Source organism: Capra hircus, chromosome 16, assembly GCF_001704415.2.
Source record: "Capra hircus breed San Clemente chromosome 16, ASM170441v1, whole genome shotgun sequence".
Lineage (NCBI taxonomy): Eukaryota > Metazoa > Chordata > Mammalia > Artiodactyla > Bovidae > Capra > Capra hircus.
This window is the reverse complement of record NC_030823.1, coordinates 55,049,773-56,203,205: the sequence shown is the minus strand read 5'-3', so window position 1 is coordinate 56,203,205 and position 1,153,433 is coordinate 55,049,773. Positions and strand designations below refer to the sequence as shown.

The 1,153,433-nt window shown below is 42.9% G+C and overlaps 2 protein-coding genes and 3 pseudogenes across 4 annotated transcripts; 4 read left to right on the top strand and 1 right to left on the bottom strand.

Annotated features, from left to right (window-relative positions):
* LOC102182816 lies at positions 147,421–147,884 on the bottom strand (annotated as a pseudogene).
* On the top strand, positions 181,916–182,873 carry LOC102181803 (annotated as a pseudogene).
* Positions 260,750–490,877, top strand: RFWD2 (ring finger and WD repeat domain 2). 3 transcript variants are annotated; one of them, XM_018060630.1, is made up of 20 exons: positions 260,750–261,267; positions 286,572–286,631; positions 296,097–296,194; positions 306,001–306,065; positions 306,746–306,865; positions 322,823–322,891; positions 332,957–333,016; positions 336,360–336,436; positions 349,442–349,499; positions 363,393–363,507; positions 367,666–367,801; positions 396,979–397,122; positions 400,035–400,143; positions 401,028–401,109; positions 406,995–407,111; positions 434,402–434,519; positions 437,434–437,558; positions 440,988–441,148; positions 488,361–488,405; positions 490,527–490,877. In XM_018060630.1, exons 1-20 carry the CDS (start codon positions 260,849–260,851, stop codon positions 490,542–490,544), a joined length of 2,196 nt encoding a protein of 731 aa, XP_017916119.1. In that variant the 5' UTR covers positions 260,750–260,848; the 3' UTR covers positions 490,545–490,877. The 3 variants fall into 3 exon arrangements, with proteins under 3 accessions (XP_017916119.1, XP_017916118.1, XP_017916120.1); XM_018060629.1 differs by having other exon boundaries at positions 306,001–306,077; XM_018060631.1 differs by lacking the exon at positions 322,823–322,891 and having other exon boundaries at positions 306,001–306,077.
* On the top strand, positions 662,284–1,146,037 carry TNR (tenascin R). Its single transcript, XM_018060627.1, has 23 exons — positions 662,284–662,694; positions 920,226–920,324; positions 1,046,643–1,047,173; positions 1,049,659–1,050,135; positions 1,056,514–1,056,777; positions 1,060,255–1,060,370; positions 1,062,961–1,063,111; positions 1,068,648–1,068,917; positions 1,075,085–1,075,270; positions 1,091,822–1,091,911; positions 1,092,946–1,093,209; positions 1,094,061–1,094,330; positions 1,095,509–1,095,628; positions 1,096,710–1,096,856; positions 1,102,365–1,102,484; positions 1,105,326–1,105,469; positions 1,106,148–1,106,278; positions 1,107,118–1,107,250; positions 1,129,577–1,129,728; positions 1,131,159–1,131,255; positions 1,137,103–1,137,264; positions 1,141,561–1,141,724; positions 1,142,690–1,146,037. Exons 3-23 carry the CDS (start codon positions 1,046,675–1,046,677, stop codon positions 1,142,807–1,142,809), a joined length of 4,077 nt encoding a protein of 1,358 aa, XP_017916116.1. The 5' UTR covers positions 662,284–662,694; positions 920,226–920,324; positions 1,046,643–1,046,674; the 3' UTR covers positions 1,142,810–1,146,037.
* Positions 1,086,065–1,088,214, top strand: LOC108637787 (annotated as a pseudogene).

Genomic DNA, 1,153,433 nt, shown 5'->3' with positions numbered 1-1,153,433 from the left:
ACCCCAACCCCACAAGTGAGGCCAGTGCTGTTCTTCTGCACCCCTTTGTTTCCCGTGCACACCCCCGCTACCGCATTTGCCCCAGTATGTTATAGTTACCTGGTCATGTCTTTCCAGAATAGTAGGCTGAAAATGAGCAGCATTGTGTCTTATTCTTCTTTGCATCATTAGATCCTAATCCCCTCTCTGGAAGGCAGATATGCTCACCACTATACCACAGTTGCCCCTAATCCCCTCTCTGGCACAGAAGAAACATTGAATCCACATTGAACTGAGCTGAATGGACATCTAACATACTGCAGTGTGACTTTTATCATCCTCTATCTCCTTAGAAGAAAAGTTATGACCAACCTAGATAGCATATTCAAAAGCAGAGACATTACTTTGCCAACAAAGTTCTGTCTAGTCAAGGATATGGTTTTTCCTGTGGTCATGTATGGATGTGAGAGTTGAACTGTGAAGAAGGCTGAGAGCTGAAGAATTGATGCTTTTGAACTGTGGTGTTGGAGAAGACTCTTGAGGGTCCCTTGGACTGCAAGGAGATCCAACCAATCCATTCTGAAGGAGATCAGCCCTGGAATTTCTTTGGAAAGAATGATGCTAAGGCTGAAACTCCAGTACTTTGGCTACCTCATGCAAAGAGTTGACTCATTGGAAGACTCTGATGCTGGGAGGAATTGGGGGTAGGAGGAGAAGGGGACAACAGAGGATGAGATGGCTGGATGGCATCACCGACTCGATGGACGTGAGTCTGAGTGAACTCCGGGAGTTGGCGATGGACAGGGAGGCCTGGCGTGCTGCGATTCATGGGGTGCAAAGAGTCGGACACGACTGAATGACTGAACTGAACTGATCTTCTTTATATTACCAAATAAAGTACATTACTATGTTTCATAGTCTTGAGGCTAAATTAAGTGCATCTCAAAGAAGTTTTGAGCATGCCTGATCCCTGTGGCTAGAATAATGTGTGAGAACACATAGCAGCAGCAACTGTCCATGGAATTTTCCAGGTAAGAACACTGGAATGGGTAGACATTACCTTCCGCAGGGATCTTCCCAACCCCGGGATCGAACATGCATCTCTAGCATTGCAGGAAGATTCTTTACCATCTGAGCCACCAGAGAAGCCCATGGCAGCAATATTTTCATATTACTTTCTTGACGTACTCTTTAAGCTGCTTTTCCAATAAGAAGTGTCCTTTGTTAAGTCATCCACATTCTCTCTCCCGAGTTCCTATTGTGCTAAAGCCAGATGTTTGGGAGCTGTGTATCCATCATGGGAATGCTGTTCCATTGACTGATAGAACCAACTTATGACTTGCTCTCCCAAAATCTATACATACACACTCTCACTCACATGTATGTACATGTACAGGAGAGTGCCCATCTACAGCTGATTTCTGAACTTATCCTTAAAAAGTCCACATAAAGCTTTTCAGAATCATAAGGACTCTTGATAGGATTTCAACTATTAGCATTTTTTAAAATTGTGCTCAAAAGAATTATTTTCATAGTCACCAGTATTGAACTTCCAGGCCTGAGTGTTCTCAGGTATCTTCTGGTGAGCTTCTTTCTTCACCTGAAAGGCTTTCAAAATCAAGAGTAATTCAAGGGTAGCTCCACAAAGTCATTGCATTCTTTTGGTGGCATTCCTGCAGACTGGGATGAATTATGTAGAGTCTCTGCAGTTGGGTTGAACTATTATGACCCTATCGATGGATATTCTCAGATTAAAGTGTGCATAATATGCAGTTTCCTCGAATGTGTTCTTTTTTTATTTTTTATTTTGTATTGGAGTATAGTTGATTAACGCTGTGATAGTTTCGGGTGGATAGCAAAGGGCCTCAGCTGTATATATACATGTATCTGTTTTCCCCCAAACTCCCTCACATCCAGGCTGCCACATAACATAGAGCAGATTTCCACATGCTAAACAGTAGGTATGTTTGGTTATTCATTTTAAATATAGCCGTGTGTACATGTCCATTCCAAACGCCCTAACTATCCCTTCCCCTCTTCTTCCCATCACCCCCAACCCCAGCAACCATGTTTGTTCTCTCAAATGTGTTCTTATTTAAAGTTATTAATAGGAAGCCAGCAAGAGGTCTTTAAAAATCCTCCAGACTGAGGGTCAAGAGAATCCTCAAATATTTTACAGAAGGAAGTGGTACACGAATAGGTAAATAGGTAAGTAGGTAGATAGTTAAGGAAATGGATACATAAGTAAGTAGGTAGGTAGGGAAGTAAAGAGGATTCCTATACCAACTAAGCACTCTGTACAAGGCATTCCTCCCCTCTGGGCCTGTTTCTAATTCTCTAAAATGAGGAGGTTGGACTAGTGGGTCACTAAGCTCTGTTCAAGCCTTTTGAATCTAGGAAGTCATCTGTGACCAGCTTTCCTTCATCCCACTTTCCCATTCTCATGGTGTGTTTCCATATTCCCATTCCCAGCTGGTGTGTTTCCATATTCCCTGCCATACTCATCCACAGATCTTCTCAAGGTGACTAGATCTACGGAGATCTGCCTGCTTGAACTTCATTTCTGTTTGCGGGGGGGGGGGGGTATTTATTTATTTATTTTTAGCAGATTGAAAGTTTATTCAATAACTTTTCAGTAGTTTTTTTTTTCCCCCTACAAAACACCATAAACAAATGCACTCATTGAGGTTTTGACCATTGGTTCTTAAGTCTCCATTCTCTAGAACTCAATTAATGAGGTTATATACACCTGATCCACGTGGCATGTGTGGGTTCAGTTTGACATTATTAAGAGAATAGGGTTAAATTCACCTTGTATTGGGTGGTGTATGAAAAGTGTCGAATGGATGTGATTTTTATATTTAACTTTTATTGGTGTACAGTTGCTTTACAATGTTGTGCTAGTTTCCACTGTACAGCAAAATGCATCAGCCATACATAAACATATTCTCTCCTATCTTTTGGCCTTCCTTCCCATTCAGGTCACCACAGGGCATTAAGTAGAGTTCCCTGTGTTATAACAGTATGTTCTTATTAGTTATCTATTCTACAAATAGTGTAAGTATTGTATATGTGTCCATCTTAATCTCCCAATTTCTCCCACTTCACCCCTTTCCCCTTTGGTGTCCTTATATTTATTCTCTACCATTTCTTTACCGCCATGGATTTCTAACACTTCTCAGTTCATGGCCCTTTCCCCATAGTGACTGGCCACTTTTCAATCTTTAAATGCTTGTCTTCATGTTAACAAGAACCAAAGAACTGACTTCCTTGTTTCCTGTAGCAAATGGTTTGAAAGTGACCTGAAAGTTAATGTAACTTCCTCAAATGCCTCTCTCATGGACCAACAGTGAACCTGAGCTGCTGGGTCACCCTGGCTGCAGTCATCTGTTATGAATTGTGTCAGTCTCCATATCAGCCACAGGCTTCAATTTCACAGCCTGGATGAGCAGTTCTGGGAGACTACCTTTACTGCCTTCCCCAAACACCTCCAGCCTGAAAGGAGCTGTCATAGATATCACCTCACGTTGATAGTTTTCCTTTTAATATTTATAAACAGGAAAGTATTTCTCTCTCCCCCATTTGAAATGTATATATTCATTCATTAAAAGGCATTGACGTGGCTGAGCTAATGGCCTGTCGACAGATTTACAGCAGGAATCATCTCGCTGCCTGCAGGCCTGTGCATTTTAATATAATTAAAAGGCTTCTGTTTGGAATCCTAGCTAATTAATATTCATGCTTTCCTCCTTCCACCTGCCATTCCCAATTTGCCATCTTTTAGGAGATTGATCATGGCCCAATTAATCCCACCGCCAGTCAAAGCCAGACAGGCGGGGAAGAAAGGGAGAAATGCCATTGTATGTTGGCTTCCTAATGAGAAAAGAGCATATTAAATAAAGGAAATCTTCTCCCAGTTATTAGGAAAGTTGCAGAAGGATCTCTATGATATGGGAATTGATAAGAGTGGAACTGTTGATCAGGGATTGTGGATTAATTGCTCACACTGAAGTGAGTTCAAGAATCTTCAAAGTTTTGTTCATATCAGAAATCACAAAACAGAGAATTGGAGAAGCACATAATATATATATATATTTTTTAAATTTTTTAAAATAATATAAAAGTGAAAAGTACAGCAATAGATATTTCCCATTATTCAGTAGATGAGAAAATCATCCACAAATGAAAGTGTGGTCATTTGCTTTTCTCTGTCTCTGCCATGCTTAAACACTAAGACTTAAAAATGGACACTGCTTTGCCTGAAAAAAAAAAAGACATCTTGGTAAGCGATGAGAACAAGGGTATTTGTAATTAAACTACCCTCAGATATGTGAAAGCAATGGAGCAAATTTGACCTGAATGGATAGAAATGGAAATCTTGGCAACATTTGCAATGAGACACCCAACAGCCACAGACCTGAGCTTGAGGGAGCTCTAAATATCAGAGAAGGAAGAAAATGATCTCTGCCTTCCCCACACAGCTGCTCTTCCCAGGCCTGGGTGTCTTGTGGGCATGCTGTCCAGTGGTGAGAGCAAGGGCCACAAAAGAAAGTCAGCAAGCAGCACACCTCATATTCAGGCCTGCTGACATTGGTCAGGTTACTTCACCTCTTTGAGTCCCATCCACAAAATGCTAAAACCATAACTGTCATGAGAACTAAATGGGAAAAAGCCTTCAAAGTGCCTAGCACAATAGACAGTAAATATTAATTCCAATTGAATATCCATGGCAATCATGCTATGCAATGAAGTGTAGAAATGACAGCTACTTTACGTCATATAGGTAACACATCAGAGAGAAGAACATTTTTCCAGAAAAAAGGAAAGAAAATGGGTCGAGAGGAAGTCACTCTCTTTGCCACAAAATGCAAAATGAATGCAAAAAGCCAAAAAGGAGTTGATCGCATCGCCCAATGCACTGAGTATTAATAATGGAACAAAGAGGAGTTACAGAAGCAAGATAAAAATAAACCAAAAGCACTGGGTTTACGCAACAGGTACATGTAGTCTGCCCTGTTGATGAGTCACTGCTCTGAGAAATCTGTTTAGGTTCAGCAGGAAGTCCATGAACAGGCTGCAGCTGAATTGTCCTTCCACCGTGTCAGCTCCCATAGTGAGCTTAGGGCTCTTTATTTTTTTTAAATGACTGAGCAGTCACATCCTCCTGGGTGAGGTCATATAGGGACTGTATTGCTGATCCATCCAACCGGAACGCCCTTTGACAGTTTTCAGCTATCAAACTCCCACTCTCACTTTAGGGCAGCACAGTTGCCCCTTACTCAGGGAAGTCAGCCCCATTAACCTGGCCAGGACTAGCCATTCATCACTTTGGATACCTGAAGGATACTTCTGTTCTGTTGACATTTGTAATTCTCTCTCCCTCAATAATAATGATGGTGACATTTGCTAACAGTTATCGAAAGGTTTTCCAACTACCAAGTACTGTGCCCGTTGTTTTATGGACTCTACCTCACTTAATCCTAGGGAGTATATATTTTTATTCTCCCCATTTTGTTGATGATGAAACTAAAGTTTAGTGAATTTCGTGAATATCTTGCCCATGGTACACACTTGATACAACAAGATTAGGGCAACGGCAGTCGAACTCCAGAGTGCTGCCTCATTCTGACTCGTCATTGTCTTTTCAACAATTCTGAGTACACACTGAGAGCTCAATAATAATTTCTACACCAAAGAAGGATTGTTGGATGGTTGGAGGCACAGGCCTGATCAATGGGGCCAGTCGGAGGTAGGCAAACCTACTGCAGATATGCACTGCAGGGAGAGGCTCTCCCCAGTCCACCATCCTTGTCACCATATTCCCACAGAGCCTCCTTTTTGGTCCTAGTCATGCCCAAGATTTAATGCAAAGCCCCAGATTTCCTTGAAACAGATTCAATCCATGTAGAAGACTGTGGAGGAACAAATTTACACCTCTTTTTTGAAGTTTAATGTTTTGTCAAAATGTTGTTTTTGATGAGCCTAGGTGCAGTGAAGCAGAGGTTGAGTCCAAATGATTTGAAGCTTGAAGGGACTTGGGTTTTGATTTTGTCATGCCAAACCCATATGGTAAAGGGAAAGACTCCAGAAGCTGACCTGGTTAGGGTCTGCGGAATCGAGGCATATCCTACCATCTAAGATAGTTGTCCATAACATTGTGGTGATAAACCCTGCACACCCACTCATGTTGAGAGCACGTGTGTGAGAGCCCTGAGTGTGAGTGTGTTGTGCTCTTTGGGGAAAATTGTATGATCATGCTTTCCCCATGGTGAGTTACCTTTAAACCAAGCCCTAGTAAGATGCTTAAAGTTTTTCCTCTTCTTCCTCCTCAGTTGCCAGCAAGACAACGTGGATTGCTCTATAACGGAGGATGCAGTTTGTAAATGACAAGGGAGTAACTGTGAGGCTTCTACCAGTCGGACCTTAAGGGAAGAACTATGAGAAACAGAAGATATCACAGAATTTAGCTCTCTCGTTTTACCAATGAGGAACTGGAGGCCAAAATCAGAGAGTTTGTGGAATGAGAAAATGGCCAACTGGATCAAGATAACAGATTCACAGAACAGCTAAGATGCGAAGCCAGATCTTCCAAGTTTTATTGATACCATGCTATGATTCCACTTTGATAAAAGTTTCTTTAGCTGAAAAGTAGAGACAGAGAACCAGTGAGGGTAAGAGAGAAGAGACAGATCTTCCCTTTAAAACATATGAAGAAAGAACAAGGAAAGGAGGGAGAGGGGCAAAGAGAGAAAAAGGAAAGAGAGGGAGTGAAGGAAGGAAGAAAATGAAAGAAAAATTAAAATTTTCATTTGAAAATTTTGAAAAATATAAGCAGGTAAGAGTTTATCCAACAAACTACAGAATATGAGAGAAAAATGAATAGGTCATAACCATTCACAATTTTTTGAAAAACCAAGTCATCCTTAAAATTTGAAATTGTCACAATTCATCAGCATCCCACAAAACATCTGGTGAGACTGGTGCTCAAACTGTTACCCAGAAATATTGTCCTCATGACCCAGTGGCACTTTTTATGTTGCTTTTGTTTATTTGAACAGAGACTGAAATGTCAAATAATCCATTATGTTCCATTAAAGTTTTAAAAATTATTTTGATGAAGTATATTGAAGAATAATTCTATAAACTAAATGGCCCATTTTAGGCAATAGTTCACTGAGTTTTGACACACACACATATATATGTCAATCAGTGTAATTAGTACTATAAAAAAATATGGAATAGTTCCATCACCCTAAAAATCCTCCATCATGTTCCTTTATAGTCAGTTCCTCCACCCTTTGTTCCATGTAATGAATGACCTACTTTCTATTCTTTTGGATTAGTGTTATCTTTTCCATCAGGATCTTTTCCATTCTCACAAATGGAATGACAGCATGTGTACTCTTTTGTGTCTGACTTCTTTTACTTAGCATATTTCTTTTGAGATTCATTCATGTTGTTGAGGATTTTCCTTTAGCTCAGACTGTAAAGAATCTGCCTGCAATGCAGGAGACCTGGGTTTGATCCCTGGGTGGAAAAGATCCTCTGGTGAAGGAAATGACAATCCACTCCAGTATTCTTGCCTGGAGAATCCCATGGACAGAGGAGCCAAAGAGCTGGACACGACTGAGCAACTAAATCTCATTGTGTTGTTGCATTCGTTAGTAATAGTACATTCCTTCTTATTTTTTATTTACCTACTTTGACATGTATACATTGCTGTACTTAATATGTATTGTTAATTTATTTTTGGCTGCACTGAGTCTTCATTGCTACACATGGGTTTTCTCTAGTAGCAGCAAGTGGGGACTACTCTCCTGTTTCTCTGCACAGGCTTCTCATTGCAGTGGCTTCTCTTTTTGCAGAGCACAGTCTCTAGACACATGGGCTTTAGTAGTTGCAGCTTGTGGGCTCTCAAGTGTGGGCTCAGTAGTTACAGCACACAGGCTTTGTTGCTTGGCAGCATGTGGAATCTTCCCAGACCAGAGATCTAACCCCTGTCCCTGCACTGGTAGGTGGATTCTAATTCAGTACACCACCAGGAAAGTCTTACATTTCCTTTTTATTTCTGAGTGGTGTTCCAGTGTATGAACATAAAAGTTTGCCACATAACGATGGCTATATGAGTTATTCCCAGTTTGGGACTGTAATGATTTAAGCTGCTATGAACTGGAACATGTTCATGTAGTAGTCCTCAAGTGGACATGTTTTCATTTCTCTTGAAATGTGATTATTGAGTCTTTGGACAAAAGTATGCTAAGCTGCCAAACTGTTTTCAAAGTTGGTTGTACAACTTTCACATTCCCACAAATAATGTAGGAAAGATCTGGTTGTTTCACATTCTCACTAACCCTTAGTGGGGTTGTTTTTTTTTCAAATGTTTTCCTAGAACAGATGGTACCTCATTGTGGTTTTAATTACTTTTCTTGATGAGTGTTAATATTGAACACATTTTAAGTGTTTATTGGCCATTTATATATTTCCTTGTGTGCAGTGATAACAAAATATTTTGCTATTTTTAAATTCTAAGTTGTAAGTGTTCTTTATATATGTTTGATACAAGTCCTCTGTTTGACATAGATATTATGTTTTTCTCCCAATCTGTGGCTTGAATTTTAATTTTCTTAACCTTTTAAAGAAAAGATTTTAATTTTGATAATTTGTAATTCATAATTTCTTTTTATGCTTTATATGTCAAAAAATCTTTATTTCAAGGTTGCTAAGATCTTTCTCCCATTTTTTTCCCCTAGAAGATTTATAGTTTCAGACTTCATGTTAGGTTCTATGATCCATTTCAAGTAAATTAATGTTCATGAAATAAAGTAATGGTAAATGTTAATTTTTTTCTGTATGGATACTCATTAGTTTCAGAACCATTTGTTTAAAGACTATCCTTTCCCATTAAATTTCCTTAATTCTTTTGTTCAGATCAATTGGCCATGTATATGGGGGTCTCAGAGAAGGCAATTGTACCCCACTCCAGTACTCTTGCCTGGAAAATCCCATAGGAGCCTGGTGCGCTGCAGTCCATGGGGTCACTAAGAGTAGGACACAACTGAGAGACTTCACTTTCACTTTTCAGTTTCATGCATTGGAGAAGGAAATGGCAACCCACTCCAGTGTTCTTGCCTGGAGAATCCCAGGGATGGGAGGGGGGCTTGGTGGGAGGCCATCTATGGGGTCGCACAGAGTTGGACATGACTGAAGGGACTTAGCAGCAGCAGCAGCAGCATGGGGGTCTATATCTGGATTCTGTTGTGTTTCATAAACTGTGCTTAAGTGAATACCACCCTGTCTTGAATCCTGTAGCTCTGTGGAAATACTTAAACTCCATAATGTAAATCTTCATACTTTGTTTTACTTTTTCAAAATTGCTTTAGCTCTTCTAGGTCTTTCATATTTCCATATAAACTTTAGAATAAAGTTTGTATAGAACCATCTCTGGAATTATGATTGGGATTACTTTGGGGAAACATTTTAAAATGTTTTCCTAGAAGAGATGGTACCTCAATGTGGTTTTAATTACTTTTCTTGATGAGTGTTAATATTGAACACATTTTAAGTGTTTATTGGCCATTTATATATTTCCTTGTGTGCAGTGATAATAAAATATTTTGCTATTTTTAAATTCTAAGTTGTAAGTGTAAATGAACTTAAGGAATATTTGACTTACAATATTGAGTCTTTTGATTTGCATGATATACTGCTCCATTTATTTAAGTATTATTTAATTTTTCCACTTAATGCTTTGTAGTTTTTATTGCACAAGTATTGAAAATATTTTGCTAAATTATCCCTCAGTATTTTATAATTTCATGGGTTTGTTATTGGGCTAGTGGTACTACATGTTGATTTCACCATTCCAATTGGTTGTAACTATGTAGAAACAAAGTTGATTTTTGTATACTGATTTTGTATCCTATCATCTTCCTAAATTTACTTGTTAGTTCTAATACCCTTTTACTGAAGATTACTTAGGGCTTTCTATAATGCCATCATATTTATTTGTTAGGGCTACCATAACAAAATGTCAAAAATGGGTGACTTAACAGAAATTTATTTCTGACAGTTCTGGGGCCTGAAAGCCCAAGATCAAGGAGTCAGCAGATTTGCTTTCTTCTGAGGACTCTTTCATTGACTAGCAGACTGAACTTTTTGCTCTATCTTCACATGAGCTTTCACCTGTGCATGCTCCTCGTGTCTGTGTGTCCAAATTTCCTCTTCTTATAGGTACACCAGTCAGATGGGATTCAGGATTTCCTTTTTTTTAATATAAATTCATTTATTTTAATTGGAGGTTAATTACTTTACAATATTGTATTGGTTTTGCGATACATCAACATGAATCTGCCACAGGTATACACGTGTTCCCCATCCTGAACCCCCCTCCTTCCTCCCTCCCCGTACCATCCCTCTGGGTCATCCCAGTGCACCAGCCCCAAGCATCCAGTATCATGCATCAAACCTGGACTGGCGATTTGTTTCATATATGATATTATACATGTTTCAATGCCATTCTCCCAAATTACCCCACCCTCTCCGTCTCCCACAGAGTCCAAAAGACTGTTCTATACATCTGTGTCTCTTTTGCTGTCTCACATACAGGGTTATCATTACCATCTTTCTAAATTCCATATATATGTGTTAGTATACTGTATTGGTGTTTTTCTTTCTGGCTTACTTCACTCTGTATAATAGGCTCCAGTTTCATCCACCTCATTAGAACTGATTCAAATGTATTCTTTTTAATGGCTGAGTAATACTCTGTTGTGTATATGTACCACAGCTTTCTTATCCATTCATCTGCTGATGGACATCTAGGTTGCTTCCATGTCCTGGCTATTATAAACAGTGCTGTGATGAACATTGGGGTACACGTGTCTCTTTCAATTCTGGTTTCCTCGGTGTGTATGCCCAGAAGTGGGATTGCTGGGTCATAAGGCAGTTCTATTTCCAGTTTTTTTAAGGAATCTCCACACTGTTCTCCATAGTAGCTCTACTAGTTTGCATTCCCACCAACAGTGCAAGAGGGTTCCCTTTTCTCCAGCATTTAATTCTTGTAGACTTTTGGATCATAGCCATTCTGACTGGCGTGAAGTGGTACCTCATTGTGGTCCTGATTTGCATTTCTCTGATAATGAGTGATGTTGAGCATCTTTTCATGTGTTTGTTAGCCATCCGTATGTCTTCTTTGGAGAAATGTCTATTTGGTTCTTTGGCCCAGTTTTTGACTGGGTCATTTATTTTTCTGGAATTGAGCTGTAGGAGTTGTTTGTATATTTTTGAGATTAGTTGTTTGTCAGTTGCTTCATTTGCTATTATTTTCTCCCATTCTGAAGGCTGTCTTTTCACCTTGATTATAGTTTCCTTTGTTGTGCAGAAGCTTTTAAGTTTAATTAGGTCTCATTTGTTTATTTTTGCTTTATTTCCAATATTCTGGGAGGTGAGTCGTAGAAGATCCTGCTGTGATGTATGTCGGAGAGTATTTTGCCTATGTTCTCCTCTAGGAGTTTTATAGTTTCTGGTCTTACATTTAGATCTTTAATCCATTTTGAGTTTATTTTTGTGTGTCGTGTTAGAAAGTGTTCTAGTTTCATTCTTTTACAAGTGGTTGACCAGTTTTCCCAGCACCACTTGTTAAAGAGATTGTCTTTTCTCCACTGTATATTCTTGCCTCCTTTGTCAAAGATAAGGTGTCCATAGGTGCATGGATTTATCTCTGGGCTTTCTATTTTGTTCCATTGATCTATATTTCTGTCTTTGTGCCAGTACCATACTGTCTTGATGACTGTGCTTTGTAGTAGAGCCTGAAGTGAGGCAGGCTGATTCCTCCAGTTCCATTCTTCTTTCTCAAGATTGCTTTGGCTATTCGAGGTTTTTTGTATTTCCATACAAATTGTGAAATTATTTGTTCTAGCTCTGTGAAAAATACCGTTGGTAGCTTGATAGGGATTGCATTGGATCTATAGATTGCTTTGGGTAGTATTCTCATTTTCACTATATTGATTCTTCTGATCCATGAACATGGTATATTTCTCCATCTATTAGTGTCCTCTTTGATTTCTTTCACCAGTGTTTTATAGTTTTCTATATATAGGTCTTTAGTTTCTTTAGGTAGATATATTCCTAAGTATTTTATTCTTTTCATTGCAATGGTGAATGGAATTGTTTCCTTAATTTCTCTTTGTATTTTCTCATTATTAGTGTATAGGAATGCAAGAGATTTCTGGGTGTTGATTTTATATCCTGCAACTTTACTATATTCATTGATTAGCTCTAGTAATTTTCTGGTGGAGTCTTTAGGGTTTTCTAGGTAGATGATCATGCCATCTGCAAACAGTGAGAGTTTTACTTCTTTTCCAATTTGGATTCCTTTTATCTCTTTTTCTGCTCTGATTGCTGTGGCCAAAACTTCCAAAACTATGTTGAATAGTAGTGGTGAAAGTGGGCATCCTTTTCTTGTTCCTGACTTTAGGGGAAATGCTTTCAATTTTTCACCACTGAGGATAATGTTTGCTGTGGGTTTGTCATATATAGCTTTTATTATGTTGAGGTATGTTCCTTCTATTCCTGCTTTCTGGAGAGTTTTTATCATGAATGGTTGTTGAATTTTGGCTTTCTCTGCATCTATTGAGATAATCATATGGCTTTTATTTTTCAATTTGTTAATGTGGTGTATTACATTGATTGATTTGCAGATATCGAAGAATCCTTGCATTCCTGGGATAAAGCCCACTTGGTCATGGTGTATGATCTTTTTAATGTGTTGTGTAGATTCTGATTGCTAGAATTTTGTTAAGGATTTTTGCATCTATGTTCATCAGTGATATTGGCCTGTAGTTTTCTTTTTTGTGGTGATGGTGGCCTCATAGAATGAGTTTGGAAGTTTACCTTCCTCTGCAATTTTCTGGAAGAGTTTGAGTAGGATAGGTGTTAGCTCTTCTCTAAATTTTTGGTAGAATTCAGCTGTGAAGCCGTCTGGACCTGGGCTTTTGTTTGCTGGAAGATTTTTGATTACAGTTTCAATTTCCATGCTTGTGATGGGTCTGTTAAGATTTTCTATTTCTTCCTGGTTCAGTTTTGGAAAGTTGTACTTTTCTAAGAATTTGTCCGTTTCTTCCACATTGTCCGCTTTATTGGTGTATAATTGCTGGTAGTAGTCTCTTATGATCTTTTGTATTTCTGTGTTGTCTGTTGTGATCTCTCCATTTTCATTTCTAGTTTTATTGATTTAATTTTTCTCCCTTTGTTTCTTGATGGATCTGGCTGATGGTTTGTCAATTTTATTTATCCTTTCAAAGAACCAGCTTTTGGCTTTGTTGATTTTTGCTATGGTCTCTTTTGTTTCTTTTGCATTTATTTCTGCCCTAATTTTTAAGATTTCTTTCCTCCTACTAACTCTGGGGTTCTTCATTTCTTCCTTTTCTAGTTGCTTTAGGTGTAGAGTTAGGTTATTTATTTGACATTTTTCTTGTTTCTTGAGGTATGCCTGTATTGCTATGAACTTTCCTCTAGCACTGCTTTTATAGTGTCCCACAGGTTTTGGGTTGTTGTGTTTTCATTTTCATTTGCTTCTATGCATATTTTGATTTCTTTTTTGATTTCTTCTGTGATTTGTTGGTTATTCAGCAGCTTGTTGTTCAGCCTCCATATGTTGGAATTTTTAATAGTTTTTCTTCTGTAATTGAGATCTAATCTTAGTGCATTGTGGTCAGAAAAGATGCTTGGAATGATTTCAATTTTTTTGAATTTACCAAGGATAGATTTATGGCCCAGGATGTGATCTATCCTGAAGAAGGTTCTGTATGCACTTGAGAAAAAGGTGAAATTCATTGTTTTGGGGTGAAATGTCCTATAGATATCAATTAGGTCTAACTGGTCTATTGTATCATTTAAAGTTTGTGTTTCCTTGTTAATTTTCTGTTTAGTTGATCTATCCACAGGTGTGAGTGGGGTATTAAAGTCTCCCACTATTATTGTGTTATTGTTAATTTCCCCTTTCATACTTGTTAGCATTTGTCTTACATATTGCGGTGCTCCTATGTTGGGTGCATATACATTTATAATTGTTATATCTTCTTCTTGGATTAATCCTTTGATCATTATGTAGTGTCCTTCTTTGTCTCTTTTCAAAGCCTTTGTTTTAAAGTCTATTTTATCTGATATGAGTATTGCTACTCCTGCTTTCTTTTTGTCTCTATTTGTATGGAATATCTTTTTCCAGCCCTTCACTTTCAGTCTGTATGTGTCCCCTGTTTTGAGGTTGGTCTCTTGTAGACAACATATATAGGGGTCTTGTTTTTGTATCCATTCAGCCAGTCTTTGTCTTTTGGTTGGGGCATTCAACCCATTTACATTTAAGGTAATTATTGATAAGTATGATCCCGTTACCATTTACTTTATTGTTTTGGGTTCGAGTTTATACACCCTTTTTGTGTTTCCTATCTAGAGAATATCCTTTAGCATTTGTTGGAGGGCTGGTTTGGTGGTGCTGAATTCGCTCAGCTTTTACTTGTCTGTAAAGCTTTTGATTTCTCCTTCATATTTGAATGAGATCATTGCTGGGTACAGTAATCTGGGCTGTAGGTTATTTTCTTTCATCATTTTAAGTATGTCTTGCTGTTCCCTCCTGGCCTGAAGAGTTTCTATTGAAAGATCTGCTGTTATCCTTATGGGAATCCCCTTGTGTGTTATTTGTTGTTTCTCCCTTGCTGCTTTTAAGATTTGTTCTTTGCGCTTGATCTTTGTTAATTTGATTCATATGTGTCTTGGGGTGTTTCACCTTGGGTTTATCCTGTTTGGGACTCTCTGGGTTTCTTGGACTTCGGTGATTATTTCCTTCCCTATTTTAGGGAAGTTTTCAACTATTATCTCCTCAAGTATTTTCTCATGGTCTCTCTTTTTGTCTTCTTCTGGGACTCCTATGATTAGAATATTGGGGCGTTTAACACTGTCCTGGAGGTCTCTGAGATTGTCCTCATTTCTTTTAATTCGTTTTTCTTTTTGCCTCTCTGATTCATTTATTTCTACCATTCTGTCTTCTACTTCAATAATCCTATCTTCTGTCTCTGTTATTCTACTATTTGTTGCCTCCAGAGTGTTTTTGATCTCATTTATTGCATTATTCATTATATATTGTCTCTTTTTTATTTCTTCTAGGTCCTTGTTAAAACTTTCTTGCATTTTCTCAGTCCTTGTCTCCAGGCTATTTATCTGTGACTCCATTTTGATTTCAAGAGTTTGGATCATTTCCACTATCATTATTCGGAATTCTTTATCAGGTAGATTCCCTATCTCTTCCTCTTTTGTTTGGTTTGGTGGGCATTTTTCCTGTTCCTTTACCTGCTGGGTATTCCTCTGTCTCTTCATCTTGTTTATATTGCTGTGTTTTGGGTGGCCTTTCTGAATTTTGGCAGTTTGTGGACTTCTCTTTATTGTGGCATTTCCTCACTGTGGGTGGGGTTGTACAGGTGGCTTGTCAAGGTTTCTTGGTTAGGGAAGCTTGTGTCGGTGTTCTGGTGGGTGGAGCTGGATTTCTTCTCTCTGGAGTGCAATGAAGTGTCCAGTAATGAGTTATGAAATGTCAATGGTTTTGGAGTAACTTTGGGCATGCTGTATATTGGAGCTCAGGGCTGTGTTCTCGTGTTGCTGGAGAATTTGCATGGTATGTCTTGCTCTGGAACTTGTTGGCCCTTGGGTGCTGCTTGGTTTCAATGTAGGTATGGAGGCATTTGATGAGCTCCTGTCAATCAATGTTCCCTGGAGTCAGGAGTTCTCTGGTATTCTCAGGACTTAAGCCTCCTGCTTCTGGTTTTCAGTTTTATTTTTACAGTAGTCTCAAGACTTGTCCTATACAGCACTGTTGATAAAACATCTAGGTTAAAGATGAAAAGTTTCTCCACAGTGAGGAACACCCAGAGAGGTTCACAGAGTTACATGGAGAAGAGAAGAGGGAGGAGGGAGTTAGAGGTGACCCAAATGAGATGAGGTGGAATCAATCAAAGAGAGCTCAAGCTAGCCAGTAATCACTTCCTTATGTGCACTTCACAACTGGACCACTCAGAGATGTTCACGGAGTTATACAGAGAAGAGAAGAGGGAGGAAGGAGACAGACTTGGCCAGGAGGATAAAAGGGGGGAATCAAAAGAAGTGAGACAGATCCAGCCAGTAATCAGTTCCCTAAGTGTTCTCCACCGTCTGGAACACACAGAGATTCACAGAGTTGGGTAGAGAAGAGAGGGGGTAGGGAGGAAACAGAGGCGACCTGGTGGAGAAAAAGGAGAGTCCAAAGTGGGAAACAGCAGTCAAGCCAGTAATCTCGCTCCTAAGTAAAAATGGGTACTGAAGATTGGGGTTTTAAAGGTACAAAATTGATAACAAATACCAAAAAGCAAAGATTAAGAATCTAGGGTGGAGTCTGGAATTTCAAAAATACAATATTAAAGAAAAGAAGGAAAAAAAGAAAGAAAAAAAGTCACAAAATTATAATATATCTATATATATATATATGAAGTCTGTTTTAAAAAATAAGGTCTTTTTTTTTGCAAAGTAATAGTAGGTTATAAAAGTGAAAATTAAAGTAGTAATAGAGGACTTAAAATTTTTTTTAATTAAAAAAATGATAGTAAAAATATATCTAGGACTTTCTCTGGTGCTGTTGTGTGTATTGTGGGGTCAGTTCATTTTCACATAGTTCCTCGGTCCGGCTTATATTTCTCAAGATCTATAGGCCCCTTCCTATGTAGTCAGTACTAACGACAGGGTTTTAATCTATTGCACCTGTCACTTCCAAGGCGGTTCCCTCTGTTTTAGCTTCTTCTGTTTGCTGGTCTCTTCAGTGTCTGATTTCCGCCCTGACACAAAGGGGGCGGTGGTAGATACTTTTTTTAGGCTCACTTGTTCAGTACCGCTGTGGGAAGGGAGGGACGCTGCAAACAAATAACACTGGTGTGTGCTCGCAGTGCCTCGGCCACACTGGGCCTGGCCCTGCTCACGGCGCCTGCGCTCTTCCTGCCCACACTGCTCAGGCTCTAGGTTGCTCTGCCAGGAACTGTCCAAGGCCAGCCCTGGGCTGCATGCACCCCCCAGGTTTAAGCCACTCAGGTTCAGGCACTCGGGTAGTCCTCAGTGGCACAGACTCTGTTGGGCCTGCGTTTTGTGCACTTCCCAGGTCCAAGCAGCTCAAGTGATGAGGTGTTTGGCAAATGCGGTCACTGCAACTTATCGCCTCCCCTGTCCCTGCTGTTCTGAGTTCTGGGTGTACAACCGGCGCCCCTTCTCAGGAGGATGATGACCGTCCAGAACCCCAGGAAGTCTTAGTTAGCAAAGAAGCCTGCTTGCAGTTTGGTAGATAATGTCTCTCTGGGTCTGCAATTGCCCCCTTCCGGCTCTGGCTGCCTGTCACTGGAGGGGGATGGTCTGCAGCCAGCTAGTTCTGTTCAGTCCTTTGTTCTGTGCATGGGCCTGGTGGTATCTTAGGTTAGGGCTGGCTTTTCGCGTGGTAGTTATCCCACAGTCTGGTTTGCTGGCCCAAGTTAGTTTGCTCAGATTGCCCTCGGAGCATTCAGGCCAGATCCTTACTCTAAGCAATGCAGCCCGCGCCTCCCTGCCCGGCCCCCGCTTGCTAGTGGCGGGTGCAGGCGTCTGCGCTGCTTCTCCACCGGGGGAGTTACTGTTGGGCTCATAATCTGTGGGTTTAAATTATTTATTTATTTTTCCTCCCTGTTATGTTGCCCCCTGTGCTTCCAAGGCTCGCCACAGACTCGGCAGTGAGAGTGTCTCCTGGTGTTTGGAAACTTCTCTATTTTAAAGACTCCCTTCCGGGATGAAGCTCCATCCCTACCTCTTTCGTCCCTTTTTTTGTCTTATATTTTTTCCTATCTTTTTTCAAAGAGAGTGGGTTGCTTTTCTGGGTGCCTGATGTCCTCTGCCAGCATTCAGAAATTGTTTTGTGGAATTTACTCAGCATTTAAATGTTCTTTTGATGAATTTGTGGGGGAGAAAGTGGTCTCCCCGTCCTAATCCTCTGCAATCTTAGGACCACCCCTCAGGGTTTCCTTTAAGGCCTCATTTTAATTTAATCACCCCTCAAAGGCCTATCTCCAAATATAGTCATATTCTAGGGTGTTGGGGTTGAGAGCTTGATCACATGAACCTGGAGGAACATAGTTCAGCCCTTAACAATCATCAGGTTATCCACAAATAAAACTATTTTCTTCTTCTTTTCTAATGATATGTCTTTTATTTACTTTTCCTGTCCTATTGTATCAGCTAGAACCATTAGTCAACTGTTGAATAGAAGTGGTGAGAACAAATATCCTTGATCTATTTATAATCTTAGGTGGAAAAGTATTCAACTGTTCCCCACGAAGTATGAGTGTTCACTGTAGTTTTTTATAGATGCCTTGTAAATTAGGTTAAGAAAACTTACTTCTATTCCTAGTTTTGATCATGAATGGGGTTTGCATTTTTTCAATTGCTTTTTCTGTATTATATTTCCTGATAACATACATACCTTGTTCTAAAATCCATTTTTTCTGATGTTAATACAACCATTCCAGCTTTCATTTCATTGATATATCTTCTTCAATTCTTTTACATTTTAGCTATATGTGACCTTATGTTTAATGTAGGCTTTTTAAAGAAAACATGTAATAACAAGAACAATTGGTTCCTACATTTTTATCCATTCTGACAATGTCAGCCTTTTAGTTGAATTGTTTAGAGTTTACATTTAATATTATTGATAAGGTTAGGCTTGAAGGACTAGACTGATAGTGTTTACTGTTTGTTCCTTAGATTCTTTATTTTTTCCAGTCTTGTTCTGCCTTTTCCTAGATTAAATTAAAAATCTTTTATGATTGGATTTTATCTTTACTATTGGTTTATTACCTCTGTCTCTGTATTTTTAGTTTATGGCTTGTGCATGTGTGTTTGTTCTAGGGTTTAAAATATACATTTTTAACTTATCAAAGTCTACCTTAAAATGTTATTATACCAATTACATTAGTATGCTTTCATTTCTTCTTTCCCAGCTTTTGTGTGGTTCAATATTTTATTCTTCAAACATTATAAACCTCAAAATGTAATCTTAATTTTGTTTCAAACAGTTGCCTTTCAAAGAAATTTTGAAATGAAAAAACAAAAATTCTTTTAACCTTACCCACAATTTGCAATTTGTAGAGGTTTTATTTCTCCATATAGCTCTAAATTTCTGCCTCTACAATGTCTTTTAGCATTCCTCATAATTTAAATCTCCTGGATATAACTTCTTTCAACTTTTGTTTGCTAAAAAGTCACATTTTACCTCTATTTTTTTGAAAGAAATACTCACTTGATACAGCAATCTAGTTTGACAGGGTACTTTTGGTTGCTGGATTTTCTTGTTGTGTTTTTGGTTTTGTGTTTAGTTTCAGCACTTTAAACATGCTGTTCCATTGTCTTCTGGTCTGCACCATTTCGGATGAGAAAACTACGGTAATTATCTTCATTCTTCCATCCATAACATGTGATTTTTCCTCTCTAGCTGCTTTTTAAGATTTTCTCTTTATCACTGGTTTTTACCAATTTGTTTGTGATGTGTCTTAATGTGGTTTTCTTTGTGTTTATCATATTTGAAATTCCTTGAACTTTTCAGATCTGTGGGCTTACAGTTTTCAGCAAATTTAGAACATTTCGGCCATTATTTCTTTAAATATCTTTCTGTCCTCTCCCATCCTCCTGGAATATCATTTACATAAATGCTAGACTGCTGGAAAATTTTCCCAATGTTCCTGATCCTCTGTTCATTTGTTTGTTTCAGTTTTTTTTTTTCTATATGCACTTCATTTTAGATAATATTTATTGTTTATTTTTCTTATTATTTTTTTATTTTTGTTTATTGTTTTATTTTATTTTTATTGTTATGATTTCAAGTCCACTGATTTTCTTATGCAATGTCTAATCTGCTATGAATCTCACCCAGTGCTCTTTCATTTTGGATAATCTACTTTTCAAAACTAGAGTTTCTGCTTTGCTCTATATACTATTTCACTTTGCTCCTCTTTATGTTCATATTTTTCTTTAAGTACTTATGCATGGAGAAGGAAATGGCAACCCACTCCAGTATTCTTGCCTGGAGAATCCCATGGACAGAGGAGACTGGTGGACTGCAGTTCACAGAGTCACAGAGTTGGACACAACTGAGCAACTAACACACGCACACATGTAACAGCTGTTTAAAAAATTCTGTTTGTTAATTCCATCATCTCTGTTACTTCTTACAGGTTTCTTTTGATTTATTTTCTGTTAAATATGGATCATATTTTCCATTTTCACAAGATCACATGGTCAATTTTTTAATTGAATGCTGAACTTGGTTAGTCTTATGTTGTTGAATTCTGGGTTTTGTGGTCTTCCTTTACAGAGTGGTGCACTTTGTCTTAATCATTTTCAATTTGTTTTTAAACTTTCGAAAGTGACTTTTACTCTACAGCTAGTTTCACTTCAGTTCAGTCACTCAGTCATGTCTGACTCTTTGCAACCTGGACTGCAGCATGCCAGGCTTCCCTGTCCATCACCAACTCCCAGAGCCTGCTCAAACTCATGTCCATTGAGTCAGTGATGCCATCCAGCCATCTCATCCTCTGTTGTCCCCTTCTCCTGCTGCCTTCAATCTTTCCCAGAATCAGGGACTTTTCCAATGAGTCAGTTCTTCACATCAGGTGGTCAAAGTATTGGAGTGTCAGCTTCAGCATCCATCCTTCTAATGAATATTCAGGACTGATTTCCTTTAGGATTCACTGGTTTGATCTCCTTGCAATCCAAGGGACTCGCAAGAGTCTTCTCAAACACCACAGTTCAAAAGCATCAATTCTTCGGCGCTCAGCTTTCTTTATGGTCCAACTCTCACATCCATACATGACTAGTGGAAAAATTATAGCTCTGACTAGACAGATTTGTTGGAAAAGTAATGTCTCTGCTTTTTATTATGCTGTCTAGGTTGTTCATAGCTTTTCTTCCAATGATAAAGCAGCTTTTAATTTCATGGCTGCAGTCACCATCTGCAGTGATCTTGGAGCCCCCCAAAATAAAGTATTTCTCTGTTTCCATTGTTTCCCCACCTATTTGCATGAAGTGATGGGACTGGATGTCATGATCTTAGTTTTCTGAATGTTGAGTTTTAAGCCTACTTTTACATTCTCCTCTTTCACTTTCATCAAGAGATGAAAGTTCTTCTTCACTTTCTGCCATAAGGGTAGTGTCATCTGCATATCTGAGGTTAAGGATAATTCTCCCAGCACACTTGATTCCAGCTTGTGCTTCTTCCAGCCCAGCATTTCTCATGATGTACTCTGCATATAAGTTAAATAAGCAGGGAGACGATATACAGCCTTGACATACTCTTTTCCTGATTTGGAACCAGTTTGTTGTTCCATGACCAGTTCTAACCGTTGCTTCTTGACCTGCATACAGATTTATCAAGAGGCAGGTCAGGTGGTGTGGTATTGCCATCTCTTTTCAGAATTTTCCACAGTTTATTGTGATCCACACAGTCAAAGGCTTTGGTGTAGTCAATAAAGCAGAAGTAGATGTTTCTGGAACTTTCTTGCTTTTTTGATGATCCAACAGATGTTGACAATTTGATCTCTGGTTCCACTGCCTTTTCTAAATCCAGCTTGAACACTGCCAGTTCATGGTTCATGTATTGTTTAAGCCTGGCTTGGAGAATTTTGAGCATTACTTTACTAGCATGTGAGATGAGTGCAATTGTGCAGTAGTTTGAACATTCTTTGGCATTGCCCTTCTTTGGGATTGGAATGAAAACTGATTTTTCCAGTCCTGTGGCCACTGCTGAGTTTTCCAAATGTGCTGGCATATTGAGTGCAGCACTTTCACAGCATCATCTTTTAGGATTTGAAATGGCTCACCTGGAATTCCATCTCCTCCACTAGCTTTGTTCATAGAGATGCTTCCTAAGGCCCATTTGACTTCGCATTCCAGGATGTCTGGCTCTAAGTGCATGATCACACCATTGTGATTATCTGGGTCATGAAGATCCTTTTTGTATAGTTCTTCTGTGTATTCTTGCCACCTCTTCTTAATATCATTGGCTTCTGTTAGGTCCATACCATTTCTATTCCTTATTTTGCCCATCTTTTCATGAAATGTTCCCTTGTTTAGTTTAGTTGAACAAACGAAATACAACTTCAGCCCCACCATTTAGGCATGACCCCTCTGAGATTGCCATCAATTGTCCCAAGTTTTCAGCAAGAGCCCTGGTTGCCCAGAACTTGAATATCTTCCATACCTTGTGAAATATAACTGCTTCATCATTCGTAGCCCAATTTTGGGGTGTTTCTCCCTATACAGGCATAGTAGAGAATTCAACAACAAACTCAAGGGAATCCCTAGGATATTTCTGAATCTTTTTTCCCCTGCAATTCCCTTCTCTCCAATGTTTCTTGTTGTTTTTCAGTTGCTAAGTTGTGTCCAACTCTGCAACCCCATGAACTGCAGCACACCAGGCTTCCCTATTCTTCACTGTCTCTTGGAGTTTGCTCAAACTCATGTCCATTGAGTCGATGATGCCATTCAACCATCCCATCGTCTGTTACCTCCATCTCCTCCTGCCTTCAATCTTTCCCAACATCAGGGTCTTTTCCAATGAGTCAGCTCTTTGCATCAGCTGGCCAAAGTATTGAAACATCTGCTTCAACATTTGTCCTTCCAATGAATATTAAGGGTTGATTTCCTTTAGGATTGACTGGGTTGATCTCTTTGCTGTCCAAGGGACTCTCAAGAGTCTTTTCCAGTTCCAGTTTGAAGCATCAGTTCTTTGGTGCTCAATCTTCTTTACGGTACAACTTTCACATCCATACATGACGACTGAAAAACCATAGGCTTAACTATATGGACTTTTGTCAGCAAAGTGATGTCTCTGCTTTTTAATACACTGACTAGGTTTGTCATACTTTGCTCCCAAGGAGCAAACGTCTTTTAATTTCATGGCTGCAGTCACCATCTGCAGTGATTTTGGAGCACAAGAAAATAAAATCTGTCACTGTTTCCACTTTTTCCCCATCTATTTGCCAATACTCAGTTCAGTTCAGTTCATTTGCTCAGTCATGTCTGACTCTTTGCAACCCAATGAATCGCAGCATGCCAGGCCTCCCTGTCCATCACCAACTCCCAGAGTTCACTCAGACTCACGTCCATCGAGTCAGTGATGCCATCCAGCCATCTCATTCTCTGTCATCCCCTTTTCCTCCTGCCCCCAATTCCTCCCAGCATCAGAGTTTTTTCCAGTGAGTCAACTCTTCACATGAGGTGGCCAAAGTACTGGAGTTTCAGCTTTAGCATCATTCCCTCCAAAGAAATCCCAGGGCTGATCTCTTTCAGAATGGACTGGTTGGATCTTCTTGCAGTCCAAGGGACTCTCAAGAATCTTCTCCAACTATGTCCTGATAATTTCAATCACCTCAGGCATCCTGACCTTTAGTATTGATTCAGAAACTCAGAAATTTTCAGTACTCTGCTTAGGATCCCCCTCTTTGAATCAGGGTGAGGAAAGTGCCTTCAAGCATAAAGTTGGACAATCTTAAGCTTCCCTCACTTGTTTCTCTACTTCTCTACTTTCAGGAACCACAGTCTTTTGCTGCCTGTTTTCCAACATCCAAAACAGTTGCTTCATGTATTTTATCCAGTTTTCTAGTTGTTTACAGTGGAACGTTCTGGACCCAGTTATTCCATCAGGCTGTTAGGGAAATTAAAATAGAGGAAGTCTTGTTCAGGTTGCAGAAGCAGGAGAGCAGGTCTCTGACCTGCTTCTGCCCTGCCTGAACATTGACTGGGTTCCATGCCTGCCTGCAAACACAGCAAGTCAGGCAGCACTTTAGATAAGAAAGGAAATGGGTCTTGGAATTTTTGAGCCCCTGAATGTCTGGCCATTCCTTGGGGTTTAGTGAAATTCTATGACACACGGTGAAACAGCACTGCAAAAAGATTAAAGTAACACTAGAGCCACATTTTTGTGTGCAAGCTGATGATGATATCAGTCGTGACCTGGGATTATAAGCAGGAGCCTTCAAAACTCCAATGTGGAGTCTCACCCATGGTGTGGATACACCACGCAGGATCTTTTTCCCATTGGGACTCCAGATTATTGTTAACAAGGGACTTCCCAGTGCCGTTTAATTCTGCATTGGATGTTGGTCAGCTCAATTTTGTAATGTATGTACTATTACCTTTCTCTATCGTTTCTATTTTTTCCTTTTCTTTTAGTGATTATATATTGAAATCAAGTTAAATAACTCTCTGTTCAATATAAGTTGTTAATTGTGTGTAGTAACTGGTTTCTCTTGTTAAGGAATCCCTCGAACCTAAAATGAATATAAAACACATGGCCAGAAGTAGACATTTGCACCCCTTCCCCAAATTATTTGTTTTAAAAATACAAGAATATTGATTACTTTGATCTGTGGACAAAATAGCCTAGAAAGATTTGAAATAGAATGAAAATAGTCTAAAAATGAATACATAGAATGAAAATATTATTAGTGAGGTGGTTTTTTTTTTTTGGTCATTTGATTTAATGAATTGAGAAAGAAGGAATTAGGAAAAAGTCACTGGAAAACCATTTCATGACAGGAAGAGCTATTTTATTAAAAATGTTCACACTCTTATTGTTTCTTAGGTTGCTCCCTGTATTAGGCAGGATAAACTAAATCATTTTGTGATTCCAAGCAATTTCCTGAAATCAGTTACTTAAGATAATGAAATTTTATTTTTCACTCATGTTACCCATCCATTATAGGTGAGTTATAAGTTACAGCTAAGTTCCATGTCATATTCATTCTGTAACCCAGCAGAAGTGGTGTCTGTCTGCACCATAACTGTTAAGTTCTACCTTGAAGATGACACATTTTCAACTTAATAAGCTGTTAACTTCTACCTTGAAGATGACCTATTTTCAACATTGCGTTGGCTCAAGTCACATGGCCATGCATTATTCCAACAAGCTGAGGATATAAAATCTTTCTATAGGGGAAAAAATACTTTGTAAATGTTAATACAGCCTACTGTGTCTCTATACCTATTATCTTCTGTCTTGGATTAGCTCCTAACATAAAGCTAAACAGCATCAAGAAATGTAGCTAAGTATTTGACTGTAGCTTCCATCCTGAAACTGCACATAATCTGTACTTAATGACTACTATGGGGTCACAAAAAGTCGGACACGACTGAAGTGACTTAGCAGCAGCAGCATGAGCCTTCAAAAGGGTAAACGGATTCTACATCCACTGATATGTGGACACTACCAAAATATATTAAGTGAACAAATGTAAGGTACAGACTAGAGTTTATGATATACTTTCATTTGTGTAAAAAGAAATATATATGCATATATCTGCATGTGTATGCATAAAATATTCTAAAAGAATGCACAAGAAATAGATGTTTCTAAATATCCAGGAAATGTTTCTTTAGAGTAGAACATAAGGATGTAGTCTGGGAGATTTTGTGTGTTTTTTTTTTGTTTGTTTTTTTTGGCTTTAAACAGCAGAAATTTATTTTATTTTATTTTTATTTATTTTTTAAAATTTGTATTTTTACTTTATGTTGCTTTACAACACTGTATTGGTTTTGCCATACATTGACATGAATCAGCCACGGGTGTACATGAGTTCCCAATCCTGAACCCCTCTCCCACCTCTCACCCCATATCATCTCTCTGGATCATCCCCATGCACCAGCCCCAAGCATCCTTAAACAACAGAAATTTATTCTCATGTTCCATACCAGAAGTCTGAAAACAAGGTGTTAGCAGGGCTGTACTTCCTCTGAAAGCTCTAAAGGAGAATCCCTCATCACATTGTCCAGCTTCTAGTGGCCCTACATGTTACTTGGCTTATGGCAGCATCACTCCCCCCTCTGCCTCAGACTTCACATGGCCTTTTCCCCCTTTCTGTGTCTCAGTGTGTCCTCTCCTACTCTTCTTTTTTCTTTTGTCTTTTATTTACTTATTTTTATTTTTAAAATTTTTTCTTGTGATAAGAAGTCTTAGGATTTACTCTTTTTTTTCAAATTGGAAGAAAATTACTTTAGAATGTTGTGTTGGTTTCTTCCATACAACAATACACATCAGTTATAATTATAAATATAAATATACATGCATATATCCCCTCCCTCTTTTTTATTTCTGTCTTCATCTTTTTTTAAATTTTTAAAATGTATTTAATTTTCATTGATAGATAATTATTTTACAATATTGTGCTGGTTTCTGCTATACATCAGCATGAACCAGCCATCAGTTCAGTTCATTTGCTCAGTCATATCCGACTCTTTGAGACCTCCTGGACTGCAGCATGCCAGGCCTCCCTGTCCACCACCAACTCCCAGAGTTTACCCAAATTCACGTCCATTGAGTTGGCGATGCCATTTAACCATCTCATCCTCTGTCGACCCTTCTCCTCCCACCTTCAATTTTTCCCAGCATCAGGGGCTTTTCAAATGAGTCAGCTCTACTCATCAGGAGACCAAAGTATTGGAGTTTCAGCTTCAACATCAGTCCTTCCAATGAACACCCAGGACTGATCTCCTTTAGAATGGACTGTTTGGCTCTCCTTGGAGTCCAAGGGGCTCTCAAATATCTTCTCCAACACCACAGTTCAAAAGCATCAATTCTTCAGTGCTCAATTTTCTTTATAGTCCAACTCTCACATCCATACATGACCACTGGAAAAACCATAGCCTTGACTACAAGGACCTTTGTTGGCAAAGTAATGTCTCTGTTTTTTAATATGCTGTCTAGGTTGGTCATAACTTTCCTTCCAAGGAGTAAGCATCTGTCAATTTCATGGCTGCAATCACCATCTGCAGCGATTTTGGAGGCCCCCAAAATAAAGTCTGCCACTGTTTCCCCATCTATTTGCCATGAAGTGATGGGACCAGATGCCATGATCTTCGTTTTCTGAATGTTGAGGGTTAAGCCAACTTTTTCACTCTTCTCTTTCACTTTCATCAAGAGGCTCTTTAGTTCTTCTTCACTGTCTGCCATAAGGGTGGTGTTATCTGCATATCTGAGGTTATTGATATTTCTACCAGCAATCTTGATTCCAGCTTGTGCTTCTTCCAGCCCAGCATTTCTCATGATGTACTCTGCATATAAGTTAAATAAGCAGGGTGACAATATACAGCCTTGACGTACTCCTTTTCCTATTTGAAACCAGTCTGTTGTTCCATGCCCAGTTCTAACTGTTCCTTCCTGACCTGCATACAAATTTCTCAAGAGGCTGGTCAGGTGGTCTGGTATTCCCATCTCTTTTCAGAATTTTCCACAGTTTATTGTGATCCATACCATCAAAGGCTTTGGCATAGTCAATAAAGCATAAATAGATGTTCTTCTGGAACTCTCTTGCTTTTTTGATGATCCTGCGAATGTTGGCAATTTGATCTCTGGTTCCTTTGCCTTTTCTAAAACCAGCTTGAACATCTGGAAGTTCACAGTTCACATATTGCTGAAGCCTCGCTTGGAGAATTTTGAGTATTACTTTACTAGCGTGTAAGATAAGTGCAATTGTGCAGTAGTTTGAGCATTCTTTGGCATTGCCTTTCTTAGGGATTGGAATGAAAACTGACCTTTTCCAGTCCTGTGGCCACTGCCATAGGTATACATATATCACCTCCCTCTTGAGACTCCTGCCTCTCCCCTTATTCCATCCCTCTAGGTCAGCACATAGTGCCAGGCTGGGCTCCCTGTATTACAAAGCAACTTCCCACTAACTATCATCTGTTTTACATATGATAGTGTACATATGTCAGTACTACTTTCTCAACTGACAGAGATGTTCTTACAGTGTGCCCTTTTGGACTACTTAAATTTTTTCAAGGGTATTCATTATTTTCTTTTCTTATTGATGTATAGTTGCTTTACAATGTTGTGTTAATTTCTGTTTTACTGCAAAGTGATACAGATATATTTATCCATAATAATATCCTGGGATAAACCATAATGGAAAATAATTTTAGAAAGAATGTGTATTTGTGTGTGTGTGTGTATATATATATATATATATATATATATATATATATATATGAGTTTTATATCAGTCAACCAATTTCCCCAGCAATGTTCTGCTGCTGCTGCTAACTCGCTTCAGTCATGTCCGACTCTGTGCGACCTCATAGATGGCAGCCCACCAGCCTCCCCCGTCCCTAGGATTCTCCAGGCAAGAACACTGGAGTGGGTTGCCATTTCCTTCTCCAGTGCATGAAAGTGAAAATTGAAAGTGAAGTCACCCAGTCGTGTCCGACTCTGTGCGACCCCATGGACTGCAGCCTACCGGGCTCCTCTGTCTGTGGGATTTTCCAGGCAAGAGCACTGGAGTGGGGCGCCATAACCTTCTCCAAGCAACGTTCTAGAGGATCCTAAAAGTAAAGATAGGGTACCACGCTGCAGAATGATAAGAGAAAGCAGAGAATCAACTGACAATGAACTCTCAGACCCATTTTAGGAAGTCTTTCATAGATTCTGGAGATCAACTTAATGAAAAAATATAACTATGAAATGAAATTTTCACGTTACCTCCTTAGGTCCTGACATTGATGCTGATGTTTTTCATCTTATGCTGATGAAATATTTAGTTCATGTATGCTGATCCCTGAGATCAAACAGAGTTTACTGCTTAATTATACAACTCCTTTTCTGCCATATTTTCCTTCTTCACATCTGCCATTATGAACTAACTATTCCAGCTATTTCTATAGCCCCTGCCTTCTGAGCATAGGAACAAATACATAACTTTCCAGAATGCTTCAGCAATACATGAACTGTGAACTTCCAGATGTTCAAGCTGGTTTTAGAAAAGGCAGAGGAACCAGAGATCAAATTGCCAACACCTGTTGGATCACGGAAAAAGGAAGAGAGTTCCAGAAGAACATCTATTTCTGCTTTATTGACTATGCCAAAGCCTTTGACTGTGTGGATCACAATAAACTGTGGAAAATTCTGAAAGAGATGGGAATACCAGACCACCTGACCTGCCTCTTGAGAAACCTATATGCACGTCAGAAAGCAACAGTTAGAACTGGACATGGAACAACACACTGGTTCCAAATAGGCAAAGGAGTACGTCAAGGCTGTATATTGTCACCCTGCTTATTTAATTTATATGCAGAATACATCATGAGAAATGCTGGGCTGGAAGAAGCACAAGCTGGAATCAAGATTGCTGGTAGAAATATCAATAACCTCAGATATGCAGATAACACCACCCTTATGGCAGAAAGTGAAGAGGAACTAAAAAGCCTCCTGATGAAAGTGAAAGAGGAGAGTGAAAAAGTTGGCTTAACCCTCAACATTCAGAAAACTAAGATTATGGCATCCGGTCCCATCACTTCATGGGAAATAGATGGGGAAATAGTGGCAACAGTGTCAGACTTTATTTTTTGGGGCTCCAAAATCACTGCAGATGGTGATTGCAGCCATGAAATTGAAAGATGCTTACTCCTTGGAAGAAAAGTTATGACCAACCTAGATAGCATATTGAAAAGCAGAGACATTACTTTGCCAACAAAGGTCCGTCTAGTCAAGGCTATAGTTTTTCCAGTGGTCATGTATGGATGTGAGAGTTGGACCGTGAAGAAAGCTGAGCACCGAAGAACTGATGCTTTTGAACTGTGGTGTTGGACAAGACTTTTCAGAGCCCCTTGGACTCCAAGGAGATCCAAACAGTCCATTCTAAAGGAGATCGGTCCTGGGTGTTCTTTGGAAGGAATGATGCTAAAGCTGAAACTCCAATACTTTGGCTACCTGATGCCAAGAGTTGACTCATTGGAAAAGACTCTGATGCTGGGAGGAATTGGGCACAGGAGGAGAAGGGGCCGACAGAGGATGAAATGGCTGGATGGCATCACTGACTCAATGGACGTGAGTTTGAGTGAACTCCGAGAGTTAGTGATGGACAGGGAGGCCTGGTGTGCTGCGATTCATGGGGTCGCAAAGAGTCGGACATGACTGAGTGACTGAACTGAACTGAATTGAAACGTTACAAAGAACAGACACCACTTTTCCCCAAAACCTCTCACTTCACAGTATTGGAATAGTGACCCCTTTACTCCAGAACAAGGTCAACTTTGCACCAGAACAATGAATACTCTGACTAAGAAACTATTGTAGTTATTGTGAGAATAAATTTCATAGTTATCTCTGCGTCTGTGTTTTGAAATTTTTAATGTTTAGATACTAAGTAGTTTAGATACTAACTAAACCTCTCTTGAAATTCTTCTTTCTATATTAATGTGGGAGACAGAATGGCCACCCGAAGATGCCTATGTCCTAGTTCTAGGATGTATAAATATGTTATGTGACAAACTGGAAACAAATCATGTTAAATTATAGTAAGACTGTGAATGGAAGTAAGGTTGGCTGACTGGAGGTGGGAGGCAGAAGAAATATCTATGTTGGAGTGATACAGTGTGAGAAAGACCCAACTTCCCTAATAGGAGGCTATTAAGAATAATATACATAAGCCTACTTAGCGTGACAAAACAACAAATATTTTCCAAGGCAAAAACTGATTGACAGGTTCTCATGTCGATTTTATTAAGCACTTCAGAGAAACAGTACATAAGAATGACCAACAATACAATGAAATTCATCTAGAGCTTTATAGCTATGGGATAGTTGCCAGTACAACATCATATGTCAGACATGGGTTTTCACTAATATCATGTACACTGTAAGAAAAATGGGCCAGCACCTCGTCTAGGCATCACCACTTTGTTCTAATGCTCTCAGAAAAATGGTTAGACTTCTGAAAGGATGGTGCAAAGCAACTAGAATGTGTTAAATCGGATGTTTGGAGAAAAATGGATTAAAAAATTTGCACTTTTTTTTTTTTAACATTGCTTGATAGGTCATCTCTATGTTCGACAATACGTGTTAGTCCTGCTTACTTTTTAAAATGGCTACATCCGGACATAACAGAGAACTTAGAGCAGAAGTTATTCTTTATGCCAGTCTATGTTCATCACTATTTCGCTTATTCAGTCCACAAAAGATTGTTTTAGCAACAGTGAAGCTGGACTACAATACATTCATTTTATAAATGTGATGTTGGCGTCCCTATCGCAAAAGGTTCCAAGGGAGGCTAGAGAATGGGGCATCACTATGGTGACCTACTGTGATGGTGAGCATCCCTGGAGTAATCAACCACAGAAAAACCATTAGAAAGCTCTCCTCCAGGGACATATTGTTGTTTTTTACTCAACCACTTAAGGAATGATCAGGGCCACAAAGTCAAGGAAGCAATCACTCTTCTGTGACTATTACAAAGAATGAAATGGAGTCTCTGGGCTCTTCCTCAACCATTTGTACAGACATAACCTCGAGAAAGGCTTCCCCATCTCTGACTGGAAAATTACATTAGCGAGAGAGAAAAGTTTTCACAAATGCCAGGGGGTACAGTAGTTCATTACGAGTCTGTTAGTCTCATTTACACCATTTTCAATTTCTGTAGTTTTGTGTTTCATCTGCTTGAACAGAGATTAGGATGTTATTCAGCGGTTTGGAGAAGAGTGGCCTGAGGGATAAAATGGGGGAAAAGGGAAATGGGCCAACTTCACATAGAAGAATTTTGCAGTAATGTTAGGTTCTCTTAAACAGAAACCTGTCACTCATTGTTTGTTTGCAATTACCATTCAAAATAATAGAAACAGTGTTACAGAGAGTAACTAAACAAATAGAAAGGTATTTATTAGAAGCCACATTAAAACTAACTTGTAAGGGATAATAAAACTGTAAGAAAAGACTTTTGTATCAACTGTGGGAATTTGCTTTACTGCTACTATTTCTATGCTTTAAACTTTTGGATTTTTGGATTCAGTCCTATTAAGTAGGTATCTCTTTCTTTCTTATATAGTTTGTAGCATATGTATATACACATGCATACACATATTTTAAAATATATTTTATGATTAACATTTGGAAACAGGTAAGGCTGACAATAGTCAACTAATGCTAACCTAGCCTTCCAAGTACTAACATTCTATAAAGGAAAACCAATTTGTTCAGACTGTTAGCAAAGTAAAGCACATATTAGTCAATATTTCAAATGAGCTGCCCCAGGATGATTTTTCAAGGACATTTTAGGCATTAGCCAATTAAAACTGCTGACGTCAACAGTAACCATGGTTTAGATTTATGTCATTGAGTACATAGGTTAGGGGAAATTGGGATTGAGTCATTATCAAAGGTTAATTCCAGTAAGAACTGTTTATATTTGATTTATTGAATGACTATAGAATGTATCTCTCCATGAGGTACATTTCCAAATTCATATTGCTGGCCAAAGATATTTGGAATAAAGAGGCATAAATTGTTGTAAGACTGTATGAAACTCACAGATCAGGTGTAAATTAAGTCAGTTGGCTATGCATAGATGGACACATATTTAGAGATAAACTTTATTTAAAATTTAACTTAGGACAAAATATTTTTGGAAATAAAGTATATCACAAATTGAATTTTTTTCTCTTTTAATGTTCTTTTTAATGGGTCACATTTTTCTTTTGTTTAGGAGTATATAAATACACTTTTCAATTTGGCTTGTCCTTAAAGTTGTTGTTTTATCTTTTAAATGTAAATACCTGGAAAAGAAAAAATACATAGAAAATTTTCCAGTGTTTTTTTTGGAGGGAGAAGCAGTTGGAGGAAGGACAGAATAACTGGAAAATTACTCTATTTTTATCAAGTTAACAAAATCTCACAACTTTCTCCACACATATAGACACTTGTAAATGAAAAGTTTCAAGTGTCACCTTTTTCTGATTTAAGTACATTTGTCCATGTGCATCTAAACACACACACTTATTTATTGTAGGATTCCTGTTTATAATTAAATTGCAAAGGGGTATGAACATTTCAAGCTTAGAGCAAGATGTTCTCATTTATTATTGAAAGAACACGATGATCTCCGAATCCATACATACATACACACAGAGAGACCCAGGGAGATGTTGCAAGCATTTGTTCAGTTGCAATGAGCTAGGAGAGAGACAGTAAACTACTCACAGGCTCAAACGGTTATTATCAACAAAATAAATTAAAGCATGAGTTAGTCAATAGTCCATAAAGGATGGACTGTGATAAGCCCAATGTTAGGCAAGTTCTCCTTTATGCAGAGGTTCTTTTCAGCCTCAGAATCCCTTTCTGAGAATTGTAGAGAGGATCACAACGGAAGAGAGCTCATGACGGGAGCTGTCCATCACTGTCTCCCCTCCCCAGCTGGAAGCCAGATCTGAGCTACAAGTCAAATTTGGGGACACAAATGCTCCACAGAAGCAGAGATCACAGCAACTGAAACAATGCTGTCCATTTCTACAGTAAGATCTATTTTAATTGTACATTTCCTGGTCCAGATAAATTCAAACACTAGTTAAAAATGAGTGTGATAAACTGCCCTGCAGAGTTTTGTAGTTTTCAGAATGAGGAGAATCCTACATACGTAAAGATTAAGTTATGATCTATTCTGGGACCATGGCAGGACTAGCCACATATTCTAAAATTCTAATCCATTAAATTGAATCATTATTTATCATTAATTTACTATTCCTTAAATGCAAGGATTAACAAGACATTATTGAAGTCAATTCAGTAAATAATTATCCCCCCAAATATGTGGTCCAGAACTGATGGCTGTAGACTAGAAACCATAGGCCATTCACAGCCCATCCTAGAGTGAAACCAGTTTCTCATTCAGCCAGGGAGGCATTTGTTCTTCCCCGCAGTCACATCACCTATGAGTCACTCATTTGCTAGGTAAGATTTTCTTACTTGGTTGCCAGCTAGACCAAGGCGATTTAAATTAGCACAAGACTCTTCTCAGAGGTGGAAGCAACACAAGGAAGATAGGCATAGGCTAGACCTGAGAGCGCAGTCACCACCACTGAGAGCCCCTCAGCAAGCCCCCTCCTGACACCTTCAGGGCATAAGGGAGGAGTGGGTCCACTCTCTCTGCTCGTGCAGTTGGTCAACGCCACCACTCAGGTGCTCAAGGCTGTTGCACCAAGAAGTTCCTGTGCCACGTGAAGGTCTTTGACAGGCACTACAGTGTGGTGCTGGACAATGTGAAGGACATGGGGACCAGCGTTCCCAAGAGTGGCAAGGTAAACAGTCCAAGCACCGCTGCTTCTCTAAGGTGTTCCTGCACTGGAAATTGGTTATCACAGTCTTGCAGAACCCACTCATGGCTGTCAAGGAAGGGTCTCCTTCCCGCCCTCTTATACCACTCCCCTGTCCTGCAAGAACCTGCCCTTTGTGATAGGAATAATAAAGTCTTGTGGGGTATTTTTAATAGATAACTAATTTTTTTTCTAAAGTAGGAATGAAGAAAAGATGGAAGGAGGTGGGGAGAGGAGGAAAGGGATGATAGTAAGAGGGAAAAAGAATACACTGGCTTAAAAAATAACAGTGTACAAAGGGCAGGCTTGGGGATGACTGGCACCAGGGACTTCGGTGACACTAACTGGTGCTTTTTTTCTTGTGATTCTGTGTGGTGGTTTCTCTCTGGCCAGCATTTCCAACAGGCATGGAGGCTGGTCACCTGTAGCTTCAGATTTCTTGTTATAATTTCAGAAAGCAAAATTTCAAGCTCTGGTTAGAAAAAAATTCAGGAAAACTCCTCATTGTCTTGGTCTGGGGCAGGTGCCCATCCTGGGATGAATCTCTGTGGCCAAGGTCTTGTAGAGCTAGCAGCTCCCAGAGTAGAGCATGGCAAGGAACAAATCCCAAAGAAGAGGAGCGGGTTATGTCTAGAACGAAAGAAGCTGCCATGCAATCAGAATGGAACTCACTCAACCTGTACTCCTTACCAGATTCTCGTGATATAAGAACTGGAAAGGATAATAAAAGTCCATGGTTCCAGCTTTCCACCTCTGTGCTAAGTTCTGGGTTCCATGTTTTAAAAGAGGCTGAGACAAACTGAAGAAATGTCCAGAGGAAGGATGGTGTTAGAAGCTATACAAGGTACAGTTAAAGGAACTGAAACTTAAGAAAGACAAAAGACATGTACAGGAAAAAAGATAACTTTTTCATGTACATGAAGGGGCATATTTGCTCTGTGCTGCCTAATTCTTGGGGTTACAAATGTGCCTACAGGACTCAGAAAGGTAACATAAAGAACAGAGCTGGCCAGATGTTAGAAAAGTAAGAGTACATGCATGATAATTAATGTAAGTGACACTCAGCCACGAGGTGTGGAAATCTACAAGAAGTAGATGTCTCTGGAGACCTGGAGAACTCATGCTCCTTCTAAAAAAGGCAGTTCCCACTAAGGTCCAGATAACTGTTGCCCTTGAGAATGAGCACAGGGGAGCCTGGCAAGCTACCATCCACAGAATCACAAAGAGTTAGACTCAACTAATGACTAACACAAACACCTGTTACTGTTAAGAATGTGGCTGCAATATTACAAGATCTTTCTTTTTTAAAGAAAAGCTATAAAATCTTATTTTTACATGAAATGTCTCAATTTCTTCAATGTTGGCTTATTCTTTTTAAAAAGCAACAAGCAGGCCAAACAAAATATTATGTTGAAAGGGGTCCTCCATGGGGTGCCAGATTGAAATATCTGCTCAAGAAAGCAAAACTAAAACTCATCACTCAAAATTCTTAAGAGTTAGGGTTTTTAGTTTTGATCATTTATATGTAGTTTAATAGCTAGAACTCTTCAATCATGTGGTAGATGTTTTGTGAATTAGTGCACTGTCCCTGGATGTAGGTAAGTAGAAGCCAATGATTACCATTAAGGAATACTATGGAAATGAATCTTGCATTAGGGGATCCTGACTGGTCCACAGTAAAGGTCTACAGATTGAAATTTTGGAAATGAGATCAGAAAGTGTTCTCCAAGAGAGATTCTGAAGAAGTAGAAAACAATATTTAAGAACTCTATAATCCTCTTGGAGTTTAACACATCACTGAAAGAGACAATGGAGAGAGCCAACATGGCGTGATATTTCTAAATGCAGGCAAGACCACACTGAAGATATGTATGTCACATGTGCTGGCAATGGGATAGGACTTTAATGGACGTAAATCCAAATCTCTTTCTGTCTAGTTGCAAAAATCGTCTTCCTGGCCCCATGACATGTTTTAGTATGTTTGGAATGAGGGCAGTGTGGTTTTGAGGGTTAAGTGTTCTGGATTCTTGTCCTCGGTCTATTACTCACGAGTCACATGACCATGGACAAGTCACATTCCTCACTCTCCAAACAGCTTAACAATCTAGCATGGTTTCAAATTCAAGATTGCCAAAACAGTTCCCCTCACTTTCTTTTCTTCTCATAAGAAGAGTATGTTCCTTTCTTGATTTCCTCATGTCAAGGAAAGTTGCAAAATTTGACTTTTCCTAGACTCCAGTGGCAAATTCCCTGCCCACTATCATGAAGGAAGATTCTAAGATGACATCAAAGAAAGGAAACTAGGCATCCAGCTGTAGGAGGACAACACAGAGAATTTCCACTTGAAGCCAAAGACAATGATGTGCTCAGAATAAGAAAGCGGGTCTATTGCTGAGCCATGGGTTTCATAAAGGTACACCATGGGCAATATAAAAACCAAACCAAAGCTCAGAAATTACCTCCATAGGGGCCTGATAAGTTCTAGATAGGGCCGTCCTCTTCCAATTTTTTTGCCAGTAGAATTTGGGCTGAGGAAGAAGGTTCCATCCTCTGGTTGCAGCAGTATCCCTGAAACCTCCATGTAAAGTGAATACATGTCAAATCATATGTATCAAACTCAGCTATCACTTCAGATACACTTTCATGAGAGAAAAGATGGCCAATGTTAAAAAACAGTCATGTGAATCCTAACATATTTAATTTTTTTAAAGTGACTGCAGAAACTTTAGTTGAAGGAGATAATGGTCAATGTAATCTTAAATTTTGTTTAAAGGTGATACACAGGCAGTTTGTCTTCAAAATTCACTGCAAAATTCATTTCCCTATTTGCTGAAAATGTCAAGGATGCCATGAGACTAATATGTCTCACTAGGCTGTGAAGTTACACTATGGCTCTTAGTATTTAGAAAAACTGGTTGAAAACCAAACTCAGACAATTAAGATCACACAAATAGTTCTTGACAAGCTGTTGCTAATAAAATGTTTCTATCTTTCTCAGTAGAATTACCCAGCCATTAATAAACATTATTTGACTGGTAACTAATTAATAATAAACAATTCCTGCATTTTACTGAGAGGCAGTTTAGCAGAGTGAATAATGACCTGACCTCTGAAGCCAGATTGCCTGGATTAAAATCCCAACTCCACCACTTACTAGCTGTTAAGTTGCTTAACTTCTGTAGTTTGCTCATTTATAAAATAGTAAACTTACATGATAGGGTGTGGTGAGGATTAAATAATTCAATATAAGCAAGACAGTGCCTGACACATAGCACTGTGTGACTGTAAGCTATTATGACTATCTCTTGCTTTATAAAATCCATTTGTCCCATAGTCATTCACTAGGCTGTGTGTCCTCTGTCCCAGGCAATACACCAGGCACAGGGATATTTGTAGTATTTCCTAAACCAGCAACAGAAGTCTGAGTGGTGTAGGCAGTGCTTTCTCAAGGACAAAAACTAAATAGTGGGGTGGAATAGGGGCAAGCCCCTTTCTCCTAACTGATTAAATACCTACATCAGAAACTACATTGACTGTGCTTCAAGAGGAGGTCATCGATAATGTTTGTGAATTTTGCAGTTAGTTACCCACTCAGGTGACTTTTGCCACATTTAAATTAAATTTGCATCTGGCTTAGATTTCTGTATGAGATGATGCTTCTAATTTGTGTTTTGGGTAAAGGCCCAGCTCCCAGTGTGTGGAGAGAGAGTAACGAAGGAGGAGGCCGTGTTATCAGAAGGCCGGGTGGGACAGAGTTTTGATGTGAGCACGTTGTGCCAGTTCTCATATGTCTACAGCCCAGGCCAAAATCTGCCCTCAGTTATGCATGCACAGCTTTCATTGACGTCAGTAAGAACGGTGCTCATGTAACAGGAGGCAGAAGTTTGGCTCTTTGATTTTAATAGAATTAAATGCCAAAATGTTTTGCTGATGCAGGTTGCAAATTTAAACCCCAGAGAGTCAGGAAAATGCAACAGAATTTTGTTCTGTTGGCAATCTCCTCTTCTGCACAGGCCATGTCATTAAGCGAGTCCTGAATTTCTCAAGTCTGACTTGGAAGCGCCTGATTGTATGGTGCTGACGAGTTGTGTGTGGCTGCCCGCTGCAGTAAGACCTTTAAGTACGATTCCAAGATTTTGTCTGTGGCTCCAGATAAAACTCTAACACATAGCTCTAATTCATTGTCAGTTACAGAGTTCCATTTCTCATCTAGGTTAACAACCATGTTGAAATCAGATGGTGGTGCCGATCAGACTCCACTCCCCACCATAGATGGGGGGAATTATGTAATGAAATTTAGGGGCTTAGCATTCTTGGAGCTTTCAAACTAAATTTCAGTCTAATTTATTTTCAGGCATATCCATAGCTTTGTCTTAATATTTGTGTGGTTTTGTAAAAATTTTAATTTAATTTTATGCAATGATGTTAACAATTGGATCTCCCAGACCTGAGCATCTGGTAGTAAGTTTCTAAGTGGTAAAACACGATTCAACAGAAATATTAAGCCAGGCCAATGCACCAAAAAAATTCCTTTAACTGAGAGTGGAAATCCTTCTGATTCCTTTATCCAGCTACTCAAAATCTGTTTCCTGCTTTGGGTCCAGAGAAGCAGGCTTTCTTTCTCTTGAACTGTTGTTTAGAACTAGGATGGGTACTTGAGTGTGTCTCATGAACTGTAAGTTTCCTTAGGGGTGACCTGACCTAGCAAAGCCTTTTTGGCCACTTGTCACTTCTTGCTCCCTCCCCTTTAAGGGAGAAATAGATTGTATGAATGGGAAACCTGGGAGCAAGAACGAATCTTTGGGATCTTCCTGCCTGCAGAGAATATGTTTTTTGCTTTGCACCCGTGCTACAGATTTTGTCACTGTGAAGATTCTGCCTGTGACTGAGGATGAAGTCTTTTATATTTCAGAGACTGGTATTCACAAACCCATCTTATGTCAACCACTTTCTCCAACAGCTTAAGGAGCAACAGAGCTGCCATCTTGATATCTGCCAGCTTGACATTTTAATGAAGGGGCATTGGCAGAGAAGCAATAAATTATCAGCTAATGTCTAAAACTGATCAATTAATTTCTAAGAACATCACTTAGAAATAGGGGAGCAAATATCAAAGAGAAAACACATCTTAAAAGTGGCAGCCTTTGAAAATCAGATTGGGAGAGGAGGGTTGATGTGGAGTAGGGCAAGAAGCCACTGTCCTCACTCTCCTTCAAAGCTCAATTTGGTTTTGACACTTGGTGAATAATTCATGATTTAACATTTACTATTGATATATTATAGAACTATAACACATTAGAGTGGAGAAGCTCTGATAGATCTCCAGTGTTTTTCAAATTGAAAGTCAAAATTGGTGTTAGCATGCCATGAAATCAATTTATTGGATGGTGACCAAGACTTTGAAATGAAAAGAAATAAACAGAATAGGTCAGAGGGCATGATAATCTGGATCATAATATAAAATATGTATTTTTATTGTGGATTATGATTAAAATGTTTGAAATCTATTCAGTTTTTCCAATTTTCCACTTAACCCTCAACCACTTTCCTTAACTATGGACCCACTCTATCTACAAAGCCAAGTAGTTCTAAATGAGAGTATGACTATGAAAATACTTTGAAAACCATAAAGCTCAAACCACATTTAAGGTGCTGTTTTGATTTCTCAATGATAATGATGATGATGATGGGAAAAATGTCTGATCTTCAACTTTGTACAGCTCTTCAACATGAAAGCAGTGATAGTACCAAGCCCAACCCCACACCTCCACTCTTCTAAGAAGCTTGCAACACTAGGTAGGGTGTGGGCCCAAGCTCCAGATCAGTCAGACTGATCCTTAGGCTGCAGGGTAGGGTAATGGCTATGGCAGACTTTGGAGTTATACAGACTGGGATCTAAATTTAGCTCTGCCACTGACTCACTATACAACTTGAGCCAAATTATTTAACTTCCCCAAGTCTTAGGATATCACCATTATTATCATCGCCATCATCAAATCAACTATTTTTGTTTTATAGTCTGAAAACATGAAGAAAAAATATTCCTTGTTTTTACTGGAGAAGCCGCAGGGCCCCTGATGAGACAGAGATGTTGCCTGAGCTGAGAGAGAGCCAGGGAAGGGGGAGAGAGGGCTCTGCTTCATCTCGCATGACCTGTGCCAGGCATCCGTGAGACACGCTACACTGGGCTCTTGATCGCCCAGGGCCCTCTGAACACCACCGACTCTACCCTCTGGCTTTTCTTTTTTTTTAATTTTAAATTCATTTATTCTTTTAATTGAAGGATAATTGCTTTACAGAATTGTGTTGGTTTCTTTCAAACATCAACATGAATCAGCCATAGGTATAATATTTTGCATCCCCACATCTAACATCCTGCTCTATAGCCAGTCGCACACGTCTGACCCACTGGCATTTTGACTCAGGGTTCAAGACTCAGTGTTCCAAAGCATCCACTGTGCACGCAGCCACATACTTGCCAATAACAGAAGAGCTTGGGCCCCAGCTACACTGGACAAGTGCAGGTCTTAGGGAAGGGAAACCTCAGCACATATTTCAGTTCTGCCACTTTCTCTCATGACCTTTGCTAAATCATTCCATCTCTCTGATCATACTTGCTTCCTGCAATGAGATCAGACAAAGACCAAAGAGAAAATCAAGAATCAAAATGCAGTAAATGAACACTTAGAAATATTCCAACTTCCCCAGAGCGACATTAATGAAAGCAAAACAATATGTTATACTGTAACATGTATTTTAGAAATGCTTTTAAGTAAATAAAAACAGTAATAAACATTGTTCTTTTTTTTCAAGTTGGCATTTACTATTTACTGGGGCTTCCCCCAATTAAACGATCTGCCTGCAATACAGAAGACAGGAGACACGGGCTCGATCCTTGGGTCAAGAAGATCCCCTGGAAAAGGAAATGGCAACCCACTCCAGTATTCTTGTCCTGGGGAATTCCATGGACAAAGAAGCCTGGTGGGCTACAGTCAATGGGGGCGCAAAGGGTCAGACACGATTGAGCAACTAAGTATGGCATTACTATTTATACAAAAAGCAGCTTCCTTTGATATTCATTCCCTGTCACAATCTGGTTCTACTAACAGTTTTTACTTCATTTTCCATTGTTCCCTGACTCTGCTCACCCCATGCAGTACCCACACTCAGCCTCAGCATTTCCCAAACATGCCCACCATTTTCATAGTCCCATGTTTTTGTTCATGCAAAGATCTTGTTCCCTCCCCTAACAACACACTCACCTTCAAGCCCAGCCCAAATGTCACCTTATCTGCAAAGGCAGCTCCCAACTTCTCCCTGAAAAAAAGGGGAAACTGTTAGTTCCTCAGTGGTGTCCAACTCTCTGTGACCCCATGGACTGTAGCCCACCAGGCTCCTCTGCCATGGGATTCTCCAGGCAAAAATACTGGTCTGGGTTGACATTCCCTTCTCCAGGGGATCTTCCCTAAACAAAACTAATCTTTCCCGCTTCAGGACTCCCATAGCATGTAATCCATATGGATAGTGTAGGAGGTATCACAGGATATCATCACAATTCTATTTGTTCTCCACTAGACCGTCAGCCCCTTGAGGGCAGAGACTCTTCCCTCCATGTTTGACATCCCAGCCTTTCCACAGTGCGTGGCACTTAACAAACAAATATGTAGTAAATGTCTGATCAAAAAACAAGGTTATCATGACTCCTCAATATTTACAGCCTTGGACAAAGTTATGAAAGAAATTCTCATTCTTCTCCATCAGGCACCAAAGCCAGTTAGGGGCCCAGCCCTTGTGAGTCACAGGCCCTTGTGATCACGTTATAAATCAATTTTCAGACTGAGGAGATCAGCATATGGTCACCAGACATTCTGCAGTAAGTAATGATAGTCTGTAGTTTGGACTAAGATGTGCAGTAATTTAAAAAAAATCTTATTTAGAGGGTGTTGAAAATCTTGGGTTCCACATAGGATGCAGGACTCCTGCCACAGTTACTGAGTGACTGTCAGGAGGGGTGGTCAAGAGGCCTGGGTCCTTTGAACCTTCCCATCATCCATCATAGTGCATGGCTCTTACTAAGGAGTACTGAACCACGATGGAGCAACTGATTCCTGGTGCCTGAACTGGCTACTTTGAGCTCTGGATACTTCAGACAAACATGAACCCACAGCAATCTGCGTGGACTGATGGAGTCTTTCTGTACCCCTGAGTGGAGAAGATGAACACATATGAAAATATATGGAAGAAAATATATAGCAATATATAAAAAAAAAATTAGTCACTCAGTCATATCCAACTCTTTGGGACCCCTCTGGAGGAAGAAATGGCAATTCACACCAATACTTTTGCCTGGAGAATCCCATGGACAGAGGAGCCTGGCGGCCCACAGTCCATGGGGTTGCAAAGAGTTACAACAATGACTCCTGGGGAACCACCCCAGCCTAAAGAGTCTGACTGTCATTGTGTGGAACTGGTCATGTTTCTTGTGAATACTGACCCCAGACCTGTCCACCTACATGGCACGCCCACTCCTTTATGTCTTGGTGTGAAAGTGAAAGTGTTAGTTGCTCAGTTGTGTCTGACACTTGGCAATCCCATAGACTGTAGCTTGCTAGGCTTTTGCCCAAAACTAAAGTCAGAAGAACTAGAAAAATAATGCAAATTTAAAAGAATAATAAAAGCTTCTAGCATATTTCATCTCTCTGGGATTTCTTATAACTGAAGTACCAGTCATGGTTTAGAACTTTTTCTCTGAAATCTCACCAACTTGCTTCCCAGTTACACTCTGACTACCTGGCCATAGCAAGCCAAGGTAGATATGGACACCAGCAGAGAGCAGTAGCTGGTCACCAAGAGCTCCAGGAGTGAGGACTTCCAGCAGAGAGCAGTAGCTGGTCACCAAGAGCTCCAGGAGTGAGGACTTTAATGCAGTAGCTTCAGGGGCAGATATGGAGGTTTGGCAGCTGCAGGCTTTCTGAATACTGCTAGAGTTAGAGCGTATTTTCAAAGGGATTCCAGTTAGGTAATGGCTACAGGGTGGCTTTTAATCAAGACGGTCTTGACCAGAAACCCAGCCGCTGATAACACTGACAGCCATGTTTTCAGAACTACTCATTTTGCTGCTTCTTAATAAAAAGAATCTGCCGACAATACAGGAGACCTGGGTTTGATCCCTGGGTCAGGAGAATCCCCTGGAGAAGGGAATGGCAACCCACTCCAGTATTCTTGCCTGGAGAATTCCATGGACAGAGAAGCCTGGTGGGCTTGAGTCCACGGGATCGCAAAGAGTTGGACACAACTGAGTAACTAGCACCCACACACAGAAAGCGATAACCTACATTCTTATTTTCCAAGGCATGTTTTTAAATGTTTGATTATCTTGTTTAATTTGTTAGATTGCTCTCCCTTAGAATGTCTATAAGCTCTTTTGGCTGTTTTCTCCTGGTTCTTGATCTCATCCCCTTTCACCTTCTCTAGACTTGGTTCCACTTCCAGTATTTCTTATTCTTCAGCCTTCCTCCCCGTCCATATGGCAACCTTTCTTCCTCTTTCTACCCATAAACCTGATCAAGCTATCTAGAGTCTCTTTCTTCAAAAACCCTCAGTGGCTCTCCAAGGCCTCCTAAACTTTGAGTACACTGTCCTTATCTGACATGCAAGGCCAAGTATAATCTAGCCCCTAGAATGTGTCTTTCCATTCTGATCTGCTGCCATCCCTATCTATAGAGATACCCCAAATGGAACCTTCACTGGTTTCAAAACACACTCTGTGCTTTCCCACTTCCAGACCTTTGCTTGTGATGGCCCCTCCATCTGGAAGTCTTCCATTTGCTCTCCATCTAGAAATAAGATACTGCTCAAACAGCACCTCCTTCATGAGGTCTTTCCTGATTCCCTAAATTCTGCATGATCTCTCTAAGCTCCAATCCCAATAGCACTTGATACATAAGAACTTCTCTTGTAGTGTGTATTGATATTCTACCTTGCACTATAAATATGTCCATACCTGTCTGAGTATTCCTACTAGACTGTACGTTCCTTGAGGGTGAGGACTACATGTTATTATATGTCCGTAACATTCCAGATATGGCAAATAGAGGGTGAAACAGTGGAAACAGTGGCTAACTTTATTTTTCTGGGCTCCAAAATCACTGCAGATGGTGACTGCAGCCATGAAATTAAAAGACACTCCTTGAAAGGAAAGTTATGACCAACCTAGACAGCATATTCAAAAGCAGAGACATTACTTTGTCAACAAAGGTCCGTCTAGTCAAGGCTATGGTTTTTCCAGTGGTCATGTATGGATGTGAGACCTGGACTATAAAGAAAGCTGAGCGCTGAAGAATTGATTCTTTTGAACTGTGGTATTGGAGAAAACTCTTGAGAGTCCCTTGGACTGCAAGGAGATCCAACAAGTCCATCCTAAAAGATATCAGTCCTGGGTGTTCATTGGAAGGACTGATGCTGAAGGTGAAACTCCAGTACTTTGGCCACCTGATGTGAAGAGCTGACTCATTTGAAAAGACCCTGATGCTGGGAAACATTGAGGGCAGGAGGAGAAGGGGAGGACAGGGGATGAGATGGTTGGATGGCATCACCAATACAGTGGACATGGTTTTGGGTGAACTCCGGGAGTTGGTGATGGACAGGGAGGCTTGGTGTGCTGCGGTTCATGGGGTCACAAAGAGTCAGACACGACTGAGTGACTGAACTGAACATTCCAGACCCTCACACAGACTCTCATACATATCATCAGAGTACACATGCATTTGCTCATTTTTAAAAAGCATCTCCTGAGCATTTACTGTGTGGCAGGCAGTGTAATTATATCAATGAGCAAATAAGACAAAAACCTCTACTATCATGGAGCTTGTATTTATGTATTACAGTGGAAAGAGTTGGACAATAGACACTGTATAAATTCAGATGTCAGCACAGTGAGTTCTATGAAGCAAAATAAGGTGTGGTAAAAAACACTTTTAAAGTATCCAGATAAAATTATAAGAAAATACTTCCCCAAGACGTTGACATAGAAGCAAAGAACTAAAGGAGATAGGAAAGTGAATCATGTAGCTTCTAGACACAAGGACGAGCAACTGCAAAGGTTTGAAAAATATATATCTCAAGAGTCTGAGGAATAGAAAGGAGGTCAGTGTGGCTGGAATGAGACAGAAAGAAAGATATGAGGTCTAAGAGGTAATGGGGAGAAACATCATTTAAGACCTTGTAAGCCATTATGAACTTTCCCAGTGGCTCAGTTAGTAAAGAATCTGTCTTCAATGCAAGAGACTGCCTGCAATGTAGGAGCCCTGGGTTCGATCCCTGGGTTGGGAAGATCCCCTGGAAAAGGAAATGGTCACCCACTCCAGTATTCTTGCCTAGAAAATTCAATGGACAGAGGAGCCTGGCAGGCTACAGTCCATGGGGTGGCAAAAGAATTGGACACAATTTAGCGACTAAACCACCAAACCATTATGAAGACTTTGGGCTTTTACTCTGAGTATGATGTAAACCATTCTGCTCAAGGCTTTTGAGCAGAAGAATGATGTACTATATCTTAATTTTTCACAAAGTCCCTCTCGCTGCTGTGTCGAACTGCAATTGTGGCAGCTGAGAAAGGGCTAACACAACGAAGCCAGTTAGGAGATGATGTAATTATCCAGGTAAGAGAGAACCTTGATGTGGACCTGGGAGGTAGCAGTGGAGGTGGTCTAAGTCTGGATACAGTCTATATGCAGGCCCAACAGGATGTGCTGAGAAATCAAGCACAGAGTGCAAACAAAGAGACATTAACTCTAATGCTTTAGCATGCACAACTACATGCAGAGTTGCCATTTACTAAGAGATAGGTTTGGATTCTGTGCCTTTTACTGAGTGAGGACTGGGTTCCAAGCTCTGGAAGCTGCCCCCTCAGTAGTCTGCATGGACCAGCTGCAGCCCACACCCAATAGCTTCTGCCCATGGCCTCTGGCACATTTCTTCACCACTGTCAGGTTTCGTGTTCTTGGAGTGGACATGGTATCCTCAAAAAGCTCTGAATCTCAGCTGGGGGTGGATTTCTGCATTTGCTATTGCTTTTTCCCTTAGAGTCCTCTTTTACTCCTTCTCTTAGCCACTTTTTCTAGTGTGTAGAATGATACACTGCTGCTGCTGCTAAGTCACTTCAGTCGTGCCCGACTCTGCAACCCCAGAGACAGCAGTCTACCAGGCTCCCCCATCCCTGGGATTGTGCAGGCAAGAACACTGGAGTGGGTTGCCATGTCCTTCTCCAATGCATGAAAGTGAAGTCGCTCGGTCGTGTCCGACTCCTGGCGACCCCATGGACTGCAGCCTACCAGGCGCCTCCATCCATGGGATTTTCCAGGCAAGAGTACTGGAGTGGGTTGCCATTGCCTTCTCTGAAAATGATACGCTAGTATGAAACAATATCTTCATATCATACTTTTTCTGTTTAAATCACTTATGTGTTTTCTGATTGGGTCCTAACTGATACAGTCAAGGAGAGGGAAGGACCCGGCAAAGTAGCAGTCAATGAAGAACAAACACAGGTAGAAGGGGGCGGGGTCTGGAATCCCAGGGAAGAAAACATTCTGAAATGTGAGAGCCACCCAGTGAGTCAAATGGTGATGATTATAATGTAAGAGGAGGATGAAGAACTGATACCGGGATACAGCAATGTAGAGGACTTTCGGTAACCTTGAAAAGAGTGTAGACCAATTTTACCTGTCCATCAACTCTGCCAGCACATACAGTGCATGGTATCAGGTCCTAATTTTTGTTGGGAAGCCACCCACTGTCTTCTCTCATTACATCTGTCTGAGTAGGCTTGACCCCACAGCTGGGCATATGATAATCCTGGCCAGAGCAAGGCACCCATTTGTTACTATGATTGGTTCAGAGATGAGCACATAACCCAAATTGCTTCACTGAGACTGACATCCCAGACAGCAAGACTAGAACATCCAGGAAATAGGAATCCTTTTCCCACTGGACATGAAGCTGAGAAGACAGGTTATAAGCCCAGAGATGCTGGTAGTCTCTGTGCCACCCAAACAGGAGAGTCTGACTGAAATGGAGCCAATGCAAAAAAACCATAGCTAAGAAAAAACAAACCCCAAAATCACTGCAGATGGTGATTGCAGCCATGGAATTAAAAGATGCTTACTCCTTGAAAGAAAAGTTATGACCAACCTAGATAGCATATTCAAAAGCAGAGATATTACTTTGCCAACAAAGGTCCGTCTAGTCAAGGCTATGGTTTTTCCTGTGGTCATGTACGGATGTGAGAGTTGGACTGTGAAGAAGGCTGAGCGCCAAAGAATTGATGCTTTTGAACTGTGGTGTTGGAGAAGACTCTTGAGAGTCCCTTGGACTGCAAGGAGATCCAAGCAGTCCGTTCTGAAGGAGATCAGCCCTGAGATTTCTTTGGAGGGAATGATGCTAAAGCTGAAACTCCAGTACTTTGGCCACCTTATGTGAAGAGTTGACTCATTGGAAAAGAATGTGATGCTGGGAGGGATTGGGGACAGGAGGAGAAGGGGACGACAGAGGATAAGATGGCTGGATGGCATCACCAACTCGATGGACATGAGTCTGAGTGAACTCCGGGAGTTGGTGACGGACAGGGAGGCCTGGCATGCTGCCATTCATGGGGTCGCAAAGAGTCGGACACCACTGAGTGACTGAACTGACTGAGTGAATGACATGTGTGAGCCCTCAGATCTAGTTAGCCTGAAGCCACTCCAGGTTTTTCAGTTACGTGAGATTATAAACTCCTTCTTTTCTATTCCTGACAATGCTGTTTGTTTTCTTCACTTACAACTGAGAGAGTCATGAGCAAAATACTGATGTTTAATTAGTGCTTGTAGAATGGAGAGCAACTGATGAGAGAATTGACTTGCCTAAAGTCTCTGTGGTCAAGTTAACTCTATAAACACCAGGTCTTCTGTCTCTAACAGTTCTTTCCAAGTTTTCTATCTCTAGCAGTTCTTTCCACTAAACCAAACTCTTTGCGAAGGAAAGCAGCAACATTCATTATGACTGCCAGCCATCAGCTTAGGGAAGAAAGGGGACTAATACCTTTTGGTATGACTGAAAGATTTTTCTCAATTGTGTTGAATGGCCTTTCTCTTTTCCCTCTATGGCATGAGAGTGTGTCATAGTGAAGAATGGAGGAATGTCAAAGTATCAGAGGGGAATGTGACTGAGGGAACTAGTGAAAAGCTATTTTGAAATTAATTGGAAATATGTAAAAATCCTTTTAAGAACATCCATTCTTGTCTAGGGCTAGGACAATATAAATCATAGTCTCAGTTTTTCTTTTACCCCCCAAACTCTATAGTAAAGCTGATTCGCCCCCTTTATTAACTCAGTTGCAGACACAATAAGCTAATTTGACAACTGGTCCCCCTCAGCAACGGGTAGCTAGGGACATCAGCTTCCTCGATGAGTCACACATGTGTGTTAAACCACTGTTTGCCTTCTGGAAGCCTTGCCCTGGCCACACTAGGAGATGTCCCCGGTATGATATAAATTTAGATCCCTGTGAGGTGGACGGACAGCTCTGTCTCAAAGCTGCCACATGGCATCACCCCAGTGTGTGTCTGAGCCCTAGCACAGGAGGAGGGCATGATGGCCCTGTTGCTGAAAAGGTGCTTTGTCTGTCTGTGTCTGTGTCTGTGTGTTTTTAAAATCTCAGAGCTTAAATCAACGCATGAAATATTCATGGGGATCTAAAGTAGTGGGCAAGCTAACGGCCTTCTTATGGGAATATCAATATTCTTGGAGCCAGTCTTAATCCAATATTCAGAAAGCTTCTCTTCCCTCCTTCGTCACTTTGGGGTCAGACTTATTTTCAGAAACCCTCCACCCTTTCACAATCCTGCTGCATTAACAGGATGGGTGGTGGCAGATGGACTGAGGTCAGAGCAAGACAACAAGAAGAAGGCACTAGGGGGTGTGGGTGGGGGGCCGGGGCAGAGAAGGGGCTTCCCTCCCACACGCAGTCACAGGTATTTCCAGGAGAGATGTTTAGTACGGACACCCTGGGAAGCTGGAGAAAGTGTGCACAGTCGGGTGACTGGCTTCAGTGTTTTCGTCTAGTCTACGATTCCAGGTGTGTACGTAGGATTTTCCTTCCTGGCAAGGGCCAAAGGGAGGGGTACGGAGAGGGAGAGAAGGAGGTCCTAACCAGTGTCATGGAAGGAAATTGCTGCTGGAAAAAGAAAATATTTTCCTTCATCCATTCTCTGTCGCATCTGGGTGCCCCAATGAGCACAGAAAGATGTACAGGATGGACGTCTACAAAGACAGACCTTACCCAGCAGACGACTCGTGCGCTACCAAGTGACCCCTGCCTGTCCCCGATCCCACCTGGTCCTTCAGGCCTGCCCATCTCCATTCCCCGCCAACCACATGCCTGCCCTTAAGGTAGGGTGGAATTCTACCTTCGCCTTTTCCCTTCTTGGCCTCTCAGTTCAGACTGCCAAGAAAGGGGCCAGTTCGGATGGTGGTTTCCTGATGTGGGTACCTGTCCCTCAGGACTGGAATAAAGCCTGCCAGCTCATTTCAGGCCTGCCCGCCCAGAAACCTTGGAGCAGGCTGGTCCCCGGGGCTGCTCTGTGTTCCTGAGACTTATCCAGCACTGCCCTTGCGGGTGCCCCAGGAGCCGGGGAGGCAGAAAGACTTCTTGGAGACTGGTGCTCAGAGCAGTACTGCCAAGCCAAGCTGGGAACTGAGGAAGCCCAGTTACAGGCCTGGTCGAGGGAGGTAGGTGTGGACAGCAGGCCTGGGGGGAGAAGGCTGCTCTCCGCACACACCCCCTCTTCCACCAGCTGGCTTCTCTCCAGCAAGAGTCAGTGAGCAGCAGTGTTCAGTGCATGGCCTCAGAGGTTGTCAGTCAGCTGGAAACGCAACCCTGGGGCCAAGAGGAGGTAGAGAGGGGCTCCAGGCCATGGGCACTTCCCTGTATATTGCTCTTCCGAAAGATAAATCTTCAAATCCAGGCCTGAGAAAATAACTTTTTTTTTTTTTTTTGTAACTTTCTGTGCTGATGCGCTGTAATCTCAGAGAATAACGCAGTGACAGTCAATTTTACAAATCAACTCACTGTTTTCATCTCACATGCTGAGGCTTCTTGACGCAGAATTTGGAAAAAGGGAAATGCCTTGAGTCAAAGCAACATATTTGGATTTTCTCTAGAGAAGCTTGAAACTTACTAGGTACTAAGTAACACAGATTGACGAACAGTAAAGAGAAAAGTGCCAGGAATGAAGAGGCCGTGAGAGGACACTCCTGGTTCATGACGTTTCGCTGAGTTGGCTCCGTCTACGATTACTCAGCAAACACCTACAGGAATTCCCAAGGGTCCTCACAGACTGCTCACCCTGAGTCACGTCACCTACCGTCTAACGCTTGTCCCTCTCCAGCTATATCTAAGCCACCAGGGAAGCCCTTAACCCATATCTAAGTTAAGGGGTGCTGTTTCTTAGGGAGACTTTCTTATTGTTCAGATTCTGTTGTACAATTATCCTGTAATTGCAAAGGCCAGAGAATCACTGCTTCCTATTTTTGAGTGACTCTCCTCAGTACTTCAGAGATGCTACTCCCCACCATCCACCCACCACAACCTTCACAGGAGAAAGCGAAAAGCAGAAACTGGCTGGGTCCACATGTCACCATCTTATGTGGTTTAGTTTACTTGCTGTGTGACCTGGGGAAAATTACTTCACCTCTCTGTGCCTTCGTTTCTTCATCTTCAAAATGGAGACAATAATAGTACCTATCCCATGGGTTACTGTGATAAATAAGTGAGGCAATATATGTAAAGATTTCTAGAACACATAGTAAGTGCTTATAGATGTGTTAGCTGATATGATTACTTTAATAATTATTATCAGTGCCCCCCAAATATTCATTGAGTAAGACTCTTGTCAAATTCTCGTGGAGGAAATGTCCTCATTTGTTAATTAATGTAGAAATACTAAACAGCCCGTCAGCCCTTAAGGTCTTACGTAACTTAAATTTCATCTCAATACAGCTTGATTCAGCTCCACCAAAGGGGGAGCAGAGTTTAATTCCTAGAATATGAACCTGTCGTTGTTCAGTCACTAAGTTGGGTCCAACTCTTTGCAATAATATAAATAGATGACTGTAATATAAATAGGATAAATATAAATATTTATATTTGTAACTATAAATAGGATGAGGAACTGGCTGGAGAGGCTTCACAGGGAATTCAGCAAGACTGCACAGTATCTCTGAGCCCAGGATTGACAGAGCACAAAGAAGCCTGACCAGTCTTGCTGGCCATTCTCTGCTCCACCTAACCAGTTGCTCAAGAATACTGCAGCACAATCCTCCTAGCTTAGATAAGGTCTCTGTCCACACATTCTCAAGCTGAGGTCCACATATTCTGAGGTAAAAATAAATCCACTATCTGAACCTACTTTAGCATTTGATGTGATGCAGATCATTACTGACAGGCTGTGCTTATTGCTGTGTAGAGCACCCTACCTAAGATTTGATGTTCCTTCATTTGATCTTCATAATATCCCTATTGGTAAGTTGATTGTACTTACCTCCCTATTTTGCTGAAACTCAGAGAGGTTAGATAATTTACCCCAGGGCACACAGCTAATAAGTTGAAGAGCTAGAAACCAAATCAGAGTTTATCTGATTCCTGAGCCTGCAATCTTAGCCATGAGCCTGTACTCTTAGTACATTCAAAATGTTTTTAAAAGGAATCTATCATAGAGTTGGATGGCATCACCAAATCAATGGATGTGAGTTTGAGGAAACTCTGGGAGATAGTGAAGGATGGGAAGCCTGGCATGCTGCAGTCTGTAGGGTCACAGAGTCCAACATGACTTGGCAACTGAACAACAACAACAACAACCATATAGGACTATAGTCCACTGGAATGCTGTTTGAAATCAATATCGATTCTTAGCAAAGATCCCTCAGTCTCCTTTTGCTGAAAATGAAGTGCCTTTGATGGCTTGTGCTCCACAGTCTGGCATGTGCTTCTTCCTTTAGAGTCTTTTCAGGAGCTGATCCCACTCAGAATATTCAGCTATAGACCCTAGCCAAAGCTAGCATGCCAGCAGTTTCCAGATAATATTGCTTTAGGTATTACCTATAAGCTCTAACTACTATATATTGAATCCACATAATTGACCCATGTCTTAAAGAGCAAATAACTAGGCTGATAATCTGTGGATAACTTGAATTCTCTGTTGTTCACTCTCTTCACACCCATATATAAGACATAGGTCAGTCTGGGAATCCTGACAGTAGTGTTTTTAAAAACTGGGTTGAACCCCCTTCAGTTCAGTCAGTTCAGTTCAGTCGCTCAGTCATGTCCGACTCTCTGCGACCCCATGAACTGCAGCACACCAGGCCTCCGTGTCCATCACCAATTCCTGGAGTTCACTCAAACTCACGTGCATCAAGTCAGTGATGCCATCCAGCCATCTCATCCTCTGTCATCCCCTTCTCTTCCTGCCCCCAATCCCTCCCAGCATCACAGTCTTTTCCAATGAGTCAACTCTTCGCATGAGGTGGCCAAAGTACTGGAGTTTCAGCTTTAGCATCAGTCCTTCCAAAGAACACCACAGAACTGATCTCCTCAGTGGATCATAAAAATAATTTTGTAGATCTAAGCCACTTTACTTTTTAAAATTAAACATAATAGTATATGCGTTAGAGACTGGAGTGTATCACATGTAGCAAGAGGTCATAGTGTTGCATGTAACCTTTCTTTAGGTTTATATACTTGCAATGGGGCTTCCCTGGTGGATCAGGGATAGAGAATTCGCCTACCAGTGCAGGAGACGTGGGTTTGATCCCTGGTCTGGGAAGATCCTCGGGAGAAGGAAATGGCAACCCACTTCTATATTCTTGCTTGGGAAATCTCACGGACAGAGGAACCTGTTGAGCTATAGTCCACAGAGTCACAGAGAGTCAGACATGACTTAGCAACTAAACAACAACTAATGTCTATAATGAGTCACAATATAAAATGCATTTCTTATTGAGAAAGCCATGATTTTAAAATTCTAAACACATTCCGCAAGTCTGTCACAGGGAATACTGACAGGGCCAAGATCCTAAGAGGAAGGATAGGATGAGGGGAGTGGGGGAGCGGAGATTCTGTTAGGAAGAAAAAAGGAATCAAAAACTGTCTTTCTCAGACAGATCTAATTTCTCTTCTTGAGAGCAATTAGATGGGATTGAGAGGGTGTTTCTTTGGAACTGCTCTTGAAAGCTAAAGAGGAAGAGGATAGTTATGACCTTGGAGGGGGGTGTTGAGATTTCTTAAGGATGATGACTTTGACCAACTTAAAGTTCTAATCAAACCATTTGGAGGATTTTGAGGTTCCCAGTGCCTCACCAACATGGCAACAGGGCTGAGAGCTTTCCCCAACAAATACTCATGAACTGAAAGAGAAAGTCAAAGTGAAAGTCATTCAGTCGTGCCCAACTCTTTGCAACCTTATGGAATGGATAGTCCACAGAATTCTCCAGGCCAGAATACTGGAGTGAGTAGCCTTTCCCTTCTCCAGAGGATCTTCCCAACCCAGGGATCAAACCCAGGTCTCCCGACTTGTATCAGCTGAGCCACAAGGGAAGCCAGAGCCAAAGGAGGGGCAATAGACCACTTGGTTGCAGACTGACTTCACATCAGAATCTTTTCTAAAAATACACATTCCAGGGCTTCCATCTTATAGACATATAATTATAACCTCCAAGGAAGAACTCAGGAGTCTGTCATTGGTAAAGTCTTTCCAAATGATCCTGATACAGTCAGCTCAGCCATGGTTCCCAAAGTGACAACTGGGCAAACAGATCAACTAAAATAAAAAGTGTCATTAAAGTGAGAGTTCAGGGGCCTTGTTGGCTTTGCAGTGTACCCACACAAAAAAATCTTGAGCAATCACATTGTTGGGAGGGAGCTCTTGAGTCTAAGTATCAGTGAGGGACAGGTCAGTCTTCCTCCTGGAGCCCCACTTAAGGCCACACATGCGGGAGCACTAGCTCACTGACTCTGGGTGCCTAAGCTAGCACCCTGTTTATGGCTCTGCTTCCAGGAGGTCTGAAGGTACCCAAGGCCCCAGGCATGTTTTGAACCACTCCAGAGTCCCTGAATCCCACACATTAGTCTTGGCAAGCTTTAAGGATGCTTTGGTTTCCAGGAGTTCTTTGTTCCAGGCACCATATTTTGTTCAACAAGAGTTACTGGAAGAAGTCAGTACAAGGAATTGGACCTGGTATTAAGGCTTCAGGGCAGCGGAACACTTCTTATCTTTCCTCTAAATAAGATCTCCAAAGTCAAGAATGAGGTGAATACCGTCCAAAGGCTAGTGTTCAGATAATTCTGAATAGTCTGATTCTCAGGTGTGGATGAGGAATAAAATTTCCTGCTGGGAGTCTATTCTCCCTGAGGTAGAGAAATATTTCTTTTTCTCATGCATTAAGTTCTATATGCCTGAAAAGTCTGAAACCAGGAAGGACAGGAGGGCTATTCTGCCCTGAATAATAACACAGATGCTCATTCTGGCTAGCCTGGGCACAGAAGCCACATGGTGCCAGTAAATGGTCCCCACAATGGCATCCAGAACACACAGGGCTATTCCATTAAAAACAGTCATTGAAATTCATCCGAACCACCAAATTTCTGATTTCCAGTTCTTGTCTCCCATATCCAACTGGCTATTTTGGTTTCTAATTGTTGCTGCTGGTGGAATGAGAATGTCTGATACTTCCTTGCCATAGCTGTAAGAGACTACTCATTACCACCCTGATACCAACTCCAAATGCCACTTTGGGGGTCTCCCCAGGCAAAGCCAATGGCCTCCATACTCTGTTGCTAATGACCTGGCCCACTCCGACTTCATCTCTGTCACATGCCATCACAAGAAAGCATGCCACTTGGAGACCAGGTCACTGATTTTAGAAAACAATGACAGTCATCATCCGTCTTCCTTATTATGATGGGGACTTGAGCTTCTACGCTTAGATTCTCAGAACCATGAGTATGGCAAAGAACAAATGACATTCAGTCAACAAATAATCATTGGGAATCATCTGTGTGCTGGCCCTGTGCTAGGTGTTGGGTCACAGGGAATAAGATGGGCAAGTTCCTTGCTCTCAAGGAACATATGTTATAGACATGAAATACAAGTGTTTGTTGGTATTTTTTGAACCACATTTTTATATCATTAAGAGATTCAGATGTTGGCAAGACTGAGATGAAAGCCTTCTTGACAATGTGTTTTCAATATTTTCCCTTTTCTGTTTTAAAAGGATACTGGCCTGGTCATCAGGAAAGATATTAGGGCAGATGAGAAATGATCACAACTTTATGAAACAGCCTTTGCTGTGAAATTTTACAAAAGTCTTTTAAAGTCACAGCACCAAATAACTACAGTAACTCAGAAAATCCAATACCTTACTAACGTTGCAAAATTGCACCCTCTGCAAGTCTAGCAATTACTTTTGGTTTCTGTTTCCCATTTCCATTATAGGTACCACTTAGATGTCTCAAGATAGGTGACTTCTCTTTTAACATTTTACCACCCCAATTTTTGAGAATTTCCTAAGTGACAGATGGCTATCACTCTTTCCCACCTTTTCAAACCACTGCCCTCTCCCATCCTCCAAAAAAAACAAAGTAAAAGAACACACTAAAGTTGCTAATCTCTATTAAAAGGAATGTAAGATGCTGAGTTATTTTCTTGTCTCACCCAAGATATTGCCAAATGACCTCTTTCAATCATTTAACCTTTCTGGTGAGATTTTTAGAAAGTAAGATTGTCTGGCTTTTTTTTCCCCCAGTTCCCATCCTGGAAGGTCCATAATGACAGGAACTTCTCGGCCAGGGCTATTCCTGGTATCGGGAGGACAAAATGACAGCACACACGGTTCTTGCTGCTTACTAAAAGAGGCAACCATCTCTTCCCAGTGTAGGCCTTCCTCCTGTAAGGATGCACCGAGGCCAGTAACAACTGATGCTGGGCCAGGAATGGAGAATCTGGGCTTTTCATTTTCCGTAACACTCCATTAAAAACTCCTCACCTATACTAGGTGTTTGGTTATTTGTGAGCCAAGTCATACACACAGGCACACACATACACGCACACATGTAGTCATTCAGTCAACAAATATTTATTGAGCACCTACTCTGTGCCAGCCCAGAGTTAATGACAGTGTGGCTTTCTATTGCACATGTTTCAAATGAGTCACGTGCCCCAGGAACAGTTTTATAGCATAAAACTTAGGTACTTATTTATGATGTCAATTCATTCTGTTTTTGTTTTCAACATAGAAAGTATGGAAAATACAGAAAAGTAAAATAAAAAGATATTTTGCTTAAGACCACCTACCGAAGATGACTACTACATTTACACATTTGATTTATTTTCTTTCCATTTTTTTCTGTGTTGAGCTTCTGTTGTAGTTGTTTAACGTAGATGTGTGTGTACTACACATATAATTTTCTATCTTGCTTGTTTTGCCCTCCTATTGATATAACACATGGTTTTTCCAAGTGCAAAATCCTGCGGCTTGGAAAAAAATTCTAAGAAGATGGAGTAGGAAGCACCAGGAACCTGTCTCCTGACCTAGACAATAATTGCACTGACAGAATCTGTCTGATGTAACCATTTTGGAACTTCAGAGTGTATTGAGGCTTGCAACTTCCAGGAGAAGGTTTGGATGGTAAATTGTGGTTAATTTTTGTGCAATTTCAGCTTTTCAAACAGTTGAAGCTGTCCATCCCTCACTCCTAGCCCCATGGCAGGCAGCAATACATGTGCTCCTGTGCACACAGGTTGCACAAGTCAGGATAGAAATTAAGAACTCCCTCCTCAAAATATCAGGGGTCTATGCTTTGATCTCTGCATTCTGTGTCTAATCAATGAGATGTAGATAAAGAAATGGGCTGCCTTTCTTGCACTTCCCCTCTTTCTGACAAGCCCGTGCCCACTCTCTGAAGTGACTTTCAGGAGATTTAAAGACATAGTGCTCTTTTGTTTCTTCTCTTCATTTCTCTCTTTTTCCCTTTTTGGGAGCTAGACGTTAAAGACTAAGATATTCAAAAGCAACTGGATATATAGAAAATTCAGAAAATGACCATGAAAACCCAGGGAAAGAATGCAAGCTCAGGAAAAAGCCCAAGAAGACCTTAAATTTAGACCTCAGGATTATCCTTGGCAAAAAGACATTATACAACAATTTAAAAATTAAAAAATGTAACCAAAACAATAGCAAAAATGTCAAACTCTTTCTCAGGGAAGAAAATCTGATCTCCAGAACAACCATATTAGATTTAAATGTTTGGTTTTCAACACATACACACAAAACTCAAAGCATACAAAAAAAAACTAGGAAACTACAGCCCATTCAAAGGGAAATTAATAAATCAACAGAAATTGTCCCTGAAAAGATTTGATGATAGATCTACTAGACAAAGACTTTAAAACAACTGTCTTAAAGAAAACTAAAGAACTAAGGGAATATGTAAAGTCAAGAAATGGTGTACCAACAAAATAGAAATATCAATAAAGAGATAGAAAACTTAAAAGAGAAATCAAAAAGCAATTCTGGATCTACAAAGTATAATACCTGAAATTTAAAATTCAAAAACATATTTGAGCATGTGGAAGAAAGATCTTAAAGTTCTTTGTGTGGTCCAAGTGGGCTACACAAACAGACCCCACTGATCCCTATGAAACCAAGATCATCTTAAAGAAGAACAAGAGGTGAGGCTCTACAATCCACTGCTGCTGCAAGGACTTGCTGGTGTCATCTTGAGACTAACCAGAGTTTCAGTACAAAGAGGGACCTGTGCTATAATCAAAGTTGAATGCTGTGCATATATTCCTGATTTATCTGGCTATATATCAGCCACCCTAGATGACATTAAAGGTCAGGTTAAAGTTATGTCTGATGATATTTTCCTTTTTGGACTTGTGTCCTATCTTGGGTGAAGGGTGATTGGTGGAAAACTATATTTACCATTGTTATAGTTGCCTTGATAGTTCTGCTTTGTGGACCCTTTATTTTGCAATGTGTTATGAACTTTGTAACCCAAAGGTTGATATCGTTCTCCCAAATTGGAGGTCGGAGAATCAGAGTGCAATATTTCCCTATGAATGATAATCATAGTATGAGTTAAGAGCATCAAGAAGGAGGGATGAATGAGGAAACAGACAGAACAGGCTCCATCTTGAAAGCAGGACTCCATCTTGGGCCGGACTGTGGACTTTGAGCTATATGCCCAGTATCTATGGAAACGACACACCAACTGGAAAACCAGACCCCCGGAAGGAAGAGCCCCAGAGTTCGTACCTAGACTCTCTGTTACCTAAAAGAATACCCTAATTTTTTGTGTAACTGAATAGAATCATAATCTTTATTATGATTATTGGGATATGACCACAGGTGTATTGATAATTGTCCACAGTTAACTATGTAGGCTTAAGGCATATGAATCATGGGTTAACTTCAATTGTATCTTTCTTTTCCTTTCTTCAGACTAGTTTCAGGGAATTTGGGGAGGTGGGTTTGGGCTTGTACACTTAGGGTATATAAGGTTTTCAGAAAAACTGGTCGGGGTCCTTGGCTAAGAGGAGACTCTGCCTTGGGCCCGCTGGTGTAATAAACTGCACTCCACTATCTGCATTGTGCTTCTGAGTGAGTTTGATTCCCAGAACTCATGGCCCCAACATTTGGTGCATGGGCCAGGAAACTCCTCACTTTGAGGAGACAAGTCCCATGGGAACTACTCCGAGGCCTTGTGGCTCAAATCTTCTAGAGGTGGGAAGGCGACTCGCCCATCTGGAAGGATTCTGCTTCCAATGCCTGGACCTTTCATGTGAGCAGGTAGTGGATGGCAGCAGGGGAACTGAGTGCTAAATGAGGAGGAACCCACCTGGTAGGGTGGAAGAAGGGGCCTGATCACCCCCCTGGGAGGGATTAGAAGGGGCACAGACCCACAGGAGCCTGGAATAGGCAGGTGGCAACGATTGCTTGGTACACAGGTTGACAAGCGTGTTAGGGCTTAGGAAGGAAACTTGTGAAGAGAATTTAGGAGGTGGTATCCATGCCGTCTCGGGTAAATTATTACCAAGCAATTGCCAGGGGATTTTTAGGAGAAGAAATTTGGTTTCTATGTGCTTGTATTCTGCCCTCCCCAAGAAGGAGTCCCATCTGCTATGAAATTCTTGGAATTCTCCAAGAATTTGGAGAAAACTCTTGGAATCCTCCCCTCGGAATTCTCAGCATAGAAGGAGGGGGATACATAAGTCAATATGAATTGGCTTTTCTGGAGATGGCCTGGGACATGGATATTTAACCCATCTCTATTTTCATCCCCACCTGATCAACCCCACCAAGGCAGAAAGGACCTCAAAAGTTAAGGGAGAAACAGTCTTGGTTCACGTGGTGTTCTGGTTCGGCTGTGCTGACTGGCAAGTGAAGACAGGCTGATCCCCCTTCTCCCTCGGGGATCTGGATGGTAAGGCTCTTCTCACCCCAGTTAGGAAGGAGGCAGAATGGCAATTTAACTGTCATTGAGTGGAAATATCAGGAGTACATAGGGTACTGAGAACTTCATAGACAGAACGGAAAGGAAAAGTAGAAGAAGGTCTGAGAAGTTAAGCAAGATGAGGGGAAGTGAATCTAAGGCAACTGTATTGGAGTGCATGATTGAAAACTTAAAGAAGGGATTTGGAGGAGACTATGGGGTGAAGATGAAGCCTAACCACCTCCACATACTCTGTGAGGTCGAATGGCCCCCTATGGGAGTAGGATGGCCACCAGAGAACACCATGAACTTAAAAATAGTGGAAGCAGTCTATGCAGTAGTCACAGGAGGGCCAGGACACCTGGATCAATATCCATATACTGACTCATGGCTAGGCTTAGCTCAAGACCCTCCTACTTCCACAAGGTTCTGTATCCAGAAGGGAAAGGGAAAAATATTAATGGCACAAAAATTGGCTGATGATACAAAAGGAAATTCTACAGGATTTGGACGGGGATGACCTGACCCCTCTCCCAAACTGGATAATGACACGCCTGCCTCCCAGTGCTCCACCAGGACCGGAGGCCGCCTTACTGCCCAATCCAGGGCCAAGTGAAGTTCCTGCAGCAGCCACTGCTCTTCCACCAGCTCTCCAGGAGTTTGTAGAGCCGCCGTTTCGGCAGGCTCCAATTCTAGCAATGGAGACCTCTGGTCAATGCCCCCAGAATTCCACCTCAGCTGGACCTCCTAGATTGTATCCACCTCTCCTGGTGAGTACTGATGGGGAGGGGGAAGAAAATACAGCCATTAGTGAGAGGGTGTGCTCTGCCAAGGAACAGGGAGAAAGAACCCCACTACAGATGCCCCTCAGACAGATACGACAGCCTCTGGTTCAAGACACATGGGGCACTGCCATCAGCCCCTGTAGCCTATTAATACCAGCCATTTTCCTCTACGGATATATTAGACAGGCAGAAACATGCTCCACCATACTCAGGGGAGCCACAAGCCATGATTAGGCTAATGGAGACTATTTTTTGAACCCACCGCACTACATAGGATAACATAATCCAACTACTAGTCTATTTTTTCAGCACTGAGGACAGACACAGGATCCTAACTGAGGCCAGAAAATGGTTAAGAGAAATGGCACCTGAGGGTACTGCAAACCTGCAGTGGTGGGCAGAGCTAGCCACCCCCGATGAGAGGCCCAATGGGGACTGTAACACAGAGGACGGGAGGGACCACCTGGAGAGTTATCAGGGGACTCTTTACAAGCTCTCAAGATGGGGCTCAAAAAGCTATGAGTATTGCAAAACCCTCCGAAGTGACTCAAAGGGAAACCGAATCCCCCCCTGAGTTCTGCGAAAGACTGTGCGAGGACTATGGACTTTATAGTCCAATAGACCCAGCCAGAGGCTACTGGGTCTCAGACGGTGATAAATGCAGCCTTTGTGTCTCTAGCTTACCCTGAAAATGTCAGATGGGGGGACACCAAGTGAATCATGAATTTTTATACATCCCTTAATATCCAGTACCTTTGTTAGGAAGAGACTTGCTGTCTAAATTGGAGGCACAAGTGACCTTTTCCCCAACGAAAGACCCACTGTTCGAGTGAGCTCAACCACCTATTGACTCCTCCTCTCAGTAACCCCTCAAGATGAATGGAGGTTGCATGATCTCCCGGAAGGGAAACAGCACAGTCTAAACAGTCAAGAGAGAGAGAGAGAGTTATATCAACAATTCTCTGAGGTCTGGGCAGAAGACAACTCACCACAGGCTTGCAAAATAAGTCCCACTGGTAATAGAACTCAAACCAGGTACAATTATGTCAGCACCTGCCTTTTGCCTAACAAACCTTGCTTGGCCGTTTACTCTTTACGTGACTGAAAAGGACAAGGTGGCTATGGGAGTGTTGTCCCAGACTATGGGGACATGGAACAGACCAGTGACTTATCTCTAATCAGCTGGACAATGTTGCCACTGGGTGGCTAGGACACTTACGGGCAGTCGCTGCAGTGGCCTTACTGGTCTGGGAAGCAACCAAGCTGATTTGGTCCAAGATTTGTTTGTAAAAGCCCTGCATGAGGTCAACACTCTCCTGCAAGGAGACCCCCATAAATGGCTGTCAACATCCCAGATTATGCAATACCAGGGCTTGTTATGTGAGAACCCCATGTTACTACTGAGCCTTGTCAGGCCCTGAATCTGGCCACTCTCTTTCTTGTGGGAGAATGTGGGCCCTCACATGATTGCAAGGAAATATGCCAGCAGACCTGACTTGAGAGACCAGCCAATCCCGGACCCAGATTTGGTGCTGTACACCAATGGCACCAGCCTGGTGAAACAAGGACAATGACTGCCGGGATATGAAAAAGTCATGGAAGAACCCATCGTTGAGGCTCGCTCTCTGCCATCACACTGGTCCACTCAACAGGCCGAAGTATATGCTCTAATCCAGGCCCTCCAGCTGTCAAAAGGGAACAAGACTAACATTTACACAGGCTCGGTAGCTTTTGCCACACTGCAGGGCTCTGTATAAGCAGAGAGGCCTTGAAAGGTAGTGAAAAAGATATTGAAAATAAGGAAGAAATTAAGACCCTATTAGATGCTGCATGGGAACCAGAAAGGGTTGCAGTCATACACTGCTGAGGACATCAAAAAGAGGATACCCCTCGGGCTCAGGGAACAGACTGGCAGATGAGCTCGCTAAACAAGCAGCTGAGGACTTGGGGGTGGCAAGTTAAGCCCCCTTTAAAGCTGTCATATTGGTGGTGCTACCTGAGCTAACACTAGACTCTCAAAAATACACTGAAGCCCAAAACCAACTAGCCAAATCAGAAGGGGCCATCAAGACTGAAAAGGGATGGTGGGAATTGCCAAGTGGCAAATTATTGGTACCGGAGGAGCTGGCCCTCACTCTGGTAAGCCAAACACTCCAAGCGACCCTTCTAGGCCATGATAAACTGGAAGAGCTAATTTGAAAATATTTCTTGGTCCCTGCCTCTCTTCCCCATGCAGGACAAAATCTCAGAACTGCACTGCCTGCTCACAGGTCAATGCTGCCTCTCCGCACAGACAGAAACCTCCAGGGATTCAGGTAAAAGGCATGCTGCCCTTTGAACACCCGGAAGTGGACTTCCCTGGAATGAAACCTCATCTACACTACCATTACCTGCTGGTCATAGTATATACGTCCTCGGGATGGGTAGAAGCTTTTCCTACCCGCACTGAAAGAGCATCAAAAGTAGCCTGGTGCCTGCTTAGGGAGATATTCCCAGATATGGATTTCCTACTGGCATTGGAGAGCGAAAAAGTTGGTTTAAAGCTCAACATTCAGAAAACGAAGATCATGGCATCCGGTCCTATTCTTCATGGGAAATAGATGGGGAAACAGTAGAAACAGTGTCAGACTTTATTTTGGGGGGCTCCAAAATCACTGCAGATGGTGACTGCAGCCATGAAATTAAGAGACACTTACTCCTTGGAAGAAAAGTTATGACCAACAAGATAGTATATTCAAAAGCAGAGACATTACTTTGCCGACTAAGGTCCGTCTAGTCAAGTCTATGGTTTTTCCTGTGGTCATGTGTCGATGTAAGAGTTGGACTGTGAAGAAGGCTGAGTGCTGAAGAATTGATGCTTTTGAACTGTGGTGTTGGAGAAGACTCTTGAGAGTCCCTTGGACTGCAAGGAGATCCAAGCAGTCTATTCTGAAGGAGATCAACCCTGGGATTTCTTTGGAAGGAATGATGCTAAAGCTGAAGCTCCAGTACTTTGGCCACCTCATGGGAAGTGTTGACTCATTGGAAAAGAATGTGATGCTGGGAGGAATTGGGGGCAGGAGGAGAAGGGGTCGACCGAGGATGAGATGGCTGGATGGCATCACAGACTCGATGGACGTGAGTCTGAGTGAACTCCGGGAGTTGGTGATGGACAGGGAGGCCTGGCGTGCTGCCAATTCATGGGGTCGCAAAGAGTCGGACACGACTGAGCGACTGAACTGAACTGAACTGACTGTCATTGGATCAGACAATGGCCTGGCTTTTGTAGCTGATTTAGTATAACAAGGAAGGAAAACTTTAAACATCAGGTGGAAATTACATACAGCATACAGGCCCCAGAGTTCTGGGATGGTGGAAGGAACCAACGGGACACTTAAAGAGAGACTCTCCAAGCAGATCTTAGAGACTGACGGTTCCTGGGTGGACTTGTTTCCAACGGCTCTGCTCAGACTCAGGATGACCCCACAGTCCCATGGCTCTTCTCCATACAAGATTGTGTATGGGAGGCCCCCTCCCATAATAAAACAGGTGTCAACAAATTTGCCTTGGTAAGGGAGATGAGATTTCACAGCAGATGGAAGAACTGGGGAAGGTAATAAATCAGGTAACTAAGTTTGTACAAGACAGGGTGCCATTCCCCTTAGAGAACAGATTCACATATTTGTGTCTGGGTATCAGGTGTGGTCAAGAACTGGAAACATGACTCCTTGGCCCCACATTCAGTTCAGTCCAGTCGCTCAGTCGTGTCCGACTCTTCGAGACCATATGAATTGCAACACGCCAGGCCTCCCTGTCCATCACCAACTTCCAGATTTCACTCAAACTCTCTTCCATCGAATCGGTGATGCCATCCAGCCATCTTATCCTCTGTCGTCCCCTTCTCCTCCTGTCCCCAATCCCTCCAAGCATCAGAGTCTTTTCCAACGGGTCAACTCTTCGCATGAGGTGGCCAATGTACTTGAGTTTCAGCTTTAGCATCATTCCTTCCAAAGAACACCCAGGACTAATCTCCTTTAGAATGGACTGGTTGCATCTCCTTGCAGTCCAAGGGACTCCCAAAAATCTTCTCCAACACCACAGTTCAAAATCATCAATTCTTCGGCACTCAGCCTTCTTCACAGTCCAACCCTCACATCCATACATGACCGCTGGAAAAACCATAGCCTTGACTAGATGGACCTTTGTTGGCAAAGTAATGTCTCTGCTTCTGCATATGCTATCTAGGTTGGTCATAACTTTTCTTCCAAGGAGTAAGTGTCTTTTAATATCATGGCTGCAGGCACCATCTGCAGTAATTTGGAGCCCAAAAAATAAAGTCTGAGACTCTTTCCACTGTTTCCCCATCTATTTCCCATGAATTGATGGGACCCCCTTTGGAAGGGTCCATATGCTGTTCTAACCAGCCCTACTGCAGTTAAAGTTGCAGGTGTCACTCCCTGGATCCACCACATGAGGGTGAAGAGAGCATACCACACAGACCCGGAGGACGCCGAGTGGACTACACAAAGGACCCCTCTGATCCCCGTGAAACCAAGATCCTCTTAAAGAAGAACAAGAGGTGAAGCTCTGCTGATACAAGGACTTGCTGGTATCATCTTGAGACTAACCAGAGTTTCAGTACAAAGAGGGACCTGTGCTATAATCAAAGTTGAATGCTGTGCATATATTCCTGATTTATCTGGCTATGTATCAGCCACCCTAGATGACATGAAAGGTCAGGTAAAAGTTATGTCTGATGATAATCTTCCTTTTGGGACTGCTGTCCTATCTTGGGTGAAGGGTGATTGGTGGAAAACTATATTTACCATTGTTATAGTTGCCTTGATAGTTCTGCTTTGTGGACCCTTTATTTTACAATGTAATAGGAACTTTGTAACCCAAAGGTTGATATCGTTCTCCCAAATTGGAGGTCAGAGAGTCAGGGTGCAATATTTCCCTATGAATGATGCTCATACTATGGGTTAAGAGCATCAAGAGTGGGGGACGAATAAGGAAACAGACAGAACAGGCTCCATCTTGAAAGCAGGACTCCATCTTGGGCTGGACTGTGGACTTTGAGCTATATGCCCAGTTATCTATGGAAACGACACACCAACTGGAAAACCAGGCGCCCTGGATGGAAGAGTCCCAGGGCTCATGCCTAGACTCTCTGTTGCCTAAAAGAATGCCCTAATTTTCTGCGTAACTGAATAGAATCATAACCTTTATTATGCTTATTGGGATATGACCACAGGTGTATTGATAATTGTCTACAGTTAACTATGTAGGCTTAAGGCATATGAATCATGGATTAACTTTGATTGTATCTTTCTTTTCCTTTCTTCAGACTAGTTTCAGGGAATTTGGGGAGGTGGGTTGGGCACGTACAATTAGGGTATATAAGTTTTTCAGAAAAACTGGTTGGGGTTCTTGGCTAAGAGGAGACTCTGCCATGGGCCCGCCGGTGTAATAAACTTCACTCCACTATCTGCATTGTCCTTCTGAGTGAGTGCATTTCCCAGAATGCATGGCTACAACAAAGGGACTATTGCAAGCTGAAATAAAAGGACACTTAGAAAGCCATATAAAGAAATAAATATCTTAATAAAGAAAAATAGGTGGACAATTATAAAAGTTAATATTGTTATAACAATCATTCGTTATAACAAACTTCTTGTTTTAAATATGACTTAAGAGACTAATTCATGTTTTAAAAACAATCATTAGTCTAAAAGCTAGTATGATTGTAAGCATTAGTTTGTAACTACACATTTTGGTTTTTAAATAATTTAAGATATTAATGCATTTAAAAGAAGTGTTGGTTTATATTTTGGAACAACGTATTAAGATGTAATTTTGTGACATCAACAACTGAGAGGGTCATCTTCAACAGAGATGTTAAAGAGGTAGAAATTTTGTATGTTATTGAAGTTAAGTGAGTATAAATTCAAATTACATTGCTATAATTTTAGGATATTAAATGTTATCTCTTTTGACAATGACAAAGAAAATAGCTATAGAATATACACAAAAGAAAATTAGGAAGATACTTATATGTCTCACTATAAAAATCAACTAAACACAAAATAAGACAGTAATGCAGGAAATGAGGGACAAAAAAACTACAAGGCATATATAGAACAAATACCAAAACGACAAATCCTCAGGGATTACTTGAATGTAATTAGATTAAACTCTAACCAAAATACAGAGTTTGGCAGAATTTTAAAAACATGATCCAACTATATGTTGTCTATAAGAGGCTCACTTTAGAGACTGAAAGTGAAAGGAAGGAAAAAACTATTCCATGAAAATAATAACCAAAAGAGAACAGAGGTGGCTATACTAATATCAGACAAAATAGACTTTAAGTTGCTTTTACAGTCACAAGATACAAAGTAGTGCATTGTATAGTAATAAAAGTTTCAACAAAGCAAGAAGATAAAATAATTATAAACATGTATGCACCTAATGATCATAAAAAATATAGAAAGAAAAACTATTTTTACAATCATAGCTGGATATTTCAGTATCCCATTCTCAATAATGAATAGAACAATCAGACAGAATATAAGTAACGAAATAGAGAGCTTAACACAGTTCAGTTCAATTCAGTTGCTCAGTAGAGTCCGACTCTTTGTGACCCCATGAATCGCAGCACGCCAGGCCTCCCTGTCCATTACCAACTCCCAGAGTTCACTCAGACTTGCGTCCATTGAGTCCGTGATGCCATCCAGGCATCTCATCCTCGGTCGTCCCCTTTTCCTCCTGCCCCCAATCCCTCCCAGCATCATAGTCTTTTCCAATGAGTCAACTCTTCACATGAGGTGGCCAAAGTACTGGAGTTTCAGCTTTAGCATCATTCCTTCCAAAGAAATCCCAGGGTTGATCTCCTTCAGAATGGACTGGTTGGATCTCCTTGCAGTCCAAGGGACTCTCAAGAGTCTTCTCCAACACCACAGTTCAAAAGCATCAATTCTTCAGCACTCAGCCTTCTTCATAACCCAACTCTTACATCCATACATGACTACTGGACTTAACACAATTAGCCAACTAAATCTAATAGATGTAAACAGAACATTATACTCAGAACAATACTATACACATTTTTCTCAAGTGCACATGGGACATTTACTAGGGTAGACCATGTTTTAGGTCAAAAATTAAGTATTAATAGATTTTTGAAGACAAGTGCCAAACAAAGTATCTTCTTTGACCACAACAGGATGAAGTTAGAAATCAATAATAGAAGTAAAACTAGAAAATCCATAACTCTTTGGAAACTAAATAGCACACTCTTAAACAACCGGTTAATTAAAGAAAAAAGTCACAAAAAAACTTAGAAAATCTTAGCAATGAATGAAATAAAAATACAATGCACCAAAATTTATGTGACATAGCAAAAGCAATACTAAGGAAAATTTTATAGTTTTAAATGCTTACATTAAAAAGAAAAAAATCTCAAATCAACAACTGAACTTTACAGCCTAAAGTGCTAATAAGAACAAACAACACAAAACTAGCAGAAGGAAGGAAATAATAGAGACTAGACCAGAGATCAACAAAGCAGAAGACAGGAAAATAATAGAATAAAACCAAAAGTTGGTTCTTTGTAATCAGCACAATTGACAAAACTTTACCTAGATGGACTAAGAAAAAAAGAGAGAAGATTCAAATTACTAAAATCAGAAATTAAAGTGGGAACACTACTACCAATTCTATAGAAATATAAAAGATGGTATGAGAATACTATGATCAATTGTACAGTAAAGAATTGGGTAAGTTATGTGAAGTGGATGAACTTCTAGAAACATAAAACCTATAGGGACTAAATCAGGAAGAAACATAAAATCTTAATAATCCTATTCCTAAAAGGATTTTGAGTCAGTAATCAAAATATCTCCCCCCAAAATAAAAGTTGTGGACCTGATAATGTCTCACTGATGAATTCTGCCAAATATTTAAAGAACTAACACCAATCTCTCTCAAGCTTTTCCAAAACAAAAGTAAGGAAAGTGAACAGTTTTTAACTCATTCTATGAGGCCAGCATTACCCTGATAGCTGCTGCTGCTGCTAAGTCGTTTCAGTCGTGTCCGACTCTGTGCAACCCCAGAGATGGCAGCCCGCCAGGCTCCCCCATCCCTGGGATTCTCCAGGCAAGAACACTGGAGTGGGTTGCTATTTCCTTCTCCAATGCATGAAAGTGAAAAGTGAAAGTGAAGTCACTCAGTCGTGTCCAGCTCCCAGAGACCCCATGGACCACAGCCCACTAGGCTTTTCCATCCATGGGATTTGCCAGGCAAGAGTACTGGAGTGGGTTGCCATTGCCTTCTCCGACCCTGATGGCAAAGCCAGACAAAAACACCATAAGAAAACTACAGACAAATATCTCTTATCAACACTGATGCAAAAAATCCTCCAAAAAATATACTAGCAACTGAATTCAGTGGCATATTAAAAGGATTATACACCATGACCAAGTGGGATTTGTTCCTGGAATGCAAGAATGATTCAACATACATAAACTAATTAATGTAATACACTACATCAACAGAATGTAAATGGGAAAAAAAATCACATGATCATCTTAGTTGATGCAGCAAAAGCATTTGACAAAACTCATGATAAAAATACAAAAAATAGGACTTCACAAAAACTACCTTATCATAATAAAAGCCACATACAAAAAATCTATAGTAAACATCAAACGCAATGGTAAAGCACTGAAAGCATTTCCTCTAAGTTCAAGAACAGGGCAAAGATGCCTGCTTTCACCACTTCTATTCAACATAGTATTGATCTAGCCAGAACAATTAGGCAAGTAAAAGAAATAAAAAGCATCCAAACCAGAAAGGAAATAAAATTATCTCCAGTTGCAGATAATGTGATCTTACATGTAGAAAGCTCTAAACTCTAAAGCTTTCACAGGCCACTATATATATATATATATATATATATACACATATATAGTTAGTTAGTTAGAATTAATTAATTTAGTAAAGTAACAGGGGCAAAGTCAACACACAAAAATCAGTTGCATTTCTATACATGAAGAATTAACAATCTGAAAAAAGAAATTACAAAAACAACTCCATTCACAATAGCATCAAAAAGGATAAAACACTTAGAAATTGCCTAAACCAAGGGCGTAGAAGAGCTGTGCAATGATGGAACATTGTTGAAAGAAATTTTAAACAGCATAAATAAATGGAAACATATCCCATGTATATAGATTGGAAGACTTCATATTGTTCAAGTGTCAGTTCTACACAAAGCAAGCTACAGGTTCAATGTAATCCCTATCAAAATCCCAATGATGTTTTTTTTTTGTAAAAAGAGAAAAACTCATCCTAAAATTCACATGAAATATCAAGGGACCCAGAATACCAGAACAATCTTCAAAAGAAAGAACAAAACTGGAAGACTCACACTTCTTAACTTTAAAACTTACTAAAAAGCTACAGTAATCAAAACAATGTGGTATTGGCATAAAAATAGACAGATACACCAACAAATAGAAGAGAGCCCATAATAAACCCTTGAAAATATGGCCAAATGATTTTGACAAGGCAACCAACATCATTCAGTGAGGAAAGGACAGTTTTTTTCAATAAATGGTCTTGGGAAAACTAGATATTCACATGCAAGATATTCACATGCAAAAAATGAAAGGGGACCCTAACTTAATACCATATACAAAAATTAACACAAAATGGATCAAGAACATATTGTAAGAGCTAAAACCATAAAACCCTTATGGAAAAATACAACAAAACTTCATGACACTGTATTCGACAATGATTTTTAGAACATGACTTGAAAGGCACAAGTAACAAGGAAAAAATCAGACTTTGCAAAATTTTGCAACTTTTGTGCATCAGTAGATGATATCAACAGAGTAAAAAGGCAATCCACAGAATGGAAGAAAATATTTATAAATCACACATCTGATAAGGGGTTAATATCCAGAATATATTAAAAAAAAAGAAACTCCTAACATCAACTACATGAAACAACCTGATTTTAAAATGAGCAAAGAACTTTATTTCTCTATAGAAAATAAATAAATGGACAATAAGCATACAAAAAGATGCTCAACATCACTAATATATGGGGAAATGCAAATCAAATCTAAAATGAGATACCACCTCACACGCATTAGGATGGTTACTATTTAAAAATAAGATAAAAGTGGAAGATAAGTGTTAGTGAGGGTGTGGAGAAATTAGAACTCTTGTGCACTGTTGGTAATGTAAAATGATACAATCTCTGTGGAAACCAGTATGGTATTTCCTCAAAAATTTAAAAATGAAATTACCACATGACCTATCAATTCCATTTTTGTGTATATACCCCAAGTTATTGAAAACAGGATCTCATACATGCATACCCATGTTCTTAGCAGCATTATTATGTATACCCAAGAGATATTTGTATACCTATGTTCTTAGCAGCATTATTCACAATAGCTAAAATATGGAAGCAATCCAAGAATCTATTAACAAATGATCTATGCTTATCCAAAGCAAAATGTGATATAAATATACAATGGAAAATTGTTCAACTTTAAAACGAAAGAAAAATCTATGTGTCCTACAACATGAATGAACCTTGAGGACATTATTGTGAAATAAGCCAATAACAAAAAAAAGACAAATACTTTATGATTCAATTTATATCAGGTACTTAGCATAGTCAGAATCATAGAGATTAGGAAGTAGAATGGTGGTTGCCTGGGACTTGGGGTGAGAGAGGAATGGGCGGGTATTGTTTAATTGGTATGGAGTTTCAGTTTTACAAGATAAAAGACAGGGAGTTAGATGGTGATTATGGTTGCACAACATTATGAATGTATCTTATACCACTCTGTATACCTAAAAATAGTTACAATGATACATTTTATACTATGTGTATTTTAGAACAATTTTAAAAATGGGAAAAAAAAATCCTGGAACTTGAAGCCACAGTACTTTAAGAACCATGGTGAGTTACAAGTATTTCCTCTTCCTATGACTTGTTTCATAGCTCAGGTTTGAAAACTATCATATTTTCTCATAGCAACTTCCTCTCATTTTTGTACTATGCAGATTAAGAGGGTTGGTAATTTCAGGTTTTATATGAAGCAGTAATACAATTATGGAGCTTGTAATAAGTGTGTAAGCCTTGGATAAGAACTAGATATCCTTATTTCCCTCTATTTCCTGAAGTCTCCTGATAAGCATCACTTCTAATTCTCACTGGGTACCACTATTTCCTGCTGGACTCTGTCTCCAAGTGGGCATTTCCATCACCCTCATTGAGTCCACACAATGGCTAACAGAGTATGGGAGAAACAGTGGAATTCACCAAACATTCCAGCTGATTTCCCACATTTTCCAGCCCCCTTGCAGTTAGGCATCCACGTGACTAGTGCTGGTCAATGGACTATGAATAGAAAGGACGGGTGTCATTTTCAGGCCTCAATGTAGAAGAGCCAATATAGAACCTTTCCTGAGTCTGTCCTTCTAACCAAGAAGGTCATGTGTTCTACTCAGTACAAACTTAAAATGATAGAGCCTTCATCAATCTGGGTTCCCAGTGACTGGGGTAATGAAGCCCCCACCAATCTGCACTGACCATGTAGAATGAGGAATAAATTAATTATTGAGCTATCAAGCCACTGGGATTCCACACTTGGTTGTTACTACATCATTACCTAGCCTATTCTTACTACCAGACATAGATTTTAGTGAAATCACTCTTTTAGTTTTTATCTATAGCCAACCACATCCATAGTAATCAGGCATGAGGTAAGTAGGAGTAATATACATTTTACTGCCTTCAGAATTTCTCCTAATGGATTCATCTCCAAGAAACTCTACATGCAAATAACCTTCTACCTATCTGCTCTTCCAATTCATCAAATATCAGAAACTCATAGTGGATACATGTTAGGCTCATGCTGAATAACTCATCTACTTGTTATCCTAATTCTAAGTATGGCACACTCAAAAGTGGGTAGAATGCAACTAAGTTAGAAAAGGGGCCAAAGACCTGAACAGATGCCTAACCAAAAACAGATAAGCAAATGGCAAATAAGCATATGAAAAAATGCCCAACGTTGTATGTCATTGGGAAACTGGAAATTAAAAGAACAGTGAGTGAACACACCTATTAGATGGCCAAACTCTGAAACACCAAAAACATCAAATGCTGATAAGGATATGGAGCAACAGGAACTCTCGTTCATGGCTGATAGAAATGCAAAATGGTATAGCCAGAAAGACAAGTCAGTAGCTCCTTATAAAATTAATCATACTCTTACTATAGGACCCAGCAATCATGAGTCTCGGTATTTACCAAAAGGAGTTCAAAACTTATGTCCACACACAAAAATCTATATATAGATGTTTACAGCAGCTTTATTCATAACTGACAGAATTTGGAAGTAATTAAGATGTTCTGCAGAAAGAGAATGGATGAATAAACTGTGTTACATCTAGACAATGGAATATTATTCTGTGGTAAAAAGAATGAGCTACCATACTTAGAATTACGGTAACAGGTAGATGAGTAAATGAGCTACCAAGCCACAGAAAGACATGGAGGAAACAAATGCACATTACCAAGTTAAAGAAGCCAGCCTAAAAAGGCCACATAATACACGATTTCAACCATATAAATTCTGGGAAAGGAAAAATAAGACAGTAAAAAAATCAAGGGGAGGAAAAAGGAGGGGTGAAGAGGCAGAATTTGTCCACATCCATATAATATACATCATCAGAAATAAATTCTAATGTAAACTGTGGACTTCAAGTGATAATGGTATGTCAATATATATTCACCAAATTGTCTTAACTGTAGCACTCTGGTAGAGAATGTTGATAGTGGGAGAATGTGTGTAAGTTGGAGCAGAAGATTAAGGGGAAATCTCTGTACCTTCTGCTCAGTTTTGCTGTGAGCCTAAAACTGCTCTAGAAAATAAAATCTATTTAAAAAATTCAAAAATAAAGCACATACATATAAAAACAGAGGCAAAAGCAGAGAACAAATTTTAAAATGTCTCTTAATTGTCATATTGGTGGCCTTAGTAATAGTATAATTGTTCTGAGACTATCGTGTTTAAAAGCAGGAAAAAAACCTACAGCACCAAATTTGAACTGAAAATATCAAAATGAACTTATGAGGCATTTTATCTTTAAAAATATATGGATATTTCCTAGTTCCATCTGCTGAAAAGGCCTAAAAACAATAACCAACACAGTAGTGCTGAACATACTTTGTGCCTGGGTTGTCGCTTCAAAATACCATTGCTTGCTAAAAGAAACTGGGCTTTCCAGGTGGCGCAGTGGAAAGAATTCACCTGCCAATGCAGGAGACAAGGGTTTAATCTCTGTGTTGGGAAGATCCCCTGGAGAAGGAAATGGCAATCCACCCCAGTATTCTGGCCTGGGAAATCCCCATGGACAGAGGAGTCTGGCAGGCTGTAGTTCATGGGGTTACAAAAGAGTGGGGCACAACTTAGCAACTAAACACAACAACAAATAAAAGAAACCAGGGATTCTTGAAGAAATGGCAGATTCCAGATCTAGGGCAGGAAACGTACAAGATGAACCTAGAATATTTTGTTATATCAAATAGTAAGGAAGCCATCAAAGGCTACCAGGGTCATATCTTCTGGTGCCAATGGAAGAGGCTCTCACTGGCCAAAGATGGGATGGAGTAAAATTAAGGTAATTATAGTAGCTGCTTGAAACCTATCCAGGATGTTGAATACATGTATGAACACATGGATATACCAGTTCACGATAATTAAAATGAAAAATAATCTTTGGAGGATAATAGAGAACATTCATTATTTTGACAACTGAAAAAGAAAAGAATTAAGCATTTACTTTGCCTTTTCTATCTGAATTATACCAGCAATGATACAAATAAGGGATGAGGGAAAATGTCTTTTATAGAAATATTCTAACTAATGAATATTAATAAAATAATAGAATTATAATACTCTGTAGTTCACAATAAACATGGAGTGTTCTTGCCTGGAAAATCCCAGGGACGGGGGAGCCTGGTGGGCTGCCGTCTATGGGGTCGCACAGAGTCCGACACAACTGAAGCGACTTAGCAGCAGCATACATCGAGAGAGTCAACTAGTCATTAAAGTGTGTGCTTCCTGCTAAAGTAACAGAGACAACTAGTCATTACAGTATATGCTTCCTGATGAATCACCCATCATCTTGCCTAAGAGACTGAGCTTGAGTTTCAAGCCTCCAAGTCCAGCTGCAGCAAATACAGAGGACAGAGGAACCTGTCGAACTGGAGTATGCAATTAAAATGGACCCCAGGAATTTTTGCAGGTGAAATGACTTAAGTTCTTCAACAGATCAATGGTATGAAAGAGGAAACTTTGACCTGGAGAACTAAAGAGATTTAAAACACATATCAACATTTTTCTTCACGGTAACCACTTCCCCCCCGCCCCCGCCCCCCCCCCCAAAAAAAAAAAACAGAAGAGAGTGATTCCTATAGAAGTCAGTACAGTAGTTACTTTCAGGGGCAGGGAGGCCCAGGACAGAGCCCTTGGAGGGCTTCTGACATGACTGACAACGTGCTCTTTCTTTATCTGGGTGACAAGTAAATAGGTGCTTGTCTTAACAATCCACTAAGCCTTGGATTGGTTTGGTTTGGTTTTCTGAATTTGTGTTTTATTTTATAATTTTAAAAAGACTTTAACACACATACGCACACACACGCACACACACACACACACACACACACACACACACAATGAGCTGAGGTATCTAGAGAAGGCATTCCAGAGGTAAGATATCTTGAACTGAGTCTTAGAAGACAAGGCAAATGAAAGTTAGGAATGAAAATCTAATTGGCTTAGAAGAAAATAAGTCTCCCAGAACACTGCTTGAGCCTCTCATCCCCTTGAGGGGAACACCTCAAATCCCTCAAACCCAAACCAAGCAAGCTTGGAACCAGGCATAATCCTCCTTCCTAAGTGTTGCTCATTTTCACTGCCCCACATGGTTCTTATTGTGCCAAGTAAAAAACACCTCCCTTCCTATGTTCTTCTTGGCTTAGGCATAAACTCCACCCAAATAGGCACATTCATCAGCTATAGCCAACTATCTGTAAAAGCAAAAGACAAACTTGGGATGCTAGAATCAATAGCTCCCTCACATTCTGAGGGTGTGCCATTTGACCCGAGAGAAACCAGGGGAGCGGCTCTTCTTTCTTCCAACCCAAAGCTGAAAAAAAATTTTTTTTAACTTTTTTTTTTAATTCAATGACCCAAAGTAGTGGTCTCCAGATTAGAAATCAGATCCAGCCAAGATTAGGGGAGACGCCACATGAGGAAGGCTGGCGCTAAGCTGATAAGCATAAAGTATTCTTGGAATTGTTGTGCTTTTTTTAAAATGATTGTGTTTTCATTTCGCATTTTTGGTTGCTTCTGAGCCATTTTCATTAGGGGCTGAATATTTCTCTGGATTTTCCGTTTTGTCAGGGACATTAAGTCTTCTTTCAGGAAAGCATTCGTTCCTCAATTCAGTTCTCTTTTCCTTCTCTCCAAGTATTCCATGCGGCCTGAGCGAGTCTCATTTCTGTTGACTGTCTTCAACCTGATCACCCTTCTGGATCTAGAACCTGTTGCTCTGGTTTGTCTCTCCTGTTTTCAGGTCTAGAAAAGGCCAGGTGAAAAGCGTAGATGTCTAGATATCTTCCTTCAGTTCAGTTCAGTTCAGTCACTCAGCCGTGTCCGACTCTGCGACACCATGAATTGCAGCACGCCAGGCCTCCCGGTCCATCACCAATTCCCAGAGTTCACTCAGACTCATGTCCATCGAGTCAGTGATGCCATCCAGCCATCTCATCCTCTGTCATCCCCTTCTCCTCCTGCCCCCAATCTCTCCCAGCATCAGAGTCTTTTCCAATGAGTCAACTCTTCCCATGAGGTGGCCAAAGTACTGGAGTTTCAGCTTTAGCATCATTCCTTCCAAAGAACACCCAGGACTAATCTCCTTCACAATGGACTAGTTGGATCTCCAAGGGACGGCAACTTCTATACAGATGTCCATTGAAGGGAGGACCTAAGTGAGGATTCTTATCCCTAATTCACTGAGTACCAAAGAATTGATACTTTTGAACTCTGGTGTTGGAGAAGACTCTTGAGAGTCCTTGGACTGCAAGGAGATCAAACTAATCAATCCTAAAGGATATCAATCCTGAATATTCATTGGAATGACTGACACTGAAGCTGAAACTCCCAACACTTTGGTCACCTGATGTGAAGAGCTGACTCATTAGAAAATATCCTGATGCTGGGAAAGACTGAAGGCAGGAGGAGAAGGGGATGAGATCATTGGATGGCATCACCAACTCAATGGACACATGTTTGAGCAAACTCCAGGAGATAGTGAAGGACAGGGAAGCCTGGAGTGCTGCAGTCCATGGGGTTGCAAAGAGTCGGACATGACTGAGTGACAGAACAAACTCGCTGGGGCCACTTGGTAAGCAGAGGAAAGGGATGGAAACAGATGTCCACCGTGGGACAAGAAGAGAAGTCAGTGCAAGTTAATTCTGTGTGCTGGGTCTCTCCCTTAAAGCTGTGGTGATGTGAGCCAGCCCCACTCAGCAGCCCCCTACACCTGCACCTCAACCTCCGAAATCCAGGACCTTCCTGGGTGGTGTTGGAGTGGGGTGGTTCTCAATGACACGGTTACTGTGAATTTCGCTTAGCACTTGTATCTGGGAATTTAAACTGAAAGTTGTGCTTCTCCTTAGAGAAATTCCATCGTGTTTTCTGGAAGGCATTTTGGAGGGCAAAGTCCCTTCTTTCTCCAGCACATAAAACTCTTTTAAGTAGTTGGCAGCTTCCCCTGCAAAGGTATGTAACATGTATGGACTCAAACCAGGACTAACTGGAGAGAACAGCAGGGAGCGCCCAGAGCGCGTGTCTGTGGCAGGGGAATGTATACTGCGGGCTGTGGTGGTGGGGCCTCTGATGCACCCCAGGATTTCAGGCTCTGGGGGACAGATGGGGGATGCCTGAAGTGTCTGGGGGGCCCTCCAGCTCTAGGGAGGGGAGAGAGCAGAGTCTCACCGTGAAACAGTTCAGGACCTTTGGCCCAGTGGATGTTGTCACCAGCAGTCACTCTGGGGCCAGTTCCCAAGAAATTTCAATAGTCAGCTTTTCATTTCCTCTTCTAGTGGGAGCTGTTCTCCCAGACTCAGCCGGAAGTACGCAACTGCTAACGTAATCCTGAAAAGACAGCACTCCCCAAGGTGCCACCCACAGTAAGAGCCCAGTCCAGAAGTGGATAGCTGCTCTATCCACTTCTTCCCACTAGGCAATTAATCTTGGGTCTTCCATCCTCCACTTATCATCAGAGATGTGTTCATAGGGGTGCTAGAGGGATGTGGGAGTTATAGTGTGTGTTTGGATACCCCAAGAGCTTCACACTCACACTCAGAGAAATAAAAGAGAAGAGAGAGAAAAAGAGAAGGGAACCAGCACATTTGCTGGATGTCAGAAGGAAGTAACAAACTACTTCTCTTCTGATAGAAAAAAACTCTTTCAGTAGTTGGGCTGTTTCTTTAAAAAGTCACAGGGAGTTGAGGAAAGAGAGGCATTTTCTGGTCAGAAGGATGTGGATTTATCACAGAAATTAAAGCAGAAATATTTGCCCTTGAGACCAACACTGTTCTTTCCAGGGTGTGCTGCCCAGAAAGCTGCTGAGTACATATAACGTTAAAGTATTTGCAGATGGGGTGGTATAGTGGTTAGAAACAGAGTTTGAAGTGAAAAACCTAGACTTAAATCTGGATTGTTTCACTTACCAGCTACTAAAAGTTATCAATTTCTTTAGATTTCAATTTACTCACCTCCCCAAAGGCTCAGCGGTAAAAAATCTGCCTGTAATGCAGGGGACACAGGAGACATGGGTTTGATTCCTGGTAGGACGATCCCCTAGAAGAGGAAATGGCAACTCACTCTAGTATTCTTGCCAGGAAAATCCCCTGGACAGAGGATCCTGGTGGGCTACAGTCCAAGAGGTTGCAAAGAGTCAGACATGACTGAGTGCACAGCACAGAGACAAACAGGATAATATTAATAACTGTTCCTACTTTGTGGGACTGGTGTGTTTTAATGAGATGATGTGCTTAAATTACCAAGCAGAGTACCTAATAGGTGGCTTATGTTCCATAAATACAACATTATCATTATTATTATTTACTAGGGTAAAGCTTTTTAAAGAACATGTGTCCCCACGAGGGATAAAGATAAGCATTAGCTGGAGGTCCACATTCTTCATATATCCCACCATCAGGGAAACTTTTCCTTCCAGGTCATACCTGAAAGCAGGAGAGAAAAAGAGAAACAGGCATGAAAGTGGTCAACTAAACCCTTGTGATGAATGGGTGTTATTGTTGTTCAGTTGCTCAGTCGTGTCTGACTCCTTGCAACTCCACAGACTGCAGCACACCAAGCTTCCCTGTCCTTTAATATCTCCACGAGTTTGGACAAACTCATGTCCACTGAGTTGGTGACTCAATGAATATGATGGGTAACAGACTTTAAAATCAGTTTGCCTTTTTACGTAAGGCATAAAGGATGAGAAGGAACAAGAGAGCATGGAAAGGGCCCTATGCAGATGTTGCTGCTGAAACTCCTAATTCTTTCTGAGCCCACTTAACCTACCCAAGGGCTGGAGCTGGACTAGGTGAGTGAAACTCTTTGGCTGAACCCCTAATGCTTAGCCAGGAGGAAGAAAAAAGAGATGGACTCATACACCTGGAAGATGCAGGTGTATGAGCCACAGCAAGATACAGTGAGAATTTGCTGAGTTAAAGAGGCCACCTTCTAAATGGACACTTCACTAGCTGTTGTTGTTGTTGTTCAGACACAACTTCACGTGTCCGTGGGGTTCCTTGCGACCCCATGGACTGCAACACGCTAGGCTTCCCTGTCCTTCAAGAGTTTGGTCAAACTCATGTCCATTGAGTCAGTGATGCCATCCAACCATCTCATCCTCTGTCGCCCCCTTCTCCTCTTGCCTTCAATCTTTTCCAGCATCAGAATCTTCCAATGAGTCAGCTCTTTGCCTCACGTGACCAAAGTATTGGAGTTTCAGCTTCATCGTGAGTCCTTCCAATGAATATTCAGGGTTGATTTCTTTTAGGATTGACTGGTTTGATCTCCAAGGAACTCTCAAGAGTCTTCTCCAGGACCACAATTTGAAAGCATCAATCCTTCGGCACTCAGCTCTCTTTATGGTTCAACTCTCATGTTTATCCATTACTACTAGAAAAACCATAGCTTTGACTATATGGACCTTTGTCAGTAAACTGATGTCTCTGTTTTTTTAATACACCATCTAGGTTTGTCATAGCTTTTCTTCCAAGGAGCAAGCATCTTCTAATTTCACAGCTGCAGTCACTGTCCACAGTGATTCTGGAGCCCATGAAAATAAAATATGTCATTTTCCCCCCATCTATTTGCCATGAAGTGATGGAAGAAGATGCCATGGTCTTAGTTTTTTGAATGTTCAGTTTTAAGCCAGACCTAGAAACCATAGGGACTAATAAGGAGATTTGCTTTTTCTGGTGTTGGTGAAACAACCAAATGTTCTTCCTGCATCAACAAAGCCCCTGAGGAATGTAAAGTGGCGCAGTCACAATGAAAAACTGTACAGAGGTTACTTTAAAAACTGAAAGTTAGCATGTGATCCAGCAGTCCTGCTTCTGGGTGTATATCTGGTTTGTTGTTTTGTCATTAAGTCACATCTGAGTCTTTGCAACCCCATGGACTGTAGACTGCCAAACTGTTCTGTCCATGAGATTTTCCAGGAGTGGGTGGCCATTTCCTTCTCCAGAGGATCTTCCCCAGCCATGGAATGAACCCACATCTCCTGCGTGGGCAGATGGACTATTTACTGGTGGAGCAACCAGGGAAGACAAAACTCTAACTCAAAAAGATAAACGCACTCCAATGTGCATAGAAGCACTATTTACAATAGCCAATACATGGAGGCAATTTAAATGCCCACTGACAGATGAGTGGATAAAGAAGATGTGGCATACACACACACACACACACACACACACACACACACACACACACAGTGGAATACTACTCAACCATAAAAAAGAATGAAATGACATTTGCAGCAATATGGATGGACCTAGAGATTAGGATACTAGGTAAAGTAAGCCAGAAAAAGGCAAATATCATGATATCACTTATATGTGGAATCTAAAATATAATACAAGAGAATTTATTTACAAAATAGAAACAGACTCACAGACATGGAAGACAAATTTATGGTTACCAAAGAGGAAAGCAGGATAGGGATAAATTAGAAGTTTGGGATTAGCAGGTACAAACTACTATACATAAAATAGATAACCGACAAGGATCTACTATATAATCTACTATATAATCTGTAATATAATATTCAATATATTGTAATAAACTATAATGGAAAGTAATATGAAAAAGAATATATACGTGCATAACTGAATCACTTTGGTGTGCACTAGAAACTAACATAACATTGTAAATCAACTATACTTCAATTTTAAAAAATAAAAGTTATTCAATAAAATTTAAAAAAAAAAAAAAAACTCTGAGTGCAATGGAAAAACTTAGCCTGAAGGTCTCCATACAGGGTATTTTAAGGGAGGAATGTGATGGCCCAGAGATTTTCAGGATGGGAAAATCTCAGAGACTTATATTAAACATCACTTTTCTGGTGCTTTCAGACATTCCAAAAAGTTAAGTCAGTGAAGCTAATTCGGAAGTCACCTGAATTCACAAACCTTGAGATAAATGAAGTTTGGACCTTTCAGATCATCCCTATCTATTGCTTTCTGTCCACTTTAAAATGGCTACCTTTGATCTCACACCCTTTTCTGCCGCTTATCCTTCCCAGCCACCATTCATGTGTAATGCTGTCTTTCACATACTTGCCAAACCCACTGGACAGCAAGGGCCTCACCAGTGGCTCGGTGGTAAAGAATCCGCTCGCCAGTGCAGGAGACATGGGTGCAGTCCCTAGGTGGGGAAGATCCCCTCGAGCAGGAAATGGCAACCCACTCCAGAATTCTTGCTTGGGAAATCCCATAGTCAGTGGAGCCTGGTGAACTACACTCCATCGGATCACAAAAGAGTCGGACATGACTTAGTAACTAAACAACGGCTAGATAGAGAGCGCCTTAATCAAGCCTGCCTTTGCAGCATTTAGCACAGTTCCTGGCACACTGCCGTGGCTCCATAAATACTCACCTGATGGGCTCACGGCACATCGACGACATGAAGCACAGCTGAGAACGTGGTGCGAGTTGAAGCACCTACACCTCTCCCGCAAACTAGTGGCTTTGCAAACTGACAGATCTGATCGGGGAGGATAAATCAGGAACACTTGTGGAACACACTGAAGTCAACTGGCTTGAGCGAGAATTGAACCCTGCACCTTGCTCCACTGTTAACTCAGTTGAGTTAGCAAGGTACAGGCTGTCCCTGATTCACCAGGTAGCCCACATGCCAAGCCTCCCTCCTTTCGCAACAGCACCCATCTTTATGACAGTGAGATAGTTCTCCAACTGTACGAGCAGCTTCTCAAAGTTCAGATGGAGAAGCTGAAGATGATCTCCTACAAGGCAATTGCTACTCTCCATTTGCAGTCTCGAACCAGCCAGCAGTTTTTAAAATGTGAATAGAAGACTAGGAGGAAACCACTGGGGAAGGAAAAGAACAGAAAAACCCTCAGCCCTCTTGGACTTATTCCAGAATGCTGAGACCTCCAAGGCCTCAGAGCTACAAGATTTAACCTAGAATTTCTAAGCAAAACATTGAACCTAACACCAGAATTTTATGGTAGAATCCCCAGCTAGAGTTGCCCTTAGCTCTGGGGAAAAAAATATTCTCAGTTCATGTTCGCAAGGTGACCAATCCCCTTTTGCCATGGCTTGACTGGTGATAAACATACAGGGCCACTCCTAGGCCAGGTTCATAACCCTTCAACCACATTGCTTCTTTCTGCATCTGGAAAACCATCACATCCCTCTCTACTGCTGCAGACTGGTTCTTTCAAGACTGCCTCCCTCTATGGGGACTTTCCTGATTTCTACAGTGCTATAAAGAATCCTTTTTGGCACCTCATAATAGTAAATTGTGGTCCTCTTGATCATACTATTGGTAACTTAATCTCACTTTATCTCAGATACTGTACTGTTATTTACTGAGATAACTTATTTGATCCAGGAAAGCCTGAATGTACCTAGAGGCAACTACACATAAATTAGAATTGGAAGGGCTCTAGCCTGACAGGCAATGATCCTTAAAATTTTACCATTAAAATTAGAGGAAAAAATAAAAAATGATTGGTCATCACCTAATCAGTCCAACCACTCACCTTAGTACAGGAATCCCCTCCACATCACTCTTGCTGGATGTTCATTCAGCCTTTGCAGAAATTCTTGCAATTACAAGAATTTCATTTCCTTTGCAGCAACTTATTCTCATTATGAACATTACTGAAGTTTTTAGAGAGAAAACAATAAAGTTCAAAGGATTATTAAATGTAACTTTCAGCAGAGATAACATGTTAAATATGCATTTATCAACCACTTGTATCTAATTCTGCATGTTCTCTATATTTTTAAAAAACTAAGATAGTTAATAGATAACTAACTTACAGATACCAGAAAAAAAAAGCACTTTGATAAAACAGCAAATAAAGATGTGATTAGATAATTTATAAAAGATATATATATGTGTCCAATAAATATATGAAAAATATATTCAGTCTAATGAGTAATCAAAGAAATGCATTTACCTGCAAACTTGGACAAATAAAGTTTTAGAAAATAAAAATAGTCAATATAGGGAGATTTGTGAAATAAGTTCTCTCAGTCACTTACTGGTGAGAGTGAAAATTGCCAATAATTTGCATATGTGATTCTCCATACCCTTTAACCAGTAATTCTGCTTTTTGAAATTTATCCCAAGAAAATAACCAAAGAAGCAGACAAAGATTTATATGCAAGGATGTTCATCCACGTGATGTTTCACCTTGGCAAAAAACTGGAAACAATCCTACGTATCCCCAAAAAGCAAGAAAATATGCCACGACACATCCGTGTGGCAGAATGCTACCAACATAAAGAAACAATTTTTATCGTTATTGTTGTGTAGTCGCTAATTTGTGTCTGACTCTTTTCAACCCTATGGGCTGTAGTCCACCAAACGCCACTGTCCATGGGATTTCCCAGGCAAGAATACTGGAGTAGGTTGCTATTTCCTTCTCCAGGGCATCTTCCTGACCCAGGGACTGAACCCACATCTCCTAAATGGACAAATGGTTCTTTACCACTGAGCCACCAGGGAAGCCCATAAAACACTGTATTTTGAGACATTATTTAATGACATGGGAAATGGCAAAAATGAAATTTCAACTGAAAAGAACAGGTTTATAAAAATGCAAGTGCAGTTAGCTCCTACTTATATTTAAAAATATAAATAGGAATAATTAAAATTGAAAGTATCTACTACCCACCACCCAGAGATGACCTTTGCTTAATGGGTGATAAGCTGTGGATTATTTTATGTTTTCTTCCTTATATCTTTCTGCAGAGTTCAAATTCTATACAGTGATTTCCACCACTGTTATGTCAAGAAAAATGTTTATGTTATTAATAATGTTTTATAGTGAATTAAGTATGAAGGAACTTTTCAAAGTATCAGTTAGCTAAGACAGTATTTAGCTGATGACCATATGAAAAGCCATCTCTAACACCTGAGGTGTTGCTTAGGCAGGGAGCTGGTCACAGCCAGGGAGAAATTGGGGGGAAAGCCTGTATCTCTTCATCTTTGCTTCTCCAGCACAAAATATGGCACTCTATGGGAACTGCAAAATGAAAACCCCTTGCACAAGGACCACTTGTTCAAGAAATACTACGAATTTCAAAACAACATCAGTGGTACATTAAACCAAGCACAGAAGCTTCCTAAGTGGAGGCCCTGTGCAGCTAAATCTCAAAATTCATGAAGTTGGTCCCACACCATGCACTGCAGATACTCAATAAATATTTGTTGAAAGTAAAGCTAGAAGGATCCCAAATACAAATTTCTCGAAGGTGCCTCATGGCAAAACTACAAACAATACGATTTTGAAGTTATAGGAGGGTATGAAGTCATAGAAAGAAGGAAGCGGTCTTTCAGAATTTTCCCAGACAGCCTAAATTTGAACTACGCTTCCTCTTGTTGTAAACATAAATGTTTGATGATAATCTGTAGTCACAATTTTGTATTTGGATGACATGATCACTATGTCTACAAAAGAAATGAATAGTCTCTCTTTTATCTGTTCAAATAAGATATTTGGCTCTGGCTATTACAACCTCCCCCACTGTTTTTCCCCTCAACTCACTTTTCCTCTTATAACCCTTTAAGCTTGGCAGCAGAACTCTCCTGACCCATCTTTTCCTTCCTGCACCCCCTACACACCCATCCTCAGCACTCCCTCTGCCTTTAATGCCATCCAAGCAGACAGTGAGCCTGAGAGGGTGTCTGCAGAGGGTGTGGATAACCCGTTCCTAATCTCCTCCACGGTCTTGCCGCCCAGGCCTGGCCCAAGCCCAGCAGAACTGGAGCTGCCAGCTCGTGGAAGCCGCTGCAGCCTGAAAGGAGTCATGGCAGCCAGAGGTTGTCACTTATCAAGGAGAAATGAGACAATTTGCTGCAGCTGATTAGACTGGGGAAACTGAGCTGCTTGAGTGGGAACCTGACCTTTGCGCAGGGACAGTGCTAAAGAAGGATGCCTGGCCTCAGTTGCCAGGGCCCCATTCCAGCCCTCGAACATTAAAGAAATACGAGAAGTCCAACACCCCTTCGCTCACATCAGAAAACAGGCCGAGTTTGCAAATGTCTAGCATCTCCTCCATCAACAGACATGCTGTAGCAATAGTATTGCTGTCCTTTTAAGTGCCCTAAAAGTGGTTTTGTCCCTTCTTAATCACTGCCACATGTTGGAATCCATTTTGATCCTCAGAAGAACTCATGTATGAGGTAGGACAGGTATTATATGACCACTTTTGGCTTAGGAAACTGAGAAACCAAGAGATTAAATGATCTACCCATGCTCAGAATTTTAGCTAATGGTGGGGCCAGGACTCAAGCCCAGGTTTCCTGTGTTTGCTCTCTAGTTCCCTCTGTACTGCTCTGGTGGGGGTTGGGTAGAAGTCCTTTGAACAGAGACCAGTCACTTATCAGTTTCATGCACTGGAGAAGGAAATGGCAACCCACTCCAGTGTTCTTGCCTGGAGAATCCCAGGGATGGCGGAGCCTGGTGGGCTGCCATCTCTGGGGTCGCACAGGGTCGGACATGACTGAAGCAACTTAGCAGCAGGAGCAGCAGTCTAACAGAGACAGGGGAGGGACACAGGAAAGATGAGGGAGGGTGCAGCAGATTCTCACCAGAATTTCTGAACATTTTGCCTTGATAAATAAGATAGAAATACTGTGCCATTTGTCTGGCAAGTTAGCAGCTACTCAGCTTTTAATTAATCCCATAAAAGAAGGAAGCCTGATCAAAAGTAGAACGAGGAATTTCTGTTTCAGTTTAGAATGAGAAGAGGGCATTTTGCTAAATGTGAGTATAGGATTTCCAATGCCCTGGGGCCCTTTTAATTTTAATTGGAGTATAATCGCTTTACCATGTTGTATTGTTCGCTGCTGTACAACAAAGTGAATCAGCTATACGTATACACATATCCACTCCCATCTCCCCTCGACCCCCCACATCCCACCCCTCTAGGTCATCACAGAACATCAGGCTGAGTTCCCTGTGCTATACAGCAGCTTCCTACTGGCTACCTACTTTACACATGGTACTGTATATATATTTCAATGTCACTGTCTCAATTCATTCCACCCTCCCCTTCCCCCTCTGTGTTCACTGGCCTGGGACTCTTTAAACCAGGGAGTGAAGCTAGACCTTGAGGAGCTGGCTCAATTCAATGCCCCAAGTGTTATTGCACATATTCGCTGCAGGGCCACCAGGAAGGGGCCCTTGACTGTATCTGAGCCCAGTTCTGTCTCTTGCTTCCCTGACTTCCTCAGGCAGACCTGGGCTTCTTCACGCAAAGCCCCCAGCTTTGCAAATGCAGGCTTCATCAGAGCAGTCACTAGATTCCAAGCCGTTTCTGGGCTCTTTCCCCATTATATTTTGACTCCCAGAAAGCAAGGCTCATTGCCTAGTCAACTTTACATCTCAAAAGTCTAGGAGATGATTTGGAACATAGAAGCCCCTCAATAAATCTATCTGATAGATGAGCAAATGAATGCATAAACCAGTTCACCTGAAACAGGTCACATGACCTCCTCCAAGGTTCAGCTGTCCCATTTGTGAAAATAGGTGTAGGCACACCAGTCCTGACTGAATCACAAGGATGTAAAATGACCAAATGTTTGTTTCGTTGTCAGGCCCTCTTACACAACTCCTAAACACACACTAAAAGGTAGAAAACCCACAGACAGGAGCCCAGTCACTCTTGTTCCTGGTGCATCCCCAATATCTACATTAGGAAGTGCCCAGTTAACACTGGTGGAAGGAAGAGAGGTGGGACAGAGGATTGTTGGTGTTGTTGCTAATCACCAAGTCATGTCTGACTGCTTATGACCCCAAGAATTGTAGCCTGCCAGGCTTCCCTGTCCATGGGATTCTCCAGGCAAGAATACTGAAGTGGGTTGCTATTCCTTTCCCCAGGGGATCTTCCCGACCCAGAGATCGAACCTGGGTCTCCTGCATTGGCAGGCAGATTCTTTACCACTGAGCCACCAGGCACGCCCGAGCTTAAAGTATACACAGTATACTTTAGAAACACATGACCTTTGATTGAAAAGATATGATTTTTTTTTCCCCTCGAAGTATAATAAGTTCTGGTCATCAGAAGGCATGTTGTGTTGCTGAGAGACTCTGCCCAGTTCCCAGTTCTTTCCCTTCCGCTGACCATTGACCCTCCGTCACTGACAACATGAGGAAGGCCACGTTCACCCTCCTCTTTTTCAGACAGGGATAATTTGTCTTTTTCAAACTTTCTGCAATGTAGGAGGATGGTGAGGTCAAGGTTGAATCATACCAGGGAAGCCAGTATCTAAGAAGGATGTCTGCCATCTGTCCCAGAAGTAGTCTAGAGCCCAAGCCTTTGTGGGGTCAATAGTCCAGGCTAGAAGGGACAACAAGCTGAGCAGGGCTGAGAGCTGGCCACCATCGCAGAGCTGGAGAGGGCACTGGAGCGCCTCTGCGGCCAGCCTGAACCAAACAGCCTCCTCGGCACAGGCACTTCCTGGGGATTAATGAGGCACAGAAAGGAATAACACCTCAAACCATTAACCCCAACCAGCCATAAATCCTCAGGAATTTCACGGCAGAGTGGCTGCTCCTGCTATATTAAGTTGAAAATGCATTTTAAAAGGCCTATGGATTTTTTTTTAATGGACAACAATATCATTGTAAGCCAGTGGGCCTTTCCATAGACAAAATACCTCAGCCCAGGGGCCTGGCCCTTTATTCAGTGTGGGACATTCCTTCTCCTGCTTGAGGCTACCTGGCTTTTCTGGTGTCCTTTGCTCCTAGGATATTGAAAAACACCCCTTAAACTGAAAACACTGGAATGAGAAAAAGAGAAGCCCAACCAGCTTGCAGGAGCCACCAGTTTGAGAGCAGGTACCAGCGTGTGGTAGATGGGTTAAGGGGGCGGCCAGAAGGGAGAAAATCAGGAGAGAAGGCTGCCAAGGTGCAGGAATGTGCCACTGGCTTCTTTGACATTGAAATCCCCAATGAAAATATAAATGTTATCTGGTAGAGGAAGCCTCTGAGCCATTTTTAGGCCATTAGCAGCTTTGTTGCAAATTGTCTAAAACAGCCGATCACCCATTACAGCCAGGGGCAATGGAGCTCAACACAGGTACTAATCTCAGAAGTAAGGAAGGTCAGGAATGAAGGGGGCAGGAGGGTACAAGAAGTGGAGGAGGAGGAGAGACCTCCCTGGGCTTGGGGGAGACACAAGGTCCTTGGCCAAAAGATATGAAGGACAATGGGTGGAAAGTGAATACTGGACCATCAGCTTTTCATGCTAATAACTTTTTCTAGACCAGGTCCGGCTAAGTGAAGTGAACTGAAGTCGCTCAGTCGTGTCCGACTCTTTGCGACCCCATGGACTGTAGCCTACCATGCTCCTCTGTCCATGGGATTTTCCAGGAACTAGTGCTGGAGTGGATTGCCATTTCCTTCTCCAGGGGATCTTCCCGACCCAGGGATCGAATCCGGCTCTCCCGCATTGTAGACAGACGCTTTACTGTCTGAGCCACCAGGGAAGTCCAGGTCCAGCTAGGGGATGATTAAAGATACACAAGAGTCAGAAGAGAAGGCAAAGCAGACACAGAAGAAATGAAGGCCAATGAGACAGAAGCATTATTTTTGGCAGTCATGGGATGCTGAAGTTACTAGGGGCTCCACTGACTATGAGGTTACCTTTCGGCAAAATACATGTCTGCTCCATGATTCAGTTTCCTGATTAAAAAGCATCTCTTTCAAATAATGTCCCTCAGAACATCCTTCTAGGGGATAAAGAGTTAATATTTAAAAATTTCAAGGAGACTTTGGAGAACATCGAGTTTCTATTCTAAGTATGAGGGATTCCTATTCTAAGAAATTCTGTAGATTGACAAAACTAAATGGCCTCTACATCATATAACCATAATCGTCTTCAGTGTACAAAAGTCCAAAAATAAAGACCAGATGTCTTCAAATTGCTGACGTTGGTTGAGCTGGTTCCACTCACTCACAATGATTGCTAAACCAAGCTCTCCCTGGACGCAAAGCTGAGGCTATCCATCCTTGAGTTGTTGGCTTTTTCTGCCACAATTTTCCTGTTCACATATATGGGCACTATGTCGGCCTCCCTCAAGTCTGGAATGGAGTTTTCCGCTCCTTAGAGGATGTATCTGCAGAAGCTCTCGAAACCCGTTAAGTGCTTACGCCTCCTCAGCAGCCTCTCCTGGCATCAGAGAGTCAGTTTCTCATTAGCAGCTGGTTAGAACAGCAAGGGCTCCAGCAGTGACTTGTTCAAACTCTAGTTCTCCAAGAAACCTTTGTGAAGATTCTGCCCCAGGCCAGCTCTCCCAACAACCTTCTCCACCCATCCGCCTAGGAAAGGCCCAGACTGTGCTGGGAAGCCAGTGCTTTGTATAGGCCAGCTGGGAGGTGGTTTCCCCAATTCCCAGCCCTCCACCCGCTCTGTCTCTTTCTCATAAATTTCCAACAGTGTTCTGTAGCGCTAAAACACTTCCTGTGCTTATTTCCATGTGTTTCTCGTATGTATTCGCCCTATTAGATCATAAGTTTCTCAGCCATAAGAACTATATTCTGTAATTCCTTTTTATTCTCCCCATCAACTTTCACAGATGTCAGTACATTAAGATGTTTTTGTAAAGAGCTGGTTGACTGGATAATTTTTTCAAAGGGAGAAACAAAACAAAAAGTGAACTGTGATAGAACAAAGACAAAGAGGTGTATGTTTGCATGTGAGTGTGAGTTCATTTGTATAGTCACTCATTCCATAAGTATTTGTTGAACACCTACTACGTTCCAGGTGTTGTGATAGACATAGGGATACAGCAAAGAACAGAGAAATAAAAGTCCTTGGGCTCCCCAAACAGCACTTCCTTGGACTTCTTTACCTTACTTTGGGCTGTGCTGGGTCATGTTGCTGTGTGTGAGCTGCTGTCTAGTTGCGGTGTGTGGGCTTCTCACTGCAGCGGCTTCCCTTGTTGCAGAGCACAGACTCTAGTCGCGTGGGCTTCAGCAGTGGCGGCATCTGCACTCAGCAGTTGTGGCGCACAGGTTCAGTCATCCCTTAGCATGTGGAATCTTCCCAGACCAGGGATAGAACCCATGTCCCCTGCACTGGCAGGTGGACTCTTACCCCCTGGAACACCAGGGAAGTCCAAGGACTCCATTCAGTGTAGTTTGCCTGGTCCTTGAGCCGCATACCGTTTGTGTGTTTGTACAGTTTAATTTGTGGCTGGAAAGGGATGGTGTGTTTGGCTTTGTTTCATGTAAAGTAAAGGTGTGTGTCCTATGAGAATATGTTTGATTTAGATTCAGTTTACAAAAACCAGAAAAGAATGTTAGATATAATTTAGAACCCGATACTTTCCTTCGTGATGTGTGACTTTTATCTCAAACCTGGAGGAAAACAGTGCAATTTACATATGCTAATGAGGACAGTCAAAACTTGTGTACCACTGAATATTGTGAAAGTTGAACTGTGAAGAAAGCTGAGCACCGAAGCATTGATGCTTTTGAACTGTGGTGTTGGAGAAGACTCTTGAGAGTCCCTTGGACTGCAAGGAGATCCAACCAGTCCATTCAAAGGAGATCAGTCCTGGATGTTCTTTGGAAGGACTGATGCTAAAGCTGAAACTCCAATACTTTGGCCACCTCATGCAGAGAGCTGACCATTGGAAAAGACTCTGATGCCGGGAGGGATTAGGGGGAGGAGGAAATGGTGATGACAGAGGATGAGATGGCTGGATGGCATCACTGACTCGATGCACATGAGTTTGGGTGAACTCCAGGAGTTGGTGATGGGCCGGGAGGCCTGGCATGCTGCAATTCATGGGGTCGCAAAGAGTCGGACACAACTGAGCGAATGAACTGAACTGAACTGAACTGAATATTTTAGGAAACCCCAAACTGCAGGTTACTACTCAATCAGAAGTATTGATTTCAGGCCAAAGATTTTAGACAATAAACACAATGATTTCCAACAGGTGGTTTGCTTTTTAATTTTTTTAATTATATTTATTTATAATTGATCTATGATTGCTTTGCAACACAGCAATAAGAATAAGCCATAGGAGATATATGTCCCCTTCTTTTTTCAATTAATTAATTTATTTTAATTGGGGGATAATTACTTGACAATATTGTGATGGTTTTGCCATACATCAACATGAATTGGCCACAGGTATACCTGTGTCCCCTGCATCCTGAACGCCCCTCCCACATCCCTCCCCACCCTATCCCTCTGGATTGTCCAAGAGCACTGGCTTTGGGTGCCCTGTCTCATGCATCAGGCTTGCATTGGCCATCTATTTTACATATGGTAATGCACATGTCTCAGTGCTGTTCTCTTAAATTATCCCACCCTCACCTTCCCCCACTGAGTCTATTCTTTACATCTCTCTTACATCTGTGTCTCCTTTGCTGCCCTGCATATAGGATCATCAGTATCATCTTTCTAAATTCTATATAAATAAGTTAATATATGGTATTTGTCTTTCTCTTTCTGACTTACTTCACTCTGTATAAGAGGCTCCAGGTTCATCCACCTCATTAGAATTGACTCAAATGTGTTCTTTCTTATAGCTGAGTAATAAGTTATGACCAACCTAGATAGCATATTCAAAAGCAGAGACATTACTTTGCCAACAAAGGTCTGTCTAGTCAAGGCTATGGTTTTTCCAGTGGTCATGTATGGATGTGAAAGTTGGACTGTGAAGAAAGCCGAGCGCCAAAGAATTGATGCTTTTGAACTGTGGTGTTGGAGAAGACTCTTGAGAGTTCCTTGGACTGCAAGGAGATCCAACCAGTCCATTCTGAAGGAGATCAGCCCTGGGTGTTCTTTGGAAGGAATGATGCTAAAGCTGAAACTCCAGTACTTTGGCCACCTGATGAGAAGGGTTGGCTCACTGGAAAAGACTCTGATGCTGGGAGGATTGGGGGCAGGAGGAAAAGGGGACAACAGAGGATGAGATGGCTGGATGACATCACCTTCTCGATAGACATGAGTCTGAGTGAACTCCGGGAGTTGGTGATGGACAGGGAGGCCTGGCGTGCTGCGTTCACGACTGAGCAACTGAACTGAACTGAGCTGAATATTCCATTGTGTATATGTACCGCAGCTTCTTTATTCCTTCATCTGCAGATGGATATGTAGGTTGCTTTCATCTTCTAGCTATTATAAATAGTGCTGCAACAAACATTGGGGTTCATGTTTCTCTTTCAATTCTGGTTTCCTCTGGATGCATGCCCCCCAGTCGGATTGCTGGGTCGTATAGCAGTTCTAGTCTCAGTTTTTTAAGGAATCTCCACACTGTTCTTTATATTGGCTGTACCAGTTTGCATTCCCACCAACAGTGTAAGAGGATTCCCTTTTCTCCACACTCTCTCCAGCATTTATTGTTTGTAGATTTTTGATGATAGCTATTCTGACCAGCATGAGATGATACTTCATTGTGGTTTTAATTTACATTTCTCTAACAGAAATTGCTTTCTATCTAATCTTAGTAGCAAAAACCCCAAATTCATATTATGTTACTTTTTAAAGCATGGAAAATGATTTGCAACTGAAATCTAATTTCACTCTTGCTACAAAGAGAGATAGGTGGAAGAGTACAATATCTACTCCATGTCCCTTTAAGAACAGCTAAGGTCACATGATACTCCAAGGTAGGATCAGACTAGAGCTCACATGAAATATTCTTGACCGTCTCTTAACCTAAGGCATTTTAACTTTTTAATTTTAATTATAATTTTATTTTCAACTTGATATACTTAGACAGGTGAGCTGATTATTATACTCTCCAGTTCATAGCACACTATCATTATCAGCACATGCAGAGCTTCTGTCATATTTTATTTTATTATTCTTCTTTTAGACCTGATTTCAGTCACATTTCCCTCTTTCTCTTACTTCTTAGCCCCTCCCCCACCCTAAAGGCACCCACACTGATGTGTTTGATCTAGATAGGCAGAGATAGAGATACGAGCACATATGCACATGCATTTATGTGTGTGTGTGTGTATATCCTGGAGGAGGAAATGGCAACCCACTCCAGTATTCTTGTCTGGAGAATCCCATGGATGGAGGAGCTTGGTGGGCTACAGTCCACGGGTCGCAAAGAGCAGGACATGACTGAGCGTATATTCTGTATATAAACATATGCGGAGGGTTATCTTTGAAAAATGTACAGTATGAGGTGTGTATTTGTGTTTTAAATTGACTTAGGCGGTATTTGCTTCTTATTTTCTTTCATTCTCCTCTTTCATGTCTATGGCTCTCTGCCTTCACAAACAAAGATCCTTTATGACTATCTTTGTATATTCCCCTTCCTAGTAATGTGTGAACACTTCTCTGGGCTGTATGCTCAGGCCTGGGATTCCTGGGTCATAAGGTGTACCCATAAACATCACTTTAGCTAGTGACTATACCAATGTACATTTCACCAGCACAAGAGTTCTAGTGTCCCCAGGTCCTCATCAATAACTTCTAAATTTTGCTATTCTAGTTGAGTGTAAAATCATATTTCATTATTATATCTCTGATTTCAGAGTTTGAGCAAATTGTCATATAATTGTTAACTATTCAGATCACCCTTTGGGTAAATTACCTATTCCTGTTCATTGAGTTCCCCAATCTGTCTTACTGAATTGTAAGAATTCCTGTTCTACCCTAGATATCTATCCCTTATTGTTATATTGGTGAATGAAAATATCTTCTCCCAGTCATTATCAGTCTAGTAACTTGATCCATGTACATTCATTGAAGAGAACTCCTCTAATGTGTTGTAGTCAAATACATCAACTATTTGCCTTATGAATTGTGCTTTGCTGGTCTTATTTTAAAAGGCCTCCCTCACTCCAAATTCACAAAGACATACTTTTCCACTAGTTTTATAATTCGATTCACATTTAGGTCTTTAATCCTTCTAGAAGATAAATTTTTAGTGTCATATAAGAATCTATCTTAATGGTTTCCATATAATGACTTTATTTCCTTAGTATCATATATTTAACAATCCAATGATGTATATTACACATTTGTAGGGCCCTATCTTTTGTATGTCAAAATATTTGGAAACATGAGTCTACTTTTAATTCTTGTTTCCTTTAACCTGGATTTATTGTCCTATTCTTTTCCTCACACAATTTTTGCTTTTTCTTGCTTTTACTACTTATTGATTTTACTACTATGGCTTAATATGTTTCCATATCTGGTGGAATAAATCTTTGCTCTTCTTTTCAAATTTGACTTTGCATCCCATGGACATTTGTTAATCTATACAAACTGTACAATAAGCTCCAAGTCATTTCTGTTATCTTGAAAGACCACATGAGCTTTCCTTTCCTCCACTCTAGCCCTTTATGTCATGCCTCTTTATACTGCAGTTAATAGAAACCCAACTGAAAGCAATTTAAGTCAATAATAATAATGCAGTAAGTCAATAATAATGACTTAATATTATTTAATGACTTAAATTAATAAGTTATTATTAATAATAATAATAATAATAATGCACAAAATAATTTTCAAACAATATCATCAGGAATTTGTCTTTTCTTCTGCCTCTTGACTCTACTTTCTTCTTAGTTGGCTTCCATCATGGACAAAATTTCTCCAGGAGTAGGTCCCTAGCTACATCTTTGCTAGCCACCGAAGCAGAAAGAATATGGGTCCTCCCTGAGAGTTTCAACGGAGTTTTGAATGGAGTTCTCATGCCCCATCCTTCCCTGTCCTGAAACATGCTCCATCCTCAAACAACAGATGTGACCAGACTTGAGAAGGTTCTGTTTGGCCAAGCCTGTGTCTCTTGCCTGCCAACCACTGGATCAGCCCCATATGACAAGTGAACTAGAAGGGAAAAAGTATTTCCATGAACAAAAACTGAAATGCTATCCACAAGGGCTGGTAGAACCTATGAAAGTTAACTATCCACTGTGACAATCCATTGCACGTATTTTTTTTTCTACCTGACTTCTCCTGCCAGAACATAAGCTCCTTGAGGGCATGTCGTGTGTCTCTTCATCTTAGAGGCCTGAGTACCTAGTCAAGTGTCTTTATATAGTGGGCACTCAACAAACATCTATGGAATTTGAGAAAGTGAATGAATGAAAGGATGCCAGGAACAGCAGCTAGGGCTAGGCTGCATCTTAAGCAAAGAAACAACTGTGACTGCACCAAACCCTTTAAATTAGGATTTAAAAAGCCAAGATGCCAACCTCAGAAATGGGGTCATGCCTCCTCTTGTCACATAGATATAAAATCTAGCAGTTAATTCCACCAACTTTCCCAGTGACCTAATACATCCTGTAAGAGGAAGTCTAAGGCAGTGGTTCAAAGTTTTGATTAGAGACTGGCAGTCTTGACTCCCATCCTAATTCTGCAACTTATTAAAACTTGATTCATTTAGCCATTTGGGGCCACAACTTCTTTTTCTGCACAATGGGACTAATAGGTACTTTGGAGAGTTGATATAATATTTTCAAAGAGAATTATGTAAGGACCTCAACCAGTGTCTGCAGTGGGCTGTAAGAAACTCTTTACCTTCTGGTGCACAACCTTGGGAGTTCCCTGGGCAAGATTCAAAACGGGTCCCCATACACTGAGGGCAAAGAGAGACCAAAGAGGTAAACCACTCCAGATTGGTACATGGAAGCTTTAATGACCAAGGGGACATACATATGAAGCTTATCTTGGGTGGCTGCAAGGTAAGCAGATCTTGGCCCCCACCTGCCAGAATCTCAAAAGTTTATGCCGAGGCCTTCACTGGAGTCAGTTACATATTCTGTCCAGATGGTTTCAACAACATCTTACTCTCTTAAGGCTGTCCTTGAGACACTGATAGTGTGGGAAGAGTAAGTGGACATCTATTTTAAGGACAGAGGAAGGGATAAGGAGCCTCTGCTTGCCCAGGTCCAGCTCACAGGCCAACCAGAGGTTATCTCGTCTCAATGACCTCCTCCAACACAGCTGCAACAGATTTCTCAATCACCTATTAAGTGTCAGGCAGGGTTGTTGTTCTTCAGTCGCCAAGTTGGGTCTGACATTTTGTGACCCCATGGATTGAAGCATTCCAGGCCTCCCTGTCCCTTACTCTCTCCCGGAGTTTGCCAGAGTTCATGTCCATTGAATTCATGATGCTATCCAACCATCTCATCCTCTGCCACCCTCTTCTCCTTCTGCCTTCAATCTTTCCCAACATTAGGGTCTTTTCCAATGAGTTGGCTATTTGGGCAAGATGCTTAACTCTATTCATAGATCTCCTCATTATTTTTCCAATTCCTTTGATCTGAATTTATAGTTAACATCAGTTGTTTCTTTCAAATGCACTCCAGATCTAGACCACAGCATTGTTTGACTATGCCAGGTCCTTGATGAATCCTCTAAGACCAAATAAAACACACTGACAATTTGGAAATCAAGGACTATATGTGGGAATACCAATAAAGGTTTTCTTGAGAGGAAAAAGGGTTACCCTATAGAGCATAATAGGTGTTAATGGACATTAATAATATGTCATTATAATTGTGAAAGTTATACAAATATTAATCTTTCTTGAGAACCATTGCAAATTTCTTTTCTGTATGGAAAGAGAATCAACAGTAGTTAAGCAAGAGTGTAACCAGAAAAAGTCCCAGCCTCAATCTAAACCCAAAGGGAAATTAGGAGCATGAATTACAACTTCAAAGTTTGTCCCTTTTCAAGACGAGAAATCTCGGCTTTCATACTCCATGAAGTCAGTTCAGTTCAGTTCAGTTCAGTCGCTCAGTCGTGTCCGACTATTTGCGACCCCATGAATTGCAGCATGCCAGGCCTCCCTGTTCATCACCAAGTCCCAGAGTTCACTCAGACTCACGTACATAGAGTCCATGATGCCATCCAGCCATCTCATCCTCGGTCATCCTCTTCTCTTCCTGCCCCCAATCCCTCCCAGCATCACAGTCTTTTCCAATGAGTCAACTCTTCTCATGAGGTGGCCCAAGTACTGGAGTTTCAGCTTTAGCATCCATCCTTCCAAAGAAATCCCAGGGTTGATCTCCTTCAGAATGGACTGGTTGGATCTCCTTGAAGTCCAAGGGACTCTCAAGAGTCTTCTCCAACACCACATTTTAAAAGCATCAATTCTTCGGTGCTCAGCCTTCTTCACAGTCCAACTCTCACATCCATACACGACCACAGGAAAAACCATAGCCTTGACTAGACGGACCTTAGTCGACAAAGTAATGTCTCTGCTTTTGAATATACTATCTAGGTTGGTCATAACCTTTCTTCCAAGGAGTAAGCGTCTTTTAATTTCATGGCTGCAATCACCATCCACAGTGATTTTGGAGCCCCCAAAAATAAAGTCTGACACTGTTTCCACTGTTTCCCCATCTATTTTCCATGAAGTGATGGGACCGGATGCCATGATCTTCGTTTTCTGAATGTTGAGCTCTAAGCCAACTTTTTCACTCTCCACTTTCACTTTCATCAAGAAGCTTTTTAGCTCCTCTTCACTTTCTGCCATAAGGGTGGTGTCATCTGCATATCTGAGGTTATTGTTATTTCTCCCGGCAATCTTAATTCCAGCTTGTGTTTCTTCCAGTCCAGCGTTTCTCATGATATACTCTGCATATAAGTTAAATAAGTATGAAAAGGCAAAATGATAGGATACCAAAAGAGGAGCTCCCCAGGTCATTAGGTGCCCAATACGCTACCGGAGATCAGTGGAGAAATAACTCCAGAAAGAATGAAGGGATGGAGCCAAAGCAAAGACAATACCCAGTTGTGGATGTGACTGGTGATAGAAGCAAGATCCAATGCTGTAAAGAGCAATATTGCATAGGAACCTGGAATGTTAGGTCCACGAATCAAGGCAAATTGGAAGTGGTCAAACAAGAGATGGCAAGGGTGAACGTCGACATTCTAGGAATCAGCAAACTAAAATGGACTGGAATGGGTGAATTTAACTCAGATGACCATTATATCTACTACTGCGGGCAAGAATCCCTCAGAAGAAATGGAGTAGCCATCATGGTCAACAAAAGAGTCTGAAATGCAGTACTTGGATGCAGTCTCAAAAACGACAGAAGGGTCTCTGTTCGTCTCCAAGGCAAACCATTCAATATCACAGTTATCCAAGTCTATGCCCCAACCAGTAACACTGAAGAAGCTGAAGTTGAACGGTTTTATTAAGACCTACAAGACCTTTTAGAACTAACACCCCAAAAAGATGTCCTTTTCATTATAGGGGACTGGAATGCAAAAGTAGGAAGTCAAGAAACACCTGGAGTTACAGGCAAATTTGGCCTTGGAATGCAGAATGAAGCAGGGCAAAGACTAATAGAGTTTTGCCGAGAAAATGCACTGGTCATAGCAAACACCCTCTTCCATGAAGTCAGCCATTGGCTAACTGATATATAGACCAAGAAGCTCTAGAAAGCCAAGGACAGTTCTATGAAGGAGGTGGAGCTGTGAGTCATTAGATGCAAAGCACACAGGCCACAAAGAATCAGTAGGAAGACCTGAGATTCTGAAGAAATGCTGGCTTCACTGCATGTACAGTTAAGAAACAAGGCTCTGCAGCAACACCATCACATATTTGTGGACAGAGTAGGGGAAGAGAGAGTGGGACGAACTGAGAGAGTAGCACGGAAACATATACATCACCATATGTAAACTAGAGAGCCAGTGGGAATTTGTTGTATGATGCAGGGAGCTCAACTCTGCTCAGGGACAATCTAAAGGGGCTGGATGAGGTAGGAAGTGGGAAGGAGGTTCAAGAAGGAGGGGACCCATGTATTCCTATGGCTGATCATGTTGATGTACGGCAAAAACCAGCACAACATTGTAAAGCCATTATACTCCAATTAAAGATAAGTAAAATTTTTAAAAACATAGGTAATTCCCTGGTGGTTCAGTGGCTAAGACTCTGTGTTCCCAATGCAGGGAGCCTGGGATTTGATCACTGGTCGGGGAACTAGATCCCACATGCCACAACGACAAGTGCCTATGCTGCAGCTAAAAAATCCCACATGCTGCAATTAAAGATCCCATGTGCTGCAACTAAGATCCAGCATGTCCAAATGAGGAAATAGATAATTATTTTCAAAAATAAAATTTTAAAAAGCCTCTGGCTCCTTCAAATACAACCATGCCTCTAATTTAGGATGAGAACTATCATTTGATCTGATGACATTTAATCCTTGCCCAAAAAACCTGTGAGGTGGTTGCAACTATTATTTTTATCTTAACCGAAGCTTAAAGAAATTACGGTACTTGCCTGAGAACATAGCTTTTAAGTGTGTGAGCCAGGATTCGAACTCTGGTTTATTTTTCTCGGAGTCCAAGCTTCTGAATGCTATTCTATGATTCAATATGTATTAATTCTTTTAATTTTACTAGCATGATGGAGAAGAGACTAGGCTAAACAGATAGACATTGATAGAAAGGGGATTGATTGCCCAAGTGTACTCATCCCCTTTTGCCTCTAGCACTGTCGATACTCAGAAAATATCCATTTAATGAGTGAAGAAGTGACTATAATGCAGGGGCCTTCTCCATACAGCAGTCTTCAGATATTTATAGATTTGTTGTTGTTCAGTCACTAAGTCATGTCCCACTATTTGCGACCCCACAGACTGCAGCATGCCAGGCTTCCCTAACCTTACCACCTCCCAGAGTTTGCTCAAACTCATGTGCATTGAGTCAGTAATCCTCTCTAACCATCTCGGCCTCTGCTGCCCTCTTCTTTTGCTTTCAATCTTTCCCAGCATCAGGATCTTTTCCAATGAGTCGGCTCTTCACATTAGGTGGCCAAAGTGTTGGAGCTTCACCTTCAGCATCAGTCCTTCCAGTGAATACTCAGGGTTGATTTCTTTCCTTTAGGGTGGACTGGTCTGATCTCCTTGCTGTCCGAGGGACTCTCAAGAGTCTTCTCCAGCACCACAATTCAAAAACATCTGTTCTCTGGCACATAGTCTTTTTTATGGTTCAACTCTCACATCCATACATAATTACTGGAAAAACCATAACTTTGCCTGTACGGACATCTGTTGGCAGAGTGATGTCTCTGCTTTTTCATATGCTCTCTAGGTTTGTCATAGTTTTCCTTCCAGGGAGCAAGGGTCCTTTAATTTCATGGCTGCAGTCTCCATCTGCATGATTTTGGAGCCCAAGAAAACAAAATCTGTCACTGCTTCCACTTCTTCTCCTTCTATTTGACATGAAGTGATGGGACCAGATGTCATGATCTTGGTTTTCTGAATGTTGAGTTTTAAGCCAGCTTTTTCACTCTCCTCTCTCACCTTCATCAAGAGGCTCTTTAGTTCCTCTTCCCTTTCTGCCATTAGAGTGGTATCATCTGCATATCTGAGATTGTTGATATTTCTCCTGACAATCTTGACTCCAGCTTGTGATTTATCCAGCCTGGCATTTTGCATGATGTGCTGTGCACAGAAGTTAAATAAACAGGATAACAATATACAGGCTTGTTATACTCCTTTCCAAATCTTGAACCAGTCAGTTGTTCTAAGTAATGTTCCTACTGTTCCTTCTTAACCTGCATACAGGTTTCTCAAGAGACAGGTAAAGTGGTCTCATATTCCCATCTCTTTAAGAATTTTCCAATTTGTTGTGATCCACACAGTCAAAGGCTTTTACATAGTCAGTGAAGCAGAAGTAGATATTTTTCTGGAATTCTCTTGCATTCTCTATGATCCAGTGAATGCTGGCAATTTAATCTCTGGTTCCTCTGCCTTTTCTATACCCAGCTTGTACATCTGAAAGCTCTCAGTTTACGAACTGCTGAAGCCTAGCTTGAAGGATTTTGAGCATAACCTTACTAGCAGGCAAAATGAGCACAATTATTTGTTAGTTTGAACATTCTTTGGCACTGCCCTTCTTTGAGATTGGAATGAAAACTGACTTTTTCCAGTCCTGTGGACACTGCTGAGTTTTTCAAATTCGCTGACATATTAAGTGCAGGACTTAAACAGCATCACCTTTTATGATTTTAAATAGCTTAACTGGCATTCCATCACCTACACTAGCTTTGTTTGTAGCAATGCTTCCTAAGGCCCACTTAACTTCACACTCCAGGTTGTCTGGTTCTAGGTGAATAGAACCTAGATATCTGATGTTTGATATCATGGTTATCCCAACAAGGTTCACAGCATGGCTCATAGCTTTATTGAGTTATACAAGCCCTTTCACCACAAGAAGGCTGTGATCCATGATGGGGATTTATAGATTGGGTGCAAACAAATCTAAGTCCCAAGATGCTGAAAAGATGGGAATAAAAGAGATTTTATGTCTGCTCTGGAGTGGTCCAATAAAATGCTTTCCATGATGGAATATCTGCTTATTGTTCCACAGAAGTGCGGGGAAAAAAACCAAACCAAAAGCTTTCAGGCTTATTTCTCCTTTCGGTAGAACTCAAGTGAATTTGTAGAGACAGTTCCAGGGAAAGTACTTTGGGTTTCAAGAGAAGATGAGAATTAGGTTTTATCAAAGGTGATGATGGAGAGGATATATGGAGATCACCAAATTCAGCCAACAAGCCTTTTTCTGCAAAGTACAGATATCCTCATTCGGTTTCATTGATGCACCTGTGATGCCATGTTGAGCAAACACCACAGTCTTTCTCCTGGGTCACTGGAATACACTTGAAGCCCTCTGATTACACACAGGTAAAAGGTCTGGAGACCAGATGGGTCAGGTGAGGCAGATACAGATACCAATCAATAGGGACTTCAAAACCTTCTGTTTTAGTTTTTGGTTTGTTTGTTCATCTTGAACTGTGCTCGTAGGTTTGCTGTGAGATATTGCCCAATTCCATTCTCTCTTGTAATCAACAGCACTACCTTACCTAGTTTACTTTCAACGTTGGAGTTTAACCAAGTGATCATATAACAGAGTGAAACTAACCAGCCCAGTAATTTATTTTACCTTTTGTGGAATTATAGTAAATTTACACCTGGGGTGGAAGGGTGTGTAAAAGTTTTCCTAACTTCTAAAACCATTGATCAGTTTATCTTGTTTTATACTTTACATAACTGGAATCCTACAGTGTGTATTCTTTTGTGCTGTTTCTTTTACTCAACATTACTTGTTGAGATTCATCCATGTTATTGCATTTAGTTGTAGATCACTTATTCTCATTGTTGTATATTATTCCATTGTGTAAAAAATGCCATAATTTATTTACCCTTTCTACTGTCAACAGGCATTTGTGTAGTTTCCAGGATCTGGCTGTTATGACTAATTCAGCTATGAATATTCTCAAATAAGGCTTTTAGTGCTTTTTTGTTGGGTAACACCTGTAAGAGCAGCTGCTGGATCACATTGTGGGCATGTATCCAGCTTCAGGAGATACCACCAAACATTTCTCCAAGAGGGTATTTCATCTGTGATTTTCTTCTATGTATTTTTCACCCGTGATTTTTCACCTTCCAACACTGGCCTCATTAACATGGCACTTGACCAGAACCTGCCAATTAAGGACTGCGCAACCACCCCTCCTGAGGGTAGCCCATGAAATGCACGAATACTTCAGCATTCTCAAAGTTACCTTAATCCCTGGAGAGCTCTGAAAACACGGTTTTCCCCCAGGGAGGGAAAAAGGCAATTTGACAGTAATCCCATGCTGTTTGTGATAGCTATTCCCACGATACAAGAGTTACAGCCCTTGAAACCGTTTTGTTTTGTGTTTTGTTGCTTTTGGTGAGGGGAGAGTTTCATAAACTCCAAAGCAATTACAAAGAAGCTTTTGCAAAAGAGATGGGGGTTGGATCAGAGCGCTTCCGCTTTCCACATACACCACAGCAGAAGTCCCGGGAGGACCACTGGAACAGAGATTGGTTGGAACCCTTTTCAATCCCAATGAGAAGCCTTCCTAAGGTCTCCAAAGTGGAGCATAAATCAGAGCTGTGTGGCGCTTTGAAGATCTATCTTTTGTTGCTAATCTCTCCTTTCTGAAAGGGTTGGGGGAGGGATATATGAAGGCGTGCAACACTCTCCAAATCGACAAACAAGCCCAGACAATAGTCCCTGCCCTTGCCAAAGTTGTGGTTCGTTTTATTTTTGTGTTTTTTTTTTTTTTTATTAAGCTCATTGGGATTTATTCTTGTTACCGTATATTACTCATTAGCTCCTTGAAGTTACTGTTGGGTACCTCGGGGTGGAGGCCCCAAACCTCAGCATTCTTCTAAAGGACTTCCCACCGCAGGAGGGAGGGGTGGGGCGGGTGCGGCGCAGCTCGCCCATGGCCTCAGCAAGGTGCCGCCCGCTTGGATCTGCTTCCCAGGAAGGAGGAGGGGGCCCAGAGTTGGTGGCCAGCATTGACACACAGGACCTAACAGAGAAGGCTTCCGCGGACCTGTAGATAAGTAGTTCTCAACACCTCTTGGAGGTCCGAGGTCACAGGAACCGAACTTTACATGCAGCCCCTGCCTCCCAAACAGCCTCTGTTTCAGCTCTGGGTTGGTTTTCAACTGGACGTGTGGTGGGCAGGCACTGAGAAAATACCCTTTGACGGATCAACGTTCCAGTTATAAGGATATCATTTCCTTTGACATTAATCTGATTTAAAAATAAAAACAAAAAAGTACCTACAACAGGACTTATTATTAACATCTGGTCCCTCATGTCCAGTTTTTCTAAATTCCATCTTGGTGGTGTATTTGTGAGTTTTGTTCTTCAAGGAGGTTTAGTCAAAGAGAGCACGGAGAAGAAAAATAAGTTCTTTATAAAACAAAGACACCAAATTGAAGCTTTATAAGACTGTGTTACACTTAACACTTGCTGCTCCCCACCCTTTACCATAGGGACATTCTATTATGCTTATTATACTATTATTCTATTATGCTAATTGAATCAGCCCCTTCCCTGGCTCCTCGGTGTTTTCCGGAAACAATTTAAACTACTTATCCTCCCTGTGAAGGCCCTACCCCGCTTAGTTTCTAACTGCATTTCCTTTCCTGTCCCAACTTTCTCTCCTATGTAACTATGTTTTCATTCTCCTTTCTGCTTTACTCCTCAAATTCTACCATCCTGGCCTGTAGGAAGACCAAACTGTTCTCTAAATGCCACCTCCCTCTATCCACGTACTTTCTGTCCCTCCTTAGGAATGTCATCTTCTAGAATATCTATCCTATTTACCTTTCTGATCCCTAGAAGAAAAGGGACTACATTCATTGCCCCTTGTCCTTGGAAAGAAGGTAGAAAAGTTTCCTTAAATGTTGCAGAATCATTTTGTGTACACCAAAAGGAACCTGGAAAGACCAGTCATAATCCCACAACACAGACTTCCTCAAAGCCTTTTCCAGCTTTTGTTCCCATTTGTCCATACATTGTGCATGAAAGTTACAGGGATCATTTCTTGTTAACCATTTATGTAGACAGAGAGAAGAACAGTTTGGATAACATGACCAGTTAGCCAGCAGGAAAATGAGAAACCATGTTGTCAATACTTCTGAATTAAACTCTTTATTCTCAACAAATGTTTACTCAGGTAGGTTGACACATTTTAATGCATTTTTATACTACTTAAACACCTGTAGGGTATGATAGTATGGCATTGTAATATACATTGTATTATAAACTATTTACTTTCAGAAAAATTTCTGCCCTTAATCCTTACAACCACCCTGTGATGAAATGGGACAATAGTGAGTTTATTTTATGAAGGAAAACACTCAGAAAGTTCAGTGGATTATTCTGGGTTTCTAGTTGGTGTTTTTTCCACTGTATTATGTTCTCATAAAACTTGAGGAGCATAAAAGACCTTCTTGCACAAGGACATTCCTTTAAGAACTGTACTGTAACACCTGAAATTATGCTATGGTAGAATTATCCATTTCTTTAAATTTAAGTATTATGTTACCAGAAATAAAACATAAAGGCATAATCATGAGAAATAGTTCTAACATGGCTGATCGTTATCTTTGAGTAGCTACAAACAAGAAAGCTTAAGATTCAGATGTAAATCACCTGAGGTCCCAAAGTAGAAGTTTGTTTAAACACTAGTAGGGGGAAGAAAAGGTCCTTGAAGAACAAAGTGTGTGTCCTGTCTTCATGACTTACCACTTCATGATCTTGGGCAAGGGCTTCCCAGGTGGACTAGTGGTAAAGAACCTGCCTGCCAATGCAGGAGACATAAAAGACATGGGTTTGATCCCTGGTTTGGGAAGATTCCCTGGAGGAGGGCATGGCAACCCATTCTAGTATTCTTGCCTGGAGAATCCCATGTACAAAGGAGCCTGGCATATAGTTCATAGGGTCCCAAAGAGTCAGACATGACTGAAGTGACTTAGCAGGCATGCCGGATCTTGGGCAAATCACCTTTGAACATCAGTTTCCTTACCAGTCCAAGAGACAAAGTAACAATATCAAAATGAAACAAAGTATTGAAACTGTATATTAGTTCACTCTGAAAATGGAAAGTTACCACAAAAATGTTAGTTCTCAACCATCATAATGAGTTACACCATCATGATCCCCTTGAAAGAAAGAGTCTTTATAATCTAAGAAGATCTATAGGATTGAAAAGGTCACCCTTGGAAATAAAATCTAGAGAACTCACAAGGGACCAATCATGACAGCAAACCTCTTCAATGCTGTCGCATTAAGCCCTAAACCACAGAACTTTTTGCTATTCCATGATTAGACATGTGCACTCAATGTGTTCCAAAGACTTGGGTCAGAATGGAAACAGACCCAGGAAGTTCAGAACTGCTTCAGGAGATCAGTTCTAGGACCAAACTGAGCCAAGCAGGGCTACTTACAGAGCTTCCAAGGGTCTCCAAGCAACTTTGGGGGGAATGGCAAAGCAAATCTGGCCAAGGCACAACCAAGATAATTTTCAGGATAATCATTCATCCTCTTATTAAAAGTCAAGTATGAGGTACGTATTCAGTCAGCTTGGGGGCTTCATGGGTTAGCAGAAAGACCTGATTCTTCCTTCAGGGAGCTTTATTGTCTAGTTTCCATGAATATGGGAAATAACTTACCCCAATCACATACTTTCTAGGGTACTTCTTGATGGCTTCTCAACACCTTGTCCTGATACCTAAAGCAATGTAAATGCTCACTGAAATCTTCCAACCATATGAGTTCATTTCCTTTCTACCAGGAGTTCTGTTCTGCCCACCCTATTTATTACTACCATGACCTTGCTCTCAGGCATAAGATTTCTTTCTTGCCACTGGAAACAGTTTCTTAGTCAGTGGAAAACGGCTCTCTATCTTAAAAAAAAAGAAGCACTGCCCATCATTTTACCGATCTCTTCTCACTTGCTGTGCTTCAGCTAAATTGGACTCTAGTTCCTCAAATGAGCCATTCTCATTGCTTCAAGTCATTTGCAACCTCTAAACTTGCTGCCTAAAAACCCCTCTCCAGAACCACTCCCCTGCCTTAACACACATGCAGGTAGGCAAGCACACATACACACACATGCACACATCGTGCCCTCAGACCTTGGATAAGTCCTATTTGCCCTTCAGGCTTCAGTTTAAATATCACTTCCAGAAAGATACCAATCTCATGGTGGAGGTTAGCTCTTCCTAATCTATACTTCTGTATATCCCATATGCTCCCTATATATCATGTATTTTATGACGCTTTTCACACTCATAGTCACTTGTTCACTATTTCTCTTAAGTTCTATAAGGGCATAGAATTCATGCCTCAGACCCTAGCACAGTGCCCACAAAGACAGACAGTTAATAAATATGTTTTGCATGATTAAATGAATCTCAACTACACCTTGCACCAAGGTGAATTTTAAATTTGCCTACTCACTCTTCTGAGTTGATCTCAAACTTTTCTACTTGCTTGAAAGAGTTCTTTCCTTCACACTAGTCTCCTGAGAGCACAACCTTTTTTTTTCCTCCAAGTGTGATTTCCCTGCCATGTACATTCATAGCACCAAATAAATATTAAGAGCATGATCAAATGTTCTGCAGTTGGAATACGGTGAGTGAATAACTCAGTGAGAAGTGTCCTTCTATTGTGTGATTAAACAAGACACATCATATTACGTGTTGTCAGAACAGGACAAAGTCAACATAATCTTGATTAATGTGGATGTTACTAGCGTGCTGGTGTTCAGAATGCATGGGAAATCTGGCACTGCCCCTGGGCATCGGAGAAAAAATTAGGCAAGTTCTGAAAGTGAATGTGTTTTGATCTTTTCATACTCCGAGTGGCATTTCTTCACTACTGTGGATTGGAGAGAAAGTAGGGTTATTCAGAACACATGGAGCACTAGGGGGAAGATAACACAAAATGCTTAAAACTCAACTCTGGTAAACATAAAACTTGTGTCCTGCCAACTTCAAATGCAGTTTTTCCAAGGTACAAATTTCATGGATAAGTTCAGGGAACTAAAGGGACATTTGATCAGTTGGCAACTGAGCGGAAGCTGGTTCTGGATCCAAATTGTTTCCTCACATTTTCACACCCAACCCCTTCCTTGCCACTGCTTTACTACTTGGGTATGCCATGGTGTCATATTTAGCCTTCAGGTTCTTTCATAAGAGCTGTCTTTACAGTTCTTCACGGGGAATTGACAGAAAATAAAGGAATACATGAGCTCTTCTTTCACCTCTCTACCACCCGAATAGATCCAGCATCCCTTCTCTTTATAAAATTCTGCCCTAAAATGGTGCTGCACCACATCTGTGCTGGTGAAAGGAGCGTGAGGGTGGGAAAGAGGAGAGTTCAGGGTGGATGGTTCAGGTTATGGAGACAATGGGTTCTTTCAAAAAGAGAAAGAAATGCTTAAAAAAAAAAAAAAAGCCAGCTCTGTTAAATGACATTCAACTGAAGTCCCTTTCTTTAAACATAAACAGATGTATAATGTCCACAAATCCTCCAATGGAATAATGCCTAAGTACCTAAAGGCAGAATGTGGCTGGATATTCAATGAGAAACTGTGATTTTAAACATTCAGTTCAGTTCAGTTCAATTGCTCAGTCGTGTCCAACTCTTTACGATCCCATGAACCGCAGCACGCCAGGCCTCCCTGTCAATCACCAACTCCCGGAGTCCACCCAAACCCATGTCCATTGTGTTGGTGATGCCATCCAACCATCTAATCCTTTGTCATCCCCTTCTCCTCCGGCCCTCAATCTTTCCCAGCATCAGGGTCTTTTCAAATGAGTCAGCTCTTAGCATCAGGTGGCCAAATTATTGGAGTTTCAGCTTCAACATCAGTCCCTCCAATGAACACCCAGGACTGATCTCCTTTAGGATGGACTGGTTGGATCTCCTTGCAGTCCAAGGGACTCGCAGGAGTCTTCTCCAACACCACAGTTCAAAAGCATCAATTCTTCAGCACTCAGCTTTCGTCACAGTCAAACTCTCACAATCTATACATGACCACTGGAAAAACCATAGCCTTGACAATATGGACCTTTGTTGGCAAAGTAATGTCTCTGTTTTTTAATATGCTGTCTAGGTTAGTCATAACTTTTCTTCCAAGGAACAAGTGTCTTTTAATTTCATGGCTGCAATCACCATCCACAGTGATTTTGGAGCCCAAAAAATTAAAGTCAGCCATTGTTTCCACTGTTTCCCCATCTATTTGCCACGAAGTGATGGGACCGGATGCCATGATCTTAGTTTTCTGAATGTTGAGCTTTAAGCCAACTTTTTCACTCTCCACTTTCACTTTCATCAAGAGGCTCTTTAGTTCTTCTTCACTTTCTGCCATAAAGGTGGTGTCATCTGTATATCTGAGGTTATTGATATTTCTCCCAGCAATCCTGATTCCAGCTTGTGCTTCCTCCAGCCCAGTGTTTCTCATGATGTACTCTTCATATAAGTTAAATAAGCAGGGTGACAATATACAGCCTTGAGGTACTCCTTTTCCTTAACGTACTCCTTTGGAACCAGCTTATTGTTCCATGTCCAGTTCTAACTGTTGCTTCCTGACCTGTATACAGGTTTCTCAAGAGGCAGGTCAGGTGGTCTGGTATTCCCATCTCTTTCAGAATTTTCCACAGTTTGTTGTGATCCACACAGTCAAAGGCTTTGGCATAGTCAATAAAGCAGAAATAGATGTTTTTCTGGAACTCTCTTGTTTTTTTAATGATCCAGTGGATGTTGGCAATTTTATCTCTGGTTCCTCTGCCTTTCCTAAAACCAGCTTGTACATCTGGAAGTTCGTGGTTCACATATTGCTGAAGCCTGGCTTGCTGAATTTTGAGCTTTATTTTACTAGCCTGTGAGATGAGTGCAATTGTGCGGTAGTTTGAGCATTCAGAGATCAAATTGCCAACATCCACTGGATCACGGAAAAAGCAAGAGAGTTCCAGAAAAACATCTATTTCTGCTTTATTGACTATGCCAAAGCCTTTGACTGTGTGGATCACAATAAACTGTGGAAAATTCTGAAAGAGATGGCAATACCAGACCACCTGACCTACCTCTTGAGAAATCTGTATGCAGGTCAGGAAGCAACAGTTAGAACTGGACATGGAACAACAGACTGGTTCCAAATAGGAAAAGGAGTACGTCAAGGTTGTATATTGTCGCCCTGCTTATTTAACTTCTATGCAGAGTACATCATGAGAAACGCTGGACTGGAAGAAACACAAGCTGGAATCAAGATTGCCGGGAGAAACATCAACAACCTCAGATATGCAGATGACACCACCTTTATGGCAGAAAGTGAAGAGAAGCTAAAAAGCCTCTTGATGAAAGTGAAAGAGGAAAGTGGAAAAGTTGGCCTAAAGCTCAACATTCAGAAAACGAAGATCATGGCATCCGGTCCCATCACTTCATGGGAAATAGAAGGGGAAACAGTGGAAACAGTGTCAGACTTGATTTTGGGGGGCTCCAGAATCACTGCAGATGGTGACTGCAGCCATGAAATTAAAAGACGCTTACTCCCTGGAAGAAAAGTTATGATCAACCTAGACAGCATATTCAAAAGCAGAGACATTACTTTGCCGACTAAGGTCTGTCTAGTCAAGGCTATGGTTTTTCCTGTGGTCATGTATGGATGTGAGAGTTGGACTGTGAAGAAGGCTGAGCGCTGAAGAATTAATGCTTTTGACCTGTGGTGTTGGAGAAGACTCTTGAGAGTCCCTTGGACTGCAAGGAGATCCAACCAGTCCATTCTGAAGGAGACCAACCCTGGGGTTTCTTTGGAGGGAGTGATGCTAAAGCTGAAACTCCAGTACTTTGGCCACCTCATGAGAAGAGTTGACTCATTGGAAAAGACTGTGATGCTGGGAGGGATTGGGGGCAGGAGAAGAAGGGGACGACTGAGGATGAGATGGCTGGATGGCATCACGGACACGATAGATGTGAGTCTGGGTGAACTCCGGGAGATGGTGATGGACAGGGAGGCCTGGCGTGCTGCAGTTCATGGGGTTGCAAAGAGTAGGACACGACTGAGCGACTGAACTGAACTTAACTAAACTTGAGCATTCTTTGGCATTACCTGTCTTTGGTATTGGAATGAATACTGATCTTTTCCAGTCCTGTGGCCACTGCTGAGTTTTCCAAATGTGCTGGCATATTGAGTGCAGCACTTTCACAGCATCGTCTTTTATGATTTGAAATAGCTCAACTGGAATTCCATCACCTCCACTAGCTTTGTTCGTAGTGATGCTTCTTAAGGCCATTGCATTGTTATTGAGCTATAAATAAGATAATCAAATTCATTCTTTCATTCAAGTGACCTGCCTTGAATATCTACTCTGTGCCCAGAGACTGTGCTAAAGGCCAGGATATTCACATAGGTTAGTAGTCTGCACCCTGGAGGAGCTTACATTTTAGTGGAAGAGATAAGATAATAAAGAAATGTAATAAAATTTCAAAGACAGAAGGAAGGAAAGAAGGAAGAGGAAGATAAAGAAGGAAATTGTAGTAGGGTAAAGAAACTGCCTAGATCCACCTGGGGAATTCTGGAATGACTTTAGTGGATGACACTAACATGAATAATTAATATGACATTAGCAACAATCATTATTATTATGTTATACCCTGGTGAATCTGGGTTGACACCTAATGTTATGAATAATATGGGTCAAATACATTACAATACTCCCTTTTTAGGTTAGAAAATTCATTGCATTATGCAAAATACCTGAAACAGGCAGTAAAGAATTGTCAAAAATGATTTTCAATGAACAGGAAGATCACCAGACAACAGAATTCCTGAAAAAAATTACAAGAAAGTCAAACTGTGCTGGTAATTGTGAATAATTGACTCTTTCAGGGAGTGTGTGGTATTTTATAAGAGAGTTTAAAATAATTAAAACATTAGAATTAGAAGGGACATAGACAGACATCTGGGCTTTCCTGGTGGCTCAGTGGTAAAGAATCCACCTGCAACATGGGAGATATACATTCAATCCCTGGGTCAGGAAGATCCCCTGGAGAAGGAAATAACAACCCACTCCAGTATTCTTGCCTGAAGAATCCTATGGATGGAGGAGCCTGGTGGGCTACAGTCCATGGGGTTGCAAAGAGTCAGACACGACTGAACAACTTCACTTACTTACTTCACTTACTCACTTATACTACTAAGCAAGAAACAAGAGCTCAATAAGCTTTCTGAAGGAAGTAACTAAGAAGCTATTTATTCAAACCCTTTATTTTAAAACATGGAAACTGAGCCTCAGAGTTATGAAGGACTAAAAGACAATAAACACAAGCTTGGAACCCAGATCTCTTGACCCCAGGCCAGGTTACTCTCCATCTTATCATATTACTCATCTACAATCAATCCCTAATCAATGGAACATGTAGAGAAGAGTGTTTTGATCACACAGTTTCTAAAGTTCTGTTTTCTTCTTGTAGCTTTCCCCCACATCTTTCACCTCCTCCATGTAAATGCAAAAAAAAAAGAAAAGAAAAACCAGAAAATTTAAATCTCATTTTCAAAATGATGCTGATCATTGAAACTCACTTCTGACATTGTCCCCAGACCCCATAGATCCCTGACAATTGGAAGTCCTACAGAGTATGTGAAACTAGCCCAGTTTCCATGTGTTTTCCACTTTCCACTGTGGATCATCAACAGGATTCTATTTTAGGACAGAAATGCTTTTCACTGCCTCTCAAATCATACCAAGTAAGTGGTTTTCTACTGAATCAATTCTGCATAGCAAAAAACACTGCGTCCTACTTGTTCTTTCAAGCAGTAGAGGGCTTTTCTCTTGGCCTGATATTGTTTTCATCCCTGTATACCTTGTACTATGATATTGATGGTGGTGATGGTGCTGACAATTTTTATTTTCTATTTGTCTTTAGTTAATATTGAATTTTACCTTAAGGATTGCAGGTTAAATTTTAAGACAGTAGAGAAACTAACTTTCTGAGAGTTTTCATTTATAAAGAAAGAAAGCAAAAATTTAGGTAATGATAATAGTACTGTCAAAATATCTTGACATACAGTCTTTCATCTAATCCACCTAGGGCAAAGGGCTTTTTTTTTTTTTTTTTTTTTTTTAGCCCACAGACCTCAAACAAGTGATCTTTAATTGCTTTAACAGAGCAGCATCAGGCCACAGGGCCAAAGGGCTTTTAATTCTTATTTTACAAGTGAGAATACTAAGCCTCTGATGATACTCACACTCACACAGCTAATGAATGGTGGAACTGAGACTCAATCCAACACTTTGGGCTCTAAATCCATTTGGCATCATGCCTAGCACAAGGAAGGGCAAAGGATAATCAGCAAAATCCAGCAGGTGAAAATTAAATTTCCTTAATGAGGAAACTAAGGAACTAGAATCAAATAGATTGCTAAATCATTTTTGTGTCAAGCTCCCAGAGTTAAAACTGAATTCTTAACCTCAAATTCACTCTCCATATAGGGCTACCATACTGACCTTGGGAAACTGTAGAGCTGGATCATTTTCATCACTTAGCAAAGAGGGAAAAAAATAAAACTAAAAACAATAAAGATATCAAGCAAGTAGAAGGATGTTTTGACTCCAGCTGGTGTAGAAATAGATGCAGAAAAAAATCAGATGTGAGCCCTCCCTTGTGAGGCTCCAGTATTCATTTGTCAGGGTTAAATCTGATATCAGATCTTAAGCGTGTATTACATAAGATTCTGAAAACTCAGAATTTCCAAGATGGCGATTCCCTCTAGAATATCCTTCTGGCTACAGAGATATACAGTCCTAAAAGCAGAAGGATCCTTTATCAAGAAAGCAGAAACCAATGCACCATATTGAATTCCTGAATTTTACAAAGTTTTCAACACTTGATTCTTTTTCAATTGTGTGACATTGAGATAAATTTGAATCTTAAACTTATTCCATTGGTGTCAGCTGTTGATCCATTTATGAACAATCTGATATTCTCACTCAAAAGGGAAGCACTCTGACAGGAATCTTGTCCCAAGAAAACTTGCTCTTTTCTTTTTTTCTTTCTTTCTTTTTTTTTTTTTTTTTTGACTCATTAGAGATCTCAGTACCTCTCCTAAGAGCATTACTTATTTTCCAGGGTCACACAGACCTTAAATATTCAATTACCCAGAAAGAAAAAAAAAAAAATTAAACAAAACAGCGACTGGCATTAGAAACACTGAATCTACAGATGGCTTAAATGAACATTCTGGGAATTGCTAGAGCCACTCAATATTCTCCAGAGGGCATTAATAACATAATTCCTAACTGCTGTAATTTAATTCATTACATACTACTGAGCACCAGATATATGCAAAGTGCTACACTAAGTGTAATAGAGAGAAAACCACGGTCCCTGCTCTCAAGGAGTTCACTGTGTAACAAGAGACAGCAGATATGCTTATAAGAGACTATAAAACAAATGAAAGTACCGCAAGAAATGTCACAGGACTCCAACAGTCAATTTCTGCTCCTATTTTCTACCCTCAGATTACCTCCAAAAAAAGTTGATGTTGATGTCTACTATAAAAAGGAGCATCAGGAATCTTCTGACTGGGTCAGATTCTACCTCGGAATCAAGGTTCTCTTCTTTGAGCCTGTTCCCCCTCCTGCTTTGGTCCTCCCTCTTGCCTCTGGCCCTTTCCCAGGCCCTCCTCTCTTTCTCTCTACCTGCCAAGACTTTAGGCTGTTGGTCCTGCTTCACTCTACACTATTGGTTCTATGCCCTCTTGATTTCTGTTCCTCTGCCCAAGTTTATTCCATTGCCAGGTTGTGACATATGATAACATGTCTGTGACATATGATAACATGCTTATCTGGATTCTGGCTCTTGACACTTGATCCTCAGATCTAGTTTACACTTATGTCTGCCTATGTCTTTTCAATCCACACCCAATTCCTGCTCCCTGTCAGACTCTGACATTTCAGGCACGTTGGTAGGATCTTAGAGGTACAGAATAAATCACTGAGCAATAAATCTAATCAAGTTATCTGAGCAGAGATAATTAAATTATTTCTGTCAGTTAAATGACTAAGGATCCTCTTTTGAAAAAAGGATCCATCCTGTGAATTGAACCACATAAAAGGTCAAAATCACCAAATTTAATACCCAAATAGGGAAAATGTGTGTTATGTAGAAGCAGCTATGTTCTGAGCATTTTAATCTTGATGTCCCAATATAACATAAAATCATGTATAAAAGAACTTGGAAGAATTTCAGAGGTTGTCTAATTAAACCCATACTCAGTTAAAAAAAAAAATAGAAGAAGAAGAAATCTGTAGATCACCCTTCTTTAGGAAGCTCTTCAACCTCATTTATCCAACCCACACTTACTGATCATCAACTATGGGCCAGGTTTAGTGCTATAGCAAGAACTATAAAAATGAAGCAAAGATCTAGGCCTCAAGAAGCTCCCAATCAGGCCAGGGATAGACATGAGACAAATAATTAAAACACTGTGTGATGAGTGTTGTGATAGAAATAAGCGCAGAACTCTGTGGGAACTCACAGGAGTAAAGAATGGAACCTCACTGAGATCAGCATACTTAAGAGTAAGAAGTGAGATTAGAAATGGATTTCCAGTACAGGAGACTCTTGGGAGGAACTGAGCCAATCCTAGGAGGTTAACAGGTATACAAGGCAGAGATGCCACCAAGCACAAGAGCAAGAAGGCTTAAGGAAGGAAGAACAGGAGAAATAGGCAAGAATCAGATAATAAAAGGCCGTGTCCCTTCCAACAAGAAGATTGGATGGTACCCTGAGGACAGTGGGGAACCATTGAAGGATGCTGAGTGGAAGAATACTTGAAAATGTTTGCATGTCAGAAAAAAAAAAGAAATGGCTTCAACATAGCATAAAGGCTGGACTAAAGGAGTGTGAGACCGTAGTAGTAGAAAAACTAAGCTTCTAATGCATCTGATGTAGAAAGTATGGCAGGACTGTGTGAGGTCAAGCCCAGAGCCAAGGCAAAATCCTGAAAAATAGACAGGAAAGGAAGCAGCAACACCTGGCCAGTGTAGGAGCCGGCATAACGGGTCACAGCCTCTGATCAGAACCCAGTTAACTTCACACATTCCATCAAGTCCATACAAGTGCTCAGGAATACAGAAGCGATATCTTTCACAGTACCAAGGTATCTTCCTTCAAGTCTTTGGTACAGATATCCCCAGCACTAGACATTCCCACCCCCACTCTCAATTCCCTTGTACGTGTCTGCTAGATCATTGCTGGTCAATCTTACCTCCTATGCGTACAAGAGAATGTGAAATTGTGTAGTTGCAAGAACATCAGACTTGCATTGGATCCCATTTTTCTACTTTTATTGTGTATCTGGAGTTTTCTGAATGAAGAGACAATTACAGGAATTCAGATTAGAAACAACAAGGGCCTAAATCAAGGCAGATTAGCTGTGACAAAGACGGACAACAGATTAAAGTGGCATTTTAAGGAAAGAACTGGCAAAACTCGTGGGTAACAGAAACTGAAGAAGAAGGCTGACTTTGTAGATACCACCTGCCTAACAGATCAGCAGTGCATAACTGCTCTGTGTGACGCTGTCGACTGTAGCCCGCCAGGCTCCCCTTTCCATGGGATTCTCCAGGTAAGAATACTGGAGTAGGTTGCAATGCCTTGCTCCAGGGGAACTTCCCCAGCCAGGGATCAAACCCATATCTCTTGCATCTCCTGCATTAGCAGGCGGATTCTTTACCACTGCACCACCTGGGAAGCCACGTGCCTAACACCTGCATTAAATGGAAACGGTGGTGACAGGAAGGCTTTCCAGACACTGAATTACTATGAAGAAGAAGAGATATTGTTTCTTCCTGAGGGTTGTAGATTCTCTGTTGGCTTTGGATTAGATGCAACACTGATCATTTTTCACTGAAGTTGGCTTAATTGAGGCCCATTTACCCTTCAGAAAAGGAAATGTACATAACTTCATACAGTTCTTTCTAGTCTTGTGATTCTGTCTTTGGGATTTACACCCTACGTTAAAACATTCACATTATGTACTGACAGCATTTGATCCTGTAAAACTGGTTTATGGGCATTCTCATCATTGACTTTCTCCTTATTACTCCTTACTTTTTATTGCATACCAAATCGGGGGATTTCATATTAGGGGAGTAAATACATGTTTAAAAAACTTCCAACCAATTGATTTTTCCTTCCAGCGTTCAATATTATCTGGTCACAAAGTGAACCTAATGATTTTATCCAAAAATCTGTTACAAAGGAGTTATCCTGGATGGGCCTCTCCTGAAGCCTTTGATTAATCCCAGGCAGACTGTGATGGAAAATTCTGTGCCGAGTTTTGGAGGTCATACAAAGAAATGCATATGTGTCAACCCTGCAGAAGTATCATCTGCATTCCAGCAGCAAACTGTTTTGGAAATGTCATCCCTCAGAGGAGTTCATGCCAGAGCCAATTAAAGTCATCATAATGAAGAGTGGAAAGATGACACAAATGGCCAGAAAAAAAAAATCACCAAGTGTTAGGACTGAAAGAGTGATTAGACATGATCTATTCCAATGCCTTCATTTTTAATGATGGAAACTGAGACTGAAAGAGCTTAAAGAAAAAGAAGAAAAAAGCCCTGGATCGGTAGCACTAACCAGACTTCAGATCTCCTGGCTCCGGCCTCAGTTCTCTTCCTATTGCACGTTATCACTTCATGGGATCCCAGAGCTGTACATAGCAATGCACTCTGGCTGAGTTTCAGATATGCTAGCATGTGGAACTAGGCGCCCTCCTGTCCAGAGGTCATCTATGTGCACCAGGCTATTAAGGGTAACTGTCATGGAATGTTTGCGGACACTTAGATAAGAATCTTGCTGCATCCTTTTACTGGTATGGGCCTAGGACCCCCATGGGAAAGAACTTGAACTGTGTTCATAATTGAGGTCTAGACAAATACAGACATTTCTGATAGATTGGGGAGGTCCCAAGGGAAGCTATGCTCCAAACAGGGACAACCAGGCCACTGAAGGAAAAGTTACCCTAAGTGAGGAGGAGTCTCGGGAGGGACAGACTTAGTATCAAGGCCCGAGTGCAGAAAAGAGAGCTGTTATTCTGGGTACAATATGAGACTATCCTTAAAACACTCTCCATCTAACCCCAACCAGCCCCCTGGGATGTCTATATATCGAAGGCAGAAGAGAACTACATGAAAACAAATACGCAAGAGAAATCAATCACTCAAAGGCATCTGCATTTCTGACAAGAAAATGACCTCTCCGGAGGGCTGGATGATGAAAATTTTACCATGAGGGAAAGACCCCTCTAAAGGGGAAAGACCCCTCTAAAGGGGAAAGACACAAGAAGAGGAACAGGTTTCCTCACCAGCAAAAGACTCAGAGAACAAACACGAGCAGAGATGGAGAGAACTTCCATCAGACAGCAGTAAAAATAGACGTTTCGAGGGAAGTGGAGGTTGAGAACAGGTCCTAACTGTGCGAAGTCATCTAGTGTCTAGCATAGCTGGCATGACAGAGCCAAGCCAATAGCATCAAGGTGACTAGTGGCACAGCCACAGGCAGTGATTAGACACACCCAAACTACAGGGCTTAAGGGATGGGCGGCGGCAGCACTCTGTCCATATTAGCAGCAACACTGCCCTGTGAGAGCAGCAAGCTGTTTTAACCGAGTCATAGCCCAGATCAGGGAACAACAGTAACTGGAGCAGATACACTACTTAATTGCAAGCATTCTCGCTGCCGTATTCCACACACTTAGCACTTCCTTGATACTTAAAATAAGACAGCAAGTGTTAACTTTGCCAGTTGGGTTCTCTAGGAGGAAGAAGACTCCTGCGACAGCAAGTTGTGTGCGGGATCTTTGCTGCGGAGTCCTCCTGGGACTGTAGATATCTACGGGAGCAGATGATGATAGCGACATTGAACAGAGAGAAAAATGAGCTTGTGGGAAGTCACAACAAAATCCTCAGCTGATCACATGGGGAGCTTTGGAACTAGGATGACCCACTGAGTGATCCCGAATTGGGGCAAAGGGTGGGCCTTTATGGGCTTCCCAGCTGGCACTAGTGGGACAAATTGTTCAAGTAATATCAGCTAGAGTCTATAAACAAATGGAGACTTAAAGCACCCAGGCTCCATTAAGACTCTGAAAGGTTAAAAGAGTCATTTAGTCCAACCTTCCACCTCTAGAGACTAGATGTCTGAGTGCCAGAAGAGCCCAACTGCTAGTTTTCTTACATCATTCCGTAGAAAAAAAAAAGTATGGATGCATGGGCCTATGACTCACCTGCTCTCCATCTCAGGACTCTCTCTGATAATGGAACTTTTAACCCGACAGAGATCCAAATATCAGCTCCTTAATGGCCTGGAAAACATTTCAGTGATTTGCAAAGCAGGGGTCTTGATAACTGTGCCAGAGAAGATAGCTTATTCCTGAGGCTTACTGGGGCCTGTATTTTCTGTCTTCAATATATACCTTAGAATCTACACACTCACATGTGCCGTGGGATCCCACAGAGCAGACCCTGGAGTCGCACACCCATCTGGACAAAGAACCTGCATGTCTGACACATATGGTAATCACCAGCCTCTTTCAAAAAGTTTTACATGATGACCTGCCCCTAGTAAAGCAAGGCCTCAAAAATACCCTCAGTTCAGTTCAGTTCAGTTCAGTCGCTCAGTCGTGTGCAACTCTTTGCGACCCCATGAATCGCAGCACAAAGCAGACTGGTCTCTTCCATGAGGAGAGGTAAGCAAATTAAGAGAAAAGGGATAGAAGTATTGGTAGAAATGTCCCTCTTTATGCTAACATGGGTCATAGATGGGAGGCATGGACTTCCCCAAACCCCAGGACAGTTGCTTGTCAAGCCACTTTTTAATCATGTTCAGTTTTTTCATTCATTCAATAAAGGTTTATTCAGATCCCTCTACTAAGTGCTAGAGATGCACAAGCAAATATGAAAAGATCTCTGCTCTTAAGAAGCTCATAGTCTAAATCTGTGTTTCTAGAAGTATGTTCTTTGGATGCCTGGATATCTGTCAAATAGAGTCCTAGACTTCACATCAGATCTACTGAATCAACCCATGGAGTGAGGTCTAGAAAACAACATTTTTTTCTCAATCCAGAATGAGAGGTGTACTGTTCAGTAAGAAACCTATTCTGTTACTGACATCCCTTATTGTTAGAAAGTTCTTCATCATTCTGAGTTGAAAATTGGTCCCATTTAGTTTCTACTTCTCACTTGTGCTAATTCTGCTCTCTAAGATATCTGAGACTATCTGTGTTCCCTCTACTATCTGGCAGTTTCTACCAAACAGACTCTGATTCTCCTTCCCATACACTGCCTAAGCACATTGGATAAATCTCCATGACAATATCTATCTGACTATGTTGCTAATATGTGTGGTTCTAAAAATGTTGTTTTCTAGACCTCACTCCATGGGTTGATTCAGTAGATCTGATGTGAAGTCTAGGACTCTATTTGACAGATATCCAGGTATCCAAAGAACCTACTTCTAGAAACACAGATTTAGACTATGAGCTTCTTAAGAGCAGAGATCTTTTCATATTTGCTTGTGCATCTCTAGCACTTAGTAGAGGGATCTGAATAAACCTTTATTGAATGAACGAAAAAACTGAACATGAAAAAAAAGTGAATGAAGAATTTTAAAGATAGCTATCATTGACAAATTATCTGTAAGTCTTTCCCTTTTCAGAATAAATGTATCTAGTTTTCTTTACAACAGACCCTTCATAATCCTGTCACTCTCCTCTAATGCACTACAGTTGTCAATATTTTTGTCTAGAGCCCTGCTCTACAACAAGACAAGCCACTGCACTGAGAAGCCTGTGCACAGTTGCTTGTCAAGCCACTTTTTAATCATCTGCAGAATGAGAGGTGCACTGTGCAGTAAGAACCCTATTCTGTTACTGACATCCCTTATTGTTAGAAAGCTCTTCATCATTCTGAGTTGAAAATTGGTCCCATTTAGTTTCTAGACTACGGAAACTTTCTTTCTTTCTAGAAAGAAAGCCTGCATACAGCAATGAAGACCCAACATGGCCAAAAATAAATAAACAAGTAAATAAATTTTTACTAAATAAATGGTATCTAAAGTCCAGTTCATCTTCCATGTGTGGTCAGTGCAGGGAACAACTACCTCCCTTGAGCAGAATATGAGAATGCTTCTAAGACAGTCATGGGTTGGCCTACACTGCACTTACATTCAGCTGAAACTTCTACAAACCACCCTGCCTTGAACAGAAGCAGTTGATTTTTTAAATGAATAGTAGTACTTTTCTCCTACTAGTATTAAACTTCATCTGATTATTTGCAGCTCATTGTTCCAGTCGGTCAAAAGCCTCTTCAGTCTTGATTCTATCATCCAGTGTATTAGCTATTCCTTCCATCTTTGTCATCTGAAAATTTAGCAGGAGATTTTCTGTGTCTTCATCTCCAATTTAATAAATAAAATATTAAAAACAACAGTGACAGAGCCAGAAATCTGAAGCATATCATTAGAGACTTCTCTTCAAATGACACAAAGCTCTTAAACACTTTTTTTGAGTTATGGCTATTGTACCAATTATAAATCCACGTAACTGTGCTTCATTCAGTCCTTACTTCTTGTCAACAAGATACAACGAGAAGAACCTGATGTTCTAGAAAGAACTCAGCCTGGGAAATTTGAGTTTGTTCCAAGTTCTAGCTGCCTTGATCTTACTGTGTGAAATTAGGCAATATAGTCTTTCTTTCTGGTCTTTTTTTCACTCAAACAAATGAGGAATTTGAACTAAGTGATCTCTAAGATCCCTACTAGCTCTACAACGCCACAATTCCTGGTATCTTGGTAAAATATACTGCTTTCAACACTCTAAACCCTCAGAAAGTAAAAGATATTGCTTTGGCATTACTTGTTGCCAGCACACTTCTACTGGTTTCCAGTGAAAATACCATACTTTTCTAATTTCCGAAAGCTATTTGCTTGCAGTCCTATCTCCTCTCAATGGCAAATGGAAATCAAGAGACTCTGATATCGGTCTGAAGTTCAAGAATTCTGGGAGTTGGCATAGGGATTGGGCCACTTACCTGCCAAGCCCTGGATATGGGCATGGACAGATCTTAGCATAGGTAATCATGTGAGTCAACATCAAAGCCTCCCATTTGTAATTTCTGATGTCTATATGTTCCATTATAAAAGTTAAATGTTTGCCTCCCTCAAGTGTCTGCCAATGCTCTGCTTTGCCATTTTTTTCTCAAAGATCATTAGAAGCAGTTACAGGCACACATTTCCAAGTTCATGATTTATCTCCTCTTGGCCTAAAGTAGTCAGATGCCCTTTTGGATTCATCTCACTCTTTAATTCTTCATTCTATCTTTCAATTTTTTAGTCATTTTCTTTAAAAGAGAAAAATGAGGAAAATAAGAGTTAGGCAGGTCTGTATTATTCTCTGTTAATATCCTGTATTAACATTGCCTCACCTACTTTTAAACACTCGAATAATCTTTTAATATATTTCTTGCTCCCAAACTCCATTTTTTCAATCTTCATGCTACCCTTTCAGGTCCTTTGTGATAGGCTGATCTTTTGTTTGGTGATGTGCGTGAGAAAAAGACTGTAACTTTGCAGATGCCAAGTTGAAAAGCAGAGGAGCCATCAGGCAGAAAGGAGGAACTCTAAGCATTAGGACCAGCAGCTGTTTGAGAAGGCCATTTCCGAGTCCTCAGAGAAGCTCCCAGGAGATTAAACCATGCAGAGGCGCTGAGCTTCAGAGGGCAGACCAATAAAGACATGTGGCTACCAGAAATTAAATCCACTTAAGTTCTCACAGACGGGCAGGCATTTAAAAAGCAATTTAGTCCTTTCTTTTGAAAAACAACCAGATTCATGTTTCATTTCATCTGTGCTCTGAGTTTTTTTTTTTTATTTATAAGGGCAAATAAAATCAAATTATGTGTCATTTATTTAACAAAGATATCTTAATATAAAATAAAAACCACAGGATGATACAATCTACTGTTATACGCCTGGCTCTCTATTACTCATTTCTAAAGATCTGCACAAAGTTTAGCCTACTTTCAACAAGCTCCATTAATAATCTAGGACTTCCCCAGTGGTACAGCGGCTAAGAATCTGCCTGCTAGTGCAGGGGGCATGGGTTTGATCCCTGTTCTGGGAAGATCACACATGTTGCAGACCAACTAAAGCCCAGGGGCCACAATTGCTGAGCCTGCCCACCACAAGTACTGAAGCCCACATGTCCCAGAGCCCATACGCTGCAACTGCTGAGCCCACATGCTGCAACCACTGAAGCCCATGTACCTGGAGCCTGTGCTCCACAACAAGAGAGGTCACCACAATGCAAAGCCCATGCACCGCAAGGGAGAGAAGCCCCCTGTAGCTGCAACTAGAGAAAGACCGAGTGGAGCAACAAAGACCCAGTGCAACCAAAAGTAAATAAATCATTTTAAAAAATAAATAATCTATTGTAACAGTGCAAAAAGCAAGCATAATTCCCAAGAGAAGTTTATTTTCTAAAGAGTTCACTGTCACAAAGAAGTTAACTATGTAGAGTGTGAGATTCCTATTTGGTAACCAAAAGATTAGATAGCAATGAAACCAAAAGAAGACACAAAAACTTAGATTTTGGTTGTATTTTCTTACTGTCTTCTTCTTCTTGAAGCACCATAATTGCAGTTATGCTGTGCCATGCTAAGTCACTTCAGTTGTGTCCAACTCTTTGTAACCCTGTGGATTTTAGCCTGCCAGACTCCTCTGTCCATGGGATTCGCCAGGCAAGAATACTGAAGTCAGTTGCCACGTCCTCCTCCAGGGATCTTCCCGACCCAAGGATCGAACCTGCTTCTTTTAAGTCTTCTGCATTGTCAGGCGGGTTCTTTAATACTAGCGCCACCTGGGAAATAATTGCAGTCATCTACAAGGTATATTTTTTTCATTCTGATCCTAGATACCTGTGATTAGAGAGAAGGCTGAGTGTCAAAGAATTGATGTTTTTGAACTGTGGTATTGGAGAAGATTCTCGAGAGTCCCTTGGACTGAAAGGAGATCAAACCAGTCCATCATAAAGGAAATCAATCCTGAATATACATTGGAGGGACTGATGCTGAGGCTGAAGCTCCAATATTTTGGCCACCTGATGTGAAGAGCCAACTCATTGGAAAAGACCCTGATGCTGGGGAATATTGAAGGCAGGAGGAGAAGGGAACGACAAAGGGCAAGATGGTTGGATGGCATCACCAACTCAATGGATATGAATTTGAGCAATTCCAGGAGATGGTGAAGGACAGAGAAGCCTGGCGTGCTGCAGTCCATGGGGTCACAAAGAGTCAGACACAACTGAACAACAGCAACACAACAGAGAGTTTCAGCCTGATGCCAGATTTTTTTACTTCTAAAGTGACTCATTTTTCTGGACGACTTAGCTGTGTAGAAAGTGAAGAGGTATAATATTTTATTCAAAGACCTCCAAATTTTAAATGTTTTCCCTCAACCCAAGAGGAATAATATAGCTAGTTCATTTTATTTAATCTTTTTGTGTTGGAGTATAGCCAATTAACAAGCAATGTTGTGACAGTTTCAGGTGAAAATTGGTGGCAGCCTGGGCGGGAGGGGAGCTTGGGGGAGAATGGATACGTGGCTGAGTCCCTTGTATAGCCAATTAACAAGCAATGTTGTGATAGTTTCAGGTGAAAAGCGAAGGGACTCAGCCATACATATACATGTATCCATTCTCCCCCAAGCTTCCCTCCCACCCAGGCTGCCACCAATATTGCTAGTTTATACTGATTTTTCCACAGTTTATTGTCATCCACACAGTCAAAGGCTTTGGTATAGTCAATAAAGCAGAAATGGGATGGTCAAAGATGGCGGAGGAATAGGACGGGAACACCACTTTCTCCCTCACAAAATTCCTCAAAAGAACATTCAACGCTGAGCAAACTCCACAAAACAACTTCTGTAGGCTGGCAGATGACATCAGGCAACCAGAAAAGCAGACCATTGTCTTCAAAAACAGCAAAAGAGTCTCAAGAGAAGCAAAAGATTTCTACATAAAAGAGACAAAATTTTAAGTGGATTTCATGAGATGACTGGTGAGGAAAATAAAAACATGAAGAAAAAATAAATAAATAGAGCAGAAATGGATATTTTTCTGGAACTCTCTTGCTTTTTCGATGATCCAGCAGATGTTGGCAATTTGATCTCTGGTTTCTCTGCCTTTTCTAAAGCCGGCTTGAACATCTGGAAGCTCACAGTTCACATATTGCTGAAGCCTGGCTTGGAGAATTATACTAGCATGTGAGATGAGTGCAATTGTGTGGTAGTCTGAGCATTTTTTGGCATTGCCTTTCTTTGGGATTGGAATGAAAACTGACCTTTTCCAGTCCCGTGGCCACTGCTGAGGAGTCGCAAGGAGTCGGACAAGACTGAGCAACTGAACTGAACTGAACTGATACTGATTTTTCTTACACTGCTCCCAAAGTGGGAGAAATAGCTTTGTTAATTAATTAATCAAAACCCATTGTTATACAAGTAACCTATAAAAAATATACGAATAAAGGCCCAAGTTCATCATCTTTAGCAATAACCATAAAAGAGGAACCTGGATACAGCATGCTTGGAGCTGGTGCACGGGGATGACCCAGAGGGATGTTGTGGGGAGGGAGGTGGGAGGGGGGTTCATGTTTGGGAACGCATGTAAGAATTAAAGATTTTAAAATTTAAAAAATAAAAAAATAAATAAAATTAAAAAAAAATTATCTTCTTACAGAGTAGAAAAATTACAATCTGACAAAAGGGATTTCCTTCTTCCACAAAACTATTGTATACAATTGTGCTCAGTTTTTGTGGACCCTCAAAGGATATACCACTAACAGGAATCAAGAGGAACTTCCTCAACTTGATAAAGAATATCTACACAAATCTTAGAGCTAGCATCATACTTAATGGTGCAAAACTTGAAGTTTCCCACTGATATCAGGAACAAAGCAAGGATGCCCTCCCTCACCAGTGCTTCTCAACATCATGCTGGAGTCCTGGGTAATGAAATAAGAACAAAAAAAGAACACACATTAGGAGGTAAATAAAAATAACACATTAGGAAAAAAGAAAGAAAACTATCTTTTTTCACACAGATGATGAGAACATTTATATATGTAAAAAATCCAGAAGAATCAACCAAAAAATAAAATAAAATAAGAAAAGACTCCTGGAACTAATAAATTATTATAACCAAGTGGCACTAAATATTGAGAAGATTATACAGTGACACAAACTCTCATTCATTGCTGGGAAGAATACTAATTGGCACAGTCACTTTGGAAGACAGTTTGGTCATTTGGTGGTTTCTTATAAAATGAAACATAGTCTTACCATAGAGTCCAGCAGTCATACTCCTTGATATTTGTCTAAAGGAATTGAAAACTCATGTCCACAAAAAAAAGCCTGTATACAGATGTTTATAGCACTTTACTCATAACTGCCAAAACTTGGAAGCAATCAAGATGTCCCTTGGATGGTGAATGGATAAGTAAATTGTGGTATATCACACAATGAGATGTTATTTAGTACAAAAAAAAAACAAATGAGGGCTTCCCTTGTGGTGCAGTGGATGAGAATTCACCTGACAGTGTAGAGGACATGGGTTCAATCGCTGGCCCAGGAGGATTCCATGCATTGTGGAGCATCTAAGCCCGCACACCACAACCACAGCGCCCTCCTCTAGAGCCCACAGGCCACAGCTACTGACGCCCATGTGCTCTAGAGCCTGTGCTCTGCAAGAGAAGTCACTGAAATGAGAGGCCTGCATGCTGCAACGAAGGCTAGCCCTCACTGGCCACAACTAGAGAAAGCCCATATACAGCAATGAAGACCCAGTGCAACCAAAACTAAATAAATAAATAAATAATTTTTTAAAAGATCATATATAAAAGAATGAACTATCAAGCCATGAAAAGACATGGAAGAAATAGAAATGTATATTACTAAGTGAGAGACGCCAATCAGAAAAGGCTACTATAGGGCTCTAACTTCATGACATTCTGGAAAAGGCAAACCTGTGGAGACCATAAAAAGATATGTAGATCCCAACCATTAAGGGAAAAAGAAGGATGAATAGGTGGAATACAGGATTTTTAGGGAAATGAAACCACTCTGTATCACTATAATGGTGGCTACATTACTATAAATTGATCTAAATCCATATAAAACATAACACCAAGGATGAACCCTAATGTAAACCATGGACTTTAGGTGATAAAGATGTGCCAATATAGGCTCATCAGTTGTAACAAATGTCTGTGTATCGTGGGGAATGTTGATAATAGGGGAGGCTATGTGTATGTGAAGCAGGAGATAAATGGGAAATGTCTGTATCTGTTTGGTTTTGCTGTGAATCCAAAACTACTCTAAAATATAAAGTCTGTTTTTAAAAGAAATAAAATTGTATATATTATATATATATTAAATTTCCACATTTTAAACTGTGGAACTTATAAATGTAAATTTATTTAGGGAAAGGGTTTTTGCAGATAAAACTAAGTTAATGATCACAAGTGGAGTTCACCCTAGATTATCCAGGTGAGCCCTAAATCCAATGACAGGTACCCTTACAAGAGACAGAAGAGGAGAAGACACAGATGAAAATGCCAGAGGAAGACAGAGGCAGAGGTTGGAATTATGCAGCCAGAAACCAAGGAGCATCTGGAGTGATCAGAAACTGGGAGAGGTCAGCAAGGATTCTTTCCTAGAGCTTTGGAAAGGGCACAACCCCCCCCACCCACCCACCCACCCACACACACACACCTGGATTTCCGACATCTAGGCTGCAAAAATGTTAGAGAATCAATTTCTATTGTTTTAAACCACAAAGTTTGTGATAGTTGAAGCTAATATACCAGTTTAGCATTGGATTAGGCGAGTTTCAAAGATTCAAGTCTTCCTTTCCTTTCTACCTAAGACAATCCCCTTCCTCCATCATCAGAACCAGCAGTCAAGTCTTTTTTATATCACATTGCTCTAAACCCCAGCCTCCATCAGTATTTTCTTTTCTGACTCTTCTACCTCCCTCTTTCACTTTCAGGTACTTGTATGATTTCACTGGGCCCATCCAGATAATAAAGTATAACCTCCCTATCTCAGGATCCTTAACTTCATCTGTGAAGCACCTTTTACCATGTAAAGTAACAGATTCACAGGTTCCAGGATTAGGATGGAGATATCTTAGGGATGGGGAGAGTGGGACTATTATTCTACCTAGTGCAGCTGCTGCTGCTAATTCGCTTCAGTCGTGTCCGACTCTGTGCGACCCCATAGACGGCAGCCCACCAGGCTCCACTGTCACTGGGACTCTCCATGCACGTAGCTACAAATGTGTCCCTGGATAAATCCATCAGAAAACTAGAAGACAGGGAACATCACAAATCACTAAATAAGAAATGAGAGAGAGAGAGAGAGCGAGAGAGAACTAACAACAGCTACAAAGTCTGCATGGCATCAGGATCTACACAGAGGAAAATAGCAGAGTGTCTGGTGCACTTGAGAATGTGAGAACTCCAAAATCCCCAACTGACACGCACTGGAAAGGGCGATGGGCCAACTTAAGGTCAGTAGCTGAACTGGGAGAGGTTCACTGTTCAGAGTGAGTACAGCGAGTACGCAGTAAAGTATGAAGAACCTGGATCCATCTAAGCTGCCTGAAATCTTGAAATTAACAATCTAAAATACTTACCCAGGACAAATCTCAACAAAAAGGAGAAATTCCTAAGACTATTCAAATACAGAATGAAAGAGAAACAAAAGTGAAAGGGGAGGGGGTTTAGGGAAAGACAATAACAGAAAACATGAGTCTATTTGTCAATTTCTTTGTGAAAAAACAGATGTGGAAGCTCAAGTAATGAAATTTGAGAAGTTATCTTGGCCCATCCCACGATCCTGAAAACAGAGAAATATTCATTTTACTTAAAATAAGACCCAAGCAAGGATCATAATGAAAACCCATATAAGATCATTTTAAAAAGAAATACAGAGCAGAATAACATCCTTTTAAACAATAAAGTGCTCCAAAAGGTTATGTGTACAAAACATAAAAACTGTAACCTAATGTTTCAAAATGAGCTAAAAATCAATTAAGAAAATGATCAAAGTATTGAAAGAACACATACATCGTTAAGTAGAATCCTTAGGGAAAAAAAATAGAACTCAGAAAAGAATATAAATAAAACAATATATAATATCACTAATTACAACTAAATGAGAAGGGGCAAATGAACAGATAAATTAGATAATGCCTTAAGATAAATAGAAAATTAAAAGAGTGAACTTTTTAAACTAAAAAATAAGTTTAGAAACTTCAATGCCAGCCTAGACGGATTAACAGAGGCCAAATGTACCATCTCATATGAACAGGTAAAAGAAAAAGACAAAATACATAGACAATGATTAGCAAGACATTAGACATCTAGCAATGAAGGGCATTGACATCTAGTAATGAAAGACATCTAGCATCTTTTTTTTTCTGAAAAAGAACCAACAGTAGCCCTACTAGTGTCCCAGTGCACTGCTCAGAGACAGTATCCAGACCACAGGGCAGGTGGGGAGGACTCAGGGAGATCTCAGAGTTCCTCTCATGGGGGTGGGTAGATAAGAGCTGGAAATCTAGGGAGGTCAAGGCAGCCAGAGTTCACAGGGGAAAATACGAGATAGGAGGGAGGGAAAGAGAGAAGGAGAGAGGTGGAGTGAGCAGCAGGGGAGAGAGATGGAGAGAGAAGGAGGATGAAGACGGAAAGAGGAAGAGAGTGAGATCAGTAAAGTGTCCTCCTTGAGTCTTCATCTGAATATTGATCAGTTCCTCCATGTAAGAAAACTACGTAAGCAGGGAAAGAGACACCTGAAAGGATTAGAAGAAACAGTTCTTGGGGGCTCCTGGGAAATGGTTTCTATTCCCACCAGTCAGAGTGCAGAATTCAACACAGGGCATTGGGTACAGTACTCTTTAAAAGAGTCTTTGCCACAGTATTGTAGAAAAAGTAACCCTATGCTAAACGCTGCTATGTCCCACCAAAAACAAACAAACAAAAACTTAAAATCAAGCATATAATATGAAACTGTTTCCAAGAAATCAAATGGCGTCACCAAAAAAGGCAATGATATTTATAATAGTACAAAAATATCCAGTATCCAACAAGGTAAAATTTACAATTAAACATTACTAGACATCAAACAACAAAAGAAAGTATGACCCATGGTGAGGGGAAAACTCAAACAAACTGACCCAGCAATGACACAGATAGAATTAATAGATAAAGATATTAAGAGAATTATTATCCAATGGTGTACTGAAATCAGGTCATACTGGCTCAGAAGAGCCAATTTTTCAATTATTCTCAATTACTGGGAATTTTACAAGTCAGTTGTTAAATATGACCATTGTTAAACTTATATAGACTCACAACTAAATAATTTATAGTTAAAGCAAAGGTAACAAATACCAAAACTCATCTTGCTAATTATTTTCTTACATTTTAGTATGCTCTATCCCTGGAAAATCCCATGGACAGAGGAGCCTGGTGGGCTGCAGTCCATGGGGTCGCTAAGAGTCAGACATGACTGAACGACTTCACTTTCACTTTTCACTTTCATGCATTGGAGAAGGAAATGGCAACCCACTCCAGTGTTCTTGCCTGGAGAATCCCAGGGATGGCAGATCCTGGTGGGCTGCCATCTATGGGGTCGCACAGAGTCGGACACGACTGAAGTGACCTAGCAGTAGCAGCAGCATGCTTCTGAGGCTAAGGTTATTATATTCATGTGGTAAAGATATTATGGAGTAGTGTGTTCTTATTTTGCATCTCTTCTCAACTCTACATTCAGTGATTATATGTTGGTAGTTTGAAATTAGCCAGAGTGGGATTTTAAAGCAGAAAATTTTGAAAATTGACAAATAAAGGCTGAGATGTTGTAAGGTTTTTATTTTTTTGTTTTGGCCAAAAAGCCAGTTGTTAAATATTTGCCACCACATATAAATTTTAACTGTATACCCCATGTTCAAGAGGCTCGAGAAAATATGGAACATGTTCAGTAGAGACACAGAAGATGTAAAGATAAGACAGATAGAGAAAATACAGATATTTTAGAGATAAAAAGCATACTGGATAAAAATAGAAGTAGATTAGATTTCAAAGAAGAAAAGATTAGTGATCTGGAAAACAACAATATAAACTATCAAAAATAGAACACACAGAGAAAAAGAGAGCTTTAAATAAATAAATAAGTACATCATCAGTAAGCTAAAGGACAACTGCAAGTGACCTCATGGATGTGTAATTTAAGTCTTAAAGTGGCATAAAGGAAAGAAACAATTTTTTAAGAAATAGCGGCCAAAGTACTGTGCACATTTGATATAAACTGAAACTCACAGGCCAGAGAACCTCACAGAACCATGAGTACATAAAATATTAAGAAAATCGCAGCAAAGGACATCGTGATCAATTGCTTGCTGCTGTTGCTGCTAAGTCGCTTCAGTCGTGTCCGACTCTGTGCGACCCCATAGACAGCAGCCCACCAGGCTCCACTGTCCCTGGGATTCTCCAGGCAAGAACACTGGAGTGGGTTGCCATTTCCTCCTCCAATGCATCAAAGTGAAAAGTGAAATTCAAGTCGCTCAGTCGTGTCCGACTCTTGGCGACCCCATGGACTGCAGCCTACCAGGCTCCTCCATCCATGGGATTTTCCAGGCAAGAGTACTGGAGTGGGGTGCCCTTGCCTTCTCCGGATCAATTGCTTAAATCTCATGATAACAGTAAAATCTTAAAAGTGGTCAAAGAGAATTGGCACATTATATACAGAGGAAGAGAGTCTTGTCAGAAATAATGCAATTCAAATGACAATGGAGCAATGTAACTGTGGAAAGAAACCTTTCAACCTAGAATTCTATCAATAAGTAGAAATATCTTTCAACGGAAGAGGTGACAGACTTCTGGAGTGACATCAGAAAATGGTGCCATAGGAATTTCTTGCTCTCCTTCCCAAAAGAAAATATCAGTTTGAACAACTATTCACATGTGAAAATACCTTCACAAGAGCTAAGGATTCCAGGTGAGGGCTTACAGAACATGGATGAAGCATAGGAAGAAGGAAAGAGGCGCTGGAGAGAGTAGGAAAGATAGATTCACATCACGCCCACTGTCCCTTTCCCGGCAAGCCTGCACAGACAGAGGCACTGTCCCTCTCTGTGGGAAAAAGAGAGTGAAATCAACACCCTTCACCACGGCTACCAGAGCAGCAGGCCCCCACCTGCAGCCCTAGATAGCTCCCAGTGGATTCCCAGGAGCACAAGTCCCAGCCCAGCCCAGTGCCAAGCTGGCCCCTGACTCCAGACAGGGTCCCATAGACCCAAATTTCAAACCAACCCTAGCAGGCCAGCCCCCCAGACTCAACCTCCAGGCTAATATCCTGCCACACACAAACCCCAGGTCACAGGCTGACTCCAAACCACGCTTGTCCGAGTGCCTGGTCACCTCACATGGCACCAGCTTCCAGGCCAACTCCAGTGAAACCACGTTCCCAAGCCTGTGCTAGTACCAGACCAACTCCCACAGACTAAGACACGGGGGCCCACCCTAGTGGTCCCCAGCACCCAAATGGCCCGTGTGGAGCCAGGAGCCAGCTGCACTCATAGAGACCCAGGCCCCAGGCCCAGGCCCTCAAATTCAAGTCCCAGGCCCGCTTTAGGGAACCCAGGCTCCAGGACGACCCCTGAGGACCTGAGCACAAGGCGGGTCCCGATGGACCCAAGCACCAGGCTGGCTCACCTGTTGACCACAGCACTAGACCTGCCCACCTGTGGACTCCAGCAGTCCCTAGACACCACTGGCCCATAGACACCACCAGCCGGCCCACCCAGAATCTCTGGAGGGGCTGACTGGTGAGGGACTTTGCCTTCCAAAGGAGCCTGCAGAGCCTAGAAGAGGTACCTACTTCTCCAAATGCACAGAAACAAGTCCAAGACCATAAAGATCAGGAAAAATCAAAGAAACATGACACCACCAAAGGAAACTAATGAAACTAATGACTGAATCTAGAGAAATGGAGCTCTATATAAGTTTCTTATAGTATACTTAAAAGGTATAAAATGACTTGAAGGTAAACAGTTAAAATTTTAAAATAAGTACTACAAACTCTAAATTAATCTCCAAAGTAAAAACAAAGAAAAGAAAACAAAGAATATGGATAAGAAATCAACAACAAAAAAAGATTAAACAGAATTATAAAAAATAATCAGTCCAAAAGATGGCAGGGAAAGGGAAAAAAAATTGTATAAATCATATTCTAGGCTATTAAACTAATCTCAGTGAATTTAAAACTACTCAAACTATTTTTTCAAACAACAGTGGAGCTATATTACAAAAAACACAGAAAACATATAACAGAAACTATCTAAGTAACCTATGGGTAAAAGAAGAAATCAAAAGGGAGGTTAAGAAGTATTTAAACTGTATGACAATGAAAAAATATCTCAAAATTTGTGAGTTGCAGCCAAACAGGGATTAGAGGGAAATTTATAGTAATAAATTCCTTTCAGTTCAGTTCAGTTCAGGCACTCAGTCATGTCCAACTCTTTGAGACCCCATGAATGGCAGCACGCCAGGCCTCCCTGTCCATCACCAACTCCCGAAGTTCACTCAAACTCATGTCCATCGAGTCAGTGATGCCATCCAGCCATCTCATCCTCTGTCATCCCCTTCTCCTCCTGCCCCCAATCCCTCCCAGCATCAGGGTCTTTTCCAATGAGTCAACTCTTTGCACGAGGTGGCCAAAGTATTGGAGCTTCAGCTTTAGCATCAATCCCTCCAATGAACACCCAGGACTGATCTCCTTTAGGATGGACTGGTTGGATCTCCTTGCAGTCCAAGGGACTCTGAAGAGCCTTCTTCAACAACACAGTTCAAAGGCATCAATTCTTCAGTGCTCAGCTTTCTTCACAGTCCAACTCTCACATCCGTACAAGACCACTGGAAAACCCATAGCCTTGACTAGACAGACCTTTGTTGGCAAAACAATGTCTCTGCTTTTTAATAAAATTCCCTTACCAGAAAGTAATAAAGGTTTCAATTAAATGAGCTCCCACCGTCTCAGCTGGTGGCTCAGCTGGTAAAGAACCCACCTGCAATGAGGGAGCTCTGGGTTCGATTCCTGGGTCAGGAAGATCTACTGGAGAAGGCATAGGCTACCACTCAGTATTTTTAGGCTTCCCTGGTGGTTCCTTGGGGATTCAGTTGGTAAAGAATCTGCCTGCAATGTGGGAGAGCTGGGTTCAATCCCTGGGTTGGGAAGATCCCCTGGAGAAGGGAATGTCTACCCACTCCAGTATTCTGGCCCAGAGAATTTCATGGACTGTATAGTCCATGGGGTCACAGAGAGTCAGACACAACTGAGCAACTTTCACTTTTCCACCTGAAGGAACTGGAAAAAAAAGGAATTAACTAAACCCATTGTATACAAAATAAAATAAATAATAGAGATTAGAATGAAAACCAGTGAAATAAAAGAAAACACAGAAATTCAATTAAATGAAAAGCAATTTATTTGAGAAAATAAATAAAACTGATAACCTTCTAGCCATAGTGATTAAAGAGAAAAGGAGAAAAGGAAAAAATTATTAGTATCAGAAATGAGAGAGGTAACATCATTCCAAAATTGATAAATATTAAAAGAATAATAAAGAAATATTACAAACAACTTTTGGGCTTCCCGGCCCAGAGGCCTCAGCAGTAAAGAATCTGCCTGCAATGCAGAAGCCGCAGGAGACACAGGTTTGATCCCTGGGTTGGAAGGATTTCCTAGAGGAGGGCATGGCAACCCACTCCAGTATTCTTGTCTGGAGAATCCAATGGACAGAGGACCCTGGTGGGCTACAGCCCATAGGTTTGCAAAGAGTCTGACACAACTGAGCACACACACGCACAAATAACTTTCTGCCAATAAGTTTGACAAGTTAGATGAAATGGGCTAATTTTTTGAAAGACACAAACTCGAAGTTCACTAAGATGCAGATAGCCTTCCCAGCAGCTATCTATTTTACATATGGTAATGTACATGTTTCAATGCTACTCTCTCTATTTGTCCCATATTCTCCTTTCCCCACTGTGTCCACAAGTCTCTTCTCTGTGTCTGTGTCTCCATTTTGAAGTGAAAGTCGCTCAGTCATTCCCGACTCTTTGCAGCCCCATGGACTATAGCCTGCCAGGCTCCTCTGTCCATGAAATTCTCCAGGTGAGAATACTGGAGTGGTTAACCGTTTCCTTCTCCAGGAGATCTTCCCAATCCAGGGATTGAACCCAGGTCTCCCGCATCATATGCTGATTCTTTACCATCTCGGCCGCCAGTGTCTCCACTGCTGCTGCTGCTGCTGCTGCTGCTAATCGCTTCAGTTGGGTCCACTGCTGCCCTGCAAATTGACAACCTCGAGGGATGGGTGGGGTGGGGGTGGGAAGTGTGAGGGAACTTCAAAAGGAAGGGGACATACGAATGCTCATGGCTGATTCATGTCGATATATGTCAGAAACCAACACAATATTATAAAGCAATTCTCCTCCAATTAAAAATAAATAAATTTTAAAAGAGAAGATGTAGGGAAACTGAATATCCCTGTAGCTCTTTTTAAATTGAATCTATAGCCTTTCCACGAAGAAAATTTCAATCCACATAGCTTCACTGGTGAATTCTATCAAATATTTAAGAAAGAAATAACACCAATTTTACACAAACCATTATAGAAAGCTGAAGAGAAGAGAATACTTCCCAACATACTCTATAAAAGCCAAGATTTTCCTGATTCCAAATGCCTAGACTGAGATATTAAAAGAAAAGTAAATTGCAAACAAATATCTGTTATGAACATGGATGCCTAAAGACTAAACAAAACTTTAGCAAATTGAATCTTACAATATATAAAAATGATATTATAGCATAACCCAGAATGTAATGTTTTTAGCGTTTTAAAATCAGTATCATATTATTGATATCACATTAACATTCTAAAATTTTAAAACCATATATTAGCTCAGTGAAAGCATAAAAATACTTAACAAACACCAAAGTTACTTTCTGAGTAAAAAAAAAACACACAAAAATTCAACAAACTAGGAATAGAAGGGAATTCCCTCAACCTGATACAGGGCATCTATGGAAAAACCTAAAGAAACTCTCCTTAAGATTAGAAATAAGAACATAATGTATATCCTCACTTTTATTCAATATTGTATTGAAAGTTCTGGCCACTACAATTAGATAAGAAACAATATTTATATTTGAAAGGAAAATATGAAATGCATTTATTCATGATTACAATGAAAAGCAAATATTTCCAAATATCAAATATTAACATATATGTACACTATAAGAAAAAAGAGAGATTAAAAATAAAAGACCATATAGTGAAATATTATTCATATAAAAGATTTGTATAGCAAACACAAAATGAAAAGATAAGTCATAATTTTAAAAATAGTTAACTGTAAGTCAAGACTATTGTGGAATACACAGAAAAATTCAAGACTTCTCTATATTTTGTTTTGTAAATTTAACTTTGAACTTGTGTACATATTTTACATGGCTGTAAAAAGTTAAATTAAAAAATTCATTCCAAAAAAAGTTAAAATGAAACTGAAGAACCTAAATGTGTATCCAGCTGGTCACATAACCACATAGAGAGAAAGACCAAAGGAACTTTAAAAACAGACTCCAAATCATATTGTTGGTGAAAGGACTGGTATTATTATTCCAGGACTGTTGTGTGTGTGTATTGTGGGATAAAGCAAATGAGTAACCAGATGATATTCTATCATTCCTGTTGCAAACCGAGCATTCTCAGAATACTTAGAGAGAGAATTGGACTTCCTACAGCCACATAACTCAGGGTATCCAATTATTGTCATTCAATGTCAAAGAAATCCAAAGATTGCAGAGTCTAGAAAATTTAGGAATGTTAAATTACATTTGGCTTCTAGGTAAATGTGAGTTTACCATCTCTGAAAATTTTCTAAAAGTAGAATAACCGTAGAAAGAAAGAGATAATGACATAAGATGTTCATTAAAAAGTTAAGCTCCATTTCTCTTGGCTGTATAAAGCTGTTGAACAATAAGAGACTTGATCACGTTAAAAATAGCACAGTGAAAGGAAAGAGGCAAGATCTCCGGTTTCAAGCCCAGGATCAGTTAAGGTTGCTTCTGAACTGAGAGTTGTGAAGCAGACAATCCCTATGGTCTCTTGAAAAGTTTTCAAATTCTGTCATGGTCCCAGCAAGAATATGAAATGCCATCAAGAGCCTATTTTTTTCAGTCCAGTAGTTTCAATAGTAAATAAACTGACTCATGAGCAAAGTCCAATCTCACTTGAAAGATGTATAGTATATATGTATATATATATTTTTTTCTTTTTTTAATTAATGATATCCTAGGTTCAACCAGACCACAGCAGAACATTGGCACCAATATGTTTATCTGGAAGAAAAAGTAACAGAGAATATATCATTAAAGAGCATAACAACAATAAAAATCTCAGGACTGGAAAGCTTGAACAATACCAATTTACCACACGAGTCCACAAATTGAAGGCCACATTTGCCAGACATGGAATTCCTAAAAGGATTATCTCTGACAATGAGCCAGTCGTCCTCAGAGGAATTTCCACATTTTGCCAAAACATGACATTTTGAACACTTCACAGTCAGTCCACGTTACCACAGAGCCAAGCCCTTTGCATGGGGTTAGTGGTGAAAAGCTGAAAGAATGAAACTCTAAAACACATTGGACCACGCTAAGACTAATGATAAAGGTCCCTGCCTCAGGCTATTTGGAGCAAGGAATGTATTGTGGGCAACTTTCGATTCTCCTTTCCCAGTTATTACAGTCTTAGCATCTCCCCTCAGCACTATTGTCTATGCGTGGAACGCAAGGGCCTAAGACGGGAAGTTTGATCCTCACACAAATATTGTAAAACTGAATAAAAACAGCTATGACAAACAACTCACCCCACCAGGCCCTGATCTAACCCCTTAGTCTGTATGAAATTCTATCCCTTAGAGTTATGCTTGACACCAAACACTGAAATAAGAATTATTCTTGCTGGTGATGGTTTATGTTTAAGATGACACCAAAGTCCTACAGGGAACATTCTAGAAAAGATCAACATTTTGTTTAATTAGTGCAAATGTGGTTTGTAAACCTAATAAGGGTCTAGACCTATAGTGATAAAGTACAATCCTGCCTTACTCAAGGCTTTTTCAGTGTCAAGTAACAGAAGTCATTTAAACTATCTTAAGGGGAAGGAAAAAAGGAGAATTTGCTGCACAGATTATAGGGATATATTATGGAAGCCAAGAGCAAGTAATGCAATCAGTCCTTGTGAAGGCTATAGTTAGCAACTGGAAAGATATTAGAGTTAAGGCAGAATGTGGTCCTTATCTCCACCTTTCTTGTACATTTTGTTTCTTCTTTGTCCCTGCTTATAGCTTGTGATAGGTGACCTCCAAAATGACCCTCAGTGATCTCTGCGTCTTCACCTTGACACTCGTGTGTAATCTATTATACCTGAGTGTAGATTGGACCCTGTAACTCATTTCCAATATAGAATACAACAAAGCAATAGCACGTCACTTCCAAGATTAGGTTAAAGAGATCTAACCTTCAGACTCTCACTCTTTGTTCACTGTGAGTGGCATCAACTGCTATTTTATGATTTGATTCATGAAGCGTCCCACAGAGAAAGGAATTGAGGGAGGCCTCCAAATAAAAACCGCTAAGAACGTGAGAACTTCCGTCCAACAGCTCAAGAGGAAGAGAAGCCTGTCAAGGACCACGTGAGTGACAGTGATTGGAAATGGACTTGACCTCAGGCAAGCTTTCAGATGAGATTGCAGCCACAGCCAAAACTCCAGTGGAAACTTTGTGAGTGATCATAAGGCAGAGACATCTAAATAACTCAGAGCTTCCTGACCCACAAAAATGGAGATAATAAATGCTTATTGTTAAAAGCCATCAAATTGCAGGGGTACTGGGGTATGTTTGCATACAGATAAGTAATACAGATTCTGGTACCATAACAAATACCTAAAAATATAGGAATGTCTTTAGGGCCAGAAGGTGGATGAAGGTTACAGGGTTATAAGGAGCAATGCTTAGAGAAGGCCTAAATTGCCTTGAGCATATTTTTAGTCAAAATCTGGACTTCAGGGATGCTGCCAGTGATGGCTCAAAAAAAAGAATTTAGGTGCATGTTATCAAAAACTGAAAAAAGGAGGATCTTTATTATGTGGGGGCAGAAAGCTTAGCAACATTGTCATCTGTAGTTGCGTGGAAAGCAGAAAATGTTCCTAATAAAAGGTATGATCTGGTTAAGAATATTTCGAAGTAGAATGTTGAAGGTGCTTCCTGGTTTTCTTCTTACAAATGTGAAAGAAGAGAAATAAATAGGACTGTTTAACAAAAAGAAACCAGGAATCAACAGCTTTTTTAAAAATTCATAGCCACTTCAAATGGCAAACAATTCTAAAATTAAAAAATGGTTTTCAAGTAAGGAGCAAATAAAGAAGTTGGCTGGGAGAATATGGTTGAAAGATAAAGTTCAGGGTATGACTGTTAAACTTTTTGTTCAGACCTCGGGGGGGAAAAAAAAAAGGTGATGCCTAATATTATTATTCAGTCACACAAAAGTCCCTTTACAGAGATTAAGGAGTCTCTCAAACAGCATGTGCCCTAAAAAGCTTAAATGCATCATCCCTCATTTATTTAAGCACCAGCTCAATGTGAAGAAGGGCTTTTCCCAAAGAGATTTATGAGTATGGACTTTATCTAATGGCAATCCTAACTCCAATGACATTCATAAGAAGCACACAATATTTCTGAGAGAATTAAATCAGCAGAAACACTGCCATCTAAATGGAGCAGAGGTAGTACAAATGAAAAAAGGGAGTTTGACCCCAAAATTTAACAAGTAGGAACTAGGCTAAGAAAACCTCTCAGCTGAAACTTGTTACCTTTCATACAAAAAAAAAAAAAAAGGATGACTCACAGGTTGCATCTAAGATACCCAGAGGGCAGGGCCAAGAGCCATGAGGTATTATTCTCAGGCCTTGAGACACAATCAAGGAATTTCCAACATTTGATTGTCCAAATGTCAGAGTCACTATTAACTAGTAAATCTTTTGTGGCTTCTCATGTCTTTTTGAATAGGAATGGACTAGTTAATCCATGCCTGTATCATAATTATGTATTATACATACTGAAGACAGATAATTTCTTTTTAGCCTTACATGTCTACTGATTGAGAGAAAACATATTCAAAGAGCAGTATTTAAGAAACAATTCTTAAGGTGCCTCGTCCAAACCTGGAACTGACTTAGACAGTGAGATTCTAGACTTTGAACTGATACTGTAATGCCATACTTCTGGGTAGGCATAAGTCTATTTTGCACATAGGAGAAACAAGAATCACTGGGGGTCAGAGCATAGACTGACCCTACATCAGTCTATGCTCTGACATAGATGACCCTACATCTTAGAGGTAGGCAATGTCCAAGATGATTGGCAATGTCTGCCTCCTAATATGTACATCCTTGTGTAATCATCTACGCTTTGGTCTGGAACAGAGCTAGTCACCTCCTTCACATGGGTAGAATATGGCAGAAGTTATGAAATGGCACTTCCAACATTAGGTTACAAAGAGATTGTGGCTTCCGTTTTGTGCTTCTCTCTCTTTCCTGCTCTCGTCCTCTGGTGAAAGCCAGCTTTCCTAGGAAGAGCCCCGTCAAGCAAGGAACTTAAGGAAGCCCCTAATTGACAACCAGGAAGGAACTGAGACCACCTGTCCAGCAGTCCATGAGGAACTGAACCCTACCAACAACCATTTGATTAATAACGGAAACAGACTGTACCACAGTCAGTCCTTCAGATAAGACCACAGCCCTGGTCAATCAACGTATCAATATACAGAACTTGGATCGCAGACTTGTGAGAGAAAATATGGTAGAGGTGGATATCTAAGCCATTAGATTTCTGACCCACAGAAACCATGAGATAATCAATGTTTCTTGTTTAAAAATGTTAACTTTGGGGTGATTTGTTATACAGAAATAAATAAACTAATACAGTGGCCCAGCCCTGCAGCCCTGAACCTATTGCTCTGGTACCATCAACTAATAATTGTCCCAGAATCTGGTTTCCAAATTCCCAAGAGAAAGATTCTGATTGGCAGAGACTGGTTTGGCTGTCTACCATTGGTACAAACTGCTATGGCCGTGGAGAAAATATAGTTGTTTGGCACAATTATAGCCACAGAGTTTTGGTACTATGAGTAGAGATCAGTTCTTAGAGAAAAGAAAGCAAACTAGGAAAAGGTTTCTCTGTAAAGGAAATCCACATCTAGTTGGGAAGATGAAACAGCTGCAGTAAACAAAGGCTGCTGAGGACAATAAAAGATTAACTACAGGCCTCAAGACCCTACCGCCTCAAACAAACAGTCTAGGGCTTTGCCTAATGTGACTCCAAGAAAGCCAGGAAGTTCTGTTACTAGAATTACTTTGTGTGCTAGTTTTTTGTTTTTTGTTTTTTTTTAATCCATTAAGCTAGTTGTTGAGCTGAGTGCTGAGAAAACAATCAATTTATTGTATTGTTTGCTGACATAAAAAGAAAAGGAGGAAAGTAAGCGTCATACTAGCAAACAAATGCTCCTCTTTGATTGAAAGAAAATCTCTAAAATGTTACTGCTCTACATGGCATGACTGCTCCAATGAATCTTCTTAAAAATAGATGTCTTGTTATGACTGAACAAGAAAAGCAGAAGGAAAAAAAAAGATGTTGGAAAGAGGATTATTAAGGGCTAAATATCACTCTGAGACCAGAAACACCATGGTCGGATGATGTCAGGAAATGAACTTCTCATTCTTATTCCGGATACCAAAGTCTTCCAACTGATAAAGACTATCTATTACCAAAATTCTGGTCTCATAGACCACAAAAATCAGAAGGGAACTAGCAAAGATGAGGAATGAGAGTACAAAAAGGTGGGAGAAAAGAAACCTAGGAATAGGTCAGAAATGGGTCTAGAACCAATAGAAAACATAATAGAGAAACAATAGAGAACATATTTATAGCACTAATTTATACCTAGGATTTTGAAAGTGAAGTTTAAAAGTTAGAAATAGAAGTTCAAAGAGTAGCGCTTCCAGTATGTACCCAGGTAAGCAGGGACAGCGAAAGATTGTAATCATTAGCTGCATAATCCCATCCTGTCTCCCCAACCACAACCAAGAATTTTTTTTTCCCCAAGTCTTTGTGGCAACACTGTTCTGTCACATTATTAAGCAACTCACAGTTATAATACCACCATCACTAGTAATGTCAGCAATTGCTACTATTTATTGAGTACTGGCCAAGTCTTAACCAATGAAGTACCTTTGGTGCATAACATCACCTAATTCTCATAACAACCTACAATGTAGGTACGATTAAGTTCTCCATTAAGTAAATGAAGAAAGTCATCTAAGGCTGAAGGAGATTTACGAAACTTGTCGAAAGACGCACAGCTGGAAAATGAAAAGCCTGGAATTTGAACAAACTTCAAAGCCCATGACCACTCTATTAGATAGTTCTCGATGATATTTCATTTGCCAAGTGCCTATATGCTATCACTGTGCTACAAGCTTTGCTTACCTCATTTCATTAGATGATCACAACAGCCAATGAGGTTTGATTATATTAATGCCATTTTGCAAAACAAAAATGCACTAATCATCAAGCTATTGTCTATTGACCCTCCAGCTAAAATCAACCACTATTTCAGTAACTTACATGTGCAAAGTGAATATTTAATAAGAACAAGCTTCATGGACAATGTGTTTTATGATGACAATAATTGGTGAACAATGTACGAATATTACACAGAGAACTCCTAGTTTCATGGAATACTAAACTCGTGGTAAATTCTTTCTCTTTGTCTTATTTTAGAGGTCAAAGAAGACTTTTTTCTGCTGTATACCTATTTATATAGCCCTTACCCAGAAGTCATCTGTCTGGTGTTTCGAGCACAAGCAAGACAGATGTAGCTGCTGGGGTAGGGTGGAATATGATAACCAACATACAGACAGTTACGCTTATGTTGTTCTGTGTTGACATCTGATATGGCTATTCTTGTCTGTGTTTACATGTCCCATTCATCTGGTTCAACCAGACAGGATTTTATTAATATTATTGATGGTTACTATAACAATAAGCATGCGACTATACTTAGCTTTGAAACTCTCACAAGTATTTGGTTGATCACAGTCCGTAAATTGCACCATAGAGATGATCTCCAGAGGTGAAGGGAGATGGAACAGGAAATCACCAGATGGACACTTGCTTTGATCTCATTGAGGAAACTTACTTGGTGATTTCTCCTGGAAAAGTTCCTTCCAGGGGCTTCCTCTGGAAATTTGGAGCTGTTTGACCCTTGGAGAAAAGCCAGTAACTTAACCAAAACTTCTCTCTAGACCATAAATAGCATCCTAAGTTTGCACCCTCCATCTTCCTTACCCTCCCTCTCCTGGTCTCACTCAGTCCCTCCAGAATTCAGGACGTTAAGAGAATAAAGGCAAATACTAGAAAACTAGGTGATCTTCCTTTGCTGCTTTGAGCTCTGGCTTCTTAGGTGCCATTCCTTTGGACTGCAGATATTTGGTAAAGTTTATACTGGATACTGTGATGCGGGAAAAGAAGGGGGAAGACAGTGGATACATAGGACTGGTGAACCAATCTCTGCCATTGAGGAATTTGTGGTCTTGTCTAAAAGGTAGGATGACTGAAAGGATTCAGGTTTAGTTTAGGATTTTTAGTTTAAGACCTTGAATTTTATAATCAGGAAAATCCAGGGCAAACCAGGAGGAGTTAGCCACTATATGCAGTGAGTCTGGGAAATTCACTCCATCTACATAGAACTCATTTCTACCAACTCTAAAAATAATTTTAAATTTTAACTTATTTGCTTTAATTCACAGTAATCCGTATCCAATAGGAGGGGGAAAATGCATGAAATCTTTCAAAAAGAATACAAAGATGTCATTTATGTCTCATCCCAGAGCATTGGCTCAGAGAGACAGGAAATTTGGTATCTTTGGTAAAACACATCAATGTTCATGATCTTAAAAACTTAGTTTCTCCTGGGGTACACCTGGCCTCTTTGAAGCAATAGGGTACCATTTAACAAATTGACTCCCTGAAGGTGTCTAGTGATCCCAGGGTATATAATAGCTTACACACTGAAAGAACCTAGTTTAACAAATATTGAGCAACCAGGCACTCATTCAGCTTAAGGTTAAGGTAGTTGGTATATTGTCACTCTGGTTATTTAACTTATATGCAGTATACATTATGTAAAATGCTGGGCTGGATGAAGCACAAGCTGGAATCAAGATTGCCAGGAGAAATATCAACAAACTCACATATGTAGATTACACCATCTTTATGGTAGAAAGCAAAGAGGAACTAAAGAGCCTCTTGATAAAAGTGAAAAAGGATAGTGAAAAAGCTGGCTTAAAACTCAGCATTCAAAACTAAGGTCGTGGCATCCAGTCCCATCACTTTATGGCAAATAGATGGGGAAATAATGGAAACACTGACAGATTTTATTTTCTTGGGCTGCAGGTGGTGACTGGAGCCATGAAGTTAAAAGATCCTTGCTCCTTGGAAAATAAACTATGACAAACCTAGGCAGCATATTAAAAAGCAGAGACATTAATTTGCCGACAAAGGTTTATCTAGTCAAAGCTATGGTTTTTCCAGTAGTCATGGGTGGATGTGAAAGTTGGACCATAAACAAATCTAAATACTGAAAAATTGATGCTTTTGAACTGTGGTGTTGGTAGAAGACTCTTGAGAGTCCCTTGGACTGCAAAGAAATCTAACCTGTCAATCCTAAAGGAAAATCAGTACTGAATATTCATTAGAAGGACTGATGCTGAAGATGAAGCTCCAGTACTCTGACCACCTGATGCAAAGAACTGACTCACTGGAAAAGACCCTGATGCTGAGAAAGATTGAAGGCAGGAGAAAAAGGGGACAACAGAGGATGAGCTGGTTGGATGGCATCACAGACATGATGGACTTGAGTTTGAGCAAGTTCCAGGAGTTGGTGATGGACAGGGAAGCCTGGCATGCTGAAGTCCTTGGGATTGCAAAGAATTGGACATGACTGAGCAACTGAACTGAACTGACTGACTTAAAATGTTATCTTCCTAGGAGAACATGCATTATAACAGAGATTAAGGTCTTAACCCAAGGGAATTGAAGCTTTAAAGATACATGGAGCAGGTTGGGAAGGTTTTTTGTTTTTTGCTTTTTTGCAGAGGTGTAATAAGTAGATTTGATTTAGGTCATACCTGAATGGTCTAGCGGTTTTCCCTACTTTCTTCAATTTAACTCTGAATTTGGTAATAAGGAGTTCATGATCTGAGCCACAATCAGCTCCTGGTCTTGTTTTTGTTGACTGTATAGAGCTTCTCCATCTTTGGCCGCAAAGAATATAATCAATCTGATTTCAGTGTTGACCATCTGGTGATGTACATGTGTAGAGTCTTCTCTTGTGTTGTTGGAAGAGGGTGTTTGCAATGACCAGTGCGTTCTCTTGGCAAAACTCTATTAGTCTTTGCCCTGCTTCATTCTGCATTCCAAGGCCAAATTTGCCTGTTACTCCAGGTGTTTCTTGACTTCCTACTTTTGCATTCCAATCCCCTGTAATGAAAAGGACATCATTTTTGGGTGTTAGTTCTAGAAGGTCTTGTAGGTCTTCATAGAACCATTCAACTTCAGCTTCTTCAGTGTTACTGGTTGGGGCATAGACTTGGATTACTGTGATATTGAATGGTTTGCCTTGGAAACGAACAGAGATCATTCTGTCGTTTTTGAGACTGCATCCAAGTACTGCATTTCGGACTCTTTTGTTGACCATGATGGCTACTCCATTTCTTCTGAGGGATTCCTGCCCTCAGTAGTAGATATAATGGTCATCTGAGGTAAATTCACCCATTCCAGTCCATTTTAGTTCGCTGATTCCTAGAATGTTGACATTCACTCTTGCCATCTCTTGTTTGACCACTTCCAATTTGCCTTGATTCATGGACCTGACATTCCAGGTTCCTATGCAATATTGCTCTTTACAGCATTGGACCTTGCTTCTATCACCAGTCCCATCCACAGCTGGGTATTGTTTTCCTTTGGCTCCAAACCTTCATTCTTTTTGGAGTTATTTCTCCACTGATCTCCAGTAGCATATTGGGCACCTACTGACCTGAGGAGTTCCCCTTGCAGTATCCTATCATTTTGCCTTTTCATACTGTTCATGGGGTTCTCAAGGCAAGAATACTGAAGTGGTTTGCCATTCCCTTCTCCAGTGCACCACATTCTGTCAGACCTCTCCACCATGACCCGCCCATCTTGGGTTGCCCCGCGGGCATGGCTTAGTTTCATTGAGTTAGACAAGCCTGTGGTCCTAGTGTGATTAGATTGACTAGTTTTCTGTGAGTATGGTTTCAGTGTGTCTGTCCTCTGATGCCCTCTTGCAACACCTACCATCTTACTTAGGTTTCTCTTACCTTGAGCGTGGGGTATCTCTTCATGGAGGCTCCAGCAAAGTGCAGCTGCTGCTCTTTACCTTGGATGAAGGGTATCTCCTCACCACCGCCCTTCCTGACCTTCAACGTGGGATAGCTCCTCTAGGCCCTTCTGCGTCCATGCAGCCACCACTCCTTGGACATGGGGTTGCTCCTCCCAGCCGCCGCCCCTGGCCTTGGAGGCGGGGTAGCTCCTCTCGGCCGTTCCTGCGCCATCGCAGCCTGGCACTCTCAGCCACTGCCCTGACCTCGGACGTGGGGTAATTCCTCTTGGCCACCAACCTTCGGGCATGGGGTCCTCCTGGCTTCTGCCCCTGACCTTGGACGTGGGGTAGCTCCTCTCGGCCATGCTTAGTGTGCCGGTCGCAGCCGCAGAGTCCATATCAGTTCAGTTCAGTCGCTCAGACGTGTTCAACTCTTTGTGACCCCATGAATCGCAGCACGCCAGGCCTCCCTGTCCATCACCAACTCCTGGAGTTCACTCAGACCATGTCCATCAAGTCAGTGATGCCATCCAGCCATCTCATCCTCTGTCATTCCCTTCTCCTCCTGCCCCCAATCCCTCCCAGCATCAGAGTCTTTTCCAATGAGTAAACTCTTCGCATGAGGTGGCCAAAGTACTGGAGTTTCAGCTTTAGCATCATTCCTTCCAAAGAAATTCCAGGGCTGATCTCCTTCAGAATGGACTGATTGGACTGAATGGACTCCTTGCAGTCCAAGGGACTCTCAAGAGTCTTCTCCGACACCACAGTTCAAAAGCATCAGTTCTTCGGTGCTCAGCCTTCTCCACAGTCCAACTCTCACATCCATACATGACCACAGGAAAAACCATAGCCTTGACTAGGCAGACCTTAGTTGGCAAAGTAATGTCTCTGCGTTTGAATATGCTATCTAGGTTGGTCATAACTTTTCTTCCAAGGAGGAAATGTCTTTTAATTTCATGGCTGCAGTCACCACATGCAGTGATTTTGGAGCCCCAAAAAATAAAGTCTGACACTGTTTCCACTGTTTCCCCTTCTATTTCCCATGAAGTGATGGGACCAGATGCCATGATCTTTGTTTTCTGAATGTGGAGCTTTAAGCCAACTTTTTCACTCTCCTCTTTCACTTTCTTTTTTTTTTTTCTTGGTATAGGAAAATTTATTACTATTGTGCTTTTATCATCAAAATTTATGACCTTGGTCTTTCCTTCTTGCCTTTGTATAAAGCCAAAAGAGAGACATTGGCTACTTTGACAACCTTAAAGCGGACTCCAAGAATGTCACCAACAGCATGACATTTGCGACCAAATCCAGCAACCAGAACTTCATCATTTTCCTCAATAAAATTCAAGCAACCATCATTGGGTACAAAAGCAGTGATTTTTTTGCCATTCTTGATTAGTTGAACCCTGACACTCTTCCTGACAGCAGAATTTGGCTGTTTGACTTCAACTCCTACTTTTTCCAGCACAATTCCCTTGGCGTGAGAAGCACCGCCAAAAGGGTTGGCCTTCAAGGCTGTGCCCAGATGGACTTCCTTGTACTGCTTATCATGCCACTTCTGGTCTCGACGGTGGCTATGGAGTTTCCTGGCAGTACGAAGACCGCGACACTTGCCCATCCTGCCGGGGCCACGGGCCTGAGCGAAAGAGCTCCTCTTTCACTTTCATCAAGAGGCTTTTTAGTTCCTCTTCACTTTCTGCCATAAGGGTGGTGTCATCTGCATATCTGAGGTTATTGATATTTCTCCCGGCAATCTTAATTCCAGCTTGTGTTTCTTCCAGATACATAAACTCAAAAAAGCAAAATGGCTATCTGGGGAGGCCTTACAAATAGCTGTGAAAAGAAGAGAGGCAAAAAACAAAGGAGAAAAGAAAGATATAAGTATCTGAATGCAGAGTTCCAAAGAGTGGCAAGAAGAGATAAGAAAGCCTTCTTCAGCAATCAGTGCAAAGAAATAGAGGAAAACAACAGAATGGGAAAGATTAGAGATCTCTTCAAGAAAATTAGAGATACCAAGGGAACATTTCATGCAAAGATGGGCTCGATAAAGTACAGAAATAGTATGGACCTAACAGAAGAAGAAGATATTAAGAGGTGGCAAGAATACATGGAAGAACTGTACAAAAAAGATCTTCATGACCCAGATAATCACGATGGTGTGATCACTCATCTAGAGCCAGACATCCTGGAATGTGAAGTCAAGTGGGCCTTAGGAAGCATCAGTATGAACAAAGCTAGTGGAGGTGATGGAATTCCAGTGGAGCTATTTCAAATTCTGAAAGATAATGCTGTGAAAGTGCTGCACTCAATATGCCAGCACATTTGGAAAACTCATCAGTGGCCACAGGACTGGAAAAGGTCAGTTTTCATTCCAATCCCAAAGAAAGGCAATGCCAAAGAATGCTCAGACTACCGCACAATTGCACTCATCTCACATACTAGTAAAGTAATGCTCAAAATTCTCCAAGCCAGGCTTCAGCAATACATGAACCGTGAACTTCCTGAAGTTCAAGCTGGTTTCAGAAAAGGCAGAGGCACCAGAGATCAAATTGCCAACATCCACTGGCTCATCAAAAAAGCAAGAGAGTTCCAGAAACACATCTATTTCTGCTTTATTGACTATGCCAAAGCCTTTGACTGTGTGGATCACAATAAACTGTGGAAAATTCTGAAAGAGATGGGAACAGCAGACCACCTGACCTGTCTCTTGAGATATCTGTATGCAGGTCAGGAAGCAACAGTTAGAACTGGACATGGAACAACAGACTGGTTCCAAATAGGAAAAGGAGTACGTCAATGCTGTATATTGTCACCCTGCTTATTTAACTTCTATGCAGAGAACATCATGAGAAATGCTGAACTGGAAGAAACACAAGCTGGAATCAAGACTGCCGGGAGAAATATCAATAACCTCAGAGATGCAGATGATACCACCCTTATGGCAGAAAGTGAAGAGGAGCTAAAAAGCCTCTTGATGAAAGTGGAAGTGGAGAGTGAAAAAGTTGGCTTAAAGCTCAACATTCAGAAAACGAAGATCATGGCATCGGTCCCAACACTTCATGGGAAATAGTTGGGGAAACAGTGGAAACAGTGTCAGACTTTATTTTTGGGGGCTCCAAAATCACTGCAGATGGTGACTGCAGCCATGAAATTAAAAGACGCTTACTCCTTGGAAGAAAAGTTATGACCAACCTAGATAGCATATTCAAAAGCAGAGACATTACTTTGCCAACTAAGGTCCGTCTAGTCAAGGCTATGGTTTTTCCTGTGGTCATGTATGGATGTGAGAGTTGGACTGTGAAGAAGGCTGAGCACCGAAGAACTGATGCTTTTGACCTGTGGTGTCGGAGAAGACTCTTGAGAGTCCCTTGGACTGCAAGGAGATCCAACCAGTCCATTTTGAAGGAGATCAGCCCTTGAATTTCTTTGGAAGAAATGATGCTAAAGCTGAAACTCCAGTACTTTGGCCACCTCATGCGAAGAGTTTACTCATTGGAAGACTCTGATGCTGGGAGGGATTGGGGGCAGGAGGAGAAGGGAATGACAGAGGATGAGATGGCTGGATGGCATCACTGAGTAAATGGACGCGAGTCTGAGTGAACTCCAGGAGTTGGTGATGGACAGGGAGGCCTGGTGTGCTGCTATCATGGGGTCACAAAGAGTCAGACATGACTGAGCGACTGAACTGAACTGAATAAGCAGATAGTAATTTCTCCCTGGAGTTTTAAAAAGTCATTTTTTTTCCATGATCAGTCTTGTATTTTGCCAATGTACCATGCTGTGCTTAGTCATTCAGCCATATCCGACTCTTTGCAACCCTATGAACTGTAGCCCACCTGACTCCTCTGTCCATGGGGATTCTCCCGGCAAGAATACTGGAGTGGGTTGCCATGCCCTCCTCCAGGGGATCTTCCCAACCCAGGAATCGAACCCAGGTCTCCCTCATAGCAGGCAGGTTATTTACCCCCATGAATACTGGAGTGGGAATCTCCTAGTAGAGTCATTTGTTGTCTATTCAGGAGGAGAGTAAAAATTGTGTAATAATCTGGTCCGGATAATTTGATAACATCTTCTTTCCTTTGTGTCTGCCCCCCATCACCCTCCCCTTTCCTGTACAATAGCTGTGCTGTGCTCGGTTGCTCAGCCGACTTTTCTACCCCATGGAATGTTGCCCACCAGGCTCCTCTGTCCATGGGGATTCTCCAGGCAAGAATACTAGAGTGGGTCACCATGCCCTCTTTCAGGGGATCTTCCCGACCCAGGAATCGAACTGCAGTTTCCTGTACTGCAGGCGGATTCTTTATCAGCTGAGGTACCAGAGAAGACACTTACAATAGCTATTCTCTTTCAACCCTGAGGAAGTTATTAGGAGTAATCTAGGGCCTTTCTGAATAACTGAGATGATCCCCTTTGCCTCCACTTCCTTCTGCTCTTCCAGGCATAGCCTCGGGCTTGGTGGGAACAAAAGTGGACTCCATCCAGTCAAGCTCTCTTTCTTAATGCCTTGTCAAGGCTCAAGTCTGTGGGCAGGTGGGGGTGGGGAACACCAGATTCATTGCACATGTCCTTTTCAATGGTTCTGCTCTTGAAATTCTTCTCGCTTTCCCCTTGAGGGGAATTGGGCCCCAAATAAAGACATATAAGTTCGTACCCACAGGAGAAAAAGACATTGCTGTCCATAAAAACCCAGAGGCTAGGACAGTTTTCAAGACTCTCTTGTTTTTGTTTGGTAAGAGTTGAGAGATTCAGTTTAGCCTGTTTTCTTCATTGAGTACTTCTATCTTTTTCTTATAGCCGATGTTTTCCTTTTGAGATTGAGGACACAGTGTCAATGTCATGGAATGAGACATGGAATGAGACAATCCAGGCAAGTTCTGGATTATGAGCTGGTTCTGATGATTTGAGTTGCAAGTGGGGTAGTGCATATATTGAAGAGATTTGGTCAGGTTCCATCTTTTGCAGTTAGTCCTGTCCTGTGTCTTTCCAATAGTGGTTTCAATAGCAAAACCCAAGAAAGATGTGATGTATGGGGCCACTAAGCTGGGCACACCTATCAGATCATTTTATCTGTAACTTACCATTCTACCTTGGCAGTTTAGCCTCTTAAATCCTTTAAAAATTCTCAGTCTTCAGGAATCATCTATTAAAATAAGCAATTCCAGCAAAAGCTCACAGCTTAGTCCTTAACAGGTTTTGTCTTGTGTTGGCTGCTCAGTCATGTCTGACTCTTTGTGACCCCCTGGACTATAGCCCACCTGGCTCCTCTGTCCATGGAATTCTCCAAGCAAGAATACTGGAGTGGGTTGCCATTCCTTTCTCCAGGGGCTCTTTCTGACCCAGGGACTGAACCTAGGTCTCCCACATTGCAGGCAGATTCTTTACCATCTGAGCCACTGCGGAAGCCAGGTTTTGCCTGACTTCTTATTAATAGATGGTCTATCATCACTTCTTTTGGTTGCAAATGACAGAAAGCTTACCTGAAAATAGCTTGAATAAAAGAATATGCTATGGCCTTCCTTGATGGTCCAGTGGTTAACAATCTGCCTTGCAATGCAGGGAACTTGAGTTCAACCCCTGGTCAGGGAACTAAGATCCCCCCATGCTATGGAGCAACTAAGCCTGTGTACCTCAACTGGAGAGTCTGTGCACCACAACAAGAGTTCCTGCATAATGCAATGAAGGCCCCACGTGCCACAACCAAGACATAACGCAGCCAGATATAAATAAACAAAAATATTGAAACCCAATAGCTTTATTATTATTTAAAAAAAACATAAGAGAGAGAATTTACTGATTAACATAATTCGGAGGCTCAGAAGGTTATTTCTGGTTTCAAACGCAGCCACATTTCCAGGTTTCAAAAAGTCTATTAGGACAATCATCTCTCAGCTTTTCTTTTTTATGTGTGTTGACATCATTCTCAGGCAGATTCTCTGCAAATGGTGCCAAGGATGGATTAAGAAGCTCTGGTCTTGCTTATTATCAGCTTAACAACCCTAATGGAAAGAGGGTTTTCCTCTGTCAAACTGATCTTATGGGGTTGACTTGGGTTCCATGCCTTATCTAAAGCAATGAGGTGAAACGGAGTACCCTTATCAGCCAGATCTGGATCAAATGCTTATTCTAGAGCCAAAGAAATGAGATTAGCTCCACTCAGACAACATAGATTAATTGTGGAGGAGGGTTTCTTACGGACAGGCAAAAACAACACAGGTTCTAACACCAACTGGAGAAGAGGTGGAGAGGACTAGGAGGCTGTGCTGTCAAAACCCAACTGGGCATACTACCATGCAATTCTAACACCAACCACTAGGTGACAGTGTCAGACTCTACAAGTTAAATAGTCCTCTACAAAAGTGAAAGTCGCTCAGTCCCTCCCACTCTTTGCAACTCCATGGCCTTACAGTCCATGGAATTCTCCAGGCCAGAATACTGGAGAGGGTAGCCTTTGCCTTCTCCAGGGGATCTTCCCAACCCAGGGATGAAACCCAGGTCTCTCTCATTGCAGGTAGATTCTTCACCAACTGAGCCACCCGGAAAGACCTCTACGAGACTGTCTTTAAAACCCACAAAAGAAGACTCGACACATGGACATCACCAGATGGTCAAAATAAAAATCAGATTGATTATATTCTTTGCAGCTGAAGATGCAGAAGTTCTATACAGTCAGCAAAAACAAGACTGGGAGCTGACTGTGGCTCAGATCATGAACTCCTTATTGCCTAAAATTGAAGAATTTAATTGCCTTAAAATGAAGAAAGTAGGCAAAACCGCTAGACCATGAAGAAAGCAAGCAAAACCACTAGACCATTCTGGAATGACGTAAATCAAATCCCTTACAATTACACAGTGGAAGTGGCAAATAGATTCAAGGGATTAGATCTGATAGACAGAGGGCCTGAAGAACTATGGGCAGAGGTTAGTGACATTGTGCAGGAGGCAGGGATAACACCATCCCAAGAAAACAAAAGGCAAAATGGTTGTCTCAGGAGGCCTTACAAACAGCTGAGAAAAGAAGAGAAGCAAAGGCAAAGGAGAAAAGAAAGACAACCCATCTGAATGCAGAGTTCCAAAGAACAGCAAGGAGAGATAAGAAAGCCTTCCTCAGCAATCAGTGCAAAGAAATAGAGGAAAACAATAGAATGGGAAAGACTAGAGATCTCTTCAAGAAAATTAGAGATACCAAGGGAACATTTCATGCAAAGATGGGCACAATAAAGAACAGAAATGGTATGGACCTAGCAGAAGCAGAAGGTATTAAGAAGAGGTGGCAAGAGTACACAGAAGAACTATACCAAAAAGATCTATATGACCCAGATAACCATGATGGTGTGATCACTCACCTAGAGCCAGACATCCTGGAATGCAAAGTCAAGTGGGCCTTAGAAAGCACCACCACGAACAAAGCTAGCGAAGGTGATGGAATTCCAGGTGAGCTATTTCAAATCCTAAAAGATGATGCTGTGAAAGTGCTGCTCTCAATCTGCCAGCAACTTTGGAAACCTCAGCAGTGGCCACAGGACTGGAAAAATCAGTTTTCATTCCAGTCCCAAAGAAAGGCAATGCCAATGAATGTTCAAACTACTGCACAATTGCACTCATCTCACATGCTAGTAAAGTAATGCTTAAAATTCTCCAAGCCAGGCTTCAGCAATATGTGAACCGTGAACTCCCTGATGTTCAAGCTGGTTTTAGAAAAGGCAGAGGAACCAGAGATCAAATTGCCAACATCCACTGGATCATCGAAAAAGCAAGAGAGTTCCAGAAACACATCTATTTCTGCTTTATTGACTACGCCAAAGCCTTTGACTATGTGGATCACAACAAACTGGAAAATTCTTCAAGAGATGGGAATACCAGACCACCTGACCTGCCTCTTGAGAAATCTGTATGCAGGTCAGGCAGCAACAGTCAGAACTGGACATGGAACAACAGACTGGTTCCAAATAGGAAAAGGAGTACGTCAATGCTGTATATTGTCACCCTGCTTATTTAACTTCTATGCAGAGTACATCATGAGAAATGCTGGGCTGGAAGAAGCACAAGCTGGAATCAAGATTGCCAGGAGAAATCCCAATAACCTCAGATATGCAGATGACATCATCTTTATGGCAGAAAGTGAAGAAGAACTAAAGAGCCTGTTGATGAAAATGAAAGAGGAGAGTGAAAAACTTGGCTCAAAAATCAGCATTCAGAAAACTAAGATCATGGCATCCAGTCCCATCACTTCATGGCAAATAGATGGGGAAACACTGGAATCAGTGAGAGACTTTATTTTGAGGGGGTTCTAAATCACTGTAGATGGTGACTGGAGCCATGAAATTAACAGATGTTTTCTCCTTGGAAGAAAAGCTATGACCAACCTAGACAGTGTATTAAAAAGCAGAGACATTACTTTACCAACAAAAGTCCATCAAAGCTATGGTTTTCCCAGTAGTCATGGGTGGATGTGAGAGTTGGACTATAAAGAAAGCTGAGCACCAAAAAAATTGATGCTTTTGAACTAAGGTATTGGAGAAGAGTCTCCAAGAGTCCCTTGGACTGCAAGGAGATCCAACTAGTCCATCCTAAAGGAAATCAGTCCTGAATATTCATTGGAAGGGCTGATGCTGGAGCTGAAACTTCAATACTTTGGCCACTTGATGCAAAGAAATGTCTCATTAGAAAAGACTCTGATGCTGGGAAAGATTGAAGGCAGGAAGAGAAGGGGACTACAGAGGATGAGATGGTTGGATGGCATCACTGACTTCATGTATATGAGTTTGAGCAAGCTCCAGGAATTGGTGATGGACAGGGAAGCCTGGTGTGCTGCAGTCCATGGTGTCACAAGAGTCGGACAAGACTGAGCCACTGAACTGACTGTCCGGGCATCAGTCAGTTCAGTCGCTCAGTTGTGTCCGGGCATACTACAATGCAATTCTGAAACCAACCACTAGGAGGCAGTGTCAGACTCTACAGGTTAAAGGGTCAGTCCTCCACAAGACTGCCTTTACTTCACAGGCAAGCTGCATTTTGAGGGGTTCCAGCTCACCTGATCTTTTGACTGGATATAAATTCATGGGTCTCCATTGTCCCGTCGAGTATGAGAACTTGCTAGAAGAACTCATCAAAGTGCTATATTGACTGTAGTTTTATTACACACACACACACACACACACACACACAAATATACACTGGAGATGGGTTCTAGGAGGTGGTACAGAGGTTCCACGCCCTGTCCTGGAGGAGTCAGGGAACATCGCCTTCCAGCACATCAGCGTCTTCACCAACCAGGGAGCTCTATGAGCTTGGGATCCAAGGTTTTGGGTTTTGTTTATTTTTTGGCTGCACTGGGTCTTTGTTGTGGTGCGTGGGCTTTCTAAGTTTTCGGTGTGTGGGAGATTCTCTAGCCATGGTGCATGGCCATTTGTTATGGTGTAAGGGCCTCTTGTTTGGGTGCACCAGCTTCCTTGGTGGCAGAGCATGGGCTCTAAATCTCAAGGGCTCGCTAGTTGCCCTGTGGCATGTGAGATCTTAGTTCCCCACCCAGGGATCCAACCCACATCCCCTGCATTGGATGGCAGATTCTTATCCTCTGGGCCAACGAGGAAGTCCTGTACCCAGCGTTTTTATTGGGGTTACATAGACACAATTAAGTCATTGGCCATGTGACTGAACTCAATCTCCAGTCCTGCTTCACTCCCTGAAGATCTGGGGACTAAAAGTTCCAACCTTCTGGTGACCTGGAGCTATCTGGGACCTACCTAGAGTCACAATATTAGCATAACAAAGACACTTCTGTCACTCGGGAAAGTCCAAGAGTTTTTGAGGCTCTGTGCTGAAATCAGACAAATTCTTCACTTACAGAGGTGAAGGAAGGCTTCCTAGAGAGGTGATATTTGAGTTGAATCTTTACATTGGCAAAGACATATCTGCATGAAATCACCAAGGGGTAAAAAAGAAGTGCAGTTGTAAGGAACTATCAGTACGCTGTGGCTTCCCAGGCGGCACTAGTGGTAAGGAACCTGTCTGCTAATGACATAAGAGATGAGGGTTTGATCCCTGGGTTGGGAAGATTCCCTGGAGGAGGGCATGGCAACCCACTCCAGTTTTCTTGCCTAGAGAATCCTATGGACAGAGGAGCCTGTCAGACTACAGTCCACAGGGTCACAAAGACTCAGACACAACTTAGCATTTTAACACCACACAAACACACACACACACGAGTACAATGAGTGAGACAAGAAAGGGCTATGAAGCTGGACAGTGTCCATGTCTGGCAGTGCTTTGTAGGTCTGCTTCTATTGTGGACAAACTATGGCACGCCACTGGAGGATTTGGATTTTAGTATAAAGGAAATCAACCCTGAATACTCACTGGAAGGACTGATGCTGAAGCCGAAGCTCCAATATTTTGGCCACCTGATGCGAACAGCTGACTCATTGGAAAAGACCCTGGTGCTGGGAAAGATTGAAGGCAGAAGGAGAAGAGGGTGACAGAGGATGAGATGGTTGAATGGTATCACCAATGCAATGGACATGAGTTCTGGGCAAACTCTGGGAGATGGTGAGGGACAGGTAAGCCTGGTGTGCTGCAGTCCATGGGGTCTCGAAGAGTCTGACATGACTTGGTAACTGAACAACAAACAACAGTTATGATTCTGGCATCCATATGGAGGGTGGAAGGAAGATAAGCAAGATGGAATGAAGTTAGTACAATAAGTTAGGCAAGAGTTTCAGTTCCCAGAGGTACCTGCTTCACTATTTTGCAAGGACAGACCCTTGACCTCTGTACTAGTGTCTTAGGCTTGCCGTAAGAAACTGCCACAAACTGGGTGCCTTAGTACAACAGAAATTTATTCTCTCACAGTGTGGAGGGCAACATTCCAAAGTCAAGGTATCAGGAAGTCTCCGTCTGAGGGAGAGCCTGTTCCGTGCCTTTCTCTCAGCCTTTGGTCCTGCCAGCAATTCTTGGCATTCCCTGGCCTGACGATGCTTCACCCTAATCTCTTGTCATCCTTGTCATCACATGTTGTTCTTGTGTCTCCGTGTCCAAATTCCCTCTTCTTATAAGGATACCAGCCTTTAGATTAGGGCCCGCTCTAATTCCGTAAGACCTCATCATAACTTGATTACATCTGGAAACAGCTTATTTCCAAATAAGGTCACATTCACAGGTATGAGGAGTTTGGACATCAACCTATCTTTTTTGTGGGGGAGGAGGGAACAATTCAACCCATAACATGCCCCAAGCCTTCCTGGGCACAGAGAGGAAAATGATGGGTCATCTGTATAGCTTCACCATATCAAAGTGCTTACAACCCCTTAACTAGGAATCATCCCTGGGAAGCACAGTACAGCTGGAGGAACTAAATCCTGCATTAGAACAGCAGGAAGTACTCCATCCATCGTCAGTCACCGTAACAGCTTTATTTATGAACTATCTGTTCCTCCCTTCCACACAGATAAGGGATAGAATTCTCTTAGAGAGAATTAAGCATTTTTCTACCAATCTCTCTTGACACAAGATATGGAAGGCTACAGGTCAACCCTTCAATTCACAGGCTACTACTGTCAGAGTCTTCATACTGCCCTTTCTGAAGAACCTCAGAAAAGAAATATTAGCAAAGGTCCTTGAACTGCAAGAACTGCCAATTTTCTCTTGGGCAAGAGCACCCTCTGGTGGTAAATATCTGTATTGTGGCCTAGCCACTCATCTCTGGAGGTACACTGTCTCCTAACGGGGCTCAACCATAAATTCTTCCAGATGGAAGGTGTCCCAAGATCCCTCTTGATAGCATAACAACCCAAGTTATCATAGTTATAAGGTCTTGGTCCAGGGCCTTTCACTATTATTCCCAGTGTGTGATTCTGGCCTAGTCACCTATCTCAGCCTCACTTCCACTACTAAAAGTAGGAAAACAGTGCCAACAGAGGGATCAGATGAAAATGCTTGTGCTGTGTGCAGTTGTTCAGTCATGTCTGACTATTTGTGACCCCATAGACTGTAGCACAACGGGCTCCTCTGTCCATGGGGATTCTCCAGGCAAGAATATTGGAGTGGGTTCCCATGCCCTCCTCCAGGGTATCTTCCCAACCCAGGGATCAAAGCCAGGTCTCCCACATTGCAGGCAGATTCTTTACCATCTGAGCCACCAGGGAAGCCTAAGAATGCTGGAATGGGCAGTCTATCCCTTCTTCAGGGGATCTTCCTGACCCTGAAATCGAATTGAAGTCTCCTGCATTGCAGGTGGATTCTTTACCAGCTGAGCTACCAGGGAACTCAGTAAAGTACTATATAGTTAAGAGAAGCCATTACAGTTACCAGATGTATGCAGATCTTATACCCAAATAAAAAGTTCTCAATAGTGCATTCTTATGTTTGCCACCTGCTCTCCTGTTAATCCCAACAGCTATGTTCATCAGGTCACTTCCCAACTTTGGAACCAAAGACAATTTCCCATGGCCTCAAGCAGGGATCTGCAAGAGCCTGAACCACTCGAACAAACAGACCTTCCACAACAGGGCCAGAATCAGCCTGGCGTCTCCCTGGCATCTCTGACATGACAGGATACTTCCTGTCCTTTTCTGTAGACTACCAGGCAGTTCCTGGTAAGGGACAGGGGGCTTTCATCATCTGGCCCTTGGCTACCTCTCCTGCCACATCTGACTTTGCTCCTTCATATTTGTGTATGTATGTATGTAAGTGTGTGTGTGTGTGTGTGTGTGTGTGTGCGTGTGTGTGGAAGCCCTATGGCGGCCCAGTGGTAAAGAATCCGTTTGCTAATGCAGGAGGTAAGAGTTTGATCCCTGGGTTGGGAAGATCCCCTCCAGAAGGAAATGGCAATCCACTCCAGTGTTTTTACCTGGGAAATCCCACGGACAGAGGAACCTGGTGGGCTACAGTCCATAGTGTCACAAAGAGTTGTACATGACTTAGCAACTAAACAACATATGTATGTATATATACATTCAGTCCACTCAAATCAGTTTACCTGTAGTTCTCTGATTGCTTCCGTAACTTTGTGCATGGGTTTCCTTTGCCTAAGTGAATTCATCACACTTCTGGTTAATCCTTACCCACACTTCAGTGCTTAACACTAGCACGTATTCCTCCTAAAGGCCTCCATTCACTCCTTACCTCCACCTCCCCTATGGGTCCCTGTGGTTGTCGTCACACCATATACTAATTTTCTCTTACTGTGTCTCTTCTCCTTTGGCCAAGCATAATGCTTGGCATTCAGTAGAAACTTGGTATAATTTGGTGAATGTTCTTATTCAGTCGCTAAATTGTGTCTGACTCTTTGCAATCCCAGGCTTCCCTTGTGGCTAAGTTGGTAAAGAATCCACCTGCAACGTGGGAGACCTGGGTTTAATCCCTGGGTTGGGAAGAGCCCCTGGAGAAGGGAAAGGCTACCCACTCCAGTATTCTGGCTTGGAGAATTCCATGGACTATGCAGTCCATGGGGTCGCAAAGAGTCGGACACAACTGAACGACTTTCACTTCATTTCACTTCCTTGCAACCCCATGAACTGCAGCACAGCAGGCTCCCCTGTCCTTCACTATCTCCCAGAGTTTGCTCAAACTCATGTCCATTGAGTCAGTGAAGCTATCTAATCACCTCATCCTCTGCTGTCCCCTTCTCCTCTTGCCCTCAAACTTTCCCAGCATGAGGGTCTTTTCCAATCAGGTAGCCAAAGTATTGGAGCTTCAGCATCAGCATCAGTCATTCCAATGAATATTCAAGGTTGGGTTCCTTTAAGATTGACTGGTTTTATCTCCAGTTCTTTGTTCTAATCTTACCCGTTCTCGCAACAGCACTGGCTGACTACCCTACTTCTTCTCTTGAATTTTATGATACCAAATCCTTCTGGTTTTCTCCCTGCTCAGACTCTTCCACTGGAATCCCATACGCTGGAGTATCCAGCACTTTGCCTTGAGTCCCCATTCTTTTCTGAATTCATGCTTTCCCCAGGTGACCTATTTTATTCCACCAATATGTTGGTGACCACTAGCCTGTGTGTTTCCAGCTCTTACCTTTCCCAGCAACTCTATGCTCATATATCCAAATGCCTATTAGATAGCTTCAATAAATTTCACCATGTATAGATCTTAAAGTCAGCGTGGTCTAAACAGAACTCTCAATTTCCAGTCGCTTCTCCCAACTAACTTTTGTCTCAAACTTTCTGATTTCAATACATGCCCCTGCATCCACCCAGATGTTCAAGTCAAAACGCAAACAGATGGTGGTGCTAATTTTGATCAACTGATGGAGATGGTGCTTTCCAAGTTTACAGTAAAGTTACTTTTTAGGTTTGACAGATGAGAAAATAAGTTGAGATGCTGTAAAATCTCACTTTTTGCTCCATTAGTTTTAGCATTCACTGGGGCTTCCCAGATGACACTATTGCCAGTGTCAGGGGACATAAGAGACATGGGTTTGGACTATAAAGAAAGCTGAGCACCAAAAATTTGATGCTTTTGAACTAAAGTGTTGGAGAAGACTCTTGATAGTCCCTTGGACTGCAAGGTGATCAAACCAGTCCATCCTAAAGGAAATTAATCCTGAATATTCATTGGAAGGACTGATGCTGAAGCTGAAGCTTCAGTAGTTTGGCCACCTGATGCAAAGAACTGACTCATTGGAAAGGACCCTGATGCTGGGAAAGATTGAGGGCAGGAGGATAAGGGGATGACAGAGGATGAGATGGTTGGATGGCATCACTGACTCAATGGACATGAGTTTGAGCAAGCTCCAGGAATTGATGACGGACAGGGAAGCCTGGGGTGCTGCAGTCCAAGGGGTCACAAAGAGTCAGACATGACTGAGCGACTGAACTGAACTGAGGTTTATGGAACACCATATCTACTGAGATTATTTTGTGTGCATCTGACCCTGAGGCTGGGAAAGATGGAAGGCAAAAGGAGAAGAGGGTAGCAGAAGATAAAATGGGTATATAGCATAACTGACTCAATGGACATGAACTTGAGCAAACTCTCGGAGATAGTGAAGGACAGGGAAGCCTAGCATGCTGCCATCCATGGGGGTCGCAAAGAGTGGGACATGACTTGGCAACAACATTGGCCTGTATCCTTTTGGATGTAATCTCTGGGTGAGAAGAGCTTTGTTTTATTATTAAACTATCTGCACAATTTTTCAAATACCTGGCAGAGATTTTTTACAACTTTAAATAGTACCAGTAATTATGAGAAACATCAGAACGTTGTGATTTGTTGACACTCACTTATGATTGGATCTCAGTGGTATGCTGCTGTGCTGGAAAATCTTAATTAAAAAAAGATACAACTTCTTTTCTGATTTCATAATTGACACTCATGTATGTAATGATGGAGAGAAAGGGCTTTACTGTCTAGTCGATAAAGCTGTTCTTGAAAGGTTGGTGTGTCCATTCCTTATGAATTTTATTACTTATTTATTTATACCATGTATTTTATAATATGTGTTAATTCTACATGGCAAAATACTCTTGATTCCTCATGCTTAAGGTTCAATTCAATGGATATAATTGAAAAAACATATCCATTTGTGCTCGTTTTAATGGTCCTTAAAGTAAACAGCCTTTTCTTTGCAGGTGGCTAAGATTATTGAATAATAATCACTTATTCCATAGTTTTTGATGTAGTGTGGTAATATATAGTTAGTGTCCTGGTAGAGTTGCTTTTTTGCAATTTTTCTTCATATGTTCAGTATTTTCCTTGAATTGTACATATAGGGGTACATGCATGTGTGTGTGTGTTGGGGTTTCTCTTGCTTTTTTCTTTAATCAGTAAAGAATCCAGATCTGAATGTGCAGTAAGCCATTTCCATGTTGGCATGCTATGATGTTGTTAGCCAAATGCCTGAGGAAGTTAAGCTGATGAACTAAAGTTAAACACGTCTCTTCTACAGCTACCAGAATCAAGAACCTTCTCATTATAACAGCAGCCCTTGCTTTTACGGGGTTTTACAGTTTTCAAAGGACTTTTAAATGCTTTGCATCTTCTAGTGGACACTGGCCAATGTATAATCTTGAATCCAAGGTGCAGCAGCCTTTATTAGCACGTTCCAGCATGTTAGTAGAAAAGCTGCCAAAAGAACACAAAAGCCAACACTAAGAATTCAAAATGGAAGGAAAGAATGGGACTGGTTATCCATTTCAACCACGGCTTTAACAAAGCAAGTCTAATTATGCTGGGGAGAAGAGCCAGATATGTTCATTTATTTATTAAATAATCATCTATATTAGTCTAAAGCAACAGAAATCTCATCACACACAAGAAGGGTGTGATGACCTCACTGGATAGCATATGTAGCTGCTCAGCATAATAATAAAGAAAAAGGCCAGGAGAAAAATTTTTTTTTCTTAAATTGACAAAGACTCTTAGAATATGACTAGATTATAGTATAAATAATGAGATTTCATGTTTAACTCAATGGAGCTTAAATTTCCATGCCAGTCTCCAAGGCAGAATTGTAGAAGAAAAGACAGTAGGGAAAGAAATTCTTGGCTTGACTTCAAACGGCAAAGGCAGTTAGGAATCGGTACCTAGAATTCCCTACAGTTGGAACTATGGCTTATAAAGATCGCTACGACTTTTTTGCATCTCAGTCTACTAAGCAGCATTACAACCAACCAACGCAATTCCTCATCTGCCTCTGAAAGAATTGCCTAATTTGAAGTACGCTCTTTGAACCAGCAGTCATAAGGAATCTGGTATGTGCAGGGAAACTCAGAAAAGTACAGAGAATTCCCTTGTTTTCAATGAAAACACCATCTTGTTGAGGAGATAAAGCAACATACATTTAAAACAAACCAAAATATGACATTAAAAGTTTAAGGAAAGGGGAGTGTTCAGAGACAGTGTTCAAGGTAAGAACCAAGGAACCTGATCTGGGTCTTGTGGGACAACTGGATTAGATGGACTAAGTAAAGGTGAGGAAGGACTTTGAATCAAATTGGCGCAGAAGTGGAAGCGCAAAACGTGCAGAGTGGAGCATGCCGTGGGCACATGAGGAGCATTAAATAAACCTCAGAGTGGACACTGGGGCTTATTTTTCTAGTGGTGAAAATGTAAAACACAGTTGGGAATTTCCCTGGTAGTCAAGTGGCTAAGACTCCACACTCCCAATGCAGGGGACTTGGGTTCGATCCCACATGCTGCAACTAAGAGTTTGCATGCCACAATTAAAAGATAGCATATTGAAAAAAAAAAAAAAGATTGAAACAAAGATCAAAACTCCCCTGAGTGTCACAACTGAGACCTGGCACAGCCAAATAAGAAAAAAAATATTAAAAAATAAAGAACAGATGTCTTCTAAGTAGCATCTATTCCTCTGCCTATTACAGTATGAAACTCTGAAGGTTGGGTATATTCAAAGGACCCAAAGCTTGAAGCATCGTCATTCCTTCATGGAACTGACAGCAATGGCTAGGATACCCTAAAACACACACACACACACACACACACACACACATTGTACAGCATGTCAAAAATTTCTTAGTTCTTTCTAATAAACAGAAGTCAGAAAATATCAAAACTGCAGCCCATTCTACAGTTCACTTAAGAAGAAAAACAGGTGCTGGTAGCAACGAGGACAATGTTGCGATGGTGACGGGGGTGAGGAGTGTTTATAATATCTTGGGATTTGTGTTTTCCCTACATTATTTCACTTTATCCCCACAGAAGCCTCATGACATTTTTTTAGTAACAAATAATGTAAAACTGACCCCAAATAGCTGAGCATTGGAGAATTAATTGTCTGGCACAACTGGAAAGCCCAGGGACAGGTATTCCTAGCTTCAGAAATAGGTGAATCCAGAGGGCCAGGTGAGGTTATCAGGATTCTGTCACTGTTCTCGTCTCTCAGCTCTGTTTCACTCTGACAGTAGGCTTCGTGTGCAGCTGGACACTCCTGGTATACCTGGGGAGATTAACTGCCTCCGTGTGTACACTCAGAGGTCCAACGGAACAGATCTTCCTGGCTCGCTCGCTCCTCTCTTGCCCTCCCTGCCTCTCCCTCTCTTCCTTTCCATCATGGAAGGCTTTGGATGGCCCCAGTGGATCACATGCACCACACACAGACCAAATACTCCAAGGGCCTTGAGTCCTGTAGACATCCCTTTCCATCAGAGGTCAGCAGGTAATGGGATTGGCAGCCCCATGGGCACCTTATGAGTCAGGGAGGGCCATTCCCAGTGGAAAGCAAGCTGCCCGGCAAATGTCCACCACTGGTGAAAACTAACATTATCCCTATTTGGCAATGAGGAAATTGAGGCCTTGGCAGGTTGAATTTGAAACTAGGCTTTGGGAGTAAGACTGCCCATTTTGTTGTTTTGTTTTGGTTCGGGAGAGGGGGGACACGGGGGAAGGAGGTTGGCCCTGCCCCTTGAAATGTAAGATCTTAGTTCCCTGACCAAGGATAGACCCCACAGCCCCTGAAGTCGGAGTGCAAAGTCCTAACCACTGGACCTCCAGGGAATTGCCAAGACTGCCCATTGTTAAACCAATAACTGTTAAGCTGAGAAACCTTTGGAAAGGACTGGGCCTGAGCCTCACCCAGATAATTAGCCCATTATTCAGGTAGTAAAAACTGGAGAACATATATATTTTTTTAATCTCCTCAGGTGGTTTGAACATTAGAAATATTAGAAAGCAGTCAGTATTGAAAACTCCTGTCCTAAGCACTGCTGCTGCTGCTGCCAAGTCGCTTCAGTTGTGTCCAACTCTGTGAGACCCCAGGACGGCAGCCCACCAGGCTCCCCCGTCCCTGGGATTCTCCAGGCAAGAACACTGGCGTGGGCTGCCATGTCCTTCTCCAATGCATGAGAGTGAAAAGTGAAAGTGAAGTCGCTCAGTCGTGCCTGACTCTCAGCGACCCCATGGACTGCAGCCTACCAGGCTCCTCCATCCATGGGATTTTCCAGGCAAGAGTACTGGAGTGGGGTAACATTGCCTTCTCCGAGTCCTAAGCACCAGGCCCCTGTTAATAATAAATCCCAGGCTGCACACAGTACCCCCGTTCAGCCACGTCTGTCATCCAGCTCATAAGAATTACCTGCCTGCCTCTGTCACTCACCTTTATACCATCCTGTCTTTATAGCTGCAGTCTCTGGTACCTCACTGGACATGACAGACATTCAGTAAATATTTGTCAAACTGAATTGATGTAGCTCCCTGGATTTTCAGGCAAACACTCCTGCTGGAATGAAGGACTCAGAGTGGGGGAAATAATTAAACTATCTTCATGTGATAGTTGTGATGATTAAGATAGAAAGGAGGAAAAAAGTCAAGGGATAGTAGTCTATTGTCCATATTTTCTGAGTCAAAAAGAAACAAAAAGAAAATATGGAGTTCAGTAGGTAAGATTATCATGTGGCATAACCCTTCTAGTCAGAATTTCAGCTCTCATTCTGCTATGCTCCTTAGTTATAATATCCTCATTCTATTTCTCAATTAAAGGCTCATTAGGCTTGTCGACATCTTTCTAGAATATTAACTATTTTATTCCTTAGAAAGCTAGGCTTTTTTAAATTGAAATCCTTTATGGAAAAGCATGCCGTAATGATTTTTTTTTTTTCTGGCCCAGTCGTGCAGCTTGTGGAATCTTAGATCCCCAACCGGGGATGGAGCCCATAGTGTGGACTCCTAACCACTGGGAATTCCCTCTAATGATTTCTTGATCTTTTAGTCCATGTGATGACACCATGCTAAACAATAGCTTTAATCTGATCAAAAAGTTAATTTTTCTACGGTCAAGTAACTGCATTTCTGTTAAAAGCTTCTGTTAGAACTACACTAACATTATAGCTCTTGGTTCTGTGTTCCTTTGCTGTTTTCTAGTCTTTTACACCAAACAAGTTAACTTACTGCTCTCATACTTCCATTTTGCCCTGCAGAAACCTGAGCCCACGTATTTCATGTCTATGTGGGTGTGGAGGCGGGTACAGGATAACTTATTTTTCCTATTTGGCTATCTCTTTGCTACAATCTCTCCATTTTCAGCTGCCCTGGAATTTGCCTTTTCACTGCACCTGCCCTGGCTCGGGCTCTACCCCAGCACTGGCCAACCTTGTAAATGTTTTATGAGACTGTCAGCAGCGACCCTTGGTGCCAACCAAGAACACCTGTTGTTCCCTTGCCTTTCTCAAGACTGGCAGTGCCCACCTCCTGCTGGGTTCAGGCATTCCTTCCATCCAGAGGGTTTCTGGGCTTTGCATATTTGCATAACCACCCAATCATCAGTCCAAGGGTGAGTTTCTTTCCAGAAAAATGATTGGGCACTAAAGTGTGTTTCAGGCAACTCAGCTAGGCCTTTAAAAAAGTATTTGCCTAAAAGGACCCTTTATGTGAAATCCAAAGGCTTATTAGCAATCATGTCATCCTTGGTGATGTTTTTTTTCCCCAAAGTTCTTGTTCCTCCATTTTTATTGTCCGTAAACACTAAAGAAAAAGCAAATTCTAATTCGAGTCCAGGGAAGAATGCATGTTTCCTCACGGAAAGAATCTAGAATTTCCGTTAGGAATCTGATATTCATGGACTCACTGCTTCTATCCCCATAACTGACTGCCATCACTCTAGGGCTTTAGACTCGGTAATTTAAGGATCTTAAGCTCTTTGCTTCATTCCTTCTGGACTCAAGGATTTCTTTCTTCAGATAGCTACCATGTTGGTAGCATTTGAGTTCAATAGGCTTTGAAAGGCCCGCGTGGGAACCTCATCACTATCTGCAATGCTGTGCCTATAGGGAAATGTGTTACACATAGACAAAAATACTCGCACAGCAATAGCATCCTATCTCCTTATCCTATCTTCACACTCAGGTGCTGTCAATAAATAATTTATATAAATAATTTGTATCCTGTTCTCTCAATTTAGGAGTGCCTAGCCTATGGAAGCCACTGGACATCCAGCAGCAGTTAGAGGAAACAGAATCATTTGCTCACCATTCCTTGCACTTTTTAGTTCAATTTTATTTCTTTTGAATTATATCTTTCAGTCTTTCAGTAGTTCCTTCAGCGAGGTTCTTTGGTGCTAAATTCTTTCAGCTTTATTTTGTCTGAAGATATTATTTTAGAAGGAGAGGAGATTTTCTTCTCAAAGTTTAATTTGCTATAGAATTTAGGTTAATATTTATTTTCTCTTAAGACTTTGAAGATATTTTTCCACTGTCCTTTGACTTCCATCATTGCCTGTTGAGAAATCTCCAGCTAGTTAAACTATCATTCCTTTGTTGTTAACTTGTGTTTTTTCCTAAATTGGCCTTTATATTTTTCTGTCTTTGATATTCTGTAATTTCATTATGATGGGTCTCGATGTGGATTTATTTTACTTATTTTGTCAAGAATTTTGTTAAGCTTCTTGAGTCTTAGGACTAATGTTTTTAGTCAACCACAACAACAACAACAAAAATCAATGAAAAAATTCTTAGTTTCTCTATCTTTGAATATTACCTATACATCATTCTCTTTATTCTTTATCACTGAAACCCCTAGTAGATACATGTTTCATCTTCTTATATCTTCACGGTCTCTTGATGTCTCATATTTTCCAACATTTTCTTTTTTTTAATTTCCTCAGATTTATATTTTGGTATACTAACTCTCTTTTTAATTATAAGCCAGCATAGTTAACCTATCAACTCACTTCAGTGTCTATACACTTCCATCTCTAACAGTTTTAAGATATGCCTATTTTTTTTCAGAATCTTATGCTTTATGATATTATTCCTTCTTTTGTGTCACTTTAAGCATATGGATTTGATAGTCTCCACCTGATAGTTCTATCTGTCACTCATAAGGATCTCTAGTATTTATAATTTTGGGTTGTGAACTTCTCTTCATTGTGGATTTATCTATGGAAATCTTGTGTACCCTAGGTTGAAGAAGTGTTTCTCGAGAGAGGTTTTGCGTTTTCTTCTGCCAGCTATGAGGCCCTAAATAATTTATATCCTGTTCTCTCAATTTAGGAGTGCCTAGCCTGGATGGGCAGAGAAGGCAATGGCACCCCACTCCTGTACTCTTGCCTGGAAAATCCCATGGATGGAGGAGCCTGGTAGGCTGCAGTCCATGGGGTCGCTAAGAGACGGACAGACTGAGCGACTTCACTTTCACTTTTCACTTTCATGCGTTGGAGAAGGAAATGGCAACCCACTCCAATGTTCTTGCCTGGAGAATCCCAGGGACAAGGGAGCCTGGTGGGCTGCCGTCTCTGGGGTCGCACAGAGTCGGACACAACTGAGGCGACTTAGCAGCAGCAGCCTAGATGGGAGGGGAGTTTAGGGTAAAGTGGACACATATACATGTACGGCTGAGTCCCTCTGCCGTGCATCTGAAACTGTCACAGCATTCTTAACTGGCTATACTCCAGTATAAAATAAAAAGTTTAAAAATAGCAATAATAAGCTTGAGTTCGTAGTCAACCATTCATTTGCACAGTTTTTGTGCATCTGGCATTCAAAAGTAAGGAATCCTTGCTTTGAAAACATTACAATAAAGAATAAAAGTCCTTCAGCTGAAAGGTTCTTTGTAAAGAAGTCCAGTTTGGCCACTTGGTATAGGAAGAAATTATACCCACAGCATCCAATGCCATTGGAAGCTCCTAATAAACTGAAATGCAACCAGATTTTCACTGTATTTAAATAGCTAAAACAAAAGCCTGAAGTTTCTAATCCTCCTATCTCTATGACTGGTCATAAAGACAAATTCTATCATTAAAACCCATCATACTTCTGGGCAATACTCCCATTTATGTTTTTATGAGGATTAAATGGGATTGTTCATGAATAGTACTTAGCACAGTGCCTGAAACATAAGTACTCAATAAATGTTAGCTATTGGTTTACCATCTAATTCTCACTGAATCTTGTAATTAGGTATTCTTTCTGATACCTCCTATGACTGTCCCTCTTCTTCTAGCAGCTAATAACATCTTCCCTAATAATCTATCACATAATTCAAAGGTTTTATTCTCAGTGCTTTAATCACTGAGCTTCTTCTTTTCTATTGTTCCTTTGCCATTTATTGAATTTACTTGAAGAGAAGTACAAAAGTAGTCTCAATGCTAAATTAAAAGACTGACAAACACTGGATATAATAGGAGTATAATAGCAGTATTATAATAGTCCTATTATACTCCTGAGTATAATACTATAATTCTGGCTATAACACAGCTTACTCCATTGGAAATGTCCAAGTATAATACTTGCTTTTATAATAAACTATTGTAGACTCATATTTGGCTAATAGCTCACCATGAACCTCAGGTCTCACTGGGTCTAAACATGCCATTACCCTTCAATTATTTTTTTCACCACTATGCCTTTCCTTCTGGTTGATCTGGAGTAAATGTTTATATTATATTTCACACAAAATAGAAGACTTCGTTTAGAGAACTGCTGCAGATATCTATGAATCAGATCATCAAAAAGAGAGATCTTCCAAATATAAAGTTTCATCAGCTTGATATCACAATATTTTCTTTATGATAATGTGTAACTCTCAGCAATGATGCAGGGAATATTATTGATTATGTGTGCCTATTTTAAGTCAGTCAAAAGAAGGTGTTGCTAAAATATCCACATGTCTCAGACGAGTGAAAAACATAAATCATCTGAGTGTGTCAAGGGTCTTGTCTTCTTTGGGTGTTTTGCGATGATTTCTTTGAGTGATTCCTTAGGATAATTTTGTCAATGGCATCTTTGTAAATAAGGCTCCATGGCACAATAGAAAGACCCCTGGCCTGGGAATTCGGTGAAGTGGGTTCCAGCCTGCTAACTGCTGATCTTCTGTGGAGCCTCAGGCAATTGATGTGTTCCTTCTGAATTTCAGTTTCCTCCTTGTCCACGCTGACCTTTGTAGCTCTGACAGTCTAAGCAGGGCACATTTTACCAACCTTAGTTGCATCCTGGGATTTGAACATCTCTTCACAGCTCTGTGTTCTTGCAGTGTCCACCCTAGTGAGGCACTTGAGATGTTCTCCAAGCACACAGACAAACACACAAGCTCCTTCCCTTGGCAGACTACATCTGAAGGGTGTCTGTGTGGTACCCTTTTGATTCATATCTGTGCTCTCTGTTCCTATGAGTCAAAAGAACAGTTTCTGGTGTCTTTCCTAGATGTGCTTCAGCTATGTGGAAATGCAACAGTAGCAACCTCTGTTAATAAATAGCTGAAGAAAATATCTCAGGGCTTCCCTGGTGGCTCAGTGCTAAAGAATCCACCTGTCAATGCAGGAGTTACAGGTTTGATCCCTGGTCCAGGAAGATCCCACATGCCGAGGAGCAACTAAGCCTGGGTGGCACAACTACTGAGCCTGTGCTTTAGAGGTTGCTGCTGCTGCTGCTGCTGCTGCTAAGTCACTTCAGTCGTGTCCAACTCTGTGCGACCCCAGAGACAGCAGCCCACCAGGCTCCCCTGTCCCTGGGATTCTCCAGGCAAGAACGCTGGAGTAGTTTGCCATTTCCTTCTCCAATGCATGAAAGTGAAAAGTGAAAGAGAAGTCCCTCAGTTGTGTCTGACTCTTAGCGACCCCATGGACTGCAGCCTACCAGGCTCCTCCATCCATGGGATTTTCCAGGCAAGAGTACTGGAGTGGGGTGCCATTGCAGGCATCCACAATTACTGAGCCCATGCGCCTAGAGTCCATGCACTGTAACAAGAGAAGCCACCACAACAAGACAACCAGGCACCACAAGGAAGAGTAGCCACTGCCCTCCACAACTGTAGAAAGCCTGTGCACACCAACAAAGACCCAGTGCAGCCAAAAATAAATAAAACTATAAAAAAAAGGAGAAGGAAGAGAAAATATCTCAGTACTTTTGATGATGAAATGGCACAAGTTCCCCGAGATCATTTAGAAACCCTCCATCCACACACATCCCTCATTTTCCAGTTAAGAAAATATTGCTGCAGAAGGTTGGGTATAGAGTAAGACTGGAACCCAGATCACTTGTCATGGAGAGAGTGGAATTTTCACTGAAGAATACTACTGCTTCCAAATATATCACAGTGTCAATATGAGGGATTAGGCACCGATATAAATAGAAAATATAAAAATACTTTCTCAAGGCTTTATGGTTGACAAGCAACTTACACCTCTATTATTTCAATTTGAACCTCACTGCAAAGAGAGACTTGAAAGGGTTAAGTGATTTGCCCAATGTCACTTAGCCAGGCAGTGAAAGAGTCAGCCTTGAAGGCCAACTCCTCTGATTCAGGTCTTATATGTTTCCTGGACTTAGCCCTGCCTTCCATCAAACAGGCTGATTACCAAGGAATGAAGTAGATCTTTCCACTGCCTCTGGCGACTGAGGGATCAACCTGAAAAAGGTTGGTCCAGTTGGCAAAATACTCCAAGCTATTCACATGTTCTAATCTACCAAGATCAACACTATAATTAAGTTTATTTTTAGGAAACTTCTGAACAGGAAATCAATCAGAAACCAGATATTCCAGCTGATTCTTTTTTTCTTTTTTTTTTTCCTTTTTTGATTCTCTGAAATGGTTCATTTCTAAACATTCAATCATATTGATACGCAATTACATGAATGGGTGGTTCACACAGACAAAATCACGAGATGAGCTATTTTCTTGATCCAAATATTTTCTTCAGATAATATTAACAATTTCTTACAATAAGGAGCTACAGCATAGTGGTCAAGCAGGAGGGCTCTCGTGGGCACATCAGGATTCAAACCATGGCCCTGTCACCTCATCACAGTTCTCCTTTGTATAGTGAGATAAAGTTGTAGCACATACATCATAAAGTCATTAAGAGAACTAAATGTGGTAATACCCATATAGGGCTTGAAACTGCACCAAGCACACAGTAAGTGCTAGTTATTATTATTATTATTTATATAGTGGGAGTGTCATATTATTCTCATTTTACAAACTGAGATTCAAAGAGGTCAGTGATTTTCCTAAAGTTGCAAAGTTTTAAGTGGCTTTATGGAAAGTTCTTTGCTAAAATCTCATTAAACTCTAATTTGAAAAGATACACACACCACAATGTTCATAACAGCACTATTTACAATAGCCAAGATATAGAAGCAACCCAAGGGCCCATGAACAGACAAATGGATAAAGATTGTGGTATATATGTATAAGGGATTTCCCTGGTGGCTCAGATGGTAAAGAATCTGCCTGCAATGCAGGAGACCCAGGTTCAATCCCTGGATTGGGAAGATCCCCTGGAAAAGGGAATGGCAACCACTCCAGTATTCTTACCTGGAGAATTCCATGGGTTGAGGGACCTGGCAGGCTACAGTCCATGAAGTCTTAAAGAGTCAGACATGACTGAGTGACTAACATATACGTATGGCAGAATGTTATTCAGCCATGAAAAATGAGATGCTGCCATTGGTAGCAATATGGATGGGCCTAAAGAATATCATGCTTAATGAAATGTCAGAGAATGACAAATACTGTACAATATCATGATATCACTTATATGTGGAATCTAAAAAATACAACAAACTCGTGAATAAAGCAAAAACAAAGCAGACTCACAGATTTAGAGAACAAATTAGTGGTTACCAGCTGCAGGGGGGTGGGGAACAGAGGGGAGATAAAATGGGGGGTTCAAACTATTGGATATAAGACAGATTCAAGGATGTATTGTCCAATGCAGGGAATATAATGATATTTTGTAAGCACTAAATGGAAAGTTACCTTTAAAATTGCATAAAATTTTGTTTAAATTATACAAACAAAAATTTTAAAATGAGACCAATATAGAGACTTATCTGATGGTCCAGTGGTTAAGAATCCACTTTGCAATGCAAGAGATGTGGGTTCAATCCCTGGTTGAGGAACTAAAATCCCACATACCGCAAGACAACTAAGCCTGTGAGCCACAACTAGAGAGCCTGATTGCCACAATGAAAGATCCTGTATGCTGCAACAAAGCAGTCAAATAAATAAATAAATATGTTTTTAAAATAAAAATACAAATGAACATAAATGCAAAACAGAAATAGATTCACACACAAAGAAAACAAACTAGTGGTTACTAGGAGAGAAGGATGAGGGAGGAACAAATTAGGGGTAAGGGATTAAGAGAAACAAACTACTATGTACAAAATGCATAAGCAATGAGAAAACATGGTATAGCATGGGGAATTATAGACATTATCTTGCAATAACTTTTTAATATGGAAATTCTTTATTTTCTAACTTCTTTTATACAATGGTTGAGCATTAAATCTTAGAGTTGATTTAGCATCCGTATAATTGATTTTAGACTATATTTCATGGATATGACCTTAGGTATAATAACTTTTAATGGAGTATAATCTATAAAAATACTGGATTACTATGCTATAGTGATTACCTAAAAATAATGTAATATTATAAATCAATTATACTTCAGGAAAAAATAAAAATATTTCAAACACTTCTTAAAGATGACTTCATGTCAGGCTGAGAGTAAAAGCAAGAATAGGAGAGAGAAGAAGAGGAATGACAGGCTGGTTGGATGGGAGGGACCCCTGAGGGACCGCATGACAGAGCCCTGAGCTAAACGCTGTCAGCATTACACTTTTGCTATACTTAGTAAGTGACCAGTCCATACCACCCTGCTTTAGCTGAAGTGGCTTGATGACCACAGAAGAATCAGATCAAACAGAACAACACATTTGTTAAGACAGCCCCTAAGCAAAAAGTTCAACTGTATCTAGGTCTCTCTACCATGTGACATAAATCGGCTTAAATTCGAGAGTATGTCAGTCATGTGAGCACAAACTTCTTAAGAGTTAAGAATACTCTTAGCTAACAGTAAGAAAAAAAAAAAAAGTCCACTGAATTATCAACTAAGTTCCCTGTGGCACTGCTGTTGTTTTAATTTCCAATCCATCTCGGGCTGGTCAATACCTCGTTCAACAAATCTACTGTCACCAGTGTAACAACAATGAGGTATAGTAGTATTGAAGCCCTTATTCTCAATTTTCTGTTCTTATCTCTTTACAGAGCAGTAAGAACAGTTTGCAGACTGGCACATACTTCTCACATTTTGTGAAGCCTTGGCACAAGTAAAAGGACATTTATTGTCAACTTCATGAGAAATTCAGAAGTGATTCCAAGATCAATTTGAAGGCTCCATGTCATTTAAAAAGAACCAGACTTTTATTATTATTATTATCCCATTTTGCCAGCCACAGGTCATTGCTCTCTATCCTTAGGCTTGTAATCTAATGGCCGCAAGCTCTCTGAGCCCCAGGCATCACCTCCTCGCTCAACATTATCCAAAGCAGGAAGGGAAGAATGAGGACAAGGTTCTTTCTCCTCACGTGGTTCTGTATTCACTCAAACAGGAACATCTTGTCTAGAAGAGCCTCAAAGATCCCCCAACTCATCCAGACCTGCTCTTATACCCAATATGCAAAGAAGAATGGGATCTCTGTGGTTGAGTGAGGCCAACAAGGATACAGTCCCTTGAAGCTCCACAGCACATTGCCATTTGAACAAAACCAGAGACTTTGGCAAGGAGGGGGTTTCCCTGGTGCCTCGGGTGGTAAGGAATCTGCCTACAATGCAGGAGACCCAGGTTCAATCCCTGGGTTGAGAAGATCCCCTGGAGAAGGGGAATCTGGGAATACTGGAATACCCACTCCAGTATTCTTGACTGGAGAATCCCATGGACAGAGGAGGCTGGTGGGCTACAGCCCATGGGAACACAAAGAGTCAGACATGACTGAGCGACTAATTTTTCATTTTGGCAAGGAAGAACCAGGAAGGACTGTTAGGTGAGAAAAGAAGTATCTGCCACAGAAGTTTTCTGCTCAGACCACGTGAGGCTTAAAGATATCAGTCCTTGGGGAAAATGTGACATTCTGCAAGGATAAAGGAGGCACTCAAATTCTTTAATGTGATATACTCTTCTTTATTCACGAAAAATTTCTGGAATTCGGAAAGAACCAGGAGGCATTACCTCCTGAGCAGATTTTTTAACTTTGTAAGTTTCCTTTTCCCTGTTTTTAAAAGGAGTGGGCCTTCCCTGGTGGTCCAGTGGCTAAGACTCCACACCCCCAAAGCAGAAGGCCCAGGTTCCATCCCTGGTCAGGGAACCAGATCCCACTTGCTGCAACTAAGAAGTCACATTCTACAGCCAAGAGACCCTGCATACCGCAGCAAAGATCAAAGATCTTGCATGCCACAAACAAGGCCCCATTCTGCCAAATACAAAAATACGTCTTTTTAATAAATTAAAAAATAGTAAATGAATGGGGCTTAAAACAGGACTTTCCTCAGGAATGTGCTATGAGGATTTTAAAAGTTAATAGAAAGCACTTACGTGCTTGGCGTGGATTTGTTGTTGTTCGTTCGCTAAGTTTTGTCCGACTCTTTGCAACCCCATGGACTGTAGGCTGCCAGGCTCCTCTGTCCTCTACTATCTCCCAGCGTTTGCTCAGATTCATGTCCATTGAGTCAGTGATGCTATCTAACCATCTCATCTTCTGCAGCCCCCTTCTCCTATTGCCTTCCCAGTATCAGGGTCTTTTCTAAAGAGCTGGCTGTTCGCATCAGGTGGCCAAAGTGCTGTAGCTTCAGCTTCAGCATCAGTCCTTCCAATGAATATTCAGGGTTGATTTCCTTTAGGATGGACTTGTTTGATCTCCTTGCAGTCCAAGGAACTCTCAAGAGTCTTCTCCAACACCACAATTTGAAAGTATCAATTCTTCGGCACTCAGCCTTCTTTGTGGTCCAACTCTTTAGGGACGTCCCTGGTGGCTCAGACGGTAAAGTGTCTGCCTACAGTGTGAGAGACCTGGGTTCAATCCCTGGGTCGGGAAGATCCTCTGGAGAAGGAAATGGCTACACACTTCAGTACTCTTGCCTGGAAAATCCCATGGATGGAGGAGCCTGGTAGGCTACAGTCCATGGGGTTGCAAAGAGTCAGACATGACTGAGTGACTGAACTAAACTAACTTTCTTTAGGGTTTGGCATGGTGCAAGCCCTAAATAAACCTCACCCTACTCATATTGCTAAGTGGTTATGAAGACAAATTTTGAGTTTCTACATAACCCAGGGTCACTGTTAGAAAATTATGAGGGCTAAAGCGTTTGGAAATGCCTAGGGCAGTTTCCGGGGCTCATTTCACCACACAATAAGAGAGGACTGATCATGTAGAGAAAAATTTTACAGGCAACACACGTGACTTCTGAAAGGTCAAGGCACTCACTCCAAACCAGTGGAGACTCAGGAGACCTAAATCTGTCTCAGAGTCCAGCAAATCCCAGCTGGACATTGTGGACCCTTATGGAGCCTTGCTTCCCCTAAGTCACTTCAAGGGTTTATTTGAAGACACAAGTTGCTGTCAAACACCAGAACTGAGGTGTGCCCTTAGAGGTGGTGCTGAGGTGGTGACGCTGCAAGGAGCTATGCCAGGAAGCAAGAAACTCTGAAATGACCCAGAGGACCTTTCAAAAGCTGCTGACAGGAGCAACTGGGAGTTTACCACAGCCAGGAGAAAATGCTGCTGGGAGTCACTGAGTGCAACCACGTAGGGAGGAAGGGGCACCAGGAGCCGGGCCACTGGCCTCTCCTGCCACCCAGGATCATGAACCACAAAAGCTGTTGCCATAATAGCAATGTCTAAAAGACAGTTTTGGAAGCTGCCAATTGAACCAATTCTCATTATTTGAAGCAACTGATTCCTGGGTCAGAACTGGGAGATCATATTGCTCAGAAATCCTGGACCTCCTTACCATCAGTTCAGGGGTCAAAGTGCTGGTAACTGAGTAGCAAACTGTTGAGGGAACACGTGAGCTCAGAGTCAAAAAGACCTGGATGTGAGTTCTGGGATTTCCATTCTGTGACCTTGGGTAAGTCCCTTAATCCTCTGAGCTTCAAAGTATTTAATGGGTTAAATGCTTTATAACATAGAAAGTATCAGGAAAATTTTAAAAACCTTATAATCATTTTTTTTCAGTATGTTCTTCAATGAAGAGAATAATCAACAATTTTGCACAAGAAAAAACTAAAGGGAATAGAGCCCTGGAATATATGAGTGGGGGGCCAAGCCCATTTCAGAGACCCTTAACAGGAATCTCGTTGAAAGTTCAGATGAGGTTTGGAGAATGAGAGCCTCACTAATGACTCAGATCAGATTTGAATGTGTGATTTCAAGTCCTTGAGCCTCTCCGTAGATGTGGTACAAGTTTTCAGTTGCTTAATGAGGCCTGAAATCCCATTTTGTTTCCCACAAAAAAAACACCTGAAAGTTTCCTGAAGAGGATTTTTTTACCAAAAAAAAAAAGTTAAGCATAACATATCTGTGGTTGATCCTCTGTCAATATTTGTTGTTTTTATTTAGTCAGTAAGTTGTGTCCAACTCTTTGCAAGCCCATGGACTGTATAGCCCGCCAGGCTCCTCTGCCCGTGGGATTTCCTAGGCAAGGATACTGGAGTGGGTCCCTTCCAAAGTCCCTTGGGGAAACAAGAAGGCAGCAATGTAGATGAGAGAGGACCCGTTAGAGGATGTGATTTCAGCTGCTGTGCTGACTTGGGACGCCCTTTAGAGATGTGCAGACTGGGCTTCCGTGGGGCAGCCGTGCTCCCCACCCCTCGCCATCACTAGCACACATCCGAGCAGCAACACGACCTACTTGCCTCCCTTGCCTTGGGCACTGTCTTCTGTTCTGGCAACTGGTGGTGCTTCTGAAAGACTCCATCTGCCTATCCACTTCGAGTTTCCATTGAACTGACATCTGGGATTCAAAACTTTTCAGTCTACTGTCAACAGAGCCTTTCTTTTAAAAAGAGAGAGGGAAAGAAAAAGAAAACAACAACAACAAAAAAAAAACCTCTCAAGCAGTGAAAGAATCCAAACACTATCTAAAACAAAACAGAGAAACAGCATTCTTTCTGTCTTGTTTTTTAAATAAAGCTTTCCACACCCACACGTGTTTATGCTATAATTAGAAAGTGTGTTGTAGAGAGGGTGTTTTGATCACCCTCTAAAAGTCTTGTTTTTGTAATACTGACTTTACCATATGATATTAATTTGGGGAAAGAAAAATAACAGGAAAGCAGCTACAGCACAAAGAATTCTACAAGGCAGTGCTATGGCGTAGCAGAGGCAAAAATAATAATAGGGACTTCCCTGGTGGTCCACTGGTTAAGACTTCGCCTTCGAATCCGGAGGATGTGGGTTCCACCCCTGGTTGGGAAGCTAAGATCCCATGTGCCTTGTGGCTAAAAAACCAAAACATAAAACAGGAACACTGTTGCAACAAATTCAATGAAAATTTTAATCATAATAATGTATATTAATGTTTTCAAGCATGAAAGTGATGAGAGTCTTAACTTCAAGTCCACGTTGACTCTTCTCTAGACTATTGGAATAGACTGACTTGATTATCCCATTCTTTCCCTTTGATTCAATCTCCAGAGATCATTGTCCTGAATCCCAAGGCTGCTCAGGCCCTTGCTCTAGTCAGAACTGTCTTAGTAGATACTCACCGCCTACAGAATTAAGGACTGCCCCCAGATTTGGAACCCAAGCCACCTTCAGTCATTTTCTGCAGGGTTGATACTGCCTGTCCCCAGGACGGGTTTGAAAATATTTGAGAATTCTTTTCATTGGTCAAATGCCATGGAGCACTGATGACTTTTAGAAGACACACACTCCCTAAGACAGCAAAGACCCATCCACCCCCCAAAACCAGTAGCACACCCACTGAGAAACTCTGAGCCTAACTTTTCAACTTTTCGTAACTTGATTTTCTACTCCGTCCTCTGTCATATCCAACGTGGCAGCCACCTTGACTAGTCCCATCTCTAACCTCCATTCACGTGCTCACACTGGTCTCTAGTCTGAAATGCCCTTCCCAACTCACTGATCTTTGCCATTCTCAGTTCTTCAAAACTCAGAATAAACTATCCCCATCCTCCAATCAACATTAATTTCTCCATTTTTGTGTTCCTACATCACTCTGCTTATACCTTCACACTTACTGTATTCTGCCTTACATATTGCCATTGTTATTACTCTTAGCTCTACTACCAAATAATGTATTTCTGGAGGGCAGGACTTGCCTTATTCAGCTTTATATACCTGGAACACTGAACTCTCAGTGCCTGGTACTTAGTAGATTTGTCGAATTCATTTGAATTATGCTCATGATTTGTAAATATATTTTTCTATCAAATGTATGTGTATGTGAGGACATTCTAAATTTTTTTTGCTACCAGTGGGTTTAATATGTAAAGTCTTATTTTAATGGGGCCTCCCAGGTGTCCCTAGAGGTAAAGAATCTGCTTGCCAATGCAGGAGACATAAGAGATGTGAGATGTTAGAGAGGTAAGAGTTCGATCCCTGGGTCAGGAAGATCCCTGGAGGAGGAAATGGCACCCAACTCCAGTATTCTTGCCTGGGGAAACCCCGTGGACAGAGGAGCCTGGCAGCTACAGTCAATGGGGTCACAAAGAGTCAGACACGACTGAGGGTCTGAGCACGACAAACAACCACAAATTTTATTAGTTCTTCCTAGGCAAAAAACTGTTTGAATAAATTGAAAAAAAAAATGGTTGGTTTCCTGTCCTTGTAACTGAGACAGGGTTTCAAAAGAAAGAGCCAAAAGGATTTAGTCTTTCAAAAGTCACAAGCAAAAGGAAAATGTAATTTTTTTGTGTTACTCACTGAGATCTTTGTGTACACATACCTCCTCAGATGACTAAACTTTACAAATTTCACTTGACTTTAATTCAACTTTCCAAAAAAAAAAAAAAAAACCACTTTTTAAAGTAACCTTTGGATTGGGAGGAAACGTGGAAAATTTCAACTCAAAGTCAGATATTTGGGGGGTTTTTTCCCCTAGGAAGCTGTGTGCAAATAAAAACAAGGTTTGGCAGGAGCATTTTATAAACCACCTTTACCCTAGGACGGGTCACTGCCAGTGCCATATTTGTTGATGAGATGTTTGCAAAAGGCCTGCTGCAGAAACGCAGTCTGTGACTTGATTTTGCTGAAGATTTCATCTGTGACGATTTTCTTTTCCAGTTACAAAGTTCTCCCAAGAGGACATAGCTTCTTTTTGGAAGCCTGTGAAGTGTTGGCAAGTCTTGCCCTGTTTACCATGGAAACTTGTACTTGGATAGAATTTCAGTGTATGACCTGGTACAAGCATAGATGGATGTCTGATGCCTGCTATTTTCTCTTCATATTGATTTGAATTTTATAAACCACAGAACCAGATCAAATGACTTTGATCTTTCCTATTCATTTGTTCATGGTGGCATACAGTCATACTCATATAGCCTTGAAAATAGATTGGCAGATAACAGAACATATGTTACTATTGAAATGTATAGGTTTGGCTCTAATTAATCTACAGATTTCTCTACTAAGTTGCTTCAGTCATGTCCAACCCTTTGCGACCCTATGGACTGTAGTCTGCCAGTGTCCATGGGATTCTCCAGGCCAGAATACTAGAGTGGGTAGCCTATCCGTTCTCCAAAGGATTTTCCCAAGCTGGGAATCAAACCAGGGTCTCTTGCATTGCAGGCGGATTCTGTACTAGCTGAGCTACAGGGAAGCCATTTCACTCTAATCTGCAGAGGGCTGTCTGAAAAGAGAGTAGTCCATTTGTAAGCATGGATGATTTAATATCAACTTGTCTATTTTTTTTTTTCTTAGGAAGTTCTAAACTACCATATGCTTTGAAATTGCATTAATGCACTAATTTTTTTTAAATGAGAAAGAAAATAAAAAGAACTAGCCTTGCCTATAAATTGGTATTCTGCTTTCCTATAACTGTTTTAAATATCTGGCCCAGAATTGAGTAAAAAATATTACTTTTATGTCTTTGGGAAATAGTTGACAGTTATAGCTCAGGACCTCATCACTTCTTGCCTGGATTACTGTAACAATTCTAACTTGATTCCAGACCACAGTTCTCATACCCTATTCTCAATCTATTTGCCACACTCCTACTGGCACTGTCATTCAAAAAACAGATCTGATCACCCCAATCCAACAGTCAAAACCCTTCAAAGGTTTTAGGAGTACTTTTAGGAGAGAATGCCAAATTAGTGAGGCATGCAAAGCTCTATCCTAGTCTTCCGTTTCCCGCACACTATTCTTACTCAATATTCCACTGTATATATGCTACTCGCTTGAATTTTCACTCAGCTGTTCCTCTCTACCATTGAACCAGCTGCTCCCAAACATATAATGTCACTACAGTAACTCCCTGCTCTTTCCGTGGCTTGCTCCTATTCAGCTTACAGCTCGTAGGCCACTTTCTCCAAAAACCAATGCAAATTTTCTCACCTAGCAAGGGTGACCTCCACAAGTGTTCCAGTAACACTTGTGCCTATCTTCAGGATGACAGCTATCACACAGCATTGCATTTTAATGACATGGAAGTCCCAAGAGACCACAGTTTATCCTGAGTTTAACAAATATCCCGGCAGGTAGATGGTACTCAATGAAAACTGATCAAATTATGAGCAAAAGGATGAATGAAGGAATAAAATTTAGGGGCTTACTTTTGCTGGTTATACTTGGAGACACTGAAATCTTGAATTTGCAATTCTGAATGGACCTCAATTACCAGAAATTATTTTTTCTGTTTTTACACTTTGAGAAGACAACGTCAATTTAAGAACAAAGTTGACTTCAAAGAAAGTTTAGGTGAGCTGAAAAGGGTTAAAGAATGCTCTTTCCATGGTTAGCACTGCCATGACTCAGTGTCTCAGGAAGTATCTGAAGCATGAAGCAACTCCAAAGCACTGGATGCTGAAAAACTGATCCATGTGCTTGTTCCTTGTCCATCTACTGGTCCCCACATGCCTGGGGGAAAGTCTCCCCCTCATCACTTTCTAAGGAACAGACTTGAGTGTGCTCTGACAGGAGATGAAGAAGATCTGCATGTGCGACAGTTTATTAAGATTGATGGCAGGGACTCCCCTGGTGGTCCAGTGGCTAAGACTCCATGCTCCCAACACAGGGGGCCCTGGTTCCATCCCTGGTCAGGGAACTAGACCCCCCATGCTACAACTAAAACCCAGTGCAACCAAATAAATAAATAAATACAAGAGAGAAAAAAAAAAAAGATTGATGGCAGAGATCCAAACTGATGTAACCTAACCTACCCTGCTGGATTAATAGATGTCAGCAGCCTTAACAAGACCAGAGAGAATTCCCCTCTCTTCTATGACCCCAAGGGTCCCTTTGCTGTTCATTGTAGTCCACCTGAGGAAGCTAAGTACAAGTTGTGCCAAGTGAGAAAGACCTTTTTGGACACAAAAGGAATCCCTCATCTGGTAACTCATGATGCTCATACCACCTACCTCCCTGATCCCCTCATTAAAGTGAATGACACCATTCAGATTGATTTGGAGACAAACAAGATTTACCCATTCCACCAAGTTGAACACTGGTAGCCTGTATATGGTGACCAGAGGTGCTAAGCTGGGAAGAATTGGTGTGATCACCAACAGAAAGGGACCTCCTGGTTCTTTTGATATGGTTCGTGTGAAGGATGCCAAAGGCAACAGCTTTGCCATCCGGTTCACTAACATTTGTGTTACTGGCAAAGGCAACAAACCACAGACATCTCTTCCCTAAGGAAAAGGGATCCATCCCACCTTTGCTGGATGAGAGAAATAAAAGACTGGCAGTCAACAGGCTGAAGTGATCTCTAGATTATGTGATTGGAAAGATCTTTATACTTAATTGAAGGTAATATTGTTTGATTCGAAAATATGTGGGTTATTTTCAAATGTCTTTGGATAATTGAAACCTATAATAATTCCACAGTGAAAAGAGAACAGACTCTATGTGACTACAATATCTTTAGACCATGAAATTTTTGCACCTTGTTTTATGTGTCTGGATATGTCTCCCAGCTTACAGTCTATGGAAACTGGAATAGAATTTGTATCCTGCTGTTGTGTGAAATTTGCATAAATCTTAGTTATGTTGAATCGGTTCTGTTGAATCAGTTCTTTTCAGGTCTACTATATCCTTCTACTTCTCTGTATATTTATTCTATTAATTTTTTGAGTTTGATATTGAAACTAAAACTAAAAATTTATCTACTTAAAAAATAACTGTACTATATAGTGGAACCATATGTAACCTTGTTCTGTATTTTCCAAGTCTCCTGTAAATGTGTTATCACATTTTCAAAATTTAAAAAAAAAAATAAAAAATAAAATAAAATGGAGAACCAGCAGGGACCTGCTATGTGGCAAGGGGAATTCTGTTCAGTATTATGTAACAACCTAAATGGGAAAAGAATTTGAAAGAGAATAGATACATGTATATGTATAACTGAATCACTTTGTTGTACAGCTGAAACTAACACAACATTGTTAATCAACTCTACTCCAATACAAAATAAAAAGTTGGGACGTCAAAAAAAGATAATGTGGCATGACTAATTATTAAAACAATCATCATTCAAATGATTCTGTGACCCTTTTCCGTGTGTATATTATATTGACCGACCCCAAGCATCTAAAATAAAGATGGCAACTTTAGTTTGTAACCAGTAAAGAGCCTTTAATTATTCCATAAACATTTAGGATAAAATTATTTTAAATTCACTTCAATACAAAACAATTAACAATTAACATACGTGATCTTCTTTAGAATATTTGCTAAAAACTATTTTATTAACTTGAACTAGCAAGAGGGTTTACAAATCCCCCTCAGATTTGAAACAATCTGTTCGCAGGATTTGTGACTTTTCCATTTGTTTTCCTTCATTCCTGCATATATATTGATGGTTCAAAAGCCCAGTCTTTAATTCCAGTGGCAATAAATTCAACTTTAGTCTGAATTTGTACTTCCTGACATCTTCCACCCAGTCTCCAAGAGATAAAAACACAGTGCTTGAAATTTAGCCTTCTATGTAGAAAAAAGTCTATAGTGTGATATGAAGTGCAACAGAATCTCTAACCCCCAAAATGCTTCCCTTCCCACCCCCTGCCCTTATCAATAAATATCTGAAACTGCTATATCAAACAGAAACACGTAACAAGAGAGAATAGTCTTAAGATATCAAAGGGAATTACCACTGACTTAAATTCGCTCTGCCTATTATGTTTCCCTTTCTGCCTTATTTGCCAGGAAGCTCAGAGTCAAATTTATTATTCAGTTGTAGTAAGATCAGTCCTGGGTGTTCATTGGAAGAACTGATGTTGAAGCTGAAACTCCAATACTCTGGCCACCTGATGTGAAGAGCTGACTCATTTGAAAAGACTGATGCTGGGAAAGATTGAGGGCAGGAGGAGAAGGGGATGACAGAGGATGAGATGGCTGGATGGCATCACCGACTCCATGGACATGAGTTTGGGTGAACTCTGGGAGTTGGCGATAGACAGGGAGACCTGGCATGCTGCAGTTCATGGGGCTGCAAAGAGTTGGACACAACTGAGCGACTGAACTGAACTGACCTGAAGACTTTTCTACTTCCTGCTTCAGTTAGAAGGCCCATCCCTTTTTCAAAATTATATGGACAATATGTGACCCCCCAAAGTCACATGTTGAGTCCTAATCCCCCAGTATGTCTATATTTGGAAGTAGGGTGCTCTAAGAATTAAGGTTCAGTTCAGTTCAGCCACTCAGTCATGTCCAACTCTTTGCAACCCCATGGACTACAGCATGCCAGTCTTCCTGTCCATCACCAATTCCCAAAGTTTGCTCAAACTCATGTCCGTGGAGTCAGTGATATCATCCAACCATCTCATTCTCTGTCATCCCGCTCTCCATCATCCCCCTCTCCTCCTGCCTTCAATCTTCCAAGTATCAGAGTCTTTTCTAATGAATCAGTTCTTCACATCAAGTGGCCAAAGTATTGGAGCTTCAGCTTTTAGCATCAGTCCGTCCAATGAATATTCAGGACTGATTTCCTTTAGGTTGGATTGGTTTGAACTCTTTGCAGTCCAAGGGATTCTCAAAAGTCTTCTCCAACACCACAGTTCAAAAGCACCAATTCTTTAGCATTTAGCCTTCTTTATGGTCCAATTCTCACATCCATACATGACTACTGGAAAAACCATAGCTTTGACTAGACAGACCTTTGTCAGCAAAGTAATATCGCTGCTTTTTAATTTACTGTCTAGGTTGGTCATAGCTTTTCTTCCAAGGAGCAAGCATCTTTTAATTTCATGGCTGCAGTCACCATCTGCAGTGATGTTTGGATCCCAAGAAAATAAAGTCTGTCACTGTTTCTATTGTTTCCCCATCTATTTGCCATGAAGTGATGGGACCGGATGCATGTCCCTTGTTTTAATTAAGGTTACATAAGATTATAAAGGTGAGGCCCTGATCCTATAGGATCAGTGTCCTTACAAGAAGAGACACTAGAGAGATGCTACTCTCCTTCCCTCTCTAACTCTCTCTGCACATACACCAAGAAAAAGCTATATGAGAACACTGCAAGAAGGCAGCCAGAAAGAGAACTCTCACCAGAAACCAAATGAGCTAGAACCCTGATCATGGACTTCCAGCCTCTAGAACCATAAGAAAATTAATTTCTGTTGATTAAGCCACCCAGTCTACAGTATGCTCAAGATGACTATTATATATATGATGCCTGTCTTCTCTTTTTATCTGACTCTTCACTGTTTACCTGGAACCCTGTCTCTCATTCCTGGTCCCCATAAACTCTGCTGGGCTGCATCTCCCATCATCCATCTACAGTCATGAAAACTTTGAAAAGCATATTTCACAAACTGAATGAAATTAAGAAGGATAGTAACTCAGCACAGTAATCTGGGGTCTACCCATAAACCATACTCGCAAACTTAAGATCAACCTTGTTTATTATTTTTCTAGAGTCCTTCTATAACTTTGTAAAAAGCAATATGACCTTTTTTTTTTCATATAGTGTCCAGTTTTATAAGTGATGTTTCTATAAAGCTAGCAAAATTGACAGGTATGATACTATGGCTTGATTTCATGGTTACTCCTATCCTGTTTTCTTTTCATGTTTTCCTGTGCTTTTTTTCTAATTTTTAATATGATCCACCACCCAGCCCCACTCCACCATTCTCAAGATCTTCCCTCCTAACAAAGTCAGCAAATGATCTCAGCATTGCCTGTATCTTTGATATCATTCAACTTAAACTGTGAAAACTGTTTTCTTCTCATAAGACATACTCCAGACAGCCTGTAAGCTTCATGAACTGCAATCTCTTCTAAGGGAAGTACACACGTTTAGAGCATAGCAAGGCTAGTAGTATTCAACTAATAGTTTTTGCGTCAAGAAAATAAAATCATTAAGATAACAAGTTTCCACTACAGCTCACATGCTTAAAACTTTCTTTGAAAATTCTCCTTAGGGTGTCTCTGTTGGCTCAGTGTTAAACAATCTGCCTCCAACGTTGGAAGTATGGGTTCAATCCCTGATCCGGGAAGATCCCACATGCCTCAAGGCAATTAAGCCCAAGTGCCACAACTACTGAACCTGTACTCTAGAGCCGCGGAACTGCAATTACTGAAGCCTGCGCACACTAGAGCCTGTGCTCTGAAACGAGAGAAGCTACCACAATGAGAAGCCTGTGCATTGCAACTAGAGAATAGCCCCCACTCACAACTAGAGAAAAGTCCAAGTAGCAATCAAAACCGAGCAAAGCCAAAACTAAATAAAGAAAAAAATTTTAATTATCTCTATAAGTTAAAATATTTTGTATTTGTACTGAATGAAAATTTGTATTACTGGAATATTTGAGAAAAATCCACTTAGACCTTTTTTCTTCCTTAGGTGAGGAAGTAAAGAAATAACATTTATGTTTTCAAAATTGTATTTGGTCATTTTTATAAACGTGGTGGAACTTTGTTGATTTCTGTGTGGATAGACTTCAGTGTGAGATAATTTTAATGAAAAACAGGAAAAATAATAAGCTGAGGTTAAATGTGATTTGGAAATATTTTATGAACAACTAAGAAAAATTCTTACAGCTCTCTCAGATACACTTGTCAAGATTAACCTCCTAGGCATTTAGACATTGAATAAAGTTAATTGACTCAAGATGTAATAGTGACTAACTAGAGAATGAGCATTTCCACTTAGCTGCCAAGCATGGATATTAAGTGTTCCTCTATACAGGGTACTGGGCTTCCCAGGTGGTGCCAATGGTAAAGAACCCACATGCCAGTGCAGGAGACATAAGAGATGCACGTTTGGTCCCTGGGTCAGGTGGATCCCCTGCAGCAGGGCATGGCAACCAGTTCCCAGTCTTGCCTGGAGAATCCCATGGACAGTGGAACCTGGTGGGCTACAGTCAATAGGGTTGCAAAGAGACATGACTGAAGTGATGACTTAGCATGCAGATGGGGTACTAAAAAAGACTGTTGTTCAGGAGAGTAGGCGCAGATCTCACTTCTTTAAGAATTAAAGTACTTAGTGTTTTCTAGAAATACCTTGAAAGAACTTACCAGGCCTGACATGCGTGGTGTTCCAAGGACTGCCACATACAGATCTTGCTAGTTTACTATCTCACAGTCCTATCACAGAACCTACTCTCCAGCAAAACTAAACCTCTCCTTGACCACACTATCTAATGTCTTCCACCCAACTTATGCTTTGTATTATCTTGTTTCCTTCATAATACTTAACACTATCTGCAGTTACCTAATTTATTTATGATCTGTCCCTTGTCTCTCAGAATGAATGTCACATGAAAACAAGGATTTTTCCTTGTTTAGTGCTGAGTATCCAGGGACTAGGACAGTGTTTGTCACACAGTACATACTCTATAAATAGTTATAGAATGAATGAATGAAATACTTCTTACAAACATCTGAACTTCATTGCCTCTGTGTCTTAGCATGTAAAACTTCCTCCATCAAGAATATCTGTACTTTCCTTCCACTATACATCTTCATGGTCCAATTAAAGTCTTATAGCACTCAGGCCTGTGCGGGAGGTGACAGTGTGCAAGCTTCAGCTCTCTTCAAAGGGTGGAAGATATTTAAGGAATCACCAATTGATGTGTTCTTTTCACATGCACAGACCCATCAGCACACATGCACACACGTACACACACACACAACTAGCACAGCATCACTTAGGAAGCATTTATTACATTAACTAATGAGACTAATGTAACATTCAAGCTCTAAATGTGATTTTATCTTAGCTAGAAATAGAACAAGAAAAGTGAAGCCATCATTTGGTTAGTGCTGTGGCATGGCAGGAGAAATATATCAATTATATATGTTTGATCCACACAGAAACAGCAAGGCAGGCGAAATTCTGACATAAATTCAGATCATCAGTTAATAAACCTTTGCTCAGTTGTCCCCTGCCCAGCTCGTGGGACATATCCAGGATTTCCCATGGCATTGCATGTGAGTTTGGAAAGAAGAAAAAACAGAGTCTTCCCAAATCTACATAAATCTTCAGGGGTCTACTGTCAGGGGTTTATGTCAGGCTGACCTCTGTTTTGCCCTGCTTAGAGAATCCAGCTTGAATGGGTCAGTCGTGATTTATGAAGGCAGAAAGAGAAATGCATGTGTTCATCTCTTGGACTGAAGGATCTTCCCAGGTCAGCCATGCTAGTCCCACTCATTTTTCCAACCACCAGATTCTCTTTGCTCATTCCCCTCTCTTCACGCACAGTCTAGCAGCCTATTCAATAATAAGCTTTTTCAACTACACTCTAAGAACTATCAGGACTTATAATGACAGTGAGTACTCTGACTATGAGAAAGTCAGTATTTAATCGCATCTTTTTCTCTTACCTCTATGCTCATTCTTTGCCTTATAACACAGAAATATGTCCTTTTTATTTATTTGCTGTGTGAGATCTCTGGCTGGGTATAATGTAATGTGCAGATGTTAACATAGTGTATTTTGGTTTTTGACGTGTGTGTTACAAATTGCCAAAGATTCTCAAGATTCATTTTGTGATATCCCAATTGTAATATCCCAAAAGGTACCATAAAACTCTCAAAGCCAAATTAATTTGGATTTACCATTAAATTTCTGAAGTAAATATGGAACAATAGCATTTCTTGACACAAAACATAACAAAGTCGTTCGATCTCCAAACAGATTAAGAACTATTTATTGTTCTCAGAGACAGATTCAGTTCATTTCATGAATATTGGTTACTGAACACAGTTTAGATGTGTTCTGATGACAATAACTGAATTCATGTTTGTTGCATTCAAAGTCTTTTTTATGTCAAAATATTTACTCATCTTTAAGACTTTAGAATTAGAAACCTGATGTGTGTGGGAAGGCTACATGGACAATGATTAGGAGTTGCACCAAGTTACTCCCAGGCTTTAAGCTGGCTTTCTAACATTAAAAAACAGTACAAGAATTACCTTATAGTCAAGATAGAGAGATACATATTTATTGAAACCAATCCATTTTACTCATGCTGGTGAGAGTGAGACATGACTATGGCTTACTCACAAGACTGCCTTTAAACATGGTTGAAAACATCCTATACAAATTGGGACATGAATTAGAAACAAGAGGAGATAGGGAAAGGTTATTTGCACGGCCTCAGTCCCAAATGCAAGTGCATAGAGTTGGAAAGTATTTCGCTTGGTACCAGTACACTCAACACAAATTACACTTGCTGTTGTTGTTATTCAGTTGCTAAGTCATGTCTGACTCTTTGTGACCCCATGAACTTTAGGCACTCCAGGCTCCCGTCCGTCACTATGTCCCAGAGTTTGCTCACATTCACATCTATTGAGTCAGTGATGCTATCTAACCATCTCATCGTCAGTCACCCCTTTCTCCTCCTGCCCTCAATCCTTCCCAGCATCAGCATCTTTTCCAATGAATCAGCTTTTCACATCAGATGGCCAAAGTACTGGAGCTTTAGCACCAGTTCTTTCAGTGAATATTTAGGGTTGACTTCCTTTAAGATTGACTGGTTATATCTCCTTGCTTTCCAAGGGAATCTCAAGAGTCTTCTCCAGCACCAAGTTTGAAAGCATCAATTCTTTGGCACTCAAGCCTTCTTTATGGTCCACCTCTCACATCCATCCATACATGACTACTGGAAAAACCATAGCTTTGACTATACGGACCTTTGTTGGCAAAGTGATATCTCTGCTTTTTAATATGCTGTCTAGGTTTGTCATAGCTTTTCTTCCAAGGAGTAAACATCTTTTAATTTCATGGCTGCAGTCACCATTTGCAGAGATTTTGGAGCCCAAGAAAAAAAATCTGTCATGCTTCCATTTTTACCCTTCTATTTACCATGAAGTGATGGGACCGGATGCCATGATCTTAGCTTTTAGTGCTGAGTTTTAAGCCAGCTTTTTCAGTCTCCTCTTTAACCCTTATCAAGAGGCTCTTTAGTTCCTCTTCACTTTCTGTCATTAGAGTGCTATCATCTGCATATCTGAGATTGTCGATTAATGATATTTAGAACTTATTACTTAGTATTTATTCAGTACTTAGCATGTGCCAGAAATTGTTAAAGTCATTTAACATGTTAATCCTTTAAGTCTCCCAGCAGATAGTAGGGGCTAGGCTACTTTTATTGCTTTCAACATTTTACAAATAAAGAAACAGACACAAAAAGAATAAGTAACTTGCCCCTATACATGAGAGGTTGCATTTTTTTCTAACAGCCTCAAAGATGCAGGAGACTAATCTAGACCAAACTAATGTTAGCAAGAAGAGTACAATACCTGCCTCATCACTGAAGGAAGACGTTCCACAATTGCCAAAATAAGAAGCCACATAAAACCATGCAGAAAAACACACGCATTTGTTGTGGACAAATCGAATTACTAAGAAACTCGGTAAATACTATAATGATGAATTTTCCTCAGTTATATTTAAAGGGGAGTTAGATACACCCTTCTCAGTATGTCAGCTGCAAACAAGTATGCTAGAAAGAAAATGAACAAATGCCAAGTATTACCATTAGGTATCACTGAACAAATGTCACAATGAAGGCAACAGAGGTCTTTTGAAGTATCTTCATTACTCCTTCAAAGTCATTTATTTCTTAAGAATAAAGTCCTACCACAAGTCCACCACAAAACCTCCATCAGTCAATGTGAGAGGCTATAAGGAAGAGTAAAGCTCTGTTACTAGTTAATTACATTCTTTGTTTTTGTACTGTGTCAAGCAAAATGAATGAAGTGAAATGCTTGCCTGATGAGATACAGATTTGATATTGTAGTCAATGAAAAGATCATATAAAAGGCACCATTTCTAATCTATTCAATTACTTAGCAGATCACTTGGACAATTACATAGCCTTAATTAAAATTCTGCCACCTAAGAATTACAACTATATCATTAATATTTACTTTTATTAAAAAAAACACAAAAGTAAAAATTGAAGTAAACCTGCAAATGAGAAAATAATGATATAAACATATTTATTCATCTAGAAGCAAGATTATGATACCTGGAGATATAGAGAACATTTAATAATAATTTCAAATAACTTCCTTGCCCATGGCCCATGAGTTGCTGCTAAAAATTACGTTTCAAAAATTTTTCATCAAAATATGAATGGATAAAGATGTGTGTGTGTGTGTGTGTGTGTGTGTGTGTGTGTGTGTATAACTGTTTAGTTGCTAAGTTGTGTCCAACTCTTTTGCAACCTCATGGACTATAGCCATATATATACATATATGTGTGTGTGTGTGTGTGTGTGTGTGTGTATACATGTGTGCTCAGTCCCCAGTTATATCCAACTGTTTGTGATCCCATGGACTGTAGACTGCCAAGCTCTTCTGTCCATGGAATTTTCCAGGCAAGAGTATTGGAGTGGGTTGTCTATCCTACATATTATATTGTCGCTGTTCAGCCACTCAGTCATGTCCGACTCTTTGTGACCCCATGGACTGCAGTACACCAGACTTCCCTGTCCTTCACCATCTCCTGAATTTGCTCAAACTCATATCCATTGAGACAGTGATGCCATTCAACCATCTCGTCCTCTGTTGTCCCCGTCTACTTCTATCTTCAATCATTTCAGCATCAGGACATATCCTAATGAGTTGCGCTTCTCATCATGTGGCCAAATTATTGGAGTTTCAGCTTCAGTATCAGTCTTTCCAATGAATATTCAGGACTGATATCCTTCAGGATTGACTGGTTTGATCTTCTTGCAATCCAAGGGACTCTCAAGAGTGTTCTCCAACACCACAGTTCAAAAGTGCCAATTTTTCCAGCTCAGCCTTCTTTATGGTCCAACTCTCACAGCCATGCATGACTACTGGGAAAAAAATAGCTTTGACTATATGGCTATTTGTCGGCAAAGTAATATCTCTGCTTTTTAATACGCTGTCTAGGATTGTTATAGCTTTTCTTCCAAGGAGCAAGTGTCTTTTAATTTCATGGCTGCAGTCACCATCTGCAGTGATTTTAGAGCCCAAGAAAATAAAGTCTCTCACTGTTTCCACTGTTTTCCCATCTATTTGCAATGAAGTGATGGGACCAGATGCCATGATCTTAGTTTTTTGAATGTTGAGTTTTAAGCCAACTATTTCACTGTCCTCTTTCATTTTTATCAAGAGGCTCTTTAGTCCCTCTTCACTTTCTGCCATAAGGGTGGTGTCATCTGCATATCCGAGGCTATTGATATTTCTCCCAGCAGTCTTGATTTCAGCTTGTACTTAATCCAGCCTGGTGTTTTGCATGATGAACTCTGCATATAAGTTAAATAAGCAGAGAGACAATATACAACCTTGATGTTCTCCTTTCCAATTGTGTACCAGTCCAATGTTCCATGTCCACTTCTAACTGTTGCTTTTTGACCAGCATACAGATTTCACAGGAGGCAGGTCAGGTGGTCTGGTATTCCCATCTCTTTAAGAATGTTCCACAGTTTGTTGTGGTCCACATAGTCAAAGGCTTTAGCATAGTCATTGAAGCAGAAGTAGATGTTTTTCTGGAACTCTCTTGCTTTTTTTGACAATCCAACAAATGTTGGCAATTTGATCTCTGGTTCCTCTGCCTTTTCTAAATCCAGCTTGAACATCTGGAATTTCTCAGTTCACATACTGTTGAAGTCTAGCCTGGAGAATTTTGAGCATTACTTTGCTAGAGTGTGAAATGACTGTAATTGTATGGTAGTCTGAGCATTCTTTGGCATTGCCTTTCTTTGGGATTGGAATGAAAATTGACCTTTTCCAGTCCTGTGGCCACTTCTGAGTTTTCCAAATTTGCCGGTGTATTCAGTGCAGCACTTTAACAGCATCATCTTTTAGGATTTGAAATAGCTCACCTGGAATTCTATCACCTCCACTAGCTTTGTTCATAGTGATGCTTCCTAAGACCCACTTGACTTCGCATTCCAGGATATCTGGCTCTAGGTGAGTGATCACACCATAGTGTTAATCTGGGTCATTAAGATCTTTTTTGTATAGTTCTTCTGTGTATTCTTGCCACCTCTTTTTAATATCTTCTGCTTTTGTTACGCTTATTTGCTTCTATCCTTTATTGTGCCCATCTTTGCATGAAATGTTCCCTTGGTCTCTAATTTTCTTGAAGAGATCTCTAGTCTTTCCCATTCTATTGTTTCCCTCTTTTTCTTTACATTGATCACTGAGGAAGGCTTTCTTCTCTCTCCTTGCTATTCTTTGGAACTCTGCATTCAGATGCTTATATCTTTCCTTTTCTCCTTTTCCTTTCACTTCTCTTCTCTTCTCAGGTATTTGTAAGGCCTCCTCATGCAGCCATTTTGCCTTTGTGCATTTTTTTTCCTGGGGACGGTTTTGATCACATCCTCCTGTACAATGTTACAAACCTCCATCATAGTTCTTCAGGCATTCTGTCTATCAGATCTAATCTCTTGAATCTATTTGTCACTTCCACTGTATAATCATAAGGGATTTGATTTAGGTCATACTTGAGTGGTCTAGTGGTTTTCCCTACTTTCTTCAGTTTAAGTATGAATTTTGCAATAAGGAGTTCATGATCTGAACCACAGTCAGCTCCTGGTCTTGCTTTTGCTGGCTGTATAGAGCTTCTCCATCTTTGGCTGCAAAGAATATAATCAATCTGATTTCGGTGTTGCTGCTAAGTCACTTCAGTTGTGTCCGACTCTGTGCAACCTCAGAGACAGCAGCCCACCAGGCTCCCCCGTCCCTGGGATTCTCCAGGCAAGAACACTGGAGTGGGTTGCCATTTCCTTCTCCAATGCATGAAAGTGAAAAGCGAAAGTGAAGTCATTCAGTCATGTCCGACTTCGCGACCCCATGGACTGCAGCCCACCAGGCTCCTCCGCCCATGGGATTTTCCAGGCGAGAGTGCTGAAGCGGGGCGCCATCGCCTCCTCTGGATATTGGTGTTGACCATTTGGTTATGCCCATATGTACAGTTGTCTCTTGTGGTTTTGGAAGAGGATGTTTGCTGTGACCACTTCATTCTCTTAGCAAAACTCTGTTAGCCTTTGCCCTGCTTCATTTTCTATTCCAAGGCCAAACTTGCCTGTTACTCCTGGGATCTCTTGGCTTCCTACTTTTGCATTCCACTCCCCTATGATGAAAATGACATCTGTTTTTGCATATATATATACATATTTGCAATAGAATATTACTCAGCCTTAAAAAAGAATGAAATAATACCATTTGCAGGAACATGGATGGACCTAGAGGTTACCATACTAAGCAACATCAGAATGATGAAGACAAATATATGATATCATTTATATGTGGAATCTAAAATATAACACAAATGAACATATCTACAAAACAGAGACTGATTCACAGATATAGAGAACAGACTTGTGGTTGCCAAGGGGGATGAGAGGTGGATGAGGGAAGGATTGGAAGTTTGTGATTAGCAGATGCAAACTATTATATTTATAATAATAAAGGACTAGGTCCTGCTGTATAGCACAGTTCAGTTCAGTTCAGTCACTCAGTCATGACTCTGCGACCGCATGAATCACAGCACGCCAGGCCTCCCTGTCCATCACCAACTCCTGGAGTTCACTCAAACTCATGTCCATCGAGCCAGTGATGCCATTCAGCCATCTCATCCTCTGTCCTCCCCTTCTCCTCCTGCCCCCAATCCCTCCCAGCATCAGGGTCCTTTCCAATGAGTCATCTCTTCGCATGAGGTGGCCAAAGTATTGGAGGTTCAGCTTCAGCATCAGTCCTTCCAATGAACACCCAGGACTGATCTCCTTTAGGATGGACTGGTTGGATCTCCATGCAGTCCAAGGGACTCTCTAGAATTGAGATTTCTGGGAGAAATATCAATAACCTCAGATATGCAGATGACACCACCCTTATGGCAGAAAGTGAAGAGGAACTAAAAAGCCTCTTGATGAAAGTGAAAGAAGAGAGTGAAAAAGTTGGCTTAAAGTTCAGCATTCAGAAAACTAAGATCATGGCATCTGGTCCCATCACTTTATGGGAAATAGATGGGGAAACAGTGGAAACAGTGTCAGACTTTATTTTGGGGGGCTCCAAAAAATGCCATGAAATTAAAAGATGCTTACTCCTTGGAAGGAAAGTTATGACCAACCTAGATAAGATATTGAAAAGCAGAGATATTACTTTGCCAACAAACGTCCGTCTAGTCAAGGCTATGGTTCTTCCAGTGGTCACGTATGGATGTGAGAGTTGGACTGTGAAGAAAGCTGAGTGCCGAAGAATTGATGCTTTTGAACTGTATAGCACAGGGAACTATATTTAATATTCCATGATAAACCCTAATGGAAAGAAATATGAAAAAGGATATATGTAAAACTAAGTCACTTTCATGTATAGCAGACATTAACACAAAATTATAAATCAACTATACTTCAATGAAAATATTTTTAATTACATTTCTTTATTATTTTTAATAAAGCTTCAGCTGCAGTGTGCAGCATTTACTAAGTTGCTCCTGTCAGTGATTATATAAACTAATAAAAGTATTAAACAATAATATTTTATTATTAAAATTCATTAAGATTATATGCCATTATTCTGACATATAGTTCTTTCCAAAAATAATTTAAAGGTAATAATAATGCTGAATTATAGGATATTACAATTAGGACAGGAGGAACAGTGCATCCAGATTAAACTGCCTGACCTAAAATGTTATGTTATAAAATCTTTCTGAAGAAATAAATGCATTTCATTCATTTAACAAATACTTACTGTCTGAGCCACCAGAGAAGCCCTACTCTACAAATATTAAAATTGAGTACCTATAAAAGTAAAATATGTTATACTATCAACTTTGGATGAGTATTAATGTTAATTTATTATATTTTTATGCATATAGTCTATGGTAAGTATGATAAACATTGTTCTTCTTAAATATATTTAATAAGTTTAATTATGAAACTCTGAAAAAACTCCATATAGTTCTCTCAAAATGTCTCTGGGACCAATTTTTCTTTGTAAAAATACACATTAAAAAATTTGAGGTAGGAATTCCCTGATGGTCCAGTGGTTAAAACTGTGCTTTCACTGCTAACTGTCCAGGTTTGATCCTTCGTTGGGGAACTATAAGCCAGAGAGTGTGGCAAAAAAAAAAAAAATTCAGGGCAATGGACCACATCAATTTCCTTGCTCCCAAATGTTTCAAAGAAAAAATTACCACGCTATACTTGAACTTTTCTCTGTGAGATTTCTTTTTCAAAATAGATTTTTTTTAAATGTGGATAAAAGATAAAAGATAGGCTAGAGATTGCATTCTTTGAGACTTTGGAATAGTTTCACTGTAGAATCAAGCCTTGAGGCTCTAAGCGTCTTGCTCTGCCTTCCACTTGCTAAATCCTTTTCCGCTTCAGGGCCTCTGTGCCTGCATTCCCACTGCTAGAAATCCCTGATTATGTCCATGGCTTTGTTCCTCACTGCACTCGGGTCCTGGCTCAAACATCATCTCCTCTGGCAGTACCTTCCTCCATCACTCTCCATCCTTTTCCCGGCTGCAGTAGACTGTTACTTGAATCTGCTTTGGGCCTCTGTGCTTCAAATAACAAAAAGAAATTCATGTGTAATAGACTCAGCATTAAGATGGCTCCATGACATGGATCCTGAAACAAATTATAGCATTACTCATCCTTATACATGAATAAAGATTCTATTTTCAGACATAGTGACATTTACTGGTTTGAAAACTATTTTCATCTTAATATTAAAGAATATTACTTTTGTTAAAAAATCTCTTGAAGGTCTGATGACATTTGCTGATTGAATCTGAAAGTCAAGTACGCCTCCCAGGCACTATGAATGTCAGTTTTAAAGACAGACAGACCTGGCTTCAGATCTCAGGTCTGCAGCTAACTAGCTATGTGAGCATAATCAAATAATTCTCACTAAAACCACCAGAAACCTTCTTTTGATTTGATCTAATAGACACTTTTCGGTTCTTACATGATTGGTTCACGCAATCGTTGATAAAGATAACTTTTCTTTTTCCCAGAAATTTTGTTTTCTTTTTACATTTTTAGCTGCTCCATATCAGCCACCTTTGCAAACTCCTCCTTTCTTTGTCTTTCAAATATTTAAGTTCCTCACGAATCTGAATGAGGCCCTTTTATCTCCTCACTCTCCATCCTTTCTCAATGCTATCACCCACTCTCAGGCTTAGATATCCAATGTACCAACTTAGCTTTAAGTTCTCTCTTAAAGGGAAGATACAGTTTTACAACTATCTAATTGATACCATCATGTAAATTTTCCAGAGAGACTTCAGATGCATTGTGTCTAAACCAGAACTTTGCATTTTCATCACACAGCCTGATATGCTCTTGCTTCCTGTGCTAACGAAGGCACTTTGACCCATTCCCATCACCCACTTCATAACCCTGCTTCTTCCTCTGCCTCATTCTCACCTTCACCCTTCCATTCTCTGGGTCCTCAGTCACTTCAGTTGTGTCCAACTCTGTGGGACCCTATGGACTATAGCCTGCCAGGCTCCTCTGTCCCTGAGGATTCTCTAGGCAAGAATACTGGGGTGGGTTGCCATGCCCTTCTCCAGGGGATCTTCCCGACCCAGGGATTGAACCTGCGTCTCTAATGTCTCCTGAATTGGCAGGTGGGTCTTTATCAATAGCGCCCCCTGGGAAGCCCAGTCACCAAATCTTGTCACAGCTTCCTCCTGTGTGTCTCTCAAATCTGTCCATGTCGCTTCACTCTCACTGTCGGTGCCCTTGTTCAGGGGAAAAGATCACCTCTGTCCTGGATCACCCCTAGAGACCAGATGCTTAAATTTGTGGCACTACTATAAGAAAGAGTTAATGAGCAACTTCAAGTATTTGGAGTAAATTAATGTTTTACTCTAGTGGTTTCTGACTCTCAGGGAAGGTGAAAGTACCTCAAAAGGCCTTTTTTGGGAATCAGAGACCAATAGTCTTGATAAGATTTCTATATTAATTCATGCTAAAGCAGAAAATAAAAGCATTTATCCTTCGGGGACACTGACTTAATAACTAAGTGACACTATACAAGATCCAAAAAAAGAAATTTAACCAATCTGATTCTACTTGGTCCAGCTGGTTAAACTGAAAATACTAACAGTTAAGATTTAACTGTTTAAGAGATTTAGGGCTAAATCTATTTATAATAAAATGGTAATACTATTAATGATTGGGCTTTCATATTAATTAAAATAGTATGCCTATGCCTCTTGTGACTGACTTGAAAGCATCCAAATGATAATTCTATAAATATCCTACTTTGTCTAAAGTATATTAGCTTTTAGAAATAGTTACTAAGTAAATAATAGTTACCACTCTTAATAATAAAAAGACAATCCAATTAAAAAATAGACAAAGGATCTGAATAGACATTCTCCAAAGAATACACACAAAAAAGTCCATGAAAATATGTTCAACATTATTAGGAAAGAAATGCAAATTAAAACTACAATGAGATACCTACTTTATATCCACTAAGGTGGCTATCATAAAAAAAATAAAAGAACACTAATAAGTGTTGGTGAGGATATAGAAATTGGAACCCTCATATATTGCTGGTGGGCATGTTAAATAGTGCAACTCCTTTGGAAAACAGTTCCTCAAAATACTATCATCACTCAGCAACTTCACTTCAATGGATATACACAAGAGAAATGAAAACACATCTACACAAAAATAAACTTGTACACAAATTTTCACAGCAGCATTTATAAGAGCCAAAAGTAGAAACAACCCAAATGTTTATCAACTGATAAATGGAGAAATGAAATGTGATAAATCTATGGAGTGGAATATTATTCAGGCGTAAAGCAGAATAGTTTATGTACTACAACACATAAGTAAGTAAGTAAGTAAAGTCACTCAGTCGTGTCCAACCCTTTGTGACCCCGTGGACTGCAGCCCACCAGGCTCTTCAGTCCAACACATATGAAAACACATACGAACCTTGAAAACAAGATTTCTTTTTCATTTCTAATTACTTTTCATCACTAAGTAACAGAAGTCAGACACAAAAGTCCATATATTGTATGATACCATTCATGTGAAATACACAGATCTGTGGAAACAGCAAGTAGATTTGTGGTTGCCTGTGGCTCAAGAGTGATTGAGAGAGGAAGGAGATAGGAAATGACTGTGGATGGATATGGGCTTAACAGGCAGCACTAGTGGCAAAGAACCTGCCTGCCAACGTAGGAGACATAAGAGACATGGGTTTGATCCCTGGGTTGGGAAGATCCCCTGGAGGAGGGCACAGCAACCCACTCCAGTATTCTTCCCTGGAGAATCCCCATGGACAGAGGAGCCTGGCTGGTTTACAGTCCATGGGGTCACAAAGAGTGAACACAACTGAAGTGACATGTGAATGGATTCCAAACATGTGAATGGATACGGGTTTTGCGGAGAGGAAACAAAAAAGCTCTAAAATTAGATTGTGGTGATGATGACACAACCATGTGAATACATTTACAGCCACACTGAATTCACCCTTTAAATGGATGAATTGCATAGTATGCTAACCATAACTCAATAAATCTCAATTTCTTTAAAAGGGAGAGACAGAAAAAAGAAGTCAGTACACAAAGCTTGTTTATCAATAGTGTTGGTTAGAAATGCGTTTGAGCATCACCATCAGGGTGATAGTCTAGAAGCAGGAAACAACTCTTGGCTCTCTGCTGCTCTACGGCACCCTCATGAATCCAGGTTCTGGGATTCATGGGTCCTGCTCTTTGACACCTGATGGTTACAAGAAGAATGCTGTACCTCCAAATACCCAATCAAAACAGGAACAATAGGAAGAGGGCAGTAATACTTACTTCTGTCCTATTACCAAGAAAGCAAAGCTTTCAAACACATAACTGGCTGACTCCCACTTATATCTCATTTGCTGAGAACTATGTCCAATGGCTACCCCCAGCTTCACAAGAGCCTTAAGAAGTAAGTGATTTTCACATGACAGCTCCATTCAAAGTAAGAGTTTTGTAGGCAGTGAAGAAAAAGGGAAGGGTAGAAAAATAACCCCCATAACATCTCTCTCCACACACAGACCCTGGAAGCACTCCTAACATAGAATTACGCTAACAGTCTTAATTTCTAAAAAACACAAGATTTACATCTGCTATCTATGGGGTCACACACAGTCAGACACGACGGAAGCGACTTAGCAGCAGCAGCAGCCTGGTTGGTACAGAATATAAGCAAATCTCTCCCTCCTTTCACCTTTCCTTATCCCTCTTCTGGCCACTGGGATGGCTTTCTTGCTACTGAGGCCACCTTCTAGATGCTTTGCTTTCTAGTCTCTGGAAATTCCCAGATAGTTTGAGCATGTGTTGACCAAAGAAAACACACAAGCGCATGCACACATACACACACATGTGTGCACGCACACACACACACAAAACATCCTGCTGCTGCTGCTGCTGCTAAGTTGCTTCAGTCGTGCCCGACTCTGTGCAACCCCAGAGACAGCAGCCCACCAGGCTCCCTCGTCCCTGGGATTCTCCAGGCAAGAACACTGGAGTGGGTTGCCATTTCCTTCTCCAATGCCTGAAAGTGAAAAGTGAAAGTGAAGTCGCATAGTACTTGGTTCAGCTTTTATCGACCCCATGGACTGCAGCCTACCAGGCTCCTCTGTCCATGGGATTTTCCAGGCAAAAGAGTACTAGAGTGGGGTGCCATTGCCTTCTCTGACACAATATCCTGACTACATATGAAATGCTCTGGTTTTCTAAGAAGGAAGAAAACTTGACTTCTCTTCCCATAGTCTGTTGGCTTCATACCCTCCAACCTCTTCTCCCAACACACAAAGACCACCCCCCCCTACAAAGTCCCTTTTACTTTTCTCCCCAGAGAGTCACCTTCAGTCTCTCTTAAGGCTGTGCTCTTCACCTACTCCTTGGTAATTTTCTCAGGTACATTCCTCTATTTTAGCCATGTCATCATAGAAAAGCAAAATGTGGTGGGATTGTGCGCTAGTATCTGTGACACAGGTTTCTCTCAGAAGCCATTCCATTTCAGACCTTTTTGTGGACCCAACAGTTTGCACCATCATATTTAGAAGTTCATCATTTATTGAGGAAATACTACATGCCAGACAGTATGCCAGACACTGCCATGTGCCAGACACTAAATGCTCAGGACACATCAATATAATTGCTGACATTACCCTTTAAGATTAGTGTGCTAGACCCAAAGCAGTTGAGTAACTTTCCAACTAGTTAGTTGCAGGACTGACATTTGAAGCCAGGTCTGTCCAACTATAAAATCCATACTATAGTATGGATGAGAGGGAACATCTTATTGTACCTAAGCCTCCAAATTCAATCAGCAAATGTCATCAGACCTCCAAGAGATTTTTTTTAAGTAATATTCTTTAATATTAAGATGGAAATAGTTTCCAAACCAGTAAATATCATTATGTCTGAAAATAGAATCTTTACTGATGTATAAGAATGAGTAAGGGTACAACTTATTTCAGGACCAGTGTCATGGAGCCATCTTAATGCTCAGTCTATTACCTATGAATTTCTTTTTGCTATATGGAACACAAAAGTACAAAGGAAATTCACAGAAAATCTTCCCAGGACTTCCCTGGCAGTCCAGTGGTTAAGTTGCTTGCTTCCCTCGCTTCCACTGCAGCAGGCATGGGTTCAATCCCAAGTCAGGGAACTAAGATCCCATAAGCATCTGTGGTGTGACCAAAAAAAAGTGAAAAAAAAATCTTTCCTAAAAATGAATTATCAAATGTATTTACAGCATAATGTAAAATAAAAATCATCCACTCAGATTCATTGTATAACAATTTCCCCAATCGATTAATTTTTTAAATGTTCTCTATTCCAAATTATAAGTTCACTGAATGTAACTTATTTCCATAACCTTTAAGTTATAAAGGGATTTCAAGCATAAGTTCTTGAAACAATTAAATAGACTGCCTTGGTAGAATTTCTTCAATTTTTCAGTGGCTAAGGGATTTACGTATGCAATATGTTCCATAGACTCATAAAGCATGATGCTACTGACTTCTTTATTTACCAAGAGAGTTAAGTGTGCAGTTCAGTTCAGTCGCTCAGTCATGTCTGACTCTTTGCGACCCATGAACCGCAGCATGCCAGGCCTCCCTGTCCATCACCCACTCCCAGAGTTTACCCAAACTCATGTCCATTGAGTCGGTAATGCCATCTAGTCATCTCATTCTCTGTCGTCCCCTTCTCCTCCTGCCTTCAATCTTTCCCAACATCCAGGTCTTTTCAAATGAGTCAGCTCTTCACATCAGGTGGCCAAAGTACTGGAGTTTCAGCTTCAACATCAGTCCCTCCAATGAACACCTAGGACTGATTTCCTTTAGGATGGACTGGTTGGATCTCCTTGCAGTCCAAGGCACTCTCAAGAGTCTTCTTCAACACCACAGTTCAAAAGCATTAATTCTTCTGCACTCAGCTTTCTTTATAGTCCAACTCTCACATCCATACATGACTACTGGAAAAACTATAGCCTTGACTAGACGGACCTTTGTTGACAAAGTAACGTGTCTACTTTTTAATACGCTGTCTAGGTTGGTCATAACTTTTCTCCCAAGGAGTAAGCGTCTTTTAATTTCATGGCTGCAATCACTATCTGCAGTGATTTTGGAGCCCAAAATAATAAAGTCTGACACTGTTCCACAGTTTCCCCATCTATTTGCCATGAAATGATGGAACCGGATGCCATGATCTTCGTTTTCTGAATGTTGAGCTTTAAGCCAACTTTTTCACTCTCCTCTTTCACTTTCATCAAGAAGCTCTTTAGCTCTTCTTCACTTTCTGCCATAAGGGTGGTGTCATCTGCATATCTGAGGTTATTGATATTTTTCTCGGCAATCTTGATTCCAACTTGTGCTTCTTCCAGCCCAGCGTTTCTCATGATGTACTCTGCATAGAAGTTAAATAAACAGTGACAATATACAGCCTTGACATACTCCTTTTCCTATTTGGAAGCAGTCTGTTGTTCCATGTCCAGTTCTAACTGTTGATTCCGGACCTGCATACAGGTTTCTCAAGGGGCAGGTCAGGTGGTCTGGTATTCCCATCTCTTAAAGAATGTTCCATAGTTTATTGTGGTCCACACAGTCAAAGGCTTTGGCATAGTCAATAAAGCGGAAACAGATGTTTTTCTGGAACTCTCTTGCTTTTTCCATGATCCAGCAAATGTTGGCAATTAGATCTCTGGTTCCTCTGTCTTTTCTAAAACCAGCTTGAACATCTGGAATTTCACGGTTCACATATTGCTGAAGCCTGGCTTGGAGAATTTTGAGCATTACTTTACTAGCGTGTGAGATGAGTGCAGTTGTACGGTAGTTTGATTATTCTTTGGCATTGTCTTTCTTTGGGATTGGAATGAAAACTGACCTTTTCCAGTCCTGTGGCTACTGCTGAGTTTTCCAAATTTGCTGACATATTGAGTGCAGCACTTTCATAGCATCATCTTTTAGGATTTGAAATAGCTTAGCTGGAATTTCATCACCTCCACTAGCTTTGTTCACAGTGATACTTCCTAAGGCCCACTTGACTTCACATTCCAGGAGATAAGTGTATCGCTCATTTATTCTCAGAACAAAGTCTACCTTTGACACCTCGTATTGTGTCAAATTTCATCATATTGTGGGAAACAATCACTAAGATAGAAAAATAGAACAATTTCTAGACTTTCCAGTAGCCTTGCAAAAAAGAAGTCACAGCTAAGTCAGTATTTTGGAATCTGAAATGCTCTTTTACATAAGAATGAGATCCATAACAGGACAAGTCAGTCCACAAATGCTACCTGGGAAATATATAACATTCCTGAAGCCAAGGGCAAATGCTTCCAGGAAATCTAGTTGCTCTACTACAATATTTTTTCTTTTTTCCCCCTTCCCCCATCAACATGGTATATAAGCCCAAATTTCTAACTACCCGTTTCAGTTATTCATTCTGAGCACTGCCATGAGTGAGTATGTATTTTTGTTTTCTTTTGCTAATGTGTTGCTTGTCAGTTTGATTTGAACATCTTCAGAACTAAACAGGAGAGGGTAGAGGACAGAGGTCCAATTTGCTTTGGGGTGAACTGGGGGAAAATCCTTCTCAACATGAACACACAGAATCAAAAGTTCATACCTCCTTTTGTATGTCCTCAATTCCCCTATTAGTGGTGGCACATGGCCAAGGTGTTTGGTGCCTCAGATGAGGAAAAATTTAAATTATGGCAACGTCTCCTCATCCAGGATTGAGGCATAATTTATCTAGGAGCAGACTCTTGTTAAGTGGGTTATCATTTGAATAGTAGCTTTTTTTTATGTACGCAAGTAAAAGGCAGGCAGGCAGCCAAGTCCTGGGGGAAACTGGTGAAGCTTTATAAAGTCCCTTCCAGGTTAGACCCCTTTGTATGTAGCACTCAAGAGAAGCTGACCATTTTTTTCAAGAATCTCAAGATCCCTGGGAGGAAAAATCCTTAAGCCCCATACGACCCAGGTAGATCAGAGTGGCTAGAGTGTAGTCCACTGGTGTGAAAAGACACTGAAACTGGGACTTAAACCCAGCCAAAACCCAGATCAGAACTTGAACCCATAGTTTCTTAACTGAAATCACACACCTAGTTTAAAGACTTAATGAAGCTCTGGTTCTTGGTGTCTCATTGCAGAAAGAATTCGGTGACAGACAAAGTGACAGGTAGGAAGTGAATTTATTTACAGAGAAACACACTCCACAGACAGAGGGTGGGCCATCTCAGAAGGTGAAAGTGGTCTGTTTCATGTAAAATACATTCTTAGCAATCATTTAGTATTTTGAGGTCACATGTTTTCCCACTGACCTCCAAAATAAGATCAGAGTCAGTCTTTCAGTGCACTTTACTTAAAGGAATATTTCTCAACCATCCATACACCTGCTCCTCCTTTCTTTACCTCCTACCTGATGAGCAAAGAGAGAAGGAAGTGCCTTAACACCAAACCACAGATTAAGATTGAAAGCCCAAGAGCGCAGATTCTTCTGACTGTATCAGTCTAGTTTCTTTTCATTACAAATGTCAGACACCCAACTCAAATTAACTTAATTTAAAATTTAAAAAATTTAAGAATCTATTTGCTTATGTATCTGAAAAGTCTAAAAATAGAGCTAGTTTTAGACATGATTTTCCCTGGGCATCTAAATGATGCGTTCAGGCTTCTTTCCATCTTTAACTTTGCTTCCTTCCATGAGCTGGTCCTCTCTTCTAACCACAGACACTCTTCCTCCCTGTGACTGGGGGAGATGGCCACTGGCAGCCCTAAACTCACAGCATCCTAGCACCTTTACAGTAAAGGAAAGAGTCTTTGCCTGCTTTCTCTAGCAGAAAAGTCTCAATTTGCTATGTCAGTTTGGCTAACATACTGACAACCTCCAAGAAAGCAGAGGTCTAAAATACGGTGATTGACAGTTCTTCTATGACCCCATAGAATAAGAAAGGATGATTCCCCGAGAAAAGATAAATGCTGAGTAAACAAATAAGACCTATGTAGAACAGAGAGTGAGAAGGGGAGGCAGAACTCTTAGAAAGAAATTAAATATGTAATTTAAAACTGTCCCCCCTCCCTCCACACACACACGGAAATCACATACTCTAGACTCAGATGGCTTAACTCTCTTGAATTCTACCAAGTATTCAAGGAAAAAGGAATACCAATCTTGCATAAACTCTTTCATGGGAGGAAGAAAAACCTACCATCTTGTTTTATGAGGCCAGCATAACTCTGATACCAAAACCTGAAATCAAACTTTAAAAAAAAGAAAATTATAGGCCAATATTTTTCATGAACACAGATTTAAAAATCCTCACAAGGTACTGGCCAATGGAATCCAAAAACACAGAACAAGGACAATATAACCGTGACCAAGTGGGGTTTTGTCTTAGGAATGCAAGTTAGGTCAATATGAGAAAATCAATCAATGTAATTTACCACATTGACACTATAAGAAAGGAAAAAAGCATAATATTCTCAATAAAAAGCAGAGCAGCATTTGACAAAATTCAGTACTCATCCCTGATAAAAATCTTAGAAACTAGGAATCACAAATAATTGTCTCAGTCTGAAAAAAGGACATTGGCTAAAATCCAATAAGGATATGTTAAATGCTTTCCTCATAAGCTCAGGAATAAGACAAAGACATCTCTCATCTTTTCTATTCAACACTGTATTGGAAGGCCTAGACAGTGCAATGAAATACCTTAGCTACATTTTTAAAAAGAAGTTGTGGGTTTTCCATTAATGTGCTATTTCCCCTGTTATTTTTTCTTTTTTATTAAACTTTTTATTTTCTATTGAAGTATCCAATTAATGGGCTTCCCAAGTGGTGCTAGTGGTAAAGAACCCACCTGCCAATGCCACCCACCAATGCAGGAGACAGAGGGTAGGTAACTCACTCCAGTATTCTTGCCTGGAGAATCCCCATGGACAGAGGATTCTGGGAGGGCTACAGTCCATAGGGTTGCACACAGTCAGACACAACTAAAGTGACATAGCACACATACATGGGCAATTAACAATGTTGTGATAGTTTCAGGTATATAACAAAGGGAATCAGCTACTCATATATGTGTATGCATTCTCCCCTGTTATTTTAAAGGCATACAGTCTTGAATCTGTCAACTTATCCATCTCATCCATAAAATTGTGGGTTAAGGAAGCTATTTCACTAAAACAGTTTTCAAAGAAGTGAGATGAGACTGGGTTATTTTGGAAGCACATATGATCCTGTATGATTATCCAGCAGGAGGAGGAAAAAATAATGCCTCCAAGAATAGACTGACTTTACTGAATCAGTGCAATTTGCTTGCAATTGTCCCTTTGTCACTAAGTACATTCACATCATTACCTTCTGTGACCAGGGACAAATGATGACTATTTCGACTCTCCTTCCAATTTCATCTTCTCACTTTTTACAAGCTTCAGATATCTACTTGAAATGTAACAGTTCATTATAAAAAAATGCCTTGTTTTTCACTATGTTTGCATTTTATAACCCGTTTATAGTTGTGTAGTATTTGTTGTGACTATAAAGTTTATGGTAGAGCATGTAAACAAAGAATTTTTTTTTTAACAACAACATTAGTTATTTGGTAATTGGGAAGATGTTCTAAGTATTTTACATCCCAATATAGTTTGTTGCTTCCCACGTAGCTCAGTGGTAAAGAATCCACCTGCCATGCAGGAGGCATAGAAGACATGGGTTCGATCTTTGGGTTGAGAAGATCCCCTAGAGAAGGGAATGGCAACCTATTCCAGTGTTCTTGCCTGGCAAATCCCATGGACAGAGAAGCCTGGCCGGGCTACAGTCCATGGGGTTGCAAAGAGTCAGACACCACTGAGCGCAAGCACCCATGATAGTTTGTTTTGTGTGCATGAACAATGGCCCAAATTATGATAGACAGGCAGACAGATAGATAGATAGATAAGAAAGACAAAAAGCATAGAGGCAGACGTGAACAGAGATAGAGACACGGATATCCTGGCCAGAATGTGAGCACTGCTGCAAGACTGCCGAGACTGAGCCTTGAGCAAGCCAGCAGATGCCTAGCATTCCCAGCACCAAGATGAATTTGCAGAGTCTCTCTGCACCACAGTCTTGCACGTGCAAAAAGAACTCTCCTTTTTGCTGAGATTATATTGCGACTGGCCATTCTCATCTGCTTCAGTGCTATGGCACAGTCAGCACCCAGGGTACTTCTTCCTGTTGATGCAAGTTGAGAAGGTCCATGTTTCTTTCTAAGATGCAGTTCATCAACTGGGGTGCTCTCTTCTGAATCCTCACAGTGGTGAACTCTACCTGATCATTTCCATCCCTGGCCTGGTTAAAAAAGGGAACCTGTCCAAAATCATTGCCTGGTTGCCCAAACCCACGGTAGGCTCTGATGGCTACTCCACCTTTCCTTTGTGACAGCAAAGACACAGAGTAAGTTCTGCTGTCTCTGCAGATGGCGAGGAGGCTAATGCCCCTCACTTCTCTGAAACCTGCTAATAACTCCTCCATTTGCAATAACTCCACCCAGCTCCAGTAATGCTGCCTGCCTACTCCTAGCCCCCTGCTGAAGTAAAAGGGCCTTGATAGAGATTATTTAGCTTCACATCTGTGGATCAACCCTACCCTCCTAGATGTAGTCACCTTTGGGCTTCAAGGAGATATTAGTTCTAGCTGGTTCCTACCCTGCCTAAAGCCACAAAATGAACAAAGAGTGTGCCTGGGATTTTAAACTCCAAACTTTAGGCAGTGACTTCACTCTAAATAATCTCTTCTGTGTAAATAATTCTAGGGTAGGATGAAAGTGAAAGTCACTCAGTCTTATCCCCGACTCTATGCAAGCCGTAGGATTTCCCAGGCAAGAATACTTGAGTGGACAGCCATTCCTTTTTCCAGGGAATCTCCCCAACCCAGGAATCAAACCCAGGTTCCCTGCATTGCAAGCAGATTCTTTACCATCTGAGCCACGTGGTGACTTGGAGAAGTCCACACACCAAAACTAGAAAGGAGCCCCCCACCCCATTCACCACAACTAGAGAAAATCCTGTGCACGGCAACGAAGACCCAGCAAAGCCATAAATATAAGTAAACTTTAATAAAAAGAATAATTTGTTATTCAGTTCAGTTCTGTCACGCAGTCATGTCCGACTCTTTGCAACTCCATGAATCACTCCATGCCAGGCCTCCCTGTCCATCACCAACTCCCAGAGTTCACTCAAACTCATGTCCATCGAGTTGGTGATGCCATCCAGCCATCTCATTCTCTGTCGTTCCCTTCTTCTCCTGCCTCCAATCCCTCCCAACATCAGGGTCCTTTCCAATGAGTCAACTCTTTGCATGAGGTGGCCAAAGTATTGGAGTTTCAGCTTCAGCATCAGTCCTTCCAATGAACACGCAGGACTGATCTCCTTTAGGATGGACTGGTTGGATCTCCTTGCAGTCCAAGGGACTCTCAAGAGTCTTCTCCAACACCACAGTTCAAAAGCATCAATTCTTCAGTGCTCAGCTTTCTGCACAGTCCAACTCTCATATCCATACATGACCACTGGAAAAACCATAGCCGTGACTAGATGGACCTTTGTTGGCAAAGTAATATCTCTGCTTTTCAATATGCTATCTAGGTTGGTCATATTTCCTTCAAAGTAGTAAGAGTCTTTAATTTCATGGCTGCAATCACCATCTGCAGTGGTTTTGGAGCCCCCCAAAAATAAAGTCTGACATTGTTTCCACTGTTTCCCCATCTATTTCCCATGAAGTGATGGGACCGGATGCCATGATCTTCGTTTTCTGAATGTTGAGCTTTAGGCCAATTTTTTCACTCTCCTCTTTCACTTTCATCATGAGGCTTTTTAGTTCCTCTTCACTTTCTGCCATAAGGGTGGTGTCATCTGCATATCTGAGGTTATTGATATTTCTCCCGGCAGTCTTGATTCCAGCTTGTGCTTCTTCCAGCCAAGCATTTCTCATGATGTACTCTGCATAGAAGTTAAATAAGCAGGGTGACAATATACAGCCTCGACATACTCCTTTTCCTATTTGAAACCAGTCTATTGTTCCATGTCCAGTTCTAACTGTTGCTTCCTGACCTGCATACAGATTTCTCAAGAGCAGGTCAAGTGGTCTGATATTCCCATCTCTTTCAGTATTTTCCACAGTTTATTGTGTTCCACAAAGTCAAAGGCTTTGGAATAGTCAATAATAGATGTTTTTCTGGAACTTTCTTGGTTTTTCCATGATCCAGCGGATGTTGGCAATTTGACCTCTTGTTCCTCTGCCTTTTCTAAAACCAGCTTGAACATCAGGAAGTTCAAGGATCACATACTACTGAAGCCTGGCTTCCTGAATTTTGAGCATTAATTTACTAGCGTGTGAAATGAATGCAATTGTGTGGTAGTTTGAGCATTCTTTGGCATTGTCTTTCTTTGGGATTGGAATGAAAACTGACCTTTTCCAGTCCTGTGGCCACTGCTGGGTTTCCAAATGTGCTGGCATATTGAGTGCAGCACTTTCACAGCATCATCTTTCAGGATTTGTAACAGCTCTACTGGAATTCCATCACCTCCACTAGCTTTGTTCATAGTGATGCTTCCTAAGGCCCACTTGACTTCACATTCCAAGATGTCTGGCTCTAGGTGAGTGATCACACCATCATGATTATCTGGGTCATGAAGCTCTTTTTTGTACAGTTCTTCTGTGTATTCTTGCCACCTCTTCTTAGTATCTTCTGCTTCTGTTAGGTCCATACCATTTCTGTCCTTTATTGAGCCCATCTTTGCATGAAATGTTCCCTTGGTATCTCTAATTTTCTTGAAAAGATCTCTAGTCTTTCCCATTCTGTTCTTTTCCTTTATTTCTTTGCACTGATCGCTGAGGAAGGCTTTCTTATCTCTCCTTGCTATTCTTTGGAACTCTGTATTCAGATGCTTATATCTTTCCTTTTCTCCTTTGCTTTTTGCTTCTCTTCTTTTCACAGCTATTTGTAAGGCTTCCCCAGACAGCCATTTTTCTTTTTTGCATTTCTTTTCCATGGGGATAATCTTGATCCCTGTCTCCTGTGAAGTGTCACGAACCTCATTCCATAGTTCATCAGGCACTCTATCTATCAGATCTAGGCCCTTAAATCTATTTGTCACTTCCACTGTGTAATCATAAGGGATTTGATTTAGGTCATACCTGAATGGTCTAGCGGTTTCCCTACTTTCTTCAATTTGAGTCTGAATTTGGCAATAAGGAGTTCATGATCTGAGCCACAGTCAGCTCCCGGTCTTGTTTCTGCTGACTGTATAGAGCTTCTCCATCTTTGGCTGCAAAGAATATAATCAATCTGATTTCGGTGTTGACCATCTGGTGATGTCCATGTGTAGAGTCTTCTCTTGTGTTGTTGGAAAAGGGTGTTTGCTATGACCAGTGCATTCTCTTGGCAAAACTCTATTAGCCTTTGCCCTGCTTCATTCCGTATTCCACGGCCAAATTTGCCTGTTACTCCAGGTGTTTCTTGACTTCCTACTTTTGCATTCCAGTCCCCTATAATGGAAAGGACATCTTTTTCGGGTATGAGTTCTAAAAGGTCTTGTAGGTCTTCATAGAACCTTTCAAGTTCAGCTTCTTCAGCGTTACTGGTTGGGGCATAGACTTGGATCACTGTGATATTGAATGGTTTGCCTTGGAGATGAACAGAAATCATTCTGTCGATTTTGAGACTGCATCCAAGTACTGTATTCCGGACTCTTTTGTTGACCATGTTGGCTACTCCATTTCTTCTAGGGATTCCTGCTCGCAGTAGTAGATATAATGGTCATCTGAGTTAAATTCACCCATTCCAGTCCATTTTAGTTCACTGATTCCTAGAATGTTGATGTTCACTCTTGCCATCTCCTGTTTGACCACTACCAATTTGCCTTGATTCATGGACCTGACATTCCAGGTTCCTATGCAATATTGCTCTTTACAGCATGGACCTTGCTTCTATCACCAGTCCCATCTACAACTGGGTATTGTTTTTGCTTTGGCTCCATCCCTTCATTCTTTCTGGAGTTATTTATCCACTGATCTCCAGTAGCATATTGGACACCTACCGACCTGAGGAGTTCCTCTTTCAGTGTCCTATCATTGCCTTTTCATACTGTTCATGGGGTTCTCGAGGCAAGAAAACTGAAGTGGTTTGCCATTCCCTTCTCCAGTGGACCACATTCTGTCAGACCTCTCCACCATGACCCGCCCATCTTGGGTGGCCCCACACGACATGGCTTAGTTTCATTGAGTTAGACCAGGCTGTGGTCCATGTGATCAGATTAGCTAGTTTCCTGTGATTATGGTTTCAGTGTGTCTGCCCTCTGATGCCCTCTCGCAACACCTACCATCTTACTTGGGTTTCTCTTGCCTTGAACATGGAATAATTTGTTATTATTCCTTGAAAAAAATAAAATAGCACACATGCAAGGGGAAATAACTTCAAACAGAACAAAAGGAAGCTCCTCTCTATTCCAAGGCCTTGGCCAGTTCTGCAACACAACATTTCCTCCATCTGGAGTTTCTTACTTACCTTTGCAGAGTTTCCATGTATTTATATATGTATATGTGCTTTAATAGCAATATATCTAATTCTACTGTTGAGGAAATGGAGGAATATGATTTATCCTGTATTTGTTAATAATACATCTATCTTTTTAAGAACTGTGTAATATTTCCCCATTACTATATGGTTAGGTTGTCCCCCACCCAATTTTTTTCTCCTTATAAATAATGCTGCAAGAACATGTATGTGCATGTTTTCAGACCTGTATAAAACTGGATAAATTCCTAAAAGTGGAATACCTGGATGAGAAGCTTTGTGTATATTGAATTTTAATGGATATTGCTAAAATGCCCTCCACGGGGTAATTTGTACAAATTTGTCTATATTATATTATCCAATCTTAATCTTTTTAAATAATCTGATTGGTAGAAAATAACCTCTTTTGTGTTCTTTTCTTTGCTTGTTCCAATAAGTTTGGGGAAGGTGGTAGGGGGAGCCCCATGCCATGTGGCTGGCAGGATCTGAGATTCCTGATCAGGGACTAAGCCCAGGCCATGGTTATGAAAACACCAAGTCCTCGCCACTAGAATCCTAGGGAATTCACTCAATGTGCATTTTTTTCATTTAGAAACAAGGTAGACCATATTTTGGTATGTTTATAATCTATCTGCACTTTTTTCTGCAAAATACCTATTTATATTATTTGATAATTATTTTTTCTTTTTTTTATAAGCTTGCATTTTTTTTGTTAATTCTTGTCATAATTAACACCGGTCAACACTGAAATCAGATTGATTATATTCTCTGCAGCAAAAGATGGAGAAGCTCTATACAGTCAACAAAAACAAGACCAGGAGCTGACTGTGGCTCAGATCATGAACTCCTTATTGCCAAATTCAGACTGAAACTGAAGAAAAAAGGGAAAACTGCATAGAGTGCCTGATGAACTATGGAATGAGGTTCGTGACACTTTACAGGAGGCAGGGATCAAGACCATCCCCATGGAAAAGAAATGCAAAAAAGCAAAATGGCTGTCTGGCGAAGCCTTACAAACAGCTGTGAAAAGAAGAGAAGCAAAAAGCAAAGGAGAAAAGGAAAGATATAAGCATCTGAATGCAGAGTTCCAAAGAATAGCAAGAAGAGATAAGAATGCCTTCTTCAGCGATCAATGCAAAGAGATAGAGGAAAACAACAGAATGGGAATGACTAGAGATCTCTTCAAGAAAATTAGAGACACCAAGGGAACATTTCATGCAAAGATGGGCACAATAAAGGACAGAAATGGTATGGACCTAACAGAAGCAGAAGATATTAAGAAGAGGTGGCAAGAATACACAGAAGAACTGTACAAAAAGGATCTTCACGACCCGGATAATCATGATGGTGTGATCACTCATCTAAAGCCAGACATCCTGGAAAGTGAAGTCAAGTGGGCCTTAGGAAGCATCACTATGAACAAAACTAGTGGAGGTGATGGAATTCCAGTGGAGCTATTTCAAATCCTGAAAGATGATGCTGTGAAAGTGCTGCACTCAATATGCCAGCAAATTTGGAAAACTCAGCAGTGGCCACAGGACTGGAAAAGATCAGTTTTCATTCCAATCCCAAAGAAAGGCAATGCCAAGGAATGTTCAAACTACCGAACTATTGCACTCATCTCACACGCTAGTAAAGTAATGTTCAAAATTCTCCAAGCCAGGCTTCAGCAATACATGATCTGTGAACTTCCTGATGTTCAAGCTGGTTTTAGAAAAGGCAGAGGAACCAGAGATCAAATTGCCAACATCTGCTGAATCATCAAAAAACCAAAAGAGTTCCAAAAAAACATCTATTTCTGCTTTATTGACTATGCCAAAGCCTTTGACTGTGTGGATCACAATAAACCATGGAAAATTCTGAAAGAGATGGGAATACCAGACCACCTGACCTGCCCCTTGAGAAATTTGTATGCAGGTCAGGAAGCAACAGTTAGAACTGGATGTGAAACAACAGACTGGTTTCAAATAGGAAAAGGAGTACGTCAATGCTGTATATTGTCACCCTGCTATTTAACTTCTATGCAGAGTACATCATGAGAAACGTTGGACTGGAAGAAACACAAGCTGAAATCAAGATTGCCGGGAGAAATATCAATCACCTCAGATATGCAGATGACACCACCCTTATGGCAGAAAGTGAAGAAGAACCAAAAAGCCTCTTGATGAAAGTAAAAGAGGAGAGTGAAAAAGTTGGCTTAAAGCTCAACATTCAGAAAACGAAGATCATGGCATCTGGTACTATCACTTCATGGGAAATAGATGGGGAAACAGTGGAAACAGTGTCAGACTTTATTTTTGGGGGGCTCCAAAATCACTGCAGATGATGATTGCAGTCATGAAATTAAAAGATGCTTACTCCTTTGAAGAAAAGTTATGACCAACCTAGATAGCATATTCAAAAGCAGAGACATTACTCTGCCGACTAAGGTCCGTCTAATCAAGGCTATGGTTTTTCCAGTGGTTATGTATGGATGTGACAGCTGGACTGTGAAGAAGGCTGAGCGCTGAAGAATTAATGCTTTTGAACTGTGGTGTTGGAGAAGACTCTTGAGAGTCCCTTGGACTACACAGAGATCCAACCAGTCCATTCTGAAGGAGATCAACCCTGGAAATTTCTTTGGAAGGAATGATGCTAAAGCTGAAACCTTAGTACTTTGGCCACCTCATGCGAAGAGATGACTCATTGGAAAAGACTTTGATGCTGGGAGGGACTGGAGACAGGAGGAGAAGGGGACGACAGAGGATGAGATGGCTGGATGGCATCACAGACTCGATGGACGTGAGTCTGAGTGAACTCTGGGAGTTGGTGATGGACAGGGAGGCCTGGCGTGCTGCGATTCATGGGGTCGAAAAGAGTTGGACACAACTGAGCAACTGAACTGAACTGAAGAAAATTAGTATTTTGCCTGACATGTTATATATATACATATATATATATTTCATAGACAATCTTCCAATTGTCTTTTGAATTTGTTTAGAATATTTGTTGTTGTACAGAAAGCTTCTTTCTCTTTGATCTATAGGCATTTATCAGTCTTTTTCTTTCTGTTTGTTTTTGTATCCTAATTAGAAAATTCAGGTTAAGGATGTGGTGGGTGTGGGGAGGAAGTGTTGTTGTTGTTGAGTCGCTAAGTTATGTCCAACTTTTTGTGACTCCATGGACTGCAGTACACTAGGCTTCCCTGTCCTTCACTATCTCCCAGAGCTTTCTCAGACTCATGTCCATTGAGTTAATGATGCCATCTAACCATCTCATTGTCTGTCACCCCCTTCTCCTCCTGCCTTCAATCTTTCCCAGCATCAGGGTCTTTTCCTATCAGTTGGCTCGTCACATCAGGTGGCTTCACATTGGAGCCTCAGCTTCAGCATCAGTCCTTTCAATGAATATTCAGGGTTGATTTCCTTAAGGATTGACTGGTTTGATCTCCTTGCTGTCCAATGGATCTCAAAAATCTCCAGCATCGCAGTTGAAAAGCATCAGTTCTTTGGTACTCAGTCTTCTCTGCGGTCCAACTCTCACATGTGTACATGACTATATTTTCCCCAAATGGAAATTCAGTTGTTTCAATACATCAATAAATAATTAATTTTTATTATTTATAAAATATATTATATATTAAAATACATATAGTTATGTGAAACATATAATGTTATAAAATAAAATATTTTAATATTATATCATTGGTGGTGGTGGTTTAGTTGCTAAGTCGTGTCCGACTCTTGTGACCCCGTGGACTGTAGCCTGCCAGCCTCCTCTGTCCATGGGGATTCTCTAGGCAAGAATACTGGAGTGGGTTGCCAGTTCCTTCTCCAGGGAATCTTCCTGACCCAGGAATCAAACCCAGGTCTCCTGCATTGCAGGCAGATTCTTTACCAACTGAGCTATGAGGGAAGATACTAAATAATATATTTTTCACTAATTTGAAATGTTACCTTTAGCACCCATCAAATTCCCATATTATTAAAAAATCTATATGCAGACTATGCTCTTGTCTAGAGGTAATATAGGGTAGGCAGACCTCCACGAGTTACAGATGTACCAAAACATTAGTCCCCTCGGTCCCTGGGGCACCTTAGTCAAGTCTGATGCAGCCCAAAATCTGCTGGTCTGCAAGCAGCCTTGTTTTGATTTCCCATCATGCCATAAAAATACTTTTCAGTTTCTCTGTGAACCAGAACATGAGGAAGACTGGGAAGCATGGCCGTCTGCAGCAGAACAGGCTGCAGTGATCTCTGGATAAAATGCTTGTTGTTGCTTAGTCAGTAAGTCATGTCCAACTTTTTGTGACCCCCTAGGCTCTAGCCTACCAAGCTCCTCTGTCCATGGGATTCTCCAGGCAAGAATACTGGAGTGGGTTGCCATTTCTTCTCCAGAGGATATTCCTCACCCAGGAATCAAACCCGTGTCTCCTACATTGGCAGGTGAATTCTTCACTGCTGAGCCACCCTGTCTAGGTTCAAATCCAGGCTCTGTTCTTACTGGTTGTGTGACCTTGGGTGAATTATTAATTTACCTTGTCTAGAAGGTAATTAAAGCAATTTGGATTATTATTGTGTGTGTGTGTGTGTGTGTGTGTGTGTGTGTGTGTGTGTGTGTGTGTGTTTGCATGTGCTCAGTCACTCAGTCGTGTCTGACTCCTTGCAACCCCATGGACTGTAGTGGGCTAGGTTCGTCTGTCCATGGGATTTTTCTGGTAACTAGAGTTGCCTAAAGAAGAAAAAAAAATGCATTAATTGTAAGCTATACCTCTACTGACAGCAGGGCAGGGGGTCTGTCTTCCTTGGATCAGATACAAAGCCCACGAAGTTGAGTGACAAGGTCAAGTTGATTAGCTGGCCAGGAGTCCTACCAAAATCCACTGCTAGAATGAGGCAGCCTCAACAATGAGAGGATAAAGGTGCCTCATGGATGTAGAAGTGGAGGAGAGATGAAACAGGCCACAGAGAAGCAGCATCACTTAAAAGTTAAGGACTTTTCTGCCCCTTTTCTTTCCCCTATTTTAATATTAAAGAGCCTCAAAATAGCAACTATTAAATGGAGAATGCAATGAAGTAAGGAAAGGAAAAAGGTGAAAGCCGTTCCCTTTGTCATCCCTTCAGTCCTCTAAGCTTGGTGGTGGTGGTGGTTTAGTCACTGTTCGTGTCCAGCTCTTTGCAATCACATGAACTGGACCTCACAAGGCTCCTTTGTCCATGAGATTTCCCAGGCAAGAATATCGGAGTAGGTTCTATTTCCTTCTCCAGGGGATTTTCCCTGGAGATTGAACCCCCGTCTACCTGCATTGCAGGCAGATTCTTTACTGACAGAGCTATCAGGGAACCCCTCCTCTAAGCCTGATGTACACCTAAAGTGAGGAAGGAAAGATTTTAAACTGAATGGGATTTTGAACTTTTGATATTTGACTATACTGTGATGTTAATTATTTAGTGAGACAGAAAAAGCTTGGGACCTGACTGAGATTTTATTCCAGGGGCTAGAAATATGTGTTATAACCCAAAGAACAAGGGAAAAAAATAAAGGTGCTTGCTGCTTCATTCTACTGAGTGCAGCTCATTTAATAAACCAATTAAATAAGTATAACTTGTCATATTAGGAAGAAATCCCAGTTAGGAAAACTTCTGAGACTTACTGGGAGAACAAAGTAACATAACTGTCAACCCTTTTGATATGAAAAGTGAGGCTAAACAAAGCCTCCTTGGCCAATTTCCAAACACTCTATAGCAACAAAAGATTAGAGATTCATAGGAAAGTAATAATATGTACTCCACTATTGGGCATCTTCCTGAGTTTTTCCATATACCACTAATTTTTTTCTATCATTTAATCTCAGGACAGGGAGATTGTGACCTGTGAACTATAGAGTCCCCGTGTGAATAATTGTTTTTATTTTTTTTTTAAAGCTGACCTTAAGTAGGAAGCTTGTAAAAAGGTTCAACTGTGGTCACATAAACAAGTTTCTACCACCTTTGCAATAGGACACAAAGTTCATCCACAATAGGAGATAAATGAGTCAGAGATTAAACATAGTGGATGTTTTCAGATCAGCATGCCCTGGTAGGTAGATCCAGGAATATTTAAGGCATGTCCTGAATTTATCATATAAACAATCTTTCTGAACACATGGTGGACAGCTACGAAGCTTAAAAACACAGAAAGAACATGGGTAGGGCCTACTTCTAAAGCAGAAAATAAAGTGATAGCCCTAAAAATTATAACCTGGTCACCTTAACTTCGATACCTGAATAGACCAAATTAATCAAGCATTCCATTTATAAAATACTAAAAGATCACAAGATACCAGAGAATCGTAAGCAGGACTTTGGAAAGGATAAATCAGTTTGACCTATGTAATATCATTCCATGACAGAATGCCAGGCATTATTGCTAGAAAGGGAAGAAAAAAAAGACTTTAATCCTGGTGTTAAAGGACATACTCATAAATAAAGCTGGAAAAATATTTTCAAAGTATATCACTATGTGAATTCTCAACTAATTAGAAGGCAAAACAGATGGATTTTTATTCTCCTCTTTTCTTTCCTGGATAGAAGACAAGAGGTATGGTTAAGTTTTAATTAAATATATAAGAATTTTAAAAAAATATCCTCCACCAAATTTTTGTAAATTGGGAGGGTATTATTCATTCTGGAAGAAGAGAAAATGCACTTTCTCCTCTTGTAGAATGAAGACTGTAAATTCACAGTTTTCAAAGTTTGTAATATCTATCTGTAATTGACTTTGCAGATGGATACATTTTATGCTACATTAATCTAAAAAGAATCAAAGGCTAGGGAAAGTTGCTCTCAAGAAAAAAATGAGAGAATTTCAAGATAATTCAGAAAAAGAAACCTTGCTGGAGAAAACAAAAAGCAGAGTGAACAAAAATAGAGGAATTCTTGGGATCTAAGCTTTTTCATATCAAGGAAATGGAAAGAAATTTAATCTGTGTTGACAGAATCATGCGAGGACAGGAAATGAGAGCTGAATTCCATTGACACAGAGACAGCTTTAATCTGAAGCCAAGGGGGTACACTCCCACAAGGACCCAAGACACCACAAGAAAATACTCAAAGTGTGAGACAAACTAGTCTATATCATCTCAGAATTTTCCACAGCTGTTGCCTCAACTGAAACATGGCTTTGCTGTGATAATACAACTACCTCATGAGTTTTTTCGACCAATGGAAGTCCCTCTCATTAAGTGGGCATGAGGAGTTATATAGTTCTTAATGCTCCTTGTTCCAATCTCCTCTATCAATTCAAGACAGCTTTTTACCACTCTTACTACAGGTCATTACACTTGCAGATCATGCCACCATACTTGATGACTTTAATCAATGAGCTAATCTTCCTATTCATCCACTCCCCTACCCAATCCCATCCCCATGCTTATTGACTTAACGCCTAGTACCCTGGCCATAGAATTCCTCAATTCCAATGACATCTACTAATGCTTCACTTGAGTTACAAGATGATAGAGGCATATTTTGGATTTTATCATACAGCAATGCTCCACCTTCAAGTTCATAAAATCTAGTTTCCTCTATATGGCTTCTATTCCCTCACTTTTACTGACCCCTTTCTTAAACTTCATTATGACTCTTGAACCTTACACACTAAAGTTAACAAATCTAAATTTAAATGCAAATGTTCACATTTACACGCCCTGTGACTTTATATGAGTTGCTCTACAAACCTCGGGATGCTTCTCTGCATAGCAACATAACAGCATTGCCTAATACAACTCAACACACCCAACTCACCATTAAAAATCTATGACAATATACAAAATGACAAAAACTAGTTACAGCTTTGTCAAATGAAAGGCCGTATGACAAATCCAAGGAAGATTTCCAACACCTGCATTGTCAATCAAAATGGATTAAGAAACATTTTTAGACTGCAAATCACATTTCTACAACCAAAATAAAATGGCATAGAAACACCCCCTTCCACGTCAAAAGGGAGACAAACCTTCACCTCTCCCTTCTATTTATCTCCAATTCTGAGACACAGTGAATATGATAAGTGGCAAAACAAATGATCGTTCCTCAGTGATATCAGCCAAAGCCAAAATCACAAATAGCCATGTTCTTTTATTCTTCTACTTTATTATTTCCTCTTTGTATCTATTCAAAAACTAAAATCTTTAGTGCTCAATTAGGTAAAAACAGGCAGGATAACTTTGCCCTAGATGTCTTATCCAAAAAGTAACAATAATGTCAGTAATTAAACATTTATTATGTATCATGCATGACACTAAGCATTTCACTGGGATTGTTCCAAGCATTTCATCTGGATTATTGTAACAAGCTCACAAAGTAAGGACTATAGTAATACTCTTCAGATGTAGAAACTGCAGCTTATAGTGGTTGTTAATTGCCCAAAGTTGTATGGCTAGTAAATGTCAGGTCTGTGTTAAAATACATTTTCTTTATCCTTTTAATGCAGGTAAGATAAGTGAATAAAATCATTAATCTTTCCTGCATTACATTCCTTCCATTAGAGGGGCAATATTTTATTTTTGATTATTACACATTTTTTTTTTTGGCAACTTGAAGGGAATTTTTCTAGTGTATTTTCTAGACATAAAGGAAAACAATGCATTTTTAATTTAGAGATAACCATCTTACTGATGTCTCCAATAATTTTAAGCTGATGTTCTAGGGTTATAACGATAGATAAACACATCTAGAAACAGAGATGAGTGCATGCATTTTTTTCCCACACAGACGGTTCTAGAGAAACAACTAGAAAATGCATTAGAACTAGTATAACAAAAAGGGAATTTAAGTGAAATCTTCCATTGTTTAAGTGAAAACCCTCCATCGTTTTCTAAAGAAAATAAAAATATGTATTATTTCTCCCTTTCTTATGGAAAGGCAACATGCCATACAAAAGAACAAAGTGAAATATACAATTAATCCAGTTTTCTTCAAAGTCAATAATAAACAGTGAAAAAATAATAGTAGGCACATATGATATTTAGAGTAAGCATTAAAATATAATGTACCCAGAAATAACACGTGAAACCTGAAAAGCCTACTAAAGAAAATGTCCAATATTAAATCAGACATTAAAAATTCTGTAAATAAATGACTTTACAAATTAATGTCCTATATTTGAAGTTTGAATATTACAAAGCTGTCCATTTTCCCCAAATAACTGTATGAGTTTAATTCTAACCCAATAAAAGACATAAAGTTGTTAATTTATTAGTTTCCTTGTTTGACTTTTTTAGAGGTGATACATTCACATGTCAAAGATACTATATGAAGGATCAAAGAACCTAAATATAAGAGCTAAAACAATAACACTCTTAGAAAGAATCATAGGGGGAAATCTTCATAATATTGAATTTGGCAATGATTTCTTAGATAGGATAGCAGAAACACAGACAACAAAAGTAAAAACAAATTGGACCGCATCAAAATTAAAAATTGCTGTGCAGTGAAAGATACAATCAATAGAGTAAAAAAGGCAACCTACAAAATGGGAGAGAGTATTTGCAGATTATCTATCTCGTAAAGGATTAAGATCCAGAATATATCAAGAACTCATACAACTCAACAATAAAAAAACCAAACAATCTGATTTTAAAATTGTCAAAGGACTAGAATAAACATTTCTCCAAAGAAGATATATAAATAGCTAACAAGCACATGAAAAAAATGTGAACATCACTAATTATTCAATTCAGTTCAGTTCAGTCGCTCAGTCGTGTCCGACTCTTTGCGACCCATGAATTGCAGCACACCAGGCCTCCCTGTCTATCACCAACTCCTGGAGTTCACTCAAACTCACGTGCATCGAGTCTGTGATGCCATCCAGCCATCTCATCCTCTGTCATCCCCTTCTCCTCCTGCCCCCAATCCTTCCCAGCATCAGGGTCTTTTCAAATGAGTCAATTCTTTGCATGAGGTAGCCAAAGTATTGGAGTTTCAGCTTCAGCATCAGTCCTTCCAATGAACACCCAGGACTGATCTCCTTTAGGATGGACTGGTTGGATCTTGCAGTCCAAGGGACTCTCAAGAGTCTTCTCCAACACCACAGTTCAAAAGCATCAATTCTTCGGTGCTCAGCTTTCTTCACAGTCCAACTCTCACATCCATACATGGCCACTGGAAAACCCATAGCCTTGACTAGACGGACCTTTGTAGGCAAAGTAATATCTCTGCTTTTTAATATGCTAATTATTAGGAAAATCTAACTCAAAACTACAGTGAGATACCATTTCATACCTATTAGAATGGCTACTTTCAAAAAACAAAACAATAACAACAACAACAACAACCCCAGAAACTATCAAGTATTGATGAGGATGTACAGAAACTGGAACCCTGTTCACAGTTATTGGGAATGATGCAGCCACTATGGTGTTTCCTCAAAAAATTAAAAGTAGAATTACCATATGACCTGAAAATTCAACTTCTGCATGTATGTCCCCAAAGCCATGAAACCAGAGTCTCAAAGAGATGATTTGTACACCTATAGCTCAGATGGTAGAGCGTCTGCCTACAGTGTGGGAAACCCAGGTTCAATCCCTGGGTCGGAAAGATCCCCTGGAGAAGGAAATGGCAACCCACTCCAGTATTCTTGCCTGGAAAATCCCATGGACCGAGGAGCCTGGTAGGCTACTGTCCATGGGTTTGCAAAGAGTCAGACACAACAGAGCGGCTAACACACGTGTTCACAGCAGCATTATTCACAATAGCCAAGACATGGAGGAACCAAATTTTCTGTTGACATACAGATAGACAAGCAAAATATGGTATATAATACAGTATATTCAACTTTAAAAAGGAAAGAAATTCTGACATATATTGACACTACAATGTAGGTGAAATGAAAGGACATTATGCTAGAGAACTAAACATTACAAAATGGCAAATGTGATGCCATTTATATGAAATATTTATAGTCAAATTAACAGAAACAGGAATTACGATGGCAGATACCAAGGGTTGGGAGAAGGGGGAAATGAAGAGTTGTTTAATAAGCATATGAATGTTGGTTTTACAAGATGAAGAGAATTCCAGGAATTGGTTGCACAACTATGCAAATATATTTAACACTATTGAACTTTACTCTTTAAAAAAAGATTAAGATGGGAAATTTTATGTTATCTGTATTTTAAGGTAATGAAAAAATTTTTTGAACACACAAAAACTAGGTTCAAACATACCAAATGATAGACTAAAAATTTAGACATAAAAGTCAAAATTATACAACCATTAGAAGAAACCATGGAGATAAATCTTTATGACCTTGAATGGCAATGGTTTCTTAGATATGACACCAAAAACATAAACAACAAAAGAAAAAAAATAGATAAATGAACTTTGTCAGAATTTAAACTTATGGGGATTTCTCTTGCAGTTTAGTGGTTAAAACCTTGCCTGCAGTGCAAGGGGTGCAAATTTGATCCCTGATCAGGGAACTAAAATCCTACATGCCTCACAGCCAAAAAACCAAAACATAATACAGAAACAGTACTGTAACAAATTCAATAAAAACCTAAAGAAATGATCACATAAAAATTTTTTTAATAAATTAAAAATTTAATATTTATGTGCATTAAAGGATACTATCAAGACAGTGAAAAAGCAATCCACAGAATGGGAGAAAATATTTGTAAATCATATGTTTGATAACACCTTAGGTATAAAAGAAATGAAGATTAAAGGTACAATGAGATATCTTGTATTATCTATCAGAAAAATGAAAATATTAAAGAGTCACAACACCAAATGATAGTAGGGATGTGAAAAACCTGGGTCACTCATACATAGCTGGTGAGACTGTACAATGGTAAAGGTGCTCTGGAAAAAACTGTATAGGTTTCTTATAAAACTAAATATATGATTATCGTACACTCCAGCAATTTCACTCTCAGGAATGGATCCTAAGTATACATAAAATTATATTCACAGACACGTATTGTACATGGGTGTTTATAGTAGTTTTACTTGTAAAAGTTCAAAGCTGAAAAAAAAAACCAACTATTCTGTAACACGTGCAGTTAGACAAATTCTGGTATATCTGTGCTAAGGAATATTACTGAGCAATAAAAAAAGAGTTAACTATTGATATATACACAATGATTTGGATGGATCTCAAGGGAATTTTGCTGAGTGAAAGAAGCCAATCTCAAAAGGCTATCATTTACAAATCATTTTGAAATGACAAAATTACAGAGATGGAGAACAGATTAGCAGTTGCCAGATTTTGAATGATCAAGTGAAGGAGAGAGGTGTTGGTGACTATAAAGGATATACAAGGGATTCATGGATGGAACTATTTTGTATCTTGACTACGGGTAGTAATCACACAAGTCTACACATGTAATAAAACTGCATAACTCATGACACACACATATGCATACAAAGGACTGCATATTAAATTGATGAAATCTGAATAAGATAGATTATATTAATGTCAGCTTTCTGGTTGTGAAATCATACTCTAGGTAATACATGTGACCCTTGGACTAGTAGCATTATCAAGAACTTGTCAAAAACACAAATTTTGGGCTCAACTCTGAAGCGACTTAGCAGCAGCAGCAGCAGCTAAAGCTACTGAATCAAAAACACTGGTGTGGGAGCAACCAAGTGTTTTAATAAGCTCTTAGCTCACTTAGATGAATGTGAAAGATTAATAGCCATTGCTTTTGTTTATATGTTGCTGAACCCCTGGAAACCATATTCCAGATAGAAAGAACTGTTCATCACACAGAGATTAATGTTTTCAGGCTAGAAGTAATAATTGCATAAGACTTTGGGGTTGTTGAACTTGGAGAAAAGATGACTATGTTCCATGGAAAAAAATAAAAGGTGTATACAAAAATCATAAAACCAGAGGAGTGGACTCCATTTGTTGGCTCAGCAGACTTTTTCTCTCCTCCTGACTTCTAGTTGGGAGTGGCCATTTGACACTTCTAGCTAGTGGAAATCTGTTGTGGGATTCCAAGGAATTGTTATCTTAGTCCAAGCGCTGTCACTTTCCTTTCTTCAATCTAGTGACTCCATATCTAGGGAGTCTATCCTAAGAAAATAATCACATGTATATATAAAGATTTAGCTCATGTTGTTCATCATTGTGTATTTTTTTGGAAATAACCTTAATGTTTAATCACTGGAGAATAAATAAAAATAATAAACACTTTTGATGTTTTCTCAAGATGGAATTTTTCTGGTCGTTAAGGATGATGACTACTAAGAATTTTGAGGGCATGGAAATAATTATAATATTAAGTGAAATAACCAAAATTAGAAACATATATTCACATATATATAACCTTTAAAATTTAACTTAAAAATAAGTGTATATTATTAATCAATCTTTTGAGGTAGGGGTAAAGATCCTTCTTTAAGCACTGTTCAAATGACTGGAGCTTCAATTCCTCTTTCATAGAACAAACTGATAATTGTTTTAACTTTCATTATTATCATTACATATATAGTGGTATTGATGATAACGTTTAATGTGAAGCCAGGACTGAGAATTATCAGTATACTGTGTAGGGGTGTGTGTGTGTGTGTGTGTTTTAACATATAAGAACGCTAAAATGCTAAGAAAGCTATCATTAAATGTTAAGAAAGTTATACCCATTCCAATGCATTATATATTTTTATGTACTTTTGCAATTTTCTATGACATGTTATTATTTTTAACACTCTACAAAATAATTTTTAATATTAAAGGAGGACGAGGAAATAATTCAAGCTTATTAGACCAATAGAGCCAGAAAAGCAGCTCAGAGTGAAACAAGTTACCTGAGAGACTAAATCTTTGCCTTCAAATAGAAACATCTCTTCACCACGTTCTGGTTTATGGATTAACAGCTGCCTGCTTCTGTGTTTGCTCTTCCACTGGTCCAGACAATGGAATTAGATTAATTTACTGAGCCATTCCAAAAATTACAGATCAATAGATAAATAACATAGAGAGAACAAGTATATGCTTCTTTTATGCATAAATAACCTTTTTACTAATTTGAGATAAATCCTTTCACTAATCCATGATTTTTTGCCTTTGGGAAGCCTCTAATTTAGGATTCACAAAAGGCAAAAAATAAAAACCGCATTAAAGGAGCAGTTGTTGCTGCTGCTGCTAAGTCGCTTCAGTCATGTCCGACTCTTAGCAACCCCATGGACTGCAGCCCACCAGGCTCCTCCATCCATGGGATTGTCCAGGCAAGAGTACTAGAGTGGGGCACCATTGCCTTCTCCGAAAGGAGCAGTATGATCAATGATTTTCCCATGCATCACCTCTTGGCTCCATTTCTGCTTAGAAGATGTAATACACCAGGATAAACCAGACCCTTAATATTTTTTTTTAATTTTTTTAATTTTTACTTTATTTTACTTTACAATACTGTATTGGTTGAAGTAAGCCAGAAAGAAAAACACCAGTACAGACCCTTAATATTTTATCAAGTATTTCCAAAGCAATTTCTGACTCTAGAATTCAAATTAGATTTTTTATCATAGAATAAGGATTTTAAACCATTAAAATTCTTCAGAGGTTTTCACTGCAGAGCTGGTGATAATGACTGATCACTGAAGTAAGAGCCATTACTCTCAAGGCAACACTCCCGCCACATCCAATTCATTTAATGACCAGAGGAGTACGTTTCTTCTTTCCCTTATTACCTTAGAGTCTTACCATTTATTCCAATAGAGTCAAACTTGAAAGGAATAAAGTTCACAGTCTACTTTTTGCCACTGATAGAATATAGAATATATACAGAATTGAATATGTATGTTCTAAAATGAACCACGTTGATGAATTTATTAAAATACTGTGTTATTAGATGACTTGTGGGAAGTCAGGGTAAGTCCATCATTACTGAACACAGAGCACAAACCAGAATTTCAACAGGAAGAAAGAGATGATACGATACTTACTACTCTGCAGACCTACTTTTAGGATTCTGTATTGATTTATATGGCTGTCCTGAGCCACATAATTCAGCTGGTTGGTTACTGAACTCTGCTGTTCTTTTTGAAAAGATGACCTTGAGTTTTTTTAATTTACATGGCCCCAAAATATCTAGCTTTTGAGAAAGGGTAAACTCAATTTAACAGACATCGTTTTAGAAAACAATTACAATTTTGCAAACTTTCAAGGCAGATATTATTGAAGTCACCTGAACATCAAACAGTTGCTGTCCTTTCCTCAATATGAGTCATGGGAACCAACTAGACTGTCTGAAGGTCATCTTTTCAAGATCAGGGATCTTTCAGAAACTCAATCACCCTACCCGTGGGTGATGCCTCTGACAGGCCTTAGATATGCCAGAAGATTTATGAGACTAATTAACTAGAAAATCTATGGGTCAGCTAAATTCAGCATGCCTTCTCCTATTGTCATCCTTATTCTTATTCTGTCTTGAAGCTGCTCTGGTTCATCTATGCCTTCCTACTACACTGCTCTCCGCTAATTCAATGCCTGTTGCTATCCTTCCAGTGGTGCCCTCTGAAATCTCCACACCATGGAAAACAACCTTTTTTACATTATCAACAGTGACTGTTCCTCGTGGACATTTCTTCTCTTGAATCTTCCCCAAATGGGTGCTTGTAACACCCCACAGTCCCCTAAATCATGTGTAGAATTCATGTTCTCCTTACTTCTCAATGTCTTTGAAGACCTTTTTCCTTTGTGCTCATGTAACACACCCTTCCGTTGGTGTAATCAAGGAATATAGGTTTATGTTAATAATAAAAGTTTGTATCTAAGGATAATGCAAACTTCAAAAGGTGTATCCTTCTTTTGAACATTATTCAGTATTTTTTATCATTCCATCCTCCCAATTAGTTTGGAAATTACATGTTGCTTCTGTATTTGTTAATATTTAATAGTTACACCAGAGGTTACCACATGCCTCCTTAATTCATCATTTTAACCTCTTCCAGGACAAAGCAAAGGCCTGAGAAACTTAAACTATATTTATCTTCATTTCAATGTATCAGCTTATCTCTGCATATATTTCATTTCTCTAGATAGCTCACTCAAACCAAAAAACAAGATAGCTCTATTATTATTTTATGCAATGTTCATTTAATGAACATGTTATTGCTCTTCATTTCAGGTGGTGCTAGTGGTAAAGAACCCCCCTGCCAATGCAGCAGATATAAGAGACGTGGGTTTGATCCCTGGATTGGGAAGATCCCCTAGAGGAGGAAATGGCAACCCACTCCAGTATTCTTGCCTGGAGAATTCCATGGACAGAGGAGCCTGGTGGGCTACAGTCCATGGGGTCACAAAGAGTTGGACATGACTGAGAGACTAACACATACTTTCTTTCTTTCCAAACCTCTGGCCTCCCATCCATGGTCACTTTCCTTCCATCTGAAGAAACCCCATTAGAATTTCCTTTGTGCACGATTAACTCAGTTTCTGTTTATTCAAAATTTTCTACATTTTTCCCTCCGATCCAAAGAATTCTTTCACTCTGTAGAGTCTTCTAGGTTGGGTGTCATATTTTTCATCACCTTGAAGATATCCTCCCACTATTTTCTGGTCTCTATTTTTGCTTTTGAGAAATCAGCTACAATTCTGTTATGCCTTCAGTTAATCTCTCTTTTCTCTAGCTGCCTGAGAAGATTTTCTGTTTGACGCAAATATTTGAAAAGATAATGGCTGAGATTTTCTAGAACTGATGAAAGACGTGAATACACAGAAGTTCAATGAATCCCATGCTAGCTAATGAAGAACTACACATCTAGACTTTTCATAGAGAAGTTACAAAATGCCACTTTTCAAAGTTGCTAGCTTTATATTTCTCGATGATGCTTTTATTCATATAGGCATATATCCTATATATATTATAGTTGTCTTCAATGGGAGGGTTTTTCCAAATTAACTAGTCTAGCATTGGCCTTTCTTGTCTATGATTAAACTCATCTTGATTTTGAGCCTCTGTCATACTAGGTAGTGAGGGGAAGTAATTTAAACTTTCCAGCTAAAGGCATCTTAGTTTCTGGCTTTAAAACAGTAAATTCAGTCTCTTTTAGAAAAAAATTTGTCTTGGGGGGTAAATATTGAATGCTTTAAGATTTCTCATCACCCTTTCCACCCAAGATGTAGTCAGGTATGTTTGGAAGATTATAAATCCTTATAAAAGAAATGAGGAAAGGGCCTTAAGTTGACATGTGTGACTTTTCAGTTAGATTCCAAAACTTACTGAAATCCATGGGTAATGAATCAGTTGGTATCTTTTCTAGACATAGTTGGGGTCTGATGGCCCCACCTTAGCTCTTTTGGGGGCTGGAGATGCTCTTGGTTCTCAGCCACATCCTCCATCTTGCCCTCAGATTCGATCACTAAACCAGGAGCCTCTGCTGTAACAATTACCCTGTTCCTTGTCAAGATGGCCCCATACTAGGGCCACCTGTTCCCTACTTGGCTATCTTCTGTATTTCCTACATGAAGTACACTGGGCTTTCTCACACTTCTGCACTGCACACAAGTCATGGAGCCCCTGTCTTTTCCAGTATTGCTCTCTTGCTCCTGAATCGATTCAGGTGTGGCCCTATCTGACTGTGGGTCAAATTGAAGAGGTATCCCTCATCTACTGCATATGACTAGAAAAGCTAGTCACTAGCTCTTCTGTCTTCTGATTTCCCTATGCCCACCTAGATGTACCACCCTGTTTTCTGATTCCCGAGATTTGACCTGGAAGGATATATGATGATGCTGACTTCTGGCCTCACTCAGCCTTTTTTACCTCTCCAAATCTCTTAAGTGGAAACATTCCTCCTCTTCCTGACTGTTGTATGCTTCTAGCCTTAAATCCTTTTTTCTACCTTACCTTTTTGATAAGACTTCCTACCCAGTGCTCCAAGCTTTCCTTTTGATATAAAAAGAGAAGTATTTGCTTGTTTGTTTAGAAATCTCTTTCGACACAATAAATTCTTGCCATCAGATTAGTGTTTTGCCAGAGACTCAAAAAAACCCAGCTCTGGATCTTCAAGCTGATTGACTTCTTCGTTTTAGATGGAACTTCCCTGTTTCTGAATAGAAACAGTTTCTGAGCAACAAGGTTTACAATCAGTAAGATTACATCTGAAAATACCTCAAATAGACATATTTTCTGAAAAGCTCAAAAAATGGAATAACTACCACTGAGATGTGCAAAACATGCAGGTTTCTTTTCTTTTCCGTAACTAATCCAATGTTGCTCTTGGGTACCCATTCTGCTGAGCAGTGCAGGAAAGCAGAGAGAAGATAAACTCGCCAGTTTAGAGTAGCTCATTCTCTTTAAATTTTTTTTTGGCTGCGCTTCATGACTGTGGGATCTCAGTTCCCCAATAAGGGATTGAACCCAGGCCGCGGCAAGGAAAGCCCAGAGTCCTGACCACTAAGCCACCAGAGAACTCCCTTAACACTTTTTCTTTCAGCTTAAACAGGTCATTTACCTTTTTCTGCTCCTCCTCCCAAAACATCAGCTCTGGATTCAGTGGAAAGCTGAATTGTCCTCAAGGAGTGCAGTAGCAGATGGGAAATGTTTCCAGATGTTTCCACATCAAAATGGGACAGCCAGTTCAGAGTGAAATCTGCAGAGTGGATTCACCGTATTGATAGAAAGCCAGAGATAGTGCTAATATCCTAAAGAATCCAGAGATGCCTATGTGCCATGTAGAAAGTTTTAAAATGTAGCTGATAGTGAAGCTGACAAGGGATTGCTAACGGAAAAGACAAGCAACAAATGTGGTTTGGAAACCTGCAGGCAGATTCCAAGAGGAATCACATGAAAGTCCTAGCCAGATCTCAGAGGGCCAGCAGCACCAGTAAAGGCTGAAAAAAAGGCCTGAAGAAATCCCCACAGATAATCCTCACACTGACAGAGTTTCACCAGAAGCAGAGCTCAACAGCAGAGTCCCTTGAAGAGCCAAGGCAGGGCCCTCCCTGCTCCATCATCACAAAGCATAGTTTCCCAGTCCACTATATCTAGACACTGCCTTTGGGAAGAAGAGAGGTAAGAAATGCAGGAAGACTCGGTCTTTTCCGAAATGGACAGTTTTAAAGAAAAGAGACTCTTATCTTGAAGCTATTAAGATATTTCTAAATGCAAATACACATTTTATTTTTCCATCACTCACTGGTATATGAGTTCATGAAAATGCTCAGACCACTTACAGAAAATAAAGAAAGTATAATTTCCAAGTTTTATAAAACCTGAAGCACAGTATATAAATTATAATATCATTCCACATTTTTCAAATTTATTAAGTTGCAAAGTATTTGCCTATAATATCATTTTTTCCCCACAGCTATCATTTCTCCATCTTCATCTTGAGTTTTATCATTTGCATTTTCATCCTCATAACTTGAGAGGCTAAACTAGTGAGCTTTCCAGTTAATGAAGTTTGTTTTCAAGAAAATAGTTCTTGGATTATATATTTACTCTGTTGTTTCTAATTTAGCAATTAGTACTTTTATTTGTTCCTTCTGTTTTTGTTAGGTTTACTTAGTTATTTTTCCAACATCAGAGTTCAATATTAATTTGATTTATTTTAATTCCCTTGGTGTAAGCGGGCAGAAAGAGATATCTTTTGTCTTTTCCTCATTATAAGAACATTAATCCTATCATGAGGGCTCCATTCTTATAATCTAATATAACCTTATTATTTCTCAAAGCCCTTACCTCCAAATACCATTACATTGAGGATTAGGGTCTCAACAAACAAATTTGGGAGTAGCACAAATATTCATTCCTTAGCGATATTATATTGGAGTTTCTAGCTACTACAATAAGACCAGAGGAGGAACAAAAGGCACAAGATTGGAAAGAAAGAAACAGAACGATTTTTGTTTGCAAATGACATGATTGCTTACATAGAAAATTTTAAAAAAACTGAAAAAAATATTTCTGGAATTAGAAAGCAATCACTGCAAAGTTGCAGGGTATATAATAACCTGCTAATAAACAGAAGTCAATAACTTTCTCATATATCAGCAATCAACAACTGGAATTTTTTTTTTTAATTAAACCACATATAACACCCACCCCAAGATAAAATTTTTGGATATAAATCTAACAAAATATGCTCCAAATATATACATAGAAACAAGAAAATTCTAAGAAAAAAATCACAGAGGTAGAGTGGGTAAGAATCAGCCTGCCAATGCAGGTGACATGGTTTAATTCCTGGTCTGAGAAGATTCCACATGCCGCAGAGCAATTAAGCCCATGTGCCACGACTACTAAGCCTGTGCTCTAGAGTCCCAGAGTCACAACTACTGAACCTGCACGCTGCAGCTACTGAAGTCTGTGGACCTAGAGTCCATGCTCGGCAGCAAGAGAAGCCACCACAATGAGAAGTCCACGCAGCACAACTAGAGGGTAGACCCTGCTCGCCACAACCAGAGAAAGCCCAGGCTTGGCCAAAAATTAACTAATTAAAAGTAATCTTACTCTAAAAAAATTAAAAGAGGCTCTAAACAAACAGAGAGATATTCCATGTCTATGTATTATAAGACTCAATATTATTAAGATGTCAGTTCTGCCCATCATGATCTATAGATTCAATGTAATCCCAATTAAAATCCCTGTAAGCTATTTTGTGTGTGCATGCTAAGTTGCTTCAGTTGTATCTGATCCTGCGACCCTATGGACTATAGCCCATCAGGCTCCTTTGTCCATGGGATTCTCCAGGCAAGAATACTGGAGTGGGTTGCCATGCTCTCCCCCAGGGGATCTTTCCGATCCAGGGAATCAAACTCACTCCTCATATATCTCCTGCAATAGCAGGCAGGTTCTTTACCATAGTACCACCTGGGAAGCCCCAAATTATTTTGTAGATGCTGACAAAATGATTATAAAATATACAAAGAAAGACAATGTACTTAGAAGAGCCAACATAATACTGTGAAACAAAGTTGGAAGACTCCCATTACCCAGTTTCAAAACTTAGTATAAAGCTGTAACAGTCAAGAGAGTATGTTATCTCTTCAGCAAGTGGTTTTGGGAGAGCTGGACAGCTACATATAAATCAGCTAGTTAGAATACTTCCTCATGTCTAAACAAAAATAAACTCAAAATGGTTTAAAGACTTAATATAAGACATGACATCATAAAAACCCCAGAAGAGATCATAGGCAAACCATTCTCTGACATAAATCCTAGTAATATTTTCTTAGATCAGTCTCCCAAGGTAAAAGAAATAAAAGATCCCATGTGGGATCTAATCAAAATTATAAGCTTTTGCACAGCAAAGAGATCCATAAACAAAATGCAGACAGTCTATGGACTGAGAGAAAAAAATTGCAAGCAGTACAACTGACAAGGGCTTAATTTCTAAAATATACAAACTTCATCAGAAAAATCAAACAACCCAAACAAAAAATGGACAGAAGACCTAAATGGGCATTTTTCCAAAGAAGATAGCCAGGTGGCTAATAGGCACATGAAAAGATGCTCAGTATCACTAATTATGAGATAAGTGCAAATCAAAACTACATGGAAGTACCACCTCACACCAGTCAGAATGGCCATCATTAAAAAGTCCACAAGCAATATGCTGGAGAGGGTGTGGGGAAAAAGGAATCTTCCTTCCTACCTACACTGTTGGTAAGAATGCAAACTGGTGCAGCAGCTATGGAAAACAGTAGGGAGGTTCCTTAAAAAACTAGAGTTACCATGCGACCCTACAATCCCACTCCTGGGCATATGTCCTAAGAAAACTCTAATTTAAAAAGATACATGCACCCCAGTGTTCGTAGTAGCTCTATTTACAATAGCCCAGACATGGAAGCAACCTAAATGTCCATTCATATATATATACACATATATATACACACACACACATATATATGTGTGTGTGTGTGTGTGTGTGCATATTGTCACTCAGTTGTGTTCAACTCTTTGTGACCCCATGGACTGTAGCCTGCCAGGCTCCTCTGTCAATGGAATCCCGCAGGCAAGAATACTGGAGGAGGTAGTCATTCCCCTTCCCCAGGGGAATCGTCCCGACAGCGGGATCGAACCTGGGTCTCTTTCATTGCAGGCAGATTCTTTGCTGTCTGAGCCATCAGGGAAGCCTACACATTCACACGCACAACGGAATACCACAAAGCCATAAAAAAGAATGAATAATGCTATTTACAGAAACATGGATGGACCTAGAGATTACTGTACTAAGGGAACTAAATCAGAGAAAATCTAGTATCATGGTTTATTTATAGTTTATTATCACCTAAACTATAGTACAAATAAACTTATTTATAAAACAGAAACACACTGAGTGACACAGAAAACAGACCTACAGTTACCAAAGGGGGAAGAAGGGAAGGGATGAATTAGGAGTTTGAGATTAGCAAATACAAACTACTGTATATAAAATAAAGTTCTCATGTATGGCACCAGCAGCTATATTCAATATCTTGTCATAAAACCTATAATGAAAAAGAATATATACAGGGACCTTGTGGGTGGTCCAACCCACCTGCCAATGCAGGGCACACAGGCTCAATTCCCGGTCCAGGATGATTCCACGTGCCTTGGGGCAACTAAATCCTTGTGCCACAGCTACTGAAGGCTGCATGCCCTCTAGCCTGTGCTCCACAACAAGAGAAACCACTGCAGTAAGAAGCCCTTGCACCACAATACAACAAAGGCCCAGTGCAGCCAACAATAAATTCAAAAAGACTTTAAGGTAGTTGAAAAAAATCATTAAAAAATAATATATATACACATATGTACACATACATCGATCACTTTGCTATACACCACAGCTAACACAATATTGTGAATCTACTATACTTCAATCTAAGAGAAGCAAGTAACAGAAAGGACAGAGCTAAATTCAACCATATTACTAATTTCTTTAAATTTTAAAAAATTGGTTGACATGAAAAGAATGAAATACATACACCATGTAAATGTAAAAGAAAGCTGAAAAGAGTTTTTTTTTTGAAAAGAGTTTTATTAATATTAGACTTAATGAACCTCAAGACAAGAAGAATTATCACAGATAGAGAAAGACATTTATAATGATTAATGGGTCAATCCATGAAGAAGACATAGCAAACCTAAAATGTAGGTGGTTAATAACTGATCTTAAAAATAGATGAAGCAAAGGCTGGCTGAAATAAAGAGACAAATAGACAAATTTATACGTAGAAATATCAATTTCCTCTTTAATAACGAGATAAAAATCTAGAAGGATGTGGAAGATCTAAAAATATTAACCACTTTAACCTAACCTGACCTTTATAGAACAATTTATCCAATAAACTGCAGCATTCACACTCTTTCCATGTTCATACAGAGCATTAACAAAGACAGATCTTATGCTGGGGCATAAAACAAATCTCTACTTAAAATCTTAAATTCTACAGAATATGTTTTCTAAACACAACAAAATTAAATCATAAATCAATAGCAATTAGATATTTAGAAAAGCCTCAAACAATTAAACTTCTAAATAACCAAAGAAACCATTAAAAAATATTTAACACTAAATAAAATATTTTGGAGGGAGGTAATGTGTACTTACAGGAAGTTTGTCAATCTCTCTTCAAGTCTGCTAATTCTTTGTACTCTGCCATCCAAATCTACTATCAAGTCCCTCCAGTGAATTTTTAAATTCTAGTTATTATACATTTTATGGACATCACTTGCCACATCAGAGGGTAAGATGGTTGGATGGCATCACAGACTCACTGGACATGAGTTTGAGCAAGCTCCGGGAGTTGGTGAAGGACAGGGAAGCCTGGCGTGCTGCAGTCCATAGGGTCATAAAGAGTTGGACAGGACTGAGCAACTGAACCGAACTGAACTTGCCACATTAATAAACAAAGGATGTTGTTGCTCTCAGCCAAGGCAGCTGCCCTGCTCTGTGCGCTCTTGAGGGGATTCAGGATGGAGAAAAACAGGATACTGGCCCTAATAATTAAGGTGTATATCAAAGGGATGATTTCAATGAGCCCAGACTTTTGCACCTTCCCATATACAGAAAAGTACAAAATTCATTCACTTCAGGTGTCTGCTTTTCTTTAATTAGCAGTAATCTTTTGATGTTGAACTACCAGGTTTGTTTGAACTCCTATGTATCCTGGCTCCTCCCTTATCTCTTTAGAATAGTCCCTCAGAGGAGTTAAGCCCTCAGCAAGTCAGCCAAATAAAGCATAATTCTAAACTTGTAGATTTTGCTTCTGTGTTTTTCTATCAACACTTTCAACTTCAACAGAATTTGCATATTGACTTTTCTTTGTATTTTTATCTCTTCATTGATATTCTATCTGATGCCACACTGTCATACTATCTCCTTTACATCTTTAATCAGGCTTTCCTTTAGTTCTGTGAGCATATTTATAATGGCTACTTTGAAGTCTTTTTTTTTTTTGAATCTGACATCTACTTACTTACTCTCACAGTTTCAGTCATATGTATAGGTCACAATTTCCTGTTTCTGTGCAAGCCTCAAAGTGTTTTGTTAGAAAATAGACATTTTTCCTATATATTGCAGCAACTGGTATAATTATCCTCCCATTCACTTTCCAAGGATGTTTTTGCTATTTGTTTTTTTTGGGGGGGAAGGGGGAGAGGGGTATCAAATTACTTTATTTGAATGAATGGTACCAAGAAAGAACTTAAGTAGATGTTTTGCTACAACTTATAGAAAAGGCAGAGATAAGCCAAACATGCACAGCCTGCCTTGGTCACCAAGGAAGTCATCCTCATGGTTACAGGAAGCCAGCCTAAGGCTAGCTTGTTGTCACTGCTCTCCGGGACGTGCTTGTCAAAGAGATATTTCGTCAGTCATGCTAGATTCATGGGACCCCTATCTTGGCACAAGTTGGTTACATAGTCACTCAAATCTTAGATGGATTTCATCTACTCATTCAGGTAAGTCACACAGAAACATTAGTCACTCAGTCATGTCCGACTCTTTGTGACCCCATGGACTGCAGCCTGCCAAGCTCCTTCATCTCTGGAATTCTCCAGGCAAGAATACTGGGGTGGATTGCCATGCCCTTCTCCAGGGGATCTTCCCAATCCAAGGATCAAACTTGCTTCTCCTGCATTTCAGGCAGACTCTTTGCCATTTGCGCCACCAGAAAAGTCACATAGTGGGGGGAGGGGGTGTCATTACTGTCAGTGGGCATTTTGTGCCCATTCCAGTGGAGACGGATCTATAACTTTTCTGAAGAGTATGGCACATTCCTTTGCAGTTAACCCACTCTTCGTGATTGGGTTTCTTGATATCCTGAAGGATATCAAGCTTCTCCAGCTTCTCAGTAAGTGCCCTTGCATCATGAAATTGGATAGGAACATATTTGGCAAAGTTCTCCAAAGCCGCATCATCAAGGTCAAAGTCATATGACATGGACAGGTAGCCATAGAAGGTGAAGAGCTCCAGGCTGGTGGTTGATGGCAGTCTCCGAGTCCCTGTGGTAGTTCTGGCGCACCAGCGAGATGGCCACTATCCTCATGATGAGTTGAGACCTGGGGCCGCACGGTGCTGGAGTGGATTTGAGGAGGTAGGTTCCCTCCAAGCACTGTTGAAGTAGGAAATCGAGGTGCCTGTCCAGGAAAGATTGTAATTTGTTTTTTTAATTTAGGCAAAGAAAAGTCTTTTGGGGACTTCCGGTGGCTAAGACTTGGGGCTCCCAATGCAGGGGTCCTGGATTCAATCCCTGGTCAGGGAACTAGATCCCAATGCCAGGACTAAAGACCTGACACGCAACAAGGAAGACTGAAGGCCCGGATGCTGCAAATAAGACCCTGTGCAGTCAAGTGAATAAATAAGTGAAGACATAAAGAGAAGTCTCCTTTCCTTTACTCACTACTCACAGAGTATGTGACACATGGATGGGTTCTTGTTCATCAACCTGCTTTTCAACCCTCTAATCACCCTAGTTGGTTCCCCTGGAAACAAGCCCCCATCGTTAGGTGATGCTCTACTTATCTAGAGGAGTAGTCCCTAACCTTTTTGGCCCAAGGGATCGATTTCATGGAAGACAGTTTTTCTATGGACCAGGGTTGGGTGAATGGTTTCAGGATGATTCAAGATCATTACATTTATTGTGTGAACTTTATTTCTATTATTGGTGGCTCATGGGGTAAAGAGTCTGCCTGTCATGCACCCGAGTTCAATCCCTGGGTCTGGAAGATCCCCTGGAGAAGGAAATGGCACCCACTCCAGTATTCTTGCCTGGAAAATCCCATGGATGGAGGAACCTGGTGGGCTATAGTCCATAGGGTCGCAAAGAGTCAGACAGGACTGAGAGACTACAAACACACACTCCAATAGGCATTAGATCCTGGAGGCTGGGGGCTCCCGATCTAGAGGTTTTCCAAAAATTTCCTCACTAATATGAACTCAGGTGTGATTGAAAGGGTTTGCTATAAATAACCAAATGCCCCCATTTTACCTTTATCACTCTAAAACTATTGCAGGAATCAAAAACAAGCAAACATAAAAGAGGCCCCTACCACTCTAATCACATAGGAAACGAAAAGATGCCCCTACCACTCTAATCACATAGGAAATGAAAAGGGTTTTGAGAGCCAAGAAGCAGGAACTGATAAATGAGACCAAATTTTGTATTCTATCACAGGCCACCCCGTTTTTTGAACACAGAACCCTTACAGCAAAATGATCATACCTATCAAAGTACATACATTTTGTGTAGCATTTAAGGAACAGATCTAGAAATAATACTGTTGCTGCTGCTGCTGCTGCGTCACTTCAGTCGTATCCGACTCTGTGTGACCCCATAGATGGCAGCCCACCAGGCTCCTCCGTCCCTGGGATTCTCCAGGTAAGAACAGTGGAGTGGGTTGCCATTTCCTTCTCCAATGCATGAAAGTGGAAAGTTAAAGTGAAGTCGCTCAGTCGTGTCTGACTCTTAGCGACCTCATGAACTGCAGCCTACCAGGCTCCTCCGTCCATGGGATTTTCCAGGCAGGAGTACTGGAGTGCGGTGCCATTGCCTTCTCCGAAATAATACTGTTAAATAACAAAAATTCAAATGAGGAAATGTGAAGATCTAATTAGCTTCATTAAGTGACTCATGAAATGAGCAGCATCCAACCTAGTGAATAGAAAAGAGCTTTGTCAAGTGCTTCCCTGGTGACTCAGATGGTAAAGCATCTGCCTGCAATGCGGGAGACCTGGGTTCAATCCCTGGGAAGATCCTCTGGAGAAAGAAATGGCAACCCACTCCAGTACTCTTGCCTGGAAAATTCCATGGATGGAGGAGCCTGGTAGGTTACAGTACATTGGGTTGCAAAGAGTCAGACACAACTGAGTAACTTCACTTTCTAGCTGCAAAAAAGGAAAAGATTTTCATGTTTTTAGAAAATCTTTTTATTTATTTAATGAATTTATTTGGCTGTGCCAGGTCTTAGTTGCAGCATATGGGATCTTAGCTCCCTGACCAGGGATCGAACCCAGGCCCCCTGCATTGGGAACATGGAGTCTTAGCCACCGGACCACCAGGGAAGTCTTGGATTTTAGTATTTTTGAAGCAGAGAGTAAGCAAGAGAAAGAAAATTATTAGTGAAGAATTGCATGGTTTTAGGTAAAGCCACTCTCCTAATGGGAACAGAAGGAGCCTATTGGCCAAGTATCTCAGTGCTAACCAGGTAATTCCTGGTTGACTCATGAAAGGTTACATTCCTGGGGGAGGCTGTAACTGCAATTAGGTTAGGTATTAAGTCTTGGTTTGCTGATGCGGGGCCTAACACAAGTGACTCCATTTTGGAACTGACCCGACACAGATATGCCTAACATTCGAAGAAGCCAGTGTGGGGCAGGGACAGATTTAAAGAAACAACCAATTTGTCCTATGAAGTCATTACAGACATTTTCATATTCTGGCATTAGTTTGATTACTCTTTTTTTCCCCTTGATCTACTACTATTTATACCTTATGATAACTATTTAGCTCAGAAATCAACTGATCCAGTTCCTCCTCAGGCCAGTCATTTTCCTTAGAGACTACATCCTGAGGAGGCTATAACTCAATCTCCCAATACACTGATCATCAGTGTACCACAGTATTATAGGACTCCTTGACACGAGGCAGTCGAATCTTTCCAACAAGACCACACTGTCATTGTCAGTGCGAGCCAGCTTCATTACAGTTCAGGACAAATCAGTCACTTGCTGGTTAGAGGCAGGACTGAGGCTGAAACCTCCCAGATGTGCTCTCAAGATGGAATGGCCTATTAGATGCCTTTCTCCATGGTATTTTTATTTTTTGAACAATGGGCTCATATATACAGACTTCCTAGGTGGCACAATAGTAAAGAATCTGCCTGCCTATGCAGGAGACACAAGAGACAATCTCTGGATCAGGAAGATCCCCTGGAATAGGAAATGGCAACCTGTTCCACTATTCTTGCCTGGAGAATTCCATGAACAGAGGCGCCTGACAAGCTACAGTCCATGGGGTCTCAAAGAGTCAAACACAACTGAGCAACGACACACACACATACATGATCTGTGTTCTGAGACTGCTGCTGCTAAGTCGCATCTGTCGTGTCCGACCCTGTGCGACCCCATAGACGGCAGCCCATCAGGCGCCCCTGGCCCTCGGATTCTCCAGGCAAGAACACTGGAGTGGGTTGCCATTTCCTTCTCCAATGCATGAAAGTGAAAAGTGAAAGTGAAGTCGCTCAGTCGTGCCTGACTCTTAGCGACCCCATGGACTGCAGGCTCCCCTGTCCATGGGAGTTTCCAGGCAAGAGTACTGGAGTAGGGTGCCATTGCCTTCTCCAGATCTGTGTTCTACCCTTGCTCCTGTAACAGGTATTAATTAAAAGACAGGTGTCATTACAACTGGCCTTGGCTTGGTTTTCTCTGGGTTAATTCAAGTTAATTGGAGGGAATTGTCATTCACCATCCCCACCTTGTAGGCTTGTACTGAGAATGCATTTTGTTGTGTAAAAATATAGCAGAGCCCATTTTCCTCCAAAGAGGATTTGAGCAGTATTTAGCACAGTTCCTATTCCTATGAACTATACTGCAGGATATGTTTTATTTCAGCTTTCAGTCGTTGTACGTTGGTGTAAATTACAAGTACCCACAGAAAACTTCCATAAGCTTGGAGGCATTAAGATTGCCATAGGTGTGCTCTCTTAAGCCTCAGGAATAGGGTAGAGGGTCATTGCTTCCCATCCAGTTTAGCCTCCATCTGCATTAAAATTTCCAGAGAACCTCTCAGGTCAGGGTGCAGACTTTTCCCAACTCTGGGTTCTAGCATTGCAGAGCAGTTGAATCTGCCTGCTTCGGTTTGCTAGTGCTTCTTTATCTCTCCAAGCTGCCTCTTACCCTTCACCTTCATCTAGGAAGAGAACTCCCTCTAATCTGTCTGTTCTAGTGAATATATCTTCCTCTGAATGCTGCTCCTCACTAAAAGCAAACACCACTTGTCCCAGAATATCTACTGGCATCTATCTCCCCCGAGGCCCTTTTCTGTCTTGTGAGTCATTGTTGTTTAATCCACTATACATGTTGTTGCCATCATGGACTAATAGCCTGAGTGCAGTTAGGGTACATAGTTTGTACCCAAAAATGTTAGGCACCTTCTACTAGGGTTGGTTGGTCAAAGTCAGCTGTAATTTAGGTTAAGTATTTCATAAGACCTCTCACAGCCTTCCTCTCTAAGGATGGGGCTATTCCGCAGGGAATCTCAAATCCATCACATGATGCCTACTGCTTTAACTCCAACAGGAAGCCATTGTTTTTTCCCATTCTGCTTATAGCTTTCCATCCACAAAAACCAGGGTGATTGTGTTTGCACATAGCACACGGTGGCATGTTGGGCGTGCTGCCATTGTATTCTGTCCACTATAACCAGCAAAAAGCATTTGCTTGTCAAGGCTTACAGCTACATGGTAATCGGTCTGCTGGGAGCCACGCATCACTGGCCTAAATCCCAGTAGGGAGCAGTTCTCAGAAAACAACTCAAACTAGTTTAAGCAAAAAATAGATTATAAATATAAATGCTTGCTTTTCTCCCTTCGTATCAATTCCCTGTTCTTCTCTGCTCCAAATGAGGGGAAACATGGCTGCTGAAACAACTTGCATGTTACGTCTCAGAGTCCAAGTTCTCGAAGAAAGGCTGGTCCCTCTCAATTCAAATTCCCAAATGTCTAGGGAAGGACTGTAATTGGCCATGCTTGGGCCAACTGACTGTCCCTAGACCAGTCGTTATGGCTGGGGGTGGAGAGTGAGGCAATTTTGTGTTCTGAGAGCTTCACATATATTGACTCCTCATATACCTTCTGAAGGTGCACATTCTTATTAACCTCAGGTTACAGATAAAGAATTTGAGAGAGGAGTCTTCAGAAGGAAGGCATTAACATTGTAGCAAATGCTGAAGTTTGCCCAAACAAACTGGTAGCACTTCAGGTAACAAAAGCAGGTGTGGGCTTGGCAAACATAGTTTTGCCCCTTCTGGGCACCTAGTATAATCATACTAAGAGATAATATTATTCCCTTGCTCTAAACCTCTCCTAAGGTTGGATTTCTTTCATCGCATAACCCACCTATACACTCCTTTACACTCCTCTATCATTTCTCCTCTCATCTGTCATTTACTTGTACCCAAACTTTTCCACATTTGGACGGGACTTTAAGTTCAGTCACTGTGCCGGTCCAGATTGCTAGCAGCAACAGCAGTCTCGTAAGTGCCTCCCCCTCAACTTGTTCGTGATTGGTTGGATTATTTTAGTGAAGTCTAGTCTCCTTGCCCAGAGAAGGCAATGGCACCCCATTCCAGTGCTCTTGCCTGGAAAATCCCATGGACGGAGGAGCCTGGTGGGCTGCAGTCCATGGGGTCACTAGGAGTTGGACACGACTGAGCAACTTGACTTTCACTTTTTACTTTCATGCATTGGAGAAGGAAATGGCAACCCACTCCAGTGTTCTTGCCTGGAGAATCCCAGGGACAGGGGAGCCTGGTGGGCTGCCGTCTCTGGGGTCGCACAGAGTCAGACACGACTGAAGCGACTTAGCAGCAGCAACAGCAGCAGTCTCCTTGCCAGCTCACATGTGAATGGACATGCATGCGTGCACATGCACATACACACACACACAGACACACTCACACTCATATTGCTCCTTAAGAAGTGACAGTTATGGGTATGTCCACAGTCACCCTGAGATGACAGTGCTCTCCTCCTCTTTCCCTAACCATACCCAGATGCTCAACTTCACTAACTGCTGGTCAGTTGCTTTATTTTTTTTCTATCAGTGTCCTGGTGCCTAATTGCTCTATAAACTAATCCAGTCAAACTATACCTCCCTTAAAGAATAGTGTCTGAACTTGGTGTTCTGCGTATTTTTCTGATTCCATAAAGAATCCTCCCAGCCATCCCATTCCTCAGTCCTCTCTCAGAAACTACCCAGCCTGCAGTCTAGTCCATATCTTTATCAAATCCACAAAACTCTTTCTTGTTGCCTCTCACCACAGTGTCTATTGTTCAGGCTCTTTGGCTTGAACTTCTCCACACTCTTACCCATGAGGTCAGTCCTTTGGGAAAAGATTAGATATTATCTTTTGTATAGCCCATTTCTCTCTCCAAGAAAAGTTTCTGAGCCCAAGCTCTGGAGCTGGGGTTGGGAATGATCTTGGGTGGCCTCTGCCTGCAGTGGCTTGAAGCAGGGATTGGGTTCTCAGCCAGAGATTGAGGTTGGGTCCCAGGGGTGAGAGCACCAACTCCTAACCACTAACCCGGTGGTCAACAACAAGCCCTGGCTCCTTGACTTTACAGAAGAATTTTCACAAAGACAGAAAGCAGTAAAACAAGTAAAGTATTGATTAGAAGGAAAAAAGAGTATAAAACACAAGGGCAGACTCAGAGAGAGAGAGGGTTTCAGAATCGCAGTAGTTTGAATGACTTTTATGGAACATTTCTTCCAGGTTTCCTTTGGCCAATCATTTCTATTTACCTGGCTCTGAATCTATATTTGGTATATCTCAGGATCCTCCCGTATGCGCACACGTATCTTAGCAAACACAGATTTTGCCTAAGAAGTCTATGGATAGTTAGCATCACTTGCCTTTTGACCTCTAAGGATCCTTCTACTCTGTGCACGAGTAGTTGAGGAGGTCTCCCAACCTTGAGAATGAGAACTAGGTAGTCTCTTATCTTCTGTCTTTGCAGGACTCAGCCTCCTCCCTTCATTGTCCTGCTATTTTTGTCTTGTCTACAGGTCCACAGAGAATGAGCTCCAACTATTTGCTCAGGGGGCCCATCTATCTTCAGCCTCAGTGGCAAGTTTCTCTCTGAGTGACACCCCAGCTATAAAAGCTGAATACTCAGTGAAGTGGGGGTGGGGGGCTGGAGAAGGCAGCAGCCTGATTCTCTCAGCTTGCCTCGCTTGGCATGGAACTATTGCTCCCAAGCTGTGGCAAGGACAATTGGTCCCCAGTCTTCTCAGCATGCTGTGACCAAGGTCCTGGATTGCTCTTAACTTACACAATAGCCCCTACTTCCTAAGTCAGCAGTCATTTAAGTCATTAATACGTCATTGGCAAGCAGTACCATAGACACCTACACATGTTCCTTTGATATTAATAGAATGTCTCAGATCATTCTCTTTCTGCCTACTGCCATCAGGATGTCCACATTTATAAATTTTTTCCCTCCTAACAACCAAAAATTCTTCAGTTAAGTTAGTGTAAATTGCGGGAAGTTGTCTTTTCTGCTTCTTTCTGTTAGGTAGTTAGAATAGGAAAAAGGAGTCCAGAATGGTGGTGGCTAAAAGACAAAGAAGGGGAAAGCCCATGAAAATAGAACATAGGAAGGCCCAAGGACCCAAGTGAGGACCTCAGGTAAAACAAACAGCCCTCCTGGCTAGCCCGGTTTACATAGGGCAGGCTCAGGGGAGAAGAGACAAATATATGAAAAGAGGAAGCCTAGAGGATTGGGGCTTCTCTTCTCTTTGCATCTTTTGGGTCAACCCACCCTCACGCCTTAAGGATGTATTTTCCTTTGCTTTCTAATAAAACTGAGCTGTCACGCAGAGCTGTAACACTGGTCTGCCCGTCACTTCAAATTTTTACTGCGGCGAGACAGAGTTGAGGAAATTACACACTGACCCAACATTTCCATCAGACAGTATGAAATAATCTTCCCTGACATGAAAGACTTCTTACCAGAATGACGGATCACTTTCTCCCCAGACTCTATTATACTTACCCATTGTTAAAAGATGGTGAAACTGAGCAGGACCCTGTGGGGCCCTCCTGGATACAAAAGCTTTTCCATGTCCCCAGGTTTCCTGCGTATAGGCTTCAGCCTCCTAGACCTTCCCTGAGTTCTGAAGGGCAGATTCAAACAGTTACTCTTTAGGTAAGTGAGAGAATGCAGGAGCAAAGGAAAAGCAGTCAAGAAAAAAATAGTGTGGCAGTGAAAGAGAATGCTAGTTCCTCCTCAGGGATTATGCACATCAATGAATCTCTGAGTTCTATAAGAACTGAGGCCTCCACCCAAACGAAGGTTGTTAACTTCAGGCCAAGGACAAGATTTCTGGAACACCACCCTGTTACTTCATCATCAACCAATCAGAAGAAAGCCAGACATTCCGTAGCCCTCACCCCAAATTTTGCCTTTAACAACGCTTCTATGAAATCTATTTGGGAGTTCAGGTCTTTGCACGCATGCCATTCATTCTCCTTGTTTGGCATTTACAATAATCCAAACTCTGGTGTGTCCGTTTGTTTGGCCTCACTGTGTGTTGGACTTACGAACTTGTGATTGACAATAACAGGACTTTCTGAGATTTATTACAATAAAAGCAAGTTAATATTTTGAAGGGTAGCAGAATATGCCATCCCAAAATATACCTCTCTGGCATAAGGATTATTTTGAACTGATTATTGTGGAGCCCTATACCAACGTCACAGGTGTGGAGCTGTATACCAGGGTCACAGGATAAAAATCTTTGGAACTGATCAAGCCCCATAGTTGAAGCCCCAGATCCCTCCCTAAACCTTTCCTGAGCTCATGATGGTATATAAACCTCCATCCTCTGGCTGACTTTTGAGTCTCATATTTCTGAGGGAGTCCCATAAGTATATTATTAAAATCATTATTTTTCCTCCTGTTAATCCGTCACCTTACTCCAGGCCTGGCCCCATAAACTTTGGCTTACCCTCAGTATAAGCCAGCATAGATCCCCTTCTGAGAGTAAACAGGCCACAGGGTAAAATAAAATATTCTCTGGTCTACCATTTGAATGTGCCACCCATTCACACACAGCCCCTCCCCACATCTAGTTCTTTCTAGCTTTGTTTACTCTTTTTGCCTAACTCTGGAGCTGCTGCTACAGAGCTTGTGGTCAAAGCATTCTCCCTGTAGCAATAATCTTCCTTCCCAATTTACAATAGCTCACTTCCCTGTGTTGCAATAATCCTTTTGAATACAGTCTCAACTTCACTAAATCCAAATCTGATTTTTATTCTAGTCTGGTCAGTGATTTCTCTTGGTATTGCCTACTCTATGACATCCCAAACATATGGCTTTACATTTTACGGTTAACTTTGAGTTAATACTTGGTATCAAATAATGACATACCTCATGGGGTAGAGCAGATTGTTGCTGTCCCAGCTAAGGGCATCATAGACCATCTAGCCTCCAGCCAATCCAGCAGCCACAGAGAGTCTGAGTGATCCAAAGAGCTTCCCAGTGGAGCTCAGTAGAAATTGCCAACGTGAAGTCATGGACTCAAGTGACTATTAGTGGTATTGCTTTAAGCCTCTAGGTTTGTAGGCATTTGTTACGCAGTAGTAGATTGATGATAGGTTGGCTGAACACATGAATGAAAGAATGAACAAACAAATGAATAACATCATTCTGGAGATTGATTTTCTTCCCAAGTAGGCAGAAGGCAAACAAGGACTTCCCAAACAGATTGCAACTGGGGCTTCTAGTCTGAGATGATATATGGTATATGAACTGACAAGGATGAAAATATTACTTCTGAGCGTATTTTTGAAACGTCAGTTGCTATGGGGGTGTTTGGAAGTATATCAAATACATCACCCACCAAAAATATGGAGTGACAGTACTAAGAGGATATTAGTGAGTTCTCTGTGAGTCATTCACCCTAGACTAGAAAATATCTTCATGATTTTGTAAAAACTCAAAATTACAAAGGAAGTGGATTAATCTTTAAGGCATCTTTAAAATATGGGAGCATCTTAATTCAATATCTATTTAATAAAAATATATGAACCTCATACTCTGTATACCAAGCATTTTGCCAGATTCCGGGAACAGACCAGAGAAGATACAGTCATTGCAATCAATGTGACAGTCTAGTCAAAAGATACTGATGATTACAATGTTAAGTGCAATGAGAGCAGTAAGAAATTTATTGCCTGTGTGACCAAATATTTTGGGTTAGTGCTGATATCAAAAATGGTAAGATTTAGGGCTGAAATGATGTGGTTAGAATTTCATTTCTCTCTATGTGTTACTTTCCTCTAAGTTGGTCTCATTCTTGGATTCCACACGGCAGCAAGATGGTACCAACATGGTGGTAATAGCTATGACTTCTTTGCTTTCAGATCCAAAGGGGGAAAACAAACAAGCTCTCCTTCCTTAATGTCCCAGGAAAAGCTCCTTTTTTTGAGTAATCTATCCATTCCTGAACCAATAACTCTGGTGGGAAGGGTGAGGGGCGGGCACTGAGAATATGATTCACTGATTTAAGTCTGGGTTATATGCTAACTTTGTTGAAGTTTCGAGGTTTGGTTCTCCCCAGTGGAGTCTCTTATGGACTGAAGAGGAGAAAGGGCACAGATCCCCACAGGTCACCAGAGGCAGGGCAAAGGGATGGGTGTGCTTAAGTCTCTCAGTCATGTCGGACTCTGCGATCCCATGCTCTGTAGCCCACCAGGCTCCTCTGTCCATGGGGATTCTCCAGGCAATTCTACTGGAGCGGGTTGTCATGCCCTCTTCCAGGAAATCTTCCAAACCCAGGGGTCAAACCCAGTCTTTCACATTGAAGGCGGATTCTTTACTGACTGAGCCACCAGGGCAAATCAGTGGTGGTAATCAAAGCATAATCAATATAGATTACAGAGGACCTAGGGCCGTCAGCCAGATTCTTCATAATTCTTACCACATCATAAGAACACTAGTCAAACTGGATTGGGGTACACCCTCAAGGCCTCATTTTAACTTAATTACCTCTTTGAAGACCCTGTCTCTGAATGTCATATTTTGACAGATTAGGGCTTTAACATATGAATTGGACTGGGGAGGAATACAATGTAGCCTATAATACTTCCTTTCTGACCTCCTTTCTTCCCACTCTTTCTCTCTCACACACTCTCTTATCCCACCCTAATATGCTGCTCCAGCATACTGACTTTTGAGCTTCAAATACTAAGCATTTTCCCTGATCAGAGCCTTTGCACATCCTCTGATACTCTGCCTAGAATGATCCTCCTGCTCTAGCCCACTTTTCCTTTCATTCAGGTCTCTGCTCTAACAATAGTCTCATAGATGGTTTGACCAACTCAATCAAAATAGCAACCTCTATTAGTCAACTTTGTTTCATAGAACTTGCTGTTGTTGTTGTTTAGTTTCTAATTCATGTCGGAGCATCTGACTCTTTTGCAATCCCAGGGACTGTAGCCTTCCAGGCTCCTCTGTCCATGGGATTTCCCAGGCAAGAATACTGGAGTGGGTTGCCATTTCCTTCTCCAGGGGATCTTCCTGAACCAGGGATCAAACCAGCATCTCCTGCTTTATAGGCAGAATCTTGAATGATCTGGGAAGCCTTAAGAACTTACCTACTGACTTGAACATTCTTTTCCTATTAGCACATAAAACAAATGAGGAAGGAAGCTTGTGTATGTACTATATCCTCAGAACAGTTGTTGGTACATGGCAAGTGTCCAGTGAATGTCTATTGAATCAACGTATGTTAACTACTGAAGAACATCAATATCAAGAGACTGATCCACTGACCTCCTACAAATGAGTAGTTAATTTATGATCGGATGTTATCTTCTAATTATATCCATCTCAGGGAACAAAAGCTACCAAAAAAAAAAGAGAACCAAGAAAACATTTGGTAGGAAAAGTATAATAATTGACAGGATAGTAGCAGATGGGTGAAGCCATAAGACATATTAGTGAGAGTTAGAGAAACTCTACTAGAAGGTAAAAAAATGAAGAGACTATAAACATAAAATTATATATATATATAAGATATAGATGTAGAAAGGATAGAAATTAAAGTATTTAATTGAAATTTCAACTAAGTGAAATCTCAGGAGAAAAAAGGAGGAAATACATGGTGAAATAATATGATGAAATATGCAATGATTAATTTCCCAGAATTCAGGAAAAATAAAATAACTCACACTGATAAGGTCCATGCTGCTGCTGCTGCTAAGTCACTTCTGTCATGTCCGACTCTGTGTGACCCCATTGACGGCAGCCCACCAGGCTCCCCCGTTCCTGGGATTCTCCAGGCAAGAACTCTAGAGTGGGTTGCCATTTCCTTCTCCAAGGCATGAAAGTGAAAAGTGAAAGTGAAGTCGCTCAGTCGTGTCCGACTCTTAGTGACTCCATGGACTGCAGCCCACCAGGCTCCTCCATCCATGGGATTTTCCAGGCAAGAGTCCTGGAGCGGGGTGCCATTGCCTTCTCCAGATAAGGTCCATAGAGTGGCAAACAAAGAGATAACAAAAAAGGATGTGATCTCAGATTTAAATACTAAAATAGGGTGAGAGAAATTCCATGGTGGCCCACTATTTAGGACTTGGCACTTTTCACTGCCAGGGCCCAGGTTCAATCCCTGGTCAGGGAACTAAGATTCCCTGAGAGAGGAAGGTAAGAATGATGCAAATGCAGGCAGTTTTATTCTAAAAAGTCTGAATCCCATTCATTATGACCTAAATGTATACTGATACCATAAGGTTATGAAAAAAGCTATAGTACACTATATTTTTGATATTTTGATATTTTTGATAACTATATTTAAACTTAAATTTATGTGGAAATTTTTTTGCATGGTGTCAAGTAAGGATTTGATTTATAATCTTTCTAAATGGACAATTTCCCCGGCATGATTTATTGAATAATATTAGTACTGTTTCTAATATTTATATATCTTTTTTTTAAGTGCTTGCTAAGAATTTGAAAAGGATGTTGAAATTCTTGAGAATTATTAGCTAGAGTAATATGTACTAGCTGCTGCAACAAACACATTTTCACATATCAATAACTCTTCTAGTTTTGCATGAGCTTTGGGAGTGGTTACCCTCACCTCCCCACACCTGCAACTTTGGGTGGTTTTTTCCTTAACTATGTGGTGGTGGTTTCGTCGCTAAGTTGTGTCTGACTCTTGCGACGTCATGGACTGTAACCTGCCAGGCTCCTCTCTCCATGGAATTCTCCAGGCAAGAATACTGGAGTGGGTTGCCATTTCCTTCTCCAGGGGATCTTCCTGACCCAGGAATCAAACCCAGTCTCTTGCATTGCAGGCAGACGATCCTCAGGCAGTTTCTTCACACTCATCATGCCCTATTCGGTACTGAGCTGACTTGAGGAAAAAGCTCTTGAGATCTATGGAGTTCTCTCTTTGTAGACCTCCTTCCTCTCTGCAACTCTACCCTGAAAACTCTAGCCACTGGATTCTCAGCCATTCCTCAGCCTCTCACATAGGTTTCCGTATCTGAGACCTAGGTCCTCCTCCCTGCAGTGTGGCTTGCAGACGTTCTTCAGGCGTTAAGCTGGGGCAGTTGCAGGGCTTGCCTCATTTCTTTCCCCGTTCTCAGGGATTACTGTTCTGTGCTACCTGACGTCCAATATCTAAAAGTGTTGCTTCATGTGGTGTGCCCATTTTGTCAGCTGTTTCATGTGGAAGGACAAACTTGCTTCATGTTACTCCATATGAAAAGATGATTGCTCCTTGTAAGAAAAACTACCACAAACCTAGATGGTGTATTAAAAGACAGAGACATCGCTTTGCTGACAATGGTCCGTCTAGTCAAGGCTATGGTTTTCCCAGTAGTCATGTACAGATGTGAGAGCTGGACTTCAAAGAAAACTGAGCACTGAAGACTTGATGCTTTTGAACTGTGGTGTTGGTGAAGACCCTTGAGAGACCCTTGGACAGTGAGGAGATCAAACCAGTCAATCCTAAAGGAAATCAAAACTGAATAGTCACTGGAAGGACTGCTACTGAAGCTGAAGCTTCAATACTTTGACCACCTGATGCGAAGAACTGACTCATTGGAAAAGACCCTGATGCTGGGAAAGATTGCAGGCAGGAGAAGGGGGAGCCTGGCTTGCTGCAGTCCATGGGGTCACAAAGAAGCAGACACAACTGAGCAAATGAACAAATTATTAACACTGGTTCATCTTGGTACCAACCAAGAGTTTGAGAGTTAAGTATTAGTACACAGCAAAGGAGGAATGAAGACTAGCATGATACTTAATTTTACTTTACGACTTGGATTTAACTAACTCAAAACCATTATATGCTCTGGTATCAGGTGAACTATTGTCAGATAGAGATAATCCAGATTTAGCAAACCTTAGCTGTTGAACATAGGGTGGAGTCCTGAGATTTTGGCCAGCAGCTTTATTGCTTTGACCTAATTTTTCTAAACAGAAGGTGAGATAGTATCAGTTTCTACTATTTTACAATAAATTGATAAGTGCGAATGCAGTTGATGAATTGGTTTTAATGGGAGATGCCCAGGGATCTGTGTGGGAGGACTCAGTGTGGGGTGAGAAAGGGAAAACCCGCTCTGAGCACAGTATTCACATTTAGAATATAAAAATTACCATACAAACTCAGGAAAAAGAGGAAACATATTGGCAGATGGGATATTTGTTTTACTTGATATCCTCTTCAAATGTTAAGAATAGGCTCCCAAACTAACTTCTCTTCCAACCTGATGTAAGTCTAATTATAATGATCATATCCAAATGCTCTTCCTCCTTCATTCTAGGTTGTTACACAAATTCATAATTTAGTGCCACTTTAGCAGTCCCAGAATTCTGCAAGCATTTTAAATTCTTGCAGAATTCAATGGATGACAGGAATAGGTATTGGAGACAATATGGTAGCGTGATTTGCCAGCAATTACATCCTAGTACATTCAGGGTACCAGGCAGAGAGAAATATCACTCATGATCTAGGAAGAGACTTGATGCAAATTACAATGGACAATGAATGGCTTTAAACGTTTCTTGATTCTGTACACGCTCTCCCAGATCACTTAGATATGCAATGCCACACGCATGGCTGGTCAAATTCCAAGGGGCAAATGACTTGCAGGGATATCTGCTTCCATTTCAGGGTGAAGTGTTCTTCGCTGGATCTTTAATATTACCTGGTCTCCACCTCTTGGTGACCTCGATTGTTCTGTTTTTGTAGAGTGCTTTAAACCTCATCTTATTTTGGTTCATGGTCTTTAAGTAGATCTAAATCCACCCATATATACATGAAATCTGTACACACGCACCACATATAAAACAAGAATATGTTTCTCCACTCGATGTCAGCGTTTCCTAATGTTTGGTTTCTTTTCTTTTTGTAATATTTATTTGTTTGCATTGGGTCTTTTAAATTTTATTTATTTTTGGCTGTGCTGGGTTTCCGTCGCTGAGCCTGAGCTTTCTCTAGCTGCAGCAAGTCAGGGCTACTCTCTAGTTGTGGTGTGTGGGTTTCTCCCTGTGGTGGCTTTTCTTGTTTCAGAGCACAGGCTCTAGAGCGTGCTGGTTTCAGTAGGTGCGGCTTGAGGGCCCTGGAGCAAGGGCTCAGTAATAGTGACAGATGGGCTTAGTTGCTCCAAGGCATGTGGGGTCTTCCGGAACCAGGGGTCAAGTCAGTGTTCCCTGTATTGCAAAGCAAATTCTTAACCACTGAACCACCAGGGAAGCACTTGGGTTTCTTTTCATTAAGCTGACTAACCCTATTCAGTAACTTGCATTCACATTCATACAGCCACACCTCTAATTCGTCATTGTTAACAATGCTTCTGTTGGCTTGGGCATTATTTCACAAGGACTTTGACTAAAATTGCTAGCAGTAGGTTGAAAACGAAATTAACTCCTCTTAATAGGATGAGTGACTTACTAAGGTATTAATACTATAAGTTTACCTTCTCTAAAAAATTCTTGTAATTTCATATAGAAAGACTAGAAGGGAATAAAAGCTAATGATGCAATTCTAGCAATGAAAACAGCGTGGTAGACATTTTCAGAAAAGAGTTGCCCTCAAATTATAAGAAATTACAGTGCTCCACATATAACTACCTCTGGTTTTAATGTATAAATTGGAGCTTTAAATTTTGCCAGTAGATTATGGATTATTTTCTGCTAGATGTATTACAATGCTATTGAGTTTCAAAAATTTTTCTACTTTTTCCTGTCCATTCACTTGGACAGAAAATATTTGACTCCTTTGCCTTCTCAATTTAGCTTTTCAGTAATGTGTTTATTTCACATTCCTTATGTTGTTATAACAGGGCAACCACATTAAAAAAAAATTAACAGAAAAAGGCAATTCACTCACAGGTTTGATTGAGACAGCAGACAGGGCTAAAGGGAAGCAAACCCACCAGATGAGTCAGGCAGAAAAGTTTTTCAGGGAGGATCTTTTGGTGAGATTGGTTACCAAAGGGCAAGGTTAGTGGAAGAAGGAAACTACTGGCCTTATTTCCCTAAAATGTCATATTTAGCTAAGACACCTTAGAAATATATTTGGGAAGTTCAGTCCTGTTGACAATTCCATTCTACTTTAACTACATGAGATTTTGGGCCTTCCTGGTGAGTCAGCAGTAAAGAATCTGCCTGCAATGCAGGACCACAAAAGACACAGGTTAGACCTCTGTGTTGGGAAGATACCCTGGAGGAAGAGCCCCTAGAGGAGAGCATGGCAACCCATTCCAGTTTTCTTGCCTGGAGAATCCCACAGACAGAGGAGTCTTGGAGGGCTATAGTTCATGGGGTTGCAAAGAGTCAGACACGCCTGACTTCGCGTGTGCACGCACATGAGATTTTACTTCAGAGTGTTTTTGCAGAAGACTTTGGATTTCGTTTTGTCACTTTTGTCATCCACTTTTGTCAGGACTAATATTTTCAAACATGATAAAATTATTTTCAATTACTAGGGCTTAATTTTTATTTCATGTTTCCTTTTATCTTTCATTAATGTTCTCTTTTCCTATTAGCTACTTCTGAATAGGCTGACTTCCTGTTTGTGTGTGTTTGCCATTCTTCCTCTTTTCTCTTCTGCTTTCCCAGAAGATCTTGCCGCCAGAAACTAGAAAGGACTGTGTACTTTCAGAATAGTCTTTATACATTTATCTGGTATTAAAGGGAAATTCTATTGCATCACATCGCCTCAGCTTCCTTTTCAGATTATACTGAAGATAGGTTTCAAAGAGATAATACTAAGAGCTGATTTTCCCCTCCCCCCCAGGAGATTTCTCAGCCAGGGTCATAGCACTTTCTGTCCTCTGAATAAGATACCTGAAAGGAAGAGACTGTTTTACATATTTCTCCTGAACTGCCTATAATATTAATCACAGTATTTCTTAAAAGGTTACCTGCGTCAAGTTCAGCTGGGTGAGGATAAGAATGCATATTCATAGGTCCTAGCCTAGAACCATACGTTCAGAATCTCTGGAGAGAGAGCTCAGGAAATCAGCAGCTTTATTTTCGTTATGTGCTGAATCTTCTCCTGTGTCTTGCCTGAATTTTCAGTCACTGGCTAGATATGCTTCAGTTCTGTTCAGTTCAGTCGCTCAGTCATGTCCGACTCTTTGCGACCCCATGAATCGCAGCATGCCAGGCCTCCCTGTCCATCACTAACTCCCGGAGTTCACTCAGACTCACGGCCATCGAGTCGGTGATGCCATCCAGCCATCTCATCCTCTGTCGTCCCCTTCTCCTCCTGCCCCAATCCCTCCCAGCATCAGTCTTTTCCAATGAGTCAACTCTTCACATGAAGTAGCCAAAGTACTGGAGTTTCAGCTTTAGCATCATTCCTTTCGAAGAAATTCCAGGGCTGATCTCCTTCAGAATGGATTGGTTGGATTTCCTTGCAGCCCAAGGGACCCTCAAGAGTCTTCTCCAACACCACAGTTCAAAAGCATCAATTCTTCGGCGCTCAGCCTTCTTCACAGTCCAACTCTCACATCCATACATGACCACAGGAAAAACCATAGCCTTGACTAGACGGACCTTAGTCGGCAAAGTAATGTCTCTGCTTTTGAATATGCTATCTAGGTTGGTCATAACTTTCCTTCCAAGGAGTAAGCATCTTTTACTTGAATGTATTTTCACCTCATGAACAGTTAACATATCCATAATCAAATCATTCACTATCTAATTCTGTCATGCTGGTATACCTGAAGTCATCATTACAGTCCTTCATCCTTGTGTTTCCTAATTTTTACTTAATCATCTAATTGGCCTTTGTGCCAAGCACGCGGAATGACAGTGATGACCTTAAGACAGACATGGGTCATGCCCTCTAGGATCCTGAAGATTCTATTCTTTGGTCGTGCCAAGTCTTTGTTGCTGTAAGCATGCTTTCTCTAGTTGTGGTGATGGGGGCTACTCTTCACTGCAGTACCCGGGCTTCTCATCATGGTGGTTTCTCTTGCTGTGGAGCATGGGCTCTAGGTGAGCTGGCTTCGGTAATTGTAGGGCTCAGGCTCGTTAGTTGCGGCTCATGAGCTCTAGAGCTCTGGCTCCATAGTTGTGGTACACGAGCTTAGCTGCTCCGCAGCATGGGGAATCTTCCCAGATCAGGGATCAAACTCATGGTCCTTGTTACAAGGCAGATTCCAATCCACTGTGCCACCAGGGAAGTCCAATGAAGATCCTTTTACAGAGAGTAACTTAATCCTGTAGATTCTTGTGTGTGTGCGTGTTTCAGAATACCCTTTTACTTTCCTTATCAGTATACTAACCTAGGGGGCTACCCTGGTGGCTACGTGATAAAGAATCTGCCTGCCAGTGGAGGAGACATGGGTGTGATCCCTCATTCAGGAAGATCTCCTGGACTAGGAAACAGCAACCCACTCCAGTATTCTTGCCTGGAGAATCCCATGGACAGAGGAGCCTGGTGCCTGGTTTACAGGGTCCCAAAGAGTCAGATATGACTGAGCATGCGCACACACACACACATCCTGACCTAGAATCTCATCACTTATGCTTGGACTGCTCTAATGTTTTTCCAATTAGTCTCTTTGCTCCTAATCTCCCACCTCTCCTCAAAGATTAATCTGCTGAAAACGTAATCTTCAAAACACCACTTCAAATATATTTTTACCCCTACTTAATCTCTTCATTATTTCCAACTGCTGGTAGCCTATTCCCCAAATGAATTTTTGTCAAATAAACTCTTTGAATTCTATCAAACAGATATCTGAACTTGATGTAAGCATTTTTACTTATTTATTTTCTGGGCCCATGACTTTAATTGTACTTTAACTGACCAAGACATACTTTTCTCTTCCGGCCTAACAACTCCCTACCCCTGCCCCCACCCCCACCACCATCAACATGGCTGGCCCTAAGCACTTGCTCTTGCTTCAGTTCCTATGTTGATTCTCTGCTTTACTGATTAAGCATTTAGCACATACATCAGTAGTCATATATGGATGTGAGAGTTGGACTATAAAGAAAGCTGAGCACTGAAGAACTGATGCTTTTGAACTGTGGTGTTGGAGAAGGCTCTTGAGAGTCTGTTGGACTGCAAGATCAACCAGTCCATCCTAAAGGAAATCAGTCCTGAGTGTTCATTGGAAGGACTGATGCTGCAGCTCCAATACCTTGGCCACCTGATGCAAAGAACTGACTCATTGGAAAAGACCCTTATGCTGGGAAAGATTGAAGACAGGAGAAGGGGATGATGGAGGATGAGATGGTTGGATGGCATTATCGACTCAATGGACATGAGTTTGAGTAAGCTTCGGGAGTTGGTGATGGACAGGGAGGCCTGGCGTGCTGTGGTACATATATACAATGGAATATTACTTAGCCATAAAAGGAACACATTTGAGTCCATGGGGTCGCAAAGAGCTGGACATGACTGAGTAACTGAACTGAACGTACACCTTGGTAACATTACTTATTTTTATGTATTTTTCTAACTCTTCAATTATTCCATGAACATATATTTATCTCTTCCTTGCCTAGTCCAGGGCTATGTGTAATAAATGTTCAATAAATATTCATCAGATTCCTTGGCTAATAAACACATGAAAAGATGCTCTACATCACTCATTATCAGAGAACTGCAACTCAAAACTACAATGAGATATCACGTCACACGAGTCAGAATGGCCACCATTAAAAAAATCTATGAACAATAAATGCTAGAGAGGGTGTGGAGAAAAGTAAACCCTCTTGCACTGTTGGTGGGAATGTAAGTTGATACAGCCTCTATAGAAGACAGTATGGAGATTCCTTAAGAAAACTAGGAATAAAACTACCATATGACCCAACAATCCCACTACTGGGCATATACCCTGAGAAAACCATAATTCAAAAACACACATGTACTTCAATGTTCATTGCAGCACTATTCACTTTAGCTAGGAAATGGAAGGAGCCTAGATGTCCCCTGATGGCTGAATGGATAAAGCTGTGGTACATATATACAATGGAATATTACTTAGCCATAAAAGGAACACATTTGAGTCAGTGCTAACAAAGTGGATGAACCTAGAGCCTATTATACAGAATGAAGTAAGTCAGAGAAAAACAAATGTCGTATATTAACACATATATACGTTATATACGCATATATACGGAATCTCGAAAGGTGGTACTGATGATCCTATTTACAAGGCAGCATGTATTGCAATGGACATGAACTTGGGCAAACTCTGGCAGATGGTGAGGGGTAGGGAGGCACAGCATGCTTCAGTCCATCGGATCAAAAAGAGTCAGACACAACTGGGAGACTGAACAACAATGGAGATGCAGACATAGAGAACAGACTTATGGACAAGATGGGTAGGGTGGGAAGGAGAGGGTGGGATGAGTAGAATGGAAACATATATACTACCATGTGTAAAATAGATAGCCAGTGGGAATTTGCTGTATGACTCAGGGAACTCAAACTGGGGCTCTGTGACAACCTAGAGAGGTGGGATGGGGAGGGGACATATACCTATGGCTGATTCACACTGATATGTGGCAGAAACCAACATAATATTGTCAAGCAATTAAAAAAAAGGGGGGATATTCATCAAATTATTTACATTCATTTATTTATGGATTCCTTCATAAAAAATTATTTGAATGCCCACTGAGAACTCGTATGGTCCTTTCTTTCATGGAGCTTAAATTTTAGTTGGAAAGACAGACTTTAAGCAAATAATTAAAATAAAAATGAGATCAATTGCTTTGTTTGCCCGGAAATACTTAATAAGCACCGATCATAGGCCAGCTATTGAGTTACACGAATTGGCTGGGAATATAAAGCTGAAGCTGATAGGTTAATGGAGAATTGTAAAGTACAAAATACTATGTTGTAAGTGCAAACAAAATATTCTAGGGACGCAAATGAGGGTGCAACTCTTTCTGCTGAGAAGTCAATAAGGCTTGATATTTTAATTGGGTCTGGAAAATAAATTTAAACAAAGGGTTGTATAACAGAATAATCAGGAAAAGAAGAGGGTTGTTAGAAATCTGATATGTCCATCCCTGTACCATTATTCTGAGCAGAAACCTGAGCTGGGAATATGAGGGTGAGCAGCTAAGGCAGACTTCAGTCGGATGGCGGCCTTAAGATGGATGGGTGGTTCACGGCCAGGTGAACGGCTAGGTATTGCTGTTGGGCCTGCGTCGAGGCCCTCGCCTGGCCCTATCCCCTCAGCATGGACAGGTATTCCCAGGGAAAGGCCCTCTAATTTCCCCTAAGAGAATTAACTGAGATCCTTCCCTGTAAGAATCATAGCATGAGTATTGGAAAGTATACTGACAATCAGAGTTAGTTGTTTCTAATTTACATTACCCAGAATCGGGGGGGGGGGTGTGTGTTTCAAAATGGCAAATGAAAATCTGTAAACAAATTTCAGTATTTCAAAAAGTCTACCAGAAACTGCAACTTCTGGTAGCATTAACTGCCAGATTTTCCTTGTTTTGTGCTAAAAATCTTATCACACACACATCAGATGAAGATTTTAACTGAGCTATGTTCCGATAAAATATAACTTGTTTTCTCATTATGATGATGCTTAATTTGGTAAATAACTTTTGAAACGGGTGAGATCACGGTCGAGAACGTACAATTGGAAACACCTGCTACCACGCTTGCAAGGTATACAGTACTGTTCACTGACTTCAGTACTGTGGAACGGCTAACAGCAGCAGCGCCTGGAGTCCTGTCAGTCCAGAACTCTTCTCAGCGGCTCGGGACTTCCAGGTTCTTTCCCTGTGTCCCAGCCTTCAGAACCTTCAATACCCGAATCGAAGTACCGGTCGTACCCTCGCCACTGGGTCAAACTGCTTGCCTCCCAAGCCACCAGCCGCCGCTCCCAGTTCACGTTCAGGAATGCGGCTCACTCCCACGCATGCGCGGTGCGGCGGCCCGCGCGCCGGCGCCGCTCCCCTCCGCCGGGAGCCGGGACCCTGGGTAAAGCAGGAGGGTCTGCGCCCCGGTTGCGCGTGCGCAGTTGCTTTCAGAGCACTTTTTCTCCCCCTTCCCCTGCCCCAAACCCCTCCGCCACCCCGACCATCCGTTTCTCTCTCCGCTGCCCTTTCGTTCTCTCAGACGGCCCTACCCTCGGGCACGTTACCAAGGAAAACCGGCTCTCCACTAGGGCGGCGGTCGTTGCTAGGCCGCCGCCGTCTCCCAGGGTGCGCTCGGCGCGTCCGAGCGCCGCCCGGGCCGCGTCTGAAGTTGTATCCCCCGCCGCTCCCGCCCCTTCCGCCGCTCGCGCGCGCGCACGGCCGGCCCACGGCGCGCTCGGGTTGGCTGCGGCGGCGATCGCGGCGGCGGCGGTCCCGAGAGCGGCAGTGGTTCCTGCTCTGCTGTAATAGTTTCCCTCCGCCCCCTCCCGTCGGACGCTGCTGTGTGGTTTTGCCTTTACAAAAATCAACTTTATTGTTCCTCAGCCCCACCTCCCGACGCGGCGCGCGTCCTCAGGATGCACTGAAGGCGGAGGGGAGGGAGGTGGCGGCGGTGGCGGCGGCGGCGGCGGCGGCGGCGGCGGCGGGTCGCGGTCGCGGTCCCTCTCCTCCGAGCTCCCAGCCGGAGGGGAGGGAGTCACGATGTCTGGGAGCCGCCAGGCCGGATCGGGCTCCGCCGGCACCAGCCCAGGCTCCTCGGCGGCCTCCTCGGTGACTTCCGCCTCCTCGTCCTTATCCTCTTCCCCGTCGCCCCCTTCCGTAGCGGCTTCGGCGGCGGCGCTGGGGTCCGGCGGGGCGGCCCAGGCCGCGGGCTCCGGCGGTCTCGGGGGCCCGGCGAGGCCTGTGCTGGTGGCGGCCGCGGTGTCCGGCAGCGGCGGCGGGAGCGGCGGCGGGGCGGTGTCCGCGGGCCTGTCCCGGCTCAGCTGCGCGGCCAGGCCCAGCGCCGGCGTAGGAGGGAGCAGCTCCAGCCTAAGCAGCGGCAGCAGGAAGCGACCTCTGCTCGCCCCCCTGTGCAACGGGCTCATCAACTCCTACGAGGACAAAAGCAACGACTTCGTCTGGTGGGTTGGACGAGCAGCCTCCAGCAACTCCCCCCACCCCCCAATCTCTGCATTAGGAGTTTCTGCTGTTGGGGCTCCTGGGCTCCGGGGTGAGGGCGGTCTGTGGGGCGCTGTAGCGGTGTCTGCAGAGGGATTCGAGCGTTTGCAGGGGTTGGTGGGGTGGGATGGGGAAATGTTGGCATACTGACGCAGGGTGAGGGTACTAGAGAGGGCAGTGTTGGGGGGGAGACGTGAAGGGAGTTGAGGCAATGATAAATAAGAGGGCGAGATGGAAGGTCAAATAAGTGGCTGTGCATAAAAGGGGAAAGGTGGGCACGGAGGTTGGGCCTTGAATTTTCTGGCCGTCTGGTGAATTACGTACCCTGTCAGTCCGGATTGCTCGTGGAGGTGAATTAAACTTGTAAGGGAGAGAATTAAGCTTCCTGGTATGCTGAGGGAGGGAGTTGTTGGTCACAGTTTGTTTATTTAAAGTGTGGTAGACGGTACTCTAAACATGGGTATGACTGTTTTAAGAAGTAGTATTTGCTGTAAATATCCGTCGTGTGTGCTCTGATGTAAATATCCGTTGTGTGTACGTGTAAATATCGCCTCCTACTTCGAAGACTGGGTCATTTACTTTTAAATCTGCTGTTGAGGCTCCTGTAGTCAAGAAAGTCTGTTCACAAAAAAAATTGCATCTCTAAGTTGAATGTCTTGAAAGAGGGGGCCACATTTTAAAATACCATCCGTGGGTCAGATGTAATTGCACTGCACTTGGCACTTGTGTTAACACATCAGAGTTATTTAGAACTTCTGATTTGAGAAGCGCTTGGAGTTAGACTTGTTGTCATCGTGGATAGTATACAGTAGTACTCAGTTATGACATTTGGCATAGGGGGCTTATTCATATTAAGTGAAAGATGGAGTTGATTGTCTTGTTTGAGAGTGTTTTGAGTTTTCACTGGGTTTTGTCCAATTCAGATGGTAAGATTAGAAGAAAGAATTGCTGTTAGCTGAGTGAGAACTGGTAGGATCTTGTGCTTTTCTTCTAGAGGAAATTGTTGATAGACTTAGTTTATTAGTGATACGGGAAATTGGCTTACACTGTCATTAGAGGGTAAGTTGATTCACTTCAGGGTTGCAGATGGTAAGTTGTCATTAAATACAATAGGGCTAGAAGTTGGGAGTATAAGAAAGTTATTGATTAGACTTAGTTTCTAGTTCTTGCGGTGAAAATGGCTTTATATTTTTGCTTTTGTCATACATTATTCTGTATTGAGAATTAATTCATTTTTCACTGAACCTGGACTAGAATTGTAATTTTTTTTTTTTTATAAATAACTTAAGCAGCTTATGTTTAGGTCTAAGTGTTTGTACCTGGGAGAGAATGCCATGTGATAAAAGTAGAAACTAATGAAACAAAGTGAGGATTTTTAGAATTTGTCTTTTTGGCCACCATTTCCATTTCACTTAAAAGTAGATTAAAGGAAACAAACATGCTAGTATCCATGCAGGTGCACTAAAATACAAGGTGAAAGAAGGGAATTAATCATTCATCCATCAGATATTTATTTGACACTCACTGTCTGCCAGGCACCGCATGCAGTTATACTTACTGTAAGCCAGTTTATAGAGATTTGGAGAGGGGTGGGGGAATATAAGCCACTGGCACTAATTTTTATTTTTTAGGGGTAAAATTACTAAAATTTTTGTTAGTCTGTCACCTAACTTAAAAAAATTTTAAATCCAGTGTCTGAATCTTAACTATGTTGCTTAGATTTTTTTTGTTTGTTTTCTTTTATATTCTAAGTGGAAGTGTCCAGTGAGGGTCTTTAGTTAAAAATTCTGAATATTTCACTTTCTAAGAATGTCATAGTCCTTGGTCTCTTGCTGGTGAGGTTGACTTCAGAAGAATTCAATAATGGGAATCAGTTTTCCTGATTCTCAAGCTAGATTTGATTTGGCCAAGTGTTTAGGTTAGGAAGATAAAGGACTAGGCAAAGCGCAAGGAATCCTTTTCATTTCTAATTGGCCCTGGGTGATTGGTCTTGTCTGCTTCAAGGTTAAATTGTGAACCAGTCCACATTATTCTAAGCTTTTACATCTTAATGAGACTTAAGTTTGAATAATGATAATAATTCCTCATTCACATTTTAAAGATGTTTATGCTTCGTGTTTCATTTTATCCTAGAACAACTCTGTTAAGTTGTATAGAACTTCCAATTTTAATGTAATGGTAATATAATTGTATTCTCATAGAGGTAGAGAGAAGTTAAGTAACTTTGTTTCAGATTGGACTGTTCAGGAACAAAATTACAACTCACGTCTCCCAATTCTCAGTTTAGTGCTTTCTTTTATGGAATTTAAAAATTTCAGATCTATAAGATCACTTATATGCATTTAGCCTCAGGGTTCTTAAATGTGGTGGATTGGAGGAAAAGAGCTGTTTCATGATCACAGGAGATAACCTTTTTTTTTTGACCACACCCTGTGGCATGTGGAATTTCTCTGACCAAGAATCCAACCTGAGGTCTGCAGTGGAAGCTCAGAGTCTTAACCACTGGACCACCAGGGAAGTCCAGGAGACGCATGTTTTTATTCTTACTCCCTCCCCTTGCCTGTCTGTTCCCTTGGTGATAATGACTTGTCCTTTCACCCTGTTTGAGAACAGTTGATTTAAGTCAAGTGCTGAATTGTCAGTAACACGTATTGGTCTCTCCTTACTTATATTTGAAAGTAAGTTTATATCTTATTGTAGAATTGATGGACATTTTAGGGATTTATAGTCTTGACTTTAGTATTTCTTTCAAAGGATTGAAAGTACCATCAAGTTGTAAATTCTGGTTGTATAGATGAAGAGTCTGTAGTACAGTAGAGAGTGGTATATATAGCTTGAAGTTGGATAAGTCTCTGACATTCAAAGGAAGTCTGTGTTGCCTTACTTTTCAAAATTTTCTTACATGGTCTGTTAAATTATGAGTCTGTCCCATGTTTGGAAGACAATATCTTTCTTTTACACTGTTTCACATTATGACTGTCTCTGTGTTAGCCTTTCCAGCTCCCTGAAATGACCTTTTCTACCTCTTTAAGTCCCAGATATTCTCTAAGTTGTAGCAGAAATAAGTATTTTTAAATTGATAGTAAGCCCTTGTGGGAAAATTTACTCTGCCTGATCAAATGTAGGTAGAATCTATGTTAAGTCCATCTACCATTTTATAAATGTGACAGACAGCCTCTTGTGTCAAACTGTTAATAACAGACTGTCCTGAAGGAGTTCACAATTTATGTGAAGAAAAGCTTTTAATCACATAATTATAATATCACACCCTGGTATCACTGCTTCTCTTAGTGTCATGGCAGATGTTAAGTACTCTTTTGGAATTCAAATCTTGTCTCACAGTCCTCAACATAGCAGTCTAGGCAGCCACTACCTATTAATCGTATTTCTGGTGGGCTGCCGTCTATGGGGTCGCACCCAGTCGGACACGACTGAAGTGACTTAGCAGCGGCAGCAGCAGCAGCGCTAAAGATGAGACCTGTTGCCCATGTTTTGCTGAGTATGAGACCTCAGTTTAGTGTAAGGATGGACTTTTGGCTCAGATAGAGATAATGAAGCAAAGTGGGTTTAGTGGAAATTTCAGATAACTGTGTTAGAGGCTCATGTAGATGCTTGAAACTCAAAAGTTCATAAATGCCAAGTTCACTAAAAAGTACTAATAGTTGGTTCGGTATACATAATAATAATGTGAAAGTCACTCAGTCGTGTCCCACTCTTTGCAACCCCATGGGCTATACACTCCATGGAATTCTCCAGGCCAGAATACCAGAGTGGATAGCTGTTCCCTTCTCCAGGGGATCTTCCCAACCCAGGTCTCCCACATTGCAGGCTGATTCTTTACTAGCTGAGCCACAAGGGAAGACCAGGAATACTGGTGTGGGTAGCCTATCCCTTCTCCAGCAGATCTTCCTGACCCAGGAATCGAACTGGAGTCTCCTGCATTGCAGGTGGATTCTTTACCAACTGAGCTATCAGGGATGCCCACATAATAATATGTGTTCCAGTATAATTAAGTAAGTAAGTGTTAGTCGCTCAGTCCTGCCTGACTCTTTGCGACCCCATGGACTGCAGCCCACCAGGCTCCTCTGTCCATGAGATTTTCCAGGCAAGGATACTGGAGTGGGTTGTCATTTCCTTTTCCAGGGGACCTTCCCAACCCAGGGATTGAACCTGCAGGCAGATTCTTTACCGACTGAGTTCCAATATAAATTATTTGCCAGGCACTATTCTAAGAGTTTGACATGACTTAATCTTTACAACAGCTATTTGATGCAGATAATTCCCATTGAGAAAAATTAATTGCAGTTCACTTGCTTTAGAGCGTGGGCTCTAGGTGCACCGACTTCAGTAATTGTAGCACACAGGTTCAGCAGTTGCAGTACGTGGGCTTTAGTTTCTCCACTGCATGTGGAATCTTCAGACCAGAAACTGAACCCATGTCCCCTGCATTGGCAGGCAGATTCTTATCCACTGTACCAGCAGAAAGTCCCTAATTCCTGTTTTATAGATGAGGAAGTGAAGGTCAGAGAGGTTATGTAACTTGTCTCAATTCATATAGTTAATAATGGTGGTATCAGTGTTTATATGCAGATGTTTTGGCTCAAAGCTCAAGTTCTTAACCATTGTATTACCTTGCCTTTCAGAGACCAGTGATTTTGTTTACAATCAGCCTTATTAAGATATAATTTGCATGCAATAGAAGTCACCAGATTTAAGTGTACAGTTCAGTGAGCCTGACAAATGAATACATCTGTGTTACTACCCTGTAAGGTACAGAGTGTTGCCATCACGCTCATGAGTTTACTGTGCCACAGCTTTGCACTCAGTCTTCTCTCACCTCTGATAACCTGGCCATCTGTTGTCCTTCAGTATAGTTTTGCCTTTTCTAGGCTTTTGTATAAATGGAAGTCATTCAGTATGTAGTCTTTTGTGCTTGACTTCTTTCCCTTGGAGTAGTGTTTTTGAGATTCGATAATGGTGAGTGCTGTGCTGTGTGTGCTTAGTCACCCAGTCGTGTCCGACTCTGTGCGACCCGTGGACTGTAGCCCGCCAGGCTCCTCTGTCCATGGGGATTCTCCAGATAAGAATACTGGAGTGGGTTGTTGCCATACCCTTCTCCAGGGGGTCTTAGCCGTGCATGGATCGAACTGGGATCTCCTGCATTGCAGGCAGATTCTTTTACCAGCTGAGCTACCAGGGAAGCCCTTAATAATGGTGAATGTTTCACTAATTTTCTTCTTTAACTTTCTTCTGAGTAGTATTCCATTACATGGATATAACATGAAAGTGAAAGTGAAGTTGCTCAGTCATGTCCGACTCTTTGGGACCCCATGGACTGTAGCCTACCAGGCTCCTCAGTCCATGGAATTTTCCAGGCAAGAGTACTGCAGTGGGTTGCCATTTCCTTCTCCAGGGGAATCTTCCCAACCCAGGGATCAAACCTGGGTCTCCCGCACTACAGGCAGACACTTTACCGTCTGAGCCACCAGGTGTATAACATGACTTCTTTATATATTCATCAGTTGAAAGATACTGAGTTTCTTTGTTTCTGAAGTTTTCAGTGATTGTGAAGAAAGCTGTTGTAAACATTCACATTCAGGTTTCTGTACAGACCCATCTTCATGTCTCTTGGGTAAATATATAGGAGTGTATTCTTGGGTTGTGAGGCCAACTGTATGTTTAACATGATAAGAAACTGCAGAATGGTTTTCTAAAGTGACTGTCATTTAGCATTTCTACCAGCAATGTTTGAGTTTCAGTTCCACATTCTTACCAACGCTTGCTTTCAGTCTTTCAAATTTCAGTCATTCTAGTGGTATGTTTAGTAGTATCTTATTGCCATAATTTGCATGTTCTTAATGACTGATGATGTTGAGCATACTTCCATGTGCTTATTTCCACTTGCATATCTGGAGAATCCCAGGGACGGGGGAGCCTGGTTGGCTGCCGTCTATGGGGTCACACAGAGTCGGACACGACTGAAGTGACTTAGCAGCAGCAGTATCTTCCATTGTGTGTCTTCTAATCTCTCTCGTATATTTCTCACGTTTGTGTTAAGTTGTAAGGCTTACGGCTGCAAGTCTTTTGTCAGTCTGTATATTGTGATGTTTTCTCCCAGTCTATTGTTTACTTTTTAGTTTTCTGAGCAGTCTTTTGAAGTGCAAAAGTTTAAAATTTAAGTCCAGTTTATTGGACTTTTTTTTTTTTATGGTCTGTGACTTATATGTTCTATTGAAATTGTTGTCTAGATCTTCTTGTATATTCTAGAAACTTTATAGCTTTTTTGTACTTAGGTACAATCATTTCATGTTAGTTTTTATATACTGTTTTTGGTAAGATTCGAAGATTTTTCCCCTCTACTGTAGATGTCCAGTTATTGAAGCACCCGTTTGTTGAAAAGACCATCTTTTTTCATTAAATTTTCTTGAATTATTTCTCAAAAATTAATATGTTTAAGTTTATTTCTGAAATCTTTCTTCTGTTCCATTGATCTAAGTGTTTATCCTTATGCCTATACTGCAATCTTAATTTCTGTATCATTGTTGTAAATCTTGAAATCAGATAGTGTAGTTTTGTTCCTCTTTTTAGTTATTTAGGAAGTTTGCATTGCCACATATATTTTAGCTTTATATTCTAGAAAGATTTCTGGAATTTTAATTTGGGTTACTTTGAATCGATGCCTCAATTTGGGGAGATCTGACATCTTAACAATATTGAATCTTTGAGCCATAAACATAATATGTTTCTCCAGTTACTTAGGTCTTGAACTTCTCTTAGCAGAGTTTTATAGTTCTCCATGTTTGGATCTTGCACATATTTTGTTAAACTTACTCCCTAGTGGTTCATGTTTTTGATGCTCTTGTGTTAATTTCAGTTTCCTAATGTTGCTAATATGTAGAAATACAAATTATTTTTGTATATTGCCTTTGTTCTTTAAATTGTTAAGTTCACATTACTTGCAACAGTTTTTTGGTAGAACCACGTGATTTTCTAAGATAACAATCATGTCATCTGAAAATCAATATAGTCTTACTTCTTTCTTTTTGAATTTTATGTCTTATTTTGGGATCTTCCCTGGTGGCTCAGAGGGTGAAGAATCCACCCACAATACAGGAGACCCTGGTTCGATTCCTGGTTTGGGAAGATTTGCTGGAGAAGGGTTAGGCTGCCCACTGCAGTATTCTTTGGCTTCCCTGGTAGATCAGACAGTAAAGAATCCACCTGCAATGTGGGAGACCTGAGTGTGATCCCTGGGTTGGGAAGATCCCCTGGAGAAGGGAACGTCTACCCACTCTAGTGTTCTAGCCTGGAGAGTTCCATGGACAGAGGAACCTGGCAGTCCATGGTCTCACAAAGAGCTGGACATGACTGAGCAACTTTCATACACTAATTTTTTAAAGCTATATTTTTCATTTTTATTTATGAGTGAATTGATCTATTGTTTTCATATAATGCACACATGTATTTACTTTTTGTATTTATATATAAGTTTTGGTATCAGAGCTATTAGTTTCTAGGGCTGTTGAAACATAATCACAGACTGGGTAGCTTAAAAAGCAGAAAGTTATTTTCTCACAGTTTTAGAGGCTAGAAGTTTAAGATCAGGGTGTCGTCAGATTTGGGTTCTTCCCTCCGTAGCTTGCCGATGGCCACCTCTTGTTGTGTCTTCACGTAGTTGTGCTTTGCTCTGTGTGTTGTCTGTATCCTAATCTCATGTAAGAACACCACGGGTTTAGGTCCTGCATATACGACCTTTACCGTAGTTACCTCTTTAATGTCCAGTCTCCAAATACAGTCTTCTGAGGTACTGAGGGTCAGGATTTCAATGTATGGGTTTGGGAGAGGACACAGTCTAGCCCATCACATAGAGTAATACTGGATTTCTAAAAGGGGATGAGAAATGTTGTCTATTTTCTGAAAGAGTTTATGAAATTGGTGTATTTCTTCTTAGGTGTCTGGTAGAATTCATCAGCGAAGCCATAGTTTTTGTGGAAAGGTTTTATTTACTACCAGTTTCTTTAACTGATAAAGGACTGTTCAGGTTTTTTATTTAAGTGAGCAAGTGAGTTTTGGTAATTTGCCTGCTAAGGAATTTCTCCATTTCACTCAAGATACTGAGTTTGTTGACATAGGTTCATAAATATTAGCACTTTTTAATGCTTTAAATGTTTGTAGGATTTGGAAGGATGTCCCTTCTTTCTTTCATTCCTGATGCTGATCATTTGTGTTTTCTCTCTCTCTTTTTTTTTTGCCTTGAACAGTTTAGCCAGAGGATTGTCAGTTTTATTAATCTTTTCAAATAACTCTATTTCACTGATATTTGGCTTTGTTTTTTTAATTCTACTTTGAGTTTTATCTTCTTTTTCTAGCCTTGAATACAGAAGCTTACATTTTTTTCTGAGAAAAATTTAATTCTAGTAGTTTCCCTTGGTAATCCTGCACTAATTTTCATTCAGTTCCATAAACTTTTTTTATCCTTTCCATTGTGATTGGAAGAATGGGCTACTTAGATGTATTTTAATTTCTAAATGAGAATTCTCTGGATATCATTTTGTTACTGACTCCTAATACAATGTAGCTTTGTTCAGAGAATAGGATTTGTATGAATTCAATCCTTTTAAATTTACTGACTTCTTTCATTTTCTACCATAGGCTTTATCTTGGTTAATGTTCCATATGCTTTTGAAAAAAATGAGTATTCTCCTGTGTGTAGACTAATATATTCTATAAATGGCAAGTTTGTTGATGTGTTAAGCTCTGTACACCCATACTGATTTTCTGAATACTTGTTCTGTTAGTTACTGAAAGAGGTGTTAAGATCTTTAACCATGCCATGTGTAATTGTGGGTTTTACTATGTTTCCTTGCAATTCTGTCAATTTTTGTTTCATTTTGAAACTTTAGTAGTAGGGCACACACATTTAGAGTTGGTAGGTTCATCTTATCATTTTGAAATGTCCTTATTACTGGGAATGTTTGTTGGTCTGAAATCCACTTAGTCTGTTAACATAGCTTCTTCAGCTTTATTTTCTTAAATGTTTACAGGGTATGTGTTTTTGTCCTTCACTACTTCTATGTCTGTTTCAAAGTAGGATGCTTGTAGATAGCTTATGGTTGAGTCTTTTTTACTTACTATGACAATTTGCCTTTTAATTGGCTTGGTTAGACTTTTTGCATTTTAACATAATTATATGCTTGGTTTTATGTATACATCTTGCTTGCTCTTTGTTTTCTATTTGCCCTTTCTATTCTTCTATTCATTTTCTCTCTTTTTTCCCCTTCTTTCCCTGCCTTCTTTTGGATTAATTGTGTATTTTTAAGATTTCTCTTTTGTTTCTACTGTTGACTTATTAGTACTACTTGTATGGAATGTGTGTGTGTTTGGGGGGAAGTGCTTGTCCTAGGGTTTATAATACTCACTTTTAACTTTTTATAGTCTACCTTCAAATAATGTTATGTCACTTCATAAACAGTGTAAGAATTTTGTAGTAGTATGCCTCCATTCTGTAGGATCCATCCCAGTTACTCCCTCATGGCCAAAAGTGTAAGTTCTGTGTGTGTGTGTGTGCCGGGGGGGGGGGGTGGGGTGGGGTGGGGGGGGGTGTGTGTGTGTGGGTGTGCGCGCGTGCATGCGCGCTCAGTTGTGTCTGACTCTTTGTGATTCCATGGACTGTAGCCCGCTAAGCTCCTCTGTGGAGTTTTTCCAAGCAAGAATACTGGAGTGGGTTGCCGTTTCCTCCCCCAGGGCATCTTCCCGACCCAGGGATAGACCCGGCAGCTCTTGTGTCCTGCACTGGCAGGCAGGCTCTTTACCACTGCCCCGCCTGGGAAGTCATAAGTTCTGTTTTCTTTTTCTAAAAAAAAAGAAAAAAAAAAATTGAAGTAAAATGCATACCATATAAGATTTACCATTTAAAGTGTGCAGTTCAGCACATTTGCAGTGTTGTGCAGCCATCACCACTGGTAGTTGCCCTGCGGCACGTGGGATTTTAGTTCCCTGGCCAGAGATCAAACCTGCGTTCCCTGCATTGGAAGGAGATTTTCAACCAGAGGACCACCATGGAAGTCCCCAAAGCACTATTTTTTCAAAAGTTACTTTAAAAACTCCAGGTGGAAATACAAGAAGCATATCTTCTACGTGGCTATGAGGAGTACATCTTCCACGTGGATGGGTGTTCTTTCTCCCGATGATGGGACTGACAGTGTCAGGGCTTCTCTGGTGGCTCAGCTGGTATAGAATCTGCCTGTGATGCAGGAGATGTGGGTTCAGTCCCTGGGTTGGGAAGATCTGCTGGAGAAGGGATAGGCTACTCGCTTCAGTATTCTTGGGCTTCCCTTGTGGCTCAGCTGGTAAAGAATCCACCTGCAATATGGGAGACGTGGGTTCGATCCCTGGGTTGGAAAGATCCCCTGGAGAAGGGAAAGGCTACCCACTCCAGTATTCTGGCCTGGAGAATTCCATGGATTATATAGTCCATGGGGCTGCAAAGAGTGGGACAGGACTGAATCATTTTCACTTTCTTTCACTGTCTAATGAACATAGTAGGTGTGGTATCTCCCCTGTTCATACTTTTGTAGCCCCTCCTGCATATGCATCCGTGTTTTTCTAATGTGTGAACTTGATATCTTTCCTAGCTCATTGGTCTGTGATGGTTGCTTTTCTGAATTAATGACTAAAATATAACAGTTGCATTTTGTTGGTATTGGCATGAAACAGTATTTATTTTGTATCAATCATATTTTCTGTCTCAGGAATTTGAATTTAAAAAGGAAAACACTTGAATTGGCCTATTTTTAAAAAAATATTGAAGTTCTTAAAGTAGTGCTGATGCTTGAAGGGCTATACAGTTGACCCTTGAACAGCACAGGAGTTGGGATGCCCACCCTCTGCCCAGTTGAAAGTCCACTTTAACTTAAGTCAACCCTTCATATCCACAGTCCCTCCACATCTGTGCATTCAACCAAATGGAGATTGTGTTGTACTGTAGTATTAATTATTGAAAAAAATCTGTGTGTAAGTGGACCCCCGTAATTCAAACCTGTGTTGTTCAAGCGTCAGTTGTAGATTGCAAGCTGAGATATCCTTGAGATGCAGAAAAAGAAACATTAGTCACATTAATAGCAGAGCTCTGGTGATGATCTGTATTCCATGTAAGTGCACTGAAGTCCCTAGATCCACCTTGAATCTAACACCAGATCCTGTGAGCCCTGGTGATGCTGTTTGCTATGAGACAATTCTCTTAACTGTTCCACTTATAACTCACAAGCCTAATTGAAATTCTTCTCTAACTGTAAGCCTTTCGTGGTTAGAACTGCTACTCTGAGTAGTGAAATCTTGGGAATGTGTGAATAAAATAAGATCCAGGAGGAAATTGAGAAGTGTATTGGGGTGATTTCATACTGGGAGGAATCAATAGTGACACTCTTTGGCCATATTTGTTTTCCTGATCCATTTACTTTTTTTAGGGGATTGCGGTGGACGGAACACCAGAGCTTGGCTCCCTTGCTTCTCTTTTCATGCCTATCACTTGTGTTAATCACGGTGTCCTTTCCCCTCCGGGCCTACGTGGTCTCATTTAATAAAAAAAAAAAAGCAAAAAACGAAAACTCTACTCCTGAGACTCTACCAGAGCTATTTTGAATGCCCTACCCGGCTTTTTTTTTTTTAAATTTCATTGTTAAATTGCAGTCTAAAATTTTTGCCTTGTCTTTCTTTTCTTCTTTACCTTTCCTGTCCTTATTCAGAGAATCCTGTAATATAAGACAAAGTTAAACGTGGAGATAGGAATCTTTTTTATAAAATACAGGATAAATTTAATCTCTATTTAAAGGGACATTTAAATTTTCTAGGGCTTTTATCATATCAAATGAAGTTACGAAGGAGTGAGATGAATGGACAGAGGCTGGAACTTAACTGCTCTCTGTGAAGATTGGTGCTTGGGATCTAGCATTATCTGTATAGGTGTTAAAAATGATTTGAAGCTATTATTATTTTCCTTTTCCTTTATTTCCTTGTCTTTCAGTCCTGAATCCACTTAGGGCCAATTGAGAATGAAGGGTAGCTTGAGGATGTTCACAAAGCAGCTGATTTAAGGGGAAGGAGGAAGCTAGGGAAGTGTCAAGTTTCGGACATTTTAAGGGGAAGGAAGAAACATTTCTGTGGCTGACTTTTGTTGGGTGTCTTTCACTCCTGAAGGATGTATATAAATTTCAACATATTCAAAATAATTTTTTCCAAGGTTTTCTCAATGCTGATAGTGATTTGAAATTTCATGGTCACAGTGATACATGTATTTGTTTCCTTCATCTTCTGATACAAAGGGCACTGGACTTGGAATTAAAAGCCCTGAGATTTAACTTTGGGCAAATGAATGTTTGAGGTTTTTTTTTTTTTTTTAATAAATTGAGATGTAATGGTATCCCATTGTAGGATTGTGAGGTTTAGATTATATAATCAGAGAAGGCAATGGCACCCCACTCCAGTACTCTTGCCTGGAGAATCCCATGGACGGAGGAGCCTGGAAGGCTGCAGTCCATGGGGTCGCTGAGGGTCGGACACGACTGAGCGACTTCACTTCCACTTTTCACTTTGATGCATTGGAGAAGGAAATGGCAACCCACTCCAGTGTTCTTGCCTGGAGAATCCCAGGGACGGGGGAGCCTGGTGGGCTGCCGTCTGTGGGGTCGCACAGAGTCGGACACGACTGAAGCGACTTAGCAGCAGCAGCAGTAGATTATATAATAGATGAATGAAGACACTGTAACTTATAAAATCACCGAAAGGAATCAGGTGGTGTTTGCCAAGGATTTCACATTTGGTACCAAAATATGAAAATGGTTCTTTGATCCTGTTAGGTAAGATAAGATGTAACTACCCCTTATTTTCCTAAATGACTCTTAATTGTGCCTGGTTCTGATTATCTTGATAATGTTTTTTTGTGTAATACTTAACATTTGAAAAACCGAATGCTTGGTTAGTTAGAATCAGTGCTACTAGAATCAGTTGACACATTTTGTGGAAGCATAATAGAATTAGTGTTGCTATCAAAATATGTATGGATTAAGCAATGGCCTTATTACTGTACCATTTATTATCATTTGGTAAGTTTGGATGCTGGTTTTGAAGCAGATAAAACATATAAAAGGAAGAGTATAAATAAGGCACTGATTGAAAATTTAACTTGAGTGTCAAGCCAGTTGTTATGAAATCCTTGCTTAACTGAGATGATGTGCATTATAAATACAAAATAGTGAACTAAAAAATAATTTTCTGTCTCTATATCTGTTCTGCTCAGTTGGTTCTTAATGTATTTAAATGACATACATAACCTTTTGGCAAGGTTAAGGACTGTGCAGTAGAATATCTACCTTTAGTTTTGGCAGCTGCTATGAATTTATCTTCTTCACAAGATTCAACTGAAAATCATTATTTTAAAAAACAATGGTAAGATGAAAATATCAGATAATCACTACTAGTGTGGTTCACTCCATGGTCTATCAAAAGTTTTGTGGTAAGGTTGAAAAATCAGATACCTAAAATGGCCATCTGGTTTTCTCTTAAATCAGTATCCATTATGCTTATTTGCTCTTATGTCTTTTTCTTTATTTCTAAGTTTTCCTGAGTTCTTTAACTTCTTTTAAAATAAGTTTTTCTTCCTAATAATTGATTTCTGAGGTTGCCTAATTGAGAATTTTCTCTATCTTTCAATGCTTTGTAATTTTCTTTATTTCTTTAGGTTCATCTTAAAATACTAGGTTATGATTTCCGTTTGTCTTACTGTTTTCCTCTTGTGCTTGCTTTGTTTCTGGGGATGGTATTGTGCTCTATATTCAATTGTGAACTCTTCCTGCTGCTTATATTTTAGAGTGATTAAACATAAAATGTTTCATATTTATATTCATTGTTACCACTTTTAGAGTTCTTTCTGTCTTTGTGTATATTTGCTGTCTTTGTATTCCTTATTCCAGTTCAGTTCAGTTGCTTAGTTGTGTTGGACTCTTTGCGATCCTGTGGACTGCAGCACGCCAGGCTTCCCTGTGAATCACCAACTCCTGGAGCTTGTTCAAACTCATGTCCATTGATTCGGTGATGCCATCCAATCTTTGGCCCTCTGTCGTCCCCATCTCCTCCTGCCTTCAATCTTTCCCAGCATCAGGTATTTTCCAGTGAGTCGGTTCTTCACATCAGGAGGCCAGAGTATTGGAGCTTCATCTTCAGCATCAGTCCTTACAATGAATATTCAGGACTGATTTCCTTTAGGATTGATTGATCTCCTTGCAGACTCTCAAGAGTCTTCTCCAACACCACAGTTCAAAAGCATCAATTCTTCAGTGCTCAGCTTTCTTTATGGTCCCACTCTCACATCCATACATGACTACTGGAAAAGCCACAGCTTTGACTATATAGACCTTTGTCGACAAAATAATGTCTCTGCTTTTTAATATGCTGTCTAAGTTTGTCATAGCTTTTCTTCCAAGGAGCAAGCATCTTTTAATTTCATGGCTGCAGTAACCATCTGCAGTGATTTTGGAGCCCAGGGAAATAAAGTCTGTCACTGTTTCCATTGTTTCCCCATCTATTTGCCATGAAGCAATGGGACCAGATGCTATGATTTTAGTTCTTTGAGTGTTGAGTTTTAAGCCAGCTTTTTCACTCTCCTCTTTCACTTTCATCAAGAGGCTCTTTAGTTCCTCTTCACTTTCTGCCATAAGTGTGGTGTCATCCGCATATCTGAGGTTATTGATACTTCTCCCGGGAATCTAGATTCCAGCTTGTGCCTCATAGAACTTCGTGAATATATCAGGTAGTGAAGTCTGTATGCAATGAATTCTCTAAGTTACTTATCTGTTTATTTTGGAAATTACTTGTTTTGTCTTTATATTTGAATTTTTTTTTTTTGCTGGATATAAAATTCTAAGTTTAAAGTTTTTTTTTCTTTTTAGTATTTTGAAGATATCAGTCCATTGTCTTTTGCTATATAGTTTTTTTTAAAACCATTAAAAAGTTGAAGTATAGTTAATTTATAATGTTTTAGTATCAGGTGTATAGCAAAGTGATTCACTTATACATATATGTATCCTTTTTCAGATTCTTTCCCATATTAGGTTATTATAAGGGATGGATTATAGTTCCCTGTGCTATACTGAGTGTTCTTATTGTTTACCTAGTTTATATATAGTAGATTGTATCTGCTAATTCCAGACTCCTAGTTTATCTCACCCTGGTTTGCCCCGGCCCCTTCCCTGCTATCTGCTTTAATAATTGTAAGTTTGTTTTCTATGTCTGTGAGTCTGTTTTATGCTTTGTAAATAAGTTTATTTGTAGCATATTTTTTTTTTTTTTAGATTCCACATGTAAGTGTTATCATAGGATATTTGGGTATGTCCATGTTGCTGCAAATGGCATTATTTCATTCTTTTTTATGGCTGAGTAATATTCCATTGTATATATACACCACATGTCCATTCATCTGTTGATGGACATTTGCGTTGTTTCCATGACTTGGCTATTGTAAATAGTACTACTGTAAAAATTGGAGTGTATATATCTTTTTGAGTTAGAGTTTTGTCTGAATATATGCCCAGGAGTGGGATTGCAGGATCATGTGGTAACTATTTTTAGTTTTTAAGGAACTTTCAGACTGTTTACCGTAGTGGCTGCAAAATTTACATTGCCACCTACAGTGTAGGAGGATTCCTTTTAGCAGCATTTGTTATTTGTGGACTGTTTAATGATGGCCATTCTAACTGTTGTGATACCTCATAGTAGTTCTGATTTGCATTTCTCTTAATAATTAGCAGTATTGAGCATCTTTTCATCTTTTCATGTGCCTCTTGGCCACCTGTATGTCTTCTTTGGAGAAATGTCTGTTTAGGTCTTCTGCCCATTTTAAAAATTTTTTAAAAATACTGAATTGCATGAGTTGTCTGTTTTGGAAATTAATCCCCTGTCGATAGCATCCTTTGCAAATATTTTCTTCCAGTCTGTAGGTTGTCTTTTCATTTTGTATGGTTTTCTTTGCTGTGCAAAATCATATAAGTTTGGCTTAAGTCCTATTTCTTTATTCTTGTTTTGATTTTTAGTTTCCCTCAGAGACAGATCCAAAAAAAAATCTTGCTACAGTTTATGTCAAAGAGTGTTTTCCTTTAAGAGTTTTTTAGTATTCTGTCTCACGTTTCAGTCTTTAATCCATTTTGAGTTTATTTTTGTTTATAATGTTAGAGAATGTTCTGCTTTCATTCTTTCACATGTACAATTTTCCTAGCAACAATTATTGCAGAGACTGTATTTTTTCCATTGCATGTTCTTACCTCCTTTGTCATGGATTGAATGATCATAAGGTCGTGGGTTTATTTCTGGGCCTTCTGTCCTGTTTCATTGATCTGTGTGTCTGTTCTAGTGCCTGTACCATACTATTTTGATTACTGTCGCTATATAGTATAGCCTGAAGTCAGAGAGCATGAGTCCTCCAGCTCCGTTCTTCTTTCTCAAGATTGTTTTGGGTATTTAGGGTCTTTTGTGTTTCCATACAAATGTAAATTTTTCTCTATGAAAAATGTCATTGATAATTTAATAAGGGTTTGCATTGAATCCAGATTATCTTGAGTAGTATGGTCATTTTAACCATATTCTCCATCTTGGAGAAGTGGCTCTTTGTAGGAAATGTCTTGTGCCCTCCCTTCTTGTCACTGGGTCCCAGGTAGTGTCTGACCTGCCTTTGCAGACTTGGTCTGTGGAAATACAGTTTTCTTGTTTATGGTGTCTGCCCCCTGAAGGGTGAGGCTGGTCTAAAGGCTTGTGCCCCGTTATGGCGGGAGGGTCCAATGCCTGACCTCTCATGGGTAGAACTGGGTGGGACTTGGCCCTCTGTTTGCAGTGTAGTGTCTAGGGGTATGTCGAGGCAGGAAGTCTTAGGCAGCTTGTCTGCTGATTCTGATTGGTGGGCCTGTGTCCCTACCCAGTTTGCTGTTTGGCCTGAGGAATCCCGGCACCGGCGCCTACAGATGTTAAGCAGGGCAAGGTCTTGATGCCAGAATGTCTCCAGAGCCCCCAGGGTGTGCTGCTGTGGCCCCCTGCTTCTCCTGAAGACTGTCTGAGATCAGCAGGTTGGTCTGGCCCAGGTTCCTGTCAGATTTTTGCTTTTACCCTTGGTCCTGTTGGGAGTATGATTTTGTGTGCACCCTTTAAGAGTTCCCCCTGGAGAAGGAAATGGAAACCCACTCCAGTATTCTTGCCTGGAAAATCCCATGGACAGAGGCCTTGCAGGCTACAGTCCATGGGATCGCAGAGTCGGACGCGACTGAGCGACTTCACTACACTTCTCTTTAAGAGTGGTGTCTCCGTTGTCCCCGGTCTAGTGGAGCTCCTGCAGCCAAGCCCTGCTGGCCTTCAAAGCCAAATCCTGTGGCGGTCTTTTTCCTGGTGTTGGACCCCTGCGCTGCAGGGGCTGACATGGGGCTCAGAGCTCTCACTCCTCCTGTGGGAGAACCTCTGTTATATAATTAGTCTCCAGTTTGTGAGTCACCCACCTGGGAGGTATGGGATTTGATTATATTGCAGGTCTGTCCCTCCTAATGGTCTCGATGTGGTTACTTCTTTATGTCTTTAGTTGTAGATTTTTTTTTTTTTCTGGTAGATTTCAGTCATTTTCAGTGATAATTGTTCTGCATATTGTTGTGATTTTGGTGTGCATGCGATGAGGTGAGCTCAGTATCTTTCTACTCCACCATCTTGGCCGTTTTCCCCAACCCAGTTTTTTAAATGGGCAAAAGACTTGAACAGATGCTTCCTGTGTGGAGTACTGCAGCAACCAGCCAGTTCCCACTATGTAGATGGTCTATCACCTCTAAAAGTTGGAATAATGACCATATTATTGGTTTAATATTAAAGGATATAACTCAGAAACAGCCAGGTGGGAAAAATGCATAGAACAAGGTACAGGGAAAGGGTGCAGAGCTTTTGTGCCCTCTCCAAGAGTGCCATTCTCCCCAGGTCGCCACCAGCCCAGAAGCTCTCCAGACTCTCTTGGCTGGTATAGTTTCTGATGAGAACTCTGCTGTACTCTTAGTTTTGTTCCTCTGTATGTGGTGTGTCTTTTTTCTATGACTGCCTTCAAGATTTCCTCTTCATTTTGCTTTTATTGGTTTAAATGCAGTGTATGTATCAGGGTGTTTTTTTGTTTTTTTAAATTCTACTTGGAGTTTTCTGAACTTCTTGGATATGTGGTGTGGTGTCTTTTTTTTGTTGTTGTTAATTGTTATTTTAAAATGAACTTTAGCCAGCATTTTCTTACATTTATTTTGATTGATTTGATACTGATCCACAGCCCATAGATGCTGTGTTTTCTTTTTCTCTTTCTGTTTTAACTTGGCTTTTCCAGTAGTCATGTATGGATGTGAGAGTTGGACTGTGAAGAAAGCTGAGCGCCGAAGAATTGATGCTTTTGAACTGTGGTTTTGGAGAAGACTCTTGAGAGTCCCTTGGACTGCAAGGAGATCCAACCAGTCCATTCTGAAGGAGATCAGCCCTGGGATTTCTTTGGAGAGAATGATGCTAAAGCTGAAACTCCAGTATTTTGGCCACCTCATGCGAAGAGTTGACTCACTAGAAAAGTCTCTGATGCTGGGAGGGATTGGGGGCAGGAGGAGAAGGGGACGACAGAGGAGGAGATGGCTGGATGGCATCACGGACTCTATGGACGTGAGTTTGAGTGAACTCTGGGAGTTGGTGATGGACAGGGAGGCCTGGCGTGCTGCAGTTCATGGGGTTGGAGAGTTGGACATGACTGAGCAACTGAACTGAATGTCTGTTGACATCTGATTTGCGGCTTCTTTTCTCAACCTGTATTTCATGTGTTAATCAGCCCATGGAAATTATCCTTTGTCTCTAGGATTGTGGTCTTGTGGAGTTTTCACCTTGGGCACATGTGACTAGTCTTCAACAGTGAATCTGATGAGAACGCTATGTAGATTTTTTTCCGATTTTTCTTGTAGCTCCTTCTTGGGTGTCCTGTCTTGTAAATTGTTTCCTTTTTCTCATTCCAGCAAGATTGTCATGCTCTGCTTGTGTTCTCCCTGCTTGGGCCTGGGAAACTTTCTCTTTAAGGCAACAAGCGGAATCTATGGTAGCGTTCGTTTCATTTGTCCGCTTTCCTCAGAGATCTCAGTACTGTGTTGCTTAGTGTCCAGGGTCTAAAAGCAGTTGGTTTGTTTATTCTCCCTGCTGCCCATCCCGCCCCCGACCCGCCGCAACCTCCCCGACCACCCGCCAGTTTCTAAGTGTGTATAGTAAGAGGGTAAGTCTGCTTCATTTAAATTTTGGCCTCAAGTCCAGAGTAATCGTGTTTCACCTTGTTCATTAACCTGCCCAAGGCTCCTCTTTTGCTTTGTTTCCCTTTGTCATATTCTTTGATTCTAGTTTTTCCTTCATTTATTCTTTGGCGTATTTGAAAATTGGGTTATGTGTTGTAGATGATGGAATTTAAAAAAAAATTCTTGGAGGTAGCTGTCATTTCACACAGATATGTCAACAGAGAAAATGCCTGCCTCAACAGATTAGAATTTGGTGAATTAGACATGTTAGGCAACATTCCTAAAGCTGGAGTCAGGTGTAGGTGATCTGACTGAATGTAAGCTTGGCTTACAGTCCCAGGAACAACAGCTTTTAGTTCCATTATGAATTCTCCTAGTAAATGATACTTCACCACAGAAATGGAAAGTATTATGTGGAAAAATCTGGATATCAGTGACTTAGTAAAAAAGTGATTCAGAAAGGTTAAACCCTGAAGAATGAGAATTTGTTGGAAAACCTAATTATAAGTGTGTGTGTGTGTTTTCCACAAGAGTGATGTATGATAAAACTTAAATCTAAAAGAGCTTTTTAGAAAAGGGTAAAATTCCTAACTGATGAAGAAGTTTAGTTTAATTAGCAGAGTTGTTTCTTTTTTAGTTGCATATAATGGTACGTCTTACTATTGATGTTATTTTTAGATACTGTTGAATAAGATTATATATTCCTCTCCCTACTTAATTTCTTATTTTTCTAACCTCTTCTCTTGGTTTTCTGTTGTGATTTATATGTGTTTTTGAATCTATGTGTACCTGTGAAACATATTTTTTGTGTTTTAATTTTATGTGAATCATATTGTGTCACAGATCTTATTTTCATGTCTGTTTTCACTTGACACAGTATCCAGTCATGGTGCTCCCTGTACCTTTGATTCGTTAGTTTTGACGGTTTCATGATGTTTTCTAGTATATATCTAAGCACATTTTAATTTCTCCATTCTAGTAATTTTGATCATAAAGGTTGCCTCTAATTCCCTACTGTAACAAGTATCCAGTTTGTTGCAAGTATCCTCAAGTTCAGTTAGGTCGCTGAGTCGTGTCCGACTCTTTGCGACACCATGAATTGCAGCACGCCAGGCCTCCCTGTCCATTACCATCTCCTGGAGTTCACTCAGACTCACGTCCATCAAGTCGGTGATGCCATCCAGCCATCTCATCCTCTGTCGTCCCCTTCTCCTCCTGCCCCCAATCCCTCCCAGCATCAGAGTCTTTTCCAGTGAGTCAGCTCTTCGCATGAGGTGGCCAAAGTACTGGAGTTTCAGCTTTAGCATCATTGCCTCCGAAGAACACCCAGGACTGATCTCCTTCAGAATGGACTGGTTGGATCTCCTTGCAGTCCAAGGGACTCTCAAGAGTCTTCTCCAACACCACAGTTCAAAAGCACCAATTCTTTGGCGCTCAGCTTTCTTCACAGTCCAACTCTTGCATCCATACGTGACCACTGGAAAAACCATAGCCTTGACTAAACGGACCTTTGTTGGCAAAGTAATGTCTCTGCTTTTTAATATGCTATCTAGGTTGGTCATAACTTTTCTTCCAAGGAGTAAGCGTCTTTTAATTTCATGGCTGCAGTCACCATCTGCAGTGATTTTGGAGCCCAAAGAGGTAAAGTCTGTCACTGTTTCCACTGTTTCCCCATCTATTTCCCATGAAGTGATGGGACCAGATGCCATGATATTTGTTTTCTGAATGTTGAGCTTTAAGCCAACTTTTTCATACTCCTCTTTCCCTTTCATCAAGAGGCTTTTTGGTTCCTCTTCACTTTCTGCCATAAGGGTGGTGTCATCTGCATATCTGAGGTGATTGATATTTTTCCTGGCAATCTTGATTCCAGCTTGTGCTTCTTCCAGCCCAGCATTTCTCATGATGTACTCTACATGTAAGTTAAATAAGCAGGGTAACAATATACAGCCTTGACGTACTCCTTTTCCTATTTGAAACCAGTCTGTTGTTCCATGTCCAGTTCTAACTGTTGCTTCCTGACCTGCATACAGGTTCCTCAAGGGGCAGGTCAGGTGGTCTGGTGTTCCCATCTCTTTCAGAATTTTCCACAGTTTATTGTGATCCACACAGTCAAAGGCTTTGGCATAGTCAATAAAGCAGAAATAGATGTTTTTCTGGAACTCTCTTGCTTTTTTGATGATCCAGCAGATGTTGGCAATTTGATCTCTGGTTCCTCTGCCTTTTCTAAACCCAGCTTGAACATCTGGAAGTTCACGGTTCACGTATTGCTGAAGCCTGGCTTGCTGAATTTTAAGCATTACTTTACTAGCATGTGAGATGAGTACAATTGTGCGGTAGTTTGAGCATTCTTTGGCATTGCCTTTTTCTTTGTAATTGGAAAAATATCCTCAAAGGTATTCCCTATTGACAGATGTGGATGTTTTTCTCTTAGCTCCGTAAACACACATACACACACACACACACAAATGTAAACACATGTATATATGTATTTACATATATGTACACACATGCTGAATGTGTACATTTTTATGATGTTTTCAGTTCAGTTCAGTCGCTCAGTCGTGTCCCACTCGTTGAGACCCCATGAAGGTCAGTATGCCAGGCCTCCCTGTCCATCACCAACTCCAGGAGTTCACTCAGACTCACGTCCATCGAGTTGGTGATGCCGTCCAGCCATCTCATCCTCTGTCATCCCCTTCTCCCCCTGCCCCCAATCCCTCCAACATCAGAGTCTTTTCCAATGAGTCAACTCTTCGCATGAGGTGGCCAAAGTAGTTTCACCTTTAGCATCATTCCTTCCAAAAAACACCCAGGACTGATCTCCTTTAGAATGGACTGGTTGGATCTCCTTGCAGTCCAAGGGGCTCTCAAGTGTCTTCCTCAGCACCAAAGTTCAAAAGCATCAATTCTTAGGCGCTCAGCTTTCTTTTATGTTGTGTACCTATGTACAAATCACAGGAGTGGGATTACTGGGTAATAAGTATATGAAAATTCAATGTAGGTTGCTTTGCCAGATGTCTCTTCATGAAAACTCTTGTTTTTCCATATCCTCCCTAATATAATTGGTATTCTAATTTTCTAATGATTTAATGGATGTAACATGTTAACTTACTTTGCATATTTTGATTACTACTGAATCAGAACATCTTTCTATATACTTGAAAAATAGTGTGTCTTCCCATCCTGTGAATTAGAAATTGATATCCTTTCCCATTTTTTCTGTTGGAATTTCTGTCTTCCATGTTGATTTACAAGAATTGCTGTTTTATGGTGGTACAGGAGGCGTGAATGGTGACAGCAGGGGCTTTAATCCATTTGTGATTTCTTCCTTGTTTTTGATGTTGCCACTGTGTCAGATGTCCATAAAAAGTTTGAGAGGGTCCCTAAACATTTTGGGGAGGTCTGTATAAGGATTTGGGGGCTGCATAAAATTTCAGATATCGGTATAATGTTTAGCTTGTCTGCCAGTTCATATACCTGCTATGTTTGTGCTTATGCTTAGGTCTTCTAGCTCACTGTCTTTGGATGCTGTTGATAGGCAGCGTAGAAGGAGTTTTAAGCTGTTTGTTTGCAGTTTCCCCCAAACCCTACCCTGAGTGTGTTTTTGCCCTTTGCAGGTGGGCAGGGCTGAGAGTTGGGAACTCCCTGGCAGTCCAGTCGCTAGGACTCTGTGCTTCCATTGCAGGAGCCACAGTTTCGCTCTCTGGTCAGGGAACTAAGATCCCGCTCGCCGCGTAGCATAACCAAGAGAAAAGGAAAAAAAAAAAAAAAATGGGGGAGAAGAAACAAAAAGAAAAATAAAACAGGAGAAAAGAAAAGGTATGCCTTAGTGACCAGAGAAATCAAGGAGTAAGTCGTAGTTGTGAGAAAGGGTAGAACACAAGTGATTTGCAGATTCCAGGCTCAGGGGCTGAAGTAGACCTCAAGAGATCTTTATAAACAAAAGTAAGATCTGTTCTTCAAAGTCATTCTGTAATTCTTTGACTCAGCCTTTTCTAAGATTAAGAGAATTACTCGCAACTCTTCCTTTTTCTTACTAATAAAACTATATATATAGTCCACTCAAGAAAGATAATTTTCACTCTTTTTGGAGTTTGAATGCTAAGAGATGGGCTTAGAAAACTGGAAGATAAAAAAGTAGAATATGATTCATAATAGGTTATCTTAATAATCGTGAGGTTTGAAATATTCAAAATGTTAAAATTTTAGGACTTTCCTGGTGGTACAGTGGATAAGAGTCAGCCTGCCAATGCAGGAGACATGGGTTTGATCCCTAGTCCAGGAAGATTCCGCATACTGTGGCGCTAGTGGGCCTGTCTGCCACAACTCCCGAGCCTGGACTCCAGAGCCTGTGCTCTGCAAGAAGAGAAGCCACCGCAAGGAGAGGTCTGTGTGCAGCCATGAAGACCCAAATTAATTAATTAATTAAATGTTAAAATTTGAAAGCTATATACTGTTCATATATAATGAGTAAATATTTCTATCTGTTAAAAAAAAGAATGGCCTTAAGATACCTGCTTGAGCACCCAGTGACCAGCTGTACCAGTGTAAAATAAAATTTGTCTATCCCAGATCTGCTCTTCGGCATCCTTCAGTCACAGACTGGGATCACAGAGCACCCTGGGCAGCTCATCCATGTGTCCTCGGGAGGGACTCCCACCCCTCCTCCTTCTTCATTAGATGGAGCAAGGTGGACTTCGTTCCAAACGAAAAACTACCGAATCCCCACATATAAGAGATTTCTCCTTCTTCTGAGTCTAGAACAGACTTGACAAATCCAGTACAGTCTTTGCCAGGATACAATAGGTGATGAAACGCCGAGCTTGTGCGACACTGAGACTTTCTTTATAACTTACTTAAAAATCTCACATTCTAAGATGGTACTTATGCCCAGGAAACTTTTCTTGAAGGGACTGGATAAATTTTCATTTGCAGTTTAATTGTCATGTATCATCAGTAAGGACTGGATTTGTATACCAGTGACAGAAAACTCAATAAGTATTGGCTTAAGCAAGTGAGGATTTGCTTTTCTCGTGTAATGTGAAGTCCAGAGAGAGACAATTCATGGCTGATGCAACTGCTGAAGAATGTTACCAAGGAGCTCATATCCTGTGTTCTTAGCCTATAGTTGTTGTCTTTATGATCACAAGATGGCTGTTGTATCTCTGGACACTTCATGGAGTTTTTGGAAGGAAGAACAGGGAAGGATAAAGGGAAATTGCTTTTTGTAAGGCTTTGCGAATTTTTGGTAGACTATCCTCTCAAGAGATTGATAACCACCTTTCCTTGGCCAGAACATGTGGCATAGTTGGTGTGACTTGATATTCAACTTATCGTATGTGAAAGTAGAATAGAATAGTGGTTGAGAACATGCACTTGAGTTTGAAAATTTGGCTGTGTTACTTCCTAGTTCTGTGACTTTTAACATCACTTGTGTTGATTTCCTTATCTATAAAGGATTGAGTTAATATCATTATTTAAGTGGACATGCATAGCTTGTGTTAAGTATTAGTTATCATTAGCATCTTCACTGCTTGGAAGAGATATTGAAGTTGTAACTGTAAATTTGTCACTCAGGAAATTAGTTTTCTTTGAGATAGAAAATAAAAGCGCGTTTAGATGAGTAGGTCTTGTGTCTGGTACCAGGGATGATCAAAAAGATGGTAGAACCTTACTTACTTTTGTGATTGCACCACACTGTAAAAAGTTACGGGCAAGTTAAAATATTGCGGTCAGTTAAATTATTCATTTCATTCATCTTAGAACTTGATGGCCTACAAATTATTATTATCAGCAATCCACTGAAGTTCATTCAGCCCAATAGAAATTTCATCTCTCATCAGTAAAAAGTTTGAAGATTTACCTGTGTACTGAAATATGATTTTGTTGATTCTGTTATGACTTTTTCCAATTTGTAATTACTTAAATGTATTAATTATTTTTCTATTTGTTTTTAGCCCCATCTGCTTTGATATGATCGAGGAAGCATACATGACGAAGTGTGGTCACAGCTTTTGGTAAGATGATTTTATTTAGTGAAATTGTCTTCTGGGAGTTTTTAATTTGTGTGTAAATATACCCAGTGAGAAGTTGCATTTTTATAGTTACTGTTGGTTATTTTGAATCATATTTCTTTGACTGATATGTCTTTATAGATTTGATGTCTCAAGGCAAACATGGTTAATGGTATAGTTTCTGAGAAATACTTTGATTTACCATGAAATCAAATATGAAATTATAATGAATAAACTTCTGGATTTATTAATTGTTTAAAGAGCTTTGACTACTGTTTTAGGAAACTGGAGGCTGCTGGGTATCAGAATGAAGCATGAAACACTTTTAACTCACTCCTGAGGGTCAAATGTGAGGGTCATTAAAGCAGGCTAGCAGGTCATTGAAAAAGGATATTAGAGGATTAAAATTTTCTGGTCCTTTAACACTGTGCTCAGTGCTCCTTTAGGTTGTATGTCACATAAATTTGTGTATTTTGAAAGAATTTCAGTTGTGATGAAATACACATATCATAAAATTTACCATCTTAATCGTTTTTAAGTGAGTAATGTTGAATATTGTTCACATTGCTGCACAGTCTCCAGAATGTTTTCATCTTGCAAAACAGAAACTATCCCTATTAAACAAGTCCCCATGCCCCTCTCCCCGCAACCTCTGCCAGCCACCGTTCTACTTCTGTGCGTTTTGACGACCCTGGATACCGCATGTAAGTGGAGTCCACCAGCACCTGTTTTGTGACTGGCTCAGGGCACTCAGCACAGTCGCTCTGGCCTCATCCATGTTGTGGCCTGTGTCACAGTCTCCTTCCTTTCTGAGGCCGAATGACATGTAACTGCATGTACAGTTGGCCCTACATATCTGCAGGTTTAGCATCTGTGGGTTCAACCAGCTAGGGTTCAGAAGTATTCGGAAAAAAAGTTCCAGAAAATTCTAAAAAGAGAAACTTGAATTTGCAGCTCACTGGCAACTATTTCCATAGTATTTACATCATATTAGATATTATAAGTGATCTAGAGATGTTTTAAAGTACACAGGAGGATGTTCAGTAAGCTATATGCTAATACTGTTCTATTTTGTGTAAGGGACTTGAGCATCCTTGGATTTTGGATCCTTGGAGGTCCTGGAAGCAATTTCCTGTGGATACCGAGGGATGACTGCACGTATCATACTTTGTGCGTTCATCTCTCTGTGGACACTGGCGTTGCTTTCATCTGTGAAAACCGTGGTTAATAATGCTGCTTGGAACACTGATGTATAACTAGCTTTTTGAAATCCTGCTTTCAGTTCTTTCAGGTGTTTACCTGGAAGCAGAATTACTGGATCATGTGGTGAATCTGTGTTTAATCTTCTTTGGAACCGCCGCACAGTTTTTCCTGCCTGCAGTACAATTTTACATTCCCCTCAACAGTGCACAAGGGTTCCAGTTTGTCCGCATCCTCTCTGTGCTTGTTATTTTCTGGTTTGGTTCTTTTTCTTTTTGTTTAAATAGTGGTCATCCTAATGAGTATATAATTTCTGTATGTTTAATTCCTTTAGTTTATTTATTTACCTATTTGACTCAAGATGACATATTCTACTTGCAATCATCTCCCTAAATTATTTACACTGTTTATTTAATATTTCTGTTGTGTTCTAATATACCCAACAGGTATACCTGCTTCTTTAACAACGCAGTAGCAACCGTTTTGCTCCCAGTTGTAGCAAGCAAAAATGTCTTCAGCCATTGCCAGATATCCCTTAGGAGACAAAATTGCCCTTAGTTGAGCATCCTGATGTAAAGCTGAAAGAGCAACGTCTTGAAGTTGATGGGCCAGGAATCTAGTTCTGGGTCTAAAATTTACCTTTTTCAAGTCATTCAGCCTATCTTCTGCTGCTGCTGTCCAGCCCTCAACCCCATTGTCTTCGTGTCTTGTCACCTCTTCTTCTTTCACAGGTTTGAAAGGGAAGTGTGAAAACAGGTTGTAAGATGAGGTTTTCATTTTTCCTAATTGCCCTCCTCTAACTTATAATTTACTGTGGCATTTAAAAAAAGCCTAAGAGTCTGCTAAGTCAGTTCAGAGATCTTGTTTCACTAAGTTGTGAAATATAATAAATTACTGATTGACTTTGTAACTGGACAGTCCTACTCTTTTCAGTGAGTCCTGTAATCTTCATGATATGTCTTTAGGTCATTGTTGGGAAGCCCCATTGGTTTCTTAAATACTCTTTTTTTCTTTCAAATAAAAATAAAGTTTAGATCCTTGTTACAGTTCAAGTTACTGTGTTACACTCTGATGTGATTATGTTTTAAAGTACCTACCAGAGAGCAGTTTTTGGTAGGGTAGAGATAATAACATGGCAGGAGCCAGTAAACCTGGAGTCTGACAATCCCAGTCCCAGGCTTGATAAACTATGAAATATTTTGTGGTGCTGGTGGTTTAGTTGCTAAGTCATGTCCACCTCTTGCAACGCCATGGACAGAGGAGCCTAGCAGGCTATAGTCCATGGGATTCTCCAGGCAAGAATACTAGATTAGGTTGCCATTTTCTTCTCCAAGGGATCTTCCCAACCCAGAAATTGAACCTGGGTATCCTGCATTGTAAGCAAATTCTTTACCAACTGAGCCACAAGGGAAGCATCTAAATATTTTGCACTTTTGTTTAAAGCAAAAGCTCATAATTATTTACCTTATCTATTAGTGGTGAGGCCTACGGAACTTTAGTCATGAACAGTAAGTAGCCTATTGTATCAACTCTTTGCTAACTTGAATCCTGGGGCTGGTAACCTGGAGTCAAGCTGTATGCCTCTTGAAGGCTCAATCCAGATTATTAACACTAAATCAAATTGAGTCACATTAACTATTTATTTCTGGTCCCACTTATAAATGATAAGTCTTTCCTAGTAACATGTTAGAGACCATAAAGCAGGAAGTTCTTTCTCTTTATTCATTCCCACTTCACAGTGAATCTGCTATTAATGTTAGCTATAGTCTAACTTAAACTTAGTGACGTCATTTTAAAAGACTGGCTTCTATATGGTATAGAGATAAGTCTTGTTCTTTCTCTTTCTCCCTTGCGGCCTCCACGTTGTCCACTGTCCCCTGCTTCTCTGACCTCATGTATACCAATGGCTGATTTACTATTTTGCTTTATTAAAAATTAGTTACAATTAATAGGGTCCCTCAGTCTTGTCATCACAGCATGCCTGTGATCAAGCCTGAGGGTCACTTTGCCTGTTGGGACTTTTGACTAATCGACCATCTTGTACTTTACTAGTACCAGGTTGTTATATATAACCGCTGGTATTAATCTGTTCTTTCTGTACCCCCTTCTTTTTTGAGAATTTTCTAATAACTCAGTTTTCTTTATCTACTCATCCCTGTTGACTCAGACAGAAAAATCTATTGTATTTTGTAGGTAGGTAAGCGCTTAATAGGAGAAACAGAACAACTATATACATCTGTGGAGAAATAGTCATTCTTTGTGATCGGATCTACACTTACTAGGGAACACAGGTACTACCCATTTATGTCAGCACACTGTGGTACTAAGTTTTTTTAAGAGTTGCAGTGTGAGTAGCTATTGAAAACTTCTCAGGTGGACCCCAAATATATATATCCTTCTTATCTCTTCATGCTCACCTATTTTGATTGCTAGTTTAGGTACTTTCTCTTCTTTTGGAATCCACAGCATTGCATTTGGACTTGTGTTGGTCAGGTAGATAGATGAATGAGAATGAATTAGAGTTACTGTGACAGGGCTTCTCAGGCAATGCTAGTGGTAAAGAACCTGCCTGCCAGTGCAGTAGATACCAGTCGCAAGTTCAGCCTCTGGGTTGGGAAGATTCCCAGGAGGAGGGCATGGCTACCCACTGCAGTATTCTTGCCTGGAGAATCCCCATGGTCAGAGAAGCCCAGCGCCTACAGTCCATAGGGTTGCAAAGAGTTGAACATGACTCAAGCGACTTAGCATGAATGCATGTGATAAGAAATACTGAAACTTTCTTGGAGTAATTTATATGACCCAGAAGGCAACAGAAGTATGTCTCTTTTTTGTTTATATCTGTTTTTTCATGTATTCAGCATTTATTGAGTTCCAACTCTTCAGTGGGATATTAGGCTAGATATTGAGGGTAGAGAGATAAATGAAACAAATCTCTGCTTTTAATTAGCAAATAGAGCTGCTCTGAGACATAAACACAGATTAAGTACAGAATAAGACAGTTACTGTTTCTCAAACTAGAGAGGATCTACCTGAGGTGGTACTGAGGTAGTAGATGTTATAAAATAAATTTGATGCATCTTGTCATCACTGCACTTTTGTATAGTGGGATGTAATTTGATACATTTAAATTTTACAGTTTAGTTGGGTATTGTGAAGTACAGTGCAGAAAAGTCATTTGAGCTTTTGTTTCTGGTTGTGTCCGAGACTTCTTTTTTCCTTCTGGGAGAGGATGGAATGGTAATAAGCTTAATGACAAGAGATATGATCTGGGGGTTGAAGAAAGGAGAGGGGAATATTCTACTGGATTCAGAAACAATTTTTATATTGATAAACTCTCTGTCTTAACAATTTAGTTTATTCTCATCATTTTATTTGCTCATTTTCTAACTAGCATTTCTTTTCAAAAGCTATTTGCTATAACCCCAAATGTCCTTCTTCTGCTTATCTGTCAGCCCCTGTCTCCCACCTTTAATAACCTTCTCAGATTCTCTCCTTCTTGACTTGCTTTATTTGAACATGTAGGTGTCTTTTATTTCCTGATGGTCACACAGAGTGGCCTGTGGGATCTTAGTTCCCCAACCAGGGATCTAACCTGGGACACAGCAGTAAAGTGCAGAGTTCTTATCACTGGACCTCCAGGGAATTCCCTGCAGTTTTGTTATTTTTTTTTTTAAGGATTAAGTCTTGTCATGTGGGCAAGTATTCTGGTAATATTAATTCATTTCCTTTTCCCCTAAGCAGGCTATAAATGTTTCCATGTTGGATCTTTTAATCTGTTGTATTTGCATATCTTCTTTATGCTTTTCCCTTGCAATAAAAATAAAAGCAATTTAACCTTAAAATGAAAAAAACCACTATTTCTTTCAGTGAAATTTCCATGTAGGAAATTTTTTCTCCTATATGGAATCTATCTTGTGGTAATATGGTATTCCTAGCCTGGTCATAGTTGCAGGGGGCGGGGTGATGATATTGTTTCTGGAACACTGTGCAAGTCATTTGTCTACTGTGTGAGTACCTTTTATATGCCAGATGTTTAATCTCTAGGTCCCTGTGCTGTGCGAAAGACCACCATTGCAGTGATTCTCTGTCATATCCTCCTCTTTTGCTTGTCTTCCAGTAACAAATGTGAGATGAGAAAGTAGATAATAACGAGAACAGAGCAACCTGATAGTTGTAGGTTTTTGTTTTGATAAGGTGGAAGAAAGTAGGCAGATACAAAAATCTCCTTCAGTTTATGAAGGTGAAGTAAATTTATAGCAATTTGGACCCAGAATAAAACAGGTACTGTCAGTGGATAACCAACAGGGACCTACCATATATAGCAGAGGGAACTCTGCTCAATATTATATAACAAGCTAAGTGAGAAAAGAATTTGAAAAAGAGTAGATGCATATATATGTGTAATTGAATTATTTTGTTGTTCACCCGAAACTAACACAACAGTGTTAATCAACTATACTCCAACGTAAAATGAAATGTTAAAAAAAGATATTGTCTTTTTTTAGGCATCATCTTTATATACATAAATCACTCTAATAAAATCTTAGAAGTAACTTTTTTTCCTGATTATTAGGAGCAGTACATGTTTACTGTAGAAACTTGTAGACACTGCCAAAGAAAAAGTTTCCCATAATTGTATGACCCAGAGGCACATACTGTTAACATTGTGGTGAACGTCTTTTTTGACTTATTTTAAATGTACGCATTTAAATGCACACAGTTTTGGTGTGGAGTCTCTAGGATTTTTTGTTTAGAGAGTATCGTGTCATCTGCGTACAGTGACAGTTTTGCCTCTTTCCTTTCCTTTTGCCTTTTATTTCTTTTTCTTGTCTGATTGCTACGACTAAAACCACTAGAACTAGTGAATGAAGTCAGCAAAGTAGCAGGGTAGATCACTATTCAGGAGTCTGTTGTGTTTCTTTACACTAACAATGAAATGTCAGAAAGAGAAAGTAAAAACAAGACAATCCCATTTAAAATTGCATTAAAGAAATTAAAATACCTAGGAATAAACTTAACCAAACTGTAGTGCATGGGGTCATAAAGAGTCAGACATGACTGAACAGCAACAACAAAGGATGATGAAAGATCTGTGTGCTGAGAATGATAAAGCATTGATGAAGGAAAGATGATACAAAGAAGTGGAAAGATATTCCCTGCTTTTGGATTGGAAGAATTAATACTGCTAAAATGGCCACACTGCCCAAAGCAATGTACATATTTAATGTGATCCCTATCAAATTATCCATGGCACTTTTCACAGAGCTAGGACAAATAGTCCTAAAATTTATATGGAACCATAAAAGACCTCGACTTGCCAAAGCAATTGTGAGGAAAAATAGCAAAGCTAGAAGCATAACCCTCCCAGGCTTTGAACAGTACTACAAAGTTACAGTAATCAAAACAGCATGGTGGCACAAAAACAGATGTATGGATCAATGGAACAGCATAGAGAGCCCAGAAATAAACCCACATGCATATGGTCAATTAATCCCAACAAAGGAAGCAAGAATATACAATGGAGAAAAGACAGTCTCTTCAGCAGGTGGTGTTGGGAAAGCTGGACAGCTGCATATAAATCTATGAAATTAGAACACTCCCTTATACCATACACAAAAATAAACTCAAAATGACTTACAGACTTAAATATAAGAGATGATACCGTAAAAGTTATAGAGGAAAGCATAGGCAAACATTCTTTGACCTAAGTTACACTAATGTTATCTTAGTTCAGTCTACCAAGGCAAAAGATAAAAAAATAAAAGCAAGCATAAATAGATGGGACCTAATCAAACATGTGCTTTTGCACAGCAAAGGAAACCATAAACAAAATGAAAAAACAACATACAGACTGGGAAAGAATATTTGCAAATGATGTGACCAACAAGGGCTTAACTTCCAAAATAAACAGGCAGGTCATGAATCTCAGTGTCAAAAAAAAAACACAGCCCAATTAAAAAATGGACAGAATACCTGAATAAACATTTCTCCAAAAAGACATATAGAGGGCCATCAATTGGGTGGAAAGATATTCCACATTGCTAATTGGTAGAGAAATGAAAATCAGAACTACAGTAAGTATCATCTCACATTGGTCAGAATGGCCATCATCAAAAAGTCTACAAATAAGTAATTGCTGGAGAGGGTGTGGAGAAAAAGGAACCCTTTTGCACTATTGGTAGAAAGGTAAATGGGTGCAGCCCTTGTGGAAAACAGTCTGGAGATTCCTGAAAACACTAAAAACAGAGTTACCATATGATCCTACAGTCGTACTCCTAGGCACATATCCTGAGAAAATGCTACTTCAAAAAGATACATGCACTCAAATGTCCATAGCAGCACTATTTACAGTAGTTGAGACAGGGAAGCACTGGAAATATCCATCAACCAATGATAAGTGGATAAAGAAGATGTGGTATATATTCAGTGGAATATTATTCAGCCATTAAAATAAAACATTGGCATTTTAGCAACACGGGTGGACCTAGAGATCAAGTAAAGTAAGTCAGGCAGAGAAAGACAAATACCACTTATAAGTTGAATCTAGAAAAATAACACAACTTATTTATAAGACAGAACAGACAGACCTAAAAAACAACTTATGGTTACCAAAAGGGAAAAGGGATGGGAGGGATAAATTGAGTGTGGGATTAATAGATACACAGCATTGTATATAAAATAGACAACAAGGATTTACCATTGTTTAGTTCACAGAACTATATTCAGTACCTTGTAATAACCTGTAATGGAAAAGAATCTGAAGCTGCTCATGTGAAACTAACAAAATATTGTAAATCAACTACAATTTAATGAAATTAAAAAATTTAAAGAAATATACGCATACACAATTTTTTAAAACAGAAATGGAGTTGTATCCACTGTGTTAAAGATTATTTTTATTCAGTGACATAGTGAAAGTCGCTCAGTTGTGTTCGACTCTTTGCGACCCCATGGACTATATAGTCCATGGAATTCTCCAGGCCAGAATACTAGAGTGGGTAGCGGATCCCTTCTCCAGGGGTTCTTTCCAACCCAGGAATCGAGCCCAGCGTCTCCTGCATTGCAGGCGGATTCTTTACCAGCTGAGCCACAAGGGAAGCCCAAGAATACTGAAGTGAGTAGCCTACCCTTTTCCAGTGGATCTTCCTGACCCAGGAGTCGATCTGGGGTCTCCTGCATTGCAGGTGGATTCTTTACCAACTGAGCTATCAGGGAAACCCTAGTAATGTAATGATTATTTTCATAATGTCAATTTGATATTTCTTTTCTATTTAGTTGAATGACATTTTCAAAGTTTTTATTATAAGGCAATATACAATTGTCAAAAGCCAAGCATTACAGAAATAAATAATCTGAGAAGGGAAAAATTTATCATAATCTTATTTCTCTAGCCAGGCCTGTAATAGTTATTATTTTTCATGGTTTATAGTTACATATTATGATTTTTATTGGCTCTATACATTGGATTGATATTTACAAATTTATGTAGTCAATTTCCTAATGTTTTGGTTGCTTCTAATTTATTTTACTTTTTACAAATAACTTTGAATTGAAAAATTTTCTACTTATATATATTTGCTTATTTCCTAAAGATAAATTCCAGGAAGTGATATCACTGCATCAAAGAGGTTTCACAGCCTTAAGAATTTTCCATACAATTTGTCTTCTAGAAAGTTATGGTAGTTAAATTTCCTGCAACAGCATATCAAATTATTCATTTGTACATGTACTCCTAACTCTGATAGCCTTTTGTTTATTTTTCTATTCTGATTGGTAAAAGGAAGTATATAATTTTAAATCACTTTATCATCCTAGTGAAAGTGGTATTTCCCATGTTTATTGACTAATTTTTGGTTTATAGATTTTTCTGTTCTTCTCTGATTTTCTTTTTATTTGAATGAGCTCTTCTTATATTAAGGATATCAGCACTCCAAGAACACAGTTTGTTTGCTTAACTAAATTGTAGGCTTTTGTTTTTTTTCCTATTGTTATGTACCGTTTAAATTGCATAAACTTACATTTTAAATTTTATATCCTGTAGGCTTGTTACTTGAGTTTATTTTTAAATAACTTTCATATACTATTATCTAATAAATGTCCTATGTACCTTTTTATGATATAGAAGTATAAGCTGAAATAAACTTGATAACTGCTAGATTACTTATGTTGAAAATGAGGAATAGAAAACTAATAGGCATTATTTTGTGACCAGTTTGCTAATTAGTCACTGATTTAATGAAGCCTATTTTATTTTTTCTTTGTTAATAGCTACAAGTGTATTCATCAGAGTTTGGAGGATAATAATAGATGTCCCAAGTGTAACTATGTTGTGGATAATATTGACCATCTGTATCCTAATTTCTTGGGTGAGTCTTTGGAATGATTTTTAATTTTTAAAAATATTCAGTCCCCAAAAGGTTGTGCTAGCACTAATTTATTTAGAGAACATAAGGTAGAGGTAAGCATATCTCTCTGTCCTAGTCACCAGAGTGCTTTCCCTGTCTTCTTGGGTTGTGACATTGATTACACTGATAGCTAGGTAGAATGTGAGGCTGTAGGAGAGTACCAGAGTTCCAGACCCCTGTCTCTGTGTCTTGTTCTGCATTCTTGATTCTGTTTTGGGGCAGAAGCAGTGGAGGGAAAAGTTAACGGAGAATGGGAAGAGGGGGGAAAGTTGAGTATGAGGACTCCTGGATGAGGGAACAGGAGTCTAGGGAGACAATTGAAAAGAAAACTGGGGAAAGGAAGGAGCATTTGAGGGAGGAATGGTGCCTGGAGCAGACGGACATAAATAGGGAACCCTTAGGGTGAATGGCAAGTAGTTGGGAATAATACCTAGTCAGAGACCAGTTATGAAAGTCTAGAAATTTTACATGTTGAAAAGCCTTAGGTTGTGTGGAAAGTCTTCAGTTTGAGTTTTTGTGAAGGAAGATTAATTTTCAGATGTGGATAGGCAAGAAGTAGGGCACTATTGGTTTTGTATATCAGAAAGGATAATTCTTCTTTCTAAAGTGTAACACACTTAGAGGTAAGGATATATAGATTCTGACCGCCCTGTGTTTCAGTTGCAGTTTGATTTGTTTGGTGTTTTATAATATTAAATCATGACATGGAACCTGTTTAGCCATGGCTTTCCATTTTTTATTTCTGTTCTGAAATTCCATTGACTTCAACCCTTGCTTCTCTTTGATTCCTCACTGCACTTCAATATCTTTTCATAAAGGAAAATAAATTATTGGATGATTGCATAACAGAAAGGAATCCTGAAGAAAATATTTTGATGATTTTCTGGTGAAATACCAAACTCTTCTAGATAGAGAAAGTCTTGTGACAAACTAGGAGAGTGAACTTAGGAAAAGAAGAAATACTGACTGCTGATGCTCTGTGGGACTGGACTTCATGAGCTGAGTTAGGGAAACTGAAGTCCTGCAGAGCAGAAGCCTTTACCCTTGAACGTACAAACATGGATAGATGCTAGTTTATGAGTTTTAGAATCACGTTTCTTTGAGTTCTTATAACTCTAGAAAACTACTCCTTCTTTTGGAATGGTTAAATGTAGCAAGGAAATCAGTGGTCTTAAGATTTTGGTATTTACCAAAAATTTCAGGCAGTATTCCTTAATGAGACCATAAGTTAGAAATTCTCTTATGTAAATTTCTAAATAGGGTGAGAACAGCATATGGAAGGAATGTGAAAATATTAACACTAAGATGTAATTTCATAGTTTATATATTCTCAAATAAATACATTGAGTGAATAGTAAAGTCATAATTACTGATTTCCTTAACTAGACATTATCTTCATTATGATCTAGTTTTTAATCTTCTCTTTATGTGGGTAAAGAATTTTGGTTTTAGGTAATTTAAGTGTTCAGTATTTTATGCCCAGATTTGAAGTCTAAGTTATAATGCAGCTTCCAGTATGAGTATTTATGTCAGCCATAGAAATAACATTTCATCCTGATATATTTATTCTGTCTCACTGCCTGTCACCCTTTCCAGTCTTTACCTTTGTACAGTGACAGTCAAATCCTTAGGAAGCTACTGAGATCTGTTTCTGAAAATGGTATATCACTTGTTTTTTTCTGTACTGGAGAAAAAAAACAATTTATTCCCATTGATTTAGTTTGAGATCACATGATATATATAATGCCTGTAGTTCTTTGCTGGACTAGAAAAATGTTGAGCCTTCTAGAAGTAATATCAGATTTCCTCTTGAGCATCGTAAAATAAGTGTAAGTTATATGATTCTGAGGTATTCTAATATTTTTATTGATAGATTAGGATCCTTCACTTTTAATGCTTTACATTTACTTGAGTCATGGCTAGAGGGCTGGGCTACACATTTTCAAAAAGATCTTCAAACCTTTTTGCTTGGATGGCACAAAAAAATTCTGAAAAATGATGTACTTCCCACATTGATGCCATATTTAAATTAGCATCCAGATTTTTCTTTGTAAGTTTTGGTGCTTGTAAAGAATATAGTTTAAAAAGTATTATAAATATGGTTATTTAAAAATAAACGTTTATCTCTTTTTAAAATGTATCTAGTGGAAACTGAATAGTATAGTGATTTGATACTTATCATTGTTTCAAAAATAAAGACTTTGCATTAACAATGAGAAATTTTGTGTTTTGTCCCTTTGAATTTCTGCTTAAATTGCAAATTGCCCACATAATTTTGTCATTATGTATTTTTGGAACTTCCCTGGTTAAGACTCCACGCTTCCAATGCAAGGGGGCACAGGTTCAGTCATTGGTAGGGAAATTAGGATCCCACATGCTGCACAGTGTGGCCAAAACACACACACACACACACACACACACACACACACGCTTGAAATTCTTACTGATTTATCTGTCATACTTTTCTGTAACAGAAAATAGAAATTACAGACTTTGAAGTTTCTTTTGAACTTTTGAATGCATTTTTTCTGATTTGTAATTATTCGACATGCATTTGATCAAATAACTATGTACAAATTTTATAAAGTATTAGACATAAAAATTTATTGAAAGTGGCTGATTAATGTGTGATGGTGTTCTTCTCAATTAGATCCATTGCCACTGATAGTTATTACTAGGACAGGGATTCAGTTTCATTTATATTTTTTTTATTTATTTAGGATCATCACAGTTTTTTAAAAAAACTGAGATATAATTGACATATAACATTGTCTAAGTTTAAGACTTCCTTTTTATTTTGAAAAGGGTAACTCATGAGAAACTCAGCGTACATAAATACTTTGATGGGGATTGAAGGAACTTTGTTCCAGCACTGTCACTTATTTCTTTGACCTTCTTGTGAATTACATGCTTCAAAAGAAGCAGCACTAAAAAAAAAAAAAAATTTTTTTTAACCTGCCATCAGTTCAGTTCAGTTCAGTTCAGTCACTCAGTCGTGTCCGACTCTTTGCGACCCCATGAATTGCAGCACGCCAGGCCTCCCTGTCCATCACCAACTCCCGGAGCTCACTCAGACTCATGTCCATCGAGTCCGTGATGCCATCCAGCCATCTCCTCCTCTGTCGTCCCCTTCTCCTCCTGCCCCCAATCCCTCCCAGCATCAGAGTCTTTTCCAATGAGTCAACTCTTCACATGAGGTGACTGAAGTACTGGAGCTTCAGCTTTAGCATCATTCCTTCCAAAGAAATTCCAGGGCTGATCTCCTTCAGAATGGACTGGTTGGATCTCCTTGCAGTCCAAGGGACTCTCAAGAGTCTTCTCTGACACCACAGTTCAAAAGCATCAATTCTTCGGCACTCAGCCTTCTTCACAGTCCATCTCTCACATCCATACGTGACCACTGGAAAAACCATAGCCTTGACTAGACGGACTTTAGTCGGCAAAGTAATGTCTCTGCTTTTGAATATGCTATCTAGGTTGGTCATAACTTTTCTTCAAAGGAGTAAGCATCTTTTAATTTCATGGCTGCAGTCACCATCTGCAGTGATTTGGAGCCCCCCAGAGTAAAGTCTGACACTATTTCCAGTGTTTCCCCATTTATTTCCCATGAAGTGATGGGACCAGATACCATGATCAATGTTGAGCTTTAAGCCAGCTTTTTCACTCTCCTCTTTCACTTTCATCAGGAGGCTTTTTAGTTCCTCTTCACTTTCTGCCATAAGGGTGGTGTCATCTGCATATCTGAGGTTATTGGTATTTCTCCCGGCAATCTTGATTCCAGCTTGTGTTTCTTCCAGTCCAGCATTTCTCATGATGTACTCTGCATAGAAGTTAAATAAGCAGGGTGACAATATACAGCCTTGACGCCCTCCTTTTCCTATTTGGAACCAGTCTGTTACGTCCAGTTCTAACTGTTGCTTCCTGACCTGCATACAGATTTCTCAAGAGGCAAGTCAGGTGGTCTGGTATTCCCATCTCTCTCAGAATTTTCCGCAGTTTATTGTGATCCACACAGTCAAAGGCTTTGACATAGTCAATAAAGCAGAAATAGATATCTTTCTGGAACTCTCTTGCTTTTTTGATGATCCAGCAGATGTTGGCAATTTGATCTCTGGTTCCTCTGCCTTTTCTAAAACCAGCTTGAACATCTGGAAGTTCACGGTTCATGTATTGCTGAAGCCTGGCTTGGAGAATTTTGAGCATTACTTTACTAGAGTGTGAGATGAGTGCAGTTTTTCGGTAGTTTGAGCATTCTTTGGCATTGCCTTTCTTTGGGATTGGAATGAAAACTGACCTTTTCCAGTCCTGTGGCCACTGCTGAGTTTTCCAAATTTGCTGGCATATCGAGTGCAGCACTTTCACAGCATCATCTTTCAGGATTTGAAATAGCTCAACTGGAATTCCATCACCTCCCCTAGCTTTGTTTGTAGTGATGCTTTCTAAGGCCCACTTGACTTCACTTTCCAGGATGTCTGGCTCTAGATGAGTGATCACACCATCGTGATTATCCCGGTCGTGAAGATCATCTTTTTTGTACAGTTCTTCTGTGTATTCTTGCCATCTCTTCTTAATATCTTCTGCTTCTGTTAGGTCCATACCATTTCTGTCCTTTATTGAGCCCATCTTTGCATGAAATGTTCCCTTGGTATCTCTAATTTTCTTGAAGAGATCTCTGGTCTTTCCCATTCTCTTGTTTTCCTCTATTTCTTTGCATAGATCACTGAAGAAGGCTTTCTTATCTCTTCTTGCTATTCTTTGGAACTCTGCATTCAGATGCTTATATCTTTCCTTTTCTCCTTTGCTTTTTGCTTCTCTTCTTTTCACAGCTATTTGTAAGGCCTCCCCAGACAGCCATTTTTCTCTTTTGCATTTCTTTTCCATGGGGATGGTCTTGATCCCTGTCTCCTGTACAATGTCACAAACCTCATTCCATAGTTCATCAGGTACTCTATCTATCAGATCTAGGCCCTTAAATCTATTTCTCACTTCCACTGTATAATCATAAGGGATTTGATTTAGGTCATACCTAAATGGTCTAGCGGTTTTCCCTACTTTCTTCAATTTAAGTCTGAATTTGGTAATAAGGAGTTCATGATCTGAGCCACGGTCAGCTCCCGGTCTTGTTTTTGCTGACTGTATAGAGCTTCTCCATCTTTGGCTGCAAAGAATATAATCAGTCTGATTTCGGTGTTGACCATCTAGTGATGTCCATGTGTAGAGTCTTCTCTTGTGTTGTTGGAAGAGGGTGTTTGCTATGACCAGTGCATTTTCTTGGCAAAACTCTATTAGTCTTTGCCCTGCTTCATTCTGCATTCCAAGGCCAAATTTGCCTGTTACTCCAGGTGTTTCTTGACTTCCTACTTTTGCATTCCAGTCCCCTATAATGAAAAGGACATCTTTTTTGGGTGTTAGTTCTAAAAGGTCTTGTAGGTCTTCATAGAACCGTTCAACTTAAGCTTCTTCAGCATTACTGGTTGTGGCATAGACTTGTATAACTGTGATATTGAATGGTTTGCCGTGGAAATGAACAGAGATCTTCTGTCGTTTTTGAGATTGCATCCAAGTACTGCATTTCAGACTCTTTTGTTGACCATGATGGCTACTCCATTTCTTCTGAGGATTTCCTGCCCACAGTAGTAGATATAATGGTCATCTGAGTTAAATTCACCCATTCCAGTCCCTTTTAGTTCGCTGATTCCTAGAATGTTGACATTCACTCTTGCCATCTCTTGTTTGACCACTTCCAATTTGCCTTGATTCATGGACCTGACATTCCAGGTTCCTATGCAGTATTGCTCTTTACTGCATCGGACTTTGTTTCTATCACCAGTTACAACCTTCCATAGTCATTAACAAATCCACTTCTTTCTTCAGTTTTAATCAAGGACAAGAATTGGAAGTCATACACTCCAAACACAAGCGGATTTGGTTTTCTGATCTTTAGACTCATGCATTTTTTTTGCCAAGATAGGTAGTTTGATTTTTTCCTTGCATGCCCTAAGCCCTACACTACAGTTCCTCCTTTTTCTGCTTCCTCTGTCTTTCTTCTTTCCTTCCCCTTTCCCCCCAAAGGGGCACAAATCTCACTTTTTGCCTTTCTATCCTCTTTGTTCTTCAGTTCAGTTCAGTCACTCAGTCGTGTCCTGGCTCTTTGTGACCCCATGGACTGTAGCATGCCAGGTTTCCCTGTCCATCACCAGCTCCTGGGGTTTGCTCAAACTCATGTGCATCAAGTCGGTGATGACATCTAACCATCTCATCCTCTGTCATCCCCTTCTCCTCCTGTCTTCAATCTTTCCCAGCATCAGGGGCTTTTCCAGTGAGTCAGTTCTTCTCATCAGGTGGCCAAAGTACTGGAGCTTCAGCTTCAGCATTAGTCCTTCCAATGAATATTCAGGACCAGTTTCCTTTAGGATGGACTGGTTTGATCTCCTTGCTGTCCAAGGGACTCTTAAGAGTCTTTTCCAGCACCATAATTCAAAACTATCAATTCTTTGGCGTTCAGCCTTCTTTATGGTCCAACTCTCACATCCATCCATGACTACTGGAAAAATCGTAGTTTTGACTAGACGGACCTTTGTTGGCAAAGTAATGTCTCTGCTTTTTAATATTCTGTCTAGGTTGGTCATAACTTTTCTTCCAAGGAGCAAGTGTCTTTTAATTTCATGGCTGCGGTCACCATCTGCAGTAATTTTGGAGCCCACTGTTTCCATTGTTTCCCCATCTATTTGCCATGCAGTGATGGGACCGGATGCCATGGTCTTTGTTTTTGAATGTTGAGTTTTAAGCCAGCTTTTTTACTCTCCTCTTTCACTTTCATCAAGAGGCTTCTTCCTCTCACAAGTAGGGAGTTCTGGGGACCCTTCCCCTTACCAGGCTGTTCTTTGTCCCAGTGTGTTCAGTAATGGGGACCTGTTAGGTCCCTTGTTGAGCCTCAAGCTGTTCCAGGCCACCGGCTAGGACTGGGAAGCAGTGTTGAAGCCTGAGAATGTGAAATTACAGAGTGGGGCTGTGGGCAAGTGAGACTGGGGGTTGCAGAAATGGGGCTCTCTTTCTCTGCTGTTGCTGGGAGGCTCATGCAGGGTGAGGGGGTGTGTCTCCTGCAACCTCTGCAGTTGCTCTCCTGCACTCCTACGAGGGCTTGCTCTAGCTCGCCCTGTCCTTCCGTGATGCATGATCGACCTCCAGCTACCCCACTACCCCTACCAACTCCCCTCCAGCAGTCTGTTTTCTAGTGTTCTCTGTGGATAAAATTTGTAAATTGAATGGTCTTAGCTCCCTAATGAATGACCTTCTTATTCTTTAATGTAAAAGACAACATACATGCAAAATTTAAAATCTCTGCTTTACAAAAAGTCACCAACACATATAATGTCTTTACTACTGCCAAGTACTTTTCCAGGCACTTTTTACATTCTCAGTCCTATGACATAGGTAGTTGTTGTCATCTGTATTCCTCCCGTGGGGGAAGTAAGGCACAGAGAAGGCAAGGAACTTGTGTAAAGTTCAACAGCCCCAGTAAATGATGGAATTGGGATTTGGTCCTGACTTGAGTATGTGCTTTTACTTTGCTATCTTGCCTCTTAAATGACAGTTGCTAGAATGAAATCTTTAGCAGTAGAAAGACATTTTGTTTGTTTGGTGTTTTTTTTTGGCTGTGCTGTCCTTGTGATGGAGTGTGGGCTTTCCATTGCAACATGTAATCTTCCCTGGTTGTGGCATGCGGGCTCAATTGCCCCATGGCGTGTGGGAACTTAGCTCCCCAACCAAGGATCAAACCTGTGTCCCCTGCATTGCATGATGGACTCTTGACTACTGGACCACCAGGGACGTCTGAGAAAGGCATTATTTGTTCTTAGTACTGTGGTTATTATCAGGATTCAGTGAATTACAAATAAGGGTTTGGAACATTCATGGCCAATGTTAAATGAGATTTCTTAAATGAGATTTTTACCCTACTGCTCCCTCCCACCGCTAACCCACCCTGTTTTGGGGGCACGCCGTGTGGCTTCTTGGGCGTTGGTTCCCTGACTAGAGATTGACTGCAGACCTAGGGCAGTGGGTCCTAACCACTGGATCACCAGGGAGTTTCTCACACACCCTTATTTGAATTCTTTTCCACTTCCTTTCCTGTTTAGTGAGTCTCTGTGTGCTTACTATGGCCCAGTTCCAATGTCACCTTATGTGTGAAGTCTCCTCGTTAACATTTTAATAGCTCCTTGTCCTGTGTTCTTTTAAAATCCGTATCAGTGGTGGTCCTCACTGTCCCTATTATAACTGATGCATTGTATGTGTTTGTCTGCTTACTCCTAGTTGCTTGCGTCTTTAAGTCTTACTTAGGTTGAGTCTTATCTTTAAACCTTGGTTTCTAGCGTGGCCCTGGTATCTCTCTGATTTTTTAGAAAATATTTGTAATAAATTGTGGTATGGTGGGAAGTATTAGATAGGCTTATATCCTAGCTTTGTCATATATTATATGTCACCGTGAGTACCTTTCTTGTGCTCTTTCTAGTATTTCCTCACCTCTGAAATGCAAGGAATAACCCATAGGATAGCGTCTGTAAATTAAAGACTAGTACGTTAAACTAGCTTAGTGCTAGTTGCACTTTTCTCTTTGTTTTTGTTTTTTTTTTTCTTTAATCAATTGGGTGTTAAAGATGAAAAATCTATTAAAAGTGGCTGGAACATTAAGGGAAATGTATTGATTTACACAGAATTTCTAGATTGAGTTAATTTGATATCTCAGTGATATGATCAAGTTCTTTCTGTCTTTCTGGCCTTCCTTCCCCAGCAGATATGTTGGTCCTTTGGCTAGCTCCCCTCAAGAGAGATGCAGGGTGGCTCAAAGTGATTCCAGGTACCATCCCTAGATGAAGGCAGACAAAGAACTCGTTCAAGCCTTCTCTTCTGAAAGACAGCATGCCCTTTATTGGGCAAAACGAGGTCTTAGTAGTTAACCATTTTGTCAGTCACTGTCAAGAGGATATGACTAGATGGATTTAGGTTAAGTTAAGCTTCATTCCGTAGGGCCAGGGAGGGATCTAGGCTCTCTGAAAGCATATGACAGTTGGCATTCTGACATTTGGGAAAAAATGATATTCTTATTTTTCTTTCTTTATTATTTTTCTTTATTTGTTTTAATTTTTTGACCACACTGAGCGCTATGTGGAATATTAGTTCCCTGACCGGGGATCAAGCTGGCGCCCCCTGCAGTGGAAGTGTGGAGTTTTAACCACTGGAAGATCAGGCTGGTGCCCCCTGCAGTGGAAGTGTGGAGTTTTAACCACTGGAGGGCCAGGGAAGCCCCTCATGTTATTTTTTTAAAAAGGGTTAGAATGGCTTTTGGATAGGTAACTGGCTGTGTTTGCCATGATGTTTATAGAAAAGTCACAAGCAAAAAGAACAACAAATGAAAACCTTTAGTGCCTCCCTCATAGAATCTGCTAGTTACCGTGTAGAGTGTGGAATGGTCTCTTAGAGTCAAGAACTGTTGCCAAATGCCGCTAGTGGCATCACTGACACATGAAAGAGAAAGTACATATTCTGAAGAATCTCCCTTCTGCAGTAATGGTAATAATAGCGGTAGTTGTAGTAGTAGCTGTGGCAAAACTGTTTCTAATATGAAAAAAAAAGCATGTCTGCTTAGCATTTTTTTTCCTGAGATTTTAGACTTTTTAAAGTTAAATAGAATCCATTTAAATAGAACAGTTAGATCATTTAATAAAAATACAGATTATATGTGCTTTTTGTTTTGTTTTTGTTTTCAGTGAATGAGCTCATTCTCAAACAGAAGCAAAGATTTGAGGAAAAGAGGTTCAAATTGGACCACTCAGTGAGTAGCACCGTATGTTTCAACTTTTTTATTACTATTTTTAACAAATTTCATTTTGCTGTGTTCATTGGTTTAATATTAATGGGTATTCAAGCTTAGCATATTACTGGTTTTTCTTAAAGGAGATCTAGGATTATCCTATTCAATAAACAGCTTTCTTTTGTCTGAATTGTCTAGAATTTACTCTTTTGAAAGGTCTGGTGGGGTAATACTGAGTCAGTTGTCTTGTAACACATTGCATTTAAAGAATTATATGGCAGGATGAAACTGTGGGTGGTCATTTGAGGGGAAAAAAAAACTTAAAAGACTCAGTTTAAGAGGATTAACCCCAAATTACTGAAGCAAGTGAACTGAAATTATTACTTTATCAAATACAAAGTGGAAAATATGGTTAGACAGGTAATTAAAATCTGGGAACTTGTTTTGAAGGGAATTACACCTTTAGAGAAGATGACTTGACATATCTTGAATGTGCCTTTCATATTATTTAAATTTATTTAAGGGAGAAATACTGATTAAATTATAATTAGAAGGCATTGCAGAGCCACTAGCTGGGAAGGAATAGGTTGGAACATTATAGTTTATTTTTGATATGTAATAAACATATTAGAAAATAGCAAACATTTGTTTTTGATTCTCTAAAACAGTTTTGTTAAGTTGGGTTTCTTCTTTGTTTTTAGAATGGCCACAGGTGGCAAATATTTCAGGATTTGTTGGGAACTGACCAAGATAACCTTGATTTGGCCAATGTCAACCTCATGCTGCAGTTACTAGTACAGAAGAAGAAACAACTGGAAGCAGTAAGTGGCCCTTGAACTTTAAAAATGTTTATTTCAATAAGATAATAGAAATAATAGGGTAGTGTTACTCAGTCAGTCCAGTTTTATTCAGCAGGAGTCATCTGCAAGCTGCCACTTATAAGATTTCCCTTTCTCAATTCAAAGAAAGAACAAATTCCTTATAATACAACTTACTTGCAGTGTCCAGTTTTTATTAACAAAAGCTGAGTGTTCAGATCATGAGAAAGTACAGCTTCATTTTAATAGGGAACAATTATTATTGATCTTTTTTCTTCTAATGAATCTTCACCTCTTCACATGTGGGATTTGGAGGAGAAAATAGGGATTATTTTAATTTACATAAAATCCTTCCAGCAGGTGTCGGTTAGCAGTAGCAGTAGTCGATGGCTTAACTAAGGGCATTTAGAAAGATGGGAACTGAAACAAAATTATGTCCTGTTTTCATGTAGTGGAATCTAAATAAGTGAACAGTTACATTTATTTCAGGTAAATAAACGTAAAACATATAAAATGAGAACTTGCGTGTATTAGTTAGGAATTGAGTATGCTCCATTTGAATAAAGACTGTATACGTTAATATAAGCAGATACCCACCCTTAACTACCTTGAACAAAAAGGGGATATAAATTGACAGAATAAGGGAGTGAGAAACTCACACACATAAAAAGGAAGAGCTTAACAAGCAAGTGTTAGGAACCATCACTTCTCTGGTGACTATAAGGAAATGAAATCAGGCATTTGAATGTTGTCAGGAGAGTTTCTGTTTTACTTTTCATGACTGTTGCTTTGGGACAGGTTTGATTTTCTTTTATTGGATTTTTATCCCATGGCAGATAATGTGGTCACCTGTACTTGCGAGTTTATGTTTTTTGATAAAAGAAGAAAAAGAGCCTCTCAGCTTGATTTTTAAGAAATTCTGTGGATTGATTCTGATTAACATAGCTTAGATCTGGATGAAACTGAGTAGAATGGGAATCTCTTAGTGGAAGAAAGGAGTAGTTGAGGTTGAGCTGACTAAAACAAGGCTCCCTGTTGTGTCTTTTTTCATGGTGGGAATTTCTCCTGTGGTTTCTTTGGGCGGGCGGGGGGAGTGGGATGGCTTTATCTTTTATTTGCTTTTGTTTCCTTCAGATTTGTTGAGATGTAACTGATATATCATTGCTTAATTGTTCAGTCGTGTCTGATTCTTTGGGACCCCATGCACTGTAGCCTATCAGGCTCCTTTGTCCGTGGGATTTTATAGGCGAGAAATACCAGAGTGGGTTGCCATTCCCGTCTTCAGGGGATCTTCCCTCCCCAGAGGTCAAACCTGTGTCTCTTGTGTCTCCTGCATTGGCAGGAGGATTCTTTACCACTGGTGCCACCTGGGAAGCCAAAACTGATGTATAGCACTGCATAAGTTTAAGGTGTATAGCATAATGACTTGATACACATATACTGTAAAATGATTATTACAATAAATTTAGTTAACATCATCTCATATAGATAAAGGAAAAAAGAAAAGGTTTTTTTTTCATGATGAGAGCTTTTTTAGGATTTACTTGCTTAGCAACTTTCAGATATACCATCCACTAGTGTTAACTACAGTTATCTTGTTATACATTGTATCCTCGTTACTTATCTTAAAATTGTAAGTTTGTACTTTTTTGTTTGTCTTTTCCCTTTTTATTTTTTTGCAACTGTTTTTATTGGAGTATAGTTGCTTTATAATGTTGTATTTGTTTCTGCTGTACAGCAAAATGAACCAGCTATGCATATTCATATAACCCCTCCCTTTTGGACTTCTTTCCCATTCTGGTCACCATAGCGCATTAAGCAGAGTTGCCTGCGCTACACAGTGCGTTCTCACAGTTATCTGTTTTGTCTATTTATTTAAACATTTTTAATGTGATTTCATTTGTCTGCTTTTGGCTGTGCTGGGTCTTCATTGCTGCCCAGACTTTTCTCTAGTTGTGGTGAGTGGGGGCTGCTCTCCAGTTGCAGTGAGAGGGCTTCTCATTGTGGTGGCTGCTCTCGTGGAGCACGGACTGTAGGGCACACGGACTTTAGAAGTCAGAGTTCCTGGGCTCCAGAACACAGGCTCAGTGGTTGTGGCCTAGTTGCTCTGCAGCCTGAGGGCCTCCTGGATCAGGGGTCAAACCCATGTCTCCTGCGTTGGTAGGTGGATTCTTTATCTCTAAGCCGTCAGGGAAGTTCTAGTTATCTATTTTAAACACAGTATCAATAGAGTATATGTGTCAGTTCCATTCTCCCAATTTCTCCCCCTCTCCCTTCACCGTTGGTGTCCATATATTTGTTCCCTACGTCTGTGTCTTTATTTCTGCTTTGCAAATAAGATCATCTATACCATTTTTCCAGATTCCATGTATATGTTTTAATATTTGATATTTGCTTTTCTCTTTCTGACTTAAACTTTACTTTGTATGACATCCTAGGTCCATCCATGTCTCTACAAATGACTCCATTTTGTTCCTTTTTATGGCTGCGTAATATTCCATTGTGTGTATTTATCACTTCTTCTTTATCCATTGCTCTGTTAGTGGACATTTAGGTTGTGGAAATTGTACTTTTTGACCTTTATTCAATTTCCCCTGTTCCCTGCTTTTGGTAACCATGCATCTGATCTTTTTCTGTAAGCTTGGTGTTTTTTGTGTGTTCTTTTAAGATTCATATGTATGTGAGAGCGTATGGTGCTTATCTCTCGTTCTGATGTATTTCATTATACTGCTCATGAGGTCCATCCATGTTGTCACAAATGGCAGAATTTCCTTCCTTTTTGTGGCTGAATAGCATTTCATTATATGTATATATACCACCCTTGTGGCTCAGTTGATAAAGAATCTGCCTGCAACGCAGGAGATCTGGTTTCGATTCCTGGGTTGGGAAGATCCCCTGAAAAAGGGAAAGGCTACCCACTCCAGTATTCTGGCTTGGAGAATTCCATGGACTGTATAGTTCATGGGGTCTCAGAGTCCTACACGACTGAGCGACTTTCACTTTCACACCACATCTTTATCCAGTCATGTGCTGATGGACACTTAGGTTATCACCATATCTTGGCAGTTATAAGTAATGCTGCATTGGGTGTGACAGTGCAGATGTTTCTCTGACATAGTGGTTTAATTTCCTTTGGATATATACCCAGAAGTGGGATTGTTGGATCACATTTTTTGAGGAACCTCCGTTCTGTTTTCCATAGTGGCTATACCAGTTTACTTTCCTACCAGCAGGGTACAAGGGTTCCTTTTTCTCCACGTCCCCACCAGCATGTGTTCTTTCTTGTCCTTTTGACTGTGACCATTCTGACTAGTGTGAAGTGATGTCTTCTTGTGGTTTTAACCTGTATTTCCCTAATGATTTGTGATGTTGAACACCTTTTCATATACCTGTTGATTATTTGAATATCTTTTTTGGAAAATCCCTTGCCCATTTTAAAATTTCATTTTTTAAAAAAATTGCTATTGAATTATACTAATTCTTTATGTACACTATTTTATATATTAACCTCTTATCAGATATATGATCTGTAAATATTTTCACCCATTCTGTTGGTTGCCTTTTCATTTTGTTGATCATGTCTTTGGTTTGTAGAAGCTTGTACATTTGATATAGTTGCACTTGTTTTTTATTTTGTTGCTTTTGTGTTAGCTGTCATATCCCAGAAATTGTTTCCAAAACTCTTCTGTGCTTTTTAACATAGTTTTCTATTAGCATCTGCTGTGTTCTAGATGCTGTGTTAAAGGTAGTGGAAAAGACAGAATTCTGCTCTGTGAGTTGTGTTGAGGGGAACAGGGCACAATAGCTGAGGCGATAAACTAATAAATATTCTCACACAGTGGTGAATGATATAAGAATGCTTGTTAAGGACAGACTGAATGTGTGTAGTTATCTTGCTCCCTCAATGTCATGAAAATGACAGGAAAGTGATTTTTAAAAGGCGAAAGGATGGGAGGAGAGACAGTATACACTTTTCTAAGCTATAAACTAGATGGATGAAAAGTGATAGGTCAGATCTGAGAAAATTGAGCCGGCAGTAGGGAATTGGTGGGAACCAACCTGCCTGGAGAATCCCAGGGACGGGGGAGCCTGGTGGGCTGCCGTCTGTGGGGTTGCACAGAGTTGGACATGACTGAAGGGACTTAGCAGCAGTAGCAGCAGCAACCCTATGTAGATTATGGAAAAAAGGCCTTTCTTGGATTTGGGAGCATGATCCCTTCGTGTACAACTATAGCTGTTGACCTTAAGAGAACACTAGAAGTTTTCCCCTGGTGGTGGTAAAAGAGAGACTTTCTGGACTATCACATTGCAGGCATATTTAAGAGTGTGTGGGGGCTTCTGTACTGATGATAGACAAGTTTACATACTGAATGTGAGAGCTGTTAACCTTATTCCCTATTTGACTTGTCAGTATTAATCTTTGTGCACTCTTAGAACTGAAGAAATACAGGTATCTTAGTTTTAGAACTCAGATCTTTTTGAAGAGGGAGGCACTTCAGAAACAAAGGTATCATAGGTATTACAGCATTTTTACATTATTGTTTTCTTATTTTACTTTGCATTCTGGCAATCACAGAAAACTAACCAAATGATCACATGGATCACAGCCTTGTCTAACTCAGTGAAACTATGAGCCCTGCCATATAGGCCACCCAAGATGGACAGGTCATGGTGGAGAGTTCTGACAAAATGTGGTCCCCTGGAGAAGGGAATGACAAACCACTTCAGTATTCTTGCCTTGAGAACCCCATGAAGATTAGGAAAAGGTGAAAAGATATGATATTGAAAGATGAACTTCCCTGGTCAGTAGGTGCTCAGTATGCTACTGGAGAAGAGTGGAGAAATAGTTCCAGAAGGAATGAAGAGATGAAGCCAAAGCAAAAACAACTCCCACCTGTAGATGTGATTGCTCATAGAAGTAAAGTCCAGTACTATAAAGAACAATATTGCATAGGAACCTGGAATGTTAGGTCCATATATCAAGGTAAAACGAAAGTGGTCAAACAGGAGATGGCAAGAGTGAACATCGACATTTTAGGAATCTGTGAACTAAAATGGACTGAAATGGGGGAATTTAATTCAGATGACCTTTATATCTACTACTGTGGGCAAGAATTCCTTAGAAGAAATGGAGTAGCCCTCATAGTCAACAAAAGAGTCCAAAATGTGGTACTTGGGTACAATCTCAAAAATGACAGGATGATCTCTATTTGTTTCCAAAGCAAACTAATCAATAGCACAGTAACCAAGTCTTTGCCCCACCACTAATGCTGAAGAATCTGAAGTTGAATGATTCTATGAAGACCTACATGACCTTCTAGAACTAACACCAAAAAAAAATGTCCTTTTGATTATAGGGGATTGGAATGCAAAAGTAGGAAGTCAAGAGATACCACGAGTAATAGGCAAGTTTGGCCTCAGTGTACAAGATGAACCAGGGCAAAGGCTAATACAGTGTTGCCAAGAGAACGCACTGGTCATAGCAAACACCCTCTTCCAATAACACAAGAGATGACTCTACACATGGACGTCACCAGATGGTCAATACCCAAATCAGATTGATTATATTCTTTGCAGCCAGAATTGGAGAAGCTCTATACAGTCAGCAAAAACAAGACTATGAGCTGACTGTGGCTCAGATCATGAACTCCTTGCTGCCAATTCAGACTTAAATTGAAGAAAGTGGGAAAACCACTAGGCTATTCAAGTATGACCTAAATCAGATCCCTTATGGTTATACAGTGGAAGTGGCGAGTAGATTCAAGGGATTAGATCTGATGGAGTGCCTGAAGAACTATGGATGGAGTTTCGTGACATTGTACAGGAGATGGTGATCCAAACCATCCCCAAGAAAAATAAACGCAGAAAGGCAGACTTGTCTGAGGAGGCTTTACAAATAGCTGAGAAAAGAAGAGAAGCAAAAGGTAAAGGAGAAAAGGAAAGCTATGCTTATCTGAATACAGAGTTCTGAAGAATTGCATGGAGACATAAGAAAGCCTTCCTCAGTGATCAACGCAAAGAAATAGAGGAAAACAATAGAATGGGAAAGACTAGAGGTCTCTTCAGGAAAATTAAAGATACCAAGGGAAAATTTCTTGCAAAGATGGGCACAATAAAGGACAGAAATGGGATGGGCCTAACAGAAGCAGAAGATATTAAGCAGCTGCTAAGTCATTTCAGTCGTATCTGACTCTGTGCAACCCCATAGATGGCAGCCCACCAGGCTCCCTCGTCCCTGGGATTCTCCAGGCAAGAACACTGGAGTGGGTTGCCATTTCCTTTTCTAGTGCATGAAAGAGAAAGGCAAAAGTGAAGTCGTGTTTGACTTGACTCTTAGCGACCCCATGGACTGCAGACTACCAGGCTCCTCCATCCATGGGATTTTCCAGGCAAGAGTACTGGAGTGGGGTGCCATTGCCTTCTCCAATATTAAGCAGAGGTGGCAAGAATACACAGAAGGACTATACAAATGCAGCCACCGTGCTCACGCACCCTCACACAAAAAGGATCTTAATGACCCGTATAGCCACAATGGTGTGATCACTCACCTAGAGCCAGATATCCTGGAGTGAGAAGTCAAGTGGGCCTTAGGAAGCATCACTATGATCAAAGCTAATGGAGGTGATGGAATTCCAGTTGAGCTATTTCAAATCCTCAAAGGTGATGCTACGGAAGTGCTGCACTCAATATGCCAGAAAATTTGAAAAGCCCAACAGTGGCCCCAGGCCTGTTTTGAATGAAAAGGTCAGTTTTCATTCCAATCCCAAGGCAGTGCCAAAGAATGTTCGAACTACTGCACAATTGCACTCATTTCACATGCCAGCAAATTAATGCTCAGAATTCTCCAAGCTGGGCTTCAACAGTGCACGAACTGAGAACTTCCAAATGTTCAAGCTGGATTTAGAAAAGGCAGAGAAACCAGAGGTCAAATTGCCAACATCTGTTGGATCATAGAAAAACAAGAGAATTCCAGAAAAACATCTACTTCTTTACTGACTACGCCAAAGCCTTTGACTATGTGGATCATGACAATCTGTGGAACACTCTTAAAGAGATGGGATTCCAGACCACCTTACCTACGTCCTGAGAAATCTGTATGCAGGTCAAGAAGCAACAGTAGAACCAGACCTGGAACAACAAACTGGTTCCAAATTGGGAAAGGAGTACGTTAAGGCTGTGTTTCATCACCCTGCTTATTTAACTTACGTGCAGAGTACATCATGCGAAATGCCGGGCTGGATGAAGCACAAGCTGGAATCAAGATTGCTGGGAGAAATATCAATAACGTGAGATGTGCAGATGATACCACTGTTATTGTAGACAGTGAAGAGGAACTGAAGAGCCTCTCGATGACCGTGAAAGAGGAGAGTGAAAAAGCTGGCTTAAAACTCAGCATTCAGAGAACCGAGATCATGGCATCCAGTCCTATCACTTCCTGGTGGATAGATGGGGAAATAATGAAAACAGTGAGATTTTATTTTCTTGGGCTCCAAAATCACTGCAAACGGTCTCTGCAGGTATGAAATTAAAAAACACTTGCTCACTTAAGAGAGAAGAAAAGCTGTGACCAGCCTTGACAGCATATTAAAAAGCATAGACATTACTTTATCGACAAAGGTCTGTGTAGTCAAAGCTATTGTTTTTTCCAGTAGTCGTGTATGAATGTGAGAGTTGCACCATATAGAAAGCTGAGTGCCAAAGAACTGATGCTTTTGAATTGTGGTGTTGGAGAAGACTTTTGAGAGTCCCTTGGACAGCAAGGAAATCAAACCAGTTAATCCTAAAGGAAATCAATCCTGAATATTCATTGAAAGGACTGATGCTGACCCTAAATTTCCCATACTTTGGCCACCTGATGTGAAGTGGTGCCCCCCTTAGGAAAGACCTTGTTGCTAGTAAAGATTGAAGGCAGGAGGAGAAGGGGACGACATAGGATGAGATGGTTGGATGGCATCACCGACTCAGTGGACATGAGTTTAAGCAAGCTCCGGGAGTTGGTGATGGGCAGGAAAGCCTGGCATGCTGTAGTCCATGGGGTTGCAAAGAATCGGACACAACTGACCAACTGAACTGAAATTTGATGAATGTTTCCAACATACAGAAAAATAGAGTAAATAATGCAACTTTTGACTTACCCTCTTTTAGTTTTAGTAAATAGTAACACTTTTTCTTAGATTTGCCTTTTGGGAATTACATTTTTTTTATATACTTAACACCCTCTCATCTCATTCCATTCTCCCAGAGTAATCACCATTTGAAGTTTGCAAGGATCCTTCTGAAGTGTGTATAGCCCTTTTTTAATAAAATATATTTTATTTATCTATATTCATCAGTGGAAACCTCAAAAAGTAAACAAAAAAGGCATATGTCAAATGATAAACACACTTTGAAACTTCTAAATCATATAAACAACACTTACTTAAATATATTTTAATAAAATATATTTTATTAAAAAAGGGTTATACACACTTCAGAAGGATCCTTGCAAACTTCAAATGGTGATTACTCTGGGAGAATGGAATGAGATGAGAGGGTGTTAAGTATAAAAAAAAATGGAATTCTCAAAAGGCAAATCTAAGAAAAAGTGTCACTATTTATTAAAACTAAAAGAGGGTAAGTGTTATTTATATGATTTAGAAGTTTCAAACTGTATTTATCCTTTGACATATGCCTTTTTTGTTTACTTTTTGAGGTTTCCACTGATGAATATAGATCTAGTATGTTTAACTTCTCTACAGTTATCCATTGCATGAACATTTCTATTCTCCTGTTGATGGACATTTAAATTATTCTGTATTCAAGATTGTCAGCAATGCATTTAGTGTTGTTATTCATGTCTTCTTGTGCTCATATATAAATACTTAGTGATTTAAGAAGTGTAATTGCTCTTCATAGGGTTTACCATGTACATTTTAACCATATTAAATATTGCTGAATTGCTCTTCTGTGAGTTTGTGCCATATCAACCTTTGGTATTGTTTTTTAGTTTCTGCTGATTTGATAGTTGCCAAATGCTTGTGTGTGTGGGTTCTGTTGTTTTGTATTTTTTGTATTTCTTTAATTACTTGTGAGGACAATTTCTTCGTTTGTTTGACTATCTTGGTTTCTTATTCGAATTGCTTATTCGTAGCCTATACCAGTTTTCCTAATAGATTGTCTTTTTTTATTGATTTGTAAGAAATGTGTGTGTGTGTTTTGAATATTGCTACTTTGTCAAATGGTATTTTGATAATTGAATTCCGGTTGAATTGTATCATGGTCAGACAATGATTTATATGATTTTAGATTAAGCATTTTTTATGATTTTATTTTGTCTTGTTGACTTTCATTTGTCAGATATAACATTTTGTTTGGTTTCTTAGTGATTGCTTTTGGGTTTTTTACATAATTATACATTGTATTACATTACATTACATTGTACCTGTAAGTAATATTATCCTTCTTCATTGGTAGCATAAGAACCTTGCACCAATATCCTTACATTTCTTCTCTCTCAGCCTTTGTACTGTGTTTGTCAATTGTTTTACTTCTATATACGTCGTAACTCCCTAGTAAATTATTAATTTTGAAGAGTAAATTATACTCTATGGATGTATTTTAAAGTTGTGTATAAGCCCACATGTCGATCATTTCTGGTGTACTTCATTCCTTTGTTTTCCATTCACTTCACTCTTTCATTCGTTCTTTTGAATTCCATCAGTAACTTTCCTTCTGCCTAAAAGACAGCCTTTATTATTTCTTTAGTGTAGATCTGCTGGTGATAAATTCTTTCACCATTTATATCTGAGAATGTCTTTATTTATCCTTTGTATCTGAAAGAGACTTCCAAATAAGTATAGAATTATAGATTTAATATTTTTCCTTGAGTATTTTGAGGCTGTTGCTCCATCATCCAGTGTCTTGCATTGTTTCAGGTGAGAAATCTTGATCCTCGAAATGAACTGTATTTCTCTCAGCGTATGCTCTTTTTGTGGTTTTAAGTATTTTGAATTTGGTATATACCTTCGTATAGTTTTTTTTTTTTTCCCTCATGTTTCTTCTTCTTGAGGTTCTTTAAGATTCTTGGATGGTGATATTATAGTTTCCACCAGATTTGGAAAAATTTCAGTTATTATTCCTTCAAATATTTTTCTGTCACCTTCTCTACCTTGGGGAGCTCCTGTTGCACATCTCTTAGGCTGGCTGAAGTTGTATCACAGCTCCTGGATAAAGAGCTCTGCTTACTTACTCTTTATCTTTTACCCCGTCTAGTTCATCTTGTATACTTTCTGTTTCTGTTGGCAAGTTCACTGCTTTTCTCTATATTCCGTTGTCTCTCCGTATACTTATGCTTTGTACTAACTTGTAGGACTTTTTTATGACTTTTGTGGCTTTCGTGTCATTGTTGTTTCTGTTTTAAGTGATGAATTTCCCCCCCTTATTTTGGGCAGCATTTCCTTATTTGCATGCTTACTGATTTTGTGATTGGATGCCAGAAATTGTACGTTTTACCCTGTTTAATATTGTTAATTTTGTATTCCTCTACACATTCCTAAGCTTTGTTCTGGCGTGTAGTTAAGTGTTTTCAAAATAGCTTGATTCTCTTGAAGCTTGTGTTTTAAGTTCTATTAGGGAGAACTAGAATAGATTTTTGTCTAATTTTGCCTCAAGGCTGAGGCAGTCTTTTGAGAGTATTCCTCCTGATGCCTGTGTATTTTGAGTTTATTTTTCCACCGAGCTCCTTGGATAATGCATTATTTCTGGTCCTTTGTCTGAAATGAATCCACTCATATAACTAGCCTGATGTTATGTTGTTTGAAATAAGAATTGTTATCTTTCTCACTGCATTTTAGCCTGTAAGTTCAATTTGTTTGCTTTTGGTCCATTGAAATTTATTGTGATTTTTATTATAGCTCAATATACGGTCTATGTTTTGTTAAATGTTCACCTTCATTTAAAAACAGTGTTGCTTGCTGTGCTTTATGAATGTAGCATTTGTTAATATTCAGTTTAGTTCAGCTGCTCAGTCGTGTCCCGACTCTTTGAGACCCCATGAACTGCAGCACGCCAGGCCTCCCTGTCCATCACCAACTCCCAGAGTTTACTCAGACTCATGTCCATTGAGTTGGTGATGCCATCTAACTATCTCATCCTCTGTCGTCCCCTTTTCCTCCTGCCTTCAGTCTTTCCCAACATCAGGGTCTTTTCAGATAAGTCAACTCTTCGCATCAGGTCGCCAAAATATTGGAGTTTCAGCTTCAACGTCAGTCCTTCCAATGAACGCCCAGGACTGATTTCCTTTAGGACGGACTGGTTGGATCTCCTTGCAGTCCAAGAGACTCTCAAGAGTCTTCTCCAACACCACAGTTCGAAAGCGTCAATTCTTCTGCGCTCAGCTTTCTTTATAGTTCAGCTGTCACATCCATACATGACTACTGGAAAAACCATAGCTTTGACTAGACAGACCTTTGTTGACAAAGTAATGTCTCTGCTTTTTAACATGCTGTCTAGGTTGGTCATAACTTTCCTTCCAAGGAGTAAGCGTCTTTTAATTTCATGGCTACAGTCACCATCTGCAGTGATTTTGGAGCCCCCCAAAATAAAGTCTGACACTGTTTCCATTGTTTCCCCATCTATTTCCCATGAAGTGATGGGACCAGATGCCATGATTTTAGTTCTTTGAGTGTTGAGTTTTAAGCCAGCTTTTTCACTCTCCTCTTTCACTTTCATCAAGAGGCTCTTTAATTCTTCTTCACTTTCTTCTATAAGGGTGGTGTCATCTGCATATCTGAGGTTATTGATATTTCTCCCAGCAATCTTGATTCCAGCTTGTACTTCATCCAGCCCAGCATTTCTCATGATGTACTCTGCATATAAATTAAATAAGCAAGGTGACAGGATACAGCCTTGACATACTCGTTTTCCTATTTGGAACCAGTATGTTGTTCCATGTCCAGTTCTAAGTGTTGCTTCCTGACCTGCATACAAGTTTCTCAAGGGGCGGGTCAGGTCGTCTGGTATTCCCATCTCTTGAAGAATGTTCCACAGTTTATTGTGATCCACACAGTCGAAGGCTTTGACATAGTCAATAAAGCAGAAATAGATGTTTTTCTGGAACTCTCTTGCTTTTTTGATGATCCAGCAGATGTTGGCAATTTGATTTCTGGTTCCTCTGACTTTTCTAAAACCAGCTTGAACGTCTGGAAGTTTATGGTTCACGTATTGCTGAAGCCTGGCTTGCAGAATTTTGAGCATTAATTTACTAGTCTGTGAGATGAGTGCAACTGTGTGGTAGTTTGAGCATTCTTTGGCATTGCCTTTCTTTGGGATTGGAATGAAACCTGACCTTTTCCAGTCTTGTGGCCACTGCTATGTTTTCCAAATTGTCTGACATATTGAATGCAGCACTTTCACAGCATCATCTTTTAGGATTTGAAATAGCTCACCTGGAATTCCATAACCTCCACTAGCTTTGTTCGTAGTGATACTTCTAAGGCCCACTTGACTTCACATTCAAGGATGTCTGGCTCTAGGTGAGTGATCACAGCATTGTGATTATCTGGGTTGTGAAGATCTTTTTTGTATAGTTATCTGTGTATTCTTGCCACCTCTTCTTAATATCTTTTGCTTCTGTTAGGTCCCTGCCATTTCTGTCCTTTATTGAGCCCATCTTTGCATGAAATGTTCCCTTGGTATCTCTAATTTTCTTGAAGAGATCTCTAGACTTTTGTGTTCTATTATTTTCCTCTATTTCTTTGCATTGATCACTGAGGAAGGCTTTCTTATCTCTCCTTGCTATTCTTTGGAACTCTTATTCAGATTTTTTTTTTTCCTTGCTGCATCAGTTATTGATGTGTGCTAAGTCATTTCAGTTGTATCCAACTCTGCAACCCTGTGGACTGTAGCCCACTAGGCTCCTCTGTCAGTGGGATTCTCCAGACAATAATACTGGAGTGGATTTCCAGGGATTTGTTAAAAGTATTTTTGATTATTTGTTTTTCATTGGTTTCTATGATTCTTGCATCATGTATTTTGAAGCTCATTATTAGGTACATACGTGTTTAGGATTGTGTTGTTTTCTGGATGAATCATCCCCTGTGTCACTATGGATTGTATACATTTAATGCTGGAAATAGACTGTGTTCTGAAGTCTGTTTTTATATTTTCTTATGTGATTGATAATATAGCTTAAGTAGTTTAGTTATGACTAGCATTTCTATGGTATATTCTTCTGTATCTTTGTACTTCCGTTTTATTGTTGCCTTTATATTTTAAAAGTGTGTCTCTTCAGATGTTTAGAGCAATCTTTTGGACTCTGTGGGAGAGGACGAGGGTGGGATGATTTGGAAGAATGGCATTGAAACATGTATATTATCATATGTGAAACGAATCACCAGTCCAGGTTCAATGCATGATACAGCGTGCTCAGGGCTGGTGCACTGGGATGACCCAGAGGGATGGGATGGGGAGGGAGGTGGGAGGGGGGTTCAGAATGAGAAACACATGTACACCTGTGGTGAATTCATGTCAATGTATGGCAAAACCAATACAATATTGTAAAGTAATTAGCCTCCAATTAAAATAAGTAAATATATATTAAAAAAATAAAAGCTTTTTGTATAGTAAAAAAAAAAAATAAAAAGTGTGTCTCTTAACTGTATGTAGTTGAATTTTTAGTGATATCTAGTAAGCTCGTTAATTCAAATGCTTAAGTTCATTTAAATGTAATACTATCATTGGTGTGGTTGGGTTTGAGCTCACCACATTTGTATTTGTTTTTTGGTTTTCCATATAGTCCTTATTTTCTGTTTCTTCTTTATTCTTCTCTTTAGAGAGCATTGTATTTCCAGGATTTCATTTTAGCATGTTATTGTCTCTATTTTTTGCATGTTGCTTATAATTATTATATTTCTAGTGGTTTCTCTAAGGATTACAGAATTCCTCTTTCACTTTTCACACTCAACCTTGAGTTTATAGTATAACAGTTCCAGGACATTGTTATTCAAACCAGCATTAAATATACAGTTGATCTTTAAGCAGTGCAGTAAGTAGACATGCTGACCCCTGTGAATTTGAAAATCTGAATCTAACTTTATAATATGCCCTCCATATCCACAATTCACCGTGTGTATTCAGCCAACTGTGAATCATGTAGTACTATAGTCTGTATTTATTGAAAAAATGCTGTGTATAAGTGGACCCGTGCAGTTCTAACCTGAGTTGTTTAAGGGTGAACTATATACCATTTTCTGGAAAATGTAAGACCTTATAGTATTTCAATTTACCAAGCTCCTGCCTTTTGTGATTCAAATTATAAATGTTATAAACTCCACCTATGTTTGCTTTGAAAAGTCACTAGTCTTTTGAAGATATGTTGCAATAAAGGAGAGAAAAGGACCCTTTTGAACCAATGTATTTACCCTTTGAGATGTCTTTATTTTCTCTTGTAGATGAGGTTCCTTCCGAGTCGTTTCCCTTCTGTCTGTGTGATTTCTCTTCTGTATCTTGTGGAGCTGATAAGTTTGATCTTCATAGAAGTCTAGGTTTTTGTTTTTCTTTTAGCACCTTATTGATATATTTTCATTTTCTGTTTGCTTCTTTGATTCTGGTGAAGTTTTCAGTCATTCTTACTGTTCTTCTCCTTAAGATAGTGTATCCTTTTTAGCTGCTCTTAAGATGTTCTTTTTGACATTGGTTTTCAGTAGTTTGACTATGGTATTCCTAGGTTTCATTTAAAAAATGTTTATTCTGGTTGTGTTTCACGGAACAAGAGAATCTGTTTATTGAACATGTGAACGTTATTCAGCCCTGTGCTCTCTGCTTTCCTTAGGGTTCCAATCATATGTTTTATTTTTCATATTATCCCTCATTTTTCTGGTGCTTTTTTTTTTTTTGATCTGTCTTTGAATTTGTTATTTCTTTCCTCTGCTCTGTCCATCTGTTCCTAACTTTATCTGAAGTCATTTTGTTTTAATTTTTTTAATTTCAGACTGTATTCTTCATTTCTAGGATTTACACTTTGATTTTCCAGTTCTTTTCTAATTGTCTGTTTTTTTCACTCATGTCCATTTTTTCTTTTAATTCTGTAATAATATATAGAAATATTTTACAGTCTTTTTTTTCTTTTTTTGCTCATCCCAGCATGTGAGTCTTCTGTGAATTTTGTTCTTTTAGCCTGTTTATTTCTCTTGACTTTCCTACTTCTTTTCATGTCTTGTAATTTTGAAATTATGTCTTAGATGTTCTATATTCAAGAGCAGTATAGATAAAGTGGTTAATACTTTTTTTCTGAATGGTCTTGTCTTCTCCTTTGTCAGGAAGCCAGGATAAGAGGTTGACCTCTTTGGTCTGATCAGGAATTCAGCTGAGTTGGAGCTCATTTGTTGCTTGAGCTAGTTTCAGTTCATTGAAAGTGAAGTGGGGAGTTCCTGCCTGTCCAGTGGTTAGGACTCTGCTTTCACTGCCAAGGGGCCAAGTAGTCCCTGGTCTGGGCACTAAGATCCTGCAAGCCAAAGTGGCCGTGCTTTTTTGTAGTATGTATAATACCTCAGTGATGCTTCAGATTTTGACTGGTTAGTAAGGGCCAACCTCTAGCTGTGGCCTGAGGGCTTCTCATTCTGCTGACTTCCCTTGTCATGGAGATGGGCTCTATGCTGTGTGGGCTCAGTAGTTGTGGCTCCCGGGCTCTGTAGCTGTGACTCTCAGGCTTAGTGGCTCCATGGCATGTGGGATCTTCCTGGACCAGGGATTGAACCCGTGTCTACTGCATTGGCAGGCAGATTCTTTACCACTGAGCGATTGGGGAAGCCCGTAATGGCTTGCTTTTAAAAATGCCAATTAGCAAATAAGAAACTGGCAAAATAGAAGTGAGACTAACTTAAATGGATGAATAAAGTTGCTTCATACTGATTATGCTGTGGTGTTAAAGACTTTGAACTCAAAGTTGTATTTTAAAAGAACAATTATAATTTTCTATTATAGGAATCACATGCAGCCCAGCTACAGATCCTTATGGAATTCCTCAAGGTTGCAAGAAGAAATAAGAGAGAGGTATATTATTTTGTGTGTTTTACATAATGTTTCTTTATTGTTGTTGATTCTTGTCCCCATTTTTGTGAAAGCACTTCAGGCTTAAGTTTTTATTTAAATATTTGAAAGCATTTGAGTTTTCAGGAGTTGTGTTTGGTTTTTTTCTAAGCTTTGTTATTTAACTTCTTTTACCTTTGCAACTTGATATGTTAAAAATCCCTGTTTAGAGATGAGTTAAAACGTTTTCTGTGGATTTGAAAATAATGACATTACCTCAAAGCTATAAAGAATAGGTACAAAGAATGAAAAGTTAGGCTCAAATGACAGTTAGGCTCAAGCTTTCACCCTGAAAAGAAAACATAGGAGTTAACAATGTTCCTATGATTAAAATGAATGCTGGAGAGGAAAAACAAGTAAAAATATAGCTACCTATTTAGAACTTGGAAAGCGTAAGCCATGCAGGATAACTAAAAAATAACTTTTTATTAGCAATTTTATAACCATTGTGTGCTAACTAAGCATTTAAACATGTCGAAATCATTTCACAATAGTACAAAATATGGGAAAACCAAAGATAAAATCCTATATTCTCAGTAGCATGCTAAAATAACTTTGAAAACTCTTTTATATTTAAATTCCTAACTGACTCAAATCTTACTTACATTTTTACTTTCAATTGTCTAATTAGGTCATTTTCACTCAAAAAATATAACCATGTATTTTAGGCTTTAGGCTTCAGGCAGTCTTAATTATTTTTTGAAAGTAAAAAGATGAGAACTTATTTTGATAACTGTGCATTGCCAGAACTTTATATTATCTTAGTTCGGTATTTCCACTTTTTTTTGACTATTCATGATGTCTATTTTTAGCTTTTTTTTTTTACTTTGTTCAGATTGGATTTTTTCCATGTTATGCTTCTGTTTATAGCTAAATGTTGTTCACATGGTTTATGATTGTATTTTCCTTTAACTTTTGCTGAGGTAGCAGTTGTGATTTTAATATGTATTAATAACTATTAAAATTATTTTCATTATAAATTAAAGGTTTATGTATACTTAAATGACTTTTAATTTTTTGGTGGATACTTTATCTTCAACTTCAATTTAAGAATCACCTGAAGATCTTCTTAGAATCCAAGTTCTGATGAAGAGGGTGTGTGTTGGAGCCTAAAAATCTGCATTTCTAGCAAGCTCCAGATGATAATGCTCTTGGTCCTTGAACCATAGTTTAAGTAATAAAGCTGAACATTTTATGACATATGGAAGCAAAATTGTTAATTCAGTACCCAACCATCATTGCTATAGCAAATTCTTTGGAAAAGTGATAGTTTTTTTCTATTTCCTACATACTTTCTCCCCTCCTAAAACAACATCAGATTGTTTTGCAGTAGTTTTATGTGGGTCTTTTTAAATTAGAGTTTGAACTCATTGAATGAAATTAAGACATAGGAAATTACTTGATAATGAATCAATTAAGTGAACAGTCCAAACATAAGGATAACAGGGGATTAAATGAAATGGCTGATTATTATCTATGATCTGAATTATTAAGGTTTTCTTTTCTCTCTGAGATTTTTCCCACTTCTCTAGAGTGACTTAATGTTTGCAACATATTTAGATTTGAAATCGTTTCAGGCAAGAAGGATATAGCATATAACTATAAAGTAATACAGATTGACCAGGGGTTCAGTTACTGCTTTTGATTTTTTTGTCCTCAAGATTAGCTTTCAGACTCTGGAAATTAGCTTTGTGATTTTATGCAGAACTTCTAACAGGGCAGTTGAATCTACTTTTCAGAGTTAACATACTTATTGTTCAAGGGTCACATCTTGCTTTTAGAATTGTAGATTTAATTTTTGTTTTTTATTTTTTTCTATTGACTCTCTTTTGAGTATTAAGAGAAGGGAATGTGCAAGGCACAGAGTAGGCATTTTCATTAATTATTTATTTCTGTGTAACAAGTTACCCTCAAAATGAATGGCTTAAAAACAGCAAACATTTACTAACTAGTGTTAGGAATCCTGGTGTAGAATAACTGAGTGCCTTGGCTCAGGGTTTCTCACCAAGTGAAGCAATCCAGGTGTTGGCCAGGGCAGCAGGTATCCTAAGGTTCTACGGGGATAGGAGTGCATCCAAATTAACTCATTGGCTGTTGGGAAGAGATACCAAATTCTTACCACATGGGCTTCTCCATAGAATAACTTACTCCATGGCAGCTGACTTCCTCAGAGTGAGAAAGTAAGAAAATGAGAGAGTTTCATAGATGGCTGTCACATGCTTTCTGTAGCTTAATCTTGAAAGTTACATCTCAACAAATGTTTTGTTTTTTCTATTAGAAGCAAATTTTTGGGTCTAGCCCACACAAATAGGAAATTATACAGGTTATGGATTCTGAGGTGGGACTCTTTGGAGGCTGTCTTAGAGCCAGCCTACCACAGCACTTAACAAATATATGTTTTTAAATGAACATGCTATTCTTTGTTCAAAGATAGATTGAACAAGAGGGCTCCAATTTCTATGTAAAAGCCAGTCTCCTTGGAGCAAATTTGTACCAGCATTTGAACAACTTGCCTTACATTTCATTCAATTTAATTTTAAAATATACTTTTGTTCGTTTGTAGTACCTTTTTAATTCCTTATAATAGGGCAGTTTTGAGGGACCTTGGTTTCCTTTTGGTTTTGTTTGAAGTTTTATTTTGAACATAAATATTGCATTTTAATATTTTTATACAAAATAAAGCATAGAAAAGTTTGTAAAACAAATTACAGTTTAAAGATTCACAGCACGATCATCCATGTAACCACCATTCTGATCCAATGATAGATTTTTGCTAGGACTTGTAAAACTCCCTCGGAGAAGGCAATGATACCCCACTCCGGTACTCTTGCCTGGAAAATCCCATGGATGGAGGAGCCTGGTAGGCTGCAGTCTGTGGATCGCTAAGAGTTGGGAACGACTGAGCGCCTTTACTTTAGCTTTTCACTTTCATGCATTGGAGAAGGAAATGGCACCCTACTCCAGTGTTCTTGCCTGGAGAATCCCAGACACAGTGGGCCCCCGTTTATGGGGTCACACAGAGTCGAACACGACTGAAGCGACTTAGCAGCAGCAGCAGTAAAGCTCTCTGCCTACTCTTTCCAGATCATAGTCTTCTCCCTTGTCTTTAGGTAGTCAGTATTCTGATGTCTCTGTTTTTCTTTATTGTTTTAAAGTCTTAAGTATTTTTAATTTATAAGTCTCTTCTTTTGAATTAATACAAATGCACTTCTGCTTTATGTAATGTTTTGTTCTTCTCTTTGGCTCAGTGTTAAGATTCGTCCCTAGTGTTGTATATGGCTATAATTGATTCCCTTTTGTTGTTGTTTAGTATTCTATTAATTGAATACACACCATTTTTGTTATTGCAAACAATGTTACTATCATATTTATATATCTTATCAAGGTATATATATATCAGTGCTTCATGTGTAGAAATGGAATTGTTAAGTCATAGGATATGTGCATCTTCAAATTTAGTGGATAATGCCAAACAATGCCTGAGTGGTTGAATTGGTTACTCTTCCTACAGGAATTGTAGGAATGTTCCTGTTGTACTATATTCTTGCCAGTACTTGATATCAGTAGACTTTTTTCAGTTTAGCTCATCTTGGGATATGTATTGGTATCTCTTTGTGGTTTTAAGTTGCATTTCCCTGATGGATAATGAGGTTGAGTACTCAGTACTATGAACTGGCCATTTGGATTTTTGTGTATCTATGAAGTACTTGGTTTAAGCTTTGTGCATCTTTTCTATTTGATTGATTTTCCTTCTGGTTTGCTTATATATTCTAGATAAAAATTCTTTGTTCTATCTACCTACTTATCTATAGCAGATCTTTCTCCCCCTCTAATTGGGCTGTGTTTTTCATTGTCTTAATGATGCTATTTGATGAAGAAAAGTTTCTGTCTATAGTGGAGTCAAATTTATTAATCTTACCTGTTATAATTAGTGCCTTTTCTATTAGGTAAAGAATTCTTCTCCATCTGAAGTCATGAAGACATTTTGCTATATTATCTGCTTGAATCTTTTATTCTTTTTTTTCCCCATACATATATCTACTTGGGAATTTTTCATATGAATATCCAGATGTCCAAGCATCCTTGATTAAAGAGTTCATCCTTTTCCCATTGCTTTGAAATACCACATCTGTCATACATCATGTGTCCATACGTACATGGGTCTGTTTCCAGGCTCTCTTTTGCTCCACTGGTCTGTTTGTCTGTCTTTCTGGCAATACCACATTGTATTAAATACTAGAATTTTGAATTAAGTTACTGTTCTTTTTTAGGAAAGTTGCAGCTATTCATAGCTCTTTGTATTTCTCTATAAATTTTAAAACCAGCTGATACATTCCCATTGTATACCTGCTGTGATTTTTATTGGGATTACTTTGACTCCATAGATCGATTTGGGAGGCTCTCTTTATGGTATTGAGCCCTCTAGCCGTTGAACATGGTATTTCTCTCTGTATATATAGGTCCTTAAAAATGGCCTCCAAAATTTTGATATTTTTCAGGATATTATTCTTATATATCTATTTTAGAGTTGTCCTTAGGTCCTCAATCATTTTTATGCTATTCTAAGTGATGTCTGTGTCTTTAATTTCAGTTTCTTACTATTTATTGCTGGCATATAGAAATGCAGTTGATTTTGACACATACTTTTTTTTTGTATCCAGCAAGTTTGTTAAAATCATTAATTCTAATAATTTATTTGTAGATTACTTTGTATTTTCTTTGCACACATCATCATCTGCAAATAATAACAGTTTAGTTTCTTTCCTTATGATCCTTATATCCTTTATTTATTTTTCTTGTCTTACTCTGCTGGCTAGGATATCCGGTACAGTGGTGAATAGAAGTGATAGCGGGGCATCCTAGTCTTGGTGCTGATCTCAAAGTGAAAGCTTTCGACGTGTCACCATTAGGTATGATGTTTTCTGTAGGCTTTTGGGAGGTATTTTTTCTAATCATTCAAGGAGCTAAGTTTCTATTCCCAGTTTCCTAAGAGAATTTTTTTTAATTGTAAGTGGGGGTTGAGTATTCTCCAGAATTTTTGTGCAGTTGAGATGATATAATTTTTTTTTCATTATATTAAAATGGATCGTTATTTGTTTAACATTAAAAACTCAATCAACTTTGCACCTACGGCGATCAACTGTCCTGATTTGCCCAGGAGGGTTCCAGTTTTATCACTGAATGTTCTGCATTCTAGATAAGTAGGACAGTTGTTTGCCCTCTTTGGCTCCCTTATTGCATCTATATTCATTAATAAGATTGTTCTTTAACTTTTTACACACTGATCTTGTCCGGTTTTGTTATAAAGTTGGTTTTATCAAATTGGTTGGAGAATGTATCCTCTTTTTCTGTTTGCTGGAAGAATTTGTATAATCTAGGATGAATATCTCTGCTGAATGTTTAAGGATTTTGCTGGAAAAGCTATATGGACCTGTTGTTTGCAGAAATTTTGTCGATTCATTTACTGCTTATTCAGATTTTTGTTTTAGATATCATTTTTGACACGTTATGTTTTTTCCAAGAGTTGTCTGTTTCTTCTTAGTTCTCAGATTTTTTAGTGTTAGATTGGTCTTAATACTAAGCTTTTAATACCGCTAGAGTTTTTAGTGATGTCTTTCATTCCTGACTCTGCTTATTGATGCTGTACATTTTTCTGTTTGTTTGTTTTGATCAGGTCATGTCAGGGATTCAGGGTTGTATCAATTTTATGAGTTTTATCCAGGAACCAACTTTTTGGCTTTGTTTATGTTCTTTATTTTATTTTTGTTTTCCATTTTCTAATTAATCTCCTTATAATTACATTGTCCATCCTTCTACTTTTTTTGGTTTTATTTTGTTGTTTCTCTTCTAATTTGTTAACTTGGATATGCATATTAGTAGGCAGACTTTATTTTTAATAATATACACATTTCAGGCCATAGTTCTTTTAGTTGCATCTAACAATTTTGTTATGGCATTTTGTTTGTTATTCCTTAGTTCAAAGTAGTCTCTAATTTTCGTTATACTTTTTCTTAGGCATGTGGGTTATTTATAGATAAATTTATTACTTGGCTATTGGGATTCCTTCATTTAAAAAGAAGTTGCTTATTTTATTTTTGATTGTGTTGGGTCTTCGTTGCTGCCTGTGGGCTTTCTCTAGTTGTGTCAAGTGGGGGCTACTCTTCATTGCTGTGCACAGGCTTCTCATTGTGGTGGCTTCTCTTGTTGCTGAGCACAGGTTCTAGGCACACAGGCTTCAGTAGCTGTGGCTCATGGGCTCTAGAGAGCCTGCTCAGTAGTTGTGGTACATGGACTTAATTGCCCCGTGGCATGTGGAATCTTCCTGGACCAGGGATCAAACCCATGTCCCCTGCATTTGCAGGTGGATTCTTATCTACTGTACTACCAATGGAGACCTTTTTTAAAAACAATTATGGATTTCTGTTACAATTGCATTGCTATCAGAAAATAATTTGGTTTTTATAGTATGATATTTGCACTGTCATGTTAGTTCATTAAATTTTGAAATATTCGTGCTTGTAAAGAATGTGTTTCCTGCAGTTTGCACAGTGTGGTAAGAATGTTTTGCATCCTACCGAATCTTGGGTTCTTTGTTGTATCACTAACTTATTTGAGGTGAATTTCTTATATACAGCAGAGGTTTTTCATTCACTCTGCCAGACTCAGTCTTATAATTTTGTATTTAAATCATTTACATTTAATGTAAAAGAGTTTAAGCCTGCCATTTTACTCTGTTTTTGTTTCTTTTCTCTTTTGATTTTTTGTTATTATGTTTTTTTAAGAGTTACTTCACTGTATTTATATATTTTTGAAGACATTTTTTAGAGCAGTTTTAAGTTCACAGAAGAATTGAAAAGATGGCACAGAGATTTTCCATATACCCCATAGTAATGCACATTTAAATTTCCTCATTTTTTTAATGACTTGAAAGCTCATTTCTTCTTAGCACTGAATATGATTCCATTGTCTTCATGAACCACTGTTTATCCATTCATCTGAAGGACATCTTGGTTGTTTCAAGTATTGTTAATTACTAAAGCTGCTATCAATGTGTTTTTTGGGAATCGATGTTTTCAGCTCGCTTGGGTAAATACTAAGGAGTGTGGTTACTGGCTTATATGATAAGAATATGTATAATTTTTAAAGAAACTGCCAATCTGCCTTTCAGAGTGGCTGTACAATTTTTCATTCCTACCAAGAATAAATGAGAGTTCTTGTTGCTACACATCTTTTTCAGCTTTTGGTGTTGTCAGTGTTCTGAATATTGGATATTCTAATCAATATACAGTGCTTTTTTTTAAAAAAATTTTTTAGTGCTTTTTTGTTTATATATATATATATAGTATTATTAATTTTGCTACTTTTTTTTTAACCAGCTTTTCTTTCTCCTGGAAGTTTATCAGTATTCTTTTGTTCAGTTTTGAATATTTCAGATAATTGACGAGGTCTTGGCAACTGTAATTTATTCTAATTATATTAGCTCTAAAAACTAAAATTAAGATATTGAATTTAATACTTCAGCATGTTTTTATTCAGTCATGCTGCTGCTGCTAAGTGGCTTCATTCGTGTCCAACTCTGTGTGACCCCATGGACTGCAGCCTACCAGGCTCCTCCGTCCATGGGATTTTCCAGGCGAGAGTACTTATTCAATCATAGTGAAGGTCAAATAAATGAGTGCCAATGATACCTAACTGCACCAAAGCTAATGTCAATTAAAGGGGGTTCTATTTTTGAATTCTTTTATGTTTTAGTCTTAAGGGATTCAGAGACTTCTGTTCTTCACTTTTCAAATTTTAAAATAATTTCTTTGGGTTGTAATACAGTATACTGTGTTGAGAGTGCTTGCTATTGATGACTTTGGACTGTGCTCTTAAGTAGCATTCCTCCATCTTATGTATATTATTATTATTTTTAGTACCCCCCAAACTCACAGTAGTGTTAATGCAGATTTGATCCAGAAATTTGTCGATTTTCATTCCCATTAGTGGTCTGTTTTCATTTAGATTATGACAGTTCAGCTTTATGAACTTTCTTCATGTGTTTCCAAAACGTTCTTGGTCTCTGCTTTATGCTTTTATTCTAGATTCTGCCTGTCTGGTTTATGAAACACATTTGCAGAGTGAATTTAGCCTAGTTGTTCTTTCTGCTTTTTAAAATAATTATCCTTTGTCTTTCTTCTATTTCCTCATACTATAATGTCTTATATTGATGCCTAAAAGGAGAACACTTATTTCCTTTACTCATTACCTCTCTCCATATTTCTGGCCACCAAATGTGTAGGTGATTTCTTACACCAACTAGTTCTCCAGTTCTCTGTAGATATAAGCAGAGTGTCCTGGAAATCAATTCAGGTCAATTCTATCTAACACTCTCTACTTGGAGTTGGCCCTAGATTCCACTGGTTGAGGATTCAATCCCACAAGACTGAGCTGCCCCTTCAGATCATAATTGCATGTCCAAGAAGTCACTCATATATTTAATCTACTGGCTATAAATTGGCAGTTCCCATGTCCCCCTCCAAGGATTTGATAATATGCTAAAATGGATCACATAACAGGAAAACAGTTTACTTACTGGAATATCAATTTATTGTAAAAGAATAGAACTGAGATATGTGGGAAGGGGCATGGAGCTTCCATACCCTCTCCAGGTGTGCCGTTCTCCCAGCATCTTCATGCACTCACCAACCTACATGTTCACCAGCCGAGAAGCTCTTCCCTAGACTGAATTCCGTGAGGCCAAGGGCTAGAGTTTTCTAAATCCCATTCTTCACAGTACTTAGCAAAATGTTTAAGATTGGTTAATATTGGAGTTAATATATTATCAACTGTCTGTATATTGCCTCAGAAGAAAACATGCTTAAAAATCTGTTTACCCCTACTAGTTACTAGGTAAAATAAAGTTAAATAATAAGGTACTGTTTTCAAGTAGTAGTGTTATAGCATAGTAGTTAACGGCATGAATCTTGGAACTGCCTTGGTTTCAATTCTAGTTCTGCTGTGTACTTACTGCAATCTTGGGCAAGTCACTTAATCTTTCTGTGATTTATTTTCCTGTCTAATACTTCCTTATTGCACATCTGGCAATAAGTATTACATAAATATATTCATTATCATTATTTTATATTCTAAAAACTTGCTCAGGGGTTTTCCCTGAAAGTTCAGTGGTTAAGACTCAGAGCTCCCAAAACATGGGACATGGGTTCGATTCCTGTTTGGGGAACTGAGATCCTGCATGCTGCACCACAGGGGCAAAAAATAAAATTGGCTTCAATATATTTGGCTTATATTAAGACAGCCACTTATATATAATAATTATAGAAATTTAAATTTGATAGTGTTTGGAAAGTAGTTTTGTTTCATGTAGTGAAGAGTTACAATTTCTTTTGATCAAATAATTTCATCTCCATAAAATTTGGATTGTAAACTCATATAATCTAAAATGCAGACTCATGGTTCAGAATTACTTGATTGTCAAATATATCATTAAATATGATAATTAAAATTTTTGCATTTTAAAGCCATAGAGAAAAGTTATGGTGCAATAGGCAAAATGTCAAAGATGAAGCATAATCTTAAATATGTTTTAAAAAATGCATAAGAGGGTAACTTGTGATTGCTTTTGGGTGGTAGAATTTAATCTTTGAGACATTTTTATTTTTAAAGTGAGGTTAACAACTGACATGCTGATATTAATTGCTGACAGTTAAATGAGGTAATTTAAAAGTTCTTTGGATATCTTCTGTTTTTATTAAATCATATTTTTATTGTTCATCTTTAACATTTTTATTATAAAGTCAATTATTATATTAAAGAAAGTACTATTTTCTTAAATATTAAGTCTTTACATTTACTTTTTAACATAGGAACTTGCAGTGCTTTTTAGCTGCAGTTTTTCACCCCTACAATTTACCATTAGTGTACAATTTCCTAAAAATCATATTCCAAATGTAAAATTACTTTATGATTGTGGTGATGCCAGTGTGGTTTGGTTTAGGCTTTTTTTTTTCCCCCCTCTCTAATCCACAGCAACTGGAGCAGATTCAGAAGGAGTTAAGTGTTTTGGAAGAGGACATCAAAAGAGTGGAAGTAAGACCAAGAATTTCTTACATCTCAAGTAGCTTTTCAATTTCATGAAAATTTTGCTTTTCCTTTAAATTGCTGCATTAAATTAATGGGATTAGTCTCCATTATATAGAAAGTAACAGGCATAATTTCTGCAATAATTTATTAGGAGCCCTTTTCCTCTGAGTTAATTATCAAAAGTTAGAGTTTAAGCAGTTAGTAAACAAAGCTAATATTTGCATCAAGAGGGATGTTACTTTTCTTAATGTTTGCAAAGAATATTTTCAAAGTAGAGACTGATATATCCTGTTTTTCTATACTTTGGTGAGTTGAGCAGTAATGATCCAGTTGCCATTTAGTTGCTCAGTCGTGTCCAGTTCTTTGTGGCCCCATGGACTACAGCACACCAGGCTTCCCTGTCCTTCACCATCTCCCAAAGCTTGCCCAGACTCATAACTATTGAGTCGGTGATGCCATCCAACCATCTTGTCCTCTGTCTTCTGCTTCTCCTCCTGCTTTCAATCTTTCCCAGCATCAGGGTCTTTTCCAGTGAATCTGCTCTTTGTATCAGGTGGCCAAAGTATTGGAGTTTCAGCGTCAGCATCAGTCCCTCCAATGAGTATTCAAGGTTGATTTCCTTAGGATTAAGTGGTTTGATCCCCTTGCAGTCCAAGGAACTCTCAAGGGTCTTCTCCAACACCACAGTTCAAAAGCATCAGTTCTTCAGTGCTTAGCCTTCTTTATGGTCCAACTCTCACATTAGTACATGACTGCTAGAAAAACCGTAACTTTGACTGATGCCAAAGAAGGTGAAGTAGAACAATTCTGTGAAGACCTACAAGACTTTATAGAACTTTATAGAACCCAAAAAAGATGTCCTTTTTGTCATAGAGTACTGGAATGAAAAGTAGGAAATCAAGAGATACCTGGAGTAACAGGCAAGTTTCACCTTGTAGTACAAAATGAAGCAGGGGAAAGGCTAACAGAGTTTTGCCAAAAGAATGTACTTGTCATAGCAAACACCCTCTTCCAACAACACAAGAGAATATTCTACACATGGACATCACCAGATGGTCAATACCAAAATTAGATTGATTATATTCTTTGCAGCTAAAGATGGAGAAGCTCTATACAGTCAGCAAAAACAAGACTGGGTACTGACTGTGGCTCAGATCACAAACTCCTTATTGCAAAATTCATACTTAAACTAAAGAAAGTAGGGAAAACCACTAGACCATTCAGGTATGACCTAAATCAAATCTCTTATGATTATACAGTGGAAGTAATGAATAGATTCAGTGGATTAGATCTGACAAAGTGCCTGAAGAACTGTGGACAGAGTTTCATAATATTGTACATGAGGTGGTGATCAAAACCATCCCCAAGAAAAAGAAATGCAGAAAGGCAAAATGGTTTTCTGGCGAGGCCTTAGAAATAGCTGAGAAAAGAAGAGAAGCGAAAGGCAAGGGAGAAAAGGAAAGATACACCCATCTGCATGCAGAGTTCCAAAGAATTGCATGGAGAGATAAGAAACCCTTCCTAAGTGATCAATGCAAAGAAATAGAGGAAAACAGTAGAATGGGAAAGACTAGAGATCTCTTCAAGAAAATTAGAGACATCAAGGGAACATTTCATGCAAAGATGGGCTCAATAAAGGACAAAAACAGTATGGACCTAACAGAAGCAGAAGCTATTAAGAAAAGGTTGCAAGAATACACAGAAGAACTATCCAAAAAGGATCTTAATGACCCAGATAACCACGATGGATCACTCACTTAGACCCAGACATCTCAGAGTGTGAAGTCAAGTGGGCCTTAGGAAGTATCACTACAAACAAAGCTAGTGGAGGTGATGGAATTCCAGCTTAGCTATTTCAGATCCTGAAAGATGATGCTGTGAAAGTGCTGCATTCAATATGCCAGCAAATTTGGAAAACTCAGCAAGAGCCACAAGACTGGAAAAGTTCAGTTTTCATTCCAGTCCCCAGGAAGAGCAATGCCAATGAATGTTCAGACTACTGCACAGTTGCCCTCATTTCACATGCTAGCAAAGGAATGCTCAAAATTCTCCAAGCTAGGCTACAACAGTACGTGAACCAAGAACTTCCAGATGTTCAGGCTGGATTTAGAAAAGACAGAGGAACCAGAGATCAAATTGCCACCATGTGTTGGATCATAGAAAAAGCAAGAGAATTCCACAAAAACATCTTCTGTTTCATTGACGACTCTAAAGCCTTTGTGTGGATCATGAAAAACGGTGGAAAATTCTTCAAGATGGGAATACCAGACCACCTTACCTGCCTCCTGTGAAACCTCTATGCAGGTCAAGACAGAACAGTTAGAACTGGACATGGAACAGTGGACTGGTTTAAAATTGGGAAAGGAGTACATCAAGGCTGCATATTGTCACCCTGCTTATTTAACTTATATGTAGAGTACATCATGAGAAATGCCAGGCTGGATGAAGCACAAGCAGGAATCAAGATTGCCAGGAGAAATATCAATAACCTCAGAGATGCAGATGACACCACCTTTATGGCAGAAAGCAAAGAGGAACTAAAGAGCCTCTTGATGAAGGTGAAATAGTAGAGTGAAAAAGCTGGTTTAAAACTCAGCTCAAAAAACAAAGATCATGCTATCTAGTCCCATCACTTCATGGCAAATAGATGAAGGAAAAATGGAAACAGTAACAGATTTTATTTACTTGGGCTCCAAACTCTCTGCAGATGGTGACTGCAGCCATGAAATTGAAAGATGCTTACTCCTGGAAGAAAAGCTATGACTAACCCAGGTTCAGTCCTTGGGTCGGGAAGATCCTCTGCAGAAGGGAATGGCAATCCCCTCCACTATTCTTGCTTAGAGAGCTACAGTTTGTGTGGTGGCAGAGAGTTGGACATGACTGATTGACTAACACTAACACACACCTAGATAGTGTATTAAAAAGCAGAGTCATTCCTTTGCCGACAAAGGTCTGTTTAGTCAGTTGCAATACTTATCTTAATATTTATCAGTAGGTTCTCACCTAGATTAAAAATGATTAAGCTAGTTCACTGTTCACATAATGTACAGTATGTCTCATTAAAAATATTTACATTTGTCTTTTTCTGCATTTGATGGCTTCATTAGTAATGAATAATATTTATTAAAGAATTTCTAGTTCTGTAAGTATGTATGTCATAAAAAAGACTTGTCTCATAAGTTTCAGATATCCTTGCTTTTGTACTCTAAGGAGAGGAAACGTTGAGAAATTTGGATGTTGAGACAAAAAGGAACTGATAAAACCTGGGATTGGAAAGAAAGAAATAGCTCCTTTTGACTTATACATCTTCTCTTTGGAGTGGCTATAATTCTAATAATTGTGCTTCCAGGAAATGAGCGGCTTATATTCTCCTGTCAGTGAGGATAGCACAGTGCCTCAATTTGAAGCTCCTTCTCCATCACACAGGTACAAAGCTTGAAACCAGTAATTGCTTTGGATTTATGTTATAAAGTGCAGATATGGTCTTAGTCCTTGGTAGCCTTTTCCATGTGATGAACACAACTCCTGAGAAATTGCTTTTGGTCATGATGTAGAAATGAGATTCAGATTGCCCATCCGTTTCCTTTATGCTTTAAATTTCATGCCAGGGACAGTTAGTAGAATATTATAATACTATGAATTCAGTAATGAATTAAAAGTTTGGTGGATTTCTCAAAATAATGATAGCTTTGAATATATTGTAAATTAAAATCAGATGACATTAAAAATCTATAATTTGAGAAAATGAAATGGTAATATTAGTTAAACTAATACCTTTGACTTTGCCACTATCCTGTTGAATTAGGTAGATCTGTTTGTTTAGACATCTCTGCTAGTTTCTTTATAACTCCCCATTATTAATTTAATTATGTCTTCCCTTCTGTATTCTCTATAGAGCAGGAATTGCATATATCTTGCTCATGACTGTTTCCCTAGATTTTAAGTACTGGTAGTGACTGGCCTCCTTCAGTATGTTTTTGTGAAATATGGTGAATGTCTATGGTCTCTATGTAAATTTAAAGTTCTATTGATGAAATATCTACTACCTAACATTTGAATTTGAACTTTTTTGTTGTGTTCAGAGCAAGAGAAATTTTACATGTTTCTAATCCCTTGCTAATCCATTCACGATTGTCGTCCAACAGAAGCTTTTTAGACAGATAGTTTTAGTATAACACATGGATTTTCAAGCAGTCCAGTGACAGTACAGGAGATTACACTAACTTTACAGCCAGTGCCAGATCAGGAAAGCCATTTTACATCTAGTTTGGGATGATATGTGGGGAAGAGACACAAAGAATATTCTGGTAAAATAACATTCCTGGTGTGTTTAATATATTTCATTAACCGTTTTATAGAGAATCTGCATGAGTGCTGAGTGATTCTGGGGTCACTTTACCTGTGTAATTCAGCTTGTTTTTGTCCATATTTTATTTTCTTTAAAATACTTGGGAATGATTCAGTCTGTGGGATATTATCTTTAGCTTAGCATTCACTTCCTGACATATGGGGGATCTGTGTAAATGGAATATTTATTATGTGAGTGCATCCAGGCAAATAAAAGTTGTCATATCACAATGTCTTCTCTAATAAACTGATAATTCTCATTATCATATCACTCTGTCATATCACTTTATTTCTTTCTATCTGTTGTGGCCAGGTCTTTGTTACCATGTGAGCTACCAGGGAAGCCCCTGGTCTTTGTTAATCTCTCACTGATCTTCGTTAATCTCTCACTGGTGACTTTTAATAACATATTAACAATATAGTATTATGTTCATTTAACTGGCTTTTTAAAATTTAATGCCTCTGATGCACTGGGCACTGTTTTAAGTGTTGAATGTAGCTGGAGAGTCCCTCCCTTTATGGAACTTCCGTTTGGGTGTGTGTGTGTGTGTGTATGTGTTGGCTGTGTTGGGTGTGTGTGTGTGTGTGTGTTGGCTGTGTGTGTGTATATGTCTGTAGGTTGAGGGAGATGCTAAATAAGAAAAAATATAATATTTGTATATGACGTATAAGTAGTATCCTAGGAAAGAAGCATTGGAGAAGGCAGTGGCACCCCACTCCAGTACTCTTGCCTGGAGAATCCCAGGGACGGGGGAGCCTGGTGGGCTGCCATCTATGGGGTCGCACAGAGTCGGGCACAACTGAAGTGACTTAGCAGCAGCAGCAGCAGGAAGGCAGTTAGATATATTAGAAAGCTGACACATGAATGAAGAGAAGAGAAGAGATAATAAAAAGTCACAGGGTAGTTTTGAGTAGGGTCTTTTTAGATTATAAAATACTTACAGGGGTTCACATGTAGAGGATAGAGATGAGACTTTCTGTCTCTCCCAATCCCCTGCAGTTGGAAGCTAGGAGGAATGTTAGGAATATTGCAAGAATCCATAAAGAGGAAATGGTGGACTTTTTATTGGATTTTATAGGATTTTATTGGTGGAAGAGAAGAGAAGTGGTTGTATAATAAAGTGGCCAGTCTCATGAGAGATGTAGGAATTCATGATGTCTGTGAAAACTTTGTTGAATTACTAAAATCGTATGGAACACTATTGTCAGATGATGTGGTCAGTTAGACTGGTTCAGTTGAAGATGGAAAAACAGGCAAACATGATATTTTCTTCAAAAGAGTGTTTTGATTTTTTCTTAAAATACATTCTTTATCACAAGAGTTGAGAGAGACACTTGGGAAAATGATGCTAGCTTTGAATATTCTTAGGAAATGACCCTTAAGATTAAGATGTGGAATTAAACATGGGAAGAATGTTATGCTGTCAATATTGAAGTCTGTTTTATTTTCAAGAAATAGTATATAGTTGAAACATAATCCCCCCCATAATTATTATCATCCTTCTATAAATACCACATTTTGTTCTTATTCCTCATTGTCATGTTTTGGTCTCTTTTTAAGAGGTTTACTTTAAAAAAGAGTTTTTGTGGATTCATTCATTTTTTTGTGGATTCAGGGTAAATCCCTTACATTGATTTTGGGTTTATGGTGAGGGTTATGTGCTTATTGTGAAGAGAAACAGAAGACATATAATTATTGATATTATACCTCCCTCCCCAGGAATTTGTCTTCTGTATACCATAATTGGCTGTAATTATCATATCCTGTCTGTTCTCTTCCAGCTACCTTGTTTAGACCCCAAGTATCTCATAAAGTCATGCAATAGTCCTTTAACTATACTCCTACAGTGTATTGTGAGGAATCTCATCATGTTACTTTCCTTAAAATCATTCAGTGACTTTCCATTGTATTTAAATTGACTTAGATCGTTTTTGTATGGCCTTCCAGAATCCCCTTTACCTTGCCTACTATTTTTGTGCTTTAGCATTGAATTTAACTCCCCAAATGGGGTATTAGGGTAACTTTACTTATATATTATTTTTTTTGCTGAGAAACTCCTCTGTTCCTCTCTTAAGTAGCTACCCACCCTCTAGCCATCCCCAAGAATCCAGCCAAGGATGAGCTTTATTCTTTTTTGATACACCAGTTCCCTTAGAAAATGAAGTGGAGGAAGGAAGTGCAAGATAGAATTAACTACCAGTTTTTAAAACATTTTCTGTTTACTTTGTTCCTGTTCTATACTATGTGTTCTAGTTTGGGTAGATTTCCCATTCTGTACTATAATCCTGTTAATACTGGGGTTTTCTTACACTCCCACATTTTTATATGAGCATTTATACATAATAGAACTTAAAATAGGTTTTTGAGTAAATGTATGTGTCACCTAGAATGTAGTTTAATTTTCATAGCTTGTGAGAACTTGATTGAAGCATGACCTTTAGTATACTTAATAAGTAAACTAATCAATCTCAAAAAAAAAAAAACACTCAGGCTTCATTGGGGTAAGTGAAGTTGGAGGTGAGTATGTGATTATCTCCTTAATAAAATCAGTTTAAATTTAGTAGAACTTTTAAGCCTTCATTCATTGCAAATTTTTCTTATTAGAATTAGTTCAAACCTGAAGATTGCTGCTTTTAGGGCATTTTTAGTTCTTTAGATTCTAAGGAAGGAAGTCTTCACAATTCAGAGGATAAACTATAGCTTATACTTCTTTGTTACGTGGCTCTTTGTATTAAATTATGAGTAAATTAGAGAGTGATAGGCAAGCACAGTCCTTTTTAGCTTTTGCCAAATGACTTTTTTTTTTTTTTAATCTGAGAGTATGAAACATTTTAGTCAAATCTTCTTCTCAACAATGACAGTGACAATTTGGTTTAGATTAAAATATTCTTAGACTGAAAAAACCTAAAAGTCTAAAGTTTAGATTTTAGTCTTCCTCAAAGCCATTTATTGCCAGTGGTTTTGCTTGTAATTTTTAAAATGCATCTCATTGACGTGATTTCTGTCTTAGAAATAATTGTCTCATAATTGCTTCATTCTTTGTCTTTAAATCAAGCATTTCAGAACAGTTATTTATTATTCGCTAACCTCTGGTTTTAGAACTCCAAAGAACCTGGTTTAAAGATAATGTATTAGTTGAAGCTTCTGTGTTTGCTTAGAGATGAATATGCTTTAATATGACCCAGATAGTTACTAGAGTTAAATTTGCAGGATAACTCTTGATTTCTTGTGGTAAAGTAGTAAATAAATACCAAAGAAATAGTAAATGAGATTCGTCTTGAATCTCTGATCTTTCAAATGCTTTTGCTGGTAATAGACTTGCTATTGATCATATTTAATTCATTTTTTAAAGACACATTCGTAAGTTTAAATTGTGAATTGCTTATATAAGTTTTCTGTGGTATAGAACAGGGTTATTTATAAATAAAATTTATAGGTAAGACTTTTATATAAGACACTTTTGCTTTTATTTCACTACTCTAATTAGATATATTTGAGACTTAAACTTTCATTTGTCTGTCATTTTTGACAAAGGTCCAGATAAATCAAAATGAAGGGAAAAGCAAGGGGTCACTTTAGGGATGCTAGAATTATTTAACTATTATTAAGAATATTCTTACATCCGTGTATGTATATATATATAGATATACACACACAGACACACACACTAGTGGGTCAGTACCTTGTGAATTTGTAAATTTTATAATTTGATTGAATAAACTGATAAAGTTCAAGGAATTTGGTATTATGTAATGGCTCCTGGACTAGGATAAGAAATTACTCTTTAACTCACACAGAACTCTATGCAGTTATGCTTACCCCAGTGACACCCTGCCTTCTCCAGGGTCTTAAAAAAGAAAAATGTGTGTGGTGGGAAAGGGTGGATGGTGGTTATAATGGCTCTTTGGTGTAATGAATGAAAGTGATCTCATCTTCTATTTTACTGCATATTGGGTCTTTGGCTGGATGATGACCCACAACCAGAGTAGTATCAATGGCTTCTTCACATAATAATGCTTACACTTTTGGTATTTTTTGGCAATTATTATTGGTTCAACTGCTTTATTTTACTTGGGATGCTAACTTTTTAAAATTGTATTTACTTTAATTTTTATTTATTTATTTATTTTGGCTGTGCCACACAGCCTGTGAGATATAAATAGTTCCCCAGATAGGTTTGAACCTGGGCCCTTGGCAGTGAATGCATGGATTCCTAACCACTAAACTGCCGGGGAGTTCCCCAAGAAAACTTTTTATTAAAATGTAGGAGTTAAAATGTTTTTATGGTCAAGTCTAACTCTATGCCTTACAGATTGGCTGCTAATTTATTATATATTTTAAACAAATCTTCTACATAAATCTAGAGGTTTCTTTTAATTTTTTATATTTCTTCTTATTTTTCCTTTTTTCTTAAAAAAAATTTTTTTTTCTTTTACGAACCCTTGTTTTGAGGGCTGATTTTCAACAGATCACAGCTAGGGAGCTCCTGTGCTATATACGAAAGCCTGACCCAAAAGCAGGTCGTCTCTGGATGGTTTAGCACCAGGGTTCCCATGAACATGTGGTGCGTGACACGTGAGGGGGCGGCAGCTTTTCCAGCTGCATCTAAAGAGTTTTTAACGTAACATTTCCGTTTATCCAGGAGGAGAATTCTACAATATAGAAAATTCTCCATACACAGCCTGACGCTATTTTCTGTATCTTCAAAGTTAGATGGTTATGAACAGATCTTAAGAAATCTCTGCTACACTTGGCGTTTACTGTTGTAATTACTAAGGATTGCATGCGTTAACTCTGGCCTGTAACATGCAGAGGAGTTGAACTTGATGCCATAGGCAATGGAGGGCATTGAAGAATCTTAAGGAATTTTCAACTTGAACAAAGAAATGGAAAACACAGAAAGCAAATTTCCTTGGCACTAATGTAAAAGATACTCTTCATACATCTGCAGTCTCATTGACTGCAGATTCTTAGGCACTCAGCTTTCTTTATTGTACAACTTTCACATCCATACAAGATTACTAGAAAAACCATAGCTCTGACTAGACGGACCTTTGTTGGCAAAGTAGTGTCTCTGCTTTTTAATATGCTCTCTAGGTTGGTCATAGCTTTTCTTCCAAGGAGCAAGCATCTTTTAAAAAATTCATGGCTGCAGTCACCATCTGCAGTGATTTTGGAGCCTCAAAAAATAAAGTCTGACACTGTTTCCCCATCTATTTCCCATGAAGTGACGGGACCAGATGCCATGATCTTTGTTTTCTGAATGTTGAGCTTTAAGCCAACTTTTTCACTCTCCTCTTTCACTTTCATCAAGAGGCTTTTTAGTTCCTCTTCACCTTCTGCCATAAGGGTGGTATCATCTGCATATCTGAGGTTATTGATATTTCTCCCAGCAATCTTGATTCCAGCTTGTGCTTGCTTCTTCCAGCCCAGTGTTTCTCATGATGTACTCTGCATAGAAGTTAAATAAGCAGGGTGACAATATACAGCGTTGACGTACTCCTTTTCCTATTTGGAACCAGTCTGTTGTTCCTTGTCCAGTTCTAACTGTTGCTTCCTGACCTGCATACAGATTTCTCAAGGGGCAGGTCAGGTGGTCTGGTATTCCCATCTCTTGAATAATTTCCCACAGTTTATTGTGATCCACACAGTCAGAGGCTTTGGCATAGTCAATAAAGCAAAAACAGATGTTTTTCTGGAACTCTCTTCCTTTTCCATAATCCAGCAAATGTTGGCAATTTGATCTCCAGTTCTTCTGCTTTTCCTAAAACCAGCTTGAACATCTGGAAGTTCACGGTTCACGTATTGCTGAAGCCTGGCTTGGAGAATTTTAAGCATTACTTTACTAGCATGTGAGATGAGTGAAACTGTGTGGTAGTTTGAGAATTCTTTCGCAGTGTCTTTCTTTGAGATTGGAATGAAAACTGACCTTTTCCAGTCCTGTGGCCACTGCTGAGTTTTCCAAATTTGCTGATGTATTGCTTGCAGCACTTTCACAGTGTCATCTTTCAGAATTTGAAATAGCTCAACTGGTATTCCATCACCTCCACTAACTTTGTTCCTAGTGATACTTCCAAATTTACTGGCATACTGAGTGCAGCGCTTTAACAGCATCATCTTTTAGGATTTGAAATAACTCAGGTAAAATTTCATCACCTCCACTAAAATAGTAAAAAATAACAACAACCTGAAAATATGGAAGTCAGCAATTGCTTCAGTAAATGTTAAATAAATAATCTGAAACTATTTCAAATAAATTATGAAAATAAATCCATCAAACTGTGGCAGGAGCAAGAAGAAAATTTTGAAGTAGATCTGACAGACAGAATGCCAGAACAACTTTGGACGGAGGTTCATGACATTGCCAAAAGGCAAAATGGTTGTCTGAGGAGACCATACAAACAGCTGAGAAAAGAAGAGAAGCGAAAGGCAAAGGAGAAAAGCTTTGTTCATAGTTATACTTCCTAAGGTCCACTTGACTTCACACTCTGGGATGTCTGGCTCTAGGTGAGTGATCACACCATCATGGTTATCTGGGTCATTAAGATCCTTTTTGTATAGTTCTTCTGTATAGTCTTGCCACCTTTTCCCAATAGCTTCTGCTTCTGTTAGGTCCATGCTGTTTTGCATGAAATGTTCCCTTGGTATCTCTCGTTTTCTTGAACAGATCTCTAGTCTTTCCCATTCTATTGTTTTCCTCTATTTCTTTGCGTTGATCGCTTAAGAAGGCTTTCTTATCTCTCCTTGCTATTCTTTGGAACTCTGCATTCAGATGGGTATTCTTTCCTTTTCTCCTTTGACTTTAGCTTCTCTTCTTTTCTCATCTATTTGTAACGCCTTGCCAGACAACCATTTTGCCGTTCTGCATTTCTTTTTCTTGGGGATGGTTTTGATCACCTCCTCCTGTACAATGTCATGACCTCTGTCCATATTCTGGCATTCTGTCTATCATATCTGCTTTGAAATTTTCTTCTTGTTTTTGCCATAGTTTGATGGATTTATTTTTATAATTTATTCAAAATAGTTTCAGATTATTTATTTAACATTAATTGAAGTAATTGCTGACTTTCCACTTTTAGGTTGCTGTTTTTTAACTTTTCTCTTTAAACTGTGTCTGTGAAGTGGGTTGGAATAGTCTAGGATTTCTTCACTCTTTGTAGAATATTTATATGCCTTGATTCAGTGTAGATTCTAGAACCTGACTGCATGGTTTTGCATTCTAACTCTCCTGTTTTCTAACTTTTTAACTTGAGCCAAATGTGGCTTTGTTTCCTCATTTGAGAAATGGGAATGATAATAGCTACCTGTGTTATGAAGTTTAAATTATTTGATCAGTGCCTAGAGCATGGTGAATACTTACTCAGTTCAGTTCAATCGCTCAGTTGTGTCCGACTCTTTGTGACCCAATGAATCGCAGCATGCCAGGCCTCCCTGTCCATCACCAACTCCCAGCGTTCACCCAAACTCATGTGCATCGAGTCGGTGATACCGTCCAACCATCTCCTCCTCCTCTGGCCCCCAATCCCTCCCAGCATCAGAGTCTTTTCCAGTGAGTCAACTTCTCTTATGAGGTGGCCAAAGTTTTGGAGTTTCAGCTTTAGCATCAGTCCTTCCAGTGAACACCCGGGACTGGTTTCCTTTAGGATGGACTGGTTGGATCTCCTTGCAGTCCAAGGGACTCTCAGGAGTCTTCTCCAACACCACAGTTCAAAAGCATCAATTCTTCGGCGCTCAGCCTTCTTCACAGTCCAACTCTCATATCCATATATGACCACTGGAAAATCCATAGCCTTGACTAAACAGACTTTTGTTGGCAAAGTAATGTCTCTGCTTTTGAATATGCTATCTAGGTTGGTCTTAACTTTCCTTCCAAGGAGTAAGCGTCTTTTAATTTCATGGCTGCATTCACCGTCTGCAGTGATTTTGGAGCCCCCAGAAATAAAGTCTGACACTGTTTCCACTATTTCCCCATCTATTTCCCATGAAGTGATGGGACCAGATGCCATGATCTTCGTTTTCTGAATGTTGAGCTTTAAGCCAACTTTTTCACTCTCCTCTTTCACTTTCATCAAGAGGCTTTTGAGTTCCTCTTCACCTTCTGCCATAAGGATGGTGTTGTCTGCATATCTGAGGTTATTGATATTTCTCCCGGCAATCTTGATTCCAGCTTGTGCTTGCTTCTTCCAACCCAGCGTTTCTCATGATGTACTCTGCATAGAAGTTAAATAAGCAGGGTGACAATATACAGCATTGACGTACTCCTTTTCCTATTTGAAACCAGTCTGTTGTTCCATGTCCAGTTCTAATTGTTGCTTCCTGACCTGCATACAGATTTCTCAAGAGGCAGGTCAGGTGGTCTGGTATTCCCATCTCTTTCAGAATTTTCCACAGTTTATTGTGATCCACACAGTCAAAGGCTTTGACATAGTCAATAAAGCAGAAATAAATGTTTTTCTGGAACTCTCTTGCTTTTTCAATAATCCAGCGAATGTTGGCAATTTGATCTCTGGTTCCTCTGCCTTTCCTAAAACCAGCTTGTGAGCATCTGGAAGTTCACGGTTCATGTATTACTGAAGCCTGGCTTGGAGAATTTTAAGCATTACTTTACTAGCATGTGAGATGAGTGCAGTTGTGCGGTAGTTTGAGAATTCTTTCGCATTGCCTTTCTTTGAGATTGGAATGAAAACTGACCTTTTCCAGTCCTGTGGCCACTGCTGAGTTTTCCAAATTTGCTGGCATATTGAGTGCAGCACTTTCATAGCATCATCTTTTAGGATTTGAAATAGCTCCACTGGAGTTCCATCACCTCCCCTAGCTTTGTTTGTAGTGATGCTTTCTAAGGCCCACTTGACTTCACATTCCAGGATGTCTGGCTCTAGGTGAGTGATCACACCGTAATGATTATCTTGGTCATGAAGATCTTTTTTGTACAGTTCTTCTGTGTATTCTTGCCATCTCTTCTTAATATCTTCTGCTTCTGTTAGGTCCATACCATTTATGTCCTTTATTGAGCCCATCTTTGCATGAAATGTTCCCTTGGTATCTCTAATTTTCTTGAAGAGATCTCTAGTCTTTCCCATTCTGTTGTTTTCCTCTATTTCTTTGCATTGATTGCTGAGGAAGGCTTTCTTATCTCTCCTTGCTATTCTTTGGAACTCTGCATTCAAATGGGAATATCTTTTCTTTTCCCCTTTGCTTTTCACTTCTCTTCTTTTCACAGCTATTTGTAAGACCTCCTCAGACAGCCATTTTGCTTTTTTGCATTTCTTTTCCATGGAGATGGTCTTGATCCCTGTCTCCTGTACAATGTCACAAACTTCCATCCATAGTTCAACAGGTACTCTATCTATCAGATCTAGTCCCTTGAATCTATTTCTCACTGCCACTGTATAATCATAAGGGATTTGAAATATTGTTGTTTTTATCATCATCTGTAGATTGTGGCTAACTTGGAGGTAAGAAGCAGAATTGTACCAGAATCAAGAGGAACCAGCCCAGTCAATGCTTTCTAATATTATCATCTAATCACGTTTACTTTATACACACATACACACACACACACATTTAAAAAGCAAAATTAAAGGGATTTATTTCTTCAGATTGCTTGTTGCAGTTTTGCATGCGTTAATACATTTTTCTTAGTGAATAAAATTAAGATCTAATAGAAACTAAATATCAAATTCTGCAGTGATTGTTACTGACATATCACTTAAACCCTGTAATTTCAATTCTTTCTGATGAGTACTATTATTTTTTTTCACTTTGTTCATTTATGTTTGGCTGTGTTAGGCCTTCAGTGCTCGGTGGGCTTTCCTCTGCTTGCAGCGAGTGGGGGCTCCTCTCTGGCTGTGGCGTGTGGGCTTCTCACTGCACGGCTTCTCTTCTTGCAGAGCATGGGCTCTGGGGCACATGGATTTCAGTAACTGTGGCACAGGGGCCCAGTCGCTGTGGTTCCTGGGCTCTAGAGCAAGGCTTAGTATCTGTGGCACATGGACCTAGTTTTCTTTGCTCCTGGATCAGGGGTTGAACCTGTGTCTCCTGCATTGGCAGACTGATTCTTTACCTCTGAGACACCAGGGAAACCCTGATCAGTACTAGTTTTAGGCATGTATTTGAAATGTAGTGTTTTTCACTATGCACACTTAAGATATCAGTATCATGTTCCAGCTTGCAATCAAAGAAGTCTGAATTACATTCCCATAAAATATTATCTAGAAAAAGTTCTGTTCTATCATCCTCTAAATGTGAAGCTTCATAATTTCATTAATGTTTATACAAATAGGGGATTGGGTTTCATCAGTGGAAGGAGCACAGATTTTAAATACCTGGCATCTCCTCATTTTTAGCCGTATTAGTCCCTGTGTAGAGTATTCTGAAAATAGCATGTGCTCTTGTCGTATCAGTTCATGACCCTGTTCAAGGAAAGTAGGCATTGGTTATATTTCACCAGAGAAAATTAATTACCAGATCCTGTTAATTCTTTAATTTGTGGTGTAGATGCTTTGAGGGTCTTGTAAGTGAGTCTTATTATAAGAATGGTTAAGAACACAACCAATGAGTGTCTATTATTATGTGTTGGAGTACTGTGAGAACAGTTCCTTCTGATTTATTAAATTTTTGAAAACATAAGTTCGAATGTTATTGACAAATTTTATTAATAGAATAAAATTTATTGACTACCCATCATTTTTTGGCATTGTCCTGAGGAATATTAACACAATAAATCTTACACCTTTCTGAAATATCTTGCTCACTTAATAGATGGAGAAGGTAGAGGCCAAATAATATCAATAGCTGCCCAGTCATTTAGCTGCTAACAGGTGAAATTCATATTCACTCTGAACTCTTTAAGAGTGCCTCTTAATTATAACTTTTGTGATTATTGGACTAAAGTGAATAATGACTTTATATATTTATGTAAAGAGATATACTGAAATTAGTGCTCTCAATTGCTTTAATTTCATTAAGGTGGACAAATATAGACATTTCCATAGTAGAAAGAGGAAAGAATTTTTTAAAATGTAGGTAGCTGTTGATCTATCATTGTTGATGTATATGTTAATGCCATTTTCAGATGTTAGTAGTCCTTATAGGCTAATTTATTTAAAGATGGGAGGGGAAGAAGAATGAAGTGAAAAGATAGATATGGTAAGGTAGAACTCTTAGGAAGAAAAGGTAGTCTGTACTTAAAAAGGGTTTACTAAGGTAAGTAGGAGAATGCAGAGAATATAATCAAATAGAAACAACCAATAGAGAAAGCAAATTATTAGAAAAGACTCTGATGCTGGGAGGGATTAGGGGCAGGAGGAGAAGGGGACGACAGAGGATGAGATGGCTGGATGGCATCACTGACTCAGTGGACGTGAATCTGAGTGAACTCCAGGAGCTGGTGATGGACAGGGAGGCCTGGTGTGGTGCAGTTCATGGTGTCGCAAAGAGTTGGACACAACTGAGCAACTGAACTGAGAGCAGAGGAAATTAGAATATAGATTTTGGATTATAAAAGAAAGATTATTGGTATTCTACCATTTTTATTCCATTCCTTTGATAGTTTTCTTTCACAAGAGATGATTACATTGCTTTTAGAGCTTGAAGTGACTGTAGATGGAGCTACTTGCTCCACTCATCTCATTTTGCAGATAAGGAAACTGAGTGAGTGTGAGGGTTTGTCCAAGGGCACATAGCTCTAGTGTCATGACAGGATCTGTTCATCACAGCTTTTGATCTCGTACTTGTGCTCTTTTTACAGTATTCTGAGTACTCTTTTCCTTAGAGTTCAAACAACTTAAATGAAAATGAAACAGCTATCTGAAAATGAAGTTGTAGCAAATACTTTGATTGTGTTATGCCTGTCTTGTGATTATTCCCTATTGACATTTTTTCAAGATGGATATATTTAAGGTGGTGGGATGAAGGGGTAGATTATTTCCTAAATTTTTAATTTATGGAATACATATTTATTTGACTTACGAATTATTGACAGTAAATATTGGATTTATATATGATATAGTTTAGATTTACTTTTTCTGTTGCTAAAAAGAATGTAAAAACTGAAATCACATTTTTTTTTCTTCATTTTGCAGTAGTATTATTGATTCCACAGAATACAGCCAACCTCCAGGTTTCAGTGGCAGTTCTCAGGTAAATGATGTATCTAACAATCTGTTCTAGTGGTGCCATAAATCTTATCACCTGAGTTGTAAAATCACAGATGAGTCCTATCCTAGAGACAGCTGTTTGGTGTGCTCTAGCATTGATTAGGGCTTGAATAGCTCTGGTAAATAATCAGCTGTATATCTGTTCATTACTGATTGAGTTAAAATTTTTTTTTTAGCATGCTAGCAACATTAGGCCTTGAGAGGAAGGAAATAGTGGAAGAGCAAATTATGAGTAATCAGGACATTGTTTCCCTTGGAGATAAGACAGTTATAGTTTATTGATGGATTGCCTATTACTCTGTTGAAACATGAAGCTTTTTTCTGGAAGGTAAACTACAGGCTTTATTAAAATCAACTCTGGCTTCTCCTTTAATTAATTGTATGATTATTTTGATTTTTACTCTCTTCACCTCTGACTTGGGGATGCTGGTATTTGTCAAGTCTAATTTTGAGGCCAGACTGTGTTTTTTTTAACTTTTCACATTGAAATAACTTCTGACTTAGAGAAAAGTTACAAGAATGTTAAAAATAATTCCTTTATATTCTATATGCAGGTAATCCAGGTGTTCACATTTGATCATATTTGCTTTATCATTCTCATTCTGTCTCTCTTTTACATATATGCACATAAAATTTTTTCTTTGGATTGTTCAAGTAAGGTACAGACATAATGTTCCTTTATCTATGTACTTCAATTTGTGTTTCTTTAAAAACAAAAATATTATCCTGTATAATCACAGGATAATTTTAAAATTCAAGAAGTTAACATTGATGTGCTTTATATAATTCCTATATCTTATTCAGATTTTTAAAATTGTTCTTACAGTTATCCTTTACCTCCTTTGTTCCATAAAAGAAAAAATGAAGGCATTTAAGTAAGGCTTGTCTTTTTGTGTATTCATTTTTTGTGATAGCGCAGTTATTTTTATCAGAGTGGAAAAAAATCTTCCATATCATACAGCTTTTATTTGTGTTTCTCTTTTCCCACTGCTTAGATGACTGCCTCTATGACTGTTATGATTAGATTGTGTAACTCCTCTGCATATCCTGTGTTATCTTCAATCCTGTGTTATCTGTGTTACCTTCAATTGTGTGCTTGGATTTGGCAAGTTTCTATCTCTGCCTGAACAGCCACGAATGCACTAGATCTAGGTGTCTTTGTAAGACATAATGAGATATATCAGCAGAAAATTTTTTTAAGTTTTATTTATTTTATTTTTTGACTGTGGTGGGTCTTTGTTGCTGCACACAGGCTTTCTCTAGCTGTGGTGAGCAGGGGCTACTCTTCATTGCAGTGTGTGGGCTTCTCATTCTCTCTCTCATTTTAATATTTATTTATTTGGCTGTGTCGGGGCTTTGTGTCATGTGGAGTCTTCTGTCATGGTGCACGGATTTTCTAGCTGCAGTACACAGACTTAGTTGCCAACTGGCCTGTGGGTTCTTAGTTCCCCAACCAGGGAGTGAACTCATGTCTCTTGTGCACAAATTTCTCTAGTTGCAGCATGTGGACTTAGTTGCCCTGTGGCCTGTGGGCTTTTAGTTCCCCAACCAAGTATGGAACCCATGTCCCCTGCATTGCAAGGAGAGTTCTTAACCACTGGACCACCGGGGAAGTCCCTCAGGAGAAATTTTTAAGAATTGAATGGAAACATCTTTAAGAACTTGAAGAGGGAAAGCAGAATCTGGAAACAGGCTTGGCATTCATAGCTGGGCCTTGATGTTCTCCTCTCAAACATAATCTCACAGAACATCCACATCGGACACAGTCACTCTGGGACTAGGAAGAAATGAAACAAAAATCAAGATCAGTTCATAAACTTACCTGAGCACATTTAAAAAATCACTATGCAAAATATGTAAAATACCAAACACACCTGTATCCTGACTAATACAAGCAGTTGCTGCATCTCTGCTAATTGTGGCTTTTATCTCACTGTAGTTTTCTGTTTGCCCAGGTACGATTTATCAAGATACCCAGTTACAGGATTATCCCCCTTCTTGACAGTATCCAATCCAGAGCAAAGCCTTACTTCCTTGAACCCTGCCCCAAATCACTTAACATGAGCCTGTATCCTATAACTGTATCCTAATATGTAACATCTTCCTACCTTAACCCATAGTATGCTGTATTCTTCATTGCAATGAGGAGTAATAAAACTTGTTCAGCTACAGGTGTATTCCTATTGGTCTTTGGTTGCAGGGCTTTGACAAATTCTACATAGAGGAACAAGGAAAGCCTTTTTCCTATTGCCATTTATAGGACGTTGATTTGGAATTTCTAGCAAATTCCGTGAGTTAGAAATCGTAGAAACTGAATCTAGGTGGGGAAAAAAAAAGACATTCAGAATAGTGTTTTTGTCTGTGTGTGGTTTTTTTTTCATTTTTTAATTTTTACTCTTTGCATGTAATAAAGGAGACTTAGTTTGAGATGGTACAATAAGCCTGTGGTCTCTCCAACCTCCACCCACTAGAAATCCCATTGACATATAGCTGTCCTCATACAGAAAACTTAAAAAGAATTTATAGACAATAAAAAGAATACTTAAGAAGTCTGCCTAACGTGAGTCACCATGTGCAGAGTAAAGGAGCGCTTTTGGTGAAGTCATCTGGGTCTCCCAGGAGACTCCAACCTTAGCATCTGCTGGAGGAGGGGGAAGTTGAGGAGGAAAACCTGCTAGGGCTTCTGGGACAGGAACTAATACGACATATTGTGCCGAAGTCCTTACCCTTCGTTTCTAGGAACATTCTTTATAAAACACAGACTTAAAACAAAGTGACATAAAAATAATTGAAAACAAAGGAGTAGATGAGGATAAGCCTGGCAAATGTAAGAATGGTAAGGAAGATGACAAAAACAATGGCAAAGTAAAGTACAGATCAAAATAGAATTCAAGGAAAAAATCATTAGAAGACAGATACATGTTTTCACATAATAAAAGGTATAATCCCACAAGCTAGTAGTAATTTGTATGGTATAATATAAAGGATAGGTATTTATATAAAGCAAAACTTTATTAGAAATTTTTAAAAAATGATTGAAACTTAAGCATGGTAGGAGACTTTTAAAGTATACTCATCTCTCAGTATCTATGAGGGATTGGTTCCAGGAGCTGTGGCAGATGCCAAGGTCCGAAGATGCTCAGGTTTCTTATATGAATTGTGGTGTGTTCGCATACAACCTCTGCAGCACATCCTCCTGTATACTTTGTCATCTCTATGATGACTTACAATAACTAGTATTACATAAATGCTATATAAAAAAATTTAAATACAATGTGAATACTAACTATGTAAGTAGTTGCCAGTGCAGCTGCAAATTCATTTTGTGTTTTGAAATTTTCCGGAATTTCTTTTGGTGGGGGTGGATATTTTCTGTCTGTGTGATTAAATTTGTATTTATAGAACCTGTGGATATGGAAGGCCTACTGTATAGCTCAAGAAATAATTAAAGTAGTAATATTAGTACTTAGGTAACATTTATTTTCCACCTACTGTGCATTGCATGTACATTGCTCAGTGTGATTTACAAGCATTAACTACTTTAATTCTTAGAACTTGAGATACATACTATAATTATTATTTTCTATTTTACTAAGGAGGAAACTAGGGCAAAGAAGTTAAGATATTCTAACGCAGGCATTATGGCTTCAGGACCTTTGCTTTTAAATATTAACTTATAATGCCAACAGTTTTTTTTTTTTTTTCAATGCTTTCTAATTACAGACACTAAGATAGGCTTGGGTTATTGAACAAAAACAAGGCAGACAAAAATTCCTGCTGTAACCCAGCTTTCAGTCTGCTGCTGCTGCTGCTGCTGCTAAGTCTCTTCAGTCGTGTCCAACTCTGTGCAACCCCATAGATGGCAGCCCACCAGGTTCCACCGTCCCTGGGATTTTCCAGGCAAGAACACTGGAGTGGGTTGCCATTTCCTTCTCCAATGCATGAAAGTGAAAAGTGAAAAGTGAAAGTGAAGTTGCTCAGTCGTGTCCGACTCTTCACGACCCCATGGACTGCAGCCTACCAGGCTTCTCTGTCCATGGGCTTTTCCAGGCAAGAGTACTGAAGTGGGGTGTCATTGCCTTCTCCAGCTTTCAGTCTAGTTGGAGATATACTAATAGTAATAAAGATAGGTTATCTTTGACAAAGAGGAGGTAAAGGAGCAAGCTATGTGAATATCTCTGGGCAGATCTAAGCTGAGTGAAAGAAAGGAAGTACATAAGCCCTGCACTAGAAGCCTGCCTGACATAGCCCAGATATCTGTTATGACTGGAGAGGAATGAGCAAGGGGGAGAAAAATAGAAATGAGGTAAGAAATGTAAGTGACAGAAGCCACTTAGTGTGTAACTTTCTCAGTCATTATAAAGACTCCGGATTTTTTTCTTTGGTTGAATGAGTCAAACTTAGCTTAATGGGTACTTGCATCACTTTATACTTTGTATGAAGGGATATACATATTGTTAGTAATCTTGGAGCATTGAGAAAACTGAATTGATTCTAAAACAAGGTAAATTGTACCATCTACCTTCTCAGAATCAGAACCTCGAGTAAACAACTACTTTGACAATCTGGAAGAGAGTAAACCAAAGACTCCTCTGAATACCTTTGTGTCAAAGAGTATACAAATGTTTGCTACAAACAACTTAAAAAAATCTGGTGTTGAAAATGTTATATATCAAAATGTATGAAATTTTGGTCAGAATTATCCTAAAAATTAAATCATTAAATGGATTCATTTTTAGATGAGAATAAAACTAAATGAACCAGGCATTGAACTCAAGAAACTGGGAAAAACTTAAGACGGTAAATGTAGAGAGATTAGAAAAGAAGATTATATACAAGATATTTCAATATATAATTGAAATTGATTATTATAGTATTGAGTAGATTAGGAAACTCGGTGCTGGTGCATACTAATAAAAATAGAGCTCTTAATAAATTGAACAATTTGAATAGACCAATAACCATAATTGGATGTGATTCCAATTTAAAAAAAAACAAAAACCTCAAGAAAAATTTTTAAGGGTTTGTAGAGAGTGTGACCAACTGACTTTAAATGGTTATTTGTAGAATGAATGCTTCAGAAGTATATTACAAGGGCGTTTACCCAATAGGTTATTTTAATGTATTCTAAGACTGCTCTAACAAATGGGGCACAATAAAAATTTTAAATATAACTGAAAGGTAATTAAGAGTTTACCCTATGGTGAAGGTGGTTACACAGATCAGTGGTAAAAAGAAAGATTAAGTAAATTATGTTGCGATACCCTGGAAACCATTTGTTGGAACTTGGCTTTCTATTTTATCTCTTATTGTAAGAGTTCAGAACAGCTAAATAATGATTTAGACGATAATAGAATTGTAGAAATTAAGAAAGGGGACAATGTATAAGAAAGTACCACAAACAAAATTTTATACCCAAACTGGGAAAGGTATTATCAATGTGTTAGGCTAATTGTTTAATTGCTTCAAAATAAAAAAAGTTTCTTATATCCATTCCATGTTTTTGATAAAAGCACCAACAGGCAAAAAGTAGATGAAGAACATGGGGAAAAAAGATAAATCCAAATGGCCCACTCACATGTAAAATAATATTCAACTGTGTGATTTGGTAGTGATAAACATATAAATTTCTTATAAGAATGATTCAAAGTACTATCTAAAAGTTATATACCAATATTATTTATACAAGCAAAAATTCTGGAAAAATAAGTATGCCCAGTCATAGTAGAATAGCTTCAGAGACTGGTACAACTGTTGAATATACTATTTTGCTACTCTTAAAAATAATGTTTATAGTTGAAATAGAATTGATAAAAAGTCAATATAATGTAGGTGAAGCCAGAAGTAATTATTTTATACCTCTGAATTTTTATAATTGCCTGTTTTTAACCTTAGAGTTTTTATATAACTTTAGTACAATTAGTAAAATCAGGAAGTTAATGTTAATATAATATCATTATCTGAGACAATGTATTTAAATTTCAGCAGTTTCGCCACTAATATTATTTTATAACAAAAGGAAAATTTTCTTTGTCCAGAATGAATCCAGAATCACTGGTTATATTTAGTTGTCAGGTTTCTTTAATCTCCTCTAAATTGTTTTAGTTCCTCAGTTGTACATGAGGTTGACATTTTTGAAGTGTAAGTTAATAATTTTGTAGACCATTCCTCAGTATGATTTTGTCTGATATTTCCCTATAACTGGATTCTGATTGCCCATTTTTATCATAAATGCTACAGCCACCAGTGTGGTATCCTTTGTTAGTCTGTCACATCTGGATATGATGTATCTGCTCAATTTTGGTGATATTACCTCTGATCATTTGATTAAGGTGGTGCCTGCCAAATTTGTTTGCTATAAATTTACCATTTTCTCCTATTTGAGCATGTATTAATGAATCTTACTTGAAATAATAATAATTTTTTTTGCCCAAATAATAATTTTTAATTTCTACATTAATTTTTAAATTTTTTATTGAAGTATAGTTAATTTACAGTGTTTTTGTTTCAAGCGTATAGCAAAAGATGCATATGTATGGATATATATGTTTGTATTATAGATTATTTTGAATATTTTGAGCATAGTTCCTTGTGCTATACAGTATGTCCTTGTTGTTTGCCTTTTTTATATACAGTAATGTGTGTATGTTAATCCCCAAACTTCTGATTTAACACCCTCCACATCTGTGCTGTCCTCTTTGGTAACTATAAGTTTGCTTTCTAGTCTGGGAGTCTGTTTCTGTTTTGTAAATATGTTCATTTGTGACATTTTAAAAATTCCATGTGTAAGTGATATCATATGATATTTTTCTTTCTCTAATTTACTTCACTTAATGTAACTCTTGACCCATCCATGTTGCTTCAAATTGCATTATTTCATTTTTTTAAATGCCTGAGTAATAATTCCTCATTTATTAGGATTTCCATTCTAAGAGAGATCTTTCCTTCCATCTCTTTTGTTTATATGGTTGTGGAATCATGGATTTAAAGTTTTTCTGTTAATCAGTTTGAAGCTCAGTCTGTTCCCTGTTTGGCTGGTTGGAAATCCTTCAAGCTGATCTTCAAGTTCTTATCATTTTTTAAGTACCTTCCTACATTCTTAGTTAATAAGATATACCAGTATCATCTTGTACTTACCTTGCCCCAGTTCTGTAATCAGCCATGTATCCAAGAAGTCCTGTTTTCTTTTAATGGCGAATGATACTTCAAAACAAAGATTTGGGTGTTAAGTATGCTCATTGCTCGTAGAGTGTCAATGCTTGTAGGCCTTCTTGGTCGACAGAGCTAGGAAACATGCATATCTGTATATATAACATATTATATATTTATTAATTACATGTTAATCACCTTAAGTGTTTGGTGAAAGGACTCACAGGAATCAAGGAGTTTATACTTGTGGAACTTGATTATAGGCAATAGATACGGTACAACCAAGCAGAAGAAGAGTACTCGTTGAAAAGGATGTGATTTCAAGCAGTCCTCTTTGTCCTTGGACCACTGAGTCACAGAGGAACTGCTTTGTCTCCAGGTTCAGAATGACTACTTGCTTACATTTTCAAATACCTTAGTAATGGGAAGTGCAAATTTGGCTTGTAGTCAGATCTTTTATTTTAAGCTAGTCCCATAGGCAGTACATTATAGTTATGTGACCAGTTATTAACTTATAGACGTCACTGAAATAGGTGAATCATAAATTCAATTATTGTTACTAAACAATATTGACAGAGTGATGCAATCTGTTCCCAAACAACTCTCAGGCCTATGGTTATGAAATACCATTTATCTTTATTTAATACATTTTGCAGTATAGGTTAAGAGTCAGTAGCTCTGTAAATAACCATGTGGGCAACCCATACCAGCTGAGATTACTCTCTACTATTCAATTGATGAGCATCATTTATATAATCATCTATGTATGTAACATATCTGTGTTTTTATATCTGTCATAAAAGCTGTGGATTCATGCTGATGACCTCCCATTACAGTTCACTATTGCAGGGTTCATTGTAGCTTTAGTGAACCTTTCCATTTGTTTAATTCCCTGTTCTGACAGAAACCTAGTTCTTATTATCAAAATATACATTTTATTTATTGTCATAGTCTTATTAGTGTGTGTGTATATATATGTGTGTGTATATATATATACACACACATACATAAACTAGTATGGAAATTACTAAGAAAGCAAATCTACTAACTAGTGGTGAATATTTATTTAAATTCCTTTATATCTTTAGTCTGAGAATATAGTTACAAAAATATAGTGTGTTCAAAAATTACTTGGATTTGATTGTTAATTTTTCATCGGTATTAGCTGCAATATTTCTTTGAAATACAGTTGAGTTCGTTTGCTTCTCTTTGTGTTCCATCACCAACCCTTACCTTTATTACATACAAACTTTCTCTGAAAATATGAAATATTAACCTGATTTTGAAGGTCAGAGCTATATAGAAAGTCGTACTCAATATAATACCACCCCTCCAGCCTTTCTACCAATTTCCATATCCTTTATCTTTTCCCACTACATTGTTTCTTACCCTTTGCTGGTAACCAGTTGTATTAGTCAAGCTTTCATGATGCATATGCATATTCTTATGTCTTCTTTTTTACACAAAGGGTCGGTTTCCTGGTGATTCTCTCCTGTGCTTTGCTCTTTTAACAGTTTATCATGAAAACAAATCTATAGAAGTGCATAGAATTCTTCCTTATTTTTATAGCTGCAAAAGACTATTTAATCAATTTGTTACTTGAAGAGGTAGTTTACATTATTTTGTAATTACAAAGTAGTGCTGCAGTGATTAATTTGTACATATATATTTTCATATCATTGGATGGTGTATCTTCAGTATTAATTCCTAGATGTGGGATTTCTGGGTCAAAGATGGATGAATAGATGGGTGGATGGATAGATAGATGGACAGACAGAGATTGATATTGCCAAATCATCTTCTTCCCCAAAGGGCTGTAACAGTTTGCACTTTCCCCAGCAGTATATGTGTCTGCTCTCCTAGAATCTTTCTCAGAGCTTCTCTAGTGGAATGAGTTTTACTTTAAAATTTTTGCTAATCTCTCAAGAGAGAAATATATCTCAGAATACTTTCCCCAGCAGTAGATGAATGTGTCTGCTCTCCTAGAATCTTTCTCAGAGCTTCTCTAGTAGAATGAGTTTTACCCTAAAATTTTTGCTTATCTTTCAAGAGAGAAATATATCTCAGAATAGTTTTGTGTTTCTGTAATTATGAGTTAGATTGAACAAATATCATATGACTGCTGGTGTATTAATATACTTATTAGTGGATTATATATTCATATTTCTGGCCTATTTTTTTTCTATAAAGCTTTTTATCTGTTTTCAATTTTTAAGACTTGGCAGTCGGTGTATTAGGAAAATTAGCACTTTATCTGTGGTAAATGTTGCCTATATTTTCTTCTGTTTTTTTTTTTTTTTTTAACTGTTCAGAATTTCTAAATCATTATGTTAAAGTTAGCAATCTTTTGTTGGCTCTGGGTTTTGAGTCATAGTTCTAAACGTCTACCTCTAACTAGGATGTAGAGATTTATCCACGTTTTCTTGTCGCATTTCGTTTGTTACATTTGAACTCCTGTTCTCTTTGGAGTTTATTCTGGTATACATTTTGAGGTGTGGACCTAATTTTATCTTTATCCAAATGTCTAGTTAGTTGTCCCAGATCACTTGTTATTTATTTTTATTTTAGGCTGCATTGGGTCTCTGTTGCTACTCGGGCTTTCCCTAGTTGTGGCAACCAGGGGCTACTCTTTGTTGCTCACGTGGGCTCAGTATTTGCAGCTTGTGGGCTCTGGAGCATGGGCTCAACGGTTGTGGTGCACAGGCTTAGTTGCTCTAGGCATGTGGAATCTTCCTGGACAAGAGATTGAACCTGTATCCCCAGCATTGGCAGGTAGATTCTTATCCACTGTACCACAAGGGAAGTCCCCTGTGTGTTTTGACATACAGCCTTTCTTATATCAAAAATTCTGTGTGTATATGGATTTATTTCTGGTCTTTCTCTTCTGTCTGCTGACATATTTCTCTCTTCATCTTTCACTGTCACCTCTTTATGTTTTAATGTCTGATAGAAATTAATTCCCCCAGCCCCCTAGCTTCTCTTTTTCAGTGTTTTACAGAAATTCTTTCCTGTTTTGTTTCTTCACATGAACTTTAGTATCAGTTTTTCTAGCTGCATAAAAAAGCTTCTTGGTATCTTTATTCAAACTGCCTTTAACTCATAAATTACCTTATGGAGAACTGACATATTATGATACTGAGTTGAGTCTAGGTTTTATTTATTTCTGTTTAAGTTTATTCCTAAGTATTTTTTTTACAGTTGTAAAGATTTTTAAATTTTGAGATAATTGTAGATTCACATACAGTTTTAAAAAATAGTTCAGAGATAGCCCATGAGAATCCCCTGGTGGTACAGTGGTTAGGACTCTGTGCTTGCATTGATGGAGGCTTGGGTTCAATTCCTGCTCAGGGAACTAAGATCCCAAAAGCTGTGTGGTCAGAACAAAACAAGCATCAACAAACAAAAACAGAGAGCCTATGTAGCATTTGCCCAGTTACCCTAATGATAACACCTTAATAATATTGGACTTTCTAGTCCATGAATATCTTTCCATTTATTTTGGTCTTTTAAAAATTTCTCTTGGCGGTGTTTGTGTTTGTAATATAGAAGCCTTCCATGCTTCTGTTAAATTAATTTCTAATTCTTTTTTGATGCTATTATTGATCCAGTTATTTTAAAATTTTCTACTTTGTTGTAAATATATAAACATACGATTGATTTTTGTATGTTAACCTTATTTCTTATTATCTTGCTAAATTTTTGAAACCATTTTCACGTATCTGTTTTTGGCTGCACTGGGTTTTCTGGGCTTTCCCACTGGGCTTTCTCTCGTTGAGGCAAGTGGGGGCCCCTCTTTAGTTGCGGCGCCCGGGTTTCTTATTGCAGTGGCTTCTCTTGTTGCAGAGCTTGGGCTCTAGGGTGCACAGGCTTAGTTGCTCCATGGCACGTGGAACCTTCCTGGATCAGGGATCAGATCCATGTCCCCTGCATTGACAGGTAGATTCTTAACCACTGGACCACCAGGGAAGTCCTCGCTAAACTTATTAATTCTAGTTGTTTTGTAGATTCTCATGAAATTCTGTGTAAAATCATGTGATCAGCAAAAACATTTTTGCCTTTTCTAATCTTTTTGTGTGTCTTCTCTTTTCCTACCCTTACTTCTTCTCCCCTCCACTCCTTCTCCTTTCTTATCCTTTCCTTCCCATCTCTCCTCTCTTTTTCCTTTTACCCTCCCTTTCCTAATACTTCAACTTACATGTTAGCTCTACATTTTGGTAGATGCCCTGATAAAGCTGAGAAAGTATGCTTCTATTCCTAATTTTTTGAGAAATTTTAACATGTATAGGTGTTGGATTTTGTCTTTTATGCATCTCTTGAAATTATTATATGGTTATTTTCCTTTATTTTGCCCACTTGGTGAATTGCATTGAGCGATTTTCAAATATGAAAACAACTCTGCATTCTTGGACTAAACTTCATTTAGTCATGATGAGTTATTCTTTTTATATGTTTTTGGAATCAATTTGCTATTATTTTGCTGTGGATGCTTGTTTTCATGAAGGTTCTTATTCCCCTTCTTTTTTCCTTCCCTTCCTCCAGTATCCTCATTGGGTATGGGTATTACAGATATGCTGGCCTCATGAAACAAATGGGGAGGTGTTTTCTGAAAGGTTTGTGCAAGATTGATGTTATATCTTCCATGAATATTTGGTAGGATTTTCAAATAAAAGTACCTGGGCCCTCTCTTTAGAGTTATATGCTGGGTTTTGGTGTACTTATTCTATCTTATTCTTAAACTCCATAAATGAGATATTATAGCTAATGTATACAAACAGTATTTGAAATCACTTGCTTGGTTACTATATCCTTGCTTCTCTTTCATTTTATGTCTCCAATTTTCTAGTTTGTTTTACTGAACTTCTCAGTTATAAAATTTCAGAAATTTTTAAAGAAATGGCTTATTGATGATAATCCTTGCTTTCATTCACATGAAAAAGCATTTTGCTCAGCATTCTGTTGTGGTAGGATAGTTTTGTTGGATCTGAATTTTAGATTGAGGTTATTTTCTTTCCATTTTTTAAGTATAACCAAAGCTTAGGATGTTCTAGCTGCTATTATTGCTTTTGAGAAGTGTTTTGCTTCTTTAATTGTTCCTATTAAGTGAATTATCTTTTCTGTTTGTGTGATTTTAAAATCTTTCTCTCTTGGACAGAAACACAGTTTTGCTTTAGTATGTGTAATTGTGCATTTCTTTTTGTTCTTCCTTGATAGGAATAGTTTCTCTGTCTGTATTCATGTATGTTTTCAGTTTTGGAAAATCATCAACATTGGCTCTTCAAATGTGTCTTCTTCCATCTGTTACTCCCTTCTGGGTCTCTGGGTGCCCACATTTAAACCTTATTATTCTGTCCTTCCTGTTTCTTTTCTTTCAAGTTTTTCTGTCTTCCTGACCTTTATCCTTCATTTGGGGTAATTATTTTAGGTTTGTCTTCCAGTTTTCAAGTTCTCTTTTTGTTTTCCAGATCTAGTGCTTGCCCTTTTTTCATATTTGTCCTCAGACTGTCCTCTCCTTGCCCTCTTTCTACATTGTTCTTTTTTGTTTACCTGTACTTCTCTGAGTTCAGCTTCCTGTTTGGTTGTTAATCTTTTGGTAAACAGTCTTTTTTTCTTGTGATCCAAACACTGCTTTAAAATATACTTCTTCTTTAAAAAAATTATTTATTTTTAGTTGGAGGACAATAACCATCTATTTGTATCAGGAGTTCACTTAGATAAGTGTTTTGTTCATGGTAGTAACTTTGTGTTTCTTAATACATTAGCAGTTAGTTGTATTGGTTAACTTGTGTCATCTAAAGATCTCATTATGTAGCTTATTTCTGTGTCTGTTAATGTGCTGCAAGCATAATAGAAACCATTTATGGAAGAGTTTTCAAACCCTTCTAGTTAATATCCAGTACTCTTGCCTGGAAAATCCCATTGATGGAGGAGCCCGGTAGGCTGTAGTCCATGGGGTCGCTAAGAGTCGGATACAACTGAGCGACTTCACTTTGACTTTTCACTTTCATGCATTGGAGAAGGACATGGCAACCCACTCCAGTGGTCTTGCCTGGAGAATCCCAGGGACGGGGGAGCCTGGTGGGCTGCCGTTTCTGGGATCGCACAGAGTTGGACATGACTGAAGTGATTTAGCAGTAGAAGTAGCAGTGTTGGTGATACATATTTAGGATTATAGACTTTAATAGAGTTCATATGCTAGTATATTTCAGATTTGCTTTTGTTGTCTAAATATATATACATGATTTAGTTATTTTGGTTTTCTAATGTATATATCAAACTATTTAGTATACACGTGTTGACTATCCCTTAACCTAATAATAAATACTAATTTAAATACCTATTCTATACAATTAAGCACTGTTCCTATTACTCAAAATGTATAGGGCTGCACTATAATGCTGAAAAGTAATTAGTTCCCTTTTGGTAATTATTTCCTAACAATTGATGCATATTCAAATTCTTAAACTTCTTAGTTTGGTGTTTATAATGGACTCTATCTTCATTTAATTTGGAGAGTTGAAAGATGCTTCTCATTTTATTCTTATAGAATTGGCCTATTTTCCCTTTAAAATAAGAATTGAAAAATATGGTCTTAAGAGCTACAGGATTTTACCATTTGTAATTATTTTAATGTGAACTTTTGAAATTATTCAAACATCTGTATATTCTGTGGAAAAAACAGTATGCTTTGTTCAGAATTACAAGTGTCTTTTTCTTGTTATCACCTTAGACAAAGAAACAGCCCTGGTATAACAGCACATTAGCATCAAGACGAAAACGACTCACTGCTCATTTTGAAGACTTAGAGCAATGTTACTTTTCTACAAGGATGTCTCGTATCTCAGGTACATATTCAAGAATTCTTAAAATATCACAAATTCTTGTTTCATGTCTAGCTTATGCTGGATTTATGAAAAGTCCTATTCATAAAGCAAAATTGTCTATTTTCAACATAGTCTAGCACAGCATTTTGGAGGTTCTTAGACATCTTGGATTACTTTGCTTTTCTATAACTATTTTTGTTCTCTTTCTCTATTTGGGAATTTTTAATCTGTATATACTGAGCTGTATAAAGTTAAAAACAAATCAGCCATGAATATGTAGCTAGCAAAAATAATTCCATTCAGTTGCCTTCTATTTTTCAATGTTTGTTAAGTTCTAAGCAGTATCATCTGTGCTAAGAATCAAAAGATGAAAGAACTTGTTTTACTGTCAAGGAGTATTATAAATTTAGTGAAGGGAAGCAACAGGTAAATAATGCTGCATGGTATTATGTGTTATATAAATATGCCAAGGGCATTAAGGGAATAGAGAAGAATATTGACTAATATAACTGGAGGTGAAGAAGCCATGCCAAGCTGAAAATGGGGAAATGTAAGAGAAGATTCCTGTAGGGATTTCAGGGAAGTTGTATTTAGTCAAAGCTAGTATTAGTTAACTGAAAAAGGATAATAGAAACATGTTCAAAGCAGAGGAAATAACTTATGCGCAGGTTTGTATACTATAGGATAGAATAGTTTTATTGCTGTAGGATAGTTCTGTGCCCTTTTTGTTAGTTCTCTGATCTTTAGCCTTTCTTGGTGTCTCTGCTCACCATTGAGGAAGGGACATTTATACCAACCCTGCTCGGTGTTTGTCTTTTTTTTTTTTTTTTTTTTTTAACGGTTTGTAGATGATGCATATAAAATACAGTGCTTTGTATAAGATTCTCAGTTAGTTGATGTTATTTTTAATACACCTGCTCAAAATGAGCATTACCAAGGAAAGAAATGTATGATATTTTCTTAGTTGTTAAAAATTTGGCCTTGAATTTCTCTTGAATAAGCATGGTTATATTATAATCTACACATTATAGAGAGAGAACCTTTGGACACATTTGCCTCAGGTTTAGAGGTGGAGAAAAGCAAAATATATAGATTCACATGGCATTTTTCCTGTGAGGGCTAGAAGAAAGCCAAGCTTTGTTTATAAGTGTGTTTGAAATTAAAAGTCAACAGTCAATAGTTTTCATTCAGATGGAAAGTTTTCTTTGTATTGTCTGAGAATTAAGCCCCTTATTAAACTTCTGTAATAATCTATACACTATAGTATGAAGCTGTAACTTTGAAAGTGGTCTGAGACTTACATTCTGACTGGCAGAGGGTGCATGTTAAGCCTTTCAGATTTTATTTGTTGGTATGATGTTGAAATACAGCCACAGGTAAATGGCAAATATTAAAAAGAGAGAGAGAGATAGTAAAGAGAGATTGAAAAAGGCTAGTGATTCATAATTTTTAAGTAACTATAACATAGGCATGCTATGGGATAGTAAAGGTAATCACAAACCAATTTATTTTGGTGACATAGCTTTATAGGAAGATAGACTAGTAAGTTAAAACCAGAAGGAAGATTAATTTAGTTTTATACTTAATAGATATGGTTGTATTGTACTCAACACATGGTTGTCTTAGTTTTTAGGCATCTCAAATTTAACTTATCAAATTTGTACACTGGCTACACATATTGCTGAATATGAAGTTTCTCCTAGTTTTCTTGGCTGTAAATAAGACCTTGGAACTTCTTTGTAACGGGTACCTAAGAGTTTGATTGTCCGTCATTCGATTTTCAATTGAGAACCCACTCCCTATCCCTGCTTCTATTTTCATCTATGAAAGTGAGTGATAACTAAGAGATTAATATCTTGAATTCTTAATTGTAATTGAAAAAGAAGCTAAATTATAAAGCATTAGAAGATGGAAAAGAGATACCGAATACACTTTTACAGAATAATCTGTAATTAGAATAGGAGAGGTGATTTGCCAGAAGATATGTATGGATGTTGATCAAAAACCAACCAAGCAAACAGAATCCTACCTTTTCACAACCAGATAAGTGAAATCTAATCCCTAAGCTTTCAGATACTGAAATAATTGTTTTTAATTTTTTTTTTTAATAGTTTCTGTTGAAAGTTGGTGTTAAACTGTTGGGTATGATGACCAGAAGTTTTGCTACCTTAGAAAAAGATTATAATCTTCTACAGAATATACATTTTTGAATGCTGGTGAATTTTATGTACTTAGAAATTGATGTCAAAATGTTGAAAGAATAGATTAACATTAAACCGAATTTTAAATAGATATCTAAAGTAACTGTCTTTTCAGTATTTGTTATATTAAGTAGCTCACAGTAATAGGGTTGTCTTAATTTATAAAAAGAACCAGTTAGCTATTGTATCCAAACTGCTTTGTAGTACAATTGATATCTCCCCCCCTGCCTTTTTTTCCCCTGTAATAACCTATGTTTTATTTATAATTTGTTGAACTTCCTGAGAATAATTTTTGTCAACTAAGAGCTTTAGCCCAATAACATTTTGATATTGCATGCTAAGTAGGTTAGCTTTTGAATCTTTAAAATTTAAAATATTGCAGACAGAAGCTGACTTAGTTTCCTCAATTGTTTTCCTTTATAATAATTGTTAGATAAATTTCTTCATGTCAGCAATTTAAGATAACTGGAAATCTGCAGATAAATAAATTTTTAATTATATATCACATAGTATAGTAAAAGTAAAGTAATTCTTTTGACGTAATGATTCTTATAGTGTAATTTCTTTTAGCCTACTGTTATTTTCAGAGAACATTTGAGAAGGAAAATCACGAAACTTTAAAAAGTTGTGTATGTGTTTAGGTATGTATATGAGCTAAGAATAAGAAGGAAGTTATGAAAAAAAACATTGTTGTAACAGGCTCAAGTTTCAATATAGGAGGCTAACTAACGTAATTGTGTGCTTTACTTTTCTTTCTTTGGGAAGGAAAATGCAAATCCAAACTTTAAGCAATTTTAGAAAACAATGTTTTTGATTTATGCTTTTTTGTTGTAGCCTGTTTCTACATTGGAGAGTAGATTAGCTCTCTTCATTAGATGAGTGGATTAGATCTTTCATAACCTGACTTTGATTTAAGTTCTACCTCATTTAATTATGAATAGTTTACTGAACTGGATTTTACTCAAAGTATTTGTAAAGAATTATGTTGGATGGAATTAACTGTTTTCCATGTTCCACCAAGATATTTGCATGAACCTATTTTAAATTTGACTTTGAAAATTAATGATTAATACATTGCAGATTTTTTCTCCCATCCCATAATTGGTTTGGAAACACTTCAAAGTATTATGTGAACAAATATTTCATTTCCTTTTTATTTAAAAATTCATTTTAAAATCTAAATTGTGTTTTGACAAGTAAATAGGAACATGATAATGTATCCCTGTAAATATGTTCCTTCAAACTAACAAAACTCACTTTCTTCATTGATAAGGGATTTTATTTTAATAAATGATTTAACCTTTCTTGATCATAGGTACTTTTTTTCCTTTGTTTTGCAAAAAATTAATGCTTAAAAAAGAAAGAGAATTCATAGTATGGTCTTATTGGTGTTCAAAGAGACAGTATCTTTCAAGAACGACTGAGAAATTTTTATGAAAGTTGAAAGATCAGCTAATTAATTTGTGTACATTCAGTTCAGTTCAGTCGCTCAGTTGTGTCCGACTCTTTGTGACCCCATGAATCGCAGCACGCCAGGTCTCCCTGTCCATCACCAGCTCCCGGAGTTCACCCAGACTCATGTGCATCGAGTCAGTGATGCCATCCAGCCATCTCATCCTCTGTTGTCCCCTTCTCCTCCTGCCCCCAATCCCTCCCAGCATCAGAGTCTTTTCCAATGAGTCAACTCTTCGCATGAGGTGGCCAAAGTACTGGAGTTTCAGCTTTAGCATCATTCCTTCCAAAGAAATCCCAGGGCTGATCTCCTTCAGAATGGACTGGATGGATCTCCTTGCAGTCCAAGGGACTCTCAAGAGTCTTCTCCAACACCACAGTTCAAAAGCATCAATTCTTCGGTATTAGTCCTCTCTAAATATGAATTGTTGTTTATATTTAGAATATAATTGTTAATCTGTGGTTATTGCTCTTTGACTTACGTTGCAGTTCGATTTGTTTACTTTATTTTGTTTTCTTCGTATAGATGACAGTCGAACTGCAAGCCAGTTGGATGAATTTCAGGAATGCTTGTCCAAGTTTACTCGATATAATTCAGTACGACCTTTGGCTACATTGTCATATGCAAGTGATCTCTATAATGGTTCCAGCATAGTTTCTAGGTAAGTATTGGGCAGCACTCTTTACTATTTTCTTTTGCAGAAGCATCTAGAATTTAATTAAATTTGAGAAACAGTAGTGATGCGGTTAAGAGCCTTTGTTCTGAAATCTAGATTGCCTGCCAATTTTTATCTCTGTGGTCTTTGGCAAGTTTCTGAATCTCTTTAGTCCTTGATTTATCTGTAAAATGGAATGTTGGTTAGTATCCACCTCATAGGGCTGCAGTTTGTTTTCTTATAATTCTTTTGTCTGGTTTTGATAACAAAGTATATTCTTATATATTATAAGCTTATAATTATTATATAAGAATTCTTATATTCTTAAGATATAAGAATTAAGATAAATATAAGAATATAAGAACTCTTAAATTCTTACAAGAATATAGTGCTTATAGTCTTGTAATATTATAATTTATAACTCTTATATAAGCTTATATCCTTATAAGAATATATAAGAATATACTTTTATATATATATATATTTCAGTTTTTTAGAAAAATCTGTAAAGAATTAGTATTATTTCTTCTTTACGTATTTGGTGCAGTTCTCCATTGAAGCTGTCTTGGTCTTGAGATTTCTATGAGGGAAGATTTTTAAAAACAAATCTAATTTTTAAAAGAGATTTAAGGCTAATGGAGTTATCCATTTCTTTTTGATTAAACGTTAGTCTGTGCCTTTAAATAAATTTGTCCATTTCATCTAGGTTGTTTAATTTATTGCCATACTAGTATTCACAGTATTCTTTTATTATCCTTTTAATATCTTTATATTCTATAGTGATTTTCCCTTTTTCATCCTTGGTTTTAGAAATTTGTTTCTTTTTTTTTTTTCCAACCTAATAGTCTGGCTTAGCAATTTTTATCTTCTCAAAGAGCCAGCTTCTGGTTTATTGATACTCTCTATTTTTCTGTTCTCTGTTTCATTGATTTTCTACTCTTAACTTTATTATTTCCCATTTTCTTCTTTCTTTATGTGTACTTTGCTCTTATCTTTCTAGTCTCTTAAGGTAGAAACTAAAGTGAGTGAGTTGAAACATTTCTTCTTTTCTAATAAAATTTGTGTTGGAATTGCTGGATCACATGGTAATTTTATTTTTAATTTTTCGAAGAACTGCCATACTATTTTCTACTGGGGCTATACCAGTTAGAATTCTCACCAGCGGTGCATAAGGGTTCCAATTTCTCCACATCCTTGCTAGGACTTGTTTTCTGTTCTTTTGATCATAGCTATTTATTGTGTGTGAAGTTAGATTTGATTTGAATTCCCTAATGATTAGTGATGGTCTTTTCATATGCCTGCTAGTCATTCTTGCCTGGAAAATCCTGCAGACAGAGGAGCCTGGTCGGCTATACAGTCCATGGGACCGCAAAGAGTCGGACATGACTGAGTGATTTCACTTTCACTTTTCACCTTCACTAGTCATTTGTATATCTTCTTCGAGGAAATGTCTGTTCAAGTGCTTCTTCCATTTTTGAATTGAATTTTTTGTTGTTGAGTTTTAGGAATTTCCAATACATTCTGTATTTTTTCTTAGTTAGAGGATAATTGCTTTCCAGTGTTGTATTCGTTTCTGGTGTACAGCAGCACAAATCAGTCTAATCTGAATATTAATCCTTTATCAGATTTGTAAATATTTTCTCCCATTTTGTGAGTTGCCTTTTTACTCTGTTGATATTGTCTGTTGATACACTTAATTTTAAAAATTTTACAGTCTTATTTGTCATGTATTTTTTTCTTTTGTGTTGCTTGTGCCTGTGGTGGCATACAAGAAATCATTGCCAATCTAAAGTTGTAAAAAGAGTTTTATGGTTCTAGATTTCAGTTTTTGATCCATTTTGAGTTAATTTTTATATATAGTTTTAAGGAAGGATCTAAATTCATTCTTTTGCATGTGGATATCTAGTTTTCTCGGGATCATATATTGAAAAAATTGTCCTTTCTCCATTGAATGGGCTTGGTACTCTTGTCAAAAATTCTTTGATCATATATGCAAAGGTTTATTTCTATATTCTCTCTTCTGTTCCACTAGTGTATATGTCTGTTTTTATTTATATTTTTTGACTCCCATAGACCTGCAGTAAGTTTTGAAATCAGGAAATGTGAGTTCTCTAGCTACTTCAGGTCCTTTGGAAATCCATGTGAATTTTAGGATGGGTTTTTATATATCTGTAAAAAAAATTATTGGGATTTTGATAGGAATTGCATTAAATCTGTACATCACTTTGGGTAGTACTGACATCATAACGATATTCGACCTTTCTATCCATGAACCTGGGATGTGTTTTCATTTATGTCTTTTTTCGTTTCTTTCAGCAGTGTTTAGTAGTTCTATTGTACAAGTCATCGACTTTGTTAATTGCTAAATATTTTTTTGATGCTGGTGTTTTTCTTATTAGATTGTTCATTGTAATTGTATCAAAGATATGATATTTTTTATTTTTACTCAGTTCAAAAGACATTTTAATTGCAAACTTGATTTTATTTTGACTCATGGATTATTGAGACTTACTAGTTTTCAAATATTGGATTTTTCTAGTTATCTTTTTGTTATTATTTTATATTATTTTTGTTTTCATCATCTTGGTGACCATTCTTTAAATTTTTTTTTAGCAAAAGTTTCTAATATACTTAAGATGGGAGAGAATGGAATCCTTTATAACAGTCATCTCCCAGACTCATCAGTGATCCAAATTTTGTTATACTTGCTTTATTTATACTCTTTATTCTTACTCTCTTGGGTTAAGTATTTTGAAGCAAATGCCAGGTATCTTGTCATTTCAACCATACAGTCCTAAGAATCTCTATGTCTTAAAATATGGACATTATATAACTACAGGGCTGTATCTCGTCTAACACAATTAGCAGTAGCCCCTAGGAAGCATCAAATTGCTAGTATATGTTCAAATTTTCTTGATAGAATAGAAAAGCCTTAAAAAAGATATTTTTGATTCAGTTCAGGAATTTGGCTTTTTAACTTTTTAGAAATTAGTAAAACTACACGTGCTTTTTCATTTACCTGACTAAGATTTTTATTTATGTAATGAATATTCATCTTGAAATTCAGGGCATTAGCTAAAAAGACGATTACATTAAATCTTACTGTATTCAAGCTTAACTTGGTAAAAAATAAGACAAAAATAATAGATTTATTTATTTTTCTATAGGTTGAAAATAGAAGCATTCCTAATCATGCCCTGGAATGATTAAAGTTTAAAAATGCAGAAGTTTGTGGGTTTTGCTTAACTAATTAATTAAAGTAGTAATTAACCTATTTAACAAAAATTCATTGCCCATCTAGTGTAGGTGAGGCTAGGCATATAGCCATGAACAGGTCAGCATTGATGCTTGGATTCAGGAGAACTCTCAGTTTTATTTCAGTGCTTTTATACAATAAATCATATTGACCTGCTGTGTATACATTTACCTATAATTATATGGCTCTACCCAACTGAAATGTAATGCAGGTTAGAAATCTGTTGTAATATTGACTAGTGTCCCAGACCATTGTGAATTCATCGTGAATTATACTCTCTTCTCCACTTAAAAATGAACAAAAAACCAAAAACAAAATAAAAATTTCCTTCTTAACTTCATATTACAGAAGCAGCATTTCTAGTTAGAAAATGTAGGACTGGTTTTACACTTCAGCGTGCATGCATGCTAAATCGCTTTGGTTGTGTCCAACTCTTTGCGACCTTATGGATTATATAGCCCACCAGGCTTCTCTGTCCACGGGATTCTCCAGGCAAGAATGCTGGAGTGGGTTGCCATGCCTTCCTCCAGGGCATCTTGGGCATCTTCCCAACCCAGGGATCGAACCTGCGTAGATATTCAAAAAAGAATAAGAGCTATTCTTTTTTCATCATTCCTGAAAGCCATTTTAGCTTGGTTTAATATAATTCTGTTTTTTAAAAAATAAGTAAACCTTGATCATAGAAAGACACTTACATCAGAACGCTGTGTTTTCTGAGGCAGACATTTACTGTCATAGGAAAATTTAAGATTTCAGTTTGGAAATATCTCACTTACTAAAAGTGAGATTAGTTGTATCAGAATATTTCAATCAAAATATTTCAAGCAAAAAGCTTAAAGCTGCCTTTCATTGTTTCATCTTGCATGTAAACGTCCATTTTTTTCTCTTATTTACATTGAATTAATGTTTCTGAAGGAAAATTTTCCAATTTTAAAAGTGCATAAGGCAGAACTGATGAAGACTATACATACAGTCCATACAAGAAACATACAATCCATAGTATTCGAGGGATTTTGAAACTTCCACAACACTGGTGGTTTTTGGGTTTTTTTAGTTTCTCACATTCAAACACATCATTGATAACAGATTCATTTTGATAACAGATTCATTTTAAAAGCTTTCAGTTCCTTGCTAATTAGACATTTAATGAATTTCTTTGGGAAAGAGAGGTGAGACATGTTAGAGATGACGAATAATGTTAATTTGGTACATTAATTCATTGCATTATAGAAGAAATTATTCTTTCTGTAAAATTACGTGAAATGCGTCCAGTGTTTGGTCATTTATTGCAGTGAGAATCTCACTGAGAATAAAAGCTGAACCAGAAGCTTTTGCTTTTAAAATTTGTCATCCTTTGCTTATGGATCACATTGGGTTATTTAAAGTAACATCATGTTCATTAGTCCACAAGGTGGCAGCATTTGTTTACTTTGACAATATCTCAACTGTTAGACAATAGACAAGGTCTGGAAATTAGTGACTTATAAGTGAAGTTCATTCTCATGAATACTAGATAGCCCTCGGTTAACATCAACAGTTAATAGAAAGGATAGAGAACTTTTCTGACACTTAGCAATAATGGTGCATTTTGCATTTTCTCTTAAGTTAGGTATTCAGTGGCCACGAGAGACAAATGCTTTGATGCTGCATTGTTTAAACTTACCGAATACTTAGTGGCAGTGGCTGTTTGAATTCTTGGTTTGAATTATGCATACCTAGGTTGTTTTGGTTAAAATTGTTATACTGTCCATCTGTAGTTTGGGGATTATTTTAATATTTTTGTTTATATTTTCTCAAAGTCTTGAAATAGAATTACATTAGGCATTAGTAAATTCGTAAGAAAATGGTTATATATTGTGGCATGTTTTCGCTGCTGGCAATGTAGTGTTTGATTACTTTTCTTCAGACACCATTGTAAGTATTTTACCTGCCATTGTGTTTCACTAATTCTTTTAATCTTTCTATCAGCCCTCAGGAGTAAGACATTGTCATTAATCTCATTCTACACTGGAGGAACTGAGATAGAAATTTTCTAACTTGTCCAAGGTCAACACAGTGCCACAAAATGACAGAACTAATATTTGAACTAAGATGTTCTGAGCCCTGGGCTCTGCTATTCTAGTGTTCCTTCAAGATCTGTTGAAACCTTGGGAAGGTTTCTGAAAGCCCTTTACTTTTGAGACAGCCAGAAGAAGTAGTTCTTGTGAGCTTCTGATACTTTGTATCCCAGTTACGTCTAACTTGGCTTTAATAATGGAAACTTATTTTTAATTTAATGTAGATATGACATCAGTGTCACTTTTGCCATAGTTTGAAAATATTCAAATTAAATACTTATTTTTTTTGTAGTAGCCAGTTATAAGGATTGCTTTAATTTCCATTTTTAATGACAGTCAGTGCAGATCCAGATTTAGGATACCTTTTAATATATTCTTTATTGCAGAATACTGTGAATTTTAAATTTGTGCTTAAAAATAGGTTGTCTCCAGGTAATTAGTGACTTGTTTTCTGGGGAAGAAGTATGATTTTTAGGGCTGCTTATGCATTCCTCTGTTTTTCAGACCATATTTCTGTTACTGTCTTAAGAGTTAGTGGGCCATCTGGGGTTGGTGAGAAATGAGAGGAGTGGAAATGCAGAGCAAAGGATTTTTTTTTTTCCTTCAGAATTTGGCCCAGGGCCAGTTTTTTGAAGCAGTAATTTAAAACATTGTGTTCTAGGCTAGAAGCTTCATCAGGGAGGGGATCTTATCTGCCTTATTCCCTGCTGCATCTCCATGTCTGGCACATGGTAGGTACTCGTTAGTAAATAGTTGTTGCATGAATGCATGCATGAATGGAAAACTGTCTGCAGGCCCTGGAAGGGCCCAGAGCAGCCAAGGATCTAGCAGTTGTCAGCCTTCACCTGCTTTTACATATTGGCTTGCTGATAAGTATTCCTTTGAATACAGTATCCCTAGGCTAAAAAAGAAGGCTTTAAATCACCAATGACATATGACAGAAAAATAAGTTAATGTTAACAACTTAAAATAGAGACATCCAAGCTTGTCAGCAAGTGTTAATGAGTTTCCTACTTCTGTGACAATTCAAGACACAGTCTAAAGATGAAATAAGGAACAGTCTACATTTAAGCTTTAGAAATTGCTACATACCCTCCCTACCCCATAAGCCTCTGTCCTAACTTTTTCCTCTTCATCTCAACTCCTCTTGGTTTTCCTGTTTATTTTCTCTTGCCGTTGCTTAGGCTGAGGCTTGTCAGTAGTACAGTGAAACGATAAACTCAAATCATTTTATGCTTATTACTGCAAAGTATTGATTAGGCTAGCATTTGAGATTTTAATAGGCTAGTGAAACTTTGTCAGTAATCAGAACAAAAAGCCAACAACAAAGACTAATGCTACCTGCTATTCATGATAAAATTACTTACCTGGAAAAGACTAGAGTTTGTTAAACTAATGACTCTTTTCAAATAATCAAAGTAGATAAGGAATTAGAATGATTCTGTTTGGTACCAAGAGACAAAAGTAGGACTAATGGCTGGAAAGTAAAAGTGAAAGTGTTAGTCATTCGGTCCTGTCTGACTCTTTGCGACCCACTGCACTGTGACCCACTGCACTGTAACCCACTGGAAGCCACATTTTAATATTAATACAAGGAAGATTTGCTCTTCTGAATTTTTTTAAAACTAAGCTCTAGGTTTTTTTGTTTTTTTTTTTTCATAAATCTAGAAAAATTTTCCACAATCCATAGATCAGTCATACATGTTTATCTGTATTTTTTACGGTATTGTTTTTGTTTTAATTTTAATTGTACGTATTTATAACAAATACTGTAATGTTGAGAGTACAGATAAGAGTGATATACAACATAGTGGCAAACTTATAAGCAAATATATAGAATAAAGTGTAGTAAATGCTAAGAAAGCTTTACTGGGTACAGTATGGAGAATAGAAAGAAGCAAGAGTAAGAAGTAGGGATATCTAATATGTAGATACTTGTTGAAATTGGCCAGTCATAGTACATGATGCTTGCTTTTGTGGGTGAGGTCAGTGAGGCTTGGGTGAAAAAGTGTTTTAAAAATATGTGGGCACTAGGGTAGACAGAACTTGATCACTGATGGACGATGTTGTCTTTGAAGCAGATGATAACTTCCAGGTTTTAGGCTTCAGTAGTGGGGCAGAAAAATCTGAGGGTCATTTACAGAGACAGCGATCCTGGAAGAAGGATAGGTTTAAAGGTAAGGAAGCACATGGGATCTTATGCTTAGGCTCTACGGTTATACAGAGACGAGATCTGTGAATATGGGGATTTGCACAGTTGGTAATTGACTTTGTGGTTGTAAACTCGTAGAGCTCCAACATTTAAAGCTCAGGTAGACAAAGAGGAACCAGTAAAGCAGATCAAAACAAGGTGAAAACAAAACTAGGAGAGTTTATTGCCATGCAAACCAATGAATGAAGAAAGGTGAGATTATTTATAGGATTAGATCATGTGCCGGAGAAGGCAATGGCACCGCACTCCAGTACTCTTGCCTGGAAAATCCCATGGACGGAGGAGCCTGGTAGGCTGCAGTCCATGGGGTCGCTAAGAGTCAGGCACGACTGAAGAGACTTAGCAGCAGCAGATCATGTGCAGGATTGCATCCAAAGCAACGTGAGACTTCGCTTTCATTAGAAGGGAGGACACTTCCTCCATAATAGTAGGGAGAAAGAAGAGAATGGGTTCAAAGACAGGTGTGCTTGTATATTTAGTGACAAGGAGAGAAAAAGAGTTCTCTTAAGAGTTTATGTTTTTTCCATGTGTCATCTCAGAGTGACACATAGAAAGGGTGGTTAGCGTATATGTTTCGCTGTGAAAGAAAAAGATATTAGATGACTAAAATGATTAAATTTACGGGCCATGGAACTTAAAAGGCATACTGAGGGAAATAAAGATAGGCAAGGTGTTGAGAAAGAGGCAAAAGTGGTGGAATCAGCCGTATGGAGGCTGAAAATAAAGGACTGTGAGAATAGACAGCAAGTAAGGGAGTGTTGGTATGGAAATTGTGGTGAGAATTATTTGCATTTTGGCAAGAAATTCTTTTTCATCTCTGTGCTCGTAACACTGGGTAATTTGCCTGATATCTAATGGGCTGTCCTGATTGTTGACCCAGTCAAAACTAAAATGCAAGGTAAAAAGTAAATAATAAATGCTTGTAGGAATCTGATAAAATGCTAAAGACGAAGTTCACTTTAGGCTGTGACTTTCAAGTTCCTGAAGGTATTGGAGGTGGTTCTTTTAATTTTTTTCTTCTGAATTTCTATAGATTATTCTTTCTCTACTTGGTCTTTAAGATAGGAAGTAACATTAATATACTTCTATTTTCTTCACTGTGTTCAAAATCCTCTCTTTGTAAATGTGTTGCTGCGGATTGTGGTGGAAGTGGTAATTGTTGTTGAAGTCTGTCTGTCATTGTACTTGCTTAAGATTAGGGGGAAAATAAAGCTTGGTTTGCAGCTTCTCCAGATAGGTTCAGTGATAGCAGCAAGAAGTGATAGCTACCCAGCTTGACAAGGGGAAGAAACAATGAAACTGCAAATAGGAGCTAAAAAGTAAAGCAGGTTGTTTTCTATTTAATATGAGGGTAAGTGGTTTGCCATATTTTAATAGATTCATTGAGATCATGAGAGATCGTTGAGGTGTAATAGAATGTGGTAGCTAATGTCATCAGGGCTGTTCGCCTTACTATGCTCAGTGTGTTTGTATAAAGATAGTAAGGGATATATTATATTTGATAGATTGTATTCATAAAGGATCAAAAGTTGGTTCTAAAATTTATTTAGCTAATGTTTATTGGACACATACTCTGACTTAGAGCAATAGACTGATATGTTCAGATAATACTATTCTGTTATCCTTTAAAAATAATTTTAAATATACATACTGCCATTGGCATAAGTGTAATATGAAATTTCATATTTCTTTGTAATTGCTTTAAAAATTTTAGTTTTAAGCTTTGCATTGATTTTATTTATATAAAAGAAGATGTTATGAATAGGAAAAATACTGACTTTTATGCTTAGTACAGGAATCAGCAAACTGTGACCCATGGGAGTCAAATTTGGTCCATCACCTATTTTCTTTTCTAACTTTTTATTTTGTGTTGGGGAATAGCCGATTAACAATACTGTGATAGTTTTAGGTGAACATCCAAGGGACTCAGCCGTATATACATGTATCCATTCCCCCGCAAACTCCCCTTCCATCCATTCTGCCTCTTAACGTTGGGCAGAGTTTCCTTCCAGAGTTTCTGTAGAAACTTCCAATGGGAAGTTTTCCTTCCCATGGCAAGGCAAAGGTCCTTGTAGGTAGGTCCTTGTTGGTTATCCATTTTAGATATAGCAGTGGCCATCATCTGTTTTTGAATGACGCAGGAACTAAGCATGGTGTTTATATTTTTAATTGGTTGGGAAAAGCTAGGAAAATAATAACGTAGTGATGTACACTAACATAACGTAGCATAATGACATGAAAATTATATGGCGTTTAAATTTCAGTGTCCATAAGTAGGTCTTATTGGAACACAGTTTTGTTCATTCCTTTCCATATTGTCTCTGGCTGATTTTGAACTGCAGCAGCAGAGTGCAGTAGTTTGAAGGGAGACCCACACAGCTTCTCTGACTCTTTTACAGAAGAGTTTTGCTGACTCTTGAACTTGTGGGTTTGCGTAGGCTCTAAAAATGTACTACTCCACTTGATTAAAGCTCTGTCATATTTTGGGGGCCTTAGTGTCTATGAAAGAAAAGGGATTTGTGTCAGATTTTCTGATCTCCTAGTGGTGACTGGCTGACTATTTTATATGCTTCATCGTTACTTAACCTAAATGACAACCTAAATGACCTATCGCTCAGCCTGTAAGCACTCCATCATAGGTTGAGTGATAACTATAGTTTTTCAGTTCAGTTGCTCAGTCGTGTCTGACTCTTTGCGGCCCATGAACCGCAACACACCAGGCCTCCATGTCCATCACCAACTCCTGGAGTCCACCCAAACCCACGTCCCCCGAGTCAGTGATGCCATCCAACCATCTCATCCTCTGTCGTCCCTTTCTCCTCCTGCCCTCAATCTTTCCCAGCATTAGGGTCTTTTCAAAGAGTCAGCTCTTCACATCAGGTGGCCAAAATATTGGAGCTTCAGCTTCAACATCAGTCCTTCCAGTGAACACCCAGGAGTGATCTCCTTTAGAATGGACTGGTTGGATCTCCCTGCAGTCCAAGGGACTCTCAAGAGTCTTCTCCAACACCACAGTTCAAAAACATCAGTTCTTTGGTGCTCAGCTTTGTTTATAGTCCAACTCTCATATCCGTACATGACCACTGGAAAGACCATAGCCTTGACTAGATGGACCTTTGTTGGCAAGGTGATGTCTCTGCTTTTTAATATGCTATCTAGGTTGGTCATAACTTTACTTCCAAGGGGTAAGGGTCTTATAATTTCATTGTTGCAGTCGCCATCTACAGTGATTTTTGAGCCCAGAAAAATAAGTCTGACACTGTTTCCCCATCTATTTCCCATGAAGTGATGGGACCAGATGCCATGATCTTAGTTTTCTGAATGTTGAGCTTTAAGCCAATTTTTTCACTCTTCTCGTTCACTTTCAAGAGACTCTTTAGTTCTTCTTCACTTTCTGCCATAAGGGTGGTGTCATCTGCATATCTGAGGTTATTGATACTTTTCCTGGCAATCTTGATTCCAACCTGTGCTTCCTCCAGCCCAGCGTTTCTCATGATTTACTCCGCATATAAGTTAAATAAGCAGGGTGACAATATACAGCCTTGACATACTCCTTTTCCTATTTGGAACCAGTCTGTTGTTCCATATCCAGTTCTAGCTGTTGCTTCCTCACCGGTTTTTATTACTCTTGTATAGATGGCGAAACAGTGGAAACAGTGTCAGACGTTATTTTGGGGGGGCTCCAAAATCACTGCAGATGGTGACTGCAGCCATGAAATTAAAAGACACTTACTCCTTGGAAGAAAAGTTATGACCAACCTAGATAGCATATTGAAAAGCAGGGACATTACTTTGCCAACAAAGGTCTGTCTAGTCAAGGCTATGGTTTTTCCAGTAGTCATGTATGGATGTGAGAGTTGGACTGCGAAGAAAGCTGAGTGCTGAAGAATTGATGCATTTGAACTGTGGTGTTGGAGAAGACTCTTGAGAGTCCCTTCGACTGCAGGGAAATCCAACCAGTCCATTCTGAAGGAGATCAGCCCTGAGATTTCTTTGGAGGGAATGATGCTAAAGGTGAAACTCCAGTACTTTAGCCACCTATGCGAAGAGTTGACTCATTGCAAAAGACTCTGATGCTGTGTGGAATTGGGGGCAGAAGGAGAAGGGGACAACAGAGGATGAGATGGCTGGATGGCATCACTGACTCGATGGACGTGAGTCTGAGTGAACTCCGGGAATTGGTGATGGACAGGGAGGCCTGGTGTGCTCCGATTCATGGGGTTGCAAAGAGTCGGACATGACTGAGCGACTGAACTGAACTGAACTGAATAACCAGTTCTGATTTGTTCAGCAGAAAGTTTCCTATTTGTGTCTTTTAAAAATTATTTATTGAGTGGAGCTGGAAAATGCCCTGAAATAAGACAAAAGCTTGCACTCTTGCTAGCTATATCATACTCGTCTTTACACATGGCTGCTTTCCTACTGCTAGTCGTCGTCGTCTTTCTCGTCCCCTTTCCTCTCCCACACTCTTAGGTAATTTTTGTTGATAGCACTTAAAGTTGTAAAACATTGTTCTTTGATCCATCCTTGAGAGGACTAAATTTGTTGTTCTATTATTTACATAATTTAAGTTTAATATATGTAGGATCACAAACTGGGTAGTTTTAAAAATCACCTTTGTTGAAGTCCAATTTACAATAAAGTATTTAATTTTGGCAATTGTATAAACCACAATCTAAATAGAGAACATTTCCAAAAATTTTATTTCCTGCCACTTTGCTTTTAATTCTCCAGACTCCTGTCCCAGGCCACTGGCTATCTGCTTTCTGTCATCATACAGTAGTTTAGTCATTCTGGAGTTTATTATAAATAGAACCATACCGAATGTACTCCTTTTTGTCTAGCTTGTTTAGCTCAGCATGTTTTGAGATTTATCCATGTTTTCTGCATCAGTTGTTAGTTAATTATTTAGCAGTATTCCATTTAATGAATATTCCACAGTTGGTTTATCCTTCATATGTTGATGGACATCTGAGTTCTTTCTAATTTTTGACTATTATGAATAAAGCTCCTATGAATATTCACATACTAGTTATTTGGATATCATTTTCATATTTATTTCTCTTGGGTAAATACCTGGGATTGAAATCGCTGGGCTGTATGATTCAATTCAGTTCAGTTCAGTTGCTCAGTCATGTCCGACTCTTTGCGACCCCATGAACCGCAGCACGCCCGGCCTCCCTGTACATCACCAACTCCCGGAGTTCACTCAGACTCACGTCCATCGAGTCAGTGATGCCATCCAGCCATCTCATCCTCTGTCGTCCCCTTCTGCTCCTGCCCCAATCCCTCCCAGCATCAGAATCTTTTCCAATGAGTCAACTCTTTGCATGAGGTGGCCAAAGTACTGGAGTTTCAGCTTTAGCATGATTCCTTCCAAAGAACACCCAGGACAGATATCTCTCAGAATGGACTGGTTGGATCTCCTTGCAGTCCAAGGGACTCTCAAGAGTCTTCAACACCACAGTTCAAAAGCATTAATTCTTCAGCACTCAGCTTTCTTCGCAGTCCAACTCTCACATCCATACATGACCACAGGAAAAACCATAGCCTTGACTAGACAGACCTATGTATGATTAGCGCTTAACATTTCAAATAACTGCCAAACTGTTTTCCAAATGATTGAGTTATTTTAACATTCCAGTCAGCAGTGTAAGAGAGTTCCATTTGCCTCAAACCCTGAATAACTCTTGGCATTGTCAGTCTCTTTATTTGTGGACATATAAATTTGCTTGCTTTATTATGTGTTTCCCTTGTGACTAGTGCTTTTTAATGTGCATATTGGCCATTTTGTGTGCTTCCCTGGTGTCTCAGATGGTAAAGCGTCTGCCTGCAATGCGAGAGACCGGGTTCAATTCCTGGGTTGGGAAGATCCCCTGGAGAAGGAAATGGCAATCCACTCCAGCACTCTTGCCTATAAAATCCCATGGACGGAGGAGCCTGATAGGTTACAAAGAGTCGGACATGACTGAGCGACTTCACTTCACTTCACTTCTTTTATGAAGCACCTATTCAAATTTTTTGCCCATTTTTTAAAAAATCAGCCTTTACTGTCATTGAGTGGTGAGAATGTTTTATATACTAGAAATATGTATTGATAGTATTTTCTCCCTTTTAATTAATGGTGTCTTTCAAATAACATAAGTATTTAATTTTTATGAATTCCAGTTAGTTTTTTTAAATGATTTAGGCTCTTTCCTTTAGAAATGTTTGCCTGTCCCAAAGTATAAAGATTTTTATCCCCTGTTTTCTTCTATAATCTTAATAGTTTTAGCTTTTATGTATAAATCTATAATCCATTTCAAGTTAATTTTTGTTTAGATTTTGAAGTAAAAGTTGAAAATCAGTTTTTCCCCCAGTATGGATATCCACTTATTCCAAACATTGTTTGTTTAAAAGGTAAACCTTTCCCATTGGCTTCTCTCTGTCTTTAGAACCAGTTGAGCAAGTATACGTAAATGTGCCTCCTGACATTCTGTTCGGCTGCATTTATCTGTATATCTGCTCTTTGACTGGTACTACACTCTCTTGGTGATTTTTTGTAGTTTCATAATAAGCCTTCAAATCAGGTAATGTAAATCCTACAACTTTGATATGCTTTTTCATAGTTGTTTGTTATTCTAAATTCTTTGCATTTCTCTAAAAATTTTAGAACAAGAGCTCTGTTTTTCTTCCTTCCCCCCGACCCCACAACATTCCATGGCTCCTCTGTCTGTGGAATTTTCTAGGCAGGAATACTGGAGTGGGTAGCCATTCCTTTCTCAGGGGATCTTCCTAACCCACGGATTGAACCCAGGTCTCCCACACTGCAGGCAGATTCTTTACCATCTGAGCCACCAGGGAAGCATCCCGTTTCCCAAACAGTTCTCCACATCAGACACACATCAGAACCAACTGGCAAAAATACCCAAATAGCATGAGCACTCACAAACAATCCTCAGCGTCAGTCAGAACTCATTGGCAAAATGCCCAAATAGCACTAGCCACTCACAAATGGGAAAGTTGCCTGTATGCACACCGGGGGACTTACCCAGTCTTGGAGCTCATCGGTTCGTCCCAAATGCAAGTTTCCATCCCGCCAAGGAAAAGCGTGAGTTGGCAGCCAGTGCTGAGCAGGGGAGAAACAGGAAGGATCCTCAAATAGTTTTGGCAGCTGCTAGGAATGTCCCCAAATCCCCTGCCTGCAGCTAGCTAGCCATAAGCAGCAGGCTAATACTCTATCAAAGCTCTCCCCTGGAAGACCTGGAAAATCCCATGGACGGAGGAGCCTGGTAGGCTGCAGTCCATGAGGTCGCTAAGAATTGGACACGACTGATCGACTTCACTTTCACTTTTCACTTTCATGCATTGGAGAAGGAAATGGCAACCCACTCCAGTGTTCTTTGCCTGGAGAATCCCAGGGACAGAGGAGCCTGGTAGGTGGCCATCTGCGGGGTCGCACAGAGTCGGACACGACTGAAGTGACTTAGCAGCAGCAGCAGCAGCAGCAGGAATGTCCCCAAATCCCCTGCCTGCGGCTAGCTAGCCATAAGCAGCAGGCTAATACACTATCATAGCCACAGCTCTCCCCTGGAAGACCCAGGAGAGCCAGCAGTAGCCAGCCCCATGTTGGGTGCCAAAGCTGTTACCAAAAGGTATGCACGGGAAGTCTAGCTGCTCGCCGCTCAGAAGCTACTAAGCAGGCCAGGTTGGGGGAAAGGAAAGTTTGCTTTATTTCAGATGCTGGCAACTGAGGGGGAGGGTGGTGGACATCAGTCCAAAGGCAGGCTGACTCCCCTCCCCTCTTTAATTGAAAGGATTAATCTAATAAAAGTCACATTTTCTCTTTTAGGTTTTTCTCAGTAGTTTTGTCCACTTGTTTCTGTAAGAGATATGAGGTGGGTTTCTGATTTATTAAAGTCTATCTGGCTAACTTATTTTGGGAACATACTTTCATATATTTTATATATGAAAAATTTCCTAGATTATACATTTTCACTTTAGATTACCTCTCTGTAGTGTTGAATCGTTTCTTTGTATCATACCTTTGTTGTTTTCTAATGAAGCATCACAGCATTAATAACATGAATGAGTTAATATTGTATTCTTATTGGTTGCTTGTAAATGCTACCTGAGGATACTAAACGGTTAGATAGATGTATCTTCTACTTTTATTTCAAAAGTAAAGAATTGAAACTTTTTCTTTGCCTATAGTTCCCTCCACTTTCCTAAATACAGACACGTTCCAAAGAAGACACAGTGTCATAGTAACTTTTGGAACAAAAGATATTTCACTTTTTATCTCGTTTTATTCTCTAGTAGATGTTTTTATACTATCTTTCTGTTAATCTTTGCTTCAGAAGTTATTCTTAGTTTTCCAAAGTTCTCTAATAAACACCATCTATTATAAGATATTGTTGTATTGTACATAAAAGCTCTTTTAAGATAGATGAAGAATCTACAACTAAGTTAATTTAAGTGAGTATAAATTATAACTTGCTATAGACGTAAATGAGAAAATTTGCTAATCAGTACATTGATCTTAAAGGGCCTCCAGTTGTATCTTTAATTTTAAATCCTTTGAATAGAAAGCTATTTTTCTGTTCATTCATGTCAGACTCTTTGCAGCCCCATGGACTGTAACCTGCCAGGCTCCTCTGTCCATGGAATTTTCTAGTTAGGAATACTGGAGTGAGTTGCCATTTCCTACTCTAGGGAATCTTCCTGACCCAGGAATCGAACTTGCATGTCCTGCATTAGCAGGCAGATTCTCTACAACCATGCCACCTGGGAAGCCCAGAAAGAAATTTTATCACAGTGTGAAACACTTGGCATTCACACAAGTGTTACAGAATATATGTCAGATAGTATACATATTTGTCCTAGCTATTCCTTGATAGCCAGAGGGAACAGAAAAATAAAATTTTTTAAAGTAGTTGTTTTAAAGCAACATCTTATATCTTTGTGGAATTAAAACCAAAAAAGCCAGTTAATATAAATAATCATACAAATATATACACAGAATTTAAATGTGGCTTCACTTTAGTGCCTGTGGAATAAAATCAAATTTATCCATTCATTCACGACAAGGGTCAGTAAATTAAGACCTGCAAGCCAGTTCTGACTCATCGTCTAATTTTGTACAGCAAAAAGCTAAGAATAGTCTTTATATTTTTAAAATGAAAATATAAAAAATATAAATAAATAATATGTAAAAAAATATAAAGAATAACATTTTGTGACATGAAAATTATATGAAATTCAAAGTTCAACCCACAAATAAACTTCAACTGAACATTGAGGCTATTCTGAAGTAAAAGTAATAGATATTACAACCTATATACACATTAAAAAATTATAGTGCCCTAGCTGTAATATGGAGAAGGCAGTGGCAACCCACTCCAGTACTATTGCCTGGAAAATCCCATGGACGGAGGAGCCTGGGAGGCTGAAGTCCATGAGGTCGCTAAGAGTCGGACACGACTGAGCGACTTCACTTTCACTTTTCACTTTCATGCATTGGAGAAGAAAATGGCAACCCACTCCAGTGTTCTTGCCTGGAGAATCCCAGGGATGGGAGAGCCTGGTGGGCTGCCGTCTGTGGGGTCACACAGAGTCAGACACGACTGAAGCGACTTAGCAACAGCTGTAGTATGAGAGAAATAAAAGGAAAATAATTTAAAATGTAATGTATATTTTAGTATGTAAATTATTTGATATGGCTGCATTAGACGATACAATGAAGTAGTCAGATACCTGAACCTATTTATAATGAATAAGTAGAGCCCTCAGAAATGCCATGGCTAGTTTGTCTTTATATGTATAATGAGATTCATTTCTATGCTCAGATAATTATTTGTAGGTTTTTCACTTGCACAGAAATGAGTGGTGAAAATATCTTTGAATGTATAAAGTAAATTTTAAGATAATCAGTGTAATCAATAGACTAGGAAGAAGAAAGGCAAAAATAATTTTGTTCTTTGCTCAGATTAGAGACTTAACCAGTTCAGTTCAGTTCAGTCGCTCAGTCGTGTCCGACTCTCACTGGATGTTGGCAGTTTGATCTGTGGTTCCTCTGCCTTTTCTAAAACCAGCTTGAACATCTGAAGTTCACAGTTCACGTATTGCTGAAGCCTGGCTTGGAGAATTGTGAGCATTACTTTAGTAGCGTGTGAGATAAGTGCAATTGTGTGGTAGTTTGAGCATTCTTCGGCATAATCTTTCTCTGGGGTTGGAATGAAAACTGACCTTTTCCAGTCCTATGGCCACTGTTGAGTTTTCCAAATTTGCTGGCATATTGAGTGCAGCACTTTCTCAGCATCATCTTTCAGGATTTGAAATAGCTCCACTGAAATTCCATCACCTCCACTAGCTTTGTTCATAGTGATGCTTTCTAAGGCCCACTTGACTTCACATTCTAAGATGATCACACCATCGTGATTATCTTGGTCGTGAAGCTCTTTTTGTATAGTTCTTCTGTGTATTCTTGCCACCTCTTCTTAATATCTTCTGCTTATTTTATATCTGTACAACAAAGGAAACTATAAGCAAGATGAAAAGACAGCCTTCGGAATGAGAGAAAATAATAGCAAATGAAGCAACTGACAAACAACTAATCTCAAAATATATACAAGCGACTCCTGCAGCTCAATTCTGGAAAAATAAACGACCCAATCAAAAAATGGGCCAAAGAACTAAATAGAGATTTCTCCAAAGAAGATATACAGATGGCTAACCAACACATGAAAAAATGCTCAACATCGCTATTATCAGAGAAATGCAAATCAAAACCACAAGTGAGATACCATTTCATGCCAGTCAGAGTGGCTGCAATCCAAAAGTCTACAAGTACTAAATGCTAGAGAGGGTGTGGAGAAACGGGAACTCTCTTACACTGTTGATGCGAATGCAAACTAGTACAGCCACTATGGAGAACAGTGTGGAGATTCCTTACAAAACTGGAAATAGAACTGTCTTATGACCCAGCAATCCCACTGCTGGGCATACACACCAAGGAAACAAGAATTGAAAGAGACACGTGTACCCCAATGTTCATTGCAGCAGGATATAGGATGCTTGGGGCTGGTCCACTGGGTTGACCCAGAGGGATGGTATGGGGAGGGAGGTGGGAGGGGGGTTCAGAATTGGGAACACGTGTACACCTGTGTCAGATTCATGTTGATGTATGGCAAAACCATACAAAAAAATATTGTAAAGTAATTAGCCTCCAATTAAAATGAATAAATTTAAATTTTAAAAATATTTATCTTCTGCTTTTGTTAGGTCCATACCATTTCTGTCCTTTATTGAGCCCATCTTTGCATGAAATGTTCCCTTGTTATCTCTAATTTTCTTGAAGAGATCTCCAGTCTTTCCCATTCTGTTGTTTTCCTCAAGAGACTTAATAGATGCATTTAATCCTTTCTTTCTTTCTATGGTAACTCTTAAAGTCATAAAAATAGCCATTAGACAGAAATACTACAGTTGCCATTTATAAAACTAGCACATAGAAAGCAGAAAGAAATCAAATGGTGAAAAATATTTTTAATTAAAAATGCAGTTAAAAATGCATACCACAACATAAAAGAGAATTGAAAGCAAATGTGTCCTTGATAAATAACTGTAAATAGGCTAAACTTCCCATCAAAAGGGAGATATTTTCGCATTAGATCACAGTATGAAGCATAGATTTGTTCTGTATATAAGAGTTCTTAAAATTTGAAGCTGTAAATGTTGAAAGTAAGGTTTAATTTTGGCTAGAAGCGTTAAATTTCATTTTCTCTTCATATTTCCTCCTGCCCTGGCACTTCATAATGATTAGGGTTCAGTCCATGATGAAGTTAAAGTAGTTATAAATATCATTATATTTGGAAAATTCCTTTGTTAGCTGTAAGACAAAATAAAAACACAAGTTGTATGAGACTTTAAATCAGCTCAGATCTCAGTTCATGACAGACTTCATCAAGAGGCTCTTTAGTTCCTCTTCATTTTCTGCACTTCTAATAAATGTGGGGAAGAGATTATTAAATAAATGGGTTTCCTTAGTAATAATGTAGAAAAGTACAAATTTACATTTCTTCTGATAGTTTTAAATAAATTCCAAGTAGGATGAATATTTAAAGAAAAAAAAGAAAAGAAACTGATAACATATGAGAAGAAAGTATAGGATATAAGTTCTTTAAATCCTATGAAAGAAAAATAGAGCAGAGAGAGATAGTTCAGGGAAGTAGGAGACAGAGAGTAGAAAGCTTCCTTTTGAAAAAGATTAGACCACTTCAGGATCAGAGACTTGTCAGGTGCACTGCCTCTGAAGTGGGATTAGGTGTGGAATTTCCTAGTTTTACCGTGAGGCCAGTGTAACCAAAACAAGGGAGAGGGAGAGGAAATCACTTACACTGTTTTATAATCACTTTGCCTTTTTCATGAGACCAAGTCAGAAGCCATTAAAGAATTTTGAACCAAAGGAATGGTGATTTGACCTGTTTGCAAACAGACTGTAAGGGTCCAATATGGAAGCAGGGAGCCAGTAAGGAGCCTATTTGATAATATAGACATGGAATAATGGTAGCTTGGATGAGAGTGGTGGCAGTGAGTTAGTGAAAAGTGGTTACAGTCTATATGTATTTTAAAGGTTGAGCTGAAAGAGTTGATGTTAAAGTTAATTAAAAGAGAAATGAGATTAGTAAATAAGATGAGGAAAGTGTTTGATAGGCGATTCAGAAACTCAGTGTAGTATGAATTAAGATGCCTGTTAGATTAAAATTGAGCTGTCAAATAGGTGTGAGCCAGTAGTACAGAGACAGGGCTGATAGGTGAGATAGCATTTGGTGGTCATTCAGTTCAGTTCCGTCGCTCAGTCGTGTCCGACTCCGTGACCCCATGAATCGCAGCACGCCAGGCCTCCCTGTCCATCACCAACTCCTGGAGTTCACTTGAACTCATGTCCATCAAGTTGGTGATGCCATCCAGCCATCTTGTCCTCTGTCGTCCCCTTCTCCTCCTGCCCCCAATCCCTCCCAGCATCAGAGTCTTTTCCAGTGAGTCAACTCTTTGCATGAGGTGGCCAAAGTACTGGAGCTTCAGCTTTAGCATCATTGCCTCCAAAGAACACCCAGGACTGATCTCCTTCCTAATGGACTGGTTGGATCTCCTTGCAGTCCAAGGGACTCTCAAGAGTCTTCTCCAACATCGCAGTTCAAACGCATCAATTCTTCGGTGCTCAGCCTTCTTTACAGTCCAACTCTCGAATCCATACGTGACCACTGGAAAAACCGTAGCCTTGACTAGACGGACCTTTGTTGGAAAAGTAATGTCTCTGCTTTTGAATATGCTATCTAGGTTGGTCATAACTTTTCTTCCAAGGAGTAAGCGTCTTTTAATTTTAGTGTATAGATTAAAACCTTAAGATTAGATGAGATTCCCAAAGAAGTCCATGGAGATTCAAAGGAGATGAGGGGCCAGAACTGAATTAGGGGATACTTGAGTATGAAAGTGGACCCAGGAGGAGGGATGAACAATGTATGCTATGATGGAGCCGCTAGTGAGGTAGGAGAAAAATAGTGTTGAGGAGGAAGGAGTGATCATTTTAGTCAGCTCTTGTTGTTTTTTTTTAATTTATTTTTAATCAGAAGATAATTACTTTACAATGCTGTGTTGGTTTCTGCTGTACAGCAGCATGGATCAGCTCTAAGGATACATATGTCTGCTTCCTTGTGAGCCTCCCTCATGAGCCTTCCTCCCACCCCACCATCCCGCATCTGTAGGTCATCACAGAGCACTGAGCTGTGTTCCTTGTGCTATACAACTGCTTCCTGCTAGCTGTCTATTTACACATAGTGGTTTATATATATGGAGAAGGCAATGGCACCCACTCCAGCACTCTTGCCTGGAAAATCCCATGGACGGAGGAGCCTGGTAGGCTGCAGTCCATGTGGTCACGAAGAGTCAGACACAACTGTGCAACTTCACACTCACTTTTCACTTTCATGCACTGGAGAAGGAAATGGCAACCTGGTGGGCTGCCATCTATGGGGTCGTACAGAGTCAGACACGACTGAAGCGACTTAGCAGCAGCAGCAGTGTATACGTATGTCAATGCTGTTCTCCCAGTTTGTACCCTCCCCCGTTGTCTTACTGTGTCCATAAGTCCATTCTCTGTGTCTGCATCTCTATTCCTGCCCTGGAAATAGGTTCATTAGTACCATTTTCTAGATTCTGTGTGTGTGTGTACACGCACATGCACATAAGTACTCAGTTGTGTCCGATTCTTTGCAGCCCCCATGGGCTGTGGCCTGCCATGCTCCTCTGTCCATGGGATTTTCCAGGCCAGAATACTGGATTAGGTTGCAAGTCTCTTCTCCAGGGGATCTTGCCAACCCAGGGATCAAACTCGTCTCTGGGGTGTGCTGCATAGGTCACCTGGGAAACCAGATTCCATATGTACATGTGGATATATGATATTTGTTCTTCTGTTTCTGACTTAGTTCACTGTGTATATCAGGCTCTAGGTTTATCTATCTCAGTTCAACTAACTCAAATTTGTTCCTTTTAATGGCTGAGTAATATTCCATTGTATATATGTACCACAACTTCTTTATCTGTTCATCTCTTAATAGACATCCAGGTTACTTCCATGTCCTGACTATTGTGAATGGTGCTGCAGTGAACATTGGGGTTCATGTGTCTTTTTGCATTATGGTTCTCTTAGGGTATATGCCCAGTAGTGGGATTGCTGCATGATATGGTAGTTTTATTCCTAGTTTTTTAAGGAATCTCCAGACTGTTCTCCATAGAGGCTGTGTCAGTTTATAGTCCCACCGACAGTGCAAGAGAGTTCCCTTTTCTCCACGTCCTCTCCAGCATTTATTGTATAGGTTTTTTGATGGTGTCCATTCTGACTGGTGTAAAGTGATGCCTCACTGTAGTTTTGATTTGCATTTCTCTAATAATAAGCAATGTTGAGCATCTTTTCATGTGTGTGTTGGCCATCTGTATGTCTTTGGAAAAAAAAAAATGTTTGTTTAGGTCTTCCACCCATTTTTTGATTGGGTTGTTGGGTTGCTGATATTGAGCTATATGAGCTTAAGCTAGCTCTTGTTGATATTCGGGTAAGATAAAAATTCAGATTTGACTCTTAGATTTAGCAGACAGCAGGTCATTGTTGACCTTAGTACAGCATTTTCAGTGGTGAAGGTGAAAGCTTGATTCGATTGGGTTAAAGAGAAAGGGAGGAGAGGAATTAGGAATTGATGTGTTTGGACCACTTTTTTAGTGAAGTTCTGTGATCAGAATGGAAAGGAATAGCATGATAGCTAAAGCAGAATTAGGGTTCTGAGAGGTGTTTTGTTTTGTTTGTGTTTCACCTAAAGGAAGAAAACATTGAAATTGAAAGGCTCATGGAAAAGATCCAGGAGAATGGAAGAAATGAATGATAAAGGAGAGCAGTGGAGGTCAGTCTAGGAAGCAGTCCTAGAGTAGGCAAGCAAAGCTGGGATCTAGTGTACAAGTAGACCTCTTGGCTCCATCTGGGGGTGTGTCCTTCACTCAGTGGCCAGAGAGGTGGCACAGTATATCAACATATGTGGGTATATGCTGGTAAGTGGAGGATGTGATGGTGGTAGCCATTGTAAGTTACCTGCTTATTCTGTGTGTGTGTGTGTATGTGTGTGTGTGTGTGTATGATAAACTATGGAGAGCAAAATAATCTGCTGAGAGTGATTAAGAGGAAAGAGATATGGGAAATTTGAGAAGAACAGAGAAATTATGTACCTTTTTTTAAAAGCAAATAGTGTGGGACAAATTTTTAGCAAATTTTATGGGACCGGGGATATTTATCATAAACCTGAGCAGTGTGAGAGCTCCACTTGAGGATAGCGGTCATGATCAGAACGTGTTTTTTTTTTTTTCTCTCTAGCCATGTTCAGCCATGCCATTTCAAGTGTAGAGTGAGTAGAGAGTTAGATTAACTAGAGTTTTACCAAGGAAGTTAGGTATAAGGAAAAAGAGACGTAAAAATGTTAAAGGAATAGAGGTATATGTGAGGGCGTCTTAATTATTCACTGTGTAACCTATGATGGGTAAAGGAAAAGTGAATATACAAGGCAGGGGAGGGACAGTAGTGGTAAGATCAGTGAGCTTTTAGATTCCTCATGGGCCTGAAGGCCTGCAGGATTGTTGCTAACAGTGAGTTAGGTGGAGCGAATGGAAGTGGTTGTCAAAAAGCAATATGTCAGAAAGTGAAAATGCAATTATGGAGAAATGACATTATTGGTAATGAAAAAGCCTAATCATGGTTGTGCGAGGTGGAGGTGAGCAGAATAAAAGATCTTTGGAGAAAGGAAAGTCCAACTGATAGACCAGGATATTAGAATCTGTGGGATTGTTGAAATTACTAAGAATTATGACAAGGGCAGACTTGGAGAGAGTGATATTGTGCTAAAAGTTAAAATTTCCGAGAACTCATGGATTGGTAAGAGTAATAAGGAGCAGTATTATGTGATACAAGTTAACAGGATATTTTGACCTGGGAGGTTTTAGGGAGGAGAAAGAATACCTGGGGAAGTTGTGCATAGCAAGGAGGACCCTGACTTTATATCTAAGTGTGTTTTAATGTGGAACGTGAGAGGACCTCAGAGGAATCAGCATTTTCAGGGAAGAGCTGGGTTTTAGTTAGATTTAGAAGGTAATGAAACATTTGGAGACAAAATTGAAATTATTAGTGGTGTTGATCTGGATGGAGAGAGGTTTAGCTTTATTTAACTATATTAACAAGGTATGATTTTTGACGTAGCACTTCATAATCCAGGTATATTTAGGGATATTCTGGCATATGTGAAAGATGACATGGATAGAAAGGTATTTATTTCATTGTAGTATTGTTGTTAACAGTAAAAAGAAAAAAAAACTAGAAAGCAAATGTTCCTCATTAGACTTATTAAATAATTTATGATATACCCATATGTTGGAAATCTGTGCAACCACTGAAAAAAAAAAATGAGGTATCCCTAATATGTACTGATATTGCATGATTGTCAAGATACTATTATATCATCCCATGTGTTAAAAAAAAAAAAAGACTGTGAATACCCGTATGTTTGTTCATGTCTAGCAGGATGCATGAACTGTAACTATTGATTGTCTCTAGGGAAGCCGATCAGGTGCTTATTTGGTAAAATTGGGAGGGAGACTAGCTTTTGTCTGTACACTCTTTGAACCGTTGCCTATATACGTAGTTTAAAAAAAAAAAAAAAAAGTTTTAAGAAAAGCTTCAAGCCGGGTTGTGACAAACCTTTCTTAATGGTTGAAGTTTGACTTTTACATGGTAGTAAGTGTTGGCATGCTACAGTTCACAGCAGCACAAAGAGTCAGAAATGACTTAGCCACTGAACAACAACATCAACAACAAAGTGATGATAATTATGTGAACAGAGCTGTAATTTTGGAACTTTTCCCTAATATCCACCCTTCAAAGGGATTAGAAAAGATAAAAGTCAGGACCGGCAGACTTGTAAGGAGGCTGTTGCAGTAGCCCAGGTTTGTATTAATGCATATTTCTGCACATTTCTCAAATGTGTCTTGGTTTAACATCCTGGTTTTCCATCAGCTTGGTCAGTGTTTGGCAGATAGCAGGCACACCCATACGAATATTCTCATATGGATGAGAATATCCAAGCATCATACATTTTCTTCCAGTGAGTCTTAGTAATCATTGACTCTTGAATTCCTGTGTCATGTTTTGTTCCTGTTGTTTGGTATTTGCTTGTTTTAGTAATAAATGACCTTGCCCACTAATTATAAACCCTACCAGGCTACTGTACTCTCTTTTTTCTCTCTCTGTTTAAATTGTTGTACAGGATGAATTATGATGTTGTTACTACTACTATCATATGTATGCCATGAGTAGATCCCATTTTTATGTTATTGTTGTTTATTTTGCCTTTGTATGTGTTTCTCATAGACTAACCCTTCTGTTCTCATTAAAATAAGAGCTTTGCATAGTGACTGAGAGCGTAGACTCTGAAACTTGATGACTTGGAATTTTCCAGTAAACCTTGAGCAAATTACTTAACATTAGTATACCTCAGTTTCTTTATCTATGCAGTGGAGATTTGAAGATTAAATATATTTAATGTAAAGTGCTTAAAACAATGCTTGACACACAGTGTTCAGTATGTTATGGAAGTTTTTGCCAATACTATTGATCGAGTTGCAAGAAAGTCATAGTTGAATATCCTGTTATTATTTACTTATCCTTTTTGTATTATGTAAAGCTCTCCTCTTCTGTTTTCATTTTAAAAAAGGCCGTTTCTGAGCCTTTCTTTGTTTCCTTGAAATTATAGCAGCCCCTATCTCCTGGGGCAAACTAACATGATAATGAATTGGACCTTTAACAATTTTGTTTACTTTACATTTTCTTTTGATAAATTGGATTCTGTTGTTCGGGGATGTTAATCCACCTTGTTCACTAATACATTTTATAATTACAAAAAAAATATGGCAGACAGTGGGAACCCTGACAAAATTCCCCTCTTGAGATACTGATGTGTTTACGTTGCTTTGTGCTACTCCGTACTAGATGTCTGCATTAATCAAGTGTCCTGTGTGGTCTATTGCCTTGATGCTTAATCACTTGACTGATGGCCCTTTTGACAAAGAATATAGCCAATTTCAAACAGCTGAGTTTCATTTTATAGCTTCTTAAATAAATCACTTTTAAAAACAGTTGAAATGTTCCAAGTGTGAAAGAAAAATGCAGTTTATTTTCATGAAAGTCCCCATTCCGATAATTTTTCAATGTTTATTTTTTAAATTTAAAAAATTCTGTGAAACTGAATTTGTTTTATTGCAGTTAACTTTCATAAACTACTTGTTTTATTACCAGTGATAGTGGATAGCAGAAATGAATTTTGTATTGCAAGACTTCTTGAAGTTCTTTTTTGAATTTAATTGCACCATCAAGTGTGTTTTAATTTGTTTACCTTTTATTTTGTTTTTATTTCAGCCTAACTAGTCATTGTTTATTACTTTTGTTTGTTTTATCAGATTTCAGAAATTAAAGCAGCTGAAATATTGTGAAATGAGAGACCATCTATTTTGAATTAGCTCTGAAATTAGCTCTCTGTCTGAAAACTACATTATTCTTTTGAGTTATTCCATGATTGGTTTCTAGAGTCTGACTTTGTTCCTGGGAACAGATATGATTACATCTGTTTGAAATTGGGAACAAATGACTTATGTTTGGAACTACTTAAATTCTGAGTCTTAATTATGTGAAAGTACTTGCATTTTTTTTTTAAGGTAGCTGTTTTTCTTCCTTTCCCTTTTAATCAGAAATAATGCTATTCTTTATACTTTTTGATCAGTATTTCTATTAAAATCTTGTTTTTAAACTAGAGCCTCTATGTCTTAGAATATTAAAATAAGGATACTATCTAGGTCCTTGTGATACTAATGTATTAAGAAGAGAACATAACCAGAATGTAAGAAAAGAATAGCAGTAAAGTCAAAACAAAAAGTTAATAATGAGGTGAAACTGTCATTAACAAAAAGTTAACAACTCTTATATAAAACAAAATGTATAAGAGTTAATAATGATCTGATATAGCTAAATAATAACCTTTGTTGAAAAAAGAGAGCTGTATTGAATAACAGGGTAGCAACAGAGGAAATAGATTTAATTACTTGTTTATATCATCAAATCTATTCTTTTGACAATATTTTAATTTATATGCCAGTTTTCTTCCTGTAGTATCTTTAATAAGTTAGTGTTTAAACTTTTTTATATTAAAAACAAATAGTTTGGAAGTAGCATGTTAACTTTTCCTAGTACAACCTTTGGAATATTTTTATTAGTCATGTGTGTTTGTAGATGAAGAAAAAATATTTAGAGATAATATAACTGGTCTTCCTTTGATATCTCAGCCATAACAAAGTTTCCTAAGTTAAGGATAGAATTTCAGTTCTGATAACTCTGTCCTTTACCAGACACAGTAATATTTCTCCTTCAGTGGTGTGAGGTTGGGAGTATAAATTGAGTTGGGATAGATGAATAGTTGCCATCGATACAGTTATATTCCATTAGGGTGCGCAGGGCAGATCACCTTAGCTGAGACAGCAGTGAGGCTGAAACTGTTGTACAAGTCAGTCTTTTGCATTGCTACACAGTCATACAGTATTGAAGGGAACATTTGCTGAATTTTGCAATAGTCAATGACATTTCATGAAATTTCTTTAAAAATTGCATAAAATTGAGCAAGGATTTAAAGTTGTAATGAAAAGTGAGCATCTCAACATGTATTTTTATGGGAAATATTCTTGATGTGTACTTATTTTCCTAATCCATTGTCAACTTAGCAAAGCTTCTTACTATATTATTAATTAACCATATACTTTTTGGTAAAAAGATGTCACAGTTAATGTATAAAGAAAAATATGTCTTGTAGTTATTTGTATACACTTGGTGAATGCTTAAAATATGCAGAGCACTACCATATCATTTTAGCCACTTATAAGATGCTTTGGGCAAGTTACTCAACTCCAGTCCTTAGTTTTCTCATATATAGAATGTGGATAGATTAATACCTATCATAATTAATACCTAACTCATAGGGTTATTATGAGAATTTAATTAGTGAGTTTGTGTAGTGGTTATAGTGAGTGAGCGATCAATGAATATTATCTATTATTGGTATTATTATGTAATTAGTTAAAGATCAATAATTCTTATGTATTCTCTAACTTTATGACTGAGCTTCTAGAAAGGATATTTAACTCATTAAGAAATAATGTGTGTGATGATTCATTTTACTCTTAATTCCATTAGGTTACTTAACATTCTTGTTGATTATATAACAACTTTTTTAGGACTCCAAGTTACGGTCCTTAAAGATGAATAAAACCTTGTGTTGTCCTTTGGAGTTACTTATTTTGAAACTTGTGTAAAAAGTCAGTAAGAGAGGGGTGAATTGTCTTAAGTAACTTGAAAAGAAGGAAAAATTTTTACTTAGGTTTTCCTCTGTTTGCTTGTGGTTCATAAGTCAGAGAGATCATATTAGATTGGAAGGTGAGAAATGATTGGAGGAAACGTAATGATTGTTTAATTATTCCATTCATATGTATATTTTATCCTTATTGTTATACCTTCCTTAAGTTGTGTCATAATTCAGCTTGTGTACTCATTAATTTATTAAAATAACATTAAATATTGTGAAATTCTGTCCTCTACACAGAATGGTAGGTAGAGAAAAAGCTAAAATTAAGGAAAAGGCTTATTGACTATTCTGTTTTGATGTATTTTTAATATACCAAACCATTAAATCTTCCCTCACTACTTTTACAGTGTAGCTTGTTAGCCTTGACAGTTTGGTATGCTGTAATATGGTTACTAAAGATGAATTGAAAATCATGTTAAGTTTCTAGGAACCAAAAAACCATCTGTGGTTCAGAATTATATAGCTATGCAGTTCTCCGCCACTCTTAATTTTACATGTCTTGATAATGACTTAATCTCCATAAGGCCTAATACAATTTGAAGGCATTTCAAGTATATCTATTATCATTGTAGATAGAATCACTTTAGAAATCGGGGAGGAAAAAAACCAAATTCTGAAATGTTGTCAACGTAACATCACAAGGATAGGTAAATAGTCTTACTAACCCAAGTATGTACTTCATTCCTTAGTATTGAGTTTGACCGGGATTGTGACTACTTTGCAATTGCTGGGGTTACAAAGAAGATTAAAGTCTATGAATATGGCACAGTCATTCAGGATGCGGTGGATATTCATTACCCTGAAAATGAAATGACCTGCAATTCCAAAATCAGGTATTTACATTATTTACTTGGCATAATGTAGTGTGTATATAACAGTATCTGTGATTAGTATGTTTGTTATTTTTACCTTTTCACGTGACATCTTATTCGTTCGTGATGAACATTATTAATTATATATAGAAGATACATCAGAATATCTTTTTTTAAAGATATCGATCGCTTTTTCCCTGTGAGGGTTAGTAGTTTTTCTATTTTTCTATTTGCCAAATGAAAATCTTCTTGCATTTAATCAAATAAGTGTCTTTACTGTAGATGACCTTTCATGGGGTATTGAATGAAGGATTACTGTAGCCCAGTGAATAGTATCTCAAAGTCTGGAATTTTTCCTCTAGCATGCACATGTCTCTAACTGTTATAATTGTTTATAATTTTAAGAATTCTTTTCACAAGAATGGTACGTGTCTTTTTGTGAGGGTATAGTGTTTAAGTTTCATGTATTAAGGGTTGGAGTTTATAACGAGTGCTTTTTAAACCTGGAATACTGTTCAAACTGCAGAAACTAGACCCAGCTTCTGATCTGCCCCCAAAATCTAAAAGGAATGCTAGGGTCTTCATGTTTAAAACAAACTTCCTAAGCTGTTTTCATAGGCACTGGCTTCAAAGGGAGTGACATCAAGAAACTAACAGTAAATTTGTTTAAAACTTTGAACATTTTCTAGTCATTCTTATCCCTTTTTTATTTGGATAAATGACACATATAATATATGTGGTCACTTTAATAATGTTAATAATATAGCAAGTACTGTAGGCTTTATTTGTATAACTTTCTTTTCTGTTTCCTAATTCATATAAAAATGGTAGACTGAACTAACTGGTGCTCATCATTGAGAATGTGTAATGGTTATCTACTTAGTTTATATACTTTATTCCTAAGTGAAAGGAACGCAGCATGAGTGAGACATAATTTTATTGAATTCTTCAGTGGCAGGCATTATCATAAGTTCTGTGTCTTAAGCAGACCATCATTACCTTGTTTTATACACAAGGAAGCTGAAGCACAGAAAGGGTTCATTAACTTGTTGATGGTTGTACAGCTAGTCTCTGGAGTAGACAAGATTCAGACAGAATCTTGCTCTTAACCATTTCATGCTACTAATTTGTAAAATAGAGGCTCTAATAGTAATACCTACTTCAGTCGTGTCCGACTCTGTGCGACCCCATAGACAGCAGCCCACAGGCTCCCCCGTCCCTGGGATTCTCCAGGCAAGAACACTGGAGTGGGTTGCCATTTCCTTCTCCAATTTCATAGGGTTATACTTTAAATAAAGCTACATGATGCCCTCAGCACAATACTTGACCCATATCAAGAATTCGTAATAAATGTTACCATAATGAAAATATGGATTAGAGGGTTTACCTTGTCTGTCTTGACAGATACAAAGCAATATGGTAGTATTTTATGCACCTTGGAATAAAGAGAAGGAAACTGTTCAAATCTGGAAACAGTGGACTTGGGGCTGAAAGGGTCAATATGTAAGCTTCCCTGAAACCCATTTGGAGCACACCAGTTGTGAAAGTGAACTGAATTACCCAAAGCCACAACTACTAAGTTGCAGATCTGGAATTAAAGCTCAGGTCTGACTAAATCCAAGGCTCTTGACTGTTCCATGTCATTTCTTCCAGGAATTCTAATAAGTACGTCTAAAGTTGCAAATAAACTCTTCAAACCCTAAAATGTAGCACAAATACAGCTAGAAGACAGCAAAAAGGCTTTGTGTTCAAATGCTTGGAAATCACCTAGGTCAGCTGCTTTGCTTTCTAAGTGACTTTTTTCTTTAATATACATTAGCTTTACTATATGTGTGATGCACATATATGTCTAACCAAAAGCATATATTTTTAGATGTTGCATTCTCAATATTGGAACATTGAGAATAGCCGAAACCGTAAATGTTAGAAGTTTAATTCTGTTAAATGCATTTTATTGAAATTTGAGTCACGCACTTACATTAGTCAACATTTGCCTGTAAACACAGAGACTCAATTCAGACCAGTTTACTGGCTTATATGATCTGACCCAACTGGAAGTAGGGCCCTGAAGGGTCTGATTTGGTCTCTGCCATGACATACGTGTGTCCCGCCAGCCCCTGTTATCTCCACCTACAGACATGTATTCCTCATGTGTGTCTGCCATGACATACGTGTGTCCCCCCGGCCCCTGTTATCTCCACCTACAGACATGCATTCCTCATGTGTCTCCTCCATGACATACGTGTGCCCCCCTGGCCCCTGTTATCTCCACCTGCAGACATATATTCCTCATGTGTCTCCGCCATGACATACATGTGTCCCCCCGGCCCCTGTTATCTCCACCTGCAGACATGTATTCCTCATGTGTCTCCACCATGACATATGCGTGTCCCCCCGGCCCCTGTTATCTCCACCTACAGACATGTGTTCCTCATGTGTCTCTGCCATGACATGCGTGTGTCCCCCCGGCCCCTGTTATCTCCACCTGCAGACATGTATTCCTCATGTGTCTCTGCCATGACATACGCGTGCCCCCCCAGCCTCTATTATCTCCACCTACAGACATGTATTCCTCATGTGTCTCCGCCATGACATACGTGTGCCCCCCTGGCCTCTGTTATCTCCACCTACAGACATGTATTTTCATGTGTCAAGGATGGCCAGTAGCAACTTTAGGCACACCATATCTGTCTTCTAGCTGGTGATGAGAGTGAAGAGTGGTTATGGTTTGTGACTTGGTAGTTTCAGTTGAATACTCTGGGAATTATTTGATGCCTTCTTCCTTGATGGATTGTGGGCAAAATAATTATTGTGAACTTATGTAGACCATTTTGAAAGGGTTCTAATCTTTTTGAACACATCCAAATTCTTTGTATCCATTGCTGTTTATTTTTATGTAAAATAAGGCTTAACTTAATATCCCTTTCTTTCAGCTGTATCAGTTGGAGTAGTTATCATAAGAACCTATTAGCCAGCAGTGATTATGAAGGTACCGTCATCCTATGGGATGGATTCACAGGACAGAGGTCAAAGGTCTATCAGGTAAATAAGAATACTAGTTACCTGTGGTTGTTGTTACTATTCAGTCGCTCAGTCATGTCCAACTCTTTGCGATCCCATGGACTGCAGCACACCAGATTCCCTGTCCATCACTATCTCCAGAGTTTGTTCAAACTCATGTCCATTGAGTCGATGATGCCATCCGACAATCTTATCTTCTGTCATCCCGTTTGCCTTTGCCCTCAATCTTTCCCAGCATCAGGGTCTTTTCCAGTGAGTCAGCTCTTTGCATCAGGTAGCCAAAATATTGGAGCTTGTTGCAAGAATCACGTTTGTACTTTTTAATAATTATAGAGCTTCATGCATTTTATAATTACAAATTTAAAATCATTGTTTAGCATTTCCTCAGTTCCTCAGTTCAAATGGCAACCCACTACAGTATTCTTGCCTGGGGAATCCCAGGGACGGGGGAGCCTGGTGGGCTGTCGTCACTGGGGTCGCACAGAGTTGGACACAACTGAAGGAACTTAGCAACAGCAGCAGCAGCAGCAGTTCCTCAGGTCAGCCACTCATTCATATCTGACACTTTGCAACCCCATGGACTGCAGCACCCCAGGCTTCCCTGTCCATCACCAACTCCCAGAGCTTGCTCAAACTCATGTCCATCGAGTCAGGGATGTCATCCAACCGTCTACCTATGTAATTCCAGTAATGCTCTTTGCATTTGTAGGATGAATTTCCAAAAGTGGTAATTTTGTAAATGTATATTTAAAAAGTTTATGGAGCTACTTTGCATCTCCTTTATTTTCATAGCCAGTTCTTTCTCCCTCCCACCATAGTGATAAATTGGTATCAACTATGTTTATTTGTTTTGCTTTATTTAAGATCTATATTCTGAGACTACTTTGTCTTCCTTCTACATCTAGGAGCATGAGAAGAGATGTTGGAGTGTTGACTTTAATTTGATGGATCCTAAACTCTTGGCTTCAGGTTCTGATGATGCAAAAGGTACTATTTGGGTCTCCCCCCCGACTTAATTCCTTTTAAAACCTAACAGAAATACACATATTTATTGAAACCCATAGTGATCCTTTGCAATTACTGATTATTCTAAAAATAGTCTAATAAGCACAAAAATCTGTATTTCTTGGAGTGAAAGAAAAATGAATATTCTGCATCTTCATTATAATAATTTTTTCTGAATTCATGCCTGTGATGTATTTATAACCAGTTCCTTTATATATACTGTGAAATGAACTTTTTTGTTGAAATATTTAGACATCGCTGTATTCTGAATTGTATTAAATTCTGAGTGTATACCAAAATCTTTGAATGAAGTAAATCATGTTTCTAGGCAGAAATTCTATATTTCTTTCTGCCAATTTCATTGATCTTTCTATTTTTGTGTATGTGTATGTGTGTGTGGTGTGTGTATCTGTCTTTACTGTTTGTTCTTTCCCGTTACTGTCTTCTTTTGGCCTGTTTTTTCTCAAGATTAGATTTATAAAGCCCTGTTAACAGATTTCTTTTATCTTGGCACTCTCCTTCCTTTCCATATGTAACTTGCAGACTAGTGAATAGATAGGCAGGGGTAGCTCTAGCGTTGGAAACTTTATTTCACAATGATTGTTGTTGTTGTTGTTGTTCAGTCTCTCAGTTGTGTCCGACCCTTTGCGACCCCTTGGCCTGCAGCACACGAGGCTTCCCTATGCTTCACCATCTCCTGGAGCTTGCCCAAACTCATGTCCATTGGGTTGGTGATGCCATCCAGCCATCTCATCCTCTGTCATCCCCTTCTCCTCCTGCCTTCAATCTTTCCCAGTAGTCAGGGTCTTTTCTAATGAGTCGGCTCTTCACATCATGTGGCCCAAGTACTGGAGCTTCAGCTTCAGCATGAGTCCTTCCATTGAATATTCAGGACTGATTTCCTTTAGGATTGACTGGTTTGATCTTGCAGCCCAAGAGACTCTCAGGAGTCTTCTCCAACACCACAGTTCAAAAGCATCAATTCTTCAGCTCTGCTTTCTTTATGGTCCAACTCTCACATCCATACATGACTACTGGAAAAACCATAGCTTTTACTAGACAGACCTTTGTTGGCAAAGTAATCTCTGCTTTTTAATATGCTTTCTATGTTTGTCATAGCTTTTCTTTTAGGGAGCAAGGGTCTTTTAATTTCACGGCTGCAGTCACCATCTGCAGTGATTTGGGGGTCTGAGAAAATAAAAATCTGTCACTGTTTGCATTGTTTACCCATCTGTGACTGCCATGATCTTTGTTTTAGGAGTGTTGAGTTTTAAGTCAGCTTTTTCACTCTCTTGTTTCACCTTCTTTAGTTCCTCTTCGCTTTCTGCCATAAGGATGGTGTCATCTGCATATCTGAGGTTATTGGTATTTCTCCCCGCAATCTTGATTCCAGCTTGTGCTTCATCAAACCCAGCATTTCACATGATGTATTCTGCATGTAAGTTAAATAAGTAGAGTGACAGTCTACAGCCTTGACGTACTCCTTTCCCAGTTTGGAACCAGTCCTTTGTTCTATGTCCGGTTTTAACTGTTGCTTCTTGACCTGCATACAGGTTTTTCAGAAGGCAGATGAGACGGTCTGGTATTCCCATCTCTTTAAGAATTTTCCATGGTTTGTTCTGATCTACACAATCAAAGGCTTTAGCGTAGTCAATGAAGCAGAAGTAGATGTTTTTCTGCAATTCTCTTGCTTTTTCTGTGATCCAGCGGGTGTTGGCAATTTGATCTCTGGTTCCTCTGCCTCTTCTAAATCCAGCGTGAACATTTGGGAGTTCTCAGTTCAGGTACTATTGAAGCCTAGCATGGAGAATTTTGAGCATTACTTTTGCTAGCATGTGAAATGAGTGCAATTGTGCAGTAGTTTGAATGATAGAGCTGTCCTATTCTATAAAAGAGAAATGACATGACTGGATTGCCCTCCAAAAAGTTTCGGATCAAAGAGAAGTAGCAAGTTGTTTATCCACAGTGTATATGGATTGGAACGTTTTCATTCATGATTGCTGTAAGAAATTATCTTTGAATTTCTAAAATAGAACATTGTGTTATAATTGATTTTTTTTAATGTTGTAATACTGAGCTTCACTAATCAGTGTTAAATACTTTTTAAAAATAATGTAATGGGGTAGCCTTTATTGAGAGTACTTGTGTTTTTGTACTGAAGATTAACATTTGTTCAGAGGTGGTGACTGGCTAGTTTCCTCAGGGAAATATAAGTAATTTTAGTAGAACAATTTTAATTAGGAAGAGATTTTTAGAAATTACTTATTGATTTTAAGTTGTTTTAAAATACACATATAATTAACCATTTTAAGTGTACTATTTAGTGGCATTAATTATCTTCAATTTGTCTTCATCGTTGTCAATCTGTAGAACTTTTTTCATATTGCAAACCTGAAACTCTGTTTCAGAAACTGTTTCTGTGTTACTGAAACAGTAACTCCTCATTCCCCCTTCACCAGCTCCTGGCAGTCTCCCTTCTCCTTTCTGCCTCTATAAAATTTACTAGCACTCTTCAGTGTCATATATGAGTATTTGTCCTTTGTGACTGTTGTATTTGACTCAGCATAATATCTTCTAGATTTTTCCATGTTGTAGCTTATGTTAGAATTTCCATCTTTAATAAGACTGAAAAATAATCTATTGTATAGATATATCACATTTTGTTTCATTTGTTGATTGGTGGATGGATCTTGGGTTGCTTCCACTTTGGGGGCATTATAAATAACGTTGCTATCAACATGAATGGCAGACTATCCCTTCATATCCCTGTATTAAGTTCTTATGGGCATATTCTCAGAAGTGAAATTACTGGGTCATATGATATATACTTAATTTTTTTAGAAACTGCCATTCTGTTTCCCAAAATGGCTCCACCATTTTATATCCCCACCAGTAGTACCCAACTATTTCTGTTTCTCCACATCCTTGCCAATACCTGTTCTTCCCCCTCTTTTTTAAAAATAACGATTTTAATGGATGTGAAGTGGTACTCTACTGTGGTTTTGCTTTGCTTTCATTTCTTCAATGATAGTGATGTCAAGCATTTTTTCATGTGCTTATTGGCTATTTGTATATCTTCTGAGAAAGTGAAAGAAAGTGAAAGTGAAGTCGCTCATTCGTGTCTGACTCTTTGCAACCCCGTGGACTGCAGCCTGCCAGGCTCCTCTGTCCATGGAATTTTCCAGGCAACAATACTGGAGTGGGCTTCCATTTCCTTCTCCAGGGGATCTTCCCAATCCAGGGATCGAACCCAGGTCTCTCACATTGTAGGCAGATGCTTTTACTGTCTGAGCCACCACGGAAGAAAAGTTAATTGAAGCCCTGTGCCATTTTGATTGTATTTTTTTCTCACTGCTATTGAATTTCAGGCATACTCTCTGTATCCTACGTATTAATTCCTCATCAGATACATTATTTGTTGACAGTGTGCTTATGCACACGGCTGTTTCATATTGATGAAGTGCAGATCGCCTATTTTTTCTTTTATTGCCTGTGCTTTTCGCATCATGTTCAGAAAGGCACTGCTGAATCCAGTGTAATAAAGCTTTTTCTTTGGAGGTTTTATAGTTTTAGCTCTGACATTTGTGGTCTTCATCTGTTTTGGGTTAACTTTTGTGTAAGGTATAAAGTAATGGTCTGACTTCATTTTTCACATGTGAATATCCAGTCTTCCCAACACCACTTGTTGAAAAGATTATCCTTTCCCCATTGAAAGATCTTAGCACCTTTGTTAAAAATCATTTGATCATATCTGTGAGGGTTCATTTTTGAACTTTCTTCTCTTCCATTGTTTGTGTTTATGCCACTGCCACACTGTTTTGATTACTGTAGCATTGTGGTGAGGTTGGGAAATGAGTCTTCCATTATTTTTTCTTCTTTTTCAAGATTGTTTTGGCTATTTTAGGCCTACTGAGATTCCATGTAAATTTTAGACAGCATTTTATTCTATTTCTGCAAAAAACTTCATTGAGATTTTGTTAAGGTTTGCCTTGAGGCTTGTCAGTTTAGTCTTTTTAAATGAGCTTTTGGTTTTGTTGATTTTCTCTATTAACTTTCTGATCTTAACTTACTGATTTTTCTTCAGATTTTTATAACTTCTCTTCTGCTTACTTTGGATTTAATTTGCTCTTCTCTTTCTAGTTTCCTAAATTGGAAGCTTGGATTATTGATTTTAGATCATTTTTCTTGCTAATATATGCATTCAATGCTATAAATTTTCCTCTGAGTGATGCATCCCACAGATTTCTTTTTTAAATTATATTTTCATTCTCATTTAGTTCAAAATATTCTTAAATTTTGCTTTAGGTTTCTTATTTGACTTATGTATTACTTAGAAGTATGTTGTTTGATCTCCAAATATAATCCATTGTAGTCTGAGCAATACATTGTATGGTTTCCTTTTTCTTTTTTTAATTTGTTAAGGTGTTTTATGGCCCAGAGTGTGATCTGTCTTAGTGAATTATCCATGTGAGTTTGGGAAGAATGTGTATCCTCCTGTTGTAATATGTAGATATCAGTTATATCCAGTTTGATTTATTATTGAGTTCAACTACATTCTTACTGATTTTCTGCTTCCTGGATCTGTCCATTTCTGATACAGGAGTGTGACACTTTTTTGATTCTACATTGATCTTTGTATTTCTTCTTTTACTGTACCGTATTGTCTTGCTTTGAGGCTTAAGTCTTGGAATCATTTAGTGTGAGCCCTTCATCTTTATTCTTGAACATTATTTTAGCTCTTCAGTTTCTCTGTTTTTCCACAAACATTTTAGGATCAAGTTACTAGTATCTGTAGACACTTCTGCTCGGATTTTGATTGAGATAGTATTGACTTTAAAAGCTTCTCAGATGGCTCAGTGGTAAAGAATCCACCAGACAATGCAGGAGACACAGGTTCAATCCCTGGGTTGGGAAGATTCCCTGGAAGAGGAAATGGCAACCCACTCCAGTATTCTTGCCTGGAAAATCCCATGGACAGAAGAGACTGACAGGCTACAGTCCATGAGATTGTAAAGAGTCGGACGTGACTGAGCAACTAAGCACGCACACATAACCAATTAGCAATGTTGTGATAGTTTCAGGTGTACAGCAAAGGAACTCAGTCATACATATACATGTATCCATTCTTCCCCAAACTCCTCTCCATTCAGGCTGTCACATAACATTGAGCAGAGTTCCATATGCTATACTGTAGGCCCTTATTGGTTATCCATTTCAAACATAGCAGTATGTACATGTCCATCCCCAAATCCCTAAGTTTCCCTTCCTCCCAGCAACCATAAGTTCATTCTCTAAGTCTGTGAGTCTCTTTCTGTTTCCCACATAAAATTTTAAAATCATGGAATTCTTAAGTGAAAGATAAAATAAGAACTGCTTCCAGGTACTTTAAGTGACATTTGTGTATATATGATATATACAATGTGAGATATATATATATATATCTCGTATGTGAAAATGTGTGTGTATGTGAAGTTCTCAAAAGTTTGATAGGCTGGAAGATAAGCCATCTAGTTTCCCTGCTCATATACATACACACACACAACTTAAAGAATGCTAAAACAAATACACATGTGTTTCCAGACTGCTTTATTTTTTAACCTGTCTTGTATGCCTTGGTTAAGGGATCATATTTTCTCTCATTATATATTGATTATCTATGTTGTTTTCTGACTTTGAAACTAAGCTTTGTTGGTTTAAATATACTGTTCTATTGAACATTATTCATACAGTTTAAGTATTTTTGATCCTACTAAATCAAAATACTTAGCATGAAAAGACAGCTATAGTAAGAAGTTTGTAGAAGTTTGTAGTTTGTAGAAGTATTGGCTAATGTATTGTTTATTTTCATTTTTATTGTTACTTCTTAGTGAAGCTATGGTCTACCAACCTGGATAACTCAGTGGCAAGCATTGAGGCGAAGGCTAATGTGTGCTGTGTTAAATTCAGCCCCTCTTCTAGATACCATTTGGCTTTCGGCTGTGCAGGTAAGAAATGAAAAATTTGTCTTCTTTTGGTGTCAGTTTTCATGACTAAGGTTAAAAAAACATTTTAAAAAGAATAAATTTCTTTGTAGGTTTAAACTTTGTTTTCATTATTGCACTCTAAATTAGAAGCATGTAATATACCATTTTTACTCATTAATTGCTGTGCTTTCATTTTAGCATTCCATCTCCCATGTTTAATACATAAAGGTGTGTTTGTTGATTATTTTTGTTTTTGTTCCTCTAAGTCTTTGCATACCTGGATTTATGCTTGTTTACACATTTAGGTCATAATGATGCTTAAATATTGTATAGACACAGGAAACTTTTTGATTTTAAATTAAAGGAAACCTACTATAAAACCTTGAACAGTTATTGAGTGCCTACTGTGTACAAAGCACCCATCTAGGGACAGTGAATAAGATTAAATCTTATATTGTGGAGTACGTGCTAACATAGTAAGTACTAAAAAAAATCATACCAAAGAATTTTTTGTTAAAGTATTTTTCTTAATTAGGGTGACCGAATGTCTGCATTTGCCTGGGGAAGTCCTAGTTTATATTTGTCTTACCATTATAATAACTATTAGGCCCTTCTTTCATTCTCAAAAGTGTTCTGGGTTGAATGGTTAATTATTTGATCACTCTACTCTTAATTCCTTTGTCTTCTTATCTGATTTCCTACCTTGAGTGTTTACTGAAGCAGTGAACACTTGTATTTTAACTTTTGCATTGCTAAATCTCCTTCAGAGTGTTTACTAAAGCAGTGAACACTTATATTTTAACTTTTGCATTGCTAAGTCTCTTTGATTCTTGATTCTTTTTTTTTTTAATTGATAATCTTGGTTAAAAAAATAAAGATAATCTAGCATAATATCACAAACACAATAGTTACTTCTTTAAAAGGTAAATTTAAATCTTAATTTGTCATTACATCTTTTCCTTATTCCAACTTGCTGTGTATTTCACTTGGATACTAACATACTTTCATAGTTAAATTCCAGGAGAACATGTATATGTGGGTAGAATTCCTTTTCATTAGCAGATACATTTTCCCCCCAGTATGCTGCTCTTTTCCATTGGGAACTAGTATTCTCTTATTTAAATCCTTCTTTGTCACTGACTAGAAATGTTACTTTGGGCAAGTTGATTAAATTCTCTCCCCAAGTTCCTTATCCTTAAAATAGAGATACATCTTTTGGGGCTCTTATGAGGACTGTGAAAGGAAGATGCTATTTGTAAAGCTCTTATAATATGATGCTCAATGATTGCTAAGGTATTTTCATGAATTAATACTTAGCAGTCATTTAGATAAAGTAGTTTTTTGAGTTTTTTAATGTTATAAACACACTATTAGTCATCATTTTTAATAGAAAAATGATGATCATATTTATAATCAATATGAAATATGTACAAATGCTAGACATGAGCATCTTTAAAATTTCTCCTTCCTGGAAAGGATCTACTTTAAAAATGCCTCAACTATCTGGCAGGCAGTTTTGTCCTCACTGTGTTAAATTTTCATAAATTTCTTAGTTAATTTTTACATTTCCATGTAAGCTTTAAGATTTATATTTTTCCAGTTCTAGAAAAATTCTTTTGGAATTCTCATCTAAATTACCCTATATTTATTACTTAATTTTGGAACCAGTGATATTAAGATAGTTCATCTTACTACAGTTACATGGGATATCTTTTTGTTTCTTTGGATTATTTTCTATCTTTCAAAGAGATTTTTAGTTTTAGTTTTTTTCACTTAGGTTTTAGGTCTCTCTGGTTAATTTTTTTCTATGTTTCTATAATTTTGTTGTGTTTTTTTCCATTCCTTTACCTACTGTTTGCTGAGAGTAAAAAACAAAAAACTGTTGATATTTGAATATTTGTATTATATCTAGGCATTGTTCTTATTAAATCTGGTAACTTTTTATTACCAGATAGCCTTTGGGCTATCTGTGTATATTTGATAGTAGCCAGAAATGATGGTTGTATTTTTTTCTTTTCTAATGATTTTTTACATTCTCTTTTGTTAAAAGGCATGTTATATTATACTAATTATAGGTACTTTTCCCATGTATTTCCTTTAGTTGAATCAGCTTTAGTGGTTTGCTGTTCATGCTATCCCCTTTTGGAGAATAGTTTTGTGGGTTTTTAAAATTTTTTTGGCCTTGCTTCATGCCTTGCAGGATCTTACTTCCCTGAGCAGGAACTTAACCCAGGCCTTTGACAGTAGAAGTGCAGAGTCCTAACCACTGGACTGCCAGGGAATTCCCTGAAGAATACTGTTCATTAAATTCAAATAATTTATTTAACTGTGTCTTAGTTAAGAGCAATTTCAGTATTTTATCCGGTGCCTTTTCAGCATCACTTTATATAATCATATGGTTTAATTTGTTGAGATATGCTTATATATTTTCTGATACCTTATTTGTGTTTCTAGAGTAAACCTAGAATTTAGGTTTAGCGTTAATGTGGAATTCTTTTGATAAATTGCTAGACTTTTTGGCTTATATTTTTAATACCTGTAAACGTAAATTGGTCTGTCTCCTTTTTAACCATTTTTAACATCTGTGTTTTATAACTTTCAGTATGTAAGTCTTGAACTTCTCTTGTTAAATTTATTCCTAAGTGTTTTATTACTGAATGGAATTGTTGTCTTAATTTTATTTTTGGATTGTTTGTTGCTAGGCTTCAGAAATACAATCAATTTTTTGCATATTGATTTTGCATCCTGTAATCTTGGTACTCGTGGGTTTTTTTTTTTTCCTTATAGTTTTAAGGTGAATTTCTTAAGTTTTCTACATTTAGGATTATATCATCTGTTCTGTGAATAAAAATAATTTTAATTCTTCTTTTACAGTGTTAATGCTTTTTTGCTTTATTGCATGAATTAAAATCTCTTATATAATAATGAAACTGGCAGAAAGGATCTCTTTATCTTAGGGGGAAAGCATTCATTCACAATGAAGTGTGATGTTAGCTGTGAGTTTTTGTAGATACCCTTTATCAGGTTAAGTTTCCTTCTATTCCTAGTTGCAAAAAGTATGTATTATTATATTATTAGATTTTGTCTAAGGTTTTTCTACCTATATTGAGATGATCTTGTGATTTATGTTATTTATTATAATAATATGAGGTGTTTCTTGGGGGGTGGGTTGTTGTTTTAATGTTAAAGCAACTTTGCATTCCTGGGAAAAGTCTGTCTTGACCATATTGTGAAATTCTTTTTCCTTGATGCTGGATTTAGTTTGCTAAAGTACTACTGACCTCATAGAATGACTTGGGAATTGTTTCCTCATTTACCTACTGAATGAGTTTACAAAGGATTATTATTATTTCTTCTTTAAATATTTGGCAGAGTGTATCAGTGAAACCATCTGGACTTGGACTTTTCTTTGTGGAAAAATTTTATATTACCTAGTTCAGTTTCTTTTTCCTGGAGAGGAAATGGCAACCCATTTTCCATTTCTCCAGTATTCTTGCCTGGAGAATCCCATGGACAGGAGCTTGGTGGGCTACAGTCCACGGGTCGCAAAGAGTTGGACATGACTGAGTGACTTCACTTTCACTTTCTTTACTTTTTATAAGTCTATTCAGATTTTCTATTTCTTCTTGAAGTTCTTTTTGGTAGTCATTGTCTTTCTAGGAATTTGTAAATTTAATTTTTCTAATTAGTGGACATAAAGTTGTTCATAACATTCTCTTGTGATTTAATTCCTTTAAATTTCCTCTTTCTTCAGTGTTTGGGAGTTTCAGTTGTAATATTCCTTCTTTCATTCTTGATTGGTCATTTCTGTCTTCTGTCTCTTTTCTTCGTTGTTCTAGCTAAATATTTGTTACCTTCTTCAAAGTGCAGGTATGTGTGTGTGTTTATGTTGGGGTGTGTGTGGTGGGTGGTGCTTCTGGGGCCAGAACACCACACGTTCCCACTGTTTTTAATGTTCTCATGCAAATTTGATTATTAGAAGAGTTGGAGATATGTAAACTGAACCTTCTAGAATGACTCTTAACTCACTCTCAATATAGGTAAGCCAGGAGCACTGTTATTTCTTTCTCGGCCATTGGAACTGTGGTGATCAACATTTGTTGAGATCAAGAATGTGATGCCATGGCTGTAATCAAAGGATTAGAAATGCACTGTAATTGCCACAGAGCTGCAGACTGGACACTGGAACAGTACTGTATCTGTTCCAGAGAACATCCACATCTTTACCGTGATGCTTGCAACAGATATTTCCAAGGCAGAATGACCACAAAATTCCAACCTTTCAAATCATACATAAGTGCGTCCCATTGTGAAATCTGATTCACATCTAGAAGCATAGCTACATGAGAATCTGGGCAATATAGTTTTTACTTTCCATCTTCGATTGGCTGTAAATTCTATAAGGTGCTGAGAACAGATACTAAATGTCATCTGCCCTATCCTTCACAAAGCTGAATAGTTGATGTGAGTTAAGGACTTATTTTTCCTGGCTTTGAAATAGCGGTTAGAATCGATGCCTTTAATCATAGTTTAAAAAAAAAAACAACTTTGTTACTGGAAGACAGTGACTGATACTGAATCATCTTCATTTAGAATTGAAATATTTCTTAGAATATAGGCTATTATCTAGATGTTGCTTCTTAAACTATAAAACATCAGCCTCTCTTTAGCTGGACCATTTATTTTGCCACTGAGAGACTTACAGAATCATAACCATCAGGTTGCTTATTAAATATCATTTGTGATGATGAATTCGACGTTGGGAACGGGCTGTACATTTTTAAAACATTGCTTTTGGAGTTATGATAATACATAATTAGTATGTGAACTCCCCAATTACTGATTGACTCGTGGTTGAAAGGGCACTGTGGATCCTACTTGGGTAATGATGCCTAATGGTAATTCTAAGCTTTTTGGATCTTATATTTCCATTTGATAACAATGAGTTCATCTCTGTCTTTGTGCTCATTATTTTGCTCTTTCACCTTTTAACATAATATAAAAATATGGTTTTGGGGGGCATTGATTGGTTGGTTAGATTTTTTTTTTTTTTTCTAGAACTTAGAGCATGAAAAATTTCTTAAGGTGGACTGAATGTTTGCAAGTACTTCTTCTAAAATATTGAATTCTAGGTCATGGTCCCCTTGAAAAAAGTAGACTACAGAGTTTTAAACTATCTTTTTTGTATTAAATATTGAGAAAAAGGCTTTAAATTTTATTTTAAACCATTTAAAATCTGTTTTTAAGCCCTGAGATTTTCTGAAGCATTTGCCAGAGGAGAGAACAAAATTTTTGGCATAAGGGTAAAGGCATTTATTAGTTGTCTTTTTACTAGATTACTACATGGTGTTTTCTTATTGCGTAGAAAAAGGAAAACTATTTTTTCTCCAATTCATCCTCTCTAAAGCCAGTTTGGGGAGAAGGCAATGGCACCCCACTCCAGTACTCTTGCCTGGAAAATCCCATGGATGGAGAAGCCTGGTAGGCTGCAGTCCATGGGGTCACTAAGAGTCGGACACGACCGAGTGACTTCACTTTCACTTTTCACTTTTATGCATTGGAGCAGGAAATGGCAGCCCACTCTAGTATTCTTGCCTGGAGAATCCCAGGGACGGGGGAGCATGGTGGGCTGCCATCTCTGGGGTCACACCGAGTCAGACACGACTGAAGCGACTTAGCAGCAGCAAAGCCAGTTTGAGAGAGCACTGTTACACTAAAGTAAATAGAACTCCTAATAGTCTGTGGTTTTAATAGAATGGTAGACATGCTTGCTTACTACTAACTTGAAGCATTTTGCAAATTTTAAAGCTGTAATTTTGGTAACAGGTGGGAAATTTGGGTACTCCTGAGTAATACTCTTTAAAGTTGTGTCGCCCCCACCCCAAGAAATTACTGGTATTAATGTAAGTCAAAGGTAAAATTCATATTATTCTGATTCAAGAGTGATATTTATACTCATAAACATATTCACAGGGAAAGAGTAATGTTTCTAGAACAGATAGCAATTCTGAAATATTCTAGTTAAACTGTGTTTTCAACAGACTTTTCAGTTTTGGTTGCTGTAAACAATTTGTTACTGTCAGCAAACTAAACACTTCACACATATAAACATGCACCATTTGTTTCCTCATTTTCAGTATTTTCTAATTTTTGTAATTTGGACAAAATAACAAAAAGGTTATTTTTTGCTTTTGAAGGCTAAGAGTCTGTGTTTTATTTTATATAGTGGTTGCCAGTGGGACTGTCTTTTCCTTCACATTTAAATAAATCAAGTGTCTGAATATTTACTTAATGAATCTTAATTAGCATCACAGCATTCATAAACATGTGTTTCAGTTATTTATACTATGTCAAGGACATTTTGTTTTCAAGTTTCTAAGTAATTTCTGTGAATGCAAATGGAAGTGGCATGCATTAACACCAATATTCAAGAAACAAACTGTTATTTTGTTATAAAATCTACCTTTGATAGTCTAGAATTTAAGAGCAATTTTGAGGCACCTAGTAAATCTTTCACCTCTTTATATCTGTCTTGCCTTCCAGCCTGTAAGTGGCATTTAGCTAGGTTTTTATTAAAAATAGACTTCATAAGAAATTTTATATTCACATTAAATGCAGAAATATTTTAAAGTCAGGCATTTATTATTCAGCTGTTACTAATATAATGCACATGATCATTCATTTTTTGAAACTAATTGAGCAATCACTGCAAACACTGAGAAGTATGAAATGTTTGGTGGATAAATTTGGCTGCAGCAAAATTAAAAACTTCTGTTTACCAAATAATACCTAAAAACATAATTTCTTTACAAGTTATTAATTGGGAGAAGATATTTAGAACACATATAAGTGATAAAATCTTCATGTCTATATTACATGAAAAACTCTTACAAATAAATAGTGAAATAAAAATATATCCTACAGCTTTGCTTCTCAAAGCATAAACATTAGCATCACCTAGGAGCTTGTAAAAAATTGCAAATTCTAACACCCTGACCAACACCTACTGAATAGAGTTTCCGGAGGTAGACCCCAGCAACCAGCTTTTTTAATAGGCTCCCCTTATAATTCTTACCCACTCTGAAGTTTGAGAAACCTCACCCTAGGGAAACATGTATTTAATGAATATACATAGTTGTATTGTTTGCATATTCACATTGTGGAACATTTTCAGCAGTGAAAATGAAGGAACTGCATCTCCATGAAATGATGTGGATGAATAACAAGCATAAATGTGAATGAAAGAGTGTCAGAAAAACACAGTGAAATTCTATTTATGAGCATGCAAAACAGACTACACTGTTTAGGAATATGTACATTGACATAGGAATATGTGAGCAGACCATTAAAAAAGGGGTTCAGTTCAGTCGCTCAGTTGTGTCTGACTCTTTGCAACCCCATGGACTGCAGCACTCCAGGCTTCCCTGTCCATCACCAACTCCCAAAACTTACTCAAACTCATGTGCATTGAATTGGTGATACCATTCCAACCATCGCATCCTCTGTTATCCCCTTTTCCTCCTGCCTTCAGTTTTCCCCAGCATCAGGGTCTTTTCAAATGAGTCAGTTCTTCACATCAGGTGGCCAAAGTATTGCAGTTTCAACTTCAGCATCAGTCCTTCCAATGAATAGTAAGGACTGACTTCCTTTAGGATGGACTGGTTGGATCTCCTTGTTGTTCACGGGACTCTCAAGAGTCTTCTCCAACACCGCAGTTCAAAAGCATCATTCTTCGGCACTCAGCTTTCTTTACAGTTCAATTCTCACATCCATCCATGACTACTGGAAAAACCATAGCTTTCACTAGATGGACTTTGGTTGGCAAAGTAATGGCTCTGCTTTTTAATATGCTGTCTAGGTTTGTCATAGCTTTTCTTCCAAGGAGCAAGTGTCTTTTAATTTCATGGCCACAGTCACTATCTGCAGTGATTTTACAGCCCGCTGAAATGAAGTTTCTCACTGTTTCCATTATTTCCCCATCTGTGAAGTGATGGGACCAGATGCCGTGATCTTAGTTTTCTTAATCTTGAGTTTTAAGCCAACTTTTCCACTCTTCCCTTGCACTTTCATTCAGAGGCTCTTTAATTCTGCCATAAGGGTGGTATCATCTGCATATCGGAGGTTATTGATATTTCTCCTGGCAGTCTTGATTTCAGCTTGTGCTTCATCCAGCCTGGCATATCGCATGATGTACTCTGCATATAAGTTAAATTAGCAGGGTGACAATATACAGCCTTGACATATTCCTTTCCCGATTTGGACCCAGTCTGTTGTTCCATGTCTGGTTCTAACTATTGCTTCTTGACCAGCATACAGATTTCTCAGGAGGCAGGTAAGGTGGTCTGGTATTCCCATCTCTTGAAGAATTTTCCATAGCTTGTTGTGATCCACACAGTCAAAGGCGTTGGCATAGTCCATAAAGCAGAAATAGATGTTTTTCTGGAACTCTCTTGCTTCTTCAATGATCCAGCAGATGTTGGCAATTTGATCTGTGGTTCCTCTGCCTTTTCTAAACCCAGCTTGAACATCTGGAACTTCATGGTTCAGATACTGTTGAAGCCTGGCTTGGAGAATTTTGAGCATTACTTTGCTAGCATGTGAGATGAGTGCAATTGTGCCATAGTTTGAACATTCTTTGGCATTGCCATTCATTGGGATTGGAATGAAAACGGACCTTTTCCAGTCCTGTGGCCACTGCTGAATTTTCCAAATTTGTTGGCATATTGAGTGCAGCACTTTCACAGCATCATCTTTCAGGATTTGAAATAGCTCAACTGGAATTCCATCAGCTCCACTAGCTTTGTTGGTAGTGATGCTTCCTAAGGCCCACTTGACTTCGCATTCTGAGATATCTGGTTCTAGGTGAGTGATCACAGCATCGTGGTTATCTGGGTCATGAAGATCTTTTTCGTATAGTTCTTCTGTGTATTTTTGCCACCTCTTAATATCTTATGCTTCTGTTAGGTCCATACCATTTCTGTCATTAATTGTGCCCATCTATGCATGAAACATTCCCTTAGTATCTCTAATTTTCTTGAAGAGGTCTCTAGCCTTTCCCGTTCTATTGTTTTCATCTAATTCTTTGCATTGATCGTGTAGGAAGGCTTTCTTATCTCTCCTTGCTGTTCTTTGGAACTCTGCATTCAAATAGATGTATCTTTCCTTTTCTCCTTTGCCTTTAGCTTCTCCTCTTTTCTCAACTATTTGTAAGGCCTTGTCAGACAACCGTTTTCCCTTTTTACATTTCTTTTTCTTAGGGATTGTCTTAATCACTGCCTCCTATACAAAGTCATGAACCTCCATCCATAGTTCTTCAGGCACTCTGTCTATTAGATTGAATCCCTTGAATCTATTGTCACTTCCACTGTATAATCGTAAGGGATTTGATTTAGGTCATTCCTGAATGGTCTAGTGGTTTTCCCTACTTTCTTCAGTTTAAGTCTGAATTTGGCAATAAGGAGTTCATGATCTGAGCCAGTCAGCTCCCAGTCTTGTTTTTACTAGCTGTATAGATCCTCCCCACCTTTGGCTGCAAAGAATATAATCAATCTGATTTCAGTATTGACCATCTGGTGATGTCCATGTGTAGAGTCTTCTCTTGTGTTGTTGGAAGAGCATGCTTGCTATCATGACCAGTGTGTTCTCTTGGTAAAACTCTAGCCTTTGACCTGCTTTGTTTTGTATTTCACAGCCAAATTTACCTGTTACTCCAGGTATCTCTTGACTAGAAAGACCTGGTTCAATCCCTGGGTCAGAAAAATACCCTGGAGAAGGGAATGGCAGCCCACTCCAATATTCTTACCTGGAGAATCCCATGGATAGAGGAGCCTTGCAGACTGTAGTCCATGGAGTCACAAGAGTCAGACAGGACTTAGTGACTAAACCACCATTAAAGACATGATCATTTATGTTTAAGGGAATTGTTAGAATAAGCTTAATGCAAGAATGGGGCTTCCCAGGTGGCTCAATGGTAAACAGTCTGTCTGCCAAGAAGGAGACACAGGTTTCATCCCTGGGTTGGGCAGATCCCCTGGAGAAGGAAGTAGCAACTCACTTCAGGAATCTTGCCTGGGAAATCCCACGCACAAAGGAGCCTGATGGGCTACAGTTCATGGAGTCGCAAAGGGTCAGAAACAACTTAGTGACTAAACAGCAACAGTTCCAGATTAAATATGAGTATCATTGTTTATTCAAATATTCACTCAATAAGAAAAGATTTTCACATCCTGTTACTTGTGATTTACTTAATGGGTTCCAGAAAGTTTGTTTTCCTGAAGTTTTTTTTTTTTTTTAAGTTATTTCTGAATAGGGCTTACTGTTGCAGATTATTGTAACTCTGTCAGATGAAGTACTTTAAATATTTTTGAAAATATTTATGTTAAAAATTGAAATCATTTTTCTGAACTTGAACATTTATTTGGTGTTTTCACATTTTGTTTGTAAGGTTAGTTTTTTTAGATATATTAAATATAGTAGAGTGATGAATCATGTAATTTACATATTATTTCTTTAGTGGGAAGATTTGGATAAGTATTGGAGAAGAGGCTATATTATAGAAGACTGCTCTAGACAATCTAAAATTTAGCTACTAGAAGTTTCATTAGACAGAGACCATGGTTAACATATTATCTTAAAGGACATAATTGAATTACATAAAATGTGATTGTTCTTTCTTCCCCCTAGAGATCTTAGTTTAAAACATATATAGATTGCCATGTCAGTATTACAAGCCATGAGCTCAAAAGTTTCACTAAGCTAGCTTTCTTTCTGTTTAGTGATTATTATTTCATCTTTTTGTGACCATTCAACATATGAATGTGTAGTGCTTGTACCTCTTAATCTTTCAAGTGTTATTTCTTCCTCTAGTGGTTCTGAATTACTCTTAAGCTGTATAAACTGTGTTTTAAACTCTACAAATTTTACTTTAACAACAGAGCCAATTTAATTGGCCTCTTTAAATATTAAGCTATTGTTAATGCTGAAAGATTTGTTTCAGATTTTAATATTTATATTAAGTTGCATTATTGGTTTTAGTTCTTTACTCCTCTGTGTACTTATGTGCTTTGATATGAAACAGTTTTTTCCCACTGTCAGAACCAACCCCACCCTGACTTTGAACTTGGCCATGAGATTTGCTTTGGCTCCAGTTATGTTAGATATAAAATTGACGAAAAGTTTGAAATCACTTTCCCAGTTGGGCTTGCTTACTTTTGCCCCTTTGCCATCACCAGGAAAAGAACATGATCCAGCCAGCTGCTGGTCCCAGTGAGAGGAGGAAAGCCACTTGGAGTGGCACTGATTTGCCCCAGCCAAATCATTCAACCTTCAGCCTCACAAAGAAGTGCTACTGAAATTAGCCAACACTAAGCTGTCTTTCAGATCTGTGGAAATAAATGATGGCTCTAAGCTACTAAATTTTAGAATAGTTTATTATACCGCAATTTTGTGGTAATGACTAATTAATGCCCTGTTCTCAGAAATTTTATGATACTGAGTGAATAAAGGCTGTATAATTATCAAGGCTCTAATCATCTATTTATGAAAGAATTGCTATTTATTGAGTGTCAATGTATGTTAGCTAATTATATTACCTTCACTGGCTTCCCCCTGTGTGAAATCACAGAGAAAATTTTACATGAAAATACTCTACTACCTTTGTGCGTATACTTTATAATCTTCACATGTAAAAATGCATACTTACATACGTGACATGGAATCTGCAGCAAAGTTCTCCAAACTGAAGTAAGAAAACCCTGATGGAACACTGGAAGTATTCAGGGTTTGTGTAGAAGGTATTCAGGATGTATGTAGATCCTCAAAGTTCTTATATAAGTTGATGTGCCTGGCAGTGAAGCCTGAGATACTGTGCCAGTGCCTCCTTGTCTTCTTCAGCTTTTATAAAAGCTTTTTTCTGTTTTACAGAAGAAAGGAACGCTCATTATTATGAGTCTTATGATGATACATTTTGCCAGGTTGTAAAAACCTCAGGATTATCTAACAAAGGACTCTTTCTTCTAAATGTTGTTACTGAGTAATTTGCTGTCATCCTTTGTCTTAAAAATATTTCTGTTGAGAGTGAAACATTGTGTTAGAAAAAGTGTATTTTGTACTTTGTTTTAGTTCTTTTACTTTAGATATTTCTTGAAACAGTGAAAGTGTGTGAGGTTTTTTTTATTGTTTTTCTTTAAAGGACTTCTTTCTTGAGTTTTGTCAAAAAGTATATACATTGTTCCTTATTTTCAAGTTCCATGGGAGTAAATCAAAGATGCCATTAGCACCAAGTATTGATGTAGATCTTCTTACTTCAGTTGGATAATAAACAGATACAATTAATACTGGTCAGTGGTACATTATCTGCAATTTGAAAATCTTGAAAGTTCTGAATACCAAAAATTCATTTCATTTGATGGCATGATTAGATATCTGCTTATCTTTATATATCCCACTTTGTGTAGTTGTTCACAAATTTTCCAGTAGAAATATGAATATTTGATGTAGAGTGCAGACACAACCCTTATTTGGAGTGTTTCATATTTCCTTTCAAAAAGTGAAAAGTTTAGAATTATGAAGCTTATCTGTCCCAAGTGCTTGGAATAAGGTTTTGTGTTTCTGCACATTGGTTTGATGATGTTAAAATCATTTTATTACTTTACAAAAATTGTGATTTGTAAAATACTCTCAGTTACTAGGTGACAAGGTAGATGATTCTAGTTCCTCGTGTAAAATAAAAAATTAAGGCACAGTCCAATCAAGATGTCAAATCATTAAAAATATTTTTAATAATAGATGACTATGTAATCTGGGGCACAGACATGGGATTTTAAAAACTGAATGACATTACTATGACATTTTCCATTTTTTATGGCTGTATCTGTATAAATACATAAATGAAACTATAGGAATAAAATTAAAACCAACAATAAGAATGGCATTCTAAGAGCAGGTAAACCCATTTGTAGTCACCGGGACAGAAAGCAGAGGGAGAGGCTGGGCTACGGCCCTCTTACGAAGGCATGCATTTCTAATAAAATATTGTGTGCTGTGTGCTTAGTCGCTCAGTCGTGCGGAATTCTTTTGTGAACCCAAGGACTGTAGCCCATGAGGCTCCTCGGTCCATGGAATTTTCCAGGCAAGAAAACGAGCAGGGTGACATTTCCCACTCCTGGGGATCTTTCCAAGCCAGGGATCAAGCCCACGTGTCTCGCGTTGCCTGCGTTAGCAGGTGGTTTCTGACCACTGTACCACCTGCGAAGCCCTAATAAAGTGCTACTTTCATTTAATAATTATCGAAATTTATTGTTCTTTATCAGTTGTTTACTGATTAATAGTAATTCAAGTGGAAAAAATGTCTTACCATTAGAGCATTTTGGTCACAGAAAATTAATGTTTGTATTGTGTACATTTTTCTTTTTCAAAGGAGAGAATGCTAAGTAAGACTGTCTAAAAAGACAGTATAAAATCAATTGGGTACATTTTATTTTGCAAGGGAAATGAAACAAAATTCAAAGAAAAGATTACATAAAGTTTTCCATTATTAAATAATAATTTATGTATACTTTTAATGGGTAGTATTCAACATCAAACTATTGTGATGTTTAGATTTCATTCAGTTCAGTTCAGTAGCTCAGTCATGTCTGACTCTTTGCGACCCCATGAATTGCAGCACGCCAGGCCTCCCTGTCCATCACCAACTCCCGGAGTTCACTCAGACTCGCGTCCATTGAGTCGGTGATGCCCTCCAGCCATCTCGTCCTCTGTCGTCCCCTTCTCCTCCTGCCCCCAACCCCTCCCGGCATCAGAGTCTTTTCCAATGAGTCAACTCTTCTCATGAGGTGGCCAAAGTACTGGAGTTTCAGCTTTAGCATCATTCCTTCCAAAGAAATCCTAGGGTTGATCTCCTTCAGAATGGACTGGTTGGATCTCCTTGCAGTCCAAGGGATCCTCAAGAGTCTTCTCCAACACCACAGTTCAAAAGCATCAATTCTTCGGTGCTCAGCTTTCTTCACAGTCCAACTCTCGCATCCATACATGACCACTGGAAAAACCATAGCCTTGACTAGGCAGACTTTTGTTGGCAAAGTAATGTCTTTGCTTTTGAATATGCTGTCTAGGTTGGTCATAAGTTTTCTCCCAAGGAGTAAGCGTCTTTTAATTTCATGGCTGCAGTCACCATCTGCGGTGATTTTGGAGCCCAAAAAAATAAAGTCTGACACTGTTTCCACTGTTTCCCCATCTATTTCCCATGAAGTGATGGGACCAGATGCCATGATCTTCGTTTTCTGAATGTTGAGCTTTAGGCCAACTTTTTCACTCTCCGCTTTCACTTTCATCAAGAGGCTTTTGAGTTCCTCTTCACTTTCTGCCATAAGGGTGGTGTCATCTGCATATCTGAGGTTATTGATATTTCTCCCGGCAATCTTGATTCCAGCTTGTGCTTCTTCCAACCCAGCGTTTCTCATGATGTACTCTGCATATAAGTTAAATAAGCAGGATGACAATATGTAGCTTTGACATACTCCTTTTCCTATTTGGAACCAGTCTGTTGTTCCATGTCTAGTTCTAACTGTTTCTTCCTGACCTGAATATAGGTTTAGATATACTTAATTCATATTTTAAAATGTTATTATTTAAATATGTTGTAAACAGCAGCTCTTGAAAATTTATGATGAAAAATTTCAGACATTGATTTTAAAATTTATGAGGCTGTGGTTTTTCAGTATTCATTTAGAAAACAAATAGAAGTCTACTTGGTTAGTTAATTTGGGGACAGATGTAGGTAGATAGTTGTAGTCAGCAGAGAATCAATGAGTAGCTATTACTCATAGCTATTACCTGTCAAAAAACAGTTGCTAAATGCTTTAAAATTGTTAGATTAAAAAGTGAAATGAAAGTCTCAGTTGTGTCCATCTCTTTGTGACCCCATGCATTGTAGTCCACCAGGCTCCTCACTCCGTGGAATTCTCCTGGCAAGAATCTTCCCAACCCAAGGATCAAACCCAGGTCTCCTGCATTGCATACAGATTCTTTCCTCTCTGAGCCACTAGGGAAGCTAACTAATTGTTCGGTTAGTCTTTAAATGAGCTATCACAGAACGTTAAATGAAAAAAAATTTGTAGTTGTTAAGAAATATGTATTTTTATGATATAAATGAAGGAGTTTTAGTAAGATGTGAGTGTTTTCATAAGCTCACAGCTGAGTGTGGAAAGAACACTCTGCCATTATAGAGCTGTCTGTGGTTGCAGTTCAGAAGCGGAGAAAATCGCTCCTTGCCCGTGTGCTGCCTCTTGCTTGCTCATGGTCTCTGGTGCTCTCTCTCAGCTCCCCTTCCTTCTTTTCCTTCCTTTTCTCTCCCTCTCTTTTGTTTCCTGGTCTCCCTCCTCTGTCTTCTTCCCCTCCATCTTTCCCTTTTCCGTTCTGCCCTTCTTCCCTGATCTTTCGGTCTGTGATTCTCCCTTCCCCTCGCCTCCCTTGCCAGCCTACTCCCTTTCTTCTGTCGGTCCCCTAGTCCTTCTCCCCTGCGTCCTGTTCCTCTTCCTTCCCCCGTTTCCTCTGGTCTTCTGTGTTAGGCTGCCTCTACCGTGGCTCCCAAGCCCATGCTGAGTCTCTTCCCCATAGTTCTACATACACATTTCCTGATGCCTTTTCATTGCCACCAGTTCATTCTTCAATTCTTGTTATCTCTTTGTTTCACAGTTCTTCTGCCATGCCAGAAAAATTGAGTAAATGCCTTTTTCAGATTACTAATCAAGCAAAAATCTGAGGTTTTGCTGACAAAATAATAAATTAGTTGTCTTCTATCCGCTTAGAATTGACTTCCCTATATTTATCCTTTTCATGAGTCATTTTATCAGACTTTATTTCTAACTGGGTATATAGTGATACTGATGTCACAGAGACAACTGATTGTGAGACCAAGGTTGCCAGTATACTAAATTATATTAAATTTTTATTAAATATATTAAATTTTTCTACATATTAAAATTTTCTAGCCGAGATACTTAATAGATGCTACTGCAAAGTGAATAAGGAAAGACTGAGCTGTTCCTCTGGCAGGCTGGTGTGAGTGAGAAGAAACAGTACACTAGGCCAAGTCAGTGTAGTTTTCTTACAAGTATGCAAGAATGTGTGCTCTGTAGATGTGATGAGGAAATATTGTCAAAACATAGCACTTTGGCTTAGTGTGTAGAAAGCTACCAGAAAATGTTACCTTCATCTTAAAAGCAAAAAACACTGTATGAGAAACCAAATTATAACTTTTCCTGATCCCCTCAGAGAGCTGAGGTCACAAGGCAGGGGAACACTCATTTGTAAAATAACTTTGTATTTGTTGCCATCTATAAAATACAAAAATAATTAATAAAATTCAGGAAATCACAGAAAGGTAGACAAGTAAATAAGTTTTATAATATGTTGTAAAAAATACTATTAAAATAGTGTTTTTAAAAATCTGAAATATATCAATCTTTTTAAAAAGCTGAAGCATTATTCATGTCTGGGCCCTATTATAGACCTACTGAATTAGACTCTTAAGAGAGGAGACCAAGCATTTGCATTTCAGAATTGCTCCTCAGATCATTTTCATGTGTACCCCTCTGACTTCTCCTGGGACAGGAATAACTATTCTTGCTAAAATTATTTACAGGTTCCTCAGTTGGTGAAACAAGAATATGGAAATGCAGATAAAGACTAAATAATGAAGATATTTTATATGTCATAGTAAGAAAGCTTTGTTTGTTTGATGAACCTCATTGCATTAAAATATTGTCTCTGTTTTAATAGCATTTAGCAAAACATAAGGACCAAATCTGTCTAGTAAAAGAGAAAAAACAAACTGTTTTTTTCTTATGAACTGTTATTATTTCTTATGAACTATTATTATTGAGATAATACGATTCATTTTGTCTTTTTAAAAATAGCGTGAAAGTGAAGTCGCTCAGTGGTGTCCGACTCTTTGCGATCCCATGGACTATAGCCTAGCAGGCTCCTCCCGCAAGGTCATTAAATAGATTGAACTCCAAATCTGCATTATCTTTTATAGTCAAATTCTCCATTTTGGATTAGTTTTTCTTGCATGGAATTTACCATATTACTAATATAGAAAGATATTTAATATAGAAATATACCTTATGTTAATAAAAATACTCTGGATTGGATGAAAGTGCCTCTGGAAGTGGAGGGACAGTGTGAAATACACCAGAAAAGTAGTTACCTGACATGCATAACATGCAGGCTTCTCAGTCTTGGGGGCTTCCCGACGGCTTGGTGATAGAGAATCCTGCAAGGCAGGAGATGGGAATTCAGTCCCTGGGTCAGGAAGATCACCTGGCCAAGGAAAAGGCTCTGCTCCAGTACTCTTGCCTAATAAATCACATGGACAGAGGAGCTACAGTCCCAAGGGTGGCAAAGAGTAGGACACAGCTGAGCCCTCATACACGCAGTCTTTTATTTTGAAACTTGCTTCATAGTTTTACCAATATAAGCAATAAGGTTCTCAAGAGAGAGTTCTGGTTCTAACAGTGTGATAGACTAGATAAACTGAAAATCCTCGGTCAATGAACATTTAAATTTTAGCTAAACACTACTTTAGATAAAATATATAAAATACTCTTTTAGATACATAGCTTATGGAGTATTGAAATAGTGAAGGGTCACAAACAAAGCAGAATATAAAAACCGGAGAATTAGACATGTGAGCCGAAGTTCTGTTCCCTGCTGGTGATGAGAAGTCACTGGCCTCAGTAATCCAGGGATCTGGATGTTGAAGAGTTAGTGGGGAGGGAACAGATGGTGTGGACTTTGGAAGTGTGTACCTAGAGTGTTGTAATTGCCTATCTGCAAGGTGACAGTTCTAGAAACTTTGTCTTAGCCTGGCCTCTGAGTGGTGGAGAGGAATTGACTCCCTGAGAATTCTAACCACTGCCTTCATGGTATGGGATACTGCTTCTTCCTACTCCACCACAGAGAAATAAACAAAAGAAGAGAATTAAATCAAGAATTGAATAAAATGTAAGGAATGAAATCCTGTGAGCAAAGAGATTCATAAATGTGGGTAAATCTTAGCTAGTATTGAGTATATAAAACAACAATAATAGGAAAATAAGACTAGTTTGGGGTTTTTTTAAAGGTGGAAGTAAAAATTTGGACAATTAAAATGTAACCCAGGTTTTGGAGGAGTATTCATGAAAAAGAAACAGTGTTAGGTTTTTATATAATCTGTGTAACAGTATTAATTAACTTTGTCCTTAAAGTCATGCCTGCATTCTCAAATTTTAAATCATTAAAGAATAGAAGTAGAAACTCTACTTTCAAACCTACAGTAAGAGAGAAAACTCAGTTTGTATTAAAAATAACTCTACAAGGCAGGAAATGAAGAACCACAGAAAAAGCCAGGATAAAAGAAGTAAAAAACTAAATAATGATGAGAATTAATCCAAACATTTAACTAACCTGATCACAGTAAATTTAAACAGATTGAATTTACCATTTGAAAAACCAAATCCCCTGATTGGGTCATTTTATTAAAAATTTAAAAATGATCAGCTAAATGCTATATGTATAAGAACCCTGTCTAGGCTTTTTTGGTTCTTTCCTACTATCACTAATTTAGACAACTATTTTCTAGATATTTGAAATAAATATTTGAAATAAATTTATTTACAATCTTTACTTGTCCACATGGTTTATTTTTACTTTGGCTTTATTGCCTTTCTAGTAATGAAAATAGTTTAAAGTATCCCCAGTGTTTATTAGTTATTACTCAAGCATTGTTTACATTGATTCCTTAAAGCAAAAGTGTTTGAAAAGAGATTGAAGTAAAGCAGATCAGTGAAGACTGAAGCAAATTCATTCTCAAAGAATAAACACATATTTTTGCAGGTGTTTATTTGGCTGTGTGTAAACTTAGCAATCTAGGAAACAGATTACTAGTCCATTTTATTTCTCTTGTGGCAGTGCTGATTTTGTATTTCTAAAGCCATTAAGATTTGCAGGGCATTGCCTCTGAATTTAGATTTATGATTGAATAATTTTATAAAAATTTAATTTTAAAAAAAGTCACCTACTAAGTTGAAGAGGAAAATGGATCCTTGAATTTTCCTGGTGATTAACACACAGTTTATTGCACAGAAACTGATTCCAAAGCAGGGAAACTGTGAAACCAGGAAACTTTGCTAGCATTTTATGCTTATTTAGTATCTTATAAGCCACTGAATATTCTAGATTGTGTGTTATGCCATATTATAGTAGTATAATAATAAAACTATATATTCCACAAGTAATTTGTTGTGTATACTTTCAAATGAATTCAAATGACAGAAACAAATTTTAAAACTTTTCTATATTTGATACAGATTTTTTTGTTTTCCAATGATAAAACTTAAACAGTGTTATCATTGTTTAGCCACTAATATCTATGCATAGAACATTGTCCTAGAACATTGTCTATGCATTGTCTATGCACAGAACTGGGTCCTATTCAGTTCAGTTCAGTTCAGTTCAGTTCAGTCGCTCAGTCGTGTCTGACTTTTTGCGACCCCATGAATCGCAGCACACCAGGCCTCCCTGTACGTCACCACCTCCCAGAGTTCACTCAGACTCATGTCCATCGAGTCCATGATGCCATCCAGCCATCTCATCCTCGGTCGTCCCCTTCTCCTCCTGCCCCCAATCCCTCCCAGCATCAGAGTCTTTTCCAATGAGTCAACTCTTCTCATGAGGTGGCCAAAGTACTGGAGTTTCAGCTTTAGCATCATTCCTTCCAAAGAAATCCCAGGGTTGATCTCCTTCAGAATGGACTGGTTGGATCTCCTTGCAGTCCAAGGGACTCTCAAGAGTCTTAGTGAGTATGAAAATTTAAACACTATTTTCCCTGTTGCCAGTCTGAGAAACACTTTTAGGGGAAAGAGTTTAAGGAAAACACATTTCTTCCACCAGAGGTAATTAAAACCAACAGATCATGTTGTGTTGTTCAGTTGCTCGTTCCTGTCCGACTCTTTGCAGCCCCATGGACTCCAGGGTGCTAGGGTCCTGCCCTACACTATCTCCTGGTGTTTGCTCAGACTCACATCCATTGAGTCAGTGATGCCATCCAACCATCTCTTCCTCTGTCACCACCTTCTCCTACCCTCAATCTTTCCCAGCACTGGAGTCTTTTCCAGTGAGTTAGCTCTTCACATCAAAGATGTGGCCAAAATACTGGAGCTTCAGCTTCAGTACCAGTTCTTTCAATGAATATTTAGGGTTGATTTCCTTTAGGATGAACTGGTTTGATCTTCTTGCAGTCAAGGGACTCTCAAGAGTTTTCTCCAGCACCACAATTTGAAAGCATCAATTCTTTGGTTCTCAGCCTTCTTTATGGTCCAACTGTCACATCTGTACATGAGTACCGGGAAAAGTGTAGTTTTGACTATAGAGACCTTTGTCAGCAAAGTGATATCTCTGTCTAGGTTTGTCATAGCTTTCCTTCCAAGGAGCAAGCATCTTTTAATTTCATGGTTACAGTCACTGTCCACAGTGATTTTGAAGCCCAAGTCATAGTCATAGTAATGATTTGTTAAGTTTTTATTTGCCCATAAATTTTGGAATTAACATATAAAATTCATTAATATACTTTCTCCCTAGCATAGAAAGAGATAAATTTGGGAAAAAATAAATGACTTTATTCATAGTAATCAGTAATACAGTTGCTATATTTCAAATTCTATCCTTTAGATTTCTCAAGAGTTGGCAGGTAGGAAGAAAGCCAAATGTAGGGAGAGAAGAGGCTGAAAAAAGGGCTCCTTGCTCCTCCTTGGGTTCTAGCCAAAGCAGCTCTTAATTCAATCTGTTTTGTATTCTGGTGTTCTAACAAGTTAGGTCGGGGAAGACTTTATGATAAATGTTTCTGGTACTTTCTCTTAACTGAGATTTTTGTTTTTGTTTTTAATTTGGGAAAGTATACACAAGTGAGATGCTGAGATTTCTGGGTCTTTTTAAACTTTTTTTGGTGTGTGTGTAGTTTTAGGTTCACAGCAATATTGAGAGGGAGATACAGAGAATTCCCCTGTGCCTTCTGTCCCTACTCATGTATAATCTCCCATTATCAACATCTCTCTCCAGAGTGCTATCTCTGTTACAATTGATGAACATATATTGATGCATCATAGTCATGAGTTCAGTTGTGGTGTTAATATTCTATGGATTTGGACATATGCACTCATCATAATGGGCTTCTCAGGTGGCCCTAGTGCTAAAGAACCCACCTGCCAGCACAGGAGACAGTAGAGATGTAGCTTCAATCTACGTCTGGGTAGGTCTGGAAGGGCCCCTGGAGGAGGACATGGCAACTCACTCCAGTGTTCTTGCCTAGAAAATCCAGTGGACAGAGAAGCCTGGTGGGCTATAATCAAGGGGTCACAGAGAGTCGGACACTACTGAAGGTAGTGTTGCATGCCTTTCATCATGATAGTATCATGCAGAGTATGTTCTCTGCTGTAAAAATCCTTTGTGCTCTACCTGGAACTTGATGGAGCTTCTGACAAAATTATGGAGAACTCCTATGACTGTATTCTTCTGGAATTTTTAACTCTCAGACTTGTCCACACTGTGTGCGATTTCTTTTGATGCTGCCGTGTCTACAGAAACATCTGCCATTTTATACTCAAGTCTCCACACTACTTTTCTCATTCCCACTACTGAAAAATCTTTTTGCAGTACACAATGACATAACCTTTACTTACACCCTAATATCCTTTACATATTATACCCTGTTTTGCTTATTAGCCTGAGAATGAAGTATTATTTCACTATACTGTAGTATGCTGTTTTATAGAATCTTATTTTCAGCTCATAAAATAACCTGAGAAATTAAAGACTTATTTTACTAAACCTTTTTTTGGTTTTGAATTATTTACTGCAAAAGAAAAGTTTAATCTTTTTTACCAATAAATTTAACATAAACATAGCAAGTGAAGCCAGAATTTTTTTTCTTCTATTTTTACTCTAGCATATGCCAAACAAACTACAGCTATACATTTGTACTTCCATAGTATAAGCTGAATGCTGTCATTTGAGGTGATCACTTAATGTAATTACAATGATAAACATAAAGTAGAATGTGGAAATACTCTTCTATATAAGCAACAGAAATACTGGCAAATTTATAAAAATGAGCCATCATTATGGTTATGGAAGCTTTGAAAACCAGCAACGTTGTTGTCAACACTGGGGCCAAAACTAGTTTTGGAACTTCTCAAGAATCCTCATTTCCAGGTCATTGTCACTATTTGACCTGACTTACAACTCACTAGAGAAAGCTCCATTGGCAAGATGTTGTTTCTGTTTGACCTGATTCAGAGTCTCCATGGGAGAAGACCTGGACCCCAGGGTGTTGCTGAAAACAATCAAATGTAGTACCACAACTATTGAAGGCTGTGATGCCAGGTGGGACAAACAGGAGCCCTGTCAAAAATCTGAAAGGAAGATCTGGGCAAAGGGCCACAACTTTCTGAAAAATCTCTCCTGTTCCTGGGCTGAGAATGTGTTTTGCATGTCCAGGCCAGTGTTCTCTCTCAGAAAAACTGCAGAGAGATCTAGTCTCTTACCTCTGGCTGACCATAAGGCTCTATATAAGCTAGAAGTCAAAGGTAAGACAGATGTGTAAGTTGCCTGAGTTTTGAAAGCACGCCCTGCTACACACAGAGATCCCCTTGGCAAAGGGTAGAAGACACTGAACCAAACCGTTTAAGGAAATCTCGTGACTTCTAAGTGACCCAGTAGCAGCCTTTACTCTGCTAGATTAAAAAAAAAAGACAACAGAACTGATCAAAGACTTCAGTGATTCTATACAGCAGGAATTACAGACTATAGAATTTAGTTCTGGAAAAGTCACTGAACAAATAAATAACACCATCCACAAAAGCCCAGCCACAATAAACCTGGGAGAGAGAAGGTAGGAACTGATTCTGGAATTGTCACATTTTGCTATCTGAAATGTCTAGGGTTTTTTGTTTGTTTGTTTGTTTGTTTTCATTTTTAATTTTGTATTGAGGTATAGCTGATTAACAATGTTGTGATAGTGTCAAGTAAACAGCAAAGGGACTCAGCCAACAACATTGTTGTTGTTCAATTGCTAAGTCGTGTCCAACTCTTTGTGACCCCATGGACTGCAGCACATCAGGTTTCCCTGTCCGTCACTATCTTCTGGAGTTTGCTCAAATTCATATCCTTTGAGTCAGTGATGTTATCTAACCATCTCATCCTCTGCCACACCCTTCTCCTTTTGCCTTCAATCTTTCCCAGCTTCAGATTCTTTTCCAGTGAGTCGACTCTTCACATCAGGTGGCTAAGGTATTAGCACTTCAGCATCAGTCCTTCCAATGAATATTCTGGGTTGGTTTCCATTAGGATTGATTGATTTGATCTCCTTGCAGTCTAAGGGTCTCTCAAGTGTCTTCTCCAGCACCACAGTTAGAAAACATCAGTTCTTTGGTGCTCAGCCTTCTTTATGGTCTAACTCTCACATCCATATCTGACTACTGGAAAAACCATAGCTTTGACTATGCAGACCTCTGTTGGCAGTGATGTCTCTACTTTTTAATATACTGTCTGGTTTTGTCATAGCCTTCCTTCCAGTGAGCAAGTGTCTTTTAATTTCATGGCTGCCATCATCATTCACAGTGAAGCCATAATCCCCCCAGGTTCCCTCCCATCCAGGCTGCCTCATAGCATTGAGCAGAGTCCCCTGTGCTGTTCAGTAGGTCCTTGTTACTCATTTTAAATATAGCAGTGTATCCATGTCCATCCCAAACTCCCTAACTATCCCATCTCCGGGTTATTCCCCTCAGCAATCTTAAGTCTCTAAGTCTATGAGTCTGTTTTATAAGTAAGTTCATTTGTATCCTTTTTCTTTTAGATTCCACATATAAAGGATGTCACAGAATCTTTCTCCATCTCTGTCTGATTTGGACTTCACTCAGTATGACAGTCTCTAGGGCCATTCATGTTGCTGCAGCTGGCATTATTTCATTCTCTTTAATGGCTTGAGTAATATTCGATTATATATTTGTACCACATCTTCTTTATCCATTTCTCTGAAATATCTAGTTTTTGACAAAAAAGTTTATGATATACACCAAGAAGCAAGAAAAATTCAGTCGATAAAAACTATCCCATATGTTGGGCTTACTAGATAGAGACTAGTCAGCTTTTATAGATAATATTCAATGAATTAAACCATAATTAAGGAATTAAGGGGAAATATGATAAATATATCTTTTCAAATAGTATTAAAAATAGAAGTAAAAAACCAATCAGAACTCTGTAGTTGAAAAGTATAGTAACTGAAAACAAAAAATAACTGGAGGGACTCATGAGCAAATTTGAGCTGGCAAAAGAATCAGTGAACTCAAAAGGCAGATCAGTAGTGATTATTCAGTCTAAGTAATAGGGAGAAAAAAGAATGAAGAGAAAAATGAATGAAGCTTCAGAAACCTGTGAGACACTATCAAACATACCAGTACATACAGTACAGACTCACAGAAGGTAAGGTGAGAGAGAAAGAGCCAGGAAAAATTTGAGGAAAGAATAGCCTAGATCTTTCCCAGTTGCTTAATAAACATTACTTTACACGTCCAGGACACTCAGTGAACTCAAAGATAAACTCAAAATGGAAAAGACCAGGAACTACCAAAACAATTTTGAGAAGGAATAAGGTTTGAGGACTTTTTCTTCCCTATTTCAGATTTATAACATTCTAGTTATTAAGACAGAGAAGGAAATGGCAACCCACTCCGGTGTTCTTGCCTGGAGAATCCCAGGAACGGGGGAGCCTGGTGAGCTGTCGTCTCTGGGGTCGCACAGAGTCGGACACGACTGAAGCGACTTAGCAGCAGTTATTAAGACATTGGTGTACCAGCAGAAGAGTAGATATGTATGGATCAATTGATTAAGAATTAAGAATCCAAAAATAAATCCTTATATATAGTCCATTCATTTTCAGTAAAGGTGCCAAGCAATTCATTGGGGAAAAAGTAGTCTGTCTCAAATGATACTGGGACAACTGGATTCATATCCATCCACATGCAAAAAGATTTACTAAGGCCTTTTCTTCACACCATACACAGAAATTAACTTAAAATTGATCACAGACTTTAAGAACCCAAACAATAAAACTTAGAAAAAAAAATAGAAAAATCTTTAAGAACTTGGATTAGTCAGTTTTTCTATTTACAATACCGAGTGTTCTATAAAAAAAGATAAATTGAACCTTATAAAGTTAAAAACTTACAAAGTACAAAAACTTCTGTACTTATCTAAAAAGATAAGCAACAGAATGGTTGAAAATATTTGCAAAACACATTTCCAGTGTGTATCCAAAAGTTTCAAAGAACTCAATAATGGGATTGGAACCATCATGTATTGTTGGTGGAGTGCGAAATGATATCCTGTACCTTTTGTGAGTTTCTCAGAGTTAAACGCAAGATTGTAACATGATACAGTATTTGCACTTTTCAGGTATTTGCCTAAGACCTAAATAAATATCCATTCAAAGATTTGAATGTGAGTGTTTAATAGCAACATTATTTACAATAAATTCAAAAAACTTGAAACGAATATACATAAACTGGTGAGTGGGTGGACAAAATATGGTATTTCCACACCAGAAATAGTATTAAGAGTTCCAAAACACTGGAAACTTTTTAATGTATCCTTATATTCTGATGGCTTTAGAAAAGTAATGTAAACATTTTGGGCTTCAAGTTAAACAAAATGCAGTACAATTTTGCTTCCCACATTTGCTTTTTAAAATATACTTTCTTGAGACACATTTTCCATATGGTGAAAATCTACTCACTGCAAGTATATGATTCAGTGATTTTTACTAACTTTATCCAGTGGTGCAAGCATCATCATAAATCAGTTTTAGAACATTTTCTTCATTCCAATAAGACCCCTCACGCATATTTACCACCCTCCTGTGGTCATGTATGGATGTGAGAGTTGGACCCTTCTCCAGGGGATCTTCCCAGCCCAGGGATCGAACCCTGGTCTTCCACATTGTAGGCAGACACTTTACCATCTGAGCCACCAGGGAAGCCCGTATATCCACACAATGGATACTATTTAGCAACAGAAAAGAATGAACTGCTAACACATTTAAACATGTGAATGGACTGTAGAAACATTAGGTAAAGAAGCCATCCATACATAAAAGTTACTTATATTATGATTTCATTTGTATAAAAGTTTTCAGAAAAGGCAAATATATAGAGGTAAAATATTGCAGTTGCCTAGGGTCAGTTCAGTTCAGTTGCTCAGTCGTGTCCGTCTCTTTGCAACCCCATGAATCGCAGCACGCCAGGCCTCCCTGTTCATCACCATTTCCCGGAGTTCACTCAGACTCACATCCATCGAGTCAGTGATGCCACCCAGCCATCTCATCCTCGGTCGTCCCCTTCCCCTACAGCCCCCAATCCCTCCCAGCATCAGAGTCTTTTCCAATGAGTCAACTCTTCGCATGAGGTGGCCAAAGTACTGGGGTTTCAGCTTTAGCATCATTCCTTCCAAAGAAATCCCAGGGCTGATCTCCTTCAGAATGGACTGGTTGGATCTCCTTGCAGTCCAAGGGGCTCTCAAGAGTCTTCTCCAACATCATAGTTCAAAAGCATCAATTCTTCGGCGCTCAGCTTTCTTCACAGTCCAACTCCCACATCCATACATGACCACAGGAGGGTGGTAAATATGCGTGAGGGGTCTTATTGGAATGAAGAAAATGTTCTAAAACTGATTTATGATGATGCTTGCACCACTGGATAAAGTTAGTAAAAATCACTGAATCATATACTTGCAGTGAGTAGATTTTCACCATATGGAAAATGTGTCTCAAGAAAGTATATTTTAAAAAGCAAATGTGGGAAGCAAAATTGTACTGCATTTTGTTTAACTTGAAGCCCAAAATGTTTACATTACTTTTCTAAAGCCATCAGAATATAAGGATACATTAAAAAGTTTCCAGTGTTTTAGAACTCTTAATACTATTTCTGGGGCCAGGATCTCGAGAAATATCAGTGGAACTCCTTTTCAGACTCACATTGGCTGTGTGTATACACTGTTTTATACTAACCATATTCTCCTAGCTGCAAAACAAAGCTTACTGTATTTGCTTATCTTTGAAAATGAGTCGTTACCCTTAGTTTTCTGAGTATTATAGGTTGGATATTGTTTCTGAAACATTTGATAAAAAAAACCCTCAAACCAGTTAAACTTAGCTTTGCTTTCCATTTCCTCATTTACTGCATTTTTTTCTTTTTCTTTTCTGTTTGTTTTTCCTCTAGATCACTGTGTTCACTACTATGATCTTCGTAACACTAAACAGCCAATCATGGTATTCAAAGGACACCGAAAAGCCGTCTCTTATGCAAAGTTTGTGAGTGGTGAGGAAATCGTCTCTGCGTGAGTATTACTCTTTTCAGAAATTGAGTTTAACATGTCATCATGTACTGGTCTGTAATGTCACCATGGGTTTTGTGAAGAGTAACACTGTGGTATAGGCACTTTTTCTTACAATAGTAGAATTTTCTAACGTTTAATTAAAACACGTGTATTTTAGTCTGTATTGCTCTCTTTTATATGTTCTTTGTGAAGAAAATCCAGATGATGCTTTATTTTTTAAAGTTGCCCCCTTAAACATTTGAACTTCAGATTGAATTTCAGCCCCTGCTCCTTAAAAACAGAGAAACAACAGTTGATACAATATAAGAATGAGAAGTGTTTCATTTACTAAAGAGCACTAATATGTTTTTATATATTATCTGTATTGTAGTACAGTAGTATAATTTTGGGTTTAAAGCAATATTTGATTGACTTTTATGATTCCATGTTACTTGATCTCCCTATGATTTCAGTGAGTTTTAAATATATTTTGAAGAGAACTTTTTAAATATGACTGCTTATACCTGACAAATACTAAGAAGCCTTCTGAACTAGAGAGCCATAAATAAGCTTTTAGTTATCTCTTATTTTGTTGAAGGTAAAAAAGGTGTCAACCAGAAAAGTACACCTCGGTTGCTAAAATACTGTTGATTAAGCTTTTCTACTAACAGGGACAGTCCCTTCTGTTATCCATTTTATCGTTCTCTTTATTTTATACTACCCTAGTGAAAGCCCATTCTTAGTCTCCTTTTTTCATATATATTTCTTCTCAAACTTAATCATACATTGTTTTCTTTCTTTCACATAGTTTCTAATATATCCTAGGAGATTATTAACACCAGGGCCTTATACTTGGGATCTCCTACCACATCTGTCTCCATACTGGTTGCTCTAGATAAGAACTTGGTAATTTGAGTTGATTTAACAAGGTAATTTGATTGCTATTTAAAAAGAAAAGAAAAAAGGGGAAAAAGAAAATGAGAGCTGAATTTCTAAGGGGAGTTAACATGGAAAATTGGTTCACAAATGTATATTAAAAGTGATGACCAGTCAAAAAGTCTCTCTTCTTTAGGAGTAATACTGGGCAGTAAATAATGAAAACTTTATTCAGATTCAAATATGAATGATATATTATATGGCAAAAATATTTTCTCTTAAATTCAGACTTATAAGTATTGAATCAGTTTGTTTGATTTCGACTAGTTGAAGTAAGAAGTGAAGTATTAGTTGCTCAGTCATGTGCAACTCTTTGCGACCCGATGGGCTACAGCTACAGCCCTCTGTCCATCGGATTTTCCAGGCAAAAGAGAATACTGGAGTGGGTAGCCATTTCCTTCTCCAAGGGATCTCTCCTACCCGGGGACTGAACCCAGTTCTCCACATTGCAGGCAGATTGGCAGATTCTTTACTGTCTGAGCCACCAGGGAAGCCAGGAAGTTGAAGTATATGTATGCTTAACTGTATAAATTCGAAATCTTAGTTGACCTTTTTTAATGTAGATTTGTGGTATATATATTCACCAGTCTTTTTTCCTTTTTGGTGTTTATAAATCATGATGATTTTCCTCTTGAACATATTTGGTGTTTAGAAGTATGTGAGACGAGTTTACCCAAAAGTATATTTGGAAATATGAAAAAAGTAATATTAAAACAATCCTATGCATACATGTTGCTGCAACCTCTGAATTCTTTGACTATATGCACACACAACACACACACACATAAAGGAATTATCAATGTAATATTGTTGAGCAGAAAAAAAAAAATGTAAAACAACATAAATGTCAGAAATTCCCTGGCGGTCCAGTGGTTATAGCTCTGCGCTTCCACTGCCAGGGCCCAGGTTCGATTGCTGGTCAGGAAACGAAGATTATCGCAAGCTGCATGGCATGGCCAGAAAACCGCAAAACCAAAAAACAACATAAATGTCTGAGAATAAATGCTATGTTGAAAAATAATGAGACGCAATAGAATTTTGGAAGTTTGGAATGTGGCCTTTGGAATAAGAGTTTGAGTCTTGGTTCTACTATTTACTAGCAGTGGTACCTTAAAAATATTCTTAACCTTCTATATCTGTTTCCTCACCTCTGAAATGGAACTGAGAATACTACTTATACGTTGTGATTCTTTGAATACAATACTGTATGTCAAACATTTAGCATAGTGCCCTATTCTGTGACTGTTAGAGAAAAGATGATTTATTGTATAGTCATTAATAGAGAAATGTGTTTATTTCACATCAAATGTAAACCAAATTGTTGAATGAAGAAGTACTTTACAAAATAATGTGCTGTATGATTCAATTTTTATAATAAAAAATCAGAAGTATTGAGTATTTTATTCAAATGCTCAGACTGTCTGCATGATAGGATTAGCATTGATTTTTATATTCAATTATTTTTTGATTAATAGCTGCATTTGCATATTAGCAAGGTAAACTGTATAGACCAAACATTCATAGTATTCCTTGCCTGTAAAAATAGTTTATATTTAATATACTAATATAATTGAACAGTTAAAAAAATAAATCAACTGAAATTGGGAGCACAACTCCCAATAGAGGTTTCTTATTGTTTGATGGTGGTCGTATGGTGGTATTGATGGCTAATGGTTATACTTCCTATGTGCCCAGGGACTATTGAAAGCATTTAAATAAATTAATTTTTTTTCAATCTCTTCTAGGATTCGTCTAATCATGTAAAATAGGAATCATTATATTTCATATTTAACTGATGAAAAAATTGAAGCCAAAGAGGTTGTATTAACTTTCCTAAGGTCAAAAGCAAATAATAGCATACTGAGCATTCTGACTCAGACAGTCTGGCTCCAGAGTCTGCATTCCCTACCAGCAAACTGGATTGCCTCCGATTAGAAGTAGTGATGAGTTTCATGTCATGAAATCTTAGAGGTGTTCTAACTTTTTGTGTTTCTCTCAGTTCAACAGACAGCCAGCTAAAGCTGTGGAATGTAGGGAAGCCATACTGCCTACGCTCCTTCAAGGGTCATATCAATGAAAAAAACTTTGTAGGCCTTGCTTCCAACGGAGATTATATAGCTTGTGGTAAGTGAAACTACTTTCTCCTGGAACTTTTAAGTAGGTATCTTTCACCAAAATTGCATTCAGTAGAATAGACGACATACCAATTCAGGAAATGATCTGTATATTCAGAAGGTAGCATGCTGAATTTTCTTTGGATTAGAAAAAGCATTAGTCCTCTCCTTTACTGAGCCCAAGCCCCAACAATGTGAAACAGCATAAAATTGTTAACTGTATTATGAGAAGACATTTCTGCTGATATCTTAATTTTAGAGACAGCTGTGTCTTAAGTCTGATGTTCATTTCCCCCTATATAATGTTCAAGCTGGTTTTAGAAAAGGCAGAGGAACCAGAGATCAAATTGCCAACATCCGCTGGATCATGGAAAAAGCAAGAGGGTTCCAGAAAGACATCTATTTCTGCTTCATTGACTATGCCAAAGCCTTTGACTGTGTGGATCACAATAAACTGTGGAAAATTCTTCAAGAGATGGGAATACCAGAACACCTGACCTGCCTCTTGAGAAATCTGTATGCAGGTCAGAAAGCAACAGTTAGAACTGGACATAGAACAACAGATTGGTTCCAAATAGGAAAAGGAGTACGTCAAGGCTGTATATTGTCACCCTGCTTATAAGCAGAGTACATCATGAGAAACGCTGGACTGGAAGAAACACAAGCTGGAATCAAGATTGCCGGGACAAATATCAATAACCTCAGATATGCAGATGACACCACCCTTATGGCAGAAAGTGAAGAGGAGCTAAAAAGCCTCTTGATGAAAGTGAAAGAGGAGAGTGAAGAAGTTGGCCTAAAGCTCAACATTCAGAAAATGAAGATCATGGCATCCGGTCCCATCACTTCATGGGAAATAGATGGGGAAACAGTGGAAACAGTGTCAGACTTTATTTTGGGGGGCTCCAGAATCACTGCAGATGGTGACTGCAGCCATGAAATTAAAAGACGCTTACTCCTTGGAAGAAAACTTATGACCAACCTAGATAGCATATTCAAAAGCAAAGACATTACTTTGCTGACTAAGGGCCGTCTAGTCAAGGCTATGGTTTATCCTGTGGTCATGTATGGATGTGAGAGTTGGACTGTGAAGAAGGCTGAGCGCCGAAGAATTGATGCTTTTGAACTGTGGTGTTGGAGAAGACTCTTGAGAGTCCCTTGGACTGCAAGGAGATCCAGCCAGTCCATTCTGAAGGAGATCAACCCTGGGATTTCTTTGGAAGGAATGATGCTAAAGCTGAAACTCCAGTACTTTGGCCACCTCATGTGAAGAGTTGACTCATTGGAAAAGACTCTGATGCTGGGAGGGATTGGGGGCAGGAGGAGAAGGGGATGACCGAGGATGAGATGGCTGGATGGCATCACTGACTCGATGGACGTGAGTCTGAGTGAACTCCGGGAGATGGTGATGAACAGGGAGGCCTGGCGTGCTGCGATTCATGGGGTCACAGAGTCAGACATGACTGAAAGACTGAGCAACTGAACTGAACTGAATGTTCCCTTCAATAAACAGTCTGTTTGGGTAGTCTCAATCTGTTATTCTAGGACTCTCATTGTTGATAATTTGTACAAATGTAAATTAGAAATATGAAAATCAAATTTGGTACTGTTGAAATGCTTTTAATACATTTGATTCCTGAGTATATGAACTTCCATTAGTATTTTAAAATGACGTGGCCTTTATTCAGTAAAATTAACTATCTCTACACATATATACGTGAACCACGAACTTCCAGATGTTCAAGCTGGTTTTAGAAAAGGCAGAGGAACCAGAGATCAAAGTGCCAACATCTGCCGGATCATGGAAAAAGCAAGAGAGTTCCAGAAAAACGTCTATTTCTGCTTCATTGACTATGCCAAAGCCTTTGACTGTGTGGATCACAATAAACTGTGGAAAATTCTGAAAGAGATGGGAATACCCGACCACCTGACCTGCCTCTTGAGAAACCTATATGCAGGTTAGAAAGCAACAGTTAGAACTGGACATGGAACAACAGACTGGTTCCAAATAGGAAAAGGAGTACATCAAGGCTGTATATTGTCACCCTGCTTATTTAACTTCTATGCAGAGTACATCATGAGAAACGCTGGGCTGGAAGAAGCACAAGCTGGAATCAAGATTTCCAGGAGAAATCTCAATAACCTCAGATATGCAGATGACACCACCCTTATGGCAGAAAGTGAAGAGGAATTAAAAAGCCTCTTGATGAAAGTGAAAGAGGAGAGTGAAAAAGTTGGCTTAAAGCTCAACATTTAGACAACTAAGATCATGGCATCTGGTCCCATACTTCATGGGAAATAAATGGGGAAACAGTGGAAACAGTGTCAGACTTTATTTTTTGGGGCTCCAAAATCACTGCAGATGGTGACTGCAGCCATGAAATTAAAAGACACTTACTCCTTGGAAGTAAAGTTATGACCAACCTAGATAGCATATAAAAAAGCAGAGACATTACTTTGCCAACAAAGGTCCGTCTAGTCAAGGCTACGGTTTCTCCAGTGGTCATGTGTGGATGAAACTGTGAGTTGGACTGTGAAGAAAGCTGAGCACCGAAGAATTGATACTTTTGAGCTGTGGTGTTGGAGAAGACTCTTGAGAGTCCCTTGGACTGCGAGGAGATCCAACCACTCCATCCTAAAGGAGATCAGTCCTGGGTGTTCATTGGAAGGACTGATGCTGAGGCTGAAACTCCAATACTTTGGCCACCTCATGCGAAGAGTTGACTCACTGGAAAAGACTGATGCTGGGAGGGATTGGGGGCAGGAGGAGAAGGGGACGACAGAGGATGAAATGGCTGGAATGCATCACCGAGTCAATGGACGTGAGTCTGAGTGAACTCCGGGAGTTGGTGATGGACAGGGAGGTCTGGCGTTCTGCGATTCATGGGGTCGCAAAGAGTCAGACATGACTGAATCAGCGAACTGAACTGAACATGTGTATGAACCTAAACCTTGTCAAAGCAAATTTCTTACTTTGACAGACTGTTCAATCTATAGGTTTGTAGGCCACTCAACTTTTGTTAGGAAATCGGAGATGAGTTTTGTAGATTATTAAAATCTGCATTTATAAGTGCTACAACATTTTTCCCCCCTAGACAGAAATCTTTTTAAACGTACTTTAAAGATTATATTGTAATAACAAATTTCTGGTTCTCCTCTAGATCTCTGTTAAAAATGATTTTTATATCAATATTGTTAAATCATTTCACAATGATTATGTCTTTAGGTTAGGAAAATGTACATTTTTTCCCTAGGAATCCTGTTTTCACATGATTCCCAAGAAGTCCTGTGCTCTGGTCTTTCATATTTTACCATAAAAGATTATTAGTCTCTGAACTTAAATGTTGAATAATAGTGAACTTATGAAGTCCTAATACTTAGTTCTTCCATTCTAAACCAAAAAAGATATTTTAAAATAATTATTAAATTTCTTTTTTAGGAAGCGAGAACAACTCTCTTTACCTGTACTATAAAGGACTTTCTAAGACTTTGCTAACTTTTAAGTTTGACACAGTCAAAAGCGTTCTGGACAAAGACCGAAAAGAAGATGACACAAATGAATTTGTTAGTGCCGTGTGCTGGAGGGCACTTCCAGATGGGGTGAGTTTGTGTATCAGTTTTTCCACCTTGGTTTCTCGTATGATACATTATGTTTATATATACACAGGTGAGCCTTTTAAGTTTAAAATATAAATTGTTGCATATATTTTCTTTTTTTGCTCAGTATTACATCACCATTTTAGAAAGTAGTAATTGAATTGTCACTACAGGAACAGTAACTGAAATGTTACATCATGCTTACATGATGTCTCTCCTGTGTACCCATAGCATCATATGCATACCTCTGTTACATCATTATCAGATTATCTCTGTATCTCTCCTACAGGACTGGAAATTTATCCAGGAAACATACTGTGTCTTATTTCCCTTTTTAATCACTTGCAGTATAGGTTAAATAAACATTCAGCTGAACCTGGTATTATATTAGGAGGAAGAAGTTTGATGTGGATAAAGGAGAGTGGCTTATATGCATACCTAGTTAAGTACTATTTCAGGGCAGAATTTCTCTATACAAAATACATTTATATGAGAATATTTAAACACATTTTATTTCTTAACAAGAAAGTTGAATTTCCAGGTTGCCCAAAAAAGTTTCCTCAAACTTATCATTCAGTTATGCATTTTAAAGTACAAGCTTTCTCATAAGTTCTATGAAGAAGTAACCGTTTTTATTGTCTTGATTTTGTAAATGTTAGTCATCTGTTAATGTCTCTTTCTTTAAATAACATTTTAGGTATATACTTATTTTTATTTTTGACACAAAAAATTCTACTTGATAGGTACTTTAAGACTTCTGAGTTCTTGTACAGTTTACATAGATGTATTCAAGCCATCTTGTTTAAAGTTCTGTAACTCAGCTTCAGTTTTGGTAGTGGCAGACAAGATGATTTGGACCAACCCTTCCTCTCAGCAGAACTAGAAAAGTTAGACGAAGTATATGTATTTTAAAACCAAAACCGGTTTTAAGTCATTGGAAAATAAACAAGATAGAAAAGAATTAGCAGTCTAGGAATGTGAGCCTGGCTTTTGAATATTCTTTCTCCGCTGGGTGCATTTGCCAGTTTTGGTGGAATGTCTGAGAATACTTGGTAGCTTCGTGGGATCACAGGGAATGCAGTCTAGTACTCACCACCGTATGGGTGAACTCACTTTGGTCTTGGTACCCAAAGGGCTCTAGTCTAGAGTAAACCAGTCGAAGATAAGCCCCCAGTGATTTTGCAACTCAGTTTCAGGTCACATCAATCCTGAATAAATTGAGGCTATCATGGATTGCTGGGGTTCACAAGATGTAAAATTAAATCCTCTCTTTAAGAAGGCCTTCAAAAGAAGATCACCTAAGAATTTTATTCTTTTCCAAAATTGCAAATATAATAACTAGACACAATAAAATGTAAACAGACATAGGAGAGGCAAGATGACATGAGTAAATTTAGCGTAGGAATTGGACAAGAGAAACAAAATCACAGCAACTCTGTGTATTATCAGACATAGCCTGGAATAACCATACTGACAAAATGAAAGACAAGGTTGAAAATTTCAATTGGGAAATAAAAAGTAGTTTTAAAATGAAAATTCTAGAACTAAGAAAATATAGTTACCAAAATTAGGAACTTAGTGGATGGGTTGAATGGAAGATGAGGCACAGTTCAAAAGAGAAGTAGTGAACTTGTAGCATAGTTAGAAGAAAATATACAAAAGCAAGCATGGAGAGACAAAAAATGATGGAAAAAAAGGAGGTAGAAGTTGAAGTAAGAAAGTTGACGCTCAGTCGTGTCAGACTCTGCAACCTCATTGACTGCAGCCCACTAGGCTCCTGCCCATGGAATTTTCCAGACAATACTGGAGTGGGTTGCCATTTCCTCCTACAGGGGATCTTCCCCACTCAGAATTCAAACCCACATCTCTTGCACCTCCTACATTGACAGGTGGATTATTTACCACTGTGCTATGTGGGAAACCCCAAAACAGATATTAGAAAGGATTATTGTTGATAAAGCTTTACATCATTGATGAAAGACATTAAGGCAGAGATTCAGTAAACTTTCTTACCCCAGGGAATAAATGACTTGAAACCTATATTGTGAGTAAAGATTTAATATCAGATCTAGACCCTGAACATACATAGATGGGCATGAAAATCTGACCTTGGGTCCGCCTTCTTATAGCACTTTGCTGTGGAAATAAGCTGTATTAAGACAAATAGGGAATGTTATGTGTTAGGAGCTATTTATCTCTCAATTTTACTCTGAAACCTCATCTATCACATTGCTTCTGAACTGAGAGAACTGTGAGTTGACATACTGGCCTTACATCTGTGCAGTGTGAACAGTATAAGACTGGCAGGAAACCAAGGTACCTCTCTGTGTTGAAGTGAACCACCTGCATCTCAGCTGTCCTTGGCAACTGTGCTCACTTTCTGTGGTTTGGGGAGAGATCCAAGAAGCTATGCATGGTTTTGAAGATGCTGTGCACACTGAATATCCTATCTTATATCCTTCTATAAAGCTAACAAAGTGCTAGATTTAAAACTAATTGTGTCTAATCCTGTGACCCTTGCTGATGGTGGCACACATCTTATTAAAACTCCTGAAAAAATAAAATGAGAGATTCTTAAAGCAGAGAAAAGCTGTCTTTAAAGAGTGGGTAATTGAACTGACAACATCTCAATGAAACAATAGAAATCAAAAGATAGTGGAGCCAGATATTCAGTGTGTGAAGGAAAAATACCTGCCAATCTAGCATTCCGTGTCCAGTAAATGAAGACTTTTAGATAAATAAGAATGAAGCATTTGCCACCAGCAGAAAATTTTCTACACTAAAGAAAATCTTAAAGGATATTCTTAAAGCAGAAGGAAAAAAAAATGCAGAAGATGGAAGGTCAGAGTTGCAGAAAGGAATGGAAAGCAATAGAAATGGTAAACGTGCAGTGAATCTAGACGCATGTTGACTGTATAAAGCAGTGGTGTCTGTTGGACATAATACACACATAGAATTAAGTACTTGACAGTAATAAGTCAGAAGAATAAATGTGATTAAAGTCTCTCAAGCCCTTGCTTTATCAAGGAAGGTGGCAAAAGAACTAATTAATATTAGACAGAAAGCGTGCATATTATAGTTCATAGGATAACCTCCAAAGTAGGTTCTTAAAGTCTACTTTTTCTTCTAGGCTTATAATATTTGCTTTTAATTCCTTCCATTTAAAGTCAGAATATGTCTAAAATTGTTTGTTTTAATCTGAGGGACAGTACTTTGTCCTTTCTCTTTTTCTATCTTCCTAATACCTTCCCTATGTCTAAAAGCACATCAGAGTCTTCTGTCCTTCGTTCTTCTGTTAGTGGCTTTAGCATTTCTACTGTTAAAGTGCCACAACCTCTTGTACCGCATTTAATCTTCAAAAGGGTTGTAAGATAAGTTTGAACTGTATCAAAAATACTTTTTTCTTTTTTTTAGAAGGATTTTTTATTATACAACATAGCTTCTCTCTAGGATACCTAGAAATGGTAATATTTATACTAATGAAGAATGCAGAATTCTTCATTTTATATTTTGTTTTTACTGTATAATTTTAATTCATGTGAATATATTTTAATTAAACTTTAGTAATTTAGAATTATTGACATATGAATATTCTGTTATTGCCAGATTCTTAGGATTTTAACCCCCAAGAGTTAATCTTATTTTATTGCCTATTTTGGTATAAATGTCATGATTTTTTTAAAAGAGGGGAATCTGTATGAAATAACTGCTTGAAATACCACTTACCACTCTACTTTTATTTAGACTTTGAAATTTAATTTTCCCCATTAGTTGGTTTTTAAATATAAATGAAGTGAGCTTGATCATATGTTTAACTTGCTATAATAAAAAAAAATTACTATCCATTTATTTGAAAAAGCAATTGTAAAGTCTAAAACTGTGTACTTGAATGTAGTATATCCATATATGATTGAACATCCAGGTATATTCCAAGCTATGAAATAGTGTGGTTTATTTCCATGTATAACAGTCAGCTATATACATTTGATCATAGAGAATGGTGGGCTAGTGGACTATAATTTCAATTCATTTTGTGACTCTTCTTCCTTGAAAAGTACCACATAATTTATTTTAACCTCTTGTATCCCAGTGTAGTAATGTTTGCTGTCTGATACTTATCGGACAAGCCATTACCTGGATCTGTTCATGTTAGTTCTAGTTTCAGCCTTTCTTCTAAAATATTCTATTTATTCACAATTTCTAGTAAGTATTCATATGGACTAACATAAAGTTTATTTCTTTGTTCCCTTCCTTCCTCCTAAAAGACATTAGTGATATGATTAGTTTAAGTAATTATCCTTAAACTAATTTAGAGTTGATTCCAAAGAAGGTTCTTTTGCAGCTGTGTATTAGGCGAGTGGGGAGTCAGAGTGAATTTCCTTGGCAAGCGTATCAGTAGAGAATACTGTCATCATCTTGAAACATTGCATAGGTTTTGATTTTTGTTTTCTTCCCCAAATAGTTACAGTAGCTTATTATTGAAAGAAACCATTAGTAATGAATACATGTATATTTTAGAGAATTTAGAATAACAACAACAACAAAAATATGTTATCACTTTCCCCAGAAATAACTAATATGGGCATTTAAATATAGTCAACATGTAATTTTTTCCATTCATAGGAACTTTTTCCCCCAATAGCCGTGAATATTTTGTATGTTATCATGTATTCTTTACCTTTTGCCTTTGTCATGAACATTTCCCAGATATAAATATATTTTGAAAAGAGAGTTTTCAGTGGTTCCATATTATTCTAGTCTAAGGATTTACCATAAGTGGTATACCATTATTTTGCTCAAGGTACTTTACTTTTTACTACTGTAAATAATGCTTGAATATTTTTTAGTAAATCTTTAAATTTCTAATTAATTCTTTAGGAGAGAACTTTAGAGATTTATTCATTTGAAGGAAATGGATAGCTTTAAGGTTTTTGATTTAGCTTTAAGATTAAAATTGGTAGATTGCCTTATAGTACCGTCGATTTCCATTTGGTCCTGCACAGAGAAAGTTCAGGTATTTCAGTTTGACCATACCCATAAAACATGGACTATAATGCCAGCATCTTTGCCAGTTAGAAAATAATCTTGTTAGTAAAAGAATCTTTATTAGTTGTTTCCATAAACAGTTTTCTAAAACATTTTGATTTTTTACAAATCGCATGTTTATGTACTGAAAAGTTTTTCCTTTTTTAAGAAATTCTTGCTTGAACAGGAAATTCAATGCAACTAAGATATTTTATAATCATAGTCCTTTGGCAATTTGATGTTAGTAATTTATATCTATTCCATTATCCTGTACATCCCACATCTACCTTAAAAGTAATGCTATAGAGCGAAAGTAAATTTTGGAATGATATTGTTTATTTCTGTTGTATCTTTATCATCACTGCTTTATTCAGACACTGAAAGTTAGGTAAAGGAGCCTATATATGTCCTATATCTGTGGATCAATTTTGTGGCATATCTCTTATCTGAAACTGTTGGTATGAAATATAAACTGTTTCAAATTTATACTGAATATAATTTAACAGAAGGCAAATTACTTTCTGCTAAATAATCGTATCTGTGTAAAGGGACAGTATATTTTTGTTGACCTTGGCGGACCTTGCCTCAAGGCCAACCTTGAGTCCATGATGACTCCTACTGAGGCTGTAGGTCATACATAATCATCTAGTCCTGAGTCACCAATTACAAACAGATATCTGCTAATGAAAGACAAACCTTTTGAAGGATACTTAAAGACTCTCGTAGGTCTTCAAAAGTGACAAATGTGTATATATATACTATATCCTCAGAAAAAGCTTTAGCTAGTTATTGAAGGGTTAAGGGTGGATTTTCCTCTTGTGGCTTGAAACACCAGGAGTCATATTGAAACTTTTTATAACTCAGTAGTAAAGGATGTCAGACTAATGATATCCCTAACTTCCCTTCGTGAAACCAGGTCCAGCAAGACTTGGCATGGAAATTTGTTAACAGTGTTATCACCCATACTGTGCAAAGTTATAACTATATTAGGCAGGGGCATCTTTTTTTAGTCATATAATAAAATATATTCTTACTTCTTACAAATAAAACTTTATATAATGAAACATTTATTATAAAATGTTTTTAACTAAAACGTTGTGTTCTTATGGAAATTTTTTCTTTACCTAAATCTGTCATAATTCCTATCCATTAAAAATATTTCCTGAATGAATAAATACACTGCTTTGTACTGTTATTTGTGTTCACGTCTCCTGTCCTCTGCTAGTCTGTAACCTCATTGGAAACATAGTGTACAGAACAAGGGCAAAGACTATGGACTCAGAGCACTCAGGTTCAAGTCAGATTTTACACTTACGAGATCTTTGACCTTGCTCAAGTGCCTTAACTTACTGTGCTTCAATTTCTTCATCTTTAAAATGCTAATGATAATAATGACCTACCTTTAGACTTAAATTGAAGAAAGTAGGGAAAACCGCTAGACCATTCAGGTATGACCTAAATCAAATCCCTTATGATTATATACTGGAAGTGAGAAATAGATTTAAGGGACTAGATCTGATAGATAGAGTGCCTGACGAAATATGGAATGAGGTTTGTGACACTGTACAGGAGACAGGGATCAAGACCATCCCCAAGAAAAAGAAATGCAAAAAGGCAAAATCGCTGTCTGAGGAGGCCTTCCAAATAGCTAAGAAAAGAAGAGAATCCAAAAGCAAAGGAGAAAAGGAAAGATCAGTTCAGTTCAGGTCAGTCGCTCATCGTGTCCGACTCTTTGTGACCCCATGAATTGCAGCACACCAGGCCTCCCTGTCCATCACCATCTCCCGGAGTTCACTCAGACTCATGTCCATCGAGTCCGTGATGCCATCCAGCCATCTCATCCTCTGTCGTCCCCTTCCCCTACTGCCCCCAATCCCTCCCAGCATCAGAGTCTTTTCCAATGAGTCAACTCTTCGCATCAGGTGGCCAAAGTACTGGAGTTTCAGCTTCAGCATCATTCCTTCCAAAGAAATCCCAGGGTTGATCTCCTTCAGAATGGACTGGTTGGATCTCCTTGCAGTCCAAAGGACTCTCAAGAGTCTTCTCCAACACCACAGTTCAAAAGCATCAATTCTTCGGCACTCAGCCTTCTTCACAGTCCAACTCTCACATCCATACATGACCACAGGAAAAACCGTAGCCTTGACTAGATGGACCTTAGTCAGCAAAGTAATGTCCATGCTTTTGAATATGCTATCTAGGTTGCTCATAACTTTTCTTCCAAGCAGTAAGCATCTTTTCATGGCTGCAGTCACCATCTGCGGTGATTTTGGAGCCCAAAAAAATAAAGTCTGACACTGTTTCCACTGTTTCCCCATCTATTTCCCATGAAGTGATTGGACGGATGCCATGATCTTCGTTTTCTAAATGTTGAGCTTTAAGCCAACTTTTTCACTCTCCTCTTTCACTTTCATCAAGAGGCTTTTTAGTTCTTGACTTTCTGCCATAAGGGTGGTGTCATCTGCATATCTGAGGTTATTGATATTTCTCCCAGCAATCTTGATTCCAGCTTGTGTTTCTTCCAGTCCAGCATTTCTCACGATGTACTCTGCATAGAAGTTAAATAAGCAGGGTGACAATATACAGCCTTGATGTACTCCTTTTCCTATTTGGAACCAGTCTGTTGTTCCATTTGCAGTTCTAACTGTTGCTTCCTGACCTGCATACAGATTTCTAAAGAGGCAGGTTAGGTGGTCTGGTATTCCCATCTCTTTCAGAATTTTCCACATTTTATTGTGATTCACACAGTCAAAGGCTTTGGCATAGTCAATAACGCAGAAATAGATGTTTTTCTGGAACTCTCTTGCTTTTTCCATGATCCAGCGAATGTTGGCAATTTGATCTCTGGTTCCTCTGCCTTTTCTAAAACCAGCTTGAACGTCAGGAAGTTCACAGTTCACGTATTGCTGAAGCCTGGCTTGTAGAATTTTGAGCATTTCTTTACTAGCGTGTGAGATGAGTGCAACTGTGCGGGAGTTAGAGCATTCTTTGGCATTGCCTTTCTTTGGGATTGGAATGAAAACACCTTTTCCAGTCCTGTGGCCACTGCTGAGTTTTCCAAATGTGCTGGCATATTGAGTGCAGCACTTTCACAGCATCATCTTTCAGGATTTGAAATAGCTCAACCATCATTCCATCACCTCCACTAGCTTTGTTTGTAGTGATGCTTCCTAAGGCCCACTTGACTTCACATTCCAGGATGTCTGGCTCTAGATTAGTGATCACATCATCATGACTATCTGGGTCGTGAAGATCTTTTTTGTACAGTTCTTCTGTGTATTCTTGCCACCTCTTCTTAATATCTCCTGCTTCTGTTAGGTCCATACCATTTCTGTCCTTTATTGAGCCCATCTTTGCATGAAATGTTCCCTTGGTATCTCTAATTTTCTTGAAGAGATCTCTAGTCTTTCCCATTCTGTTGTTTTCCTCTATTTCTTTGCATAGATCACTGAAGAAGGCTTTCTTACTTCTTCTTGCTATTCTTTGGAACTCTGCATTCAGATGCTTATATCTTTCCTTTTCTCCTTTGCTTTTTGCTTCTCTTCTTTTCACAGCTATTTGTAAGGCCTCCCCAGACACCCAGTTTGCTTTTTTGCATTTCTTTTCCATGGGGATGGTCTTGATCCCTGTCCCCTGTACAATGTCACGAACCTCATTCCATAGTTCGTCAGGCACTCTATCAGATCTAGGCCCTTAAATCTATTTCTCACTTCCACTGTATAATCCTAAGGGATTTGATTTAGGTAATACCTGAATGGTTTAGAGGTTTTCCCTACTTTCTTCAATTTAAGTCTGAATTTGGCAATAAGGAGTTCATGATCTGAGCCACAGTCAGCTCCTGGTCTAGTTTTTGTTGACTGTATACAGCTTCTCCATCTTTGGCTGCAGAGAATATAATCAATCTGATTTCGGTGTTAACCATCTGGTGATGTCCATGTGTAGAGTCTTCTCTTGTGTTGTTGGAAGAGGGTGTTTGCTATGACCAGTGCGTTTTCTTGGCAAAACTCTATTAGTCTTTGCCCTGCTTCATTCTGCATTCCAAGGCCAAATTTGCCTGTTACTCCAGGTGTTTCATGACTTCCTACTTTTGCATTCCAGTCCCCTATAATGAAAAGGACATATTTTTGGGGTGTTAGTTCTAAAAGGTCTTGTAGGTCTTCATAGAACCATTCAACTTCAGCTTCTTCAGCATTACTGTTTGGGGCACAGATTTGGATAACTGTGATATTGAATGGTTTGCCTTGGAGACGAACAGAGATCATTCTGTCGTTTTTTAGATTGCATCCAAGTACTGAATTTTGGACTCTCTCGTTGACCATGATGGCTACTCCATTTCTTCTGAGAGATTCCTGCCTGCAGTAGTAGATGTAATGGTCATCTGAGTTAAATTCACCGATTCCAGTCCATTTTAGTTCGCTGATTCCTAGAATGTCGACGTTCACCCTTGCCATCTCTTGTTTGACCACTTCCAATTTGCCTTGATTCATGGACCTGACATTCCAGGTTCCTATGCAATATTGCTCTTTACAGCATCGGATCTTGCTTCTATCACCAGTCTCATGCACAACTGGGTATTGTTTTTGTTTTGGCTCCATCCCTTCATTCTTTCTGGAGTTATTTCTCCATTGATCTCCAGTAGCATACTGGGCACCTAATATCCTGGGGAGTTCCTCTTTTGGTGTCCTATCATTTTGCCTTTTCATGCTGTTCATGGGGTTCTCAATGAAGTGGTTTGCCATTCCCTTCTCCAGTGGACCACGTTCTGTCAGACCTCTCTACCATGACCCTCCCGTCTTGGGTTGCCCCGCAGGCATGGCTTGGTTTCATTGAGTTAGACAAGGCTGTGGTCCTAGTGTGAATAGATTGACTAGATGTGTCTGCCCTCTGATGCCCTCTTGCAACACCTACCATCTTACTTGGGTTTCTCTTACGTTGAGCATGGGGTATCTCTTCACTGCTGCTCCAGCAAAGCACAGCCCGCTGCTCCTTACTTTGGAGGAGGGGTCCTTACCGCTGCGGTTCCTGACCTTCAAAGTGGGATAGCTCCATTAGGCCTTCCTGCGCCTGCGCAGCCACCGCTCCTGGGTTGCTCCTCCCTGCAGCCAGCCCTTCCCTCCAGTGTGTGTGGCTCTTCCCAGGTGCCGCCCCTGGCCTCGGGCTCGGGGTGGCTCCTCAGGGTCACCGCCCCTGGCATTGGGCGAGAGGCAGCTTCTCCCAGCCGCCCCTGACCTCGGACGCAAGGTATCTCCACCCAGCCGCCCATGACCTCGGATGCGGGGTGTCTCCTCCCGGCCACCCCTGACTTCGGACCGGGGTGTCTCCTCCCGGTCGCCACTGGCCTGGGACGCAGGGTAGCTCCTCCTGGCCGCCGCCCTGTCCTCGGACGCGGGGTGTCTCCTCCCGGCCGCCCCTGACCTCGGATGCAGCGTAGCTCCTCTAGGGTGTTACTGCGCCAAAACAGCCTGGCACTCTAGGCCGCTGCCCCTGACCTCGGACGCGGGGTGTCTCCTCCCGGCCGCCCCTGACCTTGGACGTGGGGTGTCTCCTCCCGGCAGCCCCTGACCTTGGACGCAGGGTAGCTCCTCCCGGCCACCCCTGACCTCGGACCGGGGTGTCTCCTCCCGGTCGCCACTGGCCTGGGACGCAGGGTAGCTCCTCCTGGCCGCCGCCCTGTCCTCGGACGCGGGGTGTCTCCTCCCGGCCGCCCCTGACCTCGGATGCAGCGTAGCTCCTCTAGGGTGTTACTGCGCCAAAACAGCCTGGCACTCTAGGCCGCTGCCCCTGACCTCGGACGCGGGGTGTCTCCTCCCGGCCGCCCCTGACCTTGGACGTGGGGTGTCTCCTCCCGGCAGCCCCTGACCTTGGACGCAGGGTAGCTCCTCCCGGCTGCTGCCCTCTCCTCGGACGCAGGGTGTCTTCTCCCGGCCGCCCGTGACCTCGGACGCGGGGTGTCTCCTCCTGGCCGCCGCCCCTGACCTCGGACGCGGGGTAGCTCCTCCCGGCCACCACTGACCTCCGATGCAGGGTAGCTCCTCTCGGCCGTTCCTGCGCTGTAGCAGCCTGGCACTCTAGACCGCTGCCCCTGACTTGGGACGTGGGGTAGCTCCTCTCGCCTGCGCTCAGTGCGCCGGCCGGCCCTCGCAGCCGCCTGCGCTCAGTGCGCCGGCCGGCCCTCGCAGCCGCCTGCGCTCAGTGCGCCGGCCGGCCCTCGCAGCCGCCTGCGCTCAGTGCGCCGGCCGGCCCTCGCAGCCGCCTGCGCTCAGTGCGCCGGCCGGCCCTCGCAGCCGCCTGCGCTCAGTGCGCCGGCCGGCCCTCGCAGCCGCCTGCGCTCAGTGCGCCGGCCGGCCCTCGCAGCCGCCTGCGCTCAGTGCGCCGGCCGGCCCTCGCAGCCGCCTGCGCTCAGTGCGCCGGCCGGCCCTCGCAGCCGCCTGCGCTCAGTGCGCCGGCCGGCCCTCGCTTAAATGTAGAGTTCCAAAGAATAGCAAGGAGAGATAAGAAAGCCTTCCTCAATGATCAATACAAAGAAATAGAGGAAAACAATAGAATGGGAGAGACTAGAGATCTCTTCAAGAAAATTAGAGATACCAAGAACAATTCATGCAGCGATGGGCTCGATAAAGGACAGAATGGTATGGACCTAACCAGAAGCAGGAGATATTAAGGAGAGGTGGCAAGAATACACAGAAGAACTGTACGAAAAAGATCTTCACGACCCAGATAATAATGATGATGTGATCATTCATCTAGAGCCAGACATCCTTGAATGTGAAGTCAAGTGAGCCTTAGGAAACATCACTACGTGCAAAGCTAGTGGTGGTGATGGAATTCCAGTTGAGCTATTTCAAATCCTAAAAGATGATGCTGTGAAAGTGCTGCACTCAATATGCCAGCAAATTCGGAAAACCCAGCAATGGCCAAAGAACTGGAAAAGGTCAGTGTCCATTCCAATCCCAAAGAAAGGCAATGCCAAAGAATGCTCAAACTATCGCACAATTGCACTCATCTCACACTCTAGTAATGCTCAAAATTCTCCAAGCCAGGCTTCAGCAATATATGAACCGTGAACTTCCAGATGTTCAAGCTGGTTTTAGAAAAGGCAGAGGAACCAGAGATCAAATTGCCAACATCTGCTGGATCATTGAAAAAGCAAAAGAGTTCCAGAAAAACATCTATTTCTGCTTTATTGACTATGCCAAAGCCTTTGACTGTGTGGATCACGATAAACTATGGAACATTCTGAAAGAGATGGGAATACCAGACCACCTGCTCTGCCTCTTGAGAAACCTATATGCAGGTCAGAAAGCAACAGTTAGAACTGGACCTGGAACAGCAGACTGGTTCCAAATAGGAAAAGCAGTATGTCAAGGCTGTATATTGTCACCCTGCTTGTTTAACTTCTATGCAGAGTACATCATGAGAAACGCTGGCCTGGGAGTAACACAAGCTGCAATCAAGATTTCCTGGAGAAATTTCAGTATCCTCAGATATGCAGATAACACCACCCTTATGGCAGAAAGTGAAGAGGAACTAAAAAGCCTCTTGATGAAAGGGAAAGAGGAGAGTGAAAAAGTTGGCTTAAAGCTCAACATTGAGAAAATGAAGATCATGGCATCCCATCCCATCACTTCATGCAAATAGATGGGGAAACAATGAAAACAGTGAGAGACTTTATTTTTTTGGGCTCCAAAATCACTGCAGAAGGTGCTTGCAGCCATGAAATTAAAAGACGCTTACTCCTTGGAAGTAAAGTTATGACCAACCTAAATAGCATATTAAAAAGCAGAGACATTACTTTGCCAACAAAGGTCTGTCTAGTCAAGGCTATGGTTTTTCCTGTGGTCATGTATGGATGTGAGAGTTGGACTATAAAGAGGGTTGAGCACCGAAGAATTGATGGTTTTGAACTGTGGTGTTGGAGAAGACTCCTGAGAGTCCCTTGGACTGCAAGGAGACCCAACCAGTCCATCCTAAAGGAAACCAGTCCTGGGGGTTCATTGGAAGCACTGATGTTGAAGCTGAAACTTCAGTACTTTGGCCACCTCATGCGAAGAGCTGACTCATTTGAAAAGACCCTGACACTGCGAAAGATTGAGGGTGGGAGGAGAAGGGGACAACAGAGAATGAGATGGTTGGATGGTATCACTGACTCAATGGACATGAAATTGAGTAAGCTCTGGGAGTTGGTGATGGACAGGGAGGCCTGGTGTGCTGCGGTTGATGAGATCACAAGGAGTTGGACATGACTGAGCGACTGAACTGAACTAGGGTTATTATAATGTTAAAATAAGTAAATGTATATAAAGGGTTTTAAATAGTGCAAATTATATGAGTGTTTGCTAGTAGTAACTTTCATTTTCTAGACTATCACTAATATGTCCATTGACCAAGAATGGATGAAGTTTTGGTACATATGTACAATGAAATTACATAGCCATAGGAAGGAATTTATCTGATTCAGTTCTAGTGAGGTGGATGAATCTAGAGCCTGTTATACAGAGTGAAGTGAGTCAGAAAAACAAATATTATTTATTAACGCATGTATATGAAGTCTAGAAAAATGGTACTGATGAACCTACTTACAGGGCTGGACTAGAGACAGAGACAATGGACTTGTGGACACAGGAGGGGAGGGAGAGGGCGGAGCCAACTGAGAGAGTAGCATTGACATGTGTTCAGTAGCATGTGTAAAGTAGCTAGCTGGTAGGAAGTTGCTGTATAGCACACGAAGCTCAGCTTAAGTGTTCTGTGATAACCTAGAGGGAAGGGATGGGATGAGGGGCGGAGTGAGAGGGAGGCTTAAGAGGAAGAGAATATATGTATACTTACGGCTGATTCATGTTGATGCTAGCAGAAAGCAACACCACATTGTAAAGCAGTTATCCTCCAATTAAAAAATTTTTTTAAAACCACTAGCCCTGAACAGATGGTGTGCACATAATGTATAATTAATATATAATTTTTGTAATGAATGATACAGTTCTTCAGCCTTGTCCTTTCACTAATTTGTTGCATAATTAATTAAATACTGTTTTTTGAAACCAAGGAGATACTGGAGTACAGGGGAGAGAGATTTCTAATACATAAAACTCAATGGTAGTATGAAGACTATATCAATTTAAGAAAAATAGTTTTCTTGATATTAACATTTTGGATACCTATGTAATTATTTCATAGTTACCATTTTGTCCTTGGGATATAATCTCCAGGCTCTTGCACATTTTCAAAACAATGAGCACATTAGAGTGTGTGCAGCTATGGAGGAATAGGTATTTATTATTTGTCCTTCCCTTTCTCCACTGCATTTGTAGTGCTTTACAATTCAGTCTTCTCTAAAAAAGCCTTACATAATATATCTATTTTCCAGTTTATATACGCTTTTATCCAAGAGATAGGCATTCACTCTCTGATTTAGTAAACACTGTGTATAGAGCATCAGATTCCACTAAACTTGGGAAGCTAAAGCATGTATGAAAAGCCAGTCTATGTCCATTAAAATGTAGAAGGCATCTATGATAAAATTTATTTATCACAGTGATTCTCAGACCTGACTGATCATCAGAATCACCTTGGAATCTTTCCAAAAAATGTATATAACAGAACAGCTCTCTTCTTAGACCCCTGAGTCTGTACCTTGGGGGAGGTGGGAAAGAGAGTAAAGATTCATATTTTGGAAAGTTCCCCAGGTCTCTATAGAAAATTATATGAACAGTCAGGTTTGGAAACAGATGATGTGTGTTACCACTGGAGATTTGTATGCATAGTAACCAGGAGGCATTAATGGTTCTCAAGCATCTGTTAAAGAGGGAATAATTGTAATTATGAATACCTAATGTCTGTTAGATTTTGCTACTTCTTATGCTTCTCAGGAAGAAACACACAAAAGAATAAGATGTCTTTTTTCTTTTATTCAATTTTTTAAAGCTACATTTAATATATATTGATTTCCCACCTTTACAAACTATTGCTCATCCTAAATTCTTCAATGAACACTGAGAAGACAACATAGATCTTTTTTTTCTTTCTTCTTTCCTTTCTTCATTTCTTTCTTTCCTTCCCTTTTATCTTTCCTTTCTTCTTTCCTCTAGCCAGATGGTTTATAACACTTTAAAAAAATTTTTCCTGACTGGAAGAGGGCCAATCTGAATGATCTCTTGTCTGTCTTGGGCATGGAAGGAAAGGAGATTCTGAACACGGACCCTGCCTTCCAGGAAGACTATGGCTTCCGTCTCTCCTAAGTGCCCCATTTATCCCTTAATGTCCAAACTAGATTTGGGTGGGAAAGTAGAAAACAGAGGAGACCAGAAGGCTGTGGAAAACGGAAGCAAACCTGTAGTTTATTTCTTCTCTAAATTACATTAAGTGTCAGTATCCCTTAACCTTAATGTCCACTGCTGTATGGACAGTTTCTATGAAAACATTTGTTACATTAGATATTTCATGGTGAAAATGTAATGAAATCAACAAAATGATTTGGTGGGTATGTATGGTGACATTTTAAATATTTTATTTTCCTGTTTATATGCACTGTAATGGAATTTGACCTATATTAGAATGATTATTATAATTTCTTTTTCTCATTAAATCCTTCTTTAAAAATAGTGTTTTTCCTTCTAAAATACACCAGTTTTGAAGAGTAGAATCACAGAAATATTTAAGTGACTTGATTATGGGTTTTATTTTGCTTTTTTAAAAGAAATTTATTGATATTAATTTCAGAGTACATTCTGAATGATGCCATTAGCCTATTAATAATTTTCATTATTACCCCACCATGTTTTAAAGTGTCCAAAATATTTTGAGATGGGAAGAAAATTTAACTTTGGTTTCTGAACGTTTATCTTTTATTTCCTATAAATTTCTGTAATATTAGTAGCACCCCACTAGAGTACTCTTGCCTGGAAAATCCCATGGACGGAGGAGCCTAGTAGGCTGCGGTCCATGGGGTCACGAAGAGTCGAACACGACTGAGTGTCTTCACTTTCACTTTTCACTTTCATGCATTGGAGAAGGAAATGACAACCCACTCCAGTGTTCTTGCCTGGAGAATCCCGGGGATGGCGGAGCCTGTTGGGGTGCCGTCTATGGGGTCGCACAGAGTCAGACACGACTGAAGCGACTTAGCAACAGCAGCAGCAGTAGAAGGAAAGAGAGTGAATGTTGGATATCATTTCCTTGACTTAAACATTTTTAACAAATACTGCTTGAATTGGTTTCATATGCTGAAGTGTACACAGTATATTAAAAAAAATTATTCTTTTCTAACTGAATAAAAATATATTTAACAATTACTTAAATCAGAGTTAACCAAAGACAGCAACTGTTTGAGAGAAAAGTGTTTCCTGCAGTCTATCCGAGGGAAAGAAATGTGATTTTGTATCTTACTTCCACAGTCCCACGTTAATTTCTATTGTTCTTATGACAGTCTTCTATACTGATGTGATCCTTGTGAAGGTTTGTGCCTTCCATATCTCTTACTCTCTTATATCTTAAATCCCATTTTAGGCAGCATTTCTTCCAAGTAAAGCTATCAGAAGTTGACATTGGCTAGTCCCAGGATGGTAGAAAAATAATTAACTGCTGAACATAGGAATAATTTGATTATGTAGAAAAGTCATTCATTATAATTGCTGTAAAGAAGCCATGTAATTTTGTGCCTGTTTATATTAGTCTTTTTTTTTTAATGTATATAAGAAGATCAGCTTCGATGAAAATAGATTTTTTTTTGTTTGAACTGTGATAGCCAAGCCAAAAATGAAGACGAGGCAGAAAATAAATCTAAATCATTTGTTTTTAATGACAGAGTATGTACATATTGTTGACAATTAAATAGGTGGTTAGTTATCTTTGTATTTGTCTTCAAGATCTTTGACTCTAATGAAAGTAGGGAGCTTTAGGGATAGATTTTGTATAGAAAGTCAATCTGACTTTAAGTATCTCAATTGAAAAAGATCATTTAGTATCTGAATCGGTAGTGGAAATGAAATCATCTGTTTGAAATTATTTTTCTAATGAAAGTCTCAATATAAATTTAGCCAAGGACAGGAATTTTAAAAGTGTGAGTAAAATATTTAGGCTCTCCAGAAATTGTGACATGACCTGATCTTAACAGTTAGGGACTTTCTAATTATTTAGTCTCAAATATTGAGTTTTTCTAAAATTTTGCCAGATTTCTTATATGTAGCTGACAGGTATGAAGACATGCCAATTTGGCATTCTACTTATGAACTGCTGTAGAAATTCCAATATATAGGCTATTGCTGTGATTTACTATATCATAGAAAATGTTGGATTAATTGTTATGTTTTATTAAGCACAGTTCTGTTCTTTGGCATTTTGTAAATTTAAAAGCAAATTTATTCACATATAAAGTTTTAACCATGAAAACTGGAGTCTTACAAATGTAAAATCAGGTTTTGGTATGTAATCTCAGCACAAATATGATCTCATTTTCTTTTTAATGTATCTTGAATCCATCATCCATTTATACTCCTGCTACTCTTCCACTTATCACTAGTTCAGGTTTTCGTTGTTCCCTGCAATTACTTCTCAGTAGTACCTGTGCTGCTTAAAATCCTTCAGTAGTGTCCCAGTGGTCATAAAATAAACTCTAAGCTTGATGTGATGTCTAACAACACCCTCCTTCTTCAGACTTCCCACCTACCTTTCCAGTATGGTCACCTGCCACTTGCATAGGCATATTTTATACTTCAGCAACATTGAATTGCTTGTAAATCTTCCAACACTTCTGATGGGTTTTTACGTTTGTTTCTCTGCATTTAACCTTTGTGCCTTTGACCTTGCAGTTCACTGAGCCCAGTTATTCTTTCACATACCTCTTTTTATTCTATATTGTAATGTCATTAGACTAGAGGTCCTTTCACTAAAGTGCTGGGTTTTGTAATCACAAAAGTAGTAGAGTGTTTATTGAGTGGATAACAGCCATTTGATTGATAACTGCCTAGCCCTACCTTTTGCCCATTGGTGAAATGATTTATATCATATTTAATATCCTTCAGGCTTTTGGAACACTTGATGACAGGGAGCTACTGAGTCACAAGGACGTCTATTATATTTTTCCTTAACTCAAAATCTTACCAAGTTGACTTTGGTAAAACTTGGTAAAAGAACAAGTTTGGTAAAAGATCAGCTCTTTTTGCCCCATCACCTCATAAACAGTAAATATCTCTAAATGTGTAATGTTCAAGAACTTGTGGCTTTGCTTAGAGCAAAGATCAACATTTTCTTTATTAATTTTCATTGTGTTAACTTGCTCTTTACTTCCAATTTACTTGACTCCTCTGGGGGTATAATATTACTTGAATATGTAGACAGGTCAAAACTGCTGATTTCATGTACTACTTACACTTTCAGGAGCTAGTTTAAAATATGGGAATAGGAGACTGAAAGAAAAGAGAAGAATAAGGCAATTACTAGTATATGTAAACTACACTAGTGTTTTACATATTCAGTTTTCCATTACATTTTGCTTATTTTAAATTCTTATAGATTTCCACTTGTGAAGTTAACTTAGAACTAACTAAATTTCTGTGAGCCACTAGTGTAATTCAAATACCAGTATGGAATATAATATCTTTTAACCAAATAAATGTATATAATATGGGTAAAAATAGCACCAATAACCTTTACATGTATAATCATGCTTATTGAACTCAAAAACTGTCATAGGCTAAAAAAGTCTTGTCCTGTTTACCTTGGTATTATGTTGGCCTTGCACTCAGTAAATGAAAACAGACAGACAAACAAGGAAGTCTTTCCTCTCTACTTCCCTCTCCCCAGCCCCTTGACCAAAAGTAGAAAGATGCCGATTTCTCCTTTCCCTTGAGTTCAACATTTATAGACAGGTTCCAGTATCTGCACTAGTGTTTTTCAAGGTATGGTCTACTGATCATCTGCTTCAGAATTACTAATAACCTGGTGTATGTATTTAACATGCAAATTTCTAAACCCCAGACTTATTAAGCCAGAATTTGAGGGAGAGACCCAGGAACCTCCATTACTTGTTGTTGTTTTTTCTTATGGGATGCATAATTCTCTTTCATTTTATCAAAAAAACCTAGAATTATAGGGAGAAAGATTTTCTATTCCGTCTTTTAATCAGTCTTGCTCTCACCTGTGGAAATGTATAGAGCTCCAAAAAGTGTTTTTAAAGTGTTTCTGACAATGGCCACCAGGGACCTCTTCTTCATCTCCCAGGATTAAGTAGGTACATCTCACACCCTTCCAGGAGCCACATTAGGAGGCCTTCTGAGGTTCCTTTGGAAGTTGGTTACTTCAGAAGCTATAAAGACCAACTGTGAGAGGAACATTGGGTATTGAGGTTCTAGTTGATCTCATTGCAAAAATAAAGGCTAGAACATTCTTGTATTGCTTGTGGTAAATCAGGATCTTAAAGCTGGAGTCGAAGATCTGACTCCCAAAGGCACCCTTATGTTTAATCAGCCTGGTTTGACTCAGTGCTTACCAATTTATTATGAAAGATGCAACTCAGAAACAGCCAAATGGGGGAAAGGCATAAGGAAAGGCAGAGGCAGGAGTGGTGAGGCAAGGGGCTTCCTCCATATGCTCTGGGCAAGCGTCTGAGTGCTGTGAGACACTGAGTTTTGAGGTTTGTTTCTCTTTATTTTCCTTGTAAGTATTTGTTGAATTTCACAAATTAAATTGTATCTAATCTTTTTTGTTCCAATTATTCATCAAAGAAAAGCTGTCTTTCGATGTCATATATATGTTTCATTTATCTCTGCATTTAGTCTCCTCATTCCTGTTTCTTCTCACTCCCTCTCCCCACCATAGATTACTTCTGATCCTGTTATATCTTTATAATCATTTCACAGAGGAATTCAGACAGAGTTAAACATTGCTTGTTACCTTTAATTAACCCAGAAAAGTTTCTTTCAAACTCAGTATTTTTGTGTAACTCTAGCTTGCATATTTGGCCATCATTAAAAATTAGAGGAAAATTTGATAAATATATTATATGAACTTGTCCATTATTTTATCTTTTTCACTTCAAATACCTTTATCTAATTTAAAGATTATATTTTACCCTCACTATTAAATATGTCCTTAAAAAATCCAATTCTAATTATAGAAAAAGTATAGTAGAGGAACTGATTCAAAGGTAGCTCAAATCCAAATTTAGTAGTAATTAGTTAGGAAGTCAGCCTTTAAAATAGTATGGAGGAATGGTAGACCTGGTTTTTAATTGTTACTCCTCCTCTGCTTCTTTAATGATTCCTATTTCCTCAAGTGTTTGATCTTAGGCATCCTATCTACACTGTTACTTCTGTTCAAGGTTTTCAAGAATCTAGAATAATTCTGTTTGTCCAACCTTATTTCTCTTGTTGTTTTTGTTTGTGTTTTAGCACAAAGCATCTGTTGGGAAGGTTTCTTCATTGTCCCAGACTATTCCTGTTTTTAACCTCTAGGCTTGTGCTGATGTTGTTCCTGTGTGTCTGTATTGCCTTGTCTTCCATATTGCCTCTGCCATTTATCTAAATCCTTTCATCCTGTCACAGCTCCAACCCCTGTTTTTCTATCCCTCTCCTATCCATTTCATCTCCCTGGTTTCTGGTTTCTGTGATGGTCCATACTGAATGCACTGTTCAGTTCAGTTCAGTTCAGTTGCTCAGTCATGTCCGACTCTTTGCAATCCCATGAACCGCAGCATGCCAGGCCTCCCTGTCCATCACCAGCTCCCAGAGTTCACCCATACCCATGTCCGTCAAGTCATTGATGCCATCCAACCATCTCATCCTCTGTCGATTCATTCTCTTCCTGCCCTCAATCTTTCCCAGCATCAGGGTCTTTTCAAATGAGTCAGCTCTTGGCATGAGGTGGCCAAAGTAGTGGAGTTTCAGCTTCAACATCAGTCCTTCCAATGAACACCCAGGACTAATCTCCTTTAGGATGGACTGGTTGGATCTCCTTACAGTCCAAGGGACTCTCAAGAGTCTTCTCCAACACCACAGTTCAAAAGCATCAATTCTTCAGCATTCAGCTTTCCTTATAGTCCAACTCTCACATCCATACATGACCACTGGAAAAACCATAGCCTTGACTAGACGGACTTTTGTTGGCAAAGTAATGTCTCTGCTTTTGAATATGCTGTCTAGGTTGGTCATAACTTTCCTTCCAAGGAATAAGCGACTTTCAATTTCATGGCTGCAGTCACCGTCTGCAGTGATTTTGGAGCCCCCCAAAATAAAGTCAGCCACTATTTCCACTGTTTCCCTATCTATTTGCCATGAAGTGATGAGACCAGATGCCATGATCTTAGTTGTCTGAATGTTGAGCTTTAAGCCAACTTTTTCACTCTCCTCTTTCACTTTCATCAAGAGGCTCTTTAGTTCTTCACTTTCTGCCATAGGTGGTGTCACTGTACCAGCCGCCTTTCAAGTATATTTTTCTCCAAGGTTGTATTTTGTTAGTGTTGCCTTAATTATATTTCTTGCTTCTAGTTTGAGAGCAAAAAGTATCAACACCAGCAACTGCCATTATAAAAGCTACTTCATTTTCTAGGGAAGTTATAGTTAGGTAAAATTTAGTCTTAATCTGAAAAGCCTGCATTATATTTTTAATCAGTTTTATAAAATCATAAATCAGATGCTGAAAATAATACAGTAGTATACTCATATTTGAGAAAACTGCCCTTTAATTGTAAAGAAATTTAGGTTACAGTGTCTTTTTCTGTTATCTTGGCCACACTGCACACAGCATATGGGATCTTAGTTCGCTGACCAGGGATTGAACCCTTGGCCCCTGCATTTGAAGTTCAGAGTCTTAACCACTGGACCACGTGAGAAGTCCCAGTTACAGTGTTTCAGTGAGAATAACTACCACTTATTTTTTTGGTGCCTGAAATATGCAAGTTCTTTTTTGGTTAGGTAGATTACTGTGTTTTCTTTGAATCACCATAAAAATTCTCTGAAATTCTTAAGATTATCTGTTTTATAGTTGAAGAAATTGAATTTCTAGGGGGATTGACCAGTACTATGGCAGAACCAAAATGCAGGTCTAGTTCTCCTTGTCTTAAATTAACTACTGTTTCTACTTCGTTACATGGTATCCCTAAAATAATACAGAACTCTTGGAACAGCTTTGCCAGAGTACCTTGGAGGAATTTATCCAATAGCACCCTTAGAAATGTTCCATGCTCAGAAGCTCTCCTTTATATTAATCAGCAATAAAGAGTCATTTTTCCCTGTCAGATATGCCACATTGTTCTCAGACTTTATTCAGAAGAGCTGTCAAGAGGTATTGATACGCAAGAGAAGTTGTCTAGTGTGGCTAGGAAAATTAAGTTGATAAGAGCTCCTTGGCGAGAAGGGAGAAGACTTTGGAACGCCTTTGGAATGAAGGAAGGGTACTGAAAATGATGTGATATTTTTGTGTATCTCACTTCTCTCTCCCTTGTACATGTTTTTTATAATCTTTTCTTGCTGAGTAAGGGTCATTTTGAACTTGTGTACTAAGTATACCTTCTTAATTGTTCTTTTTCTGTTCTCTGAATCATGGTTGGTTGTTCTATAACTCGTTTCAATGTATTGAAGTGTATTTAAATGGGGATTTGATGCAGTTGGAAGTTGATATAGAAAAGACTGGATAACAAAAGGCTTCTTAATAATGAGACACAGTAAAATGGAACCTGCAGCAACCAACCCTGTGGACAAATGAAAAAATGCCTTTTGTCTACAAATTGCAGTGATCCTACATTAACATGGAGGTCTCTGTCTGACTTAGCACAGCTGGCTGTGTCTGATCGTTCCCCTCCATACAGCCTTTAAAACCAGCACTTCTGAGTACTGCTTTCCTTGCCATTTTGTTTACTATCTGCTAATTAAGTGTACTAGATTATTAATAGACTACCAGGTGAGATTACTTCTGCATCCATCTTAACCAGTGATGGAGGTGTATTACAGTTTTAAAGATAGATTCTTTTTTGTTTGATTAAGAAAACTACAACCAGGAAATAGAATGAACACAGAAATGTGATTTTTCTGAGGGACCATATTGGCTTAACTAATCCAGGGTTATCAGTAAAGGTCAGTCAATATTTTGGATATGAAGAAACTATTCAGAGTTAGCTTCCATGAATCATTAAGAATTGATTTGTCATTAAGAAAGTGATTTTTCCAAAATACAGTTTATGTAATCCTGTAAGTCTATAACTAAATTTCAGGAATGACTGTTTCATGGGAGAGCTTGCTACTGAGTATTAGCTTACTACTAAACTTGAAATCTAAATTTTTAGTACTAAATTTTTCATTGTGTGTGTTCTGTAGTAAGTTGTGGGGAGGGGTATGGGAACAGGGGAAAGAACTGTGGTGGCATTTCTAATACATTGAGGTGTAATATATAGCATCAGAGTATTCAAGCCACTGTTGGGTTTATTTGTAACTAATTGTGTGAGAACCCTTGTTTGTGGCTCTGAAATCCCAAATCTGTTATTCTAACTGATTCTTGTATCAGACCATTATTGAATAAGGAGTCTTATTTTTGTAGGCTCTTTGGAAGCCCTCAGTCTACAGTTCAATGAACCATTTCATGATTTTTTTACTCACTTATTTTTGCTCTGTTTCTTTGCATGACAAATTCAAATCTAGATGCAAGACCTTTCATTAAAATAATCTATAACTAAGAATCATGAACAAAATTTTATTCAGATCTAATTCAAAAGGGAAAAGAATGCCTTATGACTGAAACTGTCTAAACATATGTTTACACATATATTTGAGAGGTATCCCCACCGCTCTTTATTTACTTTCTAGGATATCTCAGCCAAGGCCATTGTGTATGTGTGTGAGTGTGTGTATGCATGTCACATCTTCTTAATTCATTCATCTCTTGATGGACACTTAGGTTGCTTCCATATCTTGACTATTGTAAATAATGCTGCATTGAACATGGTGGTGGGGGGGTGTCATATGTGTTTTTTTTGTCCTTCAGGAATATACTTAGAAGTGGAATTGCTAAATCATATGATAATTAAATTGTTATTTTTTTTTTGAGGAACCTCTGTACTGTTTTCCATAGTACCTAGACCAATTTACATCCCCATCAACTGTGTAGGAGGGTTCGCATTCCTTCACATCCTTGCCAACAATTATTATTTGTTTTGCACTGGGTCTTACTTGTGGCATGTGGACTCTAGTTCCCTGACCAGGACTGAACATGGGTCCCCTGTATTGGAAGAGCAGAGTCTTAGCCATTGGACCACCAGGGAAGTCCTGTTATTTGCTCTCTTTTTAATAATAGCTATTCTGATAGGTATGAGGTGATATTTCACTGTGATTTTTATTTTTAGTTTCTTGATGACTAGTGTTTATATCTTTTTATGTGTCTGTTTGCCATTTTTACGTCATCTTTGGAAAAATGTAAACTCAAGTATGCTGTCCATTTCTTAATCAGGTTGTTTGGTATTTTTTTCACTGTTGCGTTGTATAATATAAAGATTAGGTCTTAATGCAAAGCAAGTAAGTTGAAGGTAGGGAGGAAATACGATAATCTGGTGACTCTGGTATAGGTAGGTAGGTGATTCCTGCCTTCCTGGTGTGTGTATGTGTGTGTGTGTGTGTGTGTGTGTCTGCCTGTACACACATATTTTTCCAAACAGACATGAGACATGACTTTTTACTACTTTGAAATTTGAGTAATTTCTTACTGTATTGTTAGACTTTCAAAATGGCAAAACATCTTAAAAGAAACCCTATAAAGAAATTATACTACTAGACCAATATATATATATGTGCATGACCATATTCCCAGAGAGAGAAGCAGGTTATACCAAATTATGTTTAAAGAATGCTAATTTTCATATTTGTTTGGTAGAGACAGATTCCAGTGGTAAAAATTTAGTGAGCTACTATTTTGTATTGATATTCATGATCACCTTAGGCTCTTTTATCATTAGGTAAAATCTGAATTTCACACACACTTATGTCTGATGGTGCTCTCACTGTGATTAATGCTACTTTTTCTTAAATCTAATCATGAAGTATAGGGATTTCTAGCAGCTAGAATACCATCTCCTTGCCCTAAAAATATCAGGTACATCTTGTCTTAGAATGATAGTAAAGAATTTTCAACATTAATGAATACTTTCATTATTTATTTAGGAAACTCATTTATAAAGCTTAAGAATTTTAGATTTGAAAATGTAATAAGCCAACCAATGAAGAAGTTCTTTTGATTAGCAGTGTAATTCATTTCCTCCTATTAGGTAAATTAGTTGTAAGAGTAGGTATTTGTTTGAATGAATCAAAAAAAGTTAAAGTGTGATGAAGGTAATATATTTTATTAAAACAATAACCCTTTATTCTGTTAATCATACATTATGACTATATTTTTCTATTCATAATAGTCCTTATAGTTTAGGATTAAAAAGGGACCCAGTATCATCCTGCGCAAGGATACCAGTGGGGAGGAAAGAGAGGACTTGTGTTTAACTGAGTAGTCTTGAAAGCATTCCTTTATGACAGATAAACTCTAATCTCCAAGATCTTAAATTGGGTTGGCGGGGTGGCTATTAGCCTGGCACAGCCACTGCATATGCTGACTGTGGTATACTTCCTTCCACCTTATTTCTGTGGCCAAGTCCTTCTCTCAGATGGTATTTTACTTGAAATTTTGTATATTATTAAAAATATATAAATATATAATATATATATAAATATAATAATTTTATGTATTATTATACTTGAAATTATACTTATGGTTAGGAATCGAGGCATATGAGATTTGAGGTGTAATATCCGTATATAGTGTCTGAGAGCTGAGGTTCTCCCATACATATCAAATGCTCACCTAAGACCCTTTTCTCCTCCTAAGTTAGTAGATTCAAGTCATGGCCAGTCATGTGATAAACTTAACAAACCAATATGCCTAAACCCCAGATTACCATATTTTATGAGTCTCCACGTACTGACTCATGGCTTTGCTATTTCATAAATGTGTGTATGGCTTTGAACAAGTTATTAAGTGTCTCTAAGACCATGTTTTATTCTTTTTAAATTGAGGATAAAAGTATTATCTCTTATCTTCCTCTGTGGATTGGTATTTGGATTAAGTGAAATACATAGTCCTTAATACAGTAACTGGCCTGTGCTGCTGCTGCTGCTAAGTCGCTTCAGTCGTGTCTGACTCTGTGCGACCCCGTAGACGGCAGCCCACCAGGCTCCAACATCCCTGGGATTCTCCAGGCAAGAACACTGGAGTGGGTTGCCATTGCCTTCTCCAGTGCATGAAAGTGAAACGTGAAAGTGATGTTGCTCAGTCGTCTCCGACTCTTCGTGACCCCATGGACTGTAGCCTACCAGGCTTTTCCATCCATGGGATTTTCCAGGCTAGAGTACTGGAGTGGGATGCCATCGCCTTCTCCTGCAGTTCTCAACAATTAGTTCTGTGATGAGGATAGCTTTTTTTCACTGTCTCTATGGGATAGTAAAATGAGACAGTGAGACAGTTGTAAAAGGAGAACTTTTGAGTCTAAGAAAACAAATTTTATTAATTGTCTTGAAAACACAGTTCAAACAATTAATTCACTCAGTTTTAGAGCCTTTATAGAATGCAGGGAAGGCTGACTGTTAACATTTTCATTTAAAGAGCAGGACCTCTTATTGATAGATTGTGTTTTTGTATTAATTCTCTCTTAGACATTTTTACATATTTTTTACTAAGTCATTTCTGAAAAACCACATGCTGAAAGAGAGGTCAGGGTCAAAAGAAACTGTTTGATTTACCAATGGCACTTATTTAAAAACCACTGGAGATCATCTTGGAGCCAGTGTTTGCCTATATTTGTGTGGGCTCTCACATGCTACCCACATGCAGCATAGACAAATGTCTATGTTAAGATAAGTGATCACTCTGGGCAAACTGGGAGACTCTTGATGAATCAGATCCAAACAAAAGTGAAATGGGTATAACTCCCAAATCCAGAAACAGTAGAAACTTGATAAAAGAGAACCTCTGTAAGCGGGTTTTAATGGAAGAATGATTGTGCCTGTCAAGAAATCCACTACAGCTCAATAAGACGAAGCAATGAAGTGTTAGCACTTTGAATATTTTCTCTCTTTGTATATAAATCAGAGGCTACCATAGGAAAGTATATAACTGCCTTGGGATGATATGAAGGAAATAATAAAAGAGTGCAAAGATTGGAGAATTGAATAATACCACTTAACAGAACATTGATGGAAGAGAGCCTCCTCAGAATCTCTGCATAATCATCATATTTGCATTTCATCTCACGGGAAAGGAAGGGGATGCTCATAAGGCAACTATGGGTCATGCTTAAACAGAAAAACTGAAAGGGCAAATTCATTTGAAACTGTTTTTCTAGTAAACCCACTTATAGAGGTTCTCTTCTATCAAGTTTCTATTGTTTTTGGATCTCAGAATTATATCCATTTCACTTGTGTTTGGATCTGATTCATCGAGAGTCTCGCAGTTTGCCCAGAGTGACCATTTACCTTAACATGAGATACTGATCTATACTGCACATGGGCTGTAGGATCCTGAATGAAAATCAAATTCAGCTACACACAGAGTCCATGAACTCCTGCATGAGGACAAAAGCCGTTTTAATTTTTTTTTTTTTTTTGTATTTTGGCTGCACCTACACCATGTGGGTTCTCAGTTCCCTGACCAGGGAAAGCCATTTTAATCTTCAAGATGCATTTTGAATACAGATATTAACCACCCTCTCACCCCACCTCAAAGAAAGAAAAAAAATGAGGCAAAACCCCCTAACTTTTATTTCTGTGTTTATAAGCTTGGTATGAAAAGAGCCTGGAGTGTGAGTGGTCTTTTATTTGCCATGACACTGCAGTCATATTTGAAATTAATACTCTTTGAGCAACAAGCAAACAAGATGAAAAGCAGAGGCATTACTTTGCCAACAAAGGTCCGTCTTGTCAAAGCTATGGTTTTTCCAGTAGTCATGGATGGATGTAAGAGTTGGACTATAAAGAAAGCTGAGTGCCAAAGAACTGATGCTTTTAAACTGTGGTGTTGGAGAAGACTCTTGAGAGTCCCCTGAAGAGCAAGGAGATCCAACCAGTCTGTCCTAAAGGAAATCAGTTCTAAATATTCATTGGAAGGACTGATGCTGAAGCTGAAACTCCAATATTTTGGCCACCTGATGCGAAGAACTGGCTCATTGGGAAAGACCCTGATGCTGGGAAGGATTGAAGGCAGGAGGAGAAGGGGATGACAGAGGATGAGATGGTTGGATGGCATCACTGACTCGATGGACATGAGTTTGAGTAAGCTCTGGGAGTTGGTGATGGACAGGGAAGCCTGGCGTGCTGTGATTCATGGGGTCGCAAAGAGTTGGACATGACTGAGTGACTGAACTGAACTGAAAAAAGATATCTCTGTTTATAAAAAAGAAAACACCAAATAAGACATGAGCCTCTGTGGAAAGAATATTAAGGAATTGACAGATACAATGAAGATTGTAATGTGGCAGATTGTTTTTATTGTTTTGTGGTTGTTATTGTTTAAAGCCTATCTATCTCAAATTTTTATATACTTCTTTCTTCATATATATATTTAATATTTGTCTTAAAGATATATATTTGTATATATATCTCTCTATCTTTAAGGTAGACTATTCAGCCATCCTCCCCACTGTTCTGTCCCCTAGGAAACTGTATTTGCAGGTACTGTACGTTGTACATAGGGATTTATCTTTGTCATTATGTCAGGTGCTTATCTAAAGGACTTAAATGAATGTTCAGTTTTAACTTAGTGAACACTTCAGTAAGAAGATTCAGTGCTTGTAGGACAGACCACTTACAATAATTTTTGCTGGTGATCTCAATGGCGCCTCTTGTTTTGGGGGACAGATGTGATAGTATTTCAGTGTACTTCACATTTGCTGTGTCACTAATAGTGTTCTATCGAGACTCGATTTTAAAGATCCTGTGTCTGGGCATTTTTTGCCCTTAGAAAAGATCTTTGAGGAACTTTCTTTCCTTAGTTTTACAACACAGACCATAAAGTTGCTTGTGGGGAGAAAATGTTTCTGAAATTTTTGAGATCCTTAATTTGGCAAGGTTGTGCTTTTAATTTAAACATCTAAAGGGTAGGTGGCAGTGTGTGTCATTTCTAGCTTCTGTCTTAGGGTAGTGTTGTGATTTGGATTAGTGGAATCAGGTTACTAGGTTTCCTTCCTTGAGACAGTAAATATTAGCTCCAAAGATTTGTTGGTTGGTTGGTTTAGTCACTAAGTTGTGTCCAACTCTTGTGACCTCATAGACTGCCTGCCAAGCTCCTCTGTCCATGGGATTTTCTAGGCAAGAATACTGGAGTGAGTTGCCATTTCCTTCTCCAGGGGATCTTCCCAACCCAGGAGTTGAACCAGGGTCTCCTGCATTGTAGGCATTTTCTTTACCAACTGAGCAGTGAAGGAAGCCCCAAAGCTTTGGGTAGGGGTGGGGGGGTGGGTAACTAACTTTTTATGCCTCAGTTTCCTCTTCTATGAAATCAGAATATGGTATCTTCTACATAATATTTAGGAATAAGGTTAGAAAATACATAGAAAGTATTGAGATAGGTGGGAAACTCAAGGTAAATGATCAATAAATAATAAATGTTCTGTCATCTTCAATATTGTATACATTAATTGACATAGCTAGACAACTGTTTGTTTTTCATTGATCAGATATTAATTTTGCAACATGCAAAACATATTCTCTGCATTTAAGTGATTTATAACCTAGTAAATACAAAATATTTATAAACGAATAGCTGTGGTAGAAGCTTGAATGAAAGAAATCCTTAAAAAAGAATTATCCCAGAAAATATTGGCCCTGGAAGGGAGAGATTACTTCTAATAGGGAGAATTTTAAAAACTGTTTGAAGATATTGGCTTCTGTGCTGGTCTTCATAAATACTAAAAGAGTTTCAGAAAGCTAAGACAATGGAAAGCCCATACCTGGACAGAAGACTGTGAACCTGCATCTGGTTACCACCACCCAGGCATTATGCAATAAGTTTTATCTGAATTCAAAATCATCACGAGATCCCGGTGTCGTTATTCCCTGTCGTCAATGGTTTCAGTCTGTGTGGTGCTTCAATAAAATTTACTGAATGTTTCAAAAAAAAAAATCATCACTTAGAAATCTTTTTAAGTTACATACTTTTGAGGTCTGTCTGATGTCTGTTTAAAGTGAAATTGAGGTTCAGAGAGGTTAACTGATTTACCCAAGACAACATAACCAAATAAGGAGTACTAGAGTTGGAAATTGAACCCACGTCTACCTGACTCCAAAATGCATATTCTTTCTGCTACACTGCCTTCCATGTAGTTAGAGGAAAGTGTGAACAAGGATGTTGATGAGGGAAACTGCAATGCAAGTGTGGAACAGTTTTAATAGAGTAGTACACGTAAAAAGGTGGGTGGTGGTTGTGGTTTAGTCTCTAAATTGTATCTGACTCTTGCGACTCCATGGACTGTACCCTTCAGTCTCCTCTGTCCATGGGATTAGAAACTCTATTGGGGAATGAGGCCAGAGAGGTACCAGAGTACACAGTCTAGAGTAACACAAGGAAAAGAAGTTTGGGCTCTCTTCTGTAGGGATTAGTAAGCTCCTAAAGCCCTGTGTACCAGGAGATGAGCTCATCCCATGAGAATATTTTTGTAGCAGTGTATAGAATGCATTGTAATGAGAGGAGATTAGAAGTAGAGAGTTCAGTTAGGTTATTAAATAATTTAATCAGTATTTTCCTACTTTTAATTTCCTTTTAAAAATGATAAAGTTGCCCTCACATATTATAAGCTTGTTTGTTTAAAGGTATTTCAATATAATTCACTTCAAAAAAATCTTTTGAGCTGCTCTGAAGATACAGTTATTATCTCCCACCTAAAGATGGTAAATGGATAGTGATAGATGACTACAAATGGTACGAAAATAATAAACATTATGGTGAAGCCACTATCATATTCTGAGAGTGGGATAATGGACATTTTTTCTCTCTGTGGAAGCAATTTGGTGAGGTCCCCTGTCACCTAGGAGATGAGGGAAAACTTTTTCCAGAAGCTTCTGTTAAAATGAAGTTCTAGAAGCTGAGGTAGCTCCAGGGACTTTTGCAGAGGTTTTGAACATTAGGTAGAGCCGTTTCTGAGGTCACCAGTACCGTTGTGTTGTTCAGTTGCTAAGTTATGTCCAACTCTGTGTAACCCCAGGACAGGAGGAGAAGGGGATGACAAAGGATGAGATGGCTGGATGGCCTCACCAACTCAACAGACATGAGTTTGCTCATTTTCTTGCCCATTAAGTGGGTGATGCTGTCTAACCATCTCATCCTCTGCTCCCCACTTCTCCTTTTTCCTTCAAACTTCCCCAGACTCAGTGTTTGTTTCAATGAATCAGCTCTTCACATCAAATGGTCAGAGTATTGGAACTTTAACAACAGTCCTTCCAGTGAATGTTCAGGATTGATTTCCTTTCAAGCCCAAGGGACTCTCAAGAGTCTTCTCTAGCACCACAATTCGAAAGCATCAATTCTTTGGTGCTCAGCCTTCTTAGCAGTCCAATTCTCGCATCCATACACGACAACTGATAAAACCATAGCTTTGAGCATACAGACCTTTGTGGGCAAAGTGATGTCTCTGCTTCTAAATACACTGTCTAGGTCTGTCATAGCTTTCTTTCCAAGGAGCAAGTGTCTTTTCATTTCATGATTGCAGTCACCATCCGCAGTGATTTTTGGAGCCCAACAAAATAAAATCTTTCACTGCTTGCACTTTTCCACTTCTGTTTGCCATGAAGTGATGGGACCTGATGCCATGATCTCAGTTTTCTGAATATTAAGCTTCAAGCCAGCGTTTTCACTCTGCTCTTTCACCCTCATCAAGAGGCTGTTAGTTCCTCTTCACTCTCTGCCTTTAGAGTGATATCGTCTGCATATCTGAGGTTGTTGGTATTTCTCCCAGCCATCTTGATTCCAGCTTGTGATTCATCCAGTATGGCGTTTTGTATGATGTACTCTGCATATAAGTTAAATAAACAGGGTGGCAATATACACCCTTGTTATACTCCTTTCCCAATCTTTGGGACCCCATGGACTGTAGCCCACCAGGCTCCCCTGTCCATGGGATTTTCCAGGCAAGAATACTGGAGTAGACTGCCATTTCCTCCTCCATGGAATCTTCCTGACCCAGAGATCAAACCCAAGTCTTCTGCTTGGGCAGGCGGATTCGTTACCACTGAGCCACCTGGGAAGCAAGAATTCACCAATACCATCTAATGCCCAAATCTAATAACATACTATTGAACAATTTCTTCATTTTCTCATGATTTTTGGACACTTCTGACTATCTTTTCTTTTTGGGAAAAAAAAACCTCGCTCACTTAGAAGCAGTTCCTTATAGGATGTATGCTGTATGCCAGATACATTAAGTGTCTCATTTGGTCATAAAAACAACTCACTTAGCTCAGTTTTCTTCCCACTCCACCCCTCCCCTTTGCTTTTTCCTTCCATTACCTCTGTGAGCTCAGTTTTCATTAGCTTAGTTTTATTTGATATTTGAAGAGACTGAGAGTCAGAGAGGTTTGGTAACTTGTCCAGGATGACATAGTTTGGAAATGTTAGAGCTTTGAATTCAAGTTTTTCCAACCACAATGACCATGTTTATTCCACTCTGCCACTTTCACTCTATATAGCATAATTTGCCTGCATATTTTGTTAATTTGATTTTAGAGATAGAGATTTAGGTCCATTTCACTCAGAAGGCCAATCACTAACATGTCCCAGAACTCAGAAGTGAATTCTGTGGAGGTGCTTTATTTTATAAGAGAAGCTCAAAGACCTCTCTGAGGTGATCAGGGGACTTAGAATTGAGTATAAAGTACAGTTTGTCACTTTTACAAACATGAGATCCCAAATTAGGGGTAGAGTTGTTTGATATCCTGAAATCAAACAAGGAAAGAATCAGCTGATAGAAAATTCACATTTCCTTACATCTTAAGAAAGCTTTGCCATACAATGGAACTTCACAGCAATGGTGCTAATTTATCTGGAAAGATTTCGCATCTAATCATTTCTAATCATAGTAATTACTCAGAACAGAGAGGTGGGAGACACTCACTTTTCCTCTTTTCTTCTGTCCTGTTTGTTTGGATTCTTACCACACATTCTACCTATCCAAGTAAACAAATTTCTTATTTTAAGAAACAATCAACAGTGCCTAAAGAATAGCACGTTACTGTCCCCATTTCTCAATCCAGCAGACTCGCTAGACTCTCTTACCAGTTTTAACTATGCACTACTACATGTTACGGATTTTTTTATGTATACAATAATATGATCCACAAGTAAAGAAAGTTTAATCTACCTTCCCAGTTTTGGTACCTTGGTACATTTTGTTCATTTAGGCTTATTCCAATGGCCAGGTACTTTAGTAGAATATTAAATAGAGGTTTTGATATCTGGCATCCTTATCCTGTTACTTGCCAGAGGGAAAACTTGATTATGTCACTATTACATATGATTTCTACTTCAGGATTTTTGTAGATACCCTTATTAAGAAGTTTCATTTTCAGTTGTCAAGTTTTCTTGTCATTCAGTTCAGTTCAGTTCAGTCACTGAGTCATGTCCGACTCTTGGCAACCCCATGAATTACAGCACGACAGGCCTCCCTGTCCATCACCAACTCCCGGAGTTCACTCAGACTCATGTCCATCAAGTCAGTGATGCCATCCAGCCATCTCATCCTCTGTCGTTCCCTTCTCCTCCTGCCCCCAATCCCTCCCAGCATCAGAGTCTTTTCCGATGAGTCAACTCTTCACATGAGATGGCAAAGTATTGGAGTTTCAGCTTTAGCATCATTCCTTCCAAAGAACACCCAGGACTGATCTCCTTTAGAATGGACTGGTTGGATCTCCTTGCAGTCCAAGGGACTCTCAAGAGTCTTCTTCAACACCACAGTTCAAAAGCATCAATTCTTCCAACCCAGCATTTCTCATGATATACTCTGCACAGAAGTTAAATAAGCAGGGTGACAATATACAGCCTTGACGTACTCCTTTTCCTATTTGGAACCAGTCTGTTGGTCCGTGTCCACTTCTGACTGTTGCTTCCTGACCTGCATGTAGGTTTCTCAAGAGGCAGGTCAGGTGGTCTGGTATTCCCATCTCTCTCAAAATTTTCCAGTTTATTGTGGTCCACACAGTCAAAGGCTTTGACATAGTCAATAAAGCAGAAATAGATGTTTTTCTGGAACTCTCTTGCTTTTTCCATGATCCAGCGGATGTTGGCTTTGATCTCTGGTTCCTCTGTCTTTTCTAAAACCAGCTTGAACATCTGGAAGTTCATGGTTCACATATTGCTGAAGCCTGGCTTGGAGTGTTTTGAGCATTACTTTACTAGCATGTGAGATGAGTGCAATTGTGCGGGAGTTTGAGCATTCTTTGGCATTGCCTTTCTTTGGGATTGGAATGAAAACTGACCTTTTCCAGTCCTGTGGCCACTGCTGAGTTTTCCAAATTTGCTGGCATATTGAGTGCCACACTTTCACAGCATCATCTTTCAGGATTTGAAGTAGCTCAACCAGAATTCCATCACCTCCACCAGTTTTGTTCGTAGTGATGCTTTCTAAGGCCCACTTGACTTCACATTCCAGGATGTCTGGTTCTAGCTGAGTGATCACACCATCGTGATTATCCAGGTCGTGAAGATCTTTTTTATACAGTTATTCTGTGTATTTTTGCCACCTCTTCTTAATATCTTCTGCTAGTGTTAGGTCCATACCATTTCTGTCCTTTATCGAGCTCATCTTTGCATGAAATGTTCCCTTGGTATCTCTAATTTTCTTGAAGAGATCTCTAGTCTTTCCCATTCTGTTGTTTTCCTCTATTTCTTTGCATTTCTTTGCTGAGGAAGGCTTTCTTATCTCTTCTCGCTATTCTTTGGAACTCTGCATTCAGATGCTTATATCTTTCCTTTTCTCCTTTGCTTTTTGCCTCTCTCCTTTTCACAGCTTGTTTGTAAGGCCTCCTCAGACAGCCATTTTGCTTTTTGCATTTCTTTCCATAGTTACATTAGCTTCATAATACAAGTTAAGGAGTGTTCCTTTCCTGTGGGGAAAAATGTGTAAAATTGGAATTGCTCCTTTCTTGAATATTTGAATGAACTTGTAGGTGAACTCATATGCGCCTGAGGTAGAAAAAATTTTAGACAGTTGATTCAGTTTTCTTTTTTTTTTAATGTAATGCCTGTTTTACATTACAGGATGATTCATGTTTTCTATTTCTTCTTGGTCAAGTTTTTATAGGAACTTTTTTTACTTGGTTTAAATATTTGATTTATTAATGTAAATCTTCTATTTTTTCTGCAAAATTATTATTCTGAGAGAAGGAGAAATCCGTTTAACATGCTTAACATTTGGAGACTAAATAAGGAAAGGGATATATTCTGATTTTGTTTAATAGGGACCTGTGTCTTCAGGTTAAAAAGAAATTGTTCATCATCCTGTGTGCCAAGACTTGCACATAAATCCATCCTTATTTTATGGGAGTCTCTCTCCATGAACATGGTATCTCTGTCAGTTTATTTAGGTGTTCCTTAATATCTCTCCGTGTTAGTTTCTAATTTTCAACATGTAGATCTTACATATATTTTGGTCATCTCTAAGCAGTTATTATCAGAGAAAGCAATGGCACCCCACTCCAGTACTCTTGCCTGGAGAATCCCATGGACAGAGGAGCCTGGTGGGCTGCAGTCCATGGGGTTGCTAAGAGTCGGACACGACTGAACGACTTCACTTTCACTTTTCACTTTCATGCGTTGGAGAAGGAAATGGCAGCCCACTCTAGTGTTCTTGCCTGGAGAATCCCAGGGACAGCGGAGCCCGGTGGGTTGCCATCTATGGGGTCTCACAGAGTCGGACACGACTGAAGTGACTTAGCAGCAGCAGCAGCAAGCAGTTATTATAAGTGATATTTTTAGAAAAATCCCTTTGCTAAGTATTCATTGCTGGTTTATAGAAATAAATTTTAATATAATGACCTTGGATCTGTTAGCCCTACTAGGTCAAAATGCTAGCTGTTCTAGCAGCTGTTTTAAAGATTTTTAAAGACTTTCTACATAGGCAGCCCTGTCATTTACAAATAAAGACAGCTTTACTTCTTTATTTCTGATATGTATACTTTTTCTTTCTTTTCTTTGACTATTGCCCATTGGATAGGACCTTTGATACAGGGTTAGATACAAGTGGTGATAGCAAGCATCCTGCCTTTGCTCTCAGGCTGAGAATTAGTTCAACATTTCACCATTAAGTATGACATTAGCTGGAAGATTTTCATAGGTATTCCTTATCATCTTGAGGAATTCTATTCTTAGTTTTCTGAGAGCTTTTATTATGAATATGTATTGAATTCTGTTGAATGCATTTTCCATGTCTGTTGTAATTATATGATTTTTCTCTTCTGTTAAAAATGTTAATTACATTCATTGTCTTAAAAAATTAAGCCTACTAGAATATCTGGATTAAAACCACTTGGGCATGATGTATTATTCTTTTTATACATGGCTGAATTCTCTTTACTGGAATTTTTAAAGAGTTTTTACATCTATTTATAAAGATAATCAGTCTATAATTTTTTAATAATACCTTTTGCTTTGTTTGACTTAAACTGAATTTAGAAGTGTTCCTTCCTCTGTTTTCTTGGTCTTCTATCATATTTTGGAATTGAATTATCTTTCATATAATTCATTCATTTCATTATGTGTCAACTTTATTGGCTTTAAGTTTTTTCTACTCATCCTGTCTTTTTCTTTAAATATCTGTAGGATGTCCAGTGATACCCCTCATTCCGGATGTTATTACCTTACCCTTTCTCTCCTTTTGTAGAGATTTTTCAATTTTATTTCCAGAACTAACTTTTGTTTTTAATAATTTTTGCCCATTTTTATATTTTTATTTTATTTGGTTTCTGCTTTTTATTACTACCATATTTATACTTCTGTTGTATGTAATTTGCTTTTTTTCCTAGCTTCTTAAGCTGAAAGCTATTACACCATTTATATTAAACTTTCTGCTTTACCACTATAAGCATTAAGAGATATAATTCTGTTTAAGCACTCTTTTAGGTGTATTTGTTGTTGTGTGGTCGGTAAGTCAAGAATACTGGAGCAAGTTGCTATTTCCTTCTCCGGGGGATCTTCCTGATCCAGGGATTAGACCTGCATTTCCTGCACTGTAGGCAGGTTCTTTACCACTGAGCCACCAGGGACGCCCGTAGGTGTATTACACAAATTTTAATATATTGCTTTTTCAGTATCTTTCAGTATATTGCTTCTTATTTCCTTGTGATTTCTTTTATGAGCCCTATGTCATATAAGAGTGTTTAAAAATCTCCAGATATTCCAGGTGTATCTTGTTACTGATTTCTACTTTAGGTCTGTTTGGTCAGAGTCCACACTTACATGGTTTCATTCTTCTAAATGAACTGAGATATGTTTAATAGTCTGGGCTCATGGTCTGTCTTGGTATATACTTTTTAGTTAGCTTAAGAATGTGTATTTTTACCATTTAAGATTTTATGTAAATATTAATTTGTTCAATTTTTTTCCTATAGTAGTATTCAAGTCTTTTATATATCTTTTTTTATTTTCTACCTGTTCTTTGAATTATTGACAGATGAGTATTGAAATCTGCACACTCAAGTGTGGAGCTACCTGTTCTCAATTCTTGAAGCTGTATTTTATTTATACAGTCACATTTAGGATTTTTTTTCAGTGAACCCTTATTTAATTATAGAATGTTTCTCTAATTCCTGGTCATATTCATGTCCTGAAGTCTACTTTCTATGGGTTTTTTGCTTTTTTTTTTTTCCCCCTCTCCTTTTGGCTGTTCATTGTGACTTGCAGGATCTTGGTTCCCTGACCAGGGGTTGAATGTGGGCCGTGGCAATGAAAGCACTGAATTTAACCGCTGAACCACCAGCAAATTCCCAGAAGTCTACTTTTGATATTAGTAGAACCATCCCAAGTTTCTTATGATTAATGTTTGCATAGTGTATTTTTTTCTCTTTTTAAAAATATCTGTTTTTCTTTAAAGTGTGTTTTGTGGGCAACATAAACTTGCTCTTTTATCAAGTCTTATCATCTCTGCCTTTTAATTGTAGTATTTAAACCATCTGCATTTACTTGTCAGTCTAGTTAGTTATCGTCTCCCATCTTGCTATTTGTTGTATGTTTGGCCTATCTGTTCTTTGTGCCCATGTTTCTCGTTTTTTAATTGATTATTTTATAATTCATTTTATCTCCTTTAGTAGTTTAGTAGCTTTACTATTTCTTTTCCTTTTCTAGTGGTTTCTCTAAGGTTTACAATATTCATGTTTAACTTATCGCAGTCTGTTATCAGATATACCACTTATATCACAGACCATTCCAATGTTCTTCTGTTTTTTACCCCTTTTATCCTGTATACTTTTGCTGACATGTTGCTTCTATTTTTAATAGCATAATATATTGTTATTATTTATGCTTTAATTGGTGATTATCTGTTAAGAAAATTAAAAAACAAGAAAGCAAACATCTTTTCTGTTTACCACATATCAATCATTTCTAGCACTGTCCATCATTTTGTTTAGATTTAAGGTTTCATGTTTTATAAGAACTTCCTGAAACAGTTCTTACAGTGCATCTATGCTGCTTTCTTAGCTTTAGTTGTCAAAATATCTTTCTTTTTATATAATATTTCTAGGTTGATAGGTTTTTCCCTCATCCTCTTAAAAAAGCTATGTCTTATTGGCTTAAATTACCTCTGATGATAGTTGGTGACCTTGTACTTCTATATGTAATTGTTAACATAAAACAGCTATTTCTCCAACAAAAATGAGTTCTTCAGCATCATCAAAGAATTGCAATTCAGAGTCTGCAGCTATGTTGAATCATGTGCAAGTCTCCAGCAAAATGGAGAGGAGAACTCTTGTAGAGGGGGAAAGGAAGTCGGGAGAGCTACAGCAGATAAAAGAGTCCATGACTTTTTCTTAGCTGAGTTATGCCTGTCTCTCATTGGCTGAGCTCTTACCAGGCAAGAAGAGAATGTCTTCCCGTGGCTTTGCTGTCATCGTTTTTTTTTAATTTATTTTTTTATTGAAGGATAATTGCTTTACAGAATTTTGTTGTTTTCTGCCAAACCTCAACATGAATCAGCCATAGGTATACATATGTCCCCTCCTTTTGAACTTCCCTCCCATCTCCCACGCCATCCCACCCCTCTGGATGATACAGAGCCCCTGTTTGAGTTTTCTGAGCCATACAGCAAATTCCCATTGGCTATCTATTTTACATATGGTAATGTAAGTTTCCATGTTACTCTTCATACATCTCACCCTTTCCTCCCCTCTCCTGATGTCCATAAGTCTGTTCTCTATGTCTGTTTCTTCATTGCTCTCCTGTAAATAAATTCTCCAGTACCATTTTTCTAGAGTCTGTATATATTCATTAGAATACGATATTTACCTTTCTCATTCTGACTCACTTCACTCTGTATAATAGGTTCTAGGTTCATCCACCTCATCAGAACTGACTCAAATGCATTCATTTTTATGGCTTCTATTGTGTATATGTACCACAACTTCTTTATCCATTCATCTGTCGATGGACATCTAGGTTGCTTCCATGTTCTAGCTGTTGCAAATAGTGCTGCAGTGAACAGTGGGATACATGTGTCTTTTTCCATTTTGGTTTCTTCAGGGTATATGCCTAGGAGTGGGATTGCTGGGTCTTATGGTGGCTTTATTCCTAGTTTTTTAAGGAATTGCCATACTATCTTCCATAGTAGCTGTATCAATTTACATTCCCACCAACAGTGCAAGAGTGTTCCCTTTTCTCCACACCATCTCCAGCATTTATTGTTTGTAAACTTTTTGTTAATGGCCATTCTGACCAGTGTCCATTTTTATGGAAACACCAAAGACCCTGAATAGCCAAAGCAGTCTTGAAAAAGAAGAATGGAGCTGGAGGAATCAACTTTTCTGACTTCAGATTTTACTCCAAAGCTACAGTCATCAAGACATTATGGTACTGGCACAAAAACAGAAATATAGACCAGTGGAACAAGATAGAAAGCCCAGAAATAAATCCATGAACGTATGGGTACCTTATTTTTGACAAAGGAGGCAAGAAGGTACAATGGAGCAAAGACAGCCTCTTCAGTAAATAGTGCTGGGAAAACTAGACAGCTACATGTAAAAGAATGAAATTAGAACACTTCCTAATACCATACACAAAGATAAACTCAAAATGGATTTAAGATCTAAATGTAAGACCAGAAACTATAAAACTCTTAGAGGAAAACATAGGCAGAACACTTGATGACATAAATCAAAGCAAGATCCTCTATGACCCACCTCCTATAGTAACGGAAATAAAAACAAACTAAACAAGTGGGACCTGACCTGATTAAACTTAAATGCTTTTGCACAGCAAAGGAAACTATAAGCAAGGTGAAAAGACAACCCTAAGAATGGGGGGAAATAATAGCAAATGAAACAACAGACAGAGGATTAGTTTCCAATATATACAAGTAGCTCATTCAACTCAATGCCAGAAAAACAAACAACCCAATCAAAAAGTGGGAAAAAGACCTAAACAGACATTTCTCCAACACGTGAGAAGATGCTCAACATTGCTCATTATTAGAGAAATGCAAATCAAAACTACAATGAGACATCACACCTCACACCCATCAGAATGCTGTCATCATTTTAATTTCGGGAAGAGGCTCCGCGAGATCTGCGTGAATCTTGATAGGATGTGGACGCTCCCCCTTCTGATCTCTCTACTCTGTTTCTTTTACACAATGTGTCCTTTTTTTCCTCTAGCAGTTTTCAACATTTTCTCTGTCTTACTCATTTTCAGTAGTTTGTGATGTATCTTAATATATTAGTGTTGTACCTTTTTCTACTTGAGCATTAAGCTTCTAAGATTATGGGTTTTCACATTTGGAAAGATTTTAGTTTCATATCTTCATATAACTGTTCTGTCCCTTCTCCTTTGTTTGAAATTCCAATTAGCATTTATTAGTTTGCATATTGTCCTACTGTTTACGTAAATACTAATTTTCTTTCTTTCTTTCTTTCCAGCCTTTGTGTCAGTTTTGATTTTTTTCCCCTGTGTTGCCACATTTACTGTTACTTTATTCTTCACTGTCTTATCTATTGTCATGCCCATCCAATTAATTTTCCATTTCGGATACTATCCTTTTCAAGTGAAGAAATTCCATTTGATTTTTATATCTTCCATTTCTTTTCTCATTAAAACCATTGTTTCCTTTACATGTTTGAATACAATTATAAATAGCAGCAGCAGCAGCATACTTACTTTAAAGTCTTCATTGGTCGCTTCTATTATATTTTCATTTCTACATCTGGTTCTACTCATTGAAATTTTTTTCATGATTATTTTTGCCTCTAAAATGCTATATATTGTGAATGCTTTATTGTTGCGTGTCTAGATTTTGTTTAATTCTTTTAAGAGCATTGAAGTTTGTTTTGACAGAAAGTTGAGGTTTTGGAGACAGAGTTGATACTTTTGACACTTGGTTTTTAAACTTTATTAGGATAACTAAAGTAGCAGTTAGCAAAACTCTTTCTTAAAGGACCACATCACAAATATTCTAGCCTTTACAGGCCATATGGTCTCTGTTGCAGTTCCTCAATTCTGCTACTGTAGTGCAGAAACAGCTATAGACAGTACTTACCTACAATCCTTGGTATTCACAGGGGACTGCTTCCAAGACCTCCAACAGATACCAAAATCCATAGACACTCAAGTCTTTGTATAAAATGGCATAGTATTTACATGTAATCTAGCACATCCTCCTTTATACTTTGTCATCTCTGTATTATTTATAATATCTCATACAATGTAAATGCTTTGTAAATAGTTGTAAATCAAATGTTGCCACAAATAGCAAATACAGTTGAGCATTTTGGAAGTATCTAGATTTTTTTTCCCCAAAATATTTCTGATCCACTGTTGGTTAAATCCACAGAGTGGAACCAGAGTCAACTGTGAACTAATGCCTGTGGCTGGGTTCTACTAAAAGTGAAGCTTAAAACGCAGGCAGGTTGGGCTGGATTTAGTCCGTAGGATCAGTTTGCTAATTCCCGGTCTAGAGGAACATTTGTTTTCAGGCTAGGTTAGGCCTGCTGATAAGGCCTGACCCTCTGAGGACTCTATTAAATGGGGGCATTGAATGTTATCTTCACTCTGGTTTGTCTAAACCCTGACATCTCCTAACCCTGTGTGAATTCTAGCATTTGATAATGTTTTATATTCTCACTGGTTGTACTTTCCCTTTTCATTGTTATTTTTCTGACTTTGTGTAGTTTCACCCTGTGAGCACACGGTGTATTATTCTGATGTACAGTCAAGGGCACCCCAATACAGATTCCTGGAACTGTACTTTTAAGTAGCTTTCTCCTCTGTGGTACTGTGCCCTACAAATTCCAGCTGTTCCGCAGACACCCCGTGCTTACACCTCTGCCTCCTCACCTTACTCTGCTGTGGTCTTCGCAGATTCCTCTCTGTTCTGTTTGGATCCCCCTCCCTTGCTCTGAGGTCCAGAAATGGCCTCCAGACAGGAAGCTGAGGTGACTGTAGGATGACATTTTTTGTTTCTCCTCTTGTAATCACAGTCCTGTTCTGCCTGTTGTCCAGTGCTGTCTTTTATATTTTGTTCAGTTTTCTACCTGTTTAAGGTAGGAGGGCAAGTCCATTCTATTTATTCTGTTACCAGCCAGAAATAGAAGTTTCTTAATCACATATTTATACATCCAGTGAAGCAACTTCACATTTAAAATCAATTATGACTATCTCTAGGGCTATATCCTCCAGTTTCAAGCTAAATGAGTAATTGTCAATTCTCAACTTGCTCAGGATTTTAATGTAGTAGCTATGGTAGCTCTTTCATAGGCAAGCTGGCAAAGAAGAAACAGTTCCAGTGGACGCTAGTTTTGTTTCAGCGTAAGTTACTGTGGTATCTATCTCCGGCTTTCTCAGTAAGTTGGTATATGCTTATGTATTTGTCTTCTACTTTTGTAAAAGACTTGCTGCTGATTTTTCCATTGTCTTTTTTAATCTCTTTATCTTAAGAAGAAAATAGCAGGAGCATTATTGTCTTAACCTTGAGGAAGTCTTTGTAGGAAAACTGCCAGTTTTTAAGAGGGAGAAAATAATGAGAACTAGTGACTGGCATTTTTATTTTATTTAGCGAGTAAAAATAACACATTGAGCCAGAACTTATTTATTTACATTAGCGCTCTGGCAGGCTACAGCCAAGAATTACTAGTCATTCAAAATGCAAACAAGAATTACTCAAAAGCTATAGTAATAACCTTGTACTTATCACCTCTGTACCTCTATGCTGAAGAGGTTTTACCTGGTTTTATTTTTCTTTTGCATGTAAAAATTCATTTATCTTAAGCTAATATCTGCCTTTCTGAAAGACAGTTTAATCCTAAATCCCTTTTTAATGCATTTGTTTGCTTTGGAGGGAGGGGCATAGTGAGAAGTGAACCTGTTATATTTCTTTTATTTTTTGTCATGTTTAATAATTTTGAGTGTTTCTAAAAGTTCTTAGGACTCAGTTACCTATATATTAGTCCTGAAAGACAGTTCCAACTGGGGAATCACTCTCTGTGTTAGCTTATTTGTAAATGAGATATTTCATCTGTCTCCACAGGAAAAAGTGTTTCAAGTTAACTTTCTTATATTGAACATACAATTTCATACTGTATGGTAATATACCATGTATTTTCAGAGATTCTTCCAACCTTTGGAGAATTACAAATTTATGTTGTGTAATTAATATCTCTGTAATTGGCGGAGGTGGATTCCCCTCAGGATGAGTCTTCATCTCCACCAGGTTTTTCTACTTTCTTCTGTATTGGAAGATGACTCAAACCAAAATCGCAGAAAGAGAGGTAGCTTTGGGTCATAAATTTTTCATTATCCTGATGTTGTGTGTTCCCGTAGCAGAGGGAGCAATTCTTGGTGACTGCCGCATCTAGCTTTAAGCAGCTTGTTTAAAGTTCTTGCTCGGAAGAAATCGCATTATACCACAGTGCCTCTTTTTGTTGTTTTCTGCTGCACATACAGAAATTCCGCCTCTTGAGAAGCTCACAGTGACTTATTGTATTCCCTGAAGATGCCTAAAACTCACTCCAGCCAATTTCTGAACTTAGTTTACTGAAAGAGTAGATAAATAAGAGGGATTTTGGAATACCCTCTATCGCAACCACCCCCCCATATGGATGTATTAACTCTGTGCACATTCAGTCCCAGTGATAGCCCATAATTCCCCAAAGTGGATATTGAAACTAATTCTGATAGTGAATGCTATTTTCCTACGTTACTGTTTTCAAGAATATATGTGCTGTTCAGTTCAGTTCAGTCACTCAGTCATGTCCGACTCTTTGTCACCCCATGGACTGCAGCACTCCAGGCTTCCCTGTCCATCACCAACTCCTGGAGCTTGCTCAAACTCATGTCCATTCATTCAGTGATGCCATTCAACCATCTCATCCTCTGTTGTTCTCTTCTCTTCCTGCTTTCAATCTTTCCCAGCCTCAGGGTCTTTTCCAATGAGTCAGTTCTTCACATCAGGTGACCAAATGATTGGAGCTTCAGCATCAGTCCTTCCAGTGAATATTCAGGACTGATTTCCTTTAGGATTGACTGGTTGGATCTCCTTGCAGTCCAAGGGACTCCCAAGAGTCTTCTCTAACACCACAATTCAAAAGCATCAATTCTTCAGCACTCAGCTTTCTTTATGGTCCAACTCTCATATGCTGATTTAAGGGAAAAGCTCAGCTAGGAAATAAGCCCAAGCTCCAGTCCTTTGGCCACCAGATGTGAAGAGCCAGTTCATTGGAAAAGACCCTGATGCTGAGAAAGATTGAGGGCAGGAGGAGAAGGGGGTGACAGAGGATGAGATGGTTAGATAGCATCACCAACTCAATGGACATGAATTTGAGCAAACTCCAGGAGATGATGAAGGACAGGGAAGCCTGGCGTGCTGCAGTCCATGGGGTCATAAAGAGTCAGACACAACTTACCAACTGAACGACAGGGAAGGAAGAAGTTTTCCATCACTCTCTTAGGGTCCTTGACTGGGTCTTTAAATTCTGACAGACAAGTTAACAGGAGGAAAGCATATAGAGTTATTTAATATGTTATACATGACATGAAAGCCTCCATAAGGAAATGAAGACCCAGGGAAGTAGACCTGTGTATTCTCTGCCGTGTTTTGAAGAGTGAGGGGTCATGAAGCAATGTGATAGGTTAGGGAGTATGAGGTAATTGTACTCAGGAATAGTAAGCCGCAGGAAACTCGGATTGTTCTTAGCGTTCCTTTGTTGTTGGAGATAAGAATGTTCCTTTATTTGGTATAGGGAGGACACTTCCCACATGAGAATTTTGTTTTAGGGGGAAAGGGAAGGAGGTGTGGAAGGGCAGAGTAACCTTCCTGCTTCTGGCATTTTCTTGAAATCCTTTAGTTTGAAATATCCAATATGCCCACATGCCATATTTGAGGGTTCTGTGTTCCAAACCCTATCATCAGCAATTCCCATGCCCACTTCCAGAAAAAGCGTGTCTTTAGTCCTTCCTTTTTATGTCTTGTTTTTTTATATTTGGCTGTGCTGGGTCTTCAGTGCTGCTCAGGCTTTCTCTAGTTACGGCACGTGGGGACTGTGCTCTAGTTGTCGCGTGTTGGCTTCTCGTTGCTGTGGCTTCTCTTGCTGCGTCCCACAGGCTCTAGGGGCACAGGGCTCAGTAGCTGCAGCATGTGGGCTCAGGAGTTGTGGCTCATGGGCTTAGTTGCCCTGAGGTATGTGAAATCTTGCTGGACCGGGCATTGAACCCACGTCCCCTGCTTTGGCAGGCGGATTCCTATCCAAGGGAAGTCCTCTTTATTCCTTCTTGATACCACGGACCATTGATTCTGTCACCACTGACTGCATCCAAGAAATAGCCTGATCCCCCAAATTTGGGATTAGCAGAAGAGATAATTTTTTTCCTCCTACACCAATAGCAGCAAGGTGAACAGTTTTCAAAGGTAACTTTACTTTCAATCCAAGAGAAAGTTAAATGATAGAAATATAGACGTTTGTACAGCACAGATGCTTTGCATCAAAGAAACTAAGGTTTAACTCAAGATCGGTTGCAATAACTTTTCCAGAATACAAATCAAAAGTGTTCTTTCTTTTCATCACTTTCTGATGACACCTGTAGGATATTCAGGCAGATCCCATCCTTCAGTGAAGTTTGACCACTTTATCTGTTTCTGAGAGCTATTATTTGGACTTGGACTTCACATCGGTCAAATGGCCTCTATGGCAGTTTTGAATCTGTTTACTTCTTTCTGACTGTCTCCTCTGAAAAACAAAAAGACCTGTATACACTCCAAAGCTCAAAGCCTATTAGACTCTTTACAACAGAAGGCATGTCCCAGCTCTTCCTACTCAGTGAGATTCTCTCTGGTAAACTCAGTCTTGTCTATTTCCTTTTCCATCCTTTCTGCTTTCCAGAGAAATAGTTTTTTTTCTTAAGGCTTAGAATATTTAAACAATGTGTTGCCACATGCATTCTATTTGAAGTATCACCAAGGTTTTTAAAATGCATATAGCGAGTGATAAAATAGTTGAAAAGAAAGATAGCCATCTGTCTCCAGATGAATATTCACATTCTGTTTCATTTTGTTTTCCTAATACCAAATAGCTATACATAGAGGTGTATACCAATTACTGGTTTCTTAAGGGATAAAATGAATGAAGGGGAAGTTGTCTATGGAAAGAATTGTGTGCTTTGCTTTTCTCAGGTTATTATTTGTGTTTTGCTTCAGTCTTTGTTTCTCTTGGCTTTCCTCCTAATGGCAGTCTGTTTCTCTTTTACTTTTCTTTACATTTGAAAGTTTCCTACGCTGCTTCCAACTGTATTTTTTTTTTTATTAAATCTAATCCTCAAAATATGGGATTTTGAATTTATAATTCATAGTTAAAAGCATGTTAAAGTTGGCTCTCCAGTTTAGATTGTATTGGTTTCTTTGGGTAAAGTGAAAGAAAGAAGGATGAAGAGGAAATTATTCTCCTGGGCTGCCCTGCAGGAAATCCTTCTCTGTGCTCTAAAAGTTCTTGTTCTTTTCTAGGAGTCCAATGTGCTGATTGCTGCTAACAGTCAGGGTACAATTAAGGTAAGCTATTTTATACATCTCCATTTTTAGGCTATAGCAGACTATAACTATAACGTGGAAATATAGAGTTGTACTAAGCCTTAGAGAGCATGCCAAATCACGAGTCTCTATCTGCTTGGAAATGGCTTTGATTGAAGGGGAAAAGAATAGGTAGCTTGCAACTTTGGAGAAGATGATGGTACTTTTTAGAGGTTATACAAATGCTGAAGGGTCTGAAAGGCGGTCAGAATGACAACCAGATGAAGACTATTCAGCACTCACCATGGGCCATTCACCGTTCAGCTTCTGTTACGCCAGTGCAGCTATCCCTCTGGGTATTCAGGGGACAGGATCCAAGATACAGCAACAGATGCTTAGACACTTAGCAAATTTCAAAGTGTCTTTAACCCTTACTGTATTCTTCTCTTCCTCATGTTTTTCTTCCTTTATCTTGACAAACAGATTTCCTCAGTTGCTAGAGGAAGAAAAGGAATTGTACCTTTCTGTTGAAAGTTGACTGGTCATGTGATCATGCTATTGGTATAATCTGAAAACTTTGATTTAGTCTCTTCATTCATAGTCTCATTCCCAAATTCAGATATAGTATTCCAGATACTTTTCTTGGTAGTTAGGGGTTCAAGGAAATAAAAAAAAATTTATCTAATTACACCAGGGATGCTCAGCACTTAGGCACAGTACATTGGATAAATAAATCCTGAGCTAAGCAGTGAGCTTTTAAGCAAAACATCATCTTGGAGAGGGTTTTTACTACATGGGTTTGACTGTGGGTACCAGTTCTTTCCACATATTCTCTGCTGATATAGAAGTATCAGAATGCATTTTTTAAAATAAGATGTATCTATATCCCTGCCATTTAACACTGATTTTGCCATGGCTTCCTTCCACTCATCCTGAGTGGAGAATGACCCAGTAATCAAGAGCGCAAATCCAAGCCTCACACACTGTCCTACAGACATGAAAGGAGCAAATGCAAAGCAGAACAGCACTATTAGCTGGTCAGATTAATTTACGCGGTATACTTCTTTTTATGTATCTGGTTTCTTTTATTTGGGAAACCTTGTTAGAGAGTCATGGACAAAGCCAGTGCTCTGTTATGGAAGCCTCATACAAGATGGTAGAAGATCTTAGAATCTCCATTTTAAGTGATTCTGTAGTCTCTCAGTTTCTCTTTATTCTCATGGCAAGGCTTGTGTTGAAAAAGCTGTACTTTATTCTTCTACATGTTTGGCCTTTGAGGCAATTGGGATTGCTAATGTATCTACAGAAAGCTCAAAGCTACATACATACTTACAGAATCTCAGTGATAAATCTAAGATTTCTGTTCAGCAGCCCTGACCTCTTATGTAAAGTAACGTGCTTGCCAAATGTAAAGACAAAAAGCATTAGGGCAGCACAGGTATAACTCAAGCCTTAGCACAGCAGGCTATAAGTTGCTCCTTTAATGCTTAGCCACCTAGAATTACAGGCTCCATCTGACGTGATCCTTTTTGACGGTACTCATAATTGTCCTCACATTCAGTGTCCTTTCGCAGCCATTTCTCCTACTCTTTTTATAATTGATCATTGCTTTTTCTTATTTTTAATCTTAGCAATATCACAGTTTTTTTTGTATGATAAGGTGCTACTCTAATAGCTAACAAAATATCTTGACACCCAGACAGTTGACTAGAAAATAAAAGAAGCAATAGGGAAAGATTGGATTTTAGGTCTTGAATACCTTGATCACTATGAGATGCTTGTTAATGCAAGAAATAGATTAAAATTCTAAACAGTAATAGTTAAAATTTTTGTTATGATTGTGGAAAGATACCAGCATAATATTCTAAAAACATCATATTCACACTCTGCATCAGTCAGTCATTTATCTTTATTTTTTATATAGTTTATCTTGAAGGCACTCTAGCTAACTGTAGAGATAACTAACTTGAAAGAGTTCATGCAGCTATCAGATTGAAAGTAAGAAAGGATTAATGTCTAAACCCTTCAAATTCTTTGGCATTTTAGCAATTGGAAAATGATTACTGGGTTTGGTTCTTTATTTACAATGTAATAAAGACTGATTAAATTTTTTCCGTATTGTAAAACTGTTTCATTATACTGATTCTTTTTTCTCCCTATTAGGTGCTAGAGTTGGTATGAAGGGTTTGCTCAAGTTAAACTGTACTAGATCCTGCTGAAATACATCTGCAGCCGACAATACGAGAAGACAGATCCTGCAGTGTCTCTCCCCAAAGTCACCATGGGTTTTGGATTTGTTTTGAGTATTTTTTTTTTTCCCTGTTTTTCCTCCTTTTGACCTTCGGGACATTGGGAATACCCAGTGAACTCTCCACCATCAATGTAACTCTACGGACTTTGCTGCTGTTGGTGGTATGCTTATCTAATTTTTGTGATAGGGAAACAAATTCTTTTGAATAAAAATAAATAACAAAAAAATAATAAAAGTTTATTGAGCCACAGCTGAGCTGGGAACCTTTTTGTCAAAATGTGGCAAAAGATAATTTTGTCTTTTCAAGAAGCAGAGCATACCTGAATTTCAATATACTGATGAATAATTTGTGAGATCCATATTTCCCTACCTCTTTGGGATTGTGCATATCAACATAAATGTAAAGCATATGGATTCTTTTCAGTGAATTTAATGTTTACAATCAATGGGAACATTATTAACTTCACCTTATAAAGTTCTGTCTTCATCCTCTGACCAGAGTTATATCATCAACAAGTAGTATATTCCTCAGTCCCTCTGGATCTGGCCAACGGTCTAACATGTTGACCTGTTGAGGCCACATTCAGACAGAAAGGGAATATCAGTCTGTGACAGCTGTCTCTGTCTTTGCCTTTGAAATGTCACCCATAAGGCCTTAAAGTGAAAGTGAAAGTCACTCAGTCATGTCTGACTTTATGCAACCCCATGGGCTATATAGTCAATGGAATTCTCCAGACCAGAATACTGGAGTGGGTAGCTGTTCCCTTGTCCAGGGGATCTTCTCAACTCAGGGATCGAACCCAGGTCTCCCACATTTCAGGCAGATTCTTTATAAGCTGAGCCACCAGGAAAGCCCCAGAATACTGGAGTGGATAGCCTATTCCTTCTCCAGTGGCTCTTCCTGACCCAGGAAGCAAATGAACCAGGATCTCCTGCATTGCAGGCAGATTCTTTACCAGCTGAGCTACCAGGGAAGCCCTAAATAAGCTCTAAATGCAGACAAACCAACTTATTTTATAAAGTCATGGCTATAAAGTAGTGATAGGTATTAGTACCCTTGTGGGGTGATCGACTTGGATCAAAGCTCAGCAAACCTTTTTTCAGTAAAGGGCCAGATAATAAATATTTTAGGCTTTGCAGGTCATGTGGTCTCTGCCACAGCTACACAGCTCTGCCGCTGTGGCTGAAAAGCAGCCACAGACCATATATAAATAAGTGGGCATAGCTGTGAAATAGGCGGAAGCCCACAGACCATCATTTGCCAGCCTCTCACTTAGAAGAAAAGAAATTGAAGCCCTATTTCCTAAATGTTCAAGCCATATAATCTCTTAGACTGTCTGGTTAATTTTGCACATTGATTTCAGTTTGTAAAAGGAAAAAACTTAGAGTAGCAGGTTAAGCAAAAGTAAAAAAAAAAAAACACACAAAAACCAGAAGCTTTCTATTTGAGCTACTTTAAGTTTGAACACATTTTAGATAAAGATAATCAGAATTATATACCACATGTATTTTATAGAAATAGACACCTGGAATAGTTTAGTATGAATAAGTATGTAGTTGATAGAGGTGATCAGACTATCCCATGTATCCCTCTATTTAGAATTATTGAAACCTACTACAGGTCCACATTTTATTATCTGAAACCCTTGGGCCAAATGTATTTTGGACTTTAGAACTTTTTGACTTTTAGGAAAGCAACAGAGTGGTGGTGGTGGTGGTGGTTTAGTCACTAAGTTGTGTCCGACTCTTGAAACTCCATGGACTGTAGCCCGCCAGGCTCCTCTGTCCATGGGATTTCCCAGGCAAAAATACTAGAGAGGGTTGCCATTTCCTTCTCCAGGGGATCTTCCTGACCCAGGGATTGAACTTGAGTCTCCTGTATCTGGGTGGATTCATGACTGCTGAGCCGCTAGAGAAGCCCTCGAGTACATATACTATGTATTATATAACACCCTCTGACAGAGTCTGGAGGTTTTTAAACACATTAATATTTCTGCAGCAAAATGTATCAATGTTCATGTTATGGGAGATTAATAAAGACTAAAAATAGTCTTGATCAGTTCAGGTCAGTTTTTACTGCCAAATGAGTAAGCCTGAAACCTAAGTGAAATTTTTCAGTTTTTAAAGCTTCAAGACAGTTTTATCTTAACTAATAACTTCTGGGAGTTAAGAACCTGATAAATTTTTAGACCCAATTCTGAGAGGAAGGATCACTGTCATTTAAAAGTTACACCTGTTATCAACCAGAACAATGTTGGTTGGGATTCTTTTTTGAGATTAATGAATGACCTTTTGCAAAAATAGAGAAAGAAGATTCACATGTAGATTCTTCACTTAAAGAACTTTCCTCAGGCACATATGTCCACAAAGTCATCATAGTAGGAAGCAGAGAGTTAATCCTCTTTGAATGCATTTAAATAGAAGCAGGTTATTAAGATTTTTGTTTGGTCTAACTATTTTTTGTTGTTTTATCTCAAGCTGTCAGCATTATAAGATTATGTTAATTTCCATACATTTGGAAAATTGCAGTAGGATACCAATAGTTATCAAAGGGACTCAATTTTTTAATAACTTATTAAGAAGGTGGTGTTTTCTTTAAATTTGTGTTTAACTCTTTCTTGTAAATAGAAAATATTTTAAAATTTTAATTAGTCTCTGCAGGATGTCAAAATCAAACAAATATTACCATTTCTCAGAAAAATAACATTAGTTCATTAAAGCTCAAAGATGATGTACATTTTTAACACCAGAAAAGCTTCTAACTCAAGAAGAATATGAATTTTTATGTTTTAATCTAGTCTTTATTTCAGTGTGTTTGTGAGGGTTTCTTAGACAAGTTGCCTTTGTTCTTAGGTACACAACTCATGCACAAGAAACATTAAGGATTGAAAAACTTTGAAAAATTCTTACAAGAATATTGAGCTACTAGACATCAAAAAATTTACGGGCCCGTGCCATGACCTTAGGAAGACAAGTGTGGCTAGACCATTACTAGTTAAGGAAGAGATGAGTGTGGAATGTCTGCAGAGATAAAGGAGCCCAAAAAGTATGGAACCTTCTAGGGCATGTGTAAAATTTTGAATTTTGTTATAGAAGCAGTTAAGTGGTTGTGTTAAATGGAATGACATGATCTCATTTATGGTAAATGGATAGATGGAGGCAAGAGTGCATTTAGGAAAGGTGATCTGTCAAGAGTTAATGGTGGCTTGGGCTAGGGTGGTGGAGCATGAGCCAACCTATAAGAGATTTCATCTTATAAGAGATCATCTTATTCCTATATCTTGAAAGATTCTTGATTAATTTTAAAGTCATTTTTTCATAAGTATTGACAACGAGTGCAGCTCAGCACATTTTTTTCCTTCAGTGAATATGCAGTCCTCACCCAGCAGTCAGTCTCTTGGGAACCTCATGACTGAAATTCCCGTGTCCTGTTTTGGGAACACCACTTGTCTAAGCTAAGCAAAACTAGAAGCTGCCTAGCTTTGGTTCTAAATAGAAAGGTAATTGGTTATTAACCTTTAATGTAATTGTGTACATTTAACTGAAATTAATAGTCAGGAAAAGTCTCCTTACTTAGAAATGAGACATGAGGAAGTGCTAACTTAGATCCCGAGCTTATTGAGTTACATGACTGACTTTGACACTTGTAATAGTAGCACTTTGTAGCTCCTACCAGAACAGTTAATAACCAACTCCTGTATGGCTTCTGGTTAACATATTAGGTACCCTGGATTCTCAGACTAAAGAGAAAACCATTAGTGATCATTCTAGAAATATTTGTTGAGTTCCTTCTTTGTACGAGCGAGGCATTATGTATTGATACTGTATACTAGATGTGTTAAATAAATAAGGTGTAATCCCTGAGACTTCCCTGGTGGTCCAGTGGTTAAAAGGTCCCCTTGCAATGCAAGGGGCATCAGTTCAATCCCTGGTCCAGGAAGATCGCACATACCACAGAGCAGCTATGCCCGTATGCCATAACTACTGAAGCCCAGCCTCTTTACAGCCTGTGCTCCCAAGCATGAGAAGCGACCACGAGGAGCAGCCCTCAGCAAAGAGTAGCCCCTGCTCACCACAACTAGAGAACATCTGTACACAGCAGCGAAGCCACCACTAAGAGAAAAAGAATCCACCTGCTAACGCAGGGGACATGGGTTCTCTCCTTAGTCCCACATGCTGAGGACTAACTGTGCCACAACTGCTGAAGCCTGCACACTCTAGAGCTTGTGCTCCGTAACAAGGGAAGCCACCAAAGTGAGAAGGCAGAGCACCACTGCTAGAGAGTAGGCCCCGCTCAGCACAACTGCAGAAAAGCCTTTGGGCAGCAGCAAAGTCCCAGCACAGCCATAAATAAGTAAATAAAATTTTAAAAAGATGTAATCCTACCTCAAAAAGTTTGTCATCCACTGGGAGAAACAGATAAGTAAAAGTATGTAAGTACCCTAGTAGCTGTAAATTTTAGATGTACTGGAAAATACATTTAGGGATTAAGGATCAGGGTAAGGGTTATATCAGGAATATTTTTCATGTCAGCTGAAGACTAAACATTCAAGACCAAGGGAAGTAAAGAAAATGGCTCAAGTAGCTTCTAGCAGCCAAAATTGGAACAATTTGAGCAACAAAATAAATTAGTGTTGGAATATAGATTATAACTCAAAATTTAAATATCTTTGAGTCCATGCTTATATAAATAACTGAATAAATGAAAAGTTTCCCATGCAAAATTCCACACTATATAGCTATTCAACCTTCAAGGAGATGAAACGTAATTCCCTACTCCTTAAGTATGGGCTGTGCGTAGTGACTTCCTTCCAAAGAGTCCAAATGTGGAAAGAGAGAAAGAAAAAAAGATTACAGTGGAGAAACCTGACAAATAACTACCTTAGCCAAGTGATCTGGGTCAACATCAAAAGTTATATCTTGTTGATACTATGTATCCTGGATATGACCTAATAAAAATGACACTTTAACTCTGATCTTCCTCCAAATTCATAAATCCAGTCTGAATGATAAAAATATATTAATCCCTATTGAATGACATTCTACTAAACAATCAGTATTCCTCAAAACCGTCAAGGTCATCAAAACAAGGAAAATGAGAAGTTAACAGCCTAAGGAGACGTGACTGAATGTAATGTGATGTCCTAAACGGGATCCTGAAAGAAAAGGATGTTACATAAAAGCTAAGGAAATATAAACAATGTATGGACTTTAGTTGATATTAATTCATTAATTGTAAAAAATGTATCATGCTAATGTAAGATGTTAATAATAGGGGAATTGAGTATAGGCTATATGAAGAACTCTTCACAATTTTTCTGTAAATCTAAAAGTACTGTTCTAAGGTAAGTTTGTCAAAAACAAAAGGTATGAGGATAGTTTCAAAATGAAGTGCAAGACAGTAGTGTGATTTAAAGCTGGAGGAGTACATGATAAACCACAGTGATCTATCACAGTTACCACTTTAATGAAAAAAAAAAAAAAATGGCGGCAAACATGGAGTTTAGAGGAGATTTAAGTGAAGTCTCAACCTCATCACTAAGAAACTGTTCAGTTCAGTTCAGTCGCTCAGTCGTGTCTGACTCTTTGTGACCCCATTAATCGCAGCACGCCAGGCAGCCCTGTCCATCACCAACTCCTGGAGTTCACTCAGACTCACATCCATCGAGTCAGTGATGCCATCCAGCCATCTCATCCTCTGTCGTCCCCTTCTCCTCCTGCCTCCAATCCCTCCCAGCATCAGAGTCTTTTCCAATGAGTCAGGTCTTCACATGAGGTGGCCAAAGTACTGGAGTTTCAGCTTTAGCATCACTCCTTCCAAAGAAATCCCAGGGCTGATCTTAAGAATGGACTGGTTGGATCTCCTTGCAGTCCAAGGGACCCTCAAGAGTCTTCTCCAACACCACAGTTCAAAAGCATCAATTCTTCAGCGCTCAGCCTTCTTCACAGTCCACCTCTCATCCATACATGACCACAGGAAAAACCATAGCCTTGACTAGATGGACCTTTGCTGGCAAAGTAATGTCTCTGCTTTTCAATATGCTATCTAGGTTGGTCATAACTTTCCTTCCAAGGAGTAAGTGTCTTTGGATTTTGCAAAAGTAAACCTCTACACTCCATATTTATCTCTAGATTCTACTTACTGAGAGCAATACGCTCATCTCTGATAGTAAATTAGATTATACTATGGAAAGTCCATTGCCATTCTTGTGACTTAGTCACTAAGATATCTAAGTGCCTACAGTCATTTGTTTCTTCTTTTCATCTGAGATCACTGCAGCTTCTCAATATGAGAATGAAGAAATCTTCCCATTTGTTTGTGGTTTTAATGTCTTCCTGTTTCTCTGTGTCCTTGACCTCAGTTTTCAAATCAAACTCCCTAGTGCCCAAGTTCTGAAGGAGATCTTGCATTGGAACTTGGTAGGGATGCTCATGAATTCTACGTTAAAATTCCAGAAGATGGTAGTAGTCTGGGTTAATCAATTATTGTGTAGTATATTTTGCAATCTCTCTGAAAGTGATTTTATGGATTTTCCTACCTGTACTGCTTTTGCCCTACTGTCAGTACTAATCTGTGACCAGAGATTTAGGAGCCTTTTGGAGAAAAACATATAAAAATAGTCTTCAGGATTTTCCAGAGGAACAACCAAGGCAAACACAAGTAATAACTTGTATAAAGATTTACCTTTAGTTTTATACACCTGAAAGAATCTATTCTATTCCAGAATCTTTTTGTAAGTGAGCTTCAGTGAAATCGCAACCTAATAGCAACTCAGTTCGGACTTCCCTGGTGGCTCAGTGGTAGAGAATCCACCTGCAATACAGGCAATGTGGGTTGAATCGCTGGGTGGGCAAGATCCTCTGGAAGAGGAAATGGCAACCCACTCCAGTATTCTTGCCTGGAAAATTCCATGAAAAGAGAGCCTACAGTCTCTGGGGTCATAAAAGAGTCAGACAAGGCTGAGCACATACGCAGTAACTCAGTTTACTCCCATGTTTGGTATCCTCAGCTAGTGGTCCATAATGGATATGGGCTATTGCTCAAAAGAGATGAGTAAGGTCCGATGGCCAATCTATTCATTCAACAAAAATTGAAGTCCCTTTTATGAAGTGGTCTCTTCCATGCTAGGGGTGAGCAGAATTCTTTTCTGTAAAGGGTCAGATTATAAATAATTTAGGCTTTGTGAGCCATATTGTCCCTGTCATGGCGTCACTCTGACATTTTAGCATGTGAAGGCAGCCTTAGACAAAGTGTAAACAAATGAGTCTGCCTGGGTTTTAATGAAACTTTATGCATGGACACTGAGATGTGGCTCTCTCTCTTTGGCTGCACTGGGTAGGTATTGTTTGTGGCATCCAGGATCTGTCTTCCTTGAGGAACATGGTGTCTTCAGTGCAGCATGTGGGATCTTTAATTGCAGCATGCATACTCTTAGTTTCGGCCTGTGGGATCTAGTTCCCTGACCAAGGATTGAATCCAGGCCCCCTGCATTGGGAGCATGGACTCTTAGCCATTGGACCACCAGGGAAGTCCCTGAATTTCATTTAATTATCAAGTGTCAGCAATATTTTTCAAAATCATTTCCCAAGCATTTTGAAATGTAGTAACCATGCATTGTTCATGAGCCATCCAAAATTCCACCAACTGAATTTGGCTTGCAGGCCCAGATTTGATGACCTGTGTTCTAAAGTGCTCACCAAACAGCAGTGACAGAGAAAAAGGAAAACCATGAAAAATCCAATCAATCTGGAGCCTGCATTCAAGAGGATAAAAGTATTTCTACAGTAATGGGGTTCTCTTGCCATAATGGTGTGTCTCTAGCACAAGAACCCGGGACATGGTTTTGAAGGGCACACGACATGACTAAAGCTTTTTTGTTGCTGTGCTGATGGCAGTTCCACAGGACTGCACACGAGCAGTGTGGATGCACCTTTGTATTGCATTTGCACAGAACCAAGGGATACTCTTTTCCGTCAAAGCTCAATAAACAGTAAGACACTTTAGACATTTACTGTTGGAATGGAATATGAAGATCTCTATGCCTTGAACTATGCCTTGAACCCAGAGAAGGCAATGGCACCCCACTCCAGTACTCTTGCCTGGAAAATCCCATGGACAGAGGAGCCTAGTGAGCTGAAGTCCATGGGGTTGCTAAGAGTCAGACACTACTGGACGACTTCACTTTCACTTTTCACTTTCATGCATTGGAGAAGGAAATGGCAACCCACTCCAGTGTTCCTGCCTGGAGAATCCCAGGGACGAGGGAGCCTGGTGTGCTGCCGTCTCTGGTGTCGCACAGAGTCAGACACGACTGAAGCGACTTAGCAGCAGCAGCAGCATGCCTTGGACAGAGAGGGCTGAGAGGCCTAGGATTGAGATTATTTTCACTGAATACTCTGAAAGATTTTTGCAGAAGGCAGCCTGTTTTCTGTGTGAAAGCCAAGACTATTTTGCAAAGCTGGCTCCCCCGCCCCATTCCTTTCCTTTATGGGGCTTTCATTCCTGTGCTATTGAAATTTCTTTTCTGAATACAAAAGCGTTTCCAGCTCATAGCACTTCCATGGAGAATTGGAACCTGACAGATATTTTCTTGGAATGACTGAGTCTTTTAGAAGCATTTAGTTTCAAAGGTTAAATTTTGAAAAATGAAAGAAAATGATTTTTTTCCCTTAATTAAGCAAATTAACCACTGTTAAATGCCAGCCCAGTTAGCAGGCACTTTATACTTTTTCAATATTTTTCATGTTTAAAAACCAAACTCTGGCCACTGTTGTACTACAAGAAAGAGTCCTCATTCCCACTTTTCAAATTCTCTTTGACCAGTCCCAGGAGAAACTTCTCATGAGCTCTGTGGTTCTCTTGGGAAGGGCACCCTGCTATTCTTAGAACTGGGATGTGGTATTCCTATGTTTCTGAGTTGCAAAGCTTTGCAGTTTCAATAACATATCTTCTCTGGAAAGGCCTCTGGCACTTTTGGAAATTAAAAAGCATTCCTTGAATACAAGGTAGTATTAGCATATGCATATTAAAATTGTAGTTGCTTTTCAGTTTCTTTCCATTATGAAGAATAATGAAGTATAAATTATAAAAATTGCCATCAGACACAGAAGAATGGAATAGCAAAAGTTTAGATTAGCTGTTCTGGAAGTTTCAGTATGTCTGTATAATGGCTTTATCCCTGTACTCTCTGAACATCTACTTCTGAGATGACCTGCCAAAAGTCCACCATCATAGCTGCCATGAAAAGTTAGGAAAATGCCCAGAGTGGAATTTCTGAAATGTCCCTTTTCCTACTACATGCCCAGTGCATTCTCTCCTTAGAGAAGATTTAGAGTAGGATTTAAGTGCCTACAGGCTACAAACCTGGAACACCTTTGCTGGCCTCTTGTTGCTCTGCACAGGCAACCAGAGGGAGGGAGGGAGGGAAGGGGAATTATGACCGCAGGCAAGAGAAGAGATTGATTATCGTGGAAAAGAGTGACATCCATAGTGCCGCAAGTGGAGGCCAAAGATGTTTCCCAAGGTTTCTTTCCCTGAGAAGTGTTCTTACTTCCTAGCATCTAGCCGCCCTTTCTGGTCATAACAAATCTTTAGGACAGGAGAGGAATGTCTCTGTCTCTCCCTCTCCTCACCTCTCCCTGGTATATGAGGGTAAGCAGTCTAGTGACGCCAAGTATTTTTAACTATTTATTCTTGTTTCTACATTATCTGGGAATCTGCAGAGAACCTCGACATTAGTTTTCACCTTTTTTGAGCTGAGGGATGGGGAGAGAAGGCCATTTGAGCAGAAATCCAGCCCTTCTGACCATCTAATCTCAGTACATTTCATTAAGGAATCCCTTCTTTTTTGCTCTCAGGGTCAAAAAGCCAGTCCTGTCTCCAGTGCAACCGGTGAACTGAACACCGTACTCAGCGTTGGAATTCTTCATAGGGCACTGTGATTAGCAGTCTTGTAGTGTCTACTGAAGTACATCTAGCACTTGAGAGAGCTTGCTGTTTGCTGAAACATCCTGCCTGGATGGTTCTAATTGCTAGGTGGGTTTTTTCCTAGATTGAGCTGAATTCTGTCTCCTTGGAATACCCCTTACCCACCCCACTAGGCCTAGATCTTAATGCCAGGCATGCTGGAAGATACCCAGTAGTACAGGGCATGGCCCCTTCATGGAGCCCTAGGCAGATAAGATACACACATGTGAAAATAATTTCTATGTAACAGTAATCCTGTGAAGTCAGCATTATTTTTAAAGCATATTCAGAAGGGTTGAGTTATTTACTGCATATTTTATAGTGGGAAGATAGTTAAAAGGGCAGATTAGAGTGTTAAAATGGGTCGTATAGAGGATATAGCTTCCCTGGTAGCTCAGTCGGAAAGAATCTGCCAGCAGTGCAGGAGACCCAGGTTCTATCCCCAGGTTAGGAAGATCCCCTGGAGAAGGAAATGGCAACCCACTCCAGTATTCTTGCCTGAAAAATCCTATGGACAGAGGAGCCCGGTGGGCTACAGTCCATGGGATTGTCACACGAGTGTATGTTCCTCGGTTCTTTGTCTCGTCACAACAAAGATTTGTAATGACGGACATTAAAGCCCCCTCGGCGTGTCACAGCTCTCGGGTCTTGGATAGACCATGTTATAGCTCTCAGGTCGCGAAAGGACCGTGTTATAGCTCTTAGACAAATCAGTGCTGCAGCTCAGTGTTACAGCTCTATTTTATTTAGAAGATAGCAGGAAAATCCATCTCTGAAGCGTAACGGCATGTCGATCCAAAGACACGAAGAGAGAGCGCCCCAGTGCTCAGGGGAGAAAGAGAGAGAGAGCTAGCTTTGGCTCCTCTTTTTATATGTTTTTCTCTCCCTGGCCTTGTCCTATGTAAATTGGGCCAGCCAGGAGTGTTGTTTGTTTTACCTGAGGTCCTCACTCCAGTCCTCGGACCGTCCTTTATTCTATTTTCACAGGCTTTTCCCTTCCTTGTCTTTTAGCCACCACCATCTTGGACTCCTTTTCCCTATTCTACCTACCTAACACTCACAAAGAGCTGGATATGACTTAGGGACTAAACCAACTGTAGAGGATATAGGATTTCAGTGACATTCTAAAAATATAGAGTCATATGTCCAGTTTAGTTCTGACCAAAGAGCTGCCAAATGACATGGGTGAGAGTTATCTTCGAAGATGAGAGCAGGTACACGTGACTGTCAAGATGGCGAGGAATCTTCTAGTTTGATGATAAATTAATTATCTAGTGATGTTTATCTGATCATTGATGTGTAGCAGAAAAGACTTCAAACAGGCAAAATAAAACTCTGTACCTTTCAGATTGCTGAAACACCGAAAGCCTCTAGCAACGTTAGTGGGTGACCTATCTATCCATCAGAGGTGATCACAACTATTGGTTCTAAATGATTCAGACACTCAGCAGCCAGAAGGCAGAGGCCTGGAGTCATCCTTTCAGACCTGTTTCAAATCTGAAAATATGATCCTAATTCATTGACGCAGAGGGCGAGGAAAGCAGGGTGGAATACTTGCCTGCCTACTGCAGGGGCAACTACGAATTAAAAAGAAGAGGCTTAATTATTGAAATTAAGAGGAAAGACTTCCTCTCCTTTTTCTTTCAGAACTTCTTTCCTTTTCAAATACATACAAATAAATCTTCATCATGGCTAAATAAGCCTCTTACCAGCCTCACAGCTCAGGGAAGTGATATTTTTTGTTTTGTTCTTATTTGATTGCTTTGGCTGTGCTTAGCCTTCATCATGGCAGAAAGTCATCTCTAGTGGTCGTGAGCAGGCTCCAGAGTACTTGGGCTCAGTGGCAGATTCTTCACCACTTGACCACCAGGGAAATCCCCAGTCTCACAGCTCAGGAATGTGGGAGTCAGAGGGGCTTTCTCTTTCTCCTCCACCTTCGTCTGCTGTCTCACCCCCTCTGCTCCTGCTGTCTCACTTTCCCCTCCCTGTCCTACACTGACTCCTGGGGATGAATAGATGATGACGTTGTAGACGGTGATTCCCTCGAGGAGGGGGTTTCCCTGAGAAAGATGTGACTTTGCTAGCTGGTAATGTGTTACCTGCTGATGGAGGATGCAGAATGGTGTGCCTGCTGGACTAGCCCTGAGTCTTCTTCATGTCCTAGACCAGACTCCACCTCCTAGAGTCCCTTTTCATACACACACCATGTAGCTTGCCAATTCTCCAAACCTGGATTAAGGAGAAGGTGGCAGGATGGCAAGCACAGACTAGTGTTCAAACCTTAGCAGCTGCTACTCAGTTTGGGGATAATCCAGAGGACAGAGAAAAGGAGAGATTAAAGACTGCTGTGTTGGCTACTTTGAGCTCTTCACGAAAGGGAATAATCCCAACTCTGGCCAACCTATGAAGAGAGCAAAGGAAGAGGAGAAAACTATACATCGTCACTGCAAAGCACCAAGCCATGGAAGGACTGCGAAGAGAGATGGGAACATGAGGAGATTGCAGAGGCGGGTAAATCAGGACGGTCTAGCAGGAAAAAACCTTTGCTAGGAAATATTTGACTAATGGCTCAGAATGAACAGATTGAGGGACTCTCAGAGGTGGGATGTGTTGATCAATTTTATTCAGGTTAATTTATTCTTGCCTTTTATGGTAGAGAGCTGTGCTACTTATCATGCAATTTCCTCAGAAATTTCTTGCCTTCCATGTTACAAGAGATAGTACAAGCTGTTGGTGTTTGGGGTCAGCCCTCTTGTTCCTTTTCCTCTGTGATTCCTATACAGGCAGTCGCCCTCACTGAGGCACACATGTGCTTTCAGATCAGTTCAGTTCAGTTCAGTCACTCAGTCGTGTCCGACTCTTTGCGACCCCATGAATCGCAGCACGCCAGGCATCCCTGTCCATCGCCATCTCCCAGAGTTCACTCAAACTCACATCCATCGAGTCAGTGATGCCATCCAGCCATCTCATCCTCTGTCGTCCCCTTTTCCTCCTGTCCCCAATCCCTCCCAGCATCAGAGTCTTTTCCAACGAGTCAACTCTCAACTCTTAACTTTTCCAATGAGTCAACCTCAACTTTCGCATGAGGTGGCCAAAGTACTGGAGTTTCAGCTTTAGCATCATTCCTTCCAAAGAACACCCAGGGCTGATCTCCTTCAGAATGAACTGGTTGGATCTCCTTGCAGTCCAAGGGACTCTCAAGAGTCTTCTCCAACACCACATGTGCTTTACTTTCCCCTAATTCTCCAGTAAACCTGTCTGGGAGAGGCCTGCTCTACTAATTGAAGGCCACATTATTCTCTACCCTGGATGGAGTGTTCATGGAGCTCCCTAAAATAGAAAAAAAAAAAAAAACCACTTGAATTGTTTGCTATGTGCCCACCAGAAGAAAAGGGGAATGGCAGAGTGGCAATCTCACACCACGCTGGAAAAGCACCCTGGAACAAATTGAGGCATTGCTTTGGGCCGAAGGAATTAATTTAACTCAAGATCAAGTCAGGCAGAGAAGGCAATGGCACCCCACTCCAGTACTCTTGCCTGGAAAATCCCATGGACAGAGGAGCCTGGTGGGTTTCAGTCCATGGGGTCGCTAAGAGTTGGACATGACTGAGCGACTTCACTTTCACTTTTCATTTTCATGCATTGGAGAAGGAAATGGCAACCCACTCCAGTACTCTTGCCTGGAGAATCCCAGGGATGGAGGAGCCTGGTAGGCTGCCATCTATGGGGTCGCACAGAGTCAGACACGACTGAAGCAACTTAGCAGCAGCAGCAGCAGCAACTCAGGGACGACGTAGTGACTAAACAACAACCTCAGTTGTCAGACGAGGCCAAAAAGTGTCACAGTCTGAGAGTCAGCCAAATTTGCATATAAAGCAGCCTGCTGCAAATAAACATAGACAGTATGGGGGACTAGGTGCTATCAATAATGGATCCCAGCTGTTGCCAAATGTGCATAACCTCTGACAGAGCAATTCCATAACTCTCCAGACCCTCTTGTCTGCTCCTTAGAATCTAAGGTTTTGCAGTACTGAAATTGGCTATAGCCTCTCCCTCAGCTTTACGGATTCCAGATTTTGATATTAAAAAAAAAAAAAAAAACCTTCCCACTTGTTTGATGATGAAGTACTACTTAGGAAAGTATTAACCCCAAACTGGGATTAGGCCATAGACCAATAGCTTATTTCTCAGATTTTCTGGATGTTGGAGTACTGGTAATGCCAGGGTGCCTCAGAGCAGGGGCAGGAGCCGCAGCCGCTGTTATTGAAAAGGCCCCGTCCCTTACCTTGGGTCATTCGACTTGCGTGCATGCCCACCTGCTATGACAGCAGTCCTACAAGTGCATAAACCCAGCATGTGTCAGCGTGCCTTCAGGCCAGCTATGAGCGGGCATTGGTATCCAGTCCTAATACTGTGCTTGGGGGTACAGTCTCCTAAACTGCTACCCTCTTCTAAGATCCTGATCAAGTAGATGATTGTGATTATACAATAGTAATAAAAGAAGATACTAGGCCTCGATGTGACTTATCAGATGTCTCAGATCAAAAAGCAGATTTGATCATGTTTGCTGATGGGTCGTGTACCCAGAGTAAGAATGGCCAACTTTAAGGTTTCCTATGCTGTCATTACTTCTCATGAAATCTTGGAGGCTTATGTTCCATCTAAAATTAAATTGGTACAAGCTGCTGAGTTAATGGTTACTAGAGCTGCAATTTTTGGTTCTGGACTTACAATGAAAAATATGTATTTGTAGTAAATATGTGTTTGCTGTCTGTCATGCAAAATTTTTAAAAAATAGAGGACTTTTGACTACAATGAGAATGAAAGAAATCTCGTGTCAAATTGAAAGCTGATCTGTTAAGCACCTTGCGACTGCCAGCTCACATATCAGCAATTCATTTTGCTGACAGAACTGCAAAAGCTGCTGTCAAAACATGGCAGAGCTCTACTTTCAAGACAAGAAGAAATGTTTGTTCATTTTAAAAAAACTTTTTATTGTGGTAAAAGTCACATAATATAAAACATACTCTTTAACCATATCTAACAGTACAGTTCAGTGGCACTAAGGACGTTCACATCTTTGTGCAGTTCTCACCATCATCCATCCCCCAAATCTTTCACCTTCCTGAACAGAAACTCTGTCCCCACTAAATACTCACAAGCCATCACCCCTCCCTACCAGCCCCCGCCCCCCGCCCTGGCCCCAGGGCCTCTGGCAACTACCAATGTACTTTCTGACTCTGAATTTGACTATTCTATGTACCTCACATAAGTGGAATTAAACATTATTTGTCCGTACCTATTTTGGGGCTCCAAAATCACTGCAGATGGTGACTGCAGCCATGAAATTAAAAGACGCTTACTCCTTGGAAGAAAAGTTATGACCAACCTAGATAGCATATTCAAAAGCAGAGATATTACTTTGCCGACTAAGGTTCATCTAGTTAAGGCTACGGTTTTTCCAGTAGTCATATATGGATGTGAGAGTTGGACTGTGAAGAAGGCTGAGCGCTGAAGAATTGATGCTTTTGAACTGTGGTGTTGGAGAAGACTCTTGAGAGTTCCTTGGACTGCAAGGAGGTCCAACCAGTCCATGCTGAAGGAGATCAACCCTGGGATTTCTTTGGAAGGAATGATGCTAAAGCTGAAACTCCAGTACTTTGGCCACCTCATGTGAAGAGCAGACTCATTGGAAAAGACTCTGATGCTGGGAGGGATTGGGGGCAGGAGGAGAAAGGTATGACAGAGGATGAGATGGCTGGATAGCATCACTGACTCAATGGATTAGTCTGGGTGAACTCCGGAAGATGGTGATGGACAGGGAGGCCTGGCGTGCTGCGATTAATGGGGTTGCTAAGAGTCGGACACGACTGAGTGACTGAACTGAACTGAACTGAATGTATATTAGAATGCATTTTTAAGGTTAACCTAATACATGTCCCGTAAACAGATTATACCTTTTTTTTTCCCCTATGCTATACATTAGTTATTTATTTTATACATAGAAGTATATAGGTGTCAGTCCCAATCTGCCAGTTTATCCCACTACCTTCTCCCCACCCCAGGTATTCATATGTTTGCTCTCTATGTCTAAATCTCTAATTCTGCTTTGCAAATAGGTTCATCTGTACCATTTTTCTAGATTCCACATAAATGCATTAATACATAATATTTGTTTTTCTCTTTCTGACTTACTTCATTCTGTATGGCAGTCTCTGTGTGAAGTCACTCAGTCGTGTCCAACTCTTTGTGACCCCATGGACTGTAGCCCACCAGGCTCCTCTGTCCATGGAATTTTTTAGGCAAGAGTACTGGAGTGGGTTGCCATTTCCTTCTCCAGGGGATCTTCCTGACCCAGGGATTGAACCTGGGTCTCCGGCATTGTAGGCAGACGCTTTACCATCTGAGCCACCATGGCAGTCTCTAGGTCCATCCGTCTCTCTGCAAATGGCGCAGTTTTGGTCTTTTCTATGGCTGAGTTTATTCCATTGTATGTATGTACCACATCCTCTTTGTCCACTCCTCTGTTGGTGGACATTTGGGTTGCTTCCATGTCTTGGCTATTGTAAACAGGGCTGCAATGAACACCGGGGTGCATGTATCCTTCTTGGCCATGTTTTTCTCTGGATATATGTTTAGGAGTAAGATTGCTAGGTCATAATGCGGGCCGACCTTGGACTTCCTTGGTGGCTCAGATGGTAAAGCGTCTGTCTACAATGTGGGAGACCTGGGTTTGATCCCTGGGTCGGGAAGATCCCCTGGAGAAGGAAATGGCAACCCACTCCAATACTATTGCCTGGAAAATCCCATGGACAGAGGAGCCTGGTAGGCTACAGTCCATGGGGTCACAAAGAGTTGGACATGACTGAATGACTTCACTTTCCTTTCCTTCAGTTCAGTTCGGTTCAGTTCAGTCACTCAGTCATGTCCGACTCTTTGCGACCCCATGAATCGCAGCACGCCAGGCATCCCTGTCCGTCACCGTCTCCCGGAGTTCACTCAAATTCAGGTCCATCGAGTCCGTGATGCCATCCAGCCATCTCATCCTCTGTCGTCCCCTTCTTCTCCTGCCCCCAATCCCTCCCAGCATCAGAGTCTTTTCCAATGAGTCAACTCTTTGCATCAGGTAGCCAAAGTACTGGAGTTTCAGCTTTAGCATCATTCCTTCCAAAGAAATTCCAGGGCTGATCTCTTTCAGAATGGACTGGTTGGACCTCCTTGCAGTCCAAGGGACTCTCAAGAGTCTTCTCCAACACCATAGTTCAAAAGCATCAATTCTTCGGCTCTCAGCTAGTGTAGTTCAATTTTTAGTTTTTAAAGGAACCTCCAGACTGGTCTCCATAGTGGCTGTGTCAATTTACATTCCTACCAACAGTAATGCCATGCTTTGCAAAAGAAAATGGACCACGGAAATTACCTAACACAAACTAGTGCTCTTTTGCTTGGTTGACGTTGCGTCATCAACAAAGTCACCTGAATCAAAGAAGAATTTAAATACACTAAGCTCACACTACACTTACCAAAAAGGTAAAATAATTCAAAACATGTAGAGAAGAGATGTATTATTTGTCAGCAGAATTCTTTACAGGCCATTCTGAAAGCGAGTTCAGAAAGTTCTCCCTGATCAGCTTTACCAGGAACCTGGAAACCATTGGATTTCACAGAAGTAATGTCTGAGGAAGGGTGGGTAGATTGTGTCTACTTATGTTGTGTACCATGTTTGGGTGGCCTGAAGTCATCTCCTTTTCAAAAGCTGATGCCCAGGCAGTGGTAGAGGCTCTCTTACTATACTGAATCAGAGAAAGTCCCTTTACTTCCACTGTTCTCCAGAAATTACGCAAATGTTTACAGATTCCCATAAGCCCCAGTCCTCTGGGCAAGGAGGACAAGTGAATCAAACTTTGTGTGCGTGCTAAGTCGCTTCAGTCGCGTCCGACTCTTCGCGACCTTGTGGACTGTAGCCCGCCAGGCTCCTCTGTCCATGGGATTCTCCAGGCAAGAACACTGGAGTGGGTTGCCACGCCCTCCTCCAGGGGATCTTCCCAACCCAGGGATCGAACCCACATCTCTTATGTCTTCTAGCATTGGCAGGTGGGTTCTTTACCACTGGTGCCACCATGTCTTGAATAAAGTTCAGCATCTGGCAGGTCAACACTGGCCTAGAGCTTTATCACTAGTCTTGTTAGAAATTAGAATGTCCCCTACAAGCAAGCATGGATTGTCTTCTTTTGAACGTATGTTTGTCAGGCCTATGAACTGGGGTCTGAGGCCATATCCTATGTCCAATTTAATGGAATCCACTTATATGTTCAGTGGAGAAGGAAATGGCAAACGACTCCAGTATTCTTGCCTAGAGGATCCTGTGGACAGAGGAGCCTGGTGGGCTGCTGTCCATAGGGTCGCACAGAGTTGGACACGACTGAAGCACCTTAGCATGCATGCATGCACTGGAGAAGGAAATGGGAGCCCACTCCAGTGTTCTTGCCTGGAGAATCCCAGGGACAGGGGAGCCTGGTGGGCTGCCGTCTATGGGGTCGCACAGAGTCGGACATGACTGAAGCGACTTAGCAGCAGCAGCAGCAGCAGCATATGTTGAATACTTAAAACTGTGTTCAAGACTTGTCTTTTTCCAGAAACCTTGAGAGTTAAAGTCACAAACATCTGGAAGGATCTGCCTCAGGAAGTCGACCACCCCTGTCAACTGGGAGACTTCGTCTACGTCTACAGAAGAAAGATGGCTCTCATTGAGTGGGGAGGGATGCTTTCTGCTGCTGTCCAGCCATATGCCACCAAAGTGAAAGACATGCTTCCTGTGTGAAGCTAGTACCATGGGAGACTGGATTGTGGGTCCTTCAAAGGACCTAACACTTAACTTTTCCAGAGGAAGCAACTGGCATTGACCTCAACTGCAAAGAAATAGTCTGGAAAATGTATTACTACTCTCCCAGGCTGCCTAGCTGTCCTATTCACAGCCATGATTATTCCACTTACTTTGAAAATCACATTTATGAGAAAACAAGCAATATTTTTTGTCACCCTACTCTCTCTTTCTGTACTCCCAGTAATGGTCCCCACAACCAAATTTCTTGTCAGCTCTATATTGTGTTCTCAGTATGGATATGGGCTGGACTTTAGTCCAGCAACCCTATTATTAGCAGAATACAATTAGAACCATCTTCACTAGAGGTTTTGATGATAACAAAGTAAAAATAAGTAGTATGTACCCAGGTGCTCAAGCTCTAAATTTGACACACACAAAAAATGATAACTGCTTTGTTTAGAAAGATAATGTGGGAAAGAGGAGCATCTAATTAATAACAAACAGAAAGACTGCAAAGACTGGTCTGATGTCACCAGGTTAACACTGGGTTATTCTGTGTATGTCACACTGATTATTTAGATTCATCTTTATGTTAAATTGTAATTCTGGTAATTGCTTTGTTCCTATCTTACTATGAACTTACTGGATATTTAGACAACTGTAAGCAGCTCAGAGAAAGGTAGATACCACAAAGGAAATAACTAGAAGATTATAAGGTTATTATGTTGTAGTAACACAGGGAAGAGATTGTAAGGACAAACAGAAATTAAAATAAGACTTAAGTCTTCATGTTGAAACTAAGGGAAAAGACAGCTCCCTTTTTCTTTCAGAACTCCTTTTCTGTCCTTTTCAAATGTGTTTAAATTTTCATAATGGCTAAATGAGCCTCTTGCCAGTGTCCCAATTCAGAAATGTTTTCTCCTGGACCTAGGACTTCCTGAAAGACCTTTTTGGAAACACAAACATCCAGGGAGCCAGTTCCCCCATCTCCCACTTCGTGTCGGAAAGTAATAGCCTTTTGTGGGCACCATGCTCCAGTTTGCAGAACTACCTTTTGTTCTAATGATATGAGAAGTTTCTTTCACCTCCAGATCAGGTCAACACAAGTGGTCTCCCAAGTTACCAAGATAAAGTTAGGAGAAACCATGCGTGATAGAGGTGTTTTCAAGTCCTCTCCCTTGAAGACTAGTGATTGATCACCTTGGAAACATGCATGTAATGGCCTGTGTCTGCTTGGCTAGATAAGGGGGAGATTCCTTTCTGTCTCTGCAGTCTCTTAGTGATTGCCTGTGACACACATCATATTCTGGCTTCATGCTCGTTAAATCATCACAGGGGTTTCTTTTTCTACTCTCTTTGTGGAGAGGATATCTGAGTTGGCACATACTGTTTGTTTTTTTATTTTTCCTGTTGCTCTGTGTCTCTGTTGCCGTCCGCAGGCTTTCTCTAGTTGCCGCAAGAAGGGGCTACTCTTCATTGCGGTGCTTGGGTTTCTCATGGTGGTGGCCTCTCATTGCAGAACACAGCTCCAGGCACGGGCTTCTGTTGTTGTGGCACAGCAACTGTGGAGCACAGACTTAATTGCTCCGTGGCAGGTGGGATCTTCTCAGTCCAAGGATTGAACCCGCGTCCCCTGCATTGACAGATGGATTCTTATGCACTGCACCACCAGGGAAATCCAGGGCATCTTGTTTTTAATTATAATATATTGTGTTATAATTCTATTTCTCCAACACTCGCCCAAAGCATCACCAAACGTTACTGGTGATATCACTATATTCTTACATTTTCTTACAGAAAAGGCATGAATTCCACTCCAAACAGCCCTATGATGGTGTGGCTTTAACAACCACCAACACCACCACCTCCCAGCCTTCAGGTGACTTTAAAACAAGGGAGTGCTGGGCTGTTGCCGTTATTCTCTTTCTCTCTCTGTATGTTCAGATTCTGTTAAGCTGGACAAGAAGAGACTTGTCCAGCTCCTCCCACCAGCCTTGAGTGTGAGGCCTGTGTCTCTCCTGCAGCAGGACCAGATCCCCAAAGACCTGGCAGGTAGCAGGCTCCCTGTGCCTCCCCTGAGCACTGCTGCAGCCCCAGCGTCCTTTGCCTTCCACTAAGCTGGGTTTTCATAGAACTGTAATGGCTCCAACTTCAGTGAAACTCTATATGTGGGTGTCCACTTCCTTTCCTCATTTAGGGACTTTTCTTCAAAGGATCAGGCTAAGTATTCTGCGGGAGAAGGCAATGGCACCCCACTCCAGTACTCTTGCCTGGAAAATCCCAGGGACGGAGGTGCCTAGTAGGCTGCCGTCCATGGGGCCACCGAGAGTTGGACACGACTGAGCGACTTCACTTTCATGTTTCACTTTCATGCATTGGAGAAGGAAATGGCAACCCACTCCAGTGTTCTTGCCTGGAGAATCCCAGGGACGGGGGAGCCTGGTCGGCTGCCGTCTCGGGTCGCACAGAGTAGGACACGACTGAAGTGACTTAGCAGCAGCAGCAGCAGCAGCAGCAGCAGCAGCAGCAGCAGCAAGGACTCTGCAGGAAAGAAAGGGTCATGACCTTAGTCATCCCTCGCTGATGATCTTTGCCCTATCCTTCCCAGCTTTTTCAAAGATACTTGCTTTCTTAGCTTTTTTTTTGTTTTTTTCCTTTTGGCTGCACTGCACACAGGATCTTAATTCCCCAACCAGGGACTGAACCTGTGTACCTTTCAGTGAAAGCATGAAGTCTTAACCACGGGACAGCCAGAGAATTTCCCACTGGCTTTCTCAGCTTGATTTTCAAAACCCTCATAAAATGAGCCAGCCCTACCTTTCTGCCTGATTCTACTTCCTCCCCTGGCCCTGACATTTAAGCTTCTAGTACCCAGCAGTGACGCATAAGGGGCATGCAGATATTTGCTGAATAAATAAAGGATTGCTAGCCTCTGTATTTACCACCCTTGAATCTCCTATTACCCAGCCTGCTCACAAGCTAAGCCCTCTACCAGGAATGCCCTTTGCCTGTAGAAACCTTCCATGACTTCCCAATTCCCTCTCCCTGCCCCTGCCCCCTCCACCCCTACCCCCATCCCATCCACCGAGCAAACCAACCTCTGCAGCGTGCATCCCCAGTGCTCTGTGATGGGGGCCACGAGTAAGGTGTCGCTAGCCTGGATCTATGATTTAGGTAGGCACACGTGTCCCCTCCTTACGGGGAGCGCCACAAGGGCTCCACCTGCCGCTGATTTCCTCTTAAATCTCCGTCTGCCTGTGCGTAGCAGGCGATGGGGGCGTGTTTGAACTGACGTGCGGAATCTGCCCTTTCTGCAGGAGAGGAACACGCAGAGTCCTCTGAGTCCCTCAGCATCTCCTCATCACACCCCTCTCTCCTCTGGCCCTGTCGCAGCTATTCTTCAGACGGAAGGAAATGAGAGACGACAGCGTCACAGCACCGAGACACATGCGTTTACAGGCTGGGCTTGTTTGTAGACCAGAGGAGCCTGACAATTCTGCCTCCGTTTTCCTCCCTTTAGCCACACGGTGCAAGGTAGCCAGGCAGCCCTCCCACCTTTGGGGTCCCCAGACAAGCAGGGAGGCTGTGGACAAGCTCCACCTCTGGCGTTGACCTCTCTGGCTCTGAGTATTGGACGCTTGAGATGGTTGTGAGGCTGCGGGGGGTCTGCAGAGCCGGAGGTTTATCTGGGGATCGCGGGTACATGTGACCTCACCTGGCCAGTCACCACGTCCCAGCCCTCTTTGGTTCAGAACAGGACAAAGGCAATAGCAGGTGTTCCGTAAAATGTGTTGAAGAAATAGTTGCTTCCAAGATAGGTTTTTCCTGTCCAGAGCTCCACCTGTCCTGTTCTCACAGGTACCTGCGTGCTTCAACTAAGTTTTGGCCTGTCCCCACCTGGGCTGTCTGCATCATTCTCTTTATGTCACTTGGGAAGTCAGAGGCTCTGCCCGTTTCCATAAAGGAAAAGATGGAAGGTGTCAGTGCCTGATTCCACCAGAGTCGGGGAGGCACCACCTCTGAGAAACAACCGCAGTCTTCCTGCCGTTATTTCACGCTGTCAGTAGAGCGCCCCCTACAGGCAGGCACTGTATTTGTAGTTTTGTTTTGTTTTCCGCCCCAGCATCTACTGTGGTCCTTGGCACACAAGACAACTTTGCGACTGGGAGCGAAGTCTCCTCGTACCCGCACATCGAGAGATGTGTTCCTGCCAGACTGATGGAGCCCCAAAGACTCACCACTCTCTCCTCTCTCACCCGATTGCAGCATGAATGTGGCATTCTCAGGAGGGTCCCCTCAACCAGCCACCAAAGGAACTGCTTGCCCACCAACACACACACACACTTTTCTCCTGGCTATTCTCTCAGAACACCTTTCACCTACTGAGATTGTCAAGTAAGATCTTCAAGATCAGCTAGTCCATTTCGCAGATAAAACCAGGGCAGGTTAACATGCGTTTGCCTCCAGATGACAGCTGGCAGCTGGCAGAGGACGGAGAAGTTGAAAACCTGCCTGCCAGGAGAGTCTCCTTCCTCCACACCCTCAGACCCCCTCGCTGGCTGCTCTCAGCTTCCTGGAAAGAGAGCTGTGAAGTAGTTCACGTCTGGTGAGGGCAGTTCCTCAGGCAGCCCAGCAGGATGAAGTGAGGAGCATGCGGCCTCCTCTCTGCCCAGTCCTCAGCCCTCCATCTACCTAGAGGTCTCAGGAGTTCCGCGATGGTGACGGTGGGGAGCAAGGAGCTGGCCACACTCTCATGTAGCCATCCTTCTCGCTGCAGCTCACCCTGCTCACTGGGCTTCCCTGGTGGCTCAGTGGTAAAGAATCCACCTGAGTGCAGGAGATGCAGGAGATGCAGGAGATGTGGGTTTGATCCCTGGGTCGGGACGATCCCCTGGAGAAGGAAGTGCTACCCTCTCCAATATTCTTGCCTGGGAAATCCCATGGACAGAGGAGCCTGGCAGGCTACAGTCCATGGGGTCATACAGAGTCAGACACAACTGAAGCAGATGAGCAAGCACGCATGCATACCCTGTCCACTAACCTTTTTTTTTTTTTTTTTAAAGTGGTTAGAGAATTTCTGAGTTCAAGTTTGAAGTGGGAGAATTACTGATCTGATTAAAAACTAACCTCTATGTCCTTGTTCAGACCACCAACAAAACTGTGGTTTGATTCCCCTTGAGCTAGCTGCCCACCCCGCGTTAGTCACCTGTGGTTGGGGGTGAGGGTGAGAATGGAGATGAGCCGTCAGTGGCCATGACTGCCCAGTGACCTGTTCCACGGGGACTGGTTTCCTTTCCTTTCCTTCTTCCTGCAGAAAAGCCAGAGGGCAGACTCCAGCCCAGGCCTGCCCATGCCCTCTGGGTCCTAGGCCCGCTCCTTACCATGTCTGCTCCCATCTTCCTTCCTGCCCTAGAGACTAGGGAGAGAGGCTCGGAGCTCATGCCTAGCCAGGATCTCTGCAAGTAGAGCTTGTATTTGGGACTTCAAAGCAGAGAAAGAGGCATCTGAAAGCAAAACAAAGCACAAACCACTCCTGACTCAATTAATATTCATTTAGGTCTGGCTAAATATGCAGCTTCCAAGGTGTCTGGGAGCAGTATAGTTTACATGCCTTGGACACAGACCCATCGTTAGGGCCATTACATCCAGGAATGCATGACTGCCTTGGAGAACCATCGGTTCTTGTTAGGAGCACAGAAGCCAGGCTGGGAGAGGTCCACTTCTCTCTGCATCTGGGGGCTCCCTGCTGCCCACTTTCCACCTTTCACCAGAACCCTGAGCAGGCTCCTGGGGACTCACCTGGAGCCCCTCTGCTTGTAATCCCAGCACTCTATTCACCGCCCTCTTGATCCACCTCTCCCCATATGCCTATGGTCTCACATCACAGGGGACTCGGACTCTTCCCTGGACAAAGCCTGTGACTTACAGCCTCTCCCCACACGCCCTGGACCTCCTTCCCTCTGTCTGGCCTCGAAAATGTATCAGGCAAGAGTGGCTGACGTGACCTTATTACACAGACCAGCCTGAATGGGCTGTAATGTCTCAATATGTGTATATCTGAACTAATTCATCATTTTTCAAACCTCATTGCTAACTTAGGTTCTGAAACCGTTTTTCGTAGCTGCTCATTTGTGACACAATAGGCAAACCTGACACCTCACAACTTGGTTAAGAAAGATGTGTAAAGCGTTTCTGTGCCTGGAGGACAGACAAGATGTTGCAGGGCTGCATTAAGATGCTTGAGCCCTTGGGACTTCCCTGGCAGTCCAGTGGTTAAGAATCTGTGCTTTCACTACAGTGGGCATGGGTTATGAGGTGTAGCTACAAAACATAAAAACTCTCTGAGTCTCTAAGATAACCTTCCTTCTGTATTCCTCCAGCTATCTATACGTGCATGCGTGCTAAGTCGCTTTAGCCATGTCTGACTCTTTACTACCCTAGGGACTGTAGCCCACCAGGCTCCTCTGTCCATGGGATTCTCCAGGCAAGAATACTGGAGTGGGTTACCATGCCCTTCTCCAGGGGATCTCCCTGACCCAGGGATCGAACCTGCCTCTCTTACGTCTCCTGCATTGGCAAGTGGGTTCTTTAGTACTAGTACCTGGGAAGCCCCCAGCTATCTATAGGTAGCTTTTAAGCAAATGAATAAATATCTATTTTTTTAAAAAAAGTTTGAGTCCTGATACTCACATACTAGGTGCTGGTGACTAAAAGAGAGTAAATATAGTGGCTGCCTTCAGGGAGTGCCCCACTGAGGGGACGTGTAGTGAGAGGTATCTCCCACCTCCCATAATAGGCAATTCAAGTTAAGCGATGCTACATCTGAAAACAACAAACATCAGAAACCTATTTCTATGCTAAAAATCAAATAGCTTCCTGGATTAGAGCTCTGGCTTTCCTAGATATACGTCTTGTCTTCTTTGTTGGTTAATCCAGTGCTGATCTAAACTGTAGGCTTCCCGAGGACAAGACAGGGGTGACAACATCCCAGGTGTCTTTGCCCAGGACCTGGGTACCGTGTGCTTCCTACATCTCTGTGAATAGAGCTGAACTAACTGTTCCTGGGTGATTATATTGATACTGGAGGGGAAGTGGTCTGAGAAACCCCTTTCCCATCTGAAATAACTTTTTGCTTATCTCTGGAAGTACTGAGGGGACCTGAGAGAGTGGGCAGTTGCAGACATGCTCCCATCTATAACTCACCGCTCACTGGCTCATTTGCTGGATGCCTCATCAAGGGATGACATAGCTGGGCTCACCACTGAGAACAGTTTCTTTTTTCTTGGCTGTGCCGTGTGGCATGCAGGATCTTAGTTCCCAGACCAGCGACCAAACCCACACCTCCTGCAGTGGCAGCATGGAGACTTAGCCACTGGACCACGAGGGAAGTCCCACTGAGTACAATTTGAGGCAGGACCGGATTCAATCTCTTTGTCCACCACCTGCTTTCATACTATTTGTGGCTTTGTATCTTTGTGTCTTGAAGGTTCTGGACCACTGAAGTCTCCTCCTAAAAGGTCAGGCTGTTAAGCTCTTGTCAACTTACACTTTAGATAACAGTAACTTCTGCTGACTTTGGCAGGAGTAAAAGTAGCTTAGGAGAGTATGACAGATAACACAAGTTGCCTGATCCAAACCCCATTCCCAACCTATTTCCTACCAGTGTCCTTTCCTATGGTGTAGCCATGTGGCATAATTCTAGCTAATAAGACATAAATGGAACTCTACTGTGAGGCTGCTGATCCTTTCTCCATTCTTCCTGTTGTGAATAAGAATTTGATGGTTGGTGCTTCAGCAGCCATATTGCAATCATGAGGGAATGATCAAAAGACCCTTAGAGTCACTAACCCTGACTGAATGGAGCCACCTAATTAGCACCAGCAGCAATTATCTGCCTCCAGACTTCTTGTAAAGTGAGAAGAATAAATCCCTCTTTCAGTCTCTGCCTTGTGCTTTCCATGATTTTCAGCCAAAGCTCTTTGACAAATATACAGAGACACATGGAAATTGGGGGAACCACTACCATAGCCATGATTCTACAGGGACTGAAAACAGTTGTTCCCAGAGTAGCTTCTAGCTTCAGACCTGTTGGATAAAAAGCAGGATCCTGAGTGACTCAGATCCCTACTTTGAGTCATGATTTCCAGTACAGCTTGTTGTTCTGAGTGCAAGAACATACTTCGTGCTCAAAGACAAACTGTTTATGACCCAAGTAGCACCCTATTTAACAACTGGTGTGTCACTTAGAACTTTTCTTGACTGTCTTGAAGGGAGATAGGTAGACCACAGCAAAAATTCTGAAAGGCCTTCCTTTCCTCTCATAACTGATTCCCTCAGCAATCATGTGAGGCAATATGAATCGGTATGAATCAATCTGGTTCATATTCTCATGTCCTTATCTCTCAAGGGGCAGGGGAGCAGTGACCCCTGAGCGTGGCTGTCATCTCTGCCCCAATAGGCCCTCTTCTCCATGTCTCAGCTGCTAGGCAGGGCTGACCTTTCTCCAAGGGAGGAAGAGAAATACTCTGTGTGGCCCAGAGCACACCTCCATTCACGATCTACAAGGAAAGAGAGCCAAGAGAGGAGAAGGGGAGGAGAGAGTGGGCTCTGCTCCTCCACTGACATCCTGAGCCCGCTCCCCACTGCGGGCCTCTATCTTCTATCCCTAAAACCTGGTATTTAGCCAGGCTCCTGTCTGAGGGCTCTTTCTGACATTTCAGTGTCTGGATTTATGCCATGGGGGTGTATGCCTACTTGATCTCTTTTGGCTTTTTAGCATCTCCAAGGAATCCCAAAGCCATACACGAAATGTATCTTTGAGAAGCACAGGGTGTTATCCCCGGAAACGGAGAGCAGTGAGAAGGCGGCGGAGCTGGGATCCGAGCTGGTTGTCTGCTGCCAACCGCTGGGCTGCTCCACTGCCTCGTGCTGCTTCTGGTTCCCAGTGGGCTCTCGCGCCCTCTTCAGGGCACCAGCCTGTCTGTTGGCCTGTGAGGGAGGGAGCGAGGGGTAGAGAGGGCCGCGCCTGCACTCACTTGTTCATCCTGTCCAGAGTTCTCAGGACAGGTTGGGCAAAGTGAAAGAGGCCGTATGGTGCTGGCCTTGGTGCTGGACTCCGTGGAGCCAAGTCCTGGCCCCTCCACTCCCTGTGTGGACTTTACGGCAAGTTCCTTAGTGTCCAAGTTCCTTCTCTGTGCTTCAGCCACCATCATCATCATTGTCATTATAAAATTGAGACACGCCTATCTGGTGGCATTCTTGCGGAATGTGACGTGGAAAAGCGTGGAGAGCAGTGTCGGGCGCTCAGCCAACCTCTCTCAGTGCCCCAGGCCCAGGGATTATCAGCGGATGTTGTCCTCCCCGTTCCGCCTGAGGGCCGGGGCTCACGGGTCCCCAGCAGCTTCTCTAGAAAGGAGGAAAGATGCTGGGCCTTCTCCAGTCTCTATGAGCCACAGGACTGAGAAGTGGCCTACTCAATATGGATGAGGTGGGCTGAGTGCATCTGACAGGCCAGGGATAGGAAATCGCTGTTAAAAAACAAAACACATTTTAAAGGCCTGCCGCACAAGCCCTAATCCCTTGAACAGAAAATGCCTGATGGAAAAAGCGTGTCAGAAAAGCCATAGGGTGATCCACGGGGGTCTTGTTTAAATAACCAGTTTATCTTGATTATGCCATCTAATCCAGCTCATCACAATTCCCAGAAGACTATTTAGTAGGAAAACAATAGACAGGAAGAGGAGGACCCACGGGGTTCCCCGGAGCCTCAGCTGCTCTCTCTGTGACAGCTGAGGTCAGCAGTGCCTGGGGCAGTCATTAGGTGCTTTCGAGGTGCCAGACAGGGGACAAGGCAGACTGGTTTAGATCCTCAGAGAGGTCGCATCCTCCAGAGAGGAAACGCTAAATAGATGAGAGATGCCAATACCCTCAGCCCTTCACGCCACGAGGCAGTCACTGGTGATGTCTGGGTAGATAGGCGTGGGAAGCTCCAGCTACTTAAGAGGCCAGGCTTTTCTGAGGATGATGCCTGGAGGAACCAGAGCTGAAAGAGAAGAAGAGTGGGCTTGGGGAGGCCTAGGGGAAGAGCTTTCCAGACAGAGGAAAGGGCAGGTGCCAGGGCAGGAATGAGCCTGCGGGAGCCACTGCACAGAGCCAGATGACGGGCAGATAAAATAGCTTTCCCCCGGCAGGGCAGGGCATGGCAAGGCAGGGCAGGGCGGGGCAGGGCAGGGCAGGGCAGGAGGGACAGAGAGAGGGCCCCAGCAGGCCTGGGAGCAGGGGGAGCCTTGCAGATGAGGGGGTGTGGGCAGCTCCTTGCAGACCATAGTGAGACCTGGGCTAAGTTGGTGGAAACCCTGTGGGGGAGGCAGAGGGCGGGAGGGGTCCCAGAGTCAGTTCAGTCAAGGTCAGCAAACATTTTCAGGCACCAATCTTGGGCCATGATCTGAGCTAGAAGCAGGGCCGTGAACCTCTCTGCCCTCAGCTTCTGCCTGAGTCAGCACCCATGGGGGAGATTACTGTCTCCATCCCAGGGAAGACAGAAGTGGATGGCTGAGACTCTCTAGCTGCGTGGGGTCACATCCCTCACTCCCTCCACGTAGTGAGGCTGAGTCCTCCCCTCCCTTCCCCCCATGCCCGAGGCCCCCCCATCCCCCAATCCTGGTCACTCTCCCTCCTCCCTCCTCCGTCCTCCCCCTCGCCATCTGCACAGCATCCTTTCCCTCTGTATTTAATTCTCCTGAAACATCTCTCACCCAGAAAAGCAAAGCAATAACAGAATCACCGCACTTTTAGCCTCTGTTCTGTTTCCCTTCCCCTACGAGTCAGACATGACTGAACGAATTCACTTTCACTTTTCACTTTCCTGCATTGGAGAAGGAAATGGCAACCCACTCCAGTGTTCTTGCCTGGATAATCCCAGGGACGGGGGAGCCTAGTGGGCTGCTGTCTCTGGGGTTGCACGGGACACGACTGAAGCGACTTAGCAGCAGCAGCAGCAGCAGCACGGGAAAAGAGAGGAACAGGGGAAATGTCGCCTGTCCCCTGTGTGACACTTCTGCCCCCCGCAAACCTGGCCACAGGCAGCATGGACAGCGGAACGATGTGGTCACATCTACCAGATCCCTAGCAGGCTGGCCTCCCCATCCTCTGACCTTCTGGAAAGCTCTTCCTGACATGACTCAGCTGCCTGCACACCCTTCCCCACCCCACCCCAACCCTGCCCCCAGGGCCTCCTCTCTGTATCCAGCATGCCCCCTAGAATACATCATAGCCTGTGATACTAGTTTCTTTCATCGCGCCATCCACCCAGTCCTGCCATCACTGGGCAGTCCCTAGCCCTGCTCCTGGCATGCAGTAAGTGCTCAAAAAACACTCAGAACAGGGATCAGTGGAAGGCCCGCTCTCTGCTTTAGGGGCTTGCCTTTTATTGGAAGAGACAAGTGGTACACACACCACTATGAATAAGTGCAGAATGGCCCAAGTGGTGTGGATCTTACACAGGCCTGGGGCGGGCAGGGGAGCGGTCCCAGTGCAGCAGCCCAGCCTGTTCCTGCTCCGGCAGTGACGGCCCCATGTGTCTGCGAAGCCGCCAGTTGGTGGCAGTGCACCAAACGTTCCCTAGGACAGACAGCGCCGGCAGCTGGTTAATGCTCCATCAGTATTCTGAATGTAGATGGAGCTGTGTTTGTATGATAAATACACGACTCGACTCTTCTATGTGACACCCGAGAAGGGACCTGCCTGATGGCACAGCCCATCTGGCAGCTCCAGCATCAGCAAACGCACTCGTGCCAGCTTCTTCTCTGTGCCCCTTTTTATCCAAAACAAAGTCCGTGTGACAGGCTGCGGAGCTGCGTTCACGCTCCAGATCAGCCTGGCTTTGCTCTTCCTAGCTGTGTCATCTTAATTCTCTGAGCCTCGGGCCCCCCTCACCTGTAGAAGGATGCGTAGCAAGAGCATTTCCCATGTCAGCTTGGTGTGAGCATGAAACGAATTAATAGGGGTAATTAATACAGATCTGCACTGACAACAGTGCCCAGCCCATAGAAAGACCTGGAAAGCACCAAGTGTTAGCTGTGACTGTGCTTTCTCCACTCTGTGATGTGGGGCATTTGTGATTCTCTCTGTACATGTGCGAACACTCCTTACAGGACCTGAAAAATGCAACCTGATGGTTTCCTGGGGGCCGTGGATTAGAGATGGGCACCCCTGGGAGGTAGGGCTGCCAGATGGAGCGAGTCAACATGCAGGGTACGTAGTTAGATTTTAATTTCAGATAAGTGGCAACTAATTTTTCAGTACACATATGTCCATGCAATATTCCATATATTTGTACTGAAAAAGCAACACTGAGGGCAGGGTTTTCTCAGGGCCTTGCCCTCTGAACCTGATGGCCTGTGGTGATGCCCAAGTGGAGGAAGAGAGAGGAGTGTAAACCGGATGGCCCATCCCGGAGTCTCTAAGGATGGCCTCTCACGGCCTCAGGCCTCGGCCAGGACGCCTCCCTGTGTCCCCCCAGTACTCTGATGGATTCCTTGAATGACTGACAAATGATCCAGTGGGCCTGAGGCTTGTGGGTGTCATCTGGGGGGCCTTGGAAGGCTCCTCCCAGATGGCGCTAGTGGTAAAGAACCTGCCTGCTAATACAGGAGGCTTAAGAGATGGAGGTTTGACCCCCCGGTCTTCAATCTTTGACCTTCGATCCCAGGGAAGATCCCCTGGAGGAGGAAGTGGCAACCCACTCCCGTATTCTTACCTAGAGAACTCCATGGACAGAGGATCCTGGTGGGCTATGGCCATAGAGTCAGAAAGAGTCAGACTCGACTGAAGTGACTTAGGATGCAAAGCTGTATTCCCCAACTTTTCCAGCTCACGCTTCCCTGGAGACCTGCAGACTTTCTACCAGAGGACCCGTCTTTCTGTCCCTAGGAGCCTCCTTCAAAGTGAAGCAGCCCTGGAGGGTGGCCCTGCACACGCCTACCAAGCCACAATCAGCCAGCACCACGTTGGCAGGCTCTGTGAGCCTCAGGGGGTGTAGTTAGCTAGGGGGTGCTTTCAGGGCTCAGGGTCAGAGATTTAAGTCCAGACCCTCCAGCCTCGTGGATGTAAGCCCCAGCTCCACTCACTGTTAATTCTTCCTCTCTTTTCCCATCTCCCATTTCAGCCTGGCAGCCTCCAAAGTTGCTGCATGCCTGATTCAAGACTAAACATGAGCTTATGCCAAACACCATGCAGGGCGCTGGGGGAGGGGAGGGATAGGGGCTCCCCTCGAATGGCCCAGGGCAGCATGAGGAGCTGGGGACTACTTGGTTAAAGAGAACTGGGAACATAACAAGAGCTTAGAGGAGCTTTCTGGCTTCTTCCGGAAGGTTCCTGGGCCTGAGAGTGATGTGGGCCTGGAGGGAGCATAAGAGCAGGAAAATGGGTGGTTTCGGTAGTAAACAGCACAGACAGCCCAACCACAACGACCATGGTTACCGACTGCTCTGTACCTGGCCCGGTTTCCCATGCCTTATAGATATCACCGTCTCCTCCCAGCAGCTTCTGCTCCCACGAGGAAGCCGAGGGGCAGGCTGTCCCACTTGGGAACCACCAGAAGGTCTTTATTGAAGCCTCAGCTTGTGCACGATCCTGGGTGAGATGAGCAGCTTTTATGGTGACTGAGGGTAAATTTATTCAAGCTGGAGGAAATGGAGACTTGAATGTCACTCTATTTAAGAAAAGAAAAAAAAGTGGTGTTCTGTTCGTCAGCTGAAATTCCAACTCTGTGTACATTCGTCACGATTACGTGTTTTTGACTTCGCTTGGTCTGGGCCTGATCTGGCACGGCAAGTGCTAGGCCGGAGAATTCTGGAGCCTCAGGACTGCTTCTTCCACCCTCCCCAGAGAAGGTTGCTGGGAGGGGTTCTCCATCAGAGCATCCTGGGTGGGAGATGAGGGAGAAGGGGGTGGTGCTGGTGTAGGGGGAGGGGAGCAGCTGCTCACAGGCAAGCACCCACGTGGCTCTAGTGGTAAAGAATCCACCAGCCAGTGCAGGAGACACAGAAGACACGGGTTCGATCCCTGGGTCAGGAAGATCCCCTGGAGGAGGAAATGACAACCCACTCCAGTTTTCCTGCCTGGAAAATCCCATGGATAGAGGAGCCTGGAGGGCTATAGTCCATGGGCTCGCGTAGAGTCAGACAGAACTGAGCCCACACACACATACCCAGCAGAGTCCAGGGCCTAATGTTGCTTCTCCCCAGGAGGGCTCTGAGCACCGTGTCTTCAAGGCCACTAGGGGCAACGTCAGCCTGCGGTTCCCAGGGCCAGCCTCGCTCCCTGCCTGAGAATCCCAAGGGGATTTTTTTAGAACATACAGATTCTGATACAAGGCTGGAGGGAGATTCTCAATCACTGGGCCTGGGGCAGAGCCCCAGGAATCTATGTTTTCCAACCTCGCTTCTTATTGATTCTGATGAGCCAGAGATCCAGGCCTACCTCCTGCCAGCTCCTTCCAGTCCTCCCCAGTCCCAGCCCTCTGACAGCAGGTCATCCATCCATTGCTTCATGGGAGGTTCTGAACGCTCGAAAGTTCCTTCTTGGCCTCCTTTTGACACCCAATATATCTTCCCCTACCCTGATCCCGACTTTTGAGGGCCAGGCTGCACTGCCTTCTAGCACCTCTTCCCTTGACAGCTCTTCACCTGGGAGGACCAATGTGGGTCACCGCCTCCCACAGGCACTCCCAGACTACCACTTGGGGGATCTGTTCACTGAACGTATTTCTTTCCATCCCTGTAAAATACACCTGCAGCCAAATGGGAGCCTTACCCTCCAAAGGGTCTGGTTAACAGAAGTGGCAGAGATCCCTGTATAGACATCACCCTTCTGATGAGGCAGGCCCCTTTATGTTGAAAAGCTAATAAAACTTTTTTTCCTAGATGAAATGTCCTATTGATCACAACTGCTGTATCAGTTGCCTAAGATGTCAACAGCACCATGGAAGTCTGGGAAATGATCATGCTGACTTACAATTGCCCCCATACAATAGCACATATCAACACTTAGTGAAGCCTTAACAAAAAGGGTGGGGGGAATTGAAAAACAGCTTAAAGGAGGCAAACACAGCATCTGCTGTATCAACTCAGAATAGTCCTAGCCTCACTCTCACACTCGCTAATTCCACAGTTGCTTTTTTTACCTTAACATTTTATTTAATTGCAACCACTGTGTATGTACTGCTTTATGATTCTACCGTTTTCATAAAGTACCATTTCTTACATTTCTGCAGAGTCTTCCTAATTATCATTACAATGGCCACACAGCACAGCATCTTTTAGCCTGAGTTCAAATCCCCGCCTTAGCCAGCCTGCTGCGGGCGCCTGCAGGCCACCGCTCCTACCCTGTTCCCTGATCACGTCTCCATATGACTGCCCCTTATAGCTCATCCCTTGTTCTGTCTTCCGGCACCTGTGCTCTTAACCATACTTCATGCCTGCCTCTTGGGGCAGAGATAGGGTGTCACAGCCTTTATGACACTGTCCATGGGGGACCCCAAGAACAGCCGTTTGAGATGTTGCCTTTGCCAATAACCACCATTGCTCATGGAGCAAGGTTACCATGAGTCATCCAGGGGCTGATGACATCCATTCTCAAGACAACCATGAGATAGCCACACATAGCTCTACTTTACAGATGAGAAAAGTGGAGCTCAGAAAGGTGCAGCAAGTGATCCAAGATCACACAGCCATTACAAGACAGAGCAGGGCTTGAAATGCAGGTCCTATTACTTCTAAGTTTATGCCTCTGCCACTGTTCTACGGAGCAGGCTCCAGGAGACGTTGTGATCTAGCTCACTGGATGTTTAAGCACTTGTGAACATGAACCTCAATAAAACAGAGCTGCAGCAGACCTTGCTGACTTTGTTCTCCCTTCCAGGGTTAGAGATGTGTGTTTTTCCTCTTATGGTGTGTGAAGACATGCCTCTCAACCCACTGTACAGATGGAACTGTTGAGGCATGGACACAGGAGGCTGATAGACCAGAGAGGAGTTGAAGACCAGCACTCAGACCCCACAGGCTCAGAGAGCAGGTGGGAGGTCAAGGTGAGCATGGGATCAGTGGGGAGAGGATGACAACGGTGGGCAGGCCTGTCTGCAGTTCAACCCCTGGGCACTCCAGGCACCAAAGTCAGGCTGTCCTCTCCCTGCTCTGTGTCAGAAATGCCCTCTGCTCGGGCTGTGCCCCACCCATCTCTGACTCCCCTGCAGGCCCCGCTCGCACAACCCTCCGCCCCATCCTCTCCTGACCCAACCCACCCACAGCAATCACACGCTCCTCTGAACTCCTCTGCAATTATAATTTCGATAATTCATTTGGCAATTAATCATAGCCTGCCTTGCAACATCTCTTCTATCCCGTGTTGAGCTGTTATTTAGAAGCGCAATTGTTTAAGTTCCCATGAGCAGCATATGCTGCCTTGCTAATCTAGTCGGGCTTTTTGGTTGTTTATTTCCCGGCAGTCAATCAAACCAGGAGGAGACGCTGGAGGCCCACACTGAGGGGTGGGGGTGAAGAGGGTGAGCTGGGATCCTCACTGAAAGGGCGATGGGGGCACAGAGTCAGGACACTCCTGACAGCAGCTTCTGAGAGAGCTAGACAACCCCTTGTGCCCCTCAGTCTCCTCCCCTCCGGATTCCTCTGTTATGAAACAGTCTCGGGAATTTTCCATGCACTTACAGTCTCCTTGACTGCGTTACATTTCCTCTGGGCAGGCTCCATTCATTTTCTTCTCACTGAGACGGTGAAACGTGATGTGACGGACTCTGAAAGTGGGGAAAAGAGTCTCAGACTGGGGTCTGGGTTCTGCCACTCCTGTCTGGCAGCCTGGAGACTTACTTCACTTCGCTCTGCCTCAGTTTCTTTATCTCTATGATGGTCTGAAAATGCCTATCTCGTGCTCTTATTACAGGAATCCTAAAACAAACCCACTAGCACTCTGTGCATTCTAAGAGCCTTATGAACGCAATCCCTTTCATCTTCACGGTAACGCTTATGAAGTGGATTTTGTTATTGTTTCCATTTTACACAAAGACATTCAGTGTTGAGGGGGCAGAAGGAGCATAGCAGGGGTGCTCTGGGGAACACAGGGAAGGCCTAGCAAGAATAACAGTGCAGGATGTGTTTCCATGCCTGTGGGTGTCTGGGTGTTGGCGGGGAAGAGATATTTGGAAGGAGCAGTGGATGGGAGCAGGGACTGGGTGAGGGGTGATGTCTGAATGCTCCTTAGAAGTTTCCAGGTTTCAAGTCTGGTATATGTAGTAAAGGGTGACAGTGGGGAATGTCCCAGGCTTCATCAGACTCCAAGATCAATGCATTTGCTCGAGATAAGCTTGACCAGGGACGAGAGGAGCAATCCGAAGTTGGGTCACAATGTTCCAGGGAGAGCGAAATGAGAGACAGGTGGCCAGAGACAGTTTTTTCCACGTGTATCCCTTTTGAAACCCAGATCCTCCTACAGACAAGGCCTGGAAGCGCCACTGTCACAGCCTTTGCGGCAGGAAGGGCGTTCTCCTTCTTTGTAGCCTAATCAGGTGTGGGAGTTGCATGGGTAAGAAGGTCACCTGCGGCCTTTTCAGATACCCTCGCAGCACTCAGACCAGCATCTCACCCCCTTCCCCCTCTGCCCTCCATGGCCCCCAGGATTGGAAATGCCCTGTTTTCCCTTCCCCAAATGCAGCCACCTAACCAGGCTGGCAGACAGGAACTGCAACAATGTGCCAGGGGTTGGACAGGGGCAGATGGGACCTTGAAGAGGAAAAAATGGGGTTAAAAAGAGGGAGAGGACTTGAAAGGAGAAGGAGGGGCCCTGGAGGAGCCTCCCTCCTGCCCCAGGAGATGGATGGCCAAGTGAGATGCCCAGGGAATCAGGACCAGCTAAGACCTGGAAACAGCTGATGAACTAGGAAAGATACCTAACCCCAGCACCTTCAGGATCCAGCATAGTAGCCTGTGGTTACATGTAGCTTCTAGCTAACTCAGTCCTTGGAATGTGGCTTTTAGAATTGATTATGTGTTTTAAGTGTAAAATATATGCCAGATTTCAAAGATTTGGTATAAGACAAAGTACCGTATTTCATCATTACTTTTATATTATATGTAGCAATGAATTATATTTAAGTTGCGGCACTAGTTGCGGCACTGTGCTAAGTCGCTGTAGTCTTGTCTGACTCTTTGTGACCCTAGGGACTGTAGCTCTCCAGGCTCCTGTAGCCACGGGATTCTCCAGACAGGAATACTGGAGTGAGTTGCCAGTTCCTCCTCCAAGGTATCTTCCTTACCCAGGGATTGAACCCATGTCTCTTACGTCTCCTGCATTAGCAGGCAAGTTCTTTGCCATTAGCACCACCTGGGTTATACAGAGCTAAATAAAATACATTGTTAAAATTGCTTTCACTTCTTCTCATTATTTACCTTTTTACTAGAAAGTGCATAAGTGGCTCACAGGATATTTTTGTCGGACACTGCTGCTCAGACCCTGTGGCCCCTGGGAGGCTGACTGGCTGTTACAGACTTTATTCCATCTCTCCACCCCTTGAGCAAGGTCACAGGAATTAAAGGACTGCATGGAGCCTGGCTTTGACCTATAGGGAGAGAAAAATGAGTGGGTGGATGGGAGAAAGAAAGGAAAACGGGTCCAAAAAAAAGACATTTCTGGGTCTCCAATCCGTCTGGTTGCCATCTACAAAATCTAAAACACTGTTCCAGAAGTTAACGGGTTAAAGAGATGAGAAAAATCCAGCCGCTTGTTTCTTAGAGTCAGGGTGACGTTGAAGCATCTTAAATGAGTCTCTGCAAGAAAATCATCAAAATAAACACACAGCCTGGGGGCCCTGGGTGATTAGGAAGCTTCTTAACTGGAAGGCAGGCTCTGGAGAAAGCCAGGAAGTGGAGTCTGGAGAGAAGAGGAGAGGCATCTCTTTAGAGCCCCTTGCCTCTTGTGATCCTGAGAGGACAATGATGGCGGATGTTATTGCCTGATGTGTGATGACTGATGAGTCATGGGTGAGGAGCACTGGGGATTCGGGGAATAACATGCCCAGGGTCAAGAGTCAAGACCTCCAAGAAGATGTGCTCTTTTCTAGCCCTTCTGACTGTGAGCTCAGGAAACTTGCTGGACTGTACTTTGTGTCCTCCCAGCTCTACATGCGTCAGTGAAGACGAGAGGATGCGGTGAATGGGGGCAGAGACTATCCCCTCCCAAATGCGTTTCTCTGGCCTTGATATCTAACAGGCATCTTTTAAACACATATTTATCTATTTTTATTTATGTATTTGGCCATGCCACATCTTAGTTGCAGCATGCAAACTTAGTTGCAGCATGTGAGATCTAGTTCCCTTGGCCAGAATTTGAACCCGGGTCTCCTGCATTGGGAGTACGGATTTTTAGACACTGCACCACCAGGGAAGTCCCAGGCATATGAAACTTAACATAATGTACCCAAAATTAAACCATGAGGGTCGCCTCCAAACCTGTTCCCACTTTCTAGTTGCTGAAGCCAGGTCCCTGGAATTCTCACCCCCTTGCTGACCCACTAACAAAACCTACTGGCCCCTACCTTAAAATACACTCAGAAGCAGCCACTGCTGCCACCGTGGCCTGAGCTGCCAGGGCAGTCCTCCCTAGGATCCTGGTGTAGTTTCCCAGTTCACCTCTCAGCTCCTAGACTCACCTCCTTGCATCCATAGTCAGCACAGCAGGGGGTGTCAGATCCTGAACCTCCTCGAATGACCCCATGCCCCCATTGCACTCAGATAATGGCCAGGCCCTCGGCTACAGTCCAGTCCCCCAGCACCTCCCCGCCTCACCTCCTACCCCTTGGCCTGTCTCCCCTCAGACACTCTCTCCTAGCCACTACTCCTGAAGCACCCCACTTCCGGCTGCACGCTTGCTGGTCTCTCTTTCTGCATTGCTCTGTCCCCAGACACATGCACCACTTGAGTTTTCACCTCAAGTCTTACTTAGACTTTCACACAAACTCCAGTCCCAGGACTCCCTATCCTCTCCACCTGCTTTCCTTTTCCTCAGAACATGGGACACTTCCCATACCATATACAACTTCATTCTTTCCCTTCCATCCAACTCCTCCCCCACCCCACACTGGTTAAGGATTTCTTTTTTTTTACCCCGAGTGCCATATCCCTGATTTTTAGAACAGTGTCTGGATGTGGTAGGCTCTCAGAAAATGCTGGATGAATGAGTGACTGAGCCCCTCCCTCACCCCAGGCGGGCCGGGGAGGGGGGTGGTGTGGTGTGTGTGAGTGTACAAGGGGGTGGTGTGTGTGTGTGTGTAAGGGGGCGATAAGTGTACCCTGCAGCACTGGGAGGGAGGCCCCTGCTACAGGGAAGACCCAGCCTGCTGCTTCTGAAACCCTGACCCTTCCATCTCATCCTCCACTTCCAGCACAGTCAGTTCGAAATCAGTAAAACAGCATCTCTGTCTTACTCTCTGTTAACAAACCCTGCAAAGGAGGCCTCTCTCCAGGCTGGGCAGCTCTGCATCCTTGGTGGAGGCTGGAGATTGGAGAGACCAGGGGGTTTTCCTAGTTCAGTTGGAGCTCAGAGCGGAGATGTCTGTGCCCCAGGGCAGGGGCATCCCCCTCAGGGTAGGGGCGGTGTGAGCCGCTGTGTCTGAGTGGGAGGGCTCTTGAGAGGGTGGCCTGGAGGAGGAAGCTGAGGCCGGCTGCAAAAGGGGCCTCCTGGGATGCTCAGGGAAACAGGTGTGGGGAGGCGGGACAGGGCATGATGTCTCCCCAGACAGGTTAGGTGGCAATAAATTGGGACCATCTGTGCTGTTGTTAGACATTCTGAGAAGAGCCAGATTCCCAGAACAAAGGAAACAGCTCTTTAGAAACACAAACACAGCAGCAAACAACCTACACACACACACACACACGCACACATGCACACGCAAACACACACACACACACCCCTCCTCTAATCATAAAAACATATTCCAAACAGGCTCCAGAGCTATCTTTGGGAGGGATGTTGGAAATATATATATATATATACACACACAGATACATACACACATCCCTGAAATGTTAACTGTCAGAGCTCTCAAGAAATGGCTCTGCTTGAACAGACTTCCCTGGACCTTCATTTCATGACTGTTGAAAACAGAATTTTTATAAGGCGAAGCCAAACAGAACGGGTGACAGTTGTTCTTGAAGACTGTTTTTTTTTTTTTTTAAACACCAGCCACATTTCTTTCATGCCGAAAGCCACCATGGGTCTTCCGGAAGCTCAAAGGCATTCTTCTCATTACTAGGGGTGAGGGAGGAGGAGGGGGAGGCAATCGTGGGGACGGGTCCAATGTCAGGTGCTGTAGAAGAGTGTAGACATGTACAGCAGTGACTGAAAGTCCTGGTTCCTGCAGGCAGGCGAACTCTTCCCTAACTTCCTTGGGCCTCAGCCTTCTCATCTGTGTAATGGGAATGATGCCCAGGGCTAAGATGAGGCTTTGAGAAATAGTGGGTGTAAAGGGGCTGTGAGTCCTCAGATCCTTGAGAAGGACTTTGGTGTGAGGATCTTTTGCTTCCTAAACTCGGAGGCAACACAAGGAGGCTTTGCAGTCAGAGGCTTTTCTGGCTCAACTTTTTGACCAAAAAAAAAAAAAAAAAGAAAAAGGTAGGCTTGGAGGCAGGTAAAGAAAAAGAGTGGAAGGGAATGAGGGACTTCCCTGGAGGTCCAATGGTTAAGAATCCGCCTTGCAATTCAAGGGATGCAGGTTTGATCCCTGTTCAGGGAACTAAAGTCCCGCATGCTGTGGGGCAGCTAAGCCCTCGCACCACAACCACAGAGTCTGTGCGCTGAAACGAAAGCTCCAATATGATGCAACAAGATCCGGCGTGCCTCAGCTAATACCCAACACAGCCAAGTGAATAAATGAATATTGAAAAAAAAAGAGTGGAGGGGAATGAGAGGAAGGAGTTTTGGGGCTGATGACAAGAAACAATGGGACCAGAACAAACGTGTGTTTAGAGACTCCTTTGTGTCAAACACTGAGCGTGATGCTTTATTAAACGTCACCCGAGCTCCCAACCTCCCTGTAGGGAGACTGACAGCCTTTCCTCATAGTCCACAGAGGCAAGCCAAGGCTCAGAGCTGAAATACCTTGTCCAGAAATATGGAGGTGGGATTTGATTCAAACCTGCCTCCCGCATCTGAACTGAAAGGTCATCAGCACACCTGGATTCTAACCCCTCCTCACCCACTGACTGCTGTGGGGCCTCGGGTATATCGCCTGAGGTCTCTGAGCTCTCCTCCCCACACCTGTAAAATGGGGGGAGTGGGCTCGAGGACCCTGTAAGGCTTCCCCACACCTGTGAAATGGAGGGAGTGGGCTCGAGGACCCTGTAAGGCCTCCCCACACCTGTGAAATGGGGGGAGTGGGCTCGAGGACCCTGTAAGGCCTCCCCACACCTGTGAAATGGGGGGAGTGGGCTCGAGGACCCTGTAAGGCTTCCCAGTGAGGGCTGCGCTACTTTCACGATGCTCACTGTCTGACCCAGTGGAGAGCTTGTGACTCCTCCCCTGCTGAGGCAGGCTTGACCGTGTGACTTGCTTTAACCCATGAAATATATATATATACATATATATATATATAGTATTGTATTTTTTAATTGAAGGATAATTGCTTCACAGAATTTTGTTTTTTTTTTTTCTGTTAAATATCAACGTGAATCAGCCATAGGTAAACCCTTGTCCCCTTCCTCCTGAACCTCCCTCCCATCTCCCTCCCCATCCCACCCCTCTAGGTTGTTACAGAGCCACTATTTGAGTTCCCTGAGTCATACAGAAAATTCCCTTTGACTATCTTTTTGCATACGGTAATGTAAGTTTCCATGTTACTCTCTCCATACATCTCATCCTCTCCTCCCCTCTCTCCTGTGTCCATAAGTCTGCTCTCGACGTCTGTTTCTCCACTGTTGCCCTGCAGATAAGTTCATTGGTGCCATCTTTCTAGATTCCATATATATGCATTAGTATATTATATTTCTCTTTCTCTTTCTTACTTATTTCACTCTGTGTAATAGGCTTTAGGTTCACCCTCCTCATTAGAACTGACTCAAATACATTCCTTTTTATGGCTGAATAATATTCCATTGTGTATATATACCACTGCTTTTTTATCTGGTCATCTGTCAATGGACATGTAGGTTGCTTCCGTGTTCTAGCTATTGTAAATAGTGCTGTAATGAACATTGGGGTACATGTGTCTTTTTCAAGTTGGTTTCCTCAGGGTATTTGCCTAGGAATGGGATTGCCGGGTCATATAGTAGTTTTATTCCTAATTTTTAAAGGAATCTCTATATGGTCTTCCACAGTGACAATTTACATTTCCACCAACAGTGCAAGAGGGCTCCCTTTTCTCCACACCCTCTCCAGCATTTATTGTTTGTAATAAATAAATAAATAAATAAAATAATAAATTTATTTATGTAATAAATAAAAGACTTTTTGATGTTGGCCATTCTGACCAGTGTGAGGTGATACCTCATTGTAGTTTTGATTTTCAGTTCTCTAATAATGAGCAATGTTGAGCATCTTTTCATGTGTTTGTTAGCCATCTGTAAGCCCATGAAATATTAATGGAAGTCACGGTGACCAGGTCAAAGCAGAAGCCTGGAGGGCCATTGCATGTGGCATCAGCGCTTCTTCCTCAGCCCGGTGGGGCTGCTCTGCATCAGCCGTGGTCCTGGCAGGGAGAGGGTGTGGAGCTGAGCTCTGCAGACCCACCAGGAACACGAGTGTGCACAAGAAAGAACTCCTGGCTGCTTGAGCCACCGAGATCTGGGGCCGTTTGTCACCATTGCTGGACTTAGCTTAACTGCAGTGATTACAGGAGGAAAGGAGGAGGAAAGGGAGGCCAGTGACCTGGGGACTGACTGATGCTGACATTACTTGAGAAAACTTGGGAGCCATGGAGGGAAGGGAAGTGCCTAGGACTTCCTGTGGGATGTAAATGGCTCACTGAGTCACCTGAACTCCCACGAATCTTCCAGGACAGGGTGTCCAAAGACTGTGGGACAGACAGAGAGCACTGAAGGTGGGAAGGGACGCCACATCCCAGGATCAGTGGAGTAATATAGTAAGAGGGTGTGAGTTCAGCAAACGCAGGAAATAGATGAGACAGCACTTATGAGGATGTTGCAAGATATTTCTTTTATTTCTAAGAGGAAACAGTATTTTTAGGTAGAGGGGACCTTAGCTTATTTAGGACTGTTCTCTTGTTTGACAGGTGAGAAGACTGAGGACCTAGGGGGCTGGATGGTCACACTGTGTGAGTGGCTATCAGAGCTGGGACTCAGCTGGAGTCTGATCAGTCTCGTTCTGGTGGCATCCTTCTGGCTTCTCTTTAATGATTAACAGTGAAACTTTTCCAAAGAAAGGAAATCAGGAAGTGTTAGTCTCTCAGTCGTGTCCGACTCTTTGCGACCTCATGGACTATAGTCCACCGGGCTTCTCTGTCCATCGAATTCTCCAGGCAAGAAGACTGGAGTGGGTTGCCATTTCCTTCTCCAGGGCATCCTCCCAATCCAGGGACTGAACCCAGGTCTCCTGTATTTCAGGCAGATTCTTTCCAAAGAAATGGGCAAATCATTTGATTTGAAGGATAAGGAAGGTGGGAGCTGGGGATTGGGGTTCCCCAGTCCACTGGGAAAGGGAAATTCTCGGGAGACAAATTAGGGAGCTAGGCAACCAGGTCCAGCCACCAAGTGCATCTAAGGTGTGGGCTCTCCAGGAGGAAAGGAGCAGCTCAGTGAGCTGGTGTTGAGAGCCTGGAACCCACAGGCCTTGGCTCACCCACTTACTGTATTTCATCTCACACAGTCAGAAGATGCTCAGTAATTATAGGAGTCATTTGAGGCTCAGGGAAGTTAAATAATTCACCAGGATCTCAGAGTTCATGAGTGGCAGAGCTGGGGTTTGAAACCAGGTCACTATGATCCAAAGATCCTGCTGAAGAAAGGTGGTCAGAGGAGGGTGAGGTGAGAGACAGAATGGGAGGAAATGGTTCTTGCTGCCCAGGCCCCCTGGGGCCTGGTGGCCCCAGCTCAGAACAGTTGCCTGAGCTTTCAGCCAGCAGCCTCCAGCTGAGAAACCCTGGAGCTCACCTGGAGGGGCTCAAACCCATGGCTGGAGCAGCCTGGACTCCTGAGTCACATTAGCCTGTGTGGCTTGATCAGAGTCTTCTCCGGCCAGGCCCCCACTTCCCAGGCAGCAGCCAAGATGAGCCAAGGTCCTCGAGTGTTCTTGGCTGTGTGGAGACTTCCACAGGGACCCCTGTGGCCCCCGGGGCCACCCACACATGACAGACGACCCCAGCCCATAGATCTACCCGCACAGGAGAACTAGAGGGTAGAGACTGAGCCCAGGGAGGGCTTGATGGAATCTGGCTGTGGCCCAAAGGCACGTTTGTGGTTGGACATTTTTTCCCAACTAATAAACAAACAATCATTATTTTTCTCTGGCCAAATGGAAGCTGGCCTTGGCAGGCTCAGCGAGAGAGCAAAAATACTGGGTTATCGACAGACCAGGAGCGTTTAATAGGCCATAGACTGATGAGGATCTGAGATGGATGAGGGCTGCGCTATTGATTATCAGGGTCCCTCCAGCCTTCCCAGAGGGGCGCCCCATCCTGTATTCTCTCTCCTGGGCAAGACTCCAAGAGCTCCCCCAAGAGATTTAGCTGGACTGTGGGGAGGGCTGGGCCCCCGCCACCCACAACCTGCTGAGAAGGAACAAGTGCGCAGCTGTGAGAAATATGACAGACCCTCCAAAGTGCGTGACTTCAGCCCCAAATCCTGGAGACACCAGTCACCGCGCTGATTTTCTTCCACAGCAGGAAAGAGCAGATCTTTCAGTAAGCTAGAAGACCGCAACCACAGAAGTGATGCCTCCCGCCCATTCTTTCCCCTTGGTAGTGGAGTCAGAGAGACTGAAGGAACTCCCCTTTGTTTGGCTGAGCCCAGGGTTCTTGGAGCGTCCTGTTCCTGGGAGTTGGGGCAGAAGGAGGGAGAGGACTTGTGCCCACCCAGACTGCACTGTGCAGCCAGACAGGAGGTGACAAGCCAGAGGGAACCGGGGAAGCCCACCGGGCAGAGCTAGGTCCACCAGGCCTGGGAGTTCCACCACATCCCCAAAACTGCGGGCAAACTTTTGTGCTAGTGGTCCCTAGTGTTTAGGAGACTTTCAAAGGGGTGGATGCAAGCTAAGTCCCAGGATCCCGGCTGCCCCTCTGCTTTACTGAAGTGGGTGGTGGTTCCTGATGGTTTTTACAGCACAGCTAAGAAGAGGCCCCCAGCTTCTCCTGACACCCTGCCCCCCATCCTCCTGTTTCCCAAACACAGGATCACCTCAGGCTGAGCCAGGAATCCTCTTAGGCCCCATCCCACCCGCCCACCAGGCCATGACCTCCAGACCTTCCGAGGGAGGAAAGCCCCGACCCCCTCATTCCTAATCTGCAGTAAAGCAGAAGGAATGGTTGACCCTGCAAGAGAGCTCCTGTGGGCCTTCGTTTAGAGCCCCTGGGGGTGTCTCCCATTCATTCTTATCCCTTAGTAGCCGGAATCAAAGAGACTGAAGGAGACTCCCCTTTATCTGGCTGAGCCCAGGGTTCTTGGAGCATCTTGTTCCTGGGAGTTGGGGCAGAAGGAGGGAGGGGACCCGTACATTGTTCGGTCAGAGAGCAGGTGCCTCACGCCTGCTGTGGGCGGGTAGGGTCTCTGCAAGGTGGGCCACATGGCCTGCAGGCAGTGCTCCTGGATGAGAAAACGCCCAGTGGCTCCGATGTCCCCGAGGAACCTCTGCTTAGGTCGCTGTGAAGGAAGGACTCACAGGCAGAATTTTAAAATGGCCAGCTTCCTCCTCTGCAGGAAAGCCTTGGGTTGGACAGTGAGTGTGGGAGTCTTCGCTTCCTGAGGAAGACAGGAGCTTCCAGGTGGCAACAACGAGATGAATTGCAGTCTCCCTTCAGGCTCACCTTAGCTAGGTGCTTGCCAGGGACTAGAATCGTGTGTGTGCTGTACCAACCGGAGATCGGGCCACGGACGGGATGACCTCTGAAGCATCTGTCAACACTGGCTGCTGGGCCGAGAGGTCAGGGGCAGCCACAGGAGGGGCCCCTAGTGACAGACGATGCGGGGACTGCCAAACACCTCAGGGGTGAGCGTGTGGCTGCTGCAGGAGCCAGGAAAGCCAGATGGACAAGCCCAGCGGCTTCTGGGTGGAGAATGAAAGGGAATCCAACCGAAGCATGAAGCGGCACAACCTGCCCAAGACCGCCAGCTGAACTGAGTCTGGGAGAGGCGGCCAGGCTGGGCATGGAGCCGGGAAGGCGCAGGGTTACAGGCAGGTGTGGAGGAGGCTAGCCTGGGGCAGGCCTCCGGGTAGGCAAGTAAAGTGGAGGCATGAACCTTAGGAGCAGGGCAGCCTGGCCTCCCACCCCACCCGGCCCATCACAGTTCTGGGATATTGGGCATGCTATTTCTTGAAACTTGATGTGTGGCTCAAGAAACAAAGAGTCCAGCAAATATTATTTGATTCCACTTCTATGAAATATCTAGACTAGTCAAATTCCTAGAGTCAGAAAGTACATTGGTAGATGCCAGGGGCCAGGGGGTTGGGATGGAGTAAGAACGGGAGATGGGGAGCTCGTGTTTAATGGGGACAGAGTTTCAGTTTAGGAAGATGAGAAATTCGGGAGATGGATGACGGTGAGTTGCACAACCCTGTGAATGTACTCAGTGCCACTGACCTGTACAGTTAAATATGGTTAAAATAGTATTTTTTAGATTAGGTGACTTTTATACAATTTAAAAGGCAAAAAAAAAAAAAAGAAAAGAAAAGAAACAAAGAGTCCAGTCAAGGCTTCAGAATCCTTGCTGATGTCCAGCTCCAGGCTCTTGCCCTGATTCCCAGACTCCGCCCAGATGCTTGCCAGGGGACCTGTTCTGCTTTGTACCTGGCCTTCCTGGCAGGGGAGCTGTAGACAGCCAGCACCCCCCGCCCCACCCCGACTAGGAACCATCACAGCTGCATCAGACCAAGATAGATGCAAGCTGTACATTTAAGCTTTGGGGACCACAGTCCAAATAAAAGGATAATTAGCACATTTCTAACTGCTCTTCCCTCCTGTGAACAACAGGCCCAGGCACCAAGTGCCCAAGTTACACACACACACTCTCTGCACTGGATACAGCAAACAGGAGTAAGTGGAGCACCCAGATGTGTGTAAGTCAAGTCGAGGAAACTGGAAAGAGCAGTGACCGAATCCAACCGACTTAACATTTCCAGGCATATCTCTCTCTGCGGTTATTGTCCTATCAAAGATTTATATCTGTCTCATAGGTATTTTTAAATCCTTGGTCTCTTGTGAGGCCTAAAGCCAAGAATTGACATTACTTCAATGTAAATAGGAAATATTACAGAATGAGTCGAGGTCGGTTTTTTAAAAAATTGCTTTCCTGACTTTTAACCCTGCAGTCTTGCTGACAATTGAATTCTACTTGCAGTGGCTCAGGAACAAGCTTGCGATTGCTTCAGCGTGACACAGGGGTTTCAAAACGAACCATCTACCTTGCCAAAGAGTGGCTCGGTTCTGCTGGTGCCAGTCACAAAATAAACCCAGTTAGAGAAGGAAGGTCATCAGCCATGGGTATGTGGGCAACTCGGCCCCTACAGGAATCACCTTCATAACTCCCATGTCAGTCTGGCACTGGGCACTTGGAAGGCCTTTCCTGGGAAGATGAGTCTGTGATGGAAGCTGTGTCCCCATGCCAGTTTCCAGGTGCAAAGGAAACCCAGGGTGTCTCCAAGGTTATCCTGTGCAATTGCATAGCATCCTTTATTGAACGGGTGCCCTGTACCATCACAGCATAATCCTGAGGCTCACAGTGGTATGAAGATGTCTTGTGAGCCCCACTAACAAGGTCAACACTGAGGTAAAGGCAGGCTTAGGCTTAGGCCACATAGTTCTCCATCCACCTGTGACTCCAGTCCTAGGAATTAGTTCACTGGAGATATAAGACCCCACCTGTGACCACTGGAGAGCCTGGTCCGTGTGCTTTTATATTTTTGGTTTTACTTTTTTTTTTTTAATTGAGGTATAGTTGCTTTTGCAATATTGTGCTAGTTTCTGCTGTACAACAAAGTGGATCAGCTATATTTATACATATATCCCCTCCCTCTTAGATCTCGCTTCCCCCATCCCACCCTTCTAGGTCATCACAGAGCACCGAGCTGAGCTCCCTGTGCTAGACAGCAGCTTCCCACTTACTATCCGTTTTACACATGGGAGAAGGTAGTGGCACCCCACTCCAGTACTCTTGCCTGGAAAATCCCATGGACGGAGCAGCCTGGTGGGCTGCAGTCCACAGGGTCGCTAAGTCGGACACGACTGGACGACTTCACTTTCACTTTTCACTTTCATGCATTGGAGAAGGCAATGGCACCCCACTCCAGTGTTCTTGCCTGGAGAATCCCAGGGACGGGGGAGCCTGGTGGGCTGCCGTCTATGGGGTCGCACAGAGTCGGACACAACTGAAGCGACTTAGCAGCAGCAGCAGCAGCAGCAGTGTATATCTGAAGGGCTTCCCTGGTGGCTCAGTAGTAAAGAATCTGCCGGCAATGCAGGAGACATGGAATCGATCCCTGGGTTGGAAAGATTCCCTGTAGAAGGGAATGGCAACCCACTCCAGTATCCTTGCCGGGGAAATCCCATGGACAGAGGAGCCTGGCGGGCTACGGTCCATGGGGTTACAAAGAGTCAGACATGACTTTAGCGACTAAACAACAGCAAGTGCACGTACGTCAATCCCAGTCTCCCAATTCATCCCACCCCACTCTGTGTCCGTACATCTGTTCTCTGCATTGAGTCTCTACTCCTGCTCTGCAACATGGATCATCTGTACCATTTTTCTAGATTCCCCATACACGCGTTAATAGATGATATTTGTCTTTCTCTTTTTGACTTCATACTGTATGATACTCTCTAGCTCCATCCACATCTCTACAAATGACCCAATTTTGTTTTTACATCTGTGTTGGGGAGGTCGGATTCTGGGATGTGGGGATGGAGAGTAGAGTGTGTGTGTGTGTGTGTGTGTGTGTGTGTGAGAGAGAGAGAGAGAGAGAGAGAGAGAGAGAGAGCTGGGGCTGTGGGGTAAAGAGCAGGAAGAGAGGAGAGGGGACTGAGGAAGCAGGTGGAAGGGAAGAGAAGTGAGGACCACTTACCTCCCTCCTTCCCCATCCGAGTCCCTTGAATCCCAGTTCTTGACTCCTTGCCTCAGATCTCCCTCTCCCCTCCCCTCTCCTTTCCCCCTCACCTCCTCTCCATCCCTAGCTGCTGCCCCTCCAGCCCCTGCCCAACAGCAGTTAGAATGGTATGAAGACACGTCTCTGTGGCCAGCATACAGGGGGCAGAAGTCACTTGGGATGTGCTGAGGAGAGGGGCTCCCTTCTTCAAAGACATCCAGGCCTGGGGAGGCCAACTTCTAGAAACTCACTGAGAATCTTTCAGGCTGATGAAGCAGGCAAAGTGTGATGCTCCATGAGTGTGTTTGTGTATGTGTGTACAGGGGGCACAATTAGCTCCATCTCAGACAAGTTCTTGTGGGTGACCTTAAATATGGAACCACTGGTGCATTTAAAACAAGACTCAAGTGATAAGATTAAGAAGATATGATATATACAGACAGAGTGGAATGTTACTCAGTCTTAAAGAAGTAGGAAATTCTGCCATTTGCAGCGACTTGGATGGACTTAGAGAATATTATGCTTAGTTAAATAAGCCAGACAAAGACAAATACTGTGTGATGTTGCTTATATGTGGAATCTAAAAAACAATACAAATGGATGTATATGCAAAACAGAAACTCACAGGCCTAGAAAACACACTTATGATTACCAAAGGGGAAGAAGAGGAGGGATAAATTAGGAGAATGGAAGTAACAGGTACAAACTACTGTATATAAAGAGAAAAAAGGATTTACTGCATAGCACAGAAAATTGTATTCAGTATCTTCTAATAACTTATAATGGAAAAGGATCTGCAAAATACTGAATCACTTTGCTGTACACCTGAAATTAATATTGTAAATCAACTATACTTCAATAATCCACTTCACTCAGATGATGGACATTCCATCCATATACACATGTGCAAAGGTACTGGGGGAGGCACCTATAGGAGGAGACAGCTGAGGAGCTACATTGGTTTCTTTGCTTTTCTGTGGATTCCTCCTCACTTCTCTCTTTAAAAAAATTTTTTTTTTTTTTTTAGTTTTTAATTTTTATTGGAGTATAGTTGATGGGGCTTCCCTGATGGCTCAGATGGTAAAAACTATGCCTGAAATGCAAGAGATCTTGTTCCCAGATCCAGTGGAGAAGGAGATGGCTACCCTCTTCAGTATTCTTGTTGTCTGGGAAATCCCACAGATAAAGGAGACTGGCGGGCTATAATCCGTGGGGTCACAGAGTCAGATATGACTGAGTGACTAACATATCATATATATATATATATATATATATATATATATACATACATATGCTTGATTTACCATCTTATGTTAGTTTCAGGTGAACAGCAAAGTGAATCAGTTAAACATATATCCACTCCTTTTTATTTTTTTATGTACTTTTATTTATCCGGCTCCACTGGGTCTTAGCTATAGCATACCGGATCTAGTTCCCTGACCAGGGACCGACCCTGGGACCCCCGCATTGGGAGAGTTTGGAGTCTTGGCCACTGGACCACCAAGGACATCCCTCCACCCTTGTTTAGATTCTTTTCCCATATTGCCCTTTACAGAGTATTAAGTAGAGGCCCTTCTCTCCTTAGGCTTCATCTCCCAAGCCTTTCAAGTATTCGGTTTCTAGTCTTCACTCAGGCAGAGGGTTCTGAGTGATGGCTGGCTTCCTGTTCCGAGCGCTTAGCGGACTCTGAGCTCCCCGAGGGAGGCCTGAGTCTGTCCTCTCTGCATTGCTCCGGCCTGGTGCCCCGCCCTGCTGGAGCAGCAGCTCAGAACACGCTTCAGGGAGAAGGAACTTGAGCCCTCACTTGGCCTCCTCCGCCCTCCCCGCCGTGTGCCCCCCGCCCTCTCGCCCCCAATCTCAGGGCCAGCCGTCTTATCTTCTGTCTTTACCTCCTTCCTCCCTGGCCATTGGGCACCAGAGAAAGCTTGTGGGCTGTGGCATGGCCCTTTGGGACACAGCAGGCGGTGGGCGCCTGGTGGACATGCTCCGTGTCCAGGGCTGCTCCGCGCTCTGGGCTGCTGGCTTCCAGGGCTGCTGCCAGGAGGAGCTGTTTCCGGATCGGAGAACAGAGCTGCTGAGTCTGGCTGGGTGGGTATTTATAGAGCCAGCCTTGGAGAGCCAGGATGCTCACAGGCCTGGAACCTTCCCTCGCCCTGAGGTTTCTAAAGATAGAGTGGTGTGGCATCTGGTATGAGACAAGGTACACTAATTCCTTGTAAGTCCACCAGGAATTTTCTAATAAATGCTGACCACTTTTCTCAATGCTGCTTCTCCTTTCTCACCCTGCCCCTCGGCTTGGTCCTGCAGCTAGTCTCCTTCATCGGTGGATGCTGGTCTGCTGTTAGGGAGACTGAGGGTTGATAGGTGTGAGTGCCTTGCTTAGGATGGTGGTGCTAGCCCAGGGCTAAAATCAGCAGCAGGGGATGAAAGGGGAGGGCAACTCACATTTCTTTGTTGTTCTTTGCGAGCACTGTGCTGGGTGTTGCATGCACTCTGACATCTAATCGTTGCACCATCTCTGTGCAAATGGAGAAACTAAGGCTCACACTAAGGACTGCTTGAAATTGCTCGGAATTGGTGGAGTTAAGATGCTATCACCTCACTCAGCCTAGGACCCTGGGGAGGAAGGGAGAATACAGTGTCACTTGTTTACATGTTTCAGATGTGCACTTGGAATCCTTATCCCCAAAGCTAGTGGGCTTCAAGGCTGTGTTGTGTGACTGCTCTTCTCTCTCATCTTTTGCCGTAAAGTGAGGACAAACCAAGCCTGGTGGAGCACAGCTTCTAGGGGTGACAGATCCTCCTCTTATCCCAGATGGGGCACTTTCCGGTATCATATAAAAAGCCCGCATCCCACTACCTGTCCATCATCATTGAAAAAAATGAAGATATAAAACAAATGGATGGATATTTGTTGAGCACCCACTTCCCTGGTGGCTCAGATGGTAAAAAATCTGCCTGCAATGAGGGAGACTGGGGTTCGATTCCTGGATTGGGAAGATTCCCTGGAGAAGGGAATGTCAACCCACTTCAGTAGTCTTGCCTGGAGAATTCTGTGGACAGAGGAGCCTGGGGGTGGGGGGTGGGGGAGCTACAGTCCACAGGGTCGCAAAGGGCTGGACACAGCTGAGTTACTAACACTTTCACTTTTCTTGCCCTGTGTGCTGGACACCATCTCTGTCCCAAAAGAACATATTGATCCATCTGCTCCTGTCCTCCTGGCAACCCTGTGACATAAGTGTTTTCTCTTTGGAGGTAGATGAAGAAGTTAGGGCTTGGAGAGGTGAGGTCACTTGCTCAGTGTCCCCACAGATGGTAAGAAGCCCAGCTGGGATGCCCACCTGTGGACCATCTGCCCCAGTTAGGATCCATTGATTTCCTGGCTCCAGCAGCATGTGGGCACGGCAGTCACATCCAGCAGAGCCGGTTTTCACCGCTTCCTGATCGACCGGTCCCTGCCTGACAGCATCGCCTGTGTAGTGGGTAATGGGATTGGATGGTTAAGGTGACCCCCACTCAACTGAGCTGAAGTCTACTTGTCCCCATCCCAAGCACATGATGCTCTCCAGCTCAGGCCTGGGGGGACGTCAGACTCCTTGGAGTCTGAATATGCAGCTGAGTGGCCAGGGCTGCTGCCGTGGGTGGCTGGAGGCCTGCCCCTCTCCAGGACTGGGAGCTCTCTTGAGGCTTTGAGTGCCTGACCTCCATGTGCTGTCTTGGTGCTTCTGGGAAGTCAGGAGCAGGAGGCCAGGGTGGAAGGACCACCCATGAGAAAGGGAATTGGTCCTTCAGCTTCCCTAGTGAGAACGTTCTATAATCTGTGCTTTCTGAGGACCACACTCCACTTATCTTCAAGGGCCTGTCTGAGGCCCCTTCTCCTGGAAAATTCCTTTCTCCCTTTCTCTTTCTCTATGTTGTGTGCGCTACACATTCTGGAACTATAAGGTCAATGAACTTTGCAGAGCAATGTCCACTCTCCCAGCCAGCTCTGGAAGTCCTTCTCCATCATCCTGCAGAGTCCATCCTTCCATCCTCTGCTTGATTCTTTACCCCTCAGGGCTGCCCATTCCTTGATGAGACAGCCCTAAGCATTTTAACATTTTTCCTCTCTTTGAGTAGAAAAATATCTCTGGTGTCTGGTACTGACACCTGGCCTCTGGACTTGGTCCCTGGGCAGCCTCCAGGTTCTGGAAGAGAATTCTCAGAGACCCTCCAGGTCTTCTCTTTCCCAAACAACACCAGGACAACCTTGGCGAAGTGTGATCTGGTAGAAGCGAGAAGGAGATAAACCTTGAAGGTGTCGTCCCTTCACGTACCAACTCCAGCCTGGGCCCTGGAGCTTCTTGAGAGAAGGATCTCTTTGTATTTTTGAAACTGAGCAAGATCCCATGGGACCTTTCTAGGGATAGCCCCCATGTCCCCTGCCTCTTTTCTGTAGAGGTCTTCCCCAGTTCCAAAGAGAAAATGTTTTCAGAGAAATAAGAAATTGAAGAAATAAAGGAAAACAGCCATGCAAAAGAAAATAATAATAGTAATGAGTAGCCATAACACAAAGTCAGGACCTCCAGTTCTTCCTCAAGGGTTCTAGATCATATCCTGATCCATATCCTTGAGTTGTTTTGCAGATACTAAAACCCTCATCAGGTGGAAGAAGTTAACTGCATGCTAAGCACCAGCATATAGACCCAGACTGGTTGGAACTGAGGTTGATTGAGATTTCTGAAATTTCACTATGTAACCTCAAGTGTTAACTCAGTTGTATCCAACTCTTTACAATCCCATGGACAGTAGCCTGCCAGCCTCCTCTGTCCATGGGATTCTCCAGGCAAGAATATTGGAGTGGATGGCCATGCCCTTCTCCACGGAATCTTCTCAAGCCAGGAATCGAACCCAGGTCTACTGCATTGCAGGTGGATTCTTGACCATCTGAGCCATCAGTGAAGCTGCTACCTTCAGTCAGTCAGTTCACTCAGTCGTGTCCAGCTCTTTGTGACCCCATGGACTGCAGCACACCAGGCTTCTCTGTCCATCATCAACTCCTGGAGCCTGCTCAAATTCATGTCCGTTGAGTTGGTGAGGCCATCTAACCTTCTCATCTTCTGTCGTCCGCTTCTCCTCCTGCCTACAATTTTTCCCAGCATCAGGGTCTTTTCCGATGAGTCAGTTCTTCGCATCAGGTGGCCAAAACATTGGAACTTCAGCTTCAGCATCAGTCCTTCCAATGAATATTCAGGACTAATTTCCTTTAGGATTGACTGGTTTGATTTCCTTGCAGTCCAAGGGACTCTCCACCAACCAATCTGAGAACTGTGCTCTAGCTGATCTATACCCTACAATCCTCTCCCTTACACTAGAAAACCCAACACTGAAAGCCATTGATGATTTCTGGTCTTTTGAGGATGAGTGGCCCATTCTCCTTGCATGGCACCCTGGACTTTGCTTCACTACAACCCATGTGAAGGCTTTGTTGCACATCGGGTGAGTGGACCCAGGATTGATTCAATAACATTCTTATTTTTCTAAACCCCATTTCTAGAAAAAAAAAAGTAGGTAACCACAAAATTCATTCATTAAATCGAAGGTCATTCATTTTATTCACTAGCTTGTTCATGAGAGGCTGGTCCTCAACTTCACAGCCTGTGTTTGCGGACGACTCCATGTCACCAGCACTCAGCAAGCCTCCTCCTCAGAGAGAGACAGGGTGGGCCCAGTCACGGAGGTGACTTCCCTCCTCTGGACCTCGGTTTCCTCTACATAAAATCCTGCGGTTAGACCAGATTCTTGGCAGTTCTCCCAGCTATGACATTCTCCAGTCCAGGGCTGGGACTTGCCTACTGGGCTCCTGGAACACCATTGCTGGACTTCCGGAGTGGGGCTGGGGCCATTAAAACCCTGCCGCCAGCAGGTGACACCTAGCACAGCTGGGAGAGTGAGCTGCTGCTTCTGCCCAGACAGCAGGCATTGGAAATTATTCAGGAATAACAAACAGGCCAGAAACATTTGCATAAGGAATCACGCAGAACAATACATGTTATTTAAACCATCTCTGGTTGGCAACAGAAGCAAAAAGCAGCTGAGACAAATCTGCAATGCAAATCAGCCTTCTCTGGAGCAGAGCCTCAGCCTGTTTTGGCGGGGGGGGGGGGGGGGGGGAGGCGGGGGGGGGCGTGGTGGTGGTAGGGGGCGGTTAGGGGGTTGCTGCCAGAGACAGGAAGAAAAGAAGCCTCATTGTCCCTCTCCCCGCTCACGTACATTTTTCCCCTGCTTTCTCCCCCTGCCTTTCTCCCGCTCACGTACATTTTCTCATTTCTCACTTTCCCTCCCTTCTTCAGAGATTAATGGAAACAATTTGTCTTCTAATGTGACTACAGCTTATGAATTCTTTGTCTCACTCTAATCTTTTAAATTATCCACATAATAAAATATGTATCCAGTGATTTCAGGTCATAATTTGATCTTCTAGGGAAAGTGGGGAGGGGGTAGGTGAGCTGAAGCGAGCGCTTCTCATAGTTTGTTTCTCTCCATTTGTCTTTATTTGTCACTCTTTTTTTTTTTCCTGCTTACTGCTCTCTGACCCCCATACTTCCTTAGTGTGTCTGGGGTTCTGCCCAGGGAGCAAGAAGGGCCACTGCAGAATCCAGGATGGAGGTGAGAGGCAGTCCCCCCGGCTCTCTCTCTCCTCTTTCCTTCCTGACCTCGAAGAGTGGTCCCTCTCTTTATAGCAGCACGAAGATTTCTGACTCCTCAGGGGCCAGCAAGTTCTAGAAAACTAAGTCTGACTACCCAAGGGCCACAAGGAGTCTTTAAACCTCAGACGTCCCCTGTCCCTGGGTTGAAGGAAGTGATAAGAGTTCACTGTTTGGAGGGTTGCGTCTCATCTGCATAATACCAAAGGACACCTACCTGCAAATACACACACCAGTCCTTCTAGGGAGTCTGGCAAGCTCACCATCATTTCATCAGGATCCCCAATGTTGGCTGCCCATCAAGGCCACTGGAAGAGGACTCCCACTGTCTAGCTTGAGAGAGGTACCTCTAGAATCGCATTCACTGCTCCCCCTCAACTCCCACCCCCAGCCATGTCCTCAGCCTGCCCTCCTCAAAGCCCCACAGTGTTCTAGGTGAAAGTTGGGAAGACCAATCCTTGGGGATCTTGTGTACAATTGTGGTGACCTGCACAGAGCTGGTTGCTGAGCAAGGGATGGGCTGGACTGTGAACCTCTGGTGGTGCCTGTCTAAAGGGGGAACCTTTTATAATTTGCATAAAAGCATCATAAGGGCAGGCTTGGCGTTGCCCTCAGCCCCATTCTAGTTGGCACACTGTGTGCTGGGCCCCATGGTGACCTTGCCGGTGCTTGTGGCTCAGAGCATCCGTTGGGAAAGTTACTCCTTCGGCACCCACCCTCAGGCTTCAGGCTAGGGCTGCAGACTCTTGTCCACTGAGCAGGCGGTGCCCAGGCAAATACCACCCCAACATCTCCACTCTGTCTCCTTTAGTGTTTCCTCCATCTTAACCAGTACCCCGTCTATGCCCTTCACACCATCAGTGTAAACCCCTTGTGCAACAGGACAAGTAATCACCCAGCTGCACCTCAGAGGAACTTGTGAAATAAGAGGTTGCTCTGCTGGTCAGGGAGGCCCATGAGCTTAGGGCCGACCATGGGGAAGAGCAGCCCAGGGAGGGGAAGGGACTCTTGTTCTCAAGGGCAGTCTGGAAGATCTGGAGCAGATGAGCTGCAGGATGGTGAGGCGGGGGGCAGATGGGCCCAGGGTGAACAGCTGGAGTTTGTCCTCTGTGGACAGACTCTCTAAGATGAAGAGAAGGAGGAGCTAAGCCCTGCCTGGGTGAGCGATCACATATTTCTCACTCTCAGGTCAAGGAGACGTTCCTGGTTGTATGCGGGAAGAAAGGCTCCTTCAAAGTCAAAAAGGGAGCAGTGTCAACCTACCCATAGGCCTCTTTGCTAGAATCCACCTTGGCTGAGAAATGTGTGCACACACATGGGAGGACCCTGCTGCTGCTAAGTCACTTCAGTCATGTCCAACTCTGTGAGACCCCATAGACGGCAGCCCACCAGGCTCCCCCGTCCCTGGAATACTCCAGGCAAGAACACTGGAGTGGGTTGCCATTTCCTTCTCCCTGAGACAAACCAAACACAGACTCAGAACCAGGCAAAGCAAGATGATTGGCTCAAGGAAACCTGGAGGAAAAGTGAAAGTGATATACAGTCCATGGGATTCTCCAGGCCAGAATACTGGAATGGGGACCTTTTCCTTCTCCAGGGGATCGTTCCAACCCAGGGATAGAACCCAGGTCTCCTGCATTGCAGGCAGATTCTTTACCAACTGAGCTATCAGGGAACTGCTTGCGTGTATATCCACATGGCCATTTTTCTTCTAATAAACACTTTACTTTTTTCACTACTTTCTGCCTTTCTGTGGAAATTCATTTCTACACAGCTGATGGACCAGAGCCTTGTTACTGACCGCTGGCTCCTGATGGTGTAGTGGCTAGGATTCAGCGTTCTCACTGCCATGCCCTAACTTCAGTCTCTGGCTGGGAAAGTGAAATTTTCCTTCAAGCCACTGCAGGCTGAGGTCATTGGAGATCCATAAGACCAGGGGACTTCAGGAGACCACCCGGGTATAGCAGGCACTCAGGACAAAGTATGAGGTGACAATCAGGAGGTGAGCAGGAAACAGCTCAGGTTAAAGTCAGGCTCTCACTGTCTTATCTACAGAAGCCAGAAAACAGAGGAGTCTTCATGGAACTCATTTGGAGGCAAAAGCTGTCCTGAAAAGCTATTTATAGTCTTTTATTTATCCCCACTTGGCGTGAATATTCATGGGTCTCCTGGCGGAAGTATTAACGAGTTTGATTGCAGAGAGCTGGTCCAGACCTTGCAGGGATGTGAGACACCAGAGGGGATAAGCATCATGTCACCTCCTTAAAATCAGAAACCTGAATTCTGAAGCACATCAGGTCCCCTGGGCTTGGGATGAGGGGAGTGGGCCTGTGATGTATGCGAGAGCACGCTGTGGGCGCGAGGCGGTGGCGCTGGGCACACAGAGACAGGGACGTGCAGGGCAGCCTTTTGAAGGAGGCCTGGTTGGCCAGAGAGTGAGAGGATGGGGTGGGCCACGTGGGGACACGAAGGGTGGAGAGCAGAGCTCAGTGGATCACCAGAGGGTGGAGGCGGGAGGTCCTTCCTATTTTTTTGGGGATGGTGATATCAGATATTTTTCTACCAGAACTCTTAAGGAGGGGGCTGCCAGGATGGGCTGTCTCCCCTGTGAAAGCAGGCTTAGACTGTAGGAGAAGAGGCTTGGACAGAGCTGCAGGGGTCCTGGATGTTGAATGAGAGTTCGGGGTGGCTGGTCTGTGTCTAGGGTGCCCTGTGCAAGCCTCTTCTTGGTCTCTCTCTGGTGCGATAAGGATGCTCCCTGCATGAGGCTGTGAGGAAAACACATCAGAATCAGGACAGAGGAGCCCCCAGGCTCTCCCTCCTTGGGGAGTCACAGAGGCTGGGGCCCCAGGCGTGCAATCAGTGGGTCTCAGTTCAGAAAACTGGGCTTCAGGCAATGGCATTTCCAGAACCAGGATGAAACCCTCCCTGAAAGCTCTCACCGTCTCCCCATCCTACCTGCTCCCTCTCTAGGAGAATTCCCTCACCTGCAGTCCTAGGAAACATTCCAGCTCACACAGCCTATGCAGTAGGAGAGCCAGGAAAACCAGGAAGCACTTCAGCGGTGGATGTGACACCTGAGGTCTGGAACCCTCAGGGCAACGGGGATTCCTCAGGGACCATTCTTTTCTCTGCTTCCCCTGAGGGACAGGTGGCACCTGGATGTCAGATGTAAAAGCCTTAATTTTTTTTCCAGAGTTGGGCCGACCTCAGAGATTCAGCTCCCATCCACCCCTCAACTTTACGAGGGAGAAACTGAGGCAGAGCCAGGGAAAAGGGTTCTGGGCCCGACATCCAAGTTCCTTCTCCTTCTGAATCCTGTGCCATTGCTCCTCAGCAGCCCCTCCCCCAGCCTCCCCTCCTCATTTCAGACAAAAAAACAGTTCTCCTTCCGGAGGACTCACACATTCTAAATATTTGGAGAGTGTTGTCATGTCACCCTGGCTGACGCTCAGCCCAGCAATTCAGCAATGTATATTTAAAGACTTGATTTTGGGTCTGACGCAGCGTTCTCTCTCCCTTCCTCCCATCCTGTGGTGGCCCAGCTGATCTCGGACCTCCCGCTCCAGAAGCCTGGGCTTGGGGAGCGGGCAAGCGGGTGGGCTGGCCTCTGGAGAAGTGTGTGTGTGTGTGAGAGAGAGAGAGAGTGGGTGGGTGGTTCTCAAGGTTGCTACGAACAGGGAAGAGCCTCTGCCACCTCTGAGCAGGACCAAAGCCCACGCCCTCCACTCTCAGTCTGGACACCAAGTGTGGGCAGGGACCCTCCGGGTCAGTGAGGAAGTTGAATCCAAGACTAAAGACAGTGGAGTCCAGCTCTTGTGTGATTCTAGGCCAGCTACTCAACCTCTGAGCCTCTGTTTCCTCATCTATAAAATGGGATAGCAATCTTAAAGGGAGATCAGCACTAGCCTCTCCATAGTCACCCTGACCTTGCTGCTAATGGCATCTTTGGGTCCGCAAAGCAGGTCAGGCCTGACAAGGCAACTTAGAACAGTGGGGGAGACAATTTGAAACTGGATTTTCCATGAAAAATCTAGAGTGCATAGTTTGGTTACTCTTTCCTTTGGTGAGAATAGGCACTTAATTATATTTATTAATAAATGTAATTACCATTAATTCTGCATGCTTTATTTTAGTTTATATATTTTTATTTAATTCCCACAAGTATTAAGGCAGGTATTATTATTGAGATTCCCATTTTACAAACGACAAAACTGAGCTCAGAAAAGTTAAATGACTTTACCAAAGTAATCTAGTGGGCAGAACCAAGGATAAATCATCAATTGTCTTCTTGGCTAGTTAAGGCTTATTTCATATCACTCCATTCTAAAACTGGGAAGATAAATTGCCTCCATATGTACCAAATCCATTCTCTTGTAACAGTTTTATCCCTTCCAGAACTGGAGTTAGAAAAGATAGTAAATAGAAGTATATTCACACTATGGAACGCTATGTTCTGTGTCCTTAGTCTCTCAGTTGTGTCGAACTCTTTGCGACCCTATGGACTGTAGCCCTCCAGGATCCTCTGTCCACGGGGATTATCCAGGCTAGAATACTGGAGTGGGTTGCCATGCCCTCCTCCAGGGGATCTTCCCAACCCAGGGATCAAACCCAGGTCTCCTGCATTGCAGGCAGATTCTTTACCATCTGAGCCACCAGGGAAGCCAGTAGAATATTATATATCAGTACAAATAAGCTACAACTACATGTATAAACGTGGGTAAGTTTGAGGGAACATATGTTGAGAGGGAAGCGAGTTGCAGAAAAATGAGCACAAAGTGTGATACCAATATGTATTTAAAAGAAAGGAGTCAGTTCCACATAATAGTATGTGCTTATCATACACCTCAGCAAGTGCAGTCTTAGCCATTTGCATCAGAAGAATGAATACTTCAGTTTACATAAAAGTTTCTACAAAAATGCTCACAGCAGCCTTATTTGTAACATCCCTCGAAGTAACCCAAAGATCCTTCAGGAGGCGAATGGTTAAACACTATGTTATGTCCATTCAATGGAATAGTTCTCAGTAATATCAGGGAACAGATGAGTGATAGATGCAACAACCGGGATGGATTTTAAGGGCATTTCATTTAGGGGGGAAACAAGGCAATCTTATATATGGTTACATACTGTATAAATCCATTTATATGATAAATGGTAAAATAATAGAAGTGGAAAAGAGCTTGGTAGCTGCCAGGAGCTAGGGAGGGGAAGAGAGAAGTTGGTTGTGGCAGGTGTCCTTGTGATAAAACTATTCTATATTTGACCGTGGTTGTGGTCATGCAAATCGTCACAGGAGGGAAAATTGCATGTAACTAAACGCACACACATACACATGTATAGCTACACACACATACACACAGGTGTATGTCACACTGATGAAATCTAAATAGAGTCAGTGGGTTGTTTCAATGTCAATTAGCTGGTTGTGATATTGTGCTATAGTTTTTTAAGGTGCTGCCACAGTAGGGAGTGGGTGAAGTGTATACAGACTCCGTCTCTATTATCTTAACCACTGCATGTGAATCCACAAGCATCTCAAAGTTAAAAATAAAAAGGATGCAATATATGAAGACACAGGGAGATAGTAAAGACCTAATTTAGGATGGTGACAACTGAGCAGGAGGCAAGCGGGTGGGATAGGTTTACATGGGTAGTTTTCAACACATTTATTTCCTTCTTTATGTGGAGTGGTTGCTTATGACATATTTGATATTTTTTCAAGTGAATTATCCCAGCATTAAAATAATAACGGAATTTAAAAAATTCTCTGTGTTTTAAGAATAAGAACTGAAACAGAGTAAAAAAGGATTCAAATCCGGTTGAAAGTCTGTCTGGTCTTGTGTCTTATGTAAAGTCTTTTTTGAGTGAAAAGCTCTGGCGTCTGCTATTTGGCAGACATCATCTGCAGTAGCCCTGGAACTCTGCAGTATTCACATGGCAGATCTGAACATCCCAGCCAGGTCCATGGGTAGCGTCATTTCAGCAACTGGATAAGCTCTTGCAAACAGGTGATGCTCTTATAAGCAACATAAATCAGGGCCTGCTGCACCGTCTGGCCACCTTCTCAGAGGGCTCTTGGAGCTTAACTCAGCTTCCCCTGCTCAAGCAGGGACAGGGAAGTGGACAGGGATTGGGTAGGGAAGAGCTGGGACGGGAGGGAAGAGCTGGGAGGGGAGGGAGGGGCTGGAGGGCAGGGGACTTCTCAGCTGGGGATTGCTGGCAATCAGTAAGGACCAGCTGAGCAAAGCCTGGGGAAGCAATGGAGTGTTTCCCGAGGGCCCTGGGATTGGAGCTTCAAGGTTTTGTTTGGAAATTGCTAGGATTTGGTGTCTGTCAAATGTCATTAGTGCATTGGGAACCAGGCCGGCCTTGAGAGCCAGGCTCTGTCCTTGCCTGGCTGGTTCACTGGATAAATGACTTGGGGATTGGGACTCAACAACAGTTAAATGGAAATAGCAGCAGCAGCTGCAGCCTCCCAGGTTTCCTGCCCCACGTTTGCTGTGAGTAAAATACCTCATGATCCCCCAATACTCTTTTTCTACCAGGTGACTGCTGCAGCCCAGCCAGGCCCCCTGCCCCAGGACCCAGGTTGGAGAGCCAGGACTAGGATCAGGGAACGCAGCACACTTAGTCTCAAAAATCATCCACTAGCCCTAAAAGATAAGAGACTCAAGATCTAGGTAAACCTTGAGAAAAGAAGGAAGGAAACTCAGACTGCCCTCAGTTTTGCCCACACTGCCTTCCTGGTGGCTACCGCACTTTGGTTCTCCATCAGCTGAGGGATTCAAAGCTGAGGAAAGAGCAAGTGAAAGGCTAGGAAGGCCAGCCGAGAGTCAGAGTCAGCAGGGATGTCCGAGGGTGCTGTGTGTCTGTTCTGAGGAAGGGGTGGGCTGTCAGCAGGCATACCACGCACAGTGGTGCAGGATGCACACTGCCCAAATCCAGGAAGGCCTGCACACAGCGTAGTCTATAGGAACGGTGTCTCCTGGAGTTGGGCAGGGCACAACTCGAGTGTGTGAGTGGACCTGGGAGGGGTCCAAAGGCGGTAACACAAAGCTAACACGTGTCAAGCAGCCACCCTGTGTCGGACACCTGGTAAGGAGATTACGTACGTGACTTGATCCTCATACCAAATGGACAAACAGTTGCTGTCCCCGTCACAGATGCAGTGGGGAAGATGTCAGGTGTTTGATTCCTACGTGAAGTGGCTCTATTTTCCATCAACTTCATGTACAAGTTTCACACGGTTTTCAAAGTATATGTCGTTTTGAAAGTCTGAATTTGTGGGAATCCATGTGCACACGTGTAGCAGAAAGAGAGGCTAAGCAATCCGCTGGCTGTCTGCATTCACCCCGAGTGCTGGTTACAAGAGGCCCGAGTCCTCACTCTTCCTCGGCCTGCGATTCCCTTCCAGCCTCTCTTTCTCTGGACCTGAGTTTCCTGTCCCCTTTCTCTGCTTTCAGAGGGCTGGGAAGCTGGGTGGGGTCATGTCTAATGCTGGTAGCTAGGTTCCTCAGATTCAGGGTGAAAAGCCCACATATGGTGTCGTAATCCTGGTGGTCTTCTGCGGGCTCATTTTCTCCCAGGGAGGAGAAATCTTCAGGTGCTTCTGCTTTGACCTTTCTCTGGCAGAGGCTCTGGGAGAAAACTCGTGGGGGGCCACGGGGGTGTGTATGCTGGCTCAGGCTCCCTGCCTGCCTACGTCTTCCAGTCCAGCTGTGGTGGTGGAGAGGTGTGGTTTCCTCAGAGACTGTCAGCCTTCTGACGGAGGTGTGATGAATCTCCTAAGTCTCAGAGGGGTTAGGCAGCTCAGAGGTTAGGCAGCTTGGCCTAGAACATCTAACTAGTAGTGTGTGTCAGTCGCTTAGTCTGTCCGACTCTTTGTGACCCCATGGACTGTAGCCCCCCAGGCTCCTCTGTCCATGGGATTTCCCAGGCAAGAATACTGGAGTGGGTTGCCATTCTGTCCTCCAGGGGATTTTCCTGACCCAGGGTTGAACCTGGGTCTCCTGCATTGCAGGCAGATACTTTACCACTTGAGCTATCAGGGAAGCCCCGTACATAGCAGAATCTGGACCAAACCTGAATTTGACTTGGGCTAAACCCTGTGTGATGGGTTGCCTCCCTTTGAAGTCTGCAGTTTCCCAAGCTGGAAAGACAGAGGAAACTTTCACTGTGGGTGATGACCCTATCCCAGGAGCTACCCTCTAGGACATTAGAACCCCTCCTCCCTGGAGCCCTGACCTGCCTGCATCTGCCCTCCTACTTGTGTTCTTAATTGCAGTACGTAGGGGAGGGCCCTGTGCCATGCTATGTCACTAAGATTTGTTTAGCAGCGATTCTGCATCAGGCCTGGCGTGAGGGTTTGACAGATGGGACTTAACCCTCTCAGCAGTTCTACAGGCAGGGGTTTTGCCAACTGCACAGATGCAGCTGCAAGATGCCAAGAATTCGCCTCCCACATGAAGAGTCCATTAAGACTCTCACCGATGCAGCATGTCTGACCACGTATGAGATGGCAGGAGATGAGAAGAGGACGCTTCTATCAGCTATCAGCTGCAGCTTAGGAAGGTCGTGCACATGCACTCAGTCACCAAGTTGTGTCTGAGTCTTTGCTACCCTCTGGACTGTAGCCTGCCAAACTCCTCTGTCCATGTGATTTCCCAGGCACAGGAGGAGTACAGGAGTGGGTTGGCATTTCCTCCTCTAGGGGATCTTCCCGACCCAGGAATGGAACCCACGTCTCCTGCATTGGCAGGTAGATTCTTTACCCATTGAGCCACCTGGGAAACCCCAGAAGGTCACAGCTCCTTAAAAATCTGCCCCCCACTGGTAGCCCTACATTATTGTCCTGGAATATAAAAGCTTGTGAGAAACTTCCAGGTTGCCACCAAACCAGAGGATCCTGGCCCTAGTTAAGAGGTTCCATCCACTGGTGGACCAAGAAACAAAGATGGGTCCCTTTCTGCACAGCAGGTCCCTGAGCTAGATAGCACTAATGATTCCCAGCCCTCCATGACCTCTAGGTTTCATGCTCTGGACCAGCAGGGATCCCTCTCAGGAGTCTCGAGGAACCCAAGGCCCTTCCTGCTGACACGCCAGGCAAATCCTGTATTTCAGAGAGCCCCTTTCTCTTTGCTGGAGGCTCCCAGCCTACTCCAGGTCCAGCAGCTTCCTTCTTTTAGCTTCTCTGTCCCCACATACTAACATGTATCTTTTTTACTTCCCATCTCCTCCATTAGCTGCATCCAAACTTCAGACTGGTTCATCTCCTCTTGGTCCCAACCCTATGTTATCTTGAATTTCAGGTGTCCCAGGACGTCTATTTCTTTTTTAAAAAATTATTGATTTATTGATTTTTGGCTGTGCTGGGTCTTCTTTGCTGCACATGGGCGTTCTCTAGTTGTGGTGAGTGGGGCCTGCTCTCCAGTTGTGATGAGCTGGCTTCTCCTTGAGGTGGCTTCTCTTATTGCAGAGGATGGGCTTTAGGGCTCTCGGGCTTCCGTGGTTGAGGCACATGGGCTTAGTTGCTGCATGGCATGTGAGATCTTCCCAGATCAGAGATAGAACTTGTGTCTCTTGCATTGGCAGAAGGATTCTTTACCATTGAGCCACCAGGGAAGTCCAAGGATGTCTGTTTTTATCATTCTGTTTCCAGTGGGTTAATTCTTCCTTGTTTTTCATGGTATTCCAGACACTGGCTGCACAGCTGCCTCTCACGGTCACAGGCGGTTCTTTCAAAGAGTTCAAAACAGATAGAAATCTATCCCTTACCTCCTCCCTGAGAGCTGGGGAGGGGCAGGGAGGAAGGGAATAGGAAGAATTTCTATTTCACAGCATTGCTTGCCAAAGAATTAATCAGTTATTTGACTCCAGATAACATGGTAATTAATAATGTAATAAGATGCAATTTATAGGCACTCATGCCTGAAGGCCTCTGGTCCCAAGGCCCTTGGTAAAAGGCAAAATTAAAAGCATCCATAATCTCAAAGAAGACAACGTGACCAGAGTTCATGGAGGCTGAAGATTACTGAGGTTCTCTGGTGCTCCACACTTAGTGGACAGCAGCCCAGGCTCTCAGCTTGCAGAAGAACTGCCCCCTACCGCCAGTACCTAGACTCAGCAGAATGAGAGGTACACATGGCTGCCAAGCCCCCTCCACAGACTCACAACAGACTCCTAAGATAGACCCTCTCCTTTGGGAAGGGGAGGTACAGGAAAGTCACAGCCAGGCCTCCCTCAGAATCCCAGGTCTATCGTTTAATGGCGATTGACCTTGGCGGTCTCTCCGCACCTCAGTTTCCACTTCAGTGTTGCTGCGAAGATGACTGAGAACAGCTGCCAAGCCCTTAGTCTGAGTTCACAAAGTGCTTACTTGCATGCATTATTTCCTGCAGTTCTTTAAGACCTCTCTGAGGTTTTACAGCAGAGACTGCCTGCCTGGTATCTCTGCTCATCTACTTCCCCTCCTTTTGCTCCTGGGGCCATGTGCACAGGCAAAAGACGTGCCCCAGCTTTCCTTACAGCTACAGATGGTCGATGAGATGTAAGCAAAAGTTGTTGCAGGGGCTGAGGGTCCCGGGAAAACCCTTTAGGGCAGCGGTCCCCATCCGTTTTGGCACCAAGGGAACAGAAGACAGTTTTTCCATGGAATGGGATGGGTAGGGAGACGGTTTCAGGTTGATTCGAGTGCAGCGCATGTATTGTGCACTGGTTTTCTGTTATTGTTGCAGCAGCTCTACCTCAGATCAGCAGGCATTACATCCCAGAGGCCGGGGACCCCTGCTTTAGGAGACTGACTCAGCTGGGATTATGTCCATGCCTTCTTCCTTCTAATTTCTACCTAGATTTCAGACTTGATGTATGGTGCTCTGATAGCCTTCCTGGACTATGACGTGAACTTGGAGTTGGAAGCATATACCAACAACAGATGGTGATAAAGGAAGACAGGGACAGCCCGGAGCCTCCAATGACTATGAAACTGCCATGGGACGATGGAATGTCCTCCTCTAGATTTTTGTTACATGAGAGGATTATAAACCTCTGTCTTGTTTAAATCAATGCAATCCATCTTCTCCTGGTAGGTACGCTTATCCTGTCTTTCAAAGGGGGAGACTCCTGCTGAGCAAAGTTAAGAGACTTGCTCAAAGCCACCTCTTTAAGTTGAATGGGCTACAGTCACATATCCTGAAAGAGGACGTTCCTAAATGATTTTCAGTTGGCAAAGATTCACGAACAAAACAGTCAAGAATCAGATGATGTTCTTCTTTGGCCTGAAGATTGAAGCACCTTGCTGTTTTTCGGAGCTGCCATTTCCTGAGGGCTCTTTTTATCTCCCTGGCTTTCCTCTTTACTTCTTCTTCCTCTTTGCCCTTAGTCCTGCTGCTCTTCAGCACTTCTCCAAGTCTTTTTACCTACCAGTGGGAGACTGCTGCTTGGCAACCCTGGGCCCCGGAATGGGCCTGTGCAGAATAGGACCGTGACAGCCCCTGCCTTCATGTGTCCCTTGTAGAAGGGAGGCAGAGCCAGCCCCTCCTTGGAGCTCCTTCTGGGGGTTCACAGCCCTCATTCCCCAGCATTGCGGGCAGTAGAGGACTTGTCTTCCTGTCTTCGGTCAACTTCTCTCATCTACATGCATGTAAAAGGAGTGGACATATAGGCATGAACTTCTTGGCAGTCCGTGGGAAGTTGGAAGCAGGATGGCAGAGAGCCTTGAGCTGGGGTCAGTCAGGACCCAGGTCCTTTGTGGCAGAAAGAGGAGTAAACTTTTCCAGGAAAATGCACAGTTTAAGAAGGAAATGCCAGATTTCTCTAATATCCCTCAAAATGAAGTTATGAACAGAGTTCCCTGTGCTATACAATAGGTCCTTGTTGCTTATCCATTTTAAATATGGCAGTGTAGTGTGTACATGTCCAGGATGACTGAGTCCTTTTGCTGTTCTGAAACTATCACAGCATTGTTTGTTAATCAGCTATACCCGAGTACAAAATAAAAAGTTCACAAATAATTTAAAAAAATGAGGCTTTGAAATGGATATGAGGTTTTTGACATCTCTGATCCATCCATGGATTTCAGAAAACGTTGCATGTTGGTCTCTGCTTGGGCAGGATGGATTCCAGAGTGCTAAGTCAGACAGGGGCAACCTAAGAGAGCCCCCAGGAGAGGAGCTGGAGTCTACAGCATGCTAGGGGCAAGTCCCATTCTTGGACCTGGTTGGGTTTGAGTTGCCACATGGCAGGGAGAGAGTGGTGGAGATGTCCTCAAGAATGGGGAACTTAGAATATAATAAAGATATTTCTTTACTTGTATATAAAGATTTCTGAAGGGAGAAAGGAGGTTCCTATTGAGTTTTTCACTCTTTTCTCAACCCCAAATCAGAGAACCAGGGGAAAATTCTTTTTCCCAGTGATTAACCAGGCAATTCAAACCAGTAGGGACAATAGCTGTCCCTTACAGACCATTTGCTGTGTCAGGCACAGGTGTGTTTCGCATGTGTTAACTCATTTAATAACTTTCTGTAGTAGGCTCTGTATACCCATTTAATAAAAGACAACAGTGAGGAACAGAGGAGTTTAGTAATTTGCCCAAAATCACAGGGAGGAGAACAGTTTGTGTTCTTACCCATGACTGGCACTGCTTCTCAAAAGATGCTGAACACTGGGGTTCTGGGAAAGCAAGGAAGCAGAATCGCTTTGGTTCAATCCCTCACTTGCTTTGTCCCTCACTAGACTGGTTTTATCATTAAGATAATTAAAATGTTAAAAACTATTTCTTATGTAAAATGCCTGACCCCACTTATTCAATGATAATTCATTACTTTTGGATATGGTCTTGCTTTCTTTTCCAAACAGGTGTTCATTGCCCCTTCGTTTGACCCTCAAAATCTCCAGTGAAAAGCAAGCCCAGATGTAATTATCCTCACTTTATATGTGAGAGAAATGAAGTCTCATATTTCCTGAACTGCTTTGAGAACATTCTCCTATGTCTCTTTCTTGCCTTTTAAACATCAAATCTTTTAAATGATTTAAACAGGACAGAATCGAGCTGAGCAGCTTTCCCATACTCTTCCTTAGAATTGACGTCTATTGGTATTTTAGTATCATTTCAGCCTTTTTTCTAAGTGTAGAGCATACTCATGAATGATTTTGAAGGAGTGCACACATGATCATGCGGTAGTCATTGGTTGGTTTGTGCACCTCACAAAATATATATCACTGACCAGAGCTCTGCTCCATTTTAAAAATGGCTCCATGATATTCTACAGCATAGATGTATTATCGCTTATTTATCCCCTCTCCTATTGTCCTAACCTAAATTGGTCACTTCGGTTAGTGCCAATATTTACGATTATAGTAAATGCTGTAATGATTATTCTTACTTATACATTTTGGTGTTCATGTGTTTTTTTGTTTGTTTGGTTTTTTAGGTCAAGATGAGTATATAGTCTAAATAGCATAACTTAACTGCATCCAAAACCATTTTCAAATCCATCTTTAAGCTAGTCAAAAAACAGGTTTTTAAATTTATTGGAATATAATTATTTTGCAATGTAGTGTTAGTTTCTGCTGTTGAATGAAGTGGGTCAGCTGTGTATATATCCCCCTTCCACCTTGAACCTTCCTCCCAGCCCACTCCCATGCCACCCATGTAGGTCATCACAGAGCAGCCAGCCGAGCTCCCCGTGTGGTATAACAGGCTCCCGCTAGCTAGCTGTTTTACACATGGTAGTGTATGTATGTCAATCCTAATCTCCCAGTTTATTCCACCCTCCTCTTTCCCACTGTGTTCACAAGTCTACTCTTTACATCTACATCTTTATTCCTGCCCTGAAAATGGGTTCATCTGTACCGTTTTTCTAAATTCCACATACATGAATTAATATACAATATTTGTTTTTCTCTTTCTGACTTCACTCTGTAAGACAGACTCTTGTTATTGTTGTTTAGTCGTGTCTGACTCTTCTGTGGTCCATGGACTGTTGCCCACCAGCCTCCTCTATCCATGGAATTTTCCAGGAAAGAATACTGGAGTGGGTTGCCCTTTCCTTCTCCAGGGGATCTTCCCAACCCAGGGATCGAACCTGTGTCTCCTGCATTGGCAGGTGGACTTTTTACTGCTGAGCCACCAGGGAAGTATGAGAGACTCTAGGTCCATCCAGAAACAGTGATTTTTAAAAACCACTTAACACTGAACATACAGGACCTCTGAGAAGGCAGCTTGACTATACCATGTGGTTTTTGTAAAATGAATTTCTAGAGGTGTAACTCTGGGTCTAATGGTATGAATATTTAAAAAATTTTTAAGTTCTACCAAATAATTAAATCAAACAAGTTTTGCCAAATGACATGTTCATACAGGGTCCTAGAGTAGTCATTCTTTATTTTTTTGTCAAAACTGAGTATTTTCAATTTTTTAAGTTTTTATTTCTCTAGTGGGTGAGAAATAATACCCTATTGTTTTAAATTGAATTCCCCCAATTACGAGGTTGAATATCCTTTTAATATACTTATTCAGTTCAGTTCAGTTCAGTTCAGTCACTCAGTCGTGTCCGACTCTTTGCGATCCCATAAATCACAGCATGCCAGGCCTCCCTGTCCATCACCAACTCCCAGAGTTCACTCAGACTCACGTCCATCGAGTCCGTGATGCTATCCAGCCATCTCATCCTCTGTCGTCCCCTTCTCCTCCTGCCCCCAATCCCTCCCAGCATCAGGGTCTTTTCCAATGAGTCAGGTCTTCACATGAGGTGGCCAAAGTACAGGAGTTTCAGCTTCAGCATCATTCCATGTGTATTTCTTCTTCTATAAGATCTCCTTTGTATTCTCTCCCTCTTCTTCCATTGGATTTTGGCTTTTCTCTGCTGATGTAAAGTAATGCTCTATCTTCTAGACATTGATTTTTTTGTTGTTGTTGCATACATTGCAAGCATTTTCCCTCTAGCATCTCTCGCTTGTCTTTTAACTTGGTGGTGTCTTTTGATGCAAAGATGTTTTAAAATTCCATGTATGTATTACCTCTCATTTTTTCAAATTATGAGATGTTCCAAGTTCATAGACAAATATAAAGGATAATGTACAATCTATATACTCAACATCAGTTTTGTACTTAACATCTTGGTACATTTAAATTCCAATCCCAAAGAAGGGCAATGCCAAAGAGTGTTCAAACAACCATACAATTGTGCTCATTTCACACAATAGCAAGGTTATGCTGAAAATCTTTTAAGTCCGCTTCAGTGGTACATGAACTGAGAATTTTCAAATGTACAAGCTGGAAAAGACAGAGGAACCAGAGATCAAATTGCCAAGCTTCCTTGGATCATAGAGAAAGCAAGGGAATTTCAGAAAGACATCTACTTCTGCTTCATTGACTATGCCAAACTGAGGAAAATTCTTAAAAAGATAGGAATACCAGACCACCTTACCACCCTCCTGAGAAAACTTATATGTGGTTCAAGAAGCATCAGTTAGAACCAGACATGGAACAGTGGACTTGTTCAAAATTGGGAAAGAAGTACTTGCAGGCTGTATAATGTTACCTGTTTATTTAGCTTAAATGAGAGTACATCATGTGAAATGCCAGGCTGGATGAATCATAAGTTGGAATCAACATTGCCAGGAGCAATATCAACAACTTCAGATATGCAGATGATACCACTCTAGTGGCAGAAAGAGAAGAGGAACTAAGGAGCTTCTTGATAAGAATGAAAGAGAGTGAAAAAGCTGACTTAAAACTCAACATTCAAAAAACTAAGATCATGGCATTTGGTCCCATCACTTCATGGCAAATAGAAGGGGAAAAGTGGAAACAGTGACAGATTTTATTTTCTTGGGTTTCCAAATCACTGCTAAACCTCCCTGAGCGCCACTTTCCTCATCTGTAAAGTAGAGCTATGCGTGGCTATCTTATGGTTGCCTTGAGAATTGCCTGCAATAATGTAAACAAGGTGCCCAACCCCTGGCAGCCTAGCTCCATAAGCAATGGTGGTTATTGGCAAAGGTAACATTCAAATAGCTGTCCTTGGGAGCCCCCATGGACAGTGTCATAAAGGCTGTGACACCCTATCACTGCCCCAAGTGGCAGGGATGCAGCATGGTTAAGAGCACAAGAGCTGGAGGACAGTACAAGGGACCAGATATAAGGACTGGGCACATGGAGACGTGATCAGGGAACAGGGTAGCAGCGGTGGCCTGCAGGCACCCGCAGCAGGCTGGCTAAGGTGGGGATTTGAACTCAGGATAAAACATGCTGTGCTGTGTGGTCATTGTAATGATAATTAGGAAAGTGAAAGTGAAGTCACTCAGTTGTGTCCGACTCTTTGTGACCCCGTGGACTGTAGCCTACTAACCTCCTCCATCCATAGGATTCTCCAGGCAAAAATACTGGAGTGGGTTGCCATTTCCTTCTCCAGGAGATCTTCCTGACCCAGGGATCGAACCCAGGTTTCCTGCATTGGAGGCAGGCGCTTTAACCTCTGAACCACCAGGGACTGCAGAAATGTAAGAAAATGGTACTTTATGAAAACAGCAGAATTATAAAGAGGTACACACTCTCTGGTTGCAGCTAAATAAAAATGTTAAGGTTAAAAAAAAGCAATTGTGGAATTAGCAAGTGTGAGAGTGAGGCTAGGACTATTCTGAGTTGATACAGCAGATGCTGTGTTTGCCTCCTTTAAGCTGTTTTTCAACCTGTTTTGTTTTTTAAAGTTTAACTAAGTGTTGATATGGGCTATCGTATGCAATTTTAAAACAGCATAATCATTTCTCAGGCTTTCGCAGTGCTGTTGATATCTTAGGCAACTGATACAGCAGTTGTGGGCTTTCCTGGTAGCTCAGCTGGTAAAGAATCTGCCAGCAATGCAGGAGACCCCAGTTCAATTCCTATGTCAGGAAGATCTGCTACAGAAGGGATAGGCTATCCATTCTAGTATTCTTGGGCTTTCCTGGTGGCTCAGACTGTAAAGAATCCACCTGCAATGCAGGACACCTGGGTTTGATCCCTGGGTTGGGAAAATCTCCTGGAGGAGGACATGGCAACCCACTCCAGTATTCTTGCCTGGAGAATCCCTACTGACTGAGGATCCTGGTGGGCTGTGGAAAATTCTGAGAGATGGGAATACCAGACCACCTGACCTGCCTCCTGAGAAACCTGTTTTCAGGTCAAGAAACAATAGTTAGAACCAGACATGGAGCAGTGGACAGGTTTCAAATTGGGAAAGGAATACAATAAGTCTGTATATTGTCACCCTGCTTATGCACAGTGTCCATCATTCAAAATGCTGGGCTGGATGAAGCACAAGCTGGAATCAAGATTGCCAGGAAAAACATCAATAACCTCAGATACGCAAACAACACCACCATTATGGAGGAAAGCAAAGAAGAACTAAAGAGCCTCTTGATAGTGAAAGAGGAGAGTGAAAAAGCTAGCTTAAAACTCAATGTTCAAAATATGAAGATCATGGCATCTGGTCCCATCACTTCATGGCAAACAGATGGGGCAACAATGGAAACAGTGAGAGACTTAATTTTTTTGACTGCAGATGGTGACTGCAGCCATGAAATTAAAAGACGCTTACTCCTTGGAAGGAAAGTTATAACCAATCTGGACAGCATATTAAAAAACAGAGACATTACTTTGCCAACAAAGGTCTGTCTAGTCCAGGCTATCATTTTTGCATTAGTCATGTATGGATGTTGAGAGTTGGACTGTGAAGAAAGCTGAGTGCTGAAGAATTGATGCTGTTGAACTATGGTGTTGGCAAAGACTCTTGAAAGTTCCTTGGACAGCAAGGAGATCCAACCAGTCCATCCTAAAGGAAATCAGTTCTGACTATTCATTGGAAGGACTGATGCTGAAGCTGAAGTTCCAATGATTTGGCCACCTAATGGGAAGAGCTGACTCATTGGAAAAGACCCCAAAGCTAGGAAAGATTAAAGACAAAAGAATAAGGGTGTAGCAGAGGATGAGGTGGTTAGATAGCATCACTGACTCAATGGACATGAGGGTGAGCAAATTTGAGGAGATAGTGAAGGACAGGGAAGCCTGGCAAGCTGCAGTCCATGGATTTGCAAAGTGTCGAACATGACTTAGTGACAAAACAACAGCATTTACATATCCCCAGCATCTTGTAATTCATTTGCAGTTTTATCCTTTTTAAAAAAGCAAAAAATGATATTTAATTTTCCAATAAATTGCAATTGCATTTACTGACATATTTTATAAATTTCTGTGCTCCTCATTGCTTCTTGTGGTCCACATCTTCCCTCTGGGTTTACTTTATTTCTAAATGAAGTGCATCTTTGATAGTGCTTTTAGTGAGAGGCTGTGGGTGTTAAGTTCCTTTAGTATTTTTTATGGTTAGTAATGTGTCTTTATTCTGCCTGAACTCCTAAATAGTAGCTGGGGTAGAGACTGCTAGCTGCCCAGCCCATAACTTGTCTTCCTCCTTCCTTGGAAACAGAATTGGAACACATTTTATTTAGGGTTGCTGTATGCTCAGCAGAAAGCCTATGTTTTCTAGACGCTCATAGCCATGAGTGGCTAATTAGATGTAAGCAGAAAAACTGAGTCGGGGGAGAGCGTCCTAAAGAGAGCTGCCTTAGCCAAAAGGAGCACGCTTTCATCCTTGTCCTTTTTTTGCGGAACCCAGGAGCCTTGCTTGGACAATGAAGAGAGAAGCCACAGGCTTAGGAAAGCACAGGAGAAGCCCAGGAATGGGTTTGGGTTTTGTGATGCCCCACCCACTCCTGGGCTGTGGCTTCCATGTTCCTTTGATACGACACAATGAAACCCTCATTCAATTTGTGTAAGCCTCTTTTTAGGTCTCTGACGCTAACAGCAAAATTCAATTTTAGGGTGATGTTTGTTTTCCTCTCAACCTTTGAGGATGATATTTTATTGTACTTAGCAATCTTATATCTTGGATCAGAGATCTGCTGTTAGTCTAACTGTTCTATCTTCTTTTCTGATCCTTTTAAAGATTTCCCCACGGCCCTTATTTTTTTTTTAACGCATCTGTGACTGGATTTATTTGTATTTATCTCACTAGATTCTTAGAATGTGCTTTCTGTTTAATGACTCATGCCTTTATCCAATTTTGGAAAGATTTTTAATAATTATCTCTTAAAATATCGAGTCCCTGTCATTCTTTTCATTCTCTCTTTTTTTCTGGAATTAGATGAATGTTAAGACTTCTCTCTCAGTTCTTCCTTCTTGTTGCTTAACTGCATTATATAGTGTGTGTATGTGTTTCTGGGTGAATTCCTCAGTTCCATAATTTAGACTATGAAATTTTTATCATCTATTAAACTTGTAAAATTTACTGACATTTTTCTTCAATTTCAAGGATTTCTAATGAGTTCTCTCTTACTTTACTATCCTCACTTTATTGCTGCCTACTTTTGTTTAATGATATCTTACTCTTTTCAGTACAGAAGTTACAGTTTCGCTTTTCTCTAAGAACATACTAAATAGACTGTAATTAAAAGTCTTTGTCCGATTATACAAAATTAATTTCATCTAAAACACTCAAATCACAAAAAATTGAGGATGTGGCAGATGCCTCTATCTATTTGAACAAAATTTAACCCAGAACATGGATATCAGACCAAATCATACAATTTATATCAACCATATGAATGGCAACATTCAAAAAGAAGCAAATTCAGTATGTAAGAACAGATTGTGATATAATATCTAAAATGCATGGCACTTTTGCTGATAAAGAAAAGAAGATAAAACTGTGGAACAAATGGCAACAATCGTGAACAAAAAGCCTGGTCAGGGAACACCAAATTAAGCTGATACCAAGGAAATGCAATACTGAGTTCTCAGGTCCTTGATCACCCTCCAAATTATATTTATTCCTTAATAATTTACTGGAAGAGACTAGTGAAATGATGTTGACCATGTTGTTTAATCAGTTTCCTGGTTTCAAAGAAGTATGTTTGGCACTTCTGGGAGTACTTTCAGGAGGCATGACATTGCTTTTGTTGAATTTGAAATGATGGATAGGCTGAAGCTACCAGGGATGCTTTATAGGGACTTAAGATACTGTCTTATCCATGAAGATCACCTAATCAAAGAAGTAATATTTAGGATAGCTGTCTTTAAAAAAATTTTTTTTAAATTTATTTGGCTGTTTTGAGTCTTAGTTGCCCGTTGCATGTGGGATCATAGTTCCCTGACCAGGGATTGAGTCCCTATTTCCTCTGTTGGCAGGCAGATTCTTAATCACTGGACCGCCAGCTAAAGTCCCTAGGATAACTGTCTTTAAAATACTTGATATTATTTATAGCTTCACTTTAATAACATTTGGTCAAGCCACTTTAATAGTTGGGGGTAGAGGGGAAGTGTTTGTGAAATTTTCATGAAGGATTTTAAAAAATTACCTAGTCTGTGTTTGTGAAAGTGGAAGCTGATCAGTCACGTCTGACTCTTTGTGACCCCATGGACTATACAGTCCATGGAATTCTCTAGGCCAGAATACTGGAGTGGGTAGCCATTCCCTTCTCCAGGGGATCTTCACAACCCAGAGACTGAACCCAGGTCTCTAGCATTGCAGGTGAATTTTTACCAGCTGAACTGCCTTAATGAATTATGAATTGTGAAGGCCTTAATTTTGTACAATAAACTTTTATTTGTAAAAAAATGAAAAATTATAATTATGTATGGTAATAGATGTTAATAAGACTTACTGTTGTAATAACTTCACAATATCTACATATATCAAATCTATATACTGTACATTTGAAACTAGTATAATGCTATATGTAAATTATATCTCAATTTTAAAAAAGCTGTACCAGAGAAAGAAAAACCACAGCTAATAAAATACTATTGGAAAAATACAAATAGAAGGATAATTACTAAATATAAACATCTACTTTTGTTTAAAACTATAGCTTTTTGCTGCACATATGAAAAAATTATACACCTAAGCAAGGTTTGCATGAACTGGCCAGTGGTTACTACACAACCGCATATCTCAGCGATATCCTTTTCATTCTGGCCATTCAGGCCCATATTTAGTTCCATAAACACGAGACTTGCCTACTTCAGGGCCTTTGAGTGTGGCTTTCTTTCTGCCCAGTGCTTGACAAGACTGGCTTTTTTCATCCTTTATGTCTTAATTAAAAAGACACCAAAATGAGAGCAGTGATTATCTCTACATGGTAGAATTTGATATAATTTATTTATATTTCCTTTTTATTAATTTTTTGGTCTGGCTTTTTAAAATTTTACTGCATATACATTATGTTTTAAAAAGGAAGAAAGACACAAATTATTTTAATCTTTAGTATGGTTGAAGTATACATAGGAAGGAATAAAATATTGATATTACAGTTCTCCCTAATGCTATTTATTTAAAAAATGATAATTTCATCTACAGTGGATTTGTGCTGCTTATCAGGCTGTCTGTATTAACTTTTTTTCTTTTTAAATTAAAGTATAGTTGCTGTATAATCATAAGGGATTTGATTTAGGTCATACCTGAATGGTCTAGTGGTTTTCCCTACTTTCTTCAATTTCAGTCTGAATTTGGTAATAAGGAGTTCATGATCTGAGCCACAGTCAGCTCCCAGTCTTGTTTTTGCTGACCGTATAGAGCTTCTCCATCTTTGGCTGCAAAGAATATAATCAATCTGATTTCAGTGTTGACCATCTGGTGATGTCCATGTGTAGAGTCTTCTCTTGTGTTGTTGGAAGAGGGTGTTTGCTATGACCAGTGCGTTCTCTTGGCAAAACTCTATTAGCCTTTATCCTGTTTCATTCTGTACTCCAAGGCCAAATTTCCTGTTACTCCAGGTGTTTCTTGACTTCCTACTTTTGCATTCCAGTCCCCTATAATGAAAAGAACATCTTTTTGTGTGTTAGTTCTGAAAGGTCTTGTAGGTCTTCATAGAACTGTTCAACTTCAGCTTCTTCAGCGTTCCTGGTTGGGGCATAGGCTTGGATCATTGTGATACTGAATGGTTTGCCTTGGAAATGAACAGAGATCATTCTGTCGTTTTTGAGATTGCATCCAAGTACTGCATTTCAGACTCTTTTGTTGACCATGATGGCTACTCCATTTCTTCTAAAGGATTCCTGCCCACAGTAGTAGATATAATGGTCATCTGAGTTAAATTCACCCATTCCAGTCCATTTTAGTTCACTGATTCCTAAAATGTTGATGTTCACTCTTGCCATCTCCTGTTTGACCACTTCCAATTTGCCTTGATTCATGGACTTGACATTCCAGGTTCCTATGCAGTATTGTTCTTTACAGTGTCAGACCTTGCTTCTGTCACTAGTCACATCCACAGCTGGGTGTTGTTTTTGCTTTGGCTCCATCTCTTCATTCTTTCTGGAGTTATTTCTCCACTGATCTCCAGTAGCATATTGGGCACCTACCGACCTGAGGAGTTCCCCTGTCAGTATCCTATCGTTTTGCCTTTTCATACTGTTCATGGAGTTCTCAAGGCAAGAATACTGAAGTGGTTTGCCATTCCCTTCTAGAGTGGACCATATTCTGTCAGAATAAGTGAGAAATAGATTTAAAGGGCTAGATCTGATAGACAGAGTACCTGATGAACTATGGACAGAGGTTTGTGACATTGCACAGGAAACAGGGATCAAAACCATCCCCATGGAAAAGAAATGCAAAAAAGCAAAATGGCTGTCTGAAGAGGCCTTACAAATAGCTGTGAAAAGAAGAGAAGTGAAAAGCAAAGGAAAAAAGGAAAGATACTCCCATTTGAATGCAGAGTTCCGAAGAATAGCAAAGAGACATAAGAAAGCCTTCCTCAGCGATCAATGCAAAGAAATAGAGGAAAACAACAGAATGGGAAAGACTGGAGATCTCTTCAAGAAAATTAGAGATACCAAGGGAACATTTCATGCAAAGATCGGCTCAATAAAGGACAGAAATTGTATGGACCTAACAGAAGCAGAAGATATTAAGAAGAGATGGCAAGAATACACAGAAGAACTGTACAAAAAAGATCTTCACAACCCAGATAATCATGATGGTGTGATCACTCACCTAGAACCAGACATCCTGGAATGTGAAGTCAAGTGGGCCTTAGAAAGCATCACTACAAACAAAACTGGTGGAGGTGATGGAATTCTGGTTGAGCTATTTCAAATCCTGAAAGATGATGCTGTGAAAGTGCTGCACTCAATATGCCAGCACGTTTGGGAAACTCAGCAGTGGCCACAGGACTGGAAAAGGTCAGTTTTCATTCCAGTTCCCAAAGAAAGGCAATGCCAAGGAATGCTCAAACTACCGCACAATTGCACTCATCTCACACACTAATAAAGTAATGCTCAAAATACTCCAAGCCAGGCTTCAGCAATATGTGAGCCGTGAACTTCCAGATGTTCAAGCTGGTTTTAGAAAAGGCAGAGGAACCAGAGATCAAATTGCCAACATCTGCTGGATCATGGAAAAAGCAAGAGAGTTCCAGGAAAATATCTATTTCTGCTTTACTGACTTTGCCAAAGCCTTTGACTGTGTGGATCACAATAAACTGTGGCAAATTCTGAAAGAGATGGGAATACCATATCACCTGACCCGCCTCTTGAGAAACCTATATGCGGGTCAGGAAGCAACAGTTAGAACTGGACATGGAACGATAGACTGTTTCCAAATAGGAAAAGGAGTACGTCAAGGCTACATATTGTTACCTTGCTTTTTTAACTTATATACAGAGTACATCATGAGAAATGCTGGGTTGGAAGAAGCACAAGCTGGAATTAAGATTGCTGGGAGAAGGCAATGGCACCCCACTCCAGTACTCTTGCCTGGAAAATCCTATGAACGAAGGAGCCTGGTTGGCTGCAGTCCATGGGGTCGCTAAGAGTCGGATACGACTGAGCGACTTCCCTTTCAATTTTCACTGTCATGCATTGGAGAAGGATATGGCAGCCCACTCCAGTGTTCTTGCCTGGAGAATCCCAGGGACGGCAGAGCCTGGTGGGCTGCCGTCTATGGGGTCACACAGAGTCGGACACGACTGAAGTGACTTAGCAGCAGATGTGCAGATGACACCACCCTTATGGCAGAAAGTGAAGAAGAACTAAAGAGCCTCTTGATGAAAATGAAAGAGGAAAGTGAAAAAGCTGGCTTAAAGCTCAACATTCAGAAAACGAAGATCATGGCATCTGGTCCCATCACTTCATGGGAAAGTAATGGGGAAACAGTGGAAATGTGTCAGACTTTATTTTTTGGGGCTCCAAAGTCAATCTGCGGATGGTGATTGCAGCCATGAAATTAAAAGATGCTTACTCCTAGACAGGAAAGTTGTGACCAAGCTAGACAGCATATTAAAAAGCAGAGATATTACTTTACCAACAAAGGTCCGTCTAGTCAAGGCTATGGTTTTTCCTGTGGTCATGTATGGATGTGAGAGTTGGACTGTGAAGAAAGCTGAGCACCGAAGAATTGATGCTTTTGAACTGTGGTGGTGGAGAAAACTCTTGCAAGTCCCTTGGGCTGCAAGGAGATCCAATCAGTCCATCCTAAAGGAGATCAGTCCTGGGTGTTCATTGGAAGAACTGACGCTGAGGCTGAAACTCAAATACTTTGGCCACCTCATGCGAAGAGCTGACTCATTGGAAAAGACCCTGAGGCTGGGAGGGAGTGGGGGCAGGAGGAGAAGGGGACGACAGAGGATGAGATGGCTAGATGGCATTACCGACTCGATGCACATGAGTTGGGTGAACTCTAGGAGTTGGTGATGGACAGGGAGGCTTGGCGTGCTGCGATTCATGGGGTCACAAAGAGTCGGACACGACTGAGCGACTGAACTGAACTGATAGTTGCTGTGCATGTATTAGCCTTTACTTTCTTAATGTATATTGGAATTTTGGTTTGAAGGTTCATTTCGAGCGGGAAGTTTTTGGTGTTTTGTTTTTCTTCTCTTCCTCTTAGCCTCCTCTACCCAGACGTTTTACGGTTGCCCTTACCTGAGTAAGCTTCCCTGGTAGCTCAGAAGTTAAAGCGTCTGCCTCCGATGAGGGAGACCCGGGTTCGATCCCTGGGTCGGGAAGATCCCCTGGAGAAGGAAATGGTAACCTACTCCGGTATTCTTGCCTAGAGAATCCCATGGACAGAGAAGCCTGGTAGGCTACAGTCGACGTGGTCGCAAAGAGTCGGACATGACTGAGTGACTTCACTTTCACTTTCACTTTACCTGACGAGCTGTCAAGTGAAATACAGGATGTCCCATTAAATTTGAATTTGAGCTAAATAACAGATGGTTTTTTAGTGTAAGGGTGTCTCAAATATTGAATCAGAGGTACTTATAAAATTTTTTGCTTAGCTGAAATTTAAATCTAACTGGATATGCTGCATTTAAAAATTATTTGTTTACTTGGCTGCACTGGGTCTTAGTTGCAGCATGTGGGATCTAGTTCCCTGACCAGGGATCTAACCTGGGCCCCGTGCACTGGGAGTGCGTAGTCATAGTCACAGACCATCAGGAAAGTCTCTATGCTGCTATATCTGGCAACCTTATTCCTGACATTCTATACCCCTATCCAGAACCAGATTTTATTATGGGGATTTTGGCTACCCCTCCATATGATATTTAGATCATTAAAAATTAATAAATAAAATAAAACAAAACAGCTGCCTTTTCAGAACCACAGAGAAAATTCTTGCTACATGAGAAATGAGAATTTGCTCTTCTCTGGTGGGCACTTTCTGCTGCTTACAACATGTAAAAGACCAGTGCTCAAGGCTCAGCCCTTCTTCAGCTCTCCTTCTTCTCTCTGATGTTACCATGCTCATCACCTGTAAATGCACCCAGTCAATAGAACATTGTCTTGTACACAGGTCAAGGTAGTTAGATGTTGTAAAACTGTGATTTACAAAGGAAAGAGAAGAGGCTGTTCCTATCTCCAAAGAGTTTATAATCTAGTTTGAAGTCAGAACAAAAACAAGGAAAAAAAAAATAGGGAATTTTTAAAGAAGAAGCAGGAGCCAGGGCTGACCAATTAGGCTGAGTCTGATATTGGGGAAAGTGGATTGAGATGGTGTTCCACACAAGAAACCAGTATTTACTGGTCATCCATCATAAGCCCCCTTGATGACCTCACTTAATTCTCATTACAGTTTTATGAGGTAGGACTGGTCATCTTGATTTGGAGGAATGACTGAGGAGGAAATTGAGGCTCAGAATTATTAGACGTCTTGCTGTATATCACAGGATTAATCAATAGTCTTCTAATTCCACACTCCTTTCACTAAACCATAGACCAGTGCTGGTTAGTTAGTGCTGGGAAATGTTGGGGAGGGAGGTCAAATAATACAGGTAACATTTTAAAACAAAATGCAAATTTCTAAGAACATTGCAGCAATCTTTCTCTAAAAGGACTACATTGCAACATTTTCCATCAGTTTTTTCCTGTATTTTCCAAGAGACAATAGATGGAGCAAAAGATATTGATCAAAGTCTTAGTAGAATAGGAAAAGAATTCAGAACTATGACTGTTGACATTTTTGTTAGTCTGTCTTGACGTCTATCCCTAACTTCCATGAGCTATGTCATAGCTAGACTAATTCTGCAGAGCTTATAGTAATTTGAACCACCACACTAAATGCTGTTGTGAAATAAAGTGGATTTTTTATTTGTCTGAAGGAGGCTGGCAGCATTTCTATTTAGTTTTACTACTAATTAACATTCAATTATTTGTATAGCACGTAAGATTAACACTGCTCACATATACGAGAGAAAGCAGGTCAATGAAAGCTGCGCTGAAATAAACTGGATTTTGATGAATTCCCTTGGAATGTGAGTTATCATTCTCTGAGAGAGCTGGGTGCTATAAAGTTTATATCCCTGAGTTGGGAATAACTATGTTTCATCTGAGTGGCAGAGATGCAGCAACTTATTTCTGTCTCCGCAAATATGTGGCAATGAAGTTCACGCCATCACACACCACCAACCTGTGTGCAGCCACAGCTCTTTTCTGCTGCCTTGTCAGCCTCTCCCATAGAACAGAGGGCATAAGACAGGCAGAGTATTTGCTATAAGCTGACTTTGCAAGCTGCCCACAAGGAAGATGGAGATTTCACAAGTGTTCTTGATGTAGAAGATGATGTTTCTGTGAGGTTACTCTGAACACTGAACTGGAGAAAGGCATAAAATGTGATGGAAGCACGTTGGAATATCTTATAACTAAGTTTGTGGGCCTGAACTTTTTTCAAGTATAGGAGAAATCAGAGAGGCAGAGAATATGTTCCCAGGAGCCTGCCCCTCCTTCCAAAAAGCCTTGAGAAAAGCAATAGAGGGAATTGAGCCAAGAGAGTACAGACTTACATTCTCCACCTCACTGCTTCCCAGTATTAGCAAGTATGATTAGGAGATATGACTGAAGCTAATCATAGGACCTGATGTTTGTGTTTATAATTTTCCATTTCCCTGCACTCCTCCTCTTATGTATGCATTTATTCAGTAAGTGTTTATTGAGTGCCTACTATGTATCAGGCAGGCTACTGAGACTGTGGAGTCTATGACAAGGAAACACTGATACTGTTTCCACCCTAACGGAGCTTATAAATCAGTGGAAGAGGCAGACGTTAAAGCAGTCAAAAGCCACTGTGAGATTCCTACCAAGAGTTCATGGTATTGTGAAGGTCTTTTCTATGCGTTGGGAACTGTTCTAAGAGCTGAGAATATGGCAGTAAACAGTAAAATCCTACCCCCTTTAATTTTATGTCCTAGTTCAGGAGACGAGACAAGAGTGGACTCGGAAAAGACCTCGATGCCAGGAAAGATTGAAGGCAAAAGGAGAAGAGGGCAATGGAGGATGAGATGGTTGGGACAGCATCACAGACTCAGTGGACATGGACTTGAGCAAACTCTGGGAGACAGTGAAGGACAGGGAAGCCTGGAGCACTGCAGTCCATGGGGTTGCAAAGAGTCAGACACAACTGAGCGAATGAATAACAACAACAACAGGAGACTCCTGAAGATAAAATGTAAAAATAAACATATAATGGAAGCTCAGTGTGCTGTGTAAGTGCCATAATAAAACAAAGGAGAGGAAGAGGTTAGAGTGTGGCTTTAGGCAGGATGGTACTGTGGGGCCCCTCTGAAAGGGTGACTCTTGAGCAGCGAAACGGAAGAGCTGACAAAGACTCCCGCAGAAATCTGGAGGAAGATTGTTCCAGGTAGAAAGAGCGGCACATACAAAGGTCCTGAGGCTGGAAGGACATTGGCTGCAAATGGAAACAGACCGTAGGCAGGCAACGGTGGCGGGGAGGTAGTCAGCAGGAGGCTGCTGCAGGAGCCCCGAGGGAAATCATGGTGCTTGGGCTGGATTGGTGGTGGGGCGGGGGGGGGGGGGAGGAGGCGAGATGGTGTGGGTTTAAGAATTTCCTCTATCATAAAGGGATTCCACCTGGTTAGTGAGGTGGAATCTTCTATGTTTTCAGAAGAAGCAACATTTGTGCTGAGTAGAAGTAGCTGTGCTCTGCTATGCTAAGTCGCTTTGGTCATGTCCAACTCTTTGCAACACTATAGATGGTAGCCAGCCAGGCTCCTCCAGGCAAAAATACTGGAGTGGGTTGCCATTTCCTCAAGTGAAGATAAAAGGACAGAATATTCCAAAATATAAAAATGCATACCCTGTGGGGGAGAAAGTCAAGGTTGAGGCATTGAAAGATCTGGCTGCCTAGGCAAAGATGAGAGGGAAGGGGAGGCTGGAAAGATGGGCAGAATAGACCTTGTGGGACTGTGTGAGCCTCTTGCAGAACCTTGGTCTGTTTTCTAAGGGTTGTCAGAAGTCATGGAAGGAATTTCAGCAGAAGCAGCCTGGTCAAATGTGTGTCTTGGAAAAGTTTCCAATTGTAGGATGAAAGAAGCTCAATTTTTTTACTGACATTCATCCCCGATGAAGGTTCTCCTATACCCATTTTACAGACAAGAAAACTGAGTCTCAGATAGCTGATGGCACTTGTTGGGGCCCACAACAAGATGGCTGACTCTGGGGTCCAGAGCCGCAGCCCTTTGTACTCATTTGCTTTTACTCCCCCTCTCCCACCCCTCCATAGCATCACCCCCAAACCTTGGCCCAAGCACTCAGTAGTGATAATTATGGTTATTTCTACCTGTTCCTTCTCAGACTGGGCATCACTATCTTCCTTTCTGTCTTTTCAGGGCTTTGACTTCTTTCTCTGTACTGGAAAATTCCAAGGATGCAGGTGTGGTCTTCATTTTCCTGCCCCAATTTGCATTTTGGAATGAAGTTTCTTGTTTTTCATGGAGTCCAGCAGGGGCAACATACTGTTACTAACATTCATTAATTCCTGCTACCATCATCTGTCTTGCTTCCCCTTCCTCTCTCCCTCAGACTTTTACTGGACTCTGTCTATGCACCGGGGATCAGGTTTACAGAAATATTCTTGTCCAGGTTGGAGAAAAAGCTATGAAAACCAGGTGACACAGATTAAATTGTTAATGGTGTGTGAATAAGTTGGCCAGGTATTTCTCTTGTCAGAGACCCAAGGGAAGGTAAGAGCTGTGGAGGGAGGCAGGATTGGGCCAAAAGAGGGAAAGGATGCAGGAAGAGCTTCCCAAAAAATCTTGCAACTTGGGGACTTCCCTGTGGTCCTTGTTTCCTTGCAAAGGATGTGGGTTTGATCCCTAGTCAGGGAACTAAGATCCCTCATACTACACTGCAAGGTCAAAAAATAAATAAAAGTAAATGAAATAAAAAGAAACTTGCAACGTGGCTGAAGTCTAATCCAATAGGAGACACTGCATAGGAAAATCCTCTTAAAAAATGTTCTTGGTCCTTCCAGTCCCCCAGATTGTGATAACAAGCAAGATGTGGGCTGACGGAGGATGACATTTTCAGCAGCTATGGAATAAGAGGCTCAGAAATGGGGGCCAGTGCTCCTTGAGGCCACGTAGGGAGAGAGAGCCCAAGAACACCAGATGGTGTTGGGGTAGATGGGGGTGTGATGCCCTCAGTCTTTCCCACGCCTGCCCGCCAGGCGCAAAGGTCAATCGCTCCTACAGGCAAGGAAGGCTGCTTGGGTGTTATCGTTTCTGGTGGCCATGGGTGTGTTTATTCATTTACTGATTTATTTTGCCAGTCAAACTCCAGTTTATTGACAGGACTCAGCCAGCCTCTGGTCTTTTCCACCCCAACCGACCGCAGCACAGAGAAATAATTAGTAGCTGCAGTGTTGAGAACGGATATCCAACTGACATCTTCCCTTCGCCAGAGTCAAATTCAGCGGTTTCCCTGCCTGCTGAAAATTACCAGCTTCATGCTGCCTTCCTCTCCCCGCTGCCTACCTGGTGGGGCTTTCCTTGCTCACTAAGAGCAGAGCCAACCCCTCGGCCTGACCTTGGCTTATAATGTGCCCTTCCCACCCTTTTCCCCTTTTCGTCTTATGTATTCCTTTCTGGTGGGGGTATGAGGGGGAGAGTGAGGCTTGAGTAGGTTCTGATTCCTCCCCACCAAGAAAAGCTGGCCTCTCACTGTTTCTCAAAGACCTAGGGCTCTGAGACTACAAGGGCACCGGTAGGCTGTTAATTGCTTCCTGTCGGTGTAGTGACCTTTGTCTCCTTGAGGGTATCCTGAGGCTTTTTTGCAGATGCAGTCAAAGCGTGCACTTTCAAAAGCCAAGCTTCATTCTGGATACTTCTGTGTTCTGAAACCTCTAGGAAAGGCAGGGTGGGATATTGAGGGATAAGTAGTGGGGCGGGGGAGATGGTAGTGAACACTTGAGAATACAGAGATGTGCTAGGCTTGAACTTTAGAGACGTTGTCAGTTGGGGCTGACGCAGGGGATTAGTAACAGGGTTGGCAGGGCATTTGTTTATTCATTTACTTTGCTAACATTGGGTTTCCCTGATGGCTCAGATGGTAAAGAATCTGCCTGCAATGCAGGAGACCTGATTTCGATCCCTGGGTTGGGAAGATCCCCTGGAGAAGGCATGACAACTCACTCCAGTATTTTTGCCTGGATAATCCCACGGACTGAGGAGCCTGGTGGGCTACAGTTCATAGCGTCCCAAAGTGCTGGGCATGACTGAGCACGCATACACGTATACTAATGTTTCTGGGGCTCTTTCATGTGCCAGGCACGGATCTAGGTCCTGGGGACGCTGGAATGAGCTGCATGTGGTCCCTACAGCTGGCTGACTGGGAAGCCTGGGGGGGCCCCTACTAAGGAAGCTGACCTTTATTATGAAGGCGCCAGGAAGCTTCTGAACAGTTTTAAGCAGGGGAGTGATGTGATCCAATTTGCATTTTAGATCACTCTGTAGGCCTGGAGGAAGAGACATTGGGAGTGGGATACCAGAGGACACCAGAGACTTCATTAGAAAACGCTGGGAATAGCCTGGCTGAGAAAGGACTAGGGTCCAGCAGAGGCTGAGGCACTAGGTATGGAGAGGGTACACGAGGTATGTTTTGAAGGTTCCATCAATATACAACTTCGCTCCTTGGCTTTCCTCTGAGGATTCTTTTCACAGCTTGGAAGAGGCTGTCTCTCCCTGCAGATGAAGACTCGGAGGTTGCCTCACGGTACCTAACCTCACAGAAACTCAGGACTGGAAGGTGGTCTTAAAGGCGGTCTCCTGCAACAGTTAACATCATTCCAACCCTATCTGCAGTCTTCTCACTTACACCTCCTTGGCTGCCCACTCTATCCTTCGAGAGCTTCCTTCTAAAACTATACCCAAATCAGTCTCCAAACAGATTCTGCCCAATTATTGTTAGTTCCAGTTTGGAGGTCACAAAAAAACAAGTAAAACACAACAAGCAGTAGATTGGAAAACTCCTAATGGACAGTGAGTTCTCCTCCCAGAACCAGATCTACCTGGGAGAAGAATATGAGTGCAACCATGTGTCAAGCATCAAATAGCAGATGTTTGGAGGGTGGGTGGGTTACCTTCGAACAGCAGTCACTTGACTGAGCCACCCCTATTGCTGGGTGTGGGCTCTGGTCATCTGGGGAGTGAAGGAGACACTTTAATGAAACACTGCACACTCTAAACTCCTGGATTTCTGGATTGCACACCCAGTATCTCCCCTCCTCTGCTCCCTGTGATGGACAAAATGATCCACCAGGACCTTGTTTGTTCCTGCGGACTGCTCCCTCCTATTGGCGGGTGAGGGGTGAGCCCATGAGATCTGAGAGCTGCAGTGCTGTTCTCTGCTTTAGAATTCTGCAACCAATCTAATTATCTGATTTATCAGCTCAGATACAAGCAGCAGTTAGGCTCCAATTCTAACTTTTAATTGGCTGTACAGTAGTGTGAGATCATGACCTCTTACTAAACTCTTCCCATTAAGCTTTCATGTTTACATAGCACCATAAATTCAGCTCATCAATCTTCCAGAAACTTCTCCAATTTCTGCCTCTTTCTCTGGAGCCAATTATTTTCCTGTTTGTCTTGCAGGTCTATTTGAAGCCTGATTTCCTGAACTACAAGCACAGAGCATATGAGTCTGCTCTTCTCTCTTCCTCTTGTCCAACCTGGAGATGCTCCCAGTCTCCCCTGTGTCCCATCAATTTACTGCCGGAATCATTCCACTGGTTTCCACTTCTTCAAGCATCTCTCAGTCAATGAACCTTTCTCCTCCTATGACTCTCGTTGTTTGGACCTTTCCTCAGCTGGGCAATGATGTATGTCAACCTTATTCAAAGGATCCTGTGTCTTACTCTCTCCTAAAGTAACCCAAACTTATTTTTAAAAATAATGTTTAAAAATATATATTTATTTGGCTGTGTCAGGTCCTAGTTTTAGCATGGGAGCTCTTTCATTGTTGTGCGTGAGACTCTATTTGTGGTGCCTGGGCTTAATCACTGGACCACCAGGGAAGTCCCACCCAAACTTATTAATACAAGTTTTGCAGCAGAAATAAATAAAGCTGTAAAATCTCAGGAAAAAACATTAATGAAACTAACATGCCCCCAAGCCAGGGATCAGGAAACAGGGAAAATATGACTAGAAAAAAAAAAGAAAATTTAAGGCTTAATAATAATAATTATAAGTGATTATAATAAATAAATAAATAATATAGTCTCCATCTTGTGTGGAGGTGGAGACTATAGTTTCATAATAGATATCAAAAATGGAATATTCTTAGAAACGAAAAAGATACTAGAATTGACTCTGGATGACAAAAGTGTGAGATACAGGATAAGCTGGAAAATTAAACCAAAAATTAGAATGAAAAATAAATAATTACAATACATGGAAAAAAATAGGATTAGCTGTATAGGAAGAACAATTCCATACAAAATGGGAATTAGGAAAGTTTAACAAACAAGAAAACAGTAAATAAAGACATAATAGTAGAAAGTTTCCCAGGGTGTTTTAGTAAAGGAATTAACCTGTACAGAGTCCCTTTTAGGATTAATTACCAGAGAAAGATGATCAGAAAATATCATTGTATAGCTTCAAAGATAAAGGATATATCAAGTATATGAAAAGGAGAGAAACAGAATAAAAGTCTCTGGGAACTTGCAACCTAAATGATAGAAGCAAAGGCAATTAGGAAAGCATCAGTTCAGTTCAGTCGCTCAGTTGCGTCTGACTCTTTGCCACCCCATGGACTGCAGCCTGTCAGGACTCCCTGTCCATCACAAACTCCTGGAGTTTACACAAACTCCTGGAGTTTACTCAAACTCCTGTCTATTGAGTCAGTGAGGCCATCCAAATACCTCATCTTCTGTCGTCCCCTTCTCCTCCTGACTTCAATCTGTCTCAGCATCAGGGTCTTTTCAAATGAGTCAGCTCTTCCCATCAGGTGGCCAAAGTATTAGAGTTTCAGCTTCAACATCAGTCCTTTCAATGAATAATCAGGACTGATTTCCTTTATGATGGACTAGTTGGATCTACTCGCAGTCCAAGGGACTCTCAAGAGTCTTCTCCAACACTACAGTTCAAAAGCATCAATTCCTCAGTGCTCAGCTTTCTTCATAGTCCAACTCTCACATCCATACATGACCACTGGATTAAACCATAGCCTTGACTAGATGGACCTTTGTTGGCAAAGTAATATCCTGCTTTTTAATATGCTATCTAGGTTGGTCATAACTTTCCTTCCAAAGAGTAAGCATCTTTCAATTTCATGGCTGCAATCACCATCTGCAGTGATTTTGGAGCCCCCAAAAATAAAGTCTGACACTGTTTCCACTGTTTCCCCATCTATTTGCCATGAAGTGATGGGACCAGATGCCATGATCTTTGTTTTCTGAATGTTGAGCTTTAAGCCAACTTTTTCACTCTCCTCTTTCACTTTCACAAAGAGGCTCTTTAGTTCTTCACTTTCTGCCATAAGGGTAGTGTCATCTGCTTATCTGAGGTTATTGATGTTTCTTCTGGCAATCTTGATTCCAGTTTGTGCTTCTTCCAGCCCAGCGTTTCTCATGATGTACTCTGCATATAAGTTAAATAAGCAGAGTGACAGTATACAGCCTTGACATAGTCCTTTCCTGATTTGGAACCAGTCTGTTGTTCCATATCCAGTCCTAACTGTTGCTTCCTGACTTGCATACAGGTTTCTCAAGAGGCAGGTCAGGTGGTCTCTTTAAGAATGTTCCACAGTTTATGATCAACACAGTCAAAGGCTTTGGCATAGTCAATAAAGCAGAAATAGATGTTTTCCTGGAACTCTTTTCCTTTTTGATGATCCAGTGGATGTTGGCAATTTGATCTCTGGTTCCTCTGCCTTTTCTAAAACCAGCTTGATCATCAGGAAGTTCATGGTTCACGTACTGCTGAAGCCTGGCTGGCAGAATGTTGAGCACTACTTTACTAGCGTGTGAGATGAGTGCAGTTGTGTGGTAGTTTGAACATTCTTTGGCATTGCCTTTCTTTGGGATTGGAATGAAAACTGACTTTTTCCAGTCCTGTGGCCACTGCTGAGTTTTCCAAATTTGCTGGCATATTGAATGCAGCACTTTCACAGCATCATCTTTTAAGATTTGAAATAGCTCAACTGGAATTCCATCACCTCCACTAGCTTTGTTCATACTGATGCTTTCTAAGGCCCACTTGACTTCATATTCCAAGATGTCTGGCTCTAGATGACTGATCACATCATCATGATTATCTGGGTCAAAGATCTTTTTTGTACAGTTCTTCTGTGTATTCTTGCCACCTCTTCTTAATATCTTCTGCTTCCGTTAGGTCCCTACCATTTCTGTCCTTTATTGAGCCGATCTTTGTATAAAATGTTTCCTTGGTATCTCTGACTTTCTTGAAGACATCTCTAGTCTTTCCCATTCTATTGTTTTCCTCTATTTCTTTGCACTGGTCACTGAGGAAGGCTTTATCTTTCCTTGCTATTCTTTGGAACTCTGCATTCAAATGGGTATATCTTTCCTTTTCTCCTTTGCTTTTTGCTTCTCTTCTTTTCACAGCTATTTGTAAGGCCTCCTCAGACAGCCATTTTGCTTTTTTGCATTTCTTTTTCTTGAGGATGATCTTGATCCTTGTTTCCTGCACGATGTCACGAAACTCCATTCATAGATCGTCAGGCACTCTGTCTATCAGCTCTAGTCCCTTAAATCTATTTCTCACTTCCACTGTATAATCGTAAAGGTTTGATTTAGGTCATACCTGAATGGTCTAGTGGTTTTCCCTACTTTCTTCAATTTAACTTTGATTTGGCAATAAGGAGTTCATGATCTGAGCCACAGTCAGCTCTTGCTTTTGCTGACTGTATAGAGCTTCTCCACCTTTGGCTGCAAAGACTATAATCAATCTGATTTTGGTGTTGACCATCTGGTGATGTCCATGTGTAGAGTCTTCTCTTGTGTTGTTGGAAGAGGGTGTTTCTATGATCAGTGTGTTCTCTTGGCTAAACTCTATTAGCCTTTGACCTGCTTCATTCTGTACTCCAAGGCCAAATTTGCCTGTTACTCCAGGTGTTTCTTAACTTTCTACTTTTGCATTCCAGTCCCCTATAATGAAAAGAACATCTTTTTGTGTGTTAGTTCTGAAAGGTCTTGTAGGTTTTCATAGAACCAATCAACTCCAGCTTCTTCAGCATTCCTGATGAAGGCATAGACTTGGATTACCATGATATTGAATGGTTTGCGTTGTAAACGAACAGAGATCATTCTGTCATTTTTGAGACTGCATCCAAGTACTGCATTTCAGACTCTTTTGTTGACCGTGATGGCTACTCCATTTCTTCTAAAGGATTCCTGCCCACAGTAGTAGATATAATGGTCATCTGAGTTAAATTCACCCATTCCAGTCCATTTTAGTTCACTGCTTCCTAAAATGTTGATGTTCACTCTTGCCATCTCCTGTTTGACCACTTCCAATTTGCCTTGATTCATGGACTTGACATTCCAGGTTCCTATGCAGTATTGTTCTTTACAGCGTCAGACCTTGCTTCCATCACCAGTCACATCCACAGCTGGGTGTTGTTTTTGCTTTGGCTCCATCTCTTCATTCTTTCCAGAGTTATTTCTCTACTGATCTCCAGTAGCATACTGGGCACCTACCGATCTGGGGAGTTCATCTTTCAGTGTCCTATCTTTTTGCCTTTTCATACTGTTCATGGGGTTCTCAAGGCAAGAATACTGAAGTGGTTTGTCATCCCCTTTTCCAGTGGGCCACATTTTGTGAGATCTCTCCACCATGACCTTGTCTTGGGTGGCCCTACATGGCATGGCTCATAGTTTCACAGAGTTAGAGAAAGCAGTGGTCCATGTCATTAGATTGGTTTGTTTTCTATGACTGGTTTTCAGTATGTCTACCCTCTGTTGGAGAAGGATAAGAAGTTTATGGAAGCTTCCTGATGGGAGAGACTGACTGAGGGGGAAACTGGGTCTTGTTCTGATGGGCAGGGCCATGCGCAGTAAATCTTAATCCAATTTTTCTTTGGTGGGTGTGTCCAAGGTTAGGAGCAAGATCAGAGTAAGAAGGTAAGCACTGGAGCAGCTGTGAGGAGATACTGCATGTCCAAGCACAAAGGAGAAGCCCCAGCAAAATGGCTTCTGCTGCTGCTGCTAAGTCACTTCGGTCGTGTCCGACTCTGTGCGACCCCATAGACGGCAGCCCACCAGGCTCCCCTGTCCCTGAGATTCTCCGGGCAAGAACACTGGAGTGGGTTGCCATTTCCTTCTCCAATGCAGGAAAGTGAAAAGGGAAAGTGAAGTCGCTCAGTCGTATCCGACTCTTAGCGACCCCATGGACCGCAGCCTACCAGGCTCCTCTATCCATGGGATTTTCCAGGCAAGGGTACTGGAGTGGGGTGCCATTGCCTTCTCCACAGCAAAATGGCAGGAGGGGCGAATTTGCCTTTAGATTCAAATCCCATTGCCTCCAGAGACACTCAGAGGGCTCAAACAAACTTTGTGCACACCAGGACCCAGGGACCTCACGGAGACAGAGACAGAACTGTGTTTCAGCATCTCTTGTGGAAGTAGGGGTCAGCAGTGGCCTGCCGCAGGGATGGGGCTCTGGGTGCAGCAGACTTGGGTATGGCATGAGCCCTTGGAGGAGGTCGCCATTAACCCCACTATAGAGCTGCCAGAACTTGCACAGGACTGGGAAACAGACTCTTGGAGGGTGCAAACAGAAGCTTGTGCATCAGGACTCAGAAGAAAGGAGCAGTGACCCCACCAGAGTCTGACCCAGACTAGCTTGTGAGTGTCCAGGAGTCTCCAGCAGAGGCGTGGGTCGGTGGTGGCCTGCTGCAGGGCTGGGGGCACGGAGTGTAGCAGTACATACATGGGATCTTTTGAGGGAGGTCATCATTATCTTCATTACCTCCACCGTAGTTTGGCCCCAGGTAAATAGCAGGGAGGGAACACATCTCCACCCATCAACAGAAAACAGGAAGGAATATGAGATTCTTAATTACAATCTCATATAGCTTCACTCAAAGCCACTCTTGAATGACAAGACAAGTACAGTATGACAGTATCTTCCAAGTTAACTTACAGGTTTGACCCTATTAAATAGTGAAGATACTTCATAGAAATAAATGGAAACTACTGTAAATGATGATGCTTAACAATAAAAATAATTTGGAAAACTTTGTTCATGTCTTCCATAAACATTTAATGAGCTTCTACTGTATGTCATGCTGTTTGCTAGAAACTTGCTCTTTCAGGTATTTTTTATTTCACAGTGACAATGATTAAGATGCTATAGCACTGACTTAAGAACAGAATATAGGTCACTTCACTGGGCAATAACAGATTCTAGAAATAGGCTCTAAAGAGGAAATATTTTTAAAATATGTGACAAGAGAAGTATAAGGAACCATGAGGAAACACATAATTGTATATTTTGTTGGGATCACTAAAAGCAACATGGAGAAAAATCCAGGTCCATAACTTATACCCTATAGCATTGTAAGTCTGAGTGGATTAGAGACACAATGTTGAAAAAAAAAAAAAAAGCGAATAAAACAGAATCTTACCCTTCCTTACTGTGAAGGGGAGCTGATTTCTCCTTTGCTTGACTTATAACATTTTCATTAATAAGGATGACAGGTTAAGATCCATATAGATTTAAAGCTTCATGAAAAACAATGAAAAGCCATATATGGAGGAAACAAATAGGAAATGGGTAACAGATAACAATGTAGAAAAAAAATCTGTGGAAAAGTTATACATTCAATGTAAACAAAGAGCCTACACCCATCTACAAGGGATAGACCCACATGTCTATTGACCCTGTAGCTGGAGAATGTAAACAAATATCAATTGCAGTTAATAAAGTTAGCAAGGGAGGTGACCCCTCTCATAAGTAAATCATTTTTAAAAAAGAACAATAAAGCAATTGTGAGCTCCCATTTCACATTTATTAGCAAAAATAAACTAAAATAATAAAACCCAAGGCTGGTGCAGCTCTCTGCAGACAGCGATTCTCTCCTATTATCAGAGTCAATGTTAATATTCTGGAGGACAGACCTTAAGAAACCTATATATGAGTTCATCTTCAGGCTGTGTTTCACCTTCTGAGAAAGTCAAGCTTGTTATTCATGGGAGTGTTGCCTCCCTGGTGGCTCAGACTCTGAGTTGGCAAGATACCCTGGAGGAGGGCATGGTAACCCACTCCAGTATTCTTACCTGGAGAATCCCATGGACAGGGAAGCCTGGCGGGCTACAGTCCATGGGGGTCGCAAAGAGTCGGAGACGGCTGAACGACTAACACTTTCACTTTTTTTTCACTGCTTGTAATGGTGAAGACCAAAATCCTTACAAACTGGCAAGAGGTTAAGTGACTGGAACCTTATCAATTCAAAGAAATATTATGAAACCATTGGCCACAAATTAAAAGATATTGAGATACATGGGAAAAACATATACAAAAATTTTAAGAGCAAAGTACAGAACATAAGATCCACTGAGCATAACAAATTTGAAATTAGATATATTTACTGAAACCTATGGGAGAGATGCTAAGGAGTGGTGATGGTTGTGATGATAATAAGGACCAGCTTTCATTGACCCTTTATTTGGGCCATGATATGTACATCATCTGCAGTGAGTGTGCTTTCCAGAGCTACCGTGCAAGGTTAAATAACTTGCCCAAGGGGGTGGGGTGAGTGTGAGGGTTTCCTCAGCTAAAGGCCTGGAGAATCATCCTCACAGGGAACCTGATCTTCAAACTCCCCCTCAGCACTATGGTTTAGACCGCATAGAGTATCAGCCCTGCCCTGCTCCTTTCGTATATGCAAGTCCCCAGCCCCCTTTCCCTAGAACTGTCTGTTGTCCTTACTTTCCTATAACCCAATTTTCCAGCAAAGCCATTTCCAAAAGATTGGGCTCCATGGCCTTCTCTTCTAACTCACTTTCACACAGCCTCCTCTTTCCTGATATTTAGCACCAACCTTCTTTAAAATGATTCTAAAAGAACTCTTTATAATCTGTCTGAACCAAACGTCTCCTGGAAGGTCCTTGGCCTCCCTGCTTGCTTCTTGCATGCTTTAATCACATTCCAACAGGCAGAATAGAAGTGCTTTTGAACCCATAGACAAGTTTTCCTCGCAGGAATATCATGTTTGAGGTCGGATGGCAAAGGAAGCATGAACTGGGAGGCAGCTGTCCCACTCCAGGGTTTGGCTAGCTCCTGTCCTGCTGTGAAGCACACCTGGGCCTCACATGCAAGTGCGGGAAAGACTCCATCAAGAAAGGGTTCAGACAACATCAGGGGTTGAAAAATGAAGGCCTTCTGCCTGTTCTTATACAATCTACAAGCTAAGACAGCTTTTATGTTTCTAAGTGAAAGTGAAAGTTGCTCCAGGTGTCCCACTCTTTGCGACCCCATGGACTATACAGTCCATGGACTTCTCCAGGCCAGAATACTGGAATAGGTAGCTGTTCCCTTCTCCAGGGGATCGTCCCACCCCAGGGACTGGACCCAGGTCTCCTGCATTGCAGGCAGATTCTTTACCAGCTGAGCTACCAGGGAAGTCCATGTTTTTAAATAGTTGGGGGAGAAAAGAAAAATGAATATATTTTTGTCTGTGACCTGAAGCTAATATGAAATTCAAATTCGGTATCCATAAATGAAGCCTAATTGTGAACATGGCCGCACTCTCTCTGGCCCCATATGGTCTACATGGCCCTCAAATCCTAGGATGTTTACTTTCTGTCCATTCACAGACCTTGGTCGACTCCCAGTCTATAGGAATGTGTGTTCTCCTTGAAGGCTGCCCCACACCCTGACCTGCCCACTCAGCTTCTGCCTTTATAGGGCAGAAGGAGCCTGAGAGCTTGTGCCCCTGGTCTTAGCTCTCCTAAGTCTCAAAGGAAAGCACTCCCATTCTCTTTCTTTGGGACCTCATGATTCAAAAGACTTCCCATCCACATAACCATGGAGTTATATATGGCATTTATTTCTTTTTCTTTTTCTTTTTACTTTTAGAATACAGCACAGCCCTGTATTATTTTTATTTTTAATATTTATTCATTTACTTATTTGGCTGCCCTGGGTCTTCGTTGTGGCATATGGGGCTTCTCTAGTTGTGGTGCACAGGCTTAGCTGCTCCATGGCGTGGTGGATTTCAGTTTCCCAGCCAGGGATCGAACCCCTGCATTGGAAGTCAGAATCTTAACCACTGGACCACCAGGGAAATCCTCTATATGACATTTTCCCCCTGTGACCTTTTTTTTTCTTTCTAGGGTCATGGAATGAGTCCCAGCAGAGGAAAAATAATATGCGACCCAACAGCCACTTACCCATGGCCCAGAGAAGGGGCTTGGATGGAGAGGTGAAGGCTGTCTTCAGAGGGCTTAGATGTTGCCTTGTTGGTAGAAGGAGAATGATTCAAATGTTCCAACCCAAGAGACACAAGCTTGATGTCCAGTGGGAGTTGAACCCTAACCATCAGTGAAGCCAGCCCATTTTCTTCATCAGGATGGTGTCCAGATTTTCCCACTGGTCTTGATGTCACCTCTGTGACACCAGTGCTGAATTGAATCTCAGAGACAGAGTTTTGGGTGGAACATAAAAAAATAGCTTTATAGCTTTGCCAGGCAAAGGGGCACACAGCTGACTTCCACCCTCGAAAACTCTGTGTCCTCACTTGGAAGGATTTGATAAGGGCCTCCCTGGTGGCTGAGATGATAAAGAATTTGCCTGCAATGCATGAGACCTGAGTTCAATTCCTGGGTGGGGAGGATCCCCTCGAGAAGGGAATGGCTACCCACTCCAGTATTCTTTCCTGATTCCAGGGACCCAGGAGGCTGGTGGGCTACAGTCCATGGGGTCACAAAGAGCCTTACATGACTGAGTGACTGACACTTTCACTAAGTTTTAGAGCAATCGTTCAAGGGTGGGGCTGCTGACAAGACTAGGATGTGTGCAGAGCACGCTCATCTCCTTTCCTGATCTTGATGATCTTTTCTGGTCCCTTTAAATCTCGATTCAGGTGGGTGGTTGGCTGCTCCTTCCTTGACTAGGAACTACTCAAATCTGCCCTTTGGAAGTCAGGGAAGGTCATGGATGCTGGAGTCTTGCCTACAAGATATGGAGGACAAAACGGCTTTTGTGCCCAGTAGCCCACACTAGAGGAGTGTCACCCACACTAGAGGCCTTTTTTTTTTTTTTTTTTACATTTAATCTCCTGTCTCCCAACCCTTTCCTTAGAACTCTCAACTTTTTCACTTAAAAAAAAAAAAAGGCCTTGCTCTCAGTCCAGAAAGTTTATCTTACAAAGATGTCTCAACAAGAGAATAGAGAAGCATTATGACTCATTGTACTAAAGTAGATATTGTGACAAGAAAGATGTTAACATCTTAATAAAAGCCCTGAGGGGAAATTTGCATAAAACAGTCTCTTTGTTACTTAAAAAGAGCCACTGATGCCTTATTAAAAAAAATCAAAACCCAATTTTGTTGAATATTCAGTCTGGGAATGATTTGGAGTATTTTCCTTATCTCCTGGGTGACTTTTTTTTTTTTCTCGACAGATTCACAGATGCTTAAGAGGCCCCAGTCTTGCTCAGTTCATCTTCCCTCAGGGCACTGGTATGGGCACACTGTCTTAATCCTTCTGGAGCCCCAGGCTTTCTGAAAGTTGGGAAGAACCAGAGGACAGAGACGTGGAACTCTGAAAAAATAACAAGAAATCCCTGTGCTCAAGTCTCCCTCCGTTTCCACTCTTATCCATCCATTCCTTCAAATCCATTAAAAAAAAATCTCAATTGGATTTGGAGTCCCCTCAGATTTATGTTTCATTTTGAAATTTGTCTGATATTTTAGAAAGGTTGTTTCTTGAACACCCCCAGTGACGGAGCTCACCATGCCTTGAGGCAGGATATGCTACTTTAGGCTAGAATCTGCCTCCCACTAACCTCTCCCAAGGTTTTAGCCCTTCTTGTGGGATTAATGAATAGCCTAACCCCCTCTTCTTTGTGGCAGCTCTTTGCATGTTTCAACAGCGATGTTCTGGTTTTCTTTTCCCCCAATCACACAGTAACAGTAAAAAGTTCCACTGAGTCCCATCACTCCAGCTGGTTTCTGGTGGCATCACAGTGTCAAAAGATGATCCACCAGAGAACATCTCCATTCCTGAAAGCCAGGTGGTTCTCTTTCATATGCAGATACTCCTCCAAAAAGAAAGACCAAAGGAAAAGCAGGTGCCAGAAGAGTCTCCTCTTAGAGTTGGAGGGAAGTCACGCCAGGGCAAAAGACCTCAGCTGCAATGGCATTTAAAAGAAGAGCTGAATTTATACTCCGCACCTTAACTGTTCAGAAATAAGGCAAATTCTTGGGAGACTGGACTCTATAGCTCTACCTGGTGTCAGGCATGATGGGAAGTTTGGGGGAGATGCTTGTATCCTCCTGGGGATTTTGCTGAATGCCAGGATATGAGGAAAGCAGAGCGTCCTTGCTATGAGACAGGGACATTTTGTCAATGAGGGATGATTGGAAAGGAAGAGGAGGAGGGAGGGTCCTGATCAAACCAAGTCAAAGTTACTAGCCTTTCCCAAGGTCAGGAGGTGGCTCAGAAGTTGGTGGTGGGTGAGCAGAGGTTTCCTTCCTCATTCATTCACCCAGCCACATCTACCGCTTCAATCCAAAGAAGTCCATTCATCGGTCCTACGCGCCCAGAATGTGTTTTTGTAGCAGCGCATGGGCAGCACCATTGGCAGCCTGACCACCTGTGGGCACCGGGAACCCTTGCTGTGTCACCTGCCTCCCCTCACTGTCCCGGCCCTGTGCGCTGGCCTATGGCTACAATCATTATTCTTTTCAGAGATGCGAGTGGGGACAAGAAGCAAACAGAAACAAATGGCCCAATTTCTGAGGCAGAGCGTCTATATATAGCCCTTCCAGAGCAGGTTTGCTGCAGGGGCAGTCAGAGGCCCTGGCCAACTCAGACCACAGAGGAGAGATGAACTCTCAGTGGAATATTCTGGACCCCCATTTTATTTCATACCAATAGCCAATCTCAATGTGACTCTATGAATCAGGGAAAAACCCTGTAAAATGATCCCTATGTTTTCCTCCCACTTCATAGCCCTACCTCTCTCCTTGCTCACTATGTTGTGAAGAGAGTTACCAGTGTGATGGCCAGAATTTATCCTTTACATTTCCTTTCCTGCTTCCTCCTTTTTACTAAACGATCATCCAGGGACACTGACAGATACACTTTGACAACTGCGGGTCTAATGGCCTAAAGAACTTCGAGACCTAGAAGGAACTTAGTGATCATTTACTCAACCCCTGTGCTTTCTCAAATGGAACAAGAATGGAGGGTGTTGAGAGCAGAGCCTCTTAGATGTTAAGAAAGACCTAGAGCACTTCAATTTTTCAAGGATCCTTTTATATTAAAATAAAAGAAACAAAAGCAAAAGTTGTAAAAATTGTAGAATATCTCAACTGTTTATTATACTTAATAAATTAGAGCTCTTTATAGAAAAAAATCAATGCAATATAATTTAATAGTCAAAAAAATCTAGAAAAATATGAATTCACAGTCATCCTGCACTACAGGCAGTGTTGTATGGTCACAAAAGCAAGTCTAAGGTTGAATGGTGAGTGTCTTCTTCCTTCGGTTCCACCTGCCTATCTTTAGGACTGTGTGCATAACTTTGAGAGAAGGTCAAAAGTCTAATATTAGGACATGGTCAGTGTAGACGCCAACCAGCTCTCCTGTCCTCTTGTCTCTTCTGAGTTCTTCTAGAAACTACCTGACCGATCTTGATCACCTCATCTTCATCAGGTTAGGAGACTTAATTTTGTGTTTTGAGTTTTCTTTGGTTAAATATATTACTAAAGGTCTGCCTATTTAAAACACATTAAAAAAAAAAAAAAACTTTAATGCTGGAGCCATCAGTGAAGCAAACCTAGGGGTCAGAGTAAAGATCCTGGCCACAGCAACCTACTGGCTGGTGGCAGTCACTTCTAAGATGGTCCCCAGTGATCCTCACCTCCTACTGACCCTCCTACTTTGAGGAGGACAGACTGTGTCACCAATGGGTACTACGGATAGGAGGAAGTGTGACTGCCAAAGCTGGGCTGGTGAAGACATTGTGACTTCTGTCTTGCTTGCTTTTAGAGTCCTCACTCGGACTGAAGCCAGCCCCTGTATTCCAAGAACACTCAAGTAGCCCATGGAAATGGAAGCTCAGTGGGGGATGATCTGAGGCCTCCTACCAATAATTAGTGTGATGTGAGTGCACCGCTTTGGAAGTGGATCCTCCAGCCCCAGTCAAGCCTGCAATTAACTGTAGCTCCACCTGACAGCTTTACAGCAATCTTGCAGGCACTCCTGAGCAAAAACCATCGAGTGAAGCTACTTCCAGATTCCTGACATTAAAAAATTGCGTGTGAAAGTAAATATTTATATTGTTGTAAGTCGCCAAGTTTGGGAGCAATTTGTTATGCAGCAATAAATGACGAATATCACCACTTTACATACCATACATAATAAATGACTATTGGGTCACCCAGGTTACTGCCTATAGTTATTCACCACCTTCTGCTTGTCTGGTGTCCTGTCTGAAATTCTTGCACTTGAAAGTCATTCTCTTCTGGACATTAATTTTCAGGAGTGTCATCTTAAAAGGCAAAAACCTCTGAATATGTTTTTATCTTAACCCTTAAACTGCACTGAGCTAACCTCTGAATGAACATTAATTCGTAGTCTGAGAGGAAGGTGCTCCAGGGAGACAGGACTTGTGAATAAGAGATGGGAACAAACTTTTGCTGCTGATTAGAAAATAACTGAGTAGAGACTCAAGTCAGACAAACTGCTTGAGTTCTTGCTTCATATACAAGCTGTGTGGTCACAGTCAAGTTATGTGACCTCATGGGCCTTAGTTTTCCCATCTGTCCGATGGGAATGATACAAGTATTTAATTCATAGTTTGCCCTGCCCCCATCCTTAATGAGGGAAAGCATTAAGAAGACATCAAAAACATTTTATAATTCAGAAAGTTTATGTGACAGTTAGCTTATTGAAGTATATTCTCTAAACAGAAAAGTCGGCTTCCCAAGATGGGCTCTTTTCTTGTTTGTTAAGTGCCTTTTTGGTGCCATAACTTATTAGGAGTGGGGACATACAAATGAATAAAATAGGTTTCTTGTCCTCAAGGGGTTCACAGTATTTGGAGCTATAAATAAGAAAACAGGCAATAGCTGTAGAATGTAAAAAGTGCTAAGCACAGGGTAATTGATTCCTTTCTTCATCAAACATTTATTGAGTGCCTTTCCCCACAAGACAATGTGCTCGATGCTATTGATACAGAAACAGTGATTAGGAAGCCCACTGAGAAGACTGCCAGGAGGCAGTGTCGTTGAGCTTGATCGTAAAGTTTGAGGAGGAGCGAGTCCAGGGAAATTTAAGGTTAGGGTACTACTGGTGGGGTGCATCAAGGCATGGAGGTGAGCACCAACATGGTGATTTGGGGCCACTTTTCCCAGCTCAGCACCCTGTGTAATGTCAGCACCATTGTGAGAAATCACCCTGAAGGATGACTAGAAAGTTTGGGGACCCTGGCTGACCCAGAACACTGTATAACTGGTTTTCACTGGGTCAACAGTGCGCCTGATATCCTCAGTGGGAATGCCTGTCAATTTCCAATTACCCAACAGTGTTATCTCAACCCAGTCCTCTTGGTTCTGCATGGTTAGGCACACTTGTGCACTGTGAGTGACTTTGAGAATACCAACTAACTTAAATATTAGCCCAACCAATAATTAGGTTAATTAAGATAATAATTAAAAAGATGGATTTATTGTGCAGGAAGTCATTTATGGTATGCCAAGACCAATGAAAATTAAAATTAACTGTCATTTGGGGTTCCCTGTATCCCTGACCTCACTCTTGGCTCAGACTATGCACCTATGACTGTGCACCTTAAGGAAGCCCCTTTCCTTCATGCTCAGAGCTTACAGCTACCAAGGCAAAGTAAAGAGAACAAGTGTCCTTCAGGGTCACAAGCCCATTGTCTGATGCAGAGAAATGTCTCGTTGCCTTCAAATAAGCTAAGGAGAAGATCATCTGATTTCATTTCCTCGTCAAGATGGACGATTTCCAAGTGTTGCTACTGAACTAGATGCTTAAACCCATTTCCCGGCAGCATTGTTTCCCTGGGCTGATGCACCTGGCCCTCGGCGACAAGCAAGATGAGCTCAATACGAAAGGGCCTTTAATTTGATTTCCAGGATGATGTATCCCCCAAAGGTACAGAATCCCCTAAGGACATAAGATGGTCTTATTATTCACTGGGTAGAGTTATCCAGACATCTCGGAGTGCAAGATGGAGCAGAAACAAGTCATATAAATGGGTACTGGAGTCTGACATCTTTGCCCAAATAAGACTCATTTTTTTGAAGGATTGCCCTTCTGGGCAAGGTAGCTGAGGATTCTGTGTCACTCCTGCTTCTGTCTTACATACCAGCCTCTTCCAGCTATCACATCCTGGCTGACATGCTGTGCTCTAAGTCATTTCTACTTAGGATAATAAAAGTGATGACTCTTCATGCTGATGGGGAAGAAAGAATGTTAGATTGTCTCTTTAGGTTGGTTCTTGTTGTAAGCTGCATACGGCCCTTGCTGAACTCAGCCCAGCTCTGGGCCTCCATCTCAGGCTCAGACCAACTTGTCTCACACTTTTCTCTTTGTCAAAGTTCCCAGGAACTCAGCTTTCTACCATCAGCCACTCTGCTCCTGGGGTTCTTCCCCTGCTGAGGTTCGTTGTAAAGGGCATCTCAGCTTTCTCCCTCCTTTTTGCCTCAAGAATGACAAATACCCAAGTCCTCTTTGCCCCAAACCATTTACTACAAATCCAGAGCTTTGGCCTTTGGTTTCCATTCTTGAGTGTATGACTCAACAAACCCCAGGATGGCTGGCTCTCTCACTACTAAATGATTCACTCACAAACAGCAGTCTCATAGCCTGTGAGGTTGAGATTTGTGCCTCTGCAAAATCACACATTTCCACATGTCAGAGTTCCCTGGGTCTGCTGGTAAATGGTAGGTGATGTTAGCTTCTTGGATACCAAGGATCTACTGAATTAGTGTCATTGAGTCCCAAAGTGTAAATGGGAAATGAGAATTTAATTAAGAATGGCTACCATTATGGTTTGCCAATGCAAAAGATAACTAGAATAAAAAGATATCAGTCCGGGGAACTCTCCCAAGTGCATTTTCTGGCCTAGAAGTAATGCTTCAACCTTCTTTGGCATCAGCAGAACTTCAAGTCTTCTTGTTTCTATTTCCAGACTCTCATTCCATTGCATGCCTGGGGTACATAGTTGCCACGTGGCTATTTTCTTTTATGGTGACTTTGAATGTGGAGCTGGAGCTACTTGGGCTTCCCTGCTGGCTCAGATGGTAAGGAATATGCCTGCAATGAGGGAGACCTGTGTTCATTCCTGGGTCAGAAAGATCCCCTGGAAGAGGGCATGGCAGCCCACTCCATTATTCTTGCCTGGAGAATACCATGAGCAGAGGAATCTGGCAGGCTATGGTCCATGGGGTCACAAAGAGTTGGACATGACTAAGTGGTTAACAACAGCAACACTGATGCTATTTACTTGGGAGAACCAATCACTGGTCTATAGGAAGAAGAAGGAAATGATAATTATCAACTGAGAGATTTCTGTCCAGAAACTGACTATGTTAGACCAAATACAGGGAGATCAGACAAAATGCTATCATAAAACCACAGGAGAGACAGTGAAGGCTTGAAACAGGGGTGGAGTAGTGGGGTTGGAGAGGAGGAGAGGGTTCAGAAAGGTACTTAGTAATCAAGTAATCAGAGCCTGGTGACTAATAAACTGGAAGAACTAATTGAAGGAGATTTCAAAGTTTCTGAGGCAATTAAGTAAATATAGGAGACACAGGAGCTATAAGAAGAATGAGGGTGTGGTAGGGAAGTTTTAAGAAGTTTGTAGATGTGGTAGGAACTGGAAGTTGACAGAGTTCTGATTAATACTCTTTAGTTTTTGATATAAGTTTTATCTGGCCAATTTACTGAATTTCTTTTTTACTAGCTATAAAAGTTTTTCAGTTAATTCCTTTGGATTTTTTAGATAAAGAATCATATTGCCCTTGGGTAATTAAAATTTAGTGTCAGGTTATTCAGCGTTTATACTCAAATCTTTTTCTTACTGCACTGGCAAGGATGTAAGAATGGAAGTTATTCTTATCAATCAAGTGTTGAATAAGAACATTCCTAATGAGACTGATACAGTTTTTGACTTGAGTGGGAAATCTTCAAAGGTTTACCAGTAAGTTTGATGTTTGGGTAGATTTCTGGTAGATATACCTCATATAACAAAGAAGTTTACTTACATTTCCACTTTTCAAAGAATATTTACATTAAAAAATGAGTGTGGAATATTATTAATGCCTTTTACTATCAGAATGACATGTGCTTCTCCTTATTAATGCAATAATTTGCATTACTAAATTTCCAGTTTCAGCCATCTTTGTGATTTCAAATAAAGCCAACATAATCATAATTGGCACTGCGTATGAATATAATGGGTTAAATATTTTATTATTTTATTTCATTAAAATTCTGTCAAAAGTCAAATTTATCTATAGTTTAAGATTTCCCTTTTTGATGCTACCGTGTCCGCCTTTAGTATCATAAGCTTACTTGCTTTATGAAGTGAACTGGATGGCATCATATCTCTTTGCAGCCCTTACAGCACTCAAATATTAAAGAAATTGTCTTGTGATTTTGCAGAATTCATCTTTAAATTGATCTGACTGTACTGATTTTCTCAGAAGGGAGACTTTTTTTTTTCAACAGTATTTTTCTGTTTCTTCCATGACTATTGATCTAATCTGGGTTTACATCTTTTAAAAAAGTTTTTTTAGTAGTTTATCTATTTTCTTAGCAAATAACATTTTGACCTAGATTTTCAAATTTAGTGGTAAATGTTGTACATAATAAACTATTATAACCTTTTGAATTTCCTAAATAGCTGCAGTCATATCCTTAACCTCATTTATGTTTTCTTATCTTTCTTGATCATTATGTCAAAAGTTGTCTTTTTTTTAAGGAACCAGAATTTATTAGGTCTATTTTAAATAATTCATTAGTTTTCAATTATCTTTATTAACTCCTTCCTTCTATTAAAAATTATTTTGCTCTTTTTGAACTTCTAGCTCCCTCATTATTTAATTTGAATTAGATTTTTCATTTAACTTTTAGCCTTAGCTCAGCAGCTTATATTTAATTTTTAAATTTCTTTTCATGTTTTATTAACTCAAGTAAAATGTACATACACTGAAATTAAAAGATCTTTAGGGTACACTTAGATAGGTTTTGATAAATGCCTGCAGACATGTATATATAGGGAATTTCCAGCCTTCCAGTCAATTTCCACCATCCATTCCACCATTCACAACTACTGGTCTCATTCCTATTGCTTTACAATAACTTTTTCTGTTCTTTAACTTCACATAGTCAGCCAAGAGAATGTTTGAAGTTCCTTGATCAGGACTCGGTCCTACTCATTCAGAAACTTATTCTCTGTGGCTCACAGATTTTCTTTCTGGTCCTTTGTTATAAACAGTAGCATGTGCGTTTAGCTAAGTAGTTATCTTAGCCTGCTTCTTTTCAGTAGAATTTTAAGAATGCAAAGATCCCTCTTTTCATTTTGTATTATCTCTTTCTCCTTGAAGCTGGTAGTGTTTTTCTGTTGGTATAATTCTTTTGAAAGCTTTGTACACCTCCTGGGAATCTTATTGAGGCCAGCTCCATTAGACAAAAGCTACTCCCACAAAAATTTTTTGAGATACACCCTTGTCTATCTTGGAAATTTGCTAAGGGACAACACCTTTAAGTTTCCTAGAAGTCCTATTACTGTTAGGCATACTCTTGAAATTTTTAAAGAATCTTTTAAAACAGGGGTCCCCAAACTCTAGGCCATGGACTGACACCTCCTGTCAGATCAGTGGCAGCTTTAGATTAGAAATAAAGTACGCAATAAATATAACATGCTTCATTCATCCTGAAACCATCCCCTCCAACCCTGGGCAGTGGAACACTTATCTTCCACAAAATCAGTCCCTGGTGCTAAAAAGGTTGGGGACTGATGTTTTAAAAAATGGAATGCTATGCTGAGGTAGCATCTTCAATATCTCTGAAGCTCTAACAAAGAATATTATAGCCATGCCCTCAGCTCATCTTTAGATTCCTGGAAATGCCCTGCACTTGATCTGTGGTTAGGATCCATTTCTTACTTTTGACATCCTTTGTTGTCTAGAGAGGCTGAGAATTTTCAAAACCATAAATGACCAGTTCCTTCATGTATAACAGTCTTTTCTTTAGTATATCTTTCAGTTTTTACATTCCCTATCAACACTATAGACATTTTGCCTATAAACATTTCCAGCTAAATTATCCAGTTCATTGGGTATATATTTTTTTATTGTCCACATTACTGCAAATGACGGTATTGCTAAACTTTCTATCATAACAAAGATTCCCTTTACTCCAGTTTGCAATGCTCAATGAACTATGTGAAATTGCCATGTGTATAGGTAAAAAAAAAAAAAAAAAGAAAGGTTGAATGTTGGGAATTTCATATAGTTGATCCAACAGCTAACTCACTTCAGTTAGATTTTCAAGTGGCAGGGGTTACTGACAGTTGGCTTCTATTTAGCATGGTCTCAACCTTGCCTGCAAACTGGAGTCACCATGGTGAGATTTGAAAAATCATGACACTCAGGTTGCTCCTTAGAGCAATTAGATGAGACCCACTGGAAGTTTAATTCAGGTTTCAAAAGTGCCACTGATGATTCCATTTTGTGGCCAAGTTTGAGAACCATGGCTTTAGGGTATGTATGTGGCTAGTTTTCTGGGAGAGGGCTATCTAAATGTCACTGTAGCCTTAAATTATCGGGGACAACTTTAATGTTAGAACTCCTACTTTAGAAAGCAGTAGTTAAAAGTCAACGGAGATAAACTCCAGAATAAGTTGTTCTGAAAGTGAGAAATTAGAACAGCTGTTCCATTGCTCAGTGATTGATTAATTTCCCTTACTTTGTCCTCTGGTGCCTGTGATTCTGAGGGTTCGCTGGAGGACTAGTGGAAAATTCATTTTTTTTTTAAAGCTTTCCGTTTTTCACCTGTTGGATCTGTGACTTTTGCTTTGTGGGCTTTGTTGTCAATTTTCTCTGTTTTAGTTTTCAGAAGATTCTTTCGGTGTAGGCTACTCGTTGGCTTCTCTCTTGACTTTCCAGTGCTGCTGTGGACTTATTTCTCTATTTCTTTTGTCATTACGTGATTATGGAAGAGAAGGGAGGCAGTGTTCTGTGTTCAGACAATTAACACTTACTGAGCACTTACTGGGATTTCTTTGGAAGGAATGATGCTAGAGCTGAAACTCCAGTACTTTGGCCACCTCATGAGAAGAGTTGACTCATTGGAAAAGACTCTGATGCTGGGAGGGATTGAGGGCAGTAGGAGAAGGGGACGACCGAGGATGAGATGGCTGGATGGCATCACGGACTCGATGGACGCAAGTCTGAGTGAACTCCAGGAGTTGGTGATGGACAGGGAGGACTGGCGTGCTGCGATTCATGGGGTCGCAAAGAGTCAGACACGACTGAGTGACTGAACTGAACTGAACTGAGCACTTACTATATGCCATCTTCTTTTCTCAGAGCCCTATCTCTATCAGATCATTAGCTTAATTTGTGAGGAAAGATATCATTATTTGTATTCTCAGCATTCTCCAGAGAAATAGAGCCAATAGAGAAAAGATTTATTGTAAAGAATTGGCTCAAAGGACTATGGGGATTGACAAGTCCCAAGATTTGCCACTGGTGAGCTGGAGACCCAGCAGTATAACCCAGAACTGATGGTATAGTTCTAGCCCAAGTATAAAGGCCCAAACTAAGAGAGCCAAATAGCATAAGTTCCAGTCCAAAAGCCACCAGGCTTGAGACCAGGAAGAGCCAATGTGTCAATCTGAGTTCGAAGGCAAAGTAAAAGTAATGTTCCAGTTCAGAGGCAGTGAGGCAGGAGGCATTCTCTCTTACTCAGGGACAAGTCAGCCCTTTTGTTCTACTCAGGCCTTCAACCAATTGGATGGATGCTTAGCCTCTCACTATTGTCTTGACTCTTTGAGACAGTATGGTCTACTCTCATAGACCGTAGCCCGCCAGCCTCCCCTGTTCTTGGGGTTCTCCAGGCAAGAATACTGGAGTGAGTAGCCATTCTCTTCTCGAGGGAATCTTCCTGACCCAGGAATCGAACCTGGGTCTCCTGCATTGCTTGTGGATTATTTACCGTCTGAGCCACCAGGGAATGAAGCCCACCTAACATTAAGGAGGGCCATTTGGTTTAGTCAGTCTACCAATTCAAATATTCAGTTCAGTTCAGTCGCTCAGGTGTGTCTAACTCTTTGCAACCCCTGGACTGTAGCACGCCAGGCTTCCCTGTCCATTGCCAACTCCCAGAGCTTGCTCAAATTCATGTGCATCGAGTCAGTGGTGCCATCCAACCATCTCATCCTCTGCCATCCCCTTCTCCTCCTGCCTTCAATCTTTCCCAGCATCAGGGTCTTTTCCAATGAGTCAGTTCTTCGCATCAGGTGGCCAAAATATTGGAGTTTCAGCTTCAGCATTAGTCCTTCCAATGAATATTCAGGAGTGATTTCCTTCAAGGACTGACTGGTTTGATCTCCTTGCTGTCCAAGGGACTCTGAAGAGTCTTCTCCAACACCACAGTTCAAAAGCATCAGTTCTTCGCCACTCAGCTTTCTTTATGGTCCAACTCTCACATCCATACATGACTACTGGAAAAACCATAGCTTTGACTAGACGGAACTTTGTTGGCAAAGTAATGTCACTGATTTTTAATATGCTGTCTATGTTGGTCATAGCTTTTCTTCCAAGGAGCAAGCATCTATTAATTTCATGGCTGCAGCCTATTAATTTCATCTGTGATTTTGGATTTTGGAACCCAAGAAAATAAGTGAAGTCGCTCTGTAACCCCATGGACTATAACCTACCAGGGTCCTCTGTCCATGGGATTTTCCAGGCAAGAGTACTGGAGTGGGTTGCCATTTCCTTCTCCAGGGGATCTTCCCAGCCCAAGGATTAAACACTGGGTCTCCTGTATTGCAGGCAGATGCTTTACTATCTGAGCCACCAGGGAAGAAAATAAAGTCTGTCACTATTTCCATTGTTTCCCCAACTATTTGGGGAAATAATTCTCCATAATTCAATAATTCCCCATAATTCAAATGTTAATCCTGCTCAAAAATACACTCACAGAAACACACAGAATAGTATTTGACCGTAGAGCTGGGCACCCTGTGGCCCAGGCATGTAGACACATAGAATTAACCACCACATTTTAATCTTATTTTAGAGATGAGGGAACCAAAGCACATGAAGGGTTAATTAACTCAAGCTTACACAGCTACTGAGTGATGGAGTTGAAATTAAAACCCAGTTATTCTGGCTCAAGAGTACGTGTTCTTAACCACTACACAGATTACCCCTCTAACCGTAGAGCCTAGTTTTATGTGCATTGTGAGGTAGGCTAGGGTAGAGCAGAGAACTTGGGAAGATGTTGAATGTTTGGAATAACTGCTTTAAGTAAGGAGACAGAGAAAGTTCACTAGGGAAAGGGGAAAAGATTGCTATCCACACTGAGAGCACAGGAGAGGCTGGAGAGCTGGGGTTGGTAGTTCAATGAAGCTTTCCAAACCGGAGCTTTCAAGGCTGGCCATATTTCTAGAATGTTATGGGACCAGTCTCCCTAGTGGCTCTTTTCTTTGTGGTCCCTTAAAATAGAACTACAGAGCCTTTATGCTTTACGGGTTCTATTGCCAATACTTAAGAGGTTGGAGGTATTAAAAAAAAACACATCAAAACTGTAAGAAATATAAAGATTCTGGAAACTTACAGCATTCTTCTGGCAATTATCCTGTTTTTGCCTTTTCTCTTGTGTTAGTAACTGGAAGGCCTGATACTTCTCTGTTCTAATTTTCTGTGTGTGAAGGCGGACCTCATCAAACCTTCTCTCTCCTTCAGTCCACTGAATTTTTACACTAGCAATTTAAAAATGTCAGAGGCATATTTTTTCCAGACAAAATTTTGCTCAGTATCCTAATATATAAAATATACAATGGCAGCATTCTATGGGTAAAGGCTTATTTAATAAATTCATACTTATACCTTTTGTTAATTATTACAAAGTCAGTCAAAAAGGACATTGAATCTATTTTGAGGAACACAGAATTTGAAAATAATGATAGTGGTTGACGTTTGCAGTATTATACAAGACTCAATGTCCAATTGATTTCTGTAATCCATTTTGGATATACAGTATCAAGAAAATCCTGATTCAAACAGACAAGTAGCTTACCTTGCAATCTCAAGATTCTCTTCAATCAAACTGATCCAAAAGCATTAGGGAGGATTTGTAGGACTTTTTTGTTTCAAAGTTAAATCACCAACAACTAACAACAAACTCAATTCCTTATTGTCAATATAAAAGTCATTCAGTAGATATTCCACATTTAACCATAGATGCTTAGCCTATAAATTTTATGACAGTAATGAGACAAAAAGTGTTCTGATTTTACTTGTTATTGCATATTAATTATGACTCAGAACAGGTTGAATAAATGTGTCTGAACGTTGTTCATAGTTTATAAAGAGCTCAGAGAAGAACCAACCTCCTAGCAGCCATAAAAATCAATGTTTGTTGAATGAATGAATGACCAAACTGAACTTGCTTGATCTCTCACAGAGTGCTGGATTATATATACATTTTTATTTTTACTTTTTGATTTTTCACTTGTGCATATTTGAGTTTTAAAAAGATCAGTACAGAGCTGCAGCCATCGTAATCAATGACTCATTGACAAGTCCTTCAAATATATCCCCAGATCTCTCAGTAGACATTTTTCCCCAAGGTCTGCATGAAACCTAGTCAATGTGACAGAACAAAGCTGACCCACTGGTTGTCTGTCCTCACTATCGGAGTGAGCACAGAGCACGTTTGAGATTGTGCTGAGTCTTGTGCTGAGCTATGCGGCTTCCCTCATAGCTCAGTTGGTAAAGAATCCACCTGCAGTGCGGGAGACCTGGGTTCGATCCCTGGGTTGGGAAGATCCCCTGGAGAAGGGAAAGGCCACCCACTCCAGTATTCTGTTCTGGAGTATTCCATGGACTGTATCGTCCATGGGGTTGGAAAGAGTTGGACACAACTGAGCGACTTTCACTTTCACTGAGTCTTACTAGAATTTAAAAAATTCATATGATAAATTTGAATCAGAACATTCGTGGAACCCAAAACATGTCATTCAACTCAGCATGCCCTTGGGTTCTAAGGAGTACAGGTGGAAACCCCCCTGAAATGTGTGCAGGCCACTTGGTCCACAAAGACCCCTCTCTTCCAGCGTGCACAGCTCTGAAGCCAGTGAGGGCACACAAAGGGTAGTCATGAATAACATTCTATTGCTCCCACCTTGATTTGAAGAAGTTGCCTGTAGCTATACTAAAAACATTACCGTTTCATGACTGAATTTTAAAAATCTCTCTCTAAGTGCCAGGCACTGCTTCAATAACTTTCAGTTCAGTTCAGTTCAGTCGCTCAGTCGTGTCCGACTCTTTGCGACCCCATGAATCGCAGCACGCCAGGCCTCCCTGTCCATCACCATCTCCCAGAGTTCACTCAGATTCACATCCATCGAGTCTGTGATGCTATCCAGCCATCTCATCCTGGGTCGTCCCTTCTCCTCCTGCCCCCAATCCCTCCAAGCATCAGAGTCTTTTCCAATGAGTCAACTCTTCGCATGAGGTGGCCAAAGTACTGGAGCTTCAGCTTTAGCATCATTCCTTCCAAAGAACACCCAGGGCTGATCTCCTTCAGAATGGACTGGTTGGATCTCCTTGCAGTCCAAGGAACTCTCAAGAGTCTTCTCCAACACCACAGTTCAAACACATCAGTTCTTTGGTGCTCAGCCTTCTTCACAGTCCATTCACAGTCCAACTCTCACATCCATACATGACCACAGGAAAAACCATAGCCTTGACTAGATGGATCTTAGTCGGCAAAGTAATGTCTCTGCTTTTGAATATACTATCTAGGTTGGTCATAACTTTTCTTCCAAGGAGTAAGCATCTTTTAATTTCATGGCTGCAGTCACCATCTGCAGTGATTTTGGAGCCCCCCAAAATAAAGTCTGACACTGTTTCTACTGTTTCCCCATCTATTTCCCATGAAGTGATGGGACCAGATGCCATGATCTTTGTTTTCTGAATGTTGAGCTTTAAGAAAACTTTTTCACTCTCCTCTTTCACTTTCATCAAGAGGCTTTTTAGTTCCTCTTCACTTCCATAAGGGTGGTGTCATCTGCATATCTGAGGTTATTGATATTTCTCCCGGCAATCTTGATTCCGGCTTGTGTTTCTTCCAGTCCAGCGTTTCTCATGATGTACTCAAGCAAAATGGCTGTCTGGGGAGGCCTTACAAATAGCTGTGAAAAGAAGAGAGGCAAAAAGCAAAGGAGAAAAGGAAAGATATAAGCGTCTGAATGCAGAGTTCCAAAGAAAAGCCAGAAGAGATAAGAAAGCCTTCTTCAGTGATCAATGCAAAGAAATCGAGGAAAACAACAGAATGGGAAAGACTAGAGATCTCTTCAAGAAAATTAGAGATACCAAGTGACCATTTCATGCAAAGATGGGCTCGATAAAGGACAGAAATGGTATGGACCTAACAGAAGCAGAAGATATTAAGAAGAGGTGGCAAGAATACACAGAAGAACTGTACAAAAAAGATCTTCACGACCCAGATAATCATGATGACGTGATCACTAATCTAGAGCCAGACATCTTGGAATGTGAAATCAAGTGGGCCTTAGAAATCATCACTACAAACAAAGCTAGTGGAGGTGATGGAATTCCAGTTGAGCTATTTCAAATCCTGAAAGATGATGCTGTGAAAGTGCTGCAATCAATATGCCAGCACATTTGGGAAACTCAGCAGTGGCCACAGGACTGGAAAAGGTCAGTTTTCATTTCAATTCCCAAAGAAAGGCAATGCCAAGGAATGCTCAAACTACCGCACAATTGCACTCATCTCACATGCTAGGAAAGTAGTGCTCAAAATTCTCCAAGCCAGGCTTTAGCAATACATGGACCGTGAACTCCCTGATGTTCAAGCTGGTTTTAGAAAAGGCAGAGGAACCAGAGATCAAATTGCCAACATCCACTGGATCATGGAAAAAGCAAGAGAGTTCCAGAAAAACATCTATTTCTGCTTTATTGACTATGCCAAAGCCTTTGACTGTGTGGATCACAATAAACTGTGGAAAATTCTTTAAGAGATGGGAATACCAGACCACTTAACCTGCCTCTTGTGAAATCTGTATGCAGGTCAGGAAGCAACAGTTAGAACTAGACATGGAACAACAGACTGGTTCCAAATAGGAAAAGGAGTACATCAAGGCTTCAATAACTTTACATTTATTTAATCACTAATTTACGTCTTCTGTGCTGGCTGAGTGGTAAAGAATTTGCCTGTAATACAGGAGCCACAGTATCCCCAATACTCAGGATCACAATATGATACTCAGGTTGGGAAGATCCCTTGGGGAAGGAGACGGCAACCCACTCCAGTATTCTTACCTGGAGAGTCCCATGGACGGAGAAGCCTGGTGGGCTATGGTCCATGGGGTTGCAAAGAGTCTGACAAGACTGAAGCGACTTAGCACGCATGCAGTTACTCATTTAGTTCTTAAAACAACTTTGTTTAACAGGTATTACCATTATTATTCCCATTTTAGAGCTGAAGGGGCAAAGATAGAGAAGACACAAAGCTGGGCAGCGACAGAGTAGGGATTTACCTTGTAGTCTACCCCTGTAGACTACCTCCAAAGCCTGTCCGTAGAACCATGAGTCCACACTGACAGATGATGGGACTTCCTGAAGGCAACTTGTTGGGCTTAAGACAAGAAATCTGTGGTTAAGACCCTGTGCTTCCAATGCCAGAGGACTTGGATCCATCCCGGGTGGGGGTACTAAGATCCCATATGCCATGTGCCATGGCCAAAAAAAAACAACAACAAAAGAGAAAAAATTTGCAGCATCACATTCACTTTTACATTATTTCCCTATTTTGACTTCAGTAATAATAATCATGACAAGAATGCTTTAAAATACATTGGGTCTTAAATGCTTATAAATATATTAACAATGTTGGGTAAATTGAGGGCTGTGTATGCTATTTCAGGACAATCAAATCTAAAAATTGATGAAGATGGCCAGCACATCAATCTCAAATGCCAGTTCTAATGAGATGTTATTTAAAAATTCTTCAAAGGTATCCTATTTGCTTGAAGGAAATATCCATATTAAAGATTTTATTTAAGGCAGAAATTAAATACAAACTAAATACGCTATTGTGAGAGAGCAGATGTGATGACTGTGTTCTTACAACAATTTTTTGTTTTGTTTTTTTTAGGATACATCTATACTTTTTTTTTTTTTATTATAAAACCATTCTTTTGGCATCAACGGGTTACAGTGATAGCAAACTACTGTGAGTGTGGCATCGCGCCTCTAATGTGAGAATTGCATTCCCTGCTTTCTGAACCAGAATTTGTTACCGTATATCCTTCATATACAAGTTACCTGCAATCATTAATGCTGCAAATTCTGACATGTATACCACTGAGGGAGGGGTTGACGCTAAGGGATTGGAGGCAACAATGGTTTTTTATTTGGCTGTGTGGGGCCTTAGTTACAGCATACAAACAGTTGCAGCATGTGGGATCTAGTTCCCTGACTAGGGATCAAACCCAGGCCCTTTGCACTGACAGCTTGGAGTCTTAACCACTGGACCACTAGGGAAGTCCAGCAACTGTTTTGATGTAAACTGTTTGGAAACCTTTGTTCATCTGGTGCGGCTTGAAACAATTTGGCCTTCTGGTGGCAGGAAGGCAAACCTGAGCACTGAGTCTCTCTATGCCACTTGTAAAATGATGCCGGGATGTGATTTCATTATTTTTAAGGTTATGGATTAACACAGAATTTAAAAGTAATGCAGACATTTGGAGGAAAGACTGGGAATAAACATCCAGGGACAGCCCCACACCTAGATATCCTAAGATTCTGGTTTGAGAAGCACATAGTTCATACTGTTCCCTTGAGTGTTAGCTTTCTGAATGATGGACTGAACCCAGCTCAATGGAAAGAGAAGAGAAAAAGCTTCTGTATCTACATACTCTACGTCTATCTCCTTTACTGGGAGAGCAGCAACACTGAGTTTCACCCCTGGATAAGGAAGCCAGGAGGAGTGCTATGTGAGTCAGACAGGAGCTGGGAGATGAAGGCTGGTGGCATCTCCAGGGCACATCTAATGGACCCAAATGTCAAAGGATACCATTTGCTCTGCAGCTGCATAGATGAGAGGGGTATCTTCACTCACCACCCCCAAATCAAAGAACAGATGGAGTTTTGATTTGAAGAGGCAGCATAGAAGCATCTGAACTTTATTGTATTTGCTTTTTTTAAATTAACATTTTTCTTAACTGAGCTGGAAGTGGTACTTCTGTTTGATCGCCTGGGAGGCCCTAATTAATGTGCACTCAGCACCACACATTCTTCTGTGGCATCTCTGGTTAAAGTTAGCTGCTGTTTATACCACCCTAATCCAGTGGCTTGCTCACACCTGAGAAGTGCCCTCGGCTTCCTCAGCCTAAGGTCGGGTGCACCACTCTGAAGGCCCTGTAAGCAGAACTGAGCCAGAATGCAAGAAAAAGCCCACAGCTCCCTCCCTACCTCTTCCAGCTCCCAGGGGCCTCCTAGTTGCCACTGCAGTCTGGTCCCCGGGTCCACAGATCTTCTGCTTCAGGACTGCACGCCCCATGCCTGGCTTCTTGCCTTTGCCATCCTGTCCCGTCGCAGCTCTCCAATTTGACATCTTCCTGCCTCTGGCAGAAAACCGCCACTGCTGCCGCTCTGTGCTTTCCTAAAGCACATCTTCCATGTCTTTGGTCACACTATCCCTCTGCTGGAACATTCCTTCCCCCTCTTTCTATTTGACCAACACGGCTCGAAGAAGCCTACCTGGGGTCTCTCCTTCCCACTCCAAGGCTGCGCTGGGTGTCTCTATTCCATGTTCCTGCAATCCCACATTCTGTTATGATCATCTTCTTAGATGGCTATCCCTCAGCATCCAGCACAGTGCCTGGCATGTAGTAGCAAGTACCTGATATGTGTCTGTTGAATGAGTAAATGAACGATTAAATAAAAAGCTGTCTTGATCTAAGAGGCCCCACCTCCTTCCTGGCCACATCTAGATCTTTCAAGCCAGGTATGGAGAATCCACCTCGTTCTGGTCTATTTCATCATCTCCTCTCTATCAAGCACTCAGGTCCATTACACAGACTTACCCTCACAGGAAATATCCTGATCTATTCACCTTTGCTCTCCTATAACTAAATACATTTGAGTAATGATGACGATGCTGATGAAAATAATCACAAAAATAACAATCCCATCCATTTATGTAGCATTACATATTTTAGATAGTTTTAATGTGAATTATCTTATTTAATGTTATAGGTTTTTAAATGCCTATTTAATTTAAATAAGTGGGAAGTCATTATTCTGCTTCACGGAGCAGGAATCATTTGAGGTCCAGGAAGGTTAAAGTGAGTATTCCAGTTAATATTGGAAGCCATGTTTCATGGTTCCTTATTTTGGTTTTATTTCTTTTTTTCTTCTTTTTTCATTGTTTAAAAAATTATTTATGTTTAACTGGCAGATAATTGCTTTACAATTTTTGTGTTGGTTTCTTCTATTCAACAAGACAGCAGAAACGTGTACAACGTGAATAAGCTATAAGCAAAGGAATCACACCACGCTGATGAATTGGAGACAGGTTTTTAGCATTCTGTCACCTAATGTGGGGTTTTCCTGGTGGCCCAAATGGTAAAGAATCTGTATATAAGGCAGGAGACCTGGGTTTCCTGGGTCAGGAAGATTCCCTGGAGAAGGGAATGGCCACCCGCTGTAGTATTCCTGCCTGGAGAACTCCATGGACAGAGGAGCTTGGCGGACTACAGTTCATGTGGCAGCAAAGAGTTGTGAATTACTTATTTGGATCATTTCTATGAAAGTGATTGCTGAGTTTTTCAAGTACAAAGACTACTATAAGAATTACATGTGCATATATTTATTCTCTTTTTCAAATTATTTTCCCATTTGGGTTATTACAGAATATTGAGTGGCCTTCCCTGTGCTATACAGTAGGTCCTGGTTGATTATTTATGTTAAATATAGCAGTGTGTACATGTCAATCCCAAACTCCCAATCTATTCCTCCCCCCGATACTTCTCTCCTGGTAAGTTTGTTTTCTAAGTCTGTGAATTTTTTTCTGTTTTGTAAATAAGTTTATTTGTACCATATTTTTAGATTCTGCATATAAGTTACATCATATGATATTTGTCTTTCTCTGACTTTACTTAGTGTGATAATCTCTAGGTTCATCCATGTTGCTGCAAATGGCATTATTTCACTCTTTTTAATGGCCAAATAATATTCCTTATATGCTCCAATCTTATAAAGATCACTTTTATCAGCTTAAAAAAATCTTTATAATGGAAAATTTGGCACAAAACAAAGTAGAAAGAAAATATAAGGAAATCCTATGTATCCACTACCTAGATTGCTAACATTTACCAAGCTGGTTTCATCTATCTACCTGTCCTCTTGTCATTTTTTAATGTAATTAAACACCAAAACTTTCTTTGTCTCAGTTAGTTAGAGATGTTCCCTGGGGAAATGTGAAGTTTACATATTTTGTATGCATGATTTGTTAAGATGGCATTGATGGGAGTTATGTGATAATCTTTAGAAAGCTTGTGTAACAAATGTCACTTCTTAAAAAAAAAAAAAACCCACCAAAACCATTATTCCAACTAACAAAATTAACAATAATCCAATAATATAACTAGTGCCTAAACTGTGTTCAAATATCCCTAGTTACCTCAAAAGTTTTCTTTTCTGTTTGTTTCAGAATCCAATCAAGATTCATACACTGCATTTGGTTGATACTTCTTTAAAACTGTAACATCTCTCCCACTTGTGTTTTTAGTATGTTATTTATTTGTTGAGAAAACCAGATCATTTCTCTACTAGATATGCTGAGAGGAGAGAAAGTAGTATTGTATCAAATGCTCAATTAAAACCATGAAAGGCAGATAGAAAGTGGAAGACAAAAATACAAAGAAAACATTCAACAAGGGCAACAAGTAGAAAATGGTAAAAACATGGTAGTTATATTAATAATCACTTTGAACATCACTGGTGGCTCAGATGGTAAATTGTCTGTCTACAATGCGGGAGACCCGGGTTCAGTCCCTGGGTTGGGAAGATCCCCTGGAGAAGGAAATGGCAATCCACTCCAGGACTATTGCCTGGAAAATCCCATGGACAGAGGAGCCTGGTAGGCTACAGCCCATGGGGTCGCAAAGAGTCGGACATGACTGAGCGACTTCATTTTCACTTTCACTTTCACTTTGAACATCAGTGGTCTAAATGCGCAACTGAAAATCAGAGATTGTTAGAGTGGATCAAAAAGCAAGATCCCACTACATATTGTATATAAGAAATCCACTTTATATATAATGACATATACAGACTAAAGGTAAACAGATGAAGGAACTTCCCTGGTGGTTAAGTGGTTAAGAACGTGCCTTCCAATGCAGGGGAGGCAAGTTCAAATCCTGGTTGGGGAACTATGATCCCGCATGCTGCGGGGCAACTAAGCCCGCATATGGCAATGGAGACGCCTTTGAACTGCAACTGAGACACAGTGCAGCCAAATGAATAAATATTTAAAGAAAAGTAAATGGATGAAGAAAGATATATTATGCTAACATGGTTTTCTGGGGTAGGAAAAAAAAAGTCAGGAAATCACTAGAACAGCAGCAAAACTCTGAAGGGTTGGCCCCTGGATTTATCGCTCTCAAATAAAGATCACTGGGAGACTGCCCCACCTGGGGGCTTTACACTTTTCTGACAATCTTCAGAAAGGAGGGGACAGCATCAACCAATATTTGGATCAAGTAAACAGCAGCATACAGTGTTCCTGCAAACTTCCACCCAACATTCACAGAACAAAATCTAGATTTCCAGAGCCACATGTGATCAGGTTTTAATTTGTATTTCGTATTCTTTTTTTTTTTCCTTAGCACCTTATTCTTTCCTCTTAACTAATTAAAAAGTCTGCTCACAGTTACTTGTTAACCCTTAACTGTGGTGCTCATAGGCCCCTGTCTTCATATGCTCTTTGCATTTTATAGTCTAGTATCTGGCTCAAGATTTGCCAAAATATACAATAAAACCAACAGGTGACTTTATACTCATTTTTCTTTGGTTACCATCCATCTTTCTTCAGCACCAGCCCTTTGTAATGAATCACTTTGTTTCCTCAATCATTTTTTGACGTTTTAGATGGCAAACATCAAAAATGGCCAAAGAGCTAAAAATCTAAGACTTGCTGTTATATCATACCTTGGAAGGAAATTTCTTATTTCCATGGAAACAAGACCTGGGAACTTTCTATGGGAACTGCCCTATGTAACTGAATGTTCCCAGAAACAGACATTGGAAACGGACTATGAAACATATGGGCCAGGGTACCATAAGCATTTGGGAGCTGCCTTACATTTGTAGACCCTTCCAGAAAGGCTCATGACTTAGACCCAGTTTCTTGCTTTTCTGTTTCAAATCAACTTAATGATCTCTTTTCTATAAATCTCACTGGCTCATGCCAAATCACTCTTGTCAAGTACTGCCAAAACAAGATTCAATAATTTCATACGGATATTTTGGCTGATTTCTGATCATTGGGAGGCTCCCAATAGCTAGGATTGGATTTGTGAGCAAAAAATCTACAACTCACAAACCAGATGGGGATTTGTTATCCTGAAAAACTGTTGCCTGCCTTCCAATAGTCTCCAATATCACCCAGAATTTGCATCTGCCCATCCATTTTCCTACTTAGAAAAAGAGACATTTAGATAACTCAAAAAACTAAGCCTTGGTTTGATAGCCCAAATCATAATCATTAAGGAAAATTCTGAACTATTTCCTTTTTTTCTTCCAACTTCCTCATTTCATGCCTTAAATAAAGGCCCTCAAATTCTGGAAATTCTTTCATTTCCATCAAAAGACCCAACAGATGACCATCCAGCAAAAAGCAGTATATCAGTTTTCCAGCACTACCACCGTTATAAATCGCCACTCATTCAGTGGGTCAAAACAAGCCAACTTTATCATGTCACTACTGTGTAGGTCAGAAGCCTGGGCTGCTCTGATTGTTTCTCCTGCTCAGTTTTCAAAAGACTGAAATCAAGGTATTGGCTGTCTGGACTCTTATTGTGAGGCTTTGGGAAGAACCTGCTTCTAAGAACGTTCAAGTTGTTGCCAAAATCGAATTCCTTATAGCTATAAACCAGAAGGTCCCGTTTTCTTTCTAACTGTCCCCAGAGACTATCGTGAACTCCTATGGGCCTCTCTTTGGTCCTTGCACATGGGGCCCTACATCTCAGAGCCTGCATAGGCATGTCAAACCCTTCTCACATTTGTAATCTTTCTTACTTCGCCGGCTGGTGCATCTCTTCTGCTTCCAGCTGGAGAGAGATTTTAGCTTTTTAGGGCTCTTGTGATTATACCAGGCCCACTACATAATCCCTGATAATCTTCCTACTTTGATATCAGTAACCTTAACTACATGGCATCCCTTGCCACATGATCTAACATACAGGTCCCAGGAATTAGAGTATGGCCATGCATTGGAAAGCCATTATTCTGCCTACCAGAAAGAGGAAAACCTGATACTTACAGAGGTAGAAATAGCTACAATCAGAATTTGACACATGATCATGACACCTTAAACAGCACTGCAGATCTGGGTTGATCACAACCTTAGAAGGTAATGGTTTATTTTCCACTTTAGACTGGAGAATGGCCATGAGGGACGACTAAGAATTGAGACACCCGTGACCACAAGCTCACTGCAAACCAGTTCATACAGCGTGCGTGTGTGCTCAGTCATGTCCGGCTCTTTGTGACCCCATAGATTGTATCCTGACAAGCTCCTCTGTCCATGGAATTTTCCAGGCAAGAATACTGGAGTGTGTTGCCATTTCCTATGCCAAGGGATCTTCCTGACCCAGGGATCAAACTCGTGTCTTCTGTGTCTCCTGCATTGGCAGGTGGATTCTTTACCACTGAGCCACCAGGGAAGACCAATTTATGCAGCAATGGTTTTCTTATATGCACAAACAGCTCTTTTATTATACTAATAACTTGTTCACCTAAATAAAGAACTTGCTTATCAAACAAGAGTGTGCCTACCAAGATTCACAGCAAGGCCCTATTTTTTACTATGTCCACTAAACTTTATTAGATCAGGAACCCTGCCTAATTTTGTCTAAGTTATTCCCTTCAAGGATACACCTTAAATTCTTTAAGCCTAGACCCCAAAGTGCTAGAAATACTCCTCTTGATTGCCCCTCTTCTGGAACACTGCTAAGACCCTGAAAGATGGTGCTCTTCTTTCTGAGATAACTGTTTGTTCAACATTTTTGTCTGATGGGCCCTGAGGGGCACTTGACACCCCTGTGAACAGCCCATTTCTCCTGGATTCTTGAGAAGTGGAAGTGGGGTAGGGTTGGGTTGGGAGGAGTGCACAGCAGGGACTCAGGGCTCAGCCAATATCTGGAGCTTTCGCTTGTGTCCTTGGTGAGATGGGAAGCCTGAGGGCCCATTTCTGCATAATTGTTAAAGCCCTGCCAAAAGCGCTGCCATCCTTTGACAGCTCTGTGTGGGAATCCAACTATCAGCACGGCGCATGTGCTCTAGCCCAGGGCAAGCCTTCCATTGTCTGAGGAGAAAGCCTTTGTGTAACTGTGTCCTCCAGGTGTGTAACTGTGTCTTCCAGGCACAGTGTTGGTGCTCAAGTCTGGCTTCCCCACAAAGCTGGCTGAGTCTGAGGGAGAGAAATGAGGAAACAGTCCTGTCTTTGGGACGACAACCAATTGCTTCCCTGGGCTGTGAGCTTGAAGCTTCCTTAGGGTTCTCAACTTTACCCCCACAGGGAGATTCTGGCAAAAGTTCAAGCCGTGAGGAGTGGGGTCTTAGGATAAGACCTGAGAACTTCTTAGAAGTCTGGAGGACGTGGCTAGTAATGGCTGATGGAACTAAGAAATTTTCTTCACTTCTGAGGACTACGGGATGGAGGTTCTTTTCCAGAATGTTCAGATCTGGGGAGCAGGGACAGATAAGGGTGTGGATGAAGGGAGCAGGGATGGTTAGAAGCTTGACTTCTGTTCGTGGACTCATGACTACCCCCTAGAGAAGAAGACATTCATTTTCCTAGTGGTTCATCACAAGGAAACCCATCTCGCTCACCTTTTGTTACAGTGAAATTCTAGTCCCTTGTTCCAGGAGTCTGGGGCTGCTGCTCTGCTCGCTGGGACTGAGGTGGGGCTGTGGAGCCCCTGCTTGTTGGGGCCAGTTCTGAGTGGGAGGAGCTGACAGGGCATCCACGCCGTGGCCACCACTGTGGTGGAGCCAGTCTCCAGGTGGCATTGGCTCTGAATGCCCTTTTCCTTGCTCCTCCATTCCAGAATAAACATCAGAAAGGAGGAAGGAAGAAAGCAAAGGAAACAGAAGTCCAGAAATCCTGAAGCTTCAGGGCTGGGACAGGCTGAGTTGTGTTCCTACAAAATCCATTCTTGAAGTTCTAATATCTAGAACCTCAGAATATGACTCTATTTGGAAATTGGGTCTTTAAGGAGGTAATTCAGGTGAAATGAAATTTTCCTCCGTGGCTCAGTGGTAAAGAATCTTCTGTGATGGATCAGACGCAGGAGACCTGGGTTTGATCCCTGAGTGGGGAAGATCCTCTGGAGAAGGGCATGGCAACCCGCTCCAGTATTCTTGCCTGGGGAATCTCCATGGACAGAGGAGCCTGGTGGGATACAGTCCACAGAGTCGCATGCAACAAGTCATTAAAGTGGGGCCTAATGCAGTGACTGGTATACTGATGACAAGAGGGAATTTGGATACAGGCAAACTGATGGCTCAGAGAGTGAAGAATCCACCTGCAATGCAGGAGATACAGGAGATGGGGTTTTGACCCCTGGATCAGGAAGATCCCCTGGAGGAGAAATTGGCAACCCACTCCAGTATTCTTGCCTGGGAAATCCCATGGACAGAGGAGCCTGGAGGGTGACAGTCCATGGGGTCACAAAGAGTCAGACACAACTGACCAACCAAGCACTCACGTACCCGCAGAGAAGACCATGTGGAGACTCAGGGAGAAGATGGCCCTCATATATAAGCACAAGAGAAGGGACTCAGGAGAAACCAGCCCTGCTGACACCTTGATCTCGTACTTCTAATTTCCAGAAATGTGAAGCAATAAATTTCGGTTGTTTAAGTGGCCCAGCCTGTGGTCCTTTGTTCTGGCAGCCCAAGCAGACTAATACAAGAGTTGAGGCTGTGGGTACCCGGAGGGGTTGGTGAAACTGAGGAGCATCAGCAAGCTACCCATTACTGCTCTGTTTGTAGTCTTTTCTTTGTTATAGCAGCTTTTCTTCTTTCCTGTCTCCTGCTATTTCTTCTTTTGCCACTCTCTCCTTTTTATTACCAATGTTTCTACTTTGATATTGGAGTATACGTGTTGCAGGGAAGGCAATGGCACCCCACTCCAGTACTCTTGCCTGGAAAATCACATGGACGGAGGAGCCTGGTAGGTTGCAGTCCATGGGGTCGCTAAGAGTCGGACACGACGGAACGACTTCACTTTCACTTTTCACTTTCATGCCTTGGAGAAGGAAATGGCCACCCACTCCAGTGTTCTTGCCTGGAGAATCCCAGGGACGGGGGAGCCTGGTGGGCTTCTGTATTTGGGGTCGCACAGAGTTGGACACTACTGAAGTGACTTAGCAGCAGCAGCAGCATTCATGTTGACTCAGAGATTCAGAAAACTGATCCATTCTTCATGCTGCTGCTGCTGCTGCTAAGTCGCTTCAGTCATGCCTGACTCTGTGCGACCCCACAGACGGCAGCCCACCAGGCTCCTCTATCCCTGGGACTCTCCAGGCAAGAACACTGGAGTGGGTTGCCATTTCCTTCTCCAAGGCATGCAAGTGAAAAGTGAAAGTGAAGTCGCTCAGTCATGTCCGACTCTTAGCAACCCCATGGACTGCAGCCCACCAGACTCCTCTGTCCATGGGATTTTCCAGGCAAGAGTACTGGAGTGGGGTACCATTGCCTTGAGTCAGAGTAAATTCAAAAAAAAAAGAAGAAGGAAAGAAAGAAAAGGAAGAAATAAAGCAATAAGAGAAAGAAAGGGAAAGGCTAAATACCACCTACGGTTAGACTTAAAATATAACATAAAGCTTCCTTTTGACTGTAACTGTGAGCCCTGGCAGTGGAATGGGGATGGGGAGAATGCATATTTAGGTGGAAGAGTAGTAATTCTGAAATGTTAACAGAACATTTTGCTGGTGGAAATCTTAAACCCATCAGATCCAACTTTCTTGCCTCTAAACTGTTGACAGGCTTCCCCTCAGATGGTCTACTGAATTTTTCTTCTCTCATCTAGCTTGGTTGGAGCTGCATTGGTAGCAAATGGTGTTTGGAGGTACCAAGCCAGGTTAAAATAATAGAGATGCTCCTGTCAATCAGAGCAGTCACTCCTCCGCTAGCCCCACTTTTCTCTGATCCTTCCTGTATCAATGATGTGCTTGCTCTTGGTGTATCTCAAGAGGGGGCAGAAGGGGATGAGAGGATTTGGGTTCACCCAAGTGTGACTTTCCCCCTTTACAACTTCTCCACCAGCTGGAGCAGGAAAACAAGACGGTGCGTTCAGGGGGGCCCAGAGGTCCTTCAGTTGACTCTTGTGGAAACCAACCACACCACCTCTGAGAACCCTTCCCCTGGCACAGTGGCCAGATCTGAACCATTCCAAACCAGGGAAGGCCAGCTGTAGACTGCTCATCTGAAGTCAGTCCTCACTTCTTCCGGGTCTCCCCTCAGTGTCAGCTTTCTAAGCCCACACTGACTCTATCGTATAAAGATCAACTCCTTGTCCACTTCCAGGGACTCCCTTTCCTTCTTACTTGACTTCATTCACCTGAGATTTTATGTGTGTGGCGTTTTCTTGGTTGTTGTTAATTTAGTGGGGGTGGATCAGGTTCCCTTACTGGAGGTAAGTTCCAAGAGGGCAGGGTCTTTGTTATACTTACTGCCATATCCCTACAATATGCCTGGGGTATAGTAATCAGAAATGTTTCCTGAATGAATGAAGTAACAACACTGGGATGTTAATTCAGGTTATTATTTCAGGTAACCCTATGGGCAGGTAATCTAAGGGAATCAGAAGCCCTGAAAAACCCCACTGTGGAAATCTATTTTCCCTTAATCCACTGCAGGGGAGAAAAGGGCTTTCTTTAATTCTTTCTTCTGAGGGATTCCTGCCCACAGTAGTAGATGTAATGGTCATCTGAGTTAAATTCACCCATTCCAGTCCATTTTAGTTCACTGATTCCTAGAATGTTGACGCTCACCCTTGCCATCTCTTGTTTGACCACTTCCAATTTGCCTTGATTCATGGACCTGACATTCCAGGTTCCTATGCAATATTGCTCTTTACAGCATCGGATCTTGCTTCTATCACCAGTCACATCCACAACTGGGTATTGTTCTTGCTTTGGCTCCATCCCTTCATTCTTTCTGGAGTTATTTCTCCATTGATCTCCAGTAGCATATTGGGCACCTAATGACCTGGGGAGTTCCTCTTTTGGTGTCCTATCATTTTGTCTTTTCCTACTGTTCATGGGGTTCTCAAGGCAAGAATACTGAAGTGGCTTGCCATTCCCTTCTCCAGTGGACCACATTCTGTCAGGCCTCTCCACCATGACCCACCCGTCTTGGGTTGCCCCGCAGGCATGGCTTGGTTTCATTAAGTTAGACAAGGCTGTGGTCCTAGTGTGATTAGATTGACTAGTTTTCTGTGAGTATGGTTTCAGTATGTCTGCCCTCTGATGCCCTCTTGCAACACTTACCATCTTACTTGGATTTCTCTTACCTTGGCATGAAGTATCTCTTCACAGCTGCTCCAGCAAAGCACAGCCGCTCTTGAGGGTCCCTTGGACTGAAAGGAGATCCAACCAGTCCATTCTGAAGGAGATCAATCCTGGGATTTCTTTGGAAGGAATGATGCTAAAGCTGAAGCTCCAGTACTTTGGCCACCTCATGCAAAGAGTTGACTCATTGGAAAAGACTCTGATGCTGGGAGAGATTGGGGGCAGGAGGAGAAGGGGATGACAGAGGATGAGGTGGCTGGATGGCATCACGGACTCAATGGACGTGAATCTGAGTGAACTCCAGGAGATGGTGATGGACAGGGAGGCCTGGCATGCTGCGATTCATGGGGTCGCAAAGAGTCGGACACGACTGAGCGACTGAACTGAACTGAACTTAATTCTTTCAGGGTCCCTGGCTGGGTCTGAAAGTTAAACTAAGACCGACTAATGAGAGAAAAGTATACACATTTTAGCGAATTTTTACAGGTACATGGGAGCTGTCACAAGAAAATGAAGATCTGAATAAGTGATCAGAGTAAGAAGTTTTTATACCTTTTAGACAGAGAAACAATAAATTTGTGAAGTATTGACAAGACAGAGGGGTTTGGGTAGGGTTAGTAAGTGGTGAAGAGGTAACCAGGAAGATGAGTTAGTTTGACAAGGCTTATTTGTGCAGGTTTCTGAGACCTCAATTCCCCATTTTTGGTCATAAGAGTATCTTCCTTCCTCCTGGGACAGGGAGAGTACTTTTCATATGGGAATTTAAAAACCTGTTTCAGAAAAGAAGGGTTGAGTATGTGTTAGAATGACTTGAATCTGCTGTTTTCTTAAATGTTTTCAGCTTAAGATATTTAATATGCCGCTGTACACACAGATTGTGTGTACTGAACCCCATTACCACTCTGTACATGACTATGCAGGTGAAATCGGGTTAATTTAGTAATAATCTGTGATTCTTTATTTGAAAAATTTGAAGAATTTTTTTTAGTATTAGTAAAACTATGTTTATTTTCATTGTTTACCCCTTGAGTCTCAGCTGCAACTTTCCTACCATTTGGGAGAATTTACCAAGTCATAGGACTAATGAAAAGCAGCATCGAGATTGCACCCTCACCTCCCCACCAGCCAGTGCTTTTTCTGCTGTGTCAGGAGTCCAGCAGTGCTGCAACGTCTTCCCCATCGTTCTCCCTAGATGAAGGTGGACCCAGGGGCCTGGGCAAACCATCAGTCTGTTCTTTCGACAAAATATTTTTTTTTTAACCTCTACTAATGGTTCATTAATAGAAACTAGGGAGTTTCTAACTTCTAGAAACTAGGTGGCCTGGATTTTGGGGAACAAGTCATAACATACAAAATGAGGCATTTTGAGTTTTAATATTGGACCCCACTGGAAGAGTCTCATAGGTGGTGGGAGGTAAAACACTCAGGAGAAAGATTAATCTTGAAAATGGACAGTGGGCAGGATCCTTCTGGAAGGTGACAGATTTATGGGAACAAGTGTGCTTTCTCCCTGTGAAAGTCTGAAAATCATCACCACCTTAAAAAAAAATTCCAAGGGAAATATTTTGTTTTATTTAAATATTTATTTGTTTTATTTTTATTTACTTGGCTGTGTCGGGTCTGAGTTGCAGCATGCAGGCTTTGTTGCTACACAGTGGATATGTGGGATCCTAGTTCTCTGAAACAGGGCTCAAACTCACATCCCCTGCATTGTACATTATCTTAACCACAGGACCATGGGACCAGACCCAAGGGTAAGATTTTAAAAAAGTTATTTTGTATATCAAGTAATTTTTAGACCAGTTCAAAATAAAAGCTAAACAACTCCAGGCCCTTTTAAGAGTTACCACGCTTACCTCTTCACCCATTCTAGGGCAATCTGTACCCCTCTGCAGGGTCAGGCAGAGGAGAGCCAGCCTGCTAGGTGGGTGGTCAGATTTCCTGGCAAACAGGAGACTTATTCCACTCCCAGGCTCTGTGCGAACAAGCATTCTCACAGAGACCAGAGAGGTGGGCGGGAGGCTGGAATCTTAACAAGGATTCAGGGGAGGGAGATGCTTATTTGAACCACAGACTGGGGGAATTTAAAGATCAACAGTTATGCCCCTCCCAACTTTATTTTTGGGGGCTCCAAAATCACTGCAGATGGTGATTGCAGCCATGAAATTAAAAGACGCTTACTCCTTGAAAGGAAAGTTATGACCAACCTAGATAGCATATTAAAAAGCAGAGACTATACTTTGCCAACAAAGATCCATCTAGTCAAGGCTATGGTTTTTCCAGTAGTCATGTATGGATGTGAGAGTTGGACTGTGAAGAAAGCTGAGCACTAAAGAATTTATGCTTTTGAACTGTGGTGTTGGAGAAGACTCTTGAGAGTCCCATGGACTTCAAGGAGATCCAGCCAGTCCATTCTAAAGGAGATCAGTCCTGGGTGTTCTTTGGAAGGAATGATGCTAAAGCTGAAACTTTGGCCACCTCATGCAAAGAGTTGACTCATTGGAAAAGACTCTGATGCTGAGAGGGATTGGGGGCAGGAGGAAAAGGGGACGACAGAGGATGAGATGGCTGGATGGCATCATCAACTCGATGGACATGAGTTTGAGTGAACTCTGGGAGTTGGTGATGGACAGGGAGGCTTGGCGTGCTGTGATTCATGGGATTGCAAAGAGTTGGACATGACAGAGTGACTGAATGGAACTGAACTGAAGGTGAGCTTAAGGCTACTGAACTGAGGGTGTGGGCTGTCTGATGTGCTGGGTGGGTTCAAGGTTTCAACCACTGGAGGCCTAGAGGCTGAGTGATGAGTGATGGAGAGACATCCAAGTGTTCAGAGCAGGAGGAACCAAGGACGCAGGGTCTCAGGGTGGGAAGCCCTGGTCTGGAATGAAGGCAGAGGGCAGGGGAGTCTCACACTTGAGGGCGGGGCTGAAATAGTGACACCTGGACAGGGCGACGGGGTGAGGCTATGTCAGGTGGGAAAAAACTTTTGGATTGACTGCCTTACTGTGGTTATGCAATCTAAAAATGCACTCTTTTGAGAATGAGCTGTGTTATAAATAATTTATTTTAGGAATTGGTTATGCAGGAGTTGATCTTAGAGAGAATTAAAGTATTTCACTGAAAAGTGGTTAGTTTAATGACAATGGGTAGCCGTGTCCTCAATGAGCATTAAAAAAAAATCAATGGGACAGAAATGAACTATTTTCCATTCATTGATTTTGTTGCCCTTCAGAGTCACATCCACTCACTCAGTTACTTTTTACACTTTTTGGGGCTCCTCATGGGGAGTCCCATCAACATGGAGGGCACCTCAGAGACACCAGGGGCCTACGACTTCTCCCCAGACAAGGCTCCAGTGGCTAACCAGGCAAGTGGGTGTGCTGGCCAAAAGCCCGCCACTCTGCCCTTGTGAGCGGGAGACACAGACATTGAACCACTGGCTTCTGTCCCAGCTTTGGCTTTGCTGCTGCTCCTGCTCTGTCTCGTTATTTCCCCGTAGGCCTCCACTGTGCATGTTTATTTCCCATGCCCAGGCTCTAGGTGGCCCTGGGTGGCCCTGGGTGGCTCTAGGTGGCTGGGGATGGCATTGCAGTCCCTGCCTCCTGCTCTCAGCTGGTCCTCACTGTATTCCTTGGCAACCCTTCCTCTTTTGCATGCAAGCTCCCTCCACGAGTTTTACGGTGGCTGTTCCAAGTTTTTCTCATTCTTCATACCCTCCAGGTCTATGCTGTTTCTGTGGAACTTGGGCAAACTAAGACCTTGTTCTTTTTTTTTTTTTAAAGACCTTGAAAAAAAAAAAGACTTTATTTACCTTTTTCCTCCTTACTGATGCATCTCATCTCCATGATTCAGAGAAGATGAAGGCAAGGAGGTCCTGGGATATTGATTGCAAAAATGGCCTGAAGTCTTTTTATCTGATATCTGTGCCTCTTGCAATGTGACTTTGTGGAACCACCCCTGCTCCCCTTGAATCAGGAATGGTTTTGTGACTTGCTTGGATCTCATGCTAGTTTGAGGATAACGCCTGAAGAACTCGCATGGGCCTCTACTCACTCTCTCAGAATCCCTCTACTGCAGTGAGAATAACCCCAGGAGAGCCTGCTGGAAGATGGGGAAGCAGGAAGAAGGAAAGTGAAGGTTCCCCAGCAGAGTAATCTCGGACCAGCCAAACTAGGCAGCTCAGCAGCTGACCACCTGTATGTGAGCAAACTTAGCTGATATCAGTCAGGCCTGGTCCAGAAAACAGAACTGACCAAACTACATGTAGCCCACTGATGAAACAGATGAATGTTTTAAGTTACTGAGTTTTTAGATGTTTGTTATACAGCAAGAGCTAACTGATACAGAGAAGAATTTCCTTTATGGGCCTAATCTGTTCCCAGTCTCTTCCTTTTCCATCTCTGGAAGATTCTGGCTCCTTTAATGCTCCTTTTTCCAAGAGCCTTTCCCCTACTAGCTGCCTCTCTTTGTGTGCCTTGGGGGACAGCACCCCACCTCTTTCCAACTTCTGCCTTCCTTCTGCCAGATTTTGTGAGAAGGTGGTGATTTCTTCTGATCTCTAGCAGAGAGGTCTCCCTCCTCAGTGTCTTCCTTTGAGGTTGTCCCTCAAAATGGGCCCCCAGTGGCCACTGACCAGGCCACTTTCTTTCCAGAGCATCACTCAAGGTCACTTTCAGAGTCCACGTTTGAAGGCCTCTCTGTGGCCATTGTCTCACACCCAGTCTCCACTGCAAGGCCCTCTCCTGTCCTTCACCCTTCATCCTGAGTGAGGCCTTCTCTGACCACCCTGTTCCTTCCCATTTCTGTAACTGCAGACATCTCCAATTTTCCATCACATGCTTCCCTCTTGCAGTTTCATTTACTTTAGGCAAATGACTCACAAACACAGTCTCAAGCCCTGGCCTTAATTTCCATCTTGTAATTTTCAAGGTCTAATTAGACACTTTCACTTGGCTGTCTGGCTGTCACTTCAGACTCAGCATTTCTGAGACGCTCTTGCTTTCTCCTTTTAAAGCTACATCCCCTTCTTTATTTGCACCACTTTCACTATCATTTTCCATCTCAGACAAGCTTGAAGTCTTTGATTTCTCCCCTGCTCTCGGCCACACACAGTCTGGGTAGTCTTCACGGAAATGCACTCAGTTTTGTTTTGTCCACCATCAGCCCAGCCACCTTGCTCATTCGGAAGGTTATAATTTCTGGGCCAGCCACCACAGGGGCCATTCATCTCCTCTCTCTACATCTCATCTCTTGACCAGCAACTCACCCTGACATCCTGGCCAAATTATCCTCCTAGAACATCTATTTCATTGTATCATCCTTCTTCTTTAAACCCTTCCATGGCACCTATTTTTCTTTCTCCACTGAATATGCCAGGACACCTCTTTGGAGAGCTATTCAGAACTAAGCTATTGGGGTCCCCCACTTGGGAGAGGGAGATGCCTAAAGATGCAAGCTGCCCCAGCTCCTCCTTTACACGAGTTCAGATTCTGAAGCTTTCATCCTATTAAACTAACTCTGGAATCCGAACCCCACAATGAGGGTCTCAGTGGTGACCTCTGAGCCACAGGCCCCTGCCCTCTGTGACGTCCTTCTCTGATAATGAGGTTCCTTCATGCAGGACCCCCCATGTGTCCCACTTTGTCTACATTCTGGTCTAATGTCTCCCTTTCCCCATAATCTGCCTGCATGATGGATAGATCACCCCAGCCCTTAAGATCTAGCTCTTATTGCTTCTGCCTGCCACCGCAGGCCCTGTGGAATTGCAATGCCTGCATCAAAATGGCCCTCCTTCCCAGAATGTGTACACTCTCATCACTGCCTCGCCCTGAGTGCCCGCCTCTATGGAATGAGCTCATTTTATGAATTGTCACGTCGTCCCAAGGCATCAGCTGCTTCGCTCTGCCCCACATTGACCCCACTGGGAAACGCGTCTGTTTTCTTTGATTCATGATCTTTGAGTGTAGAGCAGACTTCAATGTCAATTTGGAAGGTGCTTATTTACACGGCAGCATCCACATCTTTAAATGAAACAGTAGATATTTCCTGTTCTGAAAAGCTGGTTGGCCATCTGCCCTTCAGGCATTTTTGCAAGTTTCTTTGCCTCGCCAGGGCACCCATCCTCAGCCCTTACTCCAGGCTGGGCCCCTGGACCTTGAACTCTTCTCACTCTGTTTATATAGAGGCTAATAGAAGATGCTAGAGAAGAAAGGCTCGTCCTTGGTTTATCCATATCCATTAGAGGCTCAGCAAAACAGAGAGCTTTTTTTTAACCACACAAGAATTATGCTTTTGAACTGTGGTGTTGGAGAAGACTCTTGAGAGTCCCTTGGACTGCAAGGAGATCCAACCAGTCCATTCTGAAGGAGATCAGCCCTGGGATTTCTTTGGAGGGAATGATACTAAAGCTGAAACTGCAGTACTATGGCCACCTCATGCAAAGAGTTGACTCATTGGAAAAGACTCTCATGCTGGGAGGGATTGGGGGCAGGAGGAGAAGGGGATGACAGAGGATGAGATAGCTGGATGGCATCACTGACTCGATGGACGTGAGTCTGAGTGAACTCCGGGAGATGGTGATGGACAGGGAGGCCTGGCGTGCTGCGATTCATGGGATTGCAAGGAGTTGGACAAGACTGAGCGACTGAACTGAACTGAACTGAACTGAACCCTCCTTGGAAAGCTGCTGTGGTTTAATTCTCCTTCCATTCTTTCACTGCCATGCCTCAGTTCTTTCCCCAATTTGAAGTTTATTCTGCTCCTTCTGGGGCTTCCCTGGTGGCTCAGACAGTAAAGAATACACCTGCAATGTGGGAGACCTAGGTTTGATATCTGGGTTGGAATATCCCCTGATAAAGGGAATGGCTTTCCACTCCAGTATTCTTGCCTGGAGAATCCCATGGACAGAGAAGCCTGGTGGACTACAGCCCATGGGGTCTCAAAAAGTTGAATGCAACTGAGGGGCTACCACTTTCACTGATCCTTCTAGCCCCTTCCCTGCTAATCCCATTCCTGATCATTCCAGGCTGGCTGCCACTATGGTTCTGAGAATTATCTGCTGCCATCAACTGTCAGAATGTTCTTCAAGTTCAAATCTTCTGTGTAGATCTAGGAATTTGGCCTCCCTAATCTGGACCTGCACTGGAGCCCTGCATCCTTCTGAGGCAAGCTGGCTGGTGGAGGGGAGCATTCCTCCCAATCTGCAGGCAGAGCTCCCCTAGATTAATTTCGTGAAGGTCGAGAGCAATTTGGCTTCCTGCCTCTGGCACTTGACATGCTTGTATCCCTGGCAATGGGTTTAGAACATGGGTTCTCACCTCTGAGTCCCTGGCAGTGACGTCCCCAGCAAGACCCAGTGAATTAAGCTCTTTGGGGACCTGGGAACTTGGTGGACTGGCTTCTTTCAGAGTGTTCCTATGACATAAGTGTACGTCTTTGCCTTGGACTTAAAATAGCCATTTATTTGGATGATCTCATTTAAAAAGTGACTGCCACAGTTTGGAAGGCAAGCTGCAGCTTTACCATTCATTGCCGATACTGTCACAGTGACAGAGTGGGAGCCAGTGGGGACTGTGGTATTTTCCCTGCTTACACCAACTCCAGATCCTTGGCCTTAAAATGAACATTTCAAGCGGCCTAAATTTAGAAACTGGTGCTGGTTTTGCAAAGTGGGGTCTTACAAATTGCACAGCGAGCATAAGCTGAAAGTCTAGCCTCTAGCTGCAGGCAGATCACGGCCTCTGCACTCAACTGGGAGCCAGTGACGGGGACTCGGAGCCCCTCCTTCGTCTTCCTTGGCTCATGACTGCTGGTGGGGAAGCCTAATGAATAGCAGTCGTGCACACAGTTAGTCTGTTGTCTTCCCAGCTCCCCACGCTAGGAATAGGATGGAGGCCCTTTTCTCCCAGTCCCTCACACGTGGATCCGTATTCTGTTCCTGCTGTCTTTGTGACCCAATTCCCGGTTGGCCCCTGAGGCTCCCTCAACGTCACTGTGAAACAGACAATGACGTCATGGGCTGTGCTTATTTTGAATGGCTTCTTAAAATTCTGCTCCCATCCTAACACTTACACAGCTATTCTGCTGAGTGCTTAATCAGTAGGTCCAAGATATGAGCTAGAGGCCTGCTTGGAACAAACAGACAACCCTGCTCCTTGGCTTTTTACACTGGATTGGACCTCTGTGTGCCCCATGCCAGCTCCTCCCCGTACCTGTCTCCCTTTACCCCCAGAGCAATTTGATAGAATTCAATAAAGAACAAGAGTTTACTAAGAACCCACTATGTGTTATGGGCTGGTGCTAAAAATGTGCATCTCATTCTTTGCATTTTAAGAAATAGAGTCAGCTGTCAGAAGCACTGAATGTCGGGTCCACCAGACTCTGCCCTTCATTTCACAGCCTGAAACACTGACAGAGTACGGTTTTGAAGGCCTAGGGCATGACTTTTTTTTTTCTAACTTTTATTGGAGTATAGTTGATTTACGATGCTGTGGTAGTTTCAGGTGTATCTAACTTTTCTTGAAAAATCAAAAGATCTGACAACTAGGTCTGGAATTGAGTACAGATTTATGACCAGCACACTTCTACCACAGTCCTCACTCTGACTAGATTCTTTCTGAAGGTCCCATGACAAGCCCAGAATACCTGAGTTTCTGCATCCATCCCTCCCTCCTTTGTGACCCTTTTGTATGCATATGAATTGCTATAAATGCAACTTTGGGAATGTTTTGGAGACCTTTGTGTGGATGAGAAAACAAGACTTGGCCACTCCAGTCCATCTCTGGTTTATCTGAACTATTTGCAGCTTGTTCCCCAGGGTAAAGGTAAAAAGCTTTATTCCGCCAGACTTCACTTAGGCCACTCCCTTCTGTGACAGCATGACTTGACTTTTAGTTGAAAAATATATGTGTGCATACACACACATGCATACAACAGACACATATATTCTTTTTTTTTTTCCTCAACCAAAATGAGTAGAACTAGAAAGAAATCCTGCTTAATGAATAGTGGAGAGAGTCATACTGATATGATGTCAAATTGATCTATCACATGAACTGGCTGTCACCTTGGAAAGCTTATAGCTTGGTCTTTGGAGGCAGAAAGATCAAGGGTCAAAGTCCTGCTTTTACCAAATTACCAGTTGGGATGCAGGGAGAGTTAATAACCCTCCCAAGTGAACATTGACCAGGTGATGACCACTGTTCAAAGCCCTGTACACAAACCTTTGCATTTCATCCACCAAACAACCAACTGGGCAGATACCACAGCACTGGTTTCCCTGGGCAATGATGGGGATTAACGTCTGCAATGCCAAGAAGACCAGCATAGTGCCTGCAAAACCATGGCAAACCCAGCTAGCCTTTGCACCATTAGTGGAACATGAGATGGGAAAACTCTGACGGTGGTCATAGGATGAGTTGCCACTGGAGCCTGGGGTGCTGGGGTCAGCTCCAAGACCCTGGAGAAGAGGGTGGGAATTGGAGGAGGAGGCTGTGCTCAACTGGGCTCTGAGGAGGCGCTCAGTGTGTACTTTGCCTGTGTTGGAAGATACTGGCTTGGTTTATCAGTCTTCTCTGACTGCCATAGCGAAATACCATGGTTGGGTGGCTCAAACAACACACTTCTATTTTTAACTTTTTATTTATATTGGAGAATAGTTGGTTAACAATGTTGTGATAGTTTCAGGTGTACAGCATATGTATTTTCATTATGTATTTTCCCATTTAGGAGCAGCATACCTTTTTTCTCACACTCTAGAGGTCAGAAGTTCAAGATCAAGGTACAGGCAGTGTTGGTTTCTGGTAGGAATTCTCTTCCTGGCTTGCAGATGGCTGCCGTCTCACTGCGTCTTGATACTGCTTTTCTTCTTTGCATCTCTTCTTATAAGGACCCCTGTCCTACTGGATCAGGCTTCCCGGGTGGCACTAGTGGTAAAGAACCTGCCTGCCAATGCAGGAGACATAAGAGATGTGGGTTCGATCCCTGGGTAGGGAAGATCCCCTGGAGGAGGGCATGCAACCCACTCCAGTATTCTTGCCTGGAGAATCCCATGGACAGAGGAGCCTGGTGGGCTACAGTCCATGGAATCGCAGAGTCAGACATGACAGAAGCAACTTAGCATGCAGCATGCCTGTTGGATCAGGGTCCTACCTCTATGCCCTCCTTTAATCTCAATTATGTCCTTAAAGAGGACTTCCCCGATGACCGGTGGTAATGAATTTGCCTGCAATGTAGGAGCTGCAGGTTCAATCCCTGGATTGGGGAGATTCTCTGGAGGAGGAAATAGCAACCACTTCAGTATTCTTGCCTGGAAAATCTCAAGGACAGAGGAGCCTGGTGGGCTACAGTCCATGGGGTCACAAAGTGTGGACACGACTGAAGCTACTGAGCATGCATGAGCACGCATGATCACATATGTACCTCCTTAAAGACCCTGTCTCCAAGCACAGTCACATGGGGCATTAGGGTTTCAGCATACACATTTAGGGGGACACAGACATTCCGCCCATCACAGCTGGTGGTGCCAGAGACAGATCAGCAGTCAGCATGTACCTGTGCTTTACTTCTTCAGACAGAAAGTAGTGGTGTACCTTCCTGGCGGTCCACTGGTTAAAACTGTGCTTCCAATGCAGAAATGCAGGTGTGCTCCCCTTGTCGGGGAGCTGGATTCCACATGCCTTGTGTTACAGTCAAAAAAAAGAAAGTCGTGGTTAAGAGTGGGCACTCTGAGGTCAGACTGCCTGGATTTGTATCCCTGCCTCACCCAACCCTTACTCTCTGCATGAACATGGGCATGTTTCTTAACCTCTTTGGCTTCAAGTTTCCTTATCAGTGAAATGAGGATAGAGACATTCCAGCCTCAGTAACTAATTGTGTAAATTGCGTGAAATAAGGCATATGGAGCTATTAGGACAGGGAAGGGCATGTGGTAAATAATCTGTAAATGTTTGTCAACAATCTAAACCCAAGGAGATGGGTAGTTATTTACTCAAATCTGTTTCAACTGAGTATTTGCCCAGCCCATGTAGCTGCCTGGACCTATTTTAGATGGTGTGTGTGTGTGTGTGTGTGTGTCTGTGTGTGTGTGTGTGTGTGTGTAAGGAGAAGGCACAGATCAATTTAAAGGCACAAGCCCTTCCCTCAATAACCCACAGTTTTCTTAGGGCAATTTATACCCAGAAAACTATTAAAGAGAAACAAGTATATAGTTCAATGTGTAAGGCAATTTCCCTGATGTCATATCCAAGGACTTTCTAGCTCTGCCAGGCCAGGCCTGCTTGCATTTCACTGGGAAGTAAGTTCAACAGGGCACGCCTACAGTTGAAGAAATCTTGGCTTAAACTCCCATCGGGATCTTGCAACCCAAATCCTCCCTTTAAGGAGTTTTCTGACTGAAAATTTCCTTTTTCTCACTTATTGTTTTGGTATTGACTTTTGCCTGTAGCTGCATAAAGATATTTCATTTCTACTCTAAATCTATCCAGGAAAGATGCCCTACATCCTTTTCTAACTCACTTTCTTATTAGGGCCACAGAGCAGGGCTGTTAAAAATCTTTTAGTGCACTTGGTAATTTATTTCGCTTTCCTTTTTCCAGGAGTTAAAGCTCGAGTGTATTACAAACTTGGGCAATTGTACATCTTGTTTTTGCCTCTCACTCCCCCTGCCCGCCACATATCCAGGAAGCTTACTCCCCATCCATTTTATTTCCAATTAATCAATTAATTATTTGAGCCCTTGTTGATAATCTGTAATGGGCCAGCAGGCGTGCTCAGTAGTTCAGTTGTGTTTGAATCTTTGTGACTCCATGGACTGTAGCCCACCAGGCTCCTCTGCTCATGGGATTTTTCAGGCAAGAATACTGGAGTGGGTTGCCATTTCCTCCCCCAGGGGATATCCCCACCCAGGGATCAAACCTACATCTCTTGCATTGGCAGGTGGATTATTTACCACTAGTGCCACCAGGAAAGCCTGTAATGGGCCAGGTATTGTGCTAAAAGGTGGAAACACAGAGGTAAATATGGCAGTCCTTACTCAGAATCTCATGGGAGACAGCAAAGGCAACAGATACAGAAGACAATGACTAGGGGGCTTCCCTGGTGGTCCAGTGGCTAAGACTCCACACTCCCAGGGTAGGAGACCCAGGTTCTGTCCTTAGACAGAGAACTATTAAAAGATCCCTACATGCCACAACTAAGACCTGGCACAGCCTAATTAATTAACGAATTTTCAAAAGAAGAGAATGGCAGGTTCCTATAATGGGTGCTATGAGAAACTGTGTGTGGGGAGGGAGCATCCAAATGAAACCAAGCATTCAAGGAAGGCTTCCTGGTGAGCTGATGCTTGAGCTGAGTTTTATGAGCAGTAGTTTGATCGCCAAGAAGCAATGGCAAGAGTCATCGCAATATGAAAGTTTGGAAGCATAAGCGTTTAGATGGCTGCAGAAGACAAGCCTGAAGAGGCGGCCGTGATCAGGTTTTGTTACTCATAGTAGAGAGGACATCGTTCTTACTTCTACATGGGACAACCGAGAGGTTACCTTTGGTCACAAAGTCAGGTGTAGCAGAGCTGGCTGGAGGCTGGGGAAGTTGAGCATAAACCTGGAGCTAGTAGTGGAAGGAAAAAGGAATTCTCATTGCTTCTGCATTTCCATATTTTTCAGGATGGCCTTTCTTCCCTCCTAACTCAACTTCCTTGGCTTAGAAGAATTACCCTTTTATTCTCTTCTGAGGACTCATGACATCTATATTATTACCCCACTTCGCAGATGATGATCAACAAGGTTAAGGAACTTTCAAGTAGCTCTTCGTGACTCAAGTCCCTCTGTAATGCCAACCAGGGCACCTGTCTTTCTGGGGTTCCTGGTCTCTCTGCTGTAATTCCAGGTCAACCACTCACATCTCTTTCCTGCCTCCTGGAAAGATGAGCTGATTAACCCAGTGGTTGCCTGTGTGATGGGGAAATGGTGCAGGGCTTGGTGGGTGGCAGCAGTGGGCTGGAAAGCCATGGCAACCATGGAGAGGGATCCAGGGACCCTCAGCTTCCCGTGATCCCCCGCCCGCCCACCCCTGTTTGTTGTCTTCCTGTCTCTGTGTTTATACTCCACCTTGTAATTAAGCAATCAGCTTTTTCTCAGTGATTATTCACAGTTTCAGCTGGCAAAAGTCCCTCGATCTTTGGCTCTATGCCTTCTAGTCAGAATGTCGCCCAGCGCACACACTGATTGCCTAGAAACCCCTGGCTTTGCAGCCAGCTCAAGCAAAGTGCCCTCAGATGCGGCTCCCCTGCCTGGCCCAGCCAGGATGACTGTGACCTGCAGCTTTTTCACAGGAAGGCACGCTTTGTAGATTTTGTCATGATCTGCTTGTACCCACTGGATGTGGGGGTAGGGACAGCTGTCTCCTGTTCCCATCCAGGAGGAGTTCAGCATGTAGGGCTCGCATTGGCATCTCCTGGCAGAACTCACTCTGTTGGGAATGAAGCACTGGAGAGTATATGGTACCAACTGAGAGTAGACTTACCAGCCTTCTACCCAGGACATTCAGAAGGTGGTTGAACACACAGTCTGCAGTTCACAGCTGAAATTTCTCACCTGCTTACTAAGTAACTGCAAGGTGGCTTTAATAACCAGGACGTGGAAGCAACCTCAATGTCCACTGACAGGTGATTGGATAAAGGAGATGTGGTACAGTGGAATATCACTCAGCCACGAAAAGGAATGAAATCAGGTCATTTGTAGTGATGTGGATGAAGCGAGAGTCTGTCATACACAGTGAAGTAAGTCAGAGAAAAACAAACGTTCACTGAGGCATACATATGGAATAGAGACCCAGACGTGCAGAAGGGACACGTGGGCAAAGCAGAGCGGGGTGGGGTGGAGTGAACTGGGAGAGTAGCACTCACGTACATACACTCCAGTGTGTAATACAGAGAGCTGGTGGGAAGCTGCTGTATAACACAGGGAGGTTGGTTCAGTGCACTGTGATGACCTAGAGGGGCGGGATGAGGGCTGGCATGGGAGGGAGGCTTAGGAGGGAGGGGGTATATGTATCAATTGCTCAGTGATGTTCAACTCTTTGCCTCCCCACGGACTGCAGCGTAGCAGGCCTCCCTGTCCATCACCAACTCCCGGAGTTCACCCAGACTCATGTCCATCGAGTTGGTGGACATCTCATCCTCTGTCGTCCCCTTCTCCTCCTGCCTTCAATCTTTCCCAGCATCAGGGTCTTTTCCAATGAGTCAGTTCTTCCCATCAGGTGGCCAAACTACTGGAGCTTTGTTTCAGCATCAGTCCTTCCAATGAATATTCAGGACTGATTTCCTTTAGGATGGATTGGTTTGATCTTGCAGTCCAAGGGACTCTCAAGAGTCTTCTCTAACAGCACAATTCAAAAGCATTGATATATTTAGCTGATTCACTTCTTTGTACAGCAGAAACTAGTACAACATCGTAAAGCAATTATACCTCAATTAAAAAAAATATATATAAAAGGTTTACAGTGTGACTATTTTATGGCTGTAAAAAACATTCTTTTTTCTTGGTTCTTCTCTCCCTTCTCCCTTATTTTTACATTTTATCATCTTCTTTGACAGTTCATTCAGCTTCCATTTCTGAGCTTTCTCTCCCTTCCTCTTCCTTTTAATTACACTTTGACAATCCTAGGATCCTTGTGTAATCTGGCCAGGAGTTCAATTTGATTTCCCGCTGTTCCCGTGAGAGGTTACGCTATGATGAAAGAAAAGCATCAGAAACAACTCAGTTATCTTAGGACACATTGCCTGGGCTTCTGCAAGCTCCTTGAGGGCATGTTATATTTCTTAGTACTTTTTACATTTTCTTCATCCCCTCCCCTGTTACTAGTGTTAATATTTCAAATGTGTACGTTTAATGAAAGGGTGAACACAGAAGCAAACCGGATCTCAGGTTTTGTGTCATTCAGAACCTGCATTTGTTGTCCCTAAGAGTACTGTCTCTAAATCATTCTTGGGCCCCTCATCATGTCAGAGGTTTTGCTGGTTGATGAGTGAAGAAGTCAGTGATAGGAGGGTGACACCATTCCTGTTCCACGTGTGGCTCCTCTCTGCGGCTCATACACCAGCAAAATCTGCTACCATCTTCTGCTGGGGCCTCTGAGCCACCTTCAGCAAACACTTCTCCTATGTGTCAGCTGCTCCTGTCCCCTGTGGCAGAGGAGGAGGGAAAAATGTGAGTGTGGAGGGTCAAGGGGAGGGGTGATGCAGGGGGTACAAATGAGTCAGAAGCCCTCTTAGAAGAGGACAAGGTACACGAGGTCAGAGAGAAAAAGCCCAGAAATCCACCCATTCAGTTACTATTTATCGAGGATCTACTATTTGCCAGACATTGTGGTCAGCTCTGGGAATACAATGGGGCAAAAACAATCCTGCTGTCAAGATTTTGTCTTTTTGTTTGTCTTTTGGCCAAGCTGCATGACTTTCAGGATCTTAGTTCCCCAACCAGGGACTGAACCCAGGTCTGGGCAGGGAAAGCTCTGAGTCCTAACTGCTGAGCCACCAGGGGATTCCTAGGAATGTGTCTTCTAATTTAGAGCGGAGTAACAACTTTTGATGGGCACACAGATCATCTGGGTTCTTGCTGTGATGAGGATTCTGACTCAGCAGGTCTGAGTTGAGCCCGAGACCCTGCATCTCTAGCAAGCTCCGAGGTGATGCCCAGCCCAGACAGTTGGTTCATGGCCAACATGTTGAATACCAAGGAGCAAGAGGAGAAGGCGAGTCTTGAAGGGGCTGAAAATCCTGGTGAGAGGAGGAGAGCCCAAATGGAGTCAGCAGCCAAGCTGGACAGGAGACAGGAGAACAGTTTAGATCCAAAGGAGGGGAAAGCATTTGAGGAATCACGGAAGCAGTAAGCAGAAATGGGTGGAAAGACAGAGAGTGAGTAGGCCAGAGATGAGTCTGTACAAATCTTCCCTCCAGAGTCTTCCCTTCCCCTTCTCACTTCTTCACCTGCCTCTGTGTCCAGTGAGCCCACTGGGAGCCAGAGCACAATGATGAGATGTGGGGTCCTGTGTCGGCTCTGTAATCAAAGAAGTCTGTGCAACCAAGTGTGTGGTCAGTGGCTCTGCCACCTGAGCTCATTGCTGTTGAGAAAGTGCATCACTGACAAGGGGAAGGAGAGATCCCATCCATTTATGTCTGCGTCTGACCAGTCCTGTCTTCCTAGAGCCCTTTGCTCTTTCTCTCTCTTGCCTTCCAGGTGGACTTTCTCTGTGTCTCTTGCTGTCATCAGCAAATGACACAGTTGTCACTAGGGAAGGAACAGCAGGCAGAAGGGGAAAAGGCCAAGGTCAACTGTGTCAGCAGTGAGGCATGTGGCCTCTCCAGAGGTTCCCGAAACAGCCTTCCCCTAAAGTAGAACACAGGTGGGCTGCCTTCCCTCTGCTCCTGAAATGAGAGCTCTGAAGCCTGGTGGAGACAGTTTAGATGAGAGGCAGGGATTCTGCAAGGGCAGGAGGTGACCTTGTGGTCACTGACCATGTGGTCATCCCAGGGTCTAGAAAGATCAGGGGGATTTTCATCTCTCTTGGGGGTCCTGGGCGTGTGATCCCACACAGAGAACACCCAAGGTTACTTCCTCCTCCTTCTTTTTAAAAATGTGTATTTATTTATTTCTGACCATGCTGGGTTTTCGCTGTTGCTCACGGGCTTTCACCAGCTGCAGCGAGCAGGGGCTGCTGTCTAGCTGCAGTGTGAGGGCTTCTCATTGTGGTGGTTTCTCTTGTTTCAGAGCACAGGCTCTAGGCATTCAGGCTTCAGTAGTTGCAGCTTGAAGGCTCTAGAGCGAAGGCTCAGTAGTTGTGGCGCATGGGTTTAGCTGCCCCGTGGCATGTGGGATCTTCTTGGACCGGGGACTGAGCTTGTGTCTCCTGTATTGGCAAGTGAATTCTTAACCAGTGGACCGCCAGGGAAACCCTCTTTCCTCCTTCTGATGCTGGATTTCTCCTACCTGCATTATTTGGGGGATGGCCAGGGGTCCTTCGCCAGCCACAGGACTGCCCAATGCCTGTCCCCCTGTCAGGACTTGAGTTCCCTGGTGTAGGAACATGTTCCCGGAGGGGCTGCAGTGGTTGGACGCCTGGGCCTGAGCACAATCCGGCTGTACGTTCTGCTCCGGCTGCTGAGGTGGGGCCCCTGGTCCCAGCAGTGGGCTTTCTGGGTTCAGGAGCCAGATCACCACGGAGGACAACACTCTTTAGTCCCTGCTACCGACTCTTGTCCTTCTCCTTAGGAACGCAGGGCTGGAGTCAACCCACAGATGCAGGGTTCCCTCTGTCCATGAGCCAGACTCTGAGTCAGGAATCCCGGGGGCCACCGAGGAGCATGAGATTTCATTTTTACGTCAGCACATCAGGAATATTCAGCCTACCGGAAAAGACCGGTCAGACTCGCTAATAGACAAAATCCAACAAAATCCAATCGGCCACGAACCCGACACGGGGGTGAGCTGCCGTCAGCACTTGAGTGCCTGGGGGTGGAGCCAGCTCTGCCATGAAGGATGCAGATGACCCCTGGGATCATAGCACTTCGCTTCTGTCAACCAGCTGTCGGGTTAAGGCCTTCAAGCCCCTTGACATGTAGATGAAATTGCTTTGAAAAGGCTCCTAATTCCATGGATCATTAAAGTGGAAGTTTTCGCCAAGATTCTGGCTAATCTCTAAAGCAGTGGCTGGATAGACTTTTGGCAAAGTGCAATCAGTATCGTCCTCACTTCCTTGGCCTCTTGGATTCTATTTTCCTTGAAGGTCATCTCCGTCTCTCCTCATGTTCATGCCAATGTGAAACTTGGATCTTTTAAAAGTCCTTTTCCTCCAGCTAAAAAAATGTCACTCTTTTTAATTACTGTGCTTTGGGTGGGTTGTTCTACAGACCTTGGACAGTGTCACTGGGCCAAACAGCCCTGCCATTTCTAGGCTCCCTTTTTCTCCCCGTGCTTTCCCACTCCCTGTCTCACCCCCTATCCCTGAGGCCTCCTAGCCCCACTTCCACCCTCAGAGAAGCCTCCCCTTCCTTAGAGTCTGATGCCGTTTAATTTCCAGGTATAAGAAGAAGGACCTCATTCTTCTCTGAAGAAGACCTTCCTAACCCAGGGATTGAACCAGTATCTCCTGAATTGCAGGTGGATTCTTTACTGCTGAGCCACCAGGGAAGCCAGGGCACTGCTACTGTATCAGAAATTTATTGCATAGAATTGGCTTGTGCAGTTCCATGGGGACTGGCCACTCAAGTGAGAAATCCTCAGAGTGGGCTGTCTGGTCGGCAGGCCAGAACTCTCAGACATGGGTTGGAGTTCTGGCCACAGATGGAATGTCTTCAACCAGGAAGTCCCAGGTCTGCTTTTCAGGCCTTGCAAATGATGGAATCAGGCCCACCCAGATCATCGAGGATAACCTTCCTTGCTCAAAGTTAGCTGATTGTGGACTTCAATCTCATTTACAAAATGTCTTTGCAGCAACATGCAGGCTAGTGTTTGAGTGAATAACTGGATATTGTTGTCTAGCCAAGTGTGACACATAAAACCAACTGTCATATCCATGAAACTGCGGATTCCTGAAGGCAGGGGCCACGATGCCATCTCTCACTCACAGGCCTGGCATCAAGCTGCCACCAGGCAGGCACTCAATGACTACTTGTTTAATGAATATATCGATGGAGGTCAGATTATAGAGCCCCAGAGCACGCTCTGAAGTAGGATGAGTTTTATCCTAAAGGCACTGCAGGACCTAGAGCAGGAATGGATGAGGTGTCAAGACCCTGAGGAGAGAGCTCCTCTCTGAGAAAGAGGGGAATGAACCCTGAGGCCTCTGTCCCTCATGAGTGGATTGCTCCTGCTTGGGAGACATTTCTCTCCAGTTCTTTCTAAAGGGTAGAGACTCCCTGGGGAGCGTATTCCAGACAGGCCGCTAAATTTAGTCCTCTGTCTTTTTCCAAAAGCAAAACCAAACCATGATATTTTACCCTAAAATTACACCCAGAGTTTCGAGAATGAGTCCTCCCGTGAGGCCAAGGCAGAGCAGTCCCTCTTAAATGTGAACCTGGGGGCTCCTTTCTTGTGGCTACTTGTCTGGGGATGGGGGTAGTTAGGTCATTCCCATTGAGGGCTGGTTCATGACTGGGACAAGGTGGCCGACGGGCATGCAGGCCCCACGTGCAGAGAGGAAGTGAGTGCAGAGGCCAGACCCTCTGGAGTCCTTGCCCTCAAGTCTTCTCTCCAGATGAAATCAGCTGTGCTACAGTAGACTTGAAGCAAGGGCCCCTCACATCTTTCTTTTTTAAATAAATTATCTATTTATTTTTGGCTACGCTGGATCTTCGAAGCTGCGTGGGCTTTTCTCTAGTTGTAGCAAGTGAAGGCTACTCTTTGTTGCAGGAGCAGACTTCTCACTGTGCTGGCTTCTCTTGCAGATGTCTAGGACACGTGGGCTTCAGGAGTCGCAGCTCCCAGGCTCTAGAACGCAGGCGCAGTCATTGTGGGGTACGAGCTTAGCTGCTCAGTGGCTTGTGGGATCTGCTCAGACCAGGGATCGAACCTGTGTCCCCCACATTGGCAGGTGGATTCTTCACCACTGAGCTACCAGGGAAGCCCAGCTCTTCCCATCTTGATCAGAAAGCAAAGAACAAGATATCTAACTTATTGGTGGACCTCCAAGCCCCTGCACAACCTCCATGGCCTCAGAGCCTCAGGACAAGCCCGTCAGAAAGTCCCTGGCTGCTGGCAGAGAGTCAAGGAGGCTACGGGCAGAGTCGAGTCCCGCGTGCTGCACAGAGAGCTCACCTGGCCCAGGATGGAGCCAGACTGAAGGCTACCAGCAACCTTGATCACGGACGAGTGTGTTTATTTCTTCTTTCAAAGCTCTGATGAGTGAGCTCTCACCTAGAAACATCATTTTGGCTTTTTTTAAGCCCAGTACTACTCCAAACTAGGCAAATTCAGTTAGATCAACCAGGATTTGCTACACCCCTTTCATGCCTTTCCCTGCGTATGCAATGATGAGTGGCCCAGATATGGTCTGCTGTCTTCAAGGAACACTGTAGAGTTGGAAAGACAGAGAATACAGACCATGATGGTAGAGAATGGTCCAGGCAAGGCTAAAGATGGGCCCAGGCTGCCAGGAGGCGGGCACGGAATCCACTGTGGCTGGAACATACTTTCTGGAAGTGGAAACACCTGGACTAAATGTTGGAGGGAGAGGAAGAGTTTCCCGGTGAGGAAGAGGATGGAGTGAAGCAGAGGACAGAAGGGCATTCAAGGCAAGGGGACTAGAAATATGCAAAGTCACAGAGCTGCAAACAGCCTGGGATGAGGCAGAAAATGAGACTAGACTGATGTTGCTGGAAGGTAAAGTGTGAGACCACACGCAAGTGTCCTGGCCTTTAACTGGGGAAGGGAGTGGCATGGTCAGACTTCATTTACTGATACTTCTGTCTGCAATGTGGAGGAGTGGAAAATGGTTTAAAAGTAAGTAACACAAGAAGCAGTGAGGACTAACTCTGCTGTGTAGGTAAAAGCTGATGTGTCCTTGACCTTAGAGAAAAGAAGGCCAATTAAACCTTTAAGAGAAATTATCAAGCCTTAAAGATTTGGATACCATTTTGAAACATTTGATGTTTGAAATTCTTTCTTCTATCTAGCCTAAATCCTTCCCAATGTGATGTAAGCATGTTCTCTAGCACAGACATTTAATCTTCCCACTGAGTGCTACCTCTTCACAGCTTCAGGGAAGTCTAGAGCTGAGACCCTCAATGTAACCTCCTTTCTACTCTGTTGAATCTGATGCTTGTCTCTTATTCACTAGAATGTGTCAAGTATAGCTGGTATGGGAAACCCTGGCTTAGTGCCTCTAAGAGCCCCTGAACCCTCTCCCAGTTCTCTCATCCCACGCTTGGCTTCTCAGCAGAGCTCTTTGCAGTGTCGGATGAGTGCCCTGCAGAGTGAGGAGGGAGCAGGATTCCACCAGGTAGATTAGCTGCCTAAATTAGGGTGCCGAAGCCCCAGTTAGCACCTGTGTGCACACTCAGTTGCTTCAGTCGTGTCCTACTCTTTGCACCCCTATAGACTATAGCCGGCCAGGCTCCTCTGTCCATGGAATTTTCCAGGTAAGAATATTGGAGTGGGTTGCCACTTCCTCCTGCAGGGGATCTTCCCTACCCAGTGACTGAACCCCGTCTCTCACGCCTCCTGCCTTGGCAGGCAGGTTCTTTACCATTGCTGCTGCTAAGTCACTTCAGTCATGTCCGACTCTGTGCGACCCCATAGATGGCAGCCCACCAGGCTCCCCTGTCCCTGGGATTCTCCAGACAAGAACACTGGAGTGGGTTGCCATTTCCTTCCCCAGTGCATGAAAGTGAAAAGTGAAAAGTGAAATTGAAGTCGCTCAGTCGTGTCCGACTCTTAGTGACCCCATGGATTGCAGCCCACCAGGCTCCTCCGTCCATGGGATTTTCCAGGCAAGAGTACTGGAGTGGGGGGCCATTGCCTTTTCCTCTTTACCATTAGTGCCACCTATTAGCACGTCTGCCAAAATCATGCAGGTCAAAGCCTTATCCTTGGTCAGCATCTTTTGCTCATGTGTTGGGGAGCTGATAATACCCTTGCTACATGATTCTCATTGGAATTTGATGGATCCAGAATGTGCCTACAGAAGGCTAGTGTTCAGGTAGGGCAATCCACATGGCTGGGACAATGGGCTTGATTTGACAGTTTCAGTTCCATCTTCTGAACCCCTGCCCCCTCTCTGTCCCTCTCTTGCGTGGGAGTCTCTGGAGCTGAAGGTGGGAGGCATCCAATAAAGCACCTGGACCCTCTGAGATGCCCTCATCACCAGATATGTGAAGGGAGGAATCTGTCTTGATCCTTCTGCTCACCCCCAGCCCTGAGGCCGAGACCACAGTGTTCAGAGCTCACTCCTCTCCACCAGGAAGGTGCCTCCCCACTCCCCGCACCCCCTATCCCCAAGAAGCGGAGGGCTGATGCTTACAGAGCTGCTCCCATCCAGTGCTAATTAAAGCCCTGGGCTAGTAAAGTATCTGTGCATCTTCCTGGGAGGCAAAACAGTGAGATATAAAGGTAATGCTTTATGGAGGGGGCTGAGAGCTAAGCAGGCATCCCTGAGGTACTTAATACAGTGCCTTACAGCCGAACAGTAAGGAAACTGGGCTTCTGAGAATTTCCTGAGAAACTGAAAGCTTCTTTTTAAATAGCAAGGAGACATTCTGACAGTGGGGCAGAGACTTCTCGGATGCCGTGCCTTTTTTAGGGGCGTTGAGTCTCACTTCTGAAGGACCCACCCACCCTCTGCATCTAGAGTTGGGGACCCTCTTTATGGGGAGCCTCATGTGGTAAGCCTGGTCTTTAACTCCAGATGCTCAACATCCCTTTGCACACATGAAGGGGGTGTATTTCAGCAGGAACGAGAGGAATGCTGAGGGAGCATCACAGAATACACTTTCCTTACTCTAGAGGAGCTTTCGTTGTTGTTTAGTCGCTAAGTCATGTCTGATTCTTTGTGATCTCATGGACTGTAGCCCGCTGGCTCCTCTGTCCATGGGATTTTCAGGCAAGAATACTGGAGTGGGTTGCCATTCCCTTCTCCAGAGGATCTTCTTGAGCCAGGATTGAACCCAGGTCTCCTGAATTGCAGGCAGATTCTATTGCCTGAGCTACCACGGAAGCCTGAGGAGTGTTAGATGACGTCTAAGGATGATCTCTTTATATCCCATGCAGCTGTTCTGTCTTCTTTCCACTCTAGAGTATAGTGGTGATATTGAGATGTGGGAGGTAGCCCTCTGGCACTGGGAAAAGAAGGATCAGTGGGGTGCGTGTGAGAGGTGGAAATGAAGACGTCAGCCCGGGCTCTGCTTAACTGGACATCTGAATGCCCACCAGAGGTCATCACCACCACTGAGTCCCATCACAGGGCAATAAAAATGACCTCATAGCACTTTCTCCATCTCTTTTTGCATCATTTATCTCATTCAAGACTCAAAATCCTGATGGAAAATACATGATGAGTGAGTTTAAGTTAATGTCTGTGCAGGTAGTCTACAACCAGGGACTCAGCCCCTTGGCTTTCCTTGGGAGGTGGCCAATGAAAAGGGAACTTAAACATTATCCTCTGTTATGATTTCACAAGACAAGGAAAAGGAAAGTCCACCTAAGTCATTTGAGACATGCAACAGAAAACACTAGCTAATCAACAGAATTCTTTCCTCTTATTCCTGGGAAGAATCGGACTGTGTTTTCCAGCCTCCTTTGCAGTTGGGTGCAGCCATGTGACTGAGTTCTAACCAGTGAGTATGAGGGGGGAGTGATGCTATTCTGCGTTTATCACTTCCAGGCATGTGCTTCTTCCTTTCCCATCTGGTGGCCACAGTGGAGGTCACCCAATATCATCTTGAGAGCCATATATTAGAAAGACAGTAGATCATACGAGGAAAGGAGCTTAGATCTCTGAATTACCTCCTGGAGGAGAGGTGCCTATAATGACTGTTAGGTGGAAAAGAAGCATGCTCATTATGTTAAGTCATTGAAGTTTTGAGGTTTCACTGTTATAGCTGACATTACTTTAAATGAATGTAGGGTGCTATTAGGAAGAAAGAGGGAAGTCAGACAGTAAAACAATTTATACATCTCCACCTGGAAGAGAAGCAAGGTCTATAAGGGTGGTTGATATCAATTAGACTGTAGAAGGCCTTGAAGGCCTAGATATCCAGGGATAAGCATAAGGATTTGGATCCTCTTTGGGCATCATAACACCAATCGTCAGAGTAGCAGTGCTCTCGGAAGGTAAGGTGGCCTCCTGTAGGATGGCTGAGACAGCTTTAATTTGTAAAACTTATATATATATATAAGATGCGCTTATTTGTTACTTTTTGCCTGTCTGGGTCTTCGCTGCTGTGCATGGGCTTTCTCTAGTTGTGGTGAGTGGGGCTACTGTCTGGTTGTGAAGCGCAGCCTTCTCATAGCAGTGGCTTCTCTCTTTATGGAGCACGGACTCTAGGTGCAAGGGCTTCAGGAGTTGCAGTTTGCAGGCTCTAGAGCACCGGCTCTGGCTCAGTAGTTGTGGCACATGGGGTTAGTGCAAGGCATATGGCATGTCCCAGGACCAGGGATCAAACCTATGCCCCCTGCATTGGCAAGCGGATTCTTAACCACTGGACCACCAGGGAAGCCCAGACAGCTTTTATTAACCCTCCAAGAGGTGCCTCTCTTAGGCAAGCGAGAATATCAGCAATTCATTCATTTGATTTGACAGCTTGGGGTTGACCCCAAGAGGGTGAAAAGGGGCCGCTGGTCAGGGCCATCAAGGCAATGCTTTAGAATGTGCCAGCTCCCTAGTGGTCTAGGATTCCCTATGCATATTATTTGTGCTTCTTTGATCCCAGTTACAGAAAGAGGACTGGACTGGGAGTCAGGGAAACTGGGGTCAAGTCCTTGTTCTGTCACAATGATTGTATGGCTAGAGGGAGTGTTTTCACATCTCTGAGCTGTAATATGAAGGTGCTTGGCCAGATGGATGCTCAGTGACTTTTTCCTTCCCATTCTATCATTCTGCCAAGATGGATTCCTAAACATGATGCAGAACTCTGTCCCAGGGAGGTAAATAGGCAAGCACCTGGTCCTGTGCAGTACCTCCTTGGATGCAATGATCCATGCTGCCCCAGAACTTGGGTCCCCAAACCTTCCATTTGGCAGCATTCCTGAGCTTTCCCCCTGGGCACATGGGGAATTGCAGAAGAGAGAGGCAAATTTGTCTTAGAAAAGCTTGAATTGGATGTGAATCTCTTGATGCCTAATTGTGCCTTAATGGGTTAGGAAATGGATTGGTATTTATGAATATGCCAATTTAGGGGGTGGGGGATAATGATGTAAATAAATTCCACAAGGAAAAACCAAACCTTCTGGGTCTAATCAAGTCTGCAGGTGGCTGAGGTTTTGATTGCTGAGTTTTTTGTGCTCTAAGGCATCCTTACTGCAACTGAGCCTGTGCTTTCAGGAACGGGCACAGATGGATGGGAGAGAGCTGAGAGGCCTCTGCTGTTGAGTTAGGACGGGTACAGGAGCTGAGAAGGAATCGGAAAGTCTCCCACTTTAATGCCACCCACGTTCCCAGGTCATTTGGCTTGCTGCAGAGTAAGGTGGTACCACCCCTCAAATCTCCCGACATACAAGGGGCTGCAGTGGTCCTGGGAGGCCCATCCTGGGACTGTGCCAGCGTGAAGCAAAGAAACTGCTGTTCTCTCAAGAGTCTTTGCCTTCCGTGTCTTCCCCCTCCCAGCCAGTAGCAGATTGCTCTCTCAGCATTGTCTTACTGTGTTTATCCTCAGGCACTGTTGAGGTATCTCTTCTGGCTTCTTTGTTAGTTTTAGGGTTATTCTGCCACAGGAGATTTTGCTATGGGATAAAAGGCTAAGAATGTGTGAATCTTGGTCAGGCAGGAAGCAACTCCAAGTCTAGGCTTTCAAAATAATTTTCTGATTTTAGAAGTGTATGTGTGTGTGTGTGTGTGTGTGTGTGTGTGTGTGTGTGTGTGTGTATGTACTGGAAAGCAGGGGCGTGAGAAGAGCAGTGGCAGCTGGGAGAAGCAGAGGTCAGGGAAGGGTATTCTTTCTCTAGGGCTACTGTCATAAAGAACCACAAGCTGGGTACAATAGACATGCGTTCTCTCACAGTGCGGGAGGCTGGACATCCAAAATGAAGGGTTTGGCAGGGAGTGCTTTCTCCGAGGGCTGTAGGGGAGGATCCTTCTAGTCCCTTGGTGGTTGCCGGCACTCCTTGGTGTTCTTGGCTTGCAGACATGTCACACCAATCTCTGCCGCCATCTTCACATGCTGTGAAGGGCCTGTGTTTAATTTTCCTTCTTTTTATAAGGACTCTAGTCATTAGATTAGATACCACCCACACTAATCCTGTAATTTCCAATCATCTTAATTTGGTTATATCTACAAAGATCCTACTTCCAAATAAGGTCACATTCACAGGTAGCAAGGGTCAGGATTGAAACATATTTGGGGAGGAGGATACAATTCAATCCACATTCACTTAAGTAGGAAGGTGCCTACTTAAGTAGGGTTCTCACCAGTTAAATCCTTTGAATAAGGTGGAACCTGAACGGCTGATCTTTTATTTCACATAGGTGTTAAGAGCCAACAATTTCCTGGTGACAACTCTCCATATCTCTTTCCTCAAGGAGTCATTCAAAATGAATCAGGAGCTAGAAAATTCAGAGAGGAAGCTACTCTCCCGGTTGTTGTTGTTTGCTGAAGAAAATTCTCATGAGTAAGAACTGAAAGGTGAGTGGCTGGCCCTTCTATATGTCCATTTTTCCTTCACTCTCTCCGGTATTTCATGGCCTACTGTTGGTCATGACATTTGCTCAAAAAGAATCTGGTCCCTGAAGACGAGAGCCAAGTCTCAAATTTCCTGCATTTCTGAAGCACATACACAACCTAGTGCTTGATAGACACAGGATGGATTCTCCATGCCTGTGAAAGGATAGATTTATTTCCAGTTCTTGCCACTCCCGTTCCCATTGTGCCTATGGAGTCATTCTCTTCTCTCTGAGTGAAGGATAAAGGTTCTGGAGTCTCCAAGCCGCATCCAAGTCCCTCCTGTGCATGACCCCTGGGTCAAGGGGAGCTATGGGAGGGGATGGTTTGAATCTGGTCCCATTATTAATATGATGCTGCACTCCTCAAAAAGTATCACATATTTGAGGCAAAAATTAAATTTTACTTGACGTATTTGAATTTGTAGCCTCGGGGTTTTTTTTTCCTTTTTTCTAAAAATTTTTATTGGCATATAGTTGATTTACAATGTCGTTTTAGTTTCTGCTTACAGCAAAGTGAATCAGTTATACAGATGTCCACTCTTTTTTACGCTCTTTTCCCATATAGGGTCATTGCAGAATACTGAGGGGAGTCCCCTGTGCTTCAGGTCTCCTTAGAGCCCAGCACTCATGTTGTGCTCAGGGTGATAGGCTGGGACCCGGGACACTCTGCTGCCCTGCTGAAGCGGCTGCACCTGGACACACCTCTCATCCAACAACAAAATACAGAGAGACCACATGGGGACTAACAATAACTGCAAGCACGTGCACTTGGGGCATATTCTGGACAAAAAGATACAGAAAGATTAGAAAAACCCCACCCAATTGCTACTTCTGAAGAGCCAGGGGCAAAAAACTGGGTGTCCAGAGCAAAAAAAAAAGTGTACTGTTCGTGCCCCTTGCCCTCAGCACCCCTAAAGGATGGGCAAACGCCTAAGCCACCCCTCCAGCTTGGTCCTTGAACCTGCCGCTACCCTCGTCCCATATAAGAAACCGGCTTGGCCCACCTCCAAGAGGAGCAAGGAGACCTGTTACTCATTTTCGCTCTCTCCGGCTGTAGCAGAAAGTGTTTGCTACAGTCGGCCGCTCAGTCATGGCCGACTCTGCGACCCCATGGACTATACAGTGGAACTCTCCAGGCCAGAATACTGGAGTGGGTAACCTTTCCCTTCTCCAGGGGATCTTCCCAACCCAGGGATCGAACCCAGGTCTCCCACGTTGCAGGCAGATTGTTTACCAGCTGAGCCACAAGGGAAGCCCAAGAATACTGGAGTGGGTAGCCTATCCCTTCTCCAGGGGATCTTCCTGACCCAGGAATGGAACCAGGGTCTCCTCCATTGTGGGTGCATTCTTTACCATCTGAGCTATCAGGGAAGCTGTAGCAGGGACCCCAATAAAGCCTCACCTGAATTTCTTTTCTGACCTCTAGTCTATTTCTATTGATTGCAGAAGGCAAAGAACCCTGGGTGGTTATCAGAATCCTCATCAGTCCTCAGTGAGTTCCAGGCAAGGCCATCCCAGGAGATGTTTGCTTTCATCCAAGGACCTGCTGTGGCCTTAAGATCATAAACGGAAGTGCGGTGGGGACTTGTAGGATATTGGAGCTTCCTCATGGGGAAAAAAGTAAATAGAATCTGATAAAGCCAATTTTATTCGCTTGGGGAATGGTTTTGACAAAGCTAGCAGGCTACCTGCACTATAACCTTTATCTCATCCCATACAATTTGGGGCATTTCTGATTTTATCAAAGCCGAGGCTGTTGTTCTTAAACAATTTCCCAAAGCAAGGAGATACATTCAGAGTAAACACATTGAGAAGGCTGTAGCAAAACACATTTAGAATTCCTGGAAAAGCTGAGTGAAGAGAAGGAAAGGGAGCCGCAGGGTTTGTTTCCTTGCCCTTTTCTTGGTCTTTGTCAGACCTGCTGTGAGACTCTGTCCCATTTGCTTTAGGCCCTGCCATTATGCTTTACTCATTCCCACAAAAACATATTTGAGGCAAAAATTAAGTTTTAATTGGCATATTTGAATTTGTAGCCTTAGGCTTCTTTTTTTTTTTTCTAAAAAATTTTTATTGGTGTATAGTTGATTCATAAATTTAGTGTTAGTTTCTGCGGTGCAACAAAGTGAATCAGTTATATATATATATATATGCATGTATATATACATACACACACTCTCTCTTTCATATTCTTTTCCTATATAGGTCATCACTAAGTATTTATTAGTGTTCCCTGCGCTATATAGTATGTCTTTATCAGTTATCTATTTTGCAATTTAAAAATTAAGTTATCAATTAAAAATTGGGGCATAATTGCTTTACACTGTTGTGTGAATTTCTGCTGTACAACAAAGTGAATCACCACAGTATACATACATCCCCTGCCTGTTGGGCCTCCCTCCCCCATCTGCATCCCACCCCTCTAGGTCATCACAGCGCCTCAGGCCGAGCTCCCTGCGCTATACAGCAGCTTCCCTCTAGCTAGTTATTTTACGCATGGTAGTATATGTATGTCAACCCTAATCTCTCAATTCATACCCCTCCCTCTCCTTCCCCGACTGTCTCCACAAGCCCATCCTCTATGTCTGCATCTGGGTTTGTAGCCTCTGTTTTATCTGAGTTTGGGCTAGTACTCAGGCGTGCTGGGATGTCCAGTAAAGCCGAGCTCTGAGGGACCTGAGGCAGGAAGGCTGCGGACTGACGCTGAGCAGAGAGAGAATGGAGACACCTGCACTAGGTTCAAGCACGGTGATCTGTCCCCAGAAAGGAGAGGCCACTTGAAAAATAGCAGTGTTCTTCCACTCAGATTGCATCATTCGGCCCCTATGGTCTCACACCTGCAATTCAGGGGGATGAGGCTGCCAAGCCAGCACTGCAAACACCCAGAGTTATTTCTAGATCCTCCAAGAGGCAGGAAGAGCCCAGCCTGATCCTAGCCTCAGGGCTGATGACGGCTACTTTGGCAGAAGCTTTGCTGGCAGAGTTGGAGGTCTGCAGAGAGGTGCTGGCTCTGTAGAAAGCACCGCTAGCAACAGCGGTCATGACCTTGGCCTTGTGGCTTGGCTGGGGCAGCCCTGCCTGTCAGGGTCAGTAGTGCAGCAGAGGGTGGGTCCAATGTCGGTAGCAGCTCTTCGGCTCTCTAGTCCCAGACTGACAGATGTATCCCTCGGGACACCAGGCATCATAGGGTGACATCATAGGGTGCCAGAGTGGGCATCAGTGACACTGCTGGCATTTGGGGGCAACTAGAGACACCACCTCAATGAGCCAAATGTGAAGCCTAGGGACATGGCATTGGTACATAGAGCTAAGATGTTTTCTCTGAACCCATGAGACACCATCTGGCAATGCTTGGATGGAGGATAAAGGGAACCAGAGTTCCCACGAATGGAGGGGTGGAAGGGAGTCGGGTGAAGAGAGCCCTGTTTATGCCTGGCTGCTGTGTTACCCGTGAAGGCTGGTGGTATACTCTGCAGAGCTGGAGCGTTTCAGCACTCAGCTTGAGCGGACAGAGACAGGTTTCAACCAAACCAGATGCCAGGAATTTCAACTAATTTTTTTTTTCAAATTTATTGGGCTGTGCCAGGTCCTTACTGTGGCATACGGGATATTTTTTAGTTGTGACATATGAGATCTAGTTTCCTGACCAGGAATCGAACTCAGGCCGCCTGCCCTGGGAGCCCACACTGTTAGCCACTCGATCACCAGGGAAGTCCTGGAGATGCCTTTTAAAAAGGCTGAATACTTCTGAAAATATAAAGAAGGTGCAGGCTGTATATCCTTGTTAAGAGGACAAGGAGCTGTGGGGCCCTTGCAAAGATAGTAATATCCTAGAAGAAGGGCTGAGCATGTCCCCTCAATACCCAACTGGTGGCCTTATCAGAAAAGAGGAGTTGCTTTCTCTTCATCCCAAGTCCTTGCTCTTCTCTTAACAAATTCCTCTCCTTTCACTTCCAAGGCCAAAATAGTATTGATATGATTTTCCCCCACAACTCAATTTTGTTCCATTCAGTTCAGTTCGACAAATATTTATTGAGTGAAGCAGTCTTGGGGATGCAGAAGATACACATAGAAGCCAGACACTATTCTTGTTCCCAAGAGGTTTATAATATCTATGGGGATGGAGATGGAATAAGATGAGCGCACTCATGTCAACCACACACACACACACACACACACACACACACACACACACACACACGGATCATTTCCCTCTAAAATGGGCTTCCCTGGTGGCTGAGAGGGTGAAGGATCCACCTGTAATGCAGGGGGAACTTGAGTTCCATTCCTGGGTCAGGAAGATCCCCTGGAGGAGGGCATGGAAACCCACTCCAGTATTCTTGCCTGGAGAATCCCATGAACAGAGGGGGACCCGGTGCACTACAGTCCATGGGGATGCAAAGAGTTGGACATGACTGAAATGCCTTAGCACACACACACCCATGAGACACACATACACATAGTAATGCTCAGAGCCCCTGTGTTCTCTCAATTAAGAGTGGCAAGCTCCTGGCTTGGGGCTCTGCCTGAATTACATACGTGGTGCTCACTTCACTTGTTGGAGCCCTGAGCCTCTTACAACATAAGCAATTTATACGACAAAAAATAGTTAGTGACAGATTTGGAATGTGAGCCCTTCGGAGGAGAAGACTTAAAAAATCTAGCTTCAGGTTGCGTATTCCGTCCACTCTGCAAGCCTCAGAACTGAGCAGACACCTGGCGTCCAGCATATTTGAGAAATGGGTGATCCGATTGTTAGACATAGGGACCTGGGGTGAGAGAGAAGCAAAAATAATTTTTTGAAAACTGTCATTTCTACTTCCATTCCCAAGGGGAGTGTCACGCTCGTGTCACGGATCGCAGGATACTGTGGCCCCGAGACAGCCCTTCCCCCAGGCACAGAGTCCCAGAGCTGGAGAAACAGAGCACGCAGTCCATCATCCTGAAGACTTGGGGGTCCCCATCGGCTGATCTGCCGGGAGAGCTGACGCCCCCAGCCACGCTGTGCTAAGGAAGCCAGTGCGGTTTCCAGCCCCATCCCGCAGCCCAGCTCTGTTCAAACGCCTTGTTTTCTCTCCTGGGCCCTTCTTGCAAATTCTGTTTAACCTGCTCTTTCTCTGTCCCACCTGTTGACTGGCATGTTCTTTCTGCCTTGGATTTCTCACTCTACCGCTCACCCCTTTGCTTGCCTGTACTTTCTATCTACTCAGTTGCTCTTGATACCAGATAATTTGGTTTTTGATGGTAGGGCATAAGACAGATTTTAAAGATATCTTTTCATTGCTTTCTAGATTGCTGTCAAACCCTCTTAATACCACTGTTGTTTAAGGGCACTACCCCTTTCCACCCGGCCTATGGGAACCTTGGGCCCTGACGCTTCCCCACTTGTCCTCTGGGGGCGCCCTTGGGGCTGCCTGGCCCCCCGGTCGCTTCAGGCGTTTCACCCAGAGCGCTAGGCTGCTGCCTGCTCACCTCCATGGCACGGGGAATAAGCACTGCCTCCTGCTCATGGTTTGCCCCTTCCTCAAGCTGAATTGTCTTTCCTCTTCTTATTATTAAGCTTAAGAAGAGATATGCTGGATGACTCAGGAGAATTAAAAAAAAAGGTTCATGGAACCTCTTCTGGGCTTTGGTCCAGCTCCATTTGGAATAAAGAAAGTATATGTGTGTGGGTGGTTGGGGGTTGGGGTGATGGGGATGTGGTGAGGGAAGGAGCCTTCTGCTTATCATTTGATGAAGTCACTTGATAAACTGAGCTGTGGTCAGACTCCATGATCTGAAAACCCAGAACAAAGTATTGCTAATTTAATATGGTTTTGTTTTGAGCTATGTTTCAGCCTCTTCATCCATCAGTATTTTGATCTATGAAATGGGGATAATAGTGCCTAATGAGGCTGTTATGAAGAATGAATGAGAATATATATGTGTATATATATGTATGTATGTATATGTATGCTGTGCTTAGTCATTCAGTCACGTCTGACTCTTTGAGACCCTGTGGACTGTAGCCCACCAGCTCCTCTGTCCACAGGGATTCTCCAGGCAAGAATACTGGAGTGGGTCGCCATGCCCTCCTCCAGGGGATCTTTCTGACCCTGGAATCAAACCCAGGTCTCCCTCATTGCAGGCGGATTCTTTACCATCTGAAACACCAGGGAAGACCAAGAATACTGGAGTGGGTTGCCATTCCCTTCTCCAGGGGATCTTCCCTACCCAGGAATCAAACCGAGGTCTCCTGCATTGCAGGCAGATTCTTCACCAGCTGAGCTACCAGGGAAGCCCATGTATATGAATACACATATATAGATATATACTTTGGGGGGCTTTTTCTCTCTCTATATATATATATACATGAACAACAGTATCTGGTAAGTGCTAAACAAAAGCATTTATCATCCTGACTCTGATTGCATAGGAAATATGGCCATAGAGACATAGGTCCTCAGGTTCCATAATTTATTTTTTGTGTGAATATAGCCCATCATTTAATACTATTTTGCTATCATTTATTATCTGTATTAAACTTGTATTTTTACCACATTATTCCTTATTATCAGTTAGGTTCTATCTCTCAGCCCACACACTCTTCCCAGGAAGTGGGGTGGAAGGTGGCTGCCAGCATTCTTCCTAGGGTCACCTGAGACATCCATGTGTGTGCAACAAAGTGAGGGTCTGGACAGATGCAGCTAGCACGGCTCCCAGCAGGTGTGTGAGGGACACACATTGGCTGTGTGGACGTGGCACGTTCCCACACCAGGCCTCCCATTTGCCCCATGCCCCTCTGTCCTGGCAGCGGCACTCCCCCAGGACCCATCAGGGCCAGGGACCAATGAGAATTGGTCACTACTGCCATCAACGCCAGTGCTTTCCTATGGGAAGCGAGGACAGACATCGGCATCGGCAATTTTCATTTAGTTGTGTCACTTTGGGTAAGTCTTCTAACTACTCTCTAGTTGGTGGGGTTGAACCAGGTAACACGTGGGCTCTGCCAGCTCGAATATTCTGTGACTCTGAGGTTCCAAAGAGCACAAACAGATTCAAATTCAGATGCTTAATCTGGGGACTAGTCCTTAATAATGACCCAGAGGCTATAAGCCAGGATGAAGCACCCTGTCTGCATGAGAAGATGTACGTGGAAACTGGGGCAAGCACATCCTCCGAGGGCTGGATGGATAGCCTGGTGTTCAGGCAGAGCCCTTGCCAGGCAGTGGGCCACAAGGACCACAAAAGGGTTAATGATGACTGTCCATGGAATACAGCGACTTAGTCTCGCTGGGGTACGGGGAATGCTGTTAGATTTCCCTGAGAGATCCCTGGCCAAGGAGAGGACACGATATGACCAGATGTGCCAGGATGGCTGCATCACTTCCCTTCTTGTCACTTGTCTCATCTGTAAAATGGAACAATCACTGGTTGGAAAGATCAGTCCTGAGGCTCTTTCCAGCTCTGACAACCTACAAGTTTATTATTTCCTTTCTTCTAGAAACCTCTGGCTGGCAGCCCAGACTAAAGCTGGTCTCTGTGTAGAATTTTTTTTTTTGCCTACTTTCTTAACCAGCCTTTTCATTCATCTTCATTCTCTGCTACAGGATAAATGCATGCTTTTAACTACTTAGAAAACTCTTTTCCTCCATTTTTATTCTTAAGCATTTAAATAAATGAAATCTAGTATGCAAAGTGCTTAACACAATGCCTTAGTTCATAACAGTGTATTCACATGTATGTGCCTATATAGATTCTCCTAATACATGTCTTCTTCTAACTTTTTCCTCTAACCTAAATTTCTGCATCATTTAAAATATTTTTTAATTTTTAAAACTCAGTCTACTTAGCTTGTCCTTTGCAATCAAAAGGTCTCTTTTGAAAGCAGCTGCTACATTTATGCTCACAGCATGGTGGGTCCCAGTCACTTCCAGGTGCCCAGGACTGGGTCCAATCCTGACAAAGGCAAGGCCCTGTCTTCAGATCTGACAAAGTTTCCAAAAGCACATGCTTTCTCGAGATGTAGCCCTGGCTCAGTTTAGGTGAAAGGTGTGAAGTAGGGATGCTGATACAGGAAGGAGTGGCCTGCCTGTGAGGCCAGAGAAACTCAAAATCTGACTTTGAGCTGTTGAGTGAATGCTTTCCAACAAGGTTAGTCCAAGTGAGAAAATACAATTCCATCTCGGAGTTGCAGCTAGCTTCTCTGATTCTGCAGCTGCTAAGTCGCTTCAGTTGTGTCCGACTCTGCGACCCCATAGATGGCAGCCCACCAGGCTCCACCATCCCTGGGATTCTCCAGGCAAGAACACTGGAGTGGGCTGCCATTTCCTTCTCCAATTCTCTGATTCTGAGCTACCCTCAAATGTGCAAAATAAAAAAACAACCCGCCCCCGCCCAGAGATCTGGACTTCAGTTCACTCATATGAACAGTGAAGAAAGCAAGATACCTTTATAGACTATTTCTGAGGCCCTTCTGGAGAAGAGAATGGCAAACCACTTCAGTATTCTTGCCTTGAGAACCCCATGAACAGTATGAAAAGGCAAAAAGCTAGGACAATGAAAGATGAACTCCCCAGGTTGGTAGGTACCCAGTATGCTACTGGAGATCAGTGGAGAAATAACTCCAAAAAGAACAAAGAGATGGAGCCAAAGCAAAAACAACACCCAGCTGTGGATGTGACTGGTGATGGAAGTAAATTCTGATGCTATAAACAGCAATATTGTATAGGGACCTGGAATGTTAGGTCCATGAATCAAGGCAAATTGGAAGTGGTCAAACAGGAGATGGCAAGAGTGAATGTCAACATTTTAGGAATCAGTGAACTAAAATGGACTGGAATGGGTGAATTTAACTCAGATAACCATTATATCTACTACCGTGGGCAAGAATCCCTTAGAAGAAATGGAGTAGCCATCACAGTCAACAAAGTTGACTCTGAGGTTCCAAAAAGGTTCACATATTGTGAAGCATATTGAAAAGCAGAGACATTACCAACAAAGGTCTGTCTAGTCAAGGCTATGGTTTTTCCGCTAGTCATGTAAGGATGTGAGATTTAGACCATAAATAAAGAGCTGAGGAATTGATACTTTGGAACTGTGGTGTTGGAGAAGACTCTTGAGAGTCCCTTGGACTGCAAGGAGATTCAACCATTCCATCCTAAAGGAAATCAGTCCTGAATATTCATTGGGAGGAATGATGCTGAAGCTGAACTCCAATACTCTGGCCACCTGATGCGAAGAACTGACTCATTGGAAAAGACCCGGGTGCTGGGAAAGATTGAAGGCAGGAAGAGAAGGGGACGACAGAGGAGGAGATGGTTGGATGGCATCACTGACTCAATGGGCATGAGTTTGAGTAGGCTCTAGGAATTGGTGATGGACAGGGAAGCCTGGTGTGCTGCAGTCCATGGGGTTGCAAAGAGTGGGACCCGACTGGGCGACTGAACTGAATTGACTGGGGGCCTTTCCTCCCTAAATGCTCAGACCCTTCCCTGCAGCCTCACTTTCAATCCTCAGAACACATTCTAAGGGGTGCAGAGCCCAGAGGAAAGATTATTGTTCTCATTTTTCGGAAGAGGAAATGTAGACTCACGAGGCTATAAACAGATGGTGAAGGGGAAGGCAACTCACCCTGGGGAGAATGGCAGGTCCCTGGGTGGATCAAGATCAGAAGTCATGCCCAGTGTGTGACGTAGAAGGGTCTTACAGACTGACTCCTGGAAGGGGCAGAAAGACTATGAAATAAACCAGCCTGGTCACAACCAGCCTGACCCCCTTCTTCAGAAACCCCACAAAGAGAGCACACTGCCTTTGGGTTTCTTCTCACCATGGCAGCTTTTCTGCGTATTAACATAAGCGTCTAGAAAACGCCATGGCAAGGCAGACCCAGGGAAGGATGGGGGGGCGGAAAGTGTCCACCGGCCCTAAGACAAGCACCTTCTCTGTCCTCCCCATCTGAATCTTGGAACCTTCTCATACTCTGGCCGCTTGGAGAGAGGAAGTCAAAGAAAGCACAGTAAGGGAGAAGGTGGGAGAACACTGAAGAAACAGAACTGGAAATAGCCTAGGGTGGGGGTGGAGCTTGCTTCCTAAAGCAGAGAGAAGAGAACAAGAGCCACCGAAAGGAGAGGCCAAAACTGATCAGCAGAGAAGAGAATGGCTCTTTACTTAAGAGTGACTGATAGATGAGAAAAATGAAAAGAAATCTGGATAATGAATATGAAAGACCCCACAGGAAAATCAGGCAAGAAGTTGAAGCACCAGTGGGTGCTGGCGATACCTTTCTGAAAATTGGAAAATGCTGTATTGGCCAGTCTGGTGCCTCTGGAAAAATCTGTTCCGTATTTGTGGCCTTTGAGCTAAACTAGTGGCTCACCCTTGCTTTAAAGGGTAATAACTTCTAAGGCTCATCCAGACTGTTTCTGCCAGAGGGGCTTCTCAGACAGATGCCCTGTGGCTGAGGGATTAGCAGAAGTCCCAGCATGCCAGCCTCTGGGAGGGGCAAAAGCGGGGGGAGAGAAGGGTTGGAAGTCGGGAGGTCAGATCAAAGGCTGGCTCGCGCAGTCTTTCCTTCATTGACTCCTTCACCAAGGATTTGATGAGCTCTCTCCGTATGTCAATCACTGTTTTAGGTGCCATTACCTCACTTCGTCTGCACTATAACCCTATAGTACAAATATTATTTTCTCTACTTTACAGGTGAAAAAACAGGAGCTCAGGGTACATTCCTGAAGGCAGAAAAGGGAAGGTTTAAATTTTGTTCTGCCTGATTCAAAACCTTACTGCTCGCAATAAAACATGCTACGAGGGAGTTAAATGACTAGGATATAAAATATGCTCTGAAGTGGCAATATTTATTGAACACATTTGCAAGAGCCAGGTACTATTCTAGGCTTTGGGGGTACAACGAAGGGGGCAGAGGCCCTGCCCTCCAGGAGACTGACAGGTATAGTAGGAGATCAGACAATAAGCAAACAGGAACATGGATGATAAAACGTCAGTTGGGGGCTTCCCTGGTGGTCCAGCGGCTAAGACTCCAAGCTCCCAGCACAGGGGGCCCAGGGTTGTATTCCTGGTTAGGGAACTAGACCCCACATAAGCAACCAAGAGTTTGAATGCTGTAACTAAAAATCCTGCCTGTCACAAAGACCTGGCACAGCCAAATACATAAATTATTAAAAAAAAAAAAAAGACTAGGAGGAATTTTTAAAAGTACCAGCTGGTATTATGGGGTATGAAGCATGTAATGCTGGGAGGGGGCGGGGGAAGGAGGCAACACCACGGCCATTTGAGAGGTGGCATCAGGGAAGCCTCTCTGAGTGGCGGGCTGTGAGCTGGGAGGTGCAGGACCAGCTGGGCAGGTGAGACAGCTGTTGAGTTTCTGCCATGCTTTCAGATGCTGCCCAGGAAACTTTCATCCATTATTTCATCTGATCAATACCTACAATACCGTGGGGAGGAAGCTGTCATTATGCTTTTTTTTTTTTTTTTTAATGAAGGAATTGAAATGTGGAGAGTTAAGTGACCAGAGGCCACGCACCTTATAAGCAGTTTAGCAGAAGTAGGTCCATCTGGGCACTTCCCTCCCTGGTGGTCTAGTAGTTAAGAATCCACCTTGCAATGCAGGGAACATGGGTTCGATCCTTCATCGGGGATCTGAGATCTCACATACTGTGGAGCAACTAAGCCTATGTGTGCAATGACTGAGCTCTCATGCCACAGCTAGAGAATCCTGCATGATGCTACAAAGTCCCTACATGCTGCAACTAATACCTGACACAGCCACATAAATGAAATAAATCTTAAAAAAAAAGAAGAAGGAGTAGGTCTGTCTGACCCTAAGTCTTGGCTCTCACCTTCAGATCACAGAGGCTTCACCATCTCAAGACAGAACCTGACGAGGCTCGCAGAACCAACCCCATAGGATCCCATCAACATTCAATGGAGCAGGAGCCCAGGGGCAGGTGCTAAACCCAGAAAGGGTGCTTGTCCCTAAAGCCAAGACCTACCAAAGCAAAGACCTCGGGGGATTTTTTTCTTTTATGTGTGTATTCAAAAATGCTTGCTAAATAATAGCTAGCATGATGGAGTGCTCACTGGACAGCAAATGCTGTTCTAGTGCTTTCCATGAGTTAACTTATACACCTGTATAGTCACCCTGGGATGAAGACAGAAGGATGATCCCCAACTTACACCTGAGAGAGTCCGATAGAGACAGCAGAAGTGCTGGAGCAAGGATTCAAGCCCAGGCAGGCCAGGGTGGGAAGCAGCTTTCACTGTTGCTTTCCGCAGCCCCCAGAGCAGGAAGAGCTGCAGAGAAGGCGGTGTGAGCTGGGTCATCAGAGGTGGGAAGCTTTCAGCTGCTTCCAAGTCAGACGAAGGGCAACGGGGCAGAGGGACCCTGGGTACAACAGAGCAGGCAGCAGGCATTGGGAGAAGGCAGGCCTACCCTCAGGCTGGAGCTTTCCCACAAGATAGAGGACCCAGGGAGGAAGGGTAGGCGGGGGTGGCAGGGAACGTAGGGGCCAAGGACGTGAAGTCTCTAATATGGCCTACATGAAAGAAAATGAAACCTAAAATAAGGCCTTCACGTTCCTCTTCAGAGACCAAAAAAAATGAATGCCAGGGCTCTGAGAACATAATGAGAGAGAGAAGTTGGTGAAGAAGGAAATCAGGGCAGCCAGTGGTGGACTTCCCTGGTGGCTCAAGATGGCAAAGAACCCTCCTGTGATGCAGGAGGCCTGGGTTCGATCCCTGGGTTGGGAAGATCCCCCAGAGGAGGGAATGGAACCCGATCTAGTAATCCTGCCTGGAGAATCCCGTGGACAGAGGAGCCTGGTGGGCTATAGTCCATGAGGTCACAAAGTTGGACACGACTGAGTGACAGTGAGGGGGACGAGTTAGGTGATGGGCTGGGAGGTGGTTTTGACATCAGGCTGTCCCACGAGGGCAGGTACTGTGGTCCTGAAGCAAGGAAGCCACCTGCCCTGGGTCCCTGAACCTGTCTCTGTCTCTAAGGGAGGGAGAGAAGCTGGCTGTCTCCCATCTAATCCTTTGCTGCACTGAAAGGAGACATCTGCTCCACTCTTGCTAATTTAGTTCGGGAAGCCTGGCTCGCTCTGGGGTGTAGATAACATCCCTGCTGGCTGGCAGGCAGGCTGCTGCAGATCCCGGGGCCTAGCCGCCTCCCTCCTTGGCTGGCATTGCATCACCCAAGCAGGCGGCAGGGGGCCAGGCACCCTAGACGCAAAAGTCGAAGCATCAGGCAGGAGGGTGGGCAGGGTTCCCGCCTCCCACAGGCTCAGGGCTGCAGCCTCCCAACATCGGAGGACTCTGCTGTGCCCAGACAGGAGCCAAGGGAGTGGGAGGTGTTTGAGGAAAACGTTCCAGGCTGGTGGTCTGGAGGGCTGGGCATGAGGAGGTGAGGGGAAGAGCAGATTTGTCAAGGATGGACATGGGCCTTGGCATTGCCATTCTTATTTTTTTAATTACATTTTTTAATTAAAACAATTTTTATTGGCATATAGTTGATTTATGTTATATTAGTTTCAGGTGTACAACAAAGTGAACTCTGTATATATATATGTGTGTGTGTGTGTGTATAAACTTCCCAGGTGGTTCTAGTGGTAAAGAACCCACCTGCTGGAGATGTAAGAGACTTGGGTTCAATCCCCCAGTTGGAAAGATTCCCTGGAGGAGTGCATGGAAACCCACTCCAGTATTCTTGCCTGGGAAATCCCATGGACAGAGGAGCCTGGTGGGTCCAGAGTCCATGGGGTCACAAAGAGTTGGACATAACTGAAGCATTTAATACAAGTGTGTGTGTGTGTGTGTGTGTGTGTGTGTCCCCAGTGTATTTTAGGCTTCCCTTGTAGCTCAGTTGGTAAAATATCTGCCTGCAATGCAGGAGACCCGGGTTCGATTCCTGGGTCAGGAAGATTCCTTGGAGAAGGAAATGGCAATCCACTCCAGTATTCTTGCCTAGAGAATTCCATGGACAGAGGAGCCTGCCAGGCTACAGCCCATGGGGTCGCAAGAGTCGGACTCGACTTAAGGCCTGAACCACCACCACCAGTCTATTTTAGATTCCTTTCCCATATATAGGTCATTTTAGAGTGTTGAGTAGAGTTCTCTGAGCTTTATAGTAGGTCCTTATTAGATAGCTATTTTAGAGATAGCAGTGTGTACCTGTCAGGGATTGCCATTCTTGTCCAGGTGGATACTCCACAAGCAGGGAAGTCGAACTCTGTGATGGATGAAGAGCTACCACCAATTAACGAAGGAGGACTTGTGAGCTGGAGTTCTGGGTAGAAAATAGACCCCAGGGGCCAGTGGTTACCAGCTTCCGGAGGAGGAGACTGTGATGGAGTGGCTTTGTCTCTAAGAGAGGATCAGAAGTTAAGGAACCAGCAATTGATCTCAGTCTCCTTATGATCTTCCACTAACACCTGACTTGAGTTGCTATGAGTTAAGTGTTTTGTGTACCTACTGGATACCAAGCAGTTTAGCCACAAGCACTAAGACTACAAAACTTGCTCCAGAGACAAAGAAATAGAGCTGGGATTCTGTCCTCCATCTCCTGCTGATGGTCTCTGTTCAGCCGCTGTCACATTCATGCAAATAGCTCCAGATCTACATTACCAACCCGAGGTCTCGAATCGGAACTCCAGAGACATGCTCCAACCACTGCCTTAACACATCCATGATGATATATACTAACATCGTCCCTAAGCTTGACATGTCCAGAACCAAATGTATCTATCAACCTCACTTCCCCTCCACCCCTCACAAACCTGTCCATTTCCCAGAGTTTGACGTTCTTCTCCCTAACGGGATCTCCTACTCTCTTCTCCCTGCACCCTCCTATTCTGCAAACAACTCTTCTGTTTTCTATGTGTGAAATGCCCGAGTGCCGTAGACCACAGCATGGTCTGGGCAGGCTCTGTTTCCAGAACCCCCGATCTTTAAGGGCCTGATGAAAATCCACTTTCCATGTGAAGTCTCTCCTAATCCCTGCCAAGAAGAAGGACTTCTCCCTTCTCTGGGCTCCCACAGCACTTAATCTAAAGCTCTCTTTTAGTCCTTCCTGAATTCCTCGTTGTTATTGTTCAGTCGCTTAGTCATGTCTGACTCTTTGTGACTCCATGGCCTGTAGCATGCCCGGTTTCCCTGTCCTCCATTGCCTCCTAGAATTTGCTCAGATTCATGCCACTGAGCCGGTGTTGCCATCTAACCATCTCATCTGCTGCTGCCTGTGTTCCTGCTTTTCTCCTCCCTTTCAAATACAAGTTTCTAATGTCTCTGTGTCTATGAAATATTCCTACTTCTCTATACATTTAGTAATCTCACATCCACCAGAAACAGTTCTGTCATTCTGAATTTCCTCTTTCTTCAGTACTGACTAGTGCCTTCTTGTGGCCTTCTCATTGAATAGTAATGGATCACACTTCCAGCTTCCTTATAGATGCCACCACAGCACTCAGTTACTATAAGCATCTTCGTGAAAGTGTGTGTGCACTTCCCAGGAATGCCAGAAGACAACCTGGAGCTTCACAAAGAGGATGACGTTAGAGTCAAACAGATGCACATTTAATCTGGGTTTTACACCTACTAGATATGTGTCCTTAGGTGCAGTTTCCCCATTTATAAATAGAAGGGTAACGCTTACCTTGAAAGTTTCACATGGTGCTCTCACCTCCCAGCTTGCACATGCTGTGCCTTCTGCTTAATTTCCCCTCCCTCCCCTTTGCTGAGATAACTGCTCATTCTTCAAGCCTCAGCTTAGATGCCACACTCCTCAAGAAGTACCCCAGTTCTCAAAGATCAGGTGATTGTCTTTTTAAATGTGCTTATTTATTACACTGCATCTACCCAGGTCTCAGCACTGTCTCCCCACTCCCTGACCCTGGAACTGAATGGTCTTTCCTACCCCTCCCCCTCCCTTTGAGGAACCAGAAACTCCACAAGGACAGGGACCATTCTTTGTTAATCTTCACATCCCATCTTGGTCCTGCTCCATTCACTTTTGATCCAAAGTCAGAAAAAAGTAAGCCATGTTAGGTAAGAAATTTGTAATCCTGAAATTCTGAAGAAAATGTCAACAGCTCCTGAGTTTTTATTAGCTGAGTGCATTACGACAGTTCAGGTCATCAGATTGCTGGCTGCCTCTTAGCCCTGATTTAGGCACTAGGCAACAGTCTGCTTTTCGTTCAGAAATAGAATAAAGTATCCTCTAAACTGATGTTGAAGCCAGTTTCCAATTTTGAGATTTACAGTCAGTTTTGTATATGTGAAACTATTCAAATCACCAAGAGAATTAGTTTTCTTAGAGGATTCTCATCAGTAATAGCAATTTCCAGTTTAGCATCCATAGTTGTAAATAATTTGAGAAACTCGAGCCACACATAAAATTATTATAACAATCTAAACACTTTATCATACACAAAAATAATGATAGCTATGGTGTTACCTTCTGTTTATTATAGATGCTGTTGCTTCTGAAGTGTATATATATTGTAAATATATTGGTTAATAACACAAGCTCTGGAGTCAGATGGCTTTCATTCCAAAACCACCCCTACTATTCACTAGCTATGTGATCTTGGAGAAGTCATTTCATCCCTTTGCACCCCAGTTTCCTGGTCTGTGAGACAGTAATAGTAGTATCTGCCTTATATGGTTATTGCAGGCATTGAATGAGCTAATACCTGTAAGGGCTTATAACAGTGCCTTGTTAAGTTAATTGTTAGTTGCTCAGTTGTTTCCGACTCTTTGTGATCTCATGAACAGCAGCCCACCAGGCTCCTCTGTCCATGGAGTTCTCCAGGCAAGCGTACTGGAGTGGGTTGCCATTTCCTTCTTCAGGAGATCTTCCTGACCCAGAGATTGAACCCTGGTCTCCTGCCTTGGTGGCTCAGATGGTAAAGCATCTGCCTACAATGTGGGAGACCCAGGTTCAATTCCGGGGTTGGGAAGATCCTCTGGAGAAGGAAATGGCAACCCACTCCAGTACTCTTGCCTGGAAAATCCCATGGATGGAGGAGTGTTGTAGCCTACAGTCCATGGGTTCGCAAAGAGTCGGACACGACTGAGTGACTTCACTTTCACTTTCACTTTTCCTCCTGCCTTGCAGAAAGATTCTTTACCAATTGAGCCACCAGGGAAGCCCGATAACAGTGCTAATACCTGCCAAATACTCCATAAGTGCTAGCTATTATTATTTGCTAGGGGAGAATCTAACATAAGGAAGTGTTTGGATATGATACTTTTAAATTCCCTGCCAACACCGCAGTTCCGTGTCTCTGTATCATTCTAGTTCCTCAGCATTCCTATTCAGTAGGGAGGGGGCAGCATTATCCACATTTTACAAACACTGAAATTGAGCCATAAAGAAGCAAGATGTCCAGTAAGTGAGTGGCAGCATGAACCTAGGACTCAATTTTCTCGATGTAAGCACTAGGGCTCTTTCCAGAAGACAGTGAGATTGTACATTTGAAAAGGAGTATAAGACATCCCTGGGAGCCTGGGAGCAGTGACCCCCTTGATGACTTTTCTGTGCAGTGGTTCTGCATGGATGCTCAACAAGGTCGATTCTCTCTCCATCTCTGAGTTGATCTCAGACCATGCCTTTTCAGATATTTTCCTTACCTGCTTTCAAAAAAGTCATATTAGGGCATTAAATGAGGTGCTGGCTAGATACTTTCTCTTTGGTTTCCTGTATCCCCTGACTCTTTAGACACTCCATTCTTGGGTAGTCCTGTGTACAGACATAGCTCAATTGGCTGCAGACCCTCACTCTTTGGAGAGTGTCTTTCTGCTGAGTCAGGACCTTAAACTACTTGGGAATCTCACAACTGATTTTCCTCCAAAACATCATTCCCCAGCCACCTCCTGCCAACCCATTTCACTTTTTAAATTTCTGCAACCATGGGATTCAGTAGAATCCCATGATTCACTGGAAGGACTGATGCTGAAGCTGCAATACTTTGGCCACCTGATGTGAAGAGCTGACTTGTTGGATAAGACCCTGATGCAGGGAAAGATTGAAGGCAGGAGGAGAAGGGGACGACAAAGGATGAGATGGTTGGATGGCATCACTGGCTCAATGGACGTGAGTTGGAGCAAACTCAGGGATATGCTGCAGTCCACGGGGTCGCGAAGAGTCAGCTACGACTGAGTGACTGAACGATAACATGGGGAGAGGATCTGCAAAAGCTCCTGTCCTCTCTGTCTCCCTCCACCTCCCCTTCCCTTCCTATCCGGCTTGACCAGATGGCAGACCCTGGCTCTACAGGACCTTGTCTGCGTGGAAGCATCACCTAAGAGTTTGTGTGGGCAGGGCAAGTGTTCCTGTGTCTGACAGAGGACTCAGGATGATTTCCTTTTCTGTCCACTAGGGGGCTGCTTGGAGGGGGATGGAAAAAACAGAGGCTTAAAAAAATATATCATGCTGCTGAAATTTCAGCAAGAGGGGAAAAGAGAGAGCGCGTGAGAGAGAGAGAGAGACAGCAAAGCAGTCCCAGGCTTCCTCGTCTCTTTCACGTCAGAGGCAGGAACCGACTGTACTCAGGCTGTTGGCTCAGCACGCAGAGACGGAGAAGGGCTCAGACACGCAGTGAGAGAAGAGGGGTCCTCCTTGACCCGAGGAATTACCACTAGTGGAGTAAAGCCACCTGACTTTTCCAGCTTATGTTGGTTGCCTTCTCTTTCTCCTTCCACTCTAGCCCTGCGAGCTGGGGTTTCATTTCTTTCGCGGAGCCTCCTCTGGTCCTCCCAGGAAAGGAGGAAGGGAAGAGAAGAGAGAGGTGGGCTCTCTAGGTGAGCGCAGCATCTGGCTCCAGCCCGCACATTCAAGAATTCTCTTCGCAGGAAGCTCCTCTAGCTCCCCTGCTGCCCACCCCCAGCCCGGGTAAGTCCAGCGCACTGGCTCCTTTCGATTTCCTCGCCGGAGTGATTTCAGCACCACGGAGAGCTATGAGATGCATTTTTGGTTCCTGTGTGTGTCTCCCTGTGTTCCTACAAAGCGTTTGGCAGTAAGGTTACATCTATCTCCCTGCTGCCAATCAAGCCGGGTTTTGGGTAGGGGGAAAAAAAGGGTGCAAAACTATGTCTACCAAATTAAAGGGGGATGTGGACTCTGGTCTTATGAGGGTGTGTGTGTGTGTGCCTGCGTGCTGTTGCATAAGACAGGTGAGGTCTGAGCTAAATTGCCAGCGGGTTCCTTCGTGTCTGTCTCCGGGTAGGGCTGTTTTTTCTTTTTTCTTTTATGTAGATAAGAGGTGGGGAATTAGTTGTGCACCTTCTTTAACTGTTTCCTGACAAGCCATCCATGGAGGGAAAGTGCTACAAAGGAAGCTGGGAGGGGGTTGAGAGTGGAGCTAGAGTTAAAAGTTATGCTCCTCTGAGAGAGGCTGGAGGATGTGGTTTTTAAAATGTCGATTTCCCCAGGAATCTCTGGGTTCTTGCTGTGAAGAGAGCCCAATCTGACCTTTTATTACTTTCTCTCCTGGTGTGAATCCATGGCAAGTGGGCAGGGGCAACAGGTGGGCATCGGGCTGGGTGGTTTGGGGGCCAGGGTCCCCCTGCCTTCATGGTGATAAGGAAGTGTCAGTAGCTGGAGCTCTGCAGAGGTTGGCCCATGCAGATCAAACTATATTTGCAAGGAGGCAGGACCTGCCCTCCACTTTTCTGTCATACTTGACTATGTATGGTTGGAAAGAGGACAAAGTCTGTTCTGCTTTGATTTCTGTCATTGAGAGACAGCCCAGGAGATAGGTTTGTCTCCATATGTCTGGGGAAGCAGAAGCGAATCTGCTGCAGGTCCTGACTCAGGAAGGCTTGAAGTAATGTATGTCCTCCAGCACTGAAACATTCCACAAATGGAATCATTACTTTAGACTTCGTTGCTATGACTGTTTTTTGCAAGGTACTGCTCTGCCTCCTCTGCCTTTTGCCCCTCTGAAATATGTCCAATTAATTCCCAGAAGCAGCCTTGGCTTTGCCTTGGAGACCCTATCTGCTGGTCCCTGCCCTTCAGTCTTGCCCACACCTGCTTGGGTGGGGCTATTCAACAAGTGGCATCAGGGACTTCTTTCAATCATCTGAATCTCCATGGAGAGCAGCTCAAGGGGGTATTTTTAAACATATGTGGTTTCTTGTAAGAGCAAACCTTGCCTTGAATTAACCCCTATCTGTATAAAGTTCTGGTCATTTTCTTCAGGTATGCTGGAGCAGAAGAGAGTCAGAGGTGGGGAGAGGTTTCACTCCTTCCAGTTGCCGATAAACTCTAGGATGATGACTCTCTCTTGCTTTTAATTCAGTATGCTGGGTTCCTCCTCCAAGCTGAACAAAATACTCTCTGCCTCTGCTTTGAGAGGCTCCTGGATGAAAGACATAGCCCTGAGTGAAATGGTATCATTATTTTTTTAAACTATTCTTATCATTAGATCCAGAAACCTCAGCATCTCCTTAGACTGTCTGGAAGTAGAATGCAATGAGGAAAGAGTAGTCAGAGCTTGTAAGGATAGGGAAAAAAGATTGAAATAGACAAAGCAGAGTATCAGAAACCAACACTGACTCATTCATATTTCAACTCTCCCAACTCCCTCCATTCTCAAACTCTCCCTGCTTGAACAAGAGAGTAGATGGATTTCTGCATGACAAGTCCCTGAAGGTTTAAAAAAATTCCTGCCCTTGCAGTGGACCCTATCCAAAGCCACCATTTATTACTGAAATCACTGTACTTAGTGGTCATTATTTTATTAATGACCTCAAATTCTCTCTGAAAGAAGTACTTGGTGCCATTACTGGACCCATTTAATAAATGGGGAGACATGGGAGTTTAAAGTGCTAAGCCAGAGGGTAGCACAAGCAGAAAGAGAACTCTGGGTCTCCTAATAGCTCGTCTCCTGTGAAATGCAGAAATACTCACGTGTGGGAAAGAGCAGGGATGAATTGCTTCCCAGTGGACATATTTTTCAACCAGAGCCTTTCAGTGAATTCAGTGTGGCGTGATGGCTCCTCCCTGGCAAAGAATGAAAATTGACTAGGAGTCTCAAGGTGTTGCTGGTCTTTAGTTCTCAGCCAAAAAGATGGTCATGACCCATGGCCAGAAAGGTGAGGAGTTCTCTGGACTTACTGTGAAGAGGGAACCCCAGACTGGTGGACTCAAGGCTGAAATGATGTCCTGCACCCAATTGCCATGCTCACCTCACCCCAGAAATCCCAGTTGAAGGCACCCTTCCAAGATTACCATGAGTGTCATGGTAATGACACCACCAAAGTGTCTGATGACTTTCCTCTCCTATGAGCCTCCTCTGGGAACACCTCAACCGAGTCCTTTGTGGCTCAAAATGTGGGAGGGTGGCTAAGCAGCAGGAGAAGCCTGGGCTCTGAGCACCTGCAGAAACCCGTGGAGAGGAGTAGGGAGCTGAGCACAAATCCACCCCTCAATAAGACCTCCACTCCCACAGCAGCTCTAGCTCTCTCATCAGGCCAGCATTTTGGAGAGGAAGACAGCCTATTTTCATACCCAGGCCTCATTCACTGAGCAATAGATACTCAGCTGGGCCGTCTCTGAGATATGGGGGGATAAAAGATATAGAAAAAGGTGGAGAGAAGGAAAACGTTGCTATCCTGTCCTGTTCTCCACAGTCATGAGTTACCCTTTTTTACCCAGAGACCTCCACTATTACTTAAAAAAAATTTTTTTTTTTTTTAGGAATAATTCACATATAATAAAACTATCCTGGTCTTAAGTGTCAAGATTAGTGAGTCTTGTCAACAACCGTGTACACCAGTTTAACCACTCCCCCAAACAGGATACACAAAAGTTCCCTTGTTCTTCTTTCCAATCAATATTTCCCTCCTTCAACCCCATCACTTTCTTCACTTCCGGACGTTTATCACCATAGCTTTGATTGCTACATTTTGCAGAGGAAATGTATTGCTTAGTGTTTCATATAGACACTAGACTTCTCAGAGAACATTTTGGAGGTTGGATGCTACTGTTACTGGGTGGGTAACACAAAGGTGGGGGAGGAGTTTCCTCCTTGTCCAGATTTATAGTCATGGTGTTGGAAAATCAAGTGGTGTGTGTAGCAGGCAACAATCAAGCCCAAGTAGAATACGTGGATACGTCTTTAGTAGATCTCAAACCAGGGCCAAGTGAGTCACAGAGGTGTTTACACACTTGGTGGGTAAACATGTCCTTTGCCTTCCTCCACTCAGAGATGTTATAAGCACATTCTTCCCAGGCTCTGCCTTGTTCTGGGTGGGCCTATCTCAATGAAGGCACCAGTCAGCTCTATTTTGAGAGGGCTTCTTCCTCAATCAGCGCCCCCAGCTGAGATCCCACGGAATGGAATGTAGATTGCTAAGCCCTTACAACATGACAAGTTAGAAGACAGTCACGATGAGGATTCCTCAAGGTCTGGGTTTGTGTGGAAACAAAAAATTTGAATGATCTCCACAACGCCAATCCCAGTAAATGATGGGAAAAGTGCAGAGACACACCTTTGCCTCATCTCAATTATAGCAATATTAATAAAGATCAGATGAGATTCTCTACCTAACTGGAGTCTCAACTTCTTAAGAGCAGGGCCACTGAGAGGAGAAAATTGGAATTCAGGTGTTTAAGTGCTGTTTCCAACTGTGTATAAGAATCACCACATCTTTACCTAGGAATATGATTTTGGACTAGGACTGTATTGACACATTTTTGAACATAGCAAGTAACCAATAGGTCAGTTGGCAAAGGGAATTGAAGCAGTTTGGCCTCTTCCCTTTTCCTCTTTTGTTTTCTTGTGCTAAAGCATACATAACATAAAATGTACCACTTTAACCATTTTCAAGTGTATAGTTCAGTGACATTAAGTACACTCACATGGTCAGTGGAACCATCACCACCATCCATGTTCAGAATGTTTCCATTTTCCCAAACTGACTCTCTGTAGTTTTCAACAACAACTCTCCATTCCCCCACCGGCCCAGCTCCTGGCAAGCACCGTTTTACTTTCTATCTCCATGAACGTGAATACTCTTGGCCCCTCCTGCATGTGAAATCATACCACATTTGTCCGTTGGTGTCTGGTTTATTTCATTCGGCATCATGTCTTTAAGTTTCTTCCATATTGTAGCATGCGTCAGGATTTCATTCCCTTTCAAGGCTGAGTAATATTCCTTCGTACGTATGGCTCACATTTTGTTTATTCATCTGCCGATGGACACACTTGGGTTGCTTTGTCTCTACTTCTTTAATTTTGGCAAGTTCCCTCTACTTCCAACCAAATGGAAAAGGGAGACTCTCTGGTCATAGGTCTCGGCTGGGTTGAAATTCTTCCCTTTCCCTATGAAAACCAGGCAGGTGGCTTCCTGGAGGCAAATCAAAGAGAAGAAGTGGGGGTGATGCATTCCCCACTAACCCAGTGAGCTAGGATTGCTTCCTGTAGTCTGACCCTCATTGGTAAGTGTGCGATAGACACAGTTCCAGTAAACTGATATCTTAAACTCTTCTACTGCTGCTTAGCTCAGAGAGCTACCAGGAGACAGAGAGGTCAGGCCTCACCCTTGGTGGGCACATCTCCGGGTCCCTCCTGGCTCATGCATTTTAAGGTGAAATTACATAATGAGAGATGGAGTCCTGGAGCCAGGGGCAAATAAGCCAACAGACTCATTACAGTTTTACAACCCTGGGACCTCTGTCCTTAGAGCAGGCATTGCCAAACTCACCTCCACTTGGCTGCTATAAAAACATCTTATTCTCTGGCTGTAGACAATTCAATAAAAAGTTATTACCAGGACCCAGGAGGAATTTATTTAATCTGGATGAGTTCTCATCATACTACATGGTATGGAGATAAAGAGGAAAAAGTCTGGAACATTGATCCCAGGACAGTATCAATTCATGACGACTAATGTTTGACAACAGCTTGGCAATATCTGTGGGCTGGAGTTTAGTCTTTAATCTGAGTCCACCCAAGAAATTCACATGCCTAGGCCCTGGTAGCTTGGATCTTTCTATTGTCTAGTGATAATACCAGCTTATGCTGACTGAGCGCTTGCTATGGGCTTTAGCCAAGTGCACGGCACATAGAATGCCCTTAATAAACATTTGCTGTTGTCACTGTTAATAAATGCTTTATGTCATTTAGGGGCTAAAACTCATGACGTATATTATTATGCCCATTTTACAGGTGAGAAAACAGATGGATTATGATTTATGTGATTTGTTCAACTTTTTACAGCCAAGTAGTGATACAACAGGGACTTCCCTGGTGGCTCAGACAATAAAGCATCTGCCTACAGTGCGGGAGACCTGGGTTCGATCCCTGGGTCAGGAAGATCCTCTAGAGAAGGAAAAGGCAACCCACTCCAGTACTCTTGCCTGGAAAATCCCATGGACGGAGGAGCGTAGTAGGCTACAGTCCATGGGGTCACAAAGAGTCAGACACGACTGAGTGACTTCACTTCAGTGATACAATGGAAATTCAAACCCCGGTTTGAAGCTTGTGCATTAACTGCCTTCTTTTCTTGCTTGTATCACCCATTTGGTGATTAATGATGGTTCTACTGTGATTCCTTTCCTGTATCTTTAGAGGGATTTTATATCTTGCATTATTATTAATCTTATATGTGAAAATCTAGGTGCCGCTCTGCCTAGATAACCAATCCTATGAAGGCTGGGAGAGTCCAGTGCAGGGCCTGGCTCACAGGAGGGCCTAAGAAAAACGTTCTCATTTTGCTGTTGGTTCTGCTCAACCTGGGCTTCCCTGGAGGCTTAGATGGTAAGAATCTGCCTGTAATGTGGAAGACCCAGGTTCCATCCCTGGCTGGGGACGATCCCCTGGAGAAGGGAATGGCAACCCACTCCAGTATTCTAGTCTGAAGAATCCCACAGACAGAGGAGCCTGGCAAGCTATAGTCCATGGGGTCGCAGAGTCAGACACGACTGAGCAATTAACATTCTACTCAACTTAAGTACAGGAGTTCCTAATGTTTCCCTTGTTATAAGGAGGATGATGATGATGGATATTATTTATGCTATGTCCTTGGTGCATCAGGCACTATACCAGGCTGGGCAACAGAGTATTGCATTTGATTTTCACTATAACAGAAGGAGCTCTCATTTACTGGAAGTAGCTAGGTAGAAGGTGCTGAACTAGGTGTTTAATCCTTATGACAACCCAGAAGCAAGGTTTTGCAAGGAAAACCTTCTACAGTCCAACAAAAAGGGAAAACCCTGGTCACGGTGCAACTTGAACTGAAATAGTCGCTTTTTCTTATGAAGACTGCAGAGGACAGAACCAAAGCTCCTGAATTCAGAGAGGCTAAATAACTTGCTCAGGGCAGCACAGCTCATAGGCGGCAAGGCTATTTTTGATCTCTATCTGTCTGAAACAGAGCCCAAGCTCTTTCACTCTTCTCTGCATTTCCCTTTCCCATCCTGCGGCCATGTGCAGCAAGAAGTGAGGACTGGGGCTTAATTACAGGAAGCTTCAGATTCCCACTCTACCACATCCTGACCTTGTGCCCTGGGGCCATGACTTACCTGTCTGAATCTGAGGTTCCTCATCAGGGCTTCTTCACTGCTCCCCAAAAGCCTATAAAGATCATCACGTCTTTAAAGGGTTTTTATGAGAATCAAATGGGGACACAAGTACACAGTGCCTAGGACAGCATCTGGCATGAAGCGTGAACCAATGTGCCACTAGCTATCTCCTGTGGCCTGGGGACTGGGGACAGACTAGGGGACTTGGCATTTTAACAAGCTAACAATTATCTGGGCTGACCTGGATTTTATATTCTCCTCAAGGGCTAATAGGCTGGGCAGACCCTTGTTTTACATCACCTTGATTTTAGGAGCATGCGTTGGCTATTTTTTCTTCTCCTTTAGCACCAAGAGCCTGGAAGGCTGATATTTAAAAATATCTGAAAGATGCCTCTTGTCAATTAATTACCTGGAAATTGTCCTGGACTGAAATTAATCTGAACCTTAAAGGGGATGCTGGGTTTTGCAGCCCCTCTCCACACTCAGCTGGATACCGTGAACCTTTGGGGTTCTTTTCTCTAGCCTTCCCCTCCCTCCAGGTTCTTCTGCCACTCTGAGTTTTATTTATGAAACATTTTCGCTTCCTTTATAATTATGTTTTCCATAAGAAGAACATAACAGCCACCTCCTGGCTGGGCTAGAGTAATTGTGGGAATTTTTTGACGGTGTGCAATTTCAAAGGCTTGGGTTTATATAGATTACCTTAAATTTATCTCCATAAGCGCATCAGGGGAGAAGCAGCTGCCTGCCTCCTGAAGTATTGTAAACCCTGTAGCCACTGCGCACCAGCATCTGTGTGGATGTTCTGTTTGCCTAAATGGATTCTGTAAAGCAGATACGTTCATAAACCAGGTTTTGCCAGCCTGTCCTGCCATCTCTGGTGAACTTGTTAATACCAAGGTCAGCAGTGGGGCTCTGGCCCAGGGACAGATGTGGAGCGGTAGTCAGCTGACAGCCCTGGGGTCCTCCCCACTCCTCCCCACAGTCCAGCCAGCTGTGAGCCAGGGGTGAGAGGGCGGAGTGCAGACAGGGAGAGGGCAGGACCCAGGGAGGCCAGGCAGCAGAAAGGACAAGACCCCGAGGACCAGATGAGAGCCCTATACAAGGTTATGTTGCAAAGAGCAGAGGCCACGCAGTCGGGACAGGGGGCATCTCCTCTCGGTGACCCAGGCTGTGCCTGCAGGGAGACGAAACTTACAAACCCAGTAAAGTCTCATGTTCAAAGCCATATGCATTTATAGAGATATAAATGAAGTTTAACGCTGGTGAGATTCTGTATAAAAGCAGAAGACTTCATCTGTATCTATACTTGGGGTGCTAATGGGTTCCGGGCTCCCTGCCTCTCTCCAACCCAGTCGCGTGCACGCGCCCACGTGCTCACACGCACTCACACTCACCGCTCAGCTGCAGCGGGGAGCAGCCGGCAGGGGCGGGGGATGCCGAAGGTCTTCTGAGCATCCGTAAGTGAGGCGCCAGCAGCGATGCGTTCCCCGCATCTCCGAGGGCTGTTTAAAAGGAAAAGGAACGAGGACTGCCAAAATCAAGCGGCTTCAAACAGTCAGGAGTCTGGCTTTAAATAAAACAATTTGAGGAAGGTTGGCTTTTCATCTGCCTCGGAAGCCGCCAGGTTTCTGTGCCTCCTGGCTCCAGATGGGATCCGGCAATGAGACTGCAGAGCCGGTGCTGACCAGCCCCCACCTCTGCCTGGTCTCCCCTCTGGCCCTTGCTGGGCCTGCAGAAATGCTCTGGTGAAACCCTGCCCAGCAAGGGTTTGAATTCTGGCTTTGCCACTTACTGGCTGTGTGGCCTTGGGAAAGTCACTTGACTTTTCTGAGCCTCAGTCGCCTCACCTCTGAGATGAAGTATTAATAAATAGCTTCTACCTCTAGAAATTGCTGTCGTGGGTTCAATGAGATATCATTTTCGGAATGAAGGCTCCAAATGGCCTGTAGCACTCACAGAGTCTTCAGTTAGTGGAGTTCTCTCTTGATGGCAATGTCTAAGGTGGAAGAAGGGCATTTTGAGGGTGGAAGGTTAGAGGTAACATGGATACTTTGCCATATATTTCCCCCATGGGCTGGGGGTGCCCCCTGTGGCCTGAGCTTGGCTGCTGGAGCAAGTCTATTCAGGGGATAGGCAGTGGACTTGAACCCTGCCTTCTTTTCATCTTAACTACGAGCGCTCCGCAGTCCTACAAGAGCCTCCGGGCAGCACCTGGGACAGCTACCCGAGGGAAGGCAGACTATCCATGGTCGTTATCCCCGGGGATTGTCCCTGTGCTGAGTCCCGGCTGTATCCCCACACCTGACTCCCTGGAAAGATCAGGGACTCAGTGCTGCCCAGTTGGAGCACAGGTCCCAGGGAAGTAGGTCTGGAAGGGATGCCCTTCTAGACCCGACATTCAAGAGGTCAGCCAACCATGTCAAGGGTATGGCATCCTTCCCCCATCCTCCATCCACAGAGGGGATACGCGGAATATTCCAGAGGAGAGGAAAGGGTGCTATTGATCTGGATCTTGATAGGTAATGAGTGGGGGTGGGGAGCTGACCACGTTCTGTCAATCTCTTATTGCAAATGGTCTGAGGCTCATATTAAAATGCAAAGGCAGAGTGTGCCTTATCCTCTTCCCCTCCCCCACTCCTTTTTCATTTGTATTTTATCAGCTTAATTTAGTGAGAGTGAAAAGCTCAGGCAGCCATCCTTGGAGACCCAGGAGGAAAAAGGAATGACACCACCTGAGAGGGCCAGAGGGGTTCCTTGGCAGGGTCTTCCCTCCAACTCCATAGGGGTCACCTCCCAGCTCTCTCTGTTCCACAAGTACCTCTTCACTGCAGCTGGAGTGGAGGAGACAGGGACCAGTTCAGAATTTTCTCTCTCTCTGCACACACACACATCCTTTTACAGCTTCCGTGCTTTCCAGGCAGGTTCCTGGGGGCCTTAGGCAGCTACATTTGACAGAGTGGCCAAGGGGTCCCACCTGACATCCCCTCGCCTTGCTGTGACATGAAACCTGGGAAGAGACCCAGCTGCTGTTCCTTGAAATGTTTTGCCCTTTTCCTGCTAAGTTCTTAAGGTCAAATGTTGCTAAGGGGACTATTTGCCAAAGGCAAAAGCCTACTAGAAAGAGTAAACAGCTCTTTCATTTTTGAAGCTTTGGGTCTCCTCCCTGGAGTTAAGCTCAGCCACTGGCCTGACCAAGCCTGCCAGGTAGCAACCATGGGGAGTGGTTACTGGAGATCAGCTACCAGCATGTTAGGCTCTAACAGCCTGGGTTTCCTGTCACCAGATAGATTTAAAAATAGTTCCATGTCTATTTTTTAGTAGCTTGATAATCACTAACACCTACTTTATAAACATGATTGCTAGGCAATGATCTAAGTACTCCACACACAGAAACTTACTAACTCTATACAAGCACCTTTTGAGGGAGGTACTATTATTGTCCCCATTTTACAGATGAAAAAACTAAGGCACAAAAAGATCGTTTAAAGTGCCAGAAGACACATAATAAATGGCAGAGCCAACCCAGGAACTCTGTGTACTAAATTACCATGTTGTCCTGAGCATCACTCAGAAACTACCCAAGTTCCTGGTGGCTAGAGAGAGATGCAAAGACTGGAGAATCAATAGCTCTCACAAGGTTGATTTGAATCAGAAAGATGAGTCTAAAAATAAGATCAGATCAGTCACCATTTCTCTCGGGGGCTTAGTGCTGTCACTTCTTACACTACCACTCCTTTGGGGAGTCCTTCTGTGTTTTCAACAAAGCCACATCTAACTCTTTCAGGATGAGAAAAGAATCCAGCTCCATTCAAGTGAGTTTTCTTAACTGGATTTTTCCTTCCTCCAATCTCACAAGGTGGTGTCAATTCTCATGTACCCACAAAAGCCTCATTCACTTTGTGGATAATATCTACTTTGTGGATAATCTGGGCCACAGTCAAAACTACCCATTCACTTGAGGGCCACTTCTTTTAACTCGAATCTGCCACCATGCAAAATAAAATTCCTGTGATAGATTCTCAAATGCTTGGTCCAGCTGGGAGGAGTATGGTAGGAAAATGCAGTAAAGCTCAGTTTGCTCCTATGCAGGGTTCTTGTTCAGCTGTGAGGACATAAATTGAACACCAGGGCAGCCAGGACCACCAGAAGATTTCAGGGGACACAGTAGTGTTGGCTGGGGCCAAAGGGAAGTTCCGTGTAGCTTAAGCCTACCCTGCTCTGAGGTCAGAGATGGAGATAGTTATGGCAGAATATCAGACAAAGGAGCAGGGGGGCTGTGCAGTGCCTTAGAACCTACCCTCGATGTTCCTGACACAGTGGACCACCAAGTCAAGAGACAGGTTTATCCCAGGGTAGAGGGACTGGGTACCAGGAGACCTGGGCACCCCAATGCAGGCTTGGTTAGAGGTGTGTTTAGTTCTTGCATTGGGACTGAGAGGCACAACTCAGAGGAAATGCAAACCTAGCTCTGAATGAGGTTATTCAGGGCTGAGAATCCATCCCAAGCTTGAGCCAACCACCCACAGGCAGGAGGGCACAGAGTCAGGGAGAAATCGTATCAGTTCTGAAGACAGTGGACTTGAGCTTTGATCCTGGTTCTGCCCAGCTCTACACTCTTGGTGAGCTCCCTTAACCTTCCTGAACCTCTGTTTCCTTGACTCTAAGATGAGGAAGATGGTAGCTTTTAACATTTTGTGAAAATTGAGTAAGGTAGTATCTATGGGGCTTCTAGCACTTAATAGTCAATGAATGTTGATTTCCTGATTGTTGGCAATAATAATTTCTTGCATTTTTGTTGTGCTTCATAATGTTCATAGTGCTATTACATTTATCATGTTTGATCTACAAAACTATGTGTGAAGGCGGGCAAAACGACACATTAATTGCTCCCATTCTATAGATGGAGGACTTACTATAGTGTTTCTGTGGCTTGTCCAAGATAACATAGGTAGTAAGTCACAAAACCGAGATCAAGATCTTGCAGCTTTGGGCTTACTCATTTTACAGCCCTTATTGTTGTGCTGGGATTAGGCTGACAGTTGAAATCACAAAGGTAAAGAAGATCCTCTGCCCAGATGCCCAGAAGACAGGATCAGCTCTTGTGGCCACTGCAGCATATGTGGGAGGATGGGCAGAGCCCAGGGTTTCCTTTAAGGCCTCTGGCATAAGGATCTCAAGCTCTTTCATTTCCACCGTATTTTTCGAAATAGCTGCCTCAGTAGATCAGTGCTGAATGCTGCAGCAGCCAAGTTTCCTATGGCCAGATAGCCTTGGCTTTCCTGTCTCCCCTAGTCAGCCATCTTGGGAACCTGAGCTACTCATCACAGCCACTATACAGGGCCAGCTCCCACCTCATTCCACAAGTAGCGAAAGAACATAGAGCCTGTGTCCAGCAGGCCAGGAGCCTTAAATGTAAACTCCACAGAGAAGCCCACCCTATTAATCTTATCTTTAATAGCTCTCCTTGACACCAAAAGTAACAAAAGAAAAAATAAACAAGTGGGACTGGAACAAACTGAAAAACTTTTGCACAGAAAAGAAGACCATCAGTGAAATGAAAAGGCAGCCTATGGAATGGGAGAAAGTATTTGCAAACCACATAGATGATAAGAGGTTAATATGCAAAATATATGAAGAACTCATACAGCTCAATAACAATAAATGTTCCAAAACCTAAATGATTAATAATGGGCAAAGGACCTGAACAGACATTTTTTCAAAGAAGATACAAATGGCCAGCAGGGGCATGAAAGATATTCAGCATCACCAATAATCAGGAAATGCAAATCAGAACCATGAGGAGTTATCACCTCACACCTGCCAGAATGGCTGTTATCAAAAAGATAACAAGTGTTGGGGAGGGTGTGGAGAAGAGAACCCCTGTGCCCTGTTGATGGGAAACGCAAACTGGTGCAGCCACTATGGTTCCTCAAAAAATTAAAACTAGAACTACCATGTGATCCAGCAATCTCATGTCTATCGAGTCGGTGATGCCGTCCAACCATCTCATCCTTTGTCATCCCCTTCTCCTCCTGCCTTCACTCTTTCTCAGCATCTGGGTCTTTCCCGAGTCAGTTTTTTGCATCAGGTGGCCAAAGTGTTGGAGCTTCAGCTTCAGCATTAGTCCTTCTGATTTCCTTTAGGATGGACTGGTTGGATCTCCTTGCAGTCCAAGGGACTCTCAAGAGTCTTCCCCAACACCACAGTTCAAAAGCATCAATTCTTTGGCGCTCAGCTTTCTTCACAGTCCAACTCTCACATATGATCCAGTGATCCCATTTCTGGGTATGTATCCAAAGGAAATGAAATCACCATCTTGAAGAGATATTTGCATTCTCATGTTCATAGCAACATTATTCACAATAACTAAGGTATCGAAACAACCTAAGTGTCCATCAGTGGATGAAAAGATAGAGAAGATGTAGCATCATGTATAAACAATAGAATATCATTCAGCCATAAAAAATGGAAATCCTGTCACTTGTGACAAAATGGAACATGGAGGGCATTATCCTAAGTGAAGTAAGCCAGACAGAAAAGGATAAATATTGCATGCTTTCAAGCTGAGGTCATAGAAACAGAGTTGAAAGTAGTTGTCAGGGACTAGGGGTGTAGGGGAAATAGAGAGAGGTTAAATAGTAAATAAAATAGCTTTCCTTGTCACTCTCCCACTTTATTTTTATTTATTTCTTTTATCATCAACCAATATTTTTTATATATATATATATTTGATTTCTTTCTTATTGTCTGTCTTCTCCCCATAGAATATAAACTCCCCGAGAGTAAGAACGTTGTCTTATTCACAGTTGGATTTCTAAACTGACATGCAGTATTTAGTAAATTCTGGTTGGGTGAATGAATGAATGAATGAATGAATCTTCAGCCAGTAGCCTCTATTTCAACAAATTGTTACTAAAGACCTACTTCAAGGCATTCTGTTAATGGATGTGGGATTGAATGAGACGTGGCTCCCTGCTTTGAGGATCTCCCAATCTGCGTGTGGTAGAGGAGAAGTCACAAAGCCACCAAGTGGCTGCACCAGTTTTTGCATTCCCACCAACAGTCCACAAGGGTTCCCTTTTCTCCACCACCCTTCAGCACTTGATATCTTCTCTTTTTGATAATGGGGCTTCTCAGGTGGTGCAGTGGTAAAAGAATCTGCCTACCAATGCAGGAGATGAAAGACACATGGGTTTGATCTCTGGGTCGAGAAGATTCCCTGGAAAAGGAAATAGCGACCCAATCCAGTATTCTTGTCTGGAAAATTGCATGGACAGAGTAGCCTGGCGGGGTTCATAGGGTCCAAAACACCACTGAGCACACACATGCTTTTTGATAATAACCATTCAGACAGATGTGAGGTGATATCTCCTTGTGGTTTTGATTTCCATTTTCCTAATTATTGGTGATGCTGAGCATCCTTTCGTGTGCCTGTTGACCATCTGTATGTATTCACACAGGTAGGTAACTACCCCACAGCATAAGGAAGTGTTAATGTCTGAAACCAACTGCTTGGAGGTGGGGTGAGGGGCCAGGTGGCTCACATTGCTCGGTCACTCCATTATTCAGAGAGGAAACAGTATATACAAAGACCCAGAGTCAGAAAGAAAGGGCACGTCAGAAGGAAACTGAGAAAAGAGGTATAGCTGAAACACAGGATCACTGAGTCATGGTGGTGGAGTGGTAAGGGTGGGGGATAATACACAAGAAGAAGATTAGAATTTGGACCTTCGTTTTAGGATACCCATGGGGAGAATTATCAACCACTTGATGCTAAAGCTGAAGCTCCAATACTTTGGCCACCTCATGTGAAGAGCTGACTCATTGGAAAAGACTCTGATGCTGGGAGGGATTGGGGGTCGGAGAAGGGGACGACAGAGGATGAGATGTCTGGATGGCATCACGGACTCGATGGATGTGAGCCTGAGTGAACTCCCGGAGATGGTGATGGACAGGGAGGCCTGACATGCTACAATTCATGGGGTCGCAAAGAATCGGACACGACTGAGCGACTGAACTGAACTGAATTGGGTTCTTTAGGTGTGGAATCCTAAGCTATGTAGCAGGATACAAGCTTGTTGCCTTTTTCATCAGGGCATTAAAAGCACAGCCTAACTGAATTTTATTTCCTATTGAGACATTCCATTATATTGACCAGATCATCTCCTACTGCAAGTTCTCCAAGCCAGAGAGTGACGGTGGGGTCTCAGAGGTGGGTGGGTAGGACCTGCAGAAACTCTGGATCCTTCCTCTCTGATGGGGGACGCTGGTTTGCTCTCATTTGAAAAAACGTGAAGCCTGTTCTCACTCACCCACATTGCTTTCTTCACTTCCTCCTGTAAAAATGACACCGCTCTGATTGGTAATACAGAGGTTAAAGGTGAGACTGCTTGGTGAGAATGAGGGATCGAGAATGAAAGAAAAGCCCTGAGACCAGAAACCTTGAATGGCTCGTTCTGTTTCCTTTAACTGTGGCTTGTTTAAGAAAATGGTTTGTTCTTTTTCTTCAACTCCTTCTCATCGGGAAAGAGGACGCGGCTGGGAGGTTCGCATGCCAAGGCTCCAGTCCAGGAAAGTGCTTTCCTATTGATTTGTGTGTCAGCAATTCAAATAGGGGTATTTATGCTGCGGCTGAGCACCTAATAAAAATTTAAATTATCGTTTAAAAAAAAAAAAAAAGGAAGGGAGAGAAAAACTCATCAAGGAACAACCTCATAAAGACAGTGGGGGAAAAAAAAAGCCACACACAGATTCAAGGTCCTCAGGAAGGGAGCCGGAAACTAGGATTGTGAGGTTTGCCAAGATGTGTCTCAGACTGGTTGTATTTCTCCTTTTAAATGCCTCTCCCTCCCATCTGAACACCTTCTAGGCTCTGTAGCTCTGACCTCAGACCCTGGCTTCATCACTCATTGGCTGTGGTGCTTAGGCAAAGGACAGATGTTTTTCTCTGAGCCATCCTGTTGCATAAATAAGAGGAAGCAATGGTGTTTCAAATGATAATGCATATTCAAAACCCTTGGAGCAGAGCCTGGCACATAGTAGGTACTCAACAAGTGTTTATATCCTAACCCCTTTCCCCCTTTCGGGGATCCCCTCCCTAATTCAGGTTCTTCCTTAAAAACCATGCGCTGTAGCCTATTAAAAGCTGATGCAGCCAACCACTTCTCAGTTGAAAGACTGAGAGTCACTAAATCACACCTATGTATAAATGATTAATAATGAATTAATAAGTTAGGTGGTGGCACTAATGGAAAGCAGAAGGAAAGAAATGAAGGAAGCTTTAATAGGAGAATGTCAGAAACCAGTTACAAGCCTCTGTAGGGCTGTGAGGCTCCCGCAGCATCCTTTAAACCATGCTTATTAGGAAAGTCCCTCTCTGGTCAAACATAAGGACAGGAGACACACAGGTCAGGAGAGCAGAGTGTGGGTCTCTCAGACTTTAGTGACAGCACCAGAGGGTTCACCTACTCCCATGACCGTATCCTTGCCCTCCACAGTGCCTTTAACTGCACCTTCTTCACAGTCCTGAGGTCTAGTTCCCCGATTCTGGCCACTGTTCTTTCTCTTCCACTCTCGTGCTTCAGCTCCACCAGTTACACAATTGCACTGACTTCTTCTCTTCAAGCCCCCGACCTTTTTCTTTTTCTTCACTTTCTGTTGTTTGGCTTTACCAGGCTTGGATTCTGTCCTCCACCTATAGCATTAATCCCTCACAAAGCCTCTGAGGACTTCCAGTCCTTATTCACCTGGCAGAACCCCACCTCGTTAAACTCTGGGTCATGCTTACCTCTGAACAAGTACACACTACTAGAGAGAAATAGATAGCCGTGTGGATTGTTATCGCTTTACAATCTGGACCCAAGTGAGTACTGGAAACAGTCTGGCAATTCCACGACACTTCTTTAGCACCTTTACTTCCCACTCTCCAAAATCACAATTTTTTGTCTCCTTTCTTCAGAGACTACCGGCCCTCCCTTTTTAATCTCTTCCCCTGGATGACCTTGCTTGGTATTTTAGCAGACAGATTCTCCCTTGCCCTCCTGCTACTAACATCACACCTTTCACTGTCACAGAGCCCATCTTCTCTGTCTTCCCTCCTTATTCAGGGGTGCCGGGCCCCTGCTCCTCCCTAGGGCTGACTCTTCTCTTGTCTTGTGACCTTAGACTCTCACACTTCCCAAGGACTTCATTCCTGCCATTATCACCGCTCCTTTTCCTTGCCTTTTTTATTTTGGCTGTGCTGGGTCTTCATTGCGATGTGTGGCTTTATTGTTGCAATGGGCAGGCTTCTCATCGCTGGGGCTTCTCTTGTTGCAGAGGACAGACTCTAGAGCACTTGAGCTTCAGTAATGGGGGCTCACGGGCTCCCTAGTTATGGCATGAAGGCTTAGTTTCTCCATGGCATGTGGGATCTTAGTTCCCCAGCCAGGCATAGAACCCATGTCCCCTGCATTGGAAGGCAAATTCTTAACCACTGGTGCTCCAGGGAAGTCCCTCACCACTCCTCTCTTGAATCTTCCATTTCTCCCTCACCACTTCATTTTCTAGTAGTATATACTTGTTCTCTGATATCTCCTGCCTTAAAATACATGAAAGCCTCTCCTGATTCTACTCTCCTTCTAATTTCTACCCTATATCTCAGCTTTCATCAATGGCAAATCTCATGGAACATGTCACTGTTCCCGATTCTCCTTTCCATTCTCTCTTCACCCAGTCTATCCTGACAACTCCTTGGACACTGCTCAAGAGCAGTCTCATGTAGCCAGATCTCACGGTCATTTCTCCGCTACCTTTGTGCTTGATCTCTCAGCATCACTGGGCAGTTACCTGTTTCCTTAGACCACTACCTTCCCTCGGCTTTGGTGACATGCACTTTTTAGGTTTTCCTTCTGTCTCAGGGACCACTACTTTCCTGGCTTCTCTTTTTATGCTTTAAAACTTAGAATACTCTAGAATTCAATCATGAGGCTGGAAAAAAGGGTCTAACCTCACCTAGGGACCACATACCACTTGTATGTCAATGGCTACCAAGTCCATGCCTCTAGCTCTGAACGTCGTTCTGGAACCCAGCTTAGAGAATCCAACATTCTACCTAGTGTCTCTACTTTGATATTTAATAAAGTCTTCCAACGTAATGTGTCTGAAGAGAATTTCTGATTCATCGACGTCCTAAACTTACTCCTCTTGGTGTTTCTCTTCTCGGTAGAAGGCACTATATCTACCTAGTCACTCAACTAAAAACCCTAGAAGTCATTATTAATTCCTCTCTTCCTCACATACCACTCCATATCAATCAATCAGCGAGTTGGCTCTACCTTTAAGCACTTTCCAGATCCTTCCTCTACTATGAATGCCCCGAGGTCTCACTTGGACCAGTGCCAAAGACCCCAGCTGTTATCCCTGATTCCACTCTCCCCTCGGAGCCAACCTATAACACTATAGCCAATCTATAACACTAAAATTATCATACTTTTAAAATAATCTGATGATTTTCCTTTCAGTTAAAAATAAAACTCCAATGTCTTACATCATCAACAACATCTTCCATATATTTTTGACCTCTGTTTCATTTCTCTCTCTGCTCTTCACTCTGTTACACTTATATTGGCTTATCAAAAAAGTCAATTTCAGCCCTTCAGGACTTTTGCCACACTTGTTCCTTAAACAGAAACATTTAATTCAGTTCTCTAATTTTATAAACAAGGAGACTTAGGACAGAAAAAAGAAATCTCATAGAAAATCAGTGGCAAAGCCAGGGCCAGTTCTCTTGATTGCCAGCCTGATGCTTTTCCCACTAGAGTGTGCTGGGTGATCGCTGCTGTCTGAATGCTTCCTTGGGGTCTCATCTTGTGAGCCGCAGAGACCTTCACCTTGGTAGAAACACGGATCTTGGATTTGGTTCAGTTTTGGTTGTGATTTTAAGCAGATTGACCTTAAGCACTATTGTTGGAATTATAGTCCCTGACAGTTTCCATAGACAGATTTTGGGGTTTTTTAACAAAGACCTCATAAATTTCAATTTTGGGGGGCAATGGATGATTCCTTGGGAAAAGAGTCATCGTTTTTTGGCCCCACCATAGACTGCTCAATAGACAACAAGGCCAAGCTGTCATTAGAATCCCCTTGTCATTCCTTAAGCAAGTCCCTGATTATAGCTTGGCTCGTTTCTCTGCAGTCATCCTCAAGTATGCTGGTAAAGAGGGTCCTCATTTCAGTCTAGCATAGATCTGTGGCCTCTTCATGCCCTTGTTTTCACTTGGCTGTCACTGTTTACATGCCACATTGGGGCTCATTCAAGCTGATTTCCCCAGTCCCGCCCTCTTCCACCTCTCTTTTGATTTGCCTATAATCAAACGTTATTTGTATATCAGATTTACTCCACTGAAAAACAGACATTGCTTTGAAGAGTTTCATGTCATGCAGTCATACAAATTATTCTGAAAAAAATAAGACTTTTTAAAAACGCTTAGGCTTTGTCATAATTTATGATTACATTTTTTCGGTTTCTGCTTCTCCTCTTAAATAACGGGCCTGACTTTGGGCTTTAAAAGTCTACACCTCAAATGCAGACCTTGCCTAGGCATTTGCTGACTTACTATCAACAAAAATGGTGTTTACTTAGTCCTAGAACATATTCAGCTTTGTTTATGTCACTTTCTTTGGCAACAGAGTGGGAGAAGAATTGTCCTTCCTTGTGCGAACTGCCTGAACAACAGCTTCTAACTCTTAGTTGCCTACTTGCACTGTAGGAGGCAGGCGGGGTTGGGGTAGCTGGGGTGTCATTTCATTTTCATCTTGAGGTTCAGGCTCAAATTGTGAAGAATCTCTCCAGTCAAATTTTTAAACTTAAAAGTATACTAAATAGCAACCATCTGAGCTTTATTCCATAGCTTTAAAGAGTCTCCCAGTTACATTGCTGCTCTCTATTTCTTGGCCTTCTATAGTCCTGCAGGATGTAACATGGAGTGGACGACCAGACAATCTGTTTGAGTAAAGGGTAGTTGGCTGGTGTTAGTTTGGCCATTTATTCCTTGTCTGGGTGATCTTTGAGATGTGTGTGAAGATTAGCGTTTTGGCATACCCAATAGCACTAGTAACTGTATTTTCTTCTTTCATCATGTTTACTACCATTGAAATAATGCATTTTCTGTTGAATTTACTTCCCCATTCTGTGAAGGAAGTGCTGGAATCCCCAGGGTGGCTCCTAAATGCTCTAAGCTGTTTGTCCTCACTGAGTTTTTTATGTACTTGGAACCCCAGAAGCTTTCTCCCATCACTCCACTTCCATTACTACGACACATTCTGGACGCAGAAACAACCACAGTGAAGAGTCTTCGAGGAGAGCCTGACCGATCCAGGAACTGTCCTAGGTTCTGAACATCCAACGGTGATGGTGACTCGGAGCTCATGAAACATGCGTTTGACGGGAGACAGGCAACAAATCCATCGCCAAGTTCTGTTGACTTTACTTTCTCAATATCTCTTACATCTGTCTGTTTCTCTCCAACTCTAACCTGTTACTACTTTATTTAAACCTACATCATCTTTCTCTTCTATGGGTAAAATGAGTCCCTCAATAATCTTCCCTCATCTTCTCTTGCCTTACTCTAATTTATTCTGTACACTTTAGTCAGAGATCTCATCAATATGTATATCTGATCATGTCATTCTCCCACTTAACACCTCCAAGCACTTTCCATTGATCTTAAGACATAAACAAAAATCCCTAACGAGGCTCGGCATGGTCCCCTTCCTGCCTCTCTCTCTAGCCTTGCTCTTCCTCCCTCTCTGGGCTCCAGCTACTAGATTGCTTTCAGGGTTCCCCAAGCACTTTGGGCTCTGTTCTGTGCTATGATCTTCCCTCTCTGCCTCCTTTTCGTTCCTCCATCCTCTCTCTCCACACCTTCCCTTCTCTGTAAATTTCATGTCAGATGCCCCTTCCTCCAGGGAGCCAGATGCCCTTGTAAAGTGCTCTCATAGGAAACTCTGAATTTCTCTTTATCATTTAAAATTGTTAAGTTGTAAGATGTAACATACACACACAGGTGTACATAAAACCTGAAAGTAAAATTTAATCTATAATAATTATTCAAGTTCCCTGTAACAACCTTCCAGGTGAAACAATAGAACATCAGTATCCTAGAACTTCAAGGACACCCTTATATGTCTCTTTCTGATCACAAATACCACCCTCCTCCAGAAATAGCTGCTTTCACTGTTTTTCCTGACTTTATGGTCATAATTTACTTACTTTTAGCAGGGTTAGAATTTATCAGCCAGCTTAGTATGCCTGACAACTATACTTAGTCCAATAAATTTTTCAAAAGGTTAAAGAATTTATCAGCTTAGAAATCTTTATCTATATTTATAATTTATATATCTAATGTCAGTTTTATCAAATTTCATCAAAATATTAAAATATCAAATTTCAGGTGAGCACATCAAGTCTATCAGTGTAGAAATACATACATGCATATATACTGATACATGTACATAGAATTATTTAATTAATACCTAGTTTCCCCGTAGTTGGTAAGCTGCAAAAGTCACATGTAGTATCTATTTTCTTCACTTTCTATTCCCAGAGTCTTGCCCGGTCCTTGGTGCACAGTAAGTCCTCAGTAGATACTTGGAGACTAAGTGAATGGAGATGACCCCCAAGTGGACTCTGGACAAGGGCTGAGCTATTATGAGGGTCCTTATGAGGACTGCTCTTTAGAAGCGGGGCTACAAATTGAAGGTTAGGGCATCCACTGTATACGAGGAACATGTTCAAAAGCATCCACCACTCTCCTACCAGAAACTTTAAATAAATAAGGAAGGTGACTGAGTAAGCTATCTGGGGAAGGAATTATATCAGTCCGTCTATTTGTGCATCTATCTATTTATCTAACTATCCATTTATTAATCCATCTATCCAAGCATGTAATATTATACAAATATACACCCATTAAAACATACTAGAAATATAGGCCATAATAGAAGAACAAAGTGGGAAAAAACATACCTGTCTCATAAGCAGGCATAAATATTAGCCTCCATTCATGACCTACAGGAATAAACCCTGTCCCTGACCAAAAGATGGCGAGAAAATAAACTGTGTCTCAGGGATTTGATTCATGAAGGAGAAACACTGTGGCAAGATCATGGAAACACATGAATTATTCACAATTCAAACTGGCTAAGGGGAAAGAGGAGGAGGGAATGACCAGGAAACACACATCAAAAAAATGATGCTCTCCACGGCCAGGGAGAAGCCAGGAGGGTGGCAGGGGAGCAGCCTAACACGAGGGCTGAACCGAGAGTGACAGAGGAGGAAGGCACCTTGTCCCACAGGTGAGCCAGAACACCTGGCCGGGGTGAAGGCGGCTTTTCAGTCCTGGAGTGGGTGAACTGTAAGAGAGTCTCTGGAAGTCAGGGCGTGGCAGCCTGGCACCCATGGTTGAGTTTGAACATAAATCCGGGTGCCAGTCCCACGGCTCTCCTATAATTACAAAGAAAAGGAAAGGCAGCCTGCTGGGCAGAGTGGGGAAACGGGGGGTGGGGGTGAGAGTAGGGGTCCAGAAAGGTGAGGAGGGGGAGGGGCGTCCCGTCTGGGAGGCACTGCTTTTCCCTTTGGCTGTGTGCGGATGTATGAGGTGGAAAGACGAGGCTTGAAATTCAGGGCTGTGTTGAGGTGGAGCAGAGCCCGCCATGAGTAAGAGACCTGGAGGACAAGGTGAAGCTGAGCGTCAGGAGCCCAGGAAATGCAGGGGCGGAATGAGCAAGAAGCCAAGCTAGCTTCATTCAGGAATAAGGACTGCAGTTACATTGCTTTAAGGGCGAGTCAGCCGAGAGGCAGCCGGCTGGTGAGTGGGCAGCTTCACCTGGTTTTGAGACCTGGGTGGGGCGAATACAGCTTGTCCAAGTAAGTCACTAAGAGCACAGCTCAGTGTGTCCCAAGTATTTACTGAGTGCTTACTATGTGTCAGGCTGCGTGCGCAAGAATAGGTCTGCTCTCAAGGAGCTGACACTCTCATTCAAGGAGACAGATAATAAACATGTAAACAAATAATTAAATAAGATTATTCTAGACTGAAAAGTGCTATCTATGAAGACAATGGAATAGGGTCAGGTGTTAAAGACAACTGGCGTGTGGGGAGGCAGAGAGGGGCGACTGTCTCCAAGAGGTGACATTTAAGTTGAGCCTTGAAGGCTGAGCAGAAGTCAGGCGTGTACATGTCCAGGAGAAGTATAAAGCAAAGGACTCAAAATGTCACCCAGCAACGAAGATACATGCAACCAAGAAGACAACTCAAAATCCAGCTCCCACACCTCTCTGAGCCCTGGTTTCCTCAATCTGTCTGAGAGGGTCAGACAGGTGGACGGCCAAGTCCAACACAGTATAGCATGAGGTCTTGGAAAGTTTCTTGGGAAAGTTTCATGGAAGAGGAGAAACTTGACCTGGATCTTGAAGAAGGGATCTGAAAGCACTAGTGAGGTCATTTAAACCAGTAGCAGAGGTTTATAGTTTTCCGAAACCTCTAATGAGACCAAACAAGAATGTCTGCTTTCCCTCTGATTGACACATGGTCCTCCTTCCTCCAGGCCATGCTCAAAGTCCACTGCTTCCAGAAGCTTTGTGGAAACTAAAATCTACCACTTCCTGTTTTCATTGCAATATCTCGATTTGGCCACTTATTTCTTTATGCCTTTTGAAATCGTTAATGAGACACCAGCCTATTTATACATCTGTGTGATTGCCTGTGAGTACTCGATCTTGTCCGATTCTTTGCAACCCTATGGATTGTAGTCCTCCAAGGCTCCTCTGTCCATGGAATTTTCCAGGCAAGAATACTGGAGTGCATTGTCATTTCCTACTCTAGGAAATCTTCCCAACTCAGGGATTGAAACTGCTGCTAGTGTTTCTTGTATTGGCAAGCAGATTCTTTACCACTGAGTCACCTGGGAAGCTCCATTTATATGCCTACTTCCTTTATTTATTTGTAAATACCTTGGCAAGGTCTGAGCCTGGAGCATGGTGTCTGGCTTGGGCAGGTGTCCCATGGGGGCTGAAAGACAATGACTTGGATGGGAGGTGAGTTTATCTGCCCAGACTGCAGACAAAATGCCACAGACTGGATAGCTTAACCAATAAGAATTTATATCACAGTTTAGATGTTGCGTGTCCAAGATCAGGGGGTTGGCTGATTCTATTCCTGGTGAAGATTCTTTTCCTACTCATAGATGGCTGTCTTCTTGCACATGGTGGGGAGAGAGAGAAAGATAGCTCTGGCCTCTTTTCCTCTTACAAGGACACTGATCTTGTGGATCAAGACCCACGCTTATGACTACCTTGAATAAAGTGTCATTCAGTTGTGTCAGACTCTTTGCAACCCCATGGACTGTAGCTCACCAGGCTCCTCTGTCCATGGACTATGACTTCACTGATCCCTAATTAACTCCATAAGGGCCTAGGCTCCCACAGAGTCAACTGAGGACTTCAACATGAATTTGAAGATGACACAATTTGGCTCAAAACTGTAGGTGAGAAAATTCTAGAAAAAGCCCAAATCTCCCTTTTGGGGCAGAAATGAGCAGGGTGGTCCTGGAAAGGATCTCACTTACTGGGCAAGCCCTTCCTTTCCATGTGCTGGTCCCCTTTGTTAAGACTGGGGCATTTTCAGCAGTGGTTTTGTTTGTTTTTTCCCTATGATCTTGTAAAAATGAAAAGACTTAGGAGGAAAACACATTTGACTCCACTGGAGTCCACCATGGACCTGGTCTGAGCACTGGTTGCCATGATAGAGAGGGTGTTGGGAGATGGGAGAGGAAGGAAAAGTCAGTTGATCTTCCAGCAGGGCTCCTGAGGCCATTCATTCCCATCACAGCTTTTCTAATGAGGGAGGCTGGGGCTCGGACATCTTCACTGCAAGGCTAGTCATTCCAGATAAGCTGCCAGGGGCAAGGCAGGAAGAAGAGCAAAATTAATGAACACTTTTTTGAATGCTTGCTTTGTTGCAGGACTAGTCTATGTACTTTCCGTATGTTAACGTATTGCATCCTCATATTGGTTGCTTCATGTTGATGGGAAAACTAAGAGAGGTAAAGTAATCCATCTTCATTCTCACAGCTGGTAATGACAGCTGTGAATATCAGATTGGAATTTTGCAGGCAAGACCCTGACCACTGTGCCATGCTGCCTCAGTTTCGGGCATCTGCTATTAAGCAGACCCTCCCATGGGAGTGTAGCCTGGTCTTTTTAGAGCATGCCTCGACTCCCCTGTCTACCCCTGTCTGCAACTCAAGAGGTAGGCCACAGCCTGCACAGTGCTGCCACCTCTTCTGATGCTGGGGGCGCTGGGCAGGTGGGCTGGTGTCTGCACCACCTGCTCTCCTTTGGGCTTTTCCCCACCCCAGCTTCTGTAGGGTGAGGGCTGGAGACAAGAGGGGTCTGGAGGAGAATGGAGAGAGACACACAGGGAGAGAGAGGACAGGGAAATGAGGCCACAGAAAGGCCTGGGTGACCTCAGCAACAAACAACTACGGAATCTTGTGACCTCCTTATCTGCAGTCGAGCAGGTTGCAGGCCTTGATGGGAGGCACAAATACGTGTCCCTGATAGTAAAATTCAGGGAAGCCCTTGGTCAGTAATATCCTTCCTGCCTGTGATGGGAATGGAGACGTGGACTCCATTGTAGGGTGATGTTTACAGACTGAAGACACACTGCATAGACTCAGGAGGCCTGAATTCTAGACCTACCTTGGCCTTGAACAACCGATGTAGCCTTGGATAAATCATTATCTTCCTGGGCTTCAGTTTAAATGAAGCAGCCACGTGACAGATCTCCAAGTGAAAGTAAAAATGACAGTCACTCGGTTGTGTCCAACTCTTTGTGGTCCCATGGACTGTAGCCCGTCAGGCTCCTCTGTCCATGGAATTCTCCAGGCAAGAATACTGGAGTGGGTTGCTGTTCCCTTCTCCAGGGGATCTTCCCAACCCTGGGATTAAACCCAGGTCTCCCACGTTGCAGGAGAATTCTTTAATGACAGAGCCACCAGGGAAGCCCAGGAATACTGAATACTGGAGTGGGTAGCCTATCCCTTCTCCAGGGGATCTTTCCAACTCAGGAGTCGAACCAGGGTCTCCTGCATTGCAGGTGGATTCTGAGCTACCAGGGAAGCCCGTCAGATCTTCTAATTCTTATAAGGTTCTGGATTTGTTTGACCTTTCAAGTACTGAAATCTCAGTTTATCGTCTTATGCAGGATGGGGTGAGAGTGTTATTGCACCCATCAAAGAGAGAAGAAAAGTCTCCAAGACTTTGCCAAGCTCCCAGACCAACTCAGCTTACTAAACAGCCCAGATTTGAAAAACTGACCAGCACTGCAGGTTCTGTCTTCTCTGCTCCTTGCTTTTGCCTGTGACCTTGGCCACCGCATCCCCAACCCAAGCCTTTAGTTTCTGCACTTCAAAGGGGCAGTGGCAGTCTTTACCACCTGCCTTACTCTCCTGGTGGTTTTATGGGATGAACAGGATAATGTTTTCTAATTACTTGGTGCTCCTTGGAGTGCAAGTGCTGTGAGTCAGGATAAAGGACTCGTCTATTTTTGTTGCTTTCAGAGATTATTCATCCAGAAACACAAATGAGCATTTAGATGAGCACAGTGCCTGGGGGACTCAGGCCAGAGAAGGCTCTAGCAGAGGGGTGGCTGGGGAGGGGCTGGGGCAGGGTTAGCCCCTTCTAACTCTTACAAGGTTCTGGGTTTGTTTGACCCCTTGAGTACTGGAATCTCAATTTTTCATCTTATTCAGGATGGGGCAAGAGTGTTAATGCCCCCATCAAAGAGAGAAGAAAAGTCTCTTCTCTGTGGAGCGGAGGAGCTTGGCAAATGCCTTCTGGTCTACAAAGGCAAAAAGATGCCTTTTTGACCCATGATCTCAGAATCCTTGAACTTCTCCCCCATCCCTTTATTTATTTATTTATTTATTTATGCTCTAGAATTCCCCAGGTTCATCTCCTCTTTTGCAAAATATATTTTGTTAATTCATTAGGTGGCTGTCCTAGAAGAGACCAGCTGCTGCACACAGACAATAGGAACCTTTGGTACTTAAGGGACATCGTGCTCTGCCAGGTATTACAGAGAGCTGTAGAGAGGATTTCTAGGCCCTGGCTGTCCTTGGAGTGCTGGTTCTGAGACTGTTCACTGGGGACTCTGGTTTTCTTGATTATGCAGGTAACCATGAGAGGGCAGCACGCTTCATTAGCTCTCTGTGTGTGTGTGTGTGTGTGTATGTGTGTGCTCACATGCATACACATGCACACACATGAGCACTCATGTTCACCCATGAGGCCAGCCGTATGAAGACAGTGAAACTGTGACATCCATGCTCTTGGCTTTAACACCCGACAAAAGGGACATGGTTTAAATGTCACAGCAAGGGCCTGTGACAAGGGTACTTAGGAAAACAGATGTCTCTGTGTTTGACTACACTGTAGGAGGCGCTGGGCCCATGACCCTAAGTGTCACACTTCTTAGTGAATTGATTTTTTAATTTGGAAGTATTTTTAGGAGTAGTAAAAAATAGCCTATGATAAAAAAATCTTGATATACTCAGTCCTTTATTCAACATTCACTTGTTAAGTAGCTAATTGTTCCAAGCCACATGAGTAGCATGAAGGGTAAAAATTGTTAGACTACTACTACTAATGATAATTAGCACTTCCATGAAATAGGTTGCCATTCTGCAGAATAGAAAACTGAGATTTTAAATAACCTATCCAAATTTAATAGCTAAAATTTTATTCAAGAGGTGTCAGAATGCAAACTTAGCTCTCCTGGCTCCAAGTCAGATTCTCCAAGGAATGGTTTCTGTCTTTCAGTTCAGTTCAGTTCAGTTCTGTCTTTCAAGGAGCTGACAATTAGATAAAGGATGCAAAGACTGCAGACCACAACACAAGGAAGACCAGGTTGTATATCATGAATCAGTTCAGTTCAGTTTAGCCGCTCAGTCATGTCTGACTCTTTGCAACCCCATGAATTGCAGCACGCCAGGCCTCCCTGTCCATCACCAACTCCCAGAGTTCACTCAAATTCACATCCATCGAGTGGGTGATACCATCCAGCCATCTCATCCTCTGTCGTCCCCTTCTCCTCCTGCCCCCAATCCCTCCCAGCATCAGAGACTTTTCCAATGAGTCAACTCTTCGTATGAGGTGGCCAGAGTACTGGAGTTTCAGCTTTAGCATCATTCCTTCCTAAGAACACCCAGGGCTGATCTCCTCTAGAATGGACTGGTTGGATCTCCTTGCAGTCCAAGGGACTCTCAAGAGTCTTCTCCAACACCACAGTTCAAAAGCATCAATTCTTTGGCACTCAGCAGCCTTCTTCACAGTCCAAATCTTGCATCCATACATGACTATTGGAAAAGCCATAGCCTTGACTAGATGGACCTTTGTTGGCAAAGTAATGTCTCTGCTTTTCAATATGCTATCTAGGTTGGTCATAACTTTTCTTCCAAGGAGTAAGCGCCTTTTAATTTCATGGCTGCAGTCACCATCTGCAGCGATCTTGGAGCCAAAAAAATTAAAGTCTGACACTGTTTCCACTGTTTCCCCATCCATTTGCCATGAAGTGATGGGACCAGATGCCATGATCTTAGTTTTCTGAATGTTGAGCTTATGTGAGTAAATGCTGTAGGAGTTCTGGGGAGGGGTCCAGAGAAATTCCATGTAAGTCACATTTGGACTGAGTCTCAAAAGATAGGGTTTCCATCACTGGAGGGAAAAATTGAGGTCATCTTAGGCAGGCAGAAGGGTGGGACTTAATAACAGAGGAAAGACTAGACAGGGTGGTTGTACAAAGCAAGTAGCTGAGGTTGGCCGGAGGAATGGTTCTCAACCCTGGCTCTATATTGGAGTCACTATAGTAGCCTTTCAAATGGCGAGCACCTGGGCCCCCCATCCGGCCATTCTGGTTTCATTGGTCTTAGACTTTGGTCTCATCATTAATGTTCCCTAAAAACGCCCTGGGTGATTCTATTGTGTAGCATGGATTGAGACTCATGGGCACTGGGGAAGGACTTGGGGCTTCCAAACTGGGGCTATTGCAAGCACCCAGGTTCAATAGGAACAGGTTTTGAATAAAGGTGGTGACAATGGGAAAAGAATGGGATACACAGGGGAGAGCCCCTTGAAAGGCATTGAGTGCCTCTGGGATTGATTGTCCGAGGGATTGTATAAGCCATGATGGACGAGGTGGGAACCTAGGCACCAGTCACAAGAATGATAATTATTGGGTGGAAATTGAGGTTGGCGTGGGAGGAAGATTGTTTTACTTTGAGATACCTCAAGTTTAAGGATATTAATTACTGGGCTATCAGATAGGAACACCCAGCTAGAACCATGTGAGTATAAAGCTTGGGCACAGACCCAGATATGGGGCATCTTGAGAATGCCCCTCTGTAGAAGGGATGGTTGAGATGGAGGGAGTGCACTGGCTTGGAGAGAAAGCAGAGAGAGAAGAGCAGAGGGCTCAGCTGGGAGGCAGAAGGACAGAGAGAAGCTTAGAAGCCATTCCTCAATGGAGAATTGTTCCATTTGCATGAGCCAGTGTCTGGGTGGGGTGGGGTGATGGGCAACAAAGTCATTTTTCATCGGCCTGGCTGTCTGTGACTGGAAAAATTGATCAGTTGAGTCAATAGGCTCCGTGCTCAGACTCAAAGCCATAGCTGATGTGTGTGCAGGAAATAGGGCAGGTACAGCCCAGCTTTTTCTCATGAGAAACACAGCCTGCTCAGGTATCTGGCTCACTTTGCCACCATAATTGGCCTCTAAGCCAGAGTAGCATGAGAGACAAATCAATTCCTGACCCACATGGATTATGAATTCACCCATCACAAGGAAGTCCTTCATTCTGAGCTGTCCCAAAGATGAATTCCTGTTTTCCTGGGGGAGGCAATTCATCAGCCCTGGCTGTCTTAAAGGGATCCCATGAGATCAATTCTTATTCCAGCATCATTTTATGGGAAAAGCGTAGCCCCTGGAAGGAATCCTGAGGATGTCCCTGAGATCCATCCTTTGAGGATGAATGAATCTTGGCAGCAAAGACGAGGAGGGAACTAGTCAGGAGTATGTCAGCCTTAGGGCACTTGGGGCGAGGGAACAGGACCCTAAGTCTAGGCAGATGGGCTTTCAGGCTTCCTTTAGGGGACAACAGAGGCAGGATTCCCAGGCAGACTTCCAACTCTCAGACCCTCAGATTACCTGCCTTTGGGAAGAGGTGGAAGGAAAAGAATGAAGGGGAAAAGGACTTTATAGCATCTATGAGCCCCTTGTAACCTAAAAAGAGCTTGGGGAAGACTTTGTGGGTGGCATGAAGTCTGACAGGCCATGGAATGGGTACTGAGAGTACTGTCCAACCTCCCACCAGCCCTAGCCAAGCAAACACACGACAGTGTGATTCTAAAGCAAAGCAGGGTGTCTTATCCTTTAATGTGGGCATCTTGTTAAGCACAACATCTGATTCAGTATTTAGGGTTTCCCTGGTGAGTTCAATGGTAAAGAATCTGCCTCCAGTGCAGGAGACCTGGGTTCAATCCCTGGGTTGGGAAGATTTCCTGGAGAAGGGAATGGCAACCCATTCCAGAATTCTTGCCTGGAGAATTCCATGGACAGAGGAGCCTGGCAAGGGTTGCAAAGAGTCGGACTCGACTAAGGGACTAACAGTACTACTACTACGGATTCAATACATCTAAGTGGGGCTTAAGCATCTGTACCACTAACATTTTCCCAGAGGATGCTGAAGACATTGGTCCATGGGCTACACTTTGAGTAGCAAGGTCTTAGAGGAGGTTGATGGGATAAAAGACAGAGAGAGAGAAAAAGAGTTGTCATTGTGTTCAACTATGTCCCCCACCAGCTTTGAACCCCACCTGCCCTTTTGGGAACCTCCCTCCCACCAGGGAAAGGGACCTGGGAAGGGGGCAGCGGGAAAGTGGGCAGGTAGTCTAAGGAGGCTCCACCCAGGCTGAGTCACAGTCTTCAGCCTCTCGTCATTGTGTACCCAGTGCTTGGCCGTCTCAGTCTATTGGCTCCTGTGGCTCCCGGCTCAAGCAGAGTAATTACAGTTGAGGCCCTGATGAATTGGGGGGCAGTAATTAAAGTGCCTATTGATTTTCTACTTAGGAGTTCCCTGTAGCTGGAAACAAAAGTCAGGTGGGAAGCGAGATAAACAATTCGGGCAAGGTATTTGGAAACAGGGGACTGTTCAAGGTGCATTAGCTGGGCCTGCAGCCTCCAAGGAGGAGCCGTGGACTAATCATTTATCACCAGCCCATCTACCTAGAATCTGAGAATTGATCAGCCAGTCAACATACTTCTGGGGCGTTGTGCCAGCAGAGAAGTGGGAGGAGGGGTGTCCATCCTCAGCTCTCCAAACCATGAATCTGTCTTGTTTTGCTGCTTCACTTGGCTTATTTTAATTATGAGTTAAAGCATTTGTTTCATTTATATCATCTGTTTCCATCTGACAACAATAGGCTTGCTATTGCTAGAAATCTGGTTTCTGGTGGCCTCTGAGGCCAGACACCAGGAAGCTTGGGCTTGGGACAGGGGAAGATGGGGAAGGAAGGTCACAGATGAAGTTCTGGGGTCAAGGAATGGAAGCTGGAAAGGACCTGGATACAAAGAGGGTCCCAGAGGCTGACCAGCTCCAGAGGTTAGGAGGAGTCTCAAAGAGAAGATCAAGCCAGCCACTGGGGAAAGGAAAGTGTACAAGCAGAGGACATGGCAGAACCTAGAGAGAAGATGGGAGAAAAGGGCCACGAGGGCAAGAGAAAGAGGCATTTGATCTCTTTGCACAATGTGCTCGCCTTGAAAAGGAAAAACTCCACTCTGTATGACAGTCTCTAGGTCCATCCATGTCTCTGCAAGTGGCATTATTTCATTCTTTTTTATGGCCAAGTAATACTCCATGGTGTACATGTACCACAGCTTTACCCATTCCTCTGTTGATGGACATTTAGGTTGCTTCCATATCCCGGATATTGTAAATAGCACTGCGGTACAGATGAACCTGTTTGCAAAGCAGAAATAAAGGCTCAGACGTAGAGAACAAATGTATGAACCCGAAGTTGGGGGAGGAAAAAGAGGAGGTGGCATGAGCTGGGAGACTGAGATTGGCATATATACACTCCCATGCATAAGACAGATACGAGTGAGAACCTACTGTGTAGCACAGGGAACTCTATCCAGGGCTCCATGGTGATGGAAATGGGAAGGAAATACATCCCCTCAAGAAAGAGGTGATATGTGTATATGTATAGCTGATTCTCCTTGTTATACAGCAGAAACTAACACAGCATTGTAAAGCATCGACTCCAATAACAGTTTAAAAAAAGAAAGGAAGAGAGGCCCAGAGGTCAAAGAGAGTGAAAGGGGCACAAGAAACAGAGAGGTTTTGGTGGAAACGTAGAGCACATTTAAGTCTTATTTAAAGATTGCTTCAGTTATTTTGGAGCATTTAACTCTTAATTCATCTTCTTTTCTCTGTGCTAATGTGAAATGTGAAAGAGAAAGTAATGAGAAGAAGGCCTAACTGGCAATTTTATTTTAGTCAGCTCTGCGCGCGCTCCCTTTCTCCTCTCGCGCCGGGTCCCTTGATCAGAGAAGAGATTCTTTTGTTTCTCAGAGAGAAACGAGAAGCGTTGCTCTTCTCCTCAGCCTGTTCCTTTCCCCCATCTCCACTGCGGCAGCTGCTTTGGCTGCTTAATGATGATGAAGTCCGATTAGGATCTGGGTTTTGAGAATGATTGAAGCTGGGTGAAGAGAAGCATTTTAGCCTAATGCATGTTGGAACACAATTACTCATTATCCCAGTAAGGGCAGACAGTGGGGTGGTGGGGAGTTGTGAGTTGTGGAGAAGTAAGTGGGCTGTTACTTGTTATGAGTTGGATTAAAAAAAATTCTATAGAAATACTGAATGGATTTATTCAGTGTATTCAACCTCTTTGCACAATGTGCTTGCATCGAAAAAAAAAATCTGCAAGTATGCCCAATAAATTGGCCAAAAGAGGGGGGTGGGAAGGGGGTGAGAGTGTGGATTCTTGTGTTAAGTAGCTGCTGTGTGCAGATGGTTGTAACTGTGTGCTGCACACAGAGGCTCCGGTTCAGCCCTCGCAAAGCACAGAGAACTGTACTAAATGTGACCACATTTATCCGACTCAAACCTCAATGGCTCTCTAGTCTGCAGTTAAGTTCCAAAGCCTCCCAGGGAACACCTATCCTGGTTGATCCCAGCTGTCTCAGCATCCCCCTACCTAACTCCTGATATGATGCTTTTGCATCCACCTGCCAGGCCCCAATCATCCCGCTCTGTTCCCCACCTGAGCAAGTGGCACCCCCCTTCCTCCAGAAGCCCGCTGACATCATGGATCTTCCCCTCACATCCCCCACTCAACGGGTTGCCCAGCCTTGTCATGCTACCTGGTCACTCTTAGACCCTCACTCCCACATCATCTCTTTTTTGGACTCTTGAGCTGTTGTAGTGCCCCCCAAGCCCCACTGCTCTCACCCCATCCTGTTTTACCTTCTGTGCCATCCTCTGAGCAATGTATCCGAAATAAATATCTGACCATGTTATTCTCCATTTTTAATGGCTCCTCACTGCCTGCAGAATAAAGTTCTTTCCAGCTGTGTGAGCCTAAGCCTAGGATTCCCCATCTGCAAAATGGAGATTGTCCTGGTTGCCTCCCGCGGCCACTGTGAGAAGTGAATGAGGTGATGTGAATGATGTGAGCACACAGCTGGGCACGTGGACATTCCCACCAGTGGGAGGAGGAGATGGTGGTGATGGAGAGAAGAGGAGGGGCTGGTTTCCACTGTTATTATCAAGGAGGAAAGTCTTTATGATCTGGACCCAAATCTACTTTTTCAGCTTCAACTTTTCTTCCTGAACTCCAGATTCAGGTGTGTGTGTGTGTGTGTGTGTGTGTGTGTAACTCCTTAGAGTCTACTTCCCCAGACTCTATCTTAGAAAAAGACAATTCCTTCCTTCTAGTAGTTCAGAGCAAAAGCCTTGATGGCAGTCTTTCTCTCATCCTCCATATCCAGCCCATCAGTAAATCTTGCCTGTATCTTCAGATGGAAGGTGCTCTGGAGGAGGGCATGGCAATCCACTCCAGTATGCTTGCCTGGAGAATTCCATGGAGAGAGGAACCTGGTGGGCTACAGTGAATAGGGTTGTAAAGAGTGGACACGACTGAAGTGACCTAGCACACGTGTATCTTTGGAGTCTGTCTGGAATCCATTCCCTCTCACCCCCTCTACCACTGACAGTCTGGTCCCAGGCACCATCTTCCTGCCTGGATGGTGGCAATGACCTTCTTCCCAGCCCTGCTGTTCTGGTCCTGCCCCCTTCATGATGTACTCTCTTCCCAGCCATCAGAGGGCTGCTTTTACAACAGAAGTGGAATCATTCCTCTGCCCCCAAAGCTTCCAGTGGGGCCGTTCCAAGGCACTTCTCAGAGTGACTCTTCACCCCTAACTTCACCTCCTGCTGCTCTCCCTCCTGGTCACTCTGTTCCAGCCAAGCTGGTCTCCTTCCTCTTTCTCCAATGTGTCAGGCTTAGGGTTCTGCTCTGGTCACTCCTCCTTCTGCCTGAAACACCCTTTCCCCAGATGTCCACATGCCTCATTCTCATCTCCTTCAACTCTTTGGCTCAAATGACACCTTCTCTATGATGCCTGCTCTGGTGGCCTTACAAAAAAATTCAACCCCTTCCATCACTCTCCATCTCTCTTACTTGGTTCTCTTTTCTGTACAGCACTTAACACACCTCCTAACATTGTGTGCAATCTACTTAGTTACTATTTTTAAAAATCTATCTCCTTCCTGTAGGGTAAGTTCCATGAGAGCCTTGATTTTTGTCGTTTGTTCACTGTTTGACTCAGCATATATAACAGTGTCTAGCACACAGTAGATGCTCAACAAATCTTGTCTGAGGAGTTTTCTGCCATTCATACCATGCTCCAGCAGAAGCAGTCTATTCCAAGGAGCTCTCTTTCATGCACCTTGGGATCTCTGTTTATATCTGTTTCTCTAAGACAGCAAATTCCATTCCCCCTCCAGGCTGCCTCACACTACTATAGACCCAGGAATCAAACGCAAGTTTCCTGCACTGCAGGCAGATTCTTTACTGTCTGAGCCACCAGGGAAACTCAAATATATTGATACATTGTTTTAAGTAACTCCTGCAATTAAAGATGCAAATAGAATTTTCCTTCCTAAAGTTCCCTCTGAATGGACTAAGGCTCCATTTGTCTGAAATGGTTGGCTGGCCACAGAGATGCTTCCCTCTCAAGGGCTGAAGGGCTCTTCGCCTTCCCTCCCACCAGGTCCACAGTTTATTTGCCTACTGACGTCACAGCAACAGATCCTGAAGCCTGGGGGAAACCAATGTCAGAGGTAGACATCTGTCTCTGAGCCCTGAGGCAGGCCCTTTCTGTTCAGGGCTGTGAATCCCTTTGTCATCCCCCATAGGATGCGAAAGATGGAAAAGTGGAGGAGAAGAAGGTTAAATGGCTTATGCAAGGTCATGTTCTGTGTATCACCTTTGATGGAGAGCAGAGAAAATAGACAACAGCAGCAAAGCTATGCCTGGGTCATCTGAGAGCATCGTACAGCAGGCCTGAGTCTTGGGAGGAAGTGATTATACCTTATTTGGCAGGGAATGGGGAAACGCTGACAACAGGAGTCCATGCCTTACGAAAATTAGCGTGGCAAAGATAAGAAAGGTAAATCAGGGACTTCCCTGGTGGTCCAGAGTTTCAGACTCCATGCTTCTACTGCAGTGAACCCGGGTTCAATCCCTGGTCAGGTAACTAAGCTATGAAAGCGTGTGGCATGCCAAAAAAAAAAAAAAAAAAAAAGGAAAAGGAAACTAAAGGAAGAGAGTATGAGATTAGGTTAATGCCGTGGTCTCTGAGAAGTGGATAGGGCCTGAGGTTGGAGTGAAGGAATGCAAAGAGGGCAGGGTGAGGGCCCTGCTCCAGCTCATGATCGCTGAGAGGGCTGGGTGATCGGCGAGTCGGAGGAGGCCTATCTGGAGTGCTCTTCGTTTATCACTGCACATCCTCCTAGCAGGGTCTCAGCCACTCCTATGACTTTGGCGGGCAGCCATATTGCCACGGCTCACATCTGTCACTCCAGCTCTGATCTGCCCCCCACCCCCGCCCCGGGACCCATGGACGTTTCGTAAGCAGCTCCCTGGGAGACCTCACAGGGCCCTCGTGCTCAGCATGTGCAGGACAGAGCATGCCCTCTCCACCCCTTCCACCCCGATGTCTCAGGGAAGGCTGTCCAGCCAGGATTTGGGAAGTCATCCTGTGCCCCTCCCTTCCTACCTCCATTCACTCGCCAAGTCCTGCCAGTCTATGCCATCTACCCACTTCTTTGTCTCTCCTGCCACCACTGGAGGCCTGCAACCACTCTCTCTTCACTAGACAATTGCAGTAACCGCCTACGTGCTCTTCCTACTCTTGACATCTTCCAGTCCATTCACTCTAGTGATGTGCTATTTTTGTATTTTTTTAAAGTATCTGTTTCTTTAAAAATTTTTTTTAAATGTATTTTTGGTTGTGCTGGGTTGATGCTGTACGCAGGCTGTCTCTCGTTGTTGTGTGTGGGCTCCTCATTGCTGTGGCTTCTCTTGTTGCAGAGCCCAAGCTCTAGGTGCACGGACTCGTGAGCCCCAGAGCATGGGCTCAGTAGTTGTGGGGCACGAGCTTAGTTGCTCCAAGGCATGTGGAATTTTCCTGGACCAGGGACTGAACCTCTGTCCCCTGCATTGGCAGGCAGATTCTTAACCACTGGACCACCAGGGAAGTCCTTATTTATTTGTTTTTTAATATAATTTTTTAATATGATCTTTGAACAAAGCAAACCTAGCCATACCCTTTTTTCCTACTAAAATGCATCAATAGTTTCTCATTGTCCTTAGAATAATCTGCTAGATCCTTAATACAGATTCAAAGCATCTCAGCCTACCTCTATCTCTTCCTTATTTTGCATTAGAGTGAATTGCAGAGATGTTGATGTCACCCAATAACTCTTGAACTCTCTGAAAGTGGGGGTCACGTCTGGACAGCAAGCATGGGGGAGGGTGTATTAGTCATTGTTCTCCAGAGAAATAGAACCAATAGGAGAGAGATTGATGAATATTATGTTTACTGATGGTGAAGTTCCAAGTACATTTTTTTTTCAATGCTTACTGGGAAAATTATATCTTTCTACAACAAATATGTTTACTTTCCTGCCTTTAGAGACTATACTAACTACAGAAATCCAACTAAGTAACAAATAATGGATTTTCTTGCGTTTTAGGGTCATTTGGACTTCCATCATTATGTCTGAAGCAAAGGTGGAGGATGTATCCTAGAGAGTATTTAAAAGAAATTCTTGGGACTTCTCTCACAGTCCAGTGATTAAGACTCTGCACTTCCAATGCAGAGGGTGCAGTTTCAACCCCTGGTTGGAGAGCTAAGATCTCACATGCTCCACAGCCAAAAAACCAAAACATAAAGCAGAAGCTATTGTAACAATTTCAATAAAGACTTTTAAAATGGTCCACATTAAAAAAAAAAAAAGAAGAAATTCTTGATCTCTTCTTGAAGAGAGTGTATGTTGTGGGTGAAGGTGAGGGAGGGGGTACCATTTTGGACATGCTGCAAAGAAGCTACATGGTATTGGAGAAGCAGTGGTGAGCTGACACTTGCCACACCAATGTCATGGAGTCATGAGGATGGAGTGAGATGACATCCTTGAAAGACCCCGCAGCCTGGCACGTGATGGATGCTCACTTCCTATTCTGCGGCTAGGAACCCCCAAATGCGGGGGAAATATACAGTGATAGGACCCATCCTTGCAAGATATCAACCTTCTGCTGCTGCTGTCCAGTCCCTAAGTCATGTCTGATTCTTTGTGACCCCACGGATTGCCACGCACCAGGCTTCCCTGTCCTTCCCTATCTCCCGAAGTTTGCTCAAACTCATGTCCATTGTGTCAATGATATTTAATGAGGAGAATTTGGTTTTCTTTCTTGCTCTTAAAACCCAATGATTTGCATTTTATTCCTAAGAATTAAGAACACCACAAAATAGTTCATTAAAGGTGTTAGTTAGCCCGGGTTTTACTCTTCGCTATTTTCTCATGGTTAGAACAGGGATGTGTGGCTTGCAGGGAGGAAGCTCTAGGAGGCTGCTCATTACTCTTCCTGCCCCCCCACCCCCCCAGGAAGGCCCAGGGCAGGCGCTACTGCCAGGAGACCCTGGCCCTATAGTGGGAGCAGAGGAGGGAAAGGACAGAGTCGGACTTGCCTTGAGGCCAAAGTGGTTCCCGCAGTGATCCCTGGGCAGGGACCTGTGGCTATCGCTCTGCTTGAAATGGGCTTTTCATGTTGCTGACTCTTGGTAAATGGAAAATAATGTTATGCTGTGCTAACACTTCCCCAGCATTGCTGCATTAAACAAGATGGAAAATGATGCCTAGGTTTTAAAAAAAATCAACCAAAGAAACCATGCAGCGCTCTTTGTACCTGTTCTTAGTCATTAAAAATGTGTTTCTGAAGTGCTAAATTTATAGTTAATTGCACCATTAATTCATTATGTAGCACTATTTTTTTCCTTTATAAAACACCAAACTAAAGTGAATCCAACCAATTACTTGAAGTCTTGGAGATATCACAAAAGGAATGACTTAATTTAGTAAATAATTTTAACTTAAGTAATTATTTACGGAAAGAGAGAGTTGCTGAATGCCTCAGGAGACTGCTTGCTATTGGCCTCGTAATAAACCTTCCATGTAATTCTTGATTAATTACTTATGCAAACAACATTTTATTTACTTTGAACAAGTTGGGTTGCAAAATGAGGTTTTAAACTATCAGTGGTCTTTTTCAGGTCTGTGAATATGGGGGATGGGGTTCCAATTCTGCCCCCTTCTGAAGGCAAGTCACCCGCACAGTCCTGTATCTTAGTGTTTCTTCAAAATGAGGGATTTTGTTGCATACTGTGGTATGGACAAGCTCATCTCCTGTTTTTTGCTTTGATTCTTGTTTGCCACATGCTTTTAGGTGTCACATACATAGCAGGCACTCGAGTAAATAAGAGATAAACGGAAATATGTAGCAATACCAGCTGTTGTTTAGTCACCAAGTTGTGTCCGATTCTTTGTGACTCCATGAACTGCAGCACGCCAGGCTTCTCTGTCCATCACGGTCTCCCTGAGTTTGCTCAAACTCATGTCCACTGTGTCAGTGATGTCATCAGCAGCACTTACAAACATATTCATGTCTGAGGGCTTCCCTGGTAGTCTAGTGGTTAAGACTTCATTCTCCCAGTGCAGGGGGGACGGCTGGATTCAATCCCTAGTTAAGGAACTAAGATTCATCATGCTGCACCATATTGTCTTAAAAAAATAAAAAATAAATAAAACAAAACCATGTCTGTCAAATACAGAATAGAAATCAATAGCATTCAGAGAATTTTTTTTTAAGGCAAGGTAACTAAAGTATTTGAGAAGTAGAAGACAAATGTCTAAATGAGCAAGTGATTTTCAACTTGTCTGGAATCGCAACCTGGAATTTTGTGTGTTCCTACAATGCCCTAGGGCATCTGTTTATTTTTACAATTAATGTGAGCTACAAGTGTTCTATGAATTTTGTGTAAACTGGAAATACCCTCAAGTATTGAAAAGTCACAAGCAGGGATCACTGCTCCAATTTTTGAGCATGTCTAGGCATTAGCTGGAAGCCATACTAGTGAGGCGAAGCCAGCAGAAACGCCTCACTACTTGTGTTTCTTCTGAACACTGCAAGGAAGAAAGAATAGCGCTAGAGGCTTCATCTCTGGAATAGACAATCTTTTAACCCTGGGGGCAAATAGCCGCAAAAAGGATCTTAAGGATTAATCTTTGAAAACAGCCTAGCTTTACTTTAAAAAGTTTCTTGGAGGTGACCAGTCATCTTCTTGACTCATCTGAAGGACTGTGTATGTAGAAGAGGGATCAAAATTGACCTGTGTGGGCCCAGAGTTCCAGAATCTGGAGCAGTGAATGGAAGATTCGTAGATAAGGAGATCTCCACTCAGGGTAAGGATGAAGTTTCTTAGCACACTAGGAAATGGTGTGTTCTCATGCTAACATGTTCAAGTGAGGACTGACAACTAGAATGCAATGGTGCTGCTAAAGAGCTAAGTCAGGTGTAGCGGGGTGATGGCAAGGTGGTCAGGGGTTGGGGTAGCTAGAGGAGCGCTCTGGTCCTTGCTGCTGCTGCTAAGTCGCTTCAGTCGTGTCCGACTCTGTGCGACCCTATGGACGGCAGCCCACCAGGCTCCTCTGTCCAGGGGATTCTCTAGGCAAGAATACTGGAGTAGGTTGCCATTACCATACCCTTTAAAATGTCTTACTGCTTGTTCATGTCCTTCTTTCTTTTTTTTAAAACTTTTTATTTTGCAGTGGGGTATAGTTGATTAACAATGTTGTGATAGTTTCAGGTGAATAGTGAAAGGACTCAGCCATACATGTACGTGTATCCATTCTCTCCCCAGCTCCCCTCCTATCCAGGCTCACACATAATATTGAACAGAGTTCTCTATGCTTTATAGTCCTTGTTGGTTTCATGTCCTTCTTAATGGATGGTGCCCAGTACTGCACTTGGTTCTCCAGGTTCAGGGCACAGTATAGAGTAGGTAATGCTGCCTTTTGATTTGGACCCCAGAGTTTATATAGAGCTTAGTCCATACTAAGTCCTTTGTTGCACCCAGGCCTTAAATATGCCATTTTGATGTTTGATACTGAATTTAAAATCAACCAGATTCCTGCAATTTCCTTAACTGGGTTGCTCCAAAGTATTGACCTTGTAGAATAGGTTTTTAAAAATCATATGTTTATACAGTTATATTTTATCTCAAACTATGATGCTAGCTTCAGACTTCAAACTATGATGTTATTGGCTTGGGAGAGGGCAGTGGGTAAGATCAGTGCTGATTCTATCCTCGAAGGCAACAAATGCTCTTTCCTTTGTGCCTTCTCTGATTTTGTAAGCATGTTGCTACATTTTCATCCCAAGTTAGGACAAGGTTTGGCAAATCTTGTGAAACCTCTCTTGGGACCTTCCTCCAAGTAAAACGCTTAAGACTGAAGAGTTGGAGGAAAGCTTCAGTTCAGTTCAGTTCACTTCAGTTCAGTCACTCAGTCGTGTCCAACTCTTTGCGAACTCATGAATCACAGTGGATGTATATTTTAACTTTTTCCTTTTACAGATAAAAATTCTAGATTTACAAAATGAAGAATCTTAGGACAATGTTGTTTGGTCAGTTACATCAACCTGTATTTGTTAATATCTTGGCCAATTTTTTCCACCTTGTCCTTGAAACCTTATTAAAAATCTTGCCAATCTTTCAAAAAGACACATACACACACACACACACACACACATACGGATCCACACATGCACACTGGTTTGTTATCTATTTTGCCTTATGTTGGCTTGAGTGGATCAACTTTTTGTTTCCAAAGGCTCACAAGCCACTGTTGTATCCTTCTAGAATTTGGATTGATTCTCAGTGTGGAGAATCCAAAAAAACACTATAGATTCTTCATTAAAATGGCTTAATAATTGCTTTTAAAAATTTGGCAAATAAGCAAGCATAAATTCAATTCAGAATATGTTTTAAGCTTTGTCCTAGAATTTGGGAATCTACAATAGTTGAGGTCAAGGCTTAATTGTGCTTCTTCATATTTCCCAAAGTCAATGAGCCCTTCACCAGGTAGACCTTCTCTCTCCTAGTGTGTGGCCTTGGTATTAGGCTCTACTGGGGAATGGGTGGCAAAAATCTTGAAAGTTGGGAGTTAGGCGGGTGGGAAATTGCTAAATCGGTAGGCAAACACTGGACAAGCTCAGCACTGAATGACCAGCTTCCAACACCATCCAGCCTTCATTCCAACTGGAGGAGACTCTGGACTCTGGCTCCAGCCCCACCCTCCTTCAGCTCTTGGCATTTTTGTTTTCATCTTGTCAAGGAAGTAAAATGCCCTCAGGTCCCTTCACCTCCCTCCTTTTGCCCAGACACACTGCATACAGAAAATTATCCCAAAACAGAAGGGAGCTGTTGATAAGCCTGCATGGGCATCTGTGAAAGCACATATCATCTGAATGACAGGTTTGCATGTAAACAGCCGCAACTCATGAAAATAGTTTTTAATCTACTTGAAAGGCATAGTCTCAGAAGGAAATCAAGTTCCCTCCAGGTGCGTGGAAGCTCTTTGAAAGAGGAGCTGCTGCAGCAAAAATATAAGCCATTATGAGATTCTGCTTTTCATGACCCCTTTCTTTTCTTCCTTTCCTGCCACCTTCCCTGCCCCTCCCCATCTGTTAATCTGTCTCTGGAGGGCTTTTGACTGGAGAGAGAGGGACACAGGGAACTAGGGGAATGAATTCTTTTCTTCCCAGCAGATCAAGGCCAAGTTCCATCAATTGGGCACTGCTTGACTTTCCACCGAATGTCAAATTTAAGACTTTCCTTCTCCGGGAGGACTGGCCTCCCCGTTGCCTCTCCTTTCCAAGTCTCTGCCACTCTCCAACTCACCCCCACCACGTCCTAGGGTTCTTGAGAGGCTCAACTTCTGTACACTGGAGCGCACACTACTAGTCCTTGACTAGAGCCGTCCTGTTGTGTCATGTTACGGTATAAATACTTTTTAAATTAAATTAAACTTGTCATTGTAATAAAATAGATATAACAGACAATTCACTATTTTCAACATATAGCTCTGAGACATTAAGTACAATCACACTAGTGTGCAACCATCACCTTTATTCACCTATAGAACATTTTCATCATCCCGAACGGAAACCCTGTACCTGTTAAACAATGACTCCCTATTCCCCCTTCCCTAAATTTTAATTATATAAATAGTAGAGGAATGCACTGGAGAAGGCAACAGCACCCCACTCCAGTACTCTTGCCTGGAAAATCCCATGGATGGAGGAGCCTGGTAGGCTGCAGTCCATGGGGTCGCTAAGAGTCGGACACGACTGAGCGACTTCACTTTCACTTTTCACTTTCCTGCATTGGAGAAGGAAATGGCAACCCACTCCAGTGTTCTTGCCTGGAGAATCTCAGGGATGGGGGAGCCTGGTGGGCTGCCGTCTATGGGGTCCGTCTATGGGGTCGCACAGAGTTGGACACAACTGAAGCAACTTAGCAGCAGCAGCAGCAGCAGCAGCAGCAGCAGCAGCAGCAGAGGAATGCACTGTAAAAATAAATACAAAATAATGTTTGTACTAAAAATAGTACAAATACAGTAAATCCTCTTTTGACTATCACATCTCATGCCAATACCTCCCTTAGAGTTAATGACTGCACTGACCTAAATACATTACTATAATAAAGGTTTTGTATGTAGCTTTTATATAAGTGATATATACACAAATGTCGCATCATATCACAGCAATGCTATTCACAGTGATATCATGTCACTGTTCTGATACTTGCTGTTTCCATTCAGCCAAACCTTGGAGATCATTCCATGTCAGTACCTGGAAACCTACTTCATTATTTTTAACAGCTACATAGTAATTAGAGTTATACCATAATTAGCCATTTCCCTATTTGTTTCCCTGGTGGCTCAGATGGTAAAGAAATCTGCCTCCAACTCAGGAGAACTGGGTTCGATCCCCAGGTCAAGAAGATCCCTTGGAGAAGGGAATGGCAGCCCACTCCAGTATTCTTGCCTGGAGAATCCCATGGACAGAGGAGCCCGGTGGGCTATAGTCCACAGGGTCGCAAAGAGTTGGGCATGAATGGGCAACTATTTGTTTCCAGATATTGTTCCTTTGCATGACTGAGCAACTCTTTCCAGATATTGTTCATTACATATAATGTTGCAGTGAACATGAGAATGAAACAGATATTTTTGTTTCTCAAGAGCAGGTCCACAGAAACAACTGCAGGATCATAGGATTGACATACCCTTACTTTCCATAGAAGCCACTGGATTGCCTTCCAAAGTGGCTGTGATCATTTATGCTCCAACCAACAATATACAGAAATATTGGCTTCCCCACATTCTTCAACACTTGATGCCAAAAATAGATACATGTATCAAGTGGATACTTTCTGCCAGGCATAGTTTTGAATGCTTTATGTGTGTGAAATCGTTTGATGTTTACAACAACCCAGTGAGATAGATGTTGATATTATTACCCTTTTAGAGACCCAGAGAAGCTAAGAATCTAGTCCTGGGGCACACATTGGCAAGTGGTAGATCCTGCCTTCTGAGCCCATGCCCTTACCCATTAGGTCACTTTACCTGACTGCTGCCCATCTGATGGATTAGACATGGCGTCTCCTGGGTGCTTTTATTTGCACCTTCCTGATTGTTCATTAGAGGGACGGTCTTTTCATATGCTTATTAGCCAGCTGAGTTTTCTCTTTTTGTGTGTTGCCTGTTTCTGTTGCTTTTTTCTATTGAGTGGTTTATTGTAGTTTAAGAAATTGTTCTGTCTGATATCTTTGGTGAAGGATTATTATTTGTACCTTAATTAAAATGATCAGAAAGCCAAGTGGTAACTGAGCCTAGACATTATCAACCTGAGTGAAAGGCAGGGTAAGTGAAATTCAAATATTCCTGTAGACACTCAAGAAATTTCCGTACAAACGTGAACATTCAATTATTCTTTCATGGACTAACTTTTTAAATTGCACTGTACAAAGGGAAAACACATATCACAGAAGGTTTTGTAGAGATCTTATTCAAAACAAGGAGCTATTAACCTTTTCAGTAAATTGATCTATAATGAATGCATTACTAATTGTTTTCACCTACTTTTACCAATGGCCCTCTACTAAAAATACAGAGACTGTCAATTAGCCAAGTAAGAACCTGTCAATGTAAATATTAAAGTTTATATATTATTAGCCTTTCAGAGAGGAAATTATTCTCAGAGAATATATATTTTAAGCCTCCCTCTCTTCTTTCCTTCCTTTTTCCTTTTTTTTTTTTTTCCTGCCTTATTATTTTAAAAAACTTTCCGGGAATGTCAAAATATGTTGCTCTCTACAGAGCAGATGCTAAGAATTCTGGATGTATATTTTGAATGACTATATTTGAGCAGGAAACTGTCTGTGGTAGCAAACTGAAAACTTTAGGGATAACTGTGCTTTTTAAATGAGAGCAGATCCAAAGAAGTCTACATCTTTCAAGCGTGTTTTTAATCCCAAGAAGAAAGAAGAAAGCGACACCCTCATTTGGGATTGATCCAGAACAGCCCTGAAATGCAGAACATTTAACGGCTCCAGATGTTTATCTATGTGTATTGGGCAGGTGCATCCAAATTCAAACCTGAAATCTTCCGGGACTGTGGCGCACACGCTGCCATTCATATAGGATTTTTTTTTTTCCTGGAAGCTTTTTATCAGTAAGCACTCTGTGTGCGCAAGCACCTGCTGTGCCTAGAGGTAGGATTATAGCAAGTGTATTTCCGACCCTTTACCTCATTTCAGCATGAGCTAAGCCAGACACCTCCTCCCTCTCTGTTTTCGTTTCCGCCCCCTCATCTACCAAGAGGCTCGGTCCAGGCTGCCTGATCTTTTGCCAAAGATGCCCTTCTTCCTGTCTGCGGATCTGGAGGAAGGATGGTGCTCAAGGGTCCTCAAATCATGCTTCCAGGGACTCCCTTTCTTTTGAGTACAAAGAAAGCTGGCTGGGTGACAACCCAGAGGTGGCACGTCAGGCTGAGAATCGCTGGAGGCACTGCGCTGGCGTCAGTGGGTGGAGTGGCGCTGAGAACAGGGTCTGTGAGGCGCCTGGATTTATTCTTCTCACTGCGGGCGCCTCCTGACCTGCACCGTGGGGTCCCAGTGCCGGGCCATTTAGCGCACATGGAAGATGTAAGAGCCACAAAGGGTGCTTTGAAGTCACCCCTAGTGTGTCTTCCTTTGAAAATTTCCCTGGAAGGTGAGCCGCTTGACTTGCCATTTTTAGAAGACAAAAATAATTAAGGGGAAGGACTGTTTAATCAGTCAGTCAGTAAACAAAATTGATTTCACATCTTTTGTGTTACAGAGAGCTCACTGTGCTGCACTGTAGATTGACTGCCAAATACCTGTGCTCTGGAGCCTCTAGTCTGGCAAGTGAACTCAGCCTTGCAGTTGGGAGACAGGCCTGAAGGTCCTGGGATCAGTGCTTCTCCCATTTTAATCTGTAGAGGAGTCACCCCGGGATCCCGTGAAAGGGCAGAGAGTAACTCCACGGGTCTATGGGGCCCAGATTCTGCTTTTTTTGCCCAACAAGCTTCCTGCTGAGCCCTGCACTACTGCTCTCCCCCTGGTGCATGAGGAGTCCAGGCTCTCACCCCATGTTGAAATTTCTTCTTAGTTGGGGGCACCATTAAGATAAAGTTGAAAGAATATTGCATTGAGGGTCACTGTACAAGCGTTCTAGCTTTACCACTCACTAGTGAGAAACCTTGAGGAGACCATCTGGAGAAACCCTGCTCCGAGCTTCCTTATTACTCTAACTCCGGCCTCAACCCTTCCCTCCAAAATCCCCACCTTGGGATTTCCCTGGTGATTAAGACTCAGCTTCTACTGCAGGGGGCGCTTGTTGTACCCCTGGTCAGGAACGCACATGCTGGCTCCAACAGCCAAAAAAAATGAATAAATCCTCAGTTCTTGTGGGTGTATCCAGTGGGGTACTTGCTAGCCAGCTGGGGATTGGGGATGCTGCACTGCTTGCAGAGAGGCTTTTCTCTAAATGGCCCCACTTAGGGGCCATTGGAAGAAGTATTTTTGTTTTGTTTTTAGTTTCTATTTTAGGAGAAACCATTTCAGAAAGTAGGCATTGGGTGAGCACTCAAGACCAGGGCGAGAAGAAGTGTGGGTGGGGTGAGTGGATCTGGGAGATCCCTCTTCCTGGTGGAGAGAGGAGCGGGGAGGGGGAGCTGTCAGACAGGGATGAGGCAAAAGCACAGAGAGGAAGGAACAAGGGAAAAGATGGGGAAAAGGAGCTGCAAGAGCAGAAAGGAAAAGCTGTTGGAAGTTCAGGGAGATGATAACTGGAGCATGAGCCAGTGTTTTGGCAGAAGCAGAGAAGTATAGGAATAGACTGCAGATAAAGTGCATGGATGACGTATCGGGTTTTACGAAGTGATGCGGAGTGAAAGGAACTGTAGAGGGAGAAAGAAAAATCAAAAGAGCAAACTCAGGGGCTGAAGATGGTGTTTATCTGGGCGGGAGGCCTGAGAATTCGGGCAGGGGAAAGAGGACAAAGCCTTTGAGGTGATATTTCGTAAGGGCTAAATTTTCAGGTATCAATGAGTGGGGCAGAGAATCACACAGGATGTGAGGAATGCCAAATGGATAGGGGAAAAAAAAGAGGGGGCCCTTTAGCGGCGATGCAGAGCCTGCTGGGGTCAGAAGAGGAGCAATGAATGGGATCCAAGGAGACCCAGCTTCCACCTCCGTGGTCTGCTCTCCCCAATGATCTCCAAGCCCAGTTCTCCTAGCCCCACAGTACAGCCTTCCTGAGGGCATAGAAGCTTCTCTGGAGCTGAGTCTCTTCTCTGGAAGGTCCCTATGTGTGGGGGAAACAGGGAACCTGCACTTTGCCCACGTGCACTTCTCGGGAAGCTGGCAGCACCCAGACCTTAGCAAAGGCTCAAAGGTGCAGTGACTTCACTCCTGAGCTTGGTTCTGATGCTGTATTGGGGAACTATTGGTGGGAATGTGCTTCCTAGAATCCCAATTATGGGCAGTGAAATTGACCAAGGGCCCCAGATGATGTGTTCTGAAATCTGTGGCTGCATTAGCTGGATCCCATGCTTCCCATGGACTGCTCCCAGCCAATGACTATGCTGGGGACACCAAGGCAGACCAGCTCCAGTTCCTTCAGGTCTCTGATGGGTGTCTCCAGCTAGAGGACTCCCAGAGAGCATTGCCGACTTTAAATCTTACTCAATTGCCCAGCTATCTAGATGATTCCACCCAACCTGCTCTTTCATGGTGGTTGGACAATTCTCCCAGCCTCACCCGCATCCTTCCTCATTCCCTCTCTTGGGTGAAATTCTTCTGTGCTTAGTCCTGTGACTTCTGCTTCTCCGAGGACCCGCACTAATACACAAGAAGGGACAAGGAAGGGCAGAGGAAATGGGTCAGATTTGTATCTGTTAATGCTATAAATATCAGAAAGGGTTCTTGGAAAAGCACACAAGTGGAAGAGAAGAAGGGGAGCCAAGACATGGGAGATACCAGGGGAGATGATTCTGGGAGTTACCCACTCCATTCTTATTTCCTGGAACCTCTGATTTCTACCCCCATCCATAATCTCCATTTTAAGGCTTCCCATCTCTAACTACCACCTCCTGACTTCCCAGCTCACTCCCTTTTTCATCCCTACCCTAACAATTCTTCCACCTTTCCAAAACATAAAACCCATTGATCTTGCCAACTTTGTAGTGTGCTCACCCCTCCTGCCATACCCTATTCCTATCCTGCTTGGGTGCCTTTGGTCTTCATTTTGCCCATGCACAATCTTCATTGATTCCCTCCCGCATCTTGTCCTCCCAGTGTCCTGGGTGGCAAATCCCTAACCTTGGTTAGATCCAACTCTCTGCCTAGTCCATGTTTATATAAATACAGCTGAAAATGGATGAGAAAAAAAAAAAAAAAAAAAACCTAACCATAATGTTACTTTACATTCATGGCCACCAACCTCAAGTTAGCTCTTAGCTCTGCTGGGGAATACTACTGTATTTTCCTAGTCCATTCACTCTCCTCTCCGGCATGGCGATCTCTTGACTTCTCTTTTTGCAAAACTCCCTCCTTCCTCTTTACTGTCATCTGATTTTTCTCCTCTCACCATCTTCTCCTTCTCAGTTCTGTCAGCTCCATTCTTCTAGTTACTGTGGCCAAACCTTGAAGTCATCCTTGATTTCTCTCTTTGTCCACATCCTCCATCAAGCTATTGGCAAACCCCACTGGTTCCACCTTCTACATGTCTCCAAACTCTAGTCTCATCTCTTTGTCTGTCTCCATCAACTTGCACGTGGATTCCTGCAGTGCCTCCTAATGGGTCTAGTTCCTTCCTCCAACCTTGCCTTCCCACCTCCAGTGTATTCTTAGCACATTGAGCAGAGTGGTCAAGTTAGATCTCCTGCTGACAATCCTCCAATAACTTTCTAGCTCACTTAGAGTGAAAAAGCAAAGCTGTTACAGCAGAAGGCCCTTGTGCTCCCCTCCCCAGGTCACTGACCTGATCTCTTGCTCCTGGTCCACTTTGTCCTTTCTTCTCTAGCTTCACCTGCCACGCCTCCTTGACACTTCACTCTAGCCACACTGGCCTTCTCACTATTTCTTAGACACACCAAAAGAGTCACATCTTTGGGCTCCCTGTTCCCTCCTCTTAGAAACCCTCTCTCACTCAAACAGAATCTCTCCATTCCTTCGTGTCTGCTCTTAAGGGTCACCTTTCCATGAGGCCTCCTTGTCCACCCGTTATAGAAGGCCAAGTCCTCTCTCTCCCTCCCTCCCTGTCACCTCCATGCCCTATATCCTGTGTGGTCTTTTCTACTTACTTGACACAGATCACCATTGACATGGGACATGTTTTCTCGTTTGCTATCTGTCTTCCTTAACTAGAATGTAGACTCCACAGGAGTAGTTCGATTGCTTCACATGGGAGATGCTCATTGTTGCAATAATAAATTAGTGAAAGTTGAACAAGGTAAAGGGATCTAGCTGACGGGAGAAATACAAGAGGAGGGAGACTTAGACCGCAAAGAAATATCTCCTAGGAAAATATTTTGATGGGGAAAGCAAGAAACATGAGGATAAAGAGTCAGATTTCATCATGGACTCTAAAGTCACGATTCTTTTTATGAGCATGAAACTGTCTTTCTAAACCTCAATCCCCTTATCTGTAAGAAGTGAGAGGAAGAAACCTACCTCTCTGGGTTGTTGTGGGCCAAGTCCCCTTGACCTACCCAAGGTGGAACTGGGGCTGGCTATCAGCTACCATCTGCTTCTTGCAAAGTTAATGAAACCAGGGAAAACCTTCCTGGGTGAGGGGAAGCGTCCTCAGGGTGGAGAGGGTTGCAGGATCTGAAATCACTATAGCAGAGAATGATGTAGGGGCTGGGCTGGGCCTTTCCCTCCTCTGTTTGTAGCCAGAGGAAGGAGCCGCCTTAAGGGAAACAAATGGTGATGTGCTTCTGTATTCAGAACACTGACATTGCTCCAGAAAGAAATGGAAGGAGATTATGCAGGAAGAGAATTGAGTCTGTCAGAAGCTTCAAGAAAAGGAAGAAAAAAAAAAAAAGATGTAGAAAGGAGCTGTTTGTTGCTCTTTGTTCAGGTTTTTATCTTGAGAGTCTGTTTATAAAAATGTTCTCTCTTGCCCAGACTCTTTTGCTCCTGCCTGGACGTTCCCCCCAGCTCCCCCCCTTCCCTGCTCTTGTTTGAGTTAAAGCTCTTTCCTTGATTAAATAATGAATAAAAGCTCTTCCCAAGTCTGGCCTTCCTGGTGCTCTGGAGAAATTACAGATATATGTACATATATATACATGCAAAGTAGCCTGAGATAAAGAGGCTCAAGATAAATAGGTTTCTGGTGTTTTTTTTTTTTTTTTCTTTTAAAGAAGTGTCATTCATAAAATACACTTACAAACAACACAGGTACGAACTAGGGCAAAGCAGCCTAAGTGCAGCTAAATAGTTTGATTTAATAAAGCTCTTGGACTTAAAAGCATGTATTTTTATTGAAAATTATGGTATTTACTTATAAAGATGGGTTGGAACTTGCTTCTGTAGGGTCACTATATCAGTCAGGTACTGAGCTGCTCATGTTATTGTCTATACCAAGAAGGATTACCCAATTCATAACCAGTGAACATTTCTCCTTGGCTTTCTTCCCCCAAGGCTCATCAATTAAGACAAGCTGTGCACTGCACCATTTGCAGAGCTGCTATCTCTTTACTCTAGAAGACCTGGCCTTGCCCAGTCCACCCCCATATTACACCTCTTTAATCATGTCCCACATTTGTAAAGAGGAGGAGTGCCAACCACCCCAGCTGGCCCCACCCATGTACCTGTGGGGGCTTCTCCCCTTTATCTGCTCCAGATTTGGAAGAGAATCCTTATTCTCTCCTCACTCATAAATTGTGACATATAGGACTGGGAATTTGAAAAGAAATTTCATAAAGACACTAAAGGAAGGCAAAAGAATTTTTAATGGCATCAAATGAATAAGCAAACAGTGTACGATGTCTGAGCTCTAGTTAACTCATGTGTAGCTACAGGTTGATTAATTTGTTTGTAGGTTCACAGATGTTTCTGTAACTGGGACACCTAACAGAGGACAATTCTGAAATGTAAGACTTACGCGTCTGCAGATACTGGCTTACCTCCATCCATCCATCCAATAATTATTGATATGTATTGACTGACTAACTTGCACAGGACATAGAGGTAAGCAAAAATACCACCATCTCTGGCCTCATGGTGCTTGAAGTCTAGTAGAAAAAAGTGAAAGTGAAACACTCGGACTTAAACAGTCGTGTTGGACTCTTTGGGACCCCATAAACTGTAGCCCACCAGGCTCCTCTGTCCATGGGATTCTCCAGGCAAGAATACTGGAGCAGGTTGCCATTCCCTTCTCCAGAAGATCTTCCAGGGATCAAACCCAGGTCTCCCACGTTGCAGACAAATTCTTTGATAGACATCAATTCAATAATCACCCCAATGAACAAATTATAATAAGAGCAAAGTGTTCTGAAGGAGAGGAATACGGTTTAATGAAAGCATATTTCTAGACTAGGAGGTCAGGAAAGTTGTCCATGAAAAATTAATGCTTGAAATGTGATCCAAAGGATTAATAGAACTCAACTAAGGAAGAATGTAGGGGTGCATTCTAGAAAAAGGGGCTTGGAAAGTATGGGAAATCTGAGACTTAGCAAGCAAGCCAATGGGGCTGAGGCTCAGAAACTAGGCAAGAGTGGTAAGAGGCAAGCCTAGAAAAGGAGTTCAAGTCAAGCTGTTTTTGTTGTCTATTGCTGCATAACAAATGGGGCTTCTCTGGTGGCTCAGACAGTAAAAAATCTGCCTGCAATACAGGAGACCCAGGTTCAATCCCTGGGTCAGGAAGATCCATAACAAATAGTCCCGAAACAGCATCTGAAAACAACAAACATTTATTATCTCAGTTTCACTGGGACAGGAATTCTGGAGCAGCTTAGCTTATTGGTTCTGGTCTCTCATGAAGTCACAGTCAAGATATCACAAGCACTGCAGTCATCTGAAAGTCTGTCTGGACTGTGGGGTCTGCTTGTAAGATAGTTCATGTACATGGCTATTGGCAGAAGACCTCAGACTTCCCTGAGTGACCTCCCCATAGGTCTCCCTGAGGGTCCTCATGACATGGCAGCTGGCTTCCTGCAGAGCAGTGATTCAAGAGGAAGTGATGCAAGAAGGAAGCCATGATGCCTTTTAAGTCCTAATCTGGGAAGTCACTCACTGCCACTTCCTGTTCTGTTTATTATAGGCGACCCACTAAGTGTAGCTCACACCGAAAAGGAGGAGAATTAGGTGCTACCTTTGGAAGGGAGATGATAAAAAATTCTGTGGCTTATTTTAAAATCATCTATGAACCATGGAGGACTTTGCAGCCCTATTAAGATGCATTCATTTGCTAGGTCTGCCATAACAAAAGCACCACAGATTCTGCAGCTTGAACAGTAGAAATGTTTTGTCTCACAGTTTTAAAGGCTAGAAGTCTGAGATCAAGGTGTCGGCAGGGTTCACATCTTCTGAGACTCTCCTTGGCTTGTGGATGGTCCTCTTCTCCCTGAGTCTTCTCCCTGGTTGGCCCTCTGCCTGTCTGGGTCCAAATTCCCTCTTTTTATAAGGACACAAGTCATATTGACTTAGGATCCACCCTAAGACCTCATTTTAACTGAAATACTTCTTTAAAGACTCTACATCCAAAGACAGTCATGTTCTCAGGTACCAGGGGCATACAACTTCAGCATGCGAATTTTGCAGGAGGACACATTTCAGCTCACAACACAAGGATTTTTAAGAATAATTTATTTACTTATCTTTGGCTGTGCTGGGTCTTCATGCTGCCTGGGTCTTTTTCTAGTTGCAGCGAGTAGCGGCTACTCTCTAGTTGCCATGCACGGGCTTCTCATTGCAGTGGCTTCTCTTGTTGCCGAGCCTGGGCTCTAGGGTGCACAGGCTTCAGTAGTTGGGGCAGGTGGGCTTAGTAGTTGCGGCTCCCAGGCTCTAGAGCACAGACTCAGTAGTTGTGCCACACAGGCTTAGTTGCCCTGCGGCATGTGGGATCTTCCTAGACCAGGGATTGAACCCGCATCTCCTGCATTGGCAGGCAGATTCTTTACCACTGAGCCACAAGGGAAGCTCAACACAAAGATTTTTATCTTTTCCTGGAGCAACAGGAAATCAATGAAGTAACTGTACGTATCTGGAGTAGGAAAGGGCAACCCACTCCAGTATTCTTGCCTGGAAAATTTCATGGACAGGCTTCCCAGGTAGCTCAGTGGTAAAGAATCTGCCTGCCAGTGTAGGAAATGCGGGAAGTGTTTGTTTGATCCCTGGATTGGGAAGATCCCCTGGAAAAGGGAAATTAAAATCTACTCCAGTATTCTTGCCTGTATTATCTTACAGACAGAGGAGCATGACAGGCTACAGTCCATGGGGTCGCAAAGAGTCAGACACGACTGAACACCCATTGCAAATGAAGGTGTGGGGAGGGTGGAGTCGCTTTCAGATTTGCATTTAGAAATTCCTCAGGTTTCAGCATGAAGATCTGATTAGAGACAGAGTCAGGTGCAGATTGACTGGAAACCTTAAAGTGATCCAGATGAGAGGGGATGAGTTTGGGGATGAAGGTGGTGGCAACAGAGACAAAGGGAGGTAGATAGATGAAAGAGGTACTTAGGAGGCAAAGTTGTTAGGATTGTGGCTAGACTGACGATGAGCATGAGAGCTAAAGCTAGGGAGAGTCAACAGTGATGCTTGGAGTTTTGGCTTCTACCCCTGGATGGGGTGAAGCTATTGCTGACATAAGAGACAATGGAAGAGGTCCAGGCTTGGAGGTGATGGTAGGAAGATTATGAGATTGTGATGACTGTGTGTTGTTGAGGAACCTGGTAGTGAACCAAGAAGAAATATCCCTTGGCATGTGTGAGCTGTTCGGTTCTAAGACTCAGAGACTTCTGACTGCAAATATAAGCCTGTAAGTCGTAGGCAGAGAGGTGGTATCTGAAGAAATGACATGAATGAGGCCGGACAGGACTAAAGTATGAATGAGAAGAGTAAAGGGCCTAGGAGCGATCTCAGAGAACTCTGGTGCATCCAAGTACTGTATTTTTAGGTCTTGTTTTTCTATTTTTCACATACACTGAATTTGAAAGTACAGCTTAACTGTGTCTTTATGGAACTTGATATGATACATAGGAGAAGAGGTGAAGGACCAGAGAGTAATTTAAATTTAATTATTTGCTTTATTTGACTGCACTGGTTCTTCATTGCTGCTTGGGCTTTTTCTAGTTGTGGTGAAGGGGGGCTAGTCTCAAGTTGCAATGTGAAAGTGAAAGTTGCTCAGTTGTATCTGACTCTTTGTGACCCCATGGACTATACAGCCCATGGAATTCTCCAGGCCAGAATACTGGAGTGGGTAGCCTTTCCCTTCGCCAGGGGACCTTCCCAACCCAGAAACTGAACTGGGGTCTCCTGCCCTTGCAGGCAGATCCTTTACAACTGAGCGTCAGGAAAGTTGCTGTGTGACTCCTCCTCCTATTGGGTGACTCCTCTTGTTGCAGATGGAGCACGGGCTCTAGGGCACATGGGCTTCAGTAGTTGTGGGGCATGGGCTCAGTTGCCCTATGGCATGAGGGATCTTCCTGGACCAGGGATTGAACCAGTGTCCCCTTCATTGCAGAGCAGATTCTTAACCACTGGACCACCAGGGAAGCCCAAGAAGAGAACAGTTGGGATATACTATTGCCATGATCTATTACCCAAGAACGTTTATGCATATCTCTCCTAGCGCTGGGCACATGGAAGGATGGCATTTTCTCCCTTTCATGCATGTATGCATATGTGCTAAAAATGAGATGAAGTCAAAGTGTTCTTAGACCTTCACTGTGGAAAATTTTTGAGCAGTCACCTGTGGCCCACAGGTAAGGATACAGCATTTGCCTCATCCCCATCTCTCCTCTGGGTCAGGAATTATGCAGGAGGGGAGGAGTTGTGGGTGACGAGTGGAGATGGGGATCCTGGGAGACATAAGCTACAGAGGAAGGGAAATCAATCATGATAGGAATCGGATTTTTCTCTTTTCCCCCAAATTAAATCTACCCTCCTTAGATAACCATATGTGTCACAGGGAAAGGTCTGTAGAAAAGGGACTCTAGGGTAAACAGATCATGTTAAAAGAGGGTTTTGCCAGGGGATAGAATCTGTGCTCCCAGACAAAGATGACCGATTCAATTTCACACATGGGACTGAGCACCCTCTCTGTGTCTACTGTGTGTGTTAGGACAAGGTCTGGGTAGGGGAGGGTACTTGAGGAAAGAAGAGTGAAGTGGGAAGTGTGGCTACTTTGGCCTTGGAGGTTTCTGATGAGATAACAGAGAACAATGTTGTACAGGAGAATGTAGTATTTAGGAGAGCCCAAGCTTTGAGAGAGATAGGCTATTTCAAAGATCTGACTTGCAGCAACTCTAGCATCCAATTTACGTTACCATTTATCATGTTTATAGCTTGTTATCTGAGTCCCATCATTTGAACATTTGCTTCACAAATGCAGGGGTCTGTGTCTGTTTTGTTCAGTGATGTATTGCAAGCACCTAGAATGGGGCCTGCACTTAATAGGTGTTCAGTGAACGTATGTGGAACGACTGAATGAGCATTCTTAGGACTTCTGTGAAGCAGGACTGATGTGGGTCTCCCTACATGTGGGGATGGCTCTGCAGGGCCTCACTTGTGCACAGAATGGTGCATGAAAAGTGTCTCTCTTTACCCTATTTGTCTTATTTGTCTGCATATGTTGGAGGGAAATAGGGCCTATCCTAGGGGCTTATGAAATTCATGACTATTTTCCCTATGCCTTGCACTGCCCTTTTAATGAGAGCTTCATCTTCACTCCTCCACTGATGACCCCATTTAGGGCAGAATCTCATTTCCACACCTGTCTATCCCTTGGGTGACTCACCTCTCCCCACTGTGTTCCCTCAGCTGTGCTCTTGGAAAGGAGCCCTCTTTTTATTATAGCTGCAAAATTCAAAGCTTTGTTCTTCAAACATACAAATTTCACACTCTAAGCAGATAGAAATATTGGGGGAAGGAACTTGGAGCACTCTTCAGTTATAGTGACCATTGCTAGGGCACGTTCCATGTACAGACATATTTGGTCCATTTCAGGTGGATGTGATAAGAGCCACGTCAGAAGGGATGCTGCAACCAGACTCAGTTCCCAGATGGCCCTGCTCCCTGGAGGGCCAGCCAGGGCCGTGTCTAGCTGCACAGGGTCACATTCTGAGAGCTTCTGGTAGCAGAGAGCCCAGGTTTTTTCTAGGGATTCGAATGTCCTGCCCCAGACCACGTTCACCCTCGCCCCTTCCTGCAGACCCTCCTTGGTGCCCCCCTGCTCTCGCATGCCTCTTCTCCGAGGTTAATTGGCATCTCAGAATAGTTTTTCTCTCTGAGCCCTTTTTCTAACACCCAGGGATACATTTCTCTCCCTTCAATGTTATTTTCACCTCTGATAATAACATTTTCAACTGTGAAGTATGTCACGGGAACCCAACTACTTTGCCAACACAAAGTGCAAAATTGAGCCTAATTAGAAATGAAAATTAATTATATATGAAATAATTTCTAAGGGACTGTAGAGAGGAATAGGGTAGCTGTCTCAGGGAAGCCCTCTCAGAGGAGATAAGAGTTGGATGAGGTCTTGAGAAAGGATTTGGAGCAGTTTGGGGTAGCAAGGGGATAAGACCGAAAAAAAGGTTTCTGTTGGAGGCTAGAGCCATAGGAAACCTGATTACTCTCCACAGCTGCAGTCTGCTTGTCTGTCAACTAAGCTATCAGATGTCCCCTGATCTGGGCATTAAAACCGACAAAGAGATTAATAAACCAACTTCAGGGCTGCAAAAGGACAGGACCTCCGGAGAACTCAGTCAGGACCTGTTTGAGGCTCAGAAGCTGATTTGTAGGGTGTGAAAAGAAAGAACTGGGCATCACTGATTCAGTGAATGCAGGGAAGGAAGACCGGTGATTTCACGTTAAGTAGCCTCTCTGGGCCTTGGTGGTCTCGTCTATGAAGCAGGGAGAATGACAGTGTCTCCCTCTTTTCTTTGTCTTCTTCTCCTTCCCTTTTCCCTTCTTCCTCTTCTTCTCTTCCTTCTTCCCTTTCTTTTCCTCCTTCTTCTCCTTCAGTCATCATCACCACCATTATCATTATCATCATTATCATTATGCTTATTCTGAAAACTTTTCATCTCTCTGTTTCCTGGACATCACATCCCCCAGGTTTTTACTTGCCCTCTGATCTTTCTTGGCTTTCTCTTCCTCTGCTCTACCTCTGAATGTTAACGTGTGCCAGGGATAGTCCTGGACTTCTTCCTTATCAATATCTGTACATTCTCCAAGATGATATCTAGTTTTTTTTTATGCAGCTATTTAATTAATATCTAGGACTTTAAAATGGCCCAAACACAGTCTTGATTTTTTAACCCCAAGCTTTCCAATCAATTCCTCAACCAACCCACCCCCTTTCTATAAATAACATCATGAGTCACCAAGTTACTCTGTTTCAGGTTGCTCCAAACCTTGAAGACATTCTTGATTCTCTCTCCCTTATGCCTCATATGCAATCCATCAGCCAGTCCAATTAACCTACTCCTGAAACATATCCAGTCCGAGTTCATGTCTCTCATTCCCTCGGAGGACCCCCCCCTCTCTTTAGCCGCCACCGCAGCAGTCTCCTAACTCCTGTTTCTCCTTTTGTTCTCCTCTAAGGAGATGGCAGTCCACTCTGGTTTTCTTGCCTGGAGAATCCCATGGACAGAGGAGCCTGCAGGCTACAGGGTCACAAGAGTCGGACAAAACAGCGACTAAACCACCACCGCCAACCCTTCTCCACACAAAAGCAGAGGGAAACTTAATTACATCTGATAGAGTCTTATCACTATCAAACTTCTTATCACTTCAGTGACTTCTTATCACTAACAAACTTAAATACACATGGCTTCCTCTGGCATATAAGCCAGGAGAAGCCAGTTCTGCCTACCTCTCCCACCTCTCTCCCACTCACCTGCTGAGTTTCTTCCACACCGGTCCTTCTTTCTTTCCTCAAACCCACCCTGGGATTACTAGCTGTGCCCCTGAAGGTCATGTGGCCAGCTCCTCCTTGCCTTTCATGACTCATTCTGAATGTCACCACCTCAAGAGGACTTCCGGTCACTCCATCTGAAAGTAGCTATCCAATCATTCACTCTCACATCAGCTTGTTTTAACTCTCTGCACAAACTTATCACCAGGCAATATTTTCTTGTGGGTGTGTTTATTCTTTTACAATGTCCCCAGACTAGAACAGAGACCTCATCTATCTCAGTCCCTTCAATATCCACCTATGACAGTATCTAGCATGTAATAGGTACTCAATAATTATTTATTTATTGAATTTAAAAAACACAAGGCGGTATAATTGAGTAAAAGCACATAGTGATCAGGTCCAGATATAAGCTAAAACCCGATTCTATCTGAACTTGTTAACCTGCCTGCAACCCTGTTACAGCTGTGTGACCTTGAGTTTCCTTCTCAGCCATTCTGAGCCTTGATTTGCTCATTGCTTCCATAGCAATGCCACTTACTATGCTGAATTTTGAGATTATTGCATGAGATAGTGAAGGCATGTAAAATAGTACACCCTGACCATTATATACCAACAAATACTACATATTTTTGTTAATGTTGAGCCTCTGAGTGGCAATGGAAACTGGCCCCAGGTGATGGAGAGAAGGACTTGGGAAGAGACAAGCCCTCCGGCCCAAGACTGACAAAAGCAGAGTGAGGGAGTGAAAACTCAACCTGCAGCCTTCCTTTACTCCCCGTGGCTGGCCACTCTGTTATCATGCAGCTGCTGGCAGTGCCGTTCAACTGTACATGAATATTGGCTCATTCTAATGGCATTCGATGGCGGCTGATAAAGGCAATGAGAGACAAGGTTATTGATGTCTGTCTCTGGGCCTCCATGGGACCCAAGCCAGGGTTTTAGCAAGGATCCAAAAGTTGCATCAAGCCAATTGATTCTCTATCACCCCAGGAAGACATGTATTCAGGGGCACTGGCAGTCTGGCAAGCAACTGCCTGCTTTAATGAAAGCACACAAACAGGACTGTTTCCCAATGTGTCTCTTTCCCTGCCAGCCTGCAGGCCTCCAATCTAAAAGGTAGTTGGCGCTTGGGATTTCTACTGATGAAAACAATAGAAGAAAGACCGAGGTAGGCAAAGGTATTTGGCTATGCTGCAAGTGTCCCTGGGGAAACAAGTGCTCTTTGCGACAAGCTTTCCATAGAGGGGATGTACAGAAAGGCGCTGGAGTGCTGCCCGGAGTGCTCTGGGTGGACAGGCTGCTGTGTCATCTGGTGGAGGGCAAAGAGCCCCAGGAGGGAACCAGAAAAGCAGTGAACCCGGCTCAAGCCTCTGGTTGTCTCTGGGCTTTATCTCCCATCAGTAACAAGGTACCTGACATATCGTGGGGACATCCCAGACCATGAGGCCCACAGGGGCCAGAACTGTTGTTATCTGTTTGGCTGCCAGCTCTCTACTAGACTGTGAGACTCCTGAATTCAGCAATTGTGTTTCATTCACCTCTGGATCCTCAGAGCCCAGCATGTGGTGCCAGACACCCACAGGTCCCTGGTAGATGTTTGTTGGCTAAATGCATAGACTTTGACCATATCCTCTCTGGCTTCTGTATAGAAGATGCAGACTTGGCCTTGTAGCATGGAGATCACTCTCTGAGGGGCAAAAAGGCAAGGATGCCAGCGATGTGGAGAGCACTGTCCTGTGGGTGGGGGATTCTTGGAAAAAACTAACAGAATCCCAGGCCCGGTCCCCACCCCATTGTGATTTAACAGAACAGCAAACCCTCATGGCTGCCTCTGGATTTTGTTGAATTGAGCCAGCTTTAAGCATTGTCCGTGGCAAAGGCAAGGGCTTCCAGGCTCATCCAATGGGCTGTCATTTCCTCCCCCTTCAACTGGTCCCACCTCCCTCTACTCAGGGAACAAAACTTAACAAAATGTGGGTGAGTAAAGCAAAGGTGTTTGGGGTCTCCAATAGATTCACTCATCCTCTTATTCATTGTTCATTCATTCATCTACTCAACTAATCTTCCTTTAGCATCTGCTTTGCTTCAGGTCCAGGGATTTCCCAAGCAGTCCCACAAGAGGGAACAGCAAGCTTGTCATAGGTACTTAGAGAGCTTTTCCCCCAGGCCACTCTTTCAAGGCAGGGCTGATTCTGAAGTGCTTGATCTCTGAGGCTGCAACTCCAATGGAAAGCATGGAAGCTGCAGGGGTGCTTGTCCGCCCCTGCATGAGGGCTCCTCTCTGCACCGACCCGGGATGCCTGGAACCCCAGCATACATGGAACATAGCAGAGCTAGGAGTGACCTTGGCCCAAAGCATCCTGGGGTCCAGTTACCGAAATATCAAAAGGTGTGCACGCGCATGCTAAGTCGCTTCAGGCACGTCTGACTCTTTGGAATCCTGTGGGCTTTAGCCCACCAGGCTTCTCTGTCCATGGGATTCTCCAGGCAAGAATACTGGAGTAGGTTGCCATGCCCTCCTCCCGGGGATCTTCCCGGCCCAGGGATCAAACCAGGGTCTCCAGGCAGGCAGGTTCTTTATCACTAGCACTACTGGGGAAACCCACCCAAAGATGCTCATGAGACATTGGCTTCCGTTCTCTGAGATGCCTGGTCTACCATGATGCTCACGGTGGAAGCTGGGGGAGGACAGCTCAGCAATCTGGCCCATCTAATTTAATTTATAACTTACGTCACAGCAGCAATTAGTATGTACTGTTTACATTCCTACTTAACACTTTGCCTAAATCCCTGGGTGCTTGAGATGGCTGGTGTATGCACGCCTGACTTGTTGAAAGGTTTGAGTGTTCTGGGGGAGGGGAAGTTGTGTCGGGGGGACTGACAGCAGAAGATGGGGAGGGCCAGGGAGTCCTTAGCCTGAGCCATCTGGGCTACATCTCGCTTGAAGCATGGGATTCTGACAGGGGCATCTGTCTCTCATTGTCTGTGGCTCACGTTTACTCGGTGCGGAGGGACTTGATCAGGGATTCAGTCCTCACTGTTGGCTTCTGAAAAGAAAGGAAGGGCATGAAAGATATGCCTGGGAAGGACAAATCTTGGTGCGTCTTGTGTCTTGTTCACCCGGGGCTTAACCATGACCTGCCAGCGTTGAGACAGATTCTGAGCTGGGGGAGGAGGCGAGCTGGAAGTGGCCTGGGAGAAAACAAGGGAAATAAAAGGAAGCAAGGGAAAGAACATGCTGATTTATTTTGGATGCTATGTTCTTCCTTTTACAGCATGTTTCCTTTCTGGTGGGTGTAAGGAATTGACAAGACTAATGTAGATGAAGCTTTTGGAAAAACAAGTGTTTGTAACAAGATGGTAATACAGGGGTGGAGGCAGGGTGGTGGAGGCCAGAGTGGGCAGAGGGGTTCTGGAAGGACTTGGGGTTTGAATGGGGCTGCCAGAGGCAACAGAAGGGTGTGGTGGAGAGGAGAGAGAGTGACCAGGGCAGGCAGGGCTGAGCACCGAGTAGTCTCTGCCACCCACTCAGGGTAAAGAATCAAGAGCCCTGGCGGTAGGTGAAGGCCGTGAGCTTTGTGATCTAAAATTGGCTAGGAAGTCTCTGTGTCTATACATGGGCTTTTAAATTAATGCTTGTGTGTAAGTATGGGTAGAGCTTTCTATGACACTTCTTGACTGTATGGTAAGAGAGTTATTGGTCTTATATTTTAGATATTTCCAAGCATATCGAGAAAGCAGGAGTAATAAGCTGTACTCCATGAAAATAATCCCCAAAGGATTCCATGAAAACTTAAGTGCATTAAAAAAAATCAATCTCTAGTTTTTTTCTTCCTGTGGTAAAATACTCACGTGTGTGTGTGTTATGTGCATGCCTCTATGCTGTCAAAATTCAGACCCAGTCACACAGCTGGTGGTAGCCCATTTCTCCCAAAAGGGATCATATTGCTTATAATCCTACTACCAAACAATGAGAATTTTTTAAGGCCGCTTGCCTCATTCTTTTGGGTCCAAATGAAATCTCTAAGCCACACAAATGAACCACAGTGTCCAGGAAAATTAAGAGATAAGTCCGTTAATAGAAACAAACATTAGGTTTGTTTGAGTAAAAAGAAATCAAAGACACATGTTAGCTATTTCCTGATGAATTAATGACACAACTTAGCAGAGAGAGATGGCTTCAGAGATGCTTAGGAACCTGGGAGAACTCAGTGGATGACACTCAGACACACTTATGTGGTGATGCCTCCAGTCCCAGGGCATCGACTTTTGGTTTTGTTTTGTTTTCCCTGCAGAGGTCAAAAATCGAACTGGGTCAGCTACACTATCTTTTCCTGTTCTCTTCATGTCCAAGGACACCCATTTGAGAGAATATTGGCCAGGATTCAAGGTCATGGGCAGAATGAAACTCACGGGCCCCAAAGTGGTCAACTTATGAACCTAACCTTATTCCCAAAGTTCCCTTGGGTTGTTGTTGTTCAGTCACTCAGTCATGTCTGGCTTTTGGGGACCCCATGAACTGCAGCATGCCAGGCTTCCCTGTCTTTCAGCATCTCTCAGAACTTGCTCAAACTCATGTCCATTGAGTCAGTGATGCCATCCAACTGACTTGTCCTGTCACTCCTTTCTCCTCCTGCCTTCAATCTTTCTCAGCATTAGGGTCTTTTCTAATGAGTCGGCTCTTTGCATCAAGTGGCCGAAGTATTGGAACTTCATCTTCGGCATCAGTCCTTCCAATGAATATTCAGGGTTGATTTCTTTGGGTTTGACTGGTTTGATCTCCTTGCAGTCCCAGGGACTCTCAAGAGTCTTCTCAAACACCACAGCTCGAAGGCATCAAAATCTCAGCCTTCTTTATGGTCCAAAGTTCCCTAACCAGTGGAATTAACTAGACAGAAATTGCTGGGCAAGTAACTTTTAGTGGGACCTGTGATCAGCATTCAATAAGTATTGTTCAAATAGATGAATGAACTGTTAGGTGGAGAAGCACATTGTGGTGGAGAAAGGTCGCAGGTCAGTTATTGGATTTGTGATTTATACGTAAGAAGATGAGTAGTGATGTTTCAAGTGCTTTCCTTGATCACCTAGGAAAAGAGCAAGTTTGTAGTAGATTGAATATCAATTACCAAGGGACAGAAAGAAGTAACTTGTCAGCGAGAGCAAATTGAAGAAATTCAAGAAAAGATGAACTCTAGTATTCTAGGGGGAAAAGGATATTCAGAAATGTGGAGTCTCAGAGAGCTGATGGAGAATGAAGACTCAGATGTAATGTAACTTAGAGGGAAGGAACCAAGGCTGTTTGGCACAAGAAAACAGGGGGGAAAGCCAGCAAAGGAAGGTCAACTATCTAAAATCCACAGAACTTTAAATTATTTGGGATTTGCAAAGCTCCTGAGGAATCCCAGTGTGCAGTTAAGATGTGCTACATAAATAAAAGGGCTTCTGCGGTCAAAGCAGTTTGTGAAACACTGAGCTAGACAATGATAAATCCACAGACCTCAGAGTCTTTAATACGATCATGTACACTGTCAGCCTCTATAAGGAAGACACAGTGCTGGCATTTCCCAAGCTTAGTTGATGATGGAACACTTTTTTCTCAGAGCATTAGACAGAGGACGGCTTCCCTGATAGCTTGGTCGGTAAAGAAACCACCTGCAAAGTGGGAGATCTGGGTTTGATCCCTGGGTTGGAAAGATCCCCTGGAGAAGGGAATGGCTATCCACTCCGGTATTCTGGCCTGGAGAATTCCATGGACAGTCCATGGGGTGGCAAAAGTTGGACACGTCTGAGCAATTTTCACTTTCACTTTCATTCAACAGAGTGGGTATTTGAAGCACATCAGAAAACGCTGAACACGCTTCATTTATGTTGGGTCTCTTTGGACTGTGGGGTGTGTTGTGACAAGAAAAACATTAAGCTAAATGCTTAATTAAAGTTCTGGTCCTTGTCCTTGCCACTTGCTACCTGTGTGACTTTGGACGTCATGCAACCCCTCTGGGCTCCCTCGCATGTCTAATGATGATGCTCTAGATGATACTGAAGTCTTATGCTGCCTCAGGCTTTATCATTCTAATCAGTTCCCTTCGATTATTTGGAACCATGAGCGTCTAAAGGGATGGACGAGTGAAATCCATTCATCACTTGATTGATTTTCTGTCTCCCTCACTAAACTGTAAGTTCTGGGAAGGCAGGGACTGCTTCTATTTTATCCACACTGTTGGAGCCGTAGTGCCTAACAAGGGATGGAAACACAGTAGAAGTACGTTTGGTTGAATGAATGAGTGAGTGGCTTCATATTTTGGGAGCCCGCGTATCATGTCTATCAGAAAGGAAGATGAATGTTCAGCCTTCCTCCAACAGCAGAGTCAGGCTGACATGCACATCCAGCAGAGAGATGCCATGTGGACACTCTCTTGGATGGGGCTGGCGGGGCACCAGTATCTCTATGGCCACCCTGCCATCTCTGGGTTCCTGTGTCCCACAGAGTCCAGAGGCAGGCTGTAGGAAGAGTTAGCGTCTTCCTCTCCAGGAGCTGGGTGGCTCCTTCCCACAGTCATGCTCCTGTTGGTGCAGCAGCTCGAAGCTCAGAGATTGCCTTCTCACAAGACCGGAGCCGCCTGAACGTGGAGCTGATCGCTTCATTGTCAGCTTCCGCAGACTTGGTGGCTGGCAGTGAGCATCTATTTTCTCTCACTAAATTAATCACCATTGGAAGCTGATCTCCTGGGGTTTCCCCAAACCCACACCACCATGCATTCTCACACCGCTCTCACTCGGTCTGGCCTGTCCTTTCCATTCCCCCTCCTCCCTTCCCTCTTTGCCTCCCAATCCCATCCTCACACCTCCCCTCCCACTGTAGGCATTTGGGCTGAGGGGGGAGATGGGTAGAGAGGTGCTGGTCCAGCACCCGCAGCGGTCTCTGTGTGAATGTCCAGATGATGGGGTGTGACTGCCTGCCTCGTGCTGGAGGGATTAGGACAGAGAAGGGCAGCTCAGCTCCTTCCACTGGCTCACCTTTGGCCAATATAAGTGTCTTTGGGGTTTTTCTGGAGAAGGGTGGTGGCAGCAGAGTCACTCCGTTAGGAAAATTGTTCCACTGAAAGCCACTCTGCCCTGAAGATTATGAGGTTGGTCACTCTGGACTGAATTTGATCAGTATTGGTAGCACATTGCCACTTATTGCCTGTAAGGAGCTGGGTATTAACCTGATTTTTCTAGGCCAAGACTTTATTATCTTTCTCAATCAGACCTCTGTGGGCTTCTTGCTCTCTTATGGGAATAAGCTTTGTGTGTGTGTGTGTGTGTGTGTGTGTGTGTGTGTGTGTGTGTGTGTGAATAGTAAGGAGATAAGGACAGAAGAGCATGGAAGCTTGCTCTCTAGCAAACCATCTGCACACTGAATGTTCACATCCTGAAATTCATATGTTGAATCCTAACTCCTGAGGTGATTATACTAGGAGGTGGGGCCTTAGGGTGTTGGTGCTGTCATAAGGATAGAGCTCTACTATGTGAGATTACTGCCCTTATGAAAGGGACCCCAGAGACTTCCCTCACCCCTTCTATCATGCAAAGACACAGTGAGAAAATGATCATCCATGAATCAGGAAGCCAGCTCCCACTAGAAACCGAATCTGCCAGCACCTTGATCTTGGAGTTCCCAGCCTCCAAAACTGTGCAAAGTAAATCTGTCTATAAAAGGCACCTCATCTATGGGATCCTGTTACAGCAGCCTGCAGAGACTAAGACACCTTCTTCTGGATGCTATGAGCGCTACAAGAAGTCACTCAAGTGAATGGAGAAAAGGAGAAGTAGGGTCAGATCACAGGCCCATAGACCCCTGCCCAGGTGGTGCCAACCACACACCCATCCATTGTTTCTGGGAACGGGAGTTTGGAGGAGCCTGAATCTTGTTGCAAACAGAGAAATGGTGGCCTTGTTATTTTGTGGGCTTTCATAGCTCTAGCCACACAGAGAATGCTTCTTGGAGCAATAAGGTCTTAAACTTTCGGACAATTAGAAGTGGAAAGCCGTATCATTGTATTACCCTCATAGAATGTGCAGGTCTCCAGAGGCGGAGGGCAGCAGGCTCTACACCCCTCCTATTGCACAAGAGTTTGAAAGGATGGTTCCCTGCTACACCCTCTTTCTGCTCCCCTCAGCAGTCCCAGCAGTCTGCATGGGAGGAGAACTGTGCTCTCTGGGCGAGCACCTTTTGGAAGGGTTAGCCTCTCTGCCAGAGTTCTGGGGTCACGTCTGGTTCACAGAGACACTTTCCACGGAGCCTCTCACTGCATCCTACATGGGAGATGGTGGGAATCAGGAGAGGGCAGTACTGCTTTTCAGTGAAAGTACATTTAGAGTAGAATCTGAAATTAAAGGAAATCCCCTCTCCTTAAGGACACCCGAGGTAGATTTAGATGTGGGAAGAGTGGAGGCTCTGAGCCACTCTGAGTGTGAGCATTCCTCACCTCTATGAGCCTGTGTCTTTGTCTAGAACAGGGAATTCTAATCTTCACTCTGTAAGGTCATTGTGAGGATTTATGAGCTTATGTGTAGAAGCAACTGGCCCCTGGGGAGGCTCGCAGTAAGTGATAGCTATGATTATAATATTCATAATCACAAATGAGCGTTGGCAGTAATTAATATGTTTTCACTTTTTCGAAGTGTTTTTCTGTTTGTTGCTGCAGGCTTCATTCCAGCACCAAGAGCCTAATTTAGCAAAGTGGGGATTTAAGAGCCTGAATTCCTGCATTTCTTCCCCCTTGGGATTAAAACCATCTTTGAGGGTCTTGTGTGATTCAGGAACCATCTCTGGTGACCAAAACCCAGAGAGCAGCACCTACTAAGCGCAATGAGTATGCTCAGGTGTGCTGGGACCTTTGCGTTAGTGCCAGTTCTGGTCAGTGAGGCAGCATGGAAGAAGGTTCCCTAACCTTCTCTCCACCCTTGGTTCCTTAACCCTGGCCCACCCTGAGCTCAGGTGAGCCAACCTCAGGTCGAGGGCAAGGCCCTGCAGCAGAACAAGCTTCAGTCTCTTTCACTGTGCTTCTTATATCCTTGCCTTTCCTCCCAGAAAAAGCATTTCCGGTCAGCAACTCTGCCTCAGTGCCTTTCCTGAATCTAGTTAGTGGAGTGTGACGTCTTTTCCAGAGGAGGTCATTTCTTAAGTCTCACATCTCAATCTTAAGTCTCTTTTGTTGTTATTTAATCACTGAGTCGTGTCCGGCTCTTTGTGACCCCATGGACTGTAGCCCGCCAGGCTCTTCTCTGTCCGTGGGATTTCCCAGGCAGGAATTCTGGAGTGAGAGTCCATTTCCTTCTTCAGGGGATCTTCCTGACCCAGGGATCGAACCTGCATCTCCTGAGTCTCTTGCATTGGCAGGCAGATTCTTTACCACTGAGCCACCAGGGAAGCCTTCACATCATCATAGGAGGAATTTTAAAAGCCCGTCCTCTGGATGGCAGGAGAGAGGAGTATGGTGCCTGAGAGATGGCAGATTTTACCCAACTCCCCTTCCTGGGCTTTCTGACGGATGAGCCGTGGGGTGACCTGCAGTGTTTCCTCACAGGTCTTGCTTTGGCTGTTCCCCTGCACCTCACCCCTCCCGCTCCCTCTTACTGGAGCAGCCCACCAGGAGAGTCAGCTTGACCTTGGCTGTTTTTGGCTTCAGCCTCCTCTGGGTCCTGTGGCATCCCCAGCCAGCCACTCACTCACTTGCAGCTTCAGAGTCTCATTTGATACTGGCCGGTGTCTCCTTCCTCCTCTTCTTTCTTGGCTTACATGCTGTCTGCTGGGCTGATCCATTGCTGGAAGGCATTCTTCACTCCTCAGCCTCATTGCTCACGACAAAAAGTATATTGACTCCAAATAAGAGATTTGTACTAAAAAAGGAGGGCTCACCTCAGCCATTGCTTCTCCCTGCCCCTATCCTTCCTGTCCCCCTTTGTCTGTGTGCACCCTCACTCTGTCCACAGCTGCAGCGCCCCAGCCGCACCAGAGCCTCCCAAAGGTCTTGCTCTGTACACTGTACCAAGTGTGTACCGTCCTATCTATGAAGCTTCAATCTTCATGACAGCCCCATAAAGAAGTATACTAACGTGATCCCCATCCCAGAGAGAAGTTCCGATCCGTTCCCTAACTCACCATATTCGCACCACCGGAAGCTGGTATCGCCAGCAGTTAGACCCAGACAGTCTTGTCCCAGGGTCCACTCAAAGCCGTTTATCTACACAAGGATGCATTCGAGACAGATAATGCTGCTATTTTGTGTTTAGACACGCGCTGGTATCTAGTCCTCACACTCAGACCCCATGTGCACAGTGTCCCTTTATTCCACTCCTCCTCCCACCCGGTCCTCCCTGTGCCTGCCCCCTGCCCTCCTCCGTGCTCCTTCACTGCAACTCTCTGTGTCTCAGTGTGTGCGCGGGCTTTGGAAATGCAAAAGGGACGGAGGCAAGGAGTCGGGGCGCTTTGCTGCAAGCTGTCTGCCTTTGTACATTTCTCCTAATCGTCCCATCTCTCTCTCCTGTCTCAGCAGGACGTTTAGTTGACAGTCTGCCAGCATCTCTCCTCTGCATCTCTGTCAATATCTCTTTCTCTCACTGCCCCTTTCCCATCTCAACACCCTCTTGCCTTCTCTGTCATGCTTCTCTTCTGTCTTCCCCTCTTGTTCATTTAGCGGTCCCATTTGTTATATCAGGGCGCAACCAAAAGCATTTCTGTCCGTGTCTCCTGCCTCCCCTGCTCCACCCTCTTTGCCCCCGCTGAGACTCTCAGCTGTAAACGGGAACCAGCTTCAATCCAAGCCCTGTTCCTTGCCAAAGAATAACAGCTCAGGAAGCACGGAGGCACAAGACAGAACATCTCTGTATTTCAGAGACATCCCCATCTCTTGGGACAAAATGACTTCTCTTGGTTTATTTATAAACTCTGGGGCTGAGGAGTGGCCCGCATTCAGATCGAGCAGCTGGCTGGCTGGCAATGGGGTTCAGTTGGGGACCTACGTGGTTCCTGGCCAGGACTTCCTCTCAAAGCCAAGGCCAGGCTGTGTTTAGGGGGAGGCTACACAGTCCCGGGGGAGCTTCATCTCCCGCTCTGTGCCCACAGGCAGGATGGTGGAGGAGCTACGGATTTAATGGAGGGGCAGTGACTGGTACCTGAATCCCCCTACCTCTTGCAGGCAAGCGCTGGAACCGGAGCAAGAAACAACTCGAGCTGGAAACAGAGTCCCGGCCTTGCTCCTCCCTCTGAAGAATTCTCTGCTCCTCTGCTTGTTTCCTCCCGGTCCTCACAGGGATGTCCTTCGGCCTTCCGTGGAACTCATTCACACTTACTTGCTTGACCCTGGCCCCTTCCAAAGAAACTTCAGCTCTTCCAGCCTCACTCCAATCTTTCCTTTCCTCAGTACCACCCTGTACCCCCATGCAGTCCTTTGTTTTTAGTCCATGTCTTGCCAATAACAGTCTGTGACATTGCCTTCAGGGCTGGGGATAGCACCTTGTGCTAGAATGCTCCTATAACTGGGCATTTGGCCCAGCATAACTGGACTTGGGTATTTTTATGGTGGAATCGTGACTTCTGTTACTGTGGTCCCTCCCCCTTCCCCTGCAGTTGCCCTAGCATCCAGCACCCAGTAGGTGTTCAGTAAACACTGTTGATGGTCCAGACGGCTGGCATCTGGCCAGAAATTTGGAGACCTCTGGCCAGTGTCCTCGCTGACAGGTCCAGCATGCTGTCCCACAGGGCAGGGAGGATTCGTGATGTCCAGCAAGCTTCAGCCCACCTCAGTAGTGCTGCGGCTTGCTTCCCAGACACTAGCAATGGAGGTTGGGGCTGTTTAAGCAAGACTGCCAGAACGGCCGCCTTATTTGACCCTGACCCTTAAGGATACATTTTATCAATAGCAAAATAAACAGAATGAGCTGGAAGAGTTCTCTTTTCTTGAGCCCCAGATCACTGCCCACCTTACTTGAATATTCAGTGGGAACATAGACAGACACAGTCATGGGGAGAAGGGGCACACCTAGCCATCCTGGAAACAGGTGGTAACACAGCCAGTCACTCCGGCCGACCACAGTTTTCCATCGCACTCAGGTGCTATGGATACTTTTGCTTTAATGGTGCTTCCTAGTCTCTCTGCCTTCCCGGAAGGGCAAGGCCATGGACCCACAAAGATTTCCTGTCTGTCTCTCCAACCCAAACCACTGTGGTGTCCTACATGGTCTCCCTCTCTCTGCCAGGCCCTAGGTTGCAGGCTGATTGTGTTTAATTGCGTTTTTTTATCATCAGTGCCATCTTTGCCCCCTGGATGTGTCTTTGAGATCACCCTTTGCTCAATGCCCTGCAGCTACAAGCTAGCCCATTTCCAGGTGCTTCTCCCAGGACTGTCTCTGGGTTGGGAGAAGAATGGAGAGAGAGAGAAAGCAGCAAGAGAGGCTTCCCTGGTGGCTCAGGGGTAAAGAATCTGCTTGCCAACGCAGTAGACACGAGTTCAAGCCCTGGTCCAGGAAGATCCCACATGTTGTGGGGAGCTAAGCCCACGGGCCACAACTACTGAAGCATGCATGCCCCAGAGCCCATACTCCACAACAAGAGAAGCCACCACAGCGAGAAACCCACCCACTGCAGCTAGAGAGTAGCCCCCACTTGCCACAACCAAAGAAAATCTCATGCAGCAGTGAAGACCCAGTTCAGCCCCAAACAAATAAATAAATAAAACTACGTATAAAAAAGAAAGCAGCAAGAGAGGCAGGCAAGCAGGGAGGCAAGATCATTCCAACACCACGTCCCCCAGAAGCGACCCCTGTGTGAATTGAAGAGTGGCAGGAAGGTGGCCAAGCCTGTAGACTGGTTTCTGTGGCTGGGAGGGCAGAAGACAGAACAGTGGTTTTCAAACCTGGCCGTAAATAAGAATGACATGGGGCCTATTTTAAAAAATACAGATGCCAGGGCCCTGCCTTGGGGATTTTAATTCTGTAGATCCAAGGTATAGCTTCCCCGGTGGTTGAGCAGTAAAGAGTCCACCTGCAATGCAGGAGATGCAGGTTCAGTCCCTGGGTTGGGAAGATCTCCTGGAGAAGGAAATGGCAACCCACTCCAGTATTCTGACCTGGGAAATCCCAAGGACAGAGGAGCCTGGCGGGCTACAGTCCATGGGGTTGCAAAAGAGTTGCACACAACTTAGTGACTAAGCAACGACAGATTCAAGGGAAGGAAAGGCAATCTGATGTTTAAAAGGTCCAAAATCTCCTACCGGCAGGTTGACCCAAGTCTGCGGGGAACAATGATCTTCCCCAGGTCATCTCCCTGGAGAAGGGAGGTGGGCACCACTTTGCTCCTTCCTCATTTCTACCTCCCTCGTCCTTAGTACTGTCCTTTCTAGAATGGCCGAGGGTAGGAAAGAAGAGATTTTGTGTATCAGGCTGGATTGGGGAAATAATTGAAAGAGTCACCATGATAGCTAGCAACGAATCACAGGTGCCATGAGCTAACTCTTAAGTTGTATAATTGATGCCCATTAGGAATAGCTCTTTCTTTATAATCCTCTAGAAAAGAACGAACATTTGAAGGTGCCTAATGCATTTCTCTGTGGGAAAGCATTCATTTCCGCTGGCACTTACTCCTAGTTCTCTGATTTCTTCCCTCCTCTTTCTCTGTCACTCTTGATCTTCCTTATTCTACTTAATAGAAAACACCTTTCATTTACCTTTCATTTCTGTAGCCCTTTACAGCTTTCAAACCTCTTTCCTATGTATTATTTCTCCCCAACAAGAATCCAGCGAGGCGTGCAGAGATTTTTAATTCCCAGTTAATAGATGAAGTTCAAAAACATTCAATGACTCGGGTAAGGTCGCTTTAGCAATAAGTAGTAAATATGGGTTTTGTTCTCCTCGACCGAGGCTCAGACCGGTGCCCTATCTTAGGTCTTTTCCTGGAACTCCACCCCCTCCCTACCACTTTGGCTTTTCCTCCCAGGATAAAGTTGTCAGACAAACAATTGGTCAGACATTGTCTGCTGCACTGAAAGGCCTGTGTGTGCTGGGGTGGAAAGGTCTGCCCTGGTGGCCCAGAGCTGGGAAGGAGGGATGAGCTCTGACACACCCTCCTTCTCTCAAGGGGATGTTTCTCCTGCTGCTGCTGCAAAGAACGAAGACCATGATGGCAGAGGACCACTTGCCTGCCCAGCTACAGGGCAGAAGCATGGTGGGACAAAGGAGGCAAATCAAGAAAGAAGGACAGGTTTTCCCTGGTGGCTCAGTAGCAAAGAATCTGCCTGCCAAGGCAGGAGACATGGGTTTGATCCCTGGTCCAGGAAGATCCCACATACTTCGGAGCAACTAAGCCTGTGAGCCACAACTGTTGAGCTCAGGAGCCGCAACTACTGAAGCTCAAGCACCCTAGAACCCGTTCTTTGCAACAAGAGAAGCCACCACAACGAGAATCCCTTGCACTGCAGCAAAGAGTAGCCCCCGCTCCCCACAACTAGAGAAAAGTCCGTGCGGCGCAGCCAAAAATAAATAAATCAATAGTTTTTAAAAAGAAAGGACAAACTTTTCTGAATATTTATTGGTCTGCTTTTGATAATAGACCTTAATGTTTCTTTACCTTTTTTAGCAATCTGTTATAATGATTATTTGCTTTAAAAATCTTCTATTGTCACTTTGGTTAAGTATTGTTCCACAGTGACTATGATCCTACTTAACAAAGTACTTTAAAATCTTTTAATAGCTTTGAAAATCTTTCTCTAATGATATCCTGGATGAAGATTTTTTGACCTCTAGCTAACTCTGGAATGCTTCTGAGGGCCCCTGAAATAACTCAAAGAGAGATATTAAACTAATTAGGCTTATTTAGCATGCTAAGTTACATGGTAAACATTGTCAAATGAGTGATGATAAACCTTCTTGGGTTATACTGCACAGCTAAATGTTATTATATAAAATTATTAAAATCTGAATATTGCTAACACAAAAAGGAAAGAAAGAAAGAAAGGCACCCAGAAGCCCAAGAGGGAATAGAAAAAAACCATGAGAGAGCCTCACTGAGTGTCCTCTGGCCACACTGTGGACACTGTCCCCCTGACTTTGCGTTCCAGCTCCATATGCCTTCTGGCAGTTGAGGAATCAGTGCCTGTAGATTCCCATCCACATTTCACCTCTTCTTTCTGGGTCTCCAGAAAGAAAGCACAGTGTGATTTTTAATGAAAAAGCACAAGGTGGGGAAGTGGGAAATCATGCCACTGGGAATCCGCATGCCTAACCCCAAGGTCTGTCTCTGCTACTTCTTACCTGAGTGGCTTCAGGCGTTTCTTGCAGAGCCTCAGTCTCCTCACCTGTAAAATGGGGACAGTGGTAGATGCCTCTCAGTGCCGTGGTGGCTGTAGTGAGCTTGTGTACAGAGGAGCTGATGCTTGATAGAGATCTAGGAGATCTGGGTCCTCCTTGGGGCTCTGTCTCTAGCTACTGCATAACTCCTTGTGTAAGGAAGTCCCAGGTTCCTTCTGATATGAACACTGAATAGCGCTATCTACATGAGAGTTTCTGAGGATGGAAAATGCCATACAAATACAAGGAATAATTCATATATAAGAGGAGTAGCAAGTGAAGGAGAGAGGGAGAGAGAGCTTCCTCTCAATTCCTGGTGGCTTCTTCTATTTAGCTCTTTTCGTTTGTAGCTGATGCCTCCTCTGGCCTTTCTATTTGTGATTCTCATCATCAGTCTCTTTCAAGTGCTATTAGGGGACTCATCATCGTTTCAGTCCCAGAGTGACCTGCCAGCTGTCCCCCCCTCTGCACAGAGCCAGGTGTGCATGGGCTGGCCACTCACCAGGTTAGTTAGGAGCTGCCCGGGCGTCTCCATCAGTGGTCATCAAGCAGGCTGCAGCTGAGCGTCAAGGGATGAGGTCTGCGTCCTGCCCTCCAAGGGATGTTTAAGAGGCTTGGCTTTCTCTCTGGAGTCAAAAGTAGTTCAGCCTAGCCCACCCTCCTCGCAGGATTCCCGTGAGGATTAATGCAGAAGACGATGCTGAGCCCTCAGTGAGATATCAAGTATGGCTAAATCACAGCTCTCTTACCCTAATCTTATCACCTGCCATTAAAGACCAGAATATGAAAGGCTCACATCTGTAAAGCCCAGCACGGTACCTGCTGCTGTGCTGCTGCAGAGACTCTGGAAATAGTTCTCCTTCCCAGCAGTTACTATGGCACCACACGCTTCGAGATGAATACCCCCACACCACTCTTGAGCATTAACCCTGACGTTCAGCCTTCCCTTTGGCATCCGCCCACAATCGGACGTGATGTCGACAGCATCTAGGGTTTCCAGGACACCTGTCATCCCCTGGAGTGACACCACTCACCCAGGAACCCAGCCCCCCTCCACGCTCCTGCGCATGAGGCCACCTGCCAGAATGCAAGTGACAGCTGTCTAACAGCTACGGCCGGGTCTTCTCAAGGAAGCAGGCACTTAGACCTTAGGAGGATGGTGGGGTATCACAGCTTAGATAGCAGCAAGGCCCGGCAGGAGACAAGCTTCTGTTTTAGACAGGAGGGCACCCACATGCCAGTCCTGATCCCCCGGGTGTTTGTGGTTGTGCTGTGTTTGCACATCAGCACTGGCGATTTCATCTGTGCCATGTGTGTGCTGTGTGTGTGTGTGCGTGCATCTCTGCTGTGTATACTCACAGTGACACCTGCGTGCCTGTGTAGACAGCGTGCGCGTGGGAGCATGGGTATGCTGCACATCTGTGAATGTACCAGTGTAGTTCAAAGGAGTTATGAACACAATCTTTGTGTTCCAACTGCTATTTGCGTGACACTGGGATTCAGGAAAGGTGAAAGGTCCATGACTCTGAGTGGGCGGTGCCAAGCCGGGCCACCCTCGATGAGGCAGGTTCGGGAAGGAGGCTTGGAACACTCTGTAGTTGCCTGTACCACTTTAGGGGATCCACAGAGGTCCGTTTGCTTACGCATTGCTAACAAGTCTGTGCTGACAAGCCAATGTGCACAGTGGGACAGAGCAAGAAGCTGAGAAGAGGGTCCTTGTTCTCCTGGCCACTCTGGGTGATGCTTCGCTTCTCCTTGGCAAACTTGGTGCGATCTCCCTGTGCTATGTGTCTAGAGTCCCCTCACCCAGCAGAAGGAAAAGCAGGCTCAACAGTCCTTTTCCACCCCCGTCTCCCCACATCCTGCTCGCCATTCCCCATTCCCTTCTTTTCTCTCTTTCTGAGCTCCAACTGAATTAGATTAGTCACATTCTTAATTAACTGTGCTGGTAAGAGCTCTATTAGGTATTAAATGTTTGTCACAATCCAATTAAAAAATCCATCACAGAAGGACAGGTTCTCCGAGGCCCAGCAAATTGATGCCGGGTGTCCGGGTGCTTTCCTCCCTGCTAGGGGATAGGTAAGAGAAGCAGGACCCAGAAGACCAGGGCGGCAGGCAGCCTCACAAGGCAGGGTCAGCCACAGGAAGGGCTGCTCAGGGAGGCTGCCTGCTGTCATGCGAGGACATCACGGTCTGAGCATCCCCAGTGCCTGGAGTACTCAGCCTTGGGGTGACCAGATTTAGGGGGATCAGCCATCCCAGGTTGCATGGGACTGTCTCAAAGGGGCTGGTTGGTCACCTGATCTGCAGCATCACAGCTTCCCCTAATTTCAAGGGCAATGGGGTAAGGCCAGTGGGGGTGTGTGTGTGTGTATGCATGACCCACATATGGGGACTGGGTGTACTGTGACGGAGAAAGGCAAGATTGATGGCTTAAGTCTGATGGGAAGGCTTCTGGCTCAAGCATAAAGAATGGAATCTGATGGAGTTGGGGATGTGTTTCCAGGGGTCCAGCTCTAGGCCAGAGCTGCCATTCCGAACTATGCCATCTATTCCATTTTAAAGAGATGCGCTCAGGAGGAGAACTGTCTGGTGGTATAAAGAAAAGACAGTGAGCCTTCATCCCTGGGTCCGCAGCCTTTCTTCCTTGACCGTTTCTCCTTTTCCTTAAATGTTCTCCAGGTGGGAGCCCTCCCTCTCCACCTTCTCCCTGGCCAGGCTGGACACAGAGATCCCCCAGCTCCCTGGCCGTTGAATGGAGGGCCCGTTTTAGCATCCCTTAGGTCCCACACATCACACCACCCCTCCCACTCCCTCTTGGAGCCAGGATGGAGAAGAGGGGAGGCATACAGCGCTGTTAATCCACAGAGCTGGGCCCCAGGGTGAGATAGTGAGAGGGCGAGGTGCCTCTGCACTTCCCAGCCTTAATCATGCCTCATGCTTTGCAACGTCAAGTCTCCTGATGCATTTTCTGGGTTTCTTGTTCTTTGGGTGCCTCTTTTGTAACTCTGTTAACCAATGATAACTATACAATTGGTGCTTCTTATGACTAGCATGCCCAAAACAGCTTTTCACTCTCAGTTCTTCCCAATTCTACTCCCCATTCTTTCCATTTCCACTCCCCTCACCTATACCAGCAAATCTTGACATTTAACCTCCTGGGAAGACCGTCTAGATTAATCCCACCAAGGAAAAGTCTTTACTCACTCAGTTGTGAGGCCCTGTGGGGCAGGAAGCCTGACTCATTTGTCTGAATGCCCTCAGCTCTGGGCCTGGAGAGGAGGTTCATAGGAGGCAATTAAAAGTGTTTGTTGACTGACTAAACGAACAAGCTCACATTCAAGACTCTCTTCTTTATTTATTCTTCCAGGGTCTCAAATATGCTTGCCCCTCTGCTTCTGCATAAAGTAAACATTTAAACATTGGTCCAGCACCTACTCATCCTTCTGAAAGCATCTACTTTTCCTATGAGACTCACCTTGTCTGTCTCAGCTTATAAATCTCACAGAGCAGGACTCCTTTATGCTTAATTGTTGCCCCATGAAGTCTCTGGACAAATGGAAGTCCTGGGTGCTGACTCTTTATTCTTTCATTTGTTCTTTAATCATCTGTCATGTGCTAACATCCTGAGCCAGAACAAGTGCAGGCTTACAGAGAACTGAAAAGAAATGTCATATCCTGACTTTCCTTCCAAGAGCTCACAATCCGGGGACAAGACATTTGCGGGAAATAGTGAAGTAGTGAGTCAAGGCAGATTTTACTTAAGGGCTCCTGGTGGATGATGCGGGGCTTCAGGAATTCAGACAGGCGAGGACCTCAGGGTACCAAGACTCAGCGGATGCCTCACAGCCTGTGCTGGCTCTCAGGAGATGGGAGCCTGCAGGAGATACGCAGACATGGAATCAGAAGTAAGCGTGTTGATTGCAGGAAAAGAGTGGTGACTAGCCTGGCGGGAAGCAGCATTTCAGAACTGAAAGGGAATATGAATGGGAGCTGATGACAATGACAAATCAGACCCAAACTCTGCAGGACGCACCGTCTTCCTCCTCTGTCGCAAAGCCCCAAGCCAGCTGGGAGCCCAGGGTCACTTGGCACAGGGAGACATTCAAAAGGTTCTCAGGTGGCACCAGCAAAAGGATTTCTGGGGTGTCTTCTGAGTTGGTTAGAACCCATGTCTCTGAATTCATGGGGTTTTGGCCTGGATACCCACTGACCTCACTTAGAAGGTGTGTAGAAACTTCCTTTTGTGGGTGAGTGACAGGCTACCAGCCAATGGATATTAAGTGACAAAGCTTATCCTCACTCAGGGAGAAGAGCGACACTTAGGACAGCCCCTCCTTTGACTCACAGCTCTAAAAACACGAAGTCAGTTATTGAAGTCAGCACACCTCTTTTCCTATTGCAGCACTGGTCTCTGTGCTGACTCAGAGGTCAAAGTCAGGGTGACTGCTGAATAAGGATGCCAGACCCGGAGAGTCTCCTCCCTGTCCATGTCGGCCACAGGTAGATAAGGCTGGGTGGGGATGGCCACCTGCAGACCAGGTGGGCGGGGCAGGCAAGGAGCATTTGTGGAGGACATGAACTTGGGGCTCAGATGGTGAAAAAAAATCCACCTGCAATGCAAGAGACCCGGGTTTGATCCCTGGGTCAGAAAGATCCCCTGGAGAAGGAAATGGCAACCCACTCCAGTATTCTTACCTGGAGAATTCCATGGACAGAGGAGCCTGGGAGGCTACAGTCTCTGGTGTCACAAAGAGTCAGACACGACTGAGACTTTCACTTTGCACTTGACACTCTACCTGAGTCATCGCATTGGGTCTTCACAAGTCTGCAAGGATTTTATTATCTCTATTTTCCTAAGGAGGAAATTGAAGCGGTGAGATAAGTAACTTGCCCAAGGTGACTGTGTGTGGATCTTTCCATCCATCTCTTTCTCCAGATATAGACTGAGGATCCAGTAGGAGCCCTCAACCGTGCTCGTCTACTGTACTGATGCCCTTTAGTGGAAGGTCAATATCCCCCAACACGCACAAGCAAAGGCACAGCTCTTGGGCTTCCTTGGGTAAGAAGAGCACACGACGGGGCCAGCAGATCTGGCCGGGGCTACCCCGAGTGCTTATTTTGCTACTAGGACAAGTCTAAGTTTCTGAGCCTAGTAGGATCAGAATGTGGACATGAATCCTGCCTGCAGGGTTGCCAGGTTTAGCAAATAGAAACACAGGATCCCCAGTTAAATTTGAAGTTCAGATAGACAATGAAGAAAATTTTAGTAAGTCCCATGCAATATTTAGGACATGCGTGCATACACAGTTGTTCAGTCATGCTTGACTTTTTGTGACCCCGTGGACTGTAACCCATCAGGCTTCTCTGTTCATGGGATTCTCCAGGTGAGAATACTAGAGTGGATTGCCATTTCCTACTCCAGGGCATCTTCCCGACCCAGGGATTGAACCCACATCTCCTACACTGGCAGGTAGATTCTTTACCACTGAGCCACCCAGGAAGCCCATTTGGGACACACGTATTCTAAACAAAAATTGCTGTTTATCTGAGATTCAAATGTAACTGGGTGTCCTTTTACCCAGCAATCTTACCTCCTTGCCACCTGTCATTGCCACAGTGCTGAGTGAAGGACAGAATCTCCATATTCATTCAGGAGTCCGGGCAAGGGGGCAGAAGTGCCTTGGGTAATAAACAGCCTCTGCCCACTCTGCAGGAGTCAGAGTGGTCCCATACCCCTCAGCACGGCCAGCTTTTCCACACAAAAGACAGCAAATCTGTCCAGCTGTGCAGTGTCAGCTACTGGGAGGGGCTCTGTTTCTGCTTCTCACGGCTCCTGAGAACTGGGCATGGGATGATGGGGGAGCTTGGTGGACACCTCCATCTGGATGGCCAGACGCCTCAAACTGCAGACTCAGTAGGTCCTGATCGGCCATCTTTTCCTCACAGTTGCATCTCTCACCTTGTTCCTTATCGTGGTGGGTGGGTCACTGAAACTGGAAACTTCTCTCGGCCATTCTCTCTTTCTAGAAACACCCCAGTTATTCAGTAACCACGTGTGATCTCTTTCCCTCTTCACTTCTTTCCATTCTGTCCTCCTCTCCTCATTTCCAGGTGATTACCTAAGTTCCAGCCATCTTCAATCTTCATCTGAATTATTTGAGTAACATTTAATTCATTCTTTTTCCAATCCAGCTTTCATGGTACATGCTCAGGGTGACTTCTTTCAAGATATAAACCTGACTGTACACTTGCCCATATTCAGATTGTCACTGATCCCCTGTTAAAATCATGTTAACACTCTTGGCTTAGTATATGAGCTTCTACTGATTTGCACCCTCTGTACATCTTTAGACCCGTATCCCTCTTCTCCCATCTTCATACCTCTCTCCATTGCACTTTCTGAACTTATCATGCTCTTTTCCTGACTTTGTCATTCAAAATTTGACTCAACTGTCATCTCCTCCAGTCTTCCCTGGTTCAGAGATTACACGGATGTTTCTCTGGGTTTCCCCAACACTTTGGGCATGCTTAGATAATCACTTATCACACTTTTGTGTTTGACTGTTTATTCTTGTAGGAAGCACTGTATCTGTACATAGTAGGTGCTCAGTAAACCATAACTGAATAATAAAATAAACAATTACAAGATTGAAAATTTATTTCTTTACCAACTCTCTGGGTTCACAAAATGCCAACCTAGGCTAAAACCACTTCCATTTCCCTCCATTTGTTCAGATACAAGCCTCTCTCTCTTCTTTCCCTCCCTTCCATGTGAGATGGTAGGATCAGCTGCACATGCCGGGCTTCATGTCCTGGATTTGACTCTTGGACCTGGAATACCAAGATCCTAAAGTTATAGAAATCCCCATAATAAAATAAAAGACTCTGTATGAGTTCAATACCTCTTTACTTTTTTAAACTTTTAAGGTCTTCCCTCAGTTGGTAAAAATATGCTTGCAATGCAGGAGACCCGGGTTTGATTCCTGGGTCAGAAAGATCCTCTGGAGAAGGAAATGGCTATCCACTGCACTATTCTTGCCTGGAGAATCCCATGGACAGAGGAGCCTGGCAGGCTGCAATTCATGGGATCGTAAGAGTTGAACACGACTTAGCGACTAAACCACCACCACATCTCCCAGGACTGCAGCTGCCAGTGCCCCGACCATGCGGCAGGCCACTGTCAACCCACACCCCTGCCAGAGACTCCCACTCACAGGTAAGTCTGGCTGAGTCTCTTGTGAGGTCACTGCTCCTTTCCCCTGGGTCCCGGTGGGCATAATAAGATAACAGACTCTGTATGATTTCAATACCTCTAGGCCATTAAATTTCTGCACCTGGTCTTATGTCTCTGGGTGTGTTGCAGTGTCTCCTAGCTTATAGTCTATGGGAATTTGAATAGAATTTGTATCCTACTGTTGTGTAAAAATGGAGAAATCTTAATTACGTCGAATTGGTTCATAATGCTTTTTAGGTCTACTATATTCTTCTACTTCTCTGTATATTCAGTTAATTTCTGCGAGTTTGATATTGAAACTCCAACTAAAAGTCTTACCTACTCAAAACAAACACTTGTAATATACAGTGGGGCTTCCCTGGTGGCTCAGATGGAAAAGAATCTGCCTGCAGTGTATGAAACCTGGGTTTGATCCCTGGGTTGGGAAGATACCGTGGAAGAGGGCATGTCAACCCACTCCAGTACTCTTACCTAGAGAATCCCTATGGACAGAGCAGCCTGGTGGGCTACAGTCCATGGGGTTGCAAAGAGTCGGACACAACTGAGTGGCTAAGCACAGCACACAGCACACACGTAAATTTGTTCTGTACTTTCCAAGTCTCCTGTAAATGAGTTATCATATTTTTACAATTAAAAAAAGAAATTCCCAAATGGGCTGTGACAGGTCTCAGGGGTTAATGAAGTAACCATCTTTGTGCACCTGGAGACAGGAAATATTGCTGGGGCAGAGGTCACAGTATCAATGAGCTGAACTTCTTGACCTCCATCTGGTACCTATGTAGATTTCCCTGTACTCCACACACTCTGAGTCGCCAGATGCTATTATTGTTGGCTGACTGGGCTCAGGAGACAGGAGAGGATAAAAGAGGAGGTGGAGCTATGGGTCGGGCTGGAGGGACCAGGAGGCATGTGAGCAGCATAATGACATGTGCACAGGAGGTCTAATTCAGCCTCCGAGAGTCTCTCTCTGCCAAGTGCTGGAAGAAGACAGATGCTGGGACAGTCCCTGCCCCTGAGTTCCTGAGTTGAGATGCTCAGATGTCAGACAGGTGAGAACCATCTGTGTTCTAAGGGGTCCAGCCCTTCCTCCTCTTTTCCCACCCACCACCCAGAGTTGCCTCCCCGAAACCAACGCAAAGACTCCACATGGAAGATCTCAAAGAGGTTTCCTCTCCACCTTCACAGGTTATGCCCTCTGGAAACCCCAGCTCAGTTGATGTCATTAACATTAACACTCTTGTAGAGACTTTTTTCAAAAACTTGACTTGGGTTTCTACTTGATAAAAATCCAACTGGGTAATTACATGTCCTACAACAGACACACCTACTGTTCTACTTAAAAAAAATTAAAAAGTAATGAATTGTTTTATCCCTGAACGGGAGCACAGTGTGCTCTGTGGAGGAGTGGGAAGTGATCCCTCAGTGTTTTTCACTGCATAGCTGCCCTATTTTATGTGAGTGACAGAGTGTGTATACGGAGGGCAACTTGGAGTGGGGTCAAACAAGCTCTGGAGTTTTCATTCGTGTTTCATTCAGGAAGCATGCCTAGTGCCAAACACAGCACTTGGCAATACACCTTCACAGAGAATGTTTCCTCCTCTCCATTACAGGGAAGAAGGGATTTCTAGCAGAAGAAATAATAATAATGGACACTGCATTTTGTCTCGCAAGTACCATACTGTTATTATCGCTTCAGCACTGGTGAGATAATTACTTATCATGTATGGCGGCCTGCTTCGAAAATACAGGGAAACTGAGGTAGAAGCTGGTGGGCTGGCTCTGACCTAGAAGGAAGCCATGGGAATTGATGGGCAGCTCCTGTGAGATGATGGCTCCCACGCAGGTCTCATTCAGTCCTAGGTACCACCTCCACTGTAGAGATCCCATAGTCAGGGACTCAGCAAAAGGACTTGCCATCCCTGGGAGGCGATGCTCACTGTGCCAAGGAAGCTGGGGCAGTGGAAAGACTGCAGGCTCTGGTGTAAACAGCTCTGAGTTCCAGTTCCAGCCTATCTCTTGCCATCTGTGGGAGCTTGTGTAAGTGACTTGTTTCTTTCGGCCTCCTTTGTTCTATTTTAAAAGGGAGGTGATGCTGCTTGCTTTGAAGAGTTGTTGAGATCATTAGAGAGAATGTGTGTAATGTTAGCACGATGCTGGTCACAGGAAGTGTTCAATAAATGCAATTACCCTGCTTATTACAGCTGTGTCCACTGTCAGGCCTGACTTTTTCTGAGATGCCAGGTGGCAGCGTCTGTGACTGACAGTGAGGCTTGCTTCTCCTGTTCACCTTGTCCCAAGGCAGTTGAGTCACTCCTCCAGGGTGAATGGAATCCGCAAACCCAGTAGGCAAGTCTTGGCACAGCAAAAGTCCCAGGCCTCCTGGGGTCGCGGCCCTGCAGGCAAGGGCAACAGTGCTGAGATGCAGCCATCAGCAGGAGGCAGACACTGGGGCCGAGGGTGACAGGAGACATCTTTCCTCCAACAACTAACCTGAAATTCATCAGATCACTTAAACTGAGGTCCAGCAAAGGGTGAGAGCTCCCGTTTTCCTCCTGTGTGTCTCTCCTTCTCATTCTTCTCTGGTAAGCAGCTCTATATGTCAATTTCACTTATACAAACCTCTTCAGTAGCCAGTACACAAGAGAGGTCCCCAGCCCCCATTCCTATGAAAAAGGACCCTGAATCTGGTCCAGAGAAGGCTAATTTAAAGCTATGGGCTAGGGACTTTCTGACAGTTCTGTGGTTAACACTCCTCCCTTCTACTCCCGGGGTCGCAGGTTTGATTCCTGGTCTGAGGGAATTAAAATCTCGAATGCTGCGCTGTGTGGCCAAATAGATAAACAAATAAAGGTGGGGATTTCACCACTGTCTTTCAAGTGTCAATAATAACCCCCATGGACTGTAGTCTGTCTGGTTCCTCGGTCTATGGGATTTTTCAAGCAAGAATACTGGAGTGGGTTGCCATTTCCTTCTCCAGGGGATCCCAACCCTGGGATTGAACCTGAGTCTCCTGCATTGCAGGCAAATTCTTTACCCTCTGAGCCACTTTTAGTCTTTTATGAATCACTTGGGACTCTTGTTTAAAAGGAGACTTCTGGATCCAGTATGTTCAAGGTGGCGCCTGAGATTCTGCATTTTTAAAAATCTCCCTGGTGATGCTGATGATACTGACCCATCACCATACTTTGAGTGGCTGGGGGAGGGTGGACTGGGTCTCTTTGACTGACCTTCTGCTGACCGGTGCTCTCTCATAAATTACTCCAGTTTGTCCTTCCATTCCCAGTAGCGAAGGGTGACCAGATCCCTTTGCAACACACAAGAAAGGTATCTGGTCAAGAGCATGTGAGCAGGAGGGGAGAGGCAAGCAGGCTGCAGGGACAGTCAGGCAGGGTTATCAGGGAGACAGGCGGGACCCAGAGCACTCTCTGCTGGAGCAGCTCTCACAGCATCTGCTCTGAACAGTCCCCTCAACACCGTTCTCTTCCCTCTCCGCCTTGTCTCCCACTTTGAATTAGGTTTGCCTCCTCAGTGCCTCTGCACTGGAATTGTCTGTTCACTTGTATGTCTCACCAGGTAGACTGAACACTCTCAAAGAAGGACCTTATTCAACTTTGTGTTCTGAGCACATGAAATGTTTGGCACATAGTAGACACTTAAGAAATGCCCATGGATTAATCCTGGATGACTTATCCACATACAAGCAGGATGAGCTTTGCTGTCTGGCTCTTCATGCACTTATACTCTGTAAGCTTTTATAAAGCAACAGTTGTGGGCTGGGGAAAAAAGTAAAGGCTAACACTTGGTCCTCGCTGCCACAGAGTTTCCAGGCACAGGGAGACCTGCTGTCTGTCATGAGAGGTCACATAGGGCAGACTGTGCTGCGTTGTTTTGTGGGATCCTTGGCTTGGGAGAGCACAGAGGATGGAGAGGCAAGATCTGGCTTGAGGAGCGGGGAAGACGGCATGGAGAAGGTGGTGTCCGGTCTAGGCCTTGAAGGAGGGGGAGGTTTTCAATGGTGAAGAAGCATTCAGGAAGCAGGAACAATGTGGCCAAAGCATGATTCAAAAGCAGGGCCCTGAAGTATCCAGGGTGGGCTTCCAAAGGTGTGAGAACTGAATACAGTAAGCCCCCAACATATGAATGAGTTCATTTCTGAGAGCAATTTCCTAAGTCCAACAGACTTAGCCTAGGGACCCAACAAACACAATTGGCTATATATTACTGTACTGTAACAGGTTTATAATACTTTTCAAACAAATAATACATAACAAATAAACAAAAACAAAAAATAAGAAAACAGTTTTAATCTTGCAGTACAGTACCTTGAAAAGTAGAGTAGCACAGTACAGCAGCTGGCATACAGGGGCTGGCATCCCGTGAACAGACGAGAAGAGTTACTGGCTGGAGGAGGGAGACAAAGTGGGAGATGCCAGAGCTGAAGGGTCGTCAGCAATAGGAGACGGAGGGCAAGCTGCAGTCTCGTTCAGGCCTGATGTTAATGGCACAGGTTCTGGTTCCAGCAGGGAACCAGACTCGCATCTTTGAAAGTTTGCAACTTGAAGGTTCATATGTAGGGGACTTACTGTATTTCGTTAAGGACAACCTCAGGCTCAGCCAGCCAGACCCCCATCCTGCTAGGAGTGAGGAAGCAGGATTTACTGATGACATACTTGACAGTAAGCACCTTGATATCCTATTTCCCGGGGATATTAGATGGCATACCAGGCAGCCATGAGGCATTCTCTGGAGCCATCACGACCGGAGGTGAGGATGGAGGGGAATGAGAAGCATGACTGGCTTCGCACTGTGGACCTCCTTCAGGGACCCAAGGTTGACCTAGAGCACTGGGGTTTGGAAGCTGGGAGGAGCCTAGGGCAGGAAGGGACCCTAGTTCCTTGACAGCACATCTCAAAAGCTCCTCCATACAGCTGTGCAAGACCAGCCGCTCTTGGCAGTATTCCTGGCCACTTCTGGCAGGTCCCTAGGAAAAAAGAAGCAGGGAGGCAAATAACCAGCTTATTTGGACTATTGGTCAGAAAGACAGGTGGAATTGTCCAATGCCCCACCTTACAAGCGGCACTGCAGACAAGAATTGCCCCAGAATTTACTTTGGGCAAGTCACATAGCCTCTCCGAGTCTTAGTGTCCTTATCTGTAAATGGGTATGATATATATTATCATATGTTTATGATATATGGGTATATGAAGCTTGAGTTAAATTATCCCTATAAAGCCTTAAGATAGGACAGGTATTCCATAGAAATGTAATATCTGACCATTTAAATTATTTTATCCACTCCTGGTAAACCCAGTCCCAAAAGACTGGTACTTTCCCAGAGGGAGAAATGACATTGTCAATAGTGGAGTTCTGGCACGTGGTAGGTACTGGGTGAACAGGAGAGTCTAAGGTCAGCTATCCGGGCTTTCTTCTGCAGGCTTAGGCACCCATCTCCCGGTTCCACTGCACCATCAGGGTAATGATGACTGGGCACTTCCATTCACAACCTGCTTTCCCGTTGGTCTATAAAGTGCTCACGACAGAAAGAGGTGAAGGGAACACTTTACCTGTCATGTTCAGTGACTGACACAGTGCCCGGCACACAGGAGACACTGAATAAATGCTTGATGAATAAATAAACGAGTGAGATATTCTTTTTTTTTTTTTTGACCAATAGAATCATTCTTGTTGCTTCCAAACATGATGTGACATCAACACTCTGAGTTAACTTCATTCCCACCTGGCTGGAGAGCAGGGCGCCCTTCTGGGTTCCTTGTTGTCCAGTAGCAGTTCTCTGAAGGCCCTTCTAGGACATGAATAGACAAGGTGGGGGAAGTGCCAGCTTCTTCCTCATCTTCACACACTCCACCTGCCACCTGGATCCCAAAGAACAACACAACAGTCCTGGAGTTCCCCACCCAAAGACAATGGTGTCTTACACACAGAGGGAACCAGCTAGCAGAGAGCTGAGGTTTGGGTCATAGAATTAAAACAGCGGAACTCAAACTATAGAGGTCAAGTGTGTGTGTGTGTGTGTGTGTGTGTGTGTGTGTGCGCACTCAGTCATGTCTGACTCTTTGTGACCCTATGGACTGTAGCCTGCTAGGCTCCTCTGTCCATGGAATTTTCCAGGCAATAATACTGGAGTGGGTTGTCATTTCCTAATCCAGGGCATTTTCCCAACCCAGGGATCAAACCCGTGTCTTTTGTGCCTCCTGCATCAGCAGGTGGATTCTTTAACCACTGAGCTGACTGGGAAGCCCATAGAAGTCAAGTCAGTTCAGTTCAGTTCAATTCAGTCGCTCAGTCGTGTCCGACTCTTTGCGACCCCATGAACTGCAGCACGCCAGGCCTCCCTGTCCATCACTAACTCCCGGAGTTTACCCAAACTCATGTGCATCGAGTCGGTGATGCTACCAGCCATCTCATCCTCTGTCGTCCCCTTCTCCTCCTGCCCCCAATCCTTCCCAGCATCAGAGTCTTTTCCAATGAGTCAACTCTTCACATGAGGTGGCCAAAGTATTGAAGTTTCAGCTTTAGCATCTTTCCTTCCAAAGAAATCCCAGGGCTAATCTCATTCAGAATGGACTGGTTGGATCTCCTTGCAGTCTAAGGGACTCTCAAGAGTCTTCTCCAACACCACAGGTCAAAAGCATCAATTCTTCAGCACTCAGCCTTCTTCACAGTCCAACTCTCACATCCATACATGACCACAGGAAAAACCATAGCCTTGACTAGATGGACCTTAGTCGGCAAAGTATTGTCTCTGCTTTTCAATATGCTATCTAGGTTGGTCATAACTTTCCTTCCAAGGAGTAAGTGTCTTTTAATTTCATGGCTGCAATCACCATCTGCAGTGATTTTGGAGCCCCACAAAAATAAAGTCTGACACTGTTTCCACTTTCCCCAGCCCCATGTTAACATCCTCATGTTAAACAGAAGCCTCAAAGGGCAAACGTAACAGCACTGGGGATGCTCCCCAGCATCAGGAGGAAGAACTGTGTCACGATGTTTTCTTTGTCACGATGTTTTCTTTGTTTCAAAGCGACCTCCAGCATTTAGCAGATCAAACTGGCTAATGTTTCTGCTAGTGTGACTATTAGCTATGTCATTCACACTCTTAGGTGCAGAAGTTTTATCCATTATCTTCAAATTCTATCCTTTCAACAGTTTTAAATTTATGTCGAGAAGTTTCATTTACCTTCACTGAGCAAACCAGCTCAAGTTATCTTTGGGCCATCGCTGAAGTATCTTCCTTCCTGCTACATTTTCTTGGTTTTGATATTTTAGGGCTTGCCGCCTGTCAGCCTCACACTCCAGCTTCTTTGCTTTCGCCTTTGCTTTCTGGTGGTCTATACCAATCAAATTTACAAAATTATATTCTGGATGCAATAAACAGAGGACATAGATTTAGGGTAGCCTGAATCTTTTCATTAGTTGTTCACTGAAATGTGGACACCCATCTCCTGTGCTCATTAGAATAGACAGTTTGCTGGGGAAAGATTCACTCGATTGTAGGGAGCCTTGGTAATTGTAGGAAACAGACTCACGAAGGCTGCAGATGGTCTTAGAAATTCTGAAGGCTTCTATTTCCTCAGAACAGCCTGCCACGGGTCAAAGGCATTCTGCCCTAACCACCTCAGCTACCCCTCTCCCCACCTCCCTGTCTCAGAAATGCTCACATCAGCTGTTAAATCAGCCTACTCCTGCCACTGTCTCCTTCCTCTCTTCCATCCATACTCCAACCGGTAATGTTATAACTGTGGGTGTTTGACAGAGAGGCCCCTCCAGCCTCCTCCTGGACATGGCACCTCCTCCCCCCTGCCCTTTTCTGATGGGAGCTAACCCCACGGGGGCGGGAGAAGGGTATATCCAAGCCAGGCTCTTGTCCCAGAGCCAGCCTGGCCACCCCACACATGCTGGTTCAGGTTTTTGCCCAGAGGCAGGCAGGCTGCGATTGGTCAAGGAGAAAAACTGAAAGGATGAGCTATTCAACACCTAGCTATGGAGGGACCTCTCGGCCCACACTGTCAAAAGAAATAATGCCATTTGCAGCAAGATGGGTGGACCTAGAGAGTGTCATACTGAGTATATTACGTCAGACAGAGAAGGAGAAATACCGTATGGCATCCCTTATATGTGGAGTCTAAAAATAAATGATACAAACGACACACAAACAGAAAGAGACTCACAGACTTAGAAAACGAACTTATGGTTGCGGGGCTGTAAGGGATATTTAGAGAGTTTGGGAAGGCCATGTACCCTGTGCTATATTCAAAATGGATAACCAACAAGGACTCAGAAAAAGGTTCAACAGAGGGAACTCTGTTCAGTGTTATGTGGCTGCCTAGGTGGGTTTGGAGGAGAATGGATACATGTTTGTATATGTGGCTGAGTCCCTACACTGTTCACCTGAAACAACTACAACATTGTTAATTGGTTATACCCCAATACAAAACAAAGTTTAAAGTTTAAAAAACAAAACCTTTTTCCAAATACAGGACTGACCACAGCTTCATCCTCATCCTGGTGAGATTCAGTGTCGATTCACATGCCACCCACATGAGCCCACCCCCTTCCTCAGAGGCCCATCCTTGGACAGTTCTAAACAAGCGTGAGTTCATCTTTACTTTGGACAGGAGTCCCTCTCCATATAGACACACCTCCTGAAGTCAGCGTGACCCCTGGGATCCCACAGAAGAACGAAATCCCTCTCTCAAGGCTTCCCTTCAATTATTTAGCATGGGGGCCCTTGGACTCTGAGTCTTCAGTTCCTTAGACTAAAAGCATTTTATTCTTTCAGCTGGTCCCTGTAACTCACAGTTCTCAATTCTTTGCCATCCCGGGCATTCTTTTCTGAACATATCTTTTGTCTCCTGTGCTGCTTAAGAGGGAGATCCAGGCTTGAACACCACAGTCCAACACCAAATACTGTAGAATTGTCACATTCCTTCTTTTAGCTGCTATATAATGTCCAATCTAGAACCCATTCAAGCTTTTTCCTGACGCTGTGTGTGTGTTTGCCATCACATCATTGGTTTATAGTGAACTCACAGTCAGTGAAAACCCTTATGCAATTTCTATATGCACTGCCAACAAGCCATCCCTCCCTTATCTGTATTTTTGCTGTTAATTTTTATTTCTTACTGAGGTATAGTTGATTTACCGTGTTGTGTTAGTTTCTGGTGTTTAGCAAAGTGATTCATATATACATACATATATGAATATATAAATACTTTTTCAGATTCTTTTCCATTATAGGTTATTACAAAATATTGAACATATTTTCCTGTGCTATACAGTAAATCTTTGTTGCTTTTCTAACCTCCCTGTTCTTTTACTTGAACAGTTCGCGTCACCTTTTCTGTATTGCTAGTAAATTATCTGTTCAGGGTAACCTGTGCATGTCCCACAAGAGGCTTCATTAGTAGAGTCCCCTCACCTCTTGCTTCTATAGTCTTCTCTTCTCCATACTCCTTTTTGGAGCAAGCCCTAGCTTTGAACTGGTCTCATTGGTACTGGAGTCTCACTTTTGGTTCTCTAGGGTGAGGGAACAGGGTAATGCCCTGACTGAGGAGCCAGAGCTCAGGGGGACAGAGCCTTTGTGAAGATGACTGCTTGGGCAGCCAAAGGAGGCCCTCTGACTCCCGGATTCTCATATCTCCTTGACAAGATGGCCCAGGCAACATGGAGACTGTAATGCCAAAGAATAAGAGTGTCTGTCATTTTCTGAGCAGTTACCAAGGCCAGGATATTATGCTCATGGCTTTCCATAAGCTAAATCATTTAATCCTTTTTACAAATCAACTAGGCAAAAATTAAACCCACTTCACAGATGAGAAAAGTGAGCTTTGAAGATAGTGCTAGTCTAGCTGGGATTTGAACACAGTTCTGTCTGAAAGCAAACCTCAAAACTTAGCCATTCTACTTGGAACACTGAAAGTGTTCACTTTGTAGATATGAGCTCTATTCTAAGCAGCTGAGCAAGGTGAGCCCCTGAGGTGTACAAGCATGCTATAAGAAGCCCATCATAGACCCTCTCGGCTCTCTCTCCCTTGCCCCCTGCACCCAGACTGTGGCAAGCCTTGCAGGATTAATGGAATAAATGCATTCCTTTGATCCAGAGGACAGATAAGAGATACTCTCCAACCCAATTCCATTAGGCATCATAGTGAGAGAAACAAGAATGGCTGTTCCTGTCTGCTTCACAGGTTTGTATGAGATATAATAAATTGTATGAGACATAGTCAATGCATCAATCATATACTATTGACCCCCTACGAGATACTCAGCACCAAGTCAGCCCCTGAACCAGGTAGCAGAAGCATCCGGTCTGGTCTGAGCCCTGCAGGGTCCTAGGAGGGGGAACAGACTTATACACCAGAAACAGAGAAAGAAAGAAATAGGACCGTGAATAATCAGGAGCCAAATTCTGAGAAGTGAATGCTCAGTACTATAGGAATTAGTTCACCAGGTTTTGTGCCATACGTGGGACTCACAGGATGTCCTCATGGGTGGATGGGTTATGACATGAGGGCCGCAACTGGGAGGAGAGTCTGCAGAAAGGGAAACAAGACATATGTGAGCGTGCTTTGGAAGCCTAGAGAGTCATGCCGCAAGTGCAAGGTGTTCTTAAATGTTACATAATATCATGGCTGCTGTTGTTTGGTCGCTAAGTCGTGTCCAATATCATGGTTATTCTTACTCAAATCTGGATCTCTGACAACCACCCTAATATGCACGATCCTGAGCCCACCACCCCTTCTCACTCTCCTGTGGTTTCTGATCCCACCCCTCTGCTTGAAACAGGCTCTCCTGCTCCTAAAACATGGAGAGAGTTGATCTCAGGAGACCAAGTTCTTCAGGACATTTACTTCCAGGGGCGGGTAAGATCGGGGCTGGGGATGGAAGCAGACACGTCTCCCTCTGGGCTTGCCAAAAAGGATACTTTTTCTGGTCCTAAATTTATACACAGTGAAAGCATCCCCTCAAGACCAGAGAGTGACTGTCAGGAAAAAAAAAAAAAAAAAAAGCCTCGGCAGCAGGTGGAGTGTGGGGGTGGGAAAGAGGCTGGCAGGGAAGATAGACAAGCAGGAGCAAGAGAGGGGCAAAGAGGCACAGGAGAGGAGGGGAACCTGGAGGGAAGAGGGGAAGGATGGAGAGGGGAGGAAGGAGGCAGAAAGAACAGGTAGGTGTGTGCATGCGGAAGGGGCAGAAATAGAGGGGGAGAAAAAAGTCAGAGGAAGCAGAGGTCCAGTAGGGGGAAGGGACTGAAGATGTGTGCAGTGTGGCAGCTACCTTAATCTCTTTAAATTTTCCCTCATTGATTAGGGATTTGCAGCAAAATCCCTCTCTGGGAAGACATTTGCTTTACTCCTGCTCTGCTGTCAGATGAGGGAGGCTGCTCTCTGGGTGGGGCTGGCTGAGCAGAGCAGAGCAGGATGAGGAGGAGGTCTTGGAACCCTCCTTCTTGCCCAATGCACCCCAATCCACCTCCACAGGGAAGCCTCCCTTGCTGTCCCTGAAAGAAAGCACTCCTCCAGTGCCCCCACCCTGCTCCGAGCTCCCATTTCAATATCTGGTTATTCTATAATTTCCAAAATGTAGTAGCTTGAAAGAATGACTACTTGATCAATTCTCATGAGTCCTAGGATCACGAATTCAGACAGGTTGGTGGGATGGCTCATGATGTCAGAGGGCATTGGAATGCCCGAGGAGCTTCTTCATTGGCGTGCTTAGGGCTCAGATGAGGATGGCCCTGCTGGGCTGTTTTTGTTGGAACTTCATTCCCACTGTTGATTCCTTCCCTGGCTCCCCTCCAGGCAGTGAGCGGGGTAGCAGGAGCTCAGGAAATGAATGTTGCAGGAATAAGTATGTGACTAAAGAATGGGCTGAGGGACTTCCCTGGTGGTCCAGTGGCTAACACTTCACCTTTCAATGCAAGGGGTGCAGGTTCGATCCTTGATCGGGGATCTAAGACCCCACATGCTTCATGGCCAAAACACCAAAGCAGAAGCAATATTGCAACAAATTCAATAAAGACTTAAAAAAAAAGAGAATGGATTGAAAGAATGCTGACTATGTAAGGTAACACCCAGATCCAAGGGCTCTGAGCATTGTGAGAATGCCAGCACACCCTGGCACAGGCTCTGCCAGCTGGCCTCTGACTGGGCATGAGGAGAGGAAGCCCAGTGTCTTTGGGGCAAGCCGTGGAGTGACCAGCCTCAAGGCCACTCCCGGGAGCCTGCCTCTCACACCAGGGCCCTTGCATCACTTGGAGTCTCCTCCCCTATCTCCAGGCCCCGTCTCTGGTTCTGCTTCTTCTAGAAGCCACCACTGAGTCAGCAGAGAAGGGAATGAACTCTCCCTCACTTCCATGAACCCAAGAAGCTGTGTTCTTCGGCTTCTTTCTCACCTACGTCTAACTACCTCCTTGATGGGTATGATAATACTGGGTTGTTTTTTTTTTTTTTAGATCCCCATAAATATCGAATGAACAGAAACTTGGCATTTGGTATTTACAGTTCGTTCATAACCACTTAATCCTCCTTGATCTAAGTCTGGGAGGAATACAGGGCACTTTACTAATGGAGAGACCAAGGCACGCAGAAAGGTGAAAGGATTTGCTCAAGGTTACACAACCTCAAGGTCAATGACACTAAGGAGATCGATCCGTGGTGAGATACCATGTGGGCTGGCAGAGTGGGTGACCTTCCCACGGGGCTCAGGGCTGCCTCGGGAGCTGTTCCCTGTTCACGGTGCTGGCTGGGGCACTGCAGGAGCTGATCAAACAGCTCACCACCAAATGACAGAGCATTGATTTGTTTCACTGTGTGCCTGTCTCCCAATCATGCTTTACTCCCCAGGCTGACCTCACATGGCTCTTCATCACAGCCCCTTGCTTGTTCAACCCCCTCATTTGAGAGGTGTGGAAATTGAGTCCAGAGAGGGGACAGCACTGATTTAGAGGCACCCAGGTCCCCTACACACTATGCATTTGGCTCAGGAGTCACCAGTTTTCTAGCTTTCTCTCCTATTAAGATGGGACTCCAGGCCTAGCTTCAAAATTTATACTTAGAAAAAAAAAATTAGAGTGGTGATTAAAAAAAAAAAAAAGCCTCTTTCCCAACTTAACAAACATCACTTAGATTGAGAATCCCTTATTGAACATTTGCCAGCTTCCTCTGGTCCAGCTCAGCTCATGGTGCCTGGAAAATGCATTTGCAAGCACCCAGCACAGCACCCTACGCATAGCTGGTGCTTTAGACTTGTTGCTCCTCCCTTTCTTCCTCAGTGTAGTCTGTTTCTTGAAATGGGCTCCAGGGATTGGCAGGAGAGTGAAGGAGAAATTCCGCCTCCTGTTATCGATTTTGGACTAAAGAGAATTCGCTATTTGTGAGCCTCTGCTTTCAAGGAATCACTGGAAATGTGTTTATCAGAGTTGGAAGTCAGCTACTCTCACCAGGGCTGCCCCTATACTGGCGGCGGTAAGGATGCTGTACTGTACGCAGAAGTCCAGATACAATGTTGTACACATGAAATGTATATAACATTATAAAGTAAGGTTACTTCAATGAAGAAAGAAGAACAGAAATGAAAGGAAAAGAAGAGAAAAGAAAATCAGCCTGACCCAGGCAGGGTTTGAGTGATGGAAACCAGTGGAAGAGGAAGGAAAAGGAAGCGGTCTGGTCAGATCCTGGGGCTCCAAAAATGTCCTAACCACTGAGACCACTTGAGAATGTCGTTTTTGTCTGATGGAAGGTTTCAGAAGCTGCTCGGGGCCTCCCCACACAAATGGCCCTTTCTCAGCCAGGTCTTTCCCGCTGGGGATTTAACAGCTGTGCACCCAGGGGGCAAAGGTGGCTTTTACTCTGTTCTCAGCTCGGGTCACTCTGGGCCCTCCTGGAGGTCCCCACAGAGCACACAGCTCCGACTGACCCACTTTCAGCGCTGTCTCCACCATAAAAGTCTGAGCTCCAGCCCCTCTCATCCTCTTGTGTCCTCAGGGAGGAGGAGGCGTGAATGGACACTGGTGGACTGGCTTCATGGCCCCTTGTCTCAGTTCTCCTCTTGGAAGGTTGGAGGCAAGTCGCATCTCCTCGCCTTGACTCCACGACAGCTAAGAGCTGAGCCTGGAGGGGCAGAGGCAGGCTGTGGGGTGGTGACAGCCATCACCTGCCACTTTGCCGGTGAGAATGCAGTGGCCTTGGCTCCAAACCTGGAAGTGTGGAGGTGCTGACCAAAAGCCAGAGCCGTGGAGCAGGGTGCAGGGGGCCTCGGAACCTGGGGGCTTGTGATGTGACTCGGTCATCAAAGGTCAGCCATCTGCAAGCCTCAGGGACACGAGGGGAGGCAGCTGCTTGGCTGTTGCTTCTGCTTCTCTCCATCCCCTCGTGATCCTGGGACCTGAGACCGTGCATCTGATAAGGATGGTCCAGCCCTCTGCGTTTGAGAGCCAGCCATGCTACAGGGCGGTCTCTTCTCCTTCCCAAGCCCTCCATCTCTCTCATCTTCGTCTTTTCTTCTTCCTCCCCCCCACCTCCTGTATCTTCCTCCTTCTCATTGCCTTCCTCAAAGGCTCTCTCTCTCTCTGTCTCCCTCTTGCGTTCAGTATAAGCAGCCTCCAACAACAAACACGATACACACAACCGCACACACATCCTCCTTTGCAGTTACATTAATCCATAACCTCGTTCACGCCCTTTTACACATGACTACGTGCACGCACCGCACACACAGCTTCAGGCTCACGGAAGCAATCACGTGCACCCTCCCTCACAAATGCCTCACACCCACGGAGCCCATATCTCCTCGCTTCCTGCTGACATCACAGACAGCTCTGCTCTGAGCGGCTGTCACTGTCAGAGGGTCAGTCACCTCTCCTCCAGGGACCCCTCCACTCCAGAGTGGGCTAACTGGCACAGGTGAGTCAACTTGAGGCCCACTCAGGTGGGTGCTTGAACTGAGTATCTCGGTGAACGCAGGACCCTCAAGCAGCGACTCCAAGTTCAGGACTAAACTGCAACCAGGAGCTGGGCTCTTGGGTGGCTGAGTTAATGGAGTTGAGAGATTTTTATTGAGAGGTCACTGGTTCAGACTCAGCTGTGGTCAGCAGGAACTGAAAAATGGTTTTATCTAACAGCTGATGGCCTTCCTGCATTAGCTGGAGAGGGGTCTCTGGCCTGCCCCACCGTGCAGGCAAAGTCACTGTTGAATTGTTTGTGTGGCACCTTGGGGCTTGTGCAGGACTGGCTTGGAGCTTGGTGAGCTGATGGAGGCTTGGGAGAAATTAGAAAAAGATACACACACATGCACACTCATGCCCTGTGACCTTCTTCCTCCCCTCCCCCTGTAAGAACCAATTTTTAAAAGGTGCCCTATCTGGGCAGTTTCCTCACAGCTTCATGTTTTAATATGATTCTACATCTGTCTCTGGGAGTCACCCTCTTGCACAGGACACATGGGTTGGTGAGCAGAACACTGGCTGGATCCCAGCATCTTTGATCCCTGAGACTGGCAATATGGATAACACAGCTTGCAGACCAAGTTAGGGTTAGGGTACATGGCAGCCCTGAGCCGGAACCCCCATACCGTCTCTCACCCAGCCCCAAAGAGCCTCATCACTGTGCTTTCCAATGACAGCTCAGAACCAAAGGGGACAACCTCTCCTAGACTTTTCTGTTACTTTCTACTCCCAGGTGAGGACATTGGTGAGATGGGATGCCTGAGGTGTCTCTACTCAGGGAATGACCAGAGTGAAACACTCATGTAAGGTTACAGATGGCTCTGTGCTAACACCAGTGGAAGGAACAGCAGTAAGAACAGTTAAATGGCAAAAAACCTGTCTGGATTTCCCAAGTGCTTTAGCACACATGCCCCAACCTCCTTGAGAGGAACCATGATAATGAGCAGATATCTCATAGCCCTCTCTGGCATCTTTCTGTTTTGAGGGGCAGCCTAGTGTGGTGGTGAGAATGGAGTTAAAAATCAGGATGATCTGGGTTTGAATCCCGACTTTTGCTTATTACTACCTAAGTGACAGTTTAATAGCTTCTCTGAGTCTTAGTTTAATTGCAAAATGGGCACAATGCAACTTGCTTTATAGGCTTATGGGGAAAATGAAATAAATTTTTGCTGCTGGGATTGGACATACGATGAATTAGGAAGAAAAATTTTGGAGCCCAAATGAGGAATTTACTTTCTGGAAGCAGAGATATACCAGAGAGGGTCTAAAAGAGGCTGAATTGTGCTCTGATTCACTTCATGGAACATCTATGAGGCACAGGCTGCCCATCAAGCACTCTGTCAGGCATGGGCTGCAACACTGGGCAAGCTACCTTGCCTGCCCTGCAGGGTCTTAGTGACGACAAACCCAATGAACTCTAACCCAAAGCCAGTCATCAGCATCTAAACAGAGGCATGAAACCAGAGCAGGAAGAGACCACAGCCACTGGCTGGAAACCTCTGTTGGAAACGGTAGAAGAGACTGATTGAGATACATCTTAAAAGTGTTTGACAGATGGAGACTGGATGAAAGGAAGGAGGTAGCATTCCAAGAAGAGGGTAGAACTCTGATGCAAGTACCAAATGTGGAGGAGTGAAGAAATCCTTGGGATATATACACCAAGTCACGGCCCTCAAGTCAGTGACCTGGAAATTGTGAGGTCCTCATAAGAGACTGGGTTGGAGAGGGCATAGTTCCCTCTCAAGATGATAACAAATGACAACATTCTGACTTAGTTTGTATTAATATAGACCCCCAAATCCCCTTCTCTCCAGGACAGAGTGGGGCTCACCTTTTTCTGTATTTGTGCTTTCTCTATAATATCCACTTTTATATTTATCAGTTTTAGATACTTCCCAAACATCAAAGACTTTCTGGAGCTAAAATCAGGGTCTTGCTCCTGAATAGTTTCACTTAAAACATCTTTTACGGCTCATGTCAGGGGGGAGTTGGGGACCTCAGTGTTACAAAAGGCAATAAGCCAGAAGGATTTGGGGGGCTTCACAGAAATGCTCTAAAGCAGTTAGTTCAGTTCAGTTCAGTTGCTCAGTCGTGTTCAACTCTTTGTGACCCCATGAATCACAGCACGCCAGGCCTCCCTGTCCATCACCAACTCCCGGAGTTCACCCAAACTCATGTCCATCGAGTCGGTGATGCCATCCAGCCATCTCATCCTCTGTCATCCCCTTCTCTTCCTGCCCCCAATCCCTCCCAGTATCAGAGTCTTTTCCAATGAGTCAACTTTTCGCATGAGGTGGCCAAAGTACTGGAGTTTCAGCTTTAGCATCATTCCTTCCAAAGAACACCCAGGACTGATCTCCTTTAGAATGGACTGGTTGGATCTCCTTGCAGTCCAAGGGACCCTCAAGAGTTTTCTCCAACACCACAGTTCAAAAGCATCAATTCTTCGGCGCTCAGCTTAGGGAAGGCACAAAAGGAATATCTAGCAGTGTCGGGTCATCACGCCATTGTGCCTGAAGATAATAAACCTTCTGGGAATTCCCCAGCAGTCCAGTGGTTAGAACTCAGCGCTCTCATTGCTGGGACCCAGGTTCAATCCCTTTGTGGGTAAACTTAGATCTTGCAAGCTGTGCTGCATGGTCAAATTAAAACAGAAAGGAGAAAGGGAAAGAGAACAAATCTTCTGGGAAGGGGAAAATTCACACCCTGCAAGCAGTATTTCACATAATAAAGAGGAAACTATTGTCTTGTAGAGATACATGTTCTCAAGGACTCTACAACGTTAAATTCTTTCTATTATAATGATACTTAAATTTATAGAAACGTAAAACTAACTATAGATTCTCAACACTTGGAAACCTTACATAATTATAAAATAAAAATAAATTTATAAACCTATTTAAACTAAAAAGAATCCAATTTCAAATGAATCGCATTGATTTAACATGATATACTGTTGTTTTGCTCAGAATAAAGAGCAGGTCTGACTACTGTAATACAGTGCCAATTCTTCTGACTTGAAGATATCTGTATATATTGTATAATGGCCAGTGTTTCCACACTTGTCTCTTTTTTGTTGTTGTTAAACTCAAGACACAGAAAGCCAAATTAATTACATCCATGAAGTTATAGCAAACTAGCATAACTTCCTATAAACAGAAGCTTGTATTATTCCTCTCTTGTATTATTCCAACTTCTTCTTCCTTCCTCCCACCTTTTAGTCCCTTCCTATGTCCATAATCAAGTGGGTATTTTGAATGTACGTGGTGTGTGTCTTTGGATATCTGTTTACTTGAGAAATATACAGTTTCTTTGTGGCTTGGTTTTAATTTATGTAAATGAGACAGTATATTAAAAAGCAGAGGCATCACTGTGGACAGAAGTCCGTATAGTCAAAGCTATGGTTTTTCCAGTAATCATGTACAGATGTGAGAGTTGGACCATAAAGAAGGCTGAGCACTGAAGAATTGATGGCTTCAAACTGTGGTGCTGGAGAAGACTCTCAAGAATAACAACCTTGGACAGCAAGGAGATCAGACCAGTCAATCCTAAAATCAACCCTGAGAATTCATTGGAAGGACTGATGCTGAAGCTGAAGCTCCAATCCTTTGGCCACCTGATGTGAAGAGCTGACTCACTGGAAAAGATCCTGTTGCTGAGAAAGATTGAATGCAAAAGGAGAAAGAGCCGGCAGGGGATGAGATGGTTAGATAGTATCACCGTCTCAATGGACATGAGCTTGAGCAAGCTCTGGGAGATGGTGAAGGACAAGGAAGCCTGGTGTGCGGCAGTACATGGGGTTGCAAAGAGTCAAATACGACTTAGTAATTGTACAACAGATTGAGCAATAGACTTAGCTCCATTTCCTACTTTTTTGATTTACTGCGTGTTTTTATGAACTACCCATGCTGCTGAGTGAACTTCAAAATAGACCTTCAAACTATACATACAGCGCCGTGCTCTGCGTTGGTTACATTTTCATCAGCTTGTTGCCTAGGGAAAATACCTAGATCCCCTTTAATTTCCAGCAGCCACAAAAAGAGTTGCAGTAAATCTTATCCATTCATGGGAAAGTTCCTCTGGAGTGTATCTCTAGGAATGGGCCTAGGGGGTGATAAAATACTTGTACAGAGATAATTTTAATAAGATGATTCTCTAGAGTGAATATGCCAGTTTATGTCCCAGTGGAAATGTATTAGATTTCTCTTCTTACCTGTCAGTCCTTGATAGTATCTGAATTTAAAGTTTGCCAGCTGATAGGTATAAAGTAATATATCATTGTTTTAATTAATTAATACTTTTTCTAATTAAAAGTCAGTTAATCATGTCTTTAAATATTTCTAAGCTAGTTTCTTTCCTCTGCTGTGAATTTTCTATCTGTAACTTTTACCCACTTTTAAACTCTTTTCTTTCTTGTAGATTTTTTTATATCATAGATATTAAATTTCTTATTGGTTTTATACTTTGAGACATCACCTCCAAGTCTGTGATTTATCAGTTAATTTTGTTCTATGGACTCACCATTGATTTCTAATCTTTCATTTTGATGTAGTTAAATCTATTAATTTTTTACTTTGTTATTTGTGCTTAAGTGTTATTTAAAAAATATTGTCCCAACTCAAAGTGACAAATATATTCTCATATTTTAAAAAACGTATCATTAAAGGTATGAGGCTTTTAGTATATAACCTTTATCAGATTAATAAAGTTCTTTCTTTGCTTTTTGAAAGTTATTTTAAGTCATATATAGGTTTGTACTCAATTAAATGCTTCTTCTGAGTGTATCAGAATAATAATATAATCACTACATGAACATAATGATTTAGAATAAATTTCCATGTTAAACTAGCTTTTATTTCCTGGGATAAATCTTATGTGACTGTAATCTTTTGTATTTTAACTCATTTTTATGTTCAGGTAGGTAACATTTTATTTAGAACTTGTGTTTTTCAGTGCATAAGTAAAACAAGTGATTTCTGTTCTTATTCTGTTCTTATGCAGTTGTTGTTGTTGTTGTTCAGGCACTCAGTCATGTCCAACTCTTTGTAACTCCATAATCTGTGGCACCTCAGGCTTCCCTGTCCTTCACCATCTCCCAGAGTTTGCTCAAATTCATTTCCACTGAGTCAGTGATGCCATCCAACCATCTTATCCTCTGTTGCCCCCTTCTTCTCTTGCCCTCAATTTTTCCCAGCATCAGGGTCTTTTTCAGTGAGTAAGTTCTTCACATCAGGTGGCCAAAGGATTGGAGCTTCAGCTTCAACCTCAGTCCTTTCAATGAATGTTCAGAGTTGATTTCCTTTAGGATTGATTGCTTTGATCTCCTCGCAGTCCAAATTTACCCTCAAGAGTCTTCTCCAGCACCGCAGTTCAAAAGCATCAATTCTTTGGCACTCAGCCTTCTTTATGGTCCAACTCTCACATCAGTACATGACTACTGGAAAAACCACAGCTTTGACTATATGGACCTTTTTCGACAAAGTGATATCTTTGTTTTTTAATATGTTGTCTAGGCTTGTCATACTTTTTCTTCCATGGAGCAAGCATGTTTCAATTTCATGGCTGCAGTCACTACCCACAGTAATTTTGGAGCCCAAGAAAATAAAATCTGTCACTAGGCTTACAGTAATCTTAGCCTTATGAAATAAGGTGGGCATCTTTCTTTTTCTAGTTTTCTGGAACAATGTACATAAGGTAGACATTATCTATTGCTGGACCACCTATCAGAATGCGCCTATATCAATGACCGGGCCTGGGATTCTCTGGACAGATTTCCTGAATGACCTTTTCAATATCTGTGTGAAATACTGTGTTTTATGTATTTTAAGGTTTATCTCTTTCAGTTTTTCAGTTTTATTGAAACATAGCTAGTTATGATATTTTCATGTTATTTTTTTAAACTATCTGTTGTGATTCAATTTTTCTCCAAAAATTGTTTACTTCACTCATTCATTCATCCTGCTTGGGCAAAAAGCAGGATGAATGTTCCTCTCTGGGTTTGACTTTCCACATTTGCTGTTCATTCTTTCTCTCACCCCAGTGTGATCCTGCCCACCAGAAAATGTGCTGAACAAGGCTCTTTTCCAGTGGCTTTATCTTTTGCTTTCAAGGGTCTAGCCCTGGTCATTGTGAAGATGATGCTGGAGGAGGAGTTAGTCATGAGGAGAGGGAGGGTGGTAGCCAAGTAGGGGAGGAGTGATTGTTGCAGCGTCCCCACAGTTAGTTTCTCATCAGTCTGTGTCAATTAAGCCAGCCCTCCTTGCTGCCAAGGTAATTGCAAACAACAGTGAAAACACGGGCATTGTAGTCACATTCAAGTACTTGGTTATGAAGCGACCAACATGATAATCCAGATTATTCTTCTATTGACTACCTTTTAAAGGTTAATTTCAAAGTGAAGGAGAAGTCATTTTGAAATTCCCTAGGGTTCGGTTGACCTCGGTTTGAAAAGCTGTCTTAAAAGATTTCTTCTTGTAAGAATGCTTTCCTCTGCTTATTTTTAATATTCATCCTTTATCATCTTAACACATGCTAATCTAATCATACATTACCAGCTTGAAAAAAAGGGGGAAGGTTATCCAGGCAGAGAAGATGACCCTTGCCAAAATATGGAGGCAAGAAAGGGCAGGGGTGAACATGAGGAACAGCTCATGGAGGTTTCTAGAAGACAAGTGCATGAAAAGTGGGCAGCAAGGGTGGAAAACGGAGTTGTGAATGAATGAAGGGCTCCAGAGACATAGAAGAAGGTGAGGGCTATAGCAGGGTCACTGGATGGCCAGTTAGGAGCAGTATCATGAGAATGGGGACTGGGGGGGGGGGGAGGTCTGTCTGCATGGAACTGAGGGCTGGGTTGTAGAGAAGAGACACCTGGGGTGGAATGCTTTCTTTTGGGTGGTCATTTTTGTTTTGATCCCATCTGCCTGCTGGACTCTGTGCCAATGCTGTAGCTGCCTCCTACACGCATGCATGTTCAGTCGTGACCGACTCTTTGCAACCCTATGGACTGTAGCCCACCAGGCTTCTCTGTCCATAGGATTCTCTAGGCAAGAACACTAGAACGGGTTGCCATTTCCTCCTCCAAGAGATCTTCCCCACCCAGGGATGGAGCCCGTATCTCCTGCGTTGGTAGGCGGTTGCTTTACCTCTAGCACCACCTGGAAGACAATGTCTGCCCTCGTGGAGCTTATGGCCTAATGGTGGGCTGGACATTGCATAAGCAAGCAGTGCAGTGAGATAATCATGACATAAGCATGATCATGACAAATTACCTTGGAGTGCTGAGGAGGGAAGAAAGAAGCAGAGGGGTGTCATGATTCTAACTGCAGATGCAGGTCATTTACAAGGGAGTCAAAGAAACTGTTTTCAGAGGTGACTCTTAGCTGAGACTGGAGACAGAGAGGGAAGGCTTGGGAAAGAACTTTTGAGGTAGAAGGAACAGCAAAGCAAAAATAATTCTGAGAAGGAGAGTTGATGGGCATGCTCAAGGAAAAGCAGGGAGGCGCAAACAGCTGGAAAAATGTGTGTGTGGTCTAGGGGCTGCTGACCATAGGGTAGGGGGTGCTCAGATTCATCTTGGCATGGTGGGGAGCCCTGGGAGGGCTTCAAGCAGGGAGGAAGACCTCTAAGCATGCTTCACACTCCTTCTGGCAATGAGGAGAATTGGAAGCCGAGGGGTGTGAGTAGAGGCTGGAGCCCAGTTTGCAAGCCACTGTGGTTCTCCAGGCAGGAGATGATGGGGAGAGAAGTGGGCAGAATGGGGAGGTATTCTGGAGGCGGAGATGACAAGGATGGCCCAGCATGGTACTTGGACAGACATGAAGCAAAGGGAGAAATCAAGGATGACTCCTGAGGCTGTAGGTTGAGCAACTGGGTAGATGAAATGGCCTTTACCAAGATGGGAAGGTGAAGGATTCAGCGGGGTTGGGGGAAGACAGATGGGCAGAAGAGACTGCTGGTAGTAAAGAGGAGACAGTGACTTTAAGGAAGAGGAAAGTTGTTTCATTATGACAGAGAAGAGAGAGTTTGCTTGCAATAGGAGGAGAAAGGACCACTGGACTAGGCAGGTTGAACAGACAAGTCTGAGAGGGGAGAGCTACTGGCCAAGGGGAACACAGGGTGCTTGGACTGGGAAGCAAGCTGTGAAAGAGAAGGAATGGGAGGCTATTTGTGAGAGTGAGAACTGAAATTGTGCCCAGTCTTCTTAGGATGCCGAGCCATTTGCTGTCATGTGATGGAGTGAGGGGTTGGAGTGAAGACCAATTTACTCCTTTAAGTTGTTTGAAAATGACTGGGTAACTGAGCCTATGTTTCCATGATCACCTTACATCCTACCTGGTGCCACGCGGGGCTTTCTCGTTCCAGCAAAGCGGCTCAGTTTTTTCAAAGTGGAGCCTCCCATTCATTAAATATTTTTGAGTGCTTACTATAGACCAAGAACTCTGAAGGTTGGAGGATACAAACATAACTGAGGTATTATTTCAGTTCACAACCTAGTTAGGAATGGTGATAGCTGAACGAAAACTCTAAAACCAGGCAGGGTGGTGGCGGGGGGAAGCTAAGTAGGAGTTATCAGGAACAGCTAACAGGAAAGAAAGTTACATATAATTCCCATGGGCAGAGGGTGGACTTGGGGAAAGGAGAAGGCCACTGGAATGTTGCCTAGAGGTGAAGGATGGGGCGAGGCATGATAGAAGGGAGAACAAGGTGAGCAAAAGCTGACTCCCCAGGCCATCCTCACTGCACACAGCTGGGGAGGGGAAACTGCCAGGAATTCAAGTGAAAAGGGCAGGAAAACCAAGTGCTCTGCCTTAGAAAAGAAGCCACCCAAAGGACGGATGGGGCACAATCTCTTGGGGGGGCCAGCTTGGAGCTTCCCATTCCTGTCCCGTACCCCTGAGATCACACACCTTCTAGGTAAGGGTGATCTCACTGCTGAGAACAGCTGAACACTGGAAGACTCCGGTCTGCCTAGGACTGGAGGCTTTCCAAAGTGCAGTGGGGACTACAGGTTGAACTGTTTTCATTATTGTTACATAATAATTGGCATTTCACCACTGCCTGTTATCTCCTTCTGGTATTTAGTAGATTGGAAATGTTCTGCCTGTGATTTTTTCATCTAGGCAGAACCATTTACTCCGACTTCCCCTCTTCCCTATATTTTGCTGCTCTCTCCTAAAAGAGAGCTCACGACCATGAACTATTTTTTAATTTAGCACAAACTAATGGCAAGCGTATTTGCGAATATTATAACAAAGAAAGGCATTATGTGGCTGAATGAAAGGCTCTTAAAGAATTAGATAAGATCCCACATTCCTAAATTTTAAATCAGTCCCTCCCCTGAGAAAATACACTTGAGCGATTTTGTGTGTGTGTGCAAGGAACAATTCTACTTGTTCATAAGTTAGAAAGAGCTTTAGAAAAACACACAGACACACAATGCTCCCTTTTTTGCATATGCCAAACATTTTCACCCAGGGCAAAATCAGTTGCTATTTTAAACAAATTGATTTTTCTGGAGGATGCTGTAAAAATATTATTGCAGGCAGAGCCTGCCTGGGGCAAAACAGTGTGAACTGAGGGAAGCTTGACTTGGGTGTTTTCCTGACTCCTCTTCGCTGTTCAGAGGCTGACCTCCATCAGCACTGGTCTTACCCTGCCCGCCAAGGATTCAGATCTATGATGGAGAGAACCTGGAGTCTGGGAAGGTGGGGTCACCCTTGACTCATCCCCTAACCAACTACAACCTTGAGCAAGTCCCTTCCCCTCTTTGGGACATAAAATGAGGGTATTGAATCACAAAGGATTAAAAAGTCAAATAACCCCAGGACAAAGGAGGTCATGCAAATGGATGAAGCAGTCCTGGCAGAAGACACTAGGAAATGGTAGAGACTGGGGCAGAGTAGAGAAAACCTGCCATGACTTAGGCCAAGGGCTGGCTCACTCCAGCCGACTGTTGCCGTAGGTAGGCAAGCCTGGCGTTGTCAGCACCTCTCATTTTTCAAGAGAACCAAAAATATGAATTTTATGTAAGTTTCACATCAAACCACTCTTCAGCCCACACAAAATATATCTCCAGACCAGAAAGCCATTACCCCAAAAAATATATGCACCCCAGTGTTCTTTGCAGCACTATTTACAGTAGTCAGGATATGAAAGCATCCTAAATGTCCATCAAAAGAGGAATGGATAAAGATGTGGTATATATATATATGTGTGTGTGTGTGTGTGTATGGTGTACAGATATATATGCTAAATTTCTTCAGTTGTGTCTGACTCTTTGTGACCCTATGGACTGTAGCCCACCAGGCTCCTCTGTCCATGGGATTTCCCAGGTAAGAAGATTGGAATGGGTTGTCATTTCCTTCTCCAGGGAATCATCCCAACCCTAGGGTCAAACCCACATCTATGTTGTGTCCGATTCTTATGACCCCATGGACTATAGCCTGGCAGGTTCTTCCATCCATGGGATTTTCCAGGCAAGAATACTGGAGTGGCTTGCCATTTCCTTCTCCAGGGGATCTTCTCAATCCAGGGGTCGAACCTGGATCTCCAGCATTGAAGGCAGATTCTTTACCACTGAGCCACAAAGGAAGCCCGTCTACTTTGCTATGCATTGGCATATATATATATATATATATATATATATATATATATATATATACACATAAATATACATATACCGTGGGGTCGCTAAGAGTCAGACATGACTGAGTGACTTCACTTTCACTTTTCACTTTCATGCATTGGAGAAGGAAATGGCAACCCACTCCAGTGGTCTTGCCTAAAGAATCCCAGGGACAGAGGAGCCTGGTGGACTGAAGCGACTTAGCAGCATACCTAAAATATTCTGTTGTATATAATGGAATATTGCTCAGCCATAAAAAATAGTACCATTTGCACCAACATGGATAGACCTAGCAATTATCACACTAAGTGAAGTAAGTCAGTCAGAGAAAGACAAATCAGATGATATCACTCATAGGTGGAATCTAATTAAAAAGTGATACAAATGAGCTTATTTACAAAAGAAATAGACACATAGACATATGAAACAAACTTAGAGTTACCAAAAGGGGAATGTGGGGAGGGAGGGATAAATCAGGAGCTTGGTATTAACATAACACACTATTATATATAAAACAGATAACCAGCAAGGACCTACTGTGTAGCACAGGGAATTCTACTCAATATTCTGTTAATCTGTATGAGAAAAGAATCTGAAAAAGAATGAATATATGTGTATGTGTAACTGAATCACTTTGCTATATGCCTGAAATTAACATTGTAAATCAACTATACTCCAGTAAAATTAAGGCAAAACAAACCAAAAAGTGCATCTCCAGGCTGTATCTGGCCTGTAGTGCTAGCTGTGTGATCCCTGGGCTAGTAGTCTATCAGTGGAGATATCTCTGGCTCTATCAGTAACTGGGAGAAAGGTTCTGCTGTGTCCACTGAGTATTTGAACTGCAACCTCTTACACTAAGAAAGCCCTGAGGGTGAGTGTCCTAATGTTGGAGCTGGACGTTTTATGACGGTCCTTGGGAAGATTATTTGCAGCTCTGTGCCTGTTCCCCTAACAGATTATGCCATCTTGGCAGTTTGGTGCTCTGCCCACACATAAGACCAGCACTATTTATGTGTAAAAATGATCCAGTCAGTGCAGTCAAGTCCATATGCAGAGTTGGCTTTTAAGTCCAGAGTAACATTTTAACAGAATAACTGTCTGAATCAGATGGGAGCCCACTTAGTGGCCCTGAAATGGGGAGTTCATAGAGATCTGAGCTATGAGGGGACAACTGTAGGGTGAGTCTTTGACTACATAATTGTACCCAACTAGAATATCTTTATTTTAACTCCCTGCCCCAAACCCATTCACCATTCCTGAAAACTCACCTTCTTGCCTTGGCACTCTGGAATTAGGGAAAATTTAGCTCTGCCCAAGGAGCTTCTTGCAGCCTTTATTTAGTCCAGATAAGAATAATAGTTAAGTTTCTTAACTTTCATAACAAAATATCAACTTTGTCATATATTTATGTCTGATGTCTAAGACATAGGTCTCTGTTCATTCAACATTCTAGTATTTGCCAGTCTTCAGTATGAAAATGACTGCCTTTTAGTTCCAGACAAAAGCCAAGTTGAAATAACTGATAACTTTTAAGTTAGATCAGAGTATACACCAGTCGTTTATTGTTTATTAAGCTCTCTCCCTGACTCATGTTGGCTTGTTCAGGAAGCTGTATTCCTGGACTGCAATAACTTTGTTCCCTGCAGAAATATCTTCACTGAGTCGTGTTGGTTATCATGCCTATGACTTTTATGGAAGGCCATTTTAAGAATCAGTCAAATGAAGTACATTTTCCCATTTTCTCTAAAAACTATTGCGGAAGATATTGTCCATTATGTTGCTCAATGTTCCTAACACAATGATCCACGTCATAAATCCCTCTTAGAATTTAATATCAGGCAAATGTTTGCTTCTCTTGGCACCATATAATGCTTCTTCCTAAGCAATCTTGAAGCTGCTGGATGTTAGGACAACCTTTCTTTTATTGCCTTGGCTGCTGGGAATCTTAAAGGCTGCATTTATGCTGGCAGCGACCATAAGTTTCCAAATTGGGCTCAGAATTATCTTACTGCTTCATTTTCTTGGTGTTGACCGATTTTTGTTTTACTTGTTTTCTGCATATATGTATTTTATTATATGTTGATTAATGTAGTTTTGGAAGTAAGCAGTACATAAATTATTCATACATTTCATGATCAGTTAAAAACATAAGTTATTTTATTATTGTTTTCAAATTTGTTCATTTGTATCTCTTTAATCTCTGCTGGAATTGGAATTTCTCTTTTATTTTTTGTACAAAATCTTTCAATTGTATTTAACACGAGCTTCACACTCAGTTAGCACTCAATAAATACTTGCTAATTTGTTCACTTCACCCTTGACTAATGACTCATTCCCAAGCCACTGAAAGAAGGAAGAAAGCTTATATCATGTAAAGAATGAAAGTTTATTCATCAATGTAAAGTGAGAGAAAAGACAGGTTTCATACATTTTCTCCCTCCTCTGCAAATGAGTAGGGCATCTGACACAGCAAGAACTGTCTTACCTAGAGAAGGCCTAGATGCTGGGAGGGATTCCCAATGGGCAAGAGTACTTCAAGATCAGAGAATGACCTCCTACTTACATAAAGATTTCCTGGACTTCCCTGGTGGTATAGTGGTTAAGAATCTGCCTGCTAATGCAGGGAACACGGGTTTGATCCCTGGTTCGGGAAGATTCCATATGGCACGGGGCAGCTAAACCCGTGTGCCATAACTACTGTGCTCTGAAACAAGAGAAGCCACCACAATGAGAAGCCGGCGCACGGCAGCTGAGAGTAGACCCCGCTCATCATAATTAGAGAAAGCCAAGTGCAGTGATGAAGACCCAGTACAGCCAAAAATAAATTAAAAAAATAATAATAAAACAAGATTTTCCCATATTTTGCAAACATGCGTTGAGTATTTACCCTGTGCCTGGCACCATCCCAGTTGGGGAAAGGCAGAGATGAGGGAGACTAGAGGATGGCCTAGTCTCTGGGGTTGCCCAGAAAAGCACTCACCTCAGGGCCACGATTCACAGAATAGACCCAGAACACTGCCATTAGGATCATCTCTCTCTTGGACTTGCCTAGCTTCATGGAACCGGGAGAGAGATGCAGAGTAATGATGACGGAAAACCAACCACCAGTCTACTTTACAATGAATGTCCACATGCAGCTCAGGCTCGCTCCATCTTCCAGCTGTTGGACCAGTAAGTCCAAGCCTGCCATATTCTGGACCCTTCTGCCTACAGCCATGATCTGGCTGGGCTGAGGAGAGGAACAGCTCACACCAGAGACAGAGGATTGTATGCTCACTTGGAGCTGGGGATTATGATGAGGAGGCACTGATTAGATCTGCAATAAACTCACCAGCTACCTCAAAGCTAAACAGTCTGCATTGCCGAGGGAGGAACACTATTTTCTTGGGCAGTATGTCTTTTAGTGCCCATTTGCATAAATTGTTTACTGACCCTGTGGAGTACCATGACTGCTTAGTTGCTAACACACCCCCAAATTTGCGGTAACAATCTCTTATAACATGGATGCTGTTAACTCACTAGGCAATACATATCTCTGACTTTGATATTTTTTTTAGTAATAATAATATTCTCGGGAAAAAAGCAAAGGATGGTCACAATTTATTTCAGAGGGTGTTTAGTCATTTAGCATACATCTGTGAAATGTTACTTAATCTTGGGTAGTCTGTGTGCATAATTATGTTTTAATTTGCACATGATTGCTGACTCTCATATCACTTAAACAATCAGGATGCATCCAACGACTGACTGTTGTCTTATAACATTTTGTTTTCCCCTTTGGAACTATTGGAAAGAGACCATCACATCCCACAACCATCTGCAATATTGCATGTGTACAGCTGAATATTGAATAGATATTATGAGTATTGAATTTGGCAGCACTTCTGCAGTCATATTTCGATGTATTTTTCATTGCCAACTGAAAAGAAAATGAAAAGAAGGAGGAAAATGGTTAAAGTTCCCTGGGTTCTATGGAATTGCCCTTGCATTTCTAGATCTTTCTTCTCGTTCTTTGTTTTGTTTTCCCCCTTAATAATAATAATATTTTGCATAGTACACATATTTCAAAAAGGTCACCCAGTCAAGTATGGTGCTTGGTCTTTACTGTAAAATGAGTGGGCTTATCAAACATTTATTTATGTATGAAAAAAAACTTAGGAGGCACAGGATGTTGGTGACTTACGGTGACTAATAGCATTATTACTCAGTGATAGGGAAGACCAAGAACTCTTGGTACCTGCTGCCAAACACTTCCCACTCAGTAGCACTGCTGTCTGACTACAGGATGATGTGGTAGGAGATCATTCCTGTCAAAACTTAGAGTATATCTCCAAGATGTCAAGAGTGATTATGAAATTGAATACCAAGGGCCAATATCTATCTAAAAAATAGCCTCCTTACAGGTGAAGGGCCAAGAGTATGCAAGTGTTTCTTTTTCTGGGTCCCTTTCTCTGATAGAGGACATCTGAACAGAAACTAAAATAAAATGAGGGAAGGAACTATGTGAACAGCTAGTAGAAGTAGAAGCTAGTAGGAGAACACTCCTGGCTGAAAGAAAAGCAAGTTTAGGATTCTCGAGATGGGAGTGAACCTGGAGGCCAATGTAGCTTCCCGGCCTGGGATCCCGAGTGAGGTTGGAAGGTTAGTTAGCTGAAATGAGATCACAAAAGGTCTTGTGGGCTATTCTGAAGTCCTTGGTTTTTCCTCTGTATGAGCTGGAAAGCCAGTAGAGGAGTGATGTGATGTGACTTGGGATTTAAAACAATCACTCCAGCTGCTAAACTGAGAATAGACGATCATGAGGCAAAGTTGCAAACAAGGACGTCAGTTTCCAGGAGAGATGCTAGTGGCTCAGGCCCGAGTATGTGCAGTGGAGGTGGAGAAGTGATCAGGTTCTGGATGTATATTGAAGGTAAAGTTGGTAGCATTTGCTGATGGATTAGATACAGGTGTTGAAAGAGAGGAGTCAAGAAAAAAATATTTCCTTTAATAAAGCCCTATGTTCCCATAGAAAGAGTAAGAGTTAAAAGAAAACAACGTAAGGAGAACTGATACTTCTGTTTAGAAAAACAATATTCTAGATGCAAACTAGCAGGGGTTATGCCTAGTTCAGCCTTGTGAGTGAGTGCTTTGTTGGAAGATGGATTCAGTCATGATTGTTTGTTACCCTTCCAATCAAACGTGGGATCCGGCTAAAATATACCGGATGATTGGGTTACACTCTAATCTCAGCTAGAGGGTTGTAATGCCCTAATTTTCCCTTCTTCCAACATTCCAGTGTGTGGGCTTTTGTGACCTGCTACCAACTAGCTCAATGACAGTTTTTGTCTCTCTGCCAGCCCTGGGGCTGAGGTACAGGGCTGGGAGTTTTCTGAGTGGTCCTTCTGTGCTAAGAGCTAGCCTGAGGCCACATGAATAATAGCTGATTCAATGTGAAGCCATCTGAAGGAGAATTGGTCCAAGTGGCTTTGGGGGTCTTAATACGAGAACCCCAGGAAGGGGGTTGGACCTTCTCTGGAAGTCATTGAGGAGTGTCCCTGACCAAGAGTGTCACAGTTGTTACCATTGTTAATGACTGAGAGACCCTGTGTAATTCATTATCCTGTCCAGTTGAACAAGAGCACTTCTGTGAGGCATCTCTTCCAGCAGGACTCTGCATAAAAGGACGTTTGTTCTGTCTCTACCATGTCTTGAGATCTCAGCATCAGGGCCCCAGGTACATTATCAAAAGGTCTGCTCTCTCTGTTTCACAAGAACCTGATTCATAGCAACCTGGCTACAAGATTTCTGCTTCCACAAAGAGCAATTAGATGCTTGCATGCAACCTGACAAGCGACAGAGGTACCCTAGAAATCCAAGAGTCCCTTCTGAGATTCTTTGGAGATGGGGGTGGGGAAAGGAGCTTGTCACCTCTGGGGGAGTGACACTCATTTCTCCCTCATTATAGTCAGCATCTCCTCTGCGGAGCAGTTTCTGATGGTGATCATGAGACCACATGTACAGATAAGAAACCTCCGCAAAGAGATCTAATCCAAAGTCACAGCTGAGACAAGCTTTAGACAATGAAAAGGAGCCCAGACGACATTAGATTTGACATTTCCTCCTTAGTGAAGATTTCATCTTGGAGGCACACCAAAGTTCAGGCAATATTTCATTATCCAGGCACTGATTAACTGATACCTGGCTTCTTCTGGCCCCTAAAGATGAACCTATCACGAAAATACAATTGTGTTGTTTCTCACTCATTGTCTCTCAAGCATGATTAATCAGGCAATGGATTATCCAGGGCTTCTCTATTTCTTTTTTTGTTTTTCTCTGTCTTTGATGATTTTATAAATCAGTCTAACCTTCCTCCACCACAGGGTGAGTATGAGTTGAAAGAAGAGGTACAGCTCAATGTATAGTCCCTGTGTTTGGGAGTTAGGAGAAAGGATTTGGTGTGGCAGAAACTAAAAGGCTTAAAAATGATATTGGATTCTCTTTAAGTTTTAATTATCCATGTTATCTCTGCTTTCATTATTATGGATCCCTGAACGTTACAGTAACGGCTGCACAGTTGATAACTGCAGCATGTAATCACGATGTCTGCTCTGTAATCATATTCCAGTGTGCCATTTATCAGGGACCATTAGAACTCAGAATGCTGGGCAGTAGCAGAAGTAAACTAAAGACAAGCTCAGAGTGCTTTCTTAAATGTCCCAGCCATTTTTCATTACCATTTTCTTGAAATCTGACTCCATGCAGACTAAGTCTCCTCTTTCTTTTGAAAGTTCAGAATCCAATCTGTAAGACCCACTATGGAACCACACTTTCACCCTCTTCAGATTGAAATAAATTAGGTTGGTTGTAAGCTATACTCGATGCATGGGGTCACAGAGTCAGATGCAACTGAGCTACTGAACAGCCACAGTGCATGTTAGCTATGGAAGTTCCGGAAGGAGTTCATTGTTGGACAGTCTCCATCTTGTGATTACTTTTTCCAGACCCTGGTCTGAAGCATCAAGCGAAGACCTGGGCTGAGACCTGTTCCAAGCAAATGTGGGTTTGTCAGGGCTGATGAGGCTCAGAGTCCAAACAGAGAGGCCAACCCAGTGAAGACTCACACAGCACAAAGTGTTGTGGTTCCAAAAACAGAGGGCGGGGCTCCAGAAAAGACCTTGCATGAAGGAGTTTTAGAAATCAGGCAGAAGACAGTATAATTATTATGTGGGAATCCTGTCTATGGGTGACTTGTCCTGGCTTTGAAATTGGGGTTGCAGGGGCAGATTTCTAGTCCTAGAAGAGGATAAGAAACAGCAAGGGAATTGGGCAGATGGCAAAAATTAAACTGGCATTCAGTGCTGGGACCTGGAGCCTGGGAAAGAGAGCAGGAGCTCTCAGACCTAAATTGTGACTCAGCTATTAGTGGAAGAGTTTAAATGTGCCTCTAAGTATAAGGTGCTTGTGTGCGTGCTTGCGTGCCCAGTCGCGTCCAGCTCTGAGCAACTCCCTGTACTATAACCTGCCAGGCTCCTCTGTCCATGGGATTCTCCAGGCAAGAATACTAGAGTGGGTTACAATTTCCTTCTCCAGGGGATCTTCCTGACCCAGGAACTGAACCCATGTTTCCTACATTGCAGGTGAATTCTTTACTGCTGAGGCACCTGGGAGATAAAGTGCTTAGAACATAGTAATAATGTATTAGTAATAAGGCATTCCTGGTAGCTCAGCTGGTAAAGAATTCGCCTGTAATGTGGGAGACCCCAGTTTGATTCCTGGATGGGGAAGATCCCCTGGAGAAGTGCATGGCAACGCACTCCAGTATTCTTGCCTGGAGAATCCCCAAGAACAGAGGAGCCTGGTGGGCTACAGTCCATGGGGTTGCAAAAAATCAGCCACGACTGAGTGACTAAGCACAGCAATACATAATAAAGTATTAGTATCACAACCATTATTTTCTGATGCTGGGAGGGATTGGGGGCAGGAGGAGAAGGGGATGACAGAGGATGAGATGGCTGGATGGCATCACTGACTTGAGGGACGCGAGTCTGAGTGAATTCTGGGAGATGGTGATGGACAGGGAGGCCTGGTGTGCTGCGATTCATGGGGTCGCAAAGAGTCGCACACGACTGACTGACTGAACTGAACTGATGCCACGAATGCCACATCCTATTTCTGATGACGGAGGAGGCAGTGGTTAATAATAAGTACCTAGATCTCAGTTCGGTACTGGGTAATGGAATGCTAACCCCAGCTGTTGTGTGTGCGGCTCTTTAGCTCCTGCCTTTCCCATCTCTGTGCTGATCTAGAATTTGGAATAAGAATGATCCATCAGGTGGAGGGAAGAGGAGGTCAGCTTGTGAGAAGCTGGATAGATAGGTAAGAGGTAGGGCTGGCATCCATGAGGTGGACTGAGAATAGCCTAAATGGATGACTCCCAGGCAGTAACATGTAATAAGCAGCTCTCAAGCACAGAGCATGCTTGCTTTCTGTGTGGGGAAACATAAATCTTCTTGTATCGAAATTGATTTTTTTGTTTTTCTAAAATAAACGTTCAGGGATTCAAATGTGGATAATGCTAACTCTCTTCCCAGTAATCTACAGGCTTCCGTGGACTGTAATGGTTCAAGATGAATAGATCTATTGTTTGATTGACGCTCTCCTGCAGCCTGGGTGGGCACAGCATCTCATGGGAGCAGGAACAATGGGATGATTACTGAGGACTCCTGTGATTAATTCCAACTCTATAGAGTTAATTCAGTCTGAAGCCCACATGACCAGTTCCATCTGTATCAGTGCAACTGGGTTTGGAGGAGTTTTTATTAAAAATTCTCAAATCAGTTCTGTACAAGAGAATTACCTCCTTACCACTCCATATCTCCTGCCAAGTACTTGATAAAGTGTGTTCTACAAATGTAGATAAGAAGTCATGATAAGAAAACTCACTCCTGCTGAATATTGGAATTATCCGGCTGATGCGGCTGGCAAACGTGAAAACCAGGACAAATCTCCACTGGAGAATTTTCAAACAGTTAGAGGTCATCCATCGTCCTGGGGCAAAGTTTGAAGGGAAAAATGAGAGACCCTTCAGTTTACTCACATGCTGGTGAACCCAGGCTGCTCAAAACTGGATGACTTCCAAATATGTCAGGTCTAATCAAGACCTCTGAGTTGGCGCTGGCCTCTAAATCAGCCCCCTTGAGCTAGGATGGGCTTCCTGCAGGATGAACCTTCTTGCATACCTTTAGCTTCAGCAGGCAGGGGATCTCTTGTTTTCTGTGGATACGTCATGTTAACTGAGGAATAAGGCTAGGATCCTACAGCCACGCCAGCGCCTACAGAGGGGCAGAGGAGTAACTGAGTAGGAAGTAGTAACAGTGATAAGGAGTAGTGACAATAGGGGATTGGCAGGGAGCGTTTACTTGCCTTTGAGGGAGTGAGGAGGGCTGGGCAACCTGGAACAGCTATGGCAACCTTTTCATTTATTTATTTATTTTTAAAATATTTTTTGGCTGAGCTGGGTCTTGGTTGCTGTGAGGGCTTTTCTCTAGTTGCAGTGAGCTGGGGCTACTCTCTAGTGGTGATGGGCAGGCTTCTCATTGCGGTGGCTTCTCTTGTTGCGGATCACGGGCTCTGGGGCTCGGGGGCTTCAGTAGTTGTGGCACATGAGCTCAGGAGTTGTGGTTTCCAGGCTCCAGAGCACAGGCTCAGTAGTTGTGGAGCACGGGTTTGGTTGCTCTGAGGCATGTGGGATCTTCCCCGACCAGGAATCAAACCTGTGTCTCCTGCATTGGCAGGTGGATTCTTTACCACTGGGCTACCAGAAAAGCCCAGAAACCTTTTGTTGAGTGTTTTGGTCTTGGGGATTTTTTTGGTAATAAGCACCACTCCCTGATGGCTCAGGGGGCAAGAAAGAACAGAATCTGCCTGCCGATGCAGGAGATGCAGGTTCAAACCCTGGGCTGGGTAGATCCCCTTGAGAAGGAAACGACAACCCACTCCAGTATTCTTGTCAGGGAAATCCCATGGACAGAGGAGTCTGGCGGGCTACAGTCCATAGTGTCACAGAAGACTCAAACATAACTCGGCAACTAAACAACAATGAATACTGTATAAAATTATAACCTGCCCTGAGAAGTGGTTTATCATAGCAAGAACATCAGAAAAGAAGAGAAAATGTTGGACTGACTCCTGGTGCTGGAGGAGTCATTGAGCACAAGTGAGGCGCTTTCCATCTCTCTGCCTCGGGTTCTACACCTGCACCTTGGAGCAGTGGAGACGGGGAGGAGCAGAGGACATGTCAGGACCATTCTAATAGTTCAAGTCCCTGAGTCCTGTCCCTTGCCCCATATATAAAGTCCCAACAACACCCAACTTTTCACTCCACTGAACACTTAGATTTCCTCTGATACGTTCTATTCTTCACACACACTTGAGCCATGGAGATAAAACACTTGCCTGAGATAGACAATCATTTAGCCAAGAAAACGAAATGGGCAAGAAGATGAAGACCCATCAGCAGAACAGATGGCTCTGCACACAAGGCAGAGAGACCCACAGGTGAGACAGAGGGCGAAGCTGGTGGGGAAGCGGATAAGAGGGGTCGGGAGGGTAGATGGATGGCGTGGAGGAAGGAAGCACAGCAGTGACCAGTGCAACAAGTGGATCATCAGCACCGGTATCGTCTTACACAGAGAGACCGTCATTTGGGGCAATCAGAACATGGGAGCATACAGCCCTGCCCTCCTCCCTGGCTTCCTCCCTGCCCCCAATTGAAACAGCAAGCGGTTTTCAAAATCAAAATGGGGCATTGCCAATCACTGAGGGTACCGTTGTTCACTGCGTCAAGTGGTTTACATCTATTAGCTATTTCATCTTCCCAGTGACCTCATGGATTGGCCTTATTTCTATTATTATTATTATTCCAGTTCTAGGAATGGAGAAAAAAAAAAAAAAAGGAAGCTCCACTCAGCTAGTAACTGCCGTTACTGGGCTCAATTTGTTTTTTACATCGTTGGGTCATAGCTGTGGCACACAGGCTTAGTTCCCCTGTGGTATGTGGGATCTTTGTTCCCTGGTCAGGGATTAAACCCGAGTCCCCTGAATTGGAAGGCAAATTCTTAACTACTGGGCCTCCAGGAAAGTCCCTTGAACTGAGCTTGGCTGACTCTTAAGCCCAAGTCCTTCTCACTGTCCCCTTCTGCAACCAGCACACTTCCGGTCTATGGCATGTGAGCTCTGGTGCGTTCCCGTCTCTCTCTCTCTCTTCCTTTTCTCCCTTTTTCTGAGACACAGGTCCCAGCAGATTGGAGCATAAGGAGATTTTTGTTTCGCTTTTTCCTCTTCTTCTCTGCCTCCCTCCTTCCCTTTTCTGGCCGAGGGTCCCATTTATAACATAGAATGCACCAAGAAAACATCCATTCATCACTTCCCTAATTTATCTGGCAATTGTGATTAAATCAACTCAAAGGCTGTGGGAAGCTTTGGTAGTTAAATAATTTGGGTAACAGAATATTTAATTAATTGCAATTACACATGCCATCTTGAAATTCATTTCTATTTTAATTTTAGCACAAACCGGCTTGTACAAAACATTTTTTTTTTCTTTTTTGCCACCAAAACCTGTCTGTTTCTTCCCATCTTTCTTACCATTCCTCTTAACCCTGAAATCTTTACTTCCTTCTTTCCTTGTATTTGGAGACACAGGCAGTCAAAAGGTACCAGTCATACTCAAGCTCTGCATATGAGGGGTAATGGAAACCACAAAAGAACATAAGTCATAATCTTGGCCTGCCAGATACATATGATCCAATGGAGGACACAACCCCTAAATGCATAAAAATGTGGAGAACATAAAGGGCCCCATGGATGATAATTCCATGTCCAGTGTGCTGAAGAAGGTGGAGGTGGTTTTGAATCTCCTTTGAGATGTGTGTAGCATTTGCACAGATAGACAGAAATAGGAACAATAGTTCCTAGGATGAGGAGGGTTTTGATTTAGAACTTATGATTTGTATTTCTTTTCTCTTTACCCTCTTCTTCGCCGATTCACTTACTCATTCACTCAACAAATGAGTGACCAGACAGTGATCACTAAAATGTCTGTCTTGAACCCAAGGAAACACCCTGCCATGCTCTGGGTCTTCCCATCTGAGTTCAATGGGTGCAGTCCCACCATGCCCTGCTCTCCAGGAGTCTCTGGCAGGCCCAGTGCTTCCCAGCCCCCCTGCCATTCCAGCGAGCTGAGTTGTCCACTGCCAGCTGTGATTGTCATTGGTGTGCCCCCACCTGACTGAGGCATAATCCTGCCAAAGGAATGTGGCTTAGCTTACAATTGTATAAGGACCACAGGAGGGGAAACTACTGAGTGGGTCCCCAGGCTTTCTTCTACTCTGCTAACTGAGCATCTTTCTTGGGCTCTGATGTTCCAGGGCCTTGGGAGACTCCCTGAGGTGCTTTGTCTGGAAGGCTAAGACTTGACATCCTATGTTATCTGGCATGAACCTCATCTCAAAATCAGACTCTGAATTGGCTCTGGGGCATCTATATTTTTCTGATTTCCTCTCTATATCCTCCTATCAGAAGGAATTCTGGTTTCATTGTGAACGAGGACCTGAGCGTGGCGACTATCATTGTTTTATTTCATTTATCCATTCATTTGTCCATAAACCATGTGTCAAGCAGCTTCTGTGTGTCAGGTACTGTGCTGGGCTTTGTGGGACATAAATGAATACATGGTTCTGTTCTCAAAATCTTTGGAGATAAATGGAGTTTACCACATGGGAAAAATCACACAACTCAGGGTAAGCTAAGTTCCACAATACAGGATGACGGAAGATATGTCTAACTCAGTCTGGGGAGCAGAGCCAAGTCTTGAGATGAGTAATACATTATTGTAAAGCAGAGAAGAGGAACTGAACATTCTAGATAGAGGGAACAGCTTGTGCAAAGGCATGGTGACAGGAGCTTGGGGAGGGGTGGGAGTTTCTTCCCTAAAAGGAGTTATATGGCCAAGAACTAGATCCAAGACTATTTGTCTCTCTGAGGAGAGGGTCATCATAACCTTGTATGGGAAAAGCAGCATGGAACAGTGACAAGTCCCAATTTAGTATTTAAAGTTCTGGATTTGTGTTGCAGACACCAGATGCTCTGGGTTTGAATTCTAGCTTTGCCATGTACCATCTGTATGCTCAAATTTCCCATCTCATTTTTGTCACTTATACAACAGACCAATCTGATCTTGCAGAGCTATTCTCGGGACTAAATGAGATAAAATGCATGGCACTAAATAGCATTTAACCAAAGTTAATATTAAAGTTACCTTTATTTTTAATAAAACCTTTGTGAACAATTAAGTGCTTCAACAATATAAAGAACTACATAATCTCTGCACAATCTTCCCAAATGTCAACCCTAAATTCATGGGTACCGGCATTTTTAGATTCTAGCTAGTCTTGTGGTTTGACCTTGTGTAATCCTACAGACCCTATTTCCCAAGTAAAATCAAACAATTTAATGTTGAAATAGGAATTTGTGTTGGAGTGGGGGCATGGTCAATGATCATGTTGTGAGAGCCTGAATCTCCCACTTTCTCAACCCACCCAAGTGACGGTATCCTTCACAGGGAACTGATGAGTCTTGGAAACAGAGAAACCAGCTCTGCTCACGTCCTCTATAAGGATGTGATTTGCTGAGCACTTTTGCCAAAGCTGCTCATGCCTTGTTGTGAAGCCTGCTTTTCTTTTGTTTGCAGAGTTGACCAAGTGAAGAGGCTCCATAGATGATGAAGCTGCATGAGTACGTTTGCTAACCAGCCAGCTCTCCAAGGGCTTTGCTGAGCTCAGGTGATGTTACCCTTGGAGGCCCAAGCTGAGAAACTTTCAAAAACCCGAGATTCCTCCTCACAGGATAATTTATGTCATCCCACCCGTTTCTTCTAGAGCAAAATTGTAACAGTGCAGATCATGTATTGATACTGTTAGCAGAGATGGGGCAGTAAAGGCCATACATGCCTCCTGGTTTTTCTAAATAGGTTTAAGCACAATTTTTAAATTTCATTTTTAATCAAAAAGCATTCTCTGCTTTTCATAATGTGTAAAACAGTGTAGAGCTGTATAAAGAGAAAGTTAATATCCTTCTGATCTTTCTGGTTCCACTCAGCTGAGATCATGGTTCAGTGCCTCTGTCCTTCCACATCTCTCTCTGCGTTCACTAAAACACACACTCATGCACACACAAACACACACACACACTTTTTCCTATTTGTTTGATTTGGTTAGTAGGATAATTGACTACACATAACCCTATAATTTGCCCCCAAGCTTTAGCCCTAGAGTTATAACTCATAGACCTATATATACTATATATTATATTCACACATATTTCTGGGATAGTGATTCATAATGAGGGGTTGCTGTGCAATTTGTACAGGACATCCCAGGTCCTGTTCCACAAAGACTGCACCGTCAACATTTGAGGAGACCCCTTGCCCCGCTTCCTTCCTGGTCCTGGATAGTATCAGTTTTTTATTTTTTGCAAATCGGCAGAACTAGACTTTCATGAAATTAATCTTCTTTCCCCCATTCTCCTCCCTCCAGAGTAGTCAGATGACCATTGTCTGAGCGTTAGTAGATCATGCAGAAGCCGGGTCCTGTCCTGACTCTCTTGCTTGACGAGAATTCAGCCCGTTATTCACAGTCTGTTCAGCTCACCTTTGCTTTGCTGGCAGGGCTCAGCTGAGTTCTCAGGAAGAGTTAGAAGCACAAGTACATTTAGTGTGAAATAGCCCTGACAGCTCTAAAAGGTTGTGTTTTATTCATTAAAAGGAGGCCTAACAGTGAAGCTAAATACCGTGGTAGGGAAGGATTCCCTAAACACCTGGGGAGACATTTGAAACAGAGGCCAAAACTCCCTTATCTGCCAAAGCCTCTTATCTGCTGAAGATGAAAGAGAGAAGGAGGGAGAGAGAACGGATGAGTCTGAAATCCTGTCCTGAGCCCTTGTAGGATTGTCAGACCCTCAGTGCCATAAAAATCACCCAACTCCAGACCTGCTTGGGCTTCCCTTGTGGCTCAGCTGATAAACAATCCGCCTGCAATGCGGGAGACCTGGGTTCGATCCCTGGGTTGGGAAGATCCCCTGGAGAAGGGAAAGGTTACCCACTCCAGTATTCTGGCCTGGAGAACTCCATGAACTGTGTAGTTCTTGGCAGGGCAGGCGGGGTGGCAGTCACAAAGAGTCGGACACGACTGAGCAACTTTCAGTTTCCAGGCCTGCTACATGGTCAACACTTTGTAAATTGTGATGGCTGTTATTATTACTAAATAATGAAAACAACATAACATTTTCAGTTTGTGATTTGCTACTCATAGACACTTCCTCAATCAGCTATGATTTCAGGACAGTTTCTATTAAAAGGTTTTATTGATTTGTGGTTTCTAGAGATAGGATAAGAGTCTGTCTCTCTTTTCTGCATGCCTCAACCAAAGGCTCTTCTCCATAAAGCAGAAGGGACTCTTGCTACTTGTCAGATCTGTCCTTCAAGTCCACGTTACCTTTCACTCCTGATTATTACTATTATTATTGTTTAGCCACAGAATCCCTAGTTCTTCTAGCTGAAAGCCCCTTGTTCTGAGATGGGCATGTTGTTTGGCAGCCTCAGCAATGATGCCACCAGGACCCGAAGGGCTCTGTATATTCAGGGTGTCCTGGGGAATGACCCCTGGGCAGAGGTCCTATCAGAAAGTCCCACCCCAGGACTTTCTATGCACCTGAAGTTCATTCCAAAGAGCTGATAACTTATCTACACAGTGAGGAATCATGTGCTCAACGATTGCAACTTTTGTTTTGTATACACCTTTTTTAACTTTCTATATACATATTGTGTATACATTTCCATTTACTTACCCTACTAATAATTGCATCTGCTCTGGTTTAGCTTTTAGGACCCTGCAAGAATAAAGGTGAGCTTCCAGCACTCCAAAGCTATTTTTCAGCAATCATCTGGTTCTTGCTTCTAACTTTATTTTCAACCCATAAAATGTCTTAGCTTCCCAATCTCAACACTGGCCCTTTAACCATAGTGTTGGCTTTGGCCTCCCAGTGCAGGCAGTGAAGTTTCCCCAGGCCCTCAGGCCCCCAGGCCCCTGTAGCTCCTTAGCCCTAACCCTCTGATGCTCAGTGCCTGAGCCCAGCCTTGTGACACACTGCCATCTGTTTAGAGGAAGGAAAATTTTTCTCAGCGATAAAATGCATTGGCCAGGTCGCTCCATTTTGTCTCTGCCATCCTTCCTCCATATTTCTGCATTTCCTGTGTCCATGGACTGTTTGCCAGGGATCTCTTACTGGCACCACCATGACCTGACATCCTGTCTGCTTCTGGAAGCCCAGGGATGAGGGCTGTAAGCCTGGCATCATTTCCAGCAGTTAGAAACTTGAAAACAACGCAGTTACCCCTGAGAATCAGTAAGAGAAACATCTTAGCCTGCGTCTATAGGACCTTTCTGGTGCCTCGGTCAAGCTGACCACACACTAAAGCTGCAGGACCACAAGAGCAGCTGCTGGAGAGGGAGGAGAGGCAAATCATCTTCGGTCTCAGAGTCCCCAAGCTGCGCGGACAGCTGGGGCCGGATGTATGCACCATGTAGGAGCTTGCGGGCGCTATCGAAAATCCAATCTGATCCACTCCAACGGGGCTATTACACTCCAGCCCTGATAGGATCACACTCTCACAGCACAGGGTAAAATTAAATTTGAGAGAAAATGAGATTCCTTTTGTTTTCTGCAGAGTCCCATAGATAAGTGTTCTCCACGACTTGACCTTGATGGCTGCAGAAGCCGCGTTGCAGGCCCAGAGGGATCTGATAGACAAATGGAATGAATTGGTGATTCCTTTGCTCGCGTGCTTGGCACTACCATTGGGGACAACAGCTTTCTCTTTCCATCTCCCTCTAGGCCAGATCTGGGCAAAATTGCAAAGAACTACAGAGGACATTTGTCTCTATCCCTTCTTTGTGGTTCCTCCTCCCTCCCTTGTCAATCCCTGCTCCTCAGCGACCAAATGCAGCTGCAAGCTCCAATCCCAGGGCTCCTTTTCACTAGCTTTCAGCTAGACCTGACTGTATCAGCTCAGGTCATTCGAGGGAAAATATTAACAGTGGCATTAAAATAAGGGTTAGCTCTTTACCTCTTCACTGTAAGTCTTTTTAAGAGGGCTTCAAGCAAGGGATATCTAAGTCACAGATTTCAAAGATCCTGACAAACCTCTAGGAACCAGTGGGAGAGGTTTCCCTCACCCCAAGTCACAACACTTGAGCCCCCTCCTCTGGGGGGAGAGATAAGCCCTGAATGCATGCTTTCGCTTCTGAGTGTGGGCTACAGGCAAGCTGCATCAGAGGCTCCTGTGATGCTGGTAAGTGCATTTTTTCTGTCCCCTGCCCAGAGTAATTCAGAATCTCAGCCATGGCTTTCAAGACAGTAACCTTTTAAATCTGTCATCTGTGAGATTCGGAGGCACATTTCAATAGTCACTGGCTACAGAGCTGGAGGCACTTCTCCCAGTGATCTGAGTCTTTCAGTAGTAAGTGGTAGTGTTAGTCACTCAGTTATGTCCAACTCTTTGCAACCCTAGGCTAGCCACCAGGGTGGCGGCAGCCACCAGGGTCCTCCGTCCGTGGGATTAACCAAGAATGCTGAAGTAGGTTGCCATTCTCTTCTTCATGGGATCTTCCCCACCCAGGGATCAACCCCAGGTCTCCTACATTACAGGCAGATTCCTAACCATCTGAGTCACCAGGGAAGTCCATTGGCTCTTTCAGACCATCACCTACATAATGAGTTATTTCAAGAGTGTCAGAGATAGCCTGTTCCTTTGGTCCTTAGAGGTCTCCCATTATTCCAGGGCCAGGGACTTCTTAGAAACCTGCAGTTTCCACTCAACCAGCCTTTTGAGACTCTCTCCAAGAAGAGAAATGGAGTCTTTCCAGAGAATGTATCTAGATGTGTAAAAATGTTATGAGAGCAGGTTAACTTGAAATATAGGACTGATCTTATTTATAGGTGGGCAGTGCTGATGATGGAGAAGGCAATGGCAACCCACTCCAGTACTCTTACCCGGAAAACCCCATGGCTGGAGGCACCTGGTAGGCTGCAGTCCACGGGGTCACGAAGAGTAGGACATGACTGAGCGACTTCACTTTCACTTTTCACTTTCATGCACTGGAGAAGGAAATGGCAACCCACTCCAGTGTTCTTGCCTGGAGAATCCCAGGGATGGGGGAGCCTGGTGGGCTGCCGTCTATGGGGTCGCACAGAGTCTGACACGACAGAAGCGACTTAGCAGCAGCAGCAGCAGCAGTGCTGATGATACAATTACAATGACCATTTTTTAATAATTATATTTTCATTTCATTTAATTTATTATTTTGGTTTTGCCAGGTCTTAATTGAGGCACTGGGTGGGGGAGGGGGGTCTTTTCTTCATTGAGTCATGCAGGACCTTTAGCTGTAGCACGTGGGATCTAGTTCCCTGACCAGAGATCTAACCTGGTCCTCCTGCATTGGGAGCATGAAGTCTTAGCCACTGGACCACCAGGGAAGTCCCTACAATGACTATTTAAAGCCTATCAAGTTCTAGGCCACGTACAGACCATTCATACTGATGTGCTTAGTCGCTCAGTCATGTCTGACTCCTTGAAACCCCATGGACTGCAGCCTCCCAGGTTCCTTTGTCCATGGCAATTCTCCAGACAAGAATACTGGAGTGGGTTGCTATGCCCTCCTCCAGGAGATTTTCACAACCCAGGGATTGAACCCAGGTCTTCCACCTTGTGGGTGGATTCTTTACCATCTGAGCCACCAGGGAAGCCCATTCATAGTTATAACTTCATTTAATCCTCATGATGTTCTTACACAGTGAGTATTATCATGCTTTATTTCTTTTTTTACAGATGAGGAAATTGTCAAAGTCACATACCTTGTGACTGTACAATAGTAGAATTTGAACTCAGTTCAGTTCAGTCTCTCAGTTGTGTCTGACTCTTTGCAACCCCATGGACTACAGCATGCCAGGCTTACCTGTCCATCACCAACTCCTGGAACTTGCTCAAACTCATGTCCATCAAGTCGGTGATGCCATCCCACCATCTCATCCTCTGTCATCTCCTTCTCCTCCTGCCTTCAATATTTCCCAGCATCAGGGTGTTTTCCAATGAGTCGGTCTTCCCATCAGGTGGCCAAAGTATTGGAGTTTTAGCTTCAGCATCAGTCCTTCACATGAATATTCAGGACTGATTTCCTTTAGGATTGACTGGTTTGATCTCCTTGCTGTCCAAGTGACTCTCAAGAGTCTTCTCCAACAACACTGTTCAAAAGCATCAACTCAGCTCTGTCTGAATATAATAATCCCTTCTAGGTATACACAAATGTATAGAGCCAAAGCCCTTTCTTGTACACTTTCCTGTTTTGAGCTTTATGCCAAGCCTGGGAGGCAGACAGCAAGTTTTACAAATGGGAAAGCTGGGGATTGGAGGAGTTCAATCATTCCTGGCCGGGTACTGGGAAGAAGCATGGTTGGAATTTGAACTCAGGGCATTAACTCTCCATTCAGGGTCTTTTCTTTCATGACACTCTTCTCTGTTCTCCCGCTTCATGCATCTCAAGTTACATCAAAGAGGCAGCAATACTATTGCTTTCGATTATCAAATGTGTGAGTTTCCTTGGGCTGTCATAACAAATTGCCACAAACTCTGTGGCTTAAAACAACAGAATTTAATTTTCTCGCAGCTCTGGAGGCCAGAAGTCCCAGAATCAAAGCGATGGATTCTGTTTTCTCTGGAGACTCTAGAGAAGAATCCTTCCTCACCTCCTCCAGCTTCTGTGGGCTCCGGCCTTTCCTGGTTTGTGGCTGCATAACTCCAAGCTCCGCCTCTACCCTCGAACGCCTCTCTTCTCCTCTGTGTTTGTGTTTTCTCCCCTCGTCTCTCTTACAAGGACACTTGTCATTGGATTTAGGGTCCACCTGGATAGTCCAGGATAATCTCATCTCAAGATCCTTAATTACATCTGGAAAGACACTCTTTTCTAAGTAAGGTCACGCTCATAGGTTTCAGGGTTTCAGACATGGGCATGTTTTTTGGAGGGCCCCCATTCCGTCTACTACAAGTAATTAGTATTCTACGGCACATGTACTCTAGGAAGCATGAATATGCTGAGCTGATTCATCTGCCAGTTTTTTTCCCAAGTGCCAAGTAAGGGCTGCCATGGAGAACAATTGAAAATATATGTATTTGTTTATTTGGCTTCGTCGTGTCTCACTTGTGTCACTTGGGATCTTTGTTGGGGGGCAGGAACTCTCTAGTTTTGGTGTGTGGGCTCTAGAGCATGCAAGCTTTGGTAGCTACGGTGAATGGACTTTGCTCCGTAGCATGTGGAATCCCAGTTCCCTGACCAGGGATTGAACCCACATGCCCTGCATTGTAAGGCAGATTCTTAACCACTGGACCACTAGGGAAGTCCCTGGAGAATGATTTTTGATGAGCTTTGGGAACAGAGAAGGATTCTTTTGGCACAAAAGAGTCTTAAGGTTAGAGCAGCCTGGGTAAGTGGCTCAAAAGGTCAGAGGCCAACTAGAAGGCAGAGGAGAGATGATGCTATCTCAGTGCTGACGGAGCAGTAGAAGGGGAGTTGGACATGGGCAGGATGGACTAGCTTACTGCCATGCCCTGCCTGGGTGGGATTCCAGGAGCTTTCACCCAGCTCTGGTTAGTGAGGTCTATGTCTGGACTGGAAGAGGGTGGAACGGCAAGAAGACAAATGCCACCATCCTACTCTTGTTCCAGTTTCAGATCACAGCATCCCACAGGGGATGTCCCAGGAGTAGGGGTGATGTCAAGATCCCAGGAGCCTGCGCTGACCACAGAGCCAGGCTCTCTGCAGAGGGCAGACAGTCAGCTGAGAGGTGCTCGGAGTCTCCTGTGACTCCTCCAACACCCACTCTGGGAAGGTGGGAAGGCTGGAAGTGGTGGGGAGCGCCTTCACAGTAGTGGGAACATTCTCTGGGGGAGTGTGGGATTGCCACTCCCTTGGGGAGGCTCTAATCAGAGGAACCAGTGAGCCTGGCCGGGGAGGGCAGTGCTGGGGCCTCTGGGAACTCCCTACTCTGGGCTCTTGCAAGGAATGAGGATGACCTATGGGCCAAGAAAACTTTCTTTTTTTCCCCCAGTGAGACTGGCAGATGCAGTTAGAGCCTCCAAGAGAGCATTCCCTACCCATCTCCAGAGACGGGCCACCCTGCGTCCTCCTTTATCAGCATTTATATGTTCCCTGCAGGGAGTGAAAAAGCTGGCTTAAAGTCCAATGTTAAATAAAACTAAGATCATGGCATCTAGTTGCTTCACTTCATGGCAAATGGAAGAGGAAAAAAAGATTTTATTTTTGGGGGGGTTCCAAAATCATTGTGGAAGGTGATTGCAACCATAAAATTAAAAGATGCTTGCTCTTTTTAGCTCCAGGAAAGCTATGATAAACAGAGACAGTTCATTAAAAAGCAGAGACATCACTTCACTGACAAGGGCTGTATAGTCAAAGCTATGGTTTTTCCAGTAGTCACATATGGATGTGAGAGTTGGGCCATAAATAAGGCTGAGTGCCAAAGAATTGATGTTTTCGAACTGTGGTGCTAGAGAAGACTCTTGAGAGTCCCTTGGACAGCAAGGAGATCAAAGCCATCAACCCTAAATGAAATCAACCCTGAATATTCATTGGAAGAACTGATGCTGAAGCTGAAGCTCCTATACTTTGGCCACCTGATGCGAAGAACAGACTCGTTGGAAAAGACCCATGGACTGTTGTCTGCCAGGCTCCTCTGTCCACAGAATTTTCCAGGCAAGAATACCGGAGTGGCTTGCCATTTCCTACTCCAGGAGATCTTCCTGATCCAGGGATTGAACCTGAGTCTCCTGCATTGGCAGGTGGCTTCTTTATCACTGAGCCATCAGGGAGAAGCCCCACAGTTCCTGGAGCTGGGGATAACTCGGAGGCAGGAAGTGCTCAGCTGAACGCTGCTCTCCCCTTTGGGATGCTACAGTAGGAGGCCCCACACTATGACTGTGAAATGGCACACAAGTGTCTTAGATTGCTATTTCCTTTGTGATTTTCCCCATGTGCCTCTTGGCGGCTCCCCACCTCCCACCCCAGAAACCTACCCTTCAGCTTTCTCGGTGAGTTTCCTGTGGCTGAGGTCGCAAAGACCTGACCCCTGCTTACCCCACTAGCCGCACTCCTGTCTAGGAGGGTCTCCTAAACATGAATGAGTCCTGAGGATGCCCCCTGTCCCAGCTGGGCCATGCACCTGCAAATACCTCTTCCATGGATACAGGCGAGCATTCGGCAAAGAACGGAGAGCGTGGAAAGCTTGTCTGCCTAACCTTCTTCTTCCTGACAGAGTCTTCAAGACTCATTTATTCTCCAAATATTTGTTTAGTGTTCGAAGTTCTCCACTAGGTATGTAAGCTACAGAAATGTATAGTAACAATAATTCTTAACATTTACCCAACACACATTATGTACAAAGCACTGTGCTTAGTGTTTTCCGTGGATTATCTCACTCAATGCTCTTAACAACTTCAGGGGCTGAATAACATTATTATCCCTATTTCACAGAGAAGGAATCCAAGCCCGAAGAGACTACTAAATAACTTGCCCGAAGTGTTTCATCCAGGAAGTTGTGGATCTGGCATTTGAACCAGGGTGGACTCAGTCCAGGACCACACCCTTAACCTCTGGGTCATACAAATCTGTGTCTCCAAGGTGCTTATGACCTAGCGGGAAACACAGGACTACCATGACTCAGAGTATGTCAGAGTTTCTAAATGCTTAGAGAAAACGTAAGGTGGACCGGGTATGTTTCTTGTGCGCATGCTCAGTTGCTTTATTTGTATCCGACTCTTGCTATCGCATGGACCCTAGCCCGCCAGGCTGCTCCCTTTATGGGATTTTCCCAGGCAAGAATACTGGAGTGGGTTGCCATTTCCTCCTCTGGGGATCCTCCCAACCCAGGTCGCCTACATCTCCTGAGTCTCCTGCTCTGTAGGTGGATTCTTTACCCCTGAGCCCGGATATAAGGTGGAGAGCAACAAAAGAGAAGGGAAGTTTTGAATGAGGTCAGATTTGAACCGGACGTTGAAGAATAGGTAATACTTATTCACAGAAGCTTATCTAACACTCTCCATGCGTCACATATTGAGTCAGTGTTTTATATCACAGCCTTATGACTATTGCTAACTCATTCACTAGATGACGAAACTGAAAGTGCAGAAATGTTGAGGATTGTTTCGATAGACGCATCTGAGAAGAGGGGCAATGGCTGGAGGGAGAAAACCCTAAATGCACAGAAGTGGGAACCTCAAGGGTGAGTTTGAGGGCAGTAGAAGCTAGGGTTGGTGTAAGTGTCAGATCCGTGAAGGGAAACAAGAAAAGTCAGATGGGGCCAGATTATGGCCAATAGGAATTTCAAGCTGAGGGTTTGAATTTAATTCCGGAGGCTGTGAGGAGGCATTAGAAAATTTTAGTCAGGAAGATTACTCTGGCAGCAGAATTCAGGCTGAAGCGAGGACAGGCACAGATGTAGACAGCGAATCGAGTGAGGAGCCTGTTAAGGTAAATCACACTCACCTTTTGATCCACAATATATACTGAGTAGCTACAGTGGGCCAGAATAGAGTGGTCAGCCAGTTCTCTGCCTCCTGACAGTTGACAGTCAAGGACAATGGCAATGAAGGCCTGAAGCAAGGCAGAGCAATGGCAGACGGAAAAGGGGTGGGTCGTGACAGTATTTCATACTTAGAATAAATAAGACACAGCAACTGAGATATCCAGACTGCTCTCAGCAGTTGGAAAAATGAATTAGCCTGTGGGTTACGGGCCAATGCCACTGGAAAGAGACTAAAAACAATTCAACTGATAAAGCAAGTTGGAGTTTAGACAGCATGTTCTTTTATTTACATTTGTCTCAGGTTAAGCTTCCATGAAAGGGAAGCTCACATACCTGCCCACCTTGGCAAGGGGCTCCACTGCAAGGGTGCGCTGGACACCAGAGGCCAGTCTCGTGCATTGCATGACCTGTGTGATCAAATTTTATGAGCACATTCTGAGCACTTAGTCTCTGCACCATGTACTCACCCTCGCTCTCTGCCTGATCGGGAGAGTTTGGCTCGTTCAGCCCCTCTGCCCACTGTGGACTTCGGGCTGCATTTCTGCTCATTGGCTGCTCTGCTGGAGATGGGGGTGGGGGGAAGAAATACTCCAGAACTCAGCCTCTCTGACGAAAGCCAGGTGGGAGGAAGAGGATGGGATGGGGTGAGGTTCCTGGGTCAACTTTTCCCCATTGTTACTCCGATCTGGGTATTTTATATCCTCCGCCCAGCTCTCCCTGCCTACCCCAATTGTATCAGGGTTTAGAGAGCCTAGCTCCCATCCAGCAGAGGCTCTATAACTGTGGGATTGGTGATGAAGCTGAGAGTAAGTTGTCCTTCGAGTTGCAATTTCACACTCATTGCCCTGAGATTCCTAGGCTCTTTGTATATGTTTACTTATTACTCTCTTGCAAGCCAGGGGAAGGGCTCTATGCCAGAACTTACCTCTGGGGCCCTGAAATCACGTTTTTGGACTTCCATGCTCATGTAACCAAAGGAAGACTTATTAGCAAAGATGACTCTCTCTATGTGAAATCAGGTATCACTTCGTTGTCGTTCTTTGGTCACTGAGTTGTGTCCGGCTCTTTAGCAGCCCCAGGGACTATAGCCTGCCGAGCTCCTCTGTCCACGGGGTTTACCAGGGAAGCATACTGGAGTGGGTTGCCATTTCCTTCTCCAGGGGGTCTTCCCAGTTCAGGGACTGAACCAGTGTCTCCTGCATCACCTGCATTGCAGGTGGATTCTTTACCACTGAACTACCGGGGAAGCCCAGATAGCACTGTACTTTCCATTTAACTTCCCTTACTATTTAACTGGTGAGGATTTATTAGTCCCATTTTACAGATGGGCAAATTGCAGTTCAATGACATGCAAGACAGCTGAGCTACTAGGGTAGAAATGAGTTAATGTTTTCTTATTCCAAAGGCACCGTTGTTTCCATTCTCATACACAGCTTTCGTGTTTGTCCTGTTTTAACGGTGATTGGCTTTGTTATTACATTTTTTCTCAAGGCGAAGAACAGGGACATGTACTGACTACCACCATATTCCCGAGCATCACAGTCCTGGGTACTCTTCCTGGTGCAGCCCCAGCTAGATCTCTAGATCTCAAGTGGGATCTTGAGACCAAGTCTCACAACATCACATCTCTGGGGCTTTGTTTCCTCATCTGTAGGATGGTGGCTTTGGATTGGATCATTTCCCAAGGCTCTTCAGGTTCTAAAGTGTATGCTTCCACGGTTTGCATTGGTTCATTCCTTTTAGGCCAAAGCTAGCTGCAGGCAATACTTGTTTTCTCTCCAGTCAGGCCAGCACACAATAGACTGATGAACCCAGTTAGCTCTGCTTTAGCCCATACATGGGTTATCCATGATACTTTTCTGGTCTCTTGAAATTAAAAATGGTGGTGTAGTAATAGGACCCTATGATGTACTTGCTCCTCTAGACAAAGTCCTTAAAGGCCATTCCTGGGCTAGAACACTTCACAGCATTTGGTGTTCTGCAAATTGGTAAAAGCTTTACAAATACTAGATGTTCCCTTTGGACCCTTGAGCAGAAAAGGATGGCGGGAACAAGAGCAGAGGCTGCCAGTGGGGATGCTCTCATGCCTGAGCATTGTATCATCTTCTACTAGGAAGCTGGACAGCCTGAGATGGCCCAGGAGGGATGTGGAGTAGTAGTCTATGATGGAGGAGGGGACTGAAGGAAATGGGCCCTTGGTCATGAACAGCCCCTCCCAGCATCCCAGGGCAGCAAGGTCTCTTTTCATGGAGTCCACTTCCTCCCTAGTTGCCAGAGAAGTTGCCCTTCCAGCCTAAGCCAGCTGGGCAACGAGGCTGGTGAGGCACAACTGTGCAATAATGATCAGCCAGATGGAAAACCAAATAGGCACATCGGTGCCCAACAGAATCTTCAGCTCTCTGAAATGAATCACCACTTGTGCACCAGGTGCTCCCAGGCAGAAGGTGAGGGCAGTGTTTGATGAATGCCCAACGTGAAACCTCAAATAGTCTTTGTATCCAGGTCAGCTGTTCCTCCACCCCCCCCCCCCACCCCAGGCAATATGTCCCTGGAGGGGACAAGCAGCTTTGGGATCCTCAGTAGATAACAAAGCAGGTGCATTCAGGACAACCAGGTTGGAGGTTCCCATTTCCTGCAGAAAGCAGTGACCCCGTGGCTTTCTGTGAGAGTTCTCCCCAAGTAGAGCTCCCTGGCTTGAGAAAGCTGTCCCTACAGGGTGGGCAAGAGCGAATAAATGGCTTCCTCTTAGCCAGCTGGAACTGAGACCCCTTGTGACACAGAGCTGTGGTTTAATGACATGAAACAAAAGCAGCTAAGCTAGCTGCCAATTGCATCTGGAAACCACGGTTAAAAAAAAAAAAAAAAAAAAAGAGGCAAGGGAAAAAATAACCAGCCCTGCCTGGTTGATGCATAGTGTCTGCCTGGACACCGCATTTGTATTCGTGGTTTCTCTGTAGAGGAGGAGGTGGGCTCTCATATCATTTTCAATCTCCAGGCCAGAGATATAATCGCCTGCCATTACTCCTTAATTACATGGTAACTACCAGGCCATTACTTTCTAACTCCAGTCAAATTGCAACTCACTTCTGATTAGCGGGCAATAAACATGCACAAACAGGGTCCAAGATCTATTTCCATAAAGCCTACTGCGGCTTAAGAGAAGGAATGAAACATATAAATTGGATGACTGCGGGGAGTCTGCCCCGATAATTATTGTAAAGAACGTTTGAATGATAATGCAGAAAGTTGAGGCTTGGAGCCCAGAGTCTTGAATTCAGATTCTAACTCTAGTCACAGGCTCTGCGATCTTTGAAAAGCATTAGTCACTCAGTCATGTGGGACTCTTCGCGGACCATAGCCCACCAGGTTCCTCTGTCTGCGGAATTCTTGCCCAAGGCAGAGCTCCAGGGCTTGAGAAAATTGTTCCCGCAGGGTGGCAGGAACAAATAAATGGCTTCCTCTTAGCCAGCTAAGACTGAGACCCCTTTCGACACAGAGATGTGGTTTAATAACATGGAACAAAAGCAACTAAGCATGCCCAATAGCATCCGGTTGCAGCTGGAAACCATGGTAAAAACAAGAAGGCAAGGATACTGGAGTGGGTAGCCAATCCCTTCTCTGGGGGATCTCCCCCACCCAGAGATAGAACCCAGGTCTCCTGAGTGGCAGGCAGCTTCTTTACTGTCTGAGCCACCTGTGATCTTTGACAAGCACTAAATCTTTCTGGGTATCAATTTCCTGATCTAAGATGGGTAAAATAAACAAAAACTACCTTGCAAAGGTAAAGAAGAAAAAAAGATCATATTTGTGACAAAGCTCTGTGAAATTAAAAAAAAAAAAGGTTGTGTTGTTAATTATTACTGTTATTTCCAGGGTGAGGGACATTCTTTGATAATGTAAGAATGTGAAGCCATTATTTTGAAGCCTTCAGCTGGTGCTTCTCAGACTTTAATGTGCGTGCAAACATCCTGGGGAATCTTGGATTCTGATGCAGCTGGTCTGGGGGATGCTGAGATTCCTCATCCTATGAGCTCCTGAGTGGTGCTTATGCTGTTGGTCTGTGAACCACACTATGAGTAGAAGCTCCAAGCCATCCTGAGTGGACCAGCTATGAACCATGAAAGGGAGGGCAGAGTGATCGAATAGTCCCTGGAGGGCGCTAGCGCCTGCAGTGGCCTCTCTTCCCGGTGAGGCCAGTAGTGTTGTCTCAGAAAATCAACACATGCGGGATCCCAGCACTCACACCTGACCCGGGTCAGATCCTCAGTGTTAGGGGCCCTGCATCTGAAAGGGTAAATCTCCATGGAGAGAGGACACCAAGAAGGTTCTGAAGGAAAGATGGCTGATGACTGGCCAAGGTGTCCCCACACCAGAAAACTCTCAGTGGTTGCGACAGCATGGTGATCTTGGCCAGGGGCTCCAGAGGGGCCACTCTATCCTCAGAGTCTGACCATGCAAGAGGCTCAGTTACTCTGCAGAAGAAGAAGAGAAGGAAGGAAAGATGGTGGAAAGGAGGAAGAGGGGAGAGAGGGAGGAAGGTAATTATTTTGGGAGTGGTGGAAAGAACAGACTTTGCCTACTTCACACTCCTGTTAATGGTCAGCACCGCAAACCCCAGAATTATGGATGGTTGAAGCTGACAGCTGTCTTTGAAGTCATCTCTTTCAACACTTCATTTCAGCCCCAAGCACTAAGTGCTTTTTCCTGCTGTCGCACAGGGAGTTGGTGGTCAAGCTGGGGCTAGATCCCCATTTTCCCGGTTTTCAACCCTGTTTTATTTCTCATGCTCCTCACCAGAACAAATGAAACTTGCTCCATGGAATGACCATACACACCCAGAACGGAGAAAGAATGGCAGCTGGAGTCCAGCTGGGACCACCAAGGACCACTCCCCTCCTTGCCTCCCTGCTAAGTCTCTTGGTTCCCTCAGCTCTGAACACCACCAATTTGATTTCCGAGGGAAGGTATTGTGCTCCTTCTGGCCCCATCTTACAGCAGAGAGAAGCTGGCCACCACCCCTGAGCCCCACACCCTCGAAGTTCTGCTTAGACTGGTGCTGCCTTTCACATGCCTGGGCCCCTCAGCGCACTAGCATCACCTGCCAGCAGCCGGAGGTGTGGGCTCACGGAGAGGGATGAAACACAGTGCCACTTTCTCAAGGAGACATCTGTCTGTCCCTGAAGTGCTGCAGCACGTCTCTGGCAAGGCATCCGTGCCAGGTGGTGGGACGCACAGGCAGACCAGGAGAAGGAGTACTTTGGCAGTGAACCTGAGGGTGTGGTCGCAGTGAAGGACAAAGTGACCGGATACAAGCTGCAGCTCTCAGAGAACGCTTCTGGGCAGAACCCTTAGAATTCAGAAATGCCTTTCAGAATGGCGTGGGGATGGACCACCTCTTCCAGGATATGGACTGGGATGCCAGCTTGGCCTGTGACTCACCTCTGAGGGGCTCCTCGTCCTATGTAGGAAGAGTCAGGGACCCTGTGGTGGAGCAGAGCACAGTAGAGCATCTCCACATCCATTGTTTAAGGCATTTTAAAAAATAACTTTAATCTATGTCCTATAATATGTGCAATAGGTGAGCAAATCTAATAGAAGCTCATATTACAACATTACTTTTGAAACTCCTGGTGTTGAGCATGGAAAGTCATTAAATATCCTTTTTGCAAAGACTCTGGTGAGATCCCTAATGACTATGTAGAAGAAAATATAAATATACATAACTGTGGCTATTTTAGAAGCCTAACTGAAGGGTGCATACTTTGATTGTAGTATAGACTGTAAATAAGAGTGTTAAAAGTTTCAAGTTTGTTTCTTATCTCTATTCAGTCCCACCAAACATGTCATTATGGAGAAAGCCAACTCTTTTATCTTCCAGCTCCTCTCTCTACACCAGCTTCACTGTCAACTGCTCACATAGGAAGATGCTGGTGATCAGGCAGATCAGGAGGCTGCCTGGGGTGACTCAGTAAGACAGCTGTCCTGGCCCAGAGCTCACAAACCTCTCAGTTTACAGCAGCCGTCGGGGCCTGAGTGTGGACCTCAGAGGTGACCCCCTCCAGGCGTGGGGTTCCTGCCTGCATTAGTGGGCAAGACTTGGTGACCTAAACACCACCAGGACATCTCCAGGCCTGCAGACTAAGTCCAGCCTCTCCTGTCCCAGGCTCAAGATTTAAAAGCAGATATTCTGAGGAAAGGCCACTTACTGTTTAATCACCTGCCCAGGCCTGATGTCCAGGCTTGGTGCACAGGGTTTCTTTGAGTAGAAGCTCATAGAGCAAACTTATCAAAGGAAGGAAGGTCCTAGAATCCCCTCTCCTGTACAGCTGGGAGATGTCAACCAGATGGAAATAGAATTTGGCTGCAGTCTATTTAGGCTCCAGGTCACACCAGCCTCATCTGGAGATGAAAGGTTCACAATTTGATAAGGTGCTCTCTTGGCCCATATTGATCCCTTCTATCCTTTCCTTATCTCCATGAACATAATTAAGCCGTTTCCCATCCTTCTTCACCTTCAGGGTCAGGAATGAGGCTATTTTCACTGGCTAGGTGGCAGGATCTCCAATGAGACCAGATGGCTTGTAGCAGCCACCCTTCAGGCTGTCTGCTAAAGAAAGGGAGCCCTGTGGGCCCTTTCTTTGCAATACTTTTGCTCAGTTCTGTTCAGTAGCTCAGTTGTGTCCAACTCTTTGCAACCCCATGGACGGCAGGATGCTAGGCTTCCCTGTCCATCACCAACTCCCAGAGCTTGCTCAAACTCATGTCCGTTGAGTCCGTGATGCCATTCAATCACCTGATTCTCTGTCTTCCCCTTCCCCTCCTGCCTTCAATCTTTCCCAGCATCATGAAGATCAACTTTTGCTCTTTGATCAACTTTTGCTCATTTGCATCAATAAACTTTTGCTCATTGCCCTGTTATCACTGCACACATAACCTGCAGTTATGCAGGAGAAACTGCATGCTGAATACCTGCCTGTACTCTTGCCCAGCCAGGATGAGACCAGATTTTTCTGAGTAAGCCCTCATGACAGGCCTTCCTTGGTGGTTCAGTGGTAAAGAAGCCACCTGCCAAAGCAGGAGCCACAGGTTGAATCCCTTGTTCAGGAAGACTCCCTGGAAAAGGGAATGGCAACTCATTCCAGTATTCTTGCCTGGAGAATCCCAAGGACAGAGGAGCCTGGTGGACCACAGTCCATGGGATTGCAAAAAGTCAGGCACAACTTAGCAACTAAACATAACAACAGAGACTCAGCTGTCTGGAGGGGTTCACAGGAAATTGGAGGACTCATGCCCTTGCACGATGGTATTTCCTGATTGGAGCACCATTCTAGAAAAATAGCTCTGATTTAAACAATCCCAGAGGAGAGTCCCTTCCTGCAAGGTCTCACCTGACAATCCTTTTACTTGTTTCCAACTCTCATGAACATACAGCTCTAAGTATCTGAACTGAATGCCTAGACACAAATTATTGATTAATCCATTCATTTATCAAATATAGTTTTGATTTCCAAAGTGTCAGGCACTGTGCTGGACCCATAAAGCCTCTTGTCTCTCTTGACTATATTGAGAGAAGCAGTCGTCCTCACACCCCAGCACATAGCACTGTGCCAGGCATGTTCACACAGCGTGTATATTTGTTGAGTAAATGATTGGAATCCAGCTCCTTCATTGGAAAAAAAAAAACCACACATTTTAAAGGAAAACAACATATCTTCAGCAAACTAGGAAGAGTTTATATCATTTTCACACTATCTGATTCTCTCTTACTCAGCTCTTTTCTCATCTCCTAAGTGGGTTGGTACTTTAAAGATATCTCAAAAAGATTAAGGGTACATTTGTCAAGGTTAGAAGGTCTTTAATTCACTTGTAAAGCAGCTGAATTATTTTATATATTTTGAAAAGTTGGCTATTTTTTCTAGTTGGGAAAAAAAAACCTACCAGTGCCAGCAGCAGTGCAGGGCTCAGAGGGGTGGAAAATCCTAACATTTAGCTCTGCCTGTGGGCCCAGGCTTTGAATAACAGAGCAAAGGTCTGATGAAAGAGGCCACTGCCTACAAACTGAATTGCCTCTGCAGTTGAGTGATGTTCCTATAAAAGTCACCAGATGTGCAAAGATAGGACGTGGAAGAAAGATACTTAGATCTCTGTGCAAAACCTCGTGGATCATTGAAAGCCTGTAGGGCTGCCTTTGCTGGAACCCCGTTTAGTCCAAGGCTGTGTACAAGACAATGACTGGTGGGATGGGGCCCTGAGGTGACCCTGCTCACCCATCTCTCTGAAATCTAGTTAGGAAGGGCTAGGGGGTGTGGTCAGGGCATCCAGGCCAGAGCCCCCCTGGTGGTGGTTTATCCCTAAGTCATGTCTGACTGTGACCCCATGGACGGTAGGCCGCCAAGCTCCTCTGTCCACGGGATTCTCCAAGCAAGAATACTGGAGCAGGTTGCCATTTCCTTTGCCATGGGATCCTTTTGACCCATGGATCAAACCTGGGTCTCCTGCATTGACAGGAGGATTCTTTACCACCTGGGACGCCCCAGAGTTCCCCCTACTTCCCTCACAAAACCCATTGTGAGCCGCTTCTCCACAGTCAACACTGGGTGGGTTTACAAGCTCCTTCCTAGCAAGGATTCTGTAGCCAACGCCTAACAAGTAAAGAACTACATAATCCAGTCTGTGACCTCTAAGGAAAGAATCATCTAAAGGGCCTCAAGGAAGGTTGCATATTAGATATAAAACATGAAACAATTTCAGCTGTTACTTGTCTGTTCTTTGTCATTCTCCCCACCCTTGCCACATTGATTTAAACTCAATATACAGCAGTTTATTATTTTTTCATATCTCTATTATGGGATGAGTCGAGTTGTGCTATATTACTTTATTTTGTCTGTCTCCCCTGCTCTCAGCCAGCTTCTCAGAGGCAGAGCCTGTAAGTCTCCTGTTTCCAGTGCCTGGAACTATCCTGAGATACAGACCGTGTCCTACATAGGCTTGTGTAGTCAGTGAACCAGTTAATTCATTTGTTAATGGGTCAGGGCAAAGAGAAAGAAGGGAAGGGAATGGAGACCAGGATAGGTGCTTAAAAAGGAAAAAAAAAATACACCCTAGAGAAGGGCCCTGGGTGGACATCAGTCCACACCACATGAAAAAAAATAAAGACCAATCCTCAGATGACCACAAGGCTCTTTCTTCCCAAATGCAGGACCCAGTTACATTACTCTGCAACTTTTAAGTTTAAAAGAAGAGTATAAGTGAAGAACCAAGCAGAGGGAGAGGAGGGAAGAGAACATTTTTGACAGAAACATCAAAGGGTGACTTTTTAAAGAACTGAATTAGAGTTGCTCTACAATAGTGTGTTATTTTTGAGGTTTCCACAAAGTGATTCAGTTATACATGTATCTATATATATTTATATAAATGTATTTCAGATTCTTCTCCATTATAGGTTATTACAAGATATTGAATATAGTTCTCTGTGCTAAACAAAAAATCATTGTTGTTTATTTATTGTGTATATATGTATTCTGTTAGTCCCGTTACCCCTAATTTATCTCTGCCCTCACCTTTTCCCTTTGGTAACCGTAAGTCTGTTTTCTACATCTGTGAGTCAGTTTATGTTTTGTAAATAAAATCATTTGTATTATTTTTTAGATTCTGCATATAAGTGATATCACATGATATCTGTCTTTCTCTGACTTTCCTCACTTAGTGTGATATTCTCTAGGTCCATCCATGGCGCTGTAAATGGCACTATTTCATTCTTTTCTGTGGCTGATTAGTATTCCACTGTGTATATATACCACATTTTCTTTATCCATTCACCTGTTGATGGATATTTAGGTTGCTTCTATATCTTGGCTTTTGTAAATAGTGCTGCTATGAACATTAGACTGCATGTCTCATTTTGAATAAATCTTTATTTTTTCTAGATATATGCTGAAGAGTGGGATTGCTGGATCGCATGGTAGCTACATTTCAATCAGTTTTTTTATAAATTATTTATTTGGCTGCCCTGGGTCTTAATAGGGGCACCTGGTATCTTTAGTTGTGGCATGCAAACTTTCAGTTGCAACATGTGGGGTCTAGTTCCCTGACTGGGGATGGAACCTAGGCCTCCTGCATTGGGATCAGGGAGGGGTCTTAGCCACTAGACCACCAGAGAAGTCCCCACTTTTAGTTTTTAAGGAACTTCCATACCAGGAACATCGAGCAGACAGACTAGGTGACAAAGTAGTGTAATCGTCTTGTCCACAAAAAGGGAAACTCCACTGAGGCATCCAACTCATAGAAAGTACTCAGGAATCTCGTCCTTTGCCCCTCCTCCGCTCCTATTCTGCCAGACTTAGAGTGGTGATGGTGGCATCTCCTCCAGAGCATTCAGAGAAGCTGGAGGGGATTGTCTATGAAATAGGGAAAATTTAAACTACCCCAGCTGGACTTTATTAGAAAGGATTATTTCAAGGATGCAGAAAGGGACAATTTAAACAGGGAGAGCACTGGGACTGTAGACCTGCAAGCACCTAATAGCAGACAAGAAGAATTTTTCTTTTCTTTCTTTCTTTTTTTGACCACGTGTAGCTTTTCATAGGTGAACAGGCATGGGTGGTGGGGGAAGCACCCTTGATTCGTATCTCAGTCGTCTGGAGAAGGTGGGTCTTTCTCAGGACAGGAAGGGATGCAGGCATTTCTTACATTCACTCTCTTCCAGGATCATGGGGCTCAGGTAAAAAATCAACATTGCTCAGTGTAAGATGCTTTTTTTGCTTTTATTCCAGTTTTCAGAGACTGGGGAAGTTTTGTTATCACAGAAAGGTTTTTCCTAAGGTGGTTCAGTTGCTCAGTCGCCTCCGACTCTTTGCAACCCCATGGACTGCAGCATGCCAGGCTTCCCTGTCTATTACCAACTCCCAGAGCTTGCTGAATCTTATGTCCATCGAGTCCGTGATGCCATCCAACCATTTCATCCTTTGTCGTCGCCTTCTCCTCCTGCCTTCAATCCTTCCCAGCATCAGGGTCTTTTCCAATGAGTCAGTTCTTTGCATCAGGTGGCCTAAGTATTGGAGTTTCAGCTTCAACATTAGTCCTTCCAATGAATATTCAGGACTGATTTCCTAGAATTAACTGATTGGATCTCCTTGCAGTCCAAGGGACTCTCAAGATTATTCTCCAACACCACAGTTCAAAAGCGTCAATTCTTTATGGTTCAGCTTTCTTTAAGATCCAAATTTCACACCCATACATGACTACTGGGAAATCCATAGCTTTGACTAGATGGACCTTTGTTGGCAAAGTAGTGTCTCTGCTTCTTAATATGCTGTCTAGGTTGGTCATAACTTTTCTTCCAAGGAACTAGCATCTTTTAATTTCATGGCTGCAGTCACCATCTACAGTGATTTTGGAGCCCAAGAAAATGAAGTCTGTCACCGTTTCCATTGTTTCCCCATCTATTTGCCATAAAGTGATGGGACTGGATGTCATGATCTTAGTTTTTTGAACGTTGAGTTTTAAACCAGCTTTTTCACTCTCCTCTTTCACTTTTATCACGAGGCTCTTCAATTCCTCTTGCTTTCTGCCATAGGGTGGTGTCATCTGCATATCTCAGATTATTGATATTTCTCCCTGCAACCTTGATTCCAGCTTGTGCTTCATCCAACACAGCATTTTGCATGATGTACTCTGAATATAAGTTAAAAAGGCAGGGTGACAATATACAGCCTTGCCGTACTCCTTTCGTGCTTTGGAACCAGTCCGTTATTCCATGTCCAGTTCTAACTGTTGCTTCCTGACCTGCATATAGGTTTCTCAAGAGGCAGGTCAGGTGGTCTGGTATTCCCATCTCTTTCAGAATTTTCCACAGTTTATTGTGATACACACAGTCAAAGGTTTTGGCATAGTCAATGGAACTCTCTTGCTTTTTCTATGATCCAACGGATATTGGCAATTTGATCTTGGATTCCTCTGAACCTGTATACAGGTTCAACATCTGGAAGTTCCTGGTTCACGTACTGTTGAAGCCTTGCTTGGAGAATTTTGAGCATCACTTGGCTAGCATGTGAGATGGGTGCAATTAAGCAGTAGTTTGATCAATGACAGAGACTGTCTTTAAATCTGCAAAGCAAAAGCCAAATCCAAGAGTGTGCGGACATCTTCAGGATATCTCCTGAGGATGATACCTTGGATGATGCTACAACTATAGCCTAAGGTGGTAGGCTATACTATTTGTCTGGAGTCAAGCTTCTGCTTAGGTTCAAAATTGTTTAGGTCTCAGTCTCTAGCATCTAATTACATATTAATATATGTACCCAAATTACATATGTTCCCATTAGCAGAACTATCCCTGTCTCAGGATAATCCCTCAAACTCTCAGTTGAGTGACTTTTAATAAGATCATTTAAATTCTTTTTGCTCTATCTCTGTTGCTATCAAAGAAACCTTCTGATTAGGATTTGGTTTCTCCTGTCGTTTGACTGTGGAGAGAATGCACTAATCATGTGGTGTCTATCGCTTCGGTTGTATGACAATTACTTCTCATTGTAATGTAATCATTTGGCTTTCTGATTTAACTCTGTCTCACATGAAATCTCAGTTGCCAGCCCCCAGGACCCAGTGTCACTTGACTAACGACAGAGACTGTCTCTAAGCCTGCAAAGTAAATGCCAAAGCCAAGAGTGTGGGAACATCTGCAGGAAGTCCCCTGAGGATGATACCTTGGGTCATACTCCAACTATGTCCATCTACCACTTTCTAAAACCCTCAGATCTCTTGAACCAAAGGCAACTGATAGATCTATCCCCCAGAGCAGTTGGACCTCAGCAGCCTCTGAAAAAGAGGAAATGTGGACTCCACTCCCAAAGGGATTTTTTCCCCTTCTTGTTGTTGATTTATTATTACCTTTTATTCTCATTCCCCACACCCATTCTCTTATCACTTAGCCTATGATTCCAACATATTTGATGTGGTTGTTGGTGGTGGTATAGTCTCTAAGTCATGTTTGACTCTTTTGAACCTGTAGACGGTAGCCTGCCAGGTTCCTCCGTCCATGGAATTCTCCAGTCAAGAATACTGGAGTGGGTAGCCATTCCCTTCTGCAGGGGATCTTCCTGACCCAGGGATCAAACCTGGATCTCCTGCATTGCAGTCAGATTATTTACTGTCTGAGCCACCGGGGAAGCTCACAGGTTAAACTGATGCCTCATTATTTTATTTTGCCCATTTCTGATTACTAATGTGTTTGAGCAGCTCTTATGTTATTATGCTTTGGAATTTAGTCTTCTTACTTTCTATTCTGATCCTTTGCCCATTTTTCTGTTAGATTATCTGCCTTTTTGCTGTTGATTTATAGGCACTCCTTATACATTCTATATATCAATTTGTTGCCAGCTTTTGCTATTACAAATATTTCCTTCCAATATCATCTGTCAAATTTATCCACATTGTCCATAAATCCTTAGTTTTCAATCAAATTCAACTTTTTTTTCACATTATGCTTTAGGCTTTTGAGGTTTCATTTAAGCAGTCTCTCCCCGCCCCAAGGTCACAAAGTGATTCTCTTGCATTTTCTTCTACTAACCTTCTGTCAGTCACAGCATTTGCTTCTTTAGTCTGTGCACATTGTGCTCTGTGTGTGATGCTCACTTAAAGGAACCCAGTTGCGTTTTTCTCCAGAAAGATATCTGCAGCAAATGTCTGAGTTAATAAGTTCCTGAAATCTGCTACTTTTTCAATACCATCTTCTAAGCAATCTATCATCTCCCCACTGATCTCTAGTGTCATCTTTATCATACAGTACATTTCCATAGCACTGTGTACTCTCAGAAAGTTTACTGATTAGATTCACTTGTGAGAGAGTAATAAGACTTCAGAAGATGTCTTGAAAATAAGAATGACAAAGGCTTCTAAAACTTCAGAGTGAGCTGTTATCTAAGGGAAAGCTTCTGCAGACAGCAAAGCTCCTTGGCACTTCCCAGGGAGGCATCGTGGCTGGGATGAGGGCTTCTGCTGTCTTTCCACTGACTATGGAGCTGACTGAGTGCTACAGCCGTCAGTTTTAGTTAATTGGCTGCAGTGTGTTTGAAACGTTCACAATCCCTCCAAGTATAACACCTCAGTTACCTTAGGAAAAATCTCACAAAATTGTTAATTAGTACTATTTCCATTTTACAGATGAGAAAAGAGGGTTGCAAAGAGGTTAACTTACGCCTGTCTGCCTAGCAGATATAAGTCCTGGAGTTCAATTTGAACCTTAGCTCCATCACTGATGACCCTTCCATGTTACTGTTCTTCACATCAATTCCTGTTCTTTCAGACAAAGTCTCCTGAGTTCTGCAAGAATTGTAAGACAGTGTGCTTGGTGCCAAAAGATTCATCTGATGAGAATTCTGCCCACAAGGAATATTCAGTCTAGTCCAGAAGATAACATGTGTCCATAACAAGTACAATATAGTTTGGAAAAGAAGTGGTGGCTTAGGGGACCACTGAGTTTTAAAGTTGCTCTTGCAGGGATGTTTCCAATCCTCCCCCTTCCACTTTTTTTAAAAGAAGTACCCATCTCACTTGAGCTTGATACAGTTACTGCCTTTGGCTGGAATTTCAAGAATACTAGTCATGCTTGTATTGGGGGAAATGGCTCAGGTATGCCCTTGTGAAATTGAAATTGTAAAACTAGATGGCATAAAAGTACTTATATGTTGCTGTGTATGGTAAGAACCAGTCTTAATGAGTCATGTATGTGATTACTAATCATTTTTCTTCCCCTTTATAGCACAAACAAAGATTTAAGTTCTCAACTTACTTAAAAAAGCAAAAGTACTCATCCCATTAGACTTCCATGCATCTTGTAGTCCCAGCAAGTTTGGATGTTAACTATTGGATTGAATAAATGCTTAGCAAAACTGTAGTGACAGAGAGTCATTCTAGACTTTTAGGAATTAAAGATGATCTTGCAAGAAATGTCCCTCTAACTGGAACCATTGCAAGTTTGGTACTTCCCCTACCACCTAAAGCCTCTCGTCTCAACAATTCTCCATCATTGGTCAAAGGAAAGTTTACTTATAGGTCAGCAATATAGGAGCTATAGAAAGGAAGGGACAGGAAGGAAAAGGATAAGTAGATATTTTATTAACAGAATAAACTCTACTAACTTTTCAGTTTTGAAAAGTGTCATAGGGTAGTTCCCTAGAGGCAGGCACCAGGATGAGTATTCATGTGAAAGTAGTTAAGGGAAAGCTAGTGCGTAAGAGAGAAAAGCAGGACCAGGGGAGGGACGAAGCCAAGCAAAGGTGATGCTCCAGGCACAGTGTTGGGCTCAGCCTGATCCTGCAAGGGAGCTCTGGTGTGTGCAGACATCTCAGAGTCTGTTCAGACTTGAGTCAATGTTGCTGGAGCTTCCACCCCCCAACATAAACCAGGCATTGTCTAAGGGCCAGAGGGAGATGCGGTGATGAAAGTGAACTCCGGGGTAGCTCCAGTGGTCCAAAGGCCGTCCCCAGAAGAGGACTGAGCATTGAGAAGTAAAGGCTCGCAGCGGGGCCCAGGCAAAGCACCTATGCTGCCGCTGTGAACAAGGGTCTGCAACACACCTCTAACAAGTTCAGAAATTCTGCCAGCTTGTCGCCATTCCCAGGGTGCCTAGGAGTCCCCCGCAGTTTGCAGAAGAGAAAGCTGAGGCATAGATAGGTTAAAGTACTTGCCCAGAGAAATTTCAATCTGGGGGCTTCTAAATTCAAGTGCAGGTTTCTTTCAAGTGCGTCTCACCACCTGGCCTCCTTGTGATGAACACAGCCCTTCGAGCTTGAAGGAACATGTGCCAACAGAGTAGATCAGATTTTTCGTTTCATGCACACCATTCTCTGCCTAGCATTCGCCTTCTTCTAGGCTCAGCGTCCATCCTTGCTGGCCCCCGTGGGCCCATGGAGCCCTGCTGGGCAGCCCAGTAGAAAACAGACTATTCCCTTGACAGAGGACCCAGCAGTCCTCTGGAAGACTTATCTGCGTAGTTAAGGAAACCTTGGCGCCTGAAGAAGGCACTCAGAAGATGACAGGTCTGAATAGTCTGACAAATTTTTATTGCCCCCAAATCTCCAGTCCTGTAAGTCATGAAATAAATCTCCACCTGCATCAAATAAATTACTGTCTGTTTAAAAACGAAAGAGCGGAGGAAGCAAGAGCTCACAATCTGCTTCTACCTCTTTTTCCCCTCAGCTCAGTATCAGAGCTCTGGGTAACTCTTCCCAACACCAGATCTTCCCTGCCAGCTCTCCTGATAGACATCTGGGCCAGACAGTGGAGAGCAGTCAAGGGGTTAAGTCTACTTTTGAAAAATGGTGAAGATAGCCAGGCAGGGAGGAAAGAACTGCTGAAAGATGAGAAAGCTGTCATGCTTGCTGGTTGGGCACATGAAGTGGCCAGCAATTCCTTAGAGCATGAAAGATTTATCAGCAAAATGAAAAGAAATAGTCAGTTGGCCAGATAATCTTAGAAGAAGGAAAGAGAAAAAAATAATGCAAGTGACCAAAGGGACAGGGAAGGAAATTTTAAGAATAAAGTAGGGATGTTTTCCTTGGCCTCCCATGACACTTTCTGTGCTTCCTTCATCCTTGTATTAAGCAGACTGAATTATCATTGCCCACTTGCCTGTCTGTCTCCCTGGCTTCAGTACCATCTTCCTGACGATAAGGATTCTGTCTTTTTTGTTCACCCTTGATGTATGCCAGGCCTAGCAAAAGGTCTAGTACATAATATGTTCTTTCTATATTTCTTGAATGACTAAGAAACTAAATGGAGGATCTGGTGTTTTTTGAAGGGTCACTATTGACCAAAGCACACTTCTAGACACTTGACCTCCTTGACTCATCTAAATCTTTCAGCCCTGAGATAGATATTATCATAGGCATTTTGCAGATAAGAATGTGGAAATTCAGAGAGGTTAAATAACTTTCCTGAGGCCAGACAGCTAATAAATGGAAGAACTGGGATTCAGGGCAAGGTCTATGCGACTCTGAAGTCGATGATGCTTGTTGGATTTACTATTTATGTCCAGACAGTTCTTTAGGATGTGAGGTCTGGCTGCTCCACCTGAGAATGAGCGGTTATCCTCCTCCCTGATCTGCCCTCCGTTTTGTCATTCTCCCCTTCTCCCACACTTCCTCCTTTTGGTACACCAGAGAAAGAAAAGAGGCGAAATCCAAGCCAACCCATTAATTATACCTTGTCAGGCTCTTCCCTCTGGATGTTTCATCTGAGCGTGTTTCTTCTCCCCTCCGGCTGCACACTTTTCTGGGGGGAAGAAGCCACATCGCGTAGGTCTCCGGCTGCTCCTCCTCTAGGCACGTGTACGTATGATGTGGGTTAAAGGTGGCCATGTCCACCTGGTTGGTGTCACAGAAGAAGGTGACAGAATGAGGGTGCCGGGGACTTGGGGGAAGCAGGGTTGTGGCACATAAACAGGAAGTGCATAGGAGCTGCCTTTGAAAGCCCCACTGAAAGCAGAATCCATCTATCAGGGGTGCACAAAGCAGCTAGTTCTCGAAGGGCGGACAGGACTGAAAGGGAGAGGAGAGAAGAGGATGCATAAACACAGGTTCTCAAAAAAAACTGGAGCCCAGTGGAGTCAGCCAGTCTGTCTCTAACTCCCTCTCCCCTCTAGGCAGCCAGACAGCATCGGGCATGGAAGAGTGGCTTTTGTTTTTTTTTTTGTTGTTGTTGTTACTTCCCTGCCTTCCTCCTGTGATCCTGAGTGACCTTTTCCAGCCTGAGACTTCCGGACTGTAATAGGGGTGCCAGGCTCCAACCCAGAGCTCCTGGGAACCCTCTGTCAGGACCCTGTTGTAACTGTGACTTCACCGGGCAACGCACGAGAGAAGAGAACTCCTGTTTAGATCAAGAAGTGCTGGATTAAGCTTATGACTAGAGAACCACACCTGAACACTGGCCGGCTTGAAGGGCAATCCATCTCAGCTGATCTGCAGGCTTGGAGCATGATTAATGCAGCTGGTTAGTGGTCTGGCCCTCCCCGGTCCACCTCCTCCTCTGGATGTTGTTTGAAGAATTCATTAGGAGAAGGCAACAGGGAAGGCAGAAGGGGAGCTGCACCATGCTAATCTCCTCTCCCCTGCCCAGTCTGGCTTCTGTAGCCAAGACAGTCAAGGTTGATCAGGGTTCCCTAGGTCCTCAAGGTGGGAGCAAGAGATAATCAGTGCTCTTTGTATCATCCTCCAAACCACGTGGCAAGGTGATGAGGTTTGGAATATGCTCCGTTAATCTGTTTACATAAGAATAAAAGGGGGCTTGGTCCTCTGTGCTGACCCTGCTGGAATCTTCTCTGGCTGTCTGTCCCCTGAAGGAATCTGTAGTCTAGACGCAGACACCAGAATAGATAACTTGAGTTATGAGTGCACGGGGGCTTCTCAGGTGGTGCTAGTGATAAAGAACCTGCTTGCCAATGCAGGAGATACAAGAGACGTGGGTTTCATCCCTGGGTCTGAAAGATCCCCTGGAGGAGGGCATGGCAACCCACTCCAGTATTCTTGCCTGGAGAACACCATGGACAGAGGAGCCTGGTGGGCTACAGTCTATGGGATCGCAGAGTTGGGCACAGCTGAAGTGACTTGGCACGCATGCACGTACAGTGTGTGTGTGTGGAGCACGGAATGCAGTGGGCGGCCGGATGAGCAGCTCATACCAACGGTGAAGAGGTAGACACTGGATTGGTTAGAGGGTTCCCCATACCTTGGCACTCACGGATGCTGAGTCCAGAGTGATCCACACAGACCGCCCAGCCGTTTTAACTCCTGTGATGTGGGCTACGTCAGCAATGGCTGTCACTTAATCATTAGACTCACTCTTCATCACCCCTGTGATTTTTAGTCTGAATTCTTCCAAGCATCATTCTTAGAATTCTGTAAAGATCTAATACTTGTTGCCCCTCCTGGTGTCCATGTAATCATGGCTCCAGGGTCTGCTGAGGAGTGGGAGGAGTGACCAACCCTCTCTCACATTGGATAAACTCTTTATTAATGATTAGGGCATCTTTTAAAGTTTTTATAAATTCTTGCTGACCCCTTGGGAGTGGGAGTGACTGGGCTTGAAGTGAACTCATTTCATTGATTTCTCGGGCCGGCTAACTTGACACCAAGCACCGAGGCAGGAGCCCAGTTATCTCGATGCTTTATGTACAGGAAGCAAGGAAGGCTAGAAAAAGATCTCTGTCACTGGAGCAAGAAGATTTATCCTTTAGTGCCAGGTCTCTAGCGTAGAGCCGGTGGATCTTGGGTAAATCACTTTTGTTACCTGCCGCTCTAAAACAGACAAACAACACACATTTAGTGACACCTCCTTCTATTACTGCACTATTTCTTGTTCCCTCGGAGCCAGGGCACATAATTTTCACCATTTCTTTGCTTCATTATTTATGTATATATTTATTTCTCCCGCAATTCCAGGAAGGATTTGAGAAAGCTTACTAGAGAGAAAAAGAAGCAAAAGGAAGAAGAGTTTGATTTAAAATACATGACAGGGAAAATTAGTACTCTGAAATACGTGCCATAGGTTTTATGTATGAGAAAAAGGTTATATGTTGATCTCAGAGCTTGCTGTGGTCAAATGAAGTCATAGAACCTGAAAAGGGAAAGCATCCCAACCGGTCTGTAAAAACCAGTTAGCAATTCCTCCTGCTTCTGAGAACTAACAGATCTCTTTCTTCAATCCTAATAAAAGAACAATGGGCGACATAGTAGCTGACATCCTCAACGTCTTCGTAAAAGTGAGGACACCGGTAATTTCTTGAGGCTGTTACTTGTGTTAGTCCTCAGTGCTAAAGAATGGCTTAGGGTCAGCAGGGAATTCAGTAAAAGATACCCTGTAAGTCAGGAATCAAAACAGCATGCTAAGGACGTCCCTGGCAGTCCAGTCCCATGCAGGGGGCATGTGTTAGATCCCTGGCCAGGGAGCTAAGGTGCCACATGCCTCGTGGCCAAAAAAAAAAAATAAGAGAAAGAAACATAAAATAAATAAATTAAAACAGAAGCAGTATTGTAACATATTCAATGAAGAGTTTAAAACATGGTCCACATCAAAGAAAAGAATCTTTATAAAACAGTTTGGTACAAGTATGCATCACACTGCTTTAGGCTTAACCTGTTGATAAATTTAAGATTATTTAGACTAATTTTTCTCACAGTGTAACCCTGTGGCATCAGTATATTACCTGAGAACTTATTAGACACACAAATTTTTGAGATTCTTCCAGAATCAGAAACTGAATCAGAAACTCTAAGGATGGGGCCAGGGAATCTAGGTTTTAACAAACTTTTATTCAATTTGAGGACCAGTGACACAGAGCAAGGAGTGGACTGCATGACCTTCTCACAACTGTAGGAATGCTTTTTTTTTTTTTTTGCCTCTGATCCATTGATTAGTGTTGGGCAGCAAGTAGTTTGAGGATACACATGTTTGGCAAGGGCCCAAAGAGCACATATTTATGTTATCAATTAAAACTAGATTCACCGACTTCTTTGGTGACACAGTGGGTAAGAATCCACTTCCAGTGCGGGAGACACAGGTTTGGTTCCTGGTCCCAGAAGTTCCCACGTGCCACGGAGCATCTAAGCCCGTGTGCCACAACTGAGCCCAAGCTCTGGAGCCCGCGAGTCGCAACTACTGAATACCACGTGTCCTAGAGCCCATGCTGTGCAACAAGAGAAGCCACTGCAAAGAGACGCCAGTGAGCTCAACAAAGAGTAGCCCCCGCTTACCGCAAATGGAGAAAGTCCGCACATCAATGAAGACCCTGCACGGCCGAGTATAAATAAATAATAAATCATTTTAAAATAAAAGCAGATCCGTAAACTTTCAAAACCACTCAACGGGAAGTCTGGTTGACTTCCTCCCTCTTTTCAGTGCCTAGTCTCTCCAGAGGTCCTCTGACCTCCCTGCTCTGCACGGAGAGGTGTCAGAAGAAGCCAGTGGCAGAGGCAGTGGGATGATGGCGGTGGGGTGGAGGTTTCCTTCAAAGGTGCGCTTCCGATGCTGTGTGCATTTCCTTCTGGCTTCTTTTAAATTGTTTTCATGTGTGTCGCATGCCTATTTCTTCTTTCTTCCCCACCGTTCCTCCCAGCTCTAAAAGTCTACGATTATTCCATTAGATAAGAGTAGAATAAAAAAGAGCCCTAAAGCTGAAAGGGACTATAGAGATAATGTAATACAACCTCGTCGTATTGCAGATCAGAAGCGAGTCATGAGCACGAACAATTTCCTGGTGTGCCTTGCTTCGCTCAATACCTGGCACAGAACACATTCTTGGTGACTCTTAGTTAAATCTACTAAGTCATGTTTCATAATTTTCACATGCCTTGTAGCATTTTCTCCCCACCAACACTTGTTAAGTCTTATTATCCCCAATTTTGGGATGAAGAATCTAAAGTTTGAGCAGTTGGATGTTTATTAAAGTTTCATAGCTTTTACTATTACGCCAGGCTGGAATCCAGGACACCTCACTTTTGACATTTTAGTCTTTTCCTTCCACCATGTGCCATCTCCCCATAGGGCCCAGAATGGTGCCCTCTCCTCTCTAAAGGTATCTAGACATGTATCAAACCAATGGCTCACTTCTATGTAATAGAGGCCATGGCCAATGCCAGTTAACTCCAGGAGACAAAGGCAAGGGCTCTGGCTTTTTCCGGACTCAACACAGCTTCCCCACACCTGTGCCTCTGAGTCGGGGCTGGCGGTGTGACCTCACCAAAACTCCACCTGCGGCAGACCTAATTCAGGGAGCGGTGGTTGTTACCAGACTTCTCTGAAGGCTGTAGCTACTGGACTATCCAAATCAGCTGGACATAGATGAAGATGAAGGATGAAAAGGCATTTCCACATTTTCATGTTTCTACATTTGTGGCCATATTTCTGCACACATACAAATATGGGTAAATATGAAGGGACTGCATGTCATTTCTCATCAAGGCAAAGTGACGTGATCGCCTCAGCAAAATAAATCTAACCAAATGCTACATTAGGTAGCAGAAGTAGGACGGCAAGATGTCAGCCTGAAGAAATGCAAGAAACTGTCATTCAAGACCATAAACACACTCAGAGGTTTCCTTAGCATAAGTTTTTAATTCACTACCTGTGCCTGAGTGAAATGTTTTTGTTTTTTTTTTTCTTTTGCGGTGGGTGGGGGAGGGTTCAGGTTAGCATTTCCCATGACCTTCCCAAAGGTCACCAGGCTGCTGATAGTCCACAGGGTACCTTGGTGAAAAATAAGAAGAGGCCGTCCTTCATTCAGTCAGACTTAGCCCCAGCTTGGGAGTGTGGCTTGGGGAATGGTGCATGGAATGAGCTTCAATTCTCACTCGCTGGTCAGCTGGCCACTCTCTTGCTCAGGGCACAACCAAGGCAACTATACAGGGCTGCCCTGTCTTTATGTGCAAGCCTTGTGCGTACTGCAGCTGTGGGGCCATCCAATCCAATAAGGTTAGCATTCGGGGTACAGTTCACATGGGGCGTTAACAGCAACTTTGCTTTCTGCTAAACCAAACCACCTTTAAATCAAATAGATATTGGTAGCCAAGAGTGATGTATGAGGGCGTGTTTGCTGAATTATCAACTTCCTCCAACTCCCTTATTTTAAGATGTGTTCAGTCACTCAGTCATGCCCAACTCTTTGTATTCCCATGGACTGTAGCCACCCCCCAGGGTTCTCTGTCCATGGGATTTTTCCAGGCAAGAATATTGTAGTGGGTTGCCATTTCTTTCTCCATTATAAGACATCTTATTAGACAAATCCAGAGTGATATTAAGAACATTAACGATACTACCAAAGCTAGCTAACATATATTTAATGCTTACCAAATGCCAGGCATTAGTCTAAATACCGCATGTATTAACTCACGTAATCCTCATAACACCTCTATAAGGTAGTTATTATTATTAGCCTTTAGTAGTAAAGCTGTGTTCCTACCCAACTCCAGCTCCAGAGTCTGTGCTCTTAAGCACTGAGATGCCTGTGTAAGATGCTAGAGACGTAAAGGAGGCCAGGGTAGGCAGGTACGCAGCCAAACCGAAGTCCTACTCTCTCAACTGGCTAACCCACACCCTCCTGGAGAAGCATCCTAATCACCCAGCCTGGGCTTCCCAGGTGGCGCTGGTGGTAAAGAACCCATCTGTCAATGCAAGAGATAAAAGAGAGGGGAGTTTGATCCGTGGGTCAGGAGATCTCTTGGAGAAGTGCATGGCAACCCACTCCAGGATTCTTGCCTGGAGAAACCCATGGATAGAGGAGCCTGGCAGACTCTGGTTGACAGGGTTGCAAAGAATTGGATACAACTTAAGCAACTTAGCACACACCCAGGCTGGGTCAACCTCTCCAGGCTAAAGGGGTGCTTCTTTCACAAGTACCATCTTCTCACCATAAATCCAGATCTCCCTTGCTATCTGGGAAGAGCATTTTCTGGTTTCAAGTAAGATGGAAAACAGTTGTGAGACCCACACAGGATGGCAGAGAACCTGCCAACAGGGACTTTGAGGAAGCCTGCGTTGTCTGCAGACCCCTCCTCAATCTCCCCACCAGGGTCCCATCCTGGTTCCCGTGAAGAGCCAGCCACAGGCCTCTGGACATGGCCATTGTCACCTGCACTTGCCCCCACCAGCACACAGGTGGCGGGGTCCCGTTACCACTAAAGCACAACAGTGGGCCAGCCAAGCGTGGGCTGAGACCCCTATTAATCCATCTCCCAGCCGCTCAGCCTCACAGATGAATTACAGGCCCCCGAGTTTCCACATTTCTCCATAATGCTCTAATGGCCTGCTTCTGTTGCCATGGCAATACTGACACAGCTCCACGGAGCCCTCTAAAGACCTGAGGTGAAAGCAAAAGGGACATGTTTGCCTCGGCGGGTCTGGCCATGTTGGCATTGCTGTGGTGGGCTGGTCTAAGGCTGTGCAGATCCCCGGGGCTCCAGCTGGCCAAACTGAGCCTCTTCCTGTTGTCTGATGCACCTGCTACCTGGCTGTAGTGCATGGCCTAGGGAGCGTCTGCTCCCTCACCTCCTGCCCCATGATCCCCAGGCCCTCTCTCATCTCCAGGGGAAGAGAGGGTTCCCTCCAGGTCAAGGAAAGGGTCCTGGGGTGGAGTCTGGAGGCCGGTCCTGTCTCCCTACTTCCTAATGTGTCATCTTAGGGAAGGCCTTTGTGTGTGTGTTCAGTTGCGTCAGTCGTGTCTGACTCTCTGCCACCCCATGGATGGTAGCCTGTCAGGCTCTTCTGTCCGTGGGATTCTCCAGGCAAGAATACTAGAGTGTGTAGCCATTCCCTTCTCCAAGGAATCTTCCCGACCTAGGGACTGAACCTGTCTCCTGCGTCCCCTACTTTGCAGGCAGATTCTTTACCCACTGAGCTACCTGGGAAATCCAGGGGAGGTATTTAGCTCCTCTAGAGCTGGGTGTGTAGAGAACATTAGGCCTAAAGAAGCGTCTCCTTTCTGCCCAACAGCACTTCCTGTGGTGCATGTCTGCCTTCCTGGAACTTCCAGTTCATTAAAGCATTCCAGAAAATGTGAAGTTTGAGGACCTTGGGATTTTACAGAGTGACAGTGATTCACACACACCACTGAGTGGTTGGTTTCCTGGATTAATGTGGTCTTATTAGGGCCTTGACTGCTTGAATATCTTCCTTAAAGTGAATGATACACTGTATTGAAATCCAATGTCATATGGGTCATATGAAACCCATATCTGTCCTTGTACAACTGACCTAGTAATGAAATGCAGTTTATGCTTCTTTTAAAATGTGTCTTTATTCATTTAACCTATAGTATTAGACTCTCATGATTCTTTAAAATTTCAGTTCTAACAGTCACCATGCCCTGTTTCCAGCATATACTTTATTATGCTCATGCCCAAGGCTTTGAAGACAAAGAAAACATGCTTCCTGAAAACCATAACTGTATTTCATTAGCATAAATGCATGCAGTGCTTAATATAACCTTTATTTGGGTCCCATGAAAAATAGCAGCTTAATCCCACTGAATTGATTTGTTCTTTTTTTTTTTTTAATGATGTAACTGATGATATGATCTTGACCAAGTAACTTAACCTGTTTGGCTTTTAGTTTTGATAGATGCTCTACCTGTTTGCAGAGCAGGAATAAAGATACAGATGTAGAAAATATACTTGTGGACACAGGGAGAAGGGGAGAGTGGGATGAATGGAGAGTATCCTTGACATATACACACTGCCGTGTGTAAAATAGCTAGTGGAAAACTGCTGCGTAGCACAGGGAGCTCTGCTCAGTGCTCCGTGGTGACCTAGACGGGTGGGATGGAGGCAGGAGGTAGGCGGATATATGTAGAGGGAGGGGATATATGTATACGTATAGCTGATTCACTTTGTTGTACAGCAGAAACTAACACAACATTCTAAAGCAACTATACTGCAATATACGAAATAGTTAAAAATAATAATTAAATTGAACTGTAGTAAGGCACTGAACTTCATTAATACACTAAATGAGATTCAATGTATTATATTGGTTATATTGGTTTCTGTTGTACAACAATGTGAATCAGCTAAGTCATGTCAGACTCTTTGCAACTCCATGAACTATAGCCCATCAGGTTCCTCTGCCCAGATAGATAAATGTGAGATCCAGAAGAGATAAACAAAGATTATCCAGTTCCTTGAGAATTCCTTGAGAAGATGAGTGTGAAGACACTGGTGAGCCCAATGTCCTGTTTGGTTTTAACTTAATCTTCTTTCTCTTCTCTAGTGAGGACACTTAGAATGGAAATGAGGATTCTGAGTCTAGAAGAATAATGCTACTGCAGAAGAGTCAGTAGTTTCCATTCTTATTAAATTTCTTCTCCCATCCACTGCCATCGGCTTTCTGTCCTTTAGGGCCAGGCCAGTTGTTCTGGAGGTCCATGTATCATTGCTAATTTATGAGACTGGTCCAGTTAACTACCCTCCTTCCCAGGTAGCACTAGTGGTAAAGAACCCACCTGCCAATGCAGGAGACATTAAAGACATGGGTTCCATCCCTGGGTTGGGAAGATCCCCTGGAGAAGGACATGGCAACCCACTCCAGTATTCTTTCCTGGAGAATTCCAAGGACAGAGGAGCCTGGCAGACTACAGTCCATGGGGTTACAAAGAGTCGGATATGACTGAAGTTACTTAGCACTATAGCACTTGCTGGCTTACCACGTGGCTCAGCATCTGCCTGCAATGACCTGGGTTTGATCCTTGGTTTGGGAAGATCCCCTGGAGGAGGAAACGGTAATCCACTCCAGTATTCTTGCCTGGGAAATCCTATGGACAGGGGAACCTGGTGGGCTACAGTTCATGAGGTTGCAAAGGGTCAGGCATGACCTAGCTGATTCATGTTGTTGTACAGCAGAAACCAATACAACACTGTAAAGCAATTATCCTCTAATTAAAAATAAATTTAAAAAATACATAAAATAAAATCATCACCAGGTATAGATACTCTACTAGTGGTGGCGCTAGTGGTAAAGAACCTGCCTGCCAATGCAGGAGACATAAGAGACGCAAGTTTGATCCCTGGGTCAGGAAGATCCACTGGAGGGCATAGCAACCCGCTCCAGTATTCTTGCCTGGAGAATCCCATGGACAGAGAAGCCTGGCGGGCCACAGTCCATGGAGTCACAAAGAGTCAGACACAACTGAAGAGACTTAGCACACACGCTCCTTTGAAAATGGGCCCCAGTGTCTCAAAAGTAAAGGACAATCTCGGAAGATTCAGCTCTTGGGTACAATTTGAACTTGAGCACAACCAAGTGCAGCTGGACGTCTTGAAACTAACGTGGCATTCATGCATTCAGTAATACTCGCTGAATGCCTCCTCTGTCCACTGTGTCCTCAGTTTCCAGATGGGAGGACCCAGACATGGTTTCCCTGTGCGTGAGGCTCTGGAAGCCACGCAAGACATGTGGGAAACGGAGTCCCTCCTGACGGCCCCCAGGAAACAGTGTTCCTCACATGAGGCCCCATCAGCATTCTGCAGACCAGAGCTTTATTTCCAGCCTGGTAGGGACTGGACCTGGGATTATGGGAGGAGGCGCATCTCACCTCTTCCCCCGCCCCCTACCCCCCACCGAGGGAACTTTGTACCTCAGGGATAATCTCTCTTGTCATTACCTGCCTCACAGGGAGGTTGAGAGGATTTAATGAGATAATGTTTATAAAGCTTTTTGAACTCCTCAGAAGAATGAATAGTGTTATATAAATGCAAAACGTCATTATTACAGTGATCACAGAAGCATTCACTCTAGTTAAAGGCAAGGGGGGAGGAACTCTGATTCCCTTATAATCTCCTATTTTCTGTCAACTGATAACACTGCTGAAATATGTGTCCCTTTTCCAACTGAAATTCTCTACCTTTATAATCCGCTCAGAGGTGAAATGTTTGGGGAAAATTTTAGAAATTTCTCTTTAGTCTCTTTGAGAAGGAAGAACATTAAATAGGCACACTTCGCCTGCTTACAAAACAGCTGTTTTGACCAAAATCATTCAAAAAGGCTGAGCTTTATGACTTCAGATTTAGCTGGTCCTTAGTCCCCACTGAGATAAATGGAGCAGTGTTAAATCTGAAAGGGGAAAAATTGGTTTGGCAAGGTTCTAATGTTTGAAGCTGCCATTCAAGGGTTGCTGAACAGAGGCTGATTTTTCCATATAACGAAACTGTTTCTTTCTAGAGAAATTATTCCAGTGATTTTCCCACACTGGAAAATGAGGCTTGTTATTTTGACAATAATTCATTCTTCCAATTTAGAAAGATCATTGATTTTCACAAGACTCTTAAAGTACTTTTTCTTAAGTAGAAGCAGTCCCTGAGTAGCAGAGAGACCACTGTAGGTAAATACGGTGTAGATGCGCACAGTAGGTATCTCAAACTGAAATGATTCTGAGGGCCAGGCAGAAAGGGAGGGAAGTAGGTCAGGAATCATGACAACCCACTGTGGCCTCTGGAGAGGAGGAGAAACTTTTTCCTTCTACACGCTGATGCCGAATCTCAACCTCTGTGTGCCGGTGCTGAATGGAATCTCAGAGACAGAGTTTTGGGTGGAAGTGTTCAAATAGATTTATTGTTTTGGCTGGTTTCCCAGGTGGCACTAGTGGTAAAGAACCTGCCTGTCAATGCAGGAGACATAAGAGAGATGGGTTCGATCCCTGGGTTGGGAAGATTCCCTGGAGGAGGAGATGGCAACCCACTCTGATATCTTTACCTAGAGAATCCCCATGGACAGAGGAGCTTAGTGGGTTACTTCCATGGGGTCACAAAGAGTCTGAAGCGACTTAGCATACACACAGATTGCTTTGCCAGACAAAGAGGGACACAGCAGATTTTTGCCTCTGAAAAACTGTGTCTCAACCTGAGAGTATTTAATGAAGAGTTTATAGCAATTAGACTGTTTAATAGGAGATTCCTCCGTGTGGCTCAGACGGTAAAGCATCTGTGCCTACAATGTGGGAGACCTGGGTTTGATCCCTGGGTCAGGAAGATCCTCTGGAGAAGGAAATGGCAACCCACTCCAGTACTCTTGCCTGGAAAATCCCATGGACGGAGGAGCCTGGTAGGCTACAGTCCATGGGGTCACAAAGAGTCGGACATGACTGAGTGACATCACTTTCACGTTTGCTTTTAGTTCTATAAAGAGCTCACAGATATTTGTGCCCTTTGAGGCGGAACCAAGACCACGCCCCAAGGCTGTGCTATCCTTTCCTGACTGTCTCTCCTTTGCCTCTGCATCCACTCCTTCCCCTGCTTAGCAAGTGTTGGAATCAGCTCTTTGGAACTCAGGGGAGGTCATGGAGGTTGAAGTCTGTTCCCCTCAAACTAGAAACAGAGGACAAGTAAAGGCTTTTGTTGCCAGGAGGCCTACAGGATCCTATTTAGGGGTGGGGCACTGCTTGGTTTTACCTCCTAGGTTCTTGGCTGGGGCCTGCAAATTAGATTGACAAAAGATGGATTAACAAGACTAAAGTCTATTAATAGTGCATATATAGGTAGCTCAGAGGTTAAAGTGTCTGCCTCCAATGCGGGAGACCTGGGTTCAATCCCTGGGTCAGAAAGATCCCCTGGAGAAGGAAATGGCAACCCACTCCAGTATTCTTGCCTGGAGAATCCCATGGATGGAGGAGCCTGGTAGGCTACAGTCCACAGGATCGCAAAGAGTTGGACACGACCGAGCGACTTCACTTTCACTTTATGGGAGGACTCACTGATGAGAGGACTTCCCAGGTGGCTCAGATGATAAAGAATCTACCTCCAATTTGGGAGACTTAGGTTCCATCTCTGGGTTGGGAAGATCCCCTGGAGAAGGAAATGGCAACCCACTCCAGTATTCTTGCCTAGAGAATTCCATGGACAGAGGAGCCTGGTGGGCTAGAATCCATGGGATCACAAAGAGTCGAACACAATGGTGCGACTAACACTTTCACTTTCACTGATGAGAAACTCAGAAAAGGGGCTAAGACTTCAGGTTTATATAGCATCTGAAAGAAGAACAATAATTTTCTAGAGAAATGACACCACCACAAACAAAAAAAGAAAAAAAAAGGATTTAGGTTTTTCAGGGCAGCAAACTGTGGGAAGCTAAATGTATGGAGGAAACTTATGGGAGATAGGGCTTTCCAGGTGGTGCCAGTGGTATACAATCCACCTGCAAGTGCAGGAGATGCAACGGACACAGGTTTGACCCCTAGGTTGGGATGACCCCCTGGAGTGGGAAATGGTCTCTCCCCAGGTGTCTCCCTACTCTAGTTTTCTTGCCTGGAGAATCCCATGGGCACGACTGAGCACATTAGGAGAAAGTGTTGAGAGGAGGAAATGGAAGATAAGGTTTGGTTAGTAAGCTGTTTTCGTAGACTCCTTGGTGCCACCTAGTCTGATGATGACATCTAGTCTCCAGCGATAAGGTTGCCCCCACTTCCTGTTGTGGGAAGTGAGGGAGATGGAGACACCTTTACAAGGAGGACTTCTGTTCTGCCTCCAGGCTGGTGGGAGAAGGCAGTGAGCTCCTCCTGTGTCTGCTTTTTCTTAAGTACCTTCAGCTCAGAACAGTCCTTATGTCAGAGTGGCATATTTTGGTGCAGTATGCTCTGAACCCCTTCACCTCCATGTTGGGGAGTGGTGGGAAGTAGAGGGGGGTCACAGGGAATTGAAGAATCTGCCAGAGCAGTCTATCAGTCTTCAGCTCCAGCTACCACTTGTGCGGCACAAAAACACAATTCTTCCAGTTTTTCAAGGGAAGCCAAAAATCAATAATTCTATATACAATCTCCCAATTTTAAATGTTATTCACAAATTCTTTTTCTTTAACACTGTGTAGCCAAACCAGATATCTGGCCCATGGGATATTATTTTCAACCTTAGATTTAAACTAATGTGAATTTTCTGATATAACTATGCTGCTGCTGCTGCTAAGTCGCTTTAGTCATGTTCGACTCTGTGCAACCCCATAGACTGCAGCCCACCAGCTCCCTCATCCCTGGGATTTTCCAGGCAAGAACACTGGAGTGGGTTGCCATTTCCTTCTCCAATGCATGAAAGTGAAAAGTGAAAGTGAAGTCACTCAGTCATGTCCGACTCTTAGCGACCCCATGGACTGCATGCTGCTTACCAGGCTCCTCTATCCATGGGATTTTCCAGGCAAGAGTACTGGAGTGGGGTGCCATTGATATAACTATAGTGGAGGAAAATATGTTTCCTTTCTCTAAGAGACCAATGCTGCTGCTACTGCTAAGTCGCTTCAGTCGTGTCCGACTCTGTGCAACCCTATAGACGGCAGCCCACCAGGCTCCCCCATCCCTGGGATTCTCCAGGCAAGAACACCGGAGTGGGTTGCCATTGAGTCTTCTAATAGCAGAAGACTCGTAGAATCCTGACAGTGTCTCCTTCTCCATTTTGGTGCTCTCTGTCCTCCATCACATTTTGTTTAATTTCTCTCTCTGTGCCTCTGTCTCCTCATTGATAAAATCAGCATAATAATCCCATGTGTATCATAGGGATGCTGTGAGTAATAAATAAGAGAATGTATATGAAATGTTAGCTCACTGGCATTCAACCACCGTTATCATTGGTTCATTTTGTAACTAGCTAGACTATGACCTGGGAATCAAGTACACTGCCCTTCCTTCCTTAACAAATATGGTCACCATTGCTTAATTCACCTCAGTCCAATTCAACCCAATAATACTGCATGCCTACCGTGGGCTTAAAAAGTATGGCACCGGTTTTTGAAAGCCAGCACTCTTGGGAGCTGGAAAACGGGAAATAGTAGCAAAGTCAACTGAATTCATGCAAAATATTTCAATTTTACCCTCACAGTCAGCTTCTAAAAGAAACCTGGGAAGTTCAGCTTCTCCAGCCATCTATTTCTTTCCAGAATATAATCTTTGATGCTAAACTTCTATAGAATGGGAAGCATGAGACAGCAGAAATTTCTGAAATGGGGTTAAATCTGGATTTCAGTTTAGGTATACACTTGGGAATGTAAAAGATTCCTTTTGTATTTGCTTTCACATCTCATTTATAAAATGAACAAGTTAGCCTGAACAAACTCAGCTTTATTTTTCTGAGTCTTCATTTTCTCTTTTTATCTTCTTCCACCTAACATGTTTTGTATCAATACTAGGTAATTCAAATATCTATTGTTGATACTAGTTCTTATCCTGAGAGTGTTTGTATCTCACTTAGAAAGATAATATTATATACCTAAAACAGATAACAATGAAATTAAAGGACATTTGCTCCTTGGAAGAAAATATATGACCAACCTAGACAGCAAATTAAAAAGCAGAGACATTACTTTGCCGACAAAGCTTCATCTAGTCAAACCTATGGTTTTTCCAGTAATCATGTATGGATGTGAGAACTGGACCATAAAGAAAACTGAGTGCCAAAGAATTGATTGCTTCTGAACTGTGGTGATGAAGAAGACTCTTGAGAGTCCCTTGGACTGCAAGGAGATCCAACCAGTCAATCCTAAAGGAAATCAGTCCTGAATATTCATTGGAAAGACTGATGCTGAAACTGAATCTCCAATACTTTGGCCACCGATGCAAAGAACTGACTCACTGGAAAAGACCCTGATGCTGGGAAAGATTGAAGGCAGGAGGATGAGATGGTTAGATGACATCACCAACTTGATGGACATTAGTTTGAGCATGCTCTTGGAGCTGGTGATGGACAGGGAAGCCTGGCATGCTGCAGTCCATGGGACTGCAGAGAGTCAGACATGACTGAACAACTGAACTGAATTGAACTGAAACAGATAACAATACATGATAGTATGATTAAATAAGAATAAGTGGTACAAAGAAATGTTTTAGGAGAAAAGGAATCATAAATTAGACCAGTAATAAAGGAATAATAAGGGAAAGACTGAAGAATGGTTGTGTTTCTGATGATCAAGAGAAAAGGGGGGAAGAGAGAGGGAATACCAAGAGGAAATAATAGCAAGAGAATAAAAGGTGGAAAGAGTATTTCTAAATGTCCAGGAAGCCTTTGATTTTTCTCTACAGATATTTAAATTCAGAGGAATGAAACGAAAAATCAAAGAGGCATAATTTCTACAAGCCCCAGAATAATATTTCCTATCGCCACCAGGAAGAGTCTAGAAAATTACATTGCTTAATTGACACACTCAGCTTTTCCCTGTCTCTTTAGAAAGTGAGACATGGGGCTCGAGAACTCTGGGAAGATTAAAAAAAAATCACATCAGACTTCCCTGGTGGTGCAGTGGATGAGATCCAGGGACATGGGTTTGATCTCAGGTCCAGGAAGATCCCACATGCTGCGCCCGTGCTCTGGAGTCTGTGAGCTTCAACTACTGAAGCTAGAACACATGCCTAGAGCTTGTGCTCCCCAGGAAGAGAGGGCATCCCGGTGAGAAGCCCTCACACTGCAAGGAAGTATAAGCCCCGTTCACCACAACTAGAGAAAGTCTGTGCAAGAGCAATGAAGACACAGGGTAGCCAAAAATAAATAATACATATAAATTTAAAAGTTCACATCAAGAAACAGGAACCTCCTAACAGATGCTGAGGCAACACGGTTGGGAGATATGTGAACAAACATATACCTCTCTTATGCTGGACCCTCCTCCAAATCTACCATGTGACTTACTGAGTAAACAATTATTACAGAAATAAAGTTTAATAAAAGAAATTCAGCACCACTGCCAGCCCCAAGTTCTGGAGTCATCCATATTCTGTCTGTACTTCATCTGTCTGGGAGGACACTTGGTGCTGGGTGGAGGGGAGGAGGGGAATCAGAGACATTTCTCCAGCACAGAGGAAACAAAGGATTGTGAGCCCTACTTGCCATGCAGAAGATGTCCATGCTCATGTCCTCTGTGCAGACAGAGGAAGAGGAGATAGAGTCCAAGGAAGTCCCTGGGCTTCCCATGGACTGAAACAGACTCTTTGAAAATGTAATTTTATTGATTTCCATTCAGCCAGTAAAGGAACCTTGTGATGATAAGGGAATTGAGAACAGATCAAACAACGCTAATTCCTGAAACTTGTAGCTTCTGAAACTTGAGCTGACAGAGGTGCTGAATTTCTTCCTTTAGTCTCTATTTCCAGGGCAGTTAGTTGCTCATAAAGCCACTTGGTAGATCTCAGGAGGTCCTGGCATAAGTAAGGTCTCTCTCTTCTGCCTTACCATCAGACTACCACCTTTAATTCTCTCCTGTAGAGAAATTCTGCCCCTCTTGATATTCTTTAGAAGAGGTTCAACAGGGGGAATCAAAGGAGAACCCACAGTTGGAGAGGTACAATGTATAAATGTTTCCTTTTTGCCGTGGCCAAGGAGAACACGGATATATCTTTCAGCACCGTATGTAGGTAGATACCGGTTAAACAGCAGCCAGAAGTTCCCAGAAGAAGAAACAATGGCCCCCAATTCTGCCCCCCAACCCCCGCAAGAATTGTTTGTTTGGCCGTTAATGTGGAACAGATAGAAGAGAAGGAAAATGTTGGGCTTTTAAAATCACACTCAGACTGAAGAGAACAGGAAATTTTTATTCCCCCAATCTTAGAGACAAAGCACAAGAGAAAAAACAGGCTGGGTTCTCTTCAGGATCTAGCCCCAAGCTGTGTGACCTTGAGGGAGTCACTTAACCTTGGTAACTTCAATTGCCTTATCTGTAACACACGTGATGCTCTCAACTGAGTGATGGTTAATAGCAAAGTGAAATGGGGATATAAAGGGCAAAAGTGATTGACCCTCAGGAAAGCGCTTCCCAGATGAGTGATGAGTGAGCACAAAGACCACCTGACAGCCCCAGCAGGAAAGGGAGAGAGCCATCAGCTCCTCCAGCCTGGCATCCCTCAGGGTGTCCACATGGAGGGTCATCCAGGGGGTGCCATTAACAACCACGCCAGCCACAGACGTATAGTGGCACCACCCCCAGAAAACTGAGATAGTGGAGCTTCTTAGCTATCTACCACTATGAGGGGCTGGGAGGACTTGAGTCAGGGAGGTATGCTGCACCCTGGAGGAGAATCCAACCAAAGTTAGGGTTTGGACCATAGCTGAGCATATCTGCCAGCTGAGGCCTTATCTGGTGTGTAGAGATCTAGAAGGATGAGCAGCTCCTTCCTGCTCCTCATTCCTGAGCTCATCATTCTTGAGCTCATCATTCTAGCAGAAGCTAGAAAACCCTGAAGCAGAGATACTCTCTTTCTCACTTTTTTGCTCATCATCTCTTTTCCTGGGAGACAGAGGCCTGTGCTTCTGAGTTTCCCCTCTCAACCAAATCTCCATACTGATGATGGATATTGCATGGCCCAAGGCTCTGAGGGTCTACAGCAGAAGCATTTGTAAAAAGTCTCTGCCTTCGAGTGGCAAACAATGGGGGCGAGGAATTAGGAAGATTGGAGTTGAGGGCACTTGTGGACATCAGCAGCCAGGGAGTTTGAAATAGCTATGTACTGTACATTCACACACTACAGCACATGGTGTGAGCTTAGGGGCTATCACATAGATGTCAGAGGACAGAGCAGTTCATGGGCACTGAAGAAGTTGTTGGGTGCCCTGGAGAAGGCAAGACTGCCACAGAATCTTGCATGAATGAGGCCTGGGGAGGTGCAGAAGGCAGGTGCACAGGGCACCCCAGCAGAGCAAAGGCCTGGAGGCCAGCTGCAGCTCTGGGGCTTGCACGCTGGTCAGCGTGAAGGAAGTCAAGATCATTTCCCTCTTCTCCTACTCAGTATCTGCCTTGTTTATTCAAACACATCTCCCCTTTGTGTACTGTAATAAACTGAGGGGGGGGGGAAGGAAAATATTTCCCTAGATAATTCTCCCTATTGTCATACTGACTGATTTTCTATTTTTGTTTTGCCTTTTTTTTTTTTTTAAAGAGAAGAGAAGGCTTATTGCATAGTCACCTATTAGTAGATTACATTTACTCCTAGTCTGGGAGAACAGTAAGGGATTTTATGCCCACCCTGGCATGGGCAATCTGAGGCAGGGTATTTGTTCCCTTGGTTTTCCCTGGGTGGAATGCATGGTTACTGAGTCCAGTTTGCCTCTAAGGGGGTTATGTGGTTCTGGATTTCAGTTTTTAAATCTGAAAAAGAGCAGAGTCTAAAAGGGCTTTAATATCATTCCTGGGGTTCAGGGTCTATGATTCCATCATCCCATTCATTCATTCGTCATTCTTTCACCTTTCAACAGATATCTTCTAAGCACCTACTGCATGCCCAGCTTTGGAATTACAAGCATGAACAAGTCATAGTTCATTCACAGACTCTAGAAAAGATAGTCAATAAAAAATACAGCCGCAGATGCTGGGGGGGTGGGAGGTGGGAAATAAAAACTGCTCTGGGAAGCAAAGCAAAGATGCTGCAGTCACAGTTTATCAGAGGCTCAGCAGCCAGGGGTCAGTGCATGGCCATAGAGTGACCAGAGCATGACAAGGACTCTGAACAAGTATGTCTGCAGAAGACGAGGCCTCAGCAGGTTTCAAGGTCAGAATCCCCAGCTAAGGGTGTGGAGTAAGATACCAAGGATGTAAATGTAAGGTGCCAAGAACAAGACACCAGACCTTGGAAATGACATGAAAATTTAGTTACCATTTCCTGGGGTATGATACGGGAGAAGGCAGTTGGCAGAGGCCCAGGCGTTGGAACTCAGGCATACAAGGGCAGCTCTGTGCGGAGGAATAAGTTGGTACCACCTCCAGGCAGCTGGATTAGAGCAGCTTCAAACCCTCCCGCCTCAGCTGGACCTGATCTTCGAGCTCGAGAGTAGGACTCAGGCTACACATGGAGGAAAAATGTCTCCATCAGGGATGGTAAAGAGGTATAGAAACTGAGGGGTAGCAGCTAAGAAGAGAGATATAAAACCAAGTGTGAGAATACTATGACAATAATATTAATAACCTCTGAGCTAAAGTGATTGAGTCCTCATAATGGGCTGAGAACTTGCTAACGAATTTACATGAATTATCTCTTATAAATCTTCCTCTAACTCTATGGACAGATATGATTATCCCCATTTTGCAAGTGAGGGAACAGAGCCTTCAAGAGGTTGGATAGCTTGTCCTGACCCAATCAGGCTCACCTATGCTAGGCTGCAGTAACAAAAATCTCCCGAGTCTCAGTAACTTAAAAGAACAGGAGTTTATTTCTCATTCATGTGGAAGGCAAATCAGGGGATCTCTGCTTTTCCTGGTCATTTAGATTCCCAAGCTAAATCAATATTGACATATTTTTCTTCAATTGTTATACAGCAGGAAGAATGGTGAATTTTGCACTAGCTTTTAATCACCCCTCCCCCAAGCTTCCACTCACACTCCTGGCTAAAGCGAGGTACATGGCTATACTTGATTCCAAAGAGTGTGTGTGTGCCAAGTCCATTTGATCGTGTCCAACTCTTTGCAGTTGTGTGGACTGTGGCTGCCTTTCTCCTCTGACCATGGGATTCTCCAGGCAAGAATACTGGAGTGGGTTGCCATGCTCTCCTCCAGGGGATCTTCCCGACCCAGGGATTGAACTCATGTCTTACGTCTCCTGCATTGGCAGATGGGTTTTTTACCACTAGCAACACCTGGGAAGCCCCCAAAGGAGGAAGAGAAATGCAATTCCACCCTGTGCCCAATTAGAGAATGGGGATATTTATGATATTTATCAACAGCCTAATTGGGCTGCTCAGTAGGTGGGGAAACCAAGTTGCCTGTGCCTGTGATCTAACTCACTTTACTCTTGAGAAAGTCACCCAGATGGGGACTGTTGCCCCCTTCATGTCCTACCCTACATTATCCTCGCAGAGTCCCTCGCCTTCTCTTCCCAGCGCCTGGGTTAGGAGATAGACACTGAATGATTGATGGCTCCCAGCAATAGTCAGGAGAGATAATCTAACAGCATGTGCTGAAGGAGCCATGGCTGGGAGCCTGCTCATAATAGCAACTGAAGCACTAGTTTCGGCAGGACTTGGAGTGCCAGGGTCTCAAGGGGTTATTAATCCCACAGCAGTCCTGGGAGGGGTTCACTGCTGCTGTTATTTATACCTTTTGTGGTGCTCATCCAGCAAGGGGAGTCAGCTGGGATTATGTTCCAGGGACACAGAGCTCTGGCTGCCTTCCAAACCAGGGCTGCAGAGGGTGCTTCCTTCTCAGCCAGAAGGCTCCTAGGCTGCATTCACAAAGAAGAATGAATGGAAGCTGTTCAGTCAGAGAGATGCAGACAGAGCATCATGACAGAGAGGAGATAGCCAGGAAGATGTGGAGGCTTGGTGCTTGGCTAAACCCCTCAGCTCTAAACTGAAGGGCCACTTCCTCTGTGTCCTCCCTAGTCCGGAGTGACTGCCTGCCACTGTCCTGGAAGCCACTGTCTTCTTGCAGTCTGTCCCTGCACCCCTTATTAATTACCTGCTTTTATTGTTTCTTTTTCCTTATGACGTGCGCTGTCTGCTGTAATTAAAGTGAGTTCCTCAGAGCACACACTATAACAAAGATTATAATGCTTCGTGGGATTCTCAGAGCACCAAGCACGTGCCAAGTATTCAATCAGTGTTTGCAGCCCCTGGCTCCTGCCTACCCATCCAAGTTCCCCTTCTACCGTGCTGCCATCCCAAGCTTTTGCTTTGCACTTCTGCCAGTTGGAATGAATGGCTCATCTTGCCACTGCACTCCTCCTTGCCTGAGCACACGATTTCTTCACCTTTTTTTGATGCCAACTATCCATCCCAATGAGGAGGATTCCTCCCTTCTTTGTGCCAACACTACCTCTTACACATATTTCCATTACAGAAATAATTGTATTTCAATTACGTGTTTCCCTATCTGTCTTTCCCACTAGGCTGAGAACTCCTTGAGAATACATACAGATCTTATTTATTTTTTTGTATTTTTCACTTTTACAAAGCCTGGACAGGAGGAATTAGCAGGAGGCACTTGCCTGGGGCACAAAATTTAAGAGGGTACCAAACAAATGCAATAATCAAAATAGATACTATTTAATGTAATGTTTTTAAAAATCAAAATTAATGCAAAAGAATCCAAGATAAACAAAACATCAAAATTTTAGATTAAAATGAGTTCTGTAACAGTGCCACGCTGTTTACTGGAGCCTGAGGCAGAAGGGAAATCTTTTTTTTAAATCCTGATTTTGTCTTTATTTAAAATTTTGATATTTTGTTCATCTGATTTTTAGCACTAATTTTTGCATCAATTTTACATTAATGTTTATTCTTAGAAATATAGTCTAGAACCGATAGGTGCTCTATAACAATGTACTGAATGAGGGAGTCAGTAAGTGATGGATTATGTGAATGAATGGCTGGAAAGACTATGATTAAACCTCCAACTATCCAACATTTTGGATTTACTTTTTTTTTTAATTTTTACTGAAGTATAGTTCATTTAGAATGCTGTGTTAGTTTCAAAGTGAAAGTGCAAGTCCCTCAGTCGTGTCTGACTCTTTGCGACTCCATGGATAGCCCACGGAAGTCCCCAGTCCAGAATTCTGGAGTGGGCATCCTTTCCCTTCTTCAGGGGATCTTCCAAACCAAGGGCTTAAATTCAGGTCTCCTGCATTGCAGGCAGATTCTTTACCACTTGAACCACCAGGGAAGCCCAAGAATACTGGAGTGGGTAGCCTATCCATTCTCCAGTGGATCTTTCCCACCCAGGAATTGAACCAGGGTCTCCTGCATTGCAGATAGATTCTTTACCAGCTGAACTACCAAGAAGGCCCCATTAGTTTCAGGTGTAGAGCAAAGTGAATCAGTTATACACATACACATATCCACTCTTTTTTAGAATATTTTCCCATATACGTCACTGCAAAGCACTGAGTAGAGCTCCTTGTGTTACATAGTAGGTCCTTTGAGTTATCTGCTTTATATATAGTAGCATGTATGTGTCAATCCCAGTCTCCCAGTTTATTCGTATTTGCTTTTAGAATTATCCCTGTGTCCTCACCAATTCCCTTTTCATTCTATTACTTGCCTTTTGGTATAAGTTCTCTAAATCCTTTTCCAAATTTAGAGAAAGGGAAGAAAAGAAATACAACACCCAAATTCAAGTCAGTTATATGTGCTTTACTCTGTTAGCTGAAGCACCCATCACCCTTGGTGATGGGACCAAGATCTGAGATCCCATCTGCATGGGCCAGGGGCTTGCTTGGGTGCGATGACAGTGCCGCCTTCCCCGGCCCCAGTCCAATCTGGTCGCTATGCAAATAGAAGGCCTTGGTTTCCGGGGCACTGAGTAAGAAGCCAGCTATTCGCCTAAATCCATCTCCACCTCCAGCCACACAGAATGGGCAGCCCTAGGGAAAAGATTGACATTTTAGTTGAAATGAGGTCTTGAGTCTTTTATGCATCATTGTTGTCACAGACAAATGCCAAGGAATGGGTCAGACAGCCTGGTCCGGAGACATTCTCATCTGCAGTTAAAGGCATTAGCGTAGGCAAGTGGAACAGTCCCTGGGGCCAAGAATGAAGAGCTTAAGTTTGGGTCCAGCTCTGCTCTCATTCTCTGCATGACCCTGACCAAGTCACAGTCACTCTGAGCTTCAGTTTATTCATGTGTAAAAAGAGAGGATTGATATGGCTTTCAACCCCTGTGCTATGGAGCCCTGGGGTTTCCCTGATAGCTTGGATGGTAAAGAATCTATCTGTAATTCGGGAGACCTGGGTTCTCTCCTGGCGTCAGGAAGATCCCCTGGAGAAGGGAATGGCAACCGGCTCCAGTATTCTTGCCTGGAGAATTCCATGGACAGAAGCTACGGTCCATGGGTTTGCAAAGAGTCGGACACAACTGAGTGACTAACACTCACACTGTGGAGCCCCAGGGCTGTGAGCAGGTTTCTTGGCAGCCACTGAGGGAGACTGAGACAGCCACCCCACTTCACCAAGAGAGCTCCACCTTTGCCATTTATTAGATTCCCATGTAGAAATTTTTATTTTTTAAAGAAGGTGAGGGGTTTCAATATCTTAAAAAATGACATAAGAACTTTCCTGGTGGTCCAGTGGTTAAGAATCCACCTTCCAAGGCAGGGGACACAGCTTCGATTCTTGGTTGGTGAACTAAAATCTCACACACGTTGGGGCAACTAAGCCTGCACACCACAAGCACTGAGCCCGAGTGCCTCAACGATGATCCTTCATGCTCATGTGCCTGCATGCCACAGCTATTCCTGATGCAGCCAAAAATAAACAAATAAATAATTTAAAAAATGATGCAAAGCCCTGGACTAGATGATTCCACCGGCTGTACCATGTAATTCTCTCCCCACAGCTTTCAGGAGTACCGAGTCTGCTTCAGTTGTGTCTGAGGACACTTAAGCCCATGGAATAGGAAGACTCAAGTGTTGTACAAAGCACGATGGCTTGATATGTTCCCCTTTCACTTTACAAACTTCTTTTTCCTATGAAATCACTCAAAATTCATTATAGCTATTGCCACAAAGTGTTGATAGAGGCCATTAAGAAGCAGACCACTTACTCAACACTTGAATCCCCTTCTCTCCATCCCCATTTAGTGGTCATGCAATGTCTTGAATTCCCCCAGTGACTGTGAACTCACCATCTGTAGTCATATTTGATTTGAACCCCTGATTCATAGAGCTTCATCTCTTGGGGCCATGCAAGACAGATGCAATCCCTCTTCACAGAAAAACCCTTCAGATAATAGAAGAGAGTGACTGTTGGCTCCTCACTGTCTTTAATTAGCCAGGCTAATCATTGCACCATTGAGCTTCTTTCTTTATGATACAGGTTTAATTCCTCTCCCCAGGCAAGTGTTCCTTCCATTTGTGTTTCTGCTTTAGAGGAAATGCACCAGGATGGACAGTAACATCCTGCTCTGCTGATCAGAGTAAGGAGAGCTAACTCTGCTGATCAGAGTAAGGAGAGCTAATTCTTTTCTCAGTCCAGCACTTTTCAACCCTCCTGCACAATAGAATCAACATGGGCAACTTCTGAAAAAATATTGCTTTCCAGGCTTCATCCTAAATCAGAAACTCTGGGGCTGGGCTCTTGGCTCAGTTCAGTTCAGTCGCTCAGTCGCGTCCAACTCTTTGCGACCCCATGGACCGCAGCATGCCAGGCTTCCCTGTCCATCACCAATTCCTGGAGCTTACTCAAACTCATGACCATCGAGTTGGTGATGCCATCCGAACATCTCCTTCTCTGTCATCCTCTTCTCCTCCTGCCTCCAATCTTTCCCAGCATTAGGTTCTTTTCCAATGAATCAGTTCTTTGCATCAAGTGGCCAAAGTATTGGAGTTTCAGCTTCAGTATCAGTCCTTCCAATGAATATTCAGGATTAAAGATATCCTTTAGGATTGATGGGTTGGATCTCCTTGCAGTCCAACGGACTCTCAAGAGTATTCTCCAACACTATATTTCTACAGTATCATTTTTTCATCATTCAGCTTTCTTTATGGTCCAACTCTCACATCCATACATGACCACTGGAAAAACCATAGCTTTGACTAGATGGATCTTTGCTGACAAAGTAATGTCTCTGCTTTTCAATATGCTGTCCAGGTTGGTCATAGCTTTACTTCCAAGGAGCAAGCATCTTTTAATTTCATGGCTGCAATCACCATCTGCAGTGATTTTGGAGCCCCCCAAAATAAAGTCTCACTATTTCCATTGTTTCCCCATCTATTTGCCATGAAGTGATGGGACTGGATGTCATGATCTTCATTTTCTGAATGTTGAGTTTTAAGCCAACTTTTTCACTCTCTTCTTTTTTTTATTTTTAATTTTTATTGGAATATAGTTGCTGTACAATGTTCTGTTAGTCTCTACTGTACAGCAAAATGAACTGGCCATACGTATACATGTATCTCCTCCCTTTCACTCTCCCCTTTCACTTTTAAGAGGTTCTTTAGTTCTTCTTCTCTTTCTGCCATAAGGATGGTATTATCTGCATATCTGAGGTTATTGATATTTCTCCTGACAATCTTTATTCCAGCTTGTGTTTCATGCAGCCTGGCATTTCACATGATGTAGTCTGCATATAAGCTAAATAAGCAAGGTGACAATATATAGCCTTGACATTCTCCTTTCCCGATTTGGAACCAGTCTGTGGTTCCATGTCCAGTTCTAACTATTGCTTCTTGACCTGCATACAGATTTCTCAGGAGGCAGGTAAGGTGGTGGTATCCCCATCTCTTTAATAATTTTCCACTGTTTGTTGTGATGCACACAGTTAAAGGCTTTGGTGTCATCAATAAAGCAGAAATAGATGTTTTTCTGGAACTCTCTCGCTTTTTGGATGATCCGATGGATGATGGCAATTTGGTCTCCGGCTCCTCTGCTCTTGACTCAGACATTTTTTTTTTTTTAAATGTCCAAATAGGGACTTCCAGTGTTTAAGGAATCTGCCTTGCAATTCAGCGATACAGGTTCAATCCGTGATCAGGGAACTAACAACCCTGCTTGTGTCTCAGAGCAACGAAGCAGGTGAACCACAATTAGACAGTCAATGTGCTGCTACAAAGATCTTGTGTGCTGCAACTAAGACCGTATGCAGCCAAATCAGTTAATTTAAAAGGCTATAGCTTGTAGAATAATAATACGTAATGCAAGTACTGGAACATTAAAAAAAGAATGTTCAAGTAATTCTTTTGTGTGTCTAGAATTAAGAATCACTGCTTTCGACACTCAGTACAGGTAGTCTTGATATTTGCTCTGATTGGTAAGTGATCTATTGGAATGTACATATCGTCGGGAACTGAAGTTGAGGGAAGAGACAGAAAGAACTAATGTTTGAGGATCTTTCATACATGTGCTTTCCTGGTGGCTCAGATGGTAAAGAATCTGCCTGTGATGTTCGAGACTTGGGTTTGAACCCTGGGTTGGGAAGATCCTCTGGAGGAGGGCATGGCAACTCACTCCAGTATTCTTTTTTGGAGAATCCCCATGGACAGAGGAGCCTGGTGGGCTACAGTCTGCGGGGTCGCAGAAAGTCAGACACAACTGAGTGACTAAGCAAAGGGCACATACTCAAGTACTGAGCTTGAACTTTAAGTACATTATTCCTTAATCTTTATCTGTGAGTCAGGTGTTTTTGCCCCAGATTTACAAAGGAGAAAACTGAGGATCAGTGAGACTTACCAATTCACTCAAAGTCACTCAGCTAGACAGTGGCCAAACTGAGACTCCAACCCAGATCTGTTTGAGCCCACCTTCCTTTTTTCATGCCACTTTGCTTTCCTTCATTTAATTAATTTAGCAATTCTTTATGAAGAATCAGGACCTACTGTAGACTAGGCCAGCAGCTGTCGTAAGCTGGAGTTTTTGTGGTAATCTGCCAAGCTGTGCTAGGACACAGAACGTTTTCTCTTCTTATTCAATGATTTGTTTATGGGTATGTTTTTTTGAAGGAAAAATCATGTTGGCGTAATGTAGGCTTTGTAGAGAAATAAGTCTTTGGTATTTGGTTGTAAAATAAATGTCAGAATAAAATGTTTGAGAAAATAAAGAGCTGTATATGAAATCACTACCTACAGAGCTATAGAATACTGATGGACCGTTGCTGCTATTTCATTATTTAAGGTAAATTTGGTACCCAAGGAAGGCGCTGCTGGACCCCAGAGGCTGCTGTTCCCTGGGGTAGGACTGTCTGCCAGGAGTGACCCAAGAGCTGCTTCACTTTGTTTTAGTGACCAAGTTTATTCCAGACTTTAAAGACCATGCAATTCAGTTGAGTGACAGACTAGTGACCAGAGGCTCTATAACTCTTTTCACCAAAATTTCTGAAACATACTCTAATGAAGATGTTGGTTACTTTTTTCACTTTAGATTGACTCTGTAGGGACATTTGTGGGGGCTATTTATAGACTGAAGGGACTTGCCTGGGAAGAATGAAGAACGTGGTCCAGACAGAAGGAGATAGAAGAAACGAAAGTGAAATGGAGAACAGAGAAGTAATAAGACAGAGGCATGTATGGAGCACCAACAACTCGAGATGGGATCCACCAACCCCCAGCTCCCAGCCATAAAAGCCCTCTTACCCAATAGATGTCTCTTTCCCAGGGTGAAATCAACCTGTCCTTCAGATGCTAGCCTAGAAAGCCCCTTGTCCCTGCTCACCTAAGACTGACTGGGTCCCTATCCCTCCCTTGTCTTCCCAGTTCTGTCCTTACTCTTCCTGGGACACACAGTGGTCTTCTCTTTCAGATCTAATATGTTAAGAGGTTCAGTGAAGAATAACTTACTTTTGACCTCCAGTCATGTTACAGGTATACCCAAGCTTTTACACGTGTATGCATGCTAAGTTGCTTCAGTAGTGTCTGACTATTTGTGACCCCATGGACTGTAGCCTATCAGACTCTTCTGTCCATGAAATTCTCCAGGCAAGAATACTAGAATGGGTAGCCTTCCTCTCCTCCAGGGGATCTTCCCGACCCAGGGATAGAACCTGGGTCTCCTGCATTGCAGGCAGATTCTTTACCATCTGGGCCACCAGGGAAACATTAACCCACCTCAGCACTTACAGTATCAAGGCTGTCAGAAGCCTGAACAGCCTAGCCTGTTCAGCCATTTGTGGCAAAACTATTCTTTGTGTGCCTTGATATTGACTGTGTTAGGATACACTATTCTAGATTGCTTCATAAGTAACAAGAAAGGAGGTAGGAAGGGAGGGAGTGAGAAAGAAGGGAGGGAGGGAGGGAGGGAGGGAGGGGATACAGGCAACCCAAGTGGGAATCGCTTTTCAACAATAAGATACTCAAGAACAATCCTTAACAGGACATTTTGCAAGTAGTTTCTCTATAGGTAGGAGGTTATAATACAGGACATTTAAGGTCTCTCCTATCTTTTGAGCCAGACTGACCTGGTGGGAATGACATGTGCTTTGGAATCAGAAAGATATAAGTTTGAATCCCAGCTCTGGACACAATCTATAAGATCTTGCTCAAGTTCTTAAATTTCTCTCCACTTCAGCTTTCTCATTCATAAAGTGGGAATAATAACAGTTTTGTTTCTATGCTATTATGAGAACTAATGAAGCAATATCTTTGCAATATTCTTGGCCTTCAGTAGACATGCAACGTGTTTCCTAAGATTTTAAAAAATGTGGTTCCAGAACCATTTGAGAAACAACTTTTGCGGCAAGGACAGTTCACATGGCTTAATGCTCAGGTTTAAGTCGGTGAATTCAAATCCTGGTTCTATATTTAGTAGTTATATGACCTCAGGCAGATGACTTAACCCTCCCTCAGCTTCTTGGCTTCTGTTTTTTAAATCTGTAAAATGTGGATAACGGCACCTATCTCACCATTTTTTGTTCAGGGGATTATAGAGCAAAAAGTCCACAAAACATGCCTGCACATCATGAAAACTCATGTTTCTTTTTGCTCTTATCAATATTACCCAGTAGAAGGCAGCTGAAGGTAGCCAGGAAACTGATGACATGGGCAGATGCGCCTGGGGCCAGACTGGAACTGTGCAATTGTGGAAAGAAAGTGACATCGCTCAGTCATGTCCGACTCTTTGCAACCTCATGGACTGTAGCTTACCAGGCTTCTCTGTCCATGGGATTTTCCAGGCAAGAGTACTGGAGTGGGCTGCCATTTCCTTCTCCAGGGGATCTTCCTGACCCAGGGATCGAACCCAGTCTCCTGCATTGCAGACCGTCTGAGCCACCAGGGAAGAAATACCAAAACATTTACAACTGGAGCCACGGTCTGACACCAGGGTGAGAGATGAAGGAAGGCTCACTTGTAGTTAATATATATTCAACTGAACTAATTAGCACAGCCCCAAAGCCTAAAATAAATTAAGCAAGTCTTTAAAAAATGAGGCTGTAGACTAGTAAGAATGCTGAGAGTTTCCTTTTATTATTATTGTCCTAACTGTTATAAGGCTTCCACAGCGGCTCATTGGTAAAGAACCCACCTGCCAATGCAGGAAATGAGGGTTCATAAGGAAATAGCAACCCACTCCAGTGTTCCTGCCTGGGAAATCACATGGACAGCGGAGCCTGGTGGGCTACAGTCCATGGAGTTGCGAAAGAGTAGGACATGACTTATCAACTAAACAACAATTGTTCTAAGAATGAAAATGTTGATACAGACCTAGGTTGTCTGTGAACCAGATGACCCCAGGTCCCTGTGTCCAGATAAGATCAGTTCAGTTCAGTGGCTCAGTCATGTCCAGCTCTTTGCGACCCCATGGACTGCAGGACACCAGACTTCCCTGTCCATCATCAACTCCCTGAGCTTACTCAAACTCATGTCCATCGAGTCAGTGATGCCATCCAGCCACCTCATCCTCTGTGGTCCCCTTCTCCTCCTGCTTTCAATCTTTCCCAGCATCAGGGTCTTTTCCAAGTGAGTCAGCTCGTCGCATCAGATGGCCAAAGTATTGGAGTTTCAGCTTCAACATCAGTCCTTCCAATGAACACTCAGGATTGATCCCCTTTAGGATGGACTAATTGGATCCAAGGGACTCTCAAGAGTCTTCTCCAACACCACAGGTCAAAAGCATCAATTCTTCATAGTCCTATTCATCACATCCATACATGACTACAGGAAAAAATATAACTTTGACTGGACGGACCTTTGTTGGCAAAGCAACATGTCTGCTTTTTAATATGCTGTCTAGGCTGGTCATAACTTTTCTTCCAGGAGTAAGCGTCTTTTAATTTCATGGCTGCAGTCACCATCTGCAGTGATTTTGGAGACCAAAAAAATAAAGTCTCTCACTGTTTCTATTGTTTCCCTATCTATTTGCCATGGAGTAATGGGACCAGATGCCACGATCTTAGTTTTCTGAATGTTGAGTTGTAAGCCAATTTTTTCACTCTCCTCTTTCACTTTCATCAAGAGGCCCTTTAGTTTCTCTTTATTTTCTGCCATAAGGGTGATGTCATCTGCATATCTGAGGTTATTGATATTTCTCCTGGCAATCTTGATTCCAGCTTGTGCTTCATCCAACCCAGCATTTCTCATGATGTACTCTGCATCTAAGTTAAATAAGCAGGGTGATAATATACAGCCTTGACATATTCTTTTCCCGATTTGGATCCAGTCTGTTGTTCCATGTCCAATTCTAACTGTTGCATCTTGACTTGCGTACAGATTTCTCAAGAGGCAGGTTAGGTGATCTGGTATTCCCATCTCTTGAAGATGTTTCCATAGTTTGTTGTGATCCACACAGTCAAAGGCTTTGGCATAGTCAATAAAGCAGAAGTAGATGTTTTTCTGGAACTCTCTCACTTTTTTGATGATCCAATGGATGTTGGCAATTTGATCTCTGGTTCCTCTGGTTTTTCTAAATCCAGCTTGAACAACTGGAAGTTCACAGTTCATGTACTGTCGAAGCCTGGCTTAGAGAATTTTGAGCATTACCTTGCTAGCGTGTGACATGAGTGCAATTGTGCAGGAGTTTCAGCATTCTTTGGCATTGCCTTTCTTTGGTATTGGAATGAAAACTGACCTTTTCTAGTCCTGTGGCCAACTGCTGAGTTTTCCAGATTTGCTGGCATATTGAGTGCAGCACTTTCACAGCATCATCTTTTAGGATTTGAAATAGCTCAACTGGAGTTCCTAAACCTCCACTAGCTTTGTTCATAGGGATGCTTCCTAAGGCCCACTTGACTTCACATTTCAGGATATCTGGCTCTAGGTGAGTGATCACACAATAGTGATTATCTAGGTCACGAAGATCTTTTTTGTATACATCTTCTGTGTATTCTTGCCACCTCTTCTTAATATCTTTTGCTTCTGTTAGGTTCTTACCACTTCTGTCCTTTATTGCGCCTATCTTTTCATGAAATATTCCCTTGGTATCTCAAATTTTCTTGAAGAGATCTCTAGTCTTTCCCATTCTGTTGTTTTCCTCTATTTCTTTGCATTGATCACTGAGGAAGGCTTTCTTATCTCTCCTGTTATTCTTTGGAACTCTGCATTCAAATGGGTATATCTTTCTTTCTCCTTTGCCTTTCACTTCTCTTCTTTTCACAGCTATTTGTAAGGCCTCCCCAGACAGCCATTTTGCTTTTTTGCATTTCTTTTCCATGGGGATGGTCTTGATCACTGTCTCCTGTACAATGTCATGAACTTCTGTCCATAGTTCTTCAGGCACTCTGTCTATCAGGTCTAATCCCTTGAATCTATTTGTCACTTCTACTGTATAATGGTAAGGGATTTGATTTAGGTCATATCTGAGTGGTCTGATGGTTTTCCCTACTTTCTTCAATTTAAGTCTGAATTTGGCAATAAGAAGTTCATGATCTGAGCCACAGTCAGCTCCTGGTCTTGTTTTTGTTGACTGTATAGAGCTTCTCCATCTTTGGCTGCAAAGAATATAATCAATCTGATTTTGGTATTGACCATCTGGTGATGTCCATGTGAAAGAGATGGGAATACCAGACCACCTGACCTGCCTCTTGAGAAATCTGTATGCAGGTCAGGAAGCAAAGTTAGAACTGGACATGGAACAACAGACTGGTTCCAAATAGGAAAAGGAGTACATCAAGGCTGTATATTGTCACCCTGCTTCAGTTCAGTTCAGTTCAGTCGCTCAGTCGTGTCTGACTCTTTGTGACACCATGAATCGCAGAACGCCAGACCTCCCTGTCCATCACCATCTCCCGGTGTTCACTCAGACTCACGTCCATCGAGTCCGTGATGCCATCCAGCCATCTCATCCTCGGTCGTCCCCTTCTCCTCCTGCCCCCAATCCCTCCCAGCATCAGAGTCTTTTCCAATGAGTCAACTCTTTGCATGAGGTGGCCAAAGTACTGGAGTTTCAGCTTTGGCATCATTCCTTCCAAAGAAATCCCAGGGCGGATCTCCTTCAGAATGGACTGGTTGGATCTCCTTGCAGTCCAAGGGACTCTCAAGAGTCTTCTCCAACACCACAGTTCAAAAGCATCAATTCTTCGGTGCTCAGCCTTCTTCACAGTCCAACTCTCACATCCATACATGACCACAGGAAAAACCATAGCCTTGACTAGACGGACCTTAGTTGGCAAAGTAATGTCTCTGCTTTTGAATATACTATCTAGGTTGGTCATAACTTTTCTTCTAAGGAGTAAACGTCTTTAAATTTCATGGCTGCAGTCACCATCTGCAGTGATTTTGGAGCCCCCAAAAATAAAGTCTGTCACTGTTTCCACTGTTTCCGCATCTATTTTCCATGAAGTGATGGGACCAGATGCCATGATCTTCGTTTTCTGAATGTTGAGGTTTAAGCCATCTTTTTCACTCTCCTCTTTCACTTTCATCAAGAGGCTTTTTAGCTCCTCTTCACTTTCTGCCATAAGGGTGGTGTCATCTGCATATCTGAGGTGATTGATATTTCTCCCGGCAATCTTGATTCCAGCTTGTGTTTCTTCCAGCCCAGCGTTTCTCATGATGTACTCTGCATAGAAGTTAAATAAGCAGGGTGACAATATACAGCATTGACGTACTCCTTTTCCTATTTGGAACCAGTCTGTTGTTCCATGTCCAGTTCTAACTGTTGCTTCTTGACCTGCATACAGATTTCTCAAGAGGCAGGTTAGGTGGTCTGGTATTAACATCTCTGTCAGAATTTTCCACAGTTTATTGTGATCCACACAGTCAAAGGCTTTGGCATAATCAATAAAGCAGAAATAGATGTTTTTCTGGAACTCTCTTGCTTTTTCCATGATCCAGCAGATGTTGGCAATTTGATCTCTGGTTCCTCTGCCTTTTCTAAAACCAGCTTGAACATCAGGGAGTTCATGGTTCATGTATTGCTGAAGCCTGGCTTGGAGAATTTTGAGCATTACTTTACTAGCATGTGAGATGGGTGCAATTGTGCGGTAGTTTGAGCATTCTTTGGCATTGCCTTTCTTTGGGATTGAAATGAAAACTAAACTTTTCCAGTCCTGTGGCCACTGCTGAGTTTTCCAAATTTGCTGGCATATTGAGTGCAGCACTTTCACAGCATCATCTTTCAGGATTTGAAATAGCTCAACTGGAATTCCATCACCTCCACTAGCTTTGTTCATAGTGATGCTTTCTAAGGCCCACTTGACTTCACATTCCAAGATATCTGGCTCTAGATTAGTGATCACATCATCATGATTATCTGGGTTGTGAAAATCTTTTTTGTACAGTTCTTCTGTGTATTCTTGCCACCTCTTCAGAATATCTTCTGCTTCTGTTAGGTCCATACCATTTCTGTCCTTTATCAAGCCCATCTTTGTTAACATATATGCAGAGTACATCATGAGAAACCCTGGACTGGAAGAAATACAAGCTAGAATCAAGATTGCCGGGAGAAATATCAATAACTTCAGATATGCAGGTGACATCACCCTTATGGCAGAAAGTGAAGAGGAACTAAAAAGCCTCTTGATGAAAGTGAAAGAGGAGAGTGAAAAAGATGGCTTAAAGCTCAACATTCGGAAAATGAGATCATGGCCTCTGGTCCCATCACTTCATGGGAAATAGATGGGGAAACAGTGGAAACAGTGACAGACTTTATTTTTTGGGGCTCCAAAATCACTGCAGATGGTGACTGCAGCCATGAAATTAAAAGACGTTTATTCCTTGGAAGAAATGTTATGACCAACCTAGATAGCAAATTCAAAAGCAGAGACATTACATTGCCAACTAAGGTCCGTCTAGTCAAGGCTATGGTTTTTCCTGTGGTCATGTATGGATGTGAGAGTTGGACTGTGAAGAAGGCTGAGCACAGAGGAACTGATGGTGTTGGAGAAGACTCTTGAGAGTCCCTTGGACTGCAAGGAGATCCAACCAGTCCATTCTGAAGGAGATCCACCCTGGGATTTCTTTGGAAGGAATGATGCCAAAGCTGAAACTCCAGTACTCTGGCCACCTCATGCGAAGAGTTGACTCATTGGAAAAGACTCTGATGCTGGGAGGGATTGGGGGCAGGAGGAGAAGGGGACGACCGAGGATGAGATGGCTGGATGGCATCACGGACTCGATGGATGTGAGTCTGAGTGAACTCTGGGAGTTGGTGATGGACAGGGAGGTCTGGTGTGCTGCACTTCATGGGGTCACAAAGATTCGGACATGACTGAGCAACTGAACTGTACTAAACTGAACTGAGAGTCTTCTCTTGTGTTGTTGGAAGAGGCTGTTTACTGTGACCAGTGCATTCTCTTGGCAAAACTCTATTAGCCTTAGCCCTGCTTCATTCTGTACTGCAAGGCCAAATTTGCCTGTTACTCCAGGTATTTCTTGACTTCCTACTTTTGCATTCCAGTCCCCCATAATGAAAAAGACATCTTTTTGGGGTGTTAGTTTTAGGAAGTCTTATAGGTCTTCATAGAATGGTTAAACATCAGCTTCTTCTGCATTACTATTCAGGGCATAGACTTGGATTACTGTGATATTAAATGGTTTGCCTTGGAAATGAACAGAGATCAGAGATTATTTTTGAGATTTTATCCAAGTATTGCATTTTGAACTCTTTGTTAATTATGATGGCTACTCCATTTCTTCTAAGGGATTCTTGCCCACTGCAGTAGATATAATGGTAATCTGAGTTAAATTCACCCATTCCAGTCCATTTTAGTTCACTGATTTCTAAAATGTTGAATACTGGAGTAGGTTGTGCTTCTCTTCTGGAGTAGGTTGCCATTCTCTTCTTCAGGGGATCTTCCCAACCCAGGGTGTGAACCCAGGTCTCCCGCATTGCAGGCAGATTCTTTACCATCTGAACCATCAGAGACACCCTGCCAGATAAGAGAGCAAGTATCTTTTGGAGTGTGAGGGTAAGATAGCAAGCATTTACTATTGGAAAGGAAATGGCAATCCACTAGAGCATTCTTGCCTGGGGAATCCCAAGGCCAGAGGAGCCTGGTGGGCTACAGTCCATGTGGTCACAAAGAGTCAGACATGCTGAGCAACTAAGCACACACACATTTACTATTGTAACTTTCTGGGTTTTTTTGAGTCTGCTGTGTGGCAGACTTTCATACACCATGCATTCAAACTTTGCAAGCCATCTGTGTTCATTTTCTAGGGCTGCTGTAACAAAGTACCAAAACCTGGATGGCTTACAGCAACAGGAATTTATTGGTTCACAGTTCTGGAAGTCAGAAGTTCATAAGCAGGGTGTCAGCAGGCCCACGTGCTCCCTAACATCTCTAGGGGAGAGTCTTCCTTGTCTCTTATAGATTCTGGTTGTTGTTGTTGGAGATGTCTTTCCCTACTTTCTGGATCTGGAGCTGCAACAGATCCTCACTATGGCAGCACAGATAAAGACCGAGGACACCCTGAAATGTTGCGGGAATGAGTGGGAAGGAATAGATGGGTAGAGGGCTCGTTTCCATCAGGGTTTGCTTGTTCCTCCTGGTCACTGAACATTAGCCTCCATCTCTGCTGTGTGTTCTTAGCTGACCATCTTCCACCACCATCTAGTTCATGCAATCTACTTGTGTCCTGACCAACAAGGCTCCATTGGTCCCCTTCTCACCCTCCTCGGGGTGCCCTAGACTCCTGGGTGTGGGCAGGGGTCGGGGTTTTGTGTGGTCTTGGCATCAGGGGAAGCACTTACGGCCCAGGGTCTCTCCTCCACTTAGTATTGTGCTCCTCTTGGAACATGTCTGTTATTGCTCTGGGCTGGCTCAGCAAGGGCTCCCCTTCAGCCAGCTGGGCCCCCACCTCCAGGCTCAAGACTTTCTTAGGTTTCTTTGTGGCTCAGCTCCTGCCTGGGCTCTCTTGCTCCTGCAGGCTCTAACAGATCCTGGCTCTCATGTTGAATCCAGCCTCTGTGTCCCACTCAGGCATGCAGGATCTCCTCGTTGCCCAATGGGAGCCAGCTGAGTCTCAGAGCGGGTGGTGGGATGAGGAGGACCTCTCCATGTCCAGACCTATCCTGCCATCCCTTCCATCTACACAATCCACCCTAGTGATGGTGTGAGCCTCTGTGTCCAGCGCAAGAAGCAAGCATTGCAGAAAGGGAGAATGCTTGTACAGCCCAGGAGTGGCTCTTGTCTAACACTCAGGAATGAGTTGTCCAGGGAGACACATGCTGACAAAGCAAGAGACTTTATTGGAAAGGGTGCTGGTGGGGAGCAGCAGGGTAAGGAAACCAAGGAGAACTGCTCTGCCACGTGGCTCACAGCCTCATATTTCATGGGAATAGGGTTTGTTTCCAGGTTGTCTCTGGCCCATCATTCTTACTCAGGGTCCTTCCCAGTGGCACACACATCACTCAGTCAAGATGGATCCCAACGAGGATTCTGGGAGGTTGGTGGGACATATGGACTCGTGCTTGCTCTCTCCCTTTGACCTTTGCTGAATTCTTCCAGTTCATGGTAGCCTGTTAGTTTCTCATTACTTACCAGGCCTCCTATTGTTAAGATAGTTCATGCAAGTGGCTGCTGTCTTGTCTGGCCAGCGAGGGTGGAGTTTCAGTTGTTCAATGCTTCCCCTAACAGAAGGATGGTAAAGCCCTCTGCTGTTATGTGGGGTTCCCTACTACCCCGTCTCCTAGAGTTTCAGCTTCAAGGTAAACCATGGAGCATAGCTCACTCCAGCTCATTCATGCTGCAACTTTTTATACTTTTCTTTTTCTTTAGTACCAATGCTTCCTGCCCACCGACTGCAAAAAGTTCTTGTCTCACCTCCATGTGATGGGAAAACTGTCTCTACCACTTTATGCCTTCCCTCCTTCTCTGGACCGTGGCATAAATTCTTTTCACTTGACAATCAAAGCTAGACATTTGATATTAAAACAACAGTGTAAAACTGTCACAGTGAGTTCCGACTCCTACAATAGCAAGCCTAGGCTTCCAAGGATGCAAGGCTAAACAGTCCAAGTCCTGGTTCTCAGGTGGCTCCTGGGTGTCAAGGGGCAATTGGCTTCAGCCTGAAGGTCTTGTTTAAAAGGTAAAAGAGTTGTAACATAGAAAGGAATGGCCTATCAAGGAAAATCCACTAGGTGACATTTTAGAACACTGCCCTACTTTTGTTTTAGCGTCGAGATTGTGCAGCCAAGAAGAGCATACTTTTTCTGGCACCTCTCAGAATTTGTGAGTTCAGTTGGTTGATGTATCTTTTTAATGAGTCTGAGAGTCTAGCCTGTAGGAGTTGATTGGGTTTGCTCTAGTCCAGGGCCAGAGATAATCTCTCTCTCATTCTGACTCTTCACAGTTCAAACACACGCTCTCAGTCCCCCAAATGTGAGTGTAGATGGATTAGTACAAGATTGTCCATGGAATATAGTGGAATATGATGGAATATAGTGACTTGTCACTGAGACCTGCCACTATACATCTGCCATCCAAGCTATAAACCTGACCATCTTGTCCAGTCTCTGCCATTTTACAAATGTAGAACTGGAACTCTAGAAAGGTGAGAAAAATTGCCCCAAAGATTCCAAAACTTTGTTGGGGTGAAGGGAAGACGAGGAGACGTGTGTGCAGATGAGATCTGTGGAGATACAAACTCACGCAATTTCTTTCCACCATCTCATGCTGCGATGAGGTTTCCTTACTCTTCCCAACTTGCAGATTGTTTTTCAACTATAAATATCCATTTTGGAGGTGGAGGTGGACAAGTGCAAATGCCTGACCCTGAGAAGCCCCCATCCATCTGCCAGTGGCCGCTGAAGACAGAACTTCTGATGAGCTGGAATCTTGGTTTCTTTGCCAAGAGACTTCAGCCGGCTTGCCAAGGAAGAGTCAGTTCTCTGCTCAGATGAACCCAGTCTGGGGGCATGGAGATTACAGTGGAGGATGCTCTTGATGCATCCACGACCCCTGATCTGGAGGAGGTGGCCCTGGACAGACATAGACAGATGGTGAACGAGGGGCCCTCATCTCCAGTCTTCAGTCGCCGCCACCGCAGTAGGTGGCCGGCTCTGCAAACCCTGACTTGATCGCAACACCATGCAGACATTTCCGTGGATTTTTAAAAAGCAGCTGTCAGCTCAAGCTTGCTTCACTGAGCTTTCAGTCCTGGTGGCTAGACTGGCAGGCTTCCGACATGGAAACCCTGGAAGGAAAACAGAGTGTAGTCAATCATAACTATGCCCCTTTTAGCTGGATTTTCATTTTCAGAGCAAAGACCTCCTTAGGACTTGAAACTCTCCATTCTTCTTTCTGTAAGAACATATGCAGAGCTCCCTACCTCAGTATGGAAAGACAGTAGTGAGAATGTAAAAGCAAATGGGGCAAAGAGATCCATGTGCCATAAAACAATGGGGTGCTGGGACAATGCGAGCGAGATCTCCTTGTTATGATCCAAACATACACGCCACACACACACAGAGCTCTCCCCTCTGCCCCTTATGCAAACAAGATCAGGCGAAAATAAACTTGCTGGACAGTCTTGAAAATAAAAAAGAAACTCACAAAAGGGTTTCTTCAAAAGGGGGTAAAAAGAGACCCACAGCTTTCCTTCGCTGAAAGTCCTGGGAGGAGAGAGGATTTATTCCATGCATGCAGGATGATTATAATGTAATAAGACTGCTATTCTTGTGTGGCTCGTTAGCTAGCCTTAAAGATAATTCTAAGAGAAGTTCAAAGGATATTTTGAGCTGTGGGAGAATCAATGAAGGCATTACTTTGAATGACAGCCCTCCCTTGGAGCTCTGGAAAAGTTAATCACATTTCATATGCAAATAGCTAACCCCCCCCCCCCCCCCCCCACCAGGTGTAGGGTTGGGCTTCCTTCTTTTATTCAGTGTATTTCTGAGTGGGTTGCCTTGGGTGCAGCACTGTGACAGGTGCTGAGGGCCAAACAGAAAAGGTAGGCCTGGCTCTCCTACCCACACACTCCCTGGGGAGAAGTTAGGTCATGCAGAACGAAATGTTTAACTTCCACGCCACGACAGAATTGTCAGAATTAATTGATCACATCTCCAGTGAAGGCATTGAGCTGTCTTGCGTCAGCTGCTAGAACCACCACCCCGCACTTCCTCCCCAGAAGCTCATCCTTGAACCAATGTCTAAATGCCAGTGGGTGGAATTCTTGGGGTCAACTCTGAGTTGAAGGCTTGACAGTGGGATCTTTGGTTTCTACTTTTGTTAGTGAAAAGTGAAAGTGAAAGTCGCTCAGTCGTGTCCAACTCTTTGCAACCCCATGGACTCTAGCCTGCCAGGCTCCTCTGTCCATGGAATTCTCCAGGCCAGTATACTGAAGTGGGTAGCCACTCCCTTCTCCAAGGTTAGGGAGCCATTACCAAAACCACCCACCTTGGCCAGGCGATGATACCCTCTTGCCTGAGTTATCTCACAACAGGAGGTCCCAATAAAGAACAAAGTGCTGCTGTCAAAAACTAACCAGGAAAATTCGGGAGAGCCTGAAAGGAGGGAGGAGATGACCAGCCTCCAAAATCCTTCTTACAGGGATCCATCTTGGCTGAGAGAGGCGCACACCACCAGGAAGGACCTGGAGTCAGAATGATTGGCCAGAGAACCTGCAAACGCAACGCATCACCATAAAACCCAAGACTTCCAACCACATGACAGAGTTTTCCCAGTTTCCTTTACCCTCCTGCTCTCTGTCCAGGCACCGCTCCACAACAAAGTTTCTTGCTTTGTCAGATAATTCACTTCCAAGTGTTAGACAAGAGCCCATTCTCAGGCTCTGGAAGGGGTCCCCCTTCCTGGAACGGTTTTCCTTTCCTTTCCTTAGGTTGTTGTCAGTATCTTTACGGGATTTCTGATGTCTGAGTTGCCATGGGGACAAATATCCTCTTAAAACACTGTACTGGCCTCACGGGCGGGGGCGGGGTGCAGGGAGGAAAGGAATGGCAAACTAAGACAGGGTATGCAGGGGGATAAGAACACAATTTGAGCAACCCAAGGAGAAAGGATTGTTGGGAAGAAGAGGGCTTGGAGGCTGCTGCTGGCAAGAAGGAAGCATGAGTGGCACTTCCTCTGACCTTTACCTCTCTCATTGGGTTTCCCAGGTGGCTCAGAGGTTAAAGCATCTGCCTGCAATGCGGGAGGCCTGGGTTCGATCTCTTGGTCAGGAAGACCCCTGGAGAAGGAAGTGGCAACCCCACTCCAGTGTTCTTGCCTGGAGAATCCCATGGACGGAGGAGCCTGGTGGGCTACAGTCCACAGGGTCGCAAAGAGTCGGATATGACTGAGCGACTTCACTTCACCTCTCTATTTTGAGGTAGATCCCTGCAGTGGCCTCTCTGTCCCCTCCCCCATGTCTCCCCTGTCATTTTATCCAACACCACCCAAAACTCTGACTTTGTTTCTACTCCCTCAAAATCTTCCCTGGATTTTCACTGATGCTGGAGGAAGTCCAAATTCCTGACTCGGACAACTCATCAATCCAAGCCACATTCCCACCACTCTTTCCCAGAATCCTTTGCTTCTGCCACATTGAACTACCCGTCGTTGCCCAAACACAAAGGGTGTTTTCTGGCTCAGACTTCTCCCTCTGCCTGGAATGCCTTCTCACCTCCTTGCCCTCTTGAACCTACCCATCCTTCAGGCCCCCTTCAAAGCTCATCAGCTCATATAGAAGTGTCCCTGCCTGCCTTTGAATCCTCATTGTTCCTGCTGCCTGAAGCACTCTGTAGTCCTCATCTGATGTCTTGTGTTAGAGAATGATGGCCCTATGGTTAATGTATCTTAAATGCAGGACAGGGGGATGGAAGGGAGGGAGGAAGGAAAGCCTCCTTTCATCCTTTGACTTGAATAAACAGGACTTATGATGCAGAAGGCAATGGCAACCCACTCCAGTACTCCTGACTGGAAAATACCATGGACAGAGGAGCCTAGTAGGCTGCAGCCCATGGGGTCACAAAGAGTCAGACACTTACTGAGGGACTTCACTTTCACTTTTCACTTTCATGCATTGGAGAAGGAAATGGCAACCCACCCCAGTGTTCTTGACTGGAGAATCCCAGGGATGGCAGAGCCTGGTGGGCTGCCATCTATAGGGTCGCACAGAGTCGGACACGACTGAAGCGACTTAGCAACAGCAGCAGCAGTATGATGGGAAATGGGCTTTCCTGATGGCTCAGTGGTAAAGAATCCACCAGCCAATGCAGGAGATGTGGGTTTGAGCCTGGGTTGGGAAGATCCCCTGGAGAGGGAAATGGCAACCCACTCCAGTATTCTTGCCTGGGAAATCCCATAGACAGAGGAGCCTGGTGGGCTATAGTCCGTGGGGTCACGAAAAGAGTCAGAAGTGACTGAGTAATTAGAAAACTACAGCATCATGATGGGAAATGTACAGGGTTCTGAGTCAGTTATTCTCGCTTAGTTGAGAGACTTACGTGGACCGAGCTCATGGTGGTGGTGAGGGGGCTGCTCCTAGACACTTGGTCATCCTACTTGGTAAAGGCAAAGACTACCTGACCTTAGGGTGAGCTGAGCCAGAGCTCCAGGGGTCAGCAGTGGTTCCTGGCAGAAGAGGAAGAGGGGGGACCTGCCCAGACAGACCCCAACTATCCTGAGAGGGGATCCCCGCCACCTGGCTCAAGAAAAGAGCCCTCAGAAGTCCTTTCTCCTCGCAGCCAGCCACAGGCTGACACACCAATGGCCAGGTGGGCTCTCATTTAAATTCCCCTCAATCGTAAGTGCAGAAAAGTTGACAAAATCCCAATAGGATATTCATTTGGTTTAATTCCAATTCAGCTCCAGGGGTCTCCGCATTAAGCTGTATCACTGAAACCCTTAGAGGCCAGAGCCAGATTTCGCAAACCCAGGCGAGGGGTTGGGGGCCAGGGTCCCCCTCCTCCCTCCCACCACGACACCACACTTCCTCTTTTCATTCAACCGCTGCTCCAAGGCGATGCATTCATCTCTTCTCTTCCTGCCATTCCGTGGCATCTGTCTAGCAATGCTTCCCGTCTATCTGCTCATGTCATTTTCAAATTCTGTCTGTTGTGCTATTGACTCTGTTTGTTTCCTGTCTCTTCTGTTTTCTGGCTTCTTTCCATCCACAGCATCTATCCTGTTGATATTCTGATCTATTTATATCCCCTTGTGGTGCTCAGGCTCCCCACTCCTTTTTAATCTCTTTCATCAATCTTGTTTACCTTCTCCATAACCCCTTCATCTTGCTATTACCTAGTTATCTATTTAGTTAAGTGGCCCGGGCCCCTCGCTCTCTGTCTCAGCTTTTACCTGAATCCACTCCAGGTACCCAGGCAGGGCTGCTGACACTACTCCCACTCTGACTTCCTGCACTTGACAAGGGAGCCCAATTCAGCTCTCCTCTGGGGCCAGACTAGTGCAGCCAGGCTCCCACGACATGTGCCCATGAGGTCCCTCCGACAGAGATAAGGTATACAGAGCATCCAGCCCGTGGCCGCCCTGAGATAGGTGCTCATTCCTCACTTGCTTTTACAACTTTTCAAGGCAATTTCCCCTTGTATTAGGTGAGGAAGCTGAGGCTCGGGGAGGTGAAGCTACTTGCTCAAGGTCACACAGTTAATATGTAGAATATTGACAACCTACCCTTAGTTATCTGCATGAGCAATGGTGTGGATAATCTCCCCCTCCAGAAAAATGCAGACCTCATTTCTAACAGGCTCTGGAATGTTGAGTTTGGGATGGTGGATTTCCCTCCCGGTGCAGTTCTGCTGTGGCTGATCGTCAAAGTACAGTGCAGGAAAGGCCAACTGATGGAACGGGACTATGCTGCAGAGTCCCCACAGGAGTGCCAATGTAAAGGCAGCACTGTCCCCTGTAATGAAGAAAGCCAGTGTCTTGGCTGCCACCCTCATCCCCAGACCCTCCCTCCCAACCGCTCATCCCTGCCCAATAAGCCATTTCTGCTCCCCACTCACCCATAGTGACCAAGGGTTGTGTGGAGTGGTGTCAGATGCCTAGTGGAAACCAAAGGAAAGCCACCGTGGCTTCCAGGATGGTCTGGGATACACGATGGAGAGAGTGACTGATTGCTCCCAGAGAGTTAAGCAATAGGAACGTCCCTGAAATAGAGCCACCTGGGGATAAGATGGAAACAAGTGAAGCCTCAAGCCTCTTGCTCAAGAAAAAAGAAGTGACTTCACTCCCAGTCGGGTGAAGTCCTAAAATAGGAATCCCAAGTTCAGAGAAAAGCAACAACCAAACAGAACCCCCACTCCCCACCAACATCCCCCGACCCCCTCTCGTTCAGCTCAGTACAGTTCAGTCACTCAGTCCAACTCTTTGTGACCCCATGAACTGCTGCATGCCAGGCCTCCCTGTCCATCACCAACTCCCGGAGTTCACTCAAACTCATGTCCATTGAGTCAGTGATGCCATCCAACCACCTCATTCTCTGTGGTCTCCTTCTCCTCCCACCTTCAATCTTTCCCAGCATCAGGGGCTTTTCAAATGAGTCAGCTCTTCATATAAGGTGGCCAAAGTATTGGAGTTTCAGCTTCAAATCAGTCCCTCCAGTGAACACCCAGGACTGATCTCCTTTAGAATGGACTGGTTGGATCTCCTTGCAGTCCAAGGGACTCTCAAGAGTCTTCTCCAACACCACAGTTCAAAAGCATTAATTCTTTAGCGCTCAGCTTTCTTTATAGTCCAACTCATCACATCCATACATGACTATTGGAAAAACCCTACCCTTGACTAGACAGACCTTTGTTGGCAAAGTAATGTCTCTGCTTTTTAATATGCTGTCTAGGTTGGTCATAACTTTTCTTCCAAGGAGTAAGCGTCTTTTAATTTCATGGCTGCAGTCACCAACTGCAGGGATCTTGGAGCCAGGCGAACTGCAGGGAACATTATTAAACTCCATCAAGGCAGCTGCCTTGAATTCTTTCCTGGGTCCTTCTTGCCTCTAAAGTCAACCCATACTCCTTAGTCTATCTCTTGTGTAAGCAAAAGTGGGGTCTGAGCCACTCAAAAGCCATTAAAGAGGCGAGGTTGGTGGAAAGGAGTTTGCTTTTCAGATGCTGGCAACTGGGGGGCAGGTGTCTAAAAGCTGACTCCTTCCCACTGACAATCCAGTGGACAAAATGTTTCATAGATGGAAGGAGAGGGCACAGTCGGGTCTGACAGTCCTCTTGAAATTGGTCATGTGGTGGCTTGGCCAACACCATCTTGATCATTTCAGTCTTCAGTAGCACAGTTGGTTTGCTTCCATTTCCTTAAGACTGGTTCCCGGAACTGTGGCAGTTTATGTCATGGCTACAGTCAGTTCATCACATAGTTAACTTCTTCCACCTGGTGGGGGTTTCAGCATCTACAAGACAGCTCACAGGGTAAGGCTCAGAGTATTATCTATAGCCCATGAAGAGATACTAAAGATCCTTAACTTTGCTTACTGACAAAACTACTATTATTTAATCTTGTTGATCAGCTTTTCTTTGCTGCCATAGTTTCTCACTTCTCTGATTGAACAATTCTTTGGCTAATGTTTTTCACAGACAAAAGGCAAGCTAAGGAAAAGGGGCGGAAGGAAAGTAGGCTCCTGCTCTGTTTCACTTATGCATCATCCACCCTTACCTCTCTGCGTGTACTTTCCTGCCTGCCACATCAGTACAACACAAGGTCCTCACCTGAGATGTTCAGTGTGGGGAAATGAACTGAGACCCCTAGGAGGCATGCTTGAGAAAGGATGGGTGGCCTTTTCTTTGGCTAACTACCAAGTTTTTAAATAACTGGCCCTTAAGGATTTTATAGCATCCAGAGGTGGGGAACATGCAAGCTGATTACCGTGTCTGCAGTAGAGAGGTGTGGAGCACTAAAATCAAGGTGAAGAATGTGTGCAAGTGTTAGTTGCTCAGCCTTGTCCAGCTCTTTGCAACCCCATGGACTGTAACCCCCCAGGCTCCTCTGTCCATGAGATTCTCCAGGCAAGAATACTACATTGGTTTGCCATTCCTTTCTCCAGGGGGTCTTTCTGACCCAGGGGTCAAACCCAGGTGTCTTGCTTAGGCAGATGGATTCTTGACCAACTGAACCACCAGGGAAGCCTCAAATAAAGGTAATTAGTATGAACTGGGAGCACAGAGGAAGGGGAAACCTTCTGGTATGGCGAATTGAGGAAGTCCTCATGGAAGAGGTGGCATTTAAGCTGAGTCTTGAAAGAATTCATGCAGATATTTTAAGTGGAAAGATTCCAATTAACAAAGAGCAGGAAAATTCATGGAGTGTTTACAAGCGTGGGGTGATCAGGTGGGGTGTTGATGGAGGTCAAGAGAAAATGATGCTTTTCTATAAAGATGTGACTGCTTGTGGACTGCAAATCCTGTGGGGCAGTGGCCATCTTTTGTAGCTCTGTGCCTGGCATGGTCACGTCTGATGCTCAAGAGGTATCTCTAGTCATGGGTGGTGTGATGCCAATGGCGATGGCGTGTGTCACCGTGACGCTGTTTAGGGACTCAAGCCACTGTCACTTCGAGGCTGGGGGTCAGGAACCAGAGTTTGGGAAAGCTGAGTTTGTTTCTCCCTGCTCTTCCTCCCTCCCCCATTCCTCCTCCAGCTCTCTCCATCTGACTTTGCTTCTTTTTCTGGAAAAACAGGTGGGAAGTTGCCAAGTTGACTGGGACCCCCTGCCCAGAGTGATAGACCCTGTCACAGGAAAGTAATTTCTTTTTAAACTTCTTTCCGGTGAAACCCCGCTGCTGCACACAGCAGGCCGTGTATGCCAGCACTACCATTCTGCCACCGCAGTGCTGGGGAATAAAGGAAAATGCTTAGCATTAAATTTCATGTAAATCAGACTTTATTTGCTCTGGTGACAGGTTATTACCTTCGGCAGGGAATGAAGGGGGGAAAAATGGCTGTTGACTGAAGACACAGGTCCCCACATGAGGATGTTTCCAATAGCAGCCTACAGCTGTGCCAGCCAGGGTCACCTGCCCTTTCCCCCACCGCCTTCCTCCATCCCGGCAGCTTCCATGGGCTTTTCCACCAGCATCTGCCCTCTCCCAGTTGGTCCCAGCTAGCAGTACTGTCTCTGGTGCTAGGCCTTCTCACTGCTTTCATGGGGGCATCTTCTAGACCAACTGTGCCCAAGCATGGCTTAGCCCTCTGGTGCACTGTGGCATGGACCCTCTCATACCCAGAACCGTCTATGTGCTTCTGTTCTCCTTGCTGAATTTAATTTATCCTTCAAGCTCAACTTAAGTCCAAAACCTCCATGAAGTCTCTCCTTGCCTGCCAGCCAGAGGCACTCTCTGTCCTTCGAGTTTTGTTCATCCTACATCACTTCATGGGAAATAGATGGGGAAACAGTGGAAACATGGTCAGACTTTGTTTTTTTGGGCTCTAAATTCACCGCAGATGGTGACTGCAGCCATGAAATTAAAAGACGCTTACTCCTTGGAAGAAAAGTTATGACCAACCTAGATAGCACATTCAAAAGCAGACACATTACTTTGCCGACTAAGGTCCTTCTAGTAAAGGCTATGGTTTTTCCAGTGGTCATGTATGGACGTGAGAGTTGGACTGTGAAGAAGGCTGAGTGCCAAAGAATTGATGCTTTTGAACTGCGGTGTTGGAGAAGACTCTTGAGAGTCCCTTGGACTGCAAGGAGATCCAACCAGTCCATTCTGAAGGAGATCAAACCTGGGATTTCTTTGGAAGGAATGATGCTGAAGCTGAAACTCCAGTACTTTGGCCACCTCATGCGAAGAGTTGACTCATTGGAAAAGACTCTGATGCTGGGAGGGATTGGGGGCAGTAGGAGAAGGGGACGACCGAGGATGGGATGGCTGGATGGTATCACGAACTCAATGGATGTGAGTCTGAGTGAACACCGGGAGATGGTGATGGACAGGGAGGTCTGGCGTGCTGCGATTCATGGGGTCGCAAAGAGTTGGACACAACTGAGCGACTGAACTAAACTGAACACCTTTGTCCCATCACCCAGCCTAGCCTGATTTGTACACTCCAACCAGCTACCAACACACTGATTGAGAATCAATCACGTGGTTTACACTGTGCAGGGCCCTGTAGGGCCCCTGCGCACAGAGTCTTTCCATGTCCCCCATTTTTTGATTACAGGAAACAGCCTTCATTCAGCTTCCATGAACTTCCCTGAGTTCCACAGAGTCAAGCTGTGGTTAATTAGGGAAGGGGGGTAGGGGTGAGACCAGGGAGAAACAGTTAAGAGCAGCTTTGGGGCAAGGTCCAGCTTCCCCATCAGAGGATACACACAACATCTTTGAGCTATTTTCCAGATTTTCCACCTGAAACCCCCTCCAGGTGGGAGAAACTTATGGTATGCTCCCCACAAATGTGTAGACCCCCAGACCAGTTAAGCCTGAAAGTTGATGACGTTGCTTCCTACTTACCTAACCAGCACATCAGAATGTCTGCGAGCTGATCACACCCTCTTTCACTACACACTTCGTCACTCTCTTCCCCAAATCGGGGCACTTGGTTTTAAGGGCATTAGCCCACTGTCTCCCCCTTTGCCTGGCAAAGCAATAAAGCTACTCTTTTCTACTTCACTCAAAACGCTGTCTCCGAAATTTGATTTGGCATTAGTGTACAGAGAAGCTGAGTTTTTGTCATCATGCTCCCAGTGATGATTGACTTCTGCTGTGGAGTCTGCTATGAGCCAGGCCCCTGTCTCATGGGTCACAATCTCTATCCTCCACCTACTCACCACCTCCTTGAGGAGCGAAGTTATGCACATGAAGAAACCAACCATTTCTCTAAGCACAGAGTAGATTCTCAATCAATGGTTGGTGTTGGTTGCTAAGAGGCACGTATCAACCAGGATAGGCTGGGCTATGCTAAAGCAACAAAGGATCACCAAATCTCAGTGACTCAAAGCAACAAAAGTTTCTTCCTAATTCGTGTTGCGTGTCCACTGTGGTCAGCTAGCAGACAGACTCGTTGAAGTCACTCAGTGATCCAGAATGGTAATAGCAGCTGCCACTGAAACTTGAACCTTGATCACTGCCCAGGAGCGTCTTACATTTGGCAAGGAAATAAAGCTCTCTTCTGAAGGTGACCCAGATTGTCTCCACTCACAATTCACATGGCCCCACCAAACATAAAGGGGCCGGAAAGTGCGGTCCTGCCATGCGTCCAGAACGCAGAGAGCTAGAAATACTTGGTGAATCGCTCCAATGCCTTCTCTAAAGGGCTTAGTTACTAAATTTCATGGGCAGTGAGCTGTGTCTGATCTATCCACCACTAAACCCCTAGTGGCTGGCACGGTGCTTGGTACCTGATAGAGACTCAATAAATACTTAGGTTGATGGAGAGCATTGGCTCCGACCCTTTATCTCAATCCAGAGTTGAGCTTTGTGCTCTATTGGCCTTGAATCTGCCTTCTGTGCCTCTAGACCCCAAGCTGTCAGGAGGGGGCAGCTTTGTAGGCCTTACACACAAGAGTCAGTGTTGCTTGGACAATCTTCTCTGCACCATAGGAGAGGCAGGGAGGGCAGGGCACCGTTACCTGTGTAGACTGTTCTTTCTTTCTTGTTTCTCTTGGAGTATAATTGCTTTACAATGTTGTATTTGTTTCTGCTGTAAAACAACATGAACCTGCTCTGTGTACACACATACCCCCTCCCTCTTAGATCTCCCTCCCCTCATCCCACCCCTCTAGGTCATCACACAGCGCTGAGCTGAGCCCTCTGTGCTGTACAATGGCATCCCACTGAGACTGCTCTTTATTAATTGGCAAGCAGATACTTTTTGAAATGTGTGTATAAAGGTCTGTGTGCGTGTATGTATAACAGGTAACACCAAAGGGGAAGAAGGCAGGTTGTAGCTCCATATTTTATCGCTGCATATCTCCCACTAGTAGTTAATCAGCTTTCTGTTTGACGCAGTACTTGGTGGTGGGGGTCTGGGGAGAGAGAACCTCTGAAGGGCGGGTGCCATCCTTCCCTCGGCAGCGCTGTCTGTTTCACTCATACTCACATCTTTTCTTCCATTTTATTCTCGTTTTCCTTCCCTCTCTTCTGTTTTCTCCTCTGCTTTGATTGCCTTCCTCCTTTCTTCAAAATCTCAAAGGCAGATGAGAAAAGAGGATGGGCAGGAGACCAGCCTTGGGTCAGGCGTGTGAGCACAGGACCGGGGTCTGACTGCAAACTGATCGGCATCCGAGGCCCCGGTCGTGGTCTGAACGTCCCTGTCACAGTCATAGTTTTAGATAGCTTGATTAGATGTGGGAGCCGTGGCAGAGAAAGTCGGGAGCAGAAGTCATTTGAGGTCCTCTCTCCACCCCTCTCCCCACCACCCCTCCTCCTCCTCCTCAAGGGCTAAGATGAAACACAACTGAGATCATGTCCAGGGAAAGGCCCCCTTAGCCATCTGTCTCCCAACTAGGGGAGGAGCAGGAGCCTAGGGTCTTGCACTGATCATGTCTAAGCTTGTCTGGGCTTTTCCAGAATCTCTGACGGGGGATTGGGGTTCAGAGAAGGCAAAGCCGGTCCAGCAGCTTGGCTGCCTCCGCAGCCTCCAACACTGGTCGTCTGCCAAGCTCACCATCTGTACCCTCCGGCCGGTGGTAGGCATCGCCAGCTCCTGCATCAGCCCCCGCCCCCAGCCCCCCACCTCCAGCCTGTGCTGGGAATCTGCCAGCACCCGACTGCATCATACAATCGGATAAGCTTTGCCAGGTTTATGGCTGGTAATTTATGGCTTTCTTTAGCAACATCTATCACGCTGTACAGTTGTTAATCCCAGAGTCTTTGCCCACTTTGCAGAAAATAGCTTGCAATTCCTTACAATGTAGCATTTGCTAACTCACCTGTCTGGCTGTCAGGGTGGGTGGGTGAGACAAGCTACTCTTTAGTAACTTCTTTCTATCTTACTTTGCTTAGGGGAGCCAGGCTTTCTCCCTCCAGAAAATAACAGCAAGGATCTTCATTACTCCACTACCCCTCTGTTCTCCTCTGTTACTGCTCCAGCGGCAGCTCTGTGCCTAACCTGCTCACTCTCTGGAAGGCATTGGGGGTGCTGATGGCGGGGTGGGCTTACAGTCCCAGCAAAACCAGAACCTTGCACTACTATACAAGAGAGAGTGGGTCCCAGGCAACACGGACTTGCTCCCTCCTCATTCAATGTCATTGAGGGTCTGGAGGGAGTGTGTCCCAAGGGTGCATGTACACGCTTGTACACAAGTACGGGGGGGAGGAAATACTTCTGTGGTCAATCCTGGCTTAGGCATGCTAATGAAACAATCAGTCTGGACCATTGAAAATCTCCAACAAAGGCAAACACAATGCCACATAAATGCGTTTGGCTCCAGGATGAATCACGCAGTATCTTACAGCCAACGCTTTTAAGTTTAGCTATTTCAGCATTAAAATTAAGTCTCCTGTTCTTAAGGTATATATATCCTCCCACCCGCTCCTTGCCTGGTAAAAGAGGAGGTGCTTGAGAAATTCTAAATCATATGCGGAAGTTCAGGTGTGGTGAAAGGATATGGACTGTGATCATACGGCATCTATATATGGATGAATTTTAAAAATTGTTTCATGTGCTGGAGAAAGATGGAGTGAGACACACTGGAAAAGAATACGCCAAATGATAAAAAGGTAAAATTCAGATATTGGGAGAGATATACAGACTCACACACATACACATACCTACATACAATTACATACACATATTCCCTGATGGCTCGGCGGTAAAGAATCCACCTGCAATGCAGGAGTCGCAGGAGATGCAGGTTTGATCCCTGAGTCAGAAAGATCCCTTGGAGGAGGGCACAGCAACCCGCTCCAGTATTCTTGCCTGGAGAATCCCATGGACAATCCCACCCCGCCATCCCATGTATCCTGATGGGCTACAATCCATAGGGTTGCAAAGAAGCAACTTAGCATACACATTCATGTTATATTTATTATATATGATTTGTACATATTATACACATACCTCAGTTTATTACTTTTCCATATTTTATAAATTTCTTACAATGGGCATGCTGCTTTATACTTGGAATAAACACAAACATCACAAATGAATGACAATGCTCATTTTGATTGACCTATTGATTGTTATGACTCACATCAAAGTTATTCATCCCTCTCCTGTACACACTCCTAGGACCCAGAGAAGATCAGGAGGAGCATTACTTTCCCATTTCTTTCCCTTGGATCCATTCTCTACAGTACCCCGAACTTATTCTGGTTGCATATTCTATTTTCTGACAGTAAATATAGGAAGGAACTCTTGATTACTGAATAATTTATTTTCTGATTCAAATGTCATATTCTTTATGGTATACTTTGATTAGCTCAGGGTACTCAAGCAATGCTTGTTCACTGACAGAATGAATGAAGTGGCAGGGGCTGCTGTTCATTTGGAACAAGCCAACTGAGGCAATACGGGCTTCCCAGGGGGCACTAGTGGTAAAGATTGCCTGCCATTGCAGGAGACATAAGAGACATGGGTTTGATTCCTGGGTCAGGAAGACCCCCTGAAGGAGGGCATGGCAACTCCCTCCACAGTATTCTTGTCTGGAGAATCCCATGGACAGAGGAGTCTGGCAGGCTGCTATCTATGGGATTGCAAAGAGTTGGACACAACTGAAGCAACTTTGCCTGCACACAGGCAACTAAGGCAGTATGTTCAGACTGAGGTCATTTTGCTGTTCCGGTACAAGCTCATTAGCCTCAGTGTCGGGGGTAGCAGCAGCCACAGGACATGCTGTGTCCAGTCAGGGTGGGGATAGTGTGGATACAGTACACAGCGAGGGCATTTTCCATATTAGGGCTGCATGCTCAGCAAGATCTCCCACCCAATTCACAGCTCACCTCAGGGCGTTCGTTTGCAGGTTTGTTTGTTTTTAATCAGAAATATTCAGTGGAAGGGATGGATGTTCCAGCAGATATCATAAGCAGTGTATTGCTATCTCTTGGACTCCCGTATTGTGCCAGGGTTATCTGTGATGAGGGCTTCCCTGGTGGCTCAGAGGTTAAAGTGTCTGCCTCCAGTGCAGGAGACCTGGGTTCGATCCCTGGGTCAGGAAGATCCCCTGGAGAAGGAAATGGTAACCCACTCCAGTACTCTTGCCTGGAGAATCCCACGGACGTAGAAGCCTGGTAGGCGACAGTCCACGGGGTCGCAAAGAGTCGGACATGACTGAGCAACTTTACCTTCACCTTATCTTTGATGATCCATCTTCTGCTTGATGCTTTTCTTTGCAACTTGGCCTCTGAAGACATTCAACTAAAGTGATGTTGACTTTAGACTTCCTGATTTTAGGGATGGGGAGAGGAATTGTTACATAAGTTTCTGGAGCCTAGTCCTTTCAGTGCAGTCAGCTGCAACATAGAATGAAGTCAGCATGTCTACCATACCCTAAACACACACACACACACACCCACACACCCACACACACACTCACCCTCCTCTAATGTCCTGTATGAAGCCCAACACTTTCTTCTTTCTCCTCCCACACCAGCTGCCCTCAATCATCATTTTAATCAGGGTTTGAGGATGATGAGGAAAGTTGTGTAGACAACCAAAACCCTCAGTCTGAAATTGAGGTGACTTTGGAAAGTTCATCCCAGGCCTCTGGAGACTTTCACAAAGATCACAGATCAGGAGTTTGGTCTTCTCCATACCAAAAGATCAGAGCTGAAAGAAACTGAATTTAAGGGCTAGTACAGTGTGTGTGCGCAGATCTATATGAAACTCAGGGAATTTCTAAGATTCCTATTTTTAGTACTTGCAGAAGAGCCTCTTGATCCATCACTGAGTGTGAGGCTGGGGTGGGTAGGATGCATAAGGTCATAGCTGCCCCACCTTGACACTCACTAACCACAGACTCACACTCATGTTCATTGTCAATGGCTATTAAGGTAGGCTGGTGGAGGGCACATGGATGATAGAGGAAAGTACAATCCTGGGTCCCAGATTTAATAACCCAGTGACCTTGGGAAAACCATGTACCCTTCCCGTGCCTCACTGTCTATCTCTTACAAACCTGTCTGCCGAATAAAAATCAAATGAGTGTGTATGTGTGAAAGTGTTTTGCAAACTGTAAAGTTCTTTACAAATGCAAAACAGACTTAGAGTAAGTACATAATAAGTACTTGTTGAATGAGCAAGTAAATGACATTCAGTCATGGTGTGCTATTAATTTTGATGACATATTGATATCACTAGCAAGTATTTTATCGATTGATGACAAGTCTATGAGTACTGGTCAAAACGGAACTGCAAAAACCACAAATTTCATCAACGAGTGATATATAGCTTTATACTGGTTTTCTTTGTTTCATTTGTCTCTGTCTTGTCCCTCCAATTATACGGTAAGCTGCTTGAATGCAGAGATCTGGTCACATGTAGTTTGCCCAGCATCAGCGAGGTGTGATGGCTGATATCAGTGATACAGGGGGCTTGAATCTTGGATCGTTCTTGGACTGGATTTGGGATGCTGTGAGCGTGCACATTTATGGGACAACTCTCTGCTGGATAGACCAGAAAGTGGGGAGAGACAGAGCTAGTTGGGGGGTATTCTTGCAGACCTCTGTAGTCTTCATCTCTCATATCAATACAGTGTGCAAGGAATTAAATAAGAGAAAAAAGAGATGTTGGCAGCAAGTCAAATTAAGCTGCATTTTTTTTTTCCTTTTTTAAAATTGTTTTAGGTTGCACCCTACAACATGTGGGGCCTTTGTTCCCTGACCAGGGATCAAATCTGTGCCCTGCATTGGGAGCATGGAGTCCTAACCACTGGGCCACCAGGAAACCTCCTAAGCTGCAATTTTCTCTGAGCCTTCTGGGTGATGTTTCACTACCTCCTGAGAAGACTAAGTGTCTGGCCCTGACTTCTCTTCTCCCCCTTCTAAGTGCTGTGCTTTCTGTTCTTCCTGGCCAGCTAAGAGCCCTTCATTGGGCAGTCCTTGGCCTGGAATTAGAAGAAAAATATCGAGATGGGGGGAAAAGCCTTTTACAAAAAAAAAAAAAAAAAAAAAAGGTAAGTGAGCAGCTAGGGCAAGAAAGAGAACCTTTAAAAGGAACTTTTAGTCCCAGGATCAAAATGAAGGCTAGCCCTTTCTTCTCTGTGAGGCCAGCCCTGAGGAAAGTGGAATTGCCCTCCCTCCATTTCATTACAGAGAAGCCTTTATGGCTCCTTTCAAGAGCCTCAAGTTCCCAGGAAGAGTGTTGCCATGAACTCCACCCTCCACACACTGCTCTTCTCCGCATTGTGCTTTGCAGTGGAAACTGATCGAAAATGCGGTTAACTTACTCGGGGCTCTGGCAATTGATCCAGGACCAGGCAGGAAGAAGAGGGCTGGATACATCAGATAACTAGTTCCAGACACTCAGATGGCGAAAATCAAAGCCAAAGGACCAATGAGAAGGGAAGGCAAGTTTAAGTACATGAACCAGCAGAGACAAACGGCATAAATAAGGCTGATGGATGATGGAGAGAGAGAGGGACTGTTTCAAACCTGAGCGCCTTCAGTAACATGAAGGCATTAGCTCTGTGGGAAAGGTGGGAGCTATTAAAAGGATGAATTGATTGCTGAGCAAGACCCACCAAGCTAGTTCCACAGACCCAAAGCTCTTCAGACAATTATACGAAATAGGTAGAAACTAGCTATTAACAAGGAAAAGAAAACCTGAAGTCAGGCTTGTTTGTTTAAAGAGAGAGATTCATCATCATACTAAATAAATTCATCATCACAGCTAGATAAACATTTACAAACTGAGGGTAACAGTATGTGCGACAGAATCTATAAATCGTCCTTGAGAAGGTGTCTCTCTCTGTACCTGGACTTTGGTGGGACTTGGCTCTGGGCCACTGAACCTTGACCTTGAAAGCACAGGTCAGGTGTGGAGTCTTAGGTCACCTCCAGCTAGTTCACACAAGTTTAGGGTAGGCTCATGCTATTGTAATGGAGAAGGAAATGGCAACCCACTCCAGTATTCTTGTCTGAAGAATCCCATGGACAGAGGAGCCTCATGAGCTACAGTCCATGGGGTCACAAAGAGTTGGACACGACTGAGCAACTAAGCATGCATGCTTGCATGTTATTGTAAATATACTTGCTAACTTTTTATCATCCCTGGTTTAGGGCATATGGACAAAATACTCACATTTCATTTCAATTATTATTTTTAGTTAAATCATAAGAATACAAGGACTATGAGACTGAAAACAACCCAACAAGAATACCTACCCCATTCCATTTAGAGGAAAGAATCGAAGGCCCTCGAAAGATCAGCTGGAAGGGCCCTTGTTCCACTATTATTTATAATGAGGGCAAAGGAGTCCCTGAGCCAGAGGTGTTCATCCAAGGCACGCGGGGGTCTAGGTCCCAGGAAATGAAGGAACCACCCTTCCTTCATGAGATCACACTTTCCACCCCTTAGACGGGGGTGGAAACATCACACAGCTATGTTTCCACATGGCTGTTGTAGACCCTGGTTGAAGCTGGCTGATGCTTCAACCATTGTTTCTCCTTGCTGTGCTCTGAGGTGCTTTTTCGATACACAGGACCCGACAGCTCTGAGGAATGGCACAATATCCCTTGTAGGTAAACGACAGGGAGAGCTCCTGGGTGAGGGTTACAGCCCTCCACGACTTCCTGAGAGGCACGTTCCTGTCCACGGGGACCTTGGTTGTGCACATCAGCCAGAAGTCCAGTCACCACTGAGTCGCTCATATGGTGAATTATCCAATAGATGATTATTTCATCCTAGGACACCTTTCCCATTCTACAACACACATGCAAGTCTCTCCTTTCCTCTGAAGGAATTTCAACTTAATATTGTTCTAAACATCATTAAACATCATTACACATGTGCACAATTGCTGGGAGATCTGCGGTTTTACATTTTTCACATTATTTGTTGAACAGGAAAAGTAGCAGGATGTATGTGGCTATCTTAAAGATCTTGAAAGAATGCAGCTCTGGCTGAGAGAAACAGGAGAAAATAAAAACTTTCGTAATGACTGTGTGGGAAAGAAAATAAGACCATGGGTGCTGATGGCAGGCAAGATGTACCACATTTCAAATAGGGACTGTAGCTGCAAATATGATTTCACGGTGTGATGCGTGATGTCTCCTTTTGTATTTTTATTCTCTAAAGATAGTTTGAAAAATGGCCATTTTAGAGACCATAGTTATCAGAGTTGTTTTCTCCTTGTGGACAACGAAAATATTTCGATTTATGATATTCAAGCAGGAAAAGGATTATGGAGGAATGGCATAGACAGTGGGTGCAGTGTTGGTTTGGGGTATTCGGATCATGAGAACACTCCCTTCAGATGCCTGCATCAGGCCATTTACATGGAGCCTTAATGTCATTCAGAGATTCCAAAGGGACAGGAGGAGTCCTGTCCCTGGAGAGAAGTCTGGAGTAGGGGCGCCGTAGAGCATGAACCCCTTCTGGCTGAACAGGCTTTCTTGTAGGAAATCCCAGATAATCGGCAGAATAGAGCATGTTGTTTGGGGGCCTATGGCTCCAAGGTCTAAGAGCAGATTCCCTCATTCAGAATCCATGGGATGCCCATCACAGAGGCCCTACTGTGTGTCAGACACTGTTCATCTAATCAGAGCCACCCAGACATGGTGTTCTGAGTGCCACCTGCCTCTACCACCCACCTGAGTCTCTGGTTAATAAGCAACAAAATGGATTTGTTGGGATTTTATCTCCTTTTTATTTCCCCTGTCACCTCCATGTTGGGGTTGTTAATAAACCACATCATCGGGTAAAAGGCTGGTAGCCGAGGTGGGGGAGAAGGAAAACGCAAGTGCCGAGCTAATGAATTAATTGGATTTTGATGTACTTAGAGTCCATAATGAACTCTCAATTATTCAGGGAGATGCTCCCAACCTAATATAGTCTTCTTTATTTTCCTCTTGCTCTGCTTGATGCTGAGTAATTTGGAACTTGTATAAAACAAGGATTCTTGGAGGATAAAAAACAAAACAACCAACCATGCTCTAATTTTATTTCATTTTCAAAGCCTATTCAAGATTCTCCTTGTCATCCATTGGTGATTAAAATGCACCCTTTTTGAGGACCAAGGTTGAGTTTATAGTCATATCTTTTCTGCCTTCTGACCCTGCTCAACAATTTCTTATACATATTTTTCATGTCAACATATACAATCGTTCCAATAATTTAACAGTATTCCATTGTAACTATTACTCAGCCACTAAAAGGAATGAAATAATGCCATTTGCGGCAACATGGATGGACCTAGAGATTGTCACACTGAGTGAGGTAAGTCAGAGGAGAAATACCTATGGTATTCCTTATGTGCAGAATCTGAAAAGAAATGGTACCAGTGAACCTGTTTACAAAACAGACACAGACTCACAGACTTAGAGAATGAACTTATGGTTGCTGAGGGGAAGGGCGGGGAAATCGACATGTACAAACTGCTATATTTTAAATGGATAACCATTTAAAATAAGATGGGAAGGGCTGGGTGCTCTCACAAAGCCATCTGGATTCGCAGGTGTGATACAGAGCAGCAAGTATTGCGATATTTCATTGCCTGTGGCACCATCATCTACTTAACTAGACTCTATAAACACTTAGATTATTTTTATTTTTCAGTATCTCTACCAAAACTTTATAAATAACCTTTGTGCATTTTCTTAATTGCTTTACAAAGGTAAAAATCCTGGAAGAAAAGGCTGGGTCAAAGGGATGTGTGCTTTGACACATGATACCAAATTACTTTCCAGAAACATCGTGCAAACAGCATATGAGAGTTTTTATTCCCTTGCACGCTCACTCAGTGGTTCCGGGGAGAAAAATTTCCAGTGTCAGATAACAGGGAAAAATAGCTTCCATGGAGTTGCATTACCATTCAATGCCTTTACCCTTTGTGACTGCTGTCCAAGTTCGAGCCCTTTCAAATCCAATACTGTGTATTTATAAAGGTCAGTCTACAGTTTTCATCCTCCACTGGTGTGTCTGACCTTGGTTGCAGACTCACCATTTCCACCTCCACTGTAGGGAGGGGAAGACTAACAAGTCAAGAGAGTTCCAGAAAAATGTAAGCGGTCCCAGCTCCTCCTTAGAAAGGCAGGGACCTCAGAAACACAATGTCAGGTTTCACAGCATCACCCTGTTTATTCCTGCTCGTGAAAAGGAAAAGAAATGAAAACTTTTGTGATTCCTCTAAGGTCCAGAATTCTTTATGAGCTGAACCACCTAAAACAAAGGCTCTCAAAATAGAAGAGTGATCTCAGCTTCTAGCCTAGGCTCTTACATCATAATTCTGGTTTTATGGCAGTCCCCTGGGCATTTCTGCCTTCTGGCTGGTCATTACTAGATTGAGATCAAGAGAAGACAGATTTTGAAGCGAAGCTAGTGATGAGGGAAAGGGCAAATTTGCGAGTGTAGAGCTGAAGAGGCAAAATGCCACACAGGGAATCAAGAGAGGAAGAGGAGGAGGGTGGGGGCAGTGGGGAAGAAGGGAAGAGCTGGGTGCTCGCGCAAAGCCATCTGGACTTGCAGGTGTGGTACAGAGCAGCATGGAAGCAGGAGGGCTCAGACCACAGGGATTTGGGAGTGACCTCAATCTCATCCTATCTCCCCTCTCAAAGTGTTAGTTGCTCAGTCATGTCCGACTCTTTGCAACCCCGTGGACTGTAGCCCCTAAGGCTCCTCTATCCATAAGATTCTCCAGGTATGAATCCTGGAGTGGGTTGCCATTCCCTTCTCCAGGGGATCTTCCCAACCCAGGGATCAAACCTAGGTCTCCCTTACTGCAGGTGGGTTCTTAACTGTCTGAGCCACAAACCACCCCAAATAAACATTCAGTCTCAGTTTTGTTCCCTAAACCTCTGCTTCAAGCCTAACAGCATCATTAAGCCCCTCCTACACAGAAATTCTAGAGCTGTTAAGGGTGGTATCTAAAATCACCAGCAAAATATGCAACCAATAAAAAATTCCTTTAAAATATTCTGGGCCTCTAGGTACCATTTAATATATTAATTATGCAATTTACTGATTAAGCGAATTAATAAAGAATCACTACTCTCGAGATTTTTGAGATTTTCTAAAGCTCTTGAAAATAACGTTTCTCTTTACTCCTGTCAAGCTCAAGAAAATCTAACAGCTGAATGCTGATGGGAAAGCCCCTGGTCTCCCGGGTTTGAATCCAGGGATGCACTTCTCAGCCACCCACCCCCTCCTGCAGTGGGAAGATGAGCCATGAGCTGGGAGGCAGGGCAGGAGGGAGACCAAGGGTCTCTGATGGGGAAGCTATAGGTACCTTTCAAGTGCCTTGAGGAAGTCAGGACCTCAGTGAGCAGTCAGATTCCTGCTCCTTCCCTTATTATTTACAGGCCTCCTTGAGGGTCCTTTAATGATAATAACTGTACTTTTGCTCCATGTATGCTCAGTTACTTTTGTTGTGTCTGACTCTTTGCGACCCTATGGATCATAGCCTGCCAGGCTACTCTGTCTGTAGGATTTTCCTGGCCAGAATCCGGGAGCGGGTTGCTGTGCCCTCCTCCAGTGGCTCTTCCAGACCTAGGGATCCAACCCATCTCTCCTGCATCTCCTGCATTGGCAGGCAGGTTCTTTACCAGCTGAGCCACTGGGGAAACACTGTGCTTTTGCTAATCTTTGTCTAAATCAACAACTGGTTCTTTAGTTGGAAAGGTTTATGTGACTCTGGTCTTAAGAATGAGTATTTGGTGCACATCTCCCTCTAAAGTGACAGAGGAAAGCAGATGAGCCCAGTTCTTTCAGAACGTTTTGCAGACCTTGGATGACATGAGAAAACCCTTTGCTGCAATACACGGATGTAACAGAGACACTCTACAGCCTGGTCAACATGTCAGAAAGGGTCCCCTTGCTCTTGATTATTAGAAAACAAGAGATCCTTTCCTGTGAGTAGGCAGGGCAGAGCTCTTGTGGACGGTGCTGGAGTCTAGGCTCCTCTTTCTCACGCATTCAAGCAGCAAAGCATCCTCCTAGCAGAAGCCTGCATGTTGTTTCCTGCCAAAACTAAGCAATGAATCTGGAAATTGGACCAAAAGGGCTTAGTATACATGTCAACACTGTACAGAGCTTTGTAAAGCTGCCCTCGTTTCACTGATGGATTCTCTCTTCACTGGGGACTGGGAGCTCTCAAAATGGGGTCAGAGGAGTCTGACAAAGGGAGAAATAGACATGTAGCCCCTTTTATCATCAAGGTTAATAATTGGTATGTCTACAATACCCTTTGGTGAGCTACTTGAGGAGCCTTAAATAGATATTAGGTAAGGTCTGTAGTAATTACCCAAGGGTCCGCTAATATGTTAAGAGTTGGGGGACCTTGGTTAGAAAGCAGTGCAAGTGATTTTGGAGTCCCAAGAGATTTGGGGGCCAACTTGAAAATTTTTTAATCCCAGCTTGTGTCCATCCACGCCTTTTAACTGGTTTCCCCCATTCCATCTTTCTTTTCCTGGCGTGGCCAGTCGAAAAAGAGCAAGTCCCTGTCCTTCAGTGAATTCTAAGGAAGGGAAAGGGGAAGCCATGTTGGATGTATATGAGGCTCATGGACAATGTCACAGGCTCTCACAAGGAAAATTCACAGACACCCAGGACAGCCCTTGGTGCTCTAATACAGTGCCTCGTTGGGCTAATGCTCTGTGGGGCAATGGGATCGATCATGTGCCCTGATTTGGCCTGTCCATTTGGTCAAACAATGAATTCTATCGACCTCTTTGTGGAACTTGGCCAAACATTTGATTGAATTAACCAACCTGAGTGGCTGTTTTTTTAGTAGACACAACCAACGCCTCAGGCTATCATTTGACATTTTACTTCTGGTGTTTAGGGCCTGGCAGAGAAAAAGCAATATTGACTCTTCACAATAACAACTAAAACCTGGCAGATTCACACCACCCGCCAAATTCGTCCAGCCCCCGGCAGCCAGTGTACACCAAGAAGGGTACTCCCCAGCCGCAGCACCCATTGAGTCCAGGTGGCTCTCCTTTGGCTGTACTCTTCTGCAGCATCTTCTCTCTTCTTCTCTGCAAGATCAACCAGGGACTTGTATTTTTGCAAGAATCCTTGGGTGTGTTGTGTATTCTCTTCTGCTTAGTCATTCAGCCATAACCTTTCCATTTAGAATCCTGCCCTGCTGATGGTTCAACTCCCTAGTTCAATATTTTACATTTATCTCTATTGAATTCCAGTTGCTTTCTGTTACAAGAGGCACTTAAATTATCTGAGCCTCGCTCCACAGGCTCAGGCTCCAAGTCCAGGACAAATCTGTTTAGCACTTAGGGTTCACTGGCTATATGAGGGGCCTGGGCATATAAATGTGTCTAAATGGGGCATGCTTTAATGATGGTGAAAGCAGTCATCTTGGGTGGGAGCCTGGGAGCCACTGAATTTATAAAATCTCCATCAGGCTTCCTCAGTACTAAGGGGGAATGGACTAGAGATATTATTTAGAGAAATAAAAATAACAATATAGGCTTTGAGTAAAAGAACAGCTAGCAAATTGCAAGTAGCTACCGGATATGAGCACTGTTAGACATATAAAATATAATGCCGCCTTTTCTTTATCCAAGAGATTTACAGTGTACTATGTCATTAGCTCTCTTGTTGCTCTCCCACTGTTGATGGCAGGAAGTCATAAGAATTTTCTCATATTTCAAGGTTTGAAGAGTGGTTCAGGAGAGCGAAAGAACTTCTAGTATGCTGGGCATAGCATGCAACTCAGCTGGTCTATTCTCATTTTCTTGCCAATAGATCACTTGCACAATGGATCGTAGTCATTGAAAAACAGAAAAAACAGACACTTAGGATGAGGGTCTCCAGAGTGGGGTTACTCTAAATTGTGCCATTCTATGTACCAAGCCATCATAAAAAAATCTCAGGTTTAACATGGGAGGAAATGAAAAACAGATAGTTTCAACCAGTTCCCCGCTCCCCACCCCGCAACACACACACATTTTGGAATTCAGATTTTGTCATCTCTCTAAGGTCTGAATGCAGCAGTTTGAGGGCCTCTATGGTTTCCCCCTCTGGGATCCAGTAAGTATCTTTAGTCTTATGCTGCTAAGTCGCGTCAGTCCTGTCTGAATCTGTGCAACCCCATTGACGGCAGCCCACCAGGCTACGCCATCCCTGGGATTCTCCAGGCAAGAACACTGGAGTGGGTTGCCATTTCCTTCTCCCCTTTAGTCCTATGAAGTGAAGTGGAGTCGCTCAATCGTGTCCGACTCTTTGCGACCCCATAGACTGTAGCCTGTAAGGCTCCTCCGTCCATGGGATTTTCCAGGCAAGAGTGCTGGAGTGGATTGCCATTTCCTTTTTCAGGGGATCTTCCTGACCCAGGAATTGAACCTGGGTCTCCCACATTGCAGGCAGATGCTTTACCATCTGAGCCACCAGGGAAGCCCAATAAAACCCTGCAAATCATAGGACCGAAATGCTGAAGGAAGCTGGAAAGTCCTTTGTATCTGTGAGTTCAGTTTCCTGCTATTCTCTGACATATCCTGCCTCCCCAAAGATGAAGGGAATAGAAGAGAAGAAGCAGAAACCACCATAGGAAGTGGAGCTCTCTGGAAGGAGATTTTTGCTAAAGTGATGATTCCACTGCTTTCTGCTTGTCTGTGGACCTCATTCTTCCTCTCTAAAAGTGGACAAGTGATAGCATTGTTTCTGAGGAAAGAAGAGGAAAATGAAGTTGTACCCTGAAGTAGCAGTGAGGCTGCCCAGAAAGCTCTTCGATTAACTCATTTATTAAAAGATCATCTATAAAAGATGAAAGGAGAAAAACAAGCCAAGGACAAATACAGAAGAGGATCACAAACCTGTAGGAAAAGTGCCAGGAAGACGAAAGCTCAGAATGAGCAGAGGCTTCAGAAAAATGCCAGAGACAACACAAAAGCTTTTAGTAGCTATGCTCAGAATTAAAAAGACAGGCTCACTGCTTGAGGAACTTTGTGCAAGGTTAAAGACGAGAAAAGAAAAGAGAACCACTGAAGTATTTGTTTCTTTACCAAAAAGACAGGATCTTTCAGCAGAAAAGAATAGAATCAATATTGTTAAAATGATCTTGAGACTCACACTGAACAAACAAAAAGTAAGCAGTCACTTGAAGGCTTTAAAAGTTTCCAAACCTGACATACTTCACACCAGGATTTTGAAGAAACTTTTAGAAATGTTCATAAAAACTACAATTTAAAAATGATTAAGGGGAGAAACCAGAAAATTAGAGATGATAAAAACCTGGATTTTCATAGAAGAAAATGGGTTCCAGTTTGTGTAGTCTGGTGAATTTGATACTGATTACCATAAAAATTCTAAGATCATTTGCCATTCAAATCTTCCATGAGGTCTCAAATGGGAAGAAGAAATTACTGGAAGCTAGCATAGGTTCTCTGAGAACAAAGCATATTAAGTAGAGCCCTGTTTCCAGGTGGTGGCTGTTGTTTAATCATGAAGTCGTATCTGATTCTTTTGTGACCCCATGGACTATAGCCCACCAGGCTCCTCTGTCCATGGGATTTTTCTGGCAAGAATACTGGAGTGGGTTGCCATTTCCTTCTTCAATTTCCAAATGGTAAGGTAACATTAGTCAGATCAATACTGTAGATAGAGCAAGGTCCTAGACAACATTTGCCTTGATACTCTTGTGGATTGAATGGAAAATTGAGGACAGCATAATATTTTTAGCTAGCATCCTGGTGAGTTGGCCACCCATACCTAGGATTGGATTACATCAATATTGTGAAAACATCTTGTAGTATGTTGAAGGTTTTCATATTTGGCTCTATTGTCTCTATTTTATCAAGACTTAGATAAAGATGCAGAAAGCTTGCTTATCAAGTTTATGGACGAAATAGCAGAACCAGGACTCAGACTATCCCTATACAGTCTGAAGCTGCTGCTGCTAAGTCATTTCAGTCGTATCCAACTCTGTGCGACCCCATAGATGGCAGCCCACCAAGCTCCCCCGTCCCTGGGATTCTCAAGGCAGGAACACTGCAGTGGGTTGCCATTTTCTTCTCCAATGCATGAAAGTGAAAAGTGAAGGTGAAGTCACTCAGTTGTGTCCGACTCTTAACTACCCCATGGACTGTAGCCCACCAGGGTCCTCCATCCATGGGATTTTCCAGGCAAGAGTACTGGAGTCGGTTGCCATTGCTTTCTCTGCTATACAGCCTAGGAAGGCTAAAACTAACAAGGAGAAGTTCAATAGGGATAGAATTAAAATCCTGTAATTAGGCTTAAAATAAACATTGGCTGTACAGTTACAAACTGGGGATACTTGATTTGAAAGTGATTCTTATGGAAAAAAAATACTTAGGGATTACTGTCTAACTATAAAATATCAAAGCAAGTAACAGTATATAAAGCTTATGAAATGTTTCCTGCAATCTCAGATCCCTGGTAGAGGTATTCTGTCCAAGATGAAGGAGGCAAATGTCCCATTGTACTGGAGAAGTGTTCCTACAAACCAGAGCATCTCCAAGAAGGGCACATACAATGGTGAGGCATCTCAAAACCTTACTATGAGAGTCACTTGTGATAGCTGGTGGAACTAAAGATATTCCTAGATATACCTAGAAATGTTTTTGCATCTGTACACAAAAAGACATATTATGAGAACTTTCCTAACAGAATTGATCATGATGGCTAAAAATAGAAATAATCTAACTGTCCATCAACAGAAGAATGGCTAAAGAAAAAATGCTGCATTCATAAATCTCACAAACATAATCAGAACAGGAAAAGGAAGTTAAATAAGAATTCCTATAGAATGAGAGCATTTATTTACATTTTGAAATGCGCACAACAGTGTTATTTATTGTTCAGTGATACAGACATATGAAATAAAACAATAAAGAAATACATGGCAGTGAGGACTACAAAATCCAGAATAGTGCTTACTTCTCAGTGAAAAGGGAGGGCAAGGAGGTAGTGGAAAAACAAGAGCCTTACTTCCATTCATACTATTTCATTTTTAAACTGGATATTGGTTATAAGGACTATTTTTAAAGTATTTACTGAATTTTTTACATTATTTTTATTTAGTGATTTTTGTGTTTTTTTTGTCCATGAGACATGTGAGATCTTAGCTCTCCAACCAAGGATCAAACCTGCACTCCCTGCATTGGAAGGCAACCAGTGCAACTTGGACCACCCACTGGACTGCCAGGAAAGTCCTGGGTCTATAATATTTCAATTTTTATCCCATTTCTATCATCAAAACATTCAAAATATATTTTATTTATTTTTTATAATATACTTAGGTGAATTTCACATAACATGAAATTAACCATTTTAAAGTCAACAAGCCAGGGGAATTTAGAACATTTACAACGTCATGCTATTGTTGCAATTCCTGTGCGCTAAGTCTCTTAAGTCGTGTCTGACCCTTTGCGACCCTAGGGACTGCAGCCCGCCAGGCTTCTCCGTCCATGGGAGTCTCCAGGCAAGAGTACTGGAGTGGGCTGCCATGCCCTCCTCCATCTTTCCGGCCCAGGGATTGAACCTGTGTCTCCTCACTGGCAGGCAGATTCTTTTCCACTGAGTCACTGGGGAAGCCCCAGGGTTGCCTTTATTTATTTCCAAAATATTCCCATCCCTCCAAATAAAACTCCATATCCATTAAGGAATGTCTGCCCATTTCCCACTGAAAGTTTTTTCTGTTTTTTTTTTTTTTTAATAGGGAGAACTTTAAAAAATAAAACATAGTCTCTGTTTTTCAGAGGCATTTTAGGTTCGCAACAAAATTAAAAGGAAGGAACAGAAGTTTCCCATACGCCCCTGCCCTCACGTATGCATTGTCTCTCTCGTCGTTATCCCTCATCAGAGTAGTGGATTTGTTACAATGATGAAAAAACATTGAAACATCACTATCACCATAGTTTATAGGAGGGTTCATTCATGGTTTTGTACATCCTAGCGGCTCAGACAGATGAATAATGACTTGTGTCCACCATGATAGTATCATACAGAGTAGTTTCACTGCCCTAAAATTTCTCTGAGCTCCACGTATTCATCCCTATTCATAATACATTTTAAAGAGTGTCCTTAAAAAAAAAAAAAAAAAAAAACTCCTAAGAAAGACAAGGGATACATGATGACAATCTTTAACTATCTTAAATTTTTTCCCAGAGAAGAGAAATCCAATTTCTGTCTTGTAAATCTCCCAAGAGATCAATGAAGTGGCTATCAGAAGAAGGAAGTGTTTGGTTTAGCATAAGTAAGAGATTTCTAAGAAGACTGGAGTAGTACACCACAGTGGCTCAGAATATGGACTTTGAGTTAGATAGACTTAGGTGAAAGTCTGTTTGATGCTTATGAGTCTTGAGAAAACTGCTTGATTTCTCTGGGTTTTCATTTCCTAATATTTATAGAGTAGATACTAGTGTTGACAATAGAATCATTATCAGGAATAATTTAAGGAATGTATGTAGATAAAAGCATAGTAAAAAGCACAAAATTAGTGCTGCATATATAAAAATATAATTATGAAAAATAAAGGACTGTCCATAGATAGAATGATTATCTTATAAGACACAGAGCTTCCCTGGTGTATCAGAGTTCAGGTTAGAGGGCTGGATGATGAACTGTCCAAGCACTGGAGAGGGGGACTTCTCCAGGGAGGCTACAGAAAATGTTCCCTATTGTCCTTCTCACACACTGTTGCATCTAAAAAGTCTTTGTTTCAAAGGGGAGTCATATTAGTAGGTGCTTCTAAGAGAAAATTGTCTTATATATATTTTTTATTCCTGTGAGTAGTATTCTAGCTTAGAACAACACACTTAACATCTAATAGTTTCTGTGATTAGCTGGATCCCCTACCAAGGGTCTGATCTGAGAGGTGCAATCAAGTTGCTGACCAAGGCTGTGGTCTATTTTCAAGGTTTGGTCTGTTCCCAATCTCACATTCTTATTAGTAGGATTCAGCCCCTTCTAGACTTTGGATAGAGGCCTCAATTTCTCTACAGCATCTTGCTGAAAGTCATCCTCAGTTCCTGGTGATTGTTGGGAACTCCTGGGAGTGTTGGGGAGCCATCCTCAACTCCTTGTCACACAAGCCTACCCAACACAGCAGCTTGCTCCAAGAAAACTAGTAAGGAAAGGAGTCTGCCAACAAGAAGATTTTACAGTCCCATGTAACATCATCATGGAAGCGACAGCCCATCATTTCTGGCATGTTCTGTTAGTTAGCAATGCATCACATATCCTGCCTGTGGTCAAGGTGAGGGGATTACACAAGGGTGTGACTTTGTGAGGCAAGGATAACTGAGAGTCGTTTTGGAGTCTTTCTGCCATAGGCAGGGAACTAAGTGAGGAAACGAGAGTACCAGTGCCTCCCTCTGAAGGCAGACATCGACGTGTGAGCACAGGAGAGGATGAACGAGGTCAAGAAAGAACAAGAGGGAGATAGTCAGGAAAGCTGATGGGCTAAACAACCAGCAAACAGAACTCAGGAGGTGAGTGTATGTGAGAATCCCCAGGCTGATGTAGCTAGCGTTTTGACCAAGCAAGACAAATATTGTGGTGAGGACAGGTTGTGCCTGGAAGTCGTGCCAGAAAAGGGCTGGTTTCCACGGAACATAGACAGTTTTTGTGTTTAGGTACAAGGTAGATTTAGAAAAAAAGAAGCAATGTGTGCTAAGATTCAGCTTGGTTCTCTACCAGGCAGTATATCAGTTCATTGTTCGCTGGTGTCCACATCATCCTCCTTGGGAATTAGTTATTCTGTGCTTTGCTATCTGTGACTAATAAGGCTGCCTGCCACCAATCTGGGTGTGCTCAGCTTTGTGCTACAGATCACTGGCCCTCTGAAGAGGAGGCAGAAAAGAAGCAAAGGGCAAGGAGCTGAGGATAAAGCCCCAGGATGGTGGCTACATTGGCCAGGGAACCTACCTGAAAGATGGCCCTGAGTCTCATCACATGCCAGCAAGGGAAGTCTATTTGCAAAGGAACCCGGAGACTCTAGATACAGTTTTGATTAATAAAGACTATAGTGTGGTGACTGTGGTGGTTTTAGATACAATGCTAGCGTTGGAAGGAACCTCGAATCCTCCCATTCAAGGCTCAAAGCAGAGATGACTTGGCTCAGCTATTACAGACTTTGCATAGTTTTATGCCTCTGGTTTTCTGGGTAAGTGTAAAGCAAGGGGACTTTTAATCTCTGGCATGTGAGAGTCTGTTATGAGTTCAGGAAACAGAGTAACTTGGGTTCCAGGCCAAACGGCTTTGACAATATTTTTCGCAGGCAACCAGCCCATAGTGTCCTTCAGTGATCCTTCCCTGAGATGAGCTGATTTTTGCATCCTGTGAAGGCCTCCATCTCCAGTCAAAACCTGAGGAGATGGCTTTTTCTGCTCTGTAGGTGTCAGTGAGTCAGCACGACTGTGTCTGTGAGTCAGACCAGCGTAGGGGAGCCATGTGTTCACCCAACACCCTGGAACAGAGGGGCAGCGGGAGGAACCAAAGCCTTTATAAAACCCCTAGAGTTCTTCCACACTTGGACTTGGTCTAGGAGGCCTCATCATAGAACAAGAAAATGTGCTTTTGAAGAGGCAATGGGAGTTGCTCATCAGCTTCACAATCAAACCTGCAAGAACTTGACAAATTCAAATATCTGAGATTTCCCCCTTTCTAGGAAAAGAGGGGTAAAGGGAAAGGAAGGGGGGACCTTGAATACCTCCTCTGAGCCAGGCACTGTGTGAGCTTCCCTCTGTATGTTGTCACATGTGACATCTGTTGTGTCCTCTGTTTTGTGGCTCCTTTGAACTTGCAGCACCTAGTGTGAATTCCTACTAGAAATTCAATAATAGTTGCTCAGTTAAAGAAATTAAATCACTACAAGGAGGTGGATGGAGCACTAGCTTCAGAGTAAGGGGACCTGTGTGCCTAGCTGCTGTGTGACCTCGGGGTAACCTTTCACTCTGAGCCTCAAATTCTTCATTTATAAAATGAGAAGTTTGAAAAAGGTATCCATGAGGCCCAACCAATGCCAAGTCCCTGTGGCCTAATGATTTGACAGGCACAGAATGGAAGGATCCTGGATTTCACAGCTAAGGAAAAGAACCAACACAAAGAGGCATCTTGCTCCGTAGTTCAGCTTCCCCAGATAGGAGCTTGCTCAGGGTGGGGCTGGAGACATATGGAGCCAGGAGACTGTCTTTGGCAGGGCCTGCAGACCCCATGGGCCATGCCCACAACCTTAGCTATCCCAAAGGGCGCAGCACCAGCTCTTGGCAAGCACAGCTCTGCCTTAAGAAACAAAGTAACTAACTATGGGATAAATAATTATGACCAACCTAGACAGCGTATTAAAAAGCAGAGACATTACTTTGCCAACAAAGGTCCGTCTAGTCAAGGCTATGGTTTTTCCAGTGGTCACGTTATGGATGTGGGACTTGGACTATAAAGAAAGCTGAGCACAAAATAATCGATGCTTTTGAACTGTCATGTCGGAGAAGACTCTTGAAAGTCCCTTGGTCTGCAAGGAGATCCAACCAGTCCATCCTAAAGGAGATCAGTCCTGGGTGTTCACTGGAGGGACTGATTTGAAGCTGAAACTCCAATACTTTGGCCACCTTATATGAAGAGCTGACTCATTTGAAAAGACCCTGATGCTGGGAAAGACTGAGGGCAGGAGGAGAAGGGGACAACAGAGGATGAGATGGTTAGATGGCATCACTGACTCAATGAACATGGGCTTGGGTGGACTCTGGGAGTTGGTGATGGACAGGGAGGCCTGGTGTGCTGCAGTTCATGGGGTCGCAGAGTCAGACATGACTGAGCGACTGAACTGAACTAAACTGAATTATGAAATTGTCTGAAAAAATTACAATTTCCAAACAAAGCCCTTTGGTATGTGTCATTGCCTTGAAACACAAACACACACACATGCACATATAAACAACTATGAGAGCTCTTTGCCTGAACTCTGATGAGCACCAGCCTCAAAATATGCCTTGGTTTTCAGTTCAGTTCAGTCGCTCAGTCGCGTCCGACTCTTTGCGACCCTATGTACCGCAGCAAGCCAGGCCTCCCTGTCCATCACCAACTCCCAGAGTTCACCCAAACTCATGTCCATTGTGCTGGTGATGCCATCCAACCATCTCATCCTCTGTCAACCCCTCCTCCTCCTGCCCTCAATCTTTCCCAGCATCAGGGTCTTTTCAAATGAGTCAGCTCGTTGCATCAGGTGGCCAAAGTACTGGAGTTTCAGCTTCAACATCAGATTTCCTTTAGGATAGACTGATTGGATCTCCTTGCAGTCCAAGGGACTCTCAAGAGTCTTCTCCAAAACCACAGTTCAAAAGCATCAATTCTTTGGTGCTCAGCTTTCTTTATAGTCCAACTCTGACATCCTTACATGACTATTGGAAAAACCATAGCCTTGACTAGACAGACCTTTGTTGACAAAGTAATGTCTTTGCTTTTTAATATGCTGTCTAGGTTGGTCATAACTTTCTTTCCAAGGAGTAAGTGTCTTTTAATTTCATGGCTGCAGTCACCATCTGCAGTGATTTTGGAGCCCAAAAAAATAAAGTCAGCCACTGTTTCCCCATCTATTTGCCATTAAGTGATGGGACTGGATGCCATGATCTTAGTTTTCTGAATGTTGAGCTTTAAGCCAATGTTTTCACTCTCCTCTTTCACTTTCATCAAGAGGCTCTTTAGTTCTTCACTTTCTGCCATAAGGGTGTTGTCATCTGCATATCTGAGGTTATTGATATTTCTCCCAGCAATCTTGATTACAGCTTCTGCTTCTTCCAGCCCAGCGTTTCTCATGATGTACTCTGCATAAGTAAGCATAAATAAGCAAGGTGACAATATACAGCCTTGATGTACTCCTTTTCCTATTTGGAACCAGTCTGCTGTTCCATGTCCAGTTCTAACTGTTGCTTCCTGAACTGCATACAGGTTCCTCAAGAGGCAGGTCAGGTGATCTGGTGTTCCCATCTCTTGAAGATTTTTCCACAGTTTGTTGTGATCCACACAGTCAAGGGCTTTGGCATAGTCTATAAAGCAGGAATAGATGTTTTTCTGGAACTCTCTTCCTTTATCCATGATCCAGCAGATTTTGGCAATTTGATCTCTGGCTCCTCTGCCTTTTCTAAAACCAGCTTGAAAATCTGGAAGTTCATGGTTCATGTATTGCTGAAGCTTGGCTTGGAGAATTTTGAGCATTACTTTACTAGTACATTAGATGAGTGCAATTGTGCAGTAGTTTGAACATTCTTTGGCATTGCCTTTCTTTGGGATTGGAATGAAAACTGACCTTTTCCAGTCCTGTGGCCACTGCTGAGTTTTCCAGATTTGCTGGCATATTGGGTGCAGCACTTTCACAGCATCATCTTTTAGTATTTGAAACTGAACTGAAATTCCATCACCTCCACTAGCTTTGTTTGTAGTGATGCTTCCTAAGGTGTACTTGACTTCACATTCCAGAATGTCTGGCTCCAAGTGAGTGATCACACCATTGTGATCATCCGGATCATGAAGATCCCTTTTGTACAGTTTCTTTGTGTATTCTTGCCACCTCCTCCTAATATTTTCTGCTTCGGTTAGGTCCATACCATCTCTGCCATTTATTGAGCCCGTCCTTGCATGAAATATTCCCTTGGTATCTCTAATTTTCTTGAAGAGATCTCTAGTCTTTCCCATTCTATCGTTTTCCTCTATTTCTTTGCATTGATCTCTGAGGAAGGCTTTCTTATCTCTTTCTTATCTCTCCTTGCTGTTCTTTGGAACTCTGCATTCAGATGCTTATATCTTCCCTTTTCTCCTTTGCTTTTTGCTTCTCTTCCTTTTACAACTATTTGTAAGGCCTCTTCAGACAGCCATTTTGCTTTTTTGATTTCTTTTTCTTGGGGATGGTCTTGGTCCTTTTCTTCTGTACAATGTCGCGAATCTGCGTCCATAGTTCTTCAGGCACTCTGTCTATCAGATCTAATCCCTGAAATCTATTTCTCACTTCCACTGTATAATCATCAGGGATTTGATTTAGGTCATATCTGAATGGTCTAGTGGTTTTCCCTACTTTCTTCAATTTAAGTCTGAATTTGACAATAAGGAGTTCGTGATCTGAGCTGCAGTCAGCTCCTGGTCTTGTTTTTGCTGGCTGTATAGAGCTTCTCCATCTTTGGCTGCAAAGAATAGAGTCAATCTGATTTTGGTGTTGGCTTTCTGGTGATGTCCACGTGTAGAGTCTTCTCTTGTGTTGTTGGAAGAGGGTGTTTGCTGTGACCAGTGTGTACTGTTGCCAAAACTCTATTAGCCTGTGCCCTGCTTCATTCTGCATTCCAAAGCCAAATTTGCCTGTTACCCCAGGTGTTTCTTGACTTCCTACTTTTGCATTCCAGCCCGCTAGAATGAAAAGGACATCTTTGGTGTTAGTTCTAAAAGGTCTTGTAGGTCTTCATAGACCCATTCAACTTCAGCTTCTTCAGCATTACTGGTCAGGGCATAGACTTGGATTACTGTGATATTGAATGGTTTGTCTTGGAAATGAACAGAGATCATTCTGTTATTTTTGAGATTGCATCCAAGTACTACATTTCAGACTCTTTGGTTGCCTGTGATGGCTACTCCATTTCTTCTACGGGATTCCTGCCCGCAGCAGTAGATATAATGGTCATCTGAGTTAAATTCACCCATTCCAGTCCATTTTAGTTTGCTGATTCCTAGAATGTCGACGTTCACTCGTGCCATCTCCTGTTTGACCACTTTCAATTTGCCTTGATTCATGGACCTAACATTCGAGGTTCCTGTGCAATATTGCTCTTTACAGCATTGGACCTTGCTTCTATCACCAGTCACATCCACAACTGGGTGTTGTTTTTGCTTTGGCTCCATCCCTTCATTCTTCCTGGAGTTATTTCAGTATTCTTGCCTTGAGAACCCCATGAACAGCATGAAAAGGCAAAAAGATGGGACACTGAAAGAGGAACTCCCCAGGTTGGTAGTTGCCCATATGCTACTGGAGATCAGTGGAGAAATAACTCCAGAAAGAATGAAGGGATGGAGCCAAAGCAAACACAACAACCAGTTGTGGATGTGACTGGTGATAGAAGCAAGGTCCAATGCTGTAAAGAGCCTTGGTTTTAAAGTCATACATGCAGAGAGGATATTTTTCTTTAGCTTTCGAGATGCAGAACACCTTTTTGTTAATCCCTTAGGAGCACATAGAAGTACATGTTTGTGCCCACATACACACACCCAGAATGTGGACCCATTTTAGAATACCATCTCTAAAATGGAAATTACAGCACTGTTAGTTCTCTGGGCTCAGCTGACAAAACTAGATTTTGTCCGGCAATGCAGTTTCAACCTACCCTCTCTGCTAAGCAAGAGCGAAAGCTAATGCAGGGCAAACATATGCAATGGGCATGTGTAGAGTCTTGTAAATGCCAAGTCCCTGGGTGTTTGACCAGAGAGGAAATGTGCCCATCTTCAGCCATCCAGCATTCTGTCCATTGAGATCCCTTGTTTCGTGGGATGCCCAGGGTTTAAGATGGGGCATTTTTTCTGCCCACAGAATGACAGTATTTCCATTAGTGCATTTGGATCCTGTTTCTTTCCCTTCTTTTTTTTTTTTTTTTAAAGCTTATTTACTTATTTTATTTTTGGCTCCGCTGGGTCTTTGTTGCTGCAAAGTCTTTCTCCAGTTGCAGTGAGTGGGGGCTACTCTTGAGTTGTGGGGCATGAGCTTCTCATTGCAGTGGCTTCTCTTGTTTCAGAGCACAGGCTCTAGGGTGCTTGGGATTCAGTAGTTGCAGCATGCAGGCTCAGTAGTTGTGGCTCAGAGGCTTAGCTGCTCTGGTCCATGTGGAATCTTCCCAGACCAGGGATTGAATCTGTGTCCTCTGACTTGGTGGGCAGATTCTCACCCACTGTGCCATGAAGGAAGTCCAGATTCTGCTTCTTTTTGAAATGGGTTAATGTTCCTGTTTGTGCATGAGTGTGTGTGTATGTGTGTGTATGCATGTGAGCAAGTATGTATGTGTAGATACATGCATACCATGTACTGTGCATTGTGTTTATAGACATGTGTGCTTGCGTGTGTGCACACACACACATGCACCAAGGTGCTGAAATTATTTAAAATAGTCAAGTCAGCTAATGGAGTCAGTCTTACACCCACTTTGTGTTATTGTTGTATCTTTCTTTCTCTCAATCAAAAATGCTGCAGAAGTGAGGAATTGCTCTTGTCTTAATTACCACAGAAATCTTGCTAATTAGAAACAAGGGAAGAAGTGTTAGGGATTGGCCTCAGAATCAAAGACAGCATTATTTTCCGATAGATATTAAAAGACTTGCAAAAGAGGCTAAGATGATGTGGTAGATAGAGTTGTGAAGTATGTCTAGGGCCCCAGTGGTAAAACGGCTGGAAGGGGAAATTAAATATCTGGGAGGAAAATGCTCTCAGATGTTGGAATTATGCCTGCGGCCATAACACTGGAAGCTGTGATCCTATCTACCTCAAACACAAAACCGGATCAAGAGATCTCCAAGGAACCTGAGGGCGGAAGAAGTATTGGTGGCTTAAACAGGCACCTCTTCAACTAACTTATCATAACTCAGCTGACATTGATAGTGGGCACAGACGTGCAAATCTTTCTTCTACCCCTGCCACTTTCTCTCACTTTTTTCACCATTTCTTTAGCCTCGAACTGTATGCTTGTTTGAAAAATAAATCAAAAGACTGAAAGACCATCTTTTGAGGTCTATTCCATATGCCAAGACCACTATGTTTGTGGAAAGATGAGCAGAGTGTGGAGGAGATAACATGTGATGAACTGGGTGCATTGTGGTTTTCATCAAATGAACTCCAGGTCTAATTCAGATTCCAAGGCTGGGACAGGCTTTCCTGGCTACCTTTAACCATGAAGGTAGTATGATGACGATCATGATGTATCTAGTCACTCTCAGTGTTTCAAATGTTTCAATTCCCAAAGCCAAGAATTAAATCTGGAGGCAAAAAGAAAGGGGCAGGGTAAGATCCAAGCGATTGATAAGAGCAACTCAGGGGGCTTCCCTGGTGCTCTAGTGATTAAGAATCCACCTGCCAATGCAGGGGACATGGGTTTAATCATTGGTCTGGGAAGATCCCACAAGCCCTGAAGCAACTAACCCCGGGCACAACAACCACTGATCTTGTGCTCCAGAGCCTTAGAGCCACACCTGCTGAAGTCGGCACACCTAGAGCCTGTGCTCCGCAACAAGAGAAGCCTCAATGAGAAGCCTACACACTGCAGTGAAGAGTAGCCCCCTGTTCACTGCAACTAGAGAAAGCCCACATGCAGCAATGGAGACCCAGCACAGCCAAAAATAAACAAAAAATAAATCTTTAAGAAAGAAAACAAACACAACAAATGAGCAGCTCAGGAATGGGAAGGAAAAAATTAGGAACTGACATGGAGGAAAGACAGGGAAAGTAAAGAATAGAATGACTCAAAGTCCCTAAATTAGGGGTCTGAAGATAGATAGATAATGACTTCTTCCAAAGTTATGCTATATTGCCCCTAGCTTTAGGTCAATGGCTTCAGCAGGGCTGCAGAAAAAGCTGCTTTCGAATCTAGGCTGTGTGACCATGGAAAGTCACCCAACCTCTCTGGATTTCAGTTCCCTTGTCTGTATACTCTTCCCTGCCCTGACTACCTCACAAGATTGCTACTAGGATCAAGCAAAGGTATAGGAGTGCCGTGGCTTTGTAGATTCAACAATACTGTATTGTTAATAGGCATGGTTATATTTGGGTTTCAACACTAGACAGATAGACTTTGCCATTCAAAACTCAACTTAGTACAGGAATATATCCTCATATACAAAAACCTGGTTTTCAAGCCAGGTTAAAGTTATCAGAAATAATCCTTTTCCACCTCTCACCCCAAACATGGCATAAAAGAATATTTATATTGCCCAGATACTATGTAAGCTAAAATAGGTTTTCTGTGGGCTTTTGCTTGCTGACACAGAGCTTAAAAACTCAATACTATGAGACTTATCACAAAAAAAGCAATTTCTTGGCTTCTTCGTCCCAACACTGGGTCTCTTCTTCAGAGGGAACTACTGTTAGCCATTTATTTTTGTATTTAACTTAATAAATTTAGACCACACATTTAGAGTACTATTTCTAGGGACTATTTTTTATTTGAAATTTTAGAAATCATATATTGATTTACTCTAGTGGAAGTTAAGGATTTAGCTCTTGTACAGCCCTGGCCCCATTCCACCTACTACATACGCACACAGACATTTCCTCAACCCATTCTTCCAATGTAGTTTATCACAACTGTTGTTTAGTGTTTACATTATTTTGCATGTGTAATCACATATCACAATCACTAAAATCACAATATTTAGTATTTACATTATTTTGCCTTTGTAAATATTATTCACAGCACAGCTGGTGTCAGTCAGCTCAGTTCAGTCGCTCAGTCGTGTCCGACTTTTTGCGACCCCATGAATGGCAGCACGCCAGGCCTCCCTGTCCATCACCAACTCCTGGAGTTCACTCAGACTCACGTCCATTGAGTCTGTGATGCCATCCAGCCATCTCATCCTGGGTCGTCCCCTTCTCCTCCTGCCCTCAATCCCTCCCAGTATCAGAGTCTTTTCCAATGAGTCAACTCTTCACATGAGGTGGCCAAAGTACTGGAGCTTCAGCTTTGGCATCATTCCTTCCAAAGAAATCCCAGGTTTTATCTCCTTCAGAATGGACTGGTTGGATCTCCTTGCAGTCTAAGGGACCCTCAAGAGTCTTCTCCAACACCACAGTTCAAAAGCATCAATTCTTCGGCGCTCAGCCTTCTTCACAGTCCAACTCTCACATCCATACATGACCACAGGAAAAACCATAGCCTTGACTAGACGGACCTTAGTCGGCAAAGTAATGTCTCTGCTTTTGAATATACTATCTAGGTTGATCATAACTTTTCTTCCAAGGAGTAAGCGTCTTTTAATTTCATGGCTGCAGTCACCATCTGCAGTGATTTTGGAGCCCCCAAAAATAAAGTCTGACACTGTTTCCACTGTTTCCCCATCTTGCCCTATTGACTGGTGGTCTCCAGCTCTTCAACAGACTGGTCCTCATGCATTTTCCTTCACTTGGATCTTAGGAATTCCTTTTTACTCACTTCTCTGTAAGATCCTCTGTTTCCTGCACCCAATGCAATATCTTCTGCTTTTTTTATTTACTCCTTTGTTTTGTGGCATATGCCCTTTACTGCTTTCCTAAGAAACAGTGCATCAGAGATAAATTGAGACTGAAATTTTAGATGTATGAAAATGCATTTATTCTTCCCTCATTCTTGATTGGCAATCTGACTTGGTATAAAATTTGGGGTTGAGAATGATTTTTACCCTGAAATTTTGAAGAAACAACTCCATTGTCTTTTAGAATCTAGTTTTGCTCTTAGAAAGCTGATACCATTCTGATTTCTGATATCTTGCATGTCACTTGCCTTTTTATCTCTAAACTCTTTTAAAAGAGATATTAAGATCTCTTTCTGGTGTGAAATTTTATGACAGCATGCCTTGAGGTGGTCCTTATTTTCCTTTGTTGTACTAAGCACTTAATAAGTCCTTTCAATCTGTAAAGTTATGTCTTTCAAAAGAAGAAATGTTTCTTATATATTTCCATAATAATTTTCATCCTCTATTTTCTTTGTTCTCTCTTTGCCTGACTCCTGTTAGTTAGAAGTTGTACCTCCAGGAATAAATCACCTAATTTTCTTATCTTTTCTTTCGTAGTTTCTATCATTTCAGTTCAGTCACTGAGTTGTGTCTGACTCTTTGCGACCCCATGAACCTCAGCACGCCAGGCCTCCCTGTCCATCACCAACTCCAGGAGTTCACCCAAACTCATGTCCATTGAGTTGGTGATGCCATCCAGCCATCTCATCCTCTGTCACCCCTTCTCCTCCTGCCCTCAATCTTTTCCAGCATCAGGGTCTTTTCAAATGAGTCAGCTTTTCATATAAGGTGGCCAAAGTATTGGAGTTTCAGCTTCAACATCAGGCCTTCCAGTGAACACCTAGGACTGATCTTCTTTAGGATGGACTGGTTGGATCTCTTTGCAGTCCAAGGGACTCTCAAGAGTCTTCTCCAACATCACAGTTCAAAAGCATCAATTCTTCTGTGCTCAGCTTTATTTATAGTCCAACTCTCACATCCATACATGACCACAGGAAAAACCATAGCCTTGACTAGATGGACCTTTGTTGGCAAAGTAATGTTTTTGCTTTTTAATACGCTGTCTAGGTTGGTCATAACTTTTCTTCCAAGGAGTAAGCGTCTTTTAATTTCATGGCTGCTGTCACCATCTGCAATGATTTTGGAGCCCCAAAAAATAAAGTCAGTCACTGTTTCCCCTGTTTCCCCATCTATTTGCCATTAAGTGATGGGACTGGATGACATGATCTTAGTTTTCTGAATGTTGAGCTTTAATCCAAATTTTTGTGTATGATTGTCTGGGAGATTGCGTCACTTTCTAACCTTCTACATATTCTTTTGATTTTTTAATTATTTTCTGTTTTCTTAATCTTTAATATGCATGAGTATTTTTTCTTATTTTCTGAATCTCTTTGTAAATAGGATATTATCTTGTTGCTTCATGGTTGAAATATTGTTTCATCAGGTTTTTTTTTGTTCCTTGCATTTTCTGTTCCATTTGAATCTCTCTTTCTTGTTTTTATCTTTTCTATACTAGAGTCTTTTCTCAAATGTCTGCTAATTCTTTTTTGTCTATTCATATCTGAAATACAAATGAGCCACTAGAAACCTAATTAGATGTTATAAGTATACACATATGTATGTGCACATATACTGTGGGGGGGGGTGCCTATATGACTATAGAGTAATTAGAGCAATGAGTTAGTCTGAGTCACTTAATTAAGAGACATTTCATTCCTCCAGGAACATGATTCCTGTCTCCTTTTCAGTGGTTGAGAGTAATACATGTTTAAGTGAGAGAGGGACAGAACTAGGGAGTGGGGACAGTGTTACGGTTCAGTATATGAATCTTAATACCTTCATTTTCATCTGCTATCAGTTGTGACTAGTGTCAAGTTCACAGACTACATGGTTCAGTGTCTCCAGAAATTACACCTCTTGCCTTCTATAGCGTTGAATGTAGGAAAGTTGTATGACTTGGTGGGGGAGGAGAGAGAATCTGGGGATGTCTATCAGCTCCTTACATGGGCTTTCATCCAGTCTTCATGTTTGTTGTGCTTCTTGTATGTCAGTCTCCAGAGGCACCTGTATATCTAGTTTCAGAGTCCTTCCTGAGCTCCAAATCAGGTTATGACTTTTTGGCTTCCTCTTCTGCAGGTATTAATGCTTTCTTTCTCTGCTCTTCTAAATTGGTGACCTAAGTTCATCTGCTTCTGACCTTTCACAACTTGCTTGCCACTTCTCTGCTCTGAGTGCCCCCTGCTGCTGCTGCTGCTAAGTCGCTTCAATGGTGTCTGACTCTTAGTGACCCCATGGACTGCAGCCTACCAGGCTCCTCCATCCATGGGATTTTCCAGGCAACAGTACTGGAGTGGGTTGCCATTGCCTTCTCCAAGTGCCCACTTGATGGTTTTAAGTCTTTATTCCTTTAAGAGAGTGTATTAGTTATCCATTGCTACATAAAAAACTACCACAAATGTAGCTGCTAAAAACAACACAAATTTATTATCTCACAGTTTTTGTGGCTCAGGTATTCAGCATATTTTGGCTGAGTCTTTGGTCCAGAATCCCATAATGCTGAAATAGCAATGTTGGCCAGCTTCATCCTCATGTGGAAGCTTGACCAGGAAAAGACCCATTTCCAAGTAGTACGAGGTTGTTGGCAGAATTTATCTCTTTGCCATTACAGGTCTGAGGTCCGCATTGTTTTGCTGGCTGTTGACGAGTCTCAGGTCCTTGCCATCAGACCTCCTCTAATGCAGCAATAGGGAATCTCACTTGCATTGAATTCCTCTTGTATTTCAAATCTCTCTGCTCTCCCATTTTTTAACCAGCCGCCCCACCCACCCACTCCCACCCTCAAAGCCTTTAAATGGCTCATGTGCTTAGGACAGGTTCACCTAGACAATTTCCCTATCATAAGTTCAACTGTTGCATATCACATACCTAGTAACAGGAGTAAACGCTCCTGTGCACAGTCCCGGAAATCAGGCAAGGCATATATACCAGGGGCTGGAAATCTTGAGAGCCATCTTAGAATTCTGCCTACTGTGGTAAGATTTGTAGGAGGGAACAGAAATAATTATGTACGTTTTTATTATGTAAGTTTAATTAGAAGTCTTGTATGTCTCCATTAACACATTGTTACTGTATAAAGGCTAATATCCATGCTCTAGAGCTAACAGCAGACTTGACCCCTAACTTTTCATATGTGAGTGGGACCCTCTTGAGTTATGGCTCAGGAAGAATGAGACTTTCTCCTTTCATCCAAATGAGCGAGCCTTGGGTGCCTAGGAACCCAAAGCTGACTCTGAATGGACTCCCACCCTCCATTCCAAATCGAAGCTAATTAGGACCCCGGAAGACAGCCTAAGAGCTGTGGTTCTGATCTATCCTCAGTGGTCCAGATACGCACACTCGGGTGATGGTGCTGTTCTGACACCTGCTTCGTTGTGCCCCAGGAGTACCCAGCTGCATGAAGATATCACCAATGAGAGACAGCACCTTGGCACGGGAACGAGGTGATTTTTCCTGGCCTGGTAGATCCCATGGTAGTTGTTGTATTCAGTGATGAATCACTGATTTCTAGAAACCTTGACTAGAAGTGGAAGGGGGAGATAAATGTGAGTGGGGGTGTTGCTGTGAACATTTCAGCAGATAAATGACCAGTTGTGACTAAAAGATGGTTTTACATTTTCTGAGTGTAATCAAGTGAGATGTAACCAATATTCTGTAGTTCATTAGCCTCATGTCTCCTAACCTTCACTGTCAGGCACTCCCTGGTGAAGAGGCTCCCCTCTCATCTCACTTTTTCTTTTTTTTTCCCTTAATTTTAGCTTAGGGTGAAATTGGTGGGAGAGCCCCTGGCAGGTAACCAGCAGAGAGAAAGGGCCCCAAAAGGATGAAAAGGTCACACACAATTTGATCTTAGACTAAAGAGAAAGAAGAGAGAAAGTGAGGAGGCAGAAACAGATAGAGCGATTGACAAGGTGAAAAATAGTCTGATTTCAGTATCTTCCTGATGAGCTGCGTTTCTCATTATAGCCAACTGGGCATCAGCAAGCCAGGAAAATGTGTGCAATGTTTGGAGGAAATTTACAGAGATGGCTTCTCTTGCTGCTACTAAATGGAGAGGCAGCAAGACAGACATTGCTCTCTACCCATTCAGCCGGGCTTCATTCCTAGCAAGGGTCTCTGGGCTTCCCTTTCAGAAAATCTACATTCTCTACCTTCATGTGGAAGGGAGGGGTGGAGAGACACTGCTCTGAGACTATAACCCACAGAGGATATGAAATGGCACCCTGCAAAAAGGCTGAGTCCCTGCCTTGGTTGTGCCTGGTCTACCATGGAGATCAATGCTGATAACCTGGCCTGTGGTACCTGGGGTGGTACCCCTGGGTTGGTAGAGGTTCAGTGGCTTCAGATGGGAAAGTCTCTCTGTCTCACGTCTTTGCCCCTCAGATCGACCTTTCATATAGCTACTCTCAGATTTCTAAAACCCCAGTCTAATCATGTTGGATTCCCTACTTAAAAATCCATTGTTGTTGCTGTTTAAGTCTTTGTGACCCTATGGACTGTAGCCTTCCCAGGCTCTTCTGTCCTTGGGATTACCCAGGTAAGAATACTGGAGTGGGTTGCCATTTCCTTCTCGAGGGGATCTTCCCAACCCAGGAATCAAATATGTGTCTTCTGCTAAAAAACTCTTGGTGGACTTCAGTTATCTACAGAGCCAAGCCCAAAGCCAGATTTCTTAGCAGTACAGTCAATGCTTTTTACATGTTTCAGCAGTGTCATTCATAGCTGCGACACTCCACACGTATGTATGCACTTTAACCCTCCTGAACCACCCCTTTCCCTGAACTCACTCCGTCCTGTCCCACCTTGGGGCTCCGGCACATCCTCTGTTCTTTCTACCTAGAGCACACTCCCCTTCTTTGTCTATTTGTCGAAAGAGGCTGTTAATTGTCCTTAAAGTACCAGCCCCAATTTCACTTTCTCTGAAGTTCTTACCACTGATTTGTGCTTCATCTTTTCCACTTCAAGGGACACAAGGAGAGTTAATTAAGAAGCTGACCATTTAATTAAGGAGAAGTAAACCCTCATGCCCTGTTTGTGGAAGTGTAAACTGATACAGCCACTTTAGAAAACAGTATGGAGTTTCTTTAAAAAACTAAAACTAGACCTACCATCTGACCCGGTAATCCCATTACTGGGCACATACCCAGAGAAAACCATAATTCAAAAGGTGCATTCACTGAAGCACTATTTACCTTAGCCAAGACATGGAAGCAATGCAAATGTCCATCAGCAGAGGAATGGGTAAAGCTGTGGTGCATATATACAATGGAATATTACTCAGCCATAAAAAGGAACGGAATGGGTCATTTTTAGAAACATGGATGGACCTAGGATGTCTCATGCAGAGTGAAGTAAGTCAGAAAGAGAAAAACAAATATTGTATAGCCATGAATATATGTGGAATCTAGAAAAATGGTATGCCTCTGTGCTAAGTCACTTCAGTCATGTTTGACTCTTTGTGATCCCATGGACTGTAGCCCGCCAGTCTCCTCTGTCCATGGGGATTTTCCAGGCAAGAATACTGGAGTGAGTTGCCATTCTGTTCTTCAGGGGATCTTCTGAAACCAGAGATTGAACCTGGTTCCCTTGCATTGCAGGCAGCTTCTTTACTGTCTAAGCCACCAGGGAAGCCCAAAAAATATGGTATAGATGGTCTTATTTGCAAAGCAGAAATAGAGACATAGAGAGTAAATATATGGATACCAAGGGGGAAACAGGTAAGGGGAAGGAATTGGGAGATCGGGATTGGCACATGTACACTTGATACTATGTATAAAACATAACTAATGAGAATATACTGTATAGCACAAGGAACTCTTCTTAATGCACTGGGGTGACCTGAATGGAAAGGAAGTCCAAAAGGGAGAGGATGTGTGTATATGTAGGGCTGATTCATTTTGCTGTATGGCAGAAACTAACACAACATTCTAAAGAAACTATACTCCAACAAAAATTAATTAAAATGTAATAAAAAATTTTAAAGGAGAAGTAAAGATTATGTAGGCTCAAAGTTGCAAGTGAGGGGTTGGCAGAATTGTGGACTCCCTCAAAGAGGATGAAACCCACATGAAAAAAATTCAGGGGCAGGTGACTTTAACATGACTCTGGTGGGAAGTGTCAGTCTGTTGGGGAGGATGCTGGGTAGAAGACACTGGTATCAGAGATGCTCAAATGGGCTGTATGCAGTGCTCCGGGTCAGGACTCTGCAAAGCAGATTTGTAGAAGGCAGGCTGACTTACCTGGGAGACAGAAGTCTCCTGGCACACATAAGACAGCTAATATTTGTGGTATGTCTATTTGCCCAGTAGTTGCTCTTGAAAAGAGAGTCAGGGATGAGTTAGGAAGACAAAGTACAGTGCAATGGAAGGAAGGGAGAGAAGGGCAAACTCTTTGCAGAGCAGAGCCAGTTTCCCATGTCACTGCAGCTCAATTTCACTGATATGGGAAACACTCCGCTGACTTGAAATGAGCCCCTGCCCATTTGCCCACACTGCCATCGTGGGAAATTCACTTGCTTCCCTGTGTGCACTTACCGAGGGAAGTCTCCAGACTTCCCAAGAGTCCAAAGGAATCCTCTCCAGTTCAGAGCATCCGCCACACACTGAGGTGACACAGCGTGACCTGACAACTCACAACACATCCTGCCGACTCCACAGTGATGAAAGGCCACTCACAGTTTGAAATGCCTCCTAAAAGGCCCGCTGAGCTGGGGTACTTAGATGTGGGGTACCGTTTTAGATTTCTCCAACTTTGAACTCTGAAAGCAGATCTGCCCTTGTGGCCTTTAAGCCTTTAGTCCAGGTTGGAGGGGAGTTCCACATTCCATTAGCCAGCCATGCCCTGATCTTCACAAAGAGCCCACTAAAGGAGGGGTATCCTTAGGATGAGAGATGACTAGCAATTCTGCTCGGTGGAATCTGTGCCCAGGGATTCTGTCCCTCCGTGGCCTGCTCTTCTTTAGCTTTTTGCACACATCACACTGAGCCTCACCCCAGAGTCAGAGAAACCTCCTATGTCTGTCCCATTATCTGGGGGAGTTCCTTGGAGAAAGGACTAAGTCTTCCTTCTGGAACCCCCAGCCCAAAACAGAGCTTGCCACATAGTGAGTACTGAGTGCACCGCAAAAGTGAACTTGGCTTCCTCTCTTTCTCTCGACTCTTCTGCCCTTCTTTTACCTAATTTTCCCTCTTCTTTTTCATCTTTTCTCACAACCAAATCACAGTCAGGCTGGCAGAGCCTGTGAAGAGACCAGGCTGGTACCCTCAATCAATTGGTGCCCATAGCTTTCCAATTCTACTCTCTGAGAAACCAGACCTTTCTCCTTTCCAGGCCCCCCGCTGTGTACATCTCTGCTGTATCCCTCTTTCACGATGTATATGGCCCTCTCTGGCACATCATCTTCCCAGGCAGAGCTTACAGCTTAAAATCCTTCTGCTCCTCCATGAGAGACAATACAGCGTGGTGGTTAAGGACCCTCCCACCTGCAGATGGATGGCCTTAGTTTGAACCCTGGCTCTGCCACTTTATTAGCTATGCTAACTGCAGTGAGTTAATAAAAATCTTCATGCCTCAGTTTACTCAACTATGTAATGGGAATGATAACACTACATCCCTCAGAGAGTTGCCTTGCAGATCAATACATACAAGACATTCAAAACTGTGCTGAGCACTTGGTGAGCACCATCTAAGTGTTTGTTATTACTGTTTTTAATACTATGGGGTAGTCACAGATACATATATTTTCAGGCATATAGCCTCAATACAGTTGCCCATCGGTATCCACGACTGGGGGGAAGGAGGGTTGTTTCAGAACCTCAATTCCTTTATATAAAATGCCTTGGTGTTTGAATATATCCAAGTACACTCTCCCACATACTTTATATCATCTCTAGACTACTTATTTAATACAATGTAAATGCTTTGTAAGTAGTTGCTGATGAGCAGCAAATTCAATTTTTGCTTTGGGGAACATCTGGAATTTTTTTCCTAAATAATTTTGACCTGCAGTTGGTTGAATACTCGGGTGCAGAACCTGTGGATCCAGACGGCTGGCTATACTTACATCCTCAATCTCTCCATTTCCAGCAAATCTTCCTCCTCAGTCTGCAAACAGTTTCAAATCCCCTCTATCCTAAATAAAACTCTCCTCCCACTCTGTCTCTACCTTAAGCCGTTTCTCTCTTTCCTTCCCTTCAGTCAGCATCATTAAGTGAGTAATCTACACTTAGAATCTTCACCTCCTCACCTCCCGTTCAGGAATCAATCCATAGCCATCTGGCTTCAGCTCCTGCCACACCACTAACAGTGTTCTCACCAAGATCACCCATAACCTCCCTCTTGCTATTTCTAATTACCTCTCTGTCACTTTTGACCATCTTGACCGCTCGCTTTTTCTTGAAGTGTTTCTTTCATTTCTGAGACACTCTTCTTTTCTGGTTTTAACAGTCGGCTTTTGCTATGTTACCCTAGGGTAATAATGCCTGAATCTCAGTAGTTCACACTCATAAAGGTCTCCTTTCTGCTCACAGCCTGCAGCAGCTGAGGGCTGAATGTAGCTCTGCCCTTGTCTGTTCTTCATCCGGGGGTCCAGGTGGAGGGAACAGACAAACCACATAGTGACTCCTAAATCCTCTGCTTGGATGCTGTGTGCCTCACCTTTCCTCATGTGCCCTTGGCCAAAGCGAGTCATGTGGTCCAAGCCTGATATCAAGAAATCAAAGGAGCCCACTCTTCCCACTTGAAATGAGCAAGGGCAATGATCTTCTGGGCTTCCCTGGTGGTTCAGTGGTTAAAGAGTCTGCCCGCAATGTGGAAGACCTGGGTTCGATTCCCAAGTTGGGAAGATCCCCTGGAGTAGGAAATGGTAATCCACTCCAGTGTTATTGCCTGGAGAATCCCCACGGACAGAGGAGCCTGGCAGGCTGCAGTCCATGGGGATGCAAGGAGTCAGACATGACTGAGCAACTAAGCACAGCACAGTGATCTTCCAGGAAAGATAGCAAATAAAAGGGAACAATAATACAATCGCCCACAGGGGTCCCCAACCCCCAGGCCACGGACCAGTACCAGGCCACGGACCAGTACCAGTCTGCAGCCTGCTAGGACCTGGGCCACACAGGAGGAGATGAGCAGCGAGCAAGCAAGCAAAGCATCATCTATATTTACAGCTGCTCCCCGTCACTCACATTACTGCCTGAGCTCCACCTTCTGCTCAGTGAACTCAATAAATGTAGCGTGCTTCAATCACCCCAAAACCATTCTGCCCCTCTGCCCAGTCCATGGGAAAACTGCCTTCCATGAAGCTGGTCCCTGGTGCCCTAAAGGCTGGGGACTGCTGGCCCGCCACACTGGTTCCCCTTCTACCTCTCTAACAGTTTGTTCTGGCTTAGCCTCTCTCACTGGATCATGCTGATCTACTCACTTCTTAAATGTTGATGCTCTTCAGAGCTTCTTGCTGTCCAAATCCTCTATAAGTAATTCTATCCATGCTTTTAACTCCAGTAAGCATCTATATTCTTATGACTTGCTTCCAAATTTGTAACACAGACCACCACTGGAAGCAGTCCCTGGAATTTAACCTGTCCAAAATTCAGCTCATTTTCTTACCTTCCTATTCCTTTATTCTCCAAAATGGTTAATGACAATATTGTTGTTGACAATTTTGTTAACGACAATAATCCAAATCAGAAAACTGGCAAGGATGAATTATTCCCCCTTTTCATCCTATCTAGGGAATCAACTACAATCCATTCCACCTTTAATATAACTCTCCAATCTCTTCCCCCACTATTTACATTATTACCTGAGCTTGGACCCTAACTGTTTCTTGCTTAAATATTAGTGATTCTTTAACTGCTTGCCTGCTTCTGTCACTCTTCACTCAGACCCATGCCTGGATTGTAGCAAACGCTAGCCCCTCCACTCTAATCTCCTCCACTCCGATCTCTAGAGTGGGATCCATTCCACTCTGATCTTCTCTGCTTAAGAAACTTCAGAGGCTGTCCCCTTAACCTGCAGTAAAATTCGGGCTCCAGGTGATGGCATTCAAGGCTCTTCACAGCCAGGACCCTACTTTTCTTTTCATCACCCTATCCTGTTACTCACCATCTCGCACCCTCTGCTTTGCTGTATTGGATTTATTATTTGTCAGAATGCCTCCCGGTGCTTCTCACTCCCAGGTGCTTACTCGTGCCATTCCCTCTGTCCAGATGCTCTTCTCAGCAGCTTTCTTTGCTGAACTCCTACTGACCCTTCAAGATCTAGTCTTAACACCTTTCATAAGACCATCCCCTCAAACTTTGCCCATTCCCTCGGCCCCTACCTCACCACAAGTGACAGCATCCTATTTTATAACATGAATCCTGTTATGTCACTCATGCCTTTAGTGGTCTCCGCAGCAGGGACTGAATTATTGTCATCTTTGAAATCGCTCAGGAACAAAACACAGTATGTGCATGTTGGATACTCAGTAAATGTTTGTTGAGGGAAAGACTAAATGAGGAAATGACATAGTCCAGTCCATGGCACATGAACACAATGGGCAGATTCCCCCAGTTATTGGTTTTACTCTCTGGCTGCTTGCTGGCTCCGGAAGACATAGTCTCCTTCGTCGCTGCCTTTGTGTTAAGCATGGTCTCTTGCATGAATCTGATTGTTCTAACCTCATAGAACTCGTTAGCAAACCTCCCCTTCCCAGAGCCTGTCTCCATCTAACAAGCCTCCTCTGCAGGTGGACTCCCTGGTCTCCAGCTTTCCGAGGAGAAACGCCCCCTCTGGCCAGTTTAGGCACTCCTGAGACTTTCCAGGAGCCCCTAAACCTGGATTACATTGTCATTCTTGCTGTCGCCAGTGTTTCCTCACTGTTGCCTGTGCATCTCCAGCAAGACTAGCTAAGGACTTTGCAGGACCCGGTGCAAAATGAAAATGTGGGATTCCTTGTCCCAACATGATTAAGGAATTCACAATGGCGACAGCACAGCAGTAAGTCAAGCACTGGTTCCTTCTAAGCATAGGGCCCTGTGCAGTCACAGGGTTCTCATGTTCAGGAAGCTGGACGTCAGCAGTACATCCCAGTCCAAGCAGAAGTCACATATCAGAGGTCAAGGTAGGAACATACCAATTCTTCAGGAAAACGAATTAGCAAGGGTGAAGAGAGAATGCATTTTTGCCTGCATGAGGATGAAAGCATTAGACATAATCTGGTAAGATAAATTAATTCTGAATAAGGTCTTTAATTAATGCAGTTGAAAAAGGGAGTTTTAAAAACTGTGTATGTGTGTGTGTGATTAATATATATGATTATTTGGTTAAGTAAAGGGTTTGGCCTAATGCCATGTAGAAGTTATTTTAAAAGTAAGAATAAGCTATCTCATTAGAAGCACTTTGTAATTATGAAGAAATTGCTTGTCACTGTTTGCATCAATTCAGGAGGTGTAGAGTGATGTTAATTCCTTGGCTTCGGGGTGTGAGCACTGAGTGCCTTTATCTTGGTGGACAAAAAATTAATCAGTGGATCTAAGAAAGAAATGGGAAATTTTATTTGAGCCAAATTTGAGGATTACAACCCTGAAAGAAAGAGCGTCTCAGAAAGCTCTCAGAACTGTTCTTCTCATTAGAAGTCAAAGCATGGTTATATAAATCTTTTTTGAGACAGAGGACTGTACATCAAATGACGTATTACTGACAGTTTACATGATCCAGATTTAAGGGTCACCGTGGTAGGTCACATGACCCCATACAAGATCAAGAAGGAATGTTATCTTGAAGGAGTTGTCTTCTTGATGCTAGGAGAATGCTGCTCTTTATGACTGAGCAGGTATTCCTGCTGCTGGGGGTGGTTGGATCAATGCATCCTGCAGTTTCACAATGCATAGCATCAGGAGAGAGCAGGCCAAAGGGCAGAGAACGTTTTCTTGTCTCACCATAAAATATTAATTTTATTTCACACCTTCTACTAGGGCTCTGCCACAGAAGACAGAAGGACAGGCAATAGGCCTGGTGGGCTTTGAGAACTCATTCATTTGTTCGACTCTTTACTCAACTAAACATATATTAGGACCCTTTTCTTGTCCATGACTTAGGTGCAGAGGTTTCTCCAATACAAGGACATGCATACTAAGTCGCTTCAGTCATGTCTGACTCTTTGCAACCCTATGGACTGTATCCTGCCAGACTTTTCTGTCCATGGGATTCTCCAGGGGAGAATATTGGAATGGGTTTCCGTGCCTTCCTCCAGGGGATCTTCATAACCCAGGGACCAAATCAACATCTCCTATGTCTCCTACATTGGTAGGCAGGTTCTTCACTGCTAGCGCCACCTGGGAAACAGGGGATTAACTTTGGAGACTGACAACTAGCCGGATTAAATATCACACAGCAGCCTTCTCTGCACTCACTGTAAACTTACAGTGAAATAAAACTTACACTTACAAATAAAATAATAGCAGGGATGGGGCATAGTGTTCTTGTGGGAAGAAGAGAGGGCCTGGGTTGGGAGTTGGAGGAGTTTTTTCATCTCTTTTAGTCTTTCCCTTCCCTCTTTCTCCAGCCTAATGCTATGAATGCAAACGAGGAGGCTCCCTGTTTCTGGGATTTGCCCCAGGTGAACATCACGCTACTGCCAGTTGTCATAGTCCTGCACTAGTGCTGGGAGATACTTCGAGCAAACCTTGCCTGTGTAGAGCATCTTCCTATTTATTTCATTTTGATCTTCACAAAAATAACAGGTTGAACCATATGAAATTACCATTTCCGTAGGTTAAATACAGTCAACTGTTGGCAATTCCATATGGTTCAGTTTCATACCACATATATGGTCTAATCATCTCCATTTTCTCAGTAGCCAAACCAGAAGCTCAGAGAGATTTTACTGACCTCACAGAGCCAGGTGTGGGGTTTGTGAACTCACACTCAGATTCCTGCTCTTTCTCCACATTTAGTGCCACTTTGGTGTAAATAGCAAATCAGCCTTAGGCAGCGACACACAGGTTGGAAGTCTTGAGTTAATGTGCTTTAACTGTCTTTCTTTTTTTTTTTTTTTTTTCCAGATTCAGTAATGGTTCGTTGTACAAACTCATTCATTTTTAATCAGTCAACTGTAATGATTTGTTACAAATGATCTTTAATTCTCAGCTGCGGTTAATCAGTACTGAAAAGCACTTTTCCTGTTATTTTATTTGGATAGGACTCTTAGTAAAATACTTGCCTGCCATTACTTAATCACTTGTTTGTTTTCCCTCTGCATGCAGTTTCCAGCAGCATACAGCAGTGTTTAACATGGGCATTTCCCCTTTACTTAGTGAATCGAGTTCTCCGAGCTGTAGGTGCAGGAAGCTGTAGGGACCTCTGAGGGTTCACACTGTGGTTTGATGCTAACTGACCCTCCTCTGCACACCAAGCACAAAGCCGGGTGCTGAGAACATGCCGATTTATATGTAAAGATTATTATGAGCGTTCACGGTATAGGGGAGAGGAGATGGATGAAATGTTACCTAAACTATCCCTGGAGTGTCAGGAGGTCGTCCTGGAGGAGATGATCCAGGGAGATAACTATTAACCAAGCGGGTAGGCCAATAGATGCAAAGGCCCAGAGAATGAGAGCTTGGAAATTGGGAAAGCGCAAGTAGTCGAGCTTGGTTGGAGGACAGGGAGCAGGCAGGGGAGGGTGGCAACAAGAGTAGAGGTCAGGGCAGGATCAGATCATGAAACACCCTGCTGCTGCTGCTGCTAAGTCACTTCAGTCGTGTCTGACTCTGTGCGACCCCATTGAAGGCAACCTACCAGGCTCTGCCATCCCTGGGATTCTCCAGGCAAGAACACTGGAGTGGGTTGCCATTTCCTTCTCCAGTGCATGAAAGTGAAGTCGCTCAGTCGTAACTGACTTGTAGTGACCCCATGGACTGCAGCCCACCAGGCTCCTCCGTCCATGGGATTGTCCAGGCAAGAGTACTGGAGTGGGGTGCCATTCCCTTCTCCAGTTAGAGAACTATTGGTGAAGAAAAACCACCCACCTTGGCCAGGCATGATGATAATCGCTTGTCTGAGTTGCCTCACAATAGGAGGGAAGTACCAATAAAGAATGTGGTACTCTCACCAAAAACAAACTGGGAGAATTTGGGAGGGCCCAAAAGGAGTGATGACGTGCCAGTCCATTGTATGACTAAGGGAAAACTGGTCAACCACTTGTAAAAGAATGAAACTAGATCACTTTCTAACACCGCACACAAAAATAAGCTCAAAATGGATTAAAGATCTAAATGTAAGATCAGAAACTATAAAACTCCTAGAGGAGAACATAGGCAAAACACTCTCAGACATAAATCACAGCAGGATCCTCTATGATCCACCTCCCAGAATTCTGGAAATAAAAGCAAAAATAAACAAATGGGATCTAATTAAAATTAAAAGCTTCTGTACAACAAAGGAAAATATAAGCAAGGTGAAAAGACAGCCTTCTGAATGGGAGAAAATAATAGCAAATGAAACAACTGACAAACAACTAATCTCAAAAATATACAAGCAACTTCTGCAGCTCAATTCCAGAAAAATAAACGACCCAATCAAAAAATGGGCCAAAGAACTAAATAGACATTTCTCCAAAGAAGACATACGGATGGCTAACAAACACATGAAAAGATGCTCAACATCACTCATTATTAGAGAAATGCAAATCAAAACCACAATGAGGTACCACTTCACACCAGTCAGAATGGCTGCGATCCAAAAATCTGCAAGCAATAAATGCTGGAGAGGGTGTGGAGAAAAGGGAACCCTCCTACACTGTTGGTGGGAATGCAAACTAGTACAGCCACTATGGAGAACAGTGTGGAGATTCCTTAAAAAATTGCAAATAGAACTACCTTATGACCCAGCAATCCCACTTCTGGGCATACACACGGAGGAAACCAGAATTGAAAGAGACACATGTACCCCAATGTTCATCGCAGCACTGTTTATAATAGCCAGGACATGGAAACAACCTAGATGTCCATCAGCAGATGAATGGATAAGAAAGCTGTGGTACATATACACAATGGAGTATTACTCAGCCGTTAAAAAGAATTCATTTGAATCAGTTCTGATGAGATGGATGAAACTGGAGCCAATTATACAGAGTGAAGTAAGCCAGAAAGAAAAACACCAATACAGTATACTAACACATATATATGGAATTTAGGAAGATGGCAATGACGACCCTGTATGCAAGACAGGAAAAAAGACACAGATGTGTATAACGGACTTTTGGACTCAGAGGGAGAGGGAGAGGGTGGGATGATTTGGGAGAATGGGAATTCTAACATGTATACTGTCATGTAAGAATTGAATCACCAGTCCATGTCTGACGTAGGGTGCAGCTTGCTTGGGGCAGGTGCATGGGGATGACCCAGAGAGATGTTGTGGGGAGGGAGGTGGGAGGGGGGTTCATGTTTGGGAACGCATGTAAGAATTAAAGATTTTAAAATTAAAAAAAAAAATTAAAAAATTTAAATAAATAAATAAATAAATAAATAAATAAAACTAACCCAGCAGAATTTGGAAGGGGCCAAAAGGAGGAAGGAGGAAAGACGATATGTTCTGCCAAACTCCCAGAAACGCTTGCACTGGGCTCCATCTGGCTGAGACACACGTGCCAACAGGAAGGACTCTGAGTCAGAACGATGGGCCAGAGACAACCCGGAAACTAACCCCGTCACCATCAAGCGTGAGACTGTGAGCGGCATGGCAGAGCCGTCCTCTGCTTTCCAATGAGCTGCTGCTCTCCACCCCTTCCTCGTAAGAGCTCTTTCTTTGTTACCATGTGTGTCTCCTCAGACAATACATTTCCGAGCCAGACAAGAGCCCACTCTCGGACCCTGGAAGGGGCCCTCCTTCCTGCGATACAGGGGTGTGATCAGTGATGCCTCAGAAGGGCAACCCCTGTGCAGGGAGAGGTGAAGACAACCTGAGATTTCTTCCACAGGCTGTCTGGAGTGGCCCCCACCTTCTGCATGAGGAAGGCCACACGGAGCCTCTGTTATCAAGGTGGCACTGCTCAGTGCGATGAGGAGGAGGCCTAGATGATGAGGAAATTGCCATGGCAATAATGTACTCTGACCACAAAAGCAAAAACCAAAAACCAAACCGTTCCTGCTCCCTCCCCACTCTGTGTAAGAGATCCATTCACCAGATGGTGCCTCCTCTGCCGTTGTTTTCATCAAAGCACCGAACGTGCCGAGTAGATGTCATTTCTCGCCTTCGTCTCTGCCTTTGATGGCCTTGCCATACTCCTGTTATCCTTTCGATGTCTTCTGTGGCCATCTTCGGGCTTCCCTGGTGGCTCAGATGGTAAAGAATCTGCCTGCAGTGCAGGAGACCTGGGTTCGATCCCTGGGTTGGGAAGATCCCCTGAAGGAGGGCATGGCAACCCATTCCAATATTCTTGCCTGCAGAATCCCCATTGTCAGAGGAGCCTGGCAGGCTACAGTTCATGGAGTTGCAAAGTCGGACATGACTGAGCAACTAAGTACCTGGCACACATGGCAATCTTTAAGTCTTTCTTCTGTTGGTGTCCTGGACCAACAGCTGATGAGATTAATTCATACTATAATGTGAGTGACTTCTGCTCTCATTTGAAGTGCTGATATATCTGAGGAAGAGCAAATAGTAACACAATGGTATCAATCTAGTGGTGGAAATCTGAGTTTGGGAAATAGGGAGGGTTTTGTGAAGACCTCCCAATCATATTTAATAAACAAGTGCCCAGCCTAAGGATGGGCCTTCTTGGCTCTGACACATTCTGAAAGAACTGTGAGGTTTCTACAAGACTTCAGTGGTGTGAGTTTGAGCGGACCTGTGTTTCTCTTCAGCCTCACTCTGAGGAAATGGATCTCACGCAAAGATTTAGGAAGCACCGGGTCTCTAAACGACTGGTTCTCCATCTCCAGAAAGGGATGCTCTTTCCCATTTCTGAGGCTTGGTGCTCCCGTCTTCATCTAACTCCTCTTGGCTGTGAGCCTTCTCTGACTCCATGCTTGGGGTACCCGGGTGCTTTGCTCAGGTGCACGCCTCCTTTAGACTCCAGACATGGAAGCCCTGTGGGAATAGCTCTTTATATGCACGAGTATGTCTCCCCCATGGACTGTGAGCCCCTTTCTGGAAAGCAGGAACCATTTCTTATTCAGTGACTTTTAATTATGGCAGATAATAAATGATCAGTAATTCTTTTTTTTTTTTTGTTTTCACAAGGCAGGGTACAAGAAGATGAGTACAATGTGGAAAGCTGAGTGGGATTTTGTTTGGGAGCATCTCCCTCGCCTTCTTAAAGCTAGACCGTCATATTCCTCAGGCCCTCCTTGGGGAGATGAGATAAAAAAGTCACTCTCTGTGCCTTCAAGGATCTCAGTGTCAGTTTGAACATAGATTTTAGTGGCTGACAGTGATGAAAGCATTCTTTTCTCTTGGCCCATGAAAATGGCCTTGCCTTGAAAAACACAACTTGGGATGGGCCAGCTCTGACGAAGCTGAAACCTGAGGGTTTGAGGAGGCTCCCAAGACTTTGCCTCAGGCTTTTGAGTATAAGTCCAACATCTCAGAGATCAGTAACCTCCCTGCTGGCCCAGAGAAACTGGGTTAACCAGAAGTGGTCCTGCCTCTGCTTTCCAGCTTCCCATCTCTTCTATCTCAGGGATTTTTGGAACTGTGTGTCTGGCAGTCACAGTGCTGGGTAGAGGGCATGCCAACTTAGGGTGCATGGAGGCTGGGGGTGCATGGAGATTGGGGGTGCAGGGCATGGGGGTGCATGGAGGCTGGGGGTGCACAGAGGCTGAGGGTACAGGGAGGCTGCAGTACCATGGACAGTCTCACCCAAAGAAGAACCCACTAATCCAAAATGGTAGCAGTGTGCTCTAACTAGACAATGACCTTTGGTTGTACCAGGATAGACATTTATGTTTTGAAGACTCAGATGCCAATGAAAGAAAATAAACCTTCATTTTCCAGGGCTTCCCTTGTAGCTCAGTTGGTAAAGAGTCTGCCTGCAGTACAGGAGATCTGGGTTCAATCCCTGGGTTAGGAAGATCCCCTGGAGAAGGAAATGGCAACCCACTCCAGTATTCTTGCCTGAAGAATCCCATGGACAGAGGAGCCTGGCAGGCTACAGTCCATGGGGTCGCAAAGGGTTGGACACGACTTAATGACTAAACCACCACCACCTCATGGTAACCCACCATTAAGATTCATTCCTCTATACTAGTTTAAACCACATTACCTCTACAGGTCATGCTAAGGTGGATGTTCTACGCAAGCTACAAGGGACAGTGGCCTAGTCATCACACACAGGGCCACTCATTCTGCTCCAATTCTATAGCCCTCTTTCCATTTCCCACAGGACCAGCATCTGAGCACAGCAAGATTGGACACTCCTGCCCCATGTGGCCCCATGGGTCCCATTTGCATTGTTCTGGCCTTGTACCCAACCTCCTGGGTTGTTCTTGCATGCACTAAGCTCTTGACCTCTGGCTTTGCCTCTCCTATTTAGCTCTGGAACAGATTTCTTAAATATTCCACTTCTCCAGATTGTGACCTTGGACAGTTTCACCCCTTGCCCCAGCCAAAACGATTATCCCACCCCAAATGACAATGATGTCTTTACCGGATTTACACTGACCCTTGGTTTAATCCACTTCCTGTCTGACTGGGTGATTCCCCAGCTGCTCCCCTGCCCAGCACACAGGCTATAGCAGCTGGCCCTTGTCCACTGAGATGCCTGACTGAGTCCCTGCCTGGGAGAGGGACTTGGGTACCAGCTGTGTCTTCTACTCAGAGTCTGCGTCTGTGCCCTCCTCCCTCATGTTGGCTGATGGGGAAGCCTCTGGGGTTTGGCTTGCAGCCCAACCAGACCTAGAGGAGAGCCCTTCATCAAATGCCTGTGAAATTGATCTTTTATAGCTCTAGCAACCAATCCCTCTTAACTGCAGATCCAAGGGAGATGATGGTACCGACCAAATTAAAACTGAACACGTACAGAGAAGACAGGGATTCCTGGGCTGGTTGTGAAGATGTGTCCCTGGGGTCAGGTCCTTTGAGAGGAAACTGGTGATCTTTGAGAACGACCTGAGAGCCGGCCGCCATCAGAAAAAATATACTCAGCTTCTGGCCCTGAGTGTTTGGCCTTTGCCTGCCAAGCACCAGCATAGCCAATTACCTGTCCCACAGGAGCCATTTAGAGGAGAAAAGAAATATTCACCTCTGTTCATACCCAGGCTAGGCAGTGCTATCTATCAGGTGAAGAAAGGGCCAGGGCTCCCCTTAGATCTAAAGCTTTCTCTTTCCTTTTTTGACCCCATTTTTGGTTTCTTTTGTGGAGGAGAGCACATGTCTTAAGACAGGAAATTACCCTGGTGATTGATCTCTAGAAAATGAAATTAGGTCCTAGTTGAGCATTCTCCAAGGCACACCCTTCCAGTGTGGCATTCCAAGTTTGGTGATCACTTAATGACCATGCACTTGGGTCCTTCGGGTAATGAAGCATTTGTCTCTGTCAGGGTTTGAGCAATGGAACTTCCAGTGCCCTTATGATGCAGAAGAGGTGGGGATGGAAGGTAGAGCAGGGAAGAGGCAGAGCATATGCCGGGGAGGAGACCTCAGAACAAGAACAGCCAGCTTGGCCAAGGACATGCCCTGGTTATGGGCTTCCCTGGTGGCTCCATGGTAAAGAATCCACCCGCCAAGGTAGAAGATATGAGTTTGATCCCTGGGTCAGAAAGAGCCCCTGGAGAAGGAAATGGCAACCCACTCCAGTATTCTTGCCTGGGAAATCCCATGGACAGAGGAACCTGGTTGGTTACAGTCCATGGTGTTACAAAAGAGTCAGACACGACTTAGGAACTAAACAACAACTACAGAGTGAGGTTGCAACATGAGTTGAGGAGCACCTGTTGCCTTCAATGGCTGTAATTCTATAATATTTGCTAATCAATTCACTGCTTGGAATTTTTTTTTTTTTCAATTTTTCGACCAGGAGGGCCCCCTACAGTGGAAGTACAGAGTCTTAATCACTGGACCACCAGAGAAGTCCCTGGAATATTATTCTTTAATTCCACTACCCTGGGGACTTTGGAGGAATAAATAAAGTGACCCTGACCCTGCCCTTGAGGTACCCACTCCAGTACTCTTGCCTAGAAAATCCCATGGACGGAGGAGCCTGGTAGGCTGCATGCATTGGAGAAGGAAATGGCAACCCACTCCAGTGTTCCTGCCTGGAGAATCCCAGGGCCGGGGGAGCCTGGTGGGCTGCCGTCTGTGGGGTCGCACAGGTTCGGACACAACTGAAGCGACTTAGCAGCAGCAGCAGCAGGGAAGGTCAAACATACTCTATCAACCTTCCAGGCAACAAATTTCCGTTTGGCTCGGGTGTGGGAGGAAAGGCACACAAACACGAGAGGGAGTACATTCAATATGGACCCTTTGGGTCACTTGAGGCAAGATAAAGCCAATCAGGTACATCCTGCTTTTCTGAACTCAAATCAGCTCTGCCACTTAAAAGCTGAGAGACCTTAAGCAAGTCAGTTACCTCTTAATTTTGCAGTTTCTTGTCTGTAAAATTGGCATCACAGGCTTTTAGGGAAAATTCAGTAGGCAGTGCACAGAAAGCCCTAGGCCTGGACTGCAGTGATGTCAGTGCAAGCCAGTTTCCCAGTTCTGCTTCTAAGCCTGGGCTAATTAACATCCTTTTTATTTTCTATTTTTTGGTCATAGACCTCCTTGGCAGTCTGGTGATGCATATGAACTCCTTCTCAGAATTATGGTCTAACTGTAGCAAATAAAATACATAGGATTACGGAGGAAACTGCATTTTTATTGAAATGCAGTTATCAAAATACTAAAAAAACAAATTTGCTGTATGGTAATATATGTGCGTCTTTATTAGCACAGTAAATAACAAGATCTGCTGGCAAGTCAAATAACTATTGTAATTTTGAAGTAGTAATAAGCCTAAACAATATTTCAACATATCTGCAACAACCGTAATGAGATACAAAAAAATCTGTGATTTCTATTGGTGACAAAACTGCAGCTACTGTTAATACTGCTATGACTGGTTGCCTACATTCAAAATTAGAGGAATTGTTATATTTTTGTTAGCAGTTGGTGGAAATAAAGAGGTAATTTCTTTCCATCTAAGTTACATGGACTCTCTGTGGACCCCAGGCTAAGAACCATTGCTGTAACACTTGATCAAGTAATTTATACGCATATTTTCTAAAATTTTAAAATAACTGACTTTCTCATTGCCATAGAAAAATGTAAACATAGTTGAAAAGTTAAGAAATATAGATGAAATGTGAAAAGACAGAGGACATTTAAAAATATGACCCAGGGATCAAAATATGCTAACACTTGATGTGGTAGTTTGACGTTTTTTGTTTTTCCCCAAATTAACTAGTTATTTTATTTTTGCTGCCATGGGTCTTAGTTGTGGCACACAGAATCTTCGTGAAGAGCCTGGGCTTCTCTCTCTAGTCATGGTGTGTGGGCTCAGTGGTTGAGATGCCCAGGCTTAGTTGTCCCAAGACATGTGGAATCTCAGCTCCCCAATCAGGGATGAAACCCACATCCCCTACATTGAAAGGTGGATTCTTAACCACTGGACCACCAGGAGAGTCCCAGTAATTTGACTTTCAAGACTGTGGAACTCATTGCTAATCCATGTTTCATGCACTGAATCTGCCCCACCTAGAGTTATTAGACTGCTATTTCACTCAGTCTAATAACTGAATGGTCAGTAAAGAAACAACCCAAAGCATCACAGTTGCAGTCCAGAACTATATGAAGCCCAGTGATGGCAAAGGAGCCCTTGATCTTTGCAGCACAATCACCCAAAGATAGAGCAAAGTATCAAGAAACAGAGCTGGGGGCCCTGGAAGCTAAGAGGACATGCTAGAACGAACCTTCCAGCCCCACTCAGAGGAGCTGTCCCACTGATCTCAGATCTCTTGTTAGACCTGATGAATTATCTCACGTCAGAACCGTGAATTGTAATGGAAATTACCCACTTGATGAAGGATACCAACCAACTCTACTCAAAAGCTGCCAGATGTTCAGATCAGATCCCTGACACATGCAGGCAGAGCTCGAGGGCTCATCCAAACAGCTTATTGAGAAATAATGATAATGAGGTGGCACTGAATCTAGGAGATATTACACAATCCACAGAAACACACACGTGCGGCCAGAGAAGGATGTTCTGTCGCCTCAGATGATGCCCTGTGGCAACGCCGCCCAGCTCTCTCTCGGGTGAAAGAGTAGCCTGACACACGTCCAGCTGTCCCAGGTTAACCCGAGAAGACTGAAGCCTTGGAATGGCTTGCCTGGACTTGGTGAAAACAATATCCGTGGAGAATCCACCATGTGTGGGGTCAGAACACAGAGGAAGCCAGGCCTTAGCTCACTTTTTCCAAGATCCCCCAGAGAACTCAGCCCCACGAGCCCTCCAAGCAGGGACCAGTTTCTGGTCACCCGACTTGCCAGCCCTCCCAAGTGACCATGAGGTTGTGACAGCATCACCAAATTAGGGTCTTGCAGTCCCTCTTGGGTGGAGCCTTTGGGACCCCGGGGTCAACATCTCTAGAGGTTCTCTTAGAAAAGCATCTCTCTTCTATTCTCCAGCTCAGTCCTTAGACCAGCATCCTTTTCTGACTTTCAGACATAGACCTTCCCTAGGGGAGGAGAGGAGGGTCTGAACGAAACGCTACCTGCATAGTCTTCAGAATGCGATTGTGTGCTTCCCTGCAGGGACCCTGCAACCCTGAGGGGGCACACCCTCCTTCCTCTAAGCCTAGTTAAAGATCACAGGCCAAGATAACAGGCCGGCAAAGCTCCTGAGTGCAAGGCACTGCCAAATTTTAAAATGTTTTTAATAAAACAATGTGGAAAGGGCAGCTTGTTCATTTCGATTCTCCACTGGGTCATTCAATTAAACCTGAAATTCTGGGGAAACTTGAACCACCCTGACCATATTTTCCATTAGTAATAATGATAAAAGATAATTATGGAGCCTGTCTGTCAGATATTCCAGACACCCACACCTCCACTTAATTAATTGCTAATTAAGATATGTAAGAACTGCAGTTCCTCTCATACATCCTGACTTAATGAAACCTCAGCATATCTTCCTCAGAGAAGAAGAAACCTCCAGCTCCTCCTTTGGTTTGGAAACCATGGATGCAAGGGAGGTGGGGGCCAGACGGCTGACTCTGAGATGGAGTCATTTAATCACATCATTTAGGCGGTACATGAGAGCCCTGGGAGAGAGGATAAAGTGGAAAGCAAGAATGAGAATAAGTTTGAATTCCTCCAAACTCAGCCCTTGACACATATTATCTATGTTAATCCTCACAGCGGGGAATATCATTATTCCCATTTTACAGATCAGAAAAAGTGTGCTTAGAGGGATTATATACATATCTTTTCCAAAAGTGTGGAGCAGGTGAGAGCTAGAATTTAAGCTGAATTTCATGCCCTTTCATTTGTTGTTCTGTGAAGATACAAGAAACACACAAAAAAAATTGTAATGCTTTTTAAAATTTTTATTTATTTATTTTTGGCTGTGCTGGGTCTTTGTTGCTGTGAGCGGACTTCCTCTAGTTGCAGAGAGCAGGGCCTACTCTTTGTTGCAGTAAGCTGACTTCTCGTTGAAGTGGCTTCTCTTGCTGCAGAGCATGGGCTCAAGGGCTTCAGTAGAGTTGTGGCACGTGGACTCAGTAGTCGTGGCAAATGGATTTAGTTGCCCCGAGGCATGTGCAGTCTTCCCAGACCAGGGATCAAACCCATGTCTTCTGCATTGGCAGGCAGATTCCTAACCACTGTACCACCAGGGAAGTCCCAAGAAACAGAATTGTTTGCTTCCAGGTCTTTACCATAATGAAGGCAAAAGGCATTTGTGGTTGCTAATCTTCAGGATGGCCCCCAATTAATCCTTGCTTTCTAGCATTCATAACCCGTGTGTTGCCTCCTCCCACATTAAATAGGGCTGATCCATGTAAACAGTAGGATGGTGCAGAAATGCTAATAAGGCAGGTCACCAAAGACCCTGCTCCTCCCACTTGGTTTTCTCTTGGGTAGCTTTATCTGGGGGCAGCTAGCCACCATGTTGTGAGGATACTCAAGCAGCCCAGCAGATGCTTCAGGGGGGAGGCCTTCTGCAACAATCAGATCACATCCGTGAACCATCTTAGAATCCAGTCCTCCAGCCCTAGTGAGTCTTCAGATGCCTACAGCCCTGGTCAACATCCTAAAGTAAGCTTCATGAAAAACTCTGGGCCAGAACAAGCCAGATAAGTCACTTCTGAGTCCCTGATCCACAGAAACCAAAAGATAGTAAATGTTCATTGTTTTTCAGCCACTGCGTTTGGGGGTGATTTGTTATGAGGTAATAGACAATGAATTGAGCAAGCATGAACTTTTCACATCTCACTGATTTGCCATTAACAATGGGCCAGAAAAATCCTTCTAAGAAATATTCACATTTGTATGTATGCCTGAATGTAAGAGCCCCAAATAATAGCCATTCAAGGTGCCTTCTGTTAGGGGACTTTGTGAGTTTAATAGTTAAATATAGTTCAGATTGCCAATGGGCTTCTTGGTGGCTCAGCAGTAAAGAGTCTACCTTTAATACCGGAGATGTGGGTTCGATCCTTGAGTTAGGAGGATCTCCTGCTGGAGGGCATGGCAACCCGCTCCATTATTCTTGCCTGGAGAATCCCATGGACAGAGGAGCCTGGCAGTCTATGGTCCATGAAGTCCCAAAGAGTTGGACTCAACTGAAGCAACTTAGCACACACACAGATCACCATTAGTTGCCCAAATTTTTTATTTTCTCATTAAAATGACTAAGAACAGTTTGTTGGTCTATCATAATCTGATCCATTTTCAGCAACTGACTGTTGTGAGAATTGAGGAAAGACATGAACTAACAATGCTTTAGCATACTGGCTAGTCTGTCTAGAGCTGATTAGCATCCTTGCAATCTCGTGGTTATTCCTGTAACATCTCCAGCAATCTGCAATAGACAAACCAAAACCATTCAAATAAGAGGGTTTATGCTGAATATCAAAACGGAATTTTGGGGACTTCCCTGATGGTCCAGTGGTTAAGACTCCAGTGCAGGGGGTCCTGGTTCAATCCCTGGTCAGGGAACTAGATCCCACATGCTGCAACTAAGACCTGACACAGTCAAACAAATAAATAAATAAGACAAAATGGACTTTTGCTGTGAAGTCTGAAACCTCTGCAGGTTTTGGAACTCTGTCTCACCTGGCCTGGTGGTATCTTCCTTCTGCCCATGATTCACCTCTGCCAAAAGGGGGAAAACACAGGGCTTTGGGAAAAGTCTGTGATTGGGGTCAACAGGGCCTCCTAGCTGCACTCTCTGGACTGTCTGGCCCACAGGTCCTGACTGTACCATCAGGGGCTGGAGCCCACGAAATGAAGTCAAAGCCTAGCCTCTTGGGTTCCTGGACTCACATCGAGTGTTAGAGGGGTCAGAATTTGAGGAGGAAAAATCTTTATAATGCACATTTTTGGGACATATTTCATAGGAAAAATGGTTGTTGTTGTTTTTTCAAAGATGAGCTATTACAAGTTGACCTCAGATAATGGCTGTGGGAGAAATGCTGGACGCTAAGAGGGTAAGTGCAGGTGAATGATGGGCAGAGAGAATGGGCAGGAAGAACACATCAGTTTGCTGAAGTGGCTGTCCCCACGGCCACTGTGCTCCCAGTGCAGTGCTCCCAGCACAGGGCAGGTCATCGTGCTCTTTCGTCTTCCGTGCGTCTCCTGTGGTTCCACTGCCTCTGTCCTCAGGCCTTCCTGGAAGTGTGTAGACTAAAAGGAACTGGGACCATGATCCCTGTGTGGATATTTGTCTCTGCTCACAGCTTTGTCTCTGCAACTTGTGAGCATAGGAATGATGGTCCACATGGTGACACGCCAGCACGTATTACTGTTGTAAGAATCCTTTTTTTTTTATCACCAGTTACATGAAAATCTACTCCAAGATAAGGTCTTTGTGCGATCCCTTCAGGGCTGTACCACTTGTCAATCAAATGGATCTATTTGTGAGGTCATATATAATTCCATCAAAGGGGCCAACATGTTAGGCTCACTAGAGCTTCTCCAACAGAGCAGGTTTCAACACGACTTCAGGAAGATCAGCACACACTGGCTGGAATTCAATGTGGCCATTGCTCAGCCCACAGTTTAAAACATTTTTTTTTTAAGTGACATTTTTTAAAAGGAAAAGAACATGGGACTAGAACATAGGAGCCCCACCTTCTAGTTCTAATTCTCCAAATAACTCTGTGATTAGTGCCTGTCTCCATAAGTGAACTCCCCTCTGTTGTAACTGACAGTTCTGGGTCTCTGTCCCTGATGGGCAGGACCTCTTTGAGAGCAGAGGATCTGTCGCCTTGTATCTCCAGTGCCTGGTGCAGGCCCAGGCATTCAGAACACTCCGAGTTTTTTTTGGTTGGTTGGTTGTTTTCTAAATGTATTTTTGGCTGCTCTGGGTCTTAGTTGCTGCTCTTCGCTGCAATGCAAAGGCTTCTCATTGTGATGGCTTCTCTTATTTTGGAGCGTGGGCTGTAGGTGCGTGGGCTTCAGTACTCATGATTACTAAAGCACATGAGCTTAGTAACCCTGAGGCATGTGGGATCTTTCCAGACTAAGGATCAAACCCTTGTCGCCTGTGCTGGCAGGCAGATTCTTAACCACTGGACCACCGGGGAAGCGCCCAGAAGGCTCTTAATAAATAGTTGCTGCCAATGACCAAAACACCATATCAGCCCGTCTGTCCCTATTCACACATGTATACATGTGGTTACACACATGAAGGAAAGCACAGAAGTCTGCATTCCCTGCTGTCAGCCTAGAGGGGTGAGGTAGTATAGACAGTGGGGGAAGAAAAAGAGGTAGAGAGAGGTAAAGAAGTGAGGGAAAAAATAAGGGGGCTGCACTAAAAAAGCTAGATGTAGACTAAGATCTTTTTGTAAAAGTACCTATAAAGTGAAGTGAAGTCACTCAGTCGTGTCCGACTCTTTGCAACCCCATGGACTGTAGCCTACCAGGCTCCTCCGTCCATGGGATTTTCAAGGCAAGAGTACTGGAGTGGGTTGCCATTTCCTTCTCCTGGAGATCTTCCCAACCCAGGGATCAAACTCGGGTCTCTTGAGTTGCAGGCAGACGCTTTTACCATCTGAGCCACCAGGGACCTATATGTGTGCATAAATTAGGGGGAAACTGATGATCTTCTTGAGTCAAAACAAGTTGCAGAGTATTTCAGTTAAAAACTATAAACAAAAGCATCCCATCTGTCTGTATGAATATGCATAATTGGGTTTAAATAAGCACAGGGAAGACGTATATTGTGGGTGCTGCGAGGCACCACCCAGCTGAGACACTCAGCCCCGCAGCTGATGGGAGCTTTGGCTGCTGACGGCTCACAGCTGAGTTCCTCTCCAGCGCTGACCTCCACCAAAGGGAGCTGCTTTGCCCAAGGTTGTGCCTGCCCTCTCCATGGGAGCTGTCCACCTCTAAAGACCAGTGGGGCCCAAAGGCCTGTCCCTTCTCAATAACAGGACAGCTCCAGAGGTCCCTCTGGCCAATTCGACTTCTTGTGCTCCTCATAAGGGTTGCGCGGATAAACCTGCAGAGTGTTTATCCGGTCTCAGCCTGTTTCCTGGAAACTGGACTGATTGACAGTGCGGAAGGATACGTGCTAGTCTATTAAAAGGTTAAATCAAGCAATGAGGCCATTTGTAGCAACACGGGTGGACCTAGACAGGATCATACTAAGCGAAGTAAGTCAAAGACAAATATCATATCGCTTATCTGTGGAATCTAAAACTATGATACAAATGCACTTATTTACAAAACAGAAACTGGCTCACAGACATAGAAAACAAACTTATGGTTATCAAAGGGGAAAAATGGGGAAGAGATATACTGGGAATTTGGGATTAATAGATGCATACTACTATATATAAAGTAGATAAAGAACAAGGACCTGCTTTATAGCACAGGGAACTATATTTAATATCATGTAATAACCTATAATGAAAAATAATCTGAAAGATATATATCTGTATATACACACACACATATGTATAACTGAATCACTTTGCTATACACCTGAAATATGGGAAGTCAAATGTACTTCAGTAGAAGATGGGAATTTGCTATATGGCTCAGGAAACTCAAACAGAGGCTCTGTATCTACCTAGAGGGGTGGGATGGGGAGGGAGATGGGAGGCAGGTTCAAAAGGGAGAGGATCTATGTATACCTATGGCTGATTCATGTTGAGATTTGACAGAAAACAGCAAAGTTCTGTAAAGCAATTATCCTTCAATTAAAAAATAAATCAACTTTTTTTAAAAGAAAAAACTTAAAAAAAATAAAATAATATGTTACATCAAGGGGCTGAGGCTAGGGGTAAATTATTAACTTTCTCTGTATACATCTTCATATGGATTCACTTATTACAATGAGCAATTATCATTTTCATAATTTCAAGAATATCAAATAAAGATATTTAAAATACAATAAACAAATATATGTGAGTTTTATGAATGAATGACTGTGCCTATATCTAGTCGAGGAATAATACTGATAAAATGGAAGCTGAATTGAAGGTATCAATGTGAATGAACTAGACTGAAGAGGATTTTGCCAACGCTTATCATGACTTTTGACATAGTTGGTTCAAAAGAGACTGTATTCCTTTTAAGAGTGACATCATCACCTCACAGACAGGATGAGAAATAAAGAGTCAAGGGTAGAAGTAAAAAGGAGAGGGAGTTTAATTCCATGGAAGCAGAGATTTTCCTAACATCCAAGCTATCTGCCAATGAAGTAGCCTGCACATTTGGGACAGTTCAGTTGCTCAGTCAGGTATGACTCTTTGCGATTCTGTGAACCCACACCAGGCCTCCCTGTCCATCACCAACTTCCAGAGTTTACCCAAACTCATGTCCATTGAATTGGTGATGCCATCCAACCATCTCATCCTCTGTCATCCCCTTCTCCTCCTGCCCTCAATCTTTCCCAACATCAGGGTCTTTTTAAATGAGTCAGCTCTTCACATCAGGTGGCCGAAGTATTGGAGTTTCAGCTTCAACATCAGTCCTTCCAATGAACACCCAGGACTGATCTCCTTTAGGATATAGAACAGCCACTGTCCAAATTACCCTGTCCTAAGGCCCTGCAATGCTTCCATTTGGTGAGCAGCTTATTTGAATCAGAGGAAGAAAAGTACCTGATATTCATGTCACCTCCAACAGTTCCCCACCCTGGGCGCTGGTGATCTCTTGATGACCACTGTTTTCCCCAGTGATGCAGCTCAGAATCCATCCCAGCTCCACTCTCCAGGCAGCCACTTCCCTGCTGATATTCTGGAGGATTCTCCAGAGATGAAACCTTTCTGGCCTTCCAGAGCTAAATTATCTTTCCTCCAATTCTAAAGCTCCATGGAGTCATCCAGAGAAGCTTCATTCATTCAGGAGCAACTTGGATGAGCAAGCCTACACCTTAGTCAAAGGTCTGCTCCTTCCTCCCCCAGTGCTACTTGATTTTTAAGTAGTCTTTGCTGCTGCTGCTGCTAAGTCGCTTCAGTCGTGTGCGACTCCTAGTGACCCCATGGACTGCAGAAGTAGTCTCTTTAGGCCCCTGTAAATGAAATCCTGGAAGCTCAATGTCCACTTTAGAGAAGGCTCACAAGGGTTTTGTGGGAAGCATGTCCTTGAAGGCATAATCATCCGGCTATGGACTGTGGCTACAAGACCTTCTAGAACTAACACCCAAAAAAGATGTCCTTTTCATTATAGGGGACTGGAATGCAAAAGTAGGAAGTCAATAATTACCTGGAGTAACAGGCAAATTTGGCCTTGGAGTACAGAATGAAGCAGGACTAACGCTAATAGAGTTTTGCTAAGAGAATGCACTAGTCATAGCAAACACCCTCTTCCAACAACACAAGAGAAGACTCTACACATGGACATCACCAGATGGTCAACACCAAAATCAGATTGATTATATTCTTTGCAGGCAAAGATGGAGAATCTCTATACAGTCTGCAAAAACAAGACTAGGAACTGACTGTGGCTCAGATCATGAACTTCTTATTACCAAAATCAGACTGAAATTGAAAAAAGTAGGGAAACCACTAGACCATTCAGGTATGACTTAAATCAAATCCCTTATGATTATACAGTGGAAGTGAGAAATAGATATAAGGGACTAGATCTGATAGATAGAGTGCCTGATGAACTATGGATGAAAGTTTCTGACATTGTACAGGAGTCACGGATCAAGACCATCTCCAAGAAAAAGAAATGCAAAAAAGCAAAATGGCTGTCTGGGGAGGCCTTACAAATAGCTGTGAAAAGAAGAGAAGCCGAAAGTAAAGGAGAAAAGGAAAGATATAAGCGTCTGAATGCAGAGTTCCAAAGAACAGCAAGGAGAGATCAGAAAGCCTTCCTCAGCAATCAGTGCAAAGAAATAGGGGAAAACAATAGAATGGGAAAGACCAGAGATCTGTTCAAGTAAATTAGAGATACCAAGGGAACATTTCATGAAAAGATGGGCACAATAAAGGACAGAAATGGTATGGACCTAACAGAAGCAGAAGATATTAAGAAGAGGTGGCAAGAAAACACAGAAGAATTATACAAAAAATATTTCATGACTCAGATAACCACGATGGTGTGATCACTCACCTAGAGCCAGACATCCTGGAACACAAAGTCAAGTGGATCCTAGGAAGCATCACTATGAACAAAGCTAGTATAGGTGATGGAATTCCAGTTGAGCTATTTCAAATCCTGAAAGATGATGCTGGGAAAGTGCTGCACTCAATATGCCAGCAAATTTGGGAAACTCAGCAGTGGCCACAGGACTGGGAAAGATTAGTTTTCATTTCAATTCCAAAGAAAGACAATGCCAAAGAATGCTCAGACTACCACACAATTGCACTCATGTCACACACGAGCAAAGTAATGCTCAAAATTCTGCAAGCTAGGTTTCAACAGTACATAAACCGTGAGCTTCCAGATGTTCAAGCTGGATTTAGAAAAAGCAGAAGAACCAGAGATCAAATTGCCAACATTGCTCGGATCATCAAAAAAGCAAGAGAATTCCAGAAAAACATCTACTTCTGCTTTATTGACTATGCCAAAGCCTTTGACTGCGTGGATCACAACAAACTGTGACAAATTCTTAAAGAGATGGTAATACTAGACCACCTAACCTGCCTCTTGAGAAACCTGTATGCAGGTCAGGAAGCAACAGTTAGAACTGTACATGGAACAACAGACTGGCTCCAAATTCGGAAACAAGTATGTCAAGGCTGTATATTGTCACCCTGCTAATTTAACTTATATGCAGGGTACATCATGAGAAACACTGGGCTGGAAGAAGCACAAGCTGGAATCAAGATTGCTGGGAGAAACATCAGTAACCTCAGATATGCAGATGACACCACCCTTATGGCAGAAAGCGAAGAAGAACTAAAGAGCCTCTTGATGAAAGTGAAAGGGGAGAGTGAAACTCAACATTCAGGAAAATAAGATCATGGCATCTGGTCCCATCACTTCATGGCAAATAGGTAGGGAAACAATGGGAACAATGACAGACGTAATTTTGGGGCTCCAAAATCACTGCAGATGGTGATTGCAGCCATGAAATTAAAAGACACTTGCTCCTTGGAAGGAAAGTTATGACCAACCTAGATAGCATGTTGAAAAGCAGAAACATTACTTTGCTGACAAAGGTCCACCTAGTCGAAGCTATGGTTTTTCCAGTAGTCATGCATGGATGTGAGAATTGGACTATAAAGAAAGCTGAGTGCCGAAGAATTGATGCTTTTGAACTGTGGTGTTGGAGGAGACTCTTGAGTGTCCTTTGGACTGCAAGGAGATCCAATCAGTCCATCCTAAAGGAAATCAGTCCTGAATATTCATTGGAAGGACTGATGTTGAAGCTGAAACTCCAATACCTTGGTCACCTGATGCAAAGAGCTGACTCACTGGAAAAGACCCTGATGCTGGGAAAGATTTGGGGTGGGTGGAGAAGGGGATGACAGAGGATGAGATTGCTGGATAGCATCACGGACTTAATGGACATGAGTTTGAGTAAACTCCAGGAGTTGGTGATGGACAGGGAATCCTGGCATGCTGCAGTCCATAGGGTCACAAAGAGTTGGACATGACTGAGCAAATGAACTGAACTGATGGGCTGTGGGATAATGCATGGGACTGTGTAGGGGGCAGGGAGTGACTGGTCTAAGTTTTGCAGAGGGAATCTGTTTATTTTTTAAATTAAATTAAAAATTTTTTTTGACTGTGCAACACAACTTGTGGGACTTTAATTCTCCAACCAAGAATTGAACCCAGGTCCCTGGCAGTGAGAGCACAGTCTTAACCACTGGACCACTAGGGAATTCCCCCAACCCTGTTGAAAGAAACTGACAAATTGCTGACACAGAAGCTTCCCACTTGCAAGAGGTGTTGCTGCTCTATTGGTTGTGGTTCGAACCTGAGAAAATGGCTGTTATGCATTCATTTCCTTAAAGAGTACTGATTGAAAGTTTCTGTGCTAGCTTTGTGATAGGGACAGAGAATTCGCCCTTGAGGATTTGAGAGTTCAGAGTGAGTACAACACAAATGAAGAAACTTACGATGAGGGGTGACTTCTGTGACCTAGCAAGGCGCTGAGTGTCCTGGACATGAAGAACATGAGGGGGGCTCAGGTTTAGAGGGGATGAGAGGTTTCCTAGAAGAAGCGTCAAGCATTTTTCATAATCAGATCATCTAAGTATGTAACCACAGCCATCTTTAAAGATCTCAGAAGGGATTTGCTACATAAAACACATAGCTGGATTTATAATCCTTCTGTAGAATTTTGACCTTAAATATTTGCTACTTCCTTGCAAAGCTATGAGAACAAATGAAAGAAAACTAATGAAGTAAAGCAAACTTTCTGAAGAGGAAAAAAATAACAATAAATAACAATTTTCTTTAGAAACCCACATTATACCTCCAAGTTTTTTGAAATGGAGATGTGGCAGTTGAGATGGAAAGGGAAACACAAGTTCCTTATTTTAAAGCCATAAATGTATTTCTTCCCTCCTGTCTCTGTTTCAGGTGGCCGCATCATCATCACTGCATAGACCAGGTCTCTTTGGGCATTAGGATTAAAGAACGTGTGGAAAAGAGAAAACACCCAGGACACCATCACTAAAGGTACCGTTTTCTGTGAACCTTTAACCATCCATCATTGCAATGGCCAGTCTGAGGCTTTCAGCTGTGACTGCGTATTCCCAGGATTTGAGACTCCTTGTCACTGCAACAACAGCCCGAGGCACAGACTCCCTGCCGTGAGGTGGTCAAGAGCACCAGCTCTCCTGGGCTTTACGCTACCTCAGAAAAAGCTGGAGAAACTAGGCACCAAGGTTTTGATATCTTATAAAATATTTCAGAAATGCATTTCCAAACATAGTTGGTCATAAAAGTGTGTGACTGCACTCAGCCCCTCCAAGAGGCTAGACTTGCTCCCCAACCCAGCCATGCATGCTCTGAGCCTGCAGGAATCAGTGCTAAATTATTCATCAGCCTGACTCTAAAATTTCTGGAGTTCCAAAACCTCTAATAAAGTATTATGAAAGAATATCCATCTCTTTATCTCTATCCATAACTATTTATATAGCTAGAGGAAAAATCTGTCGTTTTATTTCTTTTAATTTAAAAGCTTTCCTAATTCCTTTTTCATACCACATATATATGTCTAAAGAATTTTCAGGTTGAAATAATAACCTCTAAAAAATGGTCCATGGGAGAAGGCTCTCAGGATTCAGAGTTGACAGGTACGATGAATATTTCACTCCTTTAATAACTTTTCTTGGCACTCAGACTTGGTACACCGAACTGGGAACTTTTCATAGAGGGGTGGCTCTTTTTTTATTATTATTATGCAAAACAATGACAATATACCCACCCGCCTTCTCTTCTCTATTCATTCACAAAACTGCTAATGTTTGTTCAGGAAAAACTCATTTCATTCCTCAGATTCATGGTGCTCTCATTATCTACCATGGCACTCTACAGTGGCAAGACACATCTTTTACGAAGCCCTGCCTTAGAATTAACCCAGCATATCCTCAGCGACATCTTGTCTTACTTAGGGGACACTTGACCACAAAGTACCTCAGGCCATTTAAAACACCTTTGAATGTACAAACTCACAAGAGACATCATTGCACTAAGCGGGCTATCAGCCATTCACACTTAGGAGTGAACTGGTTAATTTGATGCTCTTAGGCTAACAGCTAGTTGAGATCAAGTTCTCTACAACTAAGCAGAGCTGGAATAGGGTGGACCATCTGGATAGCAAAGAGGGGCAACTATTAAGATGAAGACTTTTTAAATTACCAGCTCTGTATTTGGAGACAGTATTTGTATAGAACATATGATGAACTATTTGCAATTAAAGATTAAACGCTCCCAACCCCCATCCTCTCTCAAAGAAACTTGCTTAAATAAAAATAGATGGTCTCTGAACTGACTTCTGAACAACGTGGCTTCAGTAGAATCTGGGATGCTATCCTCCTCTAAATCAATGTTGAATAAATATTGAAAGAATATTGGTTTAAAGGTGAGACAAATTATGAGCTTGGCAAGAACAGTCACATATTTTCACTCATTACTGATATCTGATGATGATATCTGATGGAAGGGTTGGAGGGATGAAAGAGGGAGCCCAGGATCTCACCAGTCTGACTGAGACTCTGGGGGGATCTGAGAAGCCTGTGTGCAGGATTGTGGGAGAGGGAATGGAGACAAACACCACATCCTGTCTGGAGGCAGCCTTACGGAAGCAAGGAGAACTCTGCCAAATCAGAGAATACTCAGGAATAGCAAGGATCAGACTGAAGTTTAAAGCAGGGCTGGGGGATGATTCCTGTAATAATGTGATTTATAACGAGAAATATTAATATTTATTTGGTTTTCATGCCATTTCTGGCACAAAACTCCTAAAACTTTTTCCAGGCTGTAAGAGTGAAATACGTGTTTCTTGGTTTTAGTCGCACTCGAGTTTATTAAAAGAGGTGATTTTTGGAAATCTCCTGAGGATGGGGGCTGGTTGCCAGGGCAACCAATCATGTGATTAGAAGGTTGGAACTTTCAGTCCCACCCTGCACAACCTCTGGGGAGGGGAGAGGAGAGGGACTGGAGATTGAGTTCAATCACCAATGGCCAGTGATTCAATCAAGCCTGTGTAATGAAGCTTCCATAAAAACCCACCAGGAGGAGGTCTGGGATCTCCTGGGTTGGTGAACTAGGATGCTTCCATGTGCCACCATGCTGGGGAAAGAAGCTCCTTTGAAACTCATTGTTCAGAACCTCCCTTGTGTGTCCCTTCATCTGGCTGTTGATGCATTTGTATCCTTCAATATCCTTTATAATAAACCAGTAATCTAGTGAGTCAAGTGGTTTTCCAAGTTCCGTCAGTCATTCTAATAGCAAGTTAATAGAACCGGAGGAGGATGTGTGGGAACCTCCAATTTGTAGCAGTAGGTCAGAAGCACAGATGACAACCTGTGTTTGTGATTAGCATCTGAAGTGGGGGGTAGTCTTGAGGAATGAAGCCCTCATGCTGTGGAGTCTGATGCTGTCCCTGAATAGATGGAGTGGGAATTGAGTTGAATAGAAGGGCACCCAGCTGGTGTCACAGAGAACTCCTTAGTGTGTGGCGGTGGGGGAGAAACCACACACCACAATTGGTGTCAGAATCAGAACTGTAATCCCAAACTACATCAGAATCAGAACTGTAATCCCAAACTACATCGGAGCCATAAACATGCAGGGTTAAACTCAGTTTCTCCCAGGTTCAGGGAGAGTCAAGCCACAGCTGGGTGTGAGGGCCAGCTGAGTGCGATGGTTCCAGGCAGAGGAGTTGGATCCTCCTGGACCCTGAGGGTGGGACTTCTCAGAAGTCTATGGAAAGCAGTATCCAGTTCTCAGAAGCACTGGCTGCTCTGTTGATTAAATCTGAAAGCGGTCTCCCGACACAGAGGCCAGTCTCTCTCTGCCAAGACTTGTTATATGTACACGAGTTTTAAAATATTTATTTATTCATTTATTTGGCTGCATCGGGTCTTAGTTGCAGCACGCAGAATTTTTGTTGCAGCACCCAGGCTTCTCCCTAGTTGTGGTGTGTGGGCTCAGTGGTACCTGAGGGCTTAGTTGCCCCCATGTGGGCGTGTGGGATCTTAGCTCCCTGAACAGGAATCGAACCTGAGTCCCCTCCATTGGAAGGTAGATTTCTTAACCACTGGACCACCAGGGAAGTCCCTCATTTATACGGCTGGCCTCACAGGAGAGCATGGATTGTTCAGATTAGCCTCCTCCCTCATGTACTTCCAAATAGCTGCTCACCAGCACGGTTTGGTGTTGGAATTGCTGAAGTTACCAAGCAGGAAGGTCAGCTGGAACAGAGGTGCTTTCACCAGGCTGGTGTGAACTGTCTTACTCAGCCTACACCCGCCCCACCTTCATTCCCCATGCGTCTGAAAGCAGCTTATTTTAAAAGCTGATTAGATGAGCCCTTAATAACATTAGAATTTAAATGGCCCCAGATAGGTTTTCAGCTTCTCACTAAATTGAGATAAATGTGATATTTGGGGAACTGAGCTTCCAGCTTCATGACGGCTCCCGACCGCAGTCAGGATTTGAAGAACCACATTCTCCCCTGTTTCCTGGCAAACTGATCCTGGGTTGTGAGGCTAATCTGGACAATCCATGCTCTCCTGTGAGGTCAGTCGTATAAATAGGGGACTTCCATGGTGGTCCAGTGGTTAAGAAACCAGCCTTCCAATGCAGGGGACTCAGGTTCAATCCCTGTCCAGGGAACTAAGAGCCCACATGCCCACATGCATCTGTGAGGTCTCTTTAGTCTCTAAAGGTCTAGGATTCTATGTGCAGATGCATGTCCATGATTATGCATTTTCAAGGAAAGGAGAGTTAGGGACTTGTGCTGTGATTAGTCTGACTCTGTGTGACCCTATGGACCGTAGCCCACCAGTCTCCTCTGTCCATGTGGATGCTCCAGGCCAGAATACTAGAGTGAGTTGCCATGCTCTCTTCCATGGGATCTTTGATAGCTTCCAATTCCAGGTAACAAAGCTTTATTGAGTAACCACTATTTGGCCATTTAATTCAATACTGATGTTAATACCTGACTTTCTGCTGAGACTAATATAAAATGGTCAGAGGTATAAATGTTTCATCTTGGTTCTCATGTCCAGCACCCCCCATAACTCTCTTAGGTGGGTTTAGCGCTGGGAAGGACATGATTGCCTTCCAATTTAACACTCTTCTGTAAGTTTTAGAAAAAGTTAAAAACAGAATGGAAGCGAGTGGAGTGGGAAACTAACCCAAGGTGAACAGGAACAGATGGCTCTGGGTTGAAATAATTGTATTCTTCTTTAAAAAAAAAATTTATTTATTTAGGTGGTAGTGCAGGGTCTTAATTGCAGCACTTGGGATCTTTTTCTTTCTTTCTTTTTAGCTGTGGCATGCAGGATCTTTAGCTGCAACGTGTTCCCTGAGCAGGGATCAAACCCTGGGCCCCCTGCGCTGGGAGCATGGAGTCCCTGCCCCTGGACCACTAGGGAAGTCCTGAGATAAGTGTATTCTTATAAACAGATAAACAACAACGGAGTTGTCTTCTCCCACTCATCTTTCCCCAACCAAACCAGACCCATGGGTGGCCTTAGGATGAAAGCTGGAGGTTCTTAAAATCACAGCTTGCGCTTTTGATAGAGGTAGTCAACCCAGAAGTGCCTGAATGTAAGCTTCCTTCTGCTCTTACGGCCTCTCTAAAGAAGCCAAACCTTGAGCTTAAACCTTGCATTTGCATTCCAGTGGAAAAAAAACCTTCTTCCATGTTTCCCTGAGGGCTTCCCTGGTGGTGCTAGTGGTAAAGAATCCACCTGCCAATGCAGGACACAGAAGAGATGTGGGTTTGATCCCTGGGTTGGGAAGATCCCCTGGAGGAGGGCATGGCAACCCACTCCAGTATTCTTGCCTGGAGAATTCCGTGGACAGAGGAGCCTGGTGGGCTATAGTTCATGGGGTTGCAAAGAGTTGGACATGACTGAAGCAACTTAGCATGGACACACATGGTTCCCAAGTGAAGCTAAGAATTTCAAAGGGCCAGCTAAGAGTGGTTGCAAGAACTTGGGCCCAGCCGCAGCTGTGGGTTCACCCACTTCTCCAGCTCAGGTCCTAAGAATCCCAAACTCACCCAGCCTTTAGGGGCCATGAGGGAGTTTCAGGAGGAAAAGATCTGTAATCCATGTAAACTGTGGCTTGAGTGGATTCAAACAGAAACTACAGTTTGAACACAAATGGCTGCTCCAACTGCCTCATCAAAATGCAGATGAAGAGGAGCATCTAAGTAGAGCTCCAGGCGTGTATTTCTCTCTAAACCTTGGATCAGCCTCGCGCAGGACAGAGCTCACCTGGGCTTCCATGCTACTCTACCTAGGGGAGGGCAGAGTGTCGTGTCAGAGGAGTCACCACTGAGCCTCCACCTTCAGTGTTGCTCCAGAGCAAACCAATCACCCCATTCAATGGTGATAAACTTTAATAAAGAGCATAGTATCTAAAAGGCCCCTGCTCGGTAACGTACTTTGAATATTTGTGTTTTCTCTCAAAGTCTTGCAGTTTACGTGGGCAAAATGTACTGATGTTGGGTGTGTCCACTGGCCTTTTACCCTCCAGCTCACCTCTCCTTTTGCTAAGGCTGCTGTTGTTGTTCAGTTGCTGAGTCATGTCCAGTTCTTGGAGACCTCATGGACTGTAGCACGCCAGGTTTCCCTGTCCTTCACCATCTTCTGGAGTTTGCTCGAACTCATGTCCATCATGTCAGTGATGCCATCCAAACATCTCATCTTCTGCCGCCCCCTTCTCTTCTTGCCCTCAATCTTTCCCAGCAGCAGGGTCTTTTCCAATGAGTCGGCTCTTCCCATCACATAGGCAAAATATTGGAGCATCAGCTTCAGCATCAGTCCTTCCAATGAATATTCAGGGTTGATATCCTTTAGGACTGACCAGTTTGATCTCCTTACTGTCCAGGGTAACTCTCAAGAGTGTTCTTCAGAACCACAGTTCAAAAGCATCAATTCTTCGGTGCTTAGTCTTCTTTATGGTCCAACTCTCACATCCATACATGTGGACCCATGCTAATTCTGCTGCTGCTGCTGCTGCTAAGTCACTTCAGTCGTGTCCGACTCTGTGTGACCTCATAGACGGCAGCCCACCAGGCTCCCCTGTCCCTGGGATTCTCCAGGCAAGAACACTGGGGCCACATAAAAAGAGCATCACTTGCTTTTGCTCCTCTCCTTCCTAGAAGGCCTCTGCAGGTCATCCTCCCTGACTTGTTTTGCCCTGTGTCTCTGGACAGAGAGTCTCCTTGCTCCTTGCCAAGGCTAACTCTTCCATGGAGCCCTTAGTCCCCTTCTACCACCTCCTCCAGAGCCTCCATCCAGTCATTGCCTCAATCTTATTTCCTTTCACTTTCTTCCCCTTCTGCTTATAAACCAGACTCGGTCTGCAGTCAAACCAGCAAACAAACAAAAGCAGCTTTTCCTTGATTTCATGATTATCTTTTCTTTTATCCCAGACTCTGTGAAAAAAATGTTCTACCTTCACGTCTCACCATCCTGTCACTCTTTAATCTCATGGAAACTGGTGCATCCTACCCCACCATGCAACAGATTCAAGTGAATTCAGTAAATGAGCATGGAGTACCTACTATGTGCCACACCCAGTCTGGATCCTGACCACAAGAAAGACACACTCTTACAAGGCAGGCAAACAGGCTATCCCTCCCTGCCAAATTACAGAGTGTAAAAGTGCTTGGTACCACAGTCAGGCAGGGTGGGAATCATCAGCCGTGTCTTGGGGGCAGGCAGTGGCAAAGAATGTGCCATAGGAGCTCTCTAAACAAATGAGGAGCCCAGGCAGGGAGAAGAGAAAATGAGAAAAGTGGGAGGACCATCCAGAGAGAAGGAGCACCATGGGCAAGGTCACTGAAGGCACTGAGGCAGCACGACAGGCGGACAGCAGCCAGACATGCTCTGTGTTGAGGCTACAGAGCGTGACAGACACTTAGTCTTAGATGTGCGATCCTGAGAAACTGTAACTCTTTCTAGTGGACCATGCTGGGGTGGAAGCCAGGGAGTGATGTAGTACTCAGACTGCCTTTTAGGAAGATCACTGGAAGCAGCAATTAGAAGGGGAAAATCAGACATGAAGCTGCTCTCATCATCCAGAGAAGCAGGAGAGAGACCTGAACTTAAAGAGTGGCGCTGGTGATGGAGGAGAGATGGTAGCACAAGGTCCTCCCTCCTCCTGAATCCCGTTTTGGATCCACCCAAACAGATGTTCGCTCTTCCTGCTTGAAACCCTCAGGGCACCTACTGTCCTTTTCATATTGTCCTCACTCAACTTGTGCTACAGGCATCTGTGTATTTCTCTGCTTTTCCTTATCAAATTGTGCCTTTGTCTCCCCTTCCTCAAATTATACTACCTTGCCCAGAATAAGTGTTGAAGAAAAGGTTATTTAGTTTAATTGAATTTTCAACAGCTTCAAACCATGAATAATTGAGGAATCAGCCATGTATAAGTGCTCATCATTTACATAATTGTATAAACAAGCTGATAATTTTTTTCCTCATTATTTTTATTATCCCAGAATGCCCGCTGTCTTCTTAGTTCTCTGGGTTTTTAGGGACATAGTAAACAAGTGTTCTCTAACACACATGTGGCAGAGGTGCCACTCGGCCCTCACCTCCCCAGGCGAGGGAAGCAGTTGAAAGGAGGAAACAGATGATTGCACTGATTGAGTATCAAACCCATGGACGAATATGGTGAAATATGCATCTGAAGAGACATAGAATTGCAGAGCACACTGCATGAAGGGACTTGCACAGACTCCTGAAGGTCAATGAGTAGATATGAATTGATTACGCAAAGTACTTACAGAAATTGCTTTCCAACACACTGATGAGAATTGATCCTAAGCAGGGCCCATATTTATAGCGACAACATTTATGTAAAGTTACCCTTTGGTATGTCATCAAAGCACATTTAAATGGTTCCGATTTCTCCCCAAATGAAAGCATCAACAGTACTGTTAACAGCTATGTTGTAGGAAGTTAACCAGCACTTACGATTTCATGATTGAATTTTTTATGTGTGGGTCCAATTGGCCCCATAACAGCTTTTGCTGGGGAAACTTTTTATAACCCAGAGATTAGCTCCTCTTTCTTGCCATCTCACATCAAACCAAAGGATTTGGACTGGCCCAGAGTTAGTCCTATCAGGTGTAGTATCCAGACGGTCACTCAGTAAATTTCTGGCTCTTAGTCACCTTCCCCGGTGACTCAGCAGTAAAGAATCTGCCTGCAAAGCAGGAGACATGGGTTTGATTCCTGGGTCAGGAAGATCCCCTAGAGGAGGGCATGGCAACCTACTCCAGTATTCTTGCTTGGGGAATCCCATGGACAGAGGAGCCTGGTAGGCTATGATCCACGAGGGTCACAAAGAGTTGGACATGACTGAAGCTACTGAGCACAGAGCACACACAGCTCCTAGGAAACTAGGAATCAGAAATCTCCTAAACCTGGATATATCCAACATGCTTACACAGTGGTGCAAGCACCACCAGCCTGGGGCACTTAGGCAGCCGGGAAAAACAGAAGTGAAATGCGGTGGCTAAGAGGACCAGCCAGGAAGATAAGGAGAAAAGAGAAAGGGTCAGAAGACCCAGTTGGTGATTTTTCACTGAGTAATCCGTGTGTGTGTCAAGTATAAAAATATGTGCAAGGGCCACACAGAAGCACCTATACTGGTTCCCACCCTCAGGCCCTTTGGGATGGAGTCAGGAGGACAGTTATAAACTCAGAAAACCAGTGAAACACCAAGGCACAGCAATACAAGCAAGTACTAAATAGAACACCCCGGCATCGACTGTGTTAGTTACTGAGAACCCAGAGAGAATGAGTGTCACGGGGCTCAGGGAAGTGGAGATGGGCAAAGAAGACCTCAGGGAAGAGGTAGTGGGCTTTGGGAGGTCTTTTTAAGCAAATTCTACGTTTTTTTTTTTTTTTTTTTTTTTGCCTTAGTGGGTTTTCTTTGCTGTGTGCGGGCTCATACAGCTCACTATCAGAAAAAAACAAACAGCCCAATCAGAAAATGAGCAGAAGACCTAAACAGACATTTCTCCAAAGAAGACACACAGGTGGTAATAAACACATGAAACACTGCTCGACATCGCTCACTGTTAGAGAAATCCAAATCAAGACTACAGTGAGGTATCTATCACCTCACAGCAGTCCCAGTGGCCATCACCAAAAAACCTACCAGCAATAGATGCTGGAGAGGGGGTGGAGAAAAGAGAGCCCTCTTGCACTGTTGGTGGGAATGTGAACCGGGCTTTTCTCTAATTGCAGTGACTGTAAGCTGCTCTCTAGTTGTGGTGCCTGGGCTTCTCATTGTGGTACTTCTCCAGCTGCACAGCACAGGCCCCGGGGCACAGGCTCGGTAGTTGCGGCTCACAGGATTAGTTCTCCCAAGTCATGTGGAATCTTCTTGGACCAGGGATTGAACCCATGTCCCCTGCATTGGCAAGTGGATTCTTATCCACTATACCACCAGGGAAGTCCTTAAGTTTAGTCTTAAGTAAAGGTGATTCAAAGCTAGGAGTCAAAATAAACGTGACTCCTTGGACTAGGGAAAAAAGTCAGACCAAGAGAAGAGAGAAAAAGAGAACAGGAGAAGGGAAAGTTGCTGCTGATGGTGACGGCAGAGCTATCACAGCTGCCTCACATCTCTCTGGGTACCTGTGCCAACCTTTGGATTGCCTTGGCCAAAGACCAACGATTTAGAGGCAGAACATGTTTCTGTAATCCCAGACATCTCTATAGAATTGGACTAGAGCCAGCCAATTTTTGTTGTCTCTGTAATCACAAAGTGAAGCATCTTTTTCCCTGTGTTTGCTTGAGAGGAATGTTGTTTACACAGAAAGCCTCGCACACTTCAGACTGATCTTGACAACTGAATTCTCGCATTACTAACAATAGGGTGTAAAGAACCCACCGAAACATCATGAGAGATGAGACGGCTTCATTAGCCAAAGGTTCCAGTAGGCTCTGAGAAATAAAGAGCTTGGTAAATTAAGTATAATTTATTGGATGCATTTCAAGTGGGTTTGAGAGCGAGAGCAGAAATTGCCCACAAAATGTATTTTAACTGGCACTGTGAAATCTCCTTGCCCTGAAAATCACTCCCCAACCCTACCTTCACCCCATCTTAGATTTTAAAAATATAAAATGAAATATAAAATCCTCAGTTCTGCCATGTGTCTGAAATTCTACCATCTAAGATATAGTCTTATTAAGGCACAGTGTTTCTCAAATGTCCCTTCTGACAGGCATGTGTCCCAAGGCATGTGTTCTCTCTAAAAGTCACTAGAGGAGGGAAGCACAGAGCAGAGGAGAAATGATGGTGGAAGAAGATGAAAAAATAATTTTAGAACACAGGGCCCTGCTAGGAAAGGCAGGATTGAGGAGGGTATCCCTTGCAAGCGGCAGATGGTCTGGCTAGCTGATGAGCAGAGGAGGGCTAGAGCATCGATCCAGGAGAGAGACAGAGAGAAAATCATGCTGGAACAAAGCCAGAAGCAAACTTTGTCTCCTTCGTGGTGTGGCCTGGAGAAGCCCATGCTGATTAGAGAGCTCCCACGCAAAAGACGGGTGCATCCAGATGCCATCTGCGAACCCTCACCATTGCTTAGGAGATCAAAGAGGAGAGAGACAGACAGGAGGACAAGACTAGCAGGCAGGGCAGCTTGGGAGGCTGTGTAGCTGAACCTATGTGTGTGCAGCTACGTCTAGTTCAGCCACAGCAAAACCGCAACAAGTCTTTCATTAAGCACAGAGAAGAAAATGCCTAGAGATCACTCCCCTTGCAGAACATCTGTGGCCATGGGCCAAGGCAGTGCCATGCTCCCCAGCTGAGTCAGCAGACAACAGCAAAGCTGGGAAATGATTGAAGAACCATGATGCTGAAACTCTGCAAGGACTCTGATGATCTGGTACCAGAAACACAGACACATCAAATGTTTGGTATAGGACTTTAGAGATTATTCTAGTGGACTGCAAGGAGATCCAACCAGTCAATTCTGAAGGAGATTCAGCCCTGGGATTTCTTTGGAAGGAATGATGCTAAAGCTGAAACTCCAGTACTTTGGCCACCTCATGAGAAGAGGTGACTTACTGGAAAAGACTTTGATGCTGGGAGGGATTGAGGGCAGGAGGAGAAGGGGATGACAGAGGATGAGATGGCTGGATGGCATCACTGACTCGATGGACGTGAATCTGAGTGAACTCCAGGAGCCGGTGATGGACAGGGAGGCCTAGCGTGCTGCGATTCATGGGGTCGCAAAGAGTCGGACACGACTGAGTGACTGAAATGAACTGAACTAACCTAACCCTCCTCTACTGGCAAGGAGAAAATGGAGCCCTGAGAAGAGTTAAGATTTATGGAGTGCTTTCTATCTGCTAAGTGCTGCTTTGATTACTTTCTAGGCATTAACTCATTTACTCCTAATAAATAGGTATGGTTACTAACAGCCAGTAACAATAGGCATTGTTGTTGTTATTTATGCTGAGTTGCTCAGTTGTGTCCAACTCTTGGTGACACCATGGACTGCAGCATGCCAGGCTTCCCTGTCCTTCATAATTTCCTGGAGTTTGCTCAGACTCATGTCCATTGAGCTGATGATACCATCCAACCATCTCATCCTCTGTCACCCCCTTCTCCTCCTGCCCTCAATATTTTCCAGCATCAAGGACTTTTCCAGTGAGTTGGCTCTTGGTATCACGTGGCCAAAGTATTGGAGCTTCAGCTTCAGCATCAGTCCTTCCAATGAGTATTCAGGGTGGATTTCCTTTAAGATTGACTGGTTTGATCTCCCTGTTGTCCAAGGGACTCTCAAGAGTCTCCTCCAGCACCACAGTTCTTGAGGTTTTATTACTAACTCCACTCTACAAATAAGGAAATTGAGCTACAGAAAAGCTAAATTAAGTTGCCCAGGGTCAAACGATCGGGCTTCTCTGGTGGCTAGAATGGTAAAGAATCTGCCTGCAGTGCAAGAGACCTGTGTTTGATCTCTGGGTCGGGAAAATCCCCTGGAGAAGGAAATGGCAACCCAGTCCAGTATTGCCTGGAGAATTCCATGGACAACCAGGCTATAGTCCATGGGGTCGCAGAGTTGGACGACTGAGAGACTGACACACACACAAGGTCAAACAGCTTAGTAAGTGGCAGACTAGGGGTTTGAACCCAGGGAGTCTGAATCCAGAGTTCCTCACATAAGCACTACCCTGAAAGATGTGTCTGAAATCACACAGCAAGACACCAGGAAGGAAATCCACCTTTTGTCATTCAAACCTTGGCACATTCAGGCAAGACTGTAAGCATCACTTGTGCAGCAATGGATGACTACCGGGGAGAGAGGCTGCACAGACTCAGTAATTTCTTGAGGGGCTGAGGGCTGTTCTGGAAGGGGCGCAGGGCATCGTGGTGGAGTGACCTATCTCTCCATGATCAAGAAGAGGTAATGGAGTTGTAATGGGGCTACTGCCGTTGAGGCCATAATAATTACTGAGATAATGGCCAGATCTGGACGAGCAAATGTAGCTGTTCTCAAAGAGGAGGAGCTTGAGGTAATGAAACCATAAGGAGTGTATTGATGAGGTTTTGATAGTGATCAATGCGACAGCAATAGACTCTGGGTGTAAAGATAAAAGAAGAGCCATTCGATCAACCACGCTCTCTTGAATGCTAACTCTGACCAGCTGCTGTGTGCTCTGGAAAGGAAATGAGGTCTAGTCCACTGTGAGCTTACCACTGCATGGATAAAACAAAAGTAAGCCACTTGACTCCCCCCTAATACACACACTGGGAGATCAGAAATGCAATATGCCTGGCTGGTTATGCTAACAGGGCCTTGAACTACTTTGAAGAAGAACTTGGTAGTTAGGATGCATGGAGTCAGAGAGGCAACTATAGTCTATAGTCCTACCACCCTTAACATGCCCGATCTCATCTGATCTCAGAGGCTAAGCAGGGTGAGGCCTGGTTAGTACTTGGATGGGAGAGAAGCAATGTAACAGAGGGCTGAACAGATGAGATGTTGGTGTCTCTTCAGAGGAGGATTATTACCATTTGGCAGTTCCTGAAAGAGAAATGAGGGTGGAGCTGTGAGCTGTAAATAAGAGGAACAAAGACATTAGTGAGATTGCCATGGAAAAGGAGCAGATCTTTTGTGTTTAACATTATCACAGGTGATCTGACGGAGGAAAGGAAGGGGCTTCTAACATTTGTTGAGATGTTGGAGTGTCTCGTATGTAATAGCTTTTTCAAAGGTGGCCAGAGTCTTGCATTGCAGAAGGGTGGAGAAAGACATGGAAATTGTTATGGGGACAATTATGATTGTAACCGAGGTAATAATAAAGATAATGGACCTGTAATTGAAAAGCTGGTGGCTGTAAAGGAGAAGGCGAGGGCAACTGAAATGTGGAGGGGGTGATAAGGCAGGTAATGGTGATGATGGGAAAGGTAATGGAGTTATAATGTAGATGACGCTAAAAGGTAATGGAGTTGTAATGAGGTGATGACTACAGAGTGGGGAGGGGGGAGAAGATGGTCATCTTAATGGAAGCAAAGGGGACAATGCGGAACAGGTGAGAATGGTACGCAGAGCATTCATCACGACAGCTGGAGGGAGCTGTGGGTGACCAGGGCCGTAATGAACAGCTGCACCCAAAGTTCTCATTACAGAAGGAGTTCTAATGGGCCCTGGAATAGGATAATGATGTTAATGGAAAAGATGATGATGGCCAGGAAATTCAGGAGCCTTGTGATGGTATTTAAAATGATTTAGTGAGAGAGACCAGGGGAGGCAGCGGGGTGGGACTGAGGGTGGCCGGGGTGCACGTACATACCTATGTGTCCCTAGACTGAGGTTACTGAGGGCTGTTCACTAGACATGTCCCTGCGGGTTATTTGGCTTTAGTGCAGCTGCTCCTGCTTGTACAAGGCATTTGTCGTGTGTGAAGCAAGTTCAGGATGAACAGATATTGCAGCAGCAACAATTCCAGCTTACAATCTACATTTTGTTCTTAAATTAGGCATGCCAGCACCCTAGCTCAGACACAGTACTTCCGTGAGCAGATGTGTAAACAAAATGTCTGGGAAATGCATGAGTTTGCAGCAGAAGTGAATGTATACAGAGGGTTACTTATTTCTTTTTCACATTTGTAGCCGTGGATGCTGCTTCCAAGTGGGAAAGTGGGAAATTAATCCTCTGAGCTCGCTGTTTAACCTTAGGGACCTTTAGTTGGGAAGAGAGTCTAAAGTCACTTGTACTGATGTTCTGATCAGGAAGGTCCTGACATGGGCTCTGCGAAGGAACCTGGGAACTGGCATTTGCAAAGGCCTCCCAACGCTGCTACTAGTTCCTCATCAAGCAGCCTAGAGATGTACGCAGAGTGCAGACGGGGTACCTGAAAACAAACAGATGGTCCCAGACCCATTAAGGATTAGGGGACCTGGTCAAGATGTGGAGCCCCTGAGCGGAGCAGAGACAGCCATGTGGATTCCTCGTCTATACAAGGAGACCCACAGACACGGGTCCCTCTGCTCTGCCTCTGGTACCCACTCGACTCAGCCCAGGATCTCACCGGAAGTAGAAGTCCCACAGGTCCCTGAATAGACCTCTGCTCTCTAGAATATTCTCTGTTCATGAAATGGGTCCTCTTATGACATCCCTGCCCCCACCAGTCAGCTTAGCAAAGTGACTCCAAGGGTCTCAAGGTGGAAGCCGGCAGGGCAGGTCTCTGAAAGCCTTTGGGTGGAAGCTGAACCCCCTTCCCAGGCCTTGCCGAGTTCTCTGCTCTGACCCCGAGCCTGCACATGCAGAACTGCAGTGGGGTTCCCTCCGGGGAACCGTGGGTATGGAGGCACACAGGGCGCAAGTCTGGGCTCTAGTGGCCAGGCTGTGGGGCCAGGGCAAGAAGTGGTCACAGCAGAGGGCATTCGGCCTCTCATTCAACTCCCCAGTTTCCAACTTCCTTCAGCCCGGAAGGTCAGAAGGGAGGCGGTGGGGGTAGGGGGGTGCAGGGTGGGGAGAGGGGAAGGACCACCTCTCAGACCAACTACATCCAAACCACTGGGAATCTCCTATCGCCTCATGGGGAATCGACTTCTGTTGGCGAGGGGTGGAGCCTGTGAATCTGTACTGTAAAAACTCCTCCAGAAAATTTCCCATGTGTCTGATGTAGGCACCCATAGTGTCAGCCAATGGACCTTATATGGAGAAGGTTAGGTCAGAGGTGGGGAAAGATTATTTCATGAGTGGAGGCCAAACCATTCTTTTCAGTACACTTGTCCTAACAGTGGGATTTGAGTAGCACTTGGAAGACTTTTCTTCTCAATAGAAAATTATCCTTGACCTGCCTGCCCCTCTGCCTGCACATGTACCTGTCTCTCAATGAACAGTCACATAAGTGACTGAGGCAGTGTCCCATGAGAGGACTCCTAGAATGGCCCTATGGTGATGGGCAGCACTGAGCCACCGAGACCCAACTTCCTCTAGAATAGAGAGAATAAACAGGGCTTCCCTGGTGCATCAGACGGTAAACAATCTGCCTGCAATGCAGGAGATGTGGGTTCAGTCCCTGGGCTGGGAAGATTCCCCTGGAGAAGGGAATGGCCACCCACTCCAGTATTCTTGCCTGGAGAACTCCACAGACAGAGGAGCCTGGTGGATTATCGTCCGAAGAGTTGTATACGACTGAGAAACTAATACCTTCACTTTCACTTCAGAAGGAATAAAGCAGTACAGGAACTGAAGTATCTGTGAGGGGAGCAGAAGGAAGGAGAAAGGAAAATGTCCAGAAAAGATGTTTCTAGTACCTTAGTTATGGGAATAAGTGTGGATCTAGGGATGAAGGTTGGCACCACTGTGCTGTCTTTTGAAGGTCTGCCCTGACCAGCCCTCGGTGGACCATCCCAGGATTCTCAGGGATTAAAAAGCATTAATACCACGGAAATATTCAACTTATATTTGGAGAAGGACAAATTATTTCCGTCCTTAAATGGCATGTAAATTGTGTGTATATACTTATGTCTACACTAAACCTACATTAGAAAGTGGGTATAATGAGTAAACAAAGAATGATAAAGAACATGCATTTTTTTCCCAATTGCTGAACAAAATGAAATGATATTTCACAGTAGTCCATCTCCTCATTCTTCCTGTTTGGCTCTTTAAGAGACCAGTAACTCTTATTAAAGTTACTGAAAGATCCTAGTACAAAGGCCACAGTTCACTTCAGAAGAAAACCTCAGGTCCTGTTAGCACCGCCTTGCCTGACTCTGTCTCAGAAACCCAGAGCATCATCCCAACTCCCCTTAGGGGAGTTAGAGGAGTTTCACCTCTACTAAGGCTTCCGTGATAGCTCAGCTGGTAAAGAATCCACATGCAACGCAGGAGACCCTGGTTTGATTCCTGAGTCGGAAGATCCACTGGAGAAGGGATAGGCTACCCACTCCAGTATTCTTGGGCTTCCCTTGTGGCTCAACTGGTGAAGAATCCACCTGCAATGTGGATTTGATCCCTGGGTTGGGAAGATCCCCTGGAGAAGGGAAAGGCTACCCACTCCAGTATTCTGGCCTGGAGAATTCCATGGACTGTATAGTCCATGGGGTCGCAAAGAGTCGGACACAACTGAGCGACTTTCACTTCCACCCCTCTAGACCCACTTGGGAATAACCCAAGCAGTAGGATTGAGGCTGAGTTGGAACATGAGTTCCTGAGCCCCACGTGGGTCTTCTCCGCACTTCGCACTCTCTCTCCGGTCCACTTTCCTAGGGCTGCTGATCTACCACCTGAGGAGTGCCTCCATCCTTCTTAAGCCTCACCTCCATCCCCCTACCATGTTGCCATTTGTCAGCTGCTAATCGTCCATTAACCTCCCAGAAGCCAGGACCTCGCCTTTGTTTGCAAAACCCAGTGGTGGGTTCACTGGGTCCCCCTTTAATAAAATTACAACTTCAGGAAACAAATCATTTATATCAAATACAACCCCACGGCTTCCTCTTATGTTAATCATTTCAGGCAGGTGCGATTAGGTAATTCAATCACTGGGCTACAGAAAATTGCCAGTGAATTAACGAGGAATGAACTCAAATTCTGAATAAGAGATTTTCTGAATAAATGGCTCTGAATGAAAAACCAGGAGCCAAGCCTATAATCACAGCAGATGACAACAATACAAAACTGCATATTAAATGCAGTCCTAGCTTCCATCTATTCTCAATCCACAAACTCTTTTGGAGCCAAGAGAACGTGTTGCGGCCACCACCGACAGCCATCCACGTTTACTGCTTTCCTAGTATTTTCTTAACACTTTTTCAGGTGAACTGAATAAATTCTGAATTTATGAAATGCTGTCACGCAATTTAGAATAAACCTTAGTTTTTCCCCAAAGCTAGTCTGTTCTTCAAAAGAGCGTCTTTCATAGACAAGAAACCAGTGGTTGCCAAGTGGGGAGAGAGGAGCAGAGAAAGGCAATATAGAGGTAGGTGATTAAGAGGTACAAACTTCTAGGTAGAAAGTAAGGTTCAAGGTTATATTGTGCAACACAGCGAATATAGCCCATATTTTATAATGATAAATGGGGTATAAACTTTAAAATTGTGTATCAATGTATTGTCCCCCTGTAACACATAATATCATACAGCAACTATTGCTGTTGTTTAGTCACTAGGTTGTGTCCTACTCTTTTGCAACCCTACCAGGCTCCTCTCTCCACGGGATTTTCCAAGAAAGAATACTGGAGTGGGTTGCTATTTGCTTCTCCAGAGGACCTTCCTGACTGAGGGATTGAACGTGCATCTTCTGCACTGCAGGCGGATTCTTTACTGCTGAGCCACCAGGGAAGCCCACAGCAACTACACTTCGATTTAAAAAATGAAAAGAAAAACAGCATCTTTGTCCATAGCCCCATTCAGATGTTAAGGTCATCTTCTCTGGCCTCCTCCCCGTCCCATCTTGCATCCAGCCTCCCTCCCCTCCAGGACACTCTCCTCAGAGCTGCCAGGCGCTCTTCCCTAAATACAAATCTGACTACATCATATTCCTGCGTCTCATCCTCCACTCATTTTCACCATCCTCCTCTTCTTAGCACGTTAAATGAGACTTCATAACCAGGCCCCTGGCTATCTTTAAAGCTTCTTCTGCTATTGTTCCCTATAGAAACACCTCCTGAATTCCAGCACCCACATTCTCATCATTTCTGAAAATTCTATGCTCTTTCATAGCACCATGCTGTTTCTCCCATCAGAGTACCTCCTCCAACGTAATCCTCACCTTTTACAATTTATCTTGATGGGGCCACCTCCTCAGTCCCTCTCTGATCCAGTCCCAGACTAAGTTAAGTGCCCTTCCCCCAGGCTTCCTTAGCACCCGGGAGCTCAGCTCAATGAACACGGCATCACAATAATAGTTGAAAGCCCAAGTCTGTCTCCCCAGCTAGACCTACATCTTGACTCCATAGTGTTTAACCTTGCATTTTCAAGGCGGGGCATATGGTAGATATAGAATAAATATTTGGTGTGTGAATGCACCTTGATAAAATAAATGACTTCACGGCCAAACAAATGAATAAACCCAATGACACGATTTATACGAGTTCTAGAAGCCACACTTCCATTTACCAGTTCTGGGCAGAAGTGTTTGAAAAGCTTATTTTTGTAATCTGAAATTCAGTCAGTGAAGATTTGGCCCAGAACAAGTGAGTTTCCCTACAGTGAGTGATACCATCACAACTTCATCCTCCCGCTCTTCAGTAAATACCTGAAAAAAAGAGACTCCATGGCGTGGGTAGGACGCCTCCCCGTGGCAGGACACCACTGTCAGGACAAACCACGTGGTGACCCACATTGCCTTCTTTGGGCCCAGGCTTCCAGCCCCCACAGGAAATCTCCTGGCTCTGCCCTCTGCTTTTGCTTTCACAGAGCTGTGGTCACCTGGCATTTATCAAGCTGTGCTTCATCAGAGATTTAATCAGGTTTGAGTTTTTAACAACATGCTCGTCATGCTCACTTAACTTAAAATCAAGCCTGTTCAGAGCATTAGTCAGTCCTATTCACTCAGTCTAGTAGTTTTGGCATTTAAAACTTTGGGATTTTTCATCAAGGGACACTGTATGTTTTTTTTTTTTTTTTAACCAAGCATCTCTTATAAACCTCTCAGGCTGGTTCCCTGGTTGGAATACCTCAGCCTTAAGGATGAGACTGCCGTGAAGGAAGTGTCTGTGCATCCATCTCCTATGGGTGCCATGATGAATGACAACAGACTTGGAAGCTTAAAACAGTACATGTTTATTATCTTATGGTTCTGTTGGTCAGAAGTCTGACATGCGTTTTATTGGGCAAAAATCAAAGAGGCAGCAGAGTTGTATTCCTTTTAGAGGTTTGAGGAGAGAATCTGTTTCCTTGTCTTTTCCACCTCCTAGAGGCTGCCCACATCCCTTGGTTCATGCTCCCTCCCTCCATCTTCTAAGGCAGCCATAGCTGGTAGAGTCTTTCTCATATCATATCCCTCTGGCCTCCTCTTCAGGTTCTCTCTTCCAATTTTACAGACCCTCATGATAATACTAGGCTCATCTCTCAAGTCCAGGATAATCTCCCTATTTTAAGGACAGTTCATCAGCAACCTTCCCTTCATCTGTAACCTTAATTTCCCTTTGCTATATAAAGTAACATATACACAGGTTCCAAGGATTCAGGCATGATATCTTTGAGGGGTGGGGTGGGGAGGGCTGTCATACTGCCTGCTAGAATTATATGGCTATGGGCCTCCGGAAATTTATCCTTTATATAATTGTGTGGATCCAGTGTGAACTTCCCACCAAGAGCATTGGTGTCACCTGAAAGCTTGTTAGAAATGCAGACTCACAAGCCCTATCCTAAGACCTTCAGAATAATAATCTACATTTTTCACCAACTCCCAGGGGAATATATAGCTTATCTATACTGAGAGGCATCACTCCAGAAGTTCCCCATGGGGCCGGGCCATGAGAGGCCCTTGGACTTGGGGTTGGACAGACAGTTGGTTTTATCTGGAACCATGTATATAATTATAGAGGAATCTTGAGGATCCCATTAAGAACTCCCCTTCCCTGTTAGAGCTCTGAATGAACAGAGACATAAGACGTAAAAGTGGGGCCAGATGGGAGCCAAAACAGCACATTGGTAAGCCAGAATCTGGTCATAGAGTCTTACCTGCAGATAGAGCATTGAATCTCATAATGATGCGGAGAATTTCCCACCCCATCACGACTGCATCAGACTGGGGAGGGTCTCCCTCACCATAGCCCCTGTTGCAGGGGCAGAGCTTATGTAGGAGGATCTTCAGCAAGGAGCAAGCATCTGAGATCACATGCTTTCTGCAGGCAGGCCAGCACCCCGAAAAAAGGAAAAGCAAGAAGCTGGGCTACACATGTCTGTTTTCTCCTTCCAAGCACTCAGCATCCAGCTAGGTCACCAGTGAGTAAGGGACTAGGGATTAGACAGAATTGTTCCAGCCAGTAGAGCTGCCCCAACATGGAAGGAAACATTAGAAGAGGGACTCAATATTCCCCATAATAAATGATGGCCTATGTCACAGGGTCATTGCGAGGAAAGAGCTATAGCATATGTGTACATCACAGTTCAGTTACAGGAACATCATGTTATCCCACAGTTTCACAACTTGGTAACCCATCAGAATGGCCTAATGATCTGTTACAAAATGTAGATTCTCACCCTAGAGGGCCAGATTCAACAGGTATGATGCGGGGCTTGGGAGTCACAAACCCAGAATCCTGACAGCACATAAGTAAGAGAAGCTTTCAGTCACTTAGGCAGGACTCTACCGAAACCAGAGAGAGTAAGTATAGGCGAGACCCCTTTGGTTATGGGTTACAGAAACCAACTTGAGCTGGCTTACCCAGAAGAGGGAATGTGTCTCAGGACCATGGTGTCTTATTGAACTCCTTTAGGCACCTGTTAGTGCTCTCTCTTCCTCCCTCATTTCTGCTTCTCTCTATAACAAATGCCATCTTCTCTCTGTGTTTGCAAGTATGTATGTGGTGAGCAGAAGACAGACTCTCCACAGCTCTTGAAAGTCCTTTGTCCCTGGACACTGCAGACCGATTGGCTCTCTTTTAGTCCCAGTGCTAAATCCCTAGGAGAGAGAATCTGACTGACTCAAGTCAGGTCAGCTACCCCCACTGGGTACAGCAGCTTGAAGTCATAAGGCTCATCTTTCCATTTTTGTAGGGATACTTTGGAGGGAGGGCAATTCTCAGACAGAACAAGTCATTGCAAGCTTGGTAGATACGCAGTAGAATCTACAGAAAGCTGCTATCCCATGTCTTTTTTTTTTGGAGTCCCTCAATAATCCCTCCCTCAAATACTGGGTTAGCCAAAAGGTTTGTTCACTTTTTCCATAAGATCTTACAGGAAAAACCTGAACACACCTTTTGGTCAACCCAATAAAAAAATAGAAAACCTTTTTACTTTGAGTGTCTGATAATTTTTTAGATAATATTTTGAATTTATATTTAGAGTCAACCTCACTGAAATGTAATATTTTGAATTTATATTTAGAGTCAACCTCACTGAAATATGAGCACTAGTGAAATCCACCAGGGCTTCCTGGGTGGCCCAGATGGTAAAGAATCTCTGCCTGCAATGCAAAAGACCCAGGTTTGATCCCAGGGTTGGGAAGATCCCTTGGAGAAGGGAATAGCTACCCACCCCAGTATTCTGGCCTGGAGAATTCATGGACAGAGGAGCCTGGTGGGCTACATGGGGTTACAAAGAGTCAGACACAACTGAGTGACTAACACCTTCAATTCCAATGAAATCCTCAGGATGATGACTCCCTTCTTGTTGGAAATGGTCAGAGATCTTAACTCCTTTGGAGAAGATGCTTCTCATTCTAAGTGAGTCCACTTCCCCAGATAGTTCAGAGCTCTTCCTCAAGCTCCCTTCTGGTGAAGAGGGTTCTTCTCCCAGAAGACCTTTTCTAGGAGTGACTTCCAGATCCACTTATCTTGTCATTATTGCCTATGAACATGTCTACCAGACCACAAAATCTTCGGTGTTATGATTTCACCTTCTTTATCCTCTATCTGTAGAGTCTATTACAGTGCCTGGCTCAGAGTGACTACTCAATATGTCTTTATTGCCTTTAGGAATGAATGAGAGTCATCATTCTTCAAAGAGTAATATAAAAACATCATGCTTAAAGAGATAGCAACATATGCCAGGAGACAGCTCCAAAAGTCAGGTTTGCTGTGCTCTTCTAGGAGGAGAGTTCATGATCACATCAATGGGAGTTTTGAGGAAGGAAAGGGAAACTGTCAGAGAACTGTATGAGAAGCAGGCCCAGGAGTCAGGGCCGGTGGCCCCATGGCTCACAAGATAAAGTTTTCCCCCAGGCCTCCTTTCCCTTAGGAGAAAGGCACCTTCTTTTCCTTCTAAGGACATGGCCTTCCTGCTCTGTGTCAGTCTATTCCAAGATGTGCTTGAGTCATGAGAACAAGAAGTGTTACTCCTCAGAAGTGCCACCTGGCAGTTGTAGGGTCATCACAGGGAGGAGGGTGTAGGTACCCCTCGTGAATGTTTACTTTAATTGCAGTTTAAGAAATTCTTAGACTTCAGATCCATCATTCTGCTATGAAATCAATATTACAAGCTTCAAATATCTATATCATGACAGTGTAGTTTATTAAAAAAATGTGTTTTCCTACATGTTCTAACTTCTAAAGTAATTAAAAAAAAATAGCTTTGGCATGACATACATGAAAACGCGATGTAATGAAATGGCATTTTATGAATTTAAATTGAAGCAAATATTTGTCATGCTTTATTTGAATTAATTTTCTCTGCGTGCTCTGTTTTGATAGCAGGCGAGCTTTGCCACATCATATGTCAACTGTACTGGGCTCTGAGACTTGCTGGTGAAGAAGCAAGTTGTGGGATCCAAGGGGACCCAATTCTAAGGGTCCCACAGGCCCACACTCTGGCTCCACTGGCCCTGAAAATTGGCTGGGTTTGGGTAGGAAGTTGTTTTAACAAAGCTCTCGTATTCACTCTTCTATTTTTTTAGACTTATTTGATTTATTTTTCACTTTGCCTGTGGCGGGCCTTTGCTGCTGTGCGCGGGCTTTCTCTAGTTGTGGCAAGCTGGGGTTACTCCTTGGTGCAGTGCACAGGCTTCTCCCTGTGCTGGCTTCTCCTGTTGTAGAGCTCAGGCCCTAGGCACACAGGCTTCAGTAGTTGTTGCACTTGGGCTTATTTGCTCAGCAGCATGCGAGATCTTCCCAGGCCAGGGATCGAACCAGCATCCCCAGCATTGCAAGACAGATTCTTAACCACTGGACCACCGGGGAAGCCCACACATTTGCTCTTGCAAAGCAAGGATGAGATATTCACCTCCACCCTGGTGACATTTTTGCCATAGAAAGTTACTTTTAGTAATCCTAAATCAGTCTCAATGTTCATTCTATATAAATTCTAAGCTGAACAATTTTTTGAGTGCATTGTAAACACCATCCCTTCCTAAACTTTCTAGAAAAACAGTCTTCTAGTTCTCAGATGCTAATACTAACAGTTCAGGGGAAACTAAGTCATAGATATGTTTATTAATTTACTACCTGGCCATTGATGAAAAAGCGTGCCGACCCCTAGATTTATAGAATAAATGACTTGGAATGACCAAATAATATTGGTTTTAATTTGGAGTCCTAGACATTAAACCAATTTCCTCTTTTTATAGCTTCCTGGATCAGTAATTTGTAGATCCAATTAAGAGTTTCCCGTCAGTTTATAGTTACAGAAACTGTATGTGACTGCAGTTATTGCTTACTTTCTATGACCACTAACCTAGCACAATGACCTCTATGCCAAAATAGGGATTTGGTGATGTGGATGACCACCATGGGCAGGTAACAGTTATCACAGGACAGATGTTGTGAACTGGTTATGGATCATGACCAAAAATATTAATATCTGACTTGTGTTTATGAATGGTAACTTGTGTCTTTTTAGTTTTGTGACAAAGGTCTTCAGAGTTGTTAGGATCAAGTGCATTTTGGAGATGAGGATACAATTTATAGATAAAATAAAGAAAGTGGACTTAGGGGAGAAAACTAAACACATTTTCGAAAGAAATTTCACACGCACATGCACACACATCATAGAGCCTGTGTCCCCTATTGGAAAGCCTTAATTCCATTCACAGGAAAAATTAGAAAATTTAAAAATGCAGTATAAGATGGGCCCTGATCCAGGGATCTCTACATTGAACAAAGCATCCATTCTTTGTTGGTCAGAGTTTTTTCAAGCCAACATTAGACATTGAATTATTTGCTCTTTCAGGTTACTGTTGGGCCAAGTCATTGAATCAACTGGAAAAGATCCCTTTCTAAAAGCTTGCCCTCTGTGCCCACCATTTTCTTACTGCCAGAGTCAGTCAGCAGAGGTGAGGCAGTGTGGAGGTACCATGAACAGGCTTTTGAAAATGGGAGTGATGGGGGGAGAAGTTCTTTAAGTGCCCAGGAAACTGTGAAATAACAAAAAGGAGATAAAAGCCAACAAAATCAAGAGGTAGGATAAAAACTGAAAGCAGGAGAATACAGTGGATCACATTTTTCTCAAAGATAACCTAGGAACAGGCTTTATCGTCCAAAGACCATTTCCTCTTCCATCCAGGAATTTAAAAAGTGAAAAAGATCAGTTCTACAGCAAAGTTCAGCTTAAGTAAACTTACTAGGTAATTGGAAAAAGCTTTCAGGTGTTTGGTTAACTTTTTTTTACTGTTGTCAAATAAAAACCGTCCTAGTAGAAGGAAAAATCATAGTTCCTATGCAGGATCAAAGAAAACTAGATGTCAGGGAACAGAAACAACTGTTTCAGCGAGTAATGGCTCCTGCCTTTCCAACAGAAAACAAGGAAAAACTCTATGAAGTTAGTTCAATAAATAACTCTGTAAAAACTGTCTATTTACTTTAAAAGATATAGTCCCTACCTGTAAAGAATCTGTAATCTACTTCTGGACTGACTCATGTCATTAGGAAACAATATAAGATGATTTCTCCTTAAGGACTCACCGAAATGATGCTGTAGGAATCAGAAGGGAGAGATACGAGGCAGCAGTTTGGAACACGTGCTGCTGCTGCTGCTGCTAAGTCGCTTCAGTCGTGTCCGACTCGGTGCGACCCCATAGACGGCAGCCCACCACATGAACAGTGTTAATTATCTACTGCTGATAACAGGTTACCCCAAATGTAGGGACTGAACAGAAGAATCAGTTATTGTCTCGTAGTTGCTGAGGGTCTGGAATCTGGAATCAGCTTAGTTCCTTGGTTTACATTCGGGGTCTCTTGTGAGCTTGCAATCGAGCTTTCAGCTTTGGCGGCGTCAGCTCAAGGTCTCACTGGAGGAGGATATGCTTCCCTGTTTACCATGTGGTCATCGGAAGTCGTGTGGGCCTCTCCATGGGGTGCTTTCCAGCATGTCAGCTGGCTTCTGCCGGAGCTAGCAATATGAGAGACAGAGCAACAGAGAGAGAGAGAGAAAGCCCCAAGACAAAAGCCACAGACTTTTTATGACCTAACCTTGGAGGCGACACACCATCACTACTGCCATATTCTGTTTGTTACAAGTGAGTCAAGAAATCCAGCACATACTCCAGGGGAGGGAATTACCCAAGGGTATGAACACCAGGAGGTGGCATCACAGGTGGGTACCCAAAGGCTTTCCACTACAGTAAGCAAAGGTGTTGAACCATTTATCTATGGTCTCTGGCTGTGTTTGTGCCAACAGTTGCAGAGTTGAGTGGTTGGGACAAAGACCCTATAGTCTGCAGGCTTAAAGTATTCACTGTCTGAACCTTTACAGAAAAGTTCTGCTGAGCCCTACTCTAGATGAGTACGTCTCAAAATGTATGTGCCTATGAATCATCATAGGGCTTCCCTAGTGGTTCAGGTGGTAAAGAGTCTGCCTGCAATGCAGGAGACCTGGGTTCGATCCGTGGATTGGGAAGATCCCCTGGAGAAGGGCATGGCAACCCATTCTAGTATTCTTGCCTGGAGAATTCCGTGGACAGAGGAGCCTGGTGGGCTACAGTCTATGGGGTCACAAAGAGCTGGACACAACTGAGTGACTAATACACACATGAATCATCGGGAGATCTTGTTAAAATGTGGTTTCTGATTCAAAACGTGGTTTCTGAGTGGGGCTTGGGGTTCTGCATTTCTAACAATCTCCCAGGTGATGCTGATGCTAACCACAGAGCACACTTTGAATAGCAAAGCTTATGAAACTTGAGAGATGAGAAGGTTTTGGGTAGGTGTGGAGGACCTTCCAACTAGGGGGAAATGGCATGAGAAAAGATGAGAAAGGAAAAAGCCATGGCTTTGGGGATAAGAATAAGATCGGGCTATCTGGAACAAAGCCATATATTCCCTGTGAAGAGAATGTATAGAGAGCAACACTTAGCCTTGAGGCAATGGAGAAAACAATATAGTTTTAGCTCTTCTTATTTCAAGATACAGAATCTTTTATTTAAAATAAAGGATCAGACTATAATCATTTACCCAACAAATACACCAGAATTGAAAAAGAAAAAGAAATCTACATGGACATTTGTTCAGCACCCACTTTGCATCATTGATATGCTAAGTGCTGGGGATACAAAATGAATAGATGGTCCCTCCTTATCACCCAGGCTGATGATGGAGAGACAGGCAGACACATTAAACGTGACACACTGTGATATGTATTTTAATAGAGGTACAGACCTAGTACTACAGGAAAACAAAGACAAGGAATTGGGTCTTGAAGGATGCGTGCTGAGTTCATTATGCTGGATAGATGGAGAAAACATTTGAGACTAAGGAACAGTACAGAGACAAGAAAGGGCGTGGACTAGGTAGAAGTTGTACAGGCCTGAGGCATGGGATGTGTATAAGTGAGGGGACAAAAGGGGCCCAAAAGGGGAAAAGGTAGGGGCCAGACATGAGGCTGGACAGACAGGCAGAGAAAGACTGCCAATGACCTCAGATACTCTCAGATTCCGCTAAGTGCTGATATATGATAACTCACCTAGCCTTCCTGGCACATAGCAGTGCTCAGATACCACCAGTTGTGGTTCTGTTTTAGAAAGTCTGGTGGCAATGTGGAGGGCTTCATATCTGAGAAAACAGAAAGAGTGAGGATCACCTTTCATCTGGCCTGCAGGTGAGTTAATTTTCAGAATCCCTGAAAGCAGGATTCCCAGGCAACCCACTGAAGCTCCCGTGACACTTGGACACATGGACATCAGCCTAGCATGTCCATCCTCACTGGCTTGTGTTCCCACACACCGGCCCTACCCTCTCTCAATAGGACACCCCTGCCACTGCAGAGGATGCCACTGCTCAGCTAACATGGCTGTCCTTGTCCACGAAGCCCTGGTGAGGTCTTTGCAGCCACAGAGTAGTGTATCTACATGGAGACTCTACATTTATCCCATTCAGACTTGGCTCCAACCCCATTAGCACCATGAGGGTCCTATGGGCTACACATACCCCATCTTGGGACACATACACCCCTAATGTGCTGTGATGATTTGCTGACTTGTCTGTCTCCTTCTCAGACAGGTCCACCTGTCCTTAAGCTTTCCAAGGTCAGAGACTGCGTCTCATTCACTACTGCACCTTTGGCACCTAACCCAGTCCTGGGCAGAGTGGGTAACTGGAAGATCTGTATCAAATGAGCGAGTGAATGACAGCAAGGCTGATGATATTTCCTAGCTCATTGATTGTCGTGAGGATTGCATTGGTTTGCCAGGGTTGCCGTAACAAGTGACCACACCTTGGGTGACTCGAACGATAGAACCCCCTATTTTCTCACGCTTTGGAAAGCTGGAGGTCCCAGGTCAAGTTGTCGGCAGGGCTGGCGTCCTCAGAGGCCTCTCTCCTTGGCTGGCAGACAGCCGCGTTCTCACTGTCTCGTATGGTCTTCTCTACATCCACATGCACTCCTGGTGTCTCTCTGTGCATCCTTATCTCATTTCCTTGTAAGGACACCAGTCAGATTGGATTAGAATCCACCCCAGTGGCCTCATTTTACCTTAGCTTTTTCATCGCCAATTCTCCAAATACAGTCACATTCTGAGGCACTGGGGCTTAGGGCTTCAACCTACAAATTTGAAGGTGAGGACACAATTCAGTCCATGCCAGGATTAAATGAGCTAATAAGAGTATTTAGAATGTTTCCGAGAATAGAATGCCACCAAAGTGCTCAGGGTCACCATCCATGGTTTGGAAGGAACATGAAGAAAACTAAGTGTTGGTTTCTGAACTAATCTTACAGATGGACACTCTAGACTCAGCTCCTTTTTAAAAGTTTTTAGAGTTTTGAGGCTTGTTCAGAAAGTCAGAAAAAGTTTTATCACTCGGTATTCCTGTGTAGGACCATCCTTTCAGGGAAGCCTGGCTGCAGTAAGCACGGCCTCCATTCCATCTTACCAGGAGCTGGTTATCTCACCCATCGTTTACAGAATACGTTTCGCCTGTTGTATCTTAACATGCTCTCCACAACAATCCTATTAGGCAGAAATTGGAATTTTTACAGATGGGAAAAACTGGGTCCAGAGAAGTTAAGTAACTCACCTAAACTCACACAGCCCATTAATGGCCCAATTCAAACCCAGGCATTTACAGCACAGCACACTGCCCACCCCGGTATGGGTGTCACCTTTACTGTATGTAAATTTCTGCAGCAGCCCAAGAATGCCATGACACCTTTTGCATTTGGGACCACTCAGCTGCCTCTCAGTCAGTCCCTCCTCCTGCCTGGAGACCCCGGAGGTAACACAGCAGGCAAGAGTTCTGGAGGAGGGAGACTCCTCTGTGACAGGGAGCAAGGATCCAGCCCGTCAGCCAGAGGTGCAGGTGACCGCCAAGCAGAGGCAGCGAGGGTACGTGAGTTGTGGTGAGAATGGAGGGACAGTGGGGGCGGGCTGGCAGTGATGCTGCTATTAGTCAGCTGGGGCCTCTGAAACACAACACCACACCTGCGCGGCTTCAACGCAGAGATTCATCTCACTGTCCTGCAGACTGGAGCTCCAAGATCAAGATGTCAGCAGGGTCCATTCTTTCTGAGGCGTCTGAGGAAAGGGCCTGATCCAGGCCTCTCTCCTCAGCTTAAGGACGGTCATTTCCTCCCTGGGTCTCCATACTGTCTTCCTTGGTACACGTCTGTGTTCTAACATCTTCTTCTAAGGACACCAGCCATATTGGATTAGGGTCCAGCTCCTGACTTCATTTTAATTTCCTCATTTGACTTCTCCAGCAGCTCAGCAGTGAAGAATCTGCCTGCAATGCAGGAGATGCGGGTTTGATCCCTGAGTTGGGAAGATCCCCTGGAGAAGGACATGGCCACCCAGTCCAGTATTCTTGCCTGAAGAGTTCCATGGACAGAGGAGCCTGGCTGGCAATGGTCCATGGGGTTGCAAAGAGTTGGACATGACTGAAGTGACTGAGCATGCACCCTGACCTCATTTGAATTTAGTCATTTCTTTGAAGATTCATCTCCAATGACAGTTACATTCTGAGGCGCTGGGCTGTGAACTTCAATGCACCCCCTCCATATGAATTCCTGGAAGGACACAGGTCAGTCCCCACACACTGACAGCTTCAGAGAAGCTTGAAAACTCCCCTGACAGAACCTTCTCCTTTCTCAGGAGTGGGAGTCCCCAGGTCTGGCTCGCTTGACCTGGTTTGGGGGAGTAGGGCCTGACCCCCCAGGACCTGGGGGTCCACTGTCTGCATCCACGCTGTACTCTCTAGATCTTGAATAGACTTGCAGACCAGCAGCCAAGGTGAGAGCCGGTGCTCAAACTCAGAGTGAGGCATGAGTGAGCACTGGAGTCACAGCAAAGGGGCCAGGAGGTAGGATCAGGGGCTGCAAGACGGTGGCAGCTGTATGCAGTGTTGATTCTGATGAGCTGTGTTCACAGCAGACCTGAGCTGTGTCCTCTTGGTTGGATGAGTTATCCACTCCCTTGAAGCCTCAGTGCCTGCATCTATAAAACAGGTATCAGCAGCACCTACTTTAGTGAGGAAGAGATAAAGAGGCGATGCATGTACAGTATCTAGCACAGGGCCTGTTAAAGGGCCGGTTATGCAACACTGGTCAAATGGAAAGTGACAGCCATAATCACAATAATAATAATATGAAATGTTAAAGGCACCTGTTGAAATCTCCAACCCAAGGGAGATTTTTCACCCCAGCAAGTGAGAACCCCTTCAAACCCCAAAGTCTTCCAGGACCAGCCTCACCCTGGGCAAAACAAGCATGAATATTTAGAGTTGCTGGGCATTAGCCCTCTCAGTACATCCGACCTCTGACCCGTCACAGCATTGGCCATTAGGGCTACACCTTAGGATAAGGCTCTTTTGAAACTAGAAGCCCCTTGTCAACTTGGCACTCTGACACACCATCCAGAAGGGCACTCCGCACAGGCCCAATTCTACCTGGTTCTGATTTCCAGTATGCCTTTCATCATGCATGAACTATAGCAAACGGCAGGCATCGCTAAAAATTTCTACCTCCTCCTTCCTTCTCATCTCCTCCCTCCTCCTAGGATCTGTTACAGGAATTTTATTCCCCTTAATTTACTCTCTGCAAACTGCTCGGCTTGAAGACTGTTATTCCAGGGCTCTGTGAACAGAGCGTCATGAGACCTCGGCCTACTCGCTCTGCACGCTTGCAGGCGTTCCGCTGTGGGAGAGCTGCCCTCGCAGGAGGGAAGCCAGGGCACGCCTGCCCTGGGCCCACGCGTACCCCATGAGACACATGGAGCGGCTCCTCATCTATACAGGGATTTACAGTTTCCAGAACACAGTCACCCCTGTCAGCTCATTTACATAAATACCACAGAAGAAGACAGAATGCCTTTCATCTGTACAGCTCTTTTTCCATTTACCCAGTGCTCTCATATATATTACCTAATTTATAGATAATATATGATAATATAATACTCTAGGAATATATTGACTCCTTCCATATGAACAGAGCTATTACCTTCCATTACAGAGAAAGAGCATGGGCGGGCCAGTTCCTTACACACTGAGTGCTGTAGGCGTAGGCCCTGTGCTTGGTTGGGATCCATCCTTGTGGCCCATATTGTGGGAAAGCAGCCTGCTGATGCCCCTTGAGCTGTCTCTTATCCTCTTGGAGGGCCATCCATTTCTTCAGCCACGGGCCCAGTGTCTCTGTTCAGGGCTCTGGTCTCCCAGTCATCCTGAGCAAAATGACTGAGCCTGCTCATAAGGGCCCCGTGTTCACTCGTGCACAGCTGTGGAGGGGCACCCTGCTCTCTCTAACCCTCTCAGGTGGTCACTCTATCCCATGGATCTGAAGTGGGATGACTCATCCAATAAGTAGGTCCAGTAGGTCCAATGCATCCTGAAGCCTCAGTAATCTTCATCAAGGGCATCTTTGATCATGTCTTCCATTCCCCTCTTTTACCCTTTGCCACCCTCAACTCTTCCAAGTCTTTGCCAGCACTTGTTATCTCCTGTCTTTTTGGTAATAGCCATCCTAAGAGATGTGAGGTGATACTTCATCATGGTTTTGGTTTGTGTTTCCCTGATGATTGGTGATGCAGAATACCTGTCGTGCTAACTCTCATCTGTGGCTTTGGGCTTCCCTGGTAGCTCGGCTGATAAAGAATCTGCCTGCAATGCAGGAGACACTGGTTCGACTCTTGGGTTAGGAAGATTCCCTGGAGAAGGGATAGGCTACCCACTCCAGTATTCTTGGGCTTCCCTGGTGGCTCAGATGATAAAGAATCACCTGCAATGTGAGAGACCTGGGTTTGATCCCTGGGTCAGGAAGATCCCTTGGAGAAGGGCATGGCAACCCACTGCAGCATTCTTGCCTGGGGAATCCCCATGAACAGAGGAGCCTGGCAGGCTACAGTCCATGGGGTTGCAAAGAGTTGGACACAATTGAGAGACTAAGCACAGCACAGCACATTCATGGGTTTAGATTAGTCTTCCCAAAAAAGTCTCTGAACCAGGGAGTAAACTGACTGGGAGTAAGGGCAGGGGAGTTGCATGGGGAAGGTTCACCAGGGAGAACTCTTGGGAAGTAGATCTATCAGAGGGTGAGGAAGGTAGGCTTGAGCTGTGGGAGCAGGTGACTGACAGTGTGGTTCTAACTGAGAAATTAGTCAACCCTCCTGGGAGCTCTGGAACTGGGGTGACCCCTAAGAGTTGTCCCAAGTTGAGGCCAGGCCTTTCTCTCCCTGCAGAAGTCTAACAGGATCCCTCAAGTATGGAAGTTTCCCGGGGCCCAGAGCAATTCTCAGTGAGGGACACAGGTGTGAGCCTTCAGCAACCAATACTCCCAGTGTGGGAGTTCATCGTGTCTGCTCTAAGAGGGATATCTGAACAGGGCATCCCAGAATTCCCTATACCAGCAGTTCCCAGTGTGCATTGCACCAGAGGATGGGGACGTTGAAGGCCACTTTGGAACCCTGCCTAGTTCACTGGAACACAAGCCATCTCCAGCCTCCCTGGCCCTGCTTTTCTTCCTTGCCCATCAGGACTGGACAACTATTTCTTCGCCAAGGCCTCATTTAACTAGCAGCACAACTGCAAAAAGGGGAAAGCCAGGCAAGGGGCTAGAGAGCCTTCTGCCCCATGCCTCTTCTGCCCAACCCCTTTGAACAGGGCGACTCCCCTTCTGCGCCATGGTCTTAATCAGGCTTTTCTAGGCCATGCTGTCTTCCTTGCCCTGCTGTCTCCCTGCATGGAACCCTCTTTTCCTAATTTATTTTCAGCCCTGAAGCTGAACTCAGAGGCAGCATCTGGTTCTGGTTTTAAAACAAACTCTGGCAGAGAAGCATAGAAGTCAAATGTGTGCTTGTCCCCAAGGTCACCCGGCAACAGCACAGACTTGGTTCTCTCCTGCCTCTTCCCAGAATCCTTTGTTGCCAATATACAACTTCAATTCATCTGGGTCTATTACAGGTTCCCGGGCTTATGGAATCTACAGCTAGGTCAGGGCCACTGGGCTTCGGAGGCCCTCTAAACCCCAGATCAACTCAGAAATTCTACATCCATCTCAAGAAAACAGAAACAGAAAAGGAGAATGCGACTTGTGAGGCTTGAGCTCTACTTTTCAGCTTTCTGGCAAGTGAAGAACCTGCCTGCAACTCCTCGGGCTCAATATTCCATGTCCAGAAACCCAAGTGACTGGTGTGTCTCCAAAACTAAACTGCACCCCCTCCCCAGTCTTCTAGGAAGTATTGACTCCTTCATGTAGCCCCAGTGCTGAGAACTCAGCCTTTGAGCTCCACCAGGGCTGTTGTTCTGATTTTGCCGTTGTTCCCATTTGGTTCAAGTCTCAGTAAGATTGAGGCTATCGTGGAGCAAACATCATCACCATGTAGAGGGCAGGAGAGAAACGTGGTGAGTCATCTGTGCAGTCAAATCTCTCTGCAGATGGTAGAAAAGGTTCTGGTTGCCTCATGGTGACCATGACCCTAGGTGTTATGTATTTTCTGTGATGCTTTCCCTTTCAACCATTCTTTTGTGCTGTATCATGATTGTATTTGTCAAACCAGTTCAAACTTAGTTCTAAAAATGTGCTCACAGGGACTTCCCTGGTGGTCCAGTGGCTAAGACTCTGTGCTCCCAGGGCAGGGGGCCCAGGTTTGATCCCTGATTGGGGAACTAGATCCTACATTCCACAACTAAGAATTCACATGCCATAACTAAAAAAAAAAAAAAAAAAAAAGGTTCCCACATGCTGCAACTAAGACCTGGTACAGCCAAAAATAAATACCTACTTTTAAAAAATAAAAAATAAATAAAAATATGATCACAGTAGCTTTGTAGTGGAAGTGGGAGGTAGGCAGTAAGATAGGCATGCTTACAAAAAAATGTGGGTTCCTCCTTCACCCTAACTCCACATCTTTATCCCCCTACTTCCAAAGGACTCTGAGGGCACATTAACCAGGACACTGAAGCCATCTGATGGAGGAAGAGGAAACACTTGGATTAACCAACTGTGGGGGAGAGGGATTCGTTGACTAGCTCATTTGTCCCCAGAAGAGCCTAGCATGGAGGAAGCCCCTCAGAGCACGAGCCACGGGGATGTGAGGGGAGACAACCACGCCAGCTGGGACTAGGGCACTGGGCTTGAGGGCTCCCAGAAGGGAGGGTGTGAAGGGAGGCAAACTGGGGCATCGAATACAAAACAGACCAGGTTTCAGCATCAGCTAGGGGAACAGAGGAAACACAGGAGACAGGCCAGGGATCAGGGAGACGACGGGTCAGCATCACCCCTTCAGCTTCCATGGTCCCGGCAGGGGTAGCACGCCTCCACCAACCTGCATTTGACAAGTGTAGCTCTCAGAGCTATGCCAGGCCCCTATTAACCACTCCAAAATGTCAGTTATTTTTACCATAATTATTGTTACTACTCATGAGACATGCTTTTCTTTGTTATTTTTAATTGGAGGGGAGGACAGTGTCATTCCCCATTTCTACTCCAGTGAAGTATTTTTTCTGCCTCTATTATATATATTTGGAAAGGAAAAATCAGCCCCCCAAAGTGAAACAGAAATACAGAAATGAAACCTGTGCTTGGAGAGATCCTACACAGTTCAACCCTCCAAGGAGCCAGAGTCCTAGGCATGGGCCAGCGGAATGCTGGCTCTTTGTTTCTGGTTTGTGTTTCCTCTGCTGTTGTTTTTCTTTTCAGTTATGATCAAATGATCTTGTTGTATAAAGTGTGGCTCAAATAGAGCAATGGAAGGTTGGGCAAACAGAGTTTAATACTGTAATCAAATGCAACCTATGACCACATTCGTACAGCCCGTATTATTGATAGATGCTGCTGCCATGAATTATGGTCCCTGGTTGCACCAGACAGGCAGTGAACTTAGGTTATTACTCAGAGGATGACTTGAATGTAGCTGGTATTTCAGTCCCTTCCTCCCGCACTCGGCTGGCCCACCAGCATCTATACACTCCCTCTGTGGTGATTTCTCTGAGACCATCTCAACTTCTCTGCCTAGATGCCAATGAGGACATGCAACTTCTCTGCCTTAATGAGGGAGAAAAACTTAAGAAGGACTGAATAGGATACATAAGTCAGGGTGACATGAGCTGCTGAAACAGACACCCCACAATAGAAGTCTATTCCATACTCTCTTAGCAGCCAGTTCCTCATCAGGGGAAAGTTTTCCTCTTTGGGTGACTGAGGATCCGTCATCTCACCGCTCCATCATCCCTTGGTCCTCAGGGTTCTCTGGACCCAGAGAGAAGACGGAGGAAAGACACACCCTCTTATGTCTGGAAGCGACACATGTGACTCAGGCTCATATCCCGTCACTGAGAACTCATCATGGATGAGGGAGAAGGCAAGGCAGCTGCTCCTCACAAGGGTTGTATACGTTTTTGGTGGGTAGTTGGCATCTCTGTTGGGCTTCCCAGGTGGTGCTAGTGATAAAGAACCTCCCGCCAATGCAGGAGGTGTAAGAGATACGGGTTCGATCCCTGGGTCAGGAAGGTCCTCTGGAGGAGGGCATGGCAACCCGCTCTAGTATTCTTGCCTGGAGAATCCCCATGGACAGAGAAGTCTGGGGATCCAGAGACCATAAGGTCACAGAGTCGGACACGACTGAAGCGACTTAGGATGCATGCATGGCATCTCTGTTACAAAGGATTTGGCAGGACTCAAGCACGATCTGTCCGATTTAAGCACTAACGATTATTCCCTAACACAAGCCCTGAAGATTCAGAGGGATGAGCTAATGGTACTGACCAGGAACTTGGGCAGAGAACACACATGAGCTCCAGAAGCATGTAGTCTTACTAAAGTGGAAGTCTCTTTCGCCATAAGACATGCCCCGACCACCAACCCCCTTCAGCAGCAGCACCCTGAGGAAGCCGGATCCAGGTTCAGAACCTCAGTCCATGCCTATTTGATCATTCTTTACAGCAAAACCTTGCTAAGCAGATATTGGTTTATCCAGGAGAACGCACAATTGGAAGCAATTGTTCCCTAGCTAACTGGATACCCTGTCATGCTCCAGTGGAAACATCAGATTATCTGAACTAGTTAAGCCAAAATCCATTCTTCCTGGTCCCTTGCCTTTCAAATTAATGACATTCACTGAAATTGACGGTGAGAGAGAGGGTGAGCTGGCAAGTGGAGGAGTCCATGGTTCCGGGAGTTAGCACCTTCAGCTTGCACAGGCCTGAAATGAGGCGAGGCACGGGAAGAGGAAATGGAGGGCTGGCTGTCAAGTGTGTGGCCTGAAAATTTGATTTTAACCACTATTTTTTCCCCTGAAGTTCTCTTGAAAGGAACCGAGGAGGGAAAGGAGAAAGCCTAGACAATGTGTAATCAGGGTCACAATTAAGAAGTTGAGGGGAGGAAAGTCCTTCTGGTGGACTTGACTCTATTAGAGTTTCCCACCTAAAACTGAACTTGATCAAGCTTGACCTGAAGTCCAAGAACTCTGTGAGGCAGCAGATGCTGTGGATCCATTGCTTACCAGTGGGATAAATGCAGGCACTTTACTTAGCCCCTCTGTGCCTCAGTTTCCTTACATTTTAATGTCAGATAGTAACTACCTGAAGGGATGTGGTAAGGATTAAATGCATTACCCTTTATAAGATGTTTAGAGTGGCATGTAGAACACGGTAAGCCCTGCACAGATGTGAATAAAATTTAAAAGCTCAGTGAAAACCTATTCCCCTGTTAAATAGGAGACCTTGAGCCCCTTCGTTTAAACCCTGAACCTCCGTTCTTGTTGGTAAAATGAGGCTCGTTTCATGGCCTCACAGAAGCATCTCACAGGTGGTGAGATTAGCTGAGACGGCGCATGTGGATGTGTTTGACGGGCGCCTGGCACAGAACTGGCAGTTAATAAATGCTAAGTGCTACCTCGGGCTGAGTGTTTAAAGTATTCCCAGATCCCAGCAAGACAGAAAATGAGAGACGTCGGTAAACAGTGCCAGGGAAGCTCCTGTTGCATACGGCAGCCCCGAGTCACCGAGAAGAGTGTGTGCCAGCCAGCACTTTAATTTTTCCTTATTTCACAGAATAAGGAGCCATGTGCACGCTGAGCTCCCACCCAGGTTATTAGAGAGACATTCGCAGCACATCCGCACAGATTGGCAGGGTGGGAAAACGAGGAGAAGCGAGGGAATACCTAGTGAAAGGTATTTAAACAAATGAGATGGATCTGGCTCCAGCAGACTCAGTGGCAAATAGACCGGAGAATTAAAACAGCACAGAGACATAGGACTCTGTGAGTCAGGCACTTAGAAAAAAAGAGTGATGAGCCTTTCTAGTTTAATAAGAGGAAAATATACAAGAATGTGAAGTTCACCGTGTAGAAAAACAATGAAAGGACTTCCTGAAAATCAATTCTCAAATGCCTTGAGAGGGTAGGATCAGCCAGCATCCTATCAATCAACCCTCTACTCTCCCCGAAGTATAATCCAGTGTCTCTCTGTGGTACATCGATGGGATCCGGGGAAGTGACATAGGTAATACTCAGGGACTGTAGCAAGATTTCTTAATTCTGTTCCTCTTCCTGAACGTGTTTTACAAAGGCGGTTTAGCTGTGTGACGCTACATAAAATGCCTGATGCTGGACCCGGGTCACGGTCGGCATAATGGCGCACAAGCTATTTCGCTCATTCGTGCTCGCTCTCAGTTGCACTCAACTCATCGTGACCCAATGGACTACAGCCCACCAGGCTCTTCTGTCCATGGAATTTTCCAGGCAAGAATATGGGAGTGGGTTGCCATTTCCTGCAGGGAATCTTCCTGACCCAGGGATCATCTCCTGCGTCTCCTGCATTGGCAGGTGGATTGTCTACCACTGCACCACCTGGAGACCCACGTTTTGATCGTTACGTGGTCTCTCTATCTGAGTTCGGTTAGCCAGCTTGTAGTGGTCATGGAGTGTGTCATGGGGGTGGCAGCAGCCGGTGCTGATTCAGTGCTGAGGAGCATCCTCAGTGACTCCATAGCATTATGTTCTCCATATTCCACTTACAATGAGTCTAAGCTCCTAGATAGCAGGAATCGTCTTTCACATATTTGTGGCCTAATAATAACTTCACTCATTCACTCAATAAATATCTCAACAGCACTTAGCGATGAGCCAGGCACTGTGCAGGCTCTAAATTTAAAAATATGAGTATGATGGGATCTTTGCCCATGAGAAGCTCATAGTCCAGCCAGAAAGGCAGACAAAAGACACATATTCAGTAATGTTTCGTGTGTGCTGAGGGGTTAAACAGAAGGTAGGTTCAGAAGCACTAAATGAGGAGATTACCTTGATCTGTGTAAAGAATGATGAAAGGAAATTTGCTTGTATGATTGTTTTCTTGAAATCAAATGTCCTTATATGTGTGTGAGAGATGGAGGGGGTGTTGGAGAGAGAAGCAAGAGGAGGAGTAGGAGGGGAAGCAGAGGAAAAAGGGGGAGGAGTGATTGATAAGCTGGGAAATTACAGACCATTCAGGGATTTGCTAGCCTTTGCTTCAGCAATGTAGGGCTTTTCTTCAACTGGGTGATACAGGTAATGGGTCTGGGTCTCCATGGATATCACAGACTTAATGTGTCCTCTCAAAATTTATATATTGAAGCACCAACCTCCAATGCAATGACATTAGATGGGGCCTTTGGGATATGACCAGGGTTAGATGAGGTCATGGGGATGGGGTCCTCATGATGGGATTCGTGCCCTTATGAGAAGAGATACTGAAGAGGCCTGTGTACCACACTCCCTTCCCTGCTCACGCAGAGAAGAAGTCACATGCACACATATCAAGAAGGCAGCCATCTACAACTCAAAGAGAGAGCTCTCACCAGAAACCAACCAGACTGGCACCTTGATCTTGAACCTCCAGCACTGGGGGAAAATCAATTTCTGTTATTTAAGCCACTGAGTCTGTGATATTTGGTTCTGGCAGCACAGGCTGACTGCTACAAAGGATGAGTGCCATTCCTGGGTGCATGAAAAAGAGTAGACTCTGGGAACAGGGAGAATGTTGTTCTCTCTTCAGGCGGTCAGCGTTGTTGAGAGCCCTTCTCTAGAGTCACACATCATAGGCAGTTTCCCCAGCGAGGAGTGTGGAAAGTGCACAGAGGACTCAGCCAAGAGCCACTGAGAACTGACAAGTAAGAACAGTGCTGAGTCTGCAGGGCGTAGGGCTATTTGGAAGAAAATAGTCCCCACCGGCTCCCCATTTCCTATAGGAAGAGATCTCAACATGTGATATAATGTTCAGGTATTTATAATCTGGCCCCACTCTATCTCCAGCTTGACAACCACTCTTACACATAATCAATAGACCCCAGCTATACTGAGTCATTCGTGGAGCCCCCAATTATACCATGGGAATCCAGAGGCACATGGTTAAAAGCCAGCCTGCCTGCACTCAAATCCAAGTTCAGACACTTACTAGTGCGATTCTTAGCCAAGTCATTTATCCTGTGCCTCAATTCTTCCCTTTATAACGTGGGGATAATAATAATATGAACCAAATAGAGCAGCCACGTGCAATAATTACATTAACGTCTGGAAAGTGTTTCAAAGAGTACTTTGTATTCAGTAAGTGCTGGATAAGTATTGCATCTTATGAAATGTTATTTCTACTCAAATATCACTTAGAACGTCATCTGTTCTAGGCGATGTTGTCATGCCCTCCTCTGTGTTCCAATAGCTCTCTGACCTGACTAATTAGCATAGTACATGCTGTAGTTACCTCTCTCTGCACTGGTCTGTGAATTGTCAAGGGCAGGCAGGGAAGACGACTCATCTTCCCCTGGCCTGGCCCAGTGTGTGTCACCAAGCAGGCAATCCATAAACAGACACTGCAGAGGTGAGCAAATGCACGCAAGGGTTCAGAAGAAAGGAAGGGTGCAAGGATGCATGTAGCCATGCCTGCAGAAATGATTGTCACCTAAGAGTGTCAAAGCCGTGGAGATACGCACCTGGAGCCCCATGTCCCACTGGTTTTTAGCTCCTCCAAAGTAGGAGGGATTTAGATACATTACAAGCAAGAACTTGCTGAAATGTTTAGACACTGGGAACAGTGTGTTCAATCCTCTAATAATTTATCCTTTAGAAAGAGGCTAGGTTTCCCTCTGTCTGAAATCACTGAGGCATTGTCCAGACCCATTAGGATACCTTGGCTTCAACAGCAAAGGTAGAGCAGATACATGGCATGTAATCCTTAACAGCAGAGACCAAATGGATCACCAGCAGGTGTGTAAAGAGCCCTAGGACTTGTTAGCATTCAGTACAGAGCCAGACAGATAAATACAAAGGTGATAAACAGGCGCCAGGAGACCAGTGTCAGATATAGGCTTGTTCCTCAGGTCTGGGGATGGGTGGCAGCCAGCCGTCGCTCAGCGGCAATGATGTCCTACCCAAAGTGTTCTTCCCAGGCCCACAGGCCAGAAAGCTCCACCGTCTGTCCTCCCTCAGAGCCAATGCAAAATCCACGTTTTTCCACTGGGGTCGACCTTTCCTGACCACCCTGCCCCAGCAGCTCCAGCACCCAGTTCCCTCCACCCAGTTCCAGCAGCACTGTCTGGCCAGCTGGGGAGGAGGAATTAGCTCCCAGCCCAGATTAACATTCAGGCAGAGGCCCCGGTGATGAATATTCTAACACAGTGTTTACTGTTTACCCGTGTGAGTGGAAAGAACTTGCTTCTGCCAGTGCCACCTGGGCCCAGAGAACCGTGGCCCAAACAAGCAAGCGCCTCCCCTGGGGGAGAGCCCAGCCGTGCGGATGGCTGGAGGGAGGAGGGGGCGGGCTGCAGGGAGGGGTGAAGGAGAAGGAATTAGAAAGGGCAGGCCCAGACCCAGAGGAAGGAGGGAGGAAGAGTCAGGAAGAGCGCCTGGGGACCAAGAGGAACTGAGGTTAGCGGGCAAACCTCCCAGAAGAGAGGCTGTCGGTCCCCTGGGCTGGACTGAACATCATCCTGTCAGGACGGAGAAACGAACAGCATGTGTCTGACTCTAGCGGGCGGAGCCGGTTTCAGAGGAGTGGGTGTCTCCTGCAAGTCGGTGCAGCTATTTGTGGCCACGCAGCCATATGGACCCCTGGAGGACAGCATGGTCTCAGCTCCTGCCAGGCACTGGCCCCCCCGCCCCCCATGGCTTGGTCCCCAGGACCGCCCGACACCAGGACTTCAACCCCAAGCCTGTCTCCTTCAGTAGGGAAGAAGGGAGGGCAGCCCTGGAACCCGACTGGGAGCTGACAACGGGATAAGGGTCATCCACAAGCTTAGTTCAGAGTATTTGTGACTTTGGAAGGGTCAGGGAGGGGGCTGTCCTGGCTGGAAGGGTAGCCATCACTTCTTCTGCTAAGACTGTAAAAGTCAGCCATGGCCTTCACCTGGTGAGGACAGAGCCAGCTGATCAGAGGGGCCAGGCCTCCTCGGATGCTGGAGTCACAGAGGCTCACTCTTCCAGGCGCCTGCCTCTTGAAGAAGCAGGCCGCTGGCTGCCCGGGTTAGCCTTTCCCCAGAAGAGGAACACTTCTTCTAACACAGCCTCGGTTTTCTGTTTCCTCTGTCATCTGTCTCCTTCACCTTTCTCCTCTTCTTAGGTTACACCTTAGAGATCAGGGTTGCATCTTTGACTGTAGCTCCAACAGACATTAATTTCTGCCCCCCCCCCTTTACTGGTCATATCTGTAGGCCCTAAGGAGCCCCAAGCTCCCTTCCTTGAAGATATTCGCAAGTTTGGGGGGACAGAGGGAGGGGACAGCCACCAGGATGAGGATAAGGCTCCTGCTTTCTATGGGGGTGTTGCTGGTGGAGAATAACATGTCACTGGGGGAGTGTGCCAAGTTCATTCTCCCCTTCTCTGTCCATTGGCACTTTCTTCTCCATCTCAGCCTCTCTTGTCCTCCTGTCCTCCTTGCTCTGGGAGTGACCATCAACCCATCTCCTGCTGCTCCTACGGCCTATGTCCATTCCGGCACTCCAACAGTCATCTGCTCCCTGAACTTCATAAAAAGCCTCATAATATGAATTGGACTTCTGAAGGCCCATATGTAGGAACAGATTTTGTTTTTTAACTTTTTATTACAGAAAATTTTTTAAGTTCATAAAAATAAAAAGAGTTGTCAAAATAAAGAGCTCTATGTACCAATCACTCGGCTATAAAAATCACCAACTCTCCACCTCTCTCGTTCCATCCATAACCCTCACTCCCCACACCCCCACACCCATGTGGGATTTATTTTTTTTTAAGAAATTCTAATTGTTCATGTAATTTCATCCATAAATCTTCATGGGAGCAGTTGGACACAACTGCTAACCCTCCAGACTGTGTCAAGCCTCAGAAAGAAGCTCAGGCCTTGGCATATACCTGTCTTTGAGGATGGAGATCCTGTGACCCACCTCAGTGTTTTAGCATGGGTACTTCATCCTCTAGGCCAGATGAGCCATCTCAGAAAACCGTTGTTAGAAACAAATTGGTGCCCCAACTCATGGACAGTTTTATCTAAGGCCTTGGGCAATTTCTTGTCTTCATTCCCAGAAGAAATCATTTTGTAAGCAAGTCACCTATCAGAAAACACACCTGCATGCCAGATGCGCACAGCTGTGTGTGAGCAACTGCCGATGCATCTGCAGAACCATCTAAACGAGGGAGACAGGCAATCTGATCATCAAATGACTCTTGTAAATGACAGTACCACATGCAGTGTTCAACAGCAACAGACAAAGCAAACCTGGGCTTTCTCCAGAGACTAACCCTCAAATAATACCCTCCCTATGCCCAATTTGATTAAATCTGTTCACTGAGCAAGGAAACCAACATGGTTCTGAAAATGGTTACTGGGAGGCCTGAATTTGGATCCATCATCTGATTGCCATCAATGTCCCTTGGCCCACAGTGATTGACCTTCTTCCATGCAACTTTTAAGTAATTTGTGGGATCAGCAATCAAAAAGTTTATGGCTTAAAACCTGGAACTGGGAATTTAGAAATAGAAATAATTACATTGATGTTTATGCCATAGTATGAAATCTATTATTTAAACTCAGGAGGTCTTGATGCTTCCACTAACTTATATGACACCACCCTTATGGCAGAAAGTCAAGAGGAACTAAAAAGCCTCTTGATGAAAGTGAAAGAGGAGAGTGAAAAAGTTGGCTTAAAGCTCAACATTCAGAAAACGAAGATCATGGCATCTGGTCCCATCACTTCATGGGAAATAGATGGGGAAACAGTGGAAACAGTGTCAGACTTTATTTTTTGGGGCTCCAAAATCACTGCAGATGGTGACTGCAGCCATGAAATTAAAAGATGCTTACTCCTTGAAAGAAAAGTTATGACCAACCTAGATAGCATATTCAAAAGCAGAGACGTTACTTTGCCGACTAAGGTCTGTCTAGTCAAGACTATGGTTTTTCCTGTGGTCATGTATGGATGTGAGAGTTGGACTGTGAAGAAGGCTGAGCACTGAAGAATTGATGCTTTTGACCTGTGGTGTTGGAGAAGACTCTTGAGAGTCCCTTGGCCTGCAAGGAGATCCAACCAGTCCATTCTGAAGGAGATGAGCCCTGGGATTTCTTTGGAAGGAATAATGCTAAAGCTGAAACTCCAGCACTTTGGCCACCTCATGCGAAGAGTTGACTCATTGGAAAAGACTCTGATGCTGGGAGGGATTGGGGGCAGAAGGAGAAGGGGACGACTGAGGATGAGATGGCTGGATGGCATCACTGACTTGATGGGCGTGAGTGAGTGAACTCCGGGAGATGGTGATGGACAGGGAGGCCTGGCGTGCTGTGATTCATGGGGTCGCAAAGAGTCGGACACGACTGAGCGACTGAACTGAACTGAACTGAAGCAATTACTTCACCACTCGGGGATTCTGATTTCTCATTTGCAGATGAGAGTACATCATCATAGTTCAGTCTCCCTCACTGGTAAGTAAGTAAAGAAGTCAGGAAATGAAATGCTAGAATAGTGTCGTGAAAAGAATAGGAAATAAATTAATATTTGAATGTATTATGTTTACAAGGAACTCATATTCAGACTGAAAATGTGTAGTTCTTTTGGTTAAAGTTAGAAAATATGTATTCAACTTTTTGTAAAACACAAGTGATGATAGATATAAAGCTCTTGGAGAAATAGAATGATCAGACTCTGAATGGTGAGCGTTATTAAAAAGCAAATATCGCCAAGAACAGAGGCCACTTACCCATGATCAGTGGTCTCATATGAATGTTCACAACATCAAATAATTAATGTTACTCTGAGTTTCTGTGCATTCAGGTCTCCCAGGGTGATGAGACCATAAGGATGGTGAGGCTACATGGTCTTCCCAAGAAGGCACTATCTCTCCTCCAGCTTCTCTCTGTGTGTATGTATGTGCTCAGTCACTCAGTCATGTCTGACTCTTTTGCAGCCCTATGGACTGTAGCCTGCCGGCTCCTCTGTCCGTGGAATTTTCCAGACAAGAATAACTGGAGCAGGTTGTCATTTCCTGCTCCAGGGGATCTTACCGACCCAAGGATCGAACCTGTGTCTCATGCATGGGCAGGCAGATTCTTTACCACCGCACCACTTGGGAAGCCCTTGTGCTGTGTTGTGCTTAGTCGGTCAATGGTGTCCAACTCTTTGCGACCCCGTGGACCATAGCCCCCCAGGCTTCTCTGTCCATGGGGATTCTCCAGGCAATAACATTGGAGTGGGTTGTCACTCCCTCCTCCAGGGGATCTTCCCAGCCTAGTGATTGAACCCAGGTCTCCTGCATTGTAGGCAGATTCTTTACCATCTGAGCCACTAGGGAAGCCCTTACTTCCATCTTGCTGCTGCTAAGTCACTTCAGTCGTGTCTGACTCTGTGCGACCCCATAGACGGTAGCCCACCAGGCTCCCCCCGTCCCTGGGATTCTCCAGGCAAGAACACTAGAGTGGGTTGTCATTTCCTTCTCCAATGCATGAAAGTGAAAAGTGAAAGGAAAGTCGCTCAGTCTGTCCAACTCTTAGCGACCCCATGGACTGCAGCCTACCAGGCTCCTCCATCCATGGGATTTTCCAGGCAAGGGTACTGGAGTGGGGTGCCATTGCCTTCTCCAGAGGATCTTCCCAACCCAGGGATTGAACCCAGGTCTCCCGCATTGTAGGCAGATGCTTTAGGGGACTAGAAATCCCCAGCTTTTCCCCAGCAAGGAAGGCAACTTGACCCCATGTGATCTCCATCTGTGGGGTGCAATAGGCCTCTTTATGTGGGATGGCAGACTCCCTGGGGACCACATGCATCACTGAGAAGTGGACCTGGCCTCTGTGAGGAAGGCAGAAGGGAAGGACATTGAGCTGGAATCCAGGTGAGTCTGGGCTGTTTCGGGCTCATCCTGCATATCCCTGGATCACTCAGCTTTTCTGGGGTGGCTCCATTTGCCCATAGATTCAGGATAACCATACCACCTCCTTTCATCCTTATTGTGTTGACAGGGATCTAAAATGTGTGTGAATAACATTGTAAAAAGTGTTAATACTCAAAGGAATGATATAATTATATAGAAGATTCACGAATGTAAAGTCTCATTCCTAACACGCTGGTGCTCACCAGAAGGGGAGGGGGATTGAGTAAAATAGGTAGAGGGGATTAAAGGGCACCAATTTCCCAGTTATAAAATAAATACATTGCAGGGATACAATGTACAGCACAGGAAATGTAGCCAATGAAAAGATAAAATGTGTGTGAAAATGGCAACAAATAAATGCACAGGTTCCTCAGGGAACTGAAGTTCTAGGGCTGTGACATAGTCACTACTACATAGTGCGACTTTTATCTGACCATCCCTGGAAAACTTTCAAATCCCTTGCAGGTTCAAATCCCTTCAACTCTCAACATTCTTTTGTACTCAGATTCCTATTCCTTTACCCTCAAATTTCCATCCTTTCTGGGTGTTCCTTGGAGAGCAAGCACCCTTCCCTCCCCAACTACTCTACACAACCCTTACCCCATCCAGTCTTCTGGGACCAGCAAATAATGTTTCCTTCTCGTCTCCCATCCCTCACGTAATCTGCCAGGTTTTCGTGGTGGTAGGAGGATCCCGGGAGTTTCATCTTCTCACATTTCTGTGAGTGACATCTGCACTGGACCATGCTCGAGCTTTGGTGGCAGCTGGGGATGGATAATGAGTGCTCTCACCCAAGCGACTTTCTTGGAGAGAATTGCCCAGAAAGCCTGTGAAGCTGGACCCGGTAACAAATCTGCCCAACTTTCCAGGGTCTCAGGATACTCTGTCCAGCTCACCTTAAATCAATTTCCCAGTCCAGCAGAAAAACCAGGCAGGATTGTATTGAGTCTATTCCCCTCCATTGCCCCTCACTGCATTCCCAAATCACATCTGGCTTCTAGCACTTTCTTCCAACCAGCATTTAATCCTCAGCAGTGATCCTTTTAAGAAATTTAATTTCCTTCTCCACTCTTCTCTCCCCACCCAACTTTGCCCATAAAAAATAATTTAAAAAAAAGCAGTTCTGGGAATTTTCACATTCTGACATCATATAAAAACTTCTTTGTTCTGCAAATACTCCTCCTCAATGCCTAATCCATCTCCCAGATCACTTGCAGTGATGCACTCTGTGTTCGCAGAGTCTATAGACCTCTCATTTGCCGGCTGCTTCTTACAACAGCCTGGAACTTCAGCCTTTTAAAAATCAATCTGACTCTCTGCTTTTCTGCACCCCCACCTCATGATTTGCACAGAATGGCACTCTCCTGAAGATATTATTAGCTTTTATTTTTGGAACTGCCCCCAGTCCTGCAGGAAAGCACCAGCTCAATGCCCTCAGCTAAGGCCCTCACAGGAATATTCACAGCCATCCACACACCCAACTCCACCCTCTCTGCAAGGAGCAATTTTGGAAATTTGGGTGGTCAGCTCAAAATCCCCAATACCACCAGAAAACCTTAACTAGAATACTGTGATTCTATAGATCATCAGGAGAAATAATGTCTGATAATAACTCAAATTACAATTAAAATTTGTACTAAAAATAAAGGTCGCTTTATTTTTTTTGAACCTCATCCTATATCAGGTATGGCACTAAGTACATACTTGCATTATAATCCCCCCAAAACCTTCTGCAGTAGGTACTATTATTATCCCCATTTTTCAGAGGAAGTTGAGGCAAGAGGCAGTGAGCCATTTGCTCAAGATCACACAACAAGAAATTGATGAACTTGGGTTTATGCTTAGGCTCCTGATGTCAAAGGCCATGCATGTCTCCACAGCATGGCACTGCTTTCCTGAGACTAATTTGAAGTTGCTAAAGCAGAGTCTTTCTTATAAGCACCCCAAGGGTGGCTGGTGGAACCCAAGAATGCAAACTGGGCCTCAGGAGCAACTGGGGCCAAGGACTTAAAGATCATCAGTGTCCCCTGGGAGTGTGTGTGGTCATTCCTGGCTCTCTGCTTCCTCTCCCAGGTCACATGCCAGGCAATGCGGCTGCCATCACACGTGAGAACTTCCGATTGATCACAGTCACTCTTCCCAGATTCAAAAATGCTTTGGGGAAGGAATGACTGGCAGGGGAAGATCACAGGAAACCATAGCAGCTCCCTCAGTAGCTACGTGAGTGGATGGAGGGCAAGGGGAAGAGGAAGGAAGGAAGCTAGTCAGTTCCACAAGGAAAAGGATGCTGGGAAGATCTTCAACTGGATGAGTCTTAGAGTGGCCTTGAGTAAGTTAAATCACCTTTTGAACCCTGGATACATCGTCAAAAGGATGGGGATGACAGCATATTCCTCTGAGAGCTGTTGTGAAGACAAAAGATGTTGTATGTAAAATGCTTGGCTTGGTGCTTGGCACATGGTAAATACCCAATAAATATTAGCTATTACTATTATTACCTCTGAGCCATTGCAAACTCACAGTGCGGGCTCAGTTTTACTCCTTATAAATAAACATTATTGTACTAAATCTCTTGAAACACAGGATGCTCATCACCAGTACTTTTTCTATTTTGGAAAAAGTGGGAAAACAGCTGAGGGCAGAGTTGTGAGTTCCCCCCAAAGAATCTGTTCTAGGATCACAAAGGATCTGGCAGGTGTGACAGGAAAGCTGGTAGTAAGAGTCTTCAAATGTGTCTTCTCTGAGCCTCAGATGGTAAAGAATCCGCCTGCAATGCAGGAAACCCAGGTTCCATCCCTGGGTTGGGAATATCCCCCGGAGCAGGGCATGGCAACCCACTCTAATATTTTTGCCCAGAGAATTCCATGTGCAGAGGAGCCTGGCGGACTACAGTCCCTGGAGTCACAGAGAGTCGGACACAAGCGAGCCACTAATGCTTTCACTTTCTCTGAGTCTACACCCTCGTGTATTTCATTGGCAGACCAAAGATTTGAGTGCCCTGAAACTGGATGTGAGTCCACCATCAGAGAATGTTTTCTTGGTTGGCAGGTTGGGGCTGAAGAAGGGAATCAGATGAAGGAGGGAATCAAACAGTCAGAGCCCAAAATGCCACATGCATCAGTCTAATTTATTCAGACAAGTTTTCATCTGGGTATTCTCTATACTATCAAACTCTGTATCCTTCAGTGAAGACGTTTGTCTTAGCTGAATAAAATCTCTTAATGGTTTAATGAAAAGCACTTAGCTCAGTTTTCCCAGTTTTATGAGTGCCTCGAGGTCCTTCAGGAGAGCAAACATCTTTGCTGGGATCATTGAGGGAAACATAATTATTTTTCTGCCTTCTGATAGATTGTTTTGTGGAAGGAGCAGTTCCAGATGCTCATCATATGCTCCCAGATTCTCTGAAGCTCCACCCAAGGACAGGGTATGCTCAGGGATGGAGCCAGTGATGGTCCTCCTTCCTTCCACAGCCGACCTGCCAGTCCCTTCAAAGACAGCTTCCCCTTCTTTATTCCTTTCTTTGCTAAAATAGCATCTGTACCATTATCATCGCCAGTTTGTTCTGTTCAGAATAAATGGAGAAAAAGAGTCTGGAGGTCAGTTAGAACCAAGTGCCAGGAGCAGAAGCCAAACAGAAATTGGGTTAGTAGAAATTTCATGAGGATGAGAACTACTGGGGAAGCGAAGGAGGACTCAGTGGAAAGAAACAGGCAAGGGTCAGAGAGAGAGAGAGGAAACCAGGAAAGCAGAGTAGGCAAGGAGTGTGTAGGCTGCAGAGGCAGAGAGTGGGGAGGAGAAAGGAGGGGACAGATCGAATACAGAAGCCAAGGTCAAGTGAAGGACTGAGCACCACACCTGAGCACAGGACATAGGAACACGCACGGTGCCCCCAGGACTCCTAGAAGAGAAACTGGCAAGAGCCAGGGCCAGGAAGAAGAGAGCAAGAAGGTAGAGGCTGTGGGAGAGCGCAAAAGCAACGAATACAGAGATCAGAGATGGTTAGAATGAAGGGACTCATGGGGGCACAGAGATGGTTTCCTTTTTTTTTTTTTGACTGCATGGCTTGTGGGATCTTAAGACCCCACCCCCCACCCAGAGATTAAACCCAGGCCCTCCCCACAGTGAGCACAGTCCTAATCAGGGAATTCCTCTGAGATAGCTTTAATTTTGCCAATAAGTATATAAAGTAAATGGGGGCTTCCCTGGTGGCTCAAATGGTAAAGGATCTGCCTGCAATGTAGGAGACCCAGGTTCCATCCCTGGATCAAGGGATGACCCCCCGGAGAAGGGAATGTCTACCCACCCCAGGATTCTTACCTGGAGAATCCCACGGATGGAGGAACTTGGTGGGCTACAGTCCATGGTCGTAAAGAGTCAGACACGACTGAGCGAATAACACTTTCACACTATATAAGTTAAAGGCTCAGAGAGGTTATGACAGTTTATCCGTGCATTCATTCAGGCATTAGGTCACTGAACAGTATTTGTTAAGCACCTTCAATGTGGCCTGCTCTGTGCTGGGCACTAGGGACACCATGTTGAACCAAACAAGGTCCTTGCTCTCCAGGAGCTCACAGTCCATGGGGGCATGTGGACAAGTGAACCAGCAAGGGCAGCCTCAGGGGGTGAGAGTTGCAACATTCAGGGGTCATGGGAGGCAGCACAAGAGGCCCATGACAGCCTTGTGGACCAGGCAGGGGAATGCAGGCCCAGAGGCTGGCCACCGAAAGCCTCCAGCTTCAGAGGGCTTCAGTGACAGAGCCCGAACCGGGGGCCCAAGCTCCTGGTTTCCAGCCCTCTGCATCCAGCTGCTTCTGGGGTCTGATTTTGCCTCCATCAAACTCCCACATTGTGACAACTCATCTCTAAGCTAAATGTAGAGGTTCAAAGCCAATAGCAGCCTCCTTTCATATGTACCAGGAAATCCTTTGGTGGCTCACTAGTCCCTTCAGGATCAAATCCAAACTCCTAGCATCCAGGCCTCCATTCCCTCCCCCATCTGGCCTGTTTATGCTCCATCTCCCTCCTTCCCACTGTGTTCCAGCCTCACTGAGGTACCTGAAGTTGTGTGAATGGGCCTTCATTCCTTTACAGATAAGCCTCCTTTTCCTGGGGCTTGTTCCCTGTATTTGCCCAACCCCCAACCTTACAGTGCTTGACCTCATACTGAACTCATCCCAAGACTCAGCCCAGGTTCTTCCCCCTCTTAGAGACCACTGGCCCTCTAACTTTTCCTGCCAAGCAGTGTGATCAGCTGTCCCCTCCCTCAGGCTCCCACTGCAGCTCTCTTGTGGTACTGACCACAATGTTTTAATCATCTCTTGACGTGTCTGTCTCCCCCGGGAGACGGCAAGGCAGGGATGGTAGCCAGCTCATATCTTTACTACTGGTACCTGGCATAGATCCTTACCTACACGAAGTCTGGTAGAGCTGGGGAGCTGACTTGAAAGAAGTCCCCAGTGAAATGAGCTGCAGGTGGCCCCTAATTCAGTTTGGAATGATTGATCAACCTTTCTTCTCACTTGAGACAAGTTTTCATCTGCAAAATAGAACTTTGGGGTGCCCCATGGGAGACCATTGATTAACTGAGGTCTCCATCTGGTGAGACCTTGTGTGAGGGCACCAACACGGCCTGGGGAGCGTGGCAGGACTGAATTTCAGCTCTTGATGCTAACTTCCCATTTTAGAGAATCCTAAAGGAGTTTCAGTGGGTTTGGCTCCTATAATCAACCATGAAGGGAAAAAAGGGCTCTTAACTTCTTCATTTATTGTGTTGTTCTTACTGGTTAATTCATTCATACATTCAACTAATTATTATAAAACATAGGGCCCTAGGTCGCAAAGATCCCCTGGAGAAGGGAATGGCCCCCCACTCCCAAATACTTGCCTGGGAAATTCCATGGACAGAGGAGCCAGGCAGGCTACAGTCTGTGGGGCTGCAAAAGAGATGGACACGACTGAGTGGCTAAACAACGATAACAGGGCTAGATATTTACTTTCTGAGCATATCCTCTTGGTGTATGTTTATTTTGATATGCTCAGGGTACAGACTGTTGCTGTTCTGCACTGAGTAAACTTTAATCAGTTATTTCCTCATTAGATTACAGTAGCATATAAGCTTATGGTTCATGCAATTCATTTTATCTTTTTAAATTTAATAAGACACAAGTTGGATGGTCATTAAGGGTCTCCTGTTGTGCGTGCAGAACTGAAAATAAACATGGATAAAATTAACTCTGGTTCATTATGTTCAGCAAGAAAAGGTTTATCCCTTGCAGTCATCATAGTAAGGGCCACAAAGGTGAAGTCAGGAAGAGGTAGTTCCATTTCCTTCCCCTTCCTGTATCCATGCGACATAAATAACACAACAGTTAAAATAGTGAAGCTGGTCATCCTAGTAGCTGATTTGGATCAGCACAGTGCAGTCTAGTGGACTTCAGTCATTCACTCTTTTAGAATCTAATGATGAATAAAAACTGTTTCTGCCTTTAAAGAATTCACAGGGTCATACCTGGAAAATGACAGTGAACTGACCACTAGATATTGGTACATCTAGTGGGCAGGGTTGTGGCTGGGAAGGCAGAGCTTATCAGGGAGGTCCTGCAGAGGAGGTGACCCCTGGGCATTTTTCAGATGGCTCTGGTACAGAGGAATGCCAACTGCCACTCACAATAAGGGCCTTCCCTGATGCCTTAGACAGTAAAGAATCTACCTACAATGCAGGAGACCCAGGTTCAATCCCTGAGTTGGGAAGATCCCCTGGAAAAGGGAATGGCTACACACTCCAATACTCTAGCCTGGAGAATCCCATGGACAGAGGAGTCTGGAGGGGTCTACAGTCCATGGGGTGGTTGCAAAGAGTCAGACACAACTGAGCAACTAACACATACTCCAAAAGGACACACTGGTCAAGGGTTTCTGTGCAGAAGAATATGTCTGTTCCTAGAGAAAAGTTCTGGGTCCACCAAGATTCTCCAGACTCCTGTCTGGGTTACCAGAGTGAACTAGAGTCATCTGGAAAATTGGCTTCTGGTAGTGCTCCAATCGGAAAGATACACCAAAAAGCAGAAAGCAGTATTTAGCCAGTGGTCCATCCCCAACCATCATCCTCTTCCCCAGAGCCACCCACAAGAGCAAAGTCTGATAGGATAGGCATTTTCTCTGATCATCCTAGTGGGGCTATGTCTCAGGGGGACACCCTAACAGTATGGGTCACCCTAGGGCTGGGGAAGGGCCCTACCTTCTCTCCAAGAAACAAAACAATCCCTTGTTCGTACCTAAAATCCCTCTGATGAAGGGCTTAGTGAGGGAAGGGAGCACCTTAAAATTCATCTGAGATTCTTATCCCCAGAATCAACCTTTAGGGTACCAGAATTTTTCATGCCTGGGGCTTTCCCTTCAATGATTAGTACCAGCACAGATGTTGGAAAATGTTAACAGTGGCCTCTACTGTCCAGACATAGTATTACCACATACTTAAATCTTGTCTAGGTATTTTCATTCATTCATTCATTTGTTTGTTCACTCATTCATTCATCCAGTCATTTTTCAGTAAACACTTATTGAAGGTACTATATGTTAAGCTAGTAAGATAATGTGATTCAAAGGCTGCAAGAATGAATGTCCCCCTCTCCTTTTCCTAACCTTGAATTTTCTCTCACTGGTCCAGATGCGGAGCCAGAGATTTACAGATTTCTCTCCCCTTGCTATTTAGGCATCATACTCTACTGTGACAATGCAGAAGGTTTTCTGTTTAATGTAACATACTACTCCTTGGTAGTCATGAACACTTTAGCAGAAATTAGGTTATTCTATCAGAAAGAAGAATACTTGAGGTGAATAAATACCAATATGTGTGGATTAATAAAAGAACGAGAAGTGGTCTAGGATACATGACTAGATAGAGTAGTGAAATGAGACTCAAAAGGTTTGAAAAAGAGAATTGAAGACATTAGGCATCTTGCGAAAAGAGGGAAGTCAGAGAAAAGCAGCGTAACTAATGCCTTTGGGGGATGAGTTCTCAGTTCAAATCCTCTCTTGTTTACTAGCTTTGGGTTTTAGGTGAGCTTTATTATTTGTTTTTGTTTTTGTTGTTTGAGCTTTTGTTCTTGTTGGTTTGTCCTTTTTTTGCTGCACTGCAGAGCTTGTGGGATCTCAGTTCCCCAACCAGGGATTGAACCCAGGCCACAGCAGTGAAATCCTGGAATCCTAACCACTAGGCCACCAGGGAACTCCCCTCAGGTGGGCTTCTTCACCTCTCTACACCTCCCTCCCAGTTCCTCACATAACAGTGGTAGAAATTAAATTATTTTCATCTAAAGTACCTAGCACAGTGCCAAGCACTGAGTAAGTGTTCAGTAAACATTCATCATTATGACCAGAGGGGAGGAAGGAGGAGGCTGCGGATGCAAAGGGGACAGACTACTGCTCATAGAGGGACTAAGTCCAGCCCTTCCCTCTGCCCATCCCCTTCTCTGGGCAGATCTCTTTCAATGAGCAGCCCTACCAGCATCTGACCTCTCCACTGGACAGGGCGCCAAGGATCACCAGCCCGGAGACTGGCAGAAGGAGCCCTGGGGCTGCTGTCAGTCCTGCAGCTGCCCTGAGGAGGCTGAGGGGAAGGCGTGGTGGGGACGCTGCGGAACTTCGCACTCATGTGCAGACAGGTCTCTGTGGCCAAGGCTGGCCTGTCCCCCCTCTGCCCCTTCTCCTACTTGGCTAGTGTCACTACTCGCCACGGACCCTCCTGAGCAACATGAACACAGGAGCCACTTCCTGGAGGTCTCAAAGGCTTTAACTTTTTTCTAAAATCAGATTTGAAGTAGATTTGTCCATGGTTATGCATCTTCCAAAATGAGCATGCCTCATTAGCCTGGCTCAGAAGTAACAGGAAAATGCAGCTATCCACAGCAGCTGGGAGGGCTTTCAAAGGAACCAACTGGCCACAAAGTGTAACAGAGGGACGCCATGAGGTCCTTTAAAATCCACATCTCAGATCCGGGGCTCAGATCTTGATGAGGCGGTAAGCCATGAGGAGCCAAGTCCTGTTGTTATTTTAGACTGGCATGTATATGGGGTGAAACTGAACACCAACCTCAGGACTCTGGCTTCCACATCCAACCAACAGACCCATGTATGACAGGAGCCGATGGGCCCACAGAAAGCTTAGAGAAATTAGGGGGCTAAGCCTGAGGTTACCAGATTACCAGGATTAAAAGTTTTATGGAGGGACTTCCCTGGTGGTACAGTGGATAAGAACTCTCCTGCCAATGCAGGGGACATGGATTTGATCCCTGTTCTGGGAACACTCCACATGCCGCGGAGCAGCTAAGCCGTGCACCCCAACTATTGAGTCTGTAGGCCACAGCCCCTGAAGCCTGCGTGCTCTAGGGTCTGGGAGCCGCAACTACTGAGCCCGCGTTCTGTAACCACTGCAGTCCATCTGCCTAGAGCCAGTGTTCCGCAGCAAGAGGAGCCATGGCAAGAGGAGCCTGTGCACCGCAACAAAGAGCAGCCCCCACTTGCCGCAACTAGAGGAAGCCTCTGTATAGCAACAAAGACCCAGCACAGCCAGAGATAAATAAATTCGTTAATTTTTTAAAAAGTTTTAGGGAGAAGAAGATGAGCGTTTTACCCACTTGAAGAGTCCCCACCTGAGTAGCCTAATCACTGGACCCAGAAGAGACGGAAATAAAATGGGCTCCACCTTGGGGATACTGACTTGTTAGTAGAGGAGGAACTTCTTCAGGGGGTATTCCCTGGAGGGGCCTTCCGCATATATTCCAGCCCAGTGCTAGAAAAATAGTGGCCCCGAAGTTGTCAAGAAAACCAAAGAGTTATCCAGTCACCCTCCATATCTCTGGGTTCTGAGTCCAAGGGTGACTTGGAACCAACTCCCCTTCGATACCGATGAATGACTGTACCATCTGTAGGGTGGGTCCCTACAGATGTAGGGACCTCTGAGAGGGGGGTCCTCTCTTCTGCAAACAGGGGCAGTTGGGCAGCCAGTTGGCGAATCAGAGAGTCAACATGGGGTGAACTCTTGCCAGTGGTTGATTGTCTGGAGTTTGAATCCCTGCTCTACAGTGTGTATAATCTTGAACAATTTTTAAAAACTCTTTTGAATCTTAATTTTCTCACCTGTCAAATGAGGATCATAATGTCAAGTTACAATTAAGATAGAATGAAATAATATTCATAAAAGGCTTGGCACAAGATAATGCTCTAAGTGTAAGGCTAATATAGCCCATATGCCCTAGGATTTCCCAGCCTGTAACCATAGTGTAGAGTCCTATTTCCTTTTAATGCCTGCATTTGTACAGTATGAGCCCCAGTGGCCTAATTGCCAACAGTCATAAGGAGAATTTAACAAGAGGAAACTGACAGCTTAAGCACAATTTCTGGAGAAACAAGAGCAGGTCCTACTATAGGGAGGTGGCCACGTAACCCCGTACAAATGCAGCCCCTCGATGTCCTTTTCCCACTTGGAGCTGCGTGCTGATCTCCCTCCATCCTTTCTTACGTCATCCACTCTGGTGGCTGCTTGAAGGAAAAGTGCAGATAGTAGGGGTTTCTGTTTGTTTGCTGTCTGTTTTATGGAGGATAGATAGGCGTTCCTGAAGGATGCTGGTCTGGACAGAATTATTTCACAGATACCAAGATGAGCCCCAGGGTTGGCTCTACTCCACCTCTTGAGCCACACCAGAAAGGGAATCTAATGCTTACAAAGTGCAGAAGCAGATGGAGAAACAAGCACAGAGACGTCAAGAGAATTGTGCAAGGTGCGACCAGGAGTCAGTGTCTACAGGGGACCCCATTTCTGCCCGCTGTTGCACTCTGCGTTCTTTCTAAATTCACACAGCCAAATCCTGCCTGCTCCATTCCCCATCTTTCTCTTCCTCTCTTCCACTCATACATGTGTCGCACCATGTGGGCAAAACGTGTACACATCTTGAAAGCTGGTACAAGTTTTCCCACCCGAAACTGTGTAGGACTGTGTGTATAAATTAAACTGGGAGTTTCCAATTATCTGCTCCAAAGAGAATTGCCGATGAAGTGAAAAGTCCAAGAGAGCAATTACACATAACCCCAAATGGTTTATTTTTCATGTGAGAATGAAAGTTTTTTTTTCTTTGCAACACATTTTCTCTATTGAGGCTTGCTCTCACTAATATTCAAATGAATCTGCATTCTTTGAGCACCCAGCCAGTGACAGCAGAGGCAGCGGGCCACCCAGAAGCATGCTGGGTGGCAGAAGAAGCCGGTTGGAGATTAAACACTTGCTCTGCAGAGATCTGCACTTAAAAGGCCCATCCCCACCACTGCAGATAGCCAAGGGACACACAGGAAGAGGGAGAGAAACAGGAGAGGGGACAGATAACTTCTGAAGGTTCTTTCCAACTCCGTGTTGGTGTAAGAACTCACTGTGTGTGCCATGTGTGTGTGCCACAGTGAACACAACCTTCGCCTAATCTTCCTCCAAATACTTCTGTCTCTTTCTCTAGATCCTCTAAGCCCCAACTAGCCTTTTCCAACTCCCAAGCAAGCAGCATCTTTCTGGGTCTTGTATTTGTATGATTTCCAATATGCTGGGCTTGTCTGTTTTCATTAGATGCTGCTCGCCACAGGGCAGGGAGCCGGGTCCCCGCGCATCGGAGATGCACTGTGTGTGCGCAGCACTTTATAAGCAATACAAACAGACAAGAAATTGGTTAATGCCTGAGATAAGCAGTTGACACAAAAATCGCCATGTAGATGGCATTGCAATGAGAGGTAAAAGCACAACCCTCCACGTGGGGTTGTGGGAAGCGAGCGCTTCAGAAAGATAAATGTTACAATCCAGAAAATTTCATCAGCCAAAATATTCTAAGCAGGTTCCTCTGAGTATGTGTGGAACATATGAAAATGGCATATCTCCTTTTACGCCGGAGCTAGAAAAGAAAATGTTATTAGTGGGAATGACATATGTGAGCTTCACTGTGAATAAATATACAGTGTCTATATATATATATTATATGCAAAATAATAACACCTCAAATCTATATGGTGTTTTTCTTCCCAGGAACTAAAAGTGATCCATGGTTATTATTATCTCATTTATCCTTGCAGTTTTTTTTTTTTTCACTTATATTTTCCTAGCATATTACCAAAATATAGACACATTTAAGAGTCAGTTCTTTTGGCTCTCCTTTCCCATGCAGGCCTACCTTTCCATTACACTCTTCTTAAAATGTACTTCGGGGAAGAAGTGCTATCCCCATTATGGGATCTGGCAGTTTATTCATCAGCCTAGAGATCAGGTGCCCCCTTAGTGCTATGAGTCTTAAGTCCTGTGTTTGCTTCCCCCAAACCCCATCCTGAGCTTCCATGCAGTTCCAGCTCCCCAGAGGGTCACCATTTGGCGTTCAAGGAGAATATTAGATGATAGGCCTCTATTACTTTGAGTTGCACACCAGGTTGTTATTACCTGCTAATGCATCTGCAAAAATTACTTAGTAGATTCATTAATCCCCTTTCCAGTGAACCCAGAAAGGACTGTTAAGTAGAGACCACTGTTTTTTCCCTTGAGAGATGTGCCCTTGGGGCACTAGAGAGGGGATGTGGAGTGCATTGTTTTAGCCATCTCCAAAGAGTAGAGGCCCAGAGGCCCTCAGAGGCAGGCCTTGGGACACAGGGGACTGTGGATCCAGGGAAGAGAAACACCCAAGCCACTTCAAGCAGTTCTACCCAAAGCAAAACCTAATCTGTACAGTGTTCTGAGCTAGAAAATCCTTGTGACATTCATCATCTACTTAGTCCTCTGGGTGATTTTCTAAGTCAGACTATGGTAGAGAGGTATAAACTGATGGCTCAGAGAGATGGTGGTTTTCATGAGGTCTCCCTGTCTTATCATCATAGCACACACAAGCTTCCTTATAAGACCTGGGAGATAGTCCTATGGTCTCTCCAAGGATCTCTCCTGTTGTTTCAGGTGTCCCAAGATGGAGTGGAGTGAGACCAGGACCATGGGCATAGGTGTGTCGATAGATTGGTGGCCTTTAGGATGGCAACCAACATGACATTCCTTTCACTAGCCCACTTGGGCTATATGAGGTCTTCCTGTCCAGCTCTCTTTTACCACCATAGAGCTTTACTCTTTACTCTTCTGACTCTAATGCCCCGTCCCCTTCACTGCAGAGCTGGCTTGTTTTTTAAAATGCCATTTTATTCAATATCATAAGACTGTTGAAGTTTTGAGATGCATCCAGATACTCTGGAAGAAAGGCCAGATGATTTCAAATTCCTGATTACTTCTTGAATTCTCCTCCTGATATTTATTTACTGATACTAAATACACTGGAAAGAAACAATTTTTCTTTTCTTATCCAGGATAAGAGCAGGATGATTCAGGAGCTCTGAATTCTATTTGGACAGTAATCAGGGGCACTTTTCTGAAGGAGGCCATCTGCTCTTGGGAGGATGAACATAATGCAATAGATATGGGGGGGGGGGCAAGGAAAAGGGTATTCCAGGGCACGTGGTATACACAGGGCAGAGCATGTGCCAAGGCACAGTAACATTAACCCAGAACCATGTGTTCCTAGGACAGTGAGCATTCTGCATTTGTGTAGCATAAACTATGAGTAACAGGAGATATGCTGATGCTGAAGCTGAAACTCCAATACTCTGGCCACCAGATGCGAAGAACTGACCCATTGGAAAATACCCTGATGCTGGGAAAGATTGAAGGCAGGATGAGAAGGGGACAACAGAGGATGAGATGGTTGGACAGCATCACCAACTCAATGAACATGAGTTTGAACAAGCTCCGGGAGTTGGTGATGGAGAGGGAAGCCTGATGTGCTGCAGTCCATAGGGTTGCAAAGAGCTGGACACAACTGAGCAACTGAACTGAACAGGAAATAAAGCCAGAGGAGTATACCAAAGATCATACCAGAGAAGACCCTTTTTGTGCCAAAGAGCTTGATTTTATCCCTCTCACCCCTGAAAAGCTTGTATATCCACAATAGTTAACATCACTTCCTGCAGTTCCTTAACCAACTCACACCAGCCTCCCCATACCTTCTCCCCAAGCCCTTAGGTGATGGAGATAAGCAGATAAAGATATAAAAGGTGCCATGATTTTTTTAAACTTCTGCTTTGCCAGAATAAAGAGTCCCTGGTGGCTCAGACGGTAAAAGCATCTGCTTGCAATGTGGGAGACCCGAGTTTGATCCCTGGGTTGGGAAGATCCCCTGGAGAAGGAAATGGCAACCCACTCCAGTACTCTTGCCTGGAAAATTCCATGGATGGAGGAACCTCGTAGGCTACAGCCCATGGGGTCACAAAGAGTTGGACATGACTGAGCGACTTCACTTTCACTTCCACTTCTCAGAATAGTGGAAGGGAAATGGGGGGAAAAGATGCTTCGGGCAAGGAAAGTTGATAGAAGAGGTTAGGGGGAACTCTATTAAGAGATGCGTCAGTGAGAACTTTGAAGGAAAGTGGAGAGGGGAATGGAGATGAGGGGTTAGGGGACTCTGAGGCTGCAGATGGGATTTGGTGACTTGGAAATAGAGAGCTCACACCCCAGGGCATCCTGTTCTACTGTTACAAGAGTGACTGTTGCATGGACCTTCTCAGGTTGTGCCCACATCACTCACTCACTTAACAAAGATGGCACACTGTCCAGGTGACTGGCATTGCTCCAAGCACATAAAAAGTATTAACTAATTACATCCTCCTAGCAGGCCATGAGGTAGGAACTACTGGGACTCTCATTTCACAGACAGAAAAGCTGAAGCATGGAGCAGCCATGTAGCTGGTGTGTGGTGGAGATGCGGTCTCAGTGTCTTGCTTCTAGAAACTCTGCTGTGCCCTCTCTCAGTTAATTCCATAATTGCTCAATAAATATTGAACACCTGTCTGCTCACGTATCTCTGAAACTCTTTACCCAATTGTAAGCACAGTGCCCTTGTGCTGCATGCTCTAAGTGTATTCTTTCTCACCAGGGGCATCCTCACAGGCGTTCAAAGACACAGACTGACACTACTACTGAAACCCTCATTCTCTGGTTTCCAGAAGGTTCCGATTGTTCCTATTGCCCTCACTCCAGGGAATACCTGGCTATGTGCTATCCTCCCACGTCCTTGGATCACTTTCTTCTTCTGAAGAATAAACTCATAGCCCAGTGCTCCAGGCCCAAGCTGTGGGTCTTGTATTAGTTGCTACAGCTGCCATAATAAAATATCATGAACTGGGCAGCTCAAACAGCAGAAATCTATTTTCTCCCAGTGTGGAGTCTGGAAGCCCAAGGTTAAGGGGCCAGAAGGCTTGGTTTCCTCTGAGCCTCTCTCCTTGGCTTGTTGATGGCGACCTTCTTGCTGTTGCTTCACGTAGTCTTTTCTCTGCCCCGGTAGCTCTGTGTCCTAATCTCCTCTTCTTTCAAGGACACTAGTCACATTGAAAGAGTGCACACACGTCTGTCTCATTTTAACCGGATCACCCCTTTAATGATCTTTTCTCTAAACATGGTCATATTCTGAAGTTCTAGGGGTTAGGACTTCATATGAATTTTGGATGGAAACAACATAGCCTGTAATATGACTCTTCTCCCTGTCATCTCCGGCTGCCTGGCCCATAGCTCAACGTCCTCCCAAAGACACATCTTTGGAAAGACATCATAATGTCTTTAGACATATGTCTATAGACATCAGATGGCTATAATATATAGGTAAAGAATCTGCCTGCAATGCAGGAGACCCTGGTTTGATTCCTGGTTCAGGAAGATCCACAGAGAAGGGAATGGCTACCCACTCCAGTGTTCTTGCCTAAAGAATCTCATGGACAGAAGAAGAGCCTGGTGAGTTACAGTCCATGGGGTCACAAAGAGTCAGACACGACTGAGCAACTAACACTTTCACTTTCATATTATAGAAATAAAGTGAATTAAGTTAAAATGTATGCATGTAACATGGATCGTTCCAGAAACAGGGAATTTTTTGTGTCTGTGATTCCTAAAATGACATCCCTTTCCCTCCTTCCCACAGAGTGGCTGGTGCTCTGACAGCTCAAGGGGAGGCAGTGGTGATAAAAGCACAGGGGCTAGCCATGAATCTTCTCATTTTAATGCACTTCATTAAAACCAGCATTTTATTACAAAGACCTGCCAAAGTGAATATTAGACAGAAATGCATGTTAAGCTGCCATTGATCTTTCTGGGTAGATTGTACATTAAAGAGTGTACTTTCTCAGTCTGTTAGCTGCTCATACATAAAAGGGAAGCAAGAATAAAGGTAAAGTGCTTCAGCCTTATCCTTCCAGCATCACTATGGCTACCCAGTGGGGTCGAGTGGGCAGAATCAGGTGAGTAGGAGATAACCCAAATCTTGTTTCCAAAGCGCTTTAGACATATGGGACTTGGCCGTCTGCTCTGCCCACCCAGCTGGCTGTACCTCATGCTTGGGAGGTCACTGCGGGTTTACTAGATTCTCTTTCCAACCTGGAGCTTCTGATCCCCAGGAGAAGGTCTGAGTTGTTTCATTTTTTAGAAACAATAGTTTGGCTAGAAGCATGTCCCAGATCATGTTTCTCCCTTGTGTTTCTTCATCAAGGGGACAGTGTAATTCAAGATGAGGGCTGGGGGCATCTCTGAGGTCTGCCAGTGATTAACGAGTGTGTGCATGCATGTTTGTGTTACCTTATTGACATGAACAGAAACCAGATGTTTAAAGAGAAGAGGAGAAAAATGTGTTTGGCAGCTGGAGAAGAAGTGTTAGGAAGAAATCATGTGTCTTGGGTTTACTAGACCCAGAGATGGAATTAGTACTTGTCTGCAGAGTTGGATAATCCTTGCTATGATTTCTGTCTGCTAAAATATAATAATTCAAGAGGAGTGAGTGGGGCTTACTTAGGAGCTAAGGGCTAATACTGCCAGAAAAATTACTTCTTCCAGGACCACCACTTATTTTAAAACAGTCACCTCTCTTATCACTATTCTATCTCCCACCCATACTCCAGACCCTCCCACCCGTACTTCTTATACCCTAGCTTAACCTGTACCCAGGCATAACTCTCAAAATCCAGAGGTTCTTAATCTTCAGGCACGAAGATGGTCTGTGACATGGACTCCAGGAGTGTCCTTCAGGTACTGGTTTGGAAGAGCAGATGACAGGCATGACTCATCATCGGTTTAACTGATGGTGGTAAAGGTTAGAAGAGTCAAGAGACTCAAGTGCCCCAAAAGGACACAAACAACCAGATACCCACTTCCTCGAAAACATCATCCCTTCCCAACTTAACGGCTCTACCAATCCTTGCAAATCAACACGAATTAATACTGCAAAAAGTACAGACTGACATGATCACTGGTTCTCTCAAGGATCACAAATGAAGATTTTGACAAGCTGGGATGCAACAAATACAGAGACGAGAGGGGAAGAGCATGAGTGAATTTATTACTCAGACCGATGTATTAACTTCCGTCTTATGATGACTCATGAGACATTTCTTGTGTTTTACTAATTGCAGTGTGCTTATTGCTCTTCTCTCTGCATTGTCTAATTCAGATGTTTATTAGCTATGAGATTCCTGGTCTTAACAGTGCAGACTGGCTTCTGCCCCTCAACCCCACCCCAGTGGTCCATCCATCCCACTACTGCATAGAAACTGCTCAAGTTGCTAGTGCCATCTAGTTACCTCCATTTCTTCATTTTATCTGACTTGCCACATTGTTTGGTAGCATTGACCTCTTACTCAAAGATTTGGCGAATCCCCAGCTAGTGCCAGCCCTGTGCCAAGTATTCAGCTGACAGTGATGCTGGACAACCTCACCAAAGGGCTAATGAAAAAGCAAGTGAGTAAACAGTTACAAAGTACAGAGATACATCCTGTGTTCAAAGGAGACTAGGAATACCTGGGTGGAGGGGAGCCCAAAGGAGGCACGTTTCTTCTCTCCAAGAGCTGAGCCTTGACTTTAGGTTGATTCTCTTTGGGGAGATTCATCACTGTGACTCTGCTGTCTCTACAGACACCCTCCTCTGCCAGCCCTTTCCATGCTGAGGCTCCCCCTGCTTCGTCTTCTGTCTTCTTTTCTTTTCACCCTGCTCATTTTCTTCGAATGATCCAATCCATTCCCATTCCCAAGGAGGCAGCGATCATGTTTACGCTGGTGAGTCTTAAATCTGAATCTTTCTCCTGAGCTCTAGATCCACATGCCAGCTGCTTATTTGATTTCTCCATAGATGATCCCTAAAATGCAACCTTTCCAAATCTGAACTCATTCTCTGTACACCCACCTCTCCAATATTCTACTCTTGTTACAATTCCTTTTCACAATCAATCATTCCACACCATCATCCCAGATAGAAGTCTCACAGGCATCCTTGCCTCTTTCCTACCTGTCCCACCCCAGCCTAGGGGTTGTCATTGCACATTTGCCCTCTGAAGAGACTCGTGTTATTGCCCTTTATGTCCTGCTCGTTTGCCCTGCGTGATGCCCTCAACATTTCCTACCTGGATCACGACAATTGTCTCCAGGCTGGTCTCCATATTTTCATCCTTGGTATCTCTACACTCCAGTTTGTGCAGCACACTGAAGTTTGTCCAAAGCCCAGGCCTGCCATTCTTAAAACTTCTAGATCCCACTTCTAGAGTCATGCTGCTGGAGGCCCCTGAGCCTGCCTTCCAAGCACTCTCACAATCTAGAATTTCTTTACTGTCTCATTTCCTGCTCCCTTTCTTACCAGCGTAAGCCCCGGTCCAGCTGGAAGAAGCCTTGCAACCCTCCTCATCCCCATCATTCCGGCTCCTCTATGTCTTTATGTATTTTTTCCGTCAACAGGGAAGCCCCAGCCCCCATGCTAACCTCAACCCCTGACTTGGTACATTTCTACTCATCCTTTAGGGTCCATCTCAAAACTCTCTTGCTCTCTGAACTTCCTCTGACTCAACCACACATAGTCAATTGCCCTTTGAGCTGTGTTCTCTTGGCAGTGAGCCCTCCTGTAAGGACCACGAACTCCTCAATGGTGGAGGCCATGCCTTCTTTGCTGTGGAAGACCAAGAACATCTAGCAAAAAGCCAGGGCATATCCACCGTCCTGCCCTCTGTGGCCTCACACTTGTTGGTCATCTAAAGTCAGCAGCCCCATAGGTCCATCCAACTCAACAAGTCTGAAACCCAGCTCAGTGATTTCTTTACCATCTGCTCCTCTTTCTGAATTCTCTCTCAGTTGGTAACAATCTCCAAATCAAAGACCATTGTGACTCTTTCCTCAAGCCTGTTTTCTGCCCATTTTACCTCCTAAAAATGTCTCATTTCTGCCCTCTGCCCATCCCCAACTCCAACTCCAACACTCCATTTCGGACCTTCAGTGACTGTCACCTTTATTGGCTGCAGCAAGAACCTCCCAATCAGCCACTCTGCCCCAGCCACTCCAGGCCAGCCTGCACAGACTGCCAGATCCGCAGTCCCCTTCTTGATGACAGCCCTTCAATGGTTACCTTTCATCACTCAAAAAAAGTCCACCTGCTCAGTATGGACCCTCCAGGGTCAGCTGCTTCTATGCCTGACTACACCTCATGCTCTGGCCACACTGAAGCCCTAAACGAACCATGCCATTCCCACCGCCATGCCTTGGCCCCTGCCCACCCTCTGCCCAGAATGCCCCTTCCCTTGGCTGTTCCTGCTCATACTTAAGACCAAACATAGAGGTCTCTTCATCCTCCCGGCACCTGTCTCAGATTTCCCCCCACATCCTCACATTGGATTAATTTCACCTCCTCCTTATTTTCATACTTCTTTCTGCATGTCATTCATTGCACCTACCACAATATCCCCCACTCCTTGGGGTCACCAGCCATGTTGTGCAGGTTAGGAACTCAACAAATGTGGCATAAATGAGGATATGATATTTTGCCAAAGGAATGTCTAAAGATAAAGGAAAGGACTGCTGTTAGAAGCCAGATACTCTGTATGCAGTATCTAAAGGAAGTCTCACATGAACTCCACTTGGCAAGTATTTTGCCTCCATCTATATACCATTGCAGAGAAGGTGATGGCACCCCACTCCAGTACTCTTGCCTGGAAAATCCCATGGGTGGAGGAGTGTGGTAGGCTGCAGTCCATGGGGTTGTGAAGAATTGGACACGACTGAGTGACTTCACTTTTACTTTTCACTTTCATGCATTGGAGAAGGAAATGGCAACCCATTCCAGTGTTCTTGCCTGGAGAATTCCAGGGACAGGGGAGCCTGGTGGGCTGCTGTCTATGGGGTCGCACAGAGTCGGACATAACTGAAGCGACTTAGCAGCAGCATATACCAGTGAGGAAGCTAAAGTTCAGAGGGGGTAAGCAACTTGCCCAGAGATGACCATGAGGGATTCCAACCCACACCGCCTCCTCTGTAACCACCCCTTCCCTCCACATTGCGCAAGCTCCCTTACTTGACCCGCAACTGCAAGCTCTCTCACCTTCAGAAGGTGTTCGGGAAGGAAGGTAGGAGCTCAACTTCCTGGAGATCAAGATACTGCTCCTGCTACACTACCTGCCTCCTCCTTGAGCTTTGATGTCTGCAGGCGCAGAGCCGTGCACAAGCTTCCTCGCTGCCATATCATATTGCAAGCTTCTATCTAATTTGCTGTTCCCTCTCTCCCTAAGGACACATTTACATTACTGCTTTAAAGGCAAGCTTCTCTCTATGAAGCAAGCACGAATCCATTTTTCACTGGCACTCACATTATGGGAAATGCAGTGCTTTATATATTAACGAGTAATTTTCTTGGCCCTATGCAGTTCAAAATTCAATAAATGTCGTTTAAGCCCAATTTTCCCACTTGTAGGTCAGAAAGCAGCCTCATGGGGGTGGGGAGAAAGCTCCCATATATTTCCTGGTCCTCCTCCCTGCCCTTACCATCCATCATGCCCGCAGATAATGGTGTGCTCAGAAAGGCCATCGCTACTGGTGAACATGGCAGCTGCAGTCACAAACACCGTGGGTCAGGGGGGCTGCAAGGCCGCTGTTGCCCTGCCTCCAAAGCTCGTGGCTGTCCCTCGATATCTGCCTGTGGACAAGACCTTCAAGCTTCTCCCCAGTGGCCTGAAACTCCACCCCTGGAAAGGTCATCCCTCTGAGGTAAACATTGCCCAGCTCTCTGTTCTCTTTTAGAATGGAAATGCTACGTAAAGTCATTTACACCTTCACCTCATGGAGTTCATGGTTTCATTTTGTGAACCAGTTCATTCTGTAGTTTGCCCTTGGGTTTGAAAGCATTACGGATGAAGCAGGAAGGGGCAGAGACAAAGTACTCTGCCTCTGTGGCTCTTCCACGGTGGACCCTCTCTAGCTGGGAGGTGGAGGGTTGGAGCCCCGCTCTGGGGGAGCATGGACATCAACCTTGGGCAGAACATATTTGCCCAGCTCGGAGCACAGGACGCCTGGCGCACTTAGGAATATGGGTCCATGTCTGCTCTCTGCATTGGATAATAATTCAGTAAAATCTCAATTAAAACCAAAGTCATAAATCACATTTAATGTTGCCCGGATGGGTCGAATCTAATATGGCAGGCCTATTAATCATCTTCCAGGCCCTAGAATTCCAGCCTCCTTCTTCTGAGGAGTCAGGGGTTAAGACCTATTTCTCACAGCCCAAAGACCAAAGGCCAAGGAGTTTGGGTACTGTGCCCTGTCCCCACTGTGTGTCTTGACAGCTTGTGCATGGCCAGGGAACCCAGTATGGAAGGGCAGCTGAGACCTGCAACCCAGCTTTCTGTCTGCTGAGTATGGACCGCTTGGGTGGGATGGTGACATGTAGATTCAGTTGTAGGAGCTATATGGGCAATCTGTCAGATTGAACAAGTTATCCACGGGCCAGACAATGACTCTCTTTACAACAAGCGGTGGGCACCAGTCATCTGGGATAAGAAACAGGATTTCCTGGCACAGCAGATCAAAGATGGGAGCCCCACACAAGAAGCTGGGAGACACCGGCCTAGCTTAGGAAGACATGGTCATGGTGGCAGGGCCCTGTCACTGGGCAGATCTTCAGGACAGGACTCACATCCCTACAGTCCAAGCCTGGAAAGATGAGGTCAGGAGTGCACCTCCTGGGAGACTGAGGAACTGTGAAAGGAGTCTAGCTGAGACATTAGCCAGGGGACCAGCTGGGGAAACTGAGCTCCATGAGAGTCTTTTCTGAGGCCTCAAGACTCAGAGAGCCAAGTTGGCATCCACTAGGAGAGCCAAGCCTGAAGAATGAGCTTTGAATGGCTGAATGAGCTTTGAAGCCAGAGACTGGTATTTGATTGCTAGCTGTGTGTCCCTGAGCTAGGTTCTTCACCTCTCTGAACCTCAGTTTCCTGATCTATCACATAAGGTTTAAAAATTTAACTCCCAGGAATTTTTTTTTTTTTATGATTAAAGGGCATGCAGCTGCTGCTAAGTCACATCAGTCATGTCCGACTCTGTGTGACCCCATAGACGGCAGCCCACCAGGCTCCTGTCCCTGGGATTCTCCAGGCAAGAATAGTGGAGTGGGTTGCAATTTCCTTCTCCAGTGCATGAAAGTGAAAAGTGAAAGTGAAGTCTCTCAGTCGCGTCCAACTCTTCACAACCCCATGGTCTATAGCCTACCAGGCTCCTCCATCCATGGGATTTCCCAGGCAAGAGTACTGGAGTGGGTTGCCAAGGTCCAACATGATGCCCATAGGTGACAAATAGGGGCTTAAGTAATAAAAATGTTGTAATGGTGGAAAGGCCACTTCCACACAGCATATTCAAGAGACCAGGGGCAGAGCTGAGGTCAAGGTTGCAGAGCCAGAGTCCAAGTTGGTGAAACAGGAGTATGAAAAGGTGGGGACCAAGACAGAGTTGTCTTAAGACACCCTACAACCAGCAGGTCTGCTTACTGGGGGGCCTCAAGGGATCAGCAGTGGAGAGATGTGAGCATCCAGTTCCGGGGGGCAGTGCCCACTCCAAAGGTTGGTCTGGGCCATGAGCATGGCTGCTTCAGAGCAAGCACAAGGTGCAGCTCTCGGCTGCTTCTTTACTTCTTCATCTCTGCTTCTTTCTTTAAATATCTATTTCTGGGTCCCCTACTACGTGCCAGACATTGGAAGCTTGAGCCTAGGACCTCACACAGAGCCGAACCTGCAGGGGAACAGAGATCAGTAACTAGACCACCCCCACACCGAGGGGAAAGCCAGCGCCGTCTAAGCTTTAAAAGAAATCACATAAGAGCACTGAGCTGCTGTGTAATCAATGTGCTTTGAAATCTATTTAAGCATTTGTCATCAAGTCTCATTTTATTCCACTGACTTATACAAAATAACAGCTGGCATTTATCCAGTACTTAGAGGTTCCCTGGTGGCTCACAGGGTAAATAATCTGCCTGCAATGCTAGAGACCCGTGTTCGATCCCTAGGTCGAGAAGAGCCCCTGGAGAAGGGAATGGCAACCCACTCCAGTATTCTTGGTGAGAAATCCCATAGATAAAGGAGCCTGGAGGACTACAGTCGATGGGGTGGCAAAGAGTCAGGCAGATTAACCAACTAAAAATTTTTTTTTATGACACGCCAGCTAAAAAGTTTACACGGATTATTTATTTTAAACAGCCTGATCTAGGAGCTTCAGCAGGACTATTATCCCTCTTTTATAGATCAGAAAATAGAGGCTAAAAGAAGGAAAGAAACTTGCCCAGGGTCTTACAGTAAGAGAGGAAGAAAGCTGGGGTTTTCATTAAGGCCAGCTCAGTTTTGAACAGTCATATGTCATCGGATCCACCCGTCCAAGGCCAAGAGGGCCCTTGCTCATTCCTCCAGGATATCTGACTGCCACCTGGCATGTGGCCCTGGAATCCATTGATGTCTCCCCTATTGGTCTGTGGAAGACTAGAAACAAATGGTCAAAGGGCTTCCCTGGTGGCTCAGGTAAAGCCTGCCAATGCAGGAGACATGGGTTTGATCCCTGGTCCGGGAAGATCCTACATCCTGTGGAGCAGCAGCTAAGCCCATGCACCAAAACTATTAAGCCTGTGGTCTAAAGCCTGGGAGCCACAGCTACTGAGACCACGTGCCACAATTACTAAAGCCCGTAGGCCCTAGAGCCCATGCTCTGAAACAAGAGAAGACACAGCAGTGAGAAGCCCCTGCACAGCAACCGGAGAGTACCCCCACTCGCCACAACGAGGGCCCCCATGACAGCCAAAATGAAACAAATAATTATTTTTAAAGAAGAAACAAAAGGTCTAATCTGCATACTGGCTTTTCAGGTCTGGCCAGACTCGGCCCATCTGGGTAGGAGCAGGGCAAATCCAGTGCCTGGAAGGCTAACAGCCCTCTGCCCTCTCCCTGCTCCAGGAGAGGCAGAGCCCTCTAGGAGGCAAAGCCCACTCTCCAGCAGCAATCTGGTGGCTAGCTTTCTCAAGCCCTGTATCTGAATAATTGTCCTCATTTTTAGTGCCCTGTCTATACTATTAAAACAGGGAAATTTATAAAAGTCAATTGATAGGGTAGAAGACAATGAAAAAATAAATGGTATCTAGTATAATGAGCATTTTCTAGCCTCTGCGAAGGTACGATGACAGTGGAAGGTCTCAGAAGGGCTGCTTTCTTGCTTTAGAAAATGACCTTAGCTCACATGAACTGTTGTTCACGTGTATCCTTTCAGTTTGTAACATTTGCTCAGCCTGTTGCTAGGGAATGATCCAGTGTACAATCCAGAAATTTCCCAGGTGCTTGAATGCGTGCATTCTAGGTGCTATTATCTCTGAAGTGTGTGGCTTTCCTAACAACTCCTGACCTTCTCATTGCTTGTCCCTGGTTCTCCGTGTCTATTCCCTTTGGCTAAACTCTCATCTTCCTTGAGACTGGCAATGTCTTCCAGCTCGGCACCATCTACAGTCTTTATTAATGGGATTCTTGCTCTTCTTCAGGATTGCTTACATTTTGTTAAATACTTGAAATCTGGATATTGGATTTCTGAAGTCTTGGGGCTCCTTGGACAAAGGTTAACCCATGTCTATTTAACCTGGTGAGCAAAACGGATTTGCCCCTCATTCCAAAGTGCTGAGTTCAATGCAGTTGGGATTTGTCTTATTATTAAATAATTCTTTTCTTTGATTCTTCCCTTTTGAGCTCGAGGCTTTCTATCAAGTGTTGGGGAGAGCAGATTTGCGGCTTAGATCTTATGAAGGGAGATTAGGGGACCTGTTATTCAAAGTGAAGAAGCCTTTGAGATAGCTACACGTCCCTTTTGTCAGCATACCTGTGTTTCAGATTCATAAGCCGTCAGCCAAGTCAGACCAGAGGAGAAGGGAATGCCATTCCTTGGAAGTCCTCTGCTTTGTATACTCCTGGATTATGTTACCAACTCCACTGGGAAGTATATATTCTATGGGTATCTACCTAGCAGCCTCCTCTCATTTATTCATTGTGTTCATGCGAAGTCACTTCAGTCTGATTTCTTGCAACCCTGTGGACCATAGCCCTCCAGGCTCCTCTGTCCATGGGATTCTCCAGGCAAGAATACTGGAGTGGGGTGCCATTTCCTACTCCAGGGTGTCTTCCCAACCCAGGGATCAAAACTACATCTTTTAAGTCTCCTGCATTGGCAGAGGGCTTCTTTACAACTAGTGCCACGTGGGAAGGCCTTTCTTCTTTGCAAGCATCATTCTAATTTCATTCAAGTGTCTGATAACAATCAGTTTAGGATTGTTCCTTCTCTAAGCCCTGGCAGGAAGGAGAGGAGAGTGGGTCTTGATCAACGAAGGTAATTCTGTTCTTCCTTACAAGTATCTGTCATATAAATAGGCACACGCACAATTCTGGCCAATGAACCGTGAGACAGCTTTAAAGGATTTTTCTCACTTTAAAACAGAGGTACAAGAATGGGAATGTCCCTCTTATCCCACTTCCAAACTTTGGACATTGCTGGGTAAGGATGTGATAACTGGAGCTGAGGCAACTATTTTGAGACCAAGAGGAGTCTAGCCTGACAACAAAAGCCAACATGATGGGAACATCGGTGCAAGAAAGCAGAAATAGCCTAATTCCTTGATGATAAATTGAGCTACTAAGTAAGCTGGCTTTGCTCATGCTTTGGCTTTGGACAAGTGTATACACTGAAAGGATGGTAAAAGAGGAAAGACTAGGGGTGCTGACGAGAGCTCACATAATGGAGTTTCTGAAATAGAAGCAGGAGAGGGCTGAAATCTTTGGAAAACATAGAGGAATTAGAAGCTCCTGTAGAAACCTTCAAGCAGGTGATATAAGTGAATTTAAGGAAGCCCTACCTAAAGGTCGCCTGCTCCCTCCAGGACTCTTGCTTTGGACTCTAGGCTCTTTAAAGATGAAAATAGATACAGAATCTTTTAAGGCAGAGCTTCTTCAATGTGATTCAGAGAAAACTTGCCCTTCTGCTCTGGCCCCTGACTTCTAGAAAGTTATATTGTTGGCCTGTTTCCACCTCTAATAAAAGTACAGTAATACAATTCTACATTTTTACAGAAACAGTTTCTAAAATGGTCTATCACTCTGTCAAAAGAATGAAAACTATCTTGTTGGCAAAGTTCATTATCCACATGTACACACAACCCTACCCCTCCAGGGTGCAAATTTTTGCCCCTTTCCTACCTTTCAACCACTGTGCCCGTTCTTTGACCAGCTGTCCTTGTCTTGCCGGCCATTGTTATTGTTTGATGTGGTGGAGGCGTGTTGTTATTCTCAATAGGGATGGTGCTATTTATACAGATTCTCAAGCTCACCCTGTTGGTGTGAATTAACTATCGTTTTAAGAGACGTTCCCCTACTTAATCATCATTACAATTGCAGAACCCGTTCCCAGTGAACCCAAATATTGAGACTGCTTGTTTTACTGCAGAATCCAAATACACAAAATTAGCAAGATCAGCTCTTGGAGTGTTGGCCACTGCCAAATAAGAACTCGGGAGAATGTCTGTGTATATTATTTAATTGCGCATAATGATGGTGTGTGTCTAGAAACTGACGTCCCTGGATGAGCACATCTTTATCTCGCAGGCCGTGACAGCTTGTTTGAACCAAGGAGCACTTTTTTTGATTTTTCTTCTTCCTCATTTATCAAAATGTTCTCAGTGCAAACAGAGTGAGGGGAACCGACCCTTTGATGCATTTCAGCCTCACAATTTCCTTCCTTGTTTGCTTTGTTTCTGCATTTTCATTTTCATTGGCTTCAAAACAAACCTGTCTTATTTGGGATCATTCACATACACCAAATTAAGGACATTTCTACCTTGATGGGCCTGGTTAACCCACGCAACTTAATCCAGGTTAGCTAAGGAATCAAAGAGCTGGATATTCTGGGGCTACCTGTTATGTATCAGGTTCTGGGAGAGGTACTTTCCTTAAGATCTCACTTAATTCTCAAAACAACTCTGCATTATAGATATCAATACCCTACATTTCAAATATAGAAGCCAAGGCTCTGAGAACTGGGAAAGTGGCTGACCAAGGTCATGAGGCTATTGAAGGGGAAGAGTCTGGTGTCAAATTTATGCCCATCCCAAACCTAAAGCATTACTCTGCCTATGACCCCCTCCCTGCAAAGATGGAGGAGGAAACATAAGGCAAATTTGAGGACAAGACCCAGGGCACAAGGAAGGGAAAAGCAAAAGAATTGCAAGAAATAAGCGACCATGTGAAGGAGACCATTAAGAATTCATGGGAGTGGAAGGAAACAGTCTCATTGGAAAAAGAGAAACCTAAAAACTGACAGGAAAAAAGTATGAGCAGAAGCAGTAAACTCTTGAAAAGAAGAAGTAAGATTTCCCAAGAGATGTTGCAGAAAGAAATCAAAGCAAAAGATGGGAAGAAAGAAGCATTATGGGGAGAAACATAGTAGATGTAGAGAGTTTGTTTCCTGCTATTTCATGGAAAGTCACTTGTAGGTTACTTGAGTGGAGAATTGAGAAAAGAACCTTTGAGGAAAAACAAGTCAGCTCTGACATTAATGTTATCTAATCTTTGTGGAAAGGAAACTAATATTTAAAATTTTAGGTACTTTTTCACCTCTCAGAGTTATTTCTTAAATGTAAAGGTGAGCCAGGGGAGGGAAAACATTTTCTTGGGAGCAAAAGTTGTCCCTCCTGGGAGGTAAATTACATCTTCTTGAACACTGAGCATTATAAATCTTAGTCCCAGCAAATTGCAGCCACCAACCGCTACAAACCCCAACCAGAGGTCAGTAAAAGAAGCCGTGCATCATGATTCTACAGAATTGCAGACCCCTGCAGGGTGGAAACTATTTCCTGGGGCTCCTGGGGTGCTCCACCCATCCATCTGGGGTCGGAGAGAGTGATTCTTAAGGTTTTGAGTGATTTCTCACTGAAGGGAAGGGAAATAAGCTGAATAGTAGAAAGCCTCCCCTCCTGGGAATGCTCCTGTGACTTCAGCTGTGAAATCATGTGTTTCACACGTGTGAGTGCATGTGTTTGTGTGTACCTGCACATGTGTATACATCTGAGTGTGTATGTGTGTGCACACACACCCAAGTGTGCACATATGTGGGTGCATGTGTATGTGTGTCCTTTGTGTGCACAATGCATGTGTGTATGCATTTATGTGTGTGCACCTGAGCACATGTGCTCCCCCCCACATACACACGTACAAAGCACAATAAAGTCACTGCAGAAATATCTCTAGAAAGGAAACCTTGAGTAATAAAAGCACTGAGCTTAGAGTCAGAAAACCTAACTCGGAGAATATTTTGAGTAATTCTCCTCTTATCTGCTTTGCCACCATGAACAAGTTACCATACTCTCCCTAGCCTTAGTTTCTTCATCATAAAATGGGAGTAATAATTCCTGCCCCACTGTTGTGAGGACTAAATGAGATAAGATATGTGAGGATACTTTGTAAGGCAAAACACATCATAAAAACATGGATTCTAACTTGTTTAGAGATCAAAATGGAAGATAATACGACGATGATCAAATGACTGATTTTTCACCTTGAGTCCGGTGTTTGTTTCCTGGCAATCCAAGGGCTGGCAGAACTGGGGACTTTTTCAATATCCCAGTGCTTCTTCTGTCTTGGTAGGAGCAACCCCTCACCCACTTCAGCCTCCAGGGAAGTCCACAGGGAAAGCTTGGCTGTGTCTCCACAGCCTTGCCCACACCCAGTGTGTCTCTTGGATGCTAACAGAAAGAAGCTCACAGAAGGCAGCAGAGCAAAACTCTCAAGACACGTATCTCCCTGCCCACCTGGATCCTGGATCCTCTCCACCTTGGTGGCCTGGGTCACCTCCTTGCCACTGCTTCCCAGGAGCCCAGGGGAAGAATTCTCCATCCGTCTCCTGCTTCTTCTCCCACATCTCCACTGAAAGGCGAAGATGCCCTGTCCCTGGCTCAAGGGAAAAAGCCAGATTAACCTTTCTGACACCACAGCAAATGTTAACAGTCTGCCCTGCCTTTCATAATGCCAATCCAGACACCAGTCATTCACCGTCTGTTAGAAATACAGAGAATATATGTCAAAACTCACCCGCACATGCTGAATCGGAAAAGAGCAGTTATTACTGCAAACTCTGTATGCATTATTTATCAAATGAGCTCTCTGCAGCAGGAATACAATTCATTTCGACTCTCGCTCTCTCTTGTTCTTTCATTTCAATAGGAGATGAAAGAAACCATTTATAGAATCTTTCTGGGCATTACTCATGCAGCAGTATCCCCAACTAGGGTTTGAAGTCAAACCTGTCTATTGCCTGAAGGGGGTGGGCTGCTTCAAGTGGGAAGGAAACTCTTCCTGTCTCCCAGGCTTTCTCAGGCTCCCCTCTCCAGGGCCGCCACCACCTCCCCACCTCCTGGAACTGTGAACAACCGGATCTCCCTTCAGCTCCCCAGGCACACTCGAAGGAGGTGGGAACCTCGGTTCAGAGTAAGGCAAGTAACTTTCGGATGCATTTGCTTTGTAACATCAGCTTCACCAAATGATAGCAAGATGGGAAGTTCTGTTTGGGGCCAAAATCAGTCCCTACCTTGTCTCATATGATGGAACAGAAGACATAAACCTCTCACTCCATTTAGACCGATGTGAACCTTTAAGTGAAGTCCACTCACTTTCATAATCTCTTGGCTCAGAGTTGGGCGATTTGCCTGGTGGGGTGGTGGTGCTCAGAGTGGCAGTAGTGATGTGGGAAGTGATGATGGCGGTGGTGGAGGTGGTGGTGGAAGTGATAATGACATTGATGACGGTGGTGGTGGTGATGGGGATGGTGTGGTGCTGCTAGCGTGATGCAGGTAAGGAGGATGTTGGAGGCAGATGGGATGATAATAGTGGAGGGATGTGCAGAGGTGACGATATATGATGACGGGGATGGTAAGGTGGCGGTGGTGGTCTGGGGATTATGATAGAGTGTGACGAAATAATCTCCATATTCAAACGAATGTTCATTAAGAAACAGGATACGTCTTTTGAAAGGGTTTGCTCCTGTTTCAAGTATCCATAACACCCCTTCTCTGAATCCTGTCCAATTTTGTGTAGCTCAGAGTAGAAATGGCAAAATGAAAGTTCTATTTCCGAAAGAACCGACTGCCTTTTGTTGTCCAAAGTACTTTCTTGTCTTTGGGATGAGGGGTCCTGACCGTCTTCTCTCCCAAAAGCCAAAGCCTGCTTGGTGTAGAGCCTAGCTCCCCTCAGCTCTGCATATCCAGCCCATAGTGACTCTGCTCCTCAAACCTTACTTATCTGGCTTAGCTCACTTATTGCCTTCTTTATTATTTATTTGACCTTGTGTATATGTCTGTCCATCTCAACCAAATTGTAAACTTCCTTGAAGATGGGGTATGACTTGTGCTTCTTAAATCCCATACCTTTTAAATAGTCATACATTGAACAAATGAATGAAGGTAAATGAAGGTTTTAATCATTTTTCCTCCAAATACATAGCATAATGGTGCATACAACAGTCAAGAAATTAGTTTGAGCATAAGGATCTTCTCTGCCTTTGCAAGAAAGAGGAAATTTAATTACTACTATTACTACTGCAATAGTAGATAGCATGCTGAGCACTATACCAGGCTCTATGCTAAGCTTTCCACACACGTTGTCTCCTTTAATCTTCACAGTGAACATATGGAGTGGGTACTATTTTCCCATTTTACAGAAGGGAAACTGAGGAAGAGGGAGTTTCAATAATTTACACTAAAACATTAAAAGTCCTAGCTTTGGGTTTCAATAGACCTAGGTTCAAATAAGAACTCTGTCATTTAACAGTTAAATGACTTTTCCTGCAATATATATTTAATATATGTGATAACATATGTAATATGTAGTTAATATGATATTATCATAAGTTTTACATACACACACCGTTGCTCAGGGCCCAAAACAAATAGGTGTTCAATCTATGGTCGCTCTTTTTCTTTCCTTCCTTTATCTCTCTGCTTCAGGTCTTATAGTTTTCAAGTGATGAAATCAGGGGTTCAACTTTATCTGTGGTTATACATCAACTACATATAAGCCCATGCTCTCATATATCATATGATCAGCCTCGAAAATGGGCTTTCTCTGGGCACTGAAGGTGACTCATGGGGCATTTCCAAGGGTGATGATGCCACCTGATCAAATCAGTGAAAAGTCAGGTCAGTTGGATGGGCCGTCTCAGGGGTCTAGCATCTGTCTTACAGAGTCAATGTCTTACCATGACCCGGGATCACATTAACATCTTATTACACTGCCGGGAACACTGTCTATGGAGATGGAGCCCTTCTCAATACAACCAGTTGTTACTGTGGGGCAGCTTCCACGGGGAGTCAGCCCGTCCAGCCTCCTGATCCACCCTCCCAGCAGCCCATGTGCAGCAGCTCTGGGGACATATCTGTCTTGTGATGCTTTACCCAAGTGTTAAAAATTAATTTAACTCTGATTGCACTGACAGGGGAAAAGTTAATAGAAGTTTCATTTTTAATATATGAGGAACCTTAACAGGATTTAAACTTAATGCCACAGAAATGGGGAGGACTGCTGACAATTTATCTACCAGAATCTGCACACTTTCATGGGGAGCTAGAAAAATAGAGGAAATGTTATTCCAGCAGCTAGAGACAGGATTGAAACACCCCCCACCGCAAATGGGAGAAATCCCAATGGTCTGCCAACCCAAGACATTGACTCATAAATTTCTCAGATCCTCAGTTTCCCCTTATTACCCTGACCTTCAGCTTTCTTTACGATCCAGAAAAAAATATCATTTCAATTTTTTTAAGTTATAACAGAATTTTTCACTTAGAAATACAGAATTTTAGAGCTTATTTCTCCCAGCTATAATAAGTTGTGATACTAAGAGATGTGGAGGGAAACTTTATAACAGAAAATTGTGCTGAATGTGGGCCATACATTTTGTTTTAGATGTGGCTCTTGGCTAGTTTTCAAAAGCTATTAACTTTAAAAAAACATCTTTCATGCAAACATTCTTCAGTATCCTTAGATCAAATAGCCTGAATTATCTGTGGTTAGACTCTATTTCTTTAAGGAGACCCGTCAACCGCTTTTGCTTAGGAAATCTTTCACTGGATATTTATCATGTGTCTACTAAGTGTCAGGTACTGTTCTAGACATTTAGGGGTGCAGGAGCAAATGAAATAGCCAGATAACCTTGGCTTTCTGGAACTTGCATTCTGATGAGAGAAGACACAAATGCTAACAAACTAAATATTGTTATATAGGCTTCCCTGGTGGCTCAGATGATAAAGAGTCTGCCTGCAATCTGCCTGCAGCACACCTGGGTTTGATCCCTGGGTCAGGAAGATTCCCTGGAGGAGGGCATGGCAACCCACTCCAGTATTCTTGCCTAGAGAATCCCATGGACAGGGGAGCCTGATGGGCTACAGTCCACAGGGTTGCAAAGAGTTGGACATGATTGAGTGACTAACACTTTCACTTTTCATGGTATATTAGAAAGTGATGAGTGCTATGTAATAAAGCAAGGAGGATGAAAAGGCTATCGAGAGAGTCTGTTTTCAATAGGATAGGCAGGGACAGGCCTTCTGAGAGGTGACATTTGAGCAAAGACTTGAAGTGGGGGAATGAGCCATGTGACCATCCAGAGGAAGAAGAGCATCGTAGGCAGAGACCAGGAGATGCAGTGAGGCTGAGGCTGGAATTTTTCCTGTGCATTTGAGGATCATTAGGAAAGCTAGCAGGGCTGGCCTGGGGTGAGCAGCAGGGCTAGAGAAGTAGGCATGGTGACTATATGTCCCAATTTCCCGGAACAGTCTTGAATTCTACCTGTTGTCCTGGCAGAATTACTATTTTTTATTATTACCTTTTGTTATGGGAGGATAACTGCTTTGCAATGTTGTGTTAGCTTCTGCTGTACAAGAAAGTGAGTCAGCTATACATATGCACATATCCCTCCCTTCTTGAGCCTTCCTCCCACCCCCTGCCTTGGCAGAATTATCAATAATGTCCCTGTTCCTTCTCCAAGTGCCCCAGTTTAGATGATAAATCAGATGGTCACTCTCTTTATGGGCTACCGTTAGGACTTTGATCCAAATAGAAGCCAAGGCAGGTGGTAAAGGGACAGAACCTGACTTACATCGCCAAGGACTCACTGGCTATTTGGAGCAGCCCAATGATGGACAGAAAAGGGAATAACCTCTCTTCTGAGAACATCCCTCTCACACTTGGTCTGGTCGGGGAGCCTCAAACAACCTGCTTGTCTTTCTAGACTGACTGCAGTGTCTTCTCCTTCTGAAATGATCCCTGACACAGCCCCAAAGCCCCCAGTCCTCACAAAGTTAAATAGCCCCTTGATTGCTTTTTTTGCACTTTGTTTTCATACCTATTACAATGTTTACACGGCCTATTTAGTTATTAGTTGATTTTTATTGCTAAAGAGTGAGGCTCTGTCATCTGAAAAGGGAAGCATATTTACTGGGCCCTTGTGCTATGTGTGTGTCACTCGCTCAGTTGTGTCTGACTCTCTGCTGCCCCAAGGGGTGTAGCCCACCAGGCTCCTTCGTCCACGGGATTCTCCAGGCAAGAATACTAGAATGGGTTGCCATTCCCTTCTCCAGGGGATCTTCCTGACCCAGGGATTGAACCCGAGTCTCCTGCATTGCAGCTAGACTCTTTACCATCTGAGACACCAGGGAAGCCCTTCCTGGGAAGCTCTGGGAAGCACCCTCGTGCTGTGATCTGTGGGTGTTTCTGTCCCCGCTAGAGTTTATGTGTTGAATCCTAACCCCGAAGGTTATGGCTTTAGAGGGTGGGGTCTTTGAGAGGTGATGAGGTCATGAAATGGGATTAGTGCTCTTATAAAAGAAGACCCCCCCCCCAAAAAAAAGGAACCCCACAGAGCTTCCTAACCCCTTCCGTCACAGGAAGATGTAATGAGAAATCTGCTACTTGGAAGAAGGCCTTCAGCTGACCATGCTATCAGCCTGACCTCAGACTTCTAGTCTCCAGAACTGAGGAATAAATAAGCCACCCAGGCCCATGGTATTTTGTTACACATCCTAAATGGACTAGGACTCTACGGTAAGGTACTGGCTTTGTACACTTTCTTTATTTTCCTTTTAAAGAAGACAGTAATCCTCTGGGATGTAGAACAGCTCTGGTTTTCTACCTAACAAACCACCCCAAACCTAGTGCCACAAAATAACAGCCATTTCATTATGCCCATGGATTCTGTGGGCCAGGAACTGGCACAAAGCATAGTGGGCACCGCTGGTCTCTGATTAGAGTCAAATGGTCAGAGGCTAGAAGAGCCAGGGCTGGACGATCCATCTGCCAGGTGGTTTTATCACTTGCGTGTCTGGCCCAGGCTCCGGGGTGACTCACAGGCTGGACTGGCTACTTACGGTCTCTCCGGGATGGTGGCGTATGTGGTGGCTCAGTGTTCCGGAGAACAAGGAGGAGGCTTCCTGGCCTTCATGACCTAGGCTCAGGCCTCACAGAGCATCACTCCCACCATATCCTATTCAGTGAAGCAATCACAGTCTGACCAGATTCAAGGGGAGGTGCCACAGACCCTACCTCTCAATGTGCTGCCATGCTGTGCTCAGCCACCCAGTCGTGTCTGACTCTCTGCGGCTCCATGGACTGTAGCCCACCAGGCTCCTCTGCCCATGGGATTCTCCAGGCAAGAATACTGGAATAGGTTGCCATTTCCTACTCCAGGGGATCTTCCTGACCCAGGGATTGAACCCGCATCTCTTGTGTCTCCTGCCTTGGCAAGTGGGTTCTTTATCACTGAGCCACCTAGAAAGCCCACCTCTCAATAAGTACTTTAAAAGAATTTGTAACCATGCTGTGTTTTTTGTGTGTCTATAAGCATTTTATTCAGTTCATTATAGTGGGCAAGTTCCCAGCTAAATGCACAGATATATATGAAGTATTCCTGGGTTAACACAGCAGCCAGCAGTTTACATGGGACTGAGCGTGGAGGCCAAGGAGAGGGCACTGAGGTTTCAGAGTCAGGCCTGGCCAGAGACCTGAGTCCAAGGTGGGCCAGCATCTCGACACTGACAGCTGCTCCCTTCTCCCAGCTGGGCACACTACAGGCATGTCTTCAACTTTACACCATTTCACTGATGCCAGGGGGACAGATATTAAAGAAACAGAACCCAGATCCTGATGCACCTCAACTGCTGTTGCTTTGTAAGTCACAAACTAGCCTGTGAACAAGACTTTTGGAATATTCTGGTAATGGTGAGCCACAGGGTGGCAAGACTTCTTTCCCCCTCAGTGCCTCCTCGACGGTTTTCATTCCTACCTGGATCCCTGTCCTTAAGCCACACACTCTGATGGTCAAAGTCTCATGTATACAACAAAAGTCCCTCAAAGGACAGTAGCTATTTCCAAAGTTGTAGTCAGGATTTCCCTGGTGGCTTAGACGGTAAAGAATCTGCCTGCAATGCAGGAGACCTGGGTTCAGTCTCTGGGCTGGAAGATCCCCTGGAGAAGGAAATGACTACCCACTCCAGTATTCTTGCCTGGGAAATCCCACAGACAGAGGAACCTTGGGGGTTACAGTCCATGGGATCCCAAAGAACTGGACACAACTGAGCAACTAACACACATTCCCAAAGCAACATCTTATGCAGACAGTCTATGACATCAAAGAAAGTGTCTCTGGTTAGCTATCCTCTGTGAAGGGAGTTATCCACCCTGACCAACGTCTAATTGAAAGCATAATTTAGAAGACAGATTTAGGAAGTGGACTATTGATCAAAATGAGAAACAAACTCCAAAAAGCCATCATCTGTGGGGACTCAGCCATGTTTTCCAGCTGCCATCATTCCCATGGTGCAGATGGAGGAACCAAGACTCAGAGAGGGAGGCCTCCTTGTTCAGTATCACATAGCTAAAGCATCATGGAGCCGGTACTCCAAGGGCTCTGTCTGTCTGCAAAGCACATGTTCTTTCCACAATACCAGATGCCCATGGTGGGGAAGAGAGAACGTCTCAGTGCTGTCCATCTGTGCTTGGCATAGCTGGACACATTATGAATGAATGAATGCTGCATGACCAGCTGCTTCTGAGCATTTTCTGACCTCTCCTTGCAATCCCAAGGAATGGTTTTACCACTGAGAGTTCAGTCCCCGTGGCAAGTGGTATGGAAGACACTCAGGGGTGTGGGGAGAGATGTCGGGTAGAACTCTGTCTGCTAAAACCCTTGTAACAGAAAGAAATGTTCTTTTACTCCCATACCCAGCCTCAACAGACAGATTGCTAGACTCATTTAGAAGATGCAGGAACTGTGCAACGGTCCGGTAGCTTCAGTAGTTAACAGGCCTCAGCTCGCCTTCCTCCCCCTGTAAGGATAACAGGAGCCTGGGAGCAGGAAGTCAGAGTCCATCTCTGACAATCTGACTCTGCGCACTCCTCCCTGACCTTTTCATAAAGGTGAAATGTGGCTATAATGAAAGCACTTTCACCCTTGATCAAAAACTGCAGATCAAAGACCTGAGCTCACATCCTGGCCCTGCCATGTATTGGCTGCGTGTCCCAGGAGAGCTCGCCGCCCTTCTCTGGGCCCTGCCTTTATTGGCTGGTTCTCAGTGGTCTATGACTTGATTTCTGCCCCTCACACCTAACTTCCTTAAGTGTACCAATGGGCTATAAGTTTCTCTCTTTCAAGCCCTCAGGCCAGTCCATCGTCAAGTCTGACTTGACTTAATTTCCAAGCTACTCCACTGATTACCTGGGTAAAGAGTTACTTGGCATTTCTGTCCTATTTTTGCCCTTTTTCTCTAAGTCTGAAATTACCTTCCTCCTTTTTTTTTTTTTCTCTCCATTCCTTTCAAAATATCCACTTTCATCCATACCACCATCATCTGGATTGTTACATTTGCCTCAGCTATTATTTATTGTTTGTTTTTCTGCTTCAACGCTTGTGCAAGCCAGGTGGTCTTTATTTGGGTTTTGTTTGTTCTTATTCATCTTTATCTTAATTTTAATAAGACATGCATAATGTAACACTTATCTTTTGAACTGTTACCTTGTGTACGATTCAGTAATATGAAGGACATTCACATTGTCGTGTAACCATCACCAGCATCCGTCCCCAGAAATTTTTCATCAAATGGAAACTCTCTGCCCATTGAACAATGACTCCCCGTCCTCCCCTCCAGGCCAGCTTCTGGGAACCACCGTTCTACTTTCTGTCTCTGAATCCAGGCTCTCTGGGACCACAGGTATCTCTCTCCAGGCCCCTCACATAAATGAAACCATACGGTGTCTGTCCTTTGTGTCTGGCTTATTTCCTGCGGCAGTGTCTTCAAGGTTTATGCATCCTGTTACACGTTGGAATTCCTTTCCTTTTAACGCTGAATGATATTCCACTGCATGGATAGACCATACTTTGTTTATTTATTCTTTCGTAGATGGACGTGTGGGTTGTTTTCCTCCTTTTGGCTATTGAGAATGATGTTGCTGTAACGGTTGGCAGAGAGGATCATCTTTTTCAAAACACAAATCAGTTTCTGCCACTCTCCACTCCCTTCAAGCTCTCCAAAGCTTTATGCTAAGAATAAAATCCAAACTTCTTCTGTCTGTCCACTATTTCCTGTAGGTTCACCCTCTGTTCTCTCTTCTCCGAGCTCACCAGGCTCCAGTCATATAGTCTTCTTGTTTTTTAAAAAAAAAAAAAAAAACTTTTTGGCCACACCATACGGCAGGTGGGATCCTCCCCACCAGGAATCAAACCTGTACCCTCTGCATTGGAGGCACTTACCCTTAGCCACTGGATTGCCAGGGAAGTCCTGTACCAGCTTTCTGTTCAGTTCATTTCTGAAACTCACCAAGCCTGTCCTCATGAGGCCCTTTGCACATGCTCTTCCCCCTATCTGGAACGCTTCCCCCCAGACTCAAGAGAGGCTAGATCCTTCTTTTCATTCAGGCTTTCCTCTTCCTCGGGCACGTGAGTTGCAGTAGCCCAAGTGCCCATCCAGTCACCATGTCCTGCTTCTAGGTTGTTTGCTCCCAAACAGTTGCACCCTGACATCACATAACATCCCTGTTGGCGTTGCCTTCTCCCCACTCTAGGCTGTAGAACAGGCTGTCTCACTTACTGCTGAACCCCAGAGCCCAGACAGGGCCTGGCACACAGAGAGTACTCCGTGTTTGTGGAATGAATATATCCAGAAGTCAGATCTGACAGTGCTGCGTGGAAGTATAGTGGGACAGAGGCATCACAGGACTCTGAAAGGTGTTGACAGAAGGAGGACTTGGGGCACACAATTCTGGTTCCCGTTACATCCCGCCTCTGCTGCGAACTTCCTTCAGTGGCTGCTTTGGCTGCCTCCAAGTGGGAGCCCTGGTCAGACAAGCATATGGCATGGCAGGGCACACTTGGCACAATAAACCCCGGGCACATGTCCACTCTGCGGAGGTGACAGGGGAAACCTGGCTGGGTCCGGCCAGTGCCATTCTTCATAGGTGTGCCCCTAAGTTACCATACCACCTAATATAGACAAGGAGAGACCCATTAGCCTGTGTCTCCTCAACGTTAGAATGCTAAGTTATTTTTCAGGGTTGGCTTGCTTTCTCTTCCATCACTAAGAGCTACAGTCCTGCCAAGCCGGGAACAGATAGCTCTACCTGCTGCCGAGATAGGTGGCTCCATCAAAGGTGCAGAGGCTGCCAGCTACCATCCTGTGCTTGGTGGGTGCCACACAGCTGTTCTTAGGCACTATCAGAGGCTCCCGTCCTTGGGTGGTGGGGGCTATAGCCGGATGGCCAATCCTAGCACCTCAGGGATAACGTCTGCCACTGGAGAGATGACGTAACCAAGACCTGCTAGAAAGATGTTGCATGGGAACTCAGACACAGGCTGGAAGCTGGGAGGCCTGGCCCCCAGATCCACCTATTTTACTACCCAGGTGGCATTGACAAGTCTTTGAACTAATTCCTTTGGGCCCCAGTTCCACAAAGTGCAAAAGCAAATAATTGAGCCAGATGGTCTACAGGGCCGTGTAAAGTCTGGACATTGTAAGCCAGGTGCAGCAAGAAGCTCCAGAGAGATGTGATGACATCTCTCTGGGACATCTCTCGATGGGAGGGGGGTGACCAAACGCTGCTTGTATCCCCTTCACATTCTGCCTTGCCCTAGCTCGTAGTCTACTTCAGGACTCTAAGCCAAGGGTGAATTTATCTTTGAGGATAAGAAGAGCAGGAAAAGAAATTACTCTCCTGCCCCTGAAAATGATCAGCTAAAAATCGACAGAATGTCAGTTGACGAAAACAGCTTTCTCATTTTTATGAGGATGCAACTGGCTGTGTTTCAGATCTCCATGCTGCAGACGGTTTCTTGGGACCCCTTGGATTTCCACAGGCCCCTCTGGGGGAGAACCCCTGGCCTGACTACTCTGTACCATGCAATCTGCCTGGTCAGGGTCCACGTTTCCATGAGGGGTAGGCTTCATTCATTCATTTATTCATTCATCAAACAAAAGTGTCTTGAGCACTTACTTTGTGCCAGGCACTCTAGGTATAGAGATGCAGGATAAGGTCCTTGTTCTCCGGGAGCTCCCCATTCAGAGAGGCAAGTAAACAGCACGAACAGGCCACAGCAGTCAGACGTGATAAGTGCTATGGAGAAGAGACGCACAAGCTGCTACAGGAGCCCAGAGCGGAGAACTTAACCCAGAGTTGGGAGGAGTACTCTGCTATCAGGGAGGTCTCCCTGGAGGAGGTGACACCTGAGCTTATCTTGGAAGATTCTATCTAAATGTCTCTATTTTTGTCTTGCTAAAGGTTAAAAGCAGCTCAAAGTTGCAAGGGACAGTGGAGTGACAGCGGTACCAGGGGGCTTGGGAAGAGGAGTCGAGGGTCTGATGGAGGGACAGAGAGAGGGATGATGAAGACTCGTTCGGTCGTAAATCTTTAATGACACCAAATGACAAGGTTGGGAGACAGGTGTTCTTCCAGGTAGGGTGGAGGGTTCCATCAGTGGAGTGTTAGATTATTGCAGGAGTTTCAGTAGATGAGCAAGAGAGTAAGAGAGCTGGACTTGCCGATAGAGAGGTCTATGTGACAGGTCAGGACTCAGATGGAGAGAAGGAAGGGGCACCAGGAGGGGGCAGGCCCAGGAGAAAATGGGGACCAGTGAGTCAGCATGGGAGGGCAAGCCAGTGTTGCAGAAGCAAAGCACGAGTGTGCTGAAAGTAGGCAATGAGACTGCAGGTGAAGCCGACCCGTGTCAGGCAGAAACATGAACACTCTCTGGGCTATAAAAGAAGGAAGCCTTGAGGAGGGAGGCTTCCAAAATTCTGATGAAAAGTGGCAGAGTTTCCATGGGCCCCAGAACTCAAAGGCCCCTTTTCTATGTGTGCAGATGAGAGAGAATCCCTCCAAATTCAGCCCGGGTCAGTGGAGACCCAGTCTCCTCCAAGACATTAGTAAATCCTCAGCATTTACTTAGAGCTCCATCTTTTTTGTCTGTTCTTCACCTTAATCTTCACAAATGCCGTGTCAGGACAGATGGCATCCACGAGGATGTGATCTCCAGGGCCTTTCATTTAACAACTGGCCCAGCACAAAATGTAAATGTTTTCTAACTGGCCTGCACAACCACTCAGTATTTTCAAGAATCTAGCATTTGCAGAGGAGCAAGGAAGGGGGAAAGGGGGAGAAGTGATGGCCCTTAAGACATCCTGCAGGACCAGCCCACTCCCGAGGTACTGGGGATGTGCAAGTGCCCTGGGCATTGCTGTGGGCATGTGTGTGCCCATGGGTGTGTGTGCCCATGGGTGTGTGTGCACGCATGCCTTTGTGTGTACGTGCCTGCATGTGTGTGTGCTTCTGTACGTGTGCCCAGGTGCCTGTGCATGTGTGTGCATGGGTGTGTGGCTGAACGTGTTCCTGTGTGTGAGGAGGCAGTAGTCCGGCTCCCTGGGGAACTGGTGGTTCCGCCAGCCAGTTCTGTGGCAGTCTAGAGGTGCCATCAGTCAGGCTGCTTGGGAGGTAGCAGTTGCCACAGCGTTTCCTACTTCAAGTGGTCTCTACTCTTTCAGAAAAAAAAAAAAAAAAACCCACACCTTGGCCTCAGGGGTGGACAAGGTAGTACAGTGGGCCATTGACACCAGAATGGGAAGCCAGCAAGACCCCCCAAAGCCCCTTAGAGCAGGATCTGGGAGATGAAGGTAGAGCCTCTGTGCCAGGACTCAGGAGCCTACCTGGGGTGGGGAAGCCAGGTGTGGTTCACTGGAGATCCTGTGTGGCTCCAAACCACCCCCATTCATACCTTGGGGAAGGCAATGCAGGCATCTGCTTTCTTTTCCCAGTGGGAAGTAATGAGCAGCTGATAGTATCAGCAATGATAATAATAGGTGGCATTAATTGAGTCCCTCCTATGCCTTACTACCAGCCAGTGTGTTGAAGGTTCTCATGGATTAGCTTGTTAACTCCTCATAACAACCTTAAGAGGAGAGGTACATAATTGGCCCCACATTACGTGTGTTGAAATAAAATTTGAGGATGTTAACTAAGAAATTTTCCCTTGTTGAGCACCACATACCCCCCTCCCCATGTGAAGTCAAAGCCTTCATTGCCTCAGAAGCTATGCCTTGTTCACAAATATTGGGGATGAATACAAAAATCAAAAACAAAAAACAACCAACGAATAGCAAGAACAATAGGGGAAAAAAAAAAAAAGAGAGAAAACACAGAAATTGATCATGTCTCCAAATAGGCACTGTAAGAGTCACATTAGAGACCACAGTCTTGAAGTCCCAGGGGTTTTGATGGACAAAAGAACTGGGGCTTTTCGATTTGATGTTTCATAGAGAGGATATTTGTTACATTCCAGAACTTTGACTTTGATTATGAAGAGTCAGAGTAGGAGGGACTAGATACTAAAAGTGTCTGCCAACAACAGGGACTGGGGAGAAGGCAGATGATGAATGGTTTAAGAACTACACCTTCTCCAGACCCAGTCAAAAAAAGAAAGAAGAAAGGAGCAAGAATGAAAATAAAAGGAGGGGGAGATACAGAACGGGGGCGGGGGGAGGTAGGAGAGGACAATCTACAGAGGAACAGGGCAGGACCTGAAAGGAGAGGAGCCAGGGCCTCCTAGAGAAGCCGGGACTCTCTCTTCCCCACCCTTCAGCACCTCTCTGGACCCCCTCCATGCCACCACTACTGCCAGAAGATGCAAGAAACTTGGGCCAAGTGTTCCTGGGTTTGCATTGCAGGGAGCAGCAGAGGGAGGCTTTGAGTCTCTGGAACAGGCACGCACGCACAGCACACAGACACACAGCGGACGCTGGGGACACACGCACCTTGAGCACCTGGGTGGGGGTGGTCCTGCAGGGTGTCTTAGGGGCTGGCACTTCTCTCCTTCCCCTGGCTCACTGTGATGGCCAGGTCTCTTGTTCTGGGCACCAAGACCCAGCAAGTGTTTTTCCTTTCTTTACTTTTTTATTGGATAAATAATTCAAGATCATGTAACCTGAATAAACTTTTCATGGCAAAAAAGAAAATACAGATGAGCAAAAGGAAAAATAGTTAAAATCCTGCCATCCAGAGATGGCCACTATTAATAACTGGTGTGTAGGTGCATGTCTATATATAGATCTATACAAATTAGGTATATTTTTATAGCAAAATAGTTTCCAGTTGGTGAAGGGATAGGCTACCCACTCCAATATTTTTGGGCTTCCTTGGTGGTTCAGCTGGTAAAGAATCCGCTTGGAATGTTGGAGACCTGGGTTTGATCCCTGGGTCGGGAAGATCCCCTGGAGAAGGGAACGGCTACCCACTCTAGTATTCTGGCCTGGAGAATTTCATGAACTATATAGTCCATGGGGTCACAAAGAGTCAGACATGACTGAGCAACTTTCACTTTCTTTTCACTTTACAATCAGACTGAGAAGGACTACAGCCATAAGTTGCACTATGTCACAAGTAATTATGAGGCTAACGTTAATTCAGGAATTTCTATATAGTCCCAGAAAAATAAAGGAAAATTCATAGCCACCTTGTGGCTGGAAGAATGTGCCTTGGGGTAAAGAAGGGATGGAGCCCAGCTTCTGACCCAAGGATATAATGTAGACCAGGCCAGATTGTGCACTCTGGTTCTGATGCTGCATGGGGGGGTGCCAATGTCAGGCCCAGGAGGGCCAAGATGTCATCCTCTCCCTGCTGCTTGCAGACCCAAGACTTTGTTCATTTCCAAGTATTGCAGTGCCTTCTTGCAAAATGCCCTGAGTTAGAAACCCTCCTCTCAGGATCAGAGAGCTCTGCATTGGGTAGCAGGAGGGGCAACTTGATCCCTAAGACAGTGAGAGCCACAACTCTTTAGACCCGCACAAGCTTGAGATCAACAACCCACCACAGTCAGAGACTCATGTGAAAAGATTTAGAAAGCCAGACACACAGCAACCATGTGTTCCCATAATGGTTCAGATGAAATTATATTGTCCAGAACATTTTAAAAGCAGGCTGCTTATTTCAAACAGGAGCATACAGAGGCTACTGATGTACACTGTGAAAACTCAATAAAGGAGAACATCTAATGAAAACAGATAAAATGTAGCACTGCAATCACAGGTCATGCATGAATTATTAACCTTGGGGAGGTTTCAGTCAGTCCTGAGAACTATGGATTGTGTCTCTGGTATACAATTTGGAAGATATTGGTTCTCCACTTCATAAGAGAGAGCTTGAAGCAGGAAATGTAGCTATTTCTTTTTTAAATATATACTGTAATTACTGGTCCACAGTGACTAAATGTTATTATCTATCCATTGGTTGTTCAGAGACCTGTAATGAGTAAACCTCAGCAGGTTCATGCCAGCTTCTATAGCACAGAGACTGGGGCATATCTGCCCCAGCAAAGTATTGAGAATTTGTTATTGAAAGTGTTTACAGAGACCAAGAAATGAAAACAGCCTTAAATGGGTTTAAAACATCTGCTCAAAATCTTTTGATGAGTTCTCATTGCAATCAGAAGAGAATGTAGACTCTTTTGTTGGGTTTATAAGGGCCTCCCATGGTCTGGTTGAATTGGCTCCCCAACTCTGGGTCATGTCCATCACTTCCTGACTAACCACATCAGGTATCTTCTGCTTCAAGAATCTTTGAAGGGGCCAAGTTCTTTTCCAGCTCAGGACCTTTGCACATGCTTTCCCTCCCCCTGAGTCATTTGTCTCCACCCCCACACTCTCTGCCCGACTTTCTCTCACTCTACAAGTTCCAGTTTAAATATCACCTCCTTGGGATTGCTGGGTCATAGGACAAATCTATGTTTACATGTATAAGAAACTGCAAAACTGTTTTTCAAGTTGGTTGTACCATCTTCCCTTCCAACCAGCAATGTATCAGAGTTCTGCTGTTCCATGTATCATTGTGATCACTGGTTGCTGTTGGTTTTTAAATTTTCAGCCTTTGTAATAGGCTCTCTTGTAATATCATTTGTAATTTACTAATGTGGAGGGATTGGAGGCAGGAGGAGAAGGGGACGACAGAGGATGAGATGGCTGGATGGCATCACTGACTCAATGGACGTGAGTCTGAGTGAACTCCAGGAGTTGGAGATGGACAGGGAGGCCTGGTGTGCTGCGATTCATGGGGTCGCAAAGAGTCAGACATGACTGAGCAACTGAGCTGAACTGAATGATATTGAACATCTTTTTATATGATTATAAGCTATTTGTATATCTTCTTTTTTTAACTTTTTATTTTATACTGGCACATAGTTGATTAACAATGTTGTGTTGGTTTCAGGTCTATAACAAAGTGATTCAGTTATTCATATACATGTGTCTATTCTTTTTCAAATTCTTTTCCCAGTTAGGTTGTTACATAATATTGAGCAAAGTTCCCTGTGCTATGCAGTAGGGGTGACATGTCTGTTAGAATCTTCTGTCAATTAAAAAAATTAGTTTTTTTTCCTAAAAAAAAAAGGGGGGGGAATATATCACCTTTTCAGCGAGGTGTTCCCTAAATGTCTTTTCTCAAGTAGCTTCTGCTTGCCCAGCAATATTCATCTCAGCACCCTGTTGATGCCCTCGAGGTCACTGTTCATAATTTAGAATCGTTCAGTTGTGGGTTTATGTGCCAGGCCTCTGTCTCTCCCAGGGGACAGAGTGGCAGAGATTGTGTCTGTATTATTTACCACTGTAATCCTAGCAACAAGAATACTATCTTCCATGCACTTGATGACTGAATGGATGGATGGGTGGGTTAACCATGCTATTTGTTGCTGTTCATTATTTTTTTAATATATAATGTATAAAAGGGTGTATTTGAGTTGGGACTTACGACACAGTCATAGGGATGACGGCCAGGAAGCTCTGTCCACAGACCAACAGAGGAGGCAAATAGGGGCCCAGCTGCACTTCCTGTTCCCCCACTGCACCTGTCTATGCGGGCCCCGCTTTTGGCATGCACCCCAATTCTCTTCTGCCCATTGTTAGCTCCTCTAAGCCCCCATAAGTTCATTTCCTCCTTTTAAAATGTCCTAGGTTCCTTGGTGAGAATATCAAGAGATTCCTTAAAAACCTTCTTCATGTTACAGGGCTCCTTCCTCTCCCTCTAAAAACCACGGCCCTCTCAATTCGCCATTTAACTCTGTTCTGTCTCTATCAGGCACTTTGGCTTTGTATGTTGGTTGTGATTCTCCTACCAGAGTGTGAGTATTTCGAGTAGAGACTCTGATTCTGGTGCCTCTCTGACTGATTTAGTGGACACAGACCCCACCCCCACTCCTGCCAAGGTCATTGCCAGACAAATCCCAGTTGCTCTCCCATAGGCTTGTGGTTTCACGACTCCTGCCTCACGATGCGATTCAGCTCTCTACTATCCAGTGCAGATACTTTGAAGAGGCCCTTCCCTCAAAACATCAGACCCCAAACAGAATATTTGTTGGGACGGTAAAATCTCCCAAAGGTTTTGGAAGCCACAAAGAAAGAAATCATATTTCAGTTCTTGGAGCAATCCATCTCAGAACCCATCTTTTTGCTTTCCCTTCTGCTCGAATCCTTCCCGACTACTCCATCCAGACTCTGTCATCCTTCCTGAGGGTCCTCCCTTCTTTTAATTCCTGTCTCTCCTTCCTTGCCCCCCGCACCCCGCCCCCCCCCACCCCACTTTCTTGGAGCCGGAACAATTCTCCTTGACTCTGGCAGAGAAATGTGGTGATTGTGCATGGAATCTGAATGCGTATGTATTAGGGGTGTCTCAGCCTCGACTGCAGGCTCAAGGAGGCAAAGCCTTTTAAAAATGTCTTCCCTCAGCTTATGATTTTGCCTCAACATCCTCCATTGTCTCTTTCAAAATGCTGAGCACTTAGTCAGTGACAGTAAACACTTGCTGAGCATTGACTGGAGGCCCTGGTTGACCTGGGAATCCTGGGGGTAAGGTATAGCTATCATGGACCCTGACAGTGATAGAACATTTTAAGCTAGCATTCATGACCTCGATCCCCCTAGTGTGTAGAATAAGAGTTCCCTTCTCCAAAACTATAAGGGCAATGTCACCCAAAGACAGGAACCTCATAGTTCAAATTAAAATAAGATGGCAATAACGTGACACACAAATATCCAGTTGTAAATGTGGAAGGGACTTAATCACGCAAAAGGGCAGAGCTTTTCTATGGCAGCGTAATGTTAAGGCATTTTATTACTGTGGCAATTGGCAAAAAAGTCAAATGACTTTATGAGGCTTTTTTAAAATTACCTTTATTAATGCATGTAATATTTTTGAATGATTATGCTACAGAGTAAATGCTGCATTGAGCTACAAGTTGCCAGCAGTAATGTGTTGTAAATATACATGGGTGAATATGTTACTATCTTTACAACTCATTTCCCACTTCTTTCAGCCTTCTGAAGCCAAATGATCACTGAGTACTTGGAAAGGTATGGGTATTTTACAACAAAGTATACAGCATAAATTGTTGATCCTGGAATTAAACCAATTGTCAGAGTGTGAGAATGTATTTGGGAGGTGTTTTTTTTTTTAAGGACTTATTTTTCCCAGATCCCCTGCATCTTTCTGTTATGTTGACATTTACTTTTGAAAGCTTCTTTGGGCTGATTTGAATAAATGTGGTTTGGGGCAGTTGACAGGACTTTTCATATTTATTGTACTTTAACGCTTGGAAACAGAAGAGCTAATGGCTGAGGGTTGCCTGGAAGCAGGTGGGTGAAAGCTTTTGCGTCGTCTCTCAGCTCATTCTGTATGCGTCTCTCTTGATAGACTATGATACATTGAGTTATGGTCTGGGGATTCCAAATGCTATCTCTCTTCACTTCTGGAGTCATCTCTGAGACCACCCTCTCACTCTGAATGTGCTAATGATCCAGCCAATATACTTTCGGAGTTTGGGATTCAAAATCAGTGTTTCAACGCAGCTCTCTCCCAGCTGACAGCCTCTCATCAGGCGTGACCCCTGAGCTAGTCTATCTCCATTCACCTTCATCTTGTTTCTGCTTAAGTCTCCTGTTCTGTGGTTCTCAGTCAAGCTGATGAGAATCCTCCTGTCCTAGTTTATGAGGCTAGTGTATGTGTCCTGCTGCTTGCTATTCACAGGGAATTCTGTGAACTGGTTGAAGAAGGTGAGGGGGGTGGGGACAAGAGAAAAATAAGATGCAAAAACAGGTAGGTCAGTGAGGCAAGCTAAAGTTACCCCACGGCTTTGCCTCATAGATTCCTCCAGAGCTCCCACTCTGGAGAGTAAAGACATACTACCTCTCTGTCGGCTGAAGTCGCAGCATCCCCGAGGAGCCACCGTCAGCCAACAGATGTCAGGCTGTGCCCCTCTGTTCCCACCGTAGTTAGTTCTGGACTGGGAAGGTTTCCAAATGCAAAGCATGTCACATTTAGACATAACTTTTCAATTCTGTTCTTTTAGTCATTCACACTCCCTTTCCTCACTTATCTAACCCCTGCCTTGGTTTTTCAATTCTTTTTAAAAGAGCTTCTTCATATTCTTCTTTGGCAGGCTGATAGTGTGTTGGGAATATTTGGACCAAGTCACTAAGAAGTAGCTGGTTGGAAATTATCAGCTAGGATGGGAGAACAGGTCCTCCCCCAGCCAGGGTTAGGGCTGGTGGATGAGATGTAGTGATTTCCCTGTGTGTGTGTGTGTGTGTGTGTGTGTGTGTGTGTGTGTGTGTGCCCAGTCATGTCTGACTCTTTGCAACCCCATGGACTGTAGTCTGCAAGGCTCCTCTATCCATGGAATTTTCCAGGCAAGAATACTGGAGTGGGTTCTCACTTCCTCCTCCAGGGCATCTTTCTGACTTAGGGATCGAATCTGCATCTCTCGCATCTCCTGAATCAGCAGGTGGATTCTTTACCACTGTGTCACCTGGGAAGCCCTCTAGTGTAGCTCAAAGGGCTACCTCAAGGCTCCCTTCTGCTACCATAGCTCCTCTACCAGCCTCCCACGGACTTGCCTTCCCATAATCTTTTGAAAGTCAGTGCATTTCTACAGCTGGCAGAATGTCTCTTCCAAGGAAGAACAATGATCTAAGACGGGTTTACCTAATACATTGTAATTGATAATATCTGTTTCAATTGGTTTAAGTTTGCATTGTAACATAAATGTAATGCATATGTATATATATATTTATATACAGTAGATGAATATGCACACTAATTTTTTACCACAAAGCATTTTGTTTCTCCCACAGTATTCTATCTTCTCATCTTGTACTATTCCAACAAGAGTTCTGAGCAAACAACACAAATCTAGAGTGATGTTTCATTTCCCAAACAAGCAGAAAATGCCAAGCCACTGGATGAGGTTAATTAATCCACCATGTGGTAATACCAAACATGTGCCAGGCAGCATGTTCATTGCTGGGGACCCAGAAGTGAATAAGACGCATGCCCTTACCTTCATTCTCAGCTGATGACCTGGCTTCTCACTTTGAGAAATGGAAGCAATCAGAAGAGAAATTCTGTCCACTCCCACTTTCCCATTTACCAACCCACTTGGCTTTTACTCTGCCTTCCCTTCAGTGACTAGGCTCTTATTCATGTCACCTCTCTCCATTTGAATGGTGGCTCAGACAGTAAAGCGTCTGCCTGTAAGGCGGAGACCCGGGTTCAATCCCTGGGTCGGGAAGACCTCCTGGAGAAGGAAATGGCAATCCACTCCAGTATTCTTGCCTGGAAAATTCCATGGATGGAGGAGCCTGGTAGGCTACAATCTATGGGGTCGCAGAGTCAGACACAACTCAGAGACTTCACTTTCACTTTCACTCTCCATCTGAATCCTGGATCTCAACCTCTCTTGACCACCTAAGGACACCTCTCTGAACATCCTCTCTATTCTGCATCACCTATTCTCCTCTGCTCTGACGTCACTTATGACTTCCACATTGCCAAATCCAGTGGTCAATTCTCAGTCCTCATCTTGGTGGACTGATTCACTGCTTCTAATAACAATTGAATCCCCTCTCCTCCTTGAAATACTGTCTTCTGTTGGTACTGACGAATCCACTCTCTCTTGATTCTCTTCATGCTTCACTAGGTGCTCCATTCTCATTCATCTATTCTGGTTCCTCATATAAGTTAATCTTTGGAATCCTTCTGTCCTCCTCCTATACTCACTCTATCCATTTCCATGAATATTCACCAATAACTTTCAAAAATATATCTCTACCCCAACATCTTCCTTGAATCATAGACGCTTATGTCCAACTTCCTCCTCAATATGACCTCTTAGAGTTCTAATAGTTACCATAAACTTTATTCATCCCCATTTGAAACCTCTGTGCTCAAAACCTGGTCCTCCCTGGTCTTTCCCATCTTGTTAATTGCATTGCCTTTTTTCTATTTGCTTAGGCCAAATATCTTGGTGCTATCTGTCAGTCTTTATTTCTCTCACCTACCACAGTCAATCCATCATCAAACTTCATTATTTCCTCCTTCATAATGTCACATAAGTCACATCATGCCACACCTCTGCTCATAAACCTCCAGTGGTTCCCCATCCTACTCAGAAAAAAAAAAAAAAAAAACAACTGCAGTCTTAATTAAGGCTTCCAAGGCCCTACATAATGGACACTGCTTCCAGCACCTCTGACTTTATCTCATGTCACTCTCCCTCTCACTTGAAAAATCTCAAACATAATCCAACCTCAGGGCCTTTGCACTTGCTGGTCTCTCTGACGAGAATGCTTCTCCTGTAGATATCTGCATGGCTTGTTCTCCCACTTCCTCCAAGTCTCGGCTTAAATATTTCTCATCAGAGGTGTCCTAAGACCCCTAGCATCACTTTGCTATCCACATTTATTCTGTTTGAGCTTTCTTTATAGCACTCATCTACTGGCTATATTCTATTTATATGCCTATTATCTCTCTTCCACGACTAAAGTGTAAGTTCCTTGGGAGCTATTTTGTTCATTGCAATATCCCTATTACTTAAAATATACTAGATACTCAATAAATACATATTAATGAACAGAATTAAAAGCTTGGCCCTTGACCTTGCTTCCTAGGTGGCACTAGTGGTAAAGAACCCACCTGCCAAAGCAGGAGACATAAGAGACAGTCTCTGGGTTGGGAAGATTCCCTGGAGGATGAAATGGCAACCCACTCCAGTATTCTTGACTAGAGAATACCACGGACGGAGGAACCTGGCACGCTACAGTCCATAGGGTCGCACAGAGTTGGACACGACTGAAGTGACTTAGCACACATACACACATCTTGCCCTTAAGGAGCTCATAGTCTAGCAGAACAGATAGAAATATAAAAATTCACTCACAGGCAATGTAGAAAAACAATGACAGAAAACTCTGGAAGCAAAAAAGAGATACAATTACTATTGCAAACTGGGAAAGATTATAGAAAACTTCTTGGAAGAGGTGATAATCAGAGTCTTAAAATTAAGGAGGAGTCAGCTAGGTGAGATGCATTGGTGGAAAGAGAGAGCAAGGAATAGGGAGAAGTGTCAAGAGCTTTTAAGGAGAGGGTCAGTTGGAGCAAATCCAGAGAATTCAGAAAATGTGCTGCAAGCCAGTCTGATGTGTGACTCTTTGAAACCCCATGGACTGTAGCCTACCAGTCTTCTTTGTCCATTGGATCCCCAGAAAAGAATCCTGGGGTAGGTAACCATTTCCTTCTCCAGGGTGCATGTCAGTACATGGTAGGAACCAGAATAGTAGAAACACATTCCTAAGCATAAACCAAGAAACCAGGATTGGTAAGAGATGAGGCTGGAGACCTAAAGAGAGTCATATCATGAAGCACTTCAAAGCCAAGTTAATAGGCTTGGGACATAGATGACAGGGAGATATTTCAAGGTTATATGCAAAAGGATGATGGTGCTATTCACTCAGGAACTCTATAAAATTCTTTAGAATTAATATAGGCAATGTGCCAACTGTTGGGCAAATGGCTCTGCAGCCACAGTTATGGTCCAGCAGGGAGGTCAGTGGGCAGCTATAGCGCAGGAAGGAGTGGAGTACAATCCAAGTCGGATCACCTCCCAGGCAGGATGGAGGATGGGTGGGAGGGAGACACACAGGAAGCAGTGAAAGGTCAGCTGGAGGACTCATATTCCGATTTAGGCATGAGATGATGGATTATTGAGCCTGGGGAAGAAACAGTGTTCCCAGAGATGGCTGACACCCATATGTCGTGATCATTAAAGGTAGAGCTTATCTAGAGTCTTCACTCCTCTTCCAGGGCTTCATCTCACACCTGCTCTCTGGAAGTGGATGTGTGCTGCCCTCGCAGGCTGCCAGAACCTTCCTGGGCACCCAGCATGTAGGTAAATCTTGAAAATTCAATTTGGTTGCATCCTGGGATTTTCACATGCTGATTCTCTGGGACCACACACTGAGACACTTTGCAAGAAAATTTAACAGAAAACAGATGGCAAATGTCGTGGGGCCTCACACACAGAGAAGGCAAGGGAGTAAACCAAGAAACAAAGCACTGGAGCCGGAGTTCCTAGAGCAGACGAAGTGGCCACCTCCCCTCTGCTCCGTGACTGGGAGCAATGGCGGGGGGGGGGGGGGGTGCTGGCCTCCTGAAGGAGCAACCCCGGTCTCTGTGGCCCAGTGGATGGGCTGGTACTTAGACTGATGGGTGAACTGTCCCATATCTCTTCCTTCTGTTCTTTCACTCTGAATATTCTTTGAGCTCATTACAACAGCTCAGAATGAACACCCTAAATTTAGATCCAAACTATTTCATGTTTCCAAGGGAACTGTAAATTACTTTGTGAATGTATATACAACACAGCCAGCAAAATCTGCTTGATGAAGCCCTCTCTTGCATTCAGTGTCTTATGGCGCCTCATAAGTTGTTGCCCTGTCCGGGATCTTGGACAGCTGACAGCCTCAGACAGATTGCCTTTGCTTCTCCATGAGGCATTTCTCCAGGACACTCAGCTATGGATACAAGAGACTCAAGCCTTCAGCTGCTGCAGCTCCGCACTCCACACTCCTTGAAGTCCTACACTGTGCCCATGAAGGGTTTGTTGGAGGGAGCACTGAGCCAGGGACGCCCCATTCCCTGTGATGAGTCATCTAACTCAAGAATGACCAGACTGCTCCTCAAAGCCTCCTGTCCTACCTGATAGTGAAGACAGAGGGTCAATGACCCAGGAAGGGATAATGGAGTATGGGAAACAGTTTTTGGTGAGGTTAGTGGATCAGCCATAGGACAGAGACTGGAAATAACACTGGCTGAAACAACTTAAAAATGTATTTCTCTCTCACGTAAAAAGTCTGGAGACATTCAGTCCAAGGCTGGTATAGTAGACACACATCAAGAATCCAGACTCCTTCTATCTTTTCTCTACGCTTCTTACTGTGTAGATTCTATCCTCAAGTTCATTGCATGGTCCAAAATGATTCCAGGAGCTCCAGCCATTATGTCCATGCTCCAATCAATGGGGGGAGGAGTGTGAAAGGGCAAGAAGGCTGCAGCTCTCAGTGGGTCAGCTTCCTGTGGGCAACTTTCCCAGAATCCCCCACATAACACTCTGCTTATGTCTCACCACCCTACCTGGTTACCTGGCCACTCTAGCAGGAAAGACTGGGAAATGTAGGCTTTTGGTTGGATGCAATATGGCCCCATATAATATCATGTTTTTCACTAAAAGAGGGTAATGAAAACTGGGTGGAGTCCAGCAGTCTCGGTGGCAGTTAGGTTATAATCATATGAGGAAGAGAGGACCCTAGCTCTTTGTATAATACCGTGGAACCTAAAATCCCATCAGATAGTCAACAGAGAGAACAAATCCTAGAATAATGGAAGGATCGAGAGAAGAGGAAGGAAAAAATGATCAAGGAGAGAAGGAAAAAAAAGGAAGAAGAAAGAATAAAGAAGGAAGGAAGGAGAGAGAGAACCAGGGAGGGAGAGAAGAAAAAAGAAACCTGAAAATAAGAAAAAGGGAGAAGGAGAGAGGGTTAAAGGAATGAGAGAAGGCAAAATGTAACCCAGTTGTTTTATGAGCCTCCATTTGCCACTTTTAGGAATGACTTTTACTACCAGGGAAGTTTTGGCTTCCTATTTCACAATGCTACAGTCTTCTTCTATGCCCTCCTAGGAACAGGGCTCCCCACTTCTGCTTGTAACCACAGATGTTACAGCTCCTTTTCCTGCAATGCCTAGAAAATGGGGGCAGACAGGTTCCTCTATTTCTGGGCTGCCCTTGAGTGTGAAGTTCAAGTGTTAGTTACTGAGTCATGTCCGACCATTTGCAACTCTATGGACTGTAGCCCACCAGGCTCCTCTGTCCATGGGATTCTCTGGGCAAAAAATACTGGAGTGGGTATCCATTCCCTCCTCCAGGTGATCTTTCAGACCCCAGGATGGAATCTTCGGGCAGTGGCAGGCAGGTTCTTTACTACTAGCTCCACCTGGGAAGCCCCAGATAGTTGATAATACCTGTTAAATAAATATATGCTGCTGCTGCTAAGTCAGTTCAATCATGTCCAACTCTGTGCAACCCCATAGTCAGAAGCCCACCAGGCTCCCCCGTCCCTGGGATTCTCCAGGCAAGAACACTGGAGTGGGTTGCCATTTCCTTCTCCAGTGCATGAAAGTGAAAAGTGAAAGGGAAGTCGCTCAGTCGTGTCCAACTCTTAGCGACCCCATGGACTGCAGCCCACCAGGCTCCTCTGTCCATGGGATTTTCCAGGTAAGAGTACTGGAGTGGGGTGCCATTGCCTTCTCCAAATAAATATATGAGAACATGTCTATTTTCTCAGTTCCATGTAGCTGTGACACACACTTTACATTTTTTTCCAAAGAACTAGTTAATATGAAAAACTTTCTTGGAAAGGGTTCAGGTTCCATTTTTTCTCCCAACTGATTCATTCCTCCCTACATGTCCATTTGGTACAGCCCCCAAGTGAAAAGGCAGTTTTGAGGATGTCTGAGGCTGAATGTCATACAGATGATTATGCAAAAATGCAGGCTGCTCCCCAGGCTCTGTGGGGAGATGTGAAAGATTCCATTCCTGGAATAGGTACTCATATGAGGAAAGGAGGATGATGAGGTCAAATATCTCCACTAGTTCATTCCTTCAAATGAACGTGCAAAACAGGATGCCCACATTGGGCCCAAGAGGGACTCCAAAATACTTGGAGTAGCACCAAAACGAAAGTTTCCTTCTCTTCATTGGAAAAAAAAAAAATGCTTTTTACTCCAAAGTATGAAAGAACTCTTGCAGTAAAAATTTTCCTTTAAATAATGAGATTTCATTGGGTCCTCTTCTCTGTTGCTTTTGTTGCTGTTTGGTCGCTAAGTTGTGTCCGACCCTTTGGGACCCCATAGACTGTAGCCTGCCAGGTTCCTCTGCCCATGGTATTTCATAGTAGATAAACAACTCTCATGTAAGAGGCTTCCTTGGTGACTCAGATGGTAAAGAATTTGCCTGCAATGCGGGAGACCCAAGCTCAATCTCTCGTTGGGAAGATCCCCTAGAGGAGGGCATGGCAACCCATTCCAGTATTCTTGCCTGGAGAATCCCCATGGACAGAGGAGCCTGGGGGGCTCACAGTCCTCAGGGTCACAGAGTCGGACACGACTGAGTGACCAACACTTTCACTTTCATGACTACCATTATTTGGGTTGTTCGTTAACTTCGCAGCCTCTGTTCAGAGCCAACTTTAAACAAAGTTGGCTGAGAAGTTCGTGTCTCAGTAGAATTAGTTGTTTGACCCACACATCAAGGGTTTTAGCAATGTTTGTGTTGCTGAAGTGTTGAAGCTACTTTCCTCATCACCAAATGATGACTGACCCAGGGCTAGAAAGCAGGGTTTATCTCACATGCAGTTTCCACCCTTCTTGTAGAGTTGCATGAAGGGCTGAGTTGAGAAGGTTAACAGGAGAGAGCTTCATGACCATTAGCAATGTCTCCATGAGGGGAAATGGCAGAAGTAATGGCATACATGGCACTTATTTGCTGAACCTGGGTGCCAGGCTCTTGGATGACCAACCTGTGCCTTCATGAAGATGAAACTGCAATGGAGAGGACCCCATTCCTCCAGTGACAACCTCTCTCTCAACCAGCGATATCATACAACAGTCTCATTCCACATTCTACAACATAGCCACATCCTACCAGGTTTCTCCAGTTCCAACCTATGCTCTAAGTACTTGAGACGTATTTTACAAAGAGTATCCCTGTATATTAATCCCAGAAGATGCTATTAAAAGAAGGGCTTTAGATCTGACATTTGGGAAATGCTGCATGCTAAATATAGCTAACATTTTCATTGAGGAGTTATTGAGCATCCATCATGTCACAAATTTTGCTCTAAGAGCTTTGCATGTATCAGTTAAGTTAATCCTCACAGTGATCTTTTCATGATGCCCATTCTAAAGATGAGGAAAACTGAGGCAAGAGAGGTCACACAACCAGAGGAGCCAAATTTCCATCTGGCAATCCAAATCTAGAATATATTCATTTAACCATCACATCATGCTGCCTCCAATTTCTATATCTATCTTTATAATGTGTATCCTTACACATGTACTGTAAATCTATGCCTATCTTCATGACTCACAAATCACATTAGCATATTAAAGGCTCTTAAAATTTCTTCTGTAAAGAAATCTATTTAACTCTGTTTAATTAAGTGATTTCTAAAGTAATCTGACACAAGAAGCCCCCAACAGATACATTTCCCCCCTCTTTGCTTAGCCTCCCTGAGCCTTGGTTTGCTCATATATCAAATGAAGCTGATAATAATGATTTCAGTTTCCAGAGTGGCTGTGAAAATTAAATCAGATGGTGTAGTTGTGAGTGTTCATCTTAAAGGCTCATATCAACGTCAGCTGGAGATGCTGTCCTCATCAACAATAATTAACTTCGTTGGATCTGAAGCCTAGTCTTCCAGCTTACACCAGATCTCTCAGCCAGGTCTCCACCCGAGTCATGCCCAGAGTAGGAGATGCTGGTCAATAGCAGACTTACAGGAAAAAAAAAAAAAAAAAGCCCCCAGTACAGAAAGAGTTCAAAGAAAGGCCACTAGCGACAAAGCAGGGTCAATCCCTAAGCAAATCACCCTCTGGCTCTGAGGAAGACAGCCCCCCACCAAAACCACTTAGATGTTGAGACCTTGGTTTACAGTTGATACACAGTAACTGTTCAATGACAGTTTGGTGAATTCAGCCAACTTCTACATCTTAAGGTTTACTTAGGAGGTAGAATAATGTTCCCCTTACCTTCTCCTTGAATGTTCCCCCAAAGCTACAGAAAAGATAGGCTTTCTAACAGCAAATCCAGACACCAACTCCAAGTCCATTTTGCTATAACGTATCTCTTGGTGCTGGAGCAGAGGTGCCAAGAAAATGCAGCTTCAGAAAGATAAACATGTTGCCAGGATCTCACACACCTGTAGAAACACCAGGATAAGCCCTTGATTCTTCCTCCCTGAAGTATCCTCTCAGTTCAGTTCAGTTCAGTTCAGTTGCTCAGTCGTGTCCAACTCTTTGTGACCCCATGAATCGCGGCACGCCAGGCCTCCCTGTCCATCACCAACTCCCGGAGTTCACTCAGACTCACGTCCATCGAGTCAGTGATGCCATCCAGCCATCTCATCTTTGGTCGTCCCCTTCTCCTCCTGGCCCCAATCCCTCCCAGCATCACAGTCTTTTCCAATGAGTCAACTCTTCTCATGAGGCGGCCAAAGTACTGGAGTTTCAGCTTCAGCATCATTCCTTCCAAAGAAATCCCAGGGTTGATATCCTTCAGAATGGACTGGTTGGATCTCCTTGCAGTCCAAGGGACTCTCAAGAGTCTTCTCCAACACCACAGTTCAAAAGCATCAATTCTTCGGCACTCAGCCTTCTTCACAGTCCAACTCTCATATCCATACATGACCACAGGAAAAACCATAGCCTTGACTAGACGGACCTTAGTCGGCAAAGTAATGTCTCTGCTTTTGAATATGCTATTTAGGTTGGTCATAACTGTTCTTCCAAGGAGTAAGCGCCTTTTAATTTCATGGCTGAAGTCACCATCTGCAGTGATTTTGGAGCCCCTCAAAATAAAGTCTGACACTGTTTCCACTGTTTCCCTATCTATTTCCCATGAAGTATCCTCTAAACTTGGCCAAAAGGGGAGTCACCGGCCCCATATGACTCCTTATTGAGCACTTGTTGAGATGTGCCTAGTCTAATCTGAGACATGCTGTGAGCGTAAAATACCTACTAAGATTTCAAAAGCTTGGTATAAAAAAGGAAAATAGCTCATTCATCATTTTAAATATTGATTACATGTTGAAATCATAATATTTTAGCTATATAAACATATGATTAAAATTAATTTTGCCTGTTTATCTTTACCTTTTTAGTGTGGCTAACTAGAAAATTTTAAATTACATACAACACTTGTACTAGTGACTTGCCTTATACCATTATTGGACAGTGCTGCTCTAAAGCAATAATTTCAAAATTGTGGGTTGTGATGTATTAATAGAGTATGAAACCAGTTTAGTGGGTTACAACCTATTCCTCCTTAATGAAGGAGGATAGCATATATATTCTATAATAGAGTGGATGGAAACATAGTCAAAATAGAAGTATTGTTTTGTGAAATTTGATTTCAGTTCTAGGATTTACATATGATGTATTGAGTTATAAGGTTAGAAATATTTTCTTTTACTGCCAACAGAGTAAAAAAGTGTTTCAGCACCCGTTTTCTGAATTGCCCATGATGAGACAGTACTTCCTCAGGTCAGAATGTTCCAGGGTAAAAACAAAGGCTATACAATTTGTATCCAACCAGGGAGATTCCGAGATGAGTCAGGTCAGTGCTACAGCTTTTAAGTTCTGCACATGGAAACCTGGCAGCCTCTCTTGATGTTGTTGTAAAGCTAGAGAAGGGCACCTACACTGTTCTTTAACCATCTCTGTGAGTCATGTAAGTATACAGAGCCCCGAGGAGAAAGCAGCTAAGTGCTTCCCTGCGACTCCAAGGGCTCCTGGGGTCCAGGCAGATGAAGGCAGGAGGCAAACAGCATCCAAGGGCCCCAAGGAGCAGGAAGCAATGCCCACTCAAAGGCGAATTAGACCTCGTGTTATTAATTTATCCAGCGAGGTCTGGTCTTTCCTTCATCCCATCCCTGCATGACGGGGGAGGTTTCCTCTCCAGGCTTGTCAGGGTATCCAAAACACAAAGACCTCTTCCCTCCAGGTAATTAAATCAGAAAATACAACCCCCTGCACTTTCCAAAGGCTGGGCCTCCATCATCTCAGCTGGCTCCCTAGGCAGCACTCTCTGGGGGGTCAAAGACCAGCACCAGGTTGATTGAAGACCCCACAACAGCTCAGTGATGAGCTGCGGTTGGAACAACCTCACTGGTGGCTGTCCTGACCTCACCCCAGTGCTACAAAGCCATAGAAACCTTGTAAGCTGTAGCTCCTTGCATCATAACAGCTGCTTGACCCCAACTCTGCTCCAAGAGTCTGAGGGGTCCTGTGCTCCCAGGCCCCAGTCCATGGGGGTGCTGATGCAAAGCTTATCTGCAAATTCACAGGCAGTGGCTGTGGGCAGTGTATAAGGAGAAAGGATGCAGACACATCCAGCTGCCACTGTCTGCTCTTTATCCTGCCCAATGATTGTCACCAAAGGCTATTCTCACAGCCAATCAGGACCCTGCTTCCAGAACTGACATCGCAGTTTCTCTGTTCTTCTGTTCTGTTCTCTGTTCTTCTCCAAAGCTCTCTCTGAGCACACTTCCGTCTTGGCTAGCGGCTTCTGTCTTCCGCTCGAACTTGGCCACTGGCCCTCCCTAGCTCCCTCCGATGGTGGGAGTGGTGCAGGGTGGCACGTGGGAGCCCAAGGACTTCATGACTTCATCCCCACCCAATCATGCCTGCTTTGTGCTCCCAGCGTGCCCACCCCTGCTGAAATTTTTCCAGGGCTTCAGGCCCACCTGCGGTGAGCTCTACTGTTCAGATTGGGCAGAAATCAGTGTCGGGAGCAGGCTGACCCTGATCTTTCTCAAGACTCTCAAAGAAACTTGGTTCATCACTCTAATCAGGACCGAAATGCAATGTCCCTCACAACAGCCATGCATTCAGACACACACGTTACTGAGAAGTGTGCAGAGGAAGCTAGTCACCCCATCAACACTTGCCCAGTCTTCCAGTAGACAGAGAAACGTGCTATGTGCCGGGGAGGAGGAAAAAGCACAGTAGTTGCCCCCTGGATGAGATCTGCTCAGTCCCCCCACTGCCTGACCATGCCTGACACGTGCCTTACCTGCATGACCCTGCTGCTTGGCAGCTGATATGGACCCTGGTCAGCCTTAGAACTACCTTCTGGGCCTGCCTGAACTGTCACCAGCGGGTGCATCCCTAAAGATAGCAAGCCCAAGACATATATTGGCTTAAAGTGTCTATTCAAATAGTATGCAATTTCAATTATATAAATACATGCAGAGAAAAAATTAGGGAAAAATACTCTAAAAATACTAGTGACTTTTACTGGGTGAAGTTATTAAAAATTCAACTTTATTATCTGTTCTGATTAGTTTATAATGAATATGCAATTTTCTTTTAATCAGAAAAAAAATTTTTTTAATAGAGACTCATTGCTTAGCTTTAGGCCATCAGTGTGGGTATTGTAACTGCCAAGGCTTATGGTGTTTGGCTGGCATATACCCCACTTTAGCCCTGTGACACCTAGAATGTGCAACCTAGTTCTGTTGATGCATCTCCTCTCCTTTAGTTTCTGGTTCTAGTGGCTTTGATCCAACTCTGTGACTTTCAGTTGACCCTGGCTGTGTCCTGGATAGACCACGTTGTCTACCCCAGGCTTGTCCATCTCAAGACAGCCCAATCTTGGCCTCGGTCCCCAAAGTTGGCCTCCCAGGCCTCGTGTCTGGTTGCTGTAACCGAATGAATAGCTTCTGACCTCTGGTGTCCCTCTGGTTTCTTAAAGTCCAGTTTCAGGGATGAAATTTAGCCCAGGAATAGCCACGGAATCATTCAGGAATCCTTGTAATTCCTAGACAATTGAGTTCTCTTCTTACATCCTAATTAAGCCCCCTCTGGAGAGCAGACCGTTCCCTGGAGGTTGCTGATCATCTTCATGAAGTGATGGTCCTTCTCTGTACTTGTGGCTCAAGAAGATGCACCATGCATGCTGCCATGGGATTTATCACTCGCTGCCACCTGAGCATCCTCGGTTCCACTCAATCCAACAATGACTAACTGAGCACTTGGTGAGGACCCACCATCCTGCTCGTGCCCCTTCTAAATGCTGGGGCTGAGGGACAACTGAGGAGGAAACACAATTCCATGGCTGTAGGTCAATAATGAATCTCTGGTCCATGCAGCAATGGAGACCGTGTGGTTTTTCATTTGGTGTATGTTATTGATGCTAACAGCTTCCCACTGTTTGCTTCAGAGTTGATACAATATCCCCTCCAACCCAGAACACAATTTTTTTAGAATTGAAGTATAGTTGAGTTACAATGTTGTGTTAATTTCTGCTGTATAGTAAAGTGAGTCAGATACATTCTTTTGTGATTCACATACATTCTTTTTTATATTCTTTTCCATTATGGTTTATCACAGGATATTGAATATAATTTCCTGTGCTATATAGTAGGACCTGGTTATTTATCCCTTATATATATAATAGTTTGCATCTGCTAATGCCAAACTCCCAATCCATCCCTTCCCCGCTTCTCTTCCCCCTTGGCAGCCACAGGTGTGTTCTCCATGTAGCACACAATCCTTGTGTGTGTGCTAAGTCACTTCAGTTGTGTCCGACTCTTTGCAGCCCTATGAACTGTAGCCCACCAGACTCCTCTGTCCATGGGATTTTCCAGGCAAGAATCCTGGAGCGGGTTGCCATTCCCCTCTCCAGGGGATCTTCCTGACCCAGGGACTGAACCTGCGTCTCCTGTGGCTCCTGCATTGCAGGTGGATTCTTTACCACTGAGCTACAGGGGAGGCCAGCACTCAATTCTTAAACTCCTCTAAAAAGCTCAGCTGCTGCTGCTAAGTTGCTTCAGTCGTGTCCGACTTTCTCCAGGCAAGAACACTGCAGTGGGTTGCCATTCCCTTCTCCAATGCATGAAAGTGAAAAGTGAAAGGGAAGTCACTCAGTGGTGCTCGACTCTTAGTGACCCCATGGACTGCAGCCCACCAGGCTCCTCAATCCATGGGATTTTCCAGGCAAGAGAAGTGGAGTGGGGTGCCATTGCCTTCTCCGAGAGCTCTACCTAAAAGAAGATTCATTTGGACGGAGCAGTATTTTCACATTGACTTGATTCTTACTTTAAATAATTCCCACTTTACAGATAAGAACACTGAGACTGAGAGCAATCACATGGCTTGCTCAAGCTCAGAAAGCCAGTAAATGAAAATGCAGGAAAGTCAGAGAGATGTTGTCTTCAAGGCAGCCCCTCCCCCCAACTTAGGCCATGACCGCTCTCTAAAAGGTGGCCCTCTGGAGAGGACCGTCTATGATCCAACTCACAGCCAACAACCTTCATCAAGTCCAATGGCAAAGAAGGCCACACAGCACTCCTTCACTTCTGAGAAGAACCAAGTAAATCCATGAGAAGCTGTTAGGGCCTGAGTAATCAGAGAAACCAGCCTTTCAGTGAAGACGGAAAAGTGGCAGGTAAAGACAATTAGGGGGTGTGAATGGTCTGACAGGCACCAAGGTCAATAATAAGAAACACTGTGACGGGCAGCAGTAATCAAAATAAGTGTGAGGGGAAGCCCTACAATCCTGAAGCTATCAGCAAGGGAGCCTGGAAGGGGTAGGCAGCACATTTCTTACCTGAACAATAAACTGCTGATGGCCAGCAGCACAATGTGTCCTTGGCCCCCTCGGGGTCACCGCACACACTCCCAGGAGCAGTTCTTCTGGCTGACACTGCAGAGAGGAACATTTTAGAAACTTTGGCAGCAGGAAAAACCAGATTGTAGGGACATGCAGACACCTGAGTGGGTAAGGATGGCTGGAACCACATCACGTGTTTGTGTATATAGGCATTTAGAGAGAGAAAGAATCTATTAGACTCCAGGAATCACGCTATATGCTGGGACCAAAGAGAACTAGTTTATAGACCTGCCCTCCAGGGACCCTGTGCTGGCTGGCGGCAGGAAGCGGGGGCAGGGAGGGGAACAACTTTGTGATAAGTATAACAATAAGTTCTGCCTGAGCTCAGAAAGGGAGATTAATTGTCACAAATTCCCTCTCATGCAAAGGCTTCCAGACCCACTGGATACATCCCTCAACAAAAAAAAAAAAAAAAAAATTGAATCTTGGTGCCCTTTTTAAAATGCTTTGTGATTTTTGACAAGTCACTTTAAACTCTCTCTGACTCAGTTTCCTCATCTGTAAAATGGGGACAACCATGGTAGTTTGTATGGTTGTTGTGAGGGTTAAGGGAGTTAATATATAATGCCCTTGGATGAATACCTGGCATATGTCTGAAATATGTAGGTGGCAGTCAGAGAAAGCCTTCCCTTTCTTTTCATAACAGTCCTGCCCATGTATCACAGTGCAGTTGAAGGTACACATCCTGGGTTGATGTTGTGCATTTTTATGTAAAGGTGAGGGTAGTGAGGATTTTCCCTTCCTAACCAAAAGCAGCTGGTTTGGACAAACCCAGCCACCAGTCCCACATCCTCAGTCTTCAAAGAAAAGTCCAGAAAGGCAATAAATATCCATCATTGATTTGAATACTGTGGACCCATCATGTTGATCAAAAGTTTGGAAAAGTCCAGAAAGACAATACCTATTAACGATTTAAATACTGTGGACTCATAGTGTTGATCAAAAGTTTGGATCATTCTAGACACATTTATGGGTCTAGACTAATGAAGATATAATATTACAGAATGGTAGAAAGGCATGCCAATGCCTACATCATAATTATCTTCACACACAGGAACGAAGCATAGAAAACCCTCAGAGCTGGCTTAGGAAACACTGTGCCAATGCTGGGCTTCCCATTGAATCAGGCTGGCGTTTGGCTCTGCAGGGGGATCTCTTTCACAATGACTTTCTTGCAGGATGCCTGTGTGATAATGCAAACTAGGATCAAAGGGATATGTTTTTCCCATCACAAACTCCAGAGAATGGATCCACTTTTGAGTTGTCACTAGGGAATCTGAGAGCCTCTCATGGTATAGTCCTCCAGCCCTCAAGTAGGAGAGTGGTTGAGTAAATCCAGAGAGAAACAGGTTTCCTCTGCCCCAACCAGTGTGGGCTCCTCCACTCACTCTCTTCTCACCCTTGGCTGCCAGGCCCACCCTGCCCCCAGCTGTGCAGCTAAAAATCAATGGCAACCCACCTCCCACCCCAAGACCCCTACTTAAGGCAGCTGCTCATTCAAGCACCTATAAATGGCCAAAGAGTCAAAAAGGTATAAGGCCAGAACTATTTTTTAACTCAGAGAATTTATTCTCTCTAAGGAATAAATAAACCCATGACTTTAATATTATTACTAATCAGCCTGCCAAAGCAGGAGATGCAGGAGACATGGGTCCTATCCTTGGGTCAGGAAGACCCCCTGGAGGAGGGCATGGCAACCCACTCCAGGGTTCTTGCCTGGAAAATCCCCATGGACAGAGGAGCCTGGCGGGCCACGGTGTCACAGAGAGTCAGACACGACTGAGTGACTGAACACGCGTGCACGCAATATCACTATACGTTTCTAGTTTCCCCATCGGAAAAACAAACCCAAGAAGATGGGAGTCGAATTTCTTTTCACACTGTAAAGTTGTCAGAGGTAAATTTGTCAAGTTTTCCTCAGAAAATGAAATTTCTTAATATCAGCCTTATGGCAGGTTATTCATAGGAATAAGCCTTAGTTTTCTCATCTGTAACATGGGACAACATAGCCACCTTACACACTTATAAAATTCATAGAGCGATAAGCTGAAAGCATCGTTTGATGCTTATGAAAGCATCTTGAAAACTGTAATGAGCTCCGCAGATGCCAGGTGTTCTATTCTGACTCATTGTATTGCTTTTCAACAGAGGAAAGGTAGAAAGATCAGCGTGAGAAAAAAAATGTTGAAACCTTTTACAGGCAATGCATCTTATTCTCTGCTACAGTATGAAGCCACACTGAACCATGTCCACTGTTAGGTTAGTTGAAGGCTGTTGTTAAAATGAAAATGTCACTGTTATTTATGGTTTAAGGCCTACGTGTTTCCAAATAGCTTTCTAGAAGGTATTAATTTATTGCCAACACTGTATCTTGTGTTACTCTGGCATTTGACTACTGAGGGAATGAGGCGCAGAGGACAGGTAAGTTTTAAGCAGGTTTGGAGCCAGAAGGAAATGCCTGGGGTAAATAGCCCTTCCCAGGAAGGCAGGACTCTGTGGGGACCTGGAGAGATGAGCACTGGATAACCACAGGTCACTCATTGAGGACCTTATACCCAGACCATCTGGGATTAGTAGAAGCTGAACTGTTAGCCTCCATAAGTCCCCAAAGAGGTGAGTGAACTTGGCAAAGAGGTTACCAGAACCTGGAAAGAGAGTCAGTCCCAGAGAGAAGGTCACCTTGAGAGACACAGTGCCCTTCAGCTGAGGGACATGGTCAGCAGGTGACCTCCAGAAACGGCAATCCACTCCAGTATTCTTGCCTGGAGAATCCCATGGACAGAGGAGCCTGGCAGGCTACAGTCCACAGGGTCACAAAGAATCAGACACAACTGAAGTGATTTAGGATGCATGCATGCACACCCTCTCAGGGAGGAAGTCAGGACCACACTCCCTGTACCCTGAGCTGAAGTGAGGGCTCCCTACTGGGGAGCCTCTTTAGCTGAATGGGAAGCCATCTAGGAAGAAAGATCAGATCCAGGAAGAGAACAGTGGAAAGATGATCTGGAGGGGCAAACGAGAGAACGCCAGAATTATGTGTGCAGGAAAGGGAGGCAGGCCTAGGCATGTGCACAGAGGCTGGAGGGAAAGGGGAGTTGAACTGGGGAAGGAGAACTCCCATTAAAGAGAAAAGGAGACCATGCACAAGTTATTTCTATCATCAACCCCACCAGGGGCATTCTGCATCTTATGAGGTTTTTCTGTACCTTAAGTGCATCACACATGGACTTTGTTGCTGTTGTTTAGTCGATAAGTCCTATCTGACTCTTTTGTGACCCTATGGCTGGCAGCCTGCCAGGCTCCTCTGTCCATGGGATTTCCTGGGCAAGAATACTGGAGTGGGTTGCTGTTTCCTTCTGCAGGGATCTTCCAGACCCAGAGACTGAACCTGTGTCTCCTGTATTGGTAAATGGATTCTTTACCACTGAGCCACCACGGAAGTCCATACACAGACTTTGGGAACCCACAAAACTGTACTTTGCTTACCAAAGCCTGGCTATACTCAGAACCAACTCCATGCCGTCTGCATTCTTAATTTGTCAGAAAGGCAGCTGCTTGGAGCTAAATGCTCAGTTCTTATCTTTATTCAAATTGAAAACATTTTAAAAGTCCAATATCTTGCAATGCATATCCTGGATTTAGCAGTTAATAAAACAACGTGTGAATCCCATTGGCATCCCCTTTTAACCATAATAAACAAAGATGATGCTAACTTAATGGAGAGCAAAATGCATTTTGTCAAGACAGAGAATGAGAGAAAAGGAATTTAAGAAATTATGTACCCTGAAAAAGCACTCTCTAAAGTAATGAGCAAGGCTAATCCGGGCCTCACCAACTAAATAGCTGCAAAATAAGATAAACGACAAGCCAAAAAAAATCTTTTTTGAGTTTTTCAGATTAGAATTCATCTCTGGAGCCAATTGCAACTGAAGAGGTGAAAGGATTTCTTTAATCATGTCATGCACTGCTTAAAAAACACTGAGGCTCAACCAGCCCACAGAATACGGAGGAAATATCTTAAGATGCCAATCCAGGCTCTGTGACATCTTCTTAGTCCCCTCAAATCTGAATATACACAAACACTCCCTATACCACCACCCTACCATGCCCTCTTCTTCTGCCCTTCCCCCTGGTTTATGCTTTCAAAATCTTTCTAATTCTTCAAGACCCAGCTAAAAGGATGCCTTTTCCATTGAGATTTCTCTAGAGTCTTTCAGTTGAAATGGTTCCTTCTGCTGGGCTCCCAGAAGTATTTCTTCATATCTCAGATATGGTGCTTATCATGGTTTGCTATTTATTCTTGTTATATAAATACCTTCATCCTAGTTACACAGGAAATTACCTGAAGTTTCTCTAACTCACCCCTGACATCTTAGATGAAACCTAGCCCAGTTCCTGACGTGCAATCAGTGTGCAACTGAATTTAATTAAGCAGGTTGTGCTCCATATACTGGTACCCTCAGAGTTTCCTTGAATTTCAGTTAGAAAATGTTATTTCATCCACTAGAAGACAGAATTCACCCGTGTGTAGTCTTTGGGTCAGAATGGTGATTTTCATGGTCGAAAATACATAATTTGCACACTAAAAGTAAGTAACTCCTTCAGACCTCTAGAGCTAAACTTTCATAAGCTACCACCTTCAACACACATGTCATCTGGATAAATTAATGGATATCTAACATTTAAGCAATACTCAGTTCCTGATAAAAGGATCAGTTCCAGTGTAGTTCTGTCATATAATTGGAAACAGCATGATTTGATATTTGAATCTGTCATTAGGTATTTTTTGAGGAGATGAATTATCTGGTCTTTTGGATGTGGGTGAGTATAACTTCTCCAGGTAACTACTCCTAAGATCCGCTTGCTTCTAAGTGGTTTCAACGTCCAAGCAATCAAACAAACAACTCTCACATTTATAATTATAATTCTTACAAACAGATCATGACACTTCAGTTCAGTCTCTCAGTCGTGTCCAACTCCTTGCAACCCTATGGACTGCAGTACACCAGGGTCCCTGTCCATCACCAACTCTCAGAGCTTGCTCAAACTCATGTCCATCGAGTCAGTGATGCCATCCAACTATCTCATCTTTTGTCGTCCCCTTCTCCTCCTGCCTTCGATCTTTCCTATCATCAGAGTCTTTTCAAATGAGTCAGCTCTTCGCATCAGGTGGCAAGTATTGCAGTTTCAGCTTCAGCATCAGCCCTTCCAATGAATATTCAGGACTTATTTCCTTTAGGATTTACCGGTTAGATCTCCTTGCAGTATTCGTTGGCGCTCAGCTTTCTTTATAGCCCAACTCTCACATCCATACATGACTACTGGAAAAATCATAGCTTTGACCAGATGGACCTTTGTTGGCAAAGTAATGTCTCTGCTTTTGAATATGCTGTCCAGGTTGGTCATAGCTTTTCTTCCAAAGAGCAAGCATCTTTTAATTTCATGGCTGCAGTCACCATCTGCAGTGTTTTTGGAGCCCCCAAAAATAAAGTCTGCCACTGTTTCCACTGTTTCACTATCTATTTGCCATGAAGTGATGCGACTGGATGCCATGATCTTAGTTTTCTGAATGTTGAGTTTTAAGCCAACTTTTTCACTCTTCTCTTTCACTTTTATCAAGAGGCTCTTTAGCTCTTCTTCACTTTCTGCCATAAGGGTGGTGTCACCTGTGTATCTGAGGTTATGGATATTTCTCCCAGCATTCTTGACACTTAAAAGCATCTAAACAAACAACCCAATCAACAAATGGGCAGAAGACCTAAATAGACATTTCTCCAAAGAAGACATACAAATGGCCCAGAGGTACACAAATAGATGTTCGACATGACTAATTATTGAAGAAATGCAATTCAAAACTACAATGAGATACCACCTCACATCAGCCAGAATGGCTAGTGTCAAAAAATTCACAAACAATAAATGATGGAGAAGGTGTGAAGAGAAGGGAACCACCCAACACTGTTGGTGGGAATGGAAATTGGTACAGCTACCGTGGAGAAAAGTATGGAGGTTCCTTAAAAAACTAAATATAGAGTTACCATGTGATCCAGCAATTCCACTGCTGGGCATATATCCAGACAAAAACACGATCTGAAAGGAAACAGGCACCCCAGTGTTCATTGCAGCACTGTTTACAACAGCCAAGACATGGAAGCAACCTAAATGTCCGTCAACAGAGGAGTGGATAAAGAGGATGTGGTATGTATACACAATGGAATATTACTCAGCCATCAAAAAGAAAGAAATAATGCCATTTGCAGCAACATGGTTGGACCTAGAGAGTGTCGTATTGAGTGAAGTAAGTCAGACAGAGAAGAAAAATATTGCATGACATCCCTTATACGTGGGATCTAGAAAGAAAGGATACAAATGAACTTACAAAAGAGACTCACAGACTTAGAGGACGAACTTATGGTTGCCGGGGAGGAAGGGTGGGAAGAAGGGGTAGGGAGGGAGTTTTGGATGGACGTGCACACACTGCTATATTTACAATGGATAACCAATAAAGATCCACAGTATAGCACATGGAACTCTGCTCAATGTTATATGGCAGCCTGGATGGGAGGGGAGTTCAGGGGAGAAAGGATACATGTATATGTGTGGCTGAATCCCCTCACTGTTCACCTGTGAAACTATCACAACATTGTTGATTGGCTATACCCTAATACAAAATAAAAAGTTGAATAGGGAAAAAAAAATTCTTAAACCACATTCGTAAATTAGCCTGGCCCTCAATTGACCACCTGAATATCCAGCCCTGGAATCATTGCTGAGACATGGGACATGCACAATCCCTTATTCTCAGACACACACATGGAGGGATTATTGTATACGTTTTCAAAATATAGTTTTAATTGATTTTAAACCTTCATGCAGACTGAAGATAGTCCCTTCAGAGGCAGAACTTCCTTGCATTTAGCCTTGAGACTTCAGTCAACTTGTGCTGTGCCCGTTGCCCCCTTCCCCCTCACTCCCCACAGCTCTTATCCACCTTTCCAACACCACCCTTCTGTGCAGCCTGCGACACTACCTCTCCAGAAAGTCTTTTTCTGGTCACCTCTCCCACACTGTGGGGAGCATATATTAACCTTCAAGTGGCCAATAGTACCAATGAACAGCCTTGCCTTGTCCTTCAGTTTCACATGTATAAGCCTAGTCTCCTCAACTAGATTATAAACCTCATGAGGCCAGAGACTACTTTTCATATTCTAAACCAATTTCTCCATCTGTTTTAAGGGGTGTCGTGGGCAAAAGAAAAAAAGCATCGGTTTGGGCTGCAGTCTGAGTGGTCATCTTTCTTAGATGAGACTTTGCTTTGCAGTTTTATTAAATGGAAAGAAGAGAAAGATGAAAAGCAGGATGATGACTGTTCAAGAAGAATAATTGATCAGCAAATGGTGACATGCTGTTCTCCTAGCTCGAGAAACACAGATGAAAAATAGATATTAATGATAGCAAAAGGTCAGGCTCTTGGAAGAATTTCCAAACCAAAATGGTGGAGATTAAATGGGAATTCATTATTTATATCCTACCTATTTCCAAAGGACAAAGGTGGCTGGGGGAGGGAGGCTGTGGCCTCTATGACAGAACTGAGAGTCTGGAAATGTGACTCAGCATTTAACTCAGCTCTAACTCACTGTGTGTAACTGGGCAAATCACTCCCATACTTTGAGCTGGTCTATAAAACTGGAATAATCCTATTGCTTGTTTTGAGGATTAAATGGGATACTATATTTTACATACACACACACACACACACACACACACACACACACACGCTCAGTCGTGTCTGTCTCTTTGCGACCCCATGGAATGTAGCCCACCAGGGTCCTCTGTCCACGGGATTTTCCAGGTAAGAATACTGCACTGGGTTGCCATTTCCTTCTCCAGGGGATCTTCCTGACCCAGGGATCAAACCCTCAACCCCTGTATCTCCTGCATTGGCAGGTGGATTCTTTATGACTGAGCCACATGGGAAACCATATATAAATATAGATGTGTGTGTGTGTGTATATATATACACACACATGTACATGCATACTAAGTCACTTCAGTCATGTCTGACTCCTTTTGATCCTACGGACTGTAGCCCATCAGGCTCCTCTGTCTGTGGAATTTTCCAGGCAAGAATACTGGAGTGGGTTGCCTTGCCCTTCTCCATATATATATATATATATATATATGTGTGTGTGTGTGTGTGTATGGCAACCAACTCCAGTATTCTTGCCTGGAAAATCCCATGGATGGAGAAGCCTGGTAGGCTACAGTCCATGGGGCTGCAAACAGTCGGACACGACTGAGCGAATTCAGTCACTTCACTCATATATATATAACTATGTATGTCCATGGTTTCATATATATATGTATGTATGTATGTAGTTGAATGTTCTACAGATGCTTAGAATTCTCTGGGATCTATAAAAATTGAATAAATTTTCACCTAAATGGGATCTCTATTTACCAAAATTCATGGGAAAACCTGAAAGGCATACCATCAGCCTTAGCTGCTCCCAAAAGGAAACAGGTGCTCCCCCAGCGGTAAAACTTGCCCAGCCTTGCCCCTTGTATTGTAAAGCAGGGATTCAAATCAAGATGGCCTCACATTCGCTTCCGGTCGGTGGACTTTGTCACTGTCTTGCTGGATATTCAGGACCCCACTTTCCAGATGAAGAAGGAACCACTCTGAGAGGCCAGGTCACTTGGAATGATCACAGATGGTACAAGACAGAGCTGAGGACAAGACCAGAAGCCAAATTTCTCGATCCAGCAGTGCTTTTCTCTATCCCCCAGGGACACACACACACAAATATGCTGGACTAAACACTTGTGCCAGAAAACGAATGTGGCTGTATCACATTCTGAACCAAAGACCCATCCTGCAGACCGCTCGAGGGGGTCCATGAGGGAACGCGGTTCAGGAGCCAGGGTGGGGCAGCCAGTCCGGCGGGAGACGACACCAAAGCCCAGCCTTGCATCTGTCCTTCCTGACAGCTCCGGGCCAGCCACAGAGTCCTGTCTGCAGGGAGGTTTCTGCCCTCAGGTTCTTTTCAGAAACCTGACAAGCCCAATAAAGGCCCGGTGCTGATGGAGACGAGCGGGCCCCGGTCCTCCCAGCAGCCCTGACGCTTCCTCCACTGACACAATGGGGCCGGCTGTAATCACATTACACCCTCGTCTTTCATAATTACCCTCTTTCTCCAAGTGACAGAGCATCCCAAAGGCAGGCAGGGAACTATTTTTAACCTAATTCTAACTAACTAAAAAAAAAAAAAAAAAAAAAAAAGGCACAAAAAGGACTGTCATTTTTTCACAGATATGGTTCTGGTTTATAAATCACTCCCAGGGACTAATGTTGGTGGAAGCCAGAAAATCTAGACAGCACTGGCCGCCAATCCCCAGAAGATCACCTCTTCTTATCTGCCCAACAACCTACACACTCCTATTTTTCCTGAAGTTCCTCAACCTGAGTTTGTCCCTTTCACTCCCTCTGTGGTTCTAGGAGGAAACAAAACTGAAAAAAACTCAAAGGCATAGCTTCCACGTGAGTGACTTGTGGCTTTTTCTCTCCCTCGTCATCACCTCCTCCACCTTCCTCCTACCCCACATCCCACCTTCTTGAGACCAGTTTTCTTTTCCTCTGAACCTGGGTAAAGGTGATGGCTCCCAGAATATTTTTCTTAAACAGTAGCAAAGTTCTTCAATGTGAAGAAGTAAAGCTGGGAGACGGCACTGGAGGAGGCCAAGGGAAAGAAAAGCTACTCACAAAAAATTTTAGCTAGGACAAGAGTTGGCCAAGCCTGGGTGACCCAAGCTCTCCCCACATGCCACCCAGAGAGGAGGGCACACCCCAGTAACATGGTATCCCCTAGGCCTGGAGGACCATCCAGGACCATGTCGCCTCTTACACATGATCTAGAAACACCTCTGGTGCTCCATGATAATTATACTGAGAAGGAGGCTGGAGTGGAGGAAATAAATCAATGGCATCACATGGATTTCTTGGGTATGGAGCTATTGAATAGCTGCAATACTCGCTTGCACTCTCATTTGGAGAGTCGTTAGCTACCTGTCTTGCTCACAAGTGTTAGTGCACCTTCGAACCCAAATATATTATTTTGTCCCTCAGGTTGACTTTTTCTCCCACTACCTAACGTAGAACTTTCTCTGCTCCTCTCTCCAGCCTGGCACTCTGCTATTTTGTCTTCCCCATCTTCTCTGCTTTCCCCCTCTTCCCCTCCCCACCACTCCCCCCACTTCATCCTCTGACCGGTTTTGCTTCTATCCTGGAGTCTTACAGCTGTAGTGGGATGACTCACCTGAGAGATAGGAAGAGAGTGAGGGAGCCCCTGAGGGGCTCTGCTGGTCGCCTCCAGTCTCCTCAGCTGCTTGTGGTGACAGAGATTCTGCATCTAGCTTAGAGGTACAGCCACCACCTCACACCAAAGCCAGACCACAGGTCTCAGAGCAGGCAGGACCCCTCTAAATGAGACCAACACATGGAACATGGCATTCTTGGATATGCCACAGGATTCGACCAGGCCTTCCTCGTAGGAAGGTAGTTGCAGAAATCTGCCCAGAGGCATCACTAAGGAGTGCCATGGAAAGAGACCACGTGCAGAACAGTCAACGTTCCTTGTGCTCCAGAGGAAATGGAGAGGAAGGTAGAGAAGGAAGTCAGAAAGGGAAGCTTTCAGGGACACAAGAAAGGAAAGCCACTTTGAAATAATTATTAAGTGAAATGAGCTTAGCAAAACTAAGGGCACATTTATTAAGTAGGCATTATATAAGCATAAGCTTCATTCCCCTCCAGCCTCCAGCAGGCTTCAGATGAAATGAGAAAAAGCAAAGCCTCCCATTCCATCCATCCCACCCCCTCTCTCTGCCTGCCCTCAGAAAGCTTTCTCAGTCAAATGCAAATGGAGACACAAGATAGAAGCAGAGAGGTCCTCAGGGTAGTTAACAATAGCTTGTGACTGAGCAGGCTGGGGACAAGCCAGAGAGAGCTCAGAGAAGTGAGTAAAGCCGGAAGGGGCCAGGGCAAGCCCTGGGTTTCTGTAACTGCTGGCTGGTGGGAACTGTCCTGGGAAAGGGTAAGTGTAAAAAATGTCTCCCGACCCCCCTAGGATCAGGTTTACTGGCTTAGCTAGCACTGCTCTTGATTTTCTGAGACACTATGGAGGCTGGGCACTTTTAAATAAAGAGCCAGCAGACAAGCTTTCCCTCCAGGGGGAGAAGCTAAAGCAATTTCTGAGGGTAGTAGCCTGGACTGGGTGGAGAAAACATTAAGCGAAAAGTCATCGCTGTCAGTAAGTCCTAAATCTGATCCTGGGAGAAGAGAGTGTTGATTTGTAAGATCTCTCAGTCTTTTCATGAGAGTGCTATGTGGCCGCTAATTAAAGCTGCCTGAAAAAAACAGCAGCTAAGAGTACAAACCGTGGTCAGCAAGATCTGGGTTCAGCCTTGGCTCCTGTGCTCATTAGCTGTGAAATCTTGGTCACATTCTTTGGCCTTTCCTGAAGCTCATTTTCCTCGTCTCCAATAATGGAACTTGAAAGAGGACCTACCACCATGCTGAAATCAACACAGAACCCTGCTCTGCAACCCGTTTAGAGCGGGTCTGACGATGGATGCCCACTTCGGATTGGCTGTTGCCTGAGCCATGGGCTCTGTGCTCAGTTGTGTCTGACTCTCTGCAACCCCTTGCACTGTAGCCTGCCAGGATCCTCTGCCCATGGAATTTTCCAGGCAAGATTACTGAAGTGTGTTGCTATTTCCTACTCCAGGGGATCTTCCTGACCCAGGGATCAAACCCTCATCTTTTGCATCTCCTGAATTGGCAGGTGGATTCTTTACCACTAGCACCACCTGGGAAGCCTGAGCCATACCAGTTGTTAAATAACTCCTAAATGTCACTCCTCTTAGCATATAGGGTTGTTGTAAGGAATGAATGACATAATATAAGGAAAATGATTAATCTGATGCCTGGTAAATGCTCAGCTCATTACTGGTATGTATTATGGGTTAAATAAGATAATGTTGCAGTTCTGACCCCGGTATCTCAGAAGGTGACCTTAGTTGGAAATAGGGTCATTGGGGATGTAATTAGTTAGGATGAGGTTATACTGGAGTAATGAGCCCCGGTCCAAGATGAATGATGTCCTTGAAAGAAGATGGCCCCATGGCGACACAGAGATGCAGGCAGAGAGCAAAGTGAAGATGGAGGCAGAGACTGGAATGATGTATCTTCTAGCTGAGGAATGCCAAGCACTGCCTGCCATCACCAGAAGCTAGGAGAGAGGCATGCAAGAGACTTTCCCTCAGAGCCTCAGAGGGGACTAACCCTAATGACATCTTCATTTTGGCCTTCTAGTCTCCAGACCTGTGAGAGAAGGAAGTTCTATGGCTTCAGGCTACCAAGTTCGTGGTGATTTGTTATGACAGCCCTAGGAAACTAATACAGTATTATCATGGGTAGACTCCTCAAAGGATAATAAGACCATGAATTCATAAGACATCAGGAAACAGAAGTCTTTAACGTTCATTTTAGTTCAATATCTCATGTGATGCTTGAAAACTCATCTTCAGCATTCTCACTGAGCAGTCTTGGGGCATGTATTTGAACACCTCCAGTGACCAGGGACTCACTCCCTCTCCTGACAACCCAATAGCTCCAAGTATTAGAAAAATTGTTCTTTACATGCAGCCAAAATCTGTTTCCTTGTAGATTCTCCCATCTGGGGGAAATTACCTCCCTTGGACCTTTTGCTTTGTAAAAGCCCAATGCTGAAGCATTTAACAGCCCTTCAAATATTTGCGTTCCTTGAATAAGTCATATTTGTGCACTTATCAGTTTCAGCAAATGCAGTTTCTTTTGTCTATAATGAATTTCTGTCTTCCCTACCTAAAAAGTCAGCTATTAAATTCCAGTTCCATATTATCATCTGATAGACCAAGTTATGCGTAGGGAAAAGTCATACCAAAATCTGTGCTTCAAACACCAAAGGTTTATTTCTCTCTTATGCAAGGAACATCCACTGTACCCAGCCAGGACACCCTTTATCATAGTCATTCAGACTGAGAAAGCAGTCACCATCTTGAACATTGCCAGTCACCATCAATGCAGAGAAAGCTCTAGAGGGTAGGGCTCAATCACTTAGTCACGTCCGACTCTTTGTGATGATCCCATGGAAGATAGCTGACAAGGCTCCTCTGTTCATGTGATTTCCCTGGCAAGAATACTGGAGTGGGTTGTCATTCCCTTCTCCAGGAGATCTTCACAACCCAGGGATTGAACCCAAGCATCTGTGTCTCCTGCACTGACGGTGGATTCCTTACCACAGAGCCACCTGGGAAGCCACCAGTCAGCGATTAATGACCCCCTGCCAACGAAGTGATCCCCGTGACTTCCTCTCACAACCATTGGCCAGTACTAGTGACATGGCCTCACCTTACCCACTGCTAAGTCACTTCAGTCGTGTCCGACTCTGTGCAACCACGTAGACGGCAGCCTACCAGGCTCCCCCATCCCTGGGATTCTCCAGGCAAGAACACTGGAGTGGGTTGCCATTTCCTTCTCCAATGCATGAAAGTGAAAAGTGAAACTGAAGTTGCTCAGTCGTGTCCGACTCTTCGAGACCCCATGGCCCGCAGCCTACCAGGCTCCTCTGCCCATGGGACTTTCCAGGCAAGAGTACTGGAGTAGGGTGCCATTACCTTCTCCCACCTTACCAACAGGGGGCGGAAAAACAGTCCTGGAAGGAGTAGTCCTACTACGTGTCTGGAAAGGCAGGCCAGAAATACTTGGCAACTGTCACTGCCTGTTACCCACCACCCTCGGCTCAGCTTCCCCCTGCGCCCCAGGCAAAGTTGCTGTGTTACCTCCAGCCTTCTCAGGGGCATTTTGTGTGTTTGTTGGTCATGATAACGATCACACTGCCTTGGCATTATATTTTCTTGTCTTTCCATCTCTTTCATGAGGCCGACTGTTTCTCAAAGATAGGGACTAGGTCATCAGAAACACTTGGTATGCGGATGCATTTGAGAACAACGACCATCTATATCCCCATAGTAAGAGGCCAGGTCCTTACGATGGTTCACAAGGCCTTTCTGATCTGGCCCCCACTCCTTCTCTGACCTCACCCCCCCAGCTGCTCCCTCATTCACTGGCCTCCAGCTTCGCTGTCACTCAAACTCACCAGGCCGGCTCCTGCATCAGAGCCCTCCTCCTTGATGTTCCCTGTGCCTGGAACGCTCTTCCTCAGCCATCTGCTAAGCTCATTACTCGCTTCCTTCAGGTCTCTGCTGAGCGGTCACCTCCCGGGACAGCCTTCCCTGGCCAGGCGCCATAAGATAGCCATGTGACTCTACTGCCCTGGTGCCTCCTCTGCCCCCTTCTCTCTTCTCTTCCTCCCCTGCAGTTACCACTTGCTGACATAGCACACACAAATGAATATTACATCATCATGTATTAAAGTATCATATAATATGCACTGTTTCATATATTACATATGATACACAATATAACTGTGGGTATTTTTGTGTTGTTTGCCCTGCCACTCCTTCCCCTACACACACACTTAAATATAACTTCCATGAATGAAGAACCAGCGCAACAGGAGGTACTCAGTAAATATCTGTCAAAGGAATGAATGATAAGAGAACAGTATCTCCAGAGCCATCACTTTCCTGGACAATAATGCTAAACTCTTCCCTCTCCTATGTCAGGATTTTAGTACCTTCAGCAACCTCACCACCCAGAAGTTATCAAAAGTGAGTGCAGGACAGAACAAAACATCCCTGTACTTGGCCTCGTCTGGGCTTCTCAGGAGGCTAAGTGGTAAAGACTCTACCTGCCAAGCAGGAGATGCAACTTCGATCCCTGAGTTGGTAAGATCCCCTGGAGAAGGAAATGGCAACCCACTCCAGTGTTCTTACCTGGAAAATCCCGTGAACAAAGGAGCCTGGAGGGCTACAGTCCATAGAATGGCAAAAGAATCAGACACAACTTAGTGGCTAAACAACAGCAACAGCTTAGTCTATCTGTGCTTAGTCACTGAGTCATGTTGGACTCTTTGCAACCCTTTGGACTGCAGGCTGCCAGGCTCCTCTGTCCTTGGGATTTTTCAGGCAAGAATACCAGAGTGGGTTGCCATTTTCCTCCTCCAGGGGATCTTCCCCACCCAGGGATAGAACCGGGTTCTCATGTCTCCCGCACTGCAAGCGAATTCTTTACCCACCTAGGTATCAAGGAAGTCCCATAGACTGTACTGCAATTAATGAAGCCTGACTCTAAATCAACTATACCTCAATAAGTAAGTAAATAAATATATACACAAGTAAATAAATAAATAAACAAAGCCTGAGTCTAAATAAGGTTTTGGAAGTAACAAAAAATCACACTGTTGACTAATTCATTGTCAGTTTGGTTATTGACAAAAGCCTCGTGTTTTTCACAGTTAAAGCTACACTTTTCTCTCTACATATAATTTTGTAGTTGTTGCTTTAGACTTAGGTGAGGCACCTAACGTTTTTCCCTTTTAATTTTCCTGTCACAGATCTTCCTTTTCATTTCTTTCACTTACTTATTGAGTGTCTGCTCTGTGCAAAAAGCTATGTTAAGTGCTATGGGTGTTACATGATAATCTTACAATTCTTAGGAAAAAACGCTGTTCGGCAATATCAACATGGATCAGACAGTCCACCTCTAGTTTAGCAAATGAGGTAGCTAAGACTCTTAGCCTTAAGTGTATATGTAAGTTAAATGACTTTTATCAGAAGCTTTCAATGATATATGGGCAGATGCCACTCCAAGGATGTAATGCCTAGAGCATCTGAAAATGGGAATCCTAGTCATGCCTCAGATAGAAGGGCTTGGAAAGAGCTTCGAGTCATGAGGGCACTTTGGTTCAGACATGTCACTCCATCTATCCTTAAGGTTAACTCACCTCATCTGATGTAACCAGGGGATAGCCACCTCTCCCATCATTCCAGGAACCTCACACTTCTTTGAACCAGGGCATTGTAAGGCTGAACTTTTTGCTGTCAAATGATGGAGGGGATTTCTCACATGTTCCAGTGATTTCAAGGGAGTCCTTGGATAGGGGAAGAACCAGGCAGTCTGGCTCTAGTGTCTGGAATCATAACAGCTCTACTCTGCTCTGCTTCCTCTTCATATTGGAAATGAAGATTTTAGTCTAATATATAACATAAAAAATGTAATACTGGAAATGGTTTTCATAATAGTCACTAATACAGATTACTCTGAATAAAATCAACCCTCAGAAATTGTCCAGTTGAACCGAAATTGAAGAGAATAGTGAATAACTTGAGGATAATGCAAAGATATCAAATGAGTTGGAGAATGATTCAGCCTTTTGCTCACCGGGCATTTACTAATTCACCTGTTTATCCATCATTCCATGTATCCACCCATTTATTCATTCAACAACCAGGGCATTAAGCACTCTTGCTGTCCTACACACATATTAAATACTGTGGATAAAATGTGCGTGGCGTGCTCACTCAGTCATGTGACCCCATGGACTGCAGCCTGCCAGGCTCCTCTGTCCATGGGATTCTCCAGGCAAGAGTACTGGAGTGGATTGCCATTTCCTTCTCCAGAAGATCTTCCTGACCCAGGGATCAAACCACGTCTCCTGTGTCTCCTGCATTGGCAGATGGATTGTTTATCCACTGAGTCACCTGGGAAGCCTGTGGATAAGATGTGGTCTGACCTAAACTGACTTAGCAGTTTGGGTCCAGTGGAAGGAGGGAGGAGGTGGGGCTGGCAGGGACAGAAGCAAAGGAAACTCGTGGTCTAGTGTGGCAAATGCTCTCAGAGAGGGTTTATAAGGAGTCGGGGATGAACTTAGCCAGTGCTGGGGATGCTTCTTAGCCTCCTGATGGAACAGGAATAAAAAGGTGAGAGCGGAATGCTTCGTAGAGGAAGAAACACTGGCTTCAGTCCTAGCAAAACTTTCTAATCTCAATATTGTTGGGAAGATCCCAGAACTAACACAATTTCCATCAGAGACTAGAGAAAACTGAACATTCTTTTCAGAAAAAGCACTGGAGCATAGCCATTAAGAACACAGGTTTTGGAGTCAGATCTGCATTCAAATCTTAAGCTTTCTAGGCAGAACTCACTCCAGACTTCACTCTATCTTATAATAGACAGAGACAATCATAACATTAGATCATAAGGTTGTTCTGGGGGTCAAGTAAGATCCCATGTGAGGTGAACAGCGCAGTCTGTGTGCAGTACTTATTCAGTTGATGTTAGCTGTCATTCATTGCCTTCTTCCCAAACTCATATATGTATTTTCACTCTGCTCCTTTGTCCTGAATCTTCTTAGCTCTAACGTTACCTTTAGAACCAAAGTCTGTAAGCCTCTTTTCTCTGTTACACAGGGAGTACAAAAGAAATATAATTTCTGTAAAACTGATTTGCATTGTAGTAAATTTATCATGCTTCCTGGTTCTTGGTGACTAGGTAACCAGCAGAGGAGCTAATTCATTATTTTAGCAATTCAAACAGGACCTCGGAAGAAAGGCACCCTGTGGTCACAAAGCACTGGGATTGTACTAATGAGAAGATTAAAAGAAAATTCAGCTTACACAGTTCCAGATAATCACAAATGTACCCAAGGATTATTAACAACCACAATTACCTGGAACTATATTATCTGCCTGCTTGGTTATTCTAAAGTCAACTTGTATTTGAGTTTATAAGTTATTTTGCAGTGGCTGGCGGGGCCCCATCCTAATACACATCTAGGGAAATATGAGGGTATGCCTAAGTCTTCATGGTACCCAGCATCCTAATTCTCACCCAGAAGTGAAATGAAGCTCTGAGTTCTCCTATCCACAGAGCCCCTGTCCTGAGTCCTTGCGGGTCCTCTTTGTTGGAACCACCTGCCCAGGGAGGGGCCAGACTCATGCATTCTAGATAAACCTTTTGGAAAATTAAAACGCCTTTCTGCATAAGCAGTGTCCATTCTCAGGGACTTCTCTAGAGGACAAAAAGCCCTGGGTTTCAGGACCCTGGTAGTCACTTCCCAAACATCCCCTTAAAAAGCTTCACTGCTATCCTTTAATTTTGTAGGACTGTGTACTGCACTGTGCCCAGGTGCAGGTCTCAGAGGCCATCTCGTTCATCCCCTGGTTTCTCTTGCATATTCCATGCTTTCTGCTGCAGGCTAGTCTTGAACCCGGAGCTCTACTGAGAGGATGGGGGCAGACGGGGAGACAGTGGTCTTGAAGAACGTGCTCATTGGCGTCAACCTGATCCTTCTGGGCTCCTTGCTCAAGCCCTCGGAGTGTCAGCTGGAGGTCACCATGGAAAGGGTCCAGAGACCAGCAGTGGAGGAGGAAGGAGGCACTGCCAGCTACAACGCATCCAGCAAGGAGCAGCCGGTGGTCTTCAACCACGTGTACAACATCAATGTGCCCCTGGACAGCCTCTGCTCCTCAGGGCTGGAGGCCTCGGCCGAGCACGAAGTGAGCACCGAAGACGAGGTGCTGACGGAGTACACGGGCCAGACCTCGGACCACGAGAGCCAAGTCACCTTCACGCACAGAATCAACCTCCCCAAGAAGGCCTGCCCATGTGCCAGCTCGGCCCAGGTGCTACAGGAGCTGCTGAGCCGAATTGAGATGCTGGAGAGGGAGGTGTCAGTGCTGCGGGACCAATGCACCAGCAACTGCTGCCCTGAGAGTGCGGCCACAGGTAGAGTTCTGGAGCTTACAGCCAGTCTCCGCAGGGGAGGGAGGGGGCTGAGCAGACGTGGAGCGGGAATCTGGGTGATTACACCAGTGCCTGAGAAATCCGGCACCTCTTCACACAGAGGAGGAAAAAAAAAAAGTGCCCTGGTCTGCAGCTCTCTGTTAATACACCTCTAAGATCTAAGTGTGGTCCCTTCCCAGGGGATTCGGCATAGGGACTCTCTACAGTGCTTAGCCCGTCTGAAATACGTTAACCTAATTTGGGGGTGATGAGTCAGGGAATGGTACATCGGTTTAGCACAGCAACTGATGTGGTGAGCAGGGAATTTGATGTCTGTCTTCATTCAGCTTTGGTTTTCACAGGCTGTTGAATTGATATCTATCCATATTAACCGGAGGGACTAGAGAATACAGGCGTTCTGTTCACTCCGTCTCAGCCTTTCTCCCGTCTGAGAAAATTACAGTCATTAAAACCTCAGAGGACCTGGCCCCATCTTCTCTGGCAAGCTGGAAGTTTCAGCCTCTGCCCCCTCCACCAAAACACGTGGCTGTGCACGCACATGTGCGCACACCCACCCGCAGAGCTTCTTACAAGCCTCTCCCCAAGCAAAGGCTGAGTATCCGAAACTTGGATATGTAGCCTCACCCACATCCTAACTACTAACACTTATGAATGACTCTTTTGACTTCTCTGGGAGAAGTCAGCTCATCTTCAGGGCCAGACTTCCTAACTTCATGTCCTGTCTCTGCTATTTGCAAGCCTGTGACTTGAACAAGTTGCTTAACCCATGCGTTCCTTTCCCCCTCGACAGACTAGAACAACAAGGAGTTATTAAATATAAAAACCTCCACTCAGATGAAAGCCCGGCCTCTAGTAGGCACTTCATATTCAGTAGCTATTATCAGCAGATCCCCAGTGAGCAGAAAGTGTGCCCCCTTTTGTGCCCAGCATCTCTTACCCAAAACAGTACCTTCTACCCATTCGATTCAGTCTGTGATGAGAAAAGGACTGGGTCTTACTATCTTGGGTTCAGGCTCCTACCTCTCTAGGGTCTAATATCTCAAGCCTTGCCCAAGGATGAAAGAGGTGTCAGGAATGGCATTTTAATAGGAAGAAATGGCCCACATGTCCAGAGAGATGTCCAACACATTCATTCTGAGACACCAAGACTGGGTGTAGTCTTTGAGAAGAGAAATATTTCTTGGGTTTTCTCGTCTCTTCCTCCTTATAACCAAAACTATAAACAATCTGAAACTGAGAGGACAAAGTCCAGGTGTTCAAACTCTCCTTCCTCAGTGAGATCACCTTTTCAGTGGAGTTGGGGAATATAGGAAAGACACAGGTGTCCATGGACATGGGTCTTCAATGCCTGGGAAGCTGGTAGCTTCTGTAAGTGGACTTTTTTTTTTTTTTAATCAGCTTCCCACCAGGTTCCCTGGGAAGATGTGAAAAGATCTATAAGGAAGATCTATGTTAATCAATGTCAGTATAGTATCCTTTCGGGCCATGGGGGGAGGGGGTGCATGCAGTGGCAAAATTAAACAAGGACATAACTTACTTGACTTCCTATCCCCAAGGCCAAGTGCCAAGAAGGATGGCAAGCAAGTACTGCTATGGTGTTCATTTAATAAGTTTGTTTGACTCGTGCTGGACAGGTAAATTAACCACTCTAGTTATTGCATGATAAAGCCTAGGGCAGGAGATACGCATAGAATGCTAAAAAGATCACAGCAAACAGTCACCAAATGAGACAAGTTCTGGGAAACCTTTGAAGTGACCCTGGCGCTGAGCTGTGAAGGATGAGCAGTTAGTTAGACGGCAGGGAGGAGAGTAATAGGATGCATCTGCAGCACATGTGATCTTGACCTGCCTCACAGGCCTGATTCTCAGCCTCCATCCCCTCGGTCCCCTTCAGGCCCCAGCACCAGTACCTGGGCGTGTTGGTCAGGGACTGCCCCCAGGCTCTGAGAACCTCCTTGGCCTGCCCAGGGTAGAGAACAGATGAGCCTGAGCATTGACACCCTCCAGGGATAGCCCTTCATCCCAGGTGAGGTGTGGCTTGCTCTGTGGCCAGAAGACTCTGCAGGACTGAACCCAAGTCACCCTCCCTGGGACTTTGCCTAATAATATTCTTGGCTTGGGCTCCTCCCTCCCTGGTCTCCCCTTCTCCCCAACCAGTTTTTTCCTGGGAGCACCTCCCAATTAGTCACTAGGGAATCCAAGCCAAGATACACTGCAGGTGAGCTCCTAAAGGACAAGAGACCCAATCTCACTCGTCCTTACCCTCAACCCTATGCCAGACACACACAACCCACGTTAGGCAAAAAGATTCATGAAGCTGTTGACGTGCCAAGCTAGCTTGAGCTTCTCTCTCAGCAACACAGATCTGGTCAGTGAGCGAGCCGAGGTCTTGGCCTGCCCCCCTCCCCATACCCCACTGCCAGGAGGTTCCACAGCTGCCCTTTGACCTTCTCCTTGGCCATTCCAGGACAACTGGACTATATCCCTCACTGCAGTGGCCATGGCAACTTTAGCCTGGAGTCCTGTGGCTGCATCTGCGATCAAGGCTGGTTTGGCAAGAACTGCTCGGAGCCCTACTGCCCCCTGGGCTGCTCCAGTCGGGGCGTGTGTGTGGACGGCCAGTGCATCTGTGACAGCGAGTACAGCGGGGACGACTGCTCCGAGCTCCGGTGCCCGACGGGCTGCAGCTCCCGGGGGCTGTGTGTGAACGGGGAGTGTGTCTGCGAAGAGGCCTACACGGGCGAGGACTGCAGTGAGCTGAGGTGCCCCGGGGACTGTTCAGGGAAGGGGGCCTGTGCCAACGGCACCTGCCTGTGCCAGGAGGGCCACATCGGTGAGGACTGCAGCCAGCGGCGGTGTCCAAAAGCCTGCAGCGGCCGAGGACACTGCCAGGAGGGGCTGTGCCTCTGTGAAGAGGGCTACCAGGGCCCTGACTGCTCAGCAGGTAGGCAGGGGGGCTCCGTGGGGCCGTTGGCAAGGGCGGTCCAGCCAGCTAGCTGGAGGCGGGAAGAGAGATAGGAGGGAAAATGAATTTAGGCCAAAGAATTGCCAAATGGGTCGTGCTCCTCTGCTTTCCAAGAGAGGTGATGTCTTAAGTTGATCGCAATTGACAACACGGGTTTAAGGGGAGAAGAGTGGAAACCAGAAAAGGTCCAAGCTTGGGATGAAAGCTGAATCTTACCCCGAGGCTGGAACAAAGTCAATAGTAATAATGGAGACAGCATTTCACTGTCCTTGAGATGGAAGAAAGCAGAGTCAAAGGACCCCTTAGCCACGGGACCCCTCTCTAACTTAGCAGACTTCCCAGAGCTCCACCCACTCTGAAATATTCCCCCTTCCCATTGCCATATTCTGAGGACACTCCTTTCACAATGCTAGTGCATGAGATGGGGCATAGTCTGTGATAATCAGACTCACTGGGCACTCTGGTTATTTTGGGAGCTTCCATATGGCAAAGTGTTATTAATTTATGAAATGATCTAGAATCCACATGGATGAAAGTATTCATAGGCAAGGAATTACATGTAAACAGGAATAAATTACTAAAGACCTCCATTAAGCAAGAACTCACAGTCTAACTAAAATGCTATGATTCAGTTTGTTCCAGAGGACATATAACAAACTGGAATCAACCCCTCATGTGTCTGCATCATGAAAACCAACACAAGGGTGATGTCCCGAAAGGAGGCCCCAAGTCCATCAGTGAGAACATACCAATATTTCATTGGAGATCATTTTCTTTTGCCTAAAATCAGGTTATTTTCATTATCTCAGTGACTGCTTGTCGTCTTCTAAATCAGTGACTGTCGCTGATAAATTTGTATTTTAAACAATACAGATTAAGTGATTGATCTTCAGCCTTCTCATTCATAGTACAATCTGTAACAGTCGGCTCAGAGGGCTCATTGACAAGATTTAAAATAAAAAATAACAAGAAACAAACATTATTAAATCTTCTGATGAGTTGATTCTAGGAATTTTTCTGATTAGATTTCTGACCTCAGTTTAAGGGGGAGATTCTGGGAGGCCAAGTCTTTTATTCTTGAGCATCAGGAGTGATTCCCACCTAAGTCCCAGAGCAGTCAGACAAGTCTTCTGCATCTGCAATTTAAATTTCTTTTGAAACATGAATGCAACAAGGTAAAGGAAAAAAAAAAAACAATTCACTGCTTAGGAAAAAAATGTTTCTCCATTTTTTCCATAGTCAATGGTTTCACGTAGCCTCCTACTTTTGTTTCCTGAATATCTTTCTGAAAATATAGTCATTATACCAATCGTTCAGAAGGAAAATTTAAGCAGAAATTAAGCTGCATCATTTACAGATCCAAGGTCACTAAGTAATTGCTGGAAAGGGGAAGTTGAAGCATGATCCCAGTTCTCACTCACAGGACAAGGCTCTATGAGGCCCCATCAGAGGATTCTAAAGGTTCTTTTGGGCCCTTCTCTATGTGTGGCTACTGTATAGTTCACATTCTTCTGAATAAAATTGATCTCTGTTGGGTTGTACATACCTGTCATGTTCTTCCTGACCCTCCTTTTCCACAGGGATGGGTTCATTTGCAAATAGAACCTTAATCTGATCCAGAGTACAAACTGAGCTGGAGATGACCCTTCTGGTCATGTGAGGAAGACTCAGCAGCTGCTAGCATAACTACAACTAGGCTGAACTCAGTCCATGAGCCACATGTTACCTCCAACACGCTACCTCTGTGCTGTTTGATTGAGGAAGGCTTTTGGACAACCAGATAAATTACTTTATAGGTTCCCAAAGCACGTGAGGAGGGACAGTTGCATAATTTCCCTCTGTTTCTATAGCAACCATGGAGCCACCACTCATTGCTGGAGGTGCTGCTTTCAATGCTTGTCTTTTAAACCAAATGCCATGGGTCTCTTCCAGAGAAGTATCTAGGTCATTATCTAAAGTGCTACTTCGCCTGCTCTTGGTGAGAAGGCTGGAGGAGAGGGGCTGTTTACCGGCTGTGTGACATTTCTGGCCAGACGCACACACTCCAGCATTACTATTTGTCTCGCCAAGGGCAGGAAGGAGAGGAGAGAGGAGAGTGGGGAAGGTGAAACTGGGGAGAGCCACAACACACTCCCTGACTTTCCTTTCTCGCTGGCAAGGGTATGGAGAATGGAGGCCCACTGTGTGGACTTCATTCTGAGGTCCCTTAGGCTGCTAGAGCTTGAATGCAATTGAACAGAGTTGACAAGACCACTCTATTTGACTCCCAGCCTTGATCTTTCTCACAGTGGGCCATGAGACCAGATCTCAACCTTTCTGCCTCTGTTCTCTGGCCGGGTAAAGATAATAGAACAACAACCAAAAAAAGAATATGAACACTTAAACCAGGCCTTAGAAAGAAGCTACTCGGGGCTTCTCACTTTACAAACTGAAAAAGCAGCAGCCCTGGGAGACAGGAAGATTTTTCCTGAGCCAGACAGCTAATTAATGGCAGAACAAGAATAAGAACCCTGGTCTCCTACCAACTTCTAGCACTCTTTAATCCTCCCTAGGATGCTAAGTAGAGTGGAATTGGAAAATAAAAATGGTAAAAGCCACATGCATAAAGAAATAGTCTTTTGATATGAAAGCTGAGCTCTGTCAGGTGATTAAAAAAATATTAAGTGTTGGAGATTGGATAGGGGTGCTCGTCCAACTATTTCTCTACATGTGCCCCCAGTGAAGGAGGTTAGTGTGGGAGGTGGCCAGTGAACTGGTCACAAGTCCCTGTGAAGAAGCTCCAGAGTTGGGGCTTGAAACAATCCAGAAAGCCATTCCTTGGACTTTGGTCAGACGTGCAGAGATTCATCACCATCAGCCTCTGCGTTGGCCAACACTATTGCCCGTCTGAACTTTGGCACCCAACCTCACTCGCTCCTCTCAGCAAGACACTTCATGGAACTAATTCCAACTGCTCTCACTGCATATACGCAAAATTGATGCCAGATCTAAAAAGTAAACAGCATGGTATCTTTGCAGATAAGCAACTCCAGTTCCTAAAGCCACAGTTAATTCTTTTTAACTGCCTGCTCATCCACAAGTTTCCAAGTTGGAGCCCCAAAGAAAGCAAGACTAAGAATACTTTGTGTGGTTTCCCTGGTGGTCCAGTGGTTAAGAATCTGCCTGCCAATGCAGGGGATACAGGTGTAATCCCTGCTCTGGGAAGATTTCGTATGCCATGGGGCAACGAAGCCAGTGTGCCACAACTCCTGAAGTGCCTAGAGCCCAAGCTCTGCAACAAGGGAAGCCGCCGCAATGAGAAGCCTGCACACTGCAACAGAGAGTAGCCCCCGTCCGCAGCAGCTAGAGAAAGCCTTCATGCAGCAAAGAAGACCCAAGGCAGCCAAAAAGAATTAAATAAAAGAATACTTTGCATCAGCCCCACTAAATTCCTTGAATCAAGGCATACAGCTCTTTTATAGTTTGCTTTCTAGTTCAATATCATTCAATTTTTATAAGAATTATTGACACCCATTGTATACAGCGTCTGCTAAATTATAGGGTGAGCAGTGATGGTCTCTTCTGCTGAGCCACTGCTCTCAAGAATGCTTCTTCCACCATGGACATTACTGCTTCTTTCTCATCAGACGTGAAGGTTGTTTTTCCCACCACCCAGGCTCAGGTCTCAAGATTAAAAATCTGCCAAGCTAAGTTGTCAAGATGAGAAAATCCTTCTGCAGTCTTTTTAACTTTAAAATCATCAAATGTGCTGCTTGGATCATTCTCTATTGTCATGATTAGCTTTATTTTCTGGAGAAAGGAACAAAAAAATGAAATCACCGACTTGTTCTGAATGCCTAAGAATTATTGGTGACAAAATTCGGAATGGCCATTTCTGTCACCATGACAGGAGGAGTCCTACATTGGAAGCTTGGAATTAATGTGTTGAATCACGAAAGGCAGGCACTAGAGACTCCTTCTTAAAAGAGGTTTCTGACCACTAGGATAAGCACCAGTCTGGAATTTCCATCCTAAAAGACAGTCTGAATTATTTGCTGATGCAGTTTATTTTTGAGGCTCTGTACAAATGAAAGAAAGCATCTGGCGCAATCCATAACCCATCCTACACATCGTAGGGGGAAGAACATCCAGGGTAGAAGAGTGTAGACTGAGGGTGGAAGACCTCCGCTTGATGATCAGTTCAGCTACGACCCAACTCCCTTACTTCTGGCAAGTCCTTTTGCCCGGGTCTGTTTCTCCATTTGTAAACTTGAAATAATTGTATCTTCCCAATCTACCTCGTAGAGCTGCTATTAAATAATTTTTTTAAAAAAAATTTTAGTTAGATGGTGTTTCATAGACCGAGATGCTATGCAAATGTAAGTTGTATTGCACCCTGGCTTAGCGTTTCTAAAATCATTGCACCTGGGTTCAAATCCTAGCCTCTGTATTCGTTGATTGGGTGACCCAGTTTTCTTCTCTGTAAAACAGGGGTAAAAATAATACTGATCCCATAGTGTCGGTGAGAGGATGAGATGAGAAAATCCATGTCAGAATGTTGTAGCCTAGTGCTTGGTGCATAATAAATAATTAATATAACCATACAAAATACTGTTGATTCTATATAACAACTGTTCCTTCTTTGGTCCAAGAGTCATTCGGTATGCATTATACAGGCTAACCCAAAGATCTTAGTGGAATTCAAAGCTCTAATTATGTCAGTTAGAAATGATAAGCTTACAAGTTACTTGAAACTTTATTTAAATTTCATTTACATACATCTCGCTATATAAATTGTTTAAAATAAGATTAATTTTGTTTGTTTGGGTCAATATATGACTTCTTAAATCACAAGAAGTTGTGCTATCTCGACTGTTTCAAATCATGAATAGTTCCTGAAGCAAATGCCTAATACTGCAAATATATGTTCCTAATGCCCATCATATGAGTCTATTTCTGCCTCTGATGAGGATTTGAGGTTGAGCACCATAGAGAGATCAGGCACTTCCCACTCACATGGCCCCGTGACTAGCAGTCCTCAGTCCTTTGCTTGTGTAAAGGGGAAAGGGTGAGAATTCTTAGAAAATTCAACACCAATGACAACACTTAAGCTAAACGAAGCCTCCACTACACATAAATTTATAAGTTAATTATGACTATTTAAATACTGGCCTGATCTTTGATTTTATCTACAGACAGGTCCAATTACAGGCACACTGGTATTAACTTCCTAATTGGTCTTAAAGTTTCAATTATTTAATACCCCCACTACCACTGAATCTTCACTTCCCAAGGGAACCATACATGAAAGGCTACTGAATAGTCTTTGAGAAGTAGAACAGGAATGCTCCTTTGTCATCATCCCCTATATCAAGGTTAATAAAAATTTGTGTAACACAAGTTACATTTCCAGAGTAATCTGATAATAATCATTTATTATTTGGTTATCTGATAACCAAAAATACTAGCCAATGTATGCTGTTAAATATCTAACAACTAGCTCTCTGAGGGAAAAAGTAACAAGCCCTACTTTGTAGCATTCGCCAGCTCCCATGGTATAAATACTCCCTCCATAGCCAGTTTCAAAATACCAGAGTGAAGTCACTAAACATTGAGTTGGAAACAGCTGTGCACTATAACACAATCAAATAGTACTGGGTTGGCCAAAAAATTCATTTGGGTTGTCCACCCAGTTTATGGAAAACCCGAATGAAATTTTTGGCCAAATATTTCTTCCCCAGTGGCTCAGTGGTAAAGAACCCGCCTGTAATGCAGGAGACATGGGTTCGATCCCTGGATTAGGAAGATCTCCTGGAGGAGGAAACAGCAACCTGTTCCAATTTTGTTGCCTGGAAGTCCCATGGGCAGAGGAGCCTGGTTGGCTACAGTCTATGGGATCGCAAAGAGTTGGACACGACTTAACAACTGAGCATGCACTATTTCTACCAAAGAGATACAACACAGGTAAATTGCCTTAAGGGCACAGATAATAGTAAAATGTAGTGAAGTCATTTGCCAGTGATGAGTCTGGAGTATTTATTACTTTTGTTCTTAAGATAATTATCTAATTCTAAGTTTAGACAATTTCATCTTTCACAATGACTATTTAAAAACATCTTGCAAAATTTGACAACTAACTTTTCCAAGCCAGTAGGAGTAGGCTCCAACCCACTGCTAACTCAGGGCCCATTAGAGATGAGAGTACTGAGCACAGAAAAGACAAGAACCTGCCTGCCAAGGGACTTCCCGATCACTCCAAGTCAGTGGGCTAAGCACACAGACAGGGCATGTGGGGTGAGAGGTGAGGAAGGAAGTTGAGTCCAGCATGGGGAAGGCAGACCTCTGAGCTCATGCTATCTGTGTATTGCCTCCTGGTAGTTGCCCCTCCAGAGGACTTGCGAGTGGCTGGTATCAGCGACAGGTCCATTGAGCTGGAATGGGACGGGCCGATGGCAGTGACGGAATATGTGATCTCTTACCAGCCGACGGCCCTGGGGGGCCTCCAGCTCCAGCAGCGGGTGCCTGGAGATTGGAGTGGCGTCACCATCTCAGAGCTGGAGCCAGGTCTCACCTACAACATCAGCGTCTACGCTGTCATTAGCAACATCCTCAGCCTTCCCATCACTGCCAAGGTGGCCACCCGTACGTACCATTTCCCCCTCCTGCTTCATTTTTCTTTTCTCCTACATGAGATCATGGGCATTCATGATGGTAGTGTCTTTTCTTAATTCTTCAGGGATGCCTGCAGTTATCATTGCTCTCAAAGGGAAGGGCTTCCAACGTGACCCACTTAGGAAAGGGCACATCATTAAAAAGACACTTCCAAAAGAGCAGAGTTTCCACATCCCAGACAGCCCCTATCTATTATAGAGCCAAAAGGACAAAAAGTACTGTAATGGTTGAGTTTGGACTTGTTATAAGCTTGAGTCTGATTAGAAGTCAAGTAAGTATGAGACTTACACAGACTTTGAATCTAGTTAGAGATTCAAAACCAGCAGATATGAAATAGGACATATAATAAGCAAGTGCTAAATGGTATATCACAGATGGCGAGTGTATAGCACAGTGGGAAAAAAAGCTTATTTAAAACCACAACTGAAAACACCCACTTCTCCTCAGAGAGAAGTGGCATTATGTCTTTGTAATCTTTTGTTTAGTAAAATACCCTGATGGTCCATTTCGATTATAAACATTGAATCTCCAAAGCATCATTTAGGAAGAGTCAATGGGCAAAGAGAGACAGAGAGCATGCTAAACCCTTTTTTATGAGAAATGGAAGATTCTCTTTTATTTATAACAGAGAAACTGCTATAGGTATGTATCTATATTTTGCATGCTTATTTAAGAACAGAAACGTTTTAAAAGATTGCATACCAACTATTAACATTAATTACATCAAAGAGCAGAATAAGAAAGAGATGGGAAGGGGCTGTTATTTAGTTTCCTTTATATACCTCGGAATTCTTCAATTGTCTTTCCAACCCCACTTCTCCAGCTCTCAAATGCCAGCTGGGCTTTGTACAATTCAATTCAACTCAATATCTATCCACCTGGAGTTAGCATCAGATCCGACAAGCTAAAAATCTGTCTCTCAGGGCTGCTTCCTCATCGGTTTTCAGCCACGAGTCCCAGGTTGTCACAGGTCTTCTGAATAGCCAGCTCTACATTTAAGGGGTTCCCACTACCCCTCCTTAATTTTGGTAATTCCTTAGAACTCACAGAGCTCAAGAAAGCACTTTGCTCTCTATAACCAATTTCTTAGAAAGGAGGCAAGTCAAGAACAGCCAAATGGAAGATACACATAGGGCAAAGTATGGTATGTAGGGTTTCCATGTTCTCCCTGCACAGTAACTCTCAGTAACTCCATGTGCTCACCAACCCAGAAGCTCTCGGAACCCCATTGCTTAGGGCCTTTATGGAGGTTTCATTATGCAGGCATGATTGGTAAAACCCCTAGCCATTGGTGATTAACTCAAGTCAGCCCCTTTCCCCTCACTGGAGGTGGGGGGCAGGAGTTCCAACCCTCTCCTTAAATCACTCCTGGGTTTTTCTTCAAACCAGCTATCTAGGAGGCCCAGGCTACCAGTTATCTCATGATCATACAAAAGATACTCTTTTCCCTCTGGGGATTCCTAGGGTTTTAGGAGCTGTTGTGTCAGGACAAAGACTAAAAACTTACTTTTTTTTTAATTACATCACACAGAGGTTTTAGTAGTGGCAGGAAACCCGAACAAGATGTGACCGTGAAGTATCAGCCCCTGGGTTGGTAAATGAGACTTATCACCAAATATGGGATGAGCGATCCAAGCCCATTTGGTGTAGGTCTCAACTGACAAGATGGTATTTGGGTAGCAAATGCCAAGAAAGTTCAGAATAAGAGGTTGAAGGAGGAAGGTGGTGCTGATGGTTAAGAACCCACCTGTCAATGCAGGAGACATAAGAGATGGGGGCTGGATCCCTGGGTCAGGAAGAGCCCCTGGAGGAGCTCATGGCAACCCACTCCAGTATTCTTGCCTGGGAAATCCCATGGGTGAGACTCCTGGAGGGCTATAGTCCACAGGGTCGAAAAGAGTCAGACACAACTGAAGCGACTGAGCACACTCACAAAGTAGGAGGAGTTCGCTTGGAAGGCTTCGTGGAGGCCAGGGTCTTGAGCTGAGCTGCAAGCATAGGCAGGCAGAAGCGAAAGGATTTAAGAAGTCATTTTGTCCCCTTGCTTCTCAGGTGACAAAGATCCTATTAGAATATTGGACTCCCCCCTCTGAATGCTGACTTTTTTAATATGCCTATAATTACCTCTGTTTATATCTGACCTTTTTTTTTTTTTCTTCAATTCCTCTGGTGCCTGAGAACCAGTTTAAAATATCTGCAGTGATCGCGTAGAGAGGCAGGTCACCATCTGCTGCTTTCCCCACCTTGCTCTGGGATGAGTCACCACAGCGAGAGCCTGGCCCAACTCCCAGGCCTCTCTGCTCTGATCCACGTGCACCACGCGCTGTGGTGAGGTTTCCACCTCCCGTGGCGTTTATTCTGCCAATTCAGGGCATCCCCTCGGGCAAGCTCCCAGGTGACAAGGACAGGATCATGTAAACTCACCCGACACACCTTCAAGTGGGTGCAGGAGCCGCCCTGCCTCTCACCAAGAAGCCTGAGGAAGCTTCCAAACAGGAAGGATGAGAATCTGTCCGTCTTCCAATGGGAAGGTCCCAGGAGAGGTGCAGCTAAAATGGGATCAGGCTCCCTGGAGAAGTGAGAAAAGCCGTGCTGTCGTATTTCAGGGCTGGTAATTGGAGCTCCATTAGGACCAGCCTACTTCCACCTGTGCGTGCATGTGTGCGTTTCGGGGTGGGAGGGGTGGGAGGGTGTGGGGAGTGGAAAGCCAGGGAATTAGGAGAGGAACTAAAGACAAGATTGAGGTGAAGATGAGTGAAGGAGAGAGGGAAGAGAGAACCAAGCAACCGCTGGAGAAAGAAAAGCAGCAACTCGTGGAGCGAAAGCAGAAACTCCAGTATCTGTTACTGTCCCTTATTTACACCTTTGCTTGGCTTGGCTACACATTTTGCTATACAAAATGGAAATTTCAGGCCATGCTAGAGGTGGTGATTTGTGCTAAACAAGATATTCTTAGTGCACATCATGTGATGGAGAAAAGCGTTCCAGTCTCTGTTCTGAAGTTGGCTTGCTCCACGCCTTTCGCTAATTCTCTCTGTGCCCTCTTCTCCCGGGTGTGAGAAGGAACAGTGACATTAACCTTCACACCGCCACTCGGAAACCCTTAAAGCCTCCAAAGACGGCGTTTGGTTTCTCTGAAAAAGGCATTATGTTAAATGCCAAGACTCAACACCTTAGCAAGGAAAGGGAAGTGTGACTTTTGGATTTTAACATCAACCTATTATGGAATAGAAAGCATAAAAAGTATTTATTAGGTGCTCGCTGGGTTCATTCCTCTGCTCGCTCACACTGAGCGCCAGCACCACAGTGGCCTGGGCCCACCCCTTGCCTGGAACCCAGCGCGTCTGTAATGAGGTTGGCATCCATGGCGTGGAGGGAGCCCAGGTAATGCTCTCTGCCCCTGCCAGGGCTCACCATGACACCGTCACCCACATTGCTGTGTTCCAGATCTCTCCACGCCTCAAGGACTCCGATTCAAGACGATCACAGAGACCACCGTGGAGGTGCAGTGGGAACCCTTCTCATTCTCCTTCGATGGGTGGGAGATCAGCTTCATTCCAAAGGTAACCCCCACCTGTCAGACGGCCACACCCTCGGCTTAGGATTGGGGCAGCAAAAAAGCCACCCCCTCCACACACACACACGCACAATCTCTGTCTCTCTCTCCATGCCATTAAGGACACGAAGGGGCACTTGGCGGGCTCCAGAGCATTTCTTTCAAAAAGGCGTGGTAATGACTGATTAACAAGAATCGCCCCAAGCCTGGTACCCAGGCCTTGGATGACAGGAGAAAGAGGGAGCAGCCACGGCCCAGCGCTCTGCTCAAAAAGCTTTAGGTTTTTTTTTTGAAATGATTTTTTTTTTAATTTTAAAATCTTTAATTCTTACATGCGTTCCCAAACATGAACCCCACTCCCACCTCCCTCCCCATAACATCTCTCTGGGTCATCCCCATGCACCAGCCCCAAGCATGCTGTATCCTGCGTCAGACATAGACTGGCGATTCGATTCTTACATGATAGTATACATGTTAGAATGCCATTCTCCCAAATCATCCCACCCTCTCCCTCTCCCTCTGAGTCCAAAAGTCCGTTATACACATCCGTGTCTTTTTTGCTGTCTTGCATACAGGGTCGTCATAGCTGGGCATACACACCGAAAAAGCTTTAGGTTTTTAGCAAGCTGAAACTTCAGTGGTCTGAAAACCTAGACTTTCAAAAAATTGGGGCTTCTCTTTAGGACACAAGAAAAGCTAAAGCCAATCAGTCTCAACCCACAGCTTCATTCTGTGCAGGCAGAGGCCCCAAAAGTCAGCCTACGTGGTTTCAAGCTCTGAAACTCAGAGATGTAGCACAAAAACACCATGCATAGCCTATTCACTGAGAAAATTTTTCGTTAAACATGTTGAGCTGAAAAGGATCTTAAGATTTCTTTCCATTCATCAAAGTGGTATTTTATTTTATTAATCTGAAAATTAACTTTTCTAAGTTGCCAGAGGTGCCTGACTAGTTCTAATGTTCTAGGAGTTATTAATGCCACTGATGTTTTCCCAAACTATATCACTCATGAGCGCATATATATATATATATACACACACATACATACATATACATAAAATGTTTTATCGCATTCCTTTCCTTTGTCTTCATCTTTCAATATCAAAGAGCATTTTTTCAAATCATTCATCAGACTTAATGGCAGATGACACATTTTTGGCTAATCTGATTTTACCATTCCTTATACTTCAAAATTCTTAGAGGCATGAATTGTTGAAACTACGAAAGACTTTCAGATTCACAGAGAATGACCCTTCATTTTATATCTAGTTTGTTTAGTTTATAGAGAATATGACTCAGTGAACTTAAATGATATCAGACAGCTGGTTGGTGGCAGGCTTAAAACAAGAACCTGGTCTCCACATCTTATTCCAGGGCTCTGTCCCCTGAGCTGGACAGGATACCTCCTTCTCTTGTGGGGATATAGTCATGACATGCCAAGCTAACTACATCTAAGCAGATATTCTATGTATGTAGTTTCTTATACGTTTTATCTGCATTAAAACGGTCAAAGAGGTATGGTGGGCGATTGGATTCATGACAGAGCAGAAAGAATCATGCCATTCTGCTGCTCAAGCAAGACAAAACAATGCCAGGATTGCCTGTTTTACATCCAATATGTAAATTCCAAATGAGAGTGGGGCTAGCCAGGGCATACCTAGGTCAATATACAGCCGCATACAATAACTGTATGATCTGTAGGTTGAGGCTAGTGGGAGGCACTTGTCACATTGATTTATAAGAGTATGGATATAAAATACATATAGGGCACTCCAGGTGACATGAACAGAGACCAAAGATTATAAGAAAAGGACTGTGCCACAAAAATTAGCCCTCTTGTCCCCTCCACTTCCAGAGACACAAAGAGAAAATGCATAAGAATAGGCCAACAGACAGACAGGTGGGCAGAGAGACGCTAAGCCCTGGACCCAACGTCTTGTTGATCTTTTTCACTTCCTCTTTCTTCTCTCCTTTGTGTTATTCTTTGTTCTACCCTTTTCTTCTTCTTTGTACTCCATGGTTGGGTCACTGGTTCCTAACTCATCTGGGTAAAAGGGAAACAAGACAATGACAGATTTGAAGCCAGGGTAACACTATGAGAAACTCCAGACACAGCAAAATAATAGCTCCAGCTCATTAAAAAACTGGGAACGTCTTCGCATGAAATATGTTGTTGTGTACATAAAGATGTTTACACACACACACACACAACTAGACTCTTCTAAATAGCCAAAGGCATGCTCACCATGATAAATGCCAAAAAGAAACCTGATAGATGGTAAGCATCAAACATTTCATTTTTGGCAAAAATATCTACATCACCTCATGACTAATTTTTATTGGCAAACTCAGTAGAAACAGGCGAAGCCAAAGAAATGTTCTTGAAAATTGGTTCTCCCTTTGCCAAATCCTCATAGAGTGGTGGCATTCTTCTTGAGCCTGCTGGGAGCCATTCCTGGCCCCAGACACTCAGCTGTCAGCCTGGAAGGCAGAGAAGTATTCCTCATCTTTAACTCACAATCAGGGTCCCATCCTTTCCCCTCCTATTGATTTCCTCTTCTGGTTTCTCTGCTTCTCCCTTCCTTCCACCCACCAGAACAATGAAGGAGGGGTGATTGCCCAGCTCCCCAGTGATGTCACATCCTTCAACCAGACGGGACTAAAGCCTGGGGAGGAATACATTGTCAATGTGGTGGCTTTGAAAGAGCAAGCCCGGAGCCCCCCTACCTCGGCCAGCGTCTCCACTGGTGAGTGCCTCCAACCTTTGTCCCTCTGACAACCCAAGGTTCACTCAGGAAGAACTGCAGACTCAATCAAGAGAGACAAAGGGATGCTAGGACTTCTCCCACAGCTGAGATTAATTTTGGTGCCTGGAGATGGAGCTTACTCCACCAGATGCTTAGGTGAACATCTTCCTTATTCTTGCAAACCCAGAAACCCAGGAGAGTATTCTATGAGAAATTCTTTGTTCAGATCTCCAGTGTGTCTGTATTCTGATCTTACTCATTAAGATACTTCATTTGTCAACCCCTATTATCTTGAGCTTTGGAACCAGCAAGAGCTAATACACTCTTGCTTATTGTGAGGCGTGCAGAAAGTCCTAAGACCCGTCCCAAACCTCGATCCATTTGACAATGAGGAATGATAATACTTTCTTCAAAGAAATGACATGAGGATTAAATCAGATAAAGCACACAAAGTGATTAGCACTGAGTTGATGACAGTGTGTATACATATACTCAGAGAACACCTTTCGAAGTGACAGAGTAGGAGCAAACACATCATTCCAAACCAGTAAGTGTGGGTTGGGTCACTGTTCAAGGTGACAACTTGAGTAGATTATTATTTCATCTCCACAGTTCCTCTCATGCAAGATCATTATATTTCTATGTTTGAGTCATTAACTGTATCACATTTTACTTTATTGTTTCCTTAGCTAACAAAGGATGTTCAACCTCAAAGCTGTAAATTAACAAATATAATGCGTGTGTGTGCCCTCAACCAAGGATTTCTCAAAAGTTATAAATAGCTTCTGGTATCACTTTTGGTTCTCATTCTATTGATAGAGGAGCTGAGACTCAAAGGTTAAGCAACACTCCCTGTAACAGAGACTGCGTTAGGCGAATATTGGGAGAGCTTTATTTTTTTATAAACAGAAACTGACACCTAAGAAAACCAGTCATGAGTCCAGGGTGAAGGCCAGGTTGGCCAGAAAAGGGAACCACAACACTATACAATGAGCCCATGTTTATGGATTAGTGATTCATACTTTGTTAACTGGATCCAAACTAAACAGCCTCAGGTGCTGAGGTTTGTGCTCAGTCAAGAAAACATTGGTTTAAAACTATTGTGGCACCAGATTATGCTTCATTAGAGCCCCAGGGTTCCGTGACAGCTCCTCAAGGCAAGGAGGAAGTAGAGATCCCAGCCTCTTATTACTCCCATTCCCTGTCCCTGCCACCTTCCCACCAAGGCAGTTAGTTCCACTTTCATCTCTTTTATATTTTGTACAATCATTTAAGATTTTCTTCTTTAAAAAAAAAGAATATGACCCCCTTCCTCCCCAAAAGGCTTTAAAACCACTGTACTAATCCAAATATCTTTTAGAAGAAACTATAGCCATAAAGCTAAACATGCTCTGTAGGACTCTCTCCAGTGGCCAGAGTTTTCCCGCAGTCTTGCTTCCCAAGGTTACGCTGGACCCTGAAGAGTTGGTTAGGTAATTGTTCATTCTCCTCTTCTGATTTGGAACGTTTCAGGGTCCCTAAATCATTTCTGAGATTTGATACCAAGAAAGTATTAGCAGAAAACAAAAAGCTAGAAGAAGATGGTACATAAGAGTGCAGAGAAGCACATCACAGATGTAGGAGGCTTTTCTTCCAAAATACTGACACTTAGAAAAGACAGACTGCTTTAGGCTTCTACTTACACCACATTTTGACAAAATTGGCAGTCTTTTTTTTTAATTTGGAATTTTCTTAATATTAAAATGAAAAGCTCCTGATCTTGTCATCTGTGGTAAAGCCAGGCCAAATTTTTTTTTTCAATTAGGAAAATATGTCCTAGTTCATATTTTGGGATTGTGTACAGAATCACAAAGAAATGGAAAGAAAAATATTTATTCCAGTTTACCTTTTGAGGAGAATATGTGTTTGTTTAAAAATTAGGGCCTAAATTGAAAGCAAGCTGATACCTCCTTGACCGGAATGGGACACGACTACCCAGTGGCCAACTGAAGGGCCGAATCCAAGGGTGGCTGCAGAAAAGATGGTTGGCTCCCAGCCCCGTCTGCTGTTTTTAAGAAACCATTGTTTAATTATTTCCTTCTGCTAAGGTCTGATCCACACCAACCCTCTCCTGCAAAGCTCTGAGTCCTCGTCTGCCACACAAACTGGCTTCTTCCAGTCGGGCCATTTTGGGAATTCAAATTACAAGACCTCCTGCAGCCAGAGGCCTTGGTGCTTCACAATGACACTCTAATATGAGCAATCATTATGACTAGGATTGGGAGATTTAAAGAGCTGATGGAAAAAGCCTGACATGGTCATTAGAGTTTTTGTGACTTTTTTTTTTTTTTTTTTTCAAGAAGCTCCAGTTCATTGAAATGCTTCCTTTTCTTTCTTATGACTATTGAGAATCATCTCTTTATTTCATTTACTCAGCACCCATGTACTGAGTGTCTACTATGTTTCAGGTATTATACTTATTCAGCTGCTCAGAGAACATCTCCCCCATCTCATTATTAAATTAAATTAAATAAAAAAGCCCAAGTTATCTAAAACCATGAAATACAGCATGCAAGAAAGAAAACATCTGGATGGGTTCTGTTAGATCTCATCACTACTCCAAATATGAAAAACAGAACATTTTAACTCCAAACCAGGTGGCACCAAAACCAAATGATCTGGTGATTTTTATTTTGGCTGGTGCCAGACCCCAAATCCCAAGCTGTTTAATAGGGAGCAGGACTGGGCTAGACCCTCAAAGAGGGTGGGGTGCCCAGGGAAAGGTCCAACTCAGAAAGACTGAGAGGCTCAAAGTCAGGCTGAGACAGTCCTGAGGGGGACACTCCATCCTGGAGATAATCGAGATTGTGATCAGGTGCGGATTGTTTTAAAAAAACACAATCTTAGTCAAGACACACTGGTAATATAGAAGAAAAATGGTCATAAAGTAGCTGAAGAAAAAAGAGAATTTACTGGAAGGACACAGAGTATCTCATGGAACCCCAGGGCCTGAAATGCATCTGAGTCCCACAGAAGACTTGAACCAGGAAATGGAAAGTCAAAAATCAAGTTATTCTCTGTATCTTTCTAGAATTGCCACACGGTCACTCATTTCTGCTTCTCTCTCTTCTTTTGCACCTAAAATTCTGCACCCAGTTCCAGTGTGTGTGTTTTTGGGGGAGGGATCTCCCACACCAAGCGATTCTCTGTTTACCAGCTACGTATCCTACCATTCAACTCAGTTCTGACACCATCTACCATCTGAGAGCATCAGACTCCACAGGTTGAAGGCTCACTCCTTTAAGACCATCCTCCACTTCAGATTCCAATCACAAACCCAGGTGTTGTCACCTGTCCTTCTGACTGACCGCCTACAGATTAGAGGTTCTACCAACCTTCTCTCTGGGTCTCATCAATTTGCTAGAGCAGCTCACTGAACTCGGGAAACCCATGTTCTCACCAAATTACTGGTTTATCACAAAGGATATTTAAGGACACAAATCAACAGCCATATGAAGAGATACACAGGAGAGGTCCTGAACAAAGAAGCTTCTGCCCCCATGGAACTGGGGTCCTGTCATAGTGGCACATGGAAGCATTCTGATTCCCTAAACTGGGAGCTCTCCAAACCCAATCCTTTTGGGGTTTTATGGAAGCTTCATTACTTGAGCACGAGTGATGGACTGACCAGATGTCAGGAGTGAGACTGAAAGTTCCAACCCTCTAATCACCTAGTTGGGTCCCTTGACAACAAGCTTCCAACCTTGATTCATTAACATACCAAGAGACAGACAACTTTTTTACAGAGAGGAAAAGGAAATCGGTGTGTTTTTTTTTTTCTAATAGGGAAAGCTTGATACAGCTTTCTTTCTTTTTTTTAACTGGAGGATAATTGCTTTATAATGTAGTGCTGGTTTCTGCCATACAAAAATGGGAATCAGTCATAACTATATATATATCCCGTCTCTCTTGCACCTCCCTCCTAGCTCCTCTAGGTCATCACAGAGCACCAGCCTGGGCTCCCTGTGCTATCCAGCCGCCTCCCAGTGGCTGTCTGTTTTACACATGGTAGTGTATATATGCCAATGCTACCCTCTCAATTTGCCCCACCCTTTCACCCCTGCTGTGTCCACAAGTCCATTCACCAAGAGACAACTTTACCACTTTGATCACTTAGAAAATAGCAAGGATTTTAGGAGCTCTGTGCCAAGAAGGGAAGACCAAATATGTATTTACTATAAATCACATTTTCCCCTTTGTCTTCTTCCCTCCCCCTTCCTCTCTGTCTCTCCCTCCCTCTCCTTCCCCCTTTTCTCTCTCTCTCTTTCCTTCTCTCTCCCTCCCTGCTCCATCTAGATCAGATGTTTTCTATTTATGTGTGAGGATGGTAGTCCTGGCACACCAACTATTCAGAGAGAGCCTGTGGTTCCAGTTCCTAATCCTTGAAGAATATTAATATTAACATTAATCAGCCCCAGCTAGAAGGGTGTCATTTGTAATAAATGAAAACATGGAAGCAGAGTCAGCTCTTTCTAGAAGATAATGAGTAATTAAAAGAGGGCATGTTAGCCATGTAGACATGCCATGAGGAATTGAGAACACCATTTTCTACCCTACTCACTAAGGCCTTTCTAGTTCCCTTCTACATTCTCTCACCTTGCCCCACCTCCACCATCATTTAATTCAATATGAACAGGACCCTAAGTGGATATCAGAACCATGGATGGTGGGCCCCCTAGGAAATTAACCAGTTTTTTCGAGATAAGGCCATCGCACAGTGGTTTCCCCTGGCTGCTCGGTGCCGGGGCCAGGACTCGTGAGGGACACGTGCTGTATATGTGGAAGCCCGGAAGGACTGGGTGTGACGCAGTGCCCTCTGGCTCAGGAATATGCAAGAACCAGTGGGGAAAAAATAGCCCACAAGAGGCTGTTCCAAGATTGATATCTTTTTTTTTTAAAAACAGAAGAGCAAGTTTCCCCAGAAGGCATATTTCATATACACAAATATAAATGTCTGTTGGTTTTTTGAGCATCTTAGCAACTGGTTGACTGAGCTGTTGGTATGGCTGAGCAGGGTCATCTTTTGGATATTCATGATGCCCTCACTGGCAACCAAGTTTGAAGTCTCAGATGTTTAGACAGGACTGCTGATTCATAGATCTTTCCTTGGGGCTCAAAGAAGGTGAAGGCTGGACAGCTGGGCACACACCAAGCACAGTTCTCTGTCCTTTGTCTCATAAACTCCTGACAGCAGGGCTGGCCCTCTCAAGCCATTAAGTGCCCTTCCTCCACCCAAACTGGGAAGTGCCAGCCCTGAAAAAAATCACAGCCTCAGGGGACCTGAGATCCAGTGTCCTTTTACCCATTGCAAAACCATGTGTCCCCAGGAAAGAGATTCCATCTCATTGTCTCATTATCCCCATCTGTAAAATGGGATAACAATACCCATCCTCTCTCTAACAGACCAGGCTAATGTAAGGAGGAAAGGAAAGAGCTTACTAAAGTCAAGGCTCACTTCTCAAACCTCTTTTTTTTCTATCGGCTCTTCCTCATTTAGTCATTGATGGGCCCACGCATATCCTAGTTCGAGATGTCTCCGACACCGTGGCCTTTGTGGAGTGGACCCCACCTCGAGCCAAAGTCGATTTCATTCTCTTGAAGTATGGCCTGGTGGGCGGGGAAGGTGGGAAAACCACCTTCCGGCTGCAGCCTCCCCTGAGCCAGTACTCGGTGCAGGCCCTGCGGCCGGGCTCCCGATACGAGGTGTGGGTCAGCGCAGTCCGCGGAACCAACGAGAGCGAGGCCACCACCACCCAGTTCACAACAGGTGAGGCTGCGACTGGGGGCGGGCCTTGGGAGGGGAGAGGGCGCTGCGCCAGCGGGTATCGTCGGGGCAGCGTGGGTGGGCATTCAGGGAGAGAGATGATGTGTGTGCCTGCATCCACAAATATCACGTGCACTGCCAGAGGGAAGCGAGAGGTTTCCGGGCGTCCCGGTGAGGTTGCATCACAGGCCGGAGGAGCACCAGCCACCTGTGGATGGGAGAGCTGGGTTCCTGTCTTGCTTCTGCTGACAGCCAGGTCTGTGACATAACTCTTCCCCTCGGGTCTCACATCTCTCCTTTATAAAATGAAACGTTGTCCTGAAGTCACTGACACATCCCTATTGCTAACCCAAAGAGAAAATTTGTGAGAGTTCAGTGACCCTTCCTGGCGACACTTTATTGCTATTTGCTGGAAACAGTGGTAATGATTCCATAGATCCAGCACCATGGCGCACTTTGGAGTTGTGCAAAGCCCATCCGTGTCGAAGCAGGCCTTCTGCCTGAGAATGCTTTACTCATCCTTGTGAGCACTTGCAAGAGGGCTAACATAGACCTGGCTCCCACAGAGGGCAGGCTGAATGAAGCCCATGTTAGTGCCTCCTGCCCAGCTGGGATGACCCGCCACTCACTTCCCAAGGCTGTCAGGACTTTAAAAGAGCCTTAGGAAAGGCCAGACCTCATGACCTGCTTGCTCCCTGGCTCTCTTGGAGCCCATCTGGCCGGCCAGCTAGTGGACAAGTAGGTCAGGCACATGCAAATGCAGGCTCGCCAGTGCTCTTCCTGGATCAGCGGGGGCTGAGATCCAAGAGTGAGTCTCTATCTGATCCAGACTCTGTGTCTCAGCCTATCTGCCCTCTGGAGGTCGCAGGTCAAGGAATGTCTCTGCCAGTTTCCAAGGTGGCACAGCAATCAAAGGGAACTGCAGGCATCTGTAAGATCTAAGAACCAGCATCTTCCATCAGAATGAAGTAGGAGAATCACTAACTCAAGCATCCCACATTAAGCGGTGGTCTAAAAGCCTGTTACAGGGTGGAGCAAGTCAGCCAAGGGGCTCCAGGGAGGCTCCATTACCCTCTGCTTGTGTTTAAAATCAGCTGATAAATACAGCCAAGAGCAAGACAGATGGAGGCCAAAATATCCCCTAGATTAAAACAGGTAGCTTAGTGTTACGGTCGAATGGGCTTGCCAACTGATGGCCCCTGTGAGTCTGGGCAAGACCCCCGCATGGTAGAAGTTGGGGGCTACTGAGGTTAGGGCTTATAGCACAGAGGAACAAGCAGAGGCTGATCCCCACGGGCAGAGGGCTCCCTTGAGAGGGGAAACAGAAGGGTCGTGTCCAGTCTCACTACAAAACTCACCATTGAGGCGAGTCCATCTTCCCCATGGAAGAAAAAGGCTGGGAATCTTGTAACAGCTTTCCCTCCACCTCAAAGGAAACATTGGGTTAGGGAGAAGATTTCCCTATTGTAGAGACCAAGTGTGAACACTGAGGAAATGGAGAAGACAGTTGATTCTGAAAGAGACCCTCTCATGCTTTCTCTCCTGCCCCTGTGCTAGACTCCACCCCAGCCAGGGGTCCCTGGTCTGATTTTCTACTGAACACATGTTGGGTTCCCCAGGGACTGTGTATTTTTAGAACAAAAGAACTACATTCTGCCCATTTCTCTTGCCTTCTTTTCCCTCACTCAGCCAAAGCTGCTCGGAGCCTCACACAAGGTCCCTTCCTGGTGAATTCAAGGTCAGTCCTGCCCACCCCCAACCTTAGCACCCCCACAGCAAGGCCTGCTCAGGTGGTGGGACCTCCTGAGAGCCACAAGTCCTGCATTCTTTTTCAATTTCAAGATAGTTTTTGTGTGAAAAGTGGTTTCTTTGTGGCTGTGCTCAGATAAGGAGTTTGAAGAGGCTGAAAAGGAGACGAGAGCTTTCAGGCGGAAGCACGAAAAGGGAATTCTTGATGTTTAGGTTGACGAGATAGAAGCGGGACTGGCTGGTGGCCCAGGAAAATTTCAATCAAGACAATTACATCCTGCCTCCTAGAGGCCCCCACTCCCCACCATGCGTTTCCGTTCTTGGCGTGATTCTGTTTCTGGTTGCTTGGTGCATGGGCAGCTGTTAGATGCCTGCTTTCTGCACGCAGCAGCAGCCTGTACCTGCAACCTGCCCTGCCCTGCTCGAGGGGGTGGGGGGTGAGGGGGCCATGGGGGCGGGGAGCTGTGGACAGATTTGCTCACCAGCTCTCAGGGCCCAGAGTTGACAGGTGCTGTGCTGAATGATGAGATGGTGCCTGGACCCTCACAGCAGGGCCCTCAGTCATTTTAGAACTCCGCTTAAATTCGAATTAGCCAAAGTGCTTTTCCAGGTGATGGCTTCAACACTAGGAGCGCACTAATTGCACAGGCAATTAAAACAGAGATTTGCTTCCCAGGTGGTGAGCAGGGTATCTGCCTGGGTCTTATTGCCGCTCAGAAAAAGGAAGGCATTGATGGAAGCCCACCAAAGCCAATGGTTAGAGAGAAGGGGTCCAGGGAGACCAGTCTCATGAACTTCCCCACTCTCCGTACATAGCTCTGGTTGCAATTACCCTCAAAGGGGAATTCCTAGGACTCTCCTGGTGATTTTTTATGTGAACCATTTTAAAATTTTTATTAAATCCCCAGATGGCTCAGCAGATAAAGAATCTGCCTGCAACACAAGAGACACAGGTTTGATCCCTGAGTCAGGAAGATCCCCTGGAGAAGGAAATGGCAACCCACCCCAGTGCTCTTGCCTGGGAAATCCCATGGACAGAGGAGGCTGGCAGGCTACAGTCCATGGGGTCGCTAAGAGTCAGACACGACTAAGTAAGAAGGCACATTACAATATTGCTTCTGTTTTATGTTTTGGTGTTTTGGCTACAAGACATGTACTTGGCTTCCAGATCAGGGATCGAACCCCATCCCCCCTGTATTGGAAGGGGAAGTCTTAAACTCTGGACCACCAGGGAAGCTCCTCTTCTGGTGGATTCTTCCTCACAGCCCTCAGATTCTCCCTCACAGCCCTCAGAAGGGAGCCAACACCTTGATCTCAGACTTGCAGTGTGTGAGACAATATGTTTCTATTGTGTAAGCCCAACCAGACTGTGGCCCTTGGTTGCAGCAGTTCTGGAAACTCATTCAAAGGCCCCACAACAGTTGGAGCTCCCACCTGCTGGGCAGGGAGTATGCTCTGGGATTCCCCAGGAAATGCCTCCGCAAGTTCAACCCTGATGGTGCTTGTCAGCCAGCCAGGACCAGCTGCCCTCAGTCAAAGCTGTTGCTCTTCCTGCACGCCCTCACCCTGAGCATCCTCACAGTCCCCAGCCAGAATATCTAACAAGACTTTCTCGATGGTTTTGAAGGAACAGACAAGACAGAGAATGGACAGTATTTGTTTCACATGTGTTTAAAGAACACCTAGAGGTGCCAAGCACTGTCCTAGGCAGGGAGGCTGCAGAATAAACAAGACAGGCAAGATCCCAGTTCATGTGAGTTATATTCCAGTGCGGGGAACTGGACAAGGGGAAAAAAGGAACATATGAACATATGGGACCATCTCAACTATGAGGACCATGCTAAAAAATGAAATTAATGATACAGAGGGAGTAGTCAGAAAAGTCTCTCTGAGGGGCTGAGGTTTGAATCAAGACCTAAGTGACCTCATATGGGCTTCTCAGGTGGCTCGGTGGTAAAGAATCTGCCTGACAGACTCAGGTTCAATCCCCTGGAGAAGGAAATGGCAACCCACTCCAGTATTCTTGCCTGGGAAATCCCATAGACAGAGGAGCCTGGTGGGTTACCGTCCATGGGGTTGCCAAAGAGTCAGACACAACTTGGTGACTAAACACCAACAGCAAAGTGACCTCAGCCGTGTGAGGGTCTGGGAAGAGCATTCTCGGCAAAAGAAGCAGTCAGTGCAGAGCCCAGAGGTGAGAATACGCTTGAATGAGTCAGGAGTAGGAAAAAGGCAGTTCAGCTGGAGCACAATGAATAAGGGAAGAATGCTCCAAGGTGCCACCTGAGAAGCAGGCAGGGCCATGCCGAGCCCTGTGGGCCCCCTTGAAGTTCAGTTCAGTCACTCAGTCATGTCCAACTCTGCGACCCCATGGACTGCAGCATGCCAGGCTTCCCTGTCCATCACCAACTAATGGTGTGCTACCATTAGGAACTTGTAGTAGGAAACAGCGGAAAATTTTCAGCCGAAGTGCTTGATCTAATTTATGTTTCAAGTTGAGAGTCCACAGTCCCAACCCCTCCCCAGGGCCTCCACTGGGCATCTGATTTTGCCGTGCCCCTGGCTTGCTGGCGTGTTGCAGAGGCCAGCCCAGCTCCCATTGCCAGGGGGCCCTTCAGCTGGCCCTCCTGGAGGTCAGGCTCCAAGACCTAGGGGGAGCAAACCATTTCACTCCACCCTAGTCCTAAGACACCCCTCTTCTACAGTTCTCATTCCCAGGACTGATCTCTTTGGGGATCACTGACATTGGAAATCTCCAGTCCCTTCAGAAGAAACACCGCTGCCTGCCCACAGGGCTTAGACCCTAAGGCCCCAAAAAATGCAGCAAAGAAAACCACAGTTTACCATTTCCAAAAAACTACAGTCTACCATTTCCAAGGTCTTTAGTTGTGAAGAGCAGTAGGTAAATAGGAGACTCAACCTGGAACCTAAGTGATTTTTTTTTTGGCTCCAGTTCCATTCAGACCACACCCCTAAGCCCCACCCAGTCGTTTGCCAGCCTCTCTTCCCCCACACCCCTCCCCATCCCCAGAAAGATTGAGGGATGTGAGATTTAGGGACCTGCAGTCCAGAGTATTCCTCCCACATGCCCCTCTACTCAAGCTCCTCTCTCCGTACAATTTCTGGAGAAATTACACACTCAGCACGTGCAGAATGCACGGTTTCCCGCATGCTAAACCCACACTGAGTAAGGAAACATTTCTCAGAAAAATAAGCTGCAGAGGCATAAATCTGCTAAGAGATTCACCCAATTTACATCCCTAAACAGAACACTTCTCACTCTGCAGCAGCTGCGCTCAGACCGATTCACAACATCCCATCTTCCAAAAGAACAATCGGTGGAGACTTGCCTGGCTTTTACAAAGTAAAACAGTCCACTTGAGGTTTTCCCAGAACAAATGGCTGGTCCACTCCAAAGTTAAATTCAAGTCTCAAAGTCAAGAGCTATTTAGAACTTTTCAAGTGACAGTTTGTCAAGACAGCACCTTCTTACCCTGTAAGTTGTTTTATGCTGTTTCTGCTCAAATAAGCCTGCCAGAATGACCAGTCCTGGGAGAGAGAACCAGCCCCCCACAGTTGAGGGAGAGACACCAATGCCAGAGGTCTTTTCATTACTGTGGAGTTCTTGGAACTCCAGGGAGCAGGCATGGGGGTGCCAGATTGTTAGATCTCAGGGAGAATTGCGGAAGCACCATTAAGTCAACCCAGGGCGTGGACACCTAATTTTGTACCAGTCCCCAAACTGTACACTTCCACATGCATTGTCCCATCTTTACAACTAGAAAAGCAGTATTGTTAGCCCATCTTACAGATGTGACCATCAAGGCCCAGCCAGATGAAGACTTGCCTATGGTCCCATTACATTTAGAATTAGAAGTGGGGATCAAACTGAGACCTGACTCCAAAGCTGACTGATTTCCACTATATCACATCCCCTCTCTCTGTGCAAACCTTTCAGCAAGTCTATGCAAGTAAATCCAAAGGAAGACATCTTATACTTCAAAATCTTGCAACCAGTCCTCTGATTTGTTGCTTGGTGATCAACTATGAAATTACACTCCTTCATCTCAGTCGGGTGCCATCTCTGATTTCCTCCTTCCAGGAATTCCCTTAATCTCAGGCTTATGATACTAACTAGTTCATTTTTCAATTTCTAGAGCACTACTAGAGCTCCTGAATGGGAAAGGGGGACGTATAAAGTGTATTGATGTCTAACTACCAAATAAAACTCTCCAGCCTGCCCATGGAATCTGTATTGGCCAACCTGGCAGACCAAAAGCTAAGGGGCAACGCCTGGGGTTCGCTCAAACAAAAGGCAGAGGGAGAGGTGTGGGCTGTCACTGCAGAGCCTATTCGAGTTCAAGGTGCATGGCAAGTGCACATTATCCTGTGTGATGTCGGTGATGTCTTTTTTTTTTAAGAGATTGATGCCCCCAAGAACCTGCGGGTTGGTTCCCGCACAGCAACCAGCCTTGACCTCGAGTGGGACAACAGTGAAGCAGAGGTTCAAGAGTACAAGGTTGAGTACAGCACCTTGGCAGGCGAGCAGTACCATGAGCTGCTGGTCCCTAAAAGCATCGGACCAACCAGCAGAGCCACACTCACCGGTGAGTAAGCCCTGGCTCCCGGGGGCACGGCAGTTCCCGAGCTCCTCCCAGCGCTCTCCCCAGCCCTGCAAGCCCACATCCAACCACTGCCAAATCCCTCTGATTTAACCCACCAAGTACCTATGGCATGTATCTACTGTTCTCCATTGCACTGCCATCCCCTGGTCTAAGCTACTATCACTTCTTGTCTCCACCACTGCAATAACCCCCCATTCTCTCCTGGCCCCTCCACTGTCCTCTTCACTCCATCAGTGATCTTTTCAAAGTACATTTCTAACTATGCCATCCTATTGTGCATCCATTTCAAGGACTTCAGTTGCTTTTGTGATAAACTCCAAACCCTCCCATGGCCTTAGTTTCCCCACCGTCTTCTCCAGTCTCCTCCATCTCCCATATCTCCTGGTGCTCCCAGTGTTCCAGGCCCACAGGCCTACTTTTTTTAATTCCTCAAACACCCTCCTGCCCCAGGGCTTGGCACATGCCATTCCCTCTGCTTATCAGGCTCTCTCCCCCAACAACTCTCTTCACCTCATGATGGCAGCTTCCCTTCCAGCTCTCAGTTCACCTGTCACTTCTCTGGAACCCTGGCTGGTTCCCAGGTGAGGTCAGGTCATCCTGCCTGGCCTGGTAACCCCTCACCTCACAGCACTTCTCAAGGTATCCTTGTGCGCTTGTGGGTATGATTATTGGGTTGTTAATCTCCAGCTTAGACTGAAGCTCTGTGAAAGGGGGATCATGTCTGGTTTTGATCACCATGATTCCCCAGCATCTAGACAACATCTAGCACTTACTAGGTCCTGGATAAGTGTAGAATGAATGGATAAATCTGGATAAGTGGAGAATGAATGGATAAATGCGTGCATGCATGAATGAGAGCAACTGCACACAGGCTACAAGAAACCAGTGATAAGCTGACAAATTAAGAGCCTGGTCATGCCTTCTGCGTCCTGTAAAGAGTGTGAGTGAGGAGTTGTTGAAAGGTCTTACATAGGTGATGCAGTGCAGATCTGTACAGCTACAGTGGAGATCAGACAGGAGGAGGGCAAGGTCAGAGGCAGACAGTGGTCAGGAGGCTGTTTGGAGTCAAAGGGAGCGATAATAGTGGTGTGAACTAACACGATGCCCCAGGTCACTGTGATGCTTAGCTGAGGAGCATTCTGTGTCCCCATGTGGTTGTGGAGCCCAACTAGTGCTCTTCCTGGGCCTTAGACACGCACATCCAGGAAAACCTACCTGCTAGGCATTGCTGAAAGGTAGATGGCTGGAAATGGGGCTACAGTTTTTAGATGGAGACTGTGCAAAACAGCCATGGACCAGAGGCTGGTGGGGTGCTGACAGAGACTTTGTTTATCCTGTGTCTTGGCTTCTCGCAAAAGCATTTGTCATCTCGGTAGACCAGGGATCCACAGCAAAGAGTGCGTAGAGTAAACAAGGGCAGGATAATCAAAGCTGTTTTCCTCCTGAACTGAAATCCCAGACCGCCTTGCCAAATGAGGCTAGTTAAAGTAAACATAATAAATGCTTTTTCCAGACAGACGCACTCCTGAAAACACAGAAAAGAGATGGAAAGATATGCTGACCAAGCAGGTTAATGGGGGTGAATTAAACATAGCAGGAACAGACCAGCTGGCATAGGGCCTTTCCAGAGAGCTGGAGACATGCACAAAAATTCAGCTAAACAAAAAAACCTGCAATGATACAAGAGGGAACTGGTTCTAGGCATAGCATATCCCTCCCAGAGCCACAGGCTGCTTTGGCAATTAGCAGCTTTACAAAGATGATGGCTTGATGTTCGGCTGGAGGCTACACTATAAAATCACAGGATATAGACAAGAACTCACTCACATCCTAGCTGTTATTTCCCATCAGTGGAAAAAAAGATCCTACATTCGTTGGTCATCTGTTATTCCAGGGACCTTCACATAGTTTTAGCTTATTTCATCTTCACAACAACAAGACTCATGAGGGACATGGGAACAAAAATATTGCCTGCCGTATCAGTCAACTAAGGTGCCACAGCTGTCAGCCGTCACATTACAGCCACCCCAGTCATCATCCCCATTTTACAGATAAGGAAACTGAGGCTCAGAGAGTTTGGAAGCTTGCCCGTGTCCCCAAAACTAGCAAGGCAGCCATGAAAGGCAGTTGTGACGCCTAGTCAAAAGCTCCCATCCATTTTCACAGCTGCTCTTACTAAAGAAGCAACAGTGAAGGAAGGGTCAAAATTTAAATGTTGCAGACTTCCAAGGAATGGGAAGATTATTATCGAGGAGTGAGCTCAGAGATGTTGGTTTTTTTATTTGAGTTGGGCTTATGAAATAAAACTATAAATATATATTACATATAATTATCCCAGGGAGCTCACTGCTGGGAAGATTTATAAAGGCAAATAGCCTTATGTGATTTAAAAAGGGATTATAGGCATGTAAGGAAATCAAGTATGTCTGTACTTGCTGAGATACCGATTACAAGGATCACTGGCGCTCTTACTGTGGTGTCTAGGGAAAGAGAAGGAAGGACCCTGCTGGAGGCAAGGCAAAAAGAGGGAGAAGTTTGATCCCAGCTCTTAATAGTTCTGTTTTCTCCCTCATTGTGCTACCTGGATGCTAAAAAGGAGAGTTTTTCAGCTCCCAAGACTTGTTTTGGGATTTTTGTTGTTGTTGTTGTTGTTCAATTTGTTTGTTTTTGGTTCCCAGCAAGTTATTTGCTTGTATATATAAAACAGGACTCTGGGCTCAGTGGGAAGTACAATTCCAGGCTCATCTGAAATAATTCCTCCCTGGCCAGAAAGCACAGGAAGGACTAGAAACTTCAGCGCTGCTATCCCTACCCTCCCTATCCCTTAGTAAAAAATAACTGCAACCATACCAGAAGGTACCATCTCCCCTGCCCCATTTTATTTGAATGCTCAGTTCCATGGGATACATTAAGAGCCGAGACTCTAAACTGTGTGTGTGTGTGTTAGTTGCACAGTCACATCCAGCTCTTTGCAATTCCATGGACTGTAGCCCACCAGGCTCCTCTGTCCATGGGATTCTCCAGCCAAGAATATTGGAGTGGGTAGCCATTCCCTTCTCCAGGGGATCTTCCCAATCCAGGGATTGAACTCAGGTCTCCTACATTGCAGGCAAATTCTTTCCCATCTAAGCCACCAGGGAGGTCCTAAGACTCTATATCTAGGCTCAACTACATCCTGTGTGGTTTGGAGCCATTGACATGACCTTTCTAAGCCTCTGTTTCATCATATGTAAAAAGGGACTGTTGCCACCTGCCTCATAGCATTTGATGGGGCTTTAGTGAGATCATGAACTTAATAAATTTAAGGCCATTCTTCTAACATAGGAAAGTATTCAGTACTCAGATGATGACAATGATGATGATGAATAAAGAGGCAGAGGAGGAGGTCTATGAGCTAAGAGATGGTTTGGAATGACACCCTGTATAAGTATGGCAGAGAGCAGATTCCCAGCTTCTTAAAGTGGGGTGTGTGGGGGGACCTGTGGCAATGGGCAGAGCCCTCTCCCCCTAGACCTATAGAATCAGAGTCTGCATTTTAAAAGCTCCTTGGGGACCTGTGTGCACATTAATGGGCAAGAAGCACCCAGTTTGAGCATGGCTTCTTTTTTAGATTACCAGGTTTTCATCACTGCCTTTTTATGTTTTATTCATTTTTATTGGAGTATAGTTGCTTTACAGTGTTGTGTTACTTTCTACTGCACAGCAAAGTGAACCAGCTTTACGTAAAGGAATGGAAAGAATATGTGGTGCATATAACAGTGGACTATTACTCAGCCACAAAAAGGAATACCTAGAGCGTGGCTTTTGAAATCGCCCACTTAGGCTTGAGACCAACTTCATTGATGTGTGTCTTTGGCAAATTGCTTCAATTTCTGTGTTTCTGCTTCCTGGCCCGAAGGACATCAGGTCTACCTCACAGGTTGTTTTGAGGATTCAATGAAATCATATTTATTTATGTATCTGAACACTGGCACATAACAAACATTCAGTAACCATTTAACCTTTTATCATTTTTAATCCCTACAAAGCTCAGCCTGGGTCCCTGGCAACCTGGCCTCTCCCAGGCACAAATTCACATGCCCTTTATTCTCAGAGTTAGGTGACTCCAAGCCCCTCAGGTTCTATGGCACCTGTATTGGGTATTCTTTGAAGAAGCCCTTGTCTCTGCAGTCACCTCTTACCCCTTTACTGTGGAACACAGGCCCTTCCTGACTCCAGGGCTCAGAGTCACACAGAGAGCTCACAGCACCTCCCCACCCCACCTCCCCCATCGTATAACCCACCCTACCCTTTGTAATGCAGAGGCCAGGCTGGGGCACAGAATACCAAACCTTTCTTCTCCAATGGTCTCTCTAGGCAATACCCAGCAAATTCCCTCTGGAGTATGGATTTGTTTCTCAACAACAGACTCTATGTCTCCAGTGATTTTTCTCTCTGCTCTGGTAGCTTCTGTCTTTAATGATAAGTCTTTTTTTGTAGGCTCAGCCTCTCAGCCTGGGGGGCTTCCCAGGTGGCACTAGTGATAAAGAACTCACCTGCCAATGCAGGAGCCATAAGAAATGAGGATTCAATCCCTGGGTTGGGAAGACCCCCTGGAGGAGGGCATGGCAACCCACTCTAGTATTCTTGCCTAGAGAATCCCATGGACAGAGGAGCCAGGCTACAGTCTGTAGGGTCGCAGAGTTGAACACAACTGAGGCTACTTAGCACTCACGCACTCAGCCTGGACCGTGTCTGCTTGGCCTGTGTTCCATACCTGGAGTCCCAAAGGGGTCCCCGAGTGTTATATACCATTACAGGCTCACCACTCACTGACTTCCCTCTAGGTTAGAACTGGCAGCAGGTGCCAGGGACTGGCACCACCACTGTTTCCTGAAAAGCAGTGACAAACCGTAAACCATACAGAAAACTCCTAGTGGAGGGAGAGTGGCAGGAAGTGAGGAAGTGAGGGGGGAGGAAGGAAGGAGATCCTCATTGTTTGACTGGACTTCGGTTAAAAAAACAAAACAACAATAAAACCCTGCCTGAGATTGATGCAGGTTATAAACACTGCTCTGGCCTGTGTCTGAAGAGACTCTACTACCCTGCCCTCTGAAAATCCTGTGGCTGCAGTATTCTGTGGACAGGGGAACGGGGTGTCTTCAGCCATGAAGAGTCTTGCCTGGTGCCCCTCAGGAACAGGAGCCCACATTTGAGGACCCCTGTGGTCAGGAGAAGGGCAAAATGAGCTGGCCCCTAGGGCCATGTGAGCCCTAGGCTGTAACCCAGCTCCGGGGACCTGGCTATCACCTCGTCTCCATGGGGCAGCCCCTAAACATCTCTTGATGACACCTCCTCACCAGCTGCCTCTGCATGGCGACCACCTGGAACTCCAGTCCACAAACTGCTAATCAGAAAAATCATCCACAGGGTTAGGAAATCCAGGGGCGTGGAGATTCCTACAGACCTCATGGTGTAACACGGGACCGCAAGAAAACAAAGACCTGCAGCCAGACACACACGACGTCCACACACACGCACACTAGCACAAGGCTGATGTCTACAAGCATGCCCCGGTCAGGCCCTGCGAGTTGCCGCCCTCCAGGCTTCTGGTAGCTGGGGAAAGGAAAGCGAGACCTCGACCAGAGCCCACTTTGTTCCCTTGGGGCCCCAGTGGAGGTCTCGTGGTGAGAGAAGAGGGGCTCCTAGAGGTGCTTGTCCACAGGAGGACTTTCCATGGAGAAACCCGAGACCCCCTTAAAGGAGTCCAGCTGGCAAATCGGTGCTGATGGAGGCACTTGATGTTCACTTCATCCTGCCTGCACTCCCTGACATGCCAGGCCACAAGCCCCAGACCCAGCGCCAGACCTTCAACACCCTGCAGGCTCTTCTAGGGAGGAGGAGCTGGGCAATGGGCCTGGGGCGGGGGCCAGATGGTGCTCAACCTGCTTTGGGCGAAGTCACAGTGACCCCAAGTGGTCATTTTGGTAAGGCACCCTCTGAGCATAGCACCACCTCCCAGGGGCTGCAGAGACCCAAACGGAAGAAAGGACAGAACGAGTGGAGGCTTCCACACCATCCTCACAGCTGGTGCCTACGGGCCTCTGCTCCCTATTTACACTAAAGGGCTGATACAAGGGGACCAGGAGTCGAGCCAGCTGGGAATTTTTCTGTTTCTGCTTTGACTTCTTCAGCAGGGAATGCTTGTTTACAGTAAAGAGCCACAGGTGGGATGTTCCTATAGGACACAGGGTGATGACCCATGTTCCTCATTAATCCCACTGGCAACAAAAAAGCTGTATATGAGAACAGTCCTTGGTGATGATTTTCTGTTTTAAACATAAGTTTGTAGGACCAGTCCCTTCCTTGAAGTCAGCATGGAGTCTTCTCTTGATGCTTGAACATCATCCACAGCCTCAAATCAGGGAGGTGTCCTCCAAAGCCTCTCTCATTCAGGGAACCCTGGAGAAGCATCTGCCATTCCCCTCAACAAGATCAGAAGGGGGAAGCCTGAGAGGTTAGACCCAGAACAGCAAAAAGTAGATTGTTGCCTACTTGGCATGATTTCAGGGGTTCCTAGAAGATCCTCTGTCTCCAAATATCCCCCCATCCATGAAACCATCTATGAAATTCCCTGCTGGAGATTTCCCTGTGAGAAGTCCCAAACTGGGTCCCTGGTTTTCATGAATTCTTTTACCGGATACACGTTTGCCTATGTTATTGCCTCAGCTTGCAATGCCCTTTCCCCAACCAAATATCCCCTGATCATTCAAACTCAGCTCAGATATTCTCTCATAGAAGTCTTCCCAGCATCACTGTTGACCCTGCCACGCTGCTTCTCCGCATTATACATTTTTTTCACTATACTACACACTGAATTAAAATATTAAAAAAATCAAGTCGCTTGACCCAGAGACCTAAGAGTATAGTGAGGAGACTAACGAGAAAACTAACAATAACAATAGCATGGCTGTTGGAGAAGGCAGTGGCACCCCACTCCAGTACTCTTGCCTGGAAAATCCCGTGGATGGAGGAGCCTGGTAGGCTGCAGTCTGTGGGGTCACTAAGAGTCAGATATGACTGAGCGACTTCACTTTCACTTTTCACTTTCATGCATTGGAGAAGGAAATGGCAACCCACTCCAGTGTTCTTGCCTGGAGAATCCCAGGGACGGGGGAGCCTGGTGGGCTGCCGTCTATGGTGTCGCACAGAGTCGGACACGACTGAAGCGACTTGGCAGCAGCAGCATGGTTGTTAGAAACACTAAGAGAGGAGCTGCAAACTCCCTGGGGACAGGGTCCTTGGTTTGCCCCTCCCTTAAAGGCAGGTGCCATTCTTTTCCTTTAAAGGTCTTGGTTTCACCATCTATGCATTTTTGGCTGTGCTGGGTCTTTGTCGCTGTGTGCGGGCGTTCTCCCGCGCAGTGAGTGGGGCTGCTCCCTAGTTGCAGCACGCAGGCTTCCCCCTGCGGCGGCTTCTCTTGTTGTGGAGCACTGGCTCTGGGTGCGTGGGCTTCGGTAGTTGCGGTGCACGGGCTTAGCTGTGCTATTTCAGTAGTTGTGGTACCTGGGACATGTTGGATCTTCCCGGGTCAGGGATCAAACCCACATCCCCTGTATTGGCAGGCAGATTCCTAACCACTGGACCACCAGATGTCCAAAGGCAGGCATCTTTTAAGTGCACTCAGTTCAGTCCAGTCCCTCAGGCATGTCAGACTCTTTGCGACCTCATGGACTGCAGCATACCAGGCTCCCCTGTCCATCGCCAACTCCCAGAGCTTACTCAGACTCATGTCTGTCCATAGAGTCAGTGATGCCATCCAACCATCTCATCCTTTGTCGTCCCCTTCTCCTCCTGCCTTCAATCTTTCCCAGCATCAGGGTCTTTTCAAATGAGTCAGCTCTTTGCATCAGGTGGCCAAAATATTGGTGTTTCAACTTCAGCATCAGTCCTGCCAATGAATATTCAGGACTGATTTCCTTTAGGATGGGCTGGTTGGATCTCCTTGCAGTGCAAGGGACTCTCAAGAGTCTTCTCCAACACCACAGTTCAAAAGCATCAATTCTTCAGCACTCAGCTTTCTTTATAGTCCAACTCTCACATCCATACCTGACTACTGGAAAAACCATAGCTTTGACTAGATGGACCTTTGTTGGAAAAGTAATGTCTCTGCTTTTGAATATGCTGTCTAGGTTGGTGATAGCTTTTCCTCCAAGGAGCATCTTTTAATTTCATGGCTGCAGTCACCATCTACAGTGATTTTGGAGCCCCCCAAAATAAAGTCTCTCACTGTTTCCATTGTTTCCCCATCTATTTGCCATGAACTGATGGGACCAGATGCCATGATCTTAGTTTTCTGAATGTTGAGTTTTAGGCCAACTTTTTCACTCTTCTCTTTCATCAAGAGGCTTTTTAGTTCTTCTTCACTTTCTGCCATAGGATGGTGTCATTTGTATATCTGAGGTTATTGATATTTCTCCTGGCAATCTTGATTCCAGCTTGTGCTTTATCCAGCCCAGCATTTCTCATGATGTATTCTGCATATAAATTAAATAAGCAGAGTGACAATATATAGCCTTGACATACTCCTTTCCTGATTTGGAACCAGTCTGTTGTACCATGTCCACTTCTAACTGTGGCTTCTTGATGTACATACAGATTTCTCAGGAGGCAGGTCAGGTGATCTGGTATTCCCACCTCTTTAAGAATTTTCCATAGTTTGTTGTGACCCACACAGTCAAAGTCTTTGGCGTAGTCAATAAAGCAGAAATAGATGTTTTTCTGGTATTCTCTTGCTTTTTTGATGATCTAACTGAAGTTGGCAATTTGATCTCTGGTTCCTCTGCCTTTTCTAAATCCAGTTTAAACATCTAGAAGTTCATAGTTCATGTACTGTTGAACCCTGGCTTGGAGAAATTTGAGAATTACTTTGCTAGTGTGTGAGATAAATGCAATTGTGAGGTAGTTTGAAAATTCTTTGGTTTCGCCTTTCTTTGGGATTAAAATGAAAACTGACCTTTTCCAGTCCTGTGGCCACTGCTGAGTTTTCCAAATTTGCTGGCATGTTGAGTGCAGCATTTTCACAGCATCATCTTTTAGGATTTGAAATAGCTCAACTGGAATTCCATCACCTCCACTAGCTTTGTTCATAGTGATGCTTCAGCAAACCAAATCCCCAACCCCAGTTTGGTAGACTTGACCTTCACAGATACTCTGGAGATGAACACAGGGATTTAGAGATAGAAAGGTTCCATATTTCTGAATGCCCTTGTGAGCCTAACCAAGCCTGCAGACCCCAGGTGTCTTATTCATGCTTTTGCTGGAAAGATGCAGCAATCTCAGTTTCTTAGGCCTCCTTCTCCCACTACTTTCCTGCCAGCAGCAGGAAGCTTGAAGAACAGGTCTCCTAGACAGAGGGAAGTGAGTCATCCTGCCTTTATCACCCACCCACAGTCCTTGCAGTGCAGGTGAGAATCTGCTCATTGAGCTAGTTGGGCTCATTGAGCTCATAATTCGAGCTAGTTGCTCTCTAGCTCTAATCTCTTCCTGTTCACCATGCCCCATCCTGCCCACTGGAGAATTCCATATCTCCGCCCCTCAACCTTTCCTAATCTTGGCTAGCTTTCAAGATTCAATTCAAGTCCCTTCTCTAGAAGTCTTCTCTTGCTACTCCAGCCCAGCCCATGCTGATTTCATCCCCACTCTGAAACTGTTTTCTTAGCTTCCCATGGAGTGGTACCAAATCACCTTCAAATTCCAATTTGCTTACTCCATTTCCCTCTCCTAGCCTGTAAGACTCATAGGGACCATGCTATGATGTATCAGAAAGAACAGTGAACCTGGATTCCAAACCCTGTTTCATTGTGTATTAGCATTGTGACCTTGGTTTGAGAAATGGACTTCTCCAGTCCTCTGTTTACCCATAAGTAATGCCCTCCCAGCAGAGTGGAAAACAAGATAACATGTATGAATCTCTAAGAAACTAGTCAATCAATAATGGACCTCTTGGCCACCAGGCACTCAAAGTTCTCTTTTGATTTTTATCCCTCCTTTATTCCCTCTCTTTCTTTTTTATTATTCTTGTAGATTACCCATTGCCTGCAGCTCAGTGCTTGGCATATTCTTGTTATTCAGTCACTAAGTCATACCCGGCTCTTTGAGACCCCCATGGACTGCAGCGCACCAAGCTTCTCTTTCCTTTACTATCTCCTGGAGTTTGCTTAAACTCATTGAGTTAAACTCTGTTGAGCCCATGATGCCAATCAACCATCTCATCCTCTGTCCTCCCCTTCTCCTCTCCATCAATCTTTCCCAGCATCAGGGCCTTTTCCAATGAGTCAGCTCTTTGCATCAGGTGACCAAAGTATTGGAGCTTCAGTTTTGGCATCAGTCCTTCCAATGAATATTCAAGGTATATATGGGTGGTCAACGAGTAGCGAATTTCCTTTTCAGTACAAATTTCTTTTTATATCTTTAAGGACAAGGGTGATTCCATTCAGCTCACCCTTGTATCAAGTACACAACCCTGTGCCCAGTGCAAAGGAGACCTTCAGTCATGTTTGTTGAGTGCATGAACTGTGTGCTTTGAGTGTTCAAAGAACAATGGATATGCAGGGAAAGAGTTGAGAGAAGTGTCATCCTCTGAGTTGAACCAATGAAGTTCTATAAGGGATGGAGAGTGGTGGTTTCCCACGGGATGAATTTTCTGAGCTATTGTTAAAAAGGGAACAGAGCCATTCATATGCTACTACTTGCAGGAGTTGGACAGAAAGATAAAGGGAGCATTGACAGAGAGCAATGGAGTCTTTAAAAAGTGAGAAATCCCTAGGAGTCTTCCAAGTGCTGATATATAAGTGTACCCTCTATGCCTTGGGTACGCATTTCCTTTTCCAGCAGAAAGTGTATTTTACCTGCTGGCAAAGAGCAACAATTCACTTGTAGCACAGGAAGAAAGCTGCTGAAAATCAAAGAAAAGCAGCAGGCAGGAGCCTATAAGCGAGTCCCACTTCCCCATCCCCTAGACAGAAAGCTAGGAAAGAGAGCACTTTAAATTCTACTCTGCACTTTTCTGGGAGAAGATGATTCCGTTGTAAATTATTGAACATTTCATTTAAGCTTCATAAATAAGAAACTCAGATGAAATCGGTACATGCTGGATCCGTTTGGCAACATATAATTTCTGTCTTCCTCCCTCAATCTGTCACCCTCCATCTACGTTGGAAAATTTCTACTTCGTTATAGGCAATTGAAGGTCTCAATCAGTTGTCTGAGAGTAGTTTATGTCCCAAAGGTAATCTAATTTCTCCAGCCAAGTATGTACCTGGGACTTGCCGAACATACTGGTGGAGATAAATATGTGCTTTGAACGGATCTGGGGGTGTTGCAATAGCCCAACTCAATCCACTGACAGGTACCAGCCCAGCCAGGGGCCAGCTCCTTGCTGACACCTGAACTCCCTAAATCCCTGGTTTCATCAGAGTCAGTGGGCTAAGCTTCAGCAAACTGACAACAGGTGTGCTGAGGACCAACCTGTACCTGTCTGGGGCTCACCAAAAAATGACTCAAAATTCTAGAATAGTTCCCTGAGCAAGGTAATAATGCTACAGGCTACTCTTACAATGCAGCATGTACTATACTTTCTCTACATTGGCTCATTTAATCCCCAGGACCCTCTGAGATAGACACTATTACTCTTGCCATTCTACAGACAATAAAGCTCAAAGGCATGAAGGAATCAAAGTTAGACAAGTATGTTCAGTTGGTGCAAAAGTATTGAGGTTTTGCATTGTTGGAATTTGCCATTGAATATTGGAATACAGTCTTAAATAAATGTGGTTATGTTATACATCATTTTAATGCATATTTCTCACTTTAGGTTTCTTGCTAATGACATTACTTGCTGTGTATTTTATACGTATTTTACACTATGGAAGTGATATTAGACAAAAATCAAATTTGAGTGATTTTCTTATTTGAGTTCAAAACGGGTTGTAAAGCAGCAGAGATAACTTCCAATACCAACAATCCATTTGGCTCAGGAACTGCTAATGAACGTACAGTGCAGTGGTGGTTCAAGAAGTTTTGCAAAGAAGATGAGAGCTTTGAAGATGAGGAGCATAGTGGCTGGCCATCAGAAGTTGACAACAATTGAGAGCAATCATCAAAGCTGACCCTCTTAAAACTACGTGAGGAGTCACCGGAGAACTCAACGTCGACCACTCTATGGTCGTTCAGCATTTGAAACAAATTGAAAAGGTGAAAAAGTTCAATAAGTGGATGCCTCCTGAGCTGACCAAAAGTTTAAAAAAAAATGTCATTTGGAAGTGTCATCTTCTCTTATTCTGTGCAACAAGGAACCATTACTTGATCGGATTGTGATGTGTGATGAAAAGTGGATTTTATATGGCAACTGACAATGACCAGCTCAGTGGTTGGACTAAGCAGTTCTAACGCACTTTCCAGAGCAAAACTTGCGCCAGTGAAAGGTCATGGGCTCTGTTTGGTAGTCTACTGCCCGTCCGATCCACTACAGCTTTCTGAATCCCAGTGAGACCATTACATCTGAGAAGTATGCTCAGCAAATTGATGAGATGCAGCGAAAACTGCAATGCCTGCAGCTGGCACTGGTCAACAGAAAGGGCCCAGTTCTTCACAACAACGCCCAGCCACAGGTCACACAACCAGCACTTCAAAAGTTGAACGAATTGGGCTACCAAGTTTTGCCTCATCCACCGTATTCACGTCACCATTCGCCAACCAACTACCACTTCTTCAAGCATCTGGACAACTATTTTCAGGGAAAACACTTCCACAACCACCAGGAGACAGAAGATGCTTTCCAAGAGTTTGTTAAATCCTGAAGCATGGATTTTTGCACTATAGGAATAAGCAAGCTTATTTCTCATTGGAAAAATTGTATTAATTGTAATGGTTCCTATTTTAATTAATAAAAATGTGTTTGAAATGAGTTACAAAGATTTAAAATTCACAGTGCAAAACTACCGCAATTACATTTGAACCAACCTAATAGAAAGTGGCAGAACCTGAATATTAATGTCCAGCAGACCTAAAAGTTCACCTCCACCAGTGTTGACACTTTATTTTTTTTAATATTTATTTTTTATGTTTGACTGAGCCAGGTCTTAGTTGTGGCATGCAGGATCTCTGCTGCTTCACATGGGATCTTCTGTTGGCAGTGCGCAGGCTTCTGTATAGTTGTGGTGTGTGGGCTCTGGAGTGCGTGGGCTCAGTAGTTGTGACTCACAGGCTCAGTTCCCAATTGGCATGTGGGATCATAGTTCCCCAACCAGGGATCGAACCCACCTCCCCTGCACTGGAAGGCAATTCTTAACCAATGGACCCCTAATGTTGACACTTTAGAGAAAGAAAGAACTAAAGGTAAGGAACTGACTGGAGCTGGTTTGAGAAGAGGGAAAAAGGGGCTGATTCTAACACATTCTGACCTGAGAGCCTGGTCAGTAAGGCCTCGTAGGTTCTGCCTTACCGGGCATGGAGGGGCTCACTGCACAGGCTGTACTAAAATCACACTGAGGAGGGAGTGCAGAACCCTCTGGCTCCCACACAGCATTCGCCTTCCTGAAACCAAGCCCTTTTTAAGGAAGGGTTGCTCAATGCATTTCCTGTCGAAATCGTCCCTCTTCCTTCAAGGCTCCTGGGAGGTCACAACTGCTCTGGGGAGGGGAGGAACTGAAGGGAAGAGTAAGGCATTCAGTCCTAAAAGCCCTGATCCCTGAGGCCAGAAGCCAAGGGTCATCTCCAGCTGGTCACAGACTTACTCTTTGCCTTGTGTGTGTGCTTAGTTGCTCAGTCATGTCCGACTCTTTTGTGACCCTTTGGACTGAAGCCTGCCAGGCTCCTCTGACCTTGAGGATTCTCCAGGCAAGAAGACTGCAGTGAGTTGCCATGGCCTCCTCCAGGAGATCTTCCCAACCCATGGATTGACCCCAGGTCTCCCACATTGCAGGCAGATTCTTTACCACCTGAGCCACCAGGGAGGTCTGAAATGTTTGTGTTCCCCCCACAATTCGTCTATTGTAATCCTCATTCCAGTGTGATGGTATTAGAAGATGGAGCCTTTGAGAGATGGCTAGGTCATGAGGGTAGAGTCCTCATGAATGGGACTAGTGATCTTGTAAAAGAGACTTCAGAGAGTTGTCTTGCTTTTTTTGCTGTATGAGAACACAGCGAGAAGATGCTCCATGAACCAGGAAGCAGGAGCTCACCAGACATCAAATCTGCTGGTGCCTTGATCTTGAACTTCTCAGCCTCCAGAACTGTGAGAAACACATGTTTATTGTTTGAGTCACCAGCCCATAGCAGCCTAAGCAGACAAAGACACCATGGGCCAGCAGAGGTGGAGACTGGGGTGATGCAGCTGGTAAGCCAAGGTGCACCACCAAGGAGTCCCAGCAGCTCCTGGGAGCTAGGAAGAGCCGAGAATATTCCCCGTTTAAAGCCTTTGCAAGGAACATGGGTCTCCCAACACCTTGATTTGGCCCTCTAGACACCAGAACTGGGAGATGATACATTTCTGTTGTTTTAAGCCAAGTTTGTCATCCTTTGTCATGGCGGCCACCCAGGTCTCCCGCATTGCAAGAGGATTCTTTACTGACTGAGCCATGAGGGAAGCCCAAAATGTTTGTGTCCCCCCAAAATTCATCTACTGCAATCCTCATTCCAGTATGGTGATATTAGGAGATGGAGCCTTTGGGAGATGACTAGTCATGAGGGAAACTAATGCAGATGGGGAAAAGACCCCTATCTCACATTCCTCATAAGGTTGTGGTAATGATCAAAACACAGTCAGATCACCAGAGCACTGAGGAACCTAAATGGGAAGAAATCCAGAAAAGATGGAATATATGTATATGTATACATATAGCTGATGCACTTTGCTGTGCACAGAAACTAACACACAGTGTAAAGCAACTGTATTCCTACAAAATATTTTTTTTTCCAAAAAACAGGTAGCTTGAAAAGAACAAATGTTATTATACAAATGAAGAACAGCATGATCATCAATCTTGGTTCTAGTTGAGCCTACACAAAGAGAGACCCAAAAGGCTTCAGACTGACAGCAAGGGACCCACAGATGATGATTTGATCTTGTTGTATTTTTTTTTTTTTTACAATTTCAGTCGTAATAAATGAGGGTGAGTTTGATGCTAGTTTGGTGCTAGAATAAAGGCCCCCAAAGATGTCCACATTGTAATCCCTGGAATGTGTGACTCTGTCATCTTACACTGACAAAAGGAAGTATAGATGTAATTAGGTTAAGGGTCTTAAGATGGGTAGACTATCCCATGCTAATCAAGACCAGTGTAATCCCAAGGATCCTTCTTAAAAGGATGCAAAGAGATCAGAGTAGAAGATGGAATCATGGAAGAAGAGCTCAGAGAAAAAACCGATTTGAAAAAATGTTATACCTCTGACTTTCAAGATGGATTATGAGACCACAAGCCAAGGGATGCAGGCAACCTGTAGAAGCTAGAAATGGTAAAGACATAAATTCTTTCCCAGAAAGAACACTGCCCTGCCAAACTCCTGAACTGTAAAATAATAGATGTATTGTTTTGAACCACTAGCCTGTGGTAATTTGTTGCAACATAAATAGGAAATTAATAGATCCATCAAACTGGTTGAACGGAAAATGAATGTAGGTAAGAGGCTAGGGAGACACCCCAGATAATTCTAGATATTCTGGGAGATCCCCAGTGATCCTTTGTATTGAATCCTAAAGAATTTCCCTCTGTAGTTGGGAAGTTTTTTTCTATTTTCTCCAGCTCCCTAGGTCCCCCAGAAGTCATCCTCACATTGAAGTGCCCTTGGTAGCTACTATAGGGCACTACATGCCCTTACATTAAAGAACCAACAGCTTTATGCTCAGTGAGACAGTCCATCTACAGTTGTTCCCCAGAAAGGAGGCAGACATCCTCATATGGCCTTAGTCCCTGTCTATAACAGGTACAGCTTGTTCTTCATCCACAACGTTCAACAAATGCTTTACAAGCTCATGTCCATAAAGTCCTCAATTACACACTCCCCCAATTCAGTGTAAGCAAGAAATCCCCTCACCAGTTGTAGCCAACCTGAGACTCTAAGTGCCTCAAGAAGACTTCCACAGCAGAGCACAGTTCTGAAGGTCATGACCAGGACAGCCCCACTGCCCTCCCAAGGAGACTGGCAGCAAAAAGGAAGCTGTGCACTGACCAGTTCATCCTCTTGACTTGGTGTGGATTTCCTAGGTGGTAAAATTAGGATTTCCTAATAGGTAAAATGAGGAAATGGTAACCCACTCCAGTATTCTTGCCTGGAAAATCGCATGGACAGAGGATCCAGGCAAGCCAAGTCCATGGGGTCACAAGGGGTCAGACATGACTGTGCACACATGCAATGCAAATGGATAAAATTAGGAGGGAATTAAATGCAATATCTGAACAGGAGCCTAAGGTCATTTGCTCCACCCCATCCCAATTCAGCCTTCCCCATCCCTGACATACATGGGATAACATTTGTTTCTGCATCTACCAACAGATCTGGTGCCTGGCACTGAGTATGGAATTGGAATATCCGCCGTCATGAACTCACAGCAAAGTGTACCAGCCACCATGAATGCCAGGACTGGTGAGTAGGAAGACTGGTGTGGAAAGAGCCCAGGACACTCTGTGACCTGAGGGACACCGAGGACTGGTCAGATGGCAATTCCCCCTAGCAAACAGGTCCCTGGGTGAGGATTATTGGCCTAGCAACACCATCTACTTGTAGCTCTCTGATTCCCTGTGCCTACCCTCTGACATCTGACATGCAGGATGGAGTCCCACCCTCCCCTCACACTTGGCACCCAGTGGTCTGAAGGGTTGCCCACTGTTGTGCAGAGCAGAGGTGTAAAGCCCCATAAAAGCCAGTGTTGTAGCAAGTCATATTTCCTTCTAGATCGTCTCACAGCAGGCAGAATGTGATACTTCTCACCCCATAGGACAGAACCTTCAGAAAGGCCACAGGCTGAAGGTCTGGACTTGGAAACAACCCACTTGAGCTTGGAGAAATAAGAAGTCCACTGAGACTCTTGCTATTCTGGATTCTGGTTTCAAATCCCAGGCAAATTCCAAAGTCATTTTAGTAACTTGTAGCAGCCTGGGCTGGGCTGGGAATTCTGAACCAATCCCTGTCCCAAGGTTGTCGAGCATAGACAACCTCTCTAGAGAACCTCAAGACATGGGTCCCCAGGAGTCCTCAGATCTTGTTGCCTACACACCTGTGGCCAGGTCAGTCAGAATGTCACCAGGAACAGAGGTAGTTATGGCTGCCAGGAGCAGCATATCCGTACTTGATGGTAGCACCTGTTTTGCCCTGGTTCGCTTACTGAGAAAGGCTGGGAGAAAATGGAGAGCTTAAAAATCAGAAGCCAGCTTTGTCCCACAGGTGGGTGTCTTGAGTTACTAATGCCTTCCTGCAGATTATTCATCTATATGCCAAGCCCCTGGCCATCTTTCAAAGGGAAGGTGCTTAACAAAGTGTGAGATTAGTATCAGCAATGACAAGCCAATCTTCATGGTCAGCAGACCCGCTGATAGCTTAGAAATCCACCGGGGGCCTAATTCCAATACTGGCCCTCGTGTGGAACTTACGTAAAATAGGCTGCTTATTTTGATCTACAGAACTCGACAGTCCTCGAGACCTCATGGTGACAGCCTCCTCGGAAACCTCCATCTCCCTCATCTGGACCAAGGCCAGTGGCCCCATTGACCACTACCGAATTACCTTTACGCCATCCTCTGGGATCGCCTCTGAAGTCACCGTGCCCAAGGACAGGACCTCGTATACATTGACAGATCTAGAGCCCGGGGCAGAGTACATCATTTCAATCACAGCCGAGAGGGGCCGGCAGCAGAGCCTGGAGTCCACCGTGGATGCCTTCACAGGTACCCGGGCAGCAGAAATCTCAGCTGGGTTCAGGGATCAGTGGGTCTTAGGATGAGAAGATCATCTAGGCAACCCACTCTTCCAACACCCCATTGCCTCTAAAGAAAGGAAGAATTCTAGAGAAAGAGAGAAAAAGTAGGGACAGAGAAGACATTAGTAAGTACCTCAAGAAAGAATGTGCATGTGTGTGCTCAGCCACTCAGTTGTGTTTGACTCTTTACAACCCCATGAACTGTAGCCCAACAGGCTCCTCTGTTGATGAAATTTTACAGGCAAGAATACTGGAGTTGGTTGCCGTTTCCTACCCCAGGGGATCTTTCCAACCCAGGGACTGAACCTGTATCTCCCGTGTGTCTCCTGCATTGGCAGGCAGACTCTTTACCACTGAGTCATCTGCGAAGCCTAAGAGAGAATGGCTGGAGGTGAAGGGGAGAGATGAACAAGGCTACCTGGGTGCCTGAAATTATGTCTGGTTTCCTATAGGCTGGTCAGAGTAGTTAATTCTGTTCATTTTCTGCCTGCACTAAGTCAGTGGGCATTCAGAGGGTCCATGGGATCATGTTCAATTCCTTCCAGGATAGAAGTTTTAAATCCTCCATCAGTATTATGAATAATTCACAGAGGTGATGCTGTTTTTATACTGCGGAGGGCATTCAGTTTTCAGTATCTGGCTTGGAGAAAGGAGAGTGGATGAGATAGCAGAGTGAGGATGTGGGCACTCTGGTTAACAAGTGCAGGTGTAGTCCTTACTAACAGGGAAAGCAGATTTCTTTGGTCAGGTATCTCCTCTACCCCAGTGGCCCCACCAGTTTATGTAGATTTCAGAACCATTCATTTCCTCTGTTTTCAGGCTTCCGCCCCATCTCCCATTTGCACTTTTCTCACGTGACCTCCTCCAGTGTGAACATCACCTGGAGTGACCCATCCCCTCCGGCAGACAGACTCATTCTCAACTACAGCCCCCGGGATGAAGAGGAAGAAATGATGGAGGTCTCCCTGGATGCCACCAAGAGGCATGCTGTCCTGATGGGCCTGCAGCCAGCTACTGAGTACATTGTGAATCTGGTGGCAGTCCATGGCACAGTGACCTCTGAGCCCATCGTGGGCTCCATCACCACAGGTGGGGCTGGAGGACTTGGCAGCAGGTGATACTGGGGATTCCCATGGTGACCTTTATGAAATTTACAAAGAGAAACACCCAAGGAGTAGGGGACCACCTTGTTTATTCAGAGAGGGTCTATGTATGAGTTGTTCTTAAACAGTCACCTCTTCCAGGGCTGCACAAAATGTATAAGATAGGAAGCTTCCACTTAGAAGATAGGATGGACTTGCTGTCTTAAGGAGGCCAGGGCTTTAATGCATTGATCCAGAGGTCCTCCTTCTATCAACTTAGAAGAAAATTCTGGAGAGAGCTAGCATCCAAGAGGACACCCTTCTACAGTGAGGAGACATCTGTTCCTCTTCTGGAGAACCATCTCTTGACTGCCCAGTCAGTTCAATTTGTGAATGATGTTTCCCCAGAATCATATGAGACTGGCATGCAACTATATAGGGACCTGGTACTCTGAGAATGGGGTTGATCTGCATGTTATCTGAAAAACACAGGTACTCTGAAATGCACTGAATCACTTGCATCTCATCCTTCTTACATACAGTCACAAATACGAGTGTGATGTGGGTGAGAACATGTGTGTTTGAGTGATTTCTTATATACAAGAATTGAACAAGTGGATTAAACACTCAGCTGGTTTTGGCCCTGTAACCTTCCAGTAGTAAAAAAAAAAAAAAATAGAGCATACAGTATAAATAAAAAAACAGTTTAGGAAAGTGGATTTGTTCTAGACTTGTACTCTGAAATCCCTGTACAGTCAATAACAATTTTTCCAAATTGACCAAAGGTGGTTGATACAAAAAAGAGAAAGAGAGAGTTGGGCTTGTTCAAAAAAAGCTGCCCCAAAGAAAATGACCATTACTCCTAGTTCAAAACAAAACAACAAACTTGAGGGATATTTGCCAGTTGGCCTTCAGGTAGGTAAGAGTCGCTACAGAGGCATAGACCTTGACAGCTTGATTTCATGTTGTTAAAATACTCTCTAGGTGCATGGCTCCGGCCATATCTATGAGCTTTCAAGTGATACTTCAGCCTGATCACGGTTTTAAGGTTGCCTTAGTATAAAGTAAGGTCTTGATTGCCTCTGAGACACCAATAGCTCTTGGTCCACATAAAACCAAAAATAGGAAATTGTTTCTCATATTATGCTTTCTGTCTTTTCCCCACGACCACCTGGATCCTTGTAGGAATTGATCCTCCCAAAGACATCACAATTAGCAATGTGACCAAGGACTCAGTTATGGTCTCCTGGAGCCCTCCCGTTGCATCTTTTGATTACTACCGAGTATCCTATCGGCCAACACAAGGTAATACAGTTACTTGATTTCTCAAAGATGAATAGAATTTGGAACTGGATGAAGACTATTATGGCAGAACTAGCATATCCCAGGGGATATCACCCCCCTGCCTGCAATTTCCTCCTCTATAGCACGCTCCATCAGAATGAGAGTGGGTAATGAGAAGTAGCCAAGGAACCCAGAACATACCAGCTCCTCTCACAAAAGGCTTGATTATATTCACACAGGAAGCAGGCCCTTTACAGGTAGAGTGAACCTGGTAATCAGTCACCACTATCCAGACAGTGTAGTGAGAAACAAAGAACTCTAAAAGAATCTGCCAAGAGCCAGGGTCACATGCACCTTTCCGAGAGAATTAAAGTGAAAGTGAAGTTGCTCAGTCGTGTCCGACTCTTTGCGACCCCCGTGGACTGTAGCCTACCAGGCTCCTCCATCCATGGGATTCTCCAGGCAAGGATACTGGAGTGGGGTGCCATTTCCTTCTCCAGGGATCTTCCCGACTCTACCGACTGAGCCACCAGAGAAGTTGCAAAGAGTAGGACACTACTGACAGAATTCAAGTCCAAGACTAAGCCCTCTGGGGGTGCCTGAAGATACCACAGTCATATGGAGGGAACTACCGTGATGGTGGTCCTGTTACTGCTGCTCCATCCAAGTTATGAGTCAGAAGAAATAGGGCCAGACCTCACTTGCATCCTGCCAGCTCTTGCTGCTGCATGTGGAATTATTAAGGAAGTAGAGGGTATGCTTACTTCCAGTGAGTTGGGGGCATAATTTTCCCGATCTCTGGGCTGCATGCGCCAGTCTGCAGCCATGCTTTCTATACTACTTGAATACCAGCTTGTTAGAAAATCACCTAGTAGATTTTTCCCCCTTTGTTCTTAGGATACTATACAATATGGGGGTGGGATCAGCATGCAAGGTATCTTCAAATTCCAACATTCCCAGACCCCTCTCTCCCAACTGGGTGCTGACTCTTGTGCTCATCTATTGGGCCTGCATGACAAAGTGCCCCTGGGAGATCCTGTATCATGAGCTGCATTGATATGAGATCCATGGAACTTGACCTGTGGCTTCTGCTCTTACTTAGTGGGACGACTGGACAGCTCAGTGGTGCCCAACACGGTGACAGAATTCACCATCACCAAGCTATACCCAGCTACGGAATATGAAATCAGCCTCAACAGTGTGCGGGGAAGGGAGGAGAGTGAGCGGATCTGCACTCTTGTGCACACAGGTGGGCACATCTCCCCGTGGAGGGCCAACGTGGGACCCCAGCTGAGGACCTGGGACCAGCAGAAGTTATCCTGGCTAACTCAGAGGACACTGGTTCTGGGTTGGGGATGGGAGGTTGCCCTCCAGGATATTCCTTGGACTCACAATTTGAAGCAATTTGCAAAGTTCCTCCCTCGGAGCTCCTCTGTAATACTAGGAGTTTAGAGAGTCACCCTCCAAGAGTCTTAACGGTTTAGGTCAGACATTTTCATGGCATTTCCAATATGAAAAGTAACCCTCCAAAGACTCGTGACAGAAGTAAATTCCAGAACAGACATGTGATTCATCCCATCTAATTTTTTAAAAGACTCTTGACAGGGAAACTTTACCTTAGAGAAAAAAACAAAAGGAGTCTGTTATTCCAGTAACGACCCTTGGGATCATGAAATCCCTTGTTCTACATGACCAGAACCACCAAGTAGCTGCACTTGCTTTTGCTTTATCATCCAGGGAGGAGGAAGGAGGTGCTTTTCTCTGGAAAAAATGATGGGCTTGAGAAAAGGGCTCCGACAGCCCCTACCCTGCCCTTCTTTTCCGACTCCTCAGCCAGCTCCTCATGCAGAACTAGGACAGGTTTTCCACAGAAAACATAAGAGGGAGCAGTGAAAGTTTTTGGTTCCAACCCCAGATGCAAGGCTCAGTGACGATATAGTTCCTGTATATTGAAGCATATACTCAGTAGGGCACTGACCCAGCACACAGGAGGGCATCCAGCTTGCCTCGTTAAGAGAACACCTGGATTTCCTGAGGCTGTTTACTTCCCTCGGGGAATGAACGGTACTTCGTGAACGAGAGCAACTTGGAATTCCTCGCTGCTCTTGTAGATACGCTCACTAGCCCAGAAGGAGCATCTCTAAGACCATGGCCAAAGAAATATTCCTTCAGAAAGTCAAAAAGTTATTCATCTGAAGACATCACAGGACGTTCCCATCTTCCCTACCGTCCTTCCTTGCCTGTGACTACATATAGCACAGCCATGTTTTGGGTTCAGTCTTACCCCTCAAATCAAGATATCTATGACCATAAAAGTATCAATACATGTTGACCTGAAGGGATGCCCAGTTCAGTCAGTCAGTTCAGTCGCTCAGTCGTGTCCGACTCTTTGCGACCCCATGAATGGCAGCACGCCAGGCCTCCCTGTTCATCACCATCTCCTGGAGTTCACTCAGACTCACGTCCATCGAGTCAGTGATGCCATCCAGCCATCTCATCCTCGGTCGTCCCCTTCTCCTCATGACCCCAATCCCTCCCAGCATCAGAGTTTTTCCCAGTGAGTCAACACTTCTCATGAGGTGGCCAAAGTAGTGGAGTTTCAGCTTTAGCATCATTCCTTCCAAAGAAATCCCAGGGCTGATCTCCTTCAGAATGGACTGGTTGGATCTCCTTGCAGTCCAAGGGACTCTCAAGAGTCTTCTCCAACACCACAGTTCAAAAGCATCAATTCTTCGGCGCTCAGCCTTCTTCACAGTCCAACTCTCACATCCATACATGACCACAGGAAAAACCATAGCCTTGACTAGACGGACCTTAGTCAGCAAAGTAATGTCTCTGCTTTTGAATATGCTATCTAGGTTGGTCATAACTTTCCTTCCAAGGAGTAAGTGTCTTTTAATTTCATGGCTGCAGTCACCATCTGCAGTGATTCTGGAGCCCCCCCCCAAAAAAAGAGTCTGACACTGTTTCTACTGTTTCCCCATCTATTTCCCATGAAGTGATGGGACCAGATGCCATGATCTTCATTTTCTGAATGTTGAGATTTAGGCCAACTTTTTCGCTCTCCTCCTTCACTTTCTTCAAGAAGCTTTTTAGCCTCTCTTCACTTTCTGCCATAAGGGTGGTGTCATCTGCATATCTGAGATTTTTAATGTTTCTCCCGGCAATCTTGATTCCAGCTTGTGTTTCTTCCAGCCCAGCGTTTCTCATGATGTACTCTGCATAGAAGTTAAATAAGCAGGGTGACAATATACAGCCTTGACGTACTCCTTTTCCTATTTGGAACCAGTCTGTTGTTCCATGTCCAGTTCTAACTGTTGCTTCCTGACCTGCATACAGATTTCTCAAGAGGCAGGTCAGGTGGCCTGGTATTCCCATCTCTTTCAGAATTTTCCACAGTTCATTGTGATCCACACAGTCAAAGGCTTTGGCATAGTCAATAAAGCAGAAATAGATGTTTTTTCTGGAACTCTCTTGCTTTTTCCATGATCCAGCAGATGTTGGCAATTTGATCTCTGGTTCCTCTGCCTTTTCTAAAACCAGCTTGAACGTCAGGGAGTTCACGGTTCACGTATTGCTGAAGCCTGGCCTGGAGAATTTTGAGCATTACTTTACTAGCATGTGAGATGAGTGCAATTGTGTGGTAGTTTGAGCATTCTTTGGCATTGCCTTTCTTTGGAATTAGAATGAAAACTGACCCTTTCCAGTCCTGTGGCCACTGCTGAGTTTTCCAAACTTGCTGGCATATTGAGTGCAGCACTTTCACAGCATCATCTTTCAGGATTTGTAACAGCTCAACTGGAATTCCATCACCTCCACTAGCTTTGTTCGTAGTGATGCTTTCTGAGGCCTACTTGACTTCACATTCCAAGAAGTCTGGTTCTAGATTAGTGATCATATCATCATGATTATCTGGGTCATGAAGATCTTTTTTGTACAGTTCTTCCGTGTATTCTTGCCACCTCTTCTTAATATCTTCTGCTTCTGTTAGGTCCAGACCATTTCTGTCCTTTATCGAGCCCATCTTTGCATGAAATGTTCCCTTGGTATCTCTAATTTTCTTGAAGAGATCTCTAGTCTTTCCCAATCTGTTGTTTTCCTCTATTTCTTTACATTGATCACTGAAGAAGGCTTTCTTATCTCTTCTTGGGATTCTTTGGAACTCTGCATTTAGATGCCTATATCTTTCCTTTTCTCCTTTGCTTTTCACCTCTCTTCTCTTCACAGCTATTTGTAAGGCCTCCCTAGACAGCCATTTTGCTTTTTTGCATTTCTTTTCCATGGGGATGGTCTTGATCCCTGTCTCCTGTACAATGTCAGAAACCTCATTCCATAGTTCATCAGGCACTTTATCTATCAGATCTAGGCCCTTAAACCTATTTCTCACTTCCACTGTATAATCATAAGGGATTTGATTTAGGTCATACCTGAATGGTCTAGCGGTTTTCCCTACTTTCTTCAATTTAAGTCTGAATTTGGTAATAAGGAGTGCATGATCTGAGCCACAGTCCGTTCCCAGTCTTGTTTCTGTTGACTGTATAGAGCTTCTCCATCTTTGGCTGCAAAGAATATAATCAATCTGATTTCGGTGTTGACCATCTGGTGATGTCCATGTGTAGAGTCTTCTCTCGTGTTGTTGGAAGAGAGTGTTTGCTATGACCAGTGCATTTTCTTGGCAAAAGTCTATTAGTCTTTGCCTTGCTTCATTCCGCATTCCAAGGCCAAATTTGCCTGTTACTCCAGATGTTTCTTGACTTCCTACTTTTGCATTCCAGTCCCCTATAATGAAAAGCACATCTTTTTTGAGTGTTAGTTCTAAAAGGTCTTGTAGGTCTTCATAAAACCGTTCTACTTCAGTTTCTTCAGCGTTACTGGTTGGGGCATAGACTTGGATAACTGTGATATTGAATGGTTTGCCTTGGAGATGAACAGAGATCATTCTGCCATTTTTGAGATTGCATCCAAGTACTGCATTTCGGACTCTTTTGTTGACCATGATGGCTACTCCATTTCTTCTGAGGGATTCCTGCCTGCAGTAGTAGATACAATGGTCATCTGAGTTAAACTCACCCATTCCAGTCCATTTTATTTCATTCCCAGTGATTGTAAAGAAACCCTTCTCGTCCATTCCTCTACGTCTTAGAAATTCACATTAAAGAAATTAGGGTTTTTCTCAGTGAGGACAATAAAATGGATTTCACGAGGCTCCTAACCCAAAAGTATAAGAGAACAACTTAGGTCAAGAACTCATTCCTTGAGTTCTTGGTCATAAGCAAGTATTTCTAAATCATATATTCAATAGTGCACTGTACCAGCTTCCCTCCTTCAAGTTCAGACAGAGCTATTTTGGCAACTCCCAACAACTAGATTACTCACAGAAACGTTTTATTTTGTTCTTTTGCTGTTGCTGTTGCTTTAGTGGGAGGTCTATGATTTTATAACTTTTGACAATGATTACTCCTCAAGGTCTCATGGTAGGTCTCAGAGAGGTCAAGCTAAATGTAGTCTCTTAAGATTTTTCTTCTTTCTTTTTGGAAGGTTGCATTTGAAGACCTTGTTCAAGGCATAGATTATGGACACAATTCAGATGTTAAAATTGTAAATGGTTGTTTCTTTGAAATAAATGACATAGACAAGCAATAAGAGCCTCCAGTTAGAGAAGAGGGAGAGATTAATAGTATATCTGGGTCCCCAAAATTAAAATACATGACACATAGGTTGAGCTGATACCTAAACTACTGTAATAACCTGCATTTCTAAGATAAATCCCAACTTTATGAAAGAGAGGTGCAGTAAGGAAATGAGGCAGGGAACAGGAGCAGTAAAGAATCCACCTGCAATGTAAGAGATGAGGGTCGGAAAGGTCCCTTGGAGAAGGAAATGGCCACCCACTCCAGTATTCTTGCCTGGAGAATCCCATGGACAGAGGAGTCTGGTGGGCTACAGTCCATAGTGTCGCAAAGAGTCAGACATGACTGAAGCAAGTAAACCACATGTGCAAGTGCGAATAAGAATATGGTGCTATGATGAACAAACTCTGTTCCTCAACAGGCACTCCTGGCTTTAAGCCTGGACCAAGTCCCTTGACTCTCTATGCCAAAAAAAGAGCCCAGGACTCAGTACAGAGTCAGCCTTGTGAGGAGCAAAGCAAGAGTTCAATGAACAGATATGACTTTAAAGGCAACCTGAGTCCCATTCTTCATTCCACAAGTATTTACTGAGCAATGTCCAAGTTCTAGGTGCTGGGGTTACTCCCTGACTTCATGGAACTCCCACCACACTTCCTGCAGTTCATCAACAGAGACTGTTTCACATGGCATGCCCCTTCTATCAACATTTATGCAAGTAAAAAAAGCCTGGGAAGCGTATTAGCTCATCAGCTACAAAAATATAACAGTTTTTATGTGTTCTTAGTTTCTCTATCTAGGTTTAAATGTCTAAAGCACAAGAGTCATACCTTGGACTCCCCCATAACACCCGACTGCTCTGCACATAAGAAGTTAATGAATCGATTAAAAAAAAGATCTGAGAATAATTAAGGGAGTGCTGGGTGCTTGAAAGGAAGGAGAAATGGGAGAAGGGGAAGGGGCTGATGGAATCAGAAGGGGAGAAAGAAAAGAGGTCTTCATTCACTTCATTATTCTGTGTCACACAGCAGCAGACATGCATTCCAGGTGAAACTACAGGAGATAGTTCTCTGCTCTTCCACACTGCAGTTCCTCTTACCTCTACCTGGTATCTTCCTATGTTGTTTCAGCCATGGACAATCCTGCGGATCTGACTGCTTCCAACATCACCCCAACCGAAGCCCTGCTGCAGTGGAAGGCGCCCGTGAGCGAAGTAGAGAACTACGTCATTGTTCTCACCCACTTTGCAGGTGGGTGTCTGCAGGTCAATGCACTAGGCAGGTGGGAACGGTGGGGATTGGGGCTGAAGACCAGTATGAAAATTTTTTAAAAATCTTTTTAATCTGAAAGAAAATTAAGAAATTTTCCCTGCTTTAATTTCAGCATAAAGCCCTCAAGATAGCCCCCAAACTCTGTCAACTGTATCAACTATGGGAGTTGCGAAGTTAAATCTAAAAAGTACAAAAAGGGCATGTAACCAATACAGAAACAAAAGTGGCATTTGAAAGACAAAACTCAGAATTCGCCCCAGAATGCTATGGGCAAGAAAGATGACTTTTCTAGATATTTTACAAAGTGAGGAAAACGCTAAAGGACCATCCATGATAATAAGTGACAGAGGATTCAGAACTACTAAATTTTTCTGTCGCTTTGATCTTCTCTATCCATATCCAACCCCAAAGGTTGAGCCAACATGAGATCTTGAGTTTTAATGTCTTCTTTGCCATACTTACGCACCTTAATGCTATTTGAAGTTGAATAGAGAAGCCCAGAGCAGAATGCTATTGAGTAGTTCAAGTGTCTAGGCCTAGGAAATTATTTCTCTGTCTAAATTATACATGTTCTCACGGAATATTGTGGGTTATAGGCAGGAATCCAGAGAACAAAGATACCAGAAGACAGACGGCAGGCAGATGTCTTGATTTTCAAAAATGACAGATTAAGTCAATTCTGTAAGCTGCAAAGTAAACTGATTGTCAAAGCTTGGGAAAGTAGAAACCAAAACAGACTATTAAATAAGTTGGAAAGGAATTAATGATTATTACATACCAGCACAGGTTCGCAAAGTATGAGTTTTGCCCAAACCACTTTTTGCCCCCTTTTTCTCATTGGCAAATCTGCTAGCACATCAGTACCTCAGCAAGGCATTAGAATGCCCACCTCCCATTTAGACAGAAAACTGCATGGTGGATCACATTTGGAGTTACAGCTGATCGAATGACTGACCCTCCCCGGAGAATGAACATCATTACTGTGGCTACATCCTAACCCTGCTGTGTGCATGCGCAAGCCACATCAACCCTACCACCCCTCCCTACACATTACGACCCTGCATTTCTAAATTCTCACCTGCCTTCTCAAGCCAACATGCACTTGCACATGTTCTTTCCTGTACCAGGAAACTCTTTCCCCACTTATCTACCTACTAAACTCATCCTTGAAGTCTCAGTTCCAACACAATCTCCTAGATCAAAGCTCTCATTATTCCCTTAAGGCAGTCAGATGCACCTGCTCACAGATATGAAGCACAGAGTTCCATCATAGCAATTTCCATTCATTCAACAACTGCTTTTGCTTTTCCTCCAAAGTGCCATGCACTCTCTGAGACTACAGTGATTCAAAGCAAAACAGGAGTTCTTATCTTTGAAAAATTCACTTCTAGTAAGGATGCAGACAAGTAACAAGTTACAACCCACTATGGGCAGCGTCATGATGCAGGCAAGTACGAAATACCAGTCTGCCACGCCTGATGGGCCACTATGATTTGGAGTGAGGGTGTGGAGGGGAAGAAAGAAGGCAGATCTTAGATCTGAGAACAAGAGAAAAAGAAAAAGACGTGAACTCCAAGAAAAAGAGCAGCCTGTGGTGCATTTAGAAAGAAAGCTTGGAGAGTCTCAGGAACTGCCACAGTTGATGTGGCTGGAGCACTGACTATTGGCACCATGTTGCAAAGGAGATTAAAAAGATAGAGCCATTATATGAGCTCTTTCAAAGGGCTAGTTTAGATTTTAACTTGTTTGCATGCTTTTCTATGTCATTAGACCACAAAAAATTGAAACTTCAGTCCTGCCATTGTTTGGAGAAGTGCCCAGTAAACTCTATTAAATGCTGAATGACTCAGAAGTATTCTCAAGACGCAATAAGAGGCTTGGCCTTGATCTAATGAACAGTTTTATCAACAGCTTGAATGAATATAGAAAAGATATGAACACAAAATTTATGTTTCAAACAAAACTGTGATTGTTAGAATCCAAATTCAGATGTATTTTAGTAAACTGCAGTGGTAGCCCCACACTCAGTCAACAAGGAAAAATGCAGTAGAAATGAATGCAAATCCCTTCCCATGGGTGCAAAAAATCAACTACACAAGGTAAGCTTGGGAGGGGTTTTAAACATGATCTTTGATGATTTTTAATCTCAGCCTATGATAACAATATCCTAGGACCAGGATTAATATACATACTTGGCACAAATAAAAGCAGAGTCTTAACCTGTTTCTTTCGTTGTCAGCTCATCTCAATTATTGTTCTCGGTCCTCTTCTGAGTTTTGCATTTCAGCAGGGACACTGATAAACAGTTCCTTGTTTAGAGGAAAGTGGCCAGGAATGTGACAGTTTTAGAATCATCTCATAAGATCCTCTGGAGACGGAAATGGCAACCCACTCCAGTATTCTTGCCTGGAAAATCCCATAGACGGAGGAGCCTGGCAGGCTACAGGCTATGGGGTCGCAAAGAGTCGGACATGACTAAGCGACTTCACTTTCTTTCACTTTCATACACGTAATGGGGGTTGGGCTGAGTGCTCTTAGTCTAGAGGAGAGAAAACCTGATTGGAATTAGTGAAGGGCAGGAAGGGGTCATGAAACAAGAGATTTGGTTTATTCTAACTCCAGAGACCCGGTAGATGTTATATGAAAGATTATCTGGCCTCCAAATAATTTCTCAATTATGATGAAAAACAAGATGAGAGGGGAGCTTTGTATGGAATATAATGCCAAATTAAATAACCTCTAAAGGATTTTTTCCAAAATACTCTAACAGTGCATTTGAATAGTCTTGTTCAATCCTTATCCATATCCATCTGATTTTAGTTGCTGGAGAGACCATCCTGGTTGATGGGGACAGTGAGGAATTCCAGCTTGTTGACCTGCTTCCTAGGACCCACTACACTGTCACCATGTATGCCACCAGCGGGCCTCTCACCAGTGGTACCGTCAGTACCAACTTCTCTACCCGTGAGTACTCGAGTGGTCAGCTCCATGTCAATATCCCGGGAGGCCTTTATGGATCCTGAAAATGATCAGTTTCCAAGGGCTAGACTAGATTAGAGTCTATAGGTTTTGGACAATGCAGTTATGAGGTATTCTTATTTTAGTTAACTGCAGCCCAAACGTCAGTGAAAGTGGGCTGCAACTCTCTTCCTGAGTCTGGCTGAGAGCAGTAGAACCAGGTCAAGAGAGGCCAGTACTGGCAATGCATCTGGCCCATTAAAGTCTGATGGATCCCAAATTAATATCTGGGAGAGAATTGCCAGGTGCAGCCATGGCCAGGAGGACAGTAGACAAAATTATACATGTGGGAATGATGTAAATTCAAGAGTAAATTTGTAAATGATGTAAATTCAACTCACAGACATGCAAGTTTAACAAGGTCATGATTTCAGACTGGACGATGCCACATCCAGGCCCAGGGGACCAGGTGAGGGAAGAGGGGATAGCTTCAGGAATGATCATGATGCTGAAGGATTACCTTCTGCCCAGGAGTGTCCTTTATGCTCCTGTCCAAACGAGAACTGGGGTCACCATGTGAGCAGCCCAGAGATCACATAGATAGACAAATTGGTCCACATGCCTGGCATCAAAGAGGGAGGAGCTGGAGGGGTGCCCACTCCTCACATTTTCTCTTCTTTGCAGTCCTGGATGCTCCTGCAAATCTGACAGCTAGTGAAGTCACCAGACAAAGTGCCCTGATCTCCTGGCAGCCTCCCAGAGCAGAGATTGAAAACTACATCTTGACCTACAAATCCACTGATGGAAGCCGCAAGGTGAGATTTTTCTGGAAGCAGCCCACAGGGAGTAAACCAAGTTTGCCATTACGGATACATAGCAGGCTGTTGAGGAAAGAGCACTCATCTGCAAGCCAGACATTTGAGTGTTAGTCTCTGTGCAAGTTAAGGCAAAACACTCAACCTCTCTGAGCCTCAGTTTCTGCTCTAGGTAATAGGGGCATCTACTCTGCAACTTCACTCGGTTGTGATTGATGCTGCCAATACCAGCTTCCAAGCCAATTAATAAGTACATAGTGTTGGAATGAACTTTCAGTAACAGGGCCATGCAAACATGAGCTGGATACCAAATTCAACAGTCTCATGTGCATGTGCCTCTCAATACGCACGATAAAGGCTCCATCTATACAGCCCACAGTAAAGAGATCACAACTTTCTGTTTTAGGTGGTAGTTGAAACAGGCCACCTATAGCACTGGTTGTCAAATGTTTGTTAATGGTGGAATCCTTTTTTTTTTTTTTTTTGTAAAGTGAAATCATATTCAGAAACCAAATAAACAGAATAGGTTTCAATAGAGCTAGTCTGCGGGTGTGGAAGAGGGAGGCCTAGGTTCCTCCTTCATCACACCTCCAGGAGACCCCGTGTGATCTGAAAACCATAGCGTTCAATAACCCACGGCTAAGCTTGTCCAGCGTGCATCCATGGGATGGGAGCTGGCGTCAGTCCCACATAGGACATGTTCTCTCTGCTTATTGGAACATCTTCTCCTTACGTGATGTGGAATAAAAATGGTCACAGTAATAGTGACCACGGGGTCTGGACTTCCCTTCCCTGATCCCCTCCATCCTTCCACCTCCCTCCCCTGGTTCATCCTGCAGGAGCTGATTGTGGACGCGGAGGACACGTGGATCCGACTGGAGGGCCTGTTGGAGAGCACAGACTACACGGTGCTCCTGCAGGCAGCCCAGGACATGGAGCGGAGCAGCATCACCTCCACCGCCTTCGCCACAGGTGAGAGGGGTACCTCCACCCTGCCGTCTCCTCCTCCCCTACATAGCACTGGGCTCCTCAGCAGCCTCTGCTGAGACTTATCCAGGGAGGAGCCCATCAGAGAAACTCAATTGCCTCTTCTTGCAAAGGAAAATAATTATTTTCCCCTACTCCTGCCTTCCTCCCTTTGCATTGATCGCTGAAGAAGGCTTTCTTATCTCTTCTTGGTATTCTTTGGAACTCTGCATTCAGATGCTTATATCTTTGCTTTTCTCCTTTGCTTTTCGCTTCTCTTCTTTTCACAGCTATTTGCAAGGCCTCCCCACATAGCCATTTTGCTTTTTTGCATTTCTTTTCCATGGGGATGGTCTTGATCCCTGTCTCCTGTACAATGTCAGAAACCTCATTCCATAGTTCATCAGGCACTCTATCTATCAGATCTAGGCCCTTAAATCTATTTCTCACTTCCACTGTATAATCATAAGGGATTTGATTTAGATCATACCTGAATGGTCTAGCAGTTTTCCCTACTTTCTTCAATTTAAGTCTGAATTTGGTAATAAGGAGTTCATGATCTGAGCCACAGTCAGCTCCTGGTCTTGTTTTTGTTGACTGTATAGAGCTTCTCCATCTTTGGCTGCAAAGAATATAATCAATCTGATTTCAGTGTTGACCATCTGGTGATGTCCATGTGTAGAGTCTTCTCTTGTGTTGTTGGAAAAGGGTGTTTGCTATGACCAGTGCATTTTCTTGGCAAAACTCTATTAGTCTTTGCCCTGCTTCATTCTGCCTTCCAAGGCCAAATTTGCTTATTACTCCAGGTGTTTCTTGACTTCCTAGTTTTGCATTCCAATCCCCTATAATGAAAAGGACATCTTTTTGGGGTGTTAGTTCTAAAAGATCTTGTAGGTCTTCATAAAACTGTTCAACTTCAGTTTCTTCAGTGTTACTGGTTGGGGAATAGACTTGGATAACTGTGATATTGAATGGTTTGCCTTGGAGATGAACAGAGATCATTCTGTCATTTTTGAGATTGCATCCAAGTACTACATTTCGAACTCTTTTGTTGACCATGATGGCTACTCCGTTTCTTCTGAGGGATTCCTGCCGGCAGTAGTAGATGTAGCTGTGAAAAGAAGAGAGGCAAAAAGCAAAGGAGAAAAGGAAAGATATAAGCATCTGAATGCAGAGTTCCAAAGAATAGCAAGAAGAGATGAGAAAGCCATCTTCAGTGATCGATGCAAACAAATAGAGGAAAACAACAGAATGGGAAAGACTAGAGATCTCTTCAAGAAAATTAGAGATACCAAGGGAACATTTCATGCAAAGATGGGCTCGATAAAGGACAGAAATGGTCTGGACCTAACAGAAGCAGAAGATATTAAGAAGAGGTGGCAAGAATACACGGAAGAACTGTACAAAAAAGATCTTCACGACCCAGATAATCATGATGATGTGATCACTAATCTAGAGCCAGACATCTTGGAATGTGAAGTCAAGTGGGCCTCAGAAAGCATCACTACAAACAAAGCTAGTGGAGGTGATGGAATTCCAGTTGAGCTGTTTCAAATCCTGAAAGATGATGCTGTGAAAGTGCTGCACTCAATATGCCAGCAAGTTTGGAAAACTCAGCAGTGGCCACAGGACTGGAAAGGGTCAGTTTTCATTCTAATTCCAAAGAAAGGCAATGCCAAAGAATGCTCAAACTACCACACAATTGCACTCATCTCACATGCTAGTAAAGTAATGCTCAAAATTCTCCAAGACAGACTTCAGCAATACATGAACTGTGAACTCCCTGATGTTCAAGCTGGTTTTAGAAAAGGCAGAAGAACCAGAGATCAAATTGCCAACATCCACTGGATCATGGAAAAAGCAAGAGAGTTCCAGAAAAACATCTATTTCTGCTTTATTGACTATGCCAAAGCCTTTGACTGTGTGGATTACAATAAACTGTGGAAAATTCTGAAAGGTGGGAATATCAGACCACCTAATCTGCCTCTTGAGAAATCTGTATGCAGGTCAGGAAGCAACAGTTATAACTGGACATGGAACAACAGACTGGTTCCAAATAGGAAAAGGAGTACATCAAGGCTGTATATTGTCATCCTGCTTATTTAACTTATATGCAGAGTACATCATGAGAAACGCTGGACTGGAAGAAACACAAGCTGGAATCAAGACTGCCGGGAAAAACATTAAAAACCTCAGATATGCAGATGACATCACCCTTATGGCAGAAAGTGAAGAGTAGCTAAAAAGCCTCTTGAAGAAAGTGAAAGAGGAGAGCGAAAAAGTTGGCTTAAAGCTCAACATTCAGAAAACAAAGATCATGGCATCCGGTCCCATCACTTCATGGGAAATAGATGGGGAAACAGTAGAAACAGTGTCAGAGTTTATTTTGGGGGGCTCCAGAATCACTGCAGATGGTGACTGCAGCCATGAAATTAAAAGACGCTTACTCCTTGGAAGAAAAGTTATGACCAACCTAGATAGCATATTCAAAAGCAGAGACATTACTTTGCTGACTAAGGTCCGTCTAGTCAAGGCTATGGTTTTTCCTGTGGTCATGTATGGATGTGAGAGTTGGACTGTGAAGAAGGCTGAGTGCCAAAGAATTGATGCGTTTGAACTGTGGTGTTGGAGAAGACTCTTGAGAGTCCCTTGGACTGCAAGGAGATCCAACCAGTCCATTCTGAAGGAGATCAGCCCTGGGATTTCTTTGGAAGGAATGATGCTAAAGCTGAAACTCCAGTACTTTGGCCACCTCATGTGAAGAGTTGACTCATTGGAAAAGACTCTGATGCTGGGAGGGATTGGGGGCAGGAGGAGAAGGGGACGACAGAGGATGAGATGGCTGGATGGCATCACGGACTCGATGTACGTGAGTCTGAGTGAACTCCGGGAGATGGTGATAGACAGGGAGGCCTGGAGTGCTGCAATTCATGGTGTCGCAAAGAGTCGGACACGACTGAGGGACTGACTGAACTGAACTGAGCTGAACTCCTGCCTTCCCCCACTGCTAGAGCCCTGCCAGGACCCTCTTGCTACCGAGGCAACCATAGGAACCAGCAGCACAAATTCCTGGTCCTCCTGCACCAACTAAATGCACCAAGTAAGAGAGCAGGCTCCTGTGCAGATTTCTGCAAAGGTTTGTCCAGCACAGCTTGTCCTTCCCTCCTTCCTGCCTCTGCTGCCTATAAAACCTGCACAAATATAGCCCCAGTATGAAGTATACGGTTCTCCATCCACAAAGCACTTCTGCATTTCTATGGTAGCAACCCATTCTTTTACAGCAACTGGTAAGAAGGGTCTTATTATCCCCATTCACCTCAGATGATGAAACTTAGGTGCCTGGAAATCAAATGACTTACATGGTAGTAAGTGCTGGGTCAGAACTTAAACCAAGGTCTTCCACTTCTAAATCCAGCATCCCTTCTGCCTTCCTTCATCTAAGTATTGGGTTGGTCATAAAGTTTCTTCAGGTTTTTCCATCTCATTATACAGAAAAACCTAAATGAACTTTTTGGCTAACCCAATATCAGCAGAAGATACTGGAAATACCCTTAAAGGATGAAAAGTGAAGTGAAATTGTTAGTCACTCAGTCATGCCTGACTCTTTGCGACCCCATGGACTGCAGTCTACACACTCCTCTGTCCATGGAATTCTCCAGGCAGGAAGACTGGAGTGGGTTGCCATTCCCTTCTCCAGGGGGTGTTCCTAATCCAGGGATAGAACCCAAGTCTCCTGCATCGCAGGCAGAATCGTTACTGTCTGAGTCACCAGGGAACCCCACCTTAAGGGGTAAGGTTGATCTAATGTGTACAATAGGAAATAAACTAACACCTGATATTTGAGGGCTGTTTGACAGGCACTGTTATAACAGTATTATGTATTCTAACTTAATCCTCATGGCAGTCTATGAGGTATGTTCTAGTATCCTTATTTACAGATATGGAAACTGGGCCAAAGAGAGATAAGGTAACTCACCCAAGATCCCATAGCTCTCAGGTAGGACAGCTGGGATTGACCCCAGGTGTGCTAGCGCTGCGGTCTGTGTTGTTAACAACCCTTCCTGCCACTTTCCAGGGTGCCTCTCTGCAGTCTGTTATGCGGTGCTGCCCTGTCCAGACTGTATCCTCCCTCTCCCCATATTTAGAGGAGGGCGGCTGTACACCATGTGGGGCAAGTGTGCTGTTAGTTGCTCAGTCGTGTCCAATTCTTTGCAAACCCATGGACGGTAGCCAGGCTCCTCTGTCCATGGGATCCTCCAGGCAAGAATACTGGAGTGGGTCGCCATTTCCTTCTCCAGGTGATCTTGCTGACCCAGGGATCAAAACCACAGTTCTTACGGCTCCTGCATCAGCAGACTGATTCTTTACCATCTGAGCCAGCAGGGGCAAGTGAAGGCATGTTCATTATCTGTAGACACACTTCTGCTGTCATCTCAGAGCACCAGGGCGACTGGATTCCTGTCCACCCCCAGACCCATCCTCCCATCACTGGAGAGAGGTGACAGAAAGTCGCCCATCTACCCAGGTGTCTCCCCCACTGCTGCTGCTGCTGCTAAGTCACTTCAGTCATGTCCGACTCTGTGCGACCCCACAGACGGTAGCTCATCAGGCTCCCCCATCCCTGGGATTCTCCAGGCAAGAACACTGGAGTGGGTTGCCATTTCCTTCTCCAACGCATGAAAGTGAACAGTGAAAGTGAAGTCGCTCAGTCGTGTCCAACTTCTAGCGACCCCATGGACTGCAGCCCACCAGGCTCCTTCCATGGGATTTTCCAAGCAAGAGTACTGGAGTGGGGTGCCGTTGCCTTCTCCACCTCCCCAACTAGACTTGTTCTGAAAGACAAAGCCAGCACTGGCTCAAATACACCCAAATATCACTAGTGATTCCATAGGGTAGTGAAATTATGACTGAGTCCCCCTTTTCCTTCCTTTTTATACTTTTCAATATCTTTCAAAGTGTTGACAATGAGCATGATAATCAGAAAAATGATTTTTAATTAAAACATGAAAATAAACCTTGGTGACTCAATGAAGACATGTATCCAACATGGGTCTTTGACAAGCAGAATTTGGAGGACACTTGATCTCTTTTATGGGGCTGAAGTCAAGTAAGCTCAAGCTCCATGACTTTCTAGAGGTGTCTTACCTCAGAACCAAGGTGTCACCATCTTGCTCAAGCCCTTCCCTGCACATTCACAGGTTAATTAAAGGGTCCTCCAGGGTTTCCCTTCTCAAGCCACCACCCCCAAGACCCAGGGATTGGAGCTTTTCACTGAATTAAAATTTTCCTTCTGCTAAAAAGGACACAGATGACAGAAACATAAACAAAGCCCCTGATCTGCATATTTATTAGGTCTAAACTACTCATTTCATTCCCCAAATGCATGGGTTTCACTGCTTGCTCAGTGTAGTATGAGCTTTCAATTCCCATCCTAGTAACACCACAGCTAGTGGTGCTGGGCAGGATGACAATACGCCTGGGGTTTCTGCAGTATCTTGCAGCTGTGCCTTGCTCCGTATCTGCCTGCATTGTAAGAGCATGCCAGATTCCGTGCCCTCCGCTAGCCTCTGTTAGATGAAGTCACCGCCAAAGGGTGTGCAATAGTTTGAGTCTAGAATCCCAAATCCAGCTGGGGGCCCAGTAAGGTCCAGTAAACAGAGGGTTGACAATTTGTGGAAATCTGGGACAGAGCCCAGGGTAGTGGCTTTGTTCCGGGGACAGCACAGAGGGACCATCACAGTGTATTTAGGTGTTTGTTCTTTTTGTGAGACTTCAGTTGACACTGAGCCCCCACAGGATGACCAATAACCCCCCTGGAAAGGAGAGCACTGAAGAGCCCACTTGCCTGTAACATCAGTGTAATTACTCCCCAAGTTGTTCCATGCAGTTTGGGGAACCAGAGACGGACTTACCACTACAACCACAGTGGTACATGGCAAAGAGGGGTCTATGTCTAGAAGTTTTCACAGAGTTTCCCTGGAATGCTCAAATTTAAATCTCAATCACTGATGCATCCCAAACCCACTGAAATGACCAGTGGCATAGTGACAATCCAGGGACAGAAGCAATGCACAAGACATCACCTCACACAAAGCTGGGCACATAGTTGACATAATAAATGGTGGTTGAGAGGAACAGATAAATCCCAGGTGCAGAGCCCGGGAAGGGGGGTTTCTGATGAAAAAGCTGTAGGAGGAGATTTTCAGTACCCCTTACAGGGACAGCCCATGCGAAGAGGGACTGCCTACAGAGTATGATGCACGTGTCTCTTTGATTGCAGGCTCTTTCTGCCACCTCACATGCAGATTTCCTCAAATGAATTACACAGAGCTTACAGAGTCATTTGCATGTCAGTACTTTCTTTAAGATTCAAAGCAACTGACACAGTAAATTTTATAGTGTACATGATGACAGGCTCTGGACAAAATCAAGACACAATGGACACAGTGACCATAAAGTTCTGATAATGTTTTTAATTAACTTTTATTGGAGTGCAATTGATTTACAATGTTGTGTTAGTTTCCGCTGTACAGCAAAGCAAATCATTTATACATATACATATATCCACTCTTAGATTCTTTTCCCATAGAGGTCATTACAGAATATTGAGTAGAGTTCCCTGTGCTATTATTATTATTTCTTATTAGTTATCAAATGGCAACCCACTCCAGTATTCCCACTCCAGCATTCTTGCCTGGGAAATCCCATGGACAGAGGAGCCTGGTGGGCTACAGTCCATAGGATTGCAAAGAGTCAGACACAACTGAGTGACTAACACACATAGTGTGTATGCGTCAATCCCAATCTCCAAATTCATCCCTCTCCTCTCCCCCTTGTTAACCATAAGTTTGTTTTCTATATCTGAGACTCTCTTTCTGTTTTGTAAATATGTTCATTGATACTATTTTTTTGGATTCCACATATAAGCGATATCATATGATATTTGTCTTTGTCTGACTTACTTCACTCAACATGACAATCTCTAGCCCATCCACGTCACTGCAAATGGCATTATTTTGTCCTTTTTTATGGCTTAATAATATTCCATTCGAGGTAGATATATGTCTCCCATACCTTCTTTCTCCATTCCTCCATTGATGGACATTTAGGTTGCTTCCATGCCTGGCTGTTGTAAACAGTGCTGCTGTTGACATTGGGGTACATGAAATGGGACCTAATTAAACTTAAAGGCTTTTGCACAGAGAAAGAAACCATAAATAAAATGAAAAGACAATCCACAGAATGGGAGAAAATATTTGCAAATGAAGCGACCAACAGGGGATTAATCTCCAGAATATACAAACAGCTCATGCAGCTTATTATATTAAAAAAATTCCAATCAAGAAATGAGCAGAAGATCTAAATAGACATTTCTCCAAAGAAGATATACAGATGGCCAAAAAGCACATAAAAAGATGCTCAACATCACTACTTACCAGAGAAATGCAAATCAAACCAAAACTACAATGAGATACCACCTCACTGGTCAGCTTGGCAATCATCAAAAAATACAAGCAATAAATGCTGAAGAGGGTGTTGGGGAAAGGGAATCTTTCCTCCTGGAGAAAACTGTAATTTGAAAATATGCATGTCAGTATTAGCGAGTGCTCATTGCCTGTGCCATGCCCTCCCCCTTCTCCTAAATCCCTCACCAAAAAAGCAAATTTTCTTAGAGATGAAGAGAATACAAGTGTATGACCTTTCTAAGTGTAGGAGTGGAGATGTTACCAAGAAGAAAAGGACTGGGGTTTACTTGACAGGTGACATGAGCTAGACTCCTTGAGGAAGAGTCTGGGAGTGGGGTGGGGGGAAAGAGGCCTCCAAAGATCCCCTGGAGAAGGAAACAGCTAACCACTCCAGTATTCTGGCCTGGAGAATTCCATGGACTGTATAGTCCATGGGGTTGGAAAGAGCTGGACATGACTGAATGACTTTCACTTTCACTGGGCACCTGGGCATCCAGGTGTTTCTCATCCCAGAAGTCCCCTGTCTGCCCTGGATATCTCCTGACATCCCCTGAGAGTGGACTTCCTCTGGGAAAAGTGGTTGGAGCAGCAGTGCCTCAGCCCTGATTATGCAATTCTGAGTTCCCCACCCTCTGCTGACACTAAGCACATTCTAACCCATCCTTTCCGTGCCCCTCCAGCAGGACCAGAGCATACTCCCCGCACACACCCTTGAAGCCACATGCAGCACCCTGCAAGCTCCATCTGCAGCATCCTTTAAAAAGAGAGAGAGAAAGAGAGAGGAGAGAAAGAAACCAAAACAAAGAGCAGAGTTATCTTCACTTACTCAAAAGATTGAAGGGCTGCCTTCCTGAACTCCATGAATCACTCCTGCTGAGCAAGAGATCTGAGGAACACCAGGGATGATGGGTTTATAGGCTAATTTCATTCTAGTAACTGACACCCTTTCTGACTTCACTAATAGTACCTGAACTTCCACTTAGCAGTATCCTGTTCTTAGACTGATCTCAGCTGATTGTTCTAAGTGTTTTTTATGTCGTGTTTAGGGAACAAAAGAGTCTAAGGCTGGACCCCAAAGTGGCCTCCCTCCACTGACAAACCCTCGTCTTATCCTGGGTGGGCCAAGCAAAGAGAACTCATTGCATGCAGATGCCAATTTAATGGTTTAGAAAAAAGAAAAAAGTTGAGATGTTAAAAAAATAATATAATAAATAAATAATATAAGAGAGGAAAAAAGAAAAGAACTGGCTCCCACAAAACCTCAAAAAATTCCTTTGATCAAGATGTCTCTTCTCATTGCCTTCCTGCCATATAATATAAGCCCGTTTCATTGTTTCCATCATGTTAATAGCTTCCTGTCCTCTTGTCTCTGGTGTTTGCACAAGACTCTGGGGGGAATTAAATACAAGTAGTATAGAAGAGAAAAAAAAATATGGATACATTATTTATAATTTACTGTCGCCTGAAATTTCATCCAAGGCCTACTTGTCTTTTAGAGACATGAATATAAATGAGGAAACAAATATTCCCCACAGAGCAACAGGGACTTGGTGAAATGATCTTCCGAGAAGCAGATTTCATTGTCTATTTTAATACTATGAGAAGCAAACAAGGCGCTCACTAAAGCTTGTCCTCGGAGACAGCGAACACTATAAAATAGGTTGTCTTGACCTTGAGGTTAAGCGAAGACAATCATTTTCGGAGGCACCCAGAGATGGGTAATGAGAAGTTTTCTTTATTGCCTTCACTCCGTCCCTGGCTCTCCCAGCAGCCACACTGAGCTGCTCTCTGGGGCTTTTCAGGAAAACTCCTAGAGTGTGATCTAACATGAGCTTCATTTTCTGAGGTTGTGAAAATTAATGAAGATGGGCAAACCCTGGGTTCTGGGACAACAGACGGCGGGTCATGCAAGTCCACATCGTTATCAGTGGGGAAGGAGAGCATGATGACCACTATTCATTGCAATCTATTCCCATCTATGCCATTTCCCCACACCTAAGTAGGACACTGGAGAGGCTTCTTTCCTCTCCACTACTTAGAAACAGCTTGACTTCTTGCTGTTGAAACGAGCAGACCCCTAAAAGGAGAGGCCCGCATTCTCCTTTCTTTGGGACCTGGATTTGAAGAAGGTTGGTAGGGCTCTAAACATCCCATCTGAACACACCATTCCCATGCATGCCCACCATGGGTAGACAGATGGGTGTCAGATGAGAGGTCTGAATTAATCACACCACACAGTTTATCACATATGACCAGCGTCAGTCTCCAGCAACGTCCCTCTCTGTTTATTCATTTATTTCTGTTTACCTCCCATCTTTTCTTTCACCTTTCATATGGAGCCATTTTGATGTGCTAAGTTTGTACACTTTTGTTGTGTTTTCTCAAATGTATTTTTGAAATGTTGCCTTAAGTATATTTTAAATGTATGTCAATGTTATTAGATTGCATAACTCATTCTCTATTTTATTTTTTTGCTCAGCACCATTTTTAAGATCCATCTATGTTGTTATAATGGCTTCCCTGGTGGCTCAGACATCTGGTAAAGAATCTGCCTGCAATGCAGGAAACCCGGGTTCAATCTCTGGGTCAGGAAGATCCCCTGTAGAAGGAAATGGCAACCCACTCCAGTCGTATTGCCTGGAGAATTCCTTGGACAGAGGAGCCTGCCGGGCTACAGTCCATGGCGTCACAGAGAGTTGGACACGACTAACCCTGGTCTTGCACACAGTGTTATACATGTATAAAATCATTTGCTTCCAACCACTGCAAAATATTGCATGGTGTGCACACGTTACGTTTTACCTCTTCATTTTCCTGAAGATGAACATCACATTGTCTCTAGTCTCCCTCCACCATAAATGGTACTATAGTAAATACCTCATCAGTTCAGTTCAGTTCAGTCTCTCAGTCATGTCCAACTCTTTGCGACCCCATGAACCACAGCACGCCAGGCCTTCCTGTCCATCACCAACTCCCAGAGTTTACCCAAACTCATGTCCATTGAGTTGGTGATGCCATCCACCATCTCATCCTCTGTCACCCTCTTCTCCTGCCCTCAATCTTTCCCAGCATCAGGGTCTTTTCAAATGAGTCAGCTCTTTGCATCATATGGCCAAAGTATTGGAGTTTCAGCTTCAACATCAGTCCTTCCAATGAACATCCAGGACTGATCTCCTTTAAGATGGACTGGTTGGATCTCCTTGCAGTCCAAGGGACTCTCAAGAGTCTTCTCCAACACCACAGTTCAAAAGCATCACTTCTTCGGTGCTCAGCTTTCTTTATAGTCCAACTCTCATATCCATACATGACTACTGGAAAAACCATAGCCTTGACTAGACAGACCTTTGTTGACAAAGTAATGTCTCTGCTTTTTAATATACTGCCTAGGTTGGTCATAACTTCCTTTCCAAGGAGTAAGCGTCTTTTAATTTCATGGCTGCAGTTACCATCTGCAGTGATTTTGAAGCCCCCCAAAGTAAAGTCTGACACTGTTTCCACTGTTTCGCTGTCTATTTGCCATGAAGTTATGGGACCAGATGCCATGATCTTTGTTTTCTGAATGTTGAGCTTTAAGCCAACTTTTTCACTCTCCTCTGTCACTTTCATCAAGAGGCTCTTTAGTTCTTCACTTTCTGCCATAAGGGTGGTGTCATCTGCATATCTGAGGTTATTGATATTTCTCCCGGCAATCTTGATTCCAGCTTGTGCTTCATCCAGCCCAGCGTTTCTCATGATGTACTCTGCATGTAAGTTAAATAAGCAGGGTGACAATATATAGCCATGATGTACTCTGCATGTAAGTTAAATAAGCAGGGTGACAATATATAGCCTTGATGTACTCCTTTCCCTATTTTAAACCAGTCAGTTGTTCCATATCCAGTTCTAACTGTTGCTTCCTGACCTGCATACGGGTTTCTCAAGAGGCAGGTCAGGTGGTCTGGGATTCCCATTTCTTTCAGAATTTTCCACAGTTTATTGTGATCCACACAGTCAAAGGCTTTGGCATAGTCAATAAAGCAGAAGCAAATGTTTTACATGTCCACATATAAATCATTGAGGCAATACATTTGGGATATATGTATCCAGAAGCGAACTGTTGGTCTTAGGGTATGTGTTTATATGGCTTAACTAAGTACTGCTCTCCTGAATGGTTGTACTGGTCTACACTGTCTCCAACAGTGCACAAAGGATCCTGTTTTCTAATGATATACATCATTCCTGATGACTTGACATGATCCAGCTTTGTAATTCTTGACAGTCTAATAGGTGTGATTGATATCTCACTGTTTTAGTTGAATTTCATTAAATAATGTTTTTTTTTTTAACATCTCTTCAAATCCTTGTTAGACTTTTGAGTTTCCTTTTTTGTAAATTACCTGTTCATATAGTTTGTCCATCTTTCCATCAGGGTTCCTGTGCTAGTTAAGTATTAGCTATAATTATCTGAACTTTTGAAGTCTTTCTTTAAAAAATTTCACCCTGCCTGTAGGACACAAATATTTTCTACATGTTCTTCTATTAACTTTCTGGCTGTATTGTTATATCTAGTCTTAATTTTATTTACAGTATAAGATAGGGATGGGTTTCCCAGGTGGCTCAGTGGTAAAGAATCTACCTGCCAGTGTAGAAGATGCAAGTTCAATCCCTGTGTTGGGAGGATTTCCTGGAGAAGGAAATGCCAACCCACTCCAGTATTCTAGCCTGGGAAATCCTATAGACAGAGGAGCCTGGAGAGCTACAGTCCATGCGGTTGCAAAAAAAGTCGGACACAACTGAGCAACTAAACAATAACAACAAATTCGGTAGGGACACAGTGAGCCAATTCCCCCAGCACTGAATAACCCCTCTTTTACTGAGTAACCAATTGATTCGTGGTGCTATACTGTATGTTAAGTCCCATATATACATGGATTTATCTCTGAACTCTGAACTCCCTATTCTATTCCATGCTCTATTGATCTGTTCTTTCGCAAACACTACATTGTGTTTTTTTTTCAACCATGCCCGCCACCATATTTAATGTTTTTGACATCATATTTTACATCTTTCTGCTTTGCGTATCCCTTAACTACTTATTGTGGATATAGGTGGTTTTACTGCTGTTGTCTTTTAAACTCCCTACTAGCTTTATAATTGGTGGATCTATTATCTTTACTGCACATTTGCCTTTACCAATGAGACTTTTCCTTTTGCAATTTTCATGTTTTTAATAATAGTCTTTTCTTCTCTGCTTGAAGAAGTCTCTTTAACATTTCCTGTAATGCCAGTTTAGTGGTGCTGAACTCTTTTAGCTTTTTTTGTCTGTAAAATTCTTTATCTCTCCTTCAAATTGGAAAGGTAGGCTTGCTGGGTAGAGTATGGTCATAGGTTCTTTCCTTTTATCACTTTGAATATATCATGCTATTCCCTCTGGCCTGCAAAGCTTTTGCCGAATAGTCAGTGAAAAGTCTTATGGGAGTCCCCTTGTATGAAATTAGTTGCTTTTTTCTTGCTGCTTTTAAGATTCTTTTTTAATTAATTAATTTATTTAATTTTGGCTGTGCTGGGTCTTTGTTGCTGTGTGCAGGCTTTCTCTAGTTGCAGTGGGCAGGGGCTACTTTATGTTACACTGTGAGGGGCTTCTCATAGCAGTGGCTTCTCTTGTTATGGAGCTTGGGTTCTAGGCACTCAGACTTCAGCATGGGCTTGGTTGCCCCTCAGTTCAGTTCAGTCACTCAGTCGTGTCCGAATCTTTGTGACCCTATGGACTGCAGCATGCCAGGCCTCCCTGTCCATCACCAACTCCCAAAGCTTGCTCAAACTCAGGTCCATCAAGTCAGTGATGCCATCCAACCATCTTATCCTCTGTCATATTCTTCTCCTGCCTTCAATCTTTCCCAGCATCAGGATCTTTTCAAATGAGTCAGTTCTTTGCATCTGGTGGGCAAAGTACTGGAGCTTCAGCTTCAGCATCAGTCCTTCCAATGAATATTCAGGACTGATACCCTTTAGGATGGACTGGTTTGATCTCCTTGCTATCCAAGGGACTCTCAAGAGTCTTCTCCACCTATTATACAGAGCAAAGTAAGTCAGAAAGGAAAATACCAATACAGTATATTAACACATATATATGGAATTTAGAAAGATGGTAATGATGATCCTATACGCAAGACAGCAAAAGACACAGATGTAAAGAACAGAATTTTGGACTCTGTGGGAGAAGGCAAGAGTGGGATGATTTGAGAGAATAACATTGAAACATGTATATTATCATATGTGAAATAGATCGCCAGTCCAGGTTCAATGCATGAGACAGGGTGCTCAGGGCTGGTGCACTGGGATGACCCTGAGGGATGGGATGGGGAAGGAGGTGGAAGAGAGGGTCAGGATGGGGAACACATATACACCCATGGCTGATTCATGTGAATGTATGGCAAAAACCACTACAATATTGTAAAGTAATTAGCCTCCATATTAAATTTAAAAAAAGAAAAAAGTCTTCTCCAACACCATGATTCAAAAGCATCCATTCTTCGATACTGAGCTTTCTTTATCTTCCTGTACCAGGGACTGAACCCATGTCCCCTGCAATGGCAGGTGGATTCTTAACCACTGGACCACCAAGGAAGTCTTTTAAGACTCTTTACCTTTAATTTTTGCCATTTTAATCATAAAGCATCTTGACGTGGACCTCTGGATGCATCTTGTTTGGGACTCTGCTTCCTGGACTTGGATGTCTGTTTCCTTTCCCAGGTTATGGAAGTTTTCAGCTATTATTTCTTCAAACGAGTTCTTTGCCTTCTTTTCTCTCTCTTCTCCTTCTGGGACCCCAATAATGAGAATGCTAGTACACTTGATGTTGTTCAAGAGGTCTCTTAAACTATCCTCAAGTTTTAAGTCTCTGTTTTTCTTTTTTCTCTTCAGTTTGGGTAATTTCCAGTCTGTCTTCCAGTTCTCTGATCTATCTATCTGTATCTCTGATCTATCTCCTCTGTATCATCTAATCCGCTGTTGACTTCTCTTAGTGTTGGTTTTTTTTTTAATTAAGTTATTGTTTTCTTTAGCTGTGCTTGGTTTTTCTTTGTATCTTCCAGCTCTTTGTTAAACTCCTCTCTGTGTTCATTCATTCTTCTGAGTTCATCAAGCATCCTTATGACTGTTACCTTGAGCTCTATTGGAGAGATTGCTTACCTCCACTTTGTTTAGTTCTTTTGAAGTTTTGTCTTATTCCTTCATTGGAACATATTCCTACGTCTTCTCATTCTGTCTCATTCTCTGTTTTTATTTCTGTGTATTAAGTAGGTCAGTTATGTTTCCTGACCTCAGATTAGTAGCCTTATGTAGGAACATCCTAGGGAGCCTAGCAGGACACTTGCTCTGGTCACAGAGTTATATATGCTAGGAGTGTTCCCTGTGTGGACTCTGTGGGTCCTTCTGTTGTAGGGGGACTGACTCTTGTGGGTATTCTGGCAGGTGGCACTGGCCCCTGGCCTGGTTGGCTGCCAGGCTCTGAGCCAAGTGGCAGCTGCTGGCCCATGGCGGGCAGTGCTGGATTCTGGCAAGGCTAGCTGTGTGGTCCAGGGGGTCCAAGGCTGATGCTGGATAAGTGGGTAAACCCTTTGTGCTAACAGAATAGAGAAAGGATTTCAAAATAGCACTTGCCAGTACCAGTGTCCTTGTGGTAGGACAGACTCCCCAAAATCACTGTCACCAGCATCTATGTCCCCAGGGGGCATCCCAGTTGCCTTCTGCCTCTTTGAGGGGCTCTCCAAGATAAGCAAGTGGGTCTGACCCAGGCTTCTTTCAAATTATCTCCTCTGCACTGGAATTCACTTGCCACTATTTCCCACATCCCAGACTCTGGCCTCAACAAGAATGGTCAGGAAAGACCTCTCTTTGAGCTGAGCCATTTGAGCCAGGACTTGAATGATGAGAACGAATCACACAGAAGAGCATTCCAAGCCTAGAGAAGAGTAATTACTACACCTCAAGGGAGGAATAAGTTTGGCATATTCAACAGATTAAAAGAAAGCCAAGGGAAAGAGGGAGGGGTACAAGGCAGAGGCAGAGCATGCAGGAATTTATAGGATGTGCTAAGGATTTTAGATGTTATTCTAATTGCAAAAAGCCATTACAATCAGAGCCACTGATTGGAGAAGCTTTTGGAAGGTCTCAGCAAGTGAGAGAAAGGATGAGATAGTACCACTTTTACATTATAAAAATATTACCCTGGTTAAAATACAGAGAATAGATGCAAGTGGGGCCAGTATGGCAGGAAGAGACCAGGCAGGAGGCATGACAATGACCCCACCCTTTCCTTGCGATATTAAATCAAGAGCCACAGAGAAGGGCCAGGCTGGAAGCTGCCAGCCCATGATCAATTAATCTGCCATAGAATTGGATCTCCTCATATTAGTAAATCTGAGGAATAGTAAATTATGTCAGAACATTTCTTTGCTGTTAGGGTGCTTTTAGTTGATCTTCAAAGGGAAGATTTAGAAGCCTGTTTTGTTAGCCCTTGGTAGGTAGAAGGCAAGTGGTCTTCAGAGCTTAAAGATCTTCCTCAGAAACTCTGCTTAAGATAAAGCCATCCAAGCTGTTGACTGCACAGTTAATTCTATGTTCCCATTGGCTCCTTGAAGGCTATTGCTACCTCTCTACCTTGATTCCTACTGCCACCTCCTGAATGAGGTCTCACCTCCACTCTCACCCCCATCTAATTCATTCTCCACACTACAGGGAAAATGCTATTTTAAAAATTTGAGCTTAAAGTCCATTAGTGGGCTCTTCATCTTATTTCCTTCAGGAGAAGGCCCAGTTCCTTAAATGTCATGATCCAGTCCCTCTTATTTCCCCAAGGCTTTCTTTCACCCACTCAATCCACCTCTTTCTCTTGTTTCCTGGCTGAAACCTGCAGTTTCCCAGATAGACCACATTTTGTGCAGACCTAGAATATCCCTCTTCCATCAATTTGTGACTAATTTCTACTTTGGTTCCTAAAATAAAAGGCACTTTCTGATTAGCACTTGCTAACCCCTGCCCCATACTCCACCACTCACCCTACCCTCACCAGCCACAGAATTCACTTCATGTGTGCTTCCATATTTTGATTGCTCCTTGTTCAGTTCAGTTCAGTCATTCAGTCATGTTCAACTCTTTGTGACCCCCATGTACTACAGAATGCCAGGCGTCCCTGTCCATCACCAACTCCCAGAGCCTACTCAAACTCATGTCCATTGAGTTGGTGATGCCATCCAACCATCTCATCCTCTGTCGTCCCCTTCTCCTCTTGCCTTCAATCTTTCCCAGCATCAGGGTCTTTTCAAATGAGTCAGTTCTTCACATCAGGTGGCCAAAGTACTGGAGCTTCAGCTTCAGCATCAGTCCTTCCAATGAATATTCAGGACTGATATCCTTTAGGATGCAGTGCAAGGGACTCTCCAACACCACAGTTCAAAAGCATCAATTCTTCAGTGCCCAGCTTTCTTTATGGTCCAACTCTCACACCCATACATGACTACTGAAAAACCCATAGCTTTGACTAGATGGACCTTTGTTGGCAAAGTAACGTCTCTGCTTTTTAATATGCTGTCTAGGTCGGTCATAGCTTTTCTTCCAAGGAGCAAGCATCTTTTAATTTCATGGCTATAGTCATCATCTGCAGTGATTTTGGAGCCCAAAACAATAAAGTCTCTCAATGTTTCCACTGTTTCCCCATCTATTTGCCATGAAGTGATAGGACCATATGCTATGATCTTAGTTTTCTGGATGTTGATTTTTAAGCCAGCTTTTTCACTCTCCTCTTTCATTTTCATCACTTTCCTCTTCACTTTCTGCCATAAGGGTGGTGTCATCTGCATATCTGAGGTTGTTATTTCTCCTGGTAATCTTGATTCCAGCTTGTGCTTCATCTAGTCCAGCATTTTGCATGATGTACTTTGCATATAGCTTAGATAAACAAGGTGACAATATACAGCCTTAACATACTCCTGTTTATCTCTTCTCCAGAGTACTCAGAACTTGGGGTTTTATTTGTTTTTTTTTTCTCCCACCAGAGTGTGAGCAACCTGAAAAATAAGACTGTGTCTTATGCTTCCCTATATTTCAATCTCTTATCCCAATATTTAAAACCCAATAGATACTTCCTATATGTTTGCTGAATGAATTCACAAAAGAATAAACACATAAATCAATTGGAAGATACTGTGAAGGAGGCCAAGGTGGTAGGTTTGACAGCCCATGTGGGCTAAACAGATAACTTTTCCCTGTCCACAGCCTCAGACTTGTTCCCCAAACTTTGCTACCCACAAACCCACTTCTGAGAAAAAAGCGTAAGGGTGGGTGGCCAGAGGTGGTCTCACCTGTGCTAATATGAAACGGCACCTTTTGTCTGCAGTTGCAGAGTCTTTCTGAGATTGTTCTCAGAGATAAATACTGATATCATAGTTCAGTTCTGATGCTAAGGCCAGTAGATTGGGCAGACACTCTCCAAAGCCGTTAACTCTGACCATTTTAAAGACCACATTCAACAACACAAAGCAGGTAAGGGACAGAGCAGGGACAGGGTCTCTCCCCTCTCTCCCAGCCCACTGGGGGCGCTCTGTTGGCGCTGTTTATCACAGAGCTCACTTCCCTCTACTCAGCATTCAGCCTCCAGAGGCCCAACAGAAACCAATTTCTAAGCCATTCTTCCAGTGAATGCCCCGACCCTGTGGATCTCCCAATTACATCTAGAAACACTTAGCTGTAAGACATTTCAGTGTACCGATCGCTTGGCATTGCTTTCCTCTTAACTTGGTAATCACCACAGCCTGTGCTTTAAAAAAAAGCAAGAAAGAAAGAAAAAGAAAAAAGCCTCTTTGTCAGGCCAGGTCCTAGTAATTGTATCGAAGGGGAAGAGAAGGAAAGCCTTCCAGTTTTGGTCTTCATCCTAAAATTTCTGTCTTGGAAAAACTACTGGGATGATCTATGTTAGGGTTAAAGGTGAGTCTTTGGTATTTTAGATGTATAACATCCAGGGAGCTAAGGATGCCCCCCAAAATGCCCTGATCATCTCCTAAAAACATATGAAGCCACAGTGTATATGCAATGAACAAAGCACATTGGGAACCAGTGTGTTATATATTATTAACTAAACCAGGGCCCAATAACCCCACAGGAGAATTTAATGGTAAAAACTGGGACACAAGGCTTAAACTCAAGGATAATTAGAGTCTCTTATCCCCTCTTGCTCAATCTACACATCTTGCGACCAGCCTACTCAAGACGTGCCCACTGGGAAAGGAGAGAGAAGGAAAGGGAAAATGGGAAAGAAAAGAAGGAAAGAGGGGAGGTAGGGCGAGAGAGAGACAGACAGTCTGTTTATCCACTCTACCATGTGGATGTCAGCAGAGAAAGCGGATCATTGCACCCCTTAGAGCACAGTCTAGCTAACCAATTCCACCTCTGGACTCTTTAAGAAGAGGAAAACATACTAGAGGAACTGTGGAGTTCAAATCCAGCTGCTCTTCAGGCTCATCTGAAGAGCTTCAGTTAAATAGTGATTCCTGACACCCAGCCCCCTCCCGCCACCCCTCCCCCCGCCACTGCCCCACAGCATTCTGATTGAGCAGATCTGCTGCAAAACCCAGGGAACTCAGTTTTAATAGTTTCTGGTTTAGGAACAATTAATGAGTCTGCTTCCTCTCAACAGCTGAAAAGGAATAATTTGATCATGGACTGGTGGTGAGAGGTGAAACTTTGACAGTCTTGAAAGCTGGAGTAGGATGGAGAGCAGTGGTTTCATAGTAAACGTCTCCTTCAAGCTCCCAAGATGTGAATATTGCTGCCCCAGATAGTCTATACAAGCAAAATGCTTTTGGTTCTTTCCATTAATGCTACAGACTAAATTATAGTAAGGGGAACTCGAAGCTACAAGGTGGACCTGCCATTTGACAAAGGTAAGGCAAGCACATCTAGCAGCCATGCATCAGCCCTGTGCACGTCTGGTGAGCTCCTCCACTAACCAGTCCAGTGGGGGGGCCCCGAAGGAAGAGAACATGCCCCTTCCTCTCCCAGGGTACAGTCTGGAACCTTCATCCTATCCAAACTTATACACTCCTTGAAAGTAAAAGTGAAAGTCACTCAGTCGTGTCTGATTCTTTGTGACTCCATGGACTGTATAGTCCATGGAATTTTCCAGGCCAGAATACTGGAGTGGGTAGCCTTTCCTTTCTCCAGGGGATCTTCCCAACTCAGGGATCGAACCCAGGTCTCCCGCATTACAGGCAGATTCTTTACCAGCTGAGCCACAAGGGAAGCCCAAGAATATTGGAGTGGGTAGCCTATCCCTTCTCCAGGGGATCTTCCTGACCCAGGACACTCCTTAGGTCCACTTTTTTCCTAATTTGATTTTATCCCTGTTTTCTGGCTTTATCAAAATGCATCCCTTTTTTATATGACAGCCATTTAGATATGTAAAAGCCTCTCTCCCCCAGAACAAGTTATCTCATTGTCCTATATTTGTTGTTGGCAGTTCTACCTTTAAAACAACTAATATCTTTGAGCCTTTTGAAAGGATCTAAGCAGAAATATTAAATAATCATCATTATCAATGTGAAGGAGCCTATATAGGATCATTTGTTTGTCTGTTCTAAAGTTTGGCCTGGTGTTATATGTGTATTGGGAAGAAATGTGGGATTCTGGCCCCTTTAAGGAACTGAGGTGGATTCAGAGGAAAGGGCTATCAGTGCATGAGGCAGAAGTGAGCTGAAGACAAGCATGTTTTATGTTGATCTAAAATGAGAAACTCAAGCAGTGAGAAAATAAAGGAAAAAGGAAGGCAGACAAGCCAGTTGCTCTAAAGACCAGCTAGAGAATATCCTGGAAGCCAGGAAATAATCACTGTGCTCCCAAGGTGGCAAGGGGGGCAGGGGGAGGTGCTCACTCACACCTGTCCCTGAAATGTAACTGGACCCTCTAGGAACAGGTGGGATCAGGTACTCTAACGAGCTCTTGGACAGGCTGGAGATGCAAGTTGAGAGCTTTTCTATAGCTATTAAGGAAATACATTTTGGAGGGTTACGATATTTCATGTGAACAAAGAACGCTGAGCTAACTTTAATCTTTGGGGCCTTATATGCTTATAAGATAAATATTTGTTGTTGTTTAGTTTCTAAGTCATGTACCACTCTTGCGACCCCATGGACTGTAGCCCACCAGGTTCTTCTGTCTGTGGGATTTCCCAGACAAGGATACTGGAGTGGGTTGCCATTCCGTTTCTCCAGGGGATCTTCCCCGCCCAGGGATTGAACCTGAGTCTCCTGCTTGGCAGGCAGATTCTTATGATGATCCATACGATGTTCGTTAATCATTTGCTGTCTGGATAGCTGTAGATCCAGCTAACTGTATCATAGGGTATAGTCCCCATTTTAGTAGTGTAAGGAGCACTTGACCTGGAGTCTGAAAACCTAAGTTCAAGTGAACAGAGGAAGTCATGTGATCTTTCTGAGCTAGTTTCCTACTCTGTAAAATAAGTCTTCAATCTATAACAATGTCTTCCTCTCACGTTTCTTGCAAGAATTGCATGGAAATAAATGCACACTTGGTAAAGTACTAGTTCTATAGGACTATTTTGTATTCCCTGGCGGGACATGCCTGAAGCAGATGGTGGCTTGTTCTACACTACCTTAAATGGAGGGGAACCTAATCCATGCTGTGGCAGCACACTGGACAGTCCTTATGCAAGAGGAGTTAACACATCTCCAATAGGGGTCTTGCATAAAGCCTACCAAACCGCCAGAAGCTCTTACTAACACAGATGTTTCATTGAGGTTGCTGTCATCTCCCTTGTTCGGCATTGTGCTGCTGCTTGCTCCGGCCCACTGGATGACTCTCCAAGTGGCCCTCTGTTATACCTGCAGTGCACCGGTTCTGCCACGAGGGGCCGCTATAGGGTCCCATGAGGTCCCTACCCCACCCCTCTTCAGGATTCTGCTACAGTTCGCAAGATGCAGAACCGCAGCAGGACACCACCCTTTCCACTGACCCAGAGATCTTATGTTTACAGGGCACCCAAGGCACTTTTCCTCCCGTGGCAAGCTCTGCCTTTAACTAGCTCCCATCAGCTCCTGCAGTCCAGTAAAGCTCCTCCCATGGGACCTCTGCTTTCTGGCTTGCCTGTTGAGCATTAAAATCTGCCCTGAAGCCAAGCTCTTCAAGACACATGATTTAAGCTTCTCTTTCAGCTAATTAGACATTGTTCTACAAATTGGGCTGTTCTCTCTGAAAGATGAGCAGCAATTTATTTCCTCTGCCCTCTCCTTAAACTTAAACTGAACTGTAAAACATGGCCATTTGATTGTTTAGTCCAATCAGGAGATTATTTTGCATGAGAAACAGATATCCATCTTCTTGCTAATACTAAGCCTGTTTGGGGCATTCCTTATGGGCAGCTGTGAAGATGGTGGACGGCTGTGCTTAAATCCTTCTCATTCTTTTGAGATGTGGGCCCTGCCGTGATTTATGGTGGCCCATGTATCTGTAATCATCGCCTAAGTAACCCATCACTCTCTGTATTAACATACTTTCACCCTTGCTGGAGGAATATTTTTATTATCCTCATCTTTCTGATGAGAAGACAGATGCCAGGAAGTCAGGCTATTTGCCTAAGCTAAACAAGTGGGGGAGTTGAGGAGTCGCACAGTGAACCCAGCTCTTTGGTCTTCAGATCCCATAAAGCTGTATACTGTCTGATAAACCCAACATCAGTTGAAGATTCAGTGAAGATTCCTTACAGCTCTTGATGAAGCACTATCAGATTCTCTAAAATGTTTTACAGTCCAAGGGGCTCTCATGCATAGTGGGAGGTCCCTACCCCACTATGGAAACTGCCTCTTTTCTTGTGCAGGGGGCCGGGTCTTCCCTCATCCTCAAGACTGTGCCCAGCATTTGATGAACGGAGACACTCTGAGTGGGGTTTACACCATCTTCCTCAACGGAGAGCTAAGCCAGAAGTTACAGGTGTACTGCGACATGACCACCGATGGGGGTGGTTGGATTGTAAGTACCTATGGCTGTTCTCCGGGCATGCCAGCAATCTTGGTGCCTCCATCCACCTGGCTCAGCACCCATCCATCCACACTTCACCATTCTTTGGCCATTTTTTTCATCCACTCTCCTCCACCCCCACCCCACAGGTCCACTCTGGAGCTCTGCATCGTCCTCAGGGCCCTCGTTCAGCAGCCCTATCACAGGTTTGACCAGGCAGAAGAAGGAATAAGACTATGAGGCTGCAGGGGCCCAGCCAGGAAAGGGGGACCCAGGAAAACGGCTCCTTGTGGGGAGATAGTTCATGCAGGAGGATGCCAAGGAAAGGGAGAAGTAGCTCAGAGAGGCCCAGGGTCTCGCCTGCTGAAAACTGCAGCTATGATAAGGAGTAGAGGAGGTGAGTCCCTCGCAGGAGGAGGGAAGTCTCTATGGGGAGGTTATCAGTATCTTTCTGTTGGAGAATCACATATGGCGGAGCAGTTAAGGGGCAGAAAGTGGAGGACCACCTCTATTTACAAAGGCCGTCTCCATCCTTTTCTGGCCTCTCTGGTTCTTCCCCATAGCCTTTAGGGAGCAGCAGTGGAGGGGAAAAGAGAAACTCCATTTCCTATCACACTCCTCCCATGTCCAATAGGGCAGTACAGAGAGAAGAGAATGAGCAGCCTGGCGAACAGCCTCACACATCACTGCAGGCCACTATGCAGGTGGGGGAGGTCTGGCAGCCTGGCTGGAAAGCAGCCCAGCATTAGCTAAGTCAGTGCAGATGGAAACCCAACCCCTTCACCCCCCTTCCTCCTGAGGATCCCGCCTCCAGCACCAACACACCATGCTGGATTTTTCACAGTTGAATGGAGTCAAATGGTGGCTGGGCTCCAAACAGTCACTCTTGGGAGATGTCTTCTTTTATGTTTCTGACATATTTGTGCCTTCTTCTTAAAGCGTAATCGGAAGTTGAAGTCGAGGCTGATGTATTGGAGGTTAAATGAAATTAGCACTTAAACGGCTCAGAAAGTGAATGATACACACTCGCTTTGGCTGGAACAAGATGATGACATTACTGGCTGATCTGAAATGGGTCCCGTTCTTTTGGTGAAAAATGCTTTCTGCTGCATGGCACGGTGTGAAAAGATGAATTTGAGAGCTTTGCCTATTTCCCTTGACTATCGGGAGTTTGATGTGTATCCTGAATCCTTTCTACATTGCAGGGGTGCAAATTAGTGTCAACATCACACCCCAGCCTATTCATCAAAGGCCCCTGTGCTTCAGAGAAGGGCTCCGAGCGTCTCCTGCCATGACCGCTGTGCAAATCCTGAACTCTCTACTGCAGTGGTCCTTACCTGTCTCTGTCACTGCAGATATAAAACTCAGTTACAGCAGCTTTACTCATTAAAGTTTATTTTCCTTAGCATTTTTTTTTCATGTGTCCCCCTTTCTCTTCACAGGTGTTCCAGAGGCGGCAGAATGGCCAAACTGATTTTTTCCGGAAATGGGCTGAGTACCGTGTTGGCTTTGGGAACCTGGAGGATGAGTTTTGGCTGGGTATCACCTCCTTTTTTCTTTCCCTTGGAATGCTACTCCGGCTTTTTGTCTGTCTCTCTCCTTTCTGTGTCCATCTGGGATTATCAGAAACCCTGGGTCTGTTGAGAAGTTGACAGCTCGTGAATTGCTTTCAGTGCCTCTTGCTCTGTTTGGCTCCACTATTGATCTGTTTTTATCTTGTGGTGGTGTTTTCCTCTTTGCTCTGTCTCTTCCCATCCTCATTAATAATAGTCTCTTATGCTGATGGGTCTTGACGTGAGGCAACTTTTACAAAGGGAGTGAGCTGCCTGATGGGGGAGGGGGGCAGGGGGAGCAATAGGCTGGCGGGTCATCTCTCAGAAGCCAGGCATCAGCCAGCCAGCCTACAGGCCAGGAGGAAAATGAGACAGTCACTCAGACCTTGTTCCTTGGAGGAATATTATTACCTGACTTGGGATGGAAAAGGAAAAAATGAAAATGACATTAGAGGTGACTGGCAATTTCCTAGAGGTCTGACACAAGCGGGAGGTGTAGATTGAGAACCGAACTGGTGTGAGAAGGTAAACACACACCCGACCCAGGCAGATGGCAGAGGATCCAGTTCCAGAAAGCAGTACATTTATTATTCCCTGCATCTCCCTGTTAGATTTTCACAGTGATCATGAAGGGAGGCCAAGGAAAGGCAATAATTGTCTTCTGTGTCTGTGGCCTCCTCTCTATTTCCCTCTCAGCCTCACCATCTTTCTCTTGGATGCTCCTATAAGAACCCCATAACTGGCCTTCCTGCCTCCTGGATCAACCATTGTCTACATGCCCACTAGAACCATCTCTCTCATGCCAAAATCTGAGCAATGGCTAGTCCCATTTGTAGAACTTCTAAGTGAGTCCTCATCACCAGCACCTTAGCTATGCTACAAGGCCCTCCTCTTGGGCCTGCTCCCCACCACCAAGAGCCCCATTCCCCTTCCCTGCACCAAACTCCAAACATTTTCTTATTGAAGTATAGTTGATTGGCAGTGTTTCAAGTATACAGCAAAATGTGCAGTTATACATACACACATAAATATATATATCTATTCTTTTCCAGATTCTTTTCCATTATCAGTTATTAGAAGATATTGACTATAGTTCCCTGTGCTATATATAGTAGGTCCTATTATCTATTGGGTTCATCAAAAAGTTTGTTCGGATTTTTCAGCAAGGTAGTATGGAAAAACCCAAACAAACTTTTTAGCCAGTACAATATTTGTATATAGTAATGTGTATCTGTTAACTCCCAATTCCCAGTTCATCCCTCCCTTTCCCCAGACTCCAAAGCCTTAGAATCACTAATGTTTCCTTGGCAAGGAACCTCTGTCTATCAACTCCCCTCCAGCCCCATACACCTTGCTGTGCTTCTCTGCATATTCAAAGCTCAGCTCACCTCCTCTTCCCCAGCAGGACCTGCCCTATCCATTTTTCCCTAACTTTGCCTGCAGGAGCAGTCTCTCTCCTTTGTGGCCCAAATCAGAGTCTGTTTTCCTTTCTGTCTGTCCTGACTATACTATGTAAACTTCTTTCAGGCCTAGGACCTAACCATATTCATTTTCATCCTCATTACCTGTCACCGTGGCTGAGGATAGTAGGTACCTAAAGTACAGACTTTATTTTGGGGGGCTCCAAAATCACTGCTGATGGTGATTGCAGCCATGAAATTTAAAGACACTTACTCCGTGGAAGGAAAGTTATGACCAACCTAGGTAGCATATTCAAAAGCAGAGACATTGCTTTGCCAACAAAGGTCTATCTAGTCAAGGCTATGGTTTTTCCAGTGGTCATGTATGGATGTGAGAGTTGGACTGGGAAGAAAGCTGAGAGCAGAAGAATTGATGCTTTTGAACTGTGGTGTTGGAGAAGACTCTTGAGAGTCCCTTGGACTACAAGGAGATCCAACCAGTCCATTCTAAAGGAGATCAGTCCTGGGTATTCTTTGGAAGGAATGATGCTAAAGCTGAAACTCCAATACTTTGGCCACCTGATGCGAAGAGTTGACTCATTGGAAAAGACTCTGATGCGGGGAGGGATTGGGGGCAGGAGGAGAAGGAGACGACAGAGGATGAGATGGCTGGATGGCATCACTGACTTGATGGACATGAGTTTGGGTGAACTCCAGGAGTTGGTGATGGACAGGGAGGCCTGGCGTGCTGCAACTCATGGGGTCGCAAAGAGTCAGACACGACTGAGTGACTGAACTGAACTGAAAGTGTAGATACCAATCACTCAATTGATAAGAATTTGTTGAGTGTCTATTAGATGCCTGGATCTGTATTTGCTGATGAATGTAATAAAAATAGAAGGTAAAAAAGGAAAGAGAAGTGAATAGAAAGTATCCTTGCCTTCTAAGAGTTTGCAAACAGCTTGGGAGGTAAGTGTAAAGCACAGAAATCGATGTGCCCACAGCGGACAGTGCTCATGCTTCCCCAGCCTCAGTCACTTCTGGGAAACATCTGAACTGTTGCACGCTTGAATTTTCTATATATCACTTAAAAAAATTATTTATTTGGCTGTGCTGGGTCCCAGGTGTGGCACATGGGATCCTCAGTTTTAGCACGTGGGATCCAGTTTCCTGACCAGGGACTGAACCCTGGCCCCTTGCATTGGAAGCTTGGGGTCTGGACCACTGGACCACCAGGAAAGTCCCTATGTATCACTTTTTTAAAATGAAATCTATTCTTTTGTGAAAGAAACATCACAGCATTGCCAAAAACAGAAAGCGAGTCATCATGTGCCATAAATAAAAGGGAATCTTAAAAATAAATGCAATGAAAACAGCAAAAATATTAAATGCCAATTGTTGCTGGTGCTGGTGGTGTTAAAAATGGAGATTAGAAAGTGCTGAGTGTTAAACCACAAAGCTTTTGTTGTTGTTGCTGTTCAGTCGCTAAGTCATGTTTGACTGTTTGCAGCTTCATGACCTGCAGCACACCAGGCTCCCCTGTCCTTCACTATCTCCTGGAGTCTGCTCAAATTCATGTCCATCGAGTTGATGAAACCATCTCAGCCTCTGTCGTCCCCTTCTCCTCCTGCCTTCAATCTTTTCCAGCATCAGGGTCTTTTCCAACGAGTCAGCTCTTCGCATCAGTTGGCCAAAGTATTGGAGCTTCAGCTTCAATGTCAGTCCTTCCAATGAATATGCACAAAGTACTAGATCCAGACTGAGAGGAAATGGTTAGAATCAGGCTTAAGGCTTCCCCTCCGTCTACGGAGAAAGAGACAGAATTTGGAAATACCTTTCTCCCTACACATTTAAAGTTATTTAGTCCTTACTCTAAAAATGGCTTCCTGGGTGGTTCAGTGGTAAAGAATCCACCTGCCAATGAAGGAGGTTCAGGAGAAACGGATTCGATCCCTAGATCAGGCAAATCCCCTGGAGGAGGAAATGGCAACCCACCCCAGTATTCTTGCCAGGAATATCCCATGGACAGAGGAACCTGGTGGGCTATAGTCCATGGGGTCACAAAGAGTCAGACATGACTAAGCACATTCCCCAATTACTTCTCATATCATCAGAGATGCCCTCTCACACTCAGAAACACTGTACTCATCTATGAGCTAGGCCACAGATATTCAGAGAAGGAAGAGTCAGCTTCCTGCAGAAGGCATTGAGAGGTGAGTAAAAAGGATGAAGGAGGGAGGGGGATAAGAGAAGAGGGAAGGCAGGGATCCTGTTGACATGAGCACATGGGAAAATGAAAAACCATCCAATCAGAGCAAAGATGCAGCTCAGGGAAAGAAGGAAATGAGGTGAGGTGGGTTGAACGAAGACATGTTACAGTCCCTCAAGTGAGGAAGGGAAGTTTTGACTTAATGCCATACGTAATAGGGAGCCAGGGAGGGCTCTTAAGTAGAAGCACAGTCTGGTGACGTATAGTGTGGTGGCAGTACTCAGGTGAGGGGTAATACTCTGACCACAGTTTATGTTGTAAGCTGGGTTCCCTAGAAGCAAAGTCTGACACTGGGATTCTTGTTCAAGCCATTTATCAGGCGAGTGCTCTCAGAAGTGGGTGGGGGAAACAGGATAGAGCAGGGAGGAGTTTAACAATGTGATCTTGGTGGGAGATTAGCATCGGTCTGATCTCCAGGGAAGCTCTGGAGCAAGAACTGCTCCTCAGAGTTGGTCCCCAGTGGAGCAAAGGGGCTGGGATTTGGGACTACCTCCCCCCCACCTCCCACATCAGGCATTGATGGGGCTCTGCCCCAAGGCATGGGGGAGGGAGAGGGTAACTTCCAGAGTGAAGCAACTCCTGTTTGGGCAATAAAGCTGTGAGTTGTTAGCAGCTGAGGTTATGTCCACTGACCAGCTAAAGGGCATCTGGGTAGGGCACCACCAAGATCCACCACATCACAAGCCAAGTGTAGGGTACCAGTAACCCAGCAAACAGCAAATAGCAAACAGTTATATAACATATAATATATAATTAACATAAGGCTTTAACTCTCAAACAGGACAGGGAAGCAGAAAGATCCAGGTGACCCTCCATCAGCCATGTCACCTCTCTGGACTTCAGCCACGTTTTCAACAAAACAAAGAGACTAGCCTAAGTCATCTCTAAATTCCCTTCCACCTGCAATATTTTCAATTCTATATCATGGTGTATTCTGATAGATATCAAATGTCACAGCAAAGCAAGAGGACCCCAGTTCAGCAAGCAGGTAGAAATCAGGAGGATTCCAAGATCACCAGCAACGTGGGGGTGGGAGCGGTTTGAAGTCTGAGCAGGGAGGTCAGAATCAGAAAGATCCAGAGCACAGCCAGCCAGAGCAAAGAGACAAGAAAATGCATATGGGAAATTATCACCAAGAAGGATCTGGGCTCTACCTAACTCTGGACTTCTGGGGTTTGCACCTATTAGATCAAAGGCTAGAAAGCTTAGAGGCCAAGGAGACAGTGGTGGAAGGCCAAGGGGGTGGGCTGGCGGGGTGGGGGTGCGTGACTGACCAGATAGATGAGTGCAGAGGTGGCAGTGCAAAGATATAACAGATAGATCCGAGAGACAGGAACTGGCGTCAGGAGACAAGGGACAATATTCTCTGACCCAGTTATGGGAGCCTCAGGAGGGCTGAAGCAGAAAACAGGAAAGACAGTGTAATTAAAGGTAGATGGAACCCCCTCCCAAGCTATTGGGTAGGATGTCCAGATCCTCTGGACCCTCAGGGTCCACTCTGAGTTCCCCTGATCAATGCTCCTACCTCCCGCTTCCTATCACTCACACCAAAGGAGTCACACCCCCATAATGCTGCTCATCATTTTCAACCCAAACTCTGGTTTGGAGTGGGAGGTGGAGGAGGGGCAGAGGGCAGGCCTAGGCCGGGAATCCTATGGCTCAGAGCTTGTCAGTTACTGGGTCAGTACTTGATGGCAGGACCCCTGAGCTGACCTGCAGTGGGAACTCACCAGCAGAACTGGGTGGCTTTTTTGCAGGAGGAAATTTGGGGTCTGGTAAGGTTTGATTGGGCTTCCCTGGTGGCTCAGTGGTAAGGAATCCGCCTGCCAGTGCAGGAGAGATGCAGGTTCAATCTTGGGGTCGGGAAGATCCCCTGGAGGAGGAAATGGCAACCCATTCCAGTATTCTTGCCTGGGAAATCCCATGGACAGAGGAGCCTGGTGGGCTACAGTCCATGGGGTCACAGAGTCAGACATGACCTAGGAACTCAGCAACAACAACAAGGGTCTGTTTGATAACCAGCTGGGAAGGGCTAAAAGCGAAAGCAATTCCAGTACTCCTCCTCTTTCCCAGAACATCTGTTTTGAGGCCACAGTTGCATTCTGCCACCCATATCCAAAGCCACTGCAGCCAGGCTCACTGCGATCTTGACTCTTCTCCACAGGGCTGGACAACATACACAGGATCACGTCCCAGGGCCGCTACGAGCTGCGCGTGGACATGCGTGACGGGCAGGAGGCCGCCTTCGCCTCCTACGACAGGTTCTCCGTCGAGGACAGCAGAAGCCTGTACAAACTCCGCCTAGGAGGTTATAACGGCACCGCAGGTACCCTGGCCCCCGAGCAGCCCCCGATGGTAGTGGACGTGCAGTAGGGCCCCACACTCCAGGCCAAGCTGCTCTGGGCAGTAACAGCAGCGCCCACAGTACTGGTGAAGTCCCTGCTGGCCAAGGAGGAGGGTGGAGGGCTGGAAGTGCTGGCTCTGGTCAGGCTGCCCCCCAACCTGGGTTGAAACAATCCCCTGGAGGAGGGCATGACAACGCACTCCAGTATTCATGCATGGAGAATCCCATGGACAGAGGAACCTGGGGGGTTACAGTCCATAAGGATGCTAAGAGTCAGACACAACTGAAGGGACTTCGCACGCAAGCTCCTCACCACTCAGGTGACCTGCAATCAATTTCTCACGGACTTCAGTTTCCTCATCTGGAAAATCTTAATAACGGTGCCTGCCCTAGTTCACAGAGCGGACAGAAAAAATAATGTGATAAATAGAGTGAAAGTGCTTTTTGAAGTTAAAAAAAAGTACCATGTAACGGTGAAGGATTATTTTTCTTGTCTAGATTAGTCAATATGGGCTCTCATCCAGTGAAAGCATAATCATCTATTGTCTGGATAGAAATCTCCCCTGCAATGACAGCTAGGAAAATCATCTCTGAACTAATGAAAATAAGACAGATGCCCTCATTCTGAGCTGTCCCCTCCTCTATCAGCAGTCTTCATCACACCTCCATCAGGGAACAAACAACAGCTCTACATGTCCCCCCACAGGCCACATGTCTTTTCAGTCCTCCACAAGAACCCATACAGGGTCACGTTTTCTGTAGATTTTATGACACTTCCACTAAGGACAACAACCATCTCTATAAGCTCTGTCGCATTAAGAGTTTTATCAGGACATCATATCCCAGTCTGATTCTTAGGCTCTGCCTATCTATTTCCTAGGTTCCCTTCCAGTACATATCCTAAAACCTGTTTTGCCAAATATTCCAGTATTTGGTACATGGAGTTATTGGTCCTTTCATTAACTCCAGTTATATGGCTAAATGCTAGGGTATAAATTTAGCAACATGTTCAAGACTCTTGGAGTTAAGACCATCAAGTGTTGCCTCTGCAATGACTGCATCTGCTCAGCCAGATGTCTTTTCTCCCAAGAGAAGACATGCTTTCCCTTGTTGTTGTTCACATGAGAGATCATGCCCCATGGCAATCAGACCTGCCCGAAGTGCCCCAATAAAAGATCCAATTTACCCACACTTCAGATGTAAAATAGTCATTTGAAATGGAATGTATTACACAAAATGTCAGACCAAACCATTTCAGAAATAACCTGATACCAACCACTCCCTAAGATTAGAATCGTGCCTGCAGAAATCCCTTCTTATTTCTCCCACAGAAAGACAAGCAAGCCCTCCCACTTCCTCACATGGCCAAGCCCCCTCCCTCCTCCTCAGCAGCCCCAGGCTGTGCTCTTACCTAGCGAACTTGGGCCCAACCTCTGCAGTCTCTGGGTAGCTCTGTCTCACTGCTGGACCCCGCGAAGGTCGCAGCTGTTGAACTGTACCCTATTCTAACGTTTCAGAGGCAAGTCCCACCAACAGTTTGGCCAATCATCAAAAATGAATTGCAGTCTGACCTCGTAGGTCAAATATTCAATTCATCTTCTCCAAACCATGAGAAGCTAGGCTTATGTAGGCCCCTTCTCTGAACAACTTCACACAATGGTGGTTCTTTCCAGACTGGAAGGTCTCCAGGGAGGAGGAGCCATCCTCTCTCTGGCACTTACTATTGCCCAAGTCCCCTGGCCTTTGTCTTGCATGTTGCTCATCTTTATTGGCCCCACTAGAACAGTGGCCTCCATGGCCTTCAATGCCAAGTTCAGTCCCTTCTCCCATCTCCATTGTTCTCAAGTCTGCAAAAATCCAAGTCTCTAACCAGGACTCTTAATTGAATTGGAGCTGAACATTACAAGTCAAATTATGGCTAAAAGGTTGTTGAGCAACCTCCAAAAGTTCATCGTGCGAATTGTGAGGACTCATAAGGAGCATAAGGCATGACCTCTGCAAGAACTAAACTTTTATCTGAAAAAGAAACAGTTTGGAAGCAACTCACCACAAAATGAATGGTACTCACTTCCAGTTTAACGGAGAAGGGGGGTCCTGGAGGTTGAAGAAGGCTTCATGAAAGCAGCAGCATTTGGCTGGGATCCCAAGGGGAAAGGGAACATTCCAGGGAAAGAAAATCCTGGGGGAGAAGTCACAGAAGAAGCAGTTAGTGTGGAGGGAGGGCAAGTGCAGAGGACCTGGCTGCCCAGGACAAGGTGTGCATTCAGAAAGAATAGAAAGGAAGCAGGTGGAGTAGGGTGGAGTCAGACCCTGAAGGGCCTTAAAGCCGAGGGGACTGAGGAGTTCTGTCTTAATACGGTGGGCAGTGGGGAGCCATGGTGGGTCCTGAGTGACATAGCGGACGTGGAGTTTTAGCGAGATCCAAGTGTCAGCTGTAAATAGGATAAAGCAAACCTGAGTGAAGAACAGAGACCAGCTGGAGCTGCTGCATTAATCTTGGTAGGAGATCACAAGAGCCTTGACTGATCTTAGGAGTTAAGAGAAAAGCATCAATCTGAACAGCAGTTTGAGAGAGAAAAACTAAGACTTAGATAATAGATGAACTGAACATTTGAGGTGGATTTATGAAGTAGGAATGGGAAGGGGGCCAGATCTGGGGAGGAGACAAAGACCAACATCAGGATCATATCTGAGAGAGCAGCAGGCAACATCCAAAGGGGAAGCAGGAGGGAACAGTTCCCAGGGAGTGAGGAGGGAATAGTTCCCAGGGAGGGCAGCTCCTAGGTTAGAGAGATAAGCAGGAGATGCGAATATAGAAACATGGGCAGAGACAAAATAGGGGACTGATGGTAAAGAAAGAATCTCTAGAAAGTAGGATTAAGCCAGGATTTTTTAAGACACAGGGATTGAGTATGAGTTAGGGTGAGAAGAAATGAAAATGCCAAAATATTAATATATATCTATCTCTATCTGTATCTATATGAAAAAAAAAAGAAAAAAAGTAAGAACTCTTTTCTGCCTTCTCCAGGACCTGGAAGAGATGAGAAAGAATGAGTTGTAGGTCAGTGGGATTAGCTCTGGATAGAGTAAAGCCTGGTTTGTTTAGAGACTGAGAGAGGGAGATAAAAACGATGGGATAGAAATAATAACATATGGACTTAGGGACCAAGCTGGCCTGAATGGACCAGGCTTCCCTATAAAAGAAAGACCATCCTCCTAAGAACTAAATTGTGACCAGAAGCACCTGGAGGCATTGAGTGGCCACTGTGAGGGTGGACTCAGGAAGCCACAGGACCACAGCCATGAGTTCTCCTGGCTTAAAGTGACCTCGGAAGCATCTTAGACAACACTCATTCAATAGCATGAGCCCCTTCACAACATATCTAACCACGAGTTCTGCCAGAGGTTTGGCCAATAGTTATAAATTAATTACAGCTTGATACCTTACTTAAATACTCAGTTCATATGCGTGGCCTGTACAACATCCCAACAAGAAAACCCCCAGCTTCTAAAAATAGAGATATCCCCATATTTCCAAGTAGTCTATCCCATTTATCAACAGCTCTAACTTCACAGTCTCTACCTACTGATCCCCATACTTCTCCAAAGAGTGTTTGTTTGGTGGAGTTCTGCTTGTTTGCTAAATAGCCCATCAAATATCTGGAGTCAGTGATCTAGAACCTTGTCTCCCCTTACAAGTCTGCTTTTCCCCAAGATACAGCCCTGGTTTTCCCAATCACTTCTCCTCTAATATGGTTAGGATTTTCTTATCATCTTGCTTCCTACGGACAGAAACTCTAGTTAGCTAATGTCCCTCTTCACATGTGGACCCAAGTTCTGAACGAGCAGATATTGGACATGACCAAGGCCTGGGGAAAGCCAGGCTGCACAGTGGTGACCCGGATTATCCAGGGCAGCATGACTCATCAGTGTCTCCTCTGAGACACAAGGAGCCATCCATGCCTGTGTCCCAGTGCCGGCCTGGAGGAAACAGGCAGGGATGGCGAGGCGGAGCTGAGTGAACACAGTTCTGAGCAGAAGGCCGGGGGAATGAGGAACTGAGCTGGAGAGAGCAGCACAGATGTAGTGGATCCCAGGAGTACATGGAGAAAGAGCTCAGTGTAGCCAGGCTGAAGCTGAATAGACACAGAGAGGTAAGTGGAAGGCCTCTGAAGCAGAAGCCAGGTTTGCTGGGGCCTGGGCCAAATGTCCAGAACGTTGTGACAAAAGAATGACAGGTTCAAGGACAGCTTCAAGCATGTGGTTTTTTTTTCCCAGGGGATTCTCTCAGCTACCATCAGGGCCGCCCATTCTCCACGGAGGACAGAGACAATGACATAGCAGTTACCAACTGTGCCATGTCATACAAGGGCGCTTGGTGGTATAAGAACTGCCACCGGACCAACCTCAATGGGAAATACGGCGAGTCCAGGCACAGTCAGGTGGGTGAAACTCTGCCTCTGCATAGATGAGCCAGCGCCGTGCAGCCCACGTGCCTTAGCTCCATGTCCTAAGTGCGCAGGTGGGCCTTGCATTTCCTTTCAAAAAAGATACACTCAGAGTGTTGAGAACAGACTATTATAGAGAGGAAAACAATGCAGGCACTGAGATAAGAACAGGGCAGAGTCAAAGCCAGAGGAAGAAAAGGGGAACACACCCGGACCCGGGAGCTAGAACTCACCCAGAGAAACCTTGATGACCAGTCAAGTCCCATTTCATTTCCTCCTCTAGGATATCCCGTGAAGGGCTTATCAAGTTCAGGGACAGCTTCATCCAAAGAAGGTTCGGCTCGGCTTCATCCAAAGAAGTATCCTAGGAAGGGAGAGAGCAGAAATAGCAGTGTAAAAGAGACCATGTCTCCCCACTGGAGACTACACATCCATCGGCTGGGCTGGACGATAGGGTGACCAACTGGGACCTCTCTGGTTTTAGCACAGGAAAGGCCAGCAGCCAGGGGCACCCCTTAGTCCTGCGCAAACCAAGATGGTTGGTCACCTGATAGATGGAAACCATTTAATACTCCCATCCAGAGTGAGCAGTCAAACACAGTTATGCTCTTCAAAATGCTTCTATACTGTTGGGAATCTGAAATTCAAATTTACTGGTGCATGCAAATCCTGAAAGCCCAAACCAGAAAGCCAGTGATAAGGGAAGACCTGCTACACATTACTATTATAGGCCCAGACCACAAGCATGCCTAAAGAGAAAAGCTAGAAAAAAAAAAAAAAATCTCTTTTTTGGCCCCTTTTGTGGGGGGAGGGAACTCAGACACAAAGCTTCAAGTTAATGGAAAAGGGCTAAATGTTCATCTTGGATTCCCCGCTCTCAGCACCCTCTTTCTTTTCAGGCTGGGAGTTTGCTTGAGTGGGGAAAGGTGATCTGACATGCTCATCTTTCTCCTTCCCAGGGGATCAACTGGTACCACTGGAAAGGCCACGAGTTCTCCATCCCCTTCGTGGAGATGAAGATGCGCCCATACAGCCACCGTCTCGTGGCAGGGAGAAAACGGCGGTCCTTGCAGTTCTAGGCAGTGGGTGGCTATGAGCCAACTGACCTATTCTGTCATTTGTTTGTACTTTATAATATGAAACAAGGGGTGGGGGCATAGTAATGTGCTTTGCAACATGTTAAGAGTGTTTGAAGGAAGCGGGATGTAGCAGAAATCAGTTGAGAATCAGCAGCTCATGGTTTCTGCTGCCCCCGGGCCTGCCCCTCAGTCTCCATGCTCCCTCCTACCCAGCCATCCCTAACCATCCCCCCTTTTTCCAGCAAGGAGGAACAGTGAGACATTTTCTTAAAAGACCAACTCAAAGCCAGATCGTGGAGTCAGATCGGTGACAGGCACGTGCCTTCTTTTCTGCCCTCCTTCTGAGATACCCTTAACTTCCAGAAACCGAGCTCTGGTCACTGCCTTCGGTGGCCGGGTTCTCACACCAGCCCCGAGAAGAGAGAGAGAAGCCCCAGCAAGAGAGCTTTGCCAACAAGTCCCCTTAAAAGGAAACAGATTAACCTCATCCTGTCCCAGCAACCCAAGTCCTTTGTAATGGGCCAAAGATTCTCATCAAACATTCTTAGTCTTACCAGCCAAGTGTCCTCTGTCACCTTCCAAGTGGAGGGGCCTATTTTCTAGCCAACCCATCCTTTGCCCACTTCCATCCTACCTTAAGATCCCCTGTGGCCTCACAAACCCAGCCACTGTTTTGGATTCTAGTTCCCAAGGTGCTGCTTGCACCTGGCTTGGGCTGCACAGCAGCCACGTGCCTGAGGGTCATAAGTCCCTGCCCCCTCCCTCAGGTCAACTGTCTTTGAAGCTGGGAGGGGGAGAGAGCTATGGTTCATAGCACTTTGGGGCAGGCACTGAGGGAAAGACAGAAGAAGCAGATCTGGGTTCCCCTCGGAACCTGCCATTGAGATCACAGGTGCCATGGGGAACATAGATCCCACCTAGCTCCATTTTCTCTATTTCTGATCCTATTTGTCATGGATTCTTTTTCCCTGAATTGCAAACTAAAGCCTCAATTCTGAGGCTCTCATTTCAGCCAGGCTCTCCTTAGGGCAAGTGGCTTAATAACAGTCAGGAGAAGTCATATGACCAGCCAGCCATTCCCCTGACTGATAATCTCTGGGAAGAGGTGAAATTTCAGGGTTTGGGTTTCAGTTTTCTCCTCTTTCTTTTGGTCCAGTGAGAAACAGGAATGACCTCCTTAATGAGGTGAGCTCACGAGAAGCCTTTCTCCATCTTCTTTTTTTATTCTGCCTTTGAGAGGAAAAATGAAAAGTGCCAGAGGAAATTACATCTAGAAATCCAAAGGTGAATAGGGGAGAAGTATGGGCCTACCTCCTGTTTTATGAGATGTGCTCTCTTTGCTAGCATGATTTGAGTTTTATACCCAAGAGAGCTGGAGGCTCTAAAGCCATGACCCTTCAACTTCTCCAACCAAATGTCAGCTACAAGCATTCCTGTGGTGTCTGCCAAAATTCTTGCCCAGTCTCCCTAGCCTCTTGTTTCCTCCTCTCTCTTTTTCCTTAAGGCCTCAGGTTTGGTTTTGTTGTTGTTGTTTGTAATATCCACCTTTAGTCAGACTGAGACATCCTGGGTCTTTCCTAGCCAATCACTGGATGAGCCTGAGAGCTGACAATTTTCTAACGGAAACATGCCCAATGTAACTGAGCTCTATTAAGCAGGGAAGGACAGTTCCTCAGGCTGGCCACCACGTTTCTGATGTAACGAGGATGGAGTCAGCTGCCCCTTGCCCTCTGCCTTTAGTAGATCTTCACGGTCTTGTTCACTGCCCACTGCCAGGGTGTGGGTGTGACTGTCAGACCAGTGGCGGAAATGGAGGAGACATTCCGATTTCTCAGTTCACCATGGGCTTCAGAACACTAGGGGGAAGGAAGAAGCAACAGAAACAATCCTTTCAAGAAACCTGTTAATTAAGATTTAGCTAGAGAGTGGGAGCCCAGGGAACAGCAGGAAGCTTGTCGGACGAGGAACCTGGGGTCTCAGGGGTGGGCCCAGCTCTGCCGTGTTTTGGCGCTATGACTTCAGGAAGGTTGTTTCACCTCTTGTGGCTTCAGTTTCCTCATCTGGTAGGATGAGACTAGAATGGCTTCTAACTTCCCTTTCAGTTCTGACGGTCAGTAAGGCTAGTCTCTGATCTGAACATGGAAATTGGCACTGGTGAGTGAGGACAACTAAGCAATGAAAATTCACTAGAAGCCCTGCTTTATGAAAGAGAGAGAAAAAGAACAGCTGATTCAGAAGTCATCAGTAAAACATATACACATGGACATATAGACACACACACACACACACACACACACGAAAACATTGCAGAGAAGACTGTGCCAAGAAAGTGGCTGGACTCATTTCGTCCATAAAAGCAGAACCCGGGGTTCTGGGTGGTACGAACACAGCCCACCTCATTGAGGGAACTGAGACGGGAAAAGATGATGGGTCCTCATGTTGTCAATTCAGGTGAAAGCCAAGAAACATCAATGGGAACCAAAATCTGTCTTCTACTGGAACCATTTTATCCTATGGAACATTTTTATAAATAGTATCAGCAGCATTGCCTAGATTCCTGTTAAAGAATTTCAAAGCAAAGAAAGGAACTTCAAAGACCAGCTCACCTAACTTCCTATAAAAAGGATTTATAGATTCCTTTTATTAGGTAGAGTGATTTTCTCACAAGTTTTCACCAATGTTAAGAGACACTGTACGTCAGTATCTCCCCAAGGCCCATGGTCAACTGGACTCAAAGCTTCATACCATGACTCATGGATTTCTGCTTATCCTGTTTCTCCAAGCACCAGTGCTCTCCCCAAAGATGGATCCAGAACACAATAGTCACAAAGAGCTCACCCTCACACACCACAGTTTCATTCAAGGGACTCAGAAGGAATAGAGGTGGACTTTGCTCAGAAGCAGTTTAACGGCAAACACATCAGGATATGTGCTTATAAAAAAAGAAAACACCCTACCAATGACCTCAATAGGCTCACCACCTAGACCCAAGACCCAAACAGTTTCTTCTTGCATCTCCCAATCAGATAATTTCGAACGCAGTAAACACTTTCTCCAGGTTTATTTCTAGAAGGTGAAGGGGCAGAGGTAGGGAAGAGATGACAAATTTGTGGAAAATTCCTGCCAGCCTTTAGACTCCCTTGTTGCTTGGTTGATAAAGAATCCACCTGCAATGCAGGAGACCTGGGTTCGATCCCTGGGTTGGGAAGATCCCCTGAAGAAGGAACAGGCTCCCCACTCAAGTTTTCTGGCCTGGAGAATTCCATGGACTGTATAGTAAGTACTGCTGCTGCTGCTGCTGCTAAGTTACTTCAGTTGTGTCCAACTCTGTGCGACCCCATAGATGGCAGCCCACCAGGCTCCTCTATCCCTGGGATTCTCCAGGCAAGAACACTGGAGTGGGTTGCCATTTCCTTCTCCAATGCATGAAAGTGAAGTCTCTCAGTCATGTCCGACTCTTAGCTACCCCATGGACTGCAGCCCACCAGGCTCCTCCGTCCATGGGATTTTCCAGGCAAGAGTACATGGGGTAGCAAAAAGTCAGACAGGAGTGAACAACTTTCACTTCAACTGGAGGAGGGAAACTTGCTAGGCATGACCACAAGGTGGCGTTGACATCTCCCAGTCACCTTCCGATGATGGGATTGAGGACACAGTGCCTCCAGATTTTCACAACTCATACCAGACCAGGACCCAGGAAAACTAGCTGACTGATCTGTAAAAGAAACAACAAAAATGGTAGCAAGAAAATGCAAAGCAAAATTCCAGAAATAGTTTAATCCACCCTACCCTTCATCTACCAGATCTCCACCCCACTACTCATGGAATATGTAAGACACCCAACACCTATGCCCTCCCACCTGGGAAGCCAGCAGCGTTCTGCACAGTGAAGCTCTTATTTCAAAGACAAATGTGAAGAACCAAGGTTGCCAATGAGTTCAGTGCCAAACCAAGCAATCTTTAATCACATTTATACTTTCAAAATCCAGTCCCAGAACCAAGCCATAGATTAAGGGACAACAGGTCATTATGGAATCTTCTCAAAGAGCCCTTTTAAAAGCATCATTTGAGAGTGGACTTATGACTTCCTCTTTGTCCTCTCTTCTGGAAGATAAATGGGATCTGTGAGAACAGTGAGTGCAACAAGCAGAGGGGGTTGAAATAGACTAGCTAGTGGCCTGGATTTGCAAATACTCCTGGGGCATGAAAACATTTTTCTTTTTCTTTTTTACCCTCCACTCAGATTTTCAGGAAAGGTGGAACCACTTACTTAAGATATGTGCTTTTCTATGGTTTGCTTTCTTATCACCAGACTCCCATTCAATCTAATCCCTTACTTCCATTTCTTTCCCTCCAAGGGGGACACTAGGGCATCCCAAGTGGCTCAGTGGTAAGGAGTCTGCCTGCCAGAGCAGGAGACGTGGGTTTGATCCCTGGGTTGGGAAGATCCACTAGAGGAGGAAATGGCAACCCACTCCAGTATTCTTGCCTGGGAAATTCCATGGACAGAGAAGCCTAGTGGGCTTCTGGGAAGAGCCAACTCATTGGAAAAGACCTTGATGCTGGGAAAGATTGAGGGCAGGAGGAGATGGGGGTGACAGAGGATGAGCTGGTTGGATGGCATCATTGACTCAATGGACACGAGTTTGAGCAAACTCTGGGAGATAGTGAAGGACAGGGAAGCCTGGCTTGCTGCAGTCCATGGAGTTGCAAAGAGTCAGATATGGCTGAGTGACTGAACAATAAAACGGGGAACTATGTTTGTATCTCACTGTCCATTCTTGAAACTTTGATAAGGAACCTCAGAAGGATTCACACTTCAGTTTCAATAATCCCAAGAGGGTGGGGTAACCTACTTTCACTTGTCTCAAACTTGCCACAGCTGCAAGAAGGACCTTGGGACCCCAGAGGCCTGTAAAGAATCTGGGAAGGTTAGGAGTGTTGCTTCTTGCACATATCTCCAGATACCAAGAGCTGCTGATTCAGCCTCCCTGGGTGGTGTGTTTTCCTCTCAGTAACGATGACAGAGAGGTTCTTTGCTCTAAGGACGAGTCATGGGGCTAGCTGCTGCACTGCCTATAGCCTTTCTCTGGTTCTACCTCAGGGTCCCTTGGCTAAGACCCTGAAGATCTTTGACTAAATGCATCCCTAAGCTTTTGGTGCTTCTACCACTCAACCCCACACAGATGGGACAAAGTTTTCCTCAGCAGTTCTGGAGCATTCTGTCACTACCAGGCCAAATGAGCACCCACAGGCTAAAGGAAAACTCTCAAAAACAAATAAGGGAAAAACTCCAGGAAAATGGGTGTGTTGGTATAGGTCCAATATGAAAGAATGGCTCGAGTTCATCCTAACTGTATCCGGGCTGGATTTATGGTCTATTCTGGGCTCGTCAAGCTTTGAGAAACAACTGGGAAGGAAAAATTAAATGCAAAACACAAAATAACATAAAAAAAGAAGCTGATGGGTCATTGGAGACTAAAAGCAAGCTCTTTAGAGATGGCCCCACAGTAAAAATAGCAAATAAACAAACAAAACAGAGACCAGGCGTGAGGAGCCCTGGAAAAGGGACCAGCATTAGTCCTTTGAGTTCTGGCCCCCCACCGGAGCTCCCATCAGTTCCCCCGCTTCACACGAGGAGGAGCAAAGGCACCAGCAGAGGTCTTCACACCACAGAAATGAGAAGCAAGCGGCTTTCTTTGCTTGCTCCACCTGTCTGCCTGGACCTCGCTTTTCCTTCACAGCAGCCACAAACCCAATTTACCATCTCCAGCATTTCTGATTAATTTTCAAGGTCACCCCTTGCCTGAAGCATGACTTCATTGCACCTGCAACACTTCATTGTCCAAATGTCCTTGGCAAACCTCGCCGTCTTTGGACAGAGTTGCACTTCCTCCCCACCGGAAATCCTCGCTCCTTCCCCAAGCTTAATAAGGCTACTGCAGAGCATCCAAAGAACACAGATCCTGTTCCTCAGAAAAACCCCTGTCTGCTGTTCATTTCCTAAAACAGCTCCTCATTGTCGGCAGTGAGGCTGGACTGGTGCTAAATTTCCAATTCATTTAACCCTTCTGGTCTCACGGTTCCACTCTCCCAGGTACTCGCATTGGCTCATGGGCACCAGGGGTTCATGGGCGGCAGTGCAGATATCCCAGGAGGCCTGGAACACAGAAGCCTTGAGAGAGGGTTTGGGTCCAGATGCGTGGCCAGGAGGTGAATGCATGGATGATCACATTGTTTTATATTGTTTTCTTCCCATCAGGCAGCCCCCCAGGCTTCCCCTGGCAGCCCCCCAGGAAGGCGCTGTGTTGTTCAGTAATATGCTCAACCCAGCTTCCAAACAGCAAGTGTTGGGAACCTTCAGAGCTAGAAAGGCCTCTGAAGCTCATCTAAGCCATCCCTCTCATTTCATTCTCCAGGAAACTGAGGCCCAGAGAGGTTAGGCAACTTGCCCAAGTTCACACAGAGGTGAGATTAGATCTGCCATAGGCTCTTAAACTTTTCTCTCCCCAAATGAAGACGAAGAGAAACGGTATTGACTATATACCTTTTATTTTGCAGATACTGTGTTAGAAGCCTGACATCTATTACTTTGTTAAACCTTCACCACATCTTGACCCAAGTTTAATCATCTTACAGATGAGTGAATAGAACAGGAAGATTAAGTAACACACCCAAAGTCACATAGCTGCTAAGTAGAACCATAACGGGAAGCTCTCTAATTCTAAAGTCCGTGTTTTTGCGGCTTCATGAGGCTGCTGCCCTTTATATTTATTTAGCCACGTGGCCACCAACTTGGATTTGCTAATGTCCTCACAAAGGGGCCACTTCCTCTCTCCTCTCTGTCTTTTAAGAAAAGGGAATTCTTACATCGTTTTTGCCACATACTCCAGGGGACCTTCAACCTCACCATCAGAAGTAAGAAACATCCTGGCAACGTTTTCATTTTTTTTTTAATTTGGGAAATGAAAGAGAGGGTCACCGTGGGTTGGGAGGAGAAGATAAGGACCAGAATACAAACAGTTTCCCCCACCCCACTTTTTGGAGAACATGAAGCCTCTGTCTCAGCCAACGTTAGAAGAGTGGGCAATTCCAGGGTCATTCTTCTCAAACTGAGGCAGGAGGCGTGGCCAGGACTGAGAAGGGGGACACCCAAGAATAAGCATGGCACGTGCTCCTAGAGTGTCAGTTTTACTCTTGAATTTGGGAGAGGGAGGATTCTATTATTCATGTATTCAAACCAATGCAGTTGGTATCAAATGCAGAAATGCCGAAAATGTTTAGGCTAAAGCCTGTAAGTTAAAGACTGATTTGGGCTCCCTCCTTCCAAACTCTCAGGGTTACTAGGACCTTCACGGTTCCTTGCAGGGACAAATCAGCGGAAATTTTTGAGGAATGAGGCTAGAAAAAGGCAGGAGACAAATTACTTTTGTTCATTCCCTGATTTCTTTACCCGTCTCCCTACCTGCTTTCCCCTCCCAGTGGGCAGAGGGGCTCAGAGGACTGTGGCTATAATCTCAGCTCTCTTGGCTACTTTGGGGGATTTACAGGGAAATCAGTACTTGGCAACTTGTATTTTTCACTGCCTGGCCCGAACTCCAGACATGAGCCCCTTTCTCTTATTTGAACAACATTTATATGTAAGGAATAGATGTCCTGGGAGAGATCTCTGCATCCGGGTCCTCTCCCATGCTGGGGCTGCTTTGGCAGCAGTGACACCTCTGTGTTAGACGCAGCAGACATCATGGCTTACAAAAAATGTCAGCCAGGGAAGCACTTCCCTGCTAACCCTCTGTCCCCACCCGTGCCCTCTCCGTTGCTGAACTCAGACCACGGCCACACGGAGCAAGGTTCAGAATCCACACGAGCTACTGTTAACACACAGACTCCCCCTTCCTATCATTCCATCCTCAAAGCCACTCCAGGCCCTAGGAATTCCCAGCTACCCTAAGCAAGTCACCGTGACCTTGAAGGAGCTGTTACCTGGGGCTCGGCAGCTGGAACCCACCCCAGTGGTCTCTAGACTGTTGTTCTGAGAAATCACAAACACCAAATCCTCCAGTCCCTCCAAATTTGAGTTTGTTGTTTTAACCTTTAACAGCCTTTTCAGGTAAAAAATAACAAAGATCGATTTACTCACTTTGTAGCTACACTGTGCCTGGAAAAGCATTTACTTAAAGACTAGAAAGACTAGATGGAAGAAAGGAAAAAAAACAAGAACACATGGAGTACATACTCCTCAGGCATTAAGTGAGCTAAAATAAAAATAAAAGCAGACAGAGGAAGGGAGAGGACAAACCAACTTCCCCCCATCCTTCCACGGCACTGTAGCTCAAAGACTGGAATCTCCGCTTGTTAACCATTGTTAACTAGTATTTTTAGTCCTGGTTGCTTTTAGCCTCTGTATAGTTCCTTTTTTAAAAACACATTTTCTATACGTTAATAAAAGATCCTGAAGGAATGATGTGCTTTTGTGGAGTCCTGTGGGGAATCCTGGAGATGCACCTTTCTTCCCAGGAAGCTGGCTTTGCCTCTGCCCAGGCGCCCTCCCCCACCCCTCAGGTTCACGCATCACTTTCACCAAAGCATCTTCCCAGAATCACCATTTTGGGTGGTGGAAGGGTTGCTAGACCCAATTCCATGGTGTGTGGGTTGGGGGAGGGGGGGCTCCCCCACACCAACAAATGGTTCTCGAACACTGTGAGTACAGGTGCCTTCCCTGGTGGGCCAGTGGTTAGGATGTCAGACTTCCACTGCCAGGCTCCGAGGTTCGATTCCTGGTCAGGGAACTAGATCCTGCAAATCACTTGGTGTGGAAAAAAAGAGAATCAGGTAAAGGGCTCAGTCTCACAGGACCACCCTCCACTTCAGACCCCAGTCACAAGCCCAGATTGCTACCCGTGCTTCTGACCAATGGACTACAAACTGGAGGTTCCGGTGACTAATTTGCCAGCATAGCTCACAGAGTTCAGAGGAACATTTTCCTCAGTGCATCATTGGTCTGTTATAACAGGATATTTCTCAAGAACAGCTCCACCTGTTCATCAACCTGGAAGCTCTCTGAACCCTGTCCTTTTAGGTTTTTATTAGGTATTATGTGATTGAGTAAATCATTGGCCCTTTGGTGATTGTTCCAACCTCCAGTCTCTCTCTCTTCCCTCCCTGGAGGTCAGGGGGTGGGGCTGAAAGTTTTAACTGTCTAATCAGGTGGTTGGTTCTCCTGGCAACTAGCCCCCATCCTTGCTGCTGCTGCTGCTAAGTCACTTCAGTTGTGTCTAACTCTGTGCAACCCCAGAGACAGCAGTCCACCAGGCTCCCCCATCCCTGGGATTCTCCAGGCAAGAACACTGGAGTGGGTTGCCATTTCCTTCTCCAATGCATGAAAGTGAAAAATGGAGGTGAAGTCGCTTAGTTGTGTCCAACTCTTCGCCACCCCATAGACTGCAGCCTACTAGGCTCCCCCGTCCATGGGATTTTCCAGGTAAGAGTACTGGAGTGGGGTGCCATTGCCTTCTCCGAGCCCCCATCCTTAGGTGTTTCCAAAAATCACCTCATTCACCTAACCAGACAACTTTATCACTTCTCAGCTTTTAGGAAATCCCAAGGGTTTGGGGAATGGTAACCAGGAAAGATGGATGAAGGCAAGTTGCATTTATTATAAATCACAGTCACTTAGCCAGGCTGATCTCACGCTCAGTGTTTTGCTAGTCTATCTGTGTCCCTTCCTCCTGGTTTCCCATTCTCTCATCACATCCTCACTATTTCTATCCTCTCCTTCTTCTCTCCACCACCTTCTCCTCCTCATTTCTTTCTTCATCTTTCTCTCTCTTCCATCTGCATCTCCCACCCTCTATGAATTCTCCATCTCACCTTTTGTGTTTCCCATCAGGAAAGGTCACAGCTGGGTGACAGCCTCTGCTGGATGCCCCAGCATCACCCAGACTGGTCCTGTCTATGATTTTGAGTTCTTGATTAGCCACAAAGACTGACTCATTGTCCAGTTCCTTCAAGCCTGGGGTGCCCAGTGGTAGCCAGATCGCCAAGGCTCTAGTGCCATCTATGGGCACCAATGGAGAATGTCTAACAGGCACAGCCTGCTGAGCTCCCTACCTGAGGCTCAGTCAGTTTCCAGCTCCTGCTTCTCAGACTTGTCACCTAGGATAACATTTTCCCTTTCTCTCCCTTGAGAACAGACCCAGTGCCCAGGGTCAGATCAACTCTAATCTCCAGGTAACATTAGGTGAGACCCAGCCGAGTAACAGGGCTTTCCCTGGTGGCTCAGTGGTAAAGAATCCTCCTGCCAATGCGGGAGACGTGGGTCTGATCCCTGGGTGGGGAAGATCCCCTGAAGAAGGAAATGGCAACCCACTCCAGTATTCTTGCCTGGGAAATCACATAGACGGACTGGCTGGCTACAGTCCATGGGATCGCAAAAGAGCTGGACTCGACTTAGCAACTAAACCACAGCAAGACAGGTAACAGCCCCAGGAGCAGGGTCATGAGGAAAACTTGCCTCCAGTTCAGTTCTGCAGGCACACAGAGCCAGGAAATACGGAGAGGACTGTGACAGCGCGGTAGGTGCCATAAACCCAGATAGGTTCCTCCCCAGCTGGACAGGGAAGGG

Excerpts from the sequence above, each read along its gene's own strand:
- RFWD2 (XM_018060629.1), top strand. The coding sequence starts at position 260,849 with ATGTCTGGGAGCCGCCAGGCCGGATCGGGCTCCGCCGGCACCAGCCCA. Across the intron at positions 336,437-349,441 it reads GCTCCTTCTCCATCACACAG|TAGTATTATTGATTCCACAG; the intron begins GTACAAAGCTTG and ends TTCATTTTGCAG. Across the intron at positions 363,508-367,665 it reads AAGGATGTCTCGTATCTCAG|ATGACAGTCGAACTGCAAGC; the intron begins GTACATATTCAA and ends TTCTTCGTATAG.
- TNR (XM_018060627.1), top strand. The coding sequence starts at position 1,046,675 with ATGGGGGCAGACGGGGAGACAGTGGTCTTGAAGAACGTGCTCATTGGC. Across the intron at positions 1,047,174-1,049,658 it reads CCCTGAGAGTGCGGCCACAG|GACAACTGGACTATATCCCT; the intron begins GTAGAGTTCTGG and ends TGGCCATTCCAG. Across the intron at positions 1,091,912-1,092,945 it reads CACCATGAATGCCAGGACTG|AACTCGACAGTCCTCGAGAC; the intron begins GTGAGTAGGAAG and ends TTTGATCTACAG.